The sequence below is a fragment of the Globicephala melas genome, chromosome 4 (assembly GCF_963455315.2).
Source record: "Globicephala melas chromosome 4, mGloMel1.2, whole genome shotgun sequence".
Lineage (NCBI taxonomy): Eukaryota > Metazoa > Chordata > Mammalia > Artiodactyla > Delphinidae > Globicephala > Globicephala melas.
The window spans coordinates 90,379,510-91,532,942 of record NC_083317.1 but is presented as its reverse complement, the minus strand read 5'-3'; the positions used below and the strand labels follow the sequence as shown (position 1 = coordinate 91,532,942).

General features: G+C 35.8%; 1 protein-coding gene and 1 pseudogene across 1 annotated transcript; one reads left to right on the top strand and one right to left on the bottom strand.

The window, feature by feature from the left end:
• Nucleotides 1-244,380: 244,380 nt before the first annotated feature.
• NAALADL2 (N-acetylated alpha-linked acidic dipeptidase like 2) lies at nucleotides 244,381-1,045,498 on the top strand. The gene is given in 15 exon segments (XM_060297515.1): nucleotides 244,381-244,526; nucleotides 245,310-245,354; nucleotides 246,169-246,672; nucleotides 392,791-393,064; nucleotides 405,705-405,824; nucleotides 491,363-491,513; nucleotides 627,133-627,276; nucleotides 650,176-650,268; nucleotides 652,945-653,150; nucleotides 656,912-657,031; nucleotides 780,273-780,419; nucleotides 833,377-833,472; nucleotides 949,681-949,774; nucleotides 985,339-985,537; nucleotides 1,045,178-1,045,498. Coding segments are annotated over 15 exon segments (2,538 nt in total). The 3' UTR covers nucleotides 1,045,377-1,045,498.
• LOC115857332 (leptin receptor gene-related protein pseudogene) lies at nucleotides 558,858-573,505 on the bottom strand (annotated as a pseudogene).
• Nucleotides 1,045,499-1,153,433: the final 107,935 nt, after the last annotated feature.

Genomic DNA, 1,153,433 nt, shown 5'->3' with positions numbered 1-1,153,433 from the left:
TTACACCACATATACTTTGACTTAGTCAATAATCCTAGGCTTAGCCTTAGGGTGTGAAGAGAAAATTATTCCTCTTACACATTTTAATTATGCTGTAAACTTGGGGAAATAGCTATTGATCTTCAGCATCTGGCATCAGAAAGTTGTTTGTTTCTTGTTCTGTAGCCAGTGAAAGGATGCCAGACAGACTAAAAATGAGGAATTTCAGGGGAATCAAAGGTACAGTTAGGGATATATTTTGGTTGCATTTGAGTAACTTAAAAGTTAAGAGACTTAAAGATCATCTCTAAATATCTTTCTGCTGGAAGCTAGGAACAATTGAGGTAAGAAATACATTACCTTGTTTTAAGAAAAAGCTGTTCGCTAGTGGAACTCTTGCTTATCTCTAGCATTTTAATACAGAAATAAGAGGGCCTAATCAGAAAACTTTCTTTTAACAACACATTTGAGGTTCTCCAGTGCTTATAGAGTGATGAACATTGTGACGATCATTTTAGAAGTAATTATTTCACAATTTTTTATCATCAAATCAGTAAAATGGGTAAAACCCTCCATTCTGCTAAAATTAAAGAGATATCTAGCATCTATGGTGATGGTAATGAAGAAGAGGAGGAGGATAGAAGAGGGAGGGTGAGGAGGAGAGAATAGTTACTATATGCTGACCTTTTATTGGGGAATGGGCATTGCTATAAACACTTTACTTATATAGCCAGATTGAAGCCTTACGTCCATCATGTAAGAATGGAAGGCTCAGCCAGGTTAAGTAACTCTGTCAGGGTTATATAGGAACTAAGAGGTAGAGCTGGGTTTCAAACCTAGGTCTGTCTGACTCATATAATGAAATAGACTCCTTCAGTGCCATTTTCAACAAGTTGAAAATTCTTTCACGTTTCGAGCATTTAAAATAGATTTATATTTAAATTTAAACATATCAAATTTAGTATTAAGCATTTGTTGATTCAACAACTATTTACTGCTGTATGATTATGTACCAGACATAGTGTTAGGAGCTACTGAAGCTAAATTCAATGAGTCATGGACAACAGCAACTCATGATCTGCTATGGGAGATATTACACAATAATACAAAACAGAAAAAAATGTTTATATAAATACATACACATACATGTATATATATGAATATGTTGTTTATGGATCTTCAGAGTTCTCTGATAGACATTCTATAATTACCCCCTCTTGAATTTCAGAATCTAATTAAATGTATTGTCATTTAACTTTGATGCCATGATGCCTTGTTTGGTCAGTTTGGGAGCCTCAGTATCTTTATAACCCCAGCCATTAAAGATGCTATTTTGAGAGCATCAGCGGGGAATCTGTATTGACTTTTCTTGCCATGAGGCACCCCCTACCTCTTCACAGTAGGAACTAATGAGTAGTAATCTTCATCCATTTCTTCCCTACCCATTTCTTCCAAACTCACCATGTAATTAAATCTATTGGTTAAAGAATCTGTTAGTATTCCATGTATCTAATGCCTTTAATATTGGTTCTGGATGCAGTGGTTAGCACTAATCTATTTATTTTAGTTTTATATAAAATATAAAACTAAAACTCAAAATATAACTTTTGAAAGATAATATACACATCTGTATTTATGAAAAAAGTGCTATTTTTTCCAACTATGCTTTAATTTGGGGGCTGTCATCCAGCTTTCATTGAAAGTTTTGCTCATATTAGGGATTTCATATGGTAAAGATAGGTAATAGGCGGTCGGTTTTTAGCCATGGCAGGTATAAGCAAAATTTTCAACCCTGGAGTTATTTTTTGTTTTAATCTTAGACATTGAAGACAGAAGCTAACGATAGGTGCAGAGTCTCTCATCTGCTTTATAACTTTCTCCAAGGTAGTATAATAAGTATGTGAGATAAGATGCCTCAGCCAGTTTAGTGCCTTTGAGCAAACATTAGTCATGGGATTTAGACATTTTATAATAGTTCATGTTTTTAAAAGACATATGTGAAGGCTACTATATGCAAGGTACTGATCCTCGGAATTTTATTAAGTCATCTTATTTCATTCTCACAACAATGTCTAAAACTATTATCAGCTTTTAATTTACTATATGTGTGCAAGTCATCTTGCCTGGAAGCAAATGAATGGAAAGAGGGAAGTTTAAGCCGAAGGGTGATATTTGATTCCTCCTTAAACAATGAAGATTTCTCCATTCAGATAAGTGGAAAGGTTACTGGAGGGATACAAAACCAGCTGTGCAGGGCATGCTGGCATGACTAGCGTGTTTGTAGAATTTCAAACACTGGTTTATAGTATGTGCACAAAAAACAGTAGCTACTGGAGTGCTGACTTTGTTTTTCCGGGTTAGTATAAAACATGTTTGCTGCCTGCTGATTACGGTGGAGTTTTAAGGCTAGTTAAATTGTCAACAGAGTACATGGTACTAGGCCGTTTTACTTCATCTCAGCCTATGTGGCCCTGTATAGTGAAGGCTTTGTGCCCATTCACCAGATCGCATGTGATCACAGGTACACATGTCACAGATGTTAACCACAGTTTAGGTGAGTTGCTTTTGTGGAAAGCATCAGATTTCTTCATAAATTTGCTCTTATATGAGAACAGAATATCACTGCCTCTCGACTTCACTCTCCCCGACTGGTACTTAATATGCCAAGTTAAAATACTTGCATAGTGGACAAGAAAGCAGCATGGGGATCTCCTGGCTCTCTTTCCTGCCAAATGGACAGGTTGCATTGCAGCAGGTGTACAGCAAAGCGATTAAGAATGCACAGGTTGACAAAGCATGTCTTGTATGACTGCAAGCATTTTATGTGAATGACATGTCATGGGAAATATTGGCCTCAAGATTATACCTAGGGTTCTGGGGTGTGAGGACAACCTATATGCATATAAAAGCATCATGAGAAGGTGAATACTCAGGAAAAATAACCTTGACTAGGAGTCTATGTAAAATATACCTTACATTGCAATGTAAGGTATATTTTTTGCTACTTAGATATTTTACAAATGTCCTATTTATATGAGTAGATGCAATAAACATCTGTCTTGGGTGATGTGAGTTTTTGACTCACATCAGCTGAACAACTCATTCAGCTGCCAGCAGGACAGAGAATCTGGTTTGTTAACATTCATGTTTGGAAAAAAATCCAGTGTCATCCAATTCACTTTAAGAACACAGTTAGCCCTTGGTATCAACCTCTCCACTTGTAGGATGCCTGACTTATTTCACATGTAATAAAATAACTTAATGTGAGTGTCATTGCCTTGCTCACTAATTTTCAAAAATAATCAAAAAGCAAGAGAGAAAAGAGTAGATTTTAGATAATAAGTAAAATAATTGTTCACCATGTATATACCCACAAACATTTGCATAGAAATTTAAGAGCAATATGGATTTCCAGAAACTTTTCCATAGAGCATCAGTTGACAGACCCCTCCCCCCATTAAGGATTTCTGTGTTCACGTGCATTTTTTTAAAAATTATTTTTCTGAGGAACTGTAAGCACACCAAAGTTTTTTATTTTATTTTATTTATTTTAAAATTATTATTATTATTTTGGCTGCGTTGGGTCTTCGTTGCTGCGCGTGGGCTTTCTTTAGTTGTGGTGAGTGGGGGCTACGCTTCGTTGCGGTGCGCGGGCTTCGCATTGCGGTGACTTCTCTTGTTGTGGAGCACAGGCTCTAGGCACGCAGGCTTCAGTAATTGTGGCACACGGGCTCAGTAGTTGCGGCTCCTGGGCTCTAGAGCGCAGGCTCAGTAGTCGTGGCTCATAGACCTGGTTGCTCCACGGCATGCAGGATCCTCCCAGACCAGGGCTCGAACGGGTGTCCCCTGCATTGGCAGGTGGATTCCCAACCACTGAGCCATCAGGGAAGTCCCTCACGTGCATTTTTAAAGAGACAGGGTAAATAGATTTCATCAGATTTTCAAAGGAATGCATAATCCGAACAGCATTAAAATGACTCCTAAAATCCTTTTAATATGAAAAATTAATTCACTTTATTTCCCAATATATTCCTGTTAAGACTTACTAAATTTTCTCCAGAGGAAAAAAATGTCTTATATTCTAATAAAAAATCATTCTGTGCCCCCTAATTTATGACTAAAATAACTCTAATTTGAAGTATAAAAAACTGTGATAGCAAAGAATTTTTGGTAATTTCTGATCAGCATTTAAAAGCAATCTCAAAGTAAAGTAATATATTGCCAGTGAGGATTAAGATGGAGTGTTATTTGACTATTTTTCATTTTACTGGACTATTAAAACTATATATGAAAGTGCTATCTATATTTCTAATATAGAGATAAATGCTTAGGAGAAATAAGCATAGTGCTATATTAATGCTCTAGTGCTATATTAATAGTTAATTTTTGTAAGTTCCCTTTTACTAATCCACTTCAAAATGGATTAAAGTGAAATCCTGAATATTTTTGGAAGGAATAAAAGGTATATCTTGCGACTTGTACAAAAATCTAATATTTCTATCAGACTTGTTCCCAACACATATGTTATAATATATACTATATATTCATTTTAATGTAATCAGATATTAATAGCACAAATAATCTTGGACTTTAGCAGAATGATACATTTTACACAAAAATGTAGTAAGAAACTTTTTCTTCTTTATTGTATATGCAAAGGTAGGAAAGGATACTGAAAAGGGTTTGGGTTCTTATTCTAAGACTCCATCAGAGTAATATAGTGAGAGATACAGGACTCATTGACAACAATTGCAGAATAGTTGAAGTGTGTTTTGGTTTTGATTTTACTGTTTAACTTGTTTGCCGCATTTTCTTTCTAACATGGCTAACCTTTTTCCCCCTCTGTTCCTCCCATCATATACCCTTCTTAAGATACTTTGGCATAAAATGATCCAATAAAATCCTTCACAGTAAGTGGTTATTATATTTGCAATGATGGAATTTCAGGCATAAGTGGGAGATTTATTTTCGTATGGTAACACTTGCTCTACATCCTTAAAAAAAATATCGCACTGATGACATCTGTTGGTATTTTAAGGTTAATGAGGTCTCATTTCACCTCCTACTTAATTTTTCCTTATTCACTGGGTCATACGTGAAATTCCACAGCCTGAAAATCTTTATAGCCAAACAAATGCTATTGATTAAGTTAATGATTTATTATCTTTCTCTATTTTATTGCATTTTAATGGCCATCTTTTGTAGGATGGCCTGAAGAGGAGGTATTTTGGACTGTGGTCTTAGTTGTGTGCTGCCTTAGCTTGGGCTACCATAACAAAATGCCATAGGCTGGGTGCCTTAAACAGCAGATGTTTATTTCTCACAGTTCTGGAAGTTGGGAAGTCCAAGATCAAGGTGCCTGTACATTCAGTTCCCACTGAGAGCCTTCTTTTTGGCTAGAAGATGACTGCCTCCTTGCTCTGTCCTCAAATGGCACAGCGAGAGGGAGAGCTTATGTCTCTCTTCTTATAAGGACACTTATCCCATCATGCGGGTCCTACCCTCTTGACCTTATCTAAACCTAATTACCTCGCAAAGGTAGTACCCACCTCCAAATACCATCATATTGGGGCTTTGGACTTCAACGTATAAATTTTGGGGGACACAAACATTCAGCCCATAATGTATATCATTCCAACCAATGACTTAGACTTACCTTTCAGCTCTATTCCGTATATTTTCCATCTGTGTAGATATTCCTTTCCTCACCAAGCTTTGTACCTTGGTAATTCAATACAATAGTTAACAAATTTATGAGGTTGATTAATATATGCTTAGAGCTAGATTAAATTCGTCTCCAGTTATCTCGAGTTGAGCTTTCCTTTCATAAATCAGAATGTATAGTAAAGAGAGGTTTCCTCAGTCTCTGCTCAGTTCTCAACCCTGCCAATATTAGGCATCTGGAAAAAGTCCCCTCACCCCCACAAAAGAAAAATCAAGCCCCCATACAAAAGAAAAACATCATTTTGAATACAACTATTTAGTTCCAGGACTTTTTATCACCTTTCAACTTTAGTTTTTAGGATTCATTTCATTATAAACACATTTTCTTAGATTAAAGAGCCACAACTTTTAGTGTCTATAGCTATCTAAATAAGTATTTGAAGATATGTAAGGTAGAATATTAATTAGAATCGTTAAGTAGAATTGCAAGGAGGAAGTACAAACACCAATAGATAGTAGCTACCAGGCAAGAGATTTTAGCTGAATGTAAGGAAGGACTTTTATAGAGTTTAAAGATGGTATTATTTTCTCCTAAGAAAAAAGAAACAGATATTTACTCTCATAAGACAGTGAATTCCTTGTAAACAGATATAATCCTGCTTAAGTTGAATTACTACTTGTTAGGGGTGATACAGAGGAGACTCAGGGTTATAGATGATGACATTTTAGGGTTCTTCTAAAACCAGGAGTGGTCTATTTAAATGTTAAGTTTTATGTAAATATGTGACATGAAATGAACTTAAAGAAGAACACAAAGTGATATACTGTACCCTCACATTTGGTTACTTAGCATCTGATTTTATAATGGCTTTGCAGTTAATTCTGGATATATAATAAAATGATAAATATCTAGGCACAGTTTAATAAGATCTTCAAAAATCAACAAATGTCAGAAAGTACTCTGAGAAAAAAATAGTATTTAAATGATTAAACACAATGCTTGAACTGAGAATGTAGTGAATTATTGATTGGCAAGTTGAGAACTTGGATGAAAGACTTCTGTATATTTAGTTAATGCAAATATTTGTGTCCAATTAAATCTTTTTTTTTTCAACTTTTTTGCACCTTAATGGACCTAGTCCCTGGGATTTAACCAAACTGCTGAATTATTGCCTGAAAGAAAATTTATGGCCTAGCCAGCTGAAACTGCCTAATATTGCATGAGAGAACGTGTCCCTGTGAAAAATCAAAAACATTACAAAAAAACTTCATGCTCTGGATTAGATTTTTAAAAGCATCTTAACTGATAGGTTTTGCTTCCTGGGATCAGGAAGGACCATGTTACTCTACATCTAGTATATGTGATGATTGTTTAATCCGTTTATGAGCATGGAATGACTCTCTAGCCTCCTTGAAATGCTTCTGGCAGTAAGCTCAATATCTGTTCTGTTCTCTTCTTTCCGCCCCTGCACAGCACAGCAAGGAAAGGTTAATTCTGATATTTCCTCATCTTCCCCCCACCACCCTCTTCTGCTATTCATTAAAGACAGTAAATCTGATGTCTGACTTTCTTTCTCATTAGTGTGTCTCAGAAGACATGTTAAAAAAAAAAAAATTGGCCGGTTAGATGAAAGAGGAACCATGTGTCTATTTGTCATTTTTATTAAAAGAACGAGTAAAAAGAGAGCTCCATGTGCCAATGCCATGCTTTCCTGCAGGCCTTTTGTGGCTTTCAATGTTTGTATACAATTCTGTATTACTATCTATCTTGCTTCAGTCTCAATAAGCATATTTAGCTCGAGTTATTTTGTGTAGCTGTGTATGAAAAAGAATTTATATCTTTTCCAGCCCAGGACAAGCCAAAAGAGCATTGGGTTTTTTGAGTTTATAAAAGCATAGATAGCCTTTCAGCACTTAAGTAGAGCTTTCAAGTATTTTATATATGTCCCTCTAAAATATGAATATATTTACTAAATACATATACTTCCATGTATATTTTTTCATCTTTGTTAATGTGGCATGCAGAATAAATAAGTCTATTTTATTAAAGAAAACCTTGACTATAGATAGTTTTAATTGCAAAGATAAAGAAGAAAACCAATTTTGCTCCTTAATCATGTCAAAGCGAGATTTCCTAGTTAATCCCCTTTACTGTAGATCAGCACAATACAGTCTCCAATCTAAAAGCAGAAAGAATCAGATTCTGACTTTTAATGACCTTGTCTTTAAGTGGCTTCTGGTTATGATCTCATAACATGATATTTTTGTTTTTTTAGTTTTAATGTTTCTGGGTTCTTTTTTCCCTCTTGAGGTAAACACTTCGTAAACAGTTTTGAAATATAAATTATTTGCTTTTCTATATGATTTCAAAATTTCTATGTATTAAATTTTTATAAATCTAGCAGTATATTCTGTATGATAACTTGCTTCAAAAAAGTTTTAAAATCTATAGATAGAAAATCAAGTGAATAAGAAATTAATCATACTTCTCTTGGCCTCACTTCTCATCACACCTGCTATAGCCCTTTTTTTCTTACTTCCTTGTAGCCAAAGGCCTTTAAATAATTGTCCCCATTTGTTGCCTCTTATTTCTTTCTTCTTATTTTGTCTAAAGCCTATTCTCATCAGGGATTTGCTCAGAACATTCACCAAAGCTACTCTTATCAACGTCACTAACTACCTTTGTTTCTAAATCCATTAGTTAATTATTAATCCTTACCCTACTTGATCTATGAGAGCAGTGATTACTCTTCCCTCTTTCCATCCCTGGCCTTAGGGTACCACAGATTCTTGGTTTTCTCCTACTTTGCTAGCAGCTTCTTGTCAATCTCCTTGGCCAATTTATCTACTTATATCTAATCTCTTAATGTTGGAGTGCCCAGGGGTCAGGCCTTGATTCCTCTTTAGAGATCTCATACCATCTCTATGTTAGCAACTCTCAGCTTTTCATTTCTACTCCTGACCTTTCTTCTGAACCCGATTCATATGGCCGATTACATACTCAACATCTCTACCTGGATATTTAATAGATGTCTCAAGCTATACTACACTTCTGAGAGTCTCCCCTAGACATGCTTTGGTATTCTACATCTCAGTAGGAAGTAACTACATTCTTCCAGTTGTTCAGTCTAAAAAAAACAAAAAGCATAAAACAAAAAAATCCTCTTTTTTTTTTTTAATCACAGCCTACATTTAATTCATTGAGAAATGCTATTATCTCTGCCTTCAGAATACATCCAGAATTTGACTACGTCTCTTCCACTAACACCACTGTGGTCTCCATACCAGCATCTCTTGTTTGCAGTATTTCACTAGTGTCATAACTGATTTTCTGTTTCTATCCTTGGCCCTCTTACAGCTTATTCTCAACACAGCCACAGTAGCCATCCTAAAATATTCCTCACATGCCTCTACTTGAGGGCTTTCTATTACCTCTCCCCTCTGCCTAGATTGTTGTTCTCACAGGCATCCACTTGGCTTGTTCCCTCACCTACTTTAAGTCTTTGCTCAAAGGTTACTTTCTTAATTAGGTATATTAGTTTCATAGAGCTGCCATACAAATTAGTATAGACTAAGTGGCTTTAAACAACAGAAATTTATTCTCTCAGCTCAGGAGATTGGAAGTCTGCAATCAATGTGTTGATAGGTATCTTTGTTTGTTTGGACTGCTATAACAAAATACCGTAGACTAGCCGGCTTATAAACAAAAGAAATTTATTTCTCACAGTTCTAGAGGTTGGAAAGTTTCAAGCTCAGGGCATGGGCAGATTCCTTATCTGGCGAGGGCCTGCTTCCTAGTTCATAGCTGTCATCTTGCTGTGTCCTAACATGGCAGAATGGGTGAGGGATCTCTCTGGGGTCTCCTTTGTAAGGGCAATAATCCTATTAATGAGGGGTTCACCCTCATGACCTAATCACTTCCCAAAGTCTCTATCCAAATATCATCACATTGGGGATTAAGTTTCAACATACGCATTTTTGGAGGGACACAAACATTCAGTCTATAGCAATAGGGTTTATTCCTTCTGAAGGCTCTGAAGGAAAATCCATTCCATGCCTCTCTCCCAGATTCTGGTGGCTGCTGGCAATCCTTGGCTGTCCGTGGCTTGTAGCTGTATAACTCCAGTCTCTGCCACCATCTTCACATGGCCTTCCTCTCTGTGTAACTGTGCCTCAAGTCTCCCTCTTTCTCTTATAAGTCATCTGTCATTGGATTAAGAGCCCACCCCAATCCAGGATGATCTCATCTCAAGATCCTTAACTTAATTACTCCTGCAAAGACTCTATTTCCAAATAAGGTTACAATCATAATTTCCTAGGAGACATATGTTTGGAGGAGGGAAGGCACCATTCAACCCACTTCATTTGGGCTCCCTGACCATCTGTTTAAAATTGCAATCTCCATTCCCCACTCTACTTTTTACATTAAGTCCACAATCCCTTATACAAAAGGCTGGATGTGTTTTGGAATGTGGAACTTTTTGGATTTTAGGAAGATTATATGATGCACCCCACATATTATACACTAGCTTCAGTGGGGTTTTGGGTCTCACAGCATTATCAAACACGTTAATGTTTCTACAGTGAAACATATGGATATTCACATAATGAGATAAATAAAGTATATAAATAACTTTACATCAGTTCAGGTCAGGGTTTGTTCCTCAATTAGTTTGTACCAAACTTACAGGACAACTTTCTAATCTTTTTGTTCGTTTTTTATTTACTTGTTTATTTTGTTATCAATTGTTTATGATTTGTTTCCTGTCTATCCAACTTGTTCTCTGTGAGGGAAGAGTCTTTGTTTTATTCCTGTTGTATCCTAAGCTCTTTGAATAATCATTGGCATATGGTAGGTGCTCAATAGATATTTGAGCACCTTCTCATGTTGCTTGTCTTTGGAATGTTCCTCTGGAAATCTGGGTCAGAGAAGAATACATGAAAACAAGAGAGAAAAAGAAAATTTCAAAAAAAGATAGAAGGAGAACTGAAATTTAATATCTCTTTTAGATCTGCTGTCACATCTCATTTCAGATTTGGGGGAAGGCCTTTGGTGCATGAGCATGTGTAAATTAAATAATATAATTTTTTAATCATTTATACTTATTTAAAATATCTTTACTGTGATAGATTTTAGGCATGAGAACAATATTTAGTTCTTTCTTCCATAAAGCTTTAATAGCTTATTGGGAATAATTCAGAAAACAAACTGTCTTCTTCTTGGATTTAAGGTGACACAAAATACATGATACTCCATCTATATTTATGTAAGACATCTGAGTTTTGAAACCATATAATTTACCACCGACTTTCATAATCAACACAATTTCTTTCCTTATCTCTTTGTGGGGGGTGGTTCTTAATAAAAACGCAAAGCTATACAAACACTGTAGAGAACTTTAAATATAGGTTTTGGTCACTGATTATAGGGAGGTCAGAGAGTTTTTTTGTTGTTGTTTTATTTTTGGTAACAGTATGTCCATGAAACAATTATAAAAAATGACAGAAAATAATTACCTTGCTATGGGGTGTTCTTACATATTGTAAATATTTGTTAATGACCTAGGGGACCAATTGAGGATGACTAATTTTATCAATATCTTTAGTCGGATAGCCATATTCTCCTGGTGCCAGACTCTAAGGATTTGAAATACAAATGCACATTTGAAAGCTATATTAATTTTTTCCATACATCTGGAAGTCTGTTTAGAAAGGATAAATGTTTCTAGATAAAGTTGCTGATAATCAAATTGAGAGGTGAAAATTTAATCATGTATTTCAGATGTAAGTCCCAGTTGGACTGTAGCTGACACTGAGTGATGTTCATTCACTTCCTCTTTCGTATTACCATTCCATTTCTATTGGGTCCTTTGTCAATGTCTTTTAAAAGTACTCCACTTCCTCTGTTCCTTTCACAGGTAAGCAAACATATAAACCCACCTACCAAATAAACAACAGACAAACCACAGACATTTTTGAACTAGACCACCGCTCTAATTATCAGGCTATACCTCTGTCTTCTATTAGTTCCAAAACCCTGATGCTGTAGCTTATATAAAGATCTGTTTTCACAGTGCTCTTTGCGTAAGCCGTCCAAAGCCTGATTTCTTCTGCTACTGATACTTTTGATGGGACCCAGGGAAAGGTCACTAATTGTAAGACTAGAGATTTGCTTCAAACATCTTACAGTTTGGCTGTTCAACAACACTGAGCGCTATCAGTGTCCAATTAATTACATGTGATTTAGATGGTCTTTGTTAATCTTGTGATTAGTGTCATCATCACTTAACTAAATACTAAAAGGTTGCTTCTTAAGCATATATGATTATTGTTATGTAAATTGAAGTGATTATATCGTTATTAGTAGGCTACTATATGCATTCCTCAAATTTACCCTGACCAGTTATTTTCTGGGCTTAAGTTAAAAAAATAAAATGACTTCCACATTCATCCATTCAAATATTGTTTGAGCACCTTTCATTGTTCTAGGTGTGGATAAAAGGGGGACCAATACATGTAATGTCTCTCCTCCCAAGGAGCTTACATTTTAATGGAATGTAACAGAAGGGAGACAGATAATTTACAAACAAAACTACACAAACATGAGATTATATTGGCTGGTGATCAGTATTAAGAGGAAAATAGAATAGGGTATGGCACAGAGAGGGAGGGTCTGGGGCTCTGACCTCTTTAGATAGGATTGTCAGGGTGAACCTCTTAGAAGATTTAGTATTTGACCTGAGCCCTAAATGATAGAAAGAAATCAGCAATGTGAAGATCATGGGAAAAAGTGTACCTAGCAGAAAAAATTGCAAGAACTAAGACTTTGAAACTTTTGAGGAAGAAAAAAAAAAGAATGTCAGGGAGTCTGGAAAGTTGTAACCAAGGACAAAAGAGCTATGAGACAATGAGGTTAAAGAGTAGGCAGGGTCCTGGTAAGAGAGGGCTTTGAAAAAGCCTTAGAAGTTTGCATTGGATCCTAAGTATAATGGGAAGTCATTAGAAGGTTTAAAAAGTGAGGCAGTGACATGAGCTGATTCATGTTTTGAAAAGATCATTCTCACTTTGTGTGGAGAATAGAAGAAAAACGGCAGTTTTTTTTTTTTTTTTTTCCTCCCAGAAAAGTTTGTCATGTTTGTAGTTGGAAATGTAATATGTTGGAAAGCACAATGACCTGCTTTCCTCTGTACCACTCATTGGAATTCAGCCTTTACCACTTGGCCAATCACTTGGTAAGCATTCAATAAATAGAACTAATGGTCTATAAATACAATGTAGAATTGAATTTTTTTAAGCATATATACCCTGAATAAATGCATGAACAAATGGTTTTTAAATTAATTTAAATGTTTCTCAGATTATAAACTCACCTTTGTAAAGAAGTGCACAGAAACAAATTTAAATCGTTTTTATAATGAATTTTCATTCAGTCCCTCAAATACTTGAGTGCTTAGCTTGTGCTACATACTTTGTGGCAAATTCCAAAAATAAATCAGACATAAACATTTCCTTAAAGAAGTTTGTATTAAAACTCAAAGGCTCAAAAAAAAATAAAATCTACATGTTTTGTGATAAATTTTATTTATTTTTTTCAACATTAACAATCAGTGCTTTTCATAAACAATTTAGTGATTTAGATAATCACTAAACTTTTCTTTGAATTATACTTGAAGACATTGGACATTTCAGGTTTCTGTGATATTTCTTTGTTTCATGTTTCCACTGGTACTTCTTTGACAAGTTCAGTTCTAAGTGAGAGCCCAGACCAGTTCTACTATCTTTCCCTCAATTTGCTTGATCTCCTTTATTTTGTAACAAAATATGATAACATTTATTTTTTTATTCCTATATTTTACATCTTTGTGGTTATTTTTCTACACAATTTGTAGGTTTAGAATTATAAATCACTTAAAGGATGATCTTAGCTGCAGTTTTGCTAAGTCCTATAATCATTGTCATTTTCTATATTGAATGCATTGATTATTTCCTATACAAGTAAAAATTTTAATATCTTTTCCCTTCACTTCTTGTATTACTTTCAGTTTTTATTCATGTAATCTTGATTGCTAAATCCATTTTACTTTACTGAATTATTATGTTTCATTTTTACATCTATTCTTTCAAGACTTATTTTTGAGATTTGCATAGAGCTTGTAACTAACAATAGTTATCTGCATTTTGTTCTATGTCATTCCAATATCAAGCAGTTCATAATTATATCATGATGGTAATTTTCTTGGTTTCATTATTTTATCTCCCAAGTAGCTCTTCTCACCTCCAACCTCTTTGAGTAAAGGGCTTTTTGTGAAGAATCGACTAGAAGCTACTCCACTTATTTCTTAGGCAGAATTTTACTCAGGGCTCAAAACATTGACCTCAGTGTCTTCTTCAGTCTAGTTGCATGACTGTTGAAAAGCACTGATGTTTCCGGCTTGGGAATAACACCATTTCTTGGTTTTGAGCCCACATGTAAAGTTTTTTTTATTCTTATATACTAGTATTTATTTTTAATGGGCATATGGGGCAGGGAAGTGTAGACACCTGTGCACATATATCAACATCTGGAAGTCTCAGTTTGAATTTATTTTAGCAATATAAACACTCATTTTCAAAATAAAAATCTGTCAAGGGGCACAATAGTCCAATGTAGTATGTTTGCATTAAAATGATCATGGAATCCAATTAAGATACTGAAGTAGTATGGGAAAGTCTAGGAGCTATTGTTTCTTAAGGTTTAGGAATAGTTTCATGAAACTTAGCTACATCATGCTTTTTTTTTTTCTCTTCTGAATTGTTAGTATGTTAATATTTAAATGATACCAAATGTAAAGAAATGGTGATGTTTAAGAATGTGTTGGTTATCTGTGACCTCCTCTTCAAGGTGTGGTTCCAGGCAACAGTGACTGATGTTGCAGGCACAGTGAGTGAGGGCTACACATCTGCAGAGCTTGGTGGTGAGGGTAATGCATCCAAAGTGAAACACTTAGGAACTTGGCTGATTTCATTTTTTCCTTCAGGACTCCATACTCTTGGCTAAATTATTAAAATTATGATAGGAGTTTTTCCTTTTATGGATTATGATTATAAAGTATATTTTAGCTCATATTTCACAGAACCAAGTTTGTTGTCATTGATATTTTATTGTTGAATAAGCTCACTGGATTTAAATTCAAAGCATGATAGTATGGAATGATACCAATCGGATTGGTATTTGAAGGTCTAGATGAGGCTGGGCCGAAAAATAAAAGATAGGGTCAAGAAAGAGTAGAAGGGTAAAATAGGAAATTGTTCAATTATTATAGTAAAAGTAGGCTGCTGTTATCAGTGAGTGCATGAGTCTTCAGTTCAAATAGCAGACTTGCACTTCACTCCAAGCTAATCAAATATCTTCCTACTCTGCATCTTCCAAAGTTTCTTGTCTGTCGTTTTTATTGTAGCCAATATCATCAATTTACATAAGAGAAAAGGATGGACTTGCTTCTCTTAGGATGTGATCCTAAGAGAGAACAATCTGAAGTAGTGACCCCTATCATTTTGGGCATTTATTTCATCGAGCTTACCAATCTTGCTCTGAACATTTGTATTCCATGCATACGTCCTATTGTCTAGAAGTAACTAGCATAAATGTGTAATTACATGGTTTGTTTTGTTGTAATAGATTTCAAGATACTCTATTATTATGGTGCTGTTTGAATTGTGTTTACTATATCAACATAAACATATAAATTGAGTCAAATTATTTGCTTGGTTAACTGCAAACCAAAAGTCATTACAGTGTGGTCAGTTTCAAAATGTTGTGTGACAATAAAATCATTTGATTCCCTTTGCTCAGACTTGGACTTCAAAAACTTCATTTCCTATAGTATCAATATAGTAGGCACAACTTTTGGAGAAACAGTAGGTATTTTCTGTAGCACCGTGCAAGGGCCCCACATAATTATTTAAACATGCCTTTTAATTCCCATATGGCTTGTGTCTTATTTGTAGTTGAGATAATTTCTGTTATTCTAAAGCATTTTTCCCTTTGCCTAAACCCCTGACTCTTCCAACATACACAAACACAAATATACCATTAGAAAATTTTGGATATTTATGTTAAAAAGTTAGCATTTCTCATAATGTTTCTTTGCGTTTTCATTAAGTAACCCAATCATACTGTAAACTGCTAGTCTATTAGGCAATAAAATTGCTTATAAACCTTGCTATTTTGTAATCTCTTTTAACTGCTTCTCTTTTCTTCTTCTTCAGGGTTTTAAATAAAGACAAACTAAAGGATGTGGGGTTTACATCTAGCTTCCTCTAGCCTCTGATTCCACCACCTGCCTTTAGTTTCCTGCCTCCTCTCCTGCTGGCTGCCATTGTCTGCCCTGTGTGTGCCCTTACCTCTCTCGTTCTCCATCCTTGCTTCTCTGCCTCTAGTGAATGAAATGGGCAAATCTAAAAATCAGATCCAACACTCAGAGCCAGAAGACACGGAATACTTCATTTCATAATCCATGCATTAAAAAAACATTGCATTAATAATTGACAAGACCTGACTGAATTACCTTGCATTTCTATGGAAGAGGAACAGAAAGCTTCTAGGAATTCAATGGTTTCTTTTAATCGTTTTTCTGATCTTACAATTCTCTTCCTCTTGTATACCTGTATTTAACTAAGACCAACATCCATGTGATTATATGAGAAGTCTCTGTCACATGCATTAAAGGGCATCTTCTTAATGTTAAACAGCTGTGAAAGAAGATTCTTTTCAGTTTATTGCAAATGCAATAAACATCGGGGTTATCAAAGCACGATTTGAAATAAAATGGGTGACTTGGCTATTATTCCAAACCATTCTGTTTCCTTTAGCTTCTGGCAATTTCTGGATTATAAGTCTAACAATCTATCCTAGCTTTCCATTTCTAAACATATCCTCCCACATGAGTTAAGTTTTGTGACAGTTGCCCAAATCTGTGGTCCTCGAGCCTATGTGAATTAGTACCAAAACTTGTTTATCATTTTGGGGTAAAATAAGATTATATACTCACAATTTAATATAAGGTTTTTCACTTGCCACTATCCCTCAGCTTCCTAACACATCAAAATTATAGGCTTTACTATACACAGAGATACAATCCAAGACTGTGTCTGAAAATTATCTTGTGGGTCTCACAGGAGGGGAGTAGATTTTGTGATATTTGAAGGGAAATATGTCATGCACAGTTAAAGTTAGCGTTTTAAAACCTTGAGAAAATTTCAAAAAGCAATTTGAGTAGCATACTAATACATTTTAAGATTAATATTATTGGCCCAGTAAACACTTAGGGTGATTCTTGGCTGATATATATATACATTAGCTATCTATATAGATACAGTTTTAGTTATAGTTACATATATATATCATACCCTCTTCTTATACTTATTAGTTTATGACTTTGGACAAATTACTTAAATTCCATGTCTTTCAGCTTTCTCATCTGTAAATTGGGAATAATAATAGTATCTACCTGTATTACATTAAGGGCATTTAATAAGATAATACACATAAAGTACTGAGATGAGTTTCTGGCAAATAAAAGGGCTATGTAAGTGTTACCTATTATTACCATTATTATTTTTTTTGATTGCCAGCATATGTTGAATTTTTAACTAAATCTTACATTTTGGAAGTTTGTTACATAATGGCCTAATGCAGTCCTTGAGATAGAATGATGCATTTCAATGTAAATAATACGTTACATTTTAATAGCAAAAACATCATATTATCTCATTTTATTCTCATCATTAGCTATTAAATTAAAAAAATAAGTCTATTTTCTCTGGTTATAGAGCTAGTAAATGTAATATCTGGGACCCAAATTCTAATTTCAGACCTTCCCAAATATGCAATTGTGACTTTTTAACCTAAATTTAGTACTTAATTAATCATTTAAAATATAATTTTACAAAAATAAAATCCAAGTGATTTTGAAGGCAGAGGGTTAAACACATAAAGACACTTGTATACTTGAATGTTTTTACTTGAAATCAGGATATCCAACTGTCTTTCAGAAGTCAAGCCAATTTGATAATTTCATTTACTTAAATCTCTGATTCCATGCTTGATATGTGGACAGGGGTTGAAAGTGTCAGTTATGAAAATGTAAATTATTGAAGTGCCTTTTAGAGAGAATTGAAGGCGTTCAGATTTAATCAATCATGTGGCAAGTAATTAATCTAACATGTACAAGGAATGTCATTTCAGATAATATGGAGAACTATTCAACCACTTTTAAAATGCTTGTGTGATGAATTATCTGAGATACAGTACTTGATGGAGCTTCTGAGAAGTACATAAGCCCTGTTCCTATGGTACCCTAGTAGTACTGGGAGAAAGTGGTTAGGAGGCCTAATATTCAGCCCCTAACCAAAAGACACAGAGGCTACGAGCCACAAGTGGGCTGTGGGATATGTTTTATTAATGGATGGGATCCTGGTACTCTTTCCTCAGTTATACACATAAATTGTCTTCAGTCAAACTATTTTGGAGAATATAGCTTTGATCTGAAACCAAACAGCAGCACCTATTCCAAGTTCAATTTTAGGCCTTGGGATCTCCTGGAGAAGAAAATCTGAGTCTATCAAGTAGACCCTGAACAGTTACCTGGCCAACTGCAAAGTCCAAGGCCTGCCTGGCACACTTATTACCAGGCAGGTCAGAAAGACATTATGCTGGAGGGGGTGGGTGGGGAATAGGGTGATTTGGTATGTGTACATCTGTAACAATAATTAGGGGAATGGGCTAGTGATTTGAAAGCAACTGTATGTGTGCAGGCAGATCTAAGGGCACAAGACATTTGAGCACACACGAGCATTGACTTTACACTGTGACCCATGTATAACCCAGGATTAGCTCCCTTGCAGAAGAACAAGAGACCAGTAATATTCACCTAAATGATCCTCTGTTACGGAAAGGAAGTGGATATCTGAGCAGATGGTGGTACAGGTTGTCTCTACTAAGACAGTGCCTCTCAAACTGCAATACATACATGACTGTCTTGGAGATTCAGTTTAAATGTTGATTCTGATTCAGCAAGCCTCGTTTGGGGCCTGAGATTCTGCCTAGGTGAGCTGATGCACTCTTTGTATAGCATGGCTCTAAGAGAAATGTTGAAACCTCTTTTGGTCCCTTTTCCAATATCTTTTGGAAAAAGAAGATGAAAGATACCAAAAGAGATACACAGAATAGTCATATCTGTGCATGTCTTTTGAACCATGTACTTTAATTCTTTGAGCCTCCATTTACTCATCTTTAAAACAAATGATAATTCTTACCTTGTTATGTTATAGAGTAGGTGACAGATAATGTATATGTAATATACCTAGAACAGATCCTGGTCCTTTGTAAGTGCCCTCCACCCAATAGTAGCTACCAATGCACTTATTATATGAAAGAAAATGAGAGTTCAACTAAATAAGTTGTGACTGATCATTTGAACTCAGACTCAAAAACTAACTCAAAAATAAAAGGAGAATCTCATGACAAAGGGTATACATAGAAAAGTAGCAGGACTTATGGAAATAAAAAAAGTGAACACAATCTTAGGCTGCATTGATAGGTGTTAGGTACCTATATTAAGGAAGATGCTAGAGAGAAATGTCTAGAATTTCCAAGGAGATATTGTAAACTCAAAAGACACTTATCTGTTGGTTGGTAAGTTGTATTTGGAAATACTGTGGTTAACTCCAAGTTTATTATTCCTGGTCTGGTTCGTTGACAGATGGAACATCCCCAGAGGAGGGCAGCATTGGTGGAAATTTATCCAAAAGGCGTTTCATGAGAAATGTTTTAAAAAAAAATTAGTGGATATTATCCCAGAAATAAGAAAGTTGGAGAACTGGTGGGTGGAATAGAACAGAGAACCCTATCAAATGGATAAAGGAGTAGTCTTATCTTTGTCTTACTCCTGGTGGCAAAACTGAGACTGACAGAAATTATAGTTTGGCAGATTCATGCTTAATATAAAAAAGCTATTTCTCATTGCTTATGTTTCCCAAAAAGGGACCAGTTTACTCATAAGGTGAATCCTTATTGTAGAATGTGTAAGCAAATTCTTCGTGACCTCTCTGTAGGGATGTTTTAGACCAGGCTTCTGCTAACACTGGGGAGTTGGGCTAGGCCCTTTAAGTCTAAATTCCAATTCTAAAGTCTAGTATTCTAATACAGTAGATATTACTTAAGAAACAGTCAAGAATTACTCCTTAATTGGTTTGAAAGGCATTAACAGAAATGATCTTTTCTTAAACATCTTTAAGAGTTTTATAGTAATAAGAAGACCGAATAATCTGTAGTATTTTAAAGTTTTTATGAAATACTTGTTTGCACATTATCTCATTTAACTTAACTTTTGAAATTCATTAATTTTAGTTTTTATTTTCAAATTTCTTAATTTTCCTCTTTTGATTTACCTTTTTACAACTTTTCCAAAGTTTGAGATGAAAATACAAAATGTTTACATTTTAAAGACTGATTTTTGAATCTTGCTGACATTTTGACTGATTTTTTTTTTTTCTAGAGAATAGTGGGAGCTCTTTTATTTAATTCTTTCAGGGACAGCATTTGTTGATTTATTAAAAGAATAATTTTAAGTGAGAAATCTTTAAAATGATGCATATATACCTAACTTTTATTGTATCTATCAATTAATACATATTTATTCACTAATATTCTGTGTCCATTAGTTTGACTTACATACATCCCATCTTCCTTGCGTCCATCACATTCATATGATTTGCAATCTTGTTAATTTCATAGTGGAACATAATTCAAGAAAATTATGAAGCAATCTGAATGAAAAATGCTCTGAGTCCCTCTCCATCTCTTCCCCAACCATTACTGGGTATCAGGGAGGAATGCTTTCGACTGCAAATAGCCAAAAGAATCTTTCTATGGCTTATGCAAATTCCTTCCTTCCTTTCTTCCTTCCCTTTCTCCATCTTTCCTGTCTTCCCTTCTTACCTTCCTCCATCCATTTCTTCCTTCCTTTGTCTCATTAAACAAGAAATCTGGAGTTAAGTGACAGGTGCCATTAGGATAGTAGCATTCTCTCTGAACTTCTCATGGCCTTTTCCTTATAGTCATAAATGGCTGCCACAGGTTCAAATAGTAAGATCACGTTCTAAGGACATCTGCCCTCTTTATGAGGAAAGCAAAACTTTCCTACTTGCCACCAATTAATGAATATTTATATCTCATTTGCCAGAACTGTGCCAGATGACTACATCAACTTGCTCGTATTTTAGCTGATCCCATCACTATTGTGAAGTCTCAGAATGGAGAAGGGTCTAGGAATGGATGTTGGGTTAGTGAAGCAAAAATATCTGCACCTCCTCTCTTTTACTAACTTGTCTTTATTGAATTTTGACCTAAAGTTTTTGACCTAATTTTCACAGATGAAACTCCTCCTTTTTGTACACATCTCTTATTAGTATTTGTAATAATTGAGTTGCATAATTACAATGTTAATTACAACTGGCAAATGAATGTTTTGAGAATAAATACAACTGATTTTGTTAAGCATACAACTCAGTGATGAGACCAGAAGTGCATTGGGTATATTCCAGAATCACTAAGAGTTGGGACAGTGGAGTTTTTCCTGGACATCAGAAAAATATATTTTAGAAGGAAATTTTCAGGTAATCCAGGAATCGGATTCAATGGTGGCTGATTAAGAAAATAAAAATGATCATACTAGAGTAGTTTTTCATCATTATCAACATCACTTATATTTTTTTAATATAGAAACATTTTTTAACTTCTTTATAAGAGTATAATTGCTTTACAATGGTGTGTTAGTTTCTTCTTTATAACAAAGTGAATCAGTTATACAATACATATGTCCACATATCACTTCCCTCCTGCATTTCCCTCCCTCCCACCCACCCTATCCCACCCTCCCTATCCCACTCCTATGGTGGTCACAAAGCACCAAGCTGATCTCCCTGTGCTATGTGACTGCTTCCCACTAGCTATCTATTTTACATTTGGTAGTGTGTTTATGTCCATGCCACTCTCTCACTTTGTCCCAGCTTACACTCCTCCGTCCCCATATCCTCAAGTCCATTCTCTAGTAGGTCTGCATCTTTATTGCCGTCTTGCCCCTAGGTTCTTCTGACCATTTCTCTTTTTCTTTTTTTAGATTCCATATATATGTGTTAGCATACGGTATTTGTTTTTCTCTTTCTGACTTACTTCACCCTGTATGACAGTCTCTGGGTCCATCACCTCACTACAAATAACTCAGTTTCGTTCCTTTTTATGGCTGAGTAATATTCCATTGTATATATGTGCCACATCTTCTTTATCCATTCATCTGTCAGTGGACACTTAGGTTGCTTCCATGTCCTGGCTATTGTAAATAGAGCTGCAATGAACAATTTGGTACATGACTCTTTTTGAATTATGGTTTTCTCAGGTTATATGCCCAGTAGTGGGATTGCGGGTCATGTGGTAGTTCTATTTTTAGTTTTTTAAGGAACCACCATACTGTACTGTTCTCCATAGTGGCTGTATCAATTTACATTCCCACCAACAGGGCAACAGGGTTCCTTTTTCTACACACCCTCTCCAGCATTTATTTATTTATTTATTTATTTTTACATCTTTATTGGAGTATAATTGCTTTACAATGGTGTGTTAGTTTCTGCTTTATAACAAAGTGAATCAGTTATACATATACATATGTTCCCATATCTCTTCCCTCTTGCGTCTCCCTCCCTCCCCCCCTCCCTACCTAACCCCTCTAGGTGGTCACAAAGCACCGAGCTGATCTCCCTGAGCTATGCAGCTGCTTCCCACTACCTCTCTATTTCACGTTTGGTAGTGTATATATGTCCATGCCACTCTCTCACTTTGTCCCAGCTTACCTTTCCCCCTCCCCATATCATCAAGTCCATTGTCTAGTAGGTCTGTGTCTTTATTCCTGTCTTACCCCTAGGTTCTTCATGACTTTTTTTTTTCTTAAATTCCATATATATGTGTTAGCATACGGTATTTGTCTCTCTCTTTCTGACTTACTTCACCCTGTATGAGAGACTCTAGGTCCATCCACCTCATTACAAATAGCTCAATTTTGTTTTTTTTTATGGCTGAGTAATATTCCATTGTATATGTACCACATCTTCTTTATCCATTCATCTGATGATGGACACTTAGGTTGTTTCCATGTCCTGGCTATTGTAAATAGAGCTGCAATGAACATTTTGGTACATGACTCTTTTTGAATTATGGTTTTCTCAGGGTATATGCCCAGTAGTGGGATTTGCAGGGTCATATGGTAGTTCTATTTGTAGTTTTTTAAGGAACCTCCTTACTGTTCTCCATAGTGGCTGTACCAATTCACATTCCCACCAGCAGTGCAAAAGTTTTCCTTTTTCTCCAGACCCTCTCCAGCATTTATTGTTTCTAGATTTTTTGGTGATGGCCATTCTGACTGGTGTGAGATGATATCTCATTGTAGTTTTGATTTGCATTTCTCTAATGATTAGTGATGTTGAGCATTCTTTCATGTGTTTGTTGGCAGTCTGTATATCTTCTTTGGAAAAATGTCTATTTAGGTCTTCTACCCATTTTTGGATTGGGTTGTTTGTTATTAAGCTGCATGAGCTGCGTGTAAATTTTGGAGATTAATCCTTTGTCAGTTGCTTCATTTGCAAATTTTTTCTTCCATTCTGAGGGTTGTCTTTTGGTCTTGTTTATGGTTTCCTTTGCTGTGCAAAAGCTTTGAAGTTTCATTAGGTCCCATTTGTTTATTTTTGTTTTTATTTCCATTTCTCTAGGAGGTGGGTCAAAAAGGATCTTGCTGTGATTTATGTCATAGAGTGTTCTGCCTATGTTTTCCTCAAAGAGTTTGATACTTTCTGGCCTTACATTTAGGTCTTTAATCCATTTTGAGCTTATTTTTGTGTATGGTGTTAGGGAGTGTTCTAATCTCATACTTTTACATGTACCTGTCCAGTTTCCCAGCACCACTTATTGAAGAGGCTATCCTTTCTCCACTGTACATTCCTGCCTCCTTTATCAAAGATAAGATGACCATATGTGTGTGGGTTTATCTCTGGACTTTCTATCCTGTTCCATTGATCTATATTTCTGTTTTAGTGTCAGTACCATACTGTCTTGATTACTGTAGCTTTGCAGTATAGTCTGAAGTCAGGGAGTCTGATTCCTCCAGCTCCGTTTTTGTCCCCCAAGATTGCTTTGGCTATGCGGGGTCTTTTGTATTTCCATACAAATTGTGAAATTTTTTGTTCTAGTTGTGTGAAAAATGCCAGTGGTAGTTTCATAGGGATTGCATTGAATCTGTAGATTGCTTTGGGTAGTAGAGTCATTTTCACAATGTTGATTCTTCCAATCCAAGAACATGGCGTATCTCTCCATCTATTTGTATCATCTTTAATTTCTTTCATCAGTGTCTTATAATTTTCTGCATACAGGTCTTTTTTCTCCTTAGGTAGGTTTATTCCTAGATATTTTATTCTTTTTGTTGCAATGGTAAATGGGAGTGTTTTCTTAATTTCACTTTCAAATTTTTCATCATTAGTGTATAGGAATGCAAGAGATTTCTGTGCATTAATTTTGTATCCTGCTACTTCACCAAATTCACTGATTAGCTCTAGTAGTTTTCTGGTAGCATCTTTAGGATTCTCTATGTATAGTATCATGTCATCTGCAAACAGCTTTACTTCTTCTTTTCCAATTTGGATTCCTTTTATTTCCCTTTTTTCTCTGATTGCTGTGACTAAAAATTCCAAAATTATGTTGACTAATAATGGTGAGAGTGGGCAACCTTGTGTTTTTCCTGATATTAGTGGAAATGGTTTCAGTGTTTCAGTTTTTCACCATTGAGGACGATATTGGCTGTGGGTTTGTCATATATGGCCTGTATTATGTTGATGAAAGTTCTCTCTATGCCTACTTTCTGGCGGGTTTTTATCATAAATGGGTGTTGAATTTTGTCAAAAGCTTTTCTGCATCTATTGAGATGATCATATGGTTTTTCTCCTTCAATTTTTTAATATGGTGTATCACATTGATTGATTTGCATATATTGAAGAATCCTTGCATTCCTGGGATAAACCCCACTTGATCACAGTGTATGATCCTTTTAATGTGCTGTTGGATTATGTTTGCTAGTATTTTGTTGAGGATTTTTGCATCTATGTTCATCATTGATATTGGCCTGTAGTTTTTTTTCTTTGTGACATCTTTGTCTGGTTTTGGTATCAGAGTGATGGTGGCCTTGTAGAATGACTTTGGGACTGTTCCTCCCTCTGCTATATTTTGGAAGAGTTTGAGAAGGATAGGTGTTAGCTCTTCTCTAAATGTTTGATAGAATTCTCCTATGAAGCCATCTGGTCCTTGGCTTTTGTTTATTGGGAGAATTTTAATCACAGTTTCAATTTCAGTGCTTGTGTTTGGTCTGTTCTTATTTTCTATATCTTCCTGCCTCAGTCTCGGGACGTTGTGCATTTCTAAGAATTTGTCCATTTCTTCCAGGTTGTCCATTTTATTTTCATATAGTTGCTTGTAGTAATCTCTCATGATCCTTTGTATTTCTGCAGTGTCCATTGTAACTTCTCCTTTTTCATTTATAATTCTATTGATTTGAGTCTTCTCCCCTTTTTTCTTGATGAGTCTGGCTAATGCTTTATCAATTTTGTTTATCTTCTCAAAGAACCAGCTTTTAGTTTTACTGATCTTTGCTATCATTTCCTTCATTTCTTTTTCATTTATTTCTGATCTGATCTTTATGATTTCTTTCCTTCTGCTAACTTTGGGGTTTTTTTGTTCTTCTTTCTCTAATTGCTTTAGGTATAAGGTTAGGTTGTTTATTTGAGATGTTTCTTGTTTCTTAAGATAGGCTTGTATAGCTAAAAACTTCCCTCTTAGAACTGCTTTTGCTGCATCCCATAGGTTTTGGGTCATTGTGCTTTCATTGTCATTTGTTTCTAGGTATTTTTTTATTTCCTCTTTGATTTCTTCAGTGATCTCTTTGTTATTAAGTAATGTGTTGTTTAGCCTCCATGTGTTTGTATTTCTTACAGAGTTTTTCCTGTAATTGATATCTAGTCTCATAGTGTTGTGGTCGGAAAAGATACTTGATATGATTTCAATTTTCTTAAATTTACCAAGGCTTGATTTGTGGCCCAAGGTATGATCTATCCTGGAGAATGTTCCTGAGCACTTGAGAAGAATGTGTATTCTGTTGTTTTTGGATGGAATATCCTATAAATATCAATTAAGTCCATCTTGTTTAATATATCATTTAAAGCTTGTCTTTCCTTATTTATTTTCATTTTGGATGATCTGTCTTTTGGTGAAAGTGGGGTGTTAAAGTCCCCTACTATGATTGCGTTATTGTCGCTTTCCCCTTTTATGACTGTTAGTATTTGCCTTATGTATTGAGTTGCTCCTGTGTTGGGTGCATCAATATTTACAATTGTTATGTCTTCTTCCTGGATTGATCCCTTGATCATTATATAGTGTCCTTCTCTGTCTCTTGAAATCGTCTTTGTTTTAAATTCTATTTTGTCTGATATGAGATTTGCTACTCCTGCTTTCTTTTGATTTTCGTTTGCATGGAATTTATTTTTCCATCCCCTCACTTTCAGTCTCTATGTGTCCCTTGGTCTGAAGTGGGTCTCTTGTAGACAGCATATATATGGGTCTTGTTTTCTTATCCATTCAGTCAGTCTATGTCTTTTGGTTGGAGCATTTAATCCATTTATATTTTAGATAATTATCGATATGTATGTTCCTATTAACATTTTCTTAATTGTTTTAGGTTTATTATTGTAGGTCTTTTCCTTCTCTCATATTTCCTGCCTAGAGAAGTTCCTTTAGCATTTGTTGTAAAGCTGGTTTCATGGTGCTGAATTCTCTTAGCTTTTGCTTGTCTGTAAAGCTTTTAATTTCTCTGTCAAATCTGAATGAAATCCTTGCTGGGTAGAGTAATCTTCGTTATAGGTTTTTCTCCTTCATCACTTTAAATATGTCCTGCCACTCCCTTCTGGCTTGCAGAGTTTCTGCTGAAAGATCAGCTGTTAACCTTATGGGGATTCCCTTGTGTCTTATTTTCCCTTGCTGCTTTTAATATTTTTTCTTTGTATTTAATTTTTGATAGTTTGATTACTACCTATCTTGGTGTATTTCTCCTTGGACTTCTCCTGTATGGGACTCACTGTGCTTCCTGGAGTTGATTAACTATTTCCTTTCCCATATTAGGGAAGTTTTCATCTATAATCTCTTCAAATATTTTCTCAGTCCCTTTCTTTATCTCTTCTGCTTCTGGGATCCCTGTAATTGGAATGTTGGTGTGTTTAATGTTGTCCCAGAAGTCTCTGAGCCTGTCCTCTATTGTTTTCATTCTTTTTCCTTTATTCTGCCCTGCAGTAGTTACTTCCACTATTTTATCTTCCAGGTCACTTATCCGTTCTTCTGCCTCAGTTATTCTGCTATTGATCCCTTCTAGAGAATTTTAATTTCACTTTTTGTGTTGTTCATCATTGTTTGTTTTCTCTTTAGTTTTTCTAGGTCCTTGTTAAACGTTTCTTGTATTTTCTCCATTCTATTTCTAAGATTTTGGATCATCTTTACTATCATTTTTCTGAATTCTTTTTCAGGTAGACTGCCTATTTCCTCTTCATTTGTTAGGTCTGGTGGGTTTTTGCCTTGCTCCTTCATCTGCTGGGTGTTTCTGTGTCTTCTCATTTTGCTTAGCTTACTGTGTTTGGGGTCTCCTTTTTGCAGGCTGCAGGTTTGTAGTTTCCGTTGTTTTTGGTGCCTGTCTCCAGTGGCTAAGGTTGGTTCAGTAGGTAGTGTAGGCTTCCTGGTGGAGGAAGCTAGTGCCTGTGTTTTGGTGGATGAGGCTGTTTCTTGTCTTTCTGGTGGGCAGGTCCACGTCTGGTGGTGTATTTTGGGCTGTCTGTGCCCTTATTATGATTTTCGGCACCCTATGTGTTAATGGATGGGGTTGTGTTCCTTTCGTGCTAGTTGTTTGGCATAGGGTGTCCTGCACTGTAGTTTGCTGGTTGTTGAGTGGAGCTGCGTTTTGGCATTGAGATGGAGATCTGTGGGAGATTTTCACTGCTTGATATTACGTGGATCTGGGAGGTCTCTTGTGGACCAGTGTCCTGAGCTTGGCTCTCCCACCTCAGAGGCACAGCCCTGATGCCTGGCTGGAGTGCCAAGAACCTGTCATCCATACGGCTCAGAATAAAAGTGGGAGAAAAAATAAAGAAAGAAGAAGATAAAATAAAATAAAGTAAAATAAAATAAAGTTATTAAAAATAAAAAAAAATTATGAAGAAGAAAAAAAAAATTTAAGTAAGAAAAATAAAATAAAATGGACAGACAGAACCCTAGGACAAATTGTAAAAGCAAAGCTATACAGATAAAATCACACACAGAAGCATACACACACTCACAAAAAGGAAAAGGGAAAAAAATATATATATCGCTGTTCCCAAAGTCCACCTCCTCAATTTGGGATGATTCGTTGGTTATTCAGCTATTCCACAGATGCAGGGTACATCACGTTGATTGTGGAGATTTAATCCATTCCTCCTGAGGCTGCTGGGAGAGATTTCCCTTTCTCTTCTTTATTAGCACAGCTCCTGGGATTCAGCTTTGGATTTGGACCCGCCTCTGCATGTAGGTCGCCTGAGGGCGTCTGTTCTTCGCTGGAACAGGACAGGCTTAAAGGAGCAGCTGATTCGGGGGCTCTGGCTTACTCAGGCCGGGGGGCAGGGACGGGTACAGATGCGGTGCGAGCCTGCTGCGTCAGAGCCCAACATGACGTTGCAACAGCCTGAGGTGCGCCGTGTGTTCTCCCAGGGAAGTTGTCCCTGGATCATGGGACACTGGCAGTGGCGGGCTGCACAGGCTCCCAGGAGGGGAGGTGTGGTTGGTGACCTGTGCTTGCATACAGGCTTCTTGGTGGCGGCAGCAGCAGCCTTAGCGTCTCATGCCCTTCTCTGGGGTCCACGCTGATAGCCGTGGCTCATGCCTGTCTCTGGAGCTTCTTTACGTGGCGTTCTTAATCCCCTCTCCTTGCATAACAGGAAACAAAGAGACAAGAAAAAGTCTCTTGCCTCTTCCTCAGCTCCAGACCTTTTCCCAGACTCCCTCCCGGCTAGCTGTGGCACACTAATCCCTTCAGGTTGTGTTCACGCGGGCAACCCCAATCCTCTCACTGGGATCCGACCTCCGAAGCCGGACCCTCAGCTCCCAGCCCCTCCTGCCCCAGCGGGTGAGCAGACAAGCCTCTCGGGCTGGTGAGTGCTGGTCGGCACCGATCCTCTGTGCGGGAATCTCTCCGCTTTGCCCTCCGCACCCCTGTTGCTGCGCTCTCCTCCGTGGCTCCAAAGCTTCCCCCGTCCACCACCTGCAGTCTCCGTGCGCGAAGGGGCTTCCTAGTGTGTGGAAACCTTTCCTCCTTCACAGCTCCCTCCCACTGGTGCAGGTCCCGTCCCTATTCTTTTGTCTCTGTTTTTTCTTTTTTCTTTTGTCCTACCCAGGTACGTGGGGAGTTTCTTGCCTTTTGGGAGATCTGAGGTCTTCTGCCATCATTCAAAAGGTGTTCTGTAGGAGTTGTTCCACATGTAGATCTATTTCTGATGTACTTGTGGGGAGGAAGGTGATCTCTCCGTCTTACTTTTCCACCATCTTGAAGCTCTTCCTCCAATATAGAAACTTTTTGTAACTGTCTTGATATCCTTTCTGGGTCTATAGGGAATATAATGTATAAAAGTTTTTAAAATGTATATTTAAAAATCCCTAATTTAAATCCAGTCTTCTAGAGTAATGCAAAATACGTAGTTAAGCAAACTCATTAAGCCATGAGTTTTCAAAGAGATAGTCTATGTCTTATTCAACTTGTGTCTCCAATAGCCAGCCTATATCTAACACAAAAAAAGTTCTCCCTAAAATTTGCCTTGAATAATGATGATGAAGAAGATGTTAGAAAACTATATTGGGTGATATGGCACCAACTTATTAGGAATTTAATAGAGTTTTTTCTTGTCAATTTCATGTTTATAAGTTCTCTATACATTTGTGTAAAGCAGTTATCACTCTCATTTGTCAGATGGAAAGTCTACCTTGGTGGTTTAGCATTCTAGGATTTGGTATTGCTTACTAGGTTAAAGTAAATGACAAAAGCCATCCACTGCCTGTATAATCAAAATTTCTTACACATTACTAAAATCCTAGATTGTTTAGCTAATTGCAAGAAGGCCTATTATTGTGAAAGATAGCAAGAACATTCTAATAATCTAATACATAATAGTAAATAATTGTAATTGGGAGAAATGTTGCATGGTTTTCTGTTAGAGACTAGAAAACATGTGTCATTTCCTTTACAAATGAAAGGGCTTCCTATTTCTGTTTATATTAACAGCTGGAGCTGCTGTTACTTTTATTTTGTTGTTCCCATATTCTTTATAGCTTGAGGCAATAATTCTCTCAATTTATGTGAAATAGTAGCATCGCCATTTTTGCTGCTTTGTATATATTCATGGGGTTTGATGAACTTGTTTTAATTATTAAGGATTTTCTTTTTCTATTATGTAGGATGAAGGGGGTTTTAGTTTTAAATAGTCTAAATTCAGGGTAGGTCATATACATGACATTAAAACTTTTGTTCCTGTTCCTTATGGGATTGCTATATGGATATTTTTAAGGCTGTCAAAACTAGTCATCTGTAGTAGTTTTCTTACTTTGTAATAACAGAATTTATAATTAGTCTAATGGTAAAAATTTATATATCCAATAAATATCAATAATAATTATCAATGTTCTAAATGTACTATAATGTCTTTAGTTCTAGTTCTTCCAGAAAACTATGTTAAGTTTTTCAAACCATAAAGCTTTGTATAGCTGACAACACGAAAACTATTCAATGGTTATCCATATGCTATATCATTTAACTTAGTACTTAAATGCTAATTGATCTGGCCAACAGCACAACCAATCAATTTTATATCACTTACCTTGGAATATAATTTTGCATAAGATCATCACTTTTCTAGACATCTTCATACCTTAAAAAGTTATATTTAAATAAGAATTTTGGCAAACTTGAGAATAAGTTTTAGAATTCCTGTGTTTTCTACTGCATATTCTTGAGGTTAATTGGTAGCAGTTGTAACAGGTATGAAAGATTGTATTCGTGGATAAAACTTGCATAAGATACAAACACCATAAGCATAATGACAAGTAAAACTTTAAAAATAAAAACATGAAACTCAAATGTGGAATTCTGTAATAGCTCTTAATTCCTTGAATTCTATCAATTAAAAAAACAAAGAATTTTATCTCAGTTTTTCTTTTCACATTCTGATTTTTTGTTTTGCTTGATACTGATTTGGAAATTTTCACCAACTTGACCAGAGAACTGCATGCTGAAATGCCTGCTACAGAGCCAGAAGGGTCTTTATTGTATTATCTGCCAGGAATGTAGAAGAGACAATTGACAGTTGAGAGGGACTGTATAAAGAAATGTTTCTGTGGTTTCCAGATCTGATACATCAGAATTATTTGGACCACTTATAAAAAGTAAAAAAAAAAAAAAAGAAAAAAAAACTATGCCTATCTCCCAGAGATTTCATTTAGTACAATTAATGTGTACCTGGACATTTACTTTTGTACGTGAATAATTTAATCTTAAGCACACTAAAGTTTTGAAAACTGCGGACATATTAATTCTCTATTTTTTCTGGATTCTTTATCATATTAAATTCCTAGCAAGTAACATTAGGTTTGTTCACATTTAAATACCCTCATTCATAGTTTACTACTTTGATATGACTATGAAGGACATTTCTGACTATTGTACAAAGCAACTATTGAGGACTTTATATATTACATTGGTCAATGGTCTTTGCAAACAAATGCATACAAAAAGTCTTTTAGAACTATTGACATGAATAAGTTTCCATAAAGCATAAATAATTATCATTTTATCATCTAATAAGAATTGTACAATCAGTGTGTTTACATCTTTTAACTTCAAATGTACAGAGCTGTTTTAGGCAGTCTCTAAGATGGTCTCCCATGATCCCTGCCTCTCAATATTTATGCCCTTTTGTCATAATCTTCCCTTCAGTGTGGCTGGACTTACTGACTTGCCTCTAACTAATGACTTGCCTCTGGCTTGAGAAATGGAATGTCATTTCTGATATTAGGTTATAAAAAACAGTGGCTTTCATCTTGGGTGTTCTCTCTCAATTATTCTGAGGAAAGTCAACAGACTGTTGAGAAGCCCACATGGCAAGGAATTGAGGGAGACCCCTAGCCAACAGCTTAGTGAGGAACTGAAGTCCTCAGTTCAACAGCCTGAAAAGTACTGAATCTTGCCAACAGTATATGAGCGGACTTGGAAATAGAACTAACCACAATAGTGCTTCAGATAAGATCAAAGCCCTTGAACACTGCACTGACTGCAACCTCATAAGGGACTTAGAACCTGAAGACCCCAGCTAAGCCGTGCTCTGATTCTTGACCCACAGAAAGTATGAGATAATATTTGTTTGATGTTTCAAGTTGCTGAGTTTTAGAGTAATTTGTTTTGCACTAATAGAAGACAATGTAGAAGCTAAGAGCTTCATTAATCACCTTATCCCAGATTCTAGTATCATTCTTTGCTTTCTGTGTGACTGACTTTTTTTTCTTTAAATATTTGAGTTATTATAGGTGAATTTTTATTTTAAACCACTGAGTCCTTTTCTAAAAATGAGAGTGGTATTGAGAAAAAAAAATTTTTTTTAATTAATTTTTTTGGAGAAGAGTAGAAACTTTTGCACAAACAACTCATAATTATTTGTGCCTAGCAAGTACAATTTTCATCCACATAATTTCTATCACTCAATCTGAATCATAACTGCAAACTCATTTATTTTTTATTGGAGAATCCATCATATTTTTTTTCAGCAGAATTACCTTCCTAGTTCTTAGACCAAAATCATAGTACCAGCCCCAGAATAGATTTTAATATTCTGGAAGTTAGAGGTTTTGTTTTATGGATGAGTAATCTTAAGTCTAAAAAAAAAGATGAAGTGACTTACCCAGGATGAAACTACTACTTGAACTGAGATCTGATGACTCTTTTCTAGTGCTTCTTTAATTATTTGACCATAATACTGCATGGTAGAAGGAGACACTCAGAAGCCTTTTGGGAGATGAGTGACATCCTGCCTGAGACTTGAACCTTGTCGTGTATAGCTTCCAAAATGGATAGCCCATTTGTATTAATATTTCAAAACTGTTCTCAAACTTCCCATGATTCTTATATAATATTACCTACTTCTCACTGCTAAACAACTTTTAACCAAGTCTCCAGTGTCTGTCTTTTCTATGATGGTATCTATAAAGGTGTTATGGTACTGGTCTTCAAAGTAAAACATTAATTGTGTTAATTAATAACATAAATATGATTACACTTGGATCTGTTGTATAGAAGATGCTTTAGATTTATTTTTGTGTGAACAAAACAGAAGGAAGTTTGAGACAGAGTCATTATTCTAGTAGGAACTCCCTGAGTAAAGAGCCAGGTCTGCAGTAGTTGACCTCCTGCAAGACTCTGAGAAAACTATTTGTGTTGCTATGAATGAAATTTTAATGATATACTGTGTAAAAGTGTGTTTTAATAAGTATTAACTGCTTCCCCAGCACTAAGTAATAGATGTCATATTTATATCAGTGATCTCTTTTCAAAACACAGAAGGTGGATTTGTTTTGGTCTGAAATAAATTAATTTCCTCCATCTTCCTGTTCATTTTGCAAGCATTGCCCACGTCGCTTGTTAGTTTTATGTAAGTGCATGGAAGTTTCTGGAATATCTCTCTGATTGTACTTGATGGTGGAGTTATTACACATATAAATGCCAGGGAGTCAGGGATTTGCTTCCCCATCACCATACACCATTGGAGGCATTACATTCATTTCTTGTTTAAATAAACTTCCCCCAAGCCCCCAGGCATAAATTAAATCAAAGTAGTTTTAGAGCTCAAGGACAAAATAAGTCACTGTGGGAAAGTGGGACAAAGGAAGTCAGACACACCAGATGGAAAGTTCAGACTGGCCAGTATCTTTAAAATGTCAGTGCTGTATAAAATGGCTTTGTAAACCATCAATCAACTGTGGCTCTAGAAACAGGCCAGTGGCTATAGAAATTAGTCTTTTTTTCACTAAGCCTTAGAAAATTATTTTCAGAGTAGGCTGAATTTGAGGATACTTATGCAGGTATAGCTAAGGAACTGAAGAAAAGAGAGATGGAGGAGGAATTTCTAGTAAGATCTTATTAGAAAAGTAATTCCTTGTTTTCATAAATATTAGGATCTGGAGTTAAAACAAAATTCCCTGTATTTATTTTATTATCGTGTTGAAATTTGACCTGTTTGCTAAAACAGGCAAGATTTAACCTGGCTTTCTTATGTTTTTATTTATTTGTTTGAAATGAGACTAAAGATTGATATGTTTCCGGTTTGATTATGATAACCAATCCATAATCCTATGGCAGTATCTGTTCATTTCAAAATAAAAATGTAAACCAAAGCCTCTGGTTTTTCAAGAAAAGAGGATCTCAAAGAGAAATGTCTACAGCAACCTTAATTGTACATGAAAGCTCTTCCAAAAAAGCCTATAGTAAACAGGTTTTCTTAGGGTAGAGGCATGTTTTTAGTTCACACTTACTCCTATAAAAAATCTGCTTAATCTTATAGCTATTCCAAGCTAACTGAGTTCACACTAGCTACTACATAAATGGCCTAATATTAATATTAGCATTTATAGAACACACTGTATGTACCAGGCACTTGTGCTAAGTCATGATCACATATTTATTTAATTATTAAAACAGTGCTTTGAGGCAGGTACTCATATTATTCCTATGAGGAAATGGGTGGTAAACAACCTGTATAAATCCCTCTTCATCCTTGTCCCATGGAGATTTTACTGTTGTTGAAGGATGAAAACTATTGTGTGGTGGTTCAGATCACAGACTATGGGGTCACCTAGTTGGTTTCAAATACTGTTTCTGTTACTTCCTAGCAGTGAAACATTAAATAATTGATCTGTCCCTACATTTGAGTTTCCTCATGTATAAAATGAAAATTGTTGAAGGATAATTCTGAGGACTAAATGGGATAGAACATATAAAACTGCCTAGAACAGAACCTAGTATATAGTATGAACTCAAAAAATGTCAGCTGTCTTTATTATTTGAATCTCCTTCAAGATTCACAAGCAAGAAGTGTACAATTTTAGAAGTCATTTGATTAATTACTTTGAACAAGTTAATTATTAGAAGATTTAAAAAGATAAAAACATGTTTTTCTGCCTTCAAATATATAATTTAGTTAGAAATAATAAATAATCACACATACAATATATCATGTTTGTAATGCATTATGTAATATTGCAAATAAAGTAATACCTTTTATTAAATTGGGCTAATCAAGGAAGATTTTCATCAAGAGGTAGATTTTTTTTAGAGGTTAGTTTTAAGAATATATATAAAGCATGCTAATTGTCAAAAATTTAGAAAATACAAAAAAGAATGAAAAGTAAAAATCACCTGTAAGATGGCAACTCAGATTTTTAAAAAAATCTATTAATATTTTGGCATATTATCTTACGGTCTTTGCATGTGTGTATAACGTATTTTAAAATACTACTTGATCATTTCTTATATAGAGATTTATTAAAATTTTCCCCACTCAACATTATGTTATAAGAATGTTGCCAGTTTATTAAATGTGGGTCTTACGAGTGAACTAAAGAAAAGAAAGAGGCATTCCTTGGCTTTGGGGTGGGGACTGAAGGATAGGCAGTGAAGATAAGAAAATAGTGAATGAGTTTTATTCATTGAAGGATGGGGTAATTTTTTTGGTTTAAAAACAGCAGGAGATAAAATTGCACATTTGAGGGAGAGGGTTAATATCCAGCCCTGCAGTCCAGGCAGGATGACACCCTTTGATACAGTGAAGAGAGCAGTGGGGGCATATGAGAGACCTCCATTCACACCACATTCAACACTTCAACAACATCAAGTTTGCTACTTAACAGTCACTTCACCTTTGACATGAGGCCCGACCCTCCGCTTTCCTTGTTTCTTCATGTTTAAAATGAGACTTATGAATGATGGGTCCAAAATCAATAATGTACCCTTCTAAGCAAAATACATACCGGAACCATTGTGCAGAGCAGAGGAGGTAGAGTCTGTGAAGGTTTCTACAGAAGTGGAAAGCCTTGCAAAGGAAAAACTCCGGAATATAAGCTGTCAGGGCCACACTTGCATCTTGTTCACCTGTGTTCCCCTTGCCATCACCAGGCACAGAGCATATGTTCCAGGAATGCTTGAGACCATGAACCATGAATAAGTTTAGAATGGAATTGACATCCCTCCCAAAGTCATTCTTTTAGATAAAAACATGTTTTCTGAAGTGGAGTCTAATAGCTATTAGTTTTGGTCGTCTGGCAAATAGTTTTACTTTTTCCCTGAAACTAGGAAGAGAACAAATAGATCCACTGGTTGGATACATGACTCAGCTCTTGCTAATCATGTTATCCCCTTGGCTTGGACATAGTGACTGTCCGTTTAGGAGAATAGAGCACAAGCAGGGGCAATCAATCAGTGATCCTTGTGGAATTAAATGCTGGAGGAGAGAAAGGACTTGCCCTTCTGGTTAAGGTAGAATAGCAGAGACTAGAAATACCCTCCTGCTTGAAATAAATACATATTGTACACAGCTTTTGAAGCAACAACACTCAAGACGTGGGCATTAGGCAATGAAAAGAAGTGAGTCCCGAGAGACAGCAAACAAAAGAGGTGACTGGTCAGATTGCTCAGCTCACCACCTACAGAAAGCTTCCAGGCCACTGTGCCAGGAGAAGGAACCCAGGCAGAGCAGGGCTGGCTCCCAGCCTGGAGGAGATGAAGCTGGGAATTTGGGGAAGCCAAGGTCATGAGAGTTTATATTCCTTTTTATTGTCAAGCTGCTTCATTTTGGGTTCCAGTCATTTTAAGGAAAAGAGACCTAATATGTTTTCTTATATTTCATTTTCTCATCCATTTCCCTTATTACTGGGTTGATTTTTAAAGTCAATCATACCTCAGGCATTGCTGAAGTCACAGGCTAAGATCTGACAAGTGCCCTTTACTATGTAGCCTCAAGTATGTAAGCTGCAAGAACCATAGCCCTTAGAGTGATCTTTGAATTAAATTGTTAAAATGTGTTTTTAAGTTAGTACTTTCTGAAAAATCTATTCTTCTGCAGACAGGCTTACAGCTATCTCCTATTAGGGCTAGAAATTGACTTTCCCGCCACTGACACTTGACAGGATGTTTATTTTCCCATTATAACAATTGTCCACCAATTTCTCTTCTCACAGAAATAACGAAGGTCAGCTGTGATGAACTACCCCCTCTGTAGCCTGTCTCTGAGAGTTTCTTTTTATCCATATTTGATATCAGTGATTCCCTCATTTCTCATAAAAGAAAAAAAACTGAAGACAATCAATGCAAAGTATTGTCATTGAGGGTGGGGCAGAAGGAAGATAAAGGTATTTGCATGTTATTCTCACCGTGACTACTAAAGCCATCACCCAGTGAGGATGGAATGTCAGCACTGATGCACTCTTTTTTTTTTCCCCCCCAAAAGCTCTGCAGCTTCGAGATAAAATGTAACCTTGCCGTTGCTAAGGTAACTGAGGTTTTTTTTCCTTCTTAGGAATAGCAGAACAAATTAGGTGAAGAAAACTTCTGTAAATTGCCAATACATGGATGCCCTAAGGCTGCGATAGCTAAATGGTTCATTGGAATCCTAGGTAACCAATAATGGGGACAAGTCACCTAAAAGATATTTTTGCTGTTGATCTGATTTGCTTCTTGAGCGATTTAATGCAAATGGATAAAATCATAGTCACCCCTCCTTTTCTAGTTTTACAGCCTTTCTTCTCCTTGTTAATTTTTTGTAACTTAATGGCTATCAATGTTCCTAAGTATGAGGCCCAGGATAGAAAATATTTAGATACAATAAAATATTACAAGGTTAATTGTTGGCAATGGTCTGCTTCATAATCAGAACACATTTAGAATTATGTATTGATATTTCCCTGTTGCTGCTGTTCCCGGGGGCTTCCTTGTGGTATGACATCATTAATCTCTCATAACTCTGCTGGCAGGATTATTTATAAAAATATTTGGAATTAGAGACCTGTGGCTTGTACATGAAAATCCAGTCATTGTGTTTGCTTTCAAAATATCCCAATGTATTTTGACATTAAAATGCATTGAGAATATCTATGATACTTCATGTGTCTAAGATGCATATTTTTCTATATTTTAATATCCCTGAAATTTGGATACATCTTATAACTTATAACTACTAGTGGCCCCTTCACTTTTTAAGTATCTTGTAATGCATGTGAGAATCAATGATATCATAGACTGGATGAAATATAGTATTATGACATTTATTTGAAAGAGTTTTGGTAAAACTTTCTCCACAAACTATTTTCACTTGTCTTGCCAACCAGTCTGTTACCAAAAAAACATTATGATTTTCAAGACTCATCTTTAATAAGACCAGCTATCACAGCAGTGTTGCTGATATACATGTTTTCATCTGTAAGTTGTTCCAGTGGATTCTTGAGGATCATAGGATCGTCTCTTACTATCTTCCTATGAAAACATTGCTTCAAATGAAACCACTTAACAAAAGGGGTTCACTCTGAATATATGAGTGAGGAAATCTATGTTTGCTAGTAACTCGTGTTTCATTGACTTTGTCTCAGTCCTGTGGCAGGGCATCTGATTAATGAATAATACATATTCATAGAATACCTGCGCTGGGATAGGAGTTCTGGGTTGTGGTGGGCTTTGGAGGGAGTTGCTTCCAAATCAGGTCACTAGCTGTGTCACCTGCCAAGTCAGTCAATCTCTCTCAAACTTGGATTCCCATCAGGAAAAAGGGCTAATGTTCAAAGATTAAACCAAGTAAAACAATATATTCCACCATAACTGGTACTCAATAAATGGTCTTTTTGTTTTTTAATCTTTCTTTTCTCTATACCTGCCAATTGGGTTAATTTTTCTTTTGTAACAAATTAATGAAAAATACAAAGTTTTATGTGTTACAATTTTGAAATTATTACTACTATTCTTAATATATTCTAATATTTTCTAATATGATAAAATGTTGTAAAGAGGAAATATTAGTCTTGCCTAAGCTGGGAGGTTTGGAAGACTAAAGCAATTGACTTATGAAGCCCAGATGGAGGAAAGTAAAATTCTAGAAATAGTCTTCAAAAAATTCTATAATTTCTGTAAGCAAAAGATTACATATTTCATATGCAGAGTCCACTTTTTCTGTTTTTACATTTGATTGATTAAAAATCACATTAGAGAATGAATATTTGGTGCCATATAGAGTGCAATGGGCATGAACTTTGTTAGTAGATAGATCTGAATCTGTAATAACAGTTTGATATCTCTAGGTGTGAGACTTTCAGTTAGTTACATAACTATCTTGAGCCCCAGTTTCCTATAGGTAATGTTAAAGTAATAGTGTTGTTGGAAGAATAAAAGGTAATAATGTATGTAAAGTGTCAAACATGAATTAGAAGCCATGAATTAGAACAGGTAGTAAATAAGTGTAAGTTCCTCCAATATCACAGAAATTTCCTTAGAAAGGAAAATTTTCTCCTATATGAAACATTTAGTTATAACAAACTTCAAAAGACATTTTTTAAATGCAGTCTTATTGACAAGCTTCTTAGATAAGCCTCATCCACCAGAGGGCAGACAGCAGAATCAAGAAGAACTACAATCCTGCAGCCTGTGGAAGGAAAACCACATTCACAGAAACATAGACAAAATGAAAAGGCAGAGGACTTTGTACCAGATGAAGGAAGAAGATAAAACCCAGAAGCACAACTAAATGCAGTGGAGATAGGCAACCTTCCAGAAAAAGAATTCAGAATAATGATAGTGAAGATGATCCAGGACCTCAGAAAAAGGATAGAGGCAAAGATCGAGAAGATGCAAGAAATGTTTAACAAAGACCTAGAAGAGTTAAAGAATAAACACCTAGAAGAATTAAAGAACAAACAAACAGAGATGAACAATACAATAACTGAAATGAAAAATACACTAGAAGGAATCAATAGCAGAATAACTGAGGCAGAAAACCGGATAAGTGACCTGGAAGACAGAATGGGGGAATTCACTGCCATGGAACAGATAAAGAAAAAAAAAAAGAAAACAGCCTAAGAGACTTCTGGGACAAGATTAAATGCACCAACATTCACATTATAGGCGTCCCAGGAGGAGAAGAGAGAGAGAAAGGACCCGAGAAAATATTTGAAGAAATTATAGTTAAAAACGCCCCAAACATGGGAAAGGAAATAGACACCCAAGTCCAGGAAGCACAGAGAGTCCCAGGCAAGATAAACCCAAGGGGAAACATGCCAAGACACATAGTAATCAAATTGAAAAAAATTAAAGACAGAGAAATTATTGAAAGCAACAAGGGACAAATGACAAATAACATACAAAGGAACTCCCAGAAGGTTAAGAGCTGATTCTCAGCAGAAACTCTACAAGCCAGAAGGGAGTGGCATGATATACACAAAGTGATGAAAGGAAATAACCTACAGCAAAGATTACTCTACCCAGCAAGGATCTCATTCAGATTCGATGGAGAAATCAAAAGCTTTACAGACAAGCAAAAGCTAAGAGAATTCAGCACCACCAAACCAGCTCTACAAAAAATGCTAAAGGAACTTCTCTAAGGGGGAAACACAAGAGAAGAAAAGGATCTACAAAAACAAACCCAAAACAATTAAGAAAATTGTCATAGGAACATACATATCAATAATTACCTTAAACATGAATGGATTAAATACTCCAACCAAAAGACACAGGCTCACTGAATGGATACAAAAAGAAGACCCATCTATATGCTGTCTATAAGAGACCCACTTCAGACCTAGGGACACATACAGACTGAAAGTGAGGGGATGGAAAAAGATATTCCATGCAAATGCAAATCAAAAGAAAGCTGGAGTAGCAATACTCATATCAGATAAAATAGACTTTAAAATAAAGAATGTTACAAGAGACAAGGAAGGACACTACATAATGATCAAGGGATCAATCCAAGAAGATATAACATATATATCTATATCTATATATATGAGCACCTCAATATATAAGGCACCTACTAACAGCTATAAAAGAGGAAATCAACAGTAACACAATAGTAGTGGGGGACATTAACACTTCACTTACACCAAGTAGACAGATCATCCAGACAGAAATTGAATAAGGAAACAGAAACTTTAAATGACACAATAGACCAGATAGATTTAATTGATATTTATTTATAGGACATTCCATCCAAAAACAGCAGATTACACTTTCTTCTCAAGTGCACATGGAAAATTCTCCAGGATAGATCACATCTTGGGTCACAAATCAAGCCTTGATAAATTTAAAAAAAATTGAAATCATATCAGGCATCTCTTCCGAACACAATGCTATGAGATTAGAAATCAATTACAGGGAAAAAAACATAAAAATCACAAACACATGGAGGCTAAACAATATATTACTTAATAACCAAGAGATCACTGAATAAATCAAAGAGGAAATCAAAAAATACCTAGAGACAAATCACAACAAAAACACGATGATCCAAAACCTACGGGATGCAGCAAAAGCAGTCTAAGAGGGAAGTTTATAGCAATACCAGCCTACCTCAAGAAACAAGAAAAATCTCAAATAAAAAATTTAACCTTAAACCTAAAGGAACTGGAGAAAGAAGAACAAACAAAACTCAAAGTTAGTAGAAAGAAAGAAGTCATAAAGATCAGAGCAGAAATGAATGAAATAGAAACAAAGAAAACAATAGCAAAGGTCAGTAAAACTAAAAGCTGGTTCTTTGAGAAGATAAACAAAATAGATAAACCTTTAGCCAAACTCATCAAAAAAACAGAGAGAGGACTCAAATCAATAAAATTAGAAATGAAAAAGGAGAAGTTACAATGGACACAACAGAAATACAGAGCATCCTAGGAGACTACTACAAGCAACTCTATGCCAATAAAATGGACAACCGGGAAGAAACGGACAAATTCTTGGAAAGGTATAACCTTCCAAGACTGAACCAGGAAGAAACAGAAGATAAAAACAGACCAATCACAAGTAATGAAATTGAAACTGTGATTAGAAATCTTTCAAACAAATGAAAGTCCAGGACCAGATGGCTTCACAGGTGAATACTATCAAACATTTAAAGAAGAGCTAACACCCATCCTTCATAAACTCTTCCAAAAATTGCAGAGGAAGGAACACTCCCAAACTAATTCTAAGAGGCCACCATCACCCTGATACCAAAACCAGACAAAGAAACCACAAAAAAAGAAAATTACAGACAAATATCACTGATGAATATAGATGCAAAAATCCTCAATGAAATACTAGATAACAGAATCCAACAACACCTTAAAAGAATCATACACCATGATCAAGTGGGATTTATCCCAGGCATGCAAGGATTCTTCAATATATGCAAATCATCCAGTGTGATACACCATATTAACAAATTGAAGAAGAAAAACCATATGATCATCTCAATAGATGCAGAAAAGCTTTTTTTTTTTTTTTTTTTTTTTTGCGGTACGTGGGCCTCTCAGTGTTGTGGCCTCTCCCGTTGCGGAGCACAGGCTCTGGATGCACAGGCTCAGCGGCCATGGCTCACAGACCCAACCGCTCCGTGGCATGTGGGATCTTCCTGGACCGGGGCACGAACCCGCGTCCCCTGCATTGGCAGGTGGACTCTCAACCACTGCACCACCAGGAAAGCCCCAGAAAAGCTTTTGAGAAAATTCAACACCCATTTATGATAAAAACTATCCAGAAAGTAGGCACAGAGGGAACCTACCTCAACATAATAAAGGCCATATATGACAAACCCACAGCAAACATCATTCTCAATGGTGAAAAACTGAAAGCATTTCCTCTAAGATCAGGAAAAAGACAATGATGTCCACTCTCACCACTATTATTCAACAGAATTTTGGAAGTCCTAGCCATGGCAATCAGAGAAGAGAAAGAAATAAAAATTGGAAAAGAAGAAGTAAAGCCGTCACTGTTTGCAGATGACGTGATACTATACATAGAGAATCCTAAAAATGCCACCAGAAAACCACTAGAGCTAATCAATGAATTTGGTAAAGTAGCAGGATACAAAATTAATGCACAGAAATCTCTTGCTTTCCTATACATTAACAATGAAATATCAGAAACAGAAGTTAAGGAAACACTCCCATTCACCATTGCAGCAAAAAGAATAAAATACCTAGGAATAAACCTACCTACGGAGGTAAGAGAACTCTACCCAGAATACTATAAGACACTGATGAAAGAAATTAAAGATGATACAAACAGATGGAGAGATATACCATGTTCTTGGATTGGAAGAATCAACATTGTGAAAATGACTCTACTACCCAAAGCAATCTACAGATTCAATGCAATCCCTATGAATTTACCAGTGGCATTTTTTACAGAACTAGTACAAAAAATCTTAAAATTTGTATGGAGACACAAAAGACCCTGAATAGCCAAAGCAGTCTTGAGGGACAAAAACGGAGCTGGAGCAATCAGACTCCCTGATTTCAGACTATACTACAAAGCTACAGTAATCAAGACAATATGGTACTGGCACAAAATCAGAAATATAGATCAATGGAACAGGATAGAAAGCCCAGAGATAAACCCACGTACCTATGGTCAACTAAACTATGAGAAAGGAGGCAAGGATATACAATGGAGAAAAGACAGTCTCTTCAATAAGTGGTGCTGGGCAAACTGGACAGCTACATGTAAAAGAATGAAATTAGAACACTCCCTAACACCATACACAAAAATAAACTCAAAATGGATTCGAGACCTAAATGTAAGACCGGATACTATAAAACTCTTAGAGGAAACATAGGAAGAACACTCTTTGACATAAATCACAGAAAAATCGTTTTTGATCCACCCCCTAGAGTAATGGAAATAAAAACAAAGATAAACAAATGCGACCTAATGAGACTTAAAAGCTTTTGCAAAGCAATGGAAACTACAAACAAGATGAAAAGACATCCCTAAGAATGGGAGAAAATATTTGCAAACGAATCAACAGACAAAGGATTAATCTCCAAAATATATAAACAGCTCATGCAGCTCCATATTATAAAAACCAAACAACCCAATAAAAAATGGGCAGAAGACCTAAATATACATTTCTCCAAGGAAGACATACAGATGGCCAAGAATCCCATGAAAAGCTGCTCAACATCACTAATTATTAGAGAAATGCCAATCAAAACTACAGTGTGGTATCACCTCACACCAGTTAGAATGGGCATCATCAGAAAATCTACAAACAACAAATGCTGGAGAGGGTGTGGACAAAAGGGAACCCTCTTGCACTGTTGGTGGGAATGTAAATTGATACAGCCACTATGGAGAACAGTATGGAGGTTCCTTAAAAAACTAAAACTAGAATTACCATACGACCCAGCAATCCCACTACTGGGCACATACCCAGAGAAAACCATAATTCAAAAAGACACATGCGCTCCAATGTTCATTGCAGCACTATTTACAATAGCCAAGTCATGGAAGCATCCTAAATGCCCATCGACAGACAAATGTATGAAGAAGATGTGAGATATATATATATATACACAATGGAATATTACTCAGCCATAAAAAGGAACGAAATTGGGTCATTTGTAGACACGTGGATGGATCTTGAGACTGTCATACAAAGTGAAGTAAGTCAGAAAGAGAAAAACAAATATCGTATATTAACGTGTATATGTGGAACCTAGAAAAATGGTACAGATGAACTGGTTTGCAGGGCAGAAATAGGGACTCAGATGTAGAGAACAATCGTATGGATACCAAAGGGGGAAAGTGGTGGGGTGCTTGGTGGTGGTGGGTTGAATTGGGAGATTGGGATTGACATATATACACTAATATGTATAAAATAGATAACTAATAAGAACCTGCTGTATAAAAAAATAAATAAAATAAAATTCAAAAGTTAAAAAAAAATGCAGTCTTATTAAAGATGAGTTTATTGGAGAATCAGTATCCCAGTCTGCATGAGTTTGGAGACAAAACAAATGACAGAATCTTTGCAGCTGATTGCCAAAGACTTTGAATTCAGTAAGGGAATAAAAGTAAACTATCATACACACCTACTTCAACCCTACAATGCTTCACTTTTGGATAATTTTGTGCATGAGTTTTGGTGAAAAGGCTGGGATTTAGCAGAGTCTTATTTTAGTTTTTTGGAATGTTTGAGATGGGAAAATATAAAGGGAGTTAAGCTTAATTGCTACTTGATAGACAAGTAAGAAGTAAAAATAACTCTGCTATAGTTTAACTCTATAAACTATCAGTTATGGACAAGTTCTAAGCATTCCAGAAAACAAGGCAATTTTGGGAATATGGTGTCTGATTGCCTACTTATTAAAATATTTGTCAAGCTCAAATGGTCTAATTGTAAAGCTTACAAAATTTTAAAGCAGTAAGTTGGATGGATTATTTCATGTGAGATAGTGTATGTGTTGGGGGGGTGATGCATTCTAAGAGAAGGCAGCAGAGGAGGTGTCATATTGTCTTCTGTGTTGTTTTGGTGTTAAGGCTTACTCAGGTAATTTTGAGATTATTCATATTAAAGCATCAGGCTTAGTGATTAAGAGCCAGATTTTGGAATCAGGCTCTGCTAGCTCACCTCTGTCAGTAATGGAGTTTGACGTTGTATTGTTAGGTAACTTTCTAAACATTAGTTTCCCCAGCTTTAAAGTAGACACAACTTCATAGAGCTGTTGTGAGTGGTAGAGTCTGTTTCTGAACCCAAGCAGTCTGGTTTCAGCACTCATGCTATTGACTGTTATGTCAGATGTTCAAGGTATATTTCTTTTAAAAGGATTGTGTTCAGATCATTTTATTAGAGTAATAGAAAGGAAAACAAAAATAAATCAATATTTATTTAATTGATTAAAATTTAAATTGTATCATAAAATGAACAATTTTAGGAAAAAATGTGACCTAACTTTTCACCCAATCCACATCAAGATCTTATGGTTAGATTTCATATTATATATTATAGTTCATTACATCAAAGAGGTTGAAAATGCAAAATAATATCTATAGAGTCTAATAAATAGTGTCTAGTGTATTTACCTACATTAGATTTCATATGTGATATTTTTAGCACTGTTTCTGCCTTTTCACCATCCCTAGTACACCAGCAGTGGCAAAGTGTTTCAGGCAATAGTTCTCATTTGAAACTTTATTTATTACATGCTGGAAGCTCTTTTAAAATTAAGAACTTGATTTGACTTTGTTTCAGCAATTACTTCCAATTTTACAAGTGTAAATTAATATCAATCCATAAGAGGACCAAAGATTGAATTTTTACAATGTCTATTAAAAATGTTACTTGTGTATTCTGCAAATAATTCTTCATTCCCAATTCTTAATGAATTTAAGAAGGAACCCAAGAACCTGCTGATCAAAATAAAGATAATATCAATGACAGCATATTTGCATTATGCTTACTGTCTTAAAGTACGTTATACATGTCAAGGCAAAATATATATTGAAAATGCTTGGTCGGGCTTCCCTGGTGGCGCAGTGGTTGGGAGTCCGCCTGCCGATGCAGAGGACGCGGGTTCGTGCCCAGGTCTGGGAGGATTCCGCGTGCCACGGGGCGGCTGGGCCCGTGGGCAGTGGCCGCTGGGCCTGCGCGTCGGGGACCTGTGCTCCGTGGCGGGAGAGGCCGCAGCAGTGAGAGGCCCGCGTGCCGCAAAAAAAAAAAAAAAAAAAAAAAAAAAAAAGCTTGGTCATAAGTTTAATTCAATGACATTGAACAAAGACCTGAAACTGAAGGTAAATGTAGTGTAACTGTAGCTTTGGTTAAGATGTTCTTTAATTGTGGTAACATATGGTGCAGAAATATCCTGTGGGTTTCATTTCAGTCACTCCAAAATACTATTATTTAGTTTACTTGAATACCTCCAGCACAACAGAACCTTGGTTAGAGACAGTATATATAACTATTTTGTCCATTGAAAGCTGTTTATTAAATACTTGGAAAGTCTTTTCTAAATCAAATAAGATTAACCATTTGGAGCTTGTACTTGATGGTTTAATAAAAAGAAAGTTGTACTTCAGTCTCACTTTCATTTGTTTTAGATCTATTTATTACTCTCTATTTTGGGCCATCAATTTTAGAGCATTAAAAATAAGGAAAAGCATCAATTGCAACCTGACTCCAAAGATATTTGTATTTAATAGACTGATGAAATAAAGATCCTACAAAATTTTCATCATAATATTCTAAGTTTAGCTGATAATTTACTATGTATATTTTAAAATTGAGAATAAAGCTGTGTCAAATGTCTTCAAGAATGTTTATGATATTATATGTATACTGTAAAATCCATATTAAATACTCATGATAAAAATAAAATGTTACTTAACAAATAAATAAAGAGGCATATTTTGAAAACATCCATTGTGATACATAGTAATTGTTATTAGGTAACATATTTGATTTCATGTCAAAAAAAGAATGTAGGATGATTATGAAAGCATATCAAGTATAATAAATGTATCTTTAATCAGAACAATATTTAGTATGTGGTTATTCAGAATATTCACCTGTAATTGGATTTAATAATTGTATAAATTGAGCCTAAGAAAGATATTTAAGATGCTTACAGGAATAATGAAAATAAGAACACCCTTACAAGAATGTGAGAGACAGCAGTGCATAATGGAAAACATACATTTTGGAGTCAGACAGATGTGGGATTGTACCTCTGCACTTCATCTTGGTGCAAACTTGAGCAATTTATTTAACATTTCTGTACCTCATTTTTTTGTGTGCACAGTGGAAAGAAACCAGCCTTCCATCAGTTAACTATTGCTGCACAAGTAACCACCCCAAAACTTAGTGACTTGAAATGGAAAGCTTCTTATTGTTCGCTAGCCCCGCAGCTCAGCCAGGTTTGCCTGTGCAACTGCAATCAGTTGTGTGGGTCAGGTAGGTAATTCTGCTGATCTAGGGCGGTTGATGGGCTGAAGTTTGGTCTAAGGTAGCCTCTGCTGGGACAGCTGGGCTCTCTTCCAAGTGATGGCACTTCAACAGGTCAGTCCTGTCTTCTTATGGCAGAGAAGGAGCACACAAGGTGTCTTGAAACTGTCGTACTGTCAATTCTGCTGTGTTCTTTCGGTCAAAGCAAGTCACAAAACCAAGCCAGATTTCAAGGAGTGTGTAACAGACTGCTTCATGATGGGAGTAGCTGTGGAGTTGCATTGCAAAGTATATGGATCAAGGAAGGAGTAAAAAATTGTGTCCATTTTTGCAGTATACCATAGTCCCTATCTAGCATTATCTCTAGAAGAGTATTTGGCAGAAATATGTACTCAATAAAGTTAATCAATTTAATTATTTTTTAGAAATAAGCCACTTAAATTCTTACAGTATTTTTGTTCTTTTGTTACTTGTTTTTCTTTTACAAGGCCTGTGTATGATTTTTTAAAAATTAATTAATTAATTTATTTTTGGCTGTGTTGGTTCTTCGCTGCTGTGCGTGGGTTTTCTCTAGTTGCGGCCAGCCGGGGCTCTCTTCATTGCAGTGGCGGGCCTCTCATTGTGGTGGCCTCTCCTGTTGTGGAGCGCGGGCTCTAGGTACATGGGCTTCAGTAGTTGTGGCGCACGGGTCTAGTCGCTCCACAGCATGTGGGATCCCCCCAGACCAGGGATTGGACCCGTGTCCCCTGCATTGGCAGGCGGATTCCCAACCACTGCACCACCAGAGAAGTCCCCTGTGTATGATTAATCATTTAATTTTTTGAAAGTTCTCCTTCTAAAACTGCTTAACATAACTTGACTCAAATGTAAGATAAATTCAAATATGGCAAAGTTTCATTATAAGAATTCATGGAAAGTATTACTGTTAGAAATTATGTTCTTAGAATTTTAAAGATCAAAACATAGATTTGGTGGGAAAATACTTTCCTTCAAAATTCTTCGGCATGGATTGAAACTTTTTATGTGTCATTCATTTATTAGTGTCTGTTTCATCTTTTCCTTTGTTGTGGGAGAGAGTATATCATAAAATATAAATTGTTTCATCTGAATAAGTTACATTATCTTTGATAATTAAAAAAAGTCTTTTTATTTTAAACTAATTTTAGACTTGCTGAGATGTGGCAACCCCCCCCCACATTTCCCTATATCTCCCACTTCCTCTAGTATTAACAGTGTTCGTAGCCACTGAGCAACTTTCAAAACTTGGAAATTAACTTTGGTACAGTACTATTAAATAAACTGCAGATCTTATTTGAATTTCATCAATTTTTCCCCTAATGCTTCTTTTCTGTTCCAGGATCCTATCTATGATCTCACATTGCATTTAGTTATTATTTCTCCTTAACCTCTCCAGTTTGTAAGTTCCTCAGTTTTTCTGTTTCCTTCATGAACTTGACTCTTCTGAAGAGTGCTGATCAGTTATTTTGTAGAAAGTTACTCAATTTGGATTTGTTTGGTTGTTCTCATGATTGAAATGAAGTGGTGTATTTTTTCATAGTAGTACCACTGAAATGATGCTGTGTCCTCCATACATTATTTCAAAGGGTTTATGATGTCAGTGTGTCTTCTTGCTGGTGATAATAGCCTGATCACTTGGTACAGTAGGCCTGTGAAGATTCTCATATAAAGTTACTATAAAGTTATTATCTTGCCCTTTTTAATTACTAAATACAGTGGGCCCCTCTGTATCTGCAGGTTCCTAGGAACAGACAGATACGGAGGGCCTACTATATATACTAAGCCATTTTATATAAGGGACTTGAGCACCTATGGATTTTGGTTTCTGTGGACCCTGGAACTAACCCCCCTCAGATACCAAGGGGAAACTCTCTCTTGGGGACATACTTTGAGATGATGCAACCCCCAGGTCCTAGTTTCTCAACATCATTCTTCACTAAAAGAGCAGGGACTCCTTGGAAAGATAGTTGATTCCAGATGGGGCAAGGTAAATACAAGATGAACCTGAAACATCTTGTAGTGAGAGAGTTTAAGAAAGTGCTAAGAAGAGGTGAGGATTGTCAGAAAAGCAGGAGAGCCAAACAGAAGAAGCTCCTGATGGCTGAAGCTGAAACAAAATAAATGATAGTTTTGGGTATTAATCCATAGGATTAAAGACATCTATGAGTCCATATTGATAAAAATATGTAATTGAATAAATAAAGATTAATCAAGGTGGATGTCTTAGCCTGGGCTACTGTAACAAAATAAATACCATAGATTGGGTGGCTTAAATAACAGACGTTTGTTTCTCACAGTTCTCTTAGACTGGGAAGGCTAAGATGAAGGTGCCGGCATGGTTGAGTTCTGATGGAGGCCCTGTTCTTGGCTTGTAGACCGCTGCCTTCTTGCTATATCCTTACACGGGGGACAGAAAGAGAGCTCTCGAGTCTCTTCTTCTTCTAAATAAGGGCACTAATCTTATCATGAGGGCACCATTCTCCTGACCTCATCTAAACCTAAAGTCCTCACCTCCAAATACATTCATATTGGGGCTTAGGATTTTAACAAAGGAATTTGGGGGGCATCCAAATATGCAATCGGTAACAGTAGAGAAAGGACAGGTATTCCTTACAGTAGAATTCAATTAATAAAAGTAGAAGAATGGGAGGAAATAATCACCATTAGGCAAACAACATGGTAATGAATTTTGTCCATTGATGGATCTTAAAATTAGTGAGCAAAAGTTTGAGGAGAGACAGGATTTGCATAGTATCTTTGATTTCAAAACCTAATTTAAAAAATCTTCTAAAACATAGAAGTATTTCCCTTTTTATGCAGTTCTCTTACCACATAGCCAGATGCCATCAATTCTCAATACCCTCTTAAATAATTAGAGAAAATCTTCAAGCTTTTTGCTTAATTACAGTCTCTGGCTAGGCACAGAGGTATAGAACCAAAAAAAAAAAAAAATCAGGTTCTTTGGTGCTTTCAACATCATCTTCTATAGTTTTTTTATCTTGGCACAGGTGTAAAATACAAAACCTCAATTTGTGCTACCTTTTGGAAGTTCACCAGTTCAAAAAGGCCCATGTCCTGTTCTGTGGCAGGGTGATTATTAGAGGAACATATGCTGTAATGACGTTCATAAATCTAACCACCTGTGCATGACATTGAGGCTTGGGACTAGATTTGTAAAAGCAATGTAAAATGGAGAAAAATACATAATGATATCTTAGTTGTTCTAGAACATTCTATGCTCTGTTACATATTTTTTGACTAGAGGAAGTAGAAATATCCCAAAAATTAAAAGCAGATGGCCATAGTCATCATGGTAATTGTCCATGTATTTTTTCTCCTTTATCTAAATAACTTTAAATCACAAAATGTAAGAGCTTGAAGGATGCTAGAAGTCATTCAGTTCAACGTGTTCATTTAATAGATGTGAAAGTTATAGCACAGAGGTTAAGGAACTTACAAGATTTACTATGGTCTCATACTTTTTTGAAGTTCACAGCCGTCTAATCATTAAGGAAGTCTGACTTGTTTAGAAGTGAGGCACAACTTTATTTGCAGTATCAGTTATTAGCAAACAAACTGAAGAGCAAACTACTAATGATAATTTTATAACAGCCAATTTTAGCATTTAGCTCATCAAGTTATAAAGCATAGTTAAATTAGAATACTCATAGACTACTCTAAAATTGTAATTTTAATAAAAAGGTTAGAAATAGGTAGTTGTACGAAAATATATATATATTTCATTGGAGAGAGTAATAGTTTGAAATAATAATGCTTAAATCTAAATATCATTATTTTTGTACATTGCTTTATTCGTGGATGATTAGTTCACGAGTACAATGAGAAATGAAACTCATAAGGTCCCTTGACCATGTAGAACTTATAGTCAAATGGAGGAAAAGTAGTAAGAAGTAGATAATTAAATATTTAATTTTTACTTTTAAAAGCTGTTATATGGGAGATGTGCATCTCTTAGGAGATGACATTTAAGCTGAGACTGACTGAAAAAATGGAGTCGTGGGAAGCTAGAGTCAGAGCATTCCAAGGAGGCATCAGCATGTAATGAGGCATCAAGGCTGGAAAGAGGGAGGTGGATAGGGACATGGCGGGCAGAGGAGAGACGACTTGTGGTAGGCCAACTTAAAGAGTATGGATTTTACTTAAAGTTTCATGGGAAATCATTGAAGGATTTTAGTGAGGGGACTTTTATTTATGTTTTTAAAGAATTATTTTCATTTCTATATCAGGGAAATTATGAATGGCACAGCTAGAAATAATGCTCTGATTTGTTCTTCACCTTTGTACTTAGTGTATCTTTATTATCCTCCTCCTTTAAAAATTGTAGAATTATGATTATAGAATTGTAAATAAAGAATTGTATGGCTGTAAATCATCCTTTTAAGTATTATATATTAATACATATGCAAGTATGTTTGTGTGTATGTATACATATATGATACTATGATCACAGAAATATGTAATGTACCTCATATATATTATTCTGAAAATAAAGTGATTGTATTTTTGCTACAATTTGATTGAGAAAACACCATCATCCCTTTAAATAATTCCTTCAGTTACTACCATCAGACTGTATATGGAATTACTGTCTTTGATCAAGTTAATTCACATTTTTTTAAATTTCTTAACCTTTTCTATAAAATGGTACCTATTTCAATAAAGAATAAATGACATAATAAATGTAAATAAATATTATTATTATTATTGTTTTTTTAAACATCTTTATTGGAGTATAATTGCTTTACAATGGTGTGTTAGTTTCTGCTTTACAACAAAATGAATCAGTTATATATACAAATATGTTCCCATATCTCTTCCCTCTTGCGTCTCCCTCCCTCCCACCCTCCCTATCCCATCCCTCCAGGTGGTCACAGGGCACCGAGCTGATCTCCCTGTGCTGTGCAGCTGCTTCCCACTAGCTATCTACCTTACGTTTGGTAGTGTATATATGTCCATGCCTCTCTCTCGCTTTGTCACAGCTTACCCTTCACCCTCCCCATATCCTCAAGTCCATCCTCTAGTAGGTCTGTGTCTTTATTCCTGTCTTACCCCTAGGTTCTTCATGACATTTTTTTTTTCTTAAATTCCATATATATGTGTTAGCATACGGTATTTGTCTCTCTCTTTCTGACTTACTTCACTCTGTATGACAGACTCTAGGTCTATCCACCTCATTACAAATAGCTCAATTTCGTTTCCTTTTATGGCTGAGTAATATTCCATTGTATATATGTGCCACATCTTCTTTGTCCATTCATCTGATGATGGACACTTAGGTTCTTTCCATCTCTGGGCTATTGTAAATAGAGCTGCAATGAACATTTTGGTACATGACTCTTTTTGAATTTTGGTTTTCTCAGGTTATATGCCCAGTAGTGGGATTGCTGGGTCATATGGTAGTTCTATTTTTAGTTTTTTAAGGAAACTCCATACTGTTCTCCATAGTGGCTGTATCAATTTACATTCCCACCAACAGTGCAAGAGTATTCCTTTTTTTCCACAACCTCTCCAGCATTTATTGTTTCTAGATTTTTTTGATGATGGCCATTCTGACTGGTGTGAGATCATATCTCATTGTAGTTTCGATTTGCATTTCTCTAATGATTAGTGATGTTGAGCATTCTTTCATGTGTTTGTTGGCAGTCTGTATATCTTCTTTGGAGAAATGTCTGTTTAGCTCTTCTGCCCATTTTTGGATTGGGTTGTTTGTTTTTCTGTTATTGAGCTGCATGAGCTGCTTATAAATTTTGGAGATTAATCCTTTGTCAGTTGCTTCATTTGCAAATATTTTCTCCCATTCTGAGGGTTGTCTTTTGGTCTTGTTTATGGTTTCCTTTGCTGTGCAAAAGCTTTGTAGTTACATTAGGTGCCATTTGTTTATTTTTGTTTTTATTTCCATTTCTCTAGGAGGTGGGTCAAAAAGGATCTTGCTGTGATTTATCTCATAGAGTGTTCTGCCTATGTTTTCCTCTAAGAGTTTGATAGTGTCTGGCCTTACATTTAGGTCTTTAATCCATTTTGAGCTTATTTTTGTGTATGGTGTTAGGGAGTGTTCTAATTTCATACTTATACATATAGCTGTCCAGTTTTCCCAGCACCACTTATTGAAGAGGCTGTCCTTTCTCCACTGTACATTCCTGCCACCTTTATCAAAGATAAGGTGTCCATATGTGCGTGGGTTTATCTCTGGGCTTTCTATCCTGTTCCATTGATCTATCTTTCTGTTTTTGTGCCAGTACCATACTGTCTTGATTACTGTAGCTTTGCAGTATAGTCTGAAGTCAGGGAGCCTGATTCCACCAGCTCTGTTTTTCGTTCTCAAGATTGCTTTGGCTATGCGGGGTCTTTTGTGTTTCCATACAAATTGTGAAATTTTTTGTTCTAGTTCTGTGAAAAATACCAGTGGTAGTTTGATAGGGATTGCACTGAATCTGTAGATTGCTTTGGGTAGCAAAGTCATTTTCACAATGTTGATTCTTCCAATCCAAGAACATGGTATATATCTCTCCATCTATTTGTATCATCTTTAATTTCTTTCATCAGTGTCTTATACTTTTCTGCATAAAGGTCTTTTGTCTCCTTAGGTAGGTTTATTCCTAGATATTTTATTCTTTTTGTTGCAGTGGTAAATGGGAGTGTTTTATTGATTTTACTTTCAGATTTTTCATCATTAGTGTATTGGATTGCCAGAGATTTCTGTGCATTAATTTTGTATCCTGCTACTTTACCAAATTCATTGATTAGCTCTAGTAGTTTTCTGGTAGCATCTTTAGGATTCTTTATGTATAGTATCATGTAATTTGCAGTGACAGCTTTACTTTTTCTTTTCGGATTTGGATTCCTTTTATTTCCTTTTCTTCTCTGATTGCTGTGGCTAAAACTTCCAAAACTATGTTGAATAAGAGTGGTGAGAGTGGGCAACCTTGTCTCGTTCCCGATCTTAGTGGAAATGCTTTCAGTTTTTCACCATTGAGGACGATGTTGGCTTTGGGTTTGTCATATATGGCCTTTATTGTGTTGAGGAAAGTTCCCTCTACGCCTACTTTCTGCAGGGTTTTTATCATAAATGGGTGTTGAATTTTGTCAAAAGCTTTCTCTACATCTATTGAGATGATCATATGGTTTTTCTCCTTCAATTTGTTAATATGGTGTATCACGTTGATTGATTTGCGTATATTGAAGAATCCTTGCATTCCTGGAATAAACCCCACTTGATCATGGTGTATGATCCGTTTAATGTGCTGTTGGATTCTGTTTTCTAGTATTTTGTTAAGGATTTTTGCATCTATGTTCATCAGTGATATTGGCCTGTAGTTTTCTTTCTTTGTGACATTCTTGTTTGGTTTTGGTATCAGGATGATGGTGGCCTCGTAGAATGAGTTTGGGAGTGTTCCTTCCTCTGCTATATTTTGGAAGAGTTTGAGAAGGATAGGTGTTAGCTCTTCTCTAAATGTTGATAGAATTCACCTGTGAAGCCATCTGGTCTAGGGCTTTTGTTTGTTGGAAGATTTTTAATCACAGTTTCAATTTCACTGCTTGTGATTGGTCTGTTCATATTTTCTATTTCTTCCTGATTCAGTCTTGGCAGGTTGTGCATTTCTAAGAATTTGTCCATTTCTTCCAGGTTGTCCATTTTATTGCCATAGAGTTGCTTGTAGTAATCTCTCATGATCTTTTGTATTTCTGCAGTGTCAGTTGTTACTTCTCCTTTTTCATTTCTAATTCTATTGATTTGAGTCTTCTCCCCTTTTTTCTTGATGAGTCTGGCTAATGCTTTATCAATTTTGTTTATCTTCTCAAAGAACCAGCTTTTAGTTTTATTGATATTTGCTATTGTTTCCTTCATTTCTTTTTCATTTATTTCTGATCTGATTTTTATGATTTCTTTCCTTCTGCTAACTTTGGGGGTTTTTTGTTCTTCTTTCTCTAATTGCTTTAGGTGCAAGGTTAGGTTGTTTATTTGAGATGTTTCCTGTTTCTTAAGGTAGGATTGTATTGCTATAAACTTCCCTCTTAGAACTGCTTTTGCTGCATCCCATAGATTTTGGGTCGTCGTGTCTCCATTGTCATTTGTTTCTAGGTATTTTTTTATTTCCTCTTTGATTTCTTCAGTGATCACTTCGTTATTAAGTAGTGTATTGTTTAGCCTCCATGTGTTTGTATTTTTTTACAGATCTTTTCCTGTAATTGATATCTAGTCTCATAGGATTGTGGTCAGAAAAGATACTTGATACAGTTTCAATTTTCTTAAATTTACCAAGGCTTGATTTGTGACCCAAGATATGGTCTATCCTGGAGAATGTTCCATGAGCACTTGAGAAAAATGTGTATTCTGTTGTTTTTGGATGGAATGTCCTATAAATATCAATTAAGTTCATCTTGTTTAATGTATCATTTAAAGCTTGTGTTTCCTTATTTATTTTCGTTTTGGAAGACCTGTGCATTGGTGAAAGTGGGGTGTTGAAGTCCCCTACTATGAATGTGTTACTGTCACTTTCCCCTTTAATGGCTGTTAGTATTTGCCTTATGTATTGAGGTGGTCCTATGTTGGGTGCATAAATATTTACAATTGTTATATCTTCTTCTTGGATAATCCCTTGATCATTATGTAGTGTCCTTCTTTGTCTCTTCTAATAGTCTTTATTTTAAAGTCTATTTTGTCTGATATGAGAATTGCTACTCCAGCTTTCTTTTGGTTTCCATTTGCATGAAATAACTTTTTCCATCCCCTTACTTTCAGTCTGTATGTGTCTCTAGGTCTGAAGTGGGTCTCTTGTAGACAGCAAATATATGGGTCTTGTTTTTGTATCCATTCAGCCAATCTGTGTCTTTTGGTGGGAGTATTGACCATTTACATTTAAGGTAATTATTGATATATATGTTCCTATTCCCATTTTCTTAATTGTTTTGGGTTCGTTATTGTAGGTCTTTTCCTTCTCTTTGTTTCTTGCCTAGAGATGTTCCTTTAGCAGTTGTTGTAGAGCTGGTTTGGTGGTGCTGAACTCTCTCAGCTTTTGCTTGTCTGTAAAGGTTTTAAGTTCTCCATCAAATCTGAATGACATCCTTGCTGGGTAGAGTAATCTTGGTTGCAGGTTTTTCTCCTTCATCACTTTAAATGTGTCCTGCCAGTCCATTCTGGCTTGCAGAGTTTCTGCTGAAAGGTCAGCTCTTAACCTTATGGGGATTCCCTTGTGTGTTATTTTTACCTTGCTGCTTTTAATATGTTTTCTTTGTATTTAATTTTTGACAGTTTGATTAATATGTGTCTTGGCATGTTTCTCCTTGGACTTATCCTGTACGGGACTCTCTGTGCTCCCTGGACTTGATTAACTATTTCCTTTCCCATATTAGGGACGTTTTCAACTATAATCTCTTGAAATATTTTCTCAGTCCCTTTCTTTTTCTCTTCTTCTTCTGGAACCCCTATAATTCGAATGTTGGTGTGTTTAATGAGACTGTCCTCAGTTCTTTTCATTCTTTTTTCTTTATTCTGCTCTGCAGTAGTTATTTTCAGTATTTTATCTTCCAGGTCACTTATCCGTTCTTCTGCCTCAGTTATTCTGCTATTGATCCCATCTAGAGTACTTTTCATTTCATTTATTGTGTTGTTCTTCGTTGTTTGTTTCATCTTTAGTTCTTCTAGGTCCTTGTTAAATGTTGCTTGCATTTTGTCTATTCTATTTCTAAGATTTTGGATCATCTTTACTATCATTATTCTGAATTCTTTTTCAGGTAGACTGCCTATTTCCTCTTCATTTGTTAGGTCTGGTGGGTTTTTATCTTGCTCCTTCATCTGCTGTGTGTTTCTCTGTCTTCTCATTTTGCTTAACTTACTGTGTTTGTGGTCTCCTTTCTGCAGGCTGCAGGTTCATAGTTCCCATTGTTTTTGGTGTCTGTCCCCAGTGGCTAAGGTTGGTTCAGTAGGTTGTGTAGGCTTCCTGGTGGAGGGGACTAGTGCCTGTGTTCTGGTGGATGAGGCTGGATCTTGTCTTTCTGGTGGGCAGGTCCACATCTGGTGGTGTGTTTTGGGGTGTCTGTGGACTTATTATGATTTTAGGCAGCCTCTCTGCTAATGGGTGCGGTTGTGTTCCTGTCTTGTTAGTTGTTTGGCATAGTATGTTTGGCACTGTAGCTTGCTGGTCGTTGAGTGAAGCTGGGTGGTGGTGTTGAGATGGAGATCTCTGGGAGATTTTTGCTGTTTGATATTATGTGCATCTGGGAGGTCTGTTGTGTACCAGTGTCCTGAAGTTGGCTCTCCCACCTCAGAGGCACACACTGACTCCTGGCTGCAGCACCAAGAGCCTTTCATCCACACGGCTCAGAATAAAAGGGAGAAAAAGTAGAAAGAAAGAATTAGTAGAAGTAGAAGGAAAGAAGGAAAGGAAGGAAGGAGGGAGGTCCAGAGGGAGGGAGGGAGGTAGGAGGGAAGGAAGGAAGGAAGGAAGGAGGGAAGGAAGGAAAAAAGAAAGAAAGAAGATGAAGTAAAATAAAATAAAGTAAGATAAAATATAATAAATTATTAAAATAAAAAAATAATTATTAAGAGAAAAAAAAAAAGGACAGATATAACCCTAGGACAAATGGTGGAAGCAAAGCTTTACGGACAAAATCTCACACAGAAGCATACACATATACACTCACACAAAAAGGAAAAGGGGAAAAAATCATAAATCTTGCTCTCAAAGTCCACTTCCTTAATTTGGGATGATTCGCTGTCTATTCAGGTATTCCACAGATGCAGGGTACATCTAGTTGATTGTGGAGCTTTAATCCGCTGCTTCTGAGGCTGCTGGGAGAGATTTCCCTTTCTCTTCTTTGTTCTCACGGCTCCCGGGGGCTCAGCTTTGGATTTGGCCCTGCCTCTGCGTGTAGGTCGCAGGAGGGCGTCTGTTCTTCGCTCAGACAGGACGGGGTTAAACGAGCCACTGATTCGGTGGCTCTGGCTCACTCAGGCTGGGGGGGAGGGAGGGGCACGGAGTGCGGGGCGGGCCTGCGGCGGCAGAGGCCGGCGTGACGTTGCAGCAGCGTGAGGCGAGCAGCGTGAGGCGTGCGTTCTCCCGGAGGCGTTGTCCCTGGATCCCGGGACCCTGGCAGTAGCGGGCTGCACAGGCTACCTGGAAAGGGGTGTGGATAGTGACGTGTGCTCGCACACAGGCTTCTTGGTGGCGGCAGCAGCCTTAGCCTCTCATGCCCGTCTCTGGGGTTTGTGCTTTTAGCCGCGGCTCGCGCCTGTCTCTGGAGCTCCTTTCAGCAGCGCTCTTAATCCCCTTTCCTTTCCTCGCGCACCAGGAAACAAAGAGGGAAGGAAAAGTCTCTTGCCTCTTCGGCAGGTCCAGACTTTTCCTGGACTCCCTCCCGGCTAGCCGTGGCGCAGTAACTCCCTGCAGGCTGTGTTCACGCCACCAACCTCAGTCCTCTCCCGGCGCTCCGACCGAAGCCGGAGCCTCAACTCCCAGCCCCGCCCGCCCCGGCGGTTGAGCAGACAAGCCTCTCGGACTGGTGAGTGCCGGTCGGCCCTGATCCTCTGTGCGGGAATCTCTCCGCTTTGACCTCTGCACCCCTGTTGCTGTGCTCTCCTCCGGGGCTCCGAAGCTTTCCCCCTCCGCCACCCGCAGTCTCTGCCCACGAAGGGGCTTCCTAGTGTGTGCAAACCTTTCCTCCTTCACAGCTCCCTCCCACTGGTGCAGGTTCCGTCCCTATCCTTTTGTCTCTTTTTATTCTTTTTTTCTTTTGCCCTACCCAGGTACGTGGGGGGGTTTCTTGCCTTTTGGGAGATCTGAGGTCTTCTGCCAGCATTCAGTAGGTGTTCTGTAGGAGTTGTTCCACGTGTAGATGTATTTCTGGTGTATCTGTGGGGAGGAAGATGATCTCCACGTGTTACTCTTCCGCCATCTTCCCGGAAGCCATAAATAAATATTATGCCTAGCATATAGTATGTACTCCATAATGTCATTTTAAAATTTATTATGCATTGATATGATGAAATCTTTTAATTTTGATCTTTGCTGTAAGCAAAGCCATCTTTGTTTCTCTCTTACTACACTTTGCATAGATATTTTTTGTTGCTCTTGTTTGGTTTTTGGAACTTTTATTAGATTCTTGTTACTCTGGACATATATATATATTTTAACATCTTTATTGGAGTATAATTGCTTTACAATGGTGTGTGTGTTAGTTTTTGCTTTATAACAAAGTGAATCAGCTATACATATACATATATCCCCTTTATAAGCTTATCTTTCTTGCCTACTGAGAGAAGGCTGCATATGGTATCCAGCCAGGACACAAAGGAGGGAAGGTTCATGTCAATTTAGAATGTAAAAAGAAACTGACTAGAGAACATTACCTGTATTGCCTAATTTTAAAAATAAACAGAATGTGGAAGTTCAAGAGCAAGGTCGATTGGAACATTTTATAAAACCATGGAAAGAATTGATATGGTGGGTTTATTTTTTTAGATTTTACTTCCTATAATAGTTTTAAAAAAGTGTTTGTATAACATATACCTCGTATAGCTTTATCGTTGCTACTTACATGAACTGTAACTAGCTTAAAGTGATTGTGAGTAATTCTTTCCAGAAAAGGTAGGGGTGGTTATTATTGTTATTTCTGTTGTTTTCATTACTTGGCTATTCAGCAAATTTCATTGTTGTGTCTTGGAGATAGCTGTAATCAAAGCTTTCTATAGACCTTTAACCAAAGTGGAAAAATTGAGATATGGTATGAACAGCTTTAAAAAACTACACAATATAGTGTACCTTATACACTAAACAATAATAATTTGGTGTCTCCTTTAAGAAAAAATAATATTTTCAATAATCTTTGCATATATTACACTTATGATTGGATTAAATAGAATCCCTCTTAATCCAACAAAATATCTGACATGAATTTGGGTTCTTAATGAAAGATAGTTCTTTCCTCACACTTTGAAGGGGACATAGTTTTATGCAAATGAAGTATGTTACTTCTGTTAAATAGGTGTTTTGGAGGCTTAGCCAATCAGAATACATTTGTTGACTATAGCACTATGCCTGTGTATTGCCTAAAACCATGTGATGATCACTAGTAATCAGTGACCAATCCAAATTTTGGGAAATAGTATTTAGTTGATAAAATTATAATTCATATAAAATAATATAAAATGCAATATAGGGTAAAGGTTAAGATCATTGGTTCTGGTACCAAACTAGTTGAGTTTGATTCCTGTTTCTACCATCTCAGGAGCTTTGTGACCCGGAGGAAGTCACATAACATCGCACTTTCCCATACATAAAATGGGAAGGGTACTCTCAGTGCATATATCATAAGGTTATTATGAGGATTAAGAGAGCTAAATTGTGTAAAGCAATTAGATTAGTTTCTGGTACTAAGGTAAAGGTCCTGTAGCATTTACTGTTATTATTAAAGACTTATTTGGTTCTGTCAAGTAGAAAATGTGAAGAGTGGTTTATTATCAGAATGAAGGGGAAAGAAACAAATCACCATGGGACATCCATGTGTCAGTATTCAAATGTTAACTGCCTCTTTAGATAAGATTTATATTTGCTGAGTTACAAGAACAAAGATGTGGAGTTGGAAATTTAGAAAATGTTTGGGACACAAGGAATTTGTTGATTAGAATAGAGTGGATGATTCTTGCAAGTGTGTAGTGAAGGAAGAGGTGTGAAAACCAGGTTGACTTGTCTCTATGTTGTGAGGAATTAAGGCTGAGTAAATTGCTAGCCTGTGAGATAAGGTGACTTCTACTGCATAATGATTTGTTATCTATTTTCACCTTGAATTGTGTAATTCAGAAGTTTAGACTTATTTAAGCATGGAGAGATGATTGAGGAAACTCAACTTCAACAACTTTTATGTGTTTTTAATAGGTGAAATCAATCCAGTGGTGGCAGAGTTTTGTGTTGAGATGAGTTTTTCTTCTGGTAGTATTTTAAACATATTCACCAATGTCAAAGTTTCACAATTTATTGGGAACTTTAAAGACATAAAATTATTTTTGTAATTTCGACCCTGATGGAGGCATTCAGTGCAGCTTACAGTGTCTCTTTCACCAGAGCTGCAGAGTATAACGTTTCATTACTTTCTCCCCAGGAGTTGCTGCATTACCAGTTAGGGTATATCTAACAGAATATCATTAACCAGGCACCATCAGATCATCAAAACAAAGAAACTGCTGAAGCTGAATTAGATGTTCTCACTCTAATAATGAGCATAGTGACACTCTATAAAATCAAGACAGTAGCAACAGCATAGAAAGCCCAAGCTAATTTCCTCTATTTCCAAACATTAGATTATTAACTTTATTTCATCATCCTGGTTTAATTTTTCTGTATCTTTTCAGGTATGGAAACCACTGGCTAAGAAAGATATGTGCAGAGGTGATTGAAATAGAAATTAAGTCTACTGAAATTTAATGGTATTAAAATGAACAGTCATTGGGCATATTACTCCAGTACCGATTGGAGAATTGCTAGGTTTCCTTAGCTTTCCACTTACTTAATAAGCCCTACTGGGTACTGGAGTGTCTTTGATGCTCCGTTGGCATGGTTTGTAAGCAAAAAAATACCGTAGGGTTCTCTGTTTTTGTTGAAGACTGCATAAACTTTAGTACTCCTTAAAATTCCCAACATTTAATTTTGTGACTATGACTTACAATAATAAATTCAAGATCACCTTTAGTGTAATGTGTTATCTTGAAAGCATTACTTTGACATTTGTAATAGAAAAGATTAAAAGATTATCTGCCTGTCCACTCTGCTGTACCTTGGTGCCTTTTTGCTCTTCTAATTAAGGGTACTTCTTTTAAATAATAAAGTAGCTTCTATTTGAAGAAGGAATTATTTGGAACTTTAGTTTTCTACAATCAACCTTTCCTCGCATGGTGTGGACATACTTTTTTTTTTCAAATCCTGGATAATTGAAATGCTTTTTTCTCTACATTGAGCTACTCTTTTTTTCATAAGCTCCTGTTACAAATAGATCTTCCAGTTTCTTCTGGGAATCTCTTTATGATCTTGGGAGTGTTCAATTATTAAATTATATCAGGTTTTTGAAAAGATGAATCATGTCTTCTCATTGTAGATACTGACACTTAGTTAATTTTTATAGGTTTTAGACCAACTATGGTGTTTTTCTTCAAAGCTTCATCACAAAGTTTCTTTCTTCAGATAAAATCATCTATATGATGAAGTCTTAGCAACATCACAAAAATCCATTTAAATAGCTCAGTTAAAGATTGATTGTTTGCTATGTATCTTCCCTAAATAGACAACCATTTGTCCCCATGAGTTAGAATAACTGATGTTATTCAAAGATATTTGTTCTAGGGTACTTTTAATTTTTTTAAAATTTAATATAATTAATTTATTTTTTATACAGCAGGTTCTGATTAGTTATCTATTTTATACATATTAGTGTATATATGTCAATTCCAATCTCTCTATTCATCCCACCACCACTTTCCCCCTTTGGTGTCCATATGTTTGTTCTCTACATGTGTGTCTCTATTTCTGCCCTGCAAACCAGTTCATCTGTACCATTTTTCTAGGTTCCACATATTGCGTTAATATACGATATTTATTTTTCTCTTTCTGACTTACTTCCCTCTGTATGACAGTCTCAAGATCCATCCACGTGTCTACAAATGACTCAGTTTCATTCCTTTTTATGGCTGAGTGATATTTCATTGTATATATATGTACCACATCTTCTTTATCCATTTGTCTGTCAATGGGCATTTACATTGCTTCCATGATCTGACTATTGTAAGTACTGCTGCAATGAACATTGGAATGCATGTGTCTTTTTGAATTATAGTTTTCTCTGGGTATATGCCCAGTAGTGGGATTGCTGTGTCATATGGCTATTCTATTTTTAGTTTTTTAAGGAACCTCCATACTGTTCTCCATAATGGCTGCATCAATTTACATTCCCACCAACAGGGCAAGAAGGTTCCCTTTTCTCCGCACCCTCTCCAGCATTTGTTGTTTTTAGATTTTCTGATGATGCCCATTCTAACTGGTGTGAGCTGATACCTCATTGTAGTTTTGATTTGCATTTCTCAAATAATTAGTGATGTTGAGCAGCTTTTCAAGTGCTTCTTGGCCATCTGTATATCTTCTTTGGAGAAATGTCTATTTAGGTCTTCTGCCCAGTTTTGGACTGGGTTGTTTGTTTTTTTAATATGGAGCTGCATGAGCTGTTTATATATCTTGGAGATTAATCCTTTGTCCGTTGATTTGTTTGCAAATATTTTCTCCCATTCTGAGGGCTTCTTTTCGTCTTGTTTGTAGTTTCCATTGTTTTGCAAAAGCTTTGAAGTTTCATTAGGTCCCATTTGTTTATTTTTGTTTTTATTTCCATTTCTCTAGGAGGTGGATCAAAAAAGATCTTGCTGTGATTTATGTCAAAGTGTTCTTCCTATGTTTTCTTCTAAGAGTTTTATAGTGTCTGGTCTTACATTTAGGTCTTTAATCCATTTTGAGTTTATTTTTGTGTATGGTGTTAGGGAGTGTTCTAATTTCATTCTTTTCCATGTAGCTGTCCAGTTTTCCCAGCACCACTTACGGAAGAGGGTACCTTTAATTTTTAAAGAGAAACAAACTCCCAAATTATATAAATAGGTTTTCTTTCAGTGGCACTGAATTGAAACGCTGCATTGAATATACTGAATTGACATATTGCCCATATTCTGATCTATACTTTGGTGAACAGCATTTGGGCTTGGGAATTAAATAGAACTGGGTGCCAGCACTGAATATGTTTTATAGCCTTAGCCATATATTAAACCTCTTCACTCTTCTGTGATATGTGACCTTAGGCAAGTTTCTCAACCATTCTGAATCTGTTTCCCAATCCTTGAAGTTGTAGTAAATACATGTTACAGATGAAGTAAGGATTAATATGCTGTCTTGACTAAATGTATCATAAACTACTTAGGATTCTGTCTGACACATAGGCTTTCAACAATCACCGATTCATTCACTCCACTTATTCAACAAATATTTATTTAGTTCTACTACTACTTCTGTTTCTAGTACTAGTATTACTGACAACAGCAATAGAAATCAACAATTGTAATCTACTTTTAACACCAACAGTAAGATTTCTCAGCCTTACTGTGCAATTGAATCTCTTGGGAGTTTTCTTTTTGAAAGATATATATATATATGTAAAATATACATATGTATATATGTTATACATATATATTTTATATATATGTATAATATATATATATGGAGAGACAGAGTTTGATTCCATAACCAAGTAATTCAGATGGATTACATGTAAAATGGATAAAGAAGTATCCATTTTTAACAATTAATCCAGATGACTTTATATTGGTAGTTCTCAAATCTCACTTTGGGAAACCTAATCTACAGTTATAAATGACTACTTAAGAAACATTTTCAGTTTCTTATTTAGTAAGAACAATAACGTAAGAAAGCTTGAGGTATTATTCTATTGATTTTTGTTATGTTTAGTCATTCAAAATATTTATTAAATACTAACTATGTGACAAACATTGTATTAGACACTAAGGAAATAGTGCTGGACAAGAAAAAAAATTATCCTTGTTCCAAAGAACACATAGTCTAGTGGAAAAGATAACTAAAAAGTAATAAAAAAATAAAGTTTAAAGAATATGATGATAGGAAAGTACAGGATATTGTTTTATGATCTAAAGTTTTTTACCTGCCATCCTTTTTGGTGGAGCATTGATAAGGTTCATAAAAAGGCATGCCCATATAAAGGCATGTAATCTATGCACTGTGCAAGAAGAGTAATTTATTTTTTTAAATGAGTACTGCAGATGCACTGCCCTGCCTCACATAAGATTAAGGTCTTGCTTTTCCGTTTCTAAGGTATTAGCTTATTCAACTTCAGACGTTTTTAAAACTGAAGGGTTTTCTGTAACGTTAATTTGATATGATTGTTCAGATAGAGTTGGGAATATCAACTGCAAACCTGCCCACTTGCACGTATAATATTCTAACTGAATAAGTGTTTGTCCAGTGTAGTGGCTCTAAAACAATATTAATAAGGGATGATCTTGTAGTTGTCCGGGTGTGCTTTGTGGATGTTGGGTGCCTATAGTAGATGCCTCAAGCTTTCTCACATTCATGTAGAATGAAAATATGGTTCATATTAAATATTCTGGCTTATGCATGTTTGACATAAACTGTTACCAATTAAGAAGAAAAGTAAAACAAAACTTTATATTACCTTCTATAAAATACTTTGATCTTTTACCTGTTTGATCCCCTATTTCAAAATTTGCAATTGATTGGGAGTGGTGGAGGTAATATAGGGCAATAGCCTGGGGAAATGTTAACTTTTGTAATATATACACACAGACTCACACATGCACACACATGCACACGTATAGTTGTGACTTGTAAACTTTTGAGTAACAATAAGTATAGGGTTTCCAATTGTATACTTCTAGATATGTTATTGTGTTCTTTTAAGCCTTCTTCTCCAGTGAGTACCCTATATATGTCTTCTGATGTACAAACTAGCTAATGGGAAATAATACTGCAGTGTAAGTTAAGGAATGGTGTTCTACTTGAATCTCAAGTTTTATAATCACTTCTTCTAAAATACGTTTTGCAAAAGTGTACAATTAGTAGGGATCTAGAAAGTATGATAAGCCTAGCAAACTTAAAAAATAGAGATAGGATATTTTGGATCATTGCCATGTTATTGCTGCTTTTCATTTTCTGCATTTCTTTTCCTATAATTATGGTAGGGCAATGTGTGTTTATTTTGCAAAACAATATACAGAAAAGCATTGCTGCATAACCTGATGTTATTGTGATTAATATACTGTATTCTGGGGAAAACTGTGCTCTGATGGTTGAAAAGCTAATTAATTCTTTGGTAACTCAGATTTCTTTAAGCCTAAGGGTGATTGTTCACTGTTCATAATTTCAGAATATTTTGTGGGGCGCAGGGACAGAAACATTCTTATATGTGTGTTTCCCATTTCATAGAGGTGGTGTTTTGGAACCAACTATTCCTCCATTCCAGGAAAATCAAGGGGACTGTTTACTTTGTACTCTGTAAATCAGAGAAGAATTATTCCTCATATAGTGGTCTTGATCAATTTACAGTCCAAAATACCTACCCCTGGACACTGAATATTTTGTTAATAAAATTCCCATGACTTGTTTCTTCTATGCAGAGTCATATGCTTAATATAGCTAATTTTTAAATGAAAAGCCAAAAATAAATGAATTTGAGAATCAAGCAACAGTAATAAGAGCTACTTACCTGCTATCATTGGTAAACATTGCTTGATAAAGTTAAACCCAAACAAGTTCTGATGTAAAGGCTTATTTCAAAACAGGAGATAAGCTATTATTAGAATTGTTTTGGCAATACTTTAATCAGGTTCCATGTAATTTTAGGACCAAAAATCCAGCAGTTTTTGTTTGTTACTCTCTTTGTTTTTAAATCACTTATATGTGCTTTTCAAAGTCAATGGAATGACTGTAAAGCAGAGGTCAGCAAACTACAGACCATGGGCCAAATCCATCCTGATGCCTGTTTTTGCAAATTATTCTTCTTGAAACATAGTCACATCCATTTGCTTTTTACTATCTATGGAGCTGGAGAGAGGAATAGCTTGCAAAGGGGCATAAGAAAACTTGTGAGAGTGAAAAAATGTTTATCTTGATTGTGAAGACAATTTCATGGGTACATACATATGTCAAAACTAATCCAGTTATTCATTTTAAACATGTGCAGTCTACTGTCCTTCACTTATACCACTCAAAGTTGAAATTTTTATTTATTTTTTAATCTATATAAAATCCCCTATTTATGTATTTATTAATTGAATAGTTGATTTACAGTGTTGTGTTTGTTTCAAGTGTACAGGATAGCAACTCAGATATATATATGTACATGTATATATACATCTTCTTTTTTAGACTATTTTCCCTTATAGGTTATTAAAAACTATTGAGTATAGTTCCCTGTGCTATACATTAGATTCTTGTTGGTTATCTATTTTATATACAGGACTGTGTATATGTTAATCCATCCTCCTAATTAAAAAAATTTTTTTTGATTGGAAGAATTAATGTTTTTTTTGTGTGTTTTGTTTTTAAAAACATTTTTCTTTAATATTTTTTTAATATCTTTACTGGAGTAAAACTGCTTTACAGTGGTGTGTTAATTTCTGCTGTATAACAAAGTGAATCAGCTATACATAAATATATATCCCCATATATCCTCCCTCTTGCGTCTCCCTCCCACCCTCCCTATCCCACCACTCTAGGTGGACACAAAGCATCGAGCTGATCTCCCTGTGCTGTGTAGCTGCTTCCCACTAGCTATCTATTTTACATTTGGTAGTGTATATATGTCCATGCCACTCTCTCACTTCATCCCAACTTACCCTTCCCCCTCCCCGTGTCCTCAAGTCCATTCTCTACATCTGCATCTTTATTCCTGTCCTGCACCAAGATTCTTCAAAACCACTTTTTTTTTTTTAAGATTCCAAATATATGTGTTAGCATACAGTATTTGTTTTTCTCTTTCTGACTTCCTTCACTCTGTATGACAGTCTCTAGGTCCATCTACCTCACTACAAATAACTCAATTTCGTTTCTTTTTATGGCTGAGTAATATTCCATTGTATATATGTGCCACATCTTTATCCATTCATATGCTGATGGACACTTAGGTTGCTTCCATGTCCTGGCTGTTGTAAATAGAGCTTCAATGAACATTGTGGTACATGACTCTTTTTGAATTATGGTTTTCTCAGGGTATATGCCCAGTAGTGGGATTGCTGGGTCATATGGTAGTTCTATTTGTAGTTTTTTAAGAAACCTCCATACTGTTCTCCAAAGTGGCTGTATCAATTTACATTCTCACCAACAGGGCAAGAGGGTTCCCTTTTCTCCACACCCTCTCCAGCATTTATTGTTGGTAGATTTTTTGATGATGGCCATTCTGACTTGTGTTATGTGATAACCTCATTGTAGTTTTGATTTGCATTTCTCTAATGATTAGTAACATTGAGAATCCTTTCATGTGTTTGTTGGCAATCTATGTTTTTTGGAGAAATGTCTATTTAGGTCTTCTGCCCATTTTTGGATTGGGTTGTTTGTTTTTTTGATATTGAACTGCATGAGCTGCTTGTATATTTTGGAGATTAATCCATTGTTAGTTGCTCCGTTTGCAAATATTTTCTCCCATTCTGAGGGTTTTCTTTTAATCTTGTTTGTGGTTTCCTTTGCTGTGCAAAAGCTTTGAAGTTTCATTATGTCCTGTTTGTTTATTTTTGTTTTTATTTCCATTTCTCTAGGAGGTGGGTCAAAAAGGATCTTTCTGTGATTTATGTCATAGAGTGTCCTTCCTATGGTTTCCTCTAAGAGTTTTATAGTGTCTGGCCTTACATTTAGGTCTTTAATCCATTTTGAGTTTATTTTTGTGTATGGTGTTAGGGAGTGTTCTAATTTCATTCTTTTACATGTACCTGTCCAGTTTTCCCAGCACCACTTATTGAAGAGGATGTCTTTTTTCCATTGTATATTCTTGCCTTCTTTATCAAAGATAAGGTGACCATATGTGTGTGGGTTTATCTCTGGGCTTTCTATTCTGTTCCATTGATCTATATTTCTGTTTTTGTGCCAGTACGATACTGTCTTGATTACTGTAGCTTTGTAATATAGTCTGAAGTCAGGGAGCCTGATTCCTCCACCTCCGTTTTTCTTTCTCAAGATTGCTTTGGCTATTTGGGGTCTATTGTGTTTCCATGCAAATTGTGAAATTTTTTGTTCTAGTTCTGTGAAAAATGCCAGTGGTAGTTTGATAGGAATGGCATTGAATCTGCAGATTGCTTTGGGTAGTATAGTCATTTTCATAATGTTGATTCTTTCAATCCATGGTATATCTCTCCATCTGTTTGTATCATCATTAATTTCTTCCATCAGTGTCTTATAATTTTCTGCATACTGGTCTTTTACCTCCTTAGGTAGGTTTATTACTAGGTATTTTATTCTTTTTGTTGCAGTGGTAATTGGGAGTGTTACCTTAATTTCTCTTTCACATTTTTCATCATTAGTGTATAGGAATGCAAGAGATTTCTGTGCATTAACTTTGTATACTGCTATTTTATCAAATTCATTGATTAGCTAGTAGTTTTCTGGTAGCATCTTTAGGATTCTCTATGTATAGTATCATGTCATCTTCAAACAGTGACAGTTTTACTTCTTCTTTTTCAATTTGTATTCCTTTTATTTCTTTTTCGTCTCTGATTGCTGTGGCTAAAATTGCCAAATCTATGTTGAATAAGAGTGGTGAGAGTGGGCAAGCTTGTCTTGTTCCTGATCTTAGTGGAAATGCTTTCAGTTTTTCACCATCGAGGACGATGTTGGCTGTGGATTTGTCAGATATGGCCTTTATTATAAGTTCCCTCTTTGCCTACTTCTGGAGAGTTTTTATCATAAATGGGTGTTGAATTTTGTTGAAAGCCTTTTATGCTTCTTTTGAGATTATCATACAGTTTTTATGCTTCAGTTTGTTAATATGGTGTGTCACATTGATTGAATTACATATATTGAAGAATCCTTGCATTCCTGGGATAAACCCCACTTTATCATGGTGTATGATTCTTTTAATGTGTTGCTGTATTCTGTTTGCCAGTATTTTGTTGAGGATTTTTGCATCTATGTTCATCAGTGATATTGGCCTGTCGTTTTCTTTTTTAGTAACATCTTTCTCTGGTTTGGATATCAGGGTGATGGTGGCCTCATAGAATGAGTTTGGGAGTGTTTCTCCCTCTGCTATATTTTGGAAGAGTTTGAGAAGGATGGGTGTTAGCTCTCCTTTAAATGTTTGTTAGAATTTGCCTGTGAATCCATCTGGTCCTGGGCTTTTGTTTGCTGGAAGATTTTTAATCACAGTTTCAATTTCAGTGCTTGTGATTGGTTTGTGTATATTTTTTATTTCTTCCTGTTTCAGTCTCAGAAGGTTGTGTTTTTCTAAGAAATTTTCCATTTCTTCCAGGCTGTCCATTTTATTGGCATATAGTTGCTTGTAGTAATCTCTCATGATCCTTTGTTTTTCTATAGTGTTAGTTGGTACTTCTCCTTTTTCATTTCTAATTATGTTGACTTGCGTCGTTTCCCTTTTTTTCTTGGTGAGTGTGGCTAATGGTTTATCAGTTTTGTTTATCTTCTCAAAGAACCAGCTTTTAGTTTTTTTGATCTTTGCTATCATTTTCTTCATTTCTTTTTCCATTATTTCTGATCTGATCTTTATGATTTCTTTCCTTCTGCTAACTTTGGGATTTTTTTGTTTTCTCTTATTGCTTTAGGTGTAAGGTTAGGTAACAAGCTTTATTTGAGCTGTTTCTTATTTCCTGAGGTAGGATTATATTGCTATAAATTTCCCTCTTAGAACTGCTTTTGCTGCATCCCATAGGTTTTGGGCCATTGTGTTTTCATTGTCATTTGTTTCTAGGTATTTTTTGATTTCCTCTTTAATGTCTTCAGTGATCTCTTGGTTATTTAGTAGCATATTGTTTAGCATCCATGTGTTTTTATTTTTTACAGTTTTTTTCCTGTAATTGATATGTAGTCTCATAGTGTTGTGGTTGGAAAAGATACTTGATATGATTTCAATTTTCTCATATTTACCAAGGCTTAATTTGTGACCCAACATATGATCTATGCTGGAGAATGTTCCATGAGCACTTGATAAGAAAGTGTATTCTGTTATTTTCAGATGGAATGTCCTATAAATATCAATTAACTCCATCTTGTTTAATGTATCATTTAAAACTTGTGTTTCCTTATTTATTTTCATTTTGGAAGATCTCTCCTTTGGTGAAAGTGGGGTGTTAAAGTCCCCTACTATGATTGTGTCACGGTCAATTTCCCCTTTTATGGATGTTAGCATTTGCCTTATGTATTAAGTACTCCTATGTTGGGTGCATAAATATTTACAATTGTTATGTCCTCTTGGATTGATCCTGTGATCTTTATGTAGTATCCTTTTTTGTCTCTTGTAATAGTCTTTGTTTTAAAGTCTATTTTGTCTGATATGAGAATTATTACTCCAACTTTCTTTTGATTTGCATTTGCATGGAATATCTTTTTCCATCCCCTCACTTTCAGTCTGTATGTGTCCCTAGGTCTGAAGTGGGTCTCTTTTAGACTATATATATACAGGTCTTGTTTTTGTACACATTCAGCCAGTCTATGTCTTTTGGTTGGAGCATTTAATCCATTTACATTTAAGGTAATTATCGATATGTATATTCCTATTAACATTTTCTTAATTGTTTTGGGATTCTTATTCTAGGTCTTTTCCTTCTCTTTTGTTTCCCACTTAGAGAAGTTCCTTTAGCTTTTGTTGTAAAGCTGGTTTGGTGGTGCTGAATTCTCTTAGCTTTTGCTTGTCTGTAAAGGTTTTAATTTCTCTGTCTAATCTGAATGAGATCCTTGCTGGGTAGAGTAATCTTCGTTGTAGGTTTTCCCCTTTCATCACTTTAAATATGTCCTGCCACTCCCTTCTGGCTTTCAGAGTTTCTGCTGAAAGGTCAGCTCTTAACTTTATGGGGATTCCCTTGTATGTTATTTGTTGCTTTTCCCTTGCTGATTTTAATATATTTTCTTTGTATTTAATTTTTGATAGTTTGATTAATATATTGTCTTGGCATGTTTCTCCTTGGATTTATCCAGTATGGGACTCTCTGTGCTTCCTGGACTTGACTGACTCTTTCCTTTCCCATATTAGGGAAGTTTTCAACTATAATCTCTTCAAATATTTTCTCAGTCCCTTTCTTTTTCTCTTCTTCTTCTGGGACCCCTGTAATTTGATTGTGGGTGCATTTAATGTTGTCCCAGTGGTCTCTGAGACTGTCCTTAATTCTTTTATTCTTTTTTACTTTATTCTGCTCTGCAGTAGTTATTTCAACTATTTTATCTTCCAGGTCACCTATCTCTTCCTCTGCCTCAGTTATTCTGCTATTGAGTCCTTCTAGAGAATTTTCTATTTCATTTATTGTGTTGTTTATCATTGTTTGTTTGCTCTTTAGGTCTTTTAAGTCCTTGTTAAACGTTTCTTGTATTTTCTCCGTTCTATTCCAAGATTTTGGATCATCTTTACTATCATTACTCTGAATTCTTTTTCAGGTAGACTGCCTATTTCCTCTTCATTTATTTGGTCTGGTGGGTTTTTACTTTGCTCTTTTAACTGCTGTGTGTTTCTCTGTCTTGTCATTTTGCTTGACTTACTGTGTTTGGGGTCTCCTTTTTGCAGGCTGCAGGTTTGTAGTTCTTGTTGTTTTTGGTGTCTGCCCCCAGTGGGTAAGTTTGGTTCAGTGGGTTGTGTAGGCTTCCTGGTGGAGGGGACTGGTGCCTGTTTTCTGGTGGATGAGGCTACATCTTGTCTTTCTGGTTTGCAGGACCATGTCCAGTGGTGTGTTTTGGGGTGCCTGTGAACTTAGTATGATTTTAGGCAGCCTCTCTGCTAATGGGTGAATTTGTGTTCCTGTCTTGCTAGTTGTTTAGCATAGGCTGTCCAGCACTGGAGCTTGCTGGTCGTTTGGTGGACCTGGGTCTTAGCATTGAGATGGACATCTCTGGGAGAGCTCTCGCTGATTGATATTATGTAGGGCTGGGAGGTCTCTGGTGGTCCAATGTCCTGAACTCAGCTCTCCCTCCTCAGAGGATCAGACCTGACACCTGGCTGAAGCACCAAGGCAGTGAATGTGGCAGTCTCCATCATGAAGTCAGATTATGAGGGTCTACAATGGCTCTTCAGCTAGAACAGGCTGACTTGGGAGCATTTTGTCTATGAGGCTGTCTCCAGCAGCAGGTGGCTAAAAGAGTAATTCTCTGCATGTGCGGCCAGACTCTTACAAAACCAAAAATTTTTAAGAGAGGTATAGAGATAGGAATCTGGTTTAAAAAATGAAACATATAGAATGCACACCCAAACACTTTAAGTTCAAGAGACATAACAGTATTCAAATTGTCATAAAAATTTTAGCAGTCTCAATGTCTGTACCTATTTCACTAGGGAGTAGTAACAAGTCTTTTACCAACAATTAGCATCCCAGAAAACTCTCTTTGAGTACTGCTGCTCTAGGAAATAAACGCAAAAGACAGCTGAAGTAGGGTCCCTATTTCTCATAGATATTACAATTTGTATAAAAATGAAACAGTTACATATCTGTAGGTCAGACTATGGTGTGATTCCAAAGGCACCGATTTAGGGCTTATCAGCAGATAATAGGATGAAAAACAGTAAGGTCTTTGGAGGCCATCAGGCTGGAATTCAAACTCATTTCTTTCATTTTTCTCCTCTTAGCTTATAGGCAAGTTATGAAACTGCTTAGTGTCAGTTTGTCATAGGAGGAAATGATAAAAATAATATTCCCTTAATGATGTTGTTTGTGTCTCTCCTTGGCAACATGCGTGTAGTAGATATTCAATAAATGTTTCTTAGCTGAATAAAAAGCCTGAAAAATTGCAGTTCCAGAGTTGCTAAGCAACTTGCCAGAGTATAATAGTTACTAACTATTGCTGATCTCCTGCTGGTTTATGATTTCTGTCTGAAGGCTGGTTTTAAAACATTTTCCTATATGTGAACCATTTAATTAAGAAAAGCTGAAGTAGTATTATAGGCCAATATTTGCAAAATTCAGAGGTAATTTCTCTTTATATGAGTATTTTAATTTTCAGGTTATCTGTATGCCACAGACAAATATTTGTTCCATAGATATATCCTACTTTTTGTGGAATATAAAGATATTTCTAAAAAGTATATATATATTTCTTTAGCAATTAATTGCTATGTTAAGTTCACTGAGTATGTATTAAATGTAATTTTCATGGTAATATATTGTTTAAAGTAAAAACATATCCTGTGTTTCGGGGGGTTTTGTATTTCCGTAAAACAGAGATCTGAAAAGATCATGCATCACTTACTAACACTAGGTATAGATGTCTCCATTTCTTTATTTATAAACTAGCATTAGTGAAAATTCTACGTGTACTAGGCCCTGGGCCAACCACATTTTACAACATAATTTTATTTAATTCGCGTAACTAACTTACAAGGTTAGTACAGGTATTACTACTTTACAGAAAAAGTGTCTTATAGAAGCTATCTTCCACAAAGGATGGTAAATTCAGAAGCAGAGATTCTCATTCAGATCTTTTTGATGCCACATTTTCTGTCTACTGCACTGCCTATTATCTGAGGTTCTTCCAGATCTAACATTCTAATCCTGAATCTCTGAAATTTGACAGCAGGATGAGTTACAAGACTTTTGCAAAGCAAAAGTCAGAGCTGTCCAAATTCCCTGGATTCACTGAGGTTTTCCAAAGATACTCTTCTTTCTTTCTTTTTTTATTCTTTAATAGAGTTCTCAAACCTTTGGAGCACTTGTGCCCCTACACATTCAAGACTGAATAATGGGTATTGATCATGGCTTGGTTCTGTGATTGGGAGATCTAGCTTTAAAATTCCTGAAATTTATGGCCAGTGAGGATTTTCATTTTTATTAGTTAGAGGAATGAAGTTGGAGGTCTCTTGAGGACTTCCTCCTTATTCTCAAAATATTCTTCAGGATGAAATAGAAAACATAAGTAGCAATCTCACAAACTCTCTCTGGAAGTTCTGCCTACATTTCCTTGGATTCTTTTCCAGGTTTCCAAAGTCTTACAAGAATTTGAGGCCTTGGGTACTTCCTTTTTTACTTTAATGTTTATCCAGTGAATGCCATTTTTTTAGAATTAGTTAATTACTGTGTGTTTGGCCTAAAAAAAATCTTTGACAGAAATTTCACTAATAGAACCTCTGGTGAAGAGGGCAGACTTTGGAGGCACAACTGCCTAGATTTGAATCCTGTTTTCCTGATTCCTATCTGTGTCATTTGGGAAAACTAACTTTTGTATGCCTCAGTTTTTTAAACTATTAAAAAGGGATAATAATGGTACCTGTCTTATAGGGTTGTTTTAAGTATTAATTGAGGCATTATTTTTAAAAACACTTAGGACAGTGCGTGATATAGTAACTTTTGGATGTATTTACTTTTATTAAACAGTTTCATTTGTAGGGATTTTAACCTTTTCTGTAATTTTGATTTTTTTTTTCACATTTGTTGAACAAGAGTATAAACAGTGAGGGAAGAAGGAAGTGTATCAGGAAAGGAGGGAGGGAAAAAACGAGGGAGGGAGGAAGGAAGAAAGAAGATGGAAAGGAGATGTATGTGAAATAAGAAGGTCAACTAGGCGAACACTTAAGTCTCTTCTAGTTCTAACATGTTTTGACATGCAATGAAAACTCTGTACATTCTTGCAATTTTATATTCATTCATATTGAATATGTAGATATTTCTTAGGCAAGTTGATTTGCTACTGAAGTATATGGACTTAATAAAAATAAACATTCAAAAGTTGTGAAGGTGGAACTGTCACTTACCTAATCCTTCACCTCAGCTCACAACGAAATAAAATCCTTGATATGTAACTGTGCTTAAATAAATTAATTGCCTTGTGCACAGATAAAGCATCCTAACTTATCTGCAGTACATTTATCTCCAGAAGGGTCAAATGTATAATTTCTCTACCACATGATGCTGATTTTTCTGTGTTATACTTATTTTGGCCAGGTTGTAGATTAAAAGCAAATCTGAACATTTTCTTCTTTCAAATGCAACATGAATGCTTCCTTTGCACACGATTGCATGTTAAGTTAGCCCAACCCTTGCAAGGGAAAATTTATAAGGCTTCCCAGAAAAGCAGAGTTGAAGATTACTATTTAATGGTTTCATTTTGATCAAATTTATAGGCAAATCTGAATATGACCTTTTTCTAAGATTAACAATTCCTTTCTTAAATGCTGACCATGGTAAGGAATGGTGAATTTTTAAAAATTCCCTGGGAGATACTGTTCTTCTCAAGAACAGGTATAAGCGGAATGTGGAATAGAATGGAATGAAAATGGAATTTAGGAATGATGCTAATGACTCTTCTTTACAATTTTACTGTTCTTAGAAAAAGTCTTAGAACTTTTAAATCTTATATTTTCTTTGGTCTTCTAGTTTCCAGATGTTTTTTGGTATTATCATTGCAGATGAATAATATCTGATATATATGATAAACATATATATATACTACTATGTATGTATATATATTCTGCTGTCAGTTGTCTCTGAGTCATTATGGGCATATCTTGGAGATATTATGGGTTCAGTTCCAGACCACCACAATAAAGCAAATATCTCAATAAAGCAAGTCACATGAATTTTTGGTTTCACAGTACATATAAAAGTCTATGCTATGCTATAGTCTGTTAGTTGTGCAGTAGCATTATGCCTGAAAAAAAGAAAGTATATGCCTTAATTAAAAAGTACTAACCATCATATGAACCTTCAGCGAGCTGTAATTTTTATTCTGGTGGAGAGTCTTAGCTTGATGTTAGTGGCTGCTGACTGATCAGGTGGTGGTTGCTGAAGGCTGGGTGGCCGTGTCAATTTCTTAAAATAAGACAACAATGTAGTTTGCTGCATCTATTAACTCTTCTTTCACAGTTTCTCTGTAGCACGCAGTGGTGTTGATAGTGTAGAACTTCCAATTTTCTCAAACCCTGCCACTGCTTTATCAAACAACTAAGCTTATGTAATATTCTAAATTCTTTGTTTTTATTTCAACAATCTTCACAGCATCTTCACCAGGAGTAGATTCCATTTCAGGAAACCACTTTCTTTGCTCATCCATAAGAAGTAACTCCTCGTTTATTAATGTTTTATCATTCATGAGATCACAGCAATTCAGTCACATCTTCAGACTCTGCTTTTCTAATTCTAGATTTGTGTGTGTGTGTGTGCTATTTTTACCACATCTGCAGTTATTTTCTCCACTGAAGTCTTGAACCTTCATCCATGAGGGTTGGAATCAACTTCTTCCAGACTCCTGTTAATGTTGATATTTTGACCTCTTCCCAAGAATTATGAATGTTCTTAATGGTGTCTAGAATGGTGAATGCTTTCCAAAAGGTTTTCAATTTTCTTTGCCCAGATCCATCAGAGAAATTTATGGCAGCTATAACCTTACAAAATGTATTTCTTAAATAATAAGACTTAAAGGTCAAAATTACTCCTTGATCCATGGGCTTCAGAATATGTTGTGTTAGCAGGCATGGAAACAGCATTAATCTCATTGTACATCTCCATCAGAGCTCTTGGGTGACCAGGTGCATTGTCATTGAGCAGTGATGTTTCGAAGGGAATCTTTTTATCTGAGTAGTAGATTTCAAAAGTGAGCTTAAAATTTTCAGTAAACCATGTTGTAAACATGACTGTCATCAAGGCTTTGTTGCTCCATTTATAGAACACAGGCAGAATCGATTTAGTATAATTCTTAAGGGCCCTAGGATTTTGGAAATGGTGAATGAGCATTGGCTTCAACTTAAAGTCCCCTTTAGCTGCCTGTTAGCTGCATTAGGCCCTAACAGGAGAGTCAGCCTGTCCTTTGAAGCTCTGAAGACAGGCACTGACTTCTCTCTAGCTATGAAAACCCTAGATGGCATCCTTTTCCATTATGAGGTTGTTTTATCTACTTCGAAAACCAGTTATTTAGTGGAGTCACCTTCATTAACTATCTTAGCTGAATTTTCTGGAAACCTTGCTACAGCTTCTACATCAGCACTTGCTGCTTCACCTTGCACTTTTATGTTATAGAGATGGCTTTTTTCCTTAACCCTTATGAACCAACCTCTGCTAGCTTCAGACTTTTCTTCTGCAGGTTTCTCACCTCTCTCAGCCTTCGTAGAATTGAAGAGAGTTAGGGGCTTACTCTGGATTAGGCTTTGACTTAAGGGAATGTTGGGGCTGGTTTGATCTAATCCAGACCACTAAAGCTTTCTCCATGTCAGCCATAATGCTAATATCATTGCTGATATCATTATTTTGCTCTCCTATCATTTGTGTGTTTACTGGAGTATCACTTTTAATTTCCTTCAAAAACATTTCTTTTGCATTCACAACTTGCTAGTTTGGTGCAAGAGTCCTAGCTTCCTTTCTCACTGAGCTTAAACATGTCTAGCTTTTGATTTAAAGTGAGAGACATGGGACTCCTTCTTTCATTTGAACACTTAGAGGCCATTGTAGGGTTATTAATTGGCCTAATTTCAAGATTGTTTTATCTTAAGCAGTAGGGAGGCTTGAGGAGAGGAAGGGAGATGAGGAAATGGCAGGTCAGAATACACACAACATTTATAAATTAATATGGTGTCTTATACGGGAGCAGTCATGACACCTTGAAACAATTATAGTAGTAACATCAAAGATGACTGATCACAGACCTCCATAACAAATATAATAATTAATAATTTTTAAATATTATGAGAGTTACCAAAATGTGTCACAAAGTTACTAGTGAATAAACACTGTTGGAAAGATGGCACCAATAGATTTGCTCATTGCAGTGTTGCCACAAACCTTCAGTTTGTAAAAAATGCAATATCTGCAAAGCACAATGAAAGGAGGTCTGCCTGCATTATAAGATATGTGCTGAGCTTAATTTACTAATAATGAATATATTTTATTTTGGTTAACTGCCATTTTAGTGACTATTATCAATTTTTATATATCTATATAAATGTAGCTATGAAATTCTTTTTTTTAACGTTTGATATATTTATATTTAATTAGACATCTGACACCTTTGACATATGGGACCTTACATATTATTAGTTTTTTCCAACTAAAGCCTCAATTAACTTTAATTCTTTAAAAAAATATATAGATTATTTTGGGGTTTCCTAAAACGACATTGGAGTATACATGCACTACATATTCATGGATTTCCATGTAGAATTCTAATTTTTTAATGACTTAAACTTATCAAAGTCCCTGGGAATAACATTGGATAACATTGGTCTCCTTCGCTGTTTCAATTATTATTACTTCTTAACAAATCGTCCCCAAACTGAGTGCCTTAAAACGACAAAAAAATTTTATTATCTCTCATGGTTTCTGTGGGTCAGCAATTTGGACAGGGTATAGTAGAAATGGCTTTTCTTCTCTTCATGATGTCAGAGACTTCAGCTGGGAAAATTTGATGCCTAGGGTGACTCAACAGCTGGAGGCTGGAATCATCTAGAGGTGTTTTCACTATGTTTGGCAGTTGATGCTGGGAGTCCTGACCTGGGCTGTCAGTTGGAGTATTTACTCATGGCCTCTTCCTGTGGGCTTCCTCACAGCATGGCAGCAAGATTCCAGAAGCAAATGTCCTCAGAAAGCCAGCTGAAGCTTTATTGCCTTTTATGACCTAGCCTCAGAAGTCACGTAATGTCACTTCTGCCATTGATACAGTCCTGCCCTGTTTCAAGGAGTGGGATGGGTTGTCATTGACACCACCTGTCAATAAGAGGAGTATCGAAATCACACTGTAAGAAGAGCATGGGTAATGGAAGATATTTTTAGGCATCATTGGAAAATACAGTCTTCTATATTGATATGTAAAAAGCAAAGTTCATAATCAGCCATTTTGTCTCTTCTTAATGTATTTTGCACTGCACTGACTTTAATTCCATCAATAATCTTGGAATTTGGACCAGAACCAACATCTCAAATGAACCGTGGTGTCAACATACAGTGCCATTGCATTGTGCCTTTTACAGTGGATGCTAGGATGACCTTACAGTTCATTGTAGACAATGATCTTTGGTCTGTCCTTTAGGACTTGGCCAAAAAAAGCAAACAAAGCAACACTTAGCTATGGTAGCTAAGCATCCAACAGAAAAATATCTCCATTGCTATCCAGAAGAAATATGGAGCAACAGTAATACTAATTTGCACCAAATAATAGCATATTGATATAGCTACCCCACTCACACATTTCCTGGGATCCTCCTTGTACACTGATCTTGGGCAGCAATTCTCAAATTATTATCCATTGACCTCTTACTTCAGAATCATTGAGGGCAGGGGTCAGCAATCTACAGCCAATAGGCTAAATCAGGCCCAGAGTCTGTATGCCCCAATTTACTAAGAATGGTTTTGACATTTTTTTAAGACTTGTAAAAATCAAAACAAAACAAACAATAACAAAACAAAAACAAATGTGACAGAGACCACCAAAGCTTAAAATTTTTATTATCTTAAAATATGTATTTATTATCTGGCCCTTTAAAGAGACAGTTTGTTGGCTCTCTGATCTAGCATACTTGATAAAAATGCAGATTCCTCAGTTTCACCACAGACTTACTGAGTCTGAATTTTGAGGGAAAGGAGTATATTTTGGGAAACTGTATCTTTGGAAAGTTCCCCAAAAGATTTTTTATGTCTGCTAAATTTTGAGAACCACTAATTTTGGTTGTCTACAAATACTTGGAAACATGCTTGGTTTGGCTAATTTGACCAGTTAACTGATTTTTGTTATTATGTATTGCTATATAAAACATAGACATGATTCTGTTCATCACAGTGAATAGAATCATATGGCTATGTTGCATCATAGTCAAGAAACATTGAGTTGAAAATTGAACATTCTTTTCTTGAGAGCAAAGATCCTTTTAAAATTTGGTCTTTGACATTTTTCTAGAGTTATTTGTAGTGTTCTTGAAGACTATAAATCCCTTTTTAAGTTAATAGTAAATTCTAGAAAGTAGTTCCCTAAATATCAAGGTTGTGCACAACTTTGTTTTTATTGTCAACCACTTGAAGCAATTTTATTATGCCACTATAAAGGAGTAATCTATACTATATTCCTAATGTGGCATACTTAGCAGTCATTAAGTGGTGGTGTAGAAAAATAATTAATAAAACAAAAAGATGGGTACAATGAAAGTAAAATTTAAGTAGGTTGTAAAACAATGTATAACGTAATTCCATTTGTGTCAAATAGCTATGTTCATTTATTTATCAATAGCTCTTTATCCATCTATGTATAATGTCTATCCATCTACCTATGTATCTTCATTCCTCTCTATTTAGATAAAAGATAGAAGGATAGAGAAAAGGATATTAAGAGAAAGAGTAGAAGGATATACCAAAGTGTAAATAATGAATTTACCAATTTGTACTTTTCATTTTTCTACTGTAATAAAGAAAAAAGAATGCTATATAAAAAAGAAAATAATGTTTAAAATCCCAAATTTTATAATTTCCTGAACTGAAGACCTGTAAGCTTCTACTTTATGTAGAAAGTCTTCAAAAGGGGTAAAAAAATACCTTCGTGAGTCACTTTCAGTTGAGGTGTGAATGTGATTGACACATAGGTAAGGCTAAAATGACTAATGTAGTAATGATTATCTTTTCCAATTAGAACAGCAAACTAGGGACAGCCTTCTAAATGATATGGTAAGTATCAACTTCCAAGCTCAAATTATGAATCAATATGCTAACAGGTATGACCCAACTGAGATGACCATAAAAAGGAAAAAAAAAAAGGCTGATTGGATTCATTGCCTCTAAGTGTGTGGAAGGAGATTATGCTTGAAAGGATATTTCATGCTGATATTAGTAAGTGTATGTGTTTTCCTTCCCTTCTTCTTACCTTTTTTTTTTAATTGATAGTGAAATGTGAGGCTACATATCTTTAGATAAAGTTAATACAAAGAGTTAAGGTAGTAAAACAAAATTGCACTTAAATAGCTTTTCTTTTTCTTTTTACTTATTGGTACAAAAATGTCTTTAAGTTCTGTAATCAGAATAAACTTGTGTTACGTCATTCTTACCTCACAGTATCTAGCAAAAATGCTGCCAAATATTTTTATAATGTTTGCTAGTTGTTATCTTTCCATTATCACATTTTTATTCTTACTGCTCAGTTTCTTCTTCCTTAAAACTACTGGTGATGTCCAGTCACAATCAAGATTGATTCACAACCTTATCTCATTATTCTCTGCTTCAAACTTTTTGTTGCAGCCATATAAAACTAGTTTTAGTTTTTTGAATTTAAAATCATTTTTCATAATCCTATGTCTTTCTTCAGGCTTTTTCTCTTATCTGGAATGCCCTTCCCCTACCTTATTCATTTAGCAAACTCATAGTCATCCCCATGGCCAAAAATCAAACATATTCTTTGTGAAATTTTCTTGTTTAGATTCTCCAAATACTACTTCTTTGGTGTCACTGATCCTCCAGATCCTACTTTGTGGTACCACTATTAGAATCTGTTCCTCTCTAACATGGTACTTACCACATTACATTGCATTCATTTTCTCTTTAACATCTCAAGAAGTTCCTTGTCTTTACATTTGAATCTCCAGCACTGAGCACCTAGTGTGCACCCAATAAATGTTTATCTCACCAGTGAATCAATATTCCCCTTCATAGCTCTTTTTACATTAACCATTCTGACCTGATATACAATTCTCAGACTATAGTTGAAGTCAGTTGTTTTATCCCATTTTACACAGAAATTGCATGTGACAGCAATTTCCCTATCATCTCAGAGATAATTGATTGAAGAATAAAGCCAGGGGTATTTGGACTTAAATATTGAGTTTGATAGGCTCGTCAATTGCAGCTGAGCCACACCTTTCTAGAAGTGTTGAGCCCTGCCCTCAAACTAGTGGGAAAGGTGGATGCACATGGGTAGTAGAGAGGAGTATTTGATTGAAACACAGTAACGGGGGGACGTTAAGAAGGTTGCTGGGGCGGTTGTATTTGTAACCCACTCAATTTAACTTTCTAAATTGGAGCCTACAGTGTTGCTTGTAGAAGTGATAATAATATAGTCTCTGCTAAATATTTCTGTCTAGGTCTGGGAATAGGAAAGCCTGCCTAATATCAGGTGTAGCCAGTAAGTAGCAGAACCATATGTCACTGATTGGTTGGTACTGTCCAAGTTTACACTTGAAGTAGGTCAACTGATGATTTTTAATCATTTTAGTGCCTTCCCCTTTCACTCTCAAATGTGTCTTAGTGAGGATGATAAATAATACATCACATTACAGATGAGCCATCTCCTAAAGGGAGATAAATAATAGATCATAATAGTAGGAGATAATGTTCATTCAGGGCTGCTAAATATATTTTCACATTTAGTCCTTACAACAATCCTGTGGGGAGTTACTCTTATTATAATGATTACGTTTTTACAGAAGAGGAAAGTGAGACATAAAAAAGTTCAGAAATATGTCCCAAGTCAAATGGCTAATAAGCAGAAGAGGTAAGATTCAAATGAGATCTGGTTTCAGAACTTACAGCCTCAACTGTTACACCACACTGACTCCTGGTTTAAAAAAAAAAAAAAAAAAGGTATGTGGAGAAACAGATCATTAGGACACAGATCATTCAGATCATTCTTCCTCTCTCCCAGCCTCCTCCTTCCCTTCCTCTTTCTCTTCCTTCCTTCCTTCCTTCCTTTCCTTCCTTCCTTCCTCCCTCCCTTCCTTCCTTCCTTCCTTCCTCCCATAAATATTTATTGAATATTTGTTATGTGTCAGGCACTATCCTGGGTACTAAAAACACATCAGAAAACAAAACAAAATCCCCACTCTTAGGGAGTTTGCATTTTAGGAATTGGATGTTTATACTGTGTTTTCATGGTGCCATCTTGAAGATGTTTCAATGTAAGTCAGTGTTGCTTCCTGTGTATAATGTGAGACAACAACAGAAACAAGTTTGGTTGGTGAGTAGGACGAGAGGAGGCAGCCATGAGCGTACTACACATAGTAGATGAACAGTATCCATTCCCCTGGGCCTTGGCATTGGGCAGTCTTTTAATTCAGGAAACATTTATGGAGTACCTGTCATGTGTCAGGCCCTGTGGTGAGCTTTCTTCTAGAGCAGGCTACCACATCACTCTCAGAACAGCAAAAAGAGAGGGGTATCTCTATATTTCTATTATTTGTAAGTAGAATTAATCCTATTACTTGTAAGAGGAATTAATCCCTTTCTAATTACTTTTTTTTCTTGATAAACACCAAACACACACAGACACACACACTTTGTCCCCAGTGGCTAGGTTTCAGGGAAATTAAAGAACTTAAAGCTAAATTATTAACAAGGCTTTTACTCCCGCAATCATGTTTAGAGAAAAGCTCTCAGGTAGACTTTAATGTCACCATTCCTTGGAGTCTATTTAGATATGGCCTTGGCATATCCCACCAGGGGCTTTGACCCTATTAGATATGGTCCATTTTGCAACAGTCCTATTTGCAATGTGCCTTCCAGCACATGCACTGAAGGGGATCAAGCTCTCTGTCATACTCATGCAGTTTGAGTGTGTACTGGCAAAACAAATAAATAAGGCCCTGGAGAATTATACTAAGCCTGACATGCAATGTTTGGGGCATTTTAATTACCAAAAAAATTAGTTGTTTTCCACTCCCACTACTTTTAAACCATTTGGGAAATATTATGCAGATGTAACTTGAATGCAACTGTTAGTAGCTCCATTAAAGGTTAAATTTGCATAAAAATTCATTAAATGAAAGCTACTATATTAAGGATGCATTACATTGTGATTGACTAAAACTTCATTTTGTTAATTAACAATGAGACTTAGTCACACTTAGATAATACTGATAAATAGATATCAGGAGACCCTATTAAAAAGAATCAAAAATTGGAGGAGGTCATGCCATCTGCATAATTTTTTTGGTTAAGTTCGGCTAAGATACTATATTGTATGTTTCTATAGTGGAACATATTTTTTGGTGTATTTTTTCTTTTACTATAATAGGATATAATTTAGTATATTCAGTAAATAGTCATCTGAATGGAACTTAAGGACCATGAAAATGAAGATCCAAGAACACAATAGAAAAGTTAAAATGATATGAACATGGAGAGTTGCCTAGTACAATGTGAATGGGAAAACTCGATGACCTGAATAGTCTGTTATCACTCTTCTGTCACTGGAATCTGCTGACTTAAAAGACATTGTATGAGCAGTTCATAAAACATTTATATACGTAATTGAAGTTTCTCTAACTTAAGAGCTGGGGTATATGTCTTCTGGATAATTCATTGAATTTGCAGATTGAGTTGTGGGTAGTGTCGATCTCTGAAATTTCTACATCCGTTAACGATAACATACTATTTATCTTTTTTTAAAGGCTCCTTATAAAAATGCTTAATGAATCTAAATGTAATTCAAAGGGTAAAATTCATTGCCCTTACGAAATGTAATTGGAAACATTTTTTCTTACTCTTAGAAAAGATTGAAACGGTTATTCAAGTAATGAAAATGGTAAAGTGAAAAATTATGGCCTTCGTAGGCCATCAGTTATGCCATTGTCTTCTATCTATATATAACCTTTCCTTGAAATAAAACTACAAATATAATTCACTACAGATTTGACAAGTTGGCAAGTGTACCGTATCAGGAGATTCTACCAATTTCGTTATTTTAAAAGCAATCCTTTTCACATTTAGTGCCAAATAAAATAAGTTCCAAGATGGTTTCCAGGCTGATTTTCTCATTGAAGACCCTGAGGTTCCTCATGATTTCTCATCGTTCTGAAACAACAGATACCTGTTTGGATATTCTCTTCGAGTTTGCCTTTAAATTTTGGAAAACAGTGAAGGGTTTGAAGATCTAATAAGGAATTCACTTAGAGATAAGCCACCAAGTCTGATTCTTTATTTGTCTTCATTTCCTGCAGAAAACAAATGAGGATAGCCCTTAAACAGAGACACTGGCTGAACAAAGCTTGCCTGGTTGACTCATACATACCTTTGCCAGAGAGGGTAGTATGTGGACAAGAGTGGCAAAGTCAAATAGAGAAAAATAGAGATACCAGAGCCTGAGGCAACGGGCTTCTGAGGCAGGTTGCCCTAGAGGATAAAGCCAATTTGTTTTGTCCAGTGTTTTTCCATCTTCATTGTGGACCCTCATTGAACTGAGGTCCTTTTCCACTGGAGGTTCTGACAGAGTGTGTGTGGGATACAAGGAGCATCTCAGGACACAGGTTCACAGCGGAAAAAGGAACTAATGATTCACATGGGGGTTACCGAGGTGAAGCAGGGTAATATTTGGTAGCAGTTCTCTGGAGTCAAAGGAAATGTTGAAGGGGAATTTACACCTTTTCTCAGCACAAGCCAGTTCTCCTCCTTTTTGAGGTTTGAGCTCTATCAGTTCTCACCAGTTTTGCTCCTTCCTTCTTTCTGCAGCTTCACTCTCTGTTGGATCTCTCTGCTCTGTTACTTTACATGTAAAGGATGTCTAATAGGTTTTTGTTGTTGTTGTTGTTTTTCTGATAGCATCAGCTTAGGCCACAGAATAGAAGTAACAAGTGTCCTTTCCTCATTCTAAAGAATGGTGTTAGTGCAGCAGCTGGGCCTACAAAGAGAGGGCTTAAGCAGCCCTGAGACTTGACAGCCAGGAGAGAAGGACATCAGCCTTTTCTCATTGTTACTTTCTCACCTCCGTGCTGCAAGAGCAGGAAACAGCACGAGTCTGAAGGAGAAGAGGAGAGAAGAGCTGGAGAGTAAAAGATCAAATCAACCCCTCTTTCTCCCTGCTGGCAACAAAGATGAGGTCAAGCCTCAGCTAGGGAAAGGCAAGAAGCTTGTCATGGTTTGTGAGATACATGTTTTGGTTTTGATTAGACCGGACCTTTTAATGCTTAAAAAGATTTACTTATACAGTTCTTTTTTTGGGGAATGGGTAATGGCAATGACTTTTATTTTATTATTATTATTTTTAAAATTTAATTTTTATTTTGTAATAGGGTATAGTTGATTTACAATGCTGTGTTAGTTTCAGGTATACAGCAAAGTGATTCAGTTATATATACACATATATCCATTTTTTTTTTCAGATTCTTTTCCCATATAGGTTATTACAGAATATTGAGTACAGTTCCCTGTGCTATACACTAGGTCCTTTTGATGATCTATTTTATATATAGTAGTGTGTATATGTTAATCCCAAACTCTTAATTTATCCCTCTCTGCCACCTTCGCCGTTTGGTAACCATAAGTTTGTTTTCTCTATCTGTGAGTCTGTTTCTCTTTTGTAAATAAGTTCATTTGTATCACCTTTTTAGATTCCACATATAAGTGATATCATATGATATCTGTCTTTGTCTGACTTACTTCACTTAGTATGATGCTTATACAATTCTAAAGCAACCTAAGCTATGAGTTCTGCCCAAAATAGCATCTAGACGCTGGGAAGGAAGATCCTACAGGAAGTTTTAAACTGGTGAAACGAAATAAAGTCATTACTTGATTGTATCTGTTTGAGTTCATACCAAGATATATGCCATTGGCCAGTGTAATATTTTGTTCTTTGGTTTATTTTTAGGGTTGCTTTGGAATCTTTAAATGAATAGCTTATTAACTTTAAGAGGTGACAGATGAATAGTTTCATTCTACTGGCTGTTTTCAAGGTGAAAAGATGAATAAGAAAGTTCAATGAATTGAATAAAGATGGCTTTGAGGATCAGTGTGTCTAAATTAGATCAATGAGGGAGAATAAAAAAGGTAGGAAGGTCAGGATTTTGTCTCTGTCTAATTAATTCGTGCCCCAACTTGTAAAGTCTGCATCAACCTTGACAAACTAATTTTTTCCCCATTGCTGATATAGTTTGCTAACGTAGTTTCCTTTCTCTGGGATACCTTTTACTTCCCTGACTTGTGAAAAACACCTGTTCATCTTGTGCATCACATCTTCTATGTAACCTTTCACCATATCACAGTCGGCAGTCTCTCCCAGATAGAACTGGCTGCTTGCTTTGAGTTTCAACATTGAACATTATTCAGACTTCTCTCAGAGTCCCTTTATTGCTTTATTGTAACTGTTTATTTAGAATTCTGCTTTTGTCTAATTAATGGGTGAGCTCCTTGAGGGCAGGGGCCTTGCCATATTTCTATTTGTAGTACTAAAACTTAATACCATGCTTAGGATATACTAGATGCTCAACAACTATTTATTGAATAAATGAAGGAATATATTCAAAGAATGGTATTGTTTTCAAATTGACAGGAGACCAGGTAGGTGGTCCAAAGTGTCAGAAATACCAAGCAAGGATAAGATTCAGGTATTATTGCCCAGAGACTCCAACATTTGTTACATAATTATCTTCTTTAGTCCCCCACAGTTAAAGATTCTATTACTTCATTAATTATTGAAATTTAAATGGAGTGATTCAGTTACTAATTGCATGTGCATGCAAATCTATTTATCTTTAGTTTGTTTTTCCTCAGAGAACCTTTGATGTGAAACAAATCCTAATGCAAGTAGAATTGTGTAGTTGAAATAACAAAACTGCTGCATTTGTATATTTCTTTTGTTCATTGTTTTCTTTTTTTCTCCTTGTATTAAAAATAGGGTAATGTGTTTTGTTGAAACCGGAATAAATTGTAATTCTTGATGAGTACTTTCAATATTTAGACTACTTATGTTCAATCAGTGTGAAGTTGGTAAAGACTATCTTGTACAGTCATAGTAAATTTAATTATATCAGCTGTTGCTTGTAGATGATATGATTGCTTATATTCAGTTTGTTATGAGATATTTATAAGCAGTTAGCAGTGCAATGAATTGTTTATGCAATAAGTATTTTTCAAAAAGTAATTATTTTCAAAGTATGGGTGTATTCTCTTGAAATATAACATATAATCTACTTCTATTTGTGTTTTAATGCTGAAAAAAAAAGTCTAACTCAGAAATTGTGAAATGAATTTGATGGACATCTGCCTTGAGAGTAACTGTGGCAACCGTTCCTTAAAAATTGTTTCATGATATTATACTTAGTGACATTGGAATACAGCAAGTTATAGTTTGTGGCAACCAGGCCAATTTTCAGCTGCTTTTGCAGCAGCATATGTGTTTGTTCGGGACTCTTAGAGACTCAACTGGCATGATGTTACTGGTAAACTGTTTGAGAGCTATTCACTGGGCTGTGTAGGAACATAGACCACCTGAAAATAGACATTGTAAATGCCTTGAAATCTAGTAAAAATAGATCTTAATCTTAGAACTTATTATTTTGTACGTAAAGCAGATTCTGTTTGTGCATTTTGCTGCCTGCTACACATAGGTCCTAGAAATGTACAATTGGCAATTATTCCAAGGAATTAACATCATAGAGGGGCATTGGTGTGGCAATTCCCCAAACTTTAACAAGATTGCTGGGCATGATACACTGAAGAATCCCTCTGCTGGATGATTCATTTGTAATCCCTGGCAAAGACACCAAAGTATGCAGTGTGGCTATGATCATTAAATGATGATCTGGGGAATGCAAGTAAATTGAAAAAGTGTAGCATTTTGTTCTGGAAACATATCTGTTGCATGATAAATGGTGATTTGTTATCCCAGGCAAAGTGAAGTTGCATAAGCATTGAGAATGAGGGTTCTGAAATTCAATGATCAAATGTCCAAAGTTATGCCTTTAGTCCAAATGACTTAATTGAATATAGGGCTTAGGCATTCATTCTCTAGTTTGATTATGTCATTTAAAAAAGGCAAACCAGGGGCTTCCCTGGTGGCACAGTGTTTGAGAGTCCGCCTGCCGATGCAGGAGACACGGGTTCGTGCCCCAGTCCAGGAGGATCCCACATGCCGTGGAGCGGCTGGGCCCGTGAGCCATGGTCGCTGAGCCTGCACGTCCAGAGCCTGTGCTCTGCAATGGGAGAGGCCACAGCAGTGAGAGACCCATGTACCGCAAAAAAAAAGGCAAACCAGTCACTTAGATTTGTTGGAGGTATCTTGTGCTATGTTTATGAGTTGATATTCATTGCTTGTGACAAGATTTGTCCTCATTTTTGCATCAGATGCTTAAGGTTAATTGTCCCTCAAATGGTCTGCTCATTCTGAGTTGCCTGGCCAGTCCATGATGGGTTTTAGGTCTGCTGATATGACGATGGGAATCTTGGGGGAAGTCGGGTAGCTGCTAAAGTGATGCAAACTCTAGTGGATGATTGGGAGTGACTGGGGCTACCTCCACAAGGTCTGTTTAAGATGGAGTGAACTGGATACACTATCAGGCAATAAGTGGTAAAGTCTCTATTCTACATTAACCTTATTGTTTACTTTTGGTAAGCTACTTCATTATTACAGTCCTCAGGGTCTTCACCCATCAAATTAGGTGGTTGAAGGATGGTAAAGTTCCTTTTAGCTCTATTCTTCTGTGATTAGGAATTAGCATAGATACTACATAGTTGACGTACGACTCTGATACTTCCTTTTTTCTGGGAACACTGCTAGGTTATAGTTTGCAGTTTGTCTTATATTAAGTGGCTGTATATTGAGTGTCACTTCCAGGCCAGGGTGGTTAAGAAGCAGGTATACCTTCTGGCCCCTCTTTCTACTTCTGCTGGTTACTGTTAGACCAAGAAATGGCAAATCACACGATGGAGGTAACTTGGGTCTCTTAATCACCATTTGGAGGAAGAGTTACCCTTTGGCCAAGAATACGCATTTTGTGTAAAATAGCTAGCTAGTGGGAAGCAGCCGCTAGCACAGGGAGATCAGCTCTGTGCTTTGTGTCCACCTAGAGGGTTGGGATAGAGAGGGTGGGAGGGAGACACAAGAGGGAGGAGATATGGGGATGTATGTATATGTATAGCTGATTCACCTTGTTATTCAGCAGAAACTAACACACCATTGTAAAGCAATTATACTTCAATAAAGTTGTTAAAAAAAAAGAATACCTATCTTGAAATTAATATGAATAAGAAGCAACTGAGATTTTAGTGTTTCTCTATGTTATTACCCTAACTAATAGTTTGGGAGTATATAATTATAAGAAAATGTGCCCGTTGGGATCTTCTCTGTTTTACCTATCCATATAGAAAATCCTAAAGACTCCACCAAAAAAGTAGTAGGACTAATAAGAAGAATTGAATAAAGTTGCAGGATACAGAATCAATATACGGAAAATAGTTTTGTCTCTATATGCAATCATAACAATAAAACATCTGAAAGAAATAAAGAAAACCATCTAGATATTAATAGCCTTTATGGGAAAACATTACAGCTAGTGAATAGATAGGAGTTTTGGAAACATAATCTTTGATGGTATTAAGGAAACAAATTCTATTTTTATTTAACAGATTCCCTGAAAACTCTCCAGGGTGTTAGAAGTACCTCTAGCTAACCTAGATGATAGACTTTCCATTTAGGAAAATAAAATCTAATGCCCTGGAAATAATAACAATTTGATTAAAGATGTTGAGTGAGATGGGGAGAAAAAGTATTTTTTCTATTTTAATTCATTCCTGAAACATTAAACAGGGGAAGGAAAAATGGTGGAATCATTGGTTTCCTGGACTAGAAGGGATAGTGAAGATTTTGTTTTAATTCTAGTACTCTATCTTCAAAATGAGGAAACTGCAGTAAGATTAAATAACATCCTCACATCCCATAATTAGGGGCAGTACTAGGATTATAGTCCTGTGTACTGTTGACCATTTGAGGGGATGAGATGATATCTTGCAGGCTTGCCCCCCCATCACACAGAGATTTCTACCCTAACTTTACCTCTGATCATGATGATGATGATACAAATGTAAAACTTACATAACATTCATAATGAGCCAGATACAGTTTTTATGTTTTGGAGGTATTAACTCATCTTATTCTTACAACCCAGGACTCACAGATCTTTCCTTCCAGAATTCAGATCCCTGCGTAGTCTTGGTCTGTGTGATATATGATGGTATGTCACTTCTGAGATTGGGTTTTGGAAGACACTGAGGCTTCTGTCTTGGGTGCATACTCTCACTTTCTGTCTCTGTCTCCCTTGGATCATTCACCCTGGGGGAAACCAGCTGCCATGTCATGAGCAGCTCTATGGGGAGGGCCAGGTGGTGAGGAAGTGAAGCCTCTTGCCCACAGCTACCCGAGTGAGTTTAGAAGATCCCAGGACCCCAGTCGACCTCTCAGGTTACTGCAGCCTCCATCAATAGCTTGACTGAAACTTCACGAGATATCATGAGCCAGAACCACCTAGCTAAGCTGCTCAGAGAGTCCTGCGTTGTGTTTAGGCTACTATTCCCAGCTGTATTAACACCAAATTGTTGTGTTGTTGTTAATGACGTTCATTGTTTCTAGTTTCTATGACATACGGTTTTTAAAGGCTGCAGTTTAGAATTTGCCTCAACTGTGGAGGAAGGTTTGCTATTACCTGGTAATTTTAAAATAGGAAAGTCACACAAGTAGACCAGAGATAATATGAGGCAGAAGAGAGTTGTGCTATAAGTCACTGATGCAGGCAGGTTAAGGAAAGGTGAAGGAGTGGGATGCATTAACTGAAAAGAGGGCTGCTGAGGGTGGACCCTTATCTCAGACTGATAATTGCCTTCTGTGTGTTAAAACTGGGATCTGAAAGCTGTTTCCTTGGTTACAGGGGACTTGATGCTCAGTAGTCAAAAGTAAAATGATTTCAAGAGTGTTTGTTTCACAGCTGAGTGGACTAAGAGAAAGTATCAGCTTTCCTTGTCCTAATATACTCTGTGACCCTGGTGATGTCAAGGTTAGCACATTTTCTGGCTTGAATCACCGATACTCAACAACTGAAGATATTGGAAAACATGGTGTGTTTCATGTGACCTAGATATAAAAAAAAGATTCAGAATGAATGACTTTGAGAAACAATTCATGGGAAACATTTATAGGATTAATGTAAATACTTCAGTCACATTATACCTATGATGGTTTCAAAAAGATATTTAAGAATTTGTCTCAAGGATATTGGCATAAAAAAATGAGAACTTTATAGCTGGCCTGAATGTTGTGTCTAAATAGAAAAAAGGGAGAAATTAGAAAAACATTGAAAAATTATTACAGATTGGATGCATTTTTAATTCTGGTGGGACAGACCTTATAATTATTATAACTTGTGTGATGCGTTATACCTCTGGGAAGTCTTCCCAGACTCCCTTGGCAGTTAGTTGACCAGTTACCTTTATATTCAAGTACCTGCCCGTAGACTTTCTCATGGCGTTGTGATCTTTGGTTTAATGTCTGTCTCTGACCATACCTGCCATGGTATTGTCACACTATGTGTGCATTGCTTGGCATGTATTAGGAGCATAACAAAATGATAGAGAATGGAAAAAAATTAAAAAGTTAGAATTTAGAAAAGGCAGTGATTCATAAATTTTTATTACAAGTATATATGGCTGCTATTAGAAGCTGCTAAGTTTGGTAGAATGCTACAATGGCAGGGAAGCAAATATTTGATAATAATTAAAAAAATTTTAAATGAAGATGTATTGCATTTTCTGACAATACCAATAATTTTAAAGGTCAAAATTATTATAAGAGGGCTTCTCTGGTGGCGCAGTGGTTGAGAGTCCGCCTGCCGATGCAGGGGACACGGGTTCGTGCCCCAGTCCGGGAAGATCCCACATGCCATGGAGCGGCTGGGCCTGTGAGCCATGGCCGCTGAGCCTGCGCGTCCGGAGCCTGTGCTCCACAACGGGAGAGGCCACAACGGTGAGAGGCCTGCGTACGGCAAAAAAAAAAAAAAATATTATAAGAAATTAATAATGGAATTTGCCATGATAATTTGATTCTACATACTATTTTGCGTGTTATTTAAAAAGACCTACCTTTATTAGATTTAAGTAGAATCTAAAATAGATATTTATTTACACTTTTCAGGATGTTTTAAATGATTCAACCTGTTCTTTCTTCACTTATACAAATTTCTAGTGTGCCTATTATGTGCCTGGCACTTTTCTAAGCACAGAATCTTCAGAACCCAGTGCCTGGTATGAAAAACTTCCTGTATTCATAGAGCTTGCATTTCAGTGGTGGGAGATATAAAATGAAATTATGCAGGATATCAAAAGTCCTTGTTTAGACATGCTAAATATAAGAAGCCTAATAGATTCACATGGAAATGTTGAGAAGGAAATATGTATATCTAGGACCTAGAGGAGGGATCAGGGCTGGAGATAAAGAATTGGTATATAGAAAAATCATGGTATATAAAGCTTTGGTATTAGATAAAATCACCTAGGGAGACTGTGTCAATTAAAAAGAAAGAAAGAGAGAAAGAGAGGGAGGAAGGAAGGAAGGAAGGAAAGAAGGAGAGAAAGAGAAAGAAAGGAAGGAAGGAAGAAAAGAAAGAAGGAAGGAAAGAAAGAAATCAGAATAGACTATGGATACTTCAGTATTTAGAGGTCTGGCAAAACAGGATAATCTATTAAAAAGACCATGAGATAGGTGATACCAAAAACCAAAGGGGGGAAAAGTATTTCTATAACAGGAGAGTAGCTTGTGCTGTGAGAGGTAGAGAGGACAAGGACAGAGAACTGACTGTTGGCTTTTACAGGATGGTCCTCAGTGACTCATGTATTCCGACGGCTCCTTGTGAAAATAGTAGTAATATCACTCTTAATAACAACCCCCCCTCCACAGTTCTTAGGCCTAGACACTGTTCTAAGTGCTCAATAGGTATTAAGCAATTTAATGTATAAATTAATATAAGAACCATCTTATTGGAGTGATGATTGAAAATATCTAATTGGATTGGGCTGAAACGAAAATGAGAGGCGGTTGTATTAGTTATCTGTTGTGACATTAAAAAAATACCCCAAACTTAGTGTCTTACAGCAAATATTTACTATCTCAACGTTCTTGTAGATTAGAAATTCAGAAGAATTTAGTTGGTTGGGTCGGCCTCCGAGTCTCATGAAGTAGCCGTTAGATGTCACAGGGAGCTGCAGTGACCTGAAGGATCCTGCTGTAAGATAACTCAGTCACAAAGCCGTTGGCTGGAGGGCTCAGGTCCCCACAGGCTGTTCTCAGAGGCACAGTTCCTTGCACTCAAGCCTTTCCGCAGGGAAGGTCCCAACATGGCAGCAGGTTTTCCCACAGAGCAAGAGATCAAATGACGAGAAAGCTGTGACACTTTTCATGACTTATTCTCGGAAGTTATATCGTATCACTTCTGTTGTTTCTGTGTCAAAAAGGGAATTCCTAAGGAAATTTCTGCTCTACCTTTTGAAGCAAATGTCAAGGAATGTGTGGACATATTTTAAACCATTACTTTAGTGGTAAAGGAGTGTGGATCCCAGACATATGCAACTACTTTGAGAATTTTCTTTTGAGAAGAGTAGCAGAGAGATGAGATATTAACTGCAATGAGAGGTGAATGAAAAGTATTTGTTTTCTTTTTAAGGACAATATTAAGGCATATTTTGTGTTCACAGGAGTGGGAAATCAACATAAAGGCTGGAAAGAGGATACTTCCTGGAGGGCTTGGGTAGGTTTGGTGCGGGGAGGGCTCCATACAAAAAGGAAGGAACAGGGATGCTGCTTTCACAGAAATCAGAGGGAAGGCAGAGCATGGCGGGTATGGAGACAGGTGGACTGGCAAATTTTAGGGGGAGATGATGGGGTAATTCTTTTTGATATAATGTATTTTTCCTGGGAAGTAGTAGGTAAGTATAGCCGTGGAGAATGAAAGGTAAAGAGGAGGGTACTGGGGATTTAAGAAAGGGAATGAGATGTGAGTTAGCTTGGAGAGAATGAAAATGAATTTACTATGGAAGGTATAGTAGGACTGTCTGGCTTCTGTGAGTGCCCATTTGAGATTCATGATCATAAATATAAGTGAGTTCAGTCTGCATATTTGTGGGATTATGACTGTCTTAGGCCAGATCATTATTACCACACGCCTGAATAATTATCATAGTTACCCAAATGGTCTTCCTTCCCCCAGGTTTATTTCCCCTGCTACTGTCACCTCAATCGTCTCAAAATAATTTTCTGCATAAATTAAACTCTAGGCCAACAACGTCATTGATTCCTCTTGATCTTGAAGGTCAGATGCTTAGATTTTGATCCCTAGGTCTGTCATAATACGGCCTAAGACTGTGTCTCCAACCACAGCAAACCATGAAATATTTTCCATTAGACAATGACCATTTTGCATTTTAATATGTTTTGTATTTTAGAATGGTTATTCTGGCAGTTGTATGGAGATCTTTTGGAATAGGACGTTACCAGATTCAAGCAGACCAGCAGTGAGACCATCACAGTAACTGATGATGACCTCAGTTAAAGCATTAGCAGTGGGAAGAAAGATGAGTCAATGAGGATGAGAGATATTAGAAAGTAAGATATCTTGACTTGGGATAAAGGGATAAAGTGATAGGGAGGTATCTGGGATCACAAATAGATAGTTTTACTTACATGATTGTATAGATGGTGGTAACATTCAGTGAGAAACTGGATAGAAAAGGGAGAAACAGGATGAAGAGAAAGATTAGTTGAGTTTAATACATAGAAAATTTGAGATACTTAAGTTACATGTACATGCAGATGTCCTATGGGCACCAGGGAGAAGTGAGTCTAAAATTTCAGAGTGAGTTCAAGAATGGAGATCATAACTTGGGGATCATTAGCAATGAAGATTTAAAGATAGAGGAAGAGGTTTCCAGGAAGAAGAATAAAAATTAAAAGCTATAGAGGGAGGAGAAATAAAATAATTAGTAGTATTTCAAAGGGAAGAGCTTTTTAAGTCCACTCATATTTATATTTAAAAAGAACTGGAACAAGTTAGACACATTGGTTCTCAATCATGACCATTTGTTAGTATCATCTGGGAACCTTCTTTTAAAAACAATATCCAGGTCTTATGTCTGATCTATTAAATCAGAATACCTAAGCAGTGGGAGGTAGAGATTTCTTTTTAAAGCTCCCTGACAGGTCTCATGCACATCAACTGAAGAGATCTACAGAGGTAGAGTGATTTGGCTGTCTGTATATGTCACACATTATATGCAGTAGAACAAGCATAAGTGGAGTAAGATTAAGTTTCATGTGGCAATAAAACTTAGATAATACTATTACTATGAGAGGGTAGGGAATATGAGCTAGCTTTATGTGGTACATTGGGAAAAAAAAGAATTCCTTTTAGAAATTTCTTTTAATTCTGTATGTACCCTTCTTTGCAATCTGTCTTTGCTGCTTTTCTCTCAAGAGGTACAGTTTATTTCTCTACCTCCATAATATGAGCTGGCCTTGTGATTTGCTTTGCCTAATAGAATGTGGTAGTAATATTTTAGAAGTTCTGGGCCCAGGCCACAAGAGACCTTGTAGCTTTGGTTCTCATTTTCTTGTCTTTCTGAGACCACACTGTGAAGAAGCCAGGCTACTCTCCTAAGGGAAAGAGGCCATGTGGAGAGAGAGACCCTGCTGATAGCCAGTACCATCCTCCAGACATGTGAATGGAGCCATTTGGGGCAATCTGGCCCCAGTTGAACTACCTGCTGACTACAAGCACATCAATAACCGCAGCCAAGACAAGCAGAGGAACCTCCCTTCTTAGCACAGACCAAATCGCCTACCCACAAAATCATGAATAAAATAGTTGGCGCAAGCCACCAAGTTTCGAGGTGGTTGTTATGCAGCATAGATAATGCATACACTATATAAGAAGCAATTGTTAATCCTTAGATGTAACTGACCAACCAATTGGTTGTAAATCCTTTCATGAATAGATACTTTTGATGTTTCCTGAACAATCTACTTTTAAATCTCCCCTGAACACCCAAACCTTATATCAGTACTGTAACTGAAACATTGGAGTATTTTTAGACTACTGTTTAGAACTCTTTTAATTCTTTCATTTTGATGCATTTTGTCTCATGATTTATTCTCCCAAATTTATTTCTCTCCTTTCACTGTGTATATGTAAATGAAAGAAGGTGGCCCGAGATGGTTACTCCTGCTGCTGCTATTATTGCCATGACCACTACAGTAATATAAATAACTAACTTTATCAAAATTTTACTGTTTGTCAGGAGTCCTCCCATGAGCTTGGCCTTCAATCTCTCATTTTATTCTAACATTCTGTGACCTGGGCCCTATTATATACTGTCTTACAGATGACGAAACTGAGGCTCAGAGTGGATAAAGTAACTTCCTCGAGGCCACACAACTAGTGAGGGCTGGAAAGTGACTTGACACAGTTTTGACTGATGCACAGCCTATTTTCCTAACTAGTGGTAGTCACTTAGTTCTACATCCAAAGCACTCTCACGACATGCTCCCCAGATTTCCGTTTGTGAATTTGCAGAAAGACAGAATTTGGGGCCACTTTTTTTTTTATATAGGAAAAGAAAATTAATATTGTTTGAAGACTTGCTGTTGTGTCAGACACTTTCATATGTATATCTCATATAATCCTCACAGCCATCCTACATGGTACATATCATCTCTACTTTTATTACACATAAAACAGAGAGACAGATAATTTCCTGAAGGTCATACAACCTAGGAACTGGTAAGGCTAGACCCTAACACAAGTCTGTTTTGCTACTTGGCCTTTTTCTTTGAGTTTATATCTAGTTATAAACTCCATTTTATTCCCAGAGTCCTAGTTCTTCATCACAAGATAAATTGCTAGGAACTATTGCATCTTTAGGCTCTCCTCCTAAATGTCATTTTCTCAGGGAGGCCTTTCCTGATCTTTTGTATTAGCTGAGTTTCCCCTGTTCCATACGACCAAATCACCTGTCCATTTTTTTATGCTTTATGCAGCACCTGTTATATTGGGTTGGCCAAAAAGTTCATTCGGGTTTTTCCATAACATCTTACAGAAAAACCCAAACAAACTTTTCGGCCAACCCAATATTTAAAACTGTTTCCATTTCTGTCTCTTCCACTAAACAAGAATCTCTCTGAAGATGGGGACATTTGTCTCATGTACTATTAAAACCCAGCCCTAGCACAGGGCCTGGTGCAGAGCAGTCCTTCAATAAATATTTTGTGAATTAATTTTTGAACTTTTAGACTATGGGCAGGCCTGGAGAAATGACATTTGTGTGTTTCAATTGATTATAACTTAAGATCCCATAGTACAGTAAGAAAATCTTCTTGATAATAAGAGCAGAATAAATACAGTTTTGAGATGGGACAACACTGTCAGGACGTAAAGGCCACATTAATGTGAAATTCTTTCTGTTTCATTAAAAGCCTGTCTTGGAGCTCTCAGAAATAGCCTTGATGGCTATTTTTGCTTGCTGTGCTGTCAAAGTGTACATCTCAGGACACTGTGCTAAGGAGTCTGGCATTGACTACAGGTTTGTTTCCATGGACACCTATCAGCAGCAGAAGATAGAAAATAAACTAGACTAAAACATTAGGTAATATCATAGAGCAGTTTTAATAAAGGGAGAAGTAAGGAAAATTTACATAAAAATAACTCACCTTTCCGGATCAAGAAAGGAAGTCAGATATTTCGCTGCTTAGTTCTTCTATCCTTTCTTTTTATCATTTTAAAATCTTTTTGTAAAGTAGCAATATTTAAATAAGTAGGCGAGCTTTATGCCTCTTAATGTCCTAATTATTAATTCTGATGACTACAAAGATGAATAATTTCTCTTTTGAAGGAGTGGTATTGACTTGGAACCAGGTAGAGAAAAAATATGGTTGATTTTATTATTCATTTTCATACTGGAACACTAACACTGTATAAAGCCAATCATAAGACATTTTAATACACGTAGAAATAATTATTTCAAATAAATACATAAATGTAAAAAATATAATCTATGTAAATGCATAGTTATAGTAAATTAGTATATAACATTACTAAGTGGATTGCTCACGGTTTCATTAAATAAAAAAGACTAAAGACCTAGGTTAGCAAGAAAAAGCTTTTTTGCTCTATTTCAGTTGCTTTAGGTTGTTACTCTGGTCCAGGATGATCACCTTCTCATTAATCATAATAATTAGGGGTGGATTTACTGAGCATTAATGTAATTTTCAATCATGCTAATAGTTGTGCAATCCTCCGTTCATTAATATCAATGAGGTAAATTAGAACCGTGACATTATAAAGAAGAGGCAGAAGCTGCAGGGACTTTCATGGATCCTCCCTAAACCCCGTGAATTTAATTGTAATATGTTGTTCCTCAATACTTACTTCCACTCTCTTTATTTTCCATTGCTAATGGTTCTTCAGATTGGTTAATGAGCATACTAACCTCTTAATTGAAATGACTGCTATGTTGTGGTCTAAATCATACATACTTATCTTGTCTCATTAGCTTTAACCCTTTCTCACATGTTCAGTCAACAAGCATTTATGGGGTAGTCACTCATGCAATTTGGAATAAGATATATCAGTGTAATACAAAAGAAATATGAGGCATCCCATCATTCAGTAGATCACAGTGTGGAAGACATTGTGGATTGGATTGATATCATTATTAAAAATATAATAGCAATTCCAGAGTAAAAATTTCTCTTTATGGTGCCCTTAAACCTTTTATTTATATCCAAAAGATGTCTAAATGAATTCTGTCCTTCATCTCTCATTTTTGTTTAGACAGCTCCAGAGAGGTCTTTCATGAAACACTGCTTAAATTGGGTCCTCATTTTATGGTCCTTATCTCAGCTTTTATAGTTTTCCTCATAGCACTTAAATTTTACAGAAGATTTGGGTGTATTGTGTGATTATTTATTTACTTTTTCTTCCTCTAGGTTGTAAGCAAATTGAGGGCAGGGAGCATAAGTGTAACCTCAGATTCTACCACATTGTCTGGTACATTGTGATGCCCAATATTTATTGGTGAATAAATGAATGATCCAGTGTATTTGTGGTGCTTATTCAGATAGTTAATCATAAAAACACTTGCCTGATCTTAGAATCTAAAATATGACCACCCTGTCCTTTTGCATAAAAGAAAGTCTTGCATTGGGCCTTAGAAGTTTATTACATTTGGTTGAGCAATATAGTCATCTTCATTGGGAGATTTATTTTTTAAAATCTGTTTATTGGAGAGGAAACCTCACCAAATTGGGAAAAAATCTCTGGACCAGGGGACTGTTTGACTCCAACTTTATTGGCTATTTGGACTTGCAGTGGCTGATCTCATTCACTCATTGAGCATACTTTTACTGCCTTTTTTGTTTTGGGCACTAAGAATGACTCTGGAGATGTCATACATGGCAAGATCCCTTTTTTAAAAAGAAATCTGGTTGGAGAAACAGTAATATGAGGTGCTCAAGCAACTAGTAAATGGCAGAACTGGGGTTTGAAATTATTGCAAAGGACTGAAGTCTGTGAAACATACAGCCATTTCAAAGGAGTTTGGACTTCACTAAAAACAGCAGCAGCAACATTAAGGTTCTAGCACAGTTTAAGTATAGGAGACATATATTCAGCATATTTCTTTGTTTAAAGTAACAAGAGAATTTGAGGGGATAGAGAGATACAATGAATACCAGGAGACCAATTAAGAAACCATTGCTTTATAATGTTATGTTAGTTTCAAGGGTACAGCAAAGTGATTCAGGTATACATATATATGTGTGTGTGTGTGTGTGTATAACACACACACACACACACATATATTCTTTTTCAGATTCATTTTCTGTATAGTTTATACAAAATATTGAGTATAGTTCCCTGTGCTATACAGTAGGTCCTTATTGTTTATCTACTTTATATACAGTAGTGTGTATATGTTAGTCCCAAATTCCTAATTTATCCCTCCCCACCCTGACCTTTCCCCTTTGGTAACCATAAGTTTATTTTCTAAGTCTGTAAGTCTGTTTCTGTTTTGTAAATAAGATCTCTTGTATCATGTTTTTAGATTCCACATATAGGTGATATCATGTGATATTTGTCTTTCTCTGTAAATCAACTATACTTCAATGAAAAAATGAATAAATTAAAAAAAAACATTGCTTACTCTGGCAAAAGGTAATAAGGCAATAACAGTGAAAATGAAGGGGAAAGGAAAAGAAGGGATTTCCAATGAATGGGAGAGACGCTAGGTTTTAGTGATGGACAAATGTAGGGGTAAGAAGAGATGTGGGTGAGAGAAAGGATAGGGTTAAATAAGATCTCCCATTTGTCATTAGTCACCTGGGTGGATGATGTTGCTGTTCACTGAAGTAAAGGGTGTGCACTGAGAAGCAGGTTAAAGAGAGAAAAGAATTCAGGTTTTTATTTCTTTTTGAATAGTGTAGGGACAGATTGAAAGAGGCCCTGAGAACTTCCTGAGATGTGATGGGCATGTTTCTGCTGTTATTGCTGTTGCTGTTGTTTACTACCACTACCATTGCTCCTCCTTTTGGATATTTTTTCTCAGCTATGCACTGAAATACGTCTCTCAGCGTATATTTTCTCGAAGTCCTCACAACAAACCTCTGAGATAAATGTTCATCTTTATTTTATACTGAGTAAACTATATTAACTAAGCATTGCTGAATGACACAAAATTAAGGAATGTCAGAGTGGAGGTTCAACCTGGCTCCAATGAAGATGCTCCTTCCAGTGGCTTCCATCTAATCCATTTCAAACTATTTGTGTTTGAAGTACCTGTGGGATATCCGGGTTTGTTAATTTGTGTAGTGTGGGTAATAACAAGCGGCTAAAAGCATCTGTAAGTGTGAAACTGAGGTATGCTACCAAGTGTGGAATATTATTATTGAAAAGCTCCTAATTTTTTGTGCTGTTCAATACTAATTAATTTCTAGAAAAGAATTTGATTAAACTGTGGATTACTAAGTGGTTTTGCAATACCGGGCAAATATTTTGGAAATGCTTAATTTATCCTCTATGTAATGTCTCCAATAGAGAAAGGATTGATATGACAGACTTTAAAAAGATGAAGCTGGAAAGAACTTTAGAGATATTTAATCAAAGGATTTATGTGAAAAAAACCTGAGATCTAGGCTGAAGTTGCAACTGACAATCCTTAAGCTGTATCCAGAGAGATATGTTTTGCTCTCACCTACATAATAGATTAAAGGTGAGCAGCACCAGCATCTTTGTCCTGACATGAACTCCACAGTTAGCTGCAGTCCCCACCACTCCCTTTTATTCATCCCAGACACTTTTCACTCATTCATCTGCCTAGCCCCATAGTGCTTATGTTTGTGACACCTTATTTAGAGATTTGTTCAGTACTGTAAATTAATTAATTCTAAAGGGAAAAATGGAAGCTGTGGTTCAAGATTTATTGTCTTTTGTGGTATTAAACTTACCACTATGCTTTTCCTGTGAGGAAGAATCGATTAGTCTGCTAGAATTACCATAACAAAATAACACAGACTGGGTGACTTAAACAACATGAATTTGTTTTCTTACATCTGGAGACTAGAAGTCTAAGATCAAGGGTCCAATAGGGTTGGTTTCTTCTCAGGCCTGTCTCCTTAGCTGCAGGTGGTTGCCTTCCCACTGTGTCCTCTTCAGCTTTTCTCTATGTGTGCATCACCAGTGTCTCTTCCTCTTGTAAGGACTACAGTCAGTGGATTAGGTTCCACTCATATGAACTCATTTGAGCTTAATTACCTCTTTAAAGGCCCTATTTCCAAATGCAGTTGTACTCAAAGGTACTGGGAGTTAGGACTTCAACATATGAAGTTGGAGGGGAACACAATGCCACCTATAACAAAGAGTTTTTGTTGAATGAATGAGGGAATGTTATTTTAAAATGGTTGAGACTGCACCTTCCCTAGACAGCCCATTGCACTATTTTTTAACCTTCATTATAGCACTGTTTGATATTACTGTAATTTACATACTTGTATTATCTTCATTACAAGGTTGCAGATAACTTGAGGGCAAAAATTATAGCTCTATGTCCATTACAGAATACATCTTCAAGGAGTAATTATTTGATTAAAAAATAAAAGAAACACTTTCAATCTCAATTTAACACTTCCTGGTCAATTTTACTTGTTCTTCAGCATGAAAGAAGAGTAAATTAAACAACTGCTTTAGAAGGAAGAGTTAAGATTATTTTAAAATATTGAAATAAAATTAACTATATGGTTTAGTCCGTCATTAAAAATGAAAGTAATATCTGATTTCAATGAGTTGCATGTGTTTATATCAAGCTTATTTTTTAGATTGTTATTTTTATGTAAGATTAATGTTGTAGTTCTAATGGATATTTCTTAAGATATCTAAATTTTAAAAGTTTATTTCATATAATTATGTTTGTAGGAAAAAACATTACTAAGTTAACATGCTTTTTTTTGCCTAGTTAAAGAACTTATTTCAGGTTTAATTTTGCATTTCCAAAATCTAAATAGGAGTGATATAACCTATAAGTAAATGGGACCACTCAGCAGATTTCTCTATTAAAAATATGTATGTATTAAAATACATTTAATTTGCCATTGACCTAACTTTGTCATAGAGGTTTTTCACAGATTTTGTCTAGCTGATTGAATCACAAAAAAGATAGCAAAAAATGTGGAAACGTAGCTTTTCTTTTTTTAAAATTGTATATTTGCTGAATCATTGCTTTAAGACCATGGCAATGACTGTTGAATGCCATGTCAAACCAACGGATGTCAACCCCATTCCCTTATTGATATTTTGCAAGGTTATTTATAAAATAACTTCACTGAAATAGCTGAAAATATCTGCTTTTTACTGTCCAGTTAAACTTACAGCATTTGAAGGATAAATGTTCTCTTGAGTCTTTCAGCCTTTGGCCCTGAATTATTTATTTGTTTATTCATTTGTTAATTGAGTCGCCTGTTCAACAAACCTTTATCAAGGGCCTCTCAGGTGTAAGCAATGCCCTTATTAGCTGTGTGAGCTGGATAAATCGCTGAACCCGTAATCTGCCTTGGTTTTTTCACTTGTTAAACAGGGCTGTTAATACTTCCTATAGCTGCTGAGGATATTAAATGAGCTAGTGTTGTGACAGCTCCTGGAACGTGGCTGGGCACATAGTAAGAATCATCCCAATTGTTATTTTTCCTTCCTTCCAATCTGACTCCCAGAATCTAAGTTTTACCTATGATTGTCTAGAATTTACATTACTGTACTGCAATAGAATTTTAGAACTTAAAGTTGGAGGACATTTTAGCAATCATATCATTCCTCTTCCTCTTTTTAGAGAAATTGAAAATGGAGCTGACCTATTCAGGAGATACAGTTGTTCAATTGGAGAACATTAATTTTATCCATGTGTTTTTCTTAATCATTATTATAGCAATTGGTAGGGTGGAGGGAGAGAAAGAGAGGCAAAGAGAGAGGGGAGAAAGAGAGGCCAAAAGTTTAAGGTATATTGGCTTCTTCTGTGACTTTTGCCGTGTGGCCAGATGTCTGAGTATTTAGGTTTCAGAAATTTTTTTTCCCTTTCTTTTAGTTAAAAACCAAAACCAAAAATTCTTTAACTTTCAAAATAGATTATTTTTGAAATTTTGCTAATTTGAGAAATTATGAAAACTTGCTCTATAGTCAATTTGGTTTTAATGAATTAATTGCCCTTTAAGAGAAAAGTATTTGCCAGTTTCCTTCAGAACTGGTACACTAGCATCAGGTTGCCATCTGTGTTTACTTAATATAGGAATCCTGCCACAGTACAGAGCTAGGGAAACAGCCCGAGTACAGGCATACTAGATTCTGTTCCCACTGCCTTCCCTGAGTGACTTAAAAGCTCGCTGAAGCTGGTGTGACATCTTTCTGCTTTTGTCATTTCCTCATAGTTAAGGTTAATAGTGATTATTGATGATGATAGTAATAATGTTGTTAGGATAACTAATAATTTGTATAAAGCATTCATTGGAAGAAGTCCTAAAAGGCGTCAATGTGGGCTACACTATTTCTAATCATATTGCGAATAAGACAGCATTGTTGTAGTCGGCAGAATTCTAAGGTGATTCCCAAGATTCTTGCCTTCGGATATAAGTACCTCGGATGATTCTCTCCCCTTGAGTGTGGGCAGAGCCTTTGAATACGATGGGATAGTTACTCCTTTGATTAGGTTACCTTATAATATAACAAATGGTGATGAGATAGTCACTACCGTGCTATCTGGAGAGGGAACTGGAATCAGACAGAGGCTTTCTTGCTATCCTGGAAGAAAGCAAACATCCCTGTTGTGAGCTGCGTATGGGGGACACGTGGTAAGGAAAGGCAGGCAGCTTCTAGTTGGTGAGATCAAGAGTTTGAAGAGTTTGAAAGGAGTTTTGCAAAATGATTAATTATTTGTAGTTAGTCATAATTTCTTAAAACTATCTTATACCTTTGGATCATAATGTATAGCAGAATGTTCTTGTATTTTATGAAGTACTAGAAGCAGTTGAGCTTACACATTGCATTTTAGTATATTCACAATTATTTATCTTAGTGCAAGTTCAGTTTGTTTAGTGTGTCTTCTTGTAAGTCTTCTTGTGTTTCTGGAAGAGAGCTGCGAGGAAGTCGCATTCCCTCTGGATTTGCCTTGATTCAGTGACTGAACTACTGCTGATCATAAAGCAGCCACTTAAGCTAAAAATGAGTGTTCATCCCAATTTATTAGAATGTGATACTAGTAAGACCAAGCCCTTAAGTATGTGCCAGTTAGGTTTGCTGTACTCTATAGAATGCAAATGTGCGGATAACTGCTCTCAAAGTTCACTCTGGCTTAGGGGAATCATCAACATTGTGTCTTCATCAAAGGGCACATCAGTGGCATAGTCTTTAATCCCTTCCCTTTTTTTTATTGAAGTATAGTTGGTTCAGTGGCATAGTCTTAAATGAAGTGTAGCAAATGATGGTTAAAGGCCCACAGATATTCATTGTGTGACACTGAAATGTTTTAATTCCTTTCCCAGTCCCAGTGAAGATGTAAAAACAAGTAAATATTAATAACCCAGGTTTTAAGTTTCTCACTTCACTTGAACTCCAGGATGTGGCAAGGGTCCTCAGAGGGCCTATCAGACATTGCTTTCGTTTGTTTTGGGGATTTATTCCCATTCCCAGCTGTGAAAATTACCAAAATCTTGAGGCAGCCATACAGAAAATGTCTGCATTGATAATTCTCTTCTGGAGGTCAAGCACGCATGCAGGAGATTGTAGGCAGCTTTGTAGACGGCACAGTGGACTATCGGACTAAACAGGATGTAAACAAACTGAAGCTTTCATCAGCCCTAGGGCAAGCCTCTGAATAGACAGTTTTATTGCTCTTCCAGAATTTTTATGCTTTTATCAATTTTACAAAATTGTGACCAAAAAGACAAACATAGAGACTGTGAATTCCAAGTGGGCAGAGACCATGCCAATTGTTTTCATTTTTGTATTCCAGGGGCTCAGGACAGTTCTGGAATATATAGGTGGTTAATACATATTTGTTAAACTAAAGAACTGAATTAAAATACTGGCTCATCTTCAAATGAGATAGCTGATAGAGCACAGTGTAAAGGTGCTGGCCTAATGGTTGCATTGTGACTATACTTCTGTATTGTGGCTTAATTTTATCTAAGAAGTATGTTTACATCTGCCCTACTAAAAGGATTCTGGTAGATTCGAAGAGGGTTGAAAGATTATGTAAATAAAACAGATATTATCCTTTTCCCTACAAAGCCAAACTTCCATACTGCTACCGGTTTATCCTTCCTATTTCTTCAGGCTATCACAGCCCAACCGGGTGTTTATTATCTGCTGAACCCTGTCTGCTGCTTTGTTTGTACTGTATTGTGAAGCATATAGAATTATGTTGAGCAGTAATTAATTCATGCTTTGCCTATAGCAGTTCTAGACTCTTAAGAAAGATTTGTATACGTGCTAGGGTATGTCTGTTTTTCCTGCCTAAGACATCAATCATTAAAAAAAGAAAACATACATGACTCTTTTTGAATTATGGTTTTCTCAGGGTATATGCCCAGTAGTGGGATTGCTGGGTCAGAGTCATGTACCAAAATGTTCATTGCAGCTCTATTTACAATAGCCCAGAGATGGAAACAACCTAAGTGTCCATCATCGGATGAATGGATAAAGAAGATGTGGCACATATATACAATGGAATATTACTCAGCCATAAAAAGAAACGAAATTGAGCTATTTGTAATGAGGTGGATAGACCTAGAGTCTGTCATACAGAGTGAAGTAAGTCAGAAAGAGAGAGACAAATACCGTATGCTAACACATATATATGGAATTTAAGAAAAAAAAAATGTCATGAAAAACCTAGGGGTGAAACAGGAATAAAGACACAGACTTACTAGAGAATGGACTTGAGGCTATGGGGAGGGGGAAGGGTAAATGGTGACAAAGCAATAAAGAGGCATGGACATGTATACACTACCAAACGTAAGGTAGATAGCTAGTGGGAAGCAGCCGCATAGCACAGGGAGATCAGCTCGGTGCTGTGTGACCGCCTGGAGGGGTGGGATATGGAGGGTGGGAGGGAGGGTGACGCAAGCGGGAAGAGATATGGGAACATATGTATATATATAACTGATTCATTTTGTTGTGAAGCTGAAACTAACATACCATTGTAAAGCAATTATGCTCCAATAAAGATGTTTAAAAAAATAAATAAATAAATAAAAATAAAAAAAAAAGAAAACGTTACTTTTAAAATACTAAATGAAAAAGAAATTTATATTAAAAGAATAAATTATAAATGACTATTTGTAGAAGATTGATTTTTCTCTGGCATTTAGTTAATCCTGTCATTTGCCAACCTAAACAAGCAACTAGACAAATACTAACTAGAATAAAACAGACTGTGTTAACACACATAATGACACTTTTCCAGTGGCTGTTTGAAGAATCTTGAGAGAATGCTGCATGATTTTAATTATGCTTATTTGGCATTGGTAGATATGTAGATGAATGATTCTTCCAGAAACACATGTAGTATAAATCTATATACAGACTCAGATAACCAACAGTTTCTTTGAAATCCAATTGGAATTTTTAAATTCTTTAACCATATTCATTGATAATTCTTGGTTGCATTAAAATCTAGGGAGGAAAGAACCCTGTATGTGACTATAGTTGCTGCCTAAAAAAATATGTGATTAAGGTATAAAGCCCAATTCATATAGTGATTTGCTCATAACAATTTTTGCCCATAAGTTTTCACACCCCATTTCCCTCCCCCTTCCCCCCACCATTGTTTAATCTACACTTCTCTCTGTTTTCCAGTGTTACTTTGCCCTGTGGTTTTAATAGAGAAACAGCTGTGATCTATGACGTCAACTTCTCCATTAACATCAACTGCCTCAATAACAACTCTGAATCCTATTTAAATAAATGTGTCATGACTATAATTGCATTATTGTTGGGTGTGAATGAATAAGAGTCTTAAGGAGAGTGATAAAGGTTTGAAAGGCTTCTGAGTTTAAACATGACACTTTCATCCTTTTCCCTTTTTGTTTCAAAGTTGGAAATACTAAGCTGTTATGAAGGAAGAGGAAGGCACAAGTAACTTTCTCTTCCTCCTCTTTTTTCCTTCCTTTCCCTCCTGCTCCTCTGTCTACCCCATTTTGTTTCTTCTCTGTAATAGTATGGATTGGGGGAAGTATTAACATTAATATGTAAGATTGAGGTGAACAAAATAATTTCTTCTTTCTTCTATCTACTCTCATGATTTCTCTTTCTGTTCTGTGTGTAACAAATTGGGGTGTGGGTAGGCTGGAAGATTGGTGAACAAGGAGTGAAAAGGGAAGAGAATGAGAAAGATGGGAGGACAGCTATAGGAAGGGAAAGTGTAAAGTCTTCCCTGAGGCAGTGTGGCCAGGCTCCAAAGTGCATATGGGAGAGAGAACGAAGCCTGTAGCCTTGATGGTGGGTCATAATGAATTTAACAATTAGCTCTAAAAATTCTAAAACCTAACTATGTTTACAGATAGATCATTTTCCTTAGGTTTATGTGTAAGAAAAAACCCCAATCTTCCTCTTTTTTTTTCTCTTTCACTCGCACACTACTACCCGCATTGTAGCACTTCTAACACCAGAGATAGGGGATTCCCCCCCCCCCCCCCCCCGACCAGCAAATCTCTGTGACACCAGCTGGGTGTCCTACAGTGTAACTCTGTTCTGACACTGTTTATCTGGAGATAGCTTCAGATCCCACAGGTTAAGGGCTCAGTCGCATGAGACTGTCCCTTACTCCCCCACTTCAGACGCCAATCCCAAGTCAAGATTACCACCTATGTCTCTAATCAATTGGCTATAAATCAGAGCGTCCCATGACTCCCTTCTCAGGTTTGATTAATTTGCTAGAGTACCTCATAGAACTCAGGAAAAGAGTTTACTTACTGTTTACCAGTTTATTATAAAAGGTTATGATAAAGGCCACAGCTGAACATCGGATGGAAAAGATGTGGGGAAGTTATGTGGGGAAGGGCCTGGAGCTTCCCTGCCCTCCTTGGGGCACCACTCTCCCAGCACCTCCCTGTGTTCGCCAGCCCCAGAGCTCTCCAAACCACAGACTGTTGGGATTTTTACGGAGGCTTCATCACATGGACATGGTCAGTTATCAACTCCATATCCAGCCCCACATATCCAATTATCTATTGAATGGGAGAGAGCTGAAAATTCCAAGCTTCTACTCAGGGCTTGGTCTTTCTGATGACAAGCCCCCATCCAGGAACTATTCAGGAGCCCACCAAGAGTTCCCTTATAGAAGAAAAATGACTGCTGTTAATCAGGAAATTCCGAGAAATTGAGGAACTCTGTCAGGAACCAGGACCAAAGACCAAATATTAGAAAAAAAGATGCACCTAGTGCTCTTAGCTCTTAGGAAATTACAAAGAATTTTAGGAGGTCTGTGACAGGAACTGAGAGCAGATATATATATGCATATGTGTGTATATATATATATATATATATATATACACATCTATCATCTTACAGCATATTTTGGTTGTAGTTTTATATTATCAATGTTTGGATCCCTTCCAATTTTATATACACCTCTAGTATGAAATCTTAAAATATGTGAACATTTATACACTTAACAAGTGTGAATAAATAAATCCATTCTTTATGCTGTAATCGAGATGAGTTAATAACATCAATATGTAGAGAGAATGCAATCTTTTTTAATATAAGATTTAGACTCCATAAAAAAATTATAATATATAGTATTGGAGAAAATTCAAGAAAGAACAAAAAGTAGAACAAAAAGTAGAATAAAAAATCTACAAAAAGTAGAACAAAAAGTAGAATAAAAATCACACGTATTTGTAACAAAAATAGAATTTCTAAAAAATAACCTTGTCTCTAATTATAAAAGTAACATATGTTCATTAAAGGAAATTAAAAAAAATAAATGTATAAGAAGTAAATTATCCTATCACCTAGTTTTAACCAGTATTAACATTTACATATTTTCATATATACATAAATACATATTCTGTATATTCTTAATCTTTCTTGGTATAGTTGTCCAACTTTCTCTTTATTTATATTCATAGTATTTATATTCATTTATAGTAAAAATAACATAGTTGTCATATTCATAGTATTTATATTCATTTATAGTAAAAATAACATAGTTGTCAGTTTTGGAGCACTTAATGACTAACTTGCTAGGCATCCTAAACATGAGTTCTTCTCTGAATGACTGTTCAGCTGATAGTTTTTCCTTTTTTTTTTTTTCTTTTTTCCTATACATTTGAAGTTATCTTTAATGCAAAGTTTCATATAAATGTATAGTGGTAGGCTTATGGTAGAAAAGTCTGAGATCTGAAGTCAAGGAACTAGAATTTGGTTTTATCAGAACAGAAGGGCAATGGAGGTATTGTAAAGAAATGTTTTACATGTATTAATTCACGTAATCTTCACAACCATCTTGTGAGGTAGGTGATTATTATGCTCATTTTACGGACAAGGAAACTGAGGCATAGAGAAAGCTGAAATACAGAGAGGTTAATAAACTCACACAAGGACATACAAGTAAGTGGAAACATCAGAATTTAAACCAGAAAATTTGCATTAGAATTCGGTTTCTTAACACTATCCTATGCTATGTTTCAGCATCAAACATGCCAGTCTCTTTAGAAAATATGGTGGAGTTGAACATTTTTAATTTGAAATTTTCTTGCCTATGTCTTTTGCTTACATATCATTTCAAATTATTTAGTCAATTTTAATGTCAGTTTTTAGTTATTTAGTCTTGGTTGAAGGACTTGAAGAGAGGCCTACATGCTAGTTGATGAAAATCTTAGCAGAAGCAAAACTATTTGTTCAGAGCTTGCTCCCTCTTTTCTATAATACAGTTTTTTTTTAAGGGAATGTTTGTTTGTTGTTAGAGATTCATAGCTAACAGAATGTCTATTGTGAAGTATAAGAAGTCATTTACTAATTGCTACTTTATTGGTATACATGGCAATGGACAGGGAAAATCTGCTAAATTTGATTAATCTTGCCTTGTTAATACTTATTATAAAATATGTGTTTTTCCCAATAATAGTAAAAATTCATTGTTATGAATAAACTTTGGAAGGTGAATTTATTTTTCCTAATATGGCCAAGATAAAAGCCTTAAAAATTATCATTAGTATTTAAATATAATTGAACATTTAATTGTAAATTACTCTATAATATTATGAAACCCCATTATACCAATAATTCAGAAAAGGAACCAATTACATTTTATTTATTTATTTTTTAAACATCTTTATTGGGGTATAATTGCTTTACAATGGTGTGTTAGTTTCTGCTTTATAACAAAGTGAATCAGTCATACACACGAATATGTTCTCATATCTCTTCCCTCTTGCGGCTCCCTCCCTCCCACCCTCCCTATCCCACTCCTCCAGTCGGTCACAAAGCACCGAACTAATCTCCCTGTGCTATGCAGCTGCTTCCCACTGGCTATCTACCTTATGTTTTGTAGTGTATATATGTCCATGCCTCTCTCTCGCTTTGTCACAGTTCACCCTTCCCCCTCCCCATATCCTCAAGTCTGTTCTCCAGTAGGTCTGTGTCTTTATTCCTGTCTTACCCCTAGGTTCTTCATGACATTTTTCTTAAATTCCATATATATGTGTTAGCATACGGTATTTGTTTCTCTCTTTCTGACTTACTTCACTCTGTATGACAGACTCTAGGTCTATCCACCTCATTACAAATAGCTCAATTTCGTTTCTTTTTATGGCTGAGTAATATTCCATTGTATATATGTGCCACATCTTTATCCATTCATCCGATGATGGGCACTTTGGTTGTTTCCATCTCCAGGCTATTGTAAATAGAGCTGCAATGAACATTTTGGTACATGACTCTTTTTGAATTATGGTTTTCTCAGGGTATATGCCCAGTAGTGGGATTGCTGGGTCCTATGGTAGTTCTATTTGTAGTTTTTTAAGGAACCTCCATACTGTTCTCCATAGTGGCTGTACCAATTCACATTCCCAATTACATTTTAGAATCAAAGAGACCTAAGAAGACTCGAGAAATGGTACAGTAGTTTCGCTGAAAGTATGTGTATTTGATATATTTAGTGTAGGCAAATCATTAATTTATCTTAAAAATAAATATTAACCAGAAAATGTCTGATGATAAATAATTTCATTTTCTCTCTATCTCTGCAAGTCAGGAATTAATTCACATGGATGATCGGGATTTTTTTTCTTTTATTTCTTTTTGAGTGAAAGAAGACAGAAAGGGGGATTATGAGTACTCAGAAGAAATGTTGCCTATTTAATCCATAACAGAAAAAGTATGTTTTAAGACAGTTTCTAAGACATTCTTCAGAATTTCTTAGTGAATTGGTTTTGGCTCTCCTGACCTTTTCTTGTAACTCTTATTTTCTTCAAAGAATTTTTATGGTCTTCTCTTGAGTATTTCTTATTTGTTCAAATCTGTATATTCTTCGACTGATCACAGTATTGTAAAAAAGACTTACCAGTACCTGCTGTGATGGAAATCTTGTTTTTTCATATTATACAAGCATATTGTCAATAATATAAATGTATAAGATACATAATGATATAGCAGTCTATTTTAGCCAATTTAAATATATCTTACCTAAAAAGCAAGGGAAAATATTGTAAATTTAACGAATAGGAATGAGATAGAATAAATCATGCCATGAAAAAACAAATTTATATTGACGCACTTACGAACCTTTGGGATTCTATAAATTTTAATTAAGCAATGATCTGCCTCTAATATTTAGCAGTATCCATGATTTTATATCTCTGATAAAAATCTTTCAATGGCTCCCTGTTACCTTCAGGATAATTACTAAACTCTTCACAGCCCAAGAAACCCTCTATGATTTGACTTCTTGTGACCAATTTGGCTTTATGTGTTGCCACTATCCCACTTCCTGGGGCCAGCTTTACTCTCTCTTACCTCTGAGTCCACAGACCAGAATGGCTTTTCAAATCCTACTCATTTTAGTTGTTTCCTTCTTTTGGAAGCCTCCTCTGATCTCCCCAGGCTATTTAGCATACCCTTACTATAGCGCATATCACTGTGTATTTTAATTCCTGTTTAATTATCTGCCCCTTGAGCAGACCTGTAAAATTCTCAAGAGCAGAGACTTTTGTTTTATATGTGATTGTATTTCCAGAACCTAGTGTAATATATGCCATGTTGGAGGCATTTGTTGATTGGATGCCTAAATTAAAAATGATGATCATAATGGTAACCCAAAGCATTGAGAGTTCATGAAATATTTTCCAAATCAGAAAGGAAAGATAAAATTATTATGTGTAGTTTTATTATGGATGTGATTCTTCAGTCTATGTATAAATATAGTAACTAATATTTAGGATAAATATGACTTTTGTTAATTAGAATATTTGATTAATGAAAGAAAGTTTTCTAATTATGCCACTTAGGATTATCAAACCTACTATATTTATAGGGACACATTTTAATGCCTATTAGGCTTATTTTTATGATATAAATAATTCTTCCTCACTTAATTTTGGGTTTCATATATGTTACGTGTCTTATATTTTCAGTCAATTATTTGCACAGTTTTAATCACATCCATTATATCTTCAAAGTTGCGATTTTAAAAAGCTGCAGCCCTCAAGACTTAGTGTAAAATACAGTGATATTAAATTGTATTTAAAACTGAAGATTTATTTGAAATTTGTATTTACTAGTTCATAAAAGATAAAAATAAAGCCCTGGGGAAAATTCTAGATTAAACAAGCCTTAAGTTATGACAATAAAAACTTACTTTTTCTCTTTAAAAATTCAACATGGTAAAGTAGTAACGGAATGTTTTCTTGGTTTTACTCACACTCATTGGGACTACTGTAGGGGAGGAAGATTTTTGTTCCTCTACTATCCTAGGTTCAATGGCTGGGGACTGCAAACCAAACTGATAAAAGACGGATTAACAAGAGGAAAAAAAGCTGTTTAATTATGTATATGTGGGAGTATTATAATGAAATGTGACCCTAGGAAGTGGTCAGATGATTGAGGCTTATACATTATCTTAGTCTAAACAAAGGAAAAGGGGGTTCAGGCTTCTTGGGGAGAGAGGGATTTACAGGAAGGAGAGAAAATGTATGGTACCTAGGGTTGTCTGATTATGCAGGTAAGAGTCTCTCAGGTGATAAGTTGTCTCTACGTATAGTTCTCTTCCTGGCTTGGACATACCTTTACAAATGGAAGTTTCCTTGACAAGTGTAAATTTCCTTAATATGTAGAGTGTAGACAGGGGCTCTTGGTTATTTGAGATTTCATTATATAAGATTTTGCCACTATGAGTTAGATAGGGAAACAACTATTATACAATAAAAGTATTCTTCAGTGAACTGATTACATATTTAATCCCTACTCAAATATCCCTCCCAGTTTAATACAAATCTATATTTCCCCATCTAAAAGGGTCATTCTTGTTAGATCATCTAAGTTCATCTAATAAAGTCATCTAACAAGGTCAAGACTTAGTCTCCACTGCATTACATAATTAAATTGAAAGTGTAAAATCTAAACCTTGCAGTAAGTGCAAGATTTTGTAAATTTGATGTAGGTACTATTGGCAAAGTGATCAAATTACATACAAAGCCATTGGTAAATGGTGACCTGGCAGAGAGCACTTCCACTAAGTTTGATTGTACCTGGGATTTCCTTTTTAGAGGTGAATGACAACATGGGGAGGTCAATTCCAGTAAAGAAATTTTACTGCTAACAGTTTCCAAGAGAAGAAGGCATGCCATGTCCTGCAGGACCATATAGGGAAGTACCAGGTTGAGTCAGATAGGGGAGGAAAGTTTTTCTTTTACCCTTCTAGGTTCTTTTGGCTGCTCTATTAATTAAATTGACATAAGACAGATTAACAGGAGAAAAACAAATTTAATTAGGAACATACAGGAACCCCATAAAACATTAAGACCCAAGGGCAAGTCGGGCAGTTGAGGCTTATATGCCATCCTAAACTAAGAAATGGGTTAAGGGCCTGGGGCTTCAAAGGGGATGAGGGTAATTCACAGGACAATAAGAAGAGCAGATATTTGGTAATTAGATGTTTGCCCTGCCCTATAGACAGGTCATTCACGGTAGAAAGTTATCTCTGGTAATAAGTTTCTCTCTACGCCAGGCTCCCTATCTAAATCCTTTTAAGTATTTAAAGGAGAGATAAAAAGCTCTTCCTGAGTTTTTGGGGCCTTGGTTGTCTCCAGCGCAAAGTAATCCACGTGCCAAAGTGGAATATTTTGGGGAGGCTCGTTCTGAACCCCTTCAGTCAGGAGGCAGAGTGAGTGGACAGCATGACCCAGATCCTTTATTGTAGTTTCAGGAGAAAGGCAAGGTGGGGCAGGGTAAACAATTTAGGATTGTTTGGTTTGAATAATTTTGGGGGCTCTGGGCTATAGGGCTGGTTTCTAATTGTCTGGTACCTGACCCTGGGGCGAATTGAATTGGTTGGCTTACCTATCAAGGGCATGCTGGCAGACGAGCTGTTTGTGCTCTCTAGGAATTAACTGGCCTTGGTGGGAGGGGGCAGTCTCTCCAGGATTAACAAGGCACTAGGATGTCAAAGCATCATAAAATACAGAAAGTAAAGATGTGATTAATACACACTGCCACATCACACAGTCTCCTCTGTTTCCCTTCCCACTTCACTCCCAACATTTAGTTTCCTAATTCTCATGCGTGTCTTTATCTCTATGTTTTTAAGTTTTGTTTCCTATGTGGTGATCATAAAATCCATCCACAAAAGGGATTCAAGGTAATATTAGGATAGTTGTTTCAGAAAGACTGCTAGGTACGTTTGTCAAAGAATTAAGAGAGGCTTTTGAAAAAATTGATGAGAGTTTTGAATATTACTGAAGAGGCTTTTTAATGTTAATTATGTAAAAGTCAAGCATTAAGTTAAGAAACTCATGTCTTGCTATGAAAATTTTTTCAAAAAAAAATTTAAACTCTATAACGATTTGTTATTTGTTCATCATAAAAATTAACACATTATAGCCTAAATGTTTTTGAATGTAAAATAAGCTTTAGTTATCTTTCAAGATAAAGTCCTATTCAAACCATTTTCCTGGGTGTTTAGTTTAAATTTTGATGATTCTTGTAAAGTAGTGAGTTTTCATTCAACTTGGATAATCACATCCTTTAGTATAGAATAGATACAAAAGTAGAACTGTTCTGAATGAAGCCAGGCTGGTAGGTTAAGTGGGTAGAAGCCAAGAAAGACTGGTTCTGTGCACCCCATCCCAATACCATAATTTTTTGGAAATCTTTAGGTATTTCTGGAACATCTTAAAAAAAAATTGTAGGTTCAGATCAGTGTTTTAAAAGTTTCATGTAGAGTTTTATGGTTATGTAAGTTTGGGTAAGATTGGATTAAGCAAAGTTAAAAGCAAAGGCTTTTTTTTTTTTTTTTTTTAACTACAGGTCTTCTTGGAACTATTAAAATGATAATAGGCATTATGGACCTCTAAGGAGAAGTACAAAATTGCCCAGAGAACCCTTTTTCTTTCTGAGCATCACTTAGGTTGATTGTGCAGCTAAATATGCTTTGGGAAACATTGATCTAGAAAACAGAACAGGAGGAAAGTCATGTAAAATCCTTATTCTTTAGCTGGTTCATCTATCATATCGAGAAAGAAAAATCGAGTAAATTCTCTCACGTTGTTTTGAAGATCAGGTTATATTGTTTTTGGAAATGTGTTCTGAAACTAGATTTCAGTGTGATAAGCTATATTGTTGATATTATAGTGCTTATCACTTTGTATTGAAGCTTTTTACTTATGTGTCAAACTCCTCTAATGTACTATAAACTTTAGTGCAAGATTTTGTCTTCAGTATGTATTCCTAATATCAAATACAATACCTTACCCAAGACTAGGCCCTCAGATACTTAATTTAATAAATTGTGAATAGGCTAATGATATCTGCACAGTTACATATCATTCTAGAATAATCAAACAAAACTAGGTTCAAGTCTGTTCCCCATCACTTAACTAGTTGTGTTACCCTGGGCAAGTTATTTATAAATCCGCAAGGATTATGAAGTATAAAATAAATTGTGGTGAAGAACTTGAGTTAAAAAAAAAAGTATTAGTCATTTAACCCCTTTGTAAATAATACAAATAAATTTTCAAAATATAAAAAGGTTGGTCAAAAACTGTATATCATTTATTAATTGTTATATATTACTGTATGTTAGATTTAACTATGGAACTTTGCACTGGAAAATTATAATACTTCTTTTGTTCAGAAAGAGATCAAATGGTAGCAAAGGACTGCCTGAGTGTGCATGTTTGTACACAATTTTCCAATTTTAACAGAAATGGGTTGCTCGTCTGCCAAATTTGGACTGATTCTTGAATGTAGGTTGCTTGAATTGTTCTGCAACACAAATAGAGCTGTGGTTCTTAAAGTGTGGTTTGGGGACATCAGCGTCACCTGGGAACTTGTTAGAAATATAAATTATTAGGCCTCACTCTCAAATCTAATGAATCAGAAACTCTAATGATGGGGCCTAGCAATCGTTTTTAACAAGTTTTCAGCTGGTTCAAATGAATGTCAAAGTTTGAAAGCCACTGAAATAGAGAAAGAGAAATGCAACTTAATACCCTTTTTTTTTTTTTTAATGAGCAATTACAAATGAGCTGTAAGTTCCTGAATACCTGCCTGTAAAGAATTTGAGAAATTTGAACACAGAAAAGTTGAATGCACTCACCATAGGTCAGGCACTTATAATTGAAGGGAGAAAGATTGTTCAAGAACAAAGCGAAGGTTGGTGTGTCCAGATTCCATACATTGTTCCTCTGTAGAGTTCATAAGATGTAATGTAACAGAAAAATAAGTCTTTCTGAACAAACCTTTAGCCATCAACATTTGGTGAATACTTGGGAAATATTTGGAGATGTGGTTTACTTTAACTCAGCCATTTGTTGAGAGAGTAGAAACTTTCAGAAGGTATATACTGAGCTTCTTCCTCAGATCATTGGCTTTTTAGAATTAAAAAGTGTTTTGAGAATTCCAATTTGCCCAACACATATGGTTCATAAGATCATACTTCCATACAGATGTGTCATGACATCTAAGCACATTTGAACTTGGAACTTCAGGGAAAAAAACAACAAAAAAAACAAGGACATTGTTTGGTATTCAGACTCAAATTGAAAATGCTAATTAATCTGATGAGGATTAAAAGCCATGTTAGTTACTGATCCAATTTGAATTGAACAGAATCATAGATTTTGAAAAATTATAGAGCTTTGTGGTAGAAATGATTTGATGAGCTAATGATTTTAGAAATGATTCACAGATGTTGGCGAATATGAATCATTCTTTAAGTGTCTCTGGCCATCTTTGAATTGTAGGGAAGGAAAGTTTTTCCTCTACCCTTCTAGGTTCTTTTGGCTGTTCTGTTAATTAAATTGACATTGACACTGACAGATTAACAGAAGAAAAATAAATTTAATTGTGTGCATACAGGAGCCCCACAAAGACAATGAGAAGGTCCCTGACATTCAGGCAATTGAGGCTTATTGCTGTTCTGAGCTAAGAAGAAGGAGTAGGGGTCTTGGACTTCAAAGGGAAGAAAAACAATTTGCAGGAGATGGGAAAAGCAAATGTTTGGTAAACAAGTATTTGTCATGTCATGCAGAGAAAGTAGCACACAGAGAGGACTTTGAACAAACAGGCTCTGCTGAGCCTGTTTTTACCCACGAATTTTACCACACCTAGCCCATACTCACTGTAGTTATCTGTGATGATAGCTCTCTTCCTAGACCAGACCCTCTATCTAAATTCTTTAAGGCAGTTGAGGGGGAGGTAAAAAGCTCTCCCTGAGTCTTTTGGGCTTCCATTGTCTTCAGCTCAAAATAGTTTGCACGCTAAAGTGATATATTTGGGGGAAGCTCATTCTGAAACCCCTCAGAGTGCAAATATAAGGATGTATCACAATTGTTCTTGTCTCTATCAATGTGGCTTAGTTTCAAGAAAAGTCTTTTGAGGTAAATGTGAATGGTGACCATCAAGTGAGCACAATCTCTCTGGAATCTTGGACACAAAATGTGAACTTAAAATTTCTAGCTTTATGGTTAAACTTTGGATAACATAGCTCTATGAAAGTAGGCTTTCTTTTTTTTAATGCTGCTACAGTGAAAGCAGAAGGCTACCATTATTGATATTATCTAGGATCAGATTTGAAATGAGAGTTCTTGAGAAAGTATAGCATGTTAGACATCAGAATTCTTATTGAACTGCTGATAATTGACTATGACAACTATAAATTTACTTTTTGTCTATATGAAATTAAGTCCTTTTTAGAGAATAAAAATTCACATTTGGATACTTAGCAGGTATATATCAATATAATATTAAGTAATTAAAGTATGTATTATATAAAAAGTAATAAAAACTGCACCTTTCTGTATGTATACGAATTTCTGATTATATAGATTACTATTAGAAAATAGCTGGCATCCCTTGTTCAACATGTAGATATGTGTGTGTGTGTATCTATCTATCTATAAAGTATGTACATATTCTCATGATATTTATCTAATAACATTTTTTTTTACTTGTTCATCACTATAAAGTTAACAAAGCTTCAATTTTTTCATTTATTTCTAATAGTATGTATATTGTTAGCATATTATCTTTACTGTTAAATGGTGGAATTTAGCCCTTGGTTAGAAGGTGAATAATCCTGTACTCAAATTGAGGTAATAGTTATTTGCTGACACTAGGTAACATAACTTAATTAATATGAACTTTAACGTTTGGACATTATATATGGTTCTCTAAAGTTTATTGAGCCAGGGACATTTTCTAATTGGTGATTAATTCCTAAAACTGCTCCTTTTACAGTGTTTCAAAATGGCTTGGAATTATAACTTCATAAATATTGGGTAGCAAATTAATTCCTAATTAAATGGATTCTAAATTCTAAATTTTTGAGTAACAGTGAACAAAGATCAGTAGGGGGTATTTATCACTCCATGGACAAATTGTGTACTCTAGGCACACATGGAACTAAAGTTAGACTTTTAAGAAAATGAAGATGACTCCATCCATTTTCAACTACAGGAGTTTGCACTCCTCCAAGTGGAAATGAAGAGCTTCCTCTGTTCTTTCAGACCAAACACTTGATCATCTGATTAAAATTTTGCAAATTAATGCACTGCTCATGACCGCTGTAGCCATTGACCATTAGTTGTTAGAGTATTAAGACTAATACAAACACATTCATGAATGGTCCTTTATTCCAACAATGCAAGTGCAGAAATTTAGAGTTTAAAGGATCTTTGCCAACCATGATAAAATAAATATAATAATAAAAATATTCATTCTTAATTTTAAAAAAATAATGGCAAATTGGGCCTTTTAGAATTAATGTAATAAAATATTTGTTTTCTTTTACCATAAAGATCAATAATCATGAGTGAGGGCTATTAGAATATTTTAGATTATAAAACCACTTTTGGTATACTGTAAGGTAAGTTAATTCTCAGAATGTGAAGAACAAAAACTGTTAGTGTCAGTCATGGTTCAAGTTATATCATCATCTGAAGAATAAACTATCTGAGGGGGTAAGTATTTAAGACAAGCTCAAGGATATGAGTTCTGATCAAGAGCTGTAGAATTTTGAGCTCGAAGGAACCACAGGTAAAATATTTTTACCATTCTACAGCCAAAGCAAATAAGACCCAGAGAAGGTTTAATTTTCCAAGGTACCTATAGTTCACATAAATTAGAAACAGTGGAAACAAAGAGGAAGGAAAATAATTCCTATATTCAGACCCTGTATTACTTTACAAATAGTGTCTCATAGCCCTCAGAACAATCATGTGATACAAATGTTATAATCCCCATTTTTTTTAATGAAAATAATTCAACTAAAACATGTAAAATAATCATTCAGTCAATGTATTAGTTTCCTAGGGCTGCTGCAAGAAAGTGCTACGAACTAAGTAGCTTAAACAACACAAATTTATTGTCACAATTTTGGAGGCCAGAAGTCCAGGATCAAGCTGTAGGTGGGACCATCCTCCCTCTGAAAGCACTAGGGAAGGATCTATTCCAGAACTCTCTCTCTTAGCTTCTGGTAGTTCCTTGGCATATCTCCAATGTCCACATGGCATTCTCCCTGTGTGTGTTTGTGTCTATGTCCAAATTTCCCCTTTTTATAAGGACAGTAAGTCAGTATGACTCATCTTAACTAATTACATCTGCAACGATCCTATTTCCAAATAAAATCACATTCTGAGGTACAAGGAGTTAGGATTGTAACATGTGAATTTTGGGAGGACACAACCAGTAAGCTGGTAGTGCAGTTAGTATTTAATTGAAAATTTTTCTGGCTTCACAGTTTACACCATATGATGGCAGAAATAAATTTACACTTTGTTCCCATAAAAGGCAATTTAATGTAATATTTCTATGTTTAATGAATTAGAAAAGAGAAGGAAGAAAATGTTGTGATGAACTATTTGTTGAGAATAAAATCACGTAAGGTTTGAAATATCTGATGATAGATTTTGGCTTTTATGTTGTTGATAGGTAGGAAAAGGTTTTACCAGGACAAGATGACAGTGGTGGGGTTTTTAAAATATTAATCTGCCAATAATGTGAAAGATGGATAGTAAGAAAGAAAAGAAGAAGACAAGTTCAGAGGCTCTAACTGAAATTCAAGCTTGAAAATCCAAGGCCCAGAAGAGGTGATGCAGTGAGAATGTAAACCTGGGATAGGTAAAAACATTTTGGAAAGGTATATTTCGTAAGACTTGGTTGTTAATTACATGTAGAAATAGAGAAATCAGGTGTAATAGGGTTTCATGCCTTGATGCCAAGGAAAATGGTAACCTTCATATATAGTAAGGACATTTTATTTTCTGTTTTAATTTTTTGATTTTAATTATATACCTGGATTTTCCCCCATTGTCCTAATGTACTAAGTCTTTGTTGATTCAGTTGGTGTCCTTAAATAACAATGGTCATAAATTCCTTATGGGAACCACAAAAGCAGATTTCCTGTTGAAAAAATATGGTGTAATATGTAGATAAATCAATTTGCATGAGGATAGAACAGAGCATTATCCAAATGATGGATCTTGGAGTTCATGTAGGAGACCTGAATTTCTGTGAATGCACCCTCCATCCCTTTGAAAAACACCTCCGTCAGACACCCATCCCCACTTTGGTCCTAAAATGAAACTATTGATTTAATGTTTCTTAAGTTATTGGCAACCTAGGATATTCTTCTGTCTTATCTGATCATGTTGGCACAACTGTGGGCTACTCTGCTGTCACATTGTCATGTCTGAAATATATTTTATCCGTTATGTTATGCAGTGTACAATTTACACGGTATCCATTACCAATCCTGAGCCAAAGAGAAGGAGTGAGAAAATGAAGCTTTGTGCCTCATAGGAGATAAATATTATTTTCTAAACCAATTCAGGAGATTTTAGTTCCAACAATATGAGAGATAGTTGGAGGGTTTTTATTGAAGTTCTACATAAAAAATTAAAGTGAAGGATTGTTTTTTTTTGAAGATAGTTTTAAATAAGGTTAGCTTTTTACAGTTGTATATATGGAAACCTGTGAGGAACTTTTCAAAGTTGATAAAACGAGGAAAAAGCTGGGTGGTATAAAGATAAGATAAATTTTAAAAGCTCAAGACTGATACATGGTCATATTCTACATGGACAAATGTCTTTTCACTGCTGTCCTCCTAGATTGGTGGCTCTCGGCACTGTCTGCACAATTTGAATCATTTGGGAGCTTTTAAAAACAATATTGTTGGGTAGCCTGTTTCCAGTAGATTCTGATTTGATTGGCCCAGAGTATGTTGACCCAGGCATTGGTATTATTTAAGTTTCTGCCAGTGATTCTGTTTGCAGTCAAAAGAGAAAAGCACTGCCTTATAGCTTTTGTCAACTTGGAAATTGCATCGTTGAACTTTATACAATAATAACATTAGGACAATATAACATTAAACAATAACATTATAAAATCCTGCTCACTATCAGATATTAACAAATTTCAGTGAATAAACATATAAGCATTTATGTATATACTGAACACAAGTACCAGTTTCTATCACATTTTACAAGAACTTCCTTTGCCTTGAGATGAACAAGAATTTATGGGGAGAAAAACCCTTGATATTTAGGAAATTATCTTTGTGGAGCACGGAAGCACAAAACAGATTAATATTTTCAATTTACCTTCCAGTATATTTATTCTTTATTCATTCAATACATTTTTACTAAGTAATAACTATGCACCAGGTACTACTATAAGTGCTTGGGGTAGAACAATGAATAAAAGAGACAAAATCCTTGCCTTCATGGAGCTTATATTCTAGTTATAAGAATTTAAAATTCATTTAAAATTTACTATCATTGGTTTATTTTCTTTGTATTTCTTTTTGGGTTACCTATGGATTTACATTTTCTGTAATGATATAAAATTACTTTTTAAAATGAACATTTAAATTTAAAAATTGAGGTCTAATAAAATATGTAAAATTACTAATAATCCAGGTAATACCTTGATGTGTCAAAATTATGAAAATATTACCTGAATGACAGATAACTTGGCCACATTCTTGGCATCCATATGCGGGCTCTGAAATAGCTTAGTTGCTCAAAGGTGTAGGAGAAAATAGAGCTGGAAGCTTTACTTATATTTATGGAAGTATATTCTTTAGAGCCATTTTTAGTTTTCTTCATTCAGCATATGTTTTATTTAAACTTTGTATAAGAATATTAGCTGCCATTCAGTACCATCAGATATGTCCTGCCTTCTTTTCTGATGCTCATCAATCTATATGCAAAAGAACAAAAAGCTGGAAGACAGATGAAGGAGAAAGAAGTCAGAAGAGACTAAGCAATTAAAATATGCTTCTGAATGGAGATAGAAGTGATAAATGCTGTCCTTGAGAATATATTGATTTGAAACAGTGGAGCACAAGCCTTATTGTTCACTTGAGAGAATAGACACATAATGATCTTTACGATAAGTTAGTATTACGTTTGGAAACATTAGCATTCAAATTAAGTACCATGCGTAAGATTACTGTGCATGTTTGCACATGACTAAGTAAAACCTCCAGGAAAGGCAATGTGTGTATGAATGCAGTGCTTCTAGCCTTATTTTTCTGTAAGTTTCCCTGGTAGTAGATCTGAGTCATTGAAAATCCTCATAGTCATTGAAAACATCATATTAAAATTGACCTGAATACATTTAAATTATAAAATAAATCATAGTTTACTATTTTACTTTACTAAGCAGTACATGGCTTACATGGCATAGTTAGTATCCTAGAATGATCCATTAGAACAGTTAATTTTGATATCTAGTGACCTATTAAAATTTAGTTCAGGGCTTCCCTGGTGGTGCAGTGGCTGAGTATCTGCCTGCCAATGCAGTGGCTACAGTTTTGAGCCCTGGTCCGGGAAGATCCCACATGCCGTGGAGCAACTAAGCCCGTGCACCACAACTACTGAGCCCGCGTGCCACAACTACTGAAGCCTGTGTGCCTAGAGCCCGTGCTCTGCAGCAAGAGAAGCCGCCGCAATGAGAAGCCCATGTACTGCAACGAAGAGTAGCCCCCGCTTGCCGCAACTAGAGAAAAGCCCGCGTGCAGCAACGAAGACCCAACACAGCCAAAAATAAAATAAATTAATTAAAAAAAATTAGTTCAAGGCTTAACAAAATACACCTGTGACTCTGAGGATATGGCAATAGATATGATGCAAATTGATTTAAGAACAATTAGCATGTAGGGTTTTATCATTTTTGTATGTAGTGCTTTGAGAACCACCTTTAAACTTGTTGAGCTTAACCTACAACTCCTCATAGACAGACTTGAAGGCTGATTTTCTGTTATTGTGGAATAAGAGCTGGAAAAAAGTGAGGATCAGTTGTGATAAGATCATTGTTGATTTGAAGCAATGTAATTTCTTGCGTTTACTAATAATGAAACACTCAAGAAAGTTTTCTTGTTTCCAAGTCCAGTAAATATTTTAAACTCACAAGGTAATGTACTTTTTTTTTTGGTACAGATAATATCTATTATTGGGTAAGATGTTCTTCTTGTGCGTTTGTATTTCCTGCACTTCCATTCATACTAACTCAGTGCATTTTTACACTTATTTTAACAAAACTAGAAATTCATTTTGGAGACTTGATTTTATCATCATTTCTCCTTCATTTCTTTCAGATTATTTCTTAAGTTTATAAATATGTTCTTCAATTTTCTAATGGCCCTAAAATAACAATCAACTTCTTAAAAGTTTTCTTAGGAAAAATGATATTCAAAGCATGGAAATTTATGGTAATATACTATTTAGAAACTGACTAAGATTCACTGATTGAAGAGTATATTAGTCTGCTTTGGAATAAAAATTAAAAGAAATATATCAAATATAGCCATGCATGTCTCTAAGTATTTCAGTACAGAGATATATCTTTTTAAACATAGAATTGTATGAATCAGGATATTTTTTGATGGATGTGTAGAGAGGCAGTAAATGAACCATTCTGCTTTATTTTACTAGAAAGTGCTGGAACTCTAGGGCTCGATACCAGGTCTACTGTTTTCTTCTAGTCCCCTCTACCAGAGAGGAAGAAAATGAGGCATATAAAGAACACAAAGGAGGTTTTAAAAACAAAAACAGCAAAACCTCCCACACACATCTATGTTCTTTTCTCTCAGGAGAATATAACTGGGGTGGGAGGGAAGGAAGTCAGGCATATTTATTTTGGAAAAAACAAACCTTTCTTGTTAAGAATCCCTGTGATGTAGAATAATAGGGGCTGAAGAAAGGAGATAAGTATATTACGAGAAGTTCTAAAAACATTATGCAATTCAAAAGGAAAAATGAGGATTTATAATTGGAGACATCAGAAAATGTTAACATGCATTCATTTGTTTACCATTTTTCTCCCTATTATGAGCCAAGAAGTGTGCTAGATGCTGGGGATACAGGAGCAAGCAGAAGCAAATCAAGTATCTGTTCTCATGGGGTGTCTCTTCAAGTGAGTGAGAAAAACTTCAACAAATATAAAATGGAAGTTGTACCAAATGACATGGGACACTAAGATAAGGGAATTGCCCAAGTCACAGAGATCAGGAGAGACTTCTTAAAGGAGATGACACAGTGGCATTCATGGAGAAACCTCCATTCCTGCTGAGGATTTTTATCTGTATAGATAAGTATGAGGATACAGCCTGCATAGAAAGATGTGTAAGTCATTGCTATTCAGAGATAAGAAAAATAAGGAATTAAAAAAATATTATGTGTATTAGTTTTCCAGGGCTATTGAGAAAAAGCACCATAAACTTTGTGGCTTAAAACAACAGAAACTTATTCTACTGCAGTCCCGGAGACTAGTAGTCTGAAATCAAGATGTCAGCAGGGCCATAATCTCGCTAAAGATTGCAGAGGAGAGTGTTTCATGCTTTTCCCTTGGCGTTTGGTGCTGCTGGCAATCCTTGACATTCCTTGGCTCGTGGACACGTCATTCCAGTCTCTGCCTCCATCATCGCATGGCATTCTCCCTGTTTGTCTCTGTTTCTGTGTCCAACTTTCCTTCATTTTATAGGACATCAGACTTTTAGATTATGGGCTCACCCTACTCCAGTATGACCTCATCGTAACTTGATTACATTTACAAAGACTCTATTTCCAATAAGGTCACATTCACAGGCTCCAGGTGGCTGTGAATTGGTGTGTGTGTGTGTGTGTGTGTGTGTGTGTGTGTGAGAGAGAGAGAGAGAGAGAGAGAGAGAGACTAAGAGACTATTCAGTGCAACACATAACACACAAAATTGCAAAAAAAATAGCAGGTCTATGTCCAAATCTTTTATCTGCGTGGCATTGTAACTGAAAATAGTATTTGGTTTGGTGTTTGTGAATACTTGATTCTAACCATGTATATATTAAAGGCTGGCAGAATGATGTGAAGGTCCTCAGAAGAAGAGGGGAAAAGATGTCCTGGGCATAAAATCGGAAGCAGTAATTCATTTAATATTCATCTCTCCATGCCATTCCATATTTCTAAATATTCTTGACCCTTTGAAATATTACAACCAAAAAACAAAATAGACTATTTTTAGTAGGTAACAATGATAATTTTTTTGGAATAATTACCTCATATACAGGTACACCAATGTCACATTTTGCTTGACACTTAAATTTCTGAATTTTATTAACATTGTATATTTTACTTATTCTACAAATTAAACTCTTCCATTCTTTTAGGTATTAACACACTTTAGTATATTAAAATTCAAATGATGAAGACCAATATGTAAGAGTACAGCAAAAAATGAATGGTAATAGAGGCTAGTTCACCAAAATTTCTTCTATAAAGGGATTGGAAAAATCACAAGATGTGGATCTGCTGATATAAAATTACAGGATTTCATCTGCAGAGAGATTATCTAGCTGTTCTATGATTAATACAAAACAAAACAATGTGAATTTCCTTAACCAGACTGTGATTTCATTAACCTGAGTCAATTTCAGTTTAGAAATTGTCAAAGTTTTAATTTGATTTAAAGACAGATTTTAATATATCATTTTTCTAAGAATCATGTTCACAGTTTATAGAGCTTACAACATGTTTATTATCTGCTTAAGCTGTCAACTATTCTTTTTGTAGTTCCTTTATAATATTTATCACTTGTCAGTGTTAAGTACTATTTTAAAAATTGCTTTTGTACTAACCTCATCAGAGGTGGACAGCCCGAACTGAAGGGTGATTCTTTGCCTGTGTATGCTTCAGGGTTTAGAAAGCTATGTTTACCTTATCCTATAATATTTACTGATTCTGGCAGTTTAGGGACAAAGTAAAAAGGCAGAGGAAAGGAAAAAAAAACTAGAAAAAGAATGGCAAAAAAATGTGATGAGAAAATATGAAATCTGAAACTGTATAATTTCCTTTTTAGTTAGCTTTTTTCTCTCAAAAGAGGAAAACTTCTGTTAAGCTTTTTTTCCCTAATGAACAAGCACATCATTTGCTTAGGGAAAGTTGTTTGTGTTAGCTTTTCTGTTCTATTGTGTTGATGAATTGCAGGTTTTTCAGACCTCATACTTTCATCACATAATTTTCTGACTTCAATTACACTTCTCAGAATACAACAGGTAATGAGTAATGGAATTGTTCACAGGGCTTTTAAAAGTTACACTTAAGAAATGAGATAAAAACATATTATAGCATTTTCTACTAGGATATCTTGTATTCAAATAGGTTGCAGATCAACTGGAATTTTAAAAATCTAAACCTTTAAATTGCTCATATGCTGTGACTTAAAAAATTTGTAAAAATACAGAGATGAAGTGATTTACGTCAAAATCTAATAATAAACCTATTGTGGATTGGTTGAGTAATCCAGACAAGAGGCAGTGTTATATGGTTAACAGTAACATATAAAAAAAATATTCAAATAGAGCCACTTTCAGCTGACTATGTGTCCTGGGACAAAGAGAGGAGAATTAGAAAGGGGGGGGGCGGGTTCACCAAAGATGCAGTTGCCCATTGCACTAGAGTACACACCGAACAATTTTCTTTGTATTAAAGACTACTGAATTTTAAGAAAACCAGATATATATTACCATTTTTATACAATGTAAATTCTGTTGACCAACCTTTCTTTAATCAAATAGCTTGATTTACCTATATTCCCTGTCATCTTTTTAGAACATACTGAGTTAAGGCTGGGGCACATTGAATGCTTTTAGAGTTGCCTACCTGGGTACTTCTGCTCCCTCCTCTTGAGTTGTATGCCTACCTTACAGAAAACTAGTAGAGATTTGATAATTGAGAGCTCATTCTAAAGCCTGTTTTATTTGTTGGTTTTCATTTGTACCCTCAAGCAATTATCTGCAATAATGTCAGACAGGTAAAGACCACTAATGCTTAAAGAAGAGAGTAAATGATTATAAAAATAGCAAAAAGAGAAAATGCTAAATTGAGAAAAGGGTAAAAGACAAAAGAGCGGAAGATTTAACCAAAAGTCGAAGGGGAAAAGAAGGGGTAAAACAAAAAAGATGGTGACGATTAGTGTAGATAACAGAACTGGTATATTTAATCATGTTTCCTTGGATTAAGGTTATTTTCATGCTTTATACTTTGGCATCATTAAAGTTCTAGTCAATGTGAGTGACATTATCTGAAAATTCCCTTTATTCTTATTTCTAATCTATTCCAAAAGTAAATAGCACCTGGTGTTGAAAATTACCTCATTTGTTTTCTATAATAATAATAATAATAGCAAATATATATGTAGCACTAACTATATGGCAGGCATTATGCTTTGTACATGACACATATATTCATTTGACACCTACAACCATCAACAAGGTGCTCTATTATCACCCCATTTTACAGATAAGGAAATGAAGGGAGCCAAACACTGGGACGTATTTACTGGAAACATATCCCTATCCCGCCAAACACATAAAGGTCAATTTGTAGGATTCGAATTGCAGATATGCTCTAGTTAGATGTTATTTGTCTTCTAAGCAAAACACCTCATTTTACGCCTGAGGAAACTCAGGTTCAAAGAAGGAAAAGGACTTCCTCAAGGGCCTGCAATAGGTAGGCTTGCAAAGAGTGAATCTTGGGACTTCACTTAGATTTCCTGATGTGTAATCCAGTTGCCCTCCATCACTGAATTTTGGTGTAAGTCAACAGAATTTTAAACAAAACTTTGATACATTTTGACTTTCATATTCAAATCAACATAACTATTACACATTTTCAGCTTATAAATTTTCACATGAATCCTGGGAATAATCTGCATGTTGGATCCGGGTCTGCTGAAATACCTAGAGGTAAAGCAACATTTCAACACATGGGAGATTCACTTTTTGGCTAGATGTTTTTCTATGTCTGAGAAAGCACAAATTTTTTTTTTTATTGAGAATCACCTCCCACTCCAGGCAAAACCTGTATGTTCATCTATTTGTATATGCACTTCAGAGCTAAATCCCTGTCTGCAATACTAATGTCAAATTGTATCTGTTTATGCTAGCAGCAATGAAGACTAATCATCTATTAGAAGGAAAACCATTTATCAACCTGTAGAAATACTGAACTTTTAGAAGAAAATCTAATATCTGTAGAGTTGATCCTGCCTGAGAAATACCAATTTAAAGATTGTAACTTTATGATGATTGTAAAAGGCCAAAACATTCAATTAAATTTTTAAACATAAAAGTGTAAACACAATTGTTGAAAAATGTACTACTCGTTTTTCAGCATTTAGGGAGCACATTCCCTATTTCCTTTACTTTGGAATTGAAGCAAAATAATTTAGCTTAGAAGGCATTTACTCTATTTTGTATCAAGGATTTAAACATAAATTTAATATATTTTTCTCCCATCTACAGGTCTGGCATTATAAATTTTTCCAAAATTAAGTTTACTTTATTAACATTAAAAAGCAGGCTAACAACAGTAGCTAGTAAGGAGAAAATTATATGTTTAAAAGATAAATATTTTAAATTTTCTCTCCAAAGATTTATTTGTAGAATTGTCTTTTTATACTGCACATGCTTTTCTTAAGGAGTCTTGGCCTTGACAATTATTAGCTTTATTTGAAATGTATTAAATATTTGTACTCCAATTTACTGAAGAAAGCATATTTCTTGTAATGCTTACTCTTAAGTGCATCAGTTATTTGTAGAATAGCCCCCTAATTAGTACCACTGGCCATATTATTCCTTGATATTAAAACAGTATGGTAACTTTATCAAAATAGCAAGGAATTTAATTGTGACTAAGACTTATTTATGGAATAATAAATACATACGGAAGTCAGCCTTCTGAATCGTTCCTGGTAAGTACTTAGAGTACCGTTAACTAATTAGCTCCTGGAAGTACATGTTAACTAAGGCAGGCATTTGACACAGGCATTTTTCAATAATAAAATTATTAGCCAATTGTTATTTTTATATATAACCTTTTACTTTGTAGGTTTTATTAGATTTTGCAGGAGGATGCAAGAATGCTTTCTCACTTCAGATGGAGAACTTCTTGGTTTTAACTACCTTTCATTGGTGTGCCAGATAGGTAGATTTGAGAAACATAAAAAATAGCAAATTAGCTGTTAGCTCAGAAGTCAGCTTTCATCAGAGGATCTAGTACATATTAAAAGAAATATAAATTACTTTTGTAGTTCACTGCCCTGCCCTACATCTAAAATATGTAATATACATAATCTTCAACTTGTAGCTCAGTTCAGTTCAACATGCATTTATTGACCAGCTCTTATGAACCAGGTTCTTTGTTAGGCTCTGGAGACAGGAGGAGAGAGAAGACATGATCCCTTCCCTTGAGACGCATTCGGCTCGTCAGGGGAAGACAGATCAGTAAACATAGCATGGTACTACAGTAGAAGTATTGGCAAGCCTGTGCTCAGCCTGACTAGGCCGTAGGATCTTTTTGGAACTCTTGCTAAGATTCTATAGATCAAGAGTTGGCCACCATTTTCTATGATGGGCCAGAGAGTAAATATTTTCAGCTTTGCCAGACATGCAATCTCCATCACACCCACTCCACTCTCCCATTGTAGCTCAAGAATGAGAAAGGACATATACAGTATTTCAGGGAAAGAGCATGAGCCACTTCCAAACCTCTAGTGGAAATAATCTTGCTAGACTAGTACCTGCTGCTGGAGTAGTAATTTTAACCTGTGTATCCTTCCCACCACACTCACTTCTTTATTCTTTCTCTTTCCTTTTTTTGTTTTCTTCTCATTCTTTTCTTCCTTCCTATCCTGAGTAGAAGCCTGAGTCCATAATCATAATCAGTTATTCTTATAGCCTGGAAAACAAAGAGATTTCAGTCCCTTATTTCATGATAAGAACTCTCAATAATAATACCTAACATTTAAAAACTTTTGTATGCAGACCATGCTCAATTACGTTATAACTCGTTTAATCCTTAAAACTACCCTGTGAAGTAGGTATCATTTTAATTTTATATATAAGGAAAGTAAGGCGTGGTGAGGCGAAGTGATTTGCTCAAGTCTATGCAGCTGGCAGAAGATGGGAAACAATATGCTAATTGCACTGTATCACAGCCGTGACTTTTTTTTTTTCTTTTTCCCTTTTGCGGTACGCGGGCCTCTCACAGCTGTGGCCTCTCCCGCCGCGAAGCACAGGCTCCGGACGCGCAGGCCCAGCGGCCATGGCCCACGGGCCCAGCCGCTCCGCGGCATGTGGGATCTTCCCGGACCGGGGCACGAACCCGTATCCCCTGCATTGGCAGGCGGACTCTCAACCACTGCACCACCAGGAAAGCCCGCAGCCGTGACTTTTAACACACTACAGCATGCATAGAAAACTCTAGTCCCATTTATGGAATCAGTAGCCAGGGTGACCAACGTCTTTGTCCCAGTTTGGCTGAGGCTCAGGGATTTCCCCAGACGGGAGACTTAACAGTGCCAAAACTGGGAAGGTTCCAGGCCAACCAGGACAATTTGATCACTCTCAATAAATAGCCCCAGCTTTGATTGCAGTGCCTCTTAAACTTGAATGTGCCTAGGAATCGCTTGGAAATCTGGTTATCAGATTCTGATTCAGATTCTTGTTGAGTAGACAGGGACAGGGCCTGGGAATCTTCATTTCGACCCAGCTCCCAGGTGATGCTGATGCTGCTTAACTCTTTCTATGCTGAATAATGAAGTATCCTTGTCTAATCTCAGGGCTCACCCAGACCTTATCAATCAGAATCTGCCTTTTAACAAGATTCCCCAGGTGATTCACACATTCAAGTTTCAAGAGCTCAATTCTAGTCCACCTCTGATTAGAATAAGATAATCTTTACCTGTGGTTTTTTTTTTTTTTTTTTTCCTGATTTAAGTAAGCCTTCCTGAATACAACAAAACTCCTTTCACTAATCTGCCTTAGTTCACCTTTCTGGGAGTCCAGCCACCTCTTTCCTTGTACATTTACCTATTGGCTCATTCTTTACTTTTCCTAATACCCTGTAATGTTCTTGAACCCAATTATTTAAGCTCAATGTTGGGTGTTTGTTTCTGTGGCTATTATTCCCCAAATGACCATTATGCCACTTGAAAAAAATCAGGTGTTCAGCATCAAAGGGGCCCTTAAAGTTGTTTACTCTCAACTATAAAACTGTCCATCAGAATATAGTATGTATGACTGTGAAAATAGTAAATTACGGTCTCAAAATACTCCCCGGTGTCACCAGCAAAAAAAAAAAGAATAAAATGAAATTTATTTGCAGTAGGTGCTTCCTTCTGCCATCGTTTGAGTGTAATGGAAGGTTGTAGAAATTATACTGAGGGTTATTTCTATGTTTTTATTACATGTTAGGCAGTCTTCTAGGTAATTTACATTTTATCATTTAATATTCATAATGGCTCTATGAGGTAAGATACTCCTATTATCCCCAATTATCAGTTGAAGCTACTGAGCAGAAAAACACTAATAACTTGTCCAAGATCAAAGAGCTAGTAAGTGGTCAAGTCAGGATTAGGGAGCAGGCCCAGTGAAAATGCTCTTGACACTACACTACATGCTGACTGTATTTCAGCTCCATGATTGTTTCTTCCATAGCACTGACCACAATTTATAATTATCTATTTTAATTTTCACTTTCAATCTGCCTTCTTCTCAAGATTTAACCTCCTTCTGAAAAGGGATCATGTTTCTTTGGCTCCCTCTTATATTTCAAGTGCCTGGCACATAGTAGGTGTTCAGTAAATGTTTGTTAAAATGAGTGAATAAATGACAAAATAATGTAAGATCAGTAGTCTACATACACATACAAAGTATAAAGAAGAGAGAAAGGTTGTCAGCCTGGGGGAATTGGGGTCTCCTAAAACACTCCAGTCTGAGAAATGGTGTGACTTTAGAAGCTGGGTTGATGCTTTCACAGTATCTACTGGTCAGACTTCCATCTGAGACAATTACAAGTCTCCATGTTAATAGGAAGCTGGAAAAGACTTTTTAAGAAGTTATATACATACATATGCATAATTTGGTGTATATATATTTCATTTTATTTTAGGTTTAAGAAGTCAAAATACAGTCTTCTCTCATATTAACTGGGAATTGTTTCCAGGACCCCTGTGGAAACCAAAATCTGCAGATGCTCAAGTCCCTTCTATAAAATAGCAAAGTAGAGTTGGCCCTAGGTATCTGCTGGTTCTGCATTCAAGGTTGGCTGAAACCATAGATGCAGAACCTGGAACTACTGAGGGTCAACTGTAGTTATTTTTTGCTTTGCTTTAAAAGAAGTCTTTGGGCTTATTTGGAAATAATGCTGCTGCCATAAGCCATCTTCAGAACATTTAAAAATCATGATTCCTAAGTTAATTTGGAAGATGTTGCAACAGCATTTGGCTTAAAGCAGTAAACTGAGTTTGCAGTACACCTTGAAACATCTATTGTGGTTAAGATGAGCTGTGTAATAGCCTTAAATACCTACTACTGCTCTGAAACTAAATCCTGTGTTTCCAGCTTGCCAGGTTCCCTGCTCATTATCTCCTCTTTATCTTTATTCACTACTGTTCCCACCTGGAATGCCTCTCCCTTTGATTAGGCCTGTTTGAGATCTGAAGCTCTTTAGGGCCTACCCACAATCCCCCAGCGTTGTGGAGCAGTCCAAGAGGACGTCAGCCACGCTGATCACTGCCTTCTCTGCCCTCTGGTACTTTCATCTCTGCTACCACCTCTCGTGATTCACGTTATGGGGTGAGTGGTCTTTCCTTATTCTTTTCTTGTTTGTTATGAGTAATTCTTGTCTCCATAACTAGATCGTACTTTCCAGAATGCAGGGGCGCTATCTTATACATCCCAGAATCTTAACCAAACCTAGAACTGGACATATATTGGATATGCAGGAAATACTCCTTGAATGATTCATTTGATTTGAACGTTGTCTAAAGTTGTGCATGTATGTGTCATTTCTCTTGCCGTTATGTGGAATGTTGTTTACCCCAGGGCTTTTCCAAATTATTTAGACCTGCTTCTAAACTCAAATACAGCTGGTGGAAGGCTTTTTTTGTTTTGTTTTGTTTCTTCATAGAACAAACATAGTTCTTTGTGATTGGGAGTCTGAGGTAGAAGGAAAGCAGAGAGAAAAATCATTTCATCTTCCTGCTAAGTGTACAGGGCCCTTGGGGCTTTTAACAGCCACCTCTAAATCAGTTGAACAGATATTTTTACTAAAAGATGGGATGTAGTTTCTGAAATATTGAAAAGTTCCTTTGTCAAATTGTTATTACTGTTTGCATTTTACAGTCAACAAAACCCAAAACATATTTTTATATATTTTAATTAAGTCTTTTCTTTCTGGATGCTGTGAGCATATGACTTATATATTCTTATGTGTGTATAGCTTTCTGTGGATGAGTAAATCAGTTCCTTACAGGTTTTTTAAATTTTATTTTTGGCACAGTTAATCTCATCACTGTACAATTTCTATTTCAATGTAGTCACAATGATTAGAAAGACGATTAATTTTATATATAACCCATTATCTTAGATGGAAATTAGATTTTAAAGGTAAATAGTCTTGGATACAAATTAAGCATTCTGTGATGCCTCTCCCCTCTCCCAAGTCTTAGAGGTGCCTAGTTAATTTCTTTTATAGTGTAAGAAATGTTACCCTAGGGGCCAGAAAAAAGATAGTGATATGTATGTAACCAATGGCACTGCTAGTAAATTTGGACCAGTTTACAAGTTAACAAGTATCAGACTGAGAGTAAGTAGGTTGAAGTAAGTAGGTTGCTTTAGACCAGAGTAGTTGGGAGAAATGAGGTGCTAAAAATACATTTACCTACTAGGTTTGCAGAGAACAGGTGACGCTAATCCAGTTGTAGAAAAATCTGGAAGAAGAACAGCCACACAAGCTGTCTTCACCCTTCAGCTGAATAGCGTTAGGGAGGTCAGGTGAATATACTAATCCATTCCTGGGTGAGGCCAAGAAGCAGTATCCAGCTGGTCATCATAAAGAAAATTCCTGGGCTACAGATTTTAGGTCTGGGATGAGATTTGGGAAACTTTGTTTTAGAAACAGTCCCCCCAAGAGATTCAGATTATCAGCTAAGCTTGAGAATTACTGATTTCCCAGACTTCAGGAGGCTTGGTTCTAGGCCAATTTTGGAATCAGGAATTCAGGCAGTTTCTTAGACCGACTAAAAATCATGTGGGCTAACAATTTACCCGTGGCCCAGTCAAAACTGGATTCTGGTAGTGGTGGGAGCTTTGTGTGCCATTTGGAGGAGTTTGCGTTTTATGCTGTAGGGGAAGGGAAGCCACTCAACCTCCTAGGGTTCCTTCTAGTGCCATGCCGGTCAAGCCATCATTACTTACAGAGTCACTAGAAAATTATATTCTTACATTGAGCAAACTGAGTACTCTCAGCTTAGTAAAAACTGGTATAAAGGAAAAGGATTTTTTTTTTTTTTTTTTGCGGTACGCGGGCCTCTCACTGCTGTGTCTTCTCCCGCTGCGGAGCACAGGCTCTGGACGCGCAGGCCCAGCGGCCACGGCTCACGGGCCCAGCCGCTCCGTGGCATGTGGGATCTTCCCGGACCGGGGCACGAATCAGCGTCCCCTGCATCGGCAGGCGGACTCCCAACCACTGCGCCACCAGGGAAGCCCCAGGAAAAGGATTTGTTTTCGTTATTTATTTTTAAAAATACTTTTATTTATTTATTTATTTTTGGTTGCATTGGGTCTTCGTTGCTGCGCAGGCTTTCTCTAGTTGTGGCGAGTGGAGGCCACTCTTCATGGTGGTGCGTGTGCTTTTTTTTTAAAACACACCAATTGTACTTGAACATGTTACTTTTTTAAAATTAATTAATTTATTTTTGGCTGTGTTGGGTCTTCGTTTCTGTGCGAGGGCCTTCTCTAGTTGTGGCAAGCAGGGGCCACTCTTCGTCACGGTGCGCGGGCCTCTCACTATCGCGGCCTTTCTTGTTGCGGAGCACAGGCTCCAGACGTGCAGGCTCAGTAGTTGTGGCTCATGGGCCTAGTTGCTCCGCGGCATGTGGGATCTTCCCAGACCAGGGCTCGAACCCGTGTCCCCTGCATTAGCAGGCAGATTCTCAACCGCTGTGCTACCAGGGAAGCCCTGCATGTGCTTCTTATTGTGGTGGCTTCTGTTGTTCTGGAGCATGGGCTCTAGGGTGTGGGCTTCAATAGTTGTGGCACGAGGGCTCAGTAGTTGTGGCTCACAGGTTCTAGAGCACAGGCTCAGTAGTTGTGGCACACGAGCTTAGTTGCTCTGCGGCTTGTGGAATCTTCCCGGACCAGGGCTTGAACCCGTGTCCCCTGCATTGGCAGGCGAGTTCTTAACCACTGCACCACCAGAGAAGTCCCTTGTTATTTTTAAAAAATAAATGCTTTATTTTATCCTTAAATGTACTTATTTTGTGAAAAAAGTAAGCCCAAGTGCAACATTTTTATGGTATTTTTCTAATATAAAAAATCAATCTAATGATGACCAAATGCTTGTGCTAAATTTTGTCTGGAGCAGCAGTTCAAACTTTAGCTGCCTCAGAACCACCTGGAGAGCATATTAAAGCACATCTTGTTGGGCCGCAGTCCCAAAGTTTCTGACTGAGGATGGGGTGGGCATAGAAATTTCATTTCTGGTAATTCTCAGGTGATGCTGATGTCCTGGTCCTAAGATCATACTTTGAGAACCACTGTCCTAGAGGGTGGAGTGAGAACAGAGGAGGTAATAATTTTCATTAGTGTTTTTCAAACTTAGTACTTAATTTTTGTAAGAGTGTTACCCAAAGGATGAAAACTCCACATACCATCATTATGTATATTAAAATGCTAATTTGGTAATATACCACTATAAAAGAGAACCATGTTTTTAATCCTAATAAAGTGAAAACAGGGACCAAGTAGTATAGTCATTAGGCAGTAAGAGTATATGCTGATTTAACATAAATATTAGGTACAATGTAACTATTTTGGTTTTTCTAAAGAAAAACATTTTACTCTGTGTTCTTTAGAAGAAGTTAGTGATATCTAGACTGTATTTTGGTTATCAATGCAAGAATCTATATACATGTATTTAAAAGGTTTTTATTGAGAGAAATAATTTTATAACAAATTTAGGAGTTTGTATAATAATTTTTCTAAAACCCTGTTTTTGCCATCAAAATTAGTATTAAAAAGCTTAATGCTGAAAAGTTGTGTTTTCGTTTTAAATGATTGCATTTACAGATAATTTTTTTAAAGAGTTTTATTGGAGTGTATTTGATTAGAATGTTGTATTAGTTTCTGCTGTACAGCAAAGTGAATCAGTTATACATACACATATATCCACTGTTTTTTAGATTCTTTTCCCATATAGGTCATTACAGAGTATTGAGTAGAGTTCCCTGTGCTATACAGTAGGTACTTATTAGTTACCTATTTTGTATATAGTAGTGTGTTTATCTCGATCCCAGTCATCCAATTTATCCCCTCCCCTGTCCCCTGCTTACCCCCAGTAACCATAAGTTTGTTTTTTACATATGTAATTCTGTTTCTGTTTTGTAGATGAGTTCATTTGTACCCTTTTTAAAGATTCCACATATAAGCAATATCATATGATATTTGTCTTTATCTGACTTGCTTCACTTAGTATGACAATCCCTAGGTCCATCCATGTTGCTGCAAATGACATTATTTCATTCTTTTTTACTGCTGAGTAATATTCCATTGTATATATGTACCATATCTTCTTTATTCATCTGTCGATGGACATTTAGGTGGCTTCCATGTCCTGACTATTGTAAATAGTGCTGCAATGAACACTGGGGTGCATGTATCTTTTCGAATTATGGTTTTCTCCGGATATATGCCTAGGAGTGGGGTTGCAGGATTATATGTTAGCTCTATTTTTAGTTTTTTAAGGAACCTCCATACTGTTCTCCACAGTGGTTGTACCAATTTACATTCCCACCAACAGTGTAGGCAGGTTCCTTTTCTCCACATCACAGATATAATTTGAGATTGTCTGAAAGTAGCTTTGGTCTTCCACAAAAAATTTTAGATAAAGAGTACTTCTTAAATTCTATTTTTCTCAATCTGGGATGAATAACTTGTACAGGCTATAAAGATGAAATTATAATTCTTTAATAGTTGACTATGGTCAACCTTATTAAATATCATATCTTTACACTGTCAGGGCATTTAGTACTCCTAACGTCTTAGCAGTCTGTGATAGACCCATGCAACTTAAAAAATACATATTTAAAATTTATATTTTTTTAAAATACAAAGAATGATAGAGTTAATTAAAGGATAAAGGGCTATTTACTAGCACAGCCATGAAAAAATTAACAACATCTGGACTGATGTTGAGTAACGTGTTTATATTATTATACTTTAATTTTCTTAAATGATAAATGAAAGAGATAGATTATTACCCGGTAGTCTCAAAATACTTTCTCATTTATTTATTCATTGATGCGAGAATCCAACAGCAGTATCGATTAGCTAATCTTCTAAATGTAAAATCTGGATCTTTTTAACAACATAAATAATATTTCTTGATTTTTATCTTTATGCCAGATTTACTTATTGGTTTCATATCCAAATGATGTATTTACCAAATATTGTATAACAGAAAGAAGCAAAACAAAATGGTGATAAAATAGTGCTTAAGAAATTGATTTTATTTGCTAAAATGTTTCTTGGCTGCCTTTGAGTTTAATCACATACAGTGAGTATGTTTAGTGGATGAGAGTTTAAACCCCTCCAAAGGTTAAGGGCAGTGATTAGAATCGGTACATTTACAGTTGAGGAATGGATCTTGACTAACCCCATACAGAATTTTATTTCAGTCTTATGTAACACATGGTTTTAAACTGGCCAACAATGTTGCTTTTAATCTTTCATCCCTTCAGAAAAACTAAGGGAAGTGATGGAGGCATACCGTTGGCTATCTGTAGTCCAAATAAGTAAAATGTTAGACAACAGCCATATCGTCTAAAACTATTTAGCTTTATTTTTATTTACTTAAAGACAATTATGCCACATCTTCCAAAGGGATAAGTGCACAGTGGGGAATGTTTTGTGGAGAGAACATTACTATCTAAGAGGCTTAAAGCACTTGACCTTCATTCGGCATCTACAGTCTGTTCCGTAACTTGCTCTGGTATCACCATGTTGCTTCTGTGTTATTGCTTCAAAACATTTGTTTTAGCAGCAGAATTCTCTTACTGTAGCTTTAAGTGGTGCCATTTTCTGTCTGAACTTAAGGAATGCTTATCTCAAAGGATAAAAATGGAGTAACCTGTTGGCTTTGTTTGTGAAGTAATTGATACACCAGCTTTCATCAAATAGTTCTTGGCCAGCTGAGGAAAAGTGAAACCAGTTTTGCCGATGAGATCTTGCTGCCTAGTGGATTTTAATGGAATGATTTGGTGTGTCCCTTAGCAGCCTTTACCCAAGCTGTCTATTCTACGCTTAGCAGTACCTTGTCTAGAATGATAAAGTCTGGCGTCATAAAGTAAGAATGTTCTTTCAGCCCAGGATAGTTCAAGGCTCTCATTTGGCACTAAATTGTGCATCTCCCACTGGGTTCCCACACATGACCTACTTGTTTACCAACTTTTAAAATTATAAACAAGTACATTATATAATGTTTGGTGTAGAGTGAATTACCTCCTTTTAAAAATATCTAGGTACTATAACTTCAGAACTGCCAGATTTTAACTTCCTACTGAAATGTCTTGGCTCTTGAGATGTGCACTATTTCTTGATTTTACTATGTAACATACGTCTCATTCTTTCAGGAACTGGCTTATTTTTCTTTTATTCATAGAGTGCCTGTGGAGGGGGGTGTCCCATAATTGTATATTACCCTATTCTCTTGGCCATAGTTTATGAGCCCAAACGTGGGCTTCTGATATAATCTTACAGACTGAGGCACTAAAGAGAGACCAATTCTTTTTTTTTTTTTTTTCAGTTGCATTTAACCTTTAATTTTTGTATGGGTTAACAAAAATCTTCCTATTTTCAGTTGAACATAAAGATCTTTTCTTTTTGAATTTTATTTTTTATACAGCAGGTTCTTATTAGTTATCCATTTTATACACATCAGTGTATACATGTCAATCCCAATCGCCCAATTCATGACACCATCACCCCCCCACCCCCGCCGCTTTCCCCCCTTGGTGTCCATACGTTTGTTCTCTACATCTGTGTCTCAATTTCTGCTCTGCAAACCAGTTCATCGGTACCATTTTTCTAGGTTCCACATATATGCGTTAATATACGATATATGTTTTTCTCTTTCTGACTTACTTCACTCTGTATGACACTCTCTATATCCATCCACGTCAAGAGAGACCAATTCTGATTATCCCAAGTTTTACAGCCTGAGGGATTTTCTCAATGGCTCAGTTATTTGTCAATGGACTACTTCCCATGTAAAAACTCACTCTCAGCAGGTCTGTTTTCCATTGATTATATACATATCTAATGTGTAGAAAGAGAGGAAAACAAAACCAACCTTTAGATAAGCAGAGAAGAGAGTTGGAGAATCTTGATGGTATTCGAGTTTGTAGCTCAAGTGGTGCTTGAAACTTTAGTGCACTCTGGCCTATGGTTCAGCTTGATGGTTTGACATAACCCAGTATCCTTCTACAAGTTTTTCCATTTTGCTTTTTCAAGTCTGAATTGGCCACAAGATGGGTACAGCAGAGGTCCTGAGGTACGGTGGGTGCTAAGAGAATGTGGTCTAACAAGGCTTAGGATACAGTGCAGATATTTGTCCTTCCTAGCATTCTCCCAAAAGACTACACTGTTTAGATACTGTAAGACTATGCTTTGTGGACCAATGTGTTTATTAAGGATTATTATTTTCTTAAAACAAAGTAACATACCTGAAAAATAAAAGCACGGAAAAACAGAAAAAGCTATCCTTACAGTCAATATGACGGTTATCAGATACATCGTAAAAGACTACTCCTTAGAAAAACAGGAACAAGAATGTACAGCAATGTCAGTAAGATTAATGAAAATACTTTGTCTAGAACATACTGAGTGTACTCAAGCAAAGATCCCTATATAGGAAACAGTGGACAGACTGTGGCTAATATCTTTTGAGGCATTGTGAGTTAATTCAGAAATATTTATTCCTGAATAAACATTTTGTGTAGTCACTATTTTAGTAAACTATTTTTTCTTCATAATTAATGTGTTATGGCCATTATCTTTCTATTCTTCTAGGAGAAGATTGAAAGCCAAATCTGGCCCATAAACTGTTTTTGTCAATGTTTTTTGGAACAAAGCCATACCCATTCATTTAGTATTGTCCATGGCTGCTTTCACACTGTAACAGCAGAATTGAGTGGTTGTGATAGAACATATCACATATGCCCTGAAAAGCCTCAAGTATACTACCTGGCTACATATAGAGAAATTCTATTGATCCCTGTTTTAAAAATTATTTTCCTGTTTCGTGTAAGAAAATTGGTTTTAATTTCCATTGTTTTGAAATATATTTAATGTTTCAGGAATAAAACCACTGTATAAATTTAAAAACAGATGCATTTTGTATCTCTTTTGTCCAGTACATCCTGTGTTTACCAACTTGTTTGATGGCTCATTTCTTATGATAGCTCTCCTGGTTGAGTCTTCCATTTGGAAAAAGTTCTCAGAATTTGAACCACATTCCTGAATGTTTTTTAACTTTCTAGTCCCTTCAGAAAGGGTCCTTCTTATATAAAATTCTCCTGGTTGTATATAGCTCTTCAGGAGCAGCAGAGGTTTTCCTAAACCTCCTCCTCTCACCTATGCAGATTTCCACTCCTTAGGTTTTGATCAGTCTCGAGAACTACCCTAAGATTAAGCCTTTTCACAAGTTTGAGACATAGCAGGGTTGAGGACTTAATCCCATGATACTGAAGGTTCATGCATTGTATCAGCTCTGGGTGGCACATACTAAGAAAATTGGATAAGAAACTGACATATAAGTTAAAATCTCACCTCTGACATTTACCAGGGTGCTACTAGGTAAAGTTATTTCATTTTTACAGTAGCCCACAAGGCTCTACATAGTGAGAAACATACATGCATATGTGTGCAATGGCAGGAGTCCATACTATGCCTTCTCACCTCATCTACAATTCTCTCCCTTCTTGCTGTTCCTCACAGGACAGGTTGGCTCTCAGTCTTTGCCCATTATACCCTTTCTCTCTGGGATACATTCTCCTAGATACCTGGGTGGTTTATTCTCTCATCCTTGATGCCTTCCCTTGAAACTGTATTGAGAATTGTGCAACCCCTTGCAATACACACATTCCATATCCAATGTTGCTATTTCTTTAGCACTTAGCATCGATGTTAAATATATTTTACTGCTCCATTTTTTTCTACTAGAAATTAGCCCTTTTGAGTTTCAGAAATTTTTGATTGTTTCCTGTATTCCTAGTACTTAGAATGGAAGGTTTTCTTAAAATATAGGTTGAACAAATGAATAAATGATATAAACTATTTGGAAGTGAATGAATGACACATATGATTTGGAAACGATGCAGATGGTATAAGTTAAATGTGTGTAAGTTATAAAAGAGCAGATTTCTATTGCAGTGTATTGCACACATTTTAAAGTTACTTGCATTTTCCAGGATTAGTAAACATTTCTGTACTACTGGAGTAGCTCGCCAGAATAAAAATAGCCAACGACTCTATTCTTCAGTATTAGGGTCAAATACTGACTCTATAACTATTTATGTTCTTAGAGCACTGAAATCTTCTCCAATTAGACTTAAAATCCATAATACTTACAGTAAGGAAATATACAAGTCATCTTGCACATTTATTCTCCCTCCCTCTGTTCCTCTTTCCCAGCCCTTTCGCTTCCATTAGGGGTCTGGATCTCTTATATTCTATACAGCTTAGGAATTCTACCTTCAGATTTCAAAGACTGATTTTTGTTTTTACTTATACATTATTAATGTACATTAGATTTTTTTTCAATAAAAAGTGTGTCGAATAAGCGAACACCCTAATTACAAAATAAACCAATTGCATATCGTCTCACGGAAGCACAGACTTATAAAGGTCATAATTTGGCACAAAGAAAACAATTTAAAAATCCTATTACATTTTGAGACTAGGCTTTTAAAACACACCATTTGGTGAACTTAACACTTTGGTATCGTGTTCAACTTCACTGTTTACTATGTGAAATGAAACCATGACAACAATTTTGAGGGAGTTTTTCAGAATTTTTCTATTAATCAATGTATGTGTGTGCATGCATTTTAAAGCTCTTAAAAGAACACAAGAAGCGTATTCCAAATAAAACTATTTAAACTTTAGAGGAAAGCTTCTCCTGCCATTAGAACAGTGCATTAAACTGTTGCTGCTCAAACGGTGATTCTCACGTCACACGTTAGCATTGATTTTTGTTAGCTTCTTTGTCGGAGACCTGATAAAGCATACAGATGTTTAATTTTAGGAAGCACTTATGGTATATCTAGTCATCACAGCTTAGGTACTAAGAAATGTGCCTTTTCCTGCCTTACTGAAATCATATTAAGGAGTACGTGTTTTCAGAAAACAGAAGAATGGTAAGTCAATTAGTTTTATGGTGACAGTTAAAAGTCAACTTAGATCTAAATTTCCATTTTTTTTGGTTGACATATGTTAAACTAATTTGGCTAGTTAAATAGAATGGTCAACTTCTTTTGAAGAAAAGCTTATTTATATTACTATTTAAGGTATTAATTTTGTCAAATATTTGGTAAAAATTTATTAGAAGTTTTATAAGAGTTAAAAGCTTTTAAAAAATTATCCCAATACCGTATGTCAAATGATAACTTTTAAAAGACCTATCATAAATCATACAGTTTAGTTTTTAATTTTGTTGACAGTAGTTTTTGTTGATTAATTTTTTTGATAGTCTTTTTTTTTTTTTTTTTTTTTCGGTATGGGGGCCTCTCACTGTTGTGGCCTCTCCCATTGTGGAGCATAAGCTCTGGACGTGCAGGCCCAGTGGCCATGGCTCATGGGCCCAGCCGCTCCACGGCATGTGGGATCCTCCCAGACCGGGGCACGAACCCGTGTCCCCTGCATCGGCAGGCGGACTCTCAACCACTGCTCCACCAGGGAAGCCCGATAGTCTTTTTTTTTTGAGGGTGGAACTCATCTACAATTTTGGAGAAAAAAACTGATATTCTGAATAGTATAATATTCACCTGAAAAATTCCTTTAACATTTTCAGTTAAGCAGAAGCAAAGATTATAACATGTATTATACATTTTAATAAGAACAAATTATACTATTTGTCACTCATTCTATCATTCACTAAATATACATTTAGTACTTATTAAATGCAAGTTTAATTTAGAAATATTTGTGTGGCATTTCAGGTATTTTTAGGAAAAAAATGAAAACTTGCTTATATGTTCAATTTTTTTTTCCAAAGTTTTATCAAGAGGACTTCATACAAGTATAATTTCAGTTAAAATCAATTGAAATAATTAACAGATGCCAGGAACTTTAAAATATTAAGTTTGTAATTTTTTCATAGAAAATATAACAAGTACATAGGTTTAGTTAGACCTTTTCCACGAAATCCAACTTTAGCTACATATCACATGCATTTGGAAATTTAAAAAAATTTAAAGAAGGCAAAGTATTACGAGTTTATACTATATATATGTGTATATATATATATATATATATATTTAAATATGGCAAGTGTTATGGGTTGTGTCCACCGCAAAAGACACATTGAAATCCTAACATCCAGTACTTGTCAATGTGACCTTACTTGGAGAGAGACCCTTTGCAGATGTAATCAAGTTAAAATGAGGTCAGACTAGATTAGGGTGGACCCAAAGTCAAATGACTCATGTCCTTATGAAGCCATGTGAAGACACAGACATGTGATGTCACATCACATCTGATATGTGGGAGAAGACCATGTGAAGATGGAAACAGACATAGAAGGATGGTTCTTCAGGCCAAGAAAAGTCAGGGATTTCTGGCCACCAACATAAGCTAGGAGAGAAGCATGGAACAAGTTCTCCCTCAGATCTCCCAGGAAGAAACAACCCCGCCAACTCCTTGATATTCAGATTTCTTGCCTCCAGAAGTATGAGAGAATAAATTCTATTTTAAGACACCCAATTTGTGATAATTTGTTATGACAGTCCCTAGAAGTTGAAACAGTGACTCTAATTTGTCCACAAAATCCCCTTATAGTCAATTAAAGAAGCTCATTGACCTTATATTGAAAACCACAGAAGACATAAACATATAGCTCCCATTTCAGGAAATTTAGCCATAAATGATGATTATAAAATTAATAGCTCTCTCCCACCCCCCGCCCAACGTCAGTAACACTTAGGACTAGGTACTGCTGCATAGGACAGGAAAACAAATAACAGTAAATTCACCAGAATAGAAATTTTACTTACTGAAGTCCAGAGGTAGGCAGGAAGACAGGCGTTGGTGTGATGCTCTGTCTTGTGCCGTGGCTTGTCTCACATGGCTTTGATTCTAGGTCAAGATCATTGATTGAGCTTCAGCCATTACACGCACATTTGTCAGTTGGAAGAAAGCAGGTGAGGGTCACACCAGTCACACCCCCTCCCTTTACTAATACTTCTCAGAAGCCACACATTACACTTCTGTTCCTATCCTATAAGACAGATGTTAGTCACATGGCCACAGTTTGCTGCTAAGTAGGCTGGTAGCCTTTTTTCCCAGTGGCTATGTGCCTAGCTGAAAATCAGGGGTCCTAATACTAATAAAGGAGAGGAAAATGGATATGGGGAAACCAGTTTCCACCACACCCAAGTATACAAAAATGAAACAAACCCTCATAGCACAACTTTAATAAAAAATCAATTTTCATATGACATAGCAGTTGAAATTAAAGCAAGCCACAAAGTGAAATGGACCATATACAACCAGAACTCTCAATTCTACCATATAAGTATCTCGGGGGTCTTTCTACTTCTTTCTGTCTCTATTGATGACGTTTTTCACCTAGGCCACTGTAATAACATCCTCGTAATTAGTTGCCTGCTTCTCTACTCTTGCACCTTGCAATGTATCTTCACCCTTTATTGATTTTTAGTATCATAAAGGTGATGTCTGAGATATTAGGCGTGTCTTACAAAGTCCCGTGGGAGCTTCTTACCTCCCATCTTCACATTCTACCACTCTTTGTTGTGTTCCCTATGCTTCAGTCATCCTAGGTTGTCTTCTGTTCCTTCGTTGTTGACTAGTCTCTTAAGTCTTCATCACTGTACCCATTTTTCCCACTGCCTGGATTATTCATATCTACCATCTTTACCTAGACAACTTCGACTCATTCTTGAAACCTCAGCCTAAAATTTGCATTCTTAGGGAACGCTTCCTGAGCTTGCTTTTTTTCGGCTCAGTAAGCTCCCTGTATATATGTACTCCTTGCTCTTTTTTTAAAATTACCAATCTCATTTAGAATTCTTTGTTTAATACCTGTCTCCCCACTAGAGAAGGACAGCTTTTGTTGACTCCTTTATCCCCAATGCCTAATATAGAGTCTGGGGTATATTAATAGTAAGAGCTTGCTAATTGTCTATTAGGGTAAAAATATTCAATTTTATAAGAGCAGATCATAAATATCTATAACAATTTAGTAAATATTCTGTATACTTATTATTGTTCATTGCTCTTCCAGACTCTAGCATCATTTTAGGCCTGTACTAGTATTATATGACTACTTTCTGAATGAATAGAATTGCAAAGCTTTTTACAAACATTAACCAACAATAACTGCTTCTTCTGTATGGTAGGCATGGTGCTAGAAAGCTAGACATACACTAGTGAATAAAACAAGCATTGATCTCATCTTCATAGAACATTCATTCTTGGATAAATTATTTATATATCTAACAATATAAGGACTTTAATAATAGAACATGGTGTATCTGTATAGTAGAATATTCTGTGGCCTATTAAAACAATGTGACAGAAATATATCTTTTGGCCAGGGAAGGTATATTGCTAAGTGGAACAAAAATCTAGTTACAAAACTATATGCACTAACATTCTAGTTTTGTATGAGAGTCTATCTGGATTAAGCCCACAATACTAACAGTGGTTTCCAAGATATCATTAAAAGTGGTTATCGCTGAGGTTTCCTTTTGTCTTCCTGAAATATGCTTATTTTTTAAAAATATAGAAATTAATTTCATTAAAATAGATTTTTTAGTGTCATTAGACTTTTGTTTTTCAGTAATTAAATGCTACCTTTGATATGGAAAAGTCAAATAGCTATTTTGTATGAATGGTCATATGAATCATAAGGCAGTTATGTTTCTTGCACAGTCTTCTAGTTGGAGAACCATAACCACTTACCCCATAGAATGGATATGGCAGGAATAAAAACTTAATGATTTTGAATAACTTACCTTAATTTACACAGCAACATAACTTACACCCTATATCCTATGGAACTGGTTTGTGACTTGGTGGGATTGAACTAAGTAAAACAGCCAGCCACTTAATTACTGTTTCGTTGTGAGCATCACACTAAATAGTTAATGTATTCTGCTGCTAATTCTCAAAACTATCCTGCAAGGTGGATGCAGGTTAACTTGCCCAAGGTTACTCACTAAGTGGCAGACCAGGGATTTGAATCTGTCCGACCAATTCTGGCACAGCGTGGATGTCAGCAGGAAGAGGGGAAGGTCATGCACTTGTTTGCATACAAGGAATCCTCCTTCCTGGAACCTTATTTTGTTGACAGTGTGTCCTAGTTTATCCCCCAAAGTTCTCAGGAGTTAGCAGGCCTATTTTTATATGATTGGTATTATATGTTTTCCTGAAAATACTCTCACCTAAATAAGATGATTTCCAAGCCCTGAAACAAGAACAGAAATACAACATTCTCTTCCCAGAATAATTTTATCTTTTAGCGTTCTTTTTTTCCCACCTTGGGTAATGTCCAATTATCACTAAATAATATTTCCAACTGCTATTTTTTGGCACTAAAGCAGTTTTCTATTCTCTGCTTCAGAATAAAGAAAAGAAAAATCAGGTTAGCATATTAGCCAACCCCTTCTGTCTTCTCTGGGTGGTTTTTGAGACACATGTGCATTCCTTAGGTTTCATGGCTTTGGCTACCAAGCAGAGCTGCTAAAGTTCATTACTGTAGGAAATCAGAGTGGCAAGTATATGAAAGGTGGTCTTGCAACACCATCCCTCACTTGTTTCGGGTCTTATAAAACCTGTCAAAAATGATACCAGCATCCAGCGCAGTCATGCCACCTTCTGGTTAAGAGGTCTCCATGTTTATATTCAAAATTATCAATCATTCTAAATACTGACTAAAGCTTGTCTTTTAGTACCAGTATTTCCATTTGCAGTAAAGAGGTACAGGGAGGACTCCTCCATGTTCACGGCTTTTACATCACTGTCAAAATTAGTATATAAAGCATCCATCAAATACACACACAAGGTGAACTGGGCATGCCTTTACAAAGTTTTGTATATTTGTAATTTTACTAGGCTTTTTCAGATACCTCTAGAAGCAGGCACACTGACAGGTGCCAGGCCACTTTTCATGAGTGAAATATAAAAAGTAATAGGATGTGGCTAGGAATTTTATTACTATATCTGTCCAGAGGTTTAAGTTCTTAATTTTTGAATTACACTAGAAATGTTTATAAATGGCTGAAGTACTTTCTTCTTGTTTTCAGACATGGGAAATATAACAGGATGTTCATAAACAGATATAAAATACTTATTGGTTGATGACCTATTGAAAATTGAGAATTAAGTAAACTTAATTCTGGTTACCCCCAGCTCATTAAGTACACACATACCTTAATGACTATGAAAGTAATTTATCAACTGGGGTATATTTTTACTACCATATATTTCATAGCATTCAACTTATAAAAAGTGAAAGGTGTCACACTTCTGTGTGGCCTTCTCTGTATATGAGAGAATTAATTCCTCACATTTAAGAGCCAGGACACTCCAAAAGAACATGACAAATTTACAGAGCATTACAGACAATGTACCAGTGTTTTATACCCATTGGTATAGCTAGCCTTACGTAGGAAAATGGCTGCATAAAGGTGGGCCGCTGAAACTTAGGAATCTTCGTGGAGGTTCATCTCTTTTGACAAGCATTGACACCAAAGCATTTAACATTTTTCTGCCTATTCATCTTCTGGAAGGAGGCAATCTCCTGATTTCCTTTTATATTTTGTGAGATATCATAGTTTAACTAAGGAACCAACGTAATCTCCATCATTGTGGATGATTACTATATGGCATAATATTACATCACTTCTGCTATCATGATTTATATCTTTAATATTCACATAAATTATGTGGCCTACACTGCTATTTATTGAACTGCATCAGATTGCCTCTCAGGGTGTTGATGTAAAACTTCCCACAAGGCCATCTTTTTTCCATTTATAGTACCGAGCACAGCATTTGCCTTGCATGTGGTAGATGCTCAATGTGTCGAATGACTAAGACAATTATGATCCACTAGGAAAATAATTGAGAAAACAATTCTGTGTACTCATTTTTACTTATTGTCAACCACTGTGTATTCATCTATCTACTCATAGTGGAACTATAACAATACAAAGTATTTTTTGGGTTCATTGCTCATAAGCTTCAGCTAGACATGGCTCTGGCAGATTCTCATCAGTAATATAATACAGAACATTGAACATGCACTCATTTTTGTTCCCAGGAAACTAGTTGAATCATTAAGTTAGAGCTATTAGAAAACTGGCCAAATGGTATGAACTTAAATTATGAGCTTATCAATGATCTAATTTCACTTAACTTATTTTCTGCTCCTTCTCTCCTTCTGTTTCCCCTGTGGAACTATGGAAGCAGTTGCAGAACATAACTACATCCTACTTAAAAATGACATTAATCTGGGCTCCCTGAATCTATAGATGGAAGGAGGTAGAGTCCATTCTGCAGCATCAAATATTACTCAGTTTATTTATAATGTTTGTTATGTGGCTTTTATTAGTCATTTCTAAAATTTACATGCCTGATAACTTCCTCAGTGTCAGCCTGAGACATCTGTAGGGAGAACCTTTAAGGGTACACCATTGGGAAAAACAAAGGAGCTTGTTTTTCAGTCCAGGAAATATGTGACCTCCACGAGACCAGGGACCAGATCTCTCCTGTTTCTTGACTGAATCCCAGAGTCCATCACAGTATATTATACATAATAAGCAGTCAGTTCACATAGATGAGTGAATGGATGAATGAATGAATGGTGGAAATTCATATACTCTATTGGGGCATGCACAGTACTTAACATTCAGGGACCTCATTCTGCCATAGGGCCCGGCACTAATCTTACCAAATTTCCAAAGTTATGATTTACATTACTGTATAATATATGAAGGATTGGTAGGTCTTGGCTCTTGCTAATTTCAAGGAAAAGCCAGAAGTTACTTCTCAGTTGTTCAACACTAACGTTACTGTTTATAATAAGATTTGTGAAGAATTTTCTGAACACGAAAGGAATGCTTAATCTTTATGTCTGTGAATTTCAAGCTGATCTATCTTCAGTGCTTTAATCATAGAACTCCATGTAATTGCATTTAATCATACTTAAAAATAAGTCATTCTCTAGATTCACTTATTCTCTCCTAATTCCAAATTGGTTCCTTTTCCTGATGGACCTGATTTCCTTTGTGGCACTACCATTCTACCCAGCCCCAGGCTAAAACCCTCAGTATATTTCTAGTACCTCTGAAACCATCATTGTTTAGGCAATTGAAAGTTTGTTCCTGAACAATTGCAGTAATGTCCTAATGGGCCTTCCTTGTTTTAAGTTTATCTGTAACAACATGGACTGTATGTGTAACTGCTGGACTATTATCTCAAAAATATCACTCTGATGCTGCCACTTCCCAGTTCACAGACCTCCAAAGACTTTTCAGCCCTTAGGGTGAATAACCAAACTACCTGCATTTATAATCCATTAGAATGGGCCCTGGTTTCTCTTCCCTTGTTTCTCATTCTCACTCCCTCCACATAGCCTCTGCCTCTGGGGTTCCTGGCCAGGGCTGCCTACCCCCAGCAAAGTTATTAGCACCTGTGGGCAATGTGGTTTGCAAAAACATATTCAGTATTATAATACATTTTGTCTTTGGGGGGCGGGAACACTATCATTTTCAAAATACTGACTATAGAACATAAAACTTGGCAGAATTTTCTTGGTTGGTAGGATAAAACAGAAGAGCAGGAGACAAACTTTACTGCATTTTCTTAAAAATCGGTGGGAAGATGTATCAGAATCTCCAGCAAGTGAAAGAAATTTATGATCAAAAGAAAGAGTTGGGAAGCAGTTGCTGTTCATTGGACATGCCCAATACATTCATTTATTCCTTCATTCTTTTTTTCCTTCACAGGACTGTAAACTCATTAAGCAGGGACCATGTGTCTTTAGTTAAACCCTGTGTTCCCAGTGCCTGGTGCAAAGTATTCATGTTCAATAAATACTCAAATGAACAAATTTTGTTGAACTAACAAAATACACAGTACTATGCTACGTCTTGGGTACACAAAGATAAAAAAGGATCCAGCTGTGACCCTCAAATAGCTCACAAGGTATTAGGTACAACACTATAGTAGGAATAATTAAAAATCAGTGTGAGGGCTATAATAAGGAATTCAGTGGTCTCAGTCTTGCTCCTCAAGTGTTTCATATTGAACTTGTAGACAAATAAAACTGCCAAGTCTTTTCCATGTAATCTTATTTTCATTTGCAATCCTCAGAATTCAGCCCTTCTTGCCTGCAAAACGGCCTTCTGTGCCTTCTTGCATGTTGCATTGCTCTTTAATAGGTGTGTTTGGGGGAGGGGGAAGTACTTATATTTCTGTATGTACACCTCATTTTTTAGATTAGGTTGTACATTCCTTGAAAGCAACAACTATTGATATTTGTCATAATTTGTATCTCAGGTGGTATGTGGAAGAGAACCTTGCTCATAGGTATTTGATCATTGTTTCTAATGGATAGATTCAATGCAGTAAAATCCATAGATTGAAAAATACGTGTTGCATTTGAAGAACTTGGATATTATAAGGATACTAATAAATACCTTGTAACTATTAATAGAATGCTCCTGGATTTGGGGGGCTATAGGTTCTGATAGAGAAATTTTAAGGACCGTAATAGACTACTTGATTTCAGAGAATAGAGCATTGGAAAATTATCTGAAAAATGGGTTCTAATTTTGGCTCAGATAACAAAACTACAATGTAACATATGCTATGCCATTAATGTCTTTTCAAATGTGCCTCTCAACCAAGTCCATAATATTTAGACAGAAAGAATGGTGTAATTAGAGGTTACGAACATTGCTGCTCCTTCTAACCATGGCTGGTTAACTCAGTTAAAGCATAGAGTTAATAAGTCCAGGGTCAAGAGATTAATACCCTTTGCCGTTCAGTTACTTTTCATTCTGTTTCTGGCCAGAGACTAAACACCAAGTCCTAGCTAGCCTGCCAACTCTCAAAGGCATGCTTTGGCCAAGGGAGATTGCCTGGGAATATATCGATGGATCAGCAGAAATCAGTCTTACTAGGCAAAAGCAGCTCAAAACATATATTCCACTAGCATCATCTTAAATGATCCATTCAAAATTTGTGGGGCGCCTACCTTGGGTCCAACTCTACTAGACCCTGGGGATAGAAAGATGAGTGTGACTCTATATCTGCTCTAGGAGAGCTCTCAGATTTATATCTTTTAAGGACCTTGACCTTGTCTTAGTCCCTTCAGACTGCTGTAACAGACTACCACAGTGTAGGTAGCTTAGAAACAGCAGAATTTATTTCTCACAGTTCTGGAGGATGGAAGTCTGAAATCAGGGTGCCAGCATGGTCAATAGAGAGCCCTCTTCCAGTCTGCAGACTTCTTGTATACTCACATGGTGGAAGGGACTAGGGAGCTCTATGGGATCTCTTTTATAAGAGCATTAATCCCATTGATGAGAGGTCCACTTTAGGATCTAATCACCTCCCAAAGACCACACCACCACATTGGTCACTAGGATTTCAACATCCGAATTTTGAGGGGTTCACAAGCATTCAGACCATAGCAGACCTCAAATTACCTAGATTTGGTTGTTTGGACTGATAGGAGGTTTGTGAGACTTTTTTCTTTTTGTTTTTGTTGGTTGGTTGATGGTTAGATCTTTGGACTTAAGCCACTCTTTTATCTGAAAATTTTCCAATATGATGTTTTGTCCTGTCAATATTTTTCAGACCTAAATGAATCACATTTAACTCTTTAGAAAAAAAACCTGTATGATCTTTGTAAGTTGAAGCTTTTAAGAAGGCTGACAGTAATATGATAAACTTGCTCCTGTTTAGAAACAAGTATAGAATATTTTACTACAAGCTCATAAATAGATCTTGTAAAGAGAACAATAAAATAATCAGCAGGCTATTGTTTTGAATTCTTTCCACGTACAAGATACCAGTCTGAACACTAGGGAGATATAGAATACAAATACTGAATATCTGTATTAAATATTTTTATTTTTTGTAAATCATTAATTACAAATTATTACAAATTGTATTATTAAATGAAAATGTTAAAGTTTTCCAACTTTAAGAAGCATTCCAAATCAGCACTCAACTCATGAAGTTGTATGTATTGAGTAAATAGTGTGTATACAAAACATAAGAAATAAAATTTTCAAGTATATTAGACTTCCCTTGATTATAACTACTCAGATTTAAATGCATACCTCATTGTTTCTGAAAATTATTTGAGGTGTCTTATAAATAGCATTCATCCAATAAGAGATAAGCAACTAATGGAAAAAGAAGAAAGTATGTCTATCATAAACTTAATATCATTTTTGTGATGGAGAAACTAATCTGATTTGGAGCTTCCTGTGGGCCCTGACAGGAAAAGAAGAAACAGTATTGGCTATAGAGCTTTTATTATCAGAGAGCAAAAAGCTCACCAATTTCTTAGTTTTTCCTGGCATGAGATTCTAGAAATACTTTAGACCTTATCATGCGGAGATGCTGAATGCCATGCTAGTCATCATACGCTAAAATAGTTTATAACAAATGTGTCTGTTTCTTGACATCAGTGATAAAAATGAAAAGTTTCTTGTTAGAATGCAAGATAAGGAATGTGATCCAACAGGAGATGAAGCTACTGTGGACAGAATATGGCACTTTCTGATATTACAACTTTATTGAGGAACATAACTCAGGTTTCTTAGATGTTTGTTTGGGTTCCATATCCCTTTCAATTTCTCGTAAATATAATTTCTTTTAGCCAGTTCATTGATAGGGGTTGGTAGTAAAATGTTAGGTATGTGAGGTTTATGTTGTAAAGGTAACATAAAGCTTAGAGAGTATAAAATTCTGTGGGACTATGAGACAGCAGTGGAAAGATTGTTTAATGTCAGAAAACACTTGCTTCCACCACTTTGGGTGATACTCATAAACTATTACAGTCTTCTCTTTCTTTCCCTATACAAACATGAGGATAATAATACCAGCTCTCTCTGTCACATAACTTAATGAAGTTTAAGATTTTTGTAAACCACACACTACTTTATAAGATACATAGATTTAATTTTTATAATTATATTTATAAATAATAAGTGTATACATATATTTATATAATGAAATACTGTTAAACTGGACCAATCTGTATTAAAATTCTGACTCACCAAGTACTCTATGATGACTGTCCATGCATGGTTATAAAAACCTGCTTTGTAGAAAGACAAAAGTTCAAGTAATAGAAAAGTAGCAAAAAAAAAAAAAAAAAAAAGACAATAACTAAATTAACTAAACAGCACCACGGAGTGGACTACTCAAATGCAAAAAGGCCAAAGTGGTTACTTTTGTATAATAACCTGAAACAGAAGCTACCAATAGATGAGTGACCCCTTAAAAAGAAAATGCAAAATCATTGTATTTCCTGATTGTAAATTTCATTAGGAGTCACAGGTAAGAGGGGATAAGAAGAACTAAATGGTTTATGGATAAAATTTTTCACTTTTTCTCAAAATATTGTGTGTATTATAGTAAAAAAGGCATAAACATTTTAAAAATCGAAGCCATTTTCTTTCATAATATAGGAGAACAAGATATGAGTGTAAAAGAGCAGTAATAATATTTTTTGTGGTTTTTCTTTTTAATATGCTGAAGACAAGTTGACAGAACGACGTACACTCTAGCGAGGGTAGCAGCTTTTCGTTGTCAGAGCAACATATACATTTCAGAGAATCGAGATCTAATCGAGTTGCTGCGATTCTGAGTGATACACAACAATAAATAAGGGAGATGAGTCTGAGGGTGGCACTGCCACCCACGCAGGCATGCAAATAGCATTTCATGTATAAAAATGTTTATTAGGTACGAGAGCAAGAGAAAATGAGTGTCTAAAAGCATCTGTTACCTTTTGAGATGATTTAAGTTAAATAACTAAAACGCTGCATTTCAAAAACTGAATTTGAATTGAATTCCATTTTTTTTTCACTTCAGTTGGTAAGAATGATTGCTTTTGATTCCAGATATTCACACTATAATCTAGTGGTTTGCTTTTAAAATGGTGTTAGGGTATTTCCAGCAGAGGGTAGGGGTAGCACTCAACTCCGGGTTGTGATGAGGGTTTTAAGGTCAAGCTGAGCAGCCGGCATATGAAAAAGGTCCTTATGTGCGTGTATTTTGTGTCAGTGATGGGTAAGCTTGGCCAGCACTATCCACTGAAAAGCTGTTGAATGATGAGACAGGATGCTGGGTGGTGGAGAGAGCCACCTTTAAATGCACCAACTCCAGCTCTACCATATTCTCACGATGTGATCTTCACCAAGTTACATGATCCCTCTGATTTTATTTCTTCATCAGTCAGAAAGAGATAGTAACAGGTCCCCCACAGGGTCACGGTGTGTATGGAATGAAAAGAAGCATTTAAAGTGCATAGTTTTGGCAACTGCTGCTGTTATTGTGGAAACCTTCTAAATGCTTTGTAACTATAGATTTCCAAACTCAGTCATGAGGCATCTTCAGATGCATAAAGGAAGGAGTCGTAAATGTTAAGTGTGTAAGATTTCAAAAAACAATATTTTAATAGAAAACACTAAAAGTATTTCTTTTAATGGAGAAAATAGAGAATCAGAAAAGCTTATTAGGGGAAAATTCAAGTCTGTGTTTACCACCTCTCTATCTTGATTCTATCTCCCTTTCGCCATTCTAACAAATTAATTATTAAATTAACAATGGAAGAAAAATTTTCTTTACTGACAAAAAATTTGATTCTGCAGATTGAATGGCCTTGTAAAGTTCCAGGCACTGTTGAGGAGAAAATACACACGTCTAGGCATAGTCTCATGTAATTTGGAGGTCAGTGACATTTTTGAAGAATGGACAAGAGATAAATATTTGGCTACAAGTGGGCAGGAGACTAGGAAGTGTACCCAGAAAGTTCAAATTGCTGACCCACTGGGAAAACACTGTCTTCCTGTTTAAGATGAAAAACCATCTTCTGGTTTAAAGTAAGGGGAAAAGACTGCCTAACAGAGGCACCAAACTCCAATATCTTCAGGTACAAGGCAACTCAAGCAACGGGTGAGGCTGGGTGTATGGCAGTAAGGAGTGGAGCCAACTGTGGTGCACTGAGTAGCACATCTCAAGAGATTCCAGTGGGTTATTTTGAAAACTCCTGAGCCTGTCTGACAGTTTCTGCAGGCTGAATTCAGCCTTCAGCCTTTCCTTCAGCTAGGGATCCCATCCGTAGCTTACAGGATCCTCCTCATATGGCAACGATCTCAATAGGAACCTCGACACATCAGCATTATCCCTGCCATTTGTTTCAGTGAAGGATGAGTGGATGGATTTGGAGGGTTTGCGTTTGTGTATGTATTTCTTCCAGCGCCACCCTTGGAAAAAATGTTAACATTTTGCCCTACACACACACACACACACACACACACACACACACACACACACACATACATATACATACATACATACATACACACACACACACACACATGCTCACACACACACACTCCATTCCTCTGTGAAACAAATCTTCATTTGTTCATTTAATATCTGTTGCTTTTGATTACAGCAGGTGCAAATATATCTAATAAAAAAAAATAAAATTAGTGCCAATGGATGAAAAGTGAAGTTACACATCAGTAACTTTTTGTATGTTTCCAGATCTGAAGTAGAACAGGTGGAAAACACTGTATGAAATCCAAAATTGCATCCCAGTTTCAACTGCAAACACATCTCCCCACGAGCTCTCTACCAAATCAGAATGGTTAAGGAAAAAACAATGTGTGGTTTTATTAAATAATATAATCAGTTCAGTTGAAAAGGCTGTGTGACCAGATGCTTAAATGACAATAAAAATTTAGCTCTGATAACCGTGATGAGACAATTTAAATTCCAAATTAAGATAATTTGAATATTTAATATGCTCTTCCCCAAATTCTTTGGCTTCACAATTTCTCTCTTTATCCCATAAATAGAAGATATATGCTGCTGAAAGTTATTCTTAATATAGTGTATTTTCTATTCTAAAATAAAAAAGGAGTATGGGACAGACAAAACACTTGTAGGGAGTACTTGGCTTTCCTTACTTAGAATTTCATATTTTTGGCAGTGACCAAGGCTCATGTGCAATACCTTGAAATGGCATAATCGTTGTTTTTTTTAAGTTTTCAGGTCAGAACAGGCATTTATTTTGAACACCTAGCTAAAGTAGAGTGGCTTCTATTCATTAGTTTTTAAACCCTTTATCTTGTATCTAGGTGGAACTGACCTAAAACTGTATCTGGAATTATTTACCTGTAAGAAGGCAATGCAAGTCAATTCAAACAAAGGCATTTTAGCCAGAAGCTGAAATTAACCTTCAGGAAATTTGCAATCTAGATGTGAGCTGCTCCATAGCGGCAAGCAGAGCAGCTATCACTTAACAGAGTAAAAGGTTTCCTATGCCAATCAAAAGTAAACAAGGTGAGGTGATCCTCATCCTCTTTCTTTTTTCTTTTTTTTTTTTTTTTTTTTTTGCGGTACGCGGGCCTCTCACTGTTGTAGCCTCTTGTAGCCTCTCCCGTTGCGGGCTCCGGACGCGCAGGCTCAGCGGCCATGGCTCATGGGCCCAGCCGCTCCGCGGCATGTGGGATCTTCCTGGACCGGGGCACGAACCCGTGTCCCCTGCATCGGCAGGCGGACTCTCAACCACTGTGCCACCAGGGAAGCCCATCCTCTTTCTTGATGTGTTTGAGTCACCGATTTCTTCTGCTTCAACAAAACAAAACAATTTTAAAAGCATCTTTTACCCTGAGGGGAAGTTGGTCTGAAACATCTATCACAAATTAGAAATACTTACACCCAAAATAGCAGATACTGTTATGATTTAATCATTTCTCTATTCTATATTTTTACTCATTTTAAAATATGAAAATTTTAAAATCCATTCCTAAGAATAATTGTTACACATTTGACAAAGTAAGGATTAAGATTTCTAACATGTCCATGACAGAACTGGAATTGGAAGCTAATTTTGTATTATTCTCATGACCAGAGGTAACTGTATGAGGTATATTAATTTAAACCCAGGTTTCAGAAATTTTAAATGCATTTACAAGTAAATATTAAAGATTTTCATGAAAATTTTACCTCAGAAGTTCATTGTCCTTATAATCTAAACATTTTTATACATTTGAAACAATTAGAATGTCTTCTAAATTACTAAAGGAATGTTTATTTCCTAATAGTATTAAATTCATAAAGTAAATCATCCAAAAACATAAGCACATATTCAGAATCTAAATGAGTATAATACTTAACTACTTCAACTCTCAATGTCTTTTTTTATTGTCAGACAAAATTTGGAAAAAAATCAATATTCTCTTATTTGCAAATTAAATTAAAACTCTTAGTTGAGTCTTAAATGAGTCTCTCACTTCTGTCTGTTTCTATGTTTTCCATTTATAAATGGGTATTCTTGGGGAATAAAGTCCCATAGATTACATGGTCTAATAATTTAAGTTTCGGGGTTATGGATTCTTTTAAGAAGTAGATGAATATTATATACTCTCCCCAGAAAAATATGCATGTGTATATAAAAACAAAACATGCAATTTCATACTGCCCCCATTTGGAGATTACCAATGCTCTATGAACCCATAGTTGAGAACTTTCTATGGAAGATGAAAGATGTCTAGTGGAAAAACTGCTCATCCAGAGCTTGAAAATGTTTTTCATAGTTCAGCCTTCCTGCCCCATAGAAGCCCAGCTGCTTCCCTTAACAATCTCCATTCAGGTAAAGCTAAAGTTTCCCCTAGAACTTAATCTCTTAGACATATTACTTTAACAATTTGGAGGTTTAAGCTTGATCCTAAGTGAGATTTCGGGTTTCTTGTCAAAGGTTGCACCATGTGAGGATTACTAGGAACACACACTGACATCTGAGTGGCTCTCTGTGGTCTTATTAGGAGGCTTACAAGTAAAAGAAAAACTAGAAAGAGGAGGTGTTAACAGAGCCAGCACATCAGTTGCAAATATTCACAAGCAAGCTGAAAGATAGAAAAATGTCATCTTAGTAAAAAGTAGGAAGAAATGTAATTTGATGAAATAACACCATGTCTATATAAATACACATTTCTAATGTAATATGTATGAGTATATTGGAAATGAATTAAATCTAACTTGAAATATCTTGTGATAAAATGTCACTATAGGCAAGAAGAATGGAATCCAGACCCATTAAACTGCTTTGAGGCTTTCTTGCCCTATAAATGCTACAAAAATTATCTTCCTTATGAAAGAAAATGTATGTGTTTTCCCCCCCAAGAAGAAAAACACCCAAAGAATCTTGGTGTGAACATTCCAAAGATTTCTTTAGCATCTTGCAATAGGTTTTAAACCTATTTAAACGTGTAAACCTTATTTTTATAAAGTACTTTTTGTCAGGCAATATATATGTTAGAAATTAGTAGTTCCTCCAGTTGTAAAACCATGACATTGACTATAATTGAGGAGGTTAGTGTTGGAGTGTTCATAAGTATTACCTGTCATTTGAAATATGACAGTGCTGTAACTGCAAGACCTTGGGGAGGCTTGTGTGCTGGCACTGCCATATGACTGCCTTAGAAACTGCCAGACAGTGTTCTTAATGCCTGCGACCCTGAGATAATTAACATGGCCCTAGAGGCTTCTGCCTTTTGCATTTGCACACTTGTTGTTTAATAAGATATTTGCTGCTAGCTATGCTTCCTCTGATTTAAAAATGGACCTTTAAGGAGAATAGTACTTCAGTCCATTAAGTTTTCTTATAGGTATTACCTTAGTGTACAAGTAGCTTATAAATGAATTTTGTTGCTTTCCAGAAAATTAAGATATGTCCTAATTTTTTTTTCATCTTGCATTTGATTCCTGTAAATGCATTTTATGATGAGGCAAATGACTGATCTGAAATATAAGCTCTTACTTTGACAGTTGTGTTCTATACCATGGAGACTAGCAAATGATAAAATAGGAGCCCAAAATAAAAGCAAGTTTAAAAGGCTTCAGGGCAGATTTGATGGGATTTTTAGTTTCTGCATTCCCAAGGACAAAGCAGAGAGTTAAAACAACCTGTTTCTACTTTGTTTAAGATTAGAGTTATTGATTTACAATTAGCACTGTGTAGAATTTACAAAATTAGTTTGTAAATTCTGAATAACTCCTTGTAAATCAAGTTTAAGAAACTTAAAGGGAAATCTTAAGTGTGGTAATACAAATCTTTAATATAAGGAAACATAAAATTACAGTTTACTGTTAGCTAGCTGCTGTATTTCTTGAACATACTTACTTTTGCCAAAGAATTAAAAGATTGTGTGTGAATAATTAATAGAATTGGGAATGTGTGCGTGTGTGTGTGTATATATATATATATATATACACACACACAAGTATTGTGCTTCTCCCCCAATTATAAAAGTAACACGAATTCATTGTTGTAAACTTGAAAAGTATTGAAATTTAAAAAAATATAAAATTTTCAAGTCCTCAGACTCTAGAGGTAATGATAACATTTTTTTCATTCTCCTTTCTTCATTTATATTCTTCTGTCTTAATTTTCCAATAAATATATTACCTAATCCATATTCTTCAAATACATGATTTTAATAACTTCAAAATATTCCATTAAATTAATATTACAATTTTAAATAGTTAAAAATCACATATGCTATGACTATTAAATGCATTAGAACAAAATTAATCATATGAAACTTTAAATGAAATGTCATTTTATATTGAGAATATAATATATTGAGAATATTAATATATCTCTAATTCTCTGCTATATTCTGTAAAAACTAATTTCTGTAACTAATTCTGTGAAAACTAATTTCTCACAAATATACGTGCCAGCAGTATTCATATGGTAAGTATTCTATTAAATCTTGAGTAAATTTGGTTTCTGATTTTTATCAAAACTTTTACTGCTCATTGCTGTAAATGCTCATTGCTGTATGAATGTCTACAATGTCTACAATGTACCAAGTGTTCACAAAACCTCATTTCCACATTACATTGTCAAGACACAGGCATCACCCATATGGAACTTCCATCACAGGTACAAATATGATATAATTCAATCAACCGGTCAACCAAGAGCCAGAATTTTTTTTTTAAATTCTTTTACCAGGAATGTTCTTTTCCCAGATGTTGGCATGTTTTACTTCCTCACTATGTTCAGATGTCTTGGCTCACAGTTTTCCTCCTTCGAGGCTTTCCTGACTATGAAATTAAAAAATAACTGCCTCCAAGTTTTCACTATAGCACTTTCACTACCAGAAATTTTACTATAGGTGTGTCTTAATTGTGTCACCAAGTTGTTTAGGAGTCTAAATGCATTCAGAAGTAAATTGAGTGAAGTTTTGTTTTTCTTATCACTGCTTTCAACTCTATTTCCTCTAATAGTCCCTTAAAAGAGATTCCATAACTCTCTGTCACTTCAGTTTATTAATGCATTCTCAATATTTAAGACTTGCCTGTTCTTTCCCAATCAGCACAGGCTTAAGACTGTGGCCCACAGTTTCTTTAGAGGAAAAGGTGGTGATGTGATCATGCCATGTGACACCTCCCTTTCTCTAGGATTGGAGGCAGGGAGGAGGGATAAATGAGGAAATAAAGTGGTGATGGGGAGGGGTCCCTGGTTCTGGCCCCATTGCATGGTAATGGCTCTAATGATATGATCATTGCCATGAATGTGTGTTAGTTTCATCTTCGCTCCCTCATATCCTGAGGAAAATACCACTATTTCTTAAAAGATCTTTAACCTCTTCTGTGGTTTTGATCTCTACCCTTTAAGTTGGTTGGTTGTCCCTTTACTTGACCTAACAGCTGCCCCTTTTCTAACCCCATACTCCCTCATGTGGAGCCACGGGAACAACTTCTATACCCTTAGAAGACCACAGAAGTAGGTTGGGGTCACTCTTGACCTGGGTCCCTTCAAGTGCAAAGTTTCTGAAGTGGGGCTGTGTTTGGCATCATGACCACTTAACCGAAATATGTCTTACTTCAACTTTAATAGAAACTAACTGAGTTGAACTCCACAAGTGAAGGAACTTGCATCTGCCTATAAAAATGAATATTAAAGAAGCCTTCTCTGACCACCCTTTTTTCATTACTCTCTGTCCCACGTACTGTGCTTTATTTTTCTTCAGAGCACATACTTTTATTATTGATGGTGAGGTTTGGTGAGGACTTAAGAGGGTGAATGCTAGAGCCAGAATGCCTAGATTTAAATCTTTGCCTCCTACTGCTTGCTTTATGACTTTGGGCAAGTTCTTGAAACATTCTGTGCCTGGGTTCCTTATCTGTAAAATGGAAAATAATAATTCTTATTTCATAAATTGTGAGTTAACACAAAGCACATAGAATAGTACCTGGCATCAGTAAACATTCAATAAGTGTTGGTTATAATAATATGCATTATTTTTACTGTCTTTTTTAAATTTAATTTTTATTTTATATTGGACTATAATTCATTCATAATGTTGTGTTAGTTTCAGGTGTACAGCAAAGTGAACCAGGTATACATACACATATATCCACTCTTTTTCAGAATCTTTTCCCATATAGGTCATTGCAGAGTAATGAGTAGAGTTCCTTGTGCTAGACAGTAGGTCCTTATGAGTTATTTATTTTATATATAGAAGTGTGTATGATAATCCCTAACTCCTAATTTATCCCTCCCCCCTTCCCCTTTGTTAACCATAAACTTGTTTTCTATGTCTGAGTCTGTTTCTGTTTTGTAAATAAGTTTATTTGTATCATTTTTTTAGATTCCACGTAACGTGATATCACGTGATATTTGTCTTTCTCTGTCTGTCTTCACTTCGTATGATAATCTTCAGGTTTATCCATGTTGCTGCAAATGGCATTATTTCATTTTTTAATGGCTGAGTAATATTCCATTGTCTATATATACCATATCTTCTTTATCCATTCCTGTCAATGGACATTTAGGTTGCTGCCATGTCTTGGCTATTGTAAATAGTGCTCCAGTGAACACTGGGGTGCATGTGTCTTTTTGAATTATGGTTTGCTCCGGATGTATGCCCAGGAGTGGGATTGCTGGATCATACGGTAGTGCTATTTTTAGTTTTTTAAGGAGCCCCCATACTGTTCTCCATAGTGGCTGTACCAATTTACATTCCCACCAACAGAGTAGGAAGGTTTCCTTTCCTCCACATCCTCTCCAGCATTTATTGTTTGTAGACTTTTTTATAATAGCCATTCTGACCAGTGTGAGGTGATACCTCATTGTAGTTTTGACTTGCATTTCTCTAAAAATTAGTGATGTTGAGCATCTTTTCATGTGCTTTTTGGCCATCTGTATGTCTTCTTTGGAGAAGTGTCTATTTAGATCTTCCACCCATTTTTTGATTGGGTTGTGTTTTCATATTGAGCTGCATGAGCTATTTAGATATTTTGGAGATTAATCCCTGTTGGTCGCAGCATTAACAAATATTTTCTCCCATTCTGCGAGTTGTCTTTTCATTTTGTTTATGGTTTCTTTTACTGTGCAAAAGCTTTTAAGTTTCATTAGGTTCCATTTGTTTATTTTTGTTTTCATTAGGAGGTAGATCCAAAGAGATATTGCTGTGATTTATGTCACAGAGTGTTCTGCCTATGTTTTCCTCTATAGTAATCAGCCTTACATTTAGGTCTTTGATCCATTTTGAGTTTATTTTTGTGTATGGTGTTAGATAATGTTCTAATTTCATTCTTCTACATGTAGCTGTCCAGTTTTCCCAGCACCATTTATTGAAGAGACTATCTTTTCTCCATTGTATATTCTCTCCTCCTTTGTCATAGATTAATTGACTGTATGTGCATGGGTTTATTTTTGGTCTTTCTATCCTGTTCCATTGATCTATAGTTCTGTTTTTTGTGCCAGTACCATACTGTTTTGATGACTGTAGCTTTGTAGTATAATCTGAAGACAGGGAGCAAGATTCCTCCAGCTCCATTTTTCTTTCTTAGGATTGCTTTGGCTATTCCAGGTTTTTTGTGTTTCCATCCAAATTTAAAATTTTTTTTGTGCTAGCTCTGTGAAAAATGCCATTGGTAATTTGATTGGAATTGCATTGAATCTGTAGACTGCCTTGGGTAGTATTTTGAAATTATTCATTCTTCCAATCCAAGAACACGGTATATCTTTCCATCTGTTTGTGTCATCTTTGATTTCTTTCATCAACATTTTATAGTTTTCAGACTATAGGTCTTTTGCCTCCTTAGGTAGGCTTATTCCTAAGTATTTTATTCTTTTTGATGTGATGGTAAATGGGATTGTTTCCTTAATTTCTCTTTCTGATCTTTCACTGTTAGTGTACAGAATGCAACAGATTTCTGTGTATTAATTTTGTATCCTGAAACTTTACTGAATTCATTGATGAGCTCTAGTAGTTTTCTGGTAGTATCTTTAGGAATCTCTATGTATAGTATCATGTCATCTGCAAACAGTGACAGTTTTACTTCTTCTTTTCCAGTTTGGGTTCCTTTTATTTTTCTTCTCTGATTGCCATAGCTAGGATTTGCAGAACTACGTTGAATAAAAGTGGCAAGAGTGGACATGCTTGTCTGGTTCCTTATCTTATAGGAAACGTTTTGTTTTTCACTGTTGAGTATGATGTTAGCTGTGAGTTTGTCATATATGGCCTTTATTATGTTGAGGTAGGTTCCCTCTCTGCCCACTTTCTGTAGGGTTTATCATAAATGGATGTTGAATTTTATCAAAAGCTTTTTCTGCATCTATTGAGATGATCATATGGTTTTATTCTTCAACTTGTTAATGTGGTGTATCACACTGATTGATATGTGGATGTTAAAAAAATCCTTGCATCCCTGGGATGAATTCCACTTGGTCATGGTGTATGATCCTTTTAATGTGTTGTTGAATTCAGATTGCTAGTATTTTGTTGAGGATTTTTGTATCTCTGCTCATCAGTGATGTTGGTCTGTAATTTTCTTTTTTTGTGGTATCTTTTATATATTTCTTTAATGTCTGCTTACTCTCATTAGAATATAAGCACCTTGGGTGTTTTGTTTACTGCTGTGTTCCCAGTACCCAGAAGTATTCCTGGCATATTGTAAGTGATTAAGAGAGAATTGTGGAAAAAATTGAGTGACTGAATAAATGAAGTCACAGTAAATGAATGAAGGGTGTCTTAACTTGCCCTGTGACTAACCTCTCCCCACCACTCTCCACGTCCAACTGGACCCTGGGTGTCTCCTTGAGCACATAAATTCTACATGACCTATACATATGTCAAGTTGCTAATAAACACAACTGGGTTCAGATGTAGGATGAATCAGTTTGAGTTGGTAAATAGGCAAGTTTTAAGAAGAAAGTGGATCTCAAAACAGCTTTAAGTGGGAGTAGACTTTAATAAGTGTGGGAAACAGAAGGTGAAGAAAATTGAAAGTGTAGAAAGTGGTCACAAGCAAGGCCACTCCAAGGTCAGTCATTCAGCTGGTCACGGTACAGGCAATTTGAGATAAGACCAGATGTGGAGGGCCTGGGACAGGGGACAAGGGCATCTGACTTTATGCTATGGGCCTTTTTTTTTTTGCCCTAGCATTGCAGAAGGGTACAATACTCTCCTGTTCTAAAAGTCGCTCAGTAAGCTTCAAGACTCATTAAGAAGAAGGGTATGTGTGGCTTATCAATTCCCTCAGACTGTGACTTCTCTTTGGCAAGAAAAAGAAAATTAGAAAGGGGGTGTTCTTAGATGAATACGACAATTATTATCTCAGTGTGAATAAACCGGAAAAGGCTCTGGTTAGAAAAGGCACTGGTTAGGAGTATGTGACCAAGAAATTCAAACATTTTGTTAAACAAAAGGGGTAGAATTATGTATATTTATGTTTAATTGGGGTTCTTTAGTTCATTCAAAATCTTTCAAAGTGTGTTTCCCAGATCTCCAGCATATGAATCATTTCGGAAGCTTATTGAAAATGCAGAGCCCTGGGTTCTGGTGCAGACTGTTCGAATCTGAATTTTTAACGTACAGCTCAAGTATCTACATTTTAAGAAGCTCTTTGTCTCTGCCAGCATATACTTTGCTTACTAAAATTCAAGAATACATGCCTTCAACTTGTTTAGAGAAGGAAGGTAAAGCAGGGAGTCCTAGAAAAAAGGAGCTAATTAAAAGATGAAGGGATACTCAACAATTTCACTAGGTCAGTAATTTGGGAAGCATATAAATTCTTTTATTTTTCACTTCATTTATGGTAAAATGCACTAGTGTAAGTAAATGTTTAAAATCTTAATTAGAAGCAACATGCCACTAATAAGTTTTCAATGTTTTGTTTATCTAAATATTACCTTGTTTATCTTTCTCTTTAATGTGTCTTCTGGCCTTTTTCCTATTTTATGTTTATTTATCCCTTTTACCCATTTGGTGTTTATTCTTTATCTAATTACAAAGGTAATTATGGTCATTTTCAACAGTATTGAATAATTTTTTTTTTTTTTTTTTTTTTTTTTTTTTTGCGGTACGCGGGCCTCTCACTACTGTGGCCTCTCCCGTTGCGGAGCACAAGCTCTGGACGCGCAGGCTCAGCAGCTATGGCTCACGGGCTCAGCCGCTCCGCGGCATGTGGGATCTTCCCGGACCGGGGCACGAACTCATGTCCCCTGCATCGGCGCGGACTCTCAACCACTGCGACACCAGGGAAGCCCTTGAATAATTTTATAAATTTATTTATTTTTTTGCTGCATTGGGTCTTTGTTGCAGCGCATGGGCTTTCTCTAGTTGTGGTGAGTGGGGCTACTCTTCATAGCGGTGCGCAGGCTTCTCGTTGTGGTGGCTTCTCTTGTTGCAGAGCATGAGCTCTAGGCGTGCAGTCTTCAGTAGTTGTGGCATGCAGGCTCAGTAGTTGTGGCTTGTGGGCTCTGGAGCGCAGGCTCAGTAGTTGTGGTGCACAGGCTTAGTTGCTCTGTGGCACGTGAGATCTTCCTGGACCTGGGCTCAAGCCCACGTCCCCTGCATTGGCAGGCAGATTTTTAACCACTGCGCCACCAGAGAAGTCCTAGAATATATTTTTTTTTAAAGAAAAATACTGGCTTTCAATCTGTGCTTTTGTTTTACAAAATCAGGCTCACACAGGATATACTGTGTTGTAACCTGTGGTGTTTTTTGTTTTGGGGTTTTTTTTCATTTACTGCTTTTAAAAAATATTCTCGTGTTACAGTAAATACTTTCCTAAGTTTCCTGCTGGCCAATATCATGTTTTGCAGTCTGTTCTTTTTCAATTTTCCTTTACTAGCTATTCAATAACCACAATGACATAAATACCCTCAAATTATTTCTATTTTCTCCTGGCCTTAAGTTGTGGTGTCATCTTTTCTTTCTGAAACGGATCCACACACAGTCAATTCTCTATACTCAGCTCTCTCTGATTTGTTGAGAGCTCCTACCTCTAAGTATACGTGGCAGGCAGTTCTTCTTGAGACCTGACAACAGGACCCCTGACCTAGGACCCTGCTCTGGCCTCTTGTAGCCACACTTCTCACCCATGGGGTCAACAAGGTTGAAAGACTCAGCCTATAAAGAAACAACAAACTCTTTTAAATTCAGACAGTTTATTACTTACATAGAGAGCAAAAGCAAGATGAACCAAGGTGCCAGCTCTCCACATGCCTTGGCCCCCCGTACGACACTGAGACCAAAGGGGCTGGATGATGTGATGAAATGGCTTCCGTGCTGGGGCACCTTGCTGCTGGGATGCTTCTGTGCTGCAACTAAGCAGTTTATAGTCTGCAGCTGTACCCTAAGTGGAAGGGTGTGGGGAGAGAGAAAGCTTCATACCTCAGCAGAACCCAGAAGATGAGAAATTGTCTCATGAAGATATCCCTGGAAGACAGGGAGATGGGAAGGAAATGGCCTTGGTAGCACCTCCTCTGATGCCTCCTATGTTTTCATGTTTTCAGAGAATAACAGGGTGTTTGACCAGGACTTAGATGAGCTAATGGTTAAGCCTTGCTCACATGGCCTGTGTAAAGATGTGCAAGGTTACCAGGGCTCCATGGGCAAGTAATTCCCCTGTAAGTGGGCCCAAGTGGATCCCACAGTTCCCCCACCCCAAGACTGAGCTCTGTGTGTACCTGAACCCCAAATTCCCTGCCCAAGTGGCTTCATGCCTGCTTCTACAACTTGTTGGAACCTCTTTCTTAGGTCTACTATATGAAGATGTATGCTGGTATGTGTACCCTAATCCTAAGGAGTGACCAAGCAGGGGTGTTTGGGGGGGGGGTCTGCAAAGAGCTTGGATAAGCAGGCCTCTGTGCACTGGATAGAGTTGCCAAATCAGAATCAGATTGTATGATTGAATGAAGCTTCTGCTGCCTGGGAGGAGAAACCTAAGGAAGGCAGGGAGGATGAAAATTTACATGTTTCTTGGCTTCCCCTCCTAAAGGGGAAGCCAAGAGGTCCCCCTTGGGGGACCCACTAATTAACTGAAAGTGTGGATTCTAATTATTTGCAAGAAGCTATTCTCAGATGAGAAGAAAGCAGATAAGAGGTTTCAGTTGTCACTGACAGTCCAAAATCTTGAACTGAGATTTTTGTTCGAGCAAAAGTCAATAAATGCTGTAACATCTTTATTTAAAATCTTGAAGTGGAGTACTTATTTCTTTTCAGGTTAGTGGGAAGGATGTTAAATCAAAATTGTGTATTTATATTCTTGGAAAACTTATAAAACAATACTTTAAAGAGGAGAAAGGATTAATAATGTATACATAGAATTGTTTTAATAATCAGCTCTATTTTAAGTAAATAAATAAAGCAATGAAAAGAGAATTTATTGACATTTTAGATAAGACTCGCCTAAGGCATAAGTTTATTGTTTGGACCACATTATTATGAACAATGCACCACCTCTCTGGTCACAACTGGAGTAGTTTTCAAAACTTTAGTTTTAGATATTTGATAAAGTAAAATCCCCTGTTTTCTCTCAAAGCTAAACATCCATAAAGGTATCGCAGAAATACTTGTAAAGTAGCCATCTAGTTGTCCTTACCGTGAATTCAGCATATGAATACCTGCCACCAAATGCTTCTTTATTTCTGTAACTTTTGATGAACTTTAGATCAGCAGTTCTTAACTAGGGGTACCTACCGGAGGTACTTGCGGACCTTTTAGAATAAAGAGATCATTGTTTCCAAATTGAATGGCCCATGGACTTTGAATATCTGGATTTAACAGCTGAGGACTTTTCATTTTTTTAGAGTTTCACATATGTGGTAACCAAATAATTTATCGTGCAAACTTGGACGACACTACTGAAAGTGAAAAAAGGAGCTATTAATAATTGGGGCAAGAGGTGTACATTGGGACTGTCCAAACCAGAACATAGGGCAGTTCTATCCATGGGTGACTGCAATACACTACCTAATCAAAACAAACAACTCTGTTAGTTGAATTGGTCATGTGGTGAGATCACGTGCAGTTGTGGGCTAGGAAGAGTCCTTTTCTTGGCCAATTAAAACACTGATCATTCTTTTTAAAGGAAAAAAAAATCACTTGCTTTTCTTCACACAGATATCTTCTAGTACATTATTTACAAAATTTTGAAGGGAATCACATAGAGTTCTTGGGTTTTTAGTTTTAAATGTGGCATATTTTTTTTGTAGATGTTTTCATAGTTGAATGTCATGAATCATAAAAAAGGTAACATGCTCTTCTACTTTGTACTGTTTGTGCTGGAGTATTTTGATCATTTACCATTATTTTGCTAGTTTTAAACTTACTGGAGAGGTGAGCAGAAGAAAACAGTTCATGGTGCTCTAACTATAGGAAGTTCTATTTGAGAAATATTTACTGAGTACCAAGAGTTTAGTATAGAGCAAGAAAGCTATATTCCATTTTCCCACACCACTTTAATTTACATAGACCTGGCTTTCAGATATATATACATACACACGCATACATATGTACACACACACACCTATCTTGTTCTTTCATTTATTCATGCATTTTTATTCCTTTAGTTTTACAGTTGAATAAATTTGTGTAGACTTATACCAACACTCAGTCCTAATAGTAGAGACTTCATACTTTACAAAGCTATATAGATCTTACACTTGTAAAAGGATGCACACATGTGCATGATCACACGCGCGCGCGCGCGCACACACACACACACACACACACACACGCACACACTCTCAACCCCAACCCCAGCCTATGTCAGTCTGCCTATTTAACATCTCTTTTTGGATGTTTCAAAGACTCCTGAATCCACATGTCCAAGCCTAAATTTATAATCATTTCTTTCCAGATTGCTCCTCTCCCAGTGTACTATTTTTGAATAAAATGTCCCCATTGGCCATCCAAATACCCAAACCTCAGAAACCCATTAACTAGTGGAATAATGTCATTGCTGTTTCTCTACCAACTAGTTTGTAACCTTTATGAGAACAAGACCATGTCTTGTTTTGTGTTTTCTCATCATTATATTTCAGCATTTAGCAGTACGCTTGGTATAAAAAAGGCATTCAATACTTGTGGAATCAAGGACTAGACATGTAATTATATCTTCTAGCCTAATGGCAGTATACTTAGAGCTGCCACTTCCTCAAGAGTGTCAGTGTGATGAAGGCATAAATACTCCAGAGTAGAAGTCAGAAGATCTTTGTTCTTCTCTGCCCCATCTCAAACCCCACTTCTTAACTTGGTGGCATTTTCTGAATATCATTTTATACCCCTGTAACAATAATAATCTTTTTTCCATCTACTGTAAGTATTAGTTCAAGAATCAATTGAGATAATAAATTTGAAACGGCTTTGTAAACTGTGAAGTTATATATAAAAAATAAAGCTATTTATTTACAATATTCTCGATCATACATTTATAGGCAAGTCCACAACAGAATATTCATTCTCCGTGAAGGGTGTTCGTTCTTCTGTTTTTTCAAGATACACAGTATTAATCCTGCACTAAGATATGCAGAACCCCATATTAAAAAACATGCATCAACTCAGGGCCCAGAAAATGTTCATGCCTGGGCACACATCAAGTAACTGTAGATACAGTGTCTGCATGCCACTGCATATTTACAATACATTTTTATTCATTCGCTCTTTCCTGCCTTAATTTTTCTGTCAGCCTGAAAAGTTGCTTTTTATTCATGCCATGGTCTTATTTTCTGCAACTGCCTCTTGGAATACATTATTATTGATATTTTGCATATTGTGGATATAGCACTTTTCAGTATGAAAATTCACTTTTCATGCTGATGCTATGTTTTCTAGCTCTACTGTCTAGAATACATTATTATTAACAACATCTTGGAGTCTACCATTTTTCATTTGGCAATTCTTATCCTCAGGATTGTTCAAAATATATCCAGTATAATTAATGCTTTCAGCATCCTCTCAGATGTTGGTGTGTGAGAAAATCTCCATTTAATATCCAGAGGTAGAAGAAACTGTTCAGATTTTGCTGTTTTGGGAAATACATGTTTGCAGAATGACTTGAAGTTTTCCTCAGAGCTTTTCTCTTCTTCTCTTAACACTCTCTAAATAGTCATCAACTACACAAAGCTTTGAGGTTTTTGACATTTTGTTCAGGGCCAGAATTGTAACTCATTTGTTTAGTGAGTCTTAGTAACCCTTTGCTCACTGATGATGGTCAGGCAAGAATCCCTCTAGAATACAAAGAGATGAGCATCCTTAGAAATGTGCTTTCCATCCGTTTCCTCAATATGTTTACCCAGTGACACTTTGTTAGATCTGCCATTCATTCCTTCTGAGTTTTATGTACACACGTAGGCTTTAGAGGTACATTTTAATTGCCTGTAAAAAATGAACTATATAGTTGCTTCAAAAAGGGATTTTTCTATTCTATTTTAGGCCCAATATCAGATCTTGAACAGGAATCAAGTGTATCAGAGGTGAAAAGAATGAGTAGAATGCAGTCTTTCTCCCTCCTCTTCAGTCTCAGACCATCCTGCTGTTAGGACGTTCGTGTTGCCTCTGTTACTTCATTTGTTCAAATATTCCTACCATAAATGCACTTCTTATCTGTCTTATTATCTAACTCTTGTTTTGCAAGGAAACACTGCAACTGTTATCTTTGTGGTAATTGTTCATGAGAGTTTTGAGCTGCCACAAAAAACTTGGTTAAACCCTTCATGGATATCCATATAATCTTAAGCCTAGAAAATGAGTTGCATGTGTTTGTCTCTAGTGACATTCAGAACATAAAATCTGACATCTTTGAGCATTTATGAGGGGACAAAATTCTAGTTTCAGTTGCTGATGGTATTCCAAGTGACAAATAGATTGTTGACAGTTGTAAAGGAACTTACTCATTTTATGATATCTTTAGGTGTTTTTGGTCTCTAAGAATGCCCCAGGGTAAAATTAGAAGGCCACGCTTCTATCATTTGATACTTTTTATAAGTGCAATTGGTAGGCTGTGTATTCACCTAATGAAAGCTAATAAGGAAACTTTACAATTCTATGTTCATGTAATTACTATTTTCTGTTGAACTGTGTAGGTTGATTGGATCCATAAAAAATGTTGATAGAGAATCTTAAACATATCAAAGTCTAAAGGTTTTGAATACTTTTTTTCCCTAGCATCTTTTGCTCCTGGATCTTACTCAGTTGTTATTGCTTCTTATAGCCTAGATTTGTTCTTTTTGTTTCAGTTCATTTTTGTTTTGGTGGAGTTTCTCTAGTGATTCTAGTCACAAAGTCATGGGGTAAACTTTCTAATTTTTAAAAAATGTTTGAAGATGTTTTATTTTCTCTTCATAATAGGCTGATGTTTTCGATATTTATAGATTACTCAGTTTATATTTTATTTCTCCAATCCAGTTCCAGCTCTGAAGACATTATCTTCTAACATAAAACTTGGCTGATAAGACCTCTAATAGTTGTTTGGATCTTGTTCCTTTGTAGAAAATCTGTTTTTTCCATAAAAACCTTTAGAATTTTCTCTGAATTTCTGAAATGTTGGTTATGTAACTAAGATGGAGTCTTAGTTTCATACTAGTAGCACTCTCCATGTTTACTCCATCTCATGCTATAAATGCCTTTTTCAAGAAAATTTCTATTCATTTATTTTCTGTTCTCCTTCATTATCCTTGTCATCTCCTAGTATTCCTGTCATATCTTTGGGATCTCCAGGTCTTTTAACATTATTTTACATATATATATTCTTCCATTTTTCCTAACATATGAAGAGATCGCCTTGATTATTTGTCTTTTAGGTTACTAGTTTGGTCTTCACCAGTATCCATTTTATTTTTGCCAAAAACTGTGAATGGTTTGAGATTTCAGCCTACTTGTGGCTCACAAGTTAGCCTCTCAAAGTTTCATAGAAACACAAGACTCTTGAGTTAGAGACTAAGAAATATATTACTCATGGCATTGCAGGTAGCATGAGCACCAATATATTTGTGTCAGTTTCCTTGCTCCTAAGTCCCATGGAGGGTCTGCTCAAACATGAGAGAAATTCTGAGCTTAAAGAACTGAAATATTTTAAAGTGGGCATGAAGCATGCCTGCCCTCTGCTCCAGGGGTGAATACCATCTCTATCATCCAAGGCTATAAATAAACCAGCCCTTTGCTCTGAAGGGAAACACTACCACTGTTTTCTAAGGCTTCTTATTATTCAAATATCCTTGAAAAACAGTCCCAAACAAAAGGCAATCAGTGTTTTGTTTCACGAGATGTACTGAAATAAGAGAAACTCAGGTATCTTCCATTCATTATTTTATCTATCCTTTAAATTTTTTCAACTTTGGAAATTTTTTAGTTTTCTGAATCTAATGTTTGTTCTCTGCCTGATTCATTTTTACAATTCTGTTCTTTTATGGGGTGAGGAAGTACAATAGTATCTCAGGACACTTTAAAGTGATTTTTAAGAATTGTCTTCTGTTCTCTAGGTCAGTGCTTCTTGAACTTCAGTGTGCATATGTCACCTGGGGAATATGTTTAAATGCAGATTCTGATTCAGTAAGTTTGGGGTAGGGTTTGAGATTCTAAATTGCTAATAAAATCTTGGTGATGCCATGCTGTTCATCTTTGGGCAGCAAATTGACTAGCAGTGTCTATTATCTTTGTTTCTTCAGGAGCCAGTTCTGTTGGTTTATCTTAGATTAGCTTTTCATACGTTTAATTTTCTTCATTAATGTTGTCCATATTTATGAGTAGAGGTCTCAGATGAATAGTGATTGAACTATATAGTGAAAGTCTTTTCCCCAAAGCCCTCTCAATGAGAGATCTGACTGTAGATTCCTTCTCAGAAAAAGAAAATTTACTAGAAGGTAACAATGGAGTAAGTACCTCCAAAAAAAGTTATTTCTCATGATACAATAAGAGCAATGCCAAAAAGTGTCAACTCTTTCAGAACTCTGAAAATATCTAAAGGCTTGCAACAATTCAAGGAATATTTATTCAAGAAAAACGGCTGAATTTTAGTAACGACAGCGAGTCTTGTGGCATTTTGACCTGACCAGTTTATACCCCCATTTCCCCTGTTCCCAGTGTTGTATCAGTAGTAGCCTTGAAAACCATCAGTCTCGCAAACACAGTGAAAGCCAGCAGCCTAACAGTCACCAGAGGGGAATAATTTGTTTTGAAGCCCCCAAAAGCAACATTTTCAGAATTGTCATTATTTGACTTTTCTGACCATCCCTGAAAACTTGCATTTCCGGGATGTGCCATTATTTAACTGCATTTAGAGCCTGCTCAGTGCAAACAACCTTTTCTCTGGGAGTACTGATTGTTCAGAAACCATCAGTGGCAATTGTTTAATATCAAAGCTGCCTAAGAAGGCCATAAGGGTTGGGGAAACAAGAAGCTGACCAAAAGAATTAAAAGGAAAATCTGGGGAATGAGATGTCCATTGACTGGGGGCTTTGGGAAGCTCTAACATACTTCTGAGAATATTGAAGTCCATTCACTTATAAAGAACTGTGTACATGTCAAGGAAAGACCTGAGAAGTACCAAAATCTCACCTCTGGCTGATTTTGGATTTCTGGACAAACAGGAAGTGAATGTTAAGGCAGTGTTGTAAACTGACTGCCTGAGTGATACAGGCATGACCCAGCATGTACACATGGCCCCTTGGCTAAGTCTGGAGAACTTCTTGGTTCCAAGAATTTGAGGAAATCTCTGTATAATTATTAGATGACCAGTAAGCTAACAAAGAAGAAACTTCTGTGGCCACACATGATGAAGAATACAGACTTTATAAATTCAGGAAAGTCACTAAACAAAAAGCAACAATAACAAACCCAGTTTTCCAAAGTTACCATATTATTGTATATGATTTAACATATCCTGTTGTCAACAAAAGATCAAAAGACATGCAGAGAAAAGAAAAAAGGTTTAGATTATTCTAAAACATAAGGTATTAACAAAAAATCATACAGCCATACACTTGGCTTTTTCTCTAGAGCATGCTTTGCTAACAGTGAATCCCTTAATTTTAGATTTTTTTGCAACCTGAATATGTTGAGGATTTTCCAGATCATCAAGGCCTGTTTCCTTTTTGTTTAACAATTTTTTTCTTTCCTCTTATATTGTACTATAAGCAACAGGCAGAAGCCAGACTGTACCTTCAACACTTTGCTTGGATATTTCCTCAGTTAAATGTCCATTTCATCACTTACAAGTTAACTTTAATCACACCTGCAGAGTCCCTTTTGTCATGTAAGGTAATTTGGCAAAGATTTCAGGAGATTAGAACATACATATCTTTGAGGGGTCATTATTCTGCCTAATACTCATTACCACAAAGAAAGCAGTAATTGAAGAATAGAGGAACAATAAGACATAAGATATATAGAAAACAAATAGTAAAATGGCAGACTTAAATCATACCTTATCAGTAATTCAGAGATTCCATTATATGTAAATAGTTGGAACACTCGAATCAAAAGGTAGAGATTGGCTAAATAGATTTTTTTGCTATTTTTTGTCTTTTTTAGTTTATTTTTTTAATTGAAGTATCGTTGATTTAGTGTTTCAGGTGTATAGGAAAGTGATTCAGTTATATATATACATATAGATATCCTTTTTCAGATTCTTTTCCATTATAGGCTATTACAAGATATTTAATATAGTTCCCTGTTCTATACAGTAGGTCCTTGTTGTTTATCTATTTTATATATAGTAGTGTGTATCTGTAATCACTCTTAATTTATCCTTCCCCCACCTTTCCCCTTTGTTATCCATAAGTTTGTTTTCTATGTCTATGAGTCTGTTTCCGTTTCATAAATAAGTTCATTTGTACTATTTTTTTAGGTTCCAGATATAAGTAATATCACATGATATTTGTCTTTCTCTGTCTGACTTCACTTAGCATGATAATTTCTAGGTCCATCCATGTTGCTGCAAATGGCATTATTTCATTTTTTCGTGGCTGAGTAATACTCCATTGTGTATAAATAAATATATATATATATGCACACATACCGTATCTTCTTTATCCATCTGACTGTCTGTGGTCACTTAGGTTGCTTCCATGTCTAGCCATTTTAAATAGTGCTGCAATGAACACTGGGGTGCATGTATCTTTTCCAATTAGAGTTTTCTCTGGGTATATGTCCAGGAAGGCAAAATAGATTCTTAAATCTATTTTAAAAATCTACTCAACAACAGTAGTTGGCGATTTCAATATCCCACTTTAAAAAATGCATAGAAAAACTAGCTAGAAGATCAACAAGGAAAAGAACACCTGAACATTATTAGTCAGACCTAATGGACATCTGTAGAACACTCTACCAAACACCAGCAGGATATACATTCTTAAGTGCACATGAAACAGTCCCTAAAATAGACCATGGGTTTTTCCATTTAAAATACCTCAATAAATTGAAAAGGATTGAAATCATAGAAAATAGGCTCTTTGACTGTAACAGGATGAAATTATAACTCAGTAACAAATGATGATTTGGAAAATACACAAATATGTGGAAATTAACACCCTCCTGGATATGTGCCAATGAAGTAATCACAAAGGAAATTAGAAAATACATTGAGATGAATGAAAGTGAAAACACAACATACTAAAATGTATGAGATACAGTAAAATTAGTGCTCAGAGGGAAATTTATAGCTGTAAATGACTACTTGCAAAGAGAAGAAAGGGGCTTCCCTGGTGGCGCGGTGGTTAAGAATCCATCTGCCAGTGCAGGGGACATGGGTTCGAGCCCTGGTCCTGGAAGATCCCACATGCCATGGAGCAACTGAGCCTGTGTGCCACAGCTACTGAGCCTGCACTCTAGACCTGTGAGCCACAACTACTGAGACCGTGAGCCACAACTACTGAGCCCACGTGCCACAACTACTGAAACCCATGCACCTAGAGCCCATGCTCCACAACAAGAGAAGCCACTGCAATGAGAAGCCCATGTACCCCAACGAAGAGTAGCCCCCGCTTGCCACAACTAGAGAAAGCCTGTGCGCAGCAACGAAGACCCAATGCAGCCAAATCAATCAATCAATCAATTAAAAAAAGAAAGAAAAGAAGAAAGATCTCAGATCAAAAGCCTGACCTTCCACTTTAAGAAAATAGAAAAATAGGAAACTAAATCTCAAGCAAGCAGAAGGATGTAAACAATAAAAATTAGAGTGAAAATAAATGAGACATAGAAAAGCAATAGACAAAAATCAAACAAAACATTGGTTCTTTGAAAAGATCAGCAATTTCTTTCTTTTTATGGCTGAGTAATATTGAGTTATTTGTAGTGAGGTGGATGGACCTAGAGTCTGTCATACAGAGTGAAGTAAGTCAGAAACAGAAAGACAAATACCGTATGCTAACACATATATATGGAATCTAAGAAAAAAATGTCATGAATAACCTAGGGGTAAGACGGAAATAAAGACACAGACCTACTAGAGAATGGACTTGAGGATATGGGGAAGGGGAAGGGTAAACTGTGACAAAGTGAGAGAGTGCCATGGACATATATACACTACCAAACATAAAATAGATAGCTAGTGGGAAGCAGCCGCATAGCACAGGGAAATCAGCTCTGTGCTTTGTGACCACCTAGAGGGGTGGGATAGGGAGGGTGGGAGGGAGGGAGACGCAAGAAGGAAGAGATATGGGAACATATGTATATGTATAACTGATTTACTTTGTTATAAAGCAGAAACTAACACACCATTGTAAAGCAATTATACTCCAATAAAGATGTAAAAAAAAAATATCAGCAAAATTTATAAACCTTTAGCTAGACCAAGAAAAGAGGAAAAACTCAAATTAGGAAATCAGGAATGAAACAGGGGACATTACAAAAATGAAAATAATTATTTGGTAATACTATTGTAACTGTGTCCCTAAAAATAAATTCTTAGACATGAGCTACTAGAACTGACTGAAGAAGAAAGTGAAAATTGGAACAGATGTTTAAGAAAAGATTGAATTAGTAATCAAAATCTTCCCACAAAGAAAAGCCCAGGCCCAGATGACTTCACTGGTGAATTCTACGAAAGCTTTAAAGAAAAATTAATACCATTCCTTCATAAACTCTTTCAAAAGTTACAAAGGGAAGAAATAATTCCAAACTCATTTTATGAAGCCCTTATCACCTGTTTCTAAAACCAGTACAGGACATCAAAAGAGAAGAAAATCAATATTCTTTATGAACATAAATGTAAAAATCCTCAACAAAAGGGTAAGAAACCAAACTCAGTAACATGAAACAAGGATTATACACCATGACCAAGTGGGATTTATCTAAGGAGTATAAGGTTTGCTTAACATTTGAAAATTCATAAATGTATTATAACACATTAATAGAATAAAGAAAAAAAACTACATGATTATCTCAATAGAAATCATCTCAGAAAAATCATTTCACAAAATCCAACACCCTTCATGATAACTACATTCAATAAACTAGGAATAAAAGGTAATTTCCTCTACTTGGTAAAGAGCATCTATTAAAAACCCATAGCTAACGTCATACTTAATGGTGACAGGCTAAATGCTATTCCCCTGAGATCCAGATAGAGACCAGAATGTCCACTATCATGACTTCTATTTAGCATTGTACTGGAGGTTCTAGCCAGAACAATTAGGCAAGAAAAAGAAATCCCAATCGGTAAGAAAACAGTAAAGGTATCTCTAGTCATAGATGACATCATTTTTATAAAACAGAGTGAAAAAAATAATGGGTGAGGGGTGGTCTTTTTGGGGTGATAAAATTGCTCTGTGATGATTGCACAACTTTGAATATGGTAAAAACCCTCTAAATTGTTCACTTGAACAGGTGAATTTTATGGTGTGTAAATTATATCTCAGAAAAATTCTATAGGAGAAGTTAATTGGAAGATTAATGTTTTTAAAGAAAAAATAATTTCTGGCTGTTAAAGAAGAGCATGTCCTTTAATTTTTAAACAGATGATCACGGCTATCAAATCACTATGGTATTTAGATTCCATTTAAAGTAGAAATGAATGTGAGTTTTATGCCAGTATATACAATAGATTGAAAATTATATCACTGTCATTATTGAAACTTGTGATAAAAACTATGCTAAATTTAAAATGTGCAAAAGTGAAAAAAAAAAAAAAGCTTCCCAAGCTTCCCAGGGGTGGGGAATTGAACTGGATCTCTGTAATTTCTAGGGTATGGAGAGTTTTATGCTGGGAATAAAAACCTTTTGCTACTCAAAGGAAATCTTAGGATCAGCAGCATTGCCGGGGGCGGGGGCGGGGGGTGTCCCCTGGGAGCTCGTTAGAAATGCAGAATCTCTGGCCCTACCCTGGACCTACTAAATCAGATTCTATATTTTAGAAAGCTGCCCAGATTCAATCCATAGGTGCGTTGAAGTTTGAGAAGCAAGACATAGTACCTTTGACTCCTTCGTGGTTTAGCCACCTACCTTGGTTTCTCTTTTCTTCTGTATCTCCTCTGGGAATATGGAGTTACCTTAAAATCAGTTTTGCCTCTCAGGCTCCAATAATCCCCACGAGGAGCATACAGAGATAGAAACTATACTTTCTTTGATAGCGCATTCCTGACTTCAGCGTAAAGCCAGATTACCAGTTGATCTTTTTCCTCCCATGAGAAAAGGAGAGCCCCCCAGCTACCTCAGTTGTTTCAAGTGTAATTTTTAAATAGAGCAAGGCAATATTCATACTGACTCTTAGTTTTCCTTGATTCTAAGCTTGGAGATGCTTTTCTCACCTCTCTTTGGCAGGCCCCATATTTGCTTACCTCTGGGTTTGGCAACCTAACTACCTAACTATTCTTCCTCTGTCCATCCAGGTGTATCTGAGTTTTTGAAAGATTTTAGATCCATAAATGCTATTATTTCTTACTTATCATTGCTATGCCAGTTCCTTTCTATTACTGTTTTGGTTATTTTATTTATTCTGTAATTTCACTGGGATTTTTAAGAAGCAAGGGATTATAGAAGCATATATTAATATTTTCGGCTTTTAATTTTTGTTACTTTTGTATGCGTGTAGAAATTTTAAATTTTGATTTATCAAACTACATTTTTAATGTGTATTTTTGTCTTCTGTTTTTATGTGTATATAAACATACTATATATATATAGTTTTTCTTTTGTGTAATTATTAATTTAAAATTTATTATATGCAAAACTTTTCAAATCTAGCTGAGATTTATGTTCATGATTATTGTATATTAAGTGTTTAAGATGACTGTTCTTTGTTTCTGATGTTACTAACCAGTTTTCCAGCTTTTACTTATTAAATATCTTATCTTTCAAGTTTTAAAATACAACCTATTTCATGTTACCACAAATTTATTTGACCATGATATTGCTATAGTTCTACGAAATTTAAAAACCACTATTGTTTTAACCTCTTTATCCACACATGCTAAATAAACTTTATGAGAATGAAATAGAATATGTATTTCCTTTAGCAGTCTGACAGTGGTTGTTGTTCAGTCAGGGACTTTGATAAGTAAAGTTTCTGGTTTTTTCTTCTCTGGTTGAAAGGTCTGTTATAATTTCGTTCTTTAAATATTGTTTGTTGAGAGTGTACTTAAAGTTGTGGCACATCTGTAAACATGCAGCTTCTTCCCTGAAAAATTTAAAATAAAGCAAACACTAAATAAGCTTTGTCAATTTACTCAAACTCACTTTCGAATTTGAGTGAGTCAGAGGCTTTAAATAAAATCTTATTAAAATCTTCAGCATAATTTTCCCTTTAATATTTTGATAAAATGATAGAGATCAAAGAATGACATGACCTGACACAATTTTATATGATTAAAGCATAGGCGAAAAGCCCTGGCATTTTACAAACAGTTTATCCCAATTTCTATATCTGATATTCACCTTTCATATATTCACAGCTGGCAAATGCCTAGTTTTAAGTAACGCATTTGTGTGTGACCTTTTAAGAAAATTATCAACATCTCTGTTTAGAGTGCAGAGGGCATGGATTTCACAGAGCATTTCCCACTAAATGGAGTATATTACTCCAGTATCATGGCCATGTTGTCAGGAAGTGGCAGTTCATTAAGATAATGTGACCTTTAGAATATTCTTCCAACCTTTTACTATGTCTGTGGTAGTGGGATTTGTACTTTAATTTCTGTGGCTTTTTGATAAGATGGAAATAAAATGTAACTGAAGGCTATACTCTTTATTTCCCTTCAGCTATACATTGTGCGTAGGTTTTGTTTTTTCCCTTCTTCTAAAATGGCGAAAAATGTCAGGTGAAGGATTTTTGTTCAAACTAAAGATTATCTGCCAGGAAAATGTCTTTTAGAGTTAAAATCAAATTGGTAAGTTTATGCCTATTGTAGAAAGGAAGAAAGGGAGAAAATGGCTATGTAGAAGAAAGCAAAAATTGTTCTTTACTGCATTTTCAAAAAAGTTGAGAAGGGCCCATAAAGATTTTTCTTGTTTCGTGAGCACAATGAGAAAATATTTTTTCAGAGTGTTTGCTGTGGTAACTTAAAAGTGTTCATTCAGAGCCATCACTGAAAGTGGAAATTTGACTTCCAAACCCACTTTTATGGAGGAGCCAAAGTAAGCAAATTAATGGAAAGAGGAAAAGACGACTGTTCTGGTTAAGGCAGAGTGGCATTTCCCAGGAACAGTTTCTGGGTCACTTTGGTTTATTTATAGGATTGAATTTTATGATCATAATTGAATCTTCTCTTGAGTATCTTGAATATATCTGTGGCCAAGTATTGTTTCTTTTTAAGTTGTAGACAGAGCATGTATATTTCTTAATCACATCTTTGACAGTTTTAACATTGAAATTGTCTTTGTGATATATGTAAAATGGAATATTCATATTACACCCTTAGAGTGGCAACATTATGTACAATGGAAAAACCATATGGTGGCAAGAAAGCTGAGTTAGGGAGTTTATGGTTCTTTTACTGGATATGTGGCCTTTGACAAACTCTTTAGCTTCCTAAGCTCTAGTTTCTGTCAGAAAAATAACAGTGCAAGTTTGGAATGCATTCAGTTACAAGTAACAGAAAACCCAGTTAGAGTGGTTTTAAAAATGGAGACTGATTTTTCTCATATAACCAGAAGACAGTAAGTGGGTAGTCCAGGGCCGATGGAGATGCTTAATGCCGTCGTCAGGGACTCCATTATTTGTCTTTCCTGTTTGTAGTTGTGGCCCCGTTGTCACAAGATAATTGTTAAACTTTCATGTATCATGTCTGCCTTCCAGGAAGGCAGGAAGAAAAGGAAGGCAACATTTTTTTTCCTGATGAGGTTTCACCTTTTTATTGAGAAAAAAGATGATTCATTCCGAGTAGACTTCTCTCTGTATACTTCATTAGCCAGCATGATGTCACTTAATGTCTCCTAACTGCAAGAGAAGCTGAGATATCAAGCATTTAGCTTTCTGGACTCTACGTTGGAGGAAGACAAGGGAGAAAGCTGTTGAGAACAGGTATTGATTAAACTAATCTATAATATGGGCCACACATACTATGTAAGCCAAGTCTCTTTAACAAACTGATGTTCTAGAAACAGTATCAATTCAGTGGAAAGGGTTTAATATGACCATTATATTTTATTATAGCCCCATCTAATTGAGAATGTTATCTTTAGTCCTGAGTACATAGAAGAGTTAATGTACTTTCAAAAATATGTGGTGTGGATGTAAGTTGTGCTAACATAACGTCATGTAAGAAAGAACTGAAGGAAGTAGGGTTGTTTTACTTGGAGAAGAGAGGATTGATTTATTTTTATTTTTTAAGTAAAAGGGGGCTTTATTTATTTTTTGCTGTTCCACACAGCATGCAGGAACTTAATTCCCCGACCAGGAATTGAACATGTGTCTGCTGCAGTGCAAGCGCAGAATCCTAACCACTGGACCGTCAAGGAATTCCTGAGAGGATACGATTTAGTAGAGGCCTAAGAGTTATCCAAATATTTGAAAGAGAGAATATACTTACTGTGGGTTAATAAAACTAGCACCAGCGTGGAAGACAGATTTTAGGTCACTTTGAAAGAACTTGCTAAGAATCAGGGCTGTAAACTTCTGCTTGTGTTAAATTAGAAATGACATAACAATCTATTGACTCTGTAGATTGAGGATGGAAACTTCTCATAATGATGTTTACAGTCCCCTCCGACTCTAAGATTTTACAGTTCTTTCCATTTGTGATTATGGCCTGTATTAGTCAAGGTTCTCCAGAGAAACGGAAACAGTAGTGTGTGTGGTGTGTGTATAAGAAGGGATTGGTTCATATGAGTATGGAGGCTGGCGAGTCCCAGGGTCTTCAGGGTGAGGGGGCAAGCTGGAGACCCAAGAAAGCCAAGAATGCAGGTCCAGTTCAAAGGCTGGTGGGCTCAAGAACCCAAGAAGAGCTGCTATTTTAGTTCAAGTCTAAAGGCAGAAGAAAGCTGATGTCCAACTTCAAAGGCTATCAGGCAGGAAGAATTCTCTCTTACTTGGTGGAATGTCAGCCTTTTTGTTCTTTTCAGGCCTTCAGCTGATTGGATGAGTCCCACCCACTTCAGAGAGGGCAATCTGCTTTACCCAGTCTACCTATTTAAATGTTCATCTTATCCACAAGCATCCTTACAGAAACACCCAGAATAATGTTTGATCAAATATCTGAGCACCCTGAGGTTCAGTCAGGTCAACACATAAAAGTAACCATCACATAGCTCAAATGGATAATAACTTCAATGGTATATTCATTTTATATTGCTACATAGCAAATTACTACAACTTATTGGCTTAAAACAATACAACTTTATTATCTCAGTTTCCATGGGTCAGGAGTTCAGGCTTAGCTTATCAGAGTCTATGGCTCTGGGTTTCATAAGACTACTGTCAAGATTAGCCAGGCTGTATTTCTTTCTGGAGCTTGTGGTCCTCTAAAGGTGGTTGTTGGAAGAATCCAGTTCCTTGTAGCTATAGAAATAAGGCTCTCAGCTCCTAGAGTTCACCTGCAGTTCTCTACCCTGTGGTGCTCTCCAAGGGCAGTTAATATAGCAGCTTGCTTCTCCAAGCTCACTAGAAGAGACTCTCACTTTGGTCAGCTAAGACAGTCTTACATAACATCATCTAATCATCAAAGTGACATTCTTCGTTATATTCTATGATTTAGAAACTAGACACACTAATGGAAACAATGTTGCACAAAGATATGGACTAAGAGTCATAAATTATTGGGGTCACCCTAGAGTCCACCACAGATGGTTCTTGGAATTGGCTTTTGAAGTGCAGTGAAAGTTAAACTTAACTGTAGCTTTCATATATCCAGTTGGCTCCAAAGCTTAATTAAAGACCAATTGAACAATTAAAGAGAAAGCTTGACAAAAGGAAAAGAGACGTTTTCATTCCTAATTCTAGTTAATAGAAGTTGCTTTGACACTGGCTGTTTTGGAATAGTGATGATGTGACTTTAAGGTCATGGGTGATTTTTTCTTCCTAAGATATTACTCATTCAAAAATGACCTAATTAGGCAAAGGCTCTCGTGTTCCAGATACCATCCATTAGGAAAAGTAAAAAGGCAGAAAATAATAAATACAAACTACAAACCTGGTCAGGCTTTAATGATCTTGTCATTCTTTTACAGTCATTATCAACCCAATAAAAGTGCTTGCAATAACCATCCCAATATTCAGTTTAATGGAGTGATGTCTACTTGAAAAGCCAGAGCAACTCAAGATGTACTCCTACAGCTCAAAGTAAACAGAATATGCTAGTCCTTCTTCTACCCGAGCCCCTGCCACTGAATCTCCAAATATTTTCATGGTGGGGCTAATATCTCAGAAAATTCCAGTAATGTAGGAGTCTGTGTTTTCCCTGACTTCCTTCACTACTCTTACCCTATTGACAATTTATAACCTCTGCACCATCTGGGGAACAGACTGTGGGCTGCCAAGTAGACCCATTAACATTCCCCTCCAGGAACTGTTGCTGTTTAATTAGGCTGTCTGCTGTATTCAGAAACTGAGAGCCTTGGGTGGCTGTGTAACAAATCCATGACTCCATGCATTCAGATGTCAAGGTCACTAAAATTCCTGTTTGATACTCAAGACAAGAAAGGGAATCCAGATCCAGATCGTTGGCTGCTAAACCCAAATCAATGACTTCACCTTAAAGGAGACTTTCTGTACTTAATTGAGACACTAAGTTATCCCCCACTGAGTTCACAGCTGTCTCTACTGTGTCATTTGAGAACATTCTAACCCTTAGGCTGTCAGATCTGCCTTCAGGCCAACCTTCTTGTCAGAACTAGTCAATGATGTTTGTAGAATACTATCTAAACCCAATACTGAGATTACTATATGTGCCATAATTAAATGCATCCAGTTAATTACATTCTCTGAGGACAGATTGTTCAAAGTGTTAGCATTCCAGACATATTTAAGTAGAACAAATGGTCTCCTTTTCAAATGCCAAATTGATGAAGTTCTACTGTAAGAAAAATACCTCTCAAATGAGTGGTTTGGTTAACTTGAATAAACATTTTCTAACTATCAATAGTTAAAGAGGAAAATGGTCATAATGCAAAATATATCAACTCAGGGTTTTCCAAGTTTAGGGACAGAGCCATCATAAGTATTCATCAACTGACTCTAATACTTCTTGGATGAGCTAAGTATTCATCTGTTGATTTTTTTTTTTAATGTGGACCATTTTTAACGCCTTTATTGAATTTGTTACAATACTGCTTGTGTTTTCTGTTTTGGTTTTTTGGTTGAGAGGCATGTGGGATCTTAGCTCCCCTACCAGGGATCGAACCTGCACCCTCTGCATTGGAAGGTGAAGTCTTAACCATTGGACTGCCAGGGAAGTCCCTCATTCATCTGTTGATTAATTCATTCATCAAATAACCATGAAGACAAAATATGATTACAGTGATAAGGAGACATACCTGCTTCCATAAGATCTCAATTCAAAGTGTTGAACTAATCTGGTAAATAGGAATATATTCCCTGAGGAAGCTATTTGAACTGATGAGATAGGAATGATAAATTTGGGATACTGAGGCAACATGCAAGGGAGGGAAACAGAGCTTTCTGAAAAGAGAAAAACACATGTAGATGCCCTGTTTTGGAGGAGCAGGTACATCTGAAAGAAGGCCAGCAAAGCTGGTTTTCAGAGAGAATGGGGAATTACAACATGTGAGGTCTAAGGAAAGGCTTCCTAAATTGACCTAAAATATTAATCTTAAACTGTTTTATCTACTGAAGCTAGAGAATCACCTTCCAGGAGTATCTTTAACATTAAGACCTGTTCTCTTTTCTTCAGGCTGTCTAAACTCAACCCTGCCTCTCATTAAGAGAAAAATTAGTGAATAGATCAGTGGGCTCAGTTTTGCATTTTCCCCCACCCCCACCAATCTTGACTAATAATTTTCATAATTCTCCTAGTGAACTTAGAGGGAGTTACCAGTGGCCTTGCTCTAAAATGGATCTTTTCTTGTAGTGCATCACAATCCTTGGGCCAGGGAATAATTATTGGTATTAAACTTTAAATAAAATAACAATACCTAGTGTGAAGACAAAGCTTTTCAGAGCTCTTATGCCTGTTTCTGTATTTACTTACTTTGTCTTCAGATAATTTTTAATAAGCTCTTTTTCCCAATTCTGCTTAGGAAATGAAATATTCTGTTATATAATTAGTTTTCCTTGGTGATTACATATGTCAATAGTGGATGTTGAGCTGTGTTTAATTCCAATTTGTTTAAAAAAAAAAGATCCCCCCCACAACTGCATTAATCAAACACTCATATGCTCTTTTTTTCAAGAGAGAGATGGAAGTTCATTGGTGACAAGAGAGATAGTTGGGGATCAATGTATTAAACTCCCCTGTCCTCCAATGATTTTAGTTATAAAGATATATGGAGGGAAAAAAAAGAAAACTTTTAAAGCACAAATAGAATTTCATCTACTTGTTCCAAGAATGCTGTGATACGATCTCTATTTTGTAGGCTTCACTAACAAAAAAAAGTTACAAAGTGTGAGTGATCTGTCAAATACCGAACAACGGGCAGATGCTAGATCTGACATACAGCATTGTTTTAAAGACTTTCAATTCATACTTTTACTCTGGATATTTCTTCAAATTTTGTCTTAATTTTATTTATAATGTTCTCTTTTAAAAATTAATATTCATATAGGTAATATAACTGAAAATGATGCAAATATAACACAATATGTCTTTAAAATCTAGGCATCATAGTTATTAGTTGTATTATACTAGCTATTAACTTATATTAGCTACAAGGTGTATAGTAGAATAAGATCTGGGAGCCAAAGTGGACCACAAAGATAGGTTCAAGATGGCAGAGTAGAAGGATGTGCACTCACTCCACTTGAGAGAGCACCGGAATCACAGCTAGCTGCTGAACAGTCATCAAGAGGAAGACACTGGAACTCACAAAAAAAGATACCCCACATCCAAAGACAAAGAAGAAGCTGCAACAAGATGGTAGGAGGGGTGCAATCACAATAAAATCATCCCATAACAGCTGGGTGGGTGACTCACAAACTGGAGAACACTTATACCACAAAAGTCAACCCACTGGAGTGAAGGTTCTCAGCCCCATGTCAGGCTTCCCAACCTGGGGATCCAACAACAGGAGGAGGAAATCTTAGAGAATAAGACTTTGAAGGCTAGTGGGACTGGATTGCAGGATTTCAACAGGACTGGGGGAAAAAGAGACTCCACTCTTGGAGGGGACACACAAAGCAGTGTGCACATCGGGACCCAGGGAAAGGAGCAGTGACCCCATAGGACACAGAACCAGACCTATCTGCTAGTGTTGGAGGGTCTCCTGCAGAGACAGGGGGTGGCTGTGGCTCACCATGGGGACAAGGACAGTGGCAGCAGAACTTCTGGGAAGTACTCCTTGGCGTGAGCCCTCCCAGAGACCACCATTAACCCCACCAAAGAGCTGGGTAGACTCCAGAGCTGGATCGCCTCAGGCCAAACAACTAGCAGGGAGGCAACCCATCCCCACCCATCAGCAGACAAGTGGATTAAAGTTTTACTAAGCTCTGCCCACCAGAGCAACACCCAGCTCTACCCACCACCAGTACCTCCCATCAGGAAGCTTGTGCAAGCTTCTTAGATAGCCTCATCCACCAGAGGGCAGAGCGCAGAAGCAAGAAGAACTACAATTCTGCAGCCTGTGGAAGGAAAACCACATTCACGGAAAGATAGACAAAATAAAAAGGCAGAGGATTTTGTACAGATGAAGGAAAAAGACAAAACCCCAGAAGCACAACTAAATGAAGTGGAGATAGGCAACCTTCCAGAAAAAGAATTCAGAATAATGGTAGTGAAGATAATCCAGGACTTCAGAAAAAGAATGGAGGCAAAGATCGAGAAGATGCAAGAAATATTTAACAAACACCTAGAAGAATGAAAGAACAAACAAACAGAGATGAACAATACAATAGCTGAAATAAAAAATACACGAGAAGGAATCAATAGCAGAATCACTGAGGCAGAAGAACAGATAAGTGACCTGGAAGACAGAATGGTGGAATTCACTGCCGTGGAACAGAATAAAGAAAAAAGAATGAAAAGAAATGAAGACAGCCTAAGAGACCTCTGGGACAACATTAAATGCAACAACATTCACATTATAAGGTTCCCAGAAGGAGAAGAGAGAGAGAAAGGACCCGAGAAAATATTTGAAGAGATTACAGTCAAAAACTTCCCTAACATGGGAAAGGAAATAGCAACCCAAGTCCAGGAAGTAGAGAGAGTCCCATACAGGATAAAGCCAAGGAGAAACATGCTGAGACACATAGTAATCAAATTGACAAAAATTAAAGACAAGGAAAAATTACTGAAAGCAACAAGGGAAAAATGACAAGTAACATACAAGGGAAGTCCCATAAGGTTAACAGCTGATTTCTCAGTAGAAATGCTAGAGTCAGAAGGGAGTGGCATGAGAAATTTAAAGTGATGAAAGGGAAGGACCTACAACCAAGATTACTCTGCCCGGCAAGGATCTCATTCAGATTCGATGGAGAAATCAAAAGCTTTACAGATAAGCAAAAGCTAAGAGATTTCAGCACCACCAAACCAGCTCTACAATAAATGCTAAAGGAACTTCTCTAAGTGGGAAATACAAGAGAAGAAAAGGACCTACAAAACCAAACACATAAAAATTAAGAAAATGGTAATAGGAATATACATATCGATAATTACTTTAAATGTGAATGGATTAAATGCTCCAACCAAAAGAAACAGGCTCGCTGAATGGATACAAAAACAAGACCCATATATATGCTGTCTACAAGAGACCCACTTCAGACCTAGGGACACATACAGACTGAAAGGGAGGGGATGGAAAAAGAAATTCGATGCAAATGGAAATCAAAAGAGCTGGAGTAGCAATACTCATATCAGATAAAATAGACTTTAAAGAATATTACAAGAGACAAGGAAGGACACTTCATAGTGATCAAGGGATCAATCCAAGAAGACGATATAACATATATATCTATATCTATATATATGAGCACCTCAATATATAAGGCAACTGCTGACAGCTATAAAAGAGGAAATCAACAGTAACAGTAGTAGTGGGGGACATTAACACATCACTTACACCAAGTGCACAGATCATCCAGACAGAAATTGAATAAGGAAATGCAAGCTTTAAATGACACCATAGACCACATAAATTTAATTGATATTATAGGGCATTCCATCCAAAAATAGCAGATTACACTTTCTTAAGTGCACATGGAACATTCTCCAGGATAGAACACATCTTGGGTCACAAAGCAAGCCACAGTAAATTTAAGAAAATTGAAATCATATCAAGCATCTTTTCTGACCACAACGCTATGAGATTAGAAATCAATTACATGGAAAAAAATGTAAATGACACAAACACGTGGAGGCTAAACAGTATGTTACTAAATAACCCAGCGATCACTGAAGAAATCAAAAGGAAATCAAAAAATACCTAGAGAACAATTACAACAAAAACATGGTGATCCAAAACCTAAGGGATGCAGCAACGGCAGTCCTAAGAGGGAACTTTATAGCAATACAAGCCTGCCTCAAGAAACAAGACACAGCTCAAATAAACAATTGAACCTTACACCTAAAGGAACTAGAGAAAGAAGAACAAACTAAACCCAAAGTTAGTAGAGGGATATAAATCATAAAGATCAGAGCAGAAATAAATGAAAGAGAAACAAAGGAAACAAGAGCAAAGATCAATAAAATTAAAATCTGGCTCTTTGAGAAGATAAACAAAATTGATAAACCTTTAGCCAGACTCATCAAGAAAAAGAGGGAGAGTACTCAAATCAATAAAGTTAGAAATGAAAAAGAAGAAGTTGCAATGGACACTGCAGAAATACAAAGCATCCTAAGAGACTACTACAAGCAATTCTATGCCAGTAAAATGGACAACCTGGAGGAAATGGACAAATTCTTAGAAATGAATAACCCTCCAAGACTGAACGAGGAAGAAATGGAAAATATGAACAGACCAATCACAAGTAATGAAATTGAAACTCTGATTAAAAATCTTAAAAAAAAAAAAAAAGTCTTCCAACAAACAAGTCCAGGACCAGATGGCTTCACAGGTGAATTCTATCAAACATTTAGAGAAGAGCTAACACTCATCCTTCTCAAACTCTTCCAAAAATTTGCAGAGGAAGGAACACTCCCAAACTCATTCTATGAGGCCACCATCACCCTGATACCAAAACCAGACAAAGATACTACAAACAAAGAAAATTAGAGACCAATATCACTGATGAATGTAGATGCAAAAATCCTCAACTCAATGCTATCAAACAGAATCCAACAACACATTAAAAGGATCATACACCATGTTCAAGTGGGATTTATCCCAGGGATGCAAGGATTCTTCAATATACGTAAATCAATCAATGTGATACACCATATTAACAAATTGAAGAATAAAAACCGTATTATCAACTCAATCGATGCAGAAAAAGCTGTTGATAAAATTCAACACTCATTTATGATAAAAACTCTCCAAAAGTGGGCATAGAGGGAACCTACCTCAACATAATAAAGGCCATATATGACAAACCCTCATCATTCTCAATGGTGAAAAACTGAAAGCATTTCCTCTAAGATCAGGAAAAAGACAAGGATGTCCACTCTCACCACTATTATTCAACATAGTTTTGCAAGTCCTAGCCATGGCAATCAGAGAAGAAAAAGAAATAGAAGGAATACAAATTGGAAAAGAATTAAAACTGCCACTGTTTGCAGATGACATGATACTATACATAGAGAATCCTAAAGATGCCACCAGCAAATTACTAGAGCTAATCAATGAATCTGGTGACGTTGCAGTATACAAAACCAATGCACAGAAATCTCTTGCATTTGTATACACTAACAATGAAAGATCAGAAAGAGAATTTAAGGAAACAATCCCATTCACCTTTGCAACAAACAGAATAAAATACCTAGAGATAAACATACCTAAGGAGGTAAAAGACCTGTACTCCAAAAAGTATAAGACACTGATGAAAGAAATCAAAGGTTACACAAACAGATGGAGAGATATACCATGTTCTTGGATTGGAAGAATCAATATTTTGAAAATGACTATACTACGCAAAGCAATCTACAGATTCAATGCAATTCCTATCAAATTACCAGTGGTATTTTTTACAGAACTAGAACAAAAAATCTTAAATTTGTGTGGAGACACAAAAGACCCCGAATAGCCAAAGCAGCCTTGAGGGGAAAAAATGGAGCTGGAGGAATCAGACTCCCTGGCTTCAGACTATACTACAAAGCTACAGTAATCATGACAATATGGTACTGGCACAAAAACAGAAAAATAGATTAATGGAAATATAGATTAATTAATGGAACAGGATAGAAAGCCCAGAGATAAACCCACACACCTATGGTCAACTAATCTATGGTAAAGGAGGCAAGGATATAAAATGGAGAAAAAGACAGTCTCTTCAATAAGTTGTGCTGGGAAAACTGGGCAGCTACATGTAAAAGAATGAAATTAGAACACTCCCTAACACCATACACAAAAATAAACTCAAAATGGATTAGAAACCTAAATGTAAGACTGCACACTATAAAACTCTTAGAAGAAAATATAGGAAGAACCCTCTTTGACATAAATCACAGCAAGATCTTTTTTGATCCACCTCCTAGAGTAATGGAAATAAAAGCAAAAATAAACAAATGGGGCCTAATGAAACTTCAAAGGTTTTGCACAGCAAAGGATACTACAAACAACACAAAAAGAAAACCCTCAGAATGGGAGAAAATATTTGTAAATGAATCAACAGACAAAGGATTAATCTCCAAAATATATAAATAGCTTATGCAGCTCAATATTAAAAAAACAAACAACCCAATCAAAAATTGAGCAGAAGATCTAAATAGACATTTCTCCAAAGAAGACATACAGATGGCCAAGAAGCATATGAAAAGCTGCTCAACATCACTAATTATTAAAGAAATGCAAATCAAAACTACAATGAGGTATCACCTCACACCAGTTAGAATGGGCATCATCAGCAAATCTACAAACAACAAATGCTGGAGAGGGTGTGGAGAAAAGGGAACCCTCCTGCACTGTTGGTGGGAATGTAAATTGATATGGCCATTATGGAGAACAGTATGGAGGTTCTTTAAAAGACTAAAAATAGAATTACCATATGACCCAGCAATCCCACTACTGGGCATATACCCAGAGAAAACCATAATTCAAAAAGACACATGCACCCCAGTGTTCACTGCAGCACTATTCACAATTGCCAGGACCTGGAAGCAACCTAAATGCCCATCAACAGATGAATGGATAAAGAAGAGGTGGTACATATATACAATGGAATATTACTCAGCTATAGAAAGGAATGAAACTGGGTAATTTGTAGAGATGTGGATGGATTTAGAGACTGTCATACAGAGTGAAGTAAGTCAGAAAGAGAAAAACAAATATCGTTTATTAACACATATATGTGGAACCTAGAAAAATGGTACAGATGAACCGGTTTGCAGGGCAGCAATAGAGACACAGATGTAGAGAACAAATGTATGGACACCAAGGGCAGAAATTGGCAGAGGGTGGTGGTGGTGGGATGAAATGGGGGATTGGGAGTAACATGTATACCCTAATATCTATAAAATAGATTACTAATAAGAACCTGCTGTATAAAAATAAATAACATTCAAAAAAAGAAAACAAAGGAAAAAAACAAAGTGGACCACAAGCTGCATGTGAATTTTTAAAGGAATTCTTTAAAAAGGCATATTTCAGAAATTTTATAAATAGTTATGTGGTCATCATCCATTTTTTCTTCTTTTACTTTTATATCTGTGAATATGATGCAGTTAAGAAAAGAGCAGAGCAGGACAATAGCACTCATTAAAATGCCAGGAAATACTAGCAGTCGGACCGACCTACATGAATTGGAATTAGTTCATGTGCCGATGAAAAAGCTAATGGTCTTTTCATAAGTCAGTAATTTAAGCAGTAGGGAAAGTGTTCTGTGAGCAGGATTGTCATCAGTTGGTTTTATTATTCAGTGAAAATAAACAGAAAATAAATCTAAACTGGAATTTTAAATAGAGAAATATTCAATTACAGATGTCTATTGCTGTTACATATGTTTTCCTGTCTACAGTCCTCATTCATAAACACCTCAAATACACAGCCTTGTGTTCTTCCTCTAAGGCTGCCTACAGTGGTGGCAAAAAGAATTAGTACTTTACACTTCCATGTAGGAAAGAGAATGTGAGGAAAAAGACACTAGCAGTGCCCACATTTGAGTCAAGAGACTTCTAAACTTTAGACCTTTTTCAGCCTCAGGAAATTCAGATAATTTCTTTTGTCTTCTGTTTATTTCCCACGGTATGTAATAAAATCAATAATTCATTTTAATCTGGCCAATTGTGCAAAAATATTTTTTTTAAGCCACAAAATGATATGTTGTAGCTAACCCGTGAGCTAATGCTCATGTATTTCTGCGTTTTGGCCATTTTTAAGTTCTAACGAAAGCCTTGCATTAAAGAGATAGACGCGCTTCGGTAAATATAGAAGTCTCCAACTGCATTCAAACAGATGAGATTTAAACCATGACTTGTGCCCATACATCACGGCAACAGAAGAGCTTAAGCACAGGTGTGAGAGAGACACAGACATTTCTTGGTAAGTTTAAGAATGAAAAACAGAAAAGGAATCTTTATTTTGTTTAACAGTTAAAAAAAAAATAACTCTTGGAACAGTAGAAAGAGATGGTATGGCATTAACTTTGAATGAAGAGAGAATTGACATCCAGTGCTTTGAACCTTTTCTCATTTTAGCCTGACTATTGGGTGAGGTAATAGAAATAGCAACCTCACTTTGAAGCAAAACCAGAGGAACTTGTTTTGGTTACAAAATGTACTCTTGCCATCCTGACAGGATTATTGATAGATAAAGAAACTCAAGGTCATAGGCCTTGCTGTTTTGCTCATTCTATGGTAATCTTATTTCTGGAGATTGTTGGCTCAGCTAGTTCTTAGCTAGATGCTGGGAAGATAAATTTGAACTTGGGCTTGTGACACCACTTAACTTGTAATAATGATTGTTATCAGTGTCTCTCCATCCTGTTTGGAGGGCAGGAAGTTTGGCTAGGTGTGTGTGTTTTTTTCCCCAACTGTGAATGACATTTGATTTGCCCAGCTATTCCTCCCAAAGTGGTGGCTAGGAATTACTACTATTATAGAACTATAAATGCATTTTTATTATTTAGGGCAAAAGAATGATATTGAACCATTTTTCTCTAGCTGTAATGTGGTTAGTTTTTTTTGTTTGTTTGTTTTTTTCGATTCCGTAGGCCTAATCCTAACCAATCCACTGGCAAAATTTACCTGTCGAATTTTTTTTTAATCTAGGAAACTCATTTTATTTACTAAAGAACATTTTTTTACTTTGGGATTAAAAATATATTTCTATAAAATGATTTTGTTCTACCTATATTTTTGTGAAATGGAGCAGGATAAGGTCTTATGCTGAAGCAGTGGAAATGCACAGTACTGAGAGACTCAAGCTAGTAGGTGAGAGTTCAGGAAAAATAGATAACAGAATAGTAAAGTAAAAGTAAGCAGTTCGGTTTTGAAGTTTGTTCTTCTACCTTTTCAGTTTAAAACAGACAACTCTAGAATAAGATCTTTTATATTAAGCAACTACAATCAAATTTATCCAAATCAGTAAGTTTAATAATGACACCATTTTTAAACAGCCCTTTTTAATGGAGTGATCCAAATGTTTTCATAATCCTTGGTGCTGCTGAGTTACTCTGTGCTGCTATCTCTGCAGCTCAGCTGTCAGTGCATAGTCAACATTCTTTAACTGTTAAAGCAGCATGAAGGTCAGAAATCCTGTATACCCAGGAACAAGGATCACCTCAGGAATTCACGTCAGGTCTCTTCACCCTGAAGTTGTCTAAAGCTTAGGTGGACGGACTTTTTTAGAGACAGGAATCAACAAGCCAGGTTATGGAGTTGTGTTGTAAAGATGGCATTATTGTTGGGGTTACGGTAGGTATTTGTTACCTATCCTAGGGAAAGAGTTAAACCTGGGGAAAAGGAAAAAGAAAACATACTTAAACAATGTAGTTTCTAGTCCACAAACATACTAAAATCAAATGATGATGTTAGTCACATTCATTTGTCTAAGGCCCAAGTCTAGAACATGTTGTTTATTTTCAATTGTATCAATCAGGAAACTGGGCATACTCAGATGGGGAAAAGTTGTAGGCAGGTCTAAGGAAAGTGTCCCAGGGCTAGCAACAAGGAAACCTTCATTGTCCTTTGCCTAGTGGGCAAGGGGAAAATGGATCAATAGTTCGAAAGAGAGTTGTGTAGAGGACATTACCGGAGGAGCTGTGGCCTTCAGTCAAGGAACAGGCCCAGCTTGCTGTGACCTGGCAGGGAGGAAGCTGAGGGATAAACACTCTAGTCTTACTCTTCTTCTGCCCATGATCTCCTACTGTTGCCTTTCATTGGACCAATCCAACTAAAAGCTGGAGGGCTAGGGAGCTTATTGATGGAGGCCTCACAGGTCAACTTCTCTGGGCAGAGTGGGGCAGAGAAGGCTGGAGAGCCAATGAAAATTCTGCATATAAACCTTTCCTGGTGGAGCTGTGTGTGTAAAATATAAACTAAATTGGCTCAGCTTTAAGTGTAAAGAAGACTTTTGTTACTTTAAGAATATGATTTAATAATACATAGCATGAAAAACTACTTCAGATAATCATTTATTGATTTAAAGATTCTTGTTCAACAGTGATAATACATATTTATAGTACATATTGGAATAAGAAGTGAGGATAAACTTACAGATCGTCTAACCAGTATTTAACAAGACGGGAAGGTTGTTGTAAGGCAGCTAGGGGACTTGGAAAATCAAGTGACTTTTGTGTCAGAACTGAGTTTAAATCTTGACTGGGGCATTACTACTGAGAACTTAGGTATTTTACTTAACCACTGGGCACTGTGCTGCTTGAATGACCTAGTGCTATTTTTTGTTATCAGGACTCCCTTGCTGAAGTCTTAATATAAATCACAGAAAATGCAAATATCAATTTTAGTATACCACTGAGCCTTGTAATCTTGCTTTAAAAATGTTAATGCCTGCTATTAGACTCCTTTTAGAGTAAAAAAACGAACGAATCTATATGGAGTTTATAAAGGAATATACTTTTTTTAACTACTGATGATCACATTCACTGATATTCATTAAAACTTTCCAAAATGACATATAAGGTCTGGGTAATCGTAGTTTAAATGGATGACTCCCTACCAGACCTATCCCTGTTACCAGTGATAAGAATCAAGGCTGTATAATTCAAGTCATTTTAGACACACGTTCATGTTTGAAACAAGGAATGTAAGAGCAGAAGACAGTTTTCAACATATGGTAAGCTCTTTCAATGCAGCTGGCTGCAATTCTTGTCAAAGGTCATAGAGACAAAAAAGACACATGCAGAAGTGTCTACGTTCTTCAAAAGCACATTCAGGAAATAACACTGTTATAAAACATATTCCCTGAAACAGAGAAAAATTACCCCTTTATCTATAATGCAGAGTGACTGGAAAGATGAATCTAAACTTGGTTATATAAGTTTCCATGTATCAGAGAACAGCAGAGAAACAGAGATGAATCAAGAAAGTCAGGAAGGCATATACAGCAGAGAACAGTGTAACAGAATGTACTTTGAGATTCAACCTCAGTTAGTCCCTGGAGCTTCTATATTCACTGCACTCCAGAGAACAAGTGGAAATTCTGAAATGTAGCCATCCTGGAATGGCTGAAACAAGATGGCTATTCTGCCACTCTCCAGGACTGGGTGTATGGGAGGAGAGCTTGACTAGAGGATAGCCACATTACAGGCAAAGACACAGTCACAGTTTTCACAAAGAGTGACATTGTAGCCAGCATGAAGAAAGAATAAGTTTAATTAGGATTCTTTTCTGACCCTCTAAACTTGGGTTAGTCTGCTGTCCTGAGTACTCTCACACTTTAACATCATGCTGTGCTGCATGTAGTTATTTATCTGAGTTTTGCACTAGACTGGAAGTTCCATGAGGGCAGGGATTGTCTACTCCATGTGCTATCGGGTGCCTTGTACTGAACAAAGTGGATGTTCAGCACATGTTTGAGCAGTAGGAACAACCAAAAGGGCTTGTAACTAGAAAACGGATTGGACCAATTGGGGCTCTGTGACGCTGTGATTTATAATAACTATGTATACTTCATCCACTGTTCTGGGCACAGAGCTTCTAAAACTCTTGGAATTTCCTAAGATAAAGGTGTCTTTTGTTTTGTTAATGAGGTAGCTTTGGACCACACGTAAGGATGGCGGCTGTTTGCCAGGAGTACCAACCATGTGATTAGCAGGTTGGAACTTTCAGTCCATCTCCCTGACCCCTGGATTGAGTTCAATCACCAATGGCCAATGGTTGAATCAGTTGTGCCTGTGTAATGAAGCCTCCATAAAATCAGAAAAGGACGGGGTTTCGAGAGCTTCCAGGTGGGTGAACACCTGGAGATCTGGGAAGAATGGTACCTTCTGAAGGAGATATGGAAACTCATCATCTTTTCCCCATACCTTGCTTTATGTGTCTCTTTCATCTGGCTGTTCCTCACTTACATCCTTTTATAATAAACACGTAATCTAGTAGCTAAATTGTTCCTCTGAGTTCTTTGAGCTGCTCTAGTAACTTAATCAAACCCAAGGAGAGGGTTTTGGAACCTCCGATCTATAGCCAGATGATCAGAAGTACAGGTGACAACCTGGACTGATGATTGGAATTTAAAGTGGTAGTGAGGAGGTGGCAGTCTTGAAGGAATGAGCCCTTACCCTGTGGGATCTTGCACTATCCCCAGGTGTTGTCAAAGTTGAGTTGATTGTAGGACACCAGTTGGTATCTAAAAATTGCTTGGTGGTGGGGAAACCCACCTCCACCTGGAATTGATGGACAGAATTGTAGGCTGATATAAGACTGCCTTTTTTACCCTGATGGATTTTTGGTAAGGTGGGATTTTTCCTTGATTAGTTTGAACACTCTTCCTGGAAGATATTGTTAATAAATGCTTGTTTGGAGAATGGATCCTTGAGTTTAGAGTTTATTCTGACAGAAGTGTATTCACTCTAGTTTATTCTTAAACTTTACTAGGATTCTGTAAATTGTGAATATTGAGGCCCATCTGATATATTGATTCTTTTTTATTTTTTATTATATAAGTTTTAGGGGTACAGCATTATAACTGGACATCTGTATACACTACAGAGTGGTCACCACCACAAGTCTAGTTGCCATCCATCACCATACAACTGACCCCCTTCATCCATTTCATCTAATCCCCAACCCCTTCCCCTATGGTAAATACTGATCGGCGTATATATGGGTGAATTTTTGTTTTATTTAGGTTTGTTCTTTGAGATTCCATAAATGAATGAAATCATATGGTTTTTGTCTTTTTCTGACTTATTTCACTTAGCATAATACTTCAAGGTCCATCTGTGTTGTGTTTAATGGCAGATGTCATTTGTTTTTATGGCTGAGTAGTATTCCATTCTCTGTGTGTGTGTGTGTGTGTACGTGCCTGTGTGTACCACATTTTCTTTCTCCATTCATCCATCAATGGACACTTAAGTTGGCTACTGTAAATAATACTGCAGTGAACATAGTGGGGCATATATCTTTCAAAATTAGTGTTCTTCAGATAAATACCCAGAAATGGAATAACTGGATCATATGGTACTTCTCTTCTTAACTTTTTTGAGCTGTCTCCATGCTGTTTTCCATAGTAGCTTTACCAATTAAGTCTCACCAACAGTACTGTTCTCCATATCCTCTCCAACATCTGTTTTTGATGTTTGATAATAGCCATTCTAACAGGTGTGAGGTGATATATCTCATTGTGGTTTTGGTTTGCATTTTCCTAATAATTAACAATGCTGAACATCTTTTCATGTGCCTCCTGGCCATCTGTATGTCTTCTTTGGAAAAAAAAAGTCTATTGAGATCTTCTGTCCGTTTTTTGATCAGGTTTTTGTTTATTTGTTTGTTTTCTGGTTGTTGCTGAGTTGTGTGAGTTCATTATTTATTTTGGATATTAACCCCTTATCAGATAGATGATTTTGAAATACCTTCTCCCATTCAGTAGGCCTTTTCATTTTGGTGATAGTTTCCTTCCCTGTGCAGAGGATTTTTCATTTGAAATCCCATTTTTTAATTTTTGTTTTTGTTTCCCCTGCCTTTGAGTAAGATCCACAAAATATCACTGACTGATGTCCATGAAGTTATGGCCTATGTTTTCTTCTAGGAGTTTTATGATTTCTGGTCTTTCTTACATTCAAGTCTTTAATCGATTTTGAGTTAATTTTTGTATGTGGTGTAAGATAGTGGGCTAGTTTCATTCATCTGTATGTGGCTATCCAATTTTCTCATCGCCATTTATTGAAGAGACTGTCCTTTCTCCATTGTATATTCTTTACTCCTTTGTTGTAAATTAATTGTCCATATATGTGTGGATTTATTTCTGGGCTCTCTATTCTGTTCCATTGATCTATGTATCTGTTTTTGTGCCACTACATTATTGATTTAATTAATATAGCTTTGTAATATAGTTTGAAATCAGGGAACATAATACCTCCAGCTTTGTTCTTTCTCAATGTAGTTTTGGTTATTCAGGACCTTTTGTGGTTCCATACAAATTTCAGAATTATTTGTTCTAGTTCTGTGCAATATACCATTGGAATTTTGATAGGGATTCCATTGAATCTGTAGATTGCTTTAGGTAATATGGACACTTTAACAATATTTTTCCAATTCATGAGCATGGGATATCTTTCCATTTATTTGTGCTTTCTTCAGTTGTTTTCATCAGTATCTTATTAATGTTCAGTGTACAGGTCTTTCACCTCCTTGGTTAAATTTATTTCTAGGTATCTTATTATTTCTGATGCAGTTATAAATAGAATTATTTTCTTAATTTCCCTTTCTGATAGTTTATTAGGTATAGAAATGCCACAGATTCCTGTATATTGATTCAGTATCCTGCAACTTTACTAAATTCATGTATCAGTTCTAACAGCTTTTTTGGGTGGATTCTTTAGGGTTGTCTCTATATAGTATCATGTTATTTAGAAATAATGAGTTTTCCTTCTTCCTTTCCAATTTGGATGCCTTTTTTTGTTCTAGTCTGATTGCAAGGACTTCCAATACTGTGTTGAATAAAAGTAGTGCGAGTAGGCATCCTTGTCTTGTTCCTGATCTTTGATAAAAAGCTTTCAGCCTTTCACCATTGAGTATGATGTTATCTGTGGATTTGTCGTATACGGCCTTTATTATGTTGAGGTATGTTCTCTTTATACCCACTTTGTTGAGAGTTTTTATCTTAAATGGATGTTGAATTTTGTCAAATGGTTTTTCAGCATCTGCTGAGATGATCATATGATTTTTATCCTGTATTTTGTTAATGTGGTGTATCATGTTGCTTGGTTTTTGTGGATGTTGAACTATTCTTGCATACTTGGAACAAATCCCACTTAATCATGGTATATGATCCTCTTAATGTATTGTTGGATTCAGTTTGCTGATATTTTGTTGAGGACTTTTGCTTTTTTACATCCTATGTTCATCAAAGATATTTATTTATAATTTTCTTTTTGTGTATGGTGTCCTTGTCTGGTTTTTGTATTAGAGTACTGCCAGCTTTATAAGATGCTTGGAAAGTTTCCCTCCTCTTCAGTGTTTTGCAAGGGTTTGAGAAGGACAGGTATTAAGTCTTTGAATGTTTTGTAGAATTTTCCAGTGAAGCCTTCTGGTGCTGAGCTTATGTTTTTTTTTTAAGATGGGGGGAGATTTTTTTTACCTTTTCAATTCTCTTACTAGTATTCTGTCTACTTAGACTTTCTGTTTCTTCATGATACAGTCAAAAGATTGTATGCTTCTAGGATTTATCCATTTCTTTTAGTTTGTGCAACTTGTTGACTTATATTGTTCATAGTAGTCTCTTATGATCCTTTGTATTTCTGTGGTGTCATTTGTAACTTCTCTTTCATCTGATTTTGAGTCCTCTCTCCTTTTTATTTGGGTAGTGTAGATAAAGATTTGTTGATTTTTTCCTTTTCAGTGAACCAGCTCTTGGTTTTATTGACCTTTTCTATTTTTTTTTAAGTCTCTGTTTCCACTCCAATTTTTGTCTTTTCCTTCCTTATACTAATTTTGGGCTTCATTTGTTCTTTTTATAGTTCCTTTAGATATAAATTTAGATTGAAAATTTTCTTGTTTCTTTACATAGGCCTATATTGCCATGAAGTTTCCTCTTAGAACCACTTTTGCTGCATCTCATAAATTTTGGTATGTTGTATTTGTTTTTCTCTAGATATTTTTTTATTTCTCCTTTGATTTCTTTGATGACCATTGGTTATTCAGTAGCATGTTGTTTACTCTTCACATCTCTGTGGCTTTCCCCTTTTTTTTTCTTGTGATTGATTTCTAGCTTCATATCATTTTGGTTGGAGAAGATGCTTGACATGATTTCATTTTTCTTGAATTTGAAACTTGTGTAGTAATTCCTCCTGAGGAATGTTCCATATGCACTTAAGAATGTGTTTTCTGCTACTTTCAATGGAATGTTCTGTATATATCTATTAATTCATCTGATCTAATGTGGAATTAGAGTCCTGTGTTTCTTTATTGAGGCTCCATGTGGATGATCTATTAATTGATGTAAGTTGGGTGTTAAAGTCCCCTGCTATCATTGTATTTCTTTCAATTTCTTCCTTTAAATCTGTTAGTATTTGCTTTACATGTTGTGGTTCTTCTCTGTTGGATACATATATATATGTATAAATGTTATATCTCCTTGTTGGATTGACTCCTTAATCATTATTTAATGCCCTTCTTTGTCTTTTATTATAGTTATTGTTTTAACATCTATTTTGACTGATATGAGTAGCTACTCCAGCTTTCTTTCATTTCCATTTGCATGGAATGTATTTTTCTGTCCCTTCACCTTGTGTGTATTCTTCCTTCTGAAGTACATCTCTTATAGGCAGCATATAGATGGGTCTTGCTTTTAATCTATTTAGACACTGTTTTTTGATTAGTGACTTCAGTCCATTTACATTTAATTATTGATAGATATGTACTTATTACCATTTTGTAGTTGTTTTCTGGATGTTTTTGTAGTTCCTTTGTGCCTTTCTTCTCTTTCTCTCTTCGAATGTGCTTTGGTGGTGTTCTTTAGTGTTTAAATTTCGATCTCATTTTCTTTTATGTATTTACTATACATTTTTCCTTGTGGTTGCTTACTTTCACATATGACATCCTATGTAAATAGTAGTCTGTTTTAAGTTTGTGGCAACTTAAAGCTTTGGAATGTGTTCAAATTTCTTTTTAATCACCCCTAACGTTTTCACTTTTGATGACACATTTTACATCTTTTAATTTTATGCATCCCTTAACTACTTATTGTAGTTTTAGTTATTTTCATTAATTTTATCTTTTAACCTTGATGCTTGCTTTAAGTAATTAATTTCCTACCTTTATTATATATTTACCTTTTCCAGTGAGTTCTTTTTTTCTTTCGTATGTTGTCCTAGTATTAATTAGTGCCATTTCTTTTCAGCTTATTGAAGTCTCTTTAATATTTCTTGTAAGGCTTGTTTAGTCATGATGAACTCTTTTAGTTTTTGCTTTTCTAGGAAACTTTTGAGCTCTCCTTCAATTCTGAATGAAAACCTTACTAGGTAGTGTCTTGGTTGGAAGTTTTTTCTTTCAGCACTCTGAATATGTCATGACATTTGGCCTGTAAAATTTCAGCTCAAAAAATTCTTATAGCTTTCTGGGATTTCCCTTTGTACCGTAACAAACTTTCTTTTGCTGTTTATAGGATTTTCCCTTTATCCTTAATTTTTACCATTTTAATTATAAAGCTTCTTGATGTGTGTGTGTGTTCTAGGATCCTCCTATACCAGCATCTTGAACCCTCTCCATTTCCCTTTGATTTTTAAATTCTAATAACATAAGCAACATTTCACACTTAATCCTTAGTTTGCTAAAAATAGGTTGTTGACTGCTGTTTTGCGTGGAGAAAGGTCCTGATAGAAATGTGCTGACAGATCTTACAGAAATGTGCTGACATTTTTCTTACCTTTTAAAAATGCTTACTTACACTTCTAACTCCTTGAAACAATGGATGATTAAAAAAAGTTTTGGACGGATGCTATTTGAAATATGTAAGAAGTTTTAGAACTAAGAGTGGTACCATTAAAAAAAAGAAAGAACTTTAGAATTTACTGTTAAATGAGTAGTATTCAAAACACAAGGGACACAAGGGAGGTAAAAACAAAACACTGAAGGTAGTGATAAGATATCTTACAATAAAGACATTTGTGAAGGTTTAGAGGGACTAGGAGATTCTTCCTACCAGTGTTACCTCTGCCAAACTGGGAAGGAGGAGTCCCAGGGGTTCTCTGTAACTGAGGGCAGACTCAGTTTAATCCAGTTCTTGTTATCACGTCTACTTGGTAATGAAGTGAAAATTTTAGCATCAGAGAGATGTAACTCTGGTACTTGAACTGAAAGTATGAAAATTTATGAAGAAAATAGTACTGGAGATAAAGTTATGATTCCTTGGTTTGTGAACATAGGCCTACTTCTATTTTAGCACAGTGAACATCCACCTAGTGGATACAGCAAATTTGCAATCAGAATGCCTTTAGAAAAGCATGTACTTTTTACCTTCCAGGCAAAACTCCACTGGAAACATGGGCCACTCTAAAATAGATGAACCATTAAGAAAATTGCCAGCAAATTTTTATTGGCTAAATTTGCCATATGCCACATATGTTTTAATTATTTGGAGAGGAGAAGAGCCATCAAAAAACTTTATTAAGAAAGGTCTATAATCTATAAGTTTAAAAAATGTTATCTTAAATATTTTGTATAATTCTACCCAAATGTATAAATTTTCATTAGGACTTGAACATAAAATTACTAGACCTCTGTGATGACTAGGTGAAATGGGGAATTTTAAAACATTATTAGGTTAGCTTTTATTACACGTAATGAGGGTCTCCCAGATGGTTTAGAACTCATTAAAAATTAATATTATAACCACTGGACATGTCCTAAAGTGTCTTGAACTGATAAGCCTTCCTAATTTTCTAGTGTTGTTCTAGTTCATTGATGAAGTAAAGTGGCTGGCTTTTTTAAATTGATAATCCTGTTATAACTATTAAAGTGTAGTATATTCATTTTGTCACAGGTGTTTAAAGTGAGTTCTCACCTCCCTCAAATAAAATTATGCTATAATACAGTGACTCTCAAACATTTCAAATTTGAAGACACTTTTTAGTATAAATTATTTTGTTATAGACCCATATCATGATAGCTGTCCTTTTAACTTGTTTTGGTTCAAAAAGTGCTTGATGAAATGCTACTGTGACTTTAATATCGATGTAAAGTAGATATGTATTTGTTAATCTAAATAGCATTTATACTCATTTGAAAAATGAAGATATATATATTATACTATTAGTATATGTATATATTATGTGTATGATTGAACAGTTCTTGCTCTACTAACCCTGTTAGGACTTTGTGAGTTTCATTGAACCATTGCTCTTGTTTAAGAAGATATATTCAGCAAGTGGTGTTGGGAAAGCTGGACAACCACACACAAATCCATGAAGTTAGGACACACCTTCACACTGTACAGAAAAATAAACTCAAAATGGCTTAAAGACTTAAATATAAGACATGGCACCATAAAACTCCTAGAAGGGAACATAGGCAAAACATTCTCTGACATAACTCGTACCAGTGTTTTCTTAGGTCAGTCTTCCAAGGCAATAGAAATACAAGCAAAAATGAACAGGTGGAACCTAATCAAACTTATAAGCTTTTGCACAGCAAGGGAAACCATAAACAAAATGAAAAGACAGCCTATAGACTCAGAGAAAATATTTGCAAATGATGCAACCAACAAGGGATTTATTTCCAAAATATACAATCAGCTCCTACAACTCAATAATGAAAAAATAGCCTAATCAAAAAATGTACAGGAGACCTGAATAGACATTTCTCCAAAGAAGACATACAGATGGCCAACAGGCACATGAAAATATTCTCAACATTGCTAATTAATAGAGAAATCCAAATCAAAACTACAATGAGGTATCACCTCACACTGGTCAGAATAGCTATCATTAAAATGTCCACAAATAATAGATGTTGGAGAGGGTGTGGAGAAAAGGGAACCCTTCTACACTGTTGGTGGGAATGTAAATTGGTGCAGCCACTATGGAGAACAGTATGGAGGTTCCTTAAAAATCTAAAAATAGAGTTGCTGTATGATCCAGCAATCCCACTCCTGGGCATATATCCAGAGAAAACTCTAATTCAAAAAGATACATTCACCCCAGTGTTCATAGGAGCACTATTAACAGTAGCCAAGATGTGGAAGCAACCTAAACGTCCATTGACAGATGAATGGATAAAGAAGATGTGGTGTATATATATATACATATATATATATATTATTATATATATATATGTATATACACACACACAATGGAATATTACTCAGCCACAAAAAAGAATGAAATAATGTCATGTGCAGGAACATTCACAGACCTAGAGGTTAGCATACGAAGTGAAGTAAGACAGAGAAAGACAAATACCATATGATATCACTTATATGTGGAATCTAAAATATGATGCAAATAAACTTATTTATGAAACAGAAACAGACTCACAAACATAGAAAAACTATGGTTAACAAAGGGGGATGTGGGGAGAGGTATAAATTAGGAATTTGGAATTAACAGATACACACACTACCATGTATAAAATAGATAAACAAGGACCTACTGTATAACGCAGGGAACTATATTCAATATCTTCTCGTAACCTATAATGGAAAAGAATCTGGAAAAGAATATGTATATATATGTACAACTGAATCACTTTGCTGTACACCAGGAACTAATACAACATTGTAAATCAACTATACTTCAATTAAAAAAAAAAGATATACAATGTCAGTGTCAAGAAACAAAGGGCATCTAAGAAGATGCTCTATCAGTGGGTCGAAATGTGTCTGAAATCTGAAAGGGGCCTGTGCTGAAGACTTAGCTGGCTTATCCTGATGTCACAATAGTGCTACGAAGGAGAATCCTCTTGGGCCACTGTGGTGCCATTTAGTGCACTACAGGGACAAATACACAAACATACAAGTTTTCATGTTCTAAATAAGTGCAAGCGCCTCCTAAAGTTCCCAGTTATTACCACAGACTAATGCCGTGGAGTAAGTCTGACTTGTTTTAATGATTTTTTCAGCTCTATTTTAGTTGTGTGAATTGGGTTAAGGTCTTCTAAATGCATGCTATTATATCTTGAATTCCTTTACATTTATTTTTGGAGGCATAATCTTATAATTTGCTTTTCAAAGGCTGCTTTGCTGTATTGTCTCCATTGTCTGTCCAGTTATCAGTTAATAAGGAAGTCATATTTTTCTTTTTGGTGTCTGTCATTTGTGTGCATAGTTTTTCATATAAAAATCTATCTGTTTACATATACAAATATTACATATTTGGAATTATTTACATATATTATACTTACATACCTCCTGGGGAGATTAACACATTTATAATGCTCCTGTATAAAATGATTATAGTATTTAAACTATATCTCATGCATGACAAGGTTGTCACATTTGGTGTCTGTATATGTACATGCATTAATTAATTGGTTGTATCAGTTGACTACAGAATGTTATCAGGCCAAATGTACACAGCCACCAGTGCCTGGTAGCAACGCTGGTTAGGGCATATATTTAAAGGAAATGAGATTTGTGAAAAAGCTGAGACAAAAATGAGAGAAACAGCACCAAAAGTATGATAAAGAAAAAGGAAAGTTTGAGCAATGCAAAATATAAAAAGAGGTGAAATACTTATTCAGGTCCCAGGTAATTTATTGAGTCTTGTCCTCAGTGTTTCAGGAATAACTTTCAGATTTTTTTTTTTTAGGAACAAGTGCTATATTTTCAACTATATGGTGAAGCAGTTGTATGTCTGTCTTTTCAGGACTATTTCCACTTCATGTATTCTATATTTTGTCCCTGTAAGAATGCTTGAACTTGTTAGACGATGTAGGCAAGTCTTGTGATTCAGAAAATATGGTCATGGTGTAAAAGCCACAACATCACAATAGGCTGTAGAGTTTGCCATGGAAATTTTACTTCAACTATCATTCAAGAATGCTGGAAGAGCTTGAGAGCCTTTACACCAAGGAGGACAGTATAGCATTGGGTGAGGAAGTAGGAAATCTTGTGTCTTGAATTTGCATCCTCATCCTGCCCCTTAGTATCTGTGATCATAGGCAAGTGACCAACCTTTCAAAGTCTTGGTTTCCTTATCTGAACGTGAGGATCATTAAAGAATAAATTTCAAAATGGTTTTAATGAGACTAGAGGCATGGTGTGTAAATTCTTCATAAATGCTACGTGTTGTCATTTTTATAGTTAATTTTATTAGACAAGACAACAAATAATTGGATATCAACATTTGAGGCTGTGTCAAATTATCTAGGCCTGTCTAAAACAAAATGGTCATGCTAAAGACCTCTGGTAAGAATTCTTTCCCTTCTTTGGATTTTATATTATTGACTGAGTTAGCTCTCCAATTTAAAAAGAAGATGGGGCTTCCCTGGCGGCGCAGTGGTTGAGAGTCTGCCTGCCGATGCAGGGGACACGGGTTTGTGCCCCAGTCCGGGAAGATCCCACATGCCACGCAGCGGCTGGGCCCGTGAGCCATGGCCGCTGAGCCTGTGCGTCCGGAGCCTGTGCTCCGCAACGGGAGAGGCCACAACAGTGAGAGGCCCGCGTACCGCAAAACAAACAAACAAACAAAAAATAAAAATAAGAAGAGGATGACCTCTCCATCTTAGACAGATACCACTACTAGAATGCTTATTGTGACATGTGTCTTTAAAAGGTTTCCAATTGCCTTTCTTGCTGCTGATAATAACTGTAGTATAGGTTAGTTAGTGAAAACTGAAAAGGTAGTAGAGGTTTAAAAAGAAAAGAGCCATTCTAATTCTTTACAAATAATTGCAATGACAATTTTATTCCATTTTCTTTTAATTCCTCAGGCTAGATTGTACAAAGTAGATTACAGCTGTAGACATTTTAAGACCTTTGATACGTTTTCTTAAATTGTGTTTCCAAAAGTGTTGGTCTCATTCATACTCCTAATCAGCAGTGTTTTGAGACTGCTGGCCTCTTTACAACCTCCTTGGCACACAGTGATTTTTTTTAATACCATTAAAGATTTTTGAGGCCAAACTTGCAAATTGAGTAGCACAATTGCCTCCAGTCCTCAGTTATTAATGAGACACTATTGGGTCAGTAATGGCTTTCTTTTTCTAAAGCTAAAATCAGTTTTGTTTGTTTTATATTTGAAAGTGTTAAACGGGACCAACATTTATTATGTTATTAATGTTGCCTTAAAAAAGGTTTATTTGGTCCTGTAGCATAGAAGTGACTGCAAGAGAGATGATCCTACAGCTTTGAGATCAGTCATGGGAAAACAGAGCAGCTCTATATTTCTCTAAATCATGATTCTAAGTCATGTTGAAGGTAGTCACACAGACAGTGTAATTCAGTAGCTCTAAAGAGGGGTTACCACAGTTACCTGGAGCATCAGAGTGGAGGCTTCTTCCTAGGTTCTTTGTCCTAATACAGTTACTTGTCTGAACTGAAAATGTTTGAGTGCTATTTTTTTAACCTTGTTAGTGGCATGAATTATATTTTTATTTTTTCTGAAGCATTGTGAAGGATATATTTGAAGTCAGTGCTGCAGTTTTATTTCAAATAAATCCTAGATGGCCAGCTTGACCTACGGCTAAATTTCAGAGTTTATATTCACTGCTACCCAAGAGGAGAATTTAATGGAAACCAGTGGTTACATGCCACTGAATATTCATTATTAATAGACATCTTCCTCATGTAAGACAGTGATTGGAATGGAATGATCATTATAAAAAGAACCTCAGTTAAGACTTCTTTGACCAACTATTTAAAACTGTAAGCCCTCCCCCTGCCCCCAGCTAAGTCCCAGTTTCTATCTCTATTCAGGATTTTTTTCCATCTATGCACCATTTCATATCCTATGTATATTTATATTACATATTATATATGTTATACTGCATATAATATATATTTAAATTTTTGTTTTATTGTTTTTCGTACCACATGAGAAGTAAGTTTCACGAGGGCAAGGATTTTTGCTGTTCTCTTCATTGCTCTATCTCATGTGTCTAGAAGTGTACCTGGCAGCACATAGTAGATGCTCAATAACCATTTGTTAAATTAGTGAATGAATTTTACCAAAAATTATATTTCTAAAAGATGCAGTAAAGAACAAGATGAAATAGATGTGACTAGTATTTTTTTAGAATAAATGCTAATAACTTCTTTTTTTAAAATTTATTTTTGACTATGCTGGGTCCTTGTTGCTGCGCACGGGCTTTCTCCAGTTGTGGTGAGTGGGGGCCACTCCTCACTGCGGTGCGTGGGCTTCTCACTGTGGTGGCCTCTCCCGTTGCGGAGCATGGGCTCTAGGCGTGCAGGCTTCAGTAGCTGTGGCACGCGGGCTCAGCGATTGTGGCTCGCAGGCTGCAGAGCGCAGGCTCAGTAGTTGTGGCACACGGGCTTAGCTGCTCCACGGCATGTGAGATCTTCCCGGACCAGGGCTTGAACCCATGTCCCCTGCATTGGCAGGCAGATTCCTAACCACTGTGCCACCAGGGAAGCCCGCTAATAACTTTTGACTAACATCTTTCAAAGTTATAACGACCTAACATAATGCTAACCAAAGCTACTAAAATACAAGAACATATCTGGTGATATATAAGGTATTTTAGGCCAGATTTTATTTATCAAAAATATTCCCAAAGCCAGATTTTCAGTATCTATTACATACCACCCATTACCATCCATTAAAGTTAGGGAAATCTGATATTCTGGGTAATGCTGTTATTATTTCCTCATTCTACTCCATAATCTTAATCTTGTTATTGAAAAATTTTTGTGTGTGAAATAAATACATTGACTCTACAGCTTTTCCACTGGAGTATATCACGTATAATTATAATTCTTCAAAACTATTTGTGATTTGAACACTCCCTAGATACTCCCTAGATAATATTAGAGAATTAATGTTATTTTAGGTGAATAATTATAGTTATGTTAAAAATTAGTCCTTATTATTTAGAACTATATACTAAAATAATTACATGTAAACTATGTCTGAGTTTTTTGGTTTGAGATTGTTTATTTTTTCCAAAATAATATGAGTGAGAGTTGATGGGAATGTGGATATGGTTAGGTTGATGGTCAGCTGGGTGATGATTACCAGGGGTTGATGGTTAATATATTTTTCTCTACTTCGATGTGTATTAAATATTCTCCATAATAGAAGAAAAATAAGGAGAAAAAGGAGCAGGAGGATGGAAAGGGGGAGAAGAAGGAAGAAAGGAAGTATGAGAAGACAAAAGTATTTATGGAGGAATAGAGTAGGAGTTAGACATACAGGCAACACTATAAAACCTTATTTCATGTCAAGACTGTTTTAAATCCTTTAATCTTCACAAAAAGCTGGATTCTAGTATTATCATCAATTTTCAGATGAGGAAATTGAAGTTCAGAGTGGTTAAGCAGCTTGTCCAAAACATCAGTGGTGAAGCTGTCGAACGCTTCATGTCACTGAATCATTGTAAGGCACACTATTATTTTATGTATCTCTAAGAAGGAAAAATGGAGAATTTTTATACTTACTGAAAGAACCCTTTTAGGGTTCTTTACACAAACTTTTTTAAAATCATTCTTTATACATAAAAAAGAAAACATAAGCAAAATAAGCCTTTTCTAAAACATTTTACATTCAGAGAATGACTCATTCAAATCTCTTTTTGACTCAGAGTGGTTAATGCCTGTATTTCTTCATGCAGTAACCCTCTCTCTACCATGAAGAGAGGTAGTGATACAGGATCCATTAAAAGTGCTCCATGATTGTCTCTGGGCCTTTCTTCCAAGCCTGTGACACCCATTCTGCAAGTTTTGTGCTGATAATTTCCTGAATTTGTCAAAAATTATCAATGTAAGGTTTTTTTTAACAACAACCGGGATCCTAGTTTTTTCTAAAATCATCGTTCAGTGTCTCAATAACTTGAAACCTAGAAGGGACTACAGTTGTCTAATCAGGTCCAGAATAATAACCAATTTAGCACATGAACAAACTAGTGACAGTATGTCACAAATGCCACCTGGGGTAGGGCAATTGTAAAGACTTGATATGAATTTGGAGATATTAGAATATGTGGGGAAAAAGTAAACATCTCGGATATATAAAGTAGATTCCTTAGCTGGGTAATGAGTGCACAGATATTCATTTTGTGTATATAAAATGTTTGTTGGAGGAGGCCTTTGAGAGGATATGACTGCTGGTTGACCCATGAGCTGGACTCTAGCAATGGGAGGTTCCTCATCCCCTTCCTTGTCCATGGAATGTACATTCTGCCCAGTGTTCTTACAGTGAAGACCATTTTCAAGGATGCAGCCCTGAGAAAATATGCTGTTGAGACCATCGGCATAGTATATGTGACTGAGGCCAGTTAAGTCCTCTATTACAAAACGTTTAAGATTCTGGAGGGGGGGCGGTGGTACGGAGCTCTATTCATCTTGTGCCCACCCAAGACAAGCCTCATAATAAGCCTTGCTTATTAAACCTGCAGCCTAACAATCTAGAGCCGTCTCCCTCTTTCTGCAGCCTCTCCTTGCCCTCCATGTACAGTGGCCAATTTACAAACCAACAACATCATAACAAAAAATTAGATGAGACATGAAAGGTAGATTGAGATGCTTATGCCAAACCTTGTATTTCATGCTAAAAAAATTTTTCCCTTTATTCTAGAGAATGGGTATTTAGAGGAAGTTCTTAAGAAGGACAGAAACAAAACCAAAAATGCTCAATTTTAAAAGATAACTCTGTTAACAGTGTGTCATAGAGACTAATTATGGCTAGAAGCAGCATTAAGGACTGAGAAAAACAAAGGGGACAGAACATAGGGTAAATTTGGGTGACTGTAAAGTGGGACAGGACACTGGATGAATGACAAACCCACTAATACTTCATGAATAAATATCAGGCATATCTTGGCTTGTTATTTACCTCATCTTTCAGAAAGTCAAACATTAAATTACTTTGGACTGAATGTGTTTTGATGTCTAAATGCAATGATCAGTCTGTTTTATTTTAGATGTTCTGCTTGATACATTGAAACATAGTCTAATATCAAGACATAAGTAGGGAACAGTTGACACCGTTATACTTAATACAATATTGTTTTAAAATCTATAAAAGATCTACAAACAATAAATGCTGGAGAGGGTGTGGAGAAAAGGGAACCCTCTTGCACTGTTGGTGGGAATGTAAATTGATACTGCCACTATGGAGAACAATATGAAGGTTCCTTAAAAACTAAAATAGAACTACCATATGACCCAGCAATCCCACTCCTGGGCATATACCCTGAGAAAACCATAATTCAAGAAGAGTCATGTACCACAATGTTCATTGCAGCTCTATTTACAATAGCCAGGACATGGAATCAACCTAAGCGTCCACTGACAGATGAATGGATAAAGAAGATGTGGCACATATATACAATGGAATATTACTCAGCCATAAAAAGAAACAAAACTGAGTTATTTGTAGTGAGGTGGATGGACCTAGAGACTTTCATACAGAGTGCAGTACGTCAGAGAAAAAGAAATACCATATGCTAACACATATATATATGGAATCTAAAAAAAAATGGTTCTGAAGAACCTAGGGGCAGGACAGGAATAAAGACGCAGACATAGAGAATGGACTTGAGAACATGGGGAAGGGGAAGGGTAAGCTGGGACGAAGTGAGGGAGTGGCATTGACATATATACACTACCAAATGTAAAATAGATAGCTAGTGGGAAGCAGCCGCATAGCACAGGGAGATCAGCTCGGTGCTTTGTGTCCACCTAGAGGGTTGGGATAGGGAGGGTGGGAGGGAGACGCAAGAGGGAGGAGATATGGGGATGTATGTATATGTATAGCTGATTCACTTTGTTGTACAGCAGAAACTAACACACCACTGTAAAGCAATTATACTCCAATAAAGATGTTAAAAAAATAAAATCTATGATGTGTTTAGTCAGTGTCTCAAATGCAAATACTTTAAAAGTACTGTTTATTTTCAAAAATACTGTTCAAATCTAGGTCTGTAGTACAAGTGATGTATGTGCAGATGTGTGTTCATTCAGTATCTATTGAAGTCACCTGATAATTGGCATATGGTGTTATATAACAATACATAACATGTGATGACTGTAATTAAGTACATTGACTTAAGACTTTGTCTTTTAATGATCCTCAGTGGATACTGAATGCAAGGTAAAAGGTTCATTAAGCTGTGTTCAGAAGAAAAAAAACAAAAGTTTCCAAATGGCAGATGTACCATGAAGTTAAATGAATTTTATTAAGATCGGCTCTTCGGTGTTTTTTCAAGTGACAACTCTAGCCTAAAGAATTTGAAGTGTTTTAAGAAATTAAATAAGTACATTTATTTTCACAGTTTATTTAACATTGTGAGTTTTAACTGTGTAAAACAACTGGGGAGAACGTTGGAAATTCGGCTATTTCTACATCAAAGTGACCTTTAGTGTGGTTCTGTTTAATGTTCTGATGTCTGAAAGGAAAAGCAGAGCAGAAAGGAAAACAACAAAAACGTATGCAGTGTACATAGACAAAACATCTACAGCACCCAACAGTTTTTCCATCAGATTAGCCAGCATTTAAACTTATTTTAAAAAAAAAATAGTTGTGCTTTAAAGTTTGAATGGGAATTCAAAGAAAATAACATACAGGGGAACATTTCTAACTTGGATCCTTATTTCTAAAGCTGTTAAGAAGACATTTAAAAATACGAAAAATGTAATGAATCTGAGCTTTCTGTATATTTACCATACTAATAGCATTATTAAACATGCAATAAGGACAGTGCTATTTATTTAGTAATGTTATAAATGTACTTTCAGCTTTCTAATTCTCTGGCACATGAATATTTATTAACAGAGGCATCTGCTCTTTTAAAAAAAAATTGCTTCTGATTCCAACATCCTATGTATCCGTATAAAAAGAGGCTTTACTTTTCTAAAACAAAAACCTTGTATGTGTCCACATTTCGTTGGTTTTTTTTTGCATAGCATGATCTTTTTAAATTTTTTAATAGTTCCTGTTGCGTTTATTTTTTGTCATTGATTTTTTCTATTCTTTTTCAAGTTCTTTTCCCATTTAGATTATTACAGAATATTAAGCAGAGTTCCCTGTGCTATACAGTAGGTCCTTGTTGGTTTTCAATTTTATATAGAGCAGTGTGTAAATGTCAATCCCAAGCTCCCAGTCTATCCCTCCCCCTTCACCCTTCCCCCCGGTAACCATAAGTTCATTCTTTAAGTCTGTGAGTCTGTTTCTGATTTGTAGATAATTTCATTTGTATCTTTTTTTTTTTTTAGATTCCACGTATAAGTGATATCATATGATATTTGTCTTTCTCTGTCTGACTTACTTCACTTAGTATGGTAATCTCCAAGTCCATCCATGTTGCTGCAAATGGCGTTATTTCATTCCTTTTTATGTCTGAGTAGTATTCCATTGTATATATTACACATATATACATCTATATATAAAGAAAATGTATATATAAAGAAGGTGAATAAAGAAGATGAATCTTGTTTATTCATTCATCTGTTGATGGACGCTTAGGTTGCTTCCATGTCTTGGCTATTGTAAACAGTGCTGTGATGAATATTGGGGTGCATGTATACTTTTAAGCCAACTTTTTCTCTGGATATGTGTCCAAGAGTGGGATTGATGGATCATATGGTAGCTCTATTTTTAATTTTTTACGGAACCTCCATACTGTTCTCCACATTTCATTTATAAGCAAACACAAGTCTGTGGATAGGAAGAGGAAGAATCATTAATCTTATCAATGGATGACAGATCCTGAAGGCAAAACGTTCTCCTACCTGAAAGTTTCCCTGGTGTAAGTTTGGAATATTTAGGTTCACTTCTGTATACCTTTTTGGAAACTTTTTGCCTCTAGCCCATATAAATTACCTGCATTTTTACTGGGAACAATTATATAATGAAGAAATTTTGACTGGAGTTTAGGAAAGGAAGTTATAGCAAAAGACAGAGCAAGAGTAATAGGAGTTTGCAATAAACTTTAAAAAGTTTTATTGAGATATAAATCACATACCATAAAATCCACCTGTATGATGTATACATTTAATGGTTTTAATGTATTCAGAGTTGTACAACTATCACCATAATCAAATCAATTTTAGAAACTTCTTATTACTTCAGAAATCTCCCATTCATTAGCAGTCACATGGTTACTTCCTCATTTCCTCCAAACCAACTCCTTCCTCTGCACCTGCCTCAGCACCATGCAATCATTAATCTACTTCCTATCTCTATAAACTTGCCTATTCTGGACTTTTAGTATAAATAGACTCTTACAATATGTGATCTTTTGTGAAAAACTTAACCTTCACTTAAAGTAATGAGATTCATCCATGTTGTAATATGTATCAGTACTTAATTCATTTTCATTGCTAAATAATATTCCTTTGTATAGATATACTATATTTTATTTATCTTTTCATTATTTAGTAGATATTTGGGGGTGTTTTCCCTTTGTGGTTATTATGAATAATGCTGCTTTGAAACATTTGTGTACAAATTTTTGTGTAATGTGTTTTCATTTCTCTTAGGTATATTCCTAGAAATGGAATTGCTAGATCATACAGTAACTTAATGTTCAGCCTTATGAAGATATGCCAGACTACTTTCCAAAGTAGCTGCACTATTTTACATTCCCACTAGCAATTCATCAGAGTTCCAGTTTCTCCACATTCTTAACACTTCTTATTACTGCTTTCTGATTATAGTCACCCTAAAGAGTGTGAAGCGGTCTTTCATTGTGATTTTTTTTTTTAACATCTTTATTGGGGTATAATTGCTTTACAATGGTGTGTTAGTTTCTGCTTTGTAACAAAGTGAATCAGTTATACATATACATATGTTCCCATATCTCTTCCCTCTTGCGTCTCCCTCCCTCCCACCCTCCCCATCCCACCCCTCCAGGCTGTCACAAAGCACCGAGCCAATATCCCTGTGCCTTGCGGCTGCTTCCCACTAGCTATCTACCTTACTACGTTTGTTAGTGTGTACATGTCCATGACTCTCCCTTGCCCCGTCACTGCTCACCCTTCCCCCTCCCCATAACCCCAAGTCCGTTCTCTAGGAGGTCTGCGTCTTTATTCCTGCCTTACCCCTAGGTTCTTCATGACATTTTTTTTCTTAAATTCCATATATATGTGTTAGCATACGGTATTTGTCTTTCTCTTTCTGACTTACTTCACTGTGTATGACAGACTCTAGGTCTATCCACCTCATTACAAATAGCTCAATTTCGTTTCTTTTTATGGCTGAGTAATATTCCATTGTATATATGTGCCACATCTTCTTTATCCATTCATCCGATGATGGGCACTTAGGTTGTTTCCATCTCCGGGCTATTGTAAATAGAGCTGCAATGAACATTTTGGTACATGACTCTTTTTGAATTTCGGTTTTCTCAGGGTATATGCCCAGTAGTGGGATTGCTGGGTCCTATGGTAGTTCTATTTGTAGTTTTTTAAGGAACCTCCATACTGTTCTCCATAGTGGCTGAACCAATTCACATTCCCACCAGCAGTGCAAGAGGGTTCCCTTTTCTCCACACCCTCTCCAGCATTTATTGTTTCTAGATTTTTTGATGATGGCCATTCTGACTGGTGTGAGATGATATCTCATTGTAGTTTTGATTTGCATTTCTCTAATGATTAATGATGTTGAGCATTCTTTCATGTGTTTGTTGGCAGTCTGTATATCTTCTTTGGAGAAATGTCTATTTAGGTCTTCTGCCCATTTTTGGATTGGGTTGTTTGTTTTTTTGTTATTGAGCTGCATGAGCTGCTTGTAAATTTTGGAGATTAATCCTTTGTTGGTTGCTTCATTTGCAAATATTTTCTCCCATTCTGAGGGTTGTCTTTTGGTCGTGTTTGTGGTTTCCTTTGCTGTGCAAAAGCTTTGAAGTTTCATTAGGTCCCATTTGTTTATTTTTGTTTTTATTTCCATTTCTCTAGGAGGTGGGTCAGAAAGAATCTTGCTGTGATTTATGTCATAGAGTGTTCTGCCTATGTTTTCCTCTAAGAGTTTGATAGTTTCTGGCCTTATATTTAGGTCTTTAATCCATTTTGAGCTTATTTTTGTGTATGGTGTTAGGGAGTGATCTAATCTCATACTTTTACATGTACCTGTCCAGTTTTCCCAGCACCACTTATTGAAGAGGCTGTCCTTTCTCCACTGTACATTCCTGCCACCTTTATCAAAGATAAGGTGTCCATATGTGCATGGGTTTATCTCTGGGCTTTCTGTCCTGTTCCATTGATCTATCTTTCTGTTTTTGTGCCAGTACCATACCATCTTGATAACTGTAGCTTTGTAGTATAGTCTGAAGTCAGGGAGCCTGATTCCTCCAGTTCCTTTTTTTGTTCTCAAGATTGCTTTGGCTATTCGGGGTCTTTTGTGTTTCCATACAAATTGCGAAATTTTTTGTTCTAGTTCTGTGAAAAATGCCAGTGGTAGTTTGATAGGGATTGCATTGAATCTATAGATTGCTTTGGGTAGTAGAGTCATTTTCACAATGTTGATTCTTCCAATCCAAGAACATGGTATATGTCTCCATCTATTTGTATCATCTTTAATTTCTTTCATCAGTGTCTTATAATTTTCTGCATACAGGTCTTTTGTCTCCTTAGGTAGGTTTATTCCTAGATATTTTATTCTTTTTGTTGCAATGGTAAATGGGAGTGTTTTCTTGATTTCACTTTCAGATTTTTCATCATTAGTATATAGAAATGCCAGAGATTACTGTGCATTAATTTTGTATCCTGCCACTTTACCAAATTCATTGATTAGCTCTAGTAGTTTTCTGGTAGCATCTTTAGGATTCTCTATGTATAGGATCATGTCATCTGCAAACAGTGACAGCTTTACTTCTTCTTTTCCGATTTGGATTCCTTTTATTTCCTTCTTTTCTCTGATTGCTGTGGCTAAAACTTCCAAAACTATGTTGAATAAGAGTGGTGAGAGTGGGCACCCTTGTCTTGTTCCTGATCTTAGTGGGAATGCTTTCAGTTTTTCACCATTGAGGATGATGTTTGCTGTGGGCTTGTCATATATGGCCTTTATTATGTTGAGGAAAGTTCCCTCTATGCCTACTTTCTGCAGGGTTTTTATCATAAATGGGTGTTGAATTTTGTCAAAAGCTTTCTCTACATCTATTGAGATGATCATATGGTTTTTCTCCTTCAATTTGTTAATATGGTTTATCACATTGATAGATTTGCGTATATTGAAGAATCCTTGCATTCCTGGAATAAACCCCACTTGATCACGGTGTATGATCCTTTTAATGTGCTGTTGGATTCTGTTTGCTAGTATTTTGTTGAGGATTTTTGCATCTATGTTCATCAGTGATATTGGCCTGTAGTTTTCTTTCTTTGTGACATCCTTGCCTGGTTTTGGTATCAAGCTGATGGTGGCCTCGTAGAAGGAGTTTGGGAGTGTTCCTCCCTCTGCTATATTTTGGAAGAGTTTCAGAAGGATAGGTGTTAGCTCTTCTCTAAATGTTTGATAGAATTCGCCTGTGAAGCCATCTGGTCCTGGGCTTTTGTTTGTTGGAAGATTTTTAATCACAGTTTCAATTTCAGTGCTTGTGATTGGTCTGTTCATATTTTCTCTTTCTTCCTGATTCAGTCTTGGCAGGTTGTGCATTTCTAAGAATTTGTCCATTTCTTCCACATTGTCCATTTTATTGGCATAGAGTTGCTTGTAGTAATCTCTCATGATCTCTTTTATTTCTGCAGTGTCAGTTGTTATCTTTCCTTTTTCATTTCTAATTCTATTGATTTGAGTCTTCTCCCTTTTTTTCTTGATGAGTCTGGCTAGTGGTTTATCTATTTTGTTTATCTTCTCAAAGAACCAGCTTTTAGTTTTATTGATCTTTGCTATTGTTTCCTTCATTTCTTTTTCATTTATTTCTGATCTGATTTTTATGATTTCTTTCCTTCTGCTAGCTTTGGGGTTTTTTTTGTTCTTCTTTCTCTAATTGCTTGAGGTGCAAGGTTAGGTTGTTTATTCTAGATGTTTCCTGCTTCTTAAGGTGGGCTTGTATTGCTATAAACTTCCCCCTTAGAACTGCTTTTCCTGCATCCTACAGGTTTTGGGTCGTTGTGTCTCCATTGTCATTTGTTTCTAGGTATTTTTTGATTTCCTCTTTGATTTCTTCAGTGATCACTTCATTATTAAGTAGTGTATTGTTTAGCCTCCATGTGTTTGTATTTTTTACAGATCTTTTCCTGTAATTGATATCTAGTCTCATGGCGTTGTGGTCAGAAAAGATACTTGATACAATTTCAATTTTCTTAAATTTACCAAGGCTTGATTTGTGACCCAAGATATGATCTATCCTGGAGAATGTTCCATGAGCACTTGAGAAAAATGTGTATTCTGTTGTTTTTGGATGGAGTGTCCTATAAATATCAATTAAGTCCATCTTGTTTAATGTATCATTTAAAGCTTGTGTTTCCTTATTTATTTTCATTTTGGATGATCTGTCCATGGGTGAAAGTGGGGTGTTTAAGTCCCCTACTATGAATGTGTTACTGTCGATTTCCCCTTTTATGGCTGTTAGTATTTGCCTTATGTATTGAGGTGCTCCTATGTTGGGTGCATAAATATTTACAATTGTTATATCTTCTTCTTGGATCGATCCCTTGATCATTATGTAGTGTCCTTCTTTGTCTCTTTTAATAGTCCTTATTTTAAAGTCTATTTTGTCTGATATGAGAATTGCTACTCCAGCTTTCTTTTGGTTTCCATTTGCATGGAATACCTTTTTCCATCCCTTTACTTTCAGTCTGTATGTGTCTCTAGGTCTGAAGTGGGTCTCTTGTAGACAGCATATATAAGGGTCTTGTTTTTGTATCCATTCAGCTAATCTGTGTCTTTTGGTGGGAGCATTTAGTCCATTTACATTTAAGGTAATTATCGATATGTATGTTCCTATTCCCATTTTCTAAATTGTTTTGGGTTCGTTATTATAGGTCTTTTCCTTCTCTTGTGTTTCTTGCCTAGAGAAGATCCTTTAGCATTTGTTGTAAAGCTGGTTTGGTGGTGCTGAACTCTCTCAGCTTTTGCTTGTCTGTAAAGGTTTTAATTTCTCCATCAAATCTGAATGAGATCCTTGCTGGGTAGAGTAGTCTTGGTTGCAGGTTTTTCTCCTTCATCACTTTCAGTATGTCCTGCCACTCCCTTCTGGCTTGTAGGGTTTCTGCTGAGAGATCAGCTGTTAACCTTATGGGGATTCCCTTATGTGTTATTTGTTGTTTTTCCCTTGCTGCTTTTAATATGCTTTCTTTGTATTTAATTTTTGACAGTTTGATTAATATGTGTCTTGGCATATTTCTCCTTGTATTTATCCTGTATGGGACTCTCTGTGCTTCCTGGACTTGATTAACTATTTCCTTTCCCATATTAGGGAAGTTTTCAACTATAATCTCTTCAAATATCTTTTCAGTCCCTTTCTTTTTCTCTTCTTCTTCTGGAACCCCTATAATTCGAATGTTGGTGCGTTTAATGTTGTCCCAGAGGTCTCTGAGACTGTCCTCAGTTCTTTTCATTCTTTTTTCTTTATTCTGCTCTGCAGTAGTTATTTCCACTATTTTATCTTCCAGGTCACTTATCCGTTCTTCTGCCTCCGTTATTCTGCTATTGATCCCATCTAGAGTATTTTTAATTTCATTTATTGTGTTGTTCATCGTTGCTTGTTTCATCTTTAGTTCTTCTAGGTCCTTGTTAACTGATTCTTGCATTTTGTCCATTCTGTTGTCCATTCTATCTCCAAGATTTCGGATCAACCTTACTATCATTATTCTGAATTCTTTTTCAGGTAGACTTCCTATTTCCTCTTCATTTGTTAGGTCTGGTGCATTTTTATCTTGTTCCTTTATCTGCTGTGTGTTTTTCTGTTTTCTCATTTTGCTTATCTTACTGTGTTTGGGGTCTCCTTTTTGCAGGCTGCAGGTTCGTAGTTCCTCCTGTTTTGGATGTCTGTCTCCAGTGGCTAAGGTTGGTTCAGTGGGTTGTGTAGGCTTCCTGGTGGAGGGGACTAGTGCCTGTGTTGTGGTGGATGAGGCTGGATCTTGTCTCTCTAGTGGGCAGGTTCACGTCTGGTGGTGTGTTTTGGGGTGTCTGTGGCCTTATTATGATTTTAGGCAGCCTCTCTGCTAATGGGTGGGGTTGTGTTCCTGTTTTGCTAGTTGTTTGGCACAGGTTGTCCAGCACTGTGGCTTGCTGGTCGTTGAGTGAAGCTGGGTGCTGGTGTTAAGATGGAGGTCTCTGGGAGATTTTCGCCGTTTGATATTATGTGGAGCTGGGAGGTCTCTTGTGGACCAGTGTCCTGAAGTTGGCTCTCCTACCTCAGAGGCAGAGCCCTGACTCCTGGCTGGAGCACCAAGAGCCTTTCATCCACACGGCTCAGAATAAAAGGGAGAAAAAGTAGAGGGAATTAGTGGAAGTATGAGGAAAGAAAGAAGGAAAGGAGGGAAGGAAGGAAGGAAGGAAGAAAGAAAGAAAGAAGCAAAGAAGGCAAGAAGGAACGAAAGGAGGGAGGAAGGGAGGGAGGAAGGAAGGAAGGAGGGAAAGAAGGAAAAGCAGAAAGAAAGAAGATACAGTAAAAATAAAATAAAGTATAATAAAGTTATTGAATTAAAAAATTCTTATTTAGAAAAAAAAAGAAGAAAAAAAAAGAAGAAAAAAAAAAGGGGACGGATAGAACCTTAGGACAAATGTTGGAAGCAAAGCTATACAGACAAAATCTTACACAGAAGCGGACACATACACCCTCACTAAAAGAGGTAAAGGGGGAAAAATCATAAATCTTGCTGTCAGAGACCACCTCCTCAATTTGGGATGATTCGTTGTCTAAAGGAGGGAAGGAAGGAAGGAAAGAAAGAAAGAAAGAAAGAAAGAACGGACGAAGGTAAAGTATAATAACGTTCTTAAAATTAAAATTGATTATTAAGAAAAAAATTTTAAGAAAAAACCATGGACGGATAGAACCCTAGGACAAATGGTGGAAGCAAGACTATACAGACAAGATCTCACACAGAAGCATACACATACACCTTCACACAAAGAGGAATAGGGAAAAAAATCATAGATCTTGCTCCCAAAGTCCACCTCCTTAATTTGGGATGATTGGCTGTCTATTCATGTATTCCACAGATGCAGGGTACATCAAGTTGATTGTGGAGCTTTAATCCGCTGCTTCTGAGGCTGTTGGGAGAGATTTCCCTTTCTCTTCTTTGTTCTCACAGCTCACCGGGGCTCAGCTTTGGATTTGGCCCCGCCTCTGCGTGTAGGTCGCTGGAGGGCGTCTGTTTTTTGCTCAGACAGGACGGGGTTAAAGGAGCCGCTGATTCGGGGGTTCTGGCGTACTGAGGCCGGAGGGGAGGGAGGGGCACGGAATGCGGGGCGGGCCTGCGGCGGCAAAGTCCGGCGTGACCCTGCACCAGCCCGAGGCCCGCCGTGCGCTCTCCCGGGGAAGTCGTCCCCGGATCCCGGGAACCCGGCAGTGGCGGGCTGCACAGGCTCCGCAGAAGAGGGGCGTGGAGAGCGACCTGCGCTCGCACACAGGCCCCTTGGTGGCGGCAGCAGCAGCCCCAACGTCTCCCGCCCGCCTCTGGGGTCCGCGCCTCCAGAGCCGCGGCTTGCGCCCGTCTCTGGAGTCCGCGCCCTCAGCCGCGGCTCGCGCCTGTCTCTGGGATCCGCGCCCTCAGCCGCGGCTCGCGCCCGTCTCTGGATTCCGCGCTTTCAGCCGCGGCTCGCGCCCGTCTCTGGGGTTTGCGCTTTTAGCCGCGGCTCGCGCCCGTCTCTGGAGTTCCTTTAAGCAGCGTTCTTAAACCCCTCTCCTCGCGCACCAGGAAACAAAGAGGGAAGAAAAAGTCTCTTGCCTCTTCGGCAGGTGCAGGCTTTTCCCCGGACTCCCTCCCGGCTAGCTGTGGTGCACTAACCCCTTCAGGCTATGTTCAAGCCGCCAACCCCAGTCCTCTCCCTGCGCTCCGTCTGAAACCGAAACCCGAGCCTCAGAGCCTCAGCTTGCAGCCCCGCCCGCCCCGGCGGGGGAGCAGACAAGCCTCTCGGGCTGGTGAGTGCCGGTCGGCACCGATCCTCTGTGCGGGAATCTCCCCGCTTTGCCCTCCGCACCCGTTGCTGTGCACTCCTCCGCGGCTTCGAAGCTCCCCCCTCCGCCTCCCGAAGTCTCCACCCGCGAAGGGGCTTCCTAGTGTGTGGAAACTTTTCCTCCTTCACAGCTCCCTCCCACTGGTGCAGGTGCCGTCCCTATCCTTTTGTCTCTGTTTATTCTTTTTTTTTCTTTTGCCCTACCCAGGTACGTGGGGAGTTTCTTGCCTTTTGGGAGGTCTGAGGTCTTCTGCCAGCGTTCAGTAGGTGTTCTGTAGGAGTTGTTCCACGTGTAGATGTATTTCTGGTGTATCTGTGGGGAGGAAGGTGATCTCTGCGTCTTACTCTTCCGCCATCTTCCTGCTCCTCCTTTCATTGTGATGTTGATGTGCATTTCCTTAATGACACTCAGTGTCTTTTCATGTGCATATTATCCGTTTGTATATCTTCTTTTGAGAAATGTCTGTTCAGATCCTTTGTCCATTTAAAAAAATTTACTTCTGGTTATTGAGCTGTGTATATTCTTTATTTATGCTGGATGGCGTCCCTTATCAGATATGATTTGTAACTATTTCCTCTTGTTCTGTGGATTGCCTTATCACTTTCTTGATAGTGTCCTTTGAAGTACAAATGTGCTTTTGATGAAGTGCAACTTTTTCTTTTGTTGCTTTTTTTTTTTTTGCAATAAAGTTTTGAGAGACAGAAATATGGAGAAACACACTGGTCCTTAAGTATGCTACAAGTTTTCTAAAATGTTTTTGGATATACATGTCCAGATTACACTTAATGTCTGGGACTAAAGTGAGAGATGGGATGTGGAATTTAACTCCAAGTCAAACAAAAAAATGGTTTTGAACCTTTGGAACAAGGACAGGCCATGGAAAGTAACTCTTTACGTGCATATTTTCTGGGACAAAGTAAAATGCATATGCAAGCTTCTTTCTGAAACTCTAGAGGAAGGATCCCTGAAGAAGCAAGGGATGCAAATGAGCCAACTTCAAAATAACTATTATTATTTACTTAAATTGTGTAGGATACCCTTGGTATTTTCATAATTTAGCTTGCTGTCTTTAACATTTCATTTTTAATGAATATAAGAATTGTTAAACTCTGAAGACATTGTTTCACATATTTCAGAAATATACCATTAAAAGGTTATTTCTGTGGGTTTTTTAGTTAATCTAACCCCAATATTTCCTTTAAGTTCTTAAATTCTTAAGCTGGAAATTATGCTATCAAAGTAGTTTGCTGTATTTACCTTAATTCTAACCCTAATTCTCCAAGTTGGTGAGGGTCCACTACATCAGCAGGATAACAAGAGTATGTGTCTTCATAAAGTATCTATTCTCCCAAAGTTAGCAGCATTTGCTTGTATGTCATAATATAAACTTATCCAGGCAGAATTACAGCTGCCTGATACTTTGTAGACAAAGCATTGAAATCTAAGGTATTATTGGTTATAAGAAAAAGAATGTTTTCTTAATTAGGAGTTCATTTTACATGCTGAAACATTTGGATCACTGCTCATCGGGGTTAAAGAACAAATTAAAATAGGATTCAACACCTCAAAAATCCTGTTTACATATTTTTTAACCAAGGTTTGACTTGGTCCAATGCCTAATAAATCTCTTCTGTACATTAAACTCTGCTAACTTTGTCACTAGAACTTAAAAAAGAAAAAGAGTCTCACTTAACCCTGTTGTGAAATTTTCAGAAGAAAATATAAGATTGAATTTTGCCTTCAAAATGATCTCTTGTTTGGAGTTCATATCAGCAGTTCTTTGACATTCAGGACATGAGATGAAATGTATAAAGACAATGGAAGTGCCTTGAACGTAGTTTTTATCCCTTAGCTCTTCCCCCAGGGTCCACTGTTAGAGGTTGGAAGTGGGACACCAGCCATCAGCAAATGCTTTCCACAGCTATCAGAGCAATGCCAGTGCACAGCCTCCTTTCTTTCTAACCATTTTGCCAGTGAAAAGTTTGGGAGCAGATGGATGATTGAGGATATGAATCTGTAAAACACATCGCTGTCATCATTATCACTTAACACAAGGCAACGTTCACATATACATATAATATAAAATTTAAATGATAATTTAAAATAATTATTGTATAAAATTGATATATATATTTAGTATAAATATGTATTAAATAAAACATATTATATATATAACATAGTATAATTGCAAATGATCATAAAATTAAGCCAAATGTACACACTTTGAGTTCTAAATAACCCAACTTTGGTAAAGAGCATCATATTCTAGTGTAATTGCTTCGATCTACACTGTTACCTATCTGCATACCTCTCTGGGTTACCTAGTTATTCTGCTTCACTGTAATATGTTCTTGATGCTAGCTTTCCTTGATGCATATCATTTTTGTGAAACATAACTCTCATGAATCTTTATCCTCGAATAACCTGCAATGATCACCTTTTACATAGGTAGACGTTTCCTGTCCCCTCAATTAAAACTTACTTTCTACCACCCTCTGATATGTTCTTTTTTCTCAAGAGAGTCCCTTCGTTGACTCCTATATGCAGATACTTATTCCCAGCTTCCTGCTTGAGCTTATCTTCTTTATTTCTTTAGTGACTTAATTCTTAAGCCCTATTCATTTTTCAAGGCACAGCTTTAATTTCTATCAAAACCCTTCTTAGTTTCACCATTCTTGAATTCTTTAGATCCCATGGTTTACTTCTTGATTAGGCTTTACGTGTGTATGTAGAAGTTCGTCTTTGTTGATATAATTTACTTGAAGCATATCCTTATGTATTTTTGTTTCTATTCTCATAGCTCCAATACTGTACACATATTCTTGTTGCTTAATCTTACCGGTGATGATGATTGACAGCCATTTATAGAATGCTTACTCTGTCTTAAGAAAGTGCTAAGTGCTTGAAATTTATCCATTGAAGTCTTACAGTGACCCCATAACTACAGTCATTCTGTGTGTGTGTGTGTGTGTGTGTGTGTGTGTGTGTATGCATGTATGTACATACAGGTTAGGAAGCAGAATCTTAGAAAAATTAATTTCCTGTCCTAAAGTCACAAAGTTGGTAAGTGGCAGTAGTGGGATTCATATGCATTTCTGTCTTAAACCCAAGTGAATGCTGTTTACTACGTTTTGCTGCAACATTGTTACTGTTTTCTACTCTTATAACATCTTTGATGCATGTGTCACAGGAGCTTTAAAAGGGCCTCCTGGCCTTAAGTGGAATGAAAGACTTTGTTTTTGATTATTAGAATCTGCATTTTAGATATATAATCTGTTTCTATCCTGAGTCCACAAAGTGCATTATGAAACATCATTTAAATATCATAAAAATTAATCCTATTCCAAGAATATCTGATTTCAGCTTTATCAAAAAGTGTTTCATTTTAGCTTGAACTTATTTCTTAGAGATGAAAAATGAAACTTGATGAACAACATTAATATCATTTGTTACAATTTTGATTCCAGTTGAGGTGGAAGGCAGAGAGGGGGATGCCCTTTGTTTTTAAGAGCAGGAGATTTAGTAAACTCTCGTTTTGTTGCATTAAAAGTCAAACTTGAGGGCTTCCCTGGTGGCGCAGTGGTTGAGAGTCCGCCGGCCGATGCAGGGGAAACAGGTTCGTGCCCTGGTCTGGGAGGATCCCACATGCCGCGGAGCGGCTGGGCCCGTGAGATGTGACCGCTGAGCCTGCGCGTCCAGAGCCTGTGCTCCGCAACGGGAGAGGAAAAAAAAAAGTCAAACTTGATTTAGTTTTTTTCTCCCCCCTCCCTATTTTTAAAGAATAAATAAAAATATTTTCTTTTCTTTGGAACAATTTGTTCATGCTTTAGGAGCCATTTAATTAAATTATTACCTGCTGGAAGCACCATCTGTTTTTGTCCTAGAAATAAGAAGCATAGCTTTCTTTTACATAGGCTTGGTAAATATGTAGAAGGTGCCAAAAAGTAATAAATATCATCAGCAGATGGACTGAGGCACTTCAATCTCTACACAGTCTTGATTGTTCTGGGCATAGCTAAATGGATTTTTTTGGACAGATTCCTTTCAAAATGCATTATGTGCAGAAGGGAAGTTCATTAATCTTCTCCCATAGATCTCTTCACATTTTCCCCCTCAAGAGATAGGACCTGATTTTGTTTTTAACTCTGTGTATGCCCACATTACAGACATCAGTTCTGAAAGATGAAAGTAACTTTATAATGTATCTTAGGGACTCGAAGTTGGTAAGTTCTAGGATGGATTTTCCAGAAGCCTTCTCTCCAGAAGTTACTTCCTTCCTCCTTTTGCTTCTGTGTACCCATCCCCCGATACAATTTTCACATCTGACACACACCCCAGAAGTCTCCTGTTTCATTCTCTCATTCCAGTCTTTTATGTCCTGCTCAGTGATAAGAGAAATTTAAGCACTTGTACAAATTCACTTGTGGTTTTTCCTCCCAGCAGCAATATTCAGAAATTGGGATGGCTGCCTGTGATATAGACATGAGAGTGATGAACTCAATTCATATTAATCAGTTTTTATTCATCATTAAGTCTTTGATTAATTATATAATAATAAATAGTTCTTAAAATATTTTATCAGTTATCTCATTTGGTTTTTCACACACATAAATCTAATTTTACCTATGGAGAAAAGTGATTTGCTCTGGGGTTCATAGCTAGGAACTGTGGATCCAAAATCTGAACCTAAGTCTGGTGGGGGTAGGGTAAAAATGGGTAAAGTGAGTCAATTGTATGGGGACAGAGGGAAAGGAGACTTTTGGTCGTGTGTATACAGAAGTTGAATTACAATGTAACACACATGAAATTTATAAAATGTTATAAACCAATGTTACCTCAATTAAAAGTAAGTGAAACAAACAAAAAATAAACCTAGCTCTCTTGATGCCTAATAGTTTAGAATTTTAAAACAATAGCAGTTATATTGGGTTTTACAGTTTATCAACTGCCTTTTAAATAATTTTATTCATCAATTAACACTTAGAGATATATAGAATAGATACTACATCCTCTTTTAAAACCTGAATGAGCTGAAGTAATTGCAATAAGATGCATTGCTGATAAAATGGCAATTATCTTACCCTAAATTCTGTACTTTCTTCAAGACATCATACCTATTGTGCACCTATCATTTATTATGCAGCTACAAGGTTCCAAATACCGTGCTAGGCTCTAAAGATAAAAAACTATACAAATTAACTACCTCCATGAATCTGAACCTGAGGGCAAATCAGGCAGAGGAAGAGCACATGCAAGGCGTGTGATGTGTTCCTGAAAGCGGGAAGTAAGGAAAAGGATCAGAACGGAAGTTGAGGCCAGGGCACAAAGGTGTTCTGTGCCTTGGAAAGGAGTCTGTGAAATGTCCTGGTAGTGCAGAATAAAACCCCTCATGGGATCTTAAATGGTCAAGCGATGTGGTCAGATTTCTGCTTTGGAAAAAGAGCTTTAGTAGTATTCTGGTTGTTTATTGCTGAGTTCCAAACCACCCCCATATGGTGGAGCTTTGAACAAGCACCATTTTATTATGTCTTCTTTTTTTTTTTTTTATTTTTATTTTTGTGGTACTCGGGCCTCTCACTGTTGTGGCCTCTCCCGTTGTGGAGCACAGGCTCCGGATGCGCAGGCTCAGCGGCCATGGCTCATGGGCCCAGCCGCTCCGCGGCATGTGGGATCTTCCCGGACCGGGGCACGAACCCGCGTCCCCTGCATCGGCAGGCGGACTCTCAACCACTGCGCCACCAGGGAAGCCCCTATGTCTTCTTATTTGATCAGGAATATGGTCAGGTCTCTGCTGGCCAATTATTTGGCTCCACGTGCTTGTCACTCGGAAATCAGCTGGTGGCTGGTCTGTTCTCACATGTGTGGCACATTGATTTGGATGCCTGGACTCAGCTTCCTTTCCATATGGTCTCAGTGCTTCTGCACATGGCCTCTCCAACAGGGTAGTTGGACCTCTTGTGCTCAGGGCTTCAAGGATTTGTTCTCCGTAAAAGTTATTCATGCCTTAATTACAGTTCTCATAAGACACTTTAGCAAATAAATATTGCACTATGATTTAATCTGTTTCGTTAAGAGCTGTCATATTTAAGTTAAATAATCACTCTTAAGATGTATGTATTTCTGAAAGACCATAGATTTAAATGTGAGGGGATTATGAATTATTCAGGGGTTGTCAAAATTCTGGGTTTAGTCCAACAAATGTTTACATGGTAAAAGAATTATTATAAAAACTATGGGCAATAAAAATATTAATAAGATCTAATTCTTGAAGGCAGAACCAGAGAGGAAAAGTCTATTGAAAAGAAAAATTTTTAAATTAATTAAAATAAAATCATGAGCTTAGCACCAGTAGCCATGAAGATGGATGTGAAGTTTATTGGGGAAAGCCACAAGCCAGTTTAGTGAGGCTAGAGAGTAGAGGCTTCCATGGGTGTGTGAGTGGGTGAGTTTATTCATTTCCTGTCTTCACTTTTTTCTGAAAGATTCTAAGGAAGCTACTTAGGGATGGAGATTATATGAAAAGGTCATACTACACAATGTTATTAGGGCTTGATTGTGGGAAAATTGAGTGATGTTCTTCTATGTATTTTTCTTAATTTTTGGAGGAATTAAAAATATGCTCCCATGTGATTGATTTTGGTCACGATTGCAGAGTGGTTAAGAACAAAGGCACTGGAACCATACTGCCTGAGTTCAAGTCCTGTGTTATCTAGAGCAAGTGACTTCAACTCTCTCTCTCTGTAGTGTCCTTATTTGTAAAATGGGGATGATAACAATGGTAACTTCATGGTATGGTTTTGATGGTTAAATGAATTGATATAAGTAGAGGGTACATAGTGATACATAAATGTGTGCTTTTTTCCCCTAGTACTATACTCTTTAGTACAATTAAACTAGTCAAGGTCATCCGTTTACACCTTGTGTTGCAATGCTCGTTCCCATTTTAATTTTGAACTTAACTTTGATTTTCCACAACCTTAATGATTATGTTTCTTTTTAGGCAGAAACCATAATATTTCCATTATTTTGGGCTCTGAAATATTTTTAAATTTCTCAGGAATGATTAAATACCTCAATCCTTTACAGGGTTGAAAAAAAGAAAAGGATAAAGAAAAGAAAAAGAAAGCTTTGGTTCCTAAAATCTATTACTGAGAGAGAGAGGTTTTGTTTGAGGGCCATAGTTACAGAGGATGAATGGAACGAGAAGGGCCACCAGTCGCAATAGCTGAAGGAAACCTATATAGAAGTGTTAGAGAGAAGGCCTTTCATTTAGAAGGCCTTTCATATAGTGTCAGAGAATGGAACTCCCAAGCAGCAAGCAGCAGGTTAAGGGCAAGTTGAGTTTTACTATTATTTTGAAGAGCCAAGATTTGATGTGTTTGGAATGGTAGGGCCAAACATAATCTTTGATTTGGCCATGAGGTCATCATTTCAAATACATCCACTGATTTTTTATTCAAGATATATCACTCCCAATATATAGAAGAGAATAAAATGAACTCTTTGTGGTCAGTTATTTTATTTTCAACAATTTCCTGAGACATCAATAGTGAAATAAGTAAGAATGGAAAAATGAAAATGAAATAATGGGAATGGCTGAAGGGAGGCAAATAATATAAAGAAAAAAGACATTATGGGAAGAAAGAAAAGAGAAAAGAAGGTAAAATTCATGTTGGTAAAGTAATAATATTTGACATTTTAAAATTGAAGAGCTAGGTGAATTTTAAAATTTTGCATGTATTATAATAAACTACCTTTCAATAGTCCCAATTATATAAAAGTTCTGTTAAATATTTTACATTTAATGCTTTGTGAATATTGCATTTTCATGCCTTTTGCCTGACATTTAATTTCTTATCAGCATTACTTTTATGTGCCATTGGAGGTCTTCCATTTTTTATAATCCTGTTCATAAATAAAATATAAATGACATAAGCAATGCCCAATATAGTTTTTAGTAAATTATTTAGTTGCTTTAATTTACCCAAAACTATTACTGTGCATATATGTAAATTAGTAATAAAAATTAACTTTTCAGTGTCAAACTGTCATACAGATGTAATATGTTGTTGTAGTATTTCTCATCCTGTTTCTTTTTCAATAAATCCTTTTTTCTGAAAAGGTTGACAGTCACTAGTATTATCATACTTAAAGGTCTTTTATAGAAAGAACTTGAATTTTGTACGTTAAAATAATAATTTTGTCAACTTTTTTCCAGATACCATTTTATGTTTTGTATGAGTAGGAGGCCTAGAAGAAAATATTGCAAAAATATATTCTTATTTAGCTTCAGATATATATATATAATTATGGATATGGCATTTTAGAAGTAAGAAAGATAGCAAAATCTTGGGCAAATTGTTGCTCTCTTATGCTGTTTGAGATAATATTTTTATTTTGATCTTTTTATACAGCAGGTTCTTATTAGTTATCTATTTTATACACATCAGTGTATACATGTCAATCCCAATCTCCCAATTTATCCCATCACCACCACCCACACCCCCCGCTTTACCCCCTTGGTGTCCATACATTTGTTCTCTACATCTGTGTCTCTATTTCTGCCCTGCAAACCGGTTCATCTGTACCATTTTTCTAGGTTCCACATATATGCATTAATATACAATACTTGTTTTTCTTTTTCTGACTTACTTCACTCTCTATGACAGTCTCTAGATCCATCCACGTCTCTACAAATGACCCAATTTCGTTCCTTTTTATGGCTGAGTAATATTCCATTGTATATATGTACCACATCTTCTTTATCCATTCGTCTGTCAATGGGCATTTAGGTTGCTTCCATGTCCTGGCTATTGTAAATAGAGCTTCAATGAATATTGTGGTACATGACTCTCTTTGAATTATGGTTTTCTCAGGGTATATGCCCAGTAGTGAGATTACTGGGTCATATGGTAATCCTATTTTTAGTGTTCTGAGGAAACTCCATACTGTTCTCCATAGTGGCTGTATCAATTTACATTCCCACCAACAGTGCAAGAGGGTTCTCTTTTCTCCACACCCTCTCCAGCATTTGTTGTTTGTACATTTTCTGATGATGCCCATTGTAACCGGTGTGAGGTGATACCTCATTGTAGTTTTGATTTGCATTTCTCTAATAATTAGTGATGGTGAGCAGCTTTTCAAGTGCCTCTTGGCCATCTGTATGTCTTCTTTGGAGAAATGTCTATTTAGGTCTTCTGCCCATTTTTTGATTGGGTTTTTATTTTTAAAATATTGAGCTAGATGAGTTGTTTATATATTTTGGAGATTAATCCTTTGTCCATTGATTCGTTTGCAAATATTTACTCCCATTCTGAGGGCTGGTTTTTCATCTTGTTTATAGTTTCCTTTGCTGTGCAAAAGCTTTTAGAGAAATTCTTAAAAAGCATTTCAATTTTGACTCTGCCATCAGTTGTCAATTGAAAACTTCATAATTCTTAGTTTTCTTACCATTAATATATTCCTACTACTTGTGCAGAAATAATAATTCACTTAAATTCATTTTTAGTCCTAAGGTAAAGTGAATTAATATATAAGATCTTTGTCTTATAAGGAGCATACCATGCTGTTAACTGCACTCTATTCCTATCGTATTGTGGGTTAAATCCCCAATTTTAATTTCCTTAACTCCATGGTCTAACAGTTTATATAAGCTGAATACTAAAACTTTTACATCGGGATATTGCTCTTGGATCTTTATTTGAAGAATAGTTTTTCAGAATTTACCCAATAAAGATTTGGGATGGTTCATATGATACATATTTTCTTAGTAACTGAATTTTAAGTGAACATAAATATTCTCTACCCATGTGCTTTTTTGGGATGTTTCCTTTCCCACCAGTTAACCACAGTATCATGATATATTAACACTTTTTCCTAATAACACCCTAAAGGAGCAAGTATGAAAAGAACCATTTCAGAAAATGAAAAGCACAGATTCTGGGTGCATTGAATTACCAACCTGGGCATCGAATAGGCTTTCTGTGTTATGATTTTAGGAAACATAGGGATCTGAATTTTAAAGTAAAGCACTTACAGTTTGTAGAAACCTGTTGATACTTTTTGAAGAGTAAAGATATTTAAAAAGTAAGCCAATAAAGCACCTTTGAAAAAAGTGAAAAATAGAGTGCGTAGTGGTATTATGTAGGTAAAAGCTTCATCTGTCTGTTCCCAGAAATCCAAGAGCCATAGTCAAAAAGCAGCAATTTAAGATTATTCACGTTGGCTGAAAGGATGGAAAATTGCAGTGTATCTATCGAGCTAAGAGGCTCCTCCTGGCAGACAACTCTCGGAGCGGAGCAGTGACTGTATTGACATTTTAACTCTTGACAGTCTCGAAGCCCTCTTAGGCCCATGTAAACCACATGTAGTAGGGGTGGAACAAAGGTTTTGAATGTCTGAAAACAGGACAGTGGCAGGTCGAATGTGAACTGTAGCTTTCAAGTTCTAAGCACAGTTGTTTTGCTCAGAGCAATGGAGTTGGAAGCAGTTCTCCCTTATTTAAAAACTACAGGGCCAGGAAACATCAGTGTCTGCTAGGGCACTGTCGAGAGCAAACCACAGAGATCTTTTAGGTCCTGGAGTCTGAGCAGCCCCCGGGGATCTACAGATCAAGGCAGGATCATTCAGATTTAATGGACATCGAGACTCCTGGTGTTTGCAGTCATATTGGTGACAAACCAGGGATAAATAAACCCCTCAGATCTCTGAAGTTGTTAACATCATACCAACTTTGGGAACTTTCAGAGAGTCTGAATGTTGTAATATTTAAAAAGAGCAGGTTTTGGAATTTGACAGGTCGGGTGTGATACTCCAGCTGCTTGTACTTTAATAGCTGTGAGAACTTGGGGAAATGACTTAATCCCTCAGTCTCAGATACCTCATCTGTAAAATGGGGATAGTAATAGTACTTATCACATAGGATTGTTTAATTAAACAACAGTATGTATGTAAAGTGCTAACCTTCTAGTAAGTCCTGGATCATTTTAAGGGCCCAATAAATCATCTATTAGCATATGCTTTTGGATACCATAACATGGGCATGGTTGTATATCCAAATCCAGGAGTAAAAGATAAAAAGGAGACACACGGATTTCTCTGACTAGATAGAGAAAAATGCTCATAGCTTACCAACATGGAAATTGGCAACTACAAAAAGAGATAACTCAGAAAAAATAAAAATAAACTCTTCAGCTAAGACTGACAGCCTTGTGATTACCAGGTGAGATTAGGGGAAGGCTGACTGAGCCTCAGAAGACCCCACAGATGCCCTTCTGCACCCTGACTGCAGTGAAGCTTAACTACAGTAAAACTCAATTTCAGTGGCTTTCCTTAGTCAGACTATCGGAGTTTTTTCCCCTCTACTCTTCTTTATTTTATGGTTTGTGGTGTCATTTATCTCATGTATGTGCATATCTAATGTAAGCCACATCCATACTCTGAAGGGTAAAAGAATGTAAATTCTGTAGAAGTAAATTAATACTCTAAATACTTTACTATAAATGGAAATGATGACCAGGAAGAAAAAAAAGAAGACACTTTAGAATCTAGAGGGAAATCAGACACTAAGAGGACCAGGAAAGGAGTCATAGAACTGTTCACACATCCCCAGATAGAGTTTTGTGATGTTAGTGGAAATTGAAACTCCATGATAGTTCGAACATTTAGTATTATATAGAGTATCTACCTGTTCAAGTAACCCATAGAGTGCACTCTATTATTTCAGGTCATTTAAATTAATTCTTCTCTTTGCCAAGTTCTATATTGAATTATATCATTCTAATATTGGAAAACCTTACTGTAAATACAGGAGCTCTCAGGTGGGCCCAACTAACCATTCAGTTAGAGTGTGTTACACAAATTGCTGTTACATACAGGTACCCAAAGAAAGGCAGGCCCACTCAGGGAACTGGCAGGTGGTCATACATATGCAAGCGATATAAAACACATTTACACAAACCTGCTGGATTTCATCAAGTAATTTTCCCTCAGATGGTTTTGACTTCACTTTGCAATTTAAAGCTCATTAATTTGGCATCTTAGAAGCATACCTTTTACATGTCATTTAGAGATCAAGGTAACTCAGGCCTCAGAGTTAAGTTTTAATTTTATACTCTCCAGCTTAATGATCTGCTCTGCCTAAATTGAGTGTGCTATTACCTGTTGCAGGGTAGACTAGGCCTAATTTTTTTTTCTAAAAATAAAGCACAGATAATAACTTCCCCTTACTTTATAGACTCTTTATTCAGTTAGTGAAGCACGAACAACAAATAATTATTGTCATTTCTTTTATGCAGTTAATATACAAATTTACAATAAGGCATTCTTAACCACCTTTCCAGACACTGTAACAATTGCTGAGGCCATTTCACAAAACTAGATGGGAAAAATAATCTCATTATACTGAAAAATTAAGTCAGAGAACAGTCTTCTGAATTACTCTTTTTATAGTTTTATCTTTGTCCCTGCTCACAAGCTGAGACATTAAAGCTTTCAACAACAAAAATTTATTCCACAAATATGGGCTTTATTTGTACAAACTAGGTTCATACTGAAAAATTTATGTCAAGTGTTTTCAGCCTATAAGGAATATCCTTAAACTTAAATTTAAAAATCCCTCTGGGCACTCCTGGTTCACTGGTGCAGCATCTAAAGTAATGCTGCACGAAGGTGCATAATGAATACCTTTTGATGGTGCACTGACATTTCTAAGAAATGCCTTTGCCTCCAATCAATCTACTCCAACCAGCAAATGATTTGGTATTCAAAGCTTCAGGAAACACTATATGAATATATTTTTTTTCCCCATTGTACGATAAAGATTCAATCATACAGCTGTCATCGGAAATTGAGATTCTGCCTTATGTTTTCAAGTTAATCTGCCAGACTCATTTATTTATTTTACTTGTAAAATAACTTTTACAAGTAGAAAAGCCTTTAGATGTGTTCGTAGTTCTAATAAGATCTATACAGTCTTTTATACTGGTTGGGTTAAAATGCTATCGGTATCATCCTAGTCAGTGGATCAAGTCAACCACCTACGACAAACATGGTGTTCTACCAAAATCATACATAACCCATGTTCATGATTAATTATCACTAATTCCTGGAACTGTTAAACTGAATTCTTGAGCATTATGGAAAAGCTCTGTTGTTTTTGTAAATTGACTGAAATGAAAACTCTATAATAACAAGATATAGAATTGGTGGTTGCAAGTAAAATGTAATAATGACTTTTATGTACATATTAGCCACACTTCTCTCCTATCTATCTGAACCACAGCTAATGACGAACAGATGCTTCCCCTTCAGAAGTGCTTGAGCGCGCTGCTCCATCTCTCATTATCTCCAGGTTCTTGTTATTGAAACTTAAGCCCTCTGGTCATAATTTAATTTCGTTAAGTCTGTATTTTAAAATTGTAAGTGCCAAATCCTTCTATTTTCCTAAACTCTATAGAATTTCTGGGGTGGTGCTTTGTTAGTGGATCACTTACACCATGTTAGACCTTGTTATAAGCATCTTTAATAATTTATATCATTTACTCTTGGTAATGCTGCAAATACAGCGCTCTTATTATTTCCACTGTACAAATACGGGGTTTAAGCATAAAAAGATTAAGTGACTGGTCTAAATTACATAGCAGAGCTAGGACTTGAACCAGGTAGTCTGACTATAGAGTCTGCTAATTTAGAGATCAATAAGGTCAGGGCATTCATGTAATAAATTCCCTCATTGTGATTGCTGAGCAAGATAACATGTCATAATCATATTTCTAAGTGACATTTGTAATATACAACTTATTAAAATGAAACTTTTGTTTAACATGTATTTATCATCTAAAATATTTGCTAGATGTTGTGTTAAGTTAGATTTGCAGCATCCAGAGACTGTATTTTATATATTGAAATTTCAGCCTATTTCTGTATTCATCTTTTATTTCTACATAATTTACTTAGTTTCAGCCAGTAAAAATGTGTGAAACAAAGCATTCGGAAGCATCAATTTATTTTAAACTACCCATATGCTTAGTAAAAATACAACTTCATTTTTTATTGATCTAAGCTTGTCATAGTATAGAAGAAATACCTTTTAGTTCATCTTATATTTGCTTTCTTTTCCTTAGAAAAGAATAAGTGTATATAAATGATAAACTTTTGAGTATATTGAATTTTAATAACAATTTAGCCTTCATTGTGGGCCTGGGTGGGAAAGGATCTCACCTAAGCAAATAAGATATGTTGAAAACATGGGGAATGCATTGTACTTTTCATAAAAATTGCGTTTTATAAAAATAAGTATAATATAGAATGTACGGATGCTACAAATATTTCTGTTTTAAGAAATGTAGCAAGTTTCTATGACTGGTCTACACCTAAGTACATATTTTTGAGGGAAACACTCATGTGGTAGATTCCAAAATCTAATACTTGTATTTTTTAAATTACTCATATAGGGTAGCTATAAATAATATGACAATATAAATTAAATGAATCATGTGCATCAGTTACAGAAAATATATGAAGTTTGGCATAATTATGCAATCACACCTAAGACATGCTAATTTTGCTGAAGATTTCTTTTTATAATATAAAATTTCCGTTGTGGGAATTTGAAAGTTCTCTTGAAAAAAGTGTGGTATTTCCTTTACTTGACCTCATGGGGAGTAGGTTTTTAAAGAAAGCTACATTCTTTGTGGGACAAATGAAATAATTGGTGCTTACTTTAAATATGTTATTAGTTTTATTTAATAGTTTGCTACTCAGTTTAATTTTTGAGGAGTTCATTTTAAATACCTTAAGTGAAACAAAACTGTCAGCTTTTTGTGAAAAGCTACACTATTTTCCTTAAGGCAAGATAATTTTAAAGAAATGAATTTCTAATGGATTTCTAATATAAAGTTATCAAATAAGTGGTTAAATGCTTCATTATAGATGTCATCACATACTTATTTTCTTGGAAATTTTCCTAAAATCCTTTGGGTTTTTTTTTTATTATTATTTTTACATCAAGTGGCTTGATCTACCCAGATACTGCTCTCCTAGAAGATAGAATTTAGTGTAAATTTATAAATGTGTAATGAGTCCAAAAGTGGTAGTAAGGGTGTCAGGCAGACATCCATCATGGTGAGGAGTTAATATCTGTATCTACATTACATTCTAATTGATGGCTCTGTCTGATGTTTGAAAAGCGTTAAATTGCTGATGTACAGATGATGGAATACCTATTGTCAGGCTAGAAATGAAAACTCTTCCTCATCACTGCAGTTGGTTTGTAAATGATTTGTAGAGAAATGACTTTGAATGTTTGTATTAGAGGTCAGAATTAGAGATTTCAGATTTCTGTAGTAACTCCTGTGTGCCACGTCTTCCTTGAGCATAAAACACACTCTACAATTCAATTTCAAATAAAAACCAGAAAAAACCCAAAACCTTTAGAGAGACTCTGAATCATTAAAATGGGAGGAAAAAGTCTAGAAAACTGTGTTGAGATAGTGTCTAAGTAAATCAATAATGCATAAACTGAACAGTTAGAGAAGTAAATATCATAATATCATGTCAAGATAGGAACTGATTGATATTTAAGCCAAACAAGGAAAAAAAATGACTACTGCCAAGATGTTGCAGTATTTTGCAATGTACATTAAAAAAAATGGATTGTGGGGTATTTAACCCCACGACTTATTAAGTTACGACTAACTTATTAATCTCATATTTTTATAAAACCACACATCACCTTATGTGTCCCCAAACATCACTTTTCTCAGAATGAGAAATGACTCAACTTTGGACATCAGCTTCCTCTTCTGTAATATGAGAGAGGTTAGAATCATGGATTTTAAAGGTTACTTTATTTCTACTGCCTTCAGGTTTTTCCTGTTCTCTAGTATTGTCTTGTACTATTTTTGTTGTTGTTTTAACCAAGTGTGATTTAAAGTCTTCTTCTATCAGTTAATCGACCATCTCCTAACCTGTCTGAATAATTATCACTGACTCCATATAGCACTTCTTTTCTCTGCTTGTCTTGATGTGACCAAAGACAGAATTCAAATAATGCACATTCTTGAATCATCATGGAAACCAGGCCAAGCAGAAAAAAGGGAGAGGAAGAGAGGAAGGAAAAGAGGAAGGAAAAGAGGGAGGGACGAAAGGGGTCTGCAGAGTCACTCCTGAGGCTGTTCTAATACGTAGTACCAACTAATATCTGCATGGTAAGAGTTGCTATGTCATGTGGTACTTTTAAAAAATATTTTAGTCTCTACATATAGATTAATTGTAAAAAAAAAAAAAAACGAAAAAAACAAGCAAAAACCTATCATATACGTGTGTGAGTGTACGTGTGTGTATTATGCAACCTGCTCCCCTTCTCCACAATGTCCTGCAGAATTATATAATTTCTTCTGCATTATTTAATTCATTTTATTTCTTCCAACAATCCTTGACAATCCTCTCTCCTCTAAAACCAGAAATATCCCTTCAAACCTATATAGCCTACGTGACACTCAATGGATGTTTTAGGATCACTGTCTCAATTATTCCTAGTAACAGCACTATGATGTTTATATTATCACCATGCCCATATCACAAATGAAGACCCTGTGTTGCAAAGAAGTTAAGCCTTTTGCCTACGGTCACCCTTTCCTAGCTTTTTCTCCAACTCTGGTTCGCACACCAGTCTGGATTTTTCAAATGGTCCACGTACCATGCACCGTGCACTTGTATTCCTCCGTGTGCTTATACACTTTCCCCTGCCTGGCTGTTCTCCTCTCACACCCCTGGTGTGTCCTAGTTTAACTCCTCCTTTCTCTCCAGAAGTACCTCAGAAATAACTTTGGGTGGGGAATTATTTCCCATATTCTCTGCTAGAATCTGTCACCCCTGAGTCTCCCTTGTGCTTTGCATATTTTATGTGACATACTTGTTTGTTCAAATGTCTGTCTCTCTTATTGAATTATTCCCTACTTGAGGAATAGGGACCCGTTCATCTTTGTTTTCATTGCCTATCCCCATACCTGATATATATTAGGTACTCATCTTTATTGAATCAGCTCTGGACAAGAATAAATAAAAAATGGTATCGTAGCAGATGAGAAATCTAGTCAGAATTAGAATTTTTATTTTGTAAAGTTTAATATTTAATTGTACTTGAACTCTCTTAAACATTCAGGACATTTTAATTTATACGGACCTCTGTCAGCCAGGATTGGAATTGTATATACCCATAATTCTGTACATAACGCCACTCCCTTTCATGAAGTCTTTGTATATTTTTCATTAGAGTTCACTTGTTAACAACCCGCCCTAAGACACTTAGCAGATCAGTTGTCAGCTGAGCTCTGTTTTTCACTCACCACAGTGGGGTCCATAGAAAAATCGTAAAACGTAGTGAGGGACCTTAGAATCCAGCTGGGATGACAAATCTAATACACAGAAAATTTAAGTATAAATACTCCTAATGTGCAACTACAATACACCAGTGTGTTACTGAATACAGACTGAAGACCACTTGTAGTTAATTAGTCCAGTTTTCCTAATACTGCTCTGCAGGATACAACAAACTGTCATCCAAAACTGTGTAGGGGAGAAAAGCCTCCATCTGCCACTCAGTAGCAAGGTTATGAAACTAAACTCTCCTATCCTGGCAAAAGGCTTCCCTCTTTGGATGGATGCCATCCCAGACTTTTATTTAAAGTTCAGCGAGCCAGGCCAATTCATGTCACTAATTCCATAAAACATGTTGGCTTTCTATGGTAGCCTTAAAGTTTTCCAGTCATTCTGATAACTCATGACTAGGCAATACACCATATTTTGCTTCTTGGATTTCTATAGAGGTGCTACTTCATTTTGTTGTCCTCATTCTTACCCTGAATTTGTGTTTTTAAAATTAGCTCTGGTGATGTAACTGATCCCAGGGTCTTTTTTTCCCCCCTTAACTTAACAAATCACACTTTATTGCTTCTGTCCTCAGTTTTTCTTAAAAGTGATTTTGAAAATGTATAAGCTTAAACTTGGCTTTCATTGTAATACATTGTCTTTAATGCAGTTGTGCATTTGTGACTTTAATTCTGAGCTTCAAAAGAATAGTGCGTGTTTGTGTGTGTGTATTTTATGTCTTCTCATAGCTTTTGTATCAGGTGCCTTCTACTTTTATTTATTGTTTGTCTTTTTTCTATAGTAAACATCAACAGCAAAACATAAGATTAAATAATTAATACATGATTTTCTATAGGAATGAAGTATTTCCCCTGATTAAAATCACTAACATTTTATGAACAGCTAATATAGATTACTGTTTTGTTTTCACCTTGGAGGTTCTCTTTGTTGATTTATTTTCAGAAAATATACTGCTCTTATTTTCACAGGTAAAAAGATGGCCTATCAGAAGGTCAATGCAGATCGAAGAGCTCCAGGACATTCACAGTACCTAGACAATGATGACCTCCAAGCCACTGCCCTTGACTTAGAGTGGGACATGGAAAAGGAACTGGAGGAGCCTGGTTTTGACCAGTTCCAGCTAGATAGTGCTGAGAATCAGAACCTGGAGAATTCAGAGACTGCGGACCTCAGTCTTGATCCCATTCAACCAGCAACTTCACCCAAAGGAAGGTTTCAGCGACTTCAAGAAGAGTCTGACTATGTGACCCATTATACAAGATCTGCACCAAAGAGCAACCCCTGCAACTTTTGCCGCCTTTTAAAGCTATTTTGCACAGCAAGCATTTTATTTATTTCTGGAATTTTGATAGGCTATTACACACATAAAAACTGCTCTTCAAATGCTACGTCTTCAGGAACACTTGATCTTCAGTTACACCAAGAGATTCTCAAGACAATCCAAGCAGAAGATATTAGGAAGTCTTTCAGGTAGGTATGCAAGAAATGGATGTTGGTGGGATGCATCTTCTGGGAGAGATGTCTTACAGCGAATATCATACTGTGATTTTTCTATTGTTTAAGGTTAGTCTTACAAGCTGAGAAACATAACTAACCAGCAACCCCTTCACAGAGGGGGTGCACGTTTTCAGATTTACGATACTGTAATGCAAATTTATGGTGCTGCTTTAATAATTGATAATAAGAACTGTAACTACTGTGGAGATAATAGACTCCAGCCAGTGTATTTTCTCCCTCTTGGGAAAGCCCAGGTAAGCCAAATTGGGATGCAAAGATTGCTGGATGTGTGTGTAATAAAAACTAGGGCATTAGCCATACGATTGAAATTTTTAATGACATCAGAATAAAATAAACTTGCTTTATGGACTGAAATAACTGACAGGAGGTAAGACAAGCACTGCTCGTATTTGGTCCCCTGCATCACTGAGTTTCCCAGTTGAGTATTTTTATTGAAACACATTGCATTCCATATATCAGGCAATTCTAAAAGGTCACCTCTCTCTTTAAGGTAAGTTTGCATATGACCTCTCTAGCCAGAATGTGTTGTTAATAAGTTAAATGGTAAGAAAATATTTTTTATCAGGCCTTAATAATTCTGAATTCTTGGGAAAAGCTCCACTCATGTCATATAGCTATTGGGTAACTTAAATTTTGTTGCTTGATATATCATTAGCATATATGTTTAATTGTAAAGAGTTCCCTAGTTAACATATTTAGAGAAGTGAGGAACTGGAAGAGGAAGGTTCGATATTAGCCTCCACATATGTCTTCCATACCTGGCAATAAAGAATAATCCTAGGTGAATCATGTTTGTTGATTGTAGGCAGATGAGAGAGAAGGATACTAGGTCATAAGGATATTCCTTCTGGGTTACACTGACTTATTACCATCAAGATGTTGGCACATGTGCATTTCTAGGGATCTTCTAGGGAGCATGCCCACTGCAGGTGCACCATTTAATCTGTGTGCTGAAATATCACATGTATTGACGTTGGCAAATTATAATTCTCTTTCTGAATATCACATCTGAATGACTTGTGGGAATTTGTTTTCTACACCCTTCTATGTCTGCTATTTACTGTTGCATAAGCGTCTCTGGATGTGTCATATGCAGATACTAACAATTTCCATGGTATTTCTCAATGTAAAATTACTTACAGTGAATTGAGTGAAAGATATAGCATTGTCTTATAATGAGTGATTGTATCCGTCAGGATCCAACCATAAAAGAAAACTCCCTAAATATTTAAAGCAGAGGGCATTTAAAGTAGGGAAATAATTCCATCAGTGATGAAAAACTGAGAGGCCAGTCAGGGGACACTGAGGTAGCCAAGAGATGAACAACAAAATGGAGCCATTACTAAACCTACGCTGGAGAAAGGGAGTTGGGGTAACTTGATGGAAGCTGGAACTTTCTGCGTACACAAATGCAGGGGTTGGGCTGGCAGTGGGGATGTAACCTCAGCCAGGGGTACTACTGAAGACAGAGTAAGAAGTACCATGGCTTCTCCCTTCCTTCTGCCCTCCTACCAGTTGTTCCGTTGGTTGTCTGAACCCAGCACGCAGGCTGCTGACTCAGAGCCTGGAAAAACTCATCCCAAAGCGTTCAGATCCCTGTAGCAGGGGAAAAGCAAGGGGTCTGTCCAAAAATTAGATCTAACCAGCACAGGGATGTTATTTAAAGAGAGAGAGAGAGAGAGAAAGGAAGAAAGAAAATAGAAGAATTCCATAAAACTCTGTCTACTCTAACTTCATGGTGGACATTCATTTCATTACGAAAGTGTCTTCTGGAAAAGGATCCATGGATTTAACTCATTTTTCCTGAGCAACTGTTTAGTTTTTAATGATGGACACAATGAATCTCATAACCTAGCCTGCTTCCCTCTTTACTTTGGCTTTTAGTAAGTTCAGAGTCAAATTTGTATTGAAATCATAAAGAACTTACAGGCATGCCTTTTGTATACTAACTAGTCTGCATATTTTCTCTCCTTATCTTCCTTTGGCTTTCTTTGCCTTATTTTTTTTCCCAGCATCGTAGACAATTTTAAAAACTGACATGTCCTTTTTGTAAATAGGCAGCTGGTTCTAAAATGTTGAAAATGTATAATTAAGTAAACATATTCATCATTTCCCTCAGAATAGGAGTTGTATTACCATAAGGCTTATATTCTCTTAAACTCAAAAATCAACAAACTATATATTTAAAAAATATAACCACTGGCAATTTTACTTCTAAGCAATATTCAGTGGTTGGGCACAAATTCACAATTATGTCCTGTCAGATAGCCACAGTTTTTTCCTTGCTGAGATAATAGGTCTTTTTCATCAAAAAATAATATTTTGGTACAAATATGTTTACGTAACTTTCTTCGAATTACAACTCTTCATCCAAAGACAACTGTTCCCCCAGTAGTCGCGCTAACCACATGCCTTATTATGATTTCTTGTGTTTACTAAGTTATCCTGGCATTGGCTCTGTACATCATGGGTTCCTCCTGTTTCTTTTCATCAATTTATGATCAGTTTTGGGCTCTCACCAATCTACTGTCTTGTTCATCAGTTGCTGTATTTCTTCTCTATTTGTTCTCCATTCCTGCCCGTGCTGTAAGACTATGTCAGTTCTTGCCAAACATCCTAACAGTTATGCAATATAAAAGACACTCTTTTTATAATAGATAAGTTTGCAGACTCCATGAAGGAATGGACCTACTTGCTTTGCCCATCATTAGACTATTGTCCAGCAGACATTGAATCATTATTTTTCTAAGGGAGGAAATAAATGAATGCATGAATAGGTGAGGAACAGATCTGTGTTTAATTCATCAATTTTATTATGTATTCTGAAAATCATTTTACTTACCATTTAGGTTTTTCATATTATGATTATATTCAAAGTATTATAAATAAAATTTTGATTTATAACACAATTATAAAATACTAAATTATGTAGCTATAGTTACTCAGAGGCTATGCTAAGTTCTGATTTTAGATAAGTGACAACTGAAATCAAAACCAGATACTGTAAAAATGCTAAAGTATCACTATTGATGTCTCATTTTCAGCTGAGGCTTAAATACAATTGCTACTACTAGGACCAGTATGTAGAACTTCGGAGGAAAAAAGAAAAAGATGGTATAAAATCTTGAGATGATGACCCTGTTGTAGCCTAGGAGAGGTTAGAGAAGCTGAGAACTAGGAGAGTGGAAAAAGAGGATTTGGGGAGAAAGCTGCTAATGGTGGTGTAAGCCCCAGTCTTTTCTCAAGGAGGAAGCCTCAAGTCCAATGAAAAAGGGGTTTAATAGAACTCCTTGGAAGAACTGCGTGTCTGCCTTTCTACCTAAGAAATCGAAATGACAAGTCACGGACTGGCTAGTTGTGGATAAGATTGCCGAAGAAGAGGTGGTGGTTTGGGGTAGCCTATGGCAAAGTTTCCTTCTAGGGGCTCTATCCAAGCAGGGAGAGAGAGAGAGGGGAAGAGGGAGAGAAATCACTATGGTCTAAATGTTTGTGTCCCCCCCGCCCCAGAATTCATATGTTGTTGAAATCCTAATGCCCAATGTAATGGTATTGGGAGGTGGGGCTGCTGGGAGGGAGATGCTCAGGTCATGAAGCTGGAGCCCTCGTGAATGGGCTGAGATTTTATACAAGAGACCCCACAGGACTTCTAGTCCTTCCGTCATGTGAGGACACAGGGAGAAGGTATCCGTTGTGAACCAGGGAGAGGGCCCTTATCAGCCACCACACCAAATCTGCCAGTGCCATGATCTTAGAATTCCCTAACTCGAGAACTATGACATAATGTTGATAAGCCAACCAGTCCGTGGTACTTTGTTATAGCAGCCTGAAAGGACTAACAGAAAGAGAGAGATTGCGGGGGAGGAGCAAGCAAGCTTCCTGCATGGCTGAAAAGAACTTACCAGAGACAGAGCTAGAGGTCTGGTCAGATGCCTGGAAGAAGGAAGAAGGAGGTAGAGGAGAGTGCATTACTCATGTTAAAGGAAGGTGAGAAATCCCCAGTCGTGGGATGGGTGGGTGGGTCCCCAAAGAACTGATGAAGCTGGACACGTGGAAAGTTCAGCTGACTACTCCTGCTACAGTCAGAGTACCATGCCAGTTCTTGAAAGTTCTTGTCCAGTGAGAATCTTTTGCTCCTGCTTTAGCTATTCTCACTTGCTCTGTTGCAACCCTGGAGGTGTCAGAAGCTCTGAGAAAGGAGGTGTAAAAACACAGAAGAAACTGACTATTCTCCTTTCCTTGGCTGTAAGTTTCCCAATCTAGAGATGGTCAAAAAGTGGGGAAAAGTTCAAAGTTTTGACTATTAAATGACACTGAACCTTTTAATTACTCACTGGAGGAACTCAGGTCACTTAACAGTGACCAGAATTACTGGGTTTTTAATCCAGAAACAGGAAAACAAACAAATAAACTAACCCCAATTAATATAAATGGGAGAAAAAAAGTGCTTTATGATTGCATTCCCTGAATCATGCTTGCTCAGTGTAGAGATTACACATGCGCTATTTTTATGTGTAATGTTTTAGAAAAAAATACATTTGAATAATGTGTTGATCCAGAGAATCATTGATAGACATATTGACAGCATATTCCAGTTTATGGACCTAATTATCCCATAATAAAGCCCACATAAGCCAATTACTTGATATCATGTTGATCAAATAAAAGGAAATCATTTTCAACATTAGCACAGGAATATGAATACCGTGTGTGTGTATTAATCAGTCTTCTAATAAGATTCTCCTGGTCACTTCTGCAAATACTTGTTGCTATTTGAAAAAGGCATTCACTCTTACAGTGGTGGTTGATTTCTTTCATGTATCTTCATGTAAACAGATGGTGTATATTCAGATGTATATTGGATATATTCAGATGCGTGAGATTTAAAATAGGCCGTTAAAAGTTGCATTCATGTATGCTTTTGGTGACTTGGAACAGTAACTAGATAATGCAAGTTTATTGTAAGTATCAAAACAGGAGGCTGGGCTCACACAATAATCTGTGAATAGGAATTCATTTGACTGAGCCTTGTTGATAAGGAATTTGGATCCAGTCAACTCCAGGGACCCTAGTAGCCACAGTCCTCTAATTTTTACTAAAGGGTTGAACCACCAAAGTGATTTATCTCCCTTTCCATCTGTACTACTTTTTGTTTGCCTTATTCTTCTTCCAGTACCCACTGCTATGTTCTCCAATACATTATTCCTCCATTCCTCTTCTAGCCTATGGGGCTAGAATGAAGTATGATTGTTTTCCCTTTGGGGGTCAGCGATGTTTGTGACTCTGTCAAGTGCTTATCCCTAGTCTAATCAGATTTGGCCGAGAGCTCTTTAACTTAGAAGAAGCTTAAATGTGACTGGTACATGTTTTATTTCTCCTGTATAAGTCACAGAGCCTTTATCATATATATTGTTGAATGAATGATCTATATGTGTGTGCATGTGTATATACATACTAAAGATCGTAAGCACGTTGCTGAACAGAGTAAAGCATGTTGAAAGCTTCAAAATTTAGTTACGTAATATAAATTATAATAATAATTGAAGTGAATAAGCCAATGTGGTTAAGTATATTTTTGAATGTAGGAATGTTGCTTTTTGACAGCTGTAGATGCTGTGAAATGGTGAGAAGAAAAGGAGAAAATGTGCTACTCTAATTATGGTTAATATGGTATCTTTTTTTATGGAAGGGGCATTATTTTTTTTCTTCTTATAAGTAAAATGTATACAGAAAGTTGGAAAAAAATAAAGTAAAAACCACCCATAACCCTACCACCTTTTCCCCCATAATTTTATTCTTTCTTTCTATCTTTACCTAACAAGAAGCAAAATTGTATTGTACCATGTATATATTTTTTGATATCTGCTTTTGAATTTTTTTCCACTTACAATATATTGAGAACCATTTTTCAAACTAGTAAATACAGAATTGAATCAGTACATTAAAATGCTGCTGGCATTCCCTTATGTAGAGGACATGAATTTATTGAGCCCATCCTTTATAAATGTACATTTAGTTTGTCTCTACAAACATTTTCATACGTAAGTCTTTGTGTGCTTATTTAATTATTCCCTTCTGATAAATTCCTGGAAGCAGATCACAGATTCGGGGAGTTGAAATTTGTTTAGTTGTTTGCTTTGTGTTAGTTACCAAATTGCCTTGTAGGGCTGCCAGCCTTCTAGGTCCTCATTATTTTTTTGTTTTGATAGGCCAAAAATAGTGTTGACAAACTTTTATATCTTAATTGACCATTCATAGTTCTTTTTGCATGTATGAACCTTTTATAATTTAAAAACATGTTTACTGAATATTGTAGTAGAAAAATAGTCTATTACTTTATGTAATCTTTCTGGATTTTATTTAGTTGATGCATTTTATTTGTTAGCAAATGAACAATAAAATAAAATCCCTAGATTTTTAAAAATTTCTACATTATTTGGACAGGGGCAATATTTTTCATCTTTCTCTGGCTCGGTACAAGTAATTAACCATGAGTTAAGTTATACTGTGAAATGATCTTTACAAACATTAAGTAAAACACCACATTTTCTTAGCTGTTGATTAATTCTTCGAAAGTTTAGGAAATGTTATAAATTATCTTCTGTGATTTTTCTCTCCTCTGATCCCACAGGGCTATATTTTTTGCTGTTACACTTTAAAAATGCAAGGCTTGATGATGGTGATACCATCAGCAACTGTTCTCTGGTTTCCAGCTGTACTTTCCAGCCATCTTTCTGCCCCTCCTCTGTCTTGAATTATATTTTGGCTTCTGTCTTTTCTACTGTTTGTGTTTTTTGTTCCTTTCCAATTTCAGTATTTAGCGGGGTGAGAGCAGGAATGTTGGGAGATATGAAGGCAATAAAGCACCTGGCATTTGAATTGGAGAAAAACATGTAAATGTATTTAAAAAGTGCACATAATTCAATTTATGCAAATGACAGCAGAATGAATTTAACAGTAATAGAGTGATGGTTCCTAAAGGAAGTAATTAGCTATTCTATCATTGATTTTTCCAGATAACAAATGCACATTGTCTTAAATTTAATCACAAAAGGAATACAAAGGATTAGATTTATTTAATTATCCATAGTATTTTATTGCTCTGGACTTGAAGTAAAGCAACTGCTTCACTCAGTTTCTCAGTGTCATGTAGAGTGACATGAATTCTCTTAAATGGCTCAACTCAGATAAAAGCTTATGCCTTTCACAATTCTTAGGCATTTGTCTGGAACAAGAGCAGCACCCACCAATAAGATGAATGAGGATTATTGACAGAGGGTCTTTGAGTGCAATGGCCACCTTCTCAATCCTAGGCATTCTTTGAGGGTGGCTCAGGTGCCTCAGTGAAAGCCTGAGTCCTAACCACTGGACCCCAGGGAATTCCCATGATTCCCTTTTTTGATCTCCCACCAATTGAGTTCTCTCTTTCCTTGAAACTCTCAGTACTTCATTTTCTCTCTCTTTGTTGACATAAACTACCTTCTACCTTGCAGTGGAGAAAGAACTATGCGTCTGGCCCAGTCCTTGAGTCATAGTATGTGGACACTCAGTAAATCTTTATTGCGGGAGACAGTGCACCCAAAATATAAACCTACTATCATTTTTTTAAAAGAAAATATACTTCTGGCTATTCATGTACATTACTGAAATTCAAAATTATATATATATATGTATCAGACCTTTGCCTTTTTAACATATTTTATATACATTCTCATAGCATGTGCTAAAAAGTTGATTTTGAAGGTAGAGGATTTTCTTTTCTCTAATGAAAACATGTGTTGTGTGTCTGCTGTATACCAGGCACTCTGCCAGTCACTCGACAGGTTTTAATGATATTCTGTTTAATCTAGAGAGCATTTCCTTTCTATAAAGAAGAAATGAAAGTAAAAATTGCACAGAAAGGTACTTCTATGATCACAGGTTTGATGGAGGTGCAAAGTAGATTCCCTCACAGATCTTTTCATGCCCTGCCAGTGTCAGGAAAGGGTTGTCTCAGACGAGGGCCAGTTCAGCCCGAAGGCTTGCTTTATTCCTTCTCCATGGTCAAGTAGAATCAAAGGGTTCTCCCCGCACCTTCTCCCTTTCCCCCCACCCTATCCCTCATCTCTTGCCCTCTCCCTGCTCCCTACACACACACATTATTTTATCCTCGAGGTTATATACTACGATTAGGTTACTTACTTTCCTAGTAAGCAAATTTTCTTTATCTTTTTCATTAAATCTCTCTCTCTTGTGAAACACCAGGAGTAAGTTAGATTGTTAAGGATCAAAATGCAGGAACTCTTCGTTTTTCAAATTTGGTTTTGTCTTAAGGGGAGGAATATATTTTACATAATGAAAGGACTCTTTTGCAGTGATGGTCAGTGAAATATTTTTGTTAGCTATATCAAGGTCATCTGCCCTTACTGTCTGGCTATCCTGAAACTGCTCAACCTTAAGGCTCATCACATTTTTCTTGTATCTTTCCTGCATTGACTGTAATAGTCGTTTTCTTCCATTCACTTCTTGATCTTATTCATTCCAAAAAAGGAACAAGATCAGTCAGATGTAGTACAAGGGAATAAATAAACCATTTCCTTTGAGGATCAAGTATGTCAGTTTCCTGTGGATTCACTTGACTTCCTGACACTCTTGGTGATAGAAAAGTTGGTAATGATCACATTCAGTAGACTGAAGTATAGTTAAACATGGAAAGGTTGGGAACTGATTACATACTTCTCTCTTTCATGTTCCTTTTTTTTTGTGTGTGGTACGCGGGCCTCTCACTGTTGTGGCCTCTCCCGTTGCGGAGCACAGGCTCCGGACGCGCAGGCTCAGCGTCCATGGCTCACAGGCCCAGCCGCTCCGCGGCATGTGGGATCTTCCCAGACCCGGGCACGAACCGTGTCGCCTCCATCGGCAGGCGGACTCTCAACCAGTGCGCCACCAGGGAAGCCCCATGTTCCTTTTTAATGTCAGTGAAATCAAGATTCAAATAGCAGACATGGCCCTTTGAGATTTGCAATTTGAAAATCTCAATCCATGCTTTAGAACTTAAGCAAAGTATTTGACAATTGCAGCTAAAAGCATTAATCCCATAATCTCATCAGGCTAGTTTACAAGAGAAAAATTAAAATGTATATGAAAAGAGATAATTTGATTTTGTAAACATTGCATAAAGTATTTTATTATAGTTACCTAAAAAAATTTAAATGGATGTTTCTAGCTGATGGAAAAAAAAGTAGATTTGGCTGGTAATTCAGATATTTAAAAATGGATGATGAAAACTTCCTCTCCACTGCCCCCATCTTGGGAAACTATAACAAAATAGATAGGTGATATTATTTCCCAAATGTTAGATGCTTATATAAATACACTGTGATGGTTATTTTTATATATCAACTTGGCTAGGCCACAGTGCACAGATGTTTGGTCAAACATTATTGTAGATATTTCTGTGAAGGTATTTTTTTTTAAAATGAGATTAACATTTAAATCAGTAGACTTTGTGTAAAGCAGATTATCTTTAATAATGTGGATGGGTTTCATCCAATCAGTTGAAGGCCTTACTAGAAAAAGACTGACCTCTCAGGAAGAAGAAGAAATTCTACCAGCACACTGAATGCCTTTGGACTTTAACTGCAACTCTTCCCTGAGTCTCCAGCCTACTGGTCTATCTTACAGATTTTGGACTTGCCAAGCTTCCACAGTTGCATAAGCTGACTCCTTAAAATAGATATCTCCCTCTCTCTCTATATAAATCCTGTTCTCTTTCTCTGGAGAACCCTAACTAATAATACATGCAGATTTAGGAAACTTAAATAAACCAATACAATTTGGCTGGTTTTTTTTTTTTTTTTAACTCTAGAATAACATAGTCAATCTTTAGTGTTAAACTGAATAATATGGAAAATTGATACTGATTTTTTTAAGCCAGTGCTCATCATTACCCTTAGTTCATTAATTTCAGATCTTATTTTTAATGTAAAATACATTTATAGGATAGAATTTGAAATTACATTCAAAGTGTCTACCAACTATTTCAAATATTTTAAAAATGCTTAATTTTCTCAACTTAGTTTGGTGGCATCAAAATGTAATCAACTTCCCAAGCAAAAATGCTTTTTCCAAATTTTACAAGAGTCATTCTTATCTGGAAAAAAAAATGGCATTGAAGTTCCCTTCCCTTTCATTATAACTAGAGCAAATGTATTAAATTTTATATGCCTGATTTGGGAAATCAGTTTCTGTCTTCAATAACTGAGTGTGTGTTATAACTGGGCCCTTTACAGATGAAGTGCACTTCTATTGCTTAAAAATTGCTTTCCTGTGCAACATGATGTAGTAATGAATTAAATCCAAATGAGCCTTATATTCACAATGTCATAATATGTAACTCGTCCCCTGTGGAACTTTTTTATTATCTCATACAAGGTAAGCTAATGTCTTCCTCTCATGACTCACTTCTCAGAAGGGTATGCAGGTTTCAGTATTAGAAATAAAGGAAGAAAACTACAATTTGAGGTCAAATTACCTTTTTATAAACTCTTTAAATCAGAGAGGACCTTATCATGTCCCAAAATATGCAAATCAAATTCTGATAGAACAAGAAACAAAAGAAGTCGTTCCAGTTCTGTGGAGTACATTTCTCTCTGAGAGAAAAATGAAACTGAACATTTTGCTTTGTTTCTGCACTGAACAGAAACGTGTGCAGGTGGTTTTTACCTTCAATAAAAATAAAATAAGTGTGGGCGTTTTCTCGCTATTTCTTCGCTCGCTTTCATTATATTAACTCTATTCTGTAGGGAACAACTTGTAAAATCAGCTTGTGCCAATATTGTAGTTCAAACTGCTACAGAGATTTAAAAGTTCTAATTTATTAGCCTGATAATTTTTGTAATTTGATGAAACACATCAGATATTCTCTTATTATAGCTGCCTTCCATGTGTCTGAGTGGCATATCGGAATTTAGCTGGGTATTTCAGAATATGTCTTGCTATTCATATGGGCAAAGAGCAAAGGGAGAAAAATGTTTATTTTAGCCCAGAGGGTGCAGCCAAGATAAATTGTATCAGGTTTTCATAGGCTTTTACTTTTACTTCTTGTGGCTTCCTATGGGTTTTTCTCTTGGCCTGCATCTTGCTCTTGTGAGCCATAGCTGGATCTGAATCAGTTGGTGCTGGCATACCACATGATAGAGATCTAAGCCTTCATTCTGCCATTCTTATTTAAAGTAGAAAACCTAAATTCCCATATGATCTGTTTCTCCTGGTTCAAAATTTTAAATTACGTTTCAATCAAATAATACACAAAAGTAAGCACATTATCTATTTATATAGAAAAGTACTAGGGAATTAGAGGCAAAATCAAAGCTATACAAGTTGAGAACCTCAACTTTCTAATTTAAGGATTTGTATTCTTAATCAAATTTATGTTCCATTAAAAAAAAACACCTGATGGCCTACCATCGAAGACTTATCCAGTGCCCTTTAACATCAGTGCATTTCCTTATGCATGTATTTATTTAATGACTATTTCTTGTGAGCCTACTGTGTGCTGGGCTAGCGACAAAACAATGAACAAGACATATAATTAAGTACCTGCATTTGTGGTGTTTATGTTCCCACTGGCCAGAGGGAATCAATGGGAACATACTTGTTCTGTAAACTAAGCATAATGAAACAAAATGATACATTGTGGTCAGTAGGAAGGGAGGGAGGGAGGGAGAGATTGACTAATTTGCAGAGGTCTCTACCGGTTAATTTTGGATGAAGTGGTCAATTTAGTTTCAAATGGACACTTACTGTCGCTCCTCCCTGCTCAGTGGACTTGCATGGAGCTCTTCTCCTGCTAATTTATTTGCTTTGCCACTACTTTTGCAAATAAATGACAACAAAAAATACAAAACTAACCCACTTGTGAAGAGTGAGTTTAATAGGAAGCAAGCAGATGGGAGGAGATGGTGACCTCTGACCAGCCTTGAATTTCTATTTATTTGTAATATCCAACATGGAATTTAATTGCTCCAAATAAGAAACACTGTGCTCCATTGCTGTCTCTCTTTAAAATTACTGAATAGGGTCACTTACTTAAAGTTCTGTTTTCCTTCCCCAAATAGCCTCATTTCTAAGGATTGCCTCACCACTGCCTGTTGTTTTTGTTTAGTTTTTTCCCCCATAAATTCCACATTACATAATAAGTAAAATCTTTGTTATAACTCAGTCTTATTCTGAAATAACCATTCTAAGGATGATTTGTTAACTCTGGATTCTTCAGTTCTTAGTTCTTGTTTAATCAGTTGCAGTCTTTTGAAAGAGTTGCAGTTTGCTAATTATATGTAATTATGATCTGACGCCCAGTGGTACATGTTAGCGTTTTAAGGCTGCAGGCAGTATCCGTGAGGGAGTTGCTTTACAGATAAGAAAATTCACTTGAATATTTTTTGTTTAATTTTCTTAATATCTACATATATTGCAACTGAGTCCTTCAAATGGGTAGGGACAGGGTATTGGAAGTTTTTCTACTCTAGCCTTTTTGGTGGAAAATGTTACCATTTTGGCAGGAAATGTCCAGAAGGAATTGGGATCAGAGGATTTGAGAAGTCTCCAGGTATGGGTTCTCAGAATTGGGAAAGTAGCAGCTTTGTGGTAATCATGCAGGTAGAGAAGATAGTGATTACAGCTAGCGATTTTCAATCCAGAAATAAAACTCTTTTCCTGTTCTGGGAATAGGGGCAAACTAAATGACAGACAGTACTGGTATTAAGCATTGCTACGATAGTCTGTAAGCAGGAAACATAAATTTGGGTATTGGGGAAAGTGTCACTTGGAAGATAATTTGCTGATTGGTTGGGGGAAAAAGCTGTGAAAATGACACAGGATGACAAAAAAATCAGAAAACTAGAGAACAATTTGAAGTGAGAGAAATAAGATGACAGTCACCAGCAGAACGAGTTAAGTTTTCCTTCTGCCATGTGATTTAGGAGAGGGTTTCTAGCTTAGAAATCTGGGTTAGAAAATAAGCCAGGAAGGAAAGGCTACCATGAGAATCTAGTCTAGAAAATTGTTAGAAGGGAAGAAAAGAGGCTCCAGTAGAAGCTAATGGGAGAGTCAACAATAGGGCCGTGGAGAAATGGCAACTCAGCTGTTCATATCTGAGAGGCCCCGCTCCAATATTCTGTGTGGGCTGTGTACAAGTCCTGGAAAGAAGGTGAAGATTTATCCAGGGAAAATTTATCCAGTCTGAGTCTTGGAAGTGAAGTAAACATCTGAAGAGGAACCTAGACAAAGCTGCAAAACTTAGCAGAAAACCAAACATACTTCTAGGTCTCACTTGACCTTGGAACGTTGCCCAGAATCTGTATCTAAACTGCACACTCAATGTTGATAGAGGTCATGCAGTATTTTTCTGCAGATGAAACTGATATAACTGTCATAGGATTATTTATGCCTAGTGTTTCTGAAATCCTCCAGAGTGATGGGAAATAGGACTATGCACCTAGAGCTACTGTTGAAATTAAATACCAACTCAGATGCTACAGTATCAACCTGTGATCCTTTGCAGGCAGGTAGTAATAGTCTATTTGGGAAAATAATAAAGACTTGGGTTTCCTTTGTTCCTGAGTTAGTTTACCTTGAAGCTATTGCTCATAACTCAGCTGTTGTCCACAGATAACTTAAGCACAGGTCACTTCTTGGAACATGTAGACTCATGTTTCTCATGATTCAGTGCCGCCGACTTCTCCAGTCAGCCAGTTGGGAAAAGGTAAATTTAGGGTCATTCCACACATATCATTGTTCCCTGCGGTACCTGTACTATATTTCTGTAATGTCCATATCACTGAAGACTTGAAGTCAAGGGAATTTATATCACAACAATACAAACAAACCAGTCTGCATGGGATCAAATCCCAGCTCTACTATATCCAGCTGTATGATCTTGAGGAATTTCTTAAACTTGTGATAACACAGTTTTCCTCATTTAGAAAATGTAGGTAGTAATCATCCCACTTTCACATAAATGGATAGAAAAATAAAAAGTACTTAGGGCTTAGCATGTAAAAAACCCAATATTACCTATTTATCGTTGTTGTTATTTTTGTTAGTAAGAGGTCTTCAGTCGTGTTCCAGTGATAATTTCTCATTGATCACCATCCTTCATAAGCTGGCTTCTTGGAATGTGGCCCAGCCCATGTCTCTTCTCTACCTCTCTCCTCAACTTGATGTTCATATTAATTTTTTTCTCCTTCCAAGTCATGCCCATTAGAGTCTCACCTTTCATATTCCAAGTATTTTCCCAGAGTCATCTAATAATTTCAATGTCAGCCCAAATAATACTTGTACAAAGTGCTTGATCATATTTGCAAAGAAAACTTTTATTCTACCTTATAAATAAATTATCTTAGTTCTCAACACATATGAGGAAAAAAATCCAACATCCCTACTGAAAACCACACTCCTCTATGATGACAGCAGTAGGTAGGTAAGAAGCAGCAGCTCATTCTTTTTAAATCATACTGTAAAGGCTGGAGAGGTAAGTTAGGATAATTTCATGATGAGTTTTGAAGTAAAGTTGATAGAAGTTGTTTCCGACATAATGATAAATCATCAAAGAGTTCTGAGTATGAGAATACAAGACCAGAAGTGCCTTTTCAGAAGATCATTCTCTGAAGAATGGGTTAGAGACAGGGAGAGGCTGGAAACAAGAAAGGCAGTGCAGAGATGGTTGCTGATCTCACTTTCACAGTAGACACTCAATGTTCATCAGATGCATGACCAGTGAGCTATGTGTTGGTGGAGCATCAGTGAAGAGGTGTACAAGTGCTAAAATGCTAAAGTGAGAGGCATAATATACAAATTTGATTTTATATCTATGGCCAAATTTTGATACAAACTAAAATTCTCAGGCTTTGAGACTAAAGCATCTATATCACTTCTCCTTGCCAAGAATCTGTGAAAGGTCTGAGATTTTACTGAGCTACCAAGCTAACACATCAGTCTGTCATTGTCACATGGATACTTGCAGAAGACATGAGACCCCTGGGTCAAAGATGAAAGATTGTTTATTACATCACAGCTAGCAGCCCAAGGATTATGCTTGCATGAGTTCACTGAGACCAGCTTCCCACAGGGTGATGAAAAGAGGGCTAGTTGACACCTGAACATGCAGTGGTTGCATCGCAGAAGAGGAACCTTCGATTTAGGGATCCCAAATCTTTTATACTGGACTTCGAGGGAGACACTATATTTGCCTTCGAGGGAGACACTATATTTATTTTTACAAAGCAATAAACAGACCTGACTTTTTCTCTGGGGGCAACACTATCTTTATCTTCCAGGGCTGTTTGCTGTATACATGTCCTTGGAAAGATATTTCTCAGCAAAGGCAGTCTGTGCCTCTGCTCATAAGATGTGCCAAAATGTGAGAGTTTCAGGAAGAATCACGTTTCATCTTTGGCTCAGATTTGGCAGGCCTTAGTAAGTTACCTAGATGTATTAAACATTTGCTTCATGCAATAGGTAGAAGGAGTGGAAATCTCAGAGGAATATAATGCAGTTTCTGATTTCAAGGAGTTTGAAGTTTTTTTTTTTTTTTTTTTTTTGCGGTACGCGGGCCTCTCACTCTTGTGGCCTCTCCCGTTGTGGAGCAGAGGCTCCGGACGCACAGGCTCAGCAGCCATGGCTCACGGACCGAGCCTCTCCGCGGCATGTGGGATCTTCCCGGACCAGGGCACGAACCCGTGTCCCCTGTATCGGCAGGTGGACTCTCAACCACTGCGCCACCAGGGAAGCCCAAGGAGCTTGAAGTCTTGGTGAAGGATAAAGAGAAAAATATGTCCTAATAGTAGAAGTCGACTGTCATAATTGTGGTAAAACAGACATAGACAAAGTGTCATCAGGAGAAAGAGCATTCTCATTAGACGAATATTAAATCACATGGGTATGGCAGTAGTGCTTTTCAACAGTTGAATTTAGCTTCACAGCAAAAATAAACTCTGATAAATCAAACCAAACCTGAGAGAAAACCCGGGCAGTCTGGAGGGGATAGGGATACCAATAGATGGAAATAGGATTTTGACAGATTACCCTCTTTAGGCTATGGGCTTTGTGGTTTTATTGGAAAAAAGTGAATCTAACTAATTTAGCTTTCATTGTTCTCAATGGATATTTATTTTATAAATGTATACTAAACATGTAAGTGTTATACTCTCTTCTTAGAGTTACTTCAGGCCTTGAAAAACTAGCTAGCTATGCTTTATGATACTCTGGTGAGGCATTACTAATCATATGGCAATTAAACACAGGAAAGCAGAATGTTAGAACTAAGTAGACATTCTAGGATATGCTCTAAACCCTAAACCCTTTAGCCATGGTTGTAATGTCACAATAATGCGTTGGGATTTAGAAGTTCTTAGGATGAAAAAGTATGCCTAAAATTTGAGAAGATTGTGATGTTATTTGTCATGTAGTGTTTGTTTGGTGGGGCAGAAGGCTTAGACTAATTATGATATAAAAGCAATGAGAAAATTTCTAAGCAGATGTGTATTGGCCATAGTATTCATTTCAGCTCATTCAAATCAGAAGAGAAAACTTCATAGTTGTGCTTTCTTTTTAACCATTAGTTTATAGGTTTAACCAATCTGTGTCCCTTCCCAAATTTTTATTGTGAACTAAAATGGAGTTTTGAAGCTAAAACATGTATAACCTTGGTTTTAAATGGAAAATAAAGATGTTAAAATTTCATTGACTAAGTAATAAAATGACTTCTATTTCTGTCCATTTATTTAGAGTGTCATATCTATTACATATTAGAATTATATTTGCAGAAGGAAATACCTATTTCTCTATTAGTTCTTGAAATTAACTTTGATTCCCATGTAGAGGGTTTAAGTAGTTAACAGGAGAGCTTGCCTGGTCGCTGATAGCCTGAGCAAACCAACAAACAAAAGTTTGTTGAGTTAGTATTTGCATCCCGTTTGTTATGTGTGTGTGTGTGTGTGTATGTTTCCAATCAAACCTTATTATAGATGTCACAAAAGTTAGGTATAGTTTCTTGACATATGGGTACCAAAATCTATTCAAGACACATGGTAATTAGCATATAAACTTGGCTTTATTTTTGTTTAAATAAAACATGCTAGTAAAACATTTTTGCAAGGTCTGTGTAAAACTCTGAACATTTGCAAATAAAAGAAAACATGCTTAATAATTTCATACCAAGTCTACAAGTATAGTGTTAGCATAAAAGTGAATATATACTTTTAGGCAGCAAATAAAAAATTCTTCTATGTTTGATTTTTAAGATGATCCACTTAGAAAGTATTTGCTAGAAATATGTGCTGTGAGAATCTCAGAGTCTTTAAGTGAGGGAGCAATAATGGATATTACTACTTTGATAAAATACTTGCTTACTTTGCTTCTCCCAAATCAGATTTAAGAATTTCAACATTCTGAATAGCTCAAAATGTCCTCCCAAATTTTAACAGTGACTATGGAGAGATCACAGAACTGAAATGAATTGCCTCACTGTTTTGTGTATCAATAGTGAGTTTTGCTAGTGGGGCTTGGATCATCAAAAAAATAAATACATAAAGCATAAAAAATCATAAAATAAAACTAGCCTTGGGGAACAACAATGAATTAGCACTTTGTAATCACCAGATGATGTGTTTTCATGACAGCAGTCTGCCAGAAGTGGTAAATAGACCGTCAAGCTGTGAGTAGACTAGTCAGCATATGGTACAGTGGTGCCACGCACAAGAGAACCATGACTTACTCGGTTGTCTCTTTTATTCAATACTCCATAATGTCTAAATCAAAGTTTCTAATGCATTTTAAAAGATGCAAGTTATAAAAATCTGCAATAGGGTTCTGGATCAGTGAGCACTGTCAGGCTAGATTATAGTTGTGCACAGTCTCTTCTATAACAATATCACGATGAATGGAGAATGACACCAGCTGCCCATTTATCTCCTAAGATTACTGCCTTGATGATATTGATTCTTCCTGTGGATGCTTAGACTCAAGATTATAGCCTATGTACAGAGATCTAATCAGTTTCGTAAAGTATGCTCTTAATACAGTCTAATTTTTACTTCCCTGGGTAAGACGTGCTGGTCAATAGCTATCAAGAAAATAAAGTATTGCATATTATAACACTTAAGGATATCCATAATTTAAAATATATTTATTTTGTATCAGTTGAATACTAAACCCAAATTCCTAAATTGTATTCACACATTTATACGGTGGACATTGTTAAGCGTATGTTTACATTGCAGGAGATATCAGGGCACAGACAATTTTAAAATAAGCTGGGCTTCCTGGTTTCAGAAAGCCCAGAGACTACTAGGAGGTAGGAGATGGGAATGTTTGGTGAAATGATATCTTTGAAGAAAAGTGTGGTATAACAAAGAATTATGGAAATATCTGTGTAATAACTAATAACAAGGTTTTAAAGAACAGGGATAGATTCACAAAGGGCATGAGCTTTAAAGGAATTTTCCAGGTGGAAAAAGGGACAAAGAGAGTTCAAGGTGTAAGATAGGAAGGTGCAGAATTATACGGAGTATTTGGAAATGGCCTTTAGTTCTATGTGGCTGAAGTGTAAGGTATGTGGAGGTAAGGTGATTTGAGAAAGAGGAAGAGAGATGGAATTGGAAAGGGGAGAAGAGGGGAGAGGAGGAACAGAGAGAGAGACAGATACAGGTTACAGTCAGATTATAAAGAACGTTTTATGCCGTCTTAAAATGTTTTGGTTTGTTTTGCTTTATTTCTAACATGACGGTTGAGGAGTCACTTTATGAGATATGTATTTTAAAACAAGAACAGGAAAGAATATTGAGGATGCATTATATGAGGAAAATGTTCAACGAGATTAAGAACATAGGAAGCTGTTGCAAGAATTAATTTTTTTTTTTTTTCTTTTTTGCGGTACGCGGGCCTCTCACTGTTGTGTCCTCTCCCGTTGTGGAGCACAGGCTCCGGACGCGCAGGCTCAGCGGCCATGGCTCACGGGCCCAGCCGCTCCGTGGCATGTGGGATCCCCCCGGACCGGGGCACGAACCCGCGTCCCCTGCATCGGCAGGCGGACCCTCAACCACTGCGCCACCAGGGAAGCCCAAGAATTAAATTTATTGCTTGCTTTGCTGTTGAAGGTTGAATCAAAGCAAAGTTCATGGTAACTGAGGCACAGAATGGACTTCCCTGATATTTTAGAGGTAGCATCCAGAGGATTTGCTGCTTTAGCAGTTGACAAAGAAGTAGGGAGCCTGGTCCTTCCAGATCATACTTTCCTGATTTTGAGGAAAAGATGATTTTAGGTCAGATAGTATTTGTTTTCTATCTTTTTCATGCAATCACATAACAACCACTTCCTGGGTGCCTATTTTAAGTAAAGCCCAATGCTATGGACTATAATGTAATTACAACCCCTATTCGATGCAATTTTTTCTGGCATTATAAACATGAAAATCCATCAAAATAAATTCTCTAAAAGGTGTGGATTTCTAAACAGTGTTTGTAGAAGCATCTGGTCTTCTGTCTTTCACCGTTTATTCATTTGGGACTCATTTAAGCAGAGAGCTTAATCTTATATAAAAGGGCTGTGTGTTGTTCCACTAAGCTAGTGTTCATGCAGTTCTAACCAAAATGACAAGAGTGAAGGCCATTAAAAAGTAATGCTTGAAATCGATCAGAGATAATGAAATTGCTTTGGCCCAAGTATTAATCAATTTTAATAATTGTGTGTTATAATTTTTGCAATAAAAAGATGTTATTTTCAATTCAGTTCACTTAAGCTATGTCTACATGATTGTAACACAACTGGTTGAAAAGTGTAGCTGTTTTCAACACCTGTGCAATAATCTGTTTGACTGTTGATGCTTTTCTTTGCAAACTCCAAACAAAAACTAATTTAGCTAATTGGTTGATCAAACTGTTCACACCAACTCTTATTTTGCTATCATATAGATGTAACCTTAAAAAGTTAATCTTCAAAGAGCAAAGCTAGTCTGGGCTAATAAAAAATCAATCATCTAACAAAGGTGTCTTGATTCATAAGTCTCAGAAAGCTATAAATTAATTCACTAAAATAATTATTGATGGAGGTGCGGACAGTCCTTGATTTTCTGATAGTCCCCTTTTTGGCTCAGCTCTTTTGGGTGTTATCCAGCATTCTCAAGTGGTTATTAAGAATTAATTCTTTCTGGTTTAGGTTAATATTTTCTCTGATCCTGACTTAAGACTAGTAATAAGATTGAACCTGTTCACATAGTACAAGGAAGAGAGAGATTTGCCTAAGACCGATCTTGAGGATCTGGCTAAATGCTCATACAAATATGCAGGTGTGTTAGTGAGGCCTGGTCATCACTCTGCTTATATATACTAACTTGTCTGAGGTTCTTTAACCTTGCATTTGAACAAAGAAATGGACATGTAGGCAACTTCCTGATGACATATTCATGCTTATTTCACTGCTGTCCTTGGTTACCTCTTGGCCTACAAAGTAAGGGGTAGGAAGCTTCATAACCAGAGCTTGGGGCAAGCTGATGGGTAGGGAGAAAAACAGGAACTTATCTTGGTGACCTCTTGAGGACAGGAAAGAAGCACACTTTGATTAGTGGACTCCAGTGGTTACAGCTGTACCTACAGAATGTCCCTCCTGATTCAGAAAGCTGAGGGGCACCCTATTCTATGGGACTAGATGGAAATAGTTGTTGTCCTGTGGGCAGGGTCCACGTGGTTCCAACATTCAAATAAAGTTCAAACCTACATTTCCATTAACATCACAATTTTGTTTATGGTTTGGGGCTGAAAGGCTTTTACTCTTTTATTTAGCAACTTGGGCACCCTTCCCTATGTTGGGCCTTGTACCACAGAACTTTGCGGCAGGACTCAAGGCAGGCTTTTCTGAGCTTTCCCTCTGGCCTCAGTTTTGTTGGCCTCTTCAACTTAACTGGAATATACACTTCTCCTTACTCTTTTTCAGAATAGAGGCCAGTAGTTAGGAGAGACTCTCAGCCTGAAAGACAGGACAAGCCCCTGCTACCTTTCACTCATTTCATTTTGTTGTCTGTGATCCCTGTGTTTCTTTCCATTTCTTTCCTTACTATCACAGTGGAGACATGTTGCAGTAGTTGAAAGGAAATAAGAATAAGAAAGAATTATGTTGTCCTGAATTGGTAGTTGATTAAACTCAGCTTTGTATCGTTAGAGGAGTTAGGCAGTGAAGAGGTGGAACAAACACACCTTGTGAATCCACTTTTACAAAGGATTTTTTTTGTAATATGACTGTGTATACTGATAGAAACTTGTGTTCATGATCGCCTCAGGACAGAAAGGTGTGCCCATTCTGCACCCTAGTTGATTGCCACTTGGCCACTGCAATCAAAAGTGACAAAGAGGGCTTCCCTGGTGGCGCAGTGGTTGAGAGTCCGCCTGCCGATGCAGGAGACACGGGTTCGTGCCCCGGTCCGGGAAGATCCCACATGCCGTGGAGCGGCTGGGCCCGTGAGCCATGGCCACTGAGCCTGCGCGTCCAGAGCCTGCGCTCTGCAACGGGAGAGGCTACAACAGTGAGAGGCCCGCGTACCGCAAAAAAAAAAAAAAAAGGGACAAAGATATGTGACGGGTTGATTTATGCAGTGGAAAAATTTGATTGTATGGATGAGATTCCTGGATTTCACTTGGCTGTGAACCAAGCATTGCTTTTTTCGCTTAGGTCTTATTTTCTATTACATGCTCCTGAAGGGTATGGTAAGACATCAAAGTATTAAATATATTCTTCTAAATGCTTTTGAATAGGTATGGTGAGACCATCAAATATTATATCCCAGTAAAGGCTGGCTAGAGGGCTTCAAGAAGAAAGCTAGCTGGCATCTCATTAGACCAAAAAAAAAAAAAAAAAAACTTTGAGCAACACTACCTGAGAACAGTTAGAAATTGTAATTTAGTAATAACTTAGGTTATAAATTGGGAGTCTCCTATTCAGTTTGGCTTGCTTCCCTCTGGGGTCTGGGTTTGGCATAGAGCAGCTCTCTCTTTATTATCTCCTCCCCCATGACATTGCCCCCCACATACCACGCACACTTTTTGTAACATCCAGGTAGAGAAAAATGTATATGGGCATCTTCTAAAATTATTTTTTCAGTATTTAAAATAGGAAAGACAAAAATCATGTGGAAAAGCCCTTAAACTAAGAGAAGAATCCAGAATATGGAAATACTTGTTGATTATAAGATGCTCAGACTTTTGAACTGTGCCAGTGACTAATGCAATTCAGGACTTGTGTTCAAGCTTATGGATGGTGGTACTAATAGATATTAGGGCAATGGTGCCAAGTCATGATTTCTGTCATGAAACCTTTTTAGGTGCTCAGTGCTTGACACAGTACCTCTCGACACTAGTGTTTGGGTGATCTGCCCAGTTAATGATTGTTCTTGACAATGACCTTGATAATATCGTTGTTCCTTGTTGCTGATAGAAAAATGCCCAAATTCCTGAGCACAGCTTCAGAGCATGACCTGGCTCCTTTTTCTATGTCTGACTTTCTCTCCCTACGTGGCTTTCAGCTGGGCTACCTGCCATTGTCCAGATGCCCCCTCCTTGTTACTGTCCTTGTGTCCTTGGCTCAAGCTGCTGCCTCTGCTTCAAACGCCCTTGTATCTTTCAAGGGTCCGCTCAAGCATTTCCTCCTCTGAGTACTTTCCAACCCTTACCAGTTTTCTGTCAAATGGCACTGAACATATTGAATTCTGTGCTGTGACAGTATAGTAGTATTGAGCACTTCAACATTCTTCATTATTGGTTTTGTTTTCTTCTACCAGATTGTGTTTCTTAAGAGTAAGGGCTGTGTAGTATACATTTTTTGTTTGCTTGCTTGCTTTTTGTCTAACAGTGTGATCTTTTTTGTCATAAAAAGACATTTTCTTCCTCTGAAGGAAAGTAAGAACCTGAGACTAACCTCCTAAGGTACTCTCTAAATCAGATTGTAGGTGTCTGTATTGTTCTTGCCCATCTCTTGCTTTAGTGTGTTGATGTCTGTGTGTTTAAGTGGACAGTCCAACTTGATTCCACTCAGTTAAAATACGTATTGGACTTCCTTCTCTGTGCAGGGGTCTCTGCCACATTCAATAAACGTACAGAAATTATTAGGGCATAGTTAAATCTTACAGTCTATATATTCTGTTTTTAGCTTCAAGAAATAGAAAATTCAGTTCATGGTGGCTCAAGCAAACCAAAAAAGATACTTGGAACTAGGTGGTGTCTGGTGTTGGTGCAGCTACTCAGTGGTGACATCGGGCCCAAGCACATTGTAACATTCTGTTTGCCAACCTCAACACCTTGGCTTTCTTCACCCTCAAGCTTTTCCCTCGTGGTCACGGGAAAGCCACTGCATATCTAGGCATATATGAAGGAAAAAGGAGGAAAGGCAGCACTAACCACACCAATCACTTTGATCAGGGATAGGAATGTTTTCCCAGAGTCCCTCAGCAAGTCTTCACACTGGCCAGATTTCTGGCACATGGCTTTCCCTAGCTGCAAGAGAGGCTTTTCCAGCCTTTTTAGGGAACGGAGCAAGAAAGAAAATAGGGGGAAAAGGGTGAGATGTTCGTTAACCAAGAGTGTGGGCCACATATTAGCAGGATGTTAAGACAGGTGTTTAAATGATTATCCTACATAGTAGAATAAGAATATGTGTCATATGACACAATCCAAACAGGACAATATGGATGTTCTAAGTATGATGAGATTATAACTGATTAAGGAGAGGGTTGTGTCCAGGATAAACTTTATGAAATGTGTTGTCTGATACAGAACTTAAAGGTGGAAACAATTTCAACAGGCATAAAGTATAACAGGCAATATATTGAAGTAAAGGGAGGAGCAGTAAAACTGTATTTAGAAATCATTCAGTGTGGAGATCAATCTTCAGCTTGCAGAAGTGGGTTTAGTGGGTGAGTGAGATCATGGGAAGGAGTAGATTGTATAGGGCAGTGCCGTCCAATATAGCTCTCTGTGATGAGGGAAATGTTCTGTGTGTGCTGTTCAGTGGGCTAGCCACTAGACTCTTGCACATTGAAATATACTATTGTGACCAAAGAACTGAATTTTAAATATTTTCAGTTTCACTTTAGCCACATGTGGCCGGTGGTTACCATACTCAACATTACAGGTTAGAGCATTGTGGGCCATTGTACGTTGAATTTGATTTTTTCATCTGAGAAAGTTGGAGAAACCATTGGAGGGTATTGAGTAAAGGAGTGATGTAATCCAAACTATGTTTTGACAGGACCACTCCACTACTTTGTTAAAAATAGTGCAAAGTAGGGGATGGAGGCTATTGCTCTAATCCAGGTGGTGGGTGGTGGTGGCTTGTCCTAGTTAGTATAGCATAAGTGCTAGTGGTTTGAAGAGGCAGGATTCTGTGTATATTTTGAAAGTCAAATCAACAGAATTCCCTGATGGATTAGATGTGGGATGTGAGAGAAGAGAAGGAATAGAGAATAACTACATTTGTTAGCCTAATTGGCTAGAAGAATGGAAAATTTCTTAACTGGATTGAGGACACCGAAAGAAGGCACAGACGTTGTAGAAGAGCAGAAGCTTGGATCTGGAGCCTGGCGAGTTTGAGATGCCTACTAGACATCCGAGAACATATGGTGAATGTATAATTTAGCAGGGTCTAGTTTAGAGGTAAAATTTTTAGAGTTGTTCACATGTTAGTGGTATTTAAAATCATGAGACTCGCTGAGGATACTAAAGGCGTGAGTGTAGGTTGAGAGAGATGATGTGTGTGGACTGAATCTTGAGGCATTCCATCCAGCAGCATTGGCTGAGGCGCACCCCACCCCCACCAAAGAGACTCAGAGGGAAATGCTAGTGACGTAGGAGGAAAACCAAGATAGTCAAGAAGGGTGAAATGTTCAACTCTGTCAAAATGTCTTTGCTATGCATAAGGGAATGAGATCTGTGACGGAGCATTGGATTTAGCAATGTGGGGTGTGTGTGTATCGGGTCTGAGAGTTACTGGTGATGGCAACAAGCACAATTTCTGGGGAGTAGGGGTGACAAAAGCCTGATCAGAGTAGATTAAAGAGAGACTAGAAAAGAGGAATTGGAGATAGGATAGATTAAAAAAAAAAGGTGATTGATTTAGGGAAAAAACGATATGCTCTAATAAATTCTGATTGTGCAGGATATAGGCTTAATTTGATAGCGGTAAAGGAAGAAAAGTACATTTTAAAGCAGACATAATTCCTTTTATTGGTTCTTGGATCGGCTGAGCTGTCTGACTCACTGCACACAGTATTGGCAGTTTCACTGATTTAGAACTGTCTTATTAAGTTTATCAGCCTATCAAACTGGCATTTCAAAAGTAACTGGATAATTCCAATTTTAAAATTTAGTCTTAATTCAAAGACATGAGAAAGGAAAATATTTTCATTTCAAACGAAGAATTTTAGCTTATTTTCTGAGAAAAAGTAAATAATTATATATCATAATGGGGAGCTTTATTGCAATTAAATGAAAACTATTTTTCCCTCAGCTGTTAAGCAGAGCACTTCAAGGAAAACGTATTTAATGCATAAATTTATGAAGTCTCCTAAATTTTACAGATAAAAACATAAATGTTTGCAACTGAAATCTCATAGATATTCTAGACTTATCAAAACTCAAAGAGATTAAATAATTTGCCCAAGGACATTCAACTTGTTTAAGGAACACATTTTTTTTTTTTTTCTTACTGAGCATCTTGAAAATTGAATGTGAGTTGTTGGTCTTGTTGCAGTATCATGGCTCAATGCTGTGAACATCTAAGGAAGAAAAGTCTTCACTTAACATGTTTCTTAGGAAAGAACAAAGAGTATACTTAATTGAGACTGCTGAAAGAAGCCTGAGGAAACCTAGGGGCCATGGCTTGGAGCTTGGCCTTTCTTGAAGGAAATCTCCAGAAATGTTGGTCTGTTGGCCACTGCTAGGGGACACTGTCTTACCCACATTGTATTCATAGATATGTTGACATATGAACAGATTTCTGGGCATCATGGTATGTCATCCAGGAAAGGTAAATATGATAAATAAATTTTCTTCCACTTCATCACCCTCCACCCAAACAAAAAAGCACTTTGGTTGTGGTCATAGATTGCATCCCAGGCAATCTAAGTGGTATCTCAAATGAGTGAGATATCCTTTTCCTGTAAAGTATAAATCGGTAATTTCCAAATATTCCTGAAGTTTACATAGTAAATTCATGAATAATAGAAAGATTTACTTTCAGGACTAACATGGGACACCTTTGGACATTATCAGCTATGTTTGCTTGGTCCATAGGAGAACTCCTGCAGATGTGCCAAAGATAGGCCTGTTTCTATTATGTTGTTGACCACAGTATTAATTGAATGTGAAGAGGAAGGAATCTTTTTTGCATTTCTTTTAGGTGGACTGTATTCTTTTTTAAAAAAATATTTATTTATTAATGTATTTGGCTGCATGGGGTCTTAGTTGCGGCACGTCGGATCTTCACTGAGGCATGCGGGATCTTTCATTGTGGCTCACAGGCTCTGTGTTGTGGCGCAAGGGCTTCTCTCTAGTTGTAGTGCACAGGCTCCAGAGCATAGAGGCTCAGTAGTTGCGGCATGTGGGCTCTCTAGTTGTGGCACGCAGGGGCATGCGGGCTTAGTTGGCCCACGGCACGTGGGATCTTAGTTCCCAGACCAGGGATTGAACCCGCATCCCCTGCATTGGAAGGCAGATTCTTAACCACTGGACCACCAGGGAAGTCCCTGGACTGTATTCTCAATTGGACTTTTTAGTGACTCTTATCTGGAAATAATATTAAATACTGTTTACATTGTTACATTTATACCGATTACACTCAAGTTCAGTAATTTGAGTTATCATGTAAAACTTTTTATACTATGTTTACACTATAAAATAAATATTATGAAAGATATGCAATATAAAAAGATGGAAATAAAAAGAAAACAATAATAAAAGTTGTATAATTATGGGTCATCAATTTAATTTTTTATACTTTTATGTGTTTTTCTTTTTTTATGCAGTAAGTTTATATTTATAATCATAAAATACATGAATAGAAATAGATTTTGTGTGGGTTCATGTATCTATGACTGTAATCATCCCTCTGCTAGGTGGTATAGAAGGTTGTCAGGATTACTCTACTGAATGATAACCTTACATTTTTATTAGAGAACAAAACATCAACACGGGTATATTTTGGAAAATAATTTATAAAATTAATATATTTCAATTGGAAAGGAAGTGCTTGCTAGTAAAATTAATTACAGTCATCTTTTAGAAGGAAAAATATAGGGTTAACTTAAATGTTTCCAAATTCTTAGATATATTAAGGGTACAGCTGTCTAATTTTTCAACCTTTAGAATGAATAAAATAATGGTCAATAGTAAAAGACTGGCTACTTTAAAGAATCATAGGATCATTTAATTAGTATCATTTCCCCAATTTATCCTCCCTCCCCCCCACCTTTTGTGTTGCTAGTAGGCAGTTCTAAAGCCTGCCGAGATTTTATCTGTTAGATTTTATTCTGTATTCTCATCATTGCACAAAAGATTGGGAAAATGTCCTATTATATTGTTCATTTGGAAATTTAACAGGTATAGGGGACTACAAGGAGAAATGCAGTTCAATATCAAGATTTAGATATGAATGAATTTTACAGAAAGAAGTGTGAGAGGACTGACATTCTTTTCCTTGCTTATTACTCTGACCTGTTCATTTCTTTTTTTGATACTGGTGAGGAGTCTTTCACTTGTACAATTAGTTTTATGAAATGCCATTGATGTCATTCTGAGAGTGTCTTTTTATTTTCAGTAGACCCCCTAGCTATAAAGCTCCAGTGTGTTCTTTGCACTTTGGTTTCTTATTAATTTCTACAGATTCATAGAATGTTAGAACTAGAAGAGCCATTAAATGTCATCAAATCTAGTGCTTTATTTTTAGATGATAGAACCAAAGTCAGACAGATTAAATAATTTGCTCATGATCAAACAACTAGTTGACATCATCTTTAGGCATATAATGCAAGTTGTTAATTCCTCAGATAATGACCTATCTGTCATCTGGCTAGTGGTTTTCTGGGTGATTCTGTAGAGTTCTATGCAGTGAAGTTTGAATGTGCACACACACACGTGTTAGCAGTGAGTATGTCTTGTGTGTGTGTGTGCATGGTTTGTCTACAATCACAGTTTATTTCTGTTTTGATTTAGTTTCTTTTCCTCTCATATCTTGTAATATATGCTCGTGTTATTTGACATATCAATAAAGAAGCTGGGATTCCTTGGAGAATTATCTTGGACAGATAGCTTCAGGGTTACTTGTAGCCTGTACTTGCCACTTTTCTCTTCCAGCTGCAAAGTTTATTTGTGCACTCACGTTTCTGTTGTGTCTCCTGGAAGCGATAATACTTGTCCACATAAGACATACGTTTAATTCACTATGAGTGCCATCAACTTCCCAGCTTCTTTTTTGTTCTCTTTCATGCCTCTTTTGTAGCTCAAAAATGTGCAACAGTTGTCATGTGTTGATCCCATGTATCTGGTATTTTGAGTACATTATTTTTAATCCTCAAACAACTCTGACACCTAAATATTCTTTTCCCCAATTTATAGCATTAGAAGTTGTGCTGAGTAAAAAATATAGTGGAATACAAGTGTAGCATCCATTTCAGGAATTAATACAGGTGTCTTGAAGACTTGGTGGGTGGAGTGTTAAATATGGGAGGTAAGTACATACTGAAATACTGAGCATGGAAGAACTTAAATTTGATAGTATTGAATATATATCACTGTTCTTAACCATCTTGCCACCTCCACCCTAAGTGAGACCTGAATATCTATCTTCTTGGTCTTAGTCTATTGCCATATTCGTGGCTTTTTTGAATACTGGTTAAATTTAAGTTCAACACCACGTGTACAGAAAAGGCAGTTCAACTAAGTGCCAAGTCCTAAAGGTGGCCTACCCTAAGAAATTCCAGTCAGAATGACCTTCAAAAGGGGCAAAAACTGAACTCATTCAGTCTTTAAATATGCTTTTGGTCACTGACCCTTATCTCTGTTCTAGTCTGCTACGCTTGCTTTGCTTTCTTCCTGCTAGACTGATTCCAAGGTAATTAACACACACAAAAAATACCTATAAAGGTCTTCATCACAATAAAGCAGAAATCAGTTTAACAAAAGTAATGGTTATATAGGATGGAACGTATTATAGTTCAAATCTGAAGACATCAAATATAACCTCATAGAGTAAAATGCTGATATTCTACACTAACTGATGATTAAGTTTTGCCCTTTTTGTTTTCTTTTCACATAATTGAGATATAATTATTTCCTTATCTTGTCTGTAGCTCTTCATTTAACAAATAGATGGCTCCTGTCCTACTACTAATGCAAATAATCAGTTTTGTTCAACAAATACTATCCTCAACAGTTTAAACTCCTATCATTACAATCCACATAAATGTTCTGGAGAGCTGATTTCCCCATTGAGAGGAATGAGTTAATTCTCAGTTAATGAGAAGAATTCTAATAGAGCATCATCATTACCTGTGAGAGATTTGTTTCAAAATCATTTAACACACTTGCCAAGAAAATTGATAATTCATTGTGCTGGAAAGATGAATGAGGGCATATATTTCTTTTTACAGTAATGGGAAAATTGTTGAATTTCCTTTGCTAATATCCCTAGGCTCCTCTCAAAAAATGATAGGCACACTACACATATAAACACAGATTTGTATAGTAAGCACAAGTAAATAACCAATACTATAAACCTTATAGTAGGATTTTTACAGGCATATGATGACTTTTAATAAACAGCCACCATTTTAGCTAATTGCTGGTGAAAAAAATTAGTAATAGAAAAAGGTATAAATCTCAAAGCCCAAATTCAACTGGTAATGGGAGACCCATAGCAATAAAGTCCAAAACATGGAGATGATAATATCTCTCAGAGCAGGTAACCATTGGAAGGTCCTATGAACAGTACCTGGAGGATAGAGGGTGTTAACATCAGGGGAAGGTATATGTCTTAATAAGAAATTTGGGGTCAAGAGAATAAGTAGGTATTTATATAATAGCTACCAGAAAAAAATGGCAGTTGGTCTAAGAGTACAATTTTAGGAAACAGAAGTTCAATCCTGGAGAAAAATGTTAAGAATAAGCTCTGAGAAGCTCATTCTAGCAGACGCTGAAAACTATTTGTAGACCCAACATTCAAGTACTGGGAGAAGGAACGGGAGTACTTAGCAAAAGCAAGGCTCTGGAAAGCACATCTTGTAGGTTGGGAACCAACGTGAACCAGCTTCTTAGGGTGAGGAGAGGGAAGATCAGGTGAAGTGGACAGAGCCAGAGTGTCTGAGGGGTCAGAGCTCAGGAGCTCTGCTGAAGGAGGCAAAGTAAGGTCATTTTACTTCAAAAGGAACGGAAGACTGAAAAAACACAAAGCCGAGGCAGGATAGAGTCAGGGTGTTGGGCCAAGAGCTTTGAGTTGACCTGAGTGGGGAGGCAGGCAGCTCAGTTGACCTGAGTGGGGAGGCAGTGTTTGGAATCTTATAGGTATGTGGTGTGTGAGTGTGTCAGCTTAAATCGTCATTGGCCGTCCCACAATGAGCTGGATAAGCTTAACTGTTCCAGTCCTTTAAACTTCCCCCCAAAAGGACATGAGTTAGGTGGCACTGAGGCTGCACGTGGCAGATGAATGGTCCTAGGTGTAGATTAAAGGACCGATTAGGGGACCTAGAGCCAGGCAGCCTGGTGAGAGAGGGGCAGAGACAACTTGCTCTGTTTGTTCTTCTTATTGAAGCCATTTGTTATTGAAGACATCGTGATGAACATTTTTTAAGCACTGCCTGAAGAGAAAACTTTTAAATCCAGCTCTTTTCTTTTTTTTTTTTGGTCTGGAGGTGCTAAATGGGGTTTTCACAGTAATGAGGCTGTTCTTCAAAAATGACCTCATACTTTACAATTTGCTACCAATTAAAGGCTTGATTGATGTAGGGCAACACTATTTAGCAGATTTCTACTTTCTGAAGAGGTCAGAGTGAACTTTTGTTTGCATAAGTCAATAAAAATGATGAAGTTTGTTTGAAATGATTCATCACATAAGGATTTGGATTTAAAAATAACTCCAGGAAAGCTAATATTATTTTTGGAAAAGAGGTAAATACATTATTGGTGGGCAAAGATAACTGTCCATGTAATGGATTTCTTTCCCTAAATGACTAGTTAAGTTTTTGTTCTGGGAACTATAGAATTCACCAAAATTAAACCTTGTAAGATGGTCAACAGTATGAAAGATTGGCATTTAGTAGTCTTAAGCATGTCTCTTTCTTTGATATTCAAGAAAAATATTTCTCATTACACAGTAATATTCTCCCATTATGGAAAAATTGAGAATGCCTAAGTATGGAAAATAAAAGATATCTTCATCAGTCCCATCACAATATGCCTATCAGTGTTTCTTTTGCACAAGCATGTGTACTTCAAGGAAAAAAGTTGCATTTATATTATGTATTATTTTACCCAGTTTATTTAACCTAACTTTATATCATTAGGTTTTTATAACACATTCTTCCTAATTATGGTTTTACTTATTCTTGGTAATTATTATTTATAATGATTGCATAATATACTATAAAGTGACATGCTGTAATTTATTTAACCCCTTCTTATTGTATGTGCAAATTAACTCCATTTTTTCCAACCTTATAAGTAACACTTCTATAAAGAACCTTGTGCATAAAATATATTTCATATTTAGAATTGTTTCTCTTTTTTTAAGATTTTTTTTGAAATATAGTTGATTTACAATGTTGTGTTAGTTTCAGGTATACAGCAAAATGATTCAGTTATACATATATATCTATTCTTTTTTGTATTCTTTTCCATTATAGGTTATTACAAGATATTGAGTGTAGTTCCCTATGCTATACAGTAGGTCCTTGTTGGTTATCTATTTTATATATAGTAGTGTGTACAATTGTTTCTTTAGATTCCCACAAGTGGGATTAACATGATAAAAGCTTGACTCAGTTTTTAAATATCTTAATAAAAATGTCAAATATCATCTTTCCAAAAGAGTATTTTACCACTTTTTAAATTTTGCCCAGTTAGAAGATATTTTTTCTTCTTTCTCCAAAAGTCTGCGCATGGTGTAAGAGGCCATGCCTGGGAGATTAAGTTGGCTGGAGATAGTAAAGGGAGTCTCAAGGCAGAGGGTAGAGTGAGAAACAAATGTCAGAAGGGAAAGGAAGTCTGAGAGAAGACTGGGATTCAAGAAGCCAAAAGGAGGATGAGGCAGATTGTCACGGTGCCTGTTCTAGAAGACTGGATACAGAGATACACAGACTAAGAGAAGTACCCAACAGTGACTCAGTCGATGCTGAGAAAAACTGACATGGGTCATAGGCAATCACCCAGAGAGAGAGTCACAATTTCTTGTCCAAAACCTTTGGGGCCAGGTATGTTTTAAATCCAGATGTTTTGAGATTTTTAGGGCTTTTTTTTTCAGATTTACATATTATGGTAATATAGTATATAACACCCCAATAGAGTTTTGGGAAGCACAGGTAATAAAACATAAATATTTTTGCTGCCCAACATGTAACTCTTGGTGTAAGATACCTTAAGATTCTAAGTAGAGATGCGGTTTTGCCATCAGATGAATTTACTGCAAAGTTAACAAAAAATGATTTCGGTTTTCAGAGCCTTTTGGATCTAGGAAATATAGATAAATGAATATGAATATGTATGGCTATTGGAAGTCTGGGTTTAGAGCTGTGATGCATACATAGGAAACTCACAGGGCCTAAGATTTTTAAGGTTTTTTTCTAAAAGAAATAATGGGGGTTTTATTTCTCTTTCCCTTTGTTTTTTATAAATACTTTTTCAAAGGTCATATAAATTAAGTATTTTACGTATACTTTGTTGTAAGAACTGGAACATTTTTCTCTCTGAATTTTTTAACCCAATAAGATATTAAAAACCTATACAAATTTTACTCTCTGAGAGTCAGGGATATTTTGTCTGAAAAGTCTCCTTGTGGAAATTAGATTTTCCAAGCAAATACTTTGATTAAATATTGAGGAGATATAAACTATCATATTTAGGAAGAAGGTAGATTTACCCTCAGATTTATTCATTTCTTTGGTATTTACTGCTTCTGTTTAAAATATATTCTTGTTCTGATAATCATAAAACAAAATATTGGTGTTGGATATTTGTGTAATACCTGAAAAAGTGACTCAGTGAGAAAAAGAAGTTTGGATTCCTTTCTACTTTGTAATTTGTGTTGTGGAAATGTTCTTTTTTCCCTCTTTATACATAATACAACTTGATCTTTCTTAGGAATACAAAAGTAACCATTATCAGATAAGAAGGATATGAATATATAATCATAAGCCCAGAAGAGGTAATTTTCTTTCCTATGTCTCTGCTGTTCTAATAGAGACTTTTCCATCTACATTATTTGCAAATGCTGCATAGATAGTGAATCATAGATCTTCCTTTGGCATCATCTTATATTTCATTTTTCATATTCAGATAATTTTTTCTACCCTAACTCATTCTTTGTATAATTCAGATTCATTACCACTAACCCTATCTTTATTTGAAACAAAGAGTAGATACTTCTCACCAAATTATATATGTTCTCATGTTTGAAGATTGCATGGGTCTTCAACTCTCATTTCTCCACAGTGAAAAACATTTCTTTAAAAAATTATGCATTTCAAATTATTTCTATGCTCTTTGTACTTGGGTTAAAAACAAAGTTAAAGTGGGATCATAAAAGAATTTCAGGTTGTCATGGAGAATAAAGTTGAAATTAGAGTCCATAAATATGTGGTCTGGATACAGAGGTATACTTACCCAGACTACCTGTCAAGGAAGGACCACTACCCAGCTTTAGAGAGTGTATTCAGCACTTGGCCTCCAGTTGTCCGCTCTGTCAGAGTCCGCTTCGGCCGCAGAGGGCTACCTCCCTAATAACCATCTTGAGTGTCCTTGCTTCTGGAGAAGCCATGCTGCAAAATATGGTGATATCAACCTGAGAAGTTTTTCAGCAGCTCTTAGTAGGCCAAGTTCAGATATATTAGGCGGACCGCTGCTGCAGTTTGGGGTTCAGGGGTCTTATTAAGCAAGTGAAGCAGAGAAACAACTGAGAATATAGGCAAGATATAATTTCAAGTGCTGGATATGTAGCCTACTTGATCATAGAGGAGAATGTGAAGACAGGAGTTGTCTGAGAGAGAGAGAGAGAGAGAGAGAGAGGGAGGGAGAGGGAGAGAGGGAGAGGCAGTCCAGATGATTCCTTAGACTAAAAGTAACAGTGGGCATAACAAAGCCTGATTGAGATATTCAACATGAACTGTTCTAAGAAATATTATACATTTATTTCAATGCAGAAATCTATACATGTCATAAGAAAGTACAGATAAATCTGCTGTGGTGTTTAGAGATATGCGTGCTCAGATTGGGTAACAAATGTGCTGACAAAGTTGATCTGATACCACAATATTAGGAATATTCGTCCTGTTTTCTCTCCCCAGAATTTTCAGTCTAACCAAGCAATTAAATGAAGTAACTTTGACATATTTGTTTAATGGTTTAATGTGCTCTGCTTCCAGAGAGTGTTTATTGTATAACGAGGGACTCCACCTTTTTATGCAAAGGATTAAGGTATTTTAGGCACTGACAGAAGCAGATGAGGATGTAATTTAGCAGGTTAGGAGAACCTTCACCATCCCTCAGAGAACATTTCGTATATTGCTGTTTTCTCTGAAGACTTAAAAGTATGGTGTCCATGAAAAACACCATGGGTATTTGCCTTCTTGTCTTCAGTATTTGTTGATGAGCTCCTAAAGTCTTGTTTATTCTTTGACACCCCACACCCCTGCCCCAGTGTCCAGCACAAGGCCACAGCACATATGAAGTTCTCCATCTGTGATTGAAAACTCAATGTTTTGTAGCTGTAGCAAAGTGGTTAGCCTAGTACTATTCTTGTCCTCCCTGAATAAATTTAAACCTTTCTCATTTGTGCATCTAAGTTCGAAAAAATTTCCTGAAATGAATTAAGCGAAATGGCAGTTGCCATTGTTAAACCCAAAGTGCTTTAGATTAACATGTCGTTGATGATGATGTATAACTTTGAGTCAGCCATGTTTTACTTTTAAAATATCATGTATTTCCTTATATAGAGAGATACTACCCTTTTAATATAAACTGAGATCTTGCTACTTACCTTACAAAACATTTTACTTACTTTTAATCCTTTTAACAACCTTATGAAAAGTACTATTATTGTCCTCTTTTACAAATGGGGAAGTTGAGGCATGGAGCTGCGAAGTAATTTGCTTGAGACTTCTAGTAAGAAACAGAACCTGGATTTAAACGCAGGAGTCTGCATCCAGAGTCAGTGCCTTTTCCCACTATGCTCTACAGCCTCAATACTTTGTTCAAAATACAGTCTGAATACTTTCTCATACATTCACTGAACTGCAACCTATGTCAAGTAACATTTGCAGTCTGTCTCATTCAGTATTTTATAGAGACAAGTTCGTTCTATGGATATGTCTTCACTGGATTCTCTGAGGGTGATAAATCTTCTGTTAATATTTGATTCTCACATGATTTTGGCTACTTGAAAGGTATTTTAACTTGTCAAATTCTATTTGAAGAGAGATATGAATACCTGTCATTAGTATATCTTTTCATCTGTGCTACAGAATATTTTTTGTACATTGTCATATTTTAACTTTTAATAATGCATGATCATGTATATATTGAAAAGACTTTGTCTTAAAATACTTTAAGTTGGATAATTATTCTTTCTAGAGGCAATAATACAGGCCATAGAGCTTGGAAGACTTGCCTACAAAAGTCTGACAGTGGACACTACCATGTTATAGTATATAACTTTGGGCAAGGCACCTGCCTCAATTTCTTACCACAAAAGTATTATACTTACCTTAAAGTATCAAAGCAAAAATTGAATAATTTTACACAAGTGCAGACTCTCATTTTCTATCTCTCTTGTACATTTAATATCAAGAGTCCATAAATGTTCTCCATGTCTTTTTTTTTGTTTGATTTGTATTATTTTTTTATACAGCAGGTTCTTAGTTATCTATTTTATACATATTAGTGTATATATGTCAATCCTAATCTGCCAATTCATCCCACCACAACCACCCTCTGCCTCTGAGCTGACCTCCATGGTGTCCATAAGTTTGTCCTTTACATCTGTGTCTCTATTTTTGACTTGCAAACTGGTTCATCTGTACCATTCTTCTAGATTCCACATATATGCATCAATATACAATATTTCTTTTTCTCTTTCTGACTTACTTCACTCTGTATGACAGTCTCTAGGTCCATCCACATCTCTGCAAATGACCAGCTTCACTCGTTTTTATGGCTGAGTAATATTCCATTGTATATATGTACCACTTCTTCTTTATCCATTCATCTGTAGATGGGCATTTAGGCTGCATCCATGACCTGGCTATTGTAAATAGTACTGCAATGAACATCGGGGTGCATGTGTCTTTTTGAATTATGGTTTTCTCTAGGTATATGTCCAGTACTGGGATTGCTGGGTCATATGGTAATTCTATTTTTAGTTCTTTAAGGAACCTCCATACTGTTCTCCATAGGGGCCGTATCAATTTATATTCCCACCAACAGTGCAAGAGGGTTCCCTTTTCTCCACACCCTCTCCAGCATTTGTGGTTTGTAGATTTTCTGATGATGCTCATTCTAACTGGTGTGAGGTGATACCTCATTGAGGTTTTGATTTGCATTTCTCTGATAATTAGTGTTGTGGAGCAGCTTTTCATGTGCCTCTTGGCCATCTGTATGTCTTCGTGGAGAAATGTCTATTTAGGTCTTCTGCCCATGTTTTGATTGGGTTGTATGTTTTTTTGAATATTGAGCTGCCTGAGCTGTTTATTTATTTTGGAGATTAATCCTTTGTCCACTGATTCATTTGCAAATATTTTCTCCCATTCTGAGGGTTGTCTTTTAGTCTTCTTTGGAGTTTCCTTTGCAGTGCAAAAGCTTTTAAGTTTCGTTAGGTCCCATTGTTTATTTTTGTTTTTATTTCCATTACTCTAGGAGGTGGGACAAAAAAGATCCTACTGTGATTTACACAAAAAAGTGTTCTTCCTGTTTTCCTCTAAGCGTTTTATACTGTCTGGCCTTACATTTAGGTCTTTAATCCATTTTGATTTTATTTTTGTGTATGGTGTTAGGGAGTGTTCTAATTTCATTCTTTTACATGTAGCTGTCCAGTTTTCCCAGCACCACTTATTGAAGAGACTGTCTTTTCTCCATGATATATTCTTGCCTCCTTTGCCATAGATTAGTTGACCGTAGGTGCATGGGTTTACCTCTGGGCTTTCTATCCTGTTCCATTGATCTATATTTCTGTTTTTGTGCTGGTACCTTATTGTCTTGATTACTGTAGATTTGTAGTATAGTCTGAAATCAGGGAGTCTGATTCCTCCAGCTCCGTTTTTTCCCCTCAGGACTGCTTTGGTTATTCAGGGTCTTTTGTGTCGCCAAATTTTAAGATATTTTTTCTTCTAGTTCTGTAAAGAAAAATACCACTGGTAATTTGATAGAGATTGCATTGAATCCATAGATTGCTTTGGGTAGTATAGTCATTTTCACAGTATTGATTCTTCCAATCCAAGAACATGGTATATCGCTCCATCTGTTTGTGTCATCTTTGATTTCTTTCATCAGTGTCTTATAGTTTTCTGAGTACAGGTCTTTTACCTCCTTAGGTAGGTTTATTCCTAGGTTTTTTTTTTTTTTTTTATTGCACTGGTGAATGGGATTGCTTCTTTAATTTCTCTTTCTGATCTTTCACTGTTAGTGTATAGGAATGCAAGAGATTTCTGTGCCTTAATTTTGTATGCTGCAACTTTACCAAATTCATTGATTAGCTCTAGTAGCTTTCTGGTGGCATCTATTTTTTTTTTTTTTTTTGCAGTACACGGGCCTCTCACTGTTGTGGCCTCTCCCATTGTGGAGAACAGGCTCCGGACACACAGGCTCAGTGGCCATGGCTCATGGGCCCAGCCGCTCTGCAACATGTGGGATCTTCCCGGACCAGGGCATGAACCCGTGTCCCCTGCATCGGCAGGCTGACTCTCAACCACTGAGCCACCAGGGAAGCCCTCTGGTGGCATCTTTAGGATTCTCTATGTATAGTATCATGTCATCAGCCAACAGTAACAGTTTTACTTCTTTTCCAGTTTGTATTCCTTTTATTTCTTTTTCTTCTCTGATGGCCGTGGCTGGGAATTCCAAAACTATGGTGAATAATGGTGGCAAGAGTGGACATCCTTGTCTTGTTCCTTATCTTATAGGAAGTGCTTTCAGTTTTTCACCATTGAGAATGATGTTTGCTGTGAGTTAGTCATATATAGCCTTTATTTTGTTGAGGTAGTTTCCCTCTATGCTCACTTTCTGGAGAGTTTTTATCATAAGTGGATGTTGAATTTTGTCAAAAGCTTTTTCTGCATCTATTGAGATGATCATATGGTTTTTATTCTTCAGTTTGTTAATATGATGTATCACATTGATTGATTTGTGTATATTGAAGAATCCTTGCATCCCTGTGATAAACCCCACTTGATCATGGTGTATGATCCTTTTAATGTGCTGTTGGATTCTGTTTGCTAGTATTTTGTTGAGGATTTTTGCATCTATATCCATCAGTGATATTGGTCTATAATTTTCTTTTTTTGTAGTATCCCTGTCTCGTTTTGATATCAGGGTGATAGTGGCCTCGTGGAATGAGTTGAGGAGTGTTCCTTCCTCTGCAACTTTTTGGAAGAGTTTGAGAAGGATGAGTGTTAGCTCTTCTCTAAATGTTTGATAGAACTCACCTGTGAAGCCATCTGGTCCTGGACTTTTGTTTGTTGGAAGATTTTTAATCACAGTTTCAAGTTCATTACTTGTGATTGGTCTGTTCATATTTTCTATTTCTTCCTGGTTCAGTCTTGGAATGTTATACGTTTCTTAGAATTTGTCCATTTCTTCCAGGTTGTCCATTTTATTGGCATAGTGTTTCTTGTAGCAGTCTCTTATGATGTTTTGTATTTCTGCGGTGTCCATTGCAACTTCTCCTTTTTCATTTCTAATTTGATTTATTTGAGTCCTCTCCCTCTTTTTCTTGATGAGTCTGGCTAAAGGTTTATCAATTTTGTTTATCTTCGCAAAGAACCAGCTTTTTGTTTTATTGATCTTTGCTATTGTTTTCTTTGTTTCTGTTTCATTTATTTCTGCTTTGATCTTTATGATTTCTTTCCCTCTACCCACTTTGGGTTTTGTTTGTTCTTCGTTCTCTAGTTCCTTTAGGTGTAAGGTTTTGTGTTTGTTTTTTTTTTTTATTTTTTTTTGTTTGTTTTTTAATTCAAGGTTTTCTCTTACTTGCAGACAAAGCACAGCATTCTTCTCTCAGAACATCACTAGCCAGGGTGTTGAGAATTAACTCAGCTGAGTGGCTTTACACTCCCAGACTACCAGTCTACCTGGCTATTAGGTAAAAAGTTTCATAGCTCAGAAATACATCATATGAAATGTTAGTTCAAGGTGTGTGTGGACACAGTGTTTAACTGCTGCAGCAGCAGAATGTTAAGGCAACATCAGAACACAGAGGTGTTTATTTGAGATGTTTTTTGTTTCTTGAAGTAGGATTGTATTGCTGTAAACTTCCCTCTTAGAACTGCTTTTGCTGCATCCCATAGGTTTTGGATCACTGTGTTTTCATTGTCATTTGTCTCTAGGTATTTTTTAATTTCCTCTTTGATTTCTTCAGTGATCTCTTGGTTGTTTAGTAACATATTGTTTATCCTCCATGTGTTTGTGTTTTTTACCTTTTTTTCCCTGTAATTCATTTCTAATCTCATAGCGTTGTGGTAGGAAAAGATGCTTGATATGATTTCAATTTTCTTAAATTTACCGAGGCTTGATTTGTGACCCAAGATGTGATCTATCCTGGATAATGTTCCATATGCACTTGAGAAGAAAGTGTAATCTGCTGTTTTTGGTTGGGATGTCCTGTAAATATCAATTAAATCTGTCTGGTCTGTTGTGTCATTTAAAGCTTGTTTTTCCTTATTAATTTTCTGTCTGGATGATCTGTCCATTGGTGTAAGTGAGGTGTTAAAGTCCCCCACTATTACTGTGTTACTGTTGATTTCCTCTTTTATAGCTGTCAGCAGCAGTCTTATGTCTTGAGGTGCTCCTATGTTGGGTGCATATATATTTATAAATATTATATCTTCTTCTTGGATTGATCCCTTGATGATTATGTAGTGTCCTTCCTTGTCTCTTGTAACATTCTTTATTTTAAAGTCTATTTTATCTGATATGAGTATTGCTATTCCGGCTTTCTTTTGTTTTCCATTTGCACGGAATTTCTTTTTCCATCCCCTCACTTTTGCTCTGTATGTTTCCCTAGGTCTGAAGTGGGTCTCTTATAGACAGCATATATATGGGCCTTGTTTTTGTATGCATTCAGCAAGCCTGTGTCTTTTGGTTGCAGCATTTAATCCATTCACATTTAAGGTAGTTATCAATATGTATGTTCCTATTACCATTTTCTGAATTATTTTGGGCTTGTTTTTGTAGGTCCTTTTCTTCTCTTGTGTTTCCCACTTAGAGAAGTTCCTTTAGCATTTGTTGCACAGCTGGTTTGGTGGTGATGAAATCTCTTAGCTTTTGCTTGTCTCTAAAGCTTTTGATTCCTTGGTTGAATCTGAATGAGATCCTTGTTGGGAGACTAATCTTGGTTGTAGGTCCTTCCCTTTCTTCACTTTAAATATATTGTGCCATTCCCTTCTGGCTTGTAGACTTTCTGCTGAGAAATCAGCTGGTAACCTTATGGAAGTTCCCTTGTATGTTGTCATTTTTCCCTTGTTGCCTTTAATAACTTTTCTTTGTTTTTCATTTTTGTCAGTTTGATTACTGTGTGTCTGGGCGTGTTTCTCCTTGGCTTTTTCCTACCTGGGACTCTTTGTGCTCCCTGGACTTGGGTGGTGGCTATCTGCTTTCCCATGTTAGGGAAGTTTTCCACTGTAATCTCTTCAAATATTTTCTTAAGTCCTTTCTCTCTCTCTCCTCCTTCTGGGACCCCTATAATGGGAAAGTTGGTGTGTTTAATGTTGTCCCAGGAGTCTCTTAGACTGTTTTCATTTCTTTTCATTCTTTTTGCTTTATTCTGCTCCATGGCAGTGAATTCCCCCATTCTGTCTTCCAGGTCACTTATCCGTTTTTCTGCCTCAGTTATTCTGCTATTGATTCCTTCTAGTGTAGTTTTTATTTCAGTTATTGTATTGTTCATCTCTGTTTGTTTGTTCTTTAATTCTTCTAGGTCATTTGCATGTTTTGGATCTTTGCCTCCATTCTTTTTCCAAGGTCGTGGATCATCTTCACTGTCATTATTCTGATTTCTTTTTCTGTACACTTGGCTATCTCCACTTCATTTAATTGTTTTTCTGGAGTTTTATCTTGTTCATTCATGTGGTACTTAGTCCTTTGCCTTTTCATTTTGTCTGTCTTTCTGTGAATGTGGTTTTCATTTCACAGGCTGCAGGATTTTAGTTCTTTTTGCTTCTGTCTGCCCTCTGGTGGATGAGGCTTTCGTTCTCCATGTCTTAATGCACATAACTATTCCCGTTTGTTAACCATGCAGAGATAAATTTCATGATATATATTAGACAGTAGCAGTTGTTATTCTACTTGACCCTAAAAGTTAATTCTTTGCATTTAAAATATTTAATCACGGTGTGCTTTTTGCCATTTCTGAAAACAGGGTAGTTGCAGAACTGCTAACTCTGTCCTGTACCAGTCATAAACAGTCAACAAAAATGGCATGATTTTGTTTGGCATCTCAATACAGATTTAATATTGAAAGTTCCAGTCATTTAATTGTTAATGTTAGAAAAAATAAAGAGAAAATAATAATCTAGCATTCACTTTAAAGTTCACTTTTGTAGAAAAGCTAATATTGAATAACGGAGGACCTTTAAAAATTGGCATATAGATGTTACAGAAAATAATTCATTAAATCCCAAAGTACCTGTAAATAGAATAGTGTCTGGCAGAGTTTGGGGAATAAATGTATTAACCTCAAAGCTGGTGTTCCTTCTACCATACCATGCTAGCTTGCTCTGCACAATAGATATTATTGTAGAAAAAGTAGTGTTTTTTTCTTCTGTCTTCATGAAAAATTGAATTAAAGGAGGTTTTCCTAAATTTTCATTAGGAGAAACTAAGCAAATTCATAAAGGAGAACTTTAAAATAGAGCTTAAGATAATTTTTTTTAATTGGGGTATAGTTGTTTTACAGTGTTGTGTTAATTTCTACTGTATAGCAAAGTGAAGTAGAGTTCCCTGTGCTATACAGCAGGTTCTTATTACTTATCTATTTTATACATATTAATATATATATGTCAATCCCAATCTCCCAGTTCATCCCACCAACCCCCCCCCAAGATAATTTAAAAGAATAACAAAAATGTTAGATCTTGGAGATGATATTTTTCAAATTATTCTATTTAATTTCTTCTTGGGTTATTAAAGAAGATTTCTTGGGTTATTAAAGACTTATAAAAGAGTATCTTTCTTGAATGGTGTAACCAACAATCATCCAGCATGGCATGCTTTTACAAGTTAGAATTAATTCTAAGTAGCAGCTTCATGGAACTTTAAAGTATGCAGGGTTGCAAGGGAGAAATAGAGCCTAGGTTAATTAAGCTTCATTCTTGTAATTTAAAGGTAGCAGCTTTACAAAGCCTCCAATCTAAGATTGGTTATTGTAGACAAAGTCCATCAATGGATACATCAAAGATATGTATAAGTCGATTTGAGCCTGTGTGTGTTTACTTTTCCTTCTGATTATAAAAATAGTGCATACTAGCTGTAAAAACTAGTTATATAGAGAAAATGTAAAGAATAAGAGCAAAATCCTGTCCTGATTGCACAATTCAGAGATAGCCACTATTAGCACATTTGACTATTTCCTCTCTTTATTCTTAATAAATGTAATCCCCACATGCAGAATCATGCTATACACAGAATTGAGCATGCTGCTTATTCTACTTGATTTTTTTTTTCCTCTGTATTTTTTACTCTCAGATTTACTCTCTAAATCCCTGATTTAATTTTCTCCAGCACCAGTTATGGTATTTAACATCTCCAATGCTGATTCTAACTTCACTATTGTGTTTTTTGATATCTTGACATTTTTACTCATTTTGAGAAGCACTCTTTGAATCTCAGCCTATGTCTGACTTCATACAAAATTACAAGGTTTCAAAGAGACCTTGTAACCTTACATATTTTCAGAACAATAGTTTCAATATTCTTCTTCACTTACTAGTATTAAATCTTTTTTTCTTAAAAAAATCCCTTTTATTTATTTATTTTTTTGTTATTCACCACCATTCTCTCCTTAATTTGCTGCATTTTTTCATACATATTAAATTTTAAATCTTTGAATTCATCTTTGGATAGAGAGGAATTTTGGAGGATCTAGTATTTGCCAGTAGGCAGGATATTTGCCTTGGATCCCTTACTGTTCATTTAGTGGTGACAAAATTTCTGTAGCCAGTATATCCCATGTTTGGATGACTGTTGTAAATCAGTGTCCATTTACCTCCTCTATAACAATATCTGCTGTGCACATTGACATGCCAACACTCCTTTTAGCTACCTGGATTTTTCATTTAGTAAATTGGTCATATCTCTTCAGTTAGAATAAATACACTTCTGTTTCCCAGTATACCTACTTATTGGTGGCATTCAACAAATATAGACCCACTAACAGATCTAAGTATTAAGGACTTTGAACAGGTTACCTTTAGAATTAACATAGTTTCTATGGGTTTGGAGAGCAGCAGATAAAACTTACAATAAACAAAATTATTTTTTTCTTTCTTTTGACCTTCTTGAGCCTGTATTTATAAATCTAGCCTCAAAGATAAAGCTCTTTGGACATAGTAGTGAAGTACATTAGTTCTTGGCTAATTTACTGATAACTAAAGCATTAAATTTTGTATTACTCTGTGAAGCTCCTCAGTAGTTTTTCACCTGGATTATTATTGCTATTGCAAAAATGTATAAAATTATTTTGGAAGTAATGATTTACTGTTCTTTATAATTATGGTATTTAAAATTTCTTTAAAAATATATTCTAGAACAATCCTCCCTACCATTTCAAAGAATTTTGAATTTGAAGGGAATCCTCTCTTTTGACAAATATAATAAAGTTGCTATTAAACCTCCTTTATATTATTTCAGACCTACAGTTGGAATCAAGTACTGACTGACTCCTGTGGTTGTGGAAATTGTTTTATATGTTTTTGTAGCATACAGATTGGATTAATATAGTATCTGTTTTCGCCTGTGTCAGAACTCTCATTGTTGAAAATGTGACACATACATTAGGTAATAAGTATGATTCATGGTTCCCACAAGATAGTGAAAAATCTCACCAGTTGAAGTCTTCCTATTGATTTATTATTATGAACTGTTTTTGAATTTTAAATTTGGTTGATGTGTATCTGTTGACTCTTAACTAATCTGTATACAGATTAAACAAAATAAACTCAGTTCCACTAAGATTTATTCTAGATAGTTACTAGATCATGAAGAGAGTTTCTGATCTACCCAGAGATGAGATGACTATGGAAAACTATGCAAAACTCTGAAATAAGCATCCGATATCTCCCCGACTTTGGTAGGAAAATGAGTAAATAACAGTATTGTGCTTATTTGAGATTTTAGTCTGAGCTTTCCCCTGTCTGCCCTCTGGTGGGACTACTAATAAGTAACTGGCAAGCTAAAATAATTTAGCTTGTAGTGAGAGGATGCAGAAGAAAAATATAGATAAATCAGAGGTGAAATTAAACTCAGAGTTTGGCTTATCTTACTTTATAATGTTGGGCATATCACATGTATTACTAACTATACTGGAAGAAGTAGTTTTTGAAGAATGGATGGCTTCAATCATATGAATGACTAGAAAAAATAATTTTAAAAGACCTAAAGTTACTGTTTTCCTTCATTGTGTGTGTGTATGTTTTCCCTGTAGCCACATGATGACAAAATAGTAGTAGGAAAATCAATCAGTTACCTTTTTTGGAAAAAAAAAAAACTTGGTTTTTTGTTTTTTGCTTTTTTACTAAATTTAAATAAATTCTGATTTACTGGCATCATGTAGATACATAGTCTTCTAAGGTCTGAAATGCATCACTCACTTAATCATAAAAAATGTGCACAAAGTAGCTTCATTTTAATATAGTTTCCAGATTATTTGCAGTTCTTGATAGAGAGGAGCACTGATTTTGACTGAGACATTCTTTTAGGAAAAGGTTAACAAATACCTTCTGAAGTAAATTTAGAGTTAAGAAAAGCAGATGTGTCTTTAAATATTAGTGAAACATCAGTATTTTACATTTAATTTCTTCAAATATTTTTATGGTTATCAATTTTTAATTTAATCAAGTAAAGACAAAAAATGGAACTATGGTCTACTATCATTATTTCATAAATTGAAGCCTATTTTAATATCAAAAAGGAAGGAGAATCTCCAGTTTTAAGAATTGCATCTAATTTTATGATGTGCTTTATTAAAACTCACTGCATCTCAAAATCAACATTTTAATGGCTGCCTAACACCGACTGTATTATGTAACAAACATTTCACAGGCTACCTAAAACGTTAATGTTGCATCTTTTTCTAAAAAAAAAAAAAAAGAAAAGAAAGAAAATTTTCTTCCTATTCTTACAGAGTCATTTGGTTAGTTGCCATGACAGCAGGATGTCATTTATTTGAGAGAAAATAGTGAAATAATTTGGGTTTATAATTATTTATCTTTTTTTTTTTTTTTTGCGGTACGCGGGCCTCTTACTGCTGTGGCCCCGCCCGCCGCAGAGCACAGGCTCTGGCCGCAGGCTCAGCGGCCATGGCTCACGGGCCCAGCTGCTCCACGTCATGTGGAATCCTGCCGGACCGGGGCACGAATCCCCGTCCCCTGCATCGGCAGGCGGACTCTCAACCACTGCGCCACCTGGGAAGCCCTATTTATTTTTTTTATTAGTGATGTTAAATGTTTGAGTTTATGTTCCGTCCATTTAAAACATAGCTATAAAAGTGTTTATCCATAGCCCCAAAGTAGTAGCTTGAACCTGAACAGATTCAATCCATCACTAGAGAAAACCATGTCTTCCTTTTGAAACTGGATTAGTGTGGTCTGGTACTTAAAATCTTGGACTTCAGAAAGCCACCTGCTTTTGCTGAGGTATTCAGAAAAAAATTCCTGGAAGCTAGACAGGCTTGTGCAGTGCTCAAACCCATTGCTTACGTGTTTGACAGGAACATCTGGTAGCACAGATGCTTAATTCTAGAGAGCCATAATTATTTTGAAAGAAGGGAAAAGTTGTCTTACACAGTTATTATCATGCTCTGACCGCAGGTATTAGAAAGAGACAATCATTTTGTACTTCCCTGCCAGCATATGTTTTCTGTTTTGGAGATGAAATTTCTAGATCATATACAACAATGAGATTAAGAACCGTTGTGTGTTTTTAAGCAATAGAAAGTTTTCAAAAGAGCATAAAGATGTGATGGAAATGTTTTGTTGTCTCCAAGCGCCTGTTCCAAAGCCATGTGAGCAAGGTGCCAAAAATTCAAAGGCTAGCCTTTTCAAAGAGAAGTTGATGACAGTAACCTCTCTTGGTTTCACACTGTATCCTGGAGCCACTCGTAAATGAGACTGTCAGATTTTGTGCCAGTGAAAGGAGTTTGTCCTAGCTTTGTTTATCTCTGCTGTTAAGAATCCCCTTTCCCCATTTTTCTCTTTCTCTGAGACAGATTATTATTTAAAAGGATATGACAGATGCCAGTGCAGCTATATGTTGTTTGTCTTTTAGAAGCAATATGTTATATACTGAGTGTGCCCACAAATATAATGGTCTGGATTCACTTGGTAACCTTCACCTCCAGGACTCAGAAAGTGAGATTTGTCATTTGGTATCATAGTAACCAGTTTAGATAGCCTGCCTTAATTTTCATCTGTTTGCCAGAGTTAAAGGGAACAGTAATGGTCATTTTTAAGGACTCTAAAGATGAACAGAGTGGGCACGTACAGACTTTACTTCTCTGCTGCTCACTCAGGAAATCTGAATACAAGGCTGCCATTCATCCATTTATACATTCTTTGCTTCATCAAATATTAATGATAGCCTACACTGTATAAGGTGTTCTGGTAGGTGCCAAATATACATCAGTGAATGAAACTGACATAATCCCTGCCCTCCTGTAGTTGACAGGTTAGTCATAGGAGTTATAAATTCAAACGCCTTTAGGGCCAAGTAAATAAAGAAAATGAGGGAAGCTGTGAATAAAAGCTTATAATTAGTGGTAGAGGCAGTGGCTAAAGGAGAGTGAATATTCTACTGGACAGAATTCAAATTCAAAATTTATTTAAACGTTGAGGCATCCCTTAAATAAAGAGACACACCTGGGGGTCTGAGTAATTTACACAGCTCTCTGCTCCTGAGGTTGAGCTTCTGGTAGTGAATTAGAGTAGGGATGTCCCAGTGACTGTGAGAACTTTGTCTGCATTAGTGAGCTGCTTCTCCCATTTACCACTTATCATGTCATCAGCCATGTGCAGCCAGGGACCTGGAGGAGCCAGGATGAGTTTTCAAGTCCCTAATCACTGAGTAACTATATTATGCCTAGCTGAACAGCCAGCCACCTTAGGCACTGCAGGTCAACCACTGCTTGGTGCCCATGTCGGGCAGGCTGGGCTTGCTGTCTGCTCTGGTCAAATTCAGCAGTTCTGGCCTAGAGCCTGGTTTTCTTTTCTGCCATTAACATCCTATTTATCCTCCTAGACTGGGAATTGTCTTCTAATTCATAGCAGATAGTTTGTTTTCTAAAGGGTGAACTATCCTGAGACTACTTTAATGTGGATGTAGGTCTGATTATCTCTAGGTCAGAAATTGCCATACTTTTTTGACTGAGCATCACAGCAAAATAGAAAAACTAAAGATAATTGATGACATAGTAATGATTTGACTACACACTTTATGTATACATTATACCACTCTTCCAAATATTGTGTGAATTACAAAACTTATGCAAAAGAATAGAAGTTTTTAAAAGGGTGAAATGTCTTAATATTTTATTTGCACACTTTAAAAGATTATCATCCATTTGCCTCTCATCAAAGGCTAAAAATTAACAGCAACAATAATACTAACATTTATTGAGTGTTTATTACCTTCTAGATACAGTTAACATCCAACAAATTGAGCAATTACCAAGTATAGTTTTTAACTTTAGTATAAAATAAAATTGCTAATGTCTATTACCACCGTTCTTTTTCATCATTCAACAGATAAAAAGTAATGTTCTCCTTCCAGTTTGTATTTGTTTTTAATAGCTGGTGTCAGTTGAGTAATGCCTTGTCTTCTGGTATAAGCTGGATTTTCTTTGATTAAGAGTTTATAAGTATGGCTATATTATAGAAAGTTATCAGCAGTAATTTCCAAAACTTTGAACAGAAAAATTGGCATATAAGTAACACAGTAAAGATACCTAGATTTCTATAATATACATAGAAACCTTTATCCGTGTTTCTAAGATCATGGAACTAGTTTTTGTTCTTGTCTCTAACAGATAAACTAAACCTTAGACAAATTTTTTGCATGATTTGAACCATCAAAATATTGTGACTAAAATGCTAGGATGTCTTTGATGGTTTCCTTCTACAATGGAACCTGAGAAATTAGGACTATAATACTCATAATATGTGGGTACTTAATTCCTAGGGAAGATTAAAGAGAACTAAAACTGATACATAAAAATATTATAGAAGTAAAACGAGGATTTCGTAGTGATAGGGAACATAATATGGATATTCAAGAATTTCTACGTTACATAAAATTCTAACATATCTAAATAGGATCTCAGGTAAGGTCTCTCTTTGAGAAGAGATTTTAGAAAGTACCCAAAAGAGCCATGAGATTTCATTATTAAATAGAAATTACACGTTCACAAGTATCAACTTTCTTCCAAGCTTGAGGTGCAAATACACATATATCTCTTATTTTTCCAGTTTATTGTTTGAGAACCCACATGCCTTATTAACAGGAAATATACCACTTAACTTTTAAAGAGCTTCCTGCTGAACTGCACTAAACCTTAAAGGTTTATACAATTCAAAAGATGTCCAGCTTTTCTGCCAAAATGGGCAAAGAAGTTGCTTTTCTGTACCAGGTCTTGTCAGTGTTGAAGACTAGATTGCCCTTCTAACATGGTGTTCCTTGATGCAGTGAGGCTTCCCTCACCTAGAACCATTTCAACCTTAATTCCATGAAAGGACAATTGCATCTTCTCAGTCTAACAGCAGAGGCTGCCCTGTGCTCAGGTCCTTATGGAGGACCCATCTTCATATGTAGCTTTTTTGGTTCACCTATGAAGCTTCGTCGATGGGTGCCAGTCTACCAAAAGGTCACTCTGTCAGCACTAGACGTCACTTGCTCTACATAATACAGTTAGAACTACTGTTAACTGGGTGCAGTCTAGGGTTGGAATAGCATTACGTTTTAAGCTTTTAAAACAAAAACACTTAAATGAATCCTCTATTGAGAGAAGAGATCACCACTCAGTATCTGAAACCAAGAAAGTAAAGTAAGGGAGTGCTATGCTGGTCAGGCAGTCTTGCTGAGCAAAGCAAACTTATGATCTCATTTAGGTCACTGGCACATGAATTACAGACTTGGGAGCAGGTTAACTGAGGCCTTAGAAGCTTTCCACTGGAGTGAGTCTGCTGCTCATTGGCTGACTTTCAGAGGATGTGGCTGTCATGATTGGTTGGCTTTCAGAGACTGTTCATTGAAGTGAATTGTCATTGATTAAAATGTTAAAACCAGTTCTGAAGCTTAGAACAATTAGATGTTTCCTAGGATTGTGGGAACTTTTTTCTTCTCTTTCCCCAACTCATTGAACTTTCCATGCTATTTTTACCAACTCTTCTGAGGGGATTTGCCTGAGTATACTCAAAATGACTCCTTATTTAACGGAGCCTCCGAAGTGACTTATTTTTCTAACAGATAGTTCCTAGGTGATTCCAATATCACGTACTTGTTTTTCTAAGGACTGGAGGATGCATTTAGTGCTTTCAAGGTGATTTTTCTGGTATCTTTGTGACTCAAAAAATACTATAAATTTTGTTTCTGTTGCATTATCCCACTAGGCTATGAAAACTGAATCCATTAATTTTAAGCATAATATGGTAAATCATCTGTCTACTCTAGGAAGGTAAATCTTAATTTTCATAGAGGCATCATAGTACTATAGTTAAGAACTGAGATTTTAAAAGAGGAATTGTCTGCTACCTACTTGTTGGTGACCTTGAGAAATTTAACCTCTCCATGCCTCTCTTTTCTCATCTGTAAAATGGATATAAAATATTACTTTGTTATTGAGTTATTAGGATTAAGTGAATTAATATATGCAAAGTGTTTAGAGCAGTCCTGGTATATTGTGCTCTAATAATAGCATGTGTTTAATTTCACTATTAATATCAAAGGCTTTAAAAGTCATTTTTGCATCTGGGTAGTTGAGAAGAAAGGAAAGAAGCTTTGCAATTTGTCATTACATTTATTATATATTTCTGACTTCTGAGGAACAATGTAGGACATCTTTGACACCTAAACTGTGAAGAAATGAGAATGAAGATAAATTAAACAAAATATAACAGAAGGATCAAAGTCCCAGATATCTATTTACCTCTGATGAAAGCCACTCTGTGAGTTAGAGAATTCATAGCAATTCACAGTACTTTCCCTACTTCAAATCCCTGTTATTTTAGAGTTAATATAAGTTCAAAATGAAAAAAGGGCAATGTTTGAGTAACAATAAAGGGAGGGCATGTCAGAAAGGGGAGTCAACGGTGTATGAGTGAGGAGGAGTCCCTCAGATTTTGTCATCATGGGGATATTACAAATTGCCTACATTCACATGAACTGCAGGATTTTTCAAACCCATCTGAGTCAGTGGTTCTCTATACTGGCTGCACCTAACAAACCCTTGGAGAGGTTTCCAAACATAAGATGCTCTAGCCCCACCTCACATCTCTGGGGCAGTGGGACCTGGGTATCAGGAATTTTTCAAAGTTCCCCAGAGAGTGCAACCAGAGCAGAAAATCACTGAATTATTCCAGGTGTGCCTTGGCTAGTGGGTGCCTGCATTTGCAGTAGCTGCAGCTATTGCCCCTTTGACACCTGATTCTTTACCAGGTCTCCACCTGCTTCTCTGAACTTTAGTATCTTTGACTCTTTAAAGCTCAAAGTGAAAGAAACAAACCTGGCTAGCTACACACAAGCTACAGAGTCTTGACCACTGCAAAAGTAGTTCAGAAACTTCTGGTAATAAAGGAAGTGGTGATTAATGACAATCTTTATATTGGGAATTCGTTCCTGGTACTTTAAGTGTGTAGCATGTTGTTTTTGTTTTTTTGTTGTTTTTTTTTGTTGTTTTTTTTATACAGCAGGTTCTTATTAGTCATCAATTTTATACACATCATTGTATACATGTCAATTCCAATCACCCAATTCATCACATCACCATCCCCACCCCTCTGCGGTTTTCCCCCCTTGGTGTCCATACGTTTGTTTTCTACATCTGTGTCTCAACTTCTGCCCTGCAAAACAGCTCATCTGTACCATTTTTCTAGGTTCCACATACATGCGTTAATATACGATATTTGTTTTTCTCTTTCTGACTTACTTCACTCTGTATGACAGTCTCTAGATCAATCCACGTCTCAACAAATGACTCAGTTTCATTCCTTTTTATGGCTGAGTAATATTCCATTGTATATATGTACCACCTCTTCTTTATCCATTCATCCGTCAATGGGCGTTTAGGTTGCTTCAATGACCTGGCTATTGTAAATAGTGCTGCAATGAACATTGGGGTGCATGTGTCTTTTTGAATTATGGTTTTCTCTAGGTATATGCCCAGTAGTGGGATTGCTGGGTCGTATGCTAATTCTATTTTTAGTTTTTTAAGGAACCTCCATACTGTTCTCCATAGTGGCTGTATCAATTTACATTCTCACCAACAGTGCAAGAGGGTTCCCTTTTCTGCACACCCTCTCCAGTATTTGTTGTTTGTAGATTTTCTGATGATGCCCATTCTAACTGGTGTGAGGTGATACCTTATTGTAGTTTTGATTTTCATTTCTCTAATAATTAGTGATGTTGAGCAGTTTTTCACGTGCTTCTTGGCCATCTGTATGTCTTCTTTGGAGAAATGTCTTTTTAGGTCTTCTGCCCATTTTTGGATTGGGTTGTTTGTTTCTTTAATATTGAGCTGCATGAGTTATTTATATATTTTGGAGATTAATCCTTTGTCCGTTGATTCGTTTGCAAATATTTTCTCCCATTCTGACGGTTGCCTTTTCGTCCTGTTTATCGTTTCCTTTACTGTGCAAAAGCTTTTAAGTTTCATTAGGTCCCATTTGTTTATTTTGGGTTTTTTTTTGTTTTTTTTTTAAATTAGTGTGAACCATTTAATGAGTTACTCTGTTAATGTGTCTTTGTACTTAAAGACTCATGGAAAGTATTGGGTAGAGAAAGGGACTAACATGCATTCTCTGCCTACTGTGAACCAAGTCCTGTGCTAAGGTTTTTTTTTTTTTTAACATCTTTATTGGAGTATAATTGCTTTACAATGGTGTGTTGGTTTCTGCTTTATAACAAAGTGAATCAGTTTTTATTTCCATTACTCTAGGAGGTGGATCAAAAAAGATCTTGCTGTGATTTATGTCAAAGAGTGTTCTTCCTATGTGTTCCTCTAAGAGTTTTATAGTGTCTGGTCTTACATTTAGGTCTCGAATCCATTTTGAGTTTATTTTTGTGTATGGTGGTAGGGAGTGTTCTAATTTCATTCTTTTACATGTAACTGCCCAGTTTTCCCAGCACCACTTATTGAAGAGGCTGTCTTTTCTCCATTGTATATCCTTGCCTCCTTTGTCATAGATTAGTTGACCATAGGTGCGTGGGTTAATCTCTGGGCTTTCTATCTTGTTCCATTGATCTATGTTTCTGTTTTTGTGCCAGTACCATATTGTCTTGATTACTGTAGCTTTGTAGTATAGTCTGAAGTCAGGGAGTCTGATTCCTCCAGCTCTGTTTTTTTTCCCTCAAGACTGCTTTTGCTCTTTGAGGTCTTTTGTGTCTCCATACAAATTTTAAGATTTTTTATACTAGTTCTGTAAAAAATGCATTGGAAATTTGATAGGGATTGCGTTGAATTTGTAGATAGATTGCTTTGCGTAGTATAGTCATTTTCACAATATTGATTCTTCCAATCCAAGAATATGGTATATCTCTCCATCTGTTGGTATCATCTTTAATTTCTTTCATCAGTGTCTTACAGTTCTCTGCATACAGGTCTTTTGTCTCCCTAGGTAGGTTTATTCCTAGGTATTTTATTATTTTTGTTGCAATGGTAAGTGGGAGTGTTTCCTTAATTTTTCTTTCAGATTTTTCATCATTCGTGTATAGGAATGCAAGAGATTTCTGTGCATTAATTTTGTATCCTGCACCTTTACCAGATTCATTAATTAGCTCTAGTAGTTTTCTGGTGGCATTTTTAGGATTCTCTATATATACTATCATGTCATCTGCAAAGAGTGACAGTTTTACTTCTTTTCGAATTTGTATTGTTTTATTTATTTTTCTTCTCTGATTGCTGTGGCTAGGAATTCCAAAACTATGTGGAATAATAGTGGCAAGAGTGGACATCCTTGTCTTGTTCCTGATCCTAGAGGAAATGTTTCAGTTTTTCACCATGGAGCATGATGTTTGCTCTGAGTTAGTCATATATGGCCTTTATTATGTTGAGGTAGGTTCTCACTATGCCTACTTTCTGGACAGTTTTTATCATAAATGCATGTTGAATTTTGTCAAAAGCTTTTTTCTGCATCTATTGAACTGATCATATGGTTTTTATTCTTCAGTTTGTTAATATGGCATATCACATTGATTGATTTGTGTATATTGAAGAATCCTTGTATCCCTGGGATAAATCCCAATGATCATGGTGTATGATCCTTTTAATGTGTTGTTGGATTCTGTTTGCTAGTATCTTGTTGAGAATTTTTGCATCTATATGCATCAGTGATATTGGTTTGCAATTTTCTTTTTTTGTAGTATCTTTGTCTGGTTTTGGTATCAGGGTGATAGTGGCCTCATAGAAAGAGTTTGCGAGTGTTTCATCCCCTGTAATTCTTTGGAAGAGTTTGAGAAGGATGAGTGTTAGCTCTTCTCTAAATGTTTGATAGAACTCACCTGTGAAGCCATCTGGTCCTGGACTTTTGTTTGTTGGAAGATTTTTAATCACAGTTTCAATTTCATTACTTGTGATTGGTCTGTTCATATTTTGTATTTCTTCCTGGTTCAGTCTTGGAAGGTTATACCTTTCTAAGAATTTGTCCATTTCTTCCAGGTTGTCCATTTTATTGCCATAGAGTTGCTTGTAGTAGCCTTTTAGGATGCTTTGTATTTCTGCAGTGTCTTTTGTAACTTCTCCTTTTTGATTTCTAATTTTATTGATTTGAGTCTCCTCCCTCTTTTTCTTGATGAGTCTGGCTAATTGTTTATCAATTTTGTTTATCTTCTCAAAGAACCAGCTTTTCATTTTATTGGTCTTTGCTATTTTTTTCTTTGTTTCTATTTCATTTATTTCTGCTCTGACCTTTATGATTTCCTTCCTTCTGCTAACTTTGGGTTTTGTTTGTTCTTTTTCTAGTTCCTTTATGTGTAAGGTTAGATTGTTTATTTTAGATTTTTCTTGTTTCTTAAGGTAGGCTTGTATAGCTCTAAACTTCCCTCTTAGAACTGCCTTTGCTGCATCCCAGAGGTTTTGGATTGTCTTGTTTTCATTGTCATTTCTCTCTAGGTATTTTTTTTATTTACCCTTTGATTTCTTCAGTTATCTCTTGGTTATTTACTAGTGTATTGTTTAGCCTCCATGTGTTTGTGTTTTTTGCGTTTTTTTCCCCTGTAATTTATTTCTAATCTCATAGTGTTGTGGTCAGTAAAGATGCTTGATACCATTTCAATTTTCTTAAATTTACAGAGACTTGATTTGTGAACCAAGATGTGATCTGTCCTGGAGAATGTTCCGTGCGCACTTGAGAAGAAAGTGCTGTTTTTGGATGGAGCGCCCTATAAACATCAATTAAATCTATCTGGTCTATTGTGTCATTTAAAGCTTCTGTTTCCTTATTTATTTTCATTTTAGATGACCTGTCCATTGGTGTAAGTGAGGTGTTAAAGTCCCCTACTATTATTTTGTTACTGTTAATTTCCTCTTTTATAGCTGTTAGCAGGGGCCTTATGTATTGAGATGCTCCTATGTTGGGTGTATATATATTTATAATTGTTATATCTTCTTCTTGGATTGATCCCTTGATCATTATGTAGTGTCCTTCTTTGTCTCTTGTAACATTCTTTATTTTAAAGTCTATTTTATCTGATATGAGTATTGCTACTCCAGCTTTCTTTTGATTTCCATTTGCATGGAATATCTTTTTCCATCCCCTCACTTTCGGTCTGTATGTGTACCTAGGTATGAAGTGGGTCTCTTTTAGACAGCACATATATGGGTATTGTTTTTGTATCCATTCGGCGAGTCTGTGTCTTTTGGTTGGAGCACTTAATCCAGTCACGTGTAAGGTAATTATCAATATTTATACTCCTATGACGATTTTCTTCATTGTTTTGGGCTCGTTTTTGTAGGTCCTTTTCTTCTTTTGTGTTTCCCGCTTAGAGAAGTTCCTTTAGCACTTGTTGTAGAGCTCGTTCTGTGGTGCTGAATTCCCTTAGCTTTCGCTTGTCTGTAAAGCTTTTGATTTCTCCATTGAATCTGAATGAGATCCTTGCCGAGTAGAGTAATCTTGGTTGTAGGTTCTTCTCTTTCATTACTTTAATTATATCATGCCACTGCCTTCTGGCTTGTACACTTTCTGCTGAGAAATCAGCTGTTAACCTTATGGGAGTTACCTTGTATGTTATTTTTCGTTTGTGCCTTGCTGCTTTTAATAATTTTTCTTTGCCTTTAATTTTTTCCAATTTGATTACTATTTGTCTTGGCATGTTTCTCCTTGGGTTTATCCTGTATGGGACTCTCTGTGCTTCCTGGACTTGGGTGGCTATTTCCTTTCCCATGTTAGGAAAGTGTTCGACTATAATCTCTTCAAATATTTTCTCTGGTCCTTTATGTCTGTATTTTCCTTCTGGGACCCCTATAATGCAAATGTTGTTGCATTTAATGTTGTCCCAGAGGTCTCTTAGGCTGTCTTCATTTCTTTTCATTCTTTTTTCTTTATTGTGTTCTGCAGCAGTGAATTCCACCATTCTGTCTTCCAGGTCACTTATCTGTTCTTCTGCCACAGTTATTCTGCTATTGATTCCTTCTAGTGTAGTTTTCGTTTCAGTTATTGTATTGCTCATCTCTGTTTGTTCTTTAATTCTTCTAGGTCTTTGTTAAACATTTCTTGCATCTTCTCGATCTTTGCCTCCATTGTTTTTCCAAGGTCCTGGATCATCTTCACTCTCATTATTCTGAATTCTTTTTCTGGAAGGTTGCCTATGTCCACTTCATTTAATTGTTTTTTTGGGGTTTTATCTTGTTCCTTCATGTGGTACATAGCCCTCTGCCTTTTCATCTTGTCTATCTTTCTGTGAATGTGGTTTTTGGTCCACAGGCTGTAGGATTGTAGTTCTTCTTGCTTCTGCCGTCTGCCCTCTGATGGATAAGGCTATCTAAGAGGCTTGTGTAAGTTTCCTGATGGGAGGGACTGCTGTTGTTTCCTTGTTTAAGAGTCCTTTTCTATTTGTTTTAGGCTGGGTCTTGAATACAGCTATGTCCTGTGTGATTATTATTCATGGTGATGTCTTAATAAATAGTTTATATTTCTCCAGATATTTATAAGTATTGCATTTAGAGGATCTAGGTGGTGTGTCCCAATGAGTGTGTATTAGAATCAAGAAGCTTTTAAGAGATACAGATCCTTGGGCCTCAGCCTAGACCACCTGAATCAGAATCTTTGGTGGGAGGAGACACAGACGTTGAAATTTTGTTTTAAAATTAAATAACAGTGCACCCTCAAGCTTGAGAATAATTTATTTAAGAGGTTTAGATAAAACAATTGTGAAAAAGCAAAGAAATATATGCTAAGTGAAAAAGGAAATAATGCAGTATAAAGTTTAGTAAAATTTGAGGGGAAAAAACAGAATATATTTTTACAGAAAAATCCTAGACTCTCTTTTTAGGTGATTATTAATGAAGTAATGGGTTGAATTCAGACTTGTTCAAGGAGGTGGAGTAAAAGACCTTTTGAGGTTGTTGTTAGACTAAGGGTTCATATTTCTAGATTAAAGTGATTGTCAGGAGTATTTTTCAGTATTTTGATGCTATTCCAATACCAGAGTGAAATACTGAAGTGAATCATAGATTTAAAATGAGACCGTAAACATTTGGAGGCATCTTAGACGCCATGTTCTTTATTCTTGGGCAAATCTTGAGATAAATAGTTCTACTACCTCAGTGAAGATAATATTAATAATTTCTTGCATGAATGAAGTTTATTATTTGAAGATGAGGTATCTGATTAGTATATACTTAATTACACATAATGTGATCAGTGATTGATTATGCTTATTATTTCTTACATTGCTTTTATATGTGAGCACAACATTGAAATCACACTCATCAGTGGCTTTGAAAAGTATTAAAGAGACTCTAGAATATGATGTAATAAATTGTTCGGTGTATCCTGTGCTTTTGTGTTATTTTAGAGTGTTCAGTGATGAGATACTGATTGAATTACTAAATCTTATTCGTTCTTAAGATACTAAAAGTTCGTAGTAGAAAAAGTAGTAGATTCTCTGTTCTTCTGAAATACTGGCTGGAGGACTTCTGGAACTAGCTCTTACCTAATTTTAACAATTTAGAACTTCTCATGCAATCACATACCTAGTTGGGTACAGCTGACTTCCAGAAAAGCAGGGGAGATATCTCTGTAACTACTGTGTTCAACTTTTAAAAAAAAGTATTCTAAATTAATTAGTTATTAGAGTTATAATTAAATGATATAATACTTGTAAATACGTCGACACACGGAAGGGATTGAGTAATGGGTTCTATTAATATTTTGATTCTGTGTGACTTTGGAAAACAAACGATTTTGAATTAGTCTCATTATTGGGGGAGGTCGAAGGCTCTAAGCTTGATCTGGACGTCTATTATCCCAACCATATTTGTATAGTATGTTACAGGGTCAGCTTGCTGTCACATGGCATTTTTCTATCCACAAAAAGCTACCTGAAAATGAAGAGGAACAGAGAGTCACGCCTTAACTAGGATTCTCAAGTTGACTGCAGTCTCTCCATGTTTAACTGGAAGGTTATCTTATATCTTAGTTTCTATCCTTTGGGGCAAAAATAACTTAATGTAATTCCAAGTGATGATTAACAATTTCCTAAAAAAACCACAGAACTGCTGTTGATCGACATAGAGAGCACAGTCTTTCCCACATTCTGAAAGTGCTATTCATTTAGTCAAAAGCAAGTTTTCCTGAGAAATGAAAATTGACAGTTCAGCCTAATACCTCACTCACAACAGCCAAAAAGTTATAGAAGTGGCTTATATTTTCCCTTTGTAAAAAAAATATATATATATATATATATATGTATTTTATGAAAGAAAATGATAATGATCTTTTACCTAAATATCTTAGTTTTGGAGTTTTCTTTAGATGTGGAACTAGAAGTCAGATGGGATCATTTATTTCATCAGTCATCAAGCATTTGTTTGTGCAAGGCACATTCAGCTTTTAGCTGAATTACTGTCTTTAACATGTGCTTCAGGTACATGTCAGTAGGGTTACTGATTTTGTGGCCTCATCTGATGGGAAGGAAAGTCAGTCCTAAGTCTCAAAATAAGGGTCGTTTTCACATCAAGCAGAAGAAGCAAGAACACAAACTCCAATGACTCTTCATTGTGGTTTATCATATTCCATTCAGCACAAACATTACACGATCCTGAACTGGTAGATCAACAGGTGAAGCAATCACTAGGAGCCAGGAGCTTGATGGCACAGTGTATTGGTGAGACAAGGAAATGGGTTGGACCTGTCTGAGAACTGGGGGATAGAATTTCTGGATTCCAAGTAAAATGGTTAATTTTATGTGTCAACTTGATTGGGCCACAGGGTGCCCAGATATTTGGCCAACATTATTCTGGGTGTGTCTGTGAGGGTGTTTCTGAATGAGATTAGCACTTGAATCAGTAGACTGAATAAAGCAGATTGCCCTCCCCAGTGTGGGTGGGAATCTCCCAGTCAAACACCTCAGTAGGCTGAGTGAGAGGGAATACCTCCTGCGTGACTGATTGAGCTCTGACATCAGGCTTTTCTGACCTTCATACTGGGACTAAAACATTGATTCTTCTTGGCTCTTGAGCCTCCTGGCTTTTGGACTGGAATTGCAGCATCAGCTCTCATGGTTCTCAGACCTTTGGAGTCGGACTGGAACTATTTAACGGCTCTGCTGGGTCTCCAGCTCACTCACTGCAGATCTTGGGATTTCTGAGCCTATTCATAATCTACTTTTATGTAAACATTTATACATACACACACACACCCTATTGCTTCTGTTTCTCTGGAGAACTCTTAACATACCAGGTTTACCCTAAAATCTTAAGAGAGTTGTTTTATTTTCAAAACATATCAGAAAAAAAAATAATTAAAATAGATGATTTATTTGGCTCTATCAAAGCAAATAATTAGAATTGAAGGAGAGGGTCAAGTCACCAGTGAACAGTGAGAAAAATTAAAACCTGTTTCCATGTTTAACACTGTGTTTTGAATCAGAAGAACCTGGGTAAGCTCTCTGACATTGCCTCTTAGTAACTTTGATTTCAGGGAAGTTTGTTTTTTTAGGTTTGTTTTCTCATCTATAAAATGAATATTTGGGACTATTGCTGATTCTCAACCCATTAGTATCACCTGGGGAACTCTCTAAAAATACTGATGTCTGAGCCTATTATCAGAGGTTCTGATTTAATTAGGCTGGTGTGGTGGCTAAGCACCAGAATTTAACTTGATCTCTAAGTGATTGTACTCTGCAGCTGGGCTTCAGAACTGCTGGACTAAATCCTAAGGTTCTTTATGTATGAACAGAGTTAGTACTGACATGAAGCTAGTGCTGGTAGAGGATTAGTATACATTGAACTCAATTCAGATAATATTTTAAAATTGCTAAATGCTTATTTTCTTTGGAAACTTAAAAACAAGTCATGATTCTAATTTTTCTGTGGCAATGTAAAATCTGTATATTTTTAATCTAAAAGAAAAAACCATGCATTTCGTTATTAACAATGACTTTACTATTTCATTATTTGTATTTGTCTAGTACTCAAATTCTTGGCATACATGAAATTTTATGTTTATAAAATTGGTTAAAACCAAATTTTATCCTATTTGGTTTTGCATTACTCAGCTCACAGATTGTTTGCCCTCTTTATGTTATTTGCTATTATGACTTCTTTTGTAGTAACTGAAAAAAGAATATAAAATTTATGTTACTATTTTTTTCACCAAAATACACACACACACACACACACACACACACACACACACACACACACACACGGCAAATCATGTTTTCAATACTAGTAATATCTTGGAACAACACAGTAGTCCCAATATTGCCAGTATTATATTCATCCATCAATATAGAATGAATTCTGATCACTGTTTGAAATTTGTAAGAACGATTGAAATGTACCTCAATGGTTAAAAACTAAAGTAAATCACAGAAAACTTTTCTTTCTGGAACTCTAGTGTTTAAAGTATAAATAGCAATAGGTTTGGCAGTGAAGATTGTTCTACCAAGAAAAGGGAACAAATGGAGTTTCTAATCAGGAAAAACAAACTTCTTGAAATGGCCAGAAAATGTGAATAAAGTTAAGTGTGTTTGAAATCATTGCAATTTCATAGTGAACAGCCATCTTGTAAAGATACTACCCTTAAAAATTATCATATGCTTATTTTCAGAAAGAAAATTTATTGGAATTTCACAGTTAGTGTATTCTATTTTTGAAATATGTTAATTAATGAACATATGATAGATTTATTTCATCTGAATTTTTTAAAAATTTTGTTTTGGAAATCAAATTGAGAGGTAAAAGAAAATGTATATTAATTTAAGGGTTCAATTTGGATGCCAACAAAAGCATATAAATTCAAATCAAATTTGTCAGCTTAATAAGGATGGATAATCTAAAATTTTTAGGTTAATTTATTCTCAATTTTATTTGCAGATATGCAGTTAGCTGCAAGTGCAATGAAAAGTCAATCATCTATAACTGTAAGATTCTCACAAGCATGTAAAAAGAAATCTTAATGAAAAGGAAGTCTTGGGTTTCACTGATATTGAGAATATAACAAAGATTAACTTAGCCAGGGTTACAGAAGCATACCTACAGCCAAAAGTAGTTGACTTGGGTACTGACTATGTCTAGGCCTATAAAGATGCCATGAACAGAAGTTGAAATTTTATCAGAATTGTAGCCAAGTTTAGGAAAGAAGCATCTAGAGTTCTGTTTTGCTCTCTCTCTTTCTCTCTCTGTAATACACATCTTTGATTTTAGCCTTGATAAGATTTTTGACAGGAAGTGAAAGAATTTAAAATCTCTCTAATATGTCCATCCTTTGTAGGGCCAGATTCACACAATGCACCTGGGATAACACTGACAATTTTTCAGAACCTTTATAGGTAGTGTAAAACTGTGACATGAAGGAAATTCATTGGTCTTGACTACACGGGACTACATTGGACTTATTAGCAGTACCTAAGGAGTTTCTGGATATTACTGAAATAGTGGAGGATGTAGCAAATTCATTTTTTTTAAAAATTGAGTGAATAATATTAATGGTTAATAACATTAGCTACCAATTTTGAATTTACATTTTTTAAATTTGCTTTACCAGAGGCTAAATATTATAGTAATTCTTTATGAAAGGCGTATAAATTGTATATATGTATATAAAGTTATATATATATGAAGTTATATGGTTATATATGTATATATACTCTTTCCGTTTAAAAAAGTATAAGCAATATTCAATTGTTTATCATCTGAAAGAAGTAAAGGTTAATTTAGAAACAGAAAAATTATGATCCTGAATAATCTCTAGACAAAGTTGAAAAACTTTTACCCTTTCAGGAGAGATAAAATTTTGGAAAATAATTCATGCCAATTTGGAAATTATTTTTTTCTATATTTTACCAGAAGGTGTCCATAAAATTAATATTTATCTCTGAGGATTAGCTTTCTATCAGTAAATTCATATTTGCCTTTTGGGAGAGAACAAAACACATTTTGGAATTGCCATTTTGGTGGGCTACTTATTTAAAGAAAAAATTATTCATGCCGCTCAGTAAGGAAGGTAAGGCAGACTTTATTCAGGCTTATTGTCTCACTGTCTTAGTAGGTACAGGGACCACTGCAATGGGGTTTTGCAGTGAAAGACAGAGGTTAGGCTCAACTCCGAATACCAGAAAAAGTAGGAGTTTATAGCCAAGGAACAGGATTTGGGTCAGTGGATGGAATATTAAGAGGCCACATCAGTGATAAGGGGAAATTCTGGCTAAACTGACCCGACAAGTTTCTTGCTGAAGGTAAGCCAAGGTGATCAGGAACCTGATTAGAGGATGAGGAAACTGATTAGATATTGAGGGTGATGATTTATTGAGGATGGACGATTCTAGTTAAACTGACTTCACAGGATTCTTGCTAAAATTGGCCAGTACAGAGAGGAACGCAGAAGCTCAAACGTAAAAGTCTAGTTGAAAAAGAGCTCAAAGGTGTCTGAGTAGAGTTTGGTCATGGAGAGAATCTTTGTCATTCATTAAATTAATCGAGTCAAATAAGTGCAAGGATTTTACAAAAAATACAAATGAAAGCACGGGACTTCAGTTGTACCAGAGCCACCAAAAGGTTAATGTTATCTATGATTATTTAATTTTAATATTAATTGTAAAGTCCTAATGTTTAAACACATTTGGTGTAAAGTATAAACTGAGTTTTAGGGAAAAGGCTGTTAAATTTTCCTTTTATTCTGCTTCTTAACCAAGAATTAATATCATATCACCTGTACCCCTAGATTAAATGCTTCGATATTTCTTTGTTCCTATGAGAGACCACATTCTATTTATCCAAAATGTTTTGTGCACCCACCCACCGCCAGCATATTGAAAATTTACATTGCACTATGTTGTGGTGTCTGCATAGATGCTCAAAAGGATACAGACTGCAGATTGAAATCCCATCTTAATGTTTAACGGGCTGTGGGAGAGGATGCCTTTTGCCATGTTTATGAAGGAATACCAGAGGTTTCTATTTTCTTCAGCTTTGACTGATTACATCTCTTTCTCATACATAGTTAATTCAAATAATTTTTGCCTCTTCAGTATATAATATGAGCCCAAAAGTTGCACTACATCCTTATACTGTTTGCAAACTCTCTAAGTGATTCTTGACAGGAGCCAGCACTCAAGAGGGAAGTTAATATTCTAGGATATTCAAATAGCTCAATTTGATTTCATTTTCAAAGGAAGCTTTGTCAAATTAAAGGTATAAGAGAGGCGTATCTCGAAATTTTTGTTTATATTAATTTGTATGTTTGATTCTTTGTTGTCTTTTCTCTGTTTAGGCAAACTGAGATACCTATATAATATTTAAATATTTTAAATTAAAAAAACTGTTGCATTTTTTAGAACATTTTCTGACCATATACATATATAAGATCTCAGTCTCCAAGCATGCAATGATGTTTACATAGGAATAAAGCCTAGATGAAATTATATTGCCTGGAACTGACCACTTATTTCTTTTCTCCAGGCTTGAGAAAGGATATCACAAATAATCTCTGTGATTTGACCATTACAACCTATACTGGTTTCTGAAAAGTATCTGAAGTGAACTAGTCTATACGTAGTTCATAGAGGTAGGCAAATCTTTATGTTATGCTTCAGGTATATATGAAATGAAACTCATGTTACAACTGGAGGATATAGCAGAGTAGAGTGGAATGACTGGAAAAAAAATGTGGCTAGTCTTCTACTTTAAAAAGTTTATCCATGACACAGAGGGAAAGTTCAGGATGTCTGTGGGAACTCTTTCTACCTGCTAATGATATAAACTTATTGAGAAAAAAATCCATACTCCTTTCAAATGATGAATGGCACATCACTCTGAGACAATTAGGTGAAAAGTTATACAGCAGTTGTTTGCAAATAGAGTAACTGATTTTTTTCTCCCCTCCAAGAGGTTTCTTTTTGTGCAGTATTGTCTTTTAAATGGAAAGGGATTAGATATATTAAGATTTTAAGGTAGCTAACATGGATAGGCAAAATATGAAAATTTAGCTTCAAACTGAAATTGGTATAATAAATAAAAACAAATAAATGTGAGGGTGGAGGAGAGCCAGGAATAAGGCTAAGAGTGCACACCATAATATTCTACCCATCTAGTGAGAGTAGGGGAGATGCATGACTGCCTTTCTGCATTTGCTTATTACCATGCAACTATCCATACTTGACTAGTATAGAGAGACCCATGGATTCTTAACACTGGTATTTTTTCACTTCCTATTGTATTGTAAATTGATTTATTTTTCAGTCCATCTATTTGAGTTCACGTGGTAGGTTACATAGTTCTTTTGCTGTGCTTCATTGCACCTTTTGGTTTGTACAAGCCTTGGGTGAGAACCAGAGGGGCAGCTGCTCATATGCTGGGGAAGGAAATTCAATGATTCATGAACATACACAGGAAAGAGTGAAGACAGTGTTTGTTCTCAAAGACAGTGCACAAGCTTCCACTCTCAATGATGCAGAAATTTGAATGTGAAACAGGTTCTCCTCTTAGCATTTTGCCAGAAACTTCTAGTTTTGTTGGAGACCATAAGGAAAACACTATACAGATTCACACGCTTTATATGGGAAGTTAAAGTGATGGCGTATCTTACTACGTGTGGTGGCGTTTTCTTTTTAAATCTAATCAACATGAGTACCAATCTTAGGTCCACTGCCAAAACGTTATTTTTAAAACAGCCTTTTATTGTTTTATAATTAACAAAATAAATGCATGTGCATCAATATATCCATGCAAGAAGAAAAGGAAAAGAACCAATAGTCCAATTTCTCATTCCCTCTTAAAAAGATATATATATATATATATAATAAACATGTAAAATGTAAAACTTTTAGTCAACCATATAGGGTAGACACCTTTCCATTAGGAATGGCTCTTGTTTCATCAACATTCTGTTCTTCTTCTTTCCCTCAAATAATGATAAACGGAAGAGAAGAATCTGGGAAACTGGATTGCCATAATAATTTAATTTCTTTAGAATAATTTAATTTCTAAAGAAGAAAAGTATTGATTTTACTATTTACAGCATTTCAAAAGTTTTCTAAGGGGTTAAAAAAAAGAGTGCATAAGAGACAAGTATATATTAAAAACTGACTTGTATAAAATGATTCAATAATATCTGTTACTCTGGATGGAGAGTTGTTAATTGGCAAGAGCTATAGACATGGTGTGGAAGTGAGAGTATATTGTAACAAATTAAAATGTGTTGATGGATTGAAAGAAAAGTCACGCCAACATATTTTTTCTATGATAGCCATAAAAGCTAACAGAGTTTGGGGGCATCCCCCAAGAATGACTTTGAAAAGCACAATAAGCATTGTCTAATGTGTATCCTAGGTCTGCAGGTCCATCCTGTATAACTAACGCCCTGAACTCCAATCAAGTGTAACAGAAAACAAAATGTTAGCAGCAGATAAACTGTAGAAAAAGGTGGAGGTGTACTTATTTGTGTACCAAATCCCAGAATTTGGAAAAAATATATTGGTGTAGGACAGTAACACAGCAATTTATGTAAAATGTGTAAGAAATGGTTTTGACTCACCTCTCAAAAAAGTGTTCCTTGAAATTAATGAACTTGGGATGTGATGCTAACGATGTGCCTATAATCATGTTTACATTTTACAGTGTTCATCACGTAAGGTCCTACACATCCACTGCTGTGGGATGCACACCCCATGCTGACTTACCTTTCCTGTATCCCTCTCTCTGGTGGATACACACAGAGGAACCTCAGAGTGTGCTCAGTGTCTTCTTGCCTGGTAATGCTCTTTACTCTGTTTAAGCCACCATCTTCCTCCCCTCATTGCTGTTTGCTGCTATCTTTCTGTTCAACTCTCCTTCATTCAACAACATGTGGACTGAGCGCTAGCCTCACAGTCTTTCTCCTGTTACCATTTTCTGGCTCTTTTAATATCACCATCTTCAACATTCAATGGACTTTTCTTTTTCGTTTCTTAATCTTCTGAAGTTTCGATTTTTTAGCTTATCTAGTTTAGATACACACTCAAATGGTCATATACTGGGATTTTCAACTGCCATTGCCTTTGGAGTCATGACTTAGAACATCGTACTTCTCAAACACAACTTGCTAAGTGTTACTCCCCTCCCTTTTCCCATTCACATAAACCAGTTCTACACACACACACACACACACACACACACACACACACACACACACACACACAAACTACTCTTACTTTCCCTTGTGCTTCTGGTTCTCCTCCCATTTTCCTACTTCCCAAAGTTTTGCAATGATCTGTCTTCTCACCCTGCTTCCATTTCCTCCCATTCATTCTTCACTCTCTTCAATATGTCTTCTACATCTATGCCAGTGGTAGAACAATAATAAATATCACTAATGCCTTTCGATTTGAAAATCCAGTGGACATCTTTCTGGCTTTATCCTACTCAGTCTCTCAGTAGCATTTAAAACTCCTAGCAACTTCTTCTCATTAAGAAACTGTTCTTGTTGACTTCCAAGACGCCGTATATTCTTCATTTTTCCATTACTGTTGGTCTTCTCTTTTTAGATGATCTCATCCATTTCCATGAATTTAGTTGCATTTCTCTGACAGTGATTCCAATATTTACATGCTTGTCCTTGTTCTCTTCAAAATCCAAGTATCTATTGTCATAGATATTGCTACCCTTTGACCTCTCTAACTCTCTCACGGCATCTCATGTATGTATGTATGAAATAGAACTTTTGATTTCCTCCTCACAGTGCCATAATGCTTACCCAGTCTTACCTGTTTTAATGAATGACATCACCTTTTGCCTAGCTGCTCAACCTCCAACTCACATCCAATCAATCACTTAATCCTTTCATTATGTCTTCTAAATATGTCTGAATCTGCTGCCTTATATTGATATGTTTTTCCACTAATTGATCGGTGACATGTAAGTTCTCTTAGTATTAAAGCTTGCCATCAGATCTTCCTGCCTACATTCTTGCACCCTTCTAATCCAGGGGTCAGCAAACCTTTCTTATAAAGGAACAGAAAATAAATATTTTAGGCTGTGTCAGCCAAAGAGTCTCTCTGTTGCCACTACTCAGCTGTGCCATTGTGGTGTGAAAGAGGACATAGACAATATATAAAAGAATGGATATCGTTGTGTTCTAATAAAACTTTATTTATAAAAGAAATGGTGAGCCTCTGCCATGCTGCAGCTAGAGGGAATATTCTAAATGCAAATGTTATGTCACTCCCCTGTGGAACACCTGCCTTCAATGACTTCTTAATACATTTAAAATAAAATCCAAACTTCTTATGCAGCTGTCAAGGCACTGCAAGGCTTGGCCCTTTCTTACCATTCCTATTTTATCTGAGGTCACATCCTCCAAAATCACCACTTTCATTTAGGCTTCTTAAGCATGAACAATGTTCAGGATCAGCTATGTAATTGTCAAGGCCTAGTGAAGAACTAAAATGCAGGGCCCTCATTCAAAAATTAAGATTAAAAAATGGAGCTCTGGAAAGTGGATTCAGGTCCATTAGATTTCTTCTCTCCAACATGAGCTTGTAGATATTTTATACTACTTACTGAGTGAGAATATATGCTATGGGTGCCAGACCCATGAATAATCTTTGGTATTTTGCTATCAAAACATTTATTCACTGGAATTTTACTGTTGTTCTAACATAAGATTGAGACTTTTGGGTTACCCATGAAAAACAAATTAGTAGAGGAAAGCACAATAGGATATTTTGTAGCTCTATGGGTTTTTTAAAAGTATGAATCATCCAGATTAATTCTAAAATTTAAATTTATTACCATCAAAACCAACCCCATTAAACCCCAATGAAGCATTGAGTTGGCATTTTGGCTGATCTTAATTGTTAATTTGGATCTGCTACTAAATGCTACTGTTAGAATGATATAATCTTAAATACAAAAAAAAATTATTTAAGTAAACTTGAAGGACATGCTTTCTCTGAAAGATTTCTTCAGACATATGCCTCTAATTGATTTTTGCAACCAATCTACTTAATGCTTTTAAAGTACTTATAACTACATTTTTCTTATTTTTGGAAATTAGTATATAAGAGAGAGCTATTTCTGGGTTTAGGACAGCTGGATTTGAATTCTGGTTCTGCTACTTACTAGCAGTCACCATGGCCAGGTAATTTAGCTTCTGGAAATTTCAATTTTCCATGTGGAACAGCCCTGGAAATCCTATACATATAATCTCTTGACACGTATAAATGATATTGCTATTGTTGATGATGGCATCATGTCTAATGATTTTGTAAGACTCCAGAAATATGGCTAAAAAGTTTCACTGCTTTTGGTTCAATGTGACATTTTAATTTTATAGGTATTTTTTCTAATTATGGGGTTTTATTCCTTTTTATTTTTTCTGTATTGCTTTTTGCATTCTGTCCGTGATATACCCTTTGTCATATTCTGTACTGCCAGTTTGGAAATATCTCAGTTTATCATTATATAGGTTCATCCAGACTTCGATGATAGCTATTTTGTTGGATGGGGCTATTCCAGTGATTTGTTACATGTTGCATAGGAAGAGATAACCTGGAGACACACATTTGTTAACTTACTGATAGAGCTTGCAGTTGCAGGTGGTGGTTTACACAATTTAACATCATTTTCAACTCTCTGCTTGAGAATATTTTAAAGCATTTCCTTGATATGAGTGAGTTCTACACAGTTTATTCCCTTATGTTTAACTTTTTACAACCTGGTTGTATTTCACTTAATAGAAGTGTTCTGATAAGCCTACTTTGTTGACAACTTTTAACTCCATTTAGATTTCATACTGCATTGCTTTGTTTTTATTAAGTGACTAATAGGCAGTTTCTGCTATTTAAAGTACTGAAATGAATTCCTAATTCCCAAACTATATATTTCTCTTTTCTTCTTTAAAAAAAGAATTATAGGATAAAAATTGCAAAATTATACTATTTTCTTGCTAATTTTCTATATTTCTAAATCAGCACATGAAATTAAATTGGTGAGTTGAAAGAGGATTTTCTGTTAAAATCTTTAAAGATAAAATAAAAAATATATATACACACAATTTGTGTGTGTATGTGTGTGTATATATGTATATATACCATTTGCTTAGAAGAGAGATAAAAGGTGCCTTTATCATTGTCTTATGTGACTTCAATAGTAAATAATCTATACTCTGTGACTGTATAACTACTACTATTCCATAAATTCCAAGAAAGTTAGCAAGGATTCACATGGAAATTCATATATAAAGATGTTCATTGGAATATTATTTACAATAGAGATAAACTGGAAACAAAAATTAATAAGCCATATTGGGGGAATGATTAAATTATGGAACAGCTGTATACCTTAATGTGATATTGCCATTAAAACATGTATTCATTGACATGTATTCATGTCATAGTTGCACATGTTTAGAATATAGTATAAAACCTATAAGAATATTAAAATTTTATATTCAGGATGATTCAAGTATGGAAAAATATAATATATATGAGAAACTGGATGGAAATAAAACAAAATGCTAGTAATGGCTACCATCAGAAAGTAATACAGATGATTTTACATTTTTTATTATATTTTCCCCTGCTTTCTCAGTTTCTATAATGTATATGTAAGAGTGTAAAATAGGACAATTATCATTAGGTAAAATGCAATATATATTCAGAATAGTTTTATTTTTTCTTTTGTATGTTATGATACTTTTACCTTTTCAAAGATTTAAAAATTCTTACATCTCAGGGTTATAATTAGGTATAAAAGGAGCTATTATTGTTTTTCTATTATACTGCCTTATTAAGTCATAAACGTATATCATAGAGAAGCAGTGCATACTGAAACCAAAAGAATTGGCAATTTGGGACTACAGTATAGAGTAGTAAGTGACTAAGCAAGTCACCATGTTTCTCCTTATAGAGTCACACATAGTGACTGGAACGGTTTTGTGTTGCCTTCCAAATATAGTTGTGTGTATAGTACACAGATTGTTCTTTAGTCATCTTAAACAAAACCTACACTTAGAAATACTACAGTACCAATAGTAGCTGGCATTGGGAGAATGGAAGTTACATATTTGCTCATTAGTCATTCATTCTTCTATGAAACATGTGTTGAAAATCCTCAGTTCTAGCTATTGTGTTGCCTGCTGGAAGAGCAGAGTTCTTATTTCTTCTGACTACACTGGATCTTAGATTTTGCTAATCTATCAAACTACTCCTCCTTGCTCTATTTTCCTCCTAGTCCATATGTAATTTATAGAGTAGATGTTACTGTCATAGTTGTGCTTTTAAAACATATAAGATAAAATGGATAGCCACTTTACTTTAAGGATGATGGGGTTTTTTGTAGTTAAATTTCTTATTAAAGGTGTTTTAAAAACAGGCTCCATGTGACCTGGGAAATATAATCTTTAGAGACAAGCCCCTATTTTTTACCAAATTTCACTCATTTATTAAAATTTATTGAGAATATGTTACGTGTCTGGCACTATCACAGATGCTGAATTTTGTTCAGAATAAAACTTATTTCACTGCTCAAGGGGCTTTATAGTTTAAAGGGAGAATGGAATGGAGATTTATCTATTAATGCAATTTATACTATATTTGTTTCCCTTTGTGTAATAGCCTTTAAACAGGTTTTATATCTGCTTTAGAGAAAAATTTTTATTTTCTGGGCCAAAAGAAAAAATAAAATGATTCTACACATCTCGAAAAGAATCCTTATGACCCAGATTTGTCTTGTGGAAGACCGCTATATTTCAAGCCATTATATGCTGACTGAAATATGAAAGTTCAGTACTTGGGTCCTGAGTAAATAGATACATGAAATTTATCACTTAAACACAAAACAAAATATTATCAAAGAAGCCATAATCCCCACTTTAGTGAATGTTCTGGGTCAAAGATAGCATCTACGTCTTACATGAAGATGTTGGGAAGTACCACTAAACATTGCCCAGTGAAGATTCTTTGTACTTGGTGGGGGAAGAGCACATCCAGTTAGCATCTTAACAGAAATGCTAATTATATTATTTTGATAACTACTCTGTGATGCTAATTAGAAATTTTCCAGGAAAGGAGCCGAAGTACAGTTTTATTTTTGCTTTTTTTTTTTTTTTTTTTTTTTTTTTTTTGCGGTACGCGGGCCTTTCACTGCTGTGGCCTCTCCCGTTGCGGAGCACAGGTTCCGGACGTGCAGGCTCAGCAACCATGGCTCATGGGCCCAGCCGCTCCGCGGTATGTGGGATCTTCCCGGACCGGGGCACGAGCCCGTGTCCCCAGCATCGGCAGGTGGACTCTCAACCACTGCGCCACCAGGGAAGCCCCGAAGTACAGTTTTTTGGTGACCTATCAAATAGAGCCATTCCACCCTGGCATCTTTTAAAAGTATTTCAATGAGATTTTTCGAATAGTTTGAGAGAAACGAGAGTGACTTTATCTTAACCTTTATTTATTCACCATATTATATTTGGTACACATTTTCTAACTTTCTGAGTCATTAGCTGATCTCCTACATTAACTAAAAACATGATTAGTAACACTGCTTTATTTTCCTTTTCCCTGTTGTTCTGTTTAGCATTCCTCTTCTTCAGTGTATTCAAGCTTCCTAGCTGCAAACACCTTGATCAATGAAAGTTGTATCCAATGTCTTCAATGTTCTCAGCATAGTTTTGTATATAGCAGCATACAGGTTTTAGTATCAGCAGATGTATTGAATTTGACTTCTGCAACTTTAGTCTGTGGATTTGTTTTCTTTGATTTTGACTCATCTAAGAATAATTAATACCTTAATAACAGATGTCAAATGTATTATACTTTTGAGTATAATTCCTCACTTTGATTTTTGTACTACTGGTCCTCCAGTTGCATATACTTAATGATTTTCTAAGGGAAATTATTATATTAGTGTACTCTTGGTCATCTTTAAAACACTATTTAGAACATAAATTTTAGAAGGATTATGAATTGCAGTAATATACCGTTAATCCCACATATTACACACAAAAAAATGTACTATAAAATGTGGGCACATTTGCTTACACTAATTTATTTTGTGCTTCAAATTATTGACCAATCCATATAACCAATGTTTTAAAAATCTTTCTTATTATTACAAGTTAACCAGTATTTAATAGGCCTCCCCATCAATCAGCCAGTACTAGTACGAGTTACCATGGTTAAGTAACCGTATATATTACCATCTAAACAAACATTTTTGGCTACCACATTTTAGCACATCTTGATGGATGACAGTCACATTTTTGCAGCATTTCCATCTTATTTAAAAAGTAATGTACAATTATTTGAATATCTAATTGCATTTTTCATATTGTCCTCAATATTTTATATAAGAACATGAGAATGGAAAAATTATATTGCTGACACAAGTAATAAAAAGCAATTATCTTGTACTTACTAAAAGAGAACAAATATGAGAATAATTAAGTATGGCAATGATGACATATTTTTAGGCTCAATTTGATACCCATTGGACTTAACACAAATGACAGGTATTTTTAATTGTGATGAAAAATTAGAAAAATTAAAGACCATACATAAAATTCTGGTAACATATCAATAGAGATTGAATATATTTTTTTCTTTCAAAAATTTGCAGATAGAAACCCAAGCAGAGATAAATCTACTGCTCAAATTTTGCCCATTAAATTTCTTGCACAATATTAGGAGGATACATACTGTGGCAGTTAGCAGCTGAAAACTCAATGAAGGTAATCTTAAAAGCAGTACTTAATTCTTTTTTTTAATGTACAATTTTTTCTTACTTTTCTACTTTTCATTGTGTTGTTGCAAGTTTCGTGACCAGATATTGTAGAAATCAGTTTGATGACATTTGTACAAATTCTAAGAAAACTCTTGGCTTTTGATTAATTAGTAAATAGGATACATTGTCATGTAAATGTGCAGATCTAAAATAATTACCTTTTCTTCTAGAAAAGAGCATGCTTATTTAGTACTTTGATAGGATTTAGTGTCTGGAAGAGAAAACCTGTCTGCATCATTTTGCCCTTCTTTTTTTTTTTTTTTTTTTTTTTTTTTTTTTTTTCAGTACGCGGGCCTCTCACTGTTGTGGCCTCTCCGCGTTGCGGACCACGGGCTCCGGACGTGCAGGCTCAGTGGCCATGGCTCACGGGCCCAGCCGCTCCGCAGCATGTGGGATCTTCCCAGACCGGGGCACGAACCCATGTCCCCTGCATCGGCAGGCGGACTCCCAACCACTGCGCCACCAGGGAAGCCCTGCCCTTCATTTTGAGCTGTTTTTTCGAACAGAGTTTTTTTTTTGTTTGTTTGTTTGTTTTAGTTTTTCAACTTAAATTTCAGGTCATTGACAACTGATTGCATATTTTGAATATGCAGGCAGCTTTCTCATTGTCTCATCCAGTCTAGTTATTCACTACATCCTACTCTTTCAACTTTTGAAGATAGCCCTTTTATAAATAGTTTAGTTCTTTCTATTAGCTTATATTTTGTTCTTTCTATTAGCTTATATTTTTGTAAGTGTCCTTTCTTACTTGACATTTTAACTGCTCTGTTCTTTAAATTAGTTTTACAACATCTTAACCATCTATTTTTGTAATCTTCTGTTAATTTCATGTAGTTTTATGTTTTTCACATCACACCATATTGTAGGTATATGTACGTGGATTTTTTTTTTTTTTTTTTTCAGTACGCAGGCCTCTCACTGTTGTGGCCTCTCCCATTGTGGAGCATAGGCTCTGGACGCGCAGGCTCAGCGGCCATGGCTCACGGGCCCAGCCGCTCCACGGCATGTGGGATCTTCCTGGACCGGGGCACAAGCCCATGTCCCTTGCATCGGCAGGCAAATTCTCAACGACTGCGCCACCAGGGAAGCCCTGCACGTGGATTTTTAAAATGTGTTTAGTTTTTATTCAAAGTACCCACTGCTTTCTTTCTGTTTCAATAATTAATCAAGTGATAGGGAATAATTGAGCTGGACTTTGTTTTTCTTATTCACTTTCAATAGTTTAATTATCTTACCTGATTTTTAGCCGGTGATATATTTCTTTCATATGCTTACTAAATCTGTACTAGTGGATTTAACATTAGGTTCCAAACATACAGAAATTATCATCTAAATATTCAGATGTCATACTGGGTAGAGAAACATACAGACACAAAATTAGCTGTAGCAGTGAATCATAAAATATCTGCTTTATTTGTAACACATATCTTCAAATTATTTCTATGCTTGCCATCTTTTTTATTCAGACAGTTATTTATGTGCTGGCAAATATACATTATGATATGCTATTCATCTGGAAATTGTTTTGAAAAGACATTCTATTTTGATGGTATAAAAGACAATTTTTACAAAGCACATTTTCATCAAGAACTGGTTTATTTGAATCTGTGCATTTCATACTGAATGATTTTTATGTTCCATGGGTAAAATAATTATAAGTATATCTTCTGTGGCCATAGAGCTGTAACTCTTCCCTGCTCCCTTGGAAAACATCTTTTAAAAAAAAAAAATTAGATTTCTCTGCATTTTAATGAATCATTTCTTGTCAGACAAATGTATAGTTATTTGTCGTTATATCAGTTATTATGTTATAATAGCAGCATATGAGTTTACTAAATAGAAGAGAACTACTTTGCATAAGCTTCACGAATAGTTCTGTGAATCTTGGAGCAGTCTTACAGGATGACATATTTAAGGCCCTAGCCCTTAGGTAGGTTTGCACTTAAATCAGGCATTGTCAGAAGGGATATTGGAACTAGATTCCAGTAAACAAATAATGCTCCCCTCGCCACCACCACCAAAGATGGCTCCATTCTAATCCCTGCAACCTCTGAATATGTTACCTGACATGACAAGTGGAACTTTGTAGATGTGATTAAGTTAAGGCTTTAGAGATGAGATTATACTGGTTGTTGGATGGGCCCAATATAATCACAGCGTTCTTAGAAACAAGAAGGCAATGAGTCAGAGAAGGAAATGTGATGTTGGAAGCAGCAGGGAGAGAGAAAGAGAGAAGAAGAAAGAATATGAATGACTGAATGAATTTGAAGATACTACACTACTGACTTTGAAAATGGGGTAAGAGATCGTGAGTGGAGGAATGTAGCAATTTCTAGAAGCTGGAAAAGTCAAGGAGATTGATTTTTTCCCATAGAGACACTGGAAGAAACACAGCCCTGTCAAAACTTGACTTTGGTTTTAGCCCAGTAAAACACATTTCGGGCTTTGACCTTCAGAGCTGAAAGATAATATAGTTGTGCCATTTTAAACTACTAAGTTTGTGGTGACTTGTTACAGCAGCAATAGGAAACTAATACAACAATTAATCATATATAAGAGGATGACTTGTAGAAAAGAAAAGCCAGCCAAAGTATAATAATAAAGTAGATAAAATTAATTCCTGGGTATCTTTCTCCTTCTCTTGGATGCTCTCTAATAGAAATGAACCATTTCTCTGGACTTTTCCTCCATGCCCCAGCACAGACATCTTATCTAAATCACTACTCCTTTTCTGCCGCAGCTTCCTTTGTCTGTTTTGGTTTACTACCTTTCTGTTTTCCAGCCACCTCCATTATACCGCTCTCTCACCCCCATCACTATAACTTTGTGTTTGATCTCTGTGCCTGCAACCCATAAAGTAGCTATCTGTGTGCTGTGTTTTCATGAGAACTTCCCTGTTGCTGACAGTCTCTTCATACCTATTCTCTAAACTAATAGTAAGCTATTTCAAAACTATTCATAGAGAAATTTTTATTCAGACCTACATATAGAGAGGATTCTAATACAAGCCTACTCACAGAAAGGGAGCTTAGGGTAAACAGGTTTTTTTGGCCCTATTTCTATCACTCGTTTAAAACTACTAGAACTAGTTAAAGAAAGGGTTGGGAAGAATAGCAATAGTTGACTATTCAAAGCAACTGATGAAAAATTTTCGAGGAAGGAACAATTAAAATAAATGTAAAAATTTATTGGTGCAGGCCATAAAAATACAAAATATGAAGGAGCCTCTGTTGTATAATGTACTCTGACTTTTTATTTCAGGTAGCAACAAAAACAGTGATAGGATCTATCCTGACCACTGTTCTAAATAATTTACAAATGCATTTAATGAACGCTTAGAACTCTGTCCTCATGTAACACAAGAGGAAACTGAAGCAGAAAGAAGTGAGTTGATTTACCCAAGGTCATGCAAGTAGCAGGGTTGGCAAAGTGTGTGTATTTGTGCATGCATGCATTCTAGGTACTCACAAAATAACCTACAACCAATAACATTATTTACTAATGCTATAAGGTATCCTCTGCTATTAGACTCTTAGTTTAATTAAAAATACCTCTTGCACTGGTTGCGGTATAACAAGCATGGAGACTGAAACCATACTGTCTGTATTCACTGCCCAGCTCTCACTGCTCAGATTCAAAGCATTGTTTCCCAGACAAGTCATTTGACTGTATTGTGCCTTAGTCGCTTGGGATATTACAGCTGTGTGTTGCAAAGAACTCAGGAGGGTTAGGGGAGTTAATCTATGTAAAATATTCTGGAACATTGTTTGACACAAGTTAAGTGCTGTGTCATTGTTAGCTATTATAATGATCATTTTAATTGAAGTAAAGTTGTCTAATATACATGTGCATTTTAATAGGAAAAAATAATTATACACATACTTCTAAAAATACTTCTTTCATTTGTCCCAAATGTACATTTTGGTCTCCGTTATCTTTAATCACTGTCAAATCAAATAATCTTAGATAAACTAATGTGGTCAATCATGTATTTATGTGCAACAAAATTGAGATTGGTTCAAAGTAGAAGTGGTCAAGTTAGGCTATTGTAGAGTTGAGTTTTCCTTCTCTCTTAAGATAGCAAGGAGACTCATACAGAAAATGAATGTGTTACTGCCAGAATAAGCAATGATTTTACGTTAGTGATTCTCAAACTCTACCTCAGAATGATCTAGAAGGCTTCTTAAAACACAGAGTGCTGGTCCTCATCTCCATAGCATCGAATACAGTAGGTCTAAGGAGAGGCCTGAGAATCTGAATTTCTAAAAGTTCCCGCCAGTGATGCTGCTGGTCCAGTGGTCATACTATGAGAACCACTGCTTTAAATCTTTAAGCTATAGCAGAACCAATTCTGTGACAAACATAAAATTTTTTAAATAATTTTTTTTCTTGGCTTCCATATTAAATAACTCTAAGTGACACAAGCTAACCCTGTATGAGGTTAGAAACTTTGGACACATTATCTCCATCAGAATATCTATCGGAATATTAACATTATAGATTCACTAGGAAGTTTCCTATTGAGAGAGATAAAGGGCTACTTTTTCTTTTTTCATTTGGTAGTTCTATTTTTTAATTTTTTTTAATATCTTTTTTGGGGTATAATTGCTTTACAATGGTCTGTTAGTTTCTGCTGTATAACAAAGTGAATCAGCTATACATAAACATATATTCCCGTATCTCCTCCCTCTTGATTCTCCCTCCCACCCTCCCTATCCCACCCCTCTAGGAGGACACAAAGCACCGAGCTGATCTCTAAAGGGATACTTTTTTAAAAAAATTTTTTAAATTAATTTAATTTATTTTCTTATACAACAGGTTCTTATAAGTCATCAATTTTATACACATCAGTGTATACATGTAAATCCCAGTCGACCAATTCATCACACCACCATCCCCAAGCCCCCTCAGATTTCCCCCCTTGCTGTCCATATGTTTGTTCTCTACATCTGTGTCTCAACTTCTGCCCTGCAAACTGGTTCATCTGTACCATTTTTCTAGGTTCCACACACGTGCGTTAATATACGATATTTGTTCTTCTCTTTCTGACTTAATTCACTCTGTATGACAGTCTCTAGATCCATCCACGTCTCAACAAATGACCCAGTTTCATTCCTTTTTATGGCTGAGTAATATTCCATTGTATATATGTACCACTTCTTCTTTATCCATTCCTCTGTCGATGGGCATTTAGGTTGCTTCCATGACCTGGCTATTGTAAATAGTGCTGCAATGAACATTGGGGTGCATGTGTCTTTTTGAATTATGGTTTTCTCTGGGTATATGCCCAGTAGTGGGATGGCTGGACCATATGGTAATTCTATTTTTAGTTTTTAAGCAACCTCCATACTGTTCTCCATAGTGGCTGTATCAAGTTACATTCCCACCAACAGTGCAAGAGGGTTCCCTTTTCTCCACACCCTCTCCAGCATTTGTTGTTTGTAGATTTTCTGATGATGCCCATTCTAACTGGTGTGAGGTGATACCTTATTGTAGTTTTGATTTTCATTTCTCTAATAATTAGTGATGTTGAGCAGTTTTTCATGTGCTTCTTGGCCATCTGTATGTCTTCTTTGGAGAAATGTCTATTTAGGTCTTCTGCCCATTTTTGGATTGGGTTGTTTGTTTCTTTAATATTGAGCTGCATGAGCTGTTTATATATTTTGGAGATTAATCCTTTGTCCGTTGATTTGTTTGCAAATGTTTTCTCCCATTCTGAGGGTTGTCTTTTCGTCTTGTTTATGGTTAACTTTGCTTTGCAAAAGCTTTTAAGTTTCATTAGGTTCCATTTGTTTACTTTGTTTTTATTTCCATTACTCTAGGAGGTGGATCAAAAAATATCTTGTTGTGATTTATGTCAAAGAGTGTTCTTCCTATGTTTTCCTCTAAGAGTTTTATAGTGTCTGGTCTTACATTTAGGTCTTGAGTCCATTTTGATTTTATTTTTGTGTATGACGGTAGGGAGTGTTCTAATTTCATTCTTTTACATGTAGCTGTCCAGTTTTCCCAGCAGCACTTATTGAAGAGACTGTATTTTCTCCATTGTATATCCTTGCCTCCTTTGTCATAGATTAGTTGACCATAGGTGCATGGGTTTATCTCTAGGCTTTCTATCTTGTTCCATTGATCTGTGTTTCTGTTTTTGTTCCAGTACCATATTGTCTTGATTACTGTAGCTTTGTAGTATAGTCTGAAGTCAGGGAGTCTGCTTCCTCCAGCTCCGTTTTTTTCCCCTCAAGACTGCTTTGGCTATTCAGGGTCTTTTGTGTCTCCATACAGATTTTAAGTTTTTTTGTTCTAGTTCTGTAAAAAATGACAATGGAAATTTGATAGGGATTGCATTGAATCTGTAGATTGCTTTCGGTAGTATAGTCATTTTCACAAAATTGATCCTTCCAGTCCAAGAACATGGTATCTCTCTCCATCTGTTGGTATCATCTTTAATTTCTTTCATCAATGTCTTATAGTTCTCTGCATACAGGTCTTTTGTCTCCCTAGGTAGGTTTATTCCTAGGTATTTTATTTTGTTTTGTTGCAGTTGTAAATGGGAGTGTTTCCTTAATTTCTCTTTCAGATTATTCATCAGTAGCATATAGGAATGCAAGAGATTTCTATGCATGAATTTCGTATCCTGCTACTTTACCAAATTCATTAATTAGCTCTAGTAGTTTTCTGGTGGCATCTTTAGGATTCTCTATGTATAGTATCATGTCATCTGCAAACAGTGACATGTTTACTTCTTCTTTTCGAATTTGTATTGCTTTTATTTATTTTTCTTCTCTGATTGCCGTAGCTAGGGCTTCCAAATCTATGTTGAATAATACTGGTGAGAGTAGACATCCTTGTCTTGTTCCTGATCTTAGAGGAAATGCTTTCAGTTTTTCACCATTAAAAATGATGTTTGCTGTGGGTTTGTCGTATATGGCCTTTATTATGTTGAGGTAGGTTCCCTCTATGCCCACTTTCTGGAGAGTTTTTCTCGTAAATTGGTGTTGAATTTTGTCAAAAGCTTTTTCTGCATCTATTGAGATGATCATATGGTTTTTATTCTTCAGTTCATTAATGTGGTGTATCACATTGACTGACTGGTGTATACTGAAGAATGTTTGCATCCCTGGGATAAATCCCACTTGATCATGGTGTATGATCCTTTTAATGTGTTGTTGGATTCTGTTTGCTAGTATTTTGTTGAGGATTTTTGCATCTATATTCATCAGTGCTATTGGTCTGCAATTTTCTTTTTTTGTAGTATCTTTGGTTTTGATATCAGGGTGATAGTGGCCTCATAGAAAGAGTTTGCGAGTGTTCCTTCCTCTGCAATTTTTTGGAAGAGTTTGAGAAGCATGGATGTAAGCTCTTCTGTAAATGTTTGATAGAATTCACCTGTGAAGCCATCTGGTCTTGGACTTTTGTTTGTTGGAAGATTTTTTTTTTTTAATTTATTTTATTTTGGGCTGCATTGGGTCCTCGTTGCTGTGCATGGGTTTTTTTTTCTCTGGTTGCAGCGAGCAGGGGTCACTCTTCGTTGTGGTGCACGGGCTTCTCATTGCAGTGGCTTCTCTTATTGTGGAGCACGGGCTCTGGGCGCGCAGGCTCAGTGGTTGTGGCACACAGGCCCAGTTGCTCTGCGGCATGTGGGATCTTCCCAGGCCAGGGCTCGAACCCGTGTCCGCTGCATTGGCAGGCAGATTCTTAACCACTGTGCCACCAGGGAAGCCCTGTTGGAAGATTTTTAATCACAGTTTCAATTTCATTACTTGTGATTGGTCTGTTCATATTTTGTATTTCTTCCTGGTTCAGTCTTGGAAGGTTATATGTTTCTTAGAATTTGTCCATTTCTTCCAGGTTGTCCATTTTACTGGCATACAGTTGCTTGTAGTAGTTTTTTAGGATGCTTTGAATTTCTGCAGTGTCTGTTGTAAGTTCTCCTTTTTCATTTCTAAATTTATTGATTTGAGTCCTCTCCCTCTTGATGAGTCTGGCTAATTGTTTATCAGTTTTGTTTATCTTCTCAGAGAACCAGCTTTTCATTTTATTGGTCTTTGCTATTTTTTTCTTTGTTTCTATTTCATTTATTTCTGCTCTGATCTTTATGATTTCTTTCCTTCTGCTATCTTTGGAGTTTGTTTGTTCTTCTTTCTCTAGTTTCTTTAGGTGTAAGGTTAGATTGTTTACTTGAGATTTTTCTTGTTTCTTGAGGTAGGCATGTATAGCTATAAACTTCCTTCTTAGAACTGCTTTTGCTGCATCCTATAGGTTTTGGTACACTGTGTTTTCATTGTCATTTGTCTCTACGTATTTTTTGATTTCCTCTTTGATTTCTTCAGTGATCTCTTGTTTATTTAGTAACGTATTGTTTGTGTTTTTTATGTTTTTTTCCCTGTAATTCATTTCTAATCTCATAGCGTTGTGGTCAGAAAAGATGCTTGATATGATTTCAGTTTTCTTAACTCTACTGAGGCTTAATTTGTGACCTAAGATGTGATCTATCCTGGAAAATGTACCATGCGCACTTGAGAAGAAAGAGTAATCTGTTGTTTTTGGATGGAATGTCCTATAAATATCAATTAAATCTATCTGGTCTGTTGTGTCATTTAAAGCTTCTGTTTCCTTATTTATTTTCATTTTTGATGATCTGTCCATTGGTGTAAGTGAGTTGTTGAAGTCCCCCACTATTATTGTGTTACTGTAGATTTCCCCTTTTATAGCTGTTAACCGTGGCCTTGTGTATTGAGATGCTCCTATGTTGGGTGCATATATATTTATAATTGTTATATCTTCTTCTTGGATTGATCCCTTGATCATTATGTAGTGTCCTTCTTTGTCTCTTGTAACATTCTTTATTTTAAAGTCTACTTTATCTGATATGAGTATTGCTACTCCAGCTTTCTTTTGATTTCCATTTGCATGGAATATCTTTTTCCATCCCCTCACTTTCAGTCTGTACATGTCCCTAGGTCTGAAGTGGGTCTCTTGGAGATAGCATATATATCGTCTTGTTTTTGTATCCATTCAGCAAGCCTGTGTCTTGTGGTTGGAGCGTTTAATCCTTTCACATTGAAGGTTATTATCAATATGTATGTTCCTATGACCATTTTCTTAATTGTTTTGGGCTTGTTTTTGTAGACCCTTTTCTTCTCTTGTGTTTCCCACTAATAGAAGTTCCTTTAGAAATTGTTGTAGAGCTGGTTTTGTGGTGCTGAATTCTCTTAGGTTTTGCTTGTCTGTAAAGCTTTTAATTTCTCCATCGAATCTGAATGAGATCCTTGCCAGGTAGAGTAATCTTGGTTGTAGTTTCTTCCCTTTCATCACTTTAAGTATATCATGCCACTCCCTTCTGGCTTGTAGAGTTTCTGCTGAGAAATCAGCTGTTAACTTTACGGGAATTCCCTTGTATGTTATTTGTCGTTTTTCCCTTGCTGCTTTCAATAATTTTTCTTCAATTTTTGCCAATTTGATTACTATGTGTCTCGGCACGTTTCTCCTTTGGTTTATCCTGTATGGGACTTGCTGCTTTTCCTGGGCTTGGGTGGCTGTTTCCTTTCCCATGTTAGGGAAGTTTTCGACTACAATCTCTTCAAATATTTTCTCTGGTCCTTTATCTCTCTCTTATCCTTCTGGGTCCCCTGTAATGCAAATGTTGGTGTGTTTAATGTTGTCCCAGAGGTCTCTTAGGCTGTCTTCAATTCCTTTCATTCTTTTTTCTTTATTGTGTTCTGCAGCAGTGAATTCCACCATTCTTTCTTCCCGGTCACTTATCCATTCTTCTGCCTCAGTTATTCTGCTCTTGATTACTTCTAGTGTAGTTTTCATTTCAGTTATTGTATTGTTCATCTCTGTTTGTTTGTTCTTTAATTCTTCTAGGTCTTTGTTAAACATTTCTTGCATCTTCTCAGTCTTTGCCTCCATTCTTTTTCCGAGGTCCTGGATCATCTTCACTATCATTATTCTGAATTCTTTTTCTGGAAGGTTGCCTATCTCCACTTCATTTAGTTGTTTTACTGGGGTTTTATCTTGTTCCTTCATGTGGTACATAGCCCTCTGCCTTTTCATCTTGTCTATCTTTCTGTGAATGTGTTTTTTGTTCCACAGGTTGCAGGACTGTAGTTCTTCTTGCTTCTCCTGTCTGCCCTCTGGTGGATGAGGCTATCTAAGATTCTTGTGTAAGTTTTCTCCTGAAGGGCTACTTTTAAATGCCACTTCGTTAAGTGAATGATTTAAAATATATAATGTTATTTTCATAGGCACTCTTCACCAATATTCACCACGCTGTTCCTTTGTCTAGATATGACTACCGTCTGTGATCTGCTGGACAAGTTTACTCTTTAAGAATTGTTTTTATATTAAGGTTTTCTGGGGTGCCTTCTCTGGTACACCAGATGTTATTATCCTTTTATTATGTGTAACACATAAAATATACTACCGTTTATGCACTGACCAAGTTGTAGTTTAATTGGTTAATTTATACATTTATTCCCCTTTATAAAGTGTGATCTCTTATTTGTCTTACAGTTCCAGCAACTAGCTCAGTGCCAGGAATAAGACAGGCCGTAAATAAATGTTAAGTGAATAACTATCTAAGTAAATAAATTATACTTCGTGAGTTGTGATAACTTCTGACCTCTGTTAAATATAGATAGATAAAATCTCTCTCTCTCTCTCTCTCTCTCTCTCTCTCTCTCTCTCCCTCTCCCTCTCCCTCTCCCTCCCTCCCCCTCTCCCCCCTCCCCCCCACATGTATACATACAGCGAGGGGTGGGGTATGATGGCTACCAGAGTTCTCGTTATCAAAACCAAGATCACTATTCAATACTATTACTCGGAAACGTCATCTCACATTAATGGGATCCTCATGAAAGAATAAGCCTAAAGTAGTTCACTGGTTCTTCTTAGAAATTCAAAATACATACATATTTTCTTCTTTTGTAATATGAATATCTGTGGAGTGCTCCCGGTTGCCTGGAAACCTTTAGATACTTGTAAAACTTCATAGCTATTTGTAGGTTCCCCAGGCATGTGTTACTCCCAGAGAGAACTAAGTCATAGCCACTGTCATTGTTACAAGGATTTTGACTGAATTGCTGGCAAATTAAAGTATAGCAATTACATTTTTATTTTTATCATAGTTTACTTTGTTGAATTTAAGCTACTTTATTAGCTACTTTAGCATGATTTATACTGGTTCAGAATTTCCAGCAACACATTTTAGATTAGGCTGAGCCTTGAAAAACATGATTTCTGACAATCAGAATGATGAAACAGTGTTGGTATGCATAGATTTTTGTTTGTATTCAAGCACATTCACTGACAGCAGTAACTCAGATTTTAAGCACATTTCAATTCCTACAATTACGTTGATTGCTCAGATCAGCTTTTTGAGGCTCATTTTAGCAGGCCATAAGGTATTTGTTTATAGATGCTGATGGGGGAACTAGGAAAAGGTAGAAGGGTCCTAGGAGGTAGGGTCGTCTTCCCAGCTGGCAAACAGCTGCCTTCTCGCTGTACCCTCTCGTGGCAGAGAGAGGAAGTTTTGGTGTCTCTTCCTCCTCTCATATGAGCACTAGTTCCATCATGGGGCTTCACACTTATGACCTTATCTAAAACTGATTATTTCCTAAGCCCCCACCTCCTAATACATCACATTGAAGGTTAAGCCTTCAACATATTAATCTGGTGGAGGGGGCATAAACATTCAGTCCATAACAGTGTCTGTTGTGAATCGATTATTTAGAATTATTGAGATAAAAAGAGTAAAAAGAATATAAAATGTCTTTTTTCTTGATGTATGAAAATGTCTAATACAATTACAAGTTATTGAAATAGTCAATGTGTAAGAGATAACTTTATTATAGCTATACATCCAATACCACCTTTTCATTGTTTTATCATCATTTGGAAATCTTTTGCCATTACAGAAACTCAGTAAAAATGGGCAAAAGGTTATAATTTTCCTGGCTTAATGATTGATAACAAAGGAGTGAAATCAAGCCCACAAGTGATCCCTCTGGGTAACTTCCTAGTTCAGCTCCCATGCAGTATATCTGTTGTTATATTCTTGGTAATAAATAGGAAGGAGATAGCAAATTTAAATTTATATTACTAATTCATGGAATGAGAAAGAGGACTGAGGCCATTTTTCCAATTACCATTTATTTATCATCATCATCATGAATGTTATTATTTTAATTATGATTTATAAAATAAAAATTAACAATATTATTATTGTTTCTAAAATGTATTATTTGGCTGGCACTTCTTTAAATCCTTTAATCCTTATAATGGGTCTCTCAGGTAGATGCTTTTATTATCCTCATTCTAGAGATAACAAATGTGAGGTGTAAAGAGTCTAAATAGTTTGCCCAAAGTCTCATAGATGGTAAGAGATTGAACTGAATCTGAGCCCATTGAACTCTAAAGGTCTGTGAATCACCATGTTATATAGCTGCCTGTGAGTGAAATCCTTGACGAAGTGAAAATTTCTGCTGTGTTTCACACCTTCCATGACATTTGGATGCAACTGTGTTCTTTAAGACCTTTGTCTATTAGCATTTTGGTGAGTGGGTGGGGGATATGGCACTGGACCAAAATATGTCCCCCTGCAAGGTAGATCCATTGATCCTAGCTTTCTCACGTGGTATAGTAAAAAATAATAATAATTGGTATAGTAAAAAATGATAAGTTTTAAAAAAAACAAAAAGGAGAAAAGTGAAAAAAAACTTTTATATTTTAAACAGCTCATTTCACACCCCTTGAATTTTTTATTTTCCAGGATTTTTACTTTGATAGACTTCAGTGTCCTGTTATTTCTTACCTTGTTATAGAGTATGAGGCCCAGCATATGACAAACAGTTATATTTTAACTAATATATTGAAAAAAGCTGAGTTTGAGAGTGCTACTTTTGGTCATCAGGTGAACATATTTTCCCCACCCTCAAAATGAAAATATATGTTTTCCATCCTTTTTCAAGCTCTTCAGATTTTTGCCTTTATTCTTTGTTGGTATCATTCCTCTGATTGCCCCGATTTTCTCACGGTGTCATTCCTTAGAAGGCAGACTCTCCTGTGCTGGGATTGTTGACGTCTCTACGTGTTCTTAGGAAGTTCCCTTGACCCTCTTTGCCTGTGTGCCCCATTTCTTAAAATTCTTTGTAGGGCTGATGCCATCTGGCAGAATAGAGTTTGAATTGGAATGATTTTAATTCTGTTAGATTCATTCTCCTTTAGAGGCTCAGAATTCCTTTTCCGTTTAACGTTAAGCAAGGCTTAAGGTGCTGACTGAGCAGTTGAGTCATCTAAGTAAATGTCGTAGAGGGATATTATAAATAGGTTAAATCCACAGATAATGACCCAAATTCATTTTAAGTAATCATGTACTTTCTGCTGCATCTTTTAGCAGTATTGTGACTTTTTAGTACAATTGACTAAGCATATTTGAATTCTTATTTTATTTAATGACCCCTTATCTTCTTCTGGAAGTTTTGAGTAGTGAAATTTTACCACCAAAATAAAGCAACAGGCAGTTGGAGAATCTCATGTGTGTGTACAGGTTCCTAAATTTTAAGTGAAGTTAATTAAAGCTACTTGCTCTTCACAGTTCTTTATAGATTGTTGTGGTGAATGAATGCTTTGAGTTCTAACTTGAAGCCTACTGCAGGGTAGAATGGAGAAAACTGGGTTTGGAGTGTGACTAAGTCAGCTGAGTGCTGATTGTCATTTACTCTAGCTATGTTGTCTTGGGTAAGTAACTGAAGTTGTGATTCATCTTCTGAATTTTTTCTTATACAAAGCAAGGATAACAACAACTGCATCACCAATCTTATTCAAAGGATACGGTTAGGTAATGCACATTAGGTACCTACTACTGTGCTTGGCAAATAATTGCTTTAGAGTAAATAATAGCAATTATTATCATTTTAACTACTGTATGATAGCTTATATATTTTGATTGTTGTTTGGGACTCTTGCTCCTTTTGCCTCTGAGCATTTTAAGGATGAGGGATAGGAAAATTCCTTGGTTTTTCTTGAATCTGGGGAGTGATGTTCAGTTTTTGAAGCATAGATATTACCTGTCATGTGTCACTCTGGGAAAGACTCTGATGCCGAGAATGAGAACCTAGAGAACAACTGAAATACATTGAAGACCTACTAAATGGAGTACTGGGGAGACCACAGAAAATCTTATCCATTTTGGTAAATTGGGACACCCACTTGATGTTATCTACAAAGCTGAAGATAGACATGATCTATAATCCACCAATGCTATTGCTGGTTGTACACCCCAGAGAGACTTGTCCACATATGAACAAGGAGATGTGTGCAACAATGTTCTTGACAGTGTAGTTTATAATGGGAAAAAAAAAGGAAAACATAGATGTCCCTTTCTAGCTATGTAGGTAAATTGTAGTATACTCATAGAGCAGCAAAGAAAATGTATGAGGTAAATGTTTTGGTGTTAGCATGGACGAATCTTAGAAACATAAGATTGAAAGAAAAAAAATTATGCAGAAGGATGCATGCAGCATGATATATTTATATAATGTTTTACTATATCAAAGCAGTATTGCATAGATATATGCTATATATGTGTAAAAGCATAAATTCATGCACGGGAATAATATCAAATTCAAGATAGTTTTCTTTGGGGAGAGAGGAGTGTGATCATGCAACTGGAAATGACATTTCTTAAGTTAGTATTTATTATATCATTCTTTTAAGCCTTCTGTATAAGTAAAATATTTAGTAAAATAATATAGTGCAATATGTCAATTATAAATATACAGCCAAAAATAAACCCTTGTAACTTACTATTTGTTATTTTCCTTTTTTTTTTTTACTATGTCATCATTTTCTTAAAAATTATACATTCAAAAATGTATTATTTTTATTTTGAAACTTTAAATATTCTATTTGGTACTTATTGGGTGAGATTTCAGTATCAAATTTTAGACGTCATCTAATTTTCACTCTTAGTAAATTATCTCTGTACTTCTTTCAACCTGATTATTGAACAGCTGGAGGTGTCAGCCTGTGATATTGAATGACATAACTTAAATATTTGACCATTTGAGTGATGTCTGACATATTGTAAATGCTGAAGAGATGAACTTAGATAACTAAAATGATGAAAATTATTTTAATTTTAGTGTCAGTCTTCATTATTCAGTAATCTTGTATATGACCATTCTATATTCCCAGAAAATTCTCTTCCTGTTGTGGCATTCCAGATGCAACCTTGACCTTCTCATTGTCCCGCAGGGCTCCCAGACACCAGTCAAGAACTAACTGTAAGACCTTTGTCATATGTCCCTACCTTTTCCTTCTAATTGTCTCCTGCTTTTCCTTTGACTTAAAAATAATTACTTGACTAATTTAAAAATAAAAACATCCAAGTGCCCCCTTTGTTTATGTCTTTAAGGAAACAACCAAGATTATAAAATATTGATGACCCATTATTTTAAAATTTTACCTTAAAGAAAGAGGTAAAGAAATTAATACCTAAAGTATTAAGCTGTTTCTTTATTAACCATAACTTGCTTTTCTTTTATTGCCTCTAAGTTTTAGCATCAAGTACAGAATGCTTTCTGGTCAAATAGTGGACGCTTTGGTTACCTCAAGGTCAAATGCCTTGAACTCTTTATTTCTGAAGATCTGGTAGTTTTTCCATCTCTCTACCAGCACAAGTAGTTTCCAACTAATTAAAAGGCTGTCCTGACTGCCTTTTTCTAGGAGTCAGAGCCCTACTAGTTATTACTTCATGCAATAGAAGAACAGTAAGAGAAAATTCCCCAAAGAAAAATAATACAATACAAAACAAAGACCATCTTAACAGCCCTTTAGTCCATTATTTTATTTTCTGACTTTTCATTTTATAATAAATAAAACTTAAATTCACAGTGCTTGGTAACATCTGAAAGTTGGTGTTTCTGGTATGTCACCCTAGCTGCTGCAGTTGCTAAGGCCTTGATGACTGAATTACCCTTCATCTAGGAGATGTCTTTCTACATTTCGCTGACAACTGTTCATTCGTGCGTGCATGCATGCAGTCTGTCACTTATTTCATAAACATTTGTAAACACCAATTGTGTGTCTTGTAATTGTTGTCCTGCAGAAAGTAGCAGGGATCAGAATTACATGGACATAAACAATTTCATAACAGTAGCAAGTGCTGTAACAGAAGCACTGATACAATGGTGTAAAGACTCAAGGTTGATTATTGCCTACATTTGTTTATGGATCCTAGCATTTACATTTTTTGGTCACTTTGAATGTTATGATGTGTTCTAACTTTTCTTTAACTCCCCCAACTATTATAAGCTTTAGATTTGAATCTGTTTTCTTCTATTATTATTTTTCCCTCACAAATCTTTGATTAGGCCCAGAATACTGTAGAATAAAATTCTTGCAAATTATTATGTTATTATATATGTTTATATCACCTTAATTATATAAAGACTAAACATTTATTCTAGTTCAATTAAAAAAATTTTCAGTATATAAGGCAACTGTGAGTTATTAATTCTAGTATGAATTATCCCATGAGGACATATGAGAATGATCTGATCAGTACGATATGTACCCACTCAGTAGGCATTGAATGCCTTCCATATTATGTGCCAAGTACAGTCCTGGGGCCTGAGTGGAACTGAGACTATATAGATGAGTGAACATAGTCCTTGCCCTCAAGTAGTAGATAAATACATAAACACATTATTATTGTGAAGTGTAAGTGCTTTAATTTCATATGGTCACTTGCAGGACTAACGCATTGCTTCTCCATTTTGTCTTAAATATTTTGCTTAGTTAGTATTTATTTTGCCTGTGATCTGAGTGTACAGTATTCATATGCTCTTCTTACCTACCATGGGTTAATGCATCAAACAGAACTCCGATTCTGGGTCAGCAAGGAAAAATCCTCCACACATCAAAAGCTCTCTTTATTCTGCAATACATGTTGTTGACTCATTATGAACTCTCTTTCTGTCATTAATTTTGTACTCTCGTAGGCAATTTTGACCTATACCTGATTGCAATAATGCAACTGATGAAAGAAACAAAGGAAAAATATTAGGCATGATCTTAAAATGTAAATTGTATAGCAGTTCCAAGAATGTTCATGTAGTTGAGACAACAAGTGAATATAATCAAGTAATTAGGGAACAGTAGGAGTCTTTTGCTTTTATGGAAGTCATAAATTCATTGCAACTCAGAGTTCAATCAATAAATATATGAGTGGTGACCTAAGACATTCTGGCCAGGGGGATGCTCTGATTAGGGGAAGTTTTGAAAGAAGAGAGGGACAGTTGTCAAGCATGATGTCAGGGACTCCTCTCTACAATAATAACCCCAGAGGGCATGCCCTGAATCAAACGGTATATGTGTATATGGATGAAATGCTCTCTGGGTGCAGAGAGAAGAGAGATCTAATAGCAGTAGGGGAGTCAGAAAGGCTTCACTAAGCAGTAAGTTCTGGATGAGTCCCAAAAGGTAGTTATAGTCTGTGTGTTTTGATTTTACTTTACAGTAAGCAATTTTGAGGAGCTGCTGTCTAAGGTTAAACCTTTTATGTAACAAGTATTTTTATTGATTTGTTGAAAAAGTGGATGGAAAATGCAAGGCTATTATGATCCCCACTTTTAGAATCTGCTTGAAATAAGATGGTTCTTATCTATTTCTAAGGAAGGGTTGGGAGTCAGAGCACCCTGACTTCATCTCCAACAGCATTATTGAGATGTTGTGTCATCAGTGGTCTCCCAAATAAACACATTCGTTTCAACCAAAATAAAATAGTTTAAAAATACATCTTAAAAATAAAGACTGAAAGTTTCAATTAGTTATGTAATTGATTAATATATTTGGTAATAAATCTCATTTAGCTTTTTCATGTGTTAATTGTCTTATATTAGCCATAAAATAGGTAAAACAAATATTGTTAATGCATCAGGTTTTACCATAGTGTTCTGGAAATTATTGAAAGGGGTGTACTCCATCTTGTGGCAAGATGTATTTGAAAGGAAAAAAAACCTCAGGATTAATCTATGTGTGTTTGTAAATAAATATAAAGCTAGTTTCCAAAATAGTGGTTCAATTAACAAAACTAGAGCTTTACCATCAGAAAGTTAAGTCTTATGTTTTCAAGATTCAGAGGGGTGATTTTTTAACAATTTGATTTTTGTGCTCTGAATGGAATTATATGCTCTATCATTTCATTTGTAAATTCATTTTGTTATATCAGTTGAACAGAAACTTGGTTTTTACCTTGTCACATTTGAATAACTTAATATAGGTCTGTTTAATGTATTTTGTCATCACTTCCTAGGAGATTTGCAGCTAAAATTTGGTTCATAATAAGTGTAGAATGTTCACTAATTTGCCTTCTGAGTTTTAAGTGAATTGGTCATCAAGGACAGAAGAAAAAGAATTATTAATTACTGTTCCAAGCAAAAAAAATCACCACATGCATTTTAATTATTACAAAATTATTAATTTTTAATAATTATTAAAATTACTATAATTAATTATAATTAAATAATTATTTAATTATTACAAAAGTCATTACTTGTGTATTTTTTTCTGAATCATGGCTAACATTTATATTAGCTGTTCTTGGCACCGTTTCGGTTTGCTCCTATCCAGTATATATTTCCCAAGTCAGTAGTTTTTTGTTTGTTTGTTTTTGTTTTGTTTGTTTGTTTGAAATAATGCTCTTATCAACATATCTGTGATATTTAACATTGTCCAAGTCAATTTGGAATTGTTTCTGATGATATCAATCAGTTTATGATTTTAGTTATAGCCAACGTATAATAGAATAAAAAAACTATGCATTTTAGAGCTGGAAGAGACCTCGGAAATCACTTGGTCTATATCTCTTACTTTCCAAATACAACGTGACTCAAAAAGACCAAGAGACTTTTGGAAGTCATGTATATATCACTGGATTGAAAATCATAAAAGAATACTATCCTGCTTAGATTTTTGATGTTTGGAAAGTCACCTGACTTTTGTGAACTTGATATTTTCCAACTACAAAATGTCAGGGATGCATGTTTAAGCATGTGTAGTAGAACAACAATTGAATTAAATGTCAGTAGCCCTGGGTAGATTCTGGCTCTGCCTCTTACTAGTTATGTGTCCCTTGTCAGATTACCCTTTCTGAGGCTTGGTTTCCTTTCTGTGAAATGGAGACATGTAAGCTCACAGAACTGTTTTAAGTAGCAGATGTAATGGTAGGTGTGAAAGTATTATCTCTGGAGGATTTTTCTCAACGACAACACTGTTCTTCCTCTATATGGGCCCTTTTGCTTTTGTAATGATCAGAAGCGGGGAAATAGACACTCTAGCATTAGCCCTGCTTTCAGGCCCAAACCGATTATCCTATGTCTATGAATATCCTACATAGACATCAACTCCTCATGTACTGTTGTAGTCTCCTTCCTCTGGCACAGGGAGTAGTTAGGAAACAATCTCGACATTATCTCCCTCCTCTCTTCTCCTTCAGGATCTAGCTCTCTTCCGTCCTTACCACATTCCACACTTCACTACCTACTTCAAGAACTGGCGGCAAAATTCCCAAAAGTACTTCATGAAAAAAAAAACAACCCTCCATCATAGGTCACTGTTTGGTTTAGAAAAAGTTTTGAATTCTTCTATTTTATCAGTATACTGCTTTGAATCACAAAATTGATCTGCTATTTCTTGGACCTGATTTTTTCAGATATACCACAGGAACATTGAACAAAAATGTATTTAGAATACAAAAGATAGAAAACTATTTTATGAAACATTAATCACTATTTCATAAAACCAAATGTGGTAAACATTATACCCTTAGGACTTTTTAAAAGATAGAAATATTAAATGCTAATAGCCCTGTCTTGGAGCACATGTATGTATGTCCTCATGATACTGTAAAGTATATTCTATACATACATGCATATTGATGTGTGCAAACTGAAGTGCGGAGAAAGGTCATTGTAAAGAACTTTGTTAAAATATTGAAAGTAAATTTCATTACCTCATATTTTAGCAGACGTTATTTTTAAAAAATGATATTTAAAAACGAAGACTTTTAATTAAATAATTCTTACATTGAAACCAAAGTTAACAGGTTGAATGAAATTTTGCTTATGGCATCTGCTGCCATTTTTAATAGGTGATTAGTCATTTTCTTTTTCCTGCAAGTATCTGACAGAGACTCCAACAGAAATGAATCATAGTTTCAAGCTGTTGCTTACCTCATCTCCACCAAAAAGGATAGCCTGGAAATTATCCCCAAAAATCCAAGAACGAAATTCTGAAAATGCCTTAAGGGGCTTTGACAGAAGTATTTAGCAATCTGAAAATTACAGCAATCTGTCACATCAACTTGTGATGAAAGGTAGGCTACAGCAACTTAGAAACGATGTGGCAAGAAAAATATCCAAGTAGAAATCTCTCTTTGAATATTTTAAGGCACATTAAAGACATATTTGCCCTTATAAATATTGCGTTGTAATCGGGTTAACATTTACAGAGGTGGGCTCATTATTAATCAAGCATTTATTATGCAGATTAGATGAGTTTTTTAAAAGCCAGGGCATTAATAATTATGATTCAGTCAGTGAGTGTTCACAATATTATTACTGCATATGCATTCAAAAATTTTGCTTAGTTTGTTAATTTTGCTTAAATATCTTTCTATTTAAGGGATCACATCCTTGTAACTCTGAAATGGTCATAATATTAAAAGCATCAACTCATTTAATAATGAAGTTTTCCCCTCAATCATGTTAATATGGGCAACAGACTTAAAATTTAAGAAGCTTCCATTATTGTACAAGAATAAAGTTCAGCAGGAGTCACCATTTAAACAATGTAGGATTATTCCCTTAAAGCTTAAGCTAAGTGAAACTTTCATTTCTAATTCTCTCTCTCTGTCATTCTCTGTCTCTAAGACTGTGTAATCCCCCAGCATAGATGATCATGCACTATTCTTTTAAAATTTCTTCTCCTTTATTATAAAATCACAATATGTGTGTAAACGGGTTAATGCTGCATGGAAAACTGATTTATACCACTAATAGTACTTTATTTGGATAATAACTGCAGGAGACAGTGAGTCATATAATATCTCCCCTTCATTTATTTATTTATTCATTTAAAATGTATTTTGAAGAACTTATTGTGTTCCAGGCACTGTTCTAGTTGCTGGTGGGGAGAGAGGCAGTGAATAAAACAATTTCCTGATTTTATAGTATTTACATTCTAGTGGAGAATTTAGACAGTAAATAAATATATGAGTAAATATATGTCAGATGGTGCAAAACTATTTTTTTAAAGTTATGAAGAAAATCAAGCAGACATTTTGGGATGGATCAGGTAGTGAGGAAAAGGTGTGGGATAATTTTTCATATAAGATGGTATGTGAAGGCTCTTCTGATAGGTGATTTTTGAACATAGACTGAATAATAACCATGGTCTGTGTCAAGCAGTACCCTGAGCTGGGAGCATACGTGTGTTTAAAGAATGGTGAGGTGGTCTGAGTGACTGGTGTTGCAAGAGCATGAAGGTGATGAAGTTAAGGTGGTGAAAACGAGGAGGACAAAAATTAGAGGCATTTTAAGGGCTCAGGCTTTAACTTTGAATGAATAGGGAAATTATTAGATAGGTTGGGATAGAAGAATGATATGATATGATAGATTTTTAAGAGGGTCACTCTGGCTAGTTATTAGAGAAGACACGAGCTGGGCAAGAAGAATAGCAGCTGAGAGACAAATTACGAGGCTACTGTAGAAACCCAAGTCCAAGATAGTGATCCTTTACATCAGAGTAGTACTGTTGGAGGTGGAGGTTCACATTCCAAATACATTTTAAAATTAGATCCAACAGGATTTGTAAGTGGATTTAAATTGGGATTGAAAGAAAAGAATTTAGTCGATTACATTAGAAAGTTTTTGGTCTGAGCAACTGAAAGGGTGGAATGGTCACAAAGCTGAAATGGGAAAGACTGTAGTAAGAGCATGTTTGCATGCAGGGTGCTTGGTCAGGACCTCTGGCCACACTGATTTTCAGGGCTGTACTATCAATCCAGTTGGAGATGTTGAGTATGAAGCTGGATATTTGCATCTTGAGTTTAGGAGAGAAGTTGAGATTAGCAACAGAAATTTAGGAATGATCAGCATATTCTTGGCCCATGATCCAGCCATGAGCCTGAATAATATCTGAGGATGGAACCATGGGGCACCCCAACTTTCACAGGTTGAGGAGATGAGAAGAAACTTGCAAATGAGATGGAGACTAACACTGTCTGGTTTGCTTTTTAGTTTTCTTTGTTTAAAGAAGAATTTTCTTGGCAAAAGTTTTGTTTTGCTTTACATTTTAAAGAAGGAAGTCTTTGTGATTCAAGGACTTACTTTAGTGTATGAAGAACCTTGATTCCCTCGCTGAAATTCTTTAAAAGGACTTTCAGTTTTGGAGAGGAATATTAAAAAAAGAAACCCTGGGTATCACTTTAAAATATTTAATTTTTTTTTTTTTTTTTTTTTTTTTTTTTTTTTGCGGTACGCGGGCCTCTCACTGTTGTGGCCTCGCCCGTTGCGGAGCACAGGCTCCGGACGCGCAGGCTCAGCAGCCATGGCTCACGGGCCTAGCCACTCCGCGGCATGTGGGATCTTCCCGGACTGGGGCACGAACCCGTGTCCCCTGCGTCAGCAGGCAGACTCCCAACCACTGCACCACCAGGGAAGCCCCAAATATTTAATATTTGATATATATAATATTTAATATATATTTAATGTTTTAAAATATTTATTTTGCACCTACTATATCCTTACTATGTCCTAAATCATAGTAGATACTGGAGACAAAAAGATGGATAACGCAGGTTCCCTCCTCTCAATATGCCATCACTCCATTTGGGGGAAACAAATACATTTTCACAAGTGCAAGACAGTATGATATAAACTGGTAATGAGTCAGTGAAGGATTGAGACTGTTAATCGACACTAACAATTTATCTCAAGTTATTCATGTGCTTTATCTGGAAGTGGGAATAAAAATGCTGACTCATTAGAGGGATTTAAGATTAAATAAAATGAAGCTGAAAGCATCTCATACAGTGATGGATATAGAAAATGAAGAATGGGCTCCAAAAATATTAATGACTTTACCAAAGTGTTTTTAATACCAGCATTTGTTATGCTTAGTGCAATAAGTCAAAGACAAATACTGTATGTTATCATTTATATGTAGAGTCTAAAAAATAAAACGAATGAATATAACAAAGCAGAAACAAACTCACAGATATAGGGAACAAACTAGTGGGTACCTATAGGAAGAGGGAAGGGGGAAAGGGCAAGAGAGGGGAGGGATTAAGAGGTACAAACTACTCTGTATAAAATATATAGCCACAAGGATGTAACACACAGCACAGGGAATATAGCCATTTTTTAAATAATAACTTTAAATGGAGTATAATCTGTAAAAGTATTGAATCACTATGTTGTACACCTGAAACTGATATTGTAAATCAACTATACTTCAATTAAAAAAATAAATAAAAAATAACATTTAGACCAATACTCACCTTTTCTGAAAGGTAAGCCAGTTTAGGTGTGTAGTTAAATTGCCCTTATGCTGGATCCTCCTTTCCATTATTCCCTGATATGCGTTCTCATATAGATTATCTGGGGAGATCCTCATTCTTGCCTGAACATCTGCCTAACATCTCTCAGGTGCTTCCACTCTTGTGTAACCCATAATGTGCCTTCTACTCTCCATTGAACAAGTCCACCTCAGTCCTCAAGATAGATGTGACTTCTTAGGTGCTGGATTCATGTTGCATGTGACAGCTCTCTTTTAAAGATCATGAACCCCCCTAGGCCTTGAGTAAACATTACTTGATTCAAATTCTGTGAGGTTGGTTGTGGTATGCCTCAGTTCCTCATAGCAGAATGAGGATAGAGCTTTACTACCTCATATGTTGTCTTGAGGATTCAATGAGACTCTGCGTATAAAGCACTTAGTATAGTGCCCGGAGCATAGGCAACACTCAAATGTTGTAGTTAACTCATGTCCTTATCTCGATGGACTCTTAGTGCTTAGAATGTTCTACTGAAATGAATTACATCTAGAGGTAGATTTAATTTTTTTTGCTGTCCTCCCTTAGTATTAGTTATAGACTCATAATGTTTTCTGTACACACATACATATATATTGCCAGTTTTTGTCAGGCAGAGGAAACCATTAATCCTGTCCTTAAATGCTTTTCCAGGATAATTTCCCACTGTCCTAAACACATTTGCTTTATAGGTCAATCGTGGTTTACACACTGGCTTTTCAACATGTCTGATTTCTCATCCCTTAAACATCAACTTGTCTCCAAATGGATTCTTCCTTCGTCTCTGCCTACCCCAATCCTAAGCATCCTCCATATTTCCTAATTCTCATCAATATCACTTCCACCTGCCTGAGTTCACTGAAATCTGCCTCTTCTTTGGATTTGGGGCATTGTCTACCACAGTCCTTTACCAAACAAATTATATAACCATAGAGCTGGAAGCCAGAAGGTACTTTGGGGTTATCCATTCTGAACTATTGATATGTACATGAAGAATTTGAGCGACAGGGAAGTAGACCGATTTGTCCAAGGTTACCCAACCTGTAATAAAGAACATTAACTAATTAATTAAGATTGATAGAACAGCTACTGTTTGTCGGGCATTGTTACAGACATCAAAGGTACAGGAGTAGACCAAACAAACTCTCTGACATCAGAAGCAGACTCTGAGACAAAATAAGAATTCAGGCAGTTTATTTGGAAGGTAACCTCAGGAAGCTTCTGTAGACAAATGTGAAAGTGAGAGGGAAGGTAGGAAGCCAACAAAGATACCATACTTATAAGATAAGTGCTGAGGGCAGTTGGGGATCAGTTGTGCTGGAAATCTCAGTGAGACAGCCTAGAACAGTGCTGCTTACATTCTCTGTGGGGAATTTGTGGGGAAGGACATTTTTAAAATAAATTTCACTCTGTGGTGGATTATTTGATACTTTTTATTATTAGATCCAACAGAAACAAAATTAGCCTGTAAGGGCTTCCCTGGTGGCGCAGTGGTTGAGAGTCCACCTGCCGATGCAGGGGACACGGGTTCGTGCCCCGGTCTGGGAAGATCCAACATGCCGCGGAGTGGCTGGGTCCGTGAGTCATGGCCGCTAGGCCTGCACGTCCGGAGCCTGTGCTCCGCAACGGGAGAGGCCACAGCAGTGAGAGGCCCGTGTACCGCAAAAAAAAAAAAAAAAAAAATTAGCCTGCAGAATTGCTGTAAAGGTGTTCAATCACTCGTTCAATTTCTGTGTTTACTCAATCATGGATCAATAGCGCACCATTCTCAGAAAGCACTTTGAATGACACTGGGGTAGAATATACTTTAGAGCTGTCCCTCGGGCTCTACTCCTAGCAAGAGTGTAAGAAACCTTATACTCAAGGTAAATTTTAAACTCTAGGTATCAAATAGTTTTCCTAGTTAGAAAACTTGAATTATATATAAATGGAAAAGCAAAGTCTTTTTAAATTACTTTTAAAAAGTAATTTAAATTTTAATTTTATATGTTAAAGTCTATTTTCCTATTCCCATATATCACTTCATACCTGATGACATTTACCTGTCATGAAAATCTATCTACACATGTACAATATTTCATTTACTTAGTCCCCCCAACTGTAACTGAGCATAAAATTAGATACATTAGTTATGTGTGTATAAATAAATATATAAATATATGAAGTATACCTGCATGCACATAGGATTTATATATTCATATAATCCCATAATATAGTCAATAACTTCTCCACATACTTGAGCTCTTTCTTCACGTTGCCTGGATGTGGCAATGTTGGAGGAGCATTTCATGACAAACGGGATGAGGGTTTCACGCTCTCCAGACTGAAACTTTAGTTGTACTGACAGGAAACTTGCCTGTAACCTAGAGTACTCACCAGGTTTTTAAATTTAAGGGCCAGTACTTTTCCCCCTTAAACTCTAGGGATTTTCGTAAGGTCATCCTTAAATTTTATGTAAAAGAAATACAGTGAGCGTTAATAATTAGTATCCAGATGTAAACTTCAGGCGAACCCATTCATGCATCTCAAAAATAGGATCTATTTTTTGTATCGTGGGAAGCTCAGAACTGAGATTAACTGTTAATCAGTGCATATTTACATCTGGACACTCTAAACTTACATTTTAAGGACACTTTCAACAAATAGTTTTAGGTAAGCATCATGTTAGAGGCAATACAATCATTTTGCCTTTGAAAAGGGGACTGTGTTGGCCAGCAATACAGCCTAATATGTTTTTATAAATCTGAAGATAAAAGTGGAGGTTCCTCCTGCCCAAAGAACACAGATTTTTCTCTGAGGCTTCTTTTGAATGACATTGAAGGTGGAATAGATCCCAGCTCCAGTGTGGCTTTTCTCTGTGGGTTTATGCTTCATCTAGCAGGAGACAAGTTGGACTGTAGTTAGACATGTCTGAAGGTAGAAAAAGCAGGTTATGTTATCAACATCTTTCTGTCTTTAGCAGTCACATATAACTCTTGGTGGACATACCAATCTCAGTCTCATATTAAGTATAAATGTAAGTTAAGTATTTCTGGGGCTTTGCAGCAAAGGAAAACAAATGGCTCCTGTAGCAGAGTAACTCTTAAGCAAAACAATATATTTTAATCAGCTAACATCTTCAAAACTGAAAGCATTTTGCATAGAGTTTAGTTTTTGTGTGATAAAATGGTTCAGTAGCCTTTTTCGTTTTAAAAATTTTGAATGGAGAGCCTATATTGCTATTTCATGTCAACACCTATAAAATCTCATAAGCTTGTATATTTGTTTTCCAATTTTTAATTGTTTTTTCCCAAAGACTTTCTACCTTTTGCCATCTATTGTCTGATACCCTCACCTAAGGTGTTTTAAGATCAAATTATTAAATATATAACCATATTTTCTAATATAAAATTAGCATATGCTTATTGCCCAAAACGTAGAAATTACAAAATATAAGAAACATAATAACTTATAATCCTTCAGCTCAAATTGCCAGCCCCAAATTGACATTTTGAAGCATTACTACTTATCTTTCTCTGTAAACTGTGTTTGTTTATACACACATATACAGTCACACTTAAGCGAGAGAGAAATTTAAGTAATTTTCATTTAGCATTTCACTGTGTTTTTGTATGGTGTTACTGCTTTTTATAGACATCAAAATTCCCTATCACGTGATTCCATTATTTATTTAATTACCTCCCTATTGTTGGATATTTTTGTTGGCTATGTTGATTATCACAACACTGTAATGAACATCTTTGTCTACTTTCCATGTTTTTAGAGTTGAAATGCAATAGCTGGGTTAAGGGTATACATATTTTTATTATACTTGATGAATAAAGCCGAATTGTTTGGCTTTATTCATCAAGTATAATAATTAGAATATGCACTTATACGGTCACCTCTAGAGTATGAGGTTCCCAGTCCCACAAATTCTTTTTTTTTTTTTTTTTGCGGTACGCGGGCCTCTCACTGTTGTGGCGTCTCCCATTGTGGAGCACAGGCTCTGGACACGCAGGCTCAACGGCCATGGCTCATGGGCCCAGCCGCTCCGCGGCATGTGGGATCCTCCCGTACCGGGGCACGAACCCGTGTCCCCTGCATCGGCAGGCAGACTCTCAACCACTGCGCCACCAGGGAAGCCCAAGGTGAGAGATTTTTATAGATCAAAGTGAGCACGAACAAAGAAGTTATACTGGGCATTTGCCGAGTGGTTAAAGCAGGGTTACCTTCCTTACATGGAGCAAAGGGAAATCTTGGAGCTGAGCCAGGTAACATGTGCTGAACAGGCAAGCACTGACTGGTTCACCTAGGGCTGCTTTTTCTGGGAGATCCAAGCACAGAAACTTTGTTAAGTTTTGGTTTGCTGACATGGGGTCTAGCATGAGTGACTCCATCTTGGGCTAATCTGGTTACCTTAGCAGCATATTTACACTTTAACTTTTATCAACCATCTCCCACCATCAATAGCTAAAATATTATATGTCCCAGTCACTTAATGATTTTCCACAAGTTTAATAAGTAATATTTTTTCCTATGTCCAATAGTGTTAAAACACCAGATGGTTTCTTATTCTAATATTATAATCATTCAACATGTCAATTACCATGGAATAATTTAACTTTTCAGCTTCAGAGTCTACATATGGAAAACAATAAGACATGTTAACAGAGATTGAAAGTAAATCTAAATCATTTCAGGCACTACATTCTTTCATTACAGTGTTTCTCTACAAACAGAACTCAACTTAGTTTATCCAATTCTTTTTTAAATAACCATATTCTTTTAACTTTGTTCTCTAATTTCCTTTTGCATGCCTCCTACCATCTCTTGTGTACTTCTTTCTCGCTTAAGCATCATTTCTTTGTTTAGCTAGCTAGTTGTTCAATTGGAGGTACTTATTCAAAAAAAAAAACATATTTGCAAAAGTATTGCTAAAGGAAGGGTTGACAGAGAGGAAGATTTTGAGGACATAGGGCGATAAATAGAAAGACTCATTCATCTGCTCTTTCTCAGAAAGGATGTACTTGATCTTGTCAGTGTATTTTTTCACTTTATTTTTTGTATGGTACTTAACACATTTAAAACATGAACAAATAACAACTTATTTAATCTGCAAAACAGTCCTAAGCCTATCAGTACTGATACTGTTATTCCCACTTTTTTGATAAGAAAACTGAGGCACAGAAGGCTTCTGTAACTTACCCAATATTTAGAGCTGAGGATTTGAGCATGACCGAATCCATACTCATAATCACTGTGTTATGATACCTCCTTTGGAAGCTGAATTCCATAGGACAGTGAGGTTTGCAGCTGACTAGCTTCTTTGCCAGGCTGGAGTTGTCCTCACAGCGTCTGGCTTTACTGAACACGGTGGTCTCCAGCCAAGGCAACCATGTTGGCCTTGTTCCAGCACCTTCCTTCCTCCTCCAGGAAGGAAAGTTCTGTTATTCAAGCCCTGATGAGGTCCCTCTTGCATCCTCTCTGACTCATGCATCTCTCCACTTAGTATAAGGACAGGTCTTGGGGGCTGGGTTGGGGTTTGCCATGGCTGTTTAATGCTGAGTAGGGGAGTGAGTTCAGGAATGTCTGACATGCTTCATTAGAATGATGAAGAATTGTCTCATCCAACATGCCAGCAGCTTTCCCCTGATTCAAGGAAAAGTGATTTTAGCATTCATGGCTACATGGACTCAGGGGGAGTAGAAAGAACCACCATTTGGGAATGATGCCAGATGTCACTGGCAGCAGAGTAGAGGGGTGGAGCCACTACTTTGTCGCTTTTCCTAGGTTAGCTCTGCTAACCCTTCCACCATCTTTAGAGATGGAGTAACCCAGCTCAATCAACTCTTTTTTTACTGGTGTTAAACACAGTAAACATACACAGGTCTTTAAATATTCAGCTCATGATTAAAAAGAGGAAAGATGAGAAAATGAGAAGAAAAAATGAGTGGAAAAGTAAGAAAAACTGGATACACACACTCAGACACTGATAACACAAATACACATACACACACATATATATTTACATGTATGTCGTATTTATATACATATACTATATTTATACATTTACATGTAACAGAGAAATAGGTTGGTATAGATATAGGGATTGAATGATAGATATTACAGAGCTTTACTCATATATTGATATTTTCTTTATATACATATAACTTTGAGAAAACATCAGGGAAATTGTACATAGAAAGAGAAAATATTAGAAAATAAATGAGTATGTGAATTAGTGAATGGGAGGTTTTCCTTGATGTATGCAGGAGGGGATGGCAAAGCATGTATAATGAATAAATGAATAAGAATGCAAGTGAGAGGAGAAAGGCGAACTTCTGCGATGATGATACATGGAAAGAAAGCAATGAATAATGTACGATGTGAAGGGAAGACTGGGGAGATATACACAAAATGAGGAAAACAAAAGAGGAGAAACCACAGAGAAATAAGGAAAAATAATGCAATGATAAAAGAGAATGAGATGAAAGATAAGGAAAAAGTTCAAAGGAATAGAACAGTTTTTGGAAGGGGCGCTATTATTAAAAGTGTTGCATCTGAGAACACAGCAGTGTGTAGAAATGAAGTGCTCAATTGATATCTGTGAATTAAGGGTGGAATAACTAGTTGAGCAAGTCAATATTATGTCTCATTAAACACAGGTATTTATATCAGACTGAGACAATATTAACACTGTTTTTAGAAACCACTGGAGGCATTGGAAGGCTTGAAATTGAGGACAGGTAAATCACACAGGTGGGTAAAAGTAAAAATAGATAATTTGAATTTTGATCTTAAGTGACTTTTATTAAATGTGGAGGTTAATACCAAATATCGTATTACAAGTTGGCTTTATTTTGAAAGATTTAACGCTGGATTTTGGAGTGCCTTAATTTGTCTTTACTACATAACGATAGCTTTCCACCTCTGTTTTTCAGGACTCAATATTCGTAAAGCAAAACAGCCCATTTGTATATTTTGGTCAGCAAATCAGGTGATTGCACATTAGAACATGTTACTAGGGGTATCTTTCAGTTTACTTGTAATTCTTCAACATCTGTATCTACTAGTTCTTTATCTGTACATTTCCTCTTTCCTGTTTTCTCTTGTTTGATTGTTTCTTCATTTAATGCTTTAATAGTAGGACTTGGAGGCACATTAAGCTGAATGAGGCTGATCAAATCTTCCCTTCATCTAATGTGTAGATTTAAGTGCTTAAACATATCTGAAAAAAGGGGGGGCTGCTCTACGGGGACCCATAATTAAATGCACAGACAAAGCAGTGATGCTTTGTCCTTCATTTGATAAATGAAATGGTGGACTTGGTTCCACACGAAAAGGAAACTATACCACCAAATATATATTTGAAACCATAGAATCAATGACCTGAGCAGATTTACTTAAGGGAGTAGAAACTGAACAAGGACACAAAAACTCTCACTGGAAAGAATTATAAAGTGCGCCAGAAGCTAAACAAAGGGAAAGGAAGCATAAATAAATGACATATCTCTTGAGAAACAAACTGTCCACTGTTTCTTTTGGTGGCTTATTGTCTTCCACCTGACTGTTCTTAAGGGAATCACAACTATCCCACCCATCCTCAGCTCCAGTAAAACAGCCTCCTTATCTTACCAATACTGATTTCTTTCTGTCCCAACCTGCTTGTATTATTCTTTCTATTAACCTGTTTGCATTTTGCACCCTTGTTCCATCAATTTGGGTATGTTAATTCTTTAGAAGTGTAGGTGAAGACTTCTGTCTAAACTTCTCTTGTTTTTCTAGCACACCTGTCATTGGATCTCCCAGGTGCAAGGGAGGAAAAATTTTCTTTTTCCTCCATCCATTTTAGGTTTGTTGGCTGGGATTCTGCAAATTAGACCAACAAAAGAGTTTAATAGGGCTTCCCTGGTGGCGCAGTGGTTGAGAGTCTGCCTGCCGATGCAGGGGACACGGGTTCGTGCCCCGGTCCGGGAAGATCCCACATGCCACGGAGCGGCTGGGCCCATGAGCCATGGTCACTGAGCCTGCGCGTCCGGAGCCTGTGCTCCGCAATGGGAGAGGCCACAACAGTGAGAGGCCCACGTACTGCAAAAACAAAAACAAAAAACAGTTTAATAAAAGAGCAAACTGAAGTTTATTAAAGTTGAGTCATGCATCCTAGTAGGAGTACTCAATGATGAGTAATTCAACAGAGTGGTTAGAATTTGGGTTCATATATTATCTTAACAAAAGAACCATAATTTTGTAGAGAAGTGACAGACAAAAAGGAAAAGGATTTTGTGTATCTGGGGTAGCAAATTGTGGGAAGGAAAATATATGAGGACAGTGATGGTAAATAAGGGCTAATTTTAGCCAGGTGTGTTGTGTAGATTTTTTCTAGTGCCAGCCTCTGGATTGATAAGGTTCTAACTTATCTCCAGTTGATTAACTTCTGTCCTTTCTAGTGGAGAGAGGAGGATTGGCACTTTTAACAAATCTATGTCCTGTTCTTAGGTAAAAGGGGGAGGGCAGAGAGCTTTTCTTGAATCTGCTTCTTCTCAGTTGCTTTCAGCTCAAAATAATACTTATGCCAAGTGATATATTTTGGGGTGGCATATTCTGTTACCCGTCACAGGCATCTGAAAGTTTATAATGTTTTCTTTGTGTATACTACATTTTGTACTTCCATTCAAAACATGATTAGCCTCTTAGAAATGGTGGGGGTTTTTTTTGTTTTTGTTTTTGTTTGTTTTTTGATTCTCTCTGCCCTTGGTAGACACCATGGCACTAGCTGGTCATTGTGTACTTAATGAATCAACTCTGTTATGAAGTGAAATTCCAACAGCCAATCCTAGTGACTTGGCTAAAATTAATATGAATACAATTTTGTTTTATATCCTAAAGATGCAGCTTATATTAAATTCTCCCAATAATGCATTTTTCCACTAGGCACACAATCCTCCATACTGTTGAACATTAAAACTCAATTTAGATAGATAGGAAGTAAATAATATGAAAAATGGGAAGTGCATTAATATCAGAACAAGTTTAATAGATTGTATTATTTGAAGAACAACTCTGAATCATTTTTTTGCTCTTGGAATAAATGTTTATTCTTTGAGGATTGTAAGGGTCAGTCTAGACATAGAACTGGCTAGGTTGCATTTTAGAATTTTTTGCCTTCTAAATTATAAACAACTTGTGATTTTTTAATTAAAAAATATTAAAGTATAATTGACATACAACATTATATTAGTTTCACATGTACAACACAGTGATTGGATATTTGTATATGTTGAGAAATATCACCACAGTAAGTCTAGTTAACATCCATCGCTATACGTGGTTACAAATTTTTCCTTGTGTTGAGGACTTTTAAGATCTACTCGCTTAGCAACTTTCAAATATGAAATACAGTGTTAACTACAGTCACCATGTTGTATATTATATCCCGTGACCTATTTATTTTATAACTATTATTAACTACAGTCAATGTTATATATTACATCTCCATGACCTGTTTACTTTATAACTGGAAGTCTGTACCTTTTGACTCTGTTCAACTATTTTGCCCACCCCCCAACTCTGGCAACCATCAATCTATTCTATCTATGAGCTTTGTTTGTTTTTAGATTCCATATAGAATTGAGATCATACAGTATCTGTCTGACTTATTTCACTTAGCATAATGCCCTCAAGATTGATCCACGTTGTCACAGACGGCAAGATTTCACTTTTTTGTGGCTGAGTAATACACACGCACACATGCACACACACGCGCACACACACACACACACACACACACACACACACACATATACTCATATACCACTTTTTCTATTCGCCCATTGATGCCCACATAAGTTGTTTCCATGTCTTGGCTATTGTAGATAATGCTGCAGTGAGCATGGGGGTACATGTATCTTTCGAGTTAGTGCTTTTATTTGCTTCAGATAAATACCCAGAAGCAGAATTGCTGAATCATATGGAAGTTCTTCTTTGAATTTTTTGAGGAAACTCCATACTGTTTTCCATAGTGGCTACAACAGTTTACAGTCCCACCAACAATGCAGTAGGTTTCCCTTCTCTCCACTACTTCAACACTTGTAGTTTGTTGTTTTTTTGAAAATAGCTATCTGATAGGTGTGAGGTGATATCTCGTGGTTTTGATTTGCATTTCCGTGATGATTAGTGATGCTGAGCATCTTTTCATGTACCTATTGACCTTCTAAATGTCTTCTTTGGAAAGTATCTATTCAGATATTCTGCCCATTTTTTATTAAGATTTTTTTCTTTGCTATTGAGTTGTATGAGTTCTTTACATATTTTGTATATTAGCCTCTCATCGGATACATGATTTGATAAAATTTGATAAATTTCAAAGCTTTTTAATTTGATGTAGTACCAATTTTTTGTTTTTGTTACCTTTGCTTCTGATGTAAAATACAAAAAATTATTTCCCGGATAGATGTCAAAGAGCTAACCACTTATGTTTTCTTCTAGTTTTATGACTTCAAGTCTTAGGTTCAAGTCTTTAATCCATTTTGAGTTAATTTTTGTGTATGGTGTAAGATAGTGATCCCGTTTCATTTTTTGCATGTGTTATCCAGTTTTCCCAGCACCACTTTTTGAAGACTGTCCTTTCCCCATTGTATGTATTTGGCTCCTTGATCATAAATTGATTGACTAAATGTGTGGGTTTATTTCTGGGCTCTATATTATGTTTCATTGACCTATGTGTCTGTTCTTCTGCTAATACCATACCGTTTTGATTACTGTAGACTTGTAACAGAGTTTGAAGTCAGGGAACATGGTGCCTCCAACTTTTTTCTTCTTTCTCAAGATTCCTTTGGCTAATGGGGGTCTTTTGTGGTTCCATACAGATTTCAAGATTATTCTAGCTTTGTAAAAAATATCATTGGAATTTTAATAGAGACAATTGATCTGTGGATAGCATTGGCTAGTATGGACATTTTAACAATGTTAATTTTTCCAGTCCATGAGCATGTACTGTCTTTTTATTTGTGTCTTCTATTTCTTCCATCAATGTAGTATAGGGTTCAGTGTACAGATCTTTTAGCTCATTGGTTAAATTTGTTCCTAGGTACTTTATTGTTTTTGTTGCAATTGTAAATGGGATTGTTTTCTTGAATTCTCTTTCCAATAGCTCATTATCAATGAATTATGGGAAAAAAACAGATTTCTGTATATTAATCTTGTGTCCTGCAACTTTATTGAATTCATTTATTCTAACATTTTTTGTGAGGTCTTTAAGGTTTTCTGTATATATATTGATAATATCACATCATCTGTAAATAGTGATAGTTTTGCTTCTTCTGATTTGGTTGTCTTTTATTTCCTTTTCTTGCCTAAATGCTCTGCCTAGAACTCCCAATACTATGTTTAATAAAAGTGGTGAGAATGGGCATTCTTGCCTTGTTCCAGACCTTGGAGGAAAAGCTTTCAGCTTTTTCATTGAGTATGATGTTATCTGTGGGATTGTCATATATGGCCTTTATTATGTTGAAATATGTTCCCTCTATACCCACATTGTTGAGAGTTTCTTTTTTTTAATCAGAAATGCATGTTGAATTTTGTCAAATTTTTTTCTGCATTTATTAAGACAGTAATGTAATTTTTTGTTCTTCATTTAATGTGGGGTATCATACTGATTTTTACAGATGTTGAACCATCCTTGCTTCCCTAGTCCCACTTGATCATGGTATTCAATTCATGTATTGTTGATTTCAGTTTGCTAATAGTTTATTGAAGATTTTTGCATCTATTTCATCAGAGATATTAACGTGTAATTTTCTTTTTTTGTGGTATCCTTCTCTGATTTTATCTGGTTTTGGTATCAGGGTAATATTGGCATTGTGAAATGACTTTGGAAGTGTTCCATCCTCTTCAATCCTTTGGAACAGTTTGAGAGAAGTAGGTAATAAGTCTTATTTGAATGTTTGGTAGAATTCACATTTTCTATTTATTCATGATTCAGTCTTGGAGATTGTATATTTCTAGGAATTTATCCATATCTTTTAGGTTTTCAAATTTGTTGGCATATATCTGTTCATAGTAGTCTCTTATGACCCTTTGTATTTCTATGTGATCAGTTGTAACATCTACTCTTTCCTTTCTTATTTTATTTGAGCCATATCTCTTTTTATCTGGTTAGTCTAGCTAAGGGTTTAGTCAATTTTTTTTTTCTTTTCAGATAACTAGGTTTTGATTTCTTTTATTTTTTCTATTGTCTTTTTAGTCTCTATTTCATTTCTTTCTGCTCTCATCTTTATTTCCTTTCTTCTACTACCATTGGGCTTTGTTCTTATTTTTCTACTTCCTTAAGATATAAACTAAAGTTTTATTGGAGACTTTTTTCATTTCTTGAGATAGTCATTTATTGCTATGTTCTTCCCTCTTAAAACGTCATCATATAAATTTTGGATTGTTGTATTTCCATTTAAATTTGTCTCAAGGTATTTTTATATCATTTATGATTTTTTGTTGACCCATTGGTTGTTAAATAGCATGTTATCTAATCTCCACATATTTGCCAGTTATCTCATTTTGCTCTTATAATTGATTTCTAGTTTCATACCATTGTTGTCAGAAAAGATGCTTGATATGATTTCATACTTTTTTAAATTTGTTAAGGCTTGTTTTGTGCCCTAACATACGATTTATCCTGGGAAGTATCCCATGTGCACAGAAGAATGTGTATTCTTTCTTTTGGATGGAATATTTTGTATGTATCTGTTAAATTCATGTAGTCTAACATGTTTAAGGCTGATGTTTCTTTATTGATTTTTCTGTCTGGATGATCTATCCATTAATGTAAGTGGACTATTAAAATCCCCTACTGTTATTATACAGTAAGTCCCCTACATACAAACCTCAAGTTGCGAACTTTCAAAGATGCGAATGTGCATTTATATGTCCAGTCACATAAGTTAGTTCATATGTCTGGTGTATATTGTCATGTATGTGCATCCTCTACAAGTGGTTGTGCTTTTGTGTACTTTATAGTACTGTATACAATACAGTAGTACAGTATCTTTATTTCAAGCCCAGGATTTCTGGAAGCAAGCATAAAAGCAGGCGTGAGTGAAATTACAGCTTGCCCTCCGTCTCCTATTGCTGACAGTTCTTCAGCTCTACCATCTCCCACCTCCCCTTCCTCCTCCAATCAGCAAGTCTTCTTGTCTGTTCACTTAATGCCAGCCCCTGTATACCAGCTGTTGTATTGTACTACTGTACTTTTCAAGGTACTGTATTGTAAGATTAAAAATCTTTTCTTTATTTTTTGTGTTTGTTTGTTTTCTATGTATTATTTGTGTGAAAAGTATTATAAACCTATTACAATACAGTACTGTATACCCGACTGTGTTAGTTAGGTATCTAGGCTAACTTTGTTGGACTTACGAACACACTCTCAGAACAGAACTTTTGTTCATGTGTAGGGTCTTTTAATATTTGTTTTATGTATTTAGGTGCTTTTTTGTTGGGTAAATAAATGTTTACAAATGTTATATCTTGTTTGATTGACCCCTTTATCAATATGTAATGCCCTTCTTTGTCTCTTATAGCAATCTTTGTTTAAGGTCTATTTTGTCTGATAAAAGTATCAATACCCCAGCTTTCTTTTGGTTTCTATTTGCATGGAATATCCTTTTTCATCCCTTCACATCTAGTCTGTGTTCTTACATCTGAGATGAGTCTCTTGTAGGCAGCATACAGATGGCCATGTTTTTTTTCTTTGGTGGCTTTTTGTTTGTTTGTTTTAAGTTATTTAGCCACTCCACATCTTTTTGGAGAATATTGTCCATTTTTATTTAAAGTGATAATGATAGGTATGTACTGATTGCCATGTTATTGTTTTAGGACTGTTTTGTAGTTCCTCTGTTCCTTTCTTCTTCTCTTGCTCTATCCTTCTCTGGTTTGATGAGTTTCTTTAGTGGTATGCTTAGATTACTTTCTCATTATCTTTTTGTATCTACTATAGGTTTTTGCTTTGTGACTACCATGATGTTTATGTATAAGAACTTATATAACAGTCTATTTTAAATTTGTAACTATTTAAGTTTGAATGCATTCTAGCACTCAACATTTTTACTCTCCCCTACTATGTTTTGTTTTTGATGTAATATTTTACATCTTTTTATCTTGTATTTCCCTTAACTAATTATTGTAGTTACAGTTACTTTTACTACTTTTGTCTTTTAACCTTTTTACTGTCTTTATAAGTGGCTAATCCACTACCTTTACTATATATTTACTTTTACCAATGAAATTTAAACTTTTACATATTTTCTTGTTAATAATTAGTGCCCTTTCTTTTCAACTTAAAGAAATCCCTTAACATTTCTAGTAAGGACAGTTTGGTGGTAATAAATTTCTTTAGTTTTTGTTTGAAAACCTTCTTCTTTTCTATCTCCTTCAATTCTGAAGACAACTTTGCTATGTAGAGTATTCTTGGGTAAATTTTTTTTTTCTTCCAACACTTTGAATATATTGTGACACTCCCTTCTTCCCTGAAAATTTGCTTTTGAAAAATCTGATAGTCTTATGGGGATTCCCCTGTATATTACAAGTTTTTTTTTCTTTTCTTAATGTTTTTAAAGATTCTCTCCTTGTCCTTAACTTCTGACATTTTAATTATAATGTGTCTTGTTTTAGGTCTCTTTGGGTTCATATTATTTGAAACTCTCTAGGCTTCCTGGATTGGAAGTCTGTTTCCCCCTCACAACCCCCCAGATAAGGGAAGTTTTCAGTCATTATTTCTCCAAATAAGATCTCTGTCTTTTTCTCTGTCTTTTCATCTCGGACTCCTATAATGCAAATGTTAGCCTCTTTGCTGTCGTTCCATAAGTCCCTTAAGCTATCTTCACTTTTTTGTTTTTTTTCTTTTTTTTTGTTCCAGTTGGGTGAGATCCTCTACCCTTCTTTGAGTTCACTGATAATTTTTTCTGCTTCATCTAGTTTATTGTTGAACTTCTCTAGTGTATTTTTCACTTTTGTTATTGTATTCTTCAGCTTTGCAACTTCTTTTTGGAAGTTTGTTACATTTTGTGTGTCTTTGTTGAAGTTCTCTCTGTTTTTCTCCATTCTTCTCTCAAGTTCAGGGAGCATCTTTGTGATCATTACTTAGAACCCTTTATCAGGTATATTACTTACCTCTGTTTCATTAGGTGTTTGTTTTTTTTTTCCCCCTGAGGTTTTATGATGTTCTTCCATTTGGGAAAAATTCCTCTATTTCTTCATTTTGCTTGACTCTCTTTGATGGTTTCTATGTGTTAGATGAGACAGCCACTTCTCCCAGTCTACATAAGGGTTGGCCTTATGTAGATGATGACCCTTATCATTCAACCCTGCCCTAGCTCTTGGTTGTCTCTCAGACCTTTGTGATTGTCCATGCAGCCTATTTTATTTTTAATAGCTCCTAGTAATTGAGGGTGTGCCAAGATCAGCCAGTGTCCTAAAGGGGAAGATCTCATTCAGCACCTCGATTCAGGCTGATTAGAAGCCAGATCCTCAGGCTGCAGCCTTTCAAGAATGCAAATATAGTCCTGAGACTGTAAACATAAGTCCTGCTGGCCTCCAGAGCCAGGTGATCTGGAGGTGTGTTTCCTGTGTAGCAGTCACAAAATCCGGAACTCCGAATGAGTGTATAAGCCCTTTCTGGGAGATACCAGTGAGTTGCAGTGAGACAGAGCAAAAGCACAGAGATGGCATTTCTCAGCCTACATTCCCTGAAAGCATTTCCATAGCCTCTAGATGTGTGCCAAACCTGAATCCTGCCCCTGAGGTTGAGACTGGCAAGTCACAGAAACACTGGAAGTGTGTTTCAGACCGCTCTCTGTTCAGTGTCTTGGGGATGATAGCCTTCCAAGAACTGTCTCTTTGATTATTACAGTCCTGTAGGGACCAGAAATACAAGCTCCCCTGGCCACCGAAGCCAGATGATCAAGGGGTATCCCCTGGGTGGCAGCTGCAAAAACCATGGCACCAGATGTAAAGACTAGAGCACCAGACACATTTAAGAGCTCCCATCTGAGAGAAGCTGGTGCTCTGGAGCAGGGCAGAAGGAAAGCAGGAAGATAGTGCTTGCCCTTCAGGATCTCAGGAAAGGTTACAGTTGGCCCATAGTTGTGTGCTTAATTAGAAGCCAGTCTCTCAGGCTGCAGCTCTGTTGATAAACTAATAGCCTTCTTTCACAGAAAGATTGAACTCCTGGGTCTGTTGCCTCTTGTGCCTCTTGCTGGGGGTGTTAGCTGTTTAAGAACTCTTTCTCCATTGGTTAGAGTCCTGTGGGACCTGCAAGTATAAGCCTTGCAGGTATGGCCACAAGAACTGGACAATGTAGAAGTGTCTCTTGGCAGCAAAAGTCAGGGCACCAGAAAAGGGTAAACGGTTCTTTCTGAAAGTTACTAGCAAGCTGGTGGAGGGGGAGAGTACAGAGATTGTATCCACAGTCTTCTTTTCCGTGAGAGTAGCTCCATAGACTTCTATGAGTGTGCCAAACCAGAAGCCTGTCCCTCAAGACAAAGCTCCTGGGCAAGCACATAGGCCTCTTTCTCAGAAAGACTAGGGGTGTGTTTCAGTCTGCTATCTGTGCAGTGCCCTGAGAGTGGTAGTCTGCCAAGAACTGAATCTCTGATTATTACAGTCCTAGGGTACCAAGAATGTAAGCCCTCCTGGCATCCAGAGCCAGGCAGTCAGGTGTGTCCCCTGGGTGGCAGTTGCAAAAGCTGGGTTACCAGACATAAAAAATGGGACACCAGGCATGCATAGAGGCTCCCCTCCAGGAGGTGAAGGCACTGTGGAGTGTGGATGAGGTAGAATGAGAAATGTCACCTTCTGGGCTGGAGTGCAAAGATAGCACCCATCAGAAAAAAGAAAAAAAAAAAAAAAGGAAATGAATAAAAAGAAAAAATAGGGAAAGGGGGAAAACAAAGAATGGTGCCCGCCAGGTTTAACAAGTCAGAGAGAGAACATGGAAGTAGTGCCCACCTACTGGAACATAAAAATGGCACCCACCAGAATGGGAAAAAAAGATGTAGCCTTCCAGCTTTAGCAAGGCAGAAGGCGAGCAGGAAGGTGACACCCACCATCTTCTATCCCTGGAGAGTATCCCAGCAGGCCCCTGCCCTCAGACCAGCACTTCAAAATTATGAAATGAGTCTCTTTCACATAAACTCTGGGTACTTTTCAAAGGGTGTCTTCTCTGCTGGGCCCTGCAGTGGATGTGTCTGTGCATGAGCTCTTTAAGAGCCATTCCTCAGTTTACCACGGCTCTGCAAGTTGTGAACCCTGTTGGTCTTCCAAGTCAGATGTTTTGGGAGCTCATCTGTCAGGTGCCAGTCTTAAAAGTTGGGGTGCCCGATGTGGGGTATGAACCCTTTGCTCCTCAGGGAGAAGCTCCAGGTTTTGACCTCCCTCCCATTTGTGGGTTGCAATGCCAGGGGTGGGGTCTATGTTGAGATCTTGTCTTTGCCTCTCCTACCCACTACAGTGTGGTTTCCTTTTCATTTGCCTGATGTGATGGGATTGCTCTACTAGTTTGGAGATTTTTTTCTAGAGAAAATTGTTTCTATATTGCTGTAGATTTGGTATTTCCATGGGAGAAGTTGAGTTCAGGATCTTCTTACATTATCATCTTGGACCAGAACTTCTGTAGTGTTTTCTAATCTGTTCCCTTTTTGGGCTACAGAATCATACTGTTCACAAAGGACTTCTGTTCTAGTATTAAAAGCAAAAGCTTTGTTTAATTGAAAAAAAGTCTTTTGTTGAGTGTTTGATCTCCTTTCTCTTCTTTTAGTGGGTCTTAAATTGAAGGTGTAGTAGGGAACAGGATATCAAAGAAAACATGCTGTCTGTTCCTAAATCAACTTAAAATGGTAAAAAAATTGTTTTCTGACTTTTTCGAGATAGCGTGCTTATATAAACTGCATTTATTCAGTAGTTATAAAAGATATTGCTGATGATAAAAGCAGCAAAAAAGCATTTAGTTCAATGAAGAGTCTGGAAGTTATGCTATATTCCTTCTATCCAGTTACTACTAAACTAGTCAGGGAGGAGTTCATTTTTCTTAAAGAGCAGAAGTAGAACTAGTATGTGGTTATATTATAGTTTTAACGAACATTCTTGAAACGACAAAATTTTGTCTTGAAAATGGCTACTTTTAAAATGCTTGCGGTAATTGTGCCTTTTATGTAATAATAAAAGCAGTGCTTTAGTAGAACTTCTATTTCTATAATTTCAGAAGATCAACCATAGAAAATATGTTGTTGTGTGCCTATTATGGTGTAAAATAATCAGTAAAAGATTAAGTACATTTGAATAGATTAAAAAAAATAAAATGTATGGCTAATTTTCAATGGCATGTTTTTGACACATGTATTAGTTATTTGGATATACATACTTGGTAGATATCTATAAGTAGCACAAAGTCCTCATAACTAACGATAATGAATATTTGTGCCATAGAACCCAAGCAAACATTTTCCCTTTTATTTAAAGACCTTGAGTTCCTATAAATACCATTCACATGAACAGCTTTCTTACTGCTAAATTCATTTGCTCACTTATTTTTCTAGATCTGTAACAGACAATAGGGTTATAGAAAATAACAAAACATTTCCTCTCTTCTGCAATCTTAGTATGTACCTGATAGAAATTTAGGGAAACTTGTACAATACCATGTGAAAAATGTGATAATGGAGGCTTAGCTTATGTGCTGTAATAGAGAGACTTTTGCACACATGGTGGCCTGGGACAATTTCACTTGTGCACCTGTTGACCTATCATCTTGACAAATTTAGTACTTAACCTCAATTGTCCTTCTTTCTTTCTCTCTTTCTTGACTTCTTTCCTTCCTTCCTCTCTTCCTTTAGCAAAATATTATCAGTTACATTAAAACAAGTCATATTTTGTTATATGAAATGGCTAACAGGATTACATTTCTCTTTTTCTTGACTTCATTTACACACAAGGTAACATGAAGTGTACTGTAACATGAGGGACAAATGGATCTCTTTGATTCCCAGTGGTAGTGGGATAAAGATTCAAACCTGCTGCCCCTTCTGGCCAATGCTTGTGAAATACACAAAGCCAGCAGGCTGCCAATAAGAAGAATCTGAGAGAAAGAAACAGAGATTTAAAGATTAGCTTTACCTGTAATAAGCAGGGTAATGAAGCTGAGCAGTCAATCTTTAGAGTGTGTAGAGAAACTTACGTTTCAGTGGTTTTATAAACCTATTAACTATTAACTTTTTGTTTGGTAGTGCTTCTTATAATTTTGCAGTCAACTTTTTCAGAAACAGTAAGTTTGAAAAAATGAAGATACACATTTAATGGAAAATTTAGCACGGACTTTCCTTTTTTTAAAAGTTGAGATGATTAACTTGCACAACATGTTTGTTGACATTTACCATCCACTATGGAAGCTTGAAAATCTCATGAAAATCACAGGACACAAATGTGCTAAAGAAACATCAATAATTACTTCAAAAGTTATTAGCGATGTTAAGAAGAATTATTGGAATTTAACACAACTGCTAAGGTGTGTTTACCACTCTGTGATCATATCATTTAAATCAAATGATAGCTCTTATAGATCAAATGATGGTCCTTCTAAATTAAAGGTACTCATTTGCAATTCCAAGCTGCGTGTATGTGGGTGCCTATCAAAAGTGAAGTGATAACTGTTGAGTTCTTTACCCTCAAGAGTTCAGTGATGTGTGCTATCTAAAGTTTCAAGGGAAAGTCAGTTAATTCCAACAGTGTTTCTCTTTTTGCATGTACTGCATGAAGTTAAAATCAAGTTCTTAGAGTTTAAATCTGGCCAAGTGGAAACCTCAGACATTGCAGAAGTTGAATATTAATGAAAAATTTGTTTGTGATTATACTATAAATACAGGTTTTGGTAGTATATAGCATCATGGTAAAAAACAATGTTTGTATAAAATATTTGGAGCAGATAATATGTATGTCTTGGTATAAATACTGAAAATGGTAGTCATCATGGAAACAGAATATTAAAGTAGAATTTATAGATTAACAAAGGAAGGAGAAGGTAACCATCCAAGGAATAGGATAGTACTTTCAAATTTACAGATTAACAATGGCATGAACTCTGCACCTATCAATATAGCAATAAAATATGTAAAGAGAAAATAACTTGATAAAGATTGTAGTAGGAAACTATTTAAAATATATAGAGACAGTCTTAACATCCTAATATTTTTTAATGTCCATAGAACATACAAAAATCATTCAAGTACTTGGCCACCAAAGATACCTTACTTTTTTTGATATTTTCTCCAAGCATAACATACTAATGTTTGATTATTATCCAATCATAGCATTATATATTTAGTCACATGAAAACATTAGAACTAAATATTAAAAATTGAATTCCTCCCAAATCTATACTCTTTAAAATATTTTATTCAAACTGGAAATCAGCATTAAAATTATAATTACCTAGAAAAAAGGGAAATTATTACCTACCAGAATCTACAGGACAACAGCAAAAGCTTCACTCACAGGACAATCTCATGTCTTCGTTATTAAAGAAGAAAGAGGGTAAATAGAAGAATTCATTACTTGATCTAAGTAATTAAAAATAAATATAAAAATAAACTACAATTACCAATGAAGAGGAGTTAATAAAGGAAAACACTTAAATGACTGAAATACAGAAAAAAGATAGTTGATATATAACTACATTCAAATGTGAGTTCCTTAAGAAAACTAATTTAGGAAAAAAAGCAAAGGAAGCTAAGGTTTAAAAGGAGATATAATGTCAAATACAAGACAAATTAAAAGACAAATTAGAACAGAATACAACATAAAACTCAAGCAACAAATTCATAAACCTACAGGGAATAGATGATTTATTATCAAAATAAAAATTACCAAAGATTAAAAATATTTGAGTAGTGTCCTTCTGAAAGAAATTGGAAATGTGTTTGGAGCTCTTCCACAAAGAGGCCCTAACCAGCTATGTTTACAACTGAATTAGATTAAACATTTAAAGAAATTGTAATTTCAATGTTTATTCCATACCACAGAAAAACTTAAAAAAACCTTTTTATTTATTTTATGAATCCAGCTTATTATACCAGCACCTAATAAACATAGTACAAAAAGTAAAACTAACTGAAACTCATTTGTGACTATAGATAGAGAAATTCTAAATAAAATGACAGAAGACAAGCTTTAGTATATCTAAAATTGAATTTGCTATGTCAGGCAGTACTCCAGACTCAGGAAAACTAACATCATGATTCATTATAACAATCATTGAAGAAGATAAATCTAGATGATCACATCAAAAGCCACTGAAAAAACATTTGATAAAAATGTAGAAGCCACACTTGATAACATTTCGGGTAACTGAGAAGAGAAAGAAACTACTTAAGTATAATAAGATTGTTCAACAAATAAATAAACATAATTTAATTTAAAACAAAATTTTAAAACCAAATAAATACTGTTGACTTGAAACAAATAGACTGCCAGATATTTCTCCAGCAAAGATGGATTTATTCTGGATCAGCAAAGAGTTGCAATTTGTGGTCTGCAACCATGTTGAACCATGTAGAAGTTCCTGCATGGCAAGAGAAGAACACTTTCGTAGAGGGGAAAAGGAAGTTGGGAGGGCTAAAGAGAACAAAGAGTCCATGGCTTTTCACTGGCTGAGTCCTTGCCAGGAAAGAAGAGAAAACTTTCTTCTTGCTGAGCTCTGCTATGGCTGCAGGGCATGAGAGCCTCCCTTTCTGGTTTCTCAGCTCTGTTTAATTGAGGTTTGTGTCTAATAATTTTTTCAGAACTAAGAACTATAAAATTTAATGTCAGGAGAAGTGATCACTATAACATTGGAATAGATACAACTGCCTCTTTTTGATGATGATGATACCCATTACTAAGGAAACCCAAATGATTCAAAGGAATACTCATAATGAACTCAGTAAAGTAGCTAAGTATCTGATAGAGAAAATAGTTACATTATCCACACAAGCAGTTAACACCAAGAACTGGGATAATATTTAATTCTCAACAGTATCAAAACCAAATAAAATATTTAATGATTTGAATAAGAAAATAGTGGAATATTTATTTTTAAAACTACAAAATATTATGAAGAATAAAAATTAAGATTTGAACAAATGGAAGACATTGTCTTCATTTATGGAAAGATTTCGTATTAAAGAGACATAATGGTTTTCAAATCAATATATAAATTTAATGCAGCTCTAGGGCTTCCCTGGTGGCTCAGTGGTTAAGAATCTACCTGCCAATGCAAGTGACATGGGTTTGAGCCCTGCTCCAGGAAGATCCCACATGCCGCAGAGAAACTAAGTCCATGTGCCACAACTACTGAGCCTGCGCTCTAGAGCCTGTGAGCCACAACTACTGAGCCCACATGCCACAACTACTGAAGCCCACGTGCCTAGAAACCATGCTCCGCGACAAGAGAAGCCACCACAATGAGAAGCCTGCGCACCTCAAGAAAGAGTAGCCCCTGCTCGCCACAACTAGAGAAAGCCTGTGTGCAGCAATGAAGACCCAACACGGCCAAAAATCAAAAAAAAATTTTAAAGTAACTATCCTTTAAAAATAAAAAGTAGCTCTAGGTAGAATTTTAAAACGATTTTTTATTAATTGGAAAAATTTTCTTAAACTTCTTATGAAGAGTAAATATCTAAATAAGCCAAGAAAATTATAATAAAGGATAGGGCTTCCCTGGTGGCGCAGTGGTTGAGAGTCCGCCTGCCGATGCAGGGGACACGGGTTCGTGCCCCAGTCCGGGAAGATCCCACATGCCACAGAGCGGCTGGGCCCCGTGAGCCATGGCCGCTGAGCCTGTTCTCCGCAACGGGAGAGGCCACAACAGTGAGAGGCCTGCGTACCGCAAAAAAAAAAAAAAAAAAAAAAAAAGATAATAATGTTGGAGGTTTACCTTATAGTAAGCATTCTATAAAAGGTAATGAAATGAAATCCAAATAAATATAGTATAGCAGCAGATTTTAAAAATTGTGAACAGAATAGAAAATTCAGTAAAGAATGATGATAAAAATAGTGTTTTTTTCTACAATAAAGATAGTATTTCAATTTGGTGGCTAGTGGACAAATTTATTAATAAATGACTTTGTAAACCTGGCAAGCTATCCCAGCATAAAGTTGGAATTTTAACTTAAACCATATACAAATTACTTTTCAGAAAGAGTAACACACATGTTCAAAATGCAAAAAATAATTATTAGAAAGATCTTAGAAAAAAATTATAGCAGTTTTCATTTTAAATATAGCATTGAGAGAAAGAACCTTAACCTATGAGGGAAGTCAAGAAAGTGGAAAATAAACAGCAATCTACTTAATTCTATAAATATAGTAAAATACATTAAAATTGTCATATAATGTAGTAAAAACAATACCAGTTGCAATATTAGTGACAAAAATAGGGTGGATATCTATAATGGACAGAGAGCCATTTCAAACTTGCAAGAAAAAGCTAAACAAACCAAAAGAAAAATTAGACAAAGACCGAATAAATCATTTACATGAAAGCAAATCTTGATGGCCAAATAAAATGTGAAAAGTTACTACTCAAATTCTGTAATTGTCAAGGGATTGCAAGGATAAATATTTACTGAGGAATCCCACTTCTGGAAATATAGTGTGGTTTAGAAAAAAAAAAAAATCTACGAGTAAATTAAAAGATGAGTACAAGAATATTTCATATTGGTGAAAAAACTAAAACTAAAATTATTGAACATCAATAGAAGAATGATTGAATATGGCTTACCATAAAGTATAAAATATTAGTTTTGCAATCAGTAAAAAATAATAATAATTAAAAACATTTCGGTTGACTTGGAGGGATTTCCAAGAGATAAAATTCAGTACAATAAGCAGGATATAGAAAAATGTGTACATTTTGATCTCTACCTTTTTTTGTAAACCAGTTTATACATTGATTTGTATATATCTATTTGCATGTGTATTATGTATATATGTTCTAGGAGAAAATACTGGTGAATACACAATACATATTTTGTAATTACATATTCATGTTATGTGTGAAGAATACAGAAGTTGTTAATATGCAATGTGGAATAGAGTGATGTGAGTGGACAGGAGGAAGGCAGAACAAGCAAAAGAAAAGAAAAAAGGAAAAAGGAAAAATTTTAAAATGTTATGAGATGACTAATTTTACATGACTATATATGTATAAAATAATAAATATTAAAAAATAAAATATTAGCCCCTTGGTCCGTGATTCCTAACCCAGTGTTCTATTATTCTATATTACCCATAAAATTTTTTTTAAATATCTTAAATTTCCAAATATTGAAATATTTATAACTTATCTACCTTTTCTATTACTCTAATTGTAGAGGATGTGAACAGGATGTTTTTACTTACTGGCATTTTTCATGATTACTGTACTTGACTAGTGTTTCAATAACAAGATCTAGTATTTTCCATGTTGTAAAATATAATTCACAGGAAATTAAATTTAACATTTTAAATGGAAAGGCCCATTAGCTCTGAGGATTCTTTATATTCTAACCAGGATAGAAATTCCTTAATTAGGCCAAATCATTAAAAGTTTAAAATAGAACAATTTATTTGAGTAAAACTGGGGGGTGGGATAGAGTACTTCAATTTAAAGTGATATACATTTTAATTTAATCTATTGAAACCACATTGGAAAAACACCAAATAAGCAAGGATACTCCAAGGTCTTTATTACATTTTGTGCACATGTTCAAAAGTGCTCTCAGGGTAGAGGAACTTGAATAATGGGCAGAATTTGAATAGTGCAAGTTTTAGTGAAAAGGCAGTCCAGGTGGAAATAAGTAATGAAAGAAATCCAAGGAGAAGTAGCTCAGTAATTATGTTTGATCTAAGGCCAACATTGCCTATTAAATCTAGGGATATTCTATTTGCCTTGCTTTTAGAAATATGCCTCTATTTTACACCAAAGTAATCCTGTACTTAAAACATTGACATATTACATTTATTACAAAATAATTGGTGGGCCATTCCTACAGACTCCTCACTTATATTATCATTCATATTTATATAGTGTCATACATTTCCTGAAATGACCATATCAGGAAAGTAGACCTAGGATATATTACCTCATGCTTTCTGATGCCAAGTGAACACACCCAGCGTGTTTAAGTCTATGGGGGTTGCTTGATTACCAAACAAGTTAAATGTAAGATTAACAGGTTTTGACGAGTCATTGTATTTCTTAGTGGAAAACGTATGCACAAAAAAAGCACTTTGAGTTTTCAGGTTTTGTTCTTAAAACAATGAATGTCCATTTACAAAAGTATCTGCCTAATCCAAGAAGAGCTAGTCCTCTCCTTTTGTGCTGACATACAATTCAATCACTCACTAAAATGTCCTGCTTAAACACAATGAAGTAGCCACATGTTGGCTATTTTTAGCAGGATATTTGACGTTATTCAGACAGGGCGGTGGGATAACTGTTTCAAAGTTTGTGTTTTTTCAAGAGAGTAACTGAAAGGACATTTTTTTTTTACTCTCCCTGAAAAATAATAGCAGTTGAAGTAGAACAGATGAAACACATCAATCTAGAATAGTTGCTATTATCTGCAGTAGTTAGATTCCTATATGATGTCTATGCCCATTAAGAAAGCAAACACTAGTCTGTTTAGAATATATTTTGTATGTACACACTAGGGAACTACCAACTGACAATCACATTGCTCTACAAGAGCTAATTAAGCCATAGTAAGATGAAGAAATGAGTTATATTTGACTAACTTGTATAAAAGAAAACAAAGCTAAAAGTGTCTTTTGGGTTTAAATCGTGTTAACAGTTTGATTCTAGGGTAAAATCAAATCTGAAAATACACATTTCTTCTTTTGGAGAAATCATAGGGGAAAAACAGTATATATTTCCAGGTATAAATAATGACATACCTCAGGAATCAGGAAACACCGTACATTATTTCTTACATCCTTTCTTCCCTTCGTTTTTGCTCCCTCTCTTCTTTCCTCCCTTCTTCCCTTCTTTATTATCTCCCTAATTCAACATTGATTTACTGATTACTTACTTTGAGGATAATTTTAAGTCAACTTTCCAAGAAATGAGCTGCTGTAAAAGAAATTTAAAAGTCTATTTCTACACTTATGGAAATAAAAGAGCTGCTGATTTTAAAAGTTCAGGTGAAATATTTAAATAACCATAGAAGTCTGTGTGATGCTTTACAAGCCAGATGCCAAGTGTTTGGAGTACGGATTACTGAGTGTTGGCTGGTCTGTGCAGAAATAGCTTCCTGATGCAGGTAAGGGGAGCAGGTATGGGTGGTGGCACGTGGAGCATGGCAGCCTCAGATGATAGGCAGGCGTGGCAAGAAGAAAGTGCAAGCTTAAAGTAGAGTGCTTATGGTATACCTGCACTGTGCTATGCAGTTTACAAGCATCAGTTTTGATTTTAGCAGCTCAGTGGAGTAGGAATTGTTATGAGGCACTTGAGTTAATAACTTATCCCAGGTCTCATATCTGAACAGTAGGAGAACCTATGCTAGGCTGGCTCCCAATCTCTATTCCTCAGTACTGGGGTGTGCTGCCTCTGAATCATCCAACGGGTGGGAGTACTATAGTAGATCAGATTGAAAATGGAAGTGGGGACAAGGCTCTTACCAAACGTAAATACTGAAAAGTAGGTTTGGGGCTTTGCCTTATAGACAATAAGGGAGATTGGCGGTAGTTGTAGGGAAGTTACGTCATCAAAACACAATGTCTACTTCCCATGTCTGGAGTACACAAGGGTAGTGGAGGTCACACGAGAGCTAGTGCTCTTGGCTAGTCAACAATTAGAAACTAGCTATTTGATGCATCATAATCAAGTGAATATCTACAGCTGTTGAAGTAATGGAACCCTCTTCATGATAGTATCTACTTGTGACCTGGGCAGGAATAATCTGGATAGGTACTCTGCATTTATATAATGCATGTAGTAGGTACCGAAGACAGTGTGATGGATTGAGCAGCGGATGGGAGCTGAGTGGTCACTGGGATTTATAAAGTATAAAATACTTTATAGGGATTATCATATCTAATCATAGCAACTTAATAATGTATGTACTGTTATTATCTCCTTTTTCCAGTGAAGCAACTGAGGCTTAAAGATCTTTAATAATCTGCCCAAGATTGTTCAGTATGTAAATGACAGAATAGAGATTTGAATACTTTTTGTCTCCAGAATCACACTTTTCATTCCTTCTTCTCATATGAAGTGGGAATATCCCATTTACTTAACAACTTTTTACCTAGGGACTATAAGAGGGAATTCTTAAGATTGAATAAAATGCAGTGCTCCATAATGGTTCTATAAAAATTAGGGGATAAAAGCCTCTGAAAATAGAACTCAGTTATCATTTTATAAGAAATATATACTTAATGAAAGTTAACATGCTTATTTTATATAAATAACTGAAATTATTTTTCAAACCAAACATCAAGACGTTTGGAGAAGAAACACATTGCTTTTATATATAAAAGCTATGTTTATTGTCATCTATCTGACAGCATTTTTGCCTAATAAATCAATGTATTGAATTCATCATTTAAATAAAAATCATAGAAAATTAAACACAGTTTTTGGAAACCAGTCATTGCCATTGTGTCGGCTTTCACAGCAGAGCTGGAAATTGTTAAGTGCCTTTCAGATGAAACATTCTTTTAGTAAAGGATGGCTTCCTGACAGTTATTTATCTTGAGAGGCTGTAAACCTTTGGATTAATTGCATATTTTGTACAAATGTCAGTTACTGATTTCATTTTGATGGATCTATTCATATCCTGTTGGAGCTTTAGGTGAGTTAAGGTATTGTTTATCATCAGTCTTCTTTGGCTGACCCCTGAAAAGTAAAAATCGGTTGTCATGAGAAAACCATTTTTTCTTATAGAGTCTTCAAGAGACAGCAAACATATTCTTGTGCTGTTTGATAGAACTACGAAGGTAGTACAGATATTAAGAACAAAATTGGAGCTAGTTTTGTTCATTCTTACTAAACTGGCAACTTTAAGCTATGTAGATATCAAAATGAAATGTAATTAATAAGAACATGATTCCATTTGCACACGTTCTTTGTTAATTCAAGCCCTAACCATTAAGACCCACAATTCAGCAGTATAGACCTTCTTGGGTGTTCATTTGGATCCATATACATAAGTGTTTGGTTTTGTGGTGACTTCACAACGAACAAGTGTGTAATGCATTTGCATCAAGTAATGGGACTTACTGATTCTTTACATGTTGTTTGCAACTTTAGATGATATAAATTGCTTTCCTATAATTGGGCTCATTTAGTGGTTCCCAGCAACTATGACTCTCTTCTTCCCCAACTGAAGTTACTTGACATCTACATGCAATCAAATCACCATCACAGTCTCTGAGATTAATCACTATTAAGGGGAAATATGAGAGTCTCTAACTCCATCTTTCTTTTTTTTTTTTAGAGATTTATTGTATTTTTTTAATTTTATTTTTTATTGAAGTATAGTTAATTTACAGTGTTGTGTTAGTTTCAAGTGTACAGCAAATTGATTCAGTTATATATATATATCTATATATACATATATATATTCTTTTTCAGATTATTTTCCATTATAGATTATTACAAGATATTGAGTGTAATTCCCTGTACTATACAGTAGGGCCTTGTTGTTCACCTATTTTATATACAGTAGTGTGTCTATGTTAATCCCAAACTCTTAATTTATCTCCCCCACCAAACCCCACTATACTCTTTGGTAACCATAAATTTGTTTTCTACATCTATGGCTCTATTTCTGTTTTGTAAATAAGTTCATTTATACCCTTTTTTTAGATTCACATATAAGTGATATCATTATGATATTTGTCTTTGTCTGACTTACTTCACTTAATATGATAATCTCTAGGTCCATCCATGTTGCTGCAAATGACATTATTTCATTCTTTTTTATGGCTGAGTAATACTGCACTGTGTGTGTGTATATATATATATATATATATATATATATATATATATATATATATATATACACACACACACACACACACACACACCCCACATCTTCTTTATCCATTCATCTGACTATGGATGTTTAGGTTGCTTCCGTGTCTTGGCTATTGTAAATAGTGCTGCAGTGAACACTGGGATACGTGTATCTTTTTGAATTAGAGTTTTCTAACTCAATCTATCCGAACTTCAGTTTCCTCATCTCTGATGTTTCGGTACATATACTTTTCAGGATTGAAATGCACGTTGATAAATTATTATTAGTGCTGGTTCATCAATAATCAGAGAAATATCACCAAAAACTTGCATTTCTCCCATGTTAGTATTATGTCTATTTCCTCTAATACTGTATAGTTTTTTGGTTTTTTTTTTCCGGTACATGGGCCTCTCACTGTTGTGGCCTCTCCTGTTGCGGAGCACAGGCTCCGACGCACAGGCTCAGCGGCCATGGCTCACGGGCCCAGCTGCTCCACGGCATGTGGGATTTTCCCAGACTGGGGCACGAACCCGTGTCCCCTGAATCGGCAGGCGGACTCTTAACCACTGCGCCACCAGGGAAGCCCTATTTCCTCTAATAAAATGCCAATTCTTAAATCACAGTCCTGATGTATCACTTGTTCCTTTCTCTCGTGGCCCTTTGTCTTGCATTTCTTAGTCTTCTCTGCCCAGGGACTGAAGACTGCTCCAGATTTATAAACTCATGCAGGAGTCTTGCTATCTGGGAACCAATTACCTGACAATTGACTGCTTACCTGGATTTTTGCACATTATTCAGTGTTATGTTTCTCATCACCAGGCTGTGGCCACCTCTCAGTCCACTTCTATGGCTTCCTTAATGTCCCTTGGAGAATTCTGGCCTCAGGAATTATGCAAGTAATGCCCTCTAAACACTGGGTCAGAAATCATTTTAGTTGATGACCTCTCTCATTCTTAGAAGTGATGTGGTTGTCTGCATACCCCTAATTCAGCAATTCAACCCTTGATTTTATGCATACAGGCCAGTCCACACTCATTCCATTGAAAACATTTCAAACAATCTATCAATCTGGGCCTGATTCTTTTTATAATTAAAATAATTCTTTTGGATAGGATAGGTAGTAAGACTGTGAGAACTGGTTTAGTCAGACAGACAGGCTGGGTAGTAATAAACATATTCCTGGAGAAAAATGTAGGACCAAATGGAATTATCTCTAAATAGAATTTTTTCTTTTCTATTAATTTCTCTGATATCATGACATGTCAGTAGATCCTTAATGGATGAATAATTTTAGTGCCAGTTTTTAATCATCCTTCCCAAAGATAAATGCATTTTCTAGCCTGCCAATAACCTGTCACAAGTATACCACATGGCTTCTTATTTGATTTGTAAAATTCTTTTTTGACTTTTAGTATGACAAGAAGTAGTATAAATGCATTCATATGAAAAAAGATGACCAATTATGAATATTGCATATCCCTATTCCCATTCCCTCATTTTTTCACATATACCAGTGTCGTTAATATTAAAACAAAATTGTGTCCACCTAGAGGGGTGGGAGGGAGACACAAGAGGGAGGAGATATGGGAATATATGTATATGTATAGCTGATTCACTTTGTTATACAGCAGAAACTAACACACCATTGTAAAGCAATTATACTCCAATAAAGATGTTAAAAAAAAATAAATTCTGCTGTGGCCATTTTCTTTAGCATATTTTTTGGTTCCATTAGTTTATAGGAAATAAAATGAATTACCTCAGGCTTAATAAGCCCTCAAGAGAGTATTAAAAAAAACCTTTAAAGATAAATGCAAATAGTTGCAACAAGTTCATTGAAAAGTAGATAAATTATTTACAATTGCTACCTTTCTAGAGTATATATTTTAGGAAGGGAGGTCAAAAAACTAAAAAGCCTATTTAAGCCAACTAGATATTGTAAAATAAATAGAGTAAGTACTAGAGTACTGGGGACAGGGCACATAGTGAACTGCAAGGCTCACACTTTGTTTAAAATAGCCGAACGTTCTCCACTCCAGTAGATTGTTCAGAAGCAAGAATTCCAGACCAGTGATGTCAGATCTTCAATTTAAAAGATGAGACCAGAAAAGAAAGGAGAAAAAAGAAGAATCAGAAATTCTGGATTTTTTAAAACTTTCGATTTTAAATGTTAATGAAATACAAGGTATAGGAGTATCAATGCTTTAGGTATTTGATATATTGTTATTTTGGATTATGTCTACAATATAATTGAATTCAGAAAAAAAATTAGAACAATTTTGTTCCCTTTTTTTCTCTCTGTTTATACATGTGCTGAGTACAGCCCAACATGGTGCATATAGCCAAAACATACAGAGAGAGGTATTGAACAATATAAAAATAATGACATTTCAGTTCTTTGAGAGAAATATTGAGGAAAGCCTGGCCAGCAACATTGTGTGCTCATTTCCAGTTTTCAGTCCTCACAGAAGCTTTGTTTTTCCAAAAATAACAAGCAGAAGAAGAAACTCTACGTTGCATGACTTTCTTGCTTAGGATTCAAATTAAATGTTTTTGTTTTATTAATTTCATATAGACTAAAAATTAGTTCAAGTATTCCCAAACAGCATGATTTAATTTGGAAATATGTGCATATATTTTTAAAGACTAAAAATAGTCTGCTGGCCATCCATGAAAAGTAATGCTAAAGGTGGCAATTAACAGAAGTTGCTTGGTTAGTACCTTTTTCTCACAATAGCTTAACACAGTTCAATATGATTATGTAACATTATTATGGCTGTGAAAAGTGCAGTGAGTGACTATAAGAAAAATCAGAGCTCTAGCTTTAACTATACACCACTTTAAACATTGTGTAGCCATAAGCAGCCGTGAACTCATATGAAGATAAGCTTATGCCCATATTCCAAGAATTAAAACAAGGATTTGGAGTAGTGGGCTCTAAAGAATTAGTTCATTTCCCCTATATTTTTCCTTCTGTTATCTTCGGGTCTTTGTCTTCATTGGAGTTTGTTAGGAAATCCAAACCCATTGGCTAATGAGAGAAATTAAATCATAGTTTGTGTACAGTATGTAGAAGCCATAAAAATGGTGACGACTAAGGAAAGGGCAGGGGAACATGAATAGGTAATATCCATGTTACTTTAACTGTGTTTAATGAGTAGCCTGATCAAGTTTCTGAAAACCATTGTGTATATTTCAGTTCTTTGCTAGCTGAATTTTTAGGTTAAAACGAAGCATACTTTTTAGTTGTTTCATGTATTATGTACTTCATACATTATGTAAATGGATTCCAAATATTAAATATTCATGTACTATGTAAATGTTCCATAATAGGTAATTAAGAGATATTTATTAAAAGAATATCTATTAAAAATTCATGTGTTATAAAAAAAAAATACCAGGACTTCCCTGGTGGTGCAGTGGTTAAGAATTCACCTGCCAATGCAGGGGACACAGGTTCGAGCCCTGGTCTGGGAAGATCCCACATACCATGGAGCAACTAAGCCCATGCACCACAACTAATGAGCCTGTGCTCTAGAACCCATGAGCCACAACTACTGAGCCCGCATGCCACAACTACTGAAGCCTGCACACCTAGAGCCTGTGCTCCACAACAAGAGAAGCCACCGCAATGAGAAGCCCACCCACCACAGCAAAGAGTAGCCCCTGCTCTCTGCAACTAGTGAAAGCCTGCGTGCAGCAACAAAGACCCAATGCAGCCCAAAATAAATAAATAAATAATTAAAAAACCAAAAACCCAAAATGCATATCAGAGCGTCCATAGGATTTTTTCTCCTGTACATTTGTTTTCTATTTCGATCATTTTTGTTCTTATTTTTATTACTTCTTTTAAATTTCATTTGAGTTTATTTTGCTTTTATTTTTCTAATTTCTTGAAATTGAAGCTAAATCATTGACTTTCTGTTTTCTTACTTGTTTAAGGCAATACATTTTTCTCTAAGCTCTGCTTTAGCTGCTTCCCCAAAATACTGCTGTCATATTTTCAGTATCATTCATTTAAAAATATTCCCTATTTCTATTTTAATTTCACCTTTGACTTACTAGTTACTAAGGAGAATTATCTAATTTCTAAGCAACTGGAATTTCTGCTTATATTTTTCTTTTTTGTTTCTAGCCTAACTCCACTGTGTTCAAAACATACAGTTTATATGATTTTAGTGTTTTGAAGTTTGTTGAGACTTGCTTTATGGCCCTACCATATGGGAAGTTTTGGTAAATGTTCCATGTGCACTTAGAAAGTTATTGGGTATGGTTTTCTGTGTATGTCAAATTGGTCAATTTTTAAAACCAGTCGTATTATTCCAGAAAAGTCAACTTTTCTTTTTCTGTTTATTCTATCAGTTAGTGAGAGAAGTTTATTAAAATTTCCAACTCTGATTGTGAATTTGCATATTTTCTTCGTACTTTCAAATTTTGTTTTGTAAGTTTTAAAGCCTACCTCACTTAACTAGAGATCAAGGAGTTTTGTCTGTTTGGTTTAACCATTTACCTGAAATAAACACAGTGGCTGCCACACAGTAGATAGTCAGTAATCATTTTGCGGGTGGAGGGCCGGGGGGAGAATGAATGTGAGAATAAAAATACGTATCTAGTGGCAAAGTCCAAAAAAAAAAAAATGCATGGGACAGTTCAAAGTGAGATTTGACCAACTGCCAAAGAAGTTCAGATGTTTTAGCCAGATTTTGCCAGATGGGAGCTTTTACATTTCCTTGTACATAGTAGATATTCAGTGATGAGAGTACTATTCTTTGTTTGTTTTTTTCCTTCATCTGGGAGCATATTAGCCATCTGCTTTTGCTTCGTCAATTGGATTAGCATCACCAATATTCATTCAGTGGTATGAATATACACACACAAAGACATATTTGACCTAGATTCAAGAAATGTCCACCATCTCTAGATTACTAGAAAGAATACAATTCTCTGAAACTTTGCTTACTGGCTGATCCTCCAGACTTGATGCTGTCAGCTTGCTCTGCCAGTCTTCATTAACTGGCAGCTCTATATTCAGCTGTTTGGTGTGGGCCAGGGCAAAGAAACAAATTTCTAGACATCTTTTCTTAAAACTTGGGAATTATTCTAATTCTTTCCTAGGCCCATTTTAATATAATTTCAAATTTTGTGTTCAAATATTATATGAATATAAACCACCTAAAACAATGATTGGCACAGAGCAAACACTCAGAAAATGTTGGTAGTGGTGACAGTATAAATGCCGTAACAATTATGAGTATTATTTTAAAAAGCATTTGAATTATGAACTCAATTTTGCCAACAGGTAATATTGTTTTGTTGTTGTTTTTGTTTTTATTACCAGGAGAGCATTTTCCTGTTGGGATTATTTTCTTGCATTCTTTTGTTAAACTTTTTTGCTCCTCTGTTTTTTCTAGTTTTTTCCTCCAGTAAATACACATTAATTACATAAAGAAAAAATAAAAACTTTTAAAGGGAGATGATGGTAATTTTTCTGTGAAGAATAAGTAACAAATAATCTGAGATCATTCTAGACTTAACTTTTCCATTGTGCTCCTAACTGTTAAGGACCTGGAGGGAAGAAAGAAAATATAAAACATTGAATCCAGTGTCTAGAATTCAAATATGTAGCAGTATATTCAAATATCATGAACTTTCTCAGAAGAAGAGAAAGATGGCAAATGGGGCTTAATATCAGTAGTTCCAACCATGAATCAAATTATGTCCATGTATATATTCTGATGCAGTTCTTATACTAAAGTAGATGCTGTTATTCTTGTTTCAGTACTTGGGACAGACCATTTAGGACAGGAAAAGGGAAAGAAAAGTAACCTTTGTTATACTCTTGGAAGTGCTAGAGACTGTGCTAAGCACTTTACATATGTATTTAATGCTCTCAGAAAAAACCTTAACATGTTACTATTCAACATATTACAGTGTGGAAACTGAGGCTCAAAAGATACTGATATGCACAAGGTCATCTAGCTTATATGTGAAAACCAATAGGTAAGCCCTCTTTCTTTTTTTTTACCAGTAGGTAAACCAATAGGTAATCCAGAGTCTTTCCACTCTCTATTCTCCTCCTTCCAAAGCTCCTGTCTCTCTCCACCTGCACCCACTACCCTCTACCAATCTTTTGTTGACAGTTGGTTGTCCAATTATCCTGGATTATTCATGATGTTCAGCAGATGAGGGTCTGGCCCAACTAGGGATAGTATATGTCAGAAATACATCACCATCAATGCTGCTCATTTCTTCTCTAGCAATAAGCCTCTTTTCTTCTTTCTTCACATGTACAATAGAGATGAAGCTTGTAAATGACAGCTTATTCAAATATCTCAACATGCAATATGTTTTTCTTGTCAAAACCCTAATTTTCTATCATTTTAACATTTACTTTTCATTTTTCATTTTTGTTTCCATACTGTTATGACTTTCAATGACCAGATATCTCTACAGATTGATTTCAAAGCATTTCATAAAGATGACTGTTTTAAGAGTTTTTTCTCATGATTTATGCAACATGTCATGTAATGAGTATGATTTAATAGAGAAGATTTCACTCGAGTGCTGAAATGAATGTGTGCATGAAGGAAGGTAGTTTTGATTAACAAGTGACAAGTAACACAAATTCCTACTGATTTTGATTATTGTCCTCATGGAGACATTATCATTCATTGTTTTGACAATAGCTTTAATGTATTTGCAGTGTCACAGAAAGACAATATCTAAAAATTATTTTTTAAATATATTAATTCCCCCCATTATATAAGGTTACTTCATTATTTTAGTCAACCTTACTGTACTACTCAAGATTTAATTTGCTATATTGGAAAATAAATGAAAATAAGTATGTTAAAATTATACTTTCAATATAGTCTTAACAGTATATTTAGTAAAAAACATTTACTGATTATTTGCTATGGTTCCCATTTACTAAGCACAAGGAAATGTAGTTAGAGTTTTAGGATGTGTTAAAAAGGGTGAGACTCAATACTTGTCCTTAAAAAGTTTATTTTTTAAGTTTAGTAAAATATGTTAATGATTTTGTGTTAATGTCAAGAATAGGGAATCATGTTAGTGTTTCAGGTACTTTAAACATTTCTCAGTAAAAATGCTTATTCTGAAGAATGGAGACCAGTCACTTTTGTTATGATCTTATTGAAATGGAATATGCTTCTCCCAATATTTATTCATTGGATCATAGAGTAGTGACTATTTAAATCAAGAATCCATGTAAGTTTTGGTACCATCCAAGTTTATGTCATTGCATTAGAGAACCAAGCAGATGACACTGAAGACTTATAATGTCTTACTGATTGGATTAACTTGTCCATTTTGTGAATCAACTTTTAAATTTAGCTTAGATAATTTAGGTGCTTAATCAGAAAGTGACCTTTGACAACTATTTTCCCTAAAAGACAGAGACAGAGTCTCTAAAGCCAGGCGCTATTAATAGTAAGTATAACATTCTTGTGCTGGGCTGGTGCATTCTATAAAAGCTTATTAGCCTCCATTTTTTTCACATTTCTTCTTTCTAAAATGTATTTTTAAATGCTTCATCATTAGATACTACTGTATTTTTTTCTTACAATCCAAATATGCACACGTTATTAACCAGGGATGGAATTATCTCCTGTACGAATGTGTGCAAAGGATGAAAGATGTAGAGATATACCACTAGACTCTTATTTTTTCTAATTCAGGTAGTAACAGATGTATTGGCAGTTTATTTTGTTTCATTTCTGTGTGTCCTGGGTTTTAGTCATTTATTTTACTGTTTGTGTAATATCAAGTTAAAAGAAATATCAAATTAATTGAATATTAATTACCAGCTTTATGCCAGGGATTTAGCTAGAGATCACCAAGGCCGTCTGTGTGCCTTCCATAACGTGCAAAGCAGACAGCTATGTATCATGTTCTCCTTGATCACAAGGAGGAGACAGGAAGATATCTTTCAGCTAATCTACTTCTCTTCTAGTTTTTATAAAAATGGAGTATATAAGAAGCAGTTTTTTCTTTCTTGTTCAGATGGTTCTCAAACGCTGAAATTTAGACTACTGTGTTCTTGAAATACTTTGATTTCTCTGTCTTATTTTCTCATGAGCATAAAGATCTCTTTCTTCCAACCTCATACCATCTAACTTTTAATTATTTTACCCAAATACTATGCTTTATAAACCTCAACATTTGTATTGCTTTTGGAAAGCATCAGGGTTTGGAAGACTATCTGCTCCTTCTAAATAGCAGTGTAGTATAGTGGAAATCTAAAATACAATGTAGTGTAGGAGAAATCTGACCTCCTTAAAATCTGGGACATTTTACTTCTTGGTTACATTGCCTGACCCTCAAATTTCTTACCTGTAAAACAATAACAGTAGTTACATGAGGGTCTTTTTGTGAAATAATTATGCACAATGTTTTCAGTCTCTAGAGTAGACATTAAATACATGACTTACTGTTAATATGGTCTTTTAAAAGACAAAAAGTAGTTGAGCAAGTAATCATGTTTTATTTGGCATGGTGTTAGTGGGTGGCTGGGAGGAAAAGTGAAAGAATGTTCCTTTACCCTCCTCACCACTTAATTTCTTGCTATCATGTGTAATGCAGTTTTACCATGCATTTTAGTGTTAATATTTCTAAAGCAAAATTGAGATAAAAAGTCAGTTCTTGCTATAATCTTGAAATTTACTAGGTACATATAGTGCGTGATTCACAGAATTTACTACATTGAATACCATGTCAAATAAGAAATATCAAACCCCTACAGTATGAGTATGTGTGTATGTTATTGTATGTGCACATAAGAAAATCTCGGTGGACATGAGTAAATGCGCTGTTTGTTTTCTGTGTAATGTGAGTGTGTTTCTTTAGGTGTTTTCTTTCCCTGTTCATTTACAGTAGAATCTTGGCACTCACGCTTGCACTAGGAATACTACATGCATCGCTTCCTCCAATTCGAACACGAGGGTTGCTCTGTGGCTCATCCAGTAGCAGGTGTGAAACATTGATATAAACAGAATTTTGTCTACCAAAGCCAAAATCCTCCCATTTCCATTCTCTACCAACCAGTGAAACACTAATGCCAAACTTACTTGCAAATTCAAGTCTCAGGCATCACAGTTCATTATACTTCCTGCCAAAACTACTGGCCCATGGAAACTCCTAAAAATTAAGGCAGAGCGAAATATTTGTCAAATATCGTGTGATTTTAGGTGACACACTCCTAGTTTTGCAGCTTTTTCTGAAATTAGTAAATTGAAATTATATTGCAGTTAATTACTGAATAACATTTCTTTTTGAATATAGCAAACTGCCTAATTATAACAGAACTGTTCACCGTATATCTCAAAATATTGTGGGGAAAAAGTTCAGAAAACTGTAGATTCTCAATAAAATTTCTGCATTTTAACATTCGAAGGAATTTGAAATAATTAATGGATAGAATCATTTGAGCAAACCATTTGTATGAATAAAACTGATTTATGTAAAACAATTTAGATTTAAAGGTTACATAATTTCAGAACATAGAACTCATATAGCTTCTTTAAAACTTTTTTGGAGGGGTGATGCAGGGGGCAAGACTCATATAAACAATTAGATAAATTTAAAATACAGTTTTAAAGGCAGTAGAATTAAAAATTGATCTAGGAAGATTAAGCTTGAACAGGTATTTATTACCTTAATTATTTGGAATGTTAGGCAATATTTATTAGGAAATGTTTTCTCTATCATTTTTTAAAGACCAGTACTTTTATAACCATGTGTATACCAAAGCTTTGTTAACATCTTTCAGGATGCATTTTTGTTATATTGATAAAGTGGTATTCAGACTACTGTAATACATGTTCCCTTAAATCCAGTCGACCATCATAGTGTATAAGATTTGAATAAGATAATCTCTCTAAGGTAAAGATAATGTGTAAAATGATACATCAATAAATTTTGAACAAATATTTGCAATGTAAGTCTGTGGAAGATGCAGGAATTTGGGTCATAATTCTTAGCTGCTTATCCAGATTTTTCCCTATTAGATGCTGTGGGAATAGTAATCAGTACTTACAAAGACATCATGTCTAATACATGTAGGGATTTAGGTGCTCGAGTTAGTGCATTTTTGGTTTTGGTATTATTTTTAAGTAGGTACCGTACAAAACATGTAGAGGCTGTGTACAGTACCTACAGTACTACCTTTAAAGGAGGTATATTATCATATACCTCCTTTAAAACACTGGTATCCTGAGCTGACAGGATAGTAAGAGAAGTTGGCAAGGGAATCAAAACGTACGATAGAGTACTGTGGCAAGTGATGAAATCAGAAACTTTGAAGATTAATAGCAAGTGACACAGGGAGCAATGAAAGAGCTATGATTCAAAGAAGAACTAATAAAATTAGTATAGCATTAAAGAGTTTGAATCAGCAGTTCATAGTTCTCCCATAATAAGAACATCAAGTAAGACAATTTTTAGTTTAAGAATAATAACTATTCAGAAAGAGAAAAACAAATACTGTATGCTAACACATATATATGGAATCTAAAAAAAAAAGGTTCTGAAGAACCTAGGGGCAGGACAGGAATAAAGATGCAGACGTAGAGAATGGACTTGAGGACACGGGGAGAGGAAAGGGTAAGCTGGGATGAAGTGAGAGAGTGGCATGTACATATATACACTACAAAATGTAAAATAGATAGCTAGTGGGAAGCAGCTGCATAGCACAGGGATATCAGCTCAGTGTTGTGACCACCAAGAGGGGTGGGATAGGGAGGGTAGGAGGGAGATGCAAGAGGGAAGAGATATGGGGATATATGTATATGTATAGCTGATTCACTTTGTTATACAGCAGAAACTAACACAACATTGTAAAGCAATTATACTCCAATAAAGATGTTAAAAAATTAGAATAATATGTATTTTTCAAAAATTATAATCATATTCAAGTTCTCCCAAAAAAACAGATCAAGGGACGAAATACTCTCTACCTCATTTTTTGAGGTTTGTGTAACTTCAAATTAAAATCATGCCTGAAAATTGCATACCAGCTTTACTTATAAAAATAGACATGATAATTGTGAATAAAATGTTTGCAAAATAAATCACATAATAGCTAAAAATCATAATGCATTCTACTAAGTAGAGTTAATTTTTGGAATGCAAGTTTGAGTTAATGCTAAAAAATTTCAATTAAGGTAATCCACCCTATTAAGAAAAGGATAATATTATTGTCTTAATAAATGCATCAGAATTTCTGATAAAATCCAATACCTAATTATAAAACAGCTTCTATCAAAATGAGAGGAACATATTTAATCTAATATTTAGAAATAACTATCATAACTTATTAAATATTTTATTAAATATCTTCTGGAGGTTTTAGCCTGCTTAGTAATCAAAAAATTACAGTCTATAAATGATGAGAAAGGTAGTAATAAAACTTCATTATTTGCTTATATTTTTAATGAAGAAAACTAAGAAAAAGATAAAAATATTATAATTAGAGCCTAGCAGGATTACTTGATAGAACAATGGAATAGTATTCCTCTACACCATCAATAAGCAGAAAATATTTTAATTTTAAAACATTTTTATGTTAACACTAACTGGGTATTTGATAATATTTAGGGCTTATTGTTATTTTATTATAAGGATGATATTTCTCCTCATATTGATCTTGTCTCAGTGTAATTCTAATCATAATCTTGATATGGAAATTGATACACTCATTTTAATATTAGTATGGAAGAGAAAAAGAAACAATAAGATGTTCTTGAGGAAGAACAAGTAGGAGGACTTGCCCTTCTGAATACTGAGGCATATTTTAAGGTAATAATAATTAAAATAGAATATTTCTATGAAGATGGATCAAAAGGACTAATGGAATTGACTAAGGAGCTGAGTCAGACTGACAGACATGTGCAAATTTGTATATGACTGTCACTGCACATGAGTGAAGAATATGACAAAGGTGACTAGGATGATTATTCATATGGAAAAAAGTAATATTTCATGCATTCCTATCCCATACCACACACACACACAAATATTCCAAGTAAACATTGAAATGTGAGAAACTTAATTCTTTAAAACTTTTATGAGAATGACTTCATTTCCTTAGGTTTGAGAAGAATTTCTTTTTTTAAAATTATTTATTTATTTATTTATGGCTGTGTTGGGTCTTCGTTGCTGTGCGTGGGCTTCTCATTGTGGTGGCTTCTCTTTGCTGTGAAGCACAGGCTCTAGGCACATGGGCTTCAGTAGCTGTAGCACATGGGCTCAGTAGTTGTGGCACATGGGCTCTAGAGAGCAGGCTCAGTAGTTGTGGCTCATGGGCTTAGTTGCTCCACAGCATGTGGGATCTTCCTGAACCAGGGCTCGAACCTGTGTCCCCTGCATTGGCAGTCAGATTCTTAACCACTGTGCCACCAGGGAAATCCCTGAGAGGAATTTCTTAAGCACATCAGGAAAATGTGGAAACCATCACACTGTATTAAAAAATACATGTACACAAAGGCTCTGTGGAGCAAATGACACCATGCTGTGGCCAGCTTATGGCACTGTACATTCTATTAAAAACAAATAAGAAACCAAAAAACCTTTAAAAAATGTACATTAAGATTATAAACTTTTATAATACCATAAAACAAGACATTGAAAATGAAAGAGAAGCCAAAAACTGGGAGAAGATAGGTACCCTACACCTGACCTAAAAATATTATCAGGAATACACAAAAGCTTCCATAAATGTGGGCAAAAGACACAGATAGTCATTGCATAGAAAGGGAATATGGGTGGCTAAATAATACATGAAAAAATCTTCATTAGTAATCCTGGAAATGCAAATTAAAATCATAGTTGGATACAATTTTGGATACAAATTAATAAATAATTTGTATTATCCAAATAAAATAATTTTATTATCCAAATAAAAATTGGATACAATTTTACTTTTATTGGATAGCAAAAGTTAGATACTCTAAAAATAGGACCTCTTAGGGCTTCCCTGGTGGCACAGTGGTTGAGAGTCCGCCTGCCGATGCAGGGGACATGGGTTCATGCCTCAGTCCGGGAAGATCCCACATGCTGCAGAGCGGCTGGGCCCCTGAGCCATGGCCACTGAGCCTGCACGTCCGGAGCCTGTGCTCCACAGCGGGAGAGGCCACAACAGTGAGAGGTCTGCGTACTGCAAAAAAAAAAAAAAGGACCTCTCAAATAATGCTGGTAGTACAACAAGCTTTGGAAAACTATTTAGCATACACCAGTGACAGTATTTCTGAGTTACATAATGATATACAATTTTACACCCACTACCCTTGGTAAAAATATAAGATAAAATAAAATAAAATAATAAAGACAATACCAGGTATTGGTGAGGAATGGAAGAATAAGTTTCATGCAGACCTGGCAGCAGTGCAATCAGAACTTTTAAAAAAGCATTTTGGCATTTTTGATTAAAGTTATACAAGCACATAACCTATGGACCAGTAAGTCCTTCCCTAGAGAGGTTCTTGCCTATATCTATTAGGAAACATAGACAAGAATGATCAATGCAGCATTATTTGTAATAATGAGAAAACAAAACAACTTTAAAATACTTGTCTCAGGAAACTGATAATAAACCTGGAGGAATCTCAGAAATTTAATACTGAGTGAAAATCAAATCACAAAAGAATATTCGTATATTTACAATAATCATCATATTGTAAGCTGCTAAGAGAGTAGATCTTTTTTTTAAAATTAATTAATTAATTCTTGGCTGTGTTGGGTCTTCGTTTCTGTGCGAGGGCTTTCTCTAGTTGCGGTGAGCGGGGGCCACTCTTCATCGCCATGCGCGGGCCTCTCACTATCGCGGCCTCTCGTTGCGGAGCACAGGCTCCAGACGCGCAGGCTCAGTAGTTGTGGCTCACGGGCCTAGTTGCTCCGCGGCATATGGGATCTTCCCAGACCAGGGCTCGAACCCGTGTCCCCTGCATTGGCAGGCAGATTCTCAACCACTGTGCCACCAGGGAAGCCCAGAGAGTAGATCTTAAATGTTCTCACCACAAAAAATAGATGATAGTTATGTGATGTGCTGAAGGTGTTAGCTAATGGTATGGTGGTAATCATTTTGTAATATATAAGTGTATCAAATCATCGTGTTGTACACTTTAAACTTACGTAATGTCATATGTCAATATATGTAAAAAAAGAATATGTAGAAGATACCAAGTATATAAAGGTAGAAACTCAAAGCCTAAGGAATGAACTGTTAAGGACTTATAGATACATACATATTAAATCTATAAAAAGAAGACAAAGGAAGCCACAAAAAGAGAAAAAAGGTTGATGATTACCCTGCGGGCCAGGGTAACTGGTGAAATAAAGACTATCTAGAGGGCTTCAGTAATATTGGAAATGTTATACTTCATAGGCTGGGTCATTCTTTCATTATTCTTCATAAGTTATATATGTTATATATTATATATTCAATTTTTTCATAACATTGAAAAATGAAATTATAATACAAAAAGTATATATCCTTTAAATTGAAATAGAGAATACAAATATCCTTTACTCAGTAATTTTAGCTTAATAGTGAATAATATTTAGAAATTCTCCAGCATTGAGACAAATTACTAATTCTTCATTTGAGTCCCTAAAGTAGTATTTTATTTACCTTTCAAGGCCATGTTGTATAGTATAAACATCTTGAAACATTTTTTTGTGTTGCTTACACTGTAAAGCACTTTGAACCTGAGACTAGCAAAAGAAATGGCAGAGTAAACATCTTGCCTACTAATTGGTAGACTTATGGTCATCAATTGACTGGGTAGAGGAGCAAAAAAAAAAAAAAAAATAGAAGTCTAAAGTAGTATTAAAATTTCTCTTCTCTTTTTCTGTTAATGTTGACTGTACATAGTCAAATTTACATGAATAAAACGTGTGTATTCTGCAAGTCCACTTTATACATATTACAAAAGGAGATTATTGATTATTAATTTCCAAATGGTTTTTTCATCAAACTGAGTTAAGTTTCAATTCAATTAGTTTACTTGCCCTGTCCAAAATACTGCAGAAAGAACTGCAGTTAGGAACAAAGAAAGAGAGTTGCAGAGGCAGAGATCAGATACAGCAATGAAAGAACAGGGAAGAGAGCAAGATGAGGGAGTAGAAAATACTAGCCTGTATTCACCCCTCCTCTCCCCCACCAAAAAAAAAAATTAGATACCCAGGCACTAAAATAGGTCTGGGAGGGCTATAGCAACACAGTGGATCAGAAAAAAAAAAAGGAGAAATGTTGTGGGGGAGATCAGTTTAGCTGGGACATCCAAAGATGGCTAGGAACCAAGAAGGGTGGAGGCTATTGGTATCAACCATGGTCCCAAGTGGTTGGCTCTGTGGAGGATCCTAACAATCTTGTCACTCAGGACTGTAACACCCCAACAGCCACAAACTCCCCACAGCTTTCATGGTGGGAGGCCCCAAAATGTTCATTGGCATGGACTTCAGTGACCTGATGCTTAGAGGATACCAACAGCTTTCACCACTGAGGTAACCAAAAGCCATCACTGCTGCAGACTCCCAGGAGAGGGAGATGCTGCTGTCCCTCCCCACACCCAAAAGAATTGCTGTTGCAGAGTCCCCAGAACCAGGGCTGCCACCACCCCCCTAACCGTGCACATTCCCCAGAACTCAGAACCATGGCTACTCTGCTATACCTGCACTTTAGACCTGGATATAGCTGCCATTCCATGTGTTCTTGTGACTTAGGCAATAGAGTCACTGCCACTGTAGGCTGACCAATGTCCTGGATCCTGGGAGCTGCTATCACTCTACAAGCACCTGTACTCCAGACCCTGGCTTTGTGATTACTCTATGGGTGTCCATTCATCAGACACCCATGCCACCCTCACTGTAATAGCCCTGCAAGCCAACCAGGCACCAAGAGGGATCCCTTCAGCCAAAACATCCTACATGGGAGAAAAAGAGATGGGGAGTCCCCAGCAGCCTTTGCTACCAAACAGCCCTCACTGCTACTGTGTATAGTCACAACCTTGGCCACTGAGGACCCCTACAATCTTATATCAGACAAAATAGACTTACTTTAAAAACTGTAAAGACACAAAGAACGTCATTTTGTAATTACAAAGGGATTGATTCATTAAGAGTGTGTAACAATTGTAAGTATATAGGTACTGAACATTGGCACCTATATTAAGCAACCATTAACAGATCAGAACAATATAATAATTGTTGGGGACTCCAATACCCAACTTTAAACAATGGATATATCATCCAGACAGAAAATCAGTAAGGAAATATTGAATATGAACTACACTTTAGACCAAATGAACCTAACAGACATATACAAAATATTCTACCCAACAGCAACAGAATACCCCTTCTTTTCAAGCACACATAGAACATCTCCAGGATGGATCATAATTTAGGTCACAAAGCAAGACTTAGCAAATTTAAGAAGTATGAAATCGTATCAAATATCTTTTCTGACCACAGTGGTGTAAAACTAGAGCTCAATAATAGGAAGAAAGCTGGAAAAATTTTAAACATGGAAATTAAACAACATACTCCTGAGTAACCAGTGTGTCATGGAAGAAATCAAAAGGGAAATCAAAATACATCCTGAGAAAAAATGGAACAGAACATATGAACACTTATGGGATGCAGCAAAGACAGTTTTAAAAAGAAGTTTATAGTGATAAATACTTTAAGAAAAAAGAAAGATCTCAAATATGCAATCTAACTTTACGCCTGAAGAAAGTAGAAAGAGAACAAACTAAGCCCAAAGTTAGCAGAAAGATGGGAATAACAAAGATCAGTAAATAACAGAAATCGATGAAATAGAGACCAGAAAAGCAATGGAAAAGATCAATGAAACTGAGCTGTATTTTTGAAAAGATAAACAACATCAACAAACCTTTAGCTAGACTAAGAAAAAAGAAGACTCAAATAAAATCTGAGATAAAGAAGGAGACATTACAACTGCCACCACAGAAATACAAAGGAACTTAAGAGACTACTATGAACAAATATCAGCCAACAAATTGGAAGCCTAGAATAAAGGATAAAATCCTTCAGAATAAATTTAACCAAGGAGGTGAAAGACCTGTACACTGAAAACTTTAAGACATTGATGAAAAAAATTAAGACAAATCAATGGAAAGATATCTCATGTTCTTATTTGAAGAACTAATATTGTTAAAATGTCCACACTACCCAAAGCAATCTTCAGATTCAATGTAATCCCTATCAAAATTCCAGTGGCATTTCTAAAATCTATATGGAACCACAAAAGACATTGAATAGCCAATGCAATCTTGAGAAAAAAAGAACAAAGCTGGACACATCACACTTGTTGATTTCAAACTATATTACAAAGCTATAGTGATCAAAAGATTATTTTGTCATCCAAACACATCAATGATCTGTTTGATCAAAAATGATCAATGAAACAAATTAATCATAGAAAATAGGTCAATGGAACAGAATAGTGAGCCCAGAAATAAACCCAATATATATGGTCAATTAATTTTTGACCAAGGAGGCAAGAACACAATGGGGAAAGAACAGTGTCTTCAATAAATTGTGTAAGGAAAACAATGTACACATGCAAAAGAAACCCCTATCTTACTCCATCATAAATATTAACTTGAAATGGATTAAGGACTTAAATGTAAGACCCGAAACTGCAATACTCCTAAAAAAGAATACTTCTTGACATTGGTCTTGGCAATTTTTTTTGCCAAGGAAATGATTAAAAAAATAAAAAGGCAATCTATGGAATAGGAGAAAATACCCAATGTATAGCTAATAAGGGGATAATATATATTATATATAAGAAATATATATATATATAAGATATATATATAATATATATATATAAGAAATATAAATATATAAGAAACTCACACAATTCATTAGCAGAAAAAGAAAAAAAAAACAGTTAAAAACTGGGCAGAGGACCTTAATATTTCTCCAAAGAAGATACAGAGATGACCAATAGATACATGAAAGGTTCTCAACATCATCAGGGAATACAAAGCAAAACCACAATGAAATATCACCTCACACCTGTTAGGAGATCTGTCAAAAAGACTAGATAGCAAATGCTGGTGAGGGTGTGAAGAAAAGGTAAAATTGTACACTGCTGGTGGGAATGTAAACTGGTAGAGCCATTATGGAAAATAGTATAGAGGTTCCTCAAAAAATTAAATCTAGAACTACCACAATTTAGCTGTACTACTTCTGTGTATATATCCAAAGAAAATGAAGTCAGTATCTAAAAGAGATATCTGCACTGCCATGTTTATTGCAGCATTATTCACAATAGCCAAAGTATGAAAACAACCTAAGTGTTCACGGACAGATGAATGGATAAAGAAAAGTGGTGTGTATATACAATATACACATTTAATAATATTATTCGGCCTTAAAAAAGGAGATCATGCCATTAGCGACAATGTAGATGAATTCAGAGAACACTGTGATAAGTGCGATAAGCCAGACCAAGAAAGCCAGAGACTGCATCATATCACTTACATGTTGAATCTTAAAAAAAGTCAAACTCTTGGAAACAGGGTAGAATCATAGTTGTCAGGGACTGGCCGCTGAGGGAAATGGGGAGATGTTGGTCAAAGAATAGAAGCCTTCAGTTATAAGATGAATAAGTTCTGAGAATCTAACATATAGCATGGTGACTATAGTTAACAATACTGTATTGTATTCTTGAATTTTGCCAAGAGAGTAGATCTTAAGTGGTCTCAGCACACACAGGCACACGACTAAGTAACAAAGGTGAGTTGATGGATGTGTTCATTTGATTGTGATAATAATTTCACACCATACATGTATATTAAATCATCATGTTGTACACTTTAAATATATACAATTTCGTTTGTCAATTATACCTCAAAAAGCCTCCCCACCAAAAAAAGAAAAAAAAAATACAAGGCTGACCAGTATTTTTCAGAATAAAAAGTAGAATTCTTCCCATAAGTTTTTCCATAAAATTTACATGACACTGATGATTGGTTAAATTAGATATTGTTTTAAAAAAGAATAGAAATAATCTTAAAAAGATAGAAAACAATTGGTAAATTGTCATCGCACCTTCCTGTATACACCAGCTTTTAAGCTGTGTCAACAGACCTTCTTTCTCCAGTAATGCTTTCCTATACCATCCTATGTATTTTTTTCTATTGTGCCTGTTTCTTATTCTTTTTTCAAATATGTTTCATTGAGGGTTCTTGAATAAACAGGGTCCTAAAATAAGGATGTGTGAGAAAAATAATTTGATGGGCAAAAATGACAACTATAGTAAAATTTCCACTTAGGTATTAGTTTGGATAGCAATAAAATGCTTATAGGAAGATTTTTTTGCCGAAAAAAGAGCTGGTTCCTTTGCATTCTAGCCCAAAACAAAGCAAAACTTTATTAAATTTTTATTTTTTAATTTCCCATATCTCATGCTTTTCTAGGTTCTATGCATTTTTTAAACAGAGCTTGTCTGGTTTCTAGGATGTCCTAAGCAAAAATAGTGTCATTATGGGTTATGGAACAAGTATAGGAATAAATATATAGACTACACAGCAAGCACACACAAAAATTAACTTCATATTGGTTTGACAATCTGTGGTTCGTTTTGCCACAATATACTGATTTTATTGCATATCATTATGTTCATAGCATCATGTAATTTGGCATGTAACTTGTATCAGAAGAGTTCCCTCTGAATCATTTTTTAAATACCAATATCTGTGTATTAATCACATAGCTTTATATGTAATCATATTAACTACAGTGCAGAACTGTCTCAACCAACATGACCCCTAGGTTTGGAGCCGAGTTTTAAATAGATTATGTTGTTGTCAATAGAAGGATCAGAAGTAATAAAAGAGCTAGTTGGTATTAATTCTTCTCTTCTCTGTAGCCCATAGAACTTTATTAGTTCTTAATTTGAGTTTAATTCATTCTGCTTTGATTTTCTATAATTTCTGTAAAGCTCATCACCTCTACCAAATTGTGAGTTTCTTGTGTAGCGTCCTGTCTCACGCATCTTTCACATCCCACATCTATTAATAATGGTTCGTATACTGAATCACCACAACTTGAAAGAATAAAGATTTCCTTTTTTTTTTAGAATATACCTTTTAAATTTCTTTCAGAAATTTGGTACAACTGTACAAAAGTGAAAACGACATAGAAATTTCAAAGAAGATTAAGACTCAGTGGACTTCTTTGGGCCTAGAAGACGTACAGTTTGTAAATTACTCTGTGCTGCTGAACCTGCCAGGCCCTTCTCCCAGCTCAGTGACTCTAAGCAGCAGTGGCCAGTGCTTTCATCCTAATGGCCAGCCTTGCAGCGAAGAAGCCAGACAACATGGCAGCCAAGATCCGCTCTACTCATATGCAGCCTATTCTGCCAGTGGAACTCTCAAGGTAATATGACAATTTGTCTCTGTCATTTACAGTGAAATGAAATTAGAAAACAACAGCTTTCATCTAAATTGAACTAACTGGCAAGAAGCAACATACCAAAATAACCAGTAAATATTCTCAGTGTGGAGGTGCCAGGAAAGGGGAAGGAAGATTTGAATTGCCTGACCCTTTTCTTGTCATATTTTGAAAGTGAAAACATGTTAGAAGAATTTAATTTAAAAGTGTTGAGTGTGTGACTGAGTCATTCACAGTTTGCTTAATCCTTACAATGTGAGTTCATTTCGTTCTTTGGTTCTGAAGAGGCAAATTTTAATAGATCAATGTGGACAGAAAGAATAGAAATGGAAGCAGTTGTGTTTTGAAATTGTGTATGCACACAAGAAATGAAGTGGAAAATTGATGTGATTACTCACACATTTAAGATTTGACATACATTGTGTCTGCTTTATGATGGAAAATATAAACAAGGGACGAGGTGTGAATTATTGCTTTAGTCTTTCTGGGTTAGCTGGTTTTTTTGATGTGGTGGTTTTTTGGCATTGTGGTTAAGTGCACAGCTTCTAGAGCCACGTGGACTAGTCTCAAATCTCAGTTGCCCAATTACCACTGTTAATTAAGCATATAGGGCTGAGTTTTCTCATCTCTGTAATGGGGATAATAATAGTTCCAGCTTCATAAGCTTGTTATGAGAATTAAATTAATATATGTAAATCTTGGAGGATAGAGCTTAGCCTATGGTAAGGACAAGAGAGCAGTTAGAAACCATAGCATTTAATTGGTCACTAGTTTCCTTTATATAGGCAACTTTTCCATCTCCATGTAAGAGTCCCATTTGAACAAACACATTCAGTTTTTTTAAGAAAACTATTGATTTCTTCTATAGATTTTATATGAATGAAATGCTGTTTCTGATTGTTGATTATTGGCACAGATTTTTAAGAATCCAGCTTATTATTAACTGTGATTAAGATGATTAATTTAAATCACTTAAAATTACATTGCAGAAATAGATGCTTGTTCCCAATTTAAAAAAAATTTTTTTTGGGTGCGGCATGAGGAGAAGCAGCTAACCACTGCTTTGGCATTGTTCTTGTTCTGTGTTGTAACATTCTCTGATATTTAGCAGAACCGCATATAACCAGCACCACCTTGAAAGCCTTTTTATTAATTAAAAGTTAACATAATATTAAATGTCCTAGTGTAGGACTCATGATTTGACTTGATACACTATGTCTGATAGGCAATAATGGAAAAGTACTTGCGTACTAATGGAAATAGAGGGAGGCCGCCAGCATTCTTTCTTTGGTTCAGAAACTTTGGTCCCAAGTCGAGATTCTAAAGTTACCCCACATATTTTAGACTCCCAACCCTACATAAGCCCTACACATTTCCAGGCTCCTCTTTATCCTGGTTGATTCAAGTACAGCACAGTCATCTCCTTCCTTAAACAAAAGCATGTCCAAAACACAGAACAAGAACAAAACCCCAGAAGCTTGAGTGGATCCTTGGAATCACCCCCATCTATTTTCTTTCCAGTTTCCTCTGGCAAACATCCATTATTCCTGGACTGAGGTGATATGGAAAAGCCGTGGAACTATAGCTTGTGTCTCAGTTGCCTTAGTGTGTACCTCTTTAATAATTGCCTGGGCACATTGGATTTTTTTTTTTGTATTCCTGTGTAACCATATCTCTGTGGGATTTTCACACATTTATCTTATCAGTTATAAGTGTTTAAATTTTCTGTTTGTTTCATATAAAAGAAAACCAAGGTCTACTATAGAATCATGGAAGTAGTTAAGTATCTGCAAAGTCATAAGTCATGGAACTCTAGCATTAACTTGGTAGGAGTGTAAATTGGTGCAGCCACTATGGAAAACAGTATGGAGGTTCCTCCAAAAACTAAAAACAGAATTACCACATGACTGAGCAATTCCACTTCTGGGTATATATTTGAAGAAAACAAAAACACTAACTCAAAAAAATACACCCACCCCAATGTTCATAGCAGTGTAATTTTTTACACACACACAGGCGCCCACACACACACACACACAGGCGCCCACACACAATGGAATATTACTCAGCCATAAAAAATGAAAATTTGCCATTTGAAGCAACATGGATGGACCTGGAGGATATTATGCTTAGTGAAATGTCAGCCAGAGAAAGGAAAATACTCTATTTTATCACTTATGTGTGGAATCTAAAAAATAAAGTGAATGAATATAACAAAATAAAAAGAGACTCACAGATATAGACAACAAACTAGTGGTTACCAGTGAGGAGAGGGAAGGCGAAGGGCAAGATAGGAGATTAAGAAATACAAATTACTATGTATAAAGTAAATAAGCTACAAAGATATATTGTACAGCACAGGGAATATAGCCAATATTTTATAATAACTTTAAATGGAGTATAATCTATAAAAATATTGAATCCCTATGTTGCATACCTGGAACCAATATAATATTATAAATTAACTATATTTGAATTAAAAAATACCATTTTCAATAAAGAAGTGGTGAAAAAGATTTTAAATAATATAGCTATTAAAAGGGAGAAATAAAGTTAGCTATAGATGTAGAAGTGTATTCTATGTGTGAAATATTAGGCCTAGATAGAAGGGAATAATGTTAAAGGAACTAAAATGCAATTATAGATAAAACAAACACTTTGTATTTGAAGAACATAATTTAAGAAATTAACCGTGCAAATTAGATGACAACACTGGCAGTAAGTATTTTTAGAATTATGTTAATAATTCAAATCTGTTACACTAAGTACATAATAATTTAAAGATTTATATAAATAAAGGACATAATGTGATATTGACTTTTTAAACTTTTACTATATTAGTATTATAATTTTCAAAAGCAAAGCAATTTCTTGGTGACTATTTTATATGCATATAGAATACTTGCATATATTTTATATACATGTTTTAGATAGGTGTATTACTGAAACTCGCATATTCTAATTAATAGGACACTGGTGAATTTTCTATGTCTCTTCAGACTATTTCCCAATTCAAATCAAGCTTGAGAGGTTGCTGCTGATGACTCAGGCATACCGACTTTTTGATTTTGAATACACTGTATTTGCATGAATTTCTATCAGGCAGTGCCATTAACAAGTTCTTAAATTATTCCAGTCTAACTGCCAGCAAAGCTCCCCGCTACTTTTGCTTTTGACAAGGTTATTTGTAGAAGAGCCATGCCCTTTTACTTTGAAGAGCTGTCATGTCCATTCATCATATGACCGTTTTGTATAAGCTTCCAATTTTTGCTTTCTGCTAACAGTCTAAACAGCATTTGTGATATCTGAGATCTACTTCGAAAACCTACTTAGTGCCAGCATGATGGATGGTGTACTTTGCAACATTTTGTAATTCATTGTGCACTGGAAAGGTGACATTGTTTACCCCATCATAATGACAGGTGGGTCAGTAAAATGGTCCTAAGGAGAGTTCTCCTGTCAGATGCAAAATACATATTAAAATGGATACATAAATAATTTAGCATGAATGAGGTTAGCTTCAGGGAATAAACAGTGATTTATATTTTTATTAAAGGGAAATATCAACTATAATATCATCATAATGTTAAAGACATTGATAGTGCTGGCAATGTCCAGTCAGTTTTATAAATAGAATATATGGCTTTATGTAATTCCTGTGCAGTTATTTCTTTTGTCCTTTGTGAAACCAGTGCAGGTACAGAAGAGTAAAGGGAACAATTAGTATTTAATACAGGTTGGTCAGATTGGGTCTACCATGTTCTTACTTTGAATAAGGGATTTGTTTTTATTCCAGTACATTTTATAAATGTTGAAGTTTTCTTTCTGTTAAGCATTATTTTGTATCGGGAAGACAAGTCAAATAATGCAGTTTTATGAAGAAACATTTTCAACAACTCATTAGCTGTGCATGAAATATTGTTGCCAACACACTTCTCACTATCCCATTCCTCAGAAAGCATAGTTCAGGAGCCCAGACTAGCAACCTTCCTTACCAGTTGCACATCTGTCGATTGGTTGCTTCAATTCTCTAAGCCTCAAAAGTCCTTATCTGTATAAGGGGAATAGTAATAGTACCTCAAATGATTGTTGTGAGGAAGAAATGATAGAAACCATGTCAAGGGCTCAGAACTTAGAAGCACTCAATAAATGTTAGCTATTGTTATTAGTAGTCGGTATAAAGTAGATGCATTTAAATGGGAGAAACTAAGAAAATATCAGAACTATATATCATAAAATTTGGAGTACAAATGTTTACCACATTGTCTGAATACAGTCTTCCTGTCTTCTATTTAACATGACAAATATTAATCATTAGGGAGGAAAATGCCTTAAGTATGAATACATAATAAAATAAATATAATTCCCTGATATATAATATAATTTTTCATTTAAAACTGAAAGCTCAGATAAATGAAGTATTTTATTTTTGAATGCAGAATGGCAAAGCATGTCAGGTTGGGCCTGAAGAGCGTTGCTTGTCTTTGTTTTGTGAAATTTCATGACATAGTTTAACACATGAAATCTGAACACTGCATCAAATATTTTGTCAAAAAGTCTTAAAGAGAAAATAATCGCTGCATGGAATCTTTGGATAACTTGTAATCAGATGTCTATTTTCTCACAGCTAGGAAGACTTTGTCTTCCTCTTTTATTCCTCTTTTATTTTTAATATTCTCAAACAAAGGCAACTTATCAGTGTTATGGCAGAAGGCAAAGCTATATGTATTTAGCTCTGAATGCTTCCTGTTACAGATAAAAATATCGGAAAGCTAAAGGAATAGAATGAAATTGTATTATTGTCTGGGTATGAAGATGAGGCTACTGTCTCACAAATAAAGAAATGTGAGCTTCGAGCAGTTTTTCAATGCTGAAAAGGATTTTGCATTTTATTTGTCTCTCCTCTTTTGTGGAATCCATCTTTTGGTCAATGGTGCACAATGTGAGATGAATGGCTTTGAACAAAGTTGTATGTAAGTGATTCATTTAAAAAAAATCTACATAAAATCCCTTGGTTTAATATAACCTTCTGTTTCTGATTTCACGAGCTCTGTGCAGTAACTGAGTTAACAAAATAATTTCAAAGTTGGCTGCTTTTTTTGTTTTTTCAAGATAGTCCATGGGATTAGTTTCCACATATTTAAGGTATATATTTTTCCTGGATTTAAAATTTCATAGATAGAAGCATTTACAAATAAAAAAGTAATATATCACAACATAGTGTCCATAGTGAAATATTTGTTAGGGAGGTTACATCTTATTCCCGGGAAAGAATAAAAGCCTATTATACGAAATAAAAGTTTACAACAAAGATAGTTGAATTCACCTAAACAGTTAAAGTACAATGGACTATTTTTCTCCCTCTTCATTAGAAGAAATATAGCATTTTGAGTGAGAAAGTGTTTGACTAGAGATTTCTTTTTTCTTTTTTTTTTTTAATTTATTAATTTATTTATATTTGGCTGTGTTGGGTCTTCGTTACTGTGCGAGGGCTTTCTCTAGTTGCAGCAAGTGGGGGCCACTCTTCATCGCGGTGCGCAGCCCTCTCACTGTCGCGGCCTCTCTTGTTGCGGAACACAGGCTCCAGACGCGCGGGCTCAGTAGTTGTGGCTCACGGGCCCAGTTGCTCCGCGGCATGTGGGATCTAACCAGACCAGGGCTCGAACCCGTGTCCCCTGCATTGGCAGGCAGATTCTCAACCACTGCTCCATCAGAGAAGCCCCTTGACTACAGATTTCTAATTTGACTAAAGTTATTTCTAAAGATTCTGAATCACCATAATTGTTGTTTGACAGAAAATTCTAGGTCAGGATTTTTAGTTTTAATATAAGTTAAAGCATACCACTTACAATGTTTTGATAACATAACTTTCTTAGCAGATTTAATATATAGTTTAATTTTCATAAAATGCCAGTATACAGTTTACAAATAAGATTTACCTCATTTCATTGGATGCTGCAAATTCAGTCTTTTCAGAACTAGAGAGATCTGTGCAAAAGTTGATCCTTAGGTTTATGCACTATTTCAGTACATTAATATAGTTGATTTTAAAGGAAGCAGAATTCTATCATATTACTTTCATGGTCTCCAGGAAGAATTCTCTTGAATGAATTTGCAACTCCTTCAATATCCTTACCTTAATAAGTTGAGTATCATTTATTAAATAAAGTACCCTTTGATTATTAATCTGTTTTTCCTTGTATTTTAATTTGATACTGAAAGATTGACTGATATAGAATTTAGCCTGCTGGCTGTCACTAATGTAACAAGAAACACTCAACATTTAGCAAGTATATACTGAGTGCCCTTTTTTATGCCGATCACAGGAGCAAAATTATCCATAAGAAAGTTTTGGACACTGCCCACATGTAGCTGGCAGTCTAATAGGGGAAACTTGCTATTAGGTAAGCAATTACACAACTGCATGGTGCCATCCTGCTATGAAAACTAGCAAGTTACCTAAATATTCTAGACTCCATTTCCTCATCTGTATAGTGGTCAGAAATATCGAGAAATATGAATGTTCTGAAGATTGACTGAAAACAACTGATGTAATCTCCATGGTAAAATGGCTAGTACAGAGGACATAAATGGTTAAGTACTGATTTTCTTTTTCCTTTTTTATCATAACAGCCCTGTCCAATTTAACCCTTCTTATAATACACACGTGCGTGCATGTGATCTCTCCCTCTCTCTCTTTCTTCCTCCCTCCCTCTCTCTTTCTCTCTCTCTCTTCCTCCCTCCCTCTCTCCCTCTAAAGTTCTGTATTCAAATTCCAGTTTTCCAACAGCTGGGGTTCACTGTGAACCTCCTCTTGCCCTCATCTCTCTCTTGCCGTTACCCACCTCTTGCCCTGATCTACTTATGAATTTTTTCCACTTTGCCAAGACCTAGGCACATGCTTCAACCCACATCTCTAATGCGTATCTTTTTTTTTCTAAATTACCTAGAAAATCCTTAAATAGTGCATTTTTTTCTTCCCAACAATTTGTTTTCTTAATTTAGTATACATTCTTATCCCAGGTTTGCATTATTTTGCCTGTTGACTTTGGAGATTATTGATGTAAATATGGAAATAGAATCCTGACAGAACTTTGCTTCACTTTGGTTAAATTTCTATATTACAGTACTTTTTAACTTAATTTTCTCTCCTTTAGATGGATGTGCTTTATATGTTAGATTATAAAACATTTCACAAGTTGTTAAAAATGATTACTATATGCCAAGACAAGTGACTACTCTGGCTTATCTTTGTTTTTTCTGCTTTCAAAACATGGTCACTGTACACAAATAAAAGAAAATAAATTATTCACTGTGCCATTAAGCACTGCATTTAGTATATCATTGTAGCAAATATTTTTTCAGCATGTGTTTATAGTACAGTAATAAAACGTGATAAAATTGACCAGCCATCCCTTTATCTGACCTTTTACATTGAAGACAGCAGAATGGATTGTGTGAGTTCAGTTGGGATATACTAGTTTAGCACACTTGCTGGTGTCCCTTCTGATCGGTTGGGAGTCTATTTTAACTGATTAGTTCTTCTGCTGTTCTAGTAATTAAATATTTTAAATAACTAAATATTATTTAAATTATTAATAGCTTTTTAATACTAAAATACTTACTATTTTATATATCTGGATGCTTATGCCAACCCCATCTTAACTGGTCTTTATTAGCTAGAATACTAGTTTGAGAAGGAGTTTGAAAGGATTGATTAGTGATGTCTGCCACAAGGGTGGGAGGAAGCAGCATTGGCTTTCGTGTTTTAATACATTGTGGTTTTCATAATAAGGTCTATGATGGAAAGCCCTTCAGTGAACTTGAAAAAAAGAACTAAGAAAGTACTAACAGTCTTTGAATTTTGAACTCTTCATCATTACTAATATACTATTTTTTTAGAAAGGATAACAGTAAACATGGGAGATTATTCTGATTTTACAAGTTTTTAATAAACATAAGCACTTTAATTTGAAGAATATTCAAAAGCTAGGTTACATAAAGTAGTAGTAAGTTTCTAAAGTAAAATTTGTATTTAGATGAATAGTACTTCTGATAACCCTGTATTTTGTCAGTATGAGAAATGCTTGGGTTTACCATTTCTGACTTTGAGTAGAAAATTACTGTTTTAGTCAAAGCAGGCTTTTCAAATATTCTGTACATTCAGAATCTCTCTTAGAGAAAACTGGGAGGATTCAGAGTGATTGATTTGGTTGAAAATGTCAAGTCTGAAAAATTTCAAGGCATACATCATTTCATAAGCATGAATAATTTTTGCTACCTCAGGTAGAAGAGAAACATGGCCCTGGATCATTCCTCAATGTTGAACCCAGGCCACCAGCAGGTGGAGGGCCCCAGAAACACTTCTCTGACCTGGCTACTTTCCGTGATTGTTCTATTAATTTTAGTTAGCTTACTACAGAAAATAACAATTCTATTCAGTTCTCTTGTTTATTCTCTTCTGTTGCTTCTTCTCAGAATAGTCTCTCCACTTTTCCATAGAACATTTGGTGCTCTAGAATGTCACTTTTTAATGTTTTGATTTTTAGTCATTGCTAATTATTTGGTTTATGATTCCTTCTAATCACATATTTTACAGTGGATAGAAGATAATTGTATTTTACTATTCATTTCTAAAGTGTACCAGTATCCTCTTAGCTGTTACTATGTGGCCCGTCTGTTGTCATGCCGATACTTTTTCTTTTTTAACAAAGTATAAATATTTGATTTTCTGTTACAATTGTTGTTTTTTAAGTTCTTTGTTCAAAAATTAACATATAGGGCTTCCCTGGTGGCACAGTGGTTGAGAGTCCGCCTGCCGATGCAGGGGACACGGGTTCGTGCCCCAGTCCTGGAAGAACCCACATGCCACGGAGCAGCTAGGCCTGTGAGCCATGGCCACTGAGCCTGCGCGTCTGGAGCCTGCGCTCCACAACGGGAGAGGCCACAACAGTGAGAGGCCTGTGTACCGCAAAAAAAAAAAAAAAAAAAATTAACATATAAAATTTAAATAAAAATTAATGTGTAGACTTTTTAATATTTCTCTGTGGTAAAAAAAATAAAACAGAGCTAGTTTCCTTTCACTCTGCAACTCTCATTTGCTCTTTCCTATGTGTCAGGAAGTCCTCTATGTGTTAGGGAAAAACTGGTACACATAGAGTAAATAGTTCAACAAGCACCTACATTCCTGTTCACTTGGCATTTCCCAAAGATGGCTCAGATGTGACTTAATCCTTGATATTTGGACATAAATTAAACATGGTATGCCAACTGGTAAGTGGATGGTTTTCTAGCGTGACAGAATACATGCAATAAAGAGAGGTTCATTGTAGCAACAAGAATGGTTGGAAAAAATGGCTTGACATTTTATCATATCATTGTATATTGATTTGTCTCAGAAAAATTCAATGTGCTTTCTTGCATCTGTGATTTTCAGTTTGCTTGAAGGTAAATATGAAAGACTTTTGGAAAGGACCTGGTTCAGAAGCATCCTTTGAAGACAACAGATAATTTTTATTATCACCTGTCAAACTGTCAGAACATTGAGACTTCTGTAAATATTGGCTTTTAATGCATAGCCTCAAAGTACATAAACCAAAATAAATTGATAAAATGATGCCTGTTTTGGGGAATATTTTTGTGGGATAAAATCCTCTTACATGTTAAAATGCATTGATCGTTTATATTTGCTATTTATAGAAGATGAGTTGGAGAGCTCTTTAATTGAAATTGCCATTTTTGATGTCATTTACAGAATTGGTATTTTAGTAACTGCCATATTTTTCTGGTATGTACACAAACAAAAAGTCATAGTCTGGCCTACACGCTCTCAGACCAGTATGATTTTCCCCCAAACTCTCCTAAATATGAAAAGTATGTTCATTAATATAACCAAATGTATAATATCTCTGTTTTAAGATGCTATCAGTGAGTCATATTTAGTAGATAGCTTAGAAAGTTGAAATGGAAAACATAAATTATCTCATTTTTACAATGTGATCATTAATATTATGTGACCATTTATTTAATAAACACTGGTCAGCCTTGTATTATTCTACAATTTTCCTGTCTTGCTAGTTGTTTGGCGTGTGTCGTCCAGCACTGGAGCTTGCTGGTTGTTGAGTGGAGGTGGGCCTTAGCACTGAGTTGGAGATCTCTGGTGGAACTCTTGCTGATTTTTATTACATGGGTCTCAGAGTTCTCTGGTGGTCCAATCTCCTGAACTCGGCTTTCCCACATCAAAGGCTCAGGCCTGGCATCTGGCCAGAGCACCAAGACCCTGTCAGCCACATGGCGCAGAAGAAAAAGAAGAAAAAAGAAAGGTAGAAAAAAATAAAATGAAATCAATAAAGTTATTAAAATAAAATATTTTTTAAAAGTATTAAAATAAAAATTTTTTAAAATAATAAAAAAAGAAAAAATAAGAAGAGAGCCACCAAATCAATAAACAAATACACCAATGATAACAAGCGCTAAAAAGTAAACTAAGATAAACATACAAATCAAAAACTGGTCAGTTGCGTACGGCCAACCCCATGTCTACAGTTGCTCCCAAAATCCACTGCCTCAATTTTGGGATGATTCGTTTTCCATTCAGGTGTTCCACAGATGCAGGTTACACCAAGTTGATTGCAGAGATTTTATCCACTGCTCCTGAGACTGCATGGAGAAATTTCCCTTTCTCTTCTGTTTTGCACAGCTCCTGAGTTTCAGCTTTGGATTTGGCCACACCTCTGTGTGTAGGTCACCTGAGGGACTCTGTTCTTTTCTCAGACAGGACGAGGTTAAAGTAGCAGCTGATTAGGGGGCTCTGGCTCACTTAGTCTGGGGGGAGGGAGGGATACAGCATGCGGAGCTAGCCTGCAGAGGCAGAGGCCGGCATGACGTTGCATCAGTCTGAGGCATGCCATGTGTTCTCCCAAGGAAGTTGTCCCTGGATCACGGGACCCTGGCAGTGGCGGGCTGCACAGGCTCCCGGGAGGGGAGGTGTGGACAGTGACCTGTGCTTGCACACAGGATTCTTGGTGGCTGCAGTAGCAGCCTTAGCGTTTCATGCCTGTCTCGTGTCTGTGCTGATAGCCGCAGCTCACGCCTGTCTCTGAAGCTTGTTTAGGCAGTGCTCTGAATCTCCTCTCCTCACGCATCCCATAACAATGGTTTCTTGCCTCTTTGGCCATTCCATACATTTTCCCAGACTCCCTCCTGGCCAGCTGTGGTGCACTAGCCCCTTTCAGGCAGTGTTCACTCAGCCAACCTCAGTCCTCTCCCTGGGGTCTGATCTCTTAAAGCCCAAGCCTCAGCTCCCAGCCCCCACCTGCCCTGGCGGGTGAGCAGACAAGCCTCTCAGGCTGGTGAGTGCTGGTCGGCACCCATTCTCTATGGAGGAATCTCTCTGCTTTGCCGTCTGCACCCCTCTTGCTGCACTCTCCACTGTGGCTCCAAAGATTCCCTACCCTGCCCAACCCCTCTCCCCACCAGTGAAGGGGCTTCCTAGTGTGTGGAAACTTTTCCTTCTTCACAGCTCCCTCCCAGAAGTGCCGGTCCTGTCCCTATTCTTCTGTCTCTGTTTTTCCTTTTTTTCTTTTTCCCTACCCAGGTACGTGGGGAGTTTCTTGCCTTTGGGGAAGGCTGAAGTCTTCTGCCAGCATTCAGTAGGTGTCCTGTAGTTGTTCCACATGTAGATGTATTTCTGATGTATTTGTGGGGAGGAAGGTGATCTCCACATCTTACTCCTCCGCCATCTTGAAGATCCTCCCTCCTGAAACAGCACATTTAGTATTATAATTTTATGACTGGAAAGCATAACAGCTATTATTTTAATAATAGAAATTCCAGAAAGTAAAGTCCAAAGGAATCCTCTTGGCTATAGGAGTATGCTGGATGGAACTCTCAGGGCAGTACGTTTCAAAGTGTGGGATGGGGTTCACCAAATCATAGGATTTCCAGTAAAATTTCCAGGAAGGCATACAATTTTTACATTAATAAAATGAGAATTTTAAAAATGAGAAATATTGATATGAAACATAACTCTAAGGGAGTAGTGGGAAATGTGACAGAAGTAGTTGTTTGGTGTTATATTCTAAAGTCTTGAATTTCACAGTGGTACAGGTGGCTGTATAGGTTGTATCCTGCATAACCCAGGGGGTTGTCATTCACAGCTGGATATATGCACATCCTGAACAGCTGTGCATTGTGAACTTTGTACTTAATTTGGATAACAGTAGAGAATCTTTGAGTTGTTTTCACATCTAAGAGTAGTATGATTGTTGTTGAACCTTAAGGAAATTAATTTTGCAGCATCTTGTAAAATGATTCAAATTCCAGAAACATGAATGTAAGAATATACCAAACTGGGTGGTCTGTTAGAGGCATAAACAGGGTTTGTAATTTGTTTAGAAGAGACTGCAAAGCAAAAATGAATCTAAACCTTTTTCTCAAGTGACTTCTCAAAGGAGAATTGTTGTACCCTGATAGAAATAGAAAGGTCATGATTGGGACAGGGTAAGAGAGAGATTAGTTCTCCTTTGAACATTTTGAATTACTATGAATGATTTTGTTATGCTAAATGGGCAATTTGCTGTAATGCTTCTGACAGGGCTTTATTTTTCTTTGTCTTCTCTTTCAGGCTGAAGTCATTGATGTGAGTTATGGAAATGCAGATGATTTAAATAGGATTAAAAAAATGAAAAATGTCACAAATCAGATTGCACTCCTGAAATTAGGAAAACTGCCACTACTTTATAAGGTTGGTCCAATGGCTGTTATTTGGTGGTAGGGTGAATATTTTGTTCAGTTGGGGTTACATGTGCATATGAGAACATGAAGAGAGAGAGAGTGAGTGTGTGTGTGTGTGTGTGTGTGTGTGTGTGAGGGAAAGCAAGAGAGTGGAAAGACAAAGAGGCGTACGGTATCACAGGAAGATAACCTTTCCAAAATGGATAATTTTATATTAAGACCTTTAAGATATTGTGAGTTTGTGGGACCTTCATAAAATTGGCGTTTCCTTCATAATACCTATCTGGAATGCTAAAAATGAGAACCACAGTGTCTTCTTCTCACGACATCTGGAAAACTTCTAATCTGATCTAATTACCATGTGCTTTATGTTAGACTAGTATCTCGCTGATTTACACTCCTTAGTGATTAATTTTTGTCAACTGTATAACTTCACAGTTACTGACTGTGCTCAGAAATTTAATTAAAATATAATATACTAAGGAAAAGCAGAATTATCATTTATTTTATTTAAAGAGTTTATTAATACTCATCCACCAGATGCATTTACATAATTAAAGCAGTTCAATCTAAGTATCTCATAATGAGCCACCACAATAGAGAGTCACTACTGCTCATTCTTACTTCATTTTCTTTTTCTATTAAGAAAGAATGATCAGTATAGTTATGTAGTTATGTCCCTGGAATGCTCTGGTTCTGAAGATATATTGGATTTCTCCTCATTCAAACCTATATGAGATTAGCTAATTCCCAGGAGCAAAAAATGTTTCCAGAAATCTGTTGGCACACTCTGTAAGGACCCAAGAGAACGTTCTGTGCCTGTTTTTTATTTTCCAAGGATGCTCTTATACTTAAATCAATGTCTGATAGTAGAAAATAGGCCAGAATTTTAAGTTAGTCTTGAAAATATAATACACACTGATAATAATTTTTGTAGGATATTTTGTAGGATTTTTGTAGGATTTGTTTGTATGTATTAAAGGCCTTAAAATTATCATTTTGACCCAGTAATTCCATTTCAACAGTATATTCTAAAGGGGAAAAAAATCAGAGATGATGAACACAATGATTACCAATGATGTGAGAAAATATTTGAAATGATATATACATCCAGTTTAGTGCTGAAAATTATGCTACATTTGTACAGCTGAATACAACAATTACAATGTGAAGAATATTTAATATGTGAAAATCCTCATAAGTCAAACAAATAAATTATAAAGAGGACATTTATAATAATTATAGAATAATGATTACATTTATAGTTACTTCTAAAAGTAACATTGTTAGAAATATGGGTTAAATATTTTTCTAAGCATTTTTAATGTATTTTCACATTAATCTTTACAATAACCATAGTGTTGAGGTACAGATTATTATCTTCAGTTTATAGATGAGTATCACAAGTGCATGAGGAAGGAAATAAGGTAGAGTATACTCTTTCCCCCAAAACAGCCCCAATCTGGTAGAGGGGCAAAATGATGACATTTTAAATCAATGGTACAGATTTGATCATGGTATGAGACTAGGCATTCTAATTACTTACTTAAGACAAGCGATTCAAATTGCTTAGAGGACATTTTATTACCAGTAATCAGAAGAACTCTTCCTCTAGTTGTTTGAGGAAGAATGTTCTTTTCCAGATGTTTTAAAGGGACAGTGGAAAACAAAGCACAACAGACCCACTTACCCATGAAGGATAAGTTCCAAGACTCCCAGTGGATGCCTGAAACCACAGTTAGTACCAAACCCTACATATACTATGCTTTTTCCTATACATATATACTTATGATAGTGTTTCACTTATAATTAGGCATAGTAAGAGATTAACAACAATAACTAATAATAAAATAGAGCATATAACAATATACTATAATAAAAATTATGTGAGTGTGATACCACCAACGTCATTCTGATAATTTAGAGGGCTGCTTAGTGACTAATGGGCAGGTTAGGATATACAGCATGGATATGCTGGGCAAAGGGCCGATTCACATCCTGGCTGGATGGAGTGGGACAGCCTGAGATGACATCAAGCTACTCAGAACAGCCCGTAGTTTAAAACTTAGGAATAGTATTTTTGGAATTTTCCGTTCAGTGTACTTTGGACTGCAGTTGACCACAAGCATCTGAAACCTCTAAAAGTGAAACTATGGATAACAGGGAACTACTGTAACACTGCTTTGAGTACAGTACATGAATCCTGCTTGTTCAACCTAAGAGTGATACAGATGTCTAAAATGTTGTTTGTGGTAGGGGCCAATTATCTAAATTGGGTTGATGGAATTATGGATTTCTATTTCTTTATATTTTCTAAATTCCTAATGATTTTGTATATATTTTGTAAGGAAAAAAAGTCTAAAAATTCATGTTAAGATAAGGCATTTAAAATTTTTTCTAACAGTGTTTATAGGCCAAATACTCAAAATCCCTACCAGTAGATAATGGGTTAAAACATAGCCAGTTTCTTTTTATTTGACTGCTGCAGAGAATATTTACATTATGAAACCATTTGGCAAGGTCCGCAAAGTACTGAAATAGTGGTTTATCTAGAATAGGTCACAGTTATTAAAACCCCAGTACATTTTCCCTGATCATCTTCCTTACAGGCCTATGAAGAGATTTAACAAAGAGGTCTGTGCAGAATTTCCCTTTAGACAGAGCCTTGCCACAAACTTGGCATTATCTTCTAGCCAGAGAAGAGAGCACTCTTTCTTTAACCTTTTAGATTCTATTCTAGGCATCTCTGTTTTCTGTAGATTGTCCCAGAGATTATGGAATCACGGATTCCATATCTGTTAATATATATTCATATTGTAAAGAGAAAAAGAAAGCATGGTGTAGACAAGGTTATATAGCATGATTATAGCTGAACTTGCTTCACCTGTCCATCAGATATATTCTGAGGCTGAAATTGGAAAATGAGGTAATAGAGTAATACAGCTGGGTTGAAAAAAAGGCAGAGGACCAATAGACTTCTATGTGAATTACAACTGTTACTCATGATTCCAAATGAGCATCTGGACTGGGAACATGGGACTGAATGAGTAGAGAAAAGTTAATCCTATTTTAACTGTGCAGTAGTAACTAAATCACAGTTTAAAAAATGAATCTGGGAGGGAATCTCTGTATCTGAGTTAAAGAGGGCAAAGGGGAAGCAAAATTGTGATATTACCTCCTAAAGAGAGTAGAAAAATAATCCGCAGTCAAGAAGGAGGAGATCTCATTAGTTTTATCATAAATGGTATGTATGTGTTAATTTAGTCACTAGGAAGGGATTGATGAGGTAATCCCCACATTTGTAGCAGGAGCTGTAAAAGGCAGATGGCTTCTAGCTATAAGCCTTGATGTCCACACTTTGTTGTTGCAGGAAGGGGCCAAGTCCTTCAGACCTAGCTTGTGCTGGTTTCCTTAAGCTTAAACCTTAGAGGAAAGGCTTTAGGTTTCTATGAGCTTTGTATTTATAGCAGTTTATTTTATAGGAGAGTGCTTTCATTCCTTAAGCTTTAAGACAAAATAGTCTTTTATCTGTCATGACGGATTTACTTAGATTTCTCTCAGTGACAATCTGAGACATTATAAAGCAGATCCCCAAACCCTTGCAAATTCCCAAATTGCTAAATAGGTCTCTAGTACGAAATTTATTTTATAAAAGGCAATAAAAGCATTTGGCTTTCTTTTAGAGTCATTTTCACAAAAAGCAGTAATAAAAAAAAAAATTACTGTGTAGTCCATGACAACTAGAAATTGAGTAAATCCCACTGAAATGTGGAAGATGGGCCATTTTCTGGGTCTGCACCACATGTAAGTCCTAAATCTTGTAAGAGTCAAATTTGCATATGGTAAAATTACAAATGACTAAATATCTATGCCTTTTGTGCATGGTGAAGTTACACGTGAAAATTCATAAATGCTGTTGTGATTTTTTCATAAATGAAGTAACATACAGTACATTCCTAGTACTCACAGCTAGATGGTAAGATACTAGCAAATATTACCTGGTTTTTGCATTTTCTTATATACCTTTTTATCCCTGTAATCACAATTTTAATGATTTGGGAATCCAAATGATTTTGTAGTTTTCTACAAATGAAACAGTTTCCTATCTATTCATCGGATAAGATTTATATTTTAATATCAATTTTGCATTGTTTGGCCAGTGTATGACTTAACCAACTACCACTCAAGTCCATAAAGCATGCTTAAAGAGGAAGGCATTTTGGAAGAGCCTGGAGGGAAATGAGAGGTAGAAAACAATTGTTATGTGTTGATATTTTCAAATATTCAGTAGATTGTTTCCAACAGATTAGGAAAAAAAGTAAACTTCATACTATTTGAATTTCAAACCCAATTTCATCTACAAAACAAGTAAATTTAAAACACTGAGTTGGGGGTTTAGTGAGGAAATCTCTATATTTGGTGAATTACCAATCAGTACTCAACAAGTGGACAATAGGAAGATCAGTAAGAAATTCTCTAGTTTAGGTAAAGTAAATCCTGAGAAATACTGTATTTTGAAACCTTACCTCACATAAGGCATTGACATACTTTTCATATTTGCTGAACTATACTCTGTTTCATTTGCTCCAATCTCCTTTTTTTTTCTGATGACAATTATTTAATCCTTATGATAACTGCATTCAAAAGAATTATTTTTTTAAATTTCAGTTAATAGAGAGCGGCATTACTCTATTACATGTGGTAGAAGTTTAAGATGGTAGATCTAAAATTTAAGTTTCATTTCCCCAAATTAACATATAATGTATTCAGCTAATAATTAGTGTCAAAAATATGTGATATGATAACCTTCAAGATGGTGGTGGAGTAAGGCATGGAGATCACCTTCCTGCCCACAAATACATCAAAAATACATCTACATGTGTAACAACTCCTTCAGAAAACCTACTGAAGGCTGGCAGAAGACCTCACAATTCCCCAAAGGCAAGAAACTTTCCATGTACCTGGGTAGGGCAAAAGAAAAAAACAGCCAAAAGAATAGAGATGGGACGTGGACCTCTGGGAAGGAGCTGTGAAGGAGGAAAAGTTTCCACACACTAGGAGGCCCCTTCACTGGCAGAGACAGGGGCTGGACGGGGGGGAAGGTTCAGAGCCACGGAGGAGAGTGCAGCAACAGTGGTGCAGAGGGCAAAGCAGAGAGATTCCCGCACAGAGGATCGGTGCTGACCAGCACTCACCAGCCTGAGACCTTGTCTGCTCACCCACCAGGACAGGTGGGGGCTGGGAGCTGAGGCTCGGGTTTCGGACGTCAGACCCCAGGGAGAGGACTGAGATTGGCTGCGTGAACACAGCCTGAAGGGTGATAGTGCACCACAGCTAATGGGAAGAGAGTCTGGGAAAAAGACTGGAACTGCCTAAGAGGCAAGAGACCATTGTTTCGGGGTGCAGGAGGAGAGGAGATTCAGAGCACCGCCTAAATGAGCTTCAGAGATAGGCGTGAGCCATTGTTATTAGCGTGGACACCAGATACGGGCATGAAACACTAAGGCTGCTGCTGCAGCCACCAATAATTCTGTGTGAAAGCACAGATCACTCTCCACACCTCCCCTCCTGGGAGCCTGTGCAGCCTGCCACTGCCAGGGTTCTGTGATCCATGGACAATTTCCCCGGAAGAACACACAGCATGCCTCAGGCTGTTGCAAAGTCACACAGGCTTCTGCCACTGCAGGCTCGCCCCACATTCTGTACCCCTCCCTCCCACCGGCCTGAGTGAGCCAGAGCCCCCTAATCAGCCACTCCCTTAACTCCCTCCTGTCTGGGTGAAGAACACATGCCAGAGGGCTACCTGCATGCAGAGGTGGGGCCAAATCCAAAGCTGAACCCCAGGAGCTGTGCAAACAAAGAAGAGAAAGGGAAATCTCTCCCAGCAGCTTCAGGAACAGCAGACTAAATCCCCACAATCAACTTGAAGTACGCTGCATCTGTGGAATACCTGAATTGACAATGAACCATCCCAAAATTGAGGCGGTGGATTTTGGGAGCAAATGTAGACTTGGTGTTTTTGTACGCAGCTGACTAGTTTCTGATTTTTATGTTTATCTTAGTATAGTTTTTAGTGCTTGTTATCATTGGATTTATTTATTGGTTTGCTTGCTCTTTGTTTTACAATTTTTTTAATTATGTATTATATTTCTTTATTTTAATAATTTTTAGTTTGTATTTTAATAACTTTCTTGTATTTTTATTTTTTTCTTTCTTTTTTTTCTCCCTTTTATTGTGAGCCATGTGGCTAACAGGGTCTTGGTGCTCTGACCAGGTGCCAGGCCTGAGCCTCTGAGGTGGGAGGGACAAGTTCAGGACATTGGACCACTAGAGACATCCCGGCCCCACGTAATAGAAATTGGCGAGAGCTCTCCCAGAGATCTCTGTCTCAACGCTAAGACCCAGCTCCACTCAACAACCAGAAAGCTACAGTGCTGGACACCCCATGCAAAACACCTAGTAAGACAGGAACACAACCCCACCCACTAGTAGACAGGATGACTAAAATCATAACAAGCTCACAGACACCCCAAAACACAGCACTGAACGTGGTCCTGCCCACCAGAAAGACATGATCCAGCCTCATCCACCAGAACAAAGGCACCAGTCCCTTCCACCAGGAACCCTCCACAACCCACTGAACAACCTTACTCACTGGGGGCAAACACCAAAAACAATGGGAACTACAAACCTGCAGCCTGTGAAAAAGGAGACCCCACACAGTAAGTTAAGCAAAATGAGAACACAGGGAAATATGCAGCAGATGAAGGAGCAAGGCAAACACCCACCAGACCAAACAAATGAAGAGAAAATAGGCAGTCTACCTGAAAAAGAATTCAGAGTAATGATAGTAAAGATGATCAAAAATCTTGGAAATAGAATGGAGAAAATACAAGAAATGTTTAACAAGGACTTAGAAGAACTAAAGAGCAAACAAACAATGATGAACACCACAATAAATGAAATAGAAAATTCTCTAGAAGGAATCAATAGCAGAATACTTGAGGCAGAAGAACAGATAAGTAACCTGGAAGATTAAAAAGTGGAAATAACTACCACAGAGCAGAATAAAGAAAAAAGAATGAAAAGAATTGAGGACATTCTCCGAGACTTCACAGACAACATTAAAGGCACCAACATTCTAATTATAAGGGTCCCAGAAGAAGAAGAGAAAAATGAAGGGACCAAGAAAATATTTGAAGAGATTATAGATGAAAAATTCTCTAACATGGGAAAGGAAGTAATCAAGTCAAGGATGCACAGAGAGTCCCATACAGGATAAATCCAAGGAGAAACACGCCAACATACATATTAATCAAACTATCAAAAATTAAATACAAAGAAAAAATATTAAAAGTAGCAAGGGAAAAGCAACAAATAACATACAAGGGAATCCCCATAAGGTTAACAGCTGATTGTTCAGAGAAACTCTGCAAGCCAGAAGGGACTGGCAGGACATATGTAAAGTGATGAAACGGAAAAACCTACAATGAAAATTACTCTGCCCAGCAAGGATCTCATTCAGATTCGAAGGAGAAATTAAAACCTTTACAGACAAGCAAAAGCTGAGAGTTCAGCACCACCAAACCAGCTTTACAACAAATGCTAAAGGAACTTCTCTAATTAGGAAACACAAGAGAAGGAAAAGACCTACAATAACAAACCCAAAACAATTAAGAAAATGGTAATAGGAACATACATACTGATAACTACCTTAAATGTAAATGGATTAAATGCTCCCACCAAAAGACATAGACTGGCTGAATGGATACAAAAACAAGACCCATATATATGCTGTCTACAAGAGACCCACTTCAGACCTAGGGACACATACAGACAGAAAGTGAGCAGATGGAAAAAGATATTCCATGCAAATGGAAATCAAAAGAAAGCTGGAGTAGCAGTTTTCATATTAGACAGAATAGACTTTAAAATAAAGACTATTAACAGGAGACAAAGAAGGACACTACATAATGATCAAGGGATCGATCCAAGAAGAAGATATTACAATTGTAAATATTTATGCACCCAACATAGGAGCACCTCAAAACATAAGGCAAACGCTAACAGCCATAAAAGGGTAAATAGACAGAAATACAATAATAGTAAGGGACTTCCACACTCCACTTTCACCAATGGACAGATCAATCAAAGTGAAAATAAACAAGGAAACACAAGCTTTAAGTGACACATTAAATAATATGGACTTAATTGATATTTATGTACATTCCATCCAAAAACAACAGAATACACTTTCTTTTCAAGTGATTATGGAAAATTCTCCAGGATAGATCATATCTTGTGTCACAAATCAAGCCTTGGTAAACTTAACAAACTTAAATCATATCAAGTATCTTTTCTAAGCACAATGCTATGAGACTAGATATCAATTACAGGGAAAAAAAACTGTAAAAAATACAAACACACGGAGACCAAACAATAGGCTACTAAATAACCAATAGATCACTGAAGAAATCAAAGAGGAAATCAGAAAATACCTATAAACAAATGACAATGAAAACACGACCACCGAAAACCTATAGGCTAGCAAAAGCAGTTCTAAGAGGGAAGTGTATAGCATTACAATCCTACCTCAAGAAACAAGAACTCTCAAATAAACAACCTAACTTTACCCCGGAAGCAATTAGAGAAAGAAGAACAAAAAAACGCCCAAAGTTAGCAGAAGGAAAGAAATCATAAAGATCAGATCAGAAGTAAATGAAAAAGAAATGAAGGAAACGATAGCAAAGATCAGCAAAACTAAAAGCTGGTTCTTTGAGAAGATAAACAAAATTGATAAACCATTAACCAGACTCATCAAGAAAAGGAGAAAATTCAAATCAACAGAATTAGTAATAAAAAAGGAGAAGTAACAACTGATACTGCAGTAATGCAAAGGATCATGAGGTTACTACAAGCAATTCTATGCCAATAAAATGGACAACCTGGAAGAAATGGACAAATTCTCAAAAAAGCACAACCTTCCAAGACTGAACCAGGGATAAATAGAAAATATAAACAGACCAATCACAAGCACTGATATTGAAAGTGTGATTAAAAATCTTTGAACAAACAGAAGCCCACGGCCAGTTGGCTTCACAGATGAATTCTATCAAACATTCAGAGAAGAGCTAACACCTATCCTTCTCAAACTCTTCCAAAATATAGCAGAGGGAAGAACACTCCCAAATGCATTCTGTGAGGCCACTATCACCATGATACCAAAACCAGGCAAACATGTCCAAAATAAAAGAAAACTGCAGGCCAATATTTCTGATGAACAAGATGCAAAAATCCTCAACAAAATACTAGCAAACAGAATCCAACAACACATTAAAAGGATCATACACCATGTTCAAGTGGGGTTTATCCCAAGAATGCAAGGATTCTTGCATTTGCAGTATATGCAAATCAATCAATGTGAAAAGACATTTTAACAAATTGAAGGAGAAAAACTATATGATCATCTCAATAGATGCAGAAAAACCTTTTGACAAAATTCAACACCATTTATGATAAAAAAAAACTCCAGAAAGTAGGCATAGAGGGAACGTACCTCAACATAATAGAGACAAACCCACAGCCAACATTTTGTCATACATATGACAAACCCACAGCCAACACCATTCTCAGTGGTGAAAAACTGAAACCATTTACACTAAGATCAGAAATAAGACAAGGTTGCCCACTCTCAGCACTATTATTCAACATAGTTTTGGAAGTTTTAGCCACAGCAATCAGATAAGGAATAGAAATAAAAGGAATCCAAATTGGAAAAGAAGAATTCAAGCTGTCACTCTTTGCAGATGACATGATACTATACATAAAGAATCCTAAAGATGCCACCAGAAAACTACTAGAGCTAATGAATGAATTTGGTAAACTAGCAGGATAAAAATTAATGCACAGAAATCTCTTGTATTCCTATACAGTAATGATGAAAAATCTGAAAGAGAAACTAAGGAAATACCCCCATTTACCATGGCAACAAAAAGAATAAAATACCTAGGAATAAACCTACCCAAGGAGACAAAACACCTGTATGCAGAAAACTATAAGACGCTGATGAAAGAAATTAAAGATGATACAAACAGTTGGAGAGATATACCCTGTTCTTGGATTGGAAGAATCAACATTGTGAAAATGACTATATTACCCAAAGCAATCTACAGATTCAATGCAATCCCTATCAAACTACCAATGGCATTTTTCACAGGAGTAGAACAAAATTTTTCACAAATTGTATAGAAACACAAAAGACCCGGAATAGCCAAAGCAATCTTGAGAAAGAAAACCAGAGCTGGAGGAATCAGGCTCCCTGATTTCAGACTATACTACAAAGCTACAATAATCAAGATAGTATGGTACTGGCACAAAAACAGAAATATAGATCAATAGAACAGGATAGAAAATCCAGAGATAAACCCATGCACATATGGTCACCTTATCTTTGACAAAGCAGGCAAGTGTATACAATGGAGAAAAGACAGTCTCTTCAATAAGTGGTGCTGGGAAACTGGATGGCTACATGTAAAAGCATGAAATTAGAACACTCCCTAACACCATACACAAAAATAAACTCCAAATGGATTAAAGACCTAAATGTAAGGCCAGGGAATATAAAACTCTTAGAGGAAAACATAGGCAGAACACTATGACATAAATCACAGCAAGATCCTTTTTGACCCACCTCCTAGAGAAATGGAAATAAAAACAAAAATAAACAAATGAGACCTAATGAAATTTAAACACTGTCACACTGCAAAGGAAACCATAAACAAGATGAAAAGACAACCCTCAGAATGAGAGAAAATATTTGCAAATGAAGCAACAAAGGATTAACCTCCAAAATATACAAGCAGCCCCTGCAGCATCAAAAAAACAAACAACCCTATACAAAAATTGGCAGAAGACCTATACAGACATTTCTCCAAAGAATATATGCAGATTTCCAACAAGCACATGAAAGAATGCTCAACATCACTAATCATTAGAGAAATGCAAATCAAAACCACAATGAGGTATCATCTCACACCAGTTAGAATGGCCATTATCAAAAAATCTACAAACAAACGCTGGAGAGGGTGTGGAGAAAAGGGAACCCTCTTGCACTCTTGGTAGGAATGTAAATTGATACAGCCACTATGGAGAGCATTATGGAGGTTCCTTACAAAACTAACAATAGAAGTACCATATGACCCAGTAGTCTCACACTAAGCATATATCCTGAGAAAACTATAATTCAGAAAAAGTCATGTACCACAATGTTCGTTGCAGCAGTATTTACAATAGCCAGGGTATGGAAGTAACCTAAGTGTCCATCGACTGATGAGTGATTAATGAAGATGTGGCACATGTATACAATGGAATATTACTCAGCCATAAAAAGAAATGAAATTTAGTTATTTGTAGTGATGTGCATGGACGTAGAATCTGTCATGCAGAGTGAAGTAAGTCAGAAAGAGAAAAACAAATACCATAGCTAACATAAATATATGGAATCTAAAAAAAAAATTGGTTCTGAAGAACCTAGGGTCAGGACAGGAATAAAGACACAGACGTAGAGGATGGTCTTGAGGACATCGGGAGGGGGAAGTTTATTCTGGGACGAAGTGAGAGAGTTGCCTTGACATATATACACTATCAAATGTAAAATAGTTAGCTAATGGGAAGCAGCTGCATAGCACAGGGAGATCAGCTTGGTGCTTTGTGACCACCTAGAGGGGTGGGATAGGGATAGTGTGAGGGAGATGCAAGAGGTAGGAGATATGGGGATATATATATATATATATACATATAGATGATTCACTTTGTTATACAGCAGAAACTAACACAACATTGTAAAGCCATTATATTCCTATAAAGATGTTAAAAAATGTGGTATCCAGTACAATAGTCCAACAATGTGCCTAAAAAAGGAACTCAATATTTTTTGAATATAAGATATTCATGGTGTGTGTGTGTGATGTATGTATGTGCACATTGGTACAGCCTTATGTGTCATGCTGGGAAAATAGGAAAGAAGAGAAAGACTCCTTCCTTATTGAAACTTTTGATGCATTATAATTTATATTTTTATAATTATAAATTATAATATATAAAAATATATATAATATAAATTATAATATAAAAATAATTATAATTTTCCCTGGTATTGATGAACCTAGCAGATCTATTTACATGGTATTCTGTGAATATTTCAGATAAAAAAAAAAACCATTTAATTCAGTGTCATTGCATGATTTGGGGGGTATAGTTTTGTATGTGGAGGCAAAGTTGCTTCTTTTTTAAGACAATTTTGGAAGACATTTTATGAACCAAAAGAAGTGAACACTATTTTGATACTTAGAAAGGGTATGCTTGTTCACTGGCTGATTGAATGAGGCACTTCCTACCCTGTTTTCAGAAGTAATTACAAAAGACCAGTGCTCCGTACTTTGTATTTGTACAAGTCCAGAGCTGCTACACTGCTCACAGAAAACATGGTCAGGACTAGAACACAAAATCAGGAAACAATGGTTTAATGTATTTAAAAGCCAAATCTGCTATTATTTTTTTTTAATCAGAATGTTTTCCATTTTCCACTGACTGACTTTAGTTATTTTTCTAAATGTCTTAGACCAAATATTACCATATCTACGAAAGGTAATTTTTGTTGAAATACAACTTCAATCATAAGTTATAATGGAAAAACTTTAGACTGAGTGTTATTCTTCCATTTAGCGTCAGACTTTAAGAAAGTGCATTTAGAGTGAGAATAACTAATCCTGAATACTTCTGATCTTATACCTAAAATTAAAGTATTTTTCATGGCTTAAAACCAAATTAAGGTATGTCTACAAATCTTCAGTCTGTTGTGAATGATTCCCATAACTAAGAAGTCATGCCTGTATTTTACCTTCATGATAATATAATTACTTTTATTGACTGACAGTTTGAATATTGGGAAATCATAACTAGTGACATCATTCATTAGAGGCCTTGGTTTTTGCATTATCTTATTGTAGTATGTTAAGCATAAATCATCCCCATGCATTCATGCAAGTTTGGTAGTATAAGAAAAGGTGCTAAGCATTTTGTTTGTCTTAAATATTATAATATAAACTAAGAAAAGCAAGAAATCAAGAAAGAAGTCAGACAGAAAGGGAGGCAGGAAAGAAGGATAGAAGGAAAGAAAGAAAACAGCACTTGATTCCCCCCTAGTTCGTGCTCTAAAATTACATTTCAGAAATCTTTTTATGCATTATATATTACTCTAAAATCCAAAAGAGTAAGTTTCAGACATATTTTAATTTTTGAGGAATTATTTGGACACACCAGCATAAATATCTCTATGGTAATAACATCTGGCTTTGTGATAATTCTGAGCTATCCTTTCACATTTTAACTTTTCCTTCTCTCCCTCTGTCTGGTTGACGCTTTTCATTTTTTCCTGCTGTAGATGGGTTTCTCAGTCTTTCCAATGTATTGTATTTGTTCCGTATTCAACAGGTGATTTATTTTCAGTAATGAAGTACAGCATGGCAGGATGCAAAGATGGTAGAGACAGGCTCAAGTTCAAGCTTGATGTTTATGTGACCTTGGGATATCATGTAACCCCTCTGAAGTTTTAAAGTTTTTTTTTTTTAATCTCAAAATGGCGATAAAAGTAATCCCAACTCACAAGCTTGTGTGAGCATTAAATCTTAAAATGCATACATAATTCCTAATAAATATTAGTTACTGTTAGTAAGCCCTTAAAATCTGAATAAGATTCTAAAGAGAAACGATATGAGTTTAATAATGGGGAATGACAGCTCTCTCAAAATTCCAAAACTGAACTGCATATAATAATATCAATACTAGATAAATCTATTATAGAAATATGGTCTCTCAAGATTGCACTTTTGCATTATTTAACAGTAAGGATTATGCTGATGCTATGTAGCATACTTTGAATCTTAAACAAAAAAACTAAAGCTGCCTCTAATGATTTTTGTGGAATAAGGCAGGTATAAGTAAGTGGAGAAATGAATGTTAAAAATAAATATAACTTGATTATTAAGGATGAATATGAACAATGACCTAGAAGGATAGTAGATGATTTTGATTTTTACATTCTTCAGTATTAATGCATAGACTTTTTTGTGAGGTGATAGAATTATGTAATTTTAAGAAAATAATATTGTCTTAGGAATTAAAACTATATTACATTTATAGTAGTTGTATAAATAATACAAATTTTAAACTATTTTGAAAGTTGAGGTATCATGTGTGTTTCCAAGAACATCATGAAATTGCCTACATCATAAGGCTGTTGTAAAAAATAATTTAAATAATACATGTAAGTATGCAACACAATGCCAAGAACATACTAAGCACTCATTAAAAGAAAACTAATATTTTATTTAATCACATTAAAAATTTTATTAAATACTACATTTTCTGCTTGAATTCCATTTTTCTTAATGGTCACCATCCTATGTGATCAAAAATCTAAGACCTTATCATTTGCTAAATAGTGTAATCCCAGCCTTGTTTGTTTAAGTAAAGGATCTGTACTTCAGTAAAGGGTTTAGATTATCGCAGGAATGATTATGATGTTGAAACTTTAGTTCAAGATTTTCTTACAATTTGAATTTAGAATATCCTAAAACTGACGTGGAGATTTTGCATAGTTCCTTTCACTTGCTCGCTGATATTTCATAGAGGTCATGGGTGTTAACAATTTTTTAAATTAAAAAATAGATAAACCCTTGGCTCTACATTAACAGAGTTTTAAAAGAACCCACTTGATGTCTAATTATTAATCACTATACGGCACTAAGTTCTTTTTTGCTATTTTTTCTCATCCATTTTCTTATGATAAAAGTAGATTAATTATTACTTTGCTCTGGAACACATTGGTAACGAGTCCTGGGCAGCAACTTGGATTTTATTAATTTATTGTTGTTATAAGATATGTGAAGACAGAGTTAAATTACTTCTGGAAGGAAACATCATTGAAAAAAATTAATATTGGGGGAAAAAATACCTCTTCTTAAAATTTATGTAATTAAAGTTACAGCTACAAAATGTATCTATTTTTGAATTCAATAGACTTCTTATTTTTATAATAACCTTTACTAAGCTATAAGACCTGATGTAGCTACACAAGCTTAAAATATTTTCACCTGAACTTTGAAAACAATATACACTCAAAATATTATTTTAATAAGTAATTAATAACAGATGTTTATTATTGTCACAAATATTCAATAAATTGCTTTTTAACTGAAAATATGTCTTTACTGTGTTTATGCAAAAGTTATTGGGAAGGTTTTATAGCTCCATATATATTATAGTTAAGAATAAAGCTTTTGTGGTTTTAATAATGTACTGGTGGGAAAAAAAGCCTTTCTATTACAGATTTTTTAAAAAGTTACTTTTCTTGACTAGATTTGCATTTCCAAATTTTATGAAATCTTTACATCAGTTTTGTATATTTTCTCTTGTATTGCATTTTAGATTACACCTTGTAATCTCATTTAGCATAATAAATTCCTTGTTTTCTTAACTTAATAATTAATAAATTATTTGAATAGTATAATCATGTAATATCTAAATTTTAAAACTGACAACACCAAGAATTTCAGCCATCATTAGAATAATTCCATTCTTTAAATCAATTTTGTACTGGAAAATTTAGAAAAATTAAAGTGTCTATAATCCCAGAAATACATGTAGAATAATAACAGACTTACATTTGGACTAATATGCACAATCAAAGAAGAACTATAAGTAGATCCTTTAAAGAAAATTATGTTTGCTCTTCAGTTTATGATTATAATTTTGTTTTAATCTGAATCTATTAGGTTGTTAAAATTACTATGCTTACCTATCAATAAAGAACATGCTTATTTTTCATAAGTGCATAAGTTACCCATACCAAACTTCTTTCATAATTCTCACACAAAGACAATTCCCAAACAGTTTTAGTTTAAATTTCATCGTGTATGAAATGAGTGAATGAAATGCAGGAGGAATACTTACAGTTTTAACATGCCATCCTTATTTGACACTGGTCTAATACCCAAATTAATAGCTGTTCTAATACGGTTTCTTTGCTTTTAAATAATAGCATGTCTGTAATTAAATAATAGTACAACTTGGTGATGGTATTATGGACATCTGTGATATCTAATTTATATCTATATAAATATAATTTGTTATAATCCAGTTTAATTTTCGTTTTGTTAAGAAAAGAACAATTTTTGGCTTCCTGGTGGCGCAGTGGTTGAGAGTCCACCTGCCGATGAGGGGACACGGGTTTGTGCCCCAGTCCGGGAGGATCCCACATGCCGCGGAGCGGCTGGGCCCGTGAGCCATGGCCGCTGAGCCTGCGCTCCGCAACGGGAGAGGCCACAACAGTGAGAGGCCTGTGTACCGCAAAAAAAAAAAAAAAGAAGAAGAAAAGAAAAGAACAGTTTTAACACTTTGACTTATATTTTAGATGATACCAAACTCTCTTCTCAGTTTTATAAACTTTACAAGCTCAAGGATTCTTTAACTTCAGAGTAGAATTAGTTTAAAAAAATTGTACTCTTCAGATTAAAATGGAATTGTCTTTTCTCCAAAGTTACCATTACATTACAGAAGGGCAAGCATTGTTCTACCCATTTCAAATCCTTCCTTATTGAGAAGTTTTATGCGACTTCCTTTCCAGGTTATCTAAACCTTTCACACGTGTGTGATGTGCCTGGATTAAATTTTTTTTTCTTTAGAATTGTAAACACAAGCAAATTAGCACACATTGGATTCCTGTGGTATTATGTGTGCTAACATATTCTGTATGTTTTAATATTTGTAGTTATTGATGTCAACATGTTTTCATGTACACAGCCTATTTCAAAGTAAACCAAAGATATAAGTAACTGCAGGATATGATTCTGATTGGGTCAGAAGATTTATTGGTGAGATCATTAATGAAATAATTTAATTTCTTAAATTTTCAAAGTTGTCTGCAGTATTCTTGGCTTCTTTATTGTCTGTCACTCTTAGGCAACAAAGCTAAATGGCAGAAAGTGTTTAATGCTCAATCAGAAACAAAGAGGTCTGGAGAAAATATCAGAGTAGCCTGTGTGGGAAACAATGAAGTGAAACATGGCTACAAATGGTGTACTATAGGTGATGATTGCAAAACATGTACAAAATTATTTTTCTTGGGTTTTTAAAAAATTCTGAGTATGTTGCTACATATGTAGATTTATTTTCTTTTATTTGGCTTGGCTTCATTATTGTGTGTTTTAATTGATTATAAAACAGGTAGGTGAAATATATTTTAAAAATAAGGTAGATCAGGCAGCCAGTAAGCCAGGAAAGGCTTGTGTTTTATAATTAATTTGAGGTTGTTTAAAATTCTGATGAAATAGAAAGTTACCTTTTGCCCTGAGGCTGGGAAATACATACATGCAGATGGCAGTAAATAGGCAGGGTATGTGACCACGTTCATGTGATTTGGGAGGTTTTGGGGAGTCCTCTCTGGATGAAATTATATCAATTAAATGCTGGAAATTAGAAGTTACTTCTTCATACATTTAACGGGAAATTTCTCAAGATGTCACTATACATAAGATAATTAGAAAGATTTTATTAAAAGGTAATTGATATCAGGATAATGCCAATTCAGTATCCTTAGCATAGGGACAAAGTAGGTATACTTTATCTGGATGATGGGGCTTGGAGTAGAAGAGGTGACTAAAGACAGATTTGAATTTGTCACAGTTCTGACCTGGGTGGCCTTTGTTGGATACATTTGCATCAATTGTTTATTTGTACTTGTAGTAAATTTTCTATCTCACATCCCCTGGCTAAAGTATAGAATCTGACCAGTTACATGAGCTTGGAATCCCAGCTCTACCACTTAAATTGCTATGAGTCAGTCTTCAAACCTTTTAACCTCTATAAGACTTAATTTTCTTTCTTATAAAACCAGTACAATAATGGTCACGTAGCTTTTAGTAAATGCTTGATAAATGTTCATTATTATTGTTGTGTTGTAACCAGATAAAGGAACAGTTCTTATTGTCACTGAGGATTTTTTAAAAACATAGTTACCCAAATAATATCTGTGTGACAATGTAATTTTCTTTCAGATACATTATCTCATGTAAACACCCATAGTCCTCACAAAATCATGGTGAAGTAGGCATGGTCACAGCTCTGTAGTGAGTGACTTAGTCTCTGAGTGTCTTCCTCAATGTCATACCTGGATTACACAGGAGGGATAGGGCTGTTATTCCAAACCCAGTGTACTTTCTGCACCCCACAGCTCATTAACATATCTGTGTTTATGAAAGAACTTTTAAGATACCTTTTCCAGACCTTAGTGCCGCTATGGCTTCAGTCATGGTTCTTCACAACTAAACAAAGAGTTTTCAGATTACTTTCAGATGATTCAGAGTGAGAAAGATACACATGAAAAATAAAGCAAATGTGAGGAAAAAAATAACATCTGGAGAAGTCAGGTGATTAGTATGTGAATGTTAATCCTACTGTATTTTTCATTTCAATTGAAGTCTTCAAAATAAAAATTTGGGAGAGGGGTGTGGTGAGAGTGGACTAAATCAGGATTCTCAACAGGTGCCTGTAAATTCTTCTGTTTTAATGTTAATTTAGCTTATTCCCCGCTCCGTGGGAACTGATTGAGTGGGTACAAGACGTGCTTTCCATTTGGACACGATTTCTCATTTATGTCAGGAGTCTTTCTGTTGGCTTCTGCTCTTAGTCAATCAGGTGTATTAATCAGAAAATTCAGATTTACCAGTTTAGATGTCCAAAATCTGACTTGATTTAATAGGTAAAAAATGTCACTTGATATTCTCCTTGAAATATGGTAAAAATCAACTGATTGGTTTTATATGGTCATTAAGCTTAAATCCCTCTTCATCCACATTGACTGAATTTTGATATTTTTATCAGATTACTGACAGCCAGGAAGACATAGCCTTAGGCACCTAAAGAAAAGAAAGCTGAATGTGAATTGGTGTTGAATTTGCTCCCAACAAGAGTGCCTGGTGAAATCATGGGGCCCTTGTATATCTGAGCTCGTTTATTATTAGAGAAGAGTTCTCATTAACTTGTTCAGGAAAGTGTTGCCATTAAATCTTATCTTGAATGAGAGGAATTTGTAACTTGAAAATGTTTATGAATATTTCATAAGAATCGTCTTAGGGTGCATGCTTTTATGTGATAGCCTGGCAAAGGTTGACAGATATGTGGAATACTGTAATGACTTGATGGATGCATATGGAATGTTTAATGGGAAAGTGAGAAGTACCTGCTGGGCTGCTGTGAACATCTTCCAGTATTGTAGTGATTTTTGTTGGCGGTTAACAAAACCCTCAAGGAAAGAAATAGTTTCTAATTATAAGTTGAAAATGACAGGCTTATTTTATTGCACTAACTAGGCCTATAAGTTTGGAGTGAGGATTAGTGATTTATTCTTTGTTTCTTTTTATTAAAATGCATTTTAAAAATACATGTCTGAGCAAAGTAGATCTTAGTGAGTGGGCTCCCTTTTTTTTTTTTTTTTTGCAGACAGGGGTCCTGTATAATTGTATTCTTTTACTGCTTTGATGTCTCAGAATCCCAGAGAAATTTTAGTTATAGAAAAATATGAATAATTTGACCCTAGAGCAGCTGAAAAAGACCAGGAAATATCAGGAGAGCATCATTAAAAATAAACAAAAACTTACTGGGTTCATTTTAGCAAGAAAATAATATGCAAAAGTGGAAAAAAATCTGCCACAAGCATTGTTAATTAGTAGAATCTCAGGGTAGGTTTGATTTGCTCTATTTTAAAATAGGTAGAAGAATTTGAGAAACTGACTCAGAAATGATTGATGGATCAGGAAAGTGCGGTGAATTATTTAATTGGAAGTTATTTAATCTAAAGACAAGCTTGAGGGGAAAGTTAAGAACAGTTTTTAAGCACACGAAGGAGTTTTCATGTGTTATAAACAGGAGCTGTTCCAATCTTTGCAGAGCTTAAAGTTATAAAGTATGGGCTTCAATTATAGCAAAATATTTTAGGTTACGCATAAGTAATTTTATAAAACAAGGCTAATTAAATACTAGAAACACCTTCCAAAGATGGTTGTATCAGTCTGCTTCTAGAACTTTAGAATACCTAATGTTTTATTTGTTTCCTGACTTTTATATATATATGTTAATATATTTACTGGTTATATATATCTATAAATCTTTGGTAATTCACTGCAAGTTATGGAGTTATATGTTGGTTTAGTATATGTTGTACACTAGCTATCTTTCTCTTTATACCACCTTAGCCCTCATAAGAAAACTTTCAAACAAAAAGTAAGAAGGCCCGTAATGTTACCACACACTAGTAATGATTTTGTGATCTAAGGTAGGCTGAGGAATTGGTCCTTTCTGAAAGAAGAGGTTAAGGCATTTATAAACTCATTACTTCATTCTAGTAAAAGATGTTGGACCTTTTTATTCAACTTATGGCAAATTCTGTACTTTTCTTTAAAAAAAATTCTGCTCCAGGAATGCATTATTTTAGCATGAATATTTTTAGAAAATCAGACCATTTTTGTGTATATTGTTAAGAAAATTAGTTTATTATATTTTCAGTCAAATTATGTGAATTATTCATCTTTAGTGTAAAAAGAGGACTGTGTAGGTGGGTGACTTATTTTCACTTGTGAAGATGACTAGTGTCTATGCGACTCTGGCAGACACAATCCCTGTTCTGACTGTGCTGGTATTATGGAAAAATTGCCACCACTCCGCCCTGCTATAACCTTAGCAAGATCTGCAGACACCATTTCAATGAGGCCTAGACTTGATATTTTTCTGCTTAATGTGTAACTTAACCAGAGTAAAAATCGATCATATTTCATTTTATGATAACGATCAGTTATTTTGATAATTTCATGATTCTGACTGAAAGGGAGCTGGATTAACGATGTATTCCTGTGCAGATTCCCAGAATAGACATTGAAAAGAAGAGCATTTAATCCCAGTCACCATGGCCCTGTCCTTCTCATGTTTACCTCATAGGAGATGGAAGGCTAAATTATTTGAAATGTGCTAGGTTATCATTCCACTCTCAAGGAGTCTTTGTGACAGAGCTAAGATTAATTACCATATTGGATCTGATTACCATAGAGCCTGATTTCTGTTAATAGCCATGTTTATCATCTTAATGTCAAATTTGCTTCTAGCAATTTACTTGATCACGTAAATGTATGATGCATTGAACCTGCTGCATTTGACATCAGATAAATATTGAGGGTTGAGAAGTTTACTTCTGCTATCATATGTCATCCTTGGTACTGCCCTCTCTATCCCACAAAATCATTTAAAGTATTATTTTTTATAATGTAGAAGATGTACCTGGGAAGAATTGAACATCATATAATATGCATCCCATTTCTCATATCTATAATTCCAGGTCCATAGAAACCTAATTTTATAAATTATTTAATCAGTTCTCTTGTCTTATTTATCTGATTTAAAATAAGGCATGGATATTTTGCTTTTAAGTATATTCTCTTCTAATGGGGGAAATACTAAGATTAAAATGTGAGAAAAGTAAACATAATAATGACAATATAGCAAAAACATATAACGATAATAACATGAAGATTATGGATCAGGATAAGAAAAGAATATTTGACTTATAGTTCATCTACAGAGCATCCATTTTTCATAGGTTTACCTCTAAACATTTAGCCCATTTAAAATCATGGTTTATGTAATTTAATATTAGATTCCCATAATGATTTTAATGTATTTTTAATTACAAAACATTAGGTATCGCATTGTTCATGTAGTTCATGAACAAATATGTGTATGAATACTTCTTTCTGATTGCAACATAAGTGATAGAATGCTGCAGTTATTTGTGTGTTTGTTCCTATCTTATAATTTATCTCCACACATATGTCTATAGACATGAAAAATTCACTAAAGTTTAATTTGGTAGCATATTTGCAAATAACCAAGGTAATTTATTTTTCCATAAGTATTTCATTTGAAAGTAGTCTATTATAATGCATGTTTCTTACTCCAAATCAATGCCAAGGATTTTCAATTGCTACACTAGGTTACCTTCCATATTAGAACCTTGAATTTTTCATTCATTTAGGAAAGATGATCACTCAAGATTCTGTATATTAAATTCTTAATTTTAAGATGATAAACAAAGAGGTTAAGAAACTTCCATGGATCAAACAATTGTTGCACAGATCAAAAGGAGACCATTTTTTCTCCTTTCTAACCCTGTGTGAGAGTATTTCATAATGAATTCTCTGGCAGTGGGGGGAATGGGTAAGGAATTGATATTTCTATTACAATTTGTTTTGGATATATATGTGATGAATATGAAGGTGGCTTTTTTTATTTCCCCTTTATACATATCTGTTTACTCAAAGTATTTTAAAATAAGCATGTTATCACTATTTTATTTTTTTCCAACAAATTAAAATATCTCTTAAATAGGGTTTTTTTGACTTATTAGGATATTTTAGATAAGCTGGCTATAGATTAAAACAGTTTTGTTAAGTATAAATAGAAATGTTTCCCAAAATACTCAAAATAGCATAGTATTACAATAAAGTAAAATAAATAAATGTCACATGCACAGTATTTTGAATTTTACACTTTCAGTGCTATTCTACTTAGAGATTACAATGTCAAATTTTAGATTATTAGTGAGCTCTGTGAACTTTGTTTTAATATGGCACAGTTACCTTCTCCCATTTAAAAGAGCAACCATAAAATTAACTAATGAGGGAGGGGAACTTAGTGCCTAATGGCATGGGCTCTGGAAGCAAACATTTTGGGATTTAAATCCTGGCTCAACCTTTTACATCAAGAGAATCACTTCACCTACAAGTTCATCTTCATCTTAAAATTAATAAAATACTTACCACAAAGTATTCACTAAGTGAACTGAAGGTGAACTAACTTCAAGATGATACAAGCCTATTTTCTCAATTGAGGATAGGCAATTTCGGCCCATAACTATCACATATTTAGAATTATATTTTGATACTATCAGACATAATTATTCTTTCCATACTCTTGAAGATGATTCACAAAAAGGCATTATTTGTTTAATTGAGAAGAACTTGTCAGAGTGATAAATACTAAGAAATAAACCCCCATGAAATTCTATGAGCTATAACATGAAACACCTGCTGTTTCTGACCCACTATTTTCCTTTATTAGCCAGACAGCTCCTCAATGCTCATGCCATTTTTACTGGCTAAAGATTACCTCCACCTTTTGAAATGTGGCAGTAAAGATATGTTAAAATTGTAGAAGTTTTCCTGGTGTTAGCAACCAGAGTACAATGGTGGTAGAAAAACAGAGGTGAACATCAAAGGCCACATTACAGTTTCGTTATGTGTAAACAGATATTTACTGATTGAAGATGTATAAAGAGAAAACTCAGGTAGTTTCTGAGAATGTCATTCCAAATAGCTGGATAAAGAATATATATTCATCTAAAAGAAGTAGTTTACTTTCATAATGTTTTCAGGAAGATCTTAAGATTTTCAAAAATTAAATATGGAAGATTTTTTCTTGTATATTTCCAGGAAACTAAAATCTCACATGTCCTTTCCATTCATAAACAAGTGTGGAGTTTGTTTACCAGGGCTACTGCATACAGTTGTGCCAGTCATGCAGTTTACATCTTGTAGGGTAACATTTACAACAGAGATATGAAGCATTTGTATATTTTTGTAACCATTTTCTGTCTGACAGCAGTAAAGTGTCTCCTAACAAAATCAGTATGACAAATTTTAGCCAGATGGAAGTCAAGTATCTTGAGGACACCTGTCTTATACGTAACTCTACCTATGTGGTATCTTTATGCATATTAGTAAGAGCTCAAAATTTAAATGATATAAAATTATGATATATTCTAACCCAAAGATCAAATAGGGTCACAGATGAAAATTCTAAGTATGTGCCTAGGCTTTCAACAAAGTGTATTAGTGCTCTTTTAGCTATTATTATTAAAAATAATAATTGTAAGAAACATATTAAGACTATAATAATAATTATAAGAAAATTCTGAAGACCATTTCCTTTTTTTTTTAGAATTCAGACACAACTCTGATATCCACCACAAGATAATATGACACTTACATGATGTAAACCATTCTAGTTCTATTTTTCTCTATAGTCATAAAATAATGAGTTTCAATAAATATGCATCCAGAGCACACCAGCCCACCACCACCACCATCACCCACACTCTGATCCTCGGAGCTTCCCAAGAACAGTAAGTAGCCTGTCTGACACAAGGTTAATTGTTTTCATTGTTCTAATCCAGTGGTTTTCAAAGTGTGGTCCCCAGACCAGCAGTTTCAGCATGACCCAGGAACTTGTTAGAAATGCAGATGCAGAGATTGGTTCAAGATGGCAGAGTGAAAGGACATGCACTCACTCCGTCTTGTGAGAGCACCAGAATCACAACTAACTGCTGAATAATCATTGACAGGAAGACACTAGAACTCACCAAAAAAGATACCCCACATCCAAAGACAAAGGAGAAACCACAATGAGATGGTAAGAAGGGCTCAATCACAATAAAATCAAATCCCATAGCTGCTGGGTGGGTGACTCACAAACTGGAGAACACTTATACCACAGAAGTCCACCCACTGGAGTGAAGCTTCTGAGCTCACATCAGGCTTCCCAATCTGGGGGTCTGGCAATGGGAGGAGGGATTCCTAGAGAATCAGACTTTGCAGGCTAGTGGGATTTGATTGCAGGACTCTGACAGGACTGGGGGAAACAGAGACTCCACTCTTGGAGGGCATGCACAAAGTAGTGTGCACATCAGGACCCAGACGAAGGAGCAGTGAACTTATAAGAAACTTAACAAGACCTATGCTGCTAGTGTTGGAGGGTCTCCTGCAGAGGCAGGAGGTGCTGTGGCTCATCATGAGGACAAGGACACTGGCAGCAGAAGTTCTGGGAAGTGTTCCTTGGTGTGAGCCCTCCCAGAGTCCGCAAATAGCCCCACAAAAGAGCTGGGTAGGATCCAGCGTTGGGTCGCCTTAGGCCAAACAACTAACAGGAAGGGAACCCAGCCCGACCCATCAGCAGACAAGAGGATTAAAGTTTTACTGAGCTCTGCCCACCAGAGCAACACCTAGCTCTACCCACCACCAGTCCCTCCCATCAAGAAACTTGCACAAGCCTCTTAGATAGCATCATCCACCAAAGGGCAGACAGCAGAAGCAAGAAGAACTACAATCCTGCAACCTGTGGAACAAAAACCACATTCACAGAAATACAGAAAAGATGAAAAGGCAGAGGGCTACATACAAGATGGATGAGCAAGATAAAACCCCAGAAAAACAACTAAAGGAAGTGGAGATAAGCAACCTTCCAGAAAAGGAATTCAGAATAATAATAGTGAACATGATCCAGGACCTCGGAAAAAGATTAGAGGCAAAGGTCTAGAAGATGAAAGAAGTATTTAACAAAGACCTAGAAGAATTAAAGAACAAACAAACAGAGATGAACAATACAATAATTGAAATGAAAAATACACTAGAAGGAATAAATAGCAGAATCACTGAGGCAGAAGAACAGATAAGTGACCTGGAAGACAGAATGGTGGAATTCACTGCTGGGAACAGAAAAAAGAAAAAACAATGAAAAGAAATGAGGATAGCCTAAGAGACCTCTGGGCCAACATTAAACACAGCAACATTCCATTCTAGGGGTCCCAGAAGGAGAAGAGAGACAGAAAGGACCCGAGAAAATATTTGAAAAGATTATAGTTGAAAATTCCCTAACAAGGGAAAGGAAATAGCCACCCAAGTCCAGGAAGCACAGAGAGTCTCAGGAAGGATAAACCCAAGAAGAAACACGTTGAGTCACATACTAATCAAATTGACAAAAATTAAAGACAAAGAAAAATTATTGAAAGAAGCAAGGGAAAAATGACAAATAACATAAAAGGGAACTCCCATAATGTTAACAGCTGATTTCTCAGCAGAAACTCTAAAAGCCAGAAGGCAGTGGCATGATATATTTAAAGTGATGAAAAGGAAGAACCTACAACCAAGATTACTCTACCCAGCAAGGATCTCATTCAGATTCGATGGAAAAATCAAAAGCTTTACAGACAAGCAAAAGCTAAGAGAATTCAGCACCACCAAACTGGCTCTACAAGAAATTCTAAAGGAACGACTTTAAGTGGGAAACACAAGAGAAGAAAAGGACCTACAAAAACAAACCCATAATAATTAAGAAAATGGTAATAGGAACATACCTATCAATAATTACCTTAAATGTGAATGGATTAAAGGCTCCAACCAAAAGACACAGGCTTGCTGAATGCATACAAAAACAGGACCCATACATATGCTTTTTATAAGAGACCCACTTCAGACCTAGAGACACATACAGACTGAAAGTGAGGGGATGGAAAAAGATATTCCGTGCAAATGGAAATCAAAAGAAAGGTGGAGTAGCAATACTCAGATAAAATAGACTTAAAATAAAGAACTTTACAAGAGACAAGGAAGGACACTACATAATGATCCAGGGATCAATCCAAGAAGAAGACATAACAATTATAAATATATATGCACCCAACATAGGAGCACCTCAATACATAAGGCAACTGCTAACAGGTATAAAAGAGGAAATCGACAGTAACACAATAATAGCGGGGGACTTTAACACCTCACTTACACCAATGGACAGATCATCCAAAATGAAAATAAATAAGGAAACAGAAGTTTTAAATGACACAATAGACCAGATAGATTTAATTGATATTTCTAGGACGTTCCATCCAAAAACATCAGATTACACTTTCTTCTCAAGTGCGCATGGAACATTCTCTAGGATAGATCACATCTTGGGTCACAAATCAAGCCTCACTAAATTTAAGAAAATTGAAATCATATCAAGCATCTTTTCTGAAAACAACGCTATGAGATTAGAAATGAATTACAAGAAAAAACAATGTAAAAATCACAAACACATGGAGGCTAAACAATACGTTACTAAATAACCAAGAGATCACTGAAGAAATCAAAGAGGGAATCAAAAAATACCTAGAGACAAATGACAATGAAAACACGATGATCCAAAGCCTATGGGATGTGGCAAAAGCAGTTTGAAGAGGAAGTTTATGGCAATACAAGCCCGCCTCAAGAAACAAGAAAAATCTCAAATAAACAATCTAACCTTACACATAAAGAACTAGAGAAAGAAGAATAAACAAAACCCAAAGTTAGCAGAAGGAAAGAAATCATAAAGATCACAGCAGAAATAAATGAAATAGGAACAAAGAAAACAATAGCAAAGAAATAAAAGTAAAAGCTGGTTCTTTGAGAAGATAAACAAACTTGATAAACCGTTAGCCTGACTCAAGATAAAGAGGGTGAGGACTCCAATAAATACAATTAGAAATGAAAAAGGAGAAGTTAGAGTGGACACCACAGAAATGCGAAGCATCCTAAGAGACAACTGCAAGCAACCCTATGCCAATAAAATGGACAACCTGGAAGAAACGGACAAAGTGTTAGAAAGTTATAACCTTCCAAGACTGAACCAGGAAGAAATAGAAAATATGAACAGACAAATCACAAGTAATGAAATTGAAACTGTGATTAAAAATCTTCCAACAAACAAAAGTCCAGGACCAGATGGCTTCACAGGTGACTTCTATCAATCATTTAGAGAAGAGCTAACACCCAAATTTCTGAAACTCTTCCAAAAAACTGCAGAGGAAGGAACACTCCCAAACTCATTCTATGAGGCCACCATCACCCTGATACCAAAACCAGACAAAGAAACAACAAAAAAAGAGAATTACAGACGAATATCACTGATACATAGATGCAAAAATCCTCAACAAACTACTAGCAAAGAGAATCCAGCAACACATTAAAAGGATCATACACCATGATCAAGTGGGGTTTATTCCAGAAATGCAAGGATTCTTCAATATTTGTCAGTCAATCAATGTGATACACCATATTAATGAATTGAAGAATAAAAACCATATGATCATCTCAATAGATGCAGAAAAAACTTTTGACAAGATTCAACAGCAATTTATGATATAAACTCTCCAGAAACTGGGCATAGAGGGAACCTACCTCAACATAATAAAGGCCGTATATGACAAACCTACAGCAAACATCATTCTAAATGGTGAAAAACTGAAAGCATTCCCTCTAAGATCAGGATAAAGACAAGGATATCCTTTCTTGCCACTATTATTCAATATAGTTTTGGAAGTCCTAGCCATGGCAATCAGAGAAGAAAAAGAAACAAAAGATTACAAATTGGAAAAGAGGAAGTAAAACTCACTGTTTGCAGATGACATGATACTATACATAAAGAATCCTAAAGATGCCACCAGAAAACTACTAGAGCTAATCAATGAATTTGGTAAAGTAGCAGGATACAAAATTAATCCACAGAAATCTTTTGCATTCCTATACACTAATGATGAATAATGTGAAAGAGAAATTAAGGGAACACTCCCATTTACCACTGCAAGAAAAAGAATTAAATACCTAGGAATAGACCTACCTAGTGAGACAAAAGATCTGTATGCAGAAAACTATAAGACACTGGTGAAAGAAATTAAAGGTGATATAAACAGATGGAGAGATATACCATGTTGTTGGATTGGAAGAATCAACATTGTGAAAATGATTATACTACCCAAAGCAATCTACAGATTCAATGCAATCCCTATCAAATTCCCAAAGGCATTTTTTACAGAACTAGAACAAAAAATCTTAAAATTTGTATGGAAACACAAAAGACTGCGAATAGTCAAAGTAGTCTTGAGGGAAAAAAAACGGAGCTGGAGAAATCAGACTACCTGACTTCAGACTATACTACAAAGCTACAATAATCAAGACAATATTGTACTGGCACAAAAACAGAAACATAGATCAATGGAACAGGATAGAAAGCCCCAAAGACAAACCCATACACCTATGGTCAATTTATCTATGACATAGGAGGCAAGGATATACAATGGAGAAAAGACAGTCTCTTCAATAGGTGGTGCTGGGAAAACTGAACAGCTACATGTAAAAAAATGAAATTAGAACACTCCCTAACACCATATACACAAATAAACTCAAAATGGATTAGAGATTTAAATGTAAGACTGGACCCTATAAAACTCTTAGAGCAAAACATAGGAAGAACACTCTCTGACATAAATCACAGCAAGATCTTTTTTGATCCACCTCCTAGAGTAATGGAAATAAAAACAAAAACAAATGGGACCTAGTGAAACTGAAAAGCTTTTGCAAAGCAAACTACAAACAAGATGAGAAGACAACCCTCAGAATGGGAGAAAATATTTGCAAACGAGTCAGCGGACAATGGATTAGTCTCCAAAATATATAAAGAGCTCATGCAGGTCAATATTAAAAAAAAACAAACACCCCAATCAAAAATTGGGCAGAAGTCCTAAATAGACATTTCTCCAATGAAGACATACAGATGGCCAAGAAGCAAATGAAAAGCTGTTCAACATGACTAATTATTAGAGAAACGCAAATGAAAACTACAGTGAGATATCATCAGAAAATCTACAAACAAAAAATGCTGGAGAGGGTGTGGAGAAAATGGAACCCTCTCGCACTGTTGCTAGGAATGTAAATTGATACAGGCACTATGGAGGATAGTATGGAGGTTCCTTAAAAAACTAAAAATAGAACTAGCATATGACCCAGCAATCCCACTACCTGGCATATACCCAGAGAAAGCCATAATTCTGAAAACACATGCACCCCAATGTTCATTGCAGCACTATTTACAATAGACAGGTCATGGAAGCAACCTAAATGCCCATCGACAGATGAATGGCTAAAGAAGATGTGTTACATATATACAATGGAATATTACTCAGCCATAAAAAGGAACAAAATTGGGTCATTTGTAGAATCGTGGATGGATCTAGAGACTGTCATACAGAGTGAAAAAAGTCAGAAATAGAAAAACAAATATTGTAGATCAACGCCTATATGTGGAATCTAGAAAAATGGTACAGGTGAACCGGTTTGCAGTGCAGAAATAGAGACATAGATGTGGAGAATAAACGTATGCACACCAAGAGGGGAATGCGGCCGGGGGGAGGGGGGGCATGTGGTGGGATGAATTGGGAGATTGGGATTGACATATATACACTAATATGTATAAAATGGATAACTAATAAGCATCTACTGTATAAAAAGATAAATAAAATAAAATTCAAAAAAATGCATCCACATGAAAAAATTGCTTTTTAATAAAAATTATACCCCACAAATATTGATATTCATTAGATACATTTATATAAGCTGAGTATACATATGGAACAGTATAATATAAGCAGTTTTATCATAAACTACTTTTTATCTGTCATTTGAACAGAATTAATTATTTCATTGTTGAGTTCAGCTAACAAGGGTCTACATTTCCCTGTGTGGTATAATTAAAAAATAATTATCTCCCTAGCAAGGCTTTTGAGAATCCCTTTGCAAATGTGTTCTTTAACCTCATAGCTTTCAGCAGCTATTGTCAAGAAAATGGTTTTGCAAGTCATGTATAACTAACCAGATGTGAAAAAAAATTCAAGTAGAACTTTCAAAATTGGAACAGATAAAAATAGAACTCTAAAATTAAAGATATATATTTAGAGTAATGAGGAATTTCAGTTTTCATTAACATGAAATCCACTTCTTTCATCTTCCCACCTCAATAATGCAATCCTACTAATTCAGCTAATCCTTTGATTTAACAACTCATCTCATCTTCCCACCCCATCCTCAATTCTCAATTCCAGAGGCACTAAGGTATGCTAACTATTAGTGGCTGGACCTAATTCTAATCAACAGTTGTTGTATGTGTCTTTAGGGGTACTCAGAGAAAATATTTATAATTGTGCAGGATAAGACTTGCAGTATGCTCACTCAAAGACCAAGAGTATAGAACCACTGAAACCCAATATATTTTAATATATTTACCATGCATTGTACCACAAACTGAAATTTGTGTTTGATTTGATTTTATCAAATAAGATTTGAACTTTGTGTCAAAAGTACCCATATTTTGACTATTTGATACAGATAATACATTTTATTATGAGATAATCAAGACAGAGTTCCTAATTTATTCTCTTTTCTGAAGAGAATAAAGTTATGGCAAGGCTGTGGACTTACCGATTAATAGAGGAGAAAACTAAAGGATTGGAACCAATATGTTAATCTAACAAAATGGCCGCATTTCCAGATATATATGGATCTTTATCCAGTGCTCTTCCTTTTCAGTGTATCTTTCATTCAACGGTCAAAGTGATCTTTTCCTTACGCAAACTTGATCCTATCAATCTATGCTTACAACTCTCCAGTGGGTACTCAATGTTAGAAAGATATTCTCCACTGACAGAGAACAAAATGCTTGGTATTAATATACTTACAAATCCCTTAATAATCTGACATTTATATGACTCATCTTGTACAACTTCATTTCTTGGCTATTACCTTCTTTTAGTTTCTAAATTATACCATTTACTCTCTTATCTCAGGACATTTTTTCATTCTAGTTTCTTCTACCTGGTTTTTCCTCCTCCTATACTTTTTCCCACACAAATCTCTTTGACCTTCAACTCATATATTATTACTTCCTTAGGTAATTCTTTCCTGATCCCAAAGAATATATTGGGCCTTCTGGATACATAGTTCCCCTTTTCTTAACAAATATCACATTTATTATTTAATGCATTTGTGTGATATTATTTAGTATTTGACCTCCCTGCTAGATGATAAATTCAAAAAGGGAAAGATGTCTATTTTTCTGCACTGTTATGCCTTCAGCTTTTAACAACATGCCTTGTCCTTGACACATGCTAGGTGTTTCTCAAAAATTATGTGTTGAAGGAGTGAGTTAATGAGTGTGTCTGGTTAATATATCAGAGAAAAATCCAAGCTTGATTCTCTTTTCAGCTCTAAAACTGCTTTATATTAGCTAGTTGAGTAGGTGAGTCTAACCATCTTATATTAGAGTTCAAGGGAACAAGTGGAATTTTAGCCAGTGTATGACTAGCCAAACCCTGATTAGAATAATTTTGAAAATAGAAACTTATCCATAGTGTGCCAAATTTTTGATGGATTTGCAACCCTCTACCTCTCCTCTTTTGCTTAAGAGTGTCTTTTTGGAAAACTGCAGGTTAAGAACCCTGGTCTGATGAGGTGGTGATTTTGTAGTGTACAAGATGACATGTTTATATGACTTCATTTAAATTTAGTCCTTTCCACAACCTGTTTTTAAGGTATCATGCTCACTGTACACATGGGTAAACTGAGGCCCTCAGTAATTACTTTTCAATTATACAGTTTAGTAGGTGTCAGACTGAAGGACTGGAATATAGGACTGGAAGCTTCTATTCTTTTCCTATACAAAGTTGTAATAATTTTATCTATATATCCAGGGAAATTTATATTTATCTATGAGGTAAGAACTACCATCTTAAAAATGTAGCTTCTGTAAAGCAAAGATTCTGTTTTTGTTGTGCTGTTTTATACAGTGCTTCTATATACCAGAGGGAGTGAGTGTACATTTCCTTCCTCTTGCAAAAGTTCACACTGTGTGTCCTTCATCTCAGAAAGAGTTTAACTCTCCAACTATGAATAAATCTGCTAGTTGCCGTTAGAGTTTTCTTTTGCTCATAGAAGTAGATAGATCGCCAGATACATTCCCTACAAGTAATGCACCATTGACAGTGACACATCAGATACAAAGGGAACTCTCAAACTTGGATTCATTTTATATTGAACCCTAGGGCAAGTGGATATTTAATCTAAGCTAACTGAAGAGATTTATCCATATTGTCAATGTACTCATTGAAATTACTAAAATATTCTAGAAACAGCTCGAGGACAAGAAAGCCCATCCTACTATTCTAGTAAAAAAAATTACTGCTTATAATCCTGCCTGAAAGCTAAACCTCCTTAATGTGGATTTTAATGTCAGTTTTCATTTTAGATTCATATGTAAAGTGCTGATGCTTTTGATTGAAAAGATACATTTAATTAAAAGCATAAGTTATTTTTCTTTGAAAAATTTTCCCATTTGGGTTAAGACACATAATAAATCTGTTGCTTTATTATATTCTAGGCATAAAATCATATATCTCTTCAAAACCACATACTTTAATTCCTAGTTCAAACCATCTGGGCTTTATTTTTTATGGCAGAAGATACTACATAATATTTTATTATTTCCTGAAATTTGGGGGGAAAGAATAATCTAGAATGACAATGTCATGAGGGCCAACATGATAAAAAATGGCTCTGAATTTTACAACAATCTCTAAATAAGATTCTCTACATATTAGTATATATACATATCATAAATAAGGATGTGCACCACAAGCTGCATTCAAATATCAAAACATGCTCATGGGAATTACTCACTGAATAGGTATGCACTTTCCTAGAAATTTAGAAGCATAGAACATGCAAATTTATGTAAGGAAAATGTAGGGATAGGATTTTTTTTTCTCCTTTCTTGATAGAATAAATAGACTAGACAGTTGTCTTTGCGCCTACATTTTATAAACTTTAAAATATATTTTGAGGGGATCCTGGGAATCAGCACTCAACAATCATCTATTTCTGGGCAGGCGTCTGATCTTTCTGGAATTGGAAAGATGAGGAATCTTTGTTCTTACTATCGCGCTAGCTATCCTATCCAAGTGGTCATTCCTTTCTAGTTCTTCAATTTTATATTGATTTCTCTCTTTTTCTCCAGCTAACCATTGCCTCCATTTATACTCTTGAAAATATTTTCTACTTTTTAAAAAATCTATGTAAAGAACAAAGTGAAGATCGTGTCCCCTCCCCTTTACCAGAATTCATAAAACCCTTAAAGATTTTGTGAAGAAATTCATATACTCAGAAAAAAAAGGGCTTAATGTTGTTAGTTTTTGATTGGCCTCCTAACTCTTCTGCATTATATATTTATAGCTGTACAGATCTTCCTCAACTTAGGATGTGGTTCTGTCCTGATAAAACCCCTCATAGAGTCAAAAATATTGTAAGTTGAAAATGAATTTAATACACTATCATAGTTTAGCCTAGCCTACCTTAAACATGCCAAGAACACTTACATTAGCCTACAGATGGGCAAAATCTTCTAACACAAATCTTATTTTATACTGAAGTGTTGAATATCTATGTAATTTGTTAAATACTGTACTGAAGGTGAAAAACAGAGTGGGTTCTGTGGGCACAGAATGTTTGTAAGGTGTCAGTTGTTTATTCTTTTTTTAAAAAATTTTATTGGAGTATAATTGACTTACAATGTTGTGTTTCAGGTGTACAGCAAAGTGAATCTGTTATATATATACATATATCCACTCTTTTTTAGATTCTTTTTCCAAACACGCCATTACAGAGTATTGAGTAGAGTTCCCTGTGCTATACAGTAGGTCCTTATTAGTTATGTATTTTATATATAGTAGTGTATTTATATCAATCTCAATCTTCCAATTTATCCCCCCCATCCCCTGCTTATCCCCTGGTAACCATAAGTTTGTTATCTGCATATGTAACTTTACTTCTGTTTTGTAGATAAGTTCATTTGTACTCTTTTTTTAGATTCCACATATAAGCAATATCATATGATATTTGTCTTTCTCCATCTGGCTTACTGCACTCAGTATGAGAATCTCTAGGTCCATCCATGTTGCTGCAAGTGACATTATTTCATTCTTTTTTATGGCTAATATTCCATTGTATATATGTACCACATCTTCTTTATCCATTCCTCTTTTGATGAACATTTAGGTTGCTACCATGTTCTGGCTATTATAAATAGTGCTGCAGTGAACATTGGGGTGCATGTATCTTTTCAAATAATGATTTTCTATAGATATATGCCCAGGAGTGGGATTACTGGATCATATGGTAGCTCTAGTTTTAGTTTTTTAAGGAACCTTCATACTGTTCTCCATAGTGGCTATACCAGTTTGCATTCCCACCAACAGTGTAGGAGGGCTCCCTTTTCTCCACACCCTCTACAACATTTGTTATTTGTAGACTTTTTAATAATGGCCATTCTGACTGGTGTGAGGTGGTACCTCACTGTAGTTTTGATTTGCATTTCTCTGATAATTAGTGAAGTGGAACATCTTTTCATGTGCTTTTTAGCCATCTATATATCTTCCTTGGAGAAATGTCTACTTAGATCTTATGCCCAGTTTTTGATTGGGTTATTTTCTTTTTTGATATTGAGCTGCATGAGCTGTTTGTATATTTTGGAGATTAATCCCTTGTCGTTGCTCCATTTGCAAATATTTTCTCCCATTCCGAGGGTTATCTTTTTGTTCTGTTTATGGTTTCATTTTCTGTGCAAAAGCTTTTAAGTTTAATTAGGTCCCATTTGTTTGTTTGTTTGTTTTTTACATCTTTATTGAGTATAATTACTTTACAATGGTGTGTTAGTTTCTGCTTTATAACAAAGTGAATCAGTTATACATATACACATGTTCCCATATATTTTCCCTCTTGCGTCTCCCTCCCTCCCACCCACCCTATCAGACCCCTCCAGGTGGTCACAAAGCACCGAGCTGATCTCCCTGTGCTATGCGGCTGCTTCCCACTAGCTATCTACCTAACGTTTGGTAGTGTATAAATGTCCATGCCTCTCTCGCGCTTTGTCACAGCTTACCCTTCCCCCTCCCCATATCCTCAAGTCCATTCTGTAGTAGGTCTGTGTCTTTATTCCTGTCTTACCCCTAGGTTCTTCATGACATTTTTTTTTAAATTCCATATATATGTGTTAGCATATGCTATTTGTCTTTCTCTTTCTGACTTACTTCACTCTGTATGACAGACTCTAGGTCTATCCACCTCATTAAAAATAGCTCAATTTCGTTTCTTTTTATGGCTGAGTAATATTCCATTGTATATATGTGCCATATCTTCTTTATCCATTCATCCGATGATGGACACTTAGGTTGTTTCCATCTCCGGTTATTGTAAATAGAGCTGCAATGAACATTTTGGTACATGACTCTTTTTGAATTATGGTTTTCTCAGGGTATATGCCCAGTAGTGAGATTGCTGGGTCATATGGTAGTTCTATTTGTAGTTTTTTAAGGAACCTACTACATACTGTTCTCCACAGTGGCTGTATCAATTTACATTCCCACCAACAGTGCAAGAGGGTTCCCTTTTCACCACACCCTCTCCAGCATTTATTGTTTCTAGATTTTTTGATGATGGCCATTCTGACTGGTGTGAGATGATATCTCATTGTAGTTTTGATTTGCATTTCTCTAATGATTAATGATGTTGAGCATTCTTTCATGTGTTTGTTGGCAGTCTGTATATGTTCTTTGGAGAAATGTCTATTTAGGTCTTCTGCCCAGTTTTGGATTGGGTTGTTTGTTTTTTTTTGTTATTGAGCTGCATGAGCTGCTTATAAATTTTGGAGATTAATCCATTGTCAGTTGCTTCATTTGCAAATATTTTCTCCCATTCTGAGGGTTGTCTTTTGGTCTTGTTTATGGTTTCCTTTGCTGTGCAAAAGCTTTGAAGTTTCATTAGGTCCCATTTGTTTATTTTTGTTTTTATTTCCATTTCTGTGGGAGGTGGGTCAAAAAGGATCTTGCTGTGATTTATGTCATAGAGTGTTCTGCCTATGTTTCCCTCTAAGAGTTTGATAGTTTCTGGCCTTATATTTAGGTCTTTAATCCACTTTGAGCTTATTTTTCTGTATGGTGTTAGGGAGTGATCTAATCTCATACTTTTACATGTACCTATCCAGTTTTCCCAGCACCATTTATTGAAGAGACTGTCCTTTCTCCACTGTACATTCCTGCCTCCTTTATCAAAGATAAGGTGACCATATGTGCGTGGGTTTATCTCTGGGCTTTCTATCCTGTTCCATTGATCTATATTTCTGTTTTTGTGCCAGTACAATACTGTATTGATTATTGTAGGTTTGTAGTATAGTCTGAAGTCAGGGAGCCTGATTCCTCCAGCTCCGTTTTTCATTCTCAAGATTGCTTTGGATATTCGGGGTCTTTTGTGTTTCTATACAAATTGTGAAATTTTTTGTTCTAGTTCTGTGAAAAATGCCAGTGGTAGTTTTATAGGTATTGAATTGAATCTGTAGATTGCTTTCGGTAGTAGCATCATTTTCACAATGTTGGTTCTTCCAATCCAAGAACATGGTATATCTCTCCATCTATTTGTATCATTTTTAATGTCTTTCATCAGTGTCTTATACTTTTCTGCATACAGGTCTTTTGTCTCCTTAGGTAGGTTTATTCCTAGATATTTTATTCTTTTTGTGGCAGTGGTAAATGGGAGTGTTTTCTTGATTTCAATTTCAAATTTTTCATCATTAGTGTATAGGTATGCCAGTGATTTCTGTGGATTAATTTTGTATCCTGCTACTTTACCAAATTCATTGATTAGCTCTAGTGGTTTTCTGGTAGCATCTTTAGGATTCTCTATGTATAGTATCATGTTATCTGCAAACAGTGACAGCTTTACTTCTTCTTTTCCAATTTGGATTCTTTTTATTTCCTTTTCTTCTCTGATTGCTGTGGCTAAAACTTCCAAAACTATGTTGAATAAGAGTGGTGAGAGTGGGCAACCTTGTCTTGTTCCTGATCTTAGTGGAAATGCTTTCAGTTTTTCACCATTGAGGACGATGTTGGCTGTGGGTTTGTCATATATGGCCTTTATTATGTTGAGGAAAGTTCCCTCTATGCCTACTTTCTGCAGGGATTTTATCATAAATGGGTGTTGAATTTTCTCAAAAGCTTTCTCTGCATCTGTTGAGATGATCATATGGTTTTTCTCCTTCAATTTGTTAATATGGTGTATCACATTGATTAATTTGCGTATATTAAAGAATCCTTGCATTCCTGGAATAAACCCCACTTGATCATGGTGTATGATCCATTTAATGTGCTGTTGGATTCTGTTTGCTAGTATTTTGTTGAGGATTTTTGCATCTATGTTCATCAGTGATATTGGCCTGTAGTTTTCTTTCTTTGTGACATCCTTGTCTGATTTTGGCATCAGGGTGATGGTGGCCTCATAGAATGAGTTTGGGAGTGTTCCTCCCTCTGCTATATTTTGGAAGAGTTTGAAAAGGATAGGTGTTAGCTCTTCTCTAAATGTTTGATAGAATTCGCCTGTGAAGCCATCTCGTCCTGGGCTTTTGTTTGTTGGAAGATTTTTAGTCACAGTTTCAATTTCAGTGCTTGTGATTGGTCTGTTCGTATTTTTTATTTCTTCCTGATTCAGTCTTGGCAGGTTGTGCCTTTCTAAGAATTTGTCCATTTCTTCCAGGTTGTCCAATTTATTGGCATAGAGTTTCTTGTAGTAATCTCTCATGATCTTTTGTATTTCTGCAGTGTCAGTTGTTACTTCTCCTTTTTCATTTCTAATTCTATTGATTTGAGTCTTCTCCCTGTTTCTCTTGATGAGTCTGGCTAATGGTTTATCAATTTTGTTTATCTTCTCAAAGAACCAACTTTCAGTTTTATTGATCTTTGCTATCATTTCCTTCATTTCTTTTTCATTTATTTCTGATCTGATATTTATGATTTCTTTTCTTCTGCTAACTTTGGGGTTTTTTTGTTCTTCTTTCTCTAAATGCTTTAGGTGCAAGGTTAGGTTGTTTATTCGAGATGTTTCCTGTTTCTTAAGGTAGGATTCTATTGCTATAAACTTCCCTCTTAGAACTGCTTTTGCTGCATCCCGTAGGTTTTGGGTTGTCGTGTCTCCACTGTCATTTGTTTCTTGGTATTTCTTTATTTCCTCTTTAATTTCTTCAGTGATCACTTCCATATTAACTAGTGTGTTGTTTAGCCTCCATGTGTTTTTATTTTTTACAGATCTTTTCCTATAATTGATATCTAGTCTCATAGCGTTGTGGTCAGAAAAGATACTTGATACAATTTCAATTTTCCTAAATATACCAAGGCTTGATTTGTGACCCAAGATATAATCTATCGTGGAGAATGTTCCATGAGCACTGGAGAAAAATGTGTATTCTGTTGTTTTTGGATGGAATGTCCTATAAATATCAATTAAGTCCATCTTGTTTAATGTATCATTTAAAGCTTGTGTTTCCTTATTTATTTTCATCCTGGATGTTCTGTCCATTGGTGAAAGTGGGGTGTTAAAGTCCCCTACTATGAATGTGTTACTGTCGATTTCCCCTTTTATGGCTGTTAGTGTTTGCCTTATGTATTGTGGTGCTACTATGTTGAGTGCATAAATATTTACAATTGTTATATCTTCTTCTTGGATCGATCCCTTGATCATTATGTAGTGTGCTTTGTCTCTTCTAATGGTCTTTATTTTAAAGTCTATTTTGTCTGATATGAGAATTGCTACTCCAGCTTTCTTTTGGTTTCCATTTGCATGAAATATCTTTTTCCATCCCCTTACTTTCAGTCTATATGTGTCTCTAGGTCTGACGTGGGTCTCTTATAGAGAGCAAATATAATGGTCTTGTTTTTGTATCCATTCAGCTAATCTGTGTCTTTTGATGAGAGCATTTAGTGCATTTACATTTAAGGTAATCATCAAAATGTATGTTCCTATTCCCATTTTCTTAATTGTTTTGGGTTCATTATTGTAGGTCTTTTCCTTCTCTTGTGTTTCTTGCCCAGAGAAGTTCCTTTAGAAGTTGTTGTAAAGCTGGTTTGGTGATGCTGAACTCTCTCAGTTTTTGCTTGTCTGTAAAGGTTTTAATTTCTCCATCAAATCTGAATGAGATCCTTGCTGGGTAGAGTAATCTTGGTTGCATATTTTTCTCCTTCATCACTTTAAATATGTCTTGCTAGTCCCTTCTGGCTTGCAGAGTTTCTGCTGAAAGATCAGCTGTTAACCTTATGGGGATTCCCTTGTGTGTTATTTGTTGTTTTTCCCTTGCTGCTTTTAATATGTTTTCTTTGTATTTAATTTTTGACAGTTTGATTAATATGTGTCTTGGTGTATTTCTCCTTGGATTTATTCTGTATGGGACTCTCTGTTTTTCCTGGACTTGATTAACTATTTCCTTTCCCATATTAGGGAAGTTTTCAACTATAATCCCTTCAAATATTTTGTCAGTCCCTTTCTTTTTCTCTTCTTCTTCTGGAACCCCTATAATTCGAATGTTGTTGCATTTAATGTTGTCCCAGAGGTCTCTGAGACTGTCCTCTGTTCTTTTCATTCTTTTTTCTTTATTCTGCTCTGCAGTAGTTGTTTCCACTATTTTATCTTCCAGGTCATTTATCCGTTCTTCTGCCTTAGTTATTCTGCTATTGATCCCATGTAGAGTATTTTTAATTTCATTTATTGTGTTGTTCATCATTGTTTGTTTCATCTTTAGTTCTTCTAGGTCCTTGTTAAATGTTTCTTGCATTTTGTCTATTCTATGTCCAAGATTTTGGATCATCTTTACTATCATGATTCTGAATTCTTTTTCAGGTAGACTGCCTATTTCTTCTTCATTTGTTAGGTCTGGTGGGTTTTTATCTTGCTCCTTCAACTGCTGTGTGTTTTTCTGTCTTCTCATTTTGCTTATCTTACTGTGTTTGGGGTCTCCTTTTTGTAGGCTTCAGGTTCATAGTTCCCGTTGTTTTTGGTGTCTGTTCCCAGTGGCTAAGGTTGGTTCAGTGGGTTGTGTAGGCTTCCTGGTGGAGGGGACTAGTGCCTGTGTTCTGGTGGATGAGGCTGGATCTTGTCTTTCTGGTGGGCAGGTCCACGTCTGGTGGTGTGTTTTGGGGTGTCTGTGGACTTATTATGATTTTAGGCAGCCTCTCTGCTAATGGGTGGGGTTGTGTTCCTGTCTTGCTAGTTGTTTGGCATAGGATGTCCAGCACTGTAGCTTTCTGGTCGTTGAGTGAAGCTGGGTGCTGGTGTTGAGATGGAGATCTCTGGGAGATTTTTGCCGTTTGATCTTATCTGGAGCTGGGAGGTCTCTTGTGGACCAGTGTCCTAAAGTTGGCTCACCCACCTCAGAGGCACAGCACTGACGCCTGGCTGGAGCACCAAGATCCTTTCATCCACATGGCTCAGAATAATAGGGAGAAAAAGTAGAAAGAAAGAATTAGTAGAAGTAGAAAGAAAGAAAGAAAGAAAGAAAAGAAAGAAAGAAAGAGGGGAGGGAGAGAGGGAGGGAAGGAGGGAGGGAGGATGGAAGGACGGAAGGAAGGAAGGAAGGAAAAAAAGAAAGAAAGAAGATAAAGTAAAATAAAGTAAGGTAAAATATATTAAAGTTATTAAAATAATTATTAAGAGAAAAAAAAACGGACGGATAGAACCCTAGGACAAATGGTGGAAGCAAAGCTATACAGACAAAATCTCACACAGAAGCATGCACATACACACTCACAAAAAGAGGAAAAGGGGAAAAAATCATAAATCTTGCTCTCAAAGTCCACCTCCTTAATTCAGGATGATTAGTTGTCTATTTATGTATTCCACAGATGCAGGGTACATCAAGCTGATTGTGGAGCTTTAATCTGCTGCTTCTGAGGCTGCTGGGAGAGATTTCCCTTTCTCTTCTTTGTTCTCACAGCTCCCAGGTGCTCAGCTTTGGATTTGGCCCCGCCTCTGCACGTAGGTCGCCGGAGGGCGTCTGTTCTTCGCTCAGACAGGACGGGGTTAAAGCAGCCGCTGATTCGGGGGCTCTGGGTCACTCCGGCCGGAGGGAGGGAGGGGCACGGAGTGCGGGGCGGGCCTGCGGCAGCAGAGGCCAGCGTGACGTTGCAGCAGCCTGAGGCGCGCCGTGCGTTCTCCTGGGGGAGTTGTCCCTGGATCCCGGGACCCTGGCAGTGGCGGGCTGCACAGGCTCCCCGGAAGCAGGGTGTGGACAGTGACCTGTGCTCTCACACAGGCTTTTTGGGGGCAGCAGCAGCAGCAGCCTTAGTGTCTCATGCCCGTCTCTGGGGTCCGCGCTTTTAGCCGCGGCTCGCGCCCGTCTCTGGAGCTCCTTTAAGCTGTGCTCTTAATCCCCTCTCCTTGCGCACCAGGCAATAAAGAGGGAAAAAAAAAAGTCTCTTGCCTCCTCGGCAGGTTCAGACTTTTCCCCGGACTCCATCCCAGCTAGCCGTGGCGCACTAACTCCCTGCAGGCTGTGTTCATGCCGCCAACCCCAGTCCTCTCCTGGCGCTCCGAGGGAAGCCCAAGCCTCAGCTCCCAGCCCCGCCCGCCCCGGCGGGTGAGCAGAAAGGCCTCTCGAGCTGGTGAGTGCCCGTCGGCCCTGATCCTCTGTGCAGGAATATCCCCACTTTGCCCTCCGCACCCCTGTTGCTGTGCTCTTTTCCGCGGCTCCGAAGCTTCCCCCCTCCGCCACCTGCAGTCTCTGTCCACGAAGGGGCTTCCTAGTGTGTGGAAAGCTTTCCTCCTTCACAGCTCCCTCGTCCCATCCCTATCCTTTTGTCTGTGTTTATTCTTTTGCCCTCCCCAGGTACATGGGTGGTTTCTTGCCTTTTGGGAGGTCTGAGGTCTTCTGCCAGCGTTCAGTAGGTGTTCTGTAGGAGTTGTTCAACGTGTAGATGTATTTCTGGTGTATCTGTGGGGAGGAAGGTGAACTCTGCGTCTTACTCTTCCGCCATCTTCCCGGAAGCCCCCTCTATTTTTGTTTTTATTTTCATTACTCTAGGAGGTGGATTGAAGAAGATCTTGTTGCAATTTATGTCAAAGAGTGTTCTGCCTATGTTTTCCTCCAAGAGTTTTAAAATATCCAGCCTTACGTGGAGGTGTTTAATCCATTTTGAGTTTATTTTTGTGTATGGTGTTAGGGAGTTTTCTAATTTCATTGTTTTATAGTTTTTTACCCTCTTGGTCGTGTGGCTGACTGGGAGCTGTGGCTTACTGCCCTGCCCAGCACCCCGAGAGAGGCTCTTACCACATATTGCTATCCTGGGAGATGATCAAAATTCAAATTTTGACGTATGGTTTCTACTGATTTCATATCACTTTTGCACCATCGTAAAGTCATAACATCATAAGTTGAACTGTCCTTAGAGACCACCTATATTTGGAAGAAATCCTATTGCACCATGCTAGATGCAATAACTAGGAAATAACTAGGGAATAAGATTAGGCAGGTCGTTGCATCCCAGTGAAGGCTATAGGAGATGCTCATTGTAATATGTTTTTACCATTGAAAAAATATGACTATTTGCTTTGGAATCTTTCTATGAAATTGAAAAATAATCCCTGAGGGAGCCACCTTGGCCTTTTCTCTTCCTGATACACTTAGACATTTTCTATCACATAAACACAGTGTTTATTATTTGGAGCTTAGTGGAGAAAAAAAGAACCCTTTTGCATTGTTGGTGGGAATGTAAGTTGATGCAGTCACTATAGAAAACAATATGGAGGTTACTCAAAATATTAAAAATAGAACTACCATATGATTCAGTAATCTCAATTCTGGGTGTACATATCCAAAAGAAATGAAAACAGGATATCGAAGAGGTATCTGCACTCTCATGTTTATTGTAGCATTATTCTTGATAGCTAAGATAGAAACAAACTGTGTCCTTCAATGAGTGAATTGATAAAATGTGAGATAGATACACACACACACACACACACACACACACATGCATATACGTAAAGAAATATTATTCAACCTCTTAAGGAAATCCTGCCATTTGTGCCAACATTGGTGGGCCTTGAGGACATTATGCTAAGTGAGGTAAGCCAGACAGAGAAGACAATACTGCATGGTATCACTTCTATGTGGAATCCAAAAAAAAAAAAAAGTGAAACTCATAGAAGCAGAGTAGAATGGCAGTTGCCAGAGGGTGGGGGGAATAGGGAGATGTCAGTAAAAGGGTACAAACGTTGAGCTATAAGATGCATATTTTTCTATACGTTTTAGAAAGCCCTAATATCTGACTTATGTTCCTACAATTAACCAAATCAATCTATGATGAGTATGGCATGAGTGAGGTTACCAGAAAATTGTCATTTACTGTTCTGTTACTTAAGAGAGCTGGTCAGGGACAACTTTCAATTCTTAGTTTGCTTTTAAGAACACTTAATAGATCACAGTTATTAGACATTTTCTTATTTGAAAGCCTGTGACATCAGCTGTTTTTCCAACTTTAAAAGCATTATTACAGCCTTTAGATTCTCTTAAATGTCTCATAAAAATGAATTAACTTTGGATAGTTCTTCAAATCCCCACCAATCTACCTATCGCCTGCCCCACAAACTTCCGAAAGTCCTAGTCATCTCAGGGGTCCCCAGAAATATGAATGATTCTTATAAGGAAAGTTTGGGTAATGTTTATTACATTTATTCAGCAACTCAGCAGCTCTTAATTAAGAGGAAATTTGGGTGAAGGAAAGGGTAATGTTGTTCTTCTGCAGATAATCTTGATGGCTTTTAGCTAGTGTCCCAATGTCCTTAGGTTTATGACTCAAGCTTTGGTCTGACTTTACTCTCAAGAATGAAGCATACAACTGTTATCACTGTTCTTTTTTTTCCCTTCATCCTCCAATTATTCAGCGTTTGTTTACTTAAAGAAATTCCCGTTAGAAGTAGCAGATTTGGCAATGATCAGTAACAAACTTTTAAACTGAAACATCAGGGCCACATGGAGACATAGACACATTTGTTCCCACATTGAAATTGGCTAAGGGAAATGGACTCAAAACTTTAAAAAAATATTGATAATACTCTTTTAAGGATTCAGATGAACTCACTATCCATTTGCGTGCATGTTTTAAGATTCAGTTTACAATATAGTAAAAACTGCCTGACCACCTCTTTCCCTTTTCTTCTCTTACATTTCCATATAGGAAGCACAAAGAAGCATGAATCTCAAATGAGACTGCTGTTTATACTTTCTACTTGCAAGATAGTCATTGTATTTGCAGCTACCATCTAGACTACCAAAAATAATAGAGTTTGTGACATTAACAGAAGTTATTTCTTCAGTGTACTTTACAGAAAGTTTTTGTTACATCAGACAACTCTGACATGCAGTTAGCACTCATTTTATGTTCCTTTTCTTCCTCCTGTTGGAAAAATAAAAGACTCCTGCCAATAAAAAGAGCCCTCATACCAATGTTAAGGAGAACGTAATTTATCATTGTGTGAGCATTTACAGATTTACTTGCATGTAAGTTAGCAGGAAGTTGAATACAAAGTTAGGACAAAGTCTCTCTCATTTGATACAGCAAAGCGGAAGAAAGAATAGGAACTTTCATAAATACACTACCATGTTTAAAATAGATAGCTAGTGGGAACCTGCTCTATAACACAGAAAGCTCAGCTCGGTGCTCTGTGATGATCTAGATGGTTGGGACTGGGGGGTGGGGGTGGGAGGGAGGTCCAAGAGGGAGGGATGTTTGTATACATATAGCTGATTCACTTCGTTGTACAACAGAAACTAACAGAACATTGTAAAGCAATTATATTCCAAATTAAAAAAAAAAAAAAGAATAGGAACTTTTCTTACCTGCTTGAGAGGCAAGGATCTGTACCTTGTGTCAATTTCCTGAACATCTCCTTGGAGTCCCCTGAGCTAATTCTGGAAATATGCTTTAACATATCTAGTGGTTATTTGGCTGCCATCTTGGAGATATTTCTTCATTGTACAACTAGGGATGAGGCTTAATCTCTAGAGAGATTGATCTCTATCCTAAAGGTTCTAATCTTCCTAGAGGAAGGAATCAGATTCACCGTGTCTCCATAGAAACACACTAAAGAAAGGGAGAAGGGCAAAATAGTCTCTAAATACCCTTTATAAACAGAGAAAATCATTTTAATTTATCTTTGCACTCCCAACACCTTACACCAAACAACGCCTGTCCATCCTGAAACAAAATGAGCTTCTTTTCTAAAATATTGGTTTAATTTGTAAAAGAAACATACTTAAATGGAAGTGGAATGCCTTGGGAATGAGAAAGAAAATGGTAAAGGATATTTTTTTCCTCTTTCCATTAGAGCTGTTGTATTTTTTTTTTAATGTGCTTTTGTTCTGATGTGCAAATGTGTGTCAGAGGATATGTGTACAAGGATGACTTATAGTGGCTCTCTTGGTCTTGCTTCTAGAAATTGGATTTATACTGAGAATAGGGTCATGAAACGTTCAGCCCTGGAAACTAAATATTTTCAGAGATGGAATGGGTTACCTCTAAATATTTTATTTTCTTATACTACTACATTCTATTTTCCATTTGGAAAGGAAAATATTCTGATATTTCTTATATGTGTGAATTAGTGTATGACTTAAAAGGAGCCAGGATTATTTGTGTAGGGACCTGATGAAAGAAGCTGAGCTCTTAATTAGTTAGCTTGTCAACTCAACAAATTGTTTTCTTTTTCTCTGAAAGTTTCTAGTAAGACTTAGAATTCACAAACATTTGGCAATGCCTGTTCTTAGAAGGTTTTAGGAATCAGATTCTTCTGTCTAATAGAATAAACAATGTTTCTTAATAGAAATTAAATTAATTAAAATAATAATAATAATAATAATAATAATTAAAATAATAAAAATAATTAAATAAATAAAAAATAAAAATAAAAATAAAAAATAAAAAATAAAAATAAAAATAATAATAATAATAATAATAATAATAATAATTAAATTAAATTAATAATAATAATTATATTATTATAATAATAATTATATATATATAATTATAATATATAATTATAATAATAATTATATTATTTATTAATTTATATATATATTATATAAATATATATAATATTATATATATATAAATATATAATATATAAATATAATATAATTATATTTATTATAATAATTAATAATAATAATAATTAAATTAAAATAATAATAACAAAATCTATTTTTTGTAATGGATAACCGGGCACTAACTGAGTTGTCCTTGTATTTGAGAAAAAAAGGTATTCTTATGTTTCATATGTATTCTTATGTCTGGATTCACATGTGTGAATAATCTGAAGACAGTCTGGAAATTCAGCGTCTTTGTTGTTGGCTGCCAGTTAAACTCCAAGAGTGTAACACAAAGAACCTCATTCTGTGGACACAAAAAAGTTAAAAATGTCTGTTTTGTCTTGAGACTTTTTCCTCAAACCTGAATCAATTCCTCTGATTTATGTTTGTCAATTTTTTAAGTAAATGTAAGCCTTCTACCTGCCTAGAAGGCTAATAGCACTTAAGAAGAAGCAAGATATAACCATATATGTCAGAATACCTGCTCAGTTAATTCAGGAAATTATTTAGGCAAATTTTCAGATTTTAACTGAATTGCTTATTTTTAATTTTTTGTCCATGCCACACGGCATGTGGGATCTTAGTTCCCCGGCCCATGATGGAACCGGTGCCCCCTGCAGGGGAAGCATGGAGCCTTAACCCCTGGACTGCCAGGGAAGTACCTGAATTGGTTATTTTAACGTCTTATTAATGCTTACTTGTTCATTTGGAAACTTCTACTAGATTGATAAATGTCAGAATCCTCAAAAGTAGTTGATGTCTGGGTGAACTCTCCTCACACATATCCCTTTTTTAAAATTATTTTATTTATTATTATTTTCGTTTAGATTCCACATATGTGATACCACGCAGTATTTGTCTTTCTCTGTCTGGCTTACTTTACTTAGCATAACGCTCTCTCAGGTTCATCCATGTTGTGGCAAATCACAGGATTTCCTTCTTTTTTAAGGCTGAATATTATTGAATAGTATATATTTATACCACACCTTCTTTATCCATTCACCTGTTGATGGACACTTAGGTTGTTTCCATGTCTTGGCTATTGTGAGTAATGCTGCAGTGGACATGGGAGTACAGATATCTTTCCAAGAGTGATTTTGTTTCCTTTGAATATATACCGAGAAGTGGTATTGCTGTGCTACATGGAAGTTCTATTGCTACCATTTTGAGGAACCTCCATACAGTTTTCCACAGTGCTGTACCAACTTACATTCCCACTAACAGTGTACAGGTGTTCTGTTTTCTTCACATTGCCACCAGCATTTGTTATCTCTTGTCTTTTTGTTAATAGACATCCTAACAACTGTAAGGTAATATCTCATCGTGGTTTTGATTTTCATTTTCCTGATGATTAGTGATGTTGGGCATCTTTTCATGTACCTATTTGTCATTGGTATGTCACCTTGGAGAAATGTCTGTTCAGGTCCTTTGTCCATTTTTCAGTTGGGTGTGTGTTTTGTTGTTGTTTTCTGCCATTAAGTTGAATGAATTCCTTGTGCATTTTGGATATTAACTCCTTATCAGAGATAAGGTTTGCAAATATTTTATCCCATTCCATGGGTTGCGTTTGCATTTTGTTGGTTTCCTTCACTGAGCAGAAACATTTTAGTTTGATGTAATCAAATTTGTTTGTTTTTGCCTTTGTTGCCTTTGCTTTTGGTTGAAATTAATATATATGTATATATGTATGTATATGGCCAAGACCAATGTCAAGGAGCTCACCCCCATGTCTTCTTCTAGGAGTTTATGATTTCAGGTCTTACATTGAAGTCTTTAATCCATTTTGGGTTGATTTTTGTGGTTGGTATAAGATACGAGTCCACTTAAATTCTTTTGCACGTGGCTGTCCAGTTTTCCCAGCACCATTTATTGAGGAGACTGTTCTTTCCCTATTGTACAGTCTTGGTTCCTTTGTTGAACAAATGTTGACTATATATGCATGGTATTATTTTGGGGCTCTTAATTCTGCTCCATTGATCTATGTGTCCATTTTTATGCCAGTACCATATGTTTTGATTACTATAGCTTTGTAATATAATTTGAAATCAGGAATGTGATGCTGCCAGCTTTGTTCTTTCTTCAAGATTACTTTGACTGTTTGAGGTCTTTGTGGTTCCATATGAATTTTAGGATTTTTTTTTCTATTTCTGTGAAAAATGTCATCCAAATTTTGATAGGGATTGCATTGAGTCTGTAGATGACTTTTGGTAGTATGGATATTTTAGCAATTTTAATTCTTCTGATCCAAAACATGGGATATTTTTCCATTTATTTGTGTCTTCTTCAATTTCTTTCTTACAGTGTACAGATTTACCATTTTGGTTAAATTTATTCTTACGTCTCTTATTGTTTTGATACTATTATAAATGGGATTGTTTTCCTTATTTCTCTTTCAAATAGTTTATTGTTAGTGTATAGAAATGCAACTGATTTTGTGTATTGCTTTTATATCCTGCAAATTTACTGAATTTGTTGATCAGTTCTAATGGTTTTTTGAGTGGAGTCTGTTCTATACGTAATATCATGTCATCTGCAAACAGAGACACTTTTATTTCTTCCTTTCTGATTTGGATGAAACTAAGACATAATTAAATAAAAAAATTTATGTTAAAATACCTAATAAGTCACTACCACTCAGAAAAATCACTTTCTAAGTTTTTTATTCTTATGTGGTTAAATTTTTAATAAAAATTTTATTAAAATACCATGCACATACAGAGAAAAATGCACAAATCTTAGGCATACTGCTAAATGACTTTAATAAAGTTTATATGCCTGTGTTGCCAGCATCCCAGAGGCCATCCTTATAGCCCCTTTCAATCACTAAGCCCCAAGAACAACTATCCACACTTCTAATAACATGGTTTAATTTTGTCTGTTTTTGAACTACAATAAATGGAATCAACAGTATATATCCTTACTGCTAGCATTCTTTTGCTCAATATTATATTTGTGAGAGTGATTTACCCACATTGTTATTGCATGTCATTGCTCATTCTTATTGTTGTAAAGTCTTCAGTATACCAATATATACCACAGTCTGTTTATACATACAGTAGTTGGTTGCTATTTGGGTTGTTTCCATTTGGGGACTATTATGAATGTTGCTGTTATAAGGATTCTTGTACATGTCTTTTGGTGAACTTACGTACTAATTTCTGCTGAGTATAAACTTAGGAGTGGAATTGCTAGGTCTTAGAGTATTCTTAATTATGCAGTTACTATACTTTGAATATCAAACTGGGTTGGAGCAGTTGGTGTCAATGGTAGTTTCTCTGAATTAGACCTTTTGAGAGTAAAAATAAGACTTGAAGCACTGCTAGATTCTCACGTGGCCTTATCAGCTTATGAACGGGTAAGATGTTTTTCTGAGTTCTGATCACAGGCATCTTTCAAGACTTAGTAAACTTACCTGCTCAGGTTAGAGAACCCTAGTATTCCTCACAGGTCGTTCATAAATAGAAGTATAATCTTGAAAGCATAACATAAATGTAACTCCACTAACTCCATCTTGGATTCTTTGCCTCCTATGGTATGTCTACCTTTATAGATAATTATAGATGGAGTAACAGTTTCTTCATTATTTGAGACATTTCTGCCTTCCATCTTTTTGAACCTTAATTCTTTCCAGAAAAAAATTGAAGACACATTAACACAGTTTTTGCAAGAGGTCATAGATCGTATTTTAAAACCTTATAAAACATTTTAGTTGTAGGCTAGTCAACAAGGGCATATTTTCTAGAGAGATTGGTCATCTAATTTAAAAACAATGTGTGGTACTTAGTGTACCACATGTTACAGTATGTATACTGTACGTAGTGCTTTGTAGAGTTACAATAGGACGATCTCACCTTCCCCATCTCATTTAAAATGGAATTATCAGTCCTTTGAAATTTAAAAAAAATAAAGACATAAAGCTCATGACATTACTGTTTACTTTCTTGTTTTAAAATAAGAAGTATTCAAGTGGCTATTTCTTATGGGAAGCTTTGTGACCTTCTAAGACGGAGAATTAGTATACACTGATTTGTAGTCAGTCTTGTAGTGTTACTAACTCATGTGGCAGTGTGGTGGGAGGAAATTGGCTAATAAAATCAGATAAATGAAGTAATTTGCTTTTTTCCTATTTGTGCTTTGTCCTCAAAACCTTTCTTTTTTTCTGTTTCCTTTCTTTTTTTCTTAAGGTTGGCATTTCTATTTTTGACATTACAATAAGTACTACATTTAAAGCAATTACATTCTGACCTATTTTATAAACCATGCTATCTACATGATCACTTATTATTTTACATATTTAAAATGCAAAGCATTAACATGTTATTTATAACACATCATATTGTGAAATATAATATTTCTTGTATTAAATCCCTAATATATATTCATCATGCCAATGATTTCTACCCTTGAAAGATATTAAATTTGATTTAGAAAATTAGAGCTATATTTTCATAGAAGCCATTATACAGAATATTCTATGTCAAGGTGAACTAAAGATTCAAACTCAATGTTTTATTGTTTGTAATTTTACTTTTATCCAAATATGTTGTATAAACTTGTTCAAATGGGTTTTGAGTTTCTTTATTCAGAAAGAGAAACCAAGATGTAGTTATGTGAAAACAAGTAGGTTTATGGAAAGTAATTGTAAAACTCAGATTATCTGTTGACATTAGGAGGAAAGAATAACTTTAAGCATTTTTGCTTCAGCATGTTGCTATGTTAAGTGATGTAAACTTTGGTCCTGAATGGTGGAAAATTCTAGAAAAGTAGGACAAATTTATTTACACCACAGTGATTAGGAGTGGGAAGAGTAGAAGGTTGGTAAGGTGACTTATTATGCAGCTTCTTCCTGGACCTCGACCAGCCCCAGCTGACAGAGGCAGGTGTTTGCAGGTTGTGGTGTGCGCCAAGGCATTACCATAGACAATCAAGGATGCCATGTCTACCCAGGTGGTAAGAAAGGATTTTATAGCAGAGACTCAGAAGAACTGGAGCTTTGAAGACTTTTACGTCTCCAAGGTGCAAAATAGTGAGCAAGCTTTCCCAGAGCTGTTTACTATATTCATCCTTTCACCAACATTTGTGGGGCTACCTCTATAATATCCACAGATCAGCTTCTGGGTTCTCTACTTTATTCCATTGTTTGCTTCTGTAGCAGTGACACACCTTTTATTTTTTAGGCCTTTGTAACATGTATTTAATTTGATAATGCCAATTATTTATCCAAATTGTAGCTATATTCTTTTACAAACATTTAAAAATTAATTTTAATTTAAAACTTACTGCATGGAAAATTGCCATATTAACAATGTGGTCTTGTTCCATACATGATCCCATGTTTCTCCATTTGTTCAGATCTTTCTTCATGTCTTTTATATAGTGTTAAATATTTCTCCGTAAAAGTGTTCTGAGTTATTTTTCAACTAATTCAAAGATACCTTATGGGTTTGATTGTTAATGTAAATAGTATTTAAGTTTCTCTAGCATTTTTCTTTAAAATTTTTAATGAATAAATATTTCAAGTATTATCAGAGTGTAAAAATGACATCAATGACACCTGCATCAGCAAGAGAGAACATTAGGTACCTCAGACAGTAAATACTGCAAACAATTTTCAAGTGTTTATTATACACCAGGCACTGTTACAAATACTTTTAAATGTGTTGCCTCAGTAACCCTACTAACAACACAGTGAGGAAGGTACAGTTATTTCCACTGTACTTAGAGGGAACAGAGACACAAAGAGGGAATGGAGACACAAAGAGGTGACATAACTTGCCAAAGTCACACAGCTGATGGTCACTGTGACAGTTTGAATTCAAACCCATGCTGGAGCCATGCTGTTAGGCTCCAAAGCATATGCTGTTACCCACAGTGCTATGTGATTTTAAGTAACTGAGTTGTTAAAACTAAAGCCTCATCCACAAAGCCCTACCACATCTGGAAGTGCCATTCCCCATCTTACAGGATAGAGAGGGAGGAAGTAAAAGATCTCTGAGGAATGAAGTGGATACATTTGTTTTTGAATCCCAGATGACTAATACAGTGTCCAGGACAGAATGCATTCTCAGTAAATGTGGTTTGAATAAACCTGTCTTTGTCATGGCAAATGAATATAAGAAAGGAGAAAAATTTGGTCCATGTCCCTCAAATTTTCCGCAGAAGTTGCTGCTGACATGGTTAGATAACCAGCTCCATTTATTTGTTTATTTTAATATTAACATTGCATGTTTATATTATCATATGAACATTTCATGATACATCAGACAGTTAACCAATTTTAATGTTTTACTCACCAAGATTTAGACATGACCCACTCCTGTATTTAATTTTAGGTAAAGAAATGGGTGAGATTTCTAGAATTTAATCAGTCGTTACTATCAACCCCAAATCTTCATCACAATTGTAGAAATTACATATCTGCCGACATTTTATACTTTCTCTCACTTGGAATCTTGACACCTGTATTAGTCAGGGTTCTTTAGAAAAGCAGAACCAATAGGATATAGAATGTGTAAGTGTATGTGTGTATTTTTAATTATTATAAGGAATTGGCCCACATGATTATATAGACTGGAAAGTCACTATGTCCCAAGACCTGCAATGTGAGTTGGCATGCTGGAGGCCCAGGAGAGCCAATGGTATAGTTCTAATCCCAAAGCTGGCAAATTTTAGACCCAGGAGGAGTCGATGTTTCAGTTAGAGTTCAAAGGCAGGAAAAAGTCCTAGTTCAAAGGCTATCAGGCAGGAGCAATTCTCTTACTAGAAGGAGAGTCAGCCTTTTTGTTCTGTTCAGGCCTTCAGCTATTGGATGAGGCCCACCCACAGTAGAGAAGGCAATTTGTTTTACTCATTCTACGCATTGAAATGTTGTTGTCCAAAAACACCCTCACAGAAACATCCAGAATTATGTTTGACCAACTATCTGGGCACTTTTTGGCCCAGTTAAGTTGACATATAAAATTAACTGTCATGATATCTCAAATATTTGTGGAAATGTGGCATGATTCTTCATTTCATCCATCTATCCATTGTTTCCCTTGCTGCTCCTTAGTCAGGGATGTTTCTATAGATTGATACCCAAGTGGCTACTGAGCCAGTACACTCCAGTATACCCAAGCCATTTGCTTAGAATCCATTCTGATTGGTCAGTTCCCATAGTGCATGGTAGTTAAAATTATTCATATTACTCTTGAATATAACCTAGATATAGTCTAGTAGCATAATTGTATTATTGTGGGATGCCAAATTGTATTTTTGCCAAGCTAAATCAGTTATAGACTCTGTTCTCATCAAACATTGGAACTCTGAATGTCTTCCAAGAAGCTTTTTCTATTAAATTTTGGTAAAACTGGCTACTTAGGAGGTCAGAAGAGAGAAAACTGCTGATTTAGAGGTTTCCTGAAATCAAGCATGACAAAATATGGATAGTGTAGAAAACCTCGTAAAAATTAATATGTTTAAAGATTACTACACTTGTGACTTTTTCTAAATTGTGACATAATTTTTATAGAGTTTATGTAAGATTTTTAGCCCTTATCTCTAATATTAAAAATTATATTTGTAATTGCTCATGCTGTGTAATAATTAGCAAGAAAATGAACATCTCTAGACATTTCTTTTCATAAATATCCATTATTTTCAATATGCATTATTTTAAAAACAAATTGCTCTGTGAAATTTTTAGATTTTAAGGAATAAGCTGATATTCTATTGTTTCAAATAAGTATATATTAGACTAAAAATAAACTAGAGTTTGAAGTATTTGTACCACCTGATTCCAAGATTTCGATAAAACTATGGTAATCAAATAGTTTGTACTATTGTAAGGATATACATATAGCTCAGAGGATAGAGTTCAGAAAAAAATGGGATATTACTTTACAATAACAAGGAACAAACTGTTGATATAAGCAACAATACAATGAATCTAAAAAATATTAAGCTGAGCAAAAGGAGACATGTGAAAGAGTACATACTCTACGATTCCTTTTACATCACAATTTAGAGAAAACAAATCTAATCTATGGAGACAGAAAGTAGATCAGTGGTTGCCAAAATTGATGGTTGGGGGATTGACAGCAAAGGGGCATAAACATTTGGGGGTAATGGAAATATTGTATACCTGGGAGCAATAGAAATATTTGTTACTTTGATAGTGGTGGTGGATACATAGGCATATGTATTTGTCAAAACTCATTGAAATATACACTTAAAAACTAGTAAATTTTATATTATGGAAATTATACCTCAATAAAATTTATTTAAAATATAATTTAAAATGAAGTTTTGCAAATCTCACCGTAACTGGTGAATAGCCAGTGTTAAATCACATAGTCTGTTCCAGGATCTCCACATCTTCTCGTCTTGGTGAAAGGAAACTTGAATATATGTCTCACTTCTAATGAATAATAGATCTTAAACTTTTTCGCTACCACTATGATTATTTCCTCAAAACAGTAATTTTGTTGGAAAAAATTATATAAATTTATAAAAGTATATAAATTTCTTTGGGCAATACCTCCAATGTTATTTATTCTTACATATATGCACATTATATTTAAGCATATATATATGTGTATATATATATTATCACTATAGTGAACTATTTTGCCATTTCTCCACTGCTGCTTATTTCCTTTAGACTGAAAGTAAATTGTAAGTGTATCTATTTCGTTTATCAATATGAATGTCAATTGAGCAGTAATTGAGTAGAAAATAATTTTGGCTTTGAATTTCGTTTCAGAGCCAAACGAAACTACCGATTTGTTCTGAATCCTAAACTTTTAAGTGTTCACTGAATGCTTGTAATTTCTTTCAAATACAAGCATATTGAAGCAGCAGTCGATTTGATCTAAATTAGACTTTTCCCATTTGCTATGTTTTATTACTTATTCGTATATATTTTTCTAATAAGAATGATAAATGAGTTTATCTTGCAATATTGATTTACCTAAAGATAAGATTTACCAAGTAATTAAAATCACATGTCTAATTTTGTAAGTGAATGTAAGTATTAATTGACTAAATAATTTATTCCAACTCATAGGTACCTACCCATGCCTAGAGTTACATTTGTTATTCAAGCTAGAAATAATTAAAACAAGAGAAAGTTTAAATGGTTTATAAAATAATACATCTAAAATATCAGAGAAATATGATGATGATTTTAGGCTGCTTTGGAATTGTGATACACAGGAACTTCTTCTCAAGGAATGAAGAGTCCTGAGTATTCATAGAATTTCATGGAGATAAGATACCTATTAATGCAGTGACATTTATGCAGTGACATAATGAAGAGAGGAAAGGGAACCCACAAACCATGACTGCTGAAAACCATCACATTTAAAATATCTAACAGGATTCCCAAGCTGCAATTACCCAGTGTAGTAAATGTGACTTAGTGATTAAAGACTGAGGATAATTGTTATTTATACATGTTTTAAGAACATATACTAATAATGGCTCATTTACCATGCACACAAGGCAAATACAATTTCTAAATTCTTTTTAATCTCTTATTAGTTTCCAGTATACTTTATATGTTAGCCTTGCAGGTGGTTTTACAGAATTATTCAGAGAATGCCATTTGAACAACAGAATTTGCATTGACTTCATTCACACATATTGAAATACCCTACCTCTCTCTTCCCCATCAGATATTCTTCTTTTGATGCCTTTATGATTTGAATAAAAGCACCAGACTTTGGCTTATTTGCTATCTATACTGAGTTTGCCACTAGGCACAAATTTCCACATCAATTTTAAAAAGAAATTAACAAAAATGAAAAGCAGAGCCCAGCAAATGACTTTTAGGCATTATGAAGAATTCTGCCCCAGGTTTCTTGCCTAAGGTCTTCAAGGAACAACTCTGATTTATAATTTTAGGCCATGGGCATATACGCTAGTATTTACCTTTGTGGCACCTTTAAAATATACTTGTATTTTGAATGATAGAAACTTGGAATCTGTGTGTGGAGAGTGATTTTCTGGACTGCCGTATTTTATCTTGGTAAATTCTAGCTACAAAATACTTAACCAAAGTTTGATCCATGAATAATTACTTTTACCAGTTGTTACTATCTGTCAATGGAACACGATAAATTGAGCCTCTGCAAACACATGGTCAGACATCTGATTGTGAGTTGGGACTTAAATAATCTTCTTTTGACACCCAGGGGAATTCTAGGTTTACCAGATTCATTCTGATAGTTCAGTCATCCATTCAACAAATGTTCATTGATCATCAAAGTGGTAGGCTGTGTGCAAGAGTCCAGGTTTATAGAATTAAAGAGAACTTGGTTACCACTGTGAAATAATTTAGTCTCCTTGTGATTGTGTTCAGTCTAGTAGATACAAAGATACAATCATTTCCAGACTCAAACCCTGGTTAAATTTTTTGGAGTGGAGCCTGTTTCTATAAATAGGTGGGCATTGCAGAGGAAGAGCTTCCTAGCAGACATCAGATAGCCAGAGCTATTTAGCCACAGCTCTGAGCTTCATCATGCCTTCTGAATAGAGTGCATGATACATATTGCCACAAATTTATTTGGAGATTTAAATAACATACTCTATTTAAAGTCCACTGCATGTCACATAGAAAGCAGTTAGTAATTAGTAGCTTTTGTCATCACTACTAATATAGGAAACAATGAGCAAACTAACTAATTTTCCTGAGTATATATAAGTTTTCCAGGGTAGAACATTTTCTTGAACAACTTAACATGTGACCTCAGGTCTGATAGCTGAAGCAGTACACAGAGCTAGACTTGACTGGCCTTTGGTCTTCAGTTCATGAACCCAAAGGAGGTCATAAAGGGGCTACCCTAGGGCATGACCAGACCATCCCAGGCTGAGCACCTCCAACAGCTCAGTCTAGATGCACTGAGCAGGGAGTTTGCAACAAGTACTAGGGAAGAGGAAAAGAACCCAAGGAAATGAAATGTTAGCCAAGGAATTTGATGGGGTGTGTGGGAATAGTGTCCTGGAGAAATCCCTAAAGACCTAGAACACAACAAGTGGAGCAGAAGGTACTCAGGGCACCAAAACAACCCAGACAAAAGAAAAACATGGTGAATTTTGACTTACTACATAACCTTTACAGTTACCTATAGATAGGATCTGTCGCTTTGAGGGCTGATGGCAGCCTATTCTAGTTTACACAGCTTGTAGGTTGCCGAGCCAGGATTCAAACCCAAGTCTGTCTAATTCTAAAGCTCATATTGATAACCAATGTCTGTGGTTTCAAAAAAAAGCATTTGTGTGGAACTAGAAACAAAGACAATTTATGAAAAGGATTTTATAGAGAAATTTCTAATGGCCATACCTAAAGAAGTATAGGCAAGAGCATTGGAAATGTTCACTGCTGTTTGCTCTTTGGCTGTCAGAAAAAAATATTTTGGGAGATTTAAATATTAGGATCAGTAGAGGGTCTGCCATGCATGTGAGTTACTAGTGTGGTAGACCCTCTGAAGTTTACTTGGATTAACATGGCTTCCTGTTAATATCTGTGTGATTGAGTAGAAGGTAGAAGATACTGTCCCTGCTTCAGTTTACTCATCTTTCAAATGGGGCTAGGTAATAAAAGACCCTTCTTCACAGGGTTGCTGTGAGGACTGCATGAGACAGTATATGTAGTCATGTAGAAGAGTCTGTGGCACAGAATAAGTGTTTAGTAAATGTTGACATTATTATATATTTTCAGAAATTCAGGAATGAGAAACTAGATCCATAGACTATCCTGTCATTGATAATATCCCACGAAAATAAATTATCTGATCATTTGCAATCTCTGCATGCTTAAGGGGAGTTTTAAATGCTTCATCAAGGAGTGGACTAGTCTTGATTTTACAAAGAAGTCTGCCAAACAGCGTAGTCCATCACAGTCCCGCCCACTGAGGGCTGGACAGCTCCATTTAGATGTTTCAGAAGCAGGTTGACTCAACATGGACAGACCTGAACTCATTTCATCCCCGTGCCCTTGCTTCTTCTATATTTTTTTTCCTCCCTGAATAGTAGAGCAATATACCTCCTTACACAAGTTAGAAGTCAATGTCACCCTTGATTCTTCAGACTGTCTTCATGCCCTAATAAAAAAAAAACTACCAAGGCTTGCAACTTATAACCACATGTCTTTAATCCTTCCTGTCCTCTACCATAGCTTTTCTTGGCCCTAATCCTCGTTCATTCACACATACCATCTGTGTGGCTGCCAGAGTGTTATCTAGAAGCACAGCCTGACAATATGCTTCCTTGATGAAAATCCATCAATCCCCCCTCCCCCCCCCAGACCCCCCTCCCCACATACACTCTCTTCTATGATTCTCAAACACATTTGGGACAAATATCTGAAGTCCTAAAGCAGTCATACAAAGACTTCCATAATCTGACCATTTTGACCTCTCCAACCTTACCATGCATCATTCTCTGCCTCATACTTGTTTATCAATCAAAATCTAATTGATTATAATCCTCATGCAAACTCATGCTGATCTCACTTTTGTATCCTTGCTGATGCTGTATCCTGTTTTGGAGGGCACTTTGCCAGTGACCAAAAGCTTTCAGACTTAGTTTAGTCTTAGCTATCATAGGAAGTTTTCTTTAACCTATCTGCCTAATTAGGGATCTTTGTTCTCTCATAGAAACCTTTATCATATCTGTATCACTTCCCTGACTATAATATTAAATCTACCATTAGCTCTCTGAGCACACTCCATAACTAACTTCTCTTTGTATTCGTTAGATCAATAGCCCATAACCTATATCCCACTGGAAATATGTAGGAGCATTTTCAATTGTCATAATGACTAGGAGGCACTACAGGTATTAAATGGCCAAGGGCAGAAATCATATGTTCTGCATTGGTTGGGACAGGCCCATAAGAGGAAGAGCTGTTCTACCCAAAATTCCAAAAATACCTCCTGTAAGAAATTGTGCGCTAGATTATACACACCATGAAGGAAATTTACCTTGAGGGTTCAAAACATAGTTGGATTTCACCACAGCCTTCTGAAACCAGATCTCAGACAAGTTGGTTTTAGGCTTGTATATGTTTAAACAGTTTTCCAAGTAACTCTGATGCGCCCTCCTGTTTAAGTCACTAATATAGCCCTGTGATTTTTCTTTTTACTCTGACCAACAAGAAGCTCAGATTTAATGTCCAAAAGGATTAATATTTCTATCTTCCTCTTGGAAGATTTATTTATTCCTAGTGTCCCACTAGGGTTTTTTTTTTCTGTAAATCTCCACAATATATTTTGAATGTGCTCCCAGCATAAATGCTGACTAGTAAAAATTATTGCAATAAATTCTGTTAAGAATTTGAGTGAGGATGTACACTGGGCCTACTATTGCTTCTCAGAGGCTTACCAAGAGAAATGAAGGACTTCATCCTCTACACTTCAGGGAATGAGCTGCTGCCTTTCCTGACTGGGGTAGGTAGGCTGATGCAGTTGGGGAGGAACAGGATTAGATTATTCAGAATGGCTATCAGGGCTCTTAAATAATTCCCTATCCAGGCTTACATAAAGGACCACAGAGGAGGTCTAGAGCAGGAGTTGGCAAACTTTGGCTGTGGGACAAATCCAGCTCACAGCCTGTTTTTGCAAATAAACTTTTATTGGAATACAGTCACGGGAACATAGGTATTGTCTATGTTTTTTGGGTTTTTGTTTTGTGCTACTACAGCAGAGTAGTAGTAGTTGCAATGGAGACCATATGGCCTGCAAAACCTAAAATATTTACTAGGTGGCCCTTGCAGGAAATATCTGCTGGATTCTGTTCTTAAAAAAAAAAAGTTTTCAGCAAAAAGCCGGCAGAAAACTAAGTGTTCAACATAGTACTCCTAACTTTTTATTTAACCACGTTAGTACATCAAAACAAATTGTCAGCTGTTATCACCAGAATAGAATTCCTAAGTAAGAGCTACTTTAATTTTCAAGAATGTTGTATCTTAAGCTACAGTTGTTTCTGAACCAAACCGAACTACAGAAACTGGGTTGTGGTGAAGGAATACTCCCACCACAGCATTTATTTGCAAGGAGAACAGGCAGCATATGCTCAAAAGACCTGAAATCCTCAATGGCCTTCAGGGAACGGTTTCTAAAGGCAGTATTTGGGGTAAGGATTACAGGGCGCATGACTTTCTTCTGATTGATTGGTAATGAGGTAACTGGGTGATGTTTTGGGAATCTCAGTCATCCACCTTCTGGTTCCAACCAGTCTGGGGTCCGCATGCTGTGGTCAGCACTTTGTCACCATCCTGCACCTGGATAGGGGTGTGGGTGTCTTAGATTCTGCAGAACAACTCAAGGATATGCATCAGATTGTTATGTATATCCCTTGAGGAGGAACTAGGACTCTCTTTTATCCTTGAACTATTGTTTAAGCTATCATTACTTTTCTTGCTTGACTGCTTTTCCTTTGTTTCCCTATTACCTCACTTCCCTAATTAGTAAGTGCTCAAGTCTGCTCTTTGGAACTCAGGAAAGGCCTAGGAGACTAAAGCATTTTTCTGCAAACAAGAAACAGGAGCACAGAAGGGCTTTTCTTCATGTTAGTTATGAATCACTTTATCAAATAGCCTTTATGAACCAGCTATTTGATCCTAAGCAAAAGTGATTTTGCTAGCAAAATTGCTTTTTTCTACTTTGGATACTATGCCTTTATCACATTCTCTGCAATTTTTAGTCATTTTTGTTACATTTTTAGATATAACCATTTTACTGTGGTGTTACTTACTAACCATGGGTAATCCACATTTTAAAATTGTCCCATATTGCTTATAGGGTAGCATATCAGCCCTTACTTTAGTCTGATTATTAAAGTCCTGACACTTGATGTTAACATATATCTGCTTGTATTTGATTTCATTGTATTTTGTTATAATAATGTAGATTGGGTCACTTATCTTGCAGAGAACTAACATATACATTTTTCATTTTACATGATAAATATTTTAATTTCTTCTGTGTAAAAATCTGGCATTGTCACATATGATGGACTCTGAAAATTTAATGCTTGTGAACACATTGTCTCTCTTTGAAAAAGTAGCTGAAAATAGTTGCAGCTTAGTATTTGCTAATTGTTGAATCTCAGACCCTAGAACAGTGCCTAGCATATAGGGGGCCCACAATGAGTACTTGTTGAATGATAGCTAAATTAATAATGCATTTTCATTTTATAATTTTTATAAATAAGAGTTGGTGGGAACAAAGCACTGAAATACTCATTCCAACTGTAAATTTTCCGCATTCTCTTGTTGGGCCCTTTGTAAGTTTTTAATGGGACGGTTGCCCATTTGAAATCAACTTGTGATAAAAACACCTCTGTGTGGTGACCTTAATGAGCAATGGACCAGATGGATGTGAAAGCTTGTTTTGTTGTTTTATTATTATAGATTCTTAGGATATTCTTGAGTGGACACTTTATTTCACTGCTTTTGAGCTCAGATGGTTATATTTTAGTAGTGCGTTTGTGGAGAATGTAGATCACTCTTCATGAATATGATAAAACTTTATCAACAGACCATGGATAATTAATAATTTTCTTTACCCTTTGAAACAAGGATGTCACAAAAGGAGAGAATTAAAAATGTCTTGTCATTCCTTTTGAACTTTATATTTCTTGGGTTCTTACTGTCCAACCTTAAATCTAAAAATCCGTAGAGTTTTCAAATCTCTGCTCAAATGACCCCCTCTCCCCCTACCTCCACCTCACCACCACCCTATGGCCACTTCTTCTGCAACACCCTGTTTCTCAGCCTTTTCTTTCCAAAGTCCTGGCCTTCTGTAAAGTTGAGTTCTTTCTGTTGTGCATTTCTATACTGGCTTCATTTAAATCAGGATAAAGCTAAAGTCTTTAATTAGGAAAACAGTTTTAGGATTTAAAAGATCAACTTTCATTTATATGGAAAATACACTTTTGTGGAATACCTTATATCTTAATGAGGTGTAAATCACTGTTTATTCTTTTTTTGTTGTTAAACCTTTGTGTTTCCTTTAAACTACCTTTGGAGCTGTATATTGGAACATTTTTAAGTGCAAGTAAAATGAAGCACGTTATATATTTATTTATTAAGTTTAAGTTTAAAGTCAATCCTATCAGAGTAATGACAGCAGTGTAAGCATCAGCAAAGTATGTGGAATGGCTTAGATGCTACTACAGAAACGCCTGCAGCTGTCTTTTCTGCTTTGCATTAGTAAAACACTATTAATTCCAATTTCTCTATTACACATTTCTGATTCACTGAATATAAAAACTCATACTGAAGCACATTCAATTAACTGTGATTTAGGCTATTGATGTAATGAGGATGGGTGAAAAAGAAAATAGGAAGAAAATAATTACTGAAATAGAGAATTTTTGGCAGGATTGATAACTACTGATGTAAACCCGAAAGAATGTGAATGATGAAATTCTACTGGACCAAAATAATCCTCCCCTTTTGTTAAGCGAAGAATGGCATCTAGCTCTAAATTATAACACCAGCCGCAGTGGATATTCATTGTGGATTACTCAATAATCGTGCCACTTTCACAGTCTGAGGATCTGAGACTCTTTGCTTTGAATCTGAATTGAGACAAAATACAAGAAAGATGGCAGATATGGTAAATCCAGTTGCCCTTCCAGTTGGGGGAACACCATTAACTGATTAAATCTACTCCTGTGACTGTCCAGCTGTTAGCCAGCAGTGTGAGCGATAGTTTAATTTAAGAAGATAAAGTATAGAATGAATTTGATCCTGAGAATACAGAAAGCAGTAATTGATGTTAAGGTAAGAGGAACAAGAAATAATTTCTCATTTTTAAATGTGGGTAATTATTTCAGCACTCTGAGTTATCCAATCCATAATTCTCCTTTAATTTTTTTTCTACTGAGTCTAAGTTATTAACTACTTCAATATTCAAGGAGGTATAGTTTGAACCATATACTAGGAATTAAGTAATACTTAAAGGAGAAAGAAATAAATTAATGACTTTTTTATTTTTTAGGTGAATGAAGGACAAGAATGAATCAAAGGCAAATATTTGTTTTACCGACATATGTATTTCAGTGGATTAACTTTTAGGTCATTTTTATTTGTCCACCTTAATTAATCATAGCTCAGCTGGGGCTTAAGGGATTTTAGAATAATAATCATATTTCAGTAACCACTCTTCAGGGTAGTAACTTTTTCAATAAACTTTTTTTTTGTTTTTTTAATATTTGAAATGTTATGTTTACACATACCTCCTTTAAGAAAATGCAAATAATATGTAAATTCATCCCCATATATAGGCTGAGTTAATAGAACATACATTGTAGAAAGGTAAAGATTTTTTTTTTACTGTATTAAATATTTTATATTACTCAAAATACCCATACTTTACAATAGTATTTAGAAAATGGCATGTAGCAGAGAGCTATTTTGTAAATACTGGGTCAGTAGGTCTGTTACTTACATTTAGTCACAAATGTTAGTATCTGTCTCTTCCTTTCTCTCTGTCTCTGTCTCTCACATATATATGTACATTCATAAATAGTTTCCAGTAGAGTTAACAAATGAAAGGATATAAGAAAATTAAAGGAGAACAGGAGAAGGGGAAGAATTATATTTCAAAAATTAATTGAAAGGAAATATTAAAAGCAATAGGAAAAAATTATTAAACAAAAGGCATTGATAGGTACTATGAATAATCTGTAGATACAGGTTTAAGTGGAAATCATAATTTTTTTAGAATACTTTAAGAGACCCCATGAATTATAGTATGATAGAAAAGACATAGGTTTTGAAGACAGACAGACATAGTTCTTTTCTCAGCTCCATCACTTTGTGCTAATAGATTGGACAAGTTACTTAAACTTTTGGCCTCAGTGTTCCCAATTGTACAAGAAAATTAATAACACCCTTCTTTCTGCATTATAGTGTAGCTCCAACTGCAAAATGTATGTCAGGATACAGGCAAATAATAAATGGTGATTGTTACTTTCTAAGGATAAAACTTAGAAACCAATAAATAGGTTGTATAGCAATCATGCAATTTTTAAGGCTGCTGGAACTAGCTTTGTACTTGAAAAAGCTTTTGAGTTTTGCGAGCTGTGAGCAAAGAGAGTACCATCAAAAAAAAAGCATTTCCCATATCTCAGATCCTAACCTGGTTTTTCTACTTTTCTAACCCCTAAAATATATACCAAGTCCTGACATGAGTCTCTTTATCGAAAAATCTCATGGTTATATATTATTAGTTTCCTTTCAGGATTTTGTATAGAAATTAGGTTATTGTAATTTCTCCTAAACTACCCCACACAGTGAATGACTTGGCCTCCATTCCCATTTTTAAGTTTCCCTTCCTTAGGGACCATAGTACTGGAGAAGCTAGATAATAACAATGATTCAGATAATTTTCACTGATTACGCATGACAACTACAGCGGTTTCTGTGAAAATTATTACAGGTCTGAAATGGTGTGGTTTCTCATTCATTTGATTATATGATTTATCTATCGTCTTGCTCTACTATATTCCTTTTTAGATGTTAGTTATGAAGCCAGTAGGGCAGCAGTGGAAGCAGGCTATGGCTCAGTATGGAGCTTTTCATTCTGTTCCCGAAATACTTGTAAAATTATGTCAGTAACCCAAAGGACATCTTAAAGGATAGCCTCACAGAATTAGAAAATATTTTTCTACATTAAGATGAGAGTAAGGTCAGATATAGACTACACAACCAAATACAGATAATGCTTTTCTTTGTCTTTTCTTGCTCTCGATAATTTTAAGAATGAATATTCACTATGAGTTCTATAAGGAAAAAATATTATTATTTGTCCAAGAAGGGAGAGAAGGGGAAGCTAAAGAGAAATGCTGCTCCATGAGAGTTATTCACTGTCCATCTGATTCCTTTCACATCTGCGTCAGTCATGAAATCAGGAGTCATGAGTTTTTTGATTTGCAGAAATGAATTTGTTAGTGGGTAATTGCCTCTTCAACTGTGCAGATATGGAAGAAATTCTGGCCCTCCTTTATTTTCCAGCATCTTTTATCCAGAGAGGTTAGAAATGTATGCAAGCACGTCCGAATGATTATGACCAAAATATTCAAAAATTGCAACCCTCTGTAAATGTCTGATGTGACTCTTCACTTTGCAGATATGACTTTTGTAATTGAGACAAAATGGCACATGCCTGTACTAATTTCTATATTAATTTGGCATTGTTCCTGCCCACTGTTGGCTTTATTAAAGGCCCTTCCCCTTGGCAGCCTACTCTTTAGTTTACAAGTGAAGCTAGTGCTCATTTCTACTCACAGGGGGTGCTTGCCAGCTGCTGGACCAGATGCTCCACTGCTGGACACTTTGTCTGATTTGAGTCAAGGGACACGGTCAGGCTGCTTTCGAAATATTTAATTTAGCCAGATGCCACAGTCTTCAATGTGCTGTCACTTGTGATGAATTTGTTCCATACTTAATATTTGCAGATATTACAATGTGCAAATCGTTCTTAAGATCTGTATATTAAAAAATAATGTGCTTTTCAATTTTTTTTGTTCTCCGGTTCATTGTTTTCTGCTTCTATATTAAATAATTCCTCTTCCTAGTTAATTTTGTGTTTCTTTTTTTTTGTTTAACATCTTTATTGGAATATAATTTCTTTACAGTGTTTGTTAGTTTCTGCTTTATAACAAAGTGAATCAGCTATACGTACACATATCCCCATATACCCTCCCTCTTGCGGCTCCCTCCCACCCTCCCTATCCCACATCTCTGGGTGGTCACAAAGCCCTGAGCTGATCTCCCTGTGCTATGCAGCTGCTTCCCACTAGCTATCTATTTTACATTTGGTAGTGTATATATGTCCATGCCACTCTCTCACTTCATCCCAGCTTACCCTTCCCCCCCTCCCCGTGTCCTCAAGTCCATTCTCTATGCCTGTGTCTTTATTCCTGTCCTGCCCCTAGGTTCTTCATAACCTTTTTTTTCTTTATTTTTAGATTCCATATATATGTAATAGCATATGGTATTTTTTATCTCTTTCTGACTTACTTCACTCTGTATGACAGACTCTAGGTCCATCCACATCCCTAAAAATAACTCAATTTCATTTCTTTTATGGCTGAGTAATATTCCATTGTATCCATGTGCCACATCTTCTTTATCCATTCATCAGTTGATGGGCACCTAGGTTGCTTCCATGTCCTGGCTACTATAAATAGTGCTGCAATGAACATTGTGGTTCATGACTCTTTTTGTTTTAAATTTTATTTATTTATTATTTTTGGCTGCGTTGGGTCTTGGTTGCTGCATGCAGGCTTTCTCTAGTGTGGCGAGCGGGGGCTACTCTTAATTGTGGTGCACGGGCTTCTCATTGCGGTGGCTTCTCTTGCTGTGGAGCACAGGTTCTAGGCATACGGGCTTCAGTAGTTGTGGCGCATGGGCTCAGTAGTTGTGGCTCATGGGCTCTAGAGTGCAGGCTCAGTAGTTGTGGTGCACGGGCTTAGTTGCTCCACGGCATGTGGGATCTTCCCAGACCAGGGCTCAAATCTGTGTCCCCTGCATTGGCAGGCGGATTCTTAACCACTGGACCACCAGGGAAGCCCACATGACTCTTTTTTTGAATTATGGTTTTCTCATGGTATTTGCCCAGTAGTGGGATTGTTGGGTCATATGGTAGTTCTATTGTTAGTTTTGTAAGGAACCTCCATACTGTTCTCCATAGTGGCTGTATGAATTTACGTTCCCACCAACAGTGCAAGAGGGTTCCCTTTTCTCCACACACTCTCCAGCATTTATTGTTTGTAGATTTTTTAATGATGGCCATTCTGACTCGTGTGACGTGATACCTCATTGTAGTTTGATTTGCAGTTCTCTAATGATTAGTGATGTTGAGCATCCTTTGATGAGTTTGTTGGCAATCTGCATATCTTCTTTGGAGAAATGTCTATTTAGGTCTACTGCCCATTTTTGGACAGGGTTGTTTGTTTTATTGACATTGAGCTGCATGAACTGCTAGCATATTTTGGAGATTAATCCTTTGTCAGTTGTTTCGTTTGCAAATATTTTCTCCCGTTCTGAAGGTTGTCTTTTTGTCTTATTTATGGTTTCCTTTGCTGTGCAAAAGCTTTTAAGTTCCATTAGTTCCCATTTGTTTATTTCTGGTTTTATTTCCATTTCTATATGAGGTGGGTCAAAAAGGGTCTTGCTGTGATTTATAGCAGACAGTTGTGCCTATGTTTTATTCTGAGAGTTTTAGAGTGTCTGGCCTTACATTTAGGACTTTAATCCATTTTGAGTTTATTTTTGTGTATGGTGTTAGGGAGTGTTCTAATTTCATGCTTTTACATGTAGCTGTCCAGTTTTCCCAGTACCACTTATTGAAGAGGCTCTCTTTTCTGCATGGTATATTCTTACCTCCTTTGTCAAAGATAAGGTGACCATATGTGTGTGGGTTTATTTCAGGACTTTCTATGTTGTTCCATTGATCTATATTACTGTTTTTGTGCCAGTACCATACTGTCTTGATTACCATAGCTTTGTAGTACAGTCTGAAGTCAGGGAGCCTGATTCCTCCAGCTCCATTTTTCTTTCTCAAGATCGCTTTGGCTATTCGGGGTCTTTTGTGTTTCTATACAAATTGTGAATTTTTTTGTTCTAGTTCTGTAAAAAATGCCATTGGTAGTTTGATAAGGATTGCATTGAATCTGTAGATTGCTGTGGGTAGTATGGTCATTCTCACAATGTTGATTTTTCTAATCCAAGAACATACTATATTTCTCCATCTGTTTGTATCATCTTTAATTTCTTTCATCAGTGTCTTATAGTTTTCTGCACACAGGTCTTTTGCCTCCTTAGGTAGGTTTATTCCTAGGTATTTTATTCTTTATTTTGCAGTGGTAAATGGGAGTGTTTCCTTAATTTCTCTTTCAGATTTTTCATCATTAGTGTGTAGGAATGCAAGAGATTTCTGTGCTTTAATTTGTATCCTGCTACTTTACCAAATTCATTGGTTAGCTCTAGTATTTTTCTGGTGGCATCTTTAGGATTCTTTATGGATAGTATCAGGTCATCTGCAAAGAGTGACAGTTTTACTGCTTCTTTTCCTATTTGGATTCCTTTTATTTCTTTTTCTTCTCTGATTGTTGTGACTAAAACATCCAAAACTATTTAAAAAATAGTGGTGTGAGTGGGCAAGCTTGTCTTGTTCCTGATCTTAGTGGAAATGGTTTCAGTTTTTCAACATTGAGAACGATGTTGGCTGTGTGTTTGTCATATATGGTCTCTATTATGTTTAGTTAAGTTCCCTTTATGCCTACTTTCTGGAGGATTTTTATCATAAATGGGTGTTGAATTTCATCGAAAGCTTTTTCTGCATCTATTGAGACGATCATATGGTTTTTCTCCTTCAATTTGTTAATACGTTGTATCACCTTGATTGATTTGTGTATAGTGAAGAATCCTTGCATTCCTGGGAAAAATCTCACTTGATCATGGTGTATGATCCTTTTAATGTGCTGTTGGGTTCTGTTTGCTAGAATTTTCTTGAGGATTTTTGCATCTATGTTCATCAGAAATGCTGGCCTGTAGTTTTATTTTTTTTGTGACATCTTTGTCTGGTTTGGTGTCAGGGTGATGGTGGCCTCATAGAATGAGTTTGGGCGTGTTCCTCCCTCTGCTATATTTTGGAAGAGTTTGAAAAGGATAGGTGTTAGCTCTTCTCTAAATATTTGGTAGAAATAGCCTGTGAAGCCATCTCTTCCTGGGCTTTTGTTTGTTGGAAGATTTTTAATCACAGTTTCAATTTCATTACTTGTGATTGGTCTGTTTATATTTTCTATTTCTTCCTGGTTCAGTCTTGGAAGGTTGTGCTTTTCTAAGAATTTGTTCATTTCTTCTAGGTTGTTCATTTTATTGGCATTGAGTTGCTTGTAATAATCACTCTTGATCCTTTGTATTTCTGCAGTGTCAGTTGTTACTTCTCCTTTTTTATTTCTAATTCTGCTGATTTGAGTTCTCCCTTTTTTTCTTGATGAGTCTGGCTAATTGTTTAGCAATTTTGTATATCTTCTTAAAAAACCAGCTTTTAGTTTTATTGATCTTTGCTATCATTTCCTTCATTTATTTTTCATTTTTTTCTGATCTTATTTTTATGATTTCTTTCCTTCTGTTAAGTTTGGGTTGTTTTTTTTCTTCCTACTATAATTGCTTTAGGTGTAACGTTAGGTTGTTTATTTGAGATATTTCTTCAGGCAGGATTGTATTGTTATAAACTTCCCTCGTAGAACTGCTATTGCTGCGTCACATTTGTTTTAGGTTGTCATGTTTTAACTGTCAGTCTTTTCAATGAGACCAGATCTCTGGGAGAGCTCTCACTGATTGATATTACGTGGGGCCAGGAGGTCTCTGGTGGTCCAGTGTCCTGAACTCGGCTCTCCCATCTCAGAGGCACAGGCCTGACTCCCAGCTGGAGTACCAAGAGCCTGTCAGCCACATTACTTACATGTAAGTCACTCTCTGGCATCTGTCCTTTGCCCAGACAGGAGGGGGTTAAAGGAGTGGCTGATTAGGGGGCTCTGGCTCACTGAGACCAGGGGTGGGAGGGGTATGGAATGTGGGGCGAGCCTGCGGTGGCAGAAGCTGGCATGACGTTGCAACAGCGTGAGGCACACCGTGTGTTCTCCTGGGAAAATTGTCCATGGATCATGGGACCCTGGCAGTGGCGGGCTGCACAGACTCCTGGGAAGGGAGGTGTGGATAGTGACCTGTGCTTTCACACAGGCTTCTTGGTGGCTGCAGCAGCAGCATTAGCATTTTATGCCCATCTCTGGTGTCTGAGCTTATAGCCGCAGCTCTCTCCCATCTATGAAGCTCGTTTAGGCAGTGAATCTCCTTTCCTTGTGCACCCTGAAACAATGGTTTATTGAGCCTTAGACAGTTCCAGATTTCCCCCATACTCCCTCCCGGGTAGGTGTGGCGCACTAGGCCCCTCAGGCTGTGTTCACACAGCCAACCCCAGTCCTCTCCCTGGGGTCTGACCCGAGCCTCAGCTCCCAGCCCCCACCTGCCCTGGTGGGTGAGCAGACAAGGTCTCAGGCTGGTGACTGCTGGTCGATACTGATCCTCTGTGTGGGAATCTCTCTGCTTTGCTGCTTTGCTGTCTGCACCTCTGTTGCTGCGCTCTCCTCCATGGCTCTGAAACTTCCCCCCCATCCACCCCCCCATCTCCACCAGTGAAGTGGCTTCATAGTGTTTGGAAACGTTTCCTCCTTCACAGCTCCTCGCAGAGGTGCAGGTCCCATCCCTATTCTTTTTTCTCTGTTTTTTCTGTTTTCTTTTGCCCTACCCAGGTACATGGGGAATTTCTTGCCTTTTGGGGAGTCTGAGGTCTTCTGCCAGCATTCAGTAGGTGTCCTGTAGGAGTTATTGCACATGTAGGTGTATTTTTGATGTATTTGTGGGGGGGGAAGGTGATCTCCACGTATTACTCCTCTGCCATCTTGAAGGTCCTCCCTGTGTTTTTTCTTCTAATTTATTAAGATGAGAACTAAGTTCCTAGGTAAACCATATAAACTATAAATTTTTTGCTGAATGTAATTTCCACTGTATCCCAAAAGTTTCATTATTATGTTTTCTACTTTTTATTGTGCTCCAGATGCTTTTCACTTGCTCTCTGATCCATAGTTATTTGGGAATAAATTAATTTTGTTCATGGTTTTACTATTAGTTTCAAATTGATTGGAGTATGGTAAATATATGGTGAATAAAAGTCTAGCTTTTAGAATTTTTAAAAGGTTTTCTTTCTGACAAAGTTCATGTAAATGATTATTGGTGGGTAGATGTGTGCTCTATGAGAAATGCAATTCTCTATATCAAGTTCAGTAATTAGTTATTTAATTCCTGTATATTCATACATATTTGGCTTTTGGAATTTTTTCATTTCTGAAAGAGGTAGATCTCTCATATAATTCTGTTTGTAGGGTTCTATCTTGCATGTCTTATACTGTATTTTTATTTTGCCATTATGTTGTTTAGTGCATTCAAATTTATGCCATATCCTTTATCTATTTCTTTGATATTTTTATCATTCTATAGTGTATTTTTTTATTCTTTAATTTACTTAATTTATTTCTGAAACAAAGTAATTGAATTTCTCATAAACAAATAAAAAAGCTTACAATGTTAAAGAAATACACGTTTCCAAATCTTAATTAAAATTGCTTTTAATTTTAGATGTTTTATATGAATTTGCCTCTTCTGCCTTTTTTAGTTGGCCAGATGTCTATTTGATTATCTTCTTTTTTCCAACCTTGTCTTGTTTCAAGAAAGTTTCTTGTAAAAGAAAAAAAAAGAAAAAAGAAAAACATATTGCTAGGTTATTATTCCCTTTGATTCAATTCAAACATCTGATTTAGTGTCTGATAATTCATTTGTTTCCTTTCAGGGTAAAAATTTATGTTTAATTTTTTCTTCTACCTTAATGTTCATTGTTTATCTTACTTTATTTTTCTATTTTCTGATTTAATGTGTTCATCCAACTTTATTACATGAACACATTTTTTTATTCTCTTAAACATTTTTGAGATCTTCTAATAAAAATTATACTGCAGTATTAATTATGACAGTGATACTATTTTGCATACACCTGTTTCAAAATATTATCATGTAGTATCACATTTGTCTTATTTATTTGACTTGTACAAGGCACGTACTCTTAGAGAAATGGATTTAGATAAACTTCTGCTCAGTGCCAGTGTGACTTCTATGAGTTCCTTGACAGATGGACATTTCTCCGTCATAAACTCTATCTCTTGATGAAGTCTTCATGTTTATTTCATTGCTGGGCAATTCCAATTTTTGCAATGTCTCTTCTTACATAGATGTCCAGAGCTACATAGAGTTATTGTCTAGGACTATTTTAGAATCATTGCTCCTTAATCCAACCTCATATCCAAAGAACACTGTTTCTGAAGATAAAGCCATTTCATTTCTGGGCTTAGATATGTTGGGACCATTGTGACCTCAAACAATTGAAAACACAAAGAGAGGGGAGTAAGGAATCATTTGCTCTGCTATTGCTCACCAGTATACTTTTCATTCATGTTCAGTTTATTTTTTCAGTTTTCCTATTAGTTTAAAAACACTGTTATTATTTTCACTATTACAAGCTTCATAACCATAGGAAAAATCACAACACCTCACAGAGAAACAGTTTTCTTAAGCTGAAGAAACAAAAATCAAATACAAATAATAAAAATAATGAGAGTAATCTCAAAAGTCTCCTGTGGTGGTTGTGATAATTAAATAATATTAGTCAGGCATTTGGGAAAATCCTTTTTAAAAATACTAATCCAATTTAAGAAATATAATGAAGAATAATAGTTTTCTTTATATCTCTTTGAAAATTAAAGAAAAAATGTTTAACTATGTAATTTACAGTGCAGCCCTAGTAAGTATACATATAGAAGATGTGAATACTAAAGATAAAGGTAAGTGGTATATTCCTGGACTCTTAAATAGTTTGAAACATATATATGGGATATAATCAGCTGTGAACATTAGAAAATATAATAGAATTGCAAAAGATTTGGAAGCATATATTTCGCTAACAATGTAAGCATTTTTTTCTTTGTCTATGAGCAATTCAATTAAGTAAAGCTTATTGAGTCTGATCAGCCCTTGTTTTCAGGGAATTGCAGTTCAATTTCATTTTTAATTAGAATTAAACATTGTGGATTTCTTACCACTGGTAAGCAAGATCCAGCAATAAAGTATGTACTTAATTTGTAGTAAGTTTCTGAAATTTAGTGCAGACAGTGAGCAGTATGTCTGGTTAATATTTAAACATCTCACCATATTCTGTTGTAGAAGTTTCCATTTATAAAAGCTGCTTTCTATAACAAATTACATTCACTTTCAAATAAATCTGTTATCACAACATGAGCAAAACTTATTCAATTAAAAGAGAAAACAAAGTAATTATTTACTCCTATTTGATGTGCACAATAGCTTGTAAAGGTTCTAGAAATGCCTAGGAAGGTAGATTTGTTGGCTTAAAAAATCACTTTGCTTAAGTATTGCTTCAATAAAATATAGGTGTATTCATATGGGATAGATATTTCTCTATAGGAAAACATTTACGAGAGAAGAGAGACTTAAGTTCCCTTGTGATGAACCCATGTGGAAAGAAGCAATGAACCATAAGGCCAGTGTGATAATGTTTTTTTCTCTCCCAGTTTTCCACACCTGTTTCTTTTCTGTGTCTTTTTGTTCAGTGGTATTTTAATGCTGTTCATCATGTTGGAGCTAGTTGAGAACACTGCATCCAAAGTAACTTTGTTTTTTTCCATGCACTCAGGCATTAAACTGGACATGTTCTCTGCCCATCATTTTATCTTAATATAGTACTAAAAGAGAGAGAAAGAAGTGGGGAAGTTTGCAATAGTTACCTCAGTCACCTGGGATACAGTCCATTGAAATAACACTTTGAACTATACTCTTAGATAAGATATCGTATATAAGATAATGAAAAATGTAACAGGTTGATTTAACAGTTATTATAGTTTTTGAAAGGTAACTCAGAGTCAGATGCACCTTTGATATCTATTTTAAAAATATCTGAAATCTGACTGAATATATAGATAATGTTTTCTTTACCCAAAAGGGAGTAGTGATTCTCAAGAAAATCAAAAGCCTTGCCAGGGCCAGGGAAATGGAAACTCTGGCTGTGACCCCTGATGGATTTGCACTGTAAGAAGACATTGTCAATTTCTGCCAGACAGAATTGCAAAGACAGCAAATGGTGATCTATAAACTGCATGGACAAGAGATGTGCACTCTGACCCTTGTTTGACAAGTATAAATCTTTCTAATTAATGACGTTAGAAAGGATAATATGGAAGTTATTTCTATTCTGATTAAATTATCTGCAAGACGTATGCATCAGGTTTGCTTCCTAAAAGAAGCTACAAAGAATCCATGTCCATGTATGTGTAATCCTTTACCTTGTCCTGGAGTAAGAACATCCTTCAGCTGTTCACATCTGGTTACAAATCCTATGCCTGACTAAAATCTTAGGTTTTGAATAATTAAATGAATTAATTTCAGGAGAGGTTGAGAAATTGTCTCTGTGAAGTAGACTGCCTTTTTTTTTAATGGAGAAAAAAATAACTGGATAACAAAAATAATGTTTCCTTGATAGGTAAGGAAAATGTAATAATCATTATCCTAATTTTTAAAGCTGTAAGCTACTATTTTAAGTAATAGGATTATAAAAATTTTAAAAGCCTACTGCAGTTTGGAAAAAAAATTATGACTTGGAGTATTTTAGGATTTTTTTATTCATGGTTCCTCCAATCTAACATACAAAAAACAGCCTGGTAATAAGTGATAGACAGTGGAGGAGTATTTTAAAGTTATATGAATATTTACTTTTGGAAATAAATTCATGAAATTTCATCATTTTTATGTCAAGAAAAATTTTTGTTTCAGATTAACTAGTTGTTTTTGTTTTTTCCCTGATACCATTCTCTAACCACAGACAATTGCAAAGAAATTGCATTCCCTCAATTATCAACCTTCTTCATTCTCTACCTTCTCTTCTTCCTTATCATTCCCTTGAAAAACAAAAGAAAATAAAAACCCTCACACATTATGTAGCATTTTACACTCTCAAAATCCTTCAGACATGTTACCTCCTTTGAATCTACCAGTCATTTTGTGTGATTGGCGGGGCAAATGTCATCTCTTTTTATGGATGAGAAAATTGAACTTTGTGGCTGTGGCATGCCCAGCATCCGTCACCTAATGGCTGGTCCACTTCAAGACTTGCTATTCTTTTCATCCACCATGTTGCTTACAAACCAAGCTACAGAACAATAAATCAATAAATTCAGATGTATTCCTAACAGCTTCAGATATCATGTAACACTTGCAGGTAGTGCAAGATTAGAAGTTTTACCATGGTAAATTTTTAAAAGTAATTTGACATAGTCTTTTTTTATGTTAATATTCATTTAATTTTCTCCTGTGTGTCTCTTCCACATCCACCCACCTTGGAGAAAATACATATAAAATTTTTAGCTAAAGAATGACACTCCCAGAAGTTGACTTGTTTTTAAAAATTTTAAATTTATATGATGAGTCATAATGCTGTAAATTTAGAAAAGATTGAATGTCATACATACATCTAGTCACCAATGTTTTTTTTTTCTTTTTATGTGTAAGAAAATTGGGAGGTCTGTTTAATATTTCTGTTAAAGAAGCAATTTTGTAGGCAGTAGAAATAAGAATATTAAATAGTGATTAATATCAGCACATTGAAACATCAGAAGATTGTCAGTAAACATAATAATTTCTGAGATATCTTTAGAAATATTTTATTTTTTATTGAAGTATAGTTGATTTACAGTATTGTGTTAGTTCCAGGCATACAACATAATGATTAAGTTTTTTTATTACCTTCCATTATAGGTTATTACAAGATGTTGAATATAATTCCCTGTGCTATGCAGTAAATACTTCTTGCTTATCTATTTTATGTATAGTTCATATCTGTCAATCACATACTCCTAATTTGTCCCTTCCCCCCCGCCACACTCCCCTTTGGTAACCATAAGTTTGTTTTTTATGTCTGAGTCTGTTTCTGTTTTGTATATAGATTCACCTGTAGAAATATTTTATCTTTATTATGTATTATACATGGATTTATCTCTATTCATTATGGCTTTAGTTAAATATGCTCTTAGTTAAGAGCATTTGTAGCATATATTAAATTTTTAAAAAAATAGTACATTTTCAAAGACTAAATGATGTGAAGTGCTCTAACTTTTTTCTTGATCTTGTTATTCAACTAGAAAATTGCATAATCTCAGAGATTCATGCATGTGGTTATGTGAGACTATGCTCTCTTTCTCCACTGCCTGTCTCTTCCTCTCTCATATATTTACATATATAAGCACAAAAAATATTAAGTTTGTAAGTCAGAAGCTTATGTCTTTATGACTTCATTTCTAAATATATATAGTGTTAGTATTCTTTTCCATTCTTTTTGAACATGAAAAGCAACAGTACGTCTACAAAGGGAAAGAGATGTACACGCAGTTGGTAATATCAGCAACATATTTACTAGTAACAATTGTATATTTTTTTCTTAATATTCGCTATCAGTAATGAAATCATGTTAGAGAAATTGATAAGGACAAATACCCTTTAGTGTTTTCAGTTCATGAACCACCTATGCAGAGGAAAATACCCCAGGCCACTGTGTTTCCTCTCACTAAAAATAAAACGATTTAGGTTAATGCTTGCTGGTCCCTACTCTGTCATTGTATTCTCAACCTAGAACCTGGAGCAATGGATCTATACTGCATAGGTGGATCCACAATGGATAGGAAAAATGAGGAATGGGAAAATAAATTATAGCATTCTCCTCAATATTTTGAAGCTACAGTTGGAAAAATAACATCATATTTGAAAAGATGTTTTTTTTAATAGACTTCTTCCATGCAGCAGACATTGCAAAGGCTGTCAAATATGTAATATGAACTTTAAAAAACAAAAAAATGCAGAGTCACAATTTTTTTCATTATTTGAAAGCAATATGGTTTAATGGGAGAAGCACAGGAAAATAAACTATGAGGACACATTCGTTTAGTCTGAAATCTGTGATTAACTATGTGATCTTGATAAAATCATCTTTATCCCATGATTACTTCATTTGTGAAATAAGAATAATCCCATAGGCCACAATGAGATATTAGTTTAAAGCACAAAAATATATGCATGAGAATACCTTATAAAATAGGACACCTTCCCTCCCTCCCTCCCTTCCTCCCTTCCTTCTTTCCTTCCCTCCTTCTTTCCCTCCCCTGTAATCTAGTGATAAAAGTTGAGGACTCTTTTTAGAACTCTGACAACAGGCTTAACTTTCTGAATAACTTCAGGTTTTTTCTTTACAAAAGCAGAGGGTCATTGCTTCTTATTAATCTTACTATAATTATTTAAATAACTTTGGATACATCAAGTAAAGCAATTTAAAATCCAAGTAAAGGTGTTCAGTGAAATAAAAAAAGAATGTTGTGATTATGCTTCAGATATACTCAGTCTGATTACAGTGAATATTCCTCACCATAATAGTCTTTTTTTTTTTGACAAAGAAAGATGAGTTTACTTCCAAAATATAACAAAATATAACAAAGCAAACAGGAATCTTACAAATCTCTTTAATGGCATCCTAATGATACAATACATAATTAAAGGACCAAACAACAAACCTATTAATAAGGAAAACAATTTCAAGAAGAAAGAACAACATAAAATTTGAGCCCTGAAGTCAAAATATCTGCTTAAGAAATGATCACATATTATGTGTTCAATGTTTTTATTTTTCACATGTTCCAGAACTATTTAATTTAAGTGAGTAAGAATGTACTATGAAATGTTAGTTCATGGTTTTTAAAAGTGTATTTTTATTTTTCTGTTATTTTTCTGTTATTATAGCCATGAATCTTCAATCTAAAATGTCCACATTCTGTTGTTTTAATACATATTAATTCCCATTATGGCACTTTGTAAAAATCCAGGTCTTCTTAGCATTCTAAATAAACAGTCATACAATTCACACAGTATTGATTTTAGTATCTTCTCAGAAAGCAGATCACAGCAAGAAGCATCTGATGTGTTTTATAAATTCACCCTTTGGCTAGTCTATTTGTCTTTGTAAAGGATGGATGTATAATTTAAAGAAAAGGTGTGCTTTAGTGGAAAGATCACTAGGCTTGAATTCAGAAAACTCTTGTTTGATCCCTGGCATTACCACTTATTAGCTCTGACCCCAGGTCAAGCTCTTCACCTTCCTTAATCACAATTTCAGCAACTATATAATGGGAATTGAAATGACTTATATCAAATGCTTTGAATAAAAATCAGCAAATAACTTGTGAGACAGTATCTGGTTTATAGTAGATGTACAATTAATACTTGATTTGGCCTGAAGATGGCTCAGAAGACCTAGATTCTAATCACATGATTTTCCTGAATCTTTATATAAAGTTTGACAGATATTTATCATATATGAATGTATTAATTTGTTAGGGCTTCTATAACAAAATACTCCAGGCTGAGTGGCTTAAACACAGATTTATTTTCTCATAGTTCTGGAAGCTGAAAATTTAAGATGAAGGTGTTGACAGGTTCAGTTTCTCCTGAGGCCTCTCTTCTTGGCTTGCTGATCGCCGCCTTCTTGCTGTGTTCTCATGTGATTTTTCTGTATGTACACAGACCTCTGATGTCTTTCCCTCTTCTTATAAGGACACTAGTTGCATTGGATTAGAGCCTACCCATATGACCTCATTTAACCTTAGTTACCTCTTTAAAGGCCCTATTTTCAAATGTAGTCACATTCTGAGGTGTGCTGGGTGTTAGGACTTAAACTTATGAATCTTAGGTAGACACAACTCAGCCCATAACAATAGGCCTTAATTTTATCTGTAAAATCAAATTTGTCTCGTTACGTTATATTTGTTCTCGTTTTCCACATGAAGGCTCAGGAAACTTTTCTAGGCTATGGAGGCCAGAGGAATGGTTCTAATACTGAGCCAATGTTTTGATGAGACTAGATTACAGAGAAAACCACAAGCTTTCTCCTTTAGTTCTTGATATCAGGTGGTAGTTCAGGGAACTCCTGCATTGTGACCAGTGAAAATAAAGAGCAAGGCTCACATTCAGTGGGTTCAAAAGGGTGAGTCAACAACTTGAGAGCATCTGTAAATGGATTAGAGCCTAACTGTGGAATTCAGCCAGTATTCCCTTGTTGGACACTGAAGGAGTGGATTGTCTAAATGACAATAGCAACAGCATCCTCCTGGAATAGGAAAGGCATTTGGGTTGAAAGTAAGAGTAGATGCCAGTTAAGTACAGAAGTTAAGTGGTAGGAATCAGAGAAGGGTCCTTTCTCTTTTACTGTCCCTGGCTTTGATTTTTCTTTAAATGATTGTTTCCTGAATATCTGAATACCATGCAGCCACCCAGTTCACATATGCTGTCTGTCCAAGGCAATGGGAATATAAACCTATGTTGGACCATTTTCAGGTGCCAGACTACTACCCCTGAATGAGTAATTCCCAAGGAGCTTTTCATTTTGTAAGGTTTGTTCAGTAAGATTGTTGTGTCCTGCCCACGGATTGGTAGTACCATTTATTTCAGAGGTGGTTATTTGGCAGCAGATAGCTTTATATACTATACACAAGGAAAAATATATTAATATGGTTCACAGCAAGAAATAGGAGATCATATTCCTTGGTCAAAGACATTTTATCTCCAAGACCCTGTCAATAAGACAAATCCACATGTTCAAATCCCTGGGGGCTAGTTTCTGCTTTTTATCGCTATCCTTAGATAACAAAACATCATACAAAACAAAATAAAACAAAAATCAAAACAAAATAGACCTATTTTATTATGTATTTTTACAGAAGTATAAAAAGACAACACACTTAGTTGAACATGTTTATTTTTATTTCAGAAACAAGCTGGCTTAATACTTATCTCACGTTCTAATGAACACATGTAAGATGTCACAAAAGAATTTATTGAATAAGTTTTCCAGCCAGTGGAGTTGAACAGTAGAGCAAAATAACATTCATGTAATACACTTGTACCTGTATACAATATGTTTTTCATTCATTCATTCATTCATTCATTCATTCATTCATTGGTACATACACTAGTTTATTCATTAACCCAACAATAGAAAAATCATTTGTTGCCAGGCACTATACTAGGCACTAGGGATATAAAATGAAGGTATAAGGTTACTGTCTTCAAGCAGGTCATAATCAAGTGCTATTAAAGTTATCCATCAAATCCTTTTTAATTACTGAGGATAAAAAATAATACTAATAAAATTTCACTTTGGAGACTGGGGGCATTAGAAGTGTTTCAGGTGATGTGAAGCCATGACATAGCTTGAAGGGAGTTGACTGACTGTATAGAAACAGAAAAGTGTCTCGGGGTTACTAAGGACCATTTCTTGGTTACTAGTCTAGCATCTATCTCAGATACCTCATGCCTATTGAGATTTTAGCACCCATAAAAACTTAAGAATCATGTTGGCTCAGCACTTAGTGGCTCTTTGAGTTAAACAAAAGAGGGTGGGAGGCATGTGAGTAGGATGCTGGTTTAATGGTTCCTATGTTCATGGAAACAATATGATTTTTTTTGAAGAGGAGGAGCAATCCTTAGGTATGTGGAGACTAGTAATTATCACTGGTGGACATTTTGAATAAACATAGTCAGTAAATTTATGCAATATTTAACTTCTCTCCTAGAAATAAAATATTAGTTGAAGTACTTATTAGAGTAGAAATATTTCCAATTTAGACAGAAGGTTGATAGCTGCATTGAAATATTATTCATTTAACTGCGTGATTTATTACAATTGTCATATATGTTTTGGGGTATAAACACTGTAAAATAGTTTTGAAAGATGAAATTAACACTTCACAGTGTACTATATTTAAATTAGTACTGATTTATACTGAAAAGGAAGAATCAATTCAGTAACTCAGAATAGGTTCAATGGACAGATTCTAAGTGTTTTTGTTTCCCCTATATTCTGTCCCTAACAGAAGTTTAATGCAAAATTAAAATATTCATACTATATATTATATGAAATCATATCGTAAAAGTTACCTGAAAAATATTTATTAATCATAGAAAGTGTGTTATTTTGGGGGAGGGTATCCCTGCCAATAGTTTAAAAGCAAATTTCACGTGTGACAGTATATTTAAAAGTACAATAAATGTCTCCTTAAACAATTTTAAAATCATAGAATTAGACTACATGTGTTTTTAATTGAGAACAGAATGGGTCTTTGAGGCTAATGTTGTTCAATCCTTGCATTTTATGGATGGTGAAACAAAGACCTGGAAAAACTATATGAGTTGTCACATAGCTATTTAGTGTCAGGGTTGGTACCAAAATCCAGTACCATCAAATGAAACGTCTCATGCTTTTTCATTTGTCTTGGTTATGGATTGATTTATTTGCAAATAACCGAAGCACCCTCAGAGAAAGGGAGGAGAATCTCACCCAATACAAGCGAAAGGCACACAGCTGGACTTGAGGTCTGTACGTGCCATTCCCTCTCTTGCCCATTCTCATCTTTGTTTCCTCTGAATTCCCACTCCTTTTTAGTTGCCACTTTCCTTGGCAAGGCTCATGGTTTCTACATTCTGAAAAGACTAGTTTGCACATGTCAGAAAATTGATTCTGAACAGAGAAGCCAGTTGCTCATATGGTGCTTTGTGTGAATTAGGAAATGGTGCCCCTCCAGGGCAATACAGCCTTGTGGATCAGTGCACCACACTAGCCAGTGGCTGTGGCCTGCTTCTCCATGAGCACACAACACTCAGGCCCAACACCATCTGCCTGACTCATTTTTGGTGTCTCCATTCCAAGTCCTGATTGGTCCTACTTGTATCAAACGTTGTCTTAGTTTACAAGGTGGTAAGTATGACAAAGAACCCCAAACTTATCAGATATATACTTGAGAAAGAGAAGCAAAGGACAGTTGAAGTTTAATATAAGGAATCTGGCCTTACACTAGCCATCTCTTTTCATGTATTAGACCCCTAATATAATCGTCAATCGAAGTCTCAAGCTGTAAGAGGTCCTAGGCAGAGCTAATAACTTTCACCTGTGTACCCAGGGACAGTCTGCAATCAGACAGCCCAAGGACAGCTGGTTTCATCCTTTTGGCCTTGGCTTGCCTTTGGAAGTATTTTAAAAAATGTAATCTCACCAGAATACAAGGTCTTTTGAGCATTTTAGGCAACCTCCACCTCATCAAGTTCAAAATGCAATGTTAACAATGCAAAGGAACATTTTTAAAATTTGATGTCATGTAAGCAGTTTCTTCTGTTGCCAGTGTCATTGGCAATAGACAATTCCTGAAATTGAGTCACTGAATTAAACTACTTATTTAAGAGCTCTATGAAGGTCAGTGTGGGGTGGCATCAGGAACCAGATTTGACAATGTTGAAGAGGTGTCCACCTCAGGTCCAACTGTTATAGGCAGAGGATGGGAAGAGGGGATCATCTCGCATATAATGCTGTCTCTTATGAGGTGTAGGGAGGTAATCAAGTCTGGCCAAAGATAGTATTCTATTAAACCACATTGCTTCATTATCAGCCGTTAGGTATAGAAACATATCATGGTACATATTCCTTATAAAAGGGATCTCAACATATTTCCAAATATAATCAGAAGAGACAAAATATGCAACTTTAGCATTTTATTTTTGACTAAGATAAATTTAACCACTAGGTTTCATAGACATTAAATAAATTATCATATTTACCTTTTTAGAAGATACTTTTGAAGCTATTTTGACTTCCACTAAAGCAGTATCAGCACATTAAAAAAAAAAAATTTGTTGGTTATCACTTCCCTTTCTTTGTCCAAAGCAGTGATCTCTCATAGATTCACTTTCCACTGAACCTGAATCTAGCCTCACAATCCTTCTCCCGGCGTCCGTTCATTGTCAGTTAATTGGAGTTAGTACTCAAGTTGAAAACTGTTCGTCATTCCACTGGTAAACTCAACTTCCTAAGAGCAAAGACCTTCTCCTACTTACCTTCATATCCCAATGCCAGCATATTACCTGCATAACAGCAACACTCATTATATAGTTACAAATGGATACATGGCCCAGGAATTGTAAAAATAGTTTTTCACAAGCAGGTAATTCTCAGAAGAAAATATACAGTTGCCAAAATCACAAGCAAAAATAAATTTAACTTCATTAATAATTAAAGATCTCTGGAGAAATAAATTTTGGCCAGATTGACAAATATCTTTTGAAAAGTAATAATATTCAATGTTGGTGATAATGAGGGGAAACAAATACATATACTACAGGTAAGAATATAACTTTTTATAGCTTTTCTAAATGGAAATTAGTTTACAAAAAGAAAATCATAAGAACAGGAATACTTTGACTTAGAAATTCGACCTGTGAAACTACACTTGATTAAAATAGATATTTGTGCAATGATTTAGATATAAGGAATTTTGTTCCAATGTAATATAAAAAAAATTTTGAATAATTTGATTAACAGTCAGGGGTTGGTTACATAACATTTGATGGCCTTTTTATATAATATTATTTATATCACTCATACACAGTATACAGCTATTAAAATGATACAAAAGTATACTTATCCACATGGACAAATGTTTAGTATATACCGTTAAGTGAAAAATAAAGATTGCAAAATAGTATTTATCATAGATTTATTTGTAAATATATGTGTGAATGTGCATAAGCCCCAGTAAAAGGATCTAGAAACACCAACATGTTAACATTTGCAACCTCTTGACAGGTAAGATAATGGGATTGCCTTTTGCTTTTTTGTTTTGCTTTGTTTTGTTGACATGTATATCTTTCTCACTAATGATCACAAATTGCTTTAGTAATAAAAAAAGAAATTTTTAATATTTAAAAAAATTGCTTTCTAGAGAAGTTCATTTTTTTTCTTGATATATTCTCCTATAGTAAGCAGAACATTGAAAATCATTCCATTGATCATTCTTTTTGAGAATAGCAATTTCAGCATCCAAACATTAGAAATCCTCCCTAAGGACTTCAGCCCTGCATTTGGAGCATCAGTCTTAAATCTCGCCCTTTATTCACATATTATTTTCTCTCTTTTTCTGTCTCTCATTCCTCCTCTCTCCCTGAATTTTTTCCCTATCTTCATTAAGACATTGATGGGGAAAAAAAAGAAGTCTGATCAGAGTGGTTTCTTATAGAAGGTATACATGTGAGTCCATTATACTTAGCTTAGGTTCTCAGTGTTTGGTGTTTTTTTTTTTTCTTATTATAAAAATCCATACTTGTTCATTACTTGTTTAAAAATGGAAACAGAACAGTTTTAAAGGAGTTGAAAAGATGCAATTAACATAGCATACTTATATCAAGATTGTGACTTATATCAATCATGTAAGTCACACTAAGATGCATAAGATCTTTACCCACCAAAATTAATTTAATAAGTTAAAACAAAGAGAAACTGGGATGTCAAGTTCATCTACCCCATCATACTTCTCTATTGTGTACTTAAGAACGGAGCGGAACCTTTGCATTAAGTATGTTCATAGAGGTAATTGGGATATTTTCAAAGTATTTAATGACAGAGACAAAGAAGGAACTGGCCATTTAGAAGGAGGCCCACTACTTTGTTGTGTATATACCCATTAGTTGCTCTATCTTAGAGGTCTGACTGGGACATCCAGGGCAGAGACCAGAGTGACTAGTGGGGGCCCTAAGGAGCTTCAGGACAGTGGCTGTTTGCCAAACCACGTGAAAGATTTCAACATTTTAACAACTGGTGTGGCAGTCTCAGCCTTGGAGAAAATAAATCAAAATGCTGTTGGATGTCTTCTGCTCTAGGGAAGAATATAATAATGGTCAGAACAGCTCTCCTTTTACAATGGAACTTTGTCTGTGGTAGATTTTTTGTTAATCTCATGAAAGTGAAAACTTCCAAATCTACTTGGACAATTAAAAAATGAAGAAATTCCAAATGCAGACAACTGAAATCAAATATAAACATTATAAGAATGCAGCTTAAATATTGTTGAACAGAGGAAAAAGGAAGAGGCCAGTAGGATAACTCTCTGTCTGGGCTTTGATAATGAGAAAATCAGAAGTTTCGACTTATTTTAAAAGAAAACAATAACAGAAAAAGGAGTCATCTAATTGTAGTGACATTTATGAAGTGTCCATATATGAACTAAAAATGTATATGAGGACATTTTTAATAATTTGTTCTCCTCTTTTAGCTTTCCTTATTGGAAAAGGCTGGATTTGGAGGTGTTCTTCTGTATATTGATCCTTGTGATTTACCAAAGACTGCAACTCTTAGCTATGATACCTTTATGGTGTCACTGAATCCAGGAGGAGACCCGTCTACACCTGGTTATCCAAGTATTGGTAAGTTCATTATTAATCTTTTATTATTCTTGTAAACACTACAAGGTTGTAATTTATAAGTACACTCTACCTAAAGTAATCAAAAGATAGTAAAGTTGAAGAATTCTTAGCACTCCATATTTTTAAAAGTGAATGTTTTATCTTCCCAAAATTGTAGACTACCCATTTGTTGGAATAAAACTTGCTAAAAAGCCTGTAATACATTTTTGTCTCAATAACAAGAGAAAACATTTTATGTGTTATTATTGATTGACTGATAAGATAAATTAACACCATGTGGGACGAGTACTCTATGTAGGTGGAAAGCACGTGCACATACCTAGAAGTATGAAATGTCTGCTGCTTTGGAGTTGTTACAACTTTAAGTCCAGAGTCGAGGGGTACACATGCTCAAGTCAGGTGACTAAAACATTGGGAAATGATGCTGGAAAGGAATGGAGTTGACACAATCAAATTGTCTGGCTCCCCAAAAGAAGGGATCTCATTGGTTTGTCTAGCCACTGCCAGCATAGACATGGTCATTTTGCATCAAACATCCTTTTCTTTCCCAGCAAGCTGTGTTCATTATAGTGGGAATCATGTGGCAAAGATAAAAACAACTGTGATTTTGGCAGGTGATCACTGTACCATTGATTCTCAGTCTAATGTGTCATTGACAAATATTCTTTTTAAACAGACTTGGCAGAGGAAAAGCTCTTTGGACCTCCTTCCATTGTGATACTAACCCATTAACCATGATACTTCAGTCAGGAATTAAGCTAACAAAAAGTTCATGTAATTATCCATGTGTTCCATCAATATTTTTCCTTGTTTTCAACAAGATATTACAAAAGACTAATAATATCTTACCTAAGTCTAACTGTCCTTTATATATATTAACATTACCAATCAATTAATAACTTTTTCCAAGAAGGAGGTAAACTCAGTCAAATATGACTATAATTTATGAATTTCGTTGGTCTACTGAGTACTGCTTTGTCTTTTAAAGTACCCCTTTAATAATCCATGTAAGAATCTGTACTTTGTACAGTCCGCTCTCTCTTAATTACAATTTTGAAATTAAAATTAGTAGGTATCCACCTACAATTCTCAGGCATCACCAAAAATATCAGTTGAGCTCTCTCATTTGCAAATGCTCTAATTGCCTTGGGTTGTAATGCCTCAGCATCAGGAGGTTGTACATGGCAGCTAACTCTGTATGGTAAATCAATGGTCTGCAATGCTACTGAAAAGCAGATACTTTATGAATACTCTGCTTAAGTGGTAAGTTGCCCCGTTGGCAACAGTTACTCTTTATATATTTTTGGTTCAGGTCATTTAATAAAAGTAGAATTCAGTCATATCTAGCAGAGTGCTGGTCAGTGTCTTGAGAATCTCAGAATGTTTTTTTTTTAAATTAATTTAATTTTTTATTTCAAAACAATTTCAACTCACAAAAATGTTGCAAATATAGTATGTATAGAATCCTTATATCTTTATCCCAGCATCCTCTAATATTATGTACGTCTTCTTTGGAAAAATGTCTATTCAGACTCTCTGCCCATTTTTTGAATTGGTTTGTTTAGTTTTTTATTGTTGTGTTGTATGGGTCCTTTATATATTTTTGATATTAACCCCTTGTCAGATATACAGTTTGCAAAAATCTTCTCTCATTCAGTAGGTTGCCTTTTCATTTTGATGATGGTTTCCTTCACATGCAGTATCTTTTTAGTTTAACATTGTCCCATTTGTTTATTTTTGCTTTTGTTTCCTTTGCTTTTAGAGTCAGATCCACAAAAAAATATTGTTAAGACTGATGTCAATGAGATTACCACCAACATTTTCTCTAAGGAATTGTATGGTTTCAGGTCTTACATTCAAATCCTTAATGCATTTTGAGTTAATTTTTGTGTATGGTGTAAGAAGTGGTCGAGTTTCATTCTTCTGCATGTGGGTGTTCAGTTTTCCCAACACCATTTATGAAAGAGACTATCCTTTCCCCATTGTATGTTCTTTGCTCCTTTGTTGTAACTTAATTGTCCATATATGTATGGGTTTATTTCTGGGTTCTCAGTTTTGTTCCACTGATGTCTGTGTATGTTTTTGTGCCAGTACCGTACTATTTTGACTGCCATAGCTTGGTAGTATAGTTCGAAATCAGGATGCATGATACCTCCAGTTTTGTCCTTCTTTCTCAAGTTTGTTTTTGGCTATTCAGGGTTTTTTGTGTTTCATGGAAATTTTAAAATTATTTGTTCTATTTCTGTGAAATAAGTCATTGGAATTTTGATAGAAATTACATTGAAGCTGTAGACTGCTTTATGTAATATGGATGTCTTAACAATATTAATTATTCCAATCCATGAGCACAGAATAGTTTTTCATTTATATGTCTTTTTGTTTCATCAGTGTCTTACAGTTTTCAGTGTGCAAATACTTCACCTACTTGGTTAAATTTATTCCTAGTTATTTTATTCTTTTGATGTAATTGTAAATGGGATTGTTAACTTCTCTTTCTGATAGTTTGTTATTAGTGTATAGAAATGTCACAGATTTCTGTATATTGATTTTGTATCCTGTAGCTTTACTGAATTTATTTATTAGTTCTCACATCTTTTTGGTGGGGTATTCAGGGTTTTCTATATATAATATAATGTCATCTGCAAATAGTGACAGTTTTATTTCTGTGTCCAGATTTGAGTGTCTTTTATTTCTTTTCTTGCCTAATTGCTGTGGCTAGGAGTTTCAATACTATGTTGAATAAAAGTGGCAAGAGTGGGCATCCTTGTCTTATTCCTGATTTTAGAGGAAAAGCTGTCAGTTTTTCATCATTGAGTATGTTATTATCTGTGAAATTGTCATATATGGCCTTTACTATGTTGAGGTATATTCCCTCTATACCCACTTTATTGACAGTTAAATGAGGGTTGTATTTTGTCAAATGCTTTTTCTGCATCTGTTGAGATGATCATATGATTTTGATCCTTCATTTTGTTAATGGGATGTATCACATGGATTGTTTTATAGATGTTGAATCATCCTTACTTCCCTGGAATAAATCACACTTGATCATGATGTACAATTTTTAACGTATTGTTGGATTTTATTTGCAAATAGTTCATTGAGGTTTGTATCTGTGGTTATTAGTGATAGTGGCATGCAAATTTCTTTTTTTGTGGTGTCCTTGTCTGGTTTTAATATCAGGGTAATGCTGGCTTTGTAAAGTGCTTTGGAAGGTTTCCCTAGTCCTCAATTTTTTTGGAGGAAAAGTATTAAGTCATCTGTGAACATTTTGTGTTAACTTTGAGAGAAGAATAGGTATTAAATCTTCTTTGGGTGTTTTGTAGAGTTTGCCAGTGAAGCCATCTTGTCCTCGGCTTTTGTTTGTTGTGAGATTTTTGATTCCTGTTTCAATCTCCTTACTAGTAATTACTCTGTTCAGATTTTCTATTTCTTCATGATTCAGTCTTGGAAGATTTTATGTTTCTAGGAATTTATCCATTTCTTTTAGGTTGTCACACTGTTGGCATATAATTATTTGTAGTAGTCTCATTTGATCCTTCATATTTATGTGGTTACATTTGTAACTTCTCTTTCATGTATGATTTTACTTATTTGAGTCTGCTCTTTTTCTCTTGGTTAGTCTAGCTAAAGTTTTGTTGAATTTATCATTTCAAATTACCAGCTCTTAGTTTCATTTATCTTTCCTATTTTTTTTTAGTCTCGCTTTCATTTATTTCCATCTGATCTTTATTATTCCCTTCCTTCTGCTAATTGTGGTCTTCACTCATTCTTCTTTTTCTAGATCCTTTAGGTGTAAAGTTAGATTGTTTATTTGGGATTTTTTTGTTGTTGTTTCATTATTATGAACTTCCCTCTTAGAACAATTTTTGCTGCATCCCATAGATTTGGTTATGTGATATTTCTGTTTTCATTTGTCTGTAGGTATTTTTTTGATTTCTCCAAAGACCCCTTGGTTGTTCAGTAACATATTTTTAATCTCCACATTTTTGTGTTTTTTTTTTTTTTTTCTCATGAAAGATTTCTAGTTTCATACCATTGTGGTTGGAGAAGATTTTTCTTGAATTTATTGAGACTCATTTTGCGACCTAACATGTGATCTATCCAGGAAAATGTTTCATGTGTACTTAAGAAGAATGCATATTCTCCTGCTTTTGGATGGAATGCTCTATAGCTATTAAGTCCCTCTGGTCCAATGTGTTGTTTAAATTTGATGTTTCCTCATTGATTTTTTTGTCTGGATGGTGTATCCACTGATGTAAGTAGGGTGTTAAAGTCCCCTACTATTATTGCATTGCTTTCAAATTCTCCTTTTAAGTCCATTAATATTTGCTTTTATATCTTGGTGCTCCTCTGTTGGGTGCATATACATTTATAAATGTTGTATCTTCCTGCTGGATTGACCTGTTTATCATCATGTAATACTCTTCTTTGTCTTTTCTTACAGTCTTTGTTTTAAAGTCTATTTTTGTCTAATATGAGTATAGCTACTCCAGCTTTCTTTTCATTTCCATTTGCATGGAATATATTTTTCCATTCCTTCACTTTCTCTCTGTGTGTGTCCTTTCTTATGAAATGAGTCTCTTATAGGTGGTAAATAAATGGGTCTTGTTTTTTATCCATTCTGACACTCTGTCTTTTGATTGGCTGCTTTAGTTTATTTACATTTAAAGTAATTATTGATGGGTATGTACTTATTGCCATTTTGTTGTTTTATGTTTTTTTCTCTTTCTTTTTATCTCTTTCCTTGTGTGTTGGTGGTTTTCTTTAGTGTTATAGTTAGATTTCTTTCTTGTTTTCCTTTGTGTATTTACTATATATTTTTTCCTTGTGGTTTCTGTGAGGTTCACATATAACATTTTTGAGTGTTGCCTGTTTTAAGTTGGTAGCTACTTAAATTTGAACACATTCCAAAATTTTGTCTTTTTACTTCCACCCACCACACACACACATTTTATATTTTTGATGATACATTTTACATCATTTTATTTTATGCATTCCTTAACTAAGTATTATAATATTAGTTAATTTTACTGCTTTTTTCTTGTGATCTTTATGTTTGCTTTATGTGATTTTTTTTACTACCTTTATTGTATATTTATGTTTTCCAATAAGATTTTTTTCTTTAGTATATTTTCTTATTATTAACTAATGCCATTTCTTTTCAGCTTAAAGAAATCCCTTTAATATTTCTTTCAGGGCCAGTTTAGTGGTGATGAATTCCTTTAGAGATCAAAGGAAAGCCTTGATCTCTCCTTTAATTCTGAATGATAACTTTGCTGGGTAGAGAATTCTGGGTTAGAGGATATTTCCTTTCCACATGATGGATATGTCGTGCCACTCCTTTCTGGCCTGTAAGGTTCCTGCTGAAAAATCTGCAGATATTCCTATGGGATTTTCCCATATGTATGTAACAAATTGTGTTCTCTTGCTGCTTTTAGGATTCTCTCTTTATCCTTAACATTTACCATTTTAATTGTAATATGTCTTCATATGTGTCTCCTTGGCTTCATCTTGTTTGGAACTCTCTGGGCTTTCTGGACCTGATGTCTGTTTTCTTCCCCAGATTAGGGAAGTTTTCAGTCACTATTTCCTCAAATAATTTTTCTGGCCCTTTTTCTCTCTCTTTTCCTTCTGGAACCCCTATTATATAAATGTCATTCTGTTCAATGTTGTTGCAAAAGTCCCTTAAGGTATTTTCACTTTTTAAAATTCCTCTTTCATTTTGCAGCTCTGTCTGAGTGAGCTCCATTGTTTTGTCTTCCAGCTTAGTGATTTGTTCTTCTATCTGCAGTTTAACCCCTCTAGTGAATTCTTCTGTTCCATTTTAACTTCTGTTGGTATTTTCTTATATTTTCTATCTCTTTGTTGAAGTCTTCATTGTGTTCATCCATTGTTCTCCCATGTTCAGTGAAGCATCTTTCCTGGCCATTACTTTTAAATCTTTATCAGGTAGATTGCTTATCTCTGTTTCCTTTAGTTCTTTTTCTGATGTTTTGTCTTATTCTTTCATTTTGAACATATTTCTCTGTCTCCTCAATTTGTCTAATTCTCTGTTTTTACGTATTAGTTAGTAACTATCTCTCCCAGACTTAAGGAGTGATGCTATTTAGGAGATGTCCTGTGGGGCTCAGATGTACAATCCTGCCTGGCCACCAGAGCCAGATGCTCAAGGGATTTTCCCTATGTGAACTCTGTGCATCTTCCTCCTGTGGTGGAGCCCAGTCATGGCTGCTGTGGTATACTGTCAGGTGGGATTTGCCCTTGGACCGGCTGCAGGGTCTGGTTGTGGCTTCTGTTGGACACTGGTAAGCAGGACTGTTGCTCAGTTGTTTGTTACGCCTGACTTAGGTGCTAGGGTAGGCAGAGCTCTCAGTGGGGCCATGCCCACTCTCTCTAACAGTTTATAGGGAGAATTCCAAAATGCTGCCCTTCAGTTCTGGCATTATCAAAGTAGCCTGAGATCACAAAATGGCTTCTGCCCATATCTCAGCCCCCAGGGAGTATCTCAGCTAGTTTCCCTCTGACACAAACTTTAAGATTAGGAAGCGAGTCCCCTTCACCTATAGGCCATATGTTTTGTGCTGATTTTCAGGTCGAGTCTGTGTGCAAGCACTTTAAGAAGAGGTTTTTCATTCCCTGCAGTTCTGTGGTTTTCCTGGATATATTTCTCATTGGTTTTCAAAGCCAGGTGTTTTGGGAGCTTCTTTCTCCTGTACAGGATCTAGGGGCTGGGATGCCTGATATGCAGCTCAATCCCTTGCTCCTCAGGTTAAAGATCCATATCTTTGTGATTCTTTCTAATTGTGGTTTTCTGAGATGGTGTGGTGTTTTCCTTGATGAGATCATATCTCTACCTTTCCTACTTATCTCGAAGCTGTCCTTTTACCCTTTGTTGTGGAGGCTCTGTTCAGCCAGTTTTCAGGTCCCTTACCATGGGATTTATTCCATATGTAGTTGTAGATTTGTTGTATCTCTGGGAGGAGGTGAGTTCAGGATCTTCCCATACTGCTATTTTGAACCCTCTCTTTTGTTTGTTTAATACATATGAAATAAATAGAATAGTACAGTTAACCCTCCATCTACCTCAACCAGCTTCATCAATTATTCTACCATTTTTGTTTTGTCTATATATATCCCCTCATACTTCATAGCACCACTTATTTTTTCAAATAAAATTTACGTAAATTGAAATAGATATATCTTAATTGACAAAAGGATACAGCCATGTACTCTCCATTCATATTTAGTATTAGAACATTCCCATCTCCTCCAGAAGTTCTCTGAGTCACTTCAGAATAATTTCCCATCACCAAACCTAGCTAACCACCAGTCTCAAGATTTTCATGGTAAAAAATTTTAGAATTTTATAAAAATGGAAACATGAAGTATATATTCTTTGTGTGCAGATTGTTTTGCTCAGAATAATGTCTGTGATATTTATTCATGGTTGCAGGTATCAGTAGTTCATTCCCTTTTGTTGCTGAGAAGCATACCACAATTTTTGTATAGGTTTAAGTAGTTTTTTTTTAAACAAGAATGTCAGTGTACTCTTCCACAATGCATGATCCAAATAAATTCTTCAAAGAAACACATGGTCTTCTTGTAAGGTAGCTCAGTAAGTCTTGTTGCATATCCAAGTAGTTCTTGATTATTATAGAATCAGAGAAAAGAGTAAAAACTTTTAAAATAATCTTTGTCCCTATAACACAGAAAAGAATTCATCACTCTTTTTATGAGAATGAGACTTCAGCTTCATTTGGCACGTTAACTACTCTGAGCCTTATTCTCTTCACAATAAAAAGGAGGATTATACTAATACATATCTCACAAGATTGTTTGTAAGGAAATGCAAAATTCTGGCCTCCACCTTATACTTAGATAGAAACTCTGAGGAAAGGGCCCAGCCATCTGTGTTCTAACAGATTCTTCAGGTAGTTCTGGTGCAGCTAAATTTTGAGAGCCACTGAGCTAGAGGACATTTACTATTCTTTATCTACCACATCTGAGTTGGACCACTGGGGCTACTGACCTAAACTTTGTGACCTCATGTTACTCTTCTTTCAGCATCTTGTATTGCTGCCTCCACACCAATCAGGACAGAGGAACATATGTATTCCTGATCCTCAACCCAATTTTTGTACTCAGTGGGCTGTTAGTGAATATTTGTTGAGTGAATAAATTATTCTCTTTTATTTTTAACTTTTTATTGGAGTATAGTTGATTTACAGTGTTGTGTTAGTTTCAGGTGTACAGCAAAGTGAATCAGTTATACATACATATATATCTTTATATAGATATATAGAGATATATCCATTCTTTTTCAGATTCGTTTACCACATACAGAATATTGAGTAGAGTTCCCTGTGCTATACAGTAGGTCCTTGTTAGTTATCTGTTTTATATATAGTAGTGTGTATATGTCAGTCCCAGTCTCCTTATTTATCACTTCCCTGCATGTTTCCTCTTTGGTAAACATAAGTATGATTTCCAGATCTGTGAGTCTGTTTTGTTTTGTAAATAAGTTCATTTGTATCATTTTTATTAGGTTCCACATATAAGTGATATCATATGATTTTTGTCTTTCTCTGTCTGACTTACTTCACTTAAGTAAGTGATAATCTCTAGGTCCATGGCTGCTTGTGTGATGATTCTGATCCTTGGCTATATGCTAATTTTAATTAACCTAATTAAAAGTCCTTTTAAAAAAATATGTATACATACTTACACAGTTTTTCTCCCTAAATGCTTCTGTCAACTCTCTCACATCTCTTTTACCACTCAGAATAGCAGAGATTGCACTGATTGAAAAAGCTTTGAAATTCCATTTAAGATATTAGGATATCAGAAGTCTAATCTAGTCTCTTAATTCCTTTGATAATTTATCAAATATTTCAAAGACAAAATGTTCAAACTATCAGACTTTATCATAACTTCTTCCACCAACTTGCCAGGAGTGTTTTAATACATTAAACTATGATCCAAGCAAACCCTGTTCCCTGGAACCATATAATTTTAGAATCCTGAGAGGCTTTAGGGTATAAATAGCACAATTTTATTCTCAAAATTGAGACATAAGAAACTTGATCATGTTATCTAGGGACTCAGATAAATGAGGCATAAGAACTGACATTTACAGTAACTGGTTATTATTAAAATACCTGTGATCAGTTATAATCAAAGATGTGCTTGGCTTAAAATCACTAATTGGGTACATAAGGTAAGGCTCCAAAGAAAGAGGGGATCAAAAACTATGGGGTGAGCATTAAAATAGAGAAGTGAGAAATTGATATCATTAAGGAGTATTCTATTTTTACTATGTTGAAACACAGAAAAGGAAATCCTACCCCAATTTCTAAGTATTAAGATTGTCTGACATCTGAAGGCCTAGAAATAGTATTAGGAGTTAGAAATCCTTTTGTTTCCATATTATTTCCCTTAATAATATATCTTCTGAAAACTCTGTAGGTTACAGAGTTGATTTTAAATTTAGTACCATCTCCAGATAACTGCCTGGCTAATCTCTGGACTACTACTTAATTGAAACCCAAGATATTTCTTTTATCTTGGCTTAGACTTGATTCTCATTATATCCTATTTCCTAAAATCCATCCTGATTTAAAGCTTTATGTCTGTGTCCTATTCTTTATTTGTTATAAACCTGTTTTGTTTTTGTTTTGTTTTTGATTCTGGAGAGGAAAATCATTTCAGTCATTTTACGCTAGTGAAGTGTGTCAAACAACACAGTTTATTTAATATTCCCAGTGTTACAATTCAGTGGATCCGTGTGTTGTTTACCTCCTGTCTGTTCAACATTGCCTCTGCCAACCAAAACCATTCAAAGAATAAAGAATATCTCTGTAATTTGTGACAAGTCTTCACCAGGTGTTCTTGGTCCAGTTACCTGGACAAATATTGAAAGACTGACTTGAGTTGGCACTAAATCAACTGAGACAATGTTGAACTAGAAGAGCAGATATAAATATGCGCCTAGTTGTCAAAGCAGAGTGTTAGATACTCACAGCGTGAACTACCTTGTCACTTGGTTGGGAAAAAATAAAAAATGTCTGTATTCTTACTATTTTACTGTAACTGGTGGTTCTTGAATATGTCCTAAAGTCTTCCTATTTACATGAAGTATTATTCAACATGATTCTTAGATCCATTTAAAGAGTGGCTCATTATTAAACAATGTGAATTTTTTTCAGAAAGTTTAATTTGCAACATATTTTAAAAGTAGTTTAAATTCAAAACACTCCTTTTAAAAAAATCTAAATCTCATTTGAAATATAATTTTGGTAATATAAGTTTTCTTGTATTTCTTGGTTCCAAAATAATTGAAAATTTCCAATTGATTGTTGAAATGTCTAGGATTATAGTATTCAGAGACATTTTTGAGTGATTATTATTCTTAGGAAATCAGTCTGCCATGTAGTATATTAGTTGCTCAGAATGTTCTTTACTGATTATTGTATAAGGAGCTTTCTATTTTAAATTAAACAAATACTCTGTCAGTAGAGACAATCAGGTTTTTTGTTTGTTTGCTTTAAGAATCAAAGTTTTCACAAAAATTGGTGGTCATTCTAAGAGGATAAAGTCCACTGCTTTAAAAAAATGATTTACAAATATATTCCATCACAATGCATATAAGAAATTAATTGAAACAACAATAGAATTAGTTTTACATGTTTTTAGCATTTTATCTTATAACATCTTTTAACAGGACAGCTTTTACTGGCCCTGCTTGAGGTAAATAAGCTGATCTTTAAAGAAACTGAGCCTTAATCAATGTGACTTGACTAACATGACCAGAACTTAAATACAAGGTTATCTAACTTCTAACGTAATGGGAATTCCACTATATGATTTGGCATCCACTATACAACTTAAGCAAATAAGATTTGCAGTTTGATGTGATTCAGACTTAACGATGAACAAAGTTTGACTTCGTTTTTCTCATACATTCGCCATATGCTTGGGGGGTAATGTTGAAGGTGAAATATAAAATATAATAGTAAAATTATAAAATGTACCTATAGGTTTAGACTATATCAGTATAACCTCAGAACAAATTTAGATTAAATCATATGCAATTCCCAGTTGTCTTCCAGAGTACAGTTTTTTACACTTACCTATAAAAATGGAAATTGCATATTATAAAATAAATAAATTGAACAATTAATCAACTAACCAAAGAATTAGTTATTTGAATTTTACTTTTTCAACCACAAATTTATGTGAATTATTTTAGTGGAATATATTCAGAACTTGTCATTTTCCAAACTTTATTAACCTTTTAACTTAATAGCTTTAAATTGTAAAATAGAATAATCAGATTAGCTTCCTCAAAGATTTAAATTGTTGTTATTATCCTGAGTACAACCTACCTTTTCAAGGAACTTGTCAGTAGCTGAGCAATAGCAGATATAAAAGAAAAGGAATAAACCTGAGAAATAATAAATCATGATGATCAACACAATTAATTTTACTTTTTCCAGCCAGTTTTCATGCTTTTTTATCTGCTGTGGTCAGAACCTATAAACTACAGTATGAGGAGATTTTGCTATTGACAAAATTAAGCTTTTTTAGAGAAAATATCATTAGTATAACTAATGTCAGATATGAAATTATAAAGGTCAATATAGTCTGGTTTTACATTCACTACCAAATGATAAAGCCAACATAAAAATAATAGCAGTCTCTTTTTTTTTTTCTCAACACTATTTGTTATCCATTCATCTGTTTACTGAAACTTAGGTGTTTTTTATAATTTGGCTATTGTAAATAATGCTGCAACATTATTTACAACATCTGCTGCATCAGATCTCTTTTCAAGATAATGTTTTGTTGCCTTTTGATATATATACAGAAATGAGAATGCTGGATCAGATGGTAGTCATATTCTTAACTTTTTGAGGAACATCCATACTGTTTCCTGTAGTGGTTGAATCAGTTTTCATTCCCACCAACAGTGTATGAGAGTTGCTTTTTCTCCACATTCTCATCAACCCTTATTATTTATTTTCTTTTTGATAATAGCCATTCTAACAGATGTGAGGTGATTTCACATTATGGTTTTGATTTGCATTTCCCTGATGATTAGTGATGTTGAACATCTTTGTCATGTACCTGTTGACCTTCTGTATGTCTTCTTTGGAAAAATGTCTCTTCAGGTCTTCTGCCCATTTGTGTGTGTGTGTGCTATTGAATTGTACATGTTCTTTATATATGTTGACTATTAACCACTTATCAGATATATGATTTTCAAATATTTTTTCCTATTCAGTATGTAGCCTTTTCATTTTGTTGACAGTTTTCTTTTGCTGTGCAAAGCTTCTTAGTTTGATGTAGTCCCAGTTATTTATTTTTGCTTGTGTTGTCTTTACTTGTGGTGTCAATCCAAAAAATCATTGCCAAGACCAATGTAAAGGGGCTTACCCCCTATATGTTCTTCTAGTGGTTGTACATTTTCATGTCTTATATCCAAGTCTTTTTTTTTTATTTTGAGTTAACTTTTGTGAATAGTGTAAGATAAAAGTTCAATTTCATTCTTTTGCATATGGATATCTAGTTTTCAATAGATAACTAAATATTTATTTATTGAAAAGACTATCCTTCCCCCATTGTTGGCTCCATTGTTATAAATTAATTGGCTATATATGTGTGTGTTTATTTCTGGGCTCTCTATTCTGTTCCATTGATCTATGTATCTACTTATATGCTAGTATCATACTGTTTTGATTACTATGATTTTGTAATATAGTTTGAAATCAGGGAGTATAGTACCTCCAGTACTGTTCTTCTTTTTTCAAGATTGCTTTGGTTATTTGGGATCGTTTGTGGTACCATACAAATTTTAGTATTCTTTCTTCTAATTCTGTGAAAAATGCCATCAGAATTTTTATAGGGGTTGCATTGAGTCTGTAGATTGCTTTGGGTATTATGGATATTTTAACAATATTAATTCTTCTAATCCTAGAAAGTGGGATTTCTTTCCATTCATTTGAGTCTTTTTCTATTTCTTTTATCAGTGTCTTATAGTTTTCAGAACACAGATCTTTCACTTCCTTGAATGAGTTTATCTCTAAGTGTTATTTTTTGAAGCTATTATAAATGAAATTTTATTCTTAATTTTTCTTTCCAGTAGTTTATTGTTAGTATATAGAAACACAACTGATTTTTTAATATTCATTTCATAACCTGTAACTTTATTGAATAAGTTTAGTATTTCTAACAGTTTTTTGGAAGAGATTTTAGGGTTTCATATATATATACATACACACACATATATATATAAAGATCATGTTATCTGCAACAGAGACACTTTTACTTCTTCCTATTCAGATGCCTTTTATTTATCTTTCTTGCCTAATTGCTTTGGCCAGGACTTCCAGTACAGTGTTGAATAGAAGTGGAGAGAGTGTGCTAGAGGTACTTCTTTTTATTTTTTTTTTAATGTAGCAGTTATTCTAAAAATCTCTCCATATCATTTCTTAGGGATTGCTGATGGTTGGCTTCTCCAGAAGCAGGTACTGAGAGAGAGTTTAGTTGGCAGGATTGTTATTAGAGATCAACACCTGTGGGAAAGAGGGAGTGCAGTGGGGATTGGGCAGAGGGGAATATGGACTTCAAAACAGTGCAACCACTGGAAATAGATGGTCTATCAGGATTGACCATTAGTGAACCAAATGGCCAGGTCCATATGCCTCTTCTGAAATCAGTCTTTGGATGTATGCTGCATCAAGAGAGGCATGACACTTGGCAAAGTGATTCCTGTGACTAAGGCAAACCCTGAAAAACTTAACAGCTGGTGACTGTCTGTTCATAGCACTCACAGCAGCATGTTGACAAGTTCTCCCTTGACAGAATGGAACATCACCATGGAACATCTGGACAGGACATTACTATGTCCACCACAGAAATCTGGCTTTAATTCCATTCTTGGTCATGAGTTAGAAGGGCTAGAGCTACACTGTCTAACATGGTAGCCAATAGCCCTATGTGGCTATTTAATTTTAAATTAAATTAATTAAAATTAAATAAAACGTAAAATATAGTCATACTGTTCCCATTTCACGTTCTCAGTAGCCACATGGGACTATTATAGAGGACTTCCATCATTAAGGAGAACTCTACTGGATGAGCTCTACAGAGTAAATGTTTGAAACAATGTGATTTTATACAAAATTTGGTGGTTATCTGCTGTATTAGATCATCCGTGAGACTTTCTGTATATAATCTTGAGAATTGAAAATTGTTTATCTTTTTTACCACTTGAATTATTTAAAATCTATTTACAAAGCAGTCTCTAAGAACCACATTCTAGGGATGCTTCATGAATTCTTTTATGGTTTAGTGTTGAACCAAAACATAGTTGAGTGCTCCTAAAGTAAACATTTTCCATTTCCAGTATTCTCTGGAGAGTTTTCGAATTTTAAGTATGTAAAAATAAATCTTGTAATGCTACTTTAAAGTGTTACTGAATTTGCTTCAAACTGCTGGCATTGTAAATTTCAGTCCCATACGATTTCATTTGAGAGCTGCATCCTGGATGAAAAAATGTGCTCTACTTGTGTTTTGCCTATCAACAGCCACTCAGTCCTAAATTTTTCAGCGAGAGTTGAAAAATTAAATCTTTGGAATATTATGTTTTTTCAGAGAGAAGCTTCTCAGTGTTAGACTTTTTTTTGCGGTACGCGGGCCTCTCACTGTCGTGGCCTCTCCCGTTGCGGAGCACAGGCTCCGGACGCGCAGGCTCAGCCATGGCTCACGGGCCCAGCCACTCCGCAGCATGTGGGATCTTCCCAGACCAGGGCACGAACCCGTGTTCCCTGCATCGGCAGGCAGACTCTCAACCACTGCGCCATCAGGGAAGCCCTCAGTGTTAGACTTTTGAGGAGTATAAATGTGGACTGCTTTTGTAATAAGTCAAAAGCCAGGCTTCAGGACCTCTTTTGCATGTAAAACTAGCTCTGTCTGATGGAAACCAGTCAGGTAATGACCTTTCTTTCCTTGACACCTGAGTAACATGAAGTGACACCACCTGTATATTCACAAAGATTGTGACTTACATGTTTACACACCTATGTGATTACTGAATACCCTCATAGCTTCCTATTAGGCACAGGAGCTCCTGAAAGCCTTTCTTCTCTTTTCTCCCTACCCTTCTCATTAACTACTCAGGTTTTGGACTTGATAACATTTACAAAAGTATATTTAGTAAATTTGTTGAGGAAATAGAGGGTTAAACTAAACTGCACAGCTTTCTTTACTATAGAACTTTTAAACCTACTATTATTATAATGTGTTTTACAAAATTCCAAAAGCACTGTAGTCTGAAAGGTTTCTCAAATTTATTTGACCATGGAGTTCATTTTTAAGAGGAGCATCTGGCAGGACTATTATTCAGTCATATCTCCTGTGGGATTGCTGGCCTGAAGCACCTGCCCCTTCCCGCCACAAATCCTTCCCCAGTTTTATGCCCCTACATAGAGATGAATGGTTTGTACCTCAGCTTTTGCAGATTTGTAGCTTGGGATATGGTGTAAAAAGTAATACAGAAAGTAGGAAAGGGCAGGGCTGATTATATCACCTGTGATGGCAAAGTTAACACCTGCAGGTACACCTGCTTATGAGTCAGCAGGAAACAAAACAACAAGCAGCAAAAAAAAAAATAATCTGGTTCATTGTTTAACAATTAAAGTTATAAGTAGATTTGTAATTGAATTTTTGGTATAGTCTAGAGTCTGGAAAATCAGTGTATACCAACTAATCCTTTACTCAGCATGATCTGTTCCAGCTCATTGCAAACCATGTTCAAAAATCTGGTTTTTTAAAACACAAATTTGAACAAAACTTGTAAACAGCCTTCTCTAACCAGCCCCTCAGGTGATTTTTTTTCCCATTTCAGAGACAGAATAGAAAATGCAATTTTATCCTGGGAAAAATGATAAAGTGACAGTTTTTAATATAATTCACATATACACATTTTCATTCAATAGACCAAAATGATAATGTGCTATTTTTAGGCAATTATTTCTAGAAAACATCTCATTGAAATATTCACCTGCTCCATGAACACACTTAAGTTGTTACCATGATACCTCTGTGAAAATCTGTCATTTCAATACTCCAAGAAAGCTTTGATGAGGATTAAACCGAGTAAGCACAGGCCAGTTCACTATTCAGTAGCCTTACTCAGTGATATTGATGTTCCTGGGATGGCTTCTAGTATACTAAGGAAAACAGGATAAAACCAAGAAACTCTCTTTAGACTCAGGGTAACTATATCATATGCAGACCAACCAGGACACGTTTGAGAGTAAAAGGGCTTGCTATGAATAACTATGTGAAATAACAGGTATTTACTGGTTGTCATGACTCTATTTAGATTAAAACTAAGATTTCCCAATATAGTTGATGATGGAATCCAGTTAAGAGGTATTACAGACTGAAATGCATCCCCCCGCCAATTCTTATGATGAATTACTAACCCCCAGTACCTCAGACTGTATTTAGAGAGAGGGTCTTTAAAGAGATAACCAAGTTAAAATGAGGGAAGTAGGGTAGACCCTAATCCAATATGATTGGTGTCCTTCTAAGAAAACGAGATAGAACACAGACAAACACAGAAGACACAGGGAGAAGACGGCCATCTACGAGCCAAGGAGAGAGGCCTCAGAAGAAATCAACCCTGTAGATACCTTGATCTTAGACTTCTAGTCTATGGAACTATGAGGATATAATTTTCTGCTGTTTAAACCACCCAGTCTATGGTACTTTGTTATTGCAACCCTAACAAACTAATACAAGAGGAAATTAAAAAAAACAAACAACAACAACATAAAAAAACAGCTTCTTTGACTTTATCATGAAAAAGGACAGAGGAAAGAGATAAAATTTCCACATGCTGCTATTTTCATCATCTTCAAGAAGAAAAACAAAAAAATGCCGAGTTCAACACCTATTATGGTAGCTCATTAGTCTCCATTCCTGATTAGGTCTACGTAACTGTTTTTGGCTTATGATTTGATAATGTTTTCACTTGAACAATTTCCTATAACCGGGAAGAGCCCAATACCCTAGCCCTGGCATCAGCTCTGATGAGAGAAGGGTGTAGAACCCTGCCTAGTAAACTATTCCTGATCCCTCATAAAATAAACTGGCCTTTCACTGCCCCTGCACTAGTGACTCATATAAATGAGTTTTTAGATACACAAAGCTATGAGAGGAGTGTGATTTTGTTGTGGGAGCTAGAAAAGGAAGAAACATTCTTAAAAGAAAGGAGGGGTAGGACAGCCTATGTTCAGCTGACCTCAGGGGAGAGCACTTGAAAGAAAGTCCCTGTGATGGGAAAGAGCTGATTCATTTTTAAGACTAGAGATAATTAATATTAAATTTTTCATTTTGCCCTTTTTTTGTTTGTGATTCTAAGCTTTCTTTAAAGGCCTGCTAAAGACAACAGCTCTGTACTGAGTCCTGTGGGCAGGTATAGGGAAAGGGCAGAAGTTTCGGATGGTAAGGAGCTGGGAATTTGGGGCAACCTCAGGACTGGGGCTCTGAAGCAGAGCCCAGTCCCATGAGGAAATTAAAAATCATAACACGGCCCCTGTTTTAGAAGAACAGAGGTGCTGAGCCAGTTGTCAATTTAGGAGAGGCAGAGGAACAAGGAAAGAAAGACAGAGACTGAGTTGCTGAAACTAATACGAAGAGTTTTAGGTTCCAGGTGAATCCCAGGTGCTAAAACATGGACAGGAGTGCAAGACTTCCTTCGGTTCCCATTAGATATGGTTCAGATCGGTCCTATACCTGCTCTGGGGCTGAGCTTTCAGGGCGCCATCAAGTCAACCAAAGTGAAGAGCGAGGCTGGTGGAAGAAATGAGTCATTATCTTGGCTGCACTAGACAAAGTGATGCAGAGAGAGGAGGGAAGGCAGCCTGGAACCGTGTTGGTGTTGTACAGAGTGGAAGCCTGTTTATTAGAAAGAGGGCAGGAGGAGTTTGAAAGACTCACCGGCACACAGCCTCAAGGACAGCCTCTGGCAGTGAAGAGGGACCTGGAAACATGCGGCACAGCCGCACTGGCATGCTGGGCTGGCAGGCAGCTCAAAGGTGTTGTTCAGCAGACTTCAGGAGGATGAAGTTAAATCTTCATAAATAAATGTTGCAAATAGTGACAGTCACATCACACTTTGACTACTGTTACTAATCAAAAGATAGAGAGCCTGTGTGAACCGAGGGGGTTGGGCTGAATGATCCCACTGTAGGTATCATCCAGCTTGGAATTATCAGGTTCAGTTAGCTGAATGAGGTGTGAGAAGGTGCACAAGTTCTGCATTGTTTCTTTTTTCTCTTTTTATCTCCACTACTGCATGTGAATAACGATTCACAATTTCAGATTTCCAGCCCTGGAAGGGATCTTGGAGGTCAGGGATGCACTCTATTCTGTATAAAAATGAGGAAGTAACAGACTTGTCTCTTCAGATGCATGATTAAATTCCTGACTCTATGAACGATGCTTTATGTTTGTCTTTAATTCCTCATAGTGTCTCATTTTATACTGTGGACATACTACTCTTGAACAAAAGAGTGAATATTATTAATGAGAATGGGCAGGAGAAATAAGTGACAATCATTATGTAAGATGCTGACAGCTTTGAGAAACATACTGTCTTCTCTCCAAAGAACTATACATAAAAACATACTTTAAAAAATTGCCTGTAATTTCAGAGGATTTATGGATTGCCTTGAAAAAATGCTTCAAGATATTCCCCCTTCATAGACTTATGGAAACCAGATTTAGACTTTCTTTCCATAGGTATCCACCAACTATCTGGATAGACCCTATACTCAGAAGTAAAAGGAGAATATAATTTAGGGAATAAAATTCTCTTGGGGAAAAAAGTTTCAAAACTAGTAAGGAAATGTATTAAAATCTGAACACTGAGATGATATTTGAGCAAAGAATTTTATCATTTTCTGAAAGAAAGGTAACCCCAACGCATCACTATTCAACAGTCTAAATTACATAGACAATTATTTTTAGCCTTTTGAGAGTTTCAGGTGTGTGGCATATGATGTTACACAGTCCCTGCTAAATCTCTAATCCTTTTATTTTCTCTTCTCTAAACTAGAACAAACCATAGGATAGGAATCATTTTGGTAAATATAACTCAACATGTATATTACCATATAGCGGGTAGTTCATTATAAGACGTAGAAGAAATGCTGCCAATTTTATAAATATGAAAGTAACTGTGATATAATTAAGATTACTGTAAACCACATTTGACTATAATGGAGTAGACAATGATTAAATATGACTCTTAGGCCACACTTTTCAGTGCAGGGATGGCCAGGTGATTTACATCAAGATGCTGAACAAGGCCATGGGTATGTGAGCTGTCCAGCCTCTAAATGTGTGCTGTGTTCACTTCTCTCTTGTGATACAGCAGCCCTCAGTGGCTGGCGTAACGCCCACTGGTCCTTCCCGACTCTCAAGGAATTCCTATTGGGGCCTAGAACAGTTGAACAACTCTCTTAGTTCTACATAAAGAAGGTAGTTCTCAGCAGGGAGTTTTAGGAGTAGCTTTGTGTTACTTGAGCTTCTTTAAGTGGCCCTTGGGTTATAGAAGCAAGCTCCCATCACACTATTCAAGATGCTTGTAAGCAACATTTTGGCATTGCTGAAGTAAAGAAGAAATACAAATACCCACACTTATAGATTCTTTCTCTTCTCAAGCTATATATATATATATATATATATATATATAATTTTATGTGGTACGCGGGCCTCTCACTGTTGTGGCCTCTCCCATTGCAGAGCACAGGCTCCGGACAGGCAGGCTCAGCGTCCATGGCTCATGGGCCTAGCCGCTCCACGGCATGTGGGATCTTCCCGGACCGGGGCACGAACCCGTGTCCCCTGCATCGGCAGGCGGACTCTCAACCACTGCGCCACCAGGGAAGCCCTCCTCAAGCTATATTTATATGCCCTGAGAGTGCCCTCCTTTATCCAGTCAATAAGCATTGCTCAAGTGACTATTATTAGTGAAGCACAGAGAGGCAAAAGAAGAGACTTCTTATTAAAAAAGCTAAAGATCCAGAGGGGACATGAGGGCTAATTATGAAAGAGTATAACAATAGTCCAGAAAAGAAGAATAAGGTGGTGCAGGAATGAGATGGACACCTTCCTCAGCCTAAAATATTGCAGAGAAGGTGCGACTTCAATTTTTTTTTTTAATTTATTGAGATATAGTTTATATACCGTAAAATTCACCATGTTAAAGTGTACAGTTCATAATTTTTTTAGTGTATTTACAGAGTTTTGCAACAATAGTAACTATCTAACCCCAAAATCATTTTCATTGCTCCAAAGTGGAAACCCTGTACCTATCAACAGTCACTCCTCATTCCTTGTCTCCAGCTTTTGGCAACCACTAATCTACTTTTCATATCCATAGATTTCCCTACTCTGAACATTTCATATAAATGAAATTATATAATATGTTTTGTGACTAGCTTCTTTCAGTTAGTATTATATTTTCAAAGTTCATCCATGTCATAGTGTATATCACAACTTCATTCTTTTTATGGCTGAATAATTTTCCATTCCATGGACATACCGCATATTGTCTATCCATTCATCAGTTCATGTACATTTGAGTTTTCATTTCTTCACTGTTTCAAATAATGCTGCTACAAACATTCATATACAAGTTTGTGTGAACATGTGCTTTCAAGTCTCTTGAGAGGAGAATTACTGGCTCAGATTATAACTCTGTGTTTAACTTTTGGAAGAACTACCAAACTGTTTTCCATAGAAGACACACCATTTTAACTTTTCACCAGCAATATATGAGAGGTCCAATTTTTCCTGTATCCTTGCCTCCTTTGTTATTTTTCTTTCTTTTGTTTTGTTTTATAAATTATATTATTCTTAAAGTGGTAGCTCATTGTGGTTTTAATTTGCATTTTCCTAATGACTAATGATGTTGCGCATCTTTCATGCAAGTATTGACTATTTGTATGTCTTCTTTGGAGGAATGTTTTTCCAGCTTTTGTATCTATTTTTTCATTAGCAGTTGGTGTGAGTTCTTTATCAGTACTTGATTTATAAATATTTTCTCCCATTCTGTACATTGTCTTTTCACGGTCATAATAATGTTCTTTGTGCACAAAAGTTTAATTTTGATGGAATCCACTTTATCATTTTTTCCCCCTTTAACTACATATGCTTTTGGTGCTAGATCTAAGAAACCATTGCCTAGTCCAAGGTTATGAAGGTTTACACCTAAGTTTTCATCTAAGAGTTTTATAGTTTTAGCTCTTACATTTAGGCCTTCGATTAATTTTAGGTTAATTTTTGGAATTGGTGTGATGTAGGGATCCATATTTATTCTTTTGCATGTATATATCCAGTTTTTCAGTACCATTTGTTGAAGACTGTTTTTCCCCATGGAATATCTTAGCATCCTTGTTGATAATCAATTATGCATAGATGCAAGGATTTATATATGTACTCTCAATTCTATACGTGTTGAACTATGTGTCTATCCTTATGCTAGTACCATACTCTCTTGATTACTATAGTTTTTGTAGTTTGTATCAGTCCTTTAACTTTGTTCTTGTTTTGACTATTCTGGACACTTTGCATTTCCATATGAAGTTTGGACTAAATTTTGAAAAGTGAGTGGGAGATGATCAAATTTTTTGGATGTAAGGCTTTTGGAAAGAGAAGTGTCAGAGGAAAAAAAAAGAAATATATCAAAAGTCTAAGTATGAGATGGATTCCCGGTGAAGAGCTATACAATCACAAGCACTGAGCTAAGGAGAAACAAGTACTTTTTTGATTGTGTGTGCCTGAACAAGAGGATACGGAGTTGAAAGAGATGAAGATGGAACAGTAGTTGGGGCCAGCCCACAGCACATTTGATCCTACAGGCAGTCTTTTGTTCTCTAGGCAGTGGGGAGTTACAAAAGTTGATGGCAATCCTTTTTTGTTGTTCCAGTGTTAAATACTTTTTCCTGATATTTGTGAAATATTGGTATTCTCTTTGGACACACACACACTCATGTATGTGTGTGTGTATACACCAACACACAGATTTTATATATATATATATATAAATACACAACACATAAGTCATACCTATATGACCTAAGAACAGCACAGGTTTGAAATGCTCAGGTCCACTTATATGTGGATTTTTTTCAATAAATATGTATTGCAGTACTACACGATCTCTTGCTGGTTGAGTCCACAGAAGCCAAACTGTGGATACGGAGGACTGACTGTAAAGCTATATGCAGATTTTCAACTGCATGGAGGGTTGACACCCCTAACCCATACTTTTTTTAAGAGTCAACTGTATATACAGAGAAATATTGATATATACAGATATTTTAAACTAACGCCACCCTCCCACATAATACAGAGATCGTCTTAAACAAAATAAGTCATTTTATGGTTAATTACCCAAGACAGACAGTCAAACCAAACCGTTATAGTGACTCTGACTTTTCTAAATTATTCACACTGGGAAAAGCGAAATAAATAACAATACATTAAAGAAAAAATGTTTTCCATTATTTTTCTTTCTGTCTTAAGATTATAGTTTTTTTCTGTTTGGTGCTTAATAAAAACTTCACAACTGTGGTCCTCAGGTACAGCTTTTCATGATGCCTGAGTTTAATCACCCTGGGTGAGTGAAGCTGTGCCTTATACTTTAATCCCTTTGGAAAAGTCCAATACAGTATGGTACCAATCAGTCACATGTGTGTTTTTAGTGCAGTGAAGTTGAGCACAATATTTCTTATAAATGCCCCAGATTGAACAACAGCTTTATAATTTTAACTACAGATTTTTTGTCATAAGCATGAAAGCTTTGGTACAATTGTGTTAATAATAAATAGCAACCACTATTCTTTCTCAGTTTTCTCATGACAAATAACTTTATAAGCAGTACATGCCCTGAGGTGTGTAGAATTTCTCCATTGTACGGACAAAAAACCTGAGGTTGAATAAATTAGAACACTGCTTCTCTACACCAACAACCTATTTCCATATTATTTTTCTTAACAAATTCTAGAGAGTCATTACTTTGCTATAAATTACAATAGCTTACATAACTTTCTGAAACGTGTTGATGATCCAACTGGACAGTCAAAAAAAAAAACAACAAGAAAAGATTAAATTACAGAAATTAAGCAAGGAGAGGAAGACCTTTTGCAATCTATGTTTCTTTTTTCTCTTTTTTTTGTCCTTCACTCCCCACCATAAGCCTCCTATTCTCATTTATAAATACATACATACATACATATATAAATACATAAGTACATAAATACATAAAAAGAGCAATATCTTGTTTAGTATCATAGAGTAGACTGTAAACTCCTGGTAATTTTTCTTAAAATCTGTTACTGCAGATTACTACATTAGAGATAGGCATTTATTTCTCTAAGGCCTTGGATAATTTTATGTATCATCTTATATATATATATATGGTTATGGAAACCACTAAAGCTGATTAACAGGGGCTAAAGTAAAGTTATTGTTGAAAATCAGAAGGAAAAGATGTGATGAAAGGAAAAGGGGTGGAAATTTGACCTTTGCACCCAGTCCCCTCTGGAACACAATAATAGTCTGAAAGTTATGTTAAATGAATATTTTATAAAAGAAGGTTTGTCAGCTAAGGATTAACCAAATGTGAGATATTCAGAATGGTCATTAATGTAATAACTTATATATTTAGCCAACTAAATAAGACCAGATATAAACTGATAGAACAAAGTGAAATGGTAGAATAAATCAATATTAAGATGAAGCCTTCTTATATAAATTGTTTAGACTGATTGAATTGCTGATGGATTAATTTTACTTTTTTTCCCCACAACTCACACACACACACACACACACACACACACACACACACTGTATTTTATTTTTACAAGAGATAAATAAACTGACACCAAGCATTGTAAATGCATGACCCCAACAAAAGCAACAATGATTGCAATTACCAAACACAAAGCACACTCATACTATGTCATAATATTGACATTCAGTCCAGTAATCCTCCACTGTAACAGCTCCTTTACTTCGCAGTGAAAATTGATTTGTATGTTTTTTGCATCTGAGTCTTGTGGGATTTTTTTTATTATTATTAAAACAAAAAGTCACAAAAATTATAATCATCCTCATCAGTTCACTTAGTCCCATGTAATTAATTTTCTTTTTTCATCTTGATCTTTTGTTAGCACTTTTATGAATTCATCAGTTTTCCATTAGAATTCTGAAAATGCTTATTCATTCAGTTCAGCAGTATAGTCAGTTACCAGAAACCTGTACTTGTCAGAGTCTTTTCCATGAATTCGTTGAAGATGAAACCCTTTTATAGGAACATTTTTGCAAAAGCATCAGAGTACACCCAGAACTGTCTGTAAATGACAAAAGACTTAAAAATGACCATGGTTAAAGATTTGATGAAAGTTCATAATAATGCAATTGACAAGGACATTTAGTTATTTCTGAGATATACATTTTAAAATAATAACTAGAATTATGACTTATAACATTATACCAGAACATATAAGATTGTTAGAAATTTCATGTAATGTCTGAAACATTTATATTAACATATTTCCATACAAATAACCCAAAGAAAGTTTAGTATTAGTTGTTTTTGCTTGTTTGTTTGTTTTTTTATACTGCAGGTTCTTATTAGTCATCAGTTTTATACACATCAGTGTATACATGTCAATCCCAATTACCCAATACAGCACACCACCGTCCCCACCTCACCGCAGTTTTCACCCCTTGGTGTCCATACGTTTGTTCTCTACATCTGTGTCTCAACTTCTGCCCTGCAAACCAGTTCATCTGTACCATTTTTCTAGGTTCCACATACATGCGTTAATATACGATATTTGTTTTTCTCTTTCTGACTTACTGCACTCTGTATGACCGTCTCTAGATCCATCCACGTCTCAAAAAATGACTCAATTTCATTCTTTCTTATGGCTGAGTAATATTCCATTGTATATATGTACCAAAACTTCTTTATCCATTTCGTCTGTCGATGGGCATTTAGGTTGCTTCCATGACGTGGCTTTTGTAAATAGTGCTGCAGTGAACATTGGGGTGCATGTGTCTTTTTGAATTATGGTTTTCTCTGAGTATATGCCCATTAGTGGGATCGCTGGGTCATATGCTAATTCTATTTTTAGTTTTTTAAGGAACCTCTATACCGTTCTTCATAGTGGCTGTATCAATTTACATTCCCACAAACAGTGCAAGAGTGTTCCCATTTCTCCACACCCTCTCCAGCATTTGTTGTTTGTAGATTTTCTGATGATGCTCATTCTAACCAGTGTGAAGTGATACCTCATTGTAGTTTTGATTGGCATTTCTCTAATAATTAGTGATGTTGAGCAGGTTTTCATGTGCTTCATGGCAATCTGTATGTCTTCTTTGGAGAAATGTCTAATTAGGTTTTCTGCCCAGTTTTGGATTGGGTTGTTTGTTTCTTTAATATTGAACTGCATGAGCTATTTATATAGTTTGGAGATTAATCCTTTGTCCATTGATTCGTTTGCAAATATTTTCTCCCATTCTGAGGGTTGTCCATTTCTTCCAGGTTGTCCATTTTATAGGCATAGAGTTGCTTGTTGTAGTCTCAGGATGCGTTGTATTTCTGCGGTGTCTTTTGTAACTTCTCCTTTTTCATTTCTAATTTTATTGATTTGAGTCCCTTCCCTCTTTTTCTTGATGAGTCTGGCTAATGGTTTATCAATTTTGTTTATTTTCTCAAAGAACCAGCTTTTAGTTTTATTGATCTTTGCTATTGTTTTCTTTGTTTCTATTTCATTTATTTCTGCTCTGGTCTTTATGATTTCTTTCCTTCTGCTAACTTTGGGTTTTGTTTGTTCTTCTTTCTCTAGTTCCTTTAGGTGTAAGGTTAGATTGTTTACTTCAGTTTTTCTTGTTTCTTGAGGTAGGCTTGTATAGCTATAAACTTTCCTCTTAGAACTGCTTTTGCTGCATTCCATAGGTTTTGGATCATCGTGTTTTCATTGTCATTTGTCTCTAGGTATTTTTTGATTTTCTCTTTGATTTCTTCAGTGATCTCTTGGTTATTTAGTAATGTATTGTTCAGCCTCCATGTGTTTGTGATTTTTATGTTTTTTTTCCCTGTAATTCATTTCTAATCTCATAGCGTTGTGGTCAGAAAAGATGCTTGATATGAGTTCAATTTTCTTAAATTTACTGAGGCTTGATTTGTGACACAAGATGTGATTTATCCTGGAGAATGTTCCGTGCGCACTTGAGAAGGAAGTGTAATCTGATGTTTTTGGATGGAATGTCCTATAAATATCAATTAAATGTATCTGGTCTATTGTGTCATTTAAAGCTCTGTTTCCTGATTTATTTTCACTTTGGATGATCTGTCCATTGGTGTAAGTGAGGTGTTAAAGTCCCCCACTATTATTGTACTACTGTCGATTTCCTCTTTTATAGCTGTTAGCAGTTACCTTATGTATTGAGGTGCTCCTATGTTGCGTGCATATATATTTATAATTGTTATATCTTCTTCTTGGATTGATCCCTTGATCATTATATAGTGTCCTTCCTTGTCTCTTGTAACATTCTTTATTTAAAGTCTATTTTATCTGAAATGAGTATAGCTACTCCAGCTTTCTTTTGATTTCCATTTGCATGGACTGTCTTTTTGCATCTGCTCACTTTCAGTCTGTATGTGTCCCTAGATCTGAAATGGGTCTCTTTTAGACAGCATATATATTGGTCTTGTTTTTGTATCCAGTCAGCAAGCCTGTGTCTTTTGGTTGGAGCATTTAATCCATTCACGTTTAAGGTAATGATCGATATGTATGTTCCTATGACCATTTTCTTAATTGTTTTGGGTTTGTTTACGTAGATCTTTTCTTCTCTTGTGTTTCCCACTTAGAGAAGTTCCTTTAGCATTTGTTGTAGAGCTAGTTTGGTGGTGCTGAATTCTCTTATGTTTTGCTTGTCTGTAAAGCTTTTGATTTCTCCATCGAATCTGAATGAGATCCTTGCTGGGTAGAGTAATCTTGGTTTTAGTTTCTTCTCTTTCATCACCTTAAGTATATCATGCCACACCCTTCTGGCTTGTAGAGTTTCTGCTGAGAAATCAGCTGTTAACCTTACGGGAGTTCCCTTGTATGTTATTTGTCATTTTTCCCTTGCTGCTTTCAATAATTTTTCTTTGTCTTTATTTTTTGCCAATTTGATTACTATGTGTCTTGGCATGTTTTTCCTTGGGTTTATCCTGTATGGGACTCTCTGTGCTTCCTGGACTTGGGTGGCTATTTCCTTTCCCATGTTAGGGATGTTTTCGACTGTAATCTTTTCAAATATTTTCTTGGGTCCTTTCTCTCTCTCTTCTCCTTCTGGGACCCCTATAATGCAAATGTTATTGCATTTAATGTTGTCCCAGAGGTCTCTTAGGCTGTCTTCACTTCTTTTCATTCTTTTTTCCTTATTCTGTTCCGCAGCAGTGAATTCCGCCATTCTTTCTTCCAGGTCACTTATCCGTTCTTCTGCCTCAGTTATTCTGCTATTGATGCCTTCTAGTGTAGTTTTCATTTCAGTTATTGTATTAATCATCTCTGTTTGTTTGTGTTTTAATTCTTCTAGGTCTTTGTGAAACATTTCTTGCATCTTCTTGATATTTGCTTCCATTGTTTTTCCGAGTTCCTGGATCACCTTCACTATCATTATCCTGAAATATTTTTCTGGAATGTTGCCTATCTCCACTTCATTTAGTTGTTTTTCTGGGGTTTTATCTTGTTCCTTCATCTGGTGCATAGCCCTCTCCCTTTTCATCTTATCTCTCTTTCTGTGAATGTGGATTTTGTTCCACAGGCTGCAGGATTATAGTTCTTGCTTCTGCTCTCTGCCCCTACAATCTAAATTTCTCTGGTGCTGTTTAGTTCACTGAGCAACCTGGTCTTTCAAGCATCTTGTATGAATATTTTCGGTTTTTGCCCAGAGGCCGCGTGTGTTTAGTTATGTTTCTCCTTTCTTCCAATGATTGAACTGCAAAAGTGTGGGCTGGGGAGATTGAAAAAGAGGAACTGCCACTGAAAATATGCAGTGTAGGCAGGGCAAAGTTAACAGTAGCATTTCTGTTAAAAAGTATTAAAAGTGAAAGGGGTCAGTAGAAGTGCAAGAAAGAGATAGAATAACAAATTGAATGAGAAGTTACAATGAGTGGAACACTATTAGAGTGACCTACATTTTTCATCTGTAAAAGGCGATTAAACCAGTTTTGGTTAAAAAAAAAAAATCTTCCTTGTGCACTGCAAGATTCCAGAGCTTATATCAATTCTGAAGTAACTCCATTTCTGTCTCATAAACACCAGTTTAATACTGCAAAACACCAGATTAATACTGACAAGTTATCTTTTATTTTCTCTGCCAGGATCACTCATGATCAGGAACTTGCTTTTATAAAATTTAGAAGATTTTTACTAGTGAAGAAAGAGGTCAAGGTATTTATGTGCTGACATCCAGGTAGATCCCATTATATTTGGCAGTTTCTTTGCCAAGTGCATGAAAATTGGCACTTCTCTTTGAGAGCACTATTTTTGGTTTACTTAATCTGTTTCAGCTTTGCAGGAGGCATGGAATTCAGTAGTGGAAAGGGCAGGAAGCCATGCCCAATACATCCCACAAAATATGACATTCATTGGTCAAGTATGATTATTTTGCCCAAAGCTACTCTATAGATGGGGTTATGAGAAACATGTCTTCTGCCAACCTTGTCCTATCCTCCTTCTCTTCTGCTTTAATGGGTTTCTTGAACTGTGGAAATAATTTGGATGTGACTTAAAGTGTTGGTAATGTTTACGTCTTTGTACTTCAGTTTGTATTATTTACTTGATAATCATGGATTATTGACACATGAATCTATTGTGTAAACTTAAAAAACTTTTCCTGGATTATCCAGAAATACTGGAGAAGTAGATATGGATAGCATATTATTAGTACAGGTAGCATAATAAACTAGCTTTATAAAACATATCAGGGGGTACAACTTTCTCTCATATTCGTTTTTTGTCCTTTAATATTCAAACAATTCTGAAAAGCAATCATTTATTGAACACTTATTATGCACCAAGCATATAAATATTGTACAAGTAATTACTCTGAATTTCACAACAATATATGAGGTGTAGGTATTTTCATTATTATTGGTATTATTAATCCCCACTTTACAGATAAGGAAACTGAAGCAAAAAAGAGATTAAATAGGTTTCTCCCAAATTACATAGATAGTAACTGTAGGAGTTGAGATTGAACTCACATATTTTTGAGTCCAAAATCTATGCCCTTATTCACCACATTGTGCAGCCAACGGAACTAGTTAGTCAGACAGTACCGTCACCATTCTGCAAAAAAACAATACTGAAGCTCAGGCACATTGAGTAACATTCCTAAAGTGCTAGTACTTCATAGAATTACACTGAATCATGCTTAATGCTATAGCTGATTAATTCCATAGCTGACCCTTAAGAAATACTCAGTGAATGTTAATTTAAATAATATTAAAGAGAAATATGAAAGGGATTTTTACAATTTTTTTCTTTTATTGTTTATTTTTAAAAGAATTTTAGTATTATACGTAAATAGATATTAAGCTCAAAGACTAAAGGTGAAGAAGAGTCCTCTTAACAGTAGGAAAAAATCAGGGGTATGTTCCCAGAGAATCTTTTTTTCTATACAATTTTTAAATGTTACTTTCCATTTATAATTATTACAAAATATTGGCTATATTTCCCACATTGTACAATACATCCTTGAGCCTATATTACACCCAGTAGTTTGTACCTCCCACTCCCTCACCCCTATATTGCCCCCCCACTGGTAACCACTAATTTGTTCTCTATATCTGTGAGTCTGCTTCTTTTTTGTTAGATTCACTAGTTTGTTGTAATTTTTAGATTCCACATGTAAGCAATATCATCTTTCTATGACTCATTTCACTTAGTATTGACTTGGCGAAAAAGTTCCTTTGGGTTTTTGTTGGAAAAACCCAAACTTTTTGGTCAACCCAATATAATGCCCTCAAGTTATCCATGTTGTTGCAAATGGCAAAATTTCATTCTTTTTTATGGCTGAATAGTATTCCATTGTATTGTATATATCTCACATCTTTATTTATTCATCTGTTGATGGACACTTAGGTTGTTTCCAAGTCTTGGCTATTGTAAATAGTGGTGCTATGAACATTGGGGTGAATGTATCTTTTCCAATATTTCAGGATATTTTAAAAATACCTTCTGATATACCTTCCTTTTGAGGTCAGTTTCTCTCCCATTACCTTCCCTACCAGTTTGGAACCAGGAAATGAGAGTGTCAAATGCAACTTCCTGGAGAACAAGTATATGATGTAAGGGAGGTTTCTTTCAGACAGAAAGGGCCTTTCTGGTTAAGGAGAAGAAAGAGAGGATGAAAGTGAGAGCAAGTTATAGAATGGTGTTGTTGGTATTCTGCATTTTAGAAAAAAAATCGCCTGGCAGGTACTACTCCAGCTTGATCCCCCATAGTGATCACAGTGGAGGAGGAATGACAGTGTGCTGCGTTTGGCAAAGAGAAGTCCCACTGGGGCACTGAGAAGTCTTCCTCAGCATTTATGGAGCTTGGAATGGAAGCCATGGGAGATATGGAGTGTGATAGTTTCGAATCTGTTGACTGGCATGAGATACCATGTGAACCTACAGCACCATCGAGTGACTGAGAACTAGAAAATCTACACTAGCAGAGCAGGGCTAAGATCAATTCTTAAGTGAAATGTGAGCTTCAGAGTAGAGTTGGGGGAGAGTTTATAAATTGTTGACATCACTGACTTGATAGCAGTTGCGGCTGTATATTTAATAACCAAATGACATGGAGAAATTGCTGTTCAGGTTTGCAAAATGCTAAAAGACCCTAACATGTTCTGCATACGGATACCAGGCCCACTTTCCTGCAAGGACAATAAAAAGCCTCTCTTTGAAACAAATGCCATCTTTGAAAATTTACCCTCCCTAAAATAGCAGAAAGGAAACAGACTGAGATTTATTTAATTGGCATATTTGTTCTTCCAATTGTCCAGGGACAAAGGAGATTGATGAGAAAGGATACATCAGCTGCAGTAAAATTAAAAATTCAAGCTGGCCTTTTTTGCATATTTGAGTATTATGTGTACATCTTTTTCTTATCTCAAGGATGTAATTGTATTACATTTTTCTGAATATATAAATAAAATATATTCATTATACAAGTTCAAACAGTATATAAAAATATGAAGAAGAAAGTTAAGGCCTTTTGCAGTTCTACCACACTGAGATAACTTCCACTGATACCTAATGGCTACTCTTTTATGCATCTTTATAATACACTTATATATAAATATGTGCCTACATATACACACATATGTATATATGTATTATTTTACCAAATGGGTTCATATGTATTCCATATGCTGTCTTTTCTGCTCATCTACCCCAATGTCAGCACCCCAAAATTCTCTACCCTCATCCCACCATAGACAATGGAATCTTCTTTCTTTCAATCAAATTCATATTCACCTCACAGAAGATATGCCTAGTGAAAACTAAGGGTTTCCTTTAACCACTCCACTGGAGCCAGCATTATATACATTATATATGTGAGTGGTTAAAAAATCAGTCAAGATGGCTCAATGACTCCAAAACAGAATGACAGAAAGAAAACTGGCATTTTTCAGTTCCTTTGTGCTCTGGTTTAAAATCATACACTTTGAGGGTTGTCAGAAACCAAATCCAACTCTCTCATTTCATAGATGAAGAAACTGAGGTCAAGAGGGGTAAATGACTTGCTCAAGTTTCAATGGCTTGTTAGAAGCAGAAAGTGTGCCCGCCTTATGTGAATCCATACAAGAAACTAAACATCTTTTAGGAGTTGAACAACTACCTTGAAAAACAAAATGAAAACAGTATCAACAATAATGGTTACGACTTATTGAGCATCTATTAAATGTCAAACTGTGTTGGGCCTTTATACAGATTTTAGTCTTGCAAGGCAAGTATTATTGTTAATCACAAGTATTATTGTCAAAATTTTAGAGCTGAGGAAAATAAGGTGCACAAATGGCCTGTCACTTGCTGACGTCAAGCAGCCCCTTGACTCAGAGTCTGAGCTGCTGCTATTATACTGAGCTGCCTTCCAACAGCAGTAGCACCTGGAAACCAGGAGGCTGGTGACTCAGGGCTTGTTAAGCTATGCTCAGCATTAATTTTCAGCTTTCAACTGATACTGCTGACATCTCTCCCTTTTGTCAAGTGATGAATTCAGCCAAGCAGGCCTTGGATTGCCTAATCTCTTTCCAATTGGCTAGCCCCGGATCTACTAGCTGGTAAAGCAAGTTTATGCTTTGTATTTGATAAACGGAATTCATGCTCTGTAAATTGACTATTGACTGTGCACTTAAGTGGAGTATTTAAAACTAAATATACTAGGTCTACCCCCTAAGTCTTCAGATTATACTCAGAGCACAGAGAGGGGAAGCAGAGACAGAGTCAGCTACTTTTAGTTTGTACAAGAATACACCACACAACCATGCAGTTGTGTTCACGGGGCAGAGGAAAGGAAGAAACTAGGCACGGTTATCTAAATAGGTAACTCCACCATCAACACACATTCATGTAGTAGAAGTAATAATAATAATAATAAAGAAGATGTTTTGTTTTGGTTTTCTTTTTTCTTTTATTTTCTTTTATATGTTTTACATCTTTATTGGAGTATAAATGCTTTACAATGGTGTGCTAGTTTCTGCTTTATAACAAAGTGAATCAGTTATACATATACATATGTTCCCATATCTCTTACCTCTTGCATCTCCCTCCCTCCCACCCTCCCTATCCCACCCCTCTAGATGGTCATAAAGCACCGAGATGATCTCCCTGTGCTATGCGGCTGCTTCCCCCTAGCTATCTATTTTATGTTTGGTAGTGTGTATATGTCCATGCCACTCTCTCGCTTTGTCAAAGCTTACCCTTCCCCCTCCCCATATCCTCAAGTCCATTCTCTAGTAGGTCTGTGTCTTTATTCCTGTCTTACCCCTAGGTTCTTCATGACATTTTTTTTTCTTAAATTCCATGTATATGTGTTAGCATACGGTATTTGTCTTTCTCTTTCTGACTTACTTCACTCTGTATGACAGCCTCTAGGTCCATCCACCTCATTACAAATAGCTCAATTTTGTTTCTTTTTATGTCTGAGTAACATTCCATTGTATATATGTGCCACATCTTCTTTATCCATTCATCCGACGATGAACACTTAGGTTGTTTCAGTCTCCGGGCTATTGTAAATAGAGCTGCAATGAACATTTTGGTACATGACTCTTTTTGAATTATGGTTTTCTCAGGTTATATGCCCAGTAGTGGGATTGCTGGGTCATATGGTAGTTCTATTTGTCGTTTTTTAAGGAACCTCCCAAACTGTTCTCCATAGTGGCTCTACCAATTCACATTCCCACCAGCAGTGCAAGAGTGTTCCCTTTTCTCCACACCCTCTCCAGCATTTATTGTTTCTAGATTTTTTGATGATGGCCATCCTGACTGGTGTGAGATGATATCTCATTGTAGTTTTGATTTGCATTTCTCTAATGATTAGTGATGTTGAGCATTCTTTCATGTGTTTGTTGGCACTCTGTATATCTTCTTTGGAGAAATGTCTATTTAGGTCTTCTGCCTATTTTTGGATTGGGTTGGTTTTTTTTTTGTTATTGAGCTGCATGAGCTGCTATAAATTTTGGAGATTAATCCTTTGTAAGTTGCTTCGTTTGCAAATACTTTCTCCCATTGTGAGGGTTGTCTTTTGGTCTTGTTTATGGTTTCCTTTGCTGTGCAAAAGCTTTGAAGTTTCATTAGGTCCCATTGGTTTATTTTTGTTTTTATTTCCATTTCTGTGGGAGGTGGGTCAAAAAGGATCTTGCTGTGATTTATGTCATAGAATGTTCTGCCTATGTTTTCCTCTAAGAGTTTGATAGTTTCTGGCCTTACATTTAGGTCTTTAATCAATTTTCAGCTTATTTTTGTGTATGGTGTTAGGGAGTGATCTAATCTCATAATTTTACATGTACCTGTCCAGTTTACCCAGCACCACTTATTGAATAGGCTGTCCTTTATCCACTGTACATTCCTGCCTCCTTTATCAAAGATAAGGTGACCATATGTGTGTGGGTTTATCTCTGGACTTTCTATCCTGTTCCATTGATCTATATTTCTGTTTTTGTGCCAGTACCATACTGTCTTGATTACTGTAGCTTTGTAGTATAGTCTGAAGTCAGGGAGTCTGATTCCTCCAGCTCCGTTTTTCGTTCTCAAGATTGCTTTGGCTATTCGGGGTCTTTTGTGTTTCCATACAACTTGTGAAATTTTTTGTTCTAGTTCTGTGAAAAATGCCAGTGGTAGTTTGATAGGGTTTGCATTGCATCTGTAGATTGCTTTGGGTAGTAGGGTCATTTTCACAATGTTGATTCTTCCAATCCAAGAACATGGTATATTTCTCCATCTATTTGTACCATCTTTAATTTCTTTCATCAGTGTCTTATAATGTTTTGCATACAGATATTTTGTCTCCTTAGGTAGGTTTATTCCTAGATATTTTACTCTTTTTGTTGCAGTGGTAAATGGGAATGTTTTCTTGATTTCACTTTCAGATTTTTCATCATTATTGTATAGGAATGCCAGACATTTCTGTGCATTAATTCTGTATCCTGCTACTTTACCTAATTCATTGATTAGCTCTAGTAGCTTTCTGGTAGCATCTTTAGGATTCTCTATGTATAGTATCATGTCATCTGCAAACAGTGACAACTTTACTTCTTCTTTTCCGATTTGGATTCCTTTTATTTCCTTTTCTTCTTTGATTGCTGTGGCTAAAACTTCCAAAACTATGTTGAATAAGAGTGGTGAGAGTGAGCAAGCTTGTCTTTTTCCTGATCTTAGTGGAAATGCTTTCAGTTTTTCACCATTGAGGACGATGTTGGCTGTGGGTTTGTCATATATGGCCTTGATTATGTTGAGGAAATTTCCCTCTATGCCTACTTTCTGCAGGGTTTTTATCATAAATGGGTGTTGAATTTTGTCGAAAGCTTTCTCTACATCTATTGAGATGATCATATGTTTTTTCTCCTTCAGTTTGTCAATATGGTGTATCACATTGATTGATTTGCATATATTGAAGAATCCTTGCATTCCTGGAATAAACCCCAGTTGATCATGGTGTATGATCCTCTTAATGTGATGTTGGATTCTGTTTGCTAGTATTTTGTAGAGGATTTTTGCATCTATGTTGATCAGTGATACTGGCCTGTAGTTTTCTTTGTTTGTGACATCCTTGTCTGGTTTTGGTATCAGGGTGATGGTGGCCTCGTAGAATGAGTTTGGGAGTGTTCCTCCCTCTGCTATATTTTGGAAGAGTTTGAGAAGGATAGGTGTTTGCTCTTCTCTAATTGTTTGATAGAATTCGCCTGTGAAGCCATCTGGTCCTGGACTTTTGTTTGTTGGAAGATTTTTCATCACAGTTTCAATTTCAGTGCTTGTGATTTGTCTGTTCATATTTTCTATTTCTTCCTGATTCAGTCTTGGAAGGTCATACCTTTCTAAGAATTTGTCCATTTCTTCCAGGTTGTCCATTTTATTGGCATAGAGTTTCTTGTAGTAATCTCTCATGATCTTTTGTATTTCTGCAATGTCAGTTGTTACTTCTACTTTTTCATTTCTAATTCTGTTGATTTGAGTCTTCCCCCTTTTTTTCTGGATGATTCTGGCTAATGGCTTATCAATTTTGTTTATCTTCTCAAAGAACCAGCTTTTAGTTTTATTGATCTTTGCTATCATTTCCTTCATTTCTTTTTCATTTATTTCTCATCTGATCTATATAATTTCTTTCCTTCTGCTAACTTCGGGTTTTTTGTTCTTCTTTCTCTAATTGCTTTAGGTGCAAGGTGAGGTTGTTTATTCGAGATGTTTCCTGTTTCTTAAGGTAGGATTGTATTGCTATATACTTCCCTCTTAGAACAGCTTTTGCTGTATCCCAAAGGTTTTGGGTCGTCGTGTCTCCATTGTCATTTGTTTCTAGGTATTTTTTGACTTCCTCTTTGATTTCTTCAGTGATCACTTTGTTATTAAGTACTGTATTGTTTAGCCTCCATGTGTTTTTATTTTCTACAGATCTTTTCCTGTAATTTAAATCTAGTCTCAGAGCATTGTGGTCGGAAAAGATACTTGATACGATTTCAATTTTCTTAAATTTACCAAGGCTTGACATGTGACCCAAGTTATGATGAATCCTGGAGAATGATCCATGAGCACTTGAGAAAAATGTGTATTCTGTTGTTTTTGGATGGAATGTCCTGTAAATATCAATTAAGTCCATCTTGTTTAATGTATCATTTAAAGCTTGTGTTTCCTTATTTATTTTCATTTTGGATGATCTGTCCATTGATGAGAGTGGGGTGTTAAAGTCCCCTACTAAGAATGTGTTACTGTCGATTTCCCCTTTTATGGCTGTTAGTATTTGCCTTATGTATTGAGGTGCTTCTATGTTGGGTGCATAAGTATTTGCAATTGTTATATCTTCTTCTTGGATTGATCCCTTGATTATTATGTAGTGTTCTTCTTTGTCTCTTCTAATAGTCTTTATTTTAAAGTCTATTTTGTCTGATATGAGTATTGCTACTCCAGCTCCTTTTGGTTTCCATTTGCATGGAATATCTATTTCCATCCCCTCACTTTCAGTCTGTATGTGTCTCTAGGTCTGAGTTGGTCTCTTGTATACAGCATATATATGGGTCCTGTTTTTGTATCCATTCAGCCAGTCTGTGTCTTTTGCTGGGAGCATTTAATCCATTTACATTTAAGGTAATTATCGATATGTATGTTCCTATTCCCATTTTCTTAATTGTTTTGGGTTTGTTATTGTAGGTCTTTCCCTTCTCTTGTGTTTCTTGCCTAGAGAAGGTCCTTTAGCATTTGTTGTAAAGCTGGTTTGGTGGTGCTGAACTCTCTCAGCCTTTGCTTGTCTGTAAAGGTTTTAATTTCTCCATCAAATCTGAATGAGATCCTTGCTGGGTAGAGTAATCTTGGTTGTAGGTTTTTCTCCTTCATCACTTTAAATGTGTCCTGCCAGTCGCTTCTGGCTTGCAGAGTTTCTGCTCAGAATCAGCTCTTAACCTTATGGGGATTCCCTTGTGTGTTATTTGTTGTTTTTCCCTTGCTGCTTTTAATATGTTTTCTTTGTATTTAATTTTTGACAGTTTGATTAATATGTGTCTTGGCGTGTTTTGCCTTGGATTTATCCTGTATGGGACTCTCTGTGCTTCCTGGACTTGATTAACTATTTCCTTTCCCATAATAGGGAAATTTTCAACTATAATCTCTTCAAATATTTTCTCAGTCCCTTTCTTTTCTCTTCTTCTTCTGGGAGCCCTATAATTCGAATGTTGGTGTGTTTAATGTTGTCGCAGAGGTCTCTGAGACTGTCCTCTGTTCTTTTCATTCTTTTTTCTTTATTCTGCTCTGCAGTAGTTATTTCCATTATTTTATCTTCCAGGTCACTTATCCGTTCTTCTGCCTCAGTTATTCTGCTATTGATCCCATCTAGAGTATTTTTTATTTTATTTATTGTGTTGTTCATCGTTGCTTGTTTCGTCTTTAGTTCTTCTAGGTCCTTGTTAAATGTTACTTGCATTTTCTCTATTCTGTGTCCAGGATTTTGGATTACTATCATTTTTCTGAATTCTTTTTCAGGTGGACTGCCTATTTCCTCTTCATTTGTTAGGTCTGATGGGTTTTTATCTTGCTCCTTCATCTGCTGTGTTTTTTTCTGTCTTTTCATTTTGCTTACCTTACTGTGTTTGGGGTCTCCTTTTTGCAGGCTGCAGGTTCATAGTTCCCGTTGTTTTTGGTGTCTGTCCCCATTGGCTAAAGTTGGTTCAGTGAGTTGTGTAGACTTCCTGGTGGAGGGGACTAGTGCCTGTGTTCTGGTGGATGAGGCTGGATCTTGTCTTTCTGGTCGGCAGATCCACGTCTGGTGGTGTGTTTTGGGGTGTCTGTGGACTTATTATGATTTTAGGCAGACTCTCTGCTAATGGGTGGGGTTGTGTTCCTGTCTTGCTAGTTGTTTGGCATAGTATGTTCAGCACTGTAGCTTTCTGGTCGTTGAGTGAAGCTGGGTGCTGGTGTTGAGGTGGAGATCTCTGGGAGATTTTCGCTGTTTGATATTATGTGGAGCTGGGAGGTCTCTTGTGGACCAGTGTCCTGAAGTTGGCTCTCCCACCTCAGAGGCAGAGCAGTGACTCCTGGCTGCAGCACCAAGAGCCTTTCATCCACACTGTGTATGTATGATCTTGGATGACTTATTTTACTTGTTTCTTCCTCACTTTCCTACTTTTTCCACCAAAGAACTGTCAAAAGCCGCCGGCTTTTCTCTGATGCACGTGATTGTGGAGGCCTGGTGAATGCAAAATCTGATGTAGTAGGCCAGCAGGCCGGAGAGTCTGGGAAGAGCTGCAGCCCAAACGAAAGCTGCCGGCAGAATCCCCAAGAAGATGTTTTGGTCCATGTTCTTGCTTGACCATAGCTTAATGTCAAGATTTCATTAAAGAGGTGAAATAATTATTTTAGGTTAACACACAGAACAAGCACAGTAATACTTGATGGCTTAAAGAGACCAGTGCAGATTTCAAAAAGGCAGTTCTGTATACTAAATCCATATCTTTACTCAGCAATGTTCCTAATTTAAAGAAGGATATTTGTGAAGGATTATCATAGACCTTAGTAGTGGTTTTCTAAGGCAGCCATAATGAAGTATCACAAACTGGGTGGCTTAAAACAACAGAAATTTATTCTTTCACAGTTCTGGAGGATAGAAGTTCAAAACAAAGGTGTCAGTGAGGCTGTACTCCCTCTGAAATACTAGGAGAGGATCCTTCCTTGCATCATCGTAGCTTCTGGTCATTGCCAGTAATCCTAGGTGTCCCTAGGATGCAGCTTTCAGCTGCATCCCTCCAATTTCTGCTTCCATCTTTACATGGCTATCTTCCTTCTGTGTGTGACTGTGTCTCTACAGTGACTGGATTTGGGACCCATATTAATCTAGCATGACCTCATCTTAACTTAAATGTCTTAATTACATGTGCAAAGACACTATTTCCAAATAGGGTCACATTCAGAGGTACTGGAGGTTAGGACATGAACCTATAATATCTTTTTAGAGAACATAATTCAACTCATTACAACCTTTATTTCTTTTTTTTTCTTAACTTTTTAAAGTACTGTTGCAGAATAACAGTTTATAACATTTAGAAAATACAACACAAAGCATCACTTCTAATCTTACCAAATAGATACTTGTTCTTCACATTTATCCAAGGCTTGATTGAAAAAGGAAAAAACTAAAACCTTATTAATTCTGAATAAAGTCTTTCATTCAGAAAAGAGTATTCTTGGTAGTACCTTTCTCCCTTATTTTAATCGGCTGGCTTGCTTTTTTTTCTTTTACCTTTTTCCTTGATACTCCTTGCTCTCTGTTTGTTTTACTTCCTCATTTATTAAAATATTATGCAGGATAAATCAGTAAATTCAATAAAATATGTTCCTGTTTCTAACAAATTCAGTGAAAGTTAAGCCCTCACTTAACTAAGCCCTTACCTTGGGGAAGAGACAGGAGGAGCAGCTCTCTGTCCTAAAGGGGAAAATGTCAAATGGATATAGAGCGGTGGCACTTTTCCTTCTGGTGGATTCTGCTTGTTTGGATGATGTGTTGAGAATTTCCTGGAAAGCTTGAAACTCTCTCTGATGAGCAAACATGTTTCAAAGGGTTCAGTAGTATTCAGAGTGGTAATTCCAGAGGGCTTATTGGCAGGGGTTGGGGTGGGAGAGTGTAGAATCAGGACATCAATGCTACCATGTCTTTTTTTATGCGTTATACCCACGTAATGGGTCTCTTCTTTTCCTACTAAGGTTTTAGGTTAGAGTCGTGGTTGATAAATGGGAAAGAGGAGGGGAGGGAAGATGTCAGGGATTTCTCCTAGGGAGGAGTCTTTCAATTTAAGATACTGTGTGGGATAGCCAACGGTTAGACTCTTTCTTCTAACTTTCCTTCTTCTTGTTACTTCATTGACCTTTGGAAAAATATCTCCCCTTCTCAAAAATAGCTTGCTTTTTATCGAATTTCTAAAATCCTAAAAAAAAGTTTAATGTAAATTTTAAGTAAAATGATCTCTGCTATTAATCCAATCCTTCCTTTTTCTCAAAATGGGTACTTTCACACACATACAAACAGTCCTGGCATTCTTTTTTTTGGGTTAAAAATAGAAATAGATGACCTTAGAATAACTAACAGCATATAAATAGTGAGGAGAAAAAAACCCAGCAGCTTTGAAACAATAAAATGCGAATTACACATAGCTTGGAATACGATTTAATATGTTCAATAAATGTGCTATAAACCTGTAAATTGTACAGCTTGCCTCACATAGTGACTTCAGTGAACCTTGCTTTTCAAGGCCACATAGGGGAAATTTAATAAGTGTTGGATTCTGTATGGCAAAGCTCCATTCATTTTATTAATATTATCTAGGATATTTTTCTGTTGCTTAAAAATAGCAGTAGATTTTTCTCAATGAGATAATAAATATTCATAACCATATCACTTAGCAGACAAAATATATATATATGTGTATAGTGAAAAATTAGAAGCATATTTATATGTGTAATTGCAAGTTTACATATGAATAATTGTAAGTTTATACATATACACACTCAGCATCAAAACAGGTATTTTCCATACATAAATATTTTTATATATAAACATACAGTTAACTAGTACTATAGATTTAAAATGTTGAATAAATCAAAAGTTTTATCTTTGAGCAATAGAAGAAGTTGAATGTAAGGTATGAGGCAAGAGGATATAGGAAACATTGCCAGCAGGGGTCATCCCCACTCTGGATTGGCTTAAATGCTGCTGCATTTGCATATGTGCAGAGATATCAGGGAGACCACAATAGGAGTAGAGATAACCTCAAAGCATTAATGAGTCTGGTGCAGCTCATCTAAACTGTCAAATTGGGGGAATGATGGAAATATGCTAAATGATGAGGAGGAAAAGGGGGAGTGGACGGAAAGTAACAATTGGAGTTTCTCCAGGAAATTCCGAGTCAGCCACTTGAGGGTGGGGAATGTGCTTGCCTGATCTTAAAGATACTACATCAGAGGAAGAAATGAGATATTCCACTAAACCTTAATCAATTTTGTCAGAACTAACGAGGTGTTGCGGGCAGTCTGCAGTAACGGGGTGGACACAAAATTTGGTTCCAAGTTTAAGATTCGTGATGCTGTGCGTGCACCAAGAGGGTATGAAGAGGTTTATTACTTAGAGAATGAGGCTTTCTGTGGAAAGCAGGCAGCTCACAAGGTCTGAAATGGCTTGAAGGGCAGGGGAAAGAGACTGACTTGTGTTTTTTTTTGTTGTTGTTGTTGGGTGATTAAGGGATACAGCCAAGCTGAAGGTTCCTGTACATGGTTTGAACTTCCAGCAACAAAGTGGGGAGCACCAGGCTTTCTAGTCAGTTTGACCACCTGTAGGGACAGGGTCCAGAGGGAGGGGGTAAAGCTTAAAACCTGTCAGTAACATCGAAAACTGGACTAAGATTCTTTACTACGCAAAGGGATCCTAATGTACAGTCTACTGAGAGCTCATCTGAAAAATTCACTACCCCAAAATTCCATTTGCAGACAATTTAGTCCCCAGTTAAGGTAGGTTGAAAGCATTCCTTCAAGTTTCTTACCTTGTTAGTTGAGATATATCAGATAGTTTCCTTTCTTCCAGTCGTAGAGTATAAAGTGCTGCCATTCATGATCTATCCTTAGTGACTTCAGAGTCTTGATAGAAGAATATATGCACACCTCTCAATAATATCTTACTAGGGAGCATTTTCACAAAGGAGTGAAGCTCAAGATTTGTTTTGGGACTAAGATGGAGCAGAGAGAATTGAGCAGCTGCCTGAAAGAGGTGCAAAGACATGATATAAAGAGTGAAAAGAAAATGTTTTATCTCTCAGAATTTTGCTGAATTACATTTCCGTGTGTATGGTAGAAAACTAAAAGACAAAGAAGTTTTAGTCCAATATGAGCTTTCACAGATAACTGTTAAACCTCCTACTTATTCCTGGCATGCTTGGACTCAAGTGGATAGTCATTATTTCTCCAGCTATTGTTTTCTTGAAATCAATGAACTCAGAAGATAGAGTATTCACACTAATTCAAAAGAATGATGAGGAGTTTCTGTTATTTTCTTTTAAGACACTGTGTGTGTGTGTGTTTGGCTTTGTGCTGTTATTCATTTACAATCCTGATATATTTCATTTTCAACTTAATCTGCTTTTTCTTTTTAGTTTTAAAAAGTTTGAATAGGAATATAAATATTCATTCAGTATGTATTCACTTCATGTTTTGGCTATTCGTGATTTCCAATTTATTCACAATTCCTTAAAAACCTAAAGATGAAACAGCATAGTTTTCTATACAAGTAACTTATTATAGGTTGCTATTACTTTAAAGAATTTCAGAAAATGAGAAGCCTAAGATGTGTCAAATCTATGTAATTTACCCGAAGTCATAAGGCTACAAATAATAGAGCTGGTTTCTTGCTTTTTGGCCAGTTGTTGTCCTCCTATTATTTTCAGTGTCATAGGAACTTAAAATATGTCCAAGAAAATTTAGCTTTTATTGGTTTGCAAGCTGGCTTGGAAGAAAAAGATTTGAAATCTAACAACCACTTATTTTGAAACATCAAATTCCCTCTAATCTAGCTTTCAAATACGGCAGGTTTTTCACTCAACATATTTTGTCAAACTGGTTAATATATAAAAATAATTTCTGTGTCTGTGAAACAGCCAAATGACAACTAAAACAGCCTAAGATATGCTTTCATGATAATCAAGAATCATATGGAAATTTCATCACTTGGAATTGCCCAGCAGCTGGGAGATTTACTTCATAATGCATAAAACATTGGCTGTTTGCAGACCTATGAACTGTTGCCAAAATTATAACCGTGTGTACCACCATAGGTCTTTTTAGACCCATGTCCAGTCTCCTTTCTCCAGCCTTCATTCCACTGACTGATGCATTAAAAGTCTGATAAGTTATTTTTAGAGAAAATACTCTAGCAAAAGGAGCAACAGTAATGTATCTTATCAGTGACACCTTGATAGTGACTAATGCTTTGAGACTGGAAAGGATTAGTTGGGTAATCTAACCCCATCTTAAATTTAAATTATGCAGATCCTATTACTGTTTTACAAACTAAAGGATGTTCTGAAATTTATTGCAGATTGTCCAAAATTCAGGTGAAAAATACATGAACTGGAATTACCTTATATACTTACAACTGATAGTAGGAATATGATAAAACCTTAATAATAATAGTAATAATCAGGGAATAGTAGGAAGAAAATCTTTATTTTTAGGACCTAGTTACATTAAAGAGTGATTGACACCTCCCAAGAAAAAATACTGGCAATTCCTATTCAGAGATGATTTTATATACTTTTCTGTAAATATATATATATATATATATATACTTTTCTGTATATATATATATACTTTTCTGTATATATATATATATATATATATACTTTATATATATACTTTTCTGTATCTTAAGACTTGGGCTTTTAAAACAGAAAACATTTTTTTAAATTTGTCTTGAATTATTTAAACTTTGCATATATTACTTTTGAGTATAATAGACTTTGAGGGCCCCATAAAATGTTGATTGTAAAATAAGGTAGATGTCTATTCAAGCCATCAACCAATAAATACATCAGGATCAGTATTGTAGGCACTATAGAATAGACAAAGGGAAAGCATCATGCCACTATAACTACTTCCACTGACTTTTTCAGTTGGTTAAAGTGTCAAGCGATACTACGTATCAAAATTCTTAAGAGTCCCAGCTTGGACTTCAGAAACCAGGATTATAATTCAGTTTTGCTGCTTACTATGACGTTAGGAATCTTTTAAACACAGCTATCCTAGGTTCTCTTATATGGTAATGATAACAGCAAAATCTTCTCCAGAAGGTGCCCGGGAGGATTTCATGTAAACAAAGCTTTAACACAATGCCTTGTTAACCCTTGTTGAACCCCAGTGTGGGTTCAGTAAATGGTAGCTTTTATTTTTATTATTTCACCAGAAATGGAATAGAGAACAATTAACAACTTACTTTTGGTGACCACAGTAGTTATTAGAAGTGTTGCCTAATGTGACAAGTAAGAGCCTGACAAATAACTAGGGAGATAATGGAAAGACTGTTCCCATGATGGAAAATAATAAGCAGAAGTAGGAAGAGTGTGAGATTTTTGAGCATAGTAAGAATAGCCTGACTGGAGTGGAGTGAAAACTCCATATTTTGGATAGCAAACAACAGTTGTAATAGGGACATGCTGTCTGTTTGACACGGGATCTTGGAAATGAATGGAGAAGAACCTAAACAGTATCTCCTAAGTGACTTCTCATCTCTGCACTGAGTGGGTGGTGGGAGGAGTGGGCTGTAAAAGGGAGAAAAGAACAAAGTCCTTAAGACCCTTGATGTGACAGAAATCCTTAGAATAATGGCCATTAGACTTGTAAGGAATGTCAATGGCATATATAGCCTTTTGCCCCAAAGAAAGAAAATGCCATTTCATTCACATTAAAGATAGAAACATCAGGAGCCATGAAAGATTCTTAAGCAGTTATACTTGGTGTTATGGTAAGACAAGCTGGGCAGCTTAGTACATGATGAAAAGAAGATGAGAAGAGGGGAGAGGCATGAACAATTTGAAGCCACTGAGAAAGTGACCTATAACAGGTGTGAGTTCTCGGCAAGCATGATTTTAGAAGCACTGACTTCATTTCTCACAGATCCCTTGCTGCTGAAATGGTCCATTATCATGTGAAAGAGTTGTGAGCATGTTCATATTGTTATTACCATTGTTATTTTTTTCTGTGGGCAGAATGTGAAAGGGTCGGGTCCCCCTGGGGGAGCTGGATGGTCCCAATACCTCCGATCCTTTGTGTCCACTGTGGAGTCTCTTGGCTCATGGTATTTTCAAACTACGCTACTTTCCCAGTCAATCATCTCTCTTTATACTCAGTGAATGATGGATACTTCTCTCTCTCTTTTTTTTTTTTTTTTTTTTTTGCGGTACGCGGGCCTCTCACTGTTGTGGCCTCTCCCGTTGCAGAGCGCAGGCTCCCGAAGCGCAGGCTCAGCGGCCATGGCTCACGGGCCCAGCCGCTCCACGGCATGTGGGATCCTCCCGGACCGGGGCACGAACCCGTGTCCCCTGCATCGGCAGGCTGACTCTCAACCACTGAGCCACCAGGGAAGCCCGATTCTTCTCTTTTTAAAGTGAAAACTAATCCTTTAAACATTTTTATATCCTCTCCATGCTATTTTTTTATTCCACTTGGCTTGCTTTAATAGACATATTCCACCCACATGGAATCCATTTTCTCCTTACTCTTTGAAAAGTGAGGAAAGTAACCTTCACTAAGGAATAGGTCACAAAGATCAATTGAGGAAAAGTGACAGGCTATGCTGCTGCATTATTTAGGTTTGATTCATCTTAAGTTGGTTACATTTGTTGTGGACAACTAACAAATTATTGGAAAAAAAGGATTTTTCTTAGGAAAATCAGACTTAAGCTTCTGCCAAAACTCTTGCTACACTAGTTTTCTTTTTCATTCTCTATGAAAGATAAGGATTATTCCTTATCTTTATGTTGGAAATCTGTAATTATAGACATGTTGTAAATTATAATTAGAAAATTTTCTTCCTTATAAGAAATAATTGTTCTACTGATTTTTCCCTTTGCCTTATTAGATATATTTTGATGTGAATTTTAATGTTTGTGGTCAGCAACAAATTTACAGATATGCCATCCTTCCTGCTAACAAGTTTGTTACACAGTATTTGCAACAAATACCAGGATATGGAATTGCTCATGGTTCTGAGCTTAACTTGAGATTCTGGCACAAGTAAGGCCATATAAATGATGATGCATTTTCTGATCTCTTCACATTAAAAAAAAAAAAAAGAGATACCTTTGTGGCTATATCAATCAAGGTCTAATGCTGGGGGATGGGGAGGAACTGCTTTAAGTATTTTAAACAAAGGGACTATAATAGAGATTTTACAGAGACTAGCACAACTGAAAAGCTCAACGGGAGACGGTAAGGAAACCCAGAGGTTTCTGCAACAGCAGAAAGCCATCAGTGCCAGGCATCAGCTGACATGGAAGCCTGGGAAATGCTGCTGGAGAGGCCAGGGCCTCCTACAATGCAGAGCAGAGCCTGGAGAAAGTGGGAGTGCCCCTAAAGGCAACCTGGCCGGGCCAGCAGACAGTCTTAGCTTATGGAGTCACCAAAGGAAGAACTTCAAGAATTGAAACGCTTGCCGTTTGATGTGAAAACCACAATATTCTCATGTGATATAAGTTAAAAATACTTGGTTTTTGTAAAGTTCTTAGACCTAAGCAGCAGAAGAAGTGAAGGGTGATTTTGTCTATTCTTAGATTCTTCCTGGTGGGCTCATTCTGTATCTCCCTTTCTGGATACATACATACACACTCGTATAGTTTTTTTTGTTGTTGTTGTTTTAATGTGCAATCATTTCTTCTTCATCTTTCTAACTTTAATACCTTGACTCAGAATATCAAATTTATATTTTTAAGTAATTGTGGTAGCATTTTGGATTTTCCATTCTTTTTTTTTTTTTAGATGTTGGGGGTAGGAGTTTATTAATTAATTAATTTATTTTTGCTGTGTTGGGTCTTCGTTTCTGTGAGAGGGCTTTCTCTAGTTGCAGTGAGCGGGGGCCACTCTTCATCGCGACGCGCAGGCCTCTCACTATCGCGGCCTCTCTTGTTGCGGAGCACAGGCTCCAGACGCGCAGGCTCAGTAGTTGTGGCTCATGGGCCTAGTTGCTCTGCAGCATGTGGGATCCTCCCAGACCAGGGCTCGAACCCATGTCCCCTGCATTAGCAGGCAGATTCTCAACCATTGCACCACCAGGGAAGCCCGGATTTTCCATTCTTTACAGAAATGATGACTGCCTTATGAAATCTGATTAAATCACTGGCTTAGGAAGTCAGTTTATTTTTTATTTTTTGAAAATTAACAAGATAAAATGTCCTAGTAAAGCTGAAGAAAGAAGATGGCCCCAGTTAGGATTAATGAGACCCAGAACTTAAGCTGTTGTCTTTTAACCTGTGAAAGGGGCTGAATGCTATTCTTTCCAATGTGAATTAAGATATAGCAAAATTTTAGAATTTTTCCGAAGGTGGGGAGTAAGTTCAATTTTCCTTTGTACTATATTATGCTGCCCTACTCTTGTGTGCTCCCAACACAGTGAAGTAATAGTTCACAGATAAGACGAAGTGATAGTCCAGCAAACATGCTTTTTATTGCTGATAGTCACTACCCTAAATCCCATACCTTCGAGAGATAAGTGGAAGATTGGAGCACAACAAAAAACACATTTATTCTCCCAAATTTGGCACAATAGTTTAAAAAGGTTGGGCTTCCCTGGTGGTGCAGTGGTTGAGAGTCCGCTTGCCGATGCAGGGGACACGGGTTCGTGCCCCTGTCCGGGAAGATCCCACATGCCGCGGAGCGGCTGGGCCCGTGAGCCATGGCCGCTGAGCCTGCGCGTCCGTTCCCTTAAAGTGACAACCCATGGAACTGTAAGCCAGCCATACACAGGTTCTGTTCTGAGGTTTCAAATGCTGTCTGAACACTTGTCATTGAAGGAAGCAATCATACCATTTTTTTAACATATTGAAAATACAGATTTAATTCCTGTCCACCAGTGCTTATTGTAAGCAGTAAATGGACAACAGCAGTTATTGTATAAACTCCAAAATAGCAATATCCTACTGTCAGTTAAACCCATAACCCTTAAATATTCAATTCTTGCCAATATACAATCATCATTTACAATAATTAGTTTACAGTTATCCAGCTTATTAAAATGACCTCCCCCCAAAACCAATCATGATAGGGAAACATTACATGTGTTTTTGCCAAGGACAAAAAAAACAATTTAATTAATGATTTTTCCAAGACCATCTTAGAAAAATACACCATGATTATCCAGTTTAATTAAAACAACAACAATAGCAACAGACCACTTCACTATGCTAAGGGTGGCTGGTAAAAAATACTGAATGATAATAACTAAAATTCAATTTATGCCTTCCATGTACTAACTACCTAATGGAGGTAGAAATAATGAAACTCTTAATTCAATCTGATCAAGTTAGAAAATGTTTATTTGCAAGTATTATGTGACTTTTTTTCAATATCTTAGCACTTAAAAAAATTCACCAGTGCCTGATGTATGAATAAGAACAATTTTCTGTTCCCTTTTGCATGATTACCGTGCAATGATAGAGTACCAAAATTCTCAAAAAATTAAACAGTAGATTATATGAAATACAGATATATCATTAAATGTCATATGGGTTTATCTTTTTTTCTTTGCTGAATTAATAGATGTACATGGCTAAGAAGTAAGTTAGAATGATAAAACTTAGGACCAGAAAGGAAGGAAAGGGGAAGGAGGGGGAAGAGAGAGGAAGAAAAAGAGAGAGAGCAATTTGTTATCCCACCTCTTCTGAACCCCTCAGCTCACTCCCTAAATGGAGCCACTTTAAATTATTTTAACTATGTCATTTGTCATTTAGCTCTGTTTAGCTCTATATTCATGCTACTATTTTGTGAATGTTGAATTGATATCTTCTTAAGAAAGGAGATGACTAGGCTTTTTACATGACTAACACTCAATGTACTCCATCCTTCACTTCCTATCTTCCCATTTTATTTATTCCTCAATTTTTAAATAAATCAATATTTTGTGTTTTTGTGATAATGCAATCATTGTTCACAGATCAGTCATTGTATAATCTATTTATGTGAATTTCTTGTAAGAGTTTTTAAATTACTGTTTCTTAATTTATTTAGTTTTCGAGGTGATCGTCATAAATTATTTTCCAAACTCTTCAGCCCTACTATGACATCTCTAAATATGTACAGATATATTAGATGATGTCTCAGCTCCATTGTTTTATCTTGGAGACATCCTTTTGGAGTATGTCACCCTTTCACTCTCGTTGCCTTGATCATTTCCTTTTTATAATCAGCCTAATCATTCCTTTGCCTTGCTCTTCTTGCTTCCTTTCCTGAGTCCAATGTATTATTCCTTTTTGATTACTTCACTTTATTCTCCAGTTTCTTCCTGGGAAAGGGTGGGTAGGAGGTAAAAGTATTTAGGTATTGCATATTTGAAAATGTCTTTATTTAGCCATATACTTGGCTGGTATTTTGGCTAGGTATTAAAATTTTATGTTAGAAATAATTTTTCTTCAGAATATTATAATGCTTGTCAGCTGACAGTGTTCCTGTTGAAAAGTTCAGTACTATTTTAATTCAACATCCTTTCTATGGGATGACCTATTTTGCTGCTTTTTACCCTAGGAAACTTTTAGGGTCTTTTTTCTATACATATATAATGATGTGCATCAGTATGGATTATTTTTCCATTATTTCCCCCACACCTCTCAGTGGGAGTTTTCAATCTGGATATACAAGTCCTTCAGTTTTGGGAAATGTTCTTAAATATTTATTTACTAAAATCATTTGCCTTGTTTTATTTGCTTCCATTTTCTGACACTGTTGGATGTTTGACCACCTACACTAACCTCTAATTTTCTTTTCTTCTTTATAATCCATCTCTGTTTGCTTGTTTGGTTTTACCTCTAGAATATACCTCAACTTTGGCTCAACTTTCTACTATCATATCTTTAATTTCTAGGAGCTGTTTCTGGAACTCTGATATATTTTTTCTTAAATACACTGACTTTTTAATGAACGTAGAAATCTTCCTATAATATTAGTTATAACTATGCCTTTTCCAGTTTCTTTCTATGCACTGTCTTTATTTATGTGCATTATTTTTTTTCTGTTTTTTTGCCGTTTCTTTTATGTTGTGGCTTATCCTCAAATACCTGCTGACCTTATTCTGGCTTTTATATTTAAAAATAAAATACCAAAAATGTAACTGAAATCTGTGTGTAGCCATAGGGGAAGAGGAGCTTGTCAAGTAGATTTTCTTTTCTTTCTGAGATAGAACTCTAGATAGACAGATAGATAGATAGACAGATAGATAGACAGATACACAGACAAATATAGATGTAGATAGACGGATAAATGTATATACATATATACCTTATATACATATCTATATATGTATTTGAATAAATAGATATCTGCTGTCTATCAAGTTTCAAGTGTAAAATGTTAATTTTCCATGTTCAACTGAACACACATACACATATGTGTATCTTAATATGAAATCATTTTCATTATTTTTATATAATTCTCATTTTTGTCCATAAAATCTAATTTATTTTCCCATGAAATAGCATTTTCTGCTGTTCTTTAAGATGTCTGTCATAAGAGCACTAGAGAATCTAATAACATAAACTAGAGAAACTGTTAACAAGTCTCTTAGTAACTAGAATATTGCTATAATTTTAATTCAGTATATTTTCTTCAGCTGTGTAATCTTTCAGGTGTATTCAGAAAATGAAAGTCTAGGCATGGAAAATAATGCATATTGAAATGTCCTGTGAGAAATCAGTGCCTTAGTTAAGAAACTGCTTTGAAGACTGATTTGACTTGAGTCTTGGGCATTAGCACAAATGCATTTTCATCATTACCTCCTTGTGATTTGAAGCACTTACAGTGTGTTTTTTTACTAGCTGTATTTCTAGGGAACATGGCTTTGTGATAGAGGAGCAGTGAGAAGTCTTCCCCCTGACCACTCTATGTAATTAGGTTTACTGTTTCAAAGAGAAAAAGGGGAGATAAATCAATGGACACACACATTCTCCTGCTTTTTCTCTCTTTCTCCCTCGTATCCTTTTTCTTCTTTAAAAAATACAAGAGGCCTAATTTGTCTCTTTTTTGTTAAGATGAGGAAATATAAATTTTTATCCCCATGCATGAAACAAAACCAAAGGACTGGTTCCATTTTAATACCATTGATGGTGAAGACTGATGTGATGGTGGGGGAAGGGAAGAGGAAGCAAAATGGAGGATGGCAAGGGAAGTAGAGCAGATTCTATGCTCTGAGAAGTTGGTTAGAAGTAGCATAGTGAAATAATTGTCTTGAGTTGTGGATTTGAGAGTGATAATCAACAGTTATTCCCTGTCTCTTAAATTATTGTTTAGATTATTCACACTTTTTAACGTCCCCCCGAGTCACATAACACACAGCCTATAGTGGAAGAAATTATTTCTGCAGTGCAGCAGCTGAGACCCACCTTGATGTCCCCAAAGCATGCCTACCCCCATCAGTCCCTTCTTACCTAATTAACATACTTCCTAATCTCCAATTGTGAAGGCAAAGCAAATATTTGGGCCAAGTATAAAATGGTAGATGAAAGCAGTGCCCTACATTTGGGGCAAATTATACATTGATATTGGTATCATTATAATTAAAGTATTATAACAGTAAAATGAGTATAATGATGCATTCAAAAGACATGTCACAAGTTATCTTGGAATAAGGAGACATATCTTGGATGGGAGAATAAGGAGACACATCTTGGATGGGAGAAAAATTAAACTGGTGATTTTTAAGAACTGTTTTTGGCTTACATTCTCTATGACTCCATCTGGTAACGTGGAGAAAATACATTTCTGCTGGAAAATCTGATATTTTCAGTGCACTGAAATAATCTTCTCTTAAACTGCTACAGGAGAATTACACTTTGTATAGCACTGCCTTCCATATGATTTACTCCATTCACTACTCGGAAATTTATTCTGGAAGAATTAGATGGAAGACATATTTGCATATCATTAGCACTGTATTTAAGAAGAAAAGTAAAGGAAGTTTGTCTGTAAATTATGCATGAATGTTTATAGGAATTGCTCTAGATTTTAGTCTAGATCACAAAGGAAAAGGTATATTTGTAGGCTAATTGCAGTGATGAGTTACTGTGCAAATTTGTTTTTATACATTAATATAAAATTGATATTGACATGGCATTCCTACAGATTACATGATTTCATTACTTTGTTTAATTTTTGCAAAAACCCAGTTAGAAAGTGTCATTATCCCCATTTTACAGAATAGGAAATGCTGATCCTGATTCACAGTTATAGTAAATCACATGAGGCCACGCCACTGGTAAACGGCAGAGACAGAATAGAAGTCTTGTGGTTCCACATCCTATTCTATTTTCATAAAGATTAAGTCATCCATGACCTGTATCATCTATGATCCCTGGTAAATTTATGTAAATTAGATTTTGTGAGTTTTCCCTATTCCAGCAAGTCAAAATACCATGTTGTACGGTCATCTTTCTTAGTCTAAAAATCAAAATACCGGATCTGAAAGTGGATATACTTCTGAGTGGCATGCGATAGAGCATTTGAAATTGTATAGTCAAAAAAAATCTGAGCTAAAAAAGATAATGATATGTTTAACATCAGGGATGAGGCTCTGATGTATTTTAAAAGGAATTTATTATAATTTTTTAAAATATCTAATAAACTTACAATCTACTGTAATGAAAATGGTTACATTTTACAAACTTGAATCTCTAATTGGTTTTGCTTAAGTCCTTTTTAAGGATGGCAGCCGATATACATCTTCTTTGCTAGAGCCACGAGCCTGAAACCGGTACACTGGAAATATTTTACCTGAAAGGTGTGCTAAATGAAAGTTCCAAGCTTCACACATTTCTGAGGATCAAAGTGAAGAACTCATAGTGCATTGTTAGGGAATCATATCTACTTCCTTCAAAACTCTTCATCTGATTTGTGCTAAAATTTAATAAATAACTAACTGATCCTTTTGCCTTCATAAAATTCTACTGAGATAACAAAATCCTAGCTCCTGGTCTATGAAAGATGATGTCCTGCAAATATAGTTTCCCTTAACCTCCAAAAAAATAATTGGGTTAATCCAGCCACCGTAAGTGTGAAACTGAGGAGCTGCTTACTAAGATCGAATTTAATATTGTCCCATGTCATCTGAGAGCTACGTGCCTGATCGTGTTGCCACTGCACAAAGTAAGCCTGACTACAAACGATAAAAGAATGATTATTCCAATATTTAGACATAGTTCATTGCAACCCTGAACAGAATGGGGGAAAAAATGTTTTATCTTATGTGATTCTATCAATTTCTCTGGAAAGTCATTTATATGGTTGCTGTGTTAGTAGAAGAGCAAAGATAATGGGAGGAATCTTCCATTATTCTTACCCATGACTTTCAATATGAAATTTTAATAAAATGGATTTGGGGGTTTTATTTCTTTTTAAAACACCCAATGTAAGAAAATGAGATATTGGAAACGTGTTTTTTAAAACATATTTTTGAACCATAAAACTCTACATAAAATTGAAATTATTATTAACTATGGCTGCTTCTAATCTTATGCTTTAAAGGTTAAAAAAAAGGGACTAGAATTTACAATTATTGCCAATAAATAGAGAGGATTATGTAAAAATTAGCTTTATCTATTTGCATGTTAAGAGCAAGATGACCAGTGGCCCTCAGAGTGACATGCAGTTTTTAGAGTGGCTCTGTTACTGACTGCATGTGTGGCTTGGAGAGGTCCTCCGGCCTCTCCAGCTTTCCTCCTAAGTAGGATGGGGGTACTAGAATTAATGATACCTAAACACTCTTCTGATTCCAACATTCTACGGTCCTGTGACATTTCTACCCTATTACAAAAGAACAACATTTAAAAGTGTGAACGCTCTGATAACTTTTTTTCTTGCATTATTTCATAAAAGTGCCATGAAAGCAAACTGACAAGTTCAGGCAGCTTTCAGAACATAAAGGAGAAAGGCTGACAGCTTTTGAGAACCTCTTTGCTTTCCACTGAAAGCAAGTAGAGAACCCTTGCTCTCTGGCCCTGAATGTCATAATATTATGTCTAGCGTCATTGAAATGTCTGACAACACTGTCGATTAAAAATGAGAATCACTGGGCCATATTTACTGTTATAAGGTGAAGGATAGTTTGAAAAGTATGGCATGAAGTATCCCAAAAGGATGATTTAGCTTAGACAATATTAACAAAATTTCACATGATAATAGGTATAGTCGTTTGGCAGTAATTTGTTTCTTACTTTTTTCTGCATTTAGCTCTACCTTAAAAATTCCCCTTCGTTTGTAAAGGTTTGTAAAATGCTGAATTTAGAATTCTGAAGGGACTGTCAATTAATATTATGAATAATGTTATTTAGAAACCATTCTGTGTGCTGCACAAGCCCTTTGAAAATGATTTGATAACCACTAAAGTGGCTGTCATTCATCTTTCAGAATCTGTTATACCTGGAAGTTTTATGTGACCTTTAGAAAACTGCATTCACAGAAATGTTCCTTCTAGTTTCCTAATAATTTTTATAAGAAATATTACCACACTGAGGTAAAAGAGTTTTACTTCCTTAGGCCAAATTCTTGTCACAACATGAAATAGGCAAAAGCAATTAGTCTAAAAAAAGCTCAGCCACAGTATCTTAGAATTTAAAGGAATAACCCTTAGGAATTAGCTCACATAATTTCTTATCCACTGTTTTATAGGTAGACCTCATTTAACATGGCTGACATGTTGCCCCATGGCCTCTGCTGAGCAGTCACTACATTGTTAGCAGACCTGCTCAGTTTTTGTAAAGCTCTATTATTAATTTTTACCTTATATTGACCAAATACCTACCTATCTATCAGTCGCTCACTCACACTATGCTTTTTGAGGCCAAAGTAAATTTATCCATGCACTCTTCATACCTACCTAGTTTCTGTTAGGGGCTCTGTGTTTTTCTCCATATGTCAGAAACCCATCACCAGTGGACTTGTACGAGTGCGGGACTGTTTTTCTCACAAAATGAGAAGTCCGATAGAAAGCTTGGTATTAATTCAGTGTTTCAAAGGTAATAGACCCAAAGTCTCTGCCTTTTCTTCATGGTTGCTGATGGAGGCTAAGGTTACAGCCATAACTTCAGTACTCCATGTGTACAGAAGGGGAGGAAATACTCACATCCACAAAGTCTGCCTGATCTTTCAACAGTCTTTAAAGTTCTGCCCAACAATTTTTGCTTAAGTCTCATTGGTCTTAGCTAAAATGACTGAGAAAAGAATTTTTATACCTGGGCACACTGTCATACCCAATGAAATTGAGATTCTGTTAATAAAGAAGAGAGGAAAATCAATATAGCATCAAGCAGTCTCTACCACATTAACCTTTAAGTATCCTAGAACATCTGCAAAATCCCAAGTTCTCTCTTCTCTCTCTCAAGGTAGAAGCAATTCCAACTACTTTGAACTTTCTTTTTGAGATCCCTCATGAAAAACATCATCATCTTCCCAAAGTGTGGAGTGCCTTCTTAAAGTACAGCACACAGAGTTGGACATAATGTGACACTTGGGGTCAGACCGCGGCGATACTAACTCTTGTCCTGTAGTTACTGCATTTCTATTCAGGCAGCCTCACATTTAGAAATCTTTTTCAGTCACTAGCTCAAATTGAACATGCAACCAGGCAAAGCCAGCTGAAATTTTTCACATGGAATGAACCAAAGCTAGGATTACCCTATCCCATACTTACATTTTAATCAACTTTATTGAGGTGTCATTTACATGTGATAAAAAGCACCCATTATAAATGTGAAATTTGTTGAGCTTTGGCAAATGTGCACAATTGTGTAACCACCACTACAAACAAGATATAGAATATTTCCATCACCTCAAAAAGTTCTCTCATGCCCTTTTCCTGTCAGTCCCATCACCACCTGTCCCAGGAAACTACTGGTCAAATTTCCGTTATTATAAATTTATTTTGTCTACTCTAGAAACCTCATAAAAACAGGATCATATATTTTTTTTCATGTCTGGCATCTTTCGCACAGCTTGGTTTTAAAATTTATTTGCGTTGATGTGTGTATCATTAATTCATTTCTGATTATTGCTCAATATATTCCATTATGCACGCAAACCATTGTTTGCTTATCTATCCTCCAACTGATTGGCATTTTGATTTTTTCCACTTTGGGGCTATTTTGAATCAACCTGAGGTGAATGTTCATATACAAGTCTTTTCGTAAAAACAGGTTTTCTTTCTCCTTAGCAAACACGTAGGAGTAGAATTGCTGGGTCCTATAGTAAGTGTATGTTTAACTTTATGAGATAATGCCAATCTGATTTTCACAGTGGTTAAACCATATTACACTCCCACCAGTAATGTTTGGTAGTCTCCTTGCCCCACATCATTGAAACATTTCTATCTTCAGTCTTTATTTTAAAATTCTAATATTTGTGTACTCATTGTAGTTTTTTTATACATATATATTTTATTTATACTTTGTATTTGATATATTTCATGATAAACAATTTTTTTTCCATCTTAACCATTTTTTAAGTGTTCAGTTCAGCGGTATCAAATACATTCACATCGTTGTGCAAAAATCACCTCTGTCCATCCCCATAACTGTTTTCATCTTGTGAAACTGAAGCTCTATACCCATTAAACAATAACTCCCCGTTATTCCTTGCCCCCAGCCCCTGGTAACCACCAGTCTACTTTCTGTCTTTATGATTTTGACTATTCTAAGTACCTCATATAAGTGGGATCATACAGTATGTATCTTTTCCTGACTGGTTAATTTCATTTAGCATAATGTCCCCAAGGTTCATCCATGTTATAAACATACTGCAGAATCTCCTTCCTTTTTAAGACTGAACAATATTCCATTGCATGTATATCCACATTTTGCTTATCCATTCATCCACTGATGGACACTTGAGTTGCTTCCATGGTTTAGTTATTACGAATAGTGCTGCTATGAACATGGGTGTACAAATATCTCTTTGAGATCCTACTTTCACTTCTTTGGGGTATATCCGCAGAAGCGGAATTGCTGGATCATATAGTAATTCTATCTTTAATTACTTGAGGAAACACCATACTGTTTTCCAAACTGACTGTACCAGTTTCCACCAGTAGTACACCAGGGTCCCAATTTCTCCATGTCCTTGCAAACACTCATATTCTATTTTTTTGATGGTAGCCATCCTAATGGGTGTAAGGTGGTATCTCGTTGCAGTTGTGATTTGCATTTCCCTAATGATTGGTGAAGTTGAGCATTTTTTCATGTGATTATTGGCCATTTGTATCTCTTCTTTGGACAAATATCTGTTCAAGTCTTTTGTTAATGTTGAATCAGTTTGTTTGGTTTTTTGTTGTTATTTTTTTCGAATTTTTAAATTTAATTTTACTTATTTTTTTATACAGCATTTTCTTATTAGTCATCCATTTTATACACATCAGTGTATACATGTCAATCCCAATCTCCCAATTCATCACACCCCCACCCCCACCCCCAGCTGCTTCCCCCGCTTGGTGTCCATACATTTGTTCTGTACATCTGTCTCTCAATTTCTGCCCTGACATGAGTATTGGTACTCTAGCTTCCATTTGATTTCCGTTTTCATGGAGTATCTTTTTCCATCCCTCACTTTCAGTGTGTATGTGTCCCTAGGTCTGAAGTCAGTCTCTTGTAGACAGCATATATATGGGGCTTGTTTTTGTATCCATTCAGCAAGCCTCTGTCTTCTGGTGGGAGCAGTCACGTTTAAGGTAATTATCCATATGTATGTTCCTGTTACCCTTTTCTTAATTGTTTTTGGTGGTTTTTTCGTAGGCCCTTTTCTTCTCTTGTGGTTCTCACTTAGAGAAGTTCCTTTAGCATTTGTTGTAGGGCTGGTTTGGTGGTGCTGAATCTCTTAGCTTCTTTTTGTCTGTACAGATTTTGATTTCTCCATTGAATCTGAATGAGATCCTTGCTGGGTAGAGTAATCTTGGTTGTAGTTTCTTCCCTTTCATCACTTTAAGTATATCATGCCACTCCCTTCTGGCTTGTAGAGTTTCTACTGAGAAATCAGCAGTTAACCTTATGGGAGTTACCTTGTATGTTATTTGTCATTTTTCCCTTTTTTCTTTCAATAATTTTTCTTTGTCTTTAATTTTTGCCAGTTTGATTACTATGTGTCTTGGCGTGTTTCTCCTTTGGTTTATCCTATCTGGATTTTCTCTGCTTCGTGGACTTGGGTGGGTATTTCCTTTCACATGTTAGGGAAGTTTTCAACTATGATCTCTTCAAATATTTTCTCAAGTCCTTTCTGTCTCTCTTCTCCTTCTGGGACCCCTGTAATGAGAATGTTGTTGTATTTAATGTTGCCCCAGAGCCTGTCTTAATTTCTTTTCATTCTTTTTTCTTTATTCTGTTCCATGGCAGTGCATTCCACCATTCTGTCTTCTAGGTCACTTATCCGTTCTTCTGCCTCAGTTATTCTACTATTGATTCCTTCTAGTGTATTTTTCATTTCAGTCATTGTATTGTTCATCTCTCTCTGTTTGTTCTTTAATTCTTCTAGATTTTTGTTAAACATTTCTTATATCTTCTAGATCTTTGCCTCCATTCTTTTTCCGAGGTCCTGGATCATCTTCACTATCATTATTCTGAATTCTTTTTCTGGAAGGTTGCCTTTCTCCACTTCATTTAGTTGTTTTTCTGGGGTTTCATCTTATTCCTTCATCTGGTACATAGTCCTGTGACTTTTCATTTTGTCTGTCTTTCTGTGAATGTGGTTTTTGTTCCACAGGCTGCAGAATTATAGTTCCTCTTGCTTCTGCTGTCTGCGCTCTGGTGGATGAGGCTATCTAAGAGATTTGTGGAAGTTTCCTGATGGGAGGGACTGTTGGTGGGTAGAGCTGGCTGTTGCTCTGGTGGGCAGAGCTCAGTAAAACTTTAATCTGCTCGTCTGCTAATGGGTGGGGCTGGGTCCCCTCTCTGTTGGATTTTTGGCCTTAGGCACCCAACACTGGAGCCTACCCGGGCTGTTTGTTGGGGCTAATGGGGACTCTGGGAGGAGTCACGCCAAGGAGTACTTCCCAGCACTTCTGCTGCCAGTTTCCTTGTCCTCACCATGAGACAGAGTGACCCCCTGCCTCTGCAGGAGACCCTCCAATAGTAGCAGGTAGCTTCCCATAATTATAGGGTGGAATAAATTTTTTCTTATGCATTCTTAAAGTAATTTTGTTGATGAAGTTCTTTTCCCAGGTAGTGATTTAAAACATTAATATGTTTATAGTTGTTTTTTATGCAGTACAATTATTTTAGTTTTATTTGACAATTCAAATTTTAGTTGGAGAGGAAACAGCAGACAAGTGGAAGATATATTTCTTCCATATACATAAGTTTAGTAACAAATAGATTTAGCATTTTAACAATTTTTCTAAAAATATTTTTTCATTTAATAATTTCTCAAGTATGTGAATCTTTAAATTTCAAAAAGACTATATTTATTAGAGTTCATTCATAGCAATCTTCTTCTAAAACAAATACATCAATTTTTAATAATAATTTTTTTAACTTGATATCAAGAAGTTTATTTTAAAAAATAGAATGGCATCCTGCCAAATCAGTCACATCACATCCACAGCCTGGTGAAGGGAGAATAATTCTAGTGGACCAAGTTTCATAACTGCAGTATATGTGGAACATTTATTTTTATCAGTAGTTGTTATTTTACATCAGGACACTTGCTGACCAAAAAACAATGCTCGTTGCAATGAAACCATCACCTTGAAATTTCACCATATATAACTCAAACATTCCTGACAATTGGTTCTTAGCATATAAAGCACTTAAACAAACCACAGAGTCAACTATTAGTTTAATCATTTTTTAAGTACTCTGTTTAATAAAAAATACATTTTCATTTCTCAGTATATTTGTTTACTGAATATCTGTAAGGGTAATATTCTAGAGCTGTAAGTAGTATATGCAGTGTTTTGCTTCTCTTGAATAAGAGCTTGCAAAAATATAAATGGTCTGGTTTAAATGGTTAGAAATTAATAACTTCCTTTTTTTGTCATAGAATATAATTGATTTGTAAAATTTAGTGTGAATAAGGTTCAAAGAATAGCAGAGTGTAAGTTTCTGTTTAACATCTATCTCATTTGTGGAGCAACAGGTGACCGCAGAGTTGGGACAGTGAGATGGCAGTGAGTACTGCCAGCAACAGCCCAGTTGTAAGAATTTTGGTGGCACCTGTCAGTGTGATGAGATTGCTCTATTTTGAAGGATGATCCTCCTCAGTGCCCTAGTTTTCCCATTAACCCGCTTACTACCATACTGCTCCTTGCCCTTCTCTTGGACTAACTGCTGTGTCTTGTCCTATCTTTGATACAGAATCTTAAATGCTTTCAGTGGCAGCTCTTATCAGTACCACAGGAGGGGAGCGCCTTAGAGAACTGAAGTACTGTTATATTTTTCCACCTTCCAGGATAAAAGCATGCTGTTTGGATAAGAGCTGAAAATGGTTCAAGGAAAGAGTCCTAGATAAAAATAGATAAATAAATGAAATAAAATGTGAATAAATCTTTTCAAATGGCTCATGAAACAATATGACATTATTTCATACATCTTTAAGAAGTGAAGGGTTTGAAGAGTACACACATGCCAGGTGGTCTAAGGCAAAAATCCTCTTGCTTGTGAAATAAACATTTGTAGACAGGAATCTTTTTTTTTTTTTTTAATATGATGTTTGGGAACATAATGGGAACTCTTAAACCTAGTGTACATCAAAGTTGGAATATATTAACATTTGATATAAAACGTCGCCATCTGTTCTCCTGTTCTTTACTGAATTCAGAAAAGACCAGTAGTCCAACAACACAATGACCTATGTTTATAAGAAAGAATCACTTTTTGAGCAAAACACATAATATTAAGATTGATTTAAAAGGATATTTTAAGGCCAGAAATCTGAATTAAATAGAACCATAATTAATTTATTCTTAGCTGTCAACAGGTAGCTTAATGTAGTTTCTTACAACAGATTTAAACTTTTATTTTGGAATCAATTTCCACTGTTTAAAACAGAGATTGGCAAACTATGTCCCACTTCTTGTTTTTGAAAATAAGTTTTATTCTAACATAACTATGCCCATTCATTTACTTAATATCTATGGCTACTTTCATGATACAAATGAGTTGAGTAGTCATAACAGAGACCATATGTCCAACAAAAATACTTACTCTCTGGCCTCTACAGAAAGGTTTGCGACTCTTGTCTAAATCATAAAACTGCACCTGTTGAAGCTTAAATTTATTATAGTCTAAAATGAATAAGTATTATAAGACTTATGTTCAATATTTTCTACTTAGAAAATTTTCAGATAAATCAGTAATGTACCAAAGTGAGGTGTTTTTTTTAAATTAATTAATTAATTTTTGGCTGCGTTGGGTCCGCGTTTCTGCTCGCTGGCTTTCTCTAGTTGCAGCAAGCAGGGGCTATTCTTCGTTGCGATGCATGGGCTTCTCACTGCGGTGGCTTCTCATTGCGGAGAACGGGCTCTAGGCATGCGGGCTTCAGTAGTTGTGGCCTGTGGTCTCAGTAGTTGTGCTTGCGAGCTGTAGAGCGCAGGCTCAGTAGTTGTGGTGCATGGGCTTTGTTGCTCCACAGCATGTGGGATCTTCCTGAAACAGGGATCGAACCCATGTTCCCTGCATTGGCAGGCGGATTCTTAACCACTGTGCCACCAGGGAAGCCCCCCAAAGTGAGTTTTGTGGAAAGCCTAGGGGTATGTTTAAAAGAAAGAAAAACAAAAGGGATCCTATAGTTGAACGGGATACTCTCTTTTCCCTTACTTGAGAATCTGTCAGATGATGAGGATCTGAGAAATCATTCAATAAATTAACGACTTTAACTTTTTAAATCTAATATTACCCAAATTTCTTTGACTTCCCCTTCTCCCCACTATAAACCAGTTTTTAATATTTTTGTAGGACAATAGTGGTCTGCAGAAGAAAGTGCTAAAAATGCTAACCTAAAAAAATATGTACTTCTAAAACGTGAAAACATATAGGTCAGAATAGCTCAACTGAATTTATAGAATCATAGATTGTAGATTTAAAAGAGCCGTATAGTTTATTTAATCGAATTCCCAATCTTAGCAGATTACAGAAAAATAAAATTGATAATTCCAATATGCTAATCTTATTTTACTACATAAGAGATGGCTAATCATGACTACCTTCAAGTTAACAAAATGCACTTAATGAATTGTGTATATATGTTGGCTTCACTCACTGTAGTTAAAGCATCATTATGCCATAAGTGCTGAAACAATTGTGGTTTTACATATTGCATTAAATCAGTTAGTGCTATAATTAATTTTAATAGGATGTTTTTAAGTCCCTAACTAGATTACTTTATAACTAAGTACTGAATGCACCCTCTACATGTTTTGTTATTTTAGAGGTAATATAAGTTTAATTATGCAGATAATCCAAGTAGATTTTTATTTTGCCTCTGGGTTATCACTTTCATTTTAATGGCTTGAATGCTTCTTATCACTATTTGTGAATGGGATTAATTAAATCTAGAATGATGCTTTTAATACTGTGTGATGGAATAAATTTAGTAAGAGGGTTGACATCCATGTGTTGGTCAAAATTATTATTGAATCCCTTAGACCCTGAGAAGTATAAACTCAGAAAGACAAAATTCACTTCCATTTAGCATTTTATTGTAAATGTAGTCATTCTTTTATGGATTGCCAGTTGATTCTAAAATTTAAAAAAATATTTTTCACATTCATTCTTCTATTAAACAAATCTTTGTTGAGAACTTACTATGTATCCTATTAGAATATAAATTCCACAAAGCAGAAATCTTGATTTGTTTATGCTGTGTCCTTATTGCTTGGCATATAGTAGCTACTCAAAACTATGTATTGAATGAATGAATGGTTTTAAATACTGAAGATTCAGCAGCATAACATGAAACAATCTCAGAACTCAAATTGCTTAAAGGCATTTGTAGCACCATGTAGAAAATACACAAGAGATAAATATAGAGGCTATGAGTCACTTAGGAAGAGACTAACCCACTTTTTAGGAAAGGGGCCAGGGAAGGCTACCTTGCAACTACTAATTTACTTTCTGATTCTGTGGATTTCTCTATTCTGGGCATTTCATATAAATGGAATAGTGCAATACAATATAATGCATGTATAAATAGAATAATATCAATTCAATATGTTGTCTTTTGTGACTGGTTTCTTTCATTTAGTATAATATTCTCAAGCTTCATTGTTACATGTGGTAGCATGTATCAGTATTTTATTCCTTTTTATTGCCAAATAATTTCCCATTATGTGGACATCCCATATTTGGTTTATCCATTCATTAATTGATAGACTTTTTTCCTGCTTTTTGGCTATTATGAATAATACTAATATTAACATTTATGTACAAGTCTTTTTGTGTGTGGATACATGCTTTGAATTCTCTTGGATATATAACCAGGAGTGGAATTGCTAGATCATATGAAAACAATTTTATGTTTGAACTTTTTGAAGAACATTCAAACGGTTTTCCAAACTGGCTGTGCAATTTTACATTGCCACCAGCAGTATACGATGATTCCAATTTCTCCAGGCCAACACTTGTTATTATTGATCTTTCTTATTATAGTCTTCTAAGGTTATTATTTTTTAATGGAAAATGGCTTTCAATTTGTGGAATTTTAAATACCAGCAGCCCTGGGAGAGGTATTTGTAAGAAGCTATTGTTAATTATGTAAATATTATCTTCTCTTGGGGGTGGTTTCAGAAAATATGGACTTCTTTTTTTTTTTTAATTAGAAGACTGTACATTTGACAGTAGCCTTTCACTATAAGTAGCTCTCCAAAGATTTATATAACTGAGTTAAGGAATCACTATTATAAGTAAATCATCTTAGAATTAAAAGTTTTAACATTAATTTATTCAGAAGATCACATTCGAATTAATATTTCCTATGTTTTGGATCAAATTTTATGTGCTATTAAATGTTTTATTTTTTATATGTATGCTCTGATTTATTCCATCAGTATTCTCCCTAAGTAGATTAACCCTCTTTTAAAGGCAGCAGTTCTGTTTTATATGTTCCTGAGAGCTGTGAAGGGTCTGGGATTCTACCTTACTTTCCAGCTAACAAATAAGCCTGCCACAGTTTCATGGTTGCTGGCAGAAGACACAGGCCTTCTCAGTCAGAGACAAAGAACTCTATTACTTACCACAATAGCAATAGCCAGAATATCAGCATTTTCCTTTGCCTCTTCCCCAGTCTCCAGTTTGTTCAGGGTGACATGAAGAGGGACAAGTGACATCAGCACACACAATGCATTATGTCACCCAAGAGGAACATTAAACTTGAGAGAAAGATACTGTTTCTGTTTTCCATGTCCGTTTACTATATAAAACATTCTTGAAATGATAGCCCAGAACAAAGGCAGTCAGTGCTTCTGCTTACAAGATATACAGAAGTGTGAGACCCATGAAGAATTGACTTCCAATAGTTCTTTTTAACTATAATGTAGCTCTCAAAGTGTTTTGTACCTAGGAAGTGATAAGTTTGTTGACTTAATTTTGTTTTGCCATGCAGCATATATCAAGCGATGAATTTGTGAAATAAATATTTATTTTCTGTAAAATCTTCTGATTAGACCAAATGCTTCCCTTTTTATAACAGTAATGATTTTGTCGAGTTAAACTTTAACTTCTCTGCGATCATTGCCAAAAGAAAACTAGGTTATCTTTTGTAATGCATAAAAAATAATGTATATGTGTAATAAGTAGATGTGCTACTTTAAGAGATTATCAACTGAAATAAGTAATACAAAATCAAACAAGTTAATTTTTAATTGCAATAAACTGGAGTGCTTAACATGAAGCTCCTCTCAACTAAATCCATTACTATCATTTAAAAAATTTATTTTATATTAATGTAAAAATACCAAGGGTAATAACCTGAAAGTAGTTGAGCTGGAGGAGTGAAGAGAAACCATCAACACCCTTGTTCAGACTCCCATAATTCACTTGGTGTTAACCACCTCCCCACTGAGGGAAGCTATAGTCCATAGAGTGCTTATTTTCTTTCCCCTTTATTTATTTATTTTCCCTACTGACATTTATTACTTTAATGATACTTAGGTGCTGTAGAATAAATGCCTCTGTTTCAGACATATAGAAAATCCAATAATCTATCACTTTGATAAACCATTCCATTAGTAGGGAATAACTACAAATATTCTATATGCAAGTACATTATATCATTCTGGAAATACAATCAAGAGGCGATGCTTTAAGGCTACACATTAAGGCTACCTTGGTTATTTAAATGTGTATAAGCAACAAGGGCACTTTTGCAAAAGGTAGTATAAATTAAACACTATCTCCATCTTAGGAAAAGAAAAGCTATTACAAGCCAACTACACATTCAAAATGGCATCTTACAACTTATTGCTATTATTCTCATGCAGGGTAGATTATTGCTCACAACCGCACATTTCAGAACACCAAGCAGTTTTCATATTTTTGTTACCTTTTAAGCAAGGTGACATCAGAATAAAAACTTTTAAAATTAAACTTTTCTTTTCTGTTAAAAGTGAAATTTATTACAATACAGTAAGTGCAAGTGTTATTAAAAATGCTTGTTAAAATTATAGTGTCTATATAATTTTTCTAATATAAATATTGGAAATAACAACTTTAACAGTTCTATACATACATAGTACACTGAAAACATAAAATCATGCACAAGGCTAAAATATCACTTTGCACATTATCCTTTTAGGTATTACTCTTGTCTTCTGATCCCAGCATCATTACAGAATATGAAGGAGTTACAAACTTCAAGGTTTCAGTGTTTTCAATGTATGTCAGTTATCACACATTAACAATGCTTTAAAATCATTGCTTATATTCTACACGTGGTTCTAGTTCCCATATTTCCCTTTCTCGATAGGTCTTGGACAAAAGGTTGATCTAGAAAACCTATGATTACAGGACCCAGCATGACATGAATTCTCAATGACTCATTTAAAAGTGGCATAAAGTGGCATATATATATATATATATATATATGTATATATATATATATTTATTTTATTTTTTTTTTTAAGTCCTACAGGGCCTGAAAGACAATAAGTATATCGCATGTAAATAAGATAAAGCAGCTCACCCTCTGCTTGCTTACTTGGCTCCACGTCTCTATAGGAAGGAGAAGCCGAGCCATGAAGAAGTTAGGGCAGATCGGAACTGCTGGGAGTGTGTGTGTTTGGGGGGCTGGAGGGGCTGGTGAGGGTGTGTAGGGAGCAGCATAGGGAAGGAGCTGGGGAGAAATGTCATATTATGAAGGGAAATTAAACAGCGTTACTTATCCATTCTTCCCCATCCTGCTAAAGCAGGGGCCAGTTCCAGCCCAGCCTCCCTCCCCTGCCTCCCAGTGGGGGATTCGTCCCCCCAGCATTGTGAAGGCAGCCACTGCCTTTCAGACAATGTGAAGCCATAGCTGTTCCCTACTGAGAACAATTCACAAATTTGAGGAACAGGCTATAAATTATAGGTTTGGACGTTTCACAAATACCAAGGATAGTCTGAAGTAGGCCTCAACATGAGGGGCAGGGGAAACAGTTTTTACAAGCAGCTAATGCCCGGAGAGGCTAAGGGGTTCAGCCAAGGGGAAGGCAATGCTTCTTCCTTCATGACAGCACTTCTCAGGCTTTAACGTGCATGCGATTCACTTGGGATCTCATCAGAATGTATTAGGTTGAGGGTGGGGCCTCAGACTCTGCATTTGTAATAAGCTCCTATGGACCACGCTTCAAGATGCTGATGCTCTTGGTCTATGGACCACACTTGGAGAAGCAAGAGTCTGCAACATAAAGAGGGAGCCGCCTCTGTGTCTCTGGACCACAGGTATATCTTGGAAGTCCTGGGCAGAGCTGAGACAGCCCCAGTGCTATGTACCCACTCAAGCACATCCCCAGGGAAAAGGTGGAGATGCAGCACACTGAGTGAGCGACTGTCTACAAGACTGTGTTAACATATTTTCTGAGAGCACCAGGACTCTATGAACAGCTAAACAAATAACATGATTCAACTTGAGTAAATGGAGAGATCTACTGGCTGGGAATAAAACTAACCTTTTCCCCATGTAGTCCTCCTTAAAGTGAACATGATTACAAAGGTATAAAAAAAAAGCATTTTAAATTTCATAGTAAAAGGCCACATGTGCACACATATACATACAGTATGAATTCTAAGAAATTAAATGCATTTTTTTCAGAATAAAGCACGTGCTACCACTGCTCCCAGCTAAAATCATCTCCTCTTCCAAATGTAAGGAAAAAAACCTTGAATTGTAAGGAAAACCACTGCATTGCCTGCCAGCACCAGGCCACAGGCTCCCCATTTGATCACAGGCACCTGAGCAAGATTAACAGGAAATCCAAAGGCAGAAACAACCCTTCCGGTAGTGAAAAAATAAGTCAGTTCCCGACAGGCACTACTTGTTGCAGCGGCATCATATGTTGCTCGTTTGGCAATAAAATAGGGGATGGGAGAGATGACGTGGAATATCAGAGCAAACAAGGGTCAGTAAACACCGTAATCCTCTAAGGCACATCCCAGCATAAGAAAAGTCAGCCCAATAGCCCCAGTGAAGGATAATGCCACAAGAGCTTTAACGCCCGCCCTGTCTCCTGAGCTGGGGCCGCGGCTGCTTCCGGCTTCTTGGTATGGCCCCGCCCTTCTTTCCCCTTTAACTTATCTATTGTCCAACCTTGATTCCCCTCTCCCATACTTAGGTAATTAATTTTTTGGTTACCTAAATGCAGACAGTCACTAATATTTCTTCTTATTTGTTTCATGTGGTTTAGTACATTGCCCTTAGTAATACTGTGCTACCTGTCTCGAGAATTCAACATATTACCTTTCTTTCAATAATTCTTTCATTCATAGTAATCTTTGAAAATCTTTATTCCACCAACTTTAAATATACTTTTGTTCTATGAAGCTTAATAGTGGTTTCATTAGAACAAAGTTTTCTGCATTTATTGGTTTTCTTATTTTGAAAATGAAAATATTTCTATATAGTTCTGAGTTTACTGTTATATCTCAAATGTTTCATTCTGCTTTAGAATTCAGTTAAAGACTTCTAATTTTAGCTTCAGACAAACATATTCTTCCTAGTGTCTTGTAGGAAATATTTTTTCTCTTCCCTGGAGCTAGTGTTTGATGTCACAGAGTATGCCCCTGACAAACAAGGCCTATTCTTTGACCTGACCTCTATGGTCAGAATTGCCCTTCTTCCATCCTTCTGTTTTCCAAAGGGTTAACTTTTGGTTTCCAGACTAAGACTTAATATATTCTAGAATTACATTTAGTTAAAATAGGAAAGATTTATTCAGTTATTGTCTAGAAAAATGTAAAAAAGTGAGCATTCATTTGCTTATATTACCCCTCACCCTAGACATTAGCAATGACATCTCCATCAAAAACAAAATAGATTCATTCAAGCAGGAAAAAATAAAAATCTTCACTTGAGTCATTTAAGTGAAGGTTTAAACGTTTCTTGTATCAATGAGATAATATTTCAATTCTCCATTTAACTTACAGAGGTAAAGGGGAAAAAAAGAGGGGTGAGGATTGTGGATGCAGTGTCTGTTCCTTCTTGGATCTAAATATTGACTCTGCCAAGTGTGGTCTTTTCCAGGAATTAGATAACTAAAAAAATAAAATAAAATTCCAGTGAAACGAATCCAGCCCAATATTATCTTTAATTCAATGTAAACATACCTTATATAGCCTAATAGTTTCTACTAACACACTACCTTTAATCCTAGTAATTTATATTTTTATAGTTTCTGTATCATGCCTAAAATGTTGCTTACTCTAATTAGCTTATGGTCAACAGTATCTTTAATTAGAAATATTGGTAATCTGTCCCCCGCAGCATTTCATTTAGTGTGTTTCATTTTAGTGGTTCCAGGATGATTATCGTAATGAACAGAGTGATAAAAAGTACCATTAAGCAGAAATGAAATAGAATACCCATCAGGGCAAAAAGGGTTGTGGGTTTGTGTGTTAGTAAAAGAATGATCTGTACTTCGAATACAGTATTAAAACTGTCAATAAGTTGGCATTGAGTGCACCTTTGAAATTCTATCAGTAGCAAATATCTGATATTGTGATTTGTTTCTAACAATTAGAGGTAGAGTGTAGGATGAAGGACACAGAGTTAAACTAAAAAATGGCCAATTCATTGAAAAACAGTTCAGATAGTACCAATAATATTGTTGAAACTGACTAAAGTTGATATGAATAATGTAAAAAAGTTATGTGAGAAAATCACCAGCAGACTTGTGTGTCTATCATGAAATTCATTGTTAGGGATGGTGGGAGAAATCAGTCTTATGTTTATGCCTGGTATTCTTGTCAAGTGTATATATTAAAGTGAATGGTGTTTATTTGACATCTTTATATTTTATTTAACGATGATGTTTTCCTTAGAGATCTCTATTTTCTGAAACAATTTTAAGAATTTGTTTTATAATTAAATGCAACAGATTTTTGTATTTCATGGCATTAACAGATGCATACCTACTGGGACTTCAAGTCTAGATTACATAACATCTAGCAATGTCTATGACTAAGTCTTATTTGTCATCAGAAAAACATCTTCCAACTTGGGTAGAAGATACATTTGAGGTTCTGTACGTTTTTAGATATAAAGTCATGCATATTCGGAAAATATATCCAAAGGAAGGTGGCTAGCTACTGCCTCTAATATCAGGTAGATACGTGGAATGTTTGCACAAATAAAATTAACTAGATTCTCAGTTCTCAATGTTTTCATCAAACTCTTGTTGATCAACCCAGGTACTGCACTGATTCTTGACTTTTGGGAGATTATGGTTTCCTTTCAAAATTTGCTTAAAATTATACGGAGTCCCTCTAGAAAAATGTGCGTGCACACAGATAAATTCAGAAGGATGGTGGATCTCCTGGAGCCATTCACAGATTCCCTAGGGATTTCAGGAACCCAAGGTTAAACAGGGCATAAGTAAAATATTAAGCATCATTCAGCCTTTCTAACAGGGCTAGATATTCTCAAAAGTAAGTGTTAGTAATAATCTATTCCTTATAAAGTTGTGAGTATTCTGCAGGGTAAATCACACAAAGGGTTTGGCATAGATGTTGGCACATAGTAAGAAGACAAAACATTGTAGATCTTTGGAAATAAAACTTAGTGGGACTATATTATTCCACTTTATTGCCCATTTATTAGTACTATTAGCTTTCTAAAAACTGAGGAATGTCTGCTTTTTTTTTTTTTTTTTTGTGGTTCGTGGACCTCCCACTGTCGTGGCCTCTCCCGTTGCGGAGCACAGGCTCCAGAGGCGCAGGCTCAGCGGCCATGGCTCACGGGCCCAGCCGCTCCGCGGCATGTGGGATCCTCCCAGACCGGGGCACAAACCCGCATCCCCTGCATCGGTAGGCGGACTCCCAACCACTGCACCACCAGGGAAGCCCAATGTCTGCTTTTTAACACAAACTATACGTTCAGTGTATTGGTCAAATCTTCTAGAATTTTAATTTTATTCTTTTATTATCTTTTTCAACCGAAGGTATGGTCTTGGTTTATTTATTTTTATTCTAAGATAACTAAATTTGAATGAGTTTCACATATTCAAAAGTGAAATAATCCTTGAATGCATAGTGATACTAAAATATAAATCTGTTGGGGACCATCAGAGGTTGCTAGAGAACCAACTCATCAGTCTGAATATGGGTAAATAGAAGAAATACTTAAGCATTTAACCTAACTTTCCTATAAAACATTGTGCCACAGGAACACTTTTTCTTTGTAGAAGTATTCTAACTAATACATGAAGAAAGAATGATAGAATTAAAATATTACGATTTTGTAATCCCCCAATGAGATAATGAATCTAGGCACTAAGCAACAGTGGACATTAATAAGAGTGAGAGGAAAAGAGGAATAGAGAGAAACAGACGTTATGTGCCTCATGATGGAATTCTACATCTGTGAAGTGTACTTGTAAAAACTCTGAATCTAACCCGATCAGGACTCTGGATTTAACTATCAGGTTACAGAAGCAAGTATTTTAAATGATACCATGAGGATGGAAGCAGCAAGATCCATACTGTGAAAAGCTCTACAAAACAAATGACCAGATTCTTCAAAAATAAATCATAGGGAATTAAGAGAGGGAGGGCTACCTATAAGATGAAAGAGACAAATGATCTATCAGCCCAATGCAATGTGTGGGCCTAACTGGACTCCATGATTCTGACTGAATCAAAATAACAGTTAAGAAAAAAACAAATTGATATTAGGGATAATCTTAAATTTTTCATAGTGGCATAATAGTATTACAGATATAATATAGAAAAAGTCTTTCTATTTAATGATACATACCATGGAATATTTAAACTGAAGTAAAAGAATATGTGGGATTTACTTCAAAATAATCCTGTTAGGTGGGGTGTAGATGAAAAAGAGAACGCCCCCAAACTGGTGAGTTTTTAAAGCTGGGCGATGGCTGCCTGGAGTTTTATTGTCCTGTTCTTTTTACCTGTTTATACATTGACATTTTCCACAGTAAAATTTTTATAAGAATGAAATATCACAAAGTTTCACACCTGTCATAGGGTCAGTAAAGTTTTCTATGGCATATTGAAGCTACATGTTCATATCTATTAAGATCCGTTTACAAGGTATGATATAGATATGGAATTGTATTACTTTGCGAATGACTACCAAAGCTGGTTTAGTGACTGTTTTTTTTTAATTCAGAAGATTATGTTAACCTGTTTTATGGAGGAGTTGTTTATGTATCTTTTATGCCATTTAATATTATATAAATAATCATAAGGAACTCTCTATTTAAAGAAATTATAGTAAATAAATTCTACATAATAGATAATAACATATATTTGCATTATAGATATAAACTATCTCATGTCTTTTATGGCTGAAGTCAGAAATGAATACAGAATATAAATATGTGTATGATTTCAAAAAGGAATCTAGTATTGAGGATTTATTTACATTTTAAGGTAGATAAAGCAAGAATCAAATTTACTAGCAAATTGAGGTAATTTGAGTGACATCAGTAACATTTTTTTTCCTTTTTTGTTTTCTTTTTCTTATGCTTTTGAATAAAAGTTGATTTGGGGGGCCTTCATTTATACTAATGTGATCTATTTGTACACATCAATGTTTTCTCTTAATAGACTCAAAAGTAAGATTATGAAATAGGAGCTTAGAGCTTGACAGATTAATCAGATTAGTGAATGGTCATTCAGTGACCACAGTCAAAATGTCCTCCTGGTTATGAAGATATGTGACTTGGTGTGACACTAGATTCTGTTCTTGGCCATGGTCTGTTCAACAATGACCCAGATGAAGCCTGAGAGGCTCATTTGTTTTTTCCTTTTACATAATGAGAAAAAGGAACACTGCATTTCCTGCTTATGTTTAATTTCCTATGGAAAATAAACCTGATGATAACAATGATGTTTCATTGCACAAACAAATTGGTAGGGACTATAATTTAGCAGTGGGAGTATGAATAATTCCTATTAATCGGCAATGCATGATTTAAAACTTTATTTTTGTACAAAGTGTAAGGCTGAAGGATACATCTCCACTCACACTTTTGTTAATGGAAGAACCAAAGAAACAAAACCTAACTTATAATGATGCAGTTAAATTAATCAGGGAAACAAAGCATCTTCCCAGATTGAGGGTACTCTTCAAATTTTCTAATATAAAATTCCAGGACAACTGCTCAAATGAATACAAAATCAACGTCTTCAGTAAAATTAGGAGAGTTGAGGACACCAACAAAGGCCTTTTACCAACTCACATTCAAAACATAAAATTATCATTATAGTAACTAAGAGAATACAAAGAATAGGACTATTTGCCATTTATAGTAAAAAGAAGAATGCAGTTGGTGATATCATGGAGAGAATTCCTTAGTCAGAGACAAGCTCTCAGAGAGCATAAATACAGCCACAGTGCACTCAGGCAGGAGAGGAAAAAGTGACTGCATTGCTCAGCTACTACCAAAATACATAGGTGCTGAGGAGGAAGAATTTTTTTCTCTTCTTTTATAAGCCTTTCTAGCTTGTCTAAGAATTAAATTGATATGAGACAGATTAACAGGAGAAAATCAAACAGTTGATAATAGCATATATACATGGGAAACCCAGGAAAACTGAGTAAATCGATAAAATGGCCAAAATCCTCACCTTAAATACCATTTTCAGCTAAAGACAAAAGAAGATGCTGGGGGTAGTGGTTTGGAACTTCAGAGAGGGGAGGAAGGCAATTCACATTGAGACAGAAACACAAATATTTGGTAAACAAATGTTTGCTGGACCCTGCGTAGACACTGGGACACAGAGTGGACCCTGATCTGTAGGCCCTGCCAAGTTTCCCCTACCACTCCTAGCCCTGATGATTTGCAGATACCTCTGCTGAGAGCTCTATTCCAGGAACAAGCCATTTATCTAAATTTTCTCAGGCAATTAAGGGGGTAATAAGACAAACTTCCCGAGCCTTCTGTTTCTTAAGAATAATCACCCTAAATTAATCCTTATGCCAAAGAGGTATATTTTGGGGTGGCAAATTTTGCTTGCCTACATAAGCAAAGAGTAAGAATATCTGATTAGGGCTTCCCTGGTGGCGTAGTGGTTGAGAGTCCGCCTGCCGATGCAGGGGACCACGGGTTCGTGCCCCGGTCCGGGAAGATCCCACATGTCGCGGAGCGGCTGGGCCCGTGAGCCATGGCCACTGAGCCTGCGCGTCCGGAGCTTGTGCTCCGCAACGGGAGAGGCCACAACAGTGAGAGGCCTGCGTACCACAAAAAAAAAAAAAAAAAAGAATATCTGATTAATTAAAAGAGCCTTGAGGCAAGAAGCAGCCAAGACAATATGAACCACACAGTATAATTCTGACAGAACCAGAATTACTACCATAGTCATAGTGGTAAAAATTATTGCCAGTTGATTATTGAGAAAGAACTGGAGAGTATTAATTAGTAGAATTCACTGCTTTTATAGTTCATACATGTAAATAAGCAGAAATGAGAGATTTGCTGTTTAAGCTATACAGCAATAGATAACTAATATACATACTAAGGCAGAGTCATTTTCTGAACTGTCTGTTTATTCCTCATAGAGCTTAATACAGGGCCTTGTATGTGGCAACCACGTAATCCCATGTTTACCACAGTACCTGGATCATACTACATACTCAATAAATATTTGTCAAATTAATTGCATGGATAATAACAATAAAAAATCTACTGAATGCTAACAATGTACCAAGCATCTTTAAATGTTTCACATATATTTCCCCTTTTAATCATCACAACAGCCCTGTGAGGTAAGTTCAGTCATCAACCTCATTTTATAAATGAGGAAATTGTGGTCTAGAGAGGTTAAGAAACTTGCCCAAAATGGCATGGCTTCTAAGTGGTAGAGTCTGTAATTGAACCCAGGTAGTCTGACTCCAGAATACACTGCTTTTGGCTACTACATGTTGCTGCTTCTAATGAATCAACGAATATTTGCTCAGTGAAAGAATGCATCACCTGATCATATATATTGACCTGAAATAAATTGACTGCCAGATATTTCTCCAGAAAAAATGGGTTTGTTCAAGATCAACAGAGAATTGTACTTCAGAGTCTGCAACCATGGTGAGCCACGTGCAAGTCCCTTCATGGCAAGGGAAGGAGAACACTTTTATGGGGAGGAAAATGAAGTTGGGAGGTATAGTTAAAAAAAAAAAAAAAAAAGAGTCCTGGCTTTCCATTGACTGAGTCCTTGCCAGGAAAGAAGAGGAGTCTTTCTTCTTCCTGTTGGGCTCTGCTGTCATCATATGGCATGAGAGCTCCCCTTTTCCTGACTCTCTTTAATTGAGGTTGCTGCTGCTGCTGATGATGATTTTTTTACATTTTCCCCTTTTGATTGAGAACTTTCTCTGATAGCATCACTCATCAAAAGTCAGGTTTTTTGGTTTCAGTGGCTTGTTGTCCCTTGATATCAGGGAAGGACCTATCCTGGGTGTAGTGTCTCATGTTGGAGGGAGAGTAAACAGATTAGAAACCTACTAAGATGACATTCAAGTAATGAGGAGGGGTAGGAGGGAGAACTTTTAGGTACTTTTTATCTAAAGTCCTATATGTTATCAGCATCATAGACATTGGAGTTCATCTGAAGCATTATATCATTATCAAAGTTTTGGTGACAGACTTCTAACAGGCCTCATCTCAATATCTTACGAAAGCTGTCTTATCAGATGTCATCTGCTTCAATCGCAGGAAATCTTTATTTTCAGGTCACCAGATGAAGTGAAGTTCCAGTCAGGATTTGGTGTTTCTTTAGGTTTATCATGTGAATCCAACAGTCTCTTCTTTGGAGTTTGGCAGTACAAGGGTTGGTTAGCAGTACCCAATATGGGACTGTCCAGCAAGGTTGTTGAGGGTTCTTCTGGAGATAGCTTTTCCAGTAGATGAAATTTTCAGGTTGCAAGGTGTGATGATTAAGGTTTTCATCTCCCAAGAGCTCGCTGTGAAAAGATCGCTTTACCAAAACATAGTTATTTTTAATAGAGCAATTAGGCCTTTGCAGTATTGGAGTATATTTCCTTTTATCAGTCGTGGGCCAAAAGAAGCAAAATTCAAATGCATGGGGCATCCTGTGACTGTCTCAAAGGGTGAGAGTTTACGAGTTCCAAAAGGGGTGAATCTTAGATTTAGGAAGGCCAATGGCAGTGCTTTTGCCCAAGGTATTTCGAGGGTTTCTACAGATTGAGCTGAGTCTTACTGATGCTGTTAGTACATTCTTCTAAATCAGTAAAAGTGTTGTAAACTGACCAAACAGCACAGACTTGTCAAAACACCTGGTCAGTAAAATGGGTTCCTTAATCACTATGAAGTTTGAGAGGAGGTCTTTCCAAAAAGATTTTTGCCAAAGAAGGGGCAGTAGACTATTTCATTCTAGTGTGAAAACATACCAGACCATTGCTAAAACATATTTATATTCATAAGACAGAGGAAGTTCTGTGAAATTCATTTCCCAGGTCTCTAATTGTCCATTAGGCAGTTTAAAATATTTGATAGCAGTATCAACAGGCTTCCTGAGGTTGTACTTCAGACAAGTGGGACAAATGAAGTAGGCATTTTTTGTGGCCTTGCTAATGTTTTCCTACTAATATTGATTCATGAATTCTGTTGTCTTGTCAGGAGAACAATGGTTTAATGAATGTAGAGTGTTGAGGAGTGAGAATTTTATAGTCTCCGGTAGGACTAGGTTATTATTTGGTTCAAACCAGAGCTTTCTCTCTTTTTTTTTTTTTTTTTTTTGTACGTGGGCCTCTCGCTGTTGTGGCCTCTCCCGTTGCGGAGCACAGGCTCCGGACGCGCAGGCTCAGCGGCCATGGCTCACGGGCACAGCCGCTCTGCAGCATGTGGGATCTTCCCAGACCGGGGCACGAACCCATGTGCCCTGCATCGGCAGGTGGACTCTCAACCACTGCACCACCAGGGAAGCCCCAGAGCTTTCTCTTTTTATCAAATCAACAACTGTCAAATTTCCAATCTTGATTTTTCCTTTGCTAAGTCCAATTCTGAGTTTTCTCTAGCCAATTTTTCTAAGTTATCATTTGGGGAAATATCCCTTTGGACCATGACAGAGGTTTGGCTGCTGTTGGTCCCTTTAACAACAGCATTCCTTGTGGAAATGTCAGCAAGGTGATTTCCCTTAGCTTCAAGTGAGTCAAGTTTAGAATGCCTGGGAATCTTAATAATAGCTAAAGCAGCAGGTAAAGTATTGCATCCAATAATTCCTGAACATAGAAGCCATTTTAAATGTTATTTCTACTGGAAATAAGGCAGCCACATTGCTTCCATGACATCCACAAATCATGAACTACTTCAAAAACATACCTACTATCAGTATAAATATTAGCAGTTTTGCCCGTGGCTAAAGTACAAGGCCATGTAAGAGCATATAACTCAGCCTGTTGGGCTGCAGTAGCCTTAGGTAAAGGTGCTGCCTCAATAACATAAAAAGGAGTTGTAATAGTATACCCAGCACAATATTTGCCACTGTCAATTTTTAAATAAGAATGACCAGTGAACCATGAGAAGTCAGCATTACCCAAAGAAATTTCCTGCAGATCATCATGAGGAATCAGGAGGTGATCTGTCAGTGTTAAACAGTCCTGAGGGACCTTGTTGATAATGCAGTGGAGGAGAGTAGCAGGATTAAGGTTACTACCATGTAAAAGAGTTACATGAGAAGAGTTAACAGAAGGACTTACTAGGAGGTGACACGGCTGGCTGATAAATATTGAATGTGACGAGAATTCAGGAGGGCTTCTACCGTGTGAGGTATAAAAATGATTGAAGGGGATCACACAATGATTTTGTCAGTGGCCTTAACCAAATAAAAACAGTGGCTGTAATGGCTTTAAGGCAAGGAGGGTATCTTCATTCCACAGAGTCCATTTGTTGGCTATAATACCCTATGGGTTGATGTTGGTCCCCATGTTTTTGGGTAGCAGCCCAAGGGCATTCCCTTCTTTTTCATATACAAACAAGAAAAAAGTGAATCTAAGAATTAGGATGCCCAGGGGCAGGTGGGTTCTTCACACTTTCCTTTAATACCTCCTTGGCTATGTCATTTGGTACTTTCCATTGAATTGGGTTGGTTGTTTGTTATTTAGTAAAACATACAGAGGTTTGGCCATAAAAGATGAATTGGAATTCAGTTTTGGCAGTAACCAACTAACCTGAGAAAACCTCCCAATCGGTGCTTAGTTTTCGGAAACATAGGACACGAAGTCGATCTGGATCTAGATGTAGCCCTTGTTTTGATATCAGGTGCCCTAAATATTTAATCTGGGATTGGGAAAACTGCAATTTTTCTTTGGGGACCTTATGTCCCTTTAAGGCTAAAAGCTTTAGCAAGTGGATTCTGTCTTCCTGTGAGGAGGCTTGAGAAGGAGATCAAAGAAGCAAATCATCCACATATTACACCAAAGTAGACCCTCTAAGGAACGTCATATCATCCAGATCAGCCTTCAGGATTTATAAGAAATTAGAAGGATTCTCAGTAAAACTCTACAGCGTTACTGTCCAGGTAAATTGTTTTTCTTCCCAAGTGAAGGCAAAAAGGTATTGGCTACCTTCATCAACTGGAATACAAAAGAATGTGCTGCACAATACAATTACAGTAAAGAATTCACTTCTGGTGGGAATAGATGTTAGTAACTAGTAATGAATGAGGGTTACAACAAGGTGTCAGGGATAACAATGTTTTTTATTGCTCAGAGGTGGTAGACGAACCTTCACTCTCAGCCCTTAGGTTTACTCACTGGTAAACTGTGAGTGTTACAGGTGATAGTACAAAGAATTATGAGGCCTTAAGCCTTGTAATCTTCTACTGTGGGCTTAATGCCTTGAAGGGCTTCTTTACTTATAGAATATTAATTAATTATCAGAAGAGATTTTAAGGGGTCTATATGAATCTTGATGGGAGGTACACTGTGAATTTTGCCAACATCATTTGAAGATTTTACCCATAAGGAAGGTGGTAACTGATTCAATAGGGACAAATAATCAGTGTTTTGAGAATCATTTCTAGTACTGTGAGAGATGGAACAAATAAAAGTTGTCAGAGGATTATTTAATTCATCTGGTTGGTTACATTGATGACTACTGTCAAATTCTAGAATTATTTCCCCCTGTTGGGAGAAAGAAATTCTGGCATGATACTTTTCTAAGAAGTCTGGCCTAATACATGTATGGGACAGAGGAATAAAGGAGAAATGGGTGTTTATCTCTCAAAGGTCCTAAACAAAATGCAATAGGTTCCGAGACAGACACCTCTTGAGGTTCATTAGAGATCCCCACTATTTGACCTGCTGTAGTACTCTGAGGCAGGGGCTGCTTTATAGTAGTGGAGTTGAGTGTTGAGAGTATGGCTCCATTGTCAATTAGGACTGGCAGAGATTCATCCCCAATTTGGAGAAATGTTTCTCTAAACTGATTAAGAGGAAGGATTAGGAAGAGTCCCTGTAGTTCTTCGGAGCTCTGTCATTAAGAATTGGGGGCCTTCCCTGGTGGCGCAGTGGTTGAGAGTCCGCCTGCCGATGCAAGGGACACGGGTTCGTGCCCCGGTCCAGGAAGATCCCACATGCTGTGGAGCAGCTGGGCCGGTGAGCCAAGGCCGCTGAGCCTGTGTGTCCGGATCCTGTGCTCCGCAACGGGAGAGGCCGCCAAAAAAAAAAACAAAAAAAAAAAAAACAGAATTGGGAAAACATTGGAAAGGCTCGTTAGAAGGCCGAAGGCACGTAGTGCTTGAATTTGTAATAATCATATCTCCAAAGTCCTGTTTATTTGTAATTATAACAGAAACTAGGAGGATTTTGGTTTTGTTTAGGTGCCTTTGTTTGTTACAGTTGACGTTTAAGAATTTTGGTGGTCTTCCTTGAGGGTGACTTGTCTAGAGTATAAGAAAGCTGGTTTGCCAGATTAACTAAATCTAGAGTGGACATAGTTTCCCATTCCATTCTGGCCCTTTTTACTTGAAGGGAAAGATTCAATTCAGCCTATTAATAAGCATAGAGTTAAAAGCTACACTGCTGTGATCTACACCTGAAGGAGGATCAGAATTTTATTTTATTTATTTATTTATATTTTGATTCAACACATTATTTATTGAGTGCTTAAATGCACCAGGCATGAATATTTACTGGGCACCTACCATGTACCAAGGTCTATCTAGGCCCTGGAGATGAAGTGTTGAGCAAACAGACAGAGGCCCTGCTGTCCTGGGGGTGATTCCAGGAATGGGAGTTAGAATAAAAATGCATAAGTAAATAACTGAACAGTTTCAATTTAAATAGTGATAAGTGCAGTGAGGAAAACACAACAAGTGATGGCGGTGGTGTCTTCTGACAGCCCCTGTTGGGGTCCTCCGCATTCAGGAACTTCCCTCCCCTGCCCCTTCTGGTCTGGGGGTGGTCACGGCTCCCCTCTGTTGCCAGGCCCCAGGTGCTGCACTACCCACTCCTAGTGTCTTCCAGAATTTTATTTTAAAATCTTAAATTGATTGTAATAGTTATGAACAGATTAATAAGATTTTGGTGTGCCAGCCTGAATTTTGTTCCAGTCAACAGGCTTTGGAAAAGCCCTAGGACTTGCTCAATGAAGTCACCTGTGCTTACTTGAGTCTGCTTATACAAGAGTTAGCAGTTCATCCCAACAGTTGTAATCCTAGAGGCCTTTCAGGATTTTCCCAATTAGTCATATTCATTCAATGCTAGGCCTGGCCTTTACCAACAGGCATATAAACTAGCTGATAGAAGTCAGAGAAACAAGTTTGATAAGTTTGAATGAATATATTAAATTCCTCAGCAAATTTATGAGGATCTTCAGTTGCTTTAGGAAAATCTTTGACAATGGCTGGCAGTTCAGATTTAGTCCAGGGAAAATAAGAAATTAGGGTTTTAGCCTCTGGATCCTCAGAAGGCTTAATTTTAAAGAGACAGGTTCTGGCAGTTTCAAAGGAAAAGGGAGTGGGTAGAGAACAGCGGAGGTTTGGTGACAGAATTTGTATTGGGGAATTGAGGATATAGAGGAGGTGTAAAAGGGAAGGAGGAAGGTGGAACCAGAGGTAGAGTCTGGCCATGAGGAGCCAAGGGAGAGAGAGAGGATGGTGCCAAAGGAGGAGCCTGAGACAAAGAAGCTGAGGAAGAGGATCCTGAGGCTTTGGGAGCCATTTTATCTTGCTTTGACTCAGTTAATCTTAAAATGTTTTTTGGATGAGAGGTCATTTTAGATTCCTGATAATGTTGGAGATCCTCAAAATATTGGGCTGGCCAAAAAGTTCATTCAGTTTTAAGTAAAAATAAAAGACCTTTTTCATTTTCACCAACAACTTTATTGAACAATGTATTCATTAACCGAACGAACATTTTGGCCAACCCAATACAAATTGAAATAAGTATTCCACATAATTCGGAAAACCTTTGAGCTGTTATTGTTCAGTTTGATTTTAAGAAAACTGAATTTGGGGATTTCAAAATTTCCTCATAATGGTCATTGGTATTCTAAATTGCCTTTGGTCAGGTTGGCCCATTTAACTGGAAATGCACATGAGGAAGGATCATAGTCTTTAAACATAAAATCAGCCAGGGTCCCTGTAATGGGAGCTCCCTCAAAGTATTTAAATAACTGGGATCTCACTTCCTGGAATTTTTTCTCTAGAGTAAAAGAACAATTTTCAAACAGCTGACAGCTCAAACAACTCAGTTCAAACAGCTTGTAAGCTATACCAGCCAATTCTAAGGAAACAGCTTTGTCTTGGAGGATCCAGGCTGATGGCTTTTCAGGGAGTTTCCAGGGAATACCCTATTCCAGAGGAATACACGGAAGGCTGGAAAACGAGCACAGTTTCAGTGAAGCAGCCCCTGTTTCTGAAGAAATGGGCTGAATGTGTTTTCAGCCAGCTTTCACTGAATCAGTCTTGTCTCAAAATCAGACCGAAGTGCCAGATTAGTACTTGCATAGAGAACAAGGACTTAACCAGAAATACAGAAACTTAAAATAGACCCCAGGTAAAACCTGGACAGCTTCACCTGCAAAGAGGGCAGGAGCTTGGATCCAGGAAAAAGACATACCTTCAAACTCCAGGATCAGCAAGAAAAGCAACAAGGACAGTGGGCTCAACTGTGGCTGTTTACTCACCAATGCTGGAGCCTTTGGGAGTCCCTTCTGGCCCCTGTATCTGCCACCGCAATGTTGAACTGAAATAAATAGACTGCTAGATATTTCTCCAGCAAAGGTGGCTTTAATCTGGAATCAACAGAGAATTGTAGTTCGGGGTCTGCAACCATGGTGAGCCACATGAAAATCCCCCCACGGCAAGGGAAGAAGTCTTTTATAGAGATGAAAAGGAAGTTGGCAGGGCTGTAGTAAACAAAGAGTCCAGGGCTTTTCATTGACTGAGTCCTTGCCAGGAATGAAGAAAGTTCTTTCTTCTTCCTGTTGGGCACTGCTACTGTTGCCAGGCATGAAAACTTCTCTTTCTGGTCTCCTGAATCTATTTAATTGAAGTTTTTGTGTAATAATTTTTTATATGTATAACACTTAGACTTACATATATAATGTTAAAGTTCAGTGTTCTTTATTTCCCCTTGATAGCCAATACCATTTAGGAATACTAAAGTTGTGGTCTCCAAACTACTTTTATGAACACACCATTTGTTTAAAAATATTTGACCAAGTATCCTCAACATATGTATATTTATTTATGTAAATAAATAAAATAGTACATACTATTACATTAATAATATGCCAGTACTACTATATTAACATATTATGTAAAAACAAAGTCTGTCTATCTACCTACCTACCTACCTACCTACCTAGATATATTTTTTTTCTACCCAGAGCTCAGTGGATTATCTTGTACAGCCACTGAATTGCATTTACCTTTGGAGACTACTACTTTATAGGATGTGGTAACATTTTTTAAAAGAGCTAGCATAGAGAACTTTGTTCTCTCACATTTGCCCTTATACACAAAGAAACCAAGATACATCAAGTAATTTTAAATAAGGAAAAGTATTCTCAATTCAGAAGACAAGCCTTACATTCTCATGAGATAAGAATTCTGGAAATATGCATTTCTAGACCCTCCCCCCTTTCTTGCTTTCTCTCCCCAAAGAACACCTATACCTTTTCAAGTAAAATATGTACTCTTTGATGTAATTCTTGAAAGCATGAAAATGAAATTTATTTCCCTAACGATTTTCTCTATTCTACTTGTCTAACATTGATTTTTTTTCTTTCCTTTTCTGTTTGTAATGCAGCATAAACCAATAGGGTTTCCTATTGTTTCTTTCCTAAAACTGTGCACCTGCACTATCAATCATGCCAAGAGCTAGCACAGCTTTGGGATGAAAACTGATAGCATGCAATGAAAATAGACAAGACAGCTAGAAGATTGATTCTAAATTATAGAGCTGCTTAGTGATCTGCAACCACCCAAATTCTTCCAGCTTGATAGCTGATTAGTGAGCACAGGACAAAGCACAAGCTTGCCTTCATGACCTAAATGAGGGCAATTTGCACAGTCTGTGGTGTAGTTACTTCAGAAAGGACTACAAATCAAAATCTTTCAAACTACAGGATTGAAGTAGTTCTGTTTCCAAGTTTCTCCATCTTTAAAATGGGACTAAGGGGGCTTCCCTGGTGGCGCAGTGGTTGAGAGTCCGCCTGCTGACGCAGGGGACGCGGGTTTGTGCCCCGGTCTGGGAGAATCCCGCATGCCGCGGAGCGGCTGGGCCCGTGCGCCGTGGCCGCTGAGCCTGTGCGTCCGGAGCCTGAGCTCCGCAACGGGAGAGGCCACGGCGGCGAGAGGCCCCGCGTACCGCAAAAACAAAACAAAACAAAATGGGACTAAGGACATCTGTAGTCTTAGATTTGTTCCAATGATAATGTCAAACAAATTAGCATATTTGGAGGCTTTGTTAATGGTCAATGAATATGCAAAAACAAAGTATTATCTTAATTATTATGATTATTCTTGGAGTAATAATACTAGTTTAAATTTTCCTGCTATAAATTTTTCTTTATATCAATTTTTTTTAAAATAAAATTTTCATTTCACAAGAGGTTTGAAAGAATATCACAAAAATGCACACCATTTACTTAGATTCACCAGTTAACATTTTGTCTCATTTATTTAATCATTTTACGCTTACTCTGTACACTCTCTCAAGCACACTTTCTCTCTAAATTATTTGAGAGTTAATTGTCTTATAATCTGACAGGAAGTTGCAGACTTCAGTTTTTTATCCTACATATTTCATTGTGTTTTTCCTAAGACAAGGACATTCTTTTATACACCTACAGTTTGATGATCAAATCAGTAAATTTTAATATTGATATAATACTCTTGTTCAACCCACTGACCATCCTGACATTTTGACAGTTATCCTAAAAATATCCCTTATAGCTGTCTCACCATTCCAACCACTCTTTTGGAGAGAAGTGTCAGCCTTTTTAAAATGTTGTTTGTTTTTCATGACCTTAACATTTTTTTAGAGCACAAGCTCATTCTTCTACAGACTATCTCTCAATTTGTCTGTCTGTGCTGAGTCTTAATTTACATATCTGCAGGGAAATTTATTAGGGTAGAATTTTAAAGCTCATTTTGAAGATACCCAAGAAGTAGATAGCCAATATGCTCTTTGCTATTTTGAGGTAAAGGAAAAGTAATGCATATCACTTTGGATTTTTTAACAAATCCATTTCACTTTGGTTCTTTTTGAAAGCTGTTAGGATTTTTACAAAAACAAAGAACAAAACACACACACACAAACAAAACAAAAAAGATAAGCTGTGATACTGACTTAGATCCACTGTGTTTTACACAATATATTAAGAAACAGAGACTAGATTTGTGAACAAGTCTATAAACTGGTAGTTATATTAACTAATGTTTTCTATAGCTTTATGACCTAGATTGTACTGTACTCATCTTTTTTATCAAGCCCTGAAGAGATGTTCATTCCCACAAAATGCTATACTGTAGATAAGTGCAGCTGGATTTCTCAAGAGCTCTCCTTTAGCAAATTAAAATAGAGTAATGGAAAGAGAGGGCAGTACATTAAGGATGTCGTCCTTTAGGGATACCTAGATCCAAACAATAGCCTTGAGTCTCTAGAAGACTGTTCCATTATTGTGAGTTAAAAATTCAAGATGACCACATGCCTGGTATGTATTTTCAGCAAAGATCAAGGAAGAACTTCAGATGCCACTTTCATTTACTGTTAAATTACTTATCATGTTATTACTCAAAATGATACCTGTGCAGTCTTTGGTTACACAAGGTAACAATCACAGCTAAACCCACTTATAAAAAAGACCATTGTTTCCAAATATTATAAGTTGCTACAATAATAACACCTGCCAGTCTCACTGAACTTCTCTGTATTATATTTTATGGGCAATGAAATGGCAGTATGAACCAATCCTTGACCTCTGACTCCTAAGAAATATATGAACTGTTTCTGTTCTAGTTCCTTTGTTACTTTGTATATTACCAAGCATTGGAACGAACAAAGCATGGTGTTCATTTTCACCTGCCAAAACAAGCTAAAATCAATCTTGCTGTATTCAATAAACAACTCACTGTGGGTAGATGGGTAAATTTTATTTGCTGATGAATAGCAATGGAATCTTGCTATTAAATCATAAAATAAAACCCATATATGTGACAAATATCTTTTCTTTCATGACCATCTTCCTAGGTAATCATATATAATATGAAAGATGAATATTTTTTAGAAAGATGAATATGTCTCATGACCTTATGGGTACAGGGTCAAACACAGTGATGTTGTAAGTCACGATCTTCATTCAATGTAGTTTATTTTCAGTAAAGTGTTAGAAAATACCCCCAAGTCTGGACCACCATGCAGTGCAGGTTTGATCTATTGGTTAATCAAAGTCACTCTCTCCTTGGTCATTTATCCAGTCCGCAAAATCTCTATTACCTACACTGTATAAGAGATGACCCAACGCACTAAAAAATAAAGATGGATTAAGACATCTTAAAGGCTTCGGGGGACTGACAGTTTAATTAGGGAAGATGACATACCAGCAGACCATCAGAACACAGTGTAATAAAAGCACAGATTTCCTGCTTTGGGAAAAAGCAATATGAAATTCCATCTTCTTCATGACCTCCTCCTTCTCCCCAGTCTAGATTAGGGAGCCTTTCTCTCTACTCCCATGTGAATAAGTGTATGGTTCTAACATGGTGTTTACCACCCTAAACTAAAGCTTGAACTCTTGCAAGCTGAGTGACTTTGACCAAGAGAGACCACTAAGTCAGTTTCCTCCTTTTTAAATGGGGCTAATTTATCCATTCATTACTGATTGAAAGATTTCTGTGCTATATACTGTTTTATGTATAATACTACGTTTTCAACATTACCTTACTCAAAGGGTTAATGTGGAGACTAAATAAGTCATATAAAACATTTAGCCCAGGATCTAGCACAACTCTTAATAAATGTTAGCAGTATAATATTGTTATTGCACGATTCTGATGACAACTATTTTAGTGGTTTTCTATCTTTTGGCAAACATATTCTAAATATGTTTTTCAAATCTATGTAGTCTTTTTCTTTCTTCGAACGTGAAATTTTAACATCTTGAGAAGACTCTGTTAAGCTCAGATACATGAAGAGGTCTGTTTGTTTCCAGAGTTTAGTAGTATTTAACTACTGAACCTGTAACCAGCCTCTTTTAGACTAGGGCCTACTCCATCTCCTGGTACACAGTAGGAGTTCAATATGTATTTGCCAAATTCATTTGACTTGATTTTATGAAATTCAGCCAGCTATGATATTAGTCTGAAGGTTAGTAATCTTCAGCTTAAGGACTATTAAATGATTCATTGAACAATTGGTTTTTCTTCTGATATATGCTTTTCCCTCTGTCACCTGCAGAAATATTCCCTTCTGAAAAGGAAAAAAAGCCACTTAATTCTGTGCCTCCCAAAACTGGGTGAATGGGTTTCACCTTTTACCCCTCAGTCAGAAGTTAGGGAAGACTTTCATTTTGGAAGTAAACTCCCTTGGGTCATAGGCAACCAAGAAAAAAACACCTGAAATACATCTTTTATAATGAATTCTTTTATTTTAAAAGTATGCCTTCTGTATACCAGATTATACCTCATAACATCATTTGTAGAACTTTAAGAGGCATTGCAGTGTGTGATTCTTATTCTCTTAATCTTAGGTATTGTGATCTTGCTACAAAAATGGCAAGATTTTAATATGACCAATATTTGATAAGTATTGTTCAATGCATTAAAAAATCACACACAAAGACACGTACATGTGAATCTCCTTTCATCTTTTTGTTTTCGAAAGCTACAACACTAACATTTTATTACCTTCTTTTCTTCTGGATAAATAATACTTCTCCAGTATGAACTTGGGACTTACAGTCATTAGACCAGGTAGATTAAAGCAAGCATCACCAAATAGATTTTTTTTCTCCTTGCTCTAAATCCCAAAGCAAATATAGTTATGCTCTAGAGGAGCCAGAATTCCAGGCCTGTGATTACATTTATTGACTGCATTTGAGACCCATCCTACATGTTTTTTAAAAAATATAATGCCTGGGCTTCCCTGGTGGTGCAGTGGTTGAGAGTCTGCCTGCCAATGCAGGGGACACAGGTTCGTGCCCTGGTCCAGGAAGATCCCACATGCCGTGGAGCAGCTGGGCCCGTGAGCCATGGCCGCTGAGCCTGCGCGTCTGGAGCCTGTGCTCTGAGGCGGGAGGGGCCGCAGCGGTGAGAGGCCCGGTACCGCAAAAAAAAAAAAATAATGCCTTGCCACTCAATGGCATGTGCATATCATCATGGCATTAAGAGAGATCACTACTTCATGAAGCAGAAACCGCAATTATCTATTTAGTCCATTTCAGCATTCTTATCGTACTCAAGCCACCTGACTTGCAACCCTTGCCTTCCTTACCTCCTTGAGCATTGAAAGGTTCATATGAGCATGTCTGTGCAAAGTAAGAAGGAAAAGAAATCCTGGAGACCTGACGAGAAGGTGTGATGGTTCTGAGGTTAAACATGACATGAAAATACCAGAATGGACCCCTCAAAATTCAGAAAAGGCTTCCAAGTAGAATCCAAGTTTCATCTGAATTAACTTTATCTTGAATTATTCTTCTAAACCTATTGATCCAAGCACATTGTAAATATCCAGGACAGTAGGTCTGGTTTAAAATCCTTTTGATAAGCTCTGAGATGTAAGTTTTGGGACACAAAGACATAGCTGTTAGTCAGATGATTATTCCATATTATTTATTCATTATACAAGACAGCACTAAGCTATATGCACTATTCATTCTAATTTTAGTCCTCTGTTAGTGAGATACTTTCATCCTTCCCTCCTCCATTTCTAAATCCTTTTCTCTATTTCTAAGCAGTTATAAATTCTCTCTGTTTTGGAGAGGTGTGTATAGGGGAGTGTGGGGCACAGCTATACCAGAAAGGTTTGCCCACAACCCAGTCTTTAAGGTCATGATGGGGTCACACCGTCATGGGATGCATGTGTATTTCTGATCTTGTTGATTTCTCCTCAGGACAGAAATGCTGAACAGTAGTGACATCCAGTCATACTTTATTACCTGGTTGAAAGCAGATTCAGTGGGTGGGACAAATCCTTCCTTAGTCTCTAATGACAACATAAAACCATTAAGCAAGTATAATTCCTGGATAGAGTGATCCTCATGAGAATTCTGTGACATCACATATTCCATTTGCTGTAACTTGTACACTTTAATTTTCTGGGCAGTGTGCACACATACCTTCATGTGACTTATGTAATTATAGGGACAGAAGTCACAATTTACTGTTTACAGTCTCACAACCCATGAGAAAGGAGCAATGCATTAACTTTACAGTGAAGGTTAGGGGGCTTTTGTTCTCTGTGGGGAGATTTGACTAAGCGTTTCCCTAAACACTCAGGTTGAAACCCTTCCCGTGTTATTACAACCAGCTATGTAATGATAGTCAAGCCAGTTTACCTCTTTAGTCTCGTTTCTGACTCACAAAAGTGTTGAACTGGATGTTCTTGAGGGTATCACCCTCTCAAACAAGCAAAACTATAACTTTATGTCTTGTTAAATATTTAAGTGAGAAAGTTTATTCAATTGGAGTGAGGGGAAGTATGTAACCAATGTTGCTTGTTTAGCAGTGATGTAGACCGAGCTCTGCCACTGAGGACCACTTCTCTGTGCAGCGGAAGCACATGCCAATTAGATTTCCTCGTGATGGGACAGGAGAAAGACACTAATTAGAGACAAAGAAAGGAGTCAGAGGCTAGTCCCAGATCTGATCCTCAGCAGGATTGTGAGGTTGAAGTCCATGACACTTTTCTTCTTAATTCCTGATGCTTCTGCTACTTTTATTGTTTCTATCCTTTCCAAGCACTCGTTGCCCCTATTCTCCACCATCCTCCAATATCCCTTCTCAGCTCAAGTGCTCACATGAGGAAAGTGCTGAGTAGTTCACAATGTGATGTTTCCAAACTCTATAACCTGCTTTAAGGCTAAGTCACTTTTAAAGAGAGAACTAAGAATATTATAAGCAAGGCCTTTGGGGAAAGTTTTCTTAGGATACATTTTCAGTAAAGGAACTGCTGGGTGGAAGTATATGACCCATAAAAGTATTGATACATATTGTCAAATTAGCCTCTAGGAGAGATTATACCCCTGTGGGAGAGCACCTGCTTCCCTGAATCCCAATATCATTTTATTTTAAACATTTCCAAAGATGTTTCACTTTAATATGCATTTCTTTGATGACTAGCAAGGTGGACTGTTTAAATTTATTAGCCATTTGTATTTCTTGTTCTGTGAATAGACTGTTCATTTCTTTGCCCATTTTCCTATTGGTGTATCCATCTTTTTTATTTTTTCACCTGGCTCTATATAGTAATGCCCTAGCAGCTAATTCAGCATAAAAAGTAATAAATCTCTGAAGAGAAGGTATTCTGGGCTGTCAATTGATATGTTCCAGATACCAACCATGTTAGAAGCAAAGTTATTTTTATTTGAAAGATAAGATGGCTGATTTTTCATATTTTCAAACAAATGAAATATTATTCCCTTTCTTTACATGAAAGGGGACTGGGCTGAGCATTAAATAAATACTTGAAAGAAGATTACATATGTGGATTTGGAAAGGAAAAGAAATCTGATTAGCCTGCATTATTCCTACAAATTCTCGGACTTTATTTCATCACTGATAATTTGATCTGCTTCTCCTAAGTCACAGAGATGAGTAATTTTCAAGGTATTACTATCAGTCTTTCTGAGTCAATGAGCATAGAACCAAGGGTTCATCAACACTGGTCTAGGGATCTCTTTTGTGTTACAGAAACTCCTGTGCAGAGCTCACAGGAAAAGTGTACACATCCAGCTTCCTCTAGGACCAAGGCTATGTTCATCAGTGTCCTGTTGTGAGGTTGCTTATTAAATTCTACTTTAATGTCAAAGATAAATGGGAATAAAATCAACTAGAGATTACCTGATCAATAGAAAGAGATAAATCAATAAAAATAGGCAACTACATGAAAAGCATGGAATCAGACAGAGATTTACAACAAAAGATTATGGTAGGTTTGTCACCTAAATTATTTGTAAACAAAACCATACAACAAATCTAGGATATAAAGATTCAATGGTTCAATTCATAAAATAGTTTCAAAGAAAGGGTTGCAGAGAATATGTTGTACAATCCACCTATGGTCTGGGTCAGCTAATAATGCTACTCTCTCCTACTGCACCCATGGTTGATGTCATTAATCAATCCAGCATTATATCTGACTGGACCTAGACAAAGCTTGAGAATATTTCTCAACAAATTTCTCCAAGCAGCCATTATCAATCAAGCAGTTGGCATTTGAATGGAAAATTATTGCTATCTCGTGTGTGACTCATCTGCTAGAGGCATGAGCAATTTTATTAACTTAGAGTTAGATAAGCCAAGCAGCTTGTATGCAGCAAACTGATCCTTTCCCTAAAGTCAGCAGATTCCTGGCATGGCCTGCTTTCTCAGCTCTTGAGTGTCCCTTAAGGCAGAGCTTCCCAACTGAAATAACAAGACACATCAGTAGGTCAAAATGGGTACATAAATATACGAGTTATTGATGTCCCAGCACTCAGGGGTCACTTGGAACCTAAGATGCCAGAAATCCTCATTTGTCACCTCTGGCCAGAAGCAGTCACATGTGTTTACTCTGGTGTGCTAATATTAAATTTTTCTATACATACTGTGGAAAAGATGAAACATTTTGCTTTAAATAGACCAACCAATTCTGTCCTAGTCAGAGACATTTTTTATTAGCGCCTGGGTGGTTTCTTTTTTTTTTTTAATCTTGCCTTAAAATGTTAGTTATTTGTTGAAGTCATAACTCATCTCTTTGTTAGAGATCAGTTTACACAGAAGATTTATGTTTAAAAATATGTATATGTAGGTACACACACATATGTATAAATCCACATATATCATACCTATCTCATTCTGAGATTCAACTGGTTCTATTTGAAGTAGGAATATATTATCATGTGTTGCCCTTTACTAGGGTATAGTAATTTTTTGGTGCAGCGCCTGGCATTCTAAGGCTAAAAGTTCAGTAGAAAATTCTGAGTATTTAAGGAGCATCATTTGAAAATCTAGTTTATTTTGGTGGCAGGAGATAAGCTTCTCATGGACTGACTTCTCTTTCTTATTCAAAGCTTCCTAACTTATATCCTTCGATTCCTGGACACTTATAATCATGGTGCTAGATTGAGTTTAGTTAATATGTTGATGGAAAGTATATTCTATCTTCTTAATGTATGTAAAGTTTTCAGGTACAATTGATCTTTAACTTACAGGTGTGTGTGTGTGTGTGTGTGTGTGTGAGTGAGTGTGTGATATGAGGCACTGAATGGGAACCAGTAGGGAAAATATAAAACCAAGTGTAATTTACATATTAAATACAAGTAAAACTACAAAGCCAATAAAAAGCAAATTGACAAAATTAATGTGACAGATGATTACTTTTTCAGAAAGAAAATCATGCTTACATTATAACAATGAACTGATTGCTATGGAGCAATTCTTTGAGTCAAGCAGACCTACCTTACTTTCTGGCTCTTGTCTGGGTCTCCGTCAATCCTTTCTGAGAAACTCCTCTCGGAGTGATCATTGTAAATGATGTGTTTGCAGTCTTTGAATGGCTCCCCACTGCTTACTAAAATGACTCAAACTTCTCAAGTTAGTAAAGAAGGTCCTTTTCATTTGAGTCCTGCTTATCTATAGCCTCCACGATATGGTAATATAGTCCATAATTATATAGATACATCTATGGTATATGTTCCAGCCATACTGTAGTGTGTATTTGTAGTTCTCAAAAATAAATAAATAAATATATTAAAAAATAAAAAAAGAGAATTTGTCAGACATCATTGACATAATTCATAATAATTGTCTGCCATAAAAATTTAATTATGCAGAATTCCAAAGCTCATCCAATATTAGAACTGAACCTGAATTGGAGGCTATTCTATGAGTTCATTAATTTTTTTTTTAAATCTTTATTGGAGTATAATTGCTTTACAATGGTGTGTTAGTTTCTGCTTTATAACAAAGTGAATCAGTTATACATATACATATGTTCCCATATCTCTTCCCTCTTGCGTCTCCCTCCCTCCCACCCTCCCTATCCCATGCCTCTAGGTGGTCACAAAGCACCGAGTTGATCTCCCTGTGCTGTGCTGCTGCTTCCCCCTAGCTATCTATTTTATGTTTAGTAGTGTGTATATGTCCATGCCACTCTCTCACTTTGTCACAGCTTATCCTTCCCCCTCCCCATATCCTCAAGTCCATTCTCTAGTAGGTCTGTGTCTTTATTCCTGTATTACCACTAGGTTCTTCATGACATTTTTTTTTCTTACATTCCATATATATGTGTTAGCATACAGTATTTGTCTTTCTCTTTCTGACTTACTTCACTCTGTATGACAGACTCTAGGTCCATCCACCTCAATACAAATAACTCAATTTCGTTTCTTTTTATGTCTGAGTAATATTCCATTGAATATATGTGCCACATCTTCTTTATCCATTAATCCGATGATGGACACTTAGGTTGTTTCCATCTTCTAGCTATTGTAAATAGAGCTGCAATGAACATTTTGGTACATGACTCTTTTTGAATTATGACTTTCTCAGGGTATATGCCCAGTAGTGGGATTGCTGGGTCATATGGTAGTTCTATTTGTAGTTTTTTAAGGAACCTCCATACTGTTCTCCATAGTGGCTGTACCAATTCACATTCCCACCAGCAGTGGAAGAGTGTTCTCTTTTCTCCACACCCTCTCCAGCATTTATTGTTTCTAGATTTTTTGATGATGGCCATTCTGACTGGTGTGAGGTGATATCTCATTGTAGTTTTGATTTGCATTTCTCTGATTAGTAATGTTGAGCATTCTTTCATGTGTTTGTTGGCACTCTGTATATCTTCTTTGGAGAAATGTCTGTTTAGGTCTTCTGCCCATTTTTCGACAGGGTTGTTTTTTTTGTTGTTGTTATTGAGCTGCATGAGCTGCTTGTAAATTTTGGAGATTAATCCTTTGTCAGTTGCTTCATTTGCAAATATTTTTTCCCATTCTGAGGGTTGTCTTCTGGTCTTGTTTATGGTTTCCTTTGCTGTGCAAAAGCTTTGAAGTTTCATTAGGTCCCATTTGTTTATTTTTGTTTTTATTTCCATTTCTCTAGGAGGTGGGTCAAAAAGGATCTTGCTGTGATTTATGTCATAGAGTGTTCTGCCTATGTTTTCCTCAAAGAGTTTGATAGTTTCTGACCTTACATTTAGGTTTTTAATCCATTTTGAGCTTATTTTTGTGTATGGTGTTAGGGAGTGTTCTAATCTCATACTTTTACATGTACCTGGCCAGTTTTCCCAGCACCACTTATTGAATAGGCTGTCCTTTCTCCACTGTACATTCCTGCCTCCTTTATCAAAGATAAGGTGACCATGTGCGTGGGTTTTCTCTGGGCTTTCTATCCTGTTCCATTGATCTATATTTCTGTTTTTGTGTCAGTACCATACTGTCTTGATTACTGTAGCTTTGTAGTATAGTCTGAAGTCACGGAGCCTGATTCCTCCAGCTCCCTTTTGCGTTCTCAAGATTCCTTTGGCTATTCGGGGTCTTTTGTGTTTCCATACAAATTGTGAAATTTTTTGTGTTTCCATACAACTTGTGAAATTTTTTGTTCTAGTTCTGTGAAAAATGCCAGTGGTAGTTTGATAAGGATTGCATTGAAACTGTAGATTGCTGTGGGTAGTAGAGTCATTTTCACAATGTTGATTCCTCCAATCCAAGAACATGGTATCTCTCTCCATCTATTTGTATCATCTTTAATTTCTTTCATCAGTGTCTTATAATTTTCTGCATACAGGTCTTTTGTCTCCTTAGGTAGGTTTATTCCTAGATATTTTATTCTTTTTGTTGCAGTGGTAAATGGGAGTGTTTTCTTGATTTCATTTTCATATTTTTCATCATTAGTGTATAGGAATGCCAGAGATTTCTGTGCATTAATTTTGTATCCTGCTACTTTACCAAATTCATTGATTAGCTCTAGTAGTTTTCTGGTAGCATCTTTAAGATTCTCTATGTATAGTATCATGTCATCTGCAAACAGTGACAGCTTTACTTCTTCTTTTCCGATTTGGATTCCTTTTACTTCCTTTTGTTCTCTGATTGCTGTGGCTAAAACTTCCAAAAGAGTGGTGAGAGTGGGCAAGCTTGTCTTGTTCCTGATCTTAGTGGAAATGCTTTCAGATAGTCCACCATTGAAGACGATGTTGGCTGTGGGTTTGTCATATATGGCCTTGATTATGTTGAGGAAAGTTCCCTCTATGCCTACTTTCTGCAGGGTTTTTATCATAAATGGGTGTTGAATTTTGTCAAAAGCTTTCTCTGCATCTATTGAGATGACCATATGTTTTTTCTCCTTCAATTTGTTAATATGGTGTATCACATTGATTGATTTGCGTATATTGAGGAATCCTTGCATTCCTGGAATAAACCCCACCTGATCATGGTGTATGATCCTCTTAATGTGCTGTTGGATTCCGTTTGCTAGTATTTTGTAGAGGATTTTTACATCTATGTTGATCAGTGATACTGGCCTGTAGTTTTCTTTCTTTGTGACATCCTTGTCTGGTTTTAGTATCAGGGTGATGGTGGCCTCATAGAATGAGTTTGGGAGTGTTCCTCCCTCTGCTACATTTTGGAAGAGTTTGTGAAGGATAGGTGTTAGCTCTTCTCTAATTGTTTGATAGAATTAGCCTGTGAAGCCATCTGGTCCTGGGCTTTTGTTTGTTGGAAGATTTTTAATCACAGTTTCAATTTCAGTGCTTGTGATTGGTCTGTTCATATTTTCTATTTCTTCCTGATTCAGTCTTGGCAGGTTGTGCATTTCTAAGAATTTGTCCATTCCTTCCAGGTTGTCCATTTTATTGGCCTAGAGTTGCTTGTAGTAATCTCTCATGATCTTTTGTATTTCTGCCGTGTCAGTTGTTACTTCTACTTTTCCATTTCTAATTCTGTTGATTTGAGTCTTCTCCCTTTTTTTCTGGATAATTCTGGCTAATGGCTTATCAATTTTGTTTATCTTCTCAAAGAATCAGCTTTTAGTTTTATTGATCTTTGCTATCGTTTCCTTCATTTTTTTTTCATTTATTTCTGATCTGATCTTTATGATTTCTTTCCTTCTGCTAACTTTGTGTTTCTTTTGTTCTTCTTTCTCTAATTGCTTTAGGTGCAAGGTTAGGTTGTTTATTCGAGATGTTTCCTGTTTCTTAAGGTAGGATTGTATTGCTATAAACTTCCCTCTTAGAACTGCTTTTGCTGCATCCCATAGGTTTTGCATCATTGTGTATCCATTGTCATTTGTTCTACGTATTTTCTGATTTCCTCTTTGATTTCTTCAGTGATCACTTCGTTATTAAGTAGTGTATTGTTTAGCCTCCATGTGTTTGTATTTTTTACAGATCTTTTCCTGTAATTGATATCTCGTCTCATAGCATTGTGGTCAGAAAAGATACTTGATACAATTTCAATTATCTTAAATTTACCAAGGCTTGATTTGTGACCCAAGATATGATCTGTCCTGGAGAATGTTCCATGAGCCCTTGAGAAAAATGTGTATTCTTTTGTTTTTGAATGGAATATCCTACAAATATCAATTCAGTCCATCTTGTTTAATGTATCATTTAAAGCTTCTGTTTCCTTATTTATTTTCATTTTGGATGATCTGTCCATTGGTAAAAGTGGGGTGTTAAAGTCCCCTACTATGAATGTGTTACTGTCGATTTGCCCTTTTATGGCTGTTAGTATTTGCCTTATGTATTGAGGTGCTTCTATGTTGGGTGCATAAATATTTACAATTGTTATATCTTCTTCTTGGATCGATCCCTTGCTCATTATGTAGTGTCCTTCTTTGTCTCTTCTAATAGTCTTTTTTTAAAGTCTATTTTGTCTGATATGAGAATTGGTACTCCAGCTTTCTTTTGGTTTCCATTTGCATGGAATATCTTTTTCCATCCCCTCACTTTCAGTCTGTATGTGTCTCTAGGTCTGAAGTGGGTCTCTTGTAGACAGCATATATATGGGTCTTGTTTTTGTATCCATTCAGCCAGTCTGTGTCTTTTGCTGGGAGCATTTAATCCACTTACATTTAAGGTAATTATTGATATGTATGTTCCTATTCCCATTTTCTTAATTGTTTTGGGTTTGTTATTGTAGGTCTTTTCCTCCTCTTGCGTTTCTTGCCTAGAGAAGGTCCTTTAGCATTTGTTGTAAAGCTGGTTTGGTGGTGCTGAACTCTCAGCTTTTGCTTGTCTGTAAAGGTTTTAATTTCTCCATCAGATCTGAATGAGATCCTTGCTGGGTAGAGTAATCTTGTTTGTAGGTTTTTCTCCTTCATCACGTCAAATATTTCCTGCGAGTCCCTTCTGGCTTGCAGCGTTTCTGCTGAAAGATCAGCTGTTAACCTTATCGGGATTCCCATGTGTGTTATTTGTTGCTTTTCCCTTGCTTCTTTTAATACATTTTCTTTGTATTTAATTTTTGACAGTTTGATTAATATGTGTCTTGGCATGTTTCTCCTTGGATTTACCCTGTATGGGACTCTCTGTGCTTCCTTTCCTATATTAGGGAAGTTTTCAACTGTAATCCCTTCAAATATTTTCTCAGTCCCTTTCTTTTTCTCTTCTTCTGGGACCCTTATGATTCAAATGTTGGTGCATTTAATGTTGTCCCAGAGGTCTCTGAGACTGTCCTCAGTTCTTTTCATTCTTTTTTCTTTATTCTGCTTTGCGGTAGTGATTTCCACTATTTTATCTTCCAGGTCACTGATCTGTTCTTCTGCCTCAGTTATTCTGCTATTGATCCCATCTAGAGTACTTTTCATTTCATTTATTGTGTTGTTCATCGTTGTTTGTTTCATCTTTAGTTCTTCTAGGTCCTTGTTAAATGTTTCTTGCATTTTCTCTATTGTATTTCCAAGATTTGGGATCATCTTTACTATCATTATTCTGAATTCTTTTTTAGGTAGATTGCCTATTTCCTCTTCATTTGTTAGGTCTGGTGGGTTTTTATCTTGCTCCTTCATCTGCTGTGTGTTTTTCTGTCTTCTCATTTTGCTTATCTTACTGTGTTTGGGGTCTCCTTTTTGCAGGCTGCAGGTTCGTAGTTCCCATTGTTTTTGGTATCTGTCCCCAGTGGCTAAAGTTTGTTCAGTGGGTTGTGTAGGCTTCCTGGTGGAATGGACTAGTGCCTGTGTTCTGGTGGATGAGGCTGGATCTTGTCTTTCTGGTGGGCAGATCCACATCTGATGGTGTGTTTTGAGGTGTCTGTGGACTTATTATGATTTTAGGCAGCCTCTTTGCTAATGGGTGTTGTTGTGTTCCTGTCTTGCTAGTTGTTTGGCATAGGGTGTCCAGCACTGTAGCTTGCTGGTCGTTGAGTGAAGCTGGGTGTTGATGTTGAGATGGAGATCCCTGGGAGATTTTTGCCATTTGATATTATGTGGAGCTGGGAGGTCTCTTGTTGACCAGTGTCCTGAAGTTGGCTCTCCCACCTCAGAGGCAGAGCACTGACGCCAGGCTGGAGCACCAAGAGCGTTTCATCCACACGGCTCAGAATAAAAGGAAGAAAAAGTAGAAAGAAAGAGGATAAAAGAAAATAAAGTAAAGCAAATAAAATGAAGTTATTAAAATAAAATATAATTAAGAAAAAATTTTTTTTAAAAAGTAAAAAAAATATCGACTGATGGAACCCTAGGGCAAATGGTGAAAGCAAAGCTATACAGACAGAATCTCACACAGAAGCATACACATACACACTCACAAAAAGAGGAAAAGAGGAAAAAATAATAAATCTTGCTCTCAAAGGTCCACCTCCTAATTTGGGATGATTCATTGTCTATTCAGGTATTCCACAGATGCAGGTTACATCAAGTTGAATGTGGAGATTTTATCTGCTGCTCCTGAGGCTGCTGGGAGAGATTTCCCTTTGTTCGCACAACTCCCGGGATTCAGCTTTGGATTTGGCCCCGCCTCTGTGTGTAGATCACCGGAGGGTGTCTGTTCTTCTCTCAGACAGGACGGGGTTAAAGGAGCAGCTGCCTCGGGGGCTCTGGCTCACTCAGGCCGGGGAGAGGGAGGGGAGCGATGCGGGGAGAGCCTGCTGCGGCAGAGGCCGTCCTGACGTTGCACTAGCCTGAGGCGTGCCATGCGTTCTCCTGGGGAAGTTGTCCCTGGATCCCGGGACCCTGGCAGTGGCTGGCTACACAAGGTCCTGGGAGGGGAGGTGTGGAGAGTGACCTGTGCTCGCACACAGGCTTCTTGGTGGAGGCAGCAGCAGCCTTAGTGTCTCATGCCTGTCTCTGGGGTCCGCTGTGTTAGCTGCGGCTCGCACCTGTCTCTGGAGCTCCTTTAAGCAGCGCTCTTAATCCCCTCTCCTCGTGCACCAGGAAACAAAGAGGGAAGAAAAAGTCTCTTGCCTCTTTGGCAGGTCCAGACTTTTCCCCGGACTCCCTCCCAGCTAGCCGTGGTGCACTAGCCCCTTCAGGCTGTGTTCACGCCGCCAGCCCTCTCCCTGCACTCCAACTGAAGCCCGAGCCTCAGCTCCCAGCCCCGCCCACCCTGGCGGGTGAGCAGACAAGCTTCTCGGGCTAGTGAGTGCCAGTCGGCAGCGATCCTCTGTGCGGGAGTCTCTCCGCTTTGCCCTCTGCACCCCTGTGACTGCGCTCTCCTCCAAGGCTCTGAAACTTCCCCCCTCTGCCACCCGCAGTCTCCGCCTGTGAAGGGGCTTCTTGTATGTGGAAACCTTTCCTCCTTCACAGCTCCCTCCCACTGGTGCATGTCCCATCCTTATTCTTTTATCTCTGTTTATTCTTTTTTCTTTTGCCCTACCCAGGTACGTGGGGAGTTTCTTGCCTTTTGGGAGGTCTGAGGTCTTCTGCCAGCGTTCAGTAGGTGTTCTGTAGGAGCTGTTCCACGTGGAGATGTATTTCTGATGTATTTGTGGGGAGGAAGGTGATCTCTGCATCCTACTCTACCGCCATCTTCCCCGCCGTCCTAGTTCATTAATTTTTAAAATTCATTTATTTGTTTATGCAACAAATATTTATAAAGTGTCACACATTAGCCCAGCATTCTTTCAGGGCCTGTGAATAGCAGTAACAGGGAAGAGCCTACTCTTTTACTAAGTACAGTCTTCCACACCCTCGTTGGTAACATTTCTGTGTTGTCATAAATTTAATTATACATTCTCAAATCATTTTGAAGAGTAGACAGTGAAAATTAAAATATCTTGATCTGGTTTCTGGGACCCAGTCCAAATTTTGTAAAAGCACAGTTTCTCACATAATTATCTGTGAGTCATTTTCTGGCAATCCCTGAATGCAGTAGTGGAAACAGCCAAACACTGGCTTTGGAGCAAGAATGCTGGGCTCTGGTCCTCACCAGCTCTGCCAGAGACTTGTGGGATTCTGGACAGAGGCTGGACCTCCCAGCTCTTCAGTGAATAAAATTAGAGTTTCTTTAAACCTGCTTCCTATCTATGACCCTGCTTATGTAATCTAATAATTTGCTAATGAAAAGTGCTCCTTAATCACTAAATAACTGTCACCTCACCTGTATTTCCAAACATGTAATGGTTACAACTTACCAAGGAGGATCATTTGCAAAAGACATGTGAGTTTACGTCTTCCTGTAAACAAGAGCACAGCAGGGGCAAGTAATGTAGACAGTCAGCGCGTGCGCATGTTGACTGGCAGTGCATCTAATCTGTTAGTGGCTGGACATTTAAGACAGAACTAGATTTAAGTTCTTACCCAGCAACATGAGACCTTCAATATAGGAATAAGAGCAATAGATAGGATGAGTTAGAGAAATGTGTAATGCAAAATCCTTTATTCCTGCTTCTGTAAAATGCTGAGAAAATCTAAGGTTACACTTCTAAATGGAATTTCATTCCAAGCTACATCCGAACCAAGGAGAAGATGGCCTCATATATCAAGGACCATTAGCACTTCACTACTACCATCCTTGCTGTAGGATAAATTACTTTGATGAGACACATTTCAGGGAATATCATATTTACTGAGAATAGTAATTAATCACTTAAATTTGTATTTGCACAAAATGTGTTTCCTGGAAAATATTTTAATTTTATTGTGTCTTTTATAATTTCACTAGGCAAATCAGATGACTTGAAAGAGAAAATGGATTTTCAAAAAAGTTACAACTTGAAATTACAATCTACACAATCACCTAAATCCAACTTTATCATGTGAGGTTTAATTTTACTGTAACTCACATATATAGCTATACACATTTTGATTCATTTTAACTTTGTACAGCATGTCTGCATTAGCAATATAAAGTAGTAGTCTTCAAGATTTACAGTGCAACTTTAAGCAGCTTTTTTAAAATAAAGGTAACTTGGAGATTTCCTTTTTGTGTGATCTTTTCCTGTGCTTTGATTTATAATTTTATTTCTATAAGTTATTGTTACATGACTCATTTACCATTTAATGTAAAAAATAATTAAGTGATGTTGTTCAAGGAAATACATAATTTAAATTAAAAAAAGAGGGGCCATGTATACTTTATTGAGCTCATATTTAGCAGGACACATAACAATAGTCTAACTCTCCTGATCATTAGTAAATATGCCAAAATTTTAAGTTACTGAGGTGATTTTAAATTTTATATAACATTTTTGCAAATATGAAGCTTTGCTATAAACTGTTAATGTTATTTAAAAACTCTGTGGACTTCATGATAATTTCTTATGCATAATTAAATGTTAATATTTTCTTTCTAATTTTTTTCATACATCAAAATGTATTAATCCTAATGCCTTAATAATTTCTTTACACATATTTTGTTGAAGAAATAACTAAATGATAAGAACCTTCATTATGTACCTTCTATATGCTTAAGCTGTCAGGTCTTGTACTAAGTCATTTGTCTCATGTAATCTGCCAATGACACTATGAGGTAAGTTACTACACTGTAATTAACCTTATTTTAATATTTTCCTAGTGATTTTAAACATGAGTATTATGGAGAACATTCTCTTGTAGTTTATTCTCAATACTAGAAATTATTTACACATTTCTTTGTTTATTCACATGTGTTTGTATACTGAGAACCTACTAAAAACCAGGCTAAGGACCAGATTCTAATCTTCTTATATTCTATCTATAATACTTGTTTCTATAATCTCATCCCAAGGAAAGCATTCTATATGTTTTATGTATGTATTTCTCCATTACAAAACTCAGTATGTACTATTTCTATGATGTTTCCTTATATTTTCTATATATTTACCCAAAGAAAAAAATATATTTCTGTAATCCAATATGATTTCCCCTTCCTTTTTTCCACTCATTTTTTCCACTCATTCCACTCATTATTTCTCTCTAAATAAATATAGAGGAAAAGATATTTGGTAAGGAGGAAGGAAGTGAGAATAACACCTTACTTTAGAAAGATGCAATTGAGGAATGGTTTCTAGATAATATAGATATTATTTCTAAAGCTGAATGCATAAAATTGGCAATTTGGCTTATTTTCTACCAATAAACCATAGTAAGTTTCCAATTGATTTCATGATTAAGTTCCATTGGTCTTGCCTTTACAGCCTAAGTTGTTTGTCAGTCCTAGTTTTTAGCATTGCAATGGGAATCTAAAAGATGTGTGTTAGGAACTTGTAAACATAAGATGCTGTTTTACAGTTGTTTGCCAAGAATTTTAGTTTACTTGCTAGTGATTTGATAATTGAACATTATTTATTATTTAATTTATGAATTCTTCCCTCAACTTTGTACAGTAAGCTATGAAACCTTAAAAGTATAAAAACTAATATAAATTGTTTAAATTTTATAATTGGAATAGCATTCTAACTGCTATGGGGTGACCATTTACAGACACTTTGCTTTGAAATGATAAAGGATCTAGCTAAGACTTGGAACCCATTCTGATAGATTTAAAAAGATTAAAGAAACTGAGAATGTACAGAATGTTCCAGAATGAATAGACCATTGATGCCATTTGAACAATCATAGTGACTGCCTCATGGTAAATGGATTGATCTGGTTTATTTATTTGAATACAAAAAATGTTATCTACCTAATGACCTTGTATTGCCTTTGTTAAATTCAAAAATGTGCTTCTACTCTTTTTTTTGCCTTATTTTAATAAATAATTGTCAATAGAGACTTTATGTTGAGAAGCAAATACTAATGATAGAATAGTTAGTCAAATGAATTAAAAGAATTGGGAAAATTGAGGTTAATTAATGTATTGTTTCAGTTTTTATAGAAGTGCAGTCGATTTATTCATAAAATAGGACAAGCTTCCTTTGTTTTCTCAGATTTTGTTTATAGATATTTACAACATACCCACACATCTTTGTCAATCAAAACTTAGTTTTCCATCTTCTTTACATTAAATTTCTTATTTTAAAATGTATATACATTTTATTTTCTAAATAGAAAATATTTTCTTAAATAATTTTGTTACATATGAAGATATTTTTTTCCACATGAATCTAAGTTGTCTTCTCTTCTGTGTATTCTGAATGTCAACCTTAGAAATTTAATTATAAATGCAAAATTCTATCAAACCCTAAGCTCTATAGTTGTAGAGGTGTTGATGGTATCAATGGAGAAATTTCGAAGTCATTAGGGATTTTCTTTTCTACTCTATTACTTTAAAGAAAAGGGGAGGGAGGGAGGGAAGAAGGAAGGAAAGAAGGAAAGAGGGAAGGGAGGAATGAAGGAAAGGAAGGAGGGAAAAAAATGTGAATTGAACTATGTTCTACCTATCTACTTCTGACAAAAATTATCTAAAATTTCATTGATTTATAAACGTTCTTCTATTTTCACTTCTAAAAATATTTGCAACCACTACTTTGAGTAATTTGACTCAATGAATTCTTAGGTTGGTGAATCTCACCTGGAGATGTTTGACTCATCTTGCATGTGAAAAATTCTTTATCTATGTTAAATTTAAATTCAAGTGGAATTGATTATAAATAGATTATTTGTAAAGTAGAAGGTAAAACTGTAGCAAACCAAGACATAATTTAGCTTTATTTAATAGTCAGAAGTTTTTCCTTTTATTTTTACCCTCCTTGTCCTAAGAAATTACCAAACTTTTTACAGATGGCTTATAAATTTATTAATTTACATAGTTCAATATTTTTCACTTATAAAAAAGTAAATATGCATGAACTATTGAATACATTTTAACCAGTACACTTTGGGAGCAAGTTTTTTCTCGTTTTTAGGCATATTTTAATAATGTGTAAACTTGCAGAAGGAATACTAGGACGTAATCAGATTATACATTTGTTAGCATGCCCTTTTTGGGAAAATGCAAAATATAAGAGTAAAACCATAAACTGCAAAGTTTTAAAAATAAAACATCTTTCAAGGGAAGATTTGGAAGATACTGCAGAAATGTAAAGGGTCAGATATTATTTAAAAGTAGAGAAAGAACCTGTTGAAGGACTCAGCATAATTGTATAAGTGTTAAGATTTGAAAAGAAATGGGGAAGGGTAGTGTAAGTTAAATTTTCACTTTTTAGTATCAGGGAATCAATTTATACTATTCAAATATTTGATAAATCTAGAACCAGTGCTATGAAGAGAAACACTGAAAGGAGGAATAATTAAAGAAAGTGCCTCTGAGAGGTGGGTTTGGGGTACAGAGAAGAGATGGCAATCGATTACTTTTCATCATAAACTCAACTGTTCTTTTCATTTGCTCCCATGTACATATACTATTTTGATAATAACATTTCTTTTAAGTTAGGTATCTTTGGAAATTATCTCTTGTTTGATTTTAAAGATCCCAGACAGCTGAGTTGTAAGCCACCAGAAACAAGCACATAGAAACCGTGCATGGATACCACTTTATGTGGAACCAAGTACTACAACAGAAAATTCAGGAAACTGCAGTCTTCTCCTACACTCATTTACTGGTATATTCAACAAATATTTATGGATTGCCTGTTCCTTGTAGGCATTCTGTTAAAGCATTGAAGAACACTGTGGGCAAAATACACAACATTGCTGCCTCACGGAGCTCCCAGTCTAGAGGAGAAGATGGGTGGTCAAATAACTTCACAAGTAAATGTAGAATTTGAACATATTTACATGGTATCATGAGCATATATAGCAGGTGGCTCTGACCTAGACTTGGATGGGTGAGGTGAAGTCAGGGAGAACTTTCCAGGTGTCTCAGATGCAGTGAGTGGCATAGGTTATTACCCTATGAGTGGAACAAACATGCAAAAGTGGAGTAAATTAAAGAAACCCTCTGTATCCTTTGCAAAGAGTGAGGATAACATGTATGATAGAACGTGAGGGGTGGGCAAGGTAAGTGGGACAGTTTACAGTTTAGGATTCTAGGCACCTAGGTAGAATGAGAAGCCACTGAGATGTTATAAAGATCATATCTGTGTTTTAAAATAGTTACTTTGGATGCAGTGTTAAAGATAAATTAGGAGGACAGAAGAACAGGTTCAGTGAGGGCAGAGGAAGATCTTGTCAATAGGTCAGGGAAGTGATGCTGGTCCCTAGCTGTAGAGGTGGAAACAAGTGGATGGAATCAAGAGATACATATCAGGAAGAAAGAGGAGCATTCTCTATTGCATTGGGCATAGGAGGTAGCCTATAATTCCTTTGTTTCGTGCATGCCTACATAGGTGAATTGGAAGGGCATTGCACAAAGAAGGGGCTACAGGAAGAGGAGCAGCTTTGAGTTACTCTCTTCGTTTGTTTGGTGTGGACGTGTAGTGGGAAGCTTGCAAATATTCAGGAAGAGAGGGGAAGTAGTATGTTGGATATAGCAGTCTGGAATTCAGAGAAGAGTGTGGACTGGGGGTAAAATTTTGAGTCCTTTAATTTCACCTATGCTCAAATTAAAGGACTGGGTATTGATGAGATGTTTTAAGGAAAAAAACTTGAAGTGAAATGTAACATGAGCTTAAGGAATTGAGAGATCTCCAACATGTGATAAAAATGTATAGGGGAGAAGCTGAATAAGCAAACCAGAGGAAGACATGCTCATGATCAGAAAATGATTAAAAGGAAGCAGTTTCATTTGATGACAATAAAGGCAGGTGCGGGGTAGAATATGGCTGGCTGTCTGAAAAGTGGCCATAAGTTAATATGTGCAAAAGTCAGGAACAAAAGTAGACAATTTTCTTTGTTAATGATTTATTTTTAAAACAACTATGGAATATCACTGACTAATTGGTCAATAGCAAGCTGTCAGAGCCACTAGGAGATTAACTGTGCGGGGCTGTGGAAGATTGTGGGCAAGAAACCAGAGCCTGATCTGAAAATTCCAAGCGTGGGAAAGATCAGAGTCAAATGATGTGTGAACATGGCCAGGTTCTAAAAGACTAGATGAATCCTGTAAGCAGTGGTTTATGATGGCAAGCTGCTTCTAAATGCTCAAGCCTCTGCCTAAAGTCTGTCTGAATCCTGATACTGGTAAAAGTCTTCTGACTGTCTGAATTCAAGACATTTTCTTTGTATTTAAATCACATTCAGGAAGTTCACTGCCAGTCCAGTGATTAGAACTTGGCACTTTCACTGCTGAGGGCCCAGGTTCAATCCCTAGTGGGGAACTGAGATCCAGCAAGCCACGCTATGTGGCCAAAAATAAATAAGTAAATCACATCAACTTGTACTTTAAGTTGATGTTTGAACAACTCTTAGAACACCCTTTACAAAACCTTATAGTGTTTTCTCCCTTTCTTCACGCAAAGGATGACACCAAAGAGATTGTGTGTCTGTGAATGTGTGTGTGTAGTTCATATAATTTTTTTGTTGTTGGAATTTACATTGCTCAAAATAAGCAAAACATTCAATGGGTAAATGGATGTTGGGCATTTATTTAAATTGGTCTTTATGATGAGGAAGGTTTTTACCTGTATGTCATATGATAAAGGAGGAAAAAATAAACCTTTAGTATTTGGACAGCTGTTCGCTAAAGAACAATTCAACCAAGCAGTGTGGTAGTTTTGCTTGTTATCTTTAGGATGGGGGTAATCTCTTAGATATTAATTATTCTTTCCAAGAAATTAGCTACTTTTAAATAACTCATCGGTTGACATTATCCTTATTAAACATTAAAATATGAAGGTAGAGATCCCCAGATGATGCTGTGAATATTCCCATTGATGAGTACGTTTCTTCGCTACACAAGGCTTAAATGAATGCTTATCTCAGAAACAGAAGAACAGACCCAAGTTAATTTTGAAAATCCTGAAGTCTTCATTTTTCTTTTCTCAAATTCTTTATAAACTTCAGCCGTTCTTGAAATTCTGCATTTGGTTTTTTCAAGTAGTGGGACATTCTGAGTCACAACTTAATTCCTGGTATACCTAGTCATTAAATGATTTATTTTTAGTTAAAAACCCAAAGCATGTGGTGTATGCTAATTTTGAGGGTGTGATCACTAACTGAAATGAAACTTGTCATTTAGAAAATTACCTTATTGCAAAGGTAGCCTCCAATTATACCACAAGGCAAGCTCTTCCAGAGGTTATAAAACAGAGAGCTGCACAAACCAAATTAAATTGCTTGCTCACATGGTTTTAAAAAAAAAATCAATTTAAAACACATAAAGAGAAACAAGGGGGAGACATAAGGGATAGGTTAACATTCTTACAACAAAGTGCAGGCGGGTTGGAAAGACCACAGTACCTGAATTCTGAGGTACACAGTGTTCATGTGCCTTGTCTCTTTGTCACATCAGCTTTCCCCAATGACTGTGTGGTTAGGAGGTCCAGAGTTTTGGTTTCGAGCAAGGGGCCCATAGAGGGGGATGTACTATATATTTATTCTATGGGAAAGACACAGGGAGAACAGGTATGCCTGCATAATAGTTGTAGTTTTCCAATTAGCCTGCTAAATAGCCAGAGATTTTGTGTTTCTTGGGCAGAGGACACTTGGACCCCCAATCCTTGTCAACAACAGCTAGCATAATTAAGGACTTAATAAATATTAAATGCTCATGTATTTGCAGTATATGAGTATTTTGTGTGCAGATGCCTTATGTGTATTTAATGCCTCTCAAATAGTTGGTATCTCTTGATCTCTCCATCTTTTTCTATCTATATTTAACAGACACATGGTCTACTTATTAACTACTTATCTATACTTAACGTACCTTAAAATATTGTTTTATGTTTTCTGAACAGCAAACTTATACATCTTTTTTTTATTAAAATGAATATTCTCAAAAGCAAATGCTTTTCTCCAAAACTTAAAGCCAAAAGTCTTCCCTTTATTGTGACATCAGAAAAAAAGGCTGACATTTCAGTGCAGGTTTTAGTCAAAAATATATTGTTCAAAAAAGTGACTTTGTGGGCTTCCTTGGTGGTGCAGTGGTTGAGTCTGCCTGCCGATGCAGGGGACACGGGTTTGTGCCCCGGTCCGGGAAGGTCCCACATGCCACATGGAGCGGCTGGGCCTGTGAGCCATGGCCACTGGGCCTGCGCGTCCGGAGCCTGTGCTCCGCAACAGGAGAGGCCACAACAGTGAGAGGCCTGCGAACTGCAAAAAAAAAAAAAAAAAGAAAAGAAAATATCTCAGATGAATTTTTAAAGTGTATATATGTGGGCTTTTTTTTTTTTTTCCAAATTACTAGTTCTCACAATTAGGTATAGCAAAATTAACTAATTTTGAAACATAATTTGCATCTGAAGAGAGCATGTGGTAGTAATTGAATCAGCAGTTTGTTACTGGAAACAGTGTCTTTGCTTAAATAGCTTTGGAGTTTATCATGACAGTAAATGACAAATATAAGAAGTATTGTGCTAGTGACAAGATTACTGGTGTTAAAAGGGAGGAAGGCCTCCTTCACTTTTGGACAAGTTAGGTGTAATAAATAAAATGCTGGGTTTTCTCAATGATATGTAGGTTTCATAGCTGTATACACATAGCTATTAAACTCAGCAAAAGTACAAAGTTATGGCTAGCATGAAAACTAGCTCCTAAGTCTCTTTTCTCCATTCAAGCAGTTCTTATTACATGATTTTTAAATAATTGAAGGTTTTAGTTATGCAGGAGAGAATGCATTAGATTAGATGACTGTGAAAAAAGTGTGAAAACTGTGCTTGTGACTCAATACATGAATGTACGTGAATGATAATGTGTGAAAACAAATAAGAATATGAGGCTGAGTTGCTTAAATTCGTGCTTTAAATGATCGTATAATATTATCTTTGAAATATAAAAGATTTAAAAATAAAAAATTGAGGGTAAATCAGTGTTAAGTTGGACTTTACAGAGGTCTCAGTGGTTTTTTTCAGGATACATTAAGTAATAAAAACCTGCATAAATTTAGTTACAATTGGAATCTAGCTGAATAATGAATGGCAGTTAAGAAGTTTTAGTTAGAAAACTAGCAGCCTAAATGCAGGGAAAAAAAAAAAGAAAAGAAGAGAAAATAGTCTAGGCAGCCACCAAAACTGTCCAAAACATAATGGTTTCTAAAATGTTCAATAGATAATACTAACTCTTTTTTATGAGACAAGGCAATGTAAACTAAGATGCATCTGCTGTAATTAATTACTCAGAAGCAGAAGATAATAAATAATTATTGATGTATTTCTGAAAGTGGACATAATTAACACCATTATTCATTGGCCATAAATTGTTTAATTCGATAATAATCCTAGAAGAAAACTTAGTATTATAGTCACTTTTGCATTTAAAGCTCATCATCACTATGTTGTCAGCTGAAATATATGCCTTCAAATTAAAAAAAAAAAATCTGTTTTCCTTCAATTAATATTGTAAGAATATATTAACTTCTACTGAGTAGGATAATGAGTTTAAGAAAGTCGATTCAGTAATTATCTCAGTTCTAGAATTTCTATTAAACATAAGCCCATTAGCTCTCCACACACCCCCTAGAAGCTCTAACTCATTGGCACTGTAATTTAAAAATTCTAAGTAGAATACTGAAATAAGGAAGAGGGAACATATGTAAAATGAGATTATAATATCAGTTCTTTTTAAGGGCATTTTAGAGCTGTCTAACAAGAAAATATGAGTTTTCTAAAAAAAAAAAGTTTTGGTGTATAATACATATCTAGTTTTACTTGTTATCAAAAACCCTGATGTTTACTAATAAGAGCCTTATAAATATTGTGACTGGACAAATCATCTGAGTATTGAAAGCCAGTGTAGAGGAGGACACACTTTTTTCCTTTACCCTCTTGGGTTTCCTTGGGGCCTTGCAAATCAGACTGACAAAAGAGATTAACAAGAGAAAAACAAACAGAAGCTTGTTAATGCAGGGATGGTGCATACACGAGAGCTGGGTGATGAATAACTCAAAAGGGTGGTTAGAACTTGGGCTTATGTAGCATCTTAACAAAAGAACAATAAATTTGTATTCAAGTGACAAAGGAAAAGGACTTTGAGTTTCTAAAAGCAACAAATTGTGGGATAGTAAATATAATGGGGTAAATAATGGAAGATAAGGGCCAGTTAGTAAAGTTAGTTATGTAGATGCCTCTGGTGCATCTTTGGGCTGATAAAGATCTAGAGTGTTTCTGGTAATTAACTTCTGTTTTTTTCTGTAGAGAGGAGAGGGAGGATACCTTTACAAATTTATGTCCTGCTTTTAATCACACAGAGAGGTTTTTTTGTGTCAGCTTCTTCTCAATTGCATTCAACGCAAAATAATCCTTAGACCAAAGTGATATAATTTGAGTTGGCATATTCTGCTACCCTTCACCAGCTATGGAAGAATATTTCTGGCCTTATGGGCTCTGAGCCTTTTAATGCAGGTCAGCTTAATGGATGAACTTGAGTACTTAGAGAGCCTCAGAATCTTGCTTGATTTATATTGGAAATGGTGGGGAGTTATGGTAAAAGGAACTAAAACAGATGAAAAAGGTAAAAAGGGAGGTGAGAAAAGGGCATTGGGAGTTCTGGGTTGGTTAGGTTTGGGAAGAGTTTGGGGGAATCAGGAGAGGTGAACTAAGGTATATGAGACAAGAAAAGAGAAATAAAAAAGTATTTTTGAGGGGTCTTCCCTGGTGGCACAGTGGTTGAGAATCTGCCTGCCAATGAAGGGGGCATAGGTTCGAGCCCTGGTCTGGGAAGTTCCCACATGCTGCGGAGCGACTAGGCCCGTGAGCCACAATTACTGAGCCTGAGTGTCTGGAGCCTGTGCTCCACAACAAGAGAGGCCGCGATAGTGAGAGGCCCGCACACTGTGATGAAGAGTAGCCCCCACTTGCCGCAACTAGAGAAAGCCCTCTCACAGAAACGAAGACCCAACACAGCCATAAAAATATATATATATATATATATAGTTTTTTTTTTGAGAATATGAATAAAATCACCTTTTTATATTTTGGAAAAACTTCAGTAAAGATTGAATTTGTTTTATCTGCTGAGCACCAGCCTTCAAGCAGATGGGCCTCAAGGCAGGTACAAGAACCTTCTACTGAGTAACAGACACATTTTTTAATTTGGGGCATCTGGTAAATTACTCAACTAAATTTTTTAAAAAATGGAGTTTCACTTTTGTTAGGTTATTGTGCAATATGTGGTTATAGATTCGATGTAAGCTATTGTGCAAGTTATACGTGGTTGAATTGTATTTCTAAAGTTCATTGAATGTTTATATCCCTCACTAATGTTCTTAGAAGCGGAAACTTTATGAGATTGAATGCTAAGCACCATTTTTCTCCCTCTGAGCAATGCAGCACATGAAAGAACTATGTATGAAAACTGTAATGTTGCTTTGGTTGTTCACTTTCTCATTACCCGTGGAAGATGGTGTTCCAGCCTTCATTTTGAATTCAGGAGTGATTGGTACATAATAGCCTAATTGGTGTCGGTTGATGAAAAACAGTGGGGTCAATGACAGTGATGTTCATAGTGGAGAGGACAGATAATTGGAAAGGAAGAAGAACATAGATCAGAGTAGTCTGTATTTTCACTCGGTTTGAGATTGTTTGAAAAAGGAGAGACTGTACAATAGATCAGCTTCGGGCACTCAAATTAGATTGTTATAGTTTTGTAGCTTGTGTTAGGACTCAAAGACACTTGAATTTCTGCACTACTGAGCGCTATGGAAGGTAACTGAAAGCTTATCTGTCTTAACTCACCTGTATCAAATGGACTAAACCTTAATATCCCCACCATTTTTTATTTTGTTTTTAAAGATTTGAAGTCACAGATGCACAGAGAGATTACATAAATTAGTTCACACAGCTGTTCAACATCAGAGCTGGGATCCAAACTCAAGCATTCTAATTTCAGAGTGAATTCTCATAACCATTATACATGTTGCCCATGAGTGGGGAAGGGAGGTATTCCCTGGGGGAGAGGCCATCTCTACTCAAACAGCCTTCTTTTCTGTTCTATATAAAGAAGGTTCCTGAAATTCTTGTCTTGAAGGGGGTGGCTGGATTGAACTAGATTTATCCTGGAAAGAAGTCAGTATGGCAATTATTCCAATAATTGTCCTGTGTTTCACATTTCTCAGAAAATAAAAAATAAAACAAAAAAATTCAACAATTTTTGCATTGGAAAACTTCTGGAGAAAATTACAGTAAGTCCCTACATATGAATGAATTCTGTTCCGAGAGTGCATTTGTAAGTCCAATTTGTTTGTAAGTCCAACAAAGTTAGCCCAGGTACCCAACTAACACAATTAGCTATATACTACTGTACTGTAATAGGTTTATAATACTTTTTACACAAATAATACATAAAAAACACACAAAAATAAAGAAAACATTTTTAATCTTACAGTACTGTATCTTGAAAAGTACAGTAGTACAGCACAACAGCTGGCATACAGGGGCTGGCATCGAGTGAGCAGGTAAGAAGAGTTACTGACTGGAGCGGGGAGAGGAGGTGGGAGATGGTAGAGCTGAAGGATTGTCAGCAATAGGAGACGGAGGGCAAGCTGCAATTTCACGTGACCTAACTTACGTGATTGGACATGCGAACACACGTTACAACTTTGAAAGTTCCCAACTTGAAGGTTCGTATGTAGGGGACTTACTGTATCCAGCCATTTTAGAGCAAATGTGCCTGTCTCAGGTAGCACTCATTTTGATGCAAGTGTGTTCTCAAACAGGCTTGATAAATATTAGGAAATAAAATAACGTCAGTGTATTCTCCTTTTGTTCTTCTGTACCTTCTCTGGGTGTTTTTATCACTGCTGTATTTTTCCTATGATGATCTGGATATGTTTTTCATGATAATCTAGTACAATAATTGTACAGCTTGGATAAAATTCCTGTTGGTAAATATCATCAACTCAGGTGAAGAAATCACAAGCGCATTGTCAGAAACAATGTCTGACAACTCACGTGATGAAGTAACTGGCCCTCAGGCTTGGCTGTTGCAGAGCAGTATAAATGACCAGGTTCTCAGGAGCTTTCTTCTTTTGCATTGAGTGTTCATTTACTATAGGAAAACTGCAAAAAACACATTCATTAGGAAAATGTCACCTCATGTTTTTCAACTTAAAACCGAATCTGATCCATAGTGGTGTTTTGGTTGACTGTCAGTATGTTGTTATTTTTGTCATTGCTGCTTTGAAATTGAATTTGAATTCCACAGTGCTCTCTTTGGACTTGAGTTGCCACCGGCCCTACTGGTTTTCATAGTCCTACAGAGGTCCTGATTTACACAATTTTGTTATTTGTTGGCTCCACAGGCCTTTGAGTCCATGATTCTCATTTCTGTTTGTAGCTATGATTTTAGGATGACAGATCACAAGAATTCAGATATAATCTTATAAAATTGCATTATATAACATAACATGACTTCTACTTGTTAACAATAATAATATATTCCAGTGTTTTTAAATAATTTTGAAGAAAAAAAATCCCAAACCTAGTATCATCCATATTGTAGCTAATATGTGGAGAGACTGAAAATTCTATAGTTGTTAGAATAAAGATGCATATAAATCATCCACTGACCCAACCCCTTATGTTGCAGCTGAGGGAAGAAGAGTTCATGGTGGGGATGAGTTCTGAGACAGATACAGTTGAATGAAGGTTGGCAACCTCAGACTTTTGTCTTATGGAGTATGAGAGAGCATAGGGTCTGTCATAGAGAACTGAAATGCTACTTCTGATATTCAATGGCCGGGTGAAGAATACTGTGGCTCGGCAATGACTTTTGTTTTGTCACTGTTACACCTCTATAAGGTCAGGCCCACTTAAAGACAGGGCTTTTATGAATTCCTCCTTCCCATGTTCTTTCTGTTTGCATATGATTCACCCCCCAGGCACTCACACACATAGACTATAAACGAGTTTGTGCACATATATCTGCAAGAGTGCACACAGGTCTGTAGTTACAGTATTATGGCAATTGGTTTTAGGGTAATTAATGTTTGACTCTACGGTTGCAATTACAAAGTAAACCAACCCTAACTATGATAAAACCATACTCCCACCTTAACCTTTCCCACTCACAGAGCTCAGTGTACAGTATTTCTGATATAATAAACATGCATTTATCATTTCTATTGACAAACTGTTTTTTTTCCCTCAGCTTCCCATCTTTATACACATTTGTTGCTTTAAAAATAACTAGCAGCTGAGTCTTTCTAATGGCACCTGTGCAGCTGACAGGGTAACAGGGAAAGTGCCACAATTGGTGGAGATAGAAGCCCATCCTTGGATTTGTGATGCATTGACTCAGTGACCTGAATAACATGATGCCCTCTTCAGACCTGAGATGAGTGTTAGGAGGTAATTATTTTTGAAAGATTGCCAGACTGGTTTTGAACTCAGGCATTTAAGGTCAAAAATCTTCACTTCTGGTAGTCTAAGGCTTATGACAGAAGAAAAAAACAAAAAATGTGACTGATGAATTTATTCCTTAACTATGTACTGCTGTCCACTTCTTTACCACTTAAAAGCTCAGAAAGGATCAATCTGCTGAATCAACTTGAAAAAACCTCTGAAAACCTATTTTTAAAAAGTAACAACACAGATGAAAGAAATTATATCAAGTAGTTTTTTGGGATTGATTCTCACATAACATATTGCAAAGGTATTTGTGCTTCTAACACTTAAGCACCCTGAATACCCTGCATTTATGGAAATAGAAAATGAAAAAAAAGTTGTAAAGATTAATGAATTTCTTTCCTTACATTCTTTCTGACACACTGATACACTTATTAAATGATCCACTCTCTTTTCTCCATATACTGTTGTAATTGCTGATCTGAGGCAGATACATACCCTATATATACATTACTTTCAGGCAAGAAAATTATCAAACATGTTTGCCAAACTTCCAGGGCAACACTAATATGTTTTCACAACACTGGAAGGTAAGAATTTACTTGGTATTCGTTTCTTGAAATAATTTTGTTTCTGGCTTTGAATAACTCATCATTTCTGTTTGATGTACATCTCATATTCTTAAAAATATTAGATTTCTTGCTTTTCAGAATGATTATCATTTCTTTAGCCTTTTTCAGTAGACATATTTTCTGAATTTGTCTACTTTTATACCACGCATCTCAGGTAGGAAAACATTCAAGTAATTCAATTTTCTTTCATCTATACCCAAATATTGTTTAATGTTCCTCATGCTATTGTATATTCTTATACAGTATTATATAAATTCTTATAGAATGAAAGTTGTAGAGATGTGGACTTATAATCTCTTTCACATTTACATATTAACTGTTTGTGTGTGTTTATGTGGAGCATTTTTTTTCTGACCCAACCTTTTTCACTTTTTTTTTTAAATCATGCATATAAGGAAGAGCATAAAGGACACAAATCTGAATGTTAAAGGTTGCTGAACGTTTCATGATTATAGCTGTGTAATCATTAGCAATGTTTATATATAGAATATTTCCAGCATCCCCATGATTTCCAACCCTATTTTGCATCTTACTCTTCCAGAAACTGCCTGGTTACTTGATCATAGTCTCCATGATGGCTTGTAGCTTGACTTCAGTGTCATGTCTGTACCTTTAGCACATAGCTAGAGTAAAAGAGATGTTCAAGAAAAGTGTTTTTTTTTTGAAAAAACAAGAAAAATTCTCTGCTTTATAATACTGAAATGAAAAAATGAATTACAGCAATATAAAGGTATGCATTTTCTCAAAGATTTCAGACTTCATTCCATTTCATAAGAGCAAAATGCCCAGTCCCTAGAACAACTACTATTGCTTGTCATCCAACAAAATAAAATCTCTTCTCAATTCAGAAAATTTATACTGGGGCAGAAAGGCAGAGAAATACCTGAGTGGACGGTTGTGCGTGCACGGGGGTGGAGGGGGTTATGTGGGGTGGAGGAGTTCAGCCCAGAGTTAACTAAGCATGTGGAGGGTGAGGAGAAGTTGACCGGCACTCTCAATCCAGAAGTTTCCTAGACTCCTACTACTCTTTCAATTCCTGTATCTTTTCAAGTAGTCTTAGCAGCTCTACCTCCTACAGTAAGTTCTAAATGTTTCTGTTTTTCTCCATCTTCACTGTCTCCGCCCTGGTCAAAGCCAACATTAATTCTCATCTGGCCAACTGCAGCTGCCTGCTAACTGATCTCACTGTGTCCTCTCTTACAACTTCCAATTCATTCTCTGATAAATTATTAATGAGTTTTCAAAGCCCCAAGTCTGATTATGCCATGCTCTTCTATTATATATAAAACATTTATATTTGTTGCTGTTATCCTTTAAAATATGCATAACCATATGTGTGTGTGTATACACACACACACACACAAATGCATACATACTTACATTTGACTTTTCCCCACTCAACATGTTTTGAAGTCTGTTTTGATTGCTTAGGGTGACATTAAAATACAGAGCATGTATTGAATGAGCTTAACCAAACCAAGTTCATGATATTAGTCCCTTTCAGAGAGGGATGGAGAGAGGACAGTAGGACTGGAGGTGGTAGAGAAGATTTGTGGGTCATAAAAATATGGATGTGTATGTATTACATTTATTATTTTTCCTTATGCATTTCAGTATTTTTCAGTGTTCTCAGTTTTTCACAAATACCCTGGGAAGTACAGTCACTTAATTGATTACATTGCTCTTAAAGACAAGACCTTTTTCATGCCCTAATATTTTTCATGATTTTGTGACCTTCTTTTACATCACTCCAGTCATGCTTGACCTCTTGCTTCCTCAAATACACCACGTTATTTCATAATTCAGGGCCTTCACATATGTGGTTTCTTTTGCTTAGAAGGTTTGGGGAGGATAGGGAATATGAGTTCTATCCTATACTGCTAATTGCAATGAAAATATGTATAGCCAATTTGCAGGACATCATACCAGGGTGTATTAAAATTATAAATTTATATATCCTCTTACCCCAAATCTGCTTCTCTGTAGCAGCCTTGCAGAAGCCCTCACACATGTACAAGTGGATTAATGTACAAGTATATTCACGAAGATTTTGATTGCAGTAGCAAAATTTAGAATTGACCAAATAAATTAAGAAATGTTATAATTATGGAATTCTATGCAGTATCCAAAAAGAATAAAATAGATCTCTGCAAACTTACATGAAAAATATCTTTAAGGAATCTTTGTTGAGTGAAAAGAAATACCACGGTTATAATTATATTACAATATCATTTAAGTAAAAGAAAAGGAAATAATAATACATAGTTATTTAAAATTTTGTATATATGAAAAGAATATAAAGTTTAAAATATGTTGGTGGTAGTGGTATGGAGGGCTGAAATGTGAGGCATGATCAGAATGACCTTTAGCTTTATTTGCAATGTTCCTGTTTTTGTAATAAGAAGGCATTAATGTATTCTATTCAGATAATTAAGAATTAGTAAAGTTCCCTATTAGCCGCAGAAGAGAAATAGAGATTATTATTTTGTGAATCATTTTATCTTCAATATCCTGATTTCATACTCTTTGGTCTTTGAATCATGCCTTTGTCAACCACCATCCTAAATTACACTATTTTCCAGTAATTAATCTGCATGTTTTAGAAAACTATAATGTGATTTATTTTTTGTTATATATGTATATGTGTATATGTTTGTGTGTGTGTGTTAGCACTTACATGTATGTTAACTTGGGAACTTGAAAGCATTGAAGACTTTGTAACAGCCTCAATGGTATTATTTTAAAATATACTCTAATTGAAGTATTCAGTACAGAACTTAGAGATTTCAATCCCACTGTTTTATTTATTTTTTTTTGAATTTTTGAATTTCATTTTATTTATTTTTTATACAGCAGGTTCTAATTAGTTATCTATTTTATACATATTAGTGTACACATGTCAATCCCAATCTCCCAATTCATCCCACCAACACCTCCCCCACCGCTTTCCCCCCTTGGTGTCCATGTTAGTTTTCTACATCTGTGTCTATATTTCTGCCCTGCAAACTGGTTCATCTGTACCATTTTTCTAGGTTCCACATATATGCGTTAATATATGATATTTGTTTTTCTCATCTGACTTACTTCACTCTGTATGACAGTCTCTAGATCCATCCACTTCTCTACAGATGACCCAGTTTCATTCCTTTATATGGCTGAGTAATATTCCATTGTATATATGTACCACCTCTTCTTTATCCATTCGTCTGTCAATGGGCATTTAGGTTGCTTCCATGACCTGGCTATTGTAAATATTGCCACAGTGAACATTGGACTACATGTGTCTTTTTGAATTATGGTTTTCTCTCGGTATATGCCCAGTAGTGGGATTGTTGGGTCATATGGTAATTCTATTTTTAGTTCTTTAAGGAACCTCCATACTGTTCTCCATAGTGGCTGTATCAATTTCCATTCCCACCAACAGTGCAAGAGGGTTCCCTTTTCTCCACACCCTCTCCAGCATTTGTTGTTTGCAGATTTTCTGATGATGCCCATTCTAACTGGTGTGAGGTGATACCTCATTGTAGTTTTGATTTGCATTTCTCTAATGTTTAGTGATTTTGAGCAGCTTTTCATGTGCTTCTTGGCCATCTGTATGTCTTCTTTGGAGAAATGTCTATTTAGATCTTCTGCCCATTTTTGGATTGGGTTGTTTGTTTTTTTGTTATTGAGCTGCATGAGTTGTTTATATATTTTCAAGATTAATTCTTTGTCTGTTGATTCGTTTGCAAATACTTTCTCCCATTCTGAGGGTTGTCTTTTCGTCTTGTTTATGGTTTCCCTTGCTGTGCAAAAGCTTTTAAGTTTCATTAGATCCCATTTTTTAATTTTTGTCTTTATTTCCATTTCTCTAGGAGGTGGGTCAAAAAGGATCTTGCTGTGATTTATGTCATAGAGTGTTCTGCCTATGTTTTCCTCTAAGAGTTTTATAGTGTCTGGTCTGACATTTAGGTCTCTAATCCATTTTGAGTTTATTTTTGTATATGGTGTTACGGAATGTTCTAATTTCATTCTTTTACATGTAGCTGTCCAGTCATCCCAGCACCACTTATTGAAGAGACTGTACTTTCTCCATTGTATATCCTTGCCTCCTTTGTCATAGATTATTTGACCATAGGTGCATGGGTTTATCTCTGGGCTTTCTGTCCTGTTCCATTGATCTATATTTCTGTTTTTGTGCCAGTACCATATTGTCTTGATTATTGTAGCTTTGTAGTATAGTCTAATATAAGGGAGTCTTATTCCTCCAGCTCTGTTTTTTTCCCTCAATACTGCTTTGGCTATTTGGGGTCTTTTGTGTCGCCATACAAATTTTAAGATTTTTGTTCTAGTTCTGTAAAAAAAAAAAAATGCCACTGGTAATTTGATAGGAATTGCGTCGACTCTGTTGATTGCTATGGATAATATAGTCATTTTCACAATATTGATTCTTCCAATCCAAGAATGTGGTATATCTCTCCATCTGTTTGTGTCATCTTTGATTTTTTTCATCAGTGTCTTATAGTTTTCTGAATACAGGTTTTTTACCTCCTTAGGTAGGTTTATTCCTAGGTATTTTATTCTTTTTCTTGCAGTGGTGATGGGAGTGTTTCCTAAATTTCTCTTTCTGATCTTTCATTGTTAGTTTATAGGAATCCAAGAGATTTCTGTACATTAATTTTGTATCCTGCAACTTTACCAAATTCATTGATTAACTCTAGTAGTTTTCTGGTGGCATCTTAGGATTCTCTATGTATAGTATCATGTCATCTGCAAACAGTGACAGTTTTACTCCTTCTTTTCCAATTTGTATTTCTTTTTCTTCTCTAATTTCCATGATAGGACTTCCAAGACTATGTTGAATAATGGCAGTGACAGTGGACATCCTTGTCTTGTGCCTAATCTTAGAGGAAATGCTTTCAGTCCTTCACCATTGAGAATGATGTTTGCTGTGGGTTTGTCATATATGGCCTTTATTATGTTGAGGTAGGTTCCCTCTATGCCCACTTTCTGGAGAGTTTTTATTATAAATTGGTATTGAATGTTTTCAGAAGCTTTTTCTACATCTATTGAGATGATCATATGGTTTTTATTTTTCAGTATGTTAATATGGTGTATCACATTGAGTGATTTGTGTATATTGAAGAATCCTTGCATCCCTGGGATAAATCCCACTTGATCATGGTGTATGATCCTTTTAATGTGTTGTTGGATTCTGTTTGCTAGTATTTTGTTGAGGATTTGTACATCTGTATACATCAGTGATATTGGTCTGTAATTTTCTTATTTTGTAGTATCTCTGTCTGGTTTTGGTATCAGGGTGATTGTGGCCTCGTAGAATGAGTTTGGGAATGTTCCTTCCTCTGCAATTCTTTGGGAAGATTTTGAGAAGGATGGGTGTTAGCTCTCTAAATGTTTGATAGAATTCGCCTGTGAAGCCATCTGGTCCTGGACTTTTGTTTGTTGGAAGATGTATAATCACACTTTCAATTTCAGTACTTGTGAGTGGCCTGTTCATATTATCTGTTTCTTCCTGGTTCAGTCTTGGGAGGTTGTACCTTTTTAAGAATTTGTCCATTTCTTCCAGGTTGTCCATTTTATTGGCATACAGTTGCTTGGAGTAATCTCTTAGGATGCTTTGTATATCTGTGGTGTCTGTTGTAACTTCTCCTTTTTCATTTCTAATTTTATAGATTTGAGTCATCTCCCTCTTTTTCTTGATGAGTCTCACTAATGGTTGATCAATTTTGTTTATCTTCTCAAAGAACCAGCTTTTAGTTTTATTGATCTTTGCTAATGTTTTCTTTGTTTCTATTTCATTTATTTCTGCTCTGATCTTTATGATTTCTTTACTTCTGCTAACTTTGGGTTTTGTTTGTTCTTCTTTCTCTAGTTCCTTTAGGTGTAAGGTTAGATTGTTTATTTGAGATTTTTCTTTTTTCTTGGGTTAGGTTTGTATTGCTATAAACTTCCCTGTTAGGACTGCTGTTGCTGCATCCCATAGGTTTTGGATCATCATGTTTTCATTGTAATTGGTCTCTATGTATTTTTTTGATTTCCTCTTTGATTTCTATAGTGATCTCTTTGTTATTTAATAACATACTCTTTAGCCTCCATGTGTTTGTGTTTTTATGTTTTCTCCCCTATAATTGATTTCTAATTGCATAGCATTGTGATCGGAAAAGATGCTTGGTATAATTTCAATTTTCTAAAATTTACCGAGGCTCGATTTGTGACCCAAGATGTGATCTATCCTTGAGAATATTCCATGCACACTTGAGAAGGAAGTGTAATCCGCTGTTTTTGGATGGGATGTCATATAAATATCAATTAAATCTATATGGTCTATTGTGTCATTTAAAGCTTGTGTTTCCTTATTAATTTTTTGTCTGGATGATCTGGCCATTGGTGTAAGTGAGGTGTTAAAATCCCCCACTATTACTGTGTTACTGTCGATTTCCTCTTTTATAGCTGTTAGTAGTTCCCTTATGTATTGAGATGCTTCTATGTTGGGTACATATATATTTATAATTGTGTTATCTTATTCTTGGATTGATCCCTTGATCATTATGTTGTGACCTTCATTGTCTCTTGTCTTCATTGTGTCTTCACTGTCTCTTGTAACATTTTTTATTTTAAAGTCTATTTTATCTGACATGAGTATTGCTACTCCAGCTTTCTTTTGATTTCCATTTGCATGGAATACACTTTTCCATCCCCTCACTTTCAGTGTGTATGTGTCCCTAGATCTGAAGTGGGTCCTTGTAGAAAGCATATATATGGGTCTTGTTTTTGTATACATTCAGCAAGCCTGTGTCTTTTGGTCGGAGCATTTAATCCATTCATGTTTAAAGTAATTACTGTTATGTATGTTCCTGTTACCATTTTCTTATTTGTTATGGGTTTGTTTTTGTAGGTCCTTTTCTTTTCTTGTGTCTCCCACTTAGAGAAGTTTCTTTAACATTTGTTGTAGAGCTAGTTTTGTGGTGCTGAATTCTCTTAGGTTTTTCTTGTCCGTAAAGGTTTTAATTTCTCCGTTGAATCTGAATAAGATCCTTGCCAGATAGAGTAAGCTTGGTTGTAGGTTCTTCCCTCTCATCACTTTAAATATATCATATCATTCCCTTCTGGATGTAGAGTTTCTGCTTAGAAATCAGCTGTTTACCTTATGGGAGTTCCCTTGTATGTTATTTGTCATTTTTCCCTTGTTGCTTTCAATAATTTTTCTTTGTCTTTAATTTTTGTCAGTTTTATTACTATGTGTCTCGGCGTGTTTCTCCTTGGGTTTATCTTGCCTGGGACTCTCTGCCCTTCCTGGACTTGGGTTGCTATTTCCTTTCCCATGTTAGGGAAGTTTTTGACTATAATCTCTTCAAATATTTTCTCGGGTCCTTTTTCTCTCTCTTCTCCTTCTGGGACACCTATAATGCGAATGTTGTTGTGTTTAATGTTATCCCAGAGGTCTCTTAGGCTGTCTTCATTTCTTTTCATTCTTTTTTCTTTATTCTATTTTGTGGCCGTGAATTCCACCATTCTGTCTTGCAGATCACTTATCCGTTCTTCTGCCTCAGTTGTTCTGCTATTGATTCCTTCTAGTGTATTTTTCATTTCAGTTATTGTATTGTTCATCTCTGTTTGTCTGTCCTTTAATTCTTCTAAGTCTTTGTTAAACATTTCTTGCATCTTCTTGATCTTTGCCTCCATTGTTTTTCTGAGGTCCTGGATTATCTTCACTATCATTATTCTGAATTCTTTTTTCTGGAAGGTTGCCTATCTACACTTCATTTAATTGTTTTTCTGGGGTTTTATCTTTCTCCTTCATCTGGTACAAAGTCCTCTGCTTTTTCATTTTGTCTATCTTTCTGTGAATGTGGTTTTCCTTCCACAGGCTGCAGAATTGTAGTTCTCCTTGCTTTTGTTGTCTGCCCTCTGGTGGATAAGGCTATCTAAGTGGCTTGTGCAAACTTCCTGATGGGAGGGACTGGTCCTGGTTAGAGCTGCTCTGGTGGGCAGATCTCAGTAAAACTTTAATCCACTTGTCTGTTGCTCTGGTGGGCAGAGCTCAGTAAAACTTTAATCCGCTTGTCTGTTGTTGGGTGGGGCTGGGTTCCCTCCCTGTTGGTTGTTTGGCCACCAGTGAAGTTCAACCCATCACTGGAGTCTACCCGGCTCTTTGGTGGGGCTAACTGTGGGCTCTGGGAGGGCTCAGACCAATGATTACTTCCCAGTACTTCTGCTGCCAGTGTCCTTTTCCCCACCTTGAGCTGAAGCCACCCCCCACCTCTGCTGGAGACCCTTCCACACTAGCAGGTAGGTCTGGTTCTGTCTCCTATGGGTCATTGCTCCTTCCCCTGGGTCCTGATGCTCACACTACTTTGTGTGTGCTCTCCAAGAGTGGAGTCTCTGTTTCCCAGTCCTGTTGAAGTCCTGCAATCAAATCCCGCTAGCTTTCAAAGTCTGATTCTCTAGGAATTCCTCCTTCTGTTGCTTGAGCCCCCAGGCTGGGAAGCCTGACATGGGGCTCAGAACCTTCACTCCAGTGGGTGAACTTCTGTGGTATGTGTTCTCCAGTTTGTGAGTCACCCACTCAGCCATTATGGGATTTGATTTTATTGTGATTGTGACCTTCCTACCATCTCGTTTCAGCTTCTCCTTTGTATTTGGATGTAGGGTATCTTTTCTGGTGAGTTCCAGTGTCTTCCTGTTGATGATTGTTTAGCAGTTAGTTGTGATTCTGATGCTCTCGCAAGAGGGATTGAGCGCACGTCCTTCTACTCTGCCATCTTTAACCAATCTCCTCTGTCTCAATCCCACTGTTAAAGAGAATCTTTCAGATTTGTGTTCTAATATTCCAATTCATATTATTAACTAAATTATATATAACTCTAGTTTGTCATCCAGCTAAAATTAGTACGATGAGTCTCAGAGATACTAACATCTTATGTCTTACTTATATCTCTGTTATCCAGAATAGGCTCAGTGAATAACTGTACTTTTCTCTACACGTTATTATTTCCGCACTGAGATTTTCCCATCTCAATATTACATAAATTGCTAAACCTATAAGATTAGTATAGAGGTAGATTTTTTAAAGTTTGTTGTAACTATATTTAAAAGAGTATATGCATTCTTGTTGATAATTAAAACTCAGATTTAGACTACTGAATCTTTATATTTTGATATGGCATTAGTGTGACATTAGTTAATCTTTTTAGAATTTCTTATGGAGAACTATTCAGTATTAATGTCAACACTTGATCAGTATAGGTTGTACAGATATAATATGGGATCTTATAAATCTAGCATCATTAATTTTTTTCATTGGAATTTGAAATAATTTTGAAATTTCAAATAGTTCAAATAAATCCTGAATGCATGCAGAAGGTAGTTGATGTCTTCTTTTGTACTGAAAATTGAATTTGACTTTAACATAAAACATTCTAAAAATAGACATCTTGCTCTCATATGATTTATTTTTTCTTTGAAGCCACCTTGCAAGTGTGTTTCTCTTTTTAGTTCATTTTATTCCAAAGGTATTATGAGAAAGTGGGCGTGGACTATCCTCTTATCTATCTGATTTGTGTATCTCAGTACACTCCACAAGTTGAGCATGAAGCAGAAGTGTTTATTTCCCCCTTCCCCCTCCAGAGGAAACTCAAAAGAATTAAAACAAGTTATAGCAGGACAGTATGCAGGATCAGAAGGTGCAACAGGAAATTGCATTTTTTTTCAGTTCTGTTAGACAGTATATGGATAATATTTGTCACAGGAATAATGTGGCTCATTTATATTGTATCTGTTCTTCTGTGGAGCTCAAAGCACTTTATGGCCACTCTCGTTAATCCTAATTTGACAGCTTTTGTCCTCATCTGATGGCCTGGGAGACTCTAGTTTTAAGGATGTCATTGTGCAGGTATTTGCAGTGTTCAGAAAACAACCAACTGTAATGTGAACAGGTGAGAAGGATTTCTTACTTTATTTATAAAGGCTTTATAGTAATAATTGTCCCAAGAAGCCAAATGCTACATGGAATTATTTGAAATATTCTGACTTCTCTTTACCTTGAGGACAGTTTTCCTTCTGAATCTGGGTGGTTAATAGGACTTTCATTCTTCTAGAAATCCAGGATTGAAACCTTAGTTCTTACTCTGTTACCTTATTGGCACGACTCTGTTTAATGGGTTGCCAAATTTTGCAGGCTCGTGTAGGCTTTTCATGTGGACCTTTACCTTTCTGCTTCCAGAGACATCTTTTTTCATGTAGGTGTTACTTCTTGTTGAGAAACCGCAATAACTTCTCACAGTTTTGACACCAGGGCCTTCATTTCAGAGTCTATAGGAAGCGGACTGTGAGTCCACTTCTGTTGCTTACCAGCTATTAAGCATTTCTAAGTTTCTGAGCTTTAGAGTCATTTCCGTAAAATGGAAATAACAGTAACCAGTTTGAAAAGTTGTATTATCATATTTAAAGTTTGGGAATGGAATGAGATAATATATTTTAAACACTGAGCTCTGTGTCTGGAAAAAATGGGATCTATGTGTGTTGTTTTTATTGTGTTCCCTTTTCCAGTTCTGTGCTTTTCTGCGTAGTACTCTCAGATCAATATTTCTAAAACCCACTTTCATGCTACCAATTCTCTGTTCAGTACCCTATCCAAGAGCCCAGTACTTACTATTCCCCATACTGCTTATCTGTCATACAAGGCACAAAACAATAAGGACTCTCTCTAATTCTCACCTTAATCTACAACATACATGATGATCTCAGTTAGCCTTACCCCTCAGATGGCTCCTTACCCCTCCCTTTCACACCTTTGTTTTCCCATCATGGCCAGTTTAATCATGTTGATTCTTTTGTCTGGAGTCATCTCTCTCATTCACATTTTCTTTCTAGTTTGAAACTTGTATAAAATATCCTATCAAAGCCAGAATCATTCAAAACTTGACATAGGTAAAGAGGACAGTTCTAGTAATTGTTTTGTAGCTGAGCTCTGACATGCTGCCCACTTACCAGTCAGGGACTGATGTTAATTAAGATGGACCCAGAAGGTCCTTGATGTGTAGCTCAGCATATAATATGACATCATTGGATTGTTAGGAAGATTAAATGAAGAATCTAGAAAGAAAATTTAGGCCAAAGTGAATAGTCTTGAAGTTTGTTTAAGCGCCATTATCATGGAAAAGCTTTTAAAAGGTAACTGTACTTGGTGCTGTTTGAAGTCCTACATACAACAACTAACAGAGACATTATTCCTATCCTTAAAAACACCCTAGCTTATTAACTGGACCATTAGTGCTATACTGTGTCTCTCACTGTTTCTTTACAGCCTGTGCTGTGACTTCAAAGAAGACATTATTTAGTAAGATAACCTTTTAATACAGTAAAAAATATTACCTTAGTAAGAAAATAGGCAAATTTTTTTGGATGTGAATTTAGGCTCCACTTTGTAAAATACTTTGAGAAAATGTACATCCTAAACAATTTGATTAAATTAGATTCAAGTTATAGGACTCTTCTGTAAGAAAATTCTCATATACATAAATTCAGAGGAAGAATTAATAATAGAATATTTCTGACTTGAGTTCCATGTACACACAATTCTTGATGATCAATCTGTGGCTTATTAGCTGATGGAATTTTTTCCATGGCACATGTTTAAAAATCTCCATCTTATTCTTCCAGGTGTATCTTCTCTGAAGACACACTACCACTACAGCAAGATAATAGAGGGAAATTTTTCAAGTCATAATTCTTTGTGTGATTAATAGTAAAAATAATTTAAATAATTTTTTTAAGAAAAATAATAAGTCAGGAAGAGAATTGATTGAAATCTTTCATATTACCCATTCCAAATATGAGGAACTTTTCTGTAATTACAGTGGAATCTTCCCTAAAATTTAGATGTAACCATGTAAATACAAAGAAGTTCTTTCAATATAAAGATGAGAAAGATTTTTATTAAATTCATATCAGGATTATAAAATTCCATATGTTATTCTGAAACACAGTTTGGAGAGGAAACTATTAGCTTATTTAAACAATCGCTCATGAACAAGTTTAGAATCAAAATCTTAGAAATGGTAATCCTTAGACATTATATATAGGATGAGTTTAAGGCTGTAAATGAGGTGAAAAATTTCTCCGAGTCACTTTCCAATTAGAGGCAGAGTAAGGAGCAGGTTTTGGTCTCTGGAATCCAGACCATTGTCCCTTTGTTTTGTCAGTATTTGCACTTCAACAACAGAAAATACACAGGAAGCCAGGAAAAGCTGGGAAGCTCTTCATATAGATAGCTCGTTTAATCTAACATCTATATCAGAAGAACAAGGGTTACTATTTTTTTTTCCATTTTTACTATCAGAAAACATCTAAAAACTAAGTTAATCCAGAAATAATGCACTGGTTTTCTGCCTGTTCATCTAATCAGTCTCATAAAATAATGTGTTCTCATTACAATCTGGTAAGAAGAATTTTATTGTAAATTAATGGCTTCATACTTTCACAGCAACCAAAAAACAGACAAAACACATCTACATAGTTTATCTTCTATCTTTGCAAACTGTACTTTTTCTAAAATAAGAAACTTTGCAAATCATTCCAATGTTCACACCCTTCAAGTCTGAAATGGGAAATTTCTCGGGGGAATGCCTCTGAAGAGGATTGCTTTGCTTATATTACATGTAATGTGCAGATGGCCAGTTATTCCAGTTATGAATCTAGACTACTCTCCACGAAGTAAAGAACAGACTAAATATTTTGTCTCTCTGTTAGTTTGTTTTTCTTATGATACAGTTTATAGTTTATTTCCAAATGTTCATGTTCTTAGAATGCTTTAGGGAATGAAATAGTCTTGGAGTAGACAAATGATGAATACAAAAGAATAGAAATATTTAGAGTTATGTGGAATAGGGAATCAGTTCTCATGTAACCACTTATTCTTCTGAAATAAAATTAAGAAAACATTTGTCAGTATCTGAATATTACTACTGCCATTGTACATCTACATTTTTACTTAAAATGACAAATTTATAAATATAAATTCAGTGATGTAAAACCCTATGGCAAAGGAAGTCCTATTTTTTGAGTAGAAAGGATCATACTACAAAAATATCTTTAGAAAACATGTTGTTAATGATGACCACCATCTACCTGAAACATAGCAATGGACTTTGAAGTGATTATATCAATGTGTTTTAAAGCTATTAAAAAACAAATTATTTATAAAAATATATTCTCATAATTCTGTAAATAATAATCAATTCAATTATAGGACATGCCAGATTTCAGCTAACAATATAATTAAATACTATGCTTATGTCCTGTATAATGACCAAAAGAAGCCTAGCACCTTGCTTAACTGCACATTAATCAAAACTTTTTAATATAATACAAACTCTTCTTTAATTAAATGTTTGCCAAGCTTAGAACAAATTCCAAGGCTGCATAACCACAGATATACAAATGACCAAGTGTATTTGTTTCAGGGGAGAGAATGATGGTAATTTAAATTAATTTTAGTTTCCTGTGGCCCAAATAATTTCACTTTACTGATATAAATCTTGAGTTTATATGTCTAAACCTAAAGGAGAAATATTTTTAGTGATGGGAAAGCTTTTCTAGCTTTTTCTGAGCCTGTGTCATATCTGTGATCAGTACCTTTGAATAAACTAATTGGAAAGGTAGAGCTCAAATTAAATGAACAGTTATTAATATAAATTAATTATTATTACCAAAGACTTTTTTTATATACTACTTTTTAAAAATACAGTTGACTCTACATAATTTGTATGCTCTTTTAAAGTCAGAATATACAGATACTGCTTTATAAATGAGTATGTTACTTTCTATTCTCTTTAATGTAAAACTAAATATGACTTTTTATAATTCATCAGCTGAAGCTAATTAAATTATTTTTATTAAAAGGTAATTAAATATTTAAATATTATGATATTTACTAGGGAACGTGGTAGGGCGCTTTAGCTTGAGAGAGGACCAAGGAAATGAGACGACGAGACCATCTGTCTTCATGTTTAGCATTTTGTGATTGTGCTATAAGTCATGAGTTTTAGGCTTATGAGTAGACGAAACTGAGTTACTCACTTGAATACTGATGTGATCATTCATTCAAAAAATATTCACTGTGCCCTCCCTTTTACTATGAAGTGTACTAAACCGTGGCAATAGACCAGTGAATGAGCCCTCAAGATATCTATACTATACTCTGGCCAGTGAGCAGAAAGTGAAAAGGAAATTAGAGCAGAGCCAGTTTACTAAGTGTATAAGCAAGGACTTAACGGGGGGACACATATGAGGACCAAGCTTCCTAGAGTAAGCGACATCTAAGAGTTGGGTAAACTGGCATTAGCCAGCTTTTAGACCTACAATTTGTGTTAGTTTGAGAGAAGGCAAGAAATATGATGTAAACTCATGAAATAGTAATTTTCATTTTAATTATGAGAATAGCTGTCAGTAATAAAAATCCTGTATCCTTAAAAATAATTATACATGTGTGTATGTATATACATGTATGTTTGTGTATGTATGTATATATGTATACACATAGAGAGCCTGGACAAGCTCTGAGAAGACTGCGTAGCACAAAGCATATTTAAATGTATGTATTTCATTTTTAATAAAAATCGGAACAACACAGTGCTGAACTTGACTAGTTTGAAGGAAGATGGTGATATAACCAGCAGGTTATGAGACACTGAAATAATAAAGGATCAGCTGTATTTACAAGGATAACAAAATGACTAGCCAATTTAGTGTGCTGGTCATTTCAGGGAAATAACTAAATTTAGTGAGCTAAGATAAAAGTGAAAAAACATCCACACCGAATATTTAATGATCTGATTTCTGTCAAAGTGGCAGTCCTCTGGAGAAAGTCAGATCAAATATTCTGGGATAACATTGCTGATATCAGCTTGTTCATTTGATATTTGAGTCTTTTTCATAAAAGTGCAGCACAAAATGTATTCTTCAAATCTCTACTTTTTAAGCTCTTTGATTGCTTGGTTCTCTGGCAAATGGGAAGTATTTACACTTTAGGTTTGTCAGTCTCTTACTATAATGAATTAGAATAGCTGAAAATGTAGAAGAGAAATTCAAATCAGTTAGAGACTGTAATATTTATTCATGACTGAAATAAAGTGTTGTAAATGTAATTTTGATCTTTAAATCAACAAATTTATCTTTGAGAAAAGAGCAGAACCAAAAAGAAATGTTCTCAGTCCAATTTTAACTTGCTATTTAGTGACAGCATATGCACAGACCTGTTACCCATTTTGAAGGAGACCCTCTGAAAAAACTGCTGATTTGGAGTTTATTAATATAGTCAAAGGCTCTGTCATCTTTAATTTGGGGTAAGGTGAGCAAACATAGTCTATTATTCTTCATCCTCTTCATCACACTTTTTATATCTTCTTTGCTATGAAAATTATATCAATTATGCTACAGAAAAATATATAGTGATTTAGACCATTGCTCATCTAATGTGCACATGAGTCACCTGGGGATCTTGTTAGGCTACAGATTCTGATTCAGAAGGGCTGGGATGGGGCCTGAGATTCTGCATTTCTAATGAGTCCTGCCCCTGCTGCTTGTCCAAGAACTACACACTGAATAGGAAGGATCTGCAGGGTCCATGGTTACATCATGTAGCACTGATCTTATGTTCACACACACACACACACAGAGTCAGGTGCCGAGGGCTGAGTTACACACCTCAATTTGGAAATCGTGCTGTCCTCCCCAAAGGCGGCACATTCTCATCACTGAGCCATACAAGGCCCTTATTGTTTTATTTACCAGCACATTCTTTACCTTATCCCTCCTCTCAGTGCCTTAATTCTGAGGATCCCAGTGTCTAAGATTTCTGGTCTCTGAAGGTTTATCTTTCCTGATACTGTTTGGGTAATTGGCATTGCTTTATACACTAACATTTCAGTTGATTTTAAAAGAATTCCGTCTCGCCGCACACACACACACACACACACACATACACACACACACACACACAAAGCTGGCAGCTAACATATTTTCTTTATATGCAGATGGGCTTGAAGTGGGCATCAATGATTTGAAAAAGCATAATGAAATCCTATTACATATGTACAATAATAAACCATTTTACTTATTTTTAATCTCATTTCTTCTCGATTTCAGCCACTGTGGTTCAGGGTCTAGGCCTCTGAGCTAATGTATTATTTTTATTTCAGTCAATCGCATAATGAAGACCCTTCAGTGTTACCTTGGTTGTTCAGGTATAGTAGATGGGATGACAGTCTTCTCATAGTGAAATTATTTATAAGTTACTTTTCAAACAGTGAGTCAATTTTGGGACTCTGTATATATATCCAGTTTGCTCTTTCTACTGTATGCATGTGGCATTGTACTGAGGATTGGATTATTGAATGGGATGAATCGATTTGGATCCTTATCTAGATTACAAAGAGTTCATAAAGTGAAGAGAGAACTAGCTATCTATTAAAATAAAACTTAGTGTCAGTCTTTATAGAGCCTACACAGTGTACAAGCTATGATATAAATGCTATAATCTAAAAGTTAAAATGCTAAAATATAATGTCAAATATTTTCTGGATGGTACCGTTTGCATCAAGGTACATAATCCACCTGATTTTCAGCTCATATCTAATGGGTTCTTATAGTTTATAAATGCTTTAAAATATAACTGCATAAAAATGGTACATGTATTTGGTTTTATTCAAAGTCTCTTAATCATGTAAGAAAATGAAATTCTATCAATTCTTCAATAAATGAATTTTTTAAAAATAACTTCTGTCTATAACAGTGTTTGCGTCCTGTAAAGTCCTGCTTTTAGTATCTGCTCTTAGAAGTGAACTGTTTGTCAAATTTCCATTAAGCTGAAGGTGAAAAATTAATGAACCACTTACTTCAGATATTTCAAAATGAATGCAAGTCTACTAGTCACGCAGTACAAAAAATCAAAGATTTTGGTATGTCCAATTACTGTTTAGGGTTCACTCACATTTAACTTTTAAATGCATTGTTTCAGACGCTTAATAGGGCATTGTGGAGGAAAAAAAAAGAATAAAGTTATTGATTTTTTTATTAACTTTAACTATATCTCAAAGATAATTTTATTTATATACCTTTTTTTACCCAGACAAAGGTAATTTTAGAGCAAAGTTAATTAGTGAGTTGATTGGGATGACTTTTTTTTTTTTTTTTTTTTCTTTTTTGCGGTACACGGGCCTCTCACTGCTGTGGCCTCTCCCGTTGCGGAGCACAGGCTCCGGACGCGCAGGCTCAGCGGCCATGGCTCACGGGCCCAGCCGCTCCGCGGCATGTGGGATCTTCCCAGACTGGGGCACGAACCCGTGTCCCCTGCATCGGCAGGCGGACTCTCAACCACTGTGCCACCAGGGAAGCCCGGGATGAATGGGTTTTGAAGGTTTTGAGAGTAGTTAGCTGGGGAGAAAGCACTAACGTTCAGCAAGCATAGAATTAATAGAATTCTAATTTTTTTCAGTTGTACCCCTGCTCCATTTTCTAGGCATTCAGAAAACTGGTAAGACAGAGACGTTAAACTATTTTTCAAGAAATTGTTCATCCATCTTCCCTCCCTCCCTCTCTCCCTTTCCTCTCTTTTCTTTTCTTTTCTTTCTTTCTTTCTTTCTTTTCGTTCTTTCTTTGTTTTCTTTTTCTTTTCCTTCCTTCCTTCCTTCCTTCCTTCCTCCCATTAATTATGGAGCTCCTGTTATGATCCTGGCAACGTGCTGAGCATTGTGTGTCATGCAATGATGTAGAAGACTTGGTCCTTTTCTTTAAGGAGTTTAGAGGGGAAACCAGAATGTTTTTACATAGCGATAATGTTAATTAGTAACGGCAAGCACTGAAAAAAAAAAGGTGCAGATATATCACATAGAGCTGAAGGTGTCAGAGAAAGTTTCTTGTGGAAAATGAGTTGGGCTTTAAAGGAAATGTATAGTTCAGACGTGAGATACATGAGAAGAGCAAGTAAAGTGGAAGGAATGGGTTACGTAAAAACATGGAGGTTTAAATCACAGAATATGTAGGGGGATAGCTTAAGTTTTAGCATAAGATATATGGAGAGGAATGGTAGGAAATAATGTTGGAAATATAAGGTCTGAGATGGTGAAGGGCCTTGATTGGCAAGTTCAGTATCTGAACTGAAGAGTGGTGAAATCATGCAGCATTTAAGACGTTTCATTTTGTGTTGGCAGCATGTTAGCACCTAACATCCATGAAAACTGCAAAATAACAGACTGTACATTTCTCATAAATACTATCTCATTGTCCTGTGTACACTATAAATTTCAAAGGTAATGGCTGAGGGAGAAAATACATGCTGGGAGAACCATAGTGAGATGGCTATATCAGGACCTCCCAGCTGGCACGCTGAGTGAGGTATAATGTCTGTGCCTTGAGATATTAATCACCATGGCCCCAGGTGCATCCTGGAGAAACAGCAACTCAGGACAGCAGCTTCCTTGTGGTCTGAAAGTCCCTTTCAGTTGGCCTCAGCTGGCTGCACGGCTGCTAGCATCTTCTGTGTGAACCATGCAGGGCCCGATTCACGGGTGTGCGATCTGCTTTCAAAAGCGCCCACACCTGATTCATTTCCCTGCTATTGCCGTATTGAAATCCTTCCCACTGTTTGAACAAGAGGCCCCACATTGTCATTTTGCTCTGGGTCTTGCAAATTATATAGCCAGTCTCAGTACTATGACACGAAAATGGTTATGAACTACACTAGGGTCAAATGAACTATGCTATGGTCAAAATGCACAGTTGTATATCCATATAAAAAGGGCTACTAAATTATGAGACCAGCTCTGTGTTTATACGACAAAAACGATCCTAAGCTTAAATCTCATTACTTTTTCTTCAAAGCCATGACTTCTGTGACTGCCATAGGCCCAAGCTAAATACCACATTTTAGCCTTGTGGTTTTCCTGATGATAAATTAAGGAAATGCTTCTGTAACATATTTTCTCATTTATAATCTTTCTCCTGGAGCCTGTATACCAGTATTGTAGAGGTCTGCACCCCCACGCAGTTCTACCAAATTAAATTCTGAGAAAACCTGTGGCAATTATTTTCCCTAATAAAGGTCTGAAAAATATAGCTCTGTATTCTCAAGCATTATTGGCTGCTTGATAGTCATTCCACTGTGTATTTCTTTTTCTGAGTCAGTATAAATATATAAACCGAATAAGCATATATTTTTTAGTTCTTTCCTTATGCAGAATTTATTCTCTCCAATCTCTTTACTCAGAGTACTTGTGTAATTTTTCTCTTGTGTTACCATAGTTGTTTCTCTCTTTATTTTCATTTAATTTTTATTTTTTCAAAGTTATAGATGAATATAAATAGATATTTCTATAAAGCTTCATTTATAAAAATGTGTCACCTTTTCTCTCCCATCCTTCCCTGTGTTTCTCTCCCCTTTGTCTGTCCCAAAGGCAAGTACTTAATTGCTTTCAACATTTTTAGTTGTTACCTACTTTTCATATTTACGTCTGTGCCTCCCAATAGCATGTTTAAGAGCTGAATACATTTTTCAGTTGTATTTATTATATTGACTTACCACTATGAAAGATAAAGATTTAATTTTCCTTCATAAGTTTCCATGTACCTTCATCCCTGACATTTGCCCTTTTCTCTTTTTTCCTAAAGAATTATATCCATTTTTGTATTAAAAAGTCATTATTTATATTACTCTGTGTGAATATTTTTCACAATGTACGATGATTGCATTTTTCTCGAGAAAATTTTTGCTCCCTTTGAAACTAATAGTTGTCTCATTTTATAGATTTCTCATTCTTCTGTATATCTCGAACCTCTTCAAATGCTAATTCTCTGATCTTACTGTGAATATGTTCTCAGAACATTAAGACGCATCTGGGATTCCCATGATTTTTGTTTTCCTGGGGACCCCCTTCCTGACGTCCTCTTCTTATCCTCACTAGGTCTGCTGCTCTTGTGCCTTTCTAGGTTTGGCCTTAGCTGAGAGCTCTGACTTAAGAATGGCAGCATAAGTTCATTTGAAGTTCTGTATGTGGTGAGATGTATTGACTACTAAGTGTCAATGTAGGATGTCTTGAGGGAGTTATTTTATTGGTAGACTTCCAGATTTTCAGTATTTTTCTATATTCTCCATTGCCCTGGTCCTGTTTACCACAAGTGAATTATCTAGTGCCCAACCTGGAAGGAAGGATTCTGGGCACCACAAGAGTAAGGCATCTGAAGGGTCTCAGCAATCATAATACCGTCCCATTTAAAGTATGAGTCACCCTTCCCTGTGTCTGGTGTCTCCCTGTTCAGTGTCCCACTTTCAGTCTCTGCTGGAGGGAGGGAGGACCGGGCACTGTTCATGTTGACTGGGTGAGTGAGGGGTTCGGGAGGAGAGACCCCCCTCACAATCCAAATTTCTTCAAACTCTCCTGTTTCCAGCCCCTCCATTACCCCTATTTTAATAGGTAGCTGGTGTTATCAGTTCTCAAGAGTTTCTGGGTTCTGTGGTACAAACTGCATTGCTTTTCAGCTTCCTCCCTCTGCTGGCTTAGGTTTTGGTCTCCTTGGTCTGTCATATCAGTTGACACTTATTCATCTGCTTTCATGCTTCTATCGATAGAATCTTATTGCTAATGTGTCTCCTATTCTCTTGGCCTCTGTGGGTTGATGCTTTTTATCTCTTTGTTGTCATTTCAGTGGAGAATGGAAGTAAATGCCTGTGTACGATCTGCCATAATTGACTAGGATACTTAATAGTATTTGGACTGAATTTTTATTATGAAGTATCTCAAATCATTTTTAATAAGTAGACAGAGTATAACCAAGGAATAAACGAACAAGCTGAAATAAACTTACCACTCATCATTTAAAGACGTATTACAGAAAAACCTGCTCTTCAAGTGTTTTTAACTTCTGTTTACTAAGGATTCTCTTTCTTTCTCTTTTGAATACAGATGGAAGCTTTAGACAAAACCGATCAAACCTCACCTCTCTACTAGTGCAGCCCATCTCAGCATCTCTCGTTGCAAAACTCATCTCTTCACCGAAAGATAGAATCACACACAGTGCCTGTAGCCCTCTAGAACTTCCAAATAATGGTAAAGTACTTAATGTCTTTCTGTGTGTCTTCTAGTTTTTATAACGCCCATGATCATTATTAATCTCTTTTGATTGACATTTTTTGGATTATTCTTTTTTAAAAAAAAAAAACAAATGTATATTTTTGTTGATGTGAGCATTTATTTCTCTTCTCTGGCTCTTAAAAGGACATTTTTGAAAGTAATTTTGATAAAGACTGAGAGTTGACCAAGCTGAGAGATTAAAAAAAGAAGAAAAGCATTTTGAACTGTAACAAAGAAAAGCAGCTTTACAAATAAAGCATTTTGTACATTCATGAAAATCTGCTTAACACAGCTTCTCAGTTTAAGCTTCAGCAGTCTTGTTGCCTGCCAAGATTCAGTGGATAGCAGTCAGTTATCTGGCGTATGAAGTCTTTTAGTTGAAAGCATTAAAGCCTAATTCCTGCTGTTGACTAAAAAATCCCTCTGTCTTTACGCATCATTGCCCGAGAGATGCTTCTTGTACTGCAGTGCACTTTGTCAGGCCTTGTTGGACCACATAGGATAAAACTCAACTCATTCAGCTACTGTGGTAGGGTGAAAATCAGGGGCTGTGTCTTATTTCTATCTCCAGCCTCAGCATTAGACCTCTAAAGAAGAGACCCTCTTTACATATTGTTAAATTTGTATCAAGTCGCTGTGAAAGTCAACTTGAGGGCTCTGTTTTTGTGTCCAGACCCAAAGGCTCAACTACCATGTTTTATCTCATCTGTTTTCTCCTGACAACAAAAGCATAAAAAATATGTTTTGAAAAAGCCCAAAAAAAAAAAATAAAAACCTGAGTACATTCAGAATTGCCCTTTGTTAGAGACATAGGCTTTTCAAAGTTCTGTATCTTGAGAGCCTCAACTGATTGTTGATTGAACATAGTGGGAACTATAGAAAACAGGGTTAAGCCTATGTCCTCAAAGCAGGAAAGAAGAAGCTCTTAAGGAGATTTTTGTTTTGCTTAGTTTTTTCTGTCTTCTATTCCTGAGCCCCACAATTTTATAATGAGCTCTATTTGTTAAAATATATAAATAACACTATAATAATAGTTTACTTGTAAGAAAAGCACTGAACATTGAAAAGACCAGATTTAAGTCCAGATTTAATTAACTGATTGATTTATTCAATAAACATTTACAGCCCCTAATATGTTCAGCCACTGTCCTGCCCTCAGTGAGCTGACAGTCCATGTCAGCTCCATGACTGCTCATATGTCACCTCCCTGCGGGAAGCTTTCTGTGTCTGTGTCTACGGAAGGATATCTCACCTTCTAGTATCTTACATTGTTCTGAGAATCAAATTAGGATGTTTAAGTGAGTACTTTTCTATACTGTAAAATGTTATGTTAGCAAGTATCTTCCTTATCAAATAACTAGATGAATTTCCCCCAAATATGTTAAATGTCTGCATAATAAGAGCACAACGAAGCAAAATGGCATTCTCCAGCTATATCTCTCTCTGCGCTAAGTTAGCAACATGTATGAAGTTTAGAGGAAAAATTGAGATATACTCTGAAACCTGTTTGTAACTCCATTGTTAAAGAAGGAACAACCTAGGCCTGCTTTCTAAGCAGTTATGCCATATCAAGTTTTCCTCATGGGTGTGGTGATTATTATTGGTTTTAGAAATTTTCAGACAGAGATATATTTCAATCAAGATATTTCACATTGTAATGGATCCTTCTTTCATCATTTTTTTACTATGGAATATTACCTTTTGATATCCCAAATACCTACTGAGCAGTCTCAGTGAGTTATTACATTTAAACTGATCTTAAATGTAGGATGAATGACCCTTAACCCCAATGTTTTAGACAACAGTACTCATGATACATCCAAGATAATTAACTTTTAAGTTTTCTGAGAAACACATAAATACGTTAGTTCCTCTCTATGATCTGCATCGGGGTGGGACATGAAAAGGATACAGAATGATGTGCTATGATTTTGAGCAATAAGAGCAACACTTATAGTTTACGGATTTAAAAAAGTAATGTAAAGCTTATTATAATTACATCTGACTTGAATTTTATAAGTATAGTCTTGAGTTTTAATGTAGGAAAATCTTCACTCAAAAGTTTGGACAGGAGTGCATTAAAAATACGTGTGCAAATCAACTATTTATCTTGCTCATTTAACCCTTTATATACACTTAAACAGAATTCTCTAGAGTCCAGACAGCAATGTGGTAGAGTTTGCCTGCCATGCTTTCTTTTTCAGCATCCATTTGCCCCTTCCCCTTTTTGAACTGTTGCCAACATTTCCTAGCAATATAGTATGAGTAGGTTTGACCATATCTTAAGTTGTAGAAGTAGATCCTGATTGGCTTGAGTCTATCAGCATATCACATCAACGGTGGGATGATGGTTGGTTCAAGGATGATGTAAGTTTGGCCAAACAGAGACATGACTCAACTTCTGGACTTTGAATAATGGCTAACTTTAACAGTAGAGCTGAACAAGAAAGCATATAGCCCTGGGATCTTTCAATAGCCTTTCTGGGACCTTGAGAGTATAATACCTGAAAATGGAACCAACACAAGGAAGGGGTAGGTGAATAATGTGGAGAGAGAGAGTGTGAGAGAGAGACTGACTCTTGTCCACATCATTTGATGCCTAAATAAAGCCTTGTCTAAAAGCCAAATCTACTGAATTAGCCATATATGTGAGGCAGTACATTTCCTTTCTTTTTCTTGTCAACTTATGTTTGATTTTCAGTTGCTTGCAAACAAAAGCTACAAAATTGATACTGTAAAACCACACTAAACAAAATAATTAAATATCTGTATGCATGAAATAGACTCAGCTAAGTGAAGTGAAGAGGATGGTATTTGTAGGGCAAGTCCTGGAAGAACTAAGAAAATTGTATGAGGAATAGAAAAGGAAGCAGGAGAAAAGTTTCTTGCCCCAATATATAGAGATTTGTTGCATTGATTAGATAATTGGATATTGACGCCATTTAATTTTCCATGATTTTGTAGATCTTACCCATTGATTATATATTGTCAATCTTTGTCCTTGAGAGTCAATGAATACATGGAAATGTGAATTTTCAGATATCAATCTGAGCTTGTTGTTAAAAACCATGACTATAGTGAAAAAAATGAGATGAGAAAGTATAAAACCTGTTAATGTAATTTAGGGTGAAAAATATTAATGAATTGTGCTTAAAGAAATATTTTAATATGCTTGAATTGCTTTTGATAAATAGAAAAAAGTGACTTACTATGATGCATAAAATTTAGTGTCATTAGTGATAAGTTTTCACATAAGTAAATTTGGATCGTATATCTTCAAATGGTTATATATATATGTAGCTATATAACACTACTATTTCCCTATTCATAATTATATATGTTCTTTGTTCAAAATTATTTTCATCAGAGTAATATAATGTTCTCTGATAATTTTTATAATTTTCACATATTTCAAATGAATTTTGAAGATCTATATTTCTAATTTGTTAACAGCCACTTGAAAGTATGCATTATTTTCATTTTTTGAACAGAAATGTATAAAGAAGTATTGAACATATTATCTACAAAGTGTGGTTATTCTAAAAATTTTTTTGGCAAATAATACATACTAGCTTTTAAGGAAATATCCACTAACAAGAAATGTTAGTACAGGTTAAGTCCAGCATTGCTTTTTGTTACATATGAGACTAACCATCCTGTTCAGAGTAGACTCAGTGTTGCTGTATGTGAAAAGATCCAAGAGTACATTGTGCTATTCTGTTAAAAGAATGTCTTGAGATATACGTGTGTGTGTGTGTGTGTGTGTGTGTGTGTGTGTGTGTGTGTCTTAAGTAGATAATGGAGTGGTATGGATGTGATATGCTGTGGCTTGGCTTTTAGAGGCTTTGTAAAAGAGAATTCCCCAGTAGATTTTTTAAAAAGTCAGAGAATTGAAGACTTGTTTTAGCGTAGGGTGAGCTTTAATAACTTCTAGCCATCAACATGGAGGGAAATATCCAGAAGAACACAAGGAAAAATGTAATGTACTCAGATAACTTCTATATAGCATTCATGTAGATATGATGGCCACTCTTTAAAAAAAAAAAAATCAGTGAGCTAGACTGCTGTAGGAAAGACTGATAGGTCTTGTGACAGATGCAAGCTAGTTGTTAGGAATCACTAAATGGCACTGATGACACCCCAATTTTATGACTCTTCAAGCAGCCAGTTGCACAGTGAACCTAGGAGTCTGAGCAGGAAGCCGATAACAGAGTACTCTGTAGAAGTAGAGATCAGCCTTCATGAGCTGCCAGTCTGCAGTCCTCAGACAAAAGGGAGAAAAAGCTTTAGAAATCACTTTGAAGGTCTGTTCATCAAGGGTCTTAAACAGAGTGAACACAGGTGGGAAACCTATTATCCAAAGTCCACAGAAAGTACAGTCAATTCTGTTTCCCGGGGAGTATAGGTTGGATTTACGGAGGGTGACACAGATGTCATTCACCAGAACTTCTCAGGTTTCCAGTTTTCTGTCTTGACGGTTTTGATTTTAGGAAATGATTCAGCTTAGATCCAGTCTAGAGTTTTGTTTGTTTGTTTGCTGGAAGACCTAGAGACAATCTGAAATACACACTCTGAAGCAAAATTACTTTAACAAGTATTTTCCAATTTTTAATGTTTCTCAGCAATTTTTTACAGTTTCTTACATTCTTATCACATCGTTTCTTAAGTATCTGTACTCTTTCCAAATTATAGAAGCTCCAACTAAATTTCATAGTTTATGTATAAATCTATCAGAGCAATACCTTATCTTTATATTTTGAGGATCATTTTTTCATAATGGGTGACCATTGTCATTTACTATCCTAGAAACTGCCAGAGATTCCTGAATGCCCTTCTGGTTCTATATCTTGCTATTCCCTTCATGTAGCCACAATTTCTTCCTATTATTCTATTTAGTATTATCCAAATATGTCTTGCAAGTTGTAAAACCCCAGTATACTCTAAAGCTCTGTGCAAGTGCCATCTCCTCCATAAAGAGCCCTTTGGAGTTCTACTCCAGTTGGAATTACCCTGACTCTCTGCTATGCTTTTGGAAGTTATATGCTATTTGGTATCGGGATATCATACTCTTCTGAGGAAGAGATAAACAACTTGGATTTTCATTAGAATGTATTGTTTCCGCTTTATTTCTGTATGATTTCAATTCTTTCAGGTTTTCTTTATAGCCCAGGATTTGATTAGTGTCCCATGAGAATTTGTAAAGAATGTGTACTGTGTAGTTGCAGGTATAGAGTTTTATATGTATCCATTTAGACCAAGTACCTTAGTCAGGTCATTCAAATATTCTGTATCTTATTTTTACTGCTAAAATCTCCTACTATAAGTATCTATTTGTTTATTTTATCTTGTAGTTCTATCAGTTTTTGATTTATATATTTTGAGATCATTTCTTAGATGTTTATAAATTCAAATATATCAAATCTTCCTGGTTAGTTGAAACACTTATCAGATGAAGTGATCTTTATAATGCATGTCTTAAATTTGATTTCACCTGATTCTAATTTAACTACATTAGCTTTTTCTTTTTTTGGTTAGTGTCTTTATGCTATATCTTTTTTTTTACTTTCAACCTTTCTGTATCTTTATATTTTAACATGTCCTCTTGATAACAAATAATTTTCATTTTACCTACAATCTGATCATCTTTTAATTGGAGCATCTAATCCATTTAATGTGATTACTAATGTATTTATGCTTATATGTTTTGCAAGTGACCAGACAGAAAGGGTGATGGAAAATTAAAAATCTTTCTCTTATCCAATTTGCTGATCACTTGTTGATGCCTTCCATTTGCTAAAATCAACTTGAAGCCAAGTGTAAAGGAGCCAGGTATATGTATGCCACAGAGGTGAGACTCCTGGGGCAGAGAGCTGGGTAAAGGGTGAAGATAGATCTGGATGGACAAATGGAAAATATGCAGCACAGATAGTGTTACAGATGGTTAGTCTGCTGACTAATTGGATGATTTGTGATATGTAGACTGGGTAGAAAGATGTATAAAAATGTGTTAATTTTCACTCTTTTTTTCTTTTTTTTTATACAGCAGGTTTTTATTAGTTATCCATTTTAAACATATTAGTGTATACATATCAATCCCAATCTCCTAATTCATCACACCACCACCCCCACCCCCCACCGCTTCCCCCTTTGGTGTCCATACGTTTGTACTCCACATCTGAATCTCAATTTCTGCCCTGCAAACCAGTTCATCTATACCATTTTTCTAGGTTCCACATATATGCGTTAATATTTGTTTTTCTCTTTCTGACTTACTTCACTGTGTATGACAGTCTCTAGATCCATCCACGTCTCAACAAATGACCCAATTTCATTCCTTTTTATGGCTGAGTAATATTCCATTGTATATATGTACCACCTCTTCTTTATCCATTCATCTGTCGATGGGCATTTAGGTTGCTTCCATGACCTGGCTATTGTAAATAGTGCTGCAATGAACACTCGGGTGCATGTGTCTTTTTGAATTATGGTTTTCTCTAGGTATATGCCCAGTAGTGGGATCACTGGGTCATGTGGTAATTCTATTTTTAGTTTCTTAAGGAACCTCCATACTGTCCTCCATAGTTGCTGTATCAATTTCCATTCCCACCAACAGTGCAAGAGGGTTCCCTTTTCTCCACACCCTCTCCAGCATTTGTTGTTTGTAGATTTTCTGATGATGCCCATTCTAACTGGTGTGAGGTGATACCTCATTGTAGTTTTGATTTGCATTTCTCTAATCATTAATGATGTTGAGCAGTTTTTCATTTGCTTCTCGGCCATCTGTATGTCTTCTTTGGAGAAATGTCTATTTAGGGCTTCTGCCCATTTTTGGATTGGGTTGTTTGTTTTTTTAATATTGAGCTGCATGAGCTGTTTATATATTTTAGAGATTAATCCTTTGTCCGTTGATTCGTTTGCAAATATTTTCTCCCATTCTGAGGGTTGTCTTTTTGTCTTGTTTATGGTTTCCTTTGCTATGCAAAACCTTTTAAGTTTCATTAGGTCCCATTTGTATATTTTTGTTTTTATTTCCATTACTCTAGGAGGTGGATCAAAAAAATCTTGCTGTGATTTTTCTCAAAGAATGTTCTGCCTATGTTTTCCTCTAAGAGTTTTATAGTGTCTGGTCTTATATTTAGGTCTCTAATCCATTTTGAATTTTTTTTTGTGTCTCGTGCTAGGGAGTGTTCTAATTTCATTCTTTTACACATACCTGTCAAGTTTTACCAGCACCACTTATTGAAGAGGCTGTCTTTTCTCCATTGTATATCCTTGTCTCCTTTGTCATAGATTAGGTGACCATAGGTGTGTGGGTTTATCTCTGGGCTTTCTATCCTGTTCCATTGATCTATATTTCTGTTTTTGTGGCAGTACCATATTGTCTTGATTACTGTAGCTTTGTAGTATAGTCTGAAGTCAGGAAGTCTGATTCCTCCAGTTCTGTTCTTTTCCCTCAAGACTGCTTTGGCTATTCAGGATCTTTTGTGTCTCCATACAAATTTTAAGATTTTTTGTTCTAGTTCTGTAAGAAATGCCATTAATAATTTGATAGGGATTGCGCTGAATCTGTAGATTGCTTTTCACAATGTTGTTTCTTCCAATCCAAGAACATGGTATATCTCTCCAACCGTTGGTATCATCTTTAATTTCTTTCATCAGTGTTTTATAGTTTTCTGCATACAGTTCTTTTGTCTCCCTAGGTAGGTTTATTGCTAGGTATTTTCTTCTTTTTGTTACAATGGTAAATGGGAGTGTATCCTTAATTTCTCTTTCTGATTTTCATCATTAGTGCATAGGAATGCAAAAGATTTCTGTGCATTAATTTTGTGTCCTGCAACTTTACCAAATTCATTGATTAGCTCTAGTAGTTTCCTGGTGGTATCTTTAGGATTCTCTATGTATAGTATCATGTCATCTGCAAACAGTTACAGTTTTACTTCTTCTTTTCCAATTTGTATTCCTTTTATTTTTTTTTTCTTCTCTGATTGCCGTGGCTAGGACTTCCAAAACTATGTTGAATAAGAGTGGTGAGAGTGAGCAACCTTGTCTTGTTCCTGATCTTGGAGGAAGTGCTATCAGTTTTTCACCATTGAGAATGATGTTTGCTGTGGGTTTGTCATATATGGCCTTTATTATGTTGAGGTAGTTTCCCTCTATGCCCACTTTCTGGAGAGTTTTTATCATAAATAGGTGTTGAATATTGTCAAAAGCTTTTTCTGCATCTATTAAGATGATCATATGGTTTTTATTCTTCAGTATGTTAATATGATGTATCACATTGTTTGATTTGCATATATTGAAGAATCCTTGCATCCCTGGGATAAATCCCACTTGATCATGGTGTATGATCCTTTTAATGTGTTGTTGGATTCTGTTTGCTAGTATTTTGTTGAGGATTTTTGCATCTATATGCATCAGTGATATCGGTCTGTAATTTTCTTTTCTTGTAGTATCTTTGTCTCTTTTTGGTATCAGCGTGATGGTGGCCTCGTTGAATGAGTTTGGGAGTGTTCCTTCCTCTGCAGTTTTTTGGAAGATTTTGAGAAGGATGGGTGTTAGCTCTTCTCTAAATGTTTGATAGAATTCACCTGTGGAGCTTTCTGGTCCTGAACTTTTGTTTGTTGGAAGATTTTTCATCACAGTTTCAATTTCATTACTTGTGATTAGTCTGTTCATATTTTCTGTTTCTTCCTGGTTCAGTCTTGGAAGGTTATACCTTTTTAAGAATTTGTCCGTTTCTTCCAGGTTGTCCATTTCATTGGCATAGAGTTGCTTGTAGTAGTCTCTTAGGATGGTTTGTATTTCTGTGGTGTCTGTTGTAACTTCTCCTTTTTCATTTCTAATTTTATTGATTTGAGTCCTCTCCCTCTTCTTCTTGATGAGTCTGGCTAATGGTTTATCAATTTTGTTTATCTTCTCAAAGAACCAGCTTTTAGTTTTATTGATCTTTGCTTTTGTTTTCTTTGTTTGTATTTCATTTATTTCTGCTCTGATCTTTATTATTTCTTTCCTTCTGCTAACTTTGGGTTTTGTTCATTCTTCATTCTCTAGTTCCTTTAGGTATAAGGTTAGATTATTTGAGATATTTCTTGTTTCTTGAGGTAAGATTGTGTTTCTATAAACTTCCCTCTTAGAACTACTTTTGCTGCATCCCATAGGTTTTGGATCATCATTTGTTCATTGTCATTTGTCTCTACGTATTTTTTGTTTTCCTCTTTGATTTCTTCAGTTATCTCTTGGGTATTTAGTAATGTATTGTTTAGCCTCCATATGTTTGTGTTTTTTACGTTTTTTCCCTGTAATTGATTTCTAATGTCATAGCATTGTGGTCAGAAAAGATGCTCGATATGATTTCAATTTTCTTAAATTTACTGAGGCTTGTTTTGTGACCCAAGATGTGATCTATCCTGGACAGTGTTCCATGTGCACTTGAGAAGAAAGTGTAATCTGCTGTTTTTGGATGGAATGTCCTATAAATATCAATTAAATCTCTCTGGTCTACTCTGTCATTTAAAACTTGTATTTCCTTATTAATTTTCTGTTTGGTTGATCTGTCCATTTGTGTAAGTGAGGCGTTAAAGTCCCCCACTATTATTGTGTTATTGTCGATACACTCTTATAAGGGATACAAAGAAGGTAAAAGCTATTTTTGTTCTTAGGATCACACTCCTCAAAATATCTTCCTATTTAGATAATTTTACTAGTTTTAAAGAATAATATTTAGTTAAATTTTAAATGTTTTTTCCAAATACATGCAAGCTCCCAAGAGTACATGCACACGTGTATTTTTCTGTGTATATGTGTTCACTAAAGAGGGGTTAGCTACTATTGCCGGAAAGTATGTGGTAAAACTGACCAAGCATATGGTTTTTGTTCAGAATCTCTTTGCTTGTCTCACTTTTTCAGAACCAAAATTTTACAGTACTACAGCATATTTAGGGAATATGCATGCATATTTTTACTTTTTTAAAATGTAATTTCTGTTATTACAAAAATGGTTACTACACATTGAGTTAGAAAAGAGATAAGCAAAAATATGAAAATAAATCAATACATTCTGTGTTAGTCATTTTAGGCTTCCATAGTAAGTTACCACAGACTGGATGCATTAGACAACAGACATTTATTTTCTCACAATTCTGGAGCTGAGAAGTGCGAGACTCAAAGTGCCAGAAAATTAGCCTTCTGGTGAGAGCTCTCTTCCTGGCTTACAGACGACTGCCTTCTCTCCAAGTCCTCACATGGCCTTTTCGCTATGTACACACAGAGAGAGTAACAGATCTCTTCTGTCTGTCCCTCTTTTTATAAGACCACCAGTCCTATCAGATTAGAGTACCATTCTTAAGATCTCTTTTAACTTTAGTTACCTTCTTAAAGGCCCTGTCTTCAAATAGAGCCAGACTGGAGTTGAGGGCTTCAACATATGAATTTTAAGGGACACAATTCAGTCTAGAACACATTTTTTATACCCAGTAATTACTGCTTTGAACACCTTGATATAAATTCCTATAGATTTAGATATAAATGTATATATATAGCCAAAATGAGATCATACTATACATATTATTTTGAAAATTGTTTAATTATTGCCACTGTTTCATGATAGTAAACTTAATCATTTTTAATACACAGACTGTATTAAATTTTAGTAATCACTGTAGTCTTGTACAGTGGGTTTATCCAAACCAATATCCAGTTGAGGCCTAAAAATTGTATTTCTTCTAATGCAGTATGATCCTCTTTTCCTCTTTTGACACTCACTTGTCTGTGGGACCAAGTCAGTGGTCCTGCATGTGTCTTATTGTCTAGATTTGTAGGATGCTTCTTGTGATTTTTATTCAACTAATTCTTCTAATCCTTGTATTTCCTGTAAACTTGCAATTAATTCTTAAGGTTTATAATAGAAAACTCATTATGTAATTAGAGGATAAAATTTTGTAAGGATATTTTCTTGTAGCTGATGTTTTTGTCAGTATCCAGGACATGGTAGGGCATGCCCCATTGATTCAGGTGAAGTGGGGCATAGTGGACAGAGTTGGGTCTTAAGACTAGAATTACCTCCTTGCATAAGGTTAAATTCACTGGAGGATATAGTAAAATGTAATTTCTGAGAAAATTCCAGTATGGCAAGAAGAACATGGTGTCTGGGGCAGGTCTGATATCTGTTTGTATACATTGCTGTGGACATTCTAGTCATTTGCTGCCAATCCATTCTGATTGGTTAGTGTATGCTGTATCAATTGCTAAATATTTAAAATAAGAAAATAAGACCCTTAGTCTAGAACATATGATGTCCAGTCACCAGTGTTTGTTCAGAAACACCTTTGGCAATAGGGAGATCCCATGTGGAAAAATGGAGTACCCAGAAAGCTATAAAAATTATGCCGATATATAATCCAGAAATTTTATACTCAGATATTTAGGCAAGCAGTTGGCATTTAGGAAAGATGTGAGCAGACTACAAAAGGCCAGTCATCAAAACTGTGATTCTAGAGCAGATTCCTGTCCCTGGGGTGCAATAAAATTGAAAAAATAATTCAGAGTCCCAGTCCTAGAAGTTCTATTCTGAAGTCAGGAAAGCAACAAATACTTAATTATTGCAGCTGGGACTCAAGAATTAGCAGCAATTGTTAGTCCTCAAATCTCTCTAAAGAAGGTTGGAATTTTTCCTAGATACTGGGTAAGCTTACAGTGCAGGTGGAGATGAAGCTTTGTTAGCTACTGGGGAAGAAGATGACTGAGAATCAGTTGATCCTTCATGATAGCAACAAAAATGCAAGACAGAATTATCACTGGAACATAATTTCTGCACATGATGAAATTAAGGACTGGAGAGAGGCAGCTGCTTTTATGTCTCTTAGCTCTGACACTCCTCACCCTATTTGAATACAAATGTTCTCTGAGTGGAACACATTTTTGTCATCTTGAAATCTTTTGAACTTCACATATAAAATTTAAAGCTTCCATCCAACTATGGAACATGAAAGACAGAAAACATTTGGTAAATGTGAGCTGGAAATGTTATCTTAAAGTAAGAATATATACACACATACACATGCACCGACTTTTCGAATAATAAACTGCATCTAAAGGTTCCCCAGGGTTTTCTAATTTCAGAAGTATTTTTATTATTTCGGAATACATTCAAGCTTACAGAAAAGTTGCAAGAATAGCACAAAGAAATTTCTTCCTCAGCTACCCAAGTGTAGGCTACAGACATGATAAACAGTTGCATCTGAATTCTCCCGCAAACAGTGACATTCTCTTGCACAAACAGCAGGACCGTTACAAACAGGAATTAAACTTGGATACATTTCTACCATGCACTAAGTAGCCCCCATTCACCTTTTGCCAATTGTCCCAATAATGTCCTAAATAGCAAATAGATCTAAACTAGGATCATGTGTTTCGAGTTATCAAGTCTCAAATTTCCTTCAAACTGGAACAGTTTCTAGCTTTTTTTTTTTTTTACTTTCATTGCTTTATCCGCTCTCACTGTCGTGGCCTCTCCCGTTGCGTAGCACAGGCTCCGGACGCGCAGGCTCAGCGGCCATGGCTCACGGGCCCAGCCGCTCCGCGGCATGTGGGATCCTCCCGGACCGGGGCACGAACCCGCGTCCCCTGCATCGGCAGGCGGACTCCCAACCACCGCGCCACAAGGGAAGCCCTGCTTCATCCTTTTAAAACTTACATGCCAGTTATCTTCAGAATGTTCCCCAGTTTGGGTTTACCTGATGTTTCTCATGAATAAATTCAGGCTCTGAACCCTTGGCAGCAGTATTATGGAAATAAGACTGTTTTCTGATTGCTAATATTAATTTGTTCCATTACTGGTAAAGCTAACTTTGACCACTTGATTAAGGTGGTGTCCACCAGACCTCATTAAAGTTACGCTCTATCCTTTTTTTTAATAATCAATAGCATTTGAAGTTATGCAAACATCTTACCCCCACCATTTCTACCTTCACCCAGTAGTTTCAATGTTCACTGATGTTTTTTTTGCTCAAGTAATTATTTCCAAGATGATGCCAACGGTGACCTTCTAAGTCCATCATCCTCTCTACTTTTATTAATCGGCATTTTGCTGTAAAGAAGAATTTTCTTTTTCTTGTTTGTTTGTATGTTTCTTTACTTATAAATACAGTATCAATGTATTACATAATGAAGATTTATATTCCTAATTTATTCAATGGATTATTATTCAATCCTATTTTTATTTTGATACCCAAGTTTTCCTAGGTCAGCCAGTAACAGCAGTTTCTACCTGGATTCTGTGTCCTTTGATGTTTCCTCAGAATTCTTTGTGCATTTCCTTGGTTTTTGACACAGCAAGGTGTACCAAATCATGTTGTATTTCCCCACCCCAACCCTGTTACCAGCTTTTTCCTAAATGATCCCTAGTTCCTTTGAGTGGAGAGTGCTGTCTAGAAAACAAGATGTGGATTCTAGATGTGCTCATTGCTATTGGAGTGTTGCTTTTTTCAGTACCTCTTAGTAAACAAAGATAGGAAAATATATTTTTTGATACTATATTTTGATATAAATATGTATGAATATATATATATACACACACATAGATTTACATCTATATCTATCTCTCTATCTGAAAAACCATCAGTACATATCAATACCTAGTGTTTTTCTCCTTTCATGTTTGTAAATCCCATCTCTGAGAGTGAGAAATCTGCTTCTCATTATTTTGAATATATATACTTGAGTAATCAGTTCCCTTGAGTGTATACAGTTGATGCCTTTCCTTCTTCCTCTACAAGAATGCCTTTCCCACTCCATTATGGCTCTGACAACCAAGCCAGGCACTGTCACACATGGACTATTTACCCTATATCAAGTGCTTTCCCTATTCCCCACCTGAAATGCACCCCACTCAGGCTCCCACACTGTGTGTTGTTCAGCTCTTAAATGGGGATAACCTTAGTCAGCTTTAATGACTTCTCTCATTACACTGTTCCCCCTGACAGTTACTTTCCTTTCCATATTCAGACTTACATACACACAGACATACACAGTATCCTCCTCATGCTTGGGCCCTGATACCCTGTGCTAAACTACCCCAATCCATTTGGATGCCTTCCTTTCCTCACATGGTCTTCAACCCCTTGCTCTGGGCCACAGTGGCATCATCTTCTACTGCCACTGTCAGAGGTGCTAACCTCGGACAACCCGTGTAATGGCTTTAGGACTGATTCACTCATGAAGAGAAAGGAAGGGAAGAGGAAGAAGAAGAAAACATACATTGTTTATGAGTACATGAATGTTTAATTCACATAAATATTCTTGAGCAGTATATTTCTTTCTTAGTTTTTTCTTTACATTTAGCAGTCTGTAGTTAATATTTATCCATGTTGTCAAAGGTACATTTACTTCATTTCTTCTAAGTGCTATAGAATATTTAAAGAGTAGCTTTACTCTATTTGATACATCCATTACTCCAAGGATGGATGCCTAGATTGCCCTCACTTCCTTGTTGCCAAACATTCTAGGTTCAAATTTCCTCTTGCTATTTTTTATTTCTTTAACAACATTAACTTATGACCTTCTTGTATTATGTTGTTTTTGACATGCTTGGTACCAATCTGATTCTTGTTTTTTCTGTAAGCGGTCTACTTTTTGACTTGGGGAACTTTTAGTAATTTTTTCTTTGTCTTTCATGCCTTTAAATTTTGTGCTAAAGTATGTAGATGCTTCTCCTCTTCTCTGGAAAGATAATAATAAAAATAAATATTTTCTTGAACTATTTTCTCTCCTCCATTTGTTTTTCCTCCTTCTGGTGTTCTTTCTAGAACTCCCATTTCTATTCATTGTATCTTTTACTTGTATGTTTATATTTTATGTTTTCATTCCTTTCTGTGGTTTCTTGGAAAAAATTCTGAATCTGATCTTCTATATCTTGAATTTATTTTTCATTTATATCTATCTATTCCTTACCATCTCTCTCTACTCTCCCTACCTATTGGTATATTTCTTTCAATTATTCTATTTTTCATACCTCTTATTTCCTCTTTTTAAAAAAATGTTTTCAGGCTGTTTCTTATTACTAATGCAGTCCCTTTTCTTTTAGCGAGTTTAGTTATAATGCGTATTTTTAAATTAATGTATTGTGTGTTTTAATACGTTTACTTTGAGTATTATATGTGTTCATTGTGTTAACTTTCGTTTATGAGAGTGTGGATCTCAGATATCTAGATACTTTAGCTTGGGAGTTCATGTTGCCCTGGAGGAATTAGCCATCTTCTTGTGACTTATAGGAGGGCAGAGCTGAAGTCAGGCCCCAGTTTATATCTTCATGGGTTTGTATAATGAGAGAGAGTCATTGTGTTCCAGTTACAATGAAACTATTCTAAACCACCATCATTTTCTTCTGGTTCACCAGGAAGCCCCAGTTTTCAGAGATTTGATGTTATAAGGAGAAGACAATCCCCTTAAGGTTTTAATTTCACCATCCCTGGGATTTGGAAAAGAGAAATAAATGCCCAGAGTTCAGGTTTGCTTAAGCGTCTTTATGACCAGTGTTTCACCCCAACTGACACAGGCAGGACTTCCTAACCCAACTTATTTATTTTATTTATTTTTTAACTTTAATAACATATTTTATTTAATTCAGTGTATCCAAAATATTATCAATATATTGTCATCAATATGCAAACATAATAATGAAATAGTTTACATTCTTTTTTCATTCTAAGTCTTCAAAATCCAGTGTGTATTTTACATTTATAGTACATCTCAATTAAAACTACACACATTAAAAAAAATTTTTTTTTGCAGGTTTTGTGCTTTTAATAGATTGTACTTTATAGACAGAGGTCTTTCAGAACTAAGCCACTGTTCATTAGGTCAAACAATTTTAGCTTTTAAACCTTTTCATTTAAATGTGACTTATAGGGACTTCCTTGGTGGTGCAATGGTTAGGAGTCCACCTGCCAGTGCAGGGGACACAGGTTCGATCCCTGGTCCTGGAAGATCCCACATGCCGCAGAGCAGCTAAGCCCATGCGCCACAACTACTGACCCTGCACTCTAGAGCCTGTGTGCCTAGAGCCTGCCACCACAATGAGAAACCTGCACACCACAATGAAGAGTAGCCCCCACTCACTGCAATTAGAGAAAGACTGTGCGCAGCAACAAAGACCCAATGGAGCCAAAAAGTCGTTTTAAATAAATAAATTTATTAAATGTGACTTATATTCAGAAAACAACACAAATCATAATTGTAGAGCCCACTTACTTTTCACAGTTGAGCACACTTATGTAACCAGCACCCAGATCAAGAAACAACACAACAAGCACACCTAGGAGTTCCCCACCAGTTACACCCCCAGGTAACAAGTATAGTTATTTTAAAGTCCTTGTCTGCTAATTCCAATATCTCAGTCACCTATGGATCTACTTTCATCATCTATGTTTTCTTTGCTTATCAGTTATATGATCTTGCCTTTTCCACATATCCTAATTTTCTTTTCATGGAAAGGCATTTTATTTTAAATATAGCGGTGTTGTAAATGTCAATCCCAAACTCTCAATCTATCCCTCCCCCTCTCCAACCCTTCCACTCTTGTAACCATAAGTTCATTCTCTAAGTCTGTGAGTCTGTTTCTGTTTTGTAAATAAGTTCATTTGTATCATATTTTTTTAGATTCCACATATAAGTGTTATCATACATTTGTCTTTCTCTGTCTGACATACTTCACTTAGTATGATAATCTCCAGGTCCATCCATGTCACTGCAAATGGCATTATTTCATTCTTTTTAATGGCTGAATAATATTCCATTGTATATATGTACCACGTCTTCTTTATCCATTCATCTGTTGATGCACATTTAAGTTGCTTCCATGTCTTCGCTATTGTAAACAGTGCTGCAATGAACATTGGGGTACATGTATCCTTTTGAACTGTGTTTTTCTCCTGACATATGCCCAAGAGTGGGATTGCTGGGACATATGGCAACTCTAGTTTTAGTTTTTTAAGGAACATCCATACTGTTCTCCATAGTGGCTGTGCCAATTTCCATTTCCACCCACAGTATAGGAGGGTTCCCTTTTCTCCACACCCTCTCTGACATTTTTTGTTTGCAGATTTTTTGATGATGGCCATTCTGACTGGTGTGAGGTGATATCTTATTGTAGTTTTGATTTGAATTTCTCTAATAATTAGCGATGTTGAACATCTTTTCACGTGCCTTTTGGCTATCTGTATATTTCCTTTGGAGAAATGTCTTTACCTAACCCAATTTATGTTTAAGTTATTAATCTCTCTTTTTAAATATGTTACCATAAATATACATTTTACCTAAGTTCAATCATTATATATATCTGTATATTTGTATTTGTATTCTGTTCTTTTCACTTCTAGTGTACCCATGTTTCTACATATTAATTTATATTTTAACAGCCACACATTTTATTGCAATTTTCTAAGTAATTTTCCTGTTTGGGAAATCTATGTTGTTTTCTGTAATTGCTACTATAATTGTACTGCAAAGAGTACAATTATTCTTGTAGAATAAATTCCAAAGTGCAAGATTGCTAATATTATTGCTATGAAGAAGAATATTACTTTACCTATGGGTTGTTTAAATTAGCAATGCCAACAGCAATATGAATGTAAAAGTTTATCCAAGATTTTACTGATATTTATTATTAAAATAGAAAGTGTGATCATAGTGCTGCTTTTAGTGACGGAAAACAGGCTCTATGTGCATTTGTTTTCAGACATGGGTATGGAATACTATGAAACAACATATATTAGGATCAACATCATGTGTGGGGATGTAAATAAATAGATTAAAGGCTGCTTTTTGCTATGTTGCATGCCATTATTTGGACCTGGTCTTGGCCCTGTGACACATAAGGAAGTCCTTCTGTCAGTTGAAAAGAACCTTCTGTCAGTTGAAAAGAACCTTGCAAAAAAGGTTGTGTTCAACTTTCTCAGACCTCTGTGTTTCTTTTAAATAAAACTCTTAGACTTAAGGCTGTAGAAGAGGGCAGGTAAAATAATTTGAAATCTGTTCATGCAAATGTCTAGGAACTCTGTATGAGCCATAAGAAAAAAATGTCTTTAAAGGCATCTGTCAAAAAAGAAAGTAAAATGTCCAGAAGGAAACATGAAGACAATGAAAAATCAGAGAAATAAGCAGAAGAGTTGACCCTCTGGTCACCTAGTTTTGGGAGGTCATGGATCCCAGTGAATTAGGTAAATTAGAGTGGGAATATAGAACTCACAGGGGGACAAAAGACATGGTTATGAGCCTATAGGGAGAAAGGAGTTGTAACTAACATCTATATAAACCAGGATCATGGAGTTGAAGTAGAAAAACTAGAAAGAAATCCACCCACTGATGGAGAAAAGCTTTCTTCTGCCTGAGCTCTGGATAAAAAATTTAAAAAAAATCTTTTTTAATGTCTCTAGAAATAAAAAAATCCTGGCTCAGAATTTTCATTAACATTGTAGTATAGAAACATCAAGCCAAAAAATTAGCATAAAAATTGTGCCCAAGCCAGAAATGCCCCTGGGATGCCTGAGAAAAGCAAATGCAATGCTGGGAAAATAAGTATTGGAGAAATACTAAGCAAAAGAAAGATAGGATAATTATATTAATGGGGGGGGGAGACTTTAGGGAGAAAAATTGGGATAGAAACAATATAAAGAATAATTGTTCTATATAATCTATATAGAAACCAGGAAGTTGTAGCAATTCCAAACTTGCATACATGTAACTAAGTAGTCTAAAAATATAGAAGGAAAAATATTATACTATTGCCAAGATAAATTGATAAATTAGCATCAAATGGGAAACTTTAACATGTCTCAATAATTAACAGAGAGAATATGTAGAACAGTTAATAAAGTTATAGCCACACAGTTTTCAAGCTTGATTTACTGGACCTATATATGAAATGCTACATCCCTGTAATAGGAAATACACATTCTTTATATGGAACATACACAAAAATGTTTATTCTCTATTTATCAGATTTAATAGGCTACAGGGTCACAAAACTCACCTAAAATCAAAGTATCAGTAGTATATAGACCTTGCTCTCAGTTCATAATTAAATTAAGCTAGGTATCAATATTAAAACAGTAACTCACACCTTATATTTGAATATTTTAAGAATTCTTTGAACTAATACATTTATTATAGAAATAATTATCATAGAAATTTAAAATGCTAGAATTTTAAATTTATATATATATATCAAATATATATCAAATCAATTTTTATATATATATATACATATATCAAAATTAGTGTGCTTCACCACAATAGAAAATCTGTAGCCTTAAAGACATGTATAAAGATTAAAAAGTAATGAGCTAAGCGTTTTAACTTAAAAATTTAGGTTAAAAAACGCCAGAGAATATATTCAGGCAAAATTTAACAAAGATACTAATAAGCGTAGAATATAATATTGGAGCAAAAAATAAAGAAAAAAATATTGAGGATCCACAAATCCTAAAACTGGTTTTCTGAAAATTCTAAAAACTTAGCTAAACTCTGGTAAAACTGATGAAGGGAAACAAAAAAGACAGAAGTAGATTGATCTTAGAAATAGGAAAGGAAACAAAATTATAGTTAAACGACAGTATTTTTTCTGAAGCATTAGAATAAAGCAAACAGCTAAATGCATTTAGAAGAAATAAACATGTAAAAATCTGAATTTACTTATATTCGTTAATAATTTGAAAATATTAAGTGAAATAAAATGAAAATATACATTGAGTGAAAAAGTACTCCTCCCTGCAACACACACGAAAAATACCAGGATGAAATAGTTTTATATACGAACACTAACTCTCCTTTGTAAAATGGATAATGTCTGTGCTACATAAACTCTTACAGAATCAATGAAAAGAAACAAAGATCACTAAACATTTGTGAGGTTATATAATCCACATATCAAAATCAGACAAGAAAAAATTGAGAAGTATAATTATCAATAAGCCACTTATAAATATATATGCATATGTCCTGAAAATATTAGTAACCAAAGACAGAAAATATATCATGAACAAGAAGGGCTTATTCCAGGAATACATGCATTTTTTAACATTGTAAAGTGAAAAGCCTTGCAGTTATCTCAAAAGTTGATTCAACATCTGTTTATGCTAAAATCTATTAGCAAAGGAAGAGCAAAAGTGATCTTCCTTATAAAAGGAATTTCCCAGACACCTATAGCAAACTACGTAAAAAAAAACACAGTTGTAGAAACATTTTGTAGAAGTGAAGAACACAAGGAAAGGACGAAGGAATGCTGCTTTTACTGCCTCCATTCCACAGTGCACTGGCAGTCCTATACAAAATGATGAGAGCAGTAGATAAAAGCTTTACAGTTTTAAAAGGAATAAGCAAAACTATTTTTTGGTATATATCTACAGTGAAATTAACAAAAATAAAAACCCTATAGATTAACCATTAAAACCTATAGGAGATTAACAAGAAGGTTTGTTATAAGACTAATATATGAAATTAAATAGCATGCTTATACACAGTAAAATAATTATAAATGCTATATTTTGTTAACATAGCAGGAAAACCTTAAAAATAAATTTAATAATAGTTGTGCAAACCTTTTATAAAGAAAAATATAAAACTTCATAAAAGACATAAAATCAACTGAAATAAATTGAGAGGCATACCATATTCATAGATAAAATGCATGATTTTCTCAAATGGTTCCATTAATTTAATACAATCCTAATGAAATCCTGAAATGTCTTTCCATGGCACATGACGAACTAATATAAAAGTTTATATGAAAGTAGTGGTCCATAAATCCCCCCACATTGAATAATAATTAAAAGAGACGATGACAGTGATGGTGGTGGTGGTGGTGGTAGGGGACCCATTACTTCAGTCATGATAAAGTTATGTTAATTAAAACAGTATGACACTGCTTAAAATGAAATGCAGTAACAAGGATAACAGCTTCATTAATGCTTCACAGAGAAAAAGAGATCCAATGAGAATTAGTACATGTGTGTGCAAATGGAAATATAAATTGTAAGGCACTATATTAATATAAGGTAATATTTCAAGGAGTTTGCCTTACATTTGTACATATTACAAGGTTTTCTCATTGCTGAATTTGAAAAAAAATTAATATTGAATCTTAGATACAGCTGAAGAATCTTCTCTGGTTTTCTAACTCAAAAATAAGATGAAAATATTAAAAACAACAACTATAAGTTCATGACTGCCTCATCTAAAGTTCATTTATCTGGACAATTTGGAACAAACTTAGAACAGGGAATTAATGACTAAAAACAAACATATGATTTCAAGTGTATCACATTCTGGAAAAGGCAAAACTGTAGAGACATTTAAAAGATCAGTGGTTGCCAGGGGCTCAAGAGGAAGGGAGAGAGGAAAGTATAAGCAGGTATAGCACAGGAAATTTTTAGGGCAATGAAACTATTCTATATGATACTATAATTGTGGATACATGCCATTATGCTTAGGTCAAAACCCATAGAGTGTATAATACAAAGAGTGACCCTTAATATAAATTATGGACTTAATGTATTAATATTGTCTCATTAATGGTAACAGATATTGATCATGCTAATGTAAGATATTAATAATAGGAGCAGGGGAGAGAGGGTATTTGGGAACTCTGTGTTTTCTGCTCAGTTTTTCTGTATTTTGAAACTGCTCTAAAAAACCTCACAAAGTATAATACTTAAAAAATATTGAACAGAAATGCATAGCACGTAAATTAGAACTGCAATACTCAGATTACAATATTCACAATACACAATAAGCAGATTTCCTTTTCTCCTATATGAGGCACTCAGGTGTTCTCTTGAGGTCTCTTTATTCTTGTTTAGTTATAATTTTTTCAGTGTACTGATTTTCTATTTAAATTGTTAGTAGGGCACATTCAAAGAAAGAAGCAACTTATTTATCATAACAGTTTTCATATAGCAGTAAGAAGTGACATTTGAAGGCCCATCAGTATAGCATGTCTACTTTGCATTGCTTGCTATCTAATTGCCACCCTCTCCCCAACAGTACCACTTGGCTGCCCTTGGACCTCTCCTAGAGAAACCACCTTCCCACCCCCACCCCCAGCCCCCAGACTTCCCAAGATCCATCAAATACAGGATTAACACATGTCATCACCAAAGACCTTCAAAGACCACTTCAGGGCTGTGACTGAAGTCCTTTCTGATTGGTGTCTTTGCCTTATTTGTTGTCAAAATTTTTGAATATCAAGCATTAATAGAAGAACTCAAAGAGGCAGGGCAGGTGGCAGAGATTTAGTAGAGAGGTGAGAAACCTACAAACACAGGTAGAAATGAAAACTCCAAGATTTGAAAATAAGTGTAGCTTTAAGAATCTGTATTCTTTTAATTTGTGTAATGCTTTATAGTTTTCAGTGTGATAATGTAATAATGAATCATACAAAAAAAGTTAAATCATCTTCACATGCTATTTTTCTGAAGCTAGACAAGTACTTAAAATTCTTTGAAAATATTTTTATCTGATTTTTTTCATTTTTAAAAATATGAGTTGTCCACATCTCCTTGAGGTCTTGTTCTGTGTGCTTTCCTGTTGAACCCCACTGCAGTTTTTAATGTGAAATTTAGAATTGCCTATTTATGGTTCTGAAGTTCTATGAGGCTAGCAATTGTATCTTAGTCATCATTATATAACAAGCACCTAAAATGTCTACACAAAGTTTCAAATACATATTTGCCGAAAAATGTAACGTTGGTTATCTAGAAAAATTCAGTTGTTTGGAATTATTTGTCTGATCATATTGGATAAATAAATTTGAATGCTTTAAGAAAAAAAAAAACAGCAAAATATAGAGAAACAAGTATCTTTTAATTTTCTTTCCCCCCCCAGAGGAAAGAATTGTCAGCATGCAAATTCAGACAGTCACAAAATTTGAAACAGTTACTAATGTTGTTGGATATTTAAAGGGCTCGACATCTCCAGGTAAGTAGACCCAAATATTTATAATCTACACTTTATATGAAATATCACAAGAAAATGCTCTGTAACAATTTAATAGCATAGTTAAATGTCCTACTTTAGATGTAATTACAAGTTCATACCGTTCTAAAGGGTGGTATATAAAACCAAGAAGCAAGTCTTTATTCTTTCTTACCACATCCCTTCAAAGATAAATCATAGTAGAGAATGTAAGAGGGAAACAAAACAAAACAGAGAAAACAGAGTTTAGATTTGTTAAATTGGCATGTACCTGTGAGTAAAAGCTATAGAAACCAATGTTTTCTTTTTCTTTATTCACTGTAACACCATTGAAGATTTTATTTATATCAAGAAAAGACTTTTTTAAAAAGGAAATATTTTAGTTTTAATTATGTGTTTTTTAAAAAAATAAAAATTTTGGTTTTCAAATCTTTCATTGTTAGTCTGTGTCCCATCTCTGACCCTTGGTCCACTGACAATTCTGCCTAATGTTTGCATGGCTTAGGTTTTGAAGGTGCTTATGAAAAGGATCACCTGGTTACATTTTAAATAGTTTTATACCTTGTTATGGGATGCTTATGGAATCTTCAGATGATACTATATAGGCTAAAAAAGTGAAAATAACTGACAAATATATTAACAAATTAACAACACTTCTGAACATATTGTGAGGTTGAATGACATATTACTGTCTGCGGTGCTTGTTTTACATGGTAGAATGCAGTAGTCTTTTAGTACATTTGTGTCATTGCTATTGATTTGGTTGGGATATTTACTGAAGTCATCCTTGGAGCATAATTCTTCTCCATGATCTTAGTCAAACTGACTCCATAATTGCTAACCCAGGAAATTCTGAGATCAAGTTTTACATTCCCATCAAGTTTCCTGCCTGCCAACTCTTTAAAAATTCACGGACATCTTCTCTCTGGTTTCCTTACAGTAGCAACCTCTGATGAACAACCTCTGATCATAATATCTTTAAATACAAGATATAAATGAATTTGGAAATTGTTACTATTGCATTTCAACCATTTCAACAAATTTATATCATAAGGATCTCTAATTGAAGCATTAGAAATATTTATCATCATTGCTACATTCGCTAGTTATTTTTGGAAAACCAAACTGTACAAAATTATACTCACTATAGGATAAAAAAAAAAAATTATTGAATTCAATGTAGAAAAAAACCCCCAAATTTAAAAAATCAATTTACTAGTAGTATTCCTAGGTGTATAATATGTAAAGCTTCTCAATTTTATTTATTTGAATTCTACACAAAAATATTGGCTGTTCATTCACATACTTTTCTTATTTAATGACTCTGAAAATTAGAAATAACCATCAGTTAGTATTAAGGTTTTTATATATGGTTTATCCAGAATACAGACAATTCCAACAGAATTTTTATACATATCTGGGAGATGAGTGAATCAATTCAACATTGCAGGCACACTGTGTATACCATTAATTAAGTTTTGATAAATTGTTGACAGATCAAATTCATTGTTGGTTCCAATATCAGTGTGGAAAACTAAAATAGTTTCACACAGTTATGTTTCCAGTAAAGTAGTGTTTTGATGCCATGAAGTCAAGGTGTGATTCATTCATTCCATACATGTGTAGTACTTATTATATGCCAGATGTTATTCAAAGTGCCTTACAAATAGTAACTAACTTAAAACTCAAAAAAACTGAATGATGTATGTACTATTTTTATTCCCATTTTATGGTTGAAGAATTTAAGGCATGAGAGCCTAAATAAGCTTTCTAAGGTCATACAACTAGTAAGATGAATGGCCTGGATTCAAACCCAAGCAGAAAGGCTTTAAACTCTGTACACTTAACCATCAAGTTATGGGACATCTCCTAAGGAAATGACACTTAATGAAGAAAAATATTTTTACACAGATTGTAGGGCTACTTGATAAAGTAAATTTAGCTGTGTACCAACATTCACTGGCAAAATCAGAGGAAACTCTGGAGATACATTTTTAGTCTACCTTATTACTAACAATTGTCAGCAATATACGTTATTCAGAAGCCATCAATGTGTCATGGAGATCTTTCTGGTAGTGTATCTAATGGATTTTGTATGATTATGTGAAATAAAATATGCAAAAAAGAAAAAGTATTTGGATGACTTTTGATGATGATTTATTTTTTCCATCAGAAAAAGGAGAGGGTCTAAAACTCTAAGTTGGAAGTGAAAACTGATTCCCTAAATACTTCATTTATTGCAAAGTCCATACATGACTACCACATTTTTAATACTTACAGCTACTGAATAACTGTTCCCTCAAATGTATGAATAGTTCATTAATACTTACTGAGCATATACACATTGTTTATAGGGCACTTCCCACTATGATTCTGGCAAAATGTTAGATAAGGGTTTCATTGTGGCATATTTGTATACTTCATTAATTAATATGCATCTTGAGACGACAGTAATATGGATCTAAGCTTTGGATTCATAATTGAGTTCAGCAGCTGCCTCTGCTTTGATATACACACATGTGTGAGTCAAGACAGTGGGGGAAAAATGTTAGTTTTAATTATCAGAACAATTTTGCATAATTGTTGCTCGGTTGTGCAATAGGATCATGTAAATGTCATTAAATTTATTGTTAAGATGTATATTGTATTATAATGGCTCTTGTTGTCTTCTATTTGCAGACCGTTATATCATAGTTGGCAGCCATCATCATACCGCATACAGTTATAATGGACAAGAATGGGCCAGCAGCACTGCCGTCATCACAGCTTTTATCCAGGCCTTGATGTCAAGAGTCAAGAGAGGGTGGAGACCAGACCGCACTATTGTTTTCTGTTCATGGGGTGGAACAGCTTTTGGAAATATTGGCTCCTATGAATGGGGAGAGGTAAACGTGCATAAATTACTATGCCTTGCTCTCAAAATTGCGCAGTCACTCTCTCGCTCTCACTCTCGCTCTTGCTCTGGACTAAAGTAGACAAAGTCAAATTGATAAAGCCATGAACAAGAATGTGCGTCTCAACCAGGGTGTGCAGTATGCTCATTTGCTGAGATCACTTCTAAGAATGCTAGGGAATTAGAGTTAGACCACAGTGATTTGTGTATGATCTACAGGTATCTTCTTCTTATTGCTACCAGACCTACACACTGTTACACCCACAGTGGTGTTTACCTGGTTATTGTGTTTCTTCTTAGGTTGACAGACACTGGACAAGAAAGGGTCAAGTGATACATACCATTACCTTTTTTTTTTTTTTTAATTTTCTAGCAATTTTCTGGAATTAGGAAACAATCTTGTATGTAAAATGTTTATTAACTTAGCATTATACCTTACCTAAACAATATAGGGATTGGACTCAAAATAGCAGTTTCCTTCTTTCTACCCTTGTTTTCTCCCTCCGTTCAATCCTTCCTCCCTCTATTCTTACACCCCTACCTCCCTGCTCCTTCTTTTCTACCTATATCTCTACCTATCCACTTATCTAACTACCTTAGGAAGCCTTTGTTCAAATGAAATCTTGTGTGCAATGGATCACAGTTAGAATACAACTGGAGTACATTTTCAAATATTTCTGATATGTTTGTGTCTCACAAATGCACTGTGTTTTTAATGGGATATGACAACTTTGGATTGATGCCACATTAACAACAATAAAAACATCATAAAACTCTTAGATATTCTATTTATTTTTATGACTTTATAAAAAGAAGTTTAATGGAAATATGTAGGAAAAAAACCTACACAACTTTAGCTAGGGAAATAAAACCATTTGATATCCTAGTTTGTATACTGCTTCAGCTTTGCAGAAAAAAATATCAAATATATAATGAGAAATTCTCATTTCATTTTTCATTTAATTACTCAAAAAAAGATAAAATGTCTATTGGCTATCAAGAAAAATCAAAAAAGGTATACAAAAGAAAATAGCAAAGATCTTTTTATTTTGAGAGAAAGAGGTCTTCAAAATGAGAAAAATTTTACAGTTGTAAAATTTATCAAGATTCACACATTGCAAATTGAAATGCTTTTCTGTATTCAAATTAGTGGTGTGAATTTTTTCCCATTACTCAAAAGAACTAGTTCAAATAAAGAAATTCCATTGCTGACAGAACATTTTAAAATTGACAGATTTTTAGTAAGATGGAAAATGTAATAGCTGAACCAATCTCTCAAACTTCTATTCCAAATTCCATACTTTAAGGATATAAACAATTTAAGAAACAATCTGGGGAGTGTATTTGTGATCTGGGATGATTTTACTAATTCAGAATTTTTTATCATAAAGAAAACAATGTTTTAGTTTTCTTGTAACAATAAGGCACATTTAAAAAAAATGTCTTTAAGATTCTTTCCAAAAATTTATTCTACTATCTCATACAGCCTTCTCCATATCTATCTAATAATTTTCATAGTCAACTCATGTTAATTCTAAATTAGCATGTGTATTTCTCAGCTGTGTTCTCAAAGTAGGCTTGTGTAACATTAATAGTTCCTAACTTAAATTCCTAAATATCCTTAACCCCTCTGCATGGGAAAGTGAAGTGTACTGCAAATAGTCCTTGAATTTATTTGAGCATCATGCATGGTAACCTGCAGTTTGTTCAGTATTGTGGCCTTGTGTGTATGTGAACAATTACATTTTCAAATTAAGTAAATATTTTTGTAGTTAATAAAATATTTTGATTATTGACTGCATTGTACCTTTTGGTAATTTTATAGTTTCTCAATCAACAGATACTAAAAATACAACTACTGTACTGTGGGGAGTCTATAGGAAAAAAATGTTTATGGTAGAAAAGTTTCTTCCTATTCAAAAAGGTTAGGGACCTCTGTCTTAGAGTATTTATTATATGTATGTATGCATATTTGACAACTAATTATACATCCAGTCACTTTCTGGCTTTTTCCTTGACTAGGTGAGCAAAAATATATAAGCAAAGAAAATGGTGAATAATATATAAATTTGATTATTAGCTTATAAAATGTATTATTGTAAATTGCTGTATCTTAGATTATTTCAATACAGTTCATGAAGCCTTTTTGTAACAATCTGGTTGAGGAGGAATTTAGAAAACTATTAGTTTTACTGTTCTGTCTACTCTTATCAAACCTACTCCTTCTGAAAATGAAAAAGTTTCTTTTAGAAGAAAGTAATTTGTGTGCTAAATATATTCCCTAATGAAGATAAGTAAGGAAAGCACTTGTTGACAGGTCATAATGCCCTTTCTAATTTTGCTTACACAGGAACCCCTTGAAACTCAAAGTTGTAATTAAAAAGATTAGGTTATACTGGTCAAATGGAATTTATAGTGATAAAGATATTAGAGATTTGACTCAATACTGATTTCAATCCTTGAGGAAAATTATAACATTTTACTAAATAGGTTCTTTAAAAAGTACCATTTCTCCTGTGAAGAATCTTCATCTTCAGGCTATTGTGGAAATACTATAGACTTTGCAGTCAAAGAAATCTGAGTTCAAATCCTCTCTACCATAAAACAAGTGGTCTTAGGCAAGATTAACTTCTCAAGACTTGATTGTTCCAATGAGTACACTAATGCCTAGGTTGTGAGGTTCTCATGAGAGTTAAATGGACTGACATATAGACATTGTCAGTATGGTAGTATTTAATTAGAAGCTGTTTTTCTATAGCTCTTGTGTAATAATGGACATTTTTAATAGCAATATTATGTGTAAACCACAGTTCATCATTTCTATTTATTTAAAATATTTATTTTTAAATAAACTGTCTTTTCACTTCTTTTACAGAGGTATAGCTGAATTTTCAACATGAACTAGGAATAATATTATTGATTTGCTAGGCGTACTAGTCCTTGCAGACTTTCATCTGATAATGTTGGAAGAAGAAAGATATGTTTCTAAGATACAAAATAATATAATACAATTTTTAGGATATATCTATAGACCTGCCATCATGATAATTACTCATTACATATTTGCACAAGAAAAGGAAGCAAATAACAGAAGGACTTCTTAGTGGTACATTATTAATGGGTCAGTGGTCTTCAATTTTTGGAAGTAGGGTTTAGCAGAAAGTGGAAAACTATTATACTGAATCATTTTATTCTACTAATGTGGATGAAATGCATCAGGTTTTACTTCAAGTAATATGTGCAAGGCCACAATTGTATTATGCCTTATTTTGCTCAGAATAAAAAGCTGCTTTGTGCAAAAAGTAGCTCAACACTTCAAAGGAAAGGGCTGGTTTTATTAAACACTGAAGTGATTTATCCATGTCTGTTCTCTAATTCAATGACTATAAAATTAAATGCTGTCACTAGAGCAAATATTCCATCCTGTATTCTGAAGTTGAATCTCATACTATATTAACCATATAGGGACATTTTCTCTTAAATTTTTACCTTTTTTAGGAACATGAACATGCTTTAAAATATTTTGTTGTATGTTATATGAAACTCCTCACCACCCTTATTTAAAACCCCTTTATGACCCTTGGGTACTCTAGTAAATAGAATGGGATGGCTTTACATTAAAAAAAAAGAGAGTATTATGCAATGTAATGATTTTAGGTAGGAAGTGTTTATTATTCAACATGTAACTGGTAAAGTGGAATCTGTTACTTTTATTTCTGTTAAAGATAGATTTTTTTTTTTTTTTAATGTCAGGATTTCAAGAAGGTTCTGCAGAAGAATGTTGTGGCTTATGTTAGTCTCCACAGTCCTGTAAGCGGTAACTCAAGTCTCTACTCTGTAGCTTCACCATCTCTTCAGCAACTGGTAGCTGAGGTAAGATGAACCACTTTTGAATAAAATGATTCTGCAAAACTGCCTTTTTCTCTATAATCTGGCATTTCTTGATATTTTCATTTTTTTTAATATGCATAAAACCATCCCTAAGTGTTTTTTTGTTTATTTTATATATTTATTTATTTATGGCTGCGTTGGGTTTTTGTTGCTACGTGTGGGCTTTCTATAGTTGCTGCGGGCTTTCTCTAGTTGCAGCAAGCAGGGGCTGCTTTTCATTGCTGCATGCGGGCTTCTCATTTTGGTGACTTCTCTTTGTTGTGGATCGTGGGCTCTAGGCGCACGGACTTCAGTAGTTGTGGCATGTGGGCTCAGTAGTTGTGGCTCGCAGACCTTAGAGCGCAGGCTCAGTAGTTGTGGTGCACGGACTTCAGTAGTTGTGGCATGTGGGCTCAGTAGTTGTGGCTCGCAGACCTTAGAGCGCAGGCTCAGTAGTTGTGGTGCACAGACTTCAGTAGTTGTGGCATGTGGGCTCAGTAGTTGTGGCTCGCAGACCTTAGAGCTCAGGCTCAGTAGTTGTGGCACATGGGCTTAGTTATTCCTCAGCATGTGGGATCTTCCCAGACCAGGGCTCGACCCCATGTCCCCTGCATTGGCAGGTGGATTCTTAACCACTGCACCGCCAAGAAAGTCCCCCTAAGTGTTTTAAGGAATGATCTATTGCTGATTTTTTTTTTATCATTGTCCCTTCAACCAATGTCCTATGTTCTGAAGTCCTTTACTTTCTACTCTCTTATGGTTATAGTTGCAGGAATGCATCTATAGAGGATGTGTGTAAAAGTGTAAATTTATTTCTTAAAAATTGAATTTAGTGTTTAAGTTCCCAATTCTGCCAATTTTGGCATGTTGTGGTAAACTTGGTTACTTTGGGATTTCTTCTCCTTCATTCATGTTTTGAGTAAATGTGGAACCTGTTCTGTCTTTGCAACTACACTGTAAGCCTCCTCATAGCAGGACCTGTGTCTAATTCCTAGAATATCGTGAGAAGTAAATTCAAGAAACTTGGAAAATATTGTTTGCAGAACATTTATGGAAAAGGAAAGCATGTTTTTTTCTACAAAGTAACAAAAAAAATTATGCAGTTTGTGATAATGTCTTGCTAGAGTTATCTCTTTTTTAAATTTAGTTACTCCTCACCTGTTTCAAAGAAATTTTCAGAACATCTTTCCTATTTATTGTTAGAGTTCACACTTTTGTTTCTGCATTCTTTTTATGACTTTCACTAAAATGATATGTATTATATCTCAGAATGAAAGCAATCATGCCACGACTGCAGGGTGGTTTTCTCCCAACCCCAAGGGCTACTGGTGTATATTAGAAAATGACCTTTTAGATACCCACAGAGTGTCCAGTATCACAGACACTGAACTAGAAAAAGAGAAGGATAATGAACGGTGCTTTGGATTAGCCATAATTCTTGATTGAAATGTAATGCAAACTAACATTTTATGACTTTCATAATGTATTTACTAGTTTAATAATTTTCACTGACATTTCCATATGTAGTATAATAAAGAAGACATTATGAAAGATGAAATAGATAAATCTGTACATTTAAGATCAGCCAAACCCCAGTGTGCATGCATGTAATCCAGAACTGTAAGTGAGTCTCTCCTTCTCTTTGTACTGCTTTGAAATCTCTGACTTCCTTACATGTCTGGAAAAAATGTCAAAAGAGGAAAGTCAGCTGCCGTTGTCTCCCTTGGGAAGTTAAGATATTCCTGAATAGGTTATCAGGAAGAAAGAAGTATGAGCTCAAGTATCCAGAAACTAGTGAGAGTTTAAAAATGATTTTGCCCTTACAGTTTTGTCTTTCAGAATATCATAAAAAATGGAGTCACACAGTATGTAGCCATTTGTGTGTGGTTTATTTTACTTAACATAATGACTTTTAAGATTTACCCATGTTCTTACATGGGTCAGTAGTTTACAGCATCTTCTAGACCACTAAGGAAACAGTCAGTAATAACTAGATGAGTGTAATATCTTTGGAGCTCTCCCTCTGGTTTGATATTCTAACTTTGGTTTTGAAATGAAGAGAAATTAAACTATTCACATAAGAAAATAAGCCATTTCCCTGAGGTTAGTCCACTAAATTTGAATTAAATCATCCTGAGTGAAAAAGATGGAATCTTTTGAAGATTGAGAAATGTTTAATTAATCTAAATCCACTGCAGTGGATTTTAGGTTTTTCTTGGGATTCGTGAAAGCTCCACTTTCAAAAAAATTTCCTGAAGAACAGTGAAAAGTTGATGGTTACCAAAGATGGGTAATAGGAACATGAGAGTTCATTGTACTGCTCTCTCTTCTTTTGGGTTTATTTGGAAATTTTCATTATAACTTGAAAAAAGAATCTCAAAAATACTTAAATTTTATAAGTTACCACACTAATAAATTAGTTTGTTTTCTGAAAGTAGCAATAATCTACCAGTGACTTACACACTGAATGGTAATAAGGGGCAATAACGAAGGCATTTATTTTTATTTATTTATTTTTTTAACGTATTTATTGGAGTATAATTGCTTTACAATGGTGTGTTAGTTTCTTCTGTATAAGAAAGTGAATCAGCTATACTTACACGTATATCCCCATATCCCCTCTCTCTTGCGTCTCCCTCCCACCCTCCCTACCCCACCCCTCTAGGTAGTCACAAAGCACTGAGCTGATCTTCCTGTGCTATGTGGCTGGACCCACTAGCTATCTGTTTTACATTTGGTGATGTATATATGTCCATGCCACTCTCTCACTTCATCCCATCTTACCCTTCCTCCTCCCCATGTCCTCAAGTCCATTCTCTACATCTGCATCTTTATTCCTTTATTCCTTCATTCCTTCAGAACATTTTTTTTTTTAGATTCCATATATATGTGTTAGCATACAGTATTTGCTTTTCATTTTCTGACTTACTTCACTCTGTATGATAGATTTAGGTCCATCCACCTTACTACAAATAATTCAGTTTTGTTTCTTTTTATGGCTTAGTAATATTCCACTGTATCTGTGTGCCACATCTGCTTTATCCATTCATCAGTCGATGGACACTTAGGTTGCTTCCATGTCCTGGCTGTTGTAAATAGTGCTGCAATAAACATTGTGGTACATGACTCTTTTTGAATTATGATTTTCTCCGGGTATATGCCCAGTAGTGGGAAGGCTGGGTCATGTGGTAATTCTATTTTTTAGTTCTTTAAGGAACCTCCATACTGTTCTCCATAGTGGCTGTATCAATTTACCTTCCAACCAGCAGTGCAAGAGGGTTCCCTTTTCTCCACACCCTCTCCAGCATTTATTGTTTGTAGACTTTTTGATGATGGCCATTCTGACCAGTGTGAGGTGATATATCATTGTAGTTTTGATTTGCATTTCTCTAATGATTAGTGATGTTGAGCATCCTTTCATGTGTTTGATGGCAATCTGTATACCTTCTTTGGAGAAATGTCTATTTAGGTCTTCTGCCCATTTTTGGATTGGGTTGTTTGTTTTTTTGATATTGAGCTGCATGAGCTGCTTCTAATTTTGGATATTAATCCTTTGTCAGTGGTTTCATTTGTAAATATTTTCTCCCATTCTGAGGGTTGTCTTTTTGTCTTGTTTATTGTTTCCTTGGCTGTGCAAAAGCTTTTAAGTTTCATTAGGTCCCATTGGTTTATTTTTCTTTTAATTTCCCTTTCTCTAGGAGGTGGGTCAAAAAGGATCTTGCTGTGATTTATATCATAGAGTGTTCTGCCTATGTTTTCCTCTAAGAGTTTGATATTTTCTGGCCTTACATTTAGGTCTTTAATCCATTTTAAGTTTATTTTTGTGTATGGTGTTAGGGAGTGTTCTAATTTCATTCTTTTCCATGTAGCTGTCCAGTTTTCCCAGCACCACTTATTGAGAGGCTGTCTTTTCTCCATTGTATATTCTTGCCTCCTTTATGAAAGATAAGGTGACCATAGGTGCGTGGGTTTATCTCTGGGCTTTCTATCCTATTCCATTGATCTATATTTCTGTTTTTGTGCCAGTACCATATTTTCTCGATTACTGTAGCTTTGTGGTATAGTCTGAAGTCAGGGAGCCTGATTCCTCCACTTCCATTTTTCTTTCTCAAGATTTCTTTGGCTATTCAGGGTCTTTTGTGTTTCCATACAAACTGTGAAATTTTTTGTTCTAGTTCTGTGAAAAATGCCATTGCTAGCTTGATAGGGATTGCACTGAATCTATAGATTGCTTTGGATAGTATAGTCATTTTCACAACGTTGATTCTTCTAATCCAAGGACATGGTATATCTCTCCATCTGTTTGTATCATCTTTAATTTCCTTTATCAGTGTTTTATAGTTTTGTGCATACAGGTCTTTTGTCTCCTTGGGTCGGTTTACTCCTAGGTATTTTATTCTTTTTGTTGCAATGGTAAATGTGAGTGTTTCCTTAATTTCTCTTTCAGATTTTTCATCGTTAGTGTGTAGGAATGCCAGAGATTTCTGTGCATTAATTTTGTATCCTGCTACTTTACCAAATTCATTGATTAGGTCTAGTAGTTTTCTGGTGGCTACTTTAGGATTCTCTATGTACTGTATCATGTCATCTGCAAACAGTGACAGTTTTACTTCTTCTTTTCTCATGTGGATTCCTTTTATTTCTTTTTCTTCTCTGATTGCTGTGGCTAAAACTTCCAAAACTATGTTGAATAATAGTGGTGAGAGTGGGCAACTTTGTCTTCTTCCTGATCTCAGTGGAAATGGTTTCAGTTTTTCACCATTGAGAACGATGTTGGCTGTGTGTTTGTCATATATGGCCTTTATTATGTTGAGATAAGTTCCCTCTATGCCTTCTTTTGGAGGGCTTTTATCACAAATCGTTGTTGAATTTTGATGAGAACTTTTTCTGCATCTATGGAGATGATCATATGGTTTTTCTCCTTCAATTTTTTTAATATGGTTTTTCCATTGATTGATTTGTGTATATTGAAGAATCCTTGTAGGCCTAGGATAAACCCCACTTGATCATGGCGTATAATCCTTTTATTAAGCTGTTGGATTCTGTTTGCTAATATTTTATTGAGGATTTTTGCACCTATGTTCATAAGTGATATTGGCCTGTAGTTTTCTTTTTTTTGTGACATTTTTGTCTGGTTTTGGTATCAGGGTGATGGTGGCCTCATACAATTAGGTTAGGAGTGTTCCTCCCTCTGGTATATTTTGGAACAGTTTGAGAAGGGTAGATGTTAGGTGTTCTCTAAATGTTTGATAGAATTCACTTGTGAAGCCATCTGGTTCTGGGCTTTTGTTTGTTGGGAGATTTTTAATCACAGTCTCAATTTCAGTGCTTGTGATTGGTCTGTTTTTATTTTCTATTTCTTCCTGGTTCAGTCTCGGAAGGTTGTGCTTTTCTAAGAATTTGTCCATTTCTTCCAGGTTGTCCATTTTATTGTCATAGAGTTGCTTGTAGTAATTTCTCACGATCTTTTATATTTCTGCAATGTAGCTGTTACTTCTCCTTTTTCATTTCTAATTCCATTGGTTTGAGTTTTTCCCTTTTTGATGAGTCTGGCTAATGATATATAAATTTTGTTTATTTTCTCAAAGAACCAGATTTTAGTTTTATTGATCTTTGCTATCGTTTCCTTCATTTCTTTTTCATTTATTTCTGATCTAATCTTTATGATTTCTTTCCTTCTGCTAACTTTGGGGTTTTTTTCTTCTTTTTTGTCTAGTTGTTTTAGGTGTAGTGTAAGGTTGTTTACTTGAGATTTTTCTTGTTTCTTGAGGCAGGATTTTGTTTCTATAAACTTCCCTCTTAGAACTGTTTTGCTGCATCCCATAGGTTTTGGATCATCGTGTTTTCACTGTCATTTGTTTCTAGGAATTTTTTGATTTCCCCTTTGATTTCTTCAGTGATCTCTTGGTTATTTAGTTGTGTATTGTTTAACCTCCATGTGTTTGTATTTTTTATAGTTTTTTTCCTGTAATTGATATCTAATCTCATAGTGTTGTGGTCGGAAAAATACTTGATATGATTTCAATTTTCTTAAATTTACCAAGGCTTGATTTGTGACCCAAGATATGATCTATCCTGGAGAATGTTCTGTAAGCACTAGAGAAGAAAGTATATTCTGTTGTTATTGGATGGAATGTCCTATAAATATCAATGAAGTCCATCTTGTTTAATGTGTATTTTAAAGCTTGTGTTTCCTTATTTATTTTCATTTTGGATTAACTATCCATTGGTGAAAGTCGGGTGTTAAAGTGCCATACTATTATTGTTTTACGGTTAGTTTCCCCTTTTATGGCTGTTAGCATTTGCCTTATGAACTGAGGTACTCCTATGTTGGGTGCATAAGTATTTTCAGTTGTTATATCTTCTTCTTGGAATGATTCCTTGATCATTTTGTAGTGTCCTTCTTTGTCTCTTGTAATAGTCTTTATTTTAAAGTCTATTTTGCCTTATATGAGAATTGCTACTCCAGCTTTCTTTTGATTTGCATTCTCATGGAATATCTTTTTCCATCCTCTCACTTTCAGTCTGTATGTGTCCCTAGGTCTGAAGTGGGTCTCTTGTAGACAGCATATGTACCGGTCTTGTTTTTGTATCCATTCAGCCAGTCTATGTTTTTTGGTGGGAGCATTTAATCCATTTGCATTTAAGATAATTATCAATATGTATGTTCCTGTTACCTTTTTCTGAATTGTTTTGGGTTTGTTATTGTAGGTCTTTTCCTTCTGTTGTGTTTCCTGCCTAGAGAAGTTCCCTTTGCATTTGTTGTAAAGCTGATTTGGTGGTGCTGAATTCTCTTAGCTTTTGCTTGTCTGTAAAGCTTTTAATTTCTCTGTTGTATCTGAATGAGATCCTTGCTGGGTAGAGTAATCTTGGTTGTAGGATTTTCCCTTTCATCACTTTAAATATGTCCTGCCACTCCCTTCTGGCTTGCAGAGTTTCTGCTGAAAGATCAACTGTTAACCTTATGGGGATTCCCTTGTATGTTATTTGTTGCATTTCCCTTCCTGCTTTTAATATTTTTTCTTTGTATTTAATTTTTGATAGTTTGATTAATATGTGTCTTGGCATGTTTCTCCTTGGATTTATTCTGTATGGAACTCTCTGTGCTTCCTGGACTTGATTATTTCCTTTCCCATATTAGGGAAGTTTTCAACTATAATCTCTTTAAATACTTTCTCAGTCCCTTCCTTTTTCTCTTCTTCTTCTGGGACCCCTATAATTCAAATGTTGATGTGTTTAATATTATCCCAGAGGTCTCTGAGACTTCATATTCATGTAAATATGAAGTAAAATATTAATATGAAATGAATATTTTCACAGAAAGAGAGGTAATTTATAATTTAAAATATATATTCATTTCTTAAATGGAACTCTTAAAAACTTAAAAACTTTTATATACCTGGATTCTTTTTTTTTTATACCTGGATTCTTTTTTTTTTTATACCTTTTTTTATTCTTTTTTTTATATACCTGGATTTTTTTTATATACCTGGATTCTTTTCAATTTTTTTTCTTTATTCTGCTCTGTGGTAGTTATTTGCACTATTTTATCTTCCAGGTCACTTATCCATTCTTCTGCCTCAGTTATTCTGTTATTGATTCCTTCTAGAGAATTTTAATTTCATTTATTCTGTTGTTTATCATTGTTTATTTGCTCTTTAGTTCTTCTAGGTTCTTGTTAAATATTTCTTGTATTTTCTCCATTCTCTTTCCAAGATTTTGGATCATCTTTACTATCATTACTCTGAATTCGTTTTCAGGTAAGCCACCTATTTCCTCTTCATTTGTTTGGTTAGGTGGGTTATTATTACCTTGCTCCTTAATCTGCTGGGTATTCCTCTGTCTTCCCATTTTGCTTAACTTATTGTGTTTGGGGTCTCCTTTTTACAGGCTGTATGTCCATATTTCCCATTGTTCTTGGTGTCTGCTCCCAGTGGGTGAGGTTGGTTCAGTGGGTTGTGTAGACTTCCTGTTGGAGGGGACTGGTGCCTTTGTTCTGGTGGATGAGGCTGGATCTTGTCTTTCTGGTGGACAGCACCATGTCTGGTGGTGTCTCTTGTGGTGTCTGTGAACTAAGTATGATGTTAGGCTGCCTCTGTGCTAATGGGTGGGATTGTGTTCCTGTTTTTCTAGTTGTTTGGGATGATGTGTCCAGCACTGGAGGTTACTGGTTGTTGAGTGGGACTGAGTCTTAGCATTGAGCTGGAGTTCTCTGGGAGGGCTCTCACTGATTGATATTATAAGGGGCCAGGAGGTCTCTGGTGGACCAATATCCTGAACTTGGCTCTCCCACCTCAGAGGCTCAGGCCTGATACCCAGCCGGAGCACCCCAACCATGTCAGCCACACGGCCAGGTATGTGGGGAGTTTCTTGCCTTTTTGGAAGTCTGAGGTCTTCTGCCTGCGTTTAGTGGGTGTTCTGTAGGAGCTGTTCCACATGTAGATGTATATTTGATGTATTTTTGGGGAGGAAGGTGATCTCCACGTCTTACTCCTCCACCATCTTGAAGGTTGGTGTCCCAATGCTTTTATATGGTCAATTTTTTCTCATAATTTTGTTACTGTTTTGAATATGCTTTTCTGTTACCTTTGTGTGGTAAATATTTTTACAGAAATAGAAATAATTAGTTCACTTTATATTAGCTTATAAGTTTTAGAATTTAAAAACTCACAAGGAGTATAAAATAAATATTAATATTCTTTTAAGAGTTCCATTTAAGAAATGAATATATATTTTAAATTATAAATTACCTCTCTTTCTGTGAAAATATTCATTTCATATTAATATTTTACTTCATATTTACATTTTATTCTGCAAAATACAGGGAAATAATTTAAAAATATTTTCCTATAATGGTAAAGTGTGCATTATAGACATCAAAAAAAGTATGTCAGTCATATGAAACAAAGGATTTTTGATAAAAATCTATTAAAATATTCAGAAATTAACTTTTTAGTTAGAAAAGAAATCTCATTTACATGGTACTTAAGAGACTGAGATGTGAATCTCCTAATTTTTTCTCCATGGTTGGTGGTTATTTGGATATAGAGATTGTTTCCAATTTTCAGCTCTAATGAGTTAGTTGCTATGATTATTCTCATGTGTTGGTAGAATGGGTGCACTCATTTTTCTTGGGTATTTATCTAGAAGTGATGTTGCTAGGTCACCAGGTAGATGTGTGTTTAACTTTAGTAGATACTGCCCAAGAGTTTCCAAAGTACTTGTACCAATGACACTACCACCAGCATGAACGTATGAATGTCCTAGTTGCTCCATGTCATCCCCAACATTTGGTATTATCATCCTCATGCATGTATAGTGGTATATTTGGGGGTTTTAGTTTTAATTTGTCTGATGATTACTAATATTGAACACCTTCTCACATACTGTTTTTCTTATCAATTTGTAAGAGTTCTTTTTACATTCTCGATACAGGTCATTTGTTGGTTATATATTGTGAATTATTCTCCCAGTCTGTGGTGTGACTTTTCACTCTCTTGTTAATCACTTTATTAATTTTTGTTAATCTTTCTTATGTATATCTTCTATACAGCATTTATTGTTCTAATATCTTATTATATAGAACATGGTGAACTTAGTTTTATCCAGTATTGATGTTTAAGGAGCATTATAAATGTTTATAATCCATCCTGTTCACAAATATTTGAATGCTTACTTCATATGTATACTTTTCATTCTTCTGGGGACTATAGGATGTTCTGTAGAGATGAATGAAGTACCCAGGTCCCTTGAATGAGTAAGGAATAGAAAATCTATTTAGAAAATAGAAAGTAGAAAATCTAGAAAAGATACACTTTCCTGGAAAAAAGCTCTTTCTTGAAAACAATTTCCACTGACCCATTAAATATATAGTAAAGGATATAAAGTCAATGGCTTTTTATTAATGAAACACAACTGCCTTCATGCAAAGTAGGTTATGAAATTAAAGATAAGATTTCTCCCCAAATAATAGTTTTAAACATTAGGATGCAACACAAGCACATGCATCTCTCTATATACATATTGCTGTTTCACCTTTATTGTTTGAAATCTTTCATAGATCACGGAAGGTATTGATTTTGCCTTTAGAAAAGCAGAATTTGATCATCCATGTATTAGTCAGTGTTCTGTAACTCTCAAGTAAATTGTGGTGAAATTTCTAAGAAGTTATTTTGAGGAAGCCTGGAGCATTCATACATATGAAAGTAGTCAATCTAGATATATTCTACTTAAATGTTGCTTTGGAAGCATCTGCCAGAAGCTTGCAAACCTGATCAAAACCAAATGATTGCATCAATATTGTAAAACTCTCCACAGGATAGACAGTGCTTTTATAAAAGTCTGAAAAAGTAGTAAGGTTATATTTTTATAGAGTTTTTTAATGTTTTCTTTTTTTATATACCAAAAACTGCCCACCAGAAAATACAGTACATATAATTAATTTCAACCAAATTCATTAGAGCATTGAGCCCAGAACCAAACTACACTATGACTTCATTGTCTGTTGCAGAGTTCTATTATGTGATAAATATTTATAGAGAATAAATATTTGTACCATGTACAGCGTTGCTTTAGGTGTGTAGGACACATAATAAGCAGATGGACTTCCCCTGTCACCCAGGAGTTTATGATTTTATCATGAACCTAAGACATGCATAACTAGCTAAAATATAGGGGTGAATGTGATATATAGATATTGGAATACACAGGAAAGAAATAATGTGATTGATTTAATTCAAAATTATGTGTTACATAACAACAGCACAAAGTTTGAATGTACTCAGAATCTGTCTTTTCAAATCTCAATATTTTGGTCATGTAAACAAACTCCCCTTTTATTGAACTACCAATGTTTCTTTTCAGATCACACAAACTGATGTCCATTTCCATTTCCTTCCTCCAATCAAGTGCCATGTTGTTAAGCATCTGCTCTCTTTCTCTTGTGTTGAGGGGTACTGGTCTGCCACAGCTGTGCCTACTGTGGGACTTGTGTGGTTGTTACTGACTGATGCAGTGCAGGTTTGCCTTCTGCCTGACCATGCCTCTGTTCTATAGAATTTAAAAACAACACATGGCAGATATTTTAGACCCAGAACCTGTTGGTTCATTTCTTGAGTTAAGAGAAGCCTGACTTTCAAATAACTGAGTTATTAATGAATAGTTTTTGTCTTGATGATATGCATATACATGCTAGAATTAAAAAAAAAATAGCTCTAGTTTGCTAGGGCAGCCATAAAAAATACCATAGACTGGATGCCTTAAAAAACAGAACTTTATTTTCTCACAGTTCTAGAGGTTGGAAGTCCAATATAAGTTGCAGGTAGTGTAGATTCTCCTGAAGCCTCTTTCCTTTGTTTGCAACCAGCCACCTTCTCACTGTGTCCTCAAATGGCCTTTTCTCTGTGCACACCAACCTTAATTACCTCCTTAAAGGCTGTATCTCCAAGTGCAGTTACGTTGGTGGTTAGACTTCAACCTCTTAATTTTGGGAAGACATAACTTAGTCCGTATTACTGACCAAAATGCAGAGAGGTAGAGTACAGAAAATAGGGTGGTGGAATTAAAATAGTTGTATTTTCTTTTTCTCTTTGTTGTTGATAATTTTAATGCAGAGTACTGAAACGAAGCTTACTTTCTATTCTGCTTGCTTTAAAATGTAAAGTTAAAATTGACTTTTACATTCTTGTACTGACTTGTCTTTTATGACTCATGGCATAATTTTCATTTATTTGTTCTTATCTTTTATTTTTTAAGGAGAGATTCTTTGTACTCTCTTGTTCACTATGAATTCCAACTCTTTTCAGTGGATTCTACTTTATATTTCTTTCTGCTGCTTCTACTATAAGTAGTCAACTTAAGTGACCATAAAGACTAATAAACTGATTTAAAACCCTTTTTTACACTAATTTACCACTTCAATAAAGTCTCACATTTAAAATTGTGATTCTATTGGCAGGTTTATCTATCTCCTAGGTTTACAAGGCTTTACTTTGTGTTAAAACCAAGCAATCCCTCCAGTTTATAACTGTTTTACAATGTTTTCTGTTCAGTATACACTGACAATTTGTAAATCTCTTTTTATTTAAATCTAGATATTAAGGGAAGTCTTATTGAGATTCTAGCTAAAGCTCTGAATTTCAGAAGGCACTTGACTTAAATATGTGGACTATATAGACAAAGAGCAGTGCAAACAAATTGAGGTATTAACAAATTTAGATTAAACACATTTATGCAATCAAAATTAATATCACATTCTTTTTTTTTTTTTTTTTTTTTTGGCAGTACGCGGGCCTCTCACTGTTGTGGCCTCTCCCATTGCGGAGCACAGGCTCCAGATGCGCAGGCTCAGCGGCCATGGCTCACGGGCCCAGCTGCTCCGCGCCATGTGGGATCTTCCCAGACCGGGGCACGAACCTGTGTCCCCTGCATCGGCAGGCGGACTCTCAACCACTGCGCCACCAGGGAAGCCCTAATATCACATTCTTAATGGCTTTAGCTGACTTACTTTTTGTCTGTGACTTTTTGGACATTAGACCTCTATAGGACTCAAAAGAATGGCCATTTTACTCAGGAGAGGTATTAGTAAATCATCGTTGTTTACAAGTTGCATAAAATTGTTTCAATTTCAATTACATGGCATCTTAAGTGCAGAACAATACACTTTATCATTTAAAAAAAATTAAACTTATTCTGATGAATTATTTTTTCCCATCTGATATTTAATATGTTTTAAAAACCTACCACTTATGTCATCAGTTAATCAACTGTATAGCAACCATGATAATAATGCTTTGCCATTCTGACACATGACATTTTATGTAGGATTTTTATGAGTAATGAAATTAATGTAAACAAACATGGATATATGCTTTTACAAGAAACCACCTTTTTACGTATAAGTATTGGGATAATTTTACTATCTACTGACACATGCTTACCTTTGATAAATTGAGTAAGTTATGGCTTTTAAAATTTTTTTGTTGCTTTTCTTTCTCTCTCTTTCTCTTTTATTTCATAAATTTCAGATGTGCAGCATTATAATTCAACATTTGTGTGTGCTACAAAGTGATCACTACTCAAATATAGTTGTCATCTTGTTCCCATACCGTTCACCCCCTTCACTCATTTCGCTCACCCACGAACCTTCTTCCCCTCTAGTAACCACTGATCTGATCTCTGTATCTGTGAGTTTGTTTTTATTTTATTGTTTGTTCATTTGTTTTGTCCTTTTAGATTCAAAATATGAATGAAATCACATGGTATTTATCTTTCTCTGACTTATTTCACTTAGCGTAATACCTTCAAGTTTTATCCATGTTGTCACAAATGGAAGGATTTTATTCTTTTTGTGGTTGAGTAGTATTCCATTTTGTATATATGTTACCAAGTCCAAGCACATACTACTTGCTGCATGACAGGCCAATAAATTGAGAGATGTGTTGTTGGGGCAAGGAATAGTGACTTTATTTGAAAAGTCAGCAAATTGAGAAAACAGTGGACTCATGTCCCAAAGAACCATCTTCCCTGAATTAGAATTTAGGCTTCTTTTTTACTAAAAGGGGGAGGGGTATGGTTGGCTATTGTAAACTTCTTTGTTCTTGCAGCTGATCACAATGTTCCTATAAACCTTCAACAAGAAAATTGTTATTTTCTGTTCTGCAACTTTTTATCTCTATAATAATGGAAAAGTTGTACCTTTGAAGGTCAGAGCCTTGAGAAGGGCCATCATGTGTTATTTCAGGCTATAGGCAACATTCTTTTACAAAGGTGCAGAGTCAACATGACTAAGCACAGGCAACAGAGGACAAGGGGTAGAGCTAAAGGAATTGATCCAATATAAAATCAGGTTTGTTATTCTCTGTTACATATATACCACACTTTCTGTATCCATTCATCCATCAGTGGACCCTTAGGTTGTTTCCATTCCTTGGCTTGCCATTTCTCTTTTTTAAGTGGTATCTTAATCAAGCACTTTTGTATTGTATTAGCAAAATATTATTAATATTTTGGATTTGAATGTTTTGCTTGGTTCTTTAACAAAATAATTTTTTTCTGTACACTAACAACAATTTATCTGAAAGAGTAATTTTAAAAGTAATGTCATTTAGGATAACATCAAAAACAATAGAATACTTAGAAATAAATTTAACCAAAGAGGTGAAAGACCTGTATACTGAAAACTGTGAGATCTTGATGAAAAAGATGGAAGAATACACAACTAAATGGAAAGATATTTGATGTTCTTGGATTGGAAGAATTAGTATTGTTAAAATGTCAATAATACCTACAATGATGCACAGAGTTAATGCAATACCTATCAAAATTCAAGTGGCATTTTTCATAGAAAAAGAAAAACTATCCTACATTTGTATGGAAACACAAAAGACCCCAAATAGTCGAAGCAATACTGAGAAAGAAGAATAAGGCCAGAGGCATCACACTGCCTGATTTCTAGCCAAACTATAAAGCTATAGTAATCAAAATAATGTGGTACTTGCATAAAAACAGGCCCATAGACCAATGGAACAGAATAGAGTCCAGACATAAACCCATTTATATATGGTAATTTAATTTTTGACAAGACTGCTGAAAACATGTAATGAGGAAAAACACTCTCTTCAATAAATGGTGTTGGGAAAATTGGATATCCAAATACAAAAGCATGAAGTTGGACCCCTATCTTAACACCACTCATAAAAATTAACTCGAAACGGATGAAAGACTTAAATGTAAAACCTGAAACTATGAAAATCCTAAAAGAAAACATAGGTAAAAAATCCTTGACATTGATCTTGGCAATAATTTCTTGGATAAGACATCAAAAGCATAGGCAAAAAAACTGAAAATAAACGAGTAGTACTACATTAAAGGGCCTCTGCAGAGCAAAGGAAACAGTCAATAAATTGAAAAACAACCTACAGAAATGGAATAAAGTATTTGTAAACCACATATCTGATAAGGAGTTAATATCCTAAATATAAAAAGAACCCATAAAACTCAAGAGCACAAAAGTGAATAATCCAATTACAAGTGAGCAGAGGACCTGAATATACCTTTTTCCAAAGAAAACATACAAACAGCCAATAGGTCTATGAAAAGGTGCTCAACATCACTAATCATCAGGGAAATGAAAATTGAAACCACAATGAGATATCTCCTCACACTTGTTAGGGTGGCTATTATAAAAAAGACAAGAGACAATAAGTGTTGGTGAGGACATGGAGAAAAGGGAACCCTTATATGCTAGTGGTGGAATTAAAATGATATAGCCATTATGGAAAACAGTAAGGCAGTTCCTCAAAAAATTAAAAATTAAACTACCATATGATCTGGTGATCCCATTCCTGGGTATATATCCAATAAATGAAATCAGTATCTCCAAAGGATATGTGCATACCCACATTCATAAGCATTATTCATGCTTATTCATTATAAGAAAACAACCTCAGTGTCCATCAACAGATGAATGGATTAAAAAAAAATGAGTATATATTATAATGGATTTTAAAAAATGTAATATATGTAAAATGAAGTATGATTGAACCATAAAAAAGAAAGAAATCCTGCCATTTGCAATAGCATGGCTCAGTGTGGAGAGCATTTTACTAAGTGAATAAGCTAGAAAGAGAATGACAAATATTCTTTGGTATCAGTTATATGAGGAATCTTAAAAAAAAAAAGATTTAATGAAAACAAAAGAATAAAGTGGTGGTTGTCAGGTTCTACGGAAAGGGGGAAATGGGGTGATGTAGGTCAAAGGCACAAATTTTCAATTATAAGAAGAGTAAATTCTGAGGATCTAATATACAGGATGGTGATTGTAGTTAATAATACAGTATCGTATGCTTAAAAGTTTTTGAGCGTAGTTCTTAAGCATTCTCATCACACACACCAAAGTTTTCTATACTAACTATGTTAGGTGATGGATGTGTTAATTATCTTGATCTTGGTAATCATTCTACAATGTGTGTGTTTGTCTATATGTGTGTGGCATATATATATATATATATATATACACACACACACACACATACATACATATATACACATCACATCATTAATTTGTACATTTTAAATATATACAATTTAAAAATTTGAAAGAAAAAAATATAAAATGAAGAATCTAAATAGGATCTTGGTAAAAGTAACATAAATGTTTGGACTGAAAAAATATGGTTCTCTGAAACAAAAGGAATTTGATATAATAATAATGTTAAATAAATGCTTAAACAATATGTAAATTAACTTTGCTTTAAACTAGTATTTTCCAGTAAAAATGTATATACATCTTTTCCCAAACTTGTTTTATTCTGGAACCTTTTTCCTATAGGCATCTTGTGAAAATGGCCGCAGTTGCTGCTGTAAGCAAACCCTCTATGCACCTGAAAGTTGGAATTTTAACAGAAACTTACATAAGTGTTCAATCTCTTCACTTTGAAAATGGATTTCTTCAAATGGCAAGATCTACAATTTGCATACATTTTTTCAGAAATGCACTTCTACATACAGTGCTGATAAGACTCGAAGGCATTGATTATTCCTTCCCTTTGATCTGGAATTTCACCTGCAAATTTTTAGCCTTAAGTATCATACAATTTGACACTAATCTCCTCACAGTTACTACCGTTAACTATATTTTTAGTTGCAAAATTATAATTTTAAGACCGGGGTGATAAAAGAAATTGAACAGCAGAAGAAATTAAGCTATTTTAACCCTGAAACAACAATCCTCCTGAGGGCCATGATAGCAATTTCCTGTGTGTCTTCAAGGAGTAGAGAAATCATTTCAGTTCAGCCTAAGGAAGAATTCTCAAATAGGATAAATTATCTTAAGGTGTTCAAACACTGTGCAGGTGTTGTGAAGGGGGATCAAACATTTTTATGGGGGGCTGTTCCAGCCAGTCTTAATTTATATAGTAATTAACTTGTGAATTCATCCTTTATTTATTTTTGTACTTATTTATTTGTTAATTTGGCATCATAATATATGAGAACCTGCAATTGGTTTCCTAAGCTCTGCTGGTTTCTAGGTTGTTAGCTTTCATGTTTATTGTTTACTTATCTGTGTTGTGCCTTTACAAATTCTGGCCGTATGTCTCTAAGCCATGTATAATAACAGTTGGTGAATATAAGAGACCATGACAATTTTAAGTTCAGTCTTGATGTTTACAACTGTTTTCTGAGACAGTCTAAGTAAATAAATATGGAGGGTAGCTGTAGATATTCATCTGTGATAACCATGTCACCCTGAAGCAGCTCCAAGTCCTTTATCTGTGGCAGTCAATGGTAGTTACAAAAAGAGTTAAAGGTGGCAGTAGCTTAGATGTAAAATTGAAATAGATGTGAAGCTAGAGAGGATTATAAAGAAAAGCAATTTTAGAATCACAGCATCAAAACTAGTACCCTTTTCCACAGCACCCTTTTTCAAGTAAAGTAACCCAGAATTACTTAGTTTGAAAATTTCAGAAATTGAATGAAGGATATTAATTTATAAATTATGTTGTACGTGAAGTCCAATCATCTTTGAAATAGAATGACATTTTTCTAACTGTGTATAGAGTATCATCCAAAATATTAAGCAAATTTCAATAATATTCAGTAGGTAGTTATTGGTTAAGAAAATAATAAGGTATTGCATGATCTCAAAGGAGTTTATATGCTCTAGCTTGGTAAAGGTCCACAAGGGTGATTGACATTTTCACTCTATCCTAGAAGTAGGAATTTGATAAAAGAACTATGTACATTACAAAGGATTCCCTGAGAACTAATGTAGCTCCTTTTATTAGCTTATTGTGTTCTTTGTAGACAGATTATCAACTATATATGGAAAAAAATAAAAATGTACTTAATAATCTATAATTTTACTATCCAGAGAAAACTACTGAGAATATTTTTCTTTGTGTAATGTATGTAGACATATTGTTACCAAAAGGAAACTGTCTGCACTTTTTCTCTCAATAGATGATAAATAGCTTACATTTCCAAATATATATAGTAATATCATTGGTACGTGAGTGAATATAGATGAAAGTGAATATAGGGAAATTCATTGTAATATACTTACACCTTCTCTGTAGGTTTGAATTTTTTCAAAATAAATTTAATTAGTGAATGTACATTATTTCATTACATAGATATATTACCATTTGCTAACCAATTCCCTTTTTTTGAACTTTTATATATTGTTTAAAGTTTTTTTAATTGTTTACCATGCTATTATACACATAGTTGTACAAACCTCTTGCCCTTTTCCAAAGAGTTGCTTTATCAATCATTAGACAACTGCAGTAACAGAACGCATTCTCTTTAATCAGAAGTGGATTTTGATAGGGAATTAGTTGTTACGAAGTCTTTGCGAGGGCTGCGAGAGCCACCTGTAGGTTTTCCAAGCATGACTCACAGAACAGCATGGTCATAGAGACCTTCCAAGGGCATTGCTACCTCTGCATGATCAGAAAGCTTGGGGATCAAGAAGCTACTGCCCAAATTGCTCACTGTAGAACCCAATATTTCTACTAAGGCCCAGCAAGCTAAGTCATTGGCTTTAGAACCACATTGCCTCAGGCATACAATACAGGAAATGTTGCGCCCTAATTACCAGGGATGCAGTGCCAGCCCACACCTCTGTGACTATCCTATCACAGTAGAAACAAACACTGTCTTATGTTCACCTTACTAATTCCACGCATGCATGTGCACATGGCAGCTAAGTCTCAGCAAGTTGTAAAGTGATCGTTAACTTTCCAGTCTCTAGTAATGCAGTAGCCAATCTGCAGTGTTTTACACTTTCCTAGTATCAATTCCAAAATATGAAACTTCTGGGTCAAAGAATATTAGTTTATAACATCACAGCAGTATCCTGGAATGCCTATTCATTTTTTTTTTTTTTTTTTGCGGTACGCGGGCCTCTCACTGTTGTGGCCTCTCCCGTTGCGGAGCACAGGCTCCAGACGCGCAGGCTCAGCGGCCATGGCTCACGGGCCTAGCTGCTCCATGGCATGTGGGATCTTCCCGGACCGGGACACGAACCCGTGTCCCCTGCATCGGCAGGTGGACTCTCAACCACTGCGCCACCAGGGAAGCCCACTAGAGTGCCTATTCTTGTATACAGTCTTTCACAGCATTGTGTTTTAACATCTTTTTTTTTTTATTATTTGCGAATATGATAATCAAGCATGGTAGTATCTATATTGCTGTTTAATTTATGTTGTCTGTCCCTGATTGTATGAGGAGAGGATTACATTGTTAGAAGGTTGGGTGAACAACAGTGTACATCACAGAGAAGTTCCTAAGATATAGACAAACACAACTGTCCAATGCCCATTTTTCTAGTTCAAAGGGGTCATAGATTTGAAGCATTATCTTTTCCTTCAGATCTTTACTCACATCACCTTCTGAGTTAGAAATTCCTGGCCTCATATATTAAATATGAAACACCATGCTGACATTTTATATCTCCTTATACCTCTATATTTTCCTCTCTAGCACTTATTAACATATTATATAACTAATAGTTTTGTTTATTACCTCTTTCCTGCAGTAGAATATAAACTCCTTGAAAGTAGAGAATTCGGGCTGTTTTGTTCAATGCTGTATCTGGCAAGTAGAGACCATTCAATACTATATCTTAAATGAATAAATGAGTGGATAGATACTATGTTTCTTACATGTCCTGTTTTTATTAAGTAAAGCATGCATACGGGACTTTTGCTTCCACTTAAAATGTAAAAAGTTGCAGGGGACCATTGCTCCCACCCTAAAATGAGAATAAGTGAGACAGGTTACAAAAGCATAGTTTCAAATAATCTTTTAGAGATCTGAGATGCAAATAAGCCTAAATAAACTGAAATCCAGAAAGCTATGAGTCCTTCCTAGGACTTATGAAAGAATGACAAGATGAAGAGGTATCATGGTAAAGAGAGATCAGAAAAACTTCTAATGAACTTTTAACAGACCCCCTTGGGATGTCATGATGACTTAGAATCCCTACAGCCTCAGCCACGGAGCCAGTATCAGCCACCGATTCTTCCCCATAGGCCTTCACGGAGAACACAGAGTAGGACACCAAGAGGCTGGAAGCATGGAAGATTAACTGCAAGAAATCTCTCTGAAACACAAAAGGTGTTCACCAAGTACAAGAACCAGCTGTTGAAAGCTGGGTTAGGTTTGCTCAGAGAAATCCTTCTGAAGTGCTTCAGATCTGTACTGAGCACATAGAACTAGCCACCAGTGGTTGCGGACAAGGAAGGATATCTGAGAAAAATTCCTCTGAGGCATCCAGCATTTTACTGGGTACAGTGTAAGTCAATGGTTGCTGGAGATGAGCGGGGGAGGGTAGGTAAAAGAAGAAAAATCCATTCCAGGTACTCCAAGTCATCAATAAGTACAAGGCAGTAGCTCACTGAAGTTTAGAGCAGGGCAGCAAGGCAAAAAGAAATCTCCTGAAGTTCAGAAAACTAGCCACGGGACTGTAGAGAAAAGGTTACTTCAAGCAGCCAAAAACAAATCAAGACAAAACCAAACTGACATTTAGGCTGTAAAACAGAGAGATCACGCATGCTTTGGAGTACTGGCCGCTGGATATAGAAGTATCATCGGAGTCACATCAGGAATCAAATCTCAGCATGGAGTTTACCATAAATTACATTGTTAGCATAAACTCTAATAGTTTATGACTTGAGACCTCAGGCATACAAAAACACTCTTAGCAGGTGGACTGTTCCAAGGGCTCAGAGCTCATCTCTCTGCAGTGGCCAAAGCCCAGTCCTAAAGACCAGCCTTTCGGGGAATGTGCTAGACTGGAGGAAACCAGGCCTGCTGAGTTAACCCTTAACTCTTTCCCATGCAGAAATGTTGAAATAATTTCTTCACACTGAAAGGAAATGATCTGCAGGGAGAAATAGAGAGCACACAAAAGGTAAATATAATTGGTATTTAATGAGCAAATGTAATAGATACATGTATTTTTAAATTTTATATATACCTGCTAGAATGGCTAAAATTTAAAAGACTGTCAACACCATATATTGACAGGGCTTTGGAGCAACTGGAACTCTCGTACTTGGCTGGTGATCACATAAAATGGTACTACCTCTTGAAAAATCAGTTTGGAAATTTCTTAGAAAGATAAACATGTATCAGCCATATTACCCAGCAATCCCAAGTCTAGGTATTTATCCAAGAAAAATGGAAAATACAAAAACATGCACAAGCATGTTCATGATAACTTTATTTATAATAGACAAAACTGGAAACAACCTTAATGACTATTATTCGGAGAACAGATAAGCAAACTGTGGTTTATTCATACCTAGTAACAAAAAAGGAAGAGCTTATTGACACATACAACACCATGGATGAATCTCAAAATGTTATGATATGCGAAAGAAGCCAAACACAAGAGTACATTTGTAAAATTCCATTTATACAAAGTCCTAGAACCAGTCTATGGTGAAAGAAATCAGAACAGTATTCACCTTTGGGATTGGAGTACCATTGTAAATGTACTCAGTATAAATCCTAAAAAAAAAAAGAAATCCTCAAAAGGGTTCATCTCATGCTTAGAGACGCAGAATTTCTAATATAATAGTGCTGAGGCTAAGCACAAAATACTAAAAATACTGTTGAGAAAAAAAAAAAAGTTATTCACTTTTCAGTAAGAAAGAATTAGAGAAACTAAAATATACTTATTAAGGGACACATATTAGCCAACATAGCCAACATCTAGAAAATCTCAGCATGAATGTTGAAGTAATCATTAGATTCTAAGTCTGTTAAAATTATAATAATTTTATGTTCAGTGAATTCTTCACTTTGCACAGGAGGCTCCTTAAGTCTGAAATTTTCAAGAGGCTGCTGTTCAGTATTAAATTTCCAATCACCAAATGTATCTCAAAAGATAAAATCATAAAAATTCTTAGCTTCAAAAATGTAATCATAGACTGCAGACATAGAGTTTATTTAGCCAAAAGCTTTTTTTAAATAACTCAGGAAAGCTATGCAGTTAGCAACGAAGGCCATGGTCTATGGTATGGTCTTTTAATCTGTCAGTGTGTTGAAGGACATTTATTATAGCAATACAACTTTCAACTCCCTTTGAGGAAATCTTTCAGAGGGCTATGTAAATTGTCATGTGATATTTTTGGAAATTTCTCAAAAGATCTTTTCATCGTGTTTAAAAAGATAGTTGTTCTTATAGATTCATTGCTTCCTTAAAAGTAACTTATTCTTGTCTACATGTTCACTAACCTATTAGTTTTATTTGAGATTACCGATCCCTTTCAGCCTAAAAAATAAACAGTAAATTTAGATCAGACTCATAATTTATTTGGATGACATTCTGATGTTGATCTTAGGGAATTTTATGAGGAAAGCATAGCTAGATATTTAATATAACCTTTTGAGATCGACACTGTATACTTTTAGTTATTTTCTGGACCTTTTCTAATTTCCTTAAGTATTTTACTGGATGTAGGAAATTGCATTTTATTTGCAAACTTCTCTGCTCATTCCAATAACATCTTTTGGACATGGACACACAAATTAGATGTGTGCACTTCATTCAAGCATTGTTTCTTAAAATAAACATACCTGAAACAAGAAATCAGAATTTTACAAATACACAAAATAATTTACTTGAGAAATAAACTTTCCTCGGAAATGGTACGAGTTGAAGAAAATATATATGGATCAAGTTGCTGTGCTATATGTAATATGAATTCTTAATGTCAGTATATTAATAATTGCATCTTATTCTATAAAAATACATAGAGACAATATCTGGAGAAATGCTGGAAAAAGGTAGGCAATCATTCTTTAGAAAGCATTCACCTGGTAAGCTATGTGCCAGGCACCAAACAAGTTTAGTTGCAGCTGATTTCCCTTTTTGGCTTTTTCTTTCACTTTCCTTTTATTCTCCTGTAGGCCCTTTAAACCTGCTCTTTCCAGGCTTCTTCATAAATTCTCTTTTCTCATTTTTCTATCTCTTTTTCTTCCTTTCACGGAATTTAAAAATCAAGTCCCAAACGTATCTCCTTATCTATCATTTAAAATTTTCCCTCACTTTTATTACTTGTTTTATAACCACAATTAACTTCAACTCAGTCACCCTCAGGGCTAAGACTTCAGGACTGTTTACTTTTTAAAATCATCTCAGAGGAATGCTCGGGGTTGCTGAGCATCATTAATTCAAACACAGTTGTCACATGTTGACAGCAATGGGATACTGGTCTTGGGAAGACAAAACTGTGTGTGTGCTTGGGTAATTGAAAGTCTGCATTGAGTACTGAAAACAGTGCAGGCTTCTTTTGCTGAGAAGAATAGAAAGGAAAATAAGTATTTATTGAGCATGTCCTATACTAAGTAAATGCTTATATATTATTATTTCATTGTGTCCTTTAAATGACTCTACAAGCTTGGGATTTCAGATAGAAGAGGTGCAATCTAGTTTTGCAGCAAAGAGTTGCTGGTAATGAGATTAGACCGGCAGACATATAAATTACAGCCAGATGGACTTCACACTTAGAGCAGCCAGTCTTGCAACTGGGTGTCTTAGTCACACAGACATACTGAGGAGCAAGATAGTTCAGCAGGACCACTTCCCAGCCAAAAGCTTTATTTAGGCAAGGGTGAAATTAAAAGAAAAATACTGATAAATGTCCTTTAACTATGAATAGTGTACACAAATGCGCAAAGAATAAAATGATTCCTGTTATTTTAAAAGTTCATCTGTCAGGAAAACCCAGTGAGAAAAAAATTAATCATTACATTCATAAAATATACGTATTTATGGAAACAGTTCACAGTTTGAGTAACATTATAATAGTCCATAATTTAAAATCACAAAATGTCTCTTAAAAGACATAATTATTTGCAAATACTGTACAAGTAACAAATCATGTTTACAAGATATATTTTAATCATGTTATAAAACTTCTGTCATCACAGCTAAAATGCCACTTGATTGATACTGTATGCTCCAAATTAAGGTTCCTATGTGCTCAATTGCTGTTGTTCTTTGTGGGATTTTTTGTTGTTGTTGTTGTTGTTTTTGCCTGTGTTGGGTCTTTGTTGTTATGCGCGGGCTTTCTCTAGTTGCGACGAGAGGGGGCTACTCTTCATTGTGGTACGTGGGCTTCTCATTGCAGTGGCTTCTCTTGTTGTGGAGCACCGATTCTAGGCTCATGGGCTCAGTAGTTGTGGCACACAGGCTTGGATGTTCCGTGGCATGTGGGATCCTCCCGGTCCAGGGCTCGAACCCGTGTCCCCTGCATTGGCAGGTGGATTCTTAACCACTGCGCCACCAGGGAAGCCCTCTTTGTATTTTTTAAAAAGTAAGAACATAACTTACTTTTTTTAGTAAAGAAAATAATGTTTTGACAATGTCAAACTCATTCTTAAAATATGGTATTGATGCATCTTATGATGCATCCAGTAAAAACAAAAATATGTAGTAACTTAGGTCATCTTCACAGACATTGTGTGTGTGTTCATTTGGTATTGATTAGAACCGAAGCTAATGAGGCCAAATATTATAAAAACTGTGGTTAACAGCTGGATTATAACAAGCAAATTCCATTGTTTAAATTGCCAGCATTAACCAGCAGCATAAATAGTTAATTTTTTTTTTTTTTTTTTGCTTTGTTTGTTGTCACCTGATGAGAGGAGGTAGAAAGTTTGTGTGGCTCTCTGTTAAGATGACAGAGCTGCTGGTTACTCTTCCTATTAGTGGTGCTCTTTGTGTAAACTAGTTCTAAGTTGAAATACAACTACCCGTTGCCTTAATGGTTTTTGGCTTTGCCAACTGCATTAGTTAAGGATGGAGAGCAATAAGCAAGACAGGGATCATGAGACTGATGCCTATGTGTATGTCTAGAAGGACCATTTCTGGCTTGACAGTTCATTAGCTTTGTGATATTTGGTCAACTGGTTAACATCTCTCAGCCTGTTTGGTTTGTTTGTTGCATCAGTCTGTAAAACAGGAATAATAATAATACTGTCTTACCTTCTTCAAAAAGTTATTGTGGGAATCAAAAAAAGATTATGTCTGTTAAAAGATAACGGAGGCATATTTAAAAATTTAAGGGTTTATGTGAGCAAAAATTGATTTGACTCTGGCAGCATCAAACTGGATGCCCTCTGCAAATAGGAGCTAGGGGCAAGGCTTATAGAGAAGAGGGGGAAGCAAAGTAAGGGCATTATTTGATTGGCTACAGCTTAAGTGGTTACATTCTTTGAGAAAACCTAGTTAGCTGTGATTCGTTGTCTTTACACTGTAATTTCTTAAACTTGAGACATTTCAGGCTTAGGTTTTAGTTTGCTTTTGTAGGCTCCTATTAAAACCACCTCAGTCTAATGGTCTTCTTGTTTAATTAATTTAGCATGCCAAAAGCACCTCTCAAAATTGCAAAACTTATAAATCTATTGTCCCATAACAAGACCAGATCAAAACAGACTGTAGTAAAATCAAGAGGTAAAAACATATTAGCTTTACCTTGCTCCTCGGAATCAAAATCGGGTGCCAGATTCTTGGCCTTCTCAAATTTCTTTCTTCTTGGAGGGCAGAGATTAAGGAGAAGGTTCTTTCCTAAGAGCCTTAGAACCTATATCCCCACCATGTACTCTCCAGTTCTATTCTTCACTCAAGCTTGTGTACCATGACTTGGAGGACTTTCATTGCCCAGATGGTGTCTCTCCTTATTCCTTCACCATTATTGGCTTCCTGAATGATAAATTTGTTGTGATTTTCCAAGTCCACATTCATCCTTCTGATCTGTCTTTAGCAGTCTTCAGGCTGTGTGTTGAGTTATACTCCCAACTTCTGGGGCTATAATTCTTAACTAGTTTCCCAAGAGGGAGGCCTCACGCATTCTCTAATTCCTCAGAGTGAAAACTCTTAGATGTGGCAAAATTTCCTTGGGGTCTGGTTTAGAAATAAGGTGAGTGTCATAATATAGGTTACTACACCAAACTTCAAAAAATGTTTTTTTATATTGGAGTATAGTTGATTAACAATGTTGTATTAGTTTCCAGTGTACAGCAAAGTGATTCAGTTATACATATACAAGTACCTATTTTTTTTCAAATTCTTTTCCCATTTAGGTTATTACAGAATATTGAACAGAGTTCCCTGTGCTATACAGTAGGTCTTTGTTGTTTATTTATTTATTTTTTAAGAATTTTTATTGGAGTATAGTTGATTTACAGTGTTGTATTAGTTTCAAGTATACAGCAAAGTGAATCAGCTATAAATATGCATATATCCACTCTTCATTTGATCCTTTTCCCATATAGGCCATTACAGAGTATTTAGTAGAGTTCCTTGTGATATACAGTAGGTCCTTATTAGCTCTCTATTTTATACATAATAGTGTGTATATATCACTTGCAATCTCCTAATATATCTCCTGATTTATCCTTCCTACCCTTTTTCCTCCTGGTAACCATAAGTTTGTTTTCTACGTCTGTAACTCTATTTCTCTTGTAAATAAGTTCATTTGTACCATGTTTTTAGATTCCACATATAAGCGATAGCATATATTTGTCTTTCTCGTCTGATTTACTTCATTCAGTCTGACAATGTCTAGGTCTATCCATGTCGCTGCAATGGCACTATTTCATTCTTTCTTATGGCTGAGTAATATTCCATTATATATATGTATCACATCTTCTTTATCCATTCATCTGTCAATGGACATTTAGGTTGCTTTCCTGTCTTGGGTATTGCAAACAATGCTGCTATGAACATTGGTGTGTATGTATTCTTTCAAACCATATATGCCCAGGAGTAAGATTGCTGGATCATACGGTAGCTCTAGTTTTAGTTTTTTTTTGTTTTTGTTTTTGTTTTGCGGTATGTGGGCCTCTCACTGTTGTGGCCTCTCCCGTTGCGGAGCACAGGCTCCGGATGCGCAGGCTCAGCGGCCATGGCTCACGGGCCCAGCCGCTCCGTGGCATGTGGGACCTTCCTGGACCGGGGCACAAACCTATGTCCCCTGCATCGGCAGGTGGACTCTAAACCACTGCGCTACCAGGGAATCTCCTATTTTTAGTTTTTTAAGGAACCTCCATACTGTTCTCCATTGTGGCTGTACCAATTTATATTCCCACCAACAGTGTAGGAGGGTTCCCTTTTCTCCACACCCTCTCTAGCATTTATTGTTTGCAGATTTTTTGATGATGGCTATTCTGACCAGTGTGAGGTGATACCTCATTGTAATTTTGATGTGCATTTCTCTAATAATTAATGATGTTGAGCATCTTTTCACATGACTCTTGGCCATCTGTATGTCTTCTTTGGAGAAATATCTATTTAGGTCTTCTGCCTATTTTTTGATTGGATTGTTTGTGTTTTTGATATTGAGCCATGTGAGCTGTTTGTATATTTTGGAGATTAATCCCTTGTCAGTCACACTGCTTGCAAATATTTTCTCCCATTCTGAGGGTTCTCTTTTCATCTTGTTTATGGTTTCCTTTGCTGTGTAAAAGCGTTTGAGTTTAATTAGGTCCCATTTGTTTATTTTTGTTTGTATTTCCATTACACTAGGATATCAATCAAAACGGTATTGCTGTGATTTATGTCAAAGTCTTTTGCCTATGTTTTCCTGTAAGAGTTTTATAGTATCTAGTGTTACATTTAGGTATTTAATCCATTTTGAGTTTATTTTTGTGTATGGTGTTAGAAAATGTTCTAGTTTCATTTTTTTACATGTAGCTGTCCAGTTTTCCCAGCACCATTTATTGAAGAGGCTGTCTTTTCTCCATCATATAGTCTTGCCTACTTTGTCGTAGGTTAATTGACCACAGGTGCATGGGTTTATTTCTGGGCTTTCTGTCCTGTTCCATTGATCTGTATTTTGTTTTTGTGCCAGTACCATATTGTTTTGATGACTATAGCTTGGTAGTATAGTCTGAAGTCAGGGAGCCTGATTCCCGTAGCTCTGTTTTTCTTTCTAAAGATTGCTTTGGTTATTCAGGGTCTTTTGTGTCTCCATACAAATTTTAAGATTTTTTGTTCTAGTTCTATGAAAAATGCCACTGGTAATTTGATAGGGATTTCATTGAATCTGTAGACTGCCTTGGGTAATATAGTCAGTACTACCCAAGGCAATATTGGCAATATTGACAATATTGCTTCTTCTAGTCCAAGAACATGGTATATCTTTCCATCTGTTTGGTCATCTTTGATTTCTTTCATGAGCATTTTATAGTTTTTGGTATATAGGTCTTTTCCCTCCTTAGGTAGGTTTATTCCTAGGTATTCTATTCTTTTTGATGTGATGGTAAATGGGATTGTTTCTACACCAAACTCTTTACTTGGCAATAGTTGGAGCAAGTCTCTTGTCTGGCCCCAGGCATCTTAACTCTTACCCGGTTGTTTAGGCCAAAAATGGTGGAGTCATCCTTTATTTCTCCCTTGATATCATACTGCCCACACACTCCATCAGGAAATCCTGTTAGCTCTACAATCAATAGATAGCCAGAATCCAACCACATCTCACTACTTTCTCTCCACTCTTGTCCTGTCTACGATGGTTTCAGCAGCCTCCTAACTACTCACCCTACTTCTGTCTCTGGCTCCCTCCCCACAGTGTCTTCTCAGAATATCAGCCACAGTTATCCTTCAAAAGCTAACTCAGACCCATGCAGTGCTCTGCTTCTCATAACCCTCTGGGTAAAAGCCAGTCCTTTTAATGCCCTAAAAGGCCTTACAAAATCTAACCTCCTCACCTAACTGACCCCATCTCCTGCTCCTATCCCCTCTGCTCACTGCTGCGGTCCTGGTCTTTCACAGTCTACCTTATTTAAGTTTGAACCCCATCCCCAGCACTACTGAGTCCCCTAGCCTCTATAAAACCATAACACTTATAACATCCTATATAAGCTACTTATTGACTGTCAGTCTCTCACCTCTGCAATAAAAGGTGTGTGAGAACTTGGAGGGATACTTGTTTGTTTTATTCACTGATGTTTTCCTGGAATCTAAATCATTGCCTGTTATGTAGTAACTTCTCCAATAGTTGCTCTAAGAATGAATGAAATATATATATATATATATACACACACACATATATATATAATTTTTTTTGTGGCCCATCTAGGGCACTATCTAGGGTATTAAGGGCAGATTTTTTTCCTTTCTGCAAGTGCCTCAGTACCAGATTTGATCATTAGTCCAAAGTATATCCACAGAGCCTTTATATAGAGAGAGTTCCTGGCAGCTGCTTTCTCTGACATGCATAATAGGCCACGAAGACCATAAAGACTAAGCCCCTTTCTGGAATCTACACAACATCTCATTGCTCATTTTTAGAATTTGTTGTACGATATCTTCTTAAATAAACTTAAACTGTCTAAACAACTTAGTCTAAAGATGCATTTTAACAGAAAATTTACTTGGGAGTCTGTGTATATGTTGCAGAAAATGTGTCTAATTCAGATGTGGTAAATAGTTTCTTGGCAAGGTATAGAATGTCTGGCATTCCTAGAATTGTTAGAAATACATGTTTTAAAAGTAATTCCTGTATTTCCTTTACGCTTTATCTAGATATTCTATCAAATACCTCTGTAGTCTGGGAAAGATTGACACTAGTTTAAGTAAAAGTGTTAATAGGCCAAACCAAAGCAAACACTACTGAAATGAAAATGCCACAAAGAAAGTGACATGATAAAACCGAGATTATTGAAATGGAAAATGGCATAATGTTTTATAGCATGAATAGCTGAGATATTTGCTTGTCAGAAAAACATTTATCTTCATTGAAATACCTCAACTTTTGTTTAATTTTACAGCAAAGATGTTTCTTTGAATGTTTGACATAATTAGTGATTTCTTTTGTTACTCTTTCAAATGAAAATGAGCAAAGATTGTAGGCAGACATAATATGAATTAGAGAGCAACCATGAATTAGTTTGAAGTCCTAGGTCTTTCTTTACACTAGTTTTGAATTTGGCTGTAATCTAGAATATGTAGACAAAATGAGGACAAACTGGCATTCTATTATTTGATCAATGTTTGTGGAAATGCTAAATATTACTTAGGAATAGTTTCCTTGCCAGGTTTACTATTTGACTAGTATATATGTATGTGTGTGCATGCACATGGGTGTGCGCGTGTGTATACACACACACATATATCTATGTGTAAATAAAACAGTCATAAAAAATGATTTTCCTTGAATTCGAAACTAAAAAATTTCAAGTCGGCAAGTTATAAAGTAATAATGCTTTATTTTTCTCTAACATGTTTTAGTTTTGCTTTCAAACAGATTTTAGGCCAGAGAAACAGGACCCATTATAAGATTATTTACCTTTGAGATTGTGTTTAAGGCCACATTTTCCATGTCTGCTGCACAGAATTGTATCTTTCTACTGATAAAATATTTGAAAAGTGTGCAATAAAACATACATTTTATGACAACTTTTTTGTACTGAAATCAGATTCCCTGCCAGCACATCTCTTGCTTGACTGGAGAGAGCTGGGGGGCTTATTCAAGTAGAATAACACTACATTATAAGTCCTGGCTAAAAGCAGGACTTATAATGAAGGAACGATCTGAATTGCTGATGACAGTGACTATTGGTGTGGGAATAAAGTGACTGAGAGATTTCCCTGTGCATTTTGCCAAGACCACAAAGGATGGGGATTAACAGGTCAGGCTATTCATCCTAGCATCTAGAGGTAAAATAAGAACTCTTATATTTATATTATCATTGAGGAAGAATGAAAAATTATGTTTATTAAAGTGATTGGATTTTGTATATAAGTCACTCTAAAAATTCTAATAAAACTAAGGGTGGAATAAAAAGATACTACACAAATATTTAGAAAAAATTCATTAAGGGAATCTTTTGGCAAGTTAATTAAGTAATGCTATTAAAAATTTTTTTAAATTATTTTTTACCCCTCTTATCTCAAGGAAGAATGGGTTACAGTTAGAACAGAATAATGGGAATTGAACCACATATGTTTGTTTACATAGGTTGATAAGTGAAAATAATGAAATTGACATATAATGGTCACAGACATGTATAGGTATGGAGCTTGTTTTTATTATCCATACCCAAGAAGATTAGAGAAGGGAAAAATAATCAAGTATGTACAAGGAAGGCAAAAGTTTCCTCAATAAATTCTTTTTTAAAAGAGAAAGAACTAAATTAGTTGTTAGCATATGAAATTTTAAAAACTGGACAATACTGGCTAGAACTTTTCACTTCTGGATCACTGATCTGAATACAGTAGATGACATGTCATCAGGGACCAAAGCCATTACCATAGTGTCTTATGTGAAATAAGGTAATTCTCACATTTCTTTTCCAAGAGTAGAAATGGCCATGCATACTATGAATTATTAGAAGTAAGATAGGTATGGAAATTTGTTGAGGCAAAATAATGAAATTAGATGGAATAAACAGTCTCCTATTCCTTTACAAAATCAAATATAACTCTCATTTAAAAAGCAAAACATTGCTCTTTATGAAACTACCATAAGAAGATGTGATAGACTCTAAATCAGTATGTGATAAACAATTATTGTTTTTTTCTTTTTATTTACTCCCCCTCTTCTGGGAAAATGATACACAGATTTTGCTGGGACCGACATCCTGTTCCATCCTCATCCAGGTGGTATGGGTGGGCTTGTCCTGACCCTCACCTCTAGAGGTGGGACATTGACTTCCTTTGAGAAAACAAGAACTTTTCCTCTTACCTTTGAAGTTACTGGGAAAGACCGTCTTTCTTTCGTTTGATGGTGTGTGGTAAAACTGTAACAGTCATTTTACCACTATAGCAGGGAATCTAGTTATTAGGAGGCAACAGTGTGGAGTCTGAGGGCAAGGCCAGAGTGTGGAAGAGAGGTCAGAGAGATAGAGAGGAATCAGATCCTTGGTGATCTGATTTTAAGCTTCTGGTTCAATTTTTTTCTACTTTTATACTTTCAGTTAATAAAGTGATAGATTCCCTTTATTGTTTTAGTTGTATTTTTTTTCTCATTTGAAACGTAAATAATTATTTTCATGGAAAGTGCTATTAAAAGTAGGATAGTAAAAATAATAGACCTGAAATGTGGCAATAGATAACTGAAAATATGTGATGGAAAATTCTTCCTCTAACATTCTAGGTTCCTCTGCTGGCCTAATAATTAAATTGACATGAGACAGATTAACAAGTAAAAAAAAAAAAAAAACATACTTATGATTGTATGGGAAACCCACATAACATGAGAGATTCTAAAGATGAGTAAAATGAGGTATATATGTCATCCTGGACTAAGGTGAGGTAGGTAGGGGTCTGGGACTTCAAAGAGAAGGAAGGCAATTCAAAGGAAGATAAAGAGAGCAAATGTTTGGTAAACAAATGTTTGCTGTGCTGAGCCACATAGAAACAATGGGACACTGTTTTTTAACAAACAGACTTTGCTAGGTTTCTCCCTGTCTGTCACACCTGGTTCATATTATATTATAGTTATCTACGGTAATAGCTGCCTTCCTGGAACAGATCCTCTATCTCAGTTTTTTAAGTCAGGTAGAGGGAACATCAAACGTTCTTCCTGAGTCTTTTGTTTCTTAAAAGTAATCAGCCTAAAATAATCTTCATGACAAAGAGACACATTTTGGGGTGGCAAATTTTGCACCCCTACAAGAAAAATGAAAACCCCCTCATTCCCCACCAAAATAAGGAAGCAGACAACCCTTGTTACATCATAGCTGAATAGCTGGGTAAATATCACCTTGTATTTAGGGATTCAAATCAAGACTGCAGAGTTAAGATACTTGGTAGAAAATATTCTAAGTATGGTGGTATATGATGGCCTTCAGAACATTCATTAGAAATAAAGTTACTTTGAAAGTACAATTGAACACAAAAATGAACAGAGGCTTTTTAAAAACAATTGAATTTTTTTTTCCAGCAGCAGGTTTGAAACAAATCTGTCCAAACTTTGAGAACATTTTATAACTGCCAGTTCCCAGGACTCCAGAGATGCCATAGTATTTTCTTCTTTCCAAACCTTGTTTTCAGCCCTTCCCATTTATTCTAGAAGTTCCAGATAGTTTTCCAGTCAATTTCCTTTTACTGACATTAACCAGAGTAAATTTCTGTTGTTTGTGGCCTGAGAAACCTAATTGATTAAACACATTTCACACATTAATTTTTCATCAGCCTCTGTTAATCTAAACAACTTAAAAACTATCTTTTAAACATCCCCTTACATGTGCATGATCAAATTAGTGCTTGTTTTAAAAGAAAAAATAACTTTAAAAATTACATATTTCTTATTATTAATAGATTATTTTCCCCAAACCATTTTCATTTTATTACTGTTATGATGTTACCAAACCCAAGTTTGTGTGCCCAATGCACAGTGAGGCCAAACAAACGGAAGTGCTGGAGTTTGGAGGAGAGAAATGTTTATTGCTGGGCCAAACAAGGAGAATGGGTGGCTCGTGCTGAGAAACCCCAAACTCCCTGATGGTTTTCAGGGAGAAGTTTTTATAGGAAAAATTTAGGGTGAGGGCTGTAGTATGTGTGACTTTGCTTTGATTGGTTGGTGGTGAGGTAACAGGGTGGTACTCCAGGTATCTTGTGCTCAACATGAAGTTTCCATCCTCCATGTGGGTGGGGATCTTATTTCCTGTAGAAGAACTCAAGGGTATTGTTATGTATATTCTATGAGAAGGAAGCAGGACCTGCCCCAAGGCTGCATTACTGTTTCTTGACTGCGTGCCTCTCCTTTCTTTCTGCATCCCCTCCCTTTCCTGCTTAGCAACTATTTGAATCTGCCCTTTGGAACTCAGAGAAGATCAAGGAAGCCAAATTAAACCTATTTCCTATAAACAAGAAACAGGGGACATGGAAAGGATTTGTACTAGATGATTAGTTTTTACATCTAAACTCATTTTCTTCTTGTTTTACTTCAAAGCCTCCACATGACCTCCATTTCAAATGGAAGAAACCTGGTGGTGCATCCATTCCAACTCCCCATTTAATGAGGAAATTTAGAGGCTTTGAGATCTAAGGTCTCACAGTTACTAATTATCATTGACTTCTAGGCTGAAAAACCATGGTATTTCTACTTGCCCACCTGGGCAAGGCTAAACACTTTTTGGAGGAAGAACTGCCTCTCCGGGCTCAACTATTTTCTTGACAAAGGAAGCAAAATTGAACAGGCAAGTGAATTTGCAATTCAGTTCACCAGGGTATCATTTGCTGTGATCGAACCACAAAGTTATTAAATGCTAGTCCATTCATAGGAAGAAGACAAATTAAATTTGTCTCTGAAAATGTTTCTTTAAAGGAATAAGCTTACATAAAAGATCAATGAACATTTATCAAACACCATGTATCATGTGAATAAGTTGCAGTTTCTGCTCCAAAGTGGAAGAAATGGGTTGATTTTATTTAATAGAAATGGAAATTCCAGAAAGGGGAACAAAAAAGGACTTTAATTCTAATTTACATGATCTTTCTGAATAGAATAAGAGATCATTGTGACTGGATAATAAAAAGTTCTCCCTCCAATATCAAATTACTTTTCTTCCCTTTAAAAGGACAAAAGTGTTAACATTCACCAAGTAGATTCCATTCAGTGGAAACTTTGAAAAGATTGAAAAAAAGAACTTTTTTTCTTCACTTATTATTTTTTGCTGCCTTATTACTTCATTGTAGAAGGTACTGCTCCATGCTCTTTAGTTTAGTGACTAATGTAATTCACAGAACATTGGTGACTCATTCTAGAAACTGGTCTTTCTTCTCAATTTTACTTGTTTTTTTTTTTTTCTCCCACTAATAATCTGTATGGAGAAATACATAAGGCATGCTATTATCTTTTGAATATATTCCTTCATATAGAGAAACATGCAGAAGACCCAGTTCTGTGGAATAATACTTAGGGTGGACTGTACCTCATTGCCCATTTATTTCCTTAGATATTTCAAATAGTCTTTGAAGCAAAATAACAAGTTTGTAATTCCTCATTGCTTTTTACAGATTCTCAGTAATCAACAATTTAACAAAATAGTCTGTGACTAATAATACTATATACCACAATTTGATGAACTATTCATTTTAACTTAGGTAGTCGCTTTTTTGATATTGCCTGTACTTAAGCATATATAAACATATATGACTATTATATATATATGTATTAATTTTACACATTCTGAGACAAAAAGCAAAAGGAATTTCTACAAGTATTCTGCATGAATTTTAAAAATAGTGGTCTGACTGTGAAGCCAGGATCAGAAAACTTGCTGTACAAGACCCAATAGTAAATATTTTTGGTTTTGTGTGTCATGTAGCCTCTGTTCCTTCTACTCTATGCTGTCAGGAAAGCAGCCATAGTTAGAAAGGAATTGGCATGGCTGCATTAAAAAAAAACCCACTTTATTTACAAAAACAGGTAGTGGGCTATTTGGCCCTCTGACTGTAGTTTGCTGACCCCTGCTTTAGAATGTGAGGAATTTTTCCAGAAGGTATCAATTCACACAAGAGCAGAAATAATAACCAAAAAGTTAACACAAAGTTGTAAGCATTACTTTGAAATTTCTGAAACAGAAGCTTATCCTTAAATGTAGAAATTCTGTCTTGCCATTATATTTGATAAAATATGGTCATCTCCAACCAGGATTTTTTTATCTTTTGAATTTTATTTTATTTATTTTTTTATACAGCAGATTCTTATTAGTTATCCATTTTATACATATTGTATATACATGTCAATCCCAATTTCCCAATTCATCCCACCACCACCACCCTCCCGCCACTTTCCCCCTTGGTGTCCACACATTTGTTCTCTACATCTGTGTCTCTATTTCTGCCCTGCAAACCAGTTCATCTGTACCATTTTTCTCAGTTCCACATATATGCGTTAATATACAATATTTGTTTTTCTCTTTCTGACTTACTTCACTCTGTATGACAGTCTCTAGATCTATCCACATCCAACCAGGATTTATGAGTGTCTAAAAAAACTGCTGCCGACTAGTTTGGGGCTCTAATTTCTGTCTGATATACTAGTGATTTATATGTTACCAATGTATGCCTGCTAAGAAAACAGTTGAAAAGGCTCGGAAGAAACAATTATACCTTACTGTTTATTAAAGGAGAAAAATAATCTCTCTAAAATATGCCTGTAATGATCTAGGAAGATGACTAGAGAAAAAATAAAATCAAAGATATTCCATAGGCTTCTTGTTTGTATCACCTTCACAAAGTGGAAGGATCTTTAAACTGGAAATAGTAGAACAAATATTATCTTTCACATAACAAGAAGGATACCCAAAAATGAATAATGCACATGAAACCTGTAATTTATCTTGGTGAATAACAACTCTTTTCCATAAATTTCTTTAAACACTCCGAACCTATTAAGTTACATTTCAGATCCTGATCCAGAATTTATCAGAATATTTAATAGCATCTAGCAGCATGGTGATGGAGATATTTCTGCATTGGATAAGAAGTTGGTGATTTCTGAAAGTTCCTTCTACTTCTAAAATTTCAGACTTGTTGAAAATATCCTACTATTAGCACCCTCATATACTGAAAAAATATCACTAATTATATGTCTTTTCATAAGGGTGCAATGGTAAGAGATTCAGACTTAAAACAGACTATATCCAAGTAATGTGAGGTTTTTACTTCAAAATTACTACCAGTAATTGGAAATAGAAGTTGATGTGCTCTTTGTCAAAATAGTATTTCTTTTATTTTGTTTTCCTGTTAGTGTTTTAGCTACTATATTCTTTGCCACATTACAAATTTATTTTTTTCTGTTTTCAAGGAGAAAAATTACTTATTCACAGAAGTATCTCACAGAACTAACTCTCTGCATCCTCTCCCTTTCTCTCTCTCTCCCCCCCCACTCTCTCACTCATACACAAACACACACACACACACAAAAATGAGACTTTTAATTAGAAAGATGATGCTTAAGTCATCCCATAGTTTTAAGTTATGTTGTTCTAATTTTGTTACATGAACTTGCAAAAAAACTTGCTGGAGAGACACAGTTTTCCCTCCTGATTTGGGTGATATGTTTAGACAAAGGAATATTGGGGAAAATTATTGACAGTTTTATTATGTGGCACTGACAGTTTTATTTTTTATATAGAAAGGATATGACAAAAACCAAAGTATTGGAACATATTTTAGCTAGTCTAAATGTATAGAAGTAATCGTAAAAGACACCATTAACTCATCTTGCTCTAGATAATGAGATAAAATTAAGAATAATAAAATTAAGCCTAATGATGGAGAAAATATTTTCCTATGCCCTTAGAAATAAAGCCTTAATTAGCTGGAATTTTAGAGAATGAAGTGTTCTGGTAATTTAATTTTCTGAATAATGGAAGATAAACAGAAAATCCTTTAATATCATGCCCATTTTGTTGCAGAATTCCTAAAATGATTAAGTATTATCTCTTGCCTTAGTAAGTATAAAGTAATTAAATTTTATGCTTCTTGAAGGTCATTTCGGAAAGTTATCTCTCCTTTCTCTACACTCATTTTACTGGAAACTCTTACATGGCATTTATCATAGTTTGCCTTGTGATGCATGTAGTATTTCTTCTGCCAGTTTATAAACGTCTTGAGGCTAGAAACATGTCTTTTTTCTCTTTTTTTTTTTTTCGGTATGTAGGCCTCTCACTGTTGTGGCCTCTCCTGTTGTGGAGCGCAGGCTCTGGATGCGCAGGCTCAGTGGCCATGGCTCACGGGCCCAGCCGCTCCGCGGCATGTGGGATCTTCCCAGACTGGGACACGAACCCATGTCCCCTGCATCGACAGGCGGACTCTCAACCACTGCACCACCAGGGAAGCCCTAGAAACATGTCTTTTTCTTCATTTAGCCCCATAATAGATAACACAATACCTCATATGTAATACATGATCAATAAATATTGAATTGGATAGTTATGAATTTCAATTATGACTATGAGATATTATAGGTTCAGAAATTGCCTCTTGCTTATAAGAGCATGTCAGAAATAATCATGGTTAATTACAGACTCTGACTAATCAAAATCTGATTTTGGATCTGCTTCATTAAGTCATGTTTTAAATATTTAATGTTTTTAATATTTATAAATATAATTCTATATGATCATTTTTAATGATTCTATACATATGTATTCCAGCCTATATATATACCATATATTACTTCACCAATTTCCTTTTTTTTTTTTTTTTTTTGCGGTACGTGGGCCTCTCACTGTCGTGGCCTCTCCCGTTGCGGAGCACAGGCTCCGGACGCGCAGGCTCAGCGGCCGTGTCTCACGGGCCCAGCCGCTCTGCGGCATGTGGGATCCTCCCAGACCGGGGCACGAACCCGTGTCCCCTGCATCGGCAGGCGGACTCTCAACCACTGCGCCACCAGGGAAGCCCAATTTCCTATTTTTGTATATTTTAATTGTTTTGAATTTTTATTTTCATAGACATTGCTATATGTAAATGACTATCTACATCATTACCTCTACACAGAGTAAAATTCTTATAAGTACAATGGTTAGTGAAAGTGTATGCAGCTATTTAAGACTTTTGATAAACGTTGTCCTCTTAAAAAGATATAATAGTTTATAATTTTACCAATAAAATTATATGAGAGTGTATGTTTCCCAAAACCTTTGATCAAATTGAGTAGTATCCTATTTAGTCAATTAACGGTAGGGAGTAACTCATTGTTCTCTGTGCCCTTTTTTGATCATTAATTCATTTGAACTTGTTTTCATTTTCATTGTATCTTATTTGCATTTCATTTCAGTAAACTTTGTTTTCCTGTTTTTCTGTTAGTGTGTTGGTCTTATATGCGTTTATATAAAGCTTAGTAAACTTTTATCTCTTTTGTATGTTATTTTTGTCTCCATTTGAAGTATATAACGTTTTAAATTGTTATGTAGTTGAGATTTTTAACTTTTGCCTTTAATAAGGTTCTGACTTTAGGGTTAACTTTGTAAACCCTTTTCACAGCCCAATGTTTAAAATTTTTTCCAGATGCTTACTTCTAGTTATTTTATGGTTTCCTTTAAATAAAATTTGCTTTGTTGAATAACAGAATTATTTTCCACATTGCCATCATACTGATTAGCTATGGATGAGGCACTCTAAGCTCACTGCAATATTGACTTCCCTGTAGAGCAGAATTTTCTGTACGTTGAGCCATGCCACCTGCCATGCTGACATGGGTTACCTGAGTGTCCAGGGAAAGCCTGCAGCTCTCTGTACCTATAATTCAGTCTCCAGCTGTGGGTAATTACCAACATTTAGGGTAGAGATCTAAATATTAACATTTTTTAAATGAGTACCATGATATGGAAAATGGTTAGGAATCACCCTGACTAAAAACTATGGCCAGAAACATTTATAAGTAAACGTACTATCACAAAACTCAGAAATGACGTTTTTGATGTTTTCTGACCTCAGCAAGGTTATCCATTGTCTAGAATGGATCCCCCACGTGAGGTCACATTTGGACCTTTGAAGAAAATTATGCAATAGATACAAAAGTACGTCAAGTATCAGGCTTACATAACTTCTTTAACGCAGGCAGTATAATAAGGATTTTTCAAAAGAATTTCCAAGGTAAAATTTTCTTTTGAGCTTTGAGATGAGAAAATGCTGCCTCTTAATGTAGAATAATACTGTTTATCTGTTACAGTTGAACTCCGCATCAAAAGTTTGTCCTCCACAACTCCTTTTAGTTCAGCATGATTGGCCTCAATTGCCGCTCATTCTTTAGTATGTGGAGTAGTCGATCAGGCAGCTCTGAAATGTGCTAAAATGAAGCCCTTGAAGTTGAATTTGTGGTTTTGAGAGACAGGACACTTTTCATCTGTATTCCCGCTTTTTATCACTGTCCTTAAAGTGTCTTAGAAAGAAAAGACATTAAGACATATAGAGTATGAAATGCTAATCAGGTAAGATGGTAAATGCCATTCAAGGGGAGAGATGATACCCACATAATGGATGATGATTGTGAATGTTTGGTAGTTGTGCCAACATATCAGTGCTTTTTGCAGGGAAGGAGTATTCTGAGGAAAGCCTGTGTACTGGTTCATAATGTTCATAATCATTCCAAGCATACAAAGAATGGTCACATAAATTTAAATGTAAGTGGAATTGCAAAAGCACATGTGAATTTACATACATATTCATACACAGATATAAATTATATATATTCTTCATCATACTTAAATATCTGTGTGGAGATATACATATAAGTATATTGCTGAATAAAATGTTATTATATTACTTCTAAATAATGCCTTTAAAAACAAGTATGATAGGGAAAGAAGACCATCTAGTCCCCTTTACTTTCATAATTAAACATTATGTTTTCATCTACATGACTGATATCTAGAACATATGGATCTTTCTTTAGTTGAAACATATTCTAGCTCTCCTTACCACTAAGCATGTTGTAGATATACTTTTTTTAATATAAAAAATAAATTCATGATATATTTTTGGAGTAAAAAATTACTTTCATAACATGTTATCACTTTGTATGTGTATATGTTAGCATATATAACATACACATATATTTTGTGTATATATATTTATATGAATGTTCATATGTGTATACAACTATCAGTGTTAAAAACTAAATGTTGTATGCACTTAAATGATAAGAGTAGGACCATTGGATTATTGGTGGTTTACTTCCTACTTCACACTTCCTTCCACTTTCTGAGTTTCGGTAGTAAAGACATTAATTTTATAATCAGAAAATATAGTAAAGCTATTTCCATTTTACAAAGAAAAAAAAAGCTGTCTTTCTGTAAACCTCACATTTGTATTTTTTGGATTCAGCTTGCCTTAAAAACAAGACTGAAGCAGTCAGAACTCTAATAAAACAGGGATCATCTAATGCAATTTAAATGTAGTCCACCCTTAGGGACACATACTAGGTGAAACATTCATCTGTGGGTCATGTTGATCATTTACTGCCCAAGATCATCAAGCTCAATTCCCACATTACACCAGCTCACCAGAAAGCAAAGCAGCTTAACCATTTAATTTTACCCTCCACAGCGTACCTTTTTAATTTTAAATTTTTTACAAAATTTCAATTTAACTTTATGTCCATGAAAGCTGCCTAGCTTAGCCAAGAGACAGCGCAGGGCACTTAACTTGGGTCTCTGTAGCATTTCCCTTACAAAACACTATGTGTGTGTCTTTTCCCAAGGACCAATATATGTAATAGTCACCAGTATTGCAAATGCAATTGTTTTTCCATCTATTAGTATGAATTTTGCCATTATGTTGTCTTTGCATCTTTCATTGGAAGCTCCATTACAAATTATTGTCAAAACTCTCAAATTATTTGTGATACAGGCAGATAGATAGACAGATAGATACACATGCACACATAGAGTGAAAGTGGTACAATCTATTGAGTTTTCCTCATTTTCCTAGGCGGTAACAAGTTCAGATATAAATTTTTGTAATAAGTAGGATTAGTATGGATTTCCTGGTATCATTTTTTCTTCTCTTCCTTATCTTTTATATAACATAAAATACTTTAAAATTAAAGTCTTATGTTAAAAGTATTATATACTTCTTATTGACAAACTTAAAAATACATAGAAAGTGACAAAAATAAAAAATAATTTATAATTTCATCATTTCAGAACTTTTTCTAACGTTTTGTCCAAATGTGTGTGTGTATATATATTTTTATTGCTTTTCATAAAGCTTTTACGTGCTATATATATTGTTTAATAACTTGATTTTTAAATTTAATATACTAAATATTTCCTGCTATTAAGTTGTTTTCTATAATTGATAATTTATATATATATTTTGGAGCATTTAAACCATTTTAATTTTTTCTCTTATTTATGTTGATAAACATCCTTATACATGTATCCTTGTGCATATTTCAGCAATTAGACTTCCAGCAATCAGAATGGCAGAGCAACTTTGCCTGTTCATTTGTAAACACGTAATATATTTTAAGCTTTTAAAATAAGCCTGTAGCTTTAGAAAATCAAGGAAATTATAAATTCCTCCTGTGACTCTGGTTCCTAGCAAATTCCAACAACTCTGTGATCACTCACAGGCCAGAGATGAATGGAAGGTCAGTGTCTTCATTTCCAGGTCTGAGCACTGCCTCAGAGTACAACATATATATCCCAGGTGCAGTATATCCCAACGCCAGGAATTACATTCAGCCAGAATCTTGAAGTCATTTCTTCCTTATATTTTGGATTCCAGTGTTGCTGTTTAGAATACAGTGTCATTCTGATTGTTTTTCTATTAAAAGTAAACTTTTTCTTTTGAGATCTTGTAGCATGTTTATTCTTGGTGTTCTTAAATGAAGTGTCCCATCATGAGGATACTTCTGCACATATTGGGTTAGATAATGGATGTGCCCTGTTAGTCATGTCCTTCATTCCTGGTGAATTTCCTTGTAATTTCTCTTTGATACGTTTCACATCTCTATTGCCTTTGTCCTTTTTTTCGGAAACCCCTCCTAGTTGGCTCTGAGAGACGTAGGGTTTTTCTTTAACTGATTTTATTGTTATTTAAAAAAATATTTCCCATCTCTGTCATTTTTTAAAAATCTGATTTCTGGGAGATAACCTCTCATTATCTTTTTTTTGTGTGTGTGTGATGAGAACTTTTAAGATTTACTCTCAGCAACTTTCACCTTTCATCTTTAAGAACTTCTTTTGAATTTTTTTCATGCTGATTTCCTCTGTTTCTTTTTTATAGCATACTCTTTTCTCTTGTTTTTTAATCAGACACAATACTTTTCTGATTGTTACTATTTATTTAGTCTTTTTGATGATTTTCATTAGCTTTTTTGATATTTTTATCTGACTATATATTATTTGGGTTTTCTACCATGTTTTTTTTCCTATCGGTTTATGTCAGTCTTTATCATGTTGCAGTTTTTTCTCACATGTCTGGTAGTTTTTGTTATCCATTCAAACTTAAGATAAAGACTCACCCCATTTTGCACTGTGCCTGGCGTCTATGGGTACCAAGTCATTACATTGTGTTTCATGCCTCCAGAGAACAAACATCCAGCCTTCTGGCTGAAAGATGGGAGCCTAGATGTTGACAGTTTCTGTATGGGAGCAGGGCTAAGAGTAGCATGAGCAGTGACTTTCCATGTACAGACCTTCAGCATATTCCCATTTCCCAGCTCAGGCTCACTCTCAACCTGTGCTGTACTGGAATCTTCACATCCTGAATTTGGGTTTTTGCTTGGTGAATTGACTCTTTTTGCTTGTAACTTCTCTACACACAGTTTATTGTCATTTCCCTCCCCCAGTTAAATCATTTACTACTTATTTACCTGCTTTCTATCTCTTCTATTAATGTCTACTCTCTTTTTTCTCTTTTTCTTTGAGAGTTCTTAATAGCTTTATTTCTTTCTTCTTATTTTAGTCGTGTCTCAGGAGGGAGAAGAGATACACAAATATGTTTAACCTGCCATGTTTTTGAGGAAATGGTTTTATGTAACTTTCAGTCACCCAAATTTGTTATTCAGTGTGCTGGTGATTGGTTCTAGATAACGAATCTTCCAATTATATGTTTTATTTATGATTCATCAACTTATCTCTCTAAATTATTTAACCTTATTCATCACTCTCTTTATTTAAATGGCATGTATTGTGATGGAGCAAAACATGTTTGACACCAGTATCTACACTTAGGAAGCCTCCGCCATAGATATTATTATGAGATAATGCAAATAACCAATAGATACATTTAAAAAAATAAAACCAAGATGCAATGTAACTAAATGTCAAAATAAATAGATGACACCAAACTAGATCACACTAGAATTTAGGGATTTAACAGAGCCTATGGATTAAAGATCTTTTATGTCTACAGCTGGTTGAGGTTTGGCAACTTTAAGACCTATATTATAATTTGCTAGTATTTGTGATTTATCATATCTTTTAATTTCTGCCATTCTATATCAAAAAAAGCTAAAACAAGCATTTATTTTTTTTTATTTTTGGTCTTTCTCTGCGTATGTTTTTCTACATTATCATTTACATGCAATTATTATCTTAACTTTATAATTAACTTAATCTTTTAAACTGGGTGCATGCCAATTTCATTGGATTTCTCACTCTACAGTGGCTTTAAGGTAATAGTTAACACTACTTGTTGAACACTCAGTATGTACCAGATACACAACTAAGCACTTTACATGAATTATCTAATCCTCCCCCCAACTCTATCAGACAAATATTATTATAAGCTTGCTTTACTGATGAGAGATTTAAAACTCAAATTTAAGTAACTTGTTCAGGATCACACAGTCCATATAAATGGGGTACAAAGCTAGACAGTTTTCTTTAGAGCCCTACCCTTAACTAATACATCACCTTGTACACAGCAGGCAAACAGTAAATATCTGCTAAAGATGAAGGAAACCTTTACTAATCGTTTTAATCCTTAAGAAGTTTACACATTTACAGAATTCACTTTCTACAAAATTTCTTGTAACGTGATGCTTACTAATGGTGAAAAACCTTCCACAATTTTTCTTCATTCCTATTGATTTGCAGTCACTCATATAAAATTCCATTTCACAAAAATCTTTGGAGTTTTTTGCAAATTGTAAATGCTTATGAAATAGTGTCAGGATAGACAATGGTCCTTAAATCACATGGTTAAAGCAGATGGCTAAAAATGGATAGTTTATTCAAATGCTTAATCTAAATTCCCAGGACCACTACTGTTTTTTGTTTTTCCTTCAAGTTAATTTTGTGAAAATACCTACCATATTATAAAGATAGTGCTCAAAATTCTATTTTAATTAGAAAGTGTAATCTTATATTTTAAAATGTCTATACCGTATAGATAAGCATTACTTACAACTATAAGTCATAGAGTCAGGCAGCCTGAGTGCAAATCACATTTAAGCTTGAGGTTAACTCCTCTGTAAGTTGGAGATAAATTGTTTGTTTTGTTATCAGATGAGATACTGCAAATACTTGGAAAGTACTTGGTATGGTGCCTCTCAAACAGAAAGCATTCAATTAATTTTAGTGTTCATGTGATATTTAGAAAAGTAAGAGGAGGGACTTATTCTTCAAATAACTGATTGACCTTCTGTAGTATATATTTGAGACTGCTGCTCAGACAGGAAAGTTTGTCAAAAGCTGGCAATCTATCCTAGTCTATACCATTTACATCAGTTATACACTTACCTTCTCTTGAAAATATAATTAATTCTTTTGAAATTCTTTACGTATCAGGTACAGATCATTTGCTAGATGCTAGGGATATGGAAGTATGAAGGACATGAAAATCTATTCATTTCTATTTGAAGTCTGGTAGAATTATAGTGACCAACACAAGCTGAAAACACGATAAAGTAGGTGGAAATAAAAACAAACATTAGTCTATACCATGACTGCGTTTTCATGAGTTTATGTCAGAATTCCAGATAGGAGCTCTAGCTTCTGGAATTCACCATTCTAGAGGGAAAAATGGACTGAGTATTCAATAATTTGGGATCAGTTTCTGATTACTGCTACTCATTGGCTATACATATAATTTAAGAATAATTTTTCTGGCATTCAGTTTCTTAAACTTTAAAATGAGAAACTTTGGTCTGGATGGTTTCTAAGAACATTTCCTGACTTAAATTAAATTGCTCATAACCTCTAGTGGAACTATCCCTGCTTCCTTATTTTTGTCTTAGTCCAAATTATGTTCATAAACTCTTACTTCAATTTCTACTCACTAATGATTGCCATCTCTAAATATGCTTTTCTAGTAGTAAATTACATTATTTTAGGTCATCAGAAAAACATTTTAACATTATAGAAATCAAGAAGCTAAAACTTTACTTTGTTTTTTTACATAAATATTTTATCATTTGTGTCAAGCTGGTCTGTGGCTGAAATTAGACGTTATTAAAAAAAGAAGGAAGAAAAGGTAGAAAACTAACCTGATACTTTTTCTTTCCATCTAAATTTCATGAGAGCTGTGGTTTGAGAAAATAAAATGGGCCCCCTGGAACATAATGATATATGTGAAAACAGCTTTTTTTGAATTCTATAAAGTATAACAAAATTGATGGATTGACTTCCAAGTATAAATGAAAGCTTAGTTATTTATGTTTGGGTTTTTTTTTTTTTTTTTTGTAGTTTAACTTTATAATATTGAGGCTTATCCAGATATTCAGGCCTGGAAATTTTTTAAAAAAACCAAAAACAATAAAACAGTAAAGCTGTGATCTAAGAAACTTAAGATGCTTTGACTTCAATAAATTGTCTTTCAGTTATTTCAGTATTCTGTGGACCTTATGGTGAGTTGACAGTGATGAATTTCCTTTACTTGCTGTTAATTGGAATAGCAGAGAGTATATACTGGAGAAATCACATTCAAACATTTTATAAGTGGCATTTCTCCCCTGAGATAGATGAATATACATAATTTTAAAGTCAAATTTTAATGATACCTTAGCATGTCATTAGTGGCAAAAATTTTACTTATGAAACTAGGATTCTAAACATCAGATTTTCATTATCCCACTGGAAATAGGATTTAGAATTTCCAAATAACATAGTAGTTAAGAAATATAGTATTTTACCTTCTTCACTTTTCTCAGTAATTTCTCTTTTAGTTGATTCTGCTTCAAACTAGAAATTTATCTTTTCACTGAGTAAGTTCTTATCTCACTTGTATAAGTACATCTATTTTATTAGATGAAAAACATGACTTCCCATTTAAAATGTCTTAGCCTGTAACATATATGTGTGATTTTCCTATATATATAGCAGGTTTGCACTTGAAGTACTCTTTAAAATATTTATTCTATTATATAATCTTTAATAATACAGTATATCTTGATTGATTATATGGAAAGAAATGATTTAATTACAATTGTAATTACAATTAAATTACAACTTGTAATTTAAATGCAAGTATTTTCTTAATCTCCTTAGAGTGGTTGGGGGTTATTTTCTAAGAAATAACAAAAAGTTGGAGAATACCTTCTCAAAACATTCTGAATTAACTTCTAATGAATTTATCTGGATTACTTGTTCATGTTTTTCTAACATTTTTTTCACTGTAGAGATGAATTTAAATCAATCTAAAAATATACTGGAATTTATGTAATGGTAATTATGAAACTTTTCTCAATTATATGTGAAAACATACTAAGAATCTTAAAAATAATTTTTATTCTTTTTAAAGTGAAGATACTAAATGTATACTGTTGTTATGAGATAAAGGAAAATATTTCGATACAACTTATAAGAAGCATTTCCCCTCTCTTAGGAATAAGATAAAAATATATAAATATAAGTTTTCCAAATGTTTTCCTCTATGCCATGAGTATCATACAAAAGAAAGTTAAGCATCACCCCTAACAGAACACTTCATAAAGTAGTGGAGGAATGTTTAATGTGACTTTCCTGGTTTTACTTTTATAATATTTTCCTTCTTAGGAAATTGCCTAAAACCACTCTATATTAGCGCTTCCTGATGGCTTTGGAGTAGGATGTAGTATGTATGTATGTATGACTTTTTCATCTGAAAATAGCCTGAATCTCCAATTGCTGTTATATTTCATGTCTGGTAAACTGAAATGAGCTTTGGACTTCCAATGAGAGAATAGTTTTGACTTTCAGTTCCATCATTATTGATTATATCACCTTTGACAAATCACTTAGTCTCATGAAAGTCTGTTTCCTCATCGATAAAATTGTTTTTATAATATCTGTATCACATATTTATTGTGAGGATTTGACTAGACAATATGGGATAAACCTTCTAAAATGGTTGAAACATAGTAGGCCCTCAAAAATTTATTTCCTTCCCCTTTCCCCGTTGAATCTGAATACCAATAATGAAAACTATTATTTATGGAATTTGATCACATTTTGTTTACAGGAGCCTTAGCTATTTCCCTTACAAAAGCTTGAGTTTTATTTCTTAAGTGATTTTCCCAGTCACTGACATGGACTTAAACTTGTAATGAAATTCAGCAAAATAGCCAACACAATACTATTCTTTATCTGCTCATGTCAAGACATTTTTAGTCCCTCTGTTGTAAACTTCACATAGAAAGACTCTAAGAATCCCTGCTATTTCTCTTTTTCTCTATCTAAATATATGATATAGCAAAAAAGTTCCTACATTAAACAAAAAAAATTATTGAGGGGATGAAAATGTTCTGGAACTAAATGGTGATGATATTTGTATAACACTGTAAATGTATTAAATACTACAGAATTGTACATTTTAAATTAGTTCAAATGGTGAATTTTGTCTTATATAAACTTTACCACAATAAAAAGAAAATGAATTAATCAAAAGGGGCTTATTGGTTCAACAGTGTGCCTAGCACATAGTAAGATGCTCAAAAAATAGGATTACTGTATAATTTACTGTCCAAACCAGTTTATGTTTTCTGAGACAAATGTTAAGCTGTATAAGACACAAGGATCCAAAATATAAAATGGGATTCTCTGGGGAAAATGAGATATATGTGCATCTTATCTGAAAGTGATAATTTTTTTGCCTACCCTAACAGCAAATGAAGCATTTTTTAAAAATTCCTCCTTTCTTCAGGAAATAATATGTTCACATGATTCAAAATCAAACAGCATAAAAGATTTTGGTGAAATATTTTGTTCCCATTTCTTCCCTTTATCCTTCTTCTACAGATAATCCCTTTATCAGTATTTTCTGTGTACTTTCAGAAATTTTTAATTCAAATACAAATAATTATACACACACACACAAACTTGTACAAACTTTCATACAAACTCCTCTACATCTTTCCTTTTTAACTTAGCAGTATACCTTGGGCAGCTTTATTGATACAGAAATGAATTCTCCATTCTTTTTCTCAGCTGTATAATATTCCAGTGTGTGGTTATTATGTATTTATTTAATTAGTCCTTTATTGGTGGACTGTTAGGTTATTTCAGTCTTTTGCTATTACAAACAATGCTGTAAAAAAGTCCTCTGTAGTTGCATCATTTCATTTAAGGACAGTATATCAATAGGACGAATTCCCAGGAGTAGGATTTCTGGAACAAGTTAATTTTGCTACCTATGGCCAAATCCTTCCAGAGAAGCAGGGCCAATTTATACAATAAGAGTGACGTGTGAGTGTAAACTGAGAAAGTGTTGATAGGGTGGCAAATGACAAACTATGAGAATCTTAATCCTTTGTCCAAGAAGGTTTTATAAATGAGAAACAAAAGATTATTGAAAGTACATATCAATATTTTATGAATTTGCCTATGACTGATCCAGGTTATCATTCTACTAAGAATACTATTTTACTTGGTTATGTGGAATAATTTGTGGGGGGGTCACTTATAGTACAGTGTGGTATATAAAATTCAGGGTTTATCTTGAGTTAGGCTCATCTGGGTATTCGTATATGATTTTGCTTTCCCATTTTTACATAGCTATTGTGAATACATATACTTAAGTGTTGGACTTTTTAAAAGTAATGTATGAAATTGTCTTTCCAACTGGTTTATATTTAGGAGCATTATAAAAAAAAAGATTTCTTACCAGTAGAATAAAATAAAATAGAATTGTTTTGTCATTGTTATGGGCTTGAATTGTGTCCTCACAAAATTCATATACTGAGGTCCTAAACTACAGTACCTAAGAATGTGACTGCATTTGGAGATAGGGTCTTTAAGGAAAACTAAATTAAAATGAGGTGATTAGGATGACAGCCCTAGCAAACTAACACAGTCATAGCAGAGTATGTCTTAGAGGATTTCTGTGAATTCTTTCATTTTTAGTTTTACTTAAGGATTTTCTTTTCAGTGATTATACAACTTAAATTCACCATTCTACAAATTATCAGTCCCTTGCTTATTTCCAAGAAAGTTTTCCATATAGAGAGACTACTCTAATTAGTTATACTGTATTTTCTTCATATTTTCTATAGGGTTAATGCAGATTAACAGTAAACATTTGAGCTATGATTCATTATTGGATAATCCATACTTCAGTTTGTGATAGAGTCAGTAATATTCAAGAGGCCTTAGTACAAAGATAGGAATACTTACTACTATTTACACGTTGTCTAATTTTCAATTTATTTTAGCATTCTCTAATTATTAATATGCTACTAATATAACTAATAAAATATGCATATAACTACTGAGATTTCACCAAACATTTAAACTTTAATTAAAAACTTAGGAAATGAAATGCCTTAACAATTCTATGAGAGCCTTAACACTTTAATCACCCTAAAAATTAAGCAAATAAGAATATAGTCATTACAATCTTGTCACCTGTCTTTTCTCAAATGCTAAAAATGCTAAATCTGTGGATATAAATTGTTTCTGAACTCTGTTCTTATTCTTATTTTAACTTTTTTTCAGCTTTATTGAGGTCTAATTGACAAATAAAATTGTAAAATACTTAAAGTGTACAATGTGATGATTTGATATATATATACAACATGAAAAGATTCCCACCATTGAGTTAATTAACATACACCACCTCACATACTTACCTTCTTTTTATTTTTTTATCAAATTTCAATTATACAATCCAGTATTATCAACTGTAGTTATATTAGATCCTCAGTTCTTATTCATCTTATACTGAAAGTTTGTACCCTTTTATCGATCTCCCTGTTTCCCCCAGACAACCCATCATTCTACTGTCTCTCTGAGCTCAACTTATTTATTTATCATCTTAGTTCTTTAGATCTACTTGATATATTTTGCACCTAACTAAAGAGGGCTTCACACCCACAGTTGTGTGACTGATGCAACAAGTCCATGATTGAGAACCTGAGATGTGAACCTTTAGTGAACATTCCAAGATAATTTTTAATGAGTCTGTTTCCAGATGATCAGGTCCCATGTATTATTTAATTTTGCCCATTCTTTCAATTACTGTCCACATTATTACCTCTCATATATCAGCTATATTTTGATTATGACATTAGTCATTTTTTAAAAATGATGTTTGATTTGATTTTTTTTTTTTTTTTTGTATTTGTAGTAAGCCTGCTATCCCTTTTCTTCATTGTAAACAGATAAAGCCAATTTTGCAGGTGCTGGTGTGTGGGGTCTGATCTAGTTTAGTTGAATCTAAAGCCTTTAGCCTATTTGGTTCACTAATATTGAAACACTTCTTTCTCCTAGTCCTATTAGAACTTCAGTATTGACATATCCCTATTTATTCCTACTAGTAATAAATCACTTGTTTGCATATGTATTATAGTCATATAAAGTAAAACAAAAATAATTATTGAATGTCTTAACCACCCAAGACCCTATGTTAGGTGTTATGAGATACTACAAAAAATAATACTTCTTCTATCTCCTATAATCATTAATCTTTAGAAATAAGGTGTAATGTACATACAATAAATAACTCTAATGCAAAGCAGGGGAAAATATGTGCCATTAGAGAAGTCTAGATAAATCAGAATGAATTTTTTGGGGGGGAGTTCCATTTGTAGCTGGCTTGAGGGATCTAAGACAATTACTCAAGAAGGCAGCATTTATATAAGATATTGATGTATGAACAGTATTCTATATATAATCCTGGAGGAAAAGAATATCTTAGGCCAAAGATACAGTATGCATAAATGTGCAAAAGTAGAAGCGAGGATGTAGACATTCTTGGGGAGGAAGGGAGCTTTGTTTTGAGAGAGCAAAAACTTTTTTCTTCCTTCCTTCCTTCCTTCCTTCCTTCCATCCATCCATCCATCCATTCATTCAGTAAACTTCTAATTGGGGCCACCTATGAATCAGAGTATGTTAGGTACAAGGGCTACAAAAAAAAAAATAAAAGAGAAAGAAGATAAAAATCCTTTCACTCGAGTGTTTTACTGTCTTATAATGAAAACTAAATAACAATAACAATATTAAAAATAATAATTAACAATTATTATGTGCCAGGCATGTTCAAGGTGCTTTACTACTATTAATTACTTTAATCTTCATAACAACATTATGAAGTGGGTACTATTATCTCCATTTTATAGATGGAGAAACTGATATACAGAAAAGGTAAGAAACTTGATCAATTTACGTAGCTGAGAAATGGCAGATTCAGGATTTAAACTCAAGAATCTGGCTCAAGAGTCTGTGCTTTTAAGCACTGCATTCTGCTACATGATATAGTGAATTGGTAGATAAGTCTCTATAGATAAATACAGACAGACTGTGAATGGCCTTAAATGACAAGCTAAGAACCTTGGCAAAATCAAAACTCTAACTTTAAAAGATCATTCTGGCAGCAGTTAATAAGACTGAAACAGTGAAGTTCTACAGCAAGTGGGTGGCTATTGCTTTACTCTAGATGAGTGATGATGAAGTTTTGAGCTAGGGTGCTATCTGTGATAATACACAGAAAATAATTTTATAGGGATAGAATTATCAGGAATTGGATAAGAGAACAAGAGTCAAATATAATCTTAGTAGCATCAGTCAAGACTCTGTAGATTACAAGTGACAGGAAGCCAACTTAAACTGGCTTAAACAGAAATGAGAATTCGTTGGTTCATATATTTGAATCAGGACATTTGGTCTTTTACTGTTTCTCAGATCCACTTTCTCATATTGGCTTCATCTTCAGGTAGATTTCATATATATGGTGGTGAAGATGGCTCCTGGCCTCCAGAATTACATCATCCTAGAGACTAGAAAATCTCCATCAAAAGGGAGTATCTTTGCATATGTTTCAATCAGAAGGTAGAGAATGGCTCTAAATGACTCAGTTTAAGTCAGATGTCCACCCCAGGAGCTCGAGTTTGGATCAACTTCTTTTGAAACCCTGGGATTGAGAGATAGGAAAGAAGGGTTTCCCAAAAGAAGAAGGTACAAGACAGGCAGAAAATAAGTATTTGCCTAACCTATATTTTGAGCCTAGTGACCAAGAGTGTGATAGTGCCCTTTGTCAAAAATAAGATATATGAGAAAAAGGTTAATAGGAAGTTTGAGAATGAAAAGAATAATTCAGAGACATGTTAAGTTTGAATAATGGCAGAAGAAATGAGTAGCAAAGTGTTTGAAACAATGAAACTTGAGTTTAGGAGAAAGATGAATGCTAAATATAAAATAATAGAAGTCAAGTGGATAGAGAAATGGTTGCTGAAACTGTGAACTTTATGAGATTAAGAAAAATGATCATCACACATATAAAAGAAGACCCCAAATCAAATACTATCACTGAAACTAAATGATAAGCATTCCAATAAGACAGATGGATCACCAGGATCAAAAGCCACAGCTAGATCAAAGAAGGGCTGATAAAAAGGTATTTGGTCTTGATAAACAGCAAATCAATGGTGGTCTCAAAGAGAACAGTTCAGGTAAAACAAAAACACATTTTGAAGAATTAAAGAATTAATAAGAGAGAGAATAGGGTGGACTTAAATTCCTAGCCAGGCTACTAAATAGCAAGCTTTGTGGCCATGGGCAAGAAACTTAAAATCTCTAAGGCTCTGTTTACTCATGCTTAAAATAGAGATTATAATAGTAATTGTATCTACTTTATAGATTTTAGTTGAGATTGTGTTCAAAAGTACTTAACCTAGTGCCTGGAAAATTGCAAGTTCTCAGTAAATGTTAGCTCTAGGTGTGTGTGGATGATACAATGAGTATGGAGGATGCAGCAGGAGCAAAATTTAGGATTATTACAAGATGTGTTGCAGTGAAGGGAAGTAAAGAGACATATGGGGCAGATTAAAAGTGCTGCAAATTCTTTGACATGTCTCCTGTTAAGAGATGGATCCCATTCCCACTTGCTGTCTCAGAATGTTTGCTCTGGAGAAATCAAGTTGCCATGTAAAAAGTGCAGTGATCCTGTGACTGCCATCCATGAGGAAACTCTAGCTAACCATGAGGAAAGCATGCCTGAAGACAGAGGCCAGGCCAGAAACGTGTGTGAAGATGACCCCTTAGGTCTCCAGCTGCAACCATCACCCCACTTAAAATGACATGAGGGACCCTGAGTGAAAATTGCTCACTAGAACTCAATCAGCCCACACCCATGAGTGATAACAATAAATTATTGTTGTTTTTTTTTTTTAACATCTTTATTGGGGTATAATTGCTTTACAATGCTGTGTTAGTTTCTGCTTTATAACAAAGTGAATCAGTTATACATATACATATGTTCCCATATGTCTTCCCTCTTGCGTCTCCCTCCCTCCCACCCTCCCTATCCCACCCCTCCAGGCTGTCACAAAGCACCGAGCCAATATCCCTGTGCCATGAGGCTGCTTCCCACTAGCTATCTACCTTACTACGTTTGTTAGTGTGTATATGTCCATGACTCTCTCTCGCCCTGTCACAGCTCACCCTTCCCCCTCCCCATAACCTCAAGTCCGTTCTCTAGTAGGTTTGCATCTTTATTCCTGCCTTACCCCTAGGTTCTTCATGACATTTTTTTTTCTTAAATTCCATATATATGTGTTAGCATACGGTATTTGTCTTTTTCTTTCTGACTTACTTCATTCTGTATGACAGACTCTAGGTCTATCCACCTCATTACAAATAGCTCAATTTTGTTTCTTTTTATGGCTGAGTAATATTCCATTGTATATATGTGCCACATTTTCTTTATCCATTCATCTGATGATGGGCACTTAGGTTGTTTCCATCTCTGGGCTATTGTAAATAGAGCTGCAATGAACATTTTGGTACATGACTCTTTTTGAATTTTGGTTTTATCAGGGTATATGCCTAGTAGTGGGATTGTTGGGTCATATGGTAGTTCTATTTTTAGTTTTTTAAGGAATCTCCATACTGTTCTCCATAGTGGCTGAACCAATTCACATTCTCACCAGCAGTGCAAGAGTGTTCCCTTTTCTCCACACCCTCTCCAGCATTTATTGTTTCTAGATTTTTTGATGATGCCATTCTGACTGGTGTGAGATGATATCTCATTGTAGTTTTGATTTGCATTTCTCTAATGATTAATGATGTTGAGCATTCTTTCATGTGTTTGTTGGCAGTCTGTATATCTTCTTTGGAGAAATGTCTGTTTAGGTCTTCTGCCCATTTTTGGATTGGGTTGTTTGTTTTTTTGTTATTGAGCTGCATGAGCTGCTTGTAAATTTTGGAGATTAATCCTTTGTCGGTTGCTTCATTTGCAAATATTTTCTCCCATTCTGAGGGTTGTCTTTTGGTCTTGTTTATGGTTTCCTTTGCTGTGCAACAGCTTTGAAGTTTCATTAGGTCCCATTTGTTTATTTTTGTTTTTATTTCCATTACTCTAGGAGGTGGGTCAGAAAGGATCTTGCTGTGATTTATGTCATAGAGTGTTCTGCCTATGTTTTCCTCAAAGAGTTTGATAGTTTCTGGCGTTACATTTAGGTCTTTAATCCATTTTGAGCTTATTTTTGTGTATGGTGTTAGGGAGTGATCTAATCTCTTACTTTTACATGTACCTGTCCAGTTTTCCCAGCACCACTTATTGAATAGGCTGTCCTTTCTCCACTGTACATTCCTGCCTCCTTTATCAAAGATAAGGTGACCATATGTGTGTGGGTTGATCTCTGGGCTTTCTATCCTGTTCCATTGATCAATCTTTCTGTTTTTGTGCCAGTACCATACTGTCTTGATTACTGTAGCTTTGTAGTATAGTCCGAAGTCAGGGAGCCTGATTCCTCCAGCTCCTTTTTTCGTTCTCAAGATTGCTTTGGCTATTCTGGGTCTTTTGTGTTTCCATACAAATTGCGAAATTTTTTGTTCTAGTTCTGTGAAAAATGCCAGTGGTAGTTTGATAGGGATTGCATTGAATCTATAGATTGCTTTGGGTAGTAGAGTCATTTTCACAATGTTGATTCTTCCAATCCAAGAACATGGTATATCTCTCCATCTATTTGTATCATCTTTAATGTCTTTCATCAGTGTCTTATAATTTTCTGCATACAGGTCTTTTGTCTCCTTAGGTAGGTTTATTCCTAGATATTTTATTCTTTTTGTTGCAATGGGAAATGGGAGTGTTTTCTTGATTTCACTTTCAGATTTTTCATCATTAGTATATAGGAATGCCAGAGATTTCTGTGCATTAATTTTGTATCCTGCCACTTTACCAAATTCATTGATTAGCTCTAAGTAGTTTTCTGGTAGCATCTTTAGGATTCTCTATGTATAGGATCATGTCATCTGCAAACAGTGACAGCTTTACTTCTTCTTTTCCGATTTGGATTCCTTTTATTTCCTTTTCTTCTCTGATTACTGTGGATAAAAGTTCCAAAACTATGCTGAATAAGAGTGTTGAGAGTGGGCAACCTTGTCTTTTTCCTGATCTTAGTGGAAATGCTTTCAGTTTTTCACCATTGAGGATGATGTTTGCTGTGGGCTTGTCATATATGGCCTTTATTATGTTGAGGAAAGTTCCCCCTATGCCTACTTTCTGCAGGGTTTTTATCATAAATGGGTGTTGAATTTTGTCAAAAGCTTTCTCTGCATCTATTGAGATGATCATACGGTTTTTCTCCTTCAATTTGTTAATATGGTGTATCACATTGATAGATTTGCGTATATGGAAGAATCCTTGCATTCCTGGAATAAACCCCACTTGATCATGGTGTATGATCCTTTTAATGTGCTGTTGGATTCTGTTTGCTAGTATTTTGTTGAGGATTTTTGCATCTATGTTCATCAGTGATATTGGCCTGTAGTTTTCTTTCTTTGTGACATCCTTGTCTGGTTTTGGTATCAAGGTGATGGTGGCCTCGTAGAAGGAATTTGGGAGTGTTCCTCCCTCTGCTATATTAAATTATTGTTTTAAAGCACTATATTTTGTTTCATAGCAAAAGATAAAGAGAACAGACATCACTGGTGGGAATGACAAAGTCTAGGGAAGAGGTTATTAAATTTTATTTTTGGTGTTTTGATTTGATTTATTTAGAAAGTAAACCTGAGATTTACATAGGCTGAGGATTTGTATTCCTAAGAAAAAGAAACTGAAGTTGCAAGAAAGGCATCTGATAGTAAATGGAGCAAGGAACTGAAGAGACAATAGAAAATGTATTCAGGATCCTAGCAGGAGGAGTTTACCTTGGCAAGCAGATTGAACAACTTTTCCTCTGAGAAGGAGAAAATGAGAAAAGATAAAGCAAAGTTTGAGGTGCAGATTATGGATAACCTAATGGATAACATAATGATGTAGATAACAAGTTTTCTTCATTTATTTTAGACTTAACGCCCAAAGACCTGCGTCATTCAACTTTTGTAGATGTTAGGGGGCCTCCCTAAGGTTGCCGCCTCCTCCTCCTGGGTTCTGGTGATTGGAAGCACAGCAAGGTTAATCAGGAAGCATGGAAACTGACAGCCTTAGGCCACAGCAGGATTTGGGTCATTTACTACCAGGCTCCCGTTGGATGGAAGAATTCTGGCTACTGCTCTCATTATCTTCTTTTACCTCAAGGCACAAAAAACATTATAAACTATAGCACTTAAAGTTTCCACTAACAGATATTTCATTGTTTTTCATTCACTCAGGTGAAATGGAAAAAAAGTACGGAGTGGTGCTGTGGTCCATCTGCCAATTTATCTTTTGCAGTGTGTGCCATGTAAACACTTCTCACTTAATTCACGGTGCATGCATCATCCTTGAATGTTTAGTTTTATGGCTGCAAAAGTAATTTCCGAAGGTCATCTTATAATGGAAGAAAACTTGAAGGCTCATGCCATTTATGTTCATTTTAGATAATATTGTATAACATTTAAGAACTATCAACTTTCATTCTCTAAATGTTTGATCTAATAATTTTAAAGATAAAATATGTTATCAGCCTTTCAGGAGCATATAGCCTTGCTGTGAAAAATCATATTGAAATATGGGTTGAAAAATACGAACTCTTCTACTTACTTTTCCTTAACAGATTTTTATTCATCTCAGTCACACTTTACTAGACTTAAGATAGTGAGGGGGAAAACACAAATGCAGAACATTTCCAGGAGTATAAAAGTTACAGGAAAGACTTAACCAAATTTAAAAATGCGATGCTGTCTTTAAAGAATATGTAGAGACTAGTTAGATATAATCTCTTGGGTTACTTCACAGGTATATGTTAAGGTATAGTCACCATACATAAACATTTTGGTCTTACAAAAAAAATTTCTTTACTTTGTTATTCATGTGTTTTGGGTCATAGTTATAAGGTTCCTGAGACTTTTAACCCCACTTGCTGTGATGACAGCTCCTGTTGTCACCCCCTCCTTCATCAAAACTTCACAATTCCCTCTTCTCTCATATCTCTAGTCATTTCCTCTTCACTAGATCTTTCCTATCAGCCTGTAAACAGACATTTTTCCTCACCCTCAGAAAATAAACACACAAGACAAAAATCAAACAAATCTTTCTTTCCGTGCTGCCTCTCTCTGTGACATTGCCCTCTTTTTATCCTCTCTCACGCTCCAGACACCTGAAGGAATTTTTCTATGTCCATTTTTAGGTCTTTGATCCCACTTTTCCTCCCACCATGATCTAATTTACACTTTTGCTACTGAATGAAATTTGCTTCTGCATTGGAGACATGGATAGGAATATCTTAGCCCTCACAAGGGTCAATAGGGGACATTAGGTGCCTCTTTTCAACTCTTAACCTTACAGACTGCTCTGAATCACTCATCATTTGGATTATAAGGCATTCTTCATGATTTCTCTTCCTGCTTCACCAATTATGTCCATATTTATCCCTTAAATATTTCCCCTCCACACTCATACACATGTTCAAACACATGGTTTCATCCTTAAGTCTTTTCCTTTTTTCTTCACCTCTACCTGGGTGATCTCCTTAAGTCCTATGGTGTCAACTACCATGGACTTCTTGGAGATCACCTGAACCTGTCTCCTTGGTGTCCATTTGCCCACTTGAATACTCCTAGGCACTTCAGTTCTCATTGAATAAATGTCTATATATACTTAAACTTTATCCTCCTCCTCTATATATTTTCTCAGTTAATAGGTCATTGATTCACTTAACCCAATAGCTAGCAATCTAGGTATTAACATAGTAGATTGAAACTTACTGCCAATATCCAACAATTTGAACCAGCAATTTCATATGGTTCCACTTAATACTTTTCCTCTCCTTTTCCTCTTCCTTATCTAATCAGTCACCAAGTTCCATTAATTTTACTTCAGAGTGACTCTAAATCTACTAATTCTTCTCTGTTTTTAACTTCCACTGCCATAATTCAGGACCTCTTAACTGCTTATTTATATTGTTGCAAAATTATCTTAATTAGTCCTTTTGAGTCTGTTCTCTTGCATTTTGAGGGTTTTCCAAAAATTAACATTAGATTGTCTTTAAGAACAGAGATATGTAAGCAGAGCCCCTATTGTTTGCCTATTTCTGTAGTGTAATATTTCTTTTCAATAATATGGCATCCATGTCCTAGTTCTAGAAACTACCACAGCTTTAACATTAGCCATCCCTACCTCCTCTACAAGACCTGGTCCCATCTGGTCATCCTACAGCTGAACTTGCATGAGTGGCTTGCTAGTTCAGGAACAGGCTTTGCCCTTTAATGCTGTAGGTAATGATCCCAACGTGGATGTCTCACTCTTCCCCTTTGAGGATACCCTACTTATCCTACAAATGTCACCTGCTCTATGAGATCTTCCCTGATGTACTTACTACCCATTCCTTTAACATCAGAAGAAAATGAATTGCCTCTTTCTTTGTGCATTATAAAGAGCTCTATTGTAGTAATAATCACATTGTATTACTTACAGATCATTTATCTGTTTGAACCTCCTACTATAGTATTAGCTTTATTGAAGACATAGACTAGGTATTTAAATATTGAATGAATGAATGAACTGGAATGTGAGTTTCCTTCTGTGCCTCAGTTTCATTCATTCCCACGTGCATGGAACATGTCAGTCAGCTCTGTCACGACTAGTCTCTCTGTGATGGCACTGAGTAAATCTGTAAGGCTCCCAATAAGAATGCCATTACGTGCTGGCTCTGTTGAATCAACTATTTGGAAATGATGAAAAAATAATAACTAATATTTATAATGTGTTTGCAATTTTCAAAGTTTTTCCCTAAATATTAACTCACTTTTGAACAACTCTAAATTAGGCGCTTTACAGGGGGCACATCTGAAATTAAAAGACTTGTTTAAGGGCAAAACAGGCAGAAAATGACAGAATTTAGAAATCACCCAAGATTTCATACTAAAGCCTGCTATTATACGTTCTATGGATTAAGACTGCGTGGGTTTAAATCCCAGTTCTCCCACTTAGTAGCCCTGTGCCTCCTTTCTTCACCCATAAAATCAGATGATATTGTTCCCTACCTAAAAGGCTTTTTATGAAGGATAAATGAATTTAATATATCCACAGCTCTTAGCAGAGTGCCTGCCATTTAGTTAATCCTTACAAGTGTTACTTATTATTATTATTATGCTATAGATTTTCTCTGGTAAAGAGGGACTGGGTTGATATCATAGCTAGAATCACTCTCTCTCTCTCTCTCCTCCCACCATTCTCTCAACAATTAATTTAAGAGGCTAAATTCAAAAGAGCATGTGAGTCGGGTAATGTCACAGAAAATAATAAAATAAGAAAGTCACCTAGACACATGGTTAGAAGGCCAATCACTCCTACATGGGTTGTTTCTACATGTCTTGACCCAAATTAATCCTAATCTTGTCTCATGAAACTCTGAGGAGAGATTAAGTGGGGCTATTATAGGCTGAATTGTGTTCCCCTCCCCACAAATTAGTATGTTGAAACCCCAATCCCCAGTGCCTTAGAATATGCCAATTTGGAATAGGGCCTTTAAAGAGGTGATTAAGTTAAAACAAAGCATTAGGGTGGGCCCTAATCCAATCTGACTGGTGTTTTTATAATTGAAGATTTGATACAAGGAGACACTTAGGGATGCCTCTGACCATGTGAAGACACAGCAAGAAGGTGGCCAACTGCAAGCCCAGGAGAGAAGCCTCAGAAGAACCAAACCTGATGACACCTTGATCTTGGATTTCTAATCTCCAGAAATGTGAGAAAATGCATTTCTGTTGTTTAAGCCACCCAGTCTGTGGCTTTGCTATGGCAGCCGTGGCAAACTAATGCAGGGACTGTTGCTCATCATCAGCCCACAGTTTACTCAGCTAGAAACTGGGTCAAGTGGAGACTTGGTGTCTTGCTTCTGATCTCACAGATTCTGCCAGAGCCATAAATATTGCTAAGTCTACCTCGGGAACTGAATTTGTGCTTCTACATTAAATTAATTCAAAAACAGTAGGAAATTACAAATGTCAGGAACCTATTGTGCAAGGAGCTAGTCCTCGTTACAGTCAGGTTTCAACCCAGGAAGTGTTCAATTTCATCTGGATTAAGCTTCAATCAGTGCGTTCCTGTCTACTAATTGGCTTAAGAAATAGTTTCCTTAAACTTTTGGGAAATTTTCATGAGCAGTTAAGCCCTTTGTTAAATGTTAATGATTCAGGTTTGAGCCTATGGAAGATATAAAAGGGTTAGTGATATCAACAATTTATAAAAAAAATAACTGACCTTTTAAAATAATTGTAATATTAATACACGGCATTGATGTAGTGTGGTTAACTTCCCCAAATTCTTTCATTTCTCCTATTTAAGATTTTATGAGGAAAAGCCAATCCTAGGAAGACTAAGATAGAATCCAACTTTTTCAGTACTTTAAAGAGAGAAATAAAAACTTCAGATAACAAGTCTGCTTTTCTACAATTATTTTTATCATACGAAAGACGGAAGACAAAAGATAAAGCAAGAATTGATGGTGGTGTCATTGTGGTGAAAAATGCTCTTGAGTAGGGATTGAAATACTGTACAATTTTCTTGAAAGGACCAGTCTTCTTTCAAATGAGATATTATCTGCTGTCACTTCCATGAAAAATATAGCACCTGCCTCTGCATGTTTCTTCTACTTTGAACAGTGTTCCTTGGTGAGACCTGAAAGATTGGCTGGCAGAGGCAAACAATTTGCCTTTGTTTTCTTGGGTCAGCAGCCCCTGAATTCACAGTCTTTCAAATTCAAAGTTGAAGTACTATTGTCTAGTTTGCTAAATTCATCTATTTTCAGACTTCCCTGTTTGCATTGCAGAGTGAAAGACCATATTCAGTAGCAACTTTACAAGAAACTGTTCTAAAATATACATGTAGCTATTACTTATTGAATGCACTGTTCTGAGCTCTATGCTCTATCCTAGTTTCCGTGTGCTTATTATTTCACTTTTTCTGGAAGTTAGAAGCTAATCTCATAGTACACAATTCACTTGCTTAGTAATTCAATAAACATTATTAATGGAACCTGTTTTTTATATGTGCCAGGCACAATGGTAGAGATAGAAAGAAGAAAAGATAAAAGCCCTAAAAGAAACCACAGTCTGAACCTTAACTGTTTGATAGTGTACACTAGCTGCATGTGGATTTTTAAGTTTAAATTAATAAAAATAAAATAAAATGGAGAATTCATTTCCTCAGTCATACTAGCCATTTTTCAAGTGCTTAGTAGTCATATGTGACAGTGGCTACCCTACTGGACAGTATAGAAGAAAATTTTCATCTTTGCCAAAAGTTCTGCTCTGGTCTAGAGATTGGCATTTTCCAACAATTTGCATGTTCTGATAAAGCATAGTTTAATTCTGTTTACTATGGGCCATACTATGGATAACCTATTTTAGCCATGGTCGGGGAAAAGTAATTGATGGGTATATGTAAAAAGCAAGCATCTTTTTTTCACTATTGCACTTTTCAACAAGGGAAATCTACAATAGACTGCAGAGAGTATGGCATCCTGGATCCCCAGGGCTTCAGAAAGACGGACGTTAGTGATCAACAAAATTACAGAATTATACAAAATATTATAAGGGTTTTTTCAAGGTCAAGGATCCCTCTCAGGGTTAGCAGAGAAATCTATACAAGGTGCTGTCATGGAGATCCACCATTCCAAAGGGTAAGAGAATCAAAAGAAAATTGGGGAGACAAAGCGAGGCTTAAGAACAAGATGAGGGCAGTGAATCAACTACAGGGCAATACAGATGGGTTTCACTGAACAGATACCTTACTGCCTTTTCTAAATATATTGATTATTAGAATTTACAAGGGACTGCCATGTCACACTTTTTCAGAAATCATATGGGCAACTTTGAGTTGTATGGTGTCATGGTTAAGATTAATGTAGTAACTGCAGCATGGTAATCGAATGCTTCTATGACTCTTGTAATTGAATTAATTTCTTAATAAACAGTTGTAGATATTTGTTTCCCATACTCTTCTGATTGCATACCTTTGAATTCATTACTTGAGGATCTAAATGTTATGTTGCTCTGAAAATGACTGAACATTATCACTAGTGTTGAAAAACGTACAAGTTTTATTAGCATTCAAAAAAGCTATTAACTGTAACATAATGAAAGAGAAAATGGTTATCTGCACTCTAAAAATGCAAAGGTTTTCATCCTATCTTTTCATCTTTTTCCTCTTCTGTATGAGTACAGAGGCAGTTCAGGCGGCATTATATATGGATAATTCAGCATTAAACATTGAGGTGGTATTCTGGCAAGTCTCATGAGATTGTTAAATTTTGACTTTTGATCTTGCTTTTTACGTGGTAGTTTCTGTGAAATCCCCTCTTCTGATGGGAATGTATATACAGTACAGGTGGGGACGGGAGTAGTAAATGGAGTAGGGTTTAGGGTGGTTTTCTGTTATAGGCAGTTAGGGGCATGTTTTCTTTGTGAAAGTACTGCTGGTAAAGGAGAAAATGAATAAAAAATTGGTCACAAAAGCGAACAGTCTGTGGCAATTACTAGAGGCAAGATTACAGATGAATGAAAGGAGGAAACTCAGATAAAAATGAGAGGTAGAGTTAGTACTGAAAGGAATGAAAAAAGTTGTAAATCTCAGTTCTATTCATGTGGATAGATATCAGCAGCTGGGATTTTGCTATTTTCTAAGCAGATTCTTCCTGAGTGTCTAGTCTCTATTAGACAGTGGTTCTTCACTAAGAATAAATAACTGAATTACCTATGGAGCTATTAAATAAATAAATAAATGCATGTATAAAGATATATCTGTATCTACAGCAGCAAGATATTCCTATAACTTATCTTTTATTTAGATGTTGACCCACATCTCTTCAGGCTGAGAAACAAGGCTGTTTCCCTGGTTACACAAGCAAGAGGAGGTACTGTCTTAGGAGCACAGAAGAGCTGACATCAAGCTTTTTTGTAAATGTATGGATATATGTGAGATGAGCATTTGTGATAAGCTGTGCAAACTACTGCATGGTACTAGCATGATTCAAAAGTGCACGCTTTGTTAAGAACCTCTAATTAAAAGGTCCGGGATTAGATGAGCAAATCCTCCTCTTTAGATGTTAGCCATGAACCTGAAACTCTCAAATAATGAAAGAAAACTATTATTTGAGCAATTCATTTGCCCATTGTTGTTTTGAATACCAGTTAGGAGAAAGAAAAAGATCTTGAAGATTACCTTCATAGTTTGAAAATGCACAAAGTCTGGACCCTGGATGGCTCTAAGTTGTGATCACTTTATTCATTTCTTCCTTTATATTGTGAGATTTTATTCAATTTCACAATTTTCAAACATCATGACAAGAGGACTCAATGTTTTCTTTCCCTGGCCCTCTTCCCCAAATCTGGACATCTGCTTGTTACTATCACTTCTGTTAACTCTAAGTTGTTTTAAGTAATTCTCTCGCCATCTCCGTAAGTTTATCACATAAATATTAGTCTTCCTCATCTTGTATGTGTCACATTGGGAGATAATACAAATGTTTAGCTATTTCTTATATGCAGATATCTGCAGCTATTTCTCTTTTCTAAACACTCTTCAAGACCAGTTCTTCTAGAGCATAGTGGAACACCCCTTGGTTTGTCTTTATGTCAATATTATTTTTAGTGATGCTGTACTTAAAACAATGTCATGTTCCTATGTTTCGTCTAAAGTTTCCACTCTCTCAATCCATAATCTTAAGATTTATAATGGCTCATATTCACTAATATAACTTATCAGTAAGTAGACAAATGGACTACGGTGGCTCTTACAGTATGTGACAGGATGACGGCCAACTATGACTTTAAATAAGTGATTATTTTTTGTAATTTTATGCATTAGTTATCTCTAAACAGACCTTAGTGTGCGACAGGGCTAAACAGAGAAGATACAAAATAACCTTTTCTTCTTTCTTTATTCTTGTCAATTTATAAATTTTTTTTCTGACATATTTCTGATAATGTCACACAAAAACATTTACAGAATTAAAACTAAAAGTTTTGACACATATCAATGCTTCATATAAGCACCTTTAATTATTAATTTGCTATTTACATTATTTCCTCTAAATTTAAATTTGAAGATCACACAAATTGTGTTGTATTATTAATATAGAAAATTAGTTACTATCCAGAAATTAGGCAGACAGTGACAGAGCTAAGAACTGAATTCATGAACTTCATGCTTTTCCCTGAGTTGTTGATCAATTGGGAGGAGATCCATAAAGCAGATCATATGAGGAAATAGTGACTTTAGTCCTTTGGATTGTCTTTACTCTTATGGGCCCTTATTAAGTGTAGCGAAGTAAATGTGCATACATATACACAAGTATACAAAGAAACTTGTCAGAATGCAAAATAGAGACAGACCTGATACATATATGGCACTCAACAAGTATTCATTGAATTAATAGACATTATGAAAGTGTCTATGAAAACATAAATGATCAGACTTGTATATCAACCATAATGATGAAACCATTCTTTTTTAAATAGGCAGAATTCCTATTAGTCAAATTGAAAGATGGAGTAAATTACTAAAATGCTTTAAAAGGAAAGCTAATGTATGAACTTTAAAATACTAAGAGTTCAAAATATTAAAATGCAGTGCTTTTCGTTATTATCAGTAAGATTATCCACAGCACACTTAAAGCTTTTCTGTTATCTCTGAATCTCTGCTTAACTTTTGACCATTTTACTAAGGTATGCAATTAAAGACACCAAATTCCAAACCAATCTGTTTTTATACTTTTTAGTGATTCTGTAGAGATTTAATTGTAGTAAGAGTTCAGATTAATGGGTAAGATGTAATTGGAGAATTATCTGTGTATTTTAATTATCCTTACTAATGCTAGTTCCCATTATAATAGATAATTGGAGAAGACGTCTTAGAAATATCACATGTGGAAAAGCTCTGAGCTTCTATTTGGCAGCAAGCTAAATATGAATCAAGAGTGTTGCATGACTATTAAAAGCCTAAATTTACCTTAATTTGCTAATAAACTTTAGAGAAAGGAGTCAGGATGGTCGTTACTCCACTTTTTACTGTACTTGTCACACTGTCCCTGGAGAATTTGCATGAGTTCTGAAGAACATAATTTAAAAGGGCCATATAACCAGGAGAAAGTGAGAAAGATAGTAAATGCATCTGCAATTGCATTATATGAAATATAATTAAAGCAATTAAGCTTAGAGAAAGGAAAAACTTAAGGTGGATAACTGCCCTTACACACGGCAAAGGGAGTAGATATATTATTATAGTTTAAGAAGACAGAACAATGACCAGTGGGGGACATTTTAAAAGAGTGTTTATTAACTGGCCAAGAAAAATGAAGAACTTTTACCTTTTGATCTGTCCCACAAAAGAAAGGCCCACTTTAAAAAGTGTCTACCATTGGAGCTGAAATGAGAACCAAGTGTGAGAATCTAAAATTTCATGATCAGTTGGCAATTTTGCAGAGAAAGATGGCTGTGGTCTATCACATAAAATTTTAATACTGTCTCCTATGATATCTAGATTACGCAGATTCAGTATGCTTCCAACAACACAAAAAATATCTAAACATCAGTTTCTTAATATTGACAGTACAAAAATATGGAAATGTTATAGATTAAAAGCTCATACAACTAGAGAGATGTATGGAAGTATAATAAAATATTTATAGTATCTTTGTCTCAAGAGATTATGGATTTTTCTTTTATATTTTATGAACCGTTTTTTAAGTGAATATGATTTTTAAAAATCTAATAAAATAATGCTATTTTAACTTGAGTCAAAAAAAGAAATGACATTGTATCTTTGGAAGAAATCCTGTGGTTAATAGTCATCTATATATCTTTGTAATTCTCAAAATAAGTATTTTGTTATTTAAACTATGCGTAATTTAATTAGTTGTAATTATAGTTTGTTTTTATTCTGTAAGTGAGCATATTTTTATATTTTTGGTACTAAATGCTTAAGAATCTGTAGAAGGTTTAGTGGGTTAAATTGTGTCCCCCAGAAAGTTATGTTCAAGTCCTAACTTCCAGTGCTGTTGAAAGTGACCTTACTTGGGATTAGGGTCTTTGCAGATATAATCAAGTTAAGATGAAGTCTTAGTGCATTAGGCCAATGACTGATGTCCTTGTGGAAAGGGAATTTTGGACACAGTAACACACAGGGAAAAGGCCATGTAAAGATGTAAAGGAGATTGGAGTGATATATTTACAAGCCAAGGAATGGCAAGGATCACAGGCATCCACCAGAAACCAGGAAGAGGGAAAGAAGGATCCTAGCCTAGAGCCTTTCAGGGAACATTTAGGACTTCTAGCTTCCAGAACTTGAGACAAATTTCTGCTGTTTTAAGCCACATATTTTGTGGTATTTTGTTACAGCAGCCCTAGGAAATGAATACAGAGGGAAATAGTTAGCAGTAGATTTTTACTAAATAGGAAAATCCTCAGGATTTTAGTATTAGTAATAAAAATAATAAACATTTTCCCACTTTCTAACTCTAGATCATTATTTAATAATGTCTTTTTATATTATTTCCCTTTAGAGCATGCTATCAAGAATGCTTTGAACTTTCATACTGGCTTTAAAAAAGAAATTAAACCATTCATTAAATAATTAAATTTTGTAAACTAAAAGATCAAGAATCTGGAGGTATAGATCTCTACGTCTTTCCTTTTATTCTCTTTTAAGTACTCATCAGTATTTGAAATTATATTATTTATTTTATTTACTTGTTTATTTATTGTCCCTCACTATGACATAAGCTCATTGAAAGCAGTAACTCTGGTTGTTTTAACCACAGCTGGCACATCATAAATACTCAGAAGCATTTGTGGAAGGCTCCCACTGTAGGGACAAAAGCAGCATCAGCAATTCCAGGCTTAGCGTACACAGCAGGAAAAAAAGTTTCCTCAACTGCCCGGACTGACTTCTTAGGACTCAGGTGAGGTCATATACCACATCTTAATGTAGTCTCTGGGCCAAGGAGATGGTATTCTCTGAAATGACATTGCTTGGGGCAATGTGCTCTTTACCAGAACCACAAGGCGAAACAGCCCACTCAAATTGCAGGGATGGGGCCATCTCTCAAATTCAACAGTGTAAGGTCACTTGTCATGTAGAAACAACAAATTTAAGTACAACAGATTTCAGTAAATAATTTTTCTTATGTCTGATCTCACTTCTGATGTTGTCTTCTCAGCACACAATTAGAACACAACTACGATTTTAATATTTAAAATATACCTTACCTTCTCCAGAAAGAAAAGTGGTAGTCCAAGTTATTTTGATCTTAATCATGGAAATATTTTTGGAGAGCTTTAGTTAAAGCAGTGTTTTCTCTCATTTCAGTTATTCCTATGAACAATCTTTTTCAATTTCTCCATATATCCCTTAAAACCACCCAATTGTATATAAGATTCAGTTGCAAGAAATAAACGTTCATGAAATGGTCTGATGGATATCCAATCCACTCTTTCTTTAAATGAGAGGTATAGTAAAGGTCCACAAATGCTGAAGATTACATGTGCATTTTTGTCTTGTGTACACACAGGTCTTTCTGTGGTTAAAGAATCCATGGCTTTGAGTAGGCTCTTAAAAGGATCTGTGATTCTACCATAAGGTGGGAATCAATGCTCTAAAGCAGTGTTTCTCAACTGGGGGTGGTTTTGTCCCCCAGGAAACATTTCCAAAAAACTTTTGCTCGTTACAACTGGGGAATGGGAGGTCGTTGCTGGCATGGAGTAGATAGAGCTCAGGGATGCTGCTAAACCTTCTGCAAAGCACAGGACAGCCCACACGACAAAAAATGACTGTGCCTAGAATGGCATTCAATGCCACTGTTGAGAAACCTTGCTATGGATAATCGACTCTTTTGCATCTCCCCAATCAAGATTAAGATTTAAAAACAGCATAAAATAAACTACGTTATTTTAGTTCCTCTGTCCTTTATTAAACTTCTTGTTTCTTGACATAATGTTGTCACTCACTTTCAAGTCATGTTATAGAACTCTGTCCCTGGAAAGTGATTTGATGTGAATGTGATGTCCCACAATGGCTTTGTTTTTATCTGCCTACAGATTTCCTATCTGCCTACAGATTTGTTTTTATCTACCTACAGATTTCCTTTCAGTTCTAGGAAGATCAGCTCTGGATATCAGTGGATAATGTGAGGTGGAACTGATCTTGCTTCTTTTTTGTTTTGATCATTAGGAAGATATGAACTTAACTTGAAGACTATCTTCTGTTGTAGTTTGGATAATAATCTGATTCTGTCTTCACTTTAATATTCTAATATCTATTTTTCCTAGGCTTTTACTTACTAACTTACAATTTTTGTTAGCTTTATCATAAGCATTTTTTATACAATCTACATTTTTTTTCTTTGAATGAAGTAAAGAATACATTTAAAAATCCTGTCAATCACAGGACTTCACACAAAAAATAACAAGTAAATATGGTTGACCTTTGAACAACGTGGGTTTGAACTGCATGGGTCCACTGACATGCAGATTTTTAAAAATAAAGTTCTACTAAACTGTACACTCGAAACTAACACAACATTGTAAATTAACTCTACTTCAGTTAAAAAAAAAAAGATGTACTACAGTACTACATGCTCTATGATTAATTGAATCCATGCTGGTGGAACTGCGGATAGGGAGAGCCGACTGTAAAGTTTTAAGGGGATCCAGAGAGCCAGTGCCCCTAACGTGGCGTTGCTCAAGGGTCAACTCTAGTACATGATTTTTTTATACAGTTTACACCACTTAATTCTTTAATACCAATGCCATTTCATATTACCATCTCTATTTAGATTATATGTCCTATATCATTTTTGTATCTCTTACAGTTAGGCTCTTTAGTTTATTCCCTTTATTCAACTAAAAAAAAATTAGCACCTACTGTGCTAAAAGTCTTTGTTGATATAAACATAAATAAAATAAAACATTTTTTTTTCCACAGAGCTTACATGGTAACAAGAGAGATAACTATGTAAATCAATAATGACAGGGAAATATGCTAATTCTGATGCTGTTAGGAATAAGAGGAATATGCTCTAAGTATATAGTGGCAAAAGGTGGCATGATCAAATCCTGTAGATGCTAATTGACAGAGAAGAAAACAGGGAGCTGAACATTCTCTATCTTTTTTTATTTTTTCATTTAAAAAATTATTTTAGATAGAAAATGACAGCTAGCTAGATAGATAAGTAGATAGATAGAATATCCATATAATATGTAATAGATACACAGATTCACTGAACTTCCAATTGCTTTTGAAAGTTATTCTGGTTGTTTTTGATAAATTATCCAATCTACAATGGCTTTTTAACATTCCTCTAATCACCTTATTTCCAGTTGTATGTAAATCTATCCACTTAATAAAGAAACTCATCCAGGTCATTTTAATAAAGATAAGCAGGACAAAGCTCAGAATTAGCTTAGGTGGAACCCAAGGATTTTATTATTCCCTTATTCCCTTCCTCTACACCACCTCCCATTTCTCCCCCCACATACCAGTTCGCTGGAATCTGTTCTCTGAATCTAGCATGCTGTGGACACATCCAGTTGAATGTGAACTAAAGCATAATTTCATAACTTAGTAATGTTACCCGAAGGTGGGTGTTGAGCCAAAAGACACAACCAAGGCAAAGATCGGGAGAAGAAAAGATTTATTACTTGTAGCAAGGAAGGAGATCACTGGGGATCTTTCCCAAAGCAATGTCTCCCCAACAGCAAAACTGGGGAAGTCTTAAGCTATAAGTACATACATATTCATGAAGGGGCTTGGGCGGTAGGCAGAGTCCAAGTTTCAGTTGATTGAAGTCAGGAGGGTCAGAAAAGGTCAATATCAACATTCCTTAGATTTCAGTTCAACTGGTGGTTGAGTACCTGAGGAGGGATTTAAATTCTGCAAAACAGCTCAAGACAGCACTTTAGGCTAGTCTTTACCATTGAAATAGAACTGGGACTCTTTACAACTGATTTGTTATCTTTGCTGTTGTTACCTATCTTGCCTGATAAATCTGCCATTTTGTTTTCTTAAGATCAATATTACTGAGACTTGTTCAAGGGCAAGCACTGTGGCCAGCCTTAGGTCAGAATATGGTTTAGGCCCAAAATGGCTCTCTTATGTCAAGAAAGCCATGCCTGGTTCTCTTTCTCCGGGGACCCCCTACCCTATCTGGTCAGAGTAATAACCATACATTTAACAATCAAAACATTAAAAAATAACATGTTTGACTTCCTCAAATGTAGTGTTTTTCAAAATTTATTCTCCAATGACTATGAGAAAGGGTATTATTGGTCAAATGCATTCGAGAAAAGATGAATTAGTCAAAATTACGTGAGTTTTTTGTTTTTTTTTTCATTGATAAACTTCTCGGGGCCTTCATTGTGATAACAGGCACTCCTCAAAGTGTATGATTATTATATGCATTTTCCTATAACATTTGACTATAGAACACATAGCTGAAAAGATACCATTCAAAAAAAAGTTGCTATTTATGGTGTTTTTTAAAAAAAATACTATCATGTATTCTTATGGCAATAACTTGGTCACTATTTATCATTACTTTTCTAAAAAATTGTATTTTAGCATTAACCTTTTTCTACAGGGATATCAAAGCCAATGCTGATCCAGGTTCTGTTGGGCTTGGAGAAGGTATTCTAAGAACCCTATTTGATTTTAATATTTATCAGGACTGTGTGATATAGAACAAGAATGCCTGGAGCCTTTAAAAAGAATAATCTATAATTCAAAAATGAGGATCTTTAAAACGTAAAGTATCAGCCTTTTTAAAAATGAGGACACTCTTGTCAAATGCTAATCTTGGAACTACTTAACTGATGTTTTTGCAACAAGGACTAGTGTTACTACAAGGGAGAAAAATAACATAAAAGTGATTCATGCAATTTTTAGTAGGTTTTGGTTTACCAAAAAGGTGTATTTATGGATGTGTGTGTGTGTGTGTATAAAATAAGAAAACACCCTAATTCATTTGCAATTAGTGCAGCTGTGCTTTACGATATCATTGGCTATGTGTCTAGATGATGCCTAGAATTGACCCTTATTTTACAGTTAAATAATTGGAAGGAGGAATTGGCAATCATACTCCCTCTTCTTGCTCTTTAAGCATTTTAGGCATTCCAAAAATAGTTGACAAGTCTGCACAGATTAAATCATTTAGGTTTTTGCTTAAAATTAGAGCTAAAATAAAAACAAAATGAAACTTATTCTACTGTTAAGAATTTTTTTCTTCCTAAAGCATCTGTAGGCCAAAGTTTATGTATCTAATGTTATTTCAGACTATCTAAATGAGCAAATGAATTCATAAAATATATAATGTATCCAACGTATGGGCACCAAGGGGGGAAAGTGGCGGGGATGGGGGTGGTGGTGTGATGAATTGGGAGATTGGGATTGACATGTATACACTGATGTGTATAAAATAGATGACCAGTAAGAACCTGCTGTATAAAAAAATAAAATAAAATTCAAAAAAGAAAAAAATATATATATATATAAAATGTATCCAAATGTGAGGTTTGATGAGGAACTGACCAGAGGGGGGCATCATTCCTCAACTAGGCAGAGGCCTGATGAAAGAGGAGCTCTCCAAATAGTGGTCTCCAGAGTTTAAAAAAACAAAACAAAACAAAACTAGAAATAAACATATAACCCTTGCTCTGTCTTAATTGGTTTGGGGAGTCCACGTGCAGAAATGAGGAACTTTCTTCCAGGGATAACATATGCATAGTACTTTCACTCTTAGGTAATGTTTGGGTGAATCCACTTTCAGTAACAAAATCATTCATTCGGGACCACTTGACTTTGCTATTATCCTAGCAAATCGAGTCACAGTGTCTAGGCTTAGGGGTCAACAGAACAATATTTCCAAAGGATTGTGATTATTTTTCCCTGAGATTTTTCACTTTCCTTGGACTATTTTCTTTTTTTTGGAGTGATTAGCAGTAAAAACTGAAGAATGAACAGAGCCTGAGGGCTTGTCGTCTGAGTAGCCAGGTAGGAATCTGCTGCAAGAAAGGAAAAGGACTTGCCTACAGCTAACCTAGGTGGGAGAAGCTCTGGGTTTGGCTTGGTGTTTGCTGAAGCCCTTTAAGTGGAGTCTTGGTTAGAGCTCTGCTGTTACATTCACTTGAATACTACATAGGCCTGTTTTTAGTCTGACTTTGTGGCTGATGAGGCCCACCAACCAATGTTGTAGGTATAGATGGACAGTTAGATACCTGGTTATAATCTAGAAAATCATGCATGGGTAATACTTTCTTGGATGGCTGATTACCCCCCCCCCCCCGCCCAATATTCTTATAATAAAATACTACTAGTTACTCAGCTAGCCAAAATATACTTGAGAAAGTAAATAATAGATCAAGAATATTGGATTAGCTAGTGTCTTATCCCCTTCCACCTCTCTCTAAAATTCTGATTCCACCAATAAAAAAGATGATCCAAGATAGTATACAAATAATACTGTAAAGAGTGATTTATTCAGGTAGTTCCAAATCAGTGAGATAAAGGAGGTATTTTACTATCTCCCGGCCATGATACATGGTATATACTGAGGTCAGCAACATTTAAAAGTAAATTTAAATATTGTAAATCCCCAAAACATTTTATAATATTCTGCATATAACATATTAAGTGCATGTAACTTATTACATGCACTGTACATACATTTATATTACATACACATCACACAATTGAAAAACAGTAATATGCATGTTATAAATTGACTTATACTCCAGATAAGTCTTTATGCTCATATTTTAGGACTACTTATAATGATCTCATGATCTCCCTAAGGGGTTGAAGACCCACACATTCAGAATCTGGTTGATTCTCAAGAGATAGGTTATGGCCTTCTGTACAGGGGTGGGTGTGTTGTCTGAAAAATTATATTTACATTTTCATAGCAAAGCATTTTTGGTTAGTGAGAGTATGGGGAAAAACGAGTGATAAAAGAGATTCTAAACAAGTTCTTTAGAAAGGAGAGTTTTGAGACCCAGCAGAACACACAAGAGACGTAGTGGTCCAGTCGTGATATTTCAGAAGTGAATACTGTTGTAGGGAGGCTGTTGTTCACAAGCAAACTGTACAAAACTGCATCACAAGGCAGAGGAGAGAAGTGTAAACAGTAACCGGGGAGAGATTCTGATAGGGCTTTCCTCTTGGAATCACATTCCTTCCACATGTTTCTTCTCCATCTGGTGGGCACTAACTGAAAAGACAGTGTGTTTTCAAAAATGATCTTGCTGAGCTAAAGTTTTTATAGTTCATAACTTGAAAAGATCACTGTTTTTTTAAAATAAAATTGTATTTTATCATGATACAGGGATTTCGCAAAGAACTGCACCCATCCATTTACCTTTAGAAGTTCTGACTTTCAAGGGATAATTCCTTCTCAAAAAAAAAATATATATATATATTGATTTAATTCCCTCTTTTTAGCAATGAGGAAATTGAGGTTCTGAGATTTAATTAGTTTCCCAAGGCCTAGATCACATAACTAGAAGTCCAAGGAGAGCTTAAAGAAGAAGCAAAAACACAATAATCCAAAAAGTCAAGGTATATTTATTTTGGAGATTGTAACAGAATTTTCAGAATTTCCACATAAGGTATTCACTATCAAATGGGGCAAGTTCCACTTAAGTTGATGGCAAGATGCCTGGTATAAGGACATTCAAGTAGATGATTTAAAAATGTCAATTTTATATATCAATGTTAAGATCTTCACAAAGTAGAAAGTTATTCTGAAAGTTGATTATACTGATTTTCTTTGCTGTTCAAAATGCCCTTGGTTTTGTTTTCATCATAAAGACATAGCCAGAAATTCCTATTATGGGAAAATAATTACACATTTTTCAAATTTTCTTTTTTTAAAATTTTTATTTTTATAAATAAATTTTTTTATATATGTATGGTACTTATCAGTTATCCATTTTATACATATTACTGTATATATGTCAATCCCAATCAAGCAATGCATCCCACCACCACCACCACCCCTGCCTCCCTGGTTTCCCCCCTTGGTGTCCATATGTTTGTTCTCTACATCTGCATCTCTATTTCTGCCTTGCAAACTGGTTTATCTGTACCATTTTTCTATATTCCACATATATACATTAATATATGATGTTTGTTTTTCTCTTTCTGATTTACTTCACTCTGTATAACAGCCTCTAGGTCCATCCACATCTCTAAAAATGACCCAATTTTGTTCCTTTTTATGGCTAATATTCCATTGTATATATGTACCACTTTTCCTTATTCATTCATCTGTCAATGGGCATTTAGGTTGTTTCCATAACCTGGCTATGGTAAATAGCGCTACAATGGACATTGGGGTGCATGTGGTTTTTTGAATTATGGTTTTCTCTGGGTATATGCCAGGTAGTGGGATTGCTGGGTCATATGGTAATTCTATTTTTAGTTTTCTAAGAAACCTCCATACTGTTCTCCATAATGGCTGTATCAATTTACATTCTCACCAACAGTGCAAGAAGGTCCCATTTTCTCCACACCCTCTCCAGCATTTTTTGTTTCTAGATTCTCTGCTGATGTCCATTCTAACTAGTGTGAGGTGATACCTCATTGTAGTTTTGATTTGCATTTCTCTAATGATTAGTGATGTTGAGCATCCTTTCATGTGTTTGTTGGCAGTCTGTATATCTTCTTTGGAGAAATGTCTACTTAGGTCTTCTGCCTATTTTTCGATTGGGTTGTTTGTTTTTTTGCTGTTGAACTGCATGAGCTGTTTGTATATTTTGGAGATTAATCCTTTGTCAGTTGCTTCATTGGCAAATATTTTCTCCCATTCTGAGGGTTGTGTTTTCGTCTTGTTTATGATATCTGTTGCTATGTAAAAGCTTATAAATTTCATTAGCTCCCATATGTTTATTTTTGTTTTTATTTCCATTACTCTAGGAGGTGGGTCAAAAAAGATCTTGCTGTGATTTATGTCAAAGAGTGTTCTTCCTATATTTGCCTCTAAGAGTTTTATAGTGTCTGGTCTTACATTTAGGTCTTAAATCCATTTTGAGTTTATTTTTGTCAATGGTGTTAGGGAGTGTTCTAATTTCATTATTTTACATGTAACTGCCCATTTTTCCCAGCACCACTTATGAAGAGACTGTCTTTTCTCCATTGTATACCCTTGCCTCCTTTGTCAGAGATTAGTTGACCATAGGTGTGTGGGTTTATCTCTGGGCTTTCTATCCTGTTCTATTGATCTATATTTCTGTTTTGGTGCTGGTACCATACTGTCTTGATTACTGTAGCTTTGTAGTATAGTCTGAAGTTAGGAAGTCTGATTCCTCCAGCTCCTTTTTTTTTCCCTCAAGATTGCTTTGGCTATTCGGGGTCTTTGGTGTCTCCATACAAATTTTAAGATTTTTTTGTTCTAGTTCTGTAAAAATTGCCATTGGTAATTTGATAGGGATTGCACTTGGTAGTATGGGTATTATGTAGATTGCTTTGGGTAGTATAGTCATTTTCACAATTTTGATTCTTCCAGTCCAAGAACATGGTGTATCTCTCCATCTGTTTGTATCATGTTTGATTTCTTTCATCAGTGTCCTATAGTTTTCTGAGTACAGGTCTTTTACCTCCTTAGGTAGGTTTATTCCTAGGTATTTTATTCTTTTTGTTGCAATGGTGAATGGGATTGTTTCCTTAATTTCTCTTTCTGATTTTTCATTGTTATTGTATAGGGATGGAAGAGATTTCTGGGCACTAATTTTGTATCCTGAAAACCTTACCAAATTCATTGATTAGCTCTAGTAGTTTTCTGGTAGCATCTTTAGTATTCTCTATGTATACTATCATGTCATCTGAAAACAGTGACAGTTTTAATTTTTCTTTTCCAATTTGTATTCCTTTTATTTCTTTTTCTTCTCTGATTGCTGTGGCTAGGACTTCCAAAACCATGTTGAATAATAGGGGCAAGAGTGGACATCCTTGTCTTCTTCCTGATCTTAGAGGAAATGCTTTCAGTTTTTCACCATTGAGAATGATGTTTGCTGTGGGTTTGTCATATATGGCCTTTATTATGTTGAGGTAGGTTCCCTCTATGCCCACTTCCTGAAGAGTTTTTATCATAAATGGGTGTTGAATTGTGTCAAAAGCTTTTTCTGCATCTATTGAGATGATCATATTGTTTTTATTCTTCAGTTTGTTCATATGGTGTATCACATTGCTTGATATGCATATACTGAAAAATCCTTGCATCCCTGGGATAAATCCCACTTGATCATGGTGTATGATCCTTTTAATGTGTTGTTGGATTCTGTTTGCTAGTATTTTGTTGAGAATTTTGCATCTATATTCATCAGTGATATTTGTCTGCAATTTTCTTTTTTTTTTTTTTTGTAGCATCTTTCTGTGGTTTTGGTGTCAGGGTGATGGTGGCCTTATAGAATGAGTTTGGGAGCATTCCTTCCTCTGCAATTTTTGGAGGAGTTTGAGAAGGGAAGGATGGGTGTTATCTCCTCTCTAAATGTTTGATAGAAATCACCTGTGAAGCTATCTGGTCCTGAACTTTTTTGGGGGAAGATTTTAGTCACAGTTTCAATTTCATTACTTGTGATTGGTCTGTTCATGTTTCGTATTTCTTTCTGGTTCAGTTTTGGAAGGTTATACCTCTCTAGGAATTTGTCCATTTCTTCCAGGTTGTCCATTTTATTGGCATAGAGTTGTTTGTAGTAGTCTCTTAGGATGCTTGTATTTCTGAGGTGTCTGTTGTAACTTCTTTTTCATTTCTAATTGTATTGATTGGAGTGCTCACCCTCTTTTTCTTGATGAGCCTGGCTAAAGGTTTATCAATTTTGTTTATCTTCTCAAAGAACCAGTTTTTAGTTTTATTGATCTTTGCTATTGTTTTCTTTGTTTCTATTTCATTAATTTCTGCTCTGATCTCTATGATTTCTTTCCTTCTACTAAGTTTGGGTTTTGTTTCTTCTTCTTTCTCTAGTTCCTGTAGGTGTAAGGTTATATTGTTTATTTGAGATTTTTCTTGTTTCTTGAGGTAGGATTGTATTTCTATAAACTTCCTTCTTAGAAATGCCTTTACTGCATCCCTTAGGTTTTGGATCATTGTGTTTTCATGGTCATTTGTCTCTTGGTATTTTTTGACTTCCTCTTTTATAGAATCAGTGATCTCTTGTAATGTAGTGTTTAGCCTCCATGTGTTTGTGTTTTTCACACTGTTTTCCCTGTAATTTATTTCTAATCTCATAGTGTTGTGGTCGAAAAGATGCTTGATATGATTTCAATTTTCTTAAATTTACAGAGACTTGATTTGTGACCCAAGATGTGATCTATCCTAGAGAATGTTCCATGTGCACTTCAGAAGAAAGTTTAATCTGCTGTTTTCTGATGGAATGTCCTATAAATATCAACTAAATCTATCTGGTCTACCATGTCATTTAAAGCTTTTGTTTCCTTATTAATTTCTGTCTGTATGATCTGTCCATTGGTGTAACTGAGGTGTTAAAGTCCCCCACTCTTATTGTGTTACTGTCAGTTTCCTCTTTTAGAGCTGTTAACATTTGCCTTATGTATTGAGGTGCTCCTATATTGGGTGTATATATATATTTATAATTGTTATATCTTCTTGGATTGATCCCTTGATCATTATGTAGTGTCCTTCATTGTCTCTTGTAACATTCTTTATTTTAAAGTCTATTTTATCTGATATGAGTATTGCTACTCCAGCTTTCTTTTTTTTTTTTTTTTCGGTATGCGGACCTCTCGCTGTTGTGGCCTCTCCCATTGCGGAGCACAGGTTCTGGACGTGCAGGCTCAGAGGCCATGGCTCATGGGCCCAGCCGCTCTGCGGCATGTGGGATCTTCCCGTACCGGGGCACAAACCTGCATCCCCTGCATTGGCAGGTGGACTCTCCACCGCTCTGCCACCAGGGAAGCCCTCCAGCTTCCTTTTGATTTCCATTTGCATGGAATATCTTTTTCTATCCCCTCACTTTCAGTTTGTATGTGTCTCTAGGTCTGAAGTGGGTTTGTTGTAGACAGCATATATATGGGTGTTGTTTTTGTATCCATTCAACAAGGCTGTGTTTTTTGGTTGGAGCATTTAATCCATTCACATTTAAGGTATTTATCAATATGTATGTCCCTATTACCATATTCTTTATTGTTATGGGTTTGTTTTGGTAGGTTCTTTTCTTCTTGTTTTTCCTACTTAGAGAAGTTCCTTTAACATTTGTTGTAGAGCTGGTTTTGTGGTGCTGAAATCTCTTAGCTTTTGCTTGTCTGTAAAGCTTTTGATTTCCCAGTCGAATCTGAGTGAGATCCTTGCTGGGTAGAGTAATCTTTGTTGTAGGTTCTTCCCTTTCATCACTTTGAATATATCGTACCACTCCCTTCTGGCTTGTAGAGTTTCTACTCAGAAATCTGCTGTTAACCTTAGGGGAGGTTATTTGTATGTTAGTTGTCATTTTTCCCTTGTTGCTTTTAATAATTTTTCTTAGTCTTCAATTTTTGTCAGTTTGATTACTATGTGTCTTGACGTGTTTCTCCTTGGGTTTATCCTGCCTGGGACTCTCTGCACTGCCTGGACTTGGGTGGCTGTTTCCTTTCTCATGTTAGGGAAGTTTTCAAATCTAATCTCTTCAAATATTTTCTCAGATCCTTTCTCTCTCTCTTCTCCTTCTGGGACCCCTATAATGTGAATGTTGGTGCATTTAATGTTGTCCCAGAGGTCTCTTAAGCTGTCTTCATTTCTTTCATTCTTTATTCTTTATTCTGTTCCGTGGCAGTGAATTCCACCATTCTGTCTTCCATGTCATTTATCCATTCTTCTGCCTCAGTTATTCTGCTATTGATTCCTTCTAGTGTAGTTTTCATTTCAGTTATTGTACTGTTCATCTGTTTGTTCTTTAATTCTTCAAGGTGTTTGTTCTTTAATTCTTCTAGGTCTTTTTCCAACATTTCTTGCATCTTCTTGATCTTTGCCTCCATTCTTTCTCTGAGGTCCTGGATCATCTTCACTATCTTTATTCTGAATTCTTTTTCTGGAAGTTTGCCTATCTCCTCTTCATTTAGTTGTTTTTCTGTGGTTTTATCTTGTTCCTTTATCTGTTACAAGGTCCTCTCTGCCTTTTCATTTTGTCTCTCTTTCTGTGAATGTGGTTTTTGTTCCACAGGCTGCAGGATTGTAGTTCTTCTTGCTTCTGCTGTCTGCCCTCTGTTGGATGAGGCTATCTTAGAGGCTTGTGCAAGCTTCCTGATGGGAGGGACTGGTGCTGGGTAGACCTGGGTGTTGCTCTGGTGGACAGAGCTCAGTAGAACTTTATTCCACTTTTCTGCTGATTTGTGGGTTTGAGTTCCCTCCCTTTTGGTTGTTTGGCCTGAGGTAACCCAGCACTGGAGCCTACGGGACCTTTGGTGGGGCTAATGGTGGACTGTGAGACAGCCCACGCCAAGGATTAGTTCCCAGAACTTTTGTTGCCAGTATCCTTGTCCCCTCAGTGAACCACAGCCACTCCCCACCTCTCCAGGAGACCTTCCTACAGTAGCAGGTAGGTCTGGTTCAGTCTTGCATGGGGTCACTGGTCCTTCCCCTGGGTCCTGATGTGCACACTACGTTGTGTGTGCCCTCCAAGAGTGGAGTCTCTGTTTCCCCCAGTCCTGTCAAAGTCCTGAAGTCACATCCCACTATGCTTCAAAGTCTGATTCTCTGGGAATTCCTCCTCCCATTGCTGGACCCCCAGGTTGAGAAGCCTGATGTGGGGCTCAGAACCTTCACTCCAGTGGGTAGACTTCTGGGGTATAATTGTTCTCCAGTTTGTGAGTCACCTACCCAACAGTTATAGGATTTGATTTTATTGTGATTGCACACCTCCTACCATCTCATTGCAGCTTCTCCTTTGTCTTTGGATGTGGGGTATCTTTTTTGTGAGTTCCAGTGTCTTCCTGTCAATGTTTGTTCAGCAGGTCATTGTAATTCCGGTGCTCTCGCAAGAGGGAGTGAGCGCACATCCTTCTACTCTGCCATCTTGAATCAATCTCCAGTAATTATACTTTTTGTAAACTGTTCTCCCCTCAACTTTAATTTTTAATCCCTTCTCCATTTTCTGTTTCAGTGTTTTTATTTTTAAAATTCCTTCTCCAGTGTTAGTAGTGCTGCATCCCTCTCTGATGTAACATTCATGCTAGCAATAAAGATTATATATGGGTTATATCAATCAAATATTTTTTTCTTCCTTTTTTTAACATGTTTTTCTGATATACATTTGGGGATTATAAGCAGCAAGCAGAAATCTGCCTTTCTTCCAAAATAAACTCTGTAGAAACTTCAAATCTATAGTGTTTTTTATTGTTTTAGTATAGATAGATAGACAGGCAGACAGACAGACATATAGATATATCATATATATATAATTGTCAGTGGAATTAATAAATTCACATGTACTGTTTATTTAGCATAGAATTCAAAACTGAGTGAATTGTAAAAACATAAATGCCAGGTAAAGGTTACATCTGCAAATTGTACTTCTGGTAAATAGTAATAGCAAACTAATACTTATTCCTTCTGTTCAAATCCTTAAATATATATATCCTATATGAGAAAACCCCTAGCATTAAATTCCAACACGTCATTCTGAAAAGCACTTCAAACAACTGCATATTTCTTGCCATATAGTAGAATTTCTGTGAGTTCCAAGAGTTTTCATTTTTAGATGGTTCTGAAACATTTCACATGCAAGTGAAACCTATTTTAAAAAAATAATATTTAAGATAAGTTTTGTCTGAGCCAAATGATACTGGTGACTAAAAGAAAATAACACACAATTAGTCCTAAATGTGTCCTGTCCGGATGACCTCAACTATTCCCAGGGCTTTGGTTCCCACCTTTATGCTGATGACCCTCCCAATTTATATTGCCCTCTTTGATCTCTCCAGTGAACTCCAAAGCTGTATATCAGTTTTGGGAATCTGGGAATCACCACCTGGATATTCTACAAGACTGTCAAATTCACTGTGCTCCAAACTGACTTCATTGTTTTATGTCTCCTCATCCTTTTTCCTCTCTCCTGTACCAGGCAGAATGCTTTCATTTAAATGAACAAAACCCCCAACTCAACTGGCTACTTAAACAATAAAGGAGATCTATTGGCTCAGAAGTAGTTAGGACTATAGATCTGGGAAAAGCTGATTTGGCTCTCTTTCTTTAGGATTTTTTGGCTCTATGGTTCTTTGAGAGTCAGCTTTGTTCCCAAATAGGCTTCTTTGAATGTTACACAATAGTTGCAATAGTTCTACGTTTTATTTCTTCATTCACACTGTTCAAAAAGAAAGAAAACAAACCTTTAAAGAGTTCTTTTCATAGAGCAAGAGAACTTTCTCCAAAGCCCTCAGGGTAAAAACCCTCCTGGCCAAAGGAAGATGGCTGGCTACTTCCCTAACCAGTTGCTGTGGCAAGTTCTTCAACCTGTCGGGATCCACACCTTGAAGTGCGGTGAGCAGTCCCACACAGTCATAGGAATGCTATATATAATGATAGATAATAAATCGGATGTTGGGGGGACAACCACAATATCCACATATTTCATTTTCCCCCTGTTTAGAGATTGTTTGGTTATAAAAACAGAAACATTGAGTTAGGAGAAATGAAAACATTTGTTGAAAAGGATTGAGAACAATCTCAAGGAACTCAGTTTTAGGAAATACAGCCTGACCTCTCAGAAACTTGACAGTTTATCAACCATGTGCTTCCTATCTTTCTGTTCCATCATTTCTCTCATCTCAGCTTACCTCGGAATTTTTGTTTATTCTCCTGCTACTTTCCAGAAGTTGCCTTTCTCTATTTCTTTAACAGAGGATACATAGTCAAAAAAGACTACAAGCCAGTAGTTTAAAACACCTTACACCTCGCATACCTGTAACTATGACTAGCCACACTTTTGATGTCTTAATCTCAAATTCTAGGAATGAAAAAGATGACTGGTCAGTCCATGTCCAGTGGGTGTACCTACATTAGCTGTGGGAGATAATGGCATGTCACATGATATATGAACCCCTCTTCAGAGGTGAGAAAGCGATATGAACAGGAGAAAAAATGACATATTTGTATATTATAGGATTATATATTTTAAATTTTGGAAAATGGAACCACCTGGTTTTCAGGTTGGAAGCCTGGGAATAATTTTTAATTTGTCCCAGCCCTTATGGCCTCACCTCTTCCTGAGGCCGATAATGTAACAGCTACCTCTAAATGTACTAGCTTTTAAGCAATCTGTTAAGTGTGTTATATATATCTCATTTCATTCTCTTAACAAACTTATGAGAAATGCACTAATATGTCCATTTTTTAGGAGCCCAAATTGAGGCCCAATGAAGTTTAGTAGAGTTGACAGATGGCAAACCTGATACCATATCCCAGATTGGTCTGATTCCAAAGCCCCAACTTTTTTTTTTTTTTTTACTTTTTACTTTATATTGGAGTACAGTTGATTAACAATGTTGTGTTTGTTTCACGTGTACAACAAATTGATTCAGTTATACATATACATGCATCTACCCTTTTTCAAATTCTTTTCCCAATTAGGTCGTTACAGAATATTGAGCAGAGTTCTCTGTGCTATACAGTAGGTCCTTGTTCATTATCCATTTTAAATATAACAGTGTGTACATGTCAATCCCAAACTCCTTAACTATCCCTCCCCACCGTAACCATAAGTTTGTTCTCTAAGTCTGTGTCTGTTTCTTTTTTGTAAATAAGTTCATTTGTATCAATTTTTAGATTTCGCATATAAGCGATATCATACGATATTTGTCTTTCTCTGTCTGATTTACTTCACTGAGTATGACTATCTCTAAGTCCATCCATGTTGCTGCAAATGGCATTATTTCATTCTTTTTAATGGCTGAGTAATATTCCATTGTATATATGTACCACATCTTTTTTTTTTTTTTTTGCCATATGCGGGCCTCTCACTGTTGTGGCCTCTCCCATTGTGGAGCACAGGCTCCGGACGCGCAGGCTCAGAGGCCATGGCTCACGGGCCCAGCTGCTCCATGGCATGTGGGATCTTCCCGGACTGGGACACGAACCCGTGTCCCCTGCATCGGCAGGCGGACTCTCAACCACTGCGCCACCAGGGAAGCCCCTACCACATCTTCTTTATCCATCCTTCTCTCAGTGGACATTTAGGTTGCTTCCATGTCTTGGCTATTGTAAACAGTGCTACAGTGAACATTGGGGTGCCTGTATCTTTTCGGACCATGTTTCTCTCTGAGCATATGCCCAGGAGTGGGATTGCAGGATGTTCTCACCTCTAAAAGCAAGTCACTACTCATTTTGTTTAAGATGGTTGTAACAATTAAATAGGACAATATGTAGAAAGTCTTATTTGCCCAACCTAATTTTAGTGGAGAGCTGGGATTAAGGTATTTGCTTGTAATAAATATATGGTAAGTAGTTACTATTCAAAGTATTAAATTAAAAGATAGATTCTTTTTAAAGGTATATACTGAGGGACCTCAGTATACCAGAGTTTAAAAATAAACCTCTGCTCTTTACTCATTTTATCTTGTTAAAAAAAGAATGTGTTTTATTCACTGGGCTGCTCTGATGATCCACACTCTAGGTTAGGAGATATGCATTTGTATCTGTGAAATATCTTGTGAAAATAGACACTATTACCATCCTTTTAGAAATGAAGAAACTGAGACTCAATATGTAACTTTTTCAAGAATATAAAGTTTAGTGGCAAAGTAAGACTCTCCTTGAACATCACTACTTCTCAAACTATATTTTGTATATTAAAATAAATCAGTAGTACTTTGGGCAATATAGAGAAGATAGCCTATGAATTTGTCAATTTATTATATCACTGTACCTTGTACTATTAGCATTGAGATTTTATTTTGTTTGCTTTGTGTGTGGGGGAACATCAGAGATTGATTTCAGGAAGATTATATTTTTCTCTATGTCCACAATAAGTATAGGACAGTGAGATAATGAATTAAATGTTATATTGACTTTAACAACTATGCCTCAGTGTTCTGTTATACAAATGACAATGTTAATTAACAATCATAAAATAGCAGCGGTTTCAAAATACCATACAACTACATCAAAAAGTTGAATTAGTACTAGCTTAAGATATAAAGAACCAGCAGAAGAAACATACCTTAGGAAATCCTCTGCTGTTAGCTTCCTAAAATAAAAATTTAGATGTTGTGAGCAGGATCTCACTAGCTGATCTTGCCATATTTGTTGAAATAAGATATAGTGTTAATGATGAGGTTAGGAGAGACCATGGAAGGTTAACAAGTTTAGCTTCCTGTTTACTGATGTCTAAACAAATTTGAATATATTCAGCATATATGGAGTTGGAGGAAAAATGCTAGTGATAAAGTTAAATATTTGAATAGGAAGTATTTGACTTATCTTATTGGTGGGTTCCATATAGTCCATTGATGCCTTTTATATATGTAAATATACAGAAAAATAATCTTAACCATCTTAAACTGGCAAGGGTGATATGCCTGCAACTTCAAGCCATGAATTCTTGTTTTAGATACCCATTTGCTTGTGAAACTTTAAAAAGCTAGATCAGAAAGTTATTGTTTCCATTAAATTTTATTAAATTACTTTGAGAAGTGGAACATAGAATAAGTAATGTCAGTGACAGTAATCAGGGGAATTTCTGAAGAGGTAATACTCTGTTAACATATACAGAGAGAATATCCCAATTAGATTATCATTGATTATATATATTTAATATATTGGTATATTGATAAGATCCTCTGACTTGGAAATATTATTTGGCTTTAACTAATTTTTGCCTTTTTATTTTAGTATAATGTTCCATCAGTGTATTTTAAGATAATCTAAAGTGGGGAATAAAATATTAACATTTTCTTTTTCCTCCTCAGCTAAAAATAGACATTTGAGGAAGCAGAAAAAGTATATTCTAGCTCTAAGGCAGGGAAGGCTCTAGTTTGCCAATCCCAGGGAAAATTAAGAAATGTGAGGGAATCTACATCACACACAAAATGTGATCTCCATGGGACAGGGCATAGGGCATAGGCTTGTTCAAACTTGCTTCTCCAGCAACCACTGACTAAAGCCTTATATTTTACCATTGATTTTTACAGATATGTAACAATATGTAGACAGGTAGATATAAATGAATTAGATTTTCTTCCATTTTTCTCCATTCATATTTTTCAAATAATTCCCTAGTCAGAAATTGTGATTTGAGAAATTCAGAACGGTGCATCTTATGTAATTAAAAAAATTACTTTTTAGTTGTTAAATATTTTATATCTGAAAAGATTTTTATTTAGTAAACAGATATTTATTGAACACCTATTATATAACAGCACTCCTCCAGGTACCAGGGCTAATGTGGTAACCAAGGCAGTCTAGGTAGTGATGCCGAAAACTCAGCCTCTGTGCAGCTGTGCAGAATTGAATCTCAGAGACAGAGTTCTGCGTGAAATGGAAAAAAATAGCTTTATTGCTTTGCCAGGCAAAGGGGGACAGAGCAGGCTGGTGCCCCTCAAAACTGTGTGTCCCAACCCGGGCAGATTTGGTGAGGAGTTTTATAGCCATGGTTCAAGGGCAGGGTTGTTGATAAGAATCAGGGTGTGTGCAGGCCCTGCACACCTTTAATCTGGTCTCAGGTAGTCTCCTGATGAGCCTTTCTGGTTCCTTTAATCTGGCCTCAGGTGGTCTCTTCTCTGAAATGAAGAATGCTAACATCTTCCATTTGTTGGGGGTTTTAGTTCTATAAAAAGCTCAAAGATATTTTTATATGTATACCTTGAGACAAAACCAGGACCCTGCCTCAAAGCTGCACTGCTGTTTCTTGGCCGCTCCTCCCTTGTCTTTTCATACTCTCCCTTCCCTGATTAGCAACTGTTTTAAAGGCTTCTGTGCCCAGGATCCCCCACAGGGTCCTGCTTCATTTCAGTACTAGCCTTAAAAGAGCTTTCTTTCTTCTACTCAGGGGGACAATAAACCATGCTGACTGTTCACTCCATGGTTCAAAGACAAAATTATCTGGGTTATGTAGATTCACAACAGAAACTGACAAGAACAGGCCAAAAAAGGGTAGTTTGTGTTTTTCTACTAAAGGTAGTGATTTTCTAATTGAGTAAAGATTTACCATTGTTCTACATTCCTAGGAGACAAAATAAACATAGAATTTGGAAGATCATCAAAAAAAAAAATCAGAGCTCAGACCCACATCACTGTTGCTGTTGGAGAGATCCCCAAAAGGGAGCCTCAAAGGGCCTTAGGGAAGCATTCTATTTTCAGTACAGAAGTCTAGAGCCTTCCGTCACAAGTCTTGATGGGATAGTGGTGGAACCTCCAGCATTAGCAATGAGTAACTCTCCAAAATACCACCAGGAAAAAAAATACTTCTGGTCAGTCAAAGCTATAAGTTCATTGAATTTCTATATTAAAGTTGACTATCACCTTAACAGAACCATAATTGGGCTTCCGAGTGGGAAATTAGAACAAGGTATTTATAGGGTATTAGGACTGAATTGGGTAATTTTAAGGTGGGTCTTGCAATATGGTGAGCTGGTTGGCATAGAGGAGAATATGTGACAGAATTACTTTGAACTGAAGGGCACAGTGAAGTGAGAGTCTTCAAGCAAAACTTGGTAACTAAGCTGTTTATGATTAAACAGGCATTTCCTTAAGTAAGCAGCTCAGTTATTTTGCTTGTTTTCAAACTGAAGGAAAAATTATACTTCACCATAGAATTATTTAGCACAGGGACAAGGAAGTAAATTTGATTCCAGAATTATTTAACACAGGGATGGGAAAATATGCCTGTTTCCCATGATGTTTAACACAGGAATAGGAAATTATTTTGGTTTCAGATTTCAGACATATATGCTCTGAAGGAAAATAAAGTAGGCCAGGAGCATATAGTAAGGAGTATTATTTCAGTATCATCCAGAAAGGCCTTTTTAGGAAAGTGATATTTTAGCAGAAATCAGAATGAAGTGAGCAAATGATCCTTGTGGAAACAAAGCACAAAGGCCCTAAAGTGTGAGTGTGTTGGGGAAGAACAAGGAGGCCAATGAGTCAGGGATAAAGCAACTAAATGCCCAAAGCAGTAATGATGAGGTTAGAGGGAGCATAGGGCACAGATCACATAGGGCTTTAGAGGCCATGGCAGAGTTTGGATTTTATTCTAAGTCGAAGGAGCAGTAATTGTAGGGCTTTAAGCTGGTGATTGACATGGTCTGATATCATTTTTTTTAAAGCTCACTTTGGCTGAGTAAGAATAGTAGGTTCTGGGAGGAAAGGCAGCAGGAAGGCTGGATGGGAGGACACTGCAGTGGGAACAGGTGAAACAATAGTTGTTTGGACCAGGGAGGTTCCTCTGGGCTGGTGAGATGCATTTTGAGAGTGGAGTTGAAGGCTTTGCTGATACATAGTATATGAAATATAGGGGAAAGAGAAGAGTCTATGGCTTTTGGACTGAGCAACAGGATGAATGAATGACAGTGCCATTTACTAAAGCAGGGCAACTGTTGAAGAAGTGAAAGTGTCAGACACTCAGCTTCAGTGTTGTTACTTTGATAGAATCAAAGATCCAAAGTTATCTTTAGAAGAAAATGATTTTCAAAGCTTATTACAAATGCAGTTAAGTCAGAATTAGAGGCAGGTAGTTTAGCTAAACAAACCAAGAGGTAGATATGGTAATTTAGTGATAAATGCCATGAAAAAAATGAGTTAATAATGCAATAGAAAATCACTGGTGGCATTGCCTTTAGATGGGAAAACCTTGAGAAGAATGTGGCTTGTGAGGATGGGGGGGAAGCCCTCCAGACTGACCTGACTGACCAGGCAAAAGCCTTGAGATGATGTCTGCCAAATATCTTCAGTTTCTTCAATCTCAATCACCAGTCAATTTGCAAAAGCAAACTAATAGCCAGATCTATGTTTTTAACTGATTTTACTTCTGCTTAATCTCCAAACAGTAGAATGTGCAATGGAGGCCAGAATAGACTTCTCTTTTTTAAATTTTCTTCCAGATATCCTAAGGCCAGTATTTATGCCTGGTTTTTAATCCCCTTTTGTAAGGAAGCCATTGTCGGTCATCTCTAACTCCAAGAGAAGATTTAAGGACATAATAAAGGAGGAGCAGAAGACTTATGACAGGAAATGATTGTTCCTGCAGGGGCTTTGAATTAAAGGTCATCAAACACCAACAACAACTTACAAGCGGTATCTTGAATAAGAGGAAATCGCTTTTATTATTCTAAATTTTGAATGAACTAAGGAGGTTTCTAGACAGACACAGGAGGATACATTCACACAGAATTTCAACTATGTTCCCAGATGTATGTACTCAGGGTGTAATACCTCTAAAGGAAACCCTGTAAAATTCAATATATATTAACTCTGAAATATTTTGATAAGCCAATTCAATTCAGTTGTGCTCTTGAAATGCCCTCCGATGTCCTATTCTTGAAGTGAACTAGAAAATGGATGAACCAGAGGAAAATGGATTACCGGACCAGACAGAGGTAAAATTCCTATTAAAATTTTATAGTCCCTCACTCCCTTGCATATTTTTCAAGGTGGCATTGAAACCGTGCCCCTCAGATTGGGACTTGAACCCATGTGCCAGGACTCAGACCCAGCCAAAACGCACAGTCTTCCAACTGAGATCACACACGTGGTTTCAAGACTTAATGAAGCTCAGGTTCTTGATGTCTCATTGCAGAAAGAATTCAGTGAGAGACAAAGTGATAGGTAAGAAGTGGATTTATTTAAAGAGAAACACACTCCACAGAGTGTGGGTCATCTCAGAAGGCAAGAGCTGCCCCAGGGTATGGGATTCTCAGTTTTATAGGGGTGGGTAATTTCATAGGCTAATGAGTGGAAGGAGTATTTCAGCTATTTCAGGAAGGGGTGGGGATTTACAGGAATTGGGCCACCACCCCCTTTTGACATTTTATGGTTGGCCTTGGAACTGTCATGGCTGTCATGACACCTGTGGGTATGTCATTTAGCTTGCTGATCTGTTACAATGAGCATGTACTGTGGCTCAAGGTCTAGTGGAAGTCGACTTGTCCACCATCTTGGACCCATTTGATTCTAATCAGTTTATGTCATGTCCTGGGACTAAGTCATTCTTTCAAAGGTCGTGCCCTGCCCCCTTCCTGCCTGTTACAGCATCATTTATGGTCTTCTGTGATGTTGCTTCAATCTATCCTTCCATCTCTATCACCAGAAAATTTCTTACATGTATTTAATTTCAGCCAGCTTCCCTGAAACATTTCATTTCCAAAGAGAAGCCACTCACTGTTTCACATGAATTTTTATCTACCTCATACATTCCCTTTCCCTTTGCCCTCCCACCTCTTCCTATACTGCCTATCGCTACGTCCCCAAACTCCTCTTGCATCTTTGAAGGCTTACCTTAACATTGTTGACAGCTGAATCACAAAACTACCACAAGGATGACTTATTGATCAAACAAAATTAAGTTTATTAGACCTACTGCAGTGAGAAAAAAGTATCACCTTGACTGTTAATAGCGTTTCAGAATGTGAGGTCAGGGGAGGATGTTTATAGGGTTTGGAGGTGTTAAACACAAAATGCACCAGGGAATTAAGGAGATGGTTTTGAAACAGGAGGGAAGGGGGCAGGGCACAACCTTTAAAAGAATGACGTAGCCATAGGACATGACAAAAACTGGTTAGAACTAACTAGATCCAAGATGGCAGAAGATTTGACCTCCAGTAGACCTTGAAACTCAGTATACACTCATTGTAACATGTCAGCATGCTAAATGACACACCCACAGGCACCTTGACACTTCCAAGGCCGACCATAAAAGACAAAAGGGGGCGGTGGCCCAATTCCTGGAAATCCCTGCCCCTTCTCCCAAATAGCTGGAATACTCCTCCCTTCATTATTCTATGAAATTACCCACCCCTATAAAAACTGACAACCCCCCCCCATACCCTGTTGCCTCTTGCTTTCTGAGATGGCCCACACTCTGTCTGTGGAGTGTGTTTCTCTCTAAATAAATCCACTTCTTACCTATCACTTTGTCTCTCACTGGATTCTTTCTGTGATGAGACATCAAGAACCTGAGCTTCATTAAGTCCTGAAACCAAGTGTGTGATCTCAATTAAAAGACTGTGGGTTCAAGTCCCAATCTTGCTTTTAGGCCAGGTTCGAGTCCCAACGCATGGGTCCATATCCCAATCTGAGGTCCACGGTTTCAGTTTTATTTGGGCTATTGTCATATGGAGAACTTTTATTAATGAGGCATCTCTCAAAGAAGAGGGAGAAAGCCTGGGGTTTTACGGAGGCAAATGAAGAGGGAATCTGGAAGGAAGTCTTACCTGAAGGGTGGAGGCAGTAGGGTCTCTGAATAGCTGACAGCAGTGCAGTCCTTTGTGATTCATCCTTTCTCAGAACACAATTAAACGGAGGGATTTCCAGAAAAGAGTAGGAGGACAAGGCTCAGATAAAGTTCAACATTGTCAGGGTTCTGGGCTCAAGTGGGTGAAGGCAGGTCTTTCAAGAGCAAAAATTGTTGTCATTGGATAAACTGGAATAATTTGAGGATTGCTAGAAAAAACAAAATGAGGGTATTGATAAATTTATGAGTAAGTTATTTTTGCTGAATACGCTATTTACCCTAATGAGGAAATTATTTGTCTGGATAAATTGATTTGCAAAAAATTCCTGAAGCAAACAGTAATGTTAACTTAACGGCTTACAGGCTTATCTTCCTGGCAAGAATTTTCTGTAGCCAGTAGTTAAGTCATGTTGACACAGATGGCCTCAGTTCTGAGTCTTGATTGTTAAAATGTATGAACACAGGTGGCTTTTATTTATTTTAATTTTTATTGGTGTATGTTTGCTTTACAATGTTGTGTTAGCCTCCACTGCACAACAAAATGAATCAGCCATACACATATACATATCCCCTCCCTTTTGGACTTCCCTCCCATTTAGGTTACCACAGTGCATTAGGTAGAGTTCCCTGTGCTTTACGGTATGTTCCCATCAGTATCAATAACGTATATGTGTCAATGGCAGTCTCCCAATTCCTCCTTCCCCACCCCTTTCCCCCTTGGTATCCATACATTTGTTCTCTACATCTATGTCTCTATTTCTGCTTTGCAAACAGGTTCATCTGTACCATTTTTCTAGAATCCGTATATATACGTTATTATACGATATTTGCTTTTCTCTTTCTTACTTCACTTTGTATTGCACTAAGTCCAGGTGGACTTTCTCTAGGTACAGGTGGACTTTATTCTCAAAAATAATGTTCCCTTTCTTCATGAGATCTTTCCTATCTTCCTTTTCTACCACATATAGACACTAAACTATTGAATCTCTAAAATAATTGTATTATATGCTATTACTTTCTTTCCATAGAAATTATTTGTAGACTGTCTGATAGTTATTCTCCACTTGGAATTTGAAGGAATCAGAATTGCATTTCATATTTCCCTATGATATCTTTTCAATAACCCTTCTGTCTTCGTTCTCTCTCCCTCTTTTTTACAACCTTGAATGCCTTTTCTCTTCCCCTTAGTAATCATGTTCTCAACTCCAGTGTGCCTGAAAATCCAGTGCTTACCTAGCCAAGTCATTTCTGCCTATACTCTAGTCCACCCATCTTCTGAAATTAGCTTTTTACTTGGTCCCCATTCAAGATACCTGCACGATTTAGCGTTCAACCAAGTCATCTCTGGCAAGCCTTACCTCTAAACAAATTAATGTCAAAGGACAGATTTACAAGCAATGTGAAGATTCTTTTGGGTAGGATGATTTTCCTAGTACTCTAGAATAGCAATAATAGTAACATTGTCAATAATAATATTTAAAAATATCTGTATAGCAAATAAAAATATTCAAGAAGTTTCCATATGCCAACTGGATTCTTCAACACCATTGTGAGAGAGGCCAAGCAGGTATTATATTCATTTGGCAGAAAACAGAATCAGAGGGCTTACATGACTTATAAAACCTCACTGAGCTAGTAAGTAGCAAAAGTCCAGAATTAAAAGGAAATCCCCTTATAAATCCAGTGATAAGAAGAGCTGTAGAGTAGCCATTCACTTATGCACTGGTAGTGCTGACTAGTCAAGTTAGTTTTAAAGTACTAGATTTATATCCAGGTCGTTACATATCTAATAGTGACGGCAAATTTCTTGAAATTTCGGGTACCTGAAAGTGAATATATTTCAGTCTTGTCAAGAAATGAATGATTTCCACAGCTTCTATGTTTGCTTTTACTATTTTATTTTTCTTATGCTATTCCACACTGTTGGTAGTGTTTGCAGACACTTGACAGCCTGAATAATATTGTTGGTTCTTTCATTGTTTAATAAGAGATAAGCTGCTAAAAGCATTGTATCTGGCATGCAAAGCATTCTCTATTTACTATAATGTTAAATATTTACTGTCATGCTATCCTGATGCTAGCAAACCTCAGTCCATATTTTAACGTGTATTTTGCATTCTAAGGCTGTTGGTTTAACAAAAGTTGAACTAAGCTATTAAATGCCAGCTTACACAAACAAGAATATTAGTGTTCTGAATATGTCAAAGTTCTGAAAGATATGGACATAAAAGATTTACTTCTTTGATATTTAAGCACTGTTATCTAGGTTTTACATTTCTAGCCCTTATTTTATGTATTAACTGTTACATATCATTATATATATAATGGTGAATTTAACAAAATCTGTACTATGCACCTACTGTCTGTAAGACAGAACAATTTATACTGCAGAGGATACAAAGAGAAATAATACAGTCCTCTGCACTCAAGTGGCTGGTGCAGATTTGGTAAAACAGATTAAACACAGAAGCAGGGCTTCCCTGGTGGTGCAGTGGTTGAGAGTCTGCCTGCCGATGCAGGGGACACGGGTTCGTGTCCCGGTCTGGGAAGATCCCACATGCTGTGGAGCGGCTGGGCTTGTGGGCCATGGCCGCTGAGCCTGCGCGTCCGGAGCCTGTGCTCTGCAACGGGAGAGGCCACAACAGTGAGAGGCCTGCGTACCGCAAAAAAACCCCACCACCAACAACAACAAAAGACACAGAAGCAATAACTATAATACAACATAGAGAGATTTAAGCTAAGGGGGCAGCAGGACGGTAGTGGCTGGTGGATTAAGTCCTAAGGCACTGCAATCTGATGAGAATAGCTACCAGCTGAATGGATAGGGGAAGGCTTCACAGATGTCATTGCGATATTTGAATGGCATGGTAAATGACTGTTACAAGTGCATACTAAGGAGAGTGCACAGTGCTAGACACTGGTGATTCAGATATAAATAGTCCTCGTTGTGGCTTTCAAGATCCAAACTCCATGATTTGTTATGTGGTACAGTGTGATGAGAAGTCTATTGGAAGAATAAATGTGCAGAGGAATGTAAGATTAATGCTGATGGAGTGGATTATATTTTACTAGAGTTTTAAAGGTTGAGTGGGTGACTCATAGATGGCAATTAACAAACTCAAAGGCTCGTAGGGTGATTCTAACGTCTGTACTGATTATTACTCCCAACACAGCCTAGACAAGGGAATGCCTGCCTTGTGTTCCCCCAAATTGCTAGCTATCTGGATTGTCTAGCAATCTAGGATTCTGCTCTCTTTCTGAATTAATATTTTTTAAAAAATTTTCCCTTATTTATAGTATAGTTAAAATGGATTTTTGGTAATCTATACATGAAAATTTTAGAGATCATCATTTAATTATTTCCCTTACACATTGTCTTATTTTTGTCATGTAGTTCTATGATGTGATACTTAAGCCCATTTCCATTACTCTATAAATGATACTCATTCCACCCTTCTGTTAAGATCTGGAACAGCCAAAATAGAAACCTTAAGTAAAGTCGAATGTGAGTATTCTACTTATACATCTAACCATTTAACCATTGGGTTGTTTTCCATTAACTGACATTACAATTTATTTATATTTGATTTATGCACTACTCTGGGTATTAACTCTATTCCTAAAATTATTTTTAGCATTGTAAATACTGTGTATATGCTATTTCTATGAAACTCTTATATATTTGTACTTATATAATTTAATTGAATTCACTATGACAGCTTATCTAATTTGTCTTCATATAGTGAATCCTTATCCTACTTCCAGTGACAGTACAGTTTTTAGAGAGAATCAGAAAATATGAATTTGAAATCTCTGATACACTATTAGCCATAATATATAGAACATTTGATTTCTCACTCTTCTTATTGTAAACTAATGTTCATAATTAGAGCTAATTATCTTTTCACACATTTATTGAATACCTTTTATATGTTAAGTGTGGGCAACACAGAGACAATCTTCAAAGAACTTAAGTTTTCAAGACTTATAGATTGTAAGTTATTATAACAGTCAATGGAGATAATAAACATGAGCACACTTTGAAAAATGGAAGGTGTTAAATAAGCCATCGTCCTTATTTTCTGATTAATATAGGAAAACTAACTGGCTCCTTAACATTTTTAAACCCTTGAATAAATGGAATGTAATTTAAAGAAATCCATTCATTATTATTACCCCACGAATAATCCTTTTTCTCTCCTAGTGTCTTGTAAGATGTGTAATGATTTCTCTAGGAAAAGTTGTTAAATGCAATGCAAAGTTTGATACGGAGCTTTGTGAACTACCAGGGTTCGTTTGAAGCTCTGAATTATGTTCCCTTTGTGTGACAGAAATCCAGAATCTTTTTCATGACAGGAATTAGGTATCAGGTATTTAATTTTACTTTTGTTGATAATAACATTTCTAACAGCTTCCATTTGGGAAGCAACATTTCTTATCGATATACATTATAAAATATTTTCTTATGCATTTTATTTTATTTTTTTTTTAGATGAACGTATAATGTATTTATAATAAGAGAAGAAATATTATGGACATATATATATATACATATATGCAAATATATACAAAAAACTAAAAAAGTGGAAATATTAGCATCATTAGACTATGTTCAGTGATGATATGGTATTGCTATTATAATTGTAATTTTTTGTATGTTTTAAATAGTCAAAGTAAAAATACACTTCTAAGTGAAGATTACTCAGTATTATGGATTTGTCCAAATCCATTTAATCATTCCCGTAATGATGGATGCTGAGGTAGTATCTAGTTCCCAGTTTAAACCCTCAGAGCTTTGGGGAAAAGCTCACTTTTATGAGCTCACATCATCAAGAAGTACAGCATCCCTTCGTTTTCTACACAATCAACTAATTTCAAGTTTGCCCTCTCATGATGCCAGGAGGGAAAGAAGTTCTAATATGTCCCTCAGAGATCTATTCTCACCTGAGTTAGGTTACAGTTTGTGGGTTTTCCAGACCGTGGAGGACATGGTGATTACAGAGAGAAGGTCATATTCTTGAGTAAAATACTTTTTTTCTGGAAGAATTCAGCAGACATGTCCACCACCTAGTGCCCATGGTGCTTCCATAGGCAGTGTGGAGCTTGGAAACAATCCTTCACTTAGTGGAGTATAGAAGATAACCACTGCCCACAAGAAAAACAACCTCCATGTGGGTTTCCAAGTGGTTTTTCCTTCCCCCTGCTTTAGTTTTGCCTCTGACAGGATGACCTCCTTATTTATTGTTCTTTAAATTGCTGTGATCTGCATCCAAAGAAAGGAGGACTGGTCAGGTTCAGAATGCTATCTTCTTCCTGCTGAAGCTCAAGCCCTGGTGAGCTTTGCAAAGTTCAGAAGAACCTGAAAATCCTGGAGGGTCCTCTTCCTGTGGATCAGGATTCAAAAAAGTTTGTACCTTTTACTGACAATCTGTGGATGGCAGGAGTTGACCTAAAGGCTTCTTGAGGTTTCTGTATATTGCTGGTGCGGTTGGCTGAGGGCATGAGGTGGTTCTCCAGCTGACTCTGTGTGGTGTGGCCACCAGTCTGTCTCAGTAGGTCCCTTTCTGAGGATCCCGCTCTGCAATCAGAGCCTGGCAGCACTCATCCCACCACTGCAGAAAGTAAGATATGTCCACCTGGCTCAGATCCTGTGGTGGTGGTTTTTTGTGCTCAGCTTGAGGCTGAGAATAGTCTTCCAGCTGCAGTACTCCCATGTCAGTCTGTTCTTGGTGATCCTGGCGTTCTTGGTATTGGGGCCAGAAGGGGTACTGAGTATCTGGGTCTCCTCTCATAGTCAGCAGTGCTGGCACATAATTCCCAAGTGTTAGAGTAGAGGGAGAGTTCTTTCCTCTCTGCACAGCCTGCATGGGCTGCATCATGACACTTTGTCCTTGGATCACACAAGGGACAGAGGATACGTGGGATGGGAGAAGAACAGGTAGAAATGGTTGGTTCCTGCTGAAAGAACTGGAGGAAGCAAAATGATGAGATCTGCCTGGGAGAGTACATAGGTCAATTTCGTGCTGCTGAGCTGTCATACCAGGTCTCCCATTTGGGCCATCTACCAAGGAATTCACAGGCTCACTTGTGCTCTGCCCAGGGTACAGAGATCTTGGGTCTTGAATTCTCGATTCTGGAATGCCTGTTTGGCTAGTGTTTTCCTGTTTGCAATATCAAAGAATTGGTTCCTCTTGAAGGCTTGAACTAGAATGTTTGATTGAGATCTTGGAACCGATGTGTGGTCTTGTGTGGCTCCTTTTGGTAAGTATTCTTGAGTATAAGGCTGAGGCTCGTTCTGTCCATGGGTTTGGTCTTCCCCTAGGAGGAGCTGAACCCCAATCGGCTCTGTCTTGCTCTGTGGTTTTTAAACCAAATCTGAATTTTACATTCTGGAATGCCAATTTCCTTGGCCAGTTGTTTCCTGTTAGCTTTTTCAGGGTAAGCGTCATGTTCAAACCATGCTTGGAGGATATTCTTTTGACTCTGGTTGTAAATAATCTTGCCTTGCCAGGTTTCTTTTTGTAATAGTATGTCACTTGCAGTGCTGTTCAAATCCATCTTGGGAAGAGGTATCCAGATTCTGCAGAGATGAGTCTCTTATACATTTTAATCCTGAAATTAACCCTAGGAAGTAAGCACTATTATTAATCTCATTTAGTGATTAGGTAAGGCATAGATAGTTAAAGCACTCCACCCAAAGGTACAGAGCTGGCAAATGAGAGAGGCAATTTTAATTGGAGAAGTCTTTTAAGAACACTCTCAAATGATCTAAACACAACCCTTGTGCCAAAATTAAATGGTAATTTTCTTTCAATGGAACATAATGTATACATTCCTTAGAGTAAATTAGATTGAGACTTTTTTTTTTTTACCATACTTCCAGTACTTATCAGAATTTTAGAAATGTCATCTGTAATGAAAATTTTATTTTACACTTTGGGTTTTTCTGAGGTAAATGGTTATATTTGCTCTATGTGAATACCTGACAAAAATTAGAGTATAGTTTCTTTGTGTTAGAGTATAGCTATCATTTATTTCCCTGTTAGATAATATTTATTTTACACAGCTAAGATGTCTAATTTGAAGAAGGCTTTATGGTAGAAAACATATGATTTTTATTAAGTCTTTGACAAATGATTAATGCAGCTCTATGTGTCATCCAAGTATATCCTGGCATTTCTAACCTCCCACTTCCATTATAGTGTGGATTTCTCTTTTGATTATTCTTTGTCTTCACTCTTTCTCCCAAATGGTGCTTATTATTCCAGTTGAACTCATTAGTAATAGTTAAAGCTATAAATCGTTAAACAACAGATTTTTCTGTTAGTCACAGCACTCTGTTTAATGCTATATTTCCCACAGCTCTGGAGTCTAGATCAGTGACTTAAAACTGGAAGAGACTTACCAGCTTTAAGGGGTTTAATTAAAAGTGTAACAGGATGACTTACCAGCTTTAAGGGGTTTAATTAAAAGTGTAACAGGCTGGATACTTTTAAGTCTACCTATACTGTTCCTGTTCTTTCCCTCTGGAGATTGTGAAAAGCTTTTCCTTTATTTGCTTAATGAGCTCTTGTTACTTATAAATATATTGGGGTTTGAAAAATAGTTGAGAATTACTGGTCTGGACCTAAGGCACTTTTGCATTTATGAGCCCAGAAAATCCATCAGATGGCTCTAAACTGTTTCTTTAAGATCATTTTCCCACTTTGACAGGGTAGTTCCAAATAATTAAAGGAACTCTGGAGATTCCTGTTCCATTTTAATCTAGGTTCAGACTGGGCTGGGTCTCCCTTTTCATATTGCATTTTGGAAACTGAGATATACTCTGAACTGTGGAGGTAAGATCTTTTCTTAAGCAGTTTAAAATTCATATTTGTAAGATAAATTCTTTTTTTTCATTTAAATGTTAATAATAGCAATAATAATAATGGACCTAGCAAGCCCATGATAAAATATTTTATACTGCTAAAAATATTTTTTGCATTATATAACGTTGGAAATTTTCCCCAAAATTATATTCTGTTTTGGTATGATTATTTAAATGTAATATCCAAATATGGTTTTAAATCCAAGTCTTCTTTTGATTCTATCATGCTGTGAGCTTTTGTTGGCGGGAAGGTCAACAGATAGCCATTGACAGTTTGGTCAGAGTGGTCAGAAAACATACTATCAACATGATATTTCAAAAGTATTTGGGGGGATTCCCTGGTGGTCCAGGGAAGTGGGGGCTCCGTGCTTCCACTGCAGGGGCTGAGGGTTCGATTCCTGGTCTGAGAACTTAAGATCCCACATGCTGCATACGGCCAAAAAAAAAAAAAAAAAAGTATTTGGGAGGCTCTGGAAAACATAATAGGACTTTTAGTGTAAACTTAGTCTAAGGTAACTGCTTTGACTGCACTGGAAACCTGGATATAAAAAGGCAAATAAAAATTGTCTTTCAGAGAAAAGAGAAATGGGGAAGAGAGGCATTAATTTTCTACTTCAAGATATATGGAAGCAGGTAGATTCTAAGGTAAAATAAATAGTAGTTTGATTGGGTGGAACTAAACATGAAAGTAAATAGTATACATTTATGACTTATAGGTCCTATATATGGCAAGAAATGTAACTAAGTTTCTTTACTGATAAAATAAACATATTTTAAGGAGAAACACACCAAGACACATATTAATCAAACTAACAAAAATTAAATTCAAAGAAAAAATATTAAAAACAGTGAGGGAAAAACAAAAAATAACATACAAAGGAATCCCCATAGGGTTATCAGCTGATTTTTCAGAGGAAACTCTGCAGGCCAGAAGGGAGTTGCAGGATATACATAAAGTGATGAAAGAGAAAAACCTACAACCGAGATTACTCTACCCAGCAAGGACCTCATTCAGATTCGACTGAGAAATCCAAAGCTTTTCAGACAAGCAAAAGCTAAGAGAATACAGCTCCACCAAACCAGCTTTACAACAAATTCTAAAGGAACTTCTCTAAGCGGGAAACACAAGAGAAGAAAGAGACCCACAAACACAAAACAATTAAGAAAATGGTAATAGGAACATACATATCGATAATAACTTGAATGTAAATGGAATAAATGCTCCAGCCAAAAGACACAGACTGGCTTAATGGATAAAAAAACCAGACCCATATATATGCTGTCTACAAGGGACCCACTTCAGACCTAGGGACACATACAGACTGAAAGTGAGCAGATGCAAAAAGATATTCCATGCAAATGGAAATCAAAAGAAAGCTGGAGTAGCAATACTCGTATCAGATAAAATAGACCTTAAAATAAAGACTGTTACAAGAGATAAGGAAGGACACTACATAATGATCACGGGATCAATCCAAGAAGATGATATAACAATTATAAATGTGTATGCACCCAACATAGGAGCACCTCAATATGTAAGGCACATACTAACAACCATAAAATGGACAACCATGAAGAAATGGACAAATTCTTGGAAAAGTACAATTTTTGAAAACTGAACCAGGAAGAATTAGAAAATATAAACATACCTGTCACAAGTAATGAAATTGAAACTGTAATTAAAAATCCGCCAACAAACGAAAGTCCAGGACCAGATGGCTTCACAGGTGAACTCTATCAAACATTTAGAGAATAGCTAACACTGATCCTTCACAAACTCTTCCAAAAATTTGCAGAGAGGGAAACACTCCCAAATTCATTCTACAAAGCCACCATCACTGTGGTACCAAAACCAGACAATGATGTCACAAGTAAAGAAAATTATAGACCAATATCACTGATGAACATAGATGAAAAATCCTGAACAAAATACTAGCAAACAGAATCCAGTAGCCTATTAAAAGGATTATACGCCATGATCAAATGGGATTTATCCCAGGGATGCAAGTATTCTTCAATATATGCAAATCAATCAATGTGATACACCACATTAACAAATTGTAGAATAAAAACCATATGATCATCTCAAAAGATGCAGAAAAAGCTTTTGAAAAAATTCAATATCAATTTATGATGAAAACTCTCCAGAACGTGGGCATAGAGGAAATCTACTTCAACATAATAAAGGCCATATACGACAAACCCACAGCAAACATCATTCTCAATGGTGAAAAACTGAAAGCACTTCCACTAAGATCAGGAACAAGACACAGATGTCCACTCTTGCCACTGTTATTCAACATAGTTTCGGAAGTCCTAGCCACCTCAGTCAGAGAAGAAAAAGAAATAAAAGGCATACATATTGGAAAAGAAGCAGTAAAACTGTCACTGTTTGCAGATGACATGATACTATGCATAGATAATCCTAAAGATGCCACCAGAAAACTACTAGAGCTAATCAATGAATTTGGTAAAGTTGCAGGATACAAAATTAATGCACAGAAATCTCTGGCATTCCTATACACTAACAATGAAAAATCAGAAAGAGAAATTAAGGAAACAATCCCACTTACCACTGCAACAAAAAAGAATAAAAACATAAGAATAAACCTTCCTAAGGAGGCAAAAGACTTGTACACAGAAAACTATAAGACACTGATGAAAGAAATCAAAGATTACCTAAACAAATGGAGAGGTATACCATGTTCTTGGATTGAAAGAATCAATAGTTTGAAAATGACAGTACTACCCAAAGCAATCTACAGATTCAATGCAATCCCTATCAAACTACCAGTGGTATTCCTCACAGAATTAGAACAAAAAATTTTACAATTTGTATGGAAACACTAAAGACCCCGAATAGCAAAAGCAATCTTGCGAAAGAGAAATGGATCTGGAGGAATCAGACTCCCTGACTTCAAACTATACTACAAAGCTACAGTAATCAGGAGAGTATGGTACTGGCACAAAAACAGAAATATAGATCAATGGAACAGGATAGAAACCCCAGCAATAAACCCACGCACATATAGTCACCTTATCTTTGATAAAGGTGGCAAGAATATACAATGGAGAAAAGACAGCCTCTCAATAAGTGGCGCTGGGAAAACTGGACAGCTACATGTAAAAGAATGAAATTAGAACACTCCCTAACACCAGACACAATAATAAACTCAAAATTGATTAAAGACCTAAATATAAGACCAGACATTATAAAACTCTTAGAGGAAAGCATAGGAAAAAACTGTCTTTGACATAAACCATAGCAAGATCTTTTTTGACCCACCTCCTAGAATAATGGAAATAAAAACAAAAATAAACAAATGGGACCTAATTAAACTTAAAAACTTTTGCACAGCAAAGGAAACCATAAACAAGACCAAAAGACAACCCTCAAAATGGAAGAAAATATTTGCAAACCAAGCAACTGACAATGAATTAATGTCCATAATTTACAAGCAGCTCATACAGCTCAATATTGAAAAAACAAACAACCCAATCCAAAAATGGGAAGAAGATCTAAATAGACATTTCTTCAAAGAAATACACAGGTTGCCAACAAACACATGAAAGGATGCTCAATATCACTAATCATTAGAGAAAAGCAAATCAAAACTACATTGAGGTATCACCTCACACCAGTCAGAATGGCCATCATGAAAAACTCTACAAACACTAAATGCTGGAGAGGGTGTGGAGAAAAGGGAATCCTCTTGCACTGTTGGTGGGAATGTAAATGGATACAGCCACTATGCAGAACAGTATGGAGGTTCCTTAAAAAACTAAAAATAGTACTACCATTTGACCCAGCAATCTCACTACTGGGCGTATACCCTGAGAAAACCATAATTCAAAAAGAGACATACAAAGAGAGGTAAGTCAGAAAAAAAAGAGACATACAAAGTGAGGTAAGTCAGAAAGAGAAAAACAAATACCATATGCTAACACATATATATGGAATCTAAAAAAAAAAAAAAATGATACTGATGAACCTAGTGGCAGGACAGGAATAAAGACATAGACATAGAGAATGGACTTGAGGATACAGGGGTGGTGGGAGGGGGAAGCTGGGGCAACGTGAGAGAGTGGCATGGACATATATACACTACCGAATATAAAATAGATAGCTAGTGGGAAGCAGCTGCATAGCACAGGGAGATCAGCTCGGTGCTTTGCAACCACCTAGAGGGGTGGGATAGGGAGGGTTGGAGGGAGGCTCAAAAGGGAGGGGATATGGGGATATATGTATGCATATGGCTGATTCACTTTGTTGTACAACAGAAACTAACCTTGTTCTGAAGCAATTATACTCCAATAAAGATGTATTAAAAAATAAAATAAATAAAATAAAACATTTGACTGGTGCCATCTCCTTTGGGAGAAGCACAGGCACCAGACTGGTTTAATGGCAATGGATTTTCAAAACAGAGGAGAGATGATATTAAAGAATTCCAGACTGTCCTAAAATGGATTTTTTGCTGGAGGTTTCATTTGGAGTAATTAGGAATTGGATCTGAAGAAAACATTTCTGACATAGAATCCATTTGGAGATGTATTTGTGTGTGTGTGTGTGTGTGTGTGTGTTCTTGTCACTGACTTAATGGTGCGTTTGGTGAGGTGCAGGTGAATTTTGCTTAACTTCGGGCAATACTTGAAAGTTTAATGATCTGAACCAGGCAACCGAGAAAAAGTAACAAGGATGAGATCCTTCGTTTTGGGAAGAGACAGACACTTTATGAGCGATTGTACTGGGAGCAGCGGCAATGAGGCCCCAGCAACCTAGATTTCACAGGAGTGTCAGTGTTGTAGCATAGGGATGACTTAGCTTAAGCAACAACAGCCAGAAATACACTGTCTTCTGTAAATCCTAGTCAGATCCTTTACTTTTGGTTAATTGGAGATACAAAAGACCTATGGAGTGACAACATTTTCTGGCTTCACATTTTTCTTTAACAATTTCTAGTCTTCAAATCTTTCCTCATACAATTAAGTTAAGGGTCTCATTGAAATTGGGAAGTATCATCCCTTAGAGTGTGAATTATTCTCTGCTATACCACTTTATATATGACAAAAACTGTACAGGATGGAATGATTTTCCTAGGTATCCCTTAGTATACTAATTCTGTTTTCTGGTAAATATGGAATTTTTATGGCCATACATTATTATGCTAGTGATTTATATAGTATCATTTATTATCTTAAAAGTATATGTGTATATAAATTGTGAAAATTTTTAAACTGTGTAAAAATAGGTGAACACAATATATATATTAGAAGTAATGGCTGTTTATAACCAAACTTTTTGTAGTTGTAATGCAAAAGCAAGCATCAAATGATTGTTAAGAAAATGTTTTTTAGGTAGAAATATGAAGTCCATTGGAAATGCAACAGGGTAAAAGTGTTGTCATTCCTTTAGCTGAAGTTTCTAGAAGACCAGTATACTCACTAATGCATAATTTCTTCATATTTGCTCTTTTCTCCTCTCTTCAATAAGGCCTCTAGTGAAAAAGAAAATAGACTATTAAATTTTACATGCAAATTTTCAGTAGTTTGCAAATGACTAGGGGCAATTCTGCCTATTAAATTACGTTATTCCCACTACTGCTATTTTAAAATATTGAACATTCATTTTATGTTGAAATATATAGCTTAACTTTCATATTACTGAGATTTACCATATTATGTGCTTGTCAAAATCTGCATGTTTCTTTTTTATAAGTTGTTAAAGAAATGTTCTATTAATATGTGTGCTCTTGCCGTAGTCTTATAGTGCTATATTAGCAACTATATATTTAATAAAATTATAACAAGATGTGAAGCACATTTTACACAATATATTAAAATTTCCTCTTTGCTTATGTCTTGTTTTTATTCCACTTTTTAAATTTAGAAACATACACTGATGAATTTAATGCATTGTATCATTTTTCATAGCTGGTGATTCAAATATATACTGATGGTATGTCAGAAATTCCTGGAATTAATTGCTTGATTCAGTGGGGTATAGAGTTCAATATAATCTTATTTAACTTTAAGTAGGTGCACTTTGAAAGATACTGCTGGTGACAAATTAGTTTTATTTATTATATATTTTATCATTTTTAAAAATTTTATGGTCTGATTTAAATGGCGCCAAATTAAATCTACTCTTAAAAACGTAAGCTTTCCTTTTACTTTCTTGCCTTTCAAAACACTCGTTGTGGAAAGAAGTCTTGGCAGTTTGTGAAATATCCATGTTTATATCTGAATAATTATCTTCCATTTATGCTGATAGTTCAGTTTGTATTTGCTATGCTTATCAAGGCCCCAGAAAGTAAATATAAATATCAAAATCACTGTTATTTAATGAAGCAGATGCTGAATAAATATGCTTAAAGCCTAAAAAGAATCTATATAAATTCTGGATATCTCCTGACCAATTACATATCAGTTGGAGCTTTTCAAACTTCCAAAATGAATAAATCTGTGTGTGTGTATATATATATATATATATAAAGATCTTTATTCTCAGAATATATATATATATATATATATATATATATATAAATTTCCTTGCAGTCCTGTATTATCTTGGCTCTAAGCAACATGATTGAAATTAGGATAATTTAGGTTCTAAAAAAGCAAGTCATAAGGGAAGAAAATATTTCAAAGTTCCTTGAAAAATTTTCTCCCAAATGTTTCTGGGATCCTTTTTATTTTCCCTGAGTCCAGATACTTCTGTCTGTCCTTGAGTTGTGTCTTCTCCATGAAATCTTCCCAAAGAGCTATATCCCACATGAATCTTTTCTTTCTCTTATAGCTCTTATACTTACACAGTGAACTAATAGTTTATTTCTTAATTATATGTTGCTTTAGGTTTTTGTAAGTGTTTGACACTGTAAAATTTTGTTTCAAAAAGCAAAACTCTGGACTTCCCTGGCATTCCAGTGGTTAAGACTCTATGCTTCCACTGCAGGGGGCAAGGGTTCGATCCCTGGTCAGAGAAATAAGATCCCACATACCGTGCAGCATGGCTAAAAAGAAAAACTCTAAAATATGATTCATTTCCTTGGGAATCCTTTATATTTTAATGACAAAAGCTGTTCTCAGGTAGTAGTGGTAGCTGATATTATAGCCTAAAAACTAGGCCCATTATGTATTCATTTAAAGATTTCCACATAGTCCTCTTTAAATATATCTAATATTTCTTTTAAAGGATGTTTTTATTTAAAAAAAATATTAGTATTGATTGATTCATTTGTAAGGGGAGTGGTGGGAAATCAGATTTTCTTCTACTCTCCTCTATCCCCTGACTGGGGTCCTGCAAATTAGACTGGACAAAAGACAGATTAACAAAAGAAAAACAAACAAAATTTATTAATGTGTGCATTGTACATACACACAAGAGAACTCAGTGATGAGTAACTCAAAGAGGTGGTTAGAACTTGGGTTTATATAGCATCTTTACAAAGGACAATGAATTTGTACAGAAGTGACACGACAAAGGAACGGGGTTTTAGGCTTTTAGGGGCGGCAAATTAGAAAGGAAAATATATGTCGGAAAAGAACTGTTGGAAGGGTTGTTTTAGCAAGGTTTGTTATGTAGATTCCTCTAGTGCCATCTGTCTGGGCTGAAAAGAGTCTAGAGTTGTCCCTGGTGATTAAGAACCCTCCTTCCTTTCCTAGTAGAGAGGAGGAAGGCAGAGAATTTTTACTATGTCTGCTTCCTCTCAATTACTTTCAGCTCAAAATAATCCTTATGTCAAAGTAGCATATTTTGGGGTGGCATACTCTGCACCCCCTCACATTCATTCAAGAAATATTTATCAAGCATCTTCTATGTACCAGCCACATCGCACAAGATCTGGGCTCTTACGGAGTATGCATTCTAGCAGGAGTAGCCTGATGATATACAAATTAATGAAGAGGTGAACAAGAAATTATCACATGATAAGAGTACTATGTAGAAAATTAAAACAACAGGACATGATAGAGAGTGAGTGGCTGACTGCTTCATATTGGATAACCAAAGAGGTTTTCTGGGAGGAGACGACATTTATAAAACAGAAATAAAGTCACACATGTAGAAAACAAACTTATGGTTACCCGGGTGGGAGGGGGAAGTGGAGGAGGGATAAATTGGGACATTGGGATTGACATATACACACTACTATATATAAAATAGATAACTAATAAGTACCTACTGTATAGCACAGAGAACTCTACTCAATATTCTATAATGACCTGTATGGGAAAAGAATCTAAAAAAGAGTGGATATATGTATACATAAAACGTATTCACTTTACTGTACACCTGAAATTAACACAACATTGTAAATCAACTATACTCCAATAAAATTTTTTTTAAAAAAATTAAGACCTGAAGGAGCTGGCTAAGAAAAGACCAGGGGGCAAGAACTCCATGTGGTGGAATCAAGTAATCCTTAGTGTGTGATGTTAGCGGGTGAGGGAGAGTGCAATACTAGAGGAGAGTGAGGAAGTAGTCAGAACCCAGATATCAGGTTGGGTTGTCCAAACCAGGCTCAGTGTTTGGGTTTTATTTTGAGTGCAATGGGGAGCCCTTGGAAAGTTGAAACTAGGATGGAGGATCATGGTAGGTTTTACATTTTTAGAGATTAGTCTAGCAATATTGTGTTTTCAAAAGCATTTTTCATGCTGCTAGCCTTTATGATGATTATGTTTAATGGCTAGATGATATATGATGAGTCGTAATTTAAGTACTTATCTTTTGGGGTATTTAGGTTACTTTTAATATTCATTCCCTACTTATAATATTTAATACATTCAAAAAATAACATAGTATAAATAATGACGTGGTAAATATCTTTATGTAAATAATTTTCCTCTTCTGTTAGATTGGTTATAGGCTATGGGTTCTCAGAAATGAGGTAACTGGATCAAAGAACAGGATTTTTTTTTTTTAAGCACTTAATACATCCTGCTAAACGACTTTCTAAAAGGCTTGTATTAAATTGTTTACATTGGTGATAATAGGAGCACACAATTTATTGCAGGCTTACTGACTCAAATCCTGTTAATTAAATAAGCAAAACCCCCCAAATGATTACATATATTACATATTTAGCATAAGAGAAAAACACTGTTACTTAAAGTAAGAAATTAAATAGCAAACACAACTATATAAAATACAACTTAGCTTAAACTTATACAATTTATGTGCTATCAGTTGTTATTTACCTTATGATAAATCTGCTATCTTGGTCTAATTAGAACACACCATGGTGCTTTCAGACTTGGAGAGCAGCCTGAATCTTAGTGATGAACATCCAAGAAAGTCTTTTGCAGATTTTCCTCAGAGCCTGGGGAGTAGCACAATTTGGCTTAAAGCCAGTCACTTTAGGGCTAGGGGTTTTCAAACACTTTCTAACTCTAGCTCCTGTGAGCCAAGAACTTATCTATTGGTGAGTCCTGAAGGTTTTTTTGTTTTTGTTTTTTTTATTTTTTGAACTTATTTTAAGTTATTGTTCAATTTCAGAACAAAGAAATACATTGCTATTTAACTGAATGTATTTGAAACAGAAATCCAAACTTCATTGACAAAGTGATCCTTTTAGTAATTTGTCTATCCACCACAGTGTTCAGTTATCAGAAAAGAAACTTCTAGCTAGTAGTGTCTATAGTTGAAAACCCCTACCTCTCTTTCAGATAGCAGTGGGTGCAAATTATTACATTATTTGCTAACCTCTTTTTGCAATTCTTTGTGATTACTTATTAGCATGTGTCTTGTAGACAACCCTGAGAGATGAAAATTAATCATTCTTAGTATTATTTGAAAGAGGAGCACCACCTTGCCTACTTATTCATGTCATGCTAGGTTTATATATACATCTTCTTTATCCATTCATCTGTCAATAGACACTTAGGTTGCTTCTGTGTCTTGGCTATTGTAAGTAGTGCTGCTATGAACATTGGGCTCTATGTACTTGTTTCTTGAGCTCTACCTCAGACCGACTGAATCGTAAGTCTGGGGATAGAGCCCAGCAACCTGTGTTGTAACAAGCCCTCAGGTGATCTCTTGAATGCTACAGTTTGAGAAACACTAAGTTACAAGTAAGGGGCAAAAGAAACTGAATAGTATAGAAAGACTATAAAAATTTGGTGTGAGGAACTGGGTGAATGTTGGGACCACATTTGGATCTAAGGAACACTGAGAAAAGAGCTGATTTGAGAGAAGATATCAATACTTTTTTTCTTTGATTTATTTTTTATCAAAATTTTAATTATGGTAAGATAGACTACACATAACATTTACCACCTTAATTATTCTTAAGTGTACAGTTCAGTAGTGTTATGTATATTCACATTGTTGTGCAATGAATCTCCAGAACTTTTTACCCTGCAAAACTGCAACTCTATACCCATTAAACCATTCCCCAGCTTCCCCCTCCCCCTAGTCCCTGGCAACCATCATTCTATTTTCTGTCTCTATGAATTTGACTACTCTAGATGCTTGATTATATTAATCTGGTTGGGCAGCTATAACAAAACACCATAGACTGGGTGGTTTTTATTTATTTTTAAAATTGTTTTTGTTTGTTTGTTTGTTTGTTTTTTGGCTGCTCAGTGTGCATGGCATGCAGGATCTTAGTTCCCCAACCAGGGATTGAACCCATGCCCCCTGCAGTGGAAGCCTGGAGTCTCAACCACTGGACCGCCAGGGAAGTCCCATCTGGGTGGTTTAAACAACCAAAATTTACTTTTCATAATTCTGGAAGCTGAAAAGTCCAGGGTCAAGGTGCTGGTTCCTGGTGAGAGCTCTCTTCCTATCTTGCAGACAGCCACCTTCTTGCTGTGTCATCACATGGTGGAGAAAGTTCTGGTGTCTCTTTCTCTTCTCTTAAGGTCACCAGCCCTATGAGATTAGGACCCCACCCTTATGACCTCATTTAACCTTTGTCACTTCCTCATGGACCCTATCTCCAAATACAGTCACATTGGAGGTTAGGGCTTCAACATATGAATTTTGGTGGGTGGGACCCAATATAGTCTGTAGCATTCATGTAAGTGGAATCCTACAGTATTTGTCTTTTTGTGACCAGCTTATTTCATTTAGCATAATGTAGAACTTAATCTTTGTTAAGTTTGACGTAACTATTCCACATCCAAGTGAGATGTCGTGGTGGCAGATAGCAGGAGGGCATGCTAAATGGTCATTTGTGTGCTTTTTGTGTCTATCTGCAAAATGTCAAATCCAATACACAGTCTCATATAAAAGTAGTCTCTATTTCAAAGTGCTTTTAGTTCCACATGTGGGGAAGAGGGGATTTCCAAAGTGAATTTTGAAAGCTGATGTCTTTGGAATCACAGCATTGGGATTAAAGAATTGAGAATTAAGTGGGGAATTCCCTGGCAGTCCAGTGTTTAGAACTCTGTGCTTTCACACAAAGGAAAATTAAGTTAAAACAAGTGATAGAAGTGTAAGACTTCCTGGTACATGCTGACCAAAATAATGGGCCTAGGTCTGGTGCAAAGAAACTTAACATGTGGGGATAGGAATGGGGGTGAGAGTCATGTGTAGTGTCTGAGTATCCTAAGCACAGTGCTCCTTAGACACAACGGTGGCTTCAAAGCTCTGATGAACTTATTCTAGCAAAACTGTCCCTAGGCTAGCAGTTAATTTGGCCCAGGGCTTTAAGGTTATGCCACGATGCTGTCATCTGTCAGAGTTAGACATAGTACTGCTGATGGTGTTATTTCCTCTACCTAACTTCTCACTCTCAGCACTTAACTTGCTTGAAATGGTGATATGTGATGGTTTGCCATCCATATCCTTTTGCCCTTCTGCTTGCCAAGTCTGAATTTTTCAGCTTTTTCTCCCTGTGCCTTCCTAAAATTAAATGAATTACCTCTAAAAAAACCTGAGAGTTCCCTCCTGATTTACAACCTTCCCATAACCCTGGTCATAGAGAGGACAGCAAACTTTCTTCTGCTATCTACTGAATGATGCTAAATATATGCAGAGTAACTCCAATGTTTCCTTGCTTTTGCATGTCCCTTTTTTGAAATGTCTGCTTTTTTTTTTTTCTTGAGGGAAGTTACTAAATTTTCATTAAAAATATTTGCAGCCTGAGACAGTTAATGTTGAATTGAAAACCAGTTAGGTTTTTCGGTTAATTTTTTTAATGCCTGGCAGCTGGAATACATCATTAATATGCTGACCCTGGATTATTTAAAATAGCATTGCCTGTGAGACTAAGAGAAGCTATTTAAGACAAACCTCAGGAAGGCTGGTGGGGGGCTTCCCTGGTGGCGCAGTGGTTGAGGGTCCGCCTGCCGATGCAGGGGACACAGGTTTGTGCCCCGGTCCGGGAGGATCCCGCGTGCCGCGGAGCGGCTAGGCCCGTGAGCCATGGCCGCTGAGCCTGCGTGTCCGGAGCCTGTGCTCCACAGCGGGAGAGGCCATGACAGTGAGAGGCCCGCGTACGGCAAAAAAAAAAAACAAAAAAAGAAGGTTGGTGGAATAATAGCGGAAGGTATGTTATGTCAGCCAATTCCACAACATGGAGCAGCACTGTGAAGCCAGAATTGTTATCATTCACTGAGACGTAAAATTTATATCTTGATCCTTTTGGTCATTAAAGGTCCTATAGGAAGTGTACCCAGGGGGAGTGTGCTTTCAGCCAGTGTGTTGACCAAAGGTCAGTTTGGATGTTTCTGCTTTACCTTTTCAATATGCTCATGGTTTCATTTAGATATAATCAGAGTACCGTTTTTGAAAGGGCTCTGGGGTTGTCACTCTATATGCAGTGTGCATTTCATGAAGAAATAGGTTTAGTAATTGCGATGACCAACAGCAAACCTATTACAGAAGTGCCAAAGTGGCTAAGGGATCTATGGAATTTGTTTAGCTGGTAAATTGTTTTTCTCTGTTTCTCTTAAACTGAAAGAATTTTAATTTAGTTGATTAGTCAGCAGTGAACCGGCTCTTTCCGTACAAATTGAGGAACTCCTTCCTTATTTCCTTAGTTAAGCTGGGGGAGCAAGAAATCATTGAGGGCTTCCCTGGTGGCGCAGTGGTTGAGAGTCCACCTGCCGATGCAGGGCACACAGGTTCGTGCCCCGGTCCGGGAAGATCCCACATGCCGCGGAGCGGCTGGGCCCGTGAGCCATGGCCGCTGAGCCTGCGTGTCCGGAGCCTGTGCTCTGCAACGGGAGAGGCTACAACAGTTAGAGGCCCGCGTAACGCAAAAAAAAAAAAAAAAAAAAAGAAGTCATTGAACCAGGGATGAGTGTAGGTGGGGGAGGGAGGCAACAGCATAACAATCTAAGTTAGAAATCCCTACCTGTCATTCCATTTGCTATCCTTACATCTCTAGAGGATAGCAAAGCTTTTAGTCTGCAAAATGGGATAATAATACTTGCTTCACCTACCTCACAGGGTTGCAGTATAATATGACGTCTATTTGTAAATGATAAATACTTATGTAAATGTCTCTTTGTAGTAAGTGAGGTGGTCCATCTTTGCATATTTTGATAATAATTTGATACTTGTCTAGAAAATATAAAAACACACAAACCATGTAAATAAGAGTAGTCCTTAAGGAAATCATGATTACTAAATGAATGGAGTTTTGTTCTTAGTTTTTCCCACTGTCTTTTGGCTTTCTATTCCCTCTCAGTATCCTCCTGGTAATTTGGGATGCCTACTTTAGTAACCCCCTACCCCAGCAAGGGTCTCATGCTATTGTATCCATTCCCAAATCCTCTATATGAGAACTTTTTCTTCCCTAATCAACTAAAGGGGCAGTTACTTTTATCTGTCTCCTACCCAATACCACATACATTTTTGATGATACTAACTTGACCTTCTTATATTAAAAGGTTGTCAGCAATACAACTCTAAATACCCCATCTTTCTACTTGTGGACATTTTATAAAATGTTAACATTTCTGAAACTGTGAGATAGCTGTTAGATGGTTTATTTCTTTCCTACTATTTAAGAAAAACTATTTTTAGATTGCTACTATTCCTTACAATCAAGGGAATCTCAGAATTGGGAACATAGAACGTATAGTTCAGAGGGGATTTGGAACATGTTATTTACGGGAGAGGGGCAGGTGATTCAGTCACAGATTTAAAGTTCAAAAATAGTAAACAAGTAGACAATGAAAAGTCTTTCTCCTAAGCCTATTTCTCCCACCAGTACCTCTCCCCAGAGGCAAATAGTATTTGTGTATGTAGTTGTCCCTCAGTATCTGCAGCGACTGGTTCCATGACAACTCCCCATCCCCGTCCCATACCAAGCTCTGAGGATGTTCAAGTCCCGTATATGAAATGGCATAGTACATCCACAGATATAGAGGGCCAGCTGGATTACAGCACATACATATACTTTTTTAGTGTTACTTTTGTTTTTAAACACAAATGACATCTTACAATCTTTTAATCTTTTACATTAAAAATGTAAAACTATATCTTAGAGATTGTTTTTCTCCATTTGCAAAAATACCTTCATTTTTTTTTTTAGAGACAGCATATTATTCCATTGAATAAATAGAATATCATTTATTTAACCTTCATAAAATTTGTCCTAATTTTTTTCTTCAGCAGTATATGAGGCACTGGAATTCCCACATCATTTACAATGCAATCTACAATAAAAGTTGCCAAAGTTTTTTGTAAAATAAATATAAAAGACACTTTATATGTCTTTTATGTATAAAAAACATTTATAATTTTTTTTTTCTGTGAAATGTCAGTTCATATTCATTGACTCTTTTCCCCCAGGTTTTTGATTGTTCTTGTTTATGGTAATTTTTGTCAAGCAGAAAAGTCATAATTTTATGTAGTTGGACTAATCAATCTTTTTTGTCTTCTGAGTTTGTCTTTTGTACTCTAAGTTTATTAAAATTATCTTCTACTGTTGTTTCCTCCATACTTTTATGATTTAGAGTTTTACACTTAAAAGAAGGGTTCATCTGGAATGTATTGTGGTATAAGATAGCATATAGTGGATACTATTTTATTTTATTAGTTGAGATTTTTATTTAAACCCAACAGAGTTGTTGAAATGTGAATACTTTTATAGTTCTAAAATAACACACCAGTTTTTATTGTTACACAAAGCCTTAAGTGGAGAGAAATAAAAAGGAAATAGGTCTTCTGCCATCATGTGCCTCTTGGTCAGGGAGCTGAAGTTGGTCAGGGAAGTGGAAGGAGAAAAGAGAGTTTGGGGTGGGGGAGGATATAAGTTAGAAGTTACAGTAAAAACAAGGGCAAATGTCTTTATTCTTCTCCATTTGCACCTTTACAGAGTGATCTTTAAAGCATTCATTAGTTCATAAATATATTTTAAATACAGTTTGAATTATGTCACATATAAAGTTGTATTTGTCTACATTCAATAACGAGATTACAGTTTTAAAAATTAACAGAATGAAATGAGAATTAGTGTGTTTTTCAGTTTGCCAATTCTACTTGTATATACCAGAGGAATAACAATTCTTCACTGTTTAAGGCTGAGAATACTTTGTTAATACCCTGTGAGTTGGTTGTTAAAACTTTGCAGAAACCTTGAGATACTAGAGATTTTAGAAGTCCCATTTTATGGGTTGAAAATTGCCACTTTAAGATAAAACTATTTTTTTCCCCTACTCAATTTAATCTTTTAAAAAGGCGTTGCAAGATATTTATTGATTTTTTAAAATATTTTTACCATTTTGAAAGTATATTTTATGTATAAGGAACTCAGTATCAGATGCTGGTGTTAAGGATAAATTAAGTTTCTAGTTTAAAATATTAAAGAAAGTTGGTAGACATAACTTCCTGTTTCCTCTCAAAGATTGTTAGAGGAGATCTGCAATTCATTATTAAGAATGACATACTAGATAGCAACTTGACATACTGGCAGAAAAATACAAACTAAGTAAATGAAGAACACATAATACAAGCACTGAAGAGATGCCACAGATAAACAGTTTGTTACAACCATATCCAGTAATTTATTTATTTATTTATTTTTTTTTTTGCGGTATGCGGGCCTCTCACTGTTGTGGCCCCTCCCGTTGCGGAGCACAGGCTCCGGATGCGCAGGCTCAGCGGCCATGATTCACGGGCCCAGCCGCTCCGCGGCATGTGGGATCTTCCCGAACCGGGGCACGAACCCGCGTCCCCTGCATCGGCAGGTGGACTCTCAACCACTGCGCCACCAGGGAAGCCCCATATCCAGTAATTTAATACGACTTAAAAACAAAACAAAACTAGAATCCCAGGAAGAACACATTTAAGATTAGGATGTTCATGTGCATTAATGTGGTCTGTATGCTGCATATATAAGCATGGTAGAGAGGAAAAAGCATTGCATTTGGAGTGAAAAGAACTGGGATCAAATCCTTGTTGTATTGATTTGAGGCCTCAGTTTTCTAATTTGTAAAATAAAACTGTTTTGCAAGGAGAGATCACCCCTGTGGAACTCTTTGACAGGCCGGTTAACCCTATATCGACCCATTCTCAGAAATAATGTTTTAAAATGCTTAAATTAAAATACACAGGATGACAAAAGAAACCAAATATATCAAAGTGCAATTAGCTAAATATGAAAGCACACAAATTTGCATTTTAGTAATATATAAACTTAAAAAAAATTAAGCACATTAAATACCAAAATCCAGCAATATATCTCATAACTTTCTTCTTTTCAAATTAGTGGTGAGTTTATCCAACAACTGAAATGTGATATGAAAATGCCTCATTTCATTTGGTCACAAAGTTACAGATAATGCTAATACTATTGGGTTTATGGTCTCTTCACATTTGAATGAAAGGTTAAATTTCAGTTAGAATTGAGTAAAATAAAAATGCTTTTTTTTTTTGGTCCACCAGGTTCACAGATCTCCTAAATTTTTTATGTGGAGCTCAGGTTAATCACCTTGGGGCTTTGGGATTTTTAGATTCTTTGTAGTTTCAAAATGTAGTAATTTCTCTATGATTCCTCACCTGGTTACATGTTCACATTGCCTGGGATCATGTTTATAAATTCTGAAAATTAAAAATGTAACAAAATTGTGTGAAACTACATCCAGTTGATCAAACAACCCCCAAAAACTCTACCATTAAACTCTACCATTAAAGTTTAATTTTTCATTAGTTCTGATTAAAATTTCTTATTCAAGTAGGTGATCTACCATCTAAGAGTGTCCACATTAATCAGAGTTCTCCAGGGTCCCAATATCTGCAGTTGGCCAGCTAGAGATCCAGGAGAGCTGCTGGTATACGTTCCAGCCCAAATGCCAGCAGGCTTGAGACCCATGAAGAACTGAAGTTTCAGCTGAATATAAAGAAGGAAAAGACCCATGTCCCAGCTCAAGGCAGTCAGGGAGGAGGAGTTCTCCCTTACTGGTGGGAAAGTCTGCCCTTTGATCTATTTAAACCTTAAATTGATTGAATTAAGGCCCATCCACATTAGGGAGGGCAATCTGCTTTAGCCAGTCTACCAATTCAAATAAAAATCTCATCCAAAAACATGCTCACAGATATACCCAGAATAATACTGAGTAAATATCTGGGCATCTTGTGGCCTAGACAAGTTGACACATAAAATTAACCATCCCAGTGCCTATAATAAGAAATCATTTTCTAAATACCATAGGCATCATTATCACAATGTGAACATTATTACACTGGGAACATCTGGAAGATAAGTTGTTTCTACACAACTGAAGTTACAAAATAATACTGAAATGAAGATAAAGTGACTTAATCTTATTATAATACGTAGAATGTGATATTTTCATTTTGAATGTTATGCTTTTCTTGCTGTTTGAATAAGTAATCACCTTAGATTTCTTATGTATGTAGAGTATTTAAATACTTTAGAAACCTGTCAATGTGTCTTGGTATTGCTATTCAACCAATACAGATGTTGACTTAATGTCTTTATATTTCACTTTTATAGTAATTTACTCTGAGGTTTTGCCTTCAAGCTTAAAAGTATACTTGCAAAGAGCATACCCCTTTAGGATTGAGATAGTGATTTCATTTCAGGTCTTCAACAGAGTAGTGGTAGGAGATTAAACAAGTGACATAATCATGGTCTTTGCCTGAACTTGCTTATTTTATAAATTGGAATAAAAATGTTTGTTATCAGACATTAATTGTGGAACATTTTGAACTCCTTGGATGAAATACTTAATTTGAATTTACTCAGCCTTGCAAATTAATTCAAAAAATTGATTGACCTGCACAAATTTATTATCAACCTTCTCTCCCCCATGGTGGCTAACTTCTAGAAAAATGAAGGAAATAACTTTTCTTTGTACTTCCCTTTCAGATATTAGTGTTTCAGAGGTTGAGTAGGTTAGTATCTATTACCTGATATGGATCCATTACAATCCACTGCAGTGCTGTGAGGGGAAACAAGTCACATGAAGATAGAAAGCAGATTTAGGATCACTTCAGGTCTGTAAATCTGGCCTAGATTTTAAAGTAGTGAATAATAAAAAAGACTTAGAGGATAGGGTTTGTGTGCCAGGAATGTTCTCCTCTTAAGGGAGATCCCCAGATGAAATAACTTGGGGAAAAACAATCAGTCTGAAAATTGGGTTCTTTTTTTATCCTATTTTACTCTGAGACTAGTTAGGAACAAAAGGACAAAATAAACATAGGCTTGAGGGTCCTGTAGTTCTGCCCCTCATCACTGATTAAATCACAGGAGAGTAGACAGTAGAAAACAAGGTGGTGGGAGAGACAGAGAGAGACACAGAGAGGAGAAACGTTGTGGGCTGGCAAGAGAAGTCCTCCACAAGACTTTACAGGGAAACTCAGTAGGTAAGGAACAAGCCCCAGAAAGGCTCGTTAGGGAACTCTGTGTCACCTCTGATCCTCCAATCTTGGATTGGCTTTCTTGAAGCTTTTACTCTTCATTTGGGCTTAACTCTGACAGGAGACTCAGCATCCCAGTGCCCCAAGCTGTAGAGTCGAGCTACACCTTGGGCCACGTAACCCTATTGATCTGTACCCTGTCTTCCCTCTGTAAATAGTCTATGATAGCACCATAGATGTGGTTTAAGAGATCTTAACCATCAAAATATAATTTTAAAGCAATTCTAGGTAATGCTCAGCCTGTTGCCATCTTAGAGTTGGTTTAGAAAGGAGTTTAAGTATGACGGAGGTGGCAATACAAACCTTTAGGGAAAAGATAGACTTTTCAATAAATGGGTAAAGTAAAGCAAGCCAGAGTAGGGGAAAGGATGCAGAAGTATTTTAAGAAATGTGATTCTGAAGGCTGGATGTTACCCTTTTGATTTGCCTGGAAAATGGAATGCAATGACAATATTAAATCTATGCAATGGGATTAGTCATGGAAAGAACAGAGAGACTAGAGAATCTGTACTGCCTCTGGAAAGAATCCCTGGGGCCCGAAAAAGACTGAGGCAAAACAAGAATTTTGCTTTGTGCAACTGTTAGATCAAACAAAGAATGGAAGTATTGATTGGAGTGAGTCATTTCTGCCATTTTAATTATTTGCACATATGGGAAATTAATACTTTTTGTCAGAGGGAAGCTATTATATAAAAATGATGACTGAGTAAAAGTGATATCAAAATTTTAAACCACAATTATTTTTAAAAATTTAATTGAATAATTTTTTTTTCAGACAACTCATGGAATTTAGAGTTGTCAATTTTTTTTTTTTTTTTTTTTCTGGTACGCAGGCCTCTCACTGTTGTGGCCTCTCCCGTTGAGGAGCACAGGCTCCGAACGCGCAGGCTCAGCGGCCATGGCTCACGGGCCCAGCCGCTCCGTGGCATGTGGGATCTTACCGGACCGGGGCACGAACCCGTGTCCCCTGCAGCGGCAGGCGGACTCTCAACCACTGGAAGCCCGAGTTGTCAATTTTTGATCCATGGCATTCCTCTGTTGAGAAAAATTTTCTATCTAAGGAACATGGCTGATATTTAGAGTGGATGTAAGAATTGTGTATGTGAAATTAAATTAAAACCAAATCTATATTTTCATTGATGATGAGTAGGGTACATATGCTATCTCAGAAAGACATAGAGGGGCTTCCCTGGTGGCACAGTGGTTGAGAGTCCGCCTGCCGATGCAGGGGACACGGGTTCGTGCCCTGGTCCGGGAAGATCCCACATTAAAAACCTGGAACCAACTTTAAATATGTCCTGCCAGTCCCTTCTGGTTTGTAGAGTTTCTGCTCAAAGATCAGCTGTTAACCTTATGGGGATTCCTTTGTGTGTTATTTGTTGTTTTTCCCTTGCTGCTTTTAATATGTTTTCTTTGTATTTAAATTTTGACAGTTTGATTAATATGTGTCTTGGAGTATTTCTCCTTGGATTTATCCTGTATGGCACTCTCTGTGCTTCCTGGACTTGATTAACTATTTCCTTTCCCATATTAGGGAAGTTTTCAACTATAATCTCTTCAAATATTTTCTCAGTCCCTTTCTTTTTCTCTTCTTCTTTTTGAACCCCTATGATTTGAATGTTGGTGCGCTTAATGTTGTCCCAGAGGTCTCTGAGACTGTCCTCAGTTCTTTTCATTCTTTTTTCTTTATTCAGCTCTGCAGTAGTTATTTCCACTATTTTATCTTCCAGGTCAATTATTAGTTCTTCTGCCTCAGTTATTCTGCTATTGATCCCATCTAGAGTATTTTTAATTTCATTTATTTTGTTGTTTATCATTTTTTGTTTCATCTTTAGTTCTTCTAGGTCCTTGTTAAATGTTTCTTGAATTTTGTCTATTCTATTTCCAAGATTTTGGATCATCTTTACTATCATTATTCTGAATTCTTTTTCAGGTAGACTGCCTATTTCCTCTTCAATTGTTAGGTCTGGTGGGTTTTTATCTTGCTCCTTCATCTGCTGTGTGTTTTTCTGTCTTCTCATTTTGCTTATCTTACTGTGTTTGGGGGTCTCTTTTTTGCAGGCTGCAGGTTCGTAGTTCCCGTTGTTTTTGGTGTCTGTCCCCAGTGGCTAAAGTTGGTTCAGTGGCTTGTGTAGCCTTCCTGGTGGAGGGGACTAGTGCCTGTGTTCTGGTGGATGAGGTTGGATCTTGTCTTTTTGGTGGGCAGGTCCACATCTGGTGGTGTGTTTTGGGGTGTCTGTGGACTTATTATGATTTTAGGCAGCCTCTCTGCTAATGGGTGGGGTTGTGTTCCTGTTTTGCTAGTTGTTTGGCATAGGATGTCCAGCACTGTAGCTTGCTGGTCGTTGAGTGAAGCTGGGTGCTGGTGTTGAGATGGAGATCTCTGGGAGATTTTCACCATTTGATATTATGTGGAGCTGGGAGGTCTCTTGTGGACCAGTGTCCTGAAGTTGGCTCTCCCACCTCAGAGGCACAGCACTGACTCCTGGCTGCAGCACCAAGAGCCTTTCATCCACACGGCTCAGAATAAAAGAGAGACAAAGTAGAAAGAAAGAATTAGTAGAAGTAGAAAGAAAGAAAGAAAGAAAGGAGTGAGGGAAGGAGGGAGGGAGGGAGGAAGGAAGGAAGAAGGGAAGGATGGAAAAAAGAAAGAAGATAAAATAAAATAAAGTAAGATAAAATATAATAAAGTTATTAAAATAAAAAAATAATTATTGAGAAATAAAAAATGGACGCATAGAGCCCTAGGAAAATGGTGGAAGCAAAGCTATACAGACAAAATCTCACAGAAGCATACACATACACACTCACAAAAAGAGGAAAAGGGGAAAAAATCATAAATCTTGCTCTCAAAGTCCACCTCCTCAATTTGTGATGATTCATTGTTTAAAGGAGGGAAGGAAGGAAAGAAAGAACAAAGATAAAGTGAAATAAAGTTATTAAAATAAAAATGAATTATTAAGAAAAAAATTAAAAACAAACAAACAAAAAATAACGTACGGATAGAACCCTCGGACAAATGGTGGAAGCAAAGCTATACAGACAAAATCTCACACAGAAGCATACACACCCACAAAAAAAGGAAAAAGGGAAAAAATCATAAATCTTGCTCTCAACGTCCACCTCCTCAATTTGGGATGATTCGTTGTGTATTCATGTATTCCACAGGTGCAGGGTACATCAAGTTGATTGTGGAGCTTTAATTTGCTGCTTCTGAGGCTGCTGGGAGAGATTTCCCTTTTTCTTCTTTGTTCTCACAGCTCCTTGGGTTCAGCTTTGGATCTGGCCACGCCTCTGCGTGTAGGTCGTAGGAGGGCATCTGTTCTTCGCTCAGACAGGACGGGGTTAAAGGAGCAGCTGATTCAGAGGCTCCGGCTCACTCAGGCCGGGGCGGGGGTCGGAGGGGGTCGGGGGGGAGGGCGGGGCACGAAGTGCGTGGGGGGGGGAGGGCGGGACACGTAGTGCGGGGGGGGGGGGGAGGGCGGGGCACGTAGTGCGGGGGCGGGCCTACAGCGGCAGAGGCCGGCGTGACATTGCAACGGCGTGACATTGCAACAGCGTGAGGCGTGCCGTGCATTCTCCTGGGGTAGTTGTCCCTGGATCCCGGGAACCTGGCAGTGGTGGGCTGCACAGGCTTCCCGGAAGGTGGGTGTGGATAGTGCCCTGTGCTCGCACACAGGCTTCTTGGTGGCGGCAGCAGCAGCCTTAGCGTCTCATGCCTGTCTCTGGGGTCCGCGCTTTTAGCCGCGGCTGGCGCCCGTCTCTGGAGCTCCTTTAAGCAGCGCTCTTAATCCCGTCTCCTCGCGCACCAGGAAACAAAGAGGGAAGAAAAAGTCTCTTGCCTCTTCGGCAGGTCCAGGCTTTTCCCCGGACTCCCTCCCGGCTAGCCGTGGCGCACTAACCCCCTGCAGGCTGTGTTCACGCCGCCAACCCCAGTCCTCTCCCTGCGCTCCGACCGAAACCCGAGCCTCAGCTCCCAGCCCCGCCCGCCCCGGCGGGGGAGCAGACAAGCCTCTCGGGCTGGTAAGTGCCGGTCGGCACCGATCCTCTGTGCGGGAATCTCCACGCTTTGCCCCCCGCACCCCTGTTACTGTGCTCTCCTCCGCGGCTCTGAAGCTTTCCCCCTCCGCTACCTGCAGTCTCCGCCCGCGAAGGGGCTTCTAGTGTGTGGAATCCTTTCCTCCTTCACAGCTCCCTTGTCCCATCCCTATCCTTTTGTCTGTGTTTATTCTTTTTTCTTTTGCCCTCCCCAGGTACATGGGGGGTTTCTTGCCTTTTGGGAGGTCTGAGGTCTTTTGCCAGCGTTCAGTAGGTGTTCTGTAGGAGTTGTTCCACGTGTAGATGTATTTCTGGTGTATCTGTGGGGAGGAAGGTGATCTCCGCGTCTTACTCTTTCACCTGGCATATACTCTTAACACATGTGGGGATATGCTTTGACGAGGAAATTGAGAAATTTTTTTCTGTGGTTGTCCAATAAACATTTTTAGAATAGAATTATATCTTACCAAACTGTCCTTTAAATTTGTGGGAAAACTTTAAAAAAGACAAAACTAAACCTTTTTTAGGGACTCAACATTCTCTTAACGAGTCATTACAGATAATATAGCTATGATAAAAATGCTTTTTAAGCAACAATAACAAGCAAAGCTTGATTTAGTCCAGTGCTAGTCACTCTTCAGTGAGCATGAGCGCAGTAGAGGAATGTTGCTACACAGATTTCTGGGCTCCATCCCCAAAGGTTCCCATTTGGGAGGACATGGGTGGAGACTAAGCATTTACATTTCATGTTTCGAATAAGCTCCTGGGTGCCATTGATGCTGCTGAACTGTGAACCACGTTTTGAGTAGCATTCATTTAGGGATAACCTAAGAAGCATAGTGTGTGCTAACAATTTAAATTATGTTTTTCAGAAAAATAATTTCAACTGTTCCAGAAGAGGTCAGTGCCCAGAAACAAATATCAGTTCTGTACAGATGCAAGATGATGCCAATTACTTCATCAACCATCTTGGAGTTCCCACTGTGAGGTTTACTTATGAGGACATCAAAGCATTAGAGGTGAGTGTTTCCAAAAATGCAAAACACAAACAATATATATAGCAGACATGCAGAATTTTATTTTATCCTGGCTTTTTTGTCTTTCTTACCCAATAGGTAACTATAAGAAGCTGCTTCATTTAGAAAGTTATTCTTGCTGTTCAGAGGCTTTGTAAGAATATTTGAAAACATCAGCTCTTTTCAATAGTGTTGAATTCAATTTAAAAAGATTTATACAGTCACTCACATTTTCAGTGTGCTTCGCAGCAAGAAATGTGCAGTTGTTGGATTAACATCAAAACGTAATTGTAATCTTCAGAATTCACAGAAACAGATGACATGTGCAATAGATTATCCTCTTCTTGCCCAAGGGAAAGTGCATTTCATGTGCTGTATGTTAATGTGAGTCTTGTGGATTAGCTTCCCAAAGTTTGTCAATAGTTTGCTTGCCTAAAAAGATGCTACTTTTTTTGTGTGTGAGGATACGAAGTTTTTTCCCAAAGAATATCACAGAGACCTGATTCACCTTAAGTATGTTCATTCTTCTGTTGGACATTAAGCCTTTTAATCTTTCTCAGAGTTATGTCACAGGAAACTGTTTCTCTGTAGATCCAAACCTGCTGAAAGACTTTTCCTTCTTTTACAAATTGTGCATGCATTATTGGGAGCTATTTGAAAGCCTCTGGGGTGGCCTTCTTGATGTAACTATTTCATTAACAAAATAGTGGCTGGAAAATAGACTAAAACCTTCTTTGTTTTTCAAATTATAAACGTTCCTGGGAAGTTGTGTTTAAATTATATTTTTATCAACGTCAGATATGCAATATCTTAATGTCTGATAGCTTTTAGCAAAAGTGACCTTTAGGTTTCTCTGCAGCCCTCTACCCTCACCCCTTACTCCCTCAGTAGACACAAATGATCACTAACAACTTAAATTCACAGATGGAGAAACTCTGGTGACTCCTATTGTAATGAGATGAATTCTTGGGTAATGCAAAAGTAATCACTGTGATTTATCAATTTTTTAAAATTGAATTTTTATATGCTATTGCTGTTTGAAAACGGGGTACATGTATAGAGGTATCTTTCCTCTTACCAAAACCACTACATATAATGAAACTGATGTATTAAGAAATTAACTCACTTTTAATTTTCCTGCTTGATATCTTCTAACATCTTTTTATCATCCCCACCCCATCCCAGCCCATCCAGCTCCTGTCATGTTAACACATTGAATGAAAGCTTTTATCCAATACATGTTTAATTCATTTTGGTTGAGTTTAAGCCAAGAATTTAGAGAGACAATGTAGTATAGCCTTAGGTATGGCACTAGACTTGACTCTGAACTCAAGTACTAGACAAATGATTTAACTTCTTTCAGAATTGGTTTATAGATGAGGGGAACTTGGTATACTTATGGAATCTAGAGAGCCATGGTAAGGATTAAATGAGATTATGCATGTAAAGGGCTTGGCTAACTTTAAGCATATAATAAGACCTCCAGTAACTATAGGTATCATCACAATTATTATTATCTGATTTACATATTAGGGAGAATTTCTAAACTTTTTCAATAAGAAGACATTAGTGGGAGGGAGGAGCTTGTGAATCGTTAAGAAAAACAAGGTTCTAAGGCTGAAGAGGCGGGATTTGATGAGGATCAGCTGGAAGATCTGAGGTGTTAATGGGAGAAGATTTGGAAACAGGTCCCAGTGATTTTCTCAGAAGGTACTATTATAATGTGAAACACCTCAGGCTAAAGTTTATTGGCTAGAGCTGGCTTAGTCTGAAGAAGCTAATCAGTTTTTCAAATTACACACAGAATGTCTAACTCCCATCAAAATCATTTTCATTTTCTACTGTATTTGTCTCAAAAAAAGCAATTAAAAGAGAATCTTCTATGCTTTATAACTAATGACCTTGTTTATATTGCTTTAGTGTGGAAAATTTTTTTAATGGATTTGTCCCTTACAAAATATGAATGCTTGAGATGAGATAATTTTGTACGGTAAATTCTCCAAAGAACAGATAATGATCTTTGCTTTCTGCGTTAACCTATAATAGATATCTGTATACAGTTATTAAGAGGAATTATAAATATTGAAAGTCTTTACCCATGATATAAAGGATATTTATCCTATGTCAATTAGTAAAAGCCGGTAAGGAAGTTAGAGCTTTTCCCATGCAATTAAATTTAAAATATATGTTATATTTTTGTATTGCATAATATACTATATGTATAGTATGTAATATCTACCACTTATTGAGTGCTTGCTTTGCTAAAATTTTTATATTAGCAAATATTTTATATTACCTCATCTCATTCAATGTTTATGATATCCCTATGAGTCACCTTTTATTATTAACACTTTTTTTTTCTGAGGATGAAATGGAGCTTAAAATCAAGTAGCTGATCCAAGGTCATAAAGCTAATAAATGGCCAAGATAGAAGTTGACCTTAGATCTCTTTAACAGTAAGCCCATGTTCTCAACTATTAAACTAAAGCTTGTAAATTGGAAGCCCCAGGGTCAGATCCAGTCCACAAATACCTTTTGTTTGTTCTGCGCTTTATTGAAAACTTGAATTTTTGGAGAAATGGATTCCTTTTTTTCCATGGAAACAATTGGCTAAATTGTGCATTATGATTACAGTATTAAAGAATATTTCTTCAATATCTCTTTCTATCAAAAATTGGGAAATGAATGATTGATCAACCTAAAGGGCCACATGTTTCACCAGACTTGTATCACCTCTATTACCTGTTTGGCCCCTGTAGGAAGTGAGTTCATTATCTTTGCACTAATTTTGAGTAAAAAAGTTAAAGTCGATAATTTTGTAGTCCTTTCACTTTAAAAATTGTATATGCACTCTAAGTGTGCTAATTTATACTCATTTTTGAAGAAACTATCCATTTAAAATTTATTTAGATGATTATAATGCAAGCCTTAGAATTTCTGACAGTTTTTTTAATCCAGCAAGATTGATTATAAGTATTTTATACTCAATTTCAAAAATAATGATAATAAGAGAAAAATTACCTGTAGGAAAGTAGATTAGTGCCGTAGACACCACTTTTTATGGACATATGGGACATTATTAGTTCTAAAATTATTGTTTGATGAAATATGACATTTTATAATCTCTATTCCCAATATTTCATACTATCCACATTCCCACGAGCAATTTCTCCCTGTAGTTTCTCTGGATGCCTGTATATTGCATAGATTGCTTGCGGCACCTTTCATCTTTAGCTTTTTTGGCATCTATACTCTAATTTTTCAATAATTAAATTTCACAAATGGAAAGCAATCTATGGGTTTGCCAAATGTTAGAATTATTCCTTCTCATAAGATATCACCTTGTTAATTGAAACGTCTCTAGTTGTAAACTTCATTTAAATAAGGTTTTCAATTTGTAAACATTGTTGCACCTGTTAGGAGAAGCATTCTGCACAGATTAAATACAATGCAGAGATTGCTGAAAAGGAAATGAAAAGACAGATGCTTTCTGATTAAGAGTGCAATATTTATGACAAGCTGGTGGTCCAATGCACATTTCTTCTGTCACTTAACAGCTGTTTCACATAACTTTTGTTCCAGATCAGTATATTTACTCTATATAGGGCATGTCAGAGGGTCGGGCTTTCTTAGTATACCAAAAGATCAATCCTTGCCCTAGTAAACTTTATATTACAGTTTGAAGCTCTGATTCTTCACTCTGTTTAACCTTATATTTTTTGCTCTTCTGCTTTAAAAATTCCTTTTTAAACCCAATTTACCTCTATAATGGAGCATTTAACATTTAAATGATAATGAGATAAAAGGGTATGATAGCTTTTATATAGCAGGGGTCTTTGCATAATTGTTTTAATGTCCTTTGGTAATCCAGAAAACGAAAACCAAGTAGCCTAGGTATTTTGAAACTCTTATTAATTCTTTTTAAGTTAGATGAGTTTGATATCAATCTGATTCTTAAACTGATAGACAGCAGCATGAGAGTGTGTGTTTGAACTTTAAGGTAATTTTATGGGATAAAAATGATAATTTGTGCAGATGCAATACACATAAATACATTTTGGAGCAAAGTAACTCATAGTTTACATGTTGATTCTTTGTTTTATTCTACTAAGTTGAAGAAAAACTTATCTTACTTAAATTAGAGGTCATTCTGTCATTACATTTTCTGTTGGGAAATTAGTCACTGTCATTGTTATGTTAACAGATAATAAGAATTCAAAAGTCAATTAATATCTCTTGACTTGAGACCAAGTAGTTTGTGTAACTATACATAAGCTGTACTGATGTTTTGTAGTATATGATAGAATTTGTTTTATACTGATAGCTATGCAACTAATTAATGTCACTTAGAAATGAGATTTTACCTCTTCTACTTCAAAATGTGCCAGCTGGAAACGGGGTGGAGAGGGGGTCTTCAGTGTTCTCTCTAGCTCATTCCTTTTCTTTGTAAGTTATTTTAGGAAAAGGAAAATGTCAGAACAAAATATATGGTATGGTTATTTTCAGATCAGACCTGCTTCATTTAGAGTAAAGGTTTTCAAACATTTTGTTCTAAAAACCCATTTGCACTCTTCGAGTACTGAGCACTCCAAAGAAAAGAGCTTTTTGTTTATGTGAGTAATATGTGCAAATATTTACCATATTAGAAGTTGAAACTGAAGAAATATATATAGTATTTATTAATTCTTTAAAAATATCAGTAATATACTTGTTATAAATTAATATAAATAACTTATTTTTATAAAATATAATTACATTTCCCAAGACAAGAAAACATAAATGAGAAGAGTGCACTGTTTTACATTTTGCCAGTCTCTTTAATGTGACTTAATACTTGGTAGCTGGGTTCTCATATCTGTTTCTGCATTTAATCTGTTGTAACATGTTGTTTTGGTGGAAATATATGAATGAAATATGGTCTAATAGTCTATTCATATAATGACAGACATTTTTCTTTGATACTATACTGAAATGTCAAGTATTAGTTTCCTAAAGGTTAGTTCCAGTATGGAATCTGAAACCCTATTAATGGACTTTCTGTACCCTATACACTTATGAATGTAGAAAATGAGAGTGAAAAAGCCATGTAATATTACTATTATTATGAAAATAGATTTGGTCTCAGGGACACTTGCAGGTCTCTGGACCACATTTGAAGAAATACTGATTTGGGGAAATGGCCTTGGTTAAACTGTTCTACAGTAGGCCCCTCCGTATCCACATGCAGAACCTGCAGGTATGGAGGGCCAAACTCTACTACGTCATTTTATGTAAGGGACTTGAACATCCATGAATTTTGGTATCCATGGGGGTGTCCACGTATACTGAGGGATTACTGTGCTTTATCCTTTATAATATCTGACTAGCTGTTTAACGTTGCCGTTACAAGGATTTTTGTTTTAATTTATTTATTTTATTTGTTTATTTTTGGATGCGTTGGGTCTTCCTTGCCACGTTTGGGCTTTCTCTAGTTGTGGTGAGTGGGGGCCACCCTTCACTGCGATGCACGGGCTTCTCACTGCAGTGGCTTCTCTTGTTGTGGCGCATGGGCTCCAGGCACACGGGCTTCAGTAGTTGTGGCTCGCGGGCTCTAGAGTGCAGGCTCAGTAGTTGTGGCGCACGGGCTTAGGTGCTCCGCGGCATGTGGGATCTTCCTGGACCAGGGCTTGAGCCCGTGTCCCCTGCATTGGCAGGCGGATTCTTAACCACTGGGCCACCAGGGAAGTCCCTGTTACAAGGATTTTGAACTGTGATTCTATATAACCTGTGTTTACCTTTTTTGGTCATCTTTGAGTATTACCATCTCATTCACCTGCCAAACAGCATGAAGTAGGGAATATAACACTCTCATAAACTGTGACCCTACAAAGGATTCTGTTCCTTGGAATCCTTCTTTTGGAAGGGAAGGTTAAACCCCAATCAACAAATCAACCGTTATAGAGCAGACTTGAAAAGCTTTGATTGTACAGTATATGAAATGCCTGTCACAGAGGGAGTGCTGCTAAAGTTGCAGTATGCTTCCAAGAGCCTGAGGAGTAAACACAAGAAATTGAAATATGAGACAAATATTGAAAAGACAAAGAATGGAGACACTCTTAAGACTCAGTTGGATAATTCAAAGATCATATTTCAAATTGCCTCATATTTTGAAATGGCTGGAAGGAGGACAGATTCCTCTAGCAATTATCCTTGCTTGGACTTCTAAATAAGAATATTTATTCTGAATGCCTACAGTGATTGGATCAAAATATATAGCATACGCACTGTATTTTAACTCTAACGCTCTTTTCAGGGATGATCTTGTGATCATGGCTGTTATGAGGGGACTTGTTTTATAATGAAGTTTTTGATAATTTCAATAACACTACTTGCAATAGGTTTAATGATAGACCAAGTTGTAAATTTGGCAAAATTTAAGTTAAGAATATAAGGCAATTCCAGATGTGATTTATTCAGATATTGGTTCATTCTAACACATTCATTAATTTAGCCAGCAGTTAGTTATTAAGCATTGGTTGTAATCCAGCACTCTGTTAGAAATACCAAGATGAATCCAAAAATGCCCTCTTTTCCCTACAGTGGCCACAGTCTAGATTGGGACTCAGACATATAAACAACCAAATAAGTCAGTAGAGTAGACATTGTCTTAAATGACTTCCACTTAACCAATTTGTGGGATTCATTGACTATTTTCATTCCCTTAAAACATAATGATTAATGCTTAAGGCTTGAAGCTCATTGTAATGAGATCCTGCCTGAATTTTTGCACTCTCAGTTCTCTCTGTTTCAATGGTACATTTGCCTGGAGTCAGCTCTATTTTCAGACCTGTATATGCCCTTTGTGTTTGTTTTTAGTAACTAGGTAATTTAATTGTTACATAAAATTATGAATCATGAGTATGAAAAAAATGACTTCTTAGAAACCTGTAGCTATAACACTTTAAAAGGTGAGTTGCTAATAAAGAATTGATATGAAATGGTCCAGGCAACTCTCAAAGTTGGGGAAAATTGTAGTCATCTAAACACATTCTGCACTCAGCATACTTCAAAAATGTCTTTAATAATTTACTTTAAATAAAAGGCAGCATGAAATGTAGATAATATATGACAAGAAAGAAATCATAGAACTTTATTCAACAGATCAGTATTCAGAGAAAAGGCCTTGGCTTTACATGAAAATATTGGCCAATAAACGTGCATGCACAGGTTTTCAATTAACATGTAATATTTTACATGTGTAGTGTTTTGGTTTGTTTTACTGGTTACTTATTTGAATCAGCTTCTAGATATTAACCTTCCAATCAGTGGGACAAATCATATTGGCTAAGAGGGCTCTTATGTAGAGTGAAATGACGTCAATAGATAGAGTATCAAGTAATCATTATCAAGGAAAATCATGTTTAACAAATACTCATGTAACATTTGTGGTACACATTGTTTTGTTCTAAATCCTTTAAACTTATTCATTTAATTTAATCCTTGTACTTATAACTAACACTTATAAGGAAGGTACCAGTATTACTACTTTCATTAAAGATGAAACTGAGGCACAAAGTGGTCAAGTAACTTGGCCAACATCACACATCTGTCAAGTGATGGAATTAGGATTCAAACCTGGCACTCCTAGCAACAGATTTCTGGGCTCTTTTCCCTATTCTTACACTATTTCTCAAGGTTTTTGAGATAAAATGAATTAGTTCTAAAATGCTTTCCATCTCCCACTGCATTCAGAATGCAGTGGAATGCTATGGTACTTAATTCCTATTTTTCATAGTTTCCTTTGCAAAGGTTCTAAACATTTCAGCTTTGATGACTCTCAAAGTTAGGTAACAACTGGAAGTGGGTAATATTTCTTAACTGAATTTAAAATGAGCCATAATTTATATGTCCGTAGCCACCATAAACATCTGTTCCTCACTTACTCCCTGGGCCTATGGTCATGCACTGGAAGCACAGTCTTCCCTGAAGGTAATGGACCTGAAGAAGAGGGCTGCCCAATCACTGGAAGCAGATCTGGGGCCATCTGAGCAGGGAATTCTGAGATTCTAGAGCTCAGGGTAGCTAGAATTTGATCTAGAAAGGAAGTCATAGACCCTGAGTGGACACATCTGCCTGTGTTGATTTAAGATCTAAAGACCTTGGAAATGAAAATGACTAAAGTCTAGATCCTAAACTTTAGGTATGCCAAACTGTAGAAAGTCCTGGTGTAGGACAGATAAGTATTCTAGAACAAACCTGCTCAAATGCCTTCAGTCTGTAATCTAATAATAAGAGTCCTTAAGAAAACTTAAGATTGAAGCAGTTGTTATAGGATCTTTGGCAGTATCAGCTAGGTGTTCGCCTAACCTGGGTTCTAAAAGGTGTCGCTATTCAATGGGTGTGACCTTGAGGCTATGAGGTACCCACTACAGCAAATTATTTCCATGGTATGGTTGAAAATATGTTCCAAACTTTCAAGCTTAAAGGGCATAAAAAGAAGTAAAAAGTTGTCAGAATGAAGAGTCTTCAGTTAAGGAGACAGTGTCTGGGAGGTATGTTTTAAAGCAAGAGTTAATTTAAGAACATTTTTGAACAAAGGAATACATGATAGAACCTTGAACAAACTGAGCAAATTTCAAGTGCTAACTCTCTGCCATCTATTCCATTTTAAAGATTATGGCCATGTACTACTGTGAGAAGTTTGTAAAACTGTGTGTGTGTTATGAGCCCCAAATGGTGTGTATATGCATACCAACATATTTTGAGCAGTATTTTGAGCAAAAGTATATTTGGATATTTTTTGACAGAGGATCATTAGAATTTCTGTGTTTGATTCTTAGTGAGACAAATATAAATTCTGAACTAAAACACAAGTCAGAAAACTGGAAAGAAAGTAGAGAATGTTGGTTAAGAATTTAGTCAGAATTAATTCAGTTTTCTTATATTTTCTTAGTAGCCACAGTTCTTTTGGTTATATCTCGCAAAGAGAATTCTGCTGTGTAGCATAATATAAATAAAATATTATACCAGAAAGCAAAATAATTCTACTCTTTGCTTGAAACATCGTTATTGGTAATATTACATTTGTAGATGGAAACTTTTTTTAATTAATATTTTGATCATGGTTACTATGTGCTTACAAACCTTAATTCCTCTCCATCTTTTATTTCTTCTTTCCTATCTTTAATCAAATGTTGATCATACTGTGTATGTATTGTTCTCATTTATTTAAGATAACAATATAGTTTCTCATATTGTTTTAAAAAATAATAATCCATTGGAGGGAACACTCCCAAATTCATTCTCTGAGGCCACCATTACCCTCATGGCAAAACCAGACAAAGACATTACAAAAAAAGAAAATTACAGGCCAATATCTCTGATGGATATAGATGTAAAAATCATCAACCAAATATTAACAAACCAAATTCAGTAATACATAAAAAGGATCATAAAACCTAATAATCTGTAATATAATTGTACTATAATTAATGCAACTATTCACCTATTATTGGATAAGTTTGCCCGCATTGTTTTGTTATTATAGGTAATCTTTTGTGGAACATTTTTTAAAATTTTTATTTATTTATTTATTTTTGCGGTACGTGGGCCTCTCACTGTTGTGGCCTCTCCCGTTGCGGAGCACAGGCTCTGGACGCGCAGGCTCAGCGGCCATGGCTCACGGGCCCAGCCGATTTTGTGGAACATTTTTAAACTTGATATTTGTTTCTCTTTCTAGTTCTTCTGGGATATATTTCCAGGCATAAAGTTTGGGTCAAAGTATTAATATTTTAAACCCCATATTGAAAAGACCTTACTGAATGGTGATACATTTTAAAACCTTTATGGAAGAGCACTAGCATGTTTCTTTTTTTTTTTTTTTGTGCGGTACACGGGCCTCTCACTGTTGTGGCCTCTGCCATTGCGGAGCACAGGCTCCGACGCGCAGGCCCAGCGGCCATGGCTCACGGGCCCAGCCGCTCCGCGGCATGTGGGATCTTCCCGGACCGCGGCACGAACCGTGTCCCCTGCATCGGCAGGCGGACTCTCAACCACTGCACCACCAGGGAAGCCCTAGCATGTTTTTTAATCTCACTCTTGCTAATAGTGTGCATTGAAAGAAATCTTTACAGTCTGCTGGGTAAATTTGGTATCCCATTGTTTTAATTGATTTCTCTTATATTAACTTATTCATATATAGTATATGAATATAATTCATATATTAATTTACTAAGTTATGAAAATATTTTGTAAGGATATCCAATGTAGAGTCTGTGTTTGGAAGTGAATATGTTGGCATAGATCAAGATAATTAAATCCCCTTCCTGATACAAAAATAGAAATAATGTGGCACAGATGTTAATTGCAGGATCTACCCTAAGACCTGATAAATTTGTAATTAATTTAATAATCAGTCCCACGATGATATTTTTAAAGGAGTCTGTGTTTAAGTTTGCCAAGGCATGAATCTTTCTGCAAATCAACATAGTCACCTTTTGAAGGCTGAGCTTCAAGAAGCTTTAAAACATCTGAATTGTTGAAGCTAGAAAATAGAAAATGCGTGACAACTAGGTTGACAGGTATCAGATTGCCTTATGAAAGTCCCAATATATTGTTCCAAACTACTGCAAGGAAGTAGTATATCCAATTCCTTCAACAAGGTCATAGTAGTTGCTAAGAGGGTGGGAGAGAGGGGACAGTGAAAAGAAATGGAGTTAAACATGTACATAAATCAGAGTTTAATGATTCCAAGGTCATAATTTTAAACTTATAGGTATTTGCTTTTAGTACTGAACAAAAGTATATGTGTGTGCTTAGGGATGGGGAGGGGGGTGCAGGTTGTTAAGAGGCTGAGAGCATGATTAATGTCCCTGTCTAGTGGGCACGCCACCCCTTCAAAATAGCTGGTGCTGTTACTACACTATGATTAACCTGTAAGGCAACAGAAAAATAGACCTGCACCACATTGCACTCTATTATTCCCTGATGTCATTTTTCAGGAAGTGCCGTAGGAAAAGTGACACTTCATCATGGGTGGATGGGTGGGTGGGAAAGGGTTAGTGTGGGAGATGGAAGAAGGTATAGTTTTCTGAATCTCGATGCTATTCATGATGTCTCTATTTTGTCTGTTTTATTATTGGATTTTGTCTCTCTTTTCATATATCATATGAAGCATTTCTCTGAAAATGAGGAGTGGGCTTTAGCTTATTTTAAACAGAAGATATAATTCTGATGCTAAAAGAAATACCATATTTGTAGGCCTAGTAGCTTCCTAGAAAACATGTGTTAGACTTGTTTATGTTTGTGAAAAATATTTCAGAGAAAGGAAATAATGGAAAGGAACAAATGTATGATGGTATCAGGAAAGGAATTTAAGCCTTCACTTCCTTAAAAATATTAATCATCATCATCAATTTAGTTTAATTGAGCACAAACTATGTGCAGAACACTCTGCTATGCATTAAGAACAGATAAAGCTATGATACAATCCGTGGTGCTCAAGGGATTCATATCTCTTTAGAGCATCTCTCTTTAGGCATGAGCATAAACAAATAAATGGCAATAAAAAGAAGCCAAGGCTCAGTGCCAAGTGATTTCTGTAGATAGAAAGGATATCTGAGCCATAGCAAACAGAGTGATTCATTTAAATTTTTCATTATTTTTATTTTCTTAGAATTTACATATATATTTAAAAACTTTTAACATTACCATAGACTCTTGGACACTTTATGAAATACAGAGGCACACACCATAGATAAAGTAAATCTCAAGAGTACTATGGGTGAAAAATAAAATCTGAAACTATACCTGTCAGATGATAAATCAGAGAAAAAATTCAGCAGAGAGCAGGTCTTACAAGTCTACAAACCCCTGTGCCTTTCTGGAGGTCAAAGTGACAGCACCAGGAGTACAGTTATTCCATAGTAATATTTAGGGTCAGTTTCTGGAACCATCCATTTATAAAGGCATCTATAAATAACATCCTTTAAATCCAGAATCCAAACTTCTGGAAATACCACCTACCCAGGACATATAGTCATAAACCCATCCATCTAAATTCCTCTAATTCTTTCCTCCCTCCCTCCCTCCCTCCCTCCCTCCCTCCCTCCCTCCCTCCCTCTCTCCCTCCCTCCCTCCCTCTCTCCCTCTCTCTCTCTTTCCCTCCCTCCCTCCCTCCCTCCCTTCCTTCCTTCCTCCCTTCCTTTCCACTGGATCTGTCCTTTTTATTTTTTATTGAAATATATTGATTTCAATAAAAAATCAATATATTTATTGAAATATAGTTGATTTACAATGTGGTAGTTTCAGCTGAACAACAGAGTGATTCAGTTATATATATATATATATATATATATATATGTTTTTTTTCAGATTATTTTCTCTTATAGGTTATTATAAAATATACAGTATAGTTCTCTGTGCTATATAGTAGGTCCTTGTTGGTTATCTCCGAGCTCTAATTTTTGAAATTATTGTTGACTATTTTCTTCTTCATACTCCAATCAATTCTTTTCTTATTTTTGCCAGTCACTCTATTGCTGAGTTCAGTTTATTTTTTCTTATTATGTGTCTCATTGGTATCATTTAATCTCTAATAGTTGCTGCCTAATTCAGGCCATTCATTACTCTACCACATCTGGACTTTGTTCTCCTAATTTGGAGCCTTTCCTCCCACGAGTACATCCTGCATACTGCTCAGAAACTAACCTCCTAAAAAGCTGCTTTGATTACTCCCCTCCTTCCCTTTCCTCTCCCTGACATAACAACCTTCCACATTTTCCAATGAATAAAGCCTAATGGCCCTGTAAGTAACATAATCCTTCCCTGAAACACAGCTATTGTTTTTTTCATTCTCATGACATCTAACAGGGTAATGCCTTGAAGTTACTCATATTCTCTTTTTCTCCTAATAGTATATTATACTAGTTGAGGCTATAGATTTTGTCCTAAACGTCTTTGCATACTGCATTTTTACATAGAATATATCAGTAGAACCATGAAATTAATTAATCTCTACTGAAACAGTGTATTCATTTCTTGGAGCTGCCATAACAAAGTACCACCAACTGGGTGGCTTAAACAACAAAAACATATTGCCTAGCGGTTCTGGTTGTTTCTTCTGGGGTTTCTTCTGGTTGTTAGAAGTCAAGATCAAGCTGTCAGTAGACAGGGTCAGTTTCTTCTGGGGGCTATGAGGAAGAATCCGTCCCTGTTTCTCTCCTAGTTTCTGCTGGTTTGCTGGCAATCTTTGGCTTTCTTTGGCTTGTGGCAGCATAATTCCAATCTTCACACGGGTTTCTCCCTGTCTCTGCCTTTGTGTCCAAATTTCCCCTTTTAATAAGGACACAATCATATTGGATTAGGGCTCACCCTAATGAGCTATCTTAACCTGTTCATCTACAAAGACTCTATTTCCCAATAAGGCCACACTCAAAGATACTGGGGGTTAAGACTTTAATATCTTTTTAGGAGATACAGTCCAACCCATAACCAACAGTAATATGTCACCTTAATGTGTACTGCAGAAGATTTTTTTTTTTACGAAATCAATTTGTAGATTCTCACTTGACTATGTTGCTATTCTTTTATCCCTGAAAGTGTTCATTTGATCCTGTGAACTGCATGTAAAATGTCTTCTTTTCCATTCCTTCTATTTCCCCCTTTTATATCTTTTCCTGTAGATTCAGAACACTTGATATCAAATTTCATTCCAATTCTTTTAAAATAACTTTAGCAGTTTGGGTCAGGAGACCCTGATAAAATACAGAAGTATTTCCAAGTGACAAACTGTACATTTGTTTATGTTCCAGTTAGCTGGGTTCATTGGTCTGCGTGATTATCTAATCACATTACTATACAATATTGCAAAGTAGAAGTCTGCATAAGTTTTCCATGATTGGTCATCATAGAAAATAGAATCTTGATTTGCTATGGTTCCAGATGGTGGCTTGCTTATAATAGTTTAGATTTAATCACGATCATTATAAACTAAACGAAGCTAAATTATACTATTTTAGAGAGAATTTTCATGTTGTTTGCAATCATAGGCTCTTACAGAAGGCCTGTCCTTATCCACTGTAGTGACAGGAATAGATTATTGTCGCGATGACGTATTTTGAATGTTGCTGTTTTCTTTACCATAAAGAATTACTCTTCAAAATTAGTGTTTCCCAGTTTTGAATGTTATTTATTTGCTATTTATCTTTTGAACACATACAAGTAGAATACTTTTTTGATGTTGAGAAACTTGCTATCCAGTAACATGACAGGTATGTTGAGATTATTACTAACATTATCAATTTGTTTTCAGAAAATATTTTAGTGTACATTAGTATAAAATGTCCCTAGTTTTTAAAATTATTTATTGGCAGATATAAATTCAGTATGCAATATTTTATGCTAGCTCAGTACAGCTTACAGATATATATTTTTACCACCTAAGTCGTAAAACTTGTTTTCCATATCTTCAGTCAGACTTAACTACAGGCAAGAAGAAGTGGAAAAATTGTCTGTCACATTATTCACAGGCCAGACCAAGACACTGTAATACCATGGACCACTAAGCTAATTTAGAAGAAAAAAATGGGAAGAGGTTTTTAAAAGATGGCATTTACATGTAATATATGTAGAAGAGTTTAGGGTTTTGACAGTTAGCGATTGTATCCTCTTTAGAGAGAATGCATAATGACTTTTATTTCTTTTGAAATATGCATAACATCTTGAAGGTAACTTTCAGCTCACATTAGCACTTTTCAAAGCAAGTTTCCCATTTCTATGAGGGCAAAGGGTACAACATACTTAAACTTTGAATAGAGTGAATGTTTTCTTATCAACAATTCAGTCATTTTCCCTCTTGTTTGGGACTTTGACTCCATTAATCTATGAGGAAAAACCCTACTATGGACATAAAAGTTGAGGTTTTCCATTAAGTCTCATACCTAATCAGCCTTGTAAGAATGTATCTCTAATGCTAGCTAAAGTATGGAATGCTGTTAAGATCTGTTAGTGGAGATGAGTTTATGTATAACAGTGTGGCTTTTGGAGTCAGGCTCTCTGGATTTGAAACCCAGCCTTGTCTCTTACTGGCTTGTTACCACGTGCAAGTTAATTTTTTGGAGCTATAATCTTTTCATCTATAAAATGAGTGTTATAATGATACCTGCCTCATGATGACATTGAGTATTATATCGGGGTTTCTCAACCGCAACACCATGAAACTTTGTGCCACTTCTTTGTCCTGTGCTTTGAGGAATGTTTAGCAACATTGCTGACCTCTGTTTACTAGATGACAGTATAGTGAACCTCTTCGCAACTGTGACCACCAAAAATAGCTCCACATATTGCTAAATGCACCCTGCAGGGAAAAATCACTTGCAGTTGAGAATATTGAATGAATATCAATATCTATGTTTATATATGGAGAGAGAGCTTTGCATACTTCCTGGCACATAATAAATGCTCAGTAAACTTTAGCTCTGATTATCACATAATAAACAGAAATTTATAATATCTTCTTTGAAGAGCCATACTATTCAAGAACATGAGCACTTTATAAATGAATTTGGTAAAGTAGCAGGATATAAAATTAATGCACAGAAATCTCTTGCATTCCTATACACTAATGATGAAAAATCTGAAAGTGAAATTAAGGAAACACTCCCATTTACCACTGCAACAAAAAGAATAAAATACATAGGAATAAACCTACCTAGGGAGACAAAAGACCTGTATGCAGAAAATTATAAAAAAAAAACACTGATGAAAGAAATTAAAGATGATACAAATAGATGGAGAGATATACCATGTTCTTGGATTGGAAGAATCAACATTGTGAAAATGACTATACTACCCAAAGCAATCTACAGATTCAGTGCAATCCCTATCAAACAACTAATGGCATTTTTCACAGAACTAGAACAAAAAATCGCACAATTTGTATGTAAACACAAAAGACCCCGAATACCCAAAGCAATCCTGAGAAGGAAAAATGGAGCTGGAGGAATCAGGCTCCCTGACTTCAGACTATACTACAAAACTACAGCAAACAAGACAGTATAGTACTGGCACAAAAACAGAAATATAGATCAATGGAACAGGATAGAAAGCCCAGAGATAAACCCACACACATATGGTCACCTTATCTTTGATAAAGGAGGCAAGAATATACAATGGAGAAAAGACAGCCTCTTCAATAAGTGGTGCTGGAAAAACTGGACAGCTACATGTAAAAGAATGAAATTAGAACACTCCCTAACACCATACACAAAAATAAACTCAAAATGGATTAAAGACCTAATGTAAGGCCAGACACTATCAAACTCTTAGAGGAAAACATAGGCAGAACACTCTATGACATAAATCACAGCAAGATCCTTTTTGACTCACCTCCTAGAGAAATGGAAATAAAAACAAAAATAAACAAATGGGACCTAATGAAACTTCAAAGCTTTTCCACAGCAAAGGAAACAATAAACAAGACCAAAAGACAACCCTCAGAATGGGAGAAAATATTTGCCAACAAAGCAGCTGACAAAGGATTAATCTCCAAAATATACAAGCAGTTCATGCAGCTCAATATCAAAAAAAACAAACAACCCAATCCAAAAATGGGCAGAAGACCTAAACAGACATTTCTCCAAAGAAGATATACAGATCGCCAACAAACACATGAAAGGATGCTCAATGTTACTAATCATTAGAGAAATGCAAATCAAACTGCAATGAGGTATCACCTCACACCAGTCAGAATGGCCATAATCAAGAAGTCTACAAACAATAAATGCTGGAGAGGGTGTGGAGAAAAGGGAACCCTCTTGCTCTGTTGGTGAGAATGTAAACTGATACAGCCACTATGGAGAACAGTATGGTGGTTCCTTAAAAAACTAAAAATAGAACTACCATACGACCCAACAATCCCACTACTGGGCATATACCCTGAGAAAAACATAATTCAAAAAGAGTCATGTACCACAGTGTTCAATGCAATAGCCAGGACATGGAAGTAACCTAAGTGTCCATCAACAGATGAATGGTTAAAAAAGATGTGGTACATATATAAAACGGAATATTACTCAGCCACAAAAAGGAACGAAATTGAGTTTTTTGTAGTGAGGTAGATGGACCTAGGGTCAGTCATACAGAGGGAAGGAAGTCAGAAAGAGAAAAACAAATGCCGTATTCTAATGCATATATATGGAATCCAAAAAAACGGTACTGTTGAACCTGGGGGCAGGGCAGGAATAAAGACGCAGATGTAGAGAATGGACTTGAGGACATGGGGGGAAGGGGAAGCTGGGACGAAGTGAGAAAGTAGCACTGACATATATATACTACCAAATGTAAAATAGATAGCTAGTGGGAAGCAGCTGCATTGCACAGGGAGATCAACTTGATACTTTGTGATGACTTAGAGGGGTGGGATAGGGAGGGTGGGAGGGAGGCTCAAGAGGGAGGGGATATGAAAATATATGTATACATATAGCTGATTCACTTCGTTGTAAAGCAGAAACTAACACAACATTGTATAGCAATTATACTCCAATAAAAATGTGGGGAAAAACAAAACAAAACATAAGCACTCTGTTCTTTCTCTCTCTCTGTGCATGTGTATATAAATATATATCTGAATATATGTATGTATGTACATATATGTGTACATGTGCATTAACTATTTTCCAACTATTATTCCAAGTAGCGAGGGGCATAGTAAAACAGCTAATATCTACTGATAATTATCAAGTGTCATTATTTTTAATGTGCTTTGACACTAAATATTTTACAAATTACCAAAAACTTGCAAAAGAAATGGACTTAAATTATCTCTCTCTCCTATGTGACCCTATAAGAATAAAATACATGCATAGCAAATGGCATAAAGTAGAGTGAAAAAATTGTTAATCATTATACAACATTAAAGGATTGTGACCAAGTGAGGATTTTTAGCTCTAACACCACAGTTGGGTCCAAATAAAATAGTCTAAGATATTTTTTTAAAGTGCTACTTTATTCCTAAAAGCCTAAAATGAAAAGTAGTGTGTGAAATTATAAAAACTGGTATTTGGTTCCAGTATTTCCATTTTCTTAATGTTAGTTATAACAGTACTTTGATTTGTTTAGTTTTCTATATAGTTCAAGGCCATTTTCCTTGTCTTATATAGTTACCTCAGCTGTGCTATTTAGGTAGGGATTATTTCAATCTTTTTCTAGACACGTAGACTAAGACAGAGGTCATATTCCTATTAAGTGACAGATATGAGACAGATAAAGTGACTCAAAGTCTAGAAGTTTCCCCAATACCCCACAGGTCTTCAAATGTTTAAGCAGAACTCCCACTAATAGCTATTTGCTACTCTGAGAAACATAGATGGCCTTCTCACTTGTGGTGACTTTTCCATATATCTACCTTTCTTTCTCACTGTTTCAAGTTACTTAATCCTTCACAGTACACTCAAGGGCTAGTCCCCCTAACAGGCTTTGGTAATGCTTTCCATGAATTGTACTCTTAAATCTTCCCCTGGACCCTCATTTAGTTGAGCTTGTAGTAAGAGCACACTGACATTGTTAAGGTTAATGACTCAGTGTTTTATAAGTTGAAACACATTTGAGGTTAAATTGATTGTTTGGATCATTTTATTCAACAAAGTGAAGGTCTTGAGTGTGGGTGTTACTTCCTGCCTTGGAGGAACATCTTTGTTACACACTTAATGGTGTGGTATCAATAGTGATAACATAATAGCAAGCCCAGTACTACTCTAACAGTATTTCTGAAATGTGAGCTATAAAATTTACTGCTGATGAAGTTACACTGGCACATAGGTACTATATAACATACATTTATAAAGAAATTTATATACTACATGGTATGCTCATTTGAAATCTTGTCACATAGGAATCATTATTAATTCCACTGTCCCAATGAGAGTATTGATGATCAGAGGTTCAGTGTCCTGGTCAAGTTGCACAGTTACCAAGTACCAGTAATAATAATAGTGATGATGATGATGATAATGGCTAACATTTATAAAGTGGCTACTATGTACCAGGTGTTGTATTAAATGTTTTATTGTCTGTATGTTTTATTATCTGTAAACCCATTGCTTTATTAGAAAGTTTAAGTAGCATTTTATGGCTATGCACACATTAAGGAGGAATCTGAAGCCAGGCAGTCTGGTTTCAATGTTCATTCCCTTAGCTTCCACCATACATTTCTTCCTTATGCTTCCTTCAAAGAGCTGGACCTTGAGTCAAGCCCTCCAACTTTTTCTGCCTCTAGATTGTTCATTTATCTGCCTTCCTCATTTTAAGTCCATATGTTGATTGACCACTCTATACTAGTTTCTCAGAACCCTGGTGGATAAAAAACTAATTGCATACAAATATTCTTAGTTGCTTCTCATTGGGAAAGATAGTTTTTATTTAGTTGTGTATCTCCAGTGCTTAATGCACAGGCTAAGGCACTCAAGAAATGCTAATGAATTCACCTAACCTTTTTAATTGGGATATTCTCAGGAATTTTAAAAAAATATTTGTGTCCTATTCCAAATAAATGACTTAGTTATGGGCATTTTTATGTACCATGTTAGGTCAGTACTGGAAAATTTTTTAAAGGTGGAAGAGCATGCAGACCTTTAGGTACATCTGAAATTTCACAGTATAGGTAGTTTTCTTATCTTAATAACATGTAAACTGGCCATTCTCTAATCTTATTCTAATAAATTATTCCTAACATGTTATATTATTATCACAAGAAACATAAGGAACCCCAAAGCTTCCAAATATTAAAAATAAATGAACAAACAATGTGATTAAAAGCATAATCTCTACAAAAGGATGAGGATAAGGCTGGCATCAGAATTCACATCTGCAACTTAGAGGAGTAGCAGAAAATGAGAAAATATCTTTAAAGGTTTTAGAGAACATTATTTTCAACCTAGAATACTAAACTTAGTCATTCTACCAATCAGCTGGGCAAACAGAATCAAGACCTCTCCATTGCGTGAGCTCACAAAGCTTACCTCTCATGCATATATTCCTAGAGAATTACTTTAAGATGTTATTCAACCAAATGAGGAGAACCAAATGAGGAGAAAAACAAGACAAAGGATGATATGGAATCCAAGAAACAGTGACTGATTCAAAAGGGAAGTGAATAGAGGAAATAGAAGTGTGGCTATATAGCCATCTAAAAAACACAAATGGTCCAATTAGAAGCAAGAAGGACAGAGGCATCTGGAAGGGTGCAAAGAAATGTCAAAAGCAAGTGTTTCCTAAAAACACTAGGAAAACCCAAAATTCATATAAGAAAGTTTTAGTTCAAATATGAAACCTTCAATTTAAAATAGAGTATGAAATCAGTGTAGATCAAGTAATAAGCTGACAGATATTGGGAATATCATGAAGACAGAAATGTTTCTTCACTCCATAAGAAGAAAAAGAGTTCAGAAATTCCAGTTTGGAAAAGTAAAACTAAAACCAAACCTAAAGCATAATCAAAATATAAAGCTGACTAAAGTGTATCTTGATTTTGATCAATAAGTAAGAAAGGAAAATCTATATGAAAAGTATTTTTCAGAGGAATGGGTTATATATCTTACTGGACAGAAGCATATGTAATTCTGACATCCAGTTTGGCTCTAGAGTGAACAATAGTTACATAGTCAAAATGTTCTATGTACTGTTTATTGGTTTTCAACTTTTAGAATAAATCTATATATAAATAATTTAATTATGGTCATACAACAGAATATAAATAATAGAAATCTTGTCAATATAAAAGTAAGAGTAGTAAATGTGACAAGTTTGGAGATGAAAGTATAGAGGCATTAATATATTAATCTTACAGGAGGAGACATTGAGATACGATTAATTGTTGATGTAACTAAAAATAGAGATTTAAGTACTTTTGAGGTTTTAAAGATAAATATTTAAATACATGCAGGAACAAAAAATAGTGTTTATGGGGTACAAGAGTAGGAAGTTGATGTCTGTTTATGAATGAAATTCATCTTTATAGCACAAGGTTAATTTTTTTTAAATGTACAAATTAATAGAGAGTAGTACTAGCATATGATTCAGAAAAATATATAAAACTATCAGGATAACTCAGAAGCTCATGTGTGTAGTAAATAAAACTCATTAATTACTACTCTGATGATATATGAGTAAATAAAGTATCAGAACTGGAAGGAGAAGAGGAAGCGAGGAAGGAAGAAGAGAAGGTAATTCAGAAATTGAGAGAGCAGAAATGACTCAGTCAGGTCACAAAGGAGGAGTTAGAATCCAAGCAGTAAGAAAGGATGTGTTGTAAAGCAAAGCTACTGATCGATATCTGTTTGCTTCCTGTATGCTTTATCTTTTTGCTGATTGAACAAAATCAGGAGCTGAGAGTCTCTGTAAACACCATCATGGAAGACAGAGAATCTAGAAATGTATTATTTGAATACACTCCTTCTCCAATTAATGAAGGTAGAACATACGTAACTTTATTCACTAACAATGTTCTTTTTACTAGCTTAGGCTTCATTTGACCAAACTGGTATCTTTATTTTGATGGTACTACCCGTCACTATGTGGACAAATCAACATCATCTTAGAGAGAGTTTAAGATTATTGCCTTCATTTAATTGCCTTCATTTAATATCACATAACTAATTGAAAGTAACATTTAAATTAAACACTGTTAGCTAATTATTTTATGAGTGCAAATCATAGGCCCATATCAGCTGGGGAAGAGCAGGACAAAGTCATATTCCATAATTACTCATATTTAATTGCAGTAAAAATAAATACCAGATATACCATATGAAATTTAAAATTTTGAAAACTTAAATCAAGCTGTATGTATCTTAAGGATTTACACCAGTATTTCTAATTACTTTGAACATCATTTATAGGATACTCAGTTGTATGTCCCTGGCTAGAAAGAAAAGTTCAGAGAAATATAAATATATATATATATATATATATATATATAAACACACATACACATATATATTTATCCCTCGTGTCTCAAGACACTCAGTTTTGAAGGTATGATGTATGTACATATATATAATCTTAAATTCTAAAAGAATCCCATCTTATTACATAGCAGATGTTTCCTTTTTTAAGGTGAAAACCATCACAGAAAAGTATTAGATGAGCTTGTGGAGAGGTTTGGAAAGCCTTAGTACGTTAGCTTTTGGAAATGTAAAACAAATTTATTTTTTCTAAGTATCCCTTACCAGTTTCCGCTCTTCATTTGCCTTTTGTCTCACAAATGCATTTTAGTCGTAACCACACTTGAGCCAACTAACCAGACCATGTACCATTGTATTATATTCTGTGACAAATGGACCTTGTTTCATTTCAGAGGATTTGAACTTGAAATCACTCCCAACAGTTTTAAAGCAAATGTCTTTCCTCCTGTCAACCATTGCCTAATTTAAACTTCCCATCTGCATTTCTAATTATAATACAGAAAAATCTGTGTCGAACAAAGAGTTTTGGTTTTTTTTTTCCCTCTCAGGAAGGACAAATTTAGGCATATGGCTAAACGGAGTTAGCATTTTTATTTCACACCTTAAAAATGCCTTCTAATCATTTTTTCTTGATTTTTTTAGATACCTGAAGTTTACTTTTAAGACTCATTTTAGTATTCTTACACAAGTTTCCATAACCATTTATTTATAATGTTTCAAAATAAAATTGAAATAACTAGTAGCATGTTATTTAATATCAAAATGTAAAATATATATTTAAAAGTTATTTCTAAAGTCTTATATATGTACTTGGCAAAGTGAACGCCTTTCTTCATGTTTTCTTATGCCAAACAGTAAAAAGTTTTTTATTATTTTTAGTTCTGTGATGTTGGGCACAATATGAAAAGTCCCACTTTATTTTTATACAGTGATTGAATATAATGCATGTGTCAGGAGCACAGAATATCTGGTGATTTGGGGCAAGTTAAAAGTTCACAGCAATATACTGACATGAAGAATGTCAGAATCTGGTATTTTAGACTTTTTTACTCTTAAATACCTTGAATAAATTGAACACAGTGAATAAGTCATGCTATCATCCATAGAGATATTTATTGTTCTAGAAGTTGATTGAATGGCTGGGCATATACCCACACAGTAGCTGGCCCATGGCTAAAAGAAGGGTTTAATTCCTTAACACATAAATTTAATAACTTCCAGAAACACCAAAACTAAAAATCAGAGCATCGACTTTGCGGTTTTATAGTATCTTTAGCTATAAAACATCCTTTTAGTAAAGATATATAGCCATAGATGTATTGTAAAGTATTTATAAGAAGAAAGTACAGAAATATAATTTTTGCCTTAAAGCAATTAACCTCTGAGTTCCTTGGAACTTGTCAGCATTTATATGAAGTTCCATCAATTGTAAAAACACAATGAACGTATACTTTTTATAATTCAGGTTATTTGTGTACCTATATGTATGTATGTGTTTATATATATATATGTATACATGTTAATGTGTACTCATTTGAACCTGAATTTTATTAGTATGTATATAAGAAATTTTCTCAATTTTAATAGCTTGTAAGCTTCTATAGAAAATATGAATTTGGAAGGTTTCTTATCTATACATAGTAACTATTGAGAAGAAGAGAGTAGACAGGAAAATAAAAGACAAGACAGAAAATATTAACGTGGTTTAGTACATATGCACATATATTTATATCCATTTCTTTATCAATTCATTATGGAACCATAGCCACTTAGCATTATTTAATTAATGTTTATCAATTAATAATGATTATTTAATGATTAACAACTAATCATTAATTAATTTCAAACTTTTATTGGAGCATAATATAGACATTGTCCTATAATCTGAATTTACAAGTATGGTGATAAGTATCTATACCTGCATCTATATTTCAGTAGGGACAAAGATGAACCTTTAATTCTGACTGAAAAGCCTGGAACTGGTCATTGAGTTGGGCTTTACAGGATCAGTAGATAATTATTATGCAGAAGAATAGCTAAGTTACAGGACTTGATGAAAGTCCATGCTGTGATTCAGAAAGTATCCGTTTCAGTACAGTGTTGGGGGAACTGGAAAGAGGCTGGAGAGATAGACTAAGGCCAACTGTGAAGGGCCTCAAATTTCACATGCAGAATTTAGGACATAATTCTTCTTCTTTTTTTTGTTTTGTTTTTTTTTTTCTCTTTTTAACATTTTTATTTGGAAACAATTTCAAACTTACAGACAAGTTGCAAGAATAAGAATAGAATACAAACACTAACACAAAATCTTATACACCCTTTACCCAGATTGTTCACACTCTTCCTAATTATCAATTATTCTCCCTCTACCTCTCTATCACTATAGATATAAAGATAACTATATAAATAAATTTTTTTGAGGAAATCATGTTATGCATGTATGTATAAGGCAGGTCAAAACTTTGTTATAGTAACTGGGATGATCAGAAAATAATTAAAAGATTCAAATTTGGGGGAAGGCAAAACACAGGCTCATGTGCTTTCTTTTCTAATCCAAGCATAGATCTGATCTCTGCTTTACCCAATCTCCTTTCTCTAATCTTTATTTGCTTCTCAGCCTGAAAACACCAATATTGTATATTGCTTGTTTCTCACCCAAGTGCTTCAACCAACATTTAATTATAATTTTACAACATTGCCTCCCATTTTTGATGTTGTGGAATAATAAATTGCAGCCTCTATTATCTGTATGTTTCATTATAAAGTACTGAATTACAAGGCATATCACTAGAACATATTTTCATGGTGAATAAAAGCGTTATTTTACTTTAAAGTATGACCCTGTTCCTCAGCATCTCTTTGTGAAAGAGAATCCAAAGGAAAATTTGTCCTTACCTGGCTGGTAGAAAAGAGTACTTAAACCCAGGACCACACTCTCCAAGCCTGGAGCTTAGCTATCTGATTTTCTCAGCAAGTTCTCTCAACTGTTTCTTACTTTGCCATTATATTTTATATATACTGAAGGGACACAAGGAAAGGGCTAAAGAGGAACAGGACCGAAAAAAGCCTTACAGCTCCAAAGGGTGTTGAGTAATTTCTTTCTAAAGTGCCAAATAATTGAAATCTGACAAAGAACTCCTCGGAATACAAATGAATATTTCATGCCCCAGCACCTTGGTTGGAAGCAGGTACTGTATCTAGGATTTTGGTGAGGGTTGCTTGAGAAGCAAAGCCACAGGAAGGAAAAATCTTACTGTTTGGGGACAAGGCAGTATTGGTTTCCCCTTTCTGACGGTCTAAGCAACATCAGATTAATTGGGAAATGTCTTTTTTTCTGACACAAAAGCTTCTTTCCTGCTGGGATGAAAGGAAAAAAAAAATAAAAACACTGAGGGGGAAAGGTGATAGAAAAGAAGGAGATCCTTTTTGCTTTTTTGTCAGATTCAGAACAGAGGCATTTTCCTTCAACATAAATTCAGCTAAAATATTCATAATATTTGAGGAATGACATTTCAGAACCCCTTACTGCTGAAACCACTGGACGTTCACTAAAAGGTCTTCCTGGTAGGGGGAGGAGTTGTGACGTTGTGTCCTACCAGGTCAGGCCTCTACTGTTTTTTTTGTATTTTGTTTTTTGTGTGTGTACCTTTTATTTTAAAACAATCTCAAACTTAACAAAAGAATTTAAAGAATGTCTTTTTCCTGACTATTTGAAACTAAATTGCTAACATGATGTCATATAACCCCAAATACTTTAATGTGTAATTCTTACAAACAAGGACATTCTCCTCCAAAACAATCATGGTAAAACCATTCAATCAATAGAAATTAACATTTATATATATCATGATCCTCAGATCCCATTCAAGTTCAGTTGTCCAAACAATATTCTTTATAGCAAAAGAATCTAGTCCAGAATCATAACAGTGCATTTGGTTGTCATGTCTTTTTAGTCTCCTTCAATTGTGGAACAATTCTTCAGTCTTTCGTTGATTTTCATGACCTTGAAGCTTTTGGAGATTACACGTTGGTTATTTTGTAGAATGTCCTTCAATGTGGGTTTCTCTGATGTTTCCTTGTGATTAAATGCAGGTAATGTGCAACTTTGGCAGGAACATCAGAGGCCTCTACTGTTTTTGAATCCCAGTCTACATTCAGTTACATTAATGGACTATGTTGAATTTGTTTTTAATCCTCATTACAGTTTGCTCTACTTGAGACAAATAGAAAGGTGTAAGAAAAACCTAACATATTTCTATTCCTTTCTCTTGGTTTGGTTCCTCTAGCTGATGTGTCAGAGAAGAGCAAAGCAATTTCAGGTCACTACTTGCTTTCTCTGTAAACAACAAGTAGGTGGGCAGGGATGCTTCAATTTCAGCAGCGTGTCTGGCTGTCTATGGTGATTTTGCTGGGTCAGTGCATATCCTTAACATAAAATTTAACAAGCAATTGAGTTGTTTATATTGTTTTTTTTTTGAAATGTCTTTCATGCCACACCAAATGAGGAGAAGAGAGAAGAAGCCCACAAAAGCTATTGAATTGCAGCTCACTCCATGAATATAAAAAGAAATTACACAGAGGAGAGGAAGCAGGTGTATTGTGAAGTCTGGTTTCTTTTATGGGCATGAGGAAAATTCTGTCCTTAAGCCGAATGTTTTTCAGCTGATAGATCCACAAAAACTTAGGCTATATATTTTTTTCAATTCAAGTGTTTTTATTTATAAAAATAATGCATGTGCATTGTTGAAAAATGGAAAGAAATCATAGTATAAAGAGAAAAAGTCACCTATTATCCTGTACCCATTGTTAAATTTTATTGTATTTTGCTTGATGTTTTCTCAGTATTTTACATGGATGATAGTAGTATATATTTGATTTATAATTATAAATTTTCCCTCCACTCTGCTAAATTAAAGTGTTTTTGTTGTTGTTGAAAATTTTCTCCCACTCATAATTTGCAATAGAATCACATTTGTGTACTCCTTGATGAATTCACAAATACACACCAAATAGTATCTCATCTCTATTTTGTTGGCAGAGGTAATAGAGTCTATAGAAATAAAGGTAGGATAGGAAGTTCAACATATAATCTAATAGTTTTTATTATGTATTACTTCCCAAGATAAGAAAAAAGCTGTTTGAAGTGTTAAAAAATCAGGTAACAGCTACCATGGAGTTCAAAGTTTTTATAAACTAGTATCTATTAAAAACCTGCAATTATACCTTTCTTCTCAATCATGCCTGCACAAAGAGAGAAGAGGTCGACTCCCATTAAAAGAGGTTTTGTTAAAAGGTATCATTTAAGGTCAATCCTATGATGCTGATTTAATTGTTCTGGATGGGGCCCAGGCATCAGTGAATTTTAATAGCTCTCTGGGTAATTCTAACAATGGTTAGAGTCAGAAGAGCAGGTGAAATGTGTGTGTGTGTATGGCTGGGGGAGAATGGGAATACCAAATCTAAAATCTGAGAAATTTAGAATTTAAAGGAAGCTAAGTGCCCCACATTAAGTAGAAACTGAAGTGCGTTAATGTTGAGGATTTTGCCCAAGGTCATTATGTCAGTGGTGAAACCTGGATGAGAATCCTCTTTTCATCCCCGTTGCTTCCAGAAGGGGCAGCCTCTTATGTGTCATGTCCTACAAATACTTTTAGGGTTTTTTTTGCTTGTTTGTTTATATGTTTTTGTTTTTCATTTAATGAAAGATAATGCTTTGTAATCTCAGATTACAGCTCCTGAAGTGGAGACACAAGAATTATTTTTGTGCTGCTTTTCTTTTTATCTTCTCTCCCAATGTTTCTTTCTCCTTCATGCTTCCCCAGCCTTTGGCATACCCCTTGAATGCAAAATGAGACAATCATTTAAGCATTTTTATAGCAGTCGTGTAGGGGAGTGAGATTTGTCTTTTAAATAAGTCTTTTAAATGTAGGTTGATTTAATAATATTATAGACTTTATAATCAATTGAATTCATGGAAATTCTAATGATCTTTTATTTTCCCATCACAAGTTTACTGGATGTCTGCTCTATGAAAAGTGTAAATTGCTTGCAGAGTGGCATAATAGTAAAACTCGCAAATATTGCCATTTTGTCACTATGCCTAACTGAGATTTTGTTCATATCATTGACTCATTATTTCTAAAATATTTATAAAACAAAATAAATGCTGTTGTGCACCACTACTCTCACCATAATACATACAGACAAAAAGATAATCCTGTTGATCCCAGGCCTCATGTGACTTGGCTTTTCTAGTGGTGATGATTATTTGTACTAAGTCATTTTTTGATGTTGAGCCGGTTTCCCTTTTGGACAGAAGTGCAGATTTTCAAGATCGCGAACTTGGATGACAATGGTTTTCAGAAAATATTTTTTCAGTGACAAGCCTGTTAGTCCACATGAGGATTGAACCCTGCCTTTGACCTCATTGTCACAATCTATCAGAGCTAGCCAGTAGGGAAAAAAAAAAGAATTTTCAAGGATTTTCACATAACTAAAGACCTCTGTTTAAAATTTAGAGTGATTCCAGGAAAGGAAGCACGGGAAAGATTTCCATTCAAGAAAGTTAATGTATATAATTATGATATTAACTTTATTAAAGAAGTGGAGTGCATTCATATGCTTTATTTTTTTACCCTTGTCCTTCACTCACATGTGCATATAGGTATTTGTTTTTGTGTGCATTCTTCTTCCTTTTGAGGGAATACTGTTATAGTAAGTACATTGCTAGAGTTTTGTTTCTCTTCTCAGCATTTTTAAAAATCTCATTAAAGCGAATGAACTTAGCAATGGACAAAAGTCTAGATGCTACGTAAGTAACATAGCTGTAAGAAAATTTACTTACATATTCCTTCACTCCTCCATCTCCCTTTCTACTAAAAGCCACTGGCCATTTTTGTGTTGTGAGTGACTGACAGTTTTGATGGGCAGTTCAGAAAAGTTACCTGGTGGTGTGAAATGGCAGTATGGTGACTTAAACAAGCGCTTTTCTCTTAACAATTGCCTTACAGTCTATTCCTAGATGTCCCCCTACTGAGTTCCCTTTATATTGGGGAAATCAGTCACCACCTTTATGCTACAGAGGTAAAAAGAGGGGTTCTCCTAATTCCTAATATCTTTTCCAGTCCTGAAATACCAATTCTAACTTTAAGATGTGGAGCTGAAAAGTAATTTCTAAAAATTGTTAATAAATGTATATTGGTTGAACTTTTACTGTTGTCCATTTACCATGTTAGTGATTTAAACCTACTCATTTAATTTATAAACAGGAAAACATAGAAGATCATCCAGTAGAAGCAGATTTTTATCAGTGTTCCCTCTTTCTTAGTAAATGATGAAGTGAGAGTTGTTTTGCAAACAATATACAATCTGATGACATATCATTATAGAAGAGGGATAATTATAGGCATAAAGACTAAGATAGTCATTATTGAACTGGATTACATGTTTTGGACATTAGTGAATGCAACTGTATAAGCAAAATTCTGTGACTGCCATCAGGCTGACATAGAAAAGGAGCTTTGTTTTGTAGAAAATGATCTATGATGACTTTTGCTGTAAATAGATTTTATCTTCACTTTTTGTTGGTGATAGTTTGCATTATTGAACTGTAATCATAAAAACATTTTGACAGTTTTTACATCAAATATGGCTTCTTTCATAGCTGTAACTGCTTTAACAAGTGTCTTTTCCAGCATGCACTCATAAAAATTGTAAAAAATACTTAGTTTTCATTTTATAACCACACTGTGGCCAAGACATAATTTATAAAAGTGGTAAATATATATGGCTATGAGTTTCTGTTATATTTTTTAGAGTGGGTTTATATACAGTTTTGAAAAAAGTCTTTCAAGTACTATACCTGTGATAAAATCATATAAGAACTGAGATGCCATTGAAATAATCTAACCAAACTTCCTCACTCCTTGTTTAAAACCTTAAAGATGTCTCCTGATTATCTTCAAAATAAAATCCATTGTATTAAGATCCTCAGTGACCTTCCATTTTTTCATGTCCTTGCCACTGCCCAACTCAAACATTACAGCCAATTAACACCAAACTAATAAGAGTATCCAGCTACAGAGCAAGGAGTTCTTCATCTGTTTGCTTTTGAGCATGCTTTTCCCTTTGTGTGAAATATGCTAACCACCTTTCTTCCTGACTGCATCTTATCTTTCAAGATTAAGCTAAGAAAGTCCTTCTCCGGGATCCCTTCTCTGAAGCCCCAATCCATCATTTGGGATTTGCATCCTGTTCATGTCTCTATTTTGTCATTCAGTTTATTTAAGGAAAGTTTATTTCTTCATAAGTGCATAAATCAACATGCCATATTTATATAACATATATGTATGTAAATCTACCATTAACTGAATATATGCATAGATGTGTGTATATCTTTCTCTCTAGATTGTGTACTTAAGTAAATTTTATTTATCTTCTGTTTCTCTCTCCACACACAAACGTGCACACACATTCATATTTAGACACATTTTTGTGTATTTACACTTTCATATTTCTCCTCTTATTTGTCTGCTTCTCAGTGTTAATCACTGTATTTTATTATTTGTGCATGAGTAAATAATAACCTGTAGCTCAATAAACATTTGTTTAACTGTTACAAATGAGGGAAGAAAGCATGAAAATATTTATGACGCCTGCCCACGGCCACACAGGTAGCTCTGATAGTTTAGTCAGAACACTGTAAGCCCTTGTCTTCTTGCTTACTTGTCTTAGAATCAAGTGTTATTATTTGCTAATTTGAATTTTTTAATTCTCAAATGATGTACAAAAATCCTCCAAAATAGTCTAGACATTTTTGAGGATTTAAAAACCCCAACTTTTCCCCTTTCATATGGAATGCTTGATTGCATATGTTTCCTATAAAGATTCAAAGATACTAAGCTCGAATAAATATGTATTTATTAATGTGCCTGAAGTCTCACTAAGCACTGAAGATACAGAGTTTAATAAGATACGTTAATATAATAATAATTATTAGAATTTATTGAGCAGCTACTATTGTCAACTACCATGCTAAGTGATTTGATTGTTGTATTATCTCATTGAATAATATTGAATAATAATATATAAATATTAATATATGTATTAAAATATGTTAACACATGACTAAAATAACAATATACAATAATACTCTAAGTGCATTATATTGTTTCCAATAATACTCATAAGAAACAGTGTCAGAAAACTAAAGTGCCTGTTCAAAGTCACCATAGTAAGTAGCAGAGTCAGAATTCAAACCTAGGTCCAAAATTCCTATTTAACCTTGCTGTTTGTATTGAGAGAGTTTGGTGAGAATTACTGCAGCCCTTCAGATTTGGTTATTCTATCAAATCACGGTGGAATAACTTAATAATTATTTAGTGTGATGTGGTACTTTGATTAAAACTCCTCCCCAAAGGCAAATAATAAATAATCTAAAATGAAATTAAATTTGAACAGCTTCCCTAAAAATACCTTACAAATGTGAAATTTGCTAAATTATGAATATAAAAACTTACAATTGAGTCATTTAAAAAATGTTGGTCATAAATTTTTAAAAAAACAGTTTTTCTTTATCTCTCTTTTTTTTTTTTGGCGATTTGAATTCCTCTTCAGTTGATTCATCAATCAATTAATTACCTTCGAGAACCTTAGGGCAGCTGGAAATTGGGTCCAAATTAATAAGAAAAAGGAGGCAATTAGTTTTAAGTCTGGAAGTTTAATGTTCAATCGATGTTAAATCAGAAGTGATCCATTGTTTGAAAAGTAGGACATCAATGTCCTTTTAATTTCACTGTCTTTAAATGAGGACAGGGGAAAATCAAGATAACTGATAATTCTCAAATGAGCATTAAGGAAAGATGCTATCAGAAATCAACCAAAAGCATATTTTCTTTCTCTATATTTTAATCACAAAGGAAATAGTCTGTTTTGTGTTGGGGGTTGGATATTTTTTGAAGTCGAGTTTAGAATAGTCTTTAGAGACTTTTATTAAGAGATAAATGTAGCATACATGTTTAATCCACTGGGGCTAAAATAGTAGCTCTTTTCTTTAACATGTATTTATTCAGTTAAATGGGATTTTTGCTTTAGTGAATTAAAGAATTAATTTGGTGTCATTATTGATTTCCAAATGAATAAATGGAATAAATGATTAAAATGAATGCATTTAGCTAAAGTAAAACATTACCTCAAACTAAAGATATTCCAGAAATCATTTTCAGTCCTTGAAATTAAATCTACCTGTGCTCCCTGGGATACATAGGGAAATAAAGACTTTCATTAAGCCTTTAGTAAGTAGTAACAGGAATAGAAATACATAATATGCCCAGGGTTATCTGACTGTATTAATGTGAAGTCATTCATATGTTGTTGAATGAAAGACTGATGGTGTGGGCTAGAAGAAGGGGAAGTGCGGAGGTGGGTTGGGAGAGATTTAAGTAGCTAATCGTTTCCAGAATCGAGCTGCTCTGGTTTCTCCACAATTTAACCTGCATTGGGTTTAGTATTTGACACACACGCACAAAAGATTTTAAACTAATAACAAGAGTAATAGAATGAATGGCAAAATTTCAGTTAGGCTAATGTTCCAGGTTTAATTTCTCTGGGTGTTTTCGCCCAGATTATGGAACATGAGGTCATGACTATAAAGGTAATCTCTTCCTATTTCTAGCAAAAGGACTTTGAAGGACTACAGTAGCTCTCCCAGGATTTGGATAATGTATTTGTTTTTTCTTAACCTGATGTTTAGATTCTTTTGCCCTTAACTTTAAGACCTTTAAGTCCCTCATTTCTTTCACAGTTGATTAAATACAGCCATGAGAAAAGCACTGACTGACTGTCTAACAGAAAACTTTTCAGGAGGCTAATAGGCTCTGACCTCCAAGAAATGCTGTTGTTAAATTGACTTGAGACTTTACCAGAGAGACCGGGTTTTACTAAGGACCATATTAAAGTTTGGATTCTTCATTATTGAGAAAACTTCTCTGCCTCCAAGATCTGCAAATACCAGTTTTTCTTTTTCTATCTTGCAACTTGTTTTTTGTATGTCCTGAATTCTCAGTGATGCACAGAATGTTGATCGTGTTACAATGCCACTGGCTGCCGTACCTTACCGCCATGTGTAGTCAGTATGCACCAGTAGAGCTGAACCAGTTATATCTGAAATAAGTTAGTAGAGTTGATAAATAGCTGCTGCTCTGAGCCCTGTGTGTGCCTTTCCCTCATCCATAGTGGCTCCTCCTGGAACCTTCTCCAGGACTCCAGCTGAATGACTGTGAAATTTATAATCACCTATTGGTTCATGTGATACTTAAGAGAACTGCCTGTCTCTCAAAAGAAAAGAGACAAGCTGAAGAAAACAGAGCACTCAGCTAAACATTCAATGATTTGAGGTTATGGTATTGCCCCCTTTACCTCATGGTTATTTAAACTTCATACGAAAATGGAGACCACATCTCTAGTGCCTAACTTAGTCAGTATAAGGATCTAAAATATTTGGGGGAGTTTTAGTTTCATATATTCTACCTAAAAAATTAAAATATGATAGAATAGTGCATGAATTTAAAATTACTGAAGAAGAGATGAATTTACAGGCTAAGAGAAGTTCAGGGCAAGGAAAGATTTTAAATTACAGTGTTACACACAGATATGTCTTTTATTCGTATATGAAATGTATACAAGGTGAACATGCATTTCATTTTTTCTTACCTGTAAAGACTCTCAAAAATGTATAAGTCAATATTGTACTCTATTATAATTTATAGGCAGTGTATTTTATAGTGGACAAGAGAACAGATACTACCTGGGTTCATTTCCCAGCTCTACTGATTGGGCAAGATACTTAAACTCCCTCTGTCTCAGTTTCTTTGTTTATAAAGTGGGATAATGGTAGTATCTACTTGATAGGGATTTTATGAGAACTAGTTGAACTAATATTTGCTGTGTGCTTTACTAAGATTAGATATTATTCATAATACATAAAGCATCTTTTTCAATGCATATTATAGAACTCAAGTATTGACGTAATTTCCTGTATTTTACAGTAACTATCTATAGATTTTATTCACTTTGGGTAAAATCTAGGTATAAACGTGTAGCTTCTCCTTACCAGTTGTTCTCAGGGGAGTGTAATACCACCACATCCCGCCTTAATACTTTAGCCACACAGAGCAGGCATGCCGGAATCTTTGAAACAATCAAGATGTTTAATATTTATTTTTAACCAGTACTTGGTTTAAAAATGTTTGGGAACTCTGGCTTAAATTACAAGTCCTCTTTCATGATCAGATTATATTGAAGCGTCGAGGGTGTTATGACCTTCTGCTAAGTAGTATTTAGCATATATATTGAAAATTCTGGTAAGCTTCCTACCAATCAGGAAATCTGTATTACCCTGACATTTTGCTGTGTAGGTATTACTTCTGTAGAAAAGCGTTTCAGGTAAGTAGTTTAATTGTTTTTATTGTTTTGAAGTTGTGAAAGTGCCTACTAAGCTTCTTAGGCTGTATATTATTGAAGTAGTAGAACTGTGTAGTCAGATACAGTGTCGTAAATATAAGTGCATGTTTAAGACTCAATTGACCAAAGCTGAAATTTCAGTTCTGACACAAGGTACTCAAAAATGGAAAAATTGAATAAATGCACTGAAAATCAACCTTTTTAATCTCTAAAACTCACGTGATGAAAGGGCCTAAAGGATTTAATCAGTACTTCTCACATTAAAATATTTTTTAGGACAAATGATATTAATCATAAAATAAAAATGTTGAGACTGATATAGAGTGCCAACTTTACGTTTATTAATTAAGTATATAAAGACAAAACAAGTAAAAAATAAAAACTGCCATTTACTTTCAACTCATTTCATGAAAAGAAAAATGATTTAATATTAAGAGTTGAAAGAACACAAATTTAGAAAAAATACAGCTTTTTAAATAAAATATAATTTTACGAAAAAAATTAACTTTCTGCAGTGGTATTATTTGTCCCATTTGTTATGGAGTGGACTATAACGCCACTCTATGAACTAGCACTAATTATCATAGAATTAACTGAGAGTAGTAAATTAAAACCCTGGCAATGAATAAATGTGTTTCCTTTGGCAAATTTCTTCATCCTTCTCAGCCTCAGTTTCCTTCATCTGAAAATTGGAGACAGTAATACCTGCTATATGGATTAACAGTTCTGGGCTTTATTCTGAAGTTTACATATATTAATTTATCAAATCATTATAACGACAATATGAGTGGTAAAATTATTATACTCATTTTGCAGATGAGAAAGCTGAGGCACAGAAAATTTAATTAACTTGCCATATACCTAGTATCAATAAATATTAAACATTCAATAATATTCATTAGTATTATTTATAATGTATAAATTTGTATTTCTTACAGAAGGATTCTTTTTTTTTTTAAACATCTTTATTGGAGTATAATTGCTCTACAATGGTGTGTTAGTTTCTGCTGTATAACACAGTGAATCATCTATACATATACATATATCCCCATATCTCCTCCCTCTTGTGTCTCCCTCCCACCCTCCCTATCCCACCCCTCTAGGTGGTCACAAAGCACCGAGCTGACCTCCCTGTGCTATGCAGCTCCTTGCCACTAGCTATCGATTTTACATTTGGTAGTGTAAAATTGTCCATGCCACTTTCTCACTTCGTCCAAGCTTACACTTCCCCCTCCCTATGTCCTCAAGTCCATTCTCTACATCTGCTTCTTTCTTCCTGTCCTGCCCCTAGGTTCTTCAAAACCATTTTTTTCTTTTTTTAGATTCCATATGTATGTGTTAGCATACGGTATTTGTTTTTCTTTTTCTGACTTACTTCACTCTGTATGACAGACTCTAGGTCCACCCACCTCACTGCAAATAACTCAGTTTCATTTCTTTTTATGGCTGAGTAATATTCCATTGTATATATGTGCCACATCTTCTTAATCCATTCATCTGTGGATGGACACTTAGGTTACTTCCATGTCCTGGCTATTGTAAATAGAGCTACAGTGAACATTGGGGTACATGACTCTTTTTGAATTATGGTTTTCTCAGGGTATATGCCCAGCAGTGGGATTGCTGGGATGTACGATAGTCCTATTTTTAGTATTTTAAGGAACCTCCATACTGTCCTCCATAGTTGCTGTATCAATTTATATTCCCACCAACAGTGCAAGAGGGTTCCCTTTTCTCCACACCCTCTCCAGCATTTATTGTTTCTAGATTTTTTGATGATGGCCATTCTGACTGGTGTGAGGTGATACCTCATTGTAGTTTTGATTTGCATTTCTCTAATGATTAGTGACGTTGAGCATCCTTTCATGTGTTTGTTGGCAATCTGTATATCTTCTCTTTTTTTTTAAGAAGATGTTGGGGGTAGGAGTTTATTAATTAATTAATTTATTTTTGCTGTGTTGGGTCTTCGTTTCTGTGAGAGGGCTTTCTCTAGTTGTGGCAAGCGGGGGCCACTCTTCATCACGGTGCGCGGGCCTCTCACTATCGCGGCCTCTCTTGTTGAAGAGCACAGGCTCCAAACGTGCAGGCTCAGTAGTTGTGGCTCATGGGCCTAGTTGCTCCGCAGCATGTGGGATCCTCCCAGACCAGGGCTCGAACCCGTGTACCCTGCATTAGCAGGCAGATTCTCAACCACTGCGCCACCAGCGAAGCTCTGTATATCTTCTTTGGAAAAATGTCTATTTAGGTTTTCTGCCCATTTTTGGATTGGGTTGTTTGTTTTTTTGATATTGAGCTGTATGAGCTGCTTGTATATTTTGGAGATTAATCCTTTGTCAGTTGCTTCACTTGCAAATATTTTCTCCCATTCTGAGGGTTGTCTTTTCATCTTGTTTACGATTTCCTTTGCTGTGCAAAAGCTTTTAAGTTTCATTAGGTCCCATTTGTGTTTTTTTGTTTGTTCGTTTTTATTTCCATTTCTCTAGGAGATGGGTCAAAAAGGATGTTGATGATATTGATGTCATAGACTGTTCTACCTATGTTTTCCTCCAAGAGTTTGATAGTATCTGGCATTACATTTAGGTCTTTAATCCATTTTGAGTTTATTGTTGTGTATGGTGTTAGGGAGTGTTCCAATTTCATTCTTTTACATGTAGCTGTCCAGTTTTCCCAGCACCACTTATTGAAGAGGCTGTCTTTTTTCCATTATATATTCTTGCCTTCTTTATCAAAGATAATGTGACCATATGTGCGGGGGTTTATCTCTGGGCTTTCTATCCTGTTCCACTGATCTATATTTCTGTTTTTGTGACAGTACCATACTGTCTTGATGACTGTAGTTTTGTAGTATAGTCTGAAGTCAGGGAGCCTGATTCCTCCAGCTCCATTTTTCCTTCTCAGGATTGCTTTGGGTATTCGGGGTCTTTTGTGTTTACATACAAATTGTGCGATTTTTTGTTCTAGTTCTGTGAAAAATGCCATTAGTTGTTTGATAGGGATTGCACTGAATCTGTAGATTGCTTTGGGTAGTATAGTCATTTTCACAATGTTGATTCTTCAATCCAAGAACATGGTATATCTCTCCATCTGTTTGTATCATCTTTAATTTCTTTCATCAGTGTCTTATTGTTTTCTGCATACAGGTCTTTTGTCTCCTTAGGTAGGTTTATTCCTAGGTATTTTATTATTTTTGTTGCAGTGGTAAATGGGAGTGTTTCCTTGATTTGACTTTCAGATTTTTCATCATTAGTGTATAGGAATACAAGAAATTTCTGTGCATTTTGTGTGCTGCTACTTTATCAGATTCATTGATTAGCTCTAAGAGTTTTCTTGTAGCATGTTTAGGATTCTCTGTGTATAGAATCATGTCATCTGCAAACAATGACAGCTTTACTTCTTCTTCCCGATTTGGATTCTTTTTATTTCTTTTTATTTTCTGATGGCTGTGGCTAAAACTTCCAAAGCTATGTTGAATAATAGCAGTGAGAGTGGGCAACCTTGTCTTGCTCCTAATCTTAGAGGAAATGATTTCAGTTTTTCACCATCGAGAACGATGTTGCCTGTGGGTTTGTCATATATGGCCTTTACTATGTTTAGGTAAGTTCCCTCTATGCCTACTTTCTGGAAGGTTTTTTTTAATCATAAATGGGTGTTGAATTTTGTCGAAAGATTTTTCTGTATCTATTGAGATCATATGGTTTTTATTCTTCAATTTGTTAATATGGTGTTTCACATTGATTGATTTGCATATATTGAAGAATCCTTGCATTCCTGGGATAAACCCCACTTGAACGTGGTGTATGATCCTTTTAATGTGCCGTTGGATTCTGTTTGTTAGTATTTTGTTGAGGATTTTTGCATCTATGTTCATCAGTGATATTAGACTGTAATTTTCTTTCTTTGTGACATCTTTGTCTGGTTTTCATATTAGGGTGATGGTGGCCTTGTAGAATGAGTTGGGGAGTGTTCCTGCCTCTGCTATATTTTGGAAGAATTTGAGAAAGATAGGTGTTAGCTCTTCTCTAAATGTTTGATAGAATTCACCTGTGAAGCCATCTGGTCCTGGGCTTTTGTTTGTTGGAAGATTTTTAATTACAGTCTCAATTTCAGTGCTTGTGATTGGTCTGTTTATATTTTCTATTTCTTCCTGGTTCAGTCTCAGAAGGTTGTGCTTTTCTAAGAATTTGCCCGTTTCTTCCAGGTTGTCCATTTTATTGGCATATAGTTGCTTGTTGTAATCTCTCATAATCCTTTGTATTTATGCAGTGTCAGTTGTTACTGCTCCTTTTTCATTTCTAATTCTATTGATTTGAGACTACTCCCTTTTTTTCTTGATGAGTCTGGCTAATGGTTTATCAATTTTGTTCATCTTCTCAAAGACCCAGCTTTTAGTTTTATTGATCTTTTCTATCATTTCCTTCATTTCTTTTTCATTTATTTCTGATCTGATTTCTTTCCTTCTGTTAACTTTGGGGTTTTTTTGTTATTCTTTCTCTAATTGCTTTAGGTATAAGTTTACATTGTTTATTTGGGATTTTTCTTGTTTCTTGAGGTTGGATTGTATTGCTAAAAACTTCCCTCTTAAAACTGCTTTTGCTGTATCCCATAAGTTTTGGGTCGTCATGTTTTCATTGTCATTTGTTTCTAGGTATTTTTTAATTTCCCCTTTGCTTTCTTCAGTGATCTCTTGGTTATTTAGTAGTGTATTTTTTAGCCTCCATGTGTTTTTTTTTTTTTTACAGATTTTTTTCCTATAATTGATATCTAGTCTCATAGCGTTGTGGTTGGAAAAGATACTTGATGCGATTTCAGTTTTCTTAAATTAATCAACACTTGATTTGTTACCCAATATATGATCTATCCTGGAGAATTTTCCATGAGCACTTGAGAAGAAAGTGTATTCTGTTTTTTTTGGATGGAATGTCCTATAAACATCAATTAATTCCATCTTGTTTAATGTATCATTGAAAGCTTGTGTTTCCTTATTTATTTTCATTTTGGATGATCTGTCCATTGGTGAAAGTAGGGTGTTAAAGTCCCCTACTGTTATTGTGTTACTGTTGATTTCCCCTTTTATGGCTGTTAGCATTTGCCTTATGTATTTTGTTTCTCCTATGTTGGATGCATAAATATTTACAATTGCTATATCTTCTTCTTGGATTGATCCCTTGATATTATGTAGTGTCCTTCTTTGTCTATTGTCATAGTCTTTATTTTAAAGTCTATTTTATCTGATATGAGAATTTCTACTCCAGCTCTCTTTTGATTTCCATTTGCATGGAATATCTTTTTCCATCCCCTCCCTTTCAGTTTGTATGTGTCCCTAGGTTTGAAGTGGATCTCTTGTAGACAGCATATATATGGGTCTTGTTGTTGTATCCATTCAGCCAGTCTATGTCTTTTGTTTGGAGCATTTAATCCATTTGCATTTAAGGTAATTATCTATATGTATGTTCCTATTACCATTTTCTTAATAGTTTTGGTTTTGTTATTGTAGGTCTTTTCCTTCTCTTGTGTTTCCTGCCTAGAGAAGTTTCTTCAGCAGTTGATGTAAAGCTCGTTTGGTGGTGCTGAATTCTCTTAGGTTTTTCTTGTCTGTAAAGGTTTTGATTTCTCCGTCGAATCTGAATGAGATACTTGCTGGGTAGAGTAACCTTGGTTGTAGTTTTTTCCCTTTCATCACTTTAAATATGTCCTGCCACTCCCTTCTGGCTTGCAGAGTTTCTGCTGATGATCAGCTGTTAACCTTATGGGGATTCCCTTGTATGTTATTTGTTGTTTTTCCCTTGATGCTTTTAATATTTTTTCTCTGTATTTAATTTTTGATAGTTTGATTACTATGTGTCTTGGCGTGTTTCTCCTTGCATTTATCCTTTTTGGGACTCTCTGTGCTACCTGGACTTGATTGACTATTTTCTCTCCCATATTAAGGGAGTTTTCAACTATAATCCCTAGAAATATTTTCTCAGTCCCTTTCTTTTTCTCTTCTTCTGGGACCCCTATAATTCGAATGTTGGTGCGTTAAATGTTGTCCCAGAGGTCTCTGAGACTGTCCTCAATTATTCTCATTCTTTTTTGTTTATTCTGCTCTGCAGTAGTTATTTCCACTATTTTATCTTCCAGGTCACTTATCTGTTCTTCTGCCTCATTTATTCTGCTATTGATTCCTTCTAGAGAATTTTTAGTTTCATTTATTGTGTTGTTCATCATTTTTTGTTTGCTCTTTAGTTCTTCTAGGTCCTTGTTAAACTTTTCTTGTATTTTCTCCATTCTATTTCCAAGATTTTGGATCATCTTTACTGTCATTACACTGAATTTTTTTTCAGGTAGACTGCTTATTTCCTCTTCATTTGTTTGGTGTCGTGGGTTTTTGCCCTGCTCCTTCACCTGTTGTATGTTTCTCTGTCTTCTCATTTTGCTTAACTTACTGTGTTTGTGGTCTCCTTTTCACAGGCTGCAGGTTCGTAGTTCCCGTTTGTTTTGGTGTCTGCCCCCAGTGGCTAAGGTTGGTTCAGTGAGTTGTGTAGGCTTCCTGGTAGAGGGGACTGGTGCCTATGTTCTGGTGGATGAGGCTGGATCTTTTCTTTTTGCTGGGCGGGACCACGTCCGGTGGTTGTTTTGGGGTGTCTGTGACCTAATTATGATTTTAGGCAGCCTCTCTGCTAATGGGTGTGATTGTGTTCCTGTCTTGCCTGTTGTTTGGCCTAGGGTGTCTAGCACTGTAGCTTGCTGGTCATTGAGCGGAGCTGGGTCTTAGCATTGATATGGAGGTCATTGGGAGAGCTTTCACTATTTGATATGATGTGGAGCCGGGAGGTCTCTGGTGTACCAATGTCCTGAACTCAGCTCTCCCACCTCAGAGGCACAGGCCTGACACCTGGCCAGAGCACCTAGACCCTGTCAGCCACACGGTTTGCAAAGGAGAAATCATCTCAGGAGTGTTGCTTTGCCAAAGATCACTCAGCAAGGGGTGGTGAGTATCCCTGGCCGGGTAACCTTGCATTATTGTTTGTCCTGTTATGAAGATAGGCTGCCTGAAATGGCCTCAGCAAAGCTGCTACCTGAGTACATCATTAATAGAAAGGGTTGATGGGCAGTGGCAGTCAGTCAGACAGGCACAGCAAAGAAGACCAGAAGGATTCTTTATTTACCATAGACAAACATATATTGTATATTTATTACATAAATAGTATATATAATATAAAATATTTATATCTTTTAGTGTAATAAACATATATTCATAATATATAACTAGTAAATATTTTTATTTTAAATTATTTTTATTTATGCAATACTTATACATTTATATTTACTCAGATTAATTAATAAGAACATTGTTATTATTATTGCTATTGTTATTAAAGTACCTATCACTGACATATTTTTAATATCTATATTCATTTATATTATCCTGAATGCCAACATGAGGTTTCTGGAGCAGAGATCAGACTTATTATTATTTACAGCAGTAACATCATTGGTTCGTTACATCCCATTTTCTTCCCCTTCTGAGACAATAAGAGCCAGATAGACAGGCTTGCATGCTATAACAAAGTACAAGAACCCTGAAAATATGAATTTATAAGTTTATATGTACGTTGTTTCCCTCCCCTCCTAAGAGAGGGAAAGAAGCTTCCTTTCCCTAAGGTAAATAAATTCTCCTTTGAAAGGGAAGGGGATGGTGGGATTCTTCCCCATTGGAATGTAATATTACATGTGTAATGTTATGAATGTAATGTAATGGTATGTTTCCAGGGTTCTGGGTTTTATCCCCTTTAAAGAGTAAACACAGATTTACCTCCAGAAAGGTAAATCTCTTCAGGTTTCTCTCACTATTCAGTCATCATTTAACTTCCAAGGCTTGTTATTTAATACAGGTTCCAGTAAAATTTGCTCATAAAATCTTAGCCATGTAGATATACATGAGGATTTCCTTTCTGACAGTACAGTACTTAGTAGGCACTCAGTAAATGATAGCTACCAAAATCACTGTTATTGAATTCACTGTTCTCTAGATATACTTTCTTTTAGTCTCTTAGTATTCCTCCTACATACCAAAAGCTTTAAAGTTTTATTTTAATTTGCAGTTTCAGGAGAATTAAAGATGAGGATATCATGTATAAACATGTTCATTTTATAAATCCTTGAAATTTCTGATATTATTTAGTAATTAACACTTGTTGAATTAATAAAATGTTATTTTTGAGACTATACATGCCCTGTTCCTCCCTTTCCTGTGGATACTAAGAAAGACTTTGTTAATTTCACTAATAAAAAAGCCATTTCTATATAATACACACTTAGCCTTGGAAAGTGTAGGGACAAGAAAGGGAAATGAAAGAATTTATCTGTGACCATGTTCGCTCAACAAGTACCATAAAACAACTGGACAAGCAGTGATTTATGTGTGGAATTTTATCATGGATTTTTAAACCTTAAAACGATCTCTATTGTATCCAATTTAGTTTTACACTAAACTGGGCACTCATTTTTGTCTTGCAATTTCTATAGTATCCTCTCTAATATCTAGCACTGACTGCTAATCTGGCTTGATTTTTGCATTTGAGATGCGGGATTATGGAATGTGAGTAGCAGCAGATTGGAGATGAAGATCTGAATTCCAATCCAGGTTGTACCACTTAGTAGCAGAATCTATCTAGTTAGATAATCTCTGAATCTCAGTACTTATTCATAAAATGAGGGTAATGACAACACCACTTTTCTGATCTTAAACAACTGTGGCTATCAAAAAATAATGTATATCAAAGCAACACAGAAAACTTTAAAACATGGAATATATTTGTAAGAAATCATGGGAGTAAGAAGACAACAGCCAAAATTTTAATGATTGTAAATAGCTGTGTAGGAGATGATACAAAAATTACCAACATGATCAATGCCTCAGATCCTATTAAAGTGATAAATAGGTGATATTATGGATAATTTTATAACAATATATTTCATAATTTAGATGAAATAAACAAATTATTTGAAAACCAGAACTTACCAAAACTTACACTAGAAGAAGAGAAAGAAAAATCTGTGTGGGATGATAGTAATGTCCCTTATCTAGGAAAGTTGCTTTCCTTTAAGATACAATTTATACACAATAAAATGCACACATTTATGTGTTAAGTTAGATAGGTTTTGACAATTTTATACCTATGTAAACACCTTCCAAACCAGACAACTCCTTGAATTTGTAGCTAATCCACAACTACTACTTAATTAGAACAGTCTCAATGTGTGCCTCACCTCAGGGTTATTTTACAAATGTATAATCCTTCAGTTTTATGGTTATTCTTGAAAAAAGGAGAAGCAAGAATAAAGTCTGAATTAGAATTGAATCTTGAGGTCTGTTACTAGCAATAACCTTTCCAGGCTTTAGTATAGAAAGCCCATTGAAGACATGAAGATAGTAATTGTAGTGTGGTGAAGTGGTGGTCCCCAAAACAATATGTCACCTGGAACCTGTGAATGGGACCTTATATGGGGAAAGGGTCTGTGCGTATGTAATTAAATTATGGATTTGAGATAAAATCATCCTGAATTATCAGGGTGGGCTTTCAATCCAATGACAAGTATCTCTATCACAGAAGACACACAGAAGACAAGGCCATTTAAAGACAGAGGCAGAGATATGAGTTACGCAGCCACAGTCAAAAAGCTAGAAGAGGCTAGGAAGGAATCACCCCTAAAGTCTCAGGGAATGAATACAGGGGTGCAGGGCCACTGGTGATAAATATGCACAATGAAGAGCCTGTAGGCAGTCAGTTGCTGGTTTCAGAAAAAGGCTGCTGATTTCTCATCTTTCTGTTTTATAAGCTGATACTTTATTATATTTATTTACTTATTTTTTTGGAAGTATGTACTACAGGGCATCACAGCTACAGAGAACTCTGTTTAGGAGTGAATAGAAAAATACAACAATAAATAGTTATATTTATTTTTTCCTTCCTAATGTGAAACTATGCTGCATTGGCCCCTTGCACTGTGTTAGCATATGTCAGCAAGTTGATTGCTCCTCCCTCTTCTTTCGCTGGAAACAAACACACAAAAAACAAAAGAATTCTCATGGAAGTTTAAGGGATAGAATGTAAAATGAGATGAGTTATCTCTTACAACTCATCTGTAGAGTTTATAACAACTCTTTATAGAGTTAATGTTATGAGATCCTAGAAGTTGCGGGGCTGATAAGTGGGACTTTGGATCAGTCATTTTTTGTCACCTTGTTAATACAACCTTCGCAGGGTTCCTCCCCTGAGCCTGCTCTTTATGCTGGATTGTCATGTGTTATTCTTCTATCCATAATGGCAGCACAGATACGGAAGCATTAGCAAACACTACTCATTGGTTTTACCATATGGAATAATTAATGTTTATTAAGAAAGCTTAATAGGCCATATCTATGCACTTAATCAATTATTTACCATCAAAATATTATTTACCATTAAAATATAAGTAAACTAAAAGCATTTATTATAACAATGCCTTAATTTGTGAAATACTCTGATAAGAGCATCTTTTATTGTTTGATTCTTTGTTGTTGTACCTTAGCTTTCCCTGCCTCCTGATCTGTCTAGAAAGTGTGATGTGAAAAACAAAACAAAATAAAACATAAGCATAGACTATTTAACTAGTGATGCACAGTTTGTATTTATTAATAGGTAAGACAGGCGCACATTCAATGATTAAGGGAGGAAAGAAGGCAAAATAAATAAAACTGATTAGCTTGAAGAAAGTCTAAAATATGAAGACTGGGTCCTATAAAAGTATTGTGTTGGCATGTAAGAACTTCAAGACCAAAAATAAATCATGAATTCAATGGAATAATTCACAAAGGCTAATATTACAATTATTATCCCCATCTCAAAAGTACTTTGCAAGAAAAGGCAAAATGTTTAAGAAACACACACACACAGCTAATTTTTAGTGTTGGTTTTCTAATAAATATTTTTTGACTTTGTAAAAATTATATTTAATCTGAATTTTCCATGTTTTGCTTTGTATATTTGGATTGAATTAAGATTTCTAATATCCAAGTCTCAAATTAGGATGCTAAATAAATATGAATAGAACTATGAAGGTGCCTTGAATATTCTCAATAAAGCCAATGCTATGGACCGTCCTAGAACTTGAAAAAAATAATTGAAATGAAAAACATGAGTGAATTCAGAAAATAATGTCCTGATGTTGTTCTATATTTGACCCTTGGATTGTTACACTTCTATTTGGGCTCCACATCATCTCAGATCTGTTTTACTTTGCATAGTGATGAGAATGTTATGTTTCAAAAATTGTGGATCTAATTACCTTTTTCCTCAGCCCAGCGTGTCATGAATGTCAGTGCCATTCAAATCTTGCAAGTGTTTTAATTTCATATATTAAATTTAAGTATTGATGTGTATATTCTCTGATTGCAGAAAGGAGAATATTGCAATGAAGGAAGTGTACATGGAACGTTTTAGATTCAATTTTATTTAGTCTAAGCAGGGAGTCTTTGATTATATCCTTTAAACTGTGCATAGTGTTTATGCCACTTAGAGAGTAGACTAGGACTTGGAGGGAATTGGAACAAGAGGTGAGGGAAATCTTTTCCTACTTAAAGGCAAAAGCACAGGATCTCAGGCTATGAGAAACTTTGGCAGTGAGGAGGAGGTGTGTGGCATAGGAATGAAAGTGTAGGCTGTGGAGTTAGAGAGACTTGGGTTTAAATCTAGCTCTACCACTTACTTATGGTATGATCTTGAGCTACTATCTGAAATTCATTGGTTGTCAGTTCCCCCATTTGTAAAGGCAGGGTAATAATAGTTTCTACCTTAATAGTAAGTTTGTGGATTAAATTAGGTGATATGTGTAGAGTGCTTAGCCTAGTATTGGTATATGAAAAAGGCAATTATTATCCTATTCATTCCAGGTCATGCTCATTGGGTGCCAACTGTAAAAAAGAAAGTGCATGCAGACTGTTTTTGTCTAGTTCAGCACCCACTAAGCCCACATGGACTAAATATTTTAAACGGTTATTTCTGGAAAAAAATGCAAAGGGTATATTTTAGTATGGTAGTGAGTTAAAGTTTAGTCAACTCAATCCAGTTTAGAGCTGAACTACACATAACCTTTGTTTTTGTTTTTGTGTTTTTTCCTTTCTTCACCTCTGTCTACATACTAACATTGTCTTCCACCATATTTTTAGCCTGCCTTCATTTCATCCTTTTTCACCAACGGCTCATCTACTTACAACTCTGATTTCTGGGTAACTTTAGTGAGCTTTGAATTCCTTTCCTTTAAGACTGTGATCTATTTATTTCCCCCAACTTTTCTGGTGTTTTTTAAATCTCTTTTATCTTCTGGATGCTTTCTCTTATATTAAAAATATATCCACATTAATCCAGTCTAAAAAACAACAAATAAACTCTTTCTCGATTCTTTTACTCTCTATAGTTAATGATCAATTTTTCTAACTTCTCAGCCTAATCTTAATTTCTAGAGAGAATAATGTAGTTCATAGTTGATGTTTCCTTTCTTCTCTTCACACTTATTCTCTCAACTGATTGCATTGTCTCCTGCATTCATGAATCCACAGAGACCCCTCCAACAAAGAACACCAAGAATCTCTGAAATGCTACTTCTGATGAATAATTTTTATCTTATCATATTTCTTCACTTCCTTTGAAGCATTGATTATTTATTTCCAAACAGTCTTTACCTTTTTGACTCTCATGAAATCACACTCACCTGGTTATCTTTACATTTCTCTGATGATTTCATCTATAATGTCATTGTGGGTTTTATTTTTATTCTCCCACTCAAATATCAGTGCCATTCAGAGAACTTGTTGTTATTCAGAGTGTCATCTGTGCTATACGCAGTATACTTCTAAGTCTGCATGTAGTCCCCTTTTACATTTTAACTACCATGTATATGCTTTTCAAATTATTGTTATATCTTTAGTCTAGAATTTAGTCTTTAACCAAATTGGTGTTGAATGACATCCCTCATTTTCTGGGATAACATCACATGGATGTCCCACAAACACATCACCTCCAATTTTATCACTCATTTTATCAAATCTAGAAATACTTGCAATCTTGACCCCTTTTAAAGGTTTCTAACTCCAGTTAATTACTAAGTAGTACCAATTTTATCTCAAGCATTTACCAAACACATCTCCTCCTCTCTGTTTCTACTACCACTGTCCTGGCCTAACTTCTCACTCTTTCTCACTGTATTACTGCAATAGTCTTCTGTCTATACTTCCTGTTTCCATCGTTTCTCTTTTAAATTTATTCCCCACATATGCATCAGTGTGTGCTATCCTGAATACACACTTGAAAATATCACTTGCTCTGTTCAAAACCCTCCAAGGACTTCCTATTACCTACAGAAATGGTTTTCAAACTTTATTTTAACAACTGTAGGTTTTAAAAGAAAAATTTCACAGAGTTTAATATACAAATACAAATTTTTAGTAATTTAAATTTCAAAACTCTGACTCTTGGTTATATAGAAAAGCAATTCCTAGCAAGTGTGATAAAAATCAAACACCATCCAGTAATAGTGTAGTCCTTTCCTCCTTACTGAGCATTTTGTATGCTTTGTTATTTTGCTTGATCCTGACATGAGCTCTCTGGTGTTAGAAGGGCAAGTATATTTACATTTCAGCTTTATGGAGGATGATACTAAGCTTGAGAGATTAATGACTTACTCAAGGTTGTCTGGCAGTCTTAGACTAATTTAATAAGAAAAGAGTCTCAAGTCTTAAAAAGCTCATGGTATAGTGATAAAAACAGAAATATAACAAAAATGTAATAAACGGTGAGTAAAAAGCAAACACAAGGTGATATGGAAAGACTGACAAGAGAACTATGAATTCTGATGGGTTGGTGAGGATCGAGGAAAACAGTTATAGAAAGAAGCCTGATAAACAGATAAAGAAAAAGCATTCCAGGCAGAAGAAGAAATGGCAGAAAGGGACAGAGATAGCAAAGGTAAGGATGAATTCAAGGTTTGGTGAATAGACTGCTGTGACTTAAGCAGTAGCTATATGAAAATAGTGCAAATAAGTTTATGGGAAAGAAAGACTTGTTTAAAGGTGAAAGAAGATAGGTTGGGACTTGTTTGTGAAATATACTAATGAGTTTGGACTTTCCTCTACAGACAATAAGGACCATAGTTTGGGTGAAAGTAATGAGTAACTGGACTATGGCAACAAATAAGAACTTGTAGAGAATTGTCTAAACATATGAATTAGAAAGAAATTGGCTAGTGTAGTTCTGTGGTACCAAGGTTGCAAGAAATGGGAGTCAAGAATGACATAAAATTTCACATTTGGGTAAAATGTAGGTATTATGCTATTATCCAAGGTAAGAAATTAAGGTGACAATGGGGGAACACATGCTCATGATTTGCAACATGAATTAATGTGTCTGAAAGCTCTTGTAGGCAAAAAATGATGAACTGAAAACAGGAACTAAGCCAGAGATAAAGATTTGGGAATTATCAATCTGAATTTGGTCATTGAAGCCAGAAAAGTAGACCAAACCACCTAGGGAGACTGTGATAAGGAGAAGATTAGGTAGACCACCTAGAAACAATAAAGGCTCAAAAAAGGAAAAGAGAATCCAGTTATAGGTAGAAAATAATATATGAATGGAGAACCACCAGAGTCAAATCATGGACTTTAGGAAAAAGAGTTGAAAGAAGAAAGGTGTGCTAAATATTGTTAAATGTTACAGAAAGGACAAGTAAGTTGAGAGACTGGGGAGACACACTGAATTTTTTTTTTTTTTTTTTTTTTTTTTTTTTTTTTTGCGGTACGCGGGCCTCTCACTGCTGTGGCCTCCCCCATTGCGGAGCACAGGCTCCGGACGCGCAGGCCCAGCGGCCATGGCTTATGGGCCCAGCCGCTCCGCGCCATGTGGGATCTTCCCGGACCGGGGCGCGAACCCGCAGTCCTCTGCATCAGCAGGCGGACTCTCATCCACTGCGCCACCAGGGAAGCCCCGAGACACACTGAATTTTAAACTAGATCCTGGATAAACTTTTCTTATCAATATCACTTCTTCTGTGATATTCTTACTATGATCTCCATGTGACATACATACAATATTAAGTTCTGCATATCTTAACTTACTCTTTCATTTCAGTCTATCAATGAATTGTTCTAAACGAAAGTGCTCTCTAAATGGTTAGTGGTGTTTTACTTGCCTCTGTTCATCAACAGGTGGGAGCCATTATCAAACAGCTATCAATCATAGTTAATTTGATAGCAGTGAAAATCTTTTACAAAGCATATATTCTTTTTAATCTTTTCATTATTTTTTATGTCAGGATATATAAATAACTGTTCATAAATGATTATTATTATATTGAAAAGGAATGGTAGTGTCTTAATATTTTCAAACACATTGATGTTAGATTATCGTCCAAATCGCATTAGATTAAGTTCCATGAGATTAAGGACAACATCCTGCATTTAGTGTAGGACCTGGCATACAGTAATTGTCAAATACATATTCTTTAAATGCTTATAAAAATGAGGCACTAGAAACAAACAATGGGATGAAAGAGATAGGTGAAGGAACCAGAAAGAGAAGGAGATTATATTAGAGAATAAGGCACATATGGATAATTTAATTTAATATGTTCTGTTTTTGAATAATTGAAAGTTCAATAAAAACCTCATTAATTATAACTCCCAATTTCTATTCTTATGGGATCATTCATTTTGAGGCTCGCTGATAGTTTACTTTTGCACTATTTATGAAGTTTTGTTTTGCTAAGTATACTAAACGGATAAAATTATTTCAGCTTTATTTGCAATTACTCATGGGGCAAACTTTTTAAGAACTTCAAGCTTAATTATTAAATGAAAATGAATACGGCAAATTGTCCATGTCATACTTTCACTAAAGTCAATTCAGAGATACCTCTATGCAAATTGTACACTGTTTCCCACAGGATCACACAGAGTCTTTGGATTTCCTTTAGTTCAGCATGATACCGTAATCACTACCCCATCATTACCACCCTCACCATCATTATTATGATATTTATTGTTTTTAGCAACATCATCAATGTTATTAAACATAGTGTCTCCTATGTAGCAGGATTGGACTGTTGACAACATCTCTGTGAAATATATGTTATTCTCCAAGTTTCTTAGATGCTGTAACTAATCCTCTGGAGATTAAGATGCTTAATATGGCACAACTGTTAAGTGGCAAAACCCAAATTTTAACCTATTTCTATGTTGACTGCCCAAAATACCTCCACAAAACTCTGTTGATAAACAAAATTAAGTGTATTAGACCTATTTCAGTAAAGAAGAATACCACCTTGACTGAGTGTATTAGTTTCCTAGGGCTGCCATAACAAAGCACAGCAAAGCACAACTTAAACAACAGACATGTATTGTCTTAACAGTTCAAGGTGTTACCAGTGTTGGTTTTTCCTGAGGTCTGTGACAGAGAATCAGTTCCAAGCCTCTTGACCAGTTTCTGGTGATTTTGAGGTAATCTTTTGAGTTCTTTGGCTTGTAGACACATCGCTCCAGTCTGTGCCTTCATGTGTGAATGCTTTTCTCCCTGTATACAAATTTGTCTCTAAATTTCCTCTTTTTATAAGGACACCAGTCACATTGTACTAGGGACCAACTCTATTCCAGTATGACCTCATTCTAACTTAGTTATTTATGCAGTGACCTATTTCCAAATAAGATCACATTCTGAGGTACTAAAGGCTAGGATTTCACATATGAATTATTCAACCCATAGCACTGAGTCTTAGTAGTCTCTCAAAATGGGGAGAAATTAGGAAAGGGCATTTATGATATTTTAGGCCTTGGCTGTGTGGTTTTATGGCAGGTCTTAAAAACTGGAATACTGGTTGGAACTGGGCAGTTTCTAAAATTACTTTTAGATTGGTGGTTAAAATGAGGAGAGGAACATAAACAAGTTTTGACAAATAAGCGTTAGTCTTGATAGGTAAGCTATTTGGTTGATTCATGGTCTTATTATCGAAAAGTGCATATATGCTGGAGCAAACAGCTAAATTACTTTTTTTTTAAATCATAGTATTGTTCAAAATAGGGGGTTAAGAGTCTGCTTGATCACAGAATTATTTAATATATGAAGACTTACAATTATGTTGGTTTCATTTCTCATGTGTATGACTTCTGAGTCTCAACTACAGCATCCTAACTTTCTTTCTCACTATTGATATATCCTAATGTAGTCTGTTCTGCTGTTGGATTACTCTAATAAATAGTTCTAATAGAATTCAAATTAAATTTGTTATCCTGTGTGGTCATTGTTGGTGTAGACTTGACTTAATCTATCTTTCCCATGATGATTTTGAAAAATTTACCTATCTATATATCTATCATCTATTTTTCTTTCTTTGTGTATATCTATCACCTGCATAAGTACATATATTCTGTCCCAATCTTATATTTTTTAAGACAGATAAGTTTAGTTACTTCAGGTTTTCAAATGAAAATTATATGTAGATAATAATTGTTTCATAGGATACTTATAGTGTTGATAACTATAAGAGCATTGTTTTAGGTATTGTCTTAGTCCATTTGAGCTGTTATAACAAAGTATCACAGACTGAGTGGCTTGTAAACAACAGGAATTTATTTCTCAAGTTCTGGTGGCTGGAAGTCCAAGATCAGGGTGCCAGCATGGTTAGGTGAGAGCCCTCCTCCAGGTTGCAGAATTCTTATTGTATCCTCACATAAGGGGCTAGGGAGCTCTGTGAGGTCTCTTTTATAGGACACTAATTCCAATTATGAAAACAAAGCCCTGATGACCTAATCACATCCCTAAGGCCCCACCTCCTAATACTGTTACTTTGGAGATTAGGATTTCAGCATATGAATTGGGGGGGGCATAAATATTCAGACCATAGCAGATAGCTACCTTATCAGCATCCCGTGTCTTCTTGCATCCTGAAATTTATCTGCACCTGCAAGTACAGAATGATTAATTACAATATCTTGATTCATTTCAACCATCTTCACGCTAAGGGTCTGATACAACGTTACAACTTTATTGGCAGCACATAAAGCCATGAGGTCATTCTACTCAAAACATATCCTACTATTGTTTTGAAGTAAGTTTTGCAGTATTTAAAATATTATGCACCCTGTTGCCTAGACTTTTTTTTTTATTAAAAACATTCTATTCTACCAGTCTTTAAGCATAAAATTTAATATATAAAATAGAGAAGGGGTTTTAGATATGGGTTTTGCAGTCAAGGTATCTTACTCTACACTGTCTGCATTTGAAAAATAAAAGGGTGAACAGCAAATAATGATCTCTTCTGAGTAAGAAAACATTCTTTGGTAAATACAAATAATGTCAAGTGTTATAGAAGTCTAGTCATTTTAATTTATAAATATTTTGTGACTGGTTAATTATATCAGCAGAATGAAGTCCAACAATCAACAGAAACCTTACAGCAATTTAGAGTCCTTTTTAATCTTTAAAGAAAATCCAATAAGCCCTTGAAAAACAAAATCAATGAAGAGTTTAGAATGTTTATTTTCTGGTTTTCCACAGGGTCCAAGTTTTCTCTCTGAAGGCTTTTTCCCTAAACGTGCAACAAAAATTGAAGAAATGGATCCTTTTTTCAAACTTCACGAGACCATTACCAAGGTAGGAGAGGAATGCATTCATGAAAAGATTGAGAAAGGTTTGTTCTTTCTGTTAGTAGAAGGAGGAAAGGAAAATAACCAATCAAGAGAAATATATATATATACATATATATTCATTTGGAGAATATACTAGAGAGGATTTCACGTACCTCCTACTATTTTACTAAGGAGTAAAGATGATAAGCAACTCAATCAAGATCATACAGACCAATAACTGATGATTTGTACTAAAAAATCAATTATTTTTTAATTGAAATACAGTTGTGCAATATTTTGTACATTACAGGTATACAGTAGTGATTCACAATTTTTAAAGGTTATACTGCATTTACGGTTATTATAAAATATAAGCTATATTCCTTGTATTGTACTATATATCCTGGTAGCTTATTTTATACATAATAGTTGTACCTCTTACTCCCATGCCCTTTTATTTCTCCTCCCTGTCCCCTCTCCCCACTGGTTACCACTAGTTTGTTCTCTATATCTGTGAGCCTGCTTCTTTTTTGTTATATTCACTAGTTTGTTGTGTTTTTTAGATTCCACATTGTTGTTTGTGGTACTTTATTGTTGCAGTAAAAAAAAAAAAAAAGGCTTTTTTTCTTAAAGAAAAAGTTAGACTGAATTTACAATAATTGCTTTTATTTGATGATGCTCATACCTATTTTTATGGTATATACTTGGCTGTGAGTTTATAGAATGAAGAAAATTAAATCCTACAGTATGGAGCAAATAAGTTTAATGTTCTGAGATCATATGACATTATGTGAATTTTTACATTTACCAACAATTGATTTAACCAGTCATAACCAGTCTTTGGGGGATAGAGTTTGTACAGAATATTGGCATTTCAGTACACTTAAAATAATCCATATTTATGTATGCTTAGTTGAAAGATTGAATCATTCTTAAATCTTCTTAGTGAAATTTTACAAGGCTATTTTTCTGCTTTAGAAAGAGGAATTGTGGTAAAATAACTGAACTCAATGAGTGGCAATGGAATGAGCTCAGAATACAAAAACTAAAATTTTAGGTCTACCCTCACGTTTAAGAGATGTGTACGTTTATTTTTTTCTGAACTTTTAAAATAAGTAGAGTTTGGACCATATTTTACGTAAAATTCTCCTAAGCTCAAGATTTCTGAACTTAAACTACATTTATAGCTCTTTCCTTTCCAGTCTAATCTAGTTCCTTGATTTAGTTTTGAATATATCCATTCTCTGATCATTATTCATTCTTATTTGGATATAGTAAAATAGACGTGGCCCCCAAATAATAACTCCTTAGCATTTGAAATCTTAACTGTACTCCTGATGTGCAAAGAAAGGGGGGGGGAGAGAGAGAGAGAGAGAGAGGGAGGGAGGGAGGGAGGGAGGGAGGGGCAGAGAGAGAGAAAGAAATACAAATCTGATACCTATATCTATATCTATCTATCTATCTATATATCTATTTGAGTATATATATCTATATACATTTGGATGAGGATGTGTGTGTGTTTATATGTATGTGTATGTATATATATATTTGTTCAAATGTTATGGACACTTAGAGCCTAGGTTTATATACTTATTTTTTTTTTTTGCGGTCCGCGGGCCTCTCACTGTTGTGGCCTCTCCCGTTGCGGAGCACAGACTCCGGACGCGCAGGCTCAGCGGCCATGGCTCATGGGCCCAGCCGCTCCGCGGCATGTGGGATCTTCCTGGACCGGGGCACGAACCCATGTCCCCTGCATCGGCAGGCGGAATCTCAACCACTGCGCCACCAGGGAAGCCCTATATACTTATTTTTAAGTAAAGCATTATAGGATTTTTAGGGCAATGAAAGAATAATACTTTCTCCAATTTTTCTGCTTTTCTCTGTGGATCAGGAAATTCATGGATTTTTATAGAAGGGGCAGTTTGAGAACATACTGATATCAGGTATATAATGAGAAGATAATGTCTAGCACATGAAATTCCTAGCCAGAGAAAATTCTAAGGTTTTGATTTTCAAGGTATAAACACTCACTGATTCTTGCTACATGAGGCCTCGGCCATCCTACAACTCCTGAGAGAATGTTGGGAAGCAAGGATGGATGGGTCAGAGGGAGTAGGGGAGCATAGAATATGGCCTGACACATAAATATGAGATCAGTACTTAGTGTGAAACAGAAAATAAGAGGCCATTTGAACGAAGACACAAATTTATGCACAGATATTGGTACAATTTCTACATGTATTTTCAAATATATTTCTCGTGTAAGCAGATGTTTAACCCATTAAATGGATGGTGGAAAGAATTCTATGTGTATGAAAAATTAAAATCTAAAGTGCAGAAGCAGGTGTTCTATGACATTTTTAAATGATGGCATGTATTTACCTAATGTTGATACTGTTTCCCCAGTCATCACATTACCTGTGGTAACCACTCGTGTTGTAGACTCAGGCCAAGGGAAGAAATTGTGCTTCAGAAGTTCAGTCTTATTTCACCAATATAGGAACTTGTTGAACCATAAAAAAAAAAAGTGTTTAATAGATACTTTGTTTTAAAATCAGATTTTCTTTGATCAACAACAAAGTGAAAGTATAAATATAGAGGGGTTGACCAGAGCACAAAACTAGGAAATATGGATTTTAGTTCTATCTTGACTCCCAACTTGTTATATTATTTAGTAGAACTTTATTTTCTACATCAAAAAATGGTACAGTCATAATGGATTTTCTCACTAGGATTCGCTGAGATTGAAAAGATGGTGTGTACATTTTCTCTGGAAATGCAATATATATATAATTGAGTATAATTATTGACACATTAAAGAATACTAGTGCTAATGTATTCAAAATAAGCCCCTACTTGAATTTTCTACATTTAGCTTTTACTTTAAAGAAAAGAGAGGAAAAAAATACCAACTTAGATATGAAAGCATATAACTAAATTAAGTAATTAAATACTGAGAATATAGTGATAAGTTAACATGTATAAATGGAGTATAAAATTTAATTTGTGAAGGGTTGAGGTCTTTAGAATATTTTGTTTCAGTAGGGATAATAGTGGTATTATCACAGTATATCACATGTTTATTATAATCCACATAGCAGTGTGATATTATAGAAATAGTGCTGGATTTTGAATAGAAAGGTATAGATAGGTTTAAATTCTGTCACTGTCAATTATGAAAATGATATGAAATATGAAGAACACTTCGTAAAATGATAACGCACAGTTATTGCTATTATTATCAATACTAAAACATTTTCAAGAAATCAGAAACAATGGAAATACTGAAGATACTATTCCTTATTTTCCCAATAAAAGTTTAAACTTGATACACAACACTATAACACAATCATATATTTAATGTTATCTAATTAAATACAAAAATATACATCTTATAGAAAGGTTCATATAATACAATCTGTTGTTTTTTCCAAATTAATAACTGCATTCTAGACCTTTGTTATATACCAAAAATATAATTTATGTCAAATTAAATTATAATTTCTAAGCATTAAAAATTTAATAATTTTTCATTAGTGCTTTTCTGAATTAAAAATAAATTAAAAATAAATAAACCACACTTATACATGGGATGTGAGCTGTGAGTTGAATCCTAGTAAGTAGTTTTCCAATGTTGTCCTATAGTTCCTTTTTTAAAAAAAAATGTTTTACAAAGTTTGAATTTATCTTGGCATTTGTCTCTTTGATATAAAGCATGAAACCAAGAAAGTAATGAATAAGTCTCAATATTGATGCCAAAATGTGTAATTTATCATGGATTCAGGGACAGTCAGGTGGTACAGTATAAAGCTGCTGAAGGGTTGCACCTTACATCGATGTTGAAGATGTTTTCTTCAATTACCTTAAATTACCTTAAAATTACCTTAAAAATAGCATTTTTTTAAAAAATTATCATAGAGACCAAACTAATTCTTCCAAAGACTAAACATGAATGAAATACCAATATAAATCTTAGCTGCTTAATCCTTTAATAAATAAATAAAATCACCATGGATTCATGTTTTGAAATAGGCTTATTTCTCCTTCTACACCTAGGAATTTTCTCATTATATTTCTAAATCATCAGCATTGAGCTCATAAATTGTTATTAGATATCTAAGCATTCTAGTAGCCTACTATAAGCCAAGGATGAAGCAAAACACTTGAAATAAAAAACAATTAACATACAGGAGTGGGTCCAAGGTAAGCAATTCATTTCAATATAACATACTAAAAGAGATGATAGTAATATGGGCAACGTATGGGAGGGAAGAGGATGAAGATTTTACCTCTATGAGACTTGAAGAATTCACCAGAGAGGAGATGCTTGAGGAATTTAAGAATTTGAACTTTATCTTAATATCAGTGAATTTCCCTTGAGAGTTCCTTAAAGAGTAGGTTGTTGGTAGTAGTGTGCAAGATATGATGATGTGTAGTTTAGAAAAGAGAAGATAGATTTAAGAGATATTTCTAGCACTGGATATGTACAGGATATATGATTTCCTGGATATGGAACATGAAGCAGAATGAATAGTAAAGGATCATTTGAATAATTCTATCTTGGACAAAGTTGATATTATTGAATTAACTACATTAGGGGCTGGCCTGAAGAAAGTGATAATGAGTTTGACGATGGATATGTGGAATTTTGTTTACTATAGTGCATCTAGGCAGATATGTCAAGGAAGCAGTTGGGTACATGAGGTTAGAGCTCAGGAAGAAGTAGGATCTAGAAATGCTTTATCTGATGTAATAACCACTAGTCACATGTGGATTTAAATTAAATTAAAAATTAATTAAATGAAATTAGAATTTCATTTTCTCCATCTCATTAGCTACAATCCACATGCTTAGAAATCACATATGGATAGTGACTACTGCACTGAATAGCATACATTATGGAACATTTTCGTCATCACTAATGATAGAGATGATGTTACCCTGACAGTATTCATGATGAGGACAAAAAGAAAAATGGAGAGGACAAACAATCCAGGGTAGAGTGTTTCATTAAATCTACAGGATGATGCTATTCTAAGAAGGAGAAATGTTCAAAAGCATATCCACACACCACCTTGCACCCATTAGGATGGCTAATATCAAAAGATAAAACAAAACAAAGCAGAAAATAACAAGTGTTGGTGAGGATTTGGAGAAATTGGAACCCTCATGAACTGTTGGTGGGAATATAAGATAGTAGTGCTGCTGTGGAAAACAACATGGCAGTTCCTCAAAAAATTAAAAATAGAGTTACCACATGATCCACCAATTCCACTTCTGGGTATATACCCCAAAGAATTGAAAGTGGCATCTTGAAGAGATATTTGTACACCCATATTGATAGTAGCATTATTCACAATAGCTAAAATGTGGAGACCACTCAAGTGTCCATAGATGGATGAATGGATAAGCAAAATGTGGTGTGTACATACAACAGAATATGATTCAACCTCTAAAAGATAGGAAACTCTGACATTTGCTACAACATGGATAAACCTTGAGGACACTATGCTAAGTGAAATAAGCCAGTCACCAAAAGAAAAATACTATATGATTCCACTTACATGAGATTCCTAGGATAAGTCATAATCACAGAGACAGAAAGCAGAATGGTGGTTGCCAGGAGTGAGGGGGAGAAGAGAGTGGGGAGTTGACTCTTTAATGGGTATAGAGTTTCAGCTTTAAAAGGTGAAAACAGATATGGAGATGGATAGTGGTGATGATTATACATTATGAATGTATTTAATATCACTGAACTGTACACTTAAAAGTAGTTAAGATGGTAAATTTTAAGTCATGTGTGTTTTACCACATTTTTTTTTAATTGGAAAAAATTATATTCACCCAATCAACTGCTCATTTACTATAACTTTTGAAGCAAGTATTTGGAAATTTAAAATTGTTTTTCTCTTCATTTATGCCTGCTCCTCAGTTCTCTTCTATTTTCCATAAATAGCTTCACCCAGCTTGGTACCCCTTTCTCTGATCTACTTGTCTATGATGTAATGTCCTGTATTTATTTTATGTGTTTTGGGATTTAATATATTTTATTATCATTTTCTTGCTAAAAGTTTGCCATAATAGACATTCAATAAATAAATAAATGCAGCTCCGTTTAGAAGGAAAGAACTTTAAAATCAAATGTGAATATAGAGCATTTGGGGTGGCAGAGAAAAGGTACTATATTATTGAATTAATAGTATTTTTCCTCTGGAACCCCAAATGCTCAATATTATATTTTAAAACCTCTGAGTATGAATTGTACATCCAGTAAAACAAAAAATACCTTGTACATGTGGTACCATGGAAACCAGCAAATGACCTAATTCTGCTTGTGAGCTTCCTCCAGAAATATCAGTTTATTAGTCCTTTCATTGTTTTTCCCACCTTATAAAAAAATGGTTTATTTTTAATTAGTATAGGATATGCAATATTAGTATTTTTATTAGTATATGGTTTTAAAAATATTCTTAAATGGATATACATTTCTTTTTTTTCTTACATAATGTCAAAATAGAGACCTTTTACTAAAATTATTTGGACATTACAGTATCGCAAAGAGAAAGCAGTAGGAATAATATAATATTTATTTCCATTATATATATGGAGAAAGTATCAGACTCAGATTACATTGCAGAGTAAGGCAGCATTTGTGTATAGCCTAGAAATCAAGGCTAATAATTCTTACATAGTTTATATTCTATCAATATAGTTGTATTTGCCCTTACTTATAGCTACAAGTTTTAACTCAGTTTTGCAGTGGTGCTGACAAAGGCTAATGATGGTGTCCTCAGTGATGAAAAACATTTAAATAATTGTAACTTTTAACCTTTTCAGTTAATATTAATTGCATTTGGCTGTCAATCTTCATTTAGAAATGATTAACCAGCATCACTTTAATTAATGGAGTCATATTCTGCTAATATATTATTTTAAAAACATGAATTGTGAAATATGAATCTGCAGTTATCTCTAAATGTCACTAGTAAAACATGTTTGTACCAGTTGTTATATTAAGATTCTTATAGCATGGTAACTGAAAACTTAAAAGAACCTACTCATAACTCCAGAATGGAGAGGCAGACTAAAATACAGAATGATTTTACTTCTTTTGAGATGTCATTCTCAGCTATAGTTTAAAAATGTAGCTCAGTTGCCTTGTATGAAGTAAGAGGAAAGGGATGAGACCAAATATCTTTTATTCTTTTTCCTGAATTTCAAAGGCATGTTGTGTTCATGAGCTAATAGAATTTCTAGTGCAGTTCTTTAAATGCTTAGAAAACCTGACTATGATTTCTAATCTGAATGAGCAAATCTGCTTGTCTTCCAAGTATCTCTAATGTTGATGTATTGTTTGGATAAAATATGAGAATATTGTATTCTACTTAGTAAAGCAAGCAAAATGATATTCTTTAATCCTGTTTATGTGTACATTTGAGGTTATTCTGAAGCTGCGGATTTAAAGCTTTTGTTTTTATTTTTAAAAACACTTTGGAAATTTTTTCTGCTATATCAAATTATTGTTACTAGATACAAAATGTCTCCATAGAGATCTACACTCTATGTGTTCATGACATGAGCTAAACCAGAAAACATCTCAAATATGTATTTTCAATGCAGACTGTACTTTGTAATAAAGAATTTTGGTTGGAGCTACTCAAGGGAGATGATAGGATATTAAAACCAACCTCTTATGCTTTGAAAGGGAAATATTACAGGTGTGTATTTTCTTTATAAATGTATAATTAAACTCAATATCTTCATTTACTAAAATTGGAGAGTGCGCTGATTATATTTCTTCTTGCCTAGAGAGGTTTGGTTTATGGTGTTTCATTATACTGTACAAATATTATAGCTTCTAAAGGCATGCCTTCTACTATCAGTTTATCTTTTTTGTTTTTATTACTCAAAAGCAAATTATCACACAATATAAGCTTGTCAAAATTTGACTCCCTTTTTAAAGAGAAGTTATTCATCAAAGTAGATATTCTGCTACAACATATTAAAGGAGTTATTATTGTATATTAAGGTAGGAATAAGTAGAAAAACTGTTATTTTCTGAACATATATTTTTCTTTTATATATATATGTAAAAGCTGATTTTGGCATGTGTTTATTACAGAATATAATTATAATAGTAATATAAATCAGAATAAGAAGCTCTGTGATCACCTGTAAATAATATGACAGTCTTTTAAAGACAGCCTACTTCAGGAAGTTTTTATATCGAATTCAAGAAGCAGTAGCCTCATAAAGTAACTTTTTTTGATGGTAACTGAATTTTGTATGCGCTAAATACAAGTCCTTCTTATTTCAGAGATCTATTCATAAGTAGAAAGTGAATTTGAATGTTGGTTTCTGCATTTTTTTCTCACTTTGAATGAGAGAGTCTTTGCCTTTTCATACCATTCTCAGATAACATCATTCTCAAAGGTCTGTAGAAGTACAGAGGCAAAGGGCAGGGTAGTCAATGGATAACAGATTAGCTCTAGCTAGGCAGGTCAAATGTCCTTCCAAAACGTACTGTTGAAACAAAGCCTCTGTATAATAAAAATAATTAAAATCCCCAGGCAATAACCACTTACTAAAAAAATATCTAATATAACACAACAAACCAGAAGACGCTGAGCAGTCTATTGGAGTCTGTTATAATGAACTTTGATCATGATACTTAAATGTCCTGGGAAGTACCCACTGACCCCATGGGTGACAATAATAAAAGATCCCCTCACGCGTGCATGTGCACGCGCACACGCGCGCACATACACAGTGTGGTATTAACTGATCAACGATACGGTCTTTCAGTGCTAGTTGCTCTCAGTATTATTTCTTGGAAAGCACTGAATTATATCAATATATGTATGTATGTACGTATACCTTCTTTTCCAGGGAAGAATGAATGTCTACTGTATTTTTTAAAATAATCTTTGAACCTGTAAATTCTGCTGTTGGTGTGATATAGAAAATATTCAAAATTGCCATTTTTTTTTAGCATCCAGTATAGTCATCATTTGATTATCCAGTGTCTCTCTTGAAGAGTTCACAATAATTGGTATTTTAGGATAGAATGAATGTATTCCAAAAATATGAATATTTTTTATGACATTGAATTGAATTTCAGAAACTGAGCAAGAATTAGATTTGAAGAAATCAACAAATTTTTGTTTGAAAGGCATTATGATAGGAAAACAATATTTACTTTGACTCAATTAGGTTTTATTTATTAATATGTCAATTAAATTTTACAAAATCAAGGTTTAGGACTTCATTACATTTGAAATTACAGTGGCCTTGAATCACTTAGTGAAGGTTCAAATAGTAATATTTCTGCATTCTAAAATAAAATAATAATGAACGATCATAATTATGTTCCCGAGTCATTAAGAAAAAGAATCGTGATCTGTATAGTTACTGACTTCCAAGAAAACAGGAGAGAGGGTAATCCATTTTAAAGACATTTCCTTCAAAACTGAAAAAGGTACATATCAGAACAATTTTGTTTGCTATTAGTAAAGACCCATGTGCAAATGTTTAATAAAAATAAAGGAATTCTATTTTTCTCATGCAAGTGAAATGTCTAGGAGATTCATGCTTCACGAGGAGCTCAAACACAGATCTACTTATCTGTTATCCTTTCAGCTCTGCCTTTCTCTCTGCTGGACTTTTTACTAGTGGAATTCCTCCATGGTACAAAAATGCTGACAGCAGTTTCTGGAATCATACCTGTACATAATTCTGTCAAAGCAGGAGAGGATCTCTTTTCTCAGGACAGCAATGATGCTAGAAAGCCCCAGCAACCAAAAAAAAAAAAAAAAAAAATCATATTCTGAATTGATCTTATGCTTATTTTCAATCATTTCTTGTGAATAGGGTAATAACTATGCTGACTGGATTACACCAGGTTTACATAAACTGATCACCATGGAAAAGGGGTTAAAGTTACCCTGATTAGTTTAGACGTCATTCTTTCCCTTGGAACTGGAGTCAATCCCATTCACAATATGTGGCAGCAGCAAAACAGTATAAATTAGAGTAGCAATAGTGTTTCAGAGACAACCACTAAATCTGCTACCAGTTGCAACAATGTTTTTGTCTACAAATGAGTAAGAATCAGTATTTTGGAAAAGGCAAAATCAGTGCTAAGCAGTGGAAGCATTTCTGTTTACAGGTTGCTATTACTCTGGTATGTCTAGTCATTGTAACCACCTGAAAGGGAACAGGTGATGGGAAAAAAAAAAAGAGTAATATAGATGGGAAGTATTCACAAAATCAGTTTGGTGACTGCATTTCCTCCCAGTTTCACTGCATCCTATGAAGTATTAAATGGACTTAAAAGAGTAAGAAAACTTTCTGTATTCATGAAGCAAATCTCTTTTTCTGCCCCCTTGGTAGACATCCAAAGGTAATCATCATATTTACGCTGAAACTCAGCGTTATTCTTAATATATCACTTTAGACAGCCAGTATGAATTCACTGGATTTGACATATGAGATAAACCTATTGGCCAACCTGTATCCTAAAATACTCATCAGTTATGACCTTCTACTTTTAAGGAGGTGATTGACCCTTAGAAACTTCAAGGAATCACTGATTTAAGAAGCCCCACTGTGAGGACCTCTGTAAGCCTATGGACTAATTAAAATAACCAAAAGCAACTAATTTTTTGGATGGTAACTTATATTCAAAAGATGAGGCACTAATAACTATTTCAAGATAGAATCCCTTCCTGCCCCTTAAGGGGTGATATTCTTGTCAATGTTAGAAACATCTGAATGTATGCCTCTGTGTATAGCAGGGTATTTCTGTGTTTCATTTTATTGCTGACCCAAGAACTTCATGTTTAAAAGATTTTGTTTACTAAACAAGTGGTAATTAATTCATTTACAGTTATCACTATTTCTCCAGTTCAACATTGATCCAGATTTCAGCAAATACTCCAGATTGCCAATGAAATAAAATAAGCATACAGATATTGAGATACTATACACTCTAGGGGTTGTTCATTTTGGCTGTTTGCATTTATTCATTTCCCGATTTGATTTCTCATGTCTCAGTCTAAGAGATGTTTGTATTTGATATAAGGCATGGCTATCAGTGATCAGCCTACTGAATAAAACTGTAGAATTCTTGTTTCAGCAATAGTTTACAAAAGTCTCTGTAAAGCCTAAAATTTCTCCTTGTCATTTTTGGCCAAAGCAAAGATACTGACATTCAATTTAGCAGTTAAGTATACATTTTTTACTAAGTGCTTGAAATATTAGTAACAATGCATTTTATAGACTTAGGGATTGAAATATTAGAGATGCATATTTAAGCGCCTTTGGAGATATTACATTAATTGTCATTTGATTAGCCTGTATTAACAACAAGTTTAGTATGTAAAGGATGGAGGAAGAGTATAAGAAAAATGTGGGACATTGGAATAAACAGTGACATTGAGAAGATGGTAAAGTGTATTAGACAACTTCAGAACACAAGGCAAATGTAAAAACAAAGTTTGTAAAATACATGAATGAACAAAGCATTTGTATAATTAGTGTAAGTTTCATTATTATCTCAAATAATGAGAAGTTTGATCTAAATACAAGAAATTTATTAACAAAATATTAATCACAACTCCTAAGTGCCACCCAATTTATATGCTATAAAGACATTTATATGATCCAAGTAACTAATTCCCAGAGCAATGAAAAGGAAAGATGGAATTTGTGATTTCTTTTCACCTTTTCTTACCCAGCTTACTTCCTCAGCAAAGAGCCAGATAAAAGATTTAGATACTCTTAATGAAATGGTTCACATTTATTTTATTCATATCCTTCAGAGCCCTCCTAGGGACAATCAACCTGCCACTTTCGGGAGACTTTCCTGATTTCAATGAGTTAATTATAAAATCAAGTTGTTTGGCTCCAATTTGTTTTTGGAAATGTGGTCACTGTGCCTCAGGACCTTGTGTCTAAAGTTTTACGGGTTGCCACGAGATGGCTGTATTCTCTCAATTGGCAACATGAATTACAGAGATAGAGATTCTCTAAGTACTCTTAGAGATCCAAGTGCATGAGTTTTGTATATAGCTACTTTTATAATTACATTCAAAATATTTTACTTTACAATAAATTATGTAAGTATTTTCAAGAAACCTAGACAGATTAATAAAAGTATATTATTTGGAGAAATTTAACAAGAATGAGAACCTAGGCATATATGTGGCATTCAGTTATTTTTCTAAGGAGTCCATCAAAACAAACCCCCTAACTGAAAATACGATAAAATATTCACCATGTCAATCTCTAACATATTGGCAGTTTTGTAGTGAGTTACAGTTGTTTGTGCATTTATCTTATTTTCACTAATAGATTACAATTTCTAAAGTGCCATTTATCCCTTCTGGCCCATTTTTGAATGTACCATAACATCTAACCTAACCTAGTGGCTTTCACTAATCAGTCATATTAGTGACTTGTTAAAGGTTTGATTACATAACTAGAATCTCTTTTTCTCTGAAGATCTATTCATTAGCAGGTACTCTACCCCCTATTTCAGCTATATCGTAAAGCATCATGTCTGCACTAATGCATTGGGAGTTGGGGGTCACAGTTAAGTAAGAGAATTAAGCCCTGTGTGGGCTTCTCTCTCAAAACGCTTGGGCCTGTAGACTCCTTCACCTGTTCAAACTGACTTAAGTCATCAAACTGGCTTTTGCTCACATCAGTTTTTGCAAGAGTACTACTCTTAAAAAAGTGATCTATTTTTTTAAACACAGAAAGAATGGAGACCATTTTTTGTTGTTGAGAAACTGAATTGTTTTTCTCCATGCATAATTTATCTTTGTTTTTTTTTAAAAAAAATTTCACTTCTTGGGTATTTTTAAGTCCTGTCTATTTAAGATCTTGAATATGAACATTTTCTGAGGCTCACAGTGGATGTTTAAAAACTCCTGCTTTGAAAGAATGAGACTAAGGAAGACCAAGTAATTATGATCATATCTGCTTTGATTAATAATTTTGGCTAATCCAGACTACTGATAACCCAGTGGGAGGAGGGTATGAAGGCAGATGGATATGCCAGAATGACTACACTAAAGGACTGTGAACATGGAACCAAATAAATGTATAAACAAGCGACTGATGAGAATCTTAGAAAGCAGTTATTTCAGAATAGAAAAAAAATGTCATTTTTATGTCAGATGACTTGGGGAAATAATGAAAGCATTTTAAAACAAGGAAAGAAAGTTACAGGTTTTGGAACAATACGGGCTTTATTGAACCTCTCTAGGTGACATTTCTTCTTTCAGTCAACTAGTAGGAATCATTTTTCATGTAGATTACCCATAGATGCACAATAAAAAATGATTAATATATTATTATTTAAAAAGTGACAGACTGCAAATTATGTGGAAAAGCAACATAAGGATGAGAGAAAATGCTAATTTATCAGCACTCTTAATTGTGAAGCAATGCAACCATTCAGTGTTGCTTTATCCCTCTCATGTTAAAACTTCAAATGAGAATAAGACTATTATTGTTCATTATACATGTATTCTCATAATAAGTTTATGGAGTAGACAGGCTTCTCATTCTTCTCTTCTTCATTCAGTGTACCGTAAATATTATTCTCATTGTACAGGGAAGAAATCTGAGTGTCAGAGAGACTGAGTAACTTGATGAGCTGTGAATAGACCACACATGGTTGATTCATATTTCCAGAGAGCATCATCATTTCACATTTCAATGCTTTCTTCATAAATAGCTACAACAAATAGAAACAGTTTCTCTATTCATAATAGTATTCAATATCTTACCTATAATTCATTTGAAGAATAGATTCATCCTCTCATGCATTCAGTGTTGAATAAGTGTGTATGCATACTTTGCTCTAATGATAATGCAGTGTTCAATAAGATGTGTGTTTGAGTATGTGTGTGTGTGTGTGTGTGTATGTATATATATATATATATATATATATATGGTTTTTGTTATCACAGAATTTAAAATCTAATGGGAAATATAGACAACCAGAAAAACATTACAATATGATTTAATTAGTGTTATGATAAGGGATGTGTAAGGAGCTTTGACAGTGCGTTAAAAGATGCTTAAGCAGGAACAGAGAGAGAGCCAACACATAGATGCATCCAGTTAGCCATTTTAATAGGCAACTGTTTTCTTATTCCATGCCACTGACAGAAAAGTCATATGAAAGTGTGGGGAAAGCATTTAACCCTCATTGGTCAAAAATTTAAACCCAAGACTTTTCTGACTTCCTCTCCTAGTTCTGCTCCAGCTCCACTGGACTCTTTACTATTCTTCAAACATAGCAGGCATGTGCCTTCTTCAGGGCTGCCTTTGTCTAGAAGACTCTTCTCTTGAGTATCGATGTGGCTCACTCAATGTGGCTCACTCGTATGCTTCCTTCAGATCTCCATTTAAATGTTGCTTTGTCTCTGAGGCCTTTCCCAAGTACTATATAAAAGAGCACCCTCCCTCATCCCTATCTTCTCACCCAGCTTTTTCTTCAAAGCCCTTTCTTTGTCTGACTTACAATTCTTTCTTCCTTTCTCTTTTTCCTTCCCTCCCTAGTTTAACCATTATAATTTTTTGTCTTCCCTCCATTAGAATGTAGTTCCCTAGGAGCAGAGACTAGGCTTGTTTTGTTTCCTGCTTTATCTCCAGGTATGTTTAATTATTTGTTGAATGAATGACTAAAAAGCAATTTGCAGCATAGCAGGGGAATAAACTAAAACAATGTGATTGCTTTCTCTCTGTACAAGTCTTCCCATCCACACCAACAGTGACTTAGTGATATTTCATGTGAAAGATGGACAAAGGTAACAGGTCACTTCCTTACCAGTTTCATTTTTGTTTCTCAAAGTATACAGATATACATTCTGATTCCACACCTGACATAAGCACTCTCCTCCCAAGCTAAAACTCTCTACTTACAGCTATTTTGTAGATTAAAAATTATTGTAAATTAAGTTGCTTGAGAAAATATAAAAATATATATTCTCACAATAAGTCCAAGTTAAGCATTAATACACTTCTTTTTTCAAATGCCAGATTACCAATACATGCCATTAGAATGAAATGAAACAAAATTTAATTTTTATTTTTTCATTGTAAAATATATGCACAAAAGAGAGTATTCATCATATGTACATCTTAGAGGATGATCAAAAAGTAAACCCCCACATAACCACCAGCCATCCTGGTTAAGAAATAGAAGAATGCCAGTCTCTTCCTAGGTGTCCCTTTTCAATCTTTCTAGGAGAGTGGTTCACTCGAACCATTATGCATGGTTTTTTTTTGAGAATCCTTTGATTATACTTCTTTATAGTTTCATCTCCTCTATATGCATCCTTAAACAATGTATTGTTTAGATTTACCCATTTTAAAACATTTCTAAAAGCAGAATTACAGAATATGCTTTTGTGATTTGATTCTTTGCTCTATGAGATTTACTGTTGTGGGCATAAAACCACAGAATTTGACATAATGCTTTTACTGGTTACTCAAGACCTGCAGGCAAATAGAAATAAAGGAGATTGACCACCAGGCATATCAGCATCTCAAACCGGTTTTTCAGGTCTTCTTTTGTACATAAATGTATCTAAGGTAGCCACCACCCTCAACCTTTATGGGCACCTTTTTGCCAATCATCAAAATGGAGAGCAGCTCTACTCAAAAGTAAGCCGATATCTGGAGTAAAACCTTTAAATTTTTTGAATCATTATATTGTACACCTGTAACTTATAATATTTTAAATCAACTATACTTCAATAAAAAAAAGTAAACAATGTCAAATGGCTGCTAATGTGCATTTGAAAAGTGATTCAAGTATATGTTTTGAAGGCAGAGACAGTAACAATATGGAACATCAGATATACATATGAGAAGGGATTCAAATATATGTTTTGAAACCAAGAGAAGAACAAACCAGGCAATGTACATCTTTGGTAGGCAATCCATATATGTATCCAAAAAGAGAAGAGTTTCAGTATTATTTCAGAAGAACAAAGATGTGTTTGATTTTGAGGAATAAGCATGAAAGCTATGTATTACCTGGGTTTTAAGTTTTAGAATAGTAACAGAAATTTTGATTGATAATGAAGAGAGGCTGATTTCCCTGTTCATCATTCACATTCATAGGTGGCACAGTAGTTTATTTTTATTACTGTAAAACTTTCCGTTGCATAAATACACCAAATTTGTTTATGTAGTGCTCTACTGTTGATGGGAATTTGGGTTGTTTCCAACAACTATTAACATTTTTGTACATGTCTCCTTGTATGATTTTCTCTAGCATATACACCCAGTAATGGAATTACTGGCACATAGGGAATAAATATTTTTACCTTTATTTGATAATGCTAACTTGTTAGAATAGTTGACTGGCAAATCCCCCAGAGACTACCAGAATAATCTACTGATGAAGCAAAGTTTATTACACTAATTTTACAAAGGGAGGACACCACCTTGAATGAATCTTAGTAAGATGGGTATCCTGGGGAAAATATTTATAGAAGATGTGAGTGTCTGGGCTTGAGTTCTAAGCTGAGGGTTTTAATTCAAAGAAATAATTGTTAATGGAAAAAATCATAGCAATAGCTTAGGATTGATCGGTGGACACAGTGATGGGAAAATTTATTTGATAAATAAACTGTTTGTCTAAGTGAACAACATATCATCCAGAGAGCAGAGGTGTTTGCATATAAAAGCAAGCTCTTTGTCTGCATATATTGGTTCATAGAAATTGCATGAATCAAACAGTAAAGTTGTTTATTAGCCTAAAGCCTTGTCTACATAAGCAAGAATCTCTTGGAACAGTTATGTTGATACAGGTGGCCTTAGTTTTCAGTGCTGATAGCTAAGTGGACTCAGGTTGTCTCAGTTCTTGAAGTCATGTGCGACCATGCTCTTTAATAGAGTCTTCTACCAAATTTGCTTTTTTCTTTATTTTTGCCTATCTGATATATTTAAGTGTTGCCTAACTTTGGTTTAAATTATATTCCTTTCTCTGATTGCCAAGAAGTTGAGCACCTTTACATATGTGTATTGGCAATTTCAGTTGTCTGGATGTTTGTAAGTATGTTTTCTAAGTGTTTGTTACAATCATTGCCTTTTCTTCTCTTTTTAATTTGTATTGTTTGTCTTTTTATTGATTCATAGGAGATACTTTATCTTGGCCATAAGTTTGTTGTCAGTTACATGTGTTGCAAATATTTTCTCCTTGATTTTGACTCTTATTTCCACTTTTTGTTCTTTATGATGAACAGTTCTGTGTTTCAGTGTAATCTAGTTTAGCAATCTCTTCCTTTAAGTTTAGTGTTTTTAGGGTCTTAAGAAATTCTTCTCTACCATGAGAAAATATTCTTATGCTACCTTATAAATCTTTGTAATTTTTTGTTTAACATTTAAAAATTTAATCTACTATGATGATGATGATGATTGTAGTGATTTATCAATAGTTAGGGTCACAATTTCCATTTTCAACCTAATTTATTGAGAATTCCAACCTTCCCTAATGATATAAAATAAAACTCTTATTTATCAAGTTTCAATATTTGTATAGGTTTTTTTCTCAATTATATTCCACAGTCTATTTGTCCATCTGGTTACAAACACAATACTGTCTTAGTCTTATGATAAGACTTTCTGTCTTATATTTCATGGTCCCTACTTAATTCTTCTGTAAGAATATCTTGACTATTCTTACCCTTTGTTCTTCCACATAAATGTAAGAAATTAGCTTGTTATATTCTAAATGCAAATGCTTTGCTGGGATATCAATTGGAATTAATGGTAGTACATACTTGTCAAATAAATAATTGCCTGGTCCAATATTGTTGATTTTTCTCAGAAGGTTATTATATTACTAGCATCAAATGTAGTAATGACAATAGCAAGGTAAATAATTGAATATCTTAGGTTTAAAGATTTTTAGTGCTGAACTAAAAGTCATCCTTTAAATAATTCATTTCATAGAATTTATACAACTCATAGACGTGAAGATCAAGATTGCAACAAGTATGTAGCTGAAATAGGTTTCAGTCAAAGCTCCAACCCCATTCATTCTTTTAAAAATGCAGATTCAGCATCTCTATATTTCCAGAGATATAACAATGAATGAAATAAGAAACTGTGTTTGCTCAGTGTTTTACTGTATCATGATGCTTTTTATGCCAAAACTAAAAAAAAAAAAAAAATTGCAGAAATCTTTATTAAAAGCCATTACACAAATCTTTATTAAATACAAAACACAAAACAGTGCTAGGATAGTTGCAAAGGATACAGCAGTAAACAAAAAAGGAATGATTGTTGTCCTCATGCTGCTGAGAGTCTATGGGAGATAGAGATCATAAAAATATAGGTCTAAATATACACTATACTAAGAGTCTGAGAGAAAGCATAGAGTACTATTAGAATATAAGTAGGGCTATGGGAAGTACTGACCTAGTCTGGGATACCTGGGAAATTTTTTCTAGAAAAGTAATTTTTGAGTTTTTGACCTAAGGTGTCTGCAAGAATTACCTAGTTAAATAGGGAGAAGAAAAAGAGTCAGGCAGAGAAACCTATATGACTAAAGTCTTAGAGGAAAGTGGGAGTGCAGCTTATTCTAGGAAATGAAGAGAGGCTATGACACTGGAAACCAGAGAGCAGGAGTAATGTTGGTGGGAATTAGACTGAAGGATGGGAGTCAGCTGATAAATAGCACTTCATGTTGCATCGTATTATTGGTAAAAGGAAGAAAGTTCCCAAGACGGTGCGAGCAGTGTTCCAAAACCAACCAATGATGGGTGATTCTATCGATTTTCATTTGGCAGTAAACAGCATCAGACAGTAAAGCTAACTCCTCTGAGTAGTAATTGGTTCAATGGTCTGACAAAGATTAAATGAAGAAAATAGAAGGTTGTGGAGAAAGAGAATCCACTATAAAGTAACAAATATTTGTTAAATTTGTAGAACTTTTAACTAGAAGTCTAGCTTAAAACTAATTTACATGTAATTATAAACACAGATATAAATTAGCTATTTAACTTTTTGTTTTTGCCTTTTTTAACTTTGCTTAAGTTCATTTCATATTTTTATGTTCAGAATCTTTAAAATGATGCTTATGTCACCAAGTGTCAAACTTATATTAACACATTTTAAAGACATTTTTAATATGTTGATATATATAAAAGTAAGTGACTTCATTTCTAAATACTTCAGAATTAATATTTAAAATACAAGGGCATGTTCCTAAGTACTCAAAATAATGTCATACCTACCAGAATTACTAGCAATCCTCCAATGTTATCTAATATCTATTTCATATTCAAATATCCCTAATTATCTTCCATATACATTCTACAGCTAGCTTGTCTAAACCTGGATTCAATTTGGGACTACACATTGAAGTGGATTAAGCGTCTTTATGTAGAGTTGTCCTTTTTGTTTTTTTTTAATAACACTGATCTGGTGAATGTCCAGATTATTAGTTTATCTTCTGGATTTGTAGTGTCATTTAGCACATTCTTCTGTCCTCTCATATCCTGTAAACTGGAAGTTAAAGGCCTGATTATACATTAATATTAAGCCCATTTGGCTAGATTGCAGCATAGATGATATATACATTGTAGTGCATTCCATCAGAGACACATTTTTCCTGGTTGCCACATCATCAGTAATTCCAAGATTGAATACTGATGATGAAGGTAATAATCTGATCTCTCTATTATACAGTTATATTTTCCCCTGTTACCAGAAAATCATATCTGTGAAGTTACTTTAGCACAATCAAATGTTCAGTTCCCCATTTTAATAGTCCTGAAAGACTAGGTTACACTGCAGTAACAATGAATTCCAAAATCTCAGTGGCTTAAAATGACCAAAAAAAAAAAAAAATCTTATTTATTCAAAGCCTGCAACTTTCACTGTATGACAACTCAGATTTACATCTCCATATCAGTTGCACTTGTTACAATCACCAAGGTCGGGAAAGAGTGCAATTGACAAGAATGTTGTAGCTCTTAAATATTTTTGCCTATCTTGCTGCTATTCATTTATCATTGGCTAAAGCAAATCACATGGCTATGTCTAATTTCAAGGAGACAGGGAAAGGCTTTACTACTATGCGTCTTGACAGTGGAAAAGCAGAAATAGTGGTGATAAGCACAAATTATATCCATTAACATTTTACCTACTAGTTTTAATAATAATTGATATTTCCTGCCTAAGTCACTAGTTTTACTAAAAATTGTAAGATGGTGATTTTCTAATTTTACCATTTATTTTGCCTTTATTAGCTGATATTCTTCTGTAAAGTCAAACTATTTGGCTATCTTGAAATACAGTTTTTGTGGAAAGGCAGGTCACATGCCTAATTCTTTTTCTCTAATAACAAATATTTATGAACTTGGTTTAATAGCTGCCTCACATGGTAATAATAAATGTTTTTGGTTTCCTCCCTTTTAAGTGTTTTTATATTATTAATCAGTTTTCTTAGAATCAGTGTATCTCCATCAATTAAAATCATTTGTATTAGAAGCTCAGATTTTCACAACTTTGATACAGGGAACTCTTTCCAGATTTGGCCTAAAATTTTTTGACATGACCCCATTAATCTTTGACAGCTTCCTTGCTTTTTTGCACAAAATTTTCCAGACTTACTTTGTACCTTCCCTGCCCAAGATCTGGAAAAACCCATTTCTCCAATGATTCCTGGTTCTTTTTAGTGGAGAATGGTAGTAGTGTACATTACCTGGTCACTAAAGTGCTCATTGCTCATGGGGTAATATTACTTTTAGAATTTAAATGGGTAAAACTAGAAAATATGTATTTTTTAAAAATCATATAGCCAGCTCAACTTCATCATTACAGCATTTTACTTATGTTTTTTTTCTTATAGCATTATCTTTTTTCTTTTACAATGAAATTTGTGAATCATGGCAATGTTATCATAGTTACTTCTAAAATTTCCAATCATGAAGTCTACAGTTACTTTCTCAAAGTAGAAAGTAGTACAATAATCACATCAGACTCTCTGAGGGAAAAAAGGAAGTGAATCTAGAATCAATTAATTTTTGAAAAGGCTGCATATCATAAACTGCACTGTTAAGATAATCATAAAACATATTATTAAATTAGAGACTTTGAAAAGCTGTGACATAAAGATGTCTGTTTAGGGGCTTCCCTGGTGGCGCAGTGGTTGACAGTCCGCCTGCCGATGCAGGGGACACGGGTTCGTGCCCCCGTCCGGGAAGATCCCACATGCCGCGGAGCGGCTGGGCCCGTGAGCCATGGCTGCTGAGCCTGCGCGTCCAGAGCCTGTGCTCCGCAACGGGAGAGGCCACAACAGTGAGAGGCCCGCGTACCACACACACACAAAAAAAGATGTCTGTTTAACTTTGTTGAGACTGGTATTTCCAAAATGGAACTAGTTTTTCATGGAACATATTCAGGGAAATACTAGTGTAAAGTTTAAGGATAAGGCTCTCCTTTGCAATACAGTCTATACACTGGGGTTAACATCTATTATTATTACACATAATCTCAGATGTCTTATAAACACATAAAAATGAGATCCTCTATCATAATGATTTTCAGGAACTTTCTCTATTCCAGAAAAAAAAACAATAAAAATTCTATTAGATTGAATGAGCTAATATAAAATAAGGCTTTTTGAACTCTGCAGTGAAAGGACACTATAAATAGATGCTAATATTGTTTTCTGTATCTTTGAACAGATTTTGTTTCAAAAGATAGCTCAAAGTAAATAATTTATAATTTTATCTACAGAAAAGTTCTTACAGTGTAATCAACTTCTAATCCATAGCTATGGATTAATCTTATATGAAATAATTTGGTTTCCTGTATTGCCAATAATGTGTGATTCTATTCTTTTATTAAACATTTTCTGAAGAAGATCATAAATATAGTTGTACACATAAACACACACATATCCATATAAAATGAAAACATGTTCCTCCACTTCAAGTCTCCTTAAAAGCTGTAATTATTACATTACATATATATTTTATGTTACATAATAGTTAAAATGCAAAGTATTTAGTTCTATAAAACGTTCATTAAAAATCTTCAAAATTTATGTTAATATGTTTTGCTGTTTAAGGCAAATGATACCTAAGGTTATTTTGAATATGAATTTTACTTTCCAATTACTGAAAATTCAAAAAGGCAGACCCATAAATATGTTATTATTAAATGTGATATAGCATGTGCACCTTGAAAATTGTTTCTATAAGTCTGGCATGTATAATATAAGGGAAAGGAGATACCCTTCTTTACAGTATTGTTTAAGCTCTCAAAAATAAACTTTATGCAAAAAGACAGGGATATAAGTTCATTTAATTCCTCAGTTGGGAGGTCTTCATTAGATACAGATGTCTTTAACTTTTTTCTGGACCATGACTATTGTAGTCAGATTATTTTCCCACTATTTTGTCTTAGTGGTAATTGAATTCACTTTGAATCTCTGAATTTCATGTTGCAATTTTCAAAAGATTCTCTTAGAAAGAGGACTGGAAAATATAACCATGAATTGTTTGTGAGGATTAAAATCTAATAGGCAACTTTTGCTTGATATGTTTACTACTTAAGCGTTAGAAGGAAGCACAGTTCACCGGGAAGCACAATGGTTCCAGGTAATGTTTGTGAAGGGCTTTACACCTGGAGCCCTGTATAAATGTAAGAAGTGTCTGAGTGAGATGAGCCTTAGCAGCACTTTGATTACTGTCCACAGAGGACTTCTTTAACAGTTACTATGGCATCATGGCAAAAAAAAAAAGTTTCTAGGCAGCAGCTCTCATTTCTTGCACTTCTTAGTGCTCTGTATTTATTGACTATGGATTTCCCTTAGAGCAATCATAGACAAAGCAGTTACTTTACAATGTTGATTTGGTCTAGATCTGGTGTACCGCCAGCAGAGCTTTGTAATAACATTCAGCAGAGAGTGGTGTGTACTAAAGTCATGTTCTGTCTTTCCATTTTGTCTTTCTCGTGCTGGGTTGTCATATCCCAGTTCACATGACTGGAGGTGTAACATATTTGCTTTAGGTACTTTTCTCAGAGACAGCACAATTAAAGCATGGAGAGGGTGGAGTGGGGCAGAAGAATTACCAACATTTATAACAGGCTCCATTTTATCTTCATTCCACATCCATTGTGTTATGACTAGAGAATGGTGACGATTTCTCCTGGTTTCCTCTTTTCCCTTTTTTTCCCTCATCGTTTGCCCTTGTAAAAAATGGGCAAAAATATGCAGACATAGTAGGATCCTTAGGGAGGATCTATGACATAAATAACTTAGATAATGTATGTAAAAGTTCATGGTATGAGTGTGCCCAATATGTAAAAACTATTTTTTAAAGCTAGGTATTACTCATATTTAAAATAAACAGCTGAATGAGAGTTTGGAACCATAGTACTTTTTTTGGCGACAATTCAAATGAAGAATTCTAAAATTCAGATAATTTTCTTTTCCTTACTTCTGTGCTTTAATCATTATGAATTATAAAGAATACTTTACTTTTGAATATATGCCAGTGTCACATACATTTTAGACTTTTATACTTTGCCAGAAAATGCTTCCAAACAAAATATTCACTTCAACTGATTCTTTTAATTCTACTCTTGGATATCTAGTCCAATCCATATGTACTCCAGAGAACTTTTCTTAAATCCAAACACTTTTTATTTCAGAACCATCATTACTAAGTCTTATTGTATTTCATGAAAGCTGTGCAGCTTAAATAAAAGTATTATTTTTTCTCTTTATAAATTCTAACTCCTAAAATAATGAGGTTCAGCTTTATTTTTCTAATAAGAATAAAATATTTTGCCTAGGGTTACTTGTCTTCTCTTTTCATATCTTCAGTTGTCCCTTTTGGAGACTAGTTACAAGTATTTAATTCAGGAATAAAAATGTATTAAGTGTTTTTAATGCTAGTGAATACATCTGTCCTGCCAAAGTAAGTTGCTGTTGGCTACAGAGCTAATTCTTTTGGCAGAAGTTTGATTCTTATTGTTTGCATATAATTAGTGAGTTGGATGCCTGTGAAAACAAGATAATTTCTAAAAAAAAAACTACAGATGGACCACAACTGTGGTTATGGCAGCAGCAATTTATTTTACAGTCTTTTAACTCACTATATTCTGTCCTCCAACCTCAGTACCACCATCTCTTCAATCCAAAATTGCTTGCAATTCTTTATACTTAAGACAGCTCTATGAAAGAAACATAACAAAGAAAACATATGATATAGTCTAGTTACTCATATTTCTGAAGAATTTCCAGACTCCAAACCTCCACTGGCTGTTTCAGAGGCCTTCAGTGAAGAATGATTCTTCCCTGGAACTCAGATACCCGCCAAGCTCTCAACTATCCCTTTAGTGGCCATGAATAATTGTTGGTATATGTATTAGTCTGCTCGGGCGGCAATAACAAAATACCACAGACTGGGTGGCTTAAACAACAGATATTGTCTCACAGTTTTGGAGGCTGGGGAGTGGAAGATCAAGTTCTCCAGCAAGAACTTTCCTTCTTGGATTGGATTTCCCCTTCTCACTGTGTGCTCACATGGTCTTTCCTCAGTACATGCACGTTGAGAAAGAAAAGAAGTAAGCTTTCTGGTGTCTCTCTCTTTTATTTATTTTTTTAAATTAAGGTATAATTGACATAACATTTTATTAGTTTCAGATATACAGTATAATGATTTGATACTTGTTATTTGATACTTGATACTTGATATTTTAATGTTGTTAAATGATTACCACAGTAAGTCCAGTTAACACCCATCACCATACATAGTTACAATTTTTTTTCAAGATCCACTCTCCTAGCTACTTTCAAGTATGCAATACAATGTTGTTGACTATAAGTCATCATGCTGTACATTACATTCCCATGATTTATTCATTTTATAACTAGAAATGTGTGCCTTCTGACTTCCTTCACCCAATTTGTCCACCCCCACCCCTGCCTCAAGCTACCACCAATCTGCTCCCTGTATCCATGGACTCATTTTGCGTGTGTATGTGTTTGTTTTTTGAGATTCTGCATATAAGTGAGCTTATATGGCATTTATCTTTTTTTTTCCTGACTTATTTCATTTAGCATGATGCCCTTGAGGTCCATTTATGGTGTCACAAATGGCAAGGTTTCCTTCTTTTTATGGTCAAGTAATTCTCCATTATGTATACATATCACATCTTCTTTATCTATTCATCCATTGCTGGATATCTAGGTTGTTTCCATGTCTTGGTTATTATAAATAATGCTGCAAAGAACTTGGGGGTGCATTATCTTTTCAAATTAGTGGGATTTTTTCCTTTGTATAAATAACCAGAAGTGGAATTGCTGGATTATATGGTAGTTCTAATTTTAATTTTTTGAGGAACCTCCGTACTGTTTTCCATAGTAGCTGCACTAATTTATATTCTAACCAAAAATGCACAAGGGTTTTCTGTTGTCCACATCCTCACCAACATTTGTTATTTTTTGTCTTTTTGATTATAGCCATTCTAAGAGATGTGATGTGACATCTAATTGTTGGTTTGGTTTGCATTTCCTTGATGATTAGTATTGTTTAACACTTTTTCATGTACCTTTTGGCCATCTATAGGTCTTCTTTGAAGATTTTTTGTTCTTTTTGCTATTGAGTTATATGAGTTCCTTGTATATTTTGGATATTATCCCTTTATCAGAAAAATGATTTGCAAATATTTTCTCTCATTCAGTAGGTTGTCCTTTCATTTTGTTGGTGGTTTGCTGTCTTTTCTTGTAAGGACACTAATCCATCTAACCCAGACCCCAAGCTTATGACCTCATTTAACCTAATTACTTCCTTACAAACCCCATCTCCAAATACAGGCACACTGTGGGTTAAGGCTTCAATACATACATTTTGGAGGAACAAATCATGTAGTCCATAACAGTATGCTTAGCACCTGAATTTTCGATATTCAAAAGAGGTCTACTATTTATAGTAACACATAAGTTTTATATATTTAATGATGAAGATAAAGTTCTCTCAATGTACAATAGCATAGCTGCTTTGGAAAGCAATTTGGTAGTTTCTTAAAAAGTTAAACATAAGATTACCTTATGACCCAATAATTTCACTACTAGGAATCTACTCCCTTAAAATGAAAACTACATTCACAGAAAGACATGAACATGAATATTCATAGCAGCATTATTCAGAATAGCCTGACACTACGAACAATTCGGATTTCCATCAGTTTGGCAAGCGGATAAATAAAATGTGGTATATACATGTAAGTCAATACTATTCAGTATAAAGAGAATGAAATACTGATATATGGCTTCAACATGAATGAACCTCCAAAACATTATGCTAAATGAAAGAAGCCAGATGCAAAAGGTTACATGTTGTATGATTGTATTTATATGAAGTTTCAAAGAAAAAAATTTATAGAGAAAGAAAGCAGAGGTTTCCTAGGGCTGGTGAGGGAGCAGGACTGATTACGAATGGGACTGCAGGGAGCTATGGGCGGGGGGGATGTTGAAAATGCTCTAAAACTGAATTGTGGAGACGGATGTACAACTCTGTGCATTTAGTATCCCTGTATCATTTTATTTACTGTCAAGTCAGATGCTTGCCATTTTTCAGTAAGATTCAGTCCTATTATCCCCCTGAAATAATCTTTGATTTCTGGAACTCATTTCAGTGTTGTCTCTAACCCTTCTGATTTCAGGGAAGAATTCTCCTCTCTAAACATTACTTTACCCTAGAGGACTTACGTTTCTTAGGTTTGCTTTATGTGAAACCTTTTCTCTTCTCTTATCAAAGAAACTTGACCTCCAGATTACCTGACAGATGCACTACAAAAGGGCACATTTATGAGAGAGTGGGTGTTGCAACATGGTATAGATGAAAATGTCTGGGCTGTTGGAAAGAGAGCATCCTCTATTCAAATCCTGGCTCTATTTCATGCTAGCTGAGTGATTCTGTCTAGGTTACCTAATTTTTCTGAATTTATCTCCTCATCTCTAAAATATGGATGACATCAGCAGGATTGTTGGGAATGTAAGTTAAAAATTAGTGGTAGAAGTTATACAATGTTTGTAACATAGTTTATATAGCCTTTTAGTATTAAATGTGTTCTCTTCTTTTATTCCTGGAAAATATTTCTTTAACATATTGTACAATTCGTACATTTAACTAATTCAAAATTACACTGCCTTTAGCTAAATAGGATTTCTCTCCATAATTAAAGAAAATTATTGAATCAGTGACTAAGCATAGTGACACAACCACCAACAACACTGTTGTTTTGAGTATAATGGGCACAGCAAAATAACTTTCAAGGGCAATATAAGAAAGCAGCTTATGTCAAATATTTGTCATATGATTTAAGTCTTTTTATTCAATGTTATGGGCTTGAACAAACCTATAGCATTTAATGATTAAATGATACAATCTACTAGCATGAGCCTTTGTGGGAAGTGACTGGTTGGTTTCACTTTAATTCATTTTAGAGAGGTTCTTATCACAGCTAAGCCAGAGAAAAAAGAGTTTAGAGGATAGCTATTATTTAAAGATAGGACAGCAGCAGTCACTTGGGATTTACAGGAACAACATAACAGAAATAGGGGTCCACAAATTGTTAAGAATTTATATAAGTCCTTTACCACAACCCACTAGATTTTTTTAAGGTATAAATATGTTTTTATCTCTTCAATAATGGAGATTAACTTTACCATTATGCATTTGAAATGTTTCCAGTCCATTTCTTAGCACCCAGCTAAATCTCTATGATATCTTCAGGTTCTTGTTTATCACAGTCTTACCTTTCTATTAAATATTAGTATACAAATCCTTCAGCGAGTTAAGAGTCATATGACTCTGTACAACCAACATATGCTATTAATTTTCTAGTCAATAGATTTTTAAATGCATTGTACAAAGCAAAGAAAACAAACAAAACCAGAAGAGAAGCTTGCTATTGAGAACAAAACATTCTTCTGAAATATTAGATTGAAACTCTGGTGCTCTCTTGCCTTGCTTTCTTCTGTTCAAATAGAGATTGTGGTTAGTTGGCATTGAGAAAAAAGGAAAATGTTGTAGATTAATACATAAAATATGCAACAGGGTAGAAACTGAGTATGATAGCTTTGTTTCTTCTCTGCAAAACAAGGAACAACAATCAGAAGTTCTCTAAACTCAGAAGTGCTTCTTATGGTTTCATAATTGATTTAGATATATATCATTTCTAACATGCAAAAATAAAGAAAATAGACACTAGAAAATGTATGAATATGTCCAGTTTTGATTTTGAAAATTCATTGTAATTTGAATTGAATATATTACTATTATCTTTAAAATAGAGTTGCACATCTGCCTTCTTGTAACTTCAAAATCGTCAAAGCAATGTTTCCCAGAGTATCTTACAATAATGATTTTTCAGAGATTATTATTTTCCTTATTCTATTTAAATAAAGATTCTAGGTCTACACACACACATTTATGTCTGCTATATTCTATATTTACAAAGCTAAGGCTGAAGAGTGTGGATGATAAGGATCTGGACACAGATGTAATTTTAATCCTAGGTCCACTATTAGTACTGTGCCACTTTAAGAAATTTAGTTAAACTCTCAAAATCCTTGCTGCTTTATCTGTAAATTGGTGATAATAATAGTATCTACCAGCTATGGTTGTTTTGAAGATCATATGCTGCATCATAGTAAATAATAAATTTTAGTTAATATTGTATATTTACTGATAGAGCCTTTAATATTTTTATTCCCCCAAAGTTTGACCATGAAAGAAAGAGTCAATGGAAAAATTAATATTTCCCTGTAATTATATGATTTTTCTTTATGGGTTATCTCATCATCATAGCATTTAAAGGAAAATTCAAAGTTTTGTTTCAATTTCTAAAACCAGGCCGTTTCATCCCTTGCATGTGGTAGGGGTATGCTTAATAAAGTGTTTATTCCTTCTTGATAATTAGCAACAGATAGTCTATTTCATGCTTTCTCAAATTTCTTTGACTTCCTATTGCTTGCCTTTCTAGTTATTGGATCACTATAGAGAAAATTGTGTGGACATCAGTAGGTCTCACTGATAAGTTCAGTTTTATGTAATTTTAAAAAATAGCAAACATTCAATTTTGTACAATGGAATTGATTGAATACTTTAAATAGCAAATTTAGCGACTAAAGTCTTCCTTAGAAGCTTAAGACACTCTTAAGAATAAAGTAGATGAATTCATTATTCTATGAAAATAACTTTGATCTTGAGATTGCTCTATCCCACCCAACTAGCTAACCAAACAGGAGTTCAATTTTTATATGTAGCATGTGGGTTCTTTGTCTTTTAATTCTCTGTAAGTCAGCATGTTTCCAAGGAAACTGAATTCAGTTTTTATCTGTGTACTGCCAAACACAAATTTGGGCTATGAGTAGGGTCTACCTGGATCAAGATGACATACAATATTAATCTTGTAGTGACTAAAAAATCACCACAATACCATATGAGACCCTTTGAAAGCATTCCAAAAGATGTTGTGTCTTCATTTTGGGGTACTTTGTATAACAGAAACAGTTATATTATTCTTGATTATCACCAAGACAAATAATGCCAAATGATACCACAGTTTTCTGTAACCTTAGTGGTATAAGAAATTTTCATGAGGATCAGAATAAAAGAGAGACTTTTTCATTTTATTTATCTATCTAGATGAAAGGAGCACAGATTACCAAGGATGGTAAAGAGGGTATATATCTTCTGCTACTTTTTGTGTAATGCTAGAATCCACTTTCTTCATACTTGAAAATAAATTACTGTTCTCAAGCAAAGTCCTTGTTTTTATTATATATCAGATTCTCTTACAATTTCAAAAATATTATTCCTTTCTAAACTTTTATATTAATTAGGAAAAGAAAGTTAATTGTTCTGTTACTTGTTATGAAAAAGTAGCATAGTATTAAAATAAAATTCTTCCTTATAAAAAATATTTTGAGAGTTTTATGAAGAATCTAATACTTGGAAATCTTGACATAACTAAGATGAAGCTCAAAGCTTCTTTTAAAAGTAAAATTATCAGAAGATTGGAAACTTTTATAGTTACTGAAATAAATTATTATGTATATATAAGACTTTATATATATATATATATAACTATTTTTATATATATATAAAACTTTTGAATCTGAAATTTGTTAATTTGGGGTGATGATAGTTGTAATATTAAAGAATACCCAATTTTCAGAAAAAAGTAGAAAAATAGCTTATTTTTTTGACGAGTATCAGACCTAAAGAATCTACATAGATAGTAAAGTGTTATTTGCATGATGTATTTTCTTGGGATAGTGAGCCTCCTTTTAAGATTAGATTGTTCCTCAGCATTTAGAAATAAGTTCTGTCTGGGAGAAGCAAAATGGGTGTATAGAAGTGCACAATTTGTTGAGCAATAACAATTGGGGATAGATAAAGCAGATTTTAGACAATTTCTTATATTTTTTACTCTTGTCTGTTATAGTATTTTCTGGTAGCTTCCAGTTCTCTCTCTAAACACTCATTCTCATAATTATGTCTTTGTATATCTACATTAGTTCACTAGTCTGAAAAATCATCATCTAATGGAGGACATTTTTAGGTTTTAGGGAGTACAATGATATCAGTTAGGAGTTAGTCTGGTCAAACACAAAATTACTGGGAATCATCTGGCTTCCTCCTGAAATTTGCTTTTTTCTTAGATATAGATATGTTTTGAGTATGGCATGTCTAATATTCTATATCTTGAATACAAGATTGATTAATGCTCTCATTAAGCAGCAGAAACATGCACAGACTATTTTATACAAAGCAAGCTTCATTAAGGAAGACACATTTGTCTTTTTTTTTTAATCTTACACATTAATCCTCAGTGCCTAGAACAGTGCCTTACTCCTAAGGCATAGATGATACATCTGCAGAAAAGATTCTGAATAAAATATTCATATAGTCTAAAGATCTCTTTAATAAAGCTAATGAATCAATGTTTTTTTTTCTTTGTATTAAACTCAAAACAATAACAAATCAGTTTTTAGTTTGAATGAATGGTCAAAATTTATTGAATTGAAATTATAAACCTTTTACCTGCTCCTCCCCACTTAAAACACCCTGAATTATTGTCATGTTCACTTTCATTTGTATTAAGTAAAACTAATTTTGAATGGAGATGAAAAAATAGAATTACTTAGACTTGACTAAGTGGTTTGAATTTTTTCCCCTATCAAACCTACCAGAGGTTTTACCTCATCATATTTCTAGCTTAGGGTGATGGTTCTTTTACTAATTTCCTATGACACAGTGAATTTTTTCCCCTTCATTTTGACGTTCCTTTAACTTGTATTTTCATCACCTGGGTAACTCAACTGACAAGTGTGTATATGAACACTGACACATCTCATCGATATATATTGTAGTCAAGGAGAGTAATTTGTCCAAAGATCATAGCCTGCCCAGCAATTTATCTCACACCTGCCCAGACAGACACAACAGTCTAGCTCATCTATCAAAGTTCATGATGTAAGCTCAGTGGAATTTGAAACTTACAATAAGAAAATGAAATGGGTGTAATCAAGATTACATGCAAGGTGCCATAGAGCATACAGTTACAGGGCCATACTTTAAATCAATTATTTGTCAACATCTAAACATTCAAGTATATTTGAAAATAGATATCCTTTTACGTATACGTTTCTCACATTATGACTTCAACCAACGTTTCATGGATTTTAAATATAATAATTTCCCATCATGAACATGTAAGTTTGTAGAAACACTTAAAAATCTTTGAAATCTTTTAACTTAGAATTATAAACTAGGGGTTATGTCCTAAATACACAGAAAGGCACATTACAAATAAAAATCTTTGGTTCTGTGTTTCCAGCACATTTTCATTGTCTCATAGAATTCAAATGCTAGAATAAATTCTGACATTAGTCAATCCAACCTAATGCAATAAACATTAATCCTTTCCAGTTCATTATGGTGGCATCTTAACATCTTTTAATGTTTTAATATATTACCTTCAAAATCTTGTTCACCAGAATGAGCACTTGAAGTAGATAACAGATAATGGTAACCCTGCTTTACAGATGAGAAAACTGAAATTTAGAGATAGGAAATTTGTTCAAAGTCATAAAACTACTACAAGTACCAAGAACAGACTCTAGATCTCATGAAACCAAGCTGTTTTTCCACGATTCAAAACTGCCTTTTATAGTATTTATGTGTTTCAGAAAGAGCTGGAATGGACATTGGAGAGCATCTGGTCTAACCTACCTGACTACAGAAAAAAAATGAAGTTCAGGGTGAGAGGATAGAACTAAGATGAGAATGCAGGTTCCTAGAATCATCCACAAGATACACTTTCTAGAATAAGTGTCTCCTAAAATATTTGGTATGGTACTTGTTTACATTAGAGCATGTGAATTTATTGTCTCTATTTTAGCACTAATAATATAGAGGTAACATTTTCCAAACAAACTGTTCTAACCAGGAGATGATAGATGATTTTTTTAAGTGCCTATTCTCAAAACCTGTATATATCCAGGCACCACACTAACAAGAAAACCTTGTGGTTTGAAATTTAAATGAAAAGCATCATTCTTATGTACCATGAACCCACTGAAAGAGTTCAACTTTTTTTTTCCTACTCTTTATTTCAGCTTTGTAGATAGCAGAATTAGTCCTTGGAGCATAACTATATAGTCACAGAAATAATAGTTCACGTGAACATGAAAACCTTAACTATTGGTTTCAGTTTATAGTTGGAAATTTTAGCATCTTTTTGTATAGATTACATTTTAATATAAATAAGTCAGTGGATAAAAAACACATTTTGTTTTTAGGTAGACTTAGGAAATTAATGTTAATAATAAGATCTTAAATATATTAGCATCTAATTAAAATAACAGCATTTGAATTAATTGATCTATTTATTCCTACTCTAGCCATCTTCAGATTTCATACACATGTAGTACAGGGTACATGTTAAACAAATTAATATGACATGGTGTGATAAATATCCTAAGTTCCACTTTTCCAAATGGTTCAAATGTACATAAATGTTTTGAAATTTATGTAAAGATTTGTGAAACTTATATCTGTGCTGGCAAGGAAGAAGGGGAAAACAGTCTGAAGGGATTACATTTACTTAATTTCTCTGGGTCAGATGCTTCAAAATCCAGTACTTCAGAGAATGAAAATATGAACAAAGATCCAATTTGTCACATATTTTAACAGTTCAATAGATCTCCTCATCTATGAACTAGAGAACTATTTATTGTCTGCCTGGGTTTGAGATGAGGAAATGGAAAGAGTGGTTGAATCCCATGATAAGGTTGTGAGGTATCATCCTCTTCATTTCGTAGAGTACTATTGTTATTGATGCGAGCACAGAGAGAGCAGGTCACAAAGATCCAATATCATAACTTTTGTGTAAATAGTATCAGATTTTGGGGCTTCCCCGGTGGCGCAGTGGTTGAGGGTCCGCCTGCCGATGCAGGCGACACGGGTTCGTGCCCCGGTCCGGGAAGATCCCACATGCCGCGGGGCAGCTGGGCCCGTGAGCCATGGCCGCTGGGCCTGCATGTCCGGAGCCTGTGCTCCGCAACGGGAGAGGCCACAACAGTGAGAGACCCGCGTACCGCAAAAAAAAAAAAAAAAAAAAAAAAAAATCAGATTTAGCAGCCAGAACAACACTGAACTTGAAGTTAGGAAATGTACAGCTTGGTTTTGTCCTCAAGTTTCTTTGGTGTCCTTAGTGCTCACATAACCTCAGATATCTGTTTTTTCAGTTACAAAAGATTGAAGTTAGAGTTGAGGATGTGACTTTCCTTCTACTTGTGAGTCTGTCATGAGGCGACACTAAGAAGATCTTTTTGAAATGTTGGATTTATTGGTTTTGATATCCTTGAAATCTACCTTGGTTTCTTTTCAAAGGTAACTCATATTAATACAGCTCATTTATCCTTTGACTAACTGTTGGGCACTCACTACGTACTGGACTGTCCAGCCTGCACTGTGGAAAGTACCCATCGCCACACAGCACTGTGAGGCTGCAGTCATTACATTGGTTTAAGACTATGCTATCTGCTGTCCTTCAGCTGGTAAGAATTACTGTACCCTCTCTTCAGATGAACTATTTCATTAGGCAATATGTGACCTCTGGTTGGAGCGTATTATTCTAATAATTACCCCGAGAGATGGAGAAAGCTGATCACCTTAGCATTTTAGCATCCTTATTCTTTGTGATGAACTTTTGCTGCTTCTAGAGTTACAAAAATGCCATAGTATTTCTTAAGTTTGGCTTATGTAGCTCTCAGAGAACAATTGTGGCGTTTGATAAGTTTTATGCCATGGCCACAAATCTTTTTTATGAGCTATTGTTTGCTCTATTATGATAACCTTAAGACTAGCACTGTAATTTTACTTTAGTGTTGCAGAGTGCTTTTACTGCGTTTTCAGATATTTTCATTTTTCAAGCACAAAAAATGAGACTGTCTAAAAGCTGCAGCTGTACTATATGTGAATGAGTTTTGGTCTTGTTTAAGTGACCAAAGAATAAATAAGAGCAATCATACAGTACAAAGGGACATTAATGAGGGGGAAAATGTTACTTCAAACCATTCCTGTAACTTTATATTATTTGTTTCTGTATACAAATCTTAATAAGATTTCTGTCTTTTTCTCGCTATTGCTGTCAACTAATTTTTCCTTGTCAGGTTTTGCCTTGATAGCCATGTCAGTAAAGTTTGTACATAAAGATAATATTTTTTCTTTTGATATAACTACTACTATACTGCCTCAGTTTTCCATTTGGCATAACGAATAGTTAAAGGCCAAGAAGGTCTAGAATACATTTAAAAAAAAAAGAAAAAAAAATTTACATCTTTGTGTTTTGATATTCTTTTCTTTCAGATGCAAATTTTATGACTGTTAATAACTAACATTTAGTAATAATAGTTATTATTTATTATGTATTATGATGTGTTAGGCAATGCATCCTGTGTTTTATATTCATTGTTTTTGGTGGATATCATCCCCATTTAACCACTGAGTAATAGAGGCTTAAAAAATTTACTTTGGGGACTTAACCAAAGACTTAGAGAACATATTATTATAGTCCATTGAGAGTCATTAGAACAAAGCATATCTTATTGCCACATATTCCCTCATGCTTTTCTAACTCCCTGAAGCAATTAAATAAGAGGAAAAGTGTAGCCTAAACTAAGTATGTGTTATTTTAATTTTTTATTCATTGCTAGTTATGAATTTCTTGTTAATTAAAGGTACTTAATGACTGATGACTTTGAAATCATGTGACAATCTATTTTAACCAAAATAAGATAATATATGCCATCCAGAGAGTTGTGCCTTTCTTAGCCCCAGTGATCACCTATGACCTGAGTTGTATCATAATGCAAAACCTTTTGTGGCTTTTTATGCTGAAATCACCTTCAAAGCTTTCGTCATATTTTTCAGAATGTCCCCAGTGATCAGTGATATGCATCTGTATTCACTGAGGATGAAAACGTTTTTCCAAATTGGTCAAAGTTAATCAAATGAAATTAAAACTCAGTGCTATACTTGGCATATGAAATATTCAGTAAACTTGAGTTTTGTTATTATTGTTCTTAGCATTAATATTTTAAGTTTATGTCTGTTAACTACACTGAATGACCAAATTAAGAAATACTGTTTGCAGCACTAAGAGTAATGAGATTAATTTTCTTATTTGGCTTTGGAATGACTCCAAAGGCAGCTCTAAAGGAGAAAATCTAAAATTTCTTTGATTAGTGACAGTATGAGGTAAATGCATACTTTCTCAAGTGATACAATGAAGGGCACTGTTAATTGGAATAATGAGGGCTAGTTTGTTTTATCAAAAACCCTTTTCAGTGCTTGATAATTTCACAATCGATAATTTAAAATGAAATAATACAATTAAACACTTATGTAGAACCTACTGTATACCAGGCACTGTTCACTTTGTATCGATTCATTTCCACATAACAACTTTGTGAAGTAAGCTTTATTATTATCATCAACATTTTATAGATGAAGAAAGAGAGGCATGAGCTAAAATGTAGTAACTTGACCAAGGTAACAGAGCCAGCAAGTGGCAAGGCTAGGATTTAAACTGAGATAGTCTGGCCCTGGAGTCTATGCTCATAAAGCTGGGGACAATCAGCAACAACCACTTTAAAGTAAAATAGGAACTCATTGACTGACATAAAGATTATGAGGTGAAATTTAAAAATAACTAAATCAACGTCATTAAATTGACTTTAAAAATTATATTTTTATGTTTTAATCAAAACCAGTAACACATTCAATTAGATTTTGTATTCATATATTTGTTTTCCATTAACAAGAATTTTAAAAATCTTGTAAGACATATAAGTTTTGTTTAAATGGAATAATGGAGAAACTTCTGGTGGTTCTTGACCCACAGCACTTTAAAATATTCATACAAAGTTGTCCAGCATTTTGGAAAATGATGTTTCTTTATAAACATTGTTATTTTAAAGCACAATATACATGAAAAATGTTATAAATAAAATATACTCAAAAGACATTAATTTTCAGGTCACTAGACGCATTAAAGGCAATTAAAGAGCAATTTTGAATATTCCTGGTTCATATGAAAACTAGCTTATGTTGATCTCACGAGCAAAGAGTGGCCTCTAGTTGTAAAAAAAAAAAAAATACAAAAAGTTAAAATATAGGAAGATGTTTTAAATATGTCTCCTAGGAAACATTATTTTAATTTTGTTTTAAAGAAAAGAATCAATTTATAACAGTGATGCATGTTTTAAGACTTGTGAATTTGTAAGTTTTTACTGAGGAAATGAAAACAATAATTTGAGCGTTTTTATCCCCTCATTTCTATTATAAGTTTCTGCAAAATGTTAATCCCATTTTTTGGGAATTAAAATTCCTCTGAACTATTTTGCTGAATATATCTGAAATTTGGGTACATGAATAAGCTTTTAAATTACTTGAATAAAAAAGTTTATGCTTGCTCAATTGTAGTATTTTTTTGTAAGAATTTACCTAATGCTTTTTACTTTAAGCAGCATCTGCTACCTTTTGTCTTAATGATAATTTCAGATATCCTGGGATTTGTCACTAAAGTAATGTTAACATGAGATCTATTGTCATATGTTGAGATAATGAAGAAATATCACTTATATATTTAGATTCCATTTTGAGAGAATCTTAGCTGTTTCAGTTTGGTTTCTTGTTTGTCCAAAGGAGTTAGTCACTAGAAATCTTACATGAGCTTATCCGTGGAGATTTGTGAGAAAGGGAATCCTTGTGCACTGTTGGTGGAAATGTAAATTGGTGCAGCTACTATGGAAAAGAGTATGGAGGTTTCTCAAATAACTAAAAATAGAGCTACTGTAAAATCAATTTTACAAACCATTTTTAGAGAAGACTGTAAAAGGTTGAGAGCTTGCTAGAAATAAAGAGCTAAATTCCTTTACAGTTACTTAGAAAGAGAATTTCTTGCTAGAAAAAGTCAAATTACATACACTGAATTACTTTTTGTTTTTAATTTTTAAAGAAAAAATTATTTGTGTCTCCAAAATCCAAAGAACTTTAAGCTTTCATCCATGATGGGTGTAATTTTACTATTTATATATATATATATATATATATATATATATATATATTTTTTTTTTTTTTTTTTTTTTGCAGTACGCGGGCCTCTCACTGTTGCGGCCTCTCCCTTTGCGGAGCACAGGCTACAGACGCGCAGGCTCAGCGGCCATGGCTCACGGGCCCAGCCGCTCCGCGGCATGTGGGATCTTCCCGGACCGGGGCACGAACCCGTGTCCCCTGCATCGGCAGGCGGACTCCCAACCACTGCGCCACCAGGGAAGCCCTACTATTTTTTAAAAAATGTTTTTCTCTCATTTTTTTTGGACTGAATCATTGAAAATATTAATGATTAGGGAGCTTAAATTATTTCAATTTATTATGTTACAATATTGTTACCATGCAAAATTTTTTTTAGATCATTTCCCATGAAATTATATTTTTTCAATTCTAATACAATGTCTAACAATGCTAAGGTTTTAATCTCTGATATCTTTTATTAAAATGTTACTGAAAGAGATCATATTTTCCCACCTTTGGAACACTGCTACTTCAGAATTTAAACATAACTTTAATTACCGAAGCCTGATGGAGCAGGAATTGCTGAGGGAGGGAAATGTTGCTGAATTAGAACTTGAACTTGAGTCAAGAGTTAATCATTTTTAGAATTGTGCTGGCTTCTTAATAGTGCTTGTTTGAAACTTCCAGAAACACATTTCCATCTTAACCCCATTCAGGAACATTGATTTACAACTAAATTATAGGTGCCAGATAATGAGTAGTATGCATAAATACAGATTCTGGCTTTATTTTGCTCTTCTTCGGTAGAGATATCTTTCCAATAATGGGAACTTTATCCTCTTATCCTGTGGGTTCTATGGAGAAAAATGATCTGTTAGTGCTTTTAAATGAAAATCCTGCTGAACAAGACTGCTTACTCTTGGCACCTGGGCAAAGGAAAAGAGGTGGATTTTTTTTTTCCTTCGGAAAAAAGACAGGGAAAGTATTGTGTAACCTCTCATGTAGCTCATTACAAAATTTGAACTTCAAAAGACTGAACTAGCAATAAAAGAAAGAACAAATTAGGATTTATAAATCAGAACTTTGAACTAAAATGAGAGAGTAGGACTTATAAACTCAATCAAAATGACATCTGTCCAAAAAACACTGATGTATTCCTTAAAGTGCATGGGAAAGATTTGTAAGTCAAAAATATTTTTAATTTATGATTTATTGGCATGATTCATGACTGTCCTAGATTTTATAAATCTGCTAATGAGCTTGTAAATGTAGCATTTTTTTTGAAAATTTATTTAAAGCGTATTGTATAAAGCTATTCTGAGGTATGTAAACTATTTTGTTTATATATTGTTTTCTTAAAATTCTAAGGTTCAAACTAGAGAGTCATCTCCTTAGATCTCAGTTATATGTTAATTTGGTACTTCAAGCCTGGGTTATTTTATGAGGAATGTTAATGAGTTTTGTGGGAATGTGTTTAATTTTTTATATTGAACATGAATCTGGCCTTATATGGTTGTTTTTCTTTTAATACTTCTTTATTGTCTACTCTGTGTCCAGCTGACTCACTTCTGTCATCACCTTCTAACTCTGTCTTACCCACACCAAGTATCCCTTTAGCAGGCAGACTCATTTATATTTCTTTCTAAGAACAAGAGTTTTGCAGAGTTCTTTAAACAATTTACAGCATCTTCATGTTGCAAAAGCATCTTATTTTGAACTGGGCATTGCTTTGCCTGCTGAGTGAAAGGAAAATCAGAGCATCATCTTCAAACTGGATGGAGATGAATAACTGTATAATATCATTTATGGAAAAACAAGGTTTCTACACATTTATCAGTCATGAGGTTTATGTTATAATAAGTTCTTCCAAGGGCTTTATGTTGATATATCCACATATCAATACAGCCATAGAATCTTTGTAGTAGAGTTGGATCTCAAATTTCAACTCATTTTGAGTATTAATGACTTTAGCTTTTTAAATCCATCCGTGTGTGTAAATTTGATAAAAATCACTAAAATAAGATTAACTTAATTTGCTTTTATCAGTTACTAAGAAATTCACAAGATTCAAATTCTAACATTACCAAGTGGTAGATTGTGAACAGTCTCCTCATACCCACTTTCCCCAATCACCCAGTTCCTCTTCTCATGAAAACCAGTGTTGCAAATACCTTCTGAAAGATTCTTACTACAGTTGACCCTGAACAACATGGATTTGAACTATGTGGGTCCACTTATACATGGATTATTTTCAATAGTAAATACTACAGTACTACACGTTTCGAGGTTGGTTGAACCACGGATGCAGAACAATGGATGTGGCGAAACCTCAGGTACAAAGGAACCGCACATGTGGAGGGCTGACTACAAGTTGTACACAAACTTTGAACTATGCAGAGGGTTGGCATCCCTAACCCCCAGGTTGTTCAAGGGTCAACTGTATAATAATTTAAAACAATACAGAGGAGTATGAAGATTAAAATTTTAAAAAGTTAACCCAAATCCTACCTTCCCATTAACCATTGTTAATATCACATAAACATTATTTTAATAATTTCTCAATGCATATATGCAGTTGGAAAATAGAGATAGATGAATAGCGATGAATACGTAGAAGTAATTTAATTAAATAATTATTTACATGGATATTAGGAAAAGACGTATTATATTTAATTTTGCTTCATTATAATATATATTAGTTTCTGAAAAAGCTCTACTATGTTATGGGGGAAAAAACCCTGAAAAAATTTGAGAGCTTGGGTTCATTGTGCACTTTTTGCTACCTGTTTCAACTTAGCATGACACCCAGTAAATTTCTGCTTGTAAGATGTTGTAAATAGCATACTTACTACACCTTCTGAGGAACCCCAAACCTTGATCGCTAATATTTATTTATTTTTTTGTTATCTATAGTATCAAGAATGCATTTTATTTTATAATGGTAATTTCCAACTTTTTATTAGTTTTCTTTAATTGAAATGGATTCAATGCTTAGTACCAGTTTTATTACTACAGTTGCTTCATTTCTGAGTGTTTTTGAGTAATCTCTTATTTAGTTGGATTTTTATTTTATAGTTTAAAAATGCAGGTCATTTAAACAAAGTTTTACATGATGTCATATATATATATAATAAAGCACAATTTACACTTAACTTGGTCTTCAAATATTTTTTATTTGGTATTGCATTGAATTATTATATTTTAAAACACTGTACATTAACTTTTGTAAAAATACTACCTGTATCTTCTAGTACAAAAAAAAAACCAAAACACTAAATTTGTATCAGGAATGTAGAGATATTTACATCTTAAAAACCAAAAAGTGAATTACAATACTGCTACACTGCAGTCATTTCTGCTTTTTAAAATAAATATTTTATGTGATAACATTCAATATGATGAGCAGTTTTGAACAACAGACATTTACATATACTTCCAAAGTCATATTGAGACTATCCTATTTGCACTGGATACCAATCATAGGTGCAACCATAGTTAGTATCACATGTATATGCCTGTTGGTTCATAATGTGCATATTTGGAGTATTAATCCCATATTGCTGAGTGTCATCATTACAGTTCTGGTCAGTCCCTGTTGTATTACCAGTCCTAAAACTGGTCTGTATGCCAACAGACACAAAATGACTTTCAGTACTGATGTAATTTGTGATACTGTAAACACCATTTTGAGGTCTTGCCCCCAAATCTCTCTTAAGCAGATGGAAGTAACTTCTTGTTATAATCTTCTCTATATCTAAAGGTATTTAATCCATTGTTTTTTGTGTGAATAATGGGTCCGATGGACTCCTCTGCCCCTAGAATGACCTGAACCTATTCTTTTTAATTTGTTTCTCTCCAGAGTGTCCATACTTATTTCCAGATAGGGGCTCTTTCCAACTTCCTCCTAATCAAGATGTGTCAAACCATATATACTGTCTGCAGTCTTGGTCATCGGCGTAAGAAAACATGATATTGGGGGTTTAGTTGGTGGGGAAGAAGCTGGAGAGAATTGAGTGTGATGAGTTCCAGGAGGTGGCTTTGCTAACAGTGAGGTGTTGAGGGGTTGGGGGTGGCAATAGTTGAACTGGAGCTACTGGACTAGAGACCAGTGGAACTAAATAAGGTTCTTTTATTGTTTTAAAAAGGGTTTATCAGTACTGTGGTCTGTAAAATTCTTTTATGCTTGAAGAAGCCTGCCCATTGCCTTTAAAGTTGAAGGATCACTGACTCTTTTATAATCAGAATTATTAAATCATTAGATTTATTGAATGATTTGAATATGGATTTCTGGTAGCTGATGAATGGTATAATTTTGTGTGTGTGTTTGTGTAAAAGATTCATCTACAGCAGGTCACTAGAATAGGGGGATAGATCTTAGAGAATCAGAAAAACTTATTGTTATGGTTTATTCTTCTTTTCCCCATCTTTACTGCCCCCTCTGGGGACTGCCTCATCTAATTCCCTGTGAACTATAGTTCATTAAACATGTGAACTTCTTTTACCAGTAATCAGTGGAGTATTTTGCAAACTCACAAACACATATTTGAGATCCCTTGTGTGTATATTTTTAATAGTAGCAAGGCTGTGTTTTCATAGGCAGAGTGAAGGAGCGAGTTAATGAATTTAATATTACAGATGGCCAATCTGAATAGTTCAAGCAAACATTATCTCTTCCTCAGTAGGAAATTTTTCTGCTTGAATTACTCTGGTAATTGCCTCAGGTCTCTACTTTACCTGAGTAGGCGAGGCGGTCTTCAGTTTCCTCTAAATATTCATAGTTAAATTAGACTTGACTGAAAACCTCAGCCTCACAGGGATTTCATGGGGAATTTGGAAGGTTCAAAGGGTTAGAGCCTGGTAGCCTGACCCCTAAATAACAAAGTGACAGCATTGTTGCAGTTTCAGTTCAGGTGTATGCTCCTATCTAGGTGAGTTGTTTGTTTGTTTTGTTTGTTTTTTGGTCTCTTAAAATGTAATTTTTGATCTTTGGAAATATGAAAAATAGTTTCTTTTAGCGGAGAACACAGTATTCAGCTGATACTTGATATCTGACAAAATACAAATGAATTCAAGTGAAAAAGAGTGGCTTATTATTTTCTCCTGCCCCCTGACCCTGGGACATGGTCTGTGAGCTTATGACCCTATGATATTATTTAACAGAGGATAGCGCAACAGGAGACCCCTAGAGTCAGCTCTGAGAGAGATTTGGGCTGTGTGTGCTACTGTGGGTGTAAGTTGTTGTTTTGGGAGAAGTGCACCTGATAAAACACATTTCTTTTAGAAAAGGAAGTAGGATTTGAGGTAGGCTAATGGGTGATGAATAAATGATTCTAAATATATATATATATATATATATATATAAGAGTAAAATGTGATTTTTATAATCTAAAGTGCACTTTCATTCCTCTGTATAGTCCTATTGAGAATGAACTGGAAACATTGTCTATATTGTGGAATTGCTTGTGAATTTTAGCAGAGTATAGATATCTGTATGCCATTGCATCACTGCTTGTTTTAACTCAGGGTTTAATTCTATAGCTCTTTTTAGCAATCTTAATTGCAATACCATATCCCGAGTCAAACCAATCAATACAAAATCTATTTTACCCCTAATAAGCAAATGACTGGCTCCATTAATATCAGCAACTGCCTTGCCTAAGAAGTGAGAGAAGGCTATGTTTGCTAGCGATTTTCTTACCATGAAAATTGTCTATGTCATGCATTTCAGAGACCCAATTTGAGCAAAGGTTTTTCAGTGAAGAGTATAACAAATAAGCAGAAATGGAATTTGGAACTTGAGTTCAGACAACTCAAGATTGTACAGCAGAGAGTCAGGTTGATAAGAGAGAGAGGGTGAGAAAAACAGGATGATTTCATACACATTTTCATCTGCCTGAAAAAGGAGAAGAAAATGGTGAGGAGAAAAGATTCTCCTTACCTTTGGATGAAATTGTCATCACCTATACCAAATCTTTGAGCACTTTGAGGAGCCCAGAAGTGCCCTGAGGTTTATAGTGATTGCTTTGAGATGTTATTGGTTCAGAGGTATTTTAGCCCTAACAACTCATTTCAGGAAAGCCTTCCTCTTTTGATAGTTTAGGATCTTTAAAATGCCTTTCATTGTTACACTAAAAAATGTACTATGGTGGTTTTGACTGTACAGGAAATGTCAATATTTTGGTGAATACATTTTGTTTTCTATTTAAGAGCTCTCTAAAGGAATATGTCTGTGCTTTCCCTTCATTTATTTATCTGTTCTATACTCTGTGCTGGGTAATGAAGATGAAAAGATGTTCTTTCCTTGAGGAACCCAGTGATACAGGGAGATAGCTATTAAAACTCAGAAGTGTAAAGGCTAGTAGAGGTTTCCACCATGTTAAAGGAAAAGAAATTGTTTATTAATTTGCTTCACTTTTCAAAATAACATTTTTTTTGCTCTAATCTTGTACCAGCATTATGTGCTTTACACACTTGATCCCATTTAGCCTTTATAATACTCTTGTAAATAGATATAACCAGTATCCCTATAGTAAAAATAAGGAAACTGAGATTAAAAATTGCCACATTTCTGAGCCAAAGCCACACATCTAGTGAATGTCCAAGCCTGGATTCACATCCAGGCCTGTTGGATTCCAGAACCAAGTTCTTTACTCATTAGCTTAAATTTCCTCTCTACACAAGAATCATATTATATAACATGCATACATCAGTGACTGCTCAATAAAGAACATCCTTGATAATCCTTATGTAAATTTATTTTTTATTCTCAATCTGTATCATCTGCTTTTTTACACTGTGTTAGTATGTTATATCTCAATAGATTTGAGAACTGTTTGTTTACAATATTTTTTAAATGGATAGTGAATATTTACAAAATATGTATAACTTACTCTGGATATATAAAGTCTGTTTCTTACAGTTTGAAGCTTACAGAATTTTTATGGCTCATAGAAATCTCCTTTATTACAATCTTCAGAGCATTTCTAATTTTAATGGGATAATTGGTTTAGTTCAAACCACTATTATACTTTCTAAATATTAGAATTTATATATAATAGATTTAATACCATAATAAGCTAAGTGACCTACAATAAGATATTTTCTTGTTCAAAACTTGTATGAGTTTTTATTATAAAGTTTTAAGGCTGTATGCATATATTTGTTTTCTTAGATTATTCTAAAAGAAATTTGACAAAAGTACCCAATACTTTTGTTCACAGTGGCTCAGTTTTCAGTTTTTGATTCCTTTATTCCAAACACACAACATCAGATAAAATATGAAATAGTTTTCTAAACTAAAAAGTCAGTTTCTTTGCATTGGCAATGAGGAGTATAGTATGCATCTCCCATGAAATGTAAATATCTGAAGATGCAGCTCCTGAAAGAGACAAAAACTGACTCAAAGTTTGAAGACAAAGCCTGATGTGGAGCTCTGTTTCAAGTGAAATTATGTTAAAAAAAAATCAAATCCTGTTGCCATTTTCACCTGTAGTTATAGCTTTCCATAAGCTTTAAGCCTAAAGAAGTTAGTAACTGAACAAAATTATCTGTTAGCTTTGAGATTGAATCCAAGATTTATTCTTCCAATAACTTTGTGGAGCAAAAGTGCCAAAATGTCCTTATAACTTCAGGTCAGGTTTATATAGCACCAACTGTAATATCACTGGACAGGGAAAAATCATCACAAAGAGAGAGAAAAATAAAATCAAACCCTATCACCTAAATAAACTTCAATCTAGGAACCCAAATTCTAAATGAGAAGAAATAAATTTCTTCATTTCAGAATTTCTGATTCTAAGAAAGACAGCTTAAAAACATTTAGAATATAAATTCTCTATTGAAAAATTATTTAACTTTATAGTATACATGTTTATTCTAAATTCAAGAAAGAAATGGATTAAAGTAAGTTAATAGGAAAACAGTACTTATGAAATTTGGGGATAAAAATACAGTCATTGAAATTTTAAAAGTGCAATAGATTTTGCATTTGACTAGAAACTATTGCAGAAATAATTAATAAATTGGAGGTTAGCACTGAGTCATTAATCTAGAACATACAACTGAGAGATGAAGATACAATAAATATAATAGAACAGCTATGATAAATTGCAGAACTCTAATATCTACCCAAAACAAGTTCCAGAAGAGAGTAGAGAGAATGGAAAAAATGCAATCTTTGAAACTGTAACACAAGAATAATTTAAAAGTGACATTTCAAAAATCAATGCATAGCCACTTCAAGAATTTCTTTTAAAATGAACATTCCTTATTTTTCATTTGTTACTTTTTTTAATAAGCATATTTATATCTGCTTATGAACTAGTGGTATAGGAATTAGAAATACATTGATTGATATTCCTGTAATTTTCAATTGCTTGCTTGTCATAACATTTTAAAATTCCAGAATGCATCCTTATTATTTTATGAGAAAAAATCCACAGTTTATTTATCCTATCTGATATTATTATATGAGATGAATATGTGATGCCCTTGGGGAAACATATAACAAAATCAAAAGTAGAGAGCTCAAGTAAATCAATATAAATATCAACAAGGTGAGCATATTGCCCTTGTGTTTGCTGGAATATAGCTGAATGGAATGTTGATAGGAAGCCCAGACAAATATGAGATTTGAGTATGTCTCCAGAAAACAAAACTGAAAGCATGAGGTAATCAATGGCTATATCTACATAGACAAATATTGTCAAAGCAAACAATCATCCAATTATTATAAAAATTTATATTTGAATGCTTACTTATCAAAGAAAGAATGTGAAGATTAGATAGATAGATATAAAAGGTAGAGGGAGAGAATAAATGAGAGAGTGTGAGAGACAGATTTATTATAAGGAATTTGTTCATGTGATTATGGAGGTGAGAGTCTCCAGATGTACTGTGTGACTTGTCAGCAAGCTAGAGCCCCAGAAAAGCTGATGGTTTAGTTCTAGTCTGAGTCTAAAAGCCTGAGAACCAGGTGAGCTGAGGGAGTAGTTCCCATCTGAAGGGCAGCAGACTTGAGACCCAGGAAGAGCTGATGTTTCAGTTCAAGTGTGAAGGTAGGAAAAATCCTGATGTCTCAGGGCAAAGGCAGTCAGGAAAGAATTCTCTGTTACTCAGGAGGGTCAGCCTTTTCCTTCTAGTCAGGCCTTGAACTGATTGGATAAGGCCCACTCACATTACAGAGGGCAACCTGCTTTACTTAATCTACTTATAATGTTAGTCTCATCCAAAACCACCCTCAGAGACACACCAGAATAAGGTTTGACCAAATATCTGGTAACCCTGTGACCCAGTCAAGGTGACACATAAACCATAACAATGGGTAAACAAATAATTGCCCTAGCCACCATTTGTGCATTTCTTGGTCTTAGCTGCTTTTCTTCCACAAGATTCTGTCCCATTTTCCTGCAAGTGTTTTAATGGTTCTTCCTCCACAAACCCTATCGAAGACTGATTTAAAATATCTTGAGTGTCGTCATGCTGTAATAAAATAAGCTGTAGTTGTGGAGATTAAATGATGGGTAACCACTACAAAAGTAGCAATAAATAAAACCAATTAATATTATATACAGTTTTTAATTATGAAGGGTATTAAAAGATTAGCTTAAAGTTAACTGTATGCCTTAATTCCAGGCTTGGATATTGATCATCTTGTAAAACATAAGAGAGGCCCTGATCAAATTTACTTGCAGACATCAAAATATGTAGGATTAAACATATCTTAATTTGAAAACTGTCCAATGTTACAGAACAGCCAAAATAAAATAGAAGTAATCAAAATTGCTGCAATTCAGTTACACGATGTTTACTATGAGCAAGTTGTCTTCTAAATTTTCTATACTTATTATCTGATTTTATCTCACTCTATGGCATTTAAACTTTTATTATTCCTATTTCATATGAGGAAATGAAATCTTAGAGTTCAAGTAAGTTGCCTAAGTTACAAAGTTATGAGATGGCAGAGCCAGAATTTGAGTCTCATTCTAGATAAGTGATTTGCTCTAAGCCAGAGAAAAACTTTCTTTAATGAAGCTGTCATAAACTCCTATATAGAAGAAAATTGGTATCTTCAAATGGTGAATCTGACTATGAAAACAATAACAACAGTCTGGAGTAAATAAGTGTAATTTGGTAAATAAAGTAGATAATTACTTACCAAGTAAGTAATTTGGTAAATAAAGCAGATGATAAAGTTGGATATTGTAAATTACAATTTTTAAAGTGAAATGTAATAAGTTTCTCACGTATAGATTATGAAGGATTTTTCATGGTGGTATGCTCCAAAAATATTTTTAGCATTGCTAGTATTTTCCAGAAGGGTAAACTGTACGTAGAAGGATGATAATGATCTGATTGTAAAATTTCTAGAGATTTACAAAAGAAAAAAGAATCCTATTAATCTATGATTACTAACATAGACTCTTCTAAATTATATTTCTTTTTGAGTTTGTTCCACTTACCCTGTAGATGTATTGATAATGAAATGTTGATGGTGGCGATGATGATAGTGTAGTGATCAATACATGGAACATAATGAGCTATGCTCTATTCACTATTCCAAGTGCCACCTATGTATTAGGATTTTTAAACTGATAAAATATTTATGAGGTAGATATTATGCCATAGTGGCCCAGAGAGATCAAATGTACTATTGCTAATATCCATTAAATCTGTTATTGTTTATGCATATCTTCATGAGTATTAGAAATTCTGATGAGAACATGTAGCAGTTTACAGAGTAGCTCTACATAATCTTCCTAGCAACCTTTGATATAGAAGAGTCAGAGGTGATTACTGGCTGGTCCTGGATAATGGGTCTAGCAAATAACAGAGTCAGAACACTGGGTCCAGAGGTTATACTCTTTCCATGCACCAGACTCCCTTAGTATTTGTTATATATAACTTCGAAGAGCAACACATAGCCTCAAAACACAGTACTCTGTGTGTTTAGGAATCCTAAAGTTAAGATCCTATATGAAAGTTTTGCTAAATGAAATGAAATAAACTATCATTACGAAGACTCTATGGGTTCCTTAGGAAGAGAAATTAATGAAATCTTCTTTATGTTGTAAAACTAACCTAAACAATGTTTTTTCTCAGTATTTATTTTCTCAACATGTGTTATTTTTCTATGAGGAATTAGAAATCATTTTGAGTGGTTAATTGTATTTTTCTGTTGAATAAAAAGCAAGATTATTGAGTAATATTGTAGACTCTTATAACAACATATTGTCAGGAGCTTAGCTGAGATGGGAGAGACAGAAATGAACTGTTAAGTGTTGGAGTAGCCATTTAAAGCAACAAGCTAAAAATGAAAGACTTAGGCATTTAATCACTTATAATGATGATATAAGTAAGAGTCTAAAACCAGAGAGACTGCTGACTCCTTTGTTCCATTTTCCTCTGTGGAATGGGACATTGGTCAAGGGTCAGGTGGATCAGCCCCGGAGTAGGGGTGGTCTCGCTGTTGAGGAAGCCCAGAACAAAAGGCTTGGCCATTCATTCTTATGGACTTTGGGGTCCAGAAGAGGGAAAGGAGGAAGAGCTGGGAGTGGAAAAGATTGGGCATTTAGATTGAGGAATAGTGTCTTTAAGTGTTCTCCTCTCTCTCCCCCTATTCCCTCTTCCCCTCTCAACAAGTAGGCCTCAGCAAAGGCTCTTGAAGAAGACCTGTTGTCAAGGCCTCAGATAAAGAGGCCTAGGAGTAAAGGCACCTGGGCTAAGAATGCAAATATGTAAAGAGCATGACTGGCAAGGGGGCCTGAGACCTTGAGTGCAACTCCCTTCAGGGACAGCAGTGCATTGGCTGTGCACCACGTCTCCAGTGAGGAGGGCAGCCTTCCCCCACGAGGCTTGCCAGGGAAGCCTTTATAATTGCCTAGGTTTGGACCTGAAAAATTAACACAAAGATTTTTAACCAGGGACCAGACTTTTTTTTTACATGGAACATAATGAGCTATGTTCTATTCACTATTCCAAGCGCCACCTATGTATTAGGATTTTTAAACTGATAAAATATTTATGAGGTAGATATTATATGGTTATATGAGGTAGATATTGTAATATATATGAGGTAGATATATTATATCAACTATATGGTTGGTCAAACCATACTTATCACATGGTTATCTGATAAATATAGTATCTTTCTTCCCACCCACTACAAACATTCCTAATGAATCCTGCTGCAACCTAATGCAGTTTGCAGGATAAATAGACTTAATGTTTCCTTTTTTCTTGATGAGGAAAGTTGTTCTGATACCTGATATTTAGAGAATTGTCTGACATTCATGTTCTTTACTGTGGCCTTTTGCAAAATCTCCACATGCTTCAGGCTAAAAGAACCTGCGACTTTGAGATGCCCTTTTACCCAATAGGCGTTATTAGCTATACTCCAAGAGTATTTACCCTCTTCTACCACCTTTAGCTCCCTTTTCTTTTTTCAATTCTAATTCCATCTGTGGAATTATTTCCAACTGAATGTAATTGCATTATTAAGCAAATATATTGAAATGCCCTTCAAAATACCTTGGGGCTTTAGTAATACTTCCTATACTGAGAATTATGATTGGGAGGAATTTTAGTATGTACGTAAAATACATAGAGAATATAGATATATTGACTATATAAATATACATAGAAGGTTTGATTGTGTAGTCCTTCATGAGACCTGGGAGAATTTTTATTCCAGAATTCCTATAATGACTTGTGGGTCACTCATATGGGGCCAAATTTAAAAAGTGGCTGTGCATATAAAAGGTAAAACACAGTATTGGGCCTTCAAAGAAATTAAGGAAGTGTAGGAAAAATATCCAGGGCCTTTGAGCTATATTTCTACATCTATGAAGAACTGAGGGATATAAATTGTAAGAGGGTAATAAGGCATGCACTATGACCATATAAACATACAATCATGTAGCAAATTGAGAAAAATCTATTGGTTATTCTAAACATGCTTATTAAAAATCACCCCAAATGGTTATTATTGCTGTTTTTGTCTTTTGTTTCATCTCAACCATTCAAATTACATTGCTTCCTGGATTGTGATAAGACCAAGGAGACAGGATTCAAGAACCCTGAACCATGAAATCAGAAGGATAATGAGCATTTAGATAGAGAGCCAAATATGGGGTAGCTGGGAGTCTCAATATGCACGTTCTCTGAAATTCAGAAAATGCATGTTTAAAAATCACTTTGGAATTACAGAGGGAGGACGTTGAGGAAAGTATCTATAATGAGAGATGATAAAAGACAGTTAACTACATTAATAATTTAGGGTGTCTAAACGCATTATTTATAGCATTCTAACAATCTGTCTTTATTGTTTTATTTTAGTGTAAAATTAATGATAAGGGTTTTTATGGATTTTCTGGTTATCATAGTTCTCAAACGCTATTTTCTCTATAAGATCTTAAATATTTCCACTGTCAGTTTTCTATGTTAGTAATTTTTCAAGATCTTCGCTCCCATATTTGAGAAAGGCCTATTATTGATCCACGAGTTGCCTTTGTATTTGTGCTTGAATCACTTTGTAATAATTACATTCATTGAGTTACTGCTATGAATTACATACTTTACATACATTATTTTATTTAACCTTTAAGACATTTCTGTAGTAAATGTTATTATCTACATTTAACAAATGAGAAAATTGAGGGTCAGAGGAGTTAAGGTACTTGCTCACATTTTGCACAAAACTTATGTGACAGGATTCATACTCAAGCCAAAATGACTCTAAAACTCACTTATACACCGTGGTACAACTCCCTTCTCTAAGCTACAATTCAGAATAGATAGATAAACAATATAAGGGAGGTAAAAATGCATATCATGGACTCAAGTCATATGGTTTATTTGGAAAATCTCTACCTTATGAACAGCTTTCAGTGGTGAATCCCAAGAATTTATTGCCTTTAGTGTGCTTCTGTGTTTTCTTTTTGGCATGGGTATTTTAACGTTGCCTTTCCTCACACCAGTGGTTGCAGATAAAAATGACAAATCTTGAGGGAAATGATCTAATAACTTTAAGGCAAACAACAAACTGAGGGCTGTTTTTCAACTTGTTGAAAATGTGAAATGGAAAATATGAGGTCCTGAGATGGATAAGACTTTATTTATAGCTGCATACCTTCAGGTACTTTAACCCACAATATGAACTGGGTCAGAGATAGGGAACTCAGAACATGAGCATTATTTTCCTCTGAATTATTTAGCAGTACCTTACAGATGCATGGTCCATATCTGTATCCTTTTCTCAATCCCAACGAAGAATGCATTTTCCATGGGTGTCTTCCAATTCAGCTTCCTGGGCCACATTTCAGACCTATTCCAATGTCTTGTAAAACTATATCTCTTTCTCTCTTAATTTCTAGATTATTCTAAAATGCTACCAGATTTAGATACCTTCACTTGTCCAGAGAAAAGAATACTAGGAAATAGAAAAAAAGAAGCCTTGTTGACTTTGATATGTTAATTATGAGACATTACATTGGATCAAGACACTACCTTTATCATTTAATAAAGGATTATGTGTGTCTAAAAATATGGCAGTTTTTGAATTTTTAGTTTTCAACTATTTAACATTTTTAAATATTGAGCATTTATAATAGGTTTTAATATCTAGCAAAAATAGTCTCTGTACTGCCTTACTTTTTCAATGTTTTTCTGGCTAGTTTGCCTTTGTTTTTTAACAAACACATATAAAAGCAAAAACAGAACCAACCTTTTGTTAGTTTTATTGGTGGCACCTTAAATCTTGTTGTTACCTTAGATTGAAAGGATGCCTTTATTATTCTAATCTTTTTTTTTTTCATAAGGACATGGTATATCTTTCATTGTGTTCAAGTCTTCTTTTGTGTCCTTCAGTACCATTTTCAAGTTTTCTTCACATAGATAGATATTGTGCATTTTTTGTTAAATTTGTCCCTAAGTGTCTTTTCTTTCCTTTTATAGATAGTCATTGCTTTCATTGTATGTTGTGATTAATTGTGTTTTATGTGTGTATGTACTTTAATATATGTAGTTGCTATTATTTTATATATATTTTATTATGTATATTTATATATATGTTATATATATATATAGAGAGAGAGAGAGAGAGAGAGAGTTTCAATCTTATGAATCTATTAATTTGGTAACCAAAGGTGTTATTGCAATTCTTATTTTTTGTAATATTTTTTAATTGATATGGGGCTTTCCAGTTTAAAACCTTATCCTCTATTTCCTTCCTGTTTGTCAATTTTTATGTCACTAATTTATATCTCTTTCCTAATTGTATAGGCTGATATATTCAGGATATATAAAAATAATAGTGCTGATACTAAACATTTGACCTATTTCTGATTTCAGCGTGAATGCCTATAGTGCGTTCTCATTACACATGATACTGTTTACTAATATGTTAGGATTTTTGCAATAACATTCCTAAATTAGAGTGGCTTGCATTTTTATAATACAATCTTTTTAAGATTTAGGGTCAATGTTAAATGTATCGTAAAAATAATTGAGAAGTTTTCCTTTGTTATGTATGCTGTGAAATATTTTAATAGTTTGTCAGTACTGGAATTTTCTGCTATTTAAAGGATATAGCTTGTGCATGTCAAGGCAAATCCTTCACTTTCAGGAATTATATTTTGTTGCTATTTTCCGAGGTAAGATGCTACTGGGGTCTTTCACTTCTCTTCCTAGTTCTCTTCTCATTTACTTTTGTGTAACTTCTGCCTGATCTCATGTTTGGTTGCCCTTATATGAATTTTTAGAATCTAAAATTTGATTTGTCTCTAGGATTTTTCTGAAAATGATGTTCAGGTTTTTTTGTTTGCTTGCTTGTTTGTTTTACCTCATTGTTACTTTTCTCTGATTTCTAGAACTTACTTATCGTGACTTACTTTGCCATGTTCATGTGGGATTTCCCTTGACTTCATATTTGTTAAGTCTCCTAAAACTATAAATCATTCTTAATTGCATCTTGAAAGACATAGAGTTTGGGCCTAGAAGTGAAAGTTTACTAAAGTAAATGCTAACTACCTTTGTTCATAAATGAGTTTTTGATAAGCAATGGAATTCTATAGTGGACATTGTAGTCATCTCTCCAACATTCATTGCAGCCTTCACCCACTGTTATCATCATGAGGTTCCCATGGGACTGGTCCCACAGTTTATTTTAGCTACAGATCAAACTTGTCTAAATTAGTGAAGGTATGGCATTATACTGGCCATGATGATTTTTCTTTTCAAAAAAAGTATGTGACCCAAGTAGTAATAATCACATTTTATTTGTGGTTAGGAATCCAGTGTTGGGGAAGAAAAGACTTTCCATCTCTCTGGATTTGTACTAGGAAGTTTTCAGCCATCTTACAGCCACAAAGAAAACTCAGGTCTAAGGTGAAGCTGAGAAATTGGAAAGTGGAAGTATGGGGGGAAAATTAGTCTTTGGTGCCATCATTGAACTATGGGAACAAAATAAACCCAAAATTCCCTTTTTTTTTGAGTTTTTTAAAAAATATTTGCTAATCTTATTTAAATCAGGGTTTTTGGGGGGGGGGGTGTTTACAAAGTTAACAGTCCAAAATACCTCACTTCTGACACCAATTTCAAGTTTGGAAATCCCAATATCTCCCTTACCTCTAACACTAATTATATGTCTGGGGGTCTCTAAGACCAATTTTAGGTTTAATAATTTACTAGAGGACTCACAAAGCTCACTAAAAGCTGTTATACTCACAGTTATAGCCAAGGGAATAAAGGCATGGAGCAGGGCTTCCTGCTGTACTCTCCCACTGGAATCATGGAGAATGCTACTTTCCCCAGCAGTGATGTGGGAGAAAATACATCGAGTGCCACCAACCAGGAAAACTCACCCAACCCTTGGTATCCAGAGAGTTTATTGAGGCTCTATCATGTAGACATGGTTGATAGCCCATGTTGTTGATACCCATCTCCAGCCCCTCCAGAGGTTAAGCTGATAGAGTAAACTAAAAACCACCACCCTAAATCACATTTGGTAGGACCCAAGGTTCCCAGACAGACAGAGACACTCCTATTGGGCATGACCTTCCAAGGATTTATGTATTACCTACCAGGAGCCAAGGGAAAAGGCCAGACTTCTCTTTAGGCAAAGGTAAATTCCTTTCTGCATGGTGGCCAGAGGTGGGGCTCTGTGTTTGGAACATAAGTCATACTTGATACATACCCTTAGTGTACTATATATTTGGAAAGAGACTGATAAGATACCTTGCCACATTTAACTTTTATTGTAGGTAGTTCCATTTGGAATAGAACTATTAAGATCTGAAATAAAAGAGAAACATTTTTAGCAAAGTGTAAGAAAAAAAATTTTTTTTCACAAAAGACTTGAAGTCTTTCCTTTTCAAAACATAAGATTTAAATTTACGTAATTTGTCAACACATTATACTTTATCTTCACTGGTTATTTCAGTAGCTATTCATATTTTAAAAGAAAGAAAAAGATAATTTAAAGATGACTTGATATTGCCTTGTAGGATTCAATATAGAGGCTGACAGATAAATTCTGGATATTGAAAGATAGGCGAAGTTTAAAGGGGCGGGAAGTAGAGCCAGTCCTGGAAGAAACATCTACTTTTTCAGAAAGAAGTATCTAAATCATTGTCCTACTTGTATTTCATTAGACTGTACTACTAAAGTAAAATAAAACAGAAAACAATGACCCTGACCCCCCAAAACAAAGCAGCCCCTTAAGAGTTTTGTGTTTATAAAAATAGGATACAGGTAATCTGTTATAGTTTAGATTAGGAATACCTTTTGAAATCAAGTTAACAAACTCATAGGTCCTTGGGAAGCAGTCACTGAATCATTTTTATTGCCTGCTTCAAGATTTTCCATATTTAATACAAAATTAATAAATGAACACAAAAAGGAAACCCTATGCATGCGTGTATTCTCTACCTATTCCCAGAAATAATAAAAGACAGATTATATATATAATATATATAATAAATATAATATATATATATATAAAATGCCAAAAGATGAAATTAAAATTAGGAGAAAATGGACATGGAAAGTTAAACAATGGGAAACTACTAGGAATGTTAAATCAGAGCCAGATGTTAGATTAATATACAAAATGCGTTCTGAGATTTTCCATCACTTAGAATTGTTTAGTCAGTTGACTAGGATAAAAGAAAAGAGAAATATGAATGGTTATTGGCAATTAACCCTGGGACTTTAATTGTTTTTAATGTTTTTCCTTTTTATGATGAACTTCAAAATGCTGAATTATTTAAAGTTTATTGATTTAGACACATATTTCCAATAAAATTGTAACTATATAAAGGTAAATAAAACTTTAAATTAAAATGTAGACAGTATGATACACAAAACATGCTTATAACTATTGAGTAAAGAAACTGAGGTAAATATAAAAATTAAGGTTGTGGGGAAACTGTGTAATGCTTTTTCTTTTTACTTCTCTGAATTCTCCAAATGTACTTTAGTGTGCATATCTTTGTAATAAAAAAGTAAAGTAACTTGTAAAACTAAGCTTATTGTCCAACTAAAATATATGTTAGATATATAGCAATCTGTGATGATTTTGTGAATAAGATATATGCTGAATTACATATAATACCTGTTTGTATTCTTAAAGCAACAAATTGATATGTTTTATTACTCCACTAAAAAAGAATTTTACATATATTATCATTTTTTCTCTGTATCTTTTTATAAAATTGAATCTTCTGCCTATGACATAAACTTTTCTAGAAATTTCAGCTATTTTAGGAAGCTATAATAATATAAATTATTATCTGTGTTGTAACAACCAGTATTTTAATCAGCTTATTCTGCTTTTAGGGGAAATATCTGATGCATAATAACAAGTAAAGGCCATACAAAAACATTACTGTGGAGAAATATGTTTTATACAACGATTTGTAGGAATTTTAAAAAATTGCAAGAAATATGTGTCTAGAAGTTTTCATGGTTAGTCAAAAAAAAATAAATTCAAATGAATAAATTCACATAAATCTGCTATGAATAAATAATAAAGCTCTTTAGCTTTAGTTCATATCTGTAAATTTTCTCTTGTTCCAATAGACATAGCAAATATAACCCAATGTTAACTTACAACTTAATCCACTTGCACAGTGTATTTAATTCTTTATTTTAAAAAAATCTCAGTTTTTTTAATAGGTTATTTTACTTCTAGCAATAAAAGTAGGTTTAAGTCAAAAAATGAATCATAAATAAATCATAAAATTAAAACCAGTGTATATACAAGACATGTTCTTGAGAGCAGTAGTGAATCCTTGGTGTGAATATATTGTCTGAACTATGGTAGAAGAATACAGTATACAGGTTGTAGTGTTTTGTTATTGTTGTTCTCTTGGAGAAATGAATTTTAGTGCATTTTAGGGTGTTCATAGTCAATTAACTCTTCAGGAGCTCCAATACTATGCACTTTGTCTCGATGTGTCTATTTTGTATGCTATAGTGGTTTTCTGGAGATAAGGAAGGAATTAACAACACTGGAGAGGGAGGGGTAAGAACTTTTAAGACAGTTCTGTGAAATGTCCATATTAAAAACAAAAGAGTGGTATCCTGACTTTCAGGATTTTTGTTTGTATTTTTTTATCTTTGTGTCCTTTGTCCTTTGTCAGTAATTAATAAAAAAATTAGTCCTCTTCAATCTTCCATTTCACCTATCAGATTTTTAAGGGTATAGAAACAGAAATTCAGGTAAATACATTATTTAATCCAGTGACAGGTCTTTCCAAGTAATGTGGCAGTGAAGCTTTTGGAGACTATCAACAATGTAATTGGTAAGCATAAAATTAGATTCAGAACTCTGTAGTTAATGAGCATTTTCGACTTCACTGTCGTTAGACTTTCAGGAGCTCACCATGTTTACATTGCCTAATTTGACATGCTTGTGGTAAGATCCATATAAGATGCCTGAAAAAAATCCAGTCTCTGGGATAATTGGGCATTTTTGAATAATACACACTTGCAGTTTTATCTAGAGTGATTTTTTCAGTTATACATAAACCATGGTTTCCAACAAGATCCCTTCAGATTTTGAATAGGCACTTTTCTTTTTTCCTACTCCTTCCATCAAAATGCTCTCAAATTGTAGACTCCAAGTTGCAATTTTGTTGTTGAAGTTTACTTTCCAGCATGTGTTGTTGTGATTTTCACAGTGATGTTTAAAAGAATACTTGTTGAAAAAATACACTGCATTCTTAGTCTAGTAACATATGCCTAGCTTTTGGAGGCACAGTTATTACCCTCTTTAATCTGTGCTTGTACAATTAGTACTGTTTGTTCTTTCAGTATCAGAGCTACTCTGATGAGCAGATACCATCTTTTCAGCAACAGTACTGAAAAAAATGGATAAAATAATTTTAAAAAATGATTCCTTAGAATAGCATAATACTTCCAAAAATAGATTTAAATGTGCAGGAGATATTTTTAGAGTATCCTTTGAGTAATAAAAACTATAGATGTCTCAAATTTATAATCATTAAACATAATAATATTGAGTGTTCCATACTCCATAGATGCTGATACATTTTATTGGTCATAATTAACCCAGTGGTCCCTATTGAAGTTAAAACGATAGTATAATGTTCTACTTAAAAAATATAAAATAATAGGGCTAATAACTAGCTATCCCACTAGGTATGCAAAAGTAAAAAATAAATGACACTAACTCTTGTTATTACCTGATCTTGATCTTTGTAGGTCTGCCTCTGAAGAGCATGTAGGAACAGTTTCTAGTTTAGCAATTGATTTTTATAGCAAGAGTGACAAATAATTTTTCAGAATAATCCCCAAATTCTCAGAAACCTAGTCTGATCCACAGTGTTCCCAGAGAACATATATTAACATTTATTTAATAGGTCTTATTGAGCACCTAGCACATACAAAGCGCATTGCAAGACATTATGCCGAGGTGTGTATCCTTGCAGGGAGCTGAGGCATACACACAAAACTATAATACAGTGAGAAATAAATCAGTATTATGAAAAAAATATAAATAAATGAGACTTCAAGGGAGGAAGTCTTCCCTCCACCCCAGGTTGGAGGATCATTTGGAAGTGCCATTTAGCTAGGGCTTGAGAGAAAAGATTTAGGGAACAATTGAGGTAATTGGCACTCCAGATAGAGGAAAGAGAGTGAACAAACGCACAGAGATCTGAATACGCAGGATGGGTTTATGGGCCACAAAAGTGGGTTGTTTCCCTACACTGTAAGGACATAAAGGGGAAAAATAGGGGGTAATATTGAAAAGGTAAAATAGGGGGTAATATTGAAAAGGTATGTTGGCTAGGGCCAGATGATGGACTTGAGATATTCTTTTAAGGAGGTGGACTACTGGTCTCTCACTGATGGATTCTATCCTGCCCAGGAGTATTTTGGATGCGTCAATCAATTTTTTTTTAACTTTATTTTATTTATTTATGGCTGCGTTGGGTCTTCGTTGCTGTGCACGGGCTTTCTCCAGTTGTGTTGAGTGGGGGCTGCTCTTTGTTGCGGTGCACGGGCTTCTCATTGCTGTGGCTTCTCTTGTTGTGGAGCACGGGCTTCAGTAGTTGTGGCACGCAGGCTCAGTAGTTGTGGCTCACGGGCTTAGTTGCTCTGCAGCATGTGGAATCTTCCTGGACCAGGGCTTGAACCCATGTCCCCTGCATTGGCAGGCAGATTCTTAACCATTGCACCACCAGGGAAGCATCGTGTCAATCAATCTTAAGTGAGCACCAGCCAGAAAAGTTGCAGAATTTAGATCTTATGGGGAGGCTCAAACTAGGTCTCTGTAGCTTATAGCCCTCCCTGCTCTCTTGAGCTTGTACAGCTGGACCATAAGAGCAGTAGAATGCTCATAGAAATGATTCCTCTCACACCTTAGAGGAGGATATAGAGGATCCGATTTTCACACAATGCGCGTTTTATGCATAGGACTTACTAGCCACTTTCTGCTGAACAACTGCTTACAATGTGCCGGTGTTAAAGTTGTACAACAAACTGCCTGTGAAGAAGTATTTTTATTTTTGTTTTTCAGTTGTAGAAATTGACGTTGAGTTGTAGGCTAACTCTGGAATTAAAAGTAAAATTTGACTCCAAAACTAACCTGTCCACCATTTTAATCTCATAATCCTGTAAATCGTTAATTGTCCCAAGGCTAAATTCTCAACTGAATTTGAAAAAGAACAGCAAATCTCACTGATGAATAAGACAAGGCAGAGAGAAAGGCATGTATATATAAAAATCCCAGAAAAATTCTTCGAAAGTAGAATGCAAGAACATTTATTCTGATGACTGGGTGCCTGAAAAGAGGAATACAATTTTACATCCTTTAAGAGTTAAATTGAGACAGCTATTCTGATAATATATATTAAAAGTAGACAACTTCATTAAAACTTAAAATACATGAACTTTTGAAATATTTTGTGGCATGTTCCATTAGTGGCAGTTATTTAAGATACAGATGTAACCTTTAATCCACATGAATATGTGAACCTCTAGCTTCATAATATTCATGAGAATAGAGAATTTGGTCAAATACTATTTGACCTCAAAAATCATAAAACACTAGATTTTCGTTAATTCAAATATTACTTGAAATACATCTATACTGATTTGAGGCTTCTTCCTTTTTTTCTTGATCAGTCTGGCTAATGGTTTATCAATTTTATTTATCTTCTCAAAGAACCAGCTTTTAGTTTTATTGATCTTAGCTATTGTTTCCTTCATTTCTTTTTCATTTATTTATGAACTGACCTTTATGATTTCTTTCCTTCTACTAACTTTGGTGTTTTTTTGTTCATCTTTCTCTAATTGCTTTAGGTGTAAGGTTAGGTTGTTTATTTGAGATGTTTCTTGTTTCTTAAGGTAGGATTATATTGCTATAATCTTCCCTCGTAGAACTGCTTTTGCTGCATCCCATGGGTTTTGGGTCATCGTGTTTTCCTTGTCATTTGTTTCTAGGTATTTTCGAATTTCCTATTTGATTTCTTCAGTGATCTCTTGGTAATTTAGTAGTGTATTGTTTAGCCTCCATGTGGTTGTATTTTTTACAGATGTTTTCCTGTAATTGATATCTAGTCTCATAGCATTGTGGTCAGAAAACATACTTGATATGATTTCAATTTTCTTAAATTTACGAATGCTTGATTTGTGACCCAAGATATGATCTATGCTGGAGAATGTTCCATGAACACTTGAGAAGAAAGTGTATTGTGTTGTTTTTGGATGGAATGTCCTATAAACATCAATTAAGTCCATCTTGTTTAAGGTATCATTTAAAGCTTGTGTTTCCTTATTTATTTTCATTTTGGATGATCTGTCCATTGGTGAAAGTAGGGTGTTAAAGTCCCATAATATGATTGTGTTACTGTCGATTTCCCCCTTTATGGCTGTTAGCATTAGCCTTCTGTATTGAGGTGCTCCTATGTTGGGTGCATAAATATTTACAATTGGTATATCTTCTTGGATTGATCCCTTGATCATTCTGTAGTGTCTTTCTTTGTCTCTTGTAATAGTCTTTATTTTAAAGTCTATTTGGTCTGATATGAGAATTGCTACTCCAGCTTTCTTTTGATTTCCATTTGCATGGAATATCTTTTTCCATCCCCTCATCTTTAAGTCTGTATGTGTCCCTAGGTCTGAAGTGGGTCTCTTGTAAACAGCATATATATGGGTCTGGTTTTTGTATCCAGTCAGCCAGTCTATGTCTTTTGGTGGGAGCATTTAATCCATTTACATTTAAGGTAATTATCGATATGTATGTTCCTATTCCCATTTTCTTAATTGTTTGGGGTTTGTTATTGTAGGTCTTTTTCTTCTCTTGTGTCTTCTGCCTAGAAAAGTTCCTATAGCATTTGTTGTAAAGCTCATTTGGTGGTGCTGATTTCTCTTAACTTTTGCTTGTGTGTAAAGGTTTTAATTTCTCTGTTGAATGTGAATGAGGTCCTTGCTGGGTAGAATAATCTTGGTTGTATGTTTTCCCCTTTCATCACTTTACATATATCCTGCCAGTCCCTTCTGGCTTCCAGAGTTTCTGCTGAAAGATCAGGTGTTAAACTTATGGGGATTCCCTTGTATGTTATTTGTTGTTTTTCCCTTAATGCTTTTAATATTTTTTCTTTGTATTTAATTTTTGATACTTTGATTAATATGTGTCTTGGCATATTTCTCCTTGGATGTATCCTATATGGGACTCTCTGCCCTTCCTGGACTTGACTGACTATTTTCTTTCCATATTAGGGAAGTTTTTGACTATAATTGCTTCAAATATTTTCTCAGTCCCTTTCTTTTCCTCTTCTTCTTCTGAGACCACTTTAATTCAAATGTTAGTGCATTTAATGTTGTCCCAGAGGTCTCTGAGACTGTCCTCAATTCTTCTCATTCTTTTTTCTTTATTCCGCTCTGCAGTAGTTATTTCCATTATTTTATCTTCCAGGTCACTTATCTGATCTTCTGCCTCAGTTATTCTGCTATTGATCCCATCTAGAGTGCTTTTAATTTCATTTATTGTGTTGTTTGTCATTATTTGTTTGCCCTTTAGTTCTTCTAGGTCCTTGTTAGAAGTTTCTTATATTTTCTCCATTCTATTTCCAAGATTTTGGATCATCTTTATTATCATTACCCTGAATTCTTTTTCAGGTAGACTGCCTATTTCCTCTTCATTTGTTTGGTCAGGTGGGTTTTTACCTTGCTGGTTCATCTGCTGTGTGTTTCTCTGTCTTCTCATTTTGCTTCACTTACTGTGTTTGGGGTCTTCATTTTGCAGGCTGCAGGTTCATAGTTCCCTCTGGTGTCTTCCCCCAGTGGGTAAGGTTGGTTCAGTGGGTTGTGTAGGCTTCCTGGTGGAGGAGACTAGTGCCTGTGTTCCAGTGGATGAGGTTGGATCTTGTCTTTCTGGTGGGCAGGACTGCATCTGGTGGTGTGTTTTGGGGTGCCTGTTAACTTATTATGATTTTTAGCAGCCTCTCTGCTAATGGGTGGTGTTGTGTTCCTGTCTTGCTAGTTGTTTGGCATAGGGTGTCCAGCACTGTAGCTTGCTGGTCGTTGAGTGGAGCTCAGTCTTAGCATTGAAACGGAGATCTCCAGGAGAGTTTTCAAATCATTAGAATTAGAAATGAAAAGGAGAAGTGAAAACTGACACAGCAGAAATACAAAGGATCATGAGCGATTACTACAAGCAACTATATGCCAGTACAATGGACAACCTGGAAGAATTGGACAAATTCTCAGAAAAGCACAACCTTCCAAGACTGAACCAGGAAGAAATAGAATATACAAACAGACCAGACACAAGCACTGAAATTGAAACAGTGATTAAAAATCTACCAACAAACAAAAGCCCAAGACCAAATAGCTTCACAGACAAATTCTATCATACATTTAGAGAAGAGCTAACACCTATCCTTCTCAAACTCTTCCAAAATATAGCAGAGTGGGGAACACTCCCAAACTGATTCTACGAGGCCATCATCACCCTGATACCAAAACCAGACAAAGCTGTCACGAAGAAAGAAAACTACAGGCCAATATCACTGATGAACATAAATGAAAAAGTCCTCAAGAAAATACTAGCAAACAGAATCCAACAGCACATTAAAAGCATCATACACCACGATCAAGTGGGGTTTATCCCAGTAATGCAAGGATTCTCCAGTATATGCAAATCAATCACTGTGATACACCATATTAACAAATTGAAGAATAAAAACCTTATGATCATCTCAATAGATGCAGAAAAATCTTTCAACAAAATTTAACACCCATTTATGATAAAAACCCTCCAGAAAGTAGGCATAGAGGGAACTTACCTCAACATAATAAAGGCCATATATGACAAACCCAGAGTCAACATCATTCTCAATGTTGAAACACTGAAACCATTTCCTCTAAGGTCAGGAGCAAGACAAGTATGTCCACTCTCACCACTGTTACTCAACATAGTTTTGGAAGTTTTAGCCACAACAATCAGAGAAGAAAAAGAAATAAAAACATCCAAATCAGAAAAGAAGAAGTAAAGCTGTTATTGTTTGCAGATGAGATGATACTATACATAGAGAATCCTACAGACACTACCAGAAAACTACTAGAGCTAAGCAATGAATTTGGTAAAGTTTCAAGATAAAAAGTTAATGCATAGAAATCTCTTGCATTCCTATACACTAATGATGAAAAATCTGAAAGAGAAATTAAGGAAACACTCCCATTTACCACTGCAACAAAAAAGAATAGAATACCTAGGAATAAACCTACCTAAGGAGACAAAAGACCTGTATGCAGAACACTATAAGACACTGATGAAATAAATTAAAGATGATACAAACAGGGCTTCCCTGGTGGCGCAGTGGTTGAGAGTCTGCCTGCCGATTCAGGGCACACGGGTTTGTGCCCCGGTCCGGGAAGATCCCACATGCTGTGGAGCAGCTGGGCCCGTGAGCCATGGCTGTTGAGCCTGCGCGTCTGGAGCCTGTGCTCTGCAATGGGAGAGGCCACAACAGTGAGAGACCCGCGTACCACAAAAAAAAAAAAAAAAAAAAAAAAAAAGATGATACAAACAGATGGAGAGTTTTAACATGTTCCTGGATTAGAAGAATCAACATTGTGAAAATGACTATACTGCCCAAGGCAATCTACAGATTCAATGCAATCCCTATCAAACTACCACTGGCATTTTTAACATAACTAGAACAAAAAATTTAAAAATTTGTATGGAAACACAAAACACCCTGAAAAGCCAAGACTATCTTGAGAAAGAAAAACAGAGCTGGAGGAATCAGGCCTCCTGACTTCAGACTATACTACAAAGCTGCAGTAATCAAGACAGTATGTTACTGGCACAAAAACAGAAAGATAGATCAATGGAACAGGATAGAAAGCCCAGAGATAAACCCACACACCTATTGTCACCTAATCTATGACAAAGGAGACAAAAATATACAATGGAGAAAAGACAGCCTATTCAGTAAGTGGTGCTGGGAAAGTGGACAGCTACATGTAAAAGAATGAAATTAGAACACTCCCTAACACCATATACAAAAATAAACTCAAAATGGATTAAGGACCTAAATGTAATGCCAGCAATATAAAACTCTTAGAGGAAAACATAGGCAGAACACTCTATGACGTAAATCACAATCAGCAATATCCTTTTTGGCCCACCTCCTAGAGAAATGGAAATAAAAACAAAAATAAACCAAAGGTACTTAATGAAACTTAAAAGCTTTTGCGCAGCAAAGGAAACCATATACAAGATGAAAAGAGAACCCTCAGAATGGGAGAAAATATTTGCAAATGAAGCATCTGACAAAGGATTAATCTCCAAAATTTATAAGCAGCTCGATATCAAAAAAACCAACAACCCAGTCCAAAAAAGGGTAGAAAACCTAAATAGACATTTCTCCAAAGAAGACATACAGATTGCCAACAAACACATGAAAGAATGCTCAGCATCAGAAAATTGCAAATCAAAACTACAATGAAGTGTCACCTCACACCAGTAGGAATGGCCATCATCAAAATATCTACAAGCAATAAATGCTGGAGAGGTTGTGGAGAGAGGGGAACCTTATTGCACTGTTGGTGGGAATGTAAATTGATACAGCCACTATGGAGAACTGTGTGGAGGGTCCTTAGAAAACTAAAAATAGAACTACCATATGACCCAGCTATTCCACAGGGCATATACCCTGAGAAAACCATAGTTCCAAAAGATATACACACCCCAATGTTCATTGCAGCACTCTTTACAATAGCCAGGACATGGAAGCAACCTAAGTGTCCATCAACAGATGAATGGATAAAGAAGATGTGGCACATATATACAATGGAATATTACTCAGCCATAAAAAAAACCAAAATTGAGTTATTTGTAGTGAGGTGGATGGACCTAGAGTATGCCGTACAGAGTGAAGTAAGTCAAAAAGAGAAAAACAAATACCGTATGCTGACACATATATATGGAATCTTAAAGAAAAGGAAGGAAAAATGGTTCTGAAGAACCTATGGGCAGGAAAGGAATAAAGACATAGAGAATGGACTTGTGGACACGGGGAGGGGGAAGGGTAAGCTGGTTCGAAGTGAGCGAGTGGCATGGACTTACATATACTATCAAATGTAAAATAGACAGCTAGTGGGAAGCAGCTGCATAGCACAGTGAGATCAGCTTAGTGCTTTGTGACCACCTAGAGGGGTGGGGTAGGTAGGGTGGGAGGGAGACGCAAGAGGGAGGAGATATGGGGATATATGTATATGTATAGCTGATTCACTTTGTAACAAAGCAGAAACTAACACACCATTGTAAATCAATTATAGTCCAATAAAGATGTTAAAAAAATAAAATCTTTGAATCCTTTTTTTTAACCACACACACAAAAAATATATATGTACAATCTTGCAGTGAGAGAAATCAAAATGCCAAAAAGAGTACTAATCACACAAAAGTGAAAGCAATCCAGAAATATATAACAACACATGAAGCTCAAACTTTGACTTGTTAGACTCTAAAGTTTCTAGTTTCTAGAACCCAAAATTGTTCTGTAGAAAACCATTCCATAAAATCTCTCCCAAAGTATAAATATTCTTCACATTTTCAAATTTTGTTTATAATATATTGTTCAATTACATGATTAATAAGCAGGGTCATTTTAAGGAAGAAACATTGTGACAAAATGTCCAGGCTCCAGCTGTGCAACTTTTTGCTAGAAAAATCTGATTTGAATCCAGGAGTTACACATTCAAGAAATGAGAGGATCCACAAAATCAATACTGATGACAATAAATTTTAATATAAAGCCATATATATATATATATATATGGTTTTCTGTATATGTGTTTATATATACATGTTCTGAACTGAGTCTTTGTGTTTTTTTCCTACTACCCTATAGATAACAGGCCAAAAGGGAGTAAAAGTAAAGAAGTTATTTTCTCAAGTAGTTCTCTGCCTTGGGTGTGCTAAAATACATGAAGCATCCTCACCACCTTTTATCTTGACCTTTCTCCAGGAGTAATGTAGGACATTAGGTCTATATTCAAGAGTATGTCTGGAATCTCCCACTGAGATCCCATAAGGTGCTCCTGTCCCACTAGGGCTCTATCCTCCATAACTACTTGAGTAGCTATAAATTCACTTCTAATATAATTATTTGCCAGGAAATTACAACTCCTAAAATTTGTTCTACCACAAATCAATTCTATTTAACAAGTATTTATTAAACAACTATTCTTTGCCCTTTCTGGAACAAGACAAATTTAGTACAGGGTTATGATAGAACACACACACACAACACACACACACGTACATCAGTATATTCATTGAGTGCCATGGAGTGACAATTAGAAAGATATTTTTATATCCTACAGTGCATATCATAGGATTTTTTTCCCAGCATAGTCATTATTGTAATAGAGCCTTTTAAATAATTGATAAATGCGAAATCCTTTAACACTTAGTTTCAAGACATTTTAAACAATGTTGTAATGTCAGAGGGCAGAAGATTCAAAGACTTGGCAGAATGTCTAATGGCATTTTCTATAGCCTGGTTAGAACACCAGAGATAGTAAACTCTTATGATTTCCAAGTTGCATTTTGGGATTTTGCTTTTAAAGATAAAACCAGTTATTTAAATTTTCCAGATACACAAAGATTTATTTCCTTTATATTTGCAGTCAACTATGTACACCAGCACTCTTTTGAGAGCATAAGTGATAGTGTCTGTGAAGGCCTTGTTTCATTTATAAATATTATGGATATTGGATTATGTTTATTCAAACATATGTTAGTTGTATGTAAAAAATAAGACTGGATTTTAAAAATTGCTAACTCAGAATGGCCATCATCAAAAAATCTACAAACAGGGCTTCCCTGGTTGTGCAGTGGTTGAGAGTCCGCCTGCCAATGCAGGGCACACGGGTTTGTGCCCCGGTCCGGGAAGATCCCACATGCTGCGGAGCGGCTGGGCCCGTGAGCCATGGCCGCTGAGCCTGTGCGTCCGGAGCCTGTGCTCCGCAACGGGAGAGGCCACAACAGTGAGAGGCCCGCGTACTGCCAAAAAAAAAAAAAAAATCTACAAACAATAAATGCTGGAGAGTGTGTGGAGAAAAGGGAACCCTCTTGCACTGTTGGTGGGAATGTAAATTGATACAGCCGCTATGGAAAACAGTATGGAGGTTCCTTAAAAAAACTAAAAATAGAACTACCATATGACCCAGCAATCCCTCTACTGGGCAGATACCCAGAGAAAACCATAATTCAAAAAGAGACATGTACCACAGTGTTAATTGCAGCACTATTTACAATAGCCAGGACATGGAGGCAACCTAAGTGTCCATCGACAGATGAATGGATAAAGAAGATGTGGCACATATATACAATGGAATCTTACTCAGCCATAAAAAGAAACGAAATTGAGTTATTTGTAGTGAGGTGGATAGACCTAGAGACTGTCATACAGAGTGAAGTAAGTCAGAAAGAGAAAAATAAATACCGTATGCTAACACATATATATGGAATCTAAAAAAAAATAAAAGGTTCTGAAGAGCCTAGGGGCAGGACCAGAATAAAGATGCAGACATAGAGAATGGACTTGAGGACACGGGGAAGGGGAAGGGTAAGATGGGACGAAGTGAGAGAGTGGCATGTACTTATATATACTACCAAATGTAAAATAGGTAGCTAGTGGGAAGCAGCCGCATAGCACAGGGAGATCAGCTCGGTGCTTTGTGACCACCTAGAGGTGTGGGATAGGGATGGTGGGAGGGAGATGCCAGAGGGAGGAGATATGGGGATATATGTATATGCATAGCTGATTCACTTTGTTATAAAGCAGTAACTAACACTCCATTGTAAAGCAATTATACTCTAACAAAGGTGTTAAAAATAAATAAATAAAAAAATAAAAATTGCTAACTGATAAATTTTCCTCAGCTTCAGTTGAGGTATTGACTAGAATAAATTTGAGAGGGATCAATATAGTCATTGGGCCAACAGAATATGATTTCAGAGAAAGCATAGGAAACTTCCATGAATGAGATTTAAGATCGTAAAATCTTATATGTTCAGAGGAAAAGGCTACTGCAGAAAATTTAATTAAAAGACAGATTTTCCTTTAGGAAAAGAGTCACCCAAAGCTGTTCTAACAAAGGTAACTAGCTGTTCTGAAACTCATAGAAGAGTCAGATAAGTATTAAAGATCTTGTTGCTTCTTACAATGAATATGAGATTTGCAGTATAGATGACATTTTAAAGTCAGAAACTTTACTACCTAAAATTGCCTACAGGAGGCAATATGAATGTGTTAAAAGAATGTAAGGAATCATAGGTTTTTAAAGCAGCCTTAAAAAAACTCATCAATTTTCCTGACTTCCTGGATGAATACATTATTACGAATGATATAAAATAGTCTCCAATCTGTGTTTCATCATTCTTTCTAACTCATTCTTGTTTGTATTTTTGTATTTAAGTTTTGGTTGATTAATGTTCTTTTTTAATTAAAAATGCATATTCATCTTGAGAAAGTATGTAAGAGCAGTGGAGTAGTTATTGAGCCTTAAACTGTGGTGTTGGCTATATCAGTTGAACATGCAGTGCTGTTTTGCTTGGTGGCAGTGGAAAGGCAAAAAGGAGCATGAGAGAGGAGCCATCATGAGGGCTTTAGGGTGCTCCAGACTAGGCAGTATTGGTCATGAAAATTACTACTGTGGAAATAAGTCAAGACCACTCAAATGAGAATGAGCAAAGGCTATTTATTCAGAGCTTGCTAGAGCAAGGGAACCACACATCATCACTTGTCTTTGGCAGAGGCTCAGAGGCAGACAGAAAAGTAGGAAAAGTTTGTAGTGGGAAAAAGGGAAGACTTTGCATATGCCCTAATTGGAAGCTGTAAGCATGGAGAAACTGGATGAGGGCTAGCTAGAAGCAGGGCATCCTAAATAGGTTAGCAAAGAATATTTGACTTTTTCTGGTAGGTCCTGTGTTGGAAATGGGGGCAAAAATTAGAAAAGCTGTCATTATTGATTAAATTTGGCTGTTTTGGGGTCGATTGCTGTTTGCAGATTGTGGACAAATGTTCTATTTTTATATGTGGCCTGGTCATCATCTGTATATTCAGGCTCTCATTACAGACATAAGTCTCTGCTACCCCAAGTGCACATGTAATCAGCAGATGATTTCACATATGTGTTTACCAGAAATACCATGCATTCCATTGAAAAATTGTACTTGTAGAGTTAGGAAAAACTGCAATGGCTAATTGATTATGATTCTACTATATTAAGTATATCAAGCAGAGTGAAACAGCAACAGAAGCCAGCACCAGGGGAACTCTATAAAGAACAATTCTAATATTAAGCTCATGACTGTATTTGTAGAGAAAGAAAAAAAACAAAAATTATTTCTGAAGCCAAATTTTTCTCATAAATAATGTCTCCATTTAATTTTGTATTTCCAAAAATGTACTTAACATGTGATTATTACAGTTGAAACAATCTCTACATTTAGGTAATATTAACTTAAGTATTAAAATTTTCTATCTTCTTGTTTCAAATTGCATGTTCTTCAATTTTATTATATGCTTCTATTTTTTAAAACTAGATGAATACCACACTAATTTTTCCAAATTTCAATTTCCTGAATTATGGACTTTAACTGACATGAGAGCTAATGTATTCAGCTAAATTTATTAGATCCTCTAAATCTCCAATATTTATTTACAGTTTCCTCTGAGATTCTTTTCTTTGAGAAAATAAATTATGAATATGTCAAGCATGCTAGTTCTAACATTTAACAAGATAATAAATGGTCTTATAAAACAGCACTAAAGAAAAGAAATACAAAGCTAATCTTGTAATTCTGTTCTAGCAGTAGTTTATAGAGGTCTGGAGTCAAAGTTTTGATGTTCTTTCTCTGCAGGTCACAAAGCATGAAGGACACTATTATTCAAAAATGACAATCTGCCCATGTATCTTTAAAAGAAACCCTCACTAAAGAATCTGGAAGAAAGGATTAATGTTAGAGTTTCTTTCAAAGTAGCTTAAATGTGTTGATTTCATTTTTGTTGCCAAATTACTCAATCAAAACATCTTTACAGAGAACTTACTATGTTGAAAGTTTACTAGACTTTATGGAAGACAGAAAAAGACCTAAAAACACACTCAACTACCCACAAAAATACAGAATAACGAAGAATGCTTGACTAAAAAGAAAAAATAGCACTATATTAAACATGTCAAATAAATGTGTCCTTTACATCTCAGTTATAGTTCATTGTAAGATACATAATAGACTTTGTCTTCTAGCCCGTGCAAGATCCTGAGAGAAGTTATCAAAGTGTTCCTAATTTTAAAACTTGTAAGAACTAAACTTTTCTCAGTGGACAAAGGATGAATCTAAGAAAAGAAAAGCAGCAGCTCCTTTCTATTTCAAGTACTTAAAGAAGCTCTTCTACTGAAGTACATATTGTAAATTAAATTGTCAGCAAAACAATTTTTGCTGACAAAAATTATATTCTCTGGAAGAATATATTGGTATGGGTAGGAAGAGTAGAAATTTAAATCTGAAAAGGAACACATTGAAGAAAAGAAAAGAAAACAAAATGTAAGTGTGTGAGAGTTTTCTCATAAGTAGAAGAGGATGGTATACCACCAAATTGCTATGAAATATCCTATGTAATATGCTTACTATGTTTTATCTGCTATATAAATTATCTTAATTAAATTTAGTCCCATGATTGATTGTCTTCTGAAAGCTTAGAAAGATGTTCCATTGGAGATCTAATCTAGGGTTAGAATAATACTCAATCAAAATGCACTAGCACTCACAGCATTTCTCTTGTAAATAACCCCCGAATATAAAGCATTCTTGGAGTCCTGTTTTCTCAGCTCATGAACATGTTTTTTTAATGTGGAGAGAAATTTCTTTTGCAAGTAAATCATTAAAACTTGGGAACAAGCAGAGTAATTATAAAATAATTCAGGAGGTCCATCAAACTGTCTAGAGATTCCCCAAGGTGCTATAAGTCTGACAGCATTGGCATTTTTCTACTAGTCTAAGGAGAAACTGGACAGTCCTCAATATATGTACTATAATTAATGTTTTCTTTAAGAACCTTCTTTTCCTTATTACTTAACCTAAGTTGCTAACTGAGAGCTAAATAAATCAACTTGCATACGTTTTCCTCTTTCTTCTTTTTTCATCTCTCTACTTGACATGATGAATACATTTTATATTAGTTTTCTTAAAATGTGTCCATTCATACAGAGTATTATGACATGAGTTGATCTAAGTACTTAATTGACTCTTGAGTTTCCTTTGGAATTTCAGGACCAGGCTTGAATGAGATTCTAATCCTATTATCATTGAAAAATAAAACTAAAAATGTTTGGGTTCTTGGTTTAAGGAAGAAAATAATTTTGATGGCTAGTAGCTCTATGAGGAAAAAATGCCTTCCTTTTCCAAATGTTTTTTCCCTAAGAGTCTCTAAAATTAATTCTGGTCTTTTGTAAAATATCATCCTGTTCCAGTTTTAGCCTCTAACCATGTGGTTGATTTCTAGGAAATTGCTTGTCTCCAAGGGGCCCAGAAGGAACTCACTGAGCACTCATTCTGGGTCATAAGATGTGTGCCAAGAGTATTACATCCTAACAAAGGATTTATTTTTTAATGCTTCCATGTACTGTGTGTTCACTATACACATATTCTTTATTCTACATGGTAAACTTATTAAGTGGGTGCTGTCATAATCCTTTTATAGATGAGAAAACCAAGATCTAGAGAAGACAAGTTATTTACCTTAGGTTACAGAGCTAGTGAGTTACAGAATGGAGAAAGTGGGAATTTACCCTCAACATCTGTCTCCAAAGCCCATTTTCTTAAACAATATAATTTGTGGTCTCTTTCCCCCGTATGTGAGATATGGAAGTCAGACAATATGAGGTCCTCAGACAAACAAGGATTTCACGGAGGTGGAATCCAATTGACCTCCTAGCCCAGCTCTGCCAATTGTCATATCTGTGACCTTAGAAAAGTCAGTTTATCTCTTTCAAGCTTCCATTTTTCTAATGAGCAAAATGGGATAAAAATATCCACCTTTGAATGTAAATTTATACAGCCACTATGGAGAGCAGTATGGAAATTCCTTTAAAAACTAAAAATAGAATTACCATATGACCCAGCAATTCCACTACTGGGCATATACCCAGAAAAAAACATAATTCAAAAAGACACAGGCACCCCAATGTTCATTGCAGCACTCTTTACAATAGCCAGGTCATGGAAGCAACCTAAATGTCCATTAACAGATGAATGGATAAAGAAGATGTGGTACATATATACAATGGAATATTACTCAACCATAAAAAGGAATGAAATGGGGTCATTTGTAGAGACGTGGATGGACCTAGAGACTGTCCTACAGAGTAAAGTAAGTCAGAAAGAGAAAAACAAATATCGTATATTAACGCATATTTGTGGAATCTAGACAAATGGTACAGATGAACTGGTTTACAAGGCAGAAATAGAGACATAGATGTAGAGAACAAACGTATGGACACCAAGGGGGGAGTGGGGGGTTGATGAATTGGGAGATTGGGACTAACATATATACACTAATATGTATAAAATAAATAAATAAGTAATGAGAACCTGCTGTATAGCACAGAGAACTCCACTTCGCTGTATAGTAGAAACTAAAACAACATTGTAAAACAACCATACCGCAATTAGAAGAGATACCCACCTTCACACAGTTGTGAGGATTATGTGTAATAATATATGTTAATTTTTCTGTAAACCTTAACTTTTACTCTGAGTCTCAGAGCAAAGTAAACATTTTTAAATATTAATTTTTAGAATTAGTATATAAGGTTACTTGGATTAGTGGGCTTAAGGTACAGTGTTTTAGGAGGTGAAGGACATAGCATCATAAAACCTACGTGGAAATGATTCTTTCCACTGAATGGGTGAGAATATCAACTCTAGAAATGACTAGTTGATCCCGGAAGTCCAGTAAACCTGATTGGATGTTGTCCATCTTTTGGGAAGGAGCCTCTGTAGTACAATGATTATCACCATATAGGAGGGATGGGAAAAATACTAAAATACATTCAGGAAAATATTTATGAGTAAATGGAATATTGGGTGACTTAGAATGGAGCAGTGGTCTCAAGGGTCTCAAAGTATGGTCTGAGAACCAACAGCATCAGCATCACCAGGGAATACCTTAGACATACAAATTATCTGACTCAGCCCCAGACTCCATCTAAAGGTCTAGGTGAGTCCAGCAATTTGTGCATTATTAAGACCTCTGGGGGCTCCCACTGGTATGGAGTTGAAGAGCACTGACTTCAAATCAAATTGTTTGTGCTTGAGTTATAACTCTAACATGTCTCAGCTGTGTGACTTAGGCAAGATATTTCCTCTCTCTGCCCTTCTCTCTTTCCTTCTACAAAATGGGGATAGAATCATATTTGCCTCTTAGAGTTGTCATGAGGATTAAAATCATTAATATATGTAAAATTCTTAGCACAGTCCTTGCAATAAACTAAATACTCCATAAATACTAGCTGTTGTTACTTGAAAGAGATCTGTGCTGTGAAGAAGGGTTTCCTCTGCCCTCTGTCATTAGGTGTGAACATTTGAAAGACCCTGGAAGTTATAATCTCTAAAGTTCATTCCTATCCTATGAATTCTAATAACAGCAATTTCTATGCCATGCTTATAATAGTACTTCTGACAAAACCTCTTTTCTTAGAGCCATTTAACTTTATGACATACAAATAAGCTTAAAATAATTTTTTCACAGATAGCTTTTTGCCAATACAATAAAAAATATGAACCAGGCAGCTACGTAACTTTCTTCCCTTTACTCTCTAAATTCCTTTACTTTATCTGGCCTCTGTTCTTCATCTAAATCTCAGATGTATCCTAACTATTCACAGATTCTCAATACAAAACAATACAATTGTTCCCTCATACAATCATTTGCTCTGCACTGATCTATGCTTTTGTTTCCCCAAATCTTTAAAATTGGGATATTTTGATGACTTTAAAGATTACAAAGCATGCTCATATTTCCCCATCTTATTTGAATAGATTTGTGCACTAATACTCTCCTATAGATCCAGGCATCAAAGCTGAGTAAGCCCTAGAATTTGTTCCTGAAATCTGGTCTCCATGCATAACCAATAATTTCATTTAACTGTACTGAACATGTGAAAGTATTATGCACAAATGACTATGGGAGCAAAAGTAGAAGGAGCAACTCTATCTCAGAGGGTTAGTGCTAAAACCATCTTCCAGATGAGATATATGTGAAAGACAAATCAGAGCTTGGGGTGGAAAGACATTCTAGATGGAAGAAACAAAATTTTCAGAGGCTCATGAAACCTCACTGATCTTTAGAATTGCGTCTTTTGTGGCTGGAGAGAAGGAACAGTGAGAGAAAGCCTGGAAAAGAAGTAAGAGATGGGAATTATGAAAGGATGTTACATCAACCTGCCAGGCCTGTATGGTTGATTTTATCCTAATTTTGCAGAAGAGGAAAATGAGGTCCATTGAACATAAATGACATAGAAAATAAACAGCAGAGCTCAAACTCGAACCAGGTCTTCTCCCAACTCCCATCTAGTACATTTTCTACTACATTATATAGCTAATTGGAATTTCCTTAATCAAAGTAGTAAATTTCTAATTTAGATACAAGGCATTATACTCTGGTGTGACATATTTTGAAGGGATTTTTTGGGCAGAGTTCCTTTTACAGGTGACCCAATATTCTATTTACTCATAAAGAAGGACTTTTCTGAATGTATTTTGGTGCCTTTCCCATCCTAAGGCAACTAAAATTGAAGACAAAGGGGAGAAAGGAAAGAAACTAATACTGATTGATTGTCTACTCTGAGCCAGGGACTATCATAGATATTTTCTATGTTACATTATTTGAATGCTCACAGTAGTGCTTTAAGTTAGATATTATTTTCCACTTTTTATAAATGAGGACTTTGAGATTGAGATGTAAGACAGTTGCCCAAGTAACTTGACCAAGTTCATGCAACCAGTTGAGTGGCAAACTGAGGTTCAAATCTGGGTCTGCTTGACTCAGGCCCAAATCATCTCATCAACTTACCCAACTCTGCTCCTCATGAACAAGTTCAACATTAAGCTCAAAACAAGGCCAATCAGAGCTGAAAACATTGATGGAGGAAAGGTTTTAGGATAATGTCTTTAAGAAAGGGCATAGGCAAAGAAAGTAACGGGAAATTTTTAATGCAATCATGTAAGTAACCTTTCATTTTGAATACATTTTGGACTCTTAAGTGTACAGAAAGACTGATGAGGATGGATAACAAAATAGGTCGTGAGGCAGCATGAAGAAGAAACAAGGAGTGAGTGGGAAGTGATGCACTGTGTAACAAGGCAGGAATGTAGAATCTCTGGTTCTTGGGGGCTTCTTTAGTCTGCTCAAATTATATTTGTTTTGTCAGTGTACCCAACACCCTATACTCCATATTTCCCAAAGGATCCGTGTTCCAAATGGTCAGATTTTGTCCCAGAATCCCAAATAATTAAACATTTAAAAATTACTATGGTTGGCCAAGCTAAGTTTTAGAATACACTGATACCTCATGAGAAGAGGCTATTAATTCAGGCTCCTAAGCTGGAATCTCTTAGTGTCTGAGAGACTGCTCACCATCAGAGGAAGAGGGCTTCAATACCTGTTTGAGCCTAGTCTCGGCTTCTTCACAAATCTTGGATGCTCAAGTTAACCTTTCAGTGTTTAGCTACCTTTCTTCAGGATCCTGATCTTAGAGGAATATCTTTGATAAATATTTATTGTACAAAGGTAGAAAGTGAGGTAAAAAATTGAGTTCTACCTCCCTAGTACTCATAAGGATCGTATGTAGTTCTCTGTATTTATACTGTAAGTGGTTTAACTCACTGAAAGCAAAAATGTTTGATTAATTGACTCTCTGGATATAATGTATTTACTTGGAATAACAACAAAGAAACTTATCACTATAGATTTTTATTAGCCGGAATTTTTGTTGGTAGATGAGCTATAAGTCACGTAGTCTAGGAAGTCACTTGTGATTATTTTTATTATTAAAAGCAATACTAAAAAATATAGGTACATAATTGAGTGCCTACAGGCATTTTTGTACAGCAGAGTCAGAGAGTAAATACTTTGGCTTTGTGATAGATCTGTCATAGATCTGTTGTAACTACCAAACTCTGTTGACACAAAAGCAAAGTACAACATGTAGGTGAATAGATGTGGCTGTGTTCCAATGAAACTTTACTTATGAAGAGTGAAATTTAAATATTGCATGATTTTTATGTATTATGAAATATTGTTCTTTAGAATTTTTTAAGCTATTTAAAATTTTTAAAACCATTCTTTGCTCATGGTTCACATAAAAACAGATAGTGCGTTGGATTTACCTGTGGGCCATGGTTTGCTTATCATTGTTCTAGACATTTACCTTTTTCATCTCAAATTCTGTCAACCATCTCAAGGTAACGTTTATTTATCTCTAGTGCATAGATGATGAAACTAAGTATCCAGAACACTAAACTGACTCGGACATCACATAGCAAGTAATTGGCAAATCTTTGAAATTTTCATGACTTCTCTGAGTCTTAGTTTATAGGTAAACTGGTGAGAAATACTTGCAATTATCGGGGTATTATGGGGATAAAATAAAATAACTTATTCAAATGCTATTTAATCTTTCCTAGTGGCAGAGACTTCCCCGAAATATAAAGTTCAGGGGATATACAATGGACAAAGCAGACCTTGAGCTTGCCCACATGAAGCTCACAAGTTTATAAGATATACAGTGAATTAAAAATTGTAATAAATGTGATGATTGCTCTGATAGAAAAAAATGTAGGCCTAAGGGAAAATATAGCACAGGTGCCTATCCTAGGTTTTAGGAAAAGCCTTCTGGAAAACAGTGGTGTCAAATGGAGCCATGAAATGAGGTCCTGAAGTGAAAAAGTGGGGAAAAAAGTATACAAGGCAAGGAGAAGGCTATGGGTAAATCCCAGAGGTGAGAGAGTTAGCCCATTAAGAAAGCAAAAGGAGTTCAGTATGTCTAGGAATAGAGATCAGGACATAAAGCAGAGTTCAAGAGATAATGCTAAAGAAGTAAGAAGACATTTGAAGATATATTAATAGGTATAGACATCATCCTAGGAACAAAAGGAAGTCCTGACAAGTTTTAAAGAATGAAGAAATAATATTAGACTTGCATTTTGAAAGGTCATCCTACTGTAATATAAAGAATGGATTGGAAACTGGTGAGAATGAGTCCTGGGAGACTGGTTAGAAAGTAGATGCTATGGTCCAGATGAATGATGGTGGAGGGTTGAATTAGAGTAATGGCAGAAGAAATTAAGATAAATGGCCAGATTGAAGAAACATTAAGTAATTGGATTTACTTAAAATATTTATTTCATATCTGCTTATTCCATCCACTGTTCAAGTTGCTGGGGACATAACAATAAACAAAACAGGTCAACATCTCTGTCCTACTGTAAGAATGATGGACAACGTAGAGTAAAAATTTCCAGGTTTTTGCTTCTAACAACTGGGTGGATGGTGGTAGCATGAACTGAGATAAGAAAAAATAGGAGAAACAGATTTGGTGTGTATTGATTAAAAAACTCTGACTAAAATTGTTTATAGTTCTTCCTTAGTGCATTTCCCCTAAGGCTATTTAGGACAAGAACCAAAAATAGACAGTAGGTTTATGGCTCTCTAAAACAGAGTCACTATTTTTTCAGCTTTCTCCTACCTTTTATACCCAGAGAATAAAGAAAAAATAATAATCTCTGGAGGAGAAGAAATATATGACTGGAGTTACAGAACAAGAGCAGACAGATATGATATAAGCAGATATCAGAGGAAAGCTATTTATGTACCATCATGCCTCCTTCCCTGCGTTCCAAAATAGATTTTTTTCCAAGGTAACAGCCGCGCTGCTTTAAAATGGCTTATCTGGAGCTTTTATACACTAATTTAATACTGTACATAATTGACAGAAGCTTGTGTTCTTGAGGTACTCCCTTCACTCAAAGAGTTTCCTATCAAGATCTCTACCAGACCTACAAGAACCACCCCACCTCTTTTTTCTATACTCTAGGACCCCTTGAAAATGGTTAGTACTACAGATAATTTTCTTCAGAATATATTACCCATCAATATAGTTCAACTTCAGAATGTTTTTCAGATAGTGATTATTGTACCATCAATGTAAGGGTTTACAGAAGTAAATATATTATGGTGTGTGTGTGTGTGTGTGTGTGTGTGTGTGTGTGTGTGTGTGTATAGTTGGGCTAACACCAATAGCTTGTATTTTATGCTCCTTATATACAATAAACCATATCCATAAATGGTATTTTTAAAATACTCCAGAGCTGGAGGTACAGTCATTACAAAGTATCCTCGTTAGGTAAACGGAGAAACTTAACAATTTGATATCTTCATTTTTAAGAAAAAAGTTATACAAAGAGTAAAATGATAAGTTTAGTTCTTGACAGAATGTTTGATGTGCCTGTGAAGTCTGCAGCAGATATGTCCACTAGGCTGTTGTATATACTTATCTGAACCTCAAGAAAGAACTTTGAGCTGGAGATAATAGACTTGGCAGTTATTCTCTTTGATATTTGAAACCATGGCAATGAAATTCCCTAGTGAATTTGTCTGGAGAAGTATTAGCATTTGATGGATGTGAAAAAAAGACCTCAGCAAAAGGAAATGAGGAAGAGCAGCTAAGAGGTAGAAGGTAAGTCCAGAGATGACAGTTGCAGAAGCCAAGGAAAACTGGTTTCAAGAAGGTATATTGCACCAAAAGCTTCATAAAGGGCCACTGGATTTATCAAAACAGAGTCAATGGTGACCTTGACAAAAACGGTGTCAATAGTAAGGTTAAAAATCTGATGCAGTGAGGAAAGGAATAAGTACGAAGTGAGGAAATCAAGGCTATGAGTATAATAGCTCTTTCAAGAAGTTTGGCCCGCGAGGGGACAGGGAAGGGACTAATGAATTATTGCTTATTTTTCTGGAGTTTTTTGTTTGTTTGTTTGTAGTTGGGAGAGACCTGAACATGTTCCAGAAGTGATAGAAAAGATTTAGTAGGAAGAAATTTTGAAGATTCAAAGAGATCACTAGTAAAGCAGGAGGGGAAGGAATCTAGGAAGTAGATAGAAAATATATTTTCAGAATGATACCCTTTGTTTACATTGAAATAACAGGGAAATTGGAAAGTATGAATGCATGGTAGATTTCATGACTAGGTGAGATATTTCCCTCTGAATATTTTTATTTTGAAGTAGGTAAAAGTAAGTGGAATGAAGTAGGATGGTCAAGTTGTAGTATTTAGTATTTAGATAATCATTTTGGAGAAGAAGATAGTATGTTGTTGGACAGGAGAAGAAGCCAGATAGATGTTGGTGATTATGAATTAATATTGACATTAAATCTGCTTATTTCTAAGATAATGAAGTCCCTAACACAAATATGTGGCAGATATGTTCTCCGCAAATATTTCTGTGGGATGAGTAAATAGCCTCTAGTATACATGTCTGTATGTATCAATATATGTGCATATGTAAATACACTTACATAGATACACACATGTAAAAATAGTGAAATATATACATATATATTCTTCTGTACCCTCACCATACTTTTAACGTATATTGTTTATTGTGTTCTTTGTACAGTTTTACTCTCTATAAAAAGACTTCATATATAAGGAGTTGGTCAGGAAAAATTATTCCATAATTTTTTGTTGCTCAAGAATGAATACAGTTCAGAATTATTATTGATGCTTTTCTGTGAATTTCTGTGCCTACACATTATTTCACTCTGATACAGAATTTTTATATTTACCTCGAATATATGAAGATATTAGTCAAGTGATTACCAGTATAGGTATTAATGAATTATTTTCAAATTTCATTTTGCTCAATGCTAAAAAGAAAATATTGACTATGCAGTGCATAGACTATAAAGGCATAAAAATAATAGAAAGCCCAAAATCACTTGCGAACAACTACCAAAGGGAAAACATATCTAAGATTACATGCATTATTTTAATTAAGGGTGCTTGAAAATACATAAGGCTTCCTTTGAATAATAAGCATCTACAGATGAGGTATGATTAGAAAGTGCAATCTCTTTTACAGGTTCAATTAAATAAACTTCATTTCAGTAATGGTGAGTGATTAGAGAAAAGCTATCAGAATCGTATTTTGAGTCATCATTCAAATAATTTTTTTTTTTTTCTGCAATGTGGTTTACCAGGTAATGACTACAGGGCTTAAAATTAATGGAAGAAATTTAAGAGTGGTTAAATTATATGTCTTAATCAGGCTATGATTTAATGTTACTGGTGGATTTAAAGAATTTTCATTTATTCACAAAAGACAACCATCTCTGCCAGTCAGACTTAAAATTAGTGAGAAGTGAGCTTCAGAAGTTAGTGTGTATCTCATATGCAAAGAAGAACTTATACAAATAATCTATAACCCATTGACCTTAATTTTTTCCTTTCTCATAAAATTTATTTTTAGTTTAAGGCTTTTGACTGGATAATATTTCAATGAGATTATTGTTGCCTCTTTTTGTTGTTGTTCCAGACAAAATCAGAACGATTAGCGTTATGAGAAGTAATACAAGGTAAAATGTTATATTCTTTGTCATCAAGTACACAAGGCTTTCAGTAATTTTTTTTTTTTAAATAGAGGCTAGCATTTATTTAAAAATTTATTTCAAATGCAATTTCAATATTCATTTATCTCTAGGCAGCTAAGATATAGCATTCAACTTTACCCAAGTGTCTTTCATTATAGAGAGGTGTTTATTTTTCTAATATGGTTTTATAGATATGTATATTTGTGCCTATTATACTTACTTTACACAATCACTGACATTTGTCCATCATGTCTTAAGGTTCAAACCTTTACATTCAATAAACATTTGCTGAACAGTTATGTTAAGTATTATGCTGACTTCTGAGGAAACAACATAGAAAAGACATGGTCGCACATTTTAAATATATGTATACATGTAATTAAAGCTACTTTATTGAAGTTACTAGGTTTTCACACTGTTCAAATCTCATATTGACTCATGAATCACGCTTTGGAAGCAAAGAAGGAGTTCTTTTTTTTTTTTTTTTTTTTTTTTTTGGTGGTACGCGGGCCCCTTACTGTTGTGGCCTCTCCGGTTGCGGAGCACAGGCTCCGGACACACAGACTCAGCAGCCATGGCTCACGGGCCCAGCCACTCCACGGCACATGGGATCTTCCCGGACCAGGGCACGAACCTGTGTCCCCTCCATTGGCAGGCGGACTCTCAACCACTGCGCCACCAGGGAAGCCCGAAGGAGTTCTTTTTCTTAACCATGTCTTTCTTCTACTTCCTTACCATCTATTTTTCTACTTTTTAAAGTTTTAGGGAAAAATATATTACATCACCCCAAAATGCCAACATGATACTAAGTACAAAGATAAGCACATTGTATGTAGTCCCATTGAATTTTTAAAAACAAGACATGTATATTCTAGTTATGAATGACAGGTTAGAGCTTGAAGAGGTTGTGTAATTTTAAGTTTAGCATAGCTGAGAATTAGCATAGCTGGTGCTCAGACACAGGTTTGACTGGTAGAACCTTTACTTCTCATCATACATTCGTGTGCTCCTCCACATCTCACAGACCTTTTGCAGTCGGAGGTAACGTGACTAGTTCTAAATAATGTACAATGAGTAAATGACATCTAGGTCAGTTCTGAGCCACAACACTTAATAGTCAGTGAGTGGTCCTCCAGCTCTTTCACTTCACCTGTGTTGTTAACCAGCAATGTTCCTAGTGGAGGATTCTGAGGTATCCTGAGGCCCCAAGTGACCATGTGGGACAGAAACCCCACTGACCAATATTGTTGTGCTAAACCACTGAGATTTAGAGCTTAATTTATTATTGCAGCATAACCTAGTCCGTAACTCTAGCTTGTGAGGTAATTAATAAAGTTTCAAAATCATTGCTCTTAATCTAAATGCTGTTAACAGTTGTGATTTAATGGGAAAACAGTCCAAATACAACTTAATGTATGATTTCATTTCTCCTACAGTCTGAAATTAGAAATCAAACATTGATTTCATTTTCATATACAAACTCTGAATTGGTAGAATTCCTGTAAGGTGGTAATGACAAAGTTAAGATTCACAGATAAGTAATATCAATGTTACTGTGATTTGGTAAAATGCTTAGTAGTTAAAGGCTACAACAATTTAAAGTGAGATAGCTTTGCACATTTTTACTTGCCCACCTAATACACCTTTCATCAATAATTTTGAACTTAATTCATTTTAAGTGTACATATTGTTTTTGTTTAGGAGAAAAGAATAAAATATTCCTGGCAGTATGTGATATGATTCATACATTTTTCTTATTTAAAAATAAACTAACTCAACTAATTCTTTAAAATGTCTTCTAAAAAAAAATAAACAAATGGGACCTGATGAAACTTAAAAGCTTTTGCACAGCAAAGGAAACCACAAACAAGATGAAAAGACAACCTTCAGAATGGGAGAAAATATTTGCAAATGTGGCAACTGAAAAGGATTAATCTCCAAAATATACAAGCAGCTCATGCAGCTCAATATCAAAAAAGCAAGCAACGGGCTTCCCTGGTGGCGCGGCGGTTGAGAGCCCGCCTGCCGATGCAGGGGACACGGGTTCGTGCCCCGGTCCGGGAAGATCCCACATGCCGCGGAGCGGCTGGGCCCGTGAGCCATGGCCGCCGGGCCTGCCCGTCCGGAGCCTGTGCTCCGCAACGGGAGAGGCCACAGCAGTGAGAGGCCCACGTACCGCAAAAAAAAAAAAAAAAACAAAAAACAACCCAATCTAAAAATGGGTGGAAGACCTAAATAGACATTTCTCCAAAGAAGATACACAGATTGCCAACAAACACATGAAAGGATGCTCAACATCACTAATCATCAGAGAAATGCAAGTCAAAACCACAATGAGGTAGCACCTCACACTGGTCAGAATGTCCATCATCAAAATATCTACAAGTAATAAATGCTGGAGAGGGTGTGGAGAAAAGGGAACCCTCTTGCATGTTGGTGGGAATGTAAATTAATACAGCCACTATGAAGAACAGTATGGAGGTTCCTTAAAAAACTGAAAATAGAACTACCATATGACCCAGCAATCCCACTATTGGGCATATCTCCTGAGAAAGCCATAATTCAAAAAGAGACATGTACCGCAATGTTCATTGCAGCTCTATTTACAATAGCCAGGACATGGAAGCAACCTAAGTGTCCATCAACAGATGAATGGATAAAGAAGATGTGGCATATATATATATACAGTGGAATGTTACTCAGCCATAAAAAGAAACAAAATTGAGTTATTTGTAGTGAGGTGGATGGACCTAGAGTCTCTCATACAGAGTGAAGTAAGTCAGAAGGAGAAAACAGATACCGTATGCTAACATATGTATATGGAATCTAAAAAAAAAAAATTCTGATGAACCTAGGGGCAGGACAAGAATAAAGACACAAATGTAGAGAATGGACTTGAGGACATGGGGAGGGGGAAGGGTAAGATGGGATGAAGTGACAGAGTGACATGGACATATATACACTACCAAATGTAAAATAGATAGCTAGTGGGAAGCAGCTGCATGGCACAGGGAGATCAGCTCAGTGCTTTGTGACCACATAGAGGGGTGGGATAGGGAGGGTATGAGGGAGGCGCAAGAGGGAGGAGATATGGGGATATATGTATACATATAGCTGATTCACTTTGTTATACAGCAGAAACTAACATAACATTGTAAAGCAATTATACTCCAATAAAGGTGTTTAAAAAAATAGTTTGGAAAGAAAAGTGAATAAAATAAAAATAAACTCAATTAATTCTTTAAAATGTCTTCTACTTTCTTGAAATACAATACTATAATTGTTTGCATATGAATTGGCTGCTAAGATATATTTAACATAATTTCATATCTTCCAGTACAGGGCTTTTTTGAGGAAGAGTTTAAAATTTTAGATATCAAGTATTTATGATGTCATTTAATAATTGATAACGGAGTTCCTATACAACTTTGACATTCTGTTCAAATCAGACTTTTAAAAAAAAATCAGTATTTTCTCTTGTATAAATTATTCATATTAAAAGTAGGTACAAATATTTACGAAAGATCAGATTTCCCCTTATATGATTTACGTGATTGTTAATCACAACGATGCCTTAAGTAGTTATCAATCATTTCTTTGGTATTATATAATTACTCTCATCTCATCCCTTATGAAGTTAAAAAAAAAAACAAGGCCTAGAGAATTAGTTTTAAGGACACATGAATAGTGACAGAGCTAGGGTTAGAGTCCATTTTCACCGACTGATACCCCACTGTTCATTCTACTCTATTTTGTTCAATCATGTACGAGCTCTCTTTAGGTGATGTTTAAAATGCTTAATATAATAGTAATGTCTTCAAAACCTCATATTTTTTCCTTGATTTATCTCTAATTGTTACCTATATGTATAGTTGTAAATTTTTGCATAGACATTTCATATACTCTTATTAAATGATTTTATGTATTTTTCCTTTGTGATCTGGTGGTAATTCATCGAAAAATGTTGGAGAATCAAAAAATTCAACATATGACTGTACAATGGATACTTAAATATTTGGAGATATAGACATGACTAGCTTTACAATTGCTTTATTCATTCAATGAATGTTCCTTTAACATTACTATGAGGAACGAACTGTGGAAGGTACTGGGTATATAGTGAACAGCTGCCCTCAAAGAACTTATATATATAATCAATGGTGACAAAAACAAACAAGTAACTATACACATATATTAATAAAAGTCCTATACAAGTAATAAACAGAGAACTCAGAGAAGAATGTTAGGGAAAATAGGAAGAATCATACATGGAAGCTTGACCAAGAAGCTCAAAATTAAACTGAGGATTAAAGGATGAGAAGGAGTCAGCTCCACAAATAATTGGAAATAGAGCACTTTTATTAGTGGGAAAATCATATGGGAATTTGTAAAGCCAGGGAAGACCTTCGCCTGTCCTGGGAAATTAAAGTGACTGAAAGGGAGAATGGTTCAAAGTGAGTTTGAAGACCACATTGCCACAGGCGTCTAGGATGCTGGCTGGTATTGTGAGTGTAAATAAGAAGCCTGGTTTTAATAGAGAAAGAAGAGATAGGAAAGGGAATAAAGAAAACTCAGCCAAACTCATGGACTTCAAAAGGAGAAAAGAGGGCTTCCCTGGTGGCGCAGTGGTTGAGAGTCCGCCTACCGATGCAGGGGACACAGGTTCGTGCCCCGGTCCGGGAAGATCCCACATGCCACAGAGCGGCTGAGCCCGTGAGCCATGGCCGCTGAGCCTGTGTGTCCGAAGCCTGTGCTCCGCAGCGGGAGAGGCCACAACAGTGAGAGGCCCGCATACCGCAAAAAAAAAAAAAAAAGAAAAGAAAAAAAGAGAGCTCATTGTCTAGAAAATACAGAATAAGATAATAGAATAAATGAAAATATATTTGAAATTATAATAACTATAAATAGGTTAAATCAGTTGAAAGAAAATTTGTCAGGATTTTTTAATTTCAAGAAATGTAGTTATATGCTAATTTCAAGTTATACAAAATATTATGAGACAGAAAACCTGAAAGTAGAGAGATTTTTTTAATAAAAATGATATATCAGATATTAAAGAAAATTGATGTAGGATTATCATCACCAGACCAAATAGACTTTAAAACTCAAAACTCAAATATAGAGACTTATTTAATTAGAGGATTATCTCATAAGGGTAAAAGGAATAATTATCCAGGAAGATATAGAATTCCAAATATGTTAGCACCAACCAACATATATACAAAATAAAAATGATCAAATTGTAAGAAGGAATCAATACGTCCACAATCACAATGTAGGATTTTTAACACACTTTTCTCAGAAAGTGAGAGATCAGAAATTATCTAAGGGTACACAGAAACTGAGGTACAGGACAAGAACTAGGACAGAAGGTGGGGTGAATAGATAGAGTATACCTAGAGGACGGAAGCTTATGCCCTAGAGAGGACCGTCAGTTTACTTCTAGAGGAGTTGGAGAATAATGGACTCAGATTATTTTTAACGCATTAGAGTGGATGTGCTGTGCTAATGCAAGGGGCAGATTTAATAGCCCACGGTCATTTGTGTACATGGTGTGTTTACCAAATTTCCCATTATTCCTCCATATTTTCATCTCACACACACACACACACACACACACACACACACACGATTTGGATTCTACTTCTAGCATTTTGTTATGTAAAAAGCAATGTACTAAGTGTTTGAACGTTTTAACCCCAGTTCTAATTTTGCCTCTAAACAGCTATGTGATGTTAGGCAAATCATTTCAGTCTTCCACCCCTATTTCGTTATCTGCAAATTGGGGCGATAAGATCAGACAGCTAAGATTTCTTTCACCATTTGCTTCTCTTTAAGTTTACGTAAAATGTTTGACCTTATGGGGATTAGTTTTGTAACTTATAAATATATATTTAAATTATATATTTCACAAGGATATGTTGCCTAGCAATTAATTTTTTTCCATTAAAGAAATGCAGACAAAGCTATCTTGTTTATTACATGAATGCCATAATATAGATCTGAAATAATAAAACCTTAGCACTTCTTAATCTACCTAAATAAATGAGATAGTTCACTACAGCCTGACCCAGTTTGTGTCCCCAATCTTCTAAATAAGTTGAATGGAGGAGGACTGGATTCCCCTGTCTTCTTTAAAAATGATACATTGTTAGCAACTTATCATACATGAAAAGAAAAATAAAACAGGCACATAACTAAGTATAGCTTTTTGATGCCATTTCCACTAAATAAGTGGCATTTTAAATGGAGAAAACTATATTTCTATTATTCGATACATTTTTCCTATTGTTAAAAATTAACTGAATGGTTTAATGAGCTTTTCAGAATTGCTTTTATTGCTTTGTTCTCAAGTTTGCTGAATGTCTTCTTATGTTTCCTCTTATTTATGTATGTACTTTGTTATAAACCAGTTATGACCTCTCATTCATATATACCTTTTCAAGACTTTCTATATAGAAATTTGGAAACATTATAGACTTATACGTAAATCTGATTATATCAGTACCTCGTACAAACATCCTTTATTGGATTTTACTTTATACAGTGCTGGTTCTCAAAGTCTGATCTCTCAACCACCTGCATCAGAATCAGCAGGGGTGATTATTTGATAATGGTGAATTCCAGCATCTCTATGCAGATCAACTGAGTTAGAATCTTGTGTGAGTAGGGTGGATGGAAGGGCATGGTGGAGAATTTGCAGTTTAAGAAGTTTCATGGGTGCTTCTTATGCAGATAGACCAGCCACCAAGGTATTCTGGTCTGCAATACAAAGTCTGAATTCTTTTCTATAACCTACCAGACCCTTCATAGCCTTGCTCCAATCTGTATTGTTACCATCATTTCTTAATGAAATGTGGCAGGTTTGCTGGTAAAATTAAATGAAATCATGCATTCACAGTATTAATGAAAGTTCTGGCACATAGATTTTCAATTAATACTCCTTTAAAACCCATAAATTTACCATATCATCTCTTTATCGAACTAGTTTCTTTTCAAAGAGTGAAAAGAAATATTATTCAGTGAGGGGTAGTATAATGTTTCTATTTTCTCTGAGGAGCTAAAAATACAAAGATAGCACAAACTTCTGAAAGCAAACGAAGCAGGATTCCTGAAGCTTATGGAAAGATGCCTTCCCCTGCATCTCAATCAGCAACTAGTGACAGGCTTCACTGAACCCCAGTCTTTACACAAGCTCTCCTCCTTGTGGAAGAGACTGCTCAGTTTGTGACCAAAGAGGTACCCCTTCAAGGGCCCGAGAGTGGGCTCTTGACTAACATTCAGAAATGAATTGTCCAAGGAGACACATGTACTGACAAAGTAAAAGACTTTATTGGAAAGTGATGCTCAAGTGGAGAGCAGCAGCATAAGGGAACCCAGGAGAACTGCCCTGCCTGGTGGCTCGCAGTTTTGGGTTTTATGGAGATGGGGTTAGCCTCCAGGTTGTCTCTGGCCATTCATCTTACTCATGCCCATATTTGGTTCGACTCAGGGCCCTTCCTGGTGGCATGCACATCTCTCATTCAAGATGGATTACAGAGCGAGGGTTTCTAGGAGGTTGGCTAGACATATTATGGGCTGGCATCTCCTCCCTCTTTTTGGCCCCTCCCAAATTCTTCTGGTTGGTTTTGGAAGCAGCCTGTCAGTTACCTGTTAAATAAGTTGTCTCACAACAGGGACCTCCTTTTTAAATTTTCTTTTTATTTATTTATTATTTATTTATTTTTGGCTGCATTGGGTCTTTGCTGTTGCGCATGGGCTTTCTCTAGTTGCAGCGAGCAGGGGCCACTCCTCGCTGCGGTGTGCAGGCCTCTCATTGCATCGGCTTCTCTTGTTGCAGAGCACAGGCTCTAGGCGTGTCGTGAGACAACTTATGCAAGTGGTTATTTTCATCCCTAGTTAGGGTAGGAGGTTTCAGTCCATGGTATGCTAATAAGTTCACAGCATCTATGGAAGTGAGCTGCCCACAAAACCTGGAGTTTGTCATGGCAAACATGATGGTTGCTTAAAATCCAGTTCAGCTTCTACAGAATAGCCACAATAAGCTCTTTAGACAGCCCCAAACTTTTGTTATTGGATTAAATCCCTCAATACTTTCAGTACCCCTCAATAACCAACCACGACTTTTAAAATTCAAGAGAATAAGTTCCTGTAGATAAGGGAACCAAGACCGATAGAGGTGCAAGGAATAAATCTATACATTCCAAATTGAAGGTCATCATGTTTTTAACAACATACATTCCAATACTATGATCTTAGGTGATGGTGGCAACATGGAAACACAAATTCCCAATTATCAGATGAAATGAAGAAATGAAAACCTTATTTTTACCTTTCCAGATCAGGCTTTAGAATGGTATCAGCTTTTTTCCAGATTAATTTATTATTAATCATATATTGTTTCTTTAAAAAAAAAAAGCTTTTTTTTTTTTTTTTAGCTTTTCAAGACATCTCAATGTAAATGGAATATCTTTCTCCTTTATAAGGAACTCATTAACAAGAACAGAGATCTCTTACAATATAGTCTTCTCCTTCAACCTTATTTTCCTTTTCTCCTTTAAAAGAATCCTCCTTCCATCAAAACTGACATAGTGTTTGGAATCAGAACTTGCATTTGCCTTTTCATCTTGCTGAGAGTGCTGCCTTCAGTTTTCCCTACCTCTCTAAATTGTCTACTTTCTTAAGGTCCAAAAGAAGTGAAATCTCCAAGAAGTGTTCTTGGGCTCTTGCTGTCCATAATGATCACTGTTTTTTCTTGTCATTGCTTTACTCATTTGACCTTTTGGATATATCACTTTGAATGCTCTTTTTGTTTTTCTTTGCTAATATCTTGGCTTCCAACCCATAAACCCCTTGACTACAAGAACTGCTTCACCTTGTTAGCACTTACTCCAGGACTCTTGAATTGTAGGTGCTTTATATAAGCACTTGTTCAAAATAAATATATCTAAGGTAAAGTGTTCTAGAATTAATTACTTATAAAATTAAAGATCATATCACCCTGGTTAACGATAATAATATTAAAAAATTATTGAATTGTTGGTCTGTGTTGTTCTGGGGGACATCCTGGGATGTTTGAGAATCAAGGAGCTATAAGAGTCCTGTCTTGCAAAGGAGAGAAAAATCATGGAAATTCTAGAACAAGACTGTGTTCTCTCTTTGTGCAAGTCCTTATTTATTGATACATATATATATATATATATTTGGATTCAACTGAACAGTAGCATCTAGTTCAGAGAAGGTTGGCATGAGAAACTTATCAGGAGTATAATCACAAATCAAAGAATCTAAAGCTATTGTGGGTTTTTTTTTTTTTTTTACTATTTTTTTCACTATTTTTAAAATGTCAAGTCTCACTCTGTAGGATGTAGTCTACAACAACATTTATTGCATTTACAGCCAGAAAAGAAACTGCATTAATAATATACTTGCATACAGTAAGGGTCACATATATTTTGACCATCATTCAAAGCATCTCTAAGTAGAAACAGCAAGTTCGAAAGAATAATTGATTTATTTTTTGCATTCTCATATCTCTACCTTTCTCTATTGCCCTTATTGACTCTACATTGTAGAAACATGATGTCATTATATTTCTATGTTAATATTTTTGTGAAAAAAATAGAACAATTTTCTAAAAATACTATTTTTAGAAAAGTAAAGTTTTACCCAATGTTCAAATCTGTAGTAGAATGGAGGTTTACTTTACTTTTTCTTGTTTTTTTTTTAACTAGAACGTACAGAAGGAAGTGATTATATTAATTTATATCAAATGATAATATTAATCTATTAACTAAATAATTGACTTCATACAGAATTGAATCCATTACTACCAAAATATCCTTTTTTTATTTTATTTATTTATTTTTTAACATCTTTATTGGGGTATAATTGCTTTACAATGGTGTGTTAGTTTCTGCTTTATAACAAAGTGAATCAGTTATATATATACATATGTTCCCATATCTCTTCCCTCTTGCGTCTCCCTCCCTCCCACCCTCCCTATCCCACCCCTCCAGGCTTTCACAAAGCACCAAGCCGATCCCTTTGCCATGCGGCTGCTTCCCACTAGCTATCTACCTTACGTTTGTTAGTGTGTACATGTCCATGACTCTCTCTCACCCTGTCACAGCTCACCCTTCCCCCTCCCCATATCCTCAAGTCCGTTCTCCAGTAGGTCTGTGTCTTTATTCCTGTCTTACCCCTAGGTTCTTCATGACATTTTTTTTCTTCTTAAATTCCATATATATGTGTTAGCATACGGTATTTGTCTTTTTCTTTCTGACTTACTTCACTCTGTATGACAGACTCTAGGTCTATCCACCTCATTACAAATAGCTCAATTTCGTTTCTTTTTATGGCTGAGTAATATTCCATTGTATATATGTGCCACATCTTCTTTATCCATTCATCCGATGATGGGCACTTAGGTTGTTTCCATCTCCGGGCTATTGTAAATAGAGCTGCAATGAACATTTTGGTACATGACTCTTTTTGAATTATGGTTTTCTCAGGGTATATGCCCAGTAGTGGGATTGCTGGGTCATATGGTAGTTCTATTTGTAGTTTTTTAAGGAACCTCCATACTGTTCTCCATTCCCAATTCACATTCCCACCAGCAGTGCAAGAGTGTTCCCTTTTCTCTACACCCTCTCCAGCCAAAATATCCTTTGTTTAATGATTGGGTGTTAAGAAGAAATGCTGTCTTTATCCTTTACTGAAGCACTGTTTTATTAAATTCTTAAAGAGCAAACTAAAACCACGTTATTTTGCATGTACAGATATCCAGCATTATGCTCTGAAAAGACAGTCGCTAAAAATAAGCTATAAATAGGAAACCATTGGCTTCTCTGTCTTATTGCATTATGTATATTTGATGCATGTTTCTTTTGCATTATTACAAACTCTGCTAAATCAATTCTCTAATCTTTCTGCCCATGATTAATTACTTTGGATAATTTACCAAGTGCATGATTTAGTAAACATACAATTACCCTTTTAAAAATAAACAACCCCTACCCTGTTTGCCACGCCAGAGCTGTTAGCGTTACCTGCAACAACGGAGAATTTGATTTCTGTTGTGTTAGGGATGTGGGGAGAGCTGAAGAAGGGTAGCTAGCTCTGCCTACCCAAAGAGGTGAATTTTTCTTTCAAAGAAACTTTAATGAGATACACGCAAGATAAACAATAAAATATATTTTTTAACTTTTTAATTTTATTATTATCGTGAAGATATGTAAAATTCAACTAAGCAACCCTGTGTAAGCTGATGGTACAGCACATGCTTTGCATAAAATCTGCTTTTGATTTTTCCTATAGGATATACAGTCCAGCACAGTGCCTTCCCCACAGAAGGAATTTTCCCAAGGAAGCCTTTTCCGATTCCCTCAGATGCATTAGCATCCCTGAATACCTTTTCATAGCACCATATAACATTTAACTATTAAATAATTATAGTCAATATCTATTTCCTCTCATGAGAAAAGCCTGAAAATCCCCAGCAGCTGACATAGTCTCTGACATATTAGCAGTGCCCAGTAAATATTGATTTAATACAAGAAATGCCTTCAAGCTGTATGAATATGGATGGATGGGTTATCAAGGATAACTGTTGGGTTAGCGTTCATGTTTTAAAGTATTTTTACTCAAGTTTTAAAGTTTTAGTTCAAGTTTTAAAGTATTTCCCTAAGGCTTGTTCAAAGAACTCAAAAGTTGGAGTAATAATAACTTACAGTCTCCTAAGATAGATACCATTCATCATGCACACGAGCTGATCCTCCTTGTTTATTACCCTCACTCTTCCAGTTGCATTTGATACTTATCTAATCAATGCTCTTTATTGTAAGAAAAATGAGAAAATATTTAATTTGCTAAGGGCATCTCAGAAAAACTTTTTATTTCATAAATCTCTACATCCATTTTTCTAGGCTCAGGAAAGCATGAGGATTGACAAGTGTCGAAAGTTATAATTCCTGATAGTCTTTACTTGTGGTCTTGATTTTAAGTATGCCTGGTAGGTATAATCAGCCAATGATTATTTCTTCGAATCACGTATTCAGGTTGGGTAAATGTCTCAGTGGCCACCGGTATTCCTGATTTGTTAACTTGTTGAATCCTTCCTAGTTTGGAGGGATTGGAAAGGAAAGAAAAAAATGCAATTTAGTGTAAGAGTCCATATTCTGCAGCCAAAATGTTTGGCCTCAAATCTCAGAATTACCAAGTACTACCTTAGTGGCCTTGGGAAAGTTACTTAACTGAGCAATACTCTGTTTTCTCATCTGTAAAATAGAATAAGGCTATTGTGAGAATTAAATGAATTGATTCATGTAAACAATTTAGAATAATGCCTGACACACGGCAAGAGCTCATAAATGTTACCTGCTGTTGTTATTATTATTATTAATACTGTGCTGAAGTTACTTATTAGTAACTTATTAGTGAAATATAATAAAGATACTTAAGTTTTACTTTGTCAGTCAACACATACATATAGCTCTTTGCAAATTACTACTAAACATGGTATAAAATAAAATTTGGTATCTTAAAGTGTCTTTTTCCAGTGAGCTAAGATATATCAATATACAGTGGTTCCTGTCTAAGAACAACACAACTAACATAAAATACAACTGGGTTATAGAGTCAAAACTATGACTAAATGCTCTAAAGAATAATCACTAAAAATACCAGTAACTTGATTATTTCCAAGTTAATCTGTAAATATGTTTTCTATGCTACAATTTAATAACAAATGGGTGATAACAGTCACTGAAAGAGAAAAGATACCTTAACATTAAAAAAATATATATCAGATACTTTGTGGTCTGGGAATAGGAAGTAAGCATTCTATTTTAGCGATAGATTTCCATTTCTTTGCCTAAGGCTCTCTTCAGCCATGGACAACAGTCCAGATGGTTAAAGATTTAATAACTCCATGAAGCAACCCTCATCCAATGACTAATGGGAGGTGGAGAAACAAAACGCAGATCCCTTACTCTTTTTAAGAGAAAATTCTGAGGAACCTAATTTATACTGGTTCTCAGGTTTGCCCCAACAGGGTTAAGCTCTGGTCACCCACAGTGGTAGGTGACTTGACCAAATGCCTTCTATAGGCCATCTTCCCTTTCTTGTCTCTCCTCATTCTGTTACCCTCACCTCTCAGTGAACTACTTGTACTCAAATTTTGTGTCAAACAAAATTTCTGGGGGAAGCCAAAGTAAGGCTCATGATAAACTTCTGTGGTCAGAGTTTAGACTGAGAACACAGAGAGGGGATGGGCTTCCAGCAGGAGCAGAGATTGGAAAGGAGGATAGAATCAGGGAATTTGTACTACTCGTCAATTAGTTTCTTGCTAGCAGAGGCGGCCTTCTTGGTTCTTTAATGCCCTGGCATTCACAGGTGGTTAGTGTGCCTTTGTAAAAAAAATATACCTTTATCTGTTTAGGAAACAAATTAGGGGGACATGTCTTTAATCATCAAATTAAATCGCTGTGGAGACATACCACCTATATACCTCCTGTCTTTAATTCATATTCCATCAATTTGCCACCATATCCAAGGGATCCAGCGAGCTTTTGCATGGTTTGTCAGCTGCAGCAGCTCTGCAGTGAAAACACATATCAGCCCCCAAACCTCGTGTCCCGGAATTCTTGCTCAGCCCTCGGCAGCTGTAGGAGACATGGTGGTGACTGAAAAAGTAGTTTCTCAGTGTGCTGGAGAGAAAAGGACTCTCTCTTCCTGTGGTATCCAGAGCCTTGGGTGTTGCACTGCACAACAATGCTGGATCTCCAAGTTTACCACTCTTGCTAACATAGGTCTTTACCTTCACATGCACTGTTTCTGCACTAGGCCCATGGGCCAGACAGGATCAGTCACAAGGAGTTCGTGAGAAAAGCCACAAATTTTAGGAACGAAATATCCCATATATTTTCCTTGATTAAAATCGTTCTTCTCCTTAAAATGAATTTTCCTCTCAGTAGCTTTTGGAATTCTTCATTGATTTTTCAAAACCTTTGCTATCAGTAAATTTCATTTGAGACTACCTCAGCCCATCAAAACTAGTCTAATATCTCTGAAATCTTAAGAAGGAAAGGGTGGGGTCTTGAACCATTTCTTTCCTGGAAGCTTAGGGATTCTATAACAATATTCCCATCTTTTTCTCCCCCCTACTATTGAACTTCACAAATGTGTGTGCAGAACAGTGGAAACAAGGTCTTTGGCAAGGCCTCCTAAACATCTCAATAAAACTCCACAGAGGGACTTCCCTGGTGGCTCAGTGGTTAAGAATCCGCCTGCCGATGTAGGAGACATGGGTTCAATCCCTGGTCTGGGAAGATCCCACATGCCACGGAGCAACTAAGCCCATGCGCCACAACTACGGAGCCTGCATTCTAGAGCCCACAAGCCACAACTACTGAAGCCCATGTGCCTAGAGCCCGTGCTCCACAACAAGAGAAGCCACCGCAATGAGAAGCCCACACACCGCAAGGAAGAGTAGACCCCGCTCGCCTCAGCTAGAGAAAGCCAGCACGCAGCAACAAAGACCAACACAGCCAAAAATAAATAAATAAAATAAATTAATTAAAAAAAAATAAACTCCACAGAAAGGAGCCCTCAAGATAAATTAGGCATGTGGGATTAACATATACACACTTCTATATATAAAATAGATAATCAACAAGAACCTATTATACAGCACAGGGAACTCTATTCAGTCTTCTGTCATCACCTATATGGTAAAAGAACCTGAAAAAGAATGGATATATTTATATATATAACTGAACCACTTTGCTGTACACCTGAAACTAACATAATGTTGTGAATCAACTATATCCCAATATAAAATAAAAATCAAATTAGTTGGCAACAACTGGAAGTTTCTTCCAAGGTGATTGTGTGTCTCTACTTCCATATGCAACCTTTACAGGGCAGACCCTGTTAGGGCTGAGGGAGCAGTTGTAGCATTTAAGTTTTGCTTACTGGTTTCTCTGATGTGTGGGTTTGATATGAAGTGATACTTTTTGTGGGGATATATAAGTCCTTGATTTTCTAAGAAAGTTTTATTTTCAAGTCATTTTTTTCCATAAATAGACTTGCCAGATTATAGGTTTTTGAGTTGAGCATTGGATACCATCAATTTTCTCAAAGCTAAAAAGGAGCAATAGAAAGGAAGTGGCACAGGCAATTCTGTATTTTGGGAGGCGCATGTGAAATATATTTTGAATAAGGAACTGCATAGCTCTAGCTATAATGTAGAGAATGGGTTACAGGAGACATTTAGATCAACTAGGGAGCTTGTGGAGTATTCCAGATGAGAGATAATTAGAGTCCTAATACTAAACTTTAGCCATATTAGAGGTACATAGATTTTGTGCATTACTTTTGTGTAGTACCATTTAATTTCTCCTTTTGCTGGTTAAACTGGCTGGGTATGTCAGGAGTATGTCCTTGCTTCCTCTCCCCTACTGACATCCCAGCTCTGGAAAGGTGTCCTAGAGACTGGTAACCTCTGCTCATCTCCAGAGAGATCCACTGAGTCCCCCTGCCCATGGCTGGCTGCCCTGAAGTTTTTTATACACAGGGCATTTTTTGCTAAATAGGGGGTTTTCTATTATACCATAAAGGGACATAAAACAGAGTCAGGTCACTTCAGGATGAACATAACAGCCTGAAGGGCACCGTGCACCACAAAATCACATCATGAAGACTCTCAGCAGGCCGTAATTTATCAGATGATACCTCTACTCTGAAAGCAGAGGGACGGGGGCAGGACTCCCTACAGATCACTGAATCGTGACCATATGCCTCAGCTGAGTTTTAGGGTTTTCTGACTCCCTGTCCCACATGCTAAGTTGCTTCCCACTAACCAAAAACTCCACTTCACTCACACCGGTTGTTTCATGTTTCTCTAAGCAGTCTATGCTTCTTTCTACTCCAGGGTTTTTGGATCATTTTGTTCCCCATGTCTGGACTATCCTTCTCCTTTTACACTCTAGATGCTTGAGCCCAAAAAATAAGCATGTGTGATAAGCCCATGGTGTGTTAAAAGTGGAGTAGATAATGGTGCTTTCTAGGAAAACAAAAGATTCATGTTTTCTAATTTTGTACTGTTAATTTCTTTTTCCTATTGTGTAAAAGTGGCAAGACTTGTCTCTAACAGAAAAGTAAGTCAGAAGAGGAGAAACTGTTTTATATTTCTCTTTTCTCCCTCAGCACAATGATGACCACACAATAAAGGCTCAATAACTACAAGTGGGATGGTTCGTGATTCATCTACTATGTGTCATATTATGTCACACCATGCCATAGAGATCCAGTCTCTCTCAATTTCTTTCTCACACTAACCTACAAAACAGGTGTTAGGATTATGTCACAGTGCTACCTTCTAGAGTGCGGCGATACTGCATTTTAAGTCTGACTAAAGACCTAGAAACAATCCCACAATGATAGTTTAACTTAACAGCTTAGGGATGAGATATAAACCATGGTTACTTTAATTTTGAATGATAAAAATGGAACAAAACACACGTTTACAGAGTGTCTCTGCTTGTAATTAAAAAGAAATTACATTATGGAACCTTGGTAATCTATGGTTTTGCTTTAGTGAACCTATTTATGTCTAATTGCAGTATTCGTGTATTAACTAGTAAATTCAACTAATATATTTATTGCCAATACAGTCATCATACTGTTCAATGAGATACAATAAGTGAGTTGGAGGGGGTGGGTGGAGAATGACTCTAGTTATACATTCAGAGTTTAGTAAATAATTTTTTTTTTTTTTTTTGGTCTCTCTAGACTGGTCAGTAAGGGAAAGATTTGTGACAAAGTCAGAAACTATAAAAATACCTTCCAACAAGGCAACAGATTGTTATTTACACAGTATAAGAAAAAAGTATATGTGTGTATATATGTTTCCCTTTATTAAATTTCTGAAAACACTCTTTTGAACCTTTAAACACAACCCAAAATATTTCAAGCTGAAGGAGCGAAACTTTTATATGGGATAACTATGATTTGCCTTTATTACTCGTAAAATCTAAAAGAAGTCTCTATTAGTAATTATTCTCTTTCAACAACTTGATGTAGCCTAACACCTATGAAACCAGTAATTTTAGAGACGTCAATAGTATTTAATAAGAGGAAAAGTTTTGCATTGTGGTGTTCATTAACTCATTTCTTAGTATAATCCTTTGAATTTTTTGAACACTTTTACTTCTGTAAAACATTTTTTTTTCATTCTAATGTATTCTTCTTTTACCCTCTGATCATAGGTAGGATGGTCCACAAAGAGTGAAGAAAAAAGGACTCAGTGTTCTTGAGGCAGATGGTGTGCTTGTGAAGTTATTATAATGGAATTTCAGACAGCTCAGGGGAGTGATATCACCAAGATGGCAGAGTAGGAGATACTAGCCTCCATCTCCCCACAAAGACAACAGTTAGACAGCTATCTCAATGAAAATAGCACTGGGAAACCTCAGGAGTCCACTTAAGAAGCTTTAGCACATAGTGGAACAAAATAACCTGAAAATAACCACACACAAATAACACATTTTGCCTGTATCACTCCATCCCCCAGGCTGGCCCTGCTCAGAGCCAAGAGGGAACTTCCTGACCAGAGATAGTTCTCTTTGTAGGAAAATAGAGAACAGAATGAGTGACCAGCTTCCCCAGCCTTTCAGGGCACTGCACAAAGGACCTGATCCCAACTCCTGTCACTGGCCTACACCTCCACTCATTCAAGCAGCTGGACCCTGTGTAGCTGTGCACCTGCACACCACTGACCCCAACTCCCAGTACCATCCTCTGCTGTTGTGTGCTCACGCATGACTAGCCCCTGCAGCCACATGAGTACACACTGACCACCAAGGCCCTCACAGCTGCCCCTGTACCGGGAGCCGGTCCTGACTCCTAACCCAAGCCTGTACCACTACCTGTGCCTGAAGATAGCCCCTATAGTTCAAACCTACATGCTGTGACACCAACTTCTGTCACTGGACCCCACCACTGTGCACTAGCCTCTACAGCCACATGAGTCCTGTAGCTGCTCGTGTACCCACAATTGCCCCTAGCCCCTGCCACTGCTCCAGGCCCTTGCGAATGTGGGTGTGCCTATAGCTAGCCCCTGCCATCATGCAGGCACCTGCAGCCAACCCTGCATTCAAGCATGTGTACACCACAACCTGCCCTGATTTCTTGCTGCTGAGGATCCCAACAGTCCTTGCAGGTACTAAGGACCCCCCACAGTTCTTGCTGTCAAGGATCACAGAGTTGCCAATGTCATGAATCTTAGCTTCTTGAGCCAATGAGATACTTCGCCACCCCAAATCTTGACATATCTGTGAATTTTCCAGTTTTCTTCTTGTCATTGATTTCTAGTTTCATACCATTGTGGTTGGAAAACATGCTGGATTGATTTCAAACTTCTCAAATTCAAATTCAAAAGAAGACTTGTTTTGTGACCTAACATATTATCTATCCTGCAGAATGTTCCATGTGCACTTGAGAAGAAAGTATATTCTGCTATTGTTGGATGGAGTGTTCTGTAAATGTGTATTAGGTACATCTTGTCTAATGGGTAGTTTAAGTCCAATGTTTCCTTATGGATTTTCTGTCTGAATGACCTATTCATTATTGAAACTAGGATATAGAAGCCCCTTACTATTTTGTTGTTGTTTTTTTGCTTTTTATCCCACTACTATTTTGAATTGCCGTCTATTTCTCCCTTTAGGTTTGTTAATATTAACTTTATATATTTAGATGCTCCTATGTTGGGTGCATAAATATTTACATGTTATATCCTCTTGTTAAATTGACTCATCATTATATAATGACTTTCTTTGTCTCCCATTTGTTTTCTCTTAAATAAGTATAACTACCCCTGCTTTCTTTGGGTTTCCATTTGCATGAAATATCTTTGTCCATCCCTTCATTTTCAGTTTCTGTGGACCCTTAAAGATGAAGTGATATTTTGGTTTTTTAAAAAATTTTATTGAAGTATAGTTGATGCACAATGCTGTGTTTAATTTCTGCTGTACAGCAAAGTGATCAGTTTTATATTTATATATTTTTTTCATATTCTTATCCATTATCATTTATCACAGGATATTGAATATAGTTTCCTGTGCTATACAATAAGACCTTGTTGTTTATCCATCCTATATATAATAGTTTGTATTTGTTGATCCCAAACTCCCCATCCTTCCCTCCTCTATTCCTCCTCCCCCTTGGCAACCACAAGTCTGTCCTCTATGTCTGTGAGTCTGTTCTTGTTTCATAGATACGTTCATTTGAATTGTATTTTAGATGCCACATAAAAATGATAGATGGTATTTGTCTTTCTCTTTCTGACTTGCTTCACTTACTGTGATAACCTCTATTTGTGTCCATGTTGTTGCAAATGGCATTATTTCATTCTTTTTTATGGTTGAATAATATTCCATTGTATATATGTACCACATCTTCTTTATCCATTCATCTGTCAATAGACACTTAGGTTGCTTCCGTGTCTTGGATATTGTAAATAGTGTTTCTATGAACATAGGGGTGCATGTATCTTTTCAAATTATAGGTTTGTCTGGGTATATGCCCAGGAGTGGGATTGCTGGATCATATGGCAGCTCTATTTTTAGTTTTTTAGGAAACCTCCATACTGTTTTCCATAGTGGCTGTACAAATTTACATTTCCACCAACAGTGTAAGAGGGTTCCCTTTTTTCCACACCCTCTCCAGCATTTGTTACTTGTAGACTTCTTAATAATGCCATTCTGACTGGTATAAGGTGGTGCCTCATTGTTGTTTTGATTTGCATTTCTCTAATAATTAGAGATGTTGAGCATCTTTACATGTGTCTGTTGGCCAACTGTATGTCTTCTTTGGAGAAATGTTTAGGTCTCTGCCCATTTTTTTTTTCATTGGGTTGTTTTTTTGTTGTTGTTGAATTGTATGAGCTGTTTGTATATTTTGGAAATTAAGCCCTTGTTGGTCACATCATTTGTAAATATTTTCTCCCAATCTGTAGGTTGTCTTTTTGTTTCATTTATGGTTTCCTTTGCTGTCCAAAAGCTTATAAGTTTGATTAGGTCCCATTTCTTTATTTTTGCTTTTATTTCTACTACCTTGGGAGACTGACTTAAGAAAACATTGGTACAATTTATGTCAGAGAATATTTTGCCTATATTCTCTTCTAGGAGTTTCATGGTTTCTTGTCTTATATTTGTCTTTAAGCCATTTTGAGTTTACTTTTGTGTGTGGCATGAAGGTGTGTTCTTGCTTCATTGATTTCCATGGGGCTGTCCAACTTTCCCAACCCCGCTTGCTGAAGACACTATCTTTTCCCTATTGTATATTATTGGCTCCTTTGTCAAAAATTAATTGTCCATAGGTGTGTGGGTTTATTTCTGGGCTCTGTATTCTGTTCCATGATCCGTATATCTGTTTTTGTGCCAATACCATGCTGTTTTGATTACTCTAACTTTGTAGTATTGTCTGAAGTTGGGGAGGGTTATGCCTCCAGCTTTGTTCTTTTTCCTCAAGATTTGGCAATTCTGGGCCTTTTGTGGCTCCATATAAATTTTAGGGTCATTTGTTCTAGTTCTGTGAAAAATGTTGTGGGTATTTTAACAGGTATTGCATTAAATCTTTAGATTGCTTTGGGTAACATGGCCATTTTAACAATATAAATTCTTCCAATCCAAGAGCATGAGGTATCTTTCCATTTCTTTGAATCATCTTCAACTTCCTTTATTAATGTTTTGTAGTTCTCAACATACAATTCTTTTACCTGCTTAGTGAGGTTTATTCCTAAATACTTTTTTTTAATGTGATTTTAAAAGAGATTATTTATTTACATTCCCTTTCCAATATTTGATTGTTAGTGTAAAGAAATGCAACCAATTTCTGTATGTTAATCTTGTACTCTGCTACCTTGCTGAATTCGTTTATCAGTTCTAGCAGTTTTTGTGTGTAGCCTTTAGGGTTTTCTACCTATAGTATCATGTCATCTGCGTATCATGACAATTTTACCTCTTCCCTACCAATTTGAGTAATTTTTATTTCTTTTTTTGTCTGATTGCTGTGGCTAAGACTTCCGATACTACTTTGAAGAGAAGTCGTGAGGGTGTGCATCCTTGTCTTTTTCCATATTTTAGGAGGAAGGCTTTCAGCTTTTCACCACTGAGTGTTATATTGGCTCTGGGTTTATCCTAAATAGCTTTTATTATTTTGAGATACATTCCCTCTATACCCACTTTCATAAGTGTTTGTATCATGAATGGATGTTGAATTTTATCAAATGCTTTTCTGCATTTATTGAGATGATCATGTGGTTTTTGTCTTTTCTTTTGTTGATATGGTATACCACATTGATTGATTTGCACATGTTGAACCATCTATTGTGTTTTTATCCATTTAGCCACTTTATGTCTTTTCTTTGGAGAATTTAGTCAAATTACATTGAAAGTAATTATTGATAAGTACGGATTTACTCTTTTTTTTTTTTTTTTTCCCAACATCTCCACCGGGGCACAATTGCCCCACAATGGCGTGTTAGTTTCCGCCCCACAACAAAGTGAATCAGTCATACATAAACGTATGTTCCCATATGTCTTCCCTCTCACGTCTCCCCCCCCCACCCTCCCCATCCCACCCCTCCAGGCTGTCACAAAGCACCGAGCCAATATCCCTGTGCCATGCGGCTGCCTCCCACCAGCTATCTACCTTACTACGTTTGTTAGTGTGTATATGCCCATGACTCTCTCTCACCCTGTCACAGCTCACCCTTCCCCCTCCCCATAACCTCAAGTCTGTTCTCTAGGAGGTCTGCATCTTTATTCCTGCTTTACCCCTAGGTTCTTCATTACATTTTTTTTCTTAAATTCCATATATATGTGTTAGCATACGGTATTTGTCTTTTTCTTTCTGACTTACTTCACTCTGTATGACAGACTCTAGGTCTATCCACCTCATTACAAATAGCTCAATTTCGTTTCTTTTTATGGCTGAGTAATATTCCATTGTATATATGTGCCACATCTTCTTTATCCATTCATCCGATGATGGGCACTTAGGTTGTTTCCATCTCCGGGCTATTGTAAATAGAGCTGCAATGAACATTTTGGTACATGACTCTTTTTGAATTATGGTTTTCTCAGGGTATATGCCCAGTAGTGGGATTGCTGGGTCATATGGTAGTTCTATTTGTAGTTTTTTAAGGAACCTCCATACTGTTCTCCATAGTGGCTGAACCAATTCACATTCTCACCAGCAGTGCAAGAGTGTTCCCTTTTCTCCACACCCTCTCCAGCATTTATTGTTTCTAGATTTTTTGATGATGGCCATTCTGACTGGTGTGAGATGATATCTCATTGTAGTTTTGATTTGCATTTCTCTAATGATTAATGATGTTGAGCATTCTTTCATGTGTTTGTTGGCAGTCTGTATATCTTCTTTGGAGAAATGTCTATTTAGGTCTTCTGCCCATTTTTGGATTGGGTTGTTTGTTTTCTTGTTATTGAGCTGCATGAGCTGCTTGTAAATTTTGGAGATTAATCCTTTGTCGGTTGCTTCATTTGCAAATATTTTCTCCCATTCTGAGGGTTGTCTTTTCGTCTTGTTTATGGTTTCCTTTGCTGTGCAAAAGCTTTGAAGTTTCATTAGGTCCCATTTGTTTATTTTTGTTTTTATTTCCATTACTCTAAGAGGTGGGTCAGAAAGGATCTTGCTGTGATTTATGTCATAGAGTGTTCTGCCTATGTTTTCCTCTAAGAGTTTGATAGTTTCTGGCATTACATTTAGGTTTTTAATCCATTTTGAGCTTATTTTTGTGTATGGTGTTAGGGAGTGATCTAATCTCATACTTTTACATGTACCTGTCCAGTTTTCCCAGCGCCACTTATTGAAGAGGCTGTCCTTTCTCCACTGTACATTCCTGCCACCTTTATCAAAGATAAGGTGTCCATATGTGCATGGGTTTATCTCTGGGCTTTCTATCCTGTTCCATTGATCTAGCTTTCTCTTTTTGTGCCAGTACCATACCGTCTTGATAACTGTAGCTTTGTAGTATAGTCTGAAGTCAGGGAGCCTGATTCCTCCGGTTCCTTCTTTCGTTCTCAAGATTGCTTTGGCTATTCGGGGTCTTTTGTGTTTCCATACAAATTGTGAAATTTTTTGTTCTAGTTCTGTGAAAAATGCCAGTGGTAGTTTGATAGGGATTGCATTGAATCTATAGATTGCTTTGGGTAGTAGAGTCATTTTCACAGTGTCGATTCTTCCAATCCAAGAACATGGTATATCTCTCCATCTATTTGTATCATCTTTAATTTCTTTCATCAGTGTCTTATAATTTTCTGCATACAGGTCTTTTGTCTCCTTAGGTAGGTTTATTCCTAGATATTTTATTCTTTTTGTTGCAATGGTAAATGGGAGTGTTTTCTTGATTTCACTTTCAGATTTTTCATCATTAGTATATAGGAATGCCAGAGATTTCTGTGCATTAATTTTGTATCCTGCCACTTTACCAAATTCATTGATTAGCTCTAGTAGTTTTCTGGTAGCATCTTTAGGGTTCTCTATGTATAGGATCATGTCATCTGCAAACAGTGACAGCTTTACTTCTTCTTTTCCGATTTGGATTCCTTTTATTTCCTTTTCTTCTCTGATTGCTGTGGCTAAAACTTCCAAAACTATGTTGAATAAGAGTGGTGAGAGTGGGCAACCTTGTCTTGTTCCTGATCTTAGTGGAAATGCTTTCAGTTTTTCACCATTGAGGATGATGTTTGCTGTGGGCTTGTCATATATGGCCTTTATTATGTTGAGGAATGGATTTACTCTTGACATTCTGTTCATTGTTTTCCGGCTCTTTTGTAATTCTTTTGTCCCTTTCTTATTCTCTTTCTCTCTTCCTTTGAGAATTGATGATTTTCTGTAGTGGTGTGCTCAGATTCTTTTCTTTTTATCTTTTGTGTGTCCATTATATGTTGTTACTTTGTGGTTACCATTATGTTCATATAAAACATCTTATATTTATAACAGTCCATTTTAAGTTCATAATAACTTAGGTTCAAACATACCAATGTTCTATATTTTTACTCTCACATTACTCCACTTTTTTTTTCACACACACACACTATATTTTATTTTTACAAGAGATAAATGAACTGACACCAAGCATTGTAAATGGATGACCACAACAAAAGTAACAATGATTGCAATTACCAAACATGAAAGACACTAATACTATGTCATAATACTGAAATTCAGTCCAGTAATCTTCCACTGTAATAGGTCCTTTACTTTGCATTGAAAATAGATTTGCATACTTTTTGCCTCTGAGTCCTTGTGGGATTTTTTTCTTTTTATTCAAACAGAAAGTCACAAAAATTATAATCATCCTCATCAGTCCACTCAGTCCCATGTAATTAATTTTTTTTAATCTTGATCTTTTGTTAGCACTTTTATGAATTCATCAGTTTTCCATTAGAGTTCTGAAAATGCTTATTCACTCAGTTCAGCAGTATAGTCATTTACCAGAAACCTGTACTTGTCAGAGACTTTTCCATGAATTCCTTGAAGATGAAACCCTTTTATAGAAACATTTTTGCAAAAGCATCAGAATACACCCAGAACTGTCTGTAAATGACAAAAGACTTAAAAATGACCACGGTTAAATATTTGATGAAAATTCATAATAATGCAATTGATAAAGAATTGTTATTTCTGAGATATACATTTTAAATTAATAACCAGAATTATGACTTATAATACCAGAACATATAAGATTTTTAGAAATTTCATGTAATGTCTGAAAAATTTCTATTAACATATTTCATATAAATAACCCAAAGAAAGTTTGGTATTAGTTATTTTGTTTGTTTGTTTGTTTATACTGCAGGTTCTTATTAGTCATCAATTTTATACACATCAGTGTATACATGTCAATCCCAATCGCCCAATTCAGCACACCACCATCACCACCCCTCCGTGGTTTTCCCCTCTTGGTGTCCATACGTTTGTTCTCTACATCTGTGTCTCAACTTCTGCCCTGCAAACTGGTTCTTCTGTACCATTTTTCTAGGTTCCACATACATGCGTTAATATACGATATTTATTTTTCTCTTTATCACTTATTTCACTCAGTATGACAGTCTCTAAGTCCATCCAAATCTCAACAAATGATTCAATTTAATTCCTTTTTATGGCTGAGTAATATTCCATTGTATATATGTACCACTTCTTCTTTATCCATTCGTCTGTTGATGGGTATTTAGGTTGCTTCCATGACCTGGCTATTTTAAATAGTGCTTCAATGAACATTGGGGTGCATGTGTCTTTTTGAATTATGGTTTTCTCTGGGTATATGCTCAGTAGTGGGATTGCTGGGTCATATGGTAGTTCTACTTTTAGTTTTTTAAGGAACCTCCATACTGTTCTCCATAGTGGCCGTATCAATTCACATTCCCACCACAGTGCAAGAGGGTTCCCTTTTCTCCACACCCACTCCAGCATTTGCTGTTTGTAGATTTTCTGATGATGCCCATTCTAACTGGTGTGAGGTGATACCTCATTGTAGTTTTGATTTGCATTTCTCTAATAAGTAGTGACGTTCAGCAGCTTTTCATCTGCTTCTTGGCCATCTGTATGTCTTCTTTGGAGAAATGTCTATTTAGGTCTTCTGCCCATTTTTGGATTGGGTTGTTTGTTTCTTTAATATGGAGCTGCATGAGCTGTTTATATATTTTGGAGATTAATCCTTTGTCCGTTGATTCGTTTGCAAATATTTTCTCCCATTCTGAAGGTTGTCTATTCGTATTGTTCATGGTTTCCTTTGCTGTGCAAAAGCTTTGAAGTTTCATTAGGTCCCATTTGTTTATTTTTGTTTTTTTTTCCATTACTCTAGGAGGGGGATCAAAAAAGATCTTGCTGTGATTTATGTCAAAGAGGGTTCTTCCTATTTTCCTCTAAGAGTTTTATAGTGTCTGGTCTTACATTTAGGTCTCAAATCCATTTTGAGTTAATTTTTGTGTATGGTGTTACAGAGTGTTCTATTTTCATTTTTTACATGTAGCTGTCCAGTTTTCCCAGCACCACATATTGAAGAGGCTGTCTTTTCTCCATTGTATATCTTTGCCTCCTTTGTCATAGATTAGTTGATCATAGCTGCGTGGCTTTATCTCTGGGCTTTCTATCTTGTTCCATTGATCTATGTTTCCAATTTTGTGCTAGTACCATATTGTCTTGATTACTGTAACATTGTAGTATAGTCTGAAGTCAGGGAGTCTAATTCCTCCAGCTCCGTTTTTTTCCCTAAAGAGTGCTTTGGCTATTCGGGATCTTTTTTGTCTCCATACAAATTTTAAGATGATTTGTTCTAGTTCCATAAAAAATGCCATTGGTAATTTGATAGGGATTGCATTGAATCTGTAGATTGCTTTGGGTAGTATAGTCATTTTCACAATATTGATTCTTCCAATCCAAGAACATGGTATATATCTTCATCTGTTGGTATCATCTTTAATTTCTTTCATCAGTGTCTTATAGTTTTCTGCATACAGGTCTTTTGTCTCCATCAGTAGGTTTATTCCTAGGTATTTTATTCTTTTTGTTGAAATGGTAAATGGGAGTGTTTCCATGATTTCTCTTTCAGATTTTTCATCATTAGTGTATAGGAATGCAAGAGATTTCTGTGCATTAATTTTGTATCCTGCAACTTTACCAAATTCATTGATTACCTCTAGTAGTTTTCTGGTGGCCTTTTTAGGATTCTCTATGTATTGTATCATGTCATCTGCAAACAGTGACAGTTTTACTTCTTTTCCAATTTGTATTCCTTTTATTTCTTTTTCTTCTCTGATTGCTGTGGCTACGACTTTCAAAACTATGTTGAGTAATAGTGGTTAGAGTGGACATCCTTGTCCTCTTCCTGATCTTAGAGGAAATGCTTTCTTTTTTTCACCATTGAGAATGATGTTTGCTGTGGGTTTCTCATATATGGCCTTTATTAAGTTGAGGTAGGTTCCCTCTATGCCCACTTTCTGGAGAGTTTTTATCATTAATGGGTGTTGAATATTGTCAAAAACTTTTTCTGCATCTACTGAGATGATCGTATGTTTTTTCTTCAATTTGTTAATATGGTGTATCACATTGATTGATTTTCATATATTGAAGAATCCTTGCATCCCTGGGATAAATCCCACTTGATCATGGTGTATGATCCTTTTAAAGTGTTGTTGGATTCTGTTTGCTAGTAATTTCTTGAGGATTTTTGCATCTGTTTTCATCAGGAATATTGCTCTGTAATTTTCTTTTGTGGTAGTATCGTTGTCTGATTTTGGTATCAGGGTGATGGTAGCCTCATAGAATGAGTTTGGGGGTGTTCCTTCCTCTGTAATTTTTTGGAAGAGTTTGAGAAGGATGGGTGTTAGCACTTCTCTAAATGTTTGATAGAATTCACCTGTGAATCAATCTGGTCCTGGCCTTTTGTTTGTTCATAGATTTTTAATCACAGTTTCAATTTTATTACTTGTGATTGGTCTGTTCATATTTTCTGTTTCTTCCTGGTTTGGTCTTGGAAGTTTATACCTTTCTAAGAATTTGTCCATTTCTTCCACGTTGTCCATTTTTTTTGGCATAGAGTTGCTTGTAGGAGTCTGTTAGGATGCTTCATATTTGTGCATTGTCTGTTGTAATTTCTCCTTTTTCATTTTTAATTTTATTGATGTGAGTCCTCTCTTTTTCTTGATGAGTCTGGCTAATGGTTTATCAATTTTGTTTATCTTCTCATAGAACCAGCTTTTAGTTTTATTGATCTTTGCTATTGTTTTCTTTGTTTCTACTTCATTTATTTCTGCTGTGATCTTTATTATTTCTTTCCTTCTGCTAACTTTGGGTTTTGTTTGTTCTTCTTTCTCTAATTCCTTTAGATGCAAGTTTAGATTTTTATTTGAGATTTTTCTTGTTTCTTAAGGTAGGCTTGTATAGCTATAAGCTTCCCTCTTAAAACTGCTTTTGCTGCATCCCATAGGTTTTGGATCATCGTGTTTTCATTGTCATTTGTCTCTAGGTATTTTTCGATTTCCTCTTTGATTTCTTCAGTGATCTCTTCGTTGTTTAGTAACATATTGTTTATCCTCCATGTGTTTGTGTTTTTTACCTTTTTTTCCCTGTAATGCATTTCTAATCTCATAGTGTTGTGGTCAGAAAAGATGCTTGATATGATTTCAATTGTCTTAAATTTACTGAGGCTTTTTTTGTGACCCAAGATGTGATCTATCCTGGAGAATGTTCCATGCACACTTGAGAAGAAAGTGTGATATGCTGTGTTTGGATGTAATGTCCTATAAATATCAATTAAATCTATCTGGTCTATTGTGTCATTTAAAGCTTCTGTTTCCTTATTTATTTTCATTTTGACTGATCTGTCCATTGGTGTAAGTGAGGTGTTAACGTCCCCCACTATTATTGTGTTACTGTTTATTTCCTCTTTTATAGCTGTTAGCAGTTGCCTTATGTATTGAGGTGCTCCTCTGTTGGGTGCATATATATTTATAGTTGTTATATCTTCTTCTTGGATTGATCCCTTGATCATTATGTAGTGTCCTTCCTTATCTCTTATAGCATTCTTTATTTTAAAGTCTATTTTAAGTGATATGAATATAGCTACTCCAGCTTTCTTTTGATTTCCATTTGCATGGAATATCTTTTTGCCTCCCCTCACTTTCAGTCTGTATGTGTCCCAAGGTCTGTAGTGGGTCTCTTGTAGACAGCATATATATGGGTCTTGTTTCGTATCCAGTCAGCAAGCCTGTGTCTTTTGGTTGGATCATTTAATCCATTCATGTTTAAGGTAATTATCGATATGTATGTTCCCATGACCATTTTCTTAATTGTTTTGGGTTTGTTTTAGTAGATCCTTTTCTTGTCTTGTGTTTCCCACCTAGAGAAGTTCCTTTAGCATTTTTTGTAGAGCTGGTTTGGTGGTGCTGAATTCTCTTAGCTTTTGCTTGTCTGTAAAGCTTTCGATTTCTCCATCAAGTCTGAATGAGATCCTTGCTGGGTAAAGTAATCTTTGTTATAAGTTCTTCCCTTTCATCACTTTAATTATATCATGCCACTCCCTTCTGGCTTGTAGAGTTTCTGCTGAGAAATCAGCTCTTAACCTTATTGGAGTTCCCTTGTATGTTATTTTTTGTTTTTCCCTTGCTGCTTTCAGTGATTTGCACTTCCTGGACTTGGGTGGCTGTTTCCTTTCCCATGTTAGGGAAGTTTTTGACTATAATCTCTTCAAATATTTTCTCTGGTCCTTTCCCTCTCTCTTCTCCTTCTGGGACCCTTATAATGTGAATGTTGTTGCGTTTCATGTTGTCCCAGAGGTCTCTTAGGCTGTCTTCATTTCTTTTCATTCTTTTTTCCTTTTTGTGTTCTGCAGCAGTGAATTCCACCATTCTGTCTTCCAGGTCACTTATCCGTTCTTCTGCCTCAGTTATTCTGCAGTTGATTCCCTCTAGTGTACTTTTCATTTCAGTTATTGTATTGTTCATCTCTGTTTGTTTGTTCTTTAATTCTTCTAGGTCTTTGTGAAACATTTCTTGCATGTTCTCGATCTTTGCCTCCATTCTTTTTCTGAGGTCCTGGATCATCTTCACTATCATTATTCTGAATTCTTTTTATGGAAGGTTGCCTATCTCCACTTCATTTAGTTGTTTTTCTGGCGTTTTATCTTGTTCCTTCATCTGGTACATAGCCCTCTGCCTTTTCATCTTGTCTTTCTGTTAATGTGGTTTTTGTTCCACAGGCTGCAGGATTGTAGTTTTTCTTGCTTCTGCTTTCTGCCCTCTGGTGGATGAGGCTATTTAAGAGGCTTGTGTAAGTTTCCTGATGGGAGTGACTTGTGGTGGGTAGAGCTGACTGTTGCTCTGGTGAGCAGAGCTCAGTAAAAGTTTAATCCACTTGACTGTTGATGGGTGGGACTGGTTTCCCTCCCTTTTGATTCTTTTGCCTGAGGCAACCCAACACTGGGGCCTACCCGGGCTCTTTGTTGGGGCTTATGACAGACTCTGGGATGGCTCAGGCCAAGGAGTATTTCCCAGAACTTCTACTGCCAGTGTCCTTGTCCCCATGGTGAGCCACAGCTCCCCCTGCCCACCCGCCTCTGCAGTAGACCCTCCCACACTAGCAGGTAGGTGTGGTTCCATCTCCCCTGGGATCACTGCTCCTTCCCCTTGGTCCTGATGTGCACACTACTTTGTGTGTGCCCTCCAAGAGTGGAGTCTCTGTTTACCCTAGTCCTGTCAATATCCTGCAATCAATTCCCACTAGGCTTCAAAGTCTGATTCTCTAGGAATTCCTCCTCCCATTGCCATACCCCCAGGTTGGGAAGCCTGATGTGGGGCTCAGAACCTTCACTCCAGTGTGTGGACTTCTGTGGTATAAGTGTTTTCCAGTCTGTGAGTCACCCACCCAGTAATTATGGGATTTGATTTTACTATGATTGCGCCCCTCCTACCTTCTAATTGTGGCTTCTCCTTTGTCTTTGGATGTGGGGCATCTTTTTTGGTGAGTTCCAGTATCTTCCTGTTGATGATTGTCCAGCAGCTAGTTGTGATTCTGGTGTTCTCGCAAGAGAGAGTGGGAGCACATCCTTCTACTCCGCCATCTTGGTTTAAGAGCACGTTCCTCCACTTTTTGTTTTTGATGTCAAGTTTATCTTTTATCTTGTAAGTCCATTAAAATTATTATCATTATAGTCATTTTTAATACTCTTGTCTTTTACCCTTCATTTATAAGTGATTTGACAACCACCATGAAAGAGTAGAGTATTCTAAATTTAACTATATATTTACCTATACTAATGAAATGTATATTTCCATGTTTTCCTATTCCTAATTAGTATCCTTTCATTTCAGCTTGAAGAATTTCCTTTAACTTATCTTCTAAGACATCTGGTGATGAACTTCTTTATGTTTTGCTTGTCTGGAAAACTCTTAACTCCCTTTCAATTTTGAAGGACAACTTTGCTGGGTAGAGTATTTTTAGTTAGCTTAGGAGTTTTTTTCTTTCAGCTCTTTGAATATATCATCCCAGTCTCTCCCAGCCTACAAAGTTTCTGCTGAAGAATCTGCTGAAATTCTTATGGAGCTTCCTTGTATGTAACAGTTTGTTTTTTCTCTTGCTGCTTTTAAGATTTTCTCCTTGTCTTTAACTTTGACAGTTTAATTTTAATGTGTCTCTATGTGGGTCTGTTTGGATTCATCTCATCTGGAACCATCCAAGATTCATAGATCTGGATGTCTGTTTCTTTCCCTAGGAGAGGGAATTTTTCAGCCATTATTTCTTTTCTTTTCTTTTTCTTCTTTTTTTTTTTAAGTGATCTAGTCCTACTGTTTTCCTTTTTCTTTCTTTCTTTTTTTTTAATTGAAGTATAGAGATTTACAATATTTTGTTAGTTTCAGGTGTAGTCATTATTTCTTTGAATAAGCTTTTTGCCCCTTTCTTCTCTCTTTCTTCTTCTTCAGGACCCATATAATGCAAATATTGATGTGTTTGATGGTGTCCCATATGTACCTTACACTATTTTAACTCTTTTTCACTTTTTTCCTTTTTGCTCCTCTGATTCGATGAATTCCACTGCCCTGTCTCCAAGTCCATTGATCCTTTCTTCCACTTGATCTAGTCTTTTGCTGAACCTTCTATTGAATTTTTCAGTTCGGTTATTGTATTCTTCAGCTCTGTGATTTCTGTTTGGTATTCCTTATTTTTCTCTCTCTTTATTGAAATTCTCACTTTGTTAATGTGTTGTTCTCCTGACTTTGGTGAGCAAATTTATGATGGTACTTTGAACTCTTTATCAGGTAAATCAGTTATCTTCATTTCATTAAAGTATGTTTCTGAAGTTTTATCTTGTTCTTTTGTTTGGAACTTATTTCTTTGTTTCTTCATTTTCTCGGATTCTCTGTGTTGGTTTCTGTGAATTAGATGAAACAGCCACTTCTTCCATTCTTGAAGAATGGTCTCATGTGGGATATGAAGCTTATCATTCAGCCCAGCCCTAGCTCTTAGTTGTATCTCAAACCTTTGTGATTGTCCAAGCCTCCTCCTTTTTTTTAGTGGCTCCCAGTAGTTGATGGTATGCTAATACCTGTTAGTGTCCCAAAGGGGAAGATCTCAGTCAACATCTAGATGCAGGCTAATCAGAAGCCAAACTCTCAGGGAGCAGCTTTTGAAATATGTAAATAAACAGGGAGAATGCTGAGATGGAATCTATTGGCTTCCCTGATCTCCAGGGAGGATTGCATTCTGTCCCTAGAGCTAAATTAGAAGCATGACCCTCAGGCAGCAACTTTTAAAGTATTCAAATAGGCCTCTTTCAGGGAAAGGCTGGGAGATGGGCATTTTCCTCTGTACTAAGCTATAGGTAGAGAACCAAAGTGAGTCCTCTTGAATCCATTAGGAACTGTTTCTTTGTTGGCTGTAGTGTTGTATATCTTGTGGACACAGCCCTTTTGGCTTTCAGGGCTAGATGTTTTGGGGGTTTGAGCCTTGGATGGAAGTCTTAAAAGTTGGGGTACTAGATGTTGGGTCAAAACCCTTTTCTCCTAAAGGAGAAATTGGGAGTTGGGAGTTCCTTCCCTATTGTATGTCAGTGTGATGGGGTGGGTTTTATGGCAGGAGTGTGTCTCAGCCTCTCTTATTCATTTCAGTGTGGGTTTTTTTGTTGTTCCTCCAACATGTAGGAGTCACTCAGCTGGATTTTTCATAGGGAATTGTTTCATGTACAGCTGTAGATTCGATGTATCTATGGGAGGGGGTTAATTTAGGAACTTCCTATGTTACCATCTTGGACCACAACCCAGTAAGGTTTATACTCAGTGGTTTCAATGCAGGATTAATTCTATCACTATCTGCCTCTAGGCTTGGCAGGATAATTAAATGAGGTAATAAAATGAGTATAAAGCATTTTGAAAAGAATGGGGCCTTATATAAATATAAGGAAAAGTTACTTTGGCATGCCTGAATAAGAGTGAATTCCAGAATGGGCAAGAAGAGTATGCAGTATGGCTCATCTATTCTCACTGCATGGCAAAGCATATACAAATCTCCCCCTTGCTTATGAAGCTGCAAATAAAGCTGATTTACTTGAAACATTCTATTGTAGGCCAGGTGCCTTGGAAGTCCCAGTATTTGTTGCCAGCTTCTTTTTGAGACATAGCAAGGTGGCTGGTTTATATTTCCAGTTGTTCTAGCTGCCAAATGTCTCAGAAAGCCAAAACAAAACAACTTTCTTCAGCAACACACAGAGAAGTTGCCTTTCTCCTCCCTCCCTGTTCTTTCATTTTAATCTTTTGTAATGTGTGGTTTCCAGATTCCAAAAGTGTAAATGAAACATGTACGTTTTATGGTTTTTATTCTCCAGGGCAAATTGGAAAAAGAAACCATAATGCCTTTTAATCTTCTTTAAACCTTCCTTTTACAAATAATTTATTTCCAAATATCGGTGTTCTTTGCATGATTCGCTTGGGGTGGAGTGGGATAGAAACAGGATTCATATCAACATATTGCATACAATGCTTTTTTCCTAAAGTACAGCGTAATCAAAGTAGATAGTTTCGCGGGATTTTTGTGATCATATGATGGGGATAAAATGCTGCAAAAGTACCTTAGACATTTGGGGAGAAGTGGTTGTTACATTTGGGAGAAAAATACCTCAAAGAAATAAAAGGATCTCAGAGGTGTTTCATTTTCCTACTCCTAAGAAATACATTTCCTCAAGCAGGTAGAGGAAGAACCAAATTGAATTGTACTTTCATCATGATATAAATTGTTCAAACAACTGGGAAATATAACTTTTAAATACTAAATGGAATTTGACCCTTGTTAAATATGTAGATTTGAATATTTAACATCACATTTTCCTTGTAAGTTATTTCTTTTATGTATTCTTTACCATCTCAAGTTAGTGTGATTTCCCCTGTGTAGTTTCACGAGACAATGTTTTCATTCACTAACAACATTTCATAATGCATTAATAACATCAACACAGCCAGATTTCCCTGCGTGCCAGCTTCAGTGTTATAAAAGATGTAGGGACATTTGTTAAACCCAGGTAAATATTAAATATCATTTGGGGATGGGGGGTAACAATGTCATTTGCCACCAGCCCTAAGTTCCTTTGAGATGTATAAAAATGCATATGACTCGTTCAGTGTATTAAGCAGATGCTAGTTCAGCTGTAGTGCATATGCTGGTTTTCAGACACAATTGGAGTGCAGTGGTGGAGACATATGCATGTGTGAAAATTCCAGGTATGAGTTTGGGGGATGCCATTTAATTTTTTTTGAATTTAATTTAAACATTGATCTCCAAGATGTATAAATGATATTAAATTTTGGAAAGCTGATTACAAATATAGCAAACCATGAAGGAAAATAGTATGTGGATTTGAAAGGATTTTTAAAATTAAATTATATCTTACATGAAATAAATTGATCATTAATTTTGTCTGGAATTTTACTTGGTCCAATAATCAGCTATTGATTTGCAGTTGTTCTTGATTGTTTTATCATGTGACATTCTGAACTGTTTTATAAAGAATTGTTTTGAAGTTTACATATTACAACTCCTTCAACTAGGGAAGCTATTTCTTAATATTCTAGCCCAAAAGGAAGAAAATATTATTTTTCCTTATACTATTCTGAAACATGAAAAATATACTGAAGATTTTTTTTCTTTACAGGAAAACAAAGTTTTAAAAAGTTTTAAAAGAAAAAGAGATTTTATAAAAATAAATTTACCCTCTGTGTTTTCTTACTCTAGATAAGTGTATAAAAGTGTATGAAATCATGGGGAAAAAAAACCTTAATATTAATTGCTAGTGTTTTTTTCTTTTTCTTTCAGCTCTCAGGAGAAGTGATTTTACAAATTGCCAACGAACCAGTTCTGCCCTTTAATGCTCTCGATATAGCTTTAGAAGTTCAAAACAGCCTTAAAGGTAATTTTTCTTTGAATTATAGTAATTTTAGCAAACGAATAATTCTTCAACTAATTGTGAACAAGGAATAGATAAAGTTATCCACTATCTTACTAGCTATGGCAATATAGCATTTCCCTTCCTATAGAGGAGAATCATGAGAAGGGCTTAGAAGAATGTGGGCTATCATGTCAACAAGAATGAGGTATACCTAATATTCAGTTATTTGAAACAAGACTGGCCCAGAAGTTTGTCCTTTGGGATTGGTTTCCATGAAGTATGGGCTGGGTCCATTTGACTGAAGTGTTGGCTCATCCTAGATTAAGGATGACAAAGAGGAAACCAGGAAATTATTTCCACAGTCTCTATTTAAGTTCCTTCCTGTTTAAATCTCTCTCTCTCTCTCTCTACAGAATTCTAATCACCACCTAATAATTATCCTTATTTTCCCTTTATCTATATACAAATCTTTCACCTAAACTTCTAGTTTGTCACCATTCACCAAACACAAAGGGCAGTATTGTAATTAAATAAATGCACCCTCCTTCCCTTCTTTGAACACATCTTACTATCAGATCATTTGAAGACATGTATTTCTCAATATAAAAGCCAATATTTTCACTATAGAACTTAAGCAGTAAATCTTGGAAAATGGATCACTCTAAAGAGCCAAATATTTCTAGTATCTGAAACTTTATTAATTTTATTTTAAAATTTTGACTACCTGGGTTGATTCTTAATCCAGAGACTACTACAAAACAATACTTTTCTCCCTCAGTGATTCTTATTACTTTTATTATAGTGACTGTGTAAAACCATGACCTTGGGCACAATTGAGCTGTTTAGGGCTATTTTGCGCCCATACTAAATGGCCTCATATTGCTCTGCTTTTGGTATATTTAAGCTAGTCTCTATTTTTTCTACTTTTGTCAAGCTTCTTCTTTTTATTGTCATGAGTGTCACTATCCGTAGCAATTACTCTGTTCTCCACTTATAATTTTCTATTCCTAGAATATTTCTTAGAAACTGAGTAATCAAATATATGGTATTTTACAAAATAAGAACAATATGGGCATAAATAAAGGGTTAAAGACTTCTGTGAATAATATATTTTTTGCAAGGATTTCTTTTAAGCAACTTTTATTTTTTCTGTAGACTGTTTTGCTTTTCTTTAGTTCTCATTTTTTCACTTTAAAAATTCAGTTGCTACTGCATATACTTAAAACTTACAAAGAACATAAAGAGGAGACTATTATTTGTATTACATAAAGATTGGTTCATCTATAAAGAATAATTCTCATGCATAGAAAGGAGCCTCAAGGAGTATACTGTGAAATAGAAACATTATACAATAGAATTATGAATGATTTACAAGTTGCTTTTCTGAGTTCAAATCTACATAAATGTTTAATACCATTGTAATAAAGATATGAAGAGATATTTAAAAAATTAAACAAAGCCAGCAAAAACAATAACAATACTGTCATTTTAAATTCCAAATTCTATTTTCTTTTTAAATAATTGGGTTTATTTTTTGAATCCATAAGTAATATTATAGCATTATCATTCCTATATGAGCATTTTAAGTAATGTAGGCTACTTCTGAAGGTCAGAAAAAAGTCCTAAAGGGTCATTGTTAGAATTATATTATTACTCTGTTTCTTTGTGGGTAGATAGGAATCCCTTTGAAAATCCAAAGAAAAGTATGGTCTCTCTCTTCAGAAAATTACACTTGTACAAAAAGCTTTGCATATAACCCCCATAGACTTTACAGGATCTCTTGAACCCATTTACTCATTCATTTAACAAATATTGAGCACCTACTGTATGCCTGGTACACTTATATGACCAAAAAAACAAAAACATAAAACCCAGCCACTAAATAAACAAATAAAACAAAATTAAAATCTCTTCTCCTGAGAAACATACATGCATGGTAGAACAAAATTTGCATAAGTCAAAGCAATTTTTAAGTTAGCTTTATGCTCTAACTGTTCCCTAATATCAATCACTTTGGAATAAATTTGCATTTTCAAAATAAGTGTTAAAGAGCAGAACTGACTGTTGTTGTATCCAGAGGAGAAATTTCGTGTGGGAATATAAATTTGAGAGCTGCCCCAAATGAGATTTCTGAGGGATTGAGTGCGGATAGAGGACAGAAAAGGTTTAAGATTTCTGGGCACTCCTGAATTTAGAAATTGGGAATAGGGGAATCAGAGGAGGAGACTAAGAAGGAGCAGACAAAGAGTAAGAGACAAACTCGGTGAATGTGATAACCTGAAGCCAAGTGAATAAACGCTTTCAAAGAGGAAGGAGTGATTCACTCCGTCAAATACCGCCACAGGTTAAGAAAAATTAGGACTGAGAATTGACTGCTGGATTTAGCAATTTGGAAGTCATTGGTGAGCTCAACAAAAACAATTTTAGTAGAGTGGTATATGAAACAGTCTGATTAGAGGGGTTCAAAAGAGAATGGGAGTTGATAAATTGGGGACAGGTGATGGTAGATGGAAAGCATGGAGTTGAGCATGGTTAGCATGTTTTTATTTTGATGAGAATGATCGGATGGAGAGTGAAGATTTGATTTAGAAGAGTGAAAGGAGAATTGCTGGAATGATTTCTTTGACTAGAAGCTGCATAAGGTGGAGGAGGTTGCCTTAGTTATGAATGTGGTTGTCCACCCATAAAAATGTGAAGGAAGGCAGAGCATATGGCACATGGGTAGATGTGGTGCTGGGAGCTCTTTGCAAGTCTCCTTAGATTGTAAAACACAATAAAATAGTTGTTTGAGAAGGTGGTAGAGTGAATGAACTATGAAAATGGGATTAGTCTTTTGGGCAACGTTAAGCTCTCAAAAGAAATATATTTTACATGAGATAATTCAACATAATTGTGTATCTTTTTCCAGCTTTCAGCTCGGGATTCAGGCATAAAGCAGGCAGAGTTGGATTTAATCAGAGCTAGGTTTTGCTGGGAGAGGGTAATGAACTAGATAAGGTAAGGAAAAATGAGAGTGTCTGCAAAGCAGCATTCATAGCGATGGACTGATGTATCTAAACTGGGTATAGAATAACGCGAGGATGCAAAGGGAAAGAGGGTGAACATGAATAAAGGAGGATGGATAGACTTTATTTATTGGTGAAATCAAAGAATTAAGGAAAAATAAGCTGAAAAGACCAGCAAATAGAATTATTGAAAATTTGACCATGTAAAGAGTGCAGATATTGGTAATGACAGTGTACGGGCTGAGGTATGACCATGGAAGTATGGTAGCTGATCAATAGAGGAAAAGAGGCTATGGAGAAGAGAGGCCAGACTATGTCTACATGGATATTGATATTGTCAAGAACTAAGATAGGAGTAATTTTTTTAAGAGAGAGTGACTGAGCCAGGAGCTAAAATCTTCAGAGAATGAGCAGCAACTTAGAGACACCTCATATTGTTCTTCTATGGCTAGTGGTACAAAGGGTGTGGGAGAAAAAAGAGCTACCGCCTGAGAGGGCTGCAGTGGGAGAAATGTCAACAGGGGAGAGCCAGGTTTCAGTTAAGGCAAAAAGGTAAAGAAAACGGTCTGAAAATAGATGAGATTAATAATCCTTTCTTTAACAGTTATATCTCAAAGCATGTAATTACAGGGGGAAAAAAACAAACCTCAGTCGTTCTACAATGATTTCCACTGCAGGCCAGACATGGCAAAGTCTAGATGAACCTCTCCCCAGAATCCCAGGTTCTCAGTTGGATGAGCCAGGAGCATTTTGGCTTCTTGCTGTAATATTGGACCGTTTCTTCTTTAGTTGTTAGTTATTTTTGAGTTTTGTTTCTTTTGATGTGAAACTACTTGGGTCTTCCTGCCACTTTCACTCTGAAAGATGTGGCCAGACTTGAGATGTACCCATACTAAAAAGACAAAGCAAAACAACAAAAAAAGTAACCCCCAAAATGGGCAAAAATTATTCTTTTACCATGACCTACATATAAGTATTTGATCAAGGGGATATGAGTTGTCACCTTTAAGCTATACATTTTTGTATTTTAGTTATCATGATTCAAAATTATTTGAATTATCTGTACTATAGTAAAAGGTTATTCAAATATTTGCTAAATTGTAGGTGATTTGTTTTACCTGTTCTATTTTGACTACTTTGGTTTTAACCTTATTTTTAAAATAGAATACTTTATTGTACTAATGTGTAAATAATGGACACCACTTATCAACAACTAAATAAATATTTCAGTTTCAGTTTTAACTACAATGCTAGATGACTTCATTAGCTAAATAGTGTTCCTGTAGCATGTTAAATGAAACATATAATTTTAATGCTTAATACAAGCTTTAATTGTTGATATATTTTCTTATTTTGCTATGGCAGTTAATGGTGATTAGTCTTAAATTCTCAATTACAGTTTAAAAAGAAAGACCTTCAAGGCTGAACTATAAAATACTGTTTCTCCTTACTGCAGAGAGTATAAGTATGAAGGTCTCTGAAACCCAATTGCATTTTCAACAGTGTAATTTTTACCCCTTGACAACCAGCCATCTTGTTTATTTATTACACAGTTTATGGTAGCAGCAGACCATTCTCTATCATTCTCACAACCACCAGAAAAAAGAATAATTTACCAGTGAATAATTTGTTTGAGTTGATTTATTGGTTGGTTCCTGAAAGCTCATTTTGACTGAGTGACCTTGGCTCTTAATATTTGGTCAATGCCAAGCACATAATAGTTAGAGAATGAATATTTATACATGGTGCATGGGGATATAGTGTAAATAGTGACTGATAAGATAACTGACATGCTTCAGATGTATTTGTGACAAATAAAAGTATGTCCAAAAAACGCACATACAAGGCAATGGTACGAGTTTATGGGGGCAAGGGAAGGTGTCAAGAGTATCACCACACCCTTGAACCTGGAAGCTGACTAAGGAGTGAGAACTAATGACCTTACTAAGTTTACTGTTTCTCACTTTATCCACTTTTCAATGCAAAAATAGCATTTCAAAATAATTAACAACTATATAATTCTGATGCTTTTAATTTAATATCTGCTATTTTTCTTTGCCAGAATTTTAGATGTAATTATTTAGCATGATTGTAAAAACGACAAATGACCAAATAAAGTAAAAGTCATGTTCATTTGATGCTACGTACACATTTATTTAGTGCAACCAGACCCAGCAGGAAACGTAATTTCGAACTCTGTGGCTTGTTGCCACCTCCTGATTGTCTCACTAAATGTCAAATGGTTGTTGACAGCATTTCCCACTGTTCTTTAAAAAACAGGCAATGCTGATTTGATCTTTTTTTTTATTAGCTTTGATAATTCATTAGTGTCAATCACTTCATTTTAGGAGGAGGGATAGTATTTCAAGGTGATGATGCCACTGAGGCAAGCGCTGTGATTTCTGTTAGATTTGTAGTGTCATATTTTCAAGTGTCACTTTGGTTCTTTTCTACAATCAGAAGTGATGGGGGCCCATCTAATGTCCTTTTTTTTTCTTCTTCTTTCTGAGTAATGTAAGATGAATTTCGAAGTTTGCAAAATTAAGAGTGCACTTTATAAATTGCATGAGTCTAGTCCTCAGCCCATCTGTCTCCAGTCTTGGTTTTAATGACCGCCAATTCAAACTCTGGACTGGCCTATAGATAGTAAAGGATGGGAGCCCTGGGTACCTGGTCTGTGCTCTCCCTGAGAAATCTAAAGCAGACCATCTAAAATCCAAACAGTCCTAGGGAAAGATCTTGTTCCCATGGGAACTCTGAACCATGCTAGATTTTTCGTGGTCTGAACTGGCATTTCTGGAACTTTTTTGTGTGACAAGGACTTAAACTCAAAAGCATTCTCTGAGAAGTGTCTTACATTGCTTGCCCAAAATGATGGAGAAATTTGATAAGAGATTAGCCATTTATTGGGTACAAATTCCTGAAAATATGCTCAGTTTTAATCCCCATTGTATTTTTGTATGGATTCTGACTACATAACTATATTAAAGATTGTATTTCACTTACTGATATTCCACATCTCATCCAAGAAAGATGTGAGACAGCTGGGTCTGCAACAAACCTGGTTGTCTCTATGTCAGTGTTTGTCTCCTGAAACTAGTTTTTCTTTCTCCCCATTTCTCTTTGAACTCATATTTTCATTGCATAATGTTCCTTAATTCTTACCCTAAGCATGGTGTCCCTTTTGTTTTCCTCAGAGTTATACTTTCTTTGCTTTTGTTTACTCCTATCTCACAATTTGTTGCTATTCATACAGCTTTCCTTTGTGATCATTGTTTTCTTCCCTGCTCTGAGTACTTCATCCAAATCTGTTTAAAGTTTTCTTTCACTGTCTACATTTCACGTGTCACTACATTGATTGAAATATGTTAATGACTTATCATTTTTACTAGTCTCTCATCATAATAATGCTCTATTGCATTATGATTTTTTCTTTTGAATTTTTATATGCACATTTCTTCCACCATCCATCTTCCAGACTCACAGATGTAGAGAACAAACTAGTGGTTACCAGTGGGGAGAGAGGAGGGGGGATGGGAGTAAGAGGTACAACCTGTTATGTAACAAATAAGCTACAAGGGTATATTGTACAACACAGGGAACGTAGTCAATATTTTATAATAACTATAAATGGAGTATAGCTTTTAAAAATTGTGAATCTCTATATTGTACACCTGTAACTTATATAATATTGAATAGCAATTGTACTTCAATAAAAAAAAATGAGGCAGAAGGCTAGTAAGAATTTTTATATGCACTTTCTTCATCTGTCTTCCAGTTGTCTCTCTGCTTGTCCTTCTCTGTTTTTCCTTTCTCCCTAGAAGTACAGTCCTCCTGAGATGTGGGATTGCCTTCTACCAGGCCTGGGACACCAGAGGCCCCACAGCATTCAGGATATGGTCCTCTTCCTTGAGGCGTCTTAATGGTTCAGATAACCAGTGCAGCCTTATATGAGCTTAAGGCTTAAATATTAACGTCATCTTGGGCATGTGCCTGCCTGAGATATTACCAGGGAGTTGTTTCCATATGCTTTTTATGCTAAGAGAAATATTTCAGACTTTTCAGTTGTCTTGACAGGTGAAACGCAGATAAAAATAATGATAGTTACAATCTCAAAAATACTTTAAATTATAGTAAGTGCTGAAAACTGTGAAACTCCTAAGCATCCAGCTCAGTGAATTTTCTCAGCTTGCAAACACTTGTATTGATCGAGACACAGAAGAAAAGCCAAATTCCAGAGCTTCCCTGAGCCCTTCCTAATCTCATCCTGGCTCTGCTTCCCAAAGGCAAACACTGCCAAACACTGAAGACTAATTTTTCCCTTATAAAGGAAGACTTTACATTTTATAAGATGGAATGATATGATGATGTGCATTCTTTTGAACGTAGCTTTGACCTACATATGAGTGTGAGGTTCATACACGTTGTTGCATGGAGATGCAGTTTGCTTCCACTGCTGTGCAGTCTTCCATTGTATGAACAAACTGCAGTTTGGTTATCAATTCTACCGTGAGGTACAGTTGGAATGCTCTCAGGCTGAGGTTATTACGAACAATGCTGCTGTGATCAATCTCCTATGTATCTCTTAGTGCACGTGCATACCCCTTGCTGGATCGTAGGGTATGTGTATGTCTAACCTCAGCAGATACTGCCAAAAAGATTTCCAAAGTCGCTGTAGCATTTTCTTCAATTTTACCAATAAGAATTTTGATCACTTTACATGAAGTTTCTGTCTTTTTCTTATGAATTTGTAAATGATGTTGATGTATTCAGACAAGTCTATATTGAATATATTTATTGAAAATAACATTTATTGAAAATTTATTGAAATACAAATCTGAGGGCTCAGCTGGGGCAGAGTCAACTTAGTTGCCTGGTTGTTGGCAGGATCAAGTTCCTCTTGAGCTTTGTTTTTTTTAAGCTTACATTAAGTTTGTTTTATTTTTTTTTTAAATCTTTATTGGAGTATAATTGCTTTACAATGGAGTGTTAGTTTTTGCTGTAAAACAAAGTGAATCAGCTATATGTATACATATATCCCCATATCTCCTCCCTCTTGTGTCGCCCTCCCACCCTCCCTATCCCACCACTCTAGGTGGACACAAAGCACCGAGCTGATTTCCCTGTGCTATGTGGCTGCTTCCCACTACCTATCGATTTTATATTTGGTAGTGTATATAGGTCCATGCAACTCTCTCACTTCATCCCAGCACAATTCCCCTTCCCTGTATCCTCAAATCCATTCTCTATGTCTGCGTCTTTATTCCTGTCCTGCCCCTAGGTTCTTCAGAACCATTTTTTCTTTTTTTCTTTTTTTGTATATTCCATATGTATGTGTTAGCGTATGGTATTTGTTTTTCTCTTTCTGACTTACTTCACTCTGTATAACAGACTCTAGTTCCATCCACCTCACCACAAATAACTCAATTTTGGTTCTATTTATGGTTGAGAAATATTCCGTTGTATATATGTGCCACATCTTCTTTATCCATTCATCTGTTGATGGACACTTAGGTTGCTTCCATGTCCTGGCTATTGCAAATAGAGCTGCAATGAACATTGTGGTACATGTATCTTTTTGAATTATGGTTTTCTCAGGATATATGCCCAGTAGTGGGATTGCTGGGTTATATGGTAGTTCTATTTTTAGTATTTTAAGGAACCTCAATACAGTTCTCCATAGTGGCTGTATCAATTTACATTCCCACCAGCAGTGCAAGAGGATTCCATTTTCTCCACACCCTCTCCAGCATTTATTACTTGTGGACTTTTTGACGATGGCCATTCTGACCGATGTGAGGTCAGAACTACAACGGCCTCATTGTAGTTTTGATCTGCCTTTCTCTAATGATTAGTGATGTTCACCATCCTTTCATGTGTTTGTTGGAAATCTGTATATCTTCCTTGGAGAAATGTCTGTTTAGGTCTTCTGCCCATTTTTGGATTAGGTTGTTTGTTTTTTTGATATTGAGCTGCCTGTATATTTTGGATATAAATCCTTTGTCAGTTGATTCATTTGCAAATATTTTCTCCCATTCTGAGGGTTGTCTTTTCGTCTTGTTTATGGTTTCCTTTGCTGTAAAAAAGCTTTGAAGTTTCATTAGGTCCCATTTGTTTATTTTTGTTTTTATTTCCATTTCTCTAGGAGGTGGGTCAAAAAGGATCTTGCTGTGATTTATGTCATACACTGTTCTGCCTATGTTTTCCTATAAGAGTTTGATGGTGTCTGTCCTTACATTTAGGTCCTTAATCCATTTTGAGTTTATTTTTGTGCATGGTGTTAGGGAGTGTTCTAATTTCATTCTTTTACATGTAGCTGTCCAGTTTTCCCAGCATCACTTATTGAAGAGGCTGTCTTTTCTCCATTGTATATTCTTGCCTCCTTTATTAAAATAAGATGACTATATGTCTGTAGGTTTATCTCTGGGCTTTCTATCCTGTTCCATTGATCTGTATTTCTGTTTGTGTGCCAGTACCACTGTCTTGATTACTGTAGCTTTGTAGTATAGTCTGAAGTCAGGGAGCCTGATTCCACCAGCTCCTTTTTTTTTTTTTTTTTTTTCTCAAGATTGCTTTAGCTATTCAGGGTCTTTTGTGTTGCCATACAAATTGTGAATTTTTTTGTTCTATTTCTGTGAAAAATGCCAGTGGTAGTTTGATTGGGATTGCATTGAATCTGTAGATTGCTTTGGGTAGTAGTCATTTTCACAATATTGATTCTTCCAATCCAAGAACATGGTATATCTCTCCATCTATTTGTATCATCTTTAATTTCTTTCATCAGTGTCTTATAATTTTCTGCATACAGGTCTTTTGTCTCCTTAGGTAGGTTTATTCCTAGATATTTTGTTCTTTTTGTTGCAATGGTAAATGGGAGTGTTTTTTAATTTCACTTTCAGATTTTTCATCATTAGTGTATAGGAATGCTAGAGATTTCTGTGCATTAATTTTGTTTCCTGCTACTTTACCAAATTCATTGATTAGCTCTAGTAATTTTCTGGTAGCATATTTAGGATTCTCTATGTATAGTATCATGTCATCTGCAAACAGTGAGAGGTTTACTTCGTCTTTTCCGATGTGGATTCCTTTAATTTCTTTCTCTTCTCTGATTGCTGTGGCTAAAACTTCCAAAACTATGTTGAATAATAATGCTGAGAGTGGGCAAACTTGTCTTTTTCCTCATCTTACTGGAAATGATTTCAGTTTTTCACCATTGAGGACGATGTTGGCTGTGTGTTTGTCATATATGGCCTTTATTATGTTGAGGAAAGTTCCCTCTACGCCTACTTTTTGGAGGGTTTTTTATCATAAATTGGTGTTGAATTTTCTCAAAAGCTTTCTCTGCATCTATTAAGATGATCATATGGTTTTTCTCCTTCAATTTGTTAATATGGCGTATCACACTGATTGATTTGCATATATTGAAGAATCCTTGCATTTCTGGGATAAAGCCCACTTGATCATGGTGTATGATCCTTTTAATGTGCTGTTGGATTCTGTTTGCTAGTATTTTGTTGAGGATTTTTGAATCTATGTTCATCAGTTATTTTGGCCTGTAGTTTTCTTTCTTTGTGACATCTTTTTCTGGTTTTGGTATCAAGGTGATTGTGGCCTCATAGAATGATTTTGGGAGTGTTCCTCCCTCTACTACATTTTGTAAGAGTTTGAGAAGGAAAGGTGTTAGCTTTTCTCTAAATGTTTGATAGAATTCACCTGTGAAGCCATCTGGTCCTGGGCTTTTGTTTGTTGGAAGATTTTTAATCACAGTTTCAATTTCAGTGCGTGTGATTGCCCTGTTCATATTTTCTGTTTCTTCCTGGTTCAGTCTCAGAAGGTTGTGCATTCTGAGAATTTGTCCATTTCTTCCAGGTTGTCCATTTTATTGGCATGTAGTTGCTTTTAGTAATCGTTCATGATCCTTTGTATTTCTGCAGTGTCAGTTGTTACTTCTCTTTTTTCATTCTTATTCTACTGATTTGAGTCTTCGCCCTTTTTTCCTTGATAAGTCTGGCTAGTGGTTTATCAATTTTGTTTATCTTCTCAACGAACCAGCTTTCAGTTTTATTGATCCTAGCTGTCGTTTCCTTCATTTATTTCTGATCTGATCTCTATGATTTAATTCCTTCTGCTAAGTTTGGGGTTTTTTTGTTCTGCTTTCTCGAATTCCTTTAGGTGTAAGATTAGGTTATTTGAGATGTTTCTTGTTTCTTGAGGTAGGATTGTATTGCTATAAACTTCCCTATTAAAACTGTTTTTGCTTCATCCCATAGTTTTGGGTCCTCGTGATTTCATTGTCATTGGTTTCTACATATTTTTTGATTACCTCTTTCAATTCTTCAGTGATCTCTTGGTTATTTAGGAGTGTATTGTTTAGCCTCAGGTGTTTTTATTTTTCTCAAATTTTTCCTGTAATTGATATCTAGTCTCATAACGTTGTGGTTGGAAAAGATACTTGATGTGATTTCAATTTTCTTAAATTTACCGAAGCTTGATTTGTGACCCAAAATATAATCTGTCCTGGAGAATGTTCCATGAGCACTTGAGAAGGAAGTGTATTCTGTGGTCTTTGGATGGAATGTCCTATAAATATCTATTAATTCCATCTTGTTTAATGTATCATTTAAAGCTTGTGTTTCCTTATTTATTTTCATTTTGGATGATCTGTCCATTGGTGAAAATAGGGTGTTAAAGTTCCCTACTGTGATTTTCTTACTGTCGATTTCCCCTTTTATGGCTGTTAGCATTTGCCTTATGTATTGAGGTGCTCCTATGTTGGGTGCATAAATATTTAAAATTGTTATATCTTCTTCTTGGATTATTCCCTTGATCATTATGTAGTGTGTTTCTTTGTCTCTTGTAATCATCTTTATTTTAAAGTCTATTTTGTCTGATATGAGAATTGCTATTCCAGCTTTCTTTTGATTTTCATTTGCATGGAATATCTCTTTGCATCCCCTCACTTTCACTCTGTATGTGTCCCTAAGTCTGAAGTGGGTCTCTTCTAGACAGCATATATACGGGTCTTGTTTTTGTGTCCATTCAGCCAGTCTGTGTCTTTTGGTGGGAGCATTTAATCCATTTACATTTAAGGTAATTATTGATATGTGTGTTCCTATTACCATTTTCTTAATTGTTTTGTGTTTGTTACTATAGTTGTTTTCCTTCTCTTGTGCTTCCTGCCTAGAAAAGTTCCTTTAGCATTTTTTGTGAAGCTGGTTTGGTGGTGCTGAATTCTCATAGCTTTTGCTTGTCTGTAAAGGTTTTAATTTGTCCGTCGTATCTGAATGAGATCCTTGCTGGGTTGTAATATTCATTGTAGGTTTTTTTCATCACTTTAAATATGTACTGACACTCCCTCCTGGCTTGCAGAGCTTTTGCTGAACGATCAGCTGTTAACCTTATGGGGATTCCCTTGTATGTTATTTGTTGCTTTTCCCTTGCTGCTTTTAATATTTTTTGTTTGTATTTAATTTTTGATAGTTTGATTAATATGTGTCTTGGCGTGTTTCTCCTTGGATTTATCCTGTGTGGGACTCTCTGCTCTTCCTGGAGGTGATTGACTATTTCCTTTCCCATATTAGGGAAGTTTTCAACTATAATCTCTTCAAAATTTTCTCAGTACCTTTTTTTTCTCTTCTGCTTCTGGGACCCCTATAATTCGAATGTTGGTGCATTTAATATTGTCCCAGAAGTCTCTGAGACTGTCTTCAATTTTTTTCATTCTTTTTCTTTATTCTGCTCTGAGGTAATTATTTCCACTATTTTAACTCCCAGGTCACATATCTTTTCTTTTGCCTCAGTTATTTTGCTATTGATTCCTTGAAGAGAATTTTTAATTTCATTTATTGTGTTGTTCATCACTGTTTGTTTGCTCTTTAGTTCTTTTAGGTCCTTATTAAACATTTCTTGTATTTTCTCCATTTTATTTCCAAGATTTTGGATCATCTTGACTATCATGACTATGAATTCTTTTTCAGGTAGACTGCCTATTTCCTCTTCATTTGTTTGGTCTGGTGGGTTTTTACCTTGCTCCTTCATCTGCTGTGTTTCTCTGTCTTCTCATTTTACTTAACTTACTGTGTTTGTGTTTTTCTTTTTGCAGGCTGCAGGTTCATAGTTCCCATTGTTTTTGGTGTCTGCCCCCAGTGGGTAAGGTTCGTTCAGTGGGTTGTGTAGGTTTCCATCAGAACACAGATGGATAAGGCTGGATCTTGTCTTTCTGTTGGGCAGGACCTCCTGTGGTGTGTTTTTGTGTGTCTGTGAATTTATTATGATTTTAGGTAGCCTCTCTGCAAATGGGTGGTGTTGTGTTCCTGTCTTGCTAGTTGTTTGGCATAGGGTGTCCAGCACTTTAGCTTACTGGTCGTTGAGTGGAGCTGGGTCTTAGCATTGAGATGGAGATCCCTGAGAGAACTTTCTCTGTTTTGTACTGTGTGGGGTCAGGAGATCTCTGATCGACCAATGTCCTGAAATCGGCTCTCCTACCTCAGAGGCTCAGGCCTGATACCTAGCCGGAGCACCGAGACCCTTGTCAACCACATGGCTCAGAAGAAAAGGGAGAAAGAAAGAGAGAAAGGGGGGGGAGGGAGGGAGGAAGCTAGAAAGAAAAAGAAAAGAAAGAAAGGAAGGAGCGAAAGAAAGAGAAGGAAAGAAAAGACAGAATAAAATAAAGTTATTAAAATAAAAAAGTAATATGAAAGAAAGAGAGCAACCAAACCAAAAAACAAATCCACTAATGATAACAAGCGCTAAAAACTATACTTAAAAAAAAAAAAAAAAGGACAGACAGAACCCTAGGACAAATGGGCTAAAAGGAAATATATACAGGCAAAATCACACAAAAGAAGCATACACACTCACAAAAGGAGAACAGGAAAAAAACAATATATATATTATATATATATGTATATATATATATATATATATATATATATATATATATATATATATAAGGGAAAGAGCAACCAAGTCAATAAAAAATCTACCAGTAATAATAAGCTGTAAATACTAAACTAAGATAAACATCAAACCAAAAACAAGTTAGAAGCAGAAAGCAAAGCCCAAGTCTACATTTGCTCCCCAAGTCCTCTGCCTCAATTTTGGGATTATTTGTTGTCTATTCAGGTATTCCACAGATTCAGGGTACATCAATTTGTTTGTGGAGATTTAATCCACTGCTCCTGAGGCTGCATGCAGAAATTTGCATTTCTCTTCTTTGTTCGCACAGCTCCTGTGGTTCAGCTTTAGATTTGGCCCCGCCTCTGTGTGTAGGTCACCTGAGGGTGTCTGTTCCCCTCCCAGACAGGAGGGGGTTAAAGTAGCAGCTGATTATGGGGCACTGGCTCACTCCGGCCAGGGGGAGATAGGGATATAGAATGCCAGGCGAGCCTGTGGTGGCAGAAGCTGGCTTGACGTTGCACCAGCCTGAGACGTGGTGTGTTTTCTCCCAGGGAAGTTGTCCCTGCATCACTGGACCCTGGCAGTTGTGGGCTTCATAGGCTCCCGGGAGGGGAGGTGTGGATAGTGACCTGTGCTTGCATATAGGCTTCTTGGTGGCTGCAGCAGCTGCCTTAGCATCTCATGCCCGTCTCTGGTGTCCGCGCTGATAGCCGCGGCTCTCACCTGTCTCTGGAGCTTGTTTAGGTGGTGCTCTGAATCCCCTCTCCTCACACCCCCCAAAATAATTGTCTCTTGCCTCTTAGGCAGGTCCAGACTTTTTCCCAGACTCCCTTCTGGCTAGCTGTGGCGCACTAACCCCCTCAGGCTGAGTTTACGCAGCCAACCTCAGTCCTTTCCCTAGGATCTGACCTCCAAAGCCCAAGTCTCAGCTCGCAGCCCCGCCTGCCCCGGTGGGTGAGCGGACAAGCCTCTCGGGCTGGTGAGTGCTGTTTGGCACGCATCCTCTGTTCGGGAATCTCTCCGCTTTGACCTCCGCACCCCTATTGCTGCGCTCTCCTCCATGGCTCCAAAGCTTCCCCCCCACCCACCTGCTGTCTCCGCCAGTGAAGGGGCTTCCTAGTGTGTGGAAACTTTCCCTCCTTCACAGCTCCCTCCCAGTAGTGCAGGTCCCGTCCCCATTCTTTTGTCTCTGTTTATTCTTTTTTCTTTTGCGCTACCCAGGTATGTGGGCAGTTTCTTGCATTTTGGGAAGTCTGAGGTCTTCTGCCAGCATTCAGTAGGTGTTCTGTAGGAGCTGTTCCTCATGTACATGTATTTTTGATGTATTTGTGGGGAGAAAGGTGATCTCCACATCTTACTCCTCCACCATCTTGAAGCTATTGCATTGTGAATTTTTTTTTTTCCTCTAAGTGTAGTTTTCAGATAAATCCCTGTGCCCATGGCAGGATAGCGCTACAATCCATTGCACTATGAGTGTTGCCTCACTGGCAACACTTAACAAAGTCAGGTTTTTTTTAAAAGATACTTTTAATCATGGCTTGTAATAGAGCATAAAGTACCCTTTCCCTCATGTTGATTAATTGTATTAAAACCGTTCCTTTTTCAGTTTCTTGGTTTAGCCAAAACATAATTAAACTCACATGTGTTATTAAATATAAAACTCCAGCTTTCTGCCTCAGGAAGAGAGTGATAAAAAATAAACCACATTTTAGTTTAATTCATTTAAGAAAGCTTGGGACTTCCCTGGTGGCACAGTGGTTAAGAACCCTCCTATCAATGCAGGGGACACGGGTTCGAGCCCTGGTCCAGGAAGACCCCACGTGCCATGGAGCAACTAAGCCCATGTGCCACAACTACTGAGCCTGCGCTCTAGAGCCCGTGAGCCACAACTACTGAGCCCACATGCCACAACTACTGAAGCCTGTGCACCCAGAGCCCATGCTACACAACAAAGACAAGTCACTGCAATGAGAAGCCCACCCACCACAACGAAGAGTAGCCCCCGCTTGCCGCAACTAGACAAAGCCCGTGCACAGCAATGAAGCCCCAACACAGAAAAAAATATATAAATTATTTTTTTAAGTCCTTATCTTAAAAAAAAAAAAAAGAAAGAAAGAAAGCAAGCTTGTGCTCATTCTTCCAAAGCAGCCAATAACCAGATCATGTAGTTGCAAACATAATACAGTGGCACATCTGAAAGCCATAATAGAGCCCCTGGTTCAATTTCTGTGCTAGGCAGACAGACACTGTTGGGAGAACCCATTGTATGCAATATATTGAGAGTCTTGCTAGATTTCCACTTGCCTTGGCTACCTAGATCACTGGATAATATTTAGAATACTAGATAATCTTTAGAATGTGTTACCTATCTTTTTAAAAGTGGCCAACCTGATTCTCCTAAACATGCTACTTTGGCGTCTTTGCAAAAAGGATTTCTATTGTATTTAGTTTGGACATAATTATCCACTGTCTTCTGGCATATTGCATTTTTAAAATAATATCTTTTTATTTATGCATTGTAGAATCAATGTTAGATTATTTGAATATCAGCAGTGTACTAGCTCCCACACTTCTTTCTCTACCTTTTTGTTTGTTTAACTTCTTTAAATAATCAGCTGAGATGATTCATTGTGATTCAGCATAAAGAACAGAAAATGTAGGATAATAAAGGACTGCCGTTTCCCCTGACTGTAATCATATTGGCAATTTCTTTTCTTCTCTTTAGTGTGCCACAAGATATTTTCAAGATGACATTAAGTAACATTCATTTTTCCCCCAAAATAATCTTCTATTCTGCTTTTAACCACTGTGTTATGCAGAACATAAATCATCCTTTTTCTTGTCACTATAAATCAGTGAAATCTAAGCTGTGATTGTGCAATTGTTAGCACCTTTAAAACTGTGATAAGCTCATCCATAGTTGAGGTACTGTGAAATACTATTAAAGTAAAAGGCTATGTCTGTCTGATATAAAAATATAGTTTTAGAGTATGACCAGTACATTTCACTCTTAATTTAAAATGAAATTGAGTGGGTTTTTAAAAATACAGCCATAGAAGAAAAACAAAGGATAGAAATAAACTAAAACATTTTGAAGTATAAACCTCTGAAGAGAGGCCACAGTAGTAGGCAGTAAAATCACTATTTAAAATAAGACAGTTACAAATTTGTTCAGGAGATTGTAGAACAGTCATAAAACACACAGGTTTCTGCCAAGCAGAAACTCAGCAAGATATGAAGTGCTTCAGGTTGAGGTAGTTTGTGCCAGTCCCAGACACTAGCAGGTTAGAACATGTGTAGGTTCAAGGGGTGTAGTCAGCACTGTAGTTACTGATCATACCCAGAAGCCTCAGAGGGCTTGTGGATAGGATGTGTGTTAAATAACTTTGAGCTTCTGATCTGTTGGAGGGTGTTTTAGGATCCTATATCAAGGGTCCTCAAAAAGAACATGTTTTCTGAGAAGCACCTTGTCATTTTAGGGGTCACTCCCCAAAGCCCCAGGTAATCTGCTAAGTGCCTTACATTCACTGTGACATTGCTCTAACACCATGAGCTGAGTTGAGTATTAAGATCAATATAGAGATTAAGAAATGGGCTCAGAGAGAGGCTGAGTCTTACTTGGTTGTATACGTTTAAGTGGTAGATTTAGGGCTTGAATATAGGTCCATCAGATTCCAAGACCCCTGCCCTTCATGCTACCCCACCCTGCCTTCTGACTGGGGAGAACAGTGCAGGGTGGAGGTTGGCTAGAAGGCAGGAGATTCCCTGAGTAGCAGGGATCTGTTTCCTCCAGTACATTTTAGAGCCTCTTCTGAACTGGCTTGCTTAGATCTCAATATCCACTGACTGGTAATTCCTCCTTCCTTCCCTCCCTCCTCCCTCCCTAACTCCTTCCTTCTTCCTCTTCACTTAATATTATTACTGCTTTTAATACCCAGCTCTGTCCTCTCTGTAGCAAGCTAGAAAAATGGAAGGGTTTAAGCTGGATGTGGATTCATCCTCTAGAAGGGCGAGCGAGGACTGAGGGAAAGGAAGGGAAGACTAATCAGTATTGTTTCCAGATGGAATACCCTACCTCAACTGCTTTAATATAGATAAGTTACAGAACTTTTAAGAGTTCCATTAGAGATGCCCTTGATTTCTGCGTAGTTCCATGATCTCTCAAGTTTCACTTCTTCCCTGGGGTCTAATTAGAATATTGGTATATACAATGATCTGTTCCTTCATCCTCATGAGCATTTATTTCACTTCATACTTATTTATTCCCTGGTTTTGGGCTATTTCTAACTAGATTAGGCATTTATTAAGACTGGAGATTTAATCTTTTATGTCTTTCTTACAGAATGAGTACTTATCGAACAACACACAAAACAGGACTCGATAAATACTTATGGAGAATACATTTGTATTTTCCATAGAGATGGAGAAAAAAAGGCAAACTGTTGCCGTTTGAAATTTAGAAGTACATTTCAATTGTCTCTTGAATAATATCAAGATAATTTCAGTAGGTAGTCTCAATAATTTGGTATTATATTAAGGTTGCTATTCAATATTTATCACAAATCATTATGTTCTGCTATGCTATAAAAACTTACTAATGGTTGGCTTTTCACCACGAACAAAGATATAAAAGGATCATTTTAAAGGTAGGCTGTCTAATTCTTTTTTTTTAATTGAAGTACAGTTGATTTACAATGTTGTGTTAATTACTGCTGTACAGCACAGTGACTCAAGTTATACATATATATATACATTCTTTTTCATATTCTTTTCCATTATGGTTTATCACAGGATATTGAATATAGTTCCCTGTGCTATACAGAAGGACATTGTTGTTTATCCATTCTATATACACCAGTTTGCATCTGCTAATCCCAAACTCTGAATCCAACCCTCTCACACACCCCTCCCCGCTGGCAACCACCAGTCTATTCTCTATGCCCGTGATCCTGTTTCTGATTCACAGATAGGTTCATTTGTGTCATATTTTAGATTCCACATATAAGTGATATCATATGGTATTTGTCTTTCTCTTTCTGATTTACTTCACTTAATATGATAATCTCTAGTTGTATCCATGTTGCTGCAAATGGAATTATTTCATTTTTTATAGCTGAGTAGTATTCCATTGTATATATGTACCACTTATTTATCCATTCATCTGTCGATGGACATTTAGGTTGTTTCAGTGTCTCAGCTATTGTGAATAGTGCTGCTATGAAAATAGGGGTGCATGTATTTTTTTTGAATTATAGTTTTGTCTGGGTATATGCCCTGGAGTGGGATTGCTGGATCATATGGTAATTCTATTTTTAGTTTTCTGAGGAACTGACATAATGTTTTCCACAGTGGATGCACCAAGTTACATTCCCACCAACAGTGCAATAGTGTTCCCTTTTCTCCACACTCTCTCCAGCATTTATTTGTAGACATGTTAATGTTGGCCATTCTGACCAGTGTGAGGTGATACCTCATTGTAGTTTTGATTTACATTTCTCTAATGATTAGCGATGATGGGCATCTTTTCATGTGCCTATTGACCATCTGTATTTCTTCTTTGGAGAAATGTCTCTTTAGGTCTACTGCCCATTTTTTGATTGGGCTGGGGTTTTTGGTTGTTGTTGAGTTGTCTGAGCTGTTTGTGTAATTTGGAAATTAAGCCCTTGTAAGTCGCATTGTTTGCAGATATTTTCTCCCATTCTGTAGGATGTCTTTTCATTTTGTTTATGGTTTCCTTTGCTGTGCAAAAGTTTGTAAGTTTGATTAGGTCCCATTTGTTCATTTTTGTTTTTATTTTTATTGCATTGGGAGACTGACCTAAGAAAATATTGGTACAATTTATGTCAGAGAATGTTTTGCCTCTGTTCTCTTCTAGGAGCTTTATGGTGTCGTGTCTTATGTACATAAGTCCTTAAGTCATTTTGAGTTTATTTTTTTCTTTGGTGAGAGGGGTGTGTTCTAACTTCATTGATTTACACGTAGCTGTCAAACTTTCCCAACACCACTTGCTGAAGGGACTGTCTTTTTTCCATTGTATATTGTTGCCTGCTTTGTCAAAGACTAGTTGACCATAGGTGTATGGGTTTGTTTCTGGGCTCTGTATTCTGTTCCATTGATCCGTATATCTGTTTTTGTGCCAATACCATGCTGTTTTGATTACTCTAGCCTTGTACTATTGTCTGAAGTCTGGGAGAGTTATGCCTCCTGCTTTGTTCTTTTTTTTTCAGCACTGCTTGGCAATTCTGGCTCTTTTATGGTTCCTTATGAATTTTAGGAGTATTTGTTCTAGTTCTCTGAAAAATATCACGGGTAATTTGATAGAGAATGTGTTAAATCTGTAGAATGCTTTGGGTAGTATGGCCATTTTAACAATATTAATTCTTCCAATCCAAGTGCATGGGATTTCTTTCCACTTCTTTGAATCATCTTCAGTTTCCTTTTTTAATGTTTTATAGTTTGCAGCATATAATTCTTTCACCTCCTTGGTGAGGCTTATTCCTAAGTATTTTATTTTGGGTCTTGCAATTTTAAAAGGTATTTTTTTACATCCCCTTTCTAATATTTCATTGTTGGTGTAAAGAAATGCAACCAATTTCTGTATGTTAATCTTGTATCCTGCTACCTTGCTGAATTTGTTTATCAGTTCCAGTAGTTTTTGTGTAGAGTCTTTAGGGTTTTCTATATATAGTATCATATCATCTGCATATAGTGACAATTTTACCTCTTCTCTTCGCTTCCAATTTGGATACCTTTTTCTTTTTCTTGTCTGATTGTAGTGGCTAGGACTTCCAACACTATGTTGAATAGAAGAGGTGAAAGTGGGCATCCTTGTCTTGTTCCAAATTTTAGTGGGAAGGCTTTGAGCTTTTCACCATTGAGTATCATATTGGCTATGGGTTTGTCATAAATAGCTTTTACTATCTTGAAATACATTCCCTCTTTACCCACTTTGGTAAGAGTTTACCATCCTTGTGAAGTTGTGATGAATCCCACTTGGTCTTGGTATATGATCTTTTTTATGTGTTGTTTGATCTGGTTTGCTAATATTTTGTTAAGCATTTTTGCCTGTATATTCATTAAAGATAATGGCCTGCAATTTTCATTTTTGGTGGTGTCTTTGTCTGGTTTTGGAATCAGGGTGATGGTGGCTTCTCTTCTTGACTCGGTTTTTGTGGGCTGCATGCTTCAAGAAATTTGTCCATTTCCTCTAGGTTGTCAAATTTGTTGACATATAATTGTTCATAGTATTCCCTTATGGTTATTTGTATTTCTGCAATATCACTTGTTATGTCTCCTTTTTCATTTCTTATGTTGTTTGTTTGGGTCCTCTCTCTTTTTTTTTTGGTGAGCCAGGCCAGAGGTTGTCAATCTTGTTTATCCTTACAAAGAAGCAGCTCTTGGTTTTATTGATTTTTTTTTATTATTTTTTAAATCTCTATTTATTTCCTCTCTGATCTTTATTATTTCCTTCTTTCTGCTGACTTTAGGTTTTGTTTGTTCTTCTTTTTCTAATTCTTTTAAGTGGTAGGTTAGGTTTTGTGAGATTTTTCTTGTTTTTAGAGGAAGGCCTATATCACTATAAACTTCCAAGAATGCTTTTTATGCATCTCATAAATTTTGTATGGTTGAGTTTTCATTGTTTTTTTAACAACTTTATTGGAGTATAAATGTTTTACAATGGTGTGTTACTTTCTACTTTATAACAAAGTGAATCAGTTATACATATACATATGTCCGCATATCTCTTCCCTCTTGCATCTGCCTCACTCACACCCTCCCTATCCCAACCCTCTAGGTGGTCCCAAAGCACCGAGCTGATCTCCCTGTGCTATGCAATTGCTTCCCACTAGCTATCTGTTTTACATTTCGTAGTGTATATATGTCCATGCCACTCTCTCACTTTGTCCCAGCTTACACTTAACCTTCCCCGTATCCTCAAGTCCATTCTCTAGTAGGTCTGCACCTTTATTCGCAACTTGCCCATGGTTCTTCATGACCATTTTTTTTTTTTTAAGATTCTATATATATGTGTTAGCATGCGGTATTTGTTTTTCTCTTTCTGCCTTACTTCACTCTGCATGACAGTCTCTATGTCCATCCACCTCACTACAAATAACTCAGTTTCATTCCTTTTTATAGCTAAGTATTATTCCATTAAATATATGTGCCACATCTTCTTTATCCATTCAGCTGTTGATGGACACTTCGGTTGCTTGCATGTCCTGGCTATCGTAAATAGAGCTGCAATGAATATTTTGGTACATGACTCTTTTTGAATTATGGTTTTCTCAGGGTATGTGCCCAGTAGTGGGATTGCTGGGTCATATGATAATTCCATTTTTAGTTTTTTAAGAAACGTCCATACTGTTCTCCATAGTGGCTGTATCAATTTACATTCCCACCAACAGTGCAAGAGGGTTCCCTTTTCTCCACACCCTCTCCAGCATTTTATGTTTCTAGATATTTTGATGATGTTCGTGCTGACCGGTGTGAGACGATATCTCATTGTAGTTTTGATTTGCATTTCTCTAATGATTACTGATGTTGAGCATTCTTTCATGTGTTTGTTGGCAATCTGTATATCTTCTTTGGAGAAATGTCTATTTAGGTCTTCTGCCCATTTTTGGATTGGGTTGTTTAATTTTTTGATATTGAGCTGCATGAGCTGCTCGTAAATTTTGGAGATTAATCCTTTGTCAGTTGCTTCATTTGCAAATATTTTCTCCCATTCTGAGGGTTGTCTTTTGGTCTTGTTTATGGTTTCCTTTCTTGTGCAAAAGCTTTGAAGTTTCATTAGGTCCCATTTGTTTATTTTTGTTTTTATTTCTCTGGGAGGTGGGTCAAAAAGGATGTTGCTGTGATTTATGTCAAAGAGTGTTCTGCCTATGTTTTCCTCTAAGAGTTTGATATTTTCTGGCCTTACATTTAGGTCTTTAATACATTTTGAGCTTATTTTTGTGTATGGTGTTAGAGAGTGTTCTAATTTCATTCTTTTACATGTAGCTGTCCAATTTTCCAAGCACCACTTACTGAAGAGGCTGTCTTTTCTCCACTGTATATTGTTGCCTCCTTTATCAAAGATAAGGTGACCATATGTGGGTGGGTTTATCTCTGGGCTTTCTATCCTGTTCCATTGATCTGTATTTCGGTTTCTATTCCAGTACCATACTGTCTTGATTACTGTAGGTTTGAGTATAGTCTGAAGTCAGGGAGCCTGATTCCTCCAGCTTGGTTTTTCTTTCTCAAGATTGCTTTGGCTATTCGAGGTCTTTTGTGTTTCCATACAAATTGTGAAATTTTGTGTTCTACTTCTGTAAAAAATACCAGTGGTAGTTTGATAGGGATTGCATTGAATTTGTGATTGCTTTGGATAGTAGAGTCATTTTCACAATGTTGATTCTTCCAATCCAAGAACATGGTATATCTCTCCATCTATTTGTATCATTAATTTCTTATATCAGTGTCTTATAATTTTCTTCATACAGGTTTTTGTCTCTTTAGGTAGGTTTATACCTAGATATTTTATTCTATTTGTTGCAACGGTAAATAGGAGTGTTTTTAAATTTCACTTTCAGATTTCTCATCACTAGTATATTGGAATGCAAGAGATTTCTGTGCATTAATTTTGTTTCCTGCTACTTTACCAAATTCATTGATTAGCTCTAGGAGTTTTCTGGTAGCATCTTTAGGATTCTCTATGTATAGTATCATGTCATCTAAAAATACTGACAGCTTTACTTCTTCTTTTCCAATTTGGAATCCTTTTATTTCTTTTTCTTCTCTGGTTGCTGTGGCTAAAACTTCCAAAACTATGTTGAATAAGAGTGGTGAGAGTGGGCAACCTTGTCTTGTTCCTGATCTTAGTGGAAATGGTTTCAGTTTTTCACCATTGAGGACAATGTTGGCTGTGGGTTTGTCATATATAGCCTTTATTATGTTGAGGAAAGTTCCCTCTATGCCTACTTTCTGGAGGGTTTTTAACATAAATGGGTATTGAATTTTGTCAAAAACTTTCTCTGCATCTATTGAGATGATCATATGGTTTTTCTCCTTCGATTTGTTAATATGGTGTATCATGTTGATTGATTTGCATATATTGAAGAATCCTTACATTCCTGGGATAAGCCCCACTTGATCATGGTGTATGATCCTTTTAATGTGCTGTTGGATTCTGTTTGCTAGCATTTTGTTGAGGATGTTTGCATCTATGTTCATCAGTTATTTTGGCCTGTAGTTTTTCTTTGTGACATCTTTGTCTGCTTTTGGTATAAGGGTGATGGTGGCCTCGTAGAATGAGTTTGAGAGTGTTCCTCCCTCTGCTACATTTTGGAAGAGTTTGAGGAGGATAGGTGTTAGCTCTTCTCTAAATGTTTGGTAGAATTCGCCTGTGAAGCCATCTTGTCCTGGGCTTTTGTTTGTTGGAAGATTTTTAATCACTGTTTCAATTTCACTGCTTGTGATTGGTCTGTTCATATTTTCTATTTTTTCCTGGTTCAGTCTCAGAAGGTTGTGAATTTCTAAGACTTTGTCCATTTATTCCAGGTTGTCCATTTTATTGGCATATAGTTGTTTGTAGTAATCTCTCATGATCCTTTGTAGTTCTGCAGTGACAGTTGTTATTTCTCCTTTTTCATTTCTAATTCTATTTATTTGAGTCTTCTCCCTTTTTTTCTTCATAAGTCTGGCTAATGTTTTATCAATTTTGTTTATCTTCTCAAAGAACCAGCTTTTAGTTTTATTGATCCTAGCTATCATTTCCTTCATTTCTTTTTCATTTATTTCTGATCTGATCTTTATGATTTCTTTCCTTCTGCTAACTTTGGGGTTTTTTGTTCTTCTTTCTCTAACTGCTTTTGGTGTAAGGTTAGGTTGTTTATTTGAGATATTTCTTGTTTTTTAAGGTAGGATTGTATTCCTATAAACTTACCTCTTAGAACTGCTTTTGCTGCAACCCATAGGTTTTGGGTCATCGTGTATTCATTTTCATTTTTTCTAGGTATTTTTTGATTTCCTCTTTGATTTATTCAGTGATTTCTTGGTTATTAATTAGTGTGTGGTTTAGCCTCCATGTGTTTGTATTTCTTACAGATATTTTTCCTGTAAATGATATCTAGTCTCATAGCATTGTGGTCGGAAAATATATTTGATGATTTCAATTTTCTTAAATTTACCAAGGCTTTATTTGTGACCCAAGATATGATCTATCCTAGAGAACGTTCCATGAGCTCTTGAGAAGAATGTGTATTCTGTTGTTTTTGGATGGAATGTCCTATAAATATCAATTAAGTCCATCTTGTTTAATGTATCATTTAAAGCTTGTGTTTCCTTATTTATTTTCATTTTGGATGATCTGTCCATTGGTGAGAGTGGGGTGTTAAAGTCCCCTACTATTATTGTGTTACTGTCGATTTCCCCTTTTATGGCTGTTAGTATCTGCTTTATGTATTGAGGTGCTCCTATGTTGGGTGCATAAATATTTATAATTGTTATATCTTCTTCTTGGATTGATCCCTTGATCATTATGTAGTGTCCTTTGTCTCTTGTAATAGTCTTTGTGTTAAAGTCTATTTTTTCTGATATGAGAATTGCTACTCCTGCTTTCTTCTGATTTTCATTTGCATGGAATATCTTTTTGCATCCCCTCACTTTCAGTCTGTATGTGTCCCTAGGTCTGAAGTGGATCTCTCGTAGACAGCATATATACGGGTCTTGTTTTTGTATCCATTCAGCCAATATATATATCTTATGATGGGAGCATTTAATCCATTTACATTTAAGGTAATTAGCGATATGTACGTTCCTATTTCCATTTTCTTGTTTTGGGTTTATTTTTGTAGGTCTTTCCCTTCTCTTGTGTTTTCTGCCTAGAGAAGTTCCTTTAGCATTTGTTGTAAATCTGGTTTGGTGGTGCTGAATTCTCTTAGCTTTTGCTTGTCTGTAAAGCTTTTGATTTCTCCATCAGATCTGAATGAGATCCTTGGCTGGGTAGAGTAATGTTGGTTGTAGGTTTTACTCCTTCATCACTTTAAATATGTGCTGCCACTCCATTCTGGCTTGCAGTTTCTGCTGAAAGATCAGCTATTAACCTTATCAGTATTCCCTATGTGTTATTTTTCCCTTGCTTCTTTTAATATTTGTTCTTTGTATTTAATTTTTGATAGTTTGATTAATATGTGTCTTGTCCTTGAATTTATCCTGTATGGGACTCTCTGTGCTTCCTGGACTTGATTAACTATTTCCTTTCCCATATTAGGGAAGTTTTCAACTATAATCTCTTCAAATATTTTCTCAGTCCCTTCTTTTTCTTTTCTTCTTCTGGGACCCCTATAATTCGAATGTTGGTGCATTTAATGTCCCAGTGGTCTCTGAGGCTGTCCTCAATTCTTTTAATTCTTTGTTCCTTATTCTGCTCTGCAGTAGTTATTTCCACTATTTTATCTTCCAGGTCACTTATCCGTTATTCTGCCTCAGTTATTCTGCTATTGATCCCTTCTAGAGAATATTTAATTTCATTAATTGTATTGTTCATCACTGTGTTTTTGCTCTTTAGTTCTTCTAGGTCCTTTTTAAACGTTTCTTGTATTTTCTCCATTCTAGTTCCAAGATTTTGGATCATCTTTACTATCATTATTCTGAATTCTTTTTCAGGTAGACTGCCTATTTCCTCTTCATTTGTTAAGTCTGGTGGGTTTTTGCCTTGCTCCTTCATCTGCTGTGTGTTTCTCTGTCTTCTCATTTTGCTTATCTTACTGTGTTTGGGGTCTCCTTTTCACAGGCTGCAGGCTCTTAGTTCCCATTGTTTTTGGTGTCTGTCCCCACTGGCTAAGGTTGGTTCAGTGGGTTGTGTAGGCTTCCTGGTGGAGGGGACTAGTACCTGTGTTCTGGTGGATGAAGCTGGATCTTTTCTTTCTGGTGGGCAGGACTGCATCTGGTGGTGTGTTTTAAGGTGTCTGTGGCCTTATTATGATTTTAGGCAGCCTCTGTACTAATGGATAGGCTTGTGTTCCTGTCTTGCTAGTTGTTTGGAATAGGGTGTCCAGCACTGTAGTTTGCTGGTCGTTGAGTGGAGCTGTGTCTACGCTTTGAGATGGAGATCTCTGGGAGATTTTTGCCGTTTGATATTACATGGAGCTGGGAGGTCTCTTGTGGTCCAGTGTCCTGAACTTGGCTCTTGCAACCAGAGGCACAGCCCTGACGCCTGGTTGGAGCACCAAGAGCCTGTCCTCCACACACCTTAGAATAAAAGGGAGGAAAAAGAAAGAAGGAAAGAAGAAGATAAAATAAAATAAAATAAAGTAAAATAAAGTTATTAAAATAAAAAGTAAAAAATAATTAAGAAAAATGTTTTTTAAAATAATTAAAAGAACAGACAGAACCCTAGGACAAATGGTAAAAGCAAAGCTATACAGACAAAATCACACACAGAAGCATATATATACACACTTAGAAAAAGAGAAAAAGGGGAAAAAAATGTATATATATCATTGCTCCCAAAGTCCCCCTCCTCAATATGGGATGATTCATTGTCTATTCAGGTATTCCACAGATGCAGGGTACATCAAGTTGATTGTGGAGATTTAATACGCTGCTCCTGAGGCTGCTGGGAGAGATTTCCCTTTCTCCTCTTTGTTCGCACAGCTCCCAGCGTTCAGCTTTGGATTTGGACCTGCCTCTGCATGTAGGTCACCTGCGGGTGTCTGTTCTTCACTCTAACAAGATGGGGTTAAGGAAGCAGCTGATTCAGGGTCTCTGGCTCACTCAGGCCGGGGGGAGGGAGGGGTACGGATGCGGGGTGATCATGCGGTGGTAGAGACCGGCGTGACGTTACACCAGCCTGAGCCGCACCATGTGTTCTCCCAGGGAAGTTGTCCCTGAATCACAGGACCCTGACAGTGGCGGGCTGCACAGGCTCCCAGGAGGGGAGTTGTGGATAGTGACCTGTGCTTGCACACAGGCTTCTTGGTGGCTGCAGCGGCAGCCTTAGCATCTCATGCCCATCTCTGGGGTCCGCTCTGATAGTCGTGGCTCGCGCCCGTCTCTGGAGCTCCTTTAAGCAGCGCTCTTTATCCCCTCTCCTTGCACACCTGGAAACAAAGAGGCAAGGAGAAGTCTCTTGCCTCTTTGGCAGCTCCAGACTTTTTCCCAGACTCCCTCCCAGCTAGCTGTGGTGCACTAGCCCCCTTCAGGATGTGTTCGCACAGCCAACCCCAGTCCTCTCCCTGGGATCCGACCTCTGAAGCCCAAGCCTCAGCTCCCATCCCCCGCCCGCCCCAGTGGATGAGCAGACAAGCCTCTCGGGCTGGTGAGCGCTGGTGGGAATCTCAGCTTTGCCCTCTGAACCCCCATTGTTGTGCTCTCCTCTACGGCTCCGAAGCTTCCCCCCTCCGCCATCCGCAGTCTCCACCCACGAACGGGCTTCCTAGTGTGTGGAAACCTTTCCTCCTTCACAGCTCCCTCCCACTGGTGCAGGTTCCATCCCTATTCCTTTGTCTCTATATTTTCTTTTTTCTTTTGCCCTACCCAGGTACATGGGGAGTTTCTTGCATTTTGGGAGGTCTGAGGTCTTCTGCCAGTGTTCAGTTGGTGTTCTTTAGGAGTTGTTCCACATGTAGATGTATTTCTGATGTATTTGTGGGGACGAAGGTGATCTCCACATCTCACTCTTCTGCCATCTTGAAGCTCCTCCTCTCATTGTCTTTTGTCTCAAGGTATTTTTAGATTTCCTCTTTGAGTTCATCATTGACCTTTTTTTAATTTTTTTTGTAGCATGTTATTTAGTCTCCATGTAATAGTTTTTTTCTTGTTTCTTTTTCTGTGGTTAATTTCTAGTTTCATGCTGTTGTGGTCAGAAAAGATGCTTGAGATAATTTCTATACTTTTAAATTTGTTGAGGCTTATTTGGTTCCCTAGTATGTGGTCAGTCCTAGAAAATGTTCCATGTGTACTTGAAAAGAATGTGTATTCTGGGGTTTTCTTTGCATGTAATGTCCTGAAAATATCAATTACATCTATCTGTTCTGCTGTATCATTTAGGATCTTTGTTGCCTTCTTGATTCTCTGTCTGCAACTATTATTGTATTCCTGTCAATTCCTCCCTTTATGTCTGTTAGTATTTTATGTATTTGGGTGCTCCTATATTAGGTGCATATATATTGACAAGTGTAAAATTCTCTTCTTGTATTGATGCTTTTATTATTATATAGTGTCCTTTATCTTTCTTTATGGCCTTTGTTTTAAAGTCTATTTTGTCTGATGTGAGTATTGCGACCCCCACTTTCTTGTTATTTCCGTTTGCATGAAATATCTTTTTCCACACGCTGACTTTCAATTTATGTGTCTCCTTTGCCCTAAAGTGGGTCTCTTGTAGGCATCATACAGTAGGCTCTTATTCTTTTATCCAGTCTGCCACTCTGTGTCTTTTGATTGGAACATTTAGTCCATTGACATTTAAGGTAATTATTGATAGTTATGTACCTACTGTCATTTTAAACCTTGTTTTCCCATTGATTTTATATTTCTTCTTTGTCCTTTTCTTTTTCCTTTTGTGGTTTGATGATTTTCTTTTTTATTATACTTATATTCTCTTCCTTTTGGTTTTAGCCAATCTGTTGTATGTTTTTGATTTGTGGTTGCCCTGTTTTTCAAGTATGTTATCCCCTTCCTTTATCTACTTGCCTTAGACAAGTAGTCATACTGGCTCAAACACATTCTAGGAAAAAACATCTACATATTCTTACTCTCCTCCCCCACATTTTATGATTTTGTTGTCCTCTTTTACATCTTCATGTTAACCTTTTTTGCTTTTCATTGTTGTTATCATCAGTTTCACAGAAAATTTTTAAATTTTTTTTTAATCTGTGTACTGGCATATTTAAGTGGTTTATTTTCCAGTTGTAATTTTCTCTTTCCTATAGATTCTTACTTCTTTTGTATTTAGAGAAGACCTTTCAATATTTCCTTTAGGATAGGTTTAGTATTGCTGTATTGTTTTAGTTTTTGCTTGTCTGAGAAATTCTTTCTCTCTCCCTCTATTCAAAATGATAATCTTGCTGGATAGACTATACTAGGTTGCAGAGTTTTCCCTTTTAGGACTTTGAATATATCTTACCATTCCCTTCTGGCCTGCAACATTTCTGAGGAGAAATCAGCTGACAGCCTTATGGGGTTCCCTTGTAATTAACTCTTTGTTTTGCTCTTGCTCCCTTTAGAATCCTCTCTTTATATTTAACTTTTGCCATTTTTAATATAATATGTCGTGGTGTAGGTCTGTTTGGGTTTATCTTGCTTGGGATTCTCTGTGCTTCCTGTACTTGGATATCTGTTTCCTTCTTTAGGTTTGGGGAGTTTTCAACCATAATTTCTTTAAATACATTTTCAATCCCCTTTTCTCTTTCTTCCCCTTCTGGAATCCCTATTTTGTTTGTTTGGCATGCTTTATATTATCCTATAGGTCTCTTACATTGCTTTCTCTTTTTTTTCTTTAATTTGGCTTTCTGTCTTCTGTACTGATTGGGTGATTTCCATTATTCTATCTTCCAGGTCACTTTTTTGTTCTGCATTATTCATTCTGCTATTCATTGCCTTTAGCTCAGCTTTCATCTCTGCAAATGAGTTTTCTAATTTTTCTTGGTTCCTCTTTATAATTTCTAGCTCCTTTTTACAATACTAGGCTTTTTTGTCTAGGCTTTCTTAATTCTTTCAGTATTTTCATTGTCTCCTTTTTGAAATTGGTGTCTATTAGACTGAAGAGTTCTGTTTCATTTGTTTTTTCAGAGGAATACTCTTGGTCTTTTAACTGGGCGTGGTTCCTCTGTTTCTTCATTTTACTTGTATTTCTCTTACTCTGAGTTTAGGAGAAACAATTATCTACTGTGGTCTTGAAGGGCTATTTACATTTGGGGGCACCCCTGTGTAGCTTGTGTGGGTTTAGTATATTTGGTGTGAAGACTGTTTTTAATATGGATACATGTCGCCTTTTTCCTCAGCATGTACTGGTCATTATCCCCTTGATAGGGGTGTGCAGATGTGGTGACTGGTGCCTGGTCTTGGGATTCTCAGTGGTGGTGGTTCAGGCATGCCCCTGGAGCACACGATGGGAGTGGAGGCAGCTTGCAACCACTCCTGGTGTCTGCAAGGTTGGCAGCAGTGGCTCATGAACATTCCTGGGGTCTGAGGGGGAGGCGCAGGGGCCCACGACCACTCCTCGTGTTTGGGCAAGTGGCAGTGGCATCTCACGACAGCCCCTGAAGCCCATGCAGGCAGTGTCCTGCCCTCTGCGAGCATGTGCACAGGGGAAAAGGCTACAATCTGTGCCCAGCTCCTCCCCTCGCGCACCCCCCAAACAATGATGACTGGTCTCTAAGCAGCCCAGGCTTCCTCTGAGTACTCCCCCAACCACAGTTGCACTAGATTCCAGCCCCCTTAGTCTATCTCCACACAACCAACCCCAGTCCTCTCCCCAGTTCTGATCCCTGAAGCCCAAGTTCCAGCCCCCAGCCCCCACCAGCACTGGTGGACATGCATCAGGCTGGGGAGTGCAGGGTGGCAGCAATGACCACCTGTGCAGTTCTCCCTCAGCTCTGGCTACCACAAACCAACTGCTATGCTCTCCTCTGAGGCTCTAAAGCTCACCTTCTGTCCCGGCTGATCTCCCTGCTAGTGAGGAAACTTCCCCTGGTGCAGAAACCTTTCCTCTTTCACACCTCCCTCCCAGGGGCTCAAGTCCTGACCCAATTCCTTTCTCACTTTCCTTTTTTTCTTTTTTCCTACCCAGTTACATGGAGATTTTCTTGATCTTTCAGCAGTCTGAGGTCTTCTGTCAGCATCCTGTAGATATTCTGTTAGAATTGTTCCACATGTAGATGTATTTTTGATGTATTTGTGGGAGGTGAGCTTCACATCCTACTACTATTCCATCATCTTGTTCGTTCCCTAGTTCTTTTACCCTTTATATTACCCCTTTCCTTGTTCTTCAGAGGTTTGAGATGCCAGCGCACGGAAAAACTGCCTCCAGATTCACAGGCACTGCAAAATAAAATTGGAAATCTTCATTAAAGTGTATATGGGGAGAAGTGTGATACAGTTGTGGGGGGCCATTATTTGGAGGAAGTGATAAGAAATAATGTCTCTGAGAATAAAATCGTTAGTAAAGCCATTACAGTATTTTTTGTATGCCTTTAGCAAATGAGTTGGTACTAATTTGTGTTTAGTTTACGTGCTCTGATAATGGTAGCTTGTGTTTATATAGTGATTTAAATGCTTAGAAAGTAAAATGACCATTTTCCCCTAGGAAGCTACAGAAGATCAGTATTATGTACTCTGCTCAAGTCCACATTGATAATGACTAAGTAAACCAGGCTCTTATGGTTTTGGATAACAAGTCCTTGGTCTTTAGACTCCATGTACTATGTATGCCTTCAAGATAATTGTATTTACCCTCTTTGAGAGAAATCTCTATCTTCCAGTTGATGTTCTTTGGTCAAATGGACTTATTATTCATTAAAACTGAACTGTTAAGAGCCTCAATTAGTTCTCTGTTTTCTGACATTCACTGTGCCTTAAATAATGTTTTACATATTCTTAGTTTGGGGGTAGTATTATTGGTAGGACATATTTTAATTCAGTTTAGTTTAATATAACCTATCATTACCCTAAAATACGTTCTTTTAAATTTTTTTTCCCTTTTGACTGCAGCTAGTATTGATATTTAGCAAGAAAGTAAAGGAAATAACATTTGTTGATGCTCATCATGAACTAAACATCTCCCTGAGTGATTTTTTAGGTGTAATTTAATATAATAATGTATCCCAAATAAGACATTATCTTATAATTCAACATATACTCGATAAGATATTTAGTAAATGGCTACCGTATATCAGGTATTGTGCTAGGATACGGAGATAAAAAGAGAGAGAAAACATATTTTCTGATCTTATGGGGTTCTTTTCAGTCAAGGAAAGGAGAGATAAGGCTAAAAATATTGCAGATGCTATGATGCTATGATCACAGTACATAATTCACACATTCACTCAGTAAATGATTTGCCAGGCATAGTTTTATGTGCTGGGGAAATGGTGAATGAAACAAACAAAAATCTCTTCCCTCACAGAGCTGACATTCTAGTAGTTATCCTACGGATCACAAAGGGACAATCATTTGGGTCATGGAAATGGCTATTAGGAATCTTTGGAACATCAGTTATATATCAAAATGATTGTGTGAACATTAGAAGTAAAGCTACTTTTCAATCTGTAACCTCATATCCTTGAAGTAATGCATAGGGTATGCTGTGGTGGCAGGTTTCCATTATCAGGATCCTTTCTGGAACCAGCCAGTTCCTAAAGCTGTCAATTTTGTCCACCCACACCATCATGAAAGATGATAAATTCATTTAAAGCTAAATAAGGTAAATGGTACAATTTGTCTCACTTGATTTAGTGGTAATGTCTTCAATTCTGTAGTGTATGTTAGATCTGAAGAGATTTTTCTTTTTTAAATGGAAGACTCTTAAGGATGTTGAACTTGCTTTTTCCATTGTTCAGTCTTTCAATTCTAGTGTCATCCAAATGTGCCTTATCCATCTTATTCTTTCCTTGTGCAAAAAGATATTTTCTGTAAGTTTTCCATATATTAAATTTGGTTAACCATAATAAGATAAACCATACTTTCATAAAATGTCATTATTATTATCATTTAAGAGGCTAGATTTTCTCAATGAGCAGAAATACCGCTTCTTGCACCCTCAAGTTTTGTTGTGAAATCAAACAAAATTACTAATGAAAACATCAAAATACCAAAACCCTGTGAACTCCTACATTGATTTTATTCATTTTGTTAATTTCAGTGAACAGAGCACTACAAAGAAGGCTCTCTCTTTGCAGCCCTCATAAAAACCATTTATTTATTTACATAGTTTTCATTTTTATTGTATTTTTTCTAAAAATATGTTATTGAATCTACTTTGTTTATTCAGTAAACAGTAAACAATTACTGAGTGTCAGAACTATGCTGGGATATAATGAAACTGACATATAAAATCATCCCCATCAAATGAAGGTGACAGAAAATAAAGATCCCTATATGAAAGGTCAGTAATTCTATGACAGACGTATTTTATACCACAGTTATAATTCTAAACTAGTTTTCATCTTCTTAGCACATAACCTCTCTACAGTGCTTCTTAAACTTTAAGATGTAAGGAATAATCTGAGTAGTATGTTGAAATTGTGATTCCTGGACCCTAGAGAAATTCAGCATGTCTGGGAATCTGCATTTTCACAAAGACCAGGTGTTTTGGGAGTTGGTGACCCTTACCCTTAGACTTCATTTAAAGAAAGAGTTCCTTTGTGACGTTTCCCTTTTGCTGAAACTTTCCTAAGTGAAGGTCCCATAAGGCCTCTTTTCAATCCTCCACCTGTTTATCTTAATGCCATGCTCTCAGGATTTCCAGCTGAGATTTACCAGGTCCATGTGCATCTCATTACCTTGACTTGAAGTAATCCTCCCTGGTGTAGTGCTGACCTTGTTGGAGTCAGTTGTACCTAGTCTGAGAATGATACCACTGACTGTCGCCTCATCCAAAGACTGCATCTAATGGTGCAGCTACCTGGAAGACGATGATGATGGAAGGCCCCCTCGTGATATGACAAAAGAATGCTTTTTAAACAAGGTATTAAGTTTGAACACCAGCTAGGAACTGACTAACTGTAGGGGAGTACTTTAGAAATATTAATCATTTAACTCTCATTAACAAATTTATAAAGCAGGTGCTATTATTATGTTCATTTCACAGATAAGGACACTAAGGCTCAGTAACTTTCCCAACATCACACAGCTACTAAGTGGTAGAGCAGGAATTTGAACTCAAGTCATCTGGCTCCAGGATCTGGTGGCTGTAATTAATATCAAATGCAGCCTTTCCCTTAGTCAAAGGAACATCCTGTGATCCTTTTGCTACCACCATTCATATCAGAATGACTTACAGTAAGTTACATAAACAGAAGAAAAAATAAAACAACAAACAAAAATCATCTCAAAAGGAAAACAAAACAATATAAACATTATATAGGATAGTTTTTAGTGTATTTTCAAATCAAAGGTATATTTCAACTTCAAATTACAGGAACACTCTACAAAGTAAAAAGAGCCCAGTAGACACATAACAATATAGGGTAACATATCTCATGTTCTCAGAAGGGAAGATAACAAGTCATTTTACAATTTTTTTTTTCTTGAAATACAGGATACTCCATTAAGAGCATGAATTTTTGAGTCAGAAAGATAAGGCTTCTAATTCTTACCTGTCATTTACTTGCTTGATGATCTGTGGCAGTTTGCTTAACTTAATTAATTCTCAGCTTCTATGAAATGGACATGCCAATACAGGGTTGGGTGAATATTAAATAAGATAATTATGTGAAGGGCTTGACAGTGCCAGGAACAGTGCAGTCTCTCAACAATCAGTTCCTATTTACTGGTATTATTATTATTAGCAGTAATTAGTAGTAGTAGTAAATAAATTTAATACTTTTAGTAGAATATATTTAGCCAGAATATTTTTGGTGGAAGGATTGTAAAAGCAGTATTGATGGTGAATCTTCCTTTTGACATCATGACTATAAAATGTTTACTTTGTGCCCTTGAGATTCTCTCTTCTGAGATTGGCCCATTTATCTTTACCAGGTGATCAACCCAACACGCCTCAACTGCTAGCCCTGGCCTCACGCCTGCGGGAGAGCGCTGAACTCTTTCAATCAGATGAGATGCGTCCTGCTAATGACCCCAAGGAAAGAGCTCCCATCCGTGTGCGGATGCTGAATGAGATTCTCCAAGACATGGAGAAGAGCTTCCTGGTGCAGCGGGCACCTCCAGGGTTTTACAGGTAGGATGTGTGCTCAAAATTTGTATTTTTATGCCTCTCAATGAAATATTTGTGTTTAATGTTCAGAATGTGTACCTTCTGTGAACATAACGCTATTTTTTTAATGTGAAGAAATTATATCTACAATTTTTTAAACAAATTTATTTATTTATTTATGGTGGCATTGGGTCTTCATCGCTGCACACAGGCTTTCCCTAGTTGCAGCAAGCAGGGGCTACTCTTCATTGTGGTGTGCGGGCTTCTCCTTGCTTTGGCTTCTCGTTGCAGAGCATGGGCTCTAGGCGTGCAGGCTTCAGTAGTTGTGGCATGCGGTTTCAGTAGTTGTGGCTTGTGGGCTCTAGAGCACAGGCTCAGTAGCTGTGGTGCACAGGCTTAGTTGCTCCACGGCATGTGGGATCTTCCCGGACCAGGTCTCGAACCCGTGTCCCCTGCATTGGCAGGTGAATTCTTAACCACTGTGTTACCAGGGAAGTCCTATATCTACAATTTGAGGGGCATTCTCCTCCCCCAAAGCAAAGTTCAACTGCATAAATAGAGAATAAAGAAAACTTTTTCTTTATACCTGTAAATATTGATATTATCTGTAGATATAATTTATATCTATATGATAATGGTTTAGCAGTATCATATACAAAATGACTAAGATTTTCTTTTACAATTAAAGTCAATATGAATCAAATGTGTTATAGCTACTGAAAAACCAAATGGATTTATAGGTTGTACTGCGAGAAATACGCTTTCTTGAATGAATCAGGAGATGTCTATATTATTCTGTCCTAGTAAGTCCACTTCTAGAGCATTGGATTTAATTCTAGAAACTGCATTTTAAGAGGGAGTTAAGTATGTTTAATATTCAGGGGAGAGTGGAATTTACAGGAATCTTGAAACAACCAGGGGATTAGACATATTTGGTTAGAGGGTCACAATAGAGTGATTTCTGAAAACATTTTAAGAATTTTAACAGATATTTTAATAAAACAATTTTCACATAGAACAGGGATTCAATTTAGGCTCTTAGAGGATGATACAAATATGTACTTGTTTTTGAGGTTCCAGAAATAGTAGAAATTAAACAAAGGGGGAAAATGGAGTTTAAAAGATAGCATGTTTTAAATGTTTTTGTTTTTTTTAATAAGTAACATTTATTGACCACTAAATATGTCTCAGGCACTATGTTAAAGACTCTCCATGCATTAGTTAATTTAATCCTGGCAAAACAGCCAATGGATTAGGTACTCTTAGTGTCCCCATCTTATAGATGGAGAAACTGGTATCAGAAAGGCTAAATGACTGGCCAAAATAATAAAGCAGACTTCAGAGAATGTCCTGTCTCTCACTTTACTAAAAATGTTTTTTCTGTTTTTAAAAAATTTTTATTTTATGTTGGAGTACAGTTGATTAACAATGTTGTGTTAGTTTCAGGTGTACAGCAAAGTGATTCAGTTATACATATACATGTATCTGTTCTTTTTCAAGTTCTTTACCAATTTAGGTTATTACAGAGTATTGAGCAGCATTCCCTGTGCTATACATTATGTCCTTGTTGGTTATCTATTTTAAATGTAGCAGTGTGTACATGTCAATCCAAAACAACCATCTATCCCTCCCCCTGACCCTTCACCCAAGCAACCATAAGTTTGTTCTCTAAGTCTGTAAGTCTGTTTGTTTTGTAAATAAGTACATTTGTATCATTTTTTTAGATTCTGCATATAAGCGATATCATATGATATTTGTCTTCCTCTGTCATATTTCACTTAGTATGATAATCTCCAGGTCCATCCATGTTGCTCCAAATGTCATTATTTCATTCTCTTTAATGGATGAATAATATTCCATTGTATATATATACCACATCTTCTTTATCCATTCCTCTGTTGATGGACATTTAAGTTGCTTCCATGTCTTGGCTATTGTAAACAGTGATGCAATGAACATGGGGTGCATGTATCCTTTCAAACCATAGTTTTCTTTAGATATATACTCAGCAGTTGGATTGTTGGATCGTATGCTGGTTCTGTTTTTAGTTTCTTAAGGAACCTCCATACTGTTCTCTATAGTGGCTGTACCAAATTACATTTCCACCAACAGCGTAGGAGGGGTCCCTTTTCTCCACACCCACTCCAACATTTATTGTATGTAGACTTTTTGAAGATGGCCATTCTGACTGATGTGAGGTGATATATCATTGTTATTTTGATTTGCATTTCTCAAATAATTAGTGACGTTGAGCATCTTTTCACGTGCCTCTTGCCCACCTGAATGTCTTCTTTGGAGAAATGTCTATTTGGGTGTTCTGCCCCTTTTACTGGCTTGTTTTTTTGATATTGAGCTTCATGAGCTGTTTGTAAATTTTGGAGATTAATCCCTTATCAGTTGCATCGTCTGCAAATATTTACTCCCTTTCTGTGGGTTGTCTTTTGTTTTATTTACGGTTTCCCTTGCTGTGCAAAAACTTTTGAGTTTAAATAGGTCTCATTTGTTTATTTTTGTTTTTTGTTTCCGTTATTCTGGAAGACAGATAGAAAAAAGATACTGCTGTGATTTATGTCAGAGAGTGTTCTATGTTTTCCAGTAAGAGTTTTATAGTATATGGTCTTATATTTAGGTCTTTAAACCATTTTGAATTTATTTTTGTGTATGGTGTTAAAGAATGTTCTAATTTCATTCTTTTTTTTTTTTTTTTTACATTTAGCTGTCCAGTTCTCCAACCACTATTTATTAAAGAAATTGTTGTTTCTCCATTGTATAGTCTTGCCTCATTTGTCATAGATTGATTGACCATAGATCCTGGGTTTATTTCTGGAATTTCAATCCTATTCCATTAATCTATATTTCTGTTTTGGTGCCAGTACCATACTATTTTGATGACTGTAGCTTTGTAGTATAGTCTGAAGACAGGGAGCAAGACAGTCCAAGAACATAGTATATCTTTCCATCTGTTTGTGTCATCTTTTATTTCTTTCATTAGTGTTTTATAGTTTTTGGAGTATAGATATTTTGCCTCTTCAGGTAGGTTTATTCCTAGGTATTTTATTCTTTTGGATGTGATGGTAAAGGGGATTGTTTCTTTAATTTCTCCTTCTGTTCTTTTGTTCTTAGTGTATAGGAATGTAAGAGATTTCTGTGTATTTATTTTGCCTCCAGCAACTTTATCAAATTCATTGATGAGTTCTAGCAGTTTTCTGGTAGCATCTTTAGAATTGTCTCTGTATAATATTATGTCAACTGCAAAAGGTGACAGTTTTACTTCTTCTTTTCCAGTTTGGATTCCCTTTATTTCCTTCTCTTCTCTGATTGCTGTGGCTAGGACTTCCAAAACTATATTGAATAAAAGTTGCAAGAGTGGGCATCTGTGTCTTGCTCCTGATCTTAGAGGAAATGCTTTCAACTTTTCAATATTTACTATGATGTTGGCTGTGGGTTTGTCATACATGGCCCTTATTATGTTGAGGTAGGTTCCCTCTATGCCCACCTCCTGGAGAGTTTTTATCATAAATGGGTGTTCAATTTTGTCAAAAGCTTTTTCTGCATCTACTGAGATGATCATATTATTTTTATTCTTCCATTTTTTGATGTGGTGTATCACACTGATTGATTTGCAGATATTGCAAAAGGCTTGTGTTCCTGGGATAAATCCCACTTGATCATGAAGTGTGATCCTTTTAATGTATTGTTGGATTTGGCTTGCTAGTATTTTGTTGAGGATTTTTGTGTCTGTGTTCATCAGTGATATTGGCCTGTAATTGTCTTTTTTGTGGTATCCTTGTCTGGTTTAGATATCAGGGTGATGGTGGCCTCGTAGAATGAGTTTGGGAGTATTCTGTCCTCTGTGATTTTTTTGAACAGTTTCAGAAAGATAGATGTTAACTCTTCTCTGAATGTTTGATAAAATTTGCCTGTGAAGCCATCTGGCCCTGGACTTTTGTTTGCTGGGAGTTTTTTCATCACAGTTTCAATTTCATTACTTGTGATTGGTCTGTTCATATTTTCTATTTCTTCCTGATTCAGTCTTGGGAGATTGTACCTTTCTAGGAATTTGTCCATTTCTTCCAGGTTGTCCATTTTATTGGCAAAGAGTTGCTTGTGGTAGTCTCTCCATGAGAGCCTTTGTATTTCCATGCTGTCTGTTGTAACTTCTTGTTCATTTCTAATTTTATTGATTTGTATCCTCTCCCTTTTTTTCTTGATGAGTCTGGCTAAAGGTTTATTGATTTTGTTTATCTCTTCAAAGAACCAGCTTTTAGTTTCATTGATCTTTTCTATTGTTTTCTTTGTCTCTATTGCATTTATTTTGGCTCTGATCTTTATGATTTCTTTCCTTCTACCAACTTTGGGTTTTGTTTGTTCTTCTTTTCTAGTTGCTTTAGGTGTAAAGTTAGCTCGGTGGTTTATCTGAGATTTTTCTTATTTCCTGAGGTAAGATTGTATTGCTATAAACTTCCCTCTTAGAATTGCTGTTTCTGTGACCCTTAGATTTTGGATCATCGTGCTTTCATTTTCATTTGTCTCTAGGTATTTTTTGATTTCCTCTTTGATTTCTTCAGTGATCCACTGGTTGTTTAATAGCATATTGTTTAGCCTCCACATGTTTGTGGTTTTTACAGTTATTTTCTGGTAGTTACTTTCTAATCTCATAGTTTTGTGGTTGGAAAAGACGCTTCATATGATTCAATTTTCTTAAATTGACTCAGGCTCGCTTTGTGGGCCAGCCCTTGATCAGTCCTGGAGAATGTTCCATGTGCATTTGAGAAAAATGTGTATTCTGCTGCTTTTGGATGGAATGCTCTATAAATATCAATTAACTCCAATTGGTATAATGTGTCATTCAATGCCTGTGTTTCCTTATTGATTTTCTGTCTGGATGATCTGTCCACTGATGAAAGTGGGGTATTAAAGTCCATTATTGTGTTACTGTCAATTTCTCCTTTTATGGCTCTTAGTGTTTTCCTTACATATTGATGTGCTCCAATGTTGTGTGCATATATATTTAAAATTGTTATAACTTTTTCTTGGATTGGTCCCTTGATTGTTATGTAGTGTCCTAGTGTCCTTCTTTGTGTGTTGTAACAGTTTATTTTAAAGCCTGTTTTTTCTAATATGAGCATTGCTATTCCAGCTCTCTTTTGATCTCTATTTGCACTGAATAACTTTACATCACCTCACTTTCAGTCTGTATGTGTCCCTAGATCTCAAGTGGGTCTCTTATAGACAGCATATATATGGGTCTTATTTTTGTATCCATTCAGCTTGTCTATGTCTTTGGGTTGGGGCATTTGATGTTTATGTTTAAGGTAATTATTGATATGTATGTTCTTACTGCCATTTTGTTAATTGTTTTGGATATGATTTTGTAGGTGTTTTTTGTTGTCTTCTCTTGTGATTTGATGCCTAACTTTAGTGTTGTGTTTGTTTGGATTCCTTTTTCTTTTGTGTGTGTATATCTATTGTAGATTTTTGGTTTGCAGTTACCAGAAGGTTTTGATATATGAGTCTATATATAAACAGATTGTTTTAAGTTGCTGTTCTTTTAATTTCAAACGCGTTTTCAATGTCCTGCATTTGTGCTCTCCTCTTCACACAATTGCTTGTTTTGATATATATGTGTGTAGATGATTTCCTACCTTTACTGTATTTTTGCCTTTACTGGTGAGCTTTTCCATTTGTAATTTTCTGTTTCTAATTATGGCCTTTTCTTTTCTGCTTAGAGAAATTCCTTTAGCATTTGTTGCAAAGCTGGTCTGTTGGTGCTGAATTCTCTTAGCTCTTTCTTATCTGTTAATCTTTCTCTTGATTTTGCTGTCAAAACTGAATGAGTGCCTTGCTGGGTAGAGTATTCTTGGTTGTAGCTTCTTCCCTTTCATTACTTTAAATATATCATGCCACTCCCTGCTTGCCTGTAGAGTTTCTGCTGAGAAATCTGCTGATAATCTTATGGGAATTCACTTGTATGTTATTTGTTGTTTTCCCTTGTTGCTTTTAATATTTTTTGTCTTTAAATTTTGTCAGTTTGACTACTAGATGTCTTGGTGTGTTCCTCCTTGAGTTTATCCTGTCTGGGACTCCCTGGGCTTCCTGGACTTGGGTGACTGTTTTCTTTCCCATGTTAGGGAAGTTTTTAACTATTACCTCTTCAAGTATTTTCTCAGTTCCTTTCTCTCTCTCTTCTCCTTCTGGGACCTCTATAATGCAAATGTTCTTGCATTTAATGTCATCCCAGAGGTCTTTTAGGAGGTCTTCATTTATTTTCATTCGTTTCTCTTTATTCTGTTCTGAGGCAGTGATTTCCACCATTCTGTCTTCCAGCTCACTTACCCATTCTTCTGCCTCAGTTATTCTGCTAGTGATTCCTTCCAGTGTGTTTTTCATTTCAATTATTGTATTGCTCATCTCTGTTTGTTTGTTAATTAGTTCATCTAGGTCTTTGTTAAACATTTCTTGTATCTTCTTGATCCATGCCTCCATTCTTTTTTTGAGATCTTGGATCATCTTTACTATCATTACACTGAATTCTTTTTGGGTAGATTGCCTAGCTCCACTTCACTTCATTGTTCTTCTGGGGTTTTGTCTTGTTGCTTTGTCTGGGAGATATTTCTCTGCCATCTCATTTTGTCTAACTTTCTGTGTGATTGTGGTTTCTGTTCCACAGGCTGCCAGGTTGTAGTTGTTGCTTCTACTGTGTGCTCCCTGGTGGATGAAGCTGTCTAAGATGCTTGTGCAGGCTTCCTGCTTGTAGGGAGTGGTCCCTGCTCACTGGTGTTGTAGCTGGTTCTTTTCCCTCATGGCCAAGGACCGTGTCAAGGGGCATGTTTAGCAGGCAGCTGTTTGTTTTCCTCAGGAAGACTTTAAGCAGCCTGTCTGCTGATGAGTGGGGCTGTTTTCCTGCCCTGTTGGTTGTTTGGCCTGAGGTGTCCTAGCACTGGAGCTTACAGGCTGTTGTGTGGGACCAAGTCTTGGTGAGAAAATGGAGGCTTCCAAAAGGGCTCACACCAATGTGTACTACCCAGAACTGTCGCTGCCAGTGTCCTTGTCCCCGCAGTAAACCACAGCTGCCCCCCACATCCACAGGAGACTCTCTAATACTAGCAGGTAGGTCTGACCCAGGCTCTTATGTGGTCACTTTTTTTTTTTTTCCTGGATCTGGGTATGCACAGGACCCTGCATGCACCCTCCAAGAGTGGAGTTTCTGTTTCTCCCAGTCCTATGGAATTCTTGCAATCAAACCCTGCTGGCCTTCAAAGCCAGATTCTCTGGAGGTTCCTCCTCCCATTTTCAGACCCCCAGGCTGAGAAGCCTGACATGGGGCTCAGAACTTTCACTCCTGTGGTAGAACGTCTTTGATATATTTATTTCCATTTTGCGGGTCACCCACCTGGGTGGTATGGGATTTGATTTTATTGTGATTGAACCCCTCCTACCATCTTGTTGTGACTTCTTCTTTGTATTTGGATGTTCAGTATCTTTTTTGGTAGGTTCCAGTGGTTTTTTTCAATGGTTGTTCACCAGTTAATGGTGATTTTGGTGTTTCCTTGAGAAGAGGTGAGCTCACATCCTTCTACTCTGCCATCTTGTTTGGATCACCTGTTTTAAATGTTTTATTTGATTTTTGTATAAAGCACAAAAGATAAAAACATACACTTCTTTGTGTAACAGATGCACATATAATGTATGCGTGTAACATTCAATAAAAACGTGTGTGTATATATTTTTTGGATATATGTATGTGTACACACACACACTAGGCATATATATATATATATATATGTCTAGTTCAGGGTTTATCATGGGAAAAGGTGGGAGACAAAGAGGTGTTGGAGAAAGAGTAAGGTAAGAAAACCATTTGGCCCAGAACTCTCTTCATAAGGGTACTTTTGCACCACATCAGTTATATGTATAATATACACACACACACACACACACACACAAAAATAACACCCTGGACTACACATATAGTGTATGATCAAAGCTACAACTAAGACTAAAGAATTGAAACACAGGAATACAAATCTTAATTACATATGAGAAAAATTTCTAACAAGTTGTGTTCTTAAAAAAAAAAAAGGTACTGATGAACCTAGTTTCAGGGCAGGAATAAAGAGGTAGACATAGAAAATGGACTAGAGGACATGGTGGGGGGTGAAGCTGGGGTGAAGTGAAAGTAACGTCAACATATATACACTATGGAATGTAAAACAGTTGGCTGGTGGGAAGCAGTAGCATAGCACAGAGAAATCAAAATCAGCTCGGTGCTTTGTGATGACCTAGAGGGGTGGGATATGGAAGATGGGAGGGAGGCTCAAGAGCGAGGGGATATAGGGACATGTGTATGCATATGGCTGATTCGCTTTGTTGTGCAACAGAAACTAACACAGTATTATGAAGCAATTATACTCCAATAAAGTCCTACTAAAAAAAAAAAAACCGTATGATGCTTTTATAGAGTGGTGAACTCATTACCGCTGTAGGTATTAAAACAGGCTAAGTAGCCCTAAGCACCTGAATATTTGGGCTACATGAGGTTTAAGATGCCTTTTAGTACCAAAATTCTGTGATCTGACAAATCACTTGATCTCTCTACACTTCTTTAATTTCTGCATCTATAAAATGAGATGATGGAATGAGACCCTTTTGTAATAAAACCCCTTTTCTGACTTCTGGTATTTGAGGATTTTCCTTCATGATTTTAATCTCAAATTCACATTTAAAATCTTTATTTTATATCATCTTTTTAACATTATGACTCTGTATCATAAGACTTTGGAAAACATTCATTTATCACAGCAGACACTTTTAAGGCACTTTGTAAGCCCCAGGTACTCTTGAAAGCACCAGAGAAAGGAGTCACCTTAAGTTAAAAACATCTGCCATGATGAGGTTATATTCCAGCTGGGGGGATGGGGAAACAGAATGAACAAGGTAATTTAGTAAAATATAGTGTATGGTAGATGTAATGACTGCTAAAGAGAAAAATTAAACCACATTATTAAATCCAGCATTATTAAAAAGTCTTTATCAAAGTAGATAAATTATATTTTAGAATATATTATGTAAGTTGTTGTTATATTTCCTTCACATTTAGTTTATAAAAAATTCAGATATTAGTATCCTATATTAAGGACATAGTTTTATATATTATGAAATATATAAAACTTTCTCCCTTTGCCCTTTTTGGCTCTTGCACTAAATACAAGAGACCTCTCTGTGGTCTGAGTTACGTGTATAGTAAACTTTATTATTCCTTCAACGATTTACTTTATCATGCATTTGGAGTAGAAAAGAAAATATTTGTTTTCCTCTGAGTTAACAATGATTAAGCAAGTGATATTTTCTCCTGTTAATAATATGATTACAGCATACCTTGTATTCCAGTGTGCAAGGCCCAAAATGTTGATTATGATAATGTTCTAACTCATATAACAAACTTTGTAGTTGAAAGCTTATGGTTCAATATTTTGGCATTATTTTAAACTATTACTCTAATTATTGAAAAAAATACATGTTTGTTTGCATTCTTCTCCTTGGCTCTATTTTCACATATATGCCAACAATACAGATAGATTAAATACTTCATTCTGATTTATCTAACTGACATTTATTCCAAGATTGTCATGAATTTTTACTTTATTTATTTCTGAAATATATAACAAATCATCCTACTTTATTTTTTTTCTTGGCAGAGAATTCACATTTCTAATTATTATTGACACAAAAATTTCAAAATTGCAGTAGACTTTCTACCTTCAATTCTTGGAAGCTCTTCCTTTATGGGAGAGGAAATGTTCAAAGGAAAAAAGATGAGTATGACAGGATGATATAGACTTTAGGAAGATGGAAAAATTGATTATTTGTTATGACAACTATTTGGAGAAAAGATAAAATTGTTAATTACATTGTACAAAACAACATTTGGTGAACAGTTTTTTTTTTTTTAATGTTAAGGAATCTTTAAAGATGTTATCCATGTAAGAATCTCACTCTTCAAACCAATGGTGTCATGACAATTCTCATCAAATATACAAGAAGGAAGTCAAATGTTATTTGCTTTTTAAGAAAGTAGTTGACAGAAGTTCACTGTATAAAGCTAAATGTTGCATTTGGAATTTGGATCATGTCTCAAAGGATACTTGCCTTAAAACAAAAAGTGTCACTGAACACTGAAATATCTTATTTTTGGAATATGTGAAAGAATTTTCCCCATTATTTGGCATCAGAAAATTCAAAGATTTCAAGTCCTATGATATTACATCTAAAACTGCCTGACTCTCATTCTCATAAATAAATCTTCATTGAACACTGCTCTGTGCCAGCATACTGATGGAAACTGGCAATATAAGATCCCTACCTTCAAGGAATTTAGCCTAACTCAAGAGGTAAAATATATAAATCATAATTCAAATAAGTTTCCAGAACACTTATGCAAAGTGCCCAATGAATGCTACAGGTAAGAAGTGCTATTGGGATTTAGTGAACAGAGAAATTATTACCTTGTGGCATTCAATAAAGAATTTATAGGAAAAGGGAGAAATTTATCTGGGCTTGAGGGAATGGTAGGATGCCCAGTAAATTAGGGAGTGCTATATAGACTGAACGTTTGTGTCCTCCCAAAATTCGTATGTTGAGATCTAATGATGATATTTGGAGGTGGGACCTTTCGGAGATAATTAGGTCATGAGGGCAGAACCCTCATTAATGGGATTAGCACTCTTATAAAAGAGACCCCTGAGAGCTCCCTCATCCCTACTGCCATGTGAGGACAGAGCCATCTATAGACCATGAAGCAAGCCTTCACCAGACGCATAATCCACCTGCACCTTGATCTTGGACTTCCCAACCTCTAGAACTGTGAGAAATAAATGTGTGTTGTTTATAAGTCAGTCACTCAGTCTACCGCATTCCGTTGTAGCAGCCCAAACTGACTAAGGCAGGGAGCATTACCAGGGGAGGATAGTGTGAAGAGAGACAAAAAGTAGAGGTTGTGTGTGGTGTGCTGAGGAGTGAAGCACAGGAAGTGGAATTGTTTGAATGGTTATTTAGTTAATGATTATGGAGAGGTAGGAAGGAATCAAGTTACAGAGTCCCATGAGTGCTCTGTTGAGAGGTTTGGAATTTAGTTATTTTTTACACAAAAGAAGCCATGAAGAAGTTTGTGTTAGATTTACCTGGTGCTCCAGATAGGGTGCCCTGGAGTTGGGAAGTCAGGGAGACTACAGGTGTAAAAATGGTATGGAATGCTGAGAACATGATTTGGCACATTGGAGTCAGGAATGAAGAGCAAAGAGCAAATTTGGGAGACGGCATTAAGGAAGATTTGAAGAATTTAGCAAACAAGAGGTTCGAATCTTATTTTGGGATTTTTTTTTTTTTTAGGGTTCGCATAGAGCTAGGCAAATGAAGCATGGTTTAGTAGTGGAAAGAGTCTCCTCTCTGCCCATTTCTCCAGCCAGTTGGTTAAGGCACTCAGTATCTCTGGTTTTCCATGTAATTGTATGATAATCTGTTGATAAAAATTTCTATCTTAAGTCCCTTCTAGCTCTAAAAATCGGATTCAATGCATATCCACTGCATTAAGCTTCACAACCTCTACAGTCAAGGGAGATTCTTCTAATCCTGAGGGAGGGGACCAAGAAAGAGCACAATGATAGACTGCAATGGTGCAATGAAAAGCTGCAAAGGGCTCCAGATGTACTGAGCTTAGTAGGTAGTGGAGAGCAGATGCAATGATATATATGATCAGGGACTATTCATGATAGTGATAGTGAAAGTGAAAAAGTGTGTTGAAAACTACAAAACATTGTAAAAATACTACTATCAAGATTCAGCAGTGTAAAATCTAAATCGTTGCCCCTGAGTAGGGAGGGGATTATGTATCAATATTTCCTTAAGTATTCTGAATTTTCTCTCTCCCTCCTTCCTTTACTGTGATTCTAATATGTACTACTTTACTGCTTCCAAGGGACTGGCATATCTGCAGATGAGATCTTGTGGCACCTGTGTTTTGTTGTTGGCTTCGTTTTAACTCCCTATAGTTATTACTGTGCAAAGGCAGAGTAAGCAGTATGACCCAGTGACCTATGCAGTCTCCACTAAAATATATATATGTAAAAAATATTTTAGGTTTAGAGAAAAATTGAGTAGAAAGCACAGAGAGTTCCCATATAACCCTTCACACACACATACACACACACAGTCCCCTCATCTCCAACACATAGTTCCCCTATTATTAACATCTTACATTAGCTTAGTACGTTTGTTATAGTTGATGAGCCAATATTGACGCATTATTAACTAAAGAGTCTACAGTTTATGCTAGGGTTTACTTTTTGTTTTTTACATTCTATGGATTTTTGACAAGTGTATAATAAATAGCATGTATGCACCATTTCAGTATCACTGCCCTAAAAAAATCTGTGCTCCACCTCTCCATCTTTCCCTCTCCTCCCTGAGCCTCTGGCCTTTTTACTATGTCCACAGTTTTGCCTTTTCTAGAATGTCATACAGTTTGAATCATACAGTATCTAACTTTTTCATATGGGCCTCATCACTTAGCAATCTGAAATTGTTTCCTCCATATTAATTTCTTTTTATCACTGAACAATATTCCATTGCACAGATGTACCAGTTTATTTATCCATTCACCCGTTGAAAGACATTTTAGTTGTTTTCAAATTTTCACAATTATGAACAAAGCTTTTACATACATTTGTGGGCAGGTTCTTGTGTGGATGTACATTTTCAATTCATTTGGGTAAATACCAAGGAGCACAACTGCTGGATCATATGATAAGCCTATGTATAGTTTTGCAAGAAACTGCCACACTGTCTGCCAAAGTGGCTATACCATTTTGCAATCCCACTAGCAATAAATAAGGTTTTTGGTTGTTCCACATCTTTGTCAGCATTTTCTCGTCAGTATTGTTATATTTTTTAATTTTCAATTCTCTAATGATATATGATCTTGAACATCATTTTATGTACTTTTTATCTGTATATCTATCTTCTTTGGTGAGGTGTTTGTTTGTTCAGATCTTTTCCCTATCTTCTTTTAAATTGAATTGTTTTCTTATTATTGAGTTTTAAGAGCTCTTTTTATATTTTGGATGCCAATCCTTTATCAGATATGAATATTGCAAATATTTTCTTAAGCATGCCTGTTGTAGAGCAGAAGTTTTAATTTAATTAAATCCAACTTATCTTTTTTTTTTTTTTCATGGATTGTGCTTATGGTGGTGTTGTATCTAAAAATCCATCAAACCTAAGGTCACCTAGATTTTTCTCCTATGTTGTCTTCTAGGTGTTTTATAGTTTGGTGTTTGTTTTATATTTAGGTCACTGATCCATTTCCCATTAATTTTTGTGAAAGGTATAAGGTCACTGTCTAGATTCATTATTTTTGCATGTGGATGTCTTGTGCTGGCACCATTTGTCAAAAAGGCTATTCTTTCTCATTGAATTGCCTTTCCTCTTTTTTGCCATACAATTTGCTTTTAGATTTTGTTTCTTGGGTTAAGACTTAGGAGTGGAATTGCTGATCATGTGGTGAAATAGGAAGGTTGGAGAGGGGTGAAATTTCCCTCCCCAAGCTGGGATAATATTGCAGTATTGCTCTTTGACAAAATCTTTCCTCTGGAGAGTAGGCCTTTGTGATAGAGAAGATCCTGGAAGGGTTTCCTGATGGTTACTCTTCCTCTTCCCCTGCCACAGCCCTCAGGCGATTTTTCTCAGCTCCTCAAGTGATTTAGAATACCTCTACCATGGACAGAGATAAGATGGACGAATAGACAGACGTGAGCTCACCTCTTCTTATGAAAACATGAAAATCACAACTAACTGCTGAAAAACAATCAAAAAAACCAGGTGGAACCTACCAAAAAAGATATCCTACATCCAAAGAAAGACAAAGAAAGAAGTCATACAAGATGGTAGGAGGGGCTTAATTGCAATAAAATAAAATCCCATACCCACAAGGTGGGTGACCCCACAAAGTGGAAAATAATTATACCACAGAGTTCTCCCACAGGAGTGAAAGTTCTGAGCCCCATGTCAGGCTCCCCAGCCTGGGGGTCTGGCAATGGGAGGAGGAGCTCCCAGAGAATCTGGCTATGAAGGCCAGTGGGGTTTGATTGCATTAATTCCACAGGACTTGGAGAAACAGAAACTCCACTCTTGGAGGGTTCATACAGGGTCTTCTGCACACCAGGACACAGGGAAAAAAGCAGTGACCTCATAAGAGCCTGGACCAGACCTACTTGCTAGTATCAGAGTGTCTCCTCAGAGGTGGGGGCATTAAATGCACCAACATTCTCAGTATAGGGGTTCCAGAAGGAGGAGAGAGAGAGAGAAAAGACCTGAGAAAATATTTGAAGATATAATAGCTAAAAACTTCCTCAACGTGGGAAAGGAAAGTCACTGAAGTCCAGGAAGCGCATGGAGTCCCAGGCAGGATAAACCCAAGGAGGAACATGCCAAGATAGATACACAGTAATCAAATTGACAAAAATTATTAAAGACAAAGGAAAAATATTAAAAGCAACAAGGGAAAAGCAACAAATAACATACAAGGGAATTCCTATAAGATTCTCAGCAGAAACTCTGCAGGCCAGCAAGGAGTGGCACGATATATTTAAAGTGATGAAAGGGAAGAAGCTGCAACAAAGAATACTCTGCTGAGCAAGGCTTTCATTCAGTTTTGAAGGAGAAATCAAAACCTTTACAGACAAGCAAAAGCTAAGAGAATTCAGCACTGACAGACCAGCTTTGCAACAAATGCTAAAGGAATTTCTCTAGGGAGAAAAGGCCACAACTAGAATAGAATCAAGAAAATTATAAATGGAAAAGCTCACTAGTAAAGGCAAACATACAGTATACTGTAAGGTAGGAAATCATCTGCACACAAATGTGATATCAAAACCAGCAGTTGTACAAAGAGGAGACCACAAATTCAGGACACTGGAAATACATTTGAAATTAAAAGACCAGCAACTAAAAACAATCGTGTTTATATATAGACTTCTGTATCAAAACCTCATGGTAACTGTAAGCCGAAAATCTATAATAGATACACAACATACAAAAGAGAAAGGAATCCAAACACAACACTAAAATTAGTCATCAAATCACATGAGAAAAAAAAAGAGGAAGGGAAGAAAAAACACTTATAAAAGCCTATCCAAAACAATTAACAAAATGGCAGTAAGAACATACATATCGATAATTACCTTAAAAGTAAATGGATTAAATGCTCCAACAAAGACTAGACTAGTTGAATGGATGCAAAAACAAGATCCGTATATATGCTGTCTACAAGAGACCCACTTCAGACTTAGGGACACATACAGACTGAAAGTGAGGGGTTGGAAAAACATATTCCATGCAAGTGGAAACAAAAAGAAAGCTGGCATAGCAATGCTCATATCAGAAAAAACAGGCTTTAACATAAAGACTGTTACAATACACAAAGCAGGACACTACATGATGAGCAAGGTATCAATCTAAGAAAAAGATATAAAAATTGTTAATATATATGCACCCAAATAGTATTTACCTTATATATTGAGATTCTCCAAGCAGCCATACAAGGATAAATCAACAGTAACACAATAATAGTGGGGGACTTTAACACCCTACATTTCATCAATGGACAGATCATTCAGACAGAAAATCAATAAGGAAACATAGGCCTTGAATGACACATTAGTCCAGATGGACTTAACTGATATTCATAGAGCATTCCATCCAAAAGCAGCAGAATACACATTCTTCTCAAGTGTACATGGAACATTCTCCAGGATTGATCAAGAGCTGGCCCACAAAGCAAGCCTTGGTAAATTTAAGAAAATTGAAATCATATGAAACATCTTTTCTGACCACAAAGCTATGAGATTAGAAAGCAACTACCAGAAAAAAAACTGTAAAAACCACAAACATGTGGAGGCTAAACAATGTACTATTAAACAACCAATGGACCACTGAAGAAATCAAAGAGGAAATTAAAAAATACCTAAAGACAAATGAAAATGAAAGCACGATGATCCAAAACCTAAGGGTCACAGCAAAAGCAGTTCTAAGAGGGAAGTTTATAGCAATACAATCTTACCTCAGGAAATAAGAAAAATCTCAAATAAACCACCAAACTAACTTTACACCTAAAGCAACTAGAAAAGAAGAACAAACAAAACCCAAAGTTAGTAGAAGGAAAGAAATCATAAAGATCAGAGCAGAAATAAATGCAGTAGTTACAAAGAAAACAATAGAAAAGATCAATGAAACTAAAAGCTGGTACTTTGAAAAGATTAACAAAATCAATAAACCTTTAGCCAGACTCATCAAGAAAAAAAGGGAGAGGATACAAATCAATAAAATTAGAAATGAACAAGGAGAAGTTACAACGAACAGCACAGAAATACAAAGGCTCATGAGAGACTACCACAAGCAACTCTATGCCTATAAAATGGACAACCTAGAAGATATGGACAAATTCTTAGAAAGGTACAATCTCCCAAGACTGAGCCAGGAAGAAGTAGAAAATATGAACAGACCAATTATAAATAATGAAACAAACTGTGATTAAAAAACTCTCAACAAACAAAAGTCCAGGACCAGATGGCTTCACAGGCAAATTTTATCAAACATTGAAAAAGAGTTAACGTCTATCCTTCTGAAACTATTCCAAAAAATCACAGAGGAAGGAACACTCCCAAACTGATTCTATAAGGCCACCATCACCTCAACACCAAAACCAGACAAAGATACCACAAAAAAAGGCAATTACAGACCAATATCACTGATGAACATAGACACAAAAATCCTCAACAAAATACTAGCAAACTGAATCCAACAATACATTAAAAGGATCATACTACATGATCATGTGGGATTTATCCCAGAGATGCAAGCATTTTTCAATATCTGTAAATCAGTGTGATACAACACCTCAACAAATTGAAGAATAAAAACAATATGATTATCTCAGTGGATGCAGAAAAACCTTTTGACAGAATTCCACACCCACTTATGATAAAAACTCTCCAGAAAGTAGGCATAGAGGGAACATACCTCAACATAATAAAGGCCATATATGACAAACCTATAGCTAACATCATACTCAACAGTGAAAAGCTGAATGCATTCCCTCTAAGATCAGGAACAAGACAAGGATGTCCGCTCTTGTGATTTTTAGTCAACATAGTTTTGGAAGTCCTAGCCATGGCAATCAGAGAAGAAAAAGAAATAAAGGGAATCCAAACTGGAAAGGAAGAAGTAAAACTGTCACTTTTTGCAGATGACACAATACTATACATAGACAATCCTAAAGATGCTACCCAAAAACTACTAGAGCTCATCAATGAATTCGGTAAAGTTGCAGGATATGAAATTAACACACAAAATCTGTTGCATTTCTTGACCAGCAAGGGCTTAATTTCCAAAATATACAAACAGCTCATACAGCTCAACAATAAAAATAAACAACCCAATCAAAAAATGTACAGAAGACCTAAAGAGACACTTCTCCAAAGAAGAGATACAGATGGCCAAGAGGCACATGAAAATATACTCAACATTGCTAATTGTCAGAGAAATGCAAATCAAGACAACAATGAGGTATCACCTCACACTAGTGAGAATGGCCATTGTCAAAAAGTCTACAAAAATAAATGCTGGAGAGGGTATGAAGAAAAGAGAACCCTCCTACACTGTTACTGGGAATGTAACTTGGTACAGCCACTATGGAGAACATTATGGAAGTTCCTTAAAAAACTAAAAATAGAGCTACCATATGATCCAGCAATCCCACTCCTGGGCATATATCTGGAGAAAACCATGTTTCGAAAGGATACATGTACCACAGTGTTCATTGCAGCACTATTTACAGTAGCCAAGGCATGGAAGCAACCTAAATATCCATCGACAGGGGAATAAAGAAGATGCGGTACCTATATACAATGGAATATTACTCAGCCATTTAAAAGAATGAAATAATGCCATTTGCAGCCACATGGATGGACCTGGAGATTATCATACTAAGTGAAGTAAGTCAGACACAGAAAGACAAATATCATGATGCCACGTATACACAGAATCTAAAAAAAAGTAAAAATAAGTAAAAATGTACTTATTTACAAAACAGAAACAGACTCACAAACTTAGAGAAAGAACTTATGGTTACCAGGGTAGAAAGGTGGTGGGAAGTGATAGATTGGGAATTTGGAACTGACACATATACACTGCTATATTTAAAACAGATAACCAACAAGGACCTACTGTATAGCACAGGGAACTCTGCTCAATATTCTGTAATAACCTAAATAGGAAAAGAACTTGAAAAAGACTAGGTATATGTGTATGTATAACTGAATCACTTTGCTGTACACCTGAAATTAACACACATTGTTAATCAACTATGGTCCAATATAAAATTTTTTTTTTTTTTTTTTTTTTTTTGCGGTACGTGGGCCTCTCACTGCTGTGGCCTCTCCCGTTGCGGAGCACAGGCTCCGGACACGCAGGCTCAGTGGCCATGGCTCACAGGCCCAGCCGCTCCGCGGCATGTGGGATCTTCCAGGACCGGGGCACGAACCCGCGTCCCCTGCATCAGCAGGCGGACTCTCAACCACTGCGCCACCAGGGAAGCCCAATAAATTTTTTTTAAATTTGCTTTTAATATTGCCTTTTACTCTCAGCAGGTCACTGGTCAATAGTAGAATAGCTTTCTGAATTAAGAACACCATGTGACAATACTATTGTAGGAAGACCACTGGATCTTGCATTAGTAAAAGTGGGAAGGGGGTTTGAATATGAATACTAGTCTTTTACTACTGACTTGTCTTGGAGCAAGCTAATTAGCAACTCAGAGTCAGTTTCTCATCTGTAAAATAGAAACTCTCAAAGGACTATTAATATGACAATAAATTTAGAAAAAATATTAGCATAAAGTTTGATAACATGAGGATAAAATGTGAGAAGATAATTTATAAGCTATAGAATCCCATACAAATATTACAAAATAAAAGTAATACTTGTATACCATGCTGCTGTTTTTACTTAGCCTCTGATAATGTTCTAGATGTCAAAGCTGCTTCCCCACACCTCTCTTAACCAAGGAAGATATATTTTAAAATCCAGTGACACGAGTTCTTTTTCCCCAGGGTCACTGCAGTGACCTATTTCCTTCATTTTTAATTTTCAGTATACAGTCCTTTCCCTTATACATTTGCTAAAATCCTGACTATTGAGTGGTTGCAACATCCCATAGAAAATAAAGTGTTGTAGGTAAATGGAATTAAACGTGCAGTTTTTAAAAAAGAGTCATTATAATATTTAAATAGCATTATATTCTGAAATAAATGTGGGCACTCTAAATGACAAACCTTTTCCAGTAGGAAAGCCTTTCCTCAAACCATTTTCTTTAAGCATTCAGGAAACCCCATGGCAAACATCATAGTTTTCTGAGACAGATTCTCTCACATTTTAAGTTTTGAAGTTTGGACCACTTTTTAGATTTTGGCACCAACCATTTCATGCTTGAAATTTAATAGGTTATGAATATGCATTCTTCCTAGCATATTTTAGCAAATTTCAGCAAAATCCTGGTCTTGTCACTGATTGTTGCTATGCTTAAGGGCATGAGTCCTAAAGGCTGTTGTTGTAACTGGGTATCTCCTTTCTTCAAGCACCCTTAGACCAGTGTAGAAAGTCTTAAAAATGGGAGAGCACTGATTATTGCCATCTTCTTCATTTAGTGTCTGGACTAAACTGCTGAGACATAGAAAGGTCTTTGATTTTAAACTTTTAGTGTACCAGTAGAAAATCATGGGATATTAACATTGCTCTCATCAAAAAGATGATTGGCAAAGGTTTTCTATTTATAGGCAACTCCAATATATGAGCGCAAAATATAGCAACACAACCGTACATTTATACACTGGAATAAATCATCTGCATAAAATCCCGTGTTTAGTCTCTCTGCACATATAAAGAGACAGCAGTTAAATAGTAAAGCTAATAAATGTTTCCCTCCCTCCCTCCCCATTATGGTTACACACACACACACACACACACACACACACACACACTGCTGCACTATTAACTGGGGTTAGGTGGGGTTATCAGGTAATTTTACCAAAGGATAGGAAATTGGGTGTGGCTCTGGGGAGCAGAATTAGAAATCCACCCACTGTCTTGCAGTGGTTTTGATTTGAGTGGGTGGGGAACTGAGAAGGAAGCCAACATGAGCTAGTGTTTAATGCTGGCTGCTAGGTAGAAATGAGACTCTGGGAATGTGAACATCCTCAAGAACCACCATTCAAAATAAATTAAAGGCTAATTATTATCTTTAAGACAAAACTATTGGTTATGCTGCAGTATTGTCCTGTTGTTCTTTCTAAATACATGATATTTCAGCTACACCATGGTTAAGTAGTCTGTTAGGGGCTATCTAAGCAACTACGTTTTTAATATTGCTTTGAGAAGATGCTTCTGTGTGCTAAACAATGGCTTTAATCGGGAGTTTTGGGAACACACCCATTTGTAATTTGAATAGCAGTGTGTTGCATGTGTGCGAGTCTCTGGCTTCATGTCCTTAAGAAAGCAGGTTCATAATAAAGGATGTCCTTTCCAAGATAGCTGGAATGGCCTTGTGGAAAGTTCAGAGGATAGTTTCGAGCCAATCCATGCCAAGACAATTTTTTGTTAGCATCCTTGAAAGCAGGAAAATAGCAATGTAAATGTCAAGATGCTGCTGCCTTGAGCCAAGAATAAACAGAGCAAGTAATCCATTAAAAGTACTTTTCAAACACATAAGCTCCCCAAACTTTGCTTTTGAAAGATATTAGAACTGGTTTACACTTAGGCAATCAATGACATTAGACAAAACTATTGAAAAACACATTTCTCAGTGGCTCTATGATCAGGTCTCCAGCTACTCCATATATGCAGTTGATTTTAAGAATTTTAAGATGTCGAGACCCAAACCCCCCAAAAACATTTCAGAATAACATTGATCTCATTATACAGTTTTCACGGTGTTTAAATTATAGTTAGTTATATAAGTACTAACAGAACCTCATGTTCAGTGTTTGATTGGGATAATAACTACTTTGTTCCGGTTGTACTTTTTCTTTCAGTGAGGTGTGGGTGGTCTGAATGGCACTAAAATCCCACCATTGTTTCTCTTGTCATTAATTCTATCAGCAACGCCTTTCTTTAGACTATGAAAAAAATAACTAGTGATTAAGAATTACCATAATGCTTTTAAAATAATAGTGGCTACTTGCACAAAAGAATCTATGTATGAATACAGAGTTTGATAATCTACACAATGTAAAATTTCTAAAAGGGGGTTGAAGATCTGGCTCATATGCAAAATTATTATAATGCTGATCATTATATACATCCCCTTTTACCCTTTTATGAATAAATATATGTACTAGTTTTGTAATTCTGTATCCCTTTCATATTTTTAAAGTTTCTACTACAAGGAGCAAAAGAAAAAGGACTACCAAATTTTAAAAGAAACCAAATTAATATACTGGAATTCCAGCCTTTTTTTTCAATAGCTTATTTTGTTATTATTAAAACAAAGAGCATATCCCGTTGTGACAGATAACGTTCCCTGCAATTTGATTAGACGTTGAAACACTTGTTTAAAAAATTTCAGTTGACAACGACCACTTTATCAGGCTAATTAGTCTGAGATCCAGTCTGCTAATACCAAAATAGAAATCCATGTGTGCCCAACTGTTTGGATTTCATAAAAAATATCTCTTTCAGGTTTGAGGTTTCTTTCCATCTAAAGTGAGAAAAATTTACTGTTGTCATATTTGTAAGTCAAGACACATTGCCAGTCTGAGGATGATTTGTAACTTTATGGTGTACTTAATAATGTTAAGACTAATAGTAGTAGCAGTACTTTTCACAGAAGAGGATTTACCTTGTACCAGGCACTACGCTGTACATTTTCATATATTACCTCTAATCCATCTAACAAAATTGCAAGATTGGTCTTATTATCCCCTTTATACAGTTAACACATTATTGACCTGGGGATTTTTGCAGAAACCAACGGCTGCGGCCTTAATACATCATCTCCGGTCAAAAATGTGTTAAGAAAACTGAAGCTTAGGAAAGGTTAATGTGTGGCAGAAAAGGGATTTGAGCCTGGCTTTTTTTTATCTAAAAGCGTTGCTCCTTCTACTAGACAGTACTGCTTGTGTTTGATCCAAATTATCCCCGGTCTGCTCAGAAGTCACCAACAAATTTAGTTAGATTTTGGTGCAAATGTAGCCTCATATGAAATAAATTCAATTTTCATAAAGACTTAAGTTTCATTTGTTCTACATTTGCAGAATTATATCCCCTAACCCTAATGGTTGTCAAAGCACATTTGTTAGGCACCAAATTTATCCCTACTTCTGGAAAAAAAAGATAGGCCCTATTGTCCTGAATTAATAAAATTATCTTGTCCCAAAATGTTGCCTACCCTTTCATATTTCCATAAATCTTAGATACAATTAAAAGAAGAGGGACTTCTTTTGTCTGCTAAATCTCATATATCACAGTTAGAAATGCTTTTACATAAACAACAAACAGTGCAGTATAGCGGAGGAATCACTAGAATGGGAATTTAGAGATATGGGTTTAGATCTAAAAGAGCTACTGATCACGTAATCCTACAAGTCACTTAAACTTCCATGACATTCACTATTTTAATCAATTAAGTAAAAAAAAAAAATAAACTGGCAGATCTCTAAGATAATGGAAGTATTATTTGAGGAAGTATTTATGATTCTGATTCTTTTAAAAACAATTTTTGGGACTTCCCTGGTGGCGCAGTGGTTAAGAATCTGCCTGCCAATGCAGGGGATCCCCCCTGGTTCAAGCCCTGGTCCAGGAAGATCCCACATGCCGCGGAGCAACTAAGCCCGTGCGCCACAACTACTGATCCTGCTCTCTAGAGCCTGCGAGCCACAACTACTGAGCCCATGTGCCACAACTACTGAAGCCCACATGCCTAGAGCCTCTGCTCTGCAACAAGTGGCCACCGCAATGAGAAGCCTACGCACCACAACAAAGAGTAGCCCCCGCTCACTGCAATTAGAGAAAGTACTTGTGCAGCAACGAAGACCCAATGCAGCCAAAAATAAATAAATAAATTTATTTAAATAAATAAATAAAAAATAATTTTTGAAATAATTATTTCAATGAGGGAAAAAATAACAAAATCTAGATTCTCCATGAAACCATGTTAAACATTTTAGCACTTGTTTCTCTCTCCTTTACCTATCACCTATTTTATCTATCATCAGTACAACATATTTTATCATTCCATATGTACAAATATCTTGCTTATTTAATATGACTCAAGGAGAATTAAGAGAGAGAATCATGGCTAATACTTTCTTTGTACCTACTGAAACACTAAACATTTTATTTCACTACATAACAAAACTAAAATATCAGTACCTGATTGCTGTATAGATCATATGTTTAGTGGGTCAAATGCTCAGGAATTATTTTGTATTTGCCAATAACTAGATTGTAAGTAGAAACATTTTCTTCTTATGGTAAGTAGGTAGATCTTTATACCACACATACACACAAAATATGGAGCAGGTATAGCATATTGAGAAGCACATAGAGAAAAAAGTGAGACCCTATAGACATGATTCTGTAAAGCACATATTTAGTCCTGAACCCAACCCCAGTGGAATCTTTTGTTCAGAGGAAAGCTTATATAAGTTACTCTAGTTGAGGAGGAAAGGGACACAGATGTCCCTCCTTTCCCATGGTCACCTCAAGGGCCTTCATGATTTTACCACCCATTACTTTTACTGTGCTTCTTATCCAGTCGGCTTACTAAGATTGCAAGGCTACAACATTTTTAACTGATGGAAAAAAAAAAAAAAGTGGGAAGGGCTGTGAATATACAACCATACTGAGATTACATCAACTTGAAAATTTATAAGGATTTATAAGGATGAAATGAGAATTCCTTACCCTAGAATCTCTAATTAGAACAAGATATAATATATAGATTAATATATAATTGATGTAACCCTAACTAGACAATACAACAAACCCTCAAATTACATATGTTGGGATTCTAGTATTTCCTTCAAATCTATCTTTATTGGACAAGTTTCACTGAAAAAACTAGAAGGCAATAAAGGTATTCAAAGTATGAATAGTCTGAATAGAGAGAATTTGATGTTTGCATGTCCATTGGAAGTTTTGGAGATGTAAAGATGAAGGAAGTTTCCTTTGTGATTTATGAAATCAAGAATTACCAGAACTGAAAGAAATCCTTCAGTAACAGTCCAGATACTTGCAGTTTTCAAGCAGGCAATTTTAGGAGCACTCTGGGAAACTCCGTGAATCTTATGTCTGCCATCCACCTACCTGCCTGCCTGCCACCACTGTTAGAAAGTACAGTTTCATGTCCTCTTCTGCCAAATCCTGTGATGATTGATTTAACTTGTGTACCCTTTTCTGTGCTTTGAAAGCATTTGCTGACCCCTTTATTCAGAAAAATCAACTTGGTCCTTTATGCTGTTCTCTCTAGATCTTAAATGAGTTGGGATCTACATTATACTGCAATTGGTGGTGATGGCCATGGTGGAGGTATAGCCCAGGTTTTATTGGGAGTGTTCAATTTATAATACATTTTTCTGTCAAGCAAAGATTAAAGTCTCAAGGATACTGCCTATAAGAATTTTAAAAATTAAAATACTAATCATGTCAGGCATTTAATATACTTGGTGCCTATCTCTGATCTTCAAAACAATGCACGTAATAATTGTTGGAGCTGGGAGTTTTACCCAGGGCTTTCTGGCTTTAAAACCCTTTCTCATTTACTCTGACATTCTCTCCAAGATTATTTATGGAAGATTCAGTTTGTTCCGTGGTGCACTCTATACATATTTACTAATCTGTCAGTCACTCATCCAGGTAGATATTTTCCCCATTTTGCAGATAAGGGCTCTAAAGTTCAGAAAAATTAAATTTTCCTCCAAAGTTCCCAGAGATGGTAAATGCCACAAATTAGTAAGTAATAAAACCTAGTTGCAGCCTTTCTGAATTTTATTTTTAAATGAAATTCATGACCACATTTGTAGTAGCCTCACAGACAGAAGATAAAAAGGAGATTAAAAAAAAAGTCAAGGTGAATAAAATAATCCTATCTCAACCCAGTAAAGAGAAGCAAAAGCAGAATATATATTATCTCATGAAAAATAGTTATTTAATCCTTTGCTACTACTCAGACCTCGGTTGTAGGACTGATGCCTATGGGTTGGGTGACACTTTGTTTCTTGTATCTCCTTTGATTTTTGTGTTAATTTTACTGTTTTTCTTATCTGTGAGTTAGAAGTCAGTGCCACTTTTTCAAAATATTTATCTAGGATTACTACTGATTACATTACATTAATTAATTCAGCAAATACTTAGTGTCTACCAAATGCCAGAACTATGCGAGGTACTCAGAATACAGTGCTCAAAAATGTAAATATTGACCTTACCTTGTGTACTTTACCCTTTAGTGGGGAGAAAGAGAATAAGCAAACAATAAATATGTATGAAATAAATATGTAATTACAAACTTTATAAGTGCGTAGAAGTAAAGAAACAGGACTTTTTCTTTTAAGGTGTCCAAATTGATTGGGGGAGAGCAATATGGGTTGAGATTAGAATTAGACAAGGGCCTAGAATCATGAAGAAGGGGGTGAGATGTTATTTTCAGTACATTTTAAATCTGATTCTAAGCACAGGGTAACAATTCAACCATCCATCTATTCTTCATCCATCCATCCTTGTCTGCAATGTGGAGAAGGAATTGTAGAGGTAATGAAAGAAGTGAAGAGATTAAAAATGATGTGATACAAAAATAAACTCAAAATGGCTTAAAGACTTAAATATAGGACATGACAATATAAAACTCCTAGAAGAGAACACAAGCAAAACATTCTCTGACGTAAATTGTACCAATATTTTCTTAGGTCATTCTCCCAAGACAATAGAAATAAAGGCAAAATAAACAAATGGGACCTAATCAAACTTACAAGCTTTTGTACAGCAAAGAAAAACAAAAATGAAAAGCCAACCTATGGACTGGGAGAAAATATTTGTAAATGATGCAACCAACAAGGGCTTAATTTCCAAAATATACAAACAGCTCATACAACTCAACAACAACAAAAAACAAACAACCCAATTGAAAAATGGGCAGAAGACATAAATAGACATTTCTCCAAAGAAGACATACAGATGGCCAAACAGCACATTGAAAAGATGCTCAACATCACTAATTATTAGAGAGATGCAAACCAAAACTACAATGAGGTATCACCTCACACCAGTCAGAATGGCCATTACTAGAAAATCTACAAATAACAAATGCTGGAGAGGGTGTGGAGAAAAGGGAACCCTCCTACACTGTTGGTGGGAATGTAAATTGGTGCAGCTATGATGGAAAATGGTATGGAGGTTCCTCAAACAACTAAAAATAGAACTACCATACAATCCAGCAATCCCACTGGACTGCAAAAAGATACATGCACCCCTATATTCATAGCAGCACTATTCACAATAGCCAAGACATAGAAACAACCTAAATGTCCATCAACAGATGAATGGACAAAGAAGATGTGGTACATATATATACAGTGGAATGTTACTCAGCCATAAAAAAGAATGAAATAGGGCTTCCCTGGTGGCGCAGTGGTTGAGAGTCCACCTGCCGATGCAGGGGACATGGGTTCGTGCCCCAGTTCGGGAAGATCCCACATGCCGTGGAGCGGCTGGGCCCGTGAGCCATGGCTGCTGAGCCTGCACGTCCAGAGTCTGTGCTCCGCAACGGGAGAGGCCACAACAGTGAGAGGCCCGCATACCGCAAAAAAAAAAGAATGAAATAATGCCATTTGCAGCAACATGGATGGACCTAGAGATTATCATACTAAGTGAAGTCAGACAGAGAAAGACAAATATCATATGATGTCACTTATATGGTGGAATCTAAAATATGACACAAATGAACTTACCTACGAAACAGAAACAGACTCACAGACATAGAGAGCACACTTGTGGTTGCCAAGAGGGAGGGGGGATGGGAGAGGGATGGATTGGGAGTTCGGAATTAGCAGATGTAAACTATTATATATAGACTGGATAAACAACAAGGTCTTACTATATAGCATAGGGAAATATATTAAAAAATCCCGTGATAAACCATAATGGAAAAGAATGTGAAAAAGAATATATATATATATGTGTATATATATATATGTATATATATATGTATAACTGAATCACTTTGCTGTACAGCAGAAATTAACACATTATAAATCAACTATACTACAAAAAAATAAATTAAAAAAATGATGTAATAGTTTAATGATATAAGTGTATCAGGGTTCCCCAGAGAAGAACATATAGGATGGATGGCTCATGATGGATAGATAGATAGATAGATAGATAGATAGATTTAAAAGAATCAGTCCCTGTGATTGTGGAGGCTGGCAAGTCCAAAATCTGTAGGGCAGAAAGGCTGGAAATCAGGTAAAAGTTGACGTTGTGGTCTTAAATCTGAAATTTGTAAGGCTGGCAGTAGGCTGGGAATTCAGGATGGATTTCTATACTATGGTCTTGAAGCAGACTTCCTTTTTCTCCATGAAGCCTCAGTTTTTGCTTTTAAGGACCTCAACTGATTGGATGAATCCCATTCGCAATATCAAGAATAATATCCTTTAATTAAAGTCAACTGATTGTAAATTTAAATTACATATACAAAGTGCCTTCAGAACAACATATAATTTAGTGTTTGACCAAACAACTGGGCAGCATAGCCTAGCCAAGTTGACACATAAAATTTATCACCAGAGATCATATTGATAGAAGGATGAATGGAGAGAAGATGAATTTGTACCATTTTGGAGGTAGAATCTATAGAACTTGTCAACGGATTAGATGTGAGGGTGAATTACAGGCTTCTCATGTGAGCAATGGATTTTAACCATTATGATGTGGACCAGATGAGTTTCTCTGTTTTCTAATAGAGGTTGTGCTGATTTCAGCCCAAATAATATGACTGGCAAGGTAAGATTACTTTTGGTAAGCACTTTAAATGGCTAAATAGTATTGGGAAGAAATTCTGTTTGTATCTGCCTGGTTATATTTGGCTGGTACTAATGTAGAATAAAAATTCACCTTGCCTTCTCTTTCTCATCCAGAAATAATTACATGCAAATAGTAATCTGCTCTTTATACAATAATGTGAAATGAGAGGAAGCAGGGCCAAATATTTTTGGAAGGAACAGCTTTCAAATGTGCCAGTTAAAGTGTCTCCAATTTTTTTTATTGCTAATCATAGTAGGTCTTATTTTCTAATCAAAGCTTACATATGCTCCACCAGGGAATCTGGAAGATATGCTATCTCAATCTAATTTTACATAATATCATTCAAAGCCAATAAAATGTAGTCTTGTCAGATACAAAAGTTTAGGAGGAAAGAAAATAATATATGCACCAAATATTAAGTATCTTCTCTGCAAGTTGCTGCAAATTCTCTTTGTTCCCGATTCTTCTCTCCTTTTCTTAACTGTTAACTATGAAATTAAATAGACAGTTCTGAAAAAATAAGACATTTTCTCAAAGCTGATTTATAGTGCCAGTTTTTCCTTTCTAAAGCAGAATATCAAATGGATAAATAGAAAATCATTCCAGATATTGAAAATTAAGAATTAAAAATACAGGAAATCATTTTTCTAGATTAATTTCTGGAGGTTGATAAATAACTTTCATTTTATTTCAGAAAATGTTTGCTTTCACTTTTATATACTTATTACTGTAAGCCACAAGTGAAAGTCTTGATAACCCATAAAGTCAAATTTCTTCAAACTTTTAAATGGTTAATTTTGCATACAATTTAGAGTAGGTTTAGTCAAATTTCAATTACCTCAGCTTATTAGTGTTTTATATTTGTAAAATTTCTAAATAAATGAAACTTCATCTAATTAAATAAATCAAGGTTTGTGATTATCAATTTAATTCATTTTTTTCATAAATTTTAGTAAGTATCTCTATTTATATATAGTCATCCCTCGATATCCATGGGAGATTGGTTCCAGGATCCCTCATGGATACCAACATTCATGAATGCTCAAGTCCCTTATGTAAAATGCGTACATATTTGCATATAATAGTATAATCCATGGTTGGCTGAGTCTACAGATGCAGAACCCACAGATATGGCGGGACACCATATAAGGCATAAGCTAAGTTTCTTAGTTTCATGTGCCTGTCGTAATAAATTACCAAAAACTTGTCTTAAAACAGAATTTTGTTCTCTCAAAGGTCTGGGTGCCAGAGGTACGAGATCAGAGTGTTACCAGGGCCACACACTCTCTCCAGGGGCTCTAGGGGAGAGTCCATTCCCTGTGCCTCTTGCAGCTTCTGCTGGCTGCCCATGTGGCTCTATCACCCCAACCTCTACCTCAGTTTCCACACTGCCTTCTTCTCTTCTTCATGTATTTACGTAATCTCCCTCTACCTCTCTTGTATAAGGACCCTTGTGAATGAATTTAGGGCCCATCCAGGTAATACAAGATGATCTGCTTATATCAAGATTCTTAACCACGTCTGCAAGGACACTTTTTACAAATCAGGTAACATTTACAGGTCTCAGGGATTAGGGTATGGACATATCTTTGGGGTCACCACTTAACCTACTACACCAAACAGTGTAAGGAATATGAGTGTGGATTAGACAATGGCTTTATTTTCACAAATGTGCCATTATTAAGCTTTAGTCTTTCAGTTGAAATCCCATTCTGTATACTATTCTGTAAACCTGGGGTTGGGACTCTGCAATCCACATTTCTGCTTGGCCAGCTCACTCCCCACTACTCTGTCATGGAAAGTACTGAAGGAAACCTGGAATCCTGGAGCAGGAAGAGAGGCTTCTTCCTATTTGCGTTTTATTCCTGTTTTTACTTGCTTTTCCTGTCATTGCCACTCTTGCAATGCTTCTTCACCCAGGTAGTGACAGTTCACTTGGTAGCAGCAAGTAATTCTGATTTGCTCTTTTTCCAACATTAGCTAAACCAACCTCATAATACTCATCAGAGACATCAGCACTGGCTGACTAGAATCCCTTCCTCAGAAGTCTGGGCCCCAGTTTCACAGGGTCCCATCTCTGAGCTCAGCAATACTAACAACAGCCAAGCAGTAATCCCTATCCAGAGGTCTGAGTTTCAGCTTTGTAGGACACCTCCTCCAACCTTCTAAGTTTTAATAGTTCCAACCTTGCCATTTCCCAGCCCTAGGGATAGTAGTCCCTTCCTGCTGTTATAACCACTATGGTAATTTAGTGTTTCCTCTGTCCTTATAATCTAATACAGATACAAAATATCTCCAAAAATAACTGTCAAATAAGGCTAAAAGTAATATATTCTAAGAATTATAGCTAGGAGGAGTGAGAGGATTTTTTTATTTCTTCAGATGGGTGGGATCTAGGTAGAGTCTTATAAATTAGTCAAGAGTTTGGTCTATAAGAGAGAACAATGGAAGGGCATTTCTCAAGGAAAGCTTTCTGAAAGGTATCAGTTTACCTTTCTCAAAATCTCCTTAACAATGTTTAGCATTCTCTTGCCAAGTGAAAGTCATCAAAGTTATGTATTCTCTACTAATATAACAAAGCCGTCAAAGGTTAGTGAGTCATTTGCACCTATGACTAAGTAACTATAGATGATTTGCTGCTGAAAACTAGAAAACTGAATGAGTAGTTCAGTGTTTTGGTAAGTGCCCTTTTTTATTCCTCTGTTCTTATTGGTTACTTCTACCTGGTGTCATTGTGCCTAGCTGCTGCCTCAGTTATTCAGTATTATTCTGTCTCCCTAAATAGACAGTCTGTTGGCCTTTGTGACAATTATTTGACTGTGCAGATGCTATTTTAGTTGATTAATTAGCTTGATTGCTGTGTTCTAGAAGCATGACCTCGGAGTATTACTATACATAAACTTATCCCTGTTTCAGCTTTCCCTTTCTGGAACAGGAGGGTAAAATTTTTACTTTTTTGTAGGTCACAGGTGTTCATCCTACAGTGATGATGGTCAGAAAAAAGTTTGCTGAGAAACCTTTGAGACCTAAATATTAAAGACTCACTAGGCCATATCTAAAGTTCTCTAAAATGAGCCTGGGTTATAGGATCATAAATAAAAGACCTGAGGATAAACACTAGCCATTTAACACTGACTAAAAAGTGATGTGTTAACATCAGTGAATTTTGAGTGTAACGTTGACTGAATTTGAGGCTATAAGGCCAACTATATATCTCCCTTTTCCCCGTGTAACATATATGGTTTATTGTGTCCACATAGTCTCTTTTCAGAGATTGTAAATGACATTATTTACAGACTCTTGATGGTCAAAACACAGTTGGAGCTTGAAGGTCAAGGCAGAAAACTGCATCCTAAATTCCTATTTATCAATGATGTATGGTACATAGAGCAGCACACTGTGCTGCTACAATTAAAGATCCGTCAACGTTTATAACATACACCATTATTTCAGCATTTGATAATGTGGTCATTTATCCTTACTCTTTTTTGAATTATATGATGGCAAGGCCTCAGCTGTGGGAGGACATCTCCAAAGTTCTTTTAACGAGATTATAAAATATTTATTTGTCTTTTTTTTTTAGCTATTAACATGCTAAATAATGAAAGTTAGGATAAACTAGCTTTTAGCAGTCTCATAACTCAAAAACAGCAGCTATATATAGGCCACGTATTTGTTTTAGCCCCAAATACTTGACTTAAGTGAATGCTAAGAAGTAAACTGTTATTTCAGATTTCATTTTATTACTTATGTTCACTTTAAAATAAAAGCTTAGGAATATCGAACAAGGAAAATTTAAGAATAAAAGTTAAATACTAGAAACTTTTGGAGATGGCTTCACTGGGGAATTCTACCAAACATACAGAGACGAACTGATACCTAACATTCTCAAACTATTCCAAAAAATTGAAGAGGAGGGAACACTGTGAAATTTGTTATATGAGGCTATCATCACCCTGATACCAAACCAGACAAAGACACTACAAAAAAAGAAAATTACAGGCCAATATCTTCTTTAATGAATATAGATGCAAAATCCTCAACAAAATATTAGTATACTGAATCCAGCAATATGTAAAGAGGATAATACACCATGACCAAGTTGGATTCATTCCAAGGTCATAAAGATAGTTCAACATATGCAAATCAATGTAATATACCACATTAACTTAACCAGAAACCATGATCATCTCATTAGATGCAGAAAAATCATTTGACAAAATTCAACATCCATTCATGAAAAAAATTCTCATCAAAGTGGGTATAGAGGGAACATATCATTACATAATAAAAGCCATTTACAACAATCCCACAGTCAACATAATACTCATTGGTGAAAAGTGAAATCCTTCTGCTGAATTGAAGAACAAGACAGGGATGTGCACTCTCAACACTTCTCAACATGGTATTGGAAGTCCTAGCCACAGCAATCGTACAGGCAAAAGAAATAAAAGATATCCAAACTGGAAGGGAAAAGGTAAAACTGTCACTATTTACGATGACATGATACTCTATACAGAAAACACTAAAGAAGTTTCTACACAAAAACTATTAGAACTAATAGAGATGGGCCAAAATGGCAGAGTAGAAAGACCATAGTTTACCTCCTCTCACAAGTACACCAAAATCACAAATATCTGCAGAACAACCACTGATGAAAAAGACCTGAACCTACCAAAACAGATGTTCTACAAAGAAGGAACCATAACATGATGGGTAGGAGGGGCAGACTTGCAATATAGTCAAGTCCCATACTCCTGGGTAGGAGACCCACAAACTGGAGAATAATCATATTGCAGAGGTTCTTCCAAAGGAGTGAGAGGTCTGGGCTCCCCAGCCTGGGTGTCCTGCACTGGGAACAAGAGTCCCCAAAGCATTTGGCTGTGAAGGCCAGTGGGGAATAATTTTAGGAGTCCCAGAGGGCTGGGGGAAATAGACACTTCACTTTTGAAGTACACACACAAAATCTCACATGATCAGGGGCCCAGGGCAGAAGAAGTAATTTGAGAGGACCCTGGATCAGAGTTTCCCAGAGAGGCAGGAGGCAAGTGTAACTCACCCTGGGAATACAGACACTGGAAGCAGCCATTTTCGGAAGCTCCTTCTACCACATGGACACTGGTGCTGGCGAGCACCATTGTGGAATCCTCCATCCAGCTTATTAGCACCAAGACCTGGCCCCACACAACAGCCTGTATGCACCAGCGCTGGGATGCCTCAGGCCAAAGAGCTAACTGGGTGAGGACACAGCCCCAGCCATCAACAGACAGGCTGGCTTAAGACCCTCTGAGCTCACAGCTGCCTTTGGACACGGTCCTAAGCACCACAGGGCCCAACACCCAGCTCCACCCACCAGTGGGAAGGCACTAGTCCCAGAATCCCCTGGGCTCTAGCCCTGCCCTCCAGGGAGCCTTCTCTAACCTCTGGACCAGCTTCACCCACCAGGGGGAAGACATCAGACTCAAGAAAACCACAATCCCGTGACCTGCAGACCCAGCCTGACAATCAGCAGCCCAGACCCTGCCATGGGATCAGTTGGACCCCAGCCATGACCACTAGCATGCCAACACATGCTTCAGGACACCCTGGACTCCATGCCCACTGTCAGGAACTGGAAACCCCCTCCAGCAATCTGACATCAGATCTGGGACCCTTGGTCCTACAACAAGACTGTATGACCCAGCTCTGCCCACCAGTAGGCCAACACTAACCCCAGGACCTGGCTTTACCCACCAGAGTGCAGACAGCAGTCTCAGAGTCTTCTGGATCCTGACTCTGCCCACCAGTGAGCCAGCATAAGTCCCAGGACACCCTGGGGTTCCACAGTCAGCCACTTTGTAACCTGGTCCCACCAACTAGTGGCCAGCAGCATCCACACAAGGTAAGGCCTGGCAACTAACTGGACTGGGGGCCAACCAAGCCCACCGTAGAGCCCACAGTTAGCCCATCACAACAGAAGAACCTACACAGCACTCATGGAGGAAACCCTAGAGCATATTACTCAGGTGATGAGAGGGGAGTGTGCTGCTGGGATGCACAGGATGTTTCCTAAAAAAGGCCATTTCTCCAAGACTGGGAAATGTAACCAACCTACCAGAAACATAATAATAAAAAAAGCAAATTAGGCAACATGAGGCAACAGAGGAACATGTTCCAGATGAAGGAACAAAATAAAACCTGAAAAGAACTAAGTGAAGTGGAGATAGGCAATCTACCTAAGAAAAAATTCAGAGTAATGATCATAAAAATGATCAAAGAACACAGGAGGAGAATGGATGCACAGAGCTAGGAGTTAGAAGTTTTTAAAAAAGAGTTATAAAATATAAAGACAACCAAACAGAGACGAAGAATACAATAACTGAAATAAAAAATACACTAGAAGGAACCAACAGTAGATTAAATGATACAGAGGAATGGATCAGTGAGCTGGAAGACAGAGTAGTGGAAATCACTGCTCTGAACAGAAAAAAAAGAAAAAGAAAAAGAAATAAGGACAGTTTAAGAGACATCTGGGACAATATCAAGCATACTAACATTCATATTATAGGGGCCCGAGAAGGAGAAAAGAGAGAGAAAGGGCCTGAGAATATATTTGAAGACATAATGTAGGAAAACTCCTCTAACCTGGGAAAGGAAAAAGACATCCAAGTCCAGGAGATGCAGAGAGTCCTCTACAGGATTAATCCAAAGAGGAACACACAAAACACACTGTAATTAAAATCACAAAAATTAAAGATAAAGAGAAAATATTAAAAGCAGCAAGGTAAAAGCAACAAATAACATAGAAGGGAACTTCCATAAGGCTATCAGCTGATTTTTCAGTGGAAACTCTGCAGGTCAGAAGGGAATGGCACAATATATTTAAAGTTATAAAAGGGAAAAGCCTACAAACAAAAATAGTCTACCAAGCAAGGCTCTCCTTCAGATTTGATGGAAAGATCAAAAGCTTTACAGACAAGCAAAAGCTAAAATAGTTCAGCACCACCAAGCCAACTTTACAACAACTATTAAAGGAACTCCTTTAGGCAAAAAAGAAGAGGCCACAACTAGAAACATAAAAATTACAAAATGGAAAAGCTAATCAGTAAAGGCAAACATACAGTAAAGGTAGGAAATCATCCATACGCAAAGCTAGTAGGAAAGCTAAAAGACAAAATAGTAAAATCATCTATATCCACAGTAAGCAGTTAAGGGATACACAAAATCATGAGGGGAGGAGAGTACAAATGCAGGCTTGTTAAAACACATTTGAAAGTAAGAGATCAGCAGCTTAAAACAATCATATATATATTACAAAAAGTACCTGAGAAAATAACCTCAAAGCAATTAAGAAAATGGCAATAAGAACATACATATCAATAACTGCCATAAATGAATGGACAAATGCTCCAATCAAAAGACACAGAGTGGCTGAATGGATACAAAAATAAGACCCACACATATGGATTCACGACTGGGGTCAAGTGAGCCTACAAGACTCACTTCAGATCCAAAGGCACACACAGAATGAAAGTGAGGGGATGGAAAAAGGCATTCCATGCAAATGGAAAGCAAAAGAAAACCATGGTAGCAATACTTATATCAGACAAAATAGACTTGTAAAGACTTACAAGAGACAAAGGAGGACATTATATAATGATTGAGGAATCAATCCAACAAGAATACATAACAATTGTAAATATATTTGCACCCAACACAGGAGCACCTAAAAACATAAAGCAAATAATAACAGACATGAAGGGAGAAATTGACAGCAACACACTAATAATAGAGGACTTTAACACTCCACTTACATCAATGGGCATATTATTCCGACAGAAAGTCAATAAGGAAACACTGGCCTTACAGTTACATCAGATAGCTTAATAGATATATATATAAATAGAACATTCCATCTGAAATCAACAGAATATACATTCTTTTCAAGTGCACATGGAATATTCTCCAGGATAGATCACATGTTGGGCCATAAAAAAATCCTTGGTAAATTTATATTTTCTTAAGTCATATGAAGCATCTTTTCTGACCACAACACTATGAGACTAGAAATCAACTACAAGAAAAAATCTGCAAAAAACAAAAACATGTAGAGGCTAAACAGTATGCTACTAAACAATCAATGGATCACTGAAGAAGTCAAAGAGGAAATAAAAAAAAATTTTGGAGCCAAATGAAAATAAAAATATAACAATCCAAAATCTATGCTAATAAATATGATCAATAAGGGGTTAATATATGAAATATATAAACAGCTCATGTAACTGAACACAGAGTGGCTGAATGGATACAAAAATAAGACCTATCAAAAAAACAAACAACCCAATTTAAAAATGTGCAGAAGACCTGAATAGACATTTTCCCAAAGACATTAAGATGGCCAACAGGCACATAAAAAGATATTCAACACACAATGATATATCACCTTAAACCTGGCAGAATGGCTATCATCAAAAAGAACACAAATAACAAATGTTGATGAGAATATGGAGAAAAGGAAATGCTCATACACTGTTGGTGGGAAAGTAAATTAGTGCAGCCACTATGGAAAACAGTATGGAGGTTTCTCAAAAAACTAAAAATAGAACTACCATATGACCCAGCAATTCCACTCATGAGTATATATATATAAAAAAATTGAAAACACTAATTTGAAAAGACACATGCACCCCAATGTTCATAGCAGCATTATTTACAACTGCCAAGATATGGATAAAAAAGATCTGAGATGTACACACACACACACACACACACACACACACACACACACACACTGGAATACTACTTAGCCATGAAAAAGAATGAAATTTTTCCATTTGCAACCACATGGATGGACTTGGAAAATATTATGCTAAGTGAAATAATTCAGACAGAGAAAGACAAACACTGTATGATATCACTTATATGTGAAATCTAAAAATTAAAACAAACTAGTGAATATAACAAAAAAGGAAACAGACTCACAGATAATGAGAACATATTAGTGGTTACCAGTGCAGGGGGTACAATAGGATAAGGGATTAAGAGGTATAAACTATTATTAATAAAATAAATAAGGTACAAGGATATATTGTACAACACAGCAAAAATAGCCAATATTTTGTAAAACTATAAATGGAATATAAACTTTAAAAGTTGTGAATCACTATGTTGTACACCTATAATTTATATAATATTATACATCAGTTATCTCAATTAAAAAAAGAATAATAGTGGATAAAAAAAATCAAACTATTAGAACTAATAGATGAATTCACTAAGGTAGCAAGATACAAGATTAATATACAGAAATGTGTTGCATTTCTTTACACTAATAATGAAATATCAGAAAGTTAAAAAATATTTCATTTAAAGTTGCATCAAAAAAAATAACTAGGAACAAACTTAATCAAGGAGATGAAAGACCTATACACTGAAAACTGTGAAATATTGATAAAGGAAACTGAAGATGATTTAAAGAAATGGGGAGATATCCCATGCTCTTGGATTGGAAAAAATAATATTATTAAAATGACCATACTATCCAAAGTAACCTACAGATTTAATGCAATTCCTATTAAAAATACCCATGACATTTTTCACAGAACTAGGACAAATAATCCTAAAATTTATATGGAACCACAAAAGACCCAGAATTGTCAAAGCAATCCTGAGGAAATAGAATAAAGCTGGAGGTATAACCTTCCAGACTTAAGACTATACTACAAAGCTAGAGTAATCAAAACAGCATGGTATTGGCACAAAAACAGACATAGATCAATGGAACAGAATAGAGAGCTCAGAAATAAACTCATGTACTTACAGTCAATTAATCTACAGCAAAGGAGGCAAAAGTATACAATGCAGAAAACACAGTCTCTTCAACAAGTGATGCTGGGAAAGCTGGACAGCTATATTAAAATGCTCCCTCATACCACATACAAAAATAAACTCAGAATGGTTTAAAGACCTAAATATAAGACACCATAATTCCTAGAAGAGAACATAGACAAAACATTCTCAGACATAAATCATACAAATATTTTCTTAGATGAGTCTTCAAAGGCAAAGGAATAAAAGCAAAAATAAACTAATGGGACCTAATCAAATGTAAAAAGCTTTGCTCAGCAAAGGAAACCATCAACAAAATGAAAATACAACCTACAGAATGGGAGAAAATATTTGCAGATGATGTGAACAACAGGGGTTAATATCCAAAATATACAAACAGCTCATACAACTCAATATTGAAAAAAACAAAAAACCCAATCCAAACATGGGCAGAAGACCTAAACAGGCATTTTTCCAAAAAAGTTATACAGATGGCCAACAGGCACACGAAATGATGCTCAACATTGCTTATTATTAGATAAATGCAAATCAAAGCCACAATGAGGTATCACCTCTTATTGGTCAGAATAGCTATCGTGAAAATGTCTACAAATAATAAATGCTGGATAGGATGTGTAGAAAAGAGAATCCTCGCACACTGTTGGTGGAATGTAAATTGGTACAGTCACTATGGAAAACAATATGGAGGTTCCTTAAAAAGCTAAAAATACAGCTACCATATGATCCAGCAATCCCACACATGGGTATATATCTGGAAAAAATCAAAAACACTAACTCAAAAAGATACATGCACTCCAACGTTCATGGCAGCACTATTTACAATAGCCAAGACATGTAAAAAACCCATGTGCTCATCAGCAGATGATTGGCTTAAGATGTGATATATGTATACAATGGAATATTACTCAGCCATAAAAAAGAATATTGCCATTTGCAGCAACATGGATGGACCTAGAGATTATTATACTAAGTAAAATATGTCAAAGACAAATATATGACTTTACTTATATGTGGAATCTAAAAATAAAATTACAAATAAAACTGTACACAAAACAGAGACAGACACAGAAAACAAACATGCTTACCAAAGGGGAGAGATGGGGGAGGGACCAATTAGGAGTATGGGATTAATAGATACAAACTATTATACATAAATAGATAAGTAATGAGGATTTACTGTATAGCACAGGGAATTATATTCAATATCTTGTAATAACCTATAATGGAATAAGAAAAAAATATAACTGAATAATTACACCATACACCTGAAATTAACACAGTACTGTAAATCAACTATACTTCTATAAAACAAGAAAACACACACACACAAAATGAGTACAGGCCTCATATTTGGAGTCTTTATTTAGATATAGTATTTACTTAAATGTTATAATATTGTCTAGATAAAATTTGATAAGAAAAGAAAGAGATACAGATTTCAAATGCTCAGGGTGGGTAGAAAAGTACTTAGTATCTGTGATCATCTCCCTCTTTTGTTAGAAAACTTCCTCAGTCAAGTATTTCTTACCATCTCACTTGATTTTGAAAGGAAATCATTATCATGAAGTAGGGAGAAAAATTTATTTACTGTTTTCCTATTGATGATGCTGTGAAGTCTGAGGTTTGCTATACTCTGGCAGTTTGGAAAGAGTCCATTTTGTTATTTCTTTGGAACTTTTTTCTCTGTCAGCCATGAGTTTCAAGTTTAGTACTTGTTGAAATATGGTTTTAATATAAGTCCCAAAACAGAGGCAGATATTCAAATTAAATCCCTTTCAACATGTGCTTTTCTAAATCTTGCCTCTACTACTTAAGGGCTATGTTATGTTGGACAAGCTAATCTCTCTGTGCCCTTTTCTTTCTCTATAAAATGGGTATTCTAATGGTATATATTGCACTAAGTTGTTTTAAAGACTAAATGAGCTAGAATATAAAAAACTGCTTAGAATATTGCTAAGCATACTGTGGGGGAGGAAAAAACAACTTTCTCCTCTACCTCCCTAGGTTCACTAACTGAGGCACTGCAAATTAGACTGACAAAGGCAGGTTAACACATGAAGCACACATCCACAGAAGAGAAACTCAGTGATGAGTAACTCAAAGTGGTGGCTTTTATAGCATCTTAAAAAAGAGCAATGGGTGGACTGGAATCAAGATGACAGAGTAGTAGAACATAGAACTCACTTCTTACCACAAATACATCAAGAATACACCTACAAATGGAACAATTCTCACAGACAGCTACTGAACATTACCAGAAGATCTCAGAAACCTGAAAGGACAAGAAAGGTCTCCACGTAATTGGGTAGGAAAAAAATAAAAACAAAGAGGAAGCAGGAAAGCTTCTGTGCCCCTGGGAGGGGGCTGAAGGAGAGGAGAGGCTCCTGTACCTAGGGAAGTACCCTCACTGGGGAAATCAGCCAGGACAGAAAAGAAGCTTCACAGGCTCAGAGGAGAGTACAACAACTGGTTTGTGGCAGTCAGGACAGAGGCGGTCCATGCCACCGCCCTGTCCCAGCCTGTGATGCGTGTGTGTCCCAGCCTGTGATGCGTGTCTAGTTGTATGGGCAGGGTCTGGGTACTGAAACACAGGGTTTAGAGGACAGACCCAGGGAGAGAACTTGTGTTGCTTGTGCAGAGACAGCCAGAAGGGGCTGGACTGTGGGGCACTGCTCTAGGGTGTGTACGTGGAAGAAGCCTGAGCTGCCACAGAAGTACCATTGTTAAGTGGTGTGCAAAGGGAGGGGTACGGCTGCCACTGAAGCCTCTTTCCCCACTTGCTGAACCCTGTCTCCATGGGATCCAGGGGAGACTCCCATCTGGGCAGGCTCACACTCCCTGGCCATGGCCTCAGTGGCACCAGGAATACAAGCCAGTGGCTTGCCTCCATGCAGTGGTGGGGCTGAAATCACAGCTGAGCCCCAGGGGCCATGTAATAGGAAGCAGGGCTGAAATCTCTCCCTGCAGCTGCGTGAGCCACAGATTTGCACCTCCTCTTCCAGCTTTGTAAATTCAGCACCTGCAGAACATCCAAATGGACAACGGATGCTCCCATGACTGGGACAGGTCTGGCCTTAGAAGGTATGGACTTTGTGGGCACATACACACAAAGGCTGGGCTAAGCTAGGGTCTGAGCTGCCTCCATATCTCTCACAGTGGGTCTAGGTGTGCAACTACTGCAGTCCTGGGACCTGACTTCAGTGTATCTGCACTGGTGGCCTTGTGAAAACAAAGCCTAAGAGGCACCAGGGCCGATTACCAGCCTATCCAGCATATTGCCAGCACATTCTTGGCTGAGGTGGTCTGAGAGCAGTGACAACAACAGTGTACTCTGTGAGCCTGCACAATGGGTGAATGGTGACACAACAGAGCACACTCACAGCTGACCATAGCCAGCAGAGGAACACTCAGTGGCTCCTCTCCCAGTGGGAGTGCTCCAATCCTGCGTACCTCACACCACAGATCAGAAACACAGCTCACAAATGGATCTGGGGGCTTCTACTCCAAATAGGGAGATGACCCTACCCCTGAAAGTGCAGTGACAACCACAGAGCAAAGAGGAGGCCACACTCAATATCCAGTGCATGCCCTGGTCACCGCAACATCAGTCACACCTCCTATCAAGGGTATAACAGCCAGCATACACTGAGGAAAGAGGTAGAAAACATCCATACTCAAAACAATGCTCACACCAAAAAATATTAAACCCACACTGGTTACACAGGGACGTTCCCACATAAAAATAGCCCTCCAAGATCACACTAGATAACCGTTTCTCCTAAACTCATAGAGCAAGAGAAATATAAGTAAAATGAAGAAGCACAGGAACCACTCCCAATTATGAGAAAAGAATCTAAAAAATAATAAATATATATATATATGTATAACTGAATCACTTTGCTCTACACCTGAAACTAACACAACGTTGTAAATCAACTATACTCAAATAAAATTAAAGCATTTAAAAAAAAGTATGTGGAGAAAAAAAAAAAAAAAGATTGAGAGAATTCCCCTGAAAGAACAAACAAATGAAACAGAACTCTTCAATCTAATAGACACTGAGTTCAAAATGGAGATAATGAAAATACTGAAGGAATTAAGAAAGGCTATCAACAGAAATACAGAGTACTGTAAAAAGGAACTAGAAACTACAAGGAGGAGCCAAGAAAAACTAGAAAATTCATTTGAAGAGACAAAAGCTAACCAAAGGCTATGAATAGCAGAATGAATAATACAGAAGAATGAATAAGTGATCTAGAAAACAGAATAATGGAAATCACCCATTTAGAATAGCAGACAGAAACCCAAAGGAAAAAAAAATAAATTAAAAGCAATATAAGACACCTATGGGATAATATCAAGTATGCCAATCTACACATAATAGGGATCCCAGAAGGAAAAGAAAGAGAAAAGGGGATTGAAAATGTATTTGAAGAAATTATGGCTGAAAACTTCCCAAACCTAAAGAAGGAAACAGACATCCAGATACAGGAAGCACAGAGAGTCCCAAACAAGATAAACCCAAACAGACCTACACCAAGACATAATAAAAATAACAAAAGTTAAAGAGAGGATTCTAAAGGCATCATGAGAATAACAAAGAATTAACAACAAGGGAACCCCCATAAGGCTGTCAACTGATTTTTCTACAGAAACGTTGCAGGCCAGAAGGAAGTGGTAAGGTATATTCAAAGTCCTGAAATGGAAAAATCTGCAAGCTAGGATTCTCTACCCAGCAAGATTATCATTTAGAATAGAGGGAGAGAGAAAGAATTTCTCAGACAAACAAAAATTAAAAGAATACAGCAATACTAAACCTATCCTAAAGGAAATATTGAAAGTTCTTCTCTAAATAGGAAAGAAGTAAGAATCCATAGGAAGAGAAAATTAATACTGGAAAACAAATCACTTAAATAAGCCAGTACACAGGCTAAAAAAAAAAATTATGTGAAAGTGATAATAACCTCAGTGAACAGCAAAAGGATGAACATGAAGATGCAAAAGAGGACATCAAAATCATAAAGTGTGGGCAAGGAGAGTAAGAAAATGTAGATTTTTTTTTCTAGAATGTGTTTGAGCTTATATGACTACCATTCTAAGGCAAGTAAATGTAGGAAGGGGTTAACATATTTGAAAAATAGGGCAACCACAAATCAAAAACATACAATAGATTCACAAAAACCAAAAAGAAGAGACATAGTATACTATGAAACAAAATCATCAAACCACAAAAGGAAAAACAAAAAGAAAGGGCACAGTTGGGTAAGGGGAAGCTGGGATGAAGTGAGAGAGTAGCATTGGCATATATATACTACCAAATGTAAAATGGATGGCTAGTGGGAAGCTGTTGTGTAGCACAGGGAGATCAGCTCGGTGCTTTGCGACGACCTAGAGGGATAGGATAGGGAAAGTGGGAGGGAGGCTTAAGAGGGAGGAGGGGCTATGGGGATATATGTATACATATAGCTGATTCACTTTGTTGTACAGCAGAAACTAACACAACATTGTAAAGCATTTATACTCCAATAAAGATGTGGGGAAAAAAAAGGGGGGACAAAGAAGAAATATAAAATCAATGGGAAAACAAGATTTAAAATGGTAATAAATACTAACTACCAATAATTACCTTAAATGTCAATGAACTAAATGCTCCAGTCAAAAGACACAGAGTGGCAGACTGGATTAAAATATAAGAGCCTACAGTATGCTGCCTACAAGAGACCCACTTTAGGGCAAAGAACACACATAGATTAAAAGTGAGGGGATGGAAAAAGATATTTCATGCAAACAGAAATGACAAGAAAGTGGGAGTCACAATACTCATATCAGACAAAATAGATTTTAAAACAAAATCTACAAAGAAAGATAAAAAAGGACACTATATATAGGGCTCCCCTGGTGGCGCAGTGGTTGAGAGTCTGCCTGCTGATGCAGGGGACACGGGTTTGTGCCCCGTTCCGGGAGGATCCCACATGCCGCGGAGCGGCTGGGCCCGTGAGCCATGGCCGCTGAGCCTGCACGTCCAGAGCCTGTGCTCCGCAACGGGAGAGGCCACAACAGTGGGAGGCCCGCGTACCACAAAAAAGAAAAAAAAAAAAAAGGACACTATATAATGATAAAAGGATCAATACAAGGAGAGGATATTACACCCATCAATGTATATGCACCCAACATAAGAACACCCAAATACATAAAACAAATAGTAACAGCCATAAAGGGAGAAACTGACAGGTATACAATAATAGTAGGAGACTTTAACACTCCACTCATATCAATGGACAGATCTTCAAAGCAGAAAATCAATAAGGCAACAGAGACCCTAAATGATACAATAGAACAGCTACATTTAATTGATATCTTCAGGACATTACATCCAAAAAAAGCAGAATACACATTCTTTCCAAGTGCATATGGAACATTGTCTAGGACTGGCCACATACTAGGGCACAAAATAAGCCTCAACAAATTTAAGAGTATAGAAATTATTTCAAGCATCTTTTCTGACCACAATGACATGAAATTAGGAATCAACCACAGAAAAAGAAATGAGAAAGAAACAATTACATGGAGACTTAACAACATGCTAGTAAAAAACCAACTGGTTGGTCAAGAATGAAATCAAAGAAGAAATTAAAAAATACCTTGAGGCAAATGACAATGAAAACACAACCATATGAAATCTATGGGATTCAGCAAAAGCAGTCCTTAGAGGGAAGTTCATAGTGATACAGGCCTTCTTTAAGAAACAAGAAAAAATCTCAAATAAACAACCTAACCCACCACCTGAAAGAATTAGAACACCAGGCACAGTGGATAAGACTCTGCAATCCCAATGCAAGGGGCCAGGGTTCGATCCCTGCTCAGGGAATTGGATCCCACATGCATGCTTCAAGTAAGAGTTCATATGCCACAACTAAGAAGCCCAAGTGCCTCAACTAAGGAGCCAGGGAACCGCAACTAAGGAGCCTGTCTGCCGCAACTAAGACCTGGTACAACCAAATAAATAAATTTAAAAAAAATTAGAAAACCAAGAACAAACAAAATTAGAAAAAGAAGAATAAAATAGCAGAAGGAAGGAGATAATATAGATCAAAGAGGAAAAAAATAAAATAGAGTTTAAAAAATAGAAAAAAATCAATAAAAACAAGACCTGGTTCTTTGAAAGGGTAAACAAAATTGACAAATCTCTGTCCAGGCTCACCAAGAAGAAAAGAGAGAGGACCTAAAAGAACAAAATAAGAAGTGAAAGAGGAGAAATCACAACACATACTGCTGAAAAAAAAAATACTATGAAAAAGTATATGCCAACAAATTTGACAATCTCAAAGAAATGGACAAATTTCTAGAAACATACAGCTCACCAAAACTGAATTAAGAAGAAAGAGATAACTTGAACAGACCAATCACCAGAAATGAAATAGAATCTGTAATAAAAATAAATTCCTACAAACCAAAGTCCAGGACCAGATGGCTTCATGGGGAATTCTACCAAACATAGAAAGAAGAACTTATATTGATCTTTGTCAAACTCTTCCAAAAGACTGAAGATGAAGGAACACTCCCAAAGACATTCTACAAAGACACCATCACCCTGATATTAAAACCAGACAAAGACACTACCAAAAAAGAAAATTATAGTTCAATATCTTTGATGATATATAGATGTAAAAATACTCAACAAAATATTAGCAAATCAAATCAAACAACACACAAAAAAGGTCATACACCATGACCAAGTGGGATTCATCCCATGGTTCAATATATGCAAATCAATCAATGTGATACACCACATCAACATAAGAAAAGACAAAAACCGTATGTTCATCTCAATACATGCAGAAAAATCATTTGATAAAATTCAACATCCATTCATTATAAAAACCCTTAAGAAAGTGTGTATAGAGGGAACATATCTCAACATAAAAGCTATTTATGACAAATCCACATCCAATATAATGCTCAATGGTGAAAAGCTGAAAGCCTTCCTGCTAAAATCTAGAACAAGACAAGGATGCACACTCTCACCCCTTCTCTTCAACATCGTATTGGAAGGAAGTCCTAGCCACAGCAATGAAACAAGAAAAAGAAATAAAAGTTATTCAAATTGGTAGGGAAGAGGTAAAATTGTCATTGTCCACAGATGACATGATAATACATATAGAAAACCCTAAAGACTCCAAACAAAAACAACGAGAACTGATCAACGAATTCAGCAAGGTAGCAGGATACAAGATTAACATACAGAAATCAGTTGCATTTCTTTACACTAACAATGAAATATCAGAAAGGGAATGTAAACACACAATCCCTTTTAAAATAGCAACCCCCAAAATAAAATACTTAGGAAAAAACCTTACCAAGGAGGTGAAAGACTTATATGCTGAGAACTACAAAACATTAGTAAAGGAAATTAAAGACGATTCAAAGAAATGGAAGTATATCCCATGCTGTTGTAATGGAAGAATTAATATTTTTAAAATGACCATACTACGCAAAGCAATCAACAGACTGAATGCAATCCCTATTAAATTACCCAAGGCATTTTTCACAGAAATAGAATTATACTAAAAATCATATGGAACCATAAAAGAGCCAGAATTGCCAAAGCAATCCTGAGGAAAAAGAAAAAAGCAGGGGGCATAACCATCCCAGACTTCAGACAATACTACAAGGGTACAGTAATCAAAACAGCATGGTACTGGCACAAAAACAGACATACAGATCAATGGAACAGAATAGAGAGTCCAGAAATAAACTCACACACCTATGGACAATTAATCTTCAACAAAGGAGGCAAGAATATACTATGGGGAAAAGATAGTCTCCTCAGCAAGTGTTTGGGAAGTTGGACAGCCGTATACAAATCAATGAAGTTAGAACACACCCTCACACCATTCACAAAAATAAACTGAAAATAACTTAAATACTAAAATATAAGACAAGACAGCAAAAAACTCCTAGAAGAGAACATAGGCAAAACATTCTCTGACATACCACTGTTTTCTTAGGTCAGTCTCCCAAGGCAATAGAAATAAAAACAGAAATAAACAAATGGGACATAATCAAACTTACAGGCTTTTGCACAGCAAAAGAAACCATAAACAAAATGAAAAGAAAATCTACAGACTGGGAGAAAATATTTGCAAATGATGTGACCAACAAGGGTTTAATTTCCAAAATACAAAAGCAGCTCATGCAGTTCAGCAACAAAAAACAAACCCAATCAAAAAGTGATCAGAAGACCTAAATAGACATTTCTCCCAAGAAGATATACATATGTCCAATAGGCACATGAAAAGATGCTCAACATCTCTAATTACTAGAGAAATGAAAATCAAAACTACAATGAGGTACCACCTCACACTGGTCAGAAAGGCCATTATTAAAAATTCTACAAATAACAGATGCTGGAGAGGGTGTGCAGAAAAGGGAATCCTCTTATGCAGTTGTTGGGAATGTAAACTGGTACAGCCAGTATGGAGGTTCCTCAAAAAACTAAAAAATAGAGTTGCCATATGATCCAGAAATCACTCATATAGGCATATTCCCAGACAAACCTATAATTTGAAAAGATACTTGCACCCCTATGTTCATATCAGCAATATTCACAATAGTCAAGACATGGAAACAACCTAAATATACATTGACAGATGAATAGATAAAGCAGTTGTGGTACATATATACAAGAGAATACTTCTCAGCCACAAAAAAGAATGAAATAATGCTATTTGCAACAACATGGATGCAACTAGAGATTATCATACTAAGTGAAGTAAGTCAGAAAGAAAAAGACAAATATCATATGATATCACTTTTTGTGAAATCTGAAATATGGCACAAATGAACCTATCTACAAAACAGGAACAGACTCACAGAGAACAGACTTATGGTGGTGGGGTGCTGGGGCAGGGAGGACTGTGATTAGCAGAGGCAAACTATTATAAATAGGATTGCTAAACAACAAGGTCCTACTATATAGCACAGGGAACTATATTCAATACCCTGTGATAAACCATAATGGCAAAGGATATGAAAAAATAATGTGTGTGTGTGTATATATATACATGTATATATATTTATTTGTATGTATGTATGTATGTATATATATATATATATACACACACGTAAAACTGAGTCACTTTGCTGTACAGAAAAAATAAACACAACGTTGTAAATCAACTATACCTCAATTAATTGGAAAATTTTTTTTTATAAAGAGCAATGGATTAATAGAGAAGTGACAAGCCTCCCCAAAACTGTTTTAGGCTTTCAAGGGCAGCAAACTGCCCTTGAAATACGTGGTGGAAACTAAAAGATGTTGAGGGTTATTTTAGTAAGATTTGTTATATAGATTCCTCTTGGTGGTATCTCTGGTCTGATGAGAGTGTAGATGCATTTCCAGTGATTAAGAGTTAGGGAAGGATAGAGAGCTCTTCTGTCTATACTTTCTCAATTGTCTTCAGATCAAAATACTTCTTATGCTAAAGTGGCATGTTTGGGTGGCATATTTCGTACAACATATTAAATTCGCTACAAATATTAACAATTATTTTCACCATTATTAATTATGCCATCAAATTTATTCTATATCAACTTGTTATAAACCTGGTGAAATCCACAGTGAACATGAAACTCTCTGTTCTTGAGGAGTTCTGCCTGAGAGACAAGTGTCCATCTAAGAGTAGCAATGGTGTGTGATCAGTGCCACGATGAAACCATGCTATGGTTGCACTGAGCTTAATCAACAAAGTTTGCTTTGGGTTGCTGACAAAACATGAGGAGTGGGCTTCTTTCTGAAATTCATCAAATGTGTGTTCTTGTTTCTCTAGACCATAAGAAACCTGTGCTCTCATTAGTAACTCCCAGAGTCAGTAGCTGGATTTCCTCCCATATACCAAGTCAGAAAATATAGAACTTTTATTCATTAATTTACCATGATCCTTTAAACATTACAAGTAAAAAGAATCTGCTTTTTTTGTCTACCAATGGACCAAGTTACATTTTTTCTAATAGCCTAAAATAAAGTTTACTAAAACATCTTCACATATGTGTGTGTCCATGTATTATATTATCCCTATCAGCCGTCTAATTATTCTGACCTGCGTACACCTTTTAAAATAGTCATTCATATACATATATGTTATATGTATACAGCAAAGTGAAGGGGTGGCATTTTTTATAATTAAAAGGCAGATAGTTTTATTGGCACAGATTCTTGCAGGAGTTGATATATTCTTGGCAAACCCTTCGAAGTGGTCTTTCCCTTGCTCCCTGAAAGTTCCTTTTGGATGAACTATTTACTGGGCCAGGAGGTATCATCTGATGATCGCACAGCTCTGTGATACTAAGGACAGAGTTAGTTGAGAATTAAGGGGAGGGAGTAATACGTGTCCAAGGAAGGAAAATCCAGAAATGTCAAATAATAACAGTAGATACCATTTATGAGGTACTTACTGTGTATGCCAGGCATGAGCTAAGCACTTTACATGTTTTAGCTAATTATTGCAAAAACTCTAGACTGTAAATAATACTTCCCATTTTACCAGTGCAGAAGAAGAATTTCAGAGAGTTTAAATAACTTTAATGTGCTGTATATCATAGAGCTATGAAGTGCTGGTGATAGGTCAAGAAGCTTAGTGTCCTGGGAAAGAGCATGGATTTTAGACTCAGACATGATTTTAATACTGACCATTTAGTATTTCTTTCATATTTTTCCATTTCTCTTTGTTGTTATAATTACTTTTTAGATGTAACTCATGTTTTCTTTTCAAACATTTCCCTTCTTTAAACTATCCTTCCTCCCTCAGTAAGGCAAAGATCACAGCGGGTCTTTCGCAGCACACTACGCAGTCAAGTAGGATGATTACTTATATAATCAGAATTTCTGTAAAGAAAGTCCTATTTTGATAAAACAGATATAATAAGGGTGAAAATTTGGTGATTATTCTTGAATTGGGAAAAAGAGTGTGGTGATTTGAGGGTAGATACCAAGACAGACTGCTATGGAAATGTTCTACAGCCTGTAAGAAACACAGGGCTTTCTATCTTCACCTAATTACTTTGGTGCCTATAAAACAACATAATTAGCCCTTTATCTCTTAGAACACAATATATTTGTTTCGTTTGCACTGTCTTTTATCCTTATTGATTTATATTACTAGTAAGCGTAATATTTTACAGTATAACAAGCAGCTTACTATTCAGTTATATGATTTGGGAAGAAGACATAAAGTTTAGACTTTCTTCTTCCTGGTCCAGTGTGGGACAGATTACATATCTATCTATACACACACATTTATGAAAATACACATATATCTCTTCATGTATTTAAACATACATACATACATACATGTATCTCAAAAATGTATAGACAAGTGATAAATACTCAAATAGCAAGAATGAAACAGAAATGTTTTCATAATATTGTCAGACATAAGTTTTTCTCTGAGTTGACGCTTTGTGTGTTTATAAAACCACAGGAGGGCAAAGCTGGTGTGGTTTATCTTCAGTCTTCACTTATTCACAGCTGCTCACTAGTAGCAATAATAATAATAATTATCACTGTAACTTATCCTCATTTAAAAAGTGAATAACAATTTTTAAATTCCATTGAAAAGGAAAAGCAAAGTTTACTGGCTGCATTGGGGTGGGTAGAGAGGTTCAATTAAATATATATATTTTAAATATAACATCAAAATTTTACGAGATTAAGATACACATCATTTAAAATGTTCTGTGGTGTGTCTGTATCACAGTTATTTGATTTACTTTAAGGATTAAAATATCATTAATTTTTGCTCTTTCCTTGTTACGTGTTTTCCTTGCCTTTGGATTAAACTGTTCAATAGTTTCATTATTTTTTATAGGTGCATGAGAGATTAGTGTTGAAGCTAATTACTGACTGCAAGTACCCAGTACACTTTGTTCTGATAAATAATTTTCTTCTCACTTTGAAATAAGTAATTTAAAATTTTCATTGAACATTGATTTTTTTAAAAATATTTAATTAATTTATTTAGACTGTGCCGGGTCTTAGTTGCAGCACACAGGATCTTTTAGTTGCGGCATGAGTACTTCTTAGTTGTGGCATGCATGCGGGATCTAATTCCCTGACCAGGGATCAAACCCAGGCCCCCTGCATCGGGAGCGTGGAGTCTTACCCACTGGACCACCAGGGAAGTTCCGAACACTGATTTTTAAGGGATGAATTATCTGAAAATTCAGATAAAACTGAAAACCTAAATAAAATTGAATATGCTTGTTTGAAATTTATATATTCCTACATTCAGTTATTTCTCAAGTTGGCAGAAACTTTGTATATATACAAACTATTTCCATTTGGTTTTAATTGGATTCTTATGAGTGTACCTAAAATAACGGGAAAAGTCTATATTATAGATGAAGAATTATCAAATGTAATTAATTGTGGAAAATAAGAAAGTATAAAATTACAGAGTAGGCTCTGATGTCCTACTTTATAAGTCTATCACTTTTTTAGTATCTTTATGTTTCAGACAATTAATGTCCAACATCTCTAGGTTATCTCTGAGAAAAGAAAGATAAAATATACAAAACTATTAAAAATTTTTCATTTTGAGGCCTTTGAGGTCTTGAGCAAGAAAATTGGGAGATTCTTTGAACTTCAGGGTTTGTTTAACTATGTTAGCCACATATGCAAAAGACAATAGCCCTGAAACTCTCCTCTTTCCTACTTAACTCAAAATTCAAAAATCCCTTTGGAACTGAGACCACTCTTGTAATTCCTTTGTATTCCATATTGTACTTGGTGCTTAATAAATACTTCATGAATGAGCTCTCAAGGTAATTATTTTTCCTTGATTTCTATCAACTTTTACTTTAAAAGTCTTCTCAGATTTTCATAGGTATGATGAGATTAGTGCAGTAGTTACTATGTTCTTTCTTCTATTTTTATCCAAATGTAGACCATTTTGGATCTGCCTTATCTAAGTATTAAAAATATCAAAATTCTTTAAAATCTGTAATGTTATTTAATTATCTTAATGCACTTTATGACATTAAACAGTCAGCTCACAGACTACCTGACATTTACATAATTTAGACATATCTCTTACTGGAGTTCTTGCTTTTGTATGGCTCAGATTCACTTAGTGATGTTGTTTTTAGAATACTGGATTAATGTGTCTGCCAGAACATTCATTAAGTATAGAACAAAATTTCAAGATGACTCATATCCAGATGTCCAGTGCAAAGAACCAATTACTTTTTTCCTTCTATATTTAAGGCCATAGTTTCCCTAAGGGTTCAGTTAAGAACTGCATGTATTATTTTTTGCATATATTAAATATTAGGCTTCAAGAAAGGTGGCTATAGATTAATATAACTCTACTCACTGAATAAAGTACTTTAAAAACTAGTTTGTATTTCAGATAGTGAACTTATATCTTACAAAAGAACTAATTAAATATCCAGAAACAGAGTTATTTGTGAAAAATGCCCATAAATTCTAATTTTTTTAGTGTAATTTAATTGATTAATAACAGATTGGGCCATTGCTTAAACAAACAGAGACGACATGGTCTAGAGCATCAAGTGAAGAGAAAACTTAGTAGCTATTCTGTTAATTCAGATCCATAAACAGGAAAACTAGAGAATTTATAATATACAATTTAGAAGGGATTACTGGGGTTGACTATACTCTAATTAGCAAAACTAAATAATTATGACTTTCTCCCTTTGTTTTGATAACTTGGTTTATACTTCCATTGATTAATTCAAGAAACCTATACATTATTATCAAGCGAATGGGCTAAATAATCTTACGTAAAGCAGGATCTACAAGTAGGAAGCTAAGTCATGACAGACCTCTTTTATTCTGGGCTCTGAAACAGCCCAATCCATTGTCAACCTAGTACTTCAAGCCACAATAAGCAGTCCATGAGAGGTGGGACTCAAGATGATACCTATTTGCCCTTCTAGTGCTTAAGAGTAAAGGTTTGACTAATGCCCAAAGGGTAAACATCCCTTAATCTGACACAATCAGAACCAGTAAATGGTCAAATGATAGAAAAAGCGGTCTATTTTTAACCGAAACATTCATCACCAATCTTTTGATATAGGACCAAGGACTTTTCTTTGAGTTCTGTTCTGGGAATTGGAATTCTGGATTTACTTTCCTATTTAAGCCACACTAATGCTGCATCATCTGAGATTTCCAATTTCAGTTTCCTTATTTTGGAGCAATAAATAGGTATTTGCAAAACAATCTGAATGCAGATTCTTTCTCCATTGTCACTGTAGTCCTCCCCTCCCCTTGCTAATAATCTTTTCAGTTATCTCTCCACATATAATTCAACAACACTCTCATTTTGTCAATTCATCTCTGTGAGTCTTTCCAAAGCGTCAGGTTCGTTTTCACAGGAGTAACTAACTTTCTTTCACACTTAATATGTCATTTAGATCATGTAAGTTTGTATATAATAACATGTGGCTGGAAGAAGCTAATTTGGGACCAAACCAAGACCTCTTGGTAAATGTAAAACTCACCAGAGGGAACTGCTGAGTATGCATGGGTGTCACCCAGTAGGTTTAAGTAATGCAGCAGGGAAAAAAACATATACTCCTCTAAGGTATCCCAGACCTGTTGCATCTGAATCCCTTGAGAATTTTTTTAAATGTCTCAGCTTATTCTTATACACATTCAATTTGATAAACACTGCTGCCATATTATAGAGTAGTTGCTAACATTTAACATAAGGGGAAAAACTGCCATACAGTAGAACAGCAATTTCCAGGGTAATTCCAAGAGAACCCTGTTGAAATACACTCTTCCTTCCTGTCACTAGTGTAGTAGATATTTATTGAGTTGCAGTTTTAATTTTTTTTAATTAAAAAAAAAATCTTCCTGGTATCAAAATTTCTTTCCTATGTGAGGGTAATTCCCTGTGCGCTTGGTGGAAAGCAGGGCTTATCTCCCCCACAGAAGGTGAATGGATCTAGGTATTTTGTTCCTGGGGTACAGGCACATGACCTAAGTTCAGTCAATTGGATGAGCTCTCCTAGGACTTTATATCTGAGAGAAGTGAGGCAAAGATGTAGGGGCAGTTCAGGATTATTCATGCTAGTTGTGGATTAACATTCTGGCAATGACAGAGCAAGTGTTAAGAGACAGCAATGCTGCCGTGGTGGAGAAGTATTCTCAATGAAGTGGTGGCAGTGGGAGTGTCTGAAACATCAATGTCCTAAACATGTTGCTAAGCAGAATCTTGGCAGTACTCTATGATACTCAGCTTCCCTTGGTTACTGCCTTCTTCTCAATGTTTTTCATCACTTCTGTAAACTATTACATGTACACATAGTCATATATTTACATATATACACACTTTCAATAAATGAATGTTTTTTCTTAAATTAGATAAAATTAGTGTTTGACTGGTACAACCAAATGTACACCTTCTTTGAGTCAGGTACCTGGGGAACCCTTTTGACCCTCTGATACCCATGGCTGAGAGCCATGGGCGAATGCATCTTCTTTTAGAGTTCCCAAAGCAAAGAGCTGATGTTTCTACTATTTACAGTAGTTTTGCTCCCCAGGGATGATCCTGGGGTACTTTAGGGTTAATGACTGAATGCATAAGAAAGTTTTCAGAACTAAGAAGTATATGGAAACATATGTGACAAAATGTAACAACATGGCTGAGTTTTATGGGGTTTGTCTTCCATTCAAATAGCAAATATAAAATAATATGATGATACTCTTTTGGGAAAGGTCTCCAAATACAGCAATTTATTTTTTGTATGCAGCAAGCTAAATGGTTTTTAGTACACAAAGGAGAAATAGTAAAAGATGAGCTACTTCTGAAAATGGGCAGGAGAAATTATCCTTCTCATGAAAATTTAAAGAAGATATTTTTGTTATCTTCAATTTGTTTTTAAGGTAAAGCAATTTATGAAGGTGAAAAAATTCTACCATAATAAAGATCAACTGACTTAAGTTGTATCAGCAACTACCCCAAATTAAGGTTCTCTCTTAAACTGTGATGAAAGAATCCTAGTCACTGATCTTCAGCCAGAATCTAAGTATCTGTAATTTTAAGCTGATTTGTATCCAATTTGGGTAGAAATGGATATGCGTGTTTGTCTTACATAATAGCTTGCCGCAGCCTACTACTTGAATCATGTAGCATATGGAAAATGTGTTTAGCTTCTTGTAGAATTTCACAAACCAAAACAGAATCTATTTCTATGCACATGGCTTGTTTACAGTCATTATAAAAGTATTACTGTGTTGCTTACTAGTTAGAAAAAGCAAATGTTGGCACATTGCAGACGCCATTGCACTGGTCTTTAAGAAATATATGTATTGCTTTCGAGTTAAAAAAAAAAACACAGTAATTGCATGTCTTGTGCTTTAGACCCAAACATTATTTTTAGGATGTATTTTTAGGCTTCCACATGATCTCTCTTCTAGATATTTTATACTAGTTATGGCTGAAGTTTTATGTAAATATATTAGAGATTGTGCTCATGCTTAAATGAACTGTCATTGAGGGATTAATACTGTAACCTTTATGAGCATGTTTTATTAATATCTTATCATTAAATTGAATATTAATAACATTTAACATTTAATAAACATAGAATGTGTATATAGGAATGTATTTCATGCCAGTGGGTTTTGAATATGTCAAAAGGTCACTATGCCAGCCCCCCACATCATTAAACTTACTTCTCATAATGTATTAATTGCACTGGTACAACACATTGAAGGGGCAGTTCTGGATAAAAATGATTGTAATATCTTTGTTTGCCAGCATGCTGAGCAGTATGCCCTCAAGAAACAGAAGGGTTTCATACAGCTTTTGAAAATATTTTTGCACTCTTAAATTCTGGTAATATATTTGCCATTAAATGATTTATAATGAAACTGAGAATTAGAGGAAGAGAATTCAAAACAATGAATATTATGAGAGATGATTAAATATTTTTATTATACTAATTTGGTTATTCTTAATGGTAAAGCAGTATAACTTGCCTACAAAGGAATACTATTTTAAATGATTAAGTAATTAAAATATACTTTAAACTACTTTTATCCTCAAAATACTAAACCAGTTTTTATCTATCTATCTACCTACCTATTTAAATCATTTACCAGGAATTTAAATATGTTTGATAGGTATCCTGACAGTAAAAACCCACCCCTTTTTTTATGGCAATTAAGGATTATGTTAACAGGAAAAAGAAACTTTTGTACAGCTCTGTCATGAAGGAGAATACATGTGACCATCTGAGGCAGTTTCATCTTCATCTGGGAAAATTCCATGGCTATATCAAGCTTCCTCTCTATGAGTTGGTTTCTTTTACCACCCCCTCCCCAATTTAATCATAAATATAAAACTAATAAAACTTATATTTAGGGAAACTTCCATTAGGTGTTTTGCTAATTCTATTTTGTTTGTCATTTTGATATAATAACAATTTTTACACATAAAACACATGTACATATGTCTATGTATATACATATATAATTGCTTATTTTAACATGGCACAGTGGCTACTTCTGAAAAGCTCTTTAATTGTATGAAGGCTGTGGAAATATCAAAAGGGAAATCTCTATTTCAAGGAGTACTCTCCTTGTAAAAGTAGAGCCACATTTTTCTCAGAGTACAGCTCACAGCCAGATCACTGCTCATGACCCACTTGCCTCTTCATTTGGAAGATGTTTTTCTCCCTCCTATATCCAGGGGATACATGTTTCTTAATACAAAGTTTATACCTGAATTCAAGGATATTTGGAATATAAAGAATATCCTTCTTGCACTGCTCTAATTCATAAAATGCCAAGTATATTCATAAGTACAAAGATTAAGGATATTGGATTATTAGGGATAGTTCCCATTTCAAATAATAGGTTTTGAAAAAAAAATTACTGAAATAACCTCTGAGTTCAAGCATCTTCTGCTTCACTGCCACCCACCATGTACTATTATCAACTGAAATTTTTCTCCAAAGACACAAAATCTATTGTTTTGAAGTGAGTTAATGCTTAAAAGGCAAAATAACCTGAATTGATGTAGTTTACACTGACATTAGAGGGTCTATGAAATTTCCATCACTGAACAAAGCCTGATAAAAATGTAAGTCAGTCAAATCACCATGATTGAAGACCTCCTATATTCACAACACTGAATTAGACCTGATAAAGAAGGAACATATTTCTCAACGCTGATATGCAAAGCAATGATATTATAATATATCCTTGAAAATATAGGGATCAGGGTCCCACAACAGAGGAGAAAAGATGCTGAAAAGATGGACAAGTGAGTATCTTCAGAAACCAGTTGGATATTTAAGGGAAAGAAATGACTTGCAGAGTTCTGTCATGGGTGATTAGGTAGATTTCAGTGTCCATTCACCATTCTGTACCACCATCAGAGTACAGAGTGGGACGCTCAGGAGAGGCTGAAGTAGTGACGCCTGGATGAGCTAGGAAACAATGGTCCAGAACTCTATATAAAACTGAGGTCAGTGCTAGGGTAAGTGTAAATTAACTAAACCTTGCACTGTGGCCCTTTCAAACAACTATCATTGTGTAACTGACATCTTTGTCAATTTTCATCTGGACTAAGTCCTTCTCTAGGCTTTATATTACAACCAAAGTAACTATTCCAAAATAAAATCTAATAATCTTTCTTTCTTGCTTAAAAACTTTCATTAGTTTCCTACCGCCCATAAGAAAAAGTGTAACCTCCTTAGCTTGGTACAGAAGGCCCGGTAGGACGTGGCCATGGCTTGCTCTGCCAGCTCTTCTCCTACAGCTACCCACTGTGGCCTTGCACTCTGGCCATACAGAAACACTGGCATTGATACACTAAGAAGAGCAAGCTGTTTTATAAATCCATACCTTTGCATATGCTATTCCTCCTGCATAGGGTGCTGCCTCCACTTTCTAGCTTGTTTCCTTTCTTATACCCTTGTAACTGGTAATTCCCATCATCCTTCAAGATGAAATTATAATATTCTCCATGATAAATGTTTCCAGCAGCAATCCTTCTTCCGTTATCACTGGACCTTACATTTCTAATATGACAATTAGACAATTATTTTAATCATTTATATATCTGCCTCTCTTATTAGACCATGAAATTTCAGCTATTTCAGGTGGTTTGGGTTGGAAATAAGTCAAATGATGCAATAATCCATAGCTTTCTACCAAAATGTATTCTTTCTATCTATCAGTGAATAAAAGGAAGCTCTTTAGACTTGCCCACAGCCAAATTCCTCTTTCTCAGATATTTGGATAAATTTCAAGTCACCGTCTTATTACACACGCTATACTTGAGAAGAATTCTAAATGTCAAACATATACAAAGGGAGAGAGAATAGTATAATGAATCCATTACCCCATTTCAACAATTATTAACTAATGGTCAGTCTTGTTCTACCTGTGATGTCCATAGCTCCACTCTCCTTTTTCCTTCCAAATATTTTGAAGCAAATCCCAGACGTAATAACTTTTCATTTGTAAATATTACTGTATATTTCTAGAAGATAAGGACACTTTGAAAACATACTGATGATACCATTATCACACCTAAAATATTAACAATTTCTTAATATTAACATATTAACAAATCCTTAATTAGTATTCAATTTTGTACTACTCATTTTTAAAAATTGTTTGTTTGAATAAAGACCTAGTAAAGTCTATACTGGATGGGTTGACATTTCTTTTAGTCTAAAGCAGCAGTTCTTAACTGGGGGCAATTTTGCCCTATAAGAGACAGTTTTGGCAGTCTGGAGACAGTTTTAGTTTTTACAACAGCTGTGGACTGAATGTTTGGGTTCTCCCAAAATATGTGTGTTAAAATCCTAACCTCAATGTGATGGTATTCGAAGATGGGCCTTTGGGAAGTAATCCAGGTTAGATTAGGTCATATACAGGTGGGGCCCTCATGATGGGACTAATGTCCTTATTAAAAGAAGACACGGGATCTCTCTGTGCTCATGCACAAGGCCATGTGAGGATATAACTAGGAAAAGGCCTCTCATCAACAATCCAACCATTGGATTATTGTTTAAGCTGCCCAGTCTCCGGGATTCTGTTATAGCAGCCCAAACTAACTGAGACAACTAAAGGAGGGGTGCTGCTAGTACCTAGTGGGTGGAGGTCAGGGATACTGCTAAACATCCCACAATGCACAGGAAAGCTGCCACAATAAAGAATTACCCACCCCACCACCCCACAAATGTCAACAACACAAGGTTGAAAAGCCCTGGTCGAGTGGTTCCTCCTTCACCTATTTATTACAATTTATTCATTGAATAAACTGGGTCATTTGTCCTACAGGATTTTCACAGTATTTTGCTGATGACAGACTGTGGTATCATTTTTATATTTTTCTGTCCCTTGTATTATTAGCAATTAGATTTAGAAGCTTCATCAGATTTAGATCAATTTTTTAGCAAAAATAATTGATTTCATAGGTAGTACTGTGTACTTCCATCAGGAGGTACATACTGTCTGATCCTCTCTCATCACTAGAGGGAACTTTTGATGATCAATGTCTAGATCCATTAATTCAATAGAGGTCCCAAGATGATAATATTGTATTCTTATAATTTCTTAATTTCTTAAAAACATAAGTTTCTTGGAAATATTTTTTACAATGTTTGATATGAAAATAGCATGGTGCATAAAACATTTACTCATTCTGTATTTCTTTTCAGAAATATCCTGTACCACCTTGATGGGAAGACAAGCCAGTTTTCAATACTCCTGGAGGCTTGGGAACACTGCAAGTCACTTGCATCAAATGAGACCCTTCAAGAAGCCCTGTCAGAAGTATTGAACAGCATTAATGCAGCTCAGGTTTACTTCAAAGCAGGACTTGATGTGTTTGAGAGTGTCTTAGCTGGAAAGAACTGAGAAAACTCTCAGCATTTGAAAACGTTTGTTTACAATTCCTCAAGTGAAAGCTCTAATCTGACTAGATTTTCTGACATTGAAGACTTTTTCCCTCCAATGGCTTTTGATATAAGTATAAAGCTATCCTTCCTTTGTATTTTTTAATGTATGTGTAAAAAGAGCATTTTGCACATTTAATATTTTTTCTTATATCTAGATTTCTGATTATGTAAAAGCAAGTTATTGAAATAATACTTAAGATTTATCTATTAAAAAGAAATCTGCTGTATCTATATCTATATATATCTATATATCTATAGATATAGATATATCTATAGATATATAGATATATATAAAATATTTGGGGGGGAATTTTCCAAGAAGTTCTGGACAATCTTCGCTCCTATGGACAAAACACGTAGAAACAGAAATGATTCCCTATGTTAGAGCTTTAGTGACCTAGTTTCTGTAATAGAAATGAAGAGTTGATATGGTTTCAGATTAACTTTCACTATCAAGTATTCAATATGAAGAACGAGTATTCTGACTGAGTGATTGGTTGACCAAAACCACTTTGAATGTGACTATTTTATGAAGTGAAGTGCCTGTTAGTAACACAACTAGATGTAGTAATACACTGGTTATGAAATTGTATTTTTTTAAGTATTAATGAAAAAAAAAAAGAGCCATAAACATTCCAGGGGAAAATCTCAAGGTAGCTGCACAGAGCAATATAAATGTAAATTTTTTTCCTAACAACTTATAAGGTGACTAGCTTTGAAATTCCTAATATGTCTCAGTTGATTTCGGGAGTGATGTATGTCTTGTGAGGGAGAAAATATTTATTTCTTCCTGTGCTGTTTCTGTTGGAAGCACTGAAATAGAGCTACTCTAAAATGAAAGCATCTCACATTGCTCTTCCTTCATGTACTTTTCTGAAACTCCTTGCTGTAAGGCAGTTTTCACAGAATACCATATAACTTCCACAGGAAAGTAGCGAAGTTTCTCTTTGAAAACCCAAAATATCTTAAAAAGCATCAAATTGCTATTTCTGCCACTAACAAAAAGGACTCCTTAGGAAAGAAATAGTTATTTTGATCAACGAAAAGCTCCTTAATTCTACAAAAAATCTTTTGATGTTTTTTCCCTTCTTTATCCACATGTGACTAAGATGACAACGTAGAAAATATTCATGCTTCTACTTTTAGGCAGAAAATACAGTGTTACTATACTTCAGTTCTTTTCTCATGTTGAAAATGAAGCTTTTCATACTGACATTGTCATTGAATGGCCTTAGTACCCACTATTCCCCGAAACCACAGAATTCCATTAGGTGTTTAAACTTTGAGCTTACCTTTAGAAATTGATTTGGTATTTGACAAAGCAATTCCCCTTAGGAAACATATCCTCAGAATATTTCATGTGGATTATTTTTCTCTAACACAACATTGGAACACACGTCCCCATCATACGCCTCCAGAGCAACTTCATAGACAGTGTCTATAGGTCTAAGTCTTCACTCTTTAATGGATGAACATAAACCTAATCTTAGTTTAAAGGGAAACTGAAGTTGAAAGGAGAGAATTAATCAGCATTGATTGATTTATAAAGGTCAGCTGTTCCTACCATAAGTAATGCTTATACGCTCAAGGCAAAGAAGAGAATTGAGGCAATTAGCTAGATAATTCAAGCAGAAATCCATTTTCATCTGAATTGCCTGTGTGCACATGTTTTACATAAGAAATGAAACTACCTTATAATATATATTTCGTAAACAATGCACTTGTGTGTCTGAAAGTATCTGCCATGTTGAGGAGTGTGTATAGGAAAGGGCTAAAGAACCAAGATCCCACAAGCCTCAATGTCAGTGCCCTCTCTTGCTACACAGAAAACAGCAGAAAAGAGGTGGGAGAAATACACATATAGTTGCATGTCAGGTCAAATAATAGAATCCCTTATACCAAAGGATCAGAAATAGTGAATCAAGGTTCAATGTATTCATTCTAGTTCTTCCTTTGGAGCTGAATTTGAAACAAAGAAAGACAAATAATTATCAGTTAGGTAGTTTATCATTTTACAACAAAATCCTAAGTAAATTCACTCCCTTAGTTTCTAATAGCATTGAGAGCACAAAACACTTGTGTTTGTATATTTTTGTTTAAAGACTGTGTACTTAGCTAAACCACACTGCACAGATCAAAATCTCAATATTCTGTATTTTTTACTTCTACATTATATGGTATTCGCTACTTGAAGACTGAAGTTAACTCTGGACTAACATTTTTATTAGTCTATTTAAGAGATGATGTGAAGAAACTAAATTATAATTAAAACAGATGTCCATCAATTATACAAATGCTGCTCTACATCTTTGACTGCAACAAACCTCTTAACTAAGAACATTACTGCTATAGTCTGATTACCTCAGGGTTCCTTTAAATTTATATCATTTAAATTTTTCCCTAATAGATCCAAGTAAATAAAATCCTTTGCACATTAAAATAACAAGTGTTTGCAGTGAATTGGTAGTAGGTTTAAATTGTTGTTGAGATATCTGGGTGCCTGGTACTTCCCACAATCCTTCATACGTAGTATTGTACCAGGACATAATGAATCATAAATGATTATTCTCCCAAGAAAATGTGGCAGATGTGCACCACTGCAATTTGGGTTCAGGCAGGGCACACGTGGGATACAACCCTTTGTGAAAAAGTATAGATTCCAGAGTAAAAGGAAGCCTGAGACATTCTGATCTAAGCCCTAGAATGTTACCTTCAGTCGGGAAAGCATCAGCGTTCCCATCAGATACACTAACTGCATACAAAGTGATTAAGGAACTGGGGTAGAGTCACATATTCAGTTACTAGCAGAAGTGCTGCTAGAATTTAAGCTTTTCTGCTTTCTCATGCAGTATATAACGGGGTTATAAATGTTCTTTTCCAGTACACTCTATATAACCAGCCATTCTATCAGATGATGTATGGGCTGGAATCACTGCTTTTTAAATGAAGAACTAGTTCATTCTCTGACTATACCTAACAAACGAAACTGTCCCAGGGAATCCACGCAAAAGGCACAAAGCCTGGGTACTTGTGGGGAGGTGGAGAGTCTCTGCATGACACCAGCAGTCAGGAAGGAGGGTATTAAGTAAAATGCTCTTATGAGAGGACATTTTAGCCCTATATTAAATCAGCAGTTTAAATCAGTATTTCTGATTTGGGGGAAGAAAGCCTAGGAATCTTTGTCTTCAAGCAAAATTTCCCAAACGATCCTTATGCATACTGAAGTTTAAGGATTTCTCATCTACATTAATCCTGGGTCCTGAGAAAACATCACTTGTTGATGTACTAAAGAAACTGAAAAGTCACAATAATAAGAGACGCCTACGGCTTTGCTGTGAATGGCACCATTTTAAAAAGAGGGAGAGAGAGTAACCATTGTATCTCTCAAAAAAGACGCAGGCACAGCTAAAGTCTGTGCCTACTACAGGTCAGGAACTGTTCGAGATTTAACCTATTTGTTTTTTCTAATGAATCCTCACGACAACTCATTTAAAAAAATGAGGAAACTTGGTGGAGTGGCTTGCCCAAAGTTCCACAGCTGGGTGGACTGGGTCCAGACCTGTGTTCTTCACGCTGTGTGCTGCAAAAAGTTAAGAAACTTTTGATTATAGAAAGTGATATGATTGAAATTTTTAATGTATTTCTGCACCACTGATCAGACTATGTCATCTGCCATTTCACTGGTTTAATGGAGGAGTTTGAAGAAACCTATGCTATCATTCCTCATTATGGTAGCCCACCCCAACAATGGTGGACATATGTAGGTAACTTAGATCTATAAGAGCATTAAATATAAGTGCACCATTGTAGAATACCATGACAACTAGATGAAAAATTATAACAGACCACAAGCTACATCTCATAATTTCCTCCGCAAAATGTCCATATAATTTCACTGGGGGAAAAAAAAAAGACCAGGTTCTGGGATTTACAACCACAGTTTTATATCCTCCTTAAAACACAGAATAACTAATTGACTTCCTAAATTACATAAATATTCCATATATAGTAGCTTTCCCCCTTGCAAAGATAGGTGTTACAAAAATAAAATGATGATCCGTTACCATCTGTCCAATGATGAATCGGCATCTTTGCCTCAAATGAAAAACTATTTTTGTAATTAGTAGACCTAGCCAAAAATGTTCTCATGAGATATTCTGTGTTATATGTAATTACTCCAAAAATTAAGCTTTCTCTGTGGGTAGCACATTGTCATCTCATTGGTTTAAAGGGCTATTTAAATGTGCCTTAATTACACGTTCCTTCAATAGAAAGGAATTACATTTTAAACTGCTAATCCATGTGTTGAGTGGAAGGGAAATGGGTCTATATATTCCAAAAGATAGATCCGCAACTTAATGGTTCAATCACAGGAGCATGGATGCAACCCAGGAGAAAAAAATAGTGTGACATTTGAGCAAAGAAATATTCTACCTAGGTGCACTAGTGAATCTGTATTTCTTGCATGAGTTTAAATTGGTAGTTTAAAAAAGCCTCATTAGAATTGCTATTCAGAAAGTTCTCAGTTTTAAGCACCCCATTAAGTATAAATATTTTTAAGTTAAGTGTGTTATTATATGCAATTTAGAATTTCAAGTGATGTAAATTTAAAGTGGAGTTGCAAAAGAAAGTTTTTAAATGTCACCAATTTTGATCACCACAATGTCCACTGAATTTTCTGTCTTCCCTTTCTAAATATACTCTAGCAATGGGATTAGGATTTTTTTTTCTTTTTAATCCCGAGAAAGTAATTTTAAGATCTAGTCTTCTCAATATACATTTATCTGTTAATCAGCCAGAGTTTTATTTCCATAATAACATTCCATTACCCTTCAAAGATGTACACTGAAGTGCCTTTAGCATTCCTGGGACCACCAAGAATCTTGAGAGCTTGCTGACTGTGAGATGACATATTTCTTAAAGACATTTATAGTTTCATACTCAGATTGTATCTGAATTTACAAAGCAAAGGATTAAATTGAAGCACTTTCAGGTAGCATTCAAGAGAAAGCTGCTTTCAAATTTTAATATGTTCTGGTTAGCTTGTGTTTGAATTATATAGTTATATAGTTTTCTATAACCAAAATGGTAATTTTGATGTTTTTAGCCAAAATACAATCATCGAGGCCAAAGAAAAGTATGTCTACTCTAACTCCTTAAGCAGGATCTGTCAAGAATTAACTCAGTTAATTGCAGTTAATCCAGGGCCTACATCTAGACAAAGATTTAAGGAGTGTAGACAGAGTCTAACAGTATTCCTTCTAATTCCTTAAACCAATACGCACTGAGGTAGCTTTTCTCAGAAGGAAGCAGATTTTATTTTCCAGTTGCTAATTAATATGTACCACCTCAGTCCCAAAAGGACCACACAGGTGCCTGTACCATGCCATATGTCATGTGCTTTATTCCAGCAAGCTCAAGAGATTAATATACAATCATTATTATGAATTATTATGTTGTATTGAAGTTAACGTAGGTCTTTTTTGTTCTAATTAAAGTACAAACTTGGCATCTGAACAGAAGCTTAGCTACAGAAGTAGAGTTAGTCTCTATTTTAATGAACTACGTCTATTTTTCAATCCAAATGTGTAATTATTTAATTATCTGGCCTGCTCAGTAAGTTTAACTCTCCAATTTCTTCAAACAATATTTATTCAATATAGTAATGACACAGACGGACATTCCTTGGAGTGTGCTTTATCTTTTGAAATTCTTAGCCATTGTTGAATCATGCTTTTAGTGTATGTGATAGTGTTTTATTAATATTAATAATGATTTGTCTACCTTTATATCAAGCTGCTGCAAATGGACTGCCTTATTCTGAAAGTCAGAAAAAATGCTATTGCTCTATAAAGACAAGTTTATCATATCTGTTTAACAAGAAATAAAATATTTTATTACACCATTGCAACTAGTCTGCAGGAAACAAAATGGCCAGATGGTTAATTGTAGCTCACATAATTCTATTCCAAAGATGTTATAAATAATTTCATTTATTAAGCTGAGATAGGTCTCTATTAGGTGATTTAGTATTTACATTTCACACAGGAAGGTTTAACGGCAACTATATCCCACATATTCAGCCTGGCTACTTGGAGAATATGAATACAATTGTATTCAGAAAAGAAACGAGCTTTCTAGGACACTTTGAAGGGCTAATTTGATTTTACAGACATCTAGAAAACTCAGCACATCACTGATAATAGTTTCAGATGTGTTTGGAATGTTAATATAAACCATGCATTTTTTTAGCCATGTCAGTAGTATAGCAATATTTAGATACATGAAATTTTATAATGAATAAAATTTCTCAGTTGTATAATAAAAAATATAGCCCTAAAATAGAGAATGGTGGTGAGCAGATTTATAAATTAACTTGGGATAAAATCTGGAGCACAATTTCTCTAATTAAATTTGCTTTGATTAAAAAACAAACCTCTTTCAAGGGGTGTCCCAATTACTAAATTGCACTGAACTGTTATAGTGTTGAGTATTGTTCAAAATAGATTATCATCTGTGATTTGGAAATATTTTCATTGTAAAGAAATTTATTGTCAGTGTCTTTGCTGTGATTGATTTTGAATGACTGATTTAGAGGCATGTGTCTGTAGTTTCTTAATTACTATATAGGGTTGAATGCCTAATTTCTATAATGTGTGGATGCCCATCAGGAATCCAGTGCATTCTATATTTAGATCAATTGTGATTTCAATTTATTTTACAACTTTTTATGTATTATTCACATGATTCAATATACAGCTTACTTAAAAAAGTATGTTGTGATTTGGAGTGACAAAAAATGGATTGGGACATCACATCCATTAAGAATATGAGTGAATATTTTATATTTTATAGTTGCTTAAATATTTGCACATAATTGAAAACACAGTACTATGAAATGAAGGCATCTTTTAAGGAATATTTTCTAATTCATAAATGCAATGTGTATGTACAGCAAAATGATCATATTTAAAATGCCCATTAAAAAATATTAAATACAGTTGAAAATCATTGTTAACTGTTTTGTTATAAACATGCAAAATGAATTAGTTATTAGTATGTATTATTAATGAATTATCTTTATGTATTGTGTATTACACCCAAACAGAAATAAGCCTTGCTCAGGGAACACTCTAAGATTTTATCACTTTTTCTTTTTTTTCCTTCCATTCTTTTCTCAAACATGCAGTCCTCATATTGGGCCATTTAGGTTTGTAGTTTGTGCCAAGTTCTAACATCAAGTAACAGCATTTGTATCAACTCCAGTGCTAAGGAGCTTTGTTTCTTCAAATTTGCTCTAAAAAATGTTGTCAGTTCTTTATTGCACAAAGGCATCTCTATTGCATGATGTAGCAGATTTCACTCAATTATTCATTCAGCAAATATTTACAGAGAGCCTATTCTAGGCCAGATACTGTATTAAGTGCTAGAGATACAAAAATGGTGAACACAGTTTTACCTTCTAGGACTGCACAGCCAAATAAAATATAAACTTCAGTTTAACTATTGGCAATACTAGATTCAGAGGGACTCACAGATAGTGTAGTTTATCACAAGGATAATGACAGAGCAGAGATAGTTTAAAGGCACCATGTGTTCAGGCTACATACCTAACTCGCTGGGCCTTCCTTAAGGTTCATTAAGACTAAAGCAGAATGTTCTTATCCCCAATATCGTTGCTGTATGATAACTAACATTTATTGGGGGCTTACCATTGCACCAGGTATACATATACACATACATAAAAATTTTGAAAAAATAATATGTATTATGTATATGTATATTCTACAGAATAACATATATTATTCTAACCATGAAGTAAAATTTAAATATACAAAATTATATACATATCCATGAATAGCATATATGTATTCAAAGTATAAAACTACAGACTGAAAAAGTAAATATCTAATTTGATTCATGGTAGGAGGGAAACAAGTGCTAAGGATAGGGGTACAGAGTACAATTTAACAGTCATTTCTTTTTTTACAGAAAAAGGAATTGAAGCACATACAATAAAATGGAGGAGTGCTAGATAAGATTTTCTTCTCATTTCTTTATATCCCCCTCGTCAGTTTGGGTGGTGGATATATATGTGTTTGTTATGGAATTCTTACTAGTTTTCTGAATAAAAAATAAAATTCTCAAAGTAACAAATTCCTAATAAGATGGTCTGATCCTGGAGCTCACACTTATAACCACTACCCTAATCTGCCTTTCTAAAGGACACAATTTTTTAAACTCAGTTCCTTTCCTCTCTCCTCCTTCAATTGTACTAATCTTATAAAGGCAGAGGCTTTCTTACAAGGAATTCTCTGACATCCTAAGTGCTCACAGATAGAATTTCAGCACAGTTATATTTCTTGTACAATTTGCTCCTCTTCAAAATTCTTCCTTGTGTTAGTAAATACACTCGATTCTCTAACTAAAAATAGGAATCTTCCTTGATCCTTGATTTTCCTCGCTTCCTACTTCCAATCTATCAGCAAGTTGTATTGGCTTTGCTGTAAAATATAGCCCAAACTTGACATTTCTCCATCTCCACTGCCACCATTCTACTCAATGCCAACCTCTCCTCTTCCCTGCACTGCACTAAACATAATAAGTATTTAAAGCAAAGGGGATTTTAAAAAGGAAAATGATTACAAAATTATCGAAAGGGCTAACAAAAATGTGAAGCTACCATTTCTCAGAGATCAGTAACTGCAGGAAACCACTACTGACCTGCACGCAGGAGCAGCATAAAGGAGGAAACCTGTGATGGCCCGGGAACCAACATTCTACTCACACTCTTGGAAACTTTACTGCTGCTGGTGGTGGAACCACTGCTCACAGGGCTTAAAGAACCACCACAAGGTTGCTGAGTCTGGGAGTCTGCACTTCCTCTACCTCCCCTACTAGAAGCAGGAAAAAAAATCTTCCACACTTCTTTGACTTTTACTCTCTTCTGAGTGCCTCTCCTTGGCAGATCAAACTGGAATCCAGCTGGCATGAGAGGCTCTGAAATGTGAGTTTCTGCTTCCAGCCCCAGCATTATAGGGGAGGATGTCAGTGGGTGGGCATGGGACCAAGTCCACACACATCATGGCTACTGCAATCTCCAAATGGCTCTCTGTTCTTTGAATGTATGAATGAATGAACATACCTAACTCATCCATACATATGTATTAAGATCCCTTGATTATTTTCCCCCAAATCTATGGATGTCACTTAAGCTATAATAAAATAACTTGAAGTGACTTTAGTGTAATTTCCCTATACCACTTCATAACAAAATGACTAGCTCCAAGGCAGAGCTAAGAGAGCAAAAGACATGTAAGCACATAGCTGTAGTAAAGCCTTAAGTCTTATAATGGAGACCTAAATAAGGTGATAAGAGAGCAGAGAGTAAAAATACTTAAATCCTATAGAAGCCAAGAAAGGTTTCTCAGGAGAAAATATTTGAGTTGAGTCTGAAGAGTGAATAGAAGTTCTGTAGGGGAAAAGGAGAAGAATGTCATTCCAGAAATAGGGAGCAGTATATGCAAGCCACGCCAGAAACAAAAGACAGGGCATTCCCATACTTTTCTCCTTTGAAGTCTATTTCTTTTATCTCAGCTTCAGCAAAAATTATGATTTAATACTGTGGTTTTTGTGGGAAGAGCAACCTTTAGACTGCTTATTTACTATTGATAGTTTAGATACTACTCGGGATTATAAAATACTTAAAGTGACTAAGTTACATATAATACATATTGAAGAGATTTCCATCACAGTAGAGAAGTCATAGTGGTTTCCCACCATCTTCAGCATAAAATCCGTATGTCTTTTGATGATATTCAAGATCCTCCACAGATGACTCCCACCCCTACCTCTTCCTCTGTGTTTGCCTTTTCTCCCTCTCATGTCTTATATACCAGCCAAATTGAAGGGCCTGAATTTTTCCAACTTGTGCTGCACTTTCTCAATACCTGTGTGACTGCTTTCGTTCTTTCAATAAGGCACCCCCCAGCTCCCAATTCCCATACGATGCACATCTTTCTTTTCCAAAATAAATCTTATGAAGTCATCTCAAACTTCTGTAAAAAGTTATTCAAACCTCCTTTATAGCACAAAAGAAAAAAAAAAGCTCACACTCATACCTGTATCCCTGCATCTTTAGATGCAGAGGGACAAAGAATCACTAAACAGTTGAAAGAAGCCTAAAACAGAACTGAAAAAAAAAATCAACAGATGCCTAAGAAAAAAGAGGTAATTCAAGGAAAAGAAAATCTCCCCAAACTGTTAATCAATATGTATGATAATTTGAGGAGATATTATTTTCACAAAATATAATGGCAATAATCATAAAGCAAGGAAGGTTCTTAAAAAATAAAATATGATTATGAAAATAAAATAGTTCATAAAATAAATGTAAGAAGCTACTGTTCACAGTGACATATATATATTTATGTACATAAATTTATATATATTTATAAATTTATATATATATATATAAAAATATGTGTGTGTGTGTGTGTGTGTAAGGAAGCAAATATAGCAGAGAAGGAAAAAAACAAATATCAATCCAGGAAGTCCAACAATAATAAATGAATCAACCAGTTCTCACATTCGTAAAGAATTAAATGTTTTGAAAGCCTACAAATAATAAATGTGGAGGGGGTGTGGAGAAAAGGGAACCCTTCTGCACTGTCAGTGGGAATGTAACTTGGTTCAGCCACTATGGAAAACAGTATGGTGGTTCCTTAAAAAATGAAAAATAAAGCTACCATATAATCCAGCAATCCCACTCCTAGGCATATATCCAGAAGGGATGAAAACTCTTAAATCAAAAAGATACGTGCACCCCAATGTTCATGGCTGCACTATTTACAATAGCAAGACATGGAAGCAACCCAAATGCCCAACAACAGACAATTAAGAAAGCTGGTATATATATACACAATAGAATATTAATCATAAAAAAGAATGAAATACTGCCATTTGCAGCAACAAGGATGGACCTAGAGAATATCATACTAAGTGAAGTCACACAGAAAAAGAGAAATATTATACCTTATCACTTATATGTGGAATCTAAAAAATAACACAAATGAATTTATATGCAAAACGGAAAAAGACTCACAGACATGGAAAACAAGTTTACAGTTACCAAAGGGGAGAGGGAGGCAGGGAGGGATAAATTAGGAGTTTGGGATTAACAGAGACACAAACTACTGTACATAAAATACATAAGCAAGGAGCACTTAGTATATAACATAGGGAAAATATTCAATATCTTGGAATGACCTATAATGGAGAACAATCTGAAATTATATATATGTAAAACTGAATCACTTTGCTCTACACCTGAAACTAAACACAATATAGTAAATCAACTGTACTTCACTAGTAAATAAATAAATAATAAAATGTAAAAATTAAAAAAAAGAAATAATTGTTTTGGAAATTATTCTCCCGCTATAAACAACTAGAAAACAAGACCCACTATATGAAACAAATATTTTTCTGGACATTAGACAATAGGCAACCCAGAAATAAGATGCCTGAGGGAAGGTGAACAAGTAATGTGAGCCCTGTTATTGCCCCTGCTTACTGCCTAAAGGCAGTAGGTTAATTAAATACAAAGATGAGAATAATAATGGGGGGAGGATATTGGACAAAGAGTTTTCAATATCTGGAGACAGGAACCTTTGATACTGATTTATATATGTTGGGCGGACTTCCAGGAAGCTACTAAAAAAGAATCACCAGAAAACAAGAGTCTGAACAAGCTCTGGGTTGGGACTAGTAGAGAGAATTTGTAATATCCAGGGACTTGGGAAGAGTAGTCAAAAGGATAACTCCTTTGTAGCAAGCAAAACTAATCCTAGGTCAAAGGCTGCTCTGGACACTTCCAAATCAAGCTAAAACCAAGCCTTAAAAGGATTAAACTAACCCTTAGTAATTTAACTATATGCCTGAACAAAGCACAACACACTAGGAATACAAGAAAATCTAGTATCCCAAAATGTAAGAGCTACATACAATGTGAAGCATCCAATAAGAAACTGTCAGGCATGCACAGGAGCAGGAAAATACGACACATAATAAGAGTAAAAAACAATCAATGGAAAGAAACCAGAAATAAAAAGTTAGGGAACTAGCAGATAACTATATTAAAAGTATATTATAACTTTCTCCCTATGATCAAAAATATAAAAGAAATATAAAATTTATGAGGAGGTTATTAAAGGAGGTTTATTAAAGACTTAAACTTCTAGAAATATGGAGAAATAAAAGATACACATATATACTCAAAGGATTAATAGTAAATTACATACTGAAGAAAAAAAGTGAAATTAAAATCTTGCAATATTATCTACCCAAAACAAAGTAGAGAGAGAAAGAACAAATACTGAAAGAGAAAAATAAACAGAGCAACAGTGACCTGTAAGTCGATGTCAAGTGATCTTATATAGCAGAAAATGCAACTGGTGGTATAGAAGAAGAGACATGGAGAGCAGGTGTAAATGTTTGTAGAAACAATGAAAATAATGACCAAAATTTATCAAATGATGAAAATTATAGACCTATATTTTCAAAAAGCTAAACAATCCACAAGTGAGATAAACATAGAAAACACACAAAGGCAAAGACTGTCAGAGTGGTTAAAAAGCAAAAACCAAACTATATGCTGAATATAAGAACCAACTTTAAATATAAAAACATATATAGGCTAAAATGAAAAGAATGGGAAAAGATACAACATGGCACAAATTAAAAGAGAGCCCAAAGAGTTCTTTTATCAAGTGAAATAGACTTTAGAACAAAACATATTCAAAAAGACATTTCAAGCAAGGGCAGAAATAACAAGCAATACCAAAGAGATACAAAAAGTCGTAAGAGAATACTATGAACACTTATATGCCAAAAAATTGGACAACCTAGAATAAATTTCTAGGAACATAAAACATGCCATGACTGAATCAGGAAGAAACAGGTAATATGAACAGACTGATCACTAGGGGTAAAATTGAATTGTAATTAAAAAAAAAAAAAAAAAAAAACCTTCTGGCAAACAAAGGTCCAGGACCTTATGGCTTCATAGGGAAATTTGGGAATTCCACCAAACATATAAAAAATAGATAATACCCATCCTTCTCAAATTATTCCAAAGAATTGAAGAGAATGGAAAGCTTCTAAATTCATTCTACAAAGCCACTTTTACCCTGATATCAAAACCAGACAAAGACATTACAAATAAAATTAGGAACCAATAACTGTGATGAATATAGGTGCAAAAATCATCAAAAGACTATTAGCAAACCAAATCTAAAAATACATAAAAAGGATCATACACCATGATAAAGTGAGATTTACTCCAGGGATGCAAGTGTGGTTTAATATTTGCAAATAAATCAATGTGATACACCACACCAACAAAGGAAGGATAAAAATCATATGATCATCTGAATAGACACAGAAAAAGCATTTGACAAAATTCAACATCCATTCATGTTAAAAACTCATCACAGTTGGTATAGAGGGAACACATCTCAACATAATAAAAGTCATGTGACAAACCAACAGCTCACATCATACTCAGTGGTGAAAAGCTGAAAGCTTTTCCTTCAAAATCAGGAAAAAGACAAGGATGCCCACTCTTGCCATTTCTATTTAACATAGTATTGGAAGTCCTAGCCACAAAAATCAGACAAGAAATAAAAAGGTATCCAAAATTTAAAGAGAAGAAGTAAAACTGTAACTATTTGCAGATGGCATGATACTATATATAGAAAAACCATAAAATTTCCACCAAAAAACTATTAGAATAAATGAACTCAGTAAAGTTGCAGGATACAAGATTACTATGCAGAAAATGTTGCTTTTCTATACACTAATAATGAACTATTAGAGAAAACAAACAAACAAAAAACATTTAAAATTGCATCAAAAAGAATAAAATACCTAGGAATAAACTTAACCAAAGAGGTGAAAGATCTATATGCTGAAAACTATAAAACTGAAGACAATAGAAAGAAATGGAAAGATATCTTGCACTCTTGGATTAGAATAATTAATATTATTAAAATGTCCATACCACCAAAAGAAATCTATAGATTTAATGCACTCCCAATCAAAATACCAATGAAATCTTCCACAGAACTAGAAAAAATAATCCTAAAATTTATGTGGAAACAGCAAAGATCTCAAATTGCCAAAGCAGTCTTCAAAAAAAAAGAACAAAGCTTGAGGTATCACACACCCTGACTTCAGACTATACTACAAAGCCACATTACTCAAAACAGTATGGTACTGGCACAAAAATGGACACAGATCAATGAAACAGAACAGACAGCCCAGAAATAAACGCATGTACCTATGGTCAATTAATCTATGACAAAGGAGGCAATAATATACAATGAAGAAAAGACAGTCTCTTCAATAATTGGTGCTGGGAAAACTGAACAGCTACATGTAGAAGAATGAGATGACAACATTTCCTCCCACCATAGACAAAAATAAACTCAAAATGGATTAAAGACCTAAATGTAAGACCTAAAACCATAAAAGAGAACAGAGACAGAATACTCTGACATGAACCCTGGTAACATTTTTTTTTTTTTTTGGATCTGTCTCCTAATGCAAAGGAAAACACAGCAATAATAAATAGGACCTAGTTAAACTTAAAAGCTTTTCCACAGAAAAGGAAACTGTCAGCAAAACAAAAAGACAACCTACTGAATGGGAGAAAATATTTGCAAATGATATGACTGATAACAGATTAAGATTCAAAATATAGAAACAGGTCATACAACTTAATATCAAAAAAACAAAGAACTCATTAAAAAAAAAAGGCAGAAGATCTGAATAGACATTTTTCCAAAAAAGACGTACAGATGGCTAACAGGCACATGAAAAGATGCTCAACATTGCTAATTATTAGAGAAATGAAAATCAAAACAACAATGAGGTAACATCTCACACCAGTAAGAATGGCTATCATCAAAAAGTCTAGAAATAATAAGTGTTGGAGGAACCATCGTTTATGCGTAGAGAAAGGGGAACTCTCCTACATTGTTGGTAGGAATGTAAATTGGTGCAGCCAGTATGGAAAATAGTATGGAGATTCCTCCAAAAACTAAAAACAGAGAACTACCATATGATCCAGCAATTCCACTCCTGGGTATATATCCAAAGAAAATGAAAAACACTAATTCGAGAAGGTACATTCATCCCAATATTCACAGCAGCACTATTTACAATAGCCATAATATGGAAGCAACCCAAGTGTCCATCAACAGATAAATAGATAAAGAAGATGTGGTATATATACATATACATATATATATATATACACACACATATATGTATACATACATACATATATATATACATACATACATATATGTATATATATACACATACACACATATACACATTGTAATATTACTCAGCCTTATAAAAGAACAAAATTTTGTCATTTGCAACAAGATGGACGGAGTATTATAGTTACTGAAAAAAGTCAGAAAGAGGAAGAAAAATACTAATACCATACAAATACTAATACTATATGTTATCACTTTTATATGGAATCTAAAAAATAAAACAAACGAATGTGTATAACAAAACAGAAACAGACTGAAATATGGAAAACAAACTAGTGTTTACCAGTGAGGAGAGAAAAGGGAGGAGGGACAAGATAGGGTATGGGATTAATAGATACAAACTACTGTGTATGAAATAGGTAAGCAACAAGGATATATTTTATAGCACAGGGAAATGTAGCCATTACTTTGTAATAACTTTAAATGGAGTACAAACTATAAAAGTATTGAACCACTATGCTATATATCTTGAATGAATATAATATTGTAAATCAACTGTACTTGAATGATAAAAAAGACATTTCAAAGTGTCAAAGTGGTAATCTCATCAAGAGGATATAATATTCCTAAAAATGAATGTACCAACTTGACCTAATTAACGTTTATGGAATATTCCACTCAACAATAGCTGAATCATATTCTTTGAAGTGTCAGTAAGTCTTCTAGTCAGACCAGGTGGGACGAGAGAGAAGACACAAATTATCAATGTTAGAAGTGAAAGAACATTCCTATAGACAGGAAAAAGAAAATATTATGAACAATTTTGTTTTAACAATTTAGAAGTTAGATGAAATGGAAGTGTTCTTAGCAAGACATAAAATATCATACTTTCCCCAAGAAAAAATAAATAACCTGAATAACCTTAAAGATTTAATTTTTGTTTAAAAATTTTCACAAAGAAACACCAGGACCACCTGGATTCACTTGTGAATTCTAGACAAAATATTTAAGGAAGAAACACAAATTTTAGACAAACTCTTTCAGAAACCACAGAGGAAGAAATTATTTCCTACTCTACGAGGCCAGCACTTCCTCAATAATCAGACAAAAATATAACACAAAAGGAAAACTACATAATGACTATAGAGTCAAAATCCTTTAAAAAGTTAGTAGATTAAATAGTCATATTTTAAATAATATCAAAAATAATGGGGGATTATTTTAGGAATATAAAATGTTTTAACATTTTTAAAAAAGCAATGTATTTTACTATATTAACAGACCAGAAGTGAATATACAAATTGACAAAAATAAACCTTTATGCGTATCTTATACAATATACAAAAATTAACTTGAATTGTATTATAGACTCAAATATAAGAGCATCAACTATAAAACATTAAGAAACATGAGAAAATCTTTGTGACCATAAAGTAAGAAATGATTTATTTGATAAAAAAAACAGAAAGCACAAACCATAAATTAAAAAAAAATGCACTTACCAGTATTTAAAAGTTTGCTCTTCAAAAGGCATTTTTAACAAAAAGAAAAGGCAAGCCAAATATTGACAGAAATTATTTGCAAAGTATATCTGATAAAGGAACTCATCCAGAATATATAAAGAACTCTTATATCTCGGTAATAAAAAACAAAACCAACAATTAAAACAGTGGGCAAAAAATTTTAAATAGATATCCCACCAAAGAAAGGTTATTAATGGCACAGTAAGTCCAAATAAGCCATAATGTGTTACTTCTGCACAAAGAATGACAATACGAAATTTTCACAAGGATATGAAGCAACTGAAACTCTCATACACTACTGGTGGAAAGACAAAATGGTACAGCCACTTTGGGAAACAATTTGACAATCTCTTATAAATATACATACCATATGACCCAGCAATCCTGCCCCAGTGTAGTTATTCAAAAGAAATAAAAACTTATTCCTTGACAAAGACGTGTACTTATGTTCATAAGAGAATTTTTCATAAACTGAGGACAACTCAAATGACCATGAACTGTTGAAATGATACAACACATTGTCATATATCCATAAAATGGGTACTATCCAGGAATAAAAAGGAGCAAATTATTGATATATACATTAACATGGATGACTCTCAAGAGCATTATGCTAAGTGAAATAAATCCTATTTAGAAGTCCAGTGTTGGGAGAAAATTCTCCATGACATTTCTATACATTTTGTGATAGCTTTTGTTAAGGACTCTCCAAGAATGTTTGCTATTCAAGATCCTTAGAAGAAAGATAGAACGCCTTGTCCAAGTTAAAGGACAGATTTGTTTCCTAACCTGTATAATGATATTGTCTCCCCTTTGGGGCAAAGGGTGGGCATATTGCTGACAGCCTATTTACAAGATTGGAGGCTATAAATAGTAAATACATACTATTGCCTCAATTTCCCTAACACGAAATTCTTTAGATCATCTAAGGTAAAACAGTCAGTATTTTGATCATAATCAAAGTAAGCATAAAATTTATGATACACATAACACCATCAGCTCACTTGGGAATTGTAATTCTCACTTCCTTAGGTTACCTATGGGGCTAACCTGGCTAGGGATCCTTGATGTATTCTTATTTTGAAGCCTTAGCCTCTTTAGGGCACCTGGTGTGTGAAAGGCTGTAGCTAAAAATTGTTCAGGAACTTCTCTCAAGTTACGTGTTCCTGAAGCCATCTTCTTAGTATACAACACTGGCCTTAAAACAAAAAGACAATTATTTTTCAGGAATAGCAAATCTAAAGTAGCTACCTAGGTACTTCTCTGCAAAACAATAATCTTTCACTGATACTGTTCTTTGAAATATGTGTGTGTTTGTACCAGTAGTCTCACCCCCTCACCAACAAGCTCCATGAGCCTATTTGACTTGCTCTCTCTCTAATATCTAGAGCTCAACTTGGTGCTCAATAAATAATTTATTAAATGAATAGTTTCTCTAGAAAAGTACTGAAAATAATAAAATTTAAAAATTTGTTCCTATGTGAATTTAATATGTGAATTGTATATTCAGCAAAAAAAATACAGTGGTCTTTTGAAAAAGTTATTTTTAGCTTTGGTCATATTGATCATAATTTATATGAAAACAGGAAGTGATAGATAATAAATTGGAAAACAGGGCTTCTCTGGTGGCGCAATGGTTGAGAGTCCGCCTGCCAATGCAGGGGACACGGTTTCGTGCCCCGGTCCGGGAGGATCCCACATGCCATGGAGCGGCTGGGCCCGTGAGCCATGGCCGCTGAGTCTGCGCGTCCAGAGCCTGTGCTCCGCAACGGGAGAGGCCACAACAGTGAGAGTACCGCGTACCGCAAAATAAATAAATAAAATAAAATAAATTGGAAAACAAACCAAATCCAAAAAGACTGGAATAAAGGAGTGAAATGGATCAAAACTTCAGCTGCATAGAATGCTTAGCTTAACATCAGTATAACTACAAAAAAATAAAATAAAATTTAAAAAGACCTACTGGTGTTAGTTGCTTTAATTTCTATAAGAGCAAATATGATGACTGTCAAAATGTGTTAATTTAATCTTACACTAAATTCATAGGAATTTAATGGAGGGCAAGGGAAGTGATGGCCCACATATTTCTAATGACAGAGCAAATAGAATGTTTTATTCAGTACTGTACACCAATTTAAAAGAACACAGATAAACCAGACTTTATCCAGAGGAGCATGACCAAAATTGTTGAAAACTGAAGAAAACATATTGATTTCCAGCTAAAGGCAGAGATCTAAAAATACATGATAGTCTTTCTGATCCACCTTGTATCCCCCTAAATGACAGAAATGAATAACAAGAAAAAATTAACCTAAGTTGGAAGAGGTTCCCTGAGTGGACCAGAAACCATGAGAAATCCCAGAAATCCAAGAATGTATAGAGAAAAATAATATCAAAAAATGTGGCTATTATAGCCTCATTGAGGAAAACCAGAGCTAGAGGATAGCCAGGAGCAACAAGACGAGTGAAAATTGGGGACCACCAGCATTAGCATCCAGGTGGGTCCGCTTCTGCATACATTGCCTCCTCTTTCCCCATACAAGCCCCACTGGGGTATCTGCCTCTACCTTTAAGCAGTGGGTGAAGGAACATAGGTCAGAGAGACAGAAAAGCATTCTAAAGGACTGCCCATCCCAGAGACACACAGCCATGCTCAGACCAATGTGGTCCACACCTGCATACCATGGGGTTTAGTCCTTTACACAAATTCACCTTCTTCTCCAACCCTGGTACTGTTACCAAACCAGGTTCATTTGTGCAACATGCAGCAAGCCAGAACGCTAAGATGCCATGATTTGCAGCAAAGAGAAGGTTCATTCACACGGCAGCCAAGCGCGAAGACAGGAAAACAAATCTCAGAACCACGTCCCCTAAAGCGAGGGGTTATTTTTAAAATTAATTAATTAATTTATTTTTGGTTGCATTGGGTCTTTGTTGCTGCGTGTGGGGCTTTTCATTAGTTGAGGTGAGCGGGGGCTACTCTGCATTGCAGTGCATGGGCTTCTCATTGTGGTGGCTTCCCTTGTTGTGGAGCATAGGCTCTAGGTGCATGGACTTCAGTAGCTGTGGCTCGTGGGCTCTAGAGTGCAGGCTCAGTAGTTGTGGCACACGAGCTTAATTGTTCTGCGGCATGTGGGATCTTCCCAGACCAGTGCTCAAACCTGTGTCTCCACCACTGTGGCAGGTGGATGCTTCACCACTGCACACAAGAGAAGCCCCAGGCAGGTGGTTATTCACAGGATACCAATAAAGAAGCAGGGTGGTCCAAGGTGTGGTGAGCGTGAGAAAAGGTGATTGGAAAAAGTGTGGCAATTGTGGTTCTGCACAGGCCACCCTTCAAAACTCTTCCATCCACAAGCCCCAGGAGAAGAGGATTCGTACAGGTAGAAGTGCACCTTCTAAAGTGGTTTTACCCATCTGCCCTCCACGTCCTTCTCCTTTACAGCCCTCACGTCGGCCAGGCATTCCCCAGACCAAAATAAGGGATGAGGCTCGACTTGAGGGCCATCAGCCTAGTCAACTGGCTGCCTGGACTGTGGGAAGAAGGGAAGAGGCAGTATCGACGGCAGCTCCACCCCATGCCACTCCCCTCTGCATATTTTAATATGAAAGCATTTAGCAAGATCTGAGGATGGAGTTTTTGTCCCTCTGATGTCGAAAGATCACAGGGTGAACACTCCTGCATGCCTAGTTGGAGGATGGGTGGTCTTATCCAGTCTTAACCAGCTCAGCTCCAACTAGATGCAGCTAACTCCGAATTCCTGAAAAACAACTCTGGCAAATATCTTTTTGTTTTGGTTACTTCCACGTGGAAGACAGGCAAGTCTTTGTAGCAGCAATTAAAACAACCTTAACTGGTGAAGGCAGGTGAAATGGATTTGACTACTGATTATCCAGGGTTTCACTACCTCAGACTGAAAAAACTAGAGGCAACAAGGTCTAAAAGAGAATTTCAACTACCAAGAGTAAGCAGATTGGAGTGTTATATTAAATATGTTTAAAAATTTGAGAACTATATGATGATGTTGCAGCCCTAAAATTCAATGAAGACAAGAGCTTCCATTAGGAATATGGCAGAAGCTTAGATTTGAATATCCTCACGTTCTTCTGGAAAAAAAGAGAAAGAAAAATAGAAAGCACACATGTTTATTTAAACTTGACTAAAACTTACAAGCTCCAAATTGCACATAAGGGAACAAAGTCAGAGGCTGGCAGGAAGCATATACAGGGTCTAAGCAATGGAAAACCTCAAAAACCTCTGGAAAATATTCACATTCAAAAAGAGTAGGAAGGCCTTTCCCCAGAGGTAAGTGCTATGCTCTTAGCTGAAACAAGACAGAATGTAAGCACAGAGGGGAGGACGAAAGACTAAGGCTTCAAAACTCTTCATAGGACTCAGAGGAGGCAGAGCTCAGAAAACACCAGGAAAAAACCAAATGACAAGATCTGAGTCATTTGTTGATGGCAGCCTGTGAGAAAGTCAGGAAAGAACAGGGCTGGAGGGATAAGCCCTTCTGAACCATGACGGTTTCTGAGAATCAGAGAGTGTATACTCAGTGGTCCCATATTATCAGAAGGAAACAATCTATTGGTGTAGAAGGAGTACTGGGAGCCCTTGAGCCTGAAATCTGAAAAACTACTAGGGCCCCTCCATGCTTCTCTCTAGAATCCAGTGCTAAGAGTTCAAGAAAATCCAACTCAAACACTTATGAGAACAAAAAAGAATATGCATACAAAGACTCTGTAAGTCAAAAGGAAAAAAAGTTTAAAAAAAAAGAGTACAATTTTCCTATAGATTAGTAAAAGTCTGTGGAAAATGATCCTTGTTCTCTCTCTATGGATTGATCAATTTATAATTCTCCCTACCTTGTCCCAGGACCAACACCATGAGAGGAAAATGTGGAAGACAGAAGAGAGACTGGGAGATACCATCCAACCTTCTCCTCCCTCCCTTTTCTGCTCCACACTATTGGAGCAAAAAGTCTATGTGCTGGGGAAAGAGGAAAATCTTTGAATCAAATATAATATTGAAATTTTGTAAGGTTTGAAACAAAGCCTCATCTAAAATGAGATTTTTTAATAAAAGTGAAAAAAAGAGACATATGCAATCACACAGAGATATCCTTCAGGAAGCCCCTGCTCGGCTGTTTACGGAGATTTGACAGAGAACAGTGGGAAGCAGTAATTGGCAAAATAAAATTTTTATTTTAATCAAATTAATCACACGATATCATTTAATTCTCATGACATGAGTGCAGGTTTTAATATTATCAGCATTTTATGGTCAAAAAATTCTTGGGCTCAGAAAAGTTAAGCTTGATCCTAAGTGAACTGGATGATATACAAATAAATTTTCCAAGTCCATGTGCCATGCTACTTTATTGTCCCTGCGCTTTGAAAAGTATTTACAACAGACATGGTTCATTCATATTATCCATTAACCTTATCTATTAATGTCTATCTTATCTATTAACATAATAAACTTTACCATATTCCAACATTTCAAAGTCATCTCTGTATTTCAATATTGATTTTAAATACTATGTTTTCCCTGAAACCTACAGTACCCCAGTTAGAACTGACCTTTGCCCACAGAACTGATGTCTTTCCCTCCCACAATTTCATAGAATGTTAAGATATTTGTTCTAGCCTACTTATGTTATTGTATGTGTGTCTGCTCTGTTCCCATCAGATATTATTCTTGGAATAGTGGCTCAATTTTCCTTTATATTACTCATGGTACCTAGTACAATATTTTGCACCTAGTAAGTATCCAAGTTTGTTCATTAAATAATGCATGCAGTATTTTTTTAATATCTTGAAGAATGGGGCAGAGTACCTAACCTTGGTTTGACCCACAGACACTTATGCCCAATACTAGTTGTTCAGTAATTTATTTCTTTGAAGGAATGAATAGGCATTGTGTTCAAAAATATTAAAGATGGAGAAACGGGATTGGAACCAAGATGGCGGAGTAGAAGGACATGCTCTCACTCCCTCTTGCGAGAACACCAGAATCACAACTAGCTGCTGGACAATCATCGACAGGAAAACACTGGAACTCACCAAAAAAGATACCCAACATCCAAAGACAAAGGGAGAAGCCACAATGAGACGGTAGGAGGGGCAAAATCAGAGTAAAATCAAATCCCATAACTGCTGGGTGGGTGACTCACAGACTGGAGAACACATACCACAGAAGTCCACCCACTGGAGTGAAGGTTCTGAGCCACATGTCAGGCTTCCCAACCTGGGGGTCCGGCAACGGGAGGAGGAATTCCTAGAGAATCAGACTTTGAAGGCTACTGGGATTGGATTACAGGACTTCGGCAGAACTGGGGGAAAGAGAGACTCCACTCTTGGAGGGCACACACAAAGTAGTGTGTGCACTGGGACCCAGGGAAAGGAGCAGTGACCACAGGGGAGACTGAACAAGACCTACCTTCTAGTGTTGGAGGGTCTCCTGCAGAGGCGGGGGTTGGCTGTGGCTCACTGTGGGGACAAGTGTGGGCAGCAGAAGTTCTGGGAAGTACTCCTTGGCATGAGCCCTCCCAGAGTCTGCCATTAGCACCACCATAAAGCCCAGGTAGGCTCCACTGTTCGGTTGCCTCGGGCCAAACAACCAACAGGGAGGGAAACCAGCCCCACCCTACAGCAGTCAAGGGGAAGAAAATTTTACTGAGCTCTGCCCACCAGAGCAAGAGTCAGCTCTACCCACTACCAGTCTCTCCCATCAGGAAACTTGCATAAGCCTCTTAGATAGCCTCATCCACCACAGGGCAGACAGCAGAAGCAAGAACTACAATCCTGCAGTCTGTGGAACAAAAACCACATTCAAAGAGAGAGAGACAAGATGAAAAGGCAGAGGGCTATGTACCAGATGAAGGAACAAGATAAAACCCCAGAAAAACAACTAAATGAAGTGCAGATAGGCAACCTTCCAGAAAAAGAATTCAGAATAATGATAGTGAAGATGATCCAGGACCTCGGAAAAACAATGGAGGCAAAGATCGAGAAGATGCAAGAAATGTTTCACAGAGACCTAGAAGAATTAAAGAACAAATAAACAGAGATGAACAATACAATAACTGAAATTGAAATTACACTAGAAGGAATCAGTAACAGAATAACTGAGGCAGAAGAATGGATAAGTGACCTGGAAGACAGAATGGTAGAATTCACTGCTGCAGAACAGAATAAAGAAAAAAGAATGAAAAGAAATGAAGACAGCCTAAGAGACCTCTGGGACATTAAATGCAACAGCATTCGCATTATAGGGGTCCCAGAAGAAGAAGAGAGAGAGAAAGGACCAGAGAAAATACTGAAGACATTATAGTCGAAAACTTCCCTAACATGGGAAAGGAAATAGCCACCTAAGTACAGGAGAGTCCCACTCACGATAAACCCAAGGAGAAACAGGCCAAGACACATAGTAATCAAATTGGAAAAATTAAAGACAAAGAGAAATTATTGAAAGCAGCAAGGGAATAATGAAAAATAAAATACAAGGGAACTCCCATAAGGTTAACAGCTGATTTCTCAGCAGAAACTCTACAGTCCAGAAGGGAGTGGCATGATATACTTAAAGTGATGAAAACGAAGAACCTACAACCAAGATTACTCTACCCAGCAAGGATCTCATTCAGATTCGATGAAGAAATCAAAAGCTTTACAGACAAGCAAAAGCTAAGAGAACTCAGCACACCAAACCAGCTCTACAACAAATGCTAAAGGAACTTCTGTAAGTGGCAAACACAAGAGAAGAAACGGACCTACAAAAACAAACCCAAAACAATTAAGAAAATGGTCATAGGAACATATATATCCATAATTACCTTAAACGTGAAAGGATTAAATGCTCTAACAAAAGACACAGGCTTGCTGAATGGACACAAAAACAAGACCCATATATATGCTGTCTATAAGAGACCCACTTCAGACCTAGGGACACATTCAGACTGAAAGTGAGGGGATGGAAAAAGATATTCCGTGCAAATGGAAATCAAAAGAAAGCTGGAGTAGCTATACTCATATCAGATAAAATAGACTTTAAAATAAAGAATGTTACAAGAGACGAGGAAGGACACTACATAATGATCAAGGGATCAACCCAAGAAGATATAACAATTATAAATACATATGCAGCCAACATAGGAGCACCTCAATACATATGGCAACTTCTACTTCTAACAGCTATAAGAGAAAATTGACAGTAACACAATAATAGTGGGGGACTTTAACACCTCACTTATACCAATGGACAGATCATCCAAAATGAAAATAAATAAGGGAACAGAAGCTTTAAATGACACAATAGACCAGACAGATTTAATTGATATTTATAGGACATTCCATCCAAAAACAGCAGATTACACTTTGTTCTCAAGTGCGCACAGAACGTTCTCCAGGATAGATCACATCTTGGGTCACAAATCAAGCCTCAGTAAATTTAAGAAAATTGAAATCATATCAAGCATCTTTTGTGAAAACAATGCTATGAGATTAGAAATCAACTGCAGGAAAAAAAACATAAAAAACAAAAACACATGGAGGCTAAACAATACGTTAATAAATAACCAAGAGATCACTGAAGAAATCAAGGAGAAAATGAAAAAATACCTAGAGACAAATGACTATGAAAACACGACGATACAAAACCTATGGGATGCAGCAAATGCAGTTCTAAGAAGGAAGTTTAGAACTATATAGGCCTACCTCAAGAAACAAGAAAAATCTCAAATAAAAAATCTAACCTTACCTAAAGGAACTAGAGAAGGAAGAACAAAAAACCCCCAAAGTTAGCAGAAGGAAAGAAATCATAAAGATCAGAGCAGAAATAAATGAAATAGAAACAGAGAAAACAATAGCAAACATCAATAAAACTAAAAGCTGGGTCTTTGAGACAATAAATGAAATTGATAAACCATTAGCCAGACTCATCAAGAAAAAGAGGGAGAGGACTCAAATCAATAAAATTAGAAATGAAAAAGGAGAAGTTACAACAGACACCGCAGAAATACAAAGCATCCTAAGAGACTACTACAAGCAACACTATGCCAATAATATGGACAACGTGGAAGAAATGGACAAATTCTTACAAAGGTATAACCTTCCATGACTGAACCAGGAAGCAATAGAAAATATGAACAGACCAATCATGAGTATTGAAATTGAAAATGTGATTAAAAATCTTCCAACAAACAAAAGTCCAGGACCAGATGGCTTCACAGGTGAATTCTATCAAATATTTAGAGAAGAGCTAACACCCATCATTCTCAAAGTCTTCCAAAAATTTGCAGAGGAAGGAACACTCTGAAACTCATTCTATGAGGCTACCAACACACTGATTCCAAAAACAGACACAGAGGGCTTCCCTGGTGGCGCAGTGGTTGAGAGTCCACCTGCCAATGCAGGGGACATGGGTTCGTGCCCTGGTCTGGGAAGATCCCACATGCCGTGGAGCGGCTGGGCCCGTGAGCCATGGCCGCTAAGCCTGCGCGTCCGGAGCCTGTGCTCCGCAATGGGAGAGGCCACGACAGTAAGAGGCCCACGTACTGCAAAAAAAAAAAACAAACAAACAAACAAAAAAAAAAACAGACACAGATACTACAAAAAAAAGAAAATTACAGACCAATATCACTGATGAATATAGATGCAAAAATCCTCAACAAAATACTAGCAAACAGAATCCAACAACACATTAAAAGAATCATACACTACGATCAAGGGCAATTTATCCCAGGGATGCAACGATTCTTCAATATATGCAAATCGATCAATGTGATACACCATATTAACAAATTTAAGAAGAAAAACCATATGATCATCTCAATAGATGCAGAAAAAGCTTTTGACAAAATTCAACACCCATTTATCATAAAAAACTCTCCAGAAAGTGGGCATAGATGGAAACTACCTCAACATAATAAAGGCCATATATGACAAATCCACAGCAAACATCATTCTCAATGGTGAAAAACTGAAAGCATTTACTCTAAGATCAGGAAAAACACAAGGACATCCACTCTCACCACTATTATTCAACATAGTTTTGGAAGTCCTGGCCACAGCAATCAGAGAAGAAAAAGAAATAAAAGCAATACATATTGGAAAAGAAGAAGTAGAAGTGTCACTGTTTGCAGATGACATGATACTATACATAGAGAATCCTAAAGATACCACCAGAAAACTACTAGAGGTAATGAATGAATTTGGTAAAGTTGCAGGATACAAAATTAATGCACAGAAATCTCTTGCATTCCCATACACTAATGATGACCAATCTGAAAGAAAAATTAAGGAAACACTTCCATTTACCATTGCAACAAAAAGAATAAAATACCTAGGAATAAACCTATGGTGACAAAAGACCTGTATGCAGAAAACTATAAGACACTGATGAAAGAAATTAAAAATGATACCAACAGATGGAGAGATATACCATGTTCTTGGATTGGAAGAATCAATATTGTGAAAATGACTATACTACCCAAAGCAATCTACAGATTCAATGTAATCCCTACCAAATTACCAATGGCATTTTTTACAGAACTAGAATAAAAAATCTTAAAATTTGTTTGGAGACACCAAAGACCCCGAATAGCCAAAGCAGTATTGACAGACAAAAACAGAGCTGGAGGAATCAGACTCCCTGACTTCAGACTATACTATAAAGCTACAGTAATCAAGACAATATGGTACTGGAACAAAAACAGAAACATAGATCAATGGAACAAGATAGAAAGCCCAGAGATTAACCCACACACCTATGGTCAACTAATCTATGACAAAGGAGGCAAGGATATACAATAGAGAAAAGATAGTCTCTTCAATAAGTGGTGCTTGGAAAAACTGACACCTACATGCAAAAGAATGTAATTAGAACACTCCCTAACACCGTAAACAAAAATAAACTCAAAATGGATTTGAGACCTAAATGTAAGACTGGACACTACAAAACTCTTAGAGGAAAATATAGGAAGAACACACTTTGACATAAATCACAGCAAGATCTTTTGTGATCCACCTCCTAGAATAATGGAAACAAAAATAAACAAATGGGACCTAATGAAATGTCAAAGCTTTTGCACAGCAAAGGAAACCATAAACAAGATGAAAAGGCAACCCGCAGAATGGGAGAAAATATTTGCAAACGAATCAATGGACAAAGGATTAATCTCCAAAATATATAAACAGATCATGAAACTCAATATTAAAAAAACATTAACAACCCAATCCAAAAATGGGCAGAAGACCTAAATAAACATTTCTCCAAAGAAGACATAGAGATGGCCAAGAAGTACATGGAAAGCTGCTCAACATCACTAATTATTAGAGAAATGCAAATCAAAACTACAATGTGTTATCACCTCACATCAGTTAGAATGGGCATCATCAGAAAATCTACAAACAACAAATGCTGGAGAAGGTGTGGAGAAAAGGAACCCTCTTGCCTGTTGGTGGGAATGTAAATTGATACAGCCACTATGGAAAACAGTATGGAGGTTCCTTAAAAAACTAAAAATAGTACTACCATATGATCCAGCAATCCCAGTACTTGGTATATACCCAGAGAAAACCATAATTCAAAAAGAGTCATGCACCAAAATGTTCATTGCAGCTCTATTTAGAATAGCCAGGACATGGAAGCAACCTAAGTGTCCATAAACAGATGGATGGATGAAGATGTGGCACATATATACAATGGAATATTACTCAGCCATAAAAAGGAACAAAACTGAGTTATTAGTAGTGAGGTGGATGGACCTAGAGACTGTCATTCAGAGTGAAGTAAGTTAGAAAGACAAAAATAGATACCGTATGCTAACACATATATATGGAATCTAAAAAAAAAAAAAATGGTCATGAAGAATCTAGGGGCAAGGTGGGAATAAAGACGCAGACCTACTAGAGAATGGAGTTGCATATACGGGGAGCGGGAAGGGTAAGCTGGGACAAAGTGAGAGAATGGCATGGACATGTATACACTACCAAACGTAAAATAGATAGCTAGTGGGAAGCAGCTGCACAGCACAGGGAGATTAGCTCGGTACTTTGTGACCATGTAGGGGGGTGGGTTGGGGAGGGTAGGAGAGAGGGAGATGCAAGAGGGAAGAGATATGGGTTCATGTGTATATGTATGACTGATTCACTTTGTTATAAAGCAGAAACTAACACACCATTGTGAAGCAATTATACTCCAATAAAGATGTTTTAAAAAAAGAAAGAGAAGACACATGCACCCCAATGTTCATTGCAACACTATTTACAATAGCCAGGTCATGGAAGCAACCTAAATGCCCATCGACAGACAAATGGATAAAGAAGTTGTGGTACATATATACAATGGAATATTATTCAGCCATAAAAAGGAACAAAATTGGGTCATTTGTTGAGGCGTGGATGGATCTAGAGACTGTCATACATAGTGAAGTAAGTCAGAAAGAGAAAAACAAATATCGCATGTTAGCGCATATATGCGGAACCTAGAAAAATGGTACAGGTGAAGCGGTTTGCAGGGCAGAAATTGAGACACAGCTGTAGAGAACAAACGTATGGACACCAAGGGGGGAAAGTGGCGGAGGGTGGGGGTGGTGGTGTGATGAATTGGGCGATTGGGATTGACATGTACACACTGATGTGTATAAAATTGATGACTAATAAGAACTGGCTGTATAAAAAAATAAATAAAATTAAAAAATTTAAAAAAAGATGGAGAAACATAACATTAACATAAATATTAACATAAATATTAATATAAAAAAGAATGGAATAAACTATTAGATCTGTAGACAAACTTTGCAACTTCTCATTCATTCCCTGCCATAGATTGGACATTATCTTAAAGCAGATCAACAGGAAATGTCTAGTATTTACATAAAGTTATCCCTTTTGTTATCTCTTGTAAAGATTAATTTATGTTTCAATTTGTCTGGGGCATGGGGTGCCCAGGTATTTGGTTAAACAGTATTCTGAATGTGTCTGTGAAGGTGTTTCTGGATAAGATTAACTTTTGAATCGATAGACTGAGTAAAGCAGATTGCCCTCCTCAATTGAGTGGCTTCATCCAATCTGTTGGAGGCAGGAATAGAATAAAAACAGTTAAGAGAGAAATCCCTCTCTCTGCTTGACTGTCTTCAACGTGGGACATCACTGTTCCACCTTTTAACTCAGACTTGGACTTGAACTTATACCGTCAGCAATTTTGGGGTTCCAGCTGCAAATCTTGGGTCTCTCAGCCTCCAAATCACATAAGCCAATTCCTTATAATAAATCTCTCTATTTCTAGCTATATACAGATATCTACAGATATCATACTGATATTGATATAAATGTATACATTCCTCATATCCTTTAGTGAGTTTTCTATGGATATAAGCAAATCATCACAAACTTTGCAGCTTAAAACAACAGTTATTTATCATCTCACAGTTTCTGTAGGTCAGTAGTCCAGATATAACTTAGGTGGGTCCATTGCTCAGGGTCTCATATGGCTGCAATAAGATGTCAGCCAGGACTGCAGTCTCATTTGAAGTGTGTGTGGGTTCTCTTCCAAGCCTATGTGATTATTGGCAGAATTCACTTTCTTGCAGCTGTATAACTCAGGGTAGTTTGCTTTTTCAAGGCCAACAGGAAAATGTTTCTGAACTCAAGCAAAGACTAACTTCTCTTTTAAAGGTAAAGGGCTCACTTGACTTGGTAAGGTCCACTGAGGGTAATCTCCTTTTGATTATATCAAAGTAAAACTGATCAGAGACCTTAATTACATGTGCAAAATCACTTCACCTTTGCCATATAATGTAAACTAATCATGGGAGTGACCTCCATCATACTCACAAGTAGTGCCTACATTCAAGGGATGTGTATATCAGGGGGTAGGAATCTTTGAGGTCACAGAATTTTTCTTACTTAACCCAGTTAATTATTTTAGATTGTTTCTGATACGTCCTTTGCATCTTTCTTGCCTTTAGTGTCTACAGACTTGAGGATATGAAAATTTTAAAGAACCTGAGAACTTCAAAATGAAATGGTCCTCAAAAGTTAGAGTTCCATAGAAGTACGCAGAATGGAATTTAAAATATCAGAATATCAAAAAGAAAATAAAGCCTCAGAAAAGACTGCAGAAAACAAACAAACAAACTTTACTTCTTACTATTCAGCAGAGCAAAGGGTGTTTCTATGATCTACGTAAAGTGGGGTCACATGTTCTCTTTTGGAATAGGCTAGAAATATCCCTGTGCTCTTTCTTATGAATTCTCTGGGTTTCATCAAGATAATGTATTTTCTTAAGACACTCTGCATCTACCTTTTCCTGGATATTTTTATTCCCTTAGGATATACAGTATAGAATATATTTAACATATCCTGTCAATTTAATTCATCCAGCTGAAACCATAAAGGTGTGGTCAAGACATTAAAAACACTTTTATTCTTTGATTCTTCATAATGCAGAATGAAATTAAATTGTGTAGTATGTGGACTTCTATCTTACACTGAATACTGCTCACATATTTTTTAAGATTAAGAAAAGTGATTTTACAGTATACTCAGATTGCCAAGCACATAATTCAAACCATCTCTGTGATTTGTATTGATACTTTGTTGATGACAGCAACTTTCACGGCATGTAGTGCTTTTCATTATGTAATAATGTTTGTGAAGAATTATAGTCATTTCAACTTCCAGGGAAAGCAAAATATTTCCCATCTCAAACCTCTGCTTCCAACACACTGTGTGTGATATACATTACCAAGTCCAGAGTAAATAGTCATTTGTCAATCAACTCTCAATTTATTCTTTTAAAAGGCTCACATGGAAAATTATGCAATACAAGTTGGTAAATCCGTTGGATCTTCTCTAGGAGGTGTTAGCCTGAAAAGTTGAACTAGCTTTACTATCTTGGGGTGCCATCTCCTTTCCATCCTTCCCTCCTCTATCTCAGAAACACACGGCATATTACAGCTTATCCAGAGGAAATCCAATCATTTAGCTCTTAGTTCACCTTTGGCTGTAGTGAATTTCCTCTTAGTTCATTGCTGGTTAAAGACTGTAGAGAACTTTCCAGAAATATGAGTGACTAGATCACTAAGAAAGATCCATTACCAATGGATCTTTGGTATTATTATATTATTGATGTTGAATTATTGATATTGAATTATGGCTAAGAAAGAAAAAAGGAGAAAGGGCAAAGACATGAGCTAATGAGGAAGAATGGGTTAATAACTTGAAAAAAATCTTATTGAATTGATCATATCCAGTCATGATTCTCTCAAGGACTAACTCACTTGGAATAACATTACAGTGTTATATAGGACTATATCCTTGGAGAAAACCTTCAGTTTTTCCTCCAATCCACAGTCACTTGCATATTATATAAATCTTTATACACAGTAATAGAAACCCAAGCAATCTATCATATTTGATCAAGACAAGCATAAATCATTTATTCATGATTTACCAGTCCTAACTTGATTCATTGATTCATCTCCAGACAAGACATGTTCAGTACAAAAAAAAAAAAAAAAAAGATTAAGCCCCTTGCCCTTAGGAGAGAACAGCTAAACCAACTAACTCATATTTACATCTGACCTCATGAATCTTGACACTGGGAGTACTGTAAGAATAGCAATAGCTCTTATAAATGGACCTTCAGATGGAAATGTCTGGATAAAAGTGAAAATAGTGGAAAGATTAACAATGAGAATGTGATGGGTGTGTCACAACTACCTTAGTCCTCACCATGAGACAATCTGATTCACCTAACATGCATTTACCCAATTTTATCAGTATTTATTTTCAATACTTTTTCTACTTTAATTCATGTTTTTTCCCCAGTTTTACTTCTCCCCAATTCTCTTCCTGCAGCACCCTAATTTTTCACACATACCTTTATCTCATTCAAGTCACGGTGCTTAGATATGAATTAGGCAAGCTGAGGGGTAGGAAAATGGTAGCATCTTTCAAATCTCTCAGTATGATGCCACAACAACCTATAATATCAGATAGGCTACAAAAATAGGCTTCTAACCCTGACTTCTAGGGTCAGGGAACTCTTTGGTTTTCTTAATTCTTCCTCTGGCTCCTCCCCCACCCTACCATCTGCACATATTTCAAATACACAGAAATATAAACAGAGTCCTGTACATTGTCTTACTCAGCTTGATCTGCCATAACAAAACCATAAACTAGGTGGCTTAAACAATAAATATTTATTTCTCATAGGAAGTCCAAGATCAAAGGGTACACAGGTGTTAGCTCTTTTCCTGGCTTATATATCACCACCTTCTTGCTGAATCTGCCCCCCACATGGCAGAGAGAGATGGGTAGCTCTGGTCTCTCTTCTTCTTATAAACCCACTAATCTTATCATGCGGGGGGGGCACAATCTCATCTAAACCTAATTATTTCCCAAAGGCCTCACTTCCAAATACCATCACATTGAAGGTTGGAGTGTCAACATATCATTTTGAGGACACAATTCAATCTGTAGCATATACTCCAGGCATATGGTCCATGTATTAAATATAGAAAGTGTTCTTGAAAGTAAATCTGATAATTATTTTTTCTGTTAAAAAATACCTAGATGGCTGAATTGACTCTTCATAGAGCTTTGGATAATTTCCAAATTTCTTAGAGTAAGATTACAAGACCCTTTTAATACCTGACCCCAGGGTCCTTGGTTTCTGCACTCCCCTCCTGCCTGGACTCTACCCTCTAGCCACAACGTGTTTCATTATCCTTCACTAGAAATGTCTGATTCTTTAACTGGCTTCGCATATACTGTTCCCTCTGCTGCAGATGACGTTCATCCCCTTTGCCTGGTGTAAACTCTAATTCATCCTTCAAGATCAAGTTCCACTAAAGTCTTTCCTGACATCTCCTTTTTCCCAATAAAGTTAATTACTCCCTTTTCTATTTCCCTCTCATTTTGTTTATACTTCTATTACATCATCAAAACCATGAGGTTTTTAATTACCGTTTATATGTCTATCTCTACTGTTAGACTGTGACACCCTTGAGGATGGGGTCATTTATAACAAACCTTTTAGTTTGGCAGACCCAGACTCTTGCCTGACCCATAGTAACACTCAGCATATGAAGAATGAGTGAATGAATGAACCATTAACTTAGGACACAGAGAAGTATGAGATCAGTTGTTTCTCAGTACTCCTTTAGCTATAAAGCTTGCCCTTTGTTTCACACAATCACCTCTTTCTAGTCTGTTCAGTTTTGCCTGTGGTTGTACTGCTTCAATCTTGCAAACCTTCTTCTTAGTTACACCCTCCCTTGCTGCCTGCTGCAAGAGATCTTGATGCTGTAAATCCTATGTCACTCAAGTAGTGTTTCCCAAATTTGTTTAACTATAAAGCTCCGTGAGGGTACTTATTAAAAATACAAATTCTTGAGCTCCATCTCAGATCTACTAAATAGAAACTGCAGGAATTGGGTTTAGCAATCTGCATTTTAAAACACATTCCCCAGATAATCCTGAAGAAGATAACCGCAAATACCGTGAACAGAGGGTTACCTCTGTTTTGGAACAACTGTTTCCTCCAGTGACCACTTGTCTTAGTTTGGGACTTCATTAAGCACTAGTTCAGTTTCCTCAGACCTAGAAAGAAGACTCTCAATTGAATGTCTTTCCTAAAGCTGATTCCTCGAGCTTTTAGGAAAATTGGAAACCCCTTTAATGGACTCCAAATATCTCCATACTACCTTCTCCATTCAAAATTCATTGCAGAAGATTCATCTCGCTGACTCTAGTCCTAGATACTCACTGAGTTTCACAGGTGCTGCCCCAACTGCTGCCGTCAAATCCTAGAACAGCTCTGCATATTGGCAGTCTGCAAACTGACTCTGATGAGCTGTGACAGGACATGTTCTCTGGGTTTACCTTTAATCAGACTAGACCCTGAGGGTGTATGGATTCCCTGTATAAAGTACAGATTGGGGGTCACCCAGGGTTAAAAAAGAGAATGAAGCCTAAGTACTTAGCATAGAGCCTGGCTCAGGGTGAGCATTCAATAAATATTACCACTTACTAATATTTCTGTTGTTGGATGGACTGCATATATTCTTCTTCTGATCTTAACCCAAGAAGACCTATACTATATACATTTTTAAAAATTTAATTATTGGAAATATGAAAATATCCTTTCTCTCAACTAGTTAGGCTACTTAAATTAGTTTTGATTAATCACAATATTGTGGAAATATAGATATTCTTCATAGAATGCCAAAACTCAAGGTACTTAATTTACATCATTCAAATTGCAGAGGCCGTAGACTTGCTTTGTTGATCCAATAAACACATTAGTGTTTTAATGCTTTCATGAATACTAAATATTACTGCTTGTATTAGTTAACTATTACTGTGTAAGAAATCACTCCAAAACTTAGTGACTTAAAACAACTACCATTTATTATTTTTCATGAATCTGTGAGTTGGCTAAGTGGTCTGATTTGGGCTGAACTTGACTGGGCTGATCTATGCCAGGCCCACTCATATATTTGTGGTCAGGTGGAGGGTTGCTGGGAGATAGTCTAGCTGTTCTAGTGTTGCCTCAATTGGGATGTCTTGTCTCAAAGACAAAGAGGCTATGTCAAGTTTGTTCAAATGGAGGTCACTGGGTCCAAGGGAGAAAAGATAGGTGCAAAGTCTCTTGACCTAGGTTTTGTCAAGACTAATGACTTAATCAGAATGACTAGTGACTTGACTAAAATGACTAATATAATGTCATTTTTGCCATATTTATGGATCAGAAAAAGTTTTAAGTTCAGCCTAGATCTAAGGGGTGAGAAATAGACTTCATCTTTTGTTGGAAGTTGCTGAAAAGTGTTATTTCAAAGGATATATGGAGACTATCATTGGGATAGTCAATGCAGTCTGCCACATTAATCATTGTGGCAAAATAACTCATTTTTGGAGTTTTCTGAAATTTTATACCAAAAAAAAAAAAGACAGATTCTGAGCTAAGGTCAAAGATTATGACCTTGATTCCGTTATCACCTGAATTGTTATAAGAAGCCACAAAACTATCAGACAATCATTTGTTCGTCTTTAAAATAGTGTTAGCATAAATCTCAAATGGTTATTCAGATTGTTATATAAGATACCATAACAATAAGCACCTAGTAGAGTGCCTGGCAAAAGGTAAATATATAGATATTTTGAGCCAAGTTAAAATAATGGATTGTTTCCATTTGTTTTCTTCATAATATTTATTAACTAGAATATCAATTTTTTCTTTAGTTTACTCCATGTATCATCTTTATACCAGTTTTTCATGATATTAACATTATTTGGTAATCTTCTTTAGCAATATTCATCCTTCTGAAACATGTTTTCCTATTGATCCTTTCATCCTGACTAATGAGTAAACATCTTTGTTGTGGTGGTGGTGGTGGTGTTTTTTAATGGGGCTTTGTATTTGTAAGAAATGAAACTATACCTGGCCAATTTAAACAGAAAAGAAATGTACTTAAGGAAAACTTTAGCATTCACAGAATTGACAAAAGTATTGGCAACCAAAGTCAGAAGATGAGGGCAGAAATACACAGCAAAATCATGTCAGAAACAGTCTCTAATAAGTCTAGCCAAACTCAGGGTGCTCACTGAATATATATATTTTTTAATTGAGGTAACATTGGTTTATAACATCATATGAGTTTCATGTATACACACCATATTTCTTATTCTATATACCCTATGGCTTGAGTAACTTTTAACTCTCCTCTGAGCCTCACGTCAAACCCTCAAAATTCAAAATCCTATGCCTAAGCATCTGCTAGACTGAGCCCAGGTCACATAGCCACACCACAACTATTAGAGAACTGTAAGAGAGACTGTCTGCCCCTTCTTTCTTCCATTATGGAAAGAAGGGCCTTGCCATTAAACTTTCTTGAGGTCCATATCAAATAAGAAGGATGTTTGGATGCTGGGAAGACCAAAACAAATGCTCACTGTAATCTAACCCTCATAGTTGCCCAATACCCACAATTCTCTTTTTCTCACATTGTATTTCAAAACCAATTCTAGACTCTAGTGTAAGGCAGTGAAGTCTTATGTGTACTCACCCACATCACAAAGGGAAGCACCCAACAGTTCGTCTCTGAATAATATTCATTTTTCTCTCTATCTATTGTGCTTCTCATCTCAATATTCTGAAACCTGTGGAAAAAAAATAACCCTGTAACCACCAACCTCCTAGGGGTAGGTATTCTGTTAGATCACAACTGTATAGTACAGTTCCTTTGTAAATGGTTACTGATCTCTGAGAAAAGATAGCAGAAATATTCACCAAGCATATGTTTGATGTGATTTCAGAATGCTTCCCGGTGAGTGTGGCTTCCTCAAAGTGTAGCAGACTTGGGGCCTGACAACACCTCCAGACATGAGGATTGGGCTGAATGGCTGCAACAGTCTAACACTGTGATTCTAGTCAGGCTTCTGTCATGAAACTTTTTTTTTTTAAACTGATAACTATTCACCAAAATAGGCTTCCTCTTCTCGCTTGTACCACAGTGAGGTTACAGTTCCTGCTTTCCCTGCAACTGCGTGTGGCCACATGACTGAATTCTAGTCAACTGAATGTTACCTTAAATGATGTCTGCCACTTCTAGGTCTGGCCCATAAAAACCTCTCACTCCTTCATATTCTTTTCCTTTCCAGAATATCCCAGGATCCCCCATGCAAGCTGCATGCTAAGGTTGGCAGAGACACCATCATCCTGGATCACTGAATGGCTTTGTGGTACCTATGTCCTCTTCCTTCAACCTCCATCCTAGAACCACTTAGAATTGCTATCTGGGAAAGAAATACATTTTTAGAGCGTTGAGCCATTATATATTTGTGTACATATTTGGGGGGTGTGTGTGTATATTTGGTACATATTTTCACAGTCTGACCTACCCTAAGTAATAGAAGCTTTGGTATACTGTCCATGTGTTGTGATTCTATGAAACTCTATAACCAGTTAGCAACTGTCAAAAATCTAAGACCAGGGCTTCCCTGGTGGCACAGTGGTTCGGAGTCCGCCTGCCGATGCGGGGGACACGGGTTCGTGCCCCGGTCCGGGAAGATCCCACATGCCGCAGAGCGGCTGGGCCCGTGAGCCATGGCCACTGAGCCTGCGCGTCCAGAGCCTGTGCTCTGCAACGGGAGGGGCCACAGCAGTGAGAGGCCCGCGTACCGCAAAAAAAAAAAAAAAAAAAAAATCTAAGACCATTTTAATTATCATAACTACTTTCTTCATCTCATTGTAACCACGGCCACTTTGTCTCTGATTCCTATCAGGAAGCTCAGTTCAACTGCATCTTCTCCCACTAGTGTATAGTGCTTATAAAAGATGAAAGCAAAAACAAAATGAAAAGCGGCTATTAAAGCTCTCTTCCAAGATTTTCGCATGTACTTCATTACCTTTTCCGTGCCTTCATGGGGAATATAGTAAAAGAGTAGGTCACAAATGATAAATGTTCTCTAGCATTTCTAACTACTAAATCTTTGAATTCTATCATACCAAGAAAAAGATCTTATTTCAACTTCATTTAGTGTATATTACCATTGAGTTCAGGTTTTAGTCAGCAAGCTGTATGGTTAAATATTTCCAGCTGTTAGAATAGCATAATTATTTCAGAACATTGTATGTCTTATCATGCCTATAAATTAAATATATAAAAATTAAAAATCTAGAAATAATAAAATGTAAGAGATAGGCAATGAAGACAATTTTTTTAAAGAAATAATTTCTTCAGGTTAGGGAGTTACAGCATTTATAAGCAAGGAGAAACGGTCGCAACTAAGGGAAGAAGGACTGCTTCAAATAGCAAGGGAGGGAGGCCCTGTGGGCTTGGGGTTCAGGATAAACAATGTGTTCTGAATCTTTCCATATTGGCCCAACACCAGTTCTTAGACTCCTGCCCTATTCTAATCAAAGCTGTAACTTTCCCAGAAGAGATCTGATGATTAACTGAATTCAGTAGGTGTTATAATTTGGCAGACTATAGATTCAAATTTTGCATTTGATTCTTGGCTCCTGCAGGCCTGCAACTATAGCTATAACATGATCATAGAAAATGTGCATTAAGAATTTAGGGTTTTGAGCTTGCCATTCTCTTTTTTTAAGCTGGCCATAGTCCTAAAAAACAGTCAACGGACTCCATTGTTCTGGAATTCCTCTTTCTATTTTTACTGTTTCAAAGCATAGGCAATTCAGTTTTATACAGCCTTGCTTTCAAAGGAGAATTTATTCTGGGAGAATAGAGTTGATAATTTAATTAGAAATTCCATCCTTTCAAGTTATAGTCTGCCAGAATCATGTTCCTGAAACCCAGCAGGATGTTGTTTAGCTTCAGGCCCAAATAGGCAAGATAACTAATTCCAAATTCTTTGGGCGTCCATTACCTCTCCTGTACTTAATAGTACCAGTCAGTGTTCTTGGTTCTGAACAACAGAAACATCTCAGGTTAAACTGCACAGAGAGTAAATTCATTTAGTGACTATGGGATGGTAACGACATCAACAGGAGGTCTGGAGGACTAGCTTTCAGAATGGGCAGAGAGAACAGGAGATAAGTACAGCCTAGATAAATTCTCAGGCCTGTCTCTTTAGGACTCTGACCTGCCATTAGCATCACTACCACTGAACATTCCCTGAGTTCCTGAACTGCTCCACTGAGCTCTGCTGAAGAACTGTACTGCTGTACCCTGCTCTCCATTGCAGATGTTTTAAGTAATCTGATTGCTCCTTGCATGGTGTATTACTCCCAGATGATGAGACATTTGGAGGAGGAGAAGCCCCGAATTACAACTATGCCCTACAGTAATTGGGTAATGAAAGAGCAGTTAGGCAGTAGATGTTTTAATTCTTCTATTACCATTTTGTCTAACTGATGCAAAATGCTCTGATTATAAGTGAAAATTCTGGTCAAATTATTCCAAATGTGATTGTCAGTAACCAAACAACTTTACAGGAACTCTCACCTTACCTACTCCCTAGCTTTTTCCCCATAGACAAGCAGCTATTTAAGTTTTTAATTTTTATTTTATATTGGAGTATAGTTGATTAACAAATGTTGTCTTAGTTTGAGGTATACAGCGAAGCGATTCAGTTATACATATACAATGTATCTATTCTTTTTCAAATTCTTTTCCCATTTAGGTTATTACAAAATACTAAGCAGAGTTCCCTGTGCCGTACAGTAGGTCCTTGTTGGTTATCTATTTCAAATATAGCAGTGCGTGCATGACAAGTGGCTATTTAAATCATTGAACCAGACATCGCTCGTGTTTACTGGAAGCAGGATCACTGTTCATTTAAAGATCATGGTCATGCCTTCTCCCTGTCTCCTCTATTCAGGGGTTCACAGTTCCTTGTGTAGGCTCATCATTGCTTCAGGGTTTAACTAAAATGATAAAGACCTCAAAATCTAATTTTAGGATTAGGAGAGAGGCCTCATTTAGTAAGCCTCCTGCTAATCTATATTCTCCTTCCCAGATTTACCCGAGCTCTGGATTGGGAGGTATCAAGCACTTTGCTTCTGGGTAAAATGGTATCTTTGCCCTGTGTTTTCTATGTGTAGGTAGTTCCTTTGGGAACTCCATGAGGATGAGGAGTGATTGTCCAAACAGATTTTGGGAATTCCTCGGGCCTCTAACCAAATAAATCTTATCAAATCATCACTCAACCAGTGAAAACTTGCTTTACTAATCAATGACTTTCACCTGGAATTCTGGCATAATGCAGAGAGAGCCTTACTTTCAGGAATTCATAATTACACATCTTTTGATCTCTTTACCATTTGTCACTGTCTAAAAGAACTAATTCAGTATGGTTTTTCTTTAAGCAAAAGGAAATTTTGAGATATAGACTCACCTGCAGTTTTAAGAAATAATACAAGGAGATTCCACATACCTTTTACTCAATTTCCCACAACGGTAACATTTTAAAACTACAGTTTACGCTTGAACAACCCGAGAGGGCTAGGGATGCCCACCCCCTGCACAGCCAAAAATCCACGTATAACTTTAGAGTCGGCCCTCCCTATCTGAGGTTCTGTACCCCAGGATTCAACCAACCATGGATATGTACTACATATTTATTGAAAAAAATCACATAGAAGTGGACCCCTGCAGTTCAAACTCATGTTGTTCCAGGGCCAACTCTATAGAGCAATATCACAATCAAGACATTGACACTGAATTGTCAAGGTACAGAATTTTCCATCATCATAAGGATCTTGCATATTGCCATTTATAGTTTCCTCCAGGTCTTAAATGTTGTCAACCAGAAATCTGTTCTTTATTTCTACAATTTTACCATTTAAAAATGTTATATAAATTGCATTATATTATATATAACCTATAGGGACTGATTTCTTTTTTTAACTCAGTGTATTACTCAGTGTGGAGATTTGTCCAAGTTGTTATATGCACCAATAGTTCATTGCTTTTCATTGCTGAGCCGTGTTATGTGGTATGAACGTACTATAGTCTGTTTAACCATTCACCATTTGAAGCACATCTGTGTTTTACTAATTTTGGCCTTGTATAAATAAAGCTGCCATAAACATTCATGTACAGATTTTGGTGTGAACATAAGTTTTCATATTTCTGGAGTAAATGCACAAGAGTGAAATTCCTGGGTTATATGGTAGTTGAATGTTTAATTTATTAAGAAACTGCTGAATTGTTTTCCAGAGTGGTTGTTAATATTTTTTTACTCCCACCAGAAATGTATGTGTGATCTATTTTCTCTGTATCCTTGCTCTGGGTTTATTTTGCCTTTCTTTTTCTAGGTTTTCAAGGAGGGGCTTAATTATTGATTTGAGACTCTTTTGTCTTTTCTAATATATGCATTTAGTGCTATAAATTTCCTTCTCAGCACTGCTTTAGCTGTATTCCACAAATATTTATATGTTCTATTTTTTTTCACTACGTTGAGTGAGTCACTGAATTTTAATTTCAGTTATAATTTATGGTTCTAAAATTTACATTTGGTTTTTCATATCTTCTATTTAATGGCTAAAACTTTCTGTTTATTTGCTGAGACTTTCTATACTCTCATTTGTATTGTGTTCATAATTGCTTAGAGAAACATTTTTATGATGGCTGCTTTAAGATCTTTATAATTCTAATTTTTTTGTTACCATGTTGTTGACGTCTATTGATTACTTTTTTGATTCACTTGAAGATCTTCCTGATTCTTGGTATGATGAGTGATTTTTTTAATTGAAAACTGGACTTTTTTTGTCATGAGACTGAATCTTACTTAAACTTTGTTTTAACTGGTTTCTTCCGACACTGCTATGACCAGAGACCTTGGAGGTAGAGCCTCATTATCACCAGTGGAGGAATTTCACATCCCCCACTAGGCCTCCATTTATACTTGCTAACAGAGGCTCCTCATTACTGAGGAGGGGTGAGAGTCCTGCCTCCCTACCGATGTCTCCACTGATATATTCCTAACTGGGAGGGACAGGATTACCTTGTTACTGTTCCCTGTGTGGCCTCCACTGGTGCTTCTGAAAGTAGGATAGGTTGGCTTTATTACTACCTGGCAGTGGTAAAAGATCTGATTCTCTAGGCTTCCTCTGATATCACCCTAGTGGAGAATGGAAAGGGCTCCACATTACTACCAGGTAGGGATGGAAGCCCAGGCTCCCCATAGGGTACACTCCGATATCTCAACAGAGGTGAGGTTCATTACCATCAGGTGGGAATGAAAGTCTCACCTCCCTACTCAACTTTCTCAGACACCATCTTGGTGGGAATGTTTGGGTGTCTAGAGCCTGGAAAGGGTGTAAGTACAGATTCCCAACTCAACCCTTGGATAGGGGTGGAGACTACAATATTTTTCCGTGTTTTTTACCTTGCTAGGTTACCCATTTCCTGGTCTTTTGGCTAGAGGGAGAAGGATTTTGTTGGTGTCTTCTTCCTGCTCTCATTAGGGTGTCCAGATTGCTGGCTTCTTCAGCTCCAAACCTGGGATATATGAGATAAAAAGAAAACCCAAGAAGCTCACTATGGTATCATCTCTTGGTTCCTTCTCTGTACCTTTCAAAGTGCTTTTGTTTGTTGTATATGTATGTGCAAGGTTTTCAGTTGTACTCAATGGGGGGAATAGGGAAAAGTACACCATTTTCCTAGAACTACAAATTTAGTATTTTTTTTAAGTAATAAATTTTTGTTGCAATTCAAATCAAATATACATTTTATATAAAGATTAAGTATTTACTGCCTCTTTTCCTTAACTGGGGAAGTATGGTGTCCAGGTGCCTTGTAAGTCTCATGTTGTCCCTTTTTATATTTCTGGCAGCACTTAGAGAAAAAATTTTATATCTAGTAGTATTACTGAAAATGATTATACTCATCATATTTCATTTGAGACTGAGATCTTCAGTTTCTTTTTTTTAAAGAAGATGAAAACTGATTAGATCTCAAGAGCCTATCAATTTTTTTTTACTAGAAATATTTAACAATTTTTGATGTGTTAAAGCAGACATCCTTTATTGAATTACTCCCAAACCATCATTCCAAATGCCAAGATTAACAGTGGTATAAAATTGAAAATACTTATTAGGTGACACAGTGATTAAATTGACTATGGGTGATACTTTGTCCAATTATTCCAAATTTATTTTCTCCAGAAATGTCTCTAGTTTAGTATTTCAAGTGGACAATCACTTAATCACTCATTGGTATTAACACAATTGCCTATAATCTGAACTTGCAGCATTTAGAAAAATTTAAAGAAATATTGAACATATTAATGAATCATCACTGAGTGTTATATTAAGTAACATTATTGCCACCTGATGGTAGTATTTGTTTAAAAAAAGGCATAAAATGAAAAGAAAGCTGGAGTAACAATACTTATATCAGACAAAATAGACTTTAAAATAAAGACGGGGCTTCCCTGGTGGCTCAGTGGTTGAGAGTCCGCCTGCCGATGCAGGGGACATGGGTTCGTGCCCCGGTCTGGGAGGATCCCACATGTCACGGAGCAGCTAGGCCCATGAGCCATGGCCGCTGAGCCTGCAGGTCCGGAGCCTGTGCTCCGCAACAGGAGAGGCCACAACAGTGAGAGACCCGCCTACCGCAAAAAAAAAAATAATAATAAAAAATAATAAAGACGGTTACAAGGACAAAGAAGGACACTACATAATGATCAAATGATCAATCCAAGAAGAATATATAACAACTGTGAACATATATACACCCAACATAGGAGAACCTCAATATATAAGGCAAATGTTAACAGACGTAAAAGGAGAAATATAATAATAGTGAGGGACTTTAAAATCCCATTAAATCAATGGACAGATCATCCAAGAAAGAAAAACAATAAGGAAACACAGGTCTTAAATGACACATTAGACCAGATGGACTTAATTGATATTTATAGAGCATTCTACCTGAAAGCAGCAGAATACACTTTCTACTTTCTACTTCTACTCAAGTGCACCTGGAACATTCTCCAGGATAGATCACATGCTAGACCACAAAGCAAGCCTCAGTAAATTTAAGAAAACTGCAATTATATCAAGCATCATTTCCAACCACAACACTATGAAGTTAGAAATCAACTAAAGAAAAAAAAAATGCAAAAAGCACAAACATGTGGAGGATAAACAATATGCTACTAAACAACCAATGGATCACTGAGAAAAATCAAAGAGGAAAACAAAAAATATCTAGAGACAAATAGAAATGAAAACATGTTGATACAAAACTTATGGGATGCAGCAAAAGCAGTTCTAAGAGGAAAGTTTACAGCAATAAAAGCTTTCCTCAGGAAACAAGAAAAATCTCAAATAAACAACCTAACCTTACACCTAAAGCAACTAGAAAAAGAAGAACAAACAAAACCCTAAGTTAGTAGAAGGAAAGAAATCATAAAGATCAAAGCAGAAATAAATGAAATAGAGACAAAGGAAACAAAAGAAAAGATCAATGGAACTAAACGTTTGTTCTTTGAAAAGATAAAATTAATAAACCTTTAGCCAGACTCGTCAAGTAAAAAAGGGAGAGGACTCAAAGCAATAAAATTAGAAATGAAAAAGGATAAGTTACAACTACACTACAGAAATATAAAGGACCATGGGAGACTACTACAAGCAACTATATGACAATAAAGTGGACAACCTGGAAGAAATGGGTAAATTCTTAGAAAGGTACAATCTGAACCAGGAAGCAATAGAAAATATGAACAGACCAATTACCAGTACTGACATTGAATCAGTAACTTAAAAACTGCCAACAAACAAAAGTCCAGGACCAGATGGCTTCACAGGTGAATTCTACCAAACATTTAGAGAAGAGTTAACACCTAGCCTTATGAAACTATTCCAAAAAATTGCAGAGGAAGGAACACTTCTAAACTCATTCTATGAGACCACCGTCACCCTGATACCAAAACCAGACAAAGATATCACACACAAAAAAGAAAATTACCGGCCAATATCACTGATGAATATAGATGTAAAAATATCAATAAAATACTAGCAAACTGACTCCAGCAATACATTAAAAGGATCAGACACTATGATCAAGTGGTATTTATCCCAGGGATGCAAGGACTTTTCAATGTCTGCAAATCAATCAATATGATACACCACATTAACAAACTGAAGGATAAAAACCATATGATCGTCTCAATAGATGAAGGAAAAGGCTTTTGATAAAATTCAACATGCATTTATGACCAAAACCCTCCAGAAGGTGGGCACAGAGGGAGCATACCTCAACATGATAAAGGCCATATATGACAGACCCACAGCTAACATCATACTCAACAGTGAAAAGCTGAAAGCATTTCCTCTAAGATCAGGAATGAAACAAGGAGGTCCACTCTCACCACTTTTATTCAACATAGTTTTGGTAGTCCTAGTCACAGCAATCAGAGAAGAAAAAGAAATAAGAGTAATCCAAATTGGAAAAGAAGAAGTAAAATTGTCACTGTTTGCAGATGACATGATGCTATACATAGAAAATTCTAAAGACACTACCAGAAAACTACTAGAGCTCATCAATGAATTTGGAAAAGTTCCTGGATACTTTAAATTAATATACAGAAATCTGTTCCATTTCTATATACTAATAATGAAATATCAGAAAGAAAAATTAAGGAAACAATCCCATTTACCATTACATCAAAAACAATAAAATACCTAGGAATAAACCTATCTAAGGAGGCAAAAGACCTATACTCCAAAAACTATAAGAGTGATGAGAATGATTGAAAACAACACAAACAGATGAAAAGATATGTTCATGCATTGGAACATATGTTTGTGTTCCTAGATTGGAAAAATCAATATTGCTAAAATGACCAACTACCCAAAGCAATCTACAGATTTAATGCAATCCCTATCAAATTGCCAATGACATTTTTCACAGAATTAAAACACATTTTTTTTTCTTAATTTGTATGGAAACACAAAAGACCCCAAATAGCTAAAACAATCTTGAGAAAGAAGAACAGAGCTGAAGGAATCAGGCTCCCTGAGTTCAGACTATACTACAAAGTTATAGTAATCAAAACAGTATGTTACTGGCACAAAAACAGAAATATAGATCAATGGAACAGTGTAAAAAGCCTAGAAATAAGCCCACGCACATATGGTCAATTAATTTACAACAAAGAGACAAGAATATAGAATGGAGAAAGGAAAGTCTCTTCAATAAGTGTTGCTGGGATAACTGGACAGCTACATGAAAATAGAACATTCTCTAATACCATTTACAAAAAACAAACTCAAAATGGATTAAAGACATAAATGTAAGACCAGATACTATAAAAGTCCTAGGGGAAAACAATAGGCAGAACACACTTTGACATAAATTGCAGCAATATCTTTTTTGGATCAGTTTCCTAGAGTAATGGAAATAAAAACAAAAGTAAACAAATAGGACCGAATTAAACATAAGAGTTTTTGCACAGCAAAGGAAACCGTAAACAAAATGAAAAGACAACCTACAGAATGGGAGAAAATATTTGCAAACAATTCTACCAACAAGGGATTCATTTCCAAAATACACAAATAGTTCATATAGCTTAAAATTTAAAAAATGCAATAAAAAAATGGGTAGAAGACCTAAATAGACATTTCTCCAAAGAAGACATACAGATAGCCAACAGGCACATGAAAAGGTGCACAATATTGTTAATTATTAAAGAATTTCAAATCAAAACTGCAATGAGAAATCACTTCTCACCAGTCAGAATGGCCATCAAGAAAAGTCTACAAATAATAAATGCTGGAGAGGGTGTGGAGAAAAAAGGAACCCTCCTACACTGTCAGCAGGAATGTTAATTGGTGTAGCCACTACAGAGAACAGTATTGAGGGTCATCAAAAAACTAAAAACAGTGTTACCATATGATCCTGCAATTCCACTCTTGGGTATATATCGGGAAAAAAATTCTGATTTGAAAAGATACATGTCCCTCAATATTCATAGAAGCACTATTTACAATAGCCAAGACATGGAAGCAACCTAAGTGTCCAGTGACAGAGGAATAGATAAAGAAGATCTGATACACACACACACACACACACACACACACACACACACACACACACACAGGAATATTACTCAGCCATAAAAAGAACGAAAGAATACCATTTGCAGCCAAATGGATGGACCTAGAGATTATCATATTAAGTGAAGTAAGTCGGACTGAGAAAGACAAATATCAAATAATATCACTTATTTGTGTAATCTAAAAAATTGATACAAATGGACTTATTTAAAAAACAGAAATAGATTCACAGACAGAGAAAACAAACTTATGGCTTTAAAAGAGATAGTGTGGGTGGAAAGATAAATTAGGAGTTTGGGATTAACATATACACACTATATAAAATAGATAAACAAGGACCTACTGTATAGCACAGGGAACTACATTCATTATCTTGTAATAAGCTATAATGGAAAATTATCTGGAATACACACACACACACACATACACACACCTGAATTACCTCTCTTTCTACATTTCCAAATGCTGTTGAAAATTATGACCTAAGAAAGTATCTTACCTTTGCAAGCCTTTTTTCAGTGTCCTGTGTATCAAATTACTCACTCATTAGTCAATCCATTCTTTAATTCAAAAAATAACTAATAATTTCCATGTTCTAGGTATTTTATTTGGTGCTAAGAAGACAAAGATGAATAAGACATAGACCTTGCCCCAAATAATAATATAGTCTAGGAGTATATACATATATATATATATATATATATATAGTATAAATTATAAAACTGTGTGAGGAAGTTAATCAAAATATAAATTATAAAACAGTGTGAGGGTGATAGTGAATTCTTACACATTGGTTGATGCCTGTACACTGCTTCTCTCTCACTGTAACATAACAAACCCATAAATAATTTATAAATACTAACTCTTGTTCTTCAATGATTATTTTACAATGAGATCTGTTTTTCATGCTTATATTATTTACACACTAACTTATATAAGCTATGAAAATAATTTTAAAGGGCATGACATATTTTATTATTTCAAGAGACAAAGTTTTTCTTTTTATTAAAGTTGTACAAATACATTGTCATTTAATGTTAGAATTGGAGAGGATTTGAAGGAAAACCAAGGCTTGGAGTATGGATAAGACCTGTTTTTCCTGAATCACAATACAATGCTCATCCCTTTGATAATACATTAAACAAATATTTAGTCAGTCCTTAGCCACACTAAATTTATTTTGAAGAAGGTAGGATAAAATAAATTTCTGGATATCAGGCATTTGAAGTGCCTGTGGTCACATCATTGTATGATGCTGTCCAGCCACCTTTGGGTAGGAAGAATTATAAGATAGACTCTGAGATTCCTATCCTCTGTTACATGCCCTATAAAATCTCATTAAAGTGAATATGATGAGATATCATTCCCATGATTAGGTTACTGATCAGTTGACTGATTTAAAACAAAAGGAAACATATCTTTGGTTGGCCTAACCTAATCAGGCCAGCTCTCTAAAAGAAAATCAAGTGATGGAGAGACATTCTTCTACTGGCATCAAAAATGAAGTGAGCTGACATGATGAAGAGAAGGGGCAACAAGGCAAAGGACTGGAGGAGGGAGGCCTCCAGGGCCTGAGAGCCAGCCCTAGCTGATAGCTAGCAGCAAAAAGCAAGGACTTCTGTCAGACAGAACAAGGGAATGAATTCTTCCCTCAATTAATGAGGTTGGAAGAGAACGCTAAGCCTCAAACGAGATTTCATTCCTGGCTGACACCTTAATTTCAGCCCAGTGAGACCTGAGCAGAGGATCCAGCTAACTCTCACCTGGACTACTGACCCATGAAAGCTGTAAACTCATAATTTGTGCTTTGTTTAAGTACTAAATTTGTGGTAATTTGTTATGCATGAATAGAAAACAAATACACATACTTAACAGCCCATGTGTGGAAGGATAGGAAATTTTTGTGTGATTTATTTTTTCCTGTGGTTTGATAACAAAATAATGTCTCAGTAGAGAAGAAATTACAAGAAGGGGATTTATTTTGAGAGAAAAAGGGTTAAGAAGGGAATAATCAAATGAGGGTTAATAATAGGTGTAATAAGTATAAATTTGAGAGAATGAGAAGAGTGGGAAGCCTTGGCTGCACGGTGGGCTCGGAAATGTAAGAGTGCAGTGGTGAAATGTATATAAATGCTACCATGGGGTTTGATAATAGAAGTGAACTGCTTAAGTGAAGTATGCTGATGACGGTTGGGATGGAGCCATTGTCCACCTGAATCTTAAAGACATTCATAATGATGGCGGGAATGAGGAAGAAATAAATATTATGACCCAGGTGCTAACATCTTTGATAGGTAGGGAGATATGAGCAAAAATTAGTAGAGTTCTGCAACTAAGAGGGAAGTGTTATGGGCTGAATTGTATCCCCCCAATTTTAAGTCCTAAACATCAGTACCTTCAGCTGTGAACGTATTTGGAGGTAAGGCCTGTAAAGAGGTAATTAAGTTAAAATGAGGTCTTTAGGGTGGACCCTAACCCAATATGACCAGAGTTGTTATAAGAAGGGCTGAGGACAAAGACACAGAGCGAAGACCATGCAAGGACACAAGGAGAAGACAAAGCTATCTACAAGCCAAGGAGAAAGACCTCAGAAGATGCCACCTGCTGGCATCTCAATCTCGAACTTCTAGTCTTCAAAATTGTGAGAATATATATTTCTATGGTTTAAGCCACCAAGTCTGTGGTACTTATTATGAAAGCCTTTGAAAACTATTAAAATTATTAGACGGAGGAAAAGATAACTATTGATGTGCCAACATATTATAATACAGCTTTTGGCCCTGAGTAGGCTGCAGGTAAATACATCTATTCATTTTTTTTTAACATCTTTATTGGGGTATAATTGCTTTACAATGGTGTGTTAGTTTTCTGCTTTATAACAAAGTGAATCAGTTGTACATATACATATCTTCCCATATATCTTCCCTCTTGCATCTCCCTCCCTCCCACCCTCCCTATCCCACCACTCCAGGCGGTCACAAAGCACCGAGCTGATATCCCTGTGGTATGTGGCTGCTTCCCACTAGCTATCTACCTTACGTTTGTTAGTGTATATATGTCCATGCCTCTCTCTTGCTTTGTCACAGCTCACCCTTCCCCCTCCCCATAACCTCAAGTCCGTTCTCCAGTAGGTCTGTGTCTTTATTCCTGTCTTACCCCTGGGTCCTAGACGACATTTTTTTCCCCTTGAATTCCATATATCTGTGTTAGCATATGGTATTTATCTTTCTCTTTCTGACTTAGTTCACTCTGTATGACAGACTCTAGGTCTATCCATCTCATTACAAATAGCTCAATTTTGTTTCTTTTTATGGCTGAGTAATATTCCATTGTATATATGTGCCACATCTTCTTTATCCATTCATCCAATGATGGACACTTAGGTTGTTTCCATCTCCGGGCTATTGTAAATAGAGCTGCAATGAACATTTTGGTACATGACTCTTTTTGAGTTATGGTTTTCTCAGCATATATGCCCAGTAGTGAGATTGCTGGGTCATATGGTAGTTCTATTTGTAGTTTTTTAAGGAACCTCCGTACTGTTCTCCATAGTGGCTGAACCAATTCACAGTCCCACCAGCAGTGCAAGAGTGTTCCCTTTTCTCCACACCCTCTCCAGCTTTTATTGTTTCCACATTTTTTGATGATGGCCATTCTAACTGGTGTGAGATGGTAACTCATTGTAGTTTTGATTTGCATTTCTCTAAGGATTAATGATGTTGAGCATTCTTTCATGTGTTTGTTGGCAGTCTGTATATCTTCTTTGGAGAAATGTCTGTTTAGGTCTTCTGCCCATTTTTGGATTGGGTTGTTTGTTTTTTTGTTATTGAGCTGCATGAGCTGCTTGTAAACTGTGGAAATTAATCCTTTGTCAGTTGCTTCATATGCAAATATTTTCTCCCGTTCTGAGGGTTGTCTTTTGGTCTTGTTTATGGTTACCTTTGCTGTGCAAAAGCTTTGAAGTTTCATTACGTCCCATTTGTTTATTTTTCTTTTTATTTCCATTTCTCTAGGAGGTGGGTCAAAAAGGATCTTTCTGTGATTTATGTCATAGTGTTCTGCCTATGTTTTCCTCTAAGAGTTTCATAGTTTCTGGCCTTACATTTAGGTCTTTAATCCATTTTGAGCTTATTTTTGCGTATGGTGTTAGGGAGTGATCTAATCACATACTTTTACATGTACCTGTCCAGTTTTCCCAGCACCACTTACTGAAGAGGCTGTCCTTTCTCCACTGTACATTCCTGCCTCCTTTATCAAAGATAAGGTGACCATATGTGCGTGGGTTTATCTCTGGGCTTTCTATCCTGTTCCATTGATCTATCTTTCTGTTTTTTGTGCCAGTATCATACTGTCTTGATTACTGTAGCTTTGTAGTATAGTCTAAAGTCAGAGAGCCTGATTCCTCCAGCTCCGTTTTCCTTTCTCAAGATTCCTTTGGATATTCGGGGTCTTTTGTGTTTCCATACAAATTGTGAACTTTTTTGTTCTAGTTCTGTGAAAAATGCCAGTGGTAGTTTGATAGGGATTGTATTTAATCTGTAGATTGCTTTGGGTAGTAGAGTCATTTTCACAATGTTGATTCTTCCAATCTAAGAACATGGTATATCTCTCCATCTATTTGTATCATCTTTAATTTCTTTCATCAGTGTCTTATAATTTTCTGCATACAGGTCTTTTGTCTCCTTAGGTAGGTTTATTCCTAGATATTTTATTCTTTTTGTTGCAATGGTAAATGGGAGTGCTTTCTTGATTTCACTTTCAGATTTTTCATCATTAGTGTATAGGAATGCAAGAGATTTCTGTGCATTAATTTTGTATCCTGCAACTTTACCAAATTCATTGATTAGTTCTAGTAGTTTTCTGGTGGCATCTTTAGGATTCTCTATGTATAGTATCATGTCATCTGCAAACAGTGACAGCTTTATTTCTTCTTTTCCGATTTGGATTCCTTTTATTTCCATTTCTTCTCTGATTGCTCTGGCTAAAACGTCCAAAACTATATTGAATAAGAGTGGTGAGAGTGGGCAACCATGTCTTGTTCCTGATCTTAGTGGAAATGCTTTCAGTTTTTCACCATTGAGCACGATACTGGCTGTGGGTTTGTCATATATAGCCTTTATTATGTTGAGGAAAGTTCCCTCTATGCCTACTTTGTGCAGGGTTTTTATCATAAATGGGTGTTGAATTTTGTGAAAAGCTTTCTCTGCATCTATTGAGATGATCATATGGTTTTTCTCCTTCAATTTGTTAATATGGTTTATCACATTGATAGATTTCTGTATATTGAAGAATCCTTGCATTCCTGGAATAAACCCCACTTGGTCAGGCTGTATGATCGCTTAATGTACTGTTGGATTCTGTTTGCTAGTATTTTGTTGAGGATTTTTGCATCTATGTTCATCAGTGATATTGGCCTGTAGTTTTCTTTCTTTGTGACATCCTTGTCTGGTTTTGGTATCAAGGTGATGGTGGCCTCGTAGAATGAATTGGGGAGTGTTCCTCCCTCTGCTATATTTTGGAAGAGTTTGAGAAGGATAGGTGTTAGCTGTTCTCTAAATGTTTGATACAATTCACCTGTGAAGCCATTTGGTTCTGGGCTTTTGTTTGTTGGAAGATTTTTAATCACAGTTTCAATTTCAGGGCTTGTGATTGGTCTGTTCATATTTTCTATTTCTTCCTGATTCAGTCATGGCAGGTTGTGCATTTCTAAGAATTTGTCGATTTCTTCCAGGTTGTCCAATTTATTGGCATAGAGTTGCTTGTAGTAACCTCTCATGATCTTTTTTATTTCTGCAGTGTCAGTTGTTACTTCTCCTTTTTCATTTCTAATTCTATTGATTTGAGTCTTCTCCCTTTTTTTCTTGATAAGTCTGGCTAATGGTTTATCTATTTTGTTTATCTTCTCAAAGAACCAGCTTTTAGTTTTATTGATCTTTGCTATTGTTTCCTTCATTTCTTTTTCATTTATTTCTGATCTTATCTTTATGACTTCTTTCCTTCTGCTAACTTTGAGGATTTTTGTTCTTCTTTCTCTAATTGCTTTAGGGGCAAGGTTTATTCGAGATGTTTCCCATTTCTTAAGGTGGGCTTGTATTGCTATAAACTTCCCTCTTAGAACTGCTTTTGCTGCATCCCATAGGTTTTTGGTCGTCATGTCTCCATTGTCATTTGTTTCTAGGTATTTTTTTATTTCCTCTTTGATTTCTTCAGTGATCACTTCGTTATTAAGTATTTTTCAGCCTCCATGTGCTTGTATTTTTTACAGATCTTTTCCTGTAATTGATATCTAGTCTCATGGCATGGTGGTCAGAAAAGATACTTGATACAATGTCAATTTTCTTAAATTTACCAAGGCTTGATATGTGACCCAAGATATGATCTATCCTGAAGAATGTTCCATGAGCACTTGAGAAAAGTGTGTATTCTGTTGTTTTTGGATGGAGTGTCCTATAAATATCAATTAAGTCCATCTTGTTTAATGTATCATTTAAAGCTTGTGTTTCCTTATTTATTTTCATTTTGGATGATCTGTCCATTGGTGAAAGTGGGGTGCTAAAGTCCCCTACTATGAATGTGTTACTGTCGATTTCCCCTTTTATGGCTGTTACTATTTGCCTTATGTATTGAGGTGCTCCTATGTTGGGTGCATAATATTTACAATTGTTATATCTTCTTCTTGGATCGATCCCTTGATCATTATGTAGTGTCCTTCTTTGTCTCTTCTAATAGTTTTTATTTTAAAGTCTATTTTGTCTGATATGAGAATTGCTACTCCAGCTTTCTTTTGGTTTCCATTTGCATGGAATATCTTTTTCCATCCCCTCACTTTCAGTCTGTATGTGTCTCTAGGTCTGAAGTGGGTCTCTTTTAGACAGCATATATATGGGTCTTGTTTTTGTATCCATTCAGCCAATCTGTGTCTTTTGGTGGGATCACTTAGTCCATTTACATTTAAGGTAATTATCAATATGTATGTTCCTATTCCCATTTTCTAAATTGTTTTGGGTTTGTTATTATAGGTCTTTTCCTTCTCTTGTGTTTCCTGCCTAGAGGGGTTCCTTTAGCATTTGCTGTAAAGCTGGTTTGGCGGTGCTGAACTCTCTCAGCTTTTGCTTGTCTGTAAAGGTTTTAATTTCTCCATCAAATCTGAATGAGATCCTTGCTGGGTAGAGTAATCTTGGTTGCAGGTTTTTTGCCTTCATCACTTTCAGTATGTCTTGCCACTCCCTTCTGGCTTGCAGAGTTTCTAACGAGAGATCAGCTGTTAACCTTATGGGGAATTCCCTTGTGTGTTATGTGTTGTGTTTCCCTTGCTGCTTTTAATATCCTTTCTTTGTATTTAATTTTTGACAGTTTGATTAATATGTGTCTTGACATATTTCTCCTTGGATTTATCCTGTATGGGACTCTCTGTGCTTCCTGGACTTGACTAACTATTTCCTTTCCCATATTAGGGAAGTTTTCAACTATAATCTCTTCAAATATTTTCTCAGTCCCTTTCTTTTTCTCTTCTTCTTCTTGAACCCCTATAATTCGAACGTTGGTGCATTTAATGTTGTCCCAGAGGTCTCTGAGACTATCCTCAGTTCTTTTCATTCTTTTTTCTTTATTCTGCTCTGCAGTAGTTATTTCCACTATTTTATCTTCCAGGTCACTTATCTGTTCTTCTGCCTCAGTTATTCTGCTATTGATCCCATCTAGAGTACTTTTAATTTCATTTATTGTGCTACTCATCATTGCTTGTTTCATCTTTAGTTCTTCTAGGTCCTTGTTAAATGTTTCTTGCATTTTGTCTATTCTATTTCCAAGATTTTGGATCATCTTTACTATCATTATTCTGAATTCTTTTTCAGGTAGACTGCCTGTTTCCTCTTCATTTGGTAAGTCTGGTGGGTTTTTGCCTTGCTCCTTCATCTGCTGTGTGTTTTTCTGTCTTCTCATTTTGCTTATCTTACTGTATTTGGGGTCTCCTTTTTGCAGGCTGAAGGTTCATAGTTCCCATTGTTTTTGATGTCTGTCCCCAGTGGCTAAGGTTGGTTCAGTGGGTTGTGTAGGCTTCCTGGTGGAGGGGACTAGTGCCTGTGTTGTGGTGGATGAGGCTGGATCTTTTCTCTCTGGTGGGCAGGTCCACGTCTGGTGGTGTGTTTTAGGGTGTCTGTAGACTTATTATGATTTTAGGCAGCCTCTCTGCTAATGGGTGGGGTTGCGTTCCTGTTTTGCTAGTTGTTTGGCATAGGTTATCCAGCACTGTAGCTTGCTGGTCGTTGAGTGAAGCTGGGTGCTGGTGTTGAGATGGAGATCTCTGCGAGATTTTCGCTGTTTGATATTATGTGGAGCTGGGAGGTCTCTTGTGGACCAGTGTCCTGAAGTTGGCTCTCCCACCTCAGAGGCACAACACTGACTCCTGGCTGCAGTACCAAGAACCTTTCATCCACATGGCTCAGAATAAAAGGGAGAAAAAGTAGAGAGAAAGAATTAGTAGAAATAGTAAGAAAGAGAGAAAGAAAGAAAGGAGGGCAAGAAGGAAGGAAGAAAGGAAGAAAGAAAGGAAGGAAGGAAGAAAGCAAGCAAGAAGAAAAGAAGGAAAGAAAGAAAGGAGGGAGGGAGGGAGGAAGGAAGGAGGGAAGGAAGGAAAAAAGAAACAAGATACAGTAAAATAAAATAAAGTAAAATATAATAAAGTTATTAAATTAAAAAAATATTTAGAAAAAAAAGGGACGGATAGAACCTTAGGACAAATGGTGGAAGCAAAGGTATACAGACAAAATCTCACACAGACGCATACACATACACCCTCACAAAAAGAGCAAAAGGGGAAAAAATCATAAATCTTGCTCTCAAAGTCCACCTCCTCAATTTGGGATGATTCGTTGTCTAAAGGAGGGAAGGAAGGAAGGAAGGAAGGAAGGAAGGAAGGAAGGAAGGAAGGAAGGAAGGAAGGAAGGAAGGAAGGAAGGAAGGAAGGGAAGAAGGAAAGAAAGAAAGTAAAATAAAGTTATTAAAATTAAAATTATTAAGAAAAAAATTTAAAAAAAAAACGGATAGACCCCTAGGACAAATGGTAGAAGCAAAGCTATACAGACAAAATCTCACACAGAAGCATACACATACACACTCACAAAAAGAGGAAAAGGGGAAAAAAATCATAGATCTTGCTCTCAATGTCCACCTCCTCAATTTGGGATGATTCGCTGTCTATTCAGGTATTCCACAGATGCAGGGTACATCTAGTTGATTGTGGAGCTTTAATCCGCTGCTTCTGAGGCTGCTGAGAGAGATTTCCCTTTCTCTTCTTTGTTCTCACAGCTCCCAGGAGCTCAGCTTTGGATTTGGCCTTGCCTCTGCGTGTAGGTCGCTAGAGGGCGTCTTTTTTTGCTCAGACAGGACGGGGTTAAAGGAGCCGCTGATTCGGCGGCTCTTGCTTACTCTGGCCGGGGGAAGGGAGGGGCGCGGAGTGCGGGGCGGGCCTGCGGCAGCAGAGGCCGGCGTGACGTTGCACCAGCCTGAGGCCCGCCGTGCGTTTTCCCAGGGAAGTTGTCCCTGGATCCCGGGACCCTGGCAGTGGTGGGCTGCACAGGCTCCCCGGAAGAGGGGTGTGGATAGTGACCCGTGCTCGCACACAGGCCCCTTGGTGGCTGCAGCAGCAGCCTTAGCGTCTCCCGCCCGTCTCTGGGGGTCCGTGCTTTTAGCCGCGGCTCGCGCCCGTCTCTGGGGTCTGCACTTTACCCGCGGCTGCGCCCGTGTCTGGGGTCCGTGCTTTTAGCCGCGGCTCGCGCCCGCCTCTTGAGTTCCTTTAAGCAGCGCTCTTAAACCCCTCTCCTCGCGCACCAGGAAACAAAGAGGGAAGAAAAAGTCTCTTGCCTCTTCGGCAGCTCCAGACCTTTTCCCGGACTCCCTCCCGGCCAGTCACGGCGCACTAATCCCCAGCAGGCTGTGTTCACGCCGCCAACCCCAATCCTCTCCCTGCGCTCCGACCAAAGCCCGAGTCTCAGCTCCCAGCCCCGCCCGCTCCGGCGGGTGAGCAGACAAGCCTCTCGGGCTGGTGAGTGCCGGTCGGCACTGATCCTCTGTGCGGGAATCTCCCCGCTTTGCACTCCGCACCCCTGTTTCTGTGCTCTCCTCCGAGGCTTTCCCCCTCCGCCACCCGCAGTCTCTGCCTGCGAAGGGGCTTCCTAGCATGTGAAAACCTTTCCTCCTTAACAGCTCCCTCCCACTGGTGCAGGTCCCGTCCCTATTCTTTTGTCTCTGTTTATTCTTTTTTCTTTTGCCCTACCCAGGTACGTGGGGGGGGGGTTTCTTGCCTTTTGGGAGGTCTGAGGTCTTCTGCCAGCGTTCAGTAGGTGTTCTGTAGGAGTTGTTCCACGTATAGATGTATTTCTGGTGTATCTGTGGGGAGGAAGGTGATCTCCGCGTCTTACTCTTCCGCCATCTTCCCCTCCGCCTCAATACATCAATTCTTGTTTGCCCACACTTAACACATAAATAGAATCAGCTGTAGAGTAATCATGAAGTAAAAATAGTGGTTTCGGTGGGTGCCAATTTCTTTTCTGAATTTTTTGTCCTTTGCTACTAAGATTTTTCTTTATACTAACCTTCATGGGTCACTTATTTTGGTGCATTAGTGGACACATAAGACTTTTACCAGCTCCCTAGAAAACATATTTTCACATATTATCAAAATACTTAAGCAGAATTTAGATGGCTGGGAATAGGAGACAGAATAATTCAGTTAGATGTTTAAGATATACAACAACTATTGTTTCAGGCTAAGAAAATTTGATGACTTAAATTCCATTTCCCTACTCTGAAAAAAAAAAAGGAAATTGTATCATTTTAAAGGTTATTTATGGGTTTCAAAATAATGTCTCCCAATATCCACTCCATTAAATGCTGTTTCAGGCTGGCTCCTGGACTACAAGGTTTCTCGTAACTCTAAAAGGAAAGATTAATTTCCTCCCTAAAATCCTCTATTATATTGGTAACTATGATTTGGTCCAAGATGGGAAAATTTTTCCGAATTTATTTTTTTCCTGTGGTTTGAAGCCAAAACAACGTGGCTCGGTGTAGAGGAATAAAAGAGAGACCTTTTTATTAAAAGGAAAAAGAAAGAGTTGAGAAATGAATTATTACAGTAAGGGTTAAGAAAAGGTGTGATAAGAATAAACTTCGAATTAGAAGATTTTGAGAAACTCATGATGTGTGAGTGTGTGTGTGCGTGCGTGTGTGTGTAAATCCATAAATATTTATGCTTATGTGTGTATTGGGTCATAATTCTAAGCATATTTCTTATATGTAATTCCATAAGACATTTAATGTTAAAAGGATCTCTCATGTTGCAAAGGAAAGCAGATTTCTTCAATTAAAGGGAGCTCATTATCAGGATGTGAAACAGGGCCTTAAATTGGAAAGTTTCAACTAAGACATCAATCTATAATAGATGCTTCATTCCAAAGGAGGTGCTTATCAAAAGCAAAGTTTTGAATTAGATAGCCAGAAGCTAGTTACATGACTTTGAACCCTATTACTATTAGCAGCAGTACATAAAGGTCAAAAGAGTAGAAAGGATTCCTTTGGAAGGAGCCATTGCAATTTTAGCCTCCTCACCCATATACACACACACATAACATATCTGAAGGCTTCTGTCATAGCAGGTTATAATTGTACTTTGATGACAGGGGAATAGACATGTAAACTGTGGTGGAAATTTCAGCCTGAAGTAACCCCAGGGACCTCAGTCAGCTTTGGGATAGACCCCACAAAAGTGCCTCCATGTGAATCAGCTGTCAATATTTGCCAGGTCCAGAGAAGATAATATCCCTTGACACTGGGACCCCTGCTACAGCAATGGAAGCAATGGAGAGATAAGAGGCAAGTATTTACATGCCAGGCAAGGAGGCACCGTGATGTGTGGGTAAGGAGAGAAACAGCCCAACACCTGTCTCACTGCAAGAAGCTAGTTCTAAGCATGTCTCAAATTGGCGAGCAAGGGAGGGAGAAAGTGATTTAACTTTAGATCTAGTTGGAGTTCTGGTTATTACATGTAACTAGGTTTTTTTTTTTATCTTTGTCAGCTATGTCATTGAAACTATGTTTGCAGTTTAAAGTGGTTATAAGACTTTCTCTTACTCAAGAGTGATCAGAAAAGTCATGGAACTGCCTGAGTTTGTAATGACTGTTCCCCTGAAGCAGGTACAAAAATCAGTGGGACACAAAAAATAAAGTGGCATTTATGATTTGCTTTCTTTAAGTCTTCCTTGAGTTTGCAGATACGTAAGAAAATAAGGAAGAGCCGGAGACAGTGTCAGTGGCCACACACTCAGGCATCTCTGTAAATGGGATTGTCTCGAGGGAACATAGCAGGCCATTTTCACTCTTCCAGTAACCCCATGATGGGAAGGGTGTGGCTGCTACTCACTGACCCAGGGACCTGTCTGTGCTGGTGCTACTTCCGGTCCTGCTCTCCTTCTAGTCTATTTTCTACTCATACCCTTGGTGCATTTCTGGTGTCTTTATTGCCTCCTGGCCTTCATTTACTCCTTCTCTGTATGCACCTCAGTCTTCTGTATTGTTAGATGGCCTCTCTCAAATCCTCCAAAACCAGGAATTAATGGGTAACCAGTCACTATTCAGTGTAAGACCTTCTCACGCCCAGAGCTCTAGCTCTAAGTCGCTTTATGGACGATTGTTTTGCCCAGAGGGTCCCAAGATGTTTGTTCTCGGGACCTCTTTATATTGTTAAATTACTGAGGATCTCAAAGATATTTTGTTTATATGGTTTATACCTATGGATGGTTATCGTATTAGATATTAAAACAGCTTAAAATATTTACTTATTTATTTAAAACTAACAATAAAAATCCACTGCATGTTGACATAACTAGTATATTTCTATAAAAAACCGATAATTTCAAAAATAACATATTTAGTAAGGAGAGTGGCATTGTTTTACATTTTTGCAAATCTCTTTGGATTCTCATACCTGCTTCTGAATTCAATCTGTTGTGTATGTTTTCTTAGTTGATGTACAAGGAGGAAATCTAGCCTCACACAGATGTGAGGCTGGAAACAGAAAGATCTCATGGACCCCCTGAAAGTGTCTTGGGAACCTTTATGACCTATACACACACATGCAGGCACACACATATATACCTACGTGTGTGTGTGTAGATAGATCTTAAAAACCCCAAAGCACCTTATATAAAAATAGTAATTATATATGTCATATAACTACATACAATTATAATATATACCTACATATATTTATAATGTGATATATTAACTATAAGCAAGATTTCTCTCTACATACGAGTCTTAAAATATCAAACAGAATAGCAAACAGAAACTGTTTTGGAAGGCTGAAGTTTAACATTTGACTACAGGCATGAAAGTGGCTGTGGACACTATCCTTAGGGCAGGAATTTCAGTGTGTTTCCTGCCCTGTCACTTCAAGTCTAGTTCTTCATTCTGTCTTCTTCTTCAAAGAAAAAAAAAACCCCAAAACAAAAAAACAAAAGTGATAGGATTGGAGTCCAGAGTCCCTCAGGCCCCCATCTGTTCTAACATATAATCATTCTCATAGATCAAGTAAATGAAGCTTGTACCTCACAGAACTGACAATCTGGTTTTAGGTTAATTTAACAGTTCTGTCTCCTTGTTCAGATTCCTACCCTAGTGACAAGGCATGATAATGGATCAACTCAAAAGCTCCTTCAATTAAGGTTTACATAATACATGTAAATATGGTTAAAAGGTAGATATCTCTGGAAAAACTAAAATTGCTTTCATGCTTAAAGTATTTTATGACTCTTAAGGCTTCTGAAATTTTTCTTTTTGTGTTCCTTCTGGCCCCAGTTTCCTTGACTAAGCATGAAATGGCCTTGGCCTGACTGACATACAGGTAATTCCAGTTTGTGGGTGAAGACAGCTCACCACCCAGCTGCGTCACCTGCCTACAGCCATGTGTCTTATTTTCAAGCAGTGATTTCTTGTTCTGCAAAATGCTGTTTTCAGTTCTGACTGTACTTGACAGCTTTGCTTCCTTGTGCCATGGAACTACTCAAGTACTTTTTTTTTTTTTTTTTCTGTACTTAGCAAGTGACCCAGGCAACAGAGCTGCCATTCCAGACTGAAAGTTTGAGGCACTGAAGCCTGATCCTGTCTGGCCTCGGGAATCCTGCAGGTAACTGGGGTATTAAGTGCCCCTTCCCACCTTTTGTTTTTCAGAAGCTGACAGCCATTAAGGAAATGGTTTGGAGGGAAAGGCTGACATTTTGGAAATAACCAATTGAAGAGTAAAAGAAAGAAATTAAAAATAATCCCCAGCACAACTTTCTTTGGCAGAGTAGAGCCAGATGCCAAGAGAGGGGTTTGTGTTTGGTATCTTCCACATGCTACATAGAACTCAGTCCTGAGGGAAAAAATAATAGAAGTTTTGTAAGGAAAAGGAACAAAATATATGGGTAAAGGGTGACGTATATAAATCAGTGCTTGGCAAATAAACACAGAATATACTGCCGGGTGATATTCTTGGTACACGAAGAGGGAAAAACAGAGGGACAAGTAGCAAACTAAGTTATTATACTGATGATGGTTTAATCAGGTCAAGGGCATTTTTACTTATTTCCAACCTGAAATTTTTTCTTATATGATTGGACTTCATAACTGATTTTCAGTTTAATGTATTTGCAGAAATGTACTTCATACTGCCTGTATTATTTTATTTTCTTGACACTTGAAAAATTAGACGCACTGGCATTATTTAAAATAAAAAATCCATTTTACTTGTCTACTATGCAGATTTTGCTTGACACATTCTGAACCTGTGTTATGTATAAAACTTCTGCTGACATCCTGGAAAGATCCATGCTCAGCATACACAATATAGGTCAGCATGGCTTATAACCCATTCAAGGTGCAGATCATACAACCGTGCTCCTTGGGAGTACATCTGAAATGGATTTTGAAAGGTCTGGAAGTTTTGTTTAGCAAAGAATTGAGCAAGAAATCTCTTGGGCTTCTTCTCAAAAATTTTCCTGAGGAAATCTTTTTGTGTGTGTGTTTGTGACATTTAGAAAAGAAAGTCAAACACTAAACCTTTGGTAAGGTCTATACTCTCCTCTACCTGGATTAGTTCATATTCAGAACATCTGAAGAACAGCATGGGCATAATGTATATTTTAGAAAAAGATCAATACTAGGAGGCTAGTTCTAACATCAGTATTCTTTTGACAACATGATAGCTAAAGTTCTAATTTATTATTAATAAAAATACCAGCTGCTGTTTATTGAATTTTCACTATGCTCCAACAGTCCTTTAATCCCGACAACAAAATTTAGACCCCACTTTTAAAGCTCTAAACCTAGGAGATTAAGTAACAACAAACACAACAACAACAAAATGCTCTTCCTTCTTCTGTACAACCATATGGAATTGCTGTTTTTATAGGTAAAAAAGTGACGGTGTATCATAGTCTCATATGGTTCAATTTAAATTATAAGTGAGGTTTCAACAATAAATACACTTATGGATTTTTCCTATACCTACATTTTTGCTTGTAGCCTAAATGTATCATTATTTAACTGTAGGCTACTAGTCTTATTAAGACCACATATCACATCAAATTAGTGATTGTAATGATCTTGAGAAAAAGATAAACTGTCCCTGTTTTTCTATATTTCTTCCTCAGTTTGATTCTTTGATCATTTAAACACCACTTATATATGGCAACTACCTTAGGTGAACATCTTATTATCTGAATAAATTGCAATATAGTGAATAGAACTAAAAATAGAAACAGGATACATTTTATTTTTACTAATGGACATGAAGCAGTACATAACTTTTGCCTATTTTTATTAATTAGTGGTTGTTAATATACAATTAAGGCTTTCTGCATTATAAGTAGAAACATATGCTGCACACTTGCATCCCAAAAATATCTATGCAACGTCCCAAATGCTCATCACTGTGCCTACTTAGCTCTCTATTTAACCCACATATAAACTTTTTCATTAACTCAAGAAACATTCACTGAAATTCCAGTCACTATGGTTGTAGAAACAAAGAAAATAAGACATGTTTTCCACCCTCAGGGAACAAAAAAGAAATTCTGTACTACTAATTTACTTTAGTGCATTATCCAATGTCAGAAATTTTTGAACATTTAGAACTATATGAACATGGAATTAAATGCCTTTTAAGCAGTGAGGTTTTTGCCAATGAAATTCTTCATTGTTTCACTCATTTTGTTCTTTCAACAGAACTCCAAATGAGTATATGTAATTTGTTAAAGCAGTGTCTTAAATGCCAATGAAACAAAGAAAAACACAAATTGAAGTGTGGTATTTGCCTAGATGGTGCTCACTTTCCAGGAAAGGCAGCATAATGCTATGGAAAGAACATGGATTTTCAAATAGATTTCAGTTTGAATACTGGTTGCTCCATATATAATCCATGTATCACTAGATAATTTCTTTCTTGAGCCTTTGTATCCTTTGCAGTATGATGGGAATAATAACACTTTGTAAGGTTAATAGTTTTTAAAGAAGAGTTTGAATGACTGTTTGCACCAATAAAACAAGCAAACAGGATCTTATTGTTACAGCTGGAAGCTATTTTGTTAGGAGGCTATCTAGTTGTAACAAAAAACGTAGTTAGGACCTAGACTACATGTGCTTTCTCTCTTTTTATCTGCAACTCTTCTCTCCCTACTCCCCTCTTTCTCAAACACACCAATTTGAATGTATGTAATTTAAAACATTATTTTGAATGATATACTAAGACTCACTAAATCTTTCGTTTTAAAATTTTTCTTATCTTTTAAAAATCTTTTCCTTTCATATATACACGGACACATCTTCTATGTATTATAGATCAGACAACCTAAATTGGATGACACCCTTCTTATTTATCACGCTTTAGTATATAGTTAATATCTATGTTTCTTACCTTGCCCTTTCCTGGATATAAATTCTTTCTCTGGTGAACTGAATGCAACAACTAACATTTCTGCATTATAAATTAAATTTTTATGGAATCTTGTGGTCATAAGAAAAATTAGAGGCCACTTTCACCGTTGTGTCTGCAACATGTGCATTTCATGCCATTTTTCATCCATCAAGTTCATGTTCATAAAGATGTTTAAAAAATGAGATAATGAGATAGAATGGTAAACTACACAGCTATTCACCAGTGCTTTGCACATACTATCTTTAAAAACTTCCAAGGCTTCCCGGGTGGCACAGTGGTTGAGAGTCCGCCTGCCAATGCAGGGGACACGGGTTCGTGCCCCGGTCCGGGAAGATCCCACATGCCGCAGAGCGGCTGGGCCCGTGAGCCATGGCTGCTGAGCCTGCGTGTCCGGAGCCTGTGCTCCGCAGCGGGACAGGCCGCAACAGTGAGAGGCCCGCGTACAGCAAAAACAAAACAAAACAAAACAAAAAAACTTCCAATAACTGAAAAACAATATTCATTAAGCACTCAACACGTGCTAGGTAATATGATTTTGACTTTATATGCACCATCTAATTAATCAGCTAACATGCATTATATCACTCATTACAACAATTATATGAGGTAAGTCCTATTTAAAAACCCATTATAGAGATTAGGAAACTGAAACTAACAAAGATTAAGACAATAGAAGTAGGAAGCAGGTTAAGTAGGATCAAACAATTAAATGCAGAATCCATTTTAGAAAGTGAGCACATTCTGCTTAGATCAGCTGCTTCTAGGCATTTTGAAGAGCTTCATATTGATTTTCTGGCTTCAATTATTAAAAAACAACATTCAGTCTTTTTTTTTTTTATACAGCAGGTTCTTATTAGTCATCCATTTTATACACATCAGTGTATACATGTCAATCCCAATTGCCCAATTCATCACACCACCACTCCCACCACCCCGCCACTTTCCCCCCTTGGTGTCCATATGCTTGTTCTCTACATCTGTGTCCAGTCTTAAAGTTGTAAAGAAGTCTGGTCTTAATAGAAGTACATTGTGTTCAAGAGTGTTCATAAAAGGTTCAAAATGTTTTTCACAGCTCCTATACCATCTAAAATTAAGACATTGGGGAACTTATTCACAGACCTAAACTTCACTTATGGGATCTATAGCTCAGTGAAAGCATTCCTGCTTCCACACCACAGAAACTTTGTGTCTCTTTACTGTATCTGGCAAGGTCGTAAAATAGCCTTGTATGCAGCTTTTATGATAAACCTCTCTAGGAAGGCCTCTTAATTTAACCAAAATCTGGGAAAGTTTGTAGATGGTGAAACTCCAACATAAAATTTCAAAATGTAAGCTCTACTGGAGAAGGCTCTTCATAAAATAATCAAAACTTTCCCAGCAGGGTAAATAACACATCCATAAAATAGATATCTTGCTTTCTGGAACTTTTTATAACTTTAAAACTTTTACTTCAAATGAAATCTTGCATACGGTAGGCCAAGTATTAAAGAAGATTAAGGGAATGACATAAAATTGCAATCTGAAATCATCATATTTAATACGTTTTAGACCAAATGTCCTACAGTTACAGAAATATGTGTATATATTTATATACATATATGTGTACATATACACCTGGATATATGTATATATCTATGTCTGCCTCTCTCTCTCTCTGTATGATCTATGGAGTATGGTCAGAATCAGCAATGGACTAACAGATATCAGAATAATGGAGTTGATTGGGCCCCCAACAAATTCTGAAGACCTAAGAGGGAGATGGATTATGAATTGGTAAAACACAAACTCATAATACAATCAGACCATCAGCATTAGAGATACAGGATTTTGCCCTTAGCAACTTAAAACACCAAATAAGAATTTACAAGGAAAATACTCACTCCTAGTGTTATATGTTTCTATTTCCTATAAATACAGAGACTGCACCTGGGATGTCAATCTGTGCTACTGAACAAGACAATTAAATCTACACTGTGTCAACTCCAAGCCTGACCAGACAGCACTTAACACCAAATAATTCAGGAAAGCTAAAATCATTTAAAGAGCCAACTCTTAGAACTGAGCCCATGATCCCATACTTTAAAGGATTCCACACATTAGAGTACCCACCTATGCTGCTAAGTATTAACTATTAGGTCATAGAAAACTTCAACATATCTTCTGTCCTGTGCTCTCAAAAGAAAAGTCACATCTGAATGACTAAACACAGTGAAATTTGTGTCTGTCAAAGAGCAACAGACTCTTTGTTGAAGTGAGGCAAGGATCTGAGCTATAGAATCACTTAGGTAACAGAAAAGAAAAAAATAATTATATCAATCCTTCCTCTCAGATATCATGAATGTTATAGAATCTTAGATAATAAAGTACATTGCCAAGTGTCCTTTTTCTTGCTTTGCTTTGTGTTTCAACTTGTGGTTCTGGAGGTACTTATAATATTTTTGACTGTGAAATATTTTTCATATTAATTCATATTACTGACACATTTGTATATATTTTGGTCTAACTTTAATATTTGCAAGACCAATATGAATTTTTTATATTGGCAACTTGCTAGACACTGAGTGCCAAAATTGTGAAGTTTTATATTTATGAAAATAATTAACATTTAATTAAATTTCATTAAAAAGTGACTATTTCTGTTGCAATTAAATAATTTTGATTTAAAAATTTGATATCTATTAAAGATATTTGGTTTTTTGTCCTTTAATTTTAAGAAATAATTTTATATTTTTCAGATGGAAAATGGCTGTTTTGGAAATAAGTAGAATGGTTGTTACAAAAAAAATCAGAGTCTTGGTAATTACAACTATGATCATCAATATTAAAAATACTAAATGGACTCACAATGCCATGGCTCGTCAAAATCTATTTTCATTGAAAAAATATTGAACTTGTTGTTTCTTCAATTACCTATTACCATTTATTTAATGCTTGTTACATTGTTACATTGCTACTCATGATACTGTAACACTCCTGCTGTTGTCCATGAATACTGGCTTCCAGAGACTCTCCCAAAACTGATTGCTATGTTTTGTTTATGATGACCACAAATGCAAGTCTCAACCAGAGTATGCAGGAAAATAATAATTTAATATTTGGTCTCATGAAATTTACCATTTGGAATATTACAGCAAAAACATAGAACAGCTCATCATCCAACTATACCTTCTCAAGAACTCTTTGGGTCATGATCATTGTATTCCTAGGATATTTTTTGCCTTTCACAAACTGATATCAGCAAGGAGGATAGGCAAGTTCCTCTGAGTGAACTGAGAAGAAAGCTTCCATTCATACGAAGAATTTTTGTCCCTTATCTGTTAGTCTTTAAGACTGATCTAGGAGAATATGACATAGTAACATCAACTGGAGGCAACAGAGGATATCAATCAGAAAGCCCCTTGGCACTGCAGGACAATAGTCTTGATAATTTGTGAAGATTATAGGCACAACTACCCCTGAAAAAATCCTTTATGTGGTGTAGAACCTGTGGAAGGGTAGGGTGACCATGTTGAGTGTCAGTGTTGAAAATGCACAGGAATAAGGATACCTGCTACTATCACTGCTACTCTCAGTGATATAGACAAGAGACAGCACTGTAGCCAGTATATGCACTGGTGAGAGTTGATGTATGGACCCAGAGATGTGGCTAATCCCAAGCAAGGGTCAGTGAAGGAATGTGGCTATCCCATAGCCCTGAATTTGTCCTGGGTCCAACATGAGAGTATAATACAAAATCAGCATGTCAACGCCATTCTGGTGGTGCAATTTTATGCAAAACAGTGAACTGTAAATTAACTACTGTTCCAGCCAGTGGAAGTGATCAGATTACCTTTCTGGAACAGAAGCCCAGATACAGGGTTTCAGGTTGACCCCATACATGAAGTAAAGGTTTGGTCATCATCCCAAAGAGTAAAAACCAGAACTAGGACCCATGAAGATTCTGGTTTTGGTTTGGGGTTCTCTGCCTACATAGCCCTCTCAGTCCTAGACAGTCCCAGACATCCTAAAAACTCAAGGAATACTTAGAAAAAATTGTGGTAGGTACATCTAGTACCTGGAACCCACACAGGATAATTGTATGCTGGGGAAAACCAGAAATTTTTAACTAAGGTGTGGACCACCTGAGAGGCAAGGCCCAAGGGGAAGAGCCCCAGTTGCTCGGGTCTATGTGTGGTGTTGATTTCAGGAAGGTCCTAAACCCTTTCTGAATACTTATGCAGTCCTTGGGTGGATATTTAAAGTTCTAAACTCATAAATTATCATTTTCTTTCTTCAAATTGTCCTAAAGAAACCAATCAAGCCCCCTTTTACTACCAACATCTGTATCAGTCAAGGAAGCAGAGCCAGTATGAGTATTACAGAAATAAGATATTATAGAATTAAACTTTATAGAAGTTTGGGAGGAGCTGGAGAAAAGATGGTCTGAAATGGGCCTTAGAAGGAGCAGAGAAAGAGTCACTGGCTAGTACTCCTTGAAGCACTGCACAGATGAACAAATAAGAACTTTCAGGAAAGAGCTGATAAGCCAAGCATGTTCAGCAACCACAATGGAACCATAATGGGAGAGCACTGAAGAGGTCTATGAGAACCTGTTGTCCCTGGGTAGCTAACACCTGTGTGAATCTCAGTCAAAGGATCTGGCTTAGGGCTCCTATTAGTCATCGGAGCTACAAGTCAGGAAGACTAGCTGTACACAGAGTGGAGATGGAGGACAAGCTGGGACTGACCAGGCTCCCCTGAGGCTGTACAGCAGCATGTTTGACCACAATGACCTTCTGGCAGTTGCTGCTTCATTTTTGCCTTCAAAATGCTGTGGGGCTTCCCTGGTGGCACAGTGGTTGAGAGTCCACCTGCTGATGCAGGGGACACAGGTTCGTGCCCCGGTCCGGGAGGATCCCACATGCTGCGGAGCGGCTGGGCCCGTGAGCCATGGCCGCTGAGCCTGCGCGTCCGGAGCCTGTGCTCCGCACCGGGAGAAGCCACAGCAGTGAGAGGCCCGCGTACCGCAAAAAAAAAAAAAAAAAAAAAAAATGCTGTGAGAGTGCCTTTTTGACCAATTCTAACCCAGAGCCAAAAGGAAGAATATTTTGGGAAATGTTGTGCCTGGCTTAATAAAGTCAACATAGCACAATCCAACATACTCAGTTCAGGCCTAAAGCAGTGCATTTATGAAAATTTTCTTCATTTCCTCTAGGTTCTCCTTTGCTGACTTTTTGGAGACCTTGGGCAACTTTAGGCTCTATCTTAAACTTCTATGGGACAAGAGAGAACTGAGCTCACCTAAAAAATCTCAAGAAAACTATCACAACATATTGTCTCTTATTGGCTTGAAAGTCTATCTTTGAACCAGTCACTGTGTCTAGTGGGTTGATAAGCTCTGCTTTGTCTAAGACAGTCAGTACCCGCTGCCGAAGTCGGCAACGAGGTCAATCCTATCCAAACATCAGGACTACAAGTACGCATGTGTAGGTAGCTCTATATTGTCTGTGTGAACGGTGCCCTGCACAAATTGGCTGAGAATGTAGGATAAGCGGTACTGAGTTTACTACACTAATTTGAAGAAAACTTTTCAGTGCCGATAAGAGAGATGTCTTCATAATCAAAGGATGAATTTAGTAGCAAGCAAAACTAATGTAAACAACGCATATGGCTAAAATGAACTCCCTTAATCTAGCTGTGTTATACAGTGGTTTTCCCCTTGCTGGTTAAAAAATTATGTTAACTGAGGAGCTGTAGCGTGGATATGTACACAAAAGAGCTCTGTAATTTACTATTAGCACTTTATTCCTTCTTAATTCATTAGTAATTAGTTAGCATTTTATTAGATAGTGAATGTTCCTTTCAATTTCCTATAGTTGAGTACTGCTAAGATTTAGAGTAGAATTAACTTGGGTAGTTTTATTCCAATAAAAAATTGGCCTTCTCCTCCATTTTCTTTTTATTATTATCTAATAAAACAAGTTTACAAGCAAGTGTAAAAATATGGTATGTATTGAGAAATGAGAAATAAAAATACAAAGCCAGGCATGAAAGCAGTTAAGAGAACGTTACTGAGCCTGTTACAGAGATGGGCACTCGCAAATTGTAGTTACAGCTCTCCTTTTAAACTCAGTATTAACATTCAAGATTTGTGAGTCTTAACAAGTGTGGACTTTACAAGTGCTATCAGGACTGGGATAGAATAGATATTAGTCACTTCACTCCCCTCCTGCCCTCTGTGAATACTTAAACAAGATACTTTCTTGCATCTAAAATGGACAGCACTGACTTATTTCTGTATTAGTAAGTTTCACATCTCCCATATCTTTTGTCTTCATTAGGTCTCAATAACTTTCAAGTTGTCTCAAACAAGGCCTTTGCCGTGATATATTATAGCTTCAATAAAAGCAGGGAAAGTCTTCTATGTCTAATTTAAGAACATGTATTTTATGTTTGCAGTTAGTGTTCCCTATGGTATATTCAATAAAACTAGCCAAGCATCCAACTACTTAAAAAAAAAAAAGAAAACACATACAAACAAAAGACCATCCATTTGTACAAATGTCTTCTATAAAAATTTTTCGTATGGAAGCAGAAAGAAGAATAACAATTAAATAGCTGAAATCTGTGTAAATATTTATACTTAAAGGTGTATCTTGGGGGATAGTATGTAGGTGACATTCTTCTATTGAAAAATTACTACAGCTTCAACTCTTTTTAATGAAATATTTTTTGAAATGTGACATTATTGATAGCTGATTGACTTCACACTGAGTAAAGCATACTTCATCTGTTACTTTACCTTATTATGAGAGCACGTAAGTGTATTTTTTTCAATTCTGTATATAGAAATGTAGGCAGTACTATGGTCTCCACACTGTTTTGCTAAAGTTATATTAAAACAAAATTAAGTGTTGGATTATATAGCAAGTCAGTATAAAATGAAATTGTTTTATTCATATCACACTACACATAAATTAACTTTAATAAACAACCATAGGTTTTACTTTACAAACCAGAAATATCAGGGTTGTGGGGTATTATATTAAAGAATTTAGTGAACTACTCAAAAGAAGAAAATGTCAGAGTTGAAAGTGAGGAGACAGGGAAACTGAAACATCCATCTCCCTGAGAAACAGCAAACTATGGGGGAGTTATGGGAAAATATTTCTGTTTATCTCAGTACCACCAAGGAGCTAGCTATTGTAATTCACACTCAGATAAGTTTCCAAAAAAAAAAAAAATGTATTCACAGTCTTAGTGTTTCTCTGTCTGTTACCTATTGCTGTATAACAAACCCATCGAAAACCAATCCTTAAAGTAATAATGATTTATTATTTCTCATAAGTCTGTGGGTTGGATAGTTGTCAGCTAGGTGGTTCCTCTGATGCTCTCTCCTCATGTAGCCCTTCACCTGTAGACATCTAGAGGTTTGGCCATGGCTGGAGGATCTAAGACAGCCCCATTCAATATCCAGAACCCTGTTGCTGGCTATTGGCTGGCCTCTCTCTCTTTCCACATCATTCAGTCTAGCCCTCATCATTCGAGAGCCTGGTCAAGCCTTTGCAAAGGATACATCTCAGACAGTATCACCTGCCATATTCTGTTAGTCAAAACAAATTGTAATTTCAGTCCAGATTCAAGGGGTGGGAAGTAGACTCCATCTTTTGATGGAAGGAGCTACAAAATGTATGGCAAAGTGTGTTAATCCAACCCATAGTCACTCTCTCCTCTCTCTTTTTTTTCTCTCTCTCTCTCTTCCCTCCCTGCTTTCTCTTTTTCACTGCAATTTGCATAGTAACAAAAAGAAGGATGACTTCAGTCTAATGCAGTGGTCAGCTAAATTTTTGTACAGCAGTTTAGATAGTAAATATTCAGATTCTAAGGAGCCTTAAGTTCTTTACCACAACTATTCAACTCTACCAATGTAGCATGAAAGCAGTCATAGAAAACGATAAAATAATTGGTTTGCTGTGTTACAATATGACTCTATTTATAAAAACAGTGGCTAGATTTTGCCCATGGGTAGTTGCTGAACCCTGAGGCTATGGATTGAATTCTATCTTTTTCTCCCACCCACAAAGAAATCCTAAGCCCCAGTACCTCAGAATGTGACCTTATTTGGAAATAGGGTAATGGCAGATGTAATAGTTAAGATGAGGTCATACTGATATATGGTGGGTTCCCTAATTCAACATTACTAGTATCCTTACATGAAGATGGCCATGTAAAGACACAGACGTGGGAGATCAATATATGATGATGAAGGCAGAACTTGGAGTTACACAGATGCAAGCCAAGGAATGCCAGAGGTTTCTAGCAAACCACCAAAAGCTAGGAAGGGTCAAGGACCTCTGAATCCCCTACAGATGTCAGGAGGAGTGTGGCCTTGATGAAACCTTGATTCAGACTTTTAGCTCAGACTGTTATACAGAGTGCAGTAAGTCAGAAAAACAAATATTATATATTAACACATATACGTGGAATCTAGAAAAATGGTACAGATGAACCGGTTTGCAAAGCAGAGATAGACACAGATGTAGAGACACAGATGTAGAGAAATGTATGGCAACCAAGGGGGGAAAGCAGGTGGATGGTGGTGGGATGAACTGGGAGATTGGGATTGACATATATACACTAATATGTATAAAATAGATAACTAATAAGAACCTGCTGTATGAAAAAAATAAAATAAAATTCAAAACTAAAAAAGATGCTCAACATCACTAATTATTAGAGAAATGCAAATCAAAACTACAATGCGGTATCACCTCACACCAGTCAGAAAGGCCATCCTCAAAAAATCTACAAACAATAAATCCTGGAGAGGGTATGGAGAAAAGGGAATCCTCTTACACTGTTGGTGGGAATGTAAACTGGTACATACAGCCACTATGGAGAACAGTATGGAGGTTCTTTAAAAAACTAAAAATAGAACTACCATATGACCCAGCAATCCCATTCCTATGCATATACTCAGAGAAAACCATAATTCTAAAAGATACATGCAGCCCAATGTTCATTGCAGCATTATTTACAATAGCCAGGACATGGAAGAACCTAAATATCCATCAACAGAGGAAGGGATAAAGATGTGGTACATATATACAATGGAATATTATTCAGCCATAATAAAGAACAAAATAATGCCATTTGCAGCAACATGGGTGGACCTAGAGATTGTCATACTGAGTGAAGTAAGTCAGACACAGAAAGGCAAATATCATATGATATCACTTATATGTGGAATCTAAAAAAGGGGTACAAATGAAGTTACTTATAAAATAGAAGTAGAGTCACAAAAGTAGAAAACAAACATGGTTATCAGGTGATAAGGTGGGGGGAGGGATACACTGGGAAATTGGGATTGACATATACACACTACTATATATAAAATAGATAACTAATAAGAACCTACTGTATAGCACTGGGAACTTTACTCAATACTCTATAATGGCCTATATGGGAAAAGAATCTAAAGAAAAAGAGTAGATATTTGTATATGTATAACTGATTCACTTTGCTGTACACCTGAAACTAAAACAACATTGTAGGGACTTCCCTGGTGGTGCAGTGGTTAAGAATCCGCCTGCCAATGCAGGGGACACGGGTTCAAGCCCTGGTCTGAGAAGAACCCACCTGCCGTGGAGCAACTAATCCCATGAGCCACAACTACTGAGCCTGCACTCTAGAGCCTGTGAGCCACAACTACTCAGACCATGAGCCACAACAACTGAGACCGCAAGCCACAACTACTGAAGCCCACATGCCTAGCCCATGTTCCACAACAAGAGAAGCCACCACAGTGAGAAGCCCACGCACCACAATGAAGAGTAGCCCCCGCTCGCTGCAACTAGAGAAAGCCTGTGCACAGCAAAGACCCAATGCAGCCAAAAATAAATAAACTCATTAAAAAAAAACATTGTAAATCAACTATGCTCCAATAAAAATTAAAAATAAAAAAAGATAGTCTTGAGAGCTGCTCACCCTCCAAAAAAGTAATATACCTGGTCTTGTGTGTAATGTTGATGGATTGAAAATTTTATTCATTTTTTCCTGCTTCTTTTCTTCTTCTCTATTTTATCTCCTGGTTGTTTATGAATCCTAAGCAAAAGCCACACTCCTGAAAATGAAGTGAATGAAACGCTTTGAACCTTTCCTTCTCTGACATCAAAATTGACAGTCTGTGTCAAGTTTTGCTGGTTGATGGCATCCAATGTGATCAAATCATTCCTATTAAGGGGTTCTTAAGTGATATTCAATAGGATATTGTACCCTTCCTACCTAACATATGCATTTCAATAGAAATCTTGAATGTATTTATTTAAAAACATTTCTCAAGGTATTTAAGTTTTAGCTGCAGTATCTTTTTTCTTTTTTAAATCCATAACAAAATTTTGTTTGGAACCTCAACACACAAAAAGTAAGCGAAGCTTGGTTGAAACTGGTATGGGAAGCCTGGAGTTTTACTTCTTAATTTTCTTCCTGAATTGTGTCTTCTCATCCCTTAAGGACTCATCAATGAATCCCAGAACCTTACAGAACAGAGTTAAAAATAAGTGTTGTAAAAGGAGGATCATTGTGGAGGTTTAGGCAATAAGGAGAAATTTAGTGAGAAAAGGTCCAATTCCAGGTCTAGTTGATCAGATTTCATCAGACAGATGCATGATTATCAGACTCAAGCATGAAAGATGAGAAAATGTGACCAAATGTTTTACTGAATATATGAAAGTATATCAAATTAAATAAGAGGAGTGAAAAGAAAACGGTTTTTTTCATAATTAACTAGATGCCATATATATCCGTCATTTTCTCTAATGAGAGATGCTAGTTCAACAATGACTGTCCATGTGCCAAGAGGCAGAATTGGGAAAGGTTCTCCAGCAGTGGGTATGTTCCTGGCAGCAGCAACACAGCAATGTGCATGGCTGAAAACCTGATTCATTGTTTCTGCTGCTGGCAATGCTCTCCTTTGGAATGTGCTCAAGGTAAGCATTTTTTTTAAATGTAGACACGCTATTTTAAATCAAGGTCCTAGAGAATAGCATAAAGAGCCATGAGTATTATGCATTTAGAATAAATAAATCTATTCTGCTTAATTATATTAGAAAAAATTCAGCCAGATAAGCTAATACTAATGATATCGCACATTTTTGTCTACAAATAAAGACATATCCATGAAATACATAATCACCTTTTAATTTGCCCTAAGCAAGAAGGGAAGGAATGCAGGTAATTACAAAACAGCCTGATTTTTTTTTTAAAAAATACTGTCTGTTTGCTTTTGTTTTTAGTATTATTTTTTACTGGAGAGGAAGGGCAAGCATTATATCATCCTCTTTTTAAAACTATGAATTAAGTTTACATATAGTATGTTTGCTTTTAGACTGAAGTCATGCCTTACTTCACAGAGATCTGTTACTCCCTCACTATCAACCTGGCTATGGTTCCTTTTTCTCACTCATTTACCTAGCTTATTTCTATAACCCTGTCTTGCCTTCCTTCTTCTTCTCCAATATTTTATTTTTCACTTTTATTTACTATTCTTTTATTAAGCAGGAGCTTAGGAAATCACGGAAAGCACTGCTAATGTGAGAAGAGCTGGGCAGGGACATGAGTGCACACATACAAACATCTGTAAAACATTTTCTAAGGCATATTAATTGAGTGAAACCAACTCTGTTTTAAGCAAGATAACTGGGTAGGAGGGGAAGTGGAAGAGGTGAGAATAGATAAATCCAATATATAATTAAAATATATCAAATATTCTATAAATTGGATTTTATTAAAATAATTCTATGGATGCCTACTAATGTTGCAAAAAATACATTTGTATTTGTTTAGATTTACAAAAGTCATGTAGATTTCTCTTTGTTATCAGTCTGATTTTTCTACTTCTTAGGTGAATTCTCCTTTTTTAAGAAAAGTAGAAAAATCCCACAAAGTCTCCCACTAGCTCCTAGCTCATTGCCCTCAAGATTGCAGGCATTCCTGGCTTTCCACCTAGTAAATACATCATGCTCTCAGGACTCACTGCATCAAACTGAGGTGTGAGAGGTAGTTGGGATAATAAACCACCCATATATTTCCTCACTCCTCCCAATTTTATTCTGCCCATTTCTCAGTGTACCCTTGAGCATCCCCCAAGGCAAATACTTATACTGATCTAGTGCCAAAGATTTTTGAGTGAGAACTGTTTGCTCCCAATCCAGTGGATTTTGACACCCACTCTTAGTTTTGAAGTGTCCTACGGCCCTCATTTTCCTCCTCTTCTCTGCTTCAGTCAGTAAAATACCTTGGGAGCAAGGAGAACAAAGAAATATTTTGTTCTCTGACTGGCCTAGGAAGCATTTTTCATTCCTATAGAGATAAGGCTATTATTGCTCAGGACTCTGAGAGAAATCAAACTATGTATTTTTAAAAATTCAGGACATGGAGCCACAAGGACATGGGTCTTTCTCATACCGATTATCATAGCATAGTATTTTATGTATATATATACATATATATTTGCTAGTTATTAGATAATTGAGTTTCTAGAGTCCATATTCAATCATTCTAATATCTTCTTAAAATAACTCGTGACTTTACTTTCCAACAATAATGTACATAAGCCTCCTCCCTAGTTTGTCTCTCAAACTGAGGAATTCACAGATGATTTTGAGCACTCAGTTTTATTTGGGCCTGCATAATGCAACCCCACGTTGTGATAGGTATAATTTGAACTCTTTTGTTCCTATATTTTCAACTAACAATGTATTAAACATTTAGGATCAAATTTTTATAAAATATTAACAGAAAATGTATGCCATTATTGTCATTGTCATTCATTAATTTTATAACATTTTCTAGTTTAAAAGGCTAAATAAAATGGAAATAGTATGTTTACATTTTTAAATCACAGCAAAACATTTGTAAATAGTATTAAACTCAATTCACCTGCTTGTCTTCACTTAAAATATAAACATGCTATAAAGGATTTATTTTTTTAAATTTAAAAATAACACATTCTCTGGAATATACAAAAAATGAATTGAGTTGAAATTGACTTTTTATCCTCTCTGAGAAATAACAATTGTAGAAAAGACCATCATCAAAATTAATTTGCAGTAATGTGTCTCTTTGATGTTATAAATGCATGGAATATATTAAAGAAAGCTAATTGAATTTTTAAAGACCACTTGCAAGGCTCAGATCAGGTATTTTTCATATCAAATAAACAGGGAGCATCTGATCTAGAAAAGAAGTCAGGATGAGACATAGTGATAAAAATTTTACAGATTTAAAGAGCACATATTCTTTTAAAGAAAAAGATTTTGAAATAGAGTTAATTAGAATATATACAAATCCTATCAAAAGGAGTACAATAATAAAAATTTCAAAGTAAAAATATTCACTCCTAGAACTCTAGAAATAGAACATGAAGGAATGAGTATATGCTACAGATCACTGTAATGTTATCCTTCAGAGTCTGTACCGGCAATTATGCTTTAATCTTCTTAAACTCCTCTAAGTGACTTCCTTTCTAGAATTATGGCAAACATGACAACTGCCTCCTTGAAAATAATCAAAAAGGCTGGATATTTTAAAAATAATAAAACTTCTTATTAAACCCTTAGAAATGAATCCTCTGGAGCTGTAAAGTAAAGAAGATGTGAGCTTGCTCTGTAGATGGCATTGGGCCAATTGGCCTCTGAAATTTGGTAACCTTGAAATTCAGTTTTGATGGATATGCAAGGGTGTGAGGAACAAGAAAACAAGTCTACGCTCAATACAAAGATAAGGACAAATAGGTGATCTCCTTCCCAAACTGGAACCTCAAAAGGCTATAGTCTCAATAGAAGATTGAACTACAGTGAAGGCCACTCTGAAGAAGGGGAAAGCCAGGAAACTGTGGAGAGAAATAACTTTACATACTATTTAACTTTGAAATGAGTGGTACAAATACAACCCTAATCTAAAGGAAAACAAGTAGGCTTGGAGACAAGGTGGCAGAGTAGAAGAACATGAGCTCACCTCTTCTTACGGAAACAACAAAATCACAACTGACTTCCTAACAATCATCAAAAAAACAATGTTGGAACCTACCAAAAAAAGATACCCTACATCCAAAGACAAAAAAGAAGCCACAATGAGATGGTAGGAGGGGCACAACTTCAATAAAGTCAAATCCCATAGAGGCCAGGTGGGTGACTCATAAAATGGAAAATAAATATACCACAGAAATTCTCCTACAGAAGAGAAAGTTTTGAGCCTCATATTAGGCTTCTCAGCCTGGGGGTCTGGCAATGGGAGGAGGAGCCCCCAGAGAATATGGCTTTGAAGGCCACCGGGGTTTGATACCAGGAATTCCACAGGACTGGGAGAAACAGAAATTCCACTCTTGGAGGGGACACACAAGGTCTCCTCGTGCACACCAGGACCCAGGAAAAAAAGCAGTGACCTCATAAGAGCCTGGGCCAGACATACCTGCTAGTACTAGAGGGTCTCCCGCAGAGGTGGGGGGCAGCTGTGGCTCACTGCTGGGACAAAGACACTGGCAGTGGTAGTTCTAAAGAGTACTCATTGGCATGAGCCCCCCCAGAGGCTGCCATTTTCTCACCAAGACCTGGCCCCACCCAACAGTCTGTAGGCTCAAGTGCTGGGACACCTCAGGCCAAACAACCAACAGGGCAGGAACACAGCAGAAAGGATGCTTAAAGTCTTACTGAGGAAACAGCTGACTATTAAACATGCCCCTAAAAAACTAATCCAAAACAATTAAGAAAATGGCAATAGGAGCATACATATTGATAATTACCTTAAATGTAAATTGATTAAATGCTCTAACCTAAAGACATACAGTGCCTGAATGGATACAAAGATAAGACCCATATATATGTTTCAGATCAAGAGATACACTTCAGGGCTTCCCGGGTGATGCAGTGGTTGAGAGTCCGCCTGCCGATGCAGGGGACACGGGTTTGTGCCCCGGTCAGGGAGGATCCCACATGCTGTGGAGCGGCTGGGCCCGTGAGCCATGGCCACTGAGCCTGTGCGTCCGGAGCCTGTGCTCCACAATGTGAGAGGCCACAACAGTGAGAGGCCCGCGTACCGCAAAAAAAAAAAAAAAAAAAGAAAGAGATACACTTCAGATCTAGGGATACATATAGACTGGAAGTGAAGGGATGGAAAAAGGTATTCCATGCAAATGAAGATCAAAAGAAAGCTAGGGTAGCAATACTCATATCAGACAAAACAGACTTTAAAATAAAGGCTGCTAGAAGAAACAAAGAAGGATACTACATAATGATCAAGAGATCAATCCAAGAAGAAGATATAATGATTGTAAATATATGCACCTAACATTGGAGCACCTCAATATATAAGGCAAATACTAACAGCCATAAAAGGAGAAATTGACAGTAACACAATAATAGTGGGGGACTTTAACACCCCACTTACATCAATAGACAGATCATCCAGACAGAAAATCAATAAGGAAACACAGGCCTTAAATGACACATTAGACCATATGAACTTAATTGATATTTATAGAGCATTTCATCTAAAAGTAGCAGAATAAACATTCTTCTCAAGTGCACATGGAACATTTTCCAGGACTGATCACGTGCCGGGCCACAAAGCGAGACTTGGTAAACTTAAGAAAATTGAAATCAAATCAAACATCTTTTGCAATCACAACGCAATGAGATTAGAAATCAACTACAAGAAAAAAACTTTAAAGAAACACAAGCACAAGGATGTTAAACAATATGCTACTAAATAAGTAATGGATTACTGAAGTAATCGAAGAGAAAATTAAAAAATACCTAGAGACAAATGACAACTAAAGCACGATGATCCAAAACCTAAGGGACACAGCAAAAGCAGTTCTAAGAGGGAAGTGTGTAGCAATACAATCTTACCTCAGGAAATAAGAAAAATCTCAAATAAACAATCTAACCTTATATCTAAAGCAACTAGAGAGAGAACAAACAAAACCCAAAGTTAGTAGAGGGAAAGAAATCATAAAGATCACAGCAGAAATAAATGTAATAGAGACAAAGAAAATAATAGGACAGATCAATTAAACTAAAAGCTGATTCTTTGAAAAGATAAACAAAATTTATAAAGCTTTAACCAGACTCATCAAGAAAAAGAGGGAGAAGGCTCAAATCAAAAAAATTAGAAATGAAAAAGGAGAAGTTACAACAAACCGCACAGAAATACAAAGGCTCATGAGAGACTACTATAAGTAACTACATGCCAATAAAATGGACAACCTAGAAGAAATAGACAAATTCTTAAAAAGATACAATCTCCCAAGACTGAACCATGAAAAAATAGAAAATATGAACAGAACAATCAAAGTACTGAAGCTGACACTGTGGTTTAAAAACTCCCAACACACAAAAGCCTAGGACCAGATGGTTTCATAGGTGAATTCTATCAAATATTTAGAGAAGAGTTAACACCTATCCTTCTCAAACTCTTCCAAATAACTGCAAAGAAAGGAACACTCCCAAACTTATCCTATGAGGCCACCATCACCCTGATACCAAAACCAGACAAAGATACCCAAAAAAAGAAAATTACAGGCCAATATCACTGATGAACATAGATACAAAAATCCTCAACAAAATATTAGCAAACTGAATCCAACAAAAAATTAAAAGGATCATACACCATGATCAAGTGGTATTAATCCCAGGGTTGCAAGGATTTTTCAATATCCACAAATTAATCAGTGTGATACACCACATCAAAAAACTGAAGATTAAAGACCTAAATGTAAGATGGGATACTATAAAACTCTTAGAGGAAAACATAGGCAGAACACTGTTTGACATAAGTCACAGCAAGATCTTTTTTGACCTGTCTCCTAGAGTAATGGAAATAAAAACAAAAGTAAAAATATGGGACCTAATTAAACTCAAAACCTTTTTCAAGGCAAAGGAAACCATCAACAAAATGAAAGACAACCCACGGAATGGGGGAAAATATTTGCAAATCATGCGACCAATAAGGGATTAATCTCCAAAATTTACAAACAACTCATGTGGCTCAACATCAAAAAAACACAACACAACCAGAAAATGGGCAGAACTAAAGAGACGTTTCTCCAAAGAAGACATACAGATGGCCAAGAGGCAGATGAAAAGATGCTCAACATCGCTAATTATTAGAGAAATTCAAATCAAAACTGCAATGAGAAATCATCTCACACAAGTCGGAATGGCCATCATCAAAAAGTCTGCAGACAATAAATGCTGTAGAGGGTGTGGAGAAAAGGGAACCTTCCGACACTGTTGGTGGGAATGTAAATTGTTATAGCCACTATGGAGAACAGTATGTAGGTTGCTTAAAAAACTAAAAATAATGCTACCATATGATCCAGCAATCCCACTCTTAGGCATATATCTGGAGAAAAACATGGTTTAAAAGGACACATGTACCCCACTGTTCTTTCACTGCAGCACTGTTTATAATAGTTAAGACATGGAAGCAATAAAATGTTCAACAACAGATGAATGGATAAAGATGTGGCATATATACAATGGAATATTACTCAGCCATTACAAAGAATGAAATAATGCCATTTGCAGCAACATGGATGGATCTGGAGATTATCATACTAAGTGAAGTAAGTCAGATAGAGAACGACAAATATCATAAGATAATACTTATATGCAAATATAAAAAAAATGATACAAATGAACTTATTTACAAGACAGAAACAAACTCACAGACTTAGAGGACAAATTTATGGTTACCAGGGGTGAAGGGTGGGGGCAAGGGATAGATTGGGAGTTTGGAAATGACATGTACCCACTGCCATATATAAAACAGATAACCCACAAGGAACTAATGTATAGCACAGGGAACTTTGCTCAATACTCTTTAATAACCTATGTGGGAAAAGAATTTGAAAAAGAATAGATACACATATATGTATAACTGAATGACTTTGTTGTACACCTGAAACTAACACAACATTGTTAATCAACTATACTCTAATATAAAATAAAATATTTTTTAAATCCAAATAAACTGAAGGAAAACCTGACAAGGGCAATAAATGCAAATTAGTTTATGAACAGAGTCCATTGAATTGATTTTCAAAGAATCTCTACCTTCCAAATAATGAAAACTATTAATTAATGGCATAGTTTTCATGAAAACGGTGAAAACTGAAGAAAGGGCAAAAAAAATGAGTCATACTTTAGAGGATATCTTATAAGATGTATTATATACCAGCTGGAGGTAGATAACTTATGTATTTTTTATTTCTCAGTTTCTCATTTAGGAAACAGAAATTCAGAATTAGAAAGACTCACTCTTTCCTTGTTATAAGTGAACTGTTTCAGTAGAAAATTTGTCTGTTAATTTGCCAAACAAGAATGTAGGGTTTAAACCTCATTTGCTTTAAGAATCAAGTGATGGATCATTCGCATTGTATCACCTAAAAATTAACTTAATCACTGTAATGATTATTAGCACTGTGCTACTACTGGGAAAAAAATCAGTATTAGTATCAAATAATCACTTTGAGAATTCTAGGATTATCTGTGTAGAGCATTTTTTGACATTAATCATCTTTTGTATTAAGGGTACAAAAAAGATCTGAGTTTTTATCAGGGTTGATTCAAACTTCTTTTCAGCGTGCAATTTGAGCTAAAAGTAATGACCACAATTGTAAATCAACTATACTCCAAAAACTTTATTAAAGAAAAAGGAAAGCAACTAGAAAAACACCCACAAAAATGCTAAACAAATAGAAATTCCCAAATTGATGATAGGAATAAATCCATATATACTAGAAATCACAATAAATAGAAAGAGATAAAAACAACCATTAGAGATGAAAATTGTCAAAAAGGATTTAAAAGAGTGCTATATCCTGTTTACAAGAGTGATACCTAACTCATAGGGGAAAAATATATAAGAGACAGACATGAATGGAAAAATACATAAAATAGAACTAACTAAATGAAGACTGGTGTAGCCATGTTAATATCAGGCAAAATGGATTTTATGGTTAAAACTTATACGGAATTAACAGTATAAATACATAATGATAAAAGCTTCAGGTCACTATGAGATATAAATGGAAATAAACTTTCTGTAGCCTAAGGAAAATTTAACAAGAAACTAAGGCAAAAAACTGAGAAATTTACCATCATGTTAACACATTTGATTTAATGGAGATATTTATATCTATATCTATCTGATTATACTTATGTATATACACACATATATATTATACATGTATGTTTACAAATATACATACAATTATGAGATATATAGGCTGATATACACATATAATATATAACTGTATGTATTATATATATGATATTATGTATATGGTTATAAAATATCTCATTGAATTTTTAAAAGATTTGTTATATACAAATATCTTTCGATTAGAGTGCAATTAGGTTAAAGTGAATAACAAAAAGAAAAGAAAAAGCATTCACTTAGGGGAAAAATACCCTTAGATAACTTGTGGGTCAAAGAAGAAATAATAATCAAGATTAGAAGAACATTTAGGAGATAGCCACATCCACCAGAGGGTAGACAGCAGAAGCAAGAAGAACTACAATCCTGCAGCCTGTGGAACAAAAACCACATTCACAGAAAGATAGACAAGATGAAACGGCAGAGGGCTATGTACCAGATGAAGGAACAAGATAAAACCCCAGAAAATCAACTAAATGAAGTACAGATACGCAACCTTCCAGAAAAAGAAGATGATCCAGGACCTCGGAAAAAGAGTGCAGACAAAGATTGAGAAGATGCACGAAATGTTTAACAAAGACCTACAAGAATTAAAGAACAAGCAAAGAGAGATGAACAATACAATAACTGAAATGAAAACTACACTACAAGGAATCAATAGCAGAATAACTGAGGCAGAAGAATGGATAAGTGACCTGGAAGACAGAATGGTGGAATTCACTGCTGTGGTACAGAATAAAGAAAAAAAAGAATCAAAAAGAAATGGGGAGAGCCTAAGAGACTTCTGGGACAACATTAAACACAACAACATTCTCATTATAGGGTTCCCAGAAGGAGAAGAGAGAGAAAGGACGAGGGTAAATATTTGAAGAGATAATAGTCAAAAACTTCCCTAAAATGGGAAGGGAAATAGCCACCCAAGCCCAGGAAGTGCAGAGAGTCCCATACAAGATAAAAAAAAGGATAAACACAGTAATCAAATTGGTAAAAATTAAAGAAAAGAAATATTATTGAAAGCAGCAAGCGAAAAATGACAAATAAAATGCAAGGGAACTCCCATAAGGTTAACAGCTGATTTCTCAGCAGAAATTCTACAAGCCAGAAGGGAGTGGCATGATATATGTAAAGTGAAGAAAACAAAGAACCTACAACCAAGATTACTCTACCTGGCAAGGATCTCATTCAGATTCAATGGAGAAATCAAAATCTTTACAGACAAGCAAAAGCTAAGAGAACTCAGCACCACTAAACCAGCTCTACAATAAATGCTAAAGGAACTTCTCTAAGTGGGAAACACAAGAGAAGAAAAGGACCTACAAAAACAAACCCCAAACAATTAAGAAAATGGTCACAGAAACATACATATTAATAATTACCTTAAACATGAATGGATAAAATGCTCCAACCAAAAGACACAGGCTTGGTGAATGGATACAGAAACAAGACCCATATATATGCTGTCTAAAAGAGACCTACGTCAGACTTAGGGACACATACAGACTGAAAATGAGGGGACGGAAAAAGATAATCCATGCAAATGGAAATCAAAAGAAAGCTGGAGTAGCAATACTCATATCAGATAAAATAGACTTTAAAATAAAGAATGTTACAAGAGACAAGGAAGGACACTACATAATGTTCAAGGGATCAATCCAAGAAGAAGATATGACAATCATAAATATATGCGCACCCAACACAGGAGCACCTCAATACACAAGCAACTGCTAACAGCTATAAAAGAGGAAATTGACAATAACACAAAAAGAGTGGGTGACTTTCAAATCTCACTTACACCAATGGACTGATCATCCAAACAGAAAATTATAAAGGAAACACAAGCTTTAAATGACACAATAGACCAGATAGATTTAATTGATATTTATAGGACATTCCCAAAAGAGCACATTACACTTTCCTATCAAGTGCGCCTGGAAGATTCTCCAGGATAGATCACGTCTCGGGTCACAAATAAAGCCTCAGTAAATTTAAGAAAACTGAAATCATATCAATCATCTTTTCTGACCACAACACTATCAGATTAGAAATGAAGTACAGGGGAAAAAACGTAAAAAACACAAACACATGGAGGCTAAACAACACGTTACTAAATAACCAAGAGATCACTGAAGAAATCAAAGAGGAAATCAAAAAATACTAGACACAAATGACAATGAAAACACGATGAACCAAAACCTATGGGATGCAGAAAAAGCAGTTCTAAAAGGGAAGTTTAGAGCTATACAAGCCTACCTCAAGAAACAAGAAAAATCACAAATAAACAATCTAACGTTACACCTAAAGGACACGGAGAAAGAAGAACAAACAAACCCAAAATTAGCAGAAGGAAAGAAATCATAAATATCAGAGCAGAAATAAATGAAATAGAAACAAAGAAAACAATAGCAAAGATCAATAAAACTAAAAGCTGCTTCTTTGAGAAGATAAACAAAATTGATAAACCATTAGCCAGACTCGTCAAGAAAAAGAGTGAGAGGACGCAAATCAATAAAATTAGAAATGAAAAAAGAGAAGTTACAACAGACACTGCAGAAATACAAAGCATCCTAAGAGACTGCTACAAGCCAATAAAAAGGACAACAAATGGACAAACAACTATGGACAAACAATGGACAAACAACAACAACAAAACTATGGACAACCAATGGACAAACAACTATGGACAAACAACTATTGGACAAACAACTATGCCAATAAAAAGGACAACCTGGAAGAAATGGACAAATTCTTAGAAAGGTATAAACTTCCAAGACTTAACCAGGAAGAAATAGAAAATATGAACAGACCAACCACAAGTAATGAAATTAAAACTGTGATTAAAAATCTTCCAACAAACAGAAGTCCAGGACCACATGGCTTCACAGGTGAATTCTATCAAATATTTAGAGAACAGCTGACACCCATCCTTTGAAACTCTTCCAAAAAATAGTGGAGGAAGGAACACTCCCAAACTCATTCTATGAGGCCACCATAACCCTGATACCAAGACCAGACAAAGATACTTACTACAAAAAAAGAACACTAGTGACCAGTATCACTGATGAATACAGATGTAAAAATCCTCAACAAATTAGTAGCAAACAGAATACAACAACACATTGAAAGAATCATACACTACAATCAAGTGGGATTTATCCCAATGAGGCAGGGGTCTTCAAGATATGCAAATTAATCAATGTGATACACCATATTAACAAATTGAAGAATAAAAACCATATGATCATCTCAATAGATGCAGAAAAAGCTTTTGACAAAATTCAACACCCATTTATCATAAAAAACTCTCCAGGAAGTGGGCATAGAGGGAACCTACCTCAGCATAATAAAGGAAATATATGACAAACCCGCAGCAAACATCATTCTCAATGGTAAAAAACTGAAAGCATTTCCTCTAACATCAGGAACAAGACAAGGATGTCCACTCTCACCACTATTATTCAACATACTTTTGGAAGTTCCTGCCATGGCAATCAGAGAATTAAAAGAAATAAAAGGAATACAGATTGGAAAAGAAGAAGTAAAAGTGTCATTGTTTGCAGATGACATGATACTATACATAGAGAATCCTAAAGATGCCACCAGAACTACTAGAGCTGATCAATGAATTTGGTAAAGTTGCAGGATACAAAATTAATGCACAGAAATCTCTTGCATTCCTTTACACTAATGATGAAAAATCTGAAAGCTAAATTAAGGAAACAGTCCCATTTACCAATGCACAAAAAGGAATAAAATACCTAGGAATAAACTTACCTAGGGAGACAAAAGACCTGTATGCAGAAAAATATGACACTAATGAAAGAAATCAAAGTTGATACCAACAGAAGGAGAGATATACCATGTTCTTGGACTGGAAGAATCAATATTGTGAAAATGACTATACTACCCAAAGCAATCTACAGATTCAGTGCAGTCCCTATCAAATTACCAATGGCATTTTTCACAGAACTATAACAAAAAATCTTAAAATTTGTATGGAGACACAACAGCCCCTGAATAGCCAAAGCAGTCTTGAGGGAAAAAAACGGAGCTGGAGAAATCAGAGTCCCTGACTTCAGACTATACTACAAAGCTACAGTAATCAAGACAATATGGTACTGGCACAAATATAGAAACACAGATCAATAGAACAAGACAGAAAGCCCAGAGATAAACCCACTCACCTATGGTCAACTAATCTATGACAAAGGAGGCAAGGATATACAATGGAGAAAAGACAGTCTCTTCAATAAGTGGTGGTCGGAAAAATGGACAGCTACATGTAAAAGAATGAAATTAGAACACTCTCTAACGCCATACACAAAAATAAACTCAAAAATGGTTTTGAGACCTAAATGTAAGACCGAACACTATAAAACTCTTAGAGGAAAACATAGGAAGAACATTCTTTGACATAAACTCAACAAGATCTTTTTTGATCCACCTCCTAGAAATAAAAACAAAAATAAACAAATGGTACCTAATACAACTTCAAAGCTTTTGCACAACAAAGAAATCATAAACAAGACGAAAAGACAACCCTCAGAATGGGAGAAAATATTTGCAAATAAATCAATGGACAAAGGATTATTCTCCAAATTATATAAACAGCTCATGCAGCTCAATATTAAAGAAACAAACAACCCAATCCAAAATGGGCAGAAGACCTAAATAGACATTTCTCCGAAGAAGACATACAGATGACCAAGAAGCACATCAAAACATCACTAATTACTAATCACCAATTATCAGAGAAATGCAAATCAAAACTACAATGAGGTATCACCTCACACCAGTTAGAATGGGCATCATCAGAAAATCTAGAAACAACAAATGCTGGAGAGGGTGTGGAAAAAAGGGAACCCTCTTGCACTGTTGGTGGGAATGTAAATTGATACAGCCACTATGGAGAACAGTATGGAGGTTCCTTAAAAAAGTAAAAATAAAATTAGCATATGATCCAGCAATCCCACTACTGGGCATATACACAGAGAAAACTATAATTCAAAAAGACACATGCACCCCAGTGTTCATTGCAGCACTATTTATAATAGCTAGATCATGGAAGCAACCTAAATGCCCATCGATAAATGAATGAATAAAGAAGATGTGGTACATATGTACAATGGACTATTACTCAGCCATAAAAAGGAACGAAATTGGGTCATTTGTTGAGATGTGGATGGATCTGAAGACTGTCATACAGAGTGAAGTAAGTCAGAAAGAGAAAAACAAATATCGTATATTAACGCATATATGTGGAACCTAGAAAAATGGTACAGATGAACTGGTTTGCAGGGCAGAAATTGAGACACAGATGTAGAGAACAAACATATGGACACCAAGGGGGGAAAGCGGTGGGGTGGTGGTGGTGGTGGTGGGGGTGGTGGTGGTGGGATGAATTGGGCAATTGGGATTGACACGTATACACTGATGTGTATTAAATTGATGACTAATAAGAACCTGCTTTATAAAAAAATAAATTAAATTAAATTAAAAAAAAAAGTGGCCTTCCCTGGTGGCACAGTGGTTGAGAGTCTGCCTGCCGATGCAGGGGACATGGGTTCGTGCCCCGGTCTGGGAAGATCCCACATGCCGTGGAGCGGCTGGGCCCGTAAGCCATGACCACTGAGCCTGCGCGTCCGGAGCCTGTGCTCCGCAACAGGAGAGGCCACAACAGTGAAAGGCCCACGTACCGCAATAGAAAAAAAAAAAAGTAAAAAACCTTTAGAATTGGACGTTAAAGAAATTGTTATACTGAAAAGTAGCTGATTTGTGCCTTCAGCTGTTGTTTTTTCTAGCTTCATTTCATACAACAGTCAATTCTTCCAGACTGCAGTGCTGTCAGAGTATTCTCCCAACCCCCAAATCCCTACATGTCCTCTGTTTTCTCTACCATTGTCTCAAACACACTTCAAGTAGCCATGAAAAAAGTGTATACATAAACACACATACACACACACAACCCAACCCACAGGATACACTCTAGTAGAGAGATATGTTATACTGTACATATATATTATGTATAATATATTATGTATGTATTATACATTACAGATTCTATTCAATATATTATACATCATGTATTATGTTATATGATCATATATATTATAAATTGCATAACACATTACACATAACATTATACATTGTGTACATGTGTATATATGCAGTGTATGTGTATATTACGTTACATATTCTGTATTTTACATCATGCATATACATCATGTATCATGTTTTTTTTCTTGAGAATTTTCAAGTAAACATTTTAATAATAAGAACAATTATGTCACATTAATAAATAAGGTATATATGTAATTCCTTAGAACTGTCTACTCACCTCAATTTTTACAATAGTAATTATGCTTTCAGTGGTTATCCACAATCACAGTTATCACTATCTCTTTCACTCCCTTTCTACCTTCCATAAAAGACATGACATTGTTTACAAAAAGTAAGTGTAATACTAAAGGATAAACCAAATAAATAGGGGATCTGAGTAACGGATGGAACATAGGTAAGCCAAAGGCAAACAATGTGTGAAAATGTTCTCACAATGCTTAACACTAGAGGGCTAGAGTTTGATCACAAATTCATGTCTTTGCTTACATGTTGCAAAAGCAAACCGGAATGAAACCAGTGTTCATGAGATAGAAACAAACCTATTCTGGGAAAGCACAGGTTTTCCCTGATTTTGAGAATAGAGAAAAATGTCTAAAAACGTTATTACAATATGCTCAAATCATATTAAATTTTATTCACAGCTCAGTCTAATGTGACGGCTAAGCAACTGCTTTTGTGATTTTTCTGAAGAAGATAGGCTATAAGAATGACTCTCATAGAATCATGGGTATTTCTAAGAATGAAATCCCAGAGTGCCTAAGGCTGTGATACAAGAAGAGAACATGATCCACCTCCTACCAAGTGCTCTGCAGGTCACTGGTCCACACAGTGTGATGGTTGATCAAATTCAGAAGGACAATATTATTTATACAGAGATCTAAAAATTCTAAATTTAGATAAATGTTTAGCTTTACTAATATTTAGGATAAGGATATTCAGTGACACCCTCACATTAATCATATTGTATGTGGCCACATGTGAAGATATTGTGAGGGAAGAGTGTATGGTCCTTTACATAGAACCTGTGGTAGTGTACTCATACCTTAGCCACTTTAAGCAAATAGTGAAATGGCATATCTTTACATGGGTGATGACTGTTTACATAGATTTATAGGTTATATTATATATGTTTAAATAAAACCAGTTAACTATTTCTCACTGCATTTTATACTGCACTCATTCTAAACATTAGGGGAAAATATTGTATAACATAACCCAACACATAACTTTCAAAAATGGTTATAGAAGTAACTTGATAAGCTGGGGAAAAATAGTAAAAAAGTGAATATAATGATTGCATATTTAAATAGTGAAGCATCCTGATATCATACAATGTGTGCTATTATTCATCAAACGTAATGAGTGAAGCCTGTGCCAGATTGCTGGACAATTGCTCTAAGGTGCCAGTAAGCACCTTCCTCATGGAGCTCTTGCCCCAAATGACTCATTCTATGATACTTTGGATCCCTGAAAAGAAAGCCTTCTGTGTTCATGGTCCCCTTCTATTTTCAATTTGGCTCACTATTCCACATTTCTTTCTACCTCACTCTCATTTCTCTGAAGTGAGGTTCTGCCTTGGATGACAACATTTGCTAGATGCAAGTGTCAAACTACTGGCATCTCTACATGTTGACACTGCCATAATTTGAACCAACAGCATCACTTACCACTAAAACACCATAAAACTAATGGTGAAAGATTTATACCTCATGAAGACAGACTTAGCATGACAACTGGAATTCTGAGGTGAACCTTCTAGCAGGTTGGTAGGAATTCCATACAATCTTGTGGACTAAAATAATTTAGGACTTTCCATAATAAATTGTTATGATAGGTTGTAATTATTTTTGACAGCTTCCATAGTAAATTTAATTAATTATCTAATATATCATTGTAAAAAATATTTTTTCCAATAAAAAGGAACTGTTTTTGGTTGACTGATCTGTACACAAAACTATAGCTCCCTTACACTTTTTTTTGAATTTTATTTATTTTTTTATACAGCAGGTTCTTATTAGTCATCAATTTTATACACATCAGTGTATACATGTCAATCCCAATCGCCCAATTCATCACACCACCACCTCCACCCCTGCTGCTTTCCCCCCTTGGTGTCTATATGTTGGTTCTCTATATCTGTGACTCAATTTCTGCCCTGCAAACTGGTTCATCTGTACCATTTTTCTAGGTTCCACATAGATGTCTTAATATATGATATTTGTTTTTCTCTTTCTGACTTATTTCACTCTATATGAGTCTCTAGATCCATGCACATCTCTACAAATGGCCCAATTTCGTTCCTTTTTATGGCTAAGTAATAGTCCATTGTATATATGTACCACCTCTTCTTTATGCATTCATCTGTCGATGGGCATGTAGGTTGCTTCCATGACCTGGCTATTGTAAATAGTGCTGCAATGAACATTGGGATGCATGTGTCTTTTTGAATTACGGTTTTCCCTGTGTATAGGCCCAGTAGTGGGATTGCTGGATCATATGCTAATTTTACTTTTAGTTTTTTTAAGGAACCTCCATACTGTTTCCCGTAGTGGCTGTATCAGTTTACATTCCCACCAACAGGGCAAGAGGGTTCCCTTTTCTCCACACCCTCTCCAGCATTTGTTGTTTGTAGATTTTCTGATGATGCCCGTTCTAACTGGTGTGAGGTGATACCTCATTGTAGTTTTGATTTGCATTTCTCTAATAATTAGTGATGTTGAGCAGCTTTTCATGTGCTTCTTGGCCATCTGTATGTCTTCTTTGGAGAAATGTCTATTTAGGTCTTCTGCTCATTTTGGATTGGGTTGTTTGTTTTTTTAATATTGAGCTACATGAGCTATTTATATATGTTGGAGATTAATCCTTTGCCTGTTGATTCATTTGCAAATATTTTCTCCCACTCTGAGGGTTGTCTTTTTGTCTTGTTTATGATTTCCTTTGATGTGCAAAAGCTTTGAAGTTTCACTAGGTCCCATTTGTTTATTTTTGTTTTTATTTCCATTACTCTAGGAGGTGGATCAAAAAAGATCTTGCTGTGATTTATGTCAAAGAGTGTTCTTCCTATGTTTTCCTCTAAGAGTTTTATAGTGTCTGGTCTTACATGTAGACCTTGAATCCATTTTGAGTTTATTTATGTGTATGGTGTTAGGGAGTGTTCTAATTTCATTCTTTTACATGAAGCAGTCCAGTTTTCCCAGCACCACTTATTGAAGAGACTGTCTTTTCTCCATTGTACATCCTTGTCTCCTTTGTCATAGATTAGTTGACCATAGGTGTGTGAGTTTATCTCTGGGTTTTCTATCTTGTTCCATTGATCTATAGTTCTGTTTTTGTGCCAGTACCATATTGTCTTGATTACTGTAGCACTGTAGTATAGTCTGAAGTCAGGGAGTGTGATTCCTCCAGCCCCGCATTTTTTCCTCAAGACTGCTTTGGCTATTTGGGTCTTTTGTGTCTCCATACAAATTTTAAGACATTTTCTTCTAGTTCTGTAAAAAATGCCATCGGTAATTTGATAGGGAATTGCAATGAATCTGTAGATTGCTTTGGGTAGTACTGTCATTTTCACAATATTGATTCTTCCAGTCCAAGAACATGGTATATCTCTCCACCTGTTGGTATCAGCTTTAATTTCTTTCATTAGTGTCTTATAGTTTTCTGTATACAGGTCTTTTGTCTCCCTAGTTAGGTTAATTCCTAGGTGTTTTATTCTTTTCATTGCAATGGTATATGGGAGTGTGACCTTAATTTCTCTTTCATAATTTTCATCATTAGTATATAGGAATGCAAGAGATTTTTGTGCATTAATTTTGTATCCTGCAACTTTACCAAATTCATTGATTAGCTCTAGCAGTTTCTTGGTGACATCTTTGGGATTCTCTATGCATAGTATCATGTCATCTGCAAACAGTGACAGTTTTACTTCTTCTTTTCCAATTTGTATTGCTTTTATTTCTTTTTCTTCTCTGATTGCCATGGCTAGGACTCCCAAAACTATGTTGAATAACAGTCGTGAGAGTGGACATCATTGTCTTGTTCCTGATCTTCGAGGAAATGCTTTCAATTTTTCACCATTGAGAATGATGTTTGCTGTGGGTTTGTCATATATGGCCTTTATTATGTTGAGGTAGGTTCCCTCTTTGCCCACTTTCTGGAGACTTTTTACCATAAATGGGTGTTGAATTTTTTCAAAAGTTTTTCTACATCTATTGAGATGATGTGGTTTTTATTCTTCAATTTGTTAATATGGTGTATCACACTGATTGATTTGCGTATATTGAAGAATCCTTTCATCCCTGGTATAAATCTCACCTGATCATTGTGTATGATCCTGATAATGTGTTGTTGGATTCTGTTTGCTAGTGTTTTGTTGAGGATTTTTGCATCTATATTCATCAGTGATATTGGTCTGTAACGTTCTTTATTTGTAGTAAGTATCTTTGTCTGGTCTTGGTATCAGGGTGATGTTGGCCTCATAGAATGAATTTGGGAGTGTTCCTTCCTCTGCAGTTTTTTGGAAGAGTCTGAGAAGGATGGGTGTTAGCTCTTCTCTAAATGTTTGATAGAATTTACCTGTGAAGCTATCTGGTCCTGGGCTTTATTTTTGTTGGAAGATTTTAAATCACAGTTTCAATTTCATTACTTGTTATTGGTCTGTTCATATTGTCTATTTCTTCCTGGTTCAGTCATGCAAGCTTATCCCTTTCTAAGTATTTGTCCATTTCTTCCAGGTTGTCCATTTTATTGGCATAGATTTGTTTGTAGTAGTCTCTTAGGATGCTTTGTATTTCTGCGGCGTCTGTGGTAACTTCTCTTTTTTCATTTCTAATTTTATTAATTTGAGTCCTCTCCCTCTTTTTCTTGATGAGTCTGGCTAATGGTTTATCAATTTTTTTTATCTTCTCAAAGAACCAGCTTTTAGTTTTATTGATCTTTCTATTGTTCTCTTTGTTTCTATTTCATTTATTTCTGCTCTGATATTTATGATTTCTTTCCTTCTGCTTACTTTGGGTTTTGTTTGTTCTTCTTTCTGTAGTTCCTTTAGGTGTAAGGTTAGATTGTTTAGAGATTTTTCTTGTTTCTTGAGGTAGGCTTTTATAGCTCTAAACTTCACTCTTAGAACTGCCTTTGCTGTATCCCATAGGTTTTGGATCATCGTGTTTTCATTGTTATTTTTGTGTAGGTATTTTTTGATTTCCTCTTTGATTTCTTCAGTGATCTCTTGGTTATTTAGTAATGCAATGTTTAACCTCCATGTGTTTGTGTTCTTTATGTTTGTTTCCCTGTATTCATTTCTAATCTCATAGCGTTGTGGTCAGAAAAGATGACTGATATGATTTCAATTTTCTTAAATTTACTGAGGCTTGATTTGTGACCCAAGATGTGATCTATCCTGGAGAATCTTCCATGCACACTTGAGAAGAAAGTGTAATCTGTTTTTGGATGGAATGTCCAGAAATATCAATTAAATCTATTTGGTCTATTGTGTCATTTAAAACTTGCATTTCCTTTATAATTTTGTGTTTGGATGATCAGTCCATTGGTGTAAGTGAGATGTTAATGTCATCCACTATTATTTCGTTACTGTCGATTTCCTCTTTTATAGCTGTTAGCAGTTGCCTTACATATTGAGGTGCTCCTATATTGCATGCACATACATTTATGATTGTTATATCCTCTTCTTGGATTGATCCCTTGATCATTATGTAGTGTCCTTCCTTGTCTCTGGTAACATTCTTTATTTTAAAGTCTATTTTATCTGATATGAGTATTGCTACTCCAGCTTTCTTTTGATTTCCATTTGCATGGAGTATCTTTTTCCATCCCTGCGCTTTCAGTCTGTATGTCCCTTGTTCTGAAGTGAGTCTCTTGTAGACAACATATATATGGATTTTGTTTTTGTATCCATTCAGTATGCCTGTGTCTTTTGGTTGGAGTATTAATCCATTCACATTTAAGTTAATTATTGATATGTATGTTCCTATGACCATTTTCCTAATTGTTTTGGGTTTGTATTTGTAGGTCCTTTTCTTCTCTTGTGTTTCCCACTTAGAGAAGTTCCTTTAGCATTTGTTGTAGAGCTGGTTTGGTGGTGCTGAGTTCTCTTAGTTTTTGCTTGTCTGTAAAGCTTTTGATTTCTCCATTTAATCTGAGTGAGATCCTTGCTGGGTAGAGTAATCTTGGTTGTAGGTTCTTCATTTTCTTCACTTTATGTATATCATGCCACTCCCTTCTGGCTTGTAGAGTTTCTGCTGAGAAATCATCTGTTAACCTTATGGGAGTTCCCTTGTATTTTATTTGGCATTTTTCCCTTGCTGTTTTCAATAATTTTTCTTTAATTTTTGGCAATTTGATTAATCTGTGTCCCAGCCTGTTTCTCTTTGGGTTTATTCTGTATGGGACTCTCTGTACTTCCTGCACTTGGGTGGCTATTTCCTTTCCCATGTTAGGGAAATTTTCGACTATAATCTCTTCAAATATTTTCTCAGGTCGTTTCTATCTCTCTTCTCCTTTTGGGACCCCTATAATGCGAATGTTGTTGCGTTTAATGTTGTCCCTGAGTTCTTTTAGGCTGTTTTCATATCTTCTCATTCCTTTTTTCTTTATTCTGTTCTGCAGCAGTGAATTCCACCATTCTGTCTTCCAGGTCACTTATCCGTTCTTCTGCCTCAGTTATTCTGCTATTGATTCCTTCTAGTGTAGGTTTTTTTCCCGTTATTGTATTGTTCATCTGTTTGTTTGTTCTTTAATTCTTCTTGTTCTTTGTTAAACATTTCTTATATCTTCTCGATCTTTGCCTCGATTCTTTTTCCGAGGTCCTTGATCATCTTCACTATCATTATTCTGAATTCGTTTTCTGGAAGGTTGCCTATCTCTACTTCATTTAGTTGTTTTTCTGGGGTTTTCTCTTGTTCCTTCATCTGGTACATAGCCCTCTGCCTTTTCATCTTGTCTATTTTTCTGTGAATGTGGCTTTTGTTTCACAGGCTGCAGGATTGTCTCTTTTCAATTTTAAGAAGTGTAGTCTGAGTAATCCTTGTGACCCTGCCATATTACAAAATTGTTTCTCCATTAGAGAACTTCACTGACTGAAGTGTGTTTGTGTGTGTGTGTGTGTGTGTGTGTGTGTTTGATGGCTCTGCAATTCTTTCCTCTTCCCAGTTTTGTATAGTCAAAATTGCAGTTTTTTTTTAAAGTGTTCTAACTCATTAACCTCATACCCTTTAGGAATCTTATCCTTGAAGTCATAGAAAAAAATTTTTGTTAAATGCCTGTGTTAGTCTAGAGCACATGGCTAACTTTTTCCAGAGGATCACTGGAAGCAGTATGCTATACTTAAATGCAGCAAGTTCACTTAATCTTTATTACATTATCAAGTACCTCTTCTAGGGTAGTTAATTGCATCTTTCAGTTGGTTTCAGCAACCAACAATCTTGGTTGCAAACATGTTAGCCTATGCCAGAGAGGAAGATATTGGTGGAATCAGTTTGCCTGGTTGAACACCCTGTTTTCAAAGCTGCTCTTTTAGACATCCATAAAATTACTTTCCCCCTTCCCCCACCCATTCTCATTTATATATTGATGCTATTTCGATTTCAGTTAAAGAAAGTGCTTTGCTCATAAAATCTCTTATGTGTTGGACAATTGTTATATTATATTGTGGGGAATGGATAAAGCTTAACTAAATATTCTATGTTTGGCATGCTTTTGTTTTCATTTAAATAAAAGAGAATAAATCCAATAAAGTTGTTCTTCTTCTCAAGTTCAGGACCTCTTAGGGCTGAAGTTTACTTACACATCACTTTATTAGGTAGTATTTTTTTTTTTGTGCTACCTGTATATTAGATATCAGAAAATGCCAGAAATACTTAGGATTCACACTAATTAATTAAATCATAAAAATAACAGAGAAATAACTACCTTAGTTGTAGTGATGAAGGGAGAAGTGGTAATCAAGGTATATTAATTAGATGAATGATAATTCTCTTATGGAAAAGAATGAATTTTCATTTCTAGCAAATAAAGAGGATATGCCTACTGAGAACACAAATAAGAAAAATCATATATCCAAAATTGAATGTGAAGAATATCTGTGCTTATCAGATAATGAACTAGATCTTGGTGATGAGAATAATGCTAACTCTATTGCTGATGCAAAGAAACAAAAGTAGAGTTGAAAGTAGGCCTATCAAATGGCTTCCCTGTGAAAGGAGCAATCTATAAATTCTTAAGGAGAAAAGCAGGAAAATCTAAGGATGAAGTAAATGAATTGAACCTATAACAATGTCCTGAGAAAAAGACTAATATTTTGAAAAGTCTTATTACTATTGGCATCAGATATGGAACTGGTATGATTGAGGAATTTCTTTGCAATTTTAGTTCAAATCTGTAATACTAATCTCAAATATATAGTAATAAATCATAAGAGCTTCAAAAAAGCTTGTTAAATGAACCAATTGCTAATATTTTATTCCTTAATACATCTACTAATCTCTTTGAAAAATTTATTGGCTATATGTCTAATTTACCTAAACCAATAATTCTTAAATCTAAGAAAGTATTCTAAGTTAACAGACTTTTTAAAGTGAACATATCCTATTTAAAAGGAAAATACAAATTCAAAAAAGGAATGTATGCACAAATAATATCAATCAAATGTCAAGTGTGTTCAGATATAGAAAAGAGACACTAATTTTCCTTTTCTCCTTGAGGAAAATAGGGGAAATTATTTCTCTTCATATGCCCTGAAATCATATGTTGTTATTGTTTGACTTCTTGTTTATGAAAAATAGCCAGTGAGATTTCAGTCATTTTTATGGCTGAGTAGTATCTCAGTATAGATATGTACCACCTCTTCTTTATCCATTTATCCATTGATGGACACTTAGGTTGTTTCTATACCTTGGCTATTGTACAAAATGCTGTAATGAACATATGAGTGTATATGTCATTTCAAATTACTGTTTTAATTTTCTTTGAATAAATGCTTAGAAGTAGAATTGCTGGATCATATGATAGTTCTATTTTTACTTTTTTGATTAACATCCATACTGTTTTCTGTAGTGGCTGCACCAATTTACATTCCCACCAGCAGTGCATGACGGTTCCCTTTTCTCCACATCCTTGCCAACACTTCCTATTTCTTGTCTCTTTTATAATAGCCATTCTAACAGGTATTGAAGTGATTTCTTATTATTATGGTTTTGGTTTTCAAATTTTGCCATTTGTGACAACATAAATGGACCTCGAGGGTATCATGCTAAGAGAAAGACAAATACTATATGATTTCACTTATTTGTGGAATTTAAAAACCAAACCAAAATAAATGAATAAAACAGGATAAACTCACAGATGAAAAGAACAAATTGATGGTTGCCAGAGAGGAGGGGGGCTGGTGAGTGGGCAAAATGGGTGAAGGGGGTCAAGAGGTATAAACTTCCAGTTACAGAATAAGTCAAGGAGATGTTATGTATAGCATGGTGATTATAGTCAATAATATTTTATTGCCTATTGGAAATTTCCTAAAGCAGTAAATCTTAAAAGTTCTCATCACAATAAAAAAATTTGTAACTTTATATGGTGACAGATGATATCTAGACTTATTGTGGTGATCATTTCTCAGTGTATACAAATATTGAAAGTTGTATGCCTAAAACTAATATAAATGTCAATTATATCTCAATAAAAAATAGCTAGTGAGAATATAAATCAAACATTTTCCTAAATTTTAAGAAGGTGGGCATTAAAAAGTTCAGCAGAATGGTAGCTAAGATTTCAAGGTTGATGTTGTATTCAAAATATTGAAGAGTATGGGAAGATCAAAACTAGTTCTACAGGGCCCAATTTTGATTAGTTCTGGAACAGCTTTCAGTCCCAGTTCAACTATTAGCCTATGTTTAGTCTTGAGCAAGAGCTGAAAGACCATTGTCTAAGCTTTTGAGGAGCGATGGGTATTTGGTGTGACATTCGGGGAGTATGGCCCATCCAGTTGGCCTGCTCACTTACTCAAACTGATGTCCAAAGTCAATGCATAAATATTCCCATTGAATCAGAGCTCCAGGTCAGACCTCTCATTTAAGGAAGAGATAGTATTGGGGCAAACAAATAAACAAACTTACCCACACAGTGGGAGAGAAAATTCACTGCAGCTATCAATATTAATCAACTTAGGGCTTTATTTTTTAAAAATAAATGGGCAAAGATTTGCTATTGGAGGAAAGCCCAAAGAACAAATGAGGATGACTGTCATGACCAAAAGAACCACCACAGGAAACAGTGAAGAAAATAAAATATTTAAATTAATATTGTCAGTATGATAATTCTTTTAGAAATCAAAATATTGATGAATTGAAAAGTCAAAAATAGGGCTTCCCTGGTGGGTGCAGTGGTTGAGAATCCGCCCACCAATGCAGGGGTCATGGGTTTGAGCCCTGGTCCAGGAAGATCCCACGTGCTGCAGAGCAACTAAGCCCATGAGCCGCAACTACTGAGCCTGTGCTCTAGAGCCCACAAACCACAACTACTGAGCCCATGTGCCACAACTACTGAAGCCCGCATGCCTAGAGCCTGTGCTCCGTATCAAGAGAAGCCCCTGCAATCAGAAGCCTGCACACAGAAACAAAGAGTAGCCCCCGCTCACCGCAACTAGAGAAAATCTGCACGCAATAACAAAGACCCAATGCAGCCAAAAATAAATAAATAAATAAATTTGTTTTTTAAAAAAGTCAAAAATATGGCCTGGAAGATGAAATTGAGACAGTTTCCAGAATATAGCTTAAAAAGAAAATAAACTAAAAATATGAGAATTAAAGGCCCAGAAGCATAGAGGATAAATTCGGAGGGTCTAACATCTTCTAAAGAGTGTCAACAGGAGACCATAGAGAAAATTGAGATTTAGCAATAATCAAGGATTTACTGGAAGAAAAAATTTTGAGAGGTATGTACAGAAAGACTAAGTGCCTAATTTTTCTAGGAGTGCCAAGTTTTTCTAGGAGCTTAGGCTATATTCATACATGAAACAAACCCTAACCTAAGAAAAGTCCTCTCAAAATTTTAGAACAAGGAAAAGAGTCCTTAAATGTTCTGGTGGGCAAAGGTAGGCCACCTACAAAGATATAAGCATCCACTGTAGAATCAGATTTCTCATCACAGCACTGGATGTCGGGGAGAAAAGTACAGTGAAGATTTTAGAGCTCTGAGGTCACAAAGAGATTCTGGGAATCCAGAGTCACAGATGCCAGAAGCCATAGCTGACAGTAAGAGCTAATGTTCCATACCTGGGGATAAAACTGAAGTAGGTAAAAGCCAAATATTTGTCATACTGATACGGTGGGTGAATTCTGCCAGATTGTGTATGAGTTCCGTCTAGGCTAAGTACATAAAGATTCTCACTGTGCCTTCCTTCTAAAAGTGCTAACAAGTAAGATTTCCAAAACACATTAAAGCTTTTCTTCAATGTATTGAGAAGCAAAAAAGAATCTTTAGCTTATATTCGAGGTCCACCATGAACTGACCTCTATTTATCATGCCATACTGTTAGGTTTTCAAAACAATATTCAGCTTCCAAAGTGTATCACACTCTGTCACTCTTCCATATTTTTATGCGTTATGTTCCCTTGGCCACTTCTCATGGTTTAAAACTCATTTAAAATGTCATCTTCCCTGAGAAGACTTCTCTGATAATGCCAGTTTAAGTTAGGTGCTCTCCTCCGTACTTCCATAGCACCTGCTATGTATTCCTATCCCAGGACAGGAAACACTATTTTGGGTCATTTGAGGGCAAGAAGGTACCTTGTACATTTTTGCAATTATAATAATTAGCAAATTTCTTAGACCTAGGAGATTCTAATTAAGTGCTTAGTGAGTGGATGAATAAGGGAGGGGCTGGGCTTTATTTGGAGCAGATGAATAATTGAGAAAATGTAATATAAACATAGGTTCTTTAGGTAGTGTCTATCCAGTTCAGATCTCTCCATATTCTGCAATACGTAGAAGTTTTAAACTTGGGAAATTAAAAAAAATAAAAGCAGATTAAAAAAAAATAATGATTGACCCCATGTTATACAACATTTAACTTCAGCATAAAAGTTTAAGAATGAGTAATGGATCCTGTTCTTTGGGTTCTGAAACTAATATCCAGTTTTGCCTCAACCAGGAACTATTGAGAACACTTGGTGTCTCTGATCCAGTCTGATTTGGATTCTCCTTCTTTCAGGTTTGATTAATCCTCTACTAAGTGCACTTCATTTTTTTTTTTTTTCTCTTCCACCAGATCAGCGCTGCTAGTTTCAAGGCTCTTATTTTTATTTGCAGACCATTTTCCATCTTTAACAGCCTAACTTAAATTTGCTTTAATTACTTTGGCCTAAAATTAATTGATTGGAAGGTTAGCATCTTGCAATAATGCAAATCTCTGACTTAGAATCTAGGCTGGATGGCAGCAATTTCTACTTCTGTATTTTCTATGTTCTTCTACAGCTCCTTCCAGGACAGGAGAGCAGTTTGGCCCAGGTCTCACATTCACAGGGCCTCAAATTTAGGTATATGATTTTATCTCTAATTCAAACCTAATTTTTCAGTGGATAATAAAATTCCATTGCCTTGTTTTTGTTTACTAAATGCATGATTATATTAAATGTAAGCTTTAAAAATATTCCACGCATTTTATATACTTGTTTAAGTATTTATGTTTTAAGCTACCAGGAAATTCTAAGAATTGAGCATGTGCTTATCTTAATTGCAGAGAGGCCTCCTATGGTCTTATTTGTGCTTTCTGCCCAGAGCTATGTAATGTGCTACTTTGAAAAGAGGGAAAAAGTTATATTTCATCCATTTAAGAGGGAAATATGACTTCCAGTTCGGATTTTATTTGAAAATGCTTTGCTTTTGGATAGTGCTACTACATCCCCTGTATAATTCGCTGAAACCATCCCATTTCAGGACTAACTGAAGGGTTTCTTGACTGATTGATTTATACTCACAATGTATAGGCATCAAAAGTAGAATTGTTCATATTCCTTTTTGCTTACCTCTTGTCTGTCAAGAAAAATGCTCTAATGTTGAAAAACAGAAGGCAAATATTGGGAAGAAATTAATGAAGCCCAACATAGAGATGGTTTCATTGTTCCAGTGGAGTTTTCATTTATATATTTTATATATATATATATCTATAATTTAGCATAGAATATTCAGAAAATGAACTAATGAAAAGAAAACTCACACCTATACTTTAAATTCCAATCCAACACCACTGGTCTTCCCCATTTCATATAGTATCTTTCTTCTCTGTTAGGTACCCTGGATAACTGAGGTCTTAACCATAGGTCTTCTCCTTGGTTCTGCCACTTTGCAGGTGGAGTTATTTCCAACCTTCAACCCACTTCAAAAGGCAGGCAAGGAGAGTCTTGTCTTTTAAAATTTACTTTGGTAGACACTTAAATGCTGTATTCCTTAAATTCTGGCAAACTTGAGAATGCTTGATTGTTGCCTTTTAATCAAAGGAACTTAGATGGGTGTAAATGTATTGAGTCTTCTCTTTTTTGCCTTAAAACTTCTTAAGTTGTTGTAGTTCAACAACAATGTATGTTTCTTGCTTTTTTTCTGTTTCTCATTTGACTAGTCACAGGATTATTTATTCCTGAAGTTCAGTTCAATTTCACTAAGATATGTCTTATATTTGATTACTATGTGTATCTTTTCGCTATTCAAATTCAAGTTTTTATTTCAGGAAAATTTTCATCTATTACATTTTGAATATACATTTTATTGTTTTATTTTTCTGTTTTCTTTTTCAGAAGCATAATTATGCATGTGTTAGAATCCATTTGCCTATTTTTCACATTTATTATTGTCTATGTTTTAAAAATATCTCTGTTCTTTGTCTCAGTACTTTGATGGTTTCCTCAGGCTGATTCTTTATTTCTCTATCATTTGTATTATTTTGTGTAGTTGCTGTTCCGTCTGATATGACTTTTTTTTTCTTTTGGCCATGCCATGCAGCTTGTGGGATTTAGTTTCCTGACCTGGGATTGAACCAGGGCCACGGCAGTGAGAGCACCAAGTCCTAACCACTGGACCACCAGGGAATTCCCATGACTACTTTTTTTTTCATTCCTTTTCTGAGCTACTGACTCCTACTAGCTTATTTTTTGCCTTTTTTTGTTATCTTTTATGTCTCAGTTGTTTTATTTTTCCCCATTCTTTTAGTCTCCCTGTTATCTTGAAGAATTTTTTGTATTTCTTTCCTATTTTCTATGGTAATTAATAATTCACATTTACTGAACTCTCAAGATGTTCCAGAAACAGTGATTTTCAAATCACTTTGTATTCATTTTGTAGTTAATATTCAGAATAAACTTATGAGAGTAGGTACTATTATTAACTGTTTTTACAGATAACTAAACAGTAAAAAATATTAGTTCATAATTTACAGTTATGAAGGCCTTTCTATTGGATGAAGCACTTGCTTAAGGACACTGTGGAAAGAAAAGAGGAGAGTTAGCCAAGATCACAGCTTTGATTTAGGCACTGTGACTCAAACGTTCTTTCATCGAATACCATTTACCCTGAAGGTGTATCTCTCAGCTTTGATATTTAGCACCTAAAAGTGCACACATAGAGGTTCCCAGTGTTTCTGTTTGGTGACTGTTGCTTCTTATTCCTTCATCCCAACTTTGTTTTCACAGGACAGTATATAAATAAAAATGATGTGCCAGCTTGGTTCAAAGATACAAAGCAAAATCAGTAAAGGGAAAAGGCACAAGGGGCAAATTCCACATGAAAACAGGCTCAAACTTCTAAAAGTCCTCTCCCAGTGACTCACGTGAGACATGCTTAATTCCTCCAGGCGTGAACGTGACAGAATGTGTGAAATATTGTTACCAGGGAAGCTCATTAAAGACTAATTGCCTAGGGATTTTATTAGGGATTGGTCACATAAGTACCCTTGGCCTAGCATGTACTGAAATTCTAGCTTCCCAGAAGGAAAGCAGGTAGTCAGCATAAACCATATTGTTTACACAAACAGTTTTGGCACAGTGAACTAATACACGGTTCTGGGAATGGTGGGAACCCTCCCCAAATCCAACTTCAATGCACTTGGATCCACTCAGAAGTAACAATCTAAGAGAGAGAGCAAGAGAGTAGCCACAGTGTTTTTTAGGATTTAGGCTCAGAAATCCCACACTGTCACTTCTGACATATTAGGTTTATTAGAAATGAGTCACAAAGTCCAACCCACTCTCAAGAGGAAGGAAGGGGATATTCCTCACTAATTCTGATAAAAGATGGCAATATTTCTATTTATAGCTCCTGTGAAAATACTATAATTTAATAGAAGAAATGTAGTCTATAATCCAATTGTCTACCAGTTTTGAAATCATCCAATTCTTGATTATTTTAAGATTTGAGAAATTCATATCCCTTTGAAGACTTAATAATACTAATTATGTAAATATTTCTTACATCAAATTCACATAAAATGTGACAAAATGTACCAATTAGCAGGGTAAAATGTATAACAACATTTATTTTGATTCAAAAGATGCTATTACTCTATGAAAACTCTGGAATGCAAATCTAAAGAGGAACTGGATTTCAAAGGTAGGAACTCATTGTAGGTCACTACCATATCCTGACCAAGACCCTTAAAAACAATCCCACAAGGAAAGGAGACTGTAAACTAGTGATTAAGCTAATGCATTACCCTAATGTTCTGTCAAGAGAGGCTTAGGTCTTTAGAGTTCAGCATACCTAGCACTGTGTCTGCAGATGATTAACTAAGAGAATCGCAAATGTAATCCCAAATTTGGGATTTGAGCAATGCCTGAGCTAATCCTTGAGCTTAGGCATCGACCCAGATCATCAAGGGCTCATTGCAGATTATGAAAATGCCCAAGAGACTAGGCAGTTCCAAATTAATATAGTCTCACTATGTGATCATGAGAAACAGCATTAAGCAGTGAACTTTCTGGCTGGTTTTTAGAAGCAGGACTCTGCCTTCATTTTTGGATTGTTTAAGCCCTAGATTCTTAAATAGTGGTGGGAGGGGTGGGTGACAGCAACACTGGACTCCCTACAACTAATGCCAGTGGACGTTTTTAGGAAGGTAAGAAATGTGAGCACATTTATAATCTAAATTTATGTAGTTTATGTTGTAATATTCCAGTTTAACAATTTTGTCAGGTTATGTGATATGTAAACTCTAGGATGAACACTGTTTTAATAAGGGAAATTGTTTTTTCAAGATAGAAATAAAAATTTACAAAAACGTATGAGAAAAATGGGTTTTTGGGGAACGCAGCTGATTTTATTTTCTTGTGTGTTTTCCTTATTTGTATTTTAGGTGAGGAAGAGATTTAACATCTGTTCTCTTCTTTATATATACTTAGAGGTCTGCATGAGTCCTGTCATGAAGTACCCAAGGAAGGTAGTCAGTTATAATTTAAGACCCAAGTATAAGAAAAAGGGGAGAAATTACAATTAAGAAAATCACTTCATGTCACTATGGAGCTTATTCCTAATGACTATATAAGCAGTGTAACCTCTGAATTCCCTATTTATTTTTCCAGGTTATTGCAGGAGGTCTGCAACATTAGGCAAACCTGCACCTGAGTGAAATCGCTTAATCAGTTATGCTGTTTTAATAGCACATCTAGTGAATTGAACTAGTGCCAAAACACTTTAGTTCCAAAGGAAAACCATAAACATTCATCTTAGACTGAGTCTTTGCACACAAACTAAATTGGAGGACTTAGGATATTATCTGATATTTCAGACCAGAAGGGAAAATAAAATATATATTTCATCTGAGATATCCAGATAATATAAACCAAGGGATATGTTTTCTCTTGAATTATACTGGTATTTTCTTTTATCCTCTATTTCAGATTCAGGTCAATTCAACAAATATCTGTCTATTGTACAAGGCATTTAACTAGGCATTGTTGAGATGTGGAGATAAATGAGATTCAGTCTTTGCCTATAATAATGTGGGAGCAGAGATGGACTGGAAATGGCTACCATTTTGGGGGCACACACTACACATCTGTAGCTGTATTAGCCATCTTTTTAGCCTTTTAAACCAATTTCTACTGCCTCCTAAAAGTCTGTAAGAATCTATTTTCCTATTATCTAGAGCGGAAGTCTGAGAACCTGCGAATTTATGTAACTTATCTAAGAAACGCACATATCTTGTAACTGACTAAGCCTGGATTCAAATTCAAATCACTCAGATTCTATAACTCAAAATGAACAGTTAATATCTGCTGATGAACAAGGCAGTCATATGTGAATGCATCTTTAAGAGTCAACATTCATTGGACAGATATTCAATTAGAATTCATCATCCCAGATCTCCTAATTTATAAAATCGATGAATGATATGGACAATATACAACCATTTTATGACAATATTGCTGCTATTGTTTATATTTCAATGATATGTTTCCTGTACAAGTAATGTACAATCCCAGAGTTATATGTAATTCCCTGTGTATGATATACACTTTGATATTCCCATTTTGTTTATGTACCATATGGATACTGAATACTGTAACAAATAAAATCAGTTTGTTTGTTTGTTTTTGCGGTACACAGGCCTCTCACTGTTGTGGCCTCTCCCGTCGTGGAGCACAGGGTCCGGATGTGCAGGCTCAGTGGCTATGGCTCACGGGCCCAGCCGCTCCGCGGCATGTGAGATCTTCCCAGACCGGGGCACAAACCCGCGTCCCCTGCATCGGCAGGCGGACTCTCAACCACTGCGCCACCAGGGAAGACCTCAGTTATTTTTGATAAGTAAATTTTAGAAAGTTTAAAGTGGGGCTTATGGGCCAAATGACAATTCTGGAGACTCCCATCTGAGTTACATACAAAAATTGTTGTCCCAGCTAATGAATACACATGAAGGAAGGAACCAAATGGATCAAACTGCATCTTATCCTCTGCCATTATGTAATTCTGTAAACACAACAGTCTACAGCTGTTGTGCTGTAGACTGTTATAGCAGCTGTTGGGCTGTAGACAGTTGTGCTGTGTTTTGTTACAGTTATAGAAGCTGAATGCAAATAACTGTCTAACTTTGAACTTCTTAAGTTTAATTCTAATTAGATTTTATTCCAAAATCAAGGCATTATACAGAAATGCTGCTATAAAATAATAAAAGTATAAATAAGGCAGGCTTCTGATTTTGATTCCTAATAGCTCTTACTCCAAGTGTGGATAACCTACCTCACCATGGTTATGAATGAAATTATTCATGCAACCTTCACATATAAGGATGCCTCTTCTTGTAGTCCGTAACTCAGAAAGTCTTATGTTACTAACAGATACAAACCCTTGAATGTCTTTATTATCTTCCTCATCTCAAAAAGCTCTGAAT